We start from the raw sequence: 1,153,433 nt of genomic DNA, 5'->3' as shown, positions 1-1,153,433 counted from the left end.
TATACTCGTCATGAAGAAATGGCAATATTTTCTGTCATGACGAGTACACTCGTCGAAACAGCTATAATTCAAACATCGGTTAATTTTTGCGACGCAACTTCGGTACACATTTTTCAAAGAGGTCGCAACAGCTAACTGGTTAATAATACATTCGCCACCAATAATTTTGGTAACAGGATTGGTAATTTTTGTAGAATCGTAATTTGCTTACAGATAGTCAAACTAATTTTTTACTCTGCTATTTAACGTCCGTAGTACGCAGCATAATATTTGGAGACTCCACGACTTTTTCCGGTGAAATTGTTTCAGTATTTCGTGAAGTTATGATTTTAACAGTGAAGATAGAAGAACAAAAATAGTGGTAGTGATTGTGTGTCAAGCTCCTCAAACCCCCACAACGGTCTATTGAGCCATTCAACCAATTGTTACAGGAGCCTACTGTATCACCAGTTCGGATAGCAGAGGTTCCACTAATTCGTGCATTAAACGGACAAATGCGATCGAAACTGTACCGTGTTGGGTATCGTTTCAACCAGAAAAATGTGACCGACATGCCACTACAACAATCTCATTAAAAAATTAAAAAACCAAAATGTCACTAAATTAATAACATTCTCTCACCGACTAGCCTGCACAGTCATCGCAGTCATTTCCCGTCCACCCGGTTCGTCGAAACGAATTTTCGGCTCGCTAGATGAACTCCTCTCTCGCGGTTAGATCAACTCGATGTTTCCTCTTAAAACACTGCAACGACGGGATTATCCCGTTCGCCTAATAAACGCGTAAACAGTGGGAAGCACCGTGGCCACGTGCGCGCTATGTAAACGCTTTGGCTGGGGTGGGACCTTTTCACCGGAGAGTTTACAACAACCGCTGCTCATAGCCCGGGCCACAGAGGACCTTGTCGCACGAGAGGGTTGCGAGGGGTAGGGGGTGAAAACAACGTCGCACGTGGCCGCGTACCCGACACCCCTTTAAAAGGGGACAAACGATCGACGGAAGTCGCGATACAATATTATGATGTAATAATGGGAACGCGGACGACAATGCCGGTGCGACGTACGTCCCTGAAAAAAAAGCCCACCTTCCCCCCCCCCTCCCCCCTTCCCTTTTACCAGGAGTTCCTGCGCGAAAAATCGAGGGGTTCCAGGAACGCAGCCACCCCCTGACTCGCAATTGTGCGCAGAAATCTGGGCCGCAGAGGGACGCAGAGAAAAGGGACTCCTGAAGGACACCGGTTCTCGTTGACGAGCGCTCAGGGGTGGTTTCAACCCTCTGAAATGTACAGTGTTAAACGATCGCGCATCCTTGCGAAAAAAAAAAGATGAAGACGTTTCTTCTTCGAAAGCTGGCAGGAAATTGAGGAAACCATTGTTCCTTGTGGGGAGTTAAATTTATTGTTCTCTGTTAACACTTTGAACGCCCAACTAGAAACCCGAAAAATTCCATACAATCAAAGTAAGTTATTTGATGAAATAAAAATGGCAAAAAATTAAATGTACGATACTGAGTAATCCTCCAACTTTCTTGCATGTTGCTAATCAAGTTTAGTACAATGAATACATCGACGTAAAAATTCATTTTAGAACCTGCACAAATAATTCCGTCACCCTAATGTGGGTGACGCGGCGCCGAACGTGTTAAATTGTTTCTTGTGGAAAGGAAATGTCAAGCGATGAATATATAACATTTCAAGATTAATTATTTTCCTTTTCAAATCGAGCAAGAACTTCTCCAATCACTTGCAGTGGCTCGTCTAACCCCTAGAATTGAAAACTTTGTGCACGCACGATTATTTCCGTGCTAGTATGTTTGGAGGAGGGTGGATGAAGCGACGAATGATAAGAGGCAGCGAAGAAAATGATCTCGAGGGAACCGGAAGACCAGGCCTGCGTGCCTGAGAGAGTATCGCGCACGAGAGAACGTCGTCGAACAACCCCCTCGGATTCTCAGCTTGTCCTCGCGTCTTTCCACCCCCTTGTTTCCCCTGTTTTCGAGCTGGAGCATTGTCGAGGCCAACCCTCGAGCGCTATACAAAAGAGGAGCACGCGAAAACTGCGGGAACCGGCTCCGTGCTGACGCCCCTTTGATTTCTCGGCCGATTAAATGTGCCGCCGCTTCTTCCGCCAGATCTCGAGACGAACGCCGTGAAATCAAAGCGAGAGACTCGATCCCTTGCGGGGGAGGATGTATTTTTCTCTCTCTCTCTCTTTCTCTCTCTCTCTCTCTCTCTCTGTCCCCGTGGATTTTGTTAACGAGAGAACCCCGCACGATTTTATCGGGCGGTAACTGAAACTCGTTCCTCGGGGGGACCGAGCCGCAATTAAATCCAGACGCCGCTTCACAGAGGGTGTCCAACTGGGCTCTAACTAGGTTCCAACCTTGTTCAAGGTATTAGACTGACGGTGGGTAACGCGTTTAGATCAAGCACGGACCCGGAAAAATTTTTCCTTCCACCGAAAACTTTCCTCTTTAAAATGTGCAAATCTATCTCGAAGTGTATCTACCGCACTGTGTCAAGATTGCAGATTTCAAATAATTTAACTCCCTGAGGATGAACGTCATCATTCGACTGCAAGAAACAGTAATTATTTCAACATTTCTATAACAATCTCAACAGAAAATATTACAAAAAATATACAAATTCCGCAGTCTGTACACACCAGTGAAGAAACGCCTGGCTGACATTTACACGTAAATCGCAAAAACCTCAGGCTTCGCATAAATTCGAAAAAATCAGGCTGTCGTCGAGGGAAAACCATCCTCGAAGTTAATACCTCGACCGCAGGACCAGATTCCAGCAGGGGTGCGATCCACCCTGTCCAACCCCTTTTGATTTCCAACCCTTCCCGGCCCTTCGAGCTGCAGAAACGCGAAAGGCGCACCGTAATCTGCGGTGCAGCTCCAAACGACCATAAACGACGCGATTCGGGTTTCGTTCGGTGTGGCCGGCTACCTCGTTTCTTTCTAAACGTACGCGTTGGAACACGGTTCAAGGGTTTTCGGGATATCGGTGGGCACTCGAGAATTTCAAAAGGTTCAAGTAGATCGTAGAGGCACCGGAGTGCCATCGAGTTCCACGAAAAGACAGTTCAACGACCGTGGCGAGCTTGGCGGAACGGAGCCGGAGAGAAAGAGAGAGAGTCGGCGTGAAACGAATCAAGCGGATCGTAACGATTTTCACGGCGGCTGATCGTCGTTCAAGCGCTGCACCGAGGTTGGCACATTCGATGCAAGTTCTTTATATGGCCCCGAAACTGTTACGAACCGGACCGTCTTTATTCCGAATGACGCCTATGAACATCCGTCGTGTGCTGCGGTCATGATACGCGCCATCTTCTCGGCTGTTAAACAACACTTTTCCTTCCAACTACCCAAAATTCCTGGTCACAGATTTTACACATTTACGTGACGCTAGAGGACATTAACCCTTAAATGCATGAGTGGGGTTCGCAAAGGACCCCAGTGTTGGATTTTGTGTTAACATTTTTAGCCGCGCCATTTTTAGTTTACAGAAATTTTACAGTTTTACAGAAAGTTTACAGAAATAAATTGTTGCTGTATCAAAGTTAGCAAGGAATCAGTTAAGTGGGGTCTCCTCAATGGACCCCATGTATGCATTCGTGTTCCTAATATTTAGTTTACCTATGCACTTAAGGGTTAAGAATTTTCTCAAATTTCTTGCAATCCACAAAAACTATCCGAAGAAAAAGATTTCAAGTTCTACCTCTGTCTCTCACGACAGGCAATTTTCTACTTCAACACTAGAACTACCGAGCCCTAAACGTGACTTAGACTTATATCCCTTTATGACAACAGCAAGATTGAATTTGTTCAATTTTCATACGATTTTTATGGTAACATGTACTCCAAAGGAAAGATATATTAAACAATTGTGAAGACGTTTTCATAGTTTCAGTAATCGTGAAAGAAGAGATCATCCACCAGTCATTTTGACTGGTTCGGTAGAGTTCTAGTGTTAAAAATGACTACAATTCCATCGACTCCAGGTTGCAGGCGGCCCCCGGTGCATTCGTTCGCACAGGCACAATGCAACTATGCAGCTATGCAGGCCGAGCTATGCAAATCGCCGGGCTTGTACCTGTTGCGTTCCGTTTGGTGTCCGTTGTCCACGGCCGAGAGTCTCGTGCCCGCTAATCGACTTTCCCGAGGGGGGCCCCCCGTATAATGATCCACGAGAAACCATGCGCTCACCTTATGCAACTGGTTCGGCCGCCAAGTGCACTCGCCGACGCGAGAAATACGCTTCAGCTTCGGCTTCAGCTTCGGCTTCAGCTTTCGTCATGGTTCGCGCGGCCGAAACGCCTCGACGACCATCGCGCCGGCCCTTAATTGTTCTAAAATAAGCAATGACTCGAACAGTTTGCGCCTCTAACTGGACTTAATCTGTTCGCGTGGCCAGCCAGCCGATCCAGAACCGGCGATCGTGAAGATCGTTCGCCTCTCGCGTGAGACGCAGAACCGTTCTCGTTTCCCCTCGAACGCTTTCCTACTTTTCGCGCCGGTATCCGTCATTAATTATGGTCATTAGACGAATTATAGCCTCGAATAACAGTTTCGCAACAGTTTAGACGTCAGAAAATTTTCCAACGACAACTTCTTCAAGAACACCAGTATCTTCGAGTTATCGAGATTGTCGGAAGAAGAAAAAGGCGTGTATCTTGCAAACGATGAAGACAATTTATAGTTTGCATGAAGAACCTCGGGGTCTAGTATTAACATTTCTCACGGATGGTTTTATTGTTTAGAGGTTGTAGCAGCTCGAGAAAATATTGTGAATCTTTCGGCACCTGTATCATTTTTAACCTTTATAATTCGCTGCAATAAAATGTTTAGTAGGTTCTTTCTCACGGATGGTCTAATTGTTTAGAGGTTGTAGCGGCTCGAGAAAATATTGTGAATCTTTCGGCACCTGTATCATTTTTAACCTTCATAATTCGCTGCAATAAAATGTTTATTAGGTTCTTTCTCGCGGATGGTCTAATTGTTTAAAGGTTGTAGCGGCTCGAGAAAATATTCTGAATCTTTCGGCACCTGTATCATTTTTAACCTTTATAATTCGCTGCAATAAAATGTTTATTAGGTTCTTTCTCGCGGATGGTTTCATTGTTTAGAGGTTGTAACAGCTCGAGAAAATATTGTGAATCTTTCGGCACCTGTATCATTTTTAACCTTCATAATTCGCTGCAATAAAATGTTTATTAGGTTCTTTCTCGCGGATGGTTTGATTGTTTAGAGGTTGCAGCGGCTCGAGAAAATATTGTGAATCTTTGTAATTCGCTGTAACAAAATGTTCATTAGGTTCTTACGAGACTGGTGTGCTCCGCGGATTACAACAGAGACCCTGACGAGTTAAATAACTTTTCTTCTAATGTTCCCAGTGTGGGAACTTGGCCTAACGAGAACAATCGGCAAGCGAGAAAGATTGAAGAAGCAACAACCGAGATCGGCACGCGTATGGAAATCCTTTTTCTATGTTTCCATTGTTTTCCCAGGACCGATTGTGTTCCGTGTCGGCGCGTATGCGGGATAATTAGGCGGTAAAGATCCCACGAGCAAGGTAGAGGTCGTCGTTTCTTCGCCGCGGGATAGTGGAACAGTTAGATGATCCGTGAGAAGATGCACCCGGAATAAAGGGACCGATTTAAAGCCGGTCGTTACGCCGGCCGTCTCTCGGTGTTCGGTGCAATTGCATGCGTTATGCAATTTCACCGGGTGCAACGAGCCCTTCCTCGTGCCGGACGATGGGAGCTCCGTTTTTACGCGGAGATAATAAACGTTAATTTGTCCGTTTGGTTTCCTCGTGACCGCCGATGACACTGGGAATTGATGGAATTGAACCAACGAGCTCTTTCACGAGCAATTACGGCAGCGAGAACTTTCAATTGTTCCCGACCGTTTCAATTCCGCTTTCGGAGAACGTTGGGAACGGGAAAGATCGATCTGGTTCCTTTTGTTTCATTGCACAGGGGCAACTCCAGGTGAAATTTCGTGCATTGACTATGGTATACGATGCTTTCTAATAATTTAATAATAAATTATTAAAGAAATAATTTATTTAAGCCGTGTAATAGCGAGTGAGACTCTTGCTAAGAGATTCCCAACAGAATTTACTAAGTGCTGTGTGTGTTGAAATATATTATACTGTACCAGAATGTACCAGAATATAGCATACTAGAATATTTTGCTCACATTGTGTCGTAATTGTGTTTCAGAAATTTCTTGTGCCGAATGGTGTGCATTGTCCAACGAGAAATAATTGTGACGGCGCAATTTGCAGATGAAGTCGTCCTCACAATCAACATACGGACCCAGTTGCCACCGCCTAATTTACATTTCCAGCATAATAATCGCAATCTTCGCGACGTGCCGGTATTTCGTCGCAAATGTCACGCGGCTGCGAATAGCCGGCAGCCGGTACACGGCGCACGTGCGACATCGTTAAACATTGAATATTGTTAGTATTATTAGGATGCGTCCGAGGCACGCAACTGGTACGCGACGGACGAGGTCGCGATTAACATAATACGTCTCGAGAAGCTACCTTCAGCTTCTATCTCAAGAGAGTATGAGAGTATGAGAGTGAGAGAGAAGAGGCTATTGGTTGCACGGAAGAAGCAGGCAGCACATCGTTCCTCTAAATAGGCCTCGAATTTCAAGTGTGGCCGTGCCCCGAATAGCTCTCGCGATTAGGGCTTATCTGAGAGTTCTGGGGGCGTGTACGCGGCCGTGTAATTGTGCACGCGGCTCGCGTGCACTCGCATGATCGCGTATCGCCTATCGCGGCCACGCTTCGCCACGGTGTCCTCCTTCCTTCGATCGACTTTTGCCGTCGGCGACCTCGAATTCTCAATAATTTACTCTCCTCGCGATTATTATACATCAGCAAATTCTTACACTTGCCCCCCACTCCCTCAAATGCAGCGACTCTTAGATCAGGCTAAATCCGTTCGCGTGTGGACTCGTCGATCCTTTCTTGGTGCTTCTGAACCTGGTGTTTTTCAGATGAAGAATTGTAATTTTCGGAACGGAGTAAAAATGGTGAACAATTCCCGCCATCTTCCTGCCTCCAAAATGTGGAGGATGCTTCCCTAGGATGCTCCCGAGATAATCCCGCTTTAAAAAATTTTCGGATTCGTTTATTGTCATTTTTGGAACCGGAGCAAAAATGCTAGACAATTTTCGCTTCCACCATCTTCCTGCCTCTGCAAGGTAGATGCTTCCCTAGAATGCTTCCGTGGTAGTCCCGTTTGAAAAAAATTTTCGGATTCGTTTATTGTCAGTTTTGGAACCGGAGCAAAAATGGCAGAGAATTTTCGCTTCCACCATGTTTATCGGCGACACCCGTTCCGCAGTGTCGCGAAACGCACGAGGCTCGCGAGCGCAGGCGTTTGCAACGGAAACAGTTACGGCCTTGACTCGTTAATTAAATTCAGCATACATATTCATTCATTCGCTCGGAGGAAGTCCATACAGGTAGCCGTGGTTGCGTCGATGTGCCACGCGTTGCTGGCTTTTCGTTCGTCGAGAAATGTTCGTCGGGAAGAGAGAAGAAGAAGAAGAAGAAGGGGCAGGGTACGAAACACGGAGAAAGATAGAAGAAGATCCCTCTCTCTCTCTCTCTCTCTCTCTCGCTCTCTCTCTCTCTCGGGGAGAGTGTCTCGAGCGTGTCGCTCGTGCGTCATCATCCGCGGACGCGCGTTTTCGTAAAGCGACTTATTACGAACCGTTCACAAGCCGCTGGCCATATAGGACGTTTTCGTGCCGTTTTGTCTAAAAACGGCGGACAATCTTATGTACGCAGACGCCACCCATTTATGGACGGAGAGACAGTTACGATCGCTGGTCGTTTTCCCTTCTTATCGGGTCAGAAACGCGTGGCTGCGGCGCTCTCCTTCGACAAAGCATCGGTGCATCGATCAACCATACATTTTTCAACCGGCACCTGTTGCGTTCGCGATTTTCTCGACGGTGAAAATCCACCACCGGACGTTCATTCGATGCTTTACGGAACGATTCTAAGCGCGATTCGCGAGACGAAAGAACCATTCACCGATAATCTGTAATCTGGAACGATTCACTAATAATCTGTAATCTGGAACTATTCAGTAATCTGTTTTCTCTAATAAAAGAAACCTGTCGTAAAAGACATCTGTTGAGAGCAATTTTTCATGTTGAATGCCAATTTCTAGGTTAGGATCCTTGTCGCCAGATCAAGACTCGCCTCCCACTCCACCCTTCCCCTTCCACGCCGCGATTCCCCCACGCTTCCGCCCCGGGGCCCGGTCACGTGACGCGTCCCACCTCCGTCGCGCATGCGTCCCAGTGTCACGTGACTAATCCGGTACTGGCGAAGAGGGGGTGACTTCTTCCCCTCGATTCGAGTCAATTCCCCTGATCTGGCAGCTCCGTGTACGACTGAGCAGAGAAACGATTTGGACACGTACCGCGTATGACGAATGAACCGCGTTATCCAATGACTCGAACAGCGCCGAAAATGGCGAACAAATGTCACGAAACGGCAAAAACGAATCGGTTTTTCCGCGAACGCCTCTCTCTCTCAATTCTCTCTTCTCTCTTCAATCGGTCGAGGTTATCTCGCCGGATCGAATTCCTCCGCGTTGTAAGCGCGATTTTCGCCGATCGTTTCGAGCCGGAAACGTGACGGTCGCGTGGTCGTCGCGGCGATCGACACTCGGCGGCAACGATCGCGAGGTCGGTTTCTATCAGCCGGCTCGTTTCCAACGATTAAGAAATACGTGCTCGTGATCCCGGGCCGGGTATCTATGTCGGTCATCCGGGTCCGCGTTCGTTCGTAACACACTCGAATCGGTTGCATGCCGATCGCCGACGGCGATACAGCCGCCCCCCGTTCGTGTCTGTCTTCGTTCGGATTGACGGCCGCGCGAACCGATTTAGATTTTCCTGTTCGACCGCGTCAAGCCCGCCTCGAACAACGTAATAACCTCGGTTGCTATGAGATTACTCTCGTTGCGCCGATCGGTACGGAACTGCCAGCGACATTCCACGGTGAATACCGATTCGATTCTCGGATCGGAAAGGCGATCCTTCGCAGGATTTCGAAAATTAATTGTAACCGAGCTGCGGATCTTTGTCGCAAGGCACCGGGGGACCGAATAAAAATTTCTTTCATGCAGTGCTGATATTACCAAGTCGGATAATAAATGTATTGTATGCGCCATATAAACCTTATATGGTTCAAAGCAGGAAATAAATAATAATGATATATTGGTACTTTTATGTTCGGATTCGCTTCTTTTCCGATTGCGCCGTTATATAGGAAAGGTCCTGCACGTGTGTAGGTAGCGAGGTAGCAAATCAGCGGACACGGTAGCCGCGGGCTTCTCCGCGATCCTAGCGAAGATTGCGCTGGAATTTCGTAAGTGTGGGTGGCCACCGTCTTTGTTCGGTTCACCGGCGGAATCGGGTCAGGACAGAGCACACTCCCTTCGGTCGATATCTCGTATCTGCGCGGAGATCGATACACGATTGCGGCGTGTTCATCCTGGAGGAAGAGCAGGACGCTCGGCGATCCGATCTCCCTGTTCGGGGAGATCGAAATACCGCGATCGGGAACAACGGAACTGTTTCATCAAATGTTCAACTTGCTTCGGAGCGAAAGTTCGTAGCGTTTTTAAGTTCAAATATAAAATTAAGACATTTACTCCACAACATCATAAGTTGCCTCAAAAATGGCGGAACAGAATGGAATGGAAAATTTGAATGCAACTTTCTGCATCTCGAGGAGGTTATCGTCCCGAACGGAGAACAGTAACCGCGAAATGAGACATCAGGCTCTCCCCGCGACCTTTCGTCGTCATCGACGCGTGGGCGTCGCGCATCCTTCGATTCGCGGGAGAACGGATGTAGGTGGAAAGCTCAAGAAAATCGCGACGGCCTATTATGTGCAAATCATGGTCGAGGCGGAGCCGATAGGAGAGCCGGAAGCGCCGGTCGGAAACCGTAGAAATAATTAGGAAAGAACGGCTATCGGGTTGAATCGTGAGAGAGACGCGATCGCGTCGGACTCACGATCGTAAATCAAAGATCCGGAGAGCTCGAAACGGTCTAATTCGTAACTTCGGATGAGAGAGGGAGAGAGAGCGGGAACACAAGAGCGGTTCGAATTCCGGCGCGCCCCTATGGATTCCCCGTTGAAAAACTGGCTCAATTCGTTCGACACGCCCGCATAAATACGCCCTCCCACGCGAAGCTCCGACGAAATCGATATCCACGTCCCTGCAACACTCTGTTCGGAGTCAGTCTCTGACCGAGAAGCTCCTACCATTTCCCATCGACTTTGTCTATTCTTCGCCGACGACCTTTATTGCTCGTTATGACGTCCTTTCGTCGGCTTCCTTTGTTGCTTCCACCGTGATTTTTCTGAGCTAAGCTATCCGATCGATTGCTGATCTGTCTTAACTTACCAATAAACCGCGAATTTTTATGCTAAACGAACGTTCTTTCTATCAATCGCAAGCCACAGGAACTGCATAGTCCTTTCGTCGGCTTCCTTTGTTGCTTCCACCATGATTTTTCTGAGCTAAGTTATCCGATCGATAGCTGATCTGTCTTAACTTACGACTAAACCGCGAATTGTTATGCTAAACGAACGTTCTTTCTAGCAATCGCAAGCCACAGGAACTCCACAGTCATTTACTGCTTTCTCTATATATGTCGCTGAGACCTCGATGATAAATGTCGCGGGATTATCCCCACTACCGCGGGGTGTACCCCGAGGGGCCCCGGAAGCTCGAGAGGCCCCCGACGCCAAGGAGTGTAAACATAACAGGACTCCATGACCCCTGTTGTGACATATATCGAGAATTCACTGTATTCAAAGTTTCTACAAATGTCGTTATTGTAAAGCAGCCAGAGCCCGCTCGAGAATTTCGCAATCCGCGTAGCGACGAAGAAGGGGAACGCAACGAAAAGCTCCGGCCGACGATGATCCCGCGGATGACGCTCGCACACGCAATTACACAGATGACGACGACGAAGGGAACCGTTCCGCGCAGATACAGAAAGAGAGAGGGGGGAGAAAAAAGAGGAGAAAGAAGAGGACACGGTGGAGAGGAGACAAGGAACGCGGGAGAGGGAGCACAATAAATGTCGGAACAACGACCCCGACGAGGATCGTCGCACTGCCAGCCTGGGCTACCTAAAGCGAAAGGTACCTCTTGCCAAACTAACCTAATGAGAAAACCAAATTATGTGTAGAACACGAAGCAGTTAAACTATCTGTGCTGTAACACACTATTTCTGTTTTTCAAATTCGTTCATCCTCAACGCCACAAATGTTTCAACACGTGAAAATGGCCCCGAGAAAGTCCATTTTACCAAAGTGTCCTAATAAAGACAAAAAGTGACAATGTGGTTAAATTAATAAATATGTGACTGTATATATATATATATATATATATACAATAAATTCACTCAATATTCGTCAAATGAACCAATACAAATTTTTGTTCATCATTACAAAATTTTGTAACGTCATACGTTACGCTTCGAGTTCCTCATCCTCAAGGGTTGTTTCCACCCTTTAAATATGAAAAGCAAAAATTCGTATTGAACGTTTCTCAATGTTCCAAGAACGTGCAAAGCCTTATAAAAATGTGAGCCTTATAAAAATGTGAAGTCAAGTAAAGATTGTTTCACGTCATTTACACTACAACGAAATTTCTCGGCCATATGAAATATTGCGCTGGCTAGGCTACATGTCGGCCAGAGAGACGATTGTCTATCGGGAACCGAAATATTCCCCGGTGAACGACCGCGTTTCCAGCTTTCCACCCCCAACATACTCGGCACCCCCGAGATTAATGCGTTTCCTTCGATCCCATTGGAAAACGGCCGAGTCTATCCATCACTCGTCCGAGACACAGCAATCCTTTCCTCGGTGAATGGCTGCCGAGTTTCCGTGACACAATGGCCCATCCGCGCCGAATTGTCATGCCGGAGGCGTCCTCACGATCGATGGCCGATCGGAGAAAGGATCGAGGACGTTAAACTTCCGACGGTGACGGAAGCGACATCTCACCGGCCTGTTCTTCGTGATCCATGTAGAAGAGAGGGGACACACAACCCACTTTCAAAATGGAGGAACGATTATCGTACGAGCGGTTTCCATCGTTTGTCCTTGCTACAGTCTCGTTTCGATGAGTTAGGGCAGGTCCCGGCAGGGTCGGGGCCCCTCGAACGCTTGCTTCCCCCACCAATAGTGGCTCGCTACCCCCACCATAGGTGTCTCAATGGCAACGGTGCTCACTGGAAGGGGACAGTAGGCCCTATGGTGGGGAGGGTTTTTGTCTCAATTCGGGCAAACGTGCCCAGAGTTAGGTGGACGTTATTAGGCCTACAGAATAGTTCTGACCACTTTTGATAGTGTAATGACCACTTTGTTGACAGGGCTTTTAAGATAGAAAAATCTTTAAACTTAGGCTTCGCCATTTTAGGATTTTTGCCATTTTCAATCAATTATATTTCGTAGCGACCTTGATCGATTTGGATAAAACTTTCTGCACGCATACGACTTACTTAGATCTACGAAAGGTAGCTACTAAATGTTCATTACAGGTAAATTTTCTATAAAAATCGCGACTTCTACTTTTTCCTTCGCAATTGCGACCACTGGCGATCAAAAAATGAAATTATTTATGCACCGCAAATTTTCCCGTGATCGTACGAATTTTCCCGAGGTGTCCATTCGATAAAGCGACCCTCGTCGAAGTCCTGAAGGACTGCGAGGTCCACAAACAGGATAACGAGAGGGTGGCTTCGGGATCGACGTTTCTCGTCGAGTTCTCCGGTTGCAGAAGCCGGGTGCGAATAACCAGCCGGCCGCCTCCAATTATAGTTTTCTCCAGCCAATCCCCGGCTTTCAGCAACCCCCGTCGTTCCTCTATAAATACGTTCTCGTGACCCAGTTCTCCTAGGGGAAAGGAACCAGAAACGCCAGGCGGCGGTACACCAAAATTATCGCGTGACGCTATATCGCTTTTCCTCGGACGCCGCGCACGTTCTCCGCGTTTCAGAATCAGAATTCGGTGCGCTCCTGCGAATCTCGCGAAGGTCGCCCTTCGCATAATCCTCGTCGTCTGCCGAAGCTTCCCGGAGCCGATGCTACCTGGAACGACGCGCGTTTGCGCGGAGGATCCTTCTTGACGTTTCTCGATTAGCTTCGCAGGACATAAACGAAGCGGAGTAAATGTCCGGATGCTACGGTCTTCGGCGTGGCAGAATTTCTTCGGAATTTCTTCGGAATTTCTCCGAGGATCTAGAGAACCCCGTAGAACGGCGATCGCGCGTCTCAAATCGATTTCACCGTTGGCCGAGTCTGGTCTACAGGTCTGCCTCGTTAATTGCGCGCCGATTGCTTCCGCGCGCAGGTTCCCGTTCGCGCTCGGTGAAAAGGAAAACGAGCAGGAAACGTCGAACGAGCGTCGAAGACAGAGCGGTTGAAAGGAGATACGGAGAGACAGAGAGAGAGAGAGAGAGATAGAGAGGGAGAGAGGAGAGTGAGTGACGAGCAGGTGGGAGGGGAGAGGAAGAGGATTGCAATTAGTCGTTCCACGGGAAACGCTCGCGGTAATGAGGCGCGACCGGCTCTCGCACTTCCGGGACGTCGACGCGTCGTGCGAGAAGAAGAGGGAAAGAGAGAGAGAGAGAGAGAGAGAGAGAGAGAGAGAGAGAGAGAGAGAGAGAGAGAGAGAGAGAGAGAGAGAGAGAGAGAGAGAGAGAGAGAGAGAGAGTGGGAGAGGAGTCGTCTCTCTCTTACTCGTCTGCTCGTTTTGTTTCATTATGCACCGACTTCCTCGGTTTCTCGAGGAACAGTGGGGGACGCGATTGTTTCGTCGCCCCGGGCCATTGTCGGGGGAATCTGCTTTTTGTCGTTCTCTCGACCGGCTGCGCACTCGGTCGCGTCGCGAAACGCTATGCATCGCCTCGCTCTGATAATTCGACGATCAACGCGTCCCGAAACTTTGGCCGCAAGAGCCCGGAACGTGTGGCAAGAGTCAGTACAGTGATCGGTGGGGATTTAACCCTTTGCACTCGAGTGGTGACTCTGAAGCACCACTAGAAATTGTTGTGGCATTATTTCAACGAAATTACAAAAAATATTACAAAATATTTGTATTTAATAGATTACTAAACATTCAAATACTATATGTAGAAATCGGATCAGTTTCGTTTGAATAGATTGAAAATATTGTAAGACGGAAGAAAAATTTAATTTTACATTGAAAACACTGCCGAGTGCAAAGGGTTAATCTGGAAATGCTCGCGCGTTCCTCTGACTGGTTCGGATAATCGAGGTTCTACCATATCGCGAATTTAATTAAGTAAATGTCGTCCAAATTGTGGCGTGTTTGGGCTCGTTTTAACCGGAAAAAGGTCACGAATATCTTTTGGTAAGAGTTTCGTTGGAAAAAGGTTTCGTCACTGTGTCAGGCTCTAATTAATTTTGAACGGCAGAGAGTCCGAGGCAAGGAGTTATAGCGAATTCAGCGTCGGACGCTTTTGTCAATCGCAGCGGAACTTCCAGACGCTGTCCAAAGGAATGCAGCGATGCTAAACCCCAGCAGCGTGAGTTTGCGCGACGGCGGTTAGGCGAACGTGTGATTCGCGAGGCGTCGTTTCGCACGCGATTCTCGCGGGAACGTCGAACGTTCGCGATGATTGGTTCGCTGAATAGTTCTCTAGTGCCCTCTGATCCGCTAAAGCTGTCGCAGGGAAAACTGATCCGAACACGTGTAGTAGCAACCTAATCGTTTCACAGTTTACAATCTTAACCCCGTCCTTCCTGTCTTCAAACTCCTTTTCGTCCAACAGAATTAAATATAATATTTTAATCCGAAACTTTGGAATTAAATTAAACGGCAAAGGGTCCACCCTTTGTACTGTAATTCATTTTGACTCGAACATCTCGGAACATTATGGAACTAGGAAATTTCGACGAGCAAGAGAGTGCAAATTACGTCCACTTCTACCACAGTTTTTGGAAGTTTTTTAATTAGGTGAAAATTCTTCCGAATTTCAGAGGGTCCAGTGCAAAAGGTCAATGACAGTAGCAGGTTCTGTGACGATTTCTGCGAGCCCGGTGAACAGCAAGGCTGATTAGCCGTGCAATTCGTACGCCAGACGTCGAGCGGCTAATTAAGTCATTCTTAACATCCGTGTCCGGGCCGAGTGGTTCTAATGCATCGCGGCGATGATGTCCGGTCGTGTCTGGCGCTTCTGCGGCCATGAATGATCGCCCGACGACCGGCGGATTGATATATTCCCTGCAATCATCATGCCTGCGACGTTTCCGGTCCGTGGCGTCGCTGTCCTACACGACCGAGCTGTCGTAAACCGAACACGTGGCGTCCCTTCCACCGGATCTTCGATCCCGAAATTTTCGAGCGCACGGAAACACTCGCGAGAAGATATCAGAAAATGCGTCGGGGCCCCAAATTCGGCGCGGAACAACCAGGAAAAATTCCCGAAGCGACGGATGACGCAACCGGCCGGCGTCGCTGCAAACTGGCGCCACGGATTTGCATTTCGCAATGGCCAGTAAAATCGCAGAACCGTGCGTCAGCGGAGGATATCGCGAGCGTGTATCGTCGAATCGAGGAGCACAAGCTCGGCGAGTTCCGACCACGAAATCCGAACGAAAACGCCGACGCGAATGTCGCGATATCTGCGCGAAAAATTACGGCGTTCGCGCTATCGCGACGGTTTGCAAATATTTTCGATCTCGATACGCCTCGGGGCGCGTCGGTCGGGTGACGCTCGTGGGAGGGGCTCGTGGCTGTAAATTTATCAAAATGACGAGACAAAAAACAAATTTTACCGTGGAAGATTCCCTTTATTCTTACGGGAAATGCCGGTTCAAATCGCAGCAACAATACCGTAGCATTATTACGAAAATAAAGAAAATCGCCTGTCGGTCGAGCAAGATATCGACTATGTCCCGCCTAGCTCAATCGCGTTATTTTAAAGTTATTGTAACTTCGGACCGGGTCGATATTTTTACTTTAAAAAAATCCTGCATAATCTTGTCTTAGGTATCGATAACTCCGTGAAACGTCAGATTCGTAGCTCCGCTAGTTCCACTGGAAAAAATTCTCGAAGATCGAGCGTCTGCTCCCGGCAGCGTCACCCAAGTTTACGACTGCCGGGAAAACTTTTCCCGTAAGATTCGAACGTTCCGTGATATTTCGACAATAAACGCGTTTGTTAGGGTTAGGTACACGAGTGTACCAACTTCTGGAGCTGGCAAAGGACCCGGACACGGGCATCGAGCGTGCCGGAATGACGAGGGAGATCAGAAAAGCCGAGGGCGACACGTTTACCCGGAAAATGAGGAGAACAGCGAGAGCTGTGCACTCGAGACTGTTAATTTCCCCGGCAGCGCCAGAGGCCCAGTTTCTCGCGAGGCCTGCGGAGAAAACACGCGGAGAAATATATAGTCTCCATCCGCATTAACTATTTCTGGTGTACGCGCTGGAGGGAGCGCAGTCGGTTCTTGCGCCGTTCAACGGGCAATCGAACACTCGCAGCAATTTGTCTCCGCCACCGTTCCCGCTCGCAGGCCTCTCCATCGGTGAAAGAAACAAATTGCTCGATTCGATACTCGCCGATCCTCCTCGATCCTCCTCGATACTCTCTTCGATCCTCTTCTTCGACCGACTGGAAAAGCCTATTTTCCTCTCCCCCGAGAGACACTATAATTGTTTTCCGTTGGGGTGAAAATGTTCCGTCAGGGGTGGCTTCATAGAACTCGTTCCTTTATTCCGCGAGGAACGAAACTACGTGGGAGGAGACAGCGGCGCGTCGCATCGATCCGCAGGGAAACGCGCGTAAAAGTATCGGGTAGGAATGAGAGTCCCTTTTACGATGAATTTGGTACAATTGAATCAGCTGTTTCATGGTCTAGACGCATGACTGTAATAATCGAATGGGTGTCTGGCAGAGGGACGCGCCATTTTGTAAAACATAAGGGTAGGTGTAAAATTTATTGCCCACGCAGGAAGCATGAGCAAAAAATATTGCGTCGATTATCACGGTAGAACAATTTCTGTTTGGTTGCAGGACTGAGTATAGATTCGATACTGTGTGTAGGACCTTTGTTGGAATAGGAAGACCTAGGTTTAGATAATGAGTATAGCTACTGATAGTTCTTTATGCCCTCGGTCCTTTTACGAGCAGTTTCAATATATAATTGCATTAACCGGGGCAGCAAACAAATTATAGGTTTGGTTGACCTTAAATTCAGATGACGTTCGAAACAGTAGTTTTAATTGCTTTCTATTGGTTCGTTCGAATTACTCGAAAGTGGACCTGCCACTTTATTCTAATTAACCCTTTGCACTCTCGGCGCTGTTTTCATTCTAAAACTAAATTTTTCTTCCGTCTTCGAATAATTTCATTTTATTCATACGAAACTGATCCGATTTCCACATATAATATTTAAATGTTTAGTGATCTATTGAATACAAATTTTGTAATGTAACAATGTAATATTTTTTGTAATTTCCTTGAAATATTGCCACAACAATTTCCAGTGGTGCTTCAGAGTCACCACTCGAGTGCTAAGGGTTAATAAAATGATCGTCATCATAGAGTATCGAAAACCTAACGGAACGTTCTCTAGAAAAAGAGATATTATTATCAGCAGAAAACTGAGTATGAAAATTGCATAAAATTGTTAAAGAAGATCCCGCAAAGTTCGACTCAAGGTGAAACCGATTCCCAAAAGTCCAGTCGCCATCGATCGCTCCACAAAAACAATATCTCCTCTCGGAAACACAGTCTCGCCATGCTTTTTATCTTCATGGGACGCGGGGGAGGTATTTTATGGAAAGGTCGCGAGGCGATCGCGATAGCGAGGTTGTCCTTTCGTCCCCTCCGGACCGAACCCAAAGGGAAAGAAAAAAAACGAAAGAAGACCATAGTAACCTACGAGCGGACATTATGGAACGGTTTTACGAGCGATCCGGGGCCAGGTTGTAAGAACGTCGAGGTTTCTTTACGACGCGCAAGGGGATCGAGCCGTTCCGCGAATAATCGCCGCGATGAAAACTGCCTAGTTTCGCGAGCTCGGAATATTCGCGCATCAAATCCGTCCGGCGGGAAAAAGCAGCGTGGAAAATCAAGAGGAAACTCGGCGGCGTACAGCGCGAGCACGTTTAGCAAGGATTCCGGTCGCCTTATCGCCGACGCGCATCCTTAACACCGTGCATTCGCGTATCGAGTATCGTCCGACTTCCGCTGATGTCACCTCTCTTTCCTCCCGGTTTCCCTGCCGGTGCACTTCCGGCGAACGGGAAACGGATCCGCAAGATTCCCCAGTCGTAGCCGCCGAAAGTCTTCCGGCAAATCATCCCCCAAAAGTGATCTAACCGAAGCGAAATTATGCTTCTAAATTCACTTCTTTCCGACATTAATTTTTCCCCGTCACCTCTTCAAATCTTTCCCGACGATTATTATTATATTAACCCTTTGCTCCCGTATGACCCCTCTGAGGGGACACTATGCGTCTAGAATCGAGTGCAAAGGGTTACATTTTATGGAGACCTAGAACAGCAAAATTAGTACCCCAAAAATTAGGAATATAGTAAAATCGAGAGCAGTCTCGCCAGGTGCCTAAGGGTCATAAGAAGTTATTATTAATATTATAATTATAAGGGTTATTATTATTATATTAACCCTTTGCACTCGGATGTCCCCTCTGAGGGGACATGCGTCTAGAATCGAGTGGAAAGGGTTAACACATTTTATGGAGACCTAGAACAGCAAAATTAGTAGCCCAAAAATTAGGAATACAGTAAAATCGAGAGCAGCCTCGCCAAGTGCCTAAGGGCCATAAGAAGTTATTATTAATATTATAATTATAAGGGTTATTATTATTATATTAACCCTTTGCACTCGGATGACCCCTCTGAGGGGACATTATGCGTCTAGAATCGAGTGCAAAGGGTTACATTTTACGGAGACCTAGAACAGCAAAATTAGTAGCCCAAAATTAGGAATACAATACAATCGAGAGCAGTCTCGCGAAGTGCCTAAGGGTTTATAAGAAGTGCATAAGGGCAGATTGCATCGGCGTTCCCGGAAACGGCGCCAGTCGGCGACGTTTTTCGTTGCGCGATCGAAGCGTCGCGACGAGAGCCCCTCGCGCGTTAATAATATCACGCTCGCACAGCAATTATACAATCTCGTTAGCATTCTTCTGCGCGCGGAACATGAATCCCGATGAATGGGTCCCTTTGATACGCGAGCCACGCGCTTCTTGCGAGGGCCGGCGCTTCGGTGAAACGCGTGTAGCGACTATGTTAAGTGAGGGCCGCCGCGTGTCACCCGGCCCGCGAAGTATGTTTAATACTTCGCGTACACTTCTTCGAGCCCCGGCCGTATTAATTCCGCGACCAGTTCATACAGAGAAACAAGAAGATACGCGCGCGCGCTCGCGGCGTGACCAATCTTTAATCCCTCTCCTTGTTCGCGTATTCTCTTGCTCATCGTTTATGAATCATGCATATATCTACCACCACGGCGTTGATGCTACATATGCTTTTTAACACGTCGCTACAGAAATACACGCTGTGAATAATTCCGCGGCGAATCATCGGACTGATCGCGCCGCGGCTCACTATGAATCTGCCGCGATAATGATGACAATAAGTATCCGGTGACGGAGAGTCTCTGTGTCATCGTTTGCTATGTCGCTACTGCGTTTTATTGAGTGTAACGGATCGTTACATGATGTTGCCTAACGATCTCTTTTGCCAATGAAATTTCCATGTAAGTGCTGTCTCGTGTATATCTTTTTTCGTTTGTTTTATCGCGTGGATCTTCGAATCATGTAACGACACCATTTTTATTCTGATAGGGATTTCTCACGATACTGCAACTTTGACCTTTCGCACTCCTGTGTCCACAGTGATACACGGTGCGTCTACTCGATATTTGTCCAAAACACGGGTCTAGCCGCGGACTTGTATCGGACAGGAGATGGTTCTTTGATCCAACTGACCCTGGGACTTTTGTCGGATAGGCATTCGGGACATATATAGAGTAAACACTGTAATATCAATCTAGTCTAGTAGGTTGAAAATAACATTTTTGTCACAAATTTCTGTTGTCATTCTTTTCTAAGATCAACTATTCAGAATGATTCTACTGTTTTTAGCGGGTTCTATTGTTTTTAGATTTTAGGGGATCAAAAGTGCAACAAGTGCACGACAAAAAAGTGACGATAGGGGGATGAAAGTCGGAGTTAGAATTGTTTGGGGGGTCCACCGTCGAGCTGATGCGAGTCCTGTTCGTCGACGATAGAAATTCCCGTATCGTGCTCGTTAATGCACCTCCGATCGTGAGTAATTATCCTGCGCTCGGATTCTTCGGCGTGCACACGTATGTACATAGGTGTACGTTTACGCTCCTATAAATCTCGCGGCGACTTTTATCGAGGCCCGAGCCGAGAAATCTGCGAGCGATCTTCTGCATAAGGAGGTCAGACATATCTCTCGGCTTCGAGCTATTCCGATCAGGATCGTTTACGAACTCTGATACCGGTCGAAAGAACTCTTCCGAGACACACACGTGATACCGCTTCGAGTCGAGAAAGTTCGACTCTTCGTTCCCGAGGACTGACAACGAGTCTGCTGATCTGGGTCTTTGATCCGAGGATTGACCGGAGGGAACACCGATTAGGCTAGAATCCAAGACGCATAATCTGTACCCCATAATTACATCATTATTCGTTGCGTAAACAGACTCCTAATAAAAATATTTCCTTAACTGTATTTTTATGAATAAAATCAGACACCTTAGAGTAACCACCATGACAGTAATGGCGTCTTACAATTATTTAAATTGAAATATCTCCTAAATTACCGACTCCTCGAGTTGGTCAATACATTGTTACAACTAATGTGAAGATGCATCCACCGATGCAAAGAAAAATAGATCATTCCTTTTTAGGAAACCAAGTCGACCTTCATATGACCTTCACGCGTCCACTCAGGAGGAAAGATTCAAATTTCCTCTGAAGTTTTTGTTGTCAGTGCTGTTCAATAGTGAGAACTTGAATGAAGAAAGTGGACGAACAACAATAGGTGAACGGATCTAGAGGAAAACAACTTGTTGAGTCAAGCGTCGCAGAAGTGTCGCAAGGGCACAGGGGAGCATAAAATCGCGTGGGCCGACAGGCGACCCGTGCGCGCCTCGTTATCGGCGTTATCAATCGTGGTAAATCATAAACGGGCGCCGGGGAGCGAAGCTAAAAAGCGACACGCGAACGCAGGGGGGAGGGGGGGATCAATAACCTGCGATCGAAGGGAGACCGAAGCGGATCGAAATCGGATCGTATCCCATTCTATCGTATCGCGTGGTATCGGCGACGCCGTAGATCGGGTCGCGTCGTTTGCTGCGTGGCTCCCATGTGGGCCGAGAGGAAATCGCGATTTACAGTCGGTTCGATCTTTGCCAATGATGCAACGCGGGACGGGGCGGGACGGGGCGGGCCGGCTCGGGCCTCTGTAACGCGAGTGACTTATCGGCTATTATTACCCCGCTTGTCTTCGCTATGCATCACTGTCAACCGCTCGCCTTTCATACGCCATTCAGACTTTTCTTCCCCGTGAAAGAGTACTTAATTATCGCGTCCCCTATAAATACGCTAACGCGTAAACCCGTTCGTCCCGATAATTTAACATAATGGGCTTTGTGAGCGAGCCGGCCCGCTAGGAATAGTCTCTCCGGTGAAGCTGCGCGACCGATAAGTACCGCGAGGGACGCGCACAGATCTACGAAGTCTCAACTGTCCTCGTCTATCAGCTCTTATCGTGCTTCTTTTACCGAGAACGCTACGCGGCCACTTATCGAACCATTTCCGCTAATCGTTTTCGTCTTTTCTTCCCCGCTATCCTTCGGGCGTACACTCGACGCGTACTCGAGCTCGATCATCTTGCGCACCTAATTCGGAAAACCCTCCTGCAGCCAACCGAAGCGAATTAACCCTTTGCACTCGCGGCGCTTGTTTTCAATCTTAGATAGTAACGAGCAAAACTGAGTCTACACTATTTGAAGCAACATAACTTTTTAATAATTAGATCAAATGACTTGAATTTTATTGACAAGTTAGAAGGATTGGTTTATTAGACGAGGTGTAGAAAGTTTTTGAAAAAAATTTAAGTTGGTCGGAATCGCAAAAGAAATGGTAAAAGTTGGTTTTTTCAGCTTTTTTTATCTGAGCCTGTATTGAAAATTTAAAGAATGCATTTGATTCGCTCGAATAAATTATATCCATGCTGAAAGTTTCACCGATATTGGTTAATTCGTTTACGAGTTATAAACGACGAAAAGTGCGATTTTAAGTCGAATATCGTGAAAAATGGCAATTTTTCCACTTTTAAGCGTTTAATTTTTAATTTTCAAATAGTGTAGACTCAGTTTTCCTCGTTACTGTAAAACTACATTTTTCTTCCGTCTTACAAAATTTTCATTTTATTCGTACGAAACCGATCCAATTTCTGTGTCCGAGATCCGAAATGTATTGGATACAAATTTTTGTAATCTAAGAAATATTTTGTAATATTTTTTGGAATTTATTGGAAATAATGCCGGAACAATTTCTAGCGGTGCTTCAGAGTCACCACTCGAGTGCAAAGGGTTAATAATTCAAAAACTTTGCAACACAGGGCTCCTAACCTCGAATAACTTCTGAACTACGCGTTGCACGAAAAAATGATTTCCACGAATGTCACGTGGTATCAAGGGAAGCGTCGCGTGGTGCACACGACTTCTTTACAGGTGGAGGTATTTAACTTGAAGGTGAACTTTGACTTTTTGAACCCAGTATTTTTTGTCTTGGAAAGGTATTAACCCATGTCGAGAAACGATCAATTAAATTCGCGTTTAGAAAACACCAGGATCGTTGCCGTGTCGACTGCACCCTATTGCACTTCTTCTTCTTCTTCATCTTCTTCTTCTTCGTACGTTGCGTCTATTTTCCATTCAGAAAGTCTGCTTTCCCCACAGAGGCTTCTGTTCTCGGCCGGCGGGACGACACGGAGCAAAACGTCCCCGCGATTTCGTTGAGTGCATAGTCGTGTTAGGTTCATACGCGGCGATCGGGGCTCGGTTACGGGATGCACGCGGCTGCATTCCTAGTGCCTTGGCAAACCGCCCAAGTGCATACCTGGATCACAGCCGTTGATTTCGCTCGTTCTTACCCGTCCCCCCTCTCCCGCCGTCCATCTTTTCTCAACGGCAATCTCGACGTTTATCTCTCGACTGATACAACGCGAGGAGTCGTTGCACCCTCGGTGCATCCCTCCCACTGCACTCGGAGGACGTGCGTGTCATTAATATTGTTCGACGATTGTTGCTCTGCATTGCTCCGCGATCGAAACTCGTCTTCAAAAAAGAATATCGGCCTGAATACGAGATTTATTAAGCCCGTGTTTAAAAAATATTTTATTATCGATTATGCAGTTCTTTATTTCCGAGTTTTTCTATTGTACTGTGCACTTTTATATCTGTCGAGGTTGCTACGGAACTTGATTATATATTATTAGGAGATGGTGTTAAACCAGAGAGCAAGTTAAAAATTGTATTTATTAATTTTCAAGTAATCCTTACGCAAAGTAAAGATTTTCTGAACGTTAATAATTCCGAACATCGGTATAATTCGAAACATTGGCAATTCAAAAAATTAAATAAATGTCGCACAGTGATTTTCTTGGCCCCGCTGGTACCCCTCGAGATTAAAATATTTATTTTTGACAGAACCTCGAAATTCCTGTTTAATTCAGCGCGCTATAGTTCCCGGGGGGCGTGTGTTATATTTCAAATTCGTTCGACACACAAATTGTTCAGACACGTTCGCGTGTGATAAGATCAACTACTCCAGTTGACAGCGGGAGATAACTAACAGTTTTAACTCTTTCGAACGATCTTCCGAAGTGATAACAACCTGTATCAATATTATGCTCCGCGGTATCGCGAACAGACTTTTTATCTCGCCGAAATCTCTCCGGTCGGAACGCTGATGTCCGCGGGGAACACGTGCGAAAGAACTGGTTCTTTTCGTGAATTATTAGCATAATCGTTATCGCCTTATCTGTCTTATGCAACGCTTCTGCGCGCGCAGCCGAAGATCGCGGTGGTTCGCGTACGCGCTAGACTATTTTAAAACCTGACCAGAAACCGTGGCAATAATCGAATTCGAACAAAACAAAGATTAAAGTTTAAACTTTGCACACTGTAATCGCGCCGTTAACATTTCCCGAACTGAACCAAAATTGTGGAGAGAAACTTTGTTCCCGAAAATCAATTCCGGTGTAACAATTCTGCGAGATTGACACTCGATAAATTCCAGAGCTCGAAAATTCCAGAGCTCGAAAATTCAAAAGCTCAGAAATTCCAGAGCTCGAAAATTCAAAAGCTCAGAAATTCCAGAGCTCGAAAATTCCAGAGCTCAAAAATTCCAGAGCTCAAAAATTCCAGAGCTCGAAAATTCCATATCTCGAAAATTCCTGAGCTAGAAAATTCCAGAGCTCAGAAATTCCAGAGCTCGAAAATTCCATATCTCAAAAATTCCATATCTCGAAAATTCCATATCTCGAAAATTCCATATCTCGAAAATTCCAGATCTCGAAAATTCCATATCTCGAAAATTCCATATCTCGAAAATTCCAGATCTCGAAAATTCAAAAGCTCAGAAATTCCATATCTCGAAAATTCCATATCTCGAAAATTCCAGATCTCGAAAATTCCAGATCTCGAAAATTCCATATCTCGAAAATTCCATATCTCGAAAATTCCATATCTCGAAAATTCCATATCTCGAAAATTCCATATCTCAAAAATTCCATATCTCAAAAATTCCAGATCTCAAAAATACCACAGCTCTTGTCAATAAATTTCCCGGTTAATAAATTCGCGCGATTAAAAATCGCAATTATTGCCAAGTGACGCAGGGTCCCCTAAGCGAAATGCGATGTAAGGCGCAGGAACGGCAAGGTGTGATATCGTGTTCCACGATCGATTACAATCGCGCGAGATCTTATCGTAGTTATTTCGCAGAACAATTAACACGGTGTACGGTGAACAATCGCGGCCGGTATTCGACGGTGTTCGATACGTGCGGCCATACGCGCAATCGTATGCAGAGTGTGCGCAAGAACAGCGCAAAAGCGCGTACATACGCGGTACCTGTCTCTCTGCCTATGCAGAGTTTCACGCGTAGGCGAAACCCGCCCGGTTCGTTTCTCCATTCACTCGGACGCCTTCGTGTCCATTCATGGTGTTTAGCATGTAGTATGTCTCGGCTGTTGTCACGCCGGTACCGCTTCATAACCTGATAGATTAGAGGCCGAATTGGCTTCCAGTGTCTCCGGCTTGTCGCGTTTCACGCCGACAAAGGATCGATAGCCGCCGATAACAGGGTGGGGACGCAGTTATTCGACGCGATCCGATCGATAGCTCGACACCGTGCATTCGACTCCGGGATTCCATGGGAAAACTGGTTAGCCTATCGCGCGTCCACGCGTCTTTATTCGAACGGTATATCATACTTAGCGCTGCCACGATTCATGCTTCACAAGTACATATTGGGCAATGTCGTTTTATGGTTTTACCGTGTTTACTTTCTCGTGCATGATTTCACTCGACCAGTGTTGTGGACAGTCCTCCTGTCGCTCGTATTTTTACTACGTTTAACAGACTATTTTAGCGAAGGCTGAATTTTAATAATTTTTACTGCATTCGGTAGACGATTCTACTATCTTCTTCGAGTTATTTCAGATTATTTTCTTTCAGATTATCAAGTTATTTTTCAGGTTTTTGATCGTTTTATTGGAATCTGTATTTTTAATCTGCACAATGCAGAAGTTTGTCCTCTCAGAAGTTTGACAAAATTGTACACTGTTATATTTTCACCGTCTCTAATATCCACTAGACAATTTTATCGAACACTATTCTGGAAGGCCAACTGTGTGAGTAATTGTTTTAGAATTTATAACATAGATTATAGCAAGATTAGAGGGTTAGAAATCCTCTTAAATTGAGAAGAAAAATTTCGGACCTAGTTCCAACCCCTTCCTTTTAACACGTCGACTGCCATGTCACCCATATGTGGGTGACGAAATTATTTATTACGGTTCTAGAATGAATTTTTATGTTAATATATTCGTTGTACCAAATTAGATTAGGATCTGCAAAATGCAACAAAGTTGGAGGATTACTCGATATCATACATTTAATTTTTTTCAATTTTTATTTCATTAAATAACTTACTTTGATTTTATGGAATTTTTTAGGTTTCTAGTGTGGCAGTCAAAGTGTTAAACAGGAGAGAGTATGTTTGCAAGAAAAATATTACAGACCAATTTGGCTATTTGACAGCGCGCGAAAATTCCGAAAAAAATCAGGCACGATTAGATCACCGCGACAAACGATAATTTTGTCCGACTTCTGGCCCGCAGATTCCGGCCGCGGAAAAAAATCACGAAACGCCGTGACAAAATGCAGATTTCTGGCGCCGTCATTTATATTTTTAGATCGGCAGCGTCCCCCGATGCCTCCGCAAACTCTGATCTCTTCGCTCGCTTATGCTTCCCGGCATCCTAATCTCGTCGCGAGGATCGTAAACACTAGAGAGACTGGACTTCACGCTCCATAAAATATTTCGCACCGGCAATAGGCGATTGCGTATCTCGATCGTGTAAGCGTCGGATTTCTTTCGCAGCATCTGTGTCAGGGTCGAGACCTCGATCGTCACGCGACCTGTTCCCTCCGATTTCAAGGTCCCCGGGGGCCGACGGTATTTTCGGAAAGAGGTTCGTATTTTTATTTTTCTCGTTTCGACCGAAATCAGCGTTTTCATCGAGTCGATCCTTCGATCGAGATCTCGGCCGTTGCAAGGCCGTCCACGATCGAGTCACGTACTCGAATCGGTTCGAGATTGCTTTGCGCCTCGCGATACTAACACTTCTCTTCTGCATAGTTCTCCCTATTCAATCTATCCAATTAATCTATCTAAATCTATCTAATTTTTATCTAGCTCCCCCGTCTATTGTAATTGAGACAGATCACTTTTTCTTACCGCAGTTCTCACGAGTTATAAAATAGAAGTTGCAAAATATGGAAGAGAACCTTGTATGCAATGTTACACGTACGAATAACTGTACTGCATTATGAAACGCTAATGTGAAGTGTACTTACAAACATTTTTCAGAATCGTCCGTTCATACGTCGGATCCACAGCTATTATTGCAACTACGCAGTTACATATTAATCGAAGCACGAAACACCACACTTTTACAAAATTACTGAACACTACAATTACTGTACGGCAACACACTACCAAATTGTGACAGCGAACGAGAAGTTGCTTCGACCACGATCAAAATAATACTGCGATTGTTACCGCTTCGCTCCCATGGGCGCGTTAGGGTCGCACTGGGCAGGTCAGACGCTGGGCACAAAAACGGGGTAAACAAATTCCGACCCTGTTTTACAGCCTGCTTTACCCTTACACACCGCGCACAATGGCATTTTACTTATTTTTACTATTCCACGTGTTCGACTTTCCGATTTCTCTCGTAAACACAGAAAACCACGGTCTATTCATAATTCTTACACCGCTTTAATCAGCTAGAAATGTTCATACTACATTGATCTGTACAGAAAAAATTTTAGTAGAATTTCGCTGCCATTATTTACCACACTGTGTACCATATTTCGTTTACGCTTTCAGTCTTTTTCAGCGTCGCAAAATAAATTGTTCTGCCATCGTAGCAATAAAAAATTCTTCCCAGGGCCGCAATAGTATTTACGATATCAAATGATTTATGACTTTTCGTTCGAGGTATTGTGTGTTCGCCATGGACCGCAGCTGTCACGAAGTCACGTTTTCCCAGCAGTTGCATCGTTATCTGCTGCAACCGGGATCAGTTCGCGATGATCTCCGGGCCCGTTCAGTACCGATTCAATTCCGCTGGTAAAGATTATTAACGGTTCTATTAATCGGTTATCTGTCGGTGAATTGATTCCACTGTTGGATCAGACCGTTACGCAACGGCCCCCTTTACGATACTAATCTTATCGGCGGTGATCCGTTATCCGGTGGCGCCGTGGCCGAACGCGATCTGTGTCGCGAAACTAATTTTTTAAACTCCTTAACAAAGCCGGGGCGAGAAGATTTTCGCGAAGGAAAAAGTGACTTCGAATCTGGGATCACACATTTCAAGCGCAACGTTTTTGGCACACCCTGTAGATTCGCGGCGAATATTTTCCCAAGCACCGGCTGGAGGCGACGCATCGAGACAAAGTGCATCCGTTGCGTAATCGAGTATGCTCCTTACGGAGGAAAGTTTCCCGGGAGCTCGTCAATGATGCCATTCACGCAAAAGGTCGATTACTCTCGTGCTCATCGTACGCGTTGCGCGTTGCATAGTGGTACCAAATCAGGATTCAGAAATCAACGCACTACGTTAAAAAGAAGTGAGATCAAAATTTTCTAAATTGCAACGAACTGGAGTGAAATGGGAATTTATTTTCTGGTTTTAATACGTTCCGAAACTCTTCAAATTCTTTTACTATTTTAAATTGGGCGAATTTTAATCAGCAGATGGAATAAAAAAATTTGAGAATGTCGAACTGATCGTATGCACTGTTGTGCATGCAGTTTGATAATCGTGGAATTTGTCTATTTTGTGAACAAACGAAGTGCTTCAACTTTTGAAACAACGTTGCGCACGTGCAACTTCAAGTTTGATAAATGCTCTACGTACACGACCATGTTGCAGGACGCAACGCGATGCAACTGCGTCGATGATCGATGCATCGTTTGACTCGTGCGCCGCGAAAAAAGAAGACACGAAAAGGTGGAACCCACTTGCGATTCGTGGAACGGAGCCGAAGGTCGAAAGACTCGCGCAATCTTTCCAGCTCGATCGCGCCGAGGGTGTAGCGATCCTTCTTTTTTTCTTTGATCGAGAGGATGCACTTTTTAACCCTTTCGCAGTTTGCACGAGCTGAGCGGGGAACAAGCTTGAAATATCGCGACTGGACTGTTCCGTGCGTCGGAGAAATAATATGCAAAAGAGATCTCTCGAAACTCGCTTCGAGTTTCAAAAATTTCAAATTTCAAAATTTCAAATCAAGGAAACTGAAGGGTAGTTTTCTAAGCGTGCTCGCAACAGAAATTTTCGAAGCGAGAAAAGCTTTCAATTTAAACTTTTATAGAGAAGAGTTGAAAGAAAATATAAATAATTTTCCAAGTGTGATCACGCAACAGTATTTTTTCGTCACAAGTGCAGCGCTATCGGGCACAAAGTGCAACAGTTGTCTAACACAGTTTTCCATCATTTCTTTTTCTAAAAAACATGAAAGCTGACGTTAGTCCTCGGGCAAGACAGGTTCGGGAAAACGTGCCGAAATGTTGCGAGCGCAAGTACGACGGGTTTGCAGACATCACTGACGTCACAGGCTATGTTTAAACCGTGGTGCGCGTGTGTGCCGGATCAGAAGCGGATGCGGTGCGTGCACCAGGCCCGCGTGTTCCTGCCGGTCGACGCACAATGTCCCATTGTCTCTTCCTCTTTCGCGTCCGCCTGTGCCGCGCCCCGCGCGAATGCTTTCATTTTTCTCGAGGGGACCGCGAAAAGCTGTCCAAGCTGCTCTGCTCGCAGGTAGGCGTGCGTAAACCGCGTGCATGCGTGCATGCGTGCATATGCACGCATGTGCACCGAGGATGCTGCCACGGGATCGCGGACGTTTGAGTCATCCGCCGGTTTTGCGCCTCCGCGCGGGAAACTCGACCGAAACGGGAGCCGCGAAGTTCATGGCGAACCTACTCGTCGTTTCTGACGAGATTATGCTAACACGGTAGCGCCCCGATACATGTACAACATCGTCTGCAGGCGGAGATCACTGTGGGGCCGATAATTGGCAAGAAACGAGGATTGCAGACTCGCGAGATTCGCTTAGGCAAATTTTGTGCATCAATCGGAGGAAATTGGGGTCAAATAAAATTTTTGGTAAGGTCATTGACCGTGTCTAAAATGAAAATTCCGAAAATTCGGCTGCTTAGGTCCAAATCGTTTGATTGGTGTTCGTTTCAGAATCGCGAGAATTTGCAGAATTAAGTTGTGCAAATTTGGAGGCTAACAGTGAGGAAATTGGGGTCAAATAAAATTTTTGGTAAGGTCGTTGACGGTGCCTAAGACGAAAATTCCGAAAATTCGGCTGCTTAGGTCCAAATCGTTTGATTGGTGTTCGTTTCAGAATCGCGAGAATTTGCAGAATTAAGTTGTGCAAATTTGGAGGCTAACAGTGAGGAAATTGGGGTCAAATAAAATTTTTGGTAAGGTCGTTGACGGTGCCTAAGACGAAAATTCCGAAAATTCGGCTGCTTAGGTCCAAATCGTTTGATTGGTGTTCGTTTCAGAATCGCGAGAATTTGCAGAATTAAGTTGTGCAAATTTGGAGGCTAACAGTGAGGAAATTGGGGTCAAATAAAATTTTTGGTAAGGTCGTTGACGGTGCCCAAGACGAAAATTCCGAAAATTCGGCTGCTTAGGTCCAAATCATTTGATTGGTGTTCGTTTCAGAGTCGCGAAAATTTGCAGAATTAAGTTGCGCAAATTAGCAGGCTAACCGTATGTACGGATAGTTTATGGTGCATAGAATGAGACATAATAATCGTCGAAGCCGAGCCAGCCACCAGCAGCCAACAAAAACGATTTAGCGAGGTTTCAGGGCCGACAAAAGGACCCATTTCTCAAATCGCCGACAAATCGGGGGCTGTCAGAAACTCCTCATCGAAAGAGGCTTAATGGCCGCCGTAATTTGGATAATACAGGCCACAGGGATATAATGCGATTCTCCGGCAAAACCCATGACAAGTGACGGAGACATGCAACGAGTAGGGTGAAAGATGGAACCGCGTGCGTATGAATCATCGTTCTTCCTGCTATTAATGGGATTTCGTCCCTTCTAATGTTATGACGATTTTCGGTTGTAAAAAATTATCGACTCCATCTCGACTAGATTAATCTGCTGTTTTGCTGTCAGCGAGTCGCCCGGTGCCGAGGCCAATTACCATTTTGCGCCAAAGGGACCGAAATATCGTCTCGCACCAGCGAGCAAAATCGGTCTCGCCCGGTGTTGCAACGCTTTCTGCACGATTTTGTCCGCTTGTGATCTATGAGCGATACCGAACAACCATACCGAGTGTACCGTGCCGAATTCGAACCGCTTAAAATTCGTACAAATACTGAAAAGTGAGGTTAAGTTTTAAATCGAGTCATTATTGTTGCTTCAAAAATACAAAATACGGAAATACGGTATTTCTAAACAATCTTTCGATCAGTCTGTTCCAACAAAAATTGTCTGCACATGACAATTTTTAATACAGCGAATTCTCGATATATGTCCACAAGACAAGTCTACGCAGCGTCATGTATCGTACAGGAGACATACCCGAGTTATGCTTACACTCCTCGGCGTCCGAGGCCTCGCGGGGATAATTCCCCGACATTTATCATCTAGGCCTTGGCGACAGATATAGAGAAATCACTGTAACATTGACGTACAATTTATAATAATTCTAGAATTTTTCAACTGTCCTAAAGAGGTCATACAAAGGGTTAAAATGGAGGTCCGGCTCCGGCTCGTTAGATATTGCGGAAGTGCCGCACCGTTTTTGGCGATGTTCTCCGAGAGCACCCCTGTATAAGGTCCGCGTAGCCCTAACGCGGAGCCGCCCTGAATAATTAGGCTCGCCGAGTCCGAGATGCAGGGAAACAGAAGAGGAGAGCGCGTGCCCTTTTATTACAAACGTTTCCATGCACGGTTCTGCTCGGGTCCCGAATAGGAGCGCACGATTCTCGTTAGCGGGGAACGTTGCGCAACGCGGGGCGCATAATTGACTGGCGAATCGTTTGAATGGGACCACTGTGTTTCTGCTACAGTCGTAGCTTTTCGAGGCTCCGACCTCCGGACTTTGGACCTAGGCGAACCGGAGGGGAAAAAAGAATGGAATAAAACCTCAGCTGCCCACGTTAATCCGTAACACGTTCGGATAGTAGAACAATTTTTCACGAAATTGTCACTGACATATTCGCGACACTTTCCCGATTGAAACGAGTCCAAACACGACACCATTCCAACCATATTTACCGGTTTAATCCACGATACAGTAGAGCCTCGATTATCCGAACTGACTCTACGGAACGTCAGTGTAATGTCTGGTAGATGTACTTAAGTAATAGATTGAATCACAAATCGTTTTCGATTGATTACGAAACACTGAAGAATTGAAGAACATGAAGAGTAATCGTCGGTTCGGATAATCGAGGTTCTACTAAATCGTGGATTGCGTGAACAAATACGCTCCGAATGGCGTCGTGTTGGGACTCGTTTCAATCAGAAAAATGTCACAAATATGCCGGTGGTAATAGTTTCGTGAAATAGCAATTGAGAAATAAGTTTTCCACTAAAAACAACTTAATTTCAATGCTTAGACAAGTCCTTACCGAGTTGTACAATAAATCGTGTCGTTTTAGACAGAACTAGTTAAAGTGGAACGTACTCGGACAATAATGGAGTCAGATATCCGAGGTTCGGATAATCGAGGCTCTATTGAAATACCATAACGGAAATGCTCGCGCACGAGATCCCAAAGGAGTCGCGCGCGTTCTCCGCATGATCGACTTCGCTTGACCCAGCGATCTTCGCATGAACGGATCTTTGTCCGTGCTTCCTTCTTCGCGATCGATGATAAACAAACTGCTCCGATCGGAGCTATTCGATCGACATAGATTTAGTCCAGTTACTGTGTAGACTCGCCTAAATGTGCCACCATAAACTTCCTTCGGACGGTTTCAAATGACTGGTAGTAGGGATAGTTCTGCGAACTTTGTCAGCCAGGTATTCGCGACATATATCGAGAGAAGACCGCACTAAAAAATATCGTGCTGTTCTTCGAGTAGCTTACACACCGACGAACCCAAAATCATCAACTGCTATCAACCAATTCGCCATAGGAAGTGCGTGGGCAAAATGATCTAGCCAGGTCAATGAAATAACCGGCGACATCCCTCGGTAACCGGAGCAACACGCTTCATCGCTAAATCCTCATCGTCGCGATTTCAGGTCGGCCGCAATTCGCGCGAATTAGGGCACCGTTCGAGTACAGGTGTGTCCGGGACAATCGGGTCTCCGCAAACTTCCAAGAACCTCGAACCAGGTCTTTGGACGTCGGCCACGTTGCAATCTTCGCTCCCGACTGTCTCTTTAAATCACAATTACGCTCGGAATCGACGGGGAAACATTGTTCTCGACTCGTTTGCGCAAACCTGCGCGAGTCCGTGGGCGATAAACGGCGATCTAATGGAATCCCGGGTTAGGTTCGCCGGTCTTCGCGGACACGGGAGACGCGTATCAATCCTCGTTGTAAACCGACTCTCGATCGCGCAATTATAACGGATATACGCTCCGACCAGCGCGCATTACGCCCGACATTCGACACCCCGTCAAACATATCAAGCCCACGTAGCAGCATGCCGTCGAGAACGTGTATTTGCGCGGCTCTAGCCCTTGGGACCTCCCTTCGCGACCCTTTTCCGTCAGCTTCTTTGATGACCCACGCAGAAACTCGACACTGGTCCTAATGGTTTGTCTTCCATGCTCGGACTTCGAAGGGAAGACCCTCGCTCGACCTTGATTTTGACACTGGGTATAACGAAGGGTCACATTTACCCTCCTAACCAGCCCGGACATTTTTGTTGTAATAATTCATTTTTCTAAATTGAACTGTATTTTTCTAACATCCCTCTCGGATACGATAAATTTCATTTAAAAAATGTTTTGATAAAGTCTGTCAATGCTTGAGTTACTATTTTAGGTGTCAAGGTACAGGGTGTCCCAGAAATTGTTTCCTTGAAAAGCCTGATTCCCGAGGTCATTTGAAGCAACTTTTTCCTTTGCGAAAATCTTCTCCGCGGCTTCGTTAAGAAGTTATTAACGAAAAACACGGACCAATCGAAGCGCGGCTCCGAGTTTCGGGGCGGGGACGGGCCCCGCTAGCGCGGCACTGGCATTGGCCGAGCCAAAACGGGTCCGTCGCAGCCGCGCTCTGATTGGTCCGCGTTTTTCCTCAATAACTCCTTCACGGTGCAGCGGAGAAGATTTTCGCAAAGGGAAAAGTTCTTTGCAATGACCTGAGGAATCTTTCGCGTACATTTTCATTGGAATTTTTTCAAAATTTAATTAGACAAATTTGTATTTCATCTATAAAATCTTATAAAATCGTTTCTCACGAATGGATTACGCTTGTCATCGACAGGTTGCCTAATCGAGACATTCCCGACAGGACCTTCGACGTGTATCGCCCCCACGGACGATGGACAACGACGATCGTTCTCCTCGACAATTGGACGTGAAATCGGCGTCACGACTTCGTAAACAACTCGGAGAAAGCTCTCCTTATATAGGTCCGCGGGGAAGAGCGTTCCTCGAGCGGAAACGACGCGTCGCGACGAAAAGACACCGGCCTCGGCCCACGCCTGACATTTCACGGCTTTGTGCTTGGAAACCGCCTGAAAACTGTGTACCCTGGCCGACGTTACTGTACCGGACGGAGTCGTGACAACGACCTCATGCTCTCGAACCATGCCAGATATTCGAGGGGAAGTGACGGATTACGAGCGGCCACGTAACTACTCGAAGAACCGCCGGGGAGGCCGGTAATTATGGAATGGATAGAAAAAGCTCGTCGCTGCAGAAACACCGGCCACGACCAATTGAGAGCTTCGGCCGGGAACTATACTTCGCTGGCGTGACGGTATTTACGCGTTCGTACGAATTGAGATTTAACGTAGAACCACGTTTAACGCGATTTTTATTTTATTCGGATCTCGATGAAATATCTAACACTTGGTTAGCTAATGGTCTGCACGATCTAGGAATTTGATGATTAACATTTACCATGGCCCGAATTGAAATTTAATATACCAGATAATTTAATGCATTTTTTTTTTTAAATATCATTTGGATCTCTATCAAACATTTTATTAGCAATTTTACTAATAAATATTCTCAATATATACTAAATGTTCAGTTTTACTAATAAAGAATACTCGAAAATAACATTGTGGGTATCTGATAGCAATACTCCAATCGACAAACAGTGATAGATTTCCCTGGATAACAGAAGCCATTTTTTCTGTTGAAAATCAGGATGATACAGCTGAAGGTTGAAAACATTGTGATAGCAGATAGCCTGATACTATCACCGGTGTTTACTCGAGGTGCCACTGTTACAACAAAACGTTATGATACTATATAAACCCTTGATATTGTTAATACAACGCCTACTCGATACATGTCCGAAGCACGGGTCCAACCACGGACATGTATCGGCCAGGAGACACCTCGGGCGACCCTCTCGGGCTTCTTGTCAAATTGCTAACTGAAAAATAAATGTCTCGACAGCCCACTGTGCGACTACTGACAAATTCCAAAAAAATGGAATTGCGTCACGAAAACCGAATTACCCGGGGCATTGCGGTAACATCGAAACCGACAAACTATCGAAGCCGTTCGATATAAATAGCAACGGTTTAAACGTATGCCGCGGCAAAAACGTTTCTAAACCAATTACGTGCCGGAGTGCTCGCAGCACGTCGCGTCCGAGCAACGAGCCGATAAAAATTCTAATAATCCTTGGAACCTACTTCGCATTTAACCGGTTCTGACTTTCTACATGAGTCCCTTGTTTACGGCTCCCGGTGTCGAACGCAGCCGCCGCGCCGGTTGATTACGATAGGCTCGACGCGGAAAGCTTGCGTTCGCTAATAGCATTTGCTTAATCGGCATTGGCATAATGAGTTCCATTCAACGACGAGCGGCCCGCCACCTGTTTCTTTCCATCGCGTTACCACCTCATCCTGTTCGCTGACGTCAACGGTCCCGACAGATTCTCTCTCGAACGTCAGCCTCCCTGGTGAATCCTGAAATTCCTCTGCGATGGCGTCACGGTGGAAAGTCGTATGACACCACTGGGATTCGGCAAATCCCAGGGAAATTGGCTGTTCGAAGTTTCAATAAAATTATTTGAAAAATCGCGACAAGCTTATACTCGAAGTGCATGCTGGATGCTCCGAGGAAGAAAATTCTCGGACAGGGGCGAAATTGTCACAGGTTTCCGGTCGAAAACGTGGCAATTGGGCCGTTCATTGCACAAATCGATTAACTCCACCAGCCGCATAAAAATTGTAACATTACTGACGACCATTTTTTGGCGATTCTTTCTTATTAATTTTATGTACCGTTGGATAAAATCTACATCTGTATTCGTGCATTCTACAATGTTTATTTGAATTTATATTATAAAGGGAATTTTAGAAAACAATGTACATTATTTCATCGCATTTCTCAACTTTTTATTCTATGGAGTTAATCGATTTGTGCAATGAACGGCTCAATTGACCCTGCTTGGTGCGAGCGACGCGTTGCCATTGGTCGTCCGGGACCGATGGGGAAGACGAGCGGGTCGCGAATAAATTGTCATTTAAAACCGTCCCGGATTATTGCCTCGGTTATGGCAAAAGTGCCCTTCTCCCTCTTCTCCGGTAATCTCCGAGGAGAAGCGATCGCTTTCTGCGAACACCGACCTTTCCGATACCCTAATAACCGATATATCGTATCTCCGCGGAGCAGACGTCCACCGCTCGTCACTCTAATCGCGAGCACATGCGATCCACAATCTTCTTGTCTAGCCTTTCGAGGCGCCGACGAAAGGAGGTTACGCGAAAGCTGGCGCTTTGCTGGACGTGATGCGAATTAGGCGGGTGCCAGCACGCCCACGCTTGCTTTTTAGGGTTGCTGCCATGTGGCGGGAAAGCTATAGTCATCGAGAGATGTACAAAACTCTGCTTGATCTAAATCAAGACACAATTTTCCCATTTTTAATTAATCCATAGCTCTTAGTAACCTCCGGAATGGAAGGTAAGTTATAACCAAGTACCTTCACTATTTTTGAGAAACATGCGAGGTTCAACTGATCGAAGTTAGTATAAATTTTCAGGGCCCCCGTGAGAAGTGTAGTTTTGGACTTCGTCGCAGAGTCCTGTAACTTGGTCAATTCTGAATATTTTTAAATTTGTTTTCAAATGTTCCCAAAACTTCTACGAGGCGATGCAAGATAACCGTTGTCCCCGATCATCGAACAACGGTGCCACTCTAATTAGGAGCCGCTCCAATTTCCCATCCGAATCAGGTCTCTCGTCGCGCAGATGGATCACTCTTTAATTCGAGGAACAGTTGCCAAGACCGCGGAAACTCATGCATATTTCATGCCGGCGACCGAGTGACATCATCGAGCATCACAATTTACGCTGCCAAAGGGACTTAGGTGGGGGTTGTTTCTTGAAATGTTAGGCTCGCAGGAAGATCCAGGCTAACAGGGGCGCGGTCTGTTTGATCTCGTCATCGTCCAAGTCACGCCTGTGGAAATTTCCCGGCGGTTAGTACGGCGACCTTGAAATAGCTCTTCCGGTGATATTCCTCTCGTTTGCTCCTTCGGGCAATCGATCCACGAGTCGAATAGGACTCGAAGGGGAAGTTCGGTTACGTCGCCATAAGTTATCGGTGTGCTTCGTGGCCGGGTCCAAGCAGGCATGAGTTCATTCCCGATTGCCACGGATTCGTTGAACCGACTCGCAGCCTTATAAGGCCCGTCCTTCGTGCCGTTAAACCACAATAATGAAGTCACTCAGTCAAGGTTTCGCTCGGTTTCCATCAGCGACGGGAATCGCCCCCGCTGCTCAACGTTCTCCGTCGTTTAACGGAATGAACGGTGAGTGCAACCGGCGTCAGGCTGCTTTTCAAGATCGGTGTCGAAATCGGCAGAAAGTTATGGGACAGGGCGGAGGATAAGTGTCCAACATTCGACCGCAGATCCAGCTCTGTGTCGTTCGGTCGCCAGATCAGGGGAATTGACTCGAATCGAGGGGAGTTACCCCCTCCCTGCCAGTACCTGGCTAGTCACGTGACAGAGTGACGCATGCGCCAGGAGGACGAAACCCGGTCACGTGACTGGGCCGCGGGGGAAGCGTGGGGGAATACTATAGCATTAGAGGGGGAAGGTAAAGGGGCGGGGCTAGTCTTGCTCCGGCAGCTCCGCATTTTGCCATAAACAAATGGCCACCGAAAAACAGACTATTACTCGCCGGAGACTGTCCAAAAGACAGTATGAAATGTCTCGGGAGCTTCTTCGACGTTCCAGAACCGCGTGCATTCACCCCATCGCTTGATCGGCGGTCGTTGAATGGTTTCGGAGCCAAAAGCGGCGACCGATGGAGATAAGTAAAAATATCCGATGATACCACCGCCAGGAACCCATTCGGCCGGGTCTCCCGGTGATGTTATTGAGCCGGTTATCTTATCAAAGGGAGCAGAGGACCAGGGGCAACCGACGTCATCGCTTATCCCGATACTTGTACCCTTTTTCACGGCCGATAAACTTTGCTCGCCGAAAAGGAGCTGGTGGACAGTCGAAGCTTGTCGACAGGCGACAAACGCACAATGTTTCTCACGAAAATCGAACCGACCGTCCAGTTACGAGCATATTTCTCTGACGCAACCGCGAAATACGCGTTACGTCATTTTCGCGAACGGTGGAGGTCGTTGCGACAGCAATTTATTCATTTTTTACCTACTCTCGCTTGCGAAGCTCGCCGATGGAATTTTCAAACACTGTCCAACTTAGTTTCAGACGATTCTACTTGAACTCCGAGTTTCACAACTTGATGTATCCATCTTGTAGTTAATTATTGAGTCTACAATGTGTAAGGAATTTAAACAGACGGAAAACATTAAATCATTTATTAACAACACGTCTTTCTCCGGTGTCCGACCTGACGAGACTGCTCGTCCTTTTATCGTCTCGTTCGTTTTTCGTTTTTCGACGTTCGCTTTATCAATAATATGAACATATGAGTATTTGCATGAACAATATATACAGTGACGGATTAAATCTTATGTTAGCTTACAACTCGAGTTGTAAGCTAAGATTTCGGTAAATCGGGACGATTTGTCGTCAGGACGGCCGAGTTGTAAGCTAATTGTAAGATTTAATCCGTCACTGTACATATTGTTCATGCAAATACTCATATGTTCATGTTTCGTCGAAAAACGAAAAACGAACGAGACGATAAAAGGACGAGAGCAGTCTCGTCAGGTCGGACACCGGAGAAAGACGTGTTGTTAATAAACGATTTAATGTTTTCCGTCTGTTTAAGTTCCTTACAAATGTGGTGGTTCGGAGACGTGAATTGAAAATGAGATTTCAAGCCGTTATGGCATCGCCACGCGGTTAGAATTAATCTGTAGACCGAGGAACGAATGTTCGGGGTTTGTCGGCCCGCGTTTTTCGCGAAATTTTCGTGTCCCCCGGGGGATTCCGAAAGACGGCAAACACCCGTGAATCAACAGCTGTCCGATGACTCAGTGCCGTCTCAACTTTTTCCCGCTCCCCCGGCGTACTGGAGCCTCGCCAACCGGCCGTCGAGTTCTGCTCTCCCTCGGAAACCGTATCCCGATGGACGCGACGCGACGGACTATTGAACTTGCGAAACTCCCGTGTCGATTCACTGGCATGTAACAGTCGCGCGGACTGCATTATTCACGGATATCGGGGCGAGTCGGAAGAGGAGGCGCACCGCAACGGGAAGGACGTGAATATTTTACGAGGGCCAACGTCGCCGCGAATCCTGCGGGACGTCCAAGACCAGTCGCGCGAATTCGCCGCCATCGTGGTACGCCCGCTCGCAGACTGAAAACACTGGAGAACTCGATAAGAATGTCGCACGATATCGAGAAACGCGCAGCCGAACAGTTGTTCCGAGCCAACGAAGTTTGCTCCGATACACAGCGGCTCCAATTGTTTCTCACAAAGACCCCACGGAACTTGGAACATCCTTTGTGGATTATTACGCAAAAATTTCAACGCTAGGTTCACGGAGCACTAAAAGTGACTATTTTACATTACGTTATAGAACAAACAAGAATGTGCTGCCCAAATTTGTAGACATTTCTTTGTTAATAACATACCCGAAGAAGTAAATTTGTTAAATCATTTCTCATGGATGTGTCTTTAGAGTCTTAACAATTGTAAATTAAAAATATTAGAACCCGTCGTTTTGACGGGTTTACGGGACCCGTCAAAATGACGGATTCTGATATTTTTAATTTACGATTATTGAGATTGCGAAGATCCACCTACGTACAGTTACTCAACAAATTTATTTCTTTAGGTATATATTACCTAAAAAATGGCTAAAAAACTTGAATTTATTCTTGTTATTATTATAAAGTAATGTAAATTATTCACTTCTAGTGCTCCGTAAACCCAGTGTTGATAGGTCGAGAAGCAGTTCTCGATGAATTTGTTTGGAACTGAATCGAATTTAATTCGTGCACGGTCGTTCGAAAATCAGTATGGAGGTCTGAATTTTTCTGGGCATCGATGCGCCTTTCGAGACACGGGGGGACCGATCTGCAAGTTAAAAGAACACTCGTCGATCGGATAAGCAAAACGGCTGGTGCCGCGTTAGCCTCAATTATCCGTTTCGAGTGTGGTTCGTCTGAGCGTCGTCCTCGTTCTCGGGATAATTAGTCTGCGACGACGACGACGGCGGCGGTCGCATCCTTCGTTCTCGATTCGTTTAAAAGGACTCTTTCTCTCTCTCTCTCTCTCTCTCTCTCTCTTTTAACCGACGCTCGCGGCGGATGATTCACCCCGCCAATTACAAAACCCGTCGAGCACGTTCGCTGGTCTGTGAAATGCTAAAAACTGACTGAACCCGCGCGGCCCGCCCCCGGGGAATTATTCATATCCGAGAGAGAAACGCGTGGATCGTCGTGTAACTTAAAACTAGAGTAAAATGTTGGGTGCGTGTGCGTACGTACGCAGAAAACATGTCGGTGTGTCTCTCTGTATCGCGGCGTGACTCACCGAATCCATGCGGAAACGCGAGCAAAAAGAAAATAGAAACGGGAAGTCACCGCCGCGAGAACGAACGACGATAAATCGTCGTGACGCGGGCTTGTCGGGCCTGTAATGATTTCCATGACGGGTGTCCGCCTGTGAACGGAGCTTCGCGCCGCAAAATCGACGGAACATCGAGCTAATTAAGCGATAACCGTTCTTGCCGCGAATTTACCGATGCTGGACCAACGTTTCTCCACGCGATTCGATCCCGGAACTGCTCTCGAACTCCGCCGCGACGCGACTCCATTTTGCGTTCTCGTCGATCATCATTACTGCCTTGAAAAATTATTTGTGAAGGGTCTTTTTTGAACAGCCGATCGTACAGTCGAACGTTCCGTAATACTTGTGTATCGGCACGGTGATCTTATAGCAGTTGATAGAATGATTCCCCTCGATTTCCGTCGCGTTCCCAGAATTCCTCCGCGGCGTCCATTGGCCACTCGGATCTGAAACGCCTCTCAATTAGCAGCGGCGATGTTTATCGGCACGAGCGAGACTTATTGCCGGATGTATCGTCGAGTAGCGATGCTTGTAACTTATTAGCATACCTACTTCTTGAACGCTCGGGGGATGATCGATCGCGTACCGAGCCAATTATCGTCTTCTACGCGCGTTTAACGGCTAATCGCGCAACATTCGCGGCGAGATCAAGGCTAGAACCGGAGGTTATCTGAAGAGTCTAGGAACAGCACAGCCTCTAGACGCCTATGGATGCATCGTTCTCCATCGACGCGTTTTCCCGGATTCCAAGTCCCCGGAGGATGCGGCCATGTTATTTTCTATCTTCCCGAAACGATTTCCGGGATTCGATTTCACCGGGTTCAAAGAAGCATTTCCAACACGACTTCTGCGCTGACAACGAGGGCGGTAGCCTAATCTCCTTAAGTTCCTTCCGAGAAAGGACCGGGTTTTACCCGAGAGGTATCGCCCCTGATCCCATATCCCGAGCAAATAGGATTATCGCGAACCCCAGACCCGATGAATCTCTCTCTCTCTCGCGCGCACGCGCACTACCTTGCTTTTCCACGATCGAACCAATACACCTCGGACACCTCTGCGAGATATGAACGGTAACCAGAGAGGTGATGATAAACGAGCGGGCGGATTTTTGTGGAGGCACGCTCGGGAGATAGAGACCGTTCCACTGGGTGAAACTGAAGACACGCTGAAGAAGAGAAGCGAAGAGAACTCGTGCCTCGAGAAAATTTTGCTGTTCTTCGACTTGCGCAGACGTTGCGCTGACCATCTCTGGAATATTGAGCAATGTCTTCCGATAGTGTATTTCAACTTTCAGCGAGCCGAGATGACGTAGCGATGCTGAAACGATTACTGTTTCGTGCAGATCTTGAAAGTGTCTTTATATTAGGACCTTGAATAAGTTCTCGCTGTTTCTTTTACAAAATAAAAGCTTTTACCAAATGTCCTTGCTTCTGGATCATTCCTAAAACTTTTAAACGTTATGAAACAGTTGACTGATCTACTTGTAATGTTTTTCCAAGTTCTGCTAGCGTCTGACATCGGTCTTGATCGAGTAATTCCTCCAACTTTTCGTCTTCAAGTTTTTTCGGTGCGCCAGAACGTTCTTTATCCTCAAGTTCAAAATCATTATTTTTGAAGCGTCGAAACCAGTCTCTGCATGTCGTATCCGACAAAGCATTGTCCCCATAAGTCTCAACAAGAATTCTATGCGCTTCAGCTGCAGATTTCTTTTGAATAAAGTAGTGCAATAAAATTCCCCGCAAATACACTTTATTTGGCACAAAAGTAGACATTTCCAGAACTAAGAAAAAATTACTTTGTTCACACTAAAGTGAACTACCATACACTGAAATTTAAGGTTAGATACACTACTGCCTTGCATGTGTGTTACCATTCGAAATTCCACGAACGGGGTACTGCTACTGCCATTTTTGAAGAAACAGCGAGAACTTATTCAAGGTCCTAATAATTTCAACAATTGTGAAACGGTGAACCGGTCGTTCGACCGTGGCAGGTTTCGCCGTCGAACGGTCAATTGCGCAACGATCCTACGTCGAAGAATCGATCCACGCAGATATCGGTGTTTGGTGAACCGGGTCGTTGGATCACGGCTATTTCTCTCGGTGCTTTAAATATTTACGGCTATGAAGCAGGCGGAGACGACGACGACGGTGCCGGTGGATATTACGATCGGACAGGTTTCGGCGCGGGATTGCTCCTTGGCCGAATTCTCCGGTTCCCGCGGCCTCGTCCCCGATACCGGTCATTTCTCTTTTCGCGCGAGCGAGCGAACGCGAGCAGTTGCAACCAGCGCGAACAGTTGCAAGAAGAATCGGAGGCATTTATTGTAGTGCACCCGGGACCGTTTCGCCATTTGGAGGCAAGGTCGGTGTTACGGTACTCGGGCGAGGTGTGTTTTCTTGCCTCCGAGAGATAGAGAGAGAGAGAGAGAGAGTCGCGATCGGCAACCACCTCCGTGCGCCGTTCACGCGGACAATTATTCCCGTAAATCACTACCGATCGATCATCCTACACCGCTACGTTGCACGCCGGTCTCTTGCAACCCGGTTACCTTACGCCTCGTTATCCCAGTATCCTGAATACCTCACAATCGGGTGGCGAAATCGGTGTGAATGCCGATCGGATAATGCAACATACAAATTTTCAAATTGCAGCGAGCCGGAGAGACTTTTAACCCTTAAGTGCACGGGTAAACTACATATTAGCAACATGAATTCATAGATGGGGTCCGTTGAGGACTTACCTAATTCCTTGCTAACTTCGATTACAGCAACAATTTATTTCTGCGAACACATTAAACGTAACCTGAATATCGACAGAAGCGAATAGTTGAGCTCTCGGTTCACAAATGGCGCGGCTAAAAATGTTGACACAAAATCCAACACTGGGCTCCTTTTACAGACCCCGTGCATTCAAGGGTTAATATGCTAAATACGTTGAAAATAATACAACAGTATCTTCAAATTCTTCCAATGCTTTTACTCCCCTAAGATTACACTCATCTTCGTCGCAAGACCCGAGCCGTGTTATGTTCACACTCCTCTCGAGCATTGTGGACTCCCACGAGATATACTAGTGGGGACAATTCCGCGACGTTTATCGTCCAGGCCTTGGCGACATATATAAAGTCACTGTACCACTGTGCCGACTGATGGTCAAGAACGCAATACTATCTAGCACAGACACGGACAGAAAGCTCCGTATCCGGGAATCTCTTCCAGACGCATCGGAGGGTCTCTCCTCGTCCTACCTGCGACGATTTTTTCCCTGTTCCGAAAGGACCGTTCCCGAAAGGTCCTGCAACGTCCCAGGACGGTGAGAAAATTGATCCCGGCGGCAGATTCGAGCGTTTTCGTCTCGGTGCCCGAAGCGGCACGTTCGCTCGCGATTTACGACCGCGGAGAGGCGATCGACGACGCGACCGGCTAGAAGAAAGGTGACAGGCCCGCAGGTGCCGATGTTTATAGTCGGTTACGACACGTACCATTCTGTAGGAGTCTCGAACACGGTGGGACGAAGAAAAACGCGAAAGAGAGACAGGCAGAAGGAGAAAGACGGATGTCTGGGAGCAACGCGTGGGCACGGCGCGACGCGACGGCCCGACACCGCCTCGACGCCGATTTTTACGCTTCCACTCGATCGACGTGCAACTCGACGAAGCGGCGGCGCAAAGTCTCCGCGAACCTCGACTTACCCGAGAGAGCCACTTAACTCGAATTATCTGCTCGGCTTACGAGCACCGGCTCGGATTACCCGGCTCCGTAATTTTATATTCCGGCTACCTCGCGCCCGGGATCGCCGTTCGGTGCGCTGCTTTGTTACGAAATTCCCCCCCTTCTAGCGAAAAAGGACACCATCCTGACCGCAGGATCCTAGGATCGAAGGGGAGAGAATCGTTGAGAGAGAAGAGGAATTTTTAGTGACGCTTACAGCGAAGCTCCGTCTATCCCTTATGTCAATAACATTTTCTACGATACTCAAAAACGTTGCACTTCCCTACCTGAAGAGACTACTTACAAGGAACACTCGCAAAGAGTCCACCTAAATCCTAAAACACTGTTCTTCGCAGTAGCATGTCAGAAGAAACAAGGTGTGCTTAGTCATTTTTGCTACCAGAGGTAAAACGGTCGATTAGATCACGCCAACGGTGAGATCAAGCAGATCTGCAGAACGTTGAAATCAAGATCCTCTTTCGCCTCCAACAATGCTCTTCTACAGCCCTCTTTCCGTCCGACTTATTACTCGACTACGGTTAATTAAACTCGCGCACCTAGGTGTCCAGGTGAGACGCTACCCGTTCCCATCAGCAACGCCGCACGCTCCTCGCTCGGTTTCGCAGAAGCGAGACAAGAAGAATGTAGTCTTGTCATCGAGTTACTGATGGTACGGTACTTTCGAGTCCCCGGGCTTGCTTCGCGTTCCCCGAGCGGCCGCTTGCGCGCGCGCACGTGTCCACCCGGCGAGCGTTAATTATGCGAACGGAGTGCCACGCGCCTCTCCTCTTTTCCGTGGATTTCGCGCCCACGATCCGAAGTTCTTCACCGGGTGTGGGAACCCCGAAATCCTCGGGAAATTCGTTACTGCGAGACGGGTGCTCTGTAGCGTCCTAAAAATGGCGGAAAATGCCGTCGGAATTGGAGAATCTTGACCTATCGGCATCTGAAGTGAAACTCTTCGATGACATCACTGGAGGAGGTAAATTGTCAGCTCGAAGATTGCTGTTTCTGTCAAAGGATCCATACAAAAATGTCTTTAGTCTTTTAAAAAATGATGAAACAATCGCTGGTAATGACTCGCTCCCAAACCTGCTCCTCAAGCAACCAAAATAAGGTTCCAGCAATCCGCAGACTCGTCGCAATCTCGAATCTCTGGGGACAATCGACCCACGGCGCACCTGCAGACCCGCAACAATCGGTTGGTCCAGCACCGTGCATTTTCACCAGCCGAAAATCCATGGGTTTCTCTCTCGAGGCACGTCTAGGAGATTCGTCGGACGTCGAGCAGGTAAAGGGACGTCCGACGGAGCAGGAGCTTTTGTTACGTGGCCCTTTCTTGCCCTTCCAGCTTGACAGGTTACCGTAGTGGTACAGGTGCCCGGCCACCTCTTCGAGAACAGCGTCGCCTCGCTCTCCTCCTCGGCAGAACCCTATGTAAATACATACCGGGTGTCCGTGCGACACCGTGCTCGCCAAGAACGAAACAAGTCGGGGCTCTCTCGGACGCGTCGACGCGGCGAAGGTCGACGGTTTGCCGGCTGAAGGCTATTGCGACGACGCTCGTTCGTTCGCCACTTAAACGGCCGCGGCCGCTTCTAAATGGCGCGTTTTAACGCGATACAAATGCATCGGAGAACGTTACGAGACACCTCGAGCGTCTCTCGATCGGCTCTCGTCGCCATTCATGTCCGCCGACCGCACGAAGCGCCCGCAAATTTATGCTGCGCCGCTGGGAACGATCTTCGCGACACCTGCGACGTGTCTTCGAATTGCCGTGCAGCGGCCAATTGTCTCTGGTTGCAAACCACTTGCTGAAATCCAAGTTTTCGAACTGTGTAGCAGACTTTCTTCGTAGTGTTCATTCCGTTGTTCGAGGATTAAATGCAGGCCCGTTCCAGTTGAATTTTAATCGTCTAGCAGCAGGCATCGATTAGTTGTTTCTCGAAGCTGGTGTCGAAGATGGAGGGCTTAAAAATGTGAAGAAAATCAATACATACAGATTCGAGATTAATTAGTCCGAATTATATTTGAACTCGCCTGCGAAAATATCGTCGAAAATGGGCGATATTGCTCTCTCAATTTTTCTGTCCTTCAAACTTAAAATTCAAAATTCATCTGGATACTATTACAATTTGCTAAGAAAATTAACTGTGTTTCAACTCGATGGTGTACCTGTCGAAGCGTCGACGGGAGAAGCAAACATCGACGGCTTCGTGGAATTATCGTAATTACCCGCAGAAGGGCATATCTTCCAGATACGACTTATCTGCTCATGCCGTGAGCAACGAATAAACACCGCGATTAAAATCCCCCTGCACCGGAAGTGGTATTCTGCCGCGTTCGCTCGTGAGGCGACGCCTCGTCCCTTCCGCGAGAAAACATTCGCAGAAATAATCTCTCGAAATATAGAATAACAGGACCTTCTGATTTTTCGAGATTAATCCTAACAATTGGTTCGTTGGCCCGATGCTTTGAAAGCGTGTTGTAACATAAATAAGTGCAGTTACATTGGGCGGGGCAACACTCGCCCCGCCCCTGGGCGTAACCGGCCGGCCCCCTGGAGGTCCCCGAACGTTCTGGGACCTCGCGATTGACCGACACAGGGGCGGGGGAGGGGATAGGGCGTGTCGGGCACGCCTCCGATGGCTCCCCTCTTTCCGTGCGCGGCGATTTATTCCTCCCTCCATCATTCGGGGGCGGGAACTATGTCCTACCCTCCCAAGGGAGGGAAGAAGTGGGGCTCGTGATGCCGAGTTCTTCAAATTAGGACGGAGGAGGTAACACTCCCCCAGGGGGCGGAGTATCTATGAGGATTCAAAGAATTTCTCGATATTAACTTTTGCAGCAACTTGTTACGACCGAATATTGGCACGTCCAGCGTCCCTACTTTCAGTCCTATCAATTCGATCATGCTAGGGACTAACGAGAAGAATTTCGCATGATTCGAAGCGGGAGGGGCACGGCCGTCTGGTCGGGATTTTCGAGAAGCGTGGTTGTTCCACAGCGTCGGCGACGCGACGTAAAAAGAAGACGCGTAACTAAGTTACGGAGCGGAGGACGAGATTTAATGAAGGGATAAAAGGTCGGACGGCCGTGGAGGCCCTTTTAGGCCCGGCGGAACGGGCAGGGCGGAGTGGCGGCTCGAAAAATCGTGCGGAGGAAACGCCGGGTTAAAATAAGCTCGGTTCCTCCCCTTCTCTCTCTCTTTCTAGAAAGAGGGGAGAAGGATCTGTCGTCTTCATAAGATACCGCCGAAAATACACGGACGCCTAATAGAAGGCGGGACGACGGCGGTACCGAGCAGTTTATACGATCTCTCGTCCAAACAAGCCGAAAGGGATGAAAACGAGGAACCGATACACGCTCTAAGTGTGAATTACGACCGGCGCGTAAGCTTCGTCCCGTGAAAATAAACCGTCGGATCCGTTCTATTTCGAAGACGGAACGGACTCTTTCGACGAGGCCGTCGAAATCGTGAACGCGTACAGCGATACCAGCGATATTAGGTGTGCGAATAAGTTCGGTGTCTCTTTATCCAGTCCGTCGTAGCTTCGGTTTAACGTTAAAATTCCCTGAAAGAGGTCGGAGAATGCATCGATGACTTCACAGCCAGGAAACCGGCGTCCTTTTTCCGGGAAGGCGACTGTAATCTGCCAACCAGACGTAGGTAGAGCGCAACGAAACGATGGAGGATACTGCGGCGCATAATCTTGTATACTTCCTATACGAACGAAAGACATAGTTTTAAAAAATGAGGCGATCTATTTGCACAGCTAATGTAACGATAAACGTTCACCGAAAGGAAATGTAATCGCTGAGGGTAGGATGATCGGCGATCATCGGAGGCGCATCCCTGAATTTCACGGACAATTTGCAACAGCAATTGCGACACGGCGTGTTCGCGGTTAGGCCAGCTGTGCGGGAGAGGCTTCTCGAGGTCCGAACCCCGTGGTATTCGGACGAATGGATGGAACGTGGGCTATGGGCCGACTCAATTGATCGAAATTGGCTAATTCGCCCGGGGATGGAGGCTCTAGCCTACTCCCGACGTGGTTAATTAACCGGTATATTGACCTGCGGGAACTATCTCGGCCCGGTTATTTTCCGGCCGCGATAGAGCGGTTCGGTTTCAGCGAACGTTACACTCCGTCAACGACAACGTTCGAATATCTGGGCTCACTCCCGACGACCATCTTCGATGTTATTCTAGCACCATTCGACTCCTTCGAACCACCTACGTGTTCCTAGGACGGAGGACCTGGGGCAGGGCTTCTCAACCTGGCTCGCGAAACTCTGTTCGTCATTCCGCCAATGTTCCTCTGGGTTCAGTTTTAATCCTTGAAACATATACTTATGATTTTAATCAGAAAAAAGAGACGAATTGGATGGTAAGAGATTTAAGAAAAATTGCAATCTTTCGCTTCGAGTCTGTTGACCCAAGCGGTGATCCCCCCCGGTGGCGGGGCTAAGATTTGGACAGTTACGGTAGAGATCGTTCCGACGGTTACGGATACTGTTTCCTGGCGACTTCGTTGGCGGTTCCGGGGCACAGGTTGGCAACCTGGGGTTCCGAGGCAGCAGGGTGCTGAAGGTATTCGTAGAACGAGTCGTTCTCCGGTGGCGATTCGCGAATGGAATCAGACACCGGGTCTCGGTTAGGCTTATCAGCGAGGAAAGCGGCGGGCCGGGCCGGGCCGGGGCAACGGTGTTTCGTTTTACGTGGCGGCGCGCGGTACGAGCAGAGAGAACAGAGCCGCGCACAGCACCGTAGCCTGTCTATGCTACCTCACGTGTCTCTTCTGTCGTCCCACCGGCCTGTGGGAGCTCCCCTTTAGCATATAAAGGAGGTTCGGTGGCCGAGCGCGCTCGTCGCGTCCGTCCGTCGCCGTCACGGCGAAACTAGTTCGACCGTCCAGTTTTTCCACTCCCCGGTGCACGCTTCGGTTTGTGCACCCATCGGCTGCACCGGGTGGGGGAGAGAGTGCAGTCGCGCGTTCCTACCAGCGACACGCTAATAATCCCCAGCAACTTGTTGCTGGCTCCGCCGCCAGTGCGAGGATCCCATCGATCCAGCTCACCCTGGGACTCTCTTCTACCTGGTATCCCCGAAAGACTGGACACCGGTCCTCTGAGCCATCTCTAACCCCTCATTTTTCATTCCCAATATTCGAAGTCACACCCCTCGTCCCCAACTGTGACGTTCCATTGCGTTTTCTTACAATTTTGATATTGAATCTCTGAAGCTGGTGACCACAGGTAATAATTTCAGCAACTGGTTGCTGCTACGCCACCAGTGCGAGGACCCCATGCCCACCCTGGGACTCTCTCTTCTACCTGGTATCCCTGAAAGACGGGACACCGGTCCTCTGAGCCATCTCTGACCCCTCATTTTTCATTCCCAATATTCGAAGTCACACCCCCTATCTCCAACTGTGACTGTTCCATTGCGTTTTCTTACAATTTTGATATTGAATCTCTGAAGCTGGTGACCACAGGTGATAATCCCAGCAACTGGTTGCTGCTACGCCACCAGTGCGAGGACCCCATGCCCACCCTGGGACTCTCTCTTCTACCTGGTATCCCCGAAAGATTGGACACCGGTCCTCTAAGTCATCTCTGACCTCTCATTTTTCATTCCCAATATTCGAAGTCACATCCCCCATCCCCAACTGTGACTGTTCCATTGCGTTTTCTTACAATTTTGATATTGAATCTCTGAAGCTGGTGAACACAGGCAGTAATCTCAGCAACTGGTTGCTGCTACGCCACCAGTGCGAGGACCCCATGCCCACCCTGGGACTCTCTCTTCTACCTGGTATCCCTGAAAGACTGGACACCGGTCCTCCGAGCCATCTCTGACCCCTCATTTTTCATTCCCAATACTCCAAGTCACATCCCCCATCCCCAACTGTGACTGTTCCATTGCGTTTTCTTACAATTTTGATATGGAATTTTTGAAGCTGGTGACCACAGGTGATAATCCCAGCAACTTGTTGCTGGCTCCGCCGCCACGAGACCAACGGGGAACCCAACGATCCAGAGGCCACCCCAGAGCTCGTTTACCTGGTATCCTCGAAGACCGGACCAGTCGTTTCGTGGAATACCTCGCTTCCGAATACGCCTCGGGAATATTTGTTGCCCTCCTTCCTCTTTTTAACGCGACCCCGCTGACGACTCCTCGACCGTGACTTTTCACGTGGACACGCTGCTGTTGCGCAGAGACGCACGAACATGAGCGGCCCAGGTTCGGGTTAGTATCACCTGACACATGTTTTCGCAACTTTTAGACCTGTCTGCAGCGGTAGAGGAAACGACCCCTTAACTAAGGATTTTCAATGTGACCTCGTTTCTGAAGAATTTTTAACGTGACCATTTTTGATCAAATAGTACGCATACAGTTTGTTCAGCAAAATTTCGTTCGATTTTATTTAGGTCATTGTTAAGCTCTGGCACCGAGAACGGTTCCTGACATCATCAACTACTTTAGCAGAGGTTTTCAGAACGAAAACATTCCGAAAATTGAACTTACATTGAGATTAACCAGTTAAGCGCGTTTGACGTGTACAACGTGTAACGTTAATGAATTGTTAATTTATTATCGACTAAAAATGTAATTCTTTCTCATTTCGCTTTCCTTTCTCCGTAAAATTTATAATAGCGGCATTCGGTCCGCGTTCGACGTATATATTCGTCGTTGCTTGGTTTCAATTCCGCGCCGCGAGGAATTTCTAAAATTAAATTCCACAGTTAACTAGGTTTACGGAGCACTAAAAACGACTATTTTACATTACTTTATAAAAATAACATGAATGTATCGATCAAAGTTCGTCGCCATTTTTTAAATAATATTTACCCAAAGAAATCAATTTGTCAAATAATTGCTCATGGATGCATTTTTACAATCTCAATATTTGCAATTTAAAAATATTAGAATCCGTCATTTTGACGGGTCCCGTAAATCTAGTGTTAAAAGGGGATTAAAATAACATTGAGATAATCGAATGTACGTGTTTGTTTCTTTCGACGGCTTTCATCGATCAGCTTTAATCCGCTGTAAATAAAAACAGTACTCGTGTCGGTACTGAGCAGTTGATCGGGAATGTCAGCACAGTGGCGCAAACAGACGAGAGAGTTCACGCGAACCGAAATCACGGCAGCATATTAATTAAACTGCTCGGATTTTGTCGCAAAAGATAAACCGGTCTCGATAACGGTCCAACGCGTGCGAGCGATTCACCGTGTCTGGAAAGAAGGCAGCCGGGACGGCAGAGGTGCAAGGTAAAACCGTACGTGTTCATAATTCGGTTCGCCGACAATGTCACTCGGACCAATAGCGCGATCCCGTGCGCCCAATAACCAATCGGAACAGCATTCCATCCGGGTGCCTTCTTCACAGCGACATACAGTGTTTCGGAGGGTCACGTGACCGTCGCATATCACGTGCGCCATAAATCGTGGTGTTTCGAATTTTTGCGTTTTCGCGGGCTTTCGAAAAAATTCGAAACAGAATACAAGCAACAGAACTCACCGAGATCGTCGACCAGACGAAGCATGACACCGCCGATGTGCAACTCCCCCTTGACTCGCAAACTCCTCTCCACTTGCAGATCGGTCACGTAGACACGCAGCACCCAGCTGCCGTCCACCTCGTGACCGTCGGAATACATGTTTCCCTCGAGAAAACAAAACGAACCAGCGGACAAATAAAATGCGAACGGACGCGTTCTCTTTTCGGGCTCGCGGCACACCACGGAAACTGTTCCGGCTCTAGGGAGCTGAAATCATGGTTTCGCGGCACTCGACACCGCCGCGCGAAACACACTCGAAAATAATCGGTTGCTAGGCTCTGATACGACGTGAAAGGTTCGACGAACGAAACACTTCTGATCGAATCGGTTGCTATTTAGCTGTGAACCGATTCTCCGGCGGTTGTTTGCCGGTCACTTTTCGATTTCGGAGGACCGGAGAACAGATCTGAGAACGCGACTGGTCGGCGCACTTGCGACACACTGGCCGTCTCGAGCCGGACTCGCACGACTTCCAGCACCGAGTACCGTGCAGAGGCGCTCGGATCGTTCGGTACAGGCCTCAGCTGGTTCCTTGACTGGTGTCGAGCCGAGCACTCTCGGCTCGGCTACCTTCTCTTACCGAGAATAGAACTATTTACAAGTGACGCGCGCTTGGAATGCGCGCGCAACTGTCTCCCCCCTTTCCCTCCTGCGACCACCTATCTCTCTTCTGCCACCTAACCATCCTCCTATCTCAATCCATTGTCTCTCTCCTGCCCCTATCTCTCCTCTGCCCCCTATTCGTCCTTCTATACCCTGTCTCTCTTCTGCCGACTGGCCCCTATTCCCCTCTCTGACCCCCACTCCGCGAACCTTCCGACCGCATCCACCTTCGACTGACCCGTCATACAACTCGGTTTCCTTTCCCTCCGCGGTCGCCGATTCCGTAACTCGTCATCGGTGTCGGCGAATTTTATTTGAATTTCAGACCGGCAATATCTGTCCCCAGTCTCACGGGAAACAGATCAATTCTGATGCGTTCTTCTGTCGTTTCTGCGTCCTCGGTCTTGCACTAACAAATTATTGAAATAATAGTTGCAATGAATTGTATACCATCAGCAATTTGCGATTTAAACTCGGAGCCTAGAGATAGCCGTTTTAGAGTTTAAATCTTTCAACTGAACTGTGGCGCCATCTACGGCAGAACGGTCAAGTTTTAACACGATTAGTTTCAACTTGTTCTGCTTAGATGGCAGTACGTGTATCTGTCGGAACATGGATTCTGAAAGTTCGGAAAAAATCGTGGGAATTTTGTCGAAATTTTAGGTTATTCTTTTCTGATGCCAGAAAATGGGGCTTTGGGACTTATCATAAAATGCTGTTCATACTCGCCGTTTAGGATTTCATCGGATTTTATTAGAAAAATTAAGAACCTTCTGATTAACTAACTGAATAGTCGCCATAGTTGTCGAACACACGATTAAAACTATTTCTCTTTCATAAAACACGCATACTTTCGCATGGCAGGGCATTTTTTTAATGGTAATATTACACCCCACAGACGAAATATACACACGCTCTTTTTATTAACATCTCATACTATCTTAAATCGTTTTCCTACGTTCGGATGTCCAGATTTTTATCGTGACCATCCGCCTTTTAATAAGCCTCTTCGTCGTTACATTTATTTACAAAGTAGACATTATTTTTATTCATTTTTGAACTATTTTTTTTACACAATTCTTCATCAGATCATTTCATACTCCTTTCGTACGTCTTCCTGGATTTTTTTTCTTACGCGTCCTCGTCAGACTCGTCATCATTTAATACCTTGTTCGTACGTTTACCAGAAGTTTTTCGACTTTTTACTGTTGTTTTAACTATTTTTTTAAAAGTTTCGTCGTCAGACTCGTCATCGTTTAATACCTCGCTAGTACGTTTACCCGGATTTTTTCGACCTTTTACTGTTTTTTTAACTATTTTTTTAGAAGATTCTTCGTCAGAGTCACCATCATCTAATACTTCTTTCGTACGTCTTCCTGGACTTTTTCGATTTTTTACTGTTGTTTTTATATTTTCATGAGATTCTTCAGCAGATTCATCATCACTTAGTACTTTTCTCGTACGTTTACCCGGACTTTTTCGACCTTTTACTGTTGTTTTATCTATTTTTTTATAAGATTCTTCGTCAGACTCTTCATCATTTAATACTTCTTTCGTACGTCTTACCGGACTTTTTCGATTTTTTGCTGCTGTTTTTATTCTCTTATTGGATTCTTCCTCAGAGTCATCATCATTTAATACTTTTTTCGTACGTTTGCCCGGGCTTTTTCGACTTTTTACCACTTTCTTCGATTTCTTCGGAGTAGACTTTAAAACCTCGTGTTTAACATCGCTATTTCCAAATTCTAATTTTCCGTCGGGTTTATGCGACAATTGCTTTAAGCCGTCTGTTAATATTTTCTTAAATTTATCGTAATCTGGCACGTCGTTAAACTTCATACTCGCTAATTGTGACATATACTTAAGCACAGGGCTCGGAATGGATTCTTTGAAAGATTTCTTTAAAAATTCTGGAATATTTTCAAATGCTTCTTCCTTTTGGTTTTGCACTTTAACTACATCTGATAAGTCTTTCTCCCATAAGAGGGAACTGCATAACCATTGAATTATATTGTAACCCAAAATTTCCATATCACCACGCATTGTGGGTACTAAAATAAAAATAAAATTTATGCGAACATCCGGAAGAAGGTAATGGAAATTTCAAAATAAAATTTGGAACTATCATTACCTCCCATATGAGCATCTCTACTGGTATATTCAATGGTTCCATTATGAGCTTTCCTTGGATCTCGCTCGCATACGTCTTTCGTCGTGTAACGAGATGCTAACCCAAAATCTACCAAATATACCTGATTTGGCGACTTCAAATCCAACAATAAATTTGACCCTTTTACGTCCGCGTGTACGTATTTTTTCGAATGAATATATTCTAATATATTTACCTAAACACCCAAATATTTCTTTTTAAAATTAGTTGCACTATAAATAAACGAAATCAAAACAACTAGCAATGATTCTTACTATTTGTAAAGCTAGTTTATAGACTGTGTGTTCGGGAAATTGTCTCTTGTTCGCCTCAAACAGCTTCCACAAGTCTACACCGTACCGATTCATTACTACAAATCTGTATTTAGTATTTTTGTGCTCGTGACTTCCAGAGGCAATGTAAGGAGGCATTCCAAGGCCTGAAAGTTTTTTCTGCTTCCTCCAAGCCTCAACTGAAATATAATACAATGATACAGGAATGGTACTGTGACCTCATACAACTGCTTATACAATAACTTACTTATTGTATTATATACTACTTACTTTCGTCAAGCTTGGCATTTCTCATATAAAAATGCATTTCCACGAACAATGGTCCATTTCCATGTGGTTCCTACAAATTCCATGACATATACTAATCGGTTAAAAATATAACTATGAGTGTTTCCTTTCTAAATACTTACAATTTTAATTACATTTGGGAAATCCTTTGGAGGTTTGCCAGTGTACGGAGCAGCTGTAATTCATAATTATCTTGTTATAATAGTGTTTACATCAATTTTAAATAGGCATGAAAGCACGATTCTTAATGCGAGTACATGCTTACCAGAATAAACTTCGCCAAATCCTCCAACACCGATCGATTTATCAAGGATCCATTGATTTTTTTTTACGTCCGTTAGTATTTCGCCAGGAGGTATTGGGTTCGGTAATTTATATCCATTTGCTCCTTTTTTCTTTGCTGCTTTTACTTTGGCGGCCATATGGAGGTTATGAGCATATAATAATACTTACAATGCGTAGAAAAATGTATGTTAACTCGGACACAAACGACAGATGATTAAATGCAGTTACAGGTATTATAAAATATTATTCTAACGTTCTATCAAGTTACTGTTTAACAAATATTTCACATTATACTCGGTGAGCAACGATCTTTTGTGTACACCCTCTCAGTTGGTACGAATATCAAAAAATTTAAAGCGCGGGAATTGAAATTTGCCAGTATTGCCATCACACATTATGCTGATTTACGTAACAAAGAAATCCAACACGATAAGAACATGCAAGAATAATAGTTTATACAGAAATTAAAAATATTATTAGTTAAAACATCACCGAGTATTTTCCTAGTCGTCTAATTTGTTTAATTAATGCCGTTCAATAATGAATGGACAAAAAAGTTTACTATTGGTAGCCCTTGTTTTAAGCAGTCCGAAGTACGCAACGTGTGATTTACGGATATGTCAATATTTGAAAATTGTAGATACTTGTGAATGAATATTTGACTATGTTAATATAAAATATATTTATAGCAAGCCTATGGGTATTCATACACTTTTGTAACGGAACAATTCGTGATGAAACATTTCAGTTTCGTATCGGTGGCGCTTTTCTTATTCAAATTTTCAAATCTTGATAGAGTTCAACACGTTCGAATTTCGCGCCATTATGTTGTGCAACTCGATGTGTTCGGACAGACCGTAGGTGTTTAAATTACGGCGACGTTGAATTTGCACTTTTAGTTAAATTAACGGTTCAATTGGCTTTTTATTCAGTGATCTGTGCTCCTTGAATGTTAATTAACCGGTAGTAATGTTATCTCGCGCGTTCTCACAGAAATGACGCGTTACTTGTCGCGTTATCGGTGTTCGAACGTTCCGCGACGTCGTTTTTTAGCGCGTTTGATAGCAGTGCGATTTGCAAACATGGCATCGCGTTACAGAGTGGTATTATGTCGAGGAATGTCGGAGAAGAATGATTCCCAAGAGATTTTCGTGGAAACCCTGAAGACTGCAGGTTACACATGCAACTGTCTACCTACGCTAACATTCAAATTCGTGAACACGTCAGAGCTACGAGCATGTCTCCGTGCGCCGGACTCGTATCATGGTACCACTTTTCGTCATTCCGTATCATTAAAAAGAATTAATCGAATGCTTATTAATTCAAATGCTTATTCTGTTTCACAGGGCTTATACTGACAAGTAAACGCGCGGTCGAGGCAATCGATCTCGTGTCCAAGGAAAACCAGCAGATTTTATTGCCTTGGAAAACGTTGCCCGTGTATTGTGTAGGACCTGCAACCGAATCCCTCGCCAAAAGTCACTTAGGTTCTGAGAATTGCTTCGGTAGGGAAACTGGAAATGCTAAGGAGTTAGCAGAACTGTTGGTTGCATTTGTTAGCAAAGGGTTAAAGCCCTTGCTATATCCTTGCAGTGAGATCGGTAGAGAGACAATCGAGAAAACACTCACTGAACACAACGTATCACTTACTAAGATAGTTGTCTACAGAACTTTGCCTTGTGAAACGCTAGAACACGATTTATCAGAATTTATGGACCATGTACCTAGAATATTTGTATTCTTCAGTCCCTCGACCGTGGAATTTATAGTGACTATATTAAAGAAAAAATCTTATGACATGAGCAATATAAAGGCGGTTGCAATCGGACCTGTGACCAAGCACGCATTATTGAACGCTGACTTAGAGGTGTTTGCTACTGCGGACAAACCCGACTCTATTTCTTTGTTAGAAGCTATTGTGAATGCTGAGAGAAGTGAGATTGCACGAGAGAGGAAAATGCAGGAATGATGTGAGTGTGGCTTTATTGTTATCATATGTAAAAGTATGAATTTCATTAATCCATTAAGACTGTACTATGTGAATTACATTTAAACCAAAGTTAGTATTGTCTCAATGGATTAGATTATTTATTAATATGTTGTCTCCCTGTTAAGGCTTGCCTATATAATTTAGGCAGATTGTTTTACTAGTTCGTTGAGGTAAGGACTGTCGAGACCGATCGTATTTGAAGGGTTGATAATTGCAAATTTTATTTTTGTTCCAACAATAAATACAGTTTCCTGAACGGACACATTAAAAAAATAGGCTCAATGTGTATATACAATACATTCCTATGCGAGTACAACATAAATTATAACATCATTATGTTGTAGAACTATCGAGATACGTTTTACGATACATATACTATCGTAGAAATAGTACGGTTTTAGAATGAGAGAACAGAGAATGGGTGAAGTTGTGCGTGTCAGTCTTTGCTACTAATCTCCATCGGACATCCTATGACGTTTACAGAGTGTAAAAGTGTGAATGATTGTTAGAGAATACTGAACCTTGAAAGCACACCGACAAGGAACTCGTGAATATTGTCTACGATCAGCTATTCGCGGCGTCTCCTTGTTAGTACAATTGTTTTCATTCTACACAACTAGAGGCGCGCGAGAACCCAAAAATCCAAAAACCGAAAAAGCCCGACATTTTTGGGTTCTCGTGTACACTCTATGCACAACCTTTTCCAGTGGAGCTTTCACTACGTGTAAGAGTTTAATATCTACTTCGGTTAACGACATTACCGAGAAGGCACGAGAGATCAGCGCCAACGATCGTGGACTGATTAGCGTAATAAGGCTGAGGGGGGTTTCCCCCATTATTATACTTCATTTGAACCGCAGTCTCGTAATCAGGCGCGGGCCTGTACGAGGGGAGTAAGGCACGTAAGTTGTTGATGTCTGTAGACGACACAGACACCACTGGAGGATACGGTGATGTCGATAGATCATTGTAACTTGTCCATCGCGTGTGACCGTCCGCGTTCCTTGTATCGAGATTCACAGACACGGCATGGTCGCCTGAATCGTTCGTGTCGCTATCCTAAAACATTCCACAATTTTTACTCAATATTTCCCTTGGCAAACAATTACATACGGTGTTCTTTCCCCAACTGGTTGCCTGAAAAGATACTTACGAAATATCCATTAGTTGATCTTTCCAATGGCCGCGATTCCTGATGCTGCATGTAAAAGGTGTGCTGCGCTATGCACAAACGCCACACGTATTTGGCATTTCGAGACTCGCTAAATACAAACTGCTTCGCTTCTTCGCCCTCTGCTTGACACTCTATTCTGAACGTTTTCTTGTGATTTATTACGTTGCTTATGTCCTTCCACCTAAGATGAAACAGTTGACTAGTTTCAGGTTGTCGCACACCTCCTGTGCATTATTTTTGATACAGACTACATGAAATTACCTGTAGAACTGTGTTGTCTGTGTACTCGGATAGAGAACCATAATTCCGTTGATGGAAATTCCTAGTATTACTTCGTTATTGCCATTGTCCTGTGTTTTATAGACACAAATATTTAAGAATGTTCAGAACGTTGGATTTATAGATGTAAAGCCATACCTTAGTGGAGAATGTTTCGTTCCCATATCCTTCTAATTGCATGACAATAGAAATGTACAATTCCTCTGACGCTGCTTGGGTAACACCAAGCAAATTCTTGTACTGGCACACTGCGGTGTGTAACTGAGGCTCTAGGCCTCCTAAATCTGCCTGAATAACGTCCTAGAAAAGATATTAAATTGAAATTGAATCGGATAATTCTCGAGTGAAATAGAAAATCTTTTTTAATTACTTTAGGGAATAGCGTGCACTGCTGTAGGCACTCCATTGTGTGTCTTTCAGCGTCGTAGTTACCAAATTCTGCTTGCATCGAGTAACTAGCTAAAAGAGATGCTTGCCTAGAGTTACAGGGGAATCTTCCTTCCAATACATCACTCTTCAGTTGAAGGTAATAATGGTACCTAAAAATGAACAGTAGCGAACATAATAACAGCAAAATATAATTGTTGAAGGTGCATTTCAGTGGTATCTACCTGGTCATCTCGTCTTGAATAAGTTGCACATCCGTAACATAATACATCACCCTCAAATAGAGACTAAAATTTTTCGCCTCTTTCTCGAGCTGTTTCTTCAACGGTTTGTCCATGTCCACCCATCTCGGGGACGGGGAGTCGTGTCGAGAAATGTATCGTAGTCCAAAAAATTCTGGCTGGCCCAGGCCCAAGCGTTGGGTCACATTGTCGAGACATTCTTGACCTAAACTATCGATGCTCAGCGTACATTCGATGGATGTCGTATCCAAAAGCTCGACACAGATCACATATTGATTCTTCGAAACGACGTTGTATTGTCTACTTTTCTTTAGATGAAATTTGAATGGCATTTTAATATTTTGATTGGCTGCAAAACAATACGAAATTCCTGTGAAACTGTAACAAGCACTCGAACATGATTATTTTTATTTCGATCACAGCATCCAAAAATTAATATAAGAAATTTTGTTTTAATAGGTGCATAGAGAACATTAGTTTAGAACTCGACAGCGATGGAATTGCAGCGGAACAATAAAAACATTGTTATGACAGAAGAATCGGATGTACACTATTATTACAACCGTTCGAAAAAAAAGTAAATATCCTGACACTATGAACATGAACGAACACCGAAATCTCTCGCATTCACGATACTTTTACTTTTAATCGAAATGTATGTGCATACACGCGCTGTTTATATTCCACTCTGTCGAGCATGAGAAATGTATTATTTTTCCCCGATTAACAAATCGGGGGGCATTTCTAACCTCGTTTCTCACGTCATTAAGGCTGGCTGCATAAAAAGGCGTTCGGTACCTCCGACGAATATTTTAAATAACAAAATTACGGTGATGAAATTCCGTCGGGAAAACCCAAGAATATTCGAAGAAAATAGACGTTGACATTCGGCTGATTATTTAATACGCATAATACACCCACGTCAAAATACTTGACCTCCCCACCTTTTCCAGGATGTGCGAGTTTTTACCTGAAGAGAGACACTTCTCGTATCGACCATGAAGACACTGATGTTTCAGGAATCAAAGGCGAGATGGAGTTGCAGGTATTGAAGCAGGTGCATTCGAGAGACTTTTTTTAAAAAAGAAATCTTTATTTTCTACTACTAGAATTTCTCATTCTTTTGTTGTCTAAGTAGACTGTCTTCAGCAATTATTGATATCGGGTACTGTTAAGTAACAGATATTGGCCAAGTAAAATTCCTAGGACGTTATCATCATTCTTCACATGTCGCGCTATGTGCAGAATGACTAATGTTCTTATCGAGACTGATTATGCGATGTTTCATGCGAATACCTGTATCTTGTCTTATCGAGAATATTAAAAATTTCGCGATAAACTTTCGCACGCGCGAAATCCGACCAGGCCTTTCGCATACACTCCACTCAGAAAATCAATTATTATCATATTTTGAATAATATCTTCGTTAAACAAAAATTTAGTAGGAGTCTGGAAGGCGCAAACAACAAAATCTAATTTTAAGAAATTTCTTGAAACAAGAGAAATGGTATAAAATAATTTCCTAGCCGGGAGGCTCAGCAATGTCGAGTTTAATCGAGCCAGTAATCAACTGCACGAGTATTGAACATAATAAATATATTTTGTAACAATCGCTAACGATACAACATTCAACATCGTCGCAGATTCTCTCTCTAAATATATAAAATACTCTCTGTCCAGCTAAACGAGAACTCGTCACTCTTCTAAATCGAGTAGAACTGTAACGTAGCCGTGGAGGACTGCAGCTCGATCTGTCCCATTTTGAACTGCAGTCGGTGCAACCACCTCAAGAGCGTTGCATTCGATTCGCGCCTGGACGAGCTGAAACTCTCCGAGGTTATCTTGTTCGGCGGGAAGTCCCTGCAGTTCTGCAAACGCACCTGCAAGTGGCCAGGTAGCTGAAAACAGAACGTGAAACCCTTTCAATCCGAGAGAAGAAAATTTCTTCCAATCCGAGAAAAGAAGATGCAACCTGAACATGATGAGAATACAAAATGGGGCTCCACAGCGGTAGCAGTTTGCTCAACAAGATGGAGCCGCACTCGAGCAGCGCCTCCAGCAGACTCAGAAAATGTAGATTCACCATTTCAGCGAGCTGAAAGCACACGTTTCAGCAGCGAGAAAACTATACCCGACTTTCACTATCAAAATAACTTACGCCTTTGGAGCAGCCTACGAGATGCAATATACAAGGTGTTATTTTACCCCAGAACTCTAACAACATGTTCATGGTAACGTTATGACCCTCGCTGTTCGACGGATTGTTTCTCGACAGCTCTTCCAGATACATGGTCCACAGCTGATTAATTATAAAACGCGCGTGTTAGACATAATCCGAATGATCTGGGGTAATTCGGATATGCTTATAGTACCTGGCAAAGTATGAAAGCGTGGAACAAGGAAGACATATGCAGGACAGACGTCTTCGATTCCTTGGACTGTTCGGGAAATCCGGAGAATATCACTTGCACGTGATCAGCGATGTAACAGGACACTTCTTGGGGTATTGGCTGCGCTACTGGAATCGACGGACCATGGTTGTGGAGATTATGGGTGCCGGAGAACATGGCTGTGTGCGTCAGGGAGCCTAGAAGCAGCCAGGACAGCAACCTGATGTGTCCTATGCAGTCGACGTACTCGCGAGCCCTGAAATGGAACACAACAATGCCAATAATGTTCAATAATTGTTCTCCAAGATAAATGGCAGTTTCATTCACAAATGGAACTCGATATCAATTGATTGGTACTGAAATCAGCTAAATTATACTTGACTATCGAGTAACCGATAACAATTACCCCTGTTGCAGCATGGATGGAGCAACAGTGAGCCAAGGCAGATACCGAAGAACAGCTCTGTTTTCCCTGCTGTTTCCTCGCGTAAGTTCAAGCGCTACATACTGCGCCAGGCCGCATTTTAATATCCCTCCAAGCGTGTCTTCGTTTAGTCCTGCCTGCATTCCTTTGCTGTAACTCTAAGCAGGCGAATCATGTTAAACGTCGGACACGATTCGGGCCGGGAAGTCGACTCTATCCTGATTCTGTACCTTCACTTTGCTGAGCGTGTGAAAGTCGGACAAGAACTCGAGCACGTCTGGCAGCTGACTCTTCAGGGATTCCGAGGCGTTCGTGTTGAAGATCGGTGACACGTCCATCTGGATGTTGTCCAGGGCGATCGTGTTCGGTAGGGATCCTCCCATGTCCTAGATATTTTCATCGTTGAACTTATCGTCCTCGTTTGGTCGAACAGTCTCGTTTTTACCTGAAGAACGAAGTGCAGCAGCAACAGGAAATTCGTATCGGGTATGGTGGTCTTGAACTTGATGGCCTGAACCAGCTCGAACACTATAGTCCTCCCGAGAAAGTGTTTGTCCCTGTCCCTCGTGAAGCTTCTGTGGCACAGGTGGCATAGGTCTGTCAGGTAGCTGTACTTCATCGTGCAGTTCTGTATCGCGTAGCTCAACACCTTCGCGTACGGGTCCAGTATCCCCTGTTGAAACGGCCTGGACGATTATCGGAAATCCACGGTGCAAAATGTGTCTGAATCCCTCAAGCAAATCTGAACTTCTGACCTTCGTTTGCCCGATCCACGGGACCTTCAGCAAAGAGATGATGATCCTCAGAAGCGGCGTCGCGTCTTCGATGGAGGGCAGCATCAGCGTCAGGCGTCGGAACAGGTTGTCGAATTGCGTGAACAAAGCACCCCAGGTTTGCGCACCTGGACCCAGACCCGCCTCCAACGGCAGGCAGTCCAGGTAGCAGGCTATGTTGTAGAGGATCACCGGCAAACGTTCCGTTGGCAACGACTTCTTCGTGTTCAGGGACTGAAACAGGTTGGCGTCTGTGTGATCGTTGCTGATACAAGAAATAAAACGATATTTAAACATTTTTGGAGTATAAAACGACGAGTACCTCGAGCAGCATTTGCAGAGGCGCGATGGGGTTCAGTTCGTTGAAGTCGACCAAAGCCTGGGCGACGCTCCTGAAGAACTGCATCCTCGTGGACTCTGAAAACCAAGATCACGAGATCGTCAACAGGGCGTTGCATAGGAAACGATTTTGAACAGTAGTCTTCAGTTTGCAAGATTTACCGTTCAAATGCGTCTGGAACATCTGTATGAATATTCCATTCGGTGCCAGTTGATGAAGAACGCAGCGCAGGAATTGATGGGCCACGCTAATTGCACCGCCTGGCAGGTGCATGCTGGTCTCGCTTTGCCAGGGATACATCGCGTTCAGGGCCACTCTGCGAACACAACAGAACCGTTCGAAAGACCAATTCTGCAATTAATTTAGCAGTTAATGTGTCAGTAATTTGCTTGCAACGCACTTTGTTACGACCCTTAGAATTTGCGGTAGGAGGGGTGCCGCTAGGGATGGTTCCCGATGGATGAACGTTCCCAGGTTGATGATGCAGAGACCTAACTCCTCGTCGGAGTACTCTTCTTTCAACGTCCCGCAATCTGAACACCTGCATATAGCAAAAATCACAATTCATTGTTCGTTCGGCTTGCAAAGGGTTAAGTGGATTAATCCGAAGCTGATTAGAAGGCTGCAGATTTGATATATTCATGACAAAAATTATAAAATTACAAAAACTTGAGAAATGCGCACGATTTTTGCAGAAAGATCCGCAATCCAGTCGTTAGATTCGCAGGGTAAAGGGTTAAGTAGTTGACCGAGGTCGAAGGTCATCGCGAATAGAAAGGGACGGCGAAAGTTCAGGAGATTGCAAAGAATTAGTATTCTAGGGCAATACTTCCAAGTTGTTCTAGAACGCCCGGCACCGAACGACTGACCTAACATTTTTTCCAACTAATTAATCTCAATAATCACCTCTCGTGAATGCAGTCGTCGCCAATGCGAAACAGACTGTGCTTCGTACTAAAATCAGCGCGGTGAGCTTGAGAAACGACGTCGTAGTTACTCTGCAATTGCGGACCGGACCTAGAACCACGAACACAATTACACTCTCGTGATTAGTATCAAGTGCTACCGAGTAGATCTTGTCGTTCGATCTTTGTGCAAATTTCTAAAGACTATCTAAACGTGCCTTCACTCTATCGGGGGTTTTATCATACAAATCTTGTCGGGATTTTCATAAATATTTCTCTTAAATCGAGCATGCTGTAGAATCCGCAGTCTACTATTGTTGCTAGGAATGTTTCGTGTACTACCATGACTCAGAGTGCCTGGTCATAGGGCCGTCATGCGAATTGAACCCTCCTCTTCCCGGATTGTCACGCTGGATCCGAACGTGCTCCTTCATCTTTGCTCTTCGGTCATGCTCGATGGTTTCTATAGCAGTGGACGGCGACTCGAGAGCCACTTGCTTCGTCAGCCTCCTCGGACTGGTGGATCTGCTCGAGTGCACCTCATTCGACGGCAGCAGGGACGCCGACTGCAACGCAATCGACACATTTTAGTTTAAACAATCGGAGCAGAGAGGATAGTCTTTCGGATACGCACTGCGTTGTCGGAGGCCGTGCTGTCCTGCTTCACGGTCAGCGCTATAGTCTCTTTCGCACTTTTCGCTGCGCCGTTGCTGAACTCCTTCGCGTCTGCAACTGTAACACACAATTATTTACACAATTATTTTATGAGTTTTGACATGGTAGAATTAAAATGACCAGAGAGTATAAATTTGGAACTTGAATTGTTACAGGAAAAATGGAATGTTTATCCTGAGTCCTGTCTCCTGATGCGGAAAGCTTCTATTTTGTTTTATAGAAATCTGCAGTCGGTTTATTGTCAATTACCGAGTATTTTACCTCCGATCTCGTGGAGATTCAACGCCTGCCGGACGTGTTTGACCAATCCACCGAAATCGCAGGTCCCCTGAGACCCGACCGGTAGCAATCGTTCGGGTTTCGGCAGCTCCAGCTGAGAGATGCTGCGAGGACTCGCGATGTCGCTCACGCTGGTGCAGGTCTCGCTGTTCTGGTCGAACGACGAACCTGGCGAACATGTTGGCCGCATTTCCTGATTATTAATCAGTCCCGAGTGACCTTGACCCCGTGGTATACTTACTAACTGTCAGCACGTCCATCTTGGACAGCGGGGACTCCGGGGACCCGTAGGTGTCCTCGCATCTTAGGACGCGCTGCGTGGGCCTCGCACCTGAAAATAATATTGTGCAAAGTTGGCAAGAAGACATTGTTAATTGCGAAACGGTTTCACTTTGACACAATTTTCCTCTTAACCTTGCTATCCATTTTGCAATCTATTGCATAGATCTAAAAATCTATTGTGCAGTTCTGAACAGTGATTTCTTTTCAGATTGAAGATCGAGTCGAAAAATGAAATGCATCTTTCTGGAGTTGTATTTCAAGGTTATAGTAAATTGTCGATTACCTGTAGGACGATTCGAAGTGCCAATCGGCAACAGCCGCTCCACCATAGGGGTCGTCAGAGGCTGAGGAATGTCAACCCAGCTGGGATTTTGACCGTTCTCCGTGCTGGTGATCTGAGAGGAAATGGAACTGACTGCTGGCGAGCTGGATTGGTCGCTACTGGTCACCGTGACCACTTGACCAGGCGAAACCGGCGATGCCGCGGTCACGGCTTGCTCTATCCTCTTCTGTCGGCTCAGGTGCTTCGAGGTCGGCGAGTCTGAGTTGCTCGGCGGTAGCTTCTCCTTCGACACGTCGGCTCTGCGGTCATTTTACGTGACATTTAGCTCTCTCTTCAAGAACAAAGGGTCCCAACGCTTCGCTTACCGGTAGACTGCGGATTTTACGCATTTGTGGCAAAAATGGTCGGCTGCGATTCGAAACAGTAGGAAAGATAAAAGAATCAAAGTCTGTCAATGTAACACTTCCAAAAGGGAGAAGAGAATTCCTAAATTCTTTGCATAAAAATCCGCAGTCTAATTATTAAGTTTCTTCATAGCACTGTCGTTAATAAATCCTATTAGTTAGGATAAGCGTTAAGTATTTGAGCGTTAGGGAAATCGTCGAAATATAGTTAATATTAAGGAATTAGCGTTACTGCGAAGGCTGCGGTGGAACTGAACAGGTAGCGAAAGCCGTTGACATCGAGAACGGTTTGGAGGACGCTGTTTCCCCGTTGAAGGCCACCTGAACGGTGATGTTTCTCTCTTGACTAGCCTTCTGCCACGCTGGCTTCTCCGTGATCGCCCTTTCGAGAATCCCTTTCTCCGGCATTGATTTTTCCGGCACTTTCTCGGGCAATCCTTTCGCCATCGACACGTACTTCTGGAAGTCCGCTTGTCCGCTCAAAAACGGGCTTGTCACCATCATCTTCACTCCCTCGTGCACGCTCCACTTCTTCTGGGGTCCTTGCTTCGGTGCCTGATCAAGAAAAGGAGTTATTAAGACAAGTTCTAATTTTGTGCAATTTTGTCATAGCGGTCGAGCACCTGATGAGCGTCCTCTTCGTTGCCCAAGAACCACGTGGGCCTGGTGAACTCCGACTTTTTGCCAAGGTGTTGGCCCCAGTCGATCCTTCCCACGATGTCCAAGGGCGTCGAGGCTCTTGGTCCATATAGGGATACGCTTCTGGTGACAGCGGACGGGGTGTCCTCCAGTTCGCCGAGCGATCCACCACTGCTGCCATGTAAGGTGCTGTCAGATTTTGGGCTCTCGGGTATTGCGGCCAGCTCGGACTCCGTATCATCCGCATTGATCGAGTAGCTTCGCAGAGCATTCACAATAGCGGAAATTGTAACAAGCAGCTACTAGTGTAAAAGCACAGGCACGAGTGATGTACTTTCTCTCTCTCTCTCTCTCTCTCTCTCTCTCTCTCTCTCACTCTCTAGCTCCCCTGGACACCCTACTATTCTCAACGAGACCGGGGCTATAGCAATCTCGACACCTATCGGCTCGATTTCCTAGACAGGACCTCGTCTATGCGAATCAGTCTGTGCTCGGACGTGCAGTCTTCCGGAACGTTAGCTGCCAATGCAGTGGTAACATTTCTGGAGATTAATTTAACAAATTCAAATTTTGTGCATGCATTCGAAATTGTAATGCGATGTTCGAAAATTTGTATCTTTTCTGTGGGATTGTCTCTTTTCATGTTTCCGTGAGAGCTATGTTTCATTTGGTTAAATAATTGTGAAAGACAGTGCTGAAGTTGCGAACGTGCTAGACTGAGGCGTGATTAAGACTAGGTATTGCCTAGGTGTAGATTTTTCATGTTGTCAATTGGATTTTTGAAATTGTTAGAAGGTTGAATTGAAGAAGGTAGCTAGAGGGGAGCTAATGGACCTCAATTATCCTCGATTGTTCCTCGACATGTTCGGATAAGCGAGGTTCTACTCGATCGAGTTGTGAACTGAGCTTTTGCACTCGTGATTCGAGACAATTTGATCCTCTTCACAGAAGAATAAATAATAATATTTTCTCCGATAGTGTATCAAAGACTAAGTTCACAACTCGATATTGCATTCAACTAAGGCTATTCTCGTTACAGTTGTAACAAGTCATTTGGTGCATCGATTGAGAAAGTATTGAGAATATGAAACATTTCAGAGTGTGTTACAGTGATTTCTCTATATATGTCGCAAACGCCTAGCGGCTAAACGTCGCGGAACTATCCCCACTACCGCGAGGTACTAAACATAATACACATGTATCGAGAATATATTGTTGACAAATATCGAGAATTCACTGCATAGTTTATACCATCAAGTGCAAGCTCTTCGTCGGTTCCATTTCTTCGATTTCGGAAAGGGGTTGCTGTTAGGCTGCGGATTTTTCTGCAGAATGAAAAGCGTTCATTGCAAGAAGTAAAAGTACAGATAATAATTGACAACTTCTCTCAACACTTGCCACGCAATATGCAAGGGGTTAACAATTTTTCGCCTAATGATTTTCGGCGGAAAAGCATAAAATCCGCAGTCTAGTTACCGTTGTCTTGAAAGTATCAGCAAGGTATTTCTCGGTGAAGTGGCATCAAAAATTGACAAAGGAGGGGTACAAAGAAGAATCCGTGAAAGTGCAAAATCCGCAGACGTGTCGTTCGAGGATCATTCCAAGCTAGAGTAGCCTAATGCTCTACCTTCTCGTAGGGGGGGGGGGGGGGTCATCTAGAATGCAGTCGGATCAGACAGAGGTATGAGTAAAATGACCTTGAGTGTTTGTTGCTGTAACGACAGCTCGGCGTGCTCTCTTCCCAGTGAGTCTCCATTTGACTGTGAGTTGCACCTGGGCTGCGTTGGTGCACCGAGACTAGGGGAGTCCTTATGGGAGGACTCTCGGTGTTCAGTTCTCCTATGGTGTTCACTCCTAGATCGTGATCCACGCCCAGGGACGGTTGGGACACGTCTAGAAAAGAAAATCAATCTGAGCCTTTCTTGTCGATCGATTCTTCCTAGATGAAATAAAAATTTCAAGTTTTCTGTTATTTTATACTGCACTCGTTTCCGCAGTAAATTCATGAAATTTTCAACCTGGTGAAGAATTGTTCGTTGCGATAGTTGCTGGAGGCTGGGAAAATTAAGAGGGACTAGCTAAAGAAGCTGAGAGGATTATAGTTAGGCTACCACGTGATCTAGAAGGCGGAGCACTCATCACCACCGTCGCAGGGATCTTCTTGCACTGATGATGCTGCATGTCCAGCGTGTTCAACACTATCTTGATCAACACCTGCAGCTGGTTGCACCACGGTTGCTGGCCGTATTGACACTGCATAAAATAATTGATATGCGTCAACGTTGCGGTGAATGTGATCAGTTTAAATTGCTCCTACTCATTTTTACAGAAACTTTTGATAGAGATCATTCGCACCTTGTAGAGGATAACCAAAAGTGACATCAGCCAGGATCGCCTGTTATGGGGTTCGAGGTACCAAAGACTGTATGTGGGAGCCTGATGGTCCGTGGTGGGCACACCCTGAGGTGGGCAAGGGGAATGTTGAAGAATGGCTAAGACCGGAGGAGTCATTACCCATCCCATTACATGATTTTGATCGAGAAGTTGGGGGAGGTTGGCGATGAAGACGTTGAACACTGGGGATACCCTGTGGAGTTATAATTACCCTATTAATTGCAGACAGACAGAGAGAGAGTTGTGGCTAGAGTTAGAGTACCTCAAACGTTGAGGAGAAGTGTGAAAGGTCCTCTCGGTCTGATTGTAGCCTAACAGAAGGTACAGGTGTCGCAGAACGATTCCTTGAGTCTTCGACAGCGGTTTCTCGTCGGTTGGGAAGGCCTACGAAACGGTGAATTTGTTTAATAAAGAGAATTTTCAGTAAACCTGGATTGTAAAACGAGAACAGAACTTAACGCTGAGAACAGTATGATTTAGAAGATAAGGGAGGGTGGATCGAGGCGTACCTGGTCCTGTCTAGACAGAAACTGCATCAGCAGAAACACCAGCAAGTGCATCGTCTCCTTGTCGGCCTCTTCGAAATCGACGATTTTGTTAGTGCATCCTGGCAGTGCACCGGCCTCCTCGACCATGTTGAGCGAGTGCACATGGCCCTCTGCAACGGTGAACGATATTAATTCGTGCACTTCCTTGGCAGGATAATTAAAGGGAAGAAAAACTTGAAGGTCGGACCAGAAGAGAGATCTTACCATAGTTATATGATAGAAAAATTAATTGGGAAAATAATTTTCTAACATTTGTTGCACAAGGCACATAGTAAGAGTACCAAATTTTCTTAAGATTAACGAAAGAGGGATCTACAGGCAGTCGCTACAGTTGTCGCAAAATAGAATAGTCGTTCAAGGTATCATTGCTATATTATTTTCCAATATTTCTCGAGAAATTAGAGGTACTATATTGATCTTGAACGACAATTTTATTCGCGCTCAAGTTTAATAATATTCACAATATTCAACAGAGAAGCATGACACAGCAGAAAGTCTCCAACGCTATCAGAATTATCCTTAATAGAAAAGACAACGAACAATCTATTCTAAGACATCTACGAGGTAGCCTCTATTCGTGTATTGCAGTGAATCACATTGAGAAAGAATCGATCTCGAAACAAGCATACTTAACTCGATCATCAGCAGCCATACAAACACATCAAGCATTTCGAATTGCCAGAGCATGATTAGAGAAAGTTGTGCTGAAAACAGGACGTACAGAACAACTTCGAAAAACCATTATTGTCGACAGCAATTCGAAATTTTGGAGCTTTAACGCGGAACGGAGATGAGCAGAATTTTATTCGGTCGTACACTGTGCAGAGAATCGAAACATTTATATTAATCAAATTATAAAAAATTATAAAGAAAAATTAGAGAAGTTGCAATCTTCTGCTTCGCTTGCATTAGCGTTCACCGCTTGACTGGTTCCAAGGGGCTTGCCCCCAGCGGTGGGGAGAGAATGTTGACAGTTACGGTGGAGAACTTTGTGACAGTTACGGACAGAATACCGGACGAATTTGTTTGTGGATAAACATTTGCCCATCTCCGTATTGCAGCATAAGCTCGGCTCCCGAAAAGCAATCCTCCAAGTTACCCCAATGGACAGGGACTTACCGGTGGTCCCACACCGAACACACACCTATCCCGACCGGAAGTCGCACATCCTCGACAACACGATCAAATATCGCATATACAGAGTTTGGCGCGGGGACACACGGGAACATATACATATATAACCGCTATATATAACCGTTATATATAATATATAACCGCGTAACACAGAGGAATGCCACGTTTTTCTCATTTCGAGGGCAGCGCAGACGCAACTACTCTACCTGGTATACTGTTATTAGGTGGGGTGGACCCCAGCAACTGACCCAGTCCGAATCTGGAGCTCTTGCGCTTCAGGATAGGCGCCGAGTATTGCCGGCTGTACACCTTTTCCTTCTCTGCGCGGTGGGGGAAGTGGAACACAGGTGAAAAACACACACGCACGGTGTATACGGTCAAGGCTCGACTAAATCGTGATTAAAGCTTCCGAAATACAGTCAGTCCCGTTATAGTACAAGCGGTTAAATCAGAACAATTATTTATATAAATAATCTCCCCTAATTTTTGTCGTTCCAAGGATTTGCTAGACACCGACTTAGCCTTTCATCTACCGTCTATTCTGTTAGTCTATCCGTTGTAATTTGCCAACGAAGGCTTCAGGAGTTTCTGATCTACGGAACCGCAGATCTTCGCGCGAGTATAGATCTCGATGAGGAAATTTCGACGACGCTCTTTCCGGTAGAGCTTCTATTACGTTTCCGAGAATTTCTAGTCAATCAGGAATCGAAGATAGTCTGCAGGATCTCGAACGTTTTTCGTAACCCCTGAACCCTGTTACCTTGCTTCGTGTCCTGTCGAGGAATCATAGATGCGGGTGCCGACATAGTGCGTTTATACGGCCATTTCGTGCCAAAACTTGCACTCAATGTCTTAATCGAATTGGTCCCGCTGCCATCCGACTGTGACAACGCTTCCTGAGCTCTGTGGAGCTTCTTCATGAAGATCTCGCTGTTCAGATCTGTGTTTCTAAGATCTGTGAAATAATTCATCGGTCTCTTCTCCTCTTTCTGTGTTATGTCTATACTTAGACACCGAATAAACTGGATTTTCTTGTCCTCTATAATAAACGAATCTAGCTACTCATTTATCTCTGTTCTCGGCGGAGCAACTCACCGCGCAGATAGAGTATGTCGCCGGATCGTTCCAAGCTGATCTGAGCTTCGAGGAACAGGGCGTCGAATCGATTCAAAAAGAACTCCCAGGTCAGGATGTGCCTGTCGCTCAGGCTGTTGTGCAGCTGGTAAAGGGACTGCAGCACCATCGGCCGATCCACTATCACCGAGTCGAACTGAGTCTCCAGGCACAGGATCAACGACTGAAAAATCAGGATTTTCAATAGAACAAATCTGTCGAAACTCGTTCGTTTGCTCGGACAATTACAATGTTTTTAACGCAACGCTCACCCTCATAGCCGTGTCGTGAATTGTTCCGAGGAACAAAGTGGCCCTCTGAGCGACGTAAACGTTGCTGTCGTCCATGCTGGCGATCAGATAGCAGAACGCATTCGCCAGCGCAGCCTGAAGACTGGTGACGTTCCTCAGGGGCGTCGAGTCCATGAACCGTGCGATCAAGGTCACCCTTTCGACTGACAGACACGAGCACGTTGTCAGTAAGATTAATTTTAAGGATATGAACTGCAGATCGCATTTTTGAACTTCAATTTTTAGTTTTGTTTTCTAGTTTCAACTGATGCAATTTTTACAAAATTACTGAAAAGAGAAATTTTAATTTCTTGCAGAGAAATTATTGCGACACGGTTCAATTACCTGCCACGAACCGAACTCGCCAATCAGAGTTGTGGAACTCCTCCTGGATCAGCCTCCAGAACGTGTCGGTTCCGCAAGGTAGAGTGACACAGTGCAGCAACAACGGCACCGTGATCTGCGCTATGTGCGAGAACTCTGCGTTCAGCAGCTCCCATAAACTGCGACACGAAAACGCGAGCTCTTGACACCAGCGAATTATTTGAAAATTGAGTAACGAGCTATTGCGCTAGGAATCTGTACGGAATATCTGTTACCTCTCATTCGGCTGAAAGTAAGCTAACTTCTGGTTGAATTGCAAATCGTTACGGTTACAGAGGCTATCGGTTTAGAACAATCGACAGTGGCTAAGCTAGGATTCATTTTTCCTCGAAGAAAACACCAGTTGATTTCTCACTTTTTAATCAGCAGATTTTCTTGACACCACGTGAAGAATCCGCGATGATCCTTCACCGCGATGCTGAAGGCGTCGCCGTAGAGGCACATCACGTTCAAACATTGCAGCATGTAGTAGAGGATGTCTGGCTTGTCGATCGTCATTATTTCCTGCAATCAAAAAAAGAAAAGAGAAAATATTTTCCATTAGATTCCTATTCCAAAGGATGTCGCCTGCTGACTGAAAAAATTATTTCTTTTTGCGTTTTTCCTACCGTATTTGTTGAAACGAACAAATCTATTGGGTTTAGAAAAATATGCAGCCAATTGCAAGACCAATTTTTTAAAACGATTTGGTATTTTGCATGTTTTAGTCCACGTTTGATCTATTGGGATCATCGGTACCTTCAAGAGTTTGTGGATGTACTGCAGCTGCTCAGGGAGGTCCTCGATCTTGAAGCGGAACTTGCCGACAGAAGTGTGCCAGAAATCAGCATCTTCGTTCTCAGGGCTGAGATTCAACGGCTGATCATTCTCTCCGATTAATCGTGGCTTCGCCACGCTCACTGTCGCCGTAGCTGTAACAACAAACACACATTTCGTCGACACACTGCAACATTCAACTAGAAATTACATTTCCGTGAGCAATTTAATTAATTCCAGTCGATTTTACGAGATACGCAGTAGTACAACCCTGTTTATAGCCAGCCATGAATCTAGTAGTTAGCGACGATCGATGGCATGCGCTTATTCAACGGGAGTAATTAATTCGCCGAAGTGGAACGGGTCTGTGTATGGTCAGACATCGCATTCAGGTTGATCGATTATACTGTTATTTGCGGTATCATAGTGAAAAACGGTTGATGCTCACCTACGTCCGTCTCGGACAGCGTAACAGCCTTCGCGACCGCGGACATGACTTTTTCCGGTGGCATGATGGCCGCGAGGTCCAGCTGCTCCGAAACGGTCTCTACAGTGGCTGTCATGATCTGTTCGAAGAACTGATATAAACGATCAAAATAGCTACCTCCGGCCACATAGATTAGCCTACCGTGTCAGTGGTCACACAACGCCATTTCGCAGTGGAAGAAGAGAGACAGAGAGAGGCGCGCGCACACACACACAGTTTCAGACGAAGAGCATGCTGCATAGTTTTTTTTTTGCTTTTGCTTTTGCTTTTGTTTTTTTTTAATTCTTGCAGAGAGAAAAGTGTTTCGTAACAGACAGAGAAGGGGGGGGGGGGGGGGGGAGAGATAGAAGACGGGATGTTAGGCGGCGTAACACTTTCTTTCGTGTACACAGAGATTTAGCCATGAAATCAGATCAGAAGTTTACCGAGATCGATCGCGAAGATTAGCGTACCTGCGGCATGTGCGCCAGAACACCGCCGACAGAGTGCATTTCCGGCACCGGCATACTAATCACCACGTCGGCCTTCGAGTCGCCTTTCCTCGAACTCTCCGGACTCTTGCGACCATGATCTTCCGCGTTCTCGTCCACGATTTTCTGCGGAAGCATGGCGAAAACGAATCAATGTAACAATGTTAGCTCGTCTGATTTTGTCAGGGCGAACAAAACGGGTGTATCTGTTGAATAGTTTTTTCAATTTCGCGGATCAGGAGAACGTCCCTGGGAACGTCGTCCGTGCGTCATTCATCGTAGAAACGCGTCCGCGACGCGATCACGGTTATTTCAGGAGACATGGCCTAACGAACTCACGTCAGGCGGGTAAGCTGGATTTTCCGGTGCCATGTAGGTGACCAACTGCAGGCAGAGCTGATGCCAGATCACTCTGGATTCGCAGTAAGTGCACTCGGCACCGTCGCTGTCCGAGTTGCACACGTGACAGCTGTTCCAGTTCGAGGCGACGATCGACTTCATCAGGTGGCACGCGTCCCTGCACACCCACGTGTTGATCCCCGTGTGCTTGTCGATGTTCTGCAGCTCCATCTTCAACATTCCGTCGTTCGCAACCTCGTTCGATCTCCGTCCGGTGTACACGAAATTTCGATTTGGTAGCATGGAAATACGGATGATGCACAGGGCGACGAAAAATCAGGCTCGGACTGCAGAGATCTCGTTCAGAATCGAGTATGATGTAACGCGTGCGAAACGAGGGGGAGTTTGTGTCATCGTTTCGCTGACCTCGAATTTGTTTAGGAATCACGGACCTTCGAATGTAGCAATTTTTAAGGTTTCAAGATTAAGTGAACATTTGAGAGTAAGAAGGCGAATTTTTATCTCGGAAACTGTTTGTCCGATTGAGATGATTCTTTTTTTGTTTCAATCGGGAAGGTTTAGGCTATATGTTAGTATTTTTCTTATTCAGAAATTAACTCTACTTGGATCCTGAAAAAATCGTCAATTTCGTATACACCGAGTGCAGGATTGATAATGACTGCGTATTGTTACCTGTTTCAGCAGTATGTCCAGCATCAGGATGCAACAAGACAGATTCAGTTCCGCATTCGTAGTGAATTCCATGTGTCTAGGTGTCGGAGCCAAGTCGTCCGACAATGGCGTCGACTTTCCCGATTCGTTTTCTACAACTGAATTCCGAATTGAATATTTCATCGTTACCTAACACAGTTTAGCATTCTTTCGGTATTTCGATATATACATATGGCGTTCCCGTCTTTGTCCTCCTTCTTGGATCCCTTGGTAGGCTTCTGACCGGATTCGGAGGAATTCATGGCACCCATAACCGCCACGCCATCGCTGAACATCGAGAACAGTTGACAGAGAGGAATGCTGATCTCCAGCATGGTCAACGTCTGCAACCAGTTCAACGCTTGCTCTTGCACCTTCGCGCAGGTGTTGACGAACCTCTTCGCCACGAAATTGTACATCTTCTTCGTGTTGAAGCCTAACGGGCTCATGTCGCGATCCAGGATTTTGCTGGAATTCAGAACGGTCGAGATCTTCGTTCAAAAACTGTGTTTTAAGCTTGAAATTAGCTGAAAGTTTTCTTGGAAAAAGATTTAAGAGAATATTTTCACAGAATATTCTTCTGCATTGTTGCCCTCGATGTGAAAATTGTTAAATAATCGCGTACCACAGGATCATCTTCAGCTCGTGAAGCTCGTACTCCGGCACGTCGTTCACCATGGCCTCCATCCAGTGCGGCATCACGTAATCCCAGACTTCCGGTGTGATAACCTCGTAAGGGACCAGGCAGAAAAGACGATTTAATCCGTCTTTGAGGTGCGACGTCCTCGAGGCAAGCGTTTCCCTGGATTATCATTGACAATTTTCACTTTCAGTTTTGAAGTAGATTCGGTCGACCAGAGTCAGCCCTCGAGGCAACGAGCACACGTGGTACCACAAAATCGAATATTTTCATAAAATTTCCACGAAATTGTCGTATTGTAAATTAGAATGAATATTCTATATTCTGACTGAAAAATCGTCGACGTCGTTTCACAGTAGACTCAGTCGACAAGTGTCAGACAGGCGATGGAGATTTTATGAGGCAGCGCAAACAGCACGATTTCATCAAATTTTCGTATTGCGAATTAAAATGTCTACATATTCGTTCAAAAATTGTCACAGAACGTACCAGTGTCCGCCAACACGAACATAATCAGCAGGATGTGGCAACAGACACGAAATGAACACCTCGTAATGCGACTTCATCACTTTGGCCAGCCATCCGCAGACACATTCCGTCTTCAGCTTCTCCAGCGCGCTTTCCGCTTGACCTACAAAAATTCAACTGCCATTAGACACCGTCCCCGAGCAATCTTTCGTTCGAGGAATCGCCACGATTAAATTTTCCACGGAACAATAATTATCCGGAACTCTCGGAATCGTTGAGAGCATCGAATTCGCGCGAGAATTTCAAACACAGATACAGACAAGCGAAGTCTGGGACGACACATCGAGAACAGAGGGGGCGGGGGGGGGGCGTCAACAATGTAGAGAAGCTGATCAAAATCTGTGTTGGAGTGTCACGTTGAACGGCATGCGAGAAAGTCTGGTCGAATTTCGATTTTTGGTTTCGGTTTAACGCGGTTTTGCTAACACTACTGCGATGCATAGAAACCACGTAGACAAATTTCGTCAAATTCGAGCACGTCCGAAGGCTGGACTTTCTACTATGATTCAGCGAAGACGATCGAGATTTGGTAGACGGATCCTATGCATCGTTGGCTAGATCAGCCGCGACGCAGACGCACTCTTGTCCCTTGACACAGCAGCTTCCGGTTTGACCGTGTTTGATCGTGTGTTCACAGAGATCCCGGTGGTGTTCGCTCGTGTGTGTATGTGACATGTGCGCGGGCACGCACAGGCGTCATCTTGCCAGACCGTCATCTGTTTAAGCATCTCGTTGAATGACAAACTTTGGTTATTGTCATATTTCGTAATACCGATAACAGGTTGGAAATCAATCTCTCGACTGTTTCAAAATCTGCTAACGGAAGGAAACTAATTTCTATTTCGCTCCGATCCTTTGCAATTGAGGGGGACAATTTTTATTTAAACGCTCAATCAAATAATATCGTCGCTCTTATATAAGACCAACGGGACATTTCAAGGGGTCATTTCAAAGAATTATTAAACAACTGTTAATAACTTTGGAAAATAGTGCGAAAGGGAGAGCAGAGAAAATGTGGAATTTCATGAATCTGTGAAGCCGACGCCTATGCGAGATGATGGGAGGTGGGAGGAGACATCGAGTACACTGATTCACTGATACCATTTACAAGGAGAGAGAGAGAGAGAGAGAGAGAGAGAACAATTTGGAACAGTGGGGCGACACAGAAGCTCGAAACAGAGTCGAACAGGAGGAGGTCACAGTTAAGCTTGGAGAAACACCGATCACACGAAAGCACGAACACGCAAACATGAATGTTTTCGTTACCCACGAGTCTTACAGTGAAGTTCGTTCGTTATTTGTGTCTCGTTGCTCCGGACGAGCGCCGCTTTGCCTCGCGGTACAACATTAAATGGAAAACGATCTCTGTCTCGAATCGAACGTCGAGGGCAAAGGGAGGTCGACAGAGGAGAACCAATCAACGAACGCGTCTTCAGGGTGTCGTACAAGTTGTATGGTCCACTCGAATGTGCCTACGATCGCGGCCAGTGACTACCTCTAGTGATGGGCTTGGGACGCTTCGAATCGTCTCGACAATTTTGTTACAAAAATCCTGCTAAACAATTTTCAAGCTCCGAAGACCTTGGATCTATCTGGAAAAATCTTGCTAAATAATTTTCAAGCTCCGAAGACCTTGGGTCTGTGTGGACCTATCTGGAACCTTGCCGACGAATTTCAAAGACCTCGAATAGCTGATTTGGAACCGGTTCCTCAAGATGTCGGTTCGGTCGAAACGATTCGAACTAGCAATCGGTGGCCGCCCATCACTACCTACGTCTTCTACGTCTACGTCATAAGTGTATATATATATATATGCGAAGTGTTAAATTACCAACAGAAAAGATAAGGTGCATAAGGCTTTTTTTAGTACCATCGAATGAGTAGGCAGTAACATGAAACCAATGAAATAGCATTGACAATAAACGTCCGAGAATTTCGACGGAGGTCTCCTGGTTCGGGGTGCAAAGCCCCACCAGCAGCCAAACACCGAATCTGCCGAGCAGCTGCCTCTCCTCCAACGACGAGGGATCGTTCTGGACGCCGCCGCTCCCGGAACCACCGCTCGCGCTTCCTGGGAATCCTGTGCTGCCCTTATTAGTACTTATTTCCGAGATGTCTCGGTTACTATCCATACTTAGCGGTTCAGCCTCCTTAAGCAGGCTGCAATGGAAAGAGGAACGTATTTAGGGACGGCGAATACGCGCGATTTGAGCTCGCGTCCGCCTCTGATCGGCGACATGTTGGCAAAAGCGAGAGATCCGAGAGACCGGATCCTCGAGAAAATAACTCGGACACAATTTCTTCGGTGGGATCGACATTCTCTGTGATATGGATTCGCTTCAAATCGTTAAACTCGTTCATTTTCTCACGATTCATCTTTTGTTCCGCCCCCCTGGGGCATAGGCCACGCCCACTTTGCTGTATGGGCGGAGCCTCTTCGAGGATTTGCTAGACTCTGGTTCGAATTTTGCATCGTAAAAGAAAACGGTATTAAGTAGTTATCTCTGTTGCTTCCGTCATGGGTAGCTCCACCCATTTAGCATAAGATCCACCTACTGTGCACGAGTGGGAGGATCCTTTTTTGTACTTTCTTAGAACCTTGAATTTTGCGTCGAATAGCCTTTGGTGACACGAAGAGTATAATGGCACGTGTATTAGCAAGAGTGTATTAGCCTATGCCCCGCCCATTTAATGTATGCCCCGCCCATTTAACGTTTGCTCCGCCCACTTTGGCAAGTAGGAGTGAACCCCGGCTTTTGTTCAGAGTTTAATGCATTTTCAGCGCATTGATTAACAATTTCAAGCGAACTTCTGGTTAAAACTGCATCAAACGTCGAAGAACCGTAGCTTCCACGTTCAATGACGATTTGGATTCCTTCGTGATCGTTTGGAACCATCATCAAAGTGTGATTAAGTTTCTTGTATCGAGGTTAACGGGGACCGATACGATCGCAAAGAAATTCAACGAAAACTACATTGACGATCGACGACAATGTCGATCGACGATTCAAACAATAGATTGCTCGAGAAGGTGACGGATAAATAATTATCTAGGTCGACCACGCGGCAGACGCAACCTCAGATCGCGATAATTCCGGCTCGTATATCGACATATTTACACCGACGAAGAGAAAACTTTAGAACGATCCACCGTGGATCGACAGCCAATTAATAGTTCGAATATTGATTCGAGATTCTGGATTTCTAACTACTCGGTTCATGCTAGTTGCAAATATCGAAATGACTACCAAATGCAATTCAGGGTGTCGAGAGAAGTGTGCCATATTGTGATATTAGATATAGAAATAGAGAAATCTATCATCGAACTAAATCTTTCTACAGGAACAAATTCAATCAGAAAATTTTCGTGTTTGGGAAATCTTTAATCTAATAAAAAGTGCGACCTGGTTGCTGCATGAAGTTCACTTCGTTCTACTTACTGTACTGTATCAGAAACATTTAATAATTGTAATTATTGAGGGTGAGTTGTTGGTTTGGTTAAATTTATGGAATAAGATAACGAAAAGAATATTTAAAAAATATTAAATGATCACCGATGGACACTATTAACACAGACTTAATATTATTTCAGTGTCACAATTTTTTGGAGGAATCTACTGGAGAATGGAAGTGCACAGTGGTCGGAAAATGAACGTTTCGCTGTAACATTGGGACAGGTGATTTTCGCAGCAACCGGATCGACAAAATCAGGTCGTACCGTTTGAAAAATTGTGTTTCTGTGCATGCAGCGTACCGGTGTGTCTCAGGTAATGGGTATCTATTCAAGCCAGTACCAGTGGGTTCTGTTTTTATTTGTGGAACGGTACCAGGTGCTGGTGTGTTGTATCCAGGACGTGCTACGAGGCGGTGTCCTCGGTAAGGCGCATTGCAACTTTTAAGGTGCACTTTTCCTATGCTCTACGCTGGGTGAATGCTTCAAAGTCACGTGTCTTACGCGGCCACTTGGTCAATTCGAGAAAAAACTTGCCCGACGGTAGAACCGCCGACAGAAACCTTCCACAACCACCGCCGTCAAATTCTTTCTCCTTCCCTGGCACTCATTTAGAAACTCAACAATTCCCCACCCAACAATCTTCAATCCTACTCGAACCAGATCGACTGGACACTTTGCTAATTTATTGCACGTACTTGCACTGCACTGCCTGTGCGCTACCGTTCGAATAGTTACAGTATTTTGTAACACAGTCGTGGACAAAATTGAGCCGGGGCCCTTTAAAGACTTCTTCAAAATTTACTTGAATTTTTTCGGGAGGTTAGAAGAATTAGATTACTAGGTAATGTGTAAAAAAATTAATTAGAAATCTCCATTGACCGAAATCACCGAGAGAAAGGTAAAGGTCACAATTTTTAACTTTTTAAATAGAAATTATGAATTTTCTAGATGTTAACGTGTCTGTACAAAAGATATTAATTTTTTGGTAACGTACTTTGGTCTGTCTGGCGGTTCTAGCGTTGGTAGCGGATCGAGACACGCGTCGAGAGTAACTTTAATATAATTAAAAAAGCAAACGACAGCATTTTGACAGAATTTTTGACTGTTCAATATTTCACCCTGCCAATTTCTTCAAAAATCCGAAGACTGGTCATTAAACAGACAGTAGATTTTTAAAATAAAATTTTTCTCCCCTACTCGCAACAAACTGTAGTGAAATTTATTTTTTTTTTTCTTAATATGTTTGATAGGTTGAAAATTACAGCTGCTCGTTATTGTCGTAAATGCACACGAACCGCTGTCCACTAATTAATCTAATTTCGCATTTGGATGGCTCGTGTAACAATACGTCGCATCTCGACCGCGTTCATGGATAATCACAGACAATATTCGGAGCATTTTGGTAACCACGCTTAGTGAAGGACAGTCCAGCGACCACGTGTTCTTGTTTAAACAAAACGAAAAGAAAGATTGCCCGACAGCGTCCGAACGTCTTTCATTAAACGTGATCACAGCATAATGTCTTACCAAGCAGGATGGACCAGCACGAACAAACACGCAAAGCAACAATGATCCTGCGATCATTCATTAGTACACGCGTGATCGTCTCTCTTTCGTATTCGTCGATCGATCCTTTCAATGATCCGACAAAAAAAAAAGTCAAGAAAAAATCAATTTTTCTGCAAAACAGTTGGAAATCCGTTCGCACTCGTCAGAACACGCGAGGCGAGCGTGTGTGTGTGCTTCATCGTTGGTCGCGATCCAAAACAGATTTCTCGCAGCAGAAACTCGACGTCGACGAGAACGCAGAGGCAACAATTACTATTATTAATTACAGCACAAATTTAAAAACAAAATTTTTTAAAAGGTCCACAATCCGACGATCAGTATAAAATTCCTTCCGATATTTTTCTCTTTTGAAGCAAAAATTACAAAATCTGGTAACGGGTTAAACTCTGTTGTCAAAAAATTTTTGAAAAGGCCCACAATCTAACAGCATAAATTTCCTTCGACATTTTTCCCATCTGAAGCAAAAATTAATTAATCGATGGGTTAGAGCCGGTTTTCAGAAGTTTTCAGAATCGTGAATTTTTGGGAAGGTCCACGATCTAACACTGTACAATTTTTTCGAAATTTTGTGCTTGCTCGATCAGCCGATTTGTGTCTATAGTGCGTGTTGCCTCCGCGCGCGACAGCGTCTCGCAAAACTCGTGCAAAATCACAGTCGTGTCCGTTATCGAACCAGTTCCCATTCTCTGTTCCCATCTTTCGTAGAACGTTAAGCGGGTTACACGATCTCTCAGCAAAGATACAACAGACTCCGTTGATCGGTGATCTCACGCGGGCATCTCTCACCTGACGATCGCTTGGACCAGGTAGGTCTGTGTTTGGGAGTCCAGCTTGGACACGTGCGGCAACGCCATGTGATAGACGTGATCGTTGCCGCAGCCGTTGTTGTGACGATGCTCGTGACAGTGTTGACAATGTCGAATCGGCCGGTTCCAATTCGAATTTGCGCATTCCGTCGAGAAGCAGATGCTGATCGCCGTCTTGTCGTTCGACTTGCAGTTCTGCGAACATTCCAATCGAACTCGCAATAATATTCGCACACTATCGAAAAGATAACTCTTTTAACACTGGATTTACGGGGCCCGTCAAAACGACGGGTTCTAATGTTTTTAATTTAATATTATCAAGATTCTAAGGATGCATACATAAGAAATCTATTTCTTTGGGTATATATTATTTTTTAAATATTGCTGAAAATGTGGGTAGCACGTTCTTGTTCTTTTTATGAAGTAATGCAAAATAGTCCCCTTTATTGCTCCGTAAACCTAGTGTTAATATCGGACCATCCGACTTGAATTTTTCCGAAAAACTAGAACAATTAGTTTTTCCACACGAAGTGGAAAAGAAAAGACAAAATTGCAACCGGTCGGAGTTGCAGTGACGATACCAAAATTCTTTTCTAATTCTTTTCTGCTAGTTTAGATTGCATCAAGTCATTTGTAATCTAGGAGTGTAATCTAGCATTCGTGGTTGAAATCGGATCTGAAGTTTGCACTCACCTTGATCTCGCAAACCATGGACACCTGTTGCATAGGGTGCAACATGTCATAAAACATCTGATTAGGGTGCTCCCTGTTAATTTCGTTGGCGCACTCGATGCAAAGGTACAATGGCGGTGGCTTCTCACTGGCGAACGTGATCGCTATTCGATGATCATAGCAAACCTTGCCTGCCGCTGCGTTACCTGGATTAGGGCAGGAGTCGCTCTGGCACACGAATGGTGTCAGGTCGTCTGAAAATCCTTTTTTAATAAATTTTTTATCAAGCTGTGTAATGCGGTATAACGATCACCGATACTCACAAGAGGTTTTCATCAGGACTACCCTTCGATCGAATAGATCAGGATTGAACGATGGCCAGTAGTAGAATAGTAATTTCGCGGCGGACGCCCTGGCTGGCGCCGTGCCGTAGGCTACCACGCAGAGGATGTCTTTGACCACGCCTGGTTTCACTGCCATCAGACATTCCAACAATTGGCGATGATGGGCTGGAAGAAAAAATCACAAAATTTGTCAGAAAGTTTATCTTTCCTAAAATTACGAAACATAGATAAAAGAAAAATAGTTGTAACTTGACGAAAAAAAATCAGAGGATGGTCTATCCGGGCTGGTTTGAAAGAGCAAAGCCCCCACTATCAAACCCCCGAATTTCAATTTTTTAGAAAACTCCCTTCCATTAAAAAAACAGAGAGGAAACCGTTGCAACCGTTTTGCAAGTTACAGCAATTTTTGGATCCAAATTGAGCGATCTTTTAATTTTATAGAACTGCCTAGTGGTAAGGTAACTTAAAAGATAAACGAAAAATTGAATTAACATTGATGTCTATATTTGGATATTAATATCAATTTTTGTTTGATCCCTCCAGTATGGAAATTGGAAAGCGGAATATGAAAGTGTAATGACGAAGCTGATAACCTGGATTGCTGGAGTACTGGAAGATCATCATGATCACAGCGGCGATCGATTGACTAGCCGCATTTTCCATCCCGTCTTCCGTCTTCCTCGCTGCAACAGAAAAATCTCGTGAGTGCTCTCGGTCAATTTCAGATCGTATCGCAGGAACACACGGGACTCACTGATTGTGAACGGCAGGATATAAAAGCAGAGATAATTGACGATATCCTGGTGAAGCTCTACCGGAAGCACCGAGATCGAACTGGCCGTTAAATACGGTACATTGTCGATCAGATCGTGATCGAGGAAGGGCAACAGGCAGGCCAGACATTGGAGCAATGCTTGGCCGAACGCTGAAATATGTTTTTCCTCAAATTAAAAAATCGAGTGCAAAAATTGAAAACATTTGACTTAAGAATTTAGTAAAAATTGTTAGAGGATTTTTCGAAAAAGAGATACTGCGTGGGCGGACCGTGTAAACCGATGTGTATGTGTGAAACGACGTCCATCAGCTGAGTGAGCCCGTTGTACAGCTGCTTGTAGTCCAAGTTAGGGTACAGCGCCATGCGGTCTGCGTCAAGCTTCTGCGTCTTGATCATCTCCAGAGGAGCGTCGCGGACCTCCTTCAGCAACGCTGCAAAACCAACAACAACAAACTGTGTCCCAGCCCCAAAACAAACATCCTAGAACACAATCAAACAGGAATTCTCACACAGCAACGACTGCGAGAAGAACTTCAACGTGTTCGCCATATCGAAGCCGGAAGGCACGGGCTGATTGCCGTGCAGCAGTCGTTGATAATAATCATGGAGACTGGCCAGCTTCAATGAATCTAAAACAAACATAATCGTAGCATCAAAATTTCACTAGCCACTAACCAAAGAATTAAAAATTCTACGGTATCAACAACCAACCACAAAATCAAAATTCCACACAGTCAACAACCAACAACAAACTTGAAATTCCACTCTATCAACAACAAAATCAACATTCCATAACAATATCAAAAAATTAACACTATCAACAACCAACAACAGAATCGAAATTCCACCCTAGCAGCAATAAACAGGAGAATCAAATTCCACACTGTCAACAACCATCAGAAAAATTAAAATTGCACACTGCCAACAATGAAAAAGAAAATTTAAATTCCACACTATCAACAACCAACAACAAAATCAACATTCCACAACAAAATCGATATTGCACGCTATCAACAACCAACGACAGAATCAAAATTCCTCACTCTGAACAACCAAGAGTGAAATAATAATTTCTGACTATCAACAAGGAGTTTAAAAATAAAAATTATTTACTCACAGGCTGCGAATCGGGTGCCCATTTTCTTCGATGTTCAGTTGCACTTTGTCAGCACGAAATCCTTAGGAAAAAATTATTGTCGAACTGTCACGACCCCTGTCCCATTTCTCCGCTGGATTTTGGCCAGCACAGCACAGAAATATTTGGGATGATACTAATGGTGACAGCAAGGACGTTTTTTAGGAAGCACGTTTTAGAATATCACTGCGACATTGTTATTAACGTCTGGTTTTTAGGCTCGTTTCGAATCACCGACACACGACGTGACACGTCGCGGCATGTTTCGCCAGTTTGCAGAATCAGCACGGGTCCATCGTCGAAGACGTGTCGGTGGAGAATGAGCGCGCACGTCGTATCGACCTGTTTGGGAAAGCGGCGCCCTCTCATCTTTTCATCCCCCACACGATTCCCGTTTTCCCGGGAAAATCCAACAATCCCGAACTCGATTTTCCACGATTTCCTAAAGCATTCTCTTGCTGGAAGATTTTTCTCTTATTATTTCGGGAAAATTACAGGGCAAAATATTTTTGTGAATTTTGTGCACTAAATATGCATCTTTAGGAAAGTAATAGGGGTCTAAAAATCAATTCTTGTGTTTCTTTTTTTTGGAATTAATTGTTGATGTTTCCCGGGAAAATCCAACAATCCCGAACTCCATTTTCCACGATTTCCTAAAGCATTTTCTTGCTGGCAGATTTTTCTCTTATTATTTCGGGAAAATTACAGGGCAAAATAGTTTTGTGAATTTTGTGCACTAAATATGCATTTTCAGGAAAGTAATAGGGGTTGAAAAATCAATTCTTTTGTATTTTTCCTTTTTGGAATTAATTGTTGATGGGTTGTCTGTTCTGTTTCCGATCTGAATTTTGATATAGTGGATCTGCACGCAAATCTGTGGTTTGATAAACTCTGTTGATTAGAAAGGCAACCCTGTCTTACGTTCATCGTAATAAAATCGTTCAACGGTTATGCAAGGATGTCCCCTCCGTTTACGTAAGCCCGTTCGCATGAGGTTTGACAATCACTCTATATAATATCGTTATCCCCGATCCAATAAGCTGCAATTACGTTTTTCATGGTTTACGAGCTGATTTGTTTCGAGCAATGAAAAAATTCGACAAGACTGATAAGATAAAATTGACAAACTTCAAGAACTTTTCTTCACTATTTCAATCATTATCCCGATGATATCACTGGTAATTTTTCTAGCTTAAACGGATGACATAATTCATCTCACTGAATCTTCTACTAGTCATTGAATTTGAAAAATTTCGGGCTCACTGAGATTTCAATTCCTGAGTCAAGAGTTTGCTTATTAGTAGATAGATTAGCAGCACATCTTTATGCATTTATGGCTCATAAAAGTTGCTCGAACTTGATGAAACATAACACAAAGATTCCAATATATGTTTCATCGTACTAATCTCATAATTCTATTATGTCTTTATAGAGATCTCTAGAGAGAGATAGATAGAGAGAGAGAGAGAGAGAGAGAGAGAGAGAGAGAGAGAGAGAGAGAATTGCTCCAAACGCATGCGCGTTAGCTGACTATATCCGCCAGAATTGAATTTCCCTCTGGTGTTCTGCAACAATTCCGAAAAGAGTGAAAAGAAACTAGTTGAAAAAGATAGTTTTTAAAGAGAAGAAGCACAGCATTCTGACGGTGAGATATATCTCAGAATAAATAGATCTCTCGAATAAACTTTCGGTTATAGATCCCGTTCACTCGGGATCGATGGGGTTCTCTTCGAATCTCCGAAGTTCAAGCACCCCGAAACTTCATTTGGTGAACTTCGCAGCGTTTGGCAGGAGTCGAAGCCGAGTGGAAATTGCACCGGCGATTTCGAGCGAGCTTTCGTGTTAAGTCGCTGTCAACCACGGTGAACTGTGTCACGAGGGGTCGATTCTAGGTCGGCCTATGACGTGCAAGAGCAATCGATATCATCTAAATACGATGCACACCTGCGAGCGGTGAAGTCATTCTCTGGAATACGCGCGCCTTAATCGAGCGACCGACGGCGGGTTCGATCGCTCTGCCAGTCATCGAAATAGTTCGCGAGGAAAATAGAGAGGTTCTGGAAATAAAACCAACCCTTTCATGCGGCAAACCTGAGCGAACAACCTGGAACATGCAATAGTCCAATTAATATTAATCGTTGGAAACGTTATCGAACACGGAGAACTATTTTTCCGAGGCTCTTCTTGAAAACAGTTGCATTCAAACTCCTCGAAAAAATATTCCTTACGATTTCGGCGAGCACAACGAAAGTAGAAAATAAAATAGTTAGTTAGAGTTCGATTATATTTACTAGCTCCTCAGAATCGTTTTTCAATAAAAACTACCCCCTCGTCACAAAGTACAAAATGTGCAAATGGATTACGCTTTATTATACTTACTTGAGGTAAGCGAGGGGTGGGGGTAGATCCTCAGAATCGTTTTTCAATAAAAACTACCCCCTCGTCACAAAGTACAAAATATGCAAATGGATTACGCTTATACTTACTTGAGGTAAGCGAGGGGAGGGGGTAGATCCTCAGAATCGTTTTTCAATAAAAACTACCCCCTCGTCACAAAGTACAAAATATGCAAATGGATTACGCTTATACTTACTTGAGGTAAGCGAAGGGAGGGGGGTAGATCCTCAGAATCGTTTTCTAATAAAAGCCACCCCCTGCGCAAGAAGAGGAGGGGCATACAAAAATCTGGTTATTAAAAATATTCGAAACGGAGACACGTCCTCCTCGAAGGGAATGGAATTCCTGATATCGAAAGGGAGAAACAAAAGGGACTGCGCCTCTTCGCTGATAAAGGGAGGATGAGACCGTCGAGGGGTGTGAAGAGTCTTCGAAGGCAGGTGACCGGATCGATTTCTCTGTCTCTCTGCATGTCTGCGTGAACGAGTGCAATAGTGACGCAGACGCGTGCCTACGCGGAATCGCGTGCGAGCGAGCGAGTAGTATGAACCCGAGGGTGTATGAACCGAGGCGGTTGGCCAGGGGGTTGGAGGATGATCCAGAGGAAGGACAAAAACGGGGAGTCCTGAGAGGGTTCGATCGAGAGGGAAAGGGTCGCGAATGGAAATGAAGGGGGGGGTGGGGTTGCGACAAATGGGGTTGAAAAATCGGGGAAAGGTCGTTCCGAAAGACTCGGCTATTTGAAGCCCGTAAATAAAATTGTTGGTCGGCGGGTAAACAACCCTTGGATTAATTTTCATCACGGGGGCAGATATACAGTCGAAGTTTTACAGTCGAGATTTTTTAAATAAATAAAATATCTGATTGTTGAGTAAACCGCCCTTAGATTAGGGAAATGTACCAGCTTGTCCTCTATTCAATTTTTTATTTCTCGCAATCGTGCAGAAAGTTGATAATAAAATGGGGGGTAACAACCCCGAAACCGGCGAGCCGGGAGTCGAAGGCAAGAAAAGAGCAAACGTGTGTGGATCCGAGCCGGTAGGGGGGGAAGAAACCGTTAGAACGAAAACAGAGGAAAACGTGGAGTTCGAGGGGTGGATCGAGAGAGGGGTGGTTCGGAGGTAGCGAGAGGGAGACAAGGACAGTGGGCGGGATATACACGGCAAGTCGGGTTGCCTAGGACACCACATGGACACCACGTTCGCCTGCCACTACGTCACTGAAACGACGCGCAACGAGGGGTGCGAGAGGGTTGGAAAGAGGGCGAGAGTGAGAGTCGCGCAACCCTCGGGCCAGCGGTCGTCTTAGAAAACAGTGCTCGCGGGGCAAGCCACGTTGAAAGTCGTGCCGTGTAACGCACGCTCGCGACCGTCATCTGAGCCCTTCCACCCTCGCACGAAGGTACGGGAATCGAAAAACATCCCTTAACCCCTCGGGGACGACGTCTGCACATCGAGCTCTGAGGAATCGTTCAAAAATTGATTATCGAAGGTCAGATTATTAAATGCGATGCATCGTTCTATAGAATTTCAAGATTCTATAATGAAAAATGTCAAAATGTTTAAACCATCGAAATTATTGTAACATCTGTAACATCGTGTAACGTCGTCCCTGAAAGGTTAAAGGGCTAATCTGACGGCTGGCATACGTCGTTTTGATATTTTCCTTGACGAGAGACCGCGAGAACGAGGATTTTAAATTTTACAATCCCTCCACGCCAGGGTGGCTCTTTAAATGCACAGTGAGACGCAATAGTATCGGCAGAAAAATTTTAAAAATACACGTGTGCATATTTTTGGAGGTGTTCATCGACGATAATTGTTGACTTTACAGTGGGAATTGTACTTTACCATTTCCGAGTGGTTGTGCTGGGGGTAGGTGGCAACTTCTGAGAGATTTATTTTGGGGAGGGTGGTTCTGGCAAGCGGAAGAAATAGGAGTTCGATGGCTTCGGAAGTGGGGTACGTTGAGTTTAGGAGTTTTAGAACTGTTAGGGGTTGTTTTCGGAGTGGAGCATAAGCTCAGAACTCCCTTCTTCTTCTTCCTCAAACTGATGTTTTCTGAAATTCTTTCTTCCCGCAATATTCTTTCCCTAAAATTTTGTGAACAAGGGATAGAGTTTTCTCGCTTTACACCTCCATTAATTATAAAAATACTGGTCCTCCGACCGTGGTAGCTTTAATACTAATTCAAAGATCGGCGTTTTATCTGGCAATCGCGATCGTGCCAGGAAAACTGTGCGATCGTCCGCGCATAATGCGGTTTCCGCTCGGTTAGGAAGCCGAGGTTCGCGACAATATCTTCCGGTCGATCGGGGAGCATGAACGGGGCGCGATCACGGTTATGCACGCGTCTCCGTCGTCCGGTGATCTCGTAAATTGATTAACACCACCCCGGTAGCTTGGGTGCTCGTTTCGGTGGTCGGCGAGATAATAAAAAGCAAACAAGATGAATCAACCGGCGTACAAGGCCAATAGGCAGATAGGGGGTAGCATCTCGGGGGGGCTCGAGAGAGGGCGGCCATCCCCCTTTTGTCGCCGTTTCCCGGGGCATGACGGAGCGGCAAGGGTCCATGTGATTTGATTATGCTGGTAATACGGTCCGTATGCCACCCTAATTGTTGCGGTCTCCCCCACGCACCGCCCACGTCGCGATCCTCTCGTAACCATGACGCAGGAATTCGATCCGGCGATGGCGTAACTATGCCTCGAATTAAGAACGAGCTTATCCGACTGTTCCGTGACGCCGAGTGATTACGCTTCTCGATCATTTGCGACCCGCAAAGCTCCGCCGAACGGCCGAGGCTTCCTGCTACTTTTCCGACCAGAGAACGCAACTTGGTGAAAAAATTGTTTAAATAAATTGGATATCTGATTCTTCTGTGCGTAATGTATTTCTTTTTTAACAATTTCTTTGAGTGCACGCACCCCAGGTCAAGAGCCGCCGTTCTAAACGCACTAATTTATTCGTCACTCGTCCGCGAAGATCGAAGTAATCGTACAAATTCCGCTGTCAGAGTCGATTAGGCATTTCTCTAAGAAGGGCGGTAATTGCGAGGACCGCGGCGCAATCAACTCGATTAGCCGGGACGCCGAGCGGCGCATTTTCTGCATACCGGGATTATGACAGCGACGGAAAAACGTGGTGCGCAACCGTAATCGGTATCGCGAAGAACTGGAACGATTTAATTATTGTGTTGCCCTCGGACAGATAAACGGGGCTGATGTCAGAATTATTGTCGGAACCGTGACGACGGCCGATGACAATTAGAAGATTCGAAGGCGATCGCGAGCCGAGCGGCGTCACAGCAATCGCCGCGATTATTGGAGATCGAGATACACGAGTCGGTGTGTTTCCGAAGGTCACTCGCATGATGCGTTTAGCCTGTGACTGTTTAGGGACACCTATGGTTGTGAGTCAAAAGCTGTGTCGGACGTTCTCAGTCTGCTCGGAATCACAGGAAACTCTCGAAGGTGCTCGCACTTGAATCATGCCTCTGAATATGGAAGCGAGTCCTCTGGTACCAGCGATTCTCTTAGAAATTTCTGAAAATGGCCGAACTAATTAGTCGGATCAACCAGTTTGTTCGTTCGGCTAAGTTAATTTCGAGTACCGCACGCTTCACGAATCGCGAGTCCCGAAATTTTTTAGTAGGATAAAAGGGACACCTTGTATAGCAATATTTGCTAAAAAGATGAGCGGAGGTCTTACAGTAAAATAGTATTTAACAAAATGAAATCAGACAGAGTGCGTAGTCAATAAGATTGATAGTCAAAGTATTTTTCAGAAATATCCTAAATACAGTGAATTTATACAGTGAATTCCCGATATAAGTCACTGCGAGCCTCGCGTTTAGAGGTCACTGGAACTACCCACACCACCACGGACAGTGACTTTTACACTTCCAGTGTGCACCGTGTATTTCAAATGCATTCGGCGGGACCCACAGATTTTGTCTAACTGTCACTGGCCAGAAGCGAGTGACTTATATCGAGAATTCGCTGTCTTCGTCCCTAAAACCTAGCGGATAAAAGTCCCAGAACTGTCCCCACCGCCGCGGGGTATACCCAGTGAGAATAGTATCTCCTGGCCGATCTATGTCAGTAGCTAGACCCGCGTTTTCGGCATGTATCGAGTAAAGACTGTATATATAGTTTCCTGAATATAAAATAATTTTGTATAGGGGTACCTTACACCTTCAATAGTGGAATGGAGTAAAAATTCAGGTTGTGAAAAAGTGTCGAGAGTGAAGTTTGTTTACAACTGATATACATGAAAATTTCGAATGATCGTAGGGTGGTTTTTAGAGGAATTTCGGGGTTCGGTATATCTTGTCCGGAGAGAATGAAACGCGTGGAATTGAGAGATCGGTATTAGAAAGCGACAGGCGAATTCCGCGGCGCGTCCCGAATTATCGGCGAGCTAGATTCCTCGGTTGTTGCTCGTTAGGACGGTAAATCATGAAACTGCGGGGCGAGAGTCCTTGTCGGTGACGCGGCAACAACAGTATTGGTAAGTAATAGCCCGGCGAAACCGGCTGCGGCACCGTGGATAGGTAGTATGTAATGCGGTAGTGGCACCGTTCCGTTGCGAAGTAGCCTAAAGGTGTGCTCACAGTGCACACCGTCTAGTTTTCTAGTCAGAAGAGAGCCTAACCGCTCGATACAACCGGGGGCAACAGTTTCGTCTCGAACGAGCGCTGCCAGTCCGCCTCTCTTTCTCTCTCTCTCTCTCTCTCTCTCTCTCTCTCTCTCTCTCTCTCTCTCTCGCTATCGATTCGTCTGGAATTATGCTCGACGGCGCTCGATATCGTTCCGCAGCGATAAAAATACAAGTTAGGGCCGCGGCCCCGCGATCAAAGATGCAAACGATAACTGTTAAACGAGATGGAAATCGCGCGGCGCATTCCGAGAGCGCCGATTTTCCGCCGTCGATCGGGACCGCGTGCAGATTCCGCGTCGATCCAGATATAATCGATCGGCGATCAGAATTTTGATTTTTGTTGCTAGGATCCCTGCGCGAATTGCTTCGGAAAGTGCGGAAAAGGGAGCTAATTTAATTTGAAGGAATTCTTGTAATAATTTAAGTTCGGATTTGATCTTGAAGGAATTTTTTCAAATTTAAATTGATTTTGGAAAAGACGCAGTTCAAGGGGTTTTGATTCTTCTTTGTCTGAAAAGTAACGGTGGATCTAGTCGATGATTAGATTTTATAACCATGGTTATTGGCAGGCGTGGCCACAGATTGCCCTCCGGGGCACTGTCTTGGGCTCCGTCGCAATTGGGAGCAACAACGGCCACAACCACAGCGAAACAAAGTGTGAGACGAACACTTTAAATAGAGTAAGATAAATGATCGTGTACTTCTTCTTTTGATCTCGCTTGCTGTGCAAGGTTGCCCCTGGGAGCAATCTAGGGCGCTCCCAGAGCACACAGTGCTTGGAGCTCGTGTTTGTACCATGCGATTCCTGTGATCGTCGACCTTTTTCACAGAAAAATTGCTTTCGTAGCCTAACGTTGACATCTTCACGGAAATTAACATACCTGGACATGTATCTATGAAACCTAAGATTGTATAAAAATATTGTTCCCTATATTTTGACTAATATCAAATTTACGAGTAGTATATAATCGTACACAATTGCGTTGTGACGAAATCTTACGTTCTTATAATTTCCAAAACATATTTGCAAACTGCATTATCCACAATCTATTACAGTTACCTTAACCCTTAAGTGCATAGGTAAACTAAATATTAGGAACATGAATGCATACATGGGGTCCATCGAGGACCCCACTTACCTAATTCCTTGCTAACTTTGATCGCAGCAACAATTGATTTCTGTGAACTTTCTGTAAAACTGTAAAATTTCTGTAAACTAAAAATGGCGCGGCTAAAAATGTTAACACAAAATCCAACAGTGGGGTCCTTTGCGGACCCCACTCGTGCGTTTAAGGGTTAAATAAGGCTAATCGATGAATATACGTTTAGTATCTAATAATCAGCAATGCGCGACGAAATTTCAAGTAAAAACGAGCAATTCTCAGATCTGAAAACCAAAAAAAAAAAAAACAGTCTTGAACCCATCGTACAAATGAAAGAGTGGTGAAAAAATCGCGCAGCAGAAATGCGCGACCAATCAGTGCGCGCAGGCAGGATCCGTAGTCGTTAGCGTTCAGCGAACGATTTAATTGATCCCCTCGCTGCGTGTTTCGTTAATAGGTGGGGCGGGGTGGGGGGGGGAGGACGAAAGGAAAAAGTGTTCCGGCGAACACGGCGAGCAGATAAGCAAAGTAGTCTCGGTAGACAAGATACCGCTTCGATTTCGATCTGCGGGGAATACGGGTTGCAGAATTAATTAGACAACGCACGAGTCACTTTCTCGGGCCGGCCCGAGTCGGCCCGCGCGCGCTCCACCGTGGCAGTGATCCGACAAGGAGGCATAAAACAGCCGGAGTCCTTGCCGCAGCCTTGCGTTTTCTCCTTGAGCCACGGGATTCTATTTAAATACGCGGCATACTACTCGGAGCGAGAGCTATACTGACCGCGCGGTGGGGGCCGTAGAACTCATTCTCTCTCTCTCTCTCTCTCTCTCTCTCTCTCTCTCGCTCTCTGTCTCGATTCGCATTTCTGCGCGTTCTTTCGCGCGTTCCTCGACCCACGGACCACTTTTGTTCCTGGTGTGTCTAGTCCGCCGCGCTCATTCCGAGCGGTTCCTTCCGTGATTACGTTCGTGACTGGACACGATTCAGCTCACGATAAGGGGATCCATTAAACGGGCTCGAAGGTCGGGTCCAATTAAGCGGGTAGGGCCAACCGGAAATGGGAAAGAGCCGCGCGTTTTTCCGTTTTTATCGAGCACACGCTTCTGCCAGAGTCCAATGGAGTCGACGAGCGGCCTGTGCGCCGGGTTCGAGATTGAATCGATAGTTTCGATGGTTATAGGCAGTCGGAAATGTTCGTTCTTCCTGATTGGGCACGGATCGACGAGCATTTATGGCGAACTGGAAGTCTGGCGAAGACAGTTTTTGAGAATCTTGTATTCTTCTTTAGAGAATAGATAAACGGCGGATCCTTAATTATTAATTACCATTTAAACCGTTTGTACTGTTTGAAATATTGGGGACGTTCGGTGTCAGTTCCCCTTAAAATTGTTACTCTCGTTTGAGCGTGGAAGTTCATGGCTGCCGGCACGACCTCTGACCTTCCCGTGAGTCAACCTGACCTTAAGCAAAGTTCACAGCGAGAAACAGTCCCGTTGTGGTATAGTACAGTCCGCACTAGACAGCATACTGGAATCTGCTCGATTCACCTCAGATTCGATATGTTAGAAAATATTAACGACTGGAGAAAATATGTTGAACATACGTTGAATATGTTGTCTTAAAACATACTAGAAAATTCTTACCTTTAACCTTCGTAAAATTGAAGTTCTGAATGAAATGAATTACCAAAAATTCTGTAAAATCGTCTGTCCTGAAAAAAAATTGAAAATTTCTCCAAACATTGTCAAACATTCTCCAATCCCAAGCCTCAAATACCATATCTATAAAATCCCATAATCTTCGATTTATCGGACGCTATGCCGTTTCTCGCGTTCCGTATGAGGATTAACCGTGACTCGGGTGTCTCATTTGTTGAACAACAATCGGGCCAGGTTTACAAGAGTCTGCGCTGTTAATGCATCAGAAAGTTAGGACAAAGAGTCGCGCGATTCCGGCTCGCCTTGGCGTGTCGCCCGGGAAGTAAGTTCCTGTTCCCTCTTCAAGGTCCTTCGGCCGACGATTTCTCGAGGAAGAAGAAGAAGAAGACGAAGAAGTCAACGTGCTCCGCTGTCCCTCGTGTTTTTCCGTCGCGACTCGGTGTTATTCCACCGCGATTTGAATTATTCCTGACCCGGTGCGCTCTCATGGTCGATGGGGAGCTCGGAAGATCGAGTGCTCTCTCTCGCGTCTTCAGGGTGAACGGAAAAAGCGAGCAAAACAACGATATCGAAAGTTTAACTCTCCACCTCTTGCCTCGAGTCTTCTCCTTTCGCCATTTTGCACTCTGAATTTTTGTATCCAATTTTATTACCGACAACCTCGCTCGTATTTCACTTAGAACGTACCGGTACTAGTTTTAAACAATTTATTCCCGACAACTCACAAAGTGTTTCATTATCAAAATGTACTCCAAAAAATAGTTCCTGCGAATCGCATTTTTGTGAAATCTTTTCGAACATGGAACAGTGATTCCACACGTATTTATAAAAATACGTTGCACTTTGTGGTTGTAAAATTATTTCTAAAAGAATATTGTTTTATTTTTCTATTTTATTTCCTGTTTTACCGACAGACGCACAATAACGCCAAGCTGTTAATATTTCTCCTGTTATTATCGTTTACCTGCACGAAACTGCTGTTGCTTTTGGTGGAACACGTGATTACTTGTTAAAACTGTTGTCCTGAAATGTTACTCGACTGCGGCGTTTACACGAAACATTCGCACGTTTCATTCACGCTGAAACGTTCGGATCGCAATACTCTTTCGAGCGAACTATTCAGAATTTATGGTATTGTTGCGCTGGTCCGGCCCGGCGTGTCTGTCTATTACTCACCGTTTCTACGTGTCCCGAACGTTGAAGTGTTATGGCGTTATCTGTTTTTCGTCGATCTCACTTTCTAATAATCGGCCCGCGACAAGTTATTGCCGAGGATAAATCGCGCCGTATCACTGTTAATATCTGCGGCCTCTGACAACCAGAAATAATGACTAATATACGCGTTCGCCAATTTACTATTCAATCTCGCGAACGCCTAATGCGTTTTCTAATGGAGCTCTCGCAATTAGCGGGCGACTGGTTGTTTATTCGCAAACAGTGTACAATCTAATTAGCGGGGAAACGTGCCAGGAATTTGTACAAACGTTTTACATACTTTACGATTTATATCCTTAGCATTTACATTTTATTTCTATATTTGCAATCGTGGAACAACATGAACGAATTTATCATTTTACTACATTTAGGGACTAAAAATAAAATGAAAGTTTATCCATCAATGCCTGAAAATGTTGTTCCTCGTTGATTTTCAAACACAAGAACAGCAGCCATGGAGGAGTTTGTTTGCAGGTTGAAAATTAGTATACATTCTCCGATCCTTTTAGTGTTTTTCTGTTTGGTTTTCCATTCTTATCATAGATGCATAAAATCTAGTGATAAATATTCCAGTCGATTAGCATAAAGTTCTCCATACCGGACTGGGAATTTTTATGCAAATTTGTATGAAACACCTCGGGGAATTTCAATAATGAATTCCGATAAATTCTAGAGCAAAGAAGTGAGATACAGAGAAAGAGAGGAAAAATACACATGGCTGCCGGAGTTGACGGAAGTGAAGCACGCGGAGTATAGTGACAGAAGACAGACAGAGTATGGTGCCGGTCCAGGGTTAATCCGTCGAATACGGTGATTGGCGGGCGAGGACCCGCGCGAGAGACTTTTAATCCTTAATGGCCCGTCGTGGTTTCAAGTTATCACTCCGTTGACGCGGCCTTCAAGCTTCCCGGTACGTGATTCAGGCTGTCCGGGAAGCATGCGAGGCTTTCACGAATCGGCGAGCATCGGCTCGATCACGATTCGCGGAACCTGCCGTCGATCCGCGATCTAGATCCTCGGCATTATGCGTTTAATCTCGCCATTCATTTCCCAAAGTGCTCGATTTTTGTTGAATCCATCGAGGGACCCAATCACTGTGGGGTACCAACTACCGCGCCTACTTATTTTTAAAGCGTAGTGAATATTAGAAAAGAGATTTAAAATTTTTCAGGCAATTGGTATCCCCACGGTAACTGGGTCCCTCTGTCGAAATTATTCGAGAATTATTCGAGTCCTCCAAAATCTGAAGAGTTAATTATTTCCTCGCTGCATCTCGTTCTGCCTCGCACGAACTAACAAGGATTTCCTCTCGTTTCCAGATCACCTCGCGATCTCGCGATCTCTCCTCCGCCGGGCTCGGTCATGGGAAGCATCTGCCGCGCAGACACCGAACGATGACCGAAGACACCGGCTGAGAACGTCGAGGAGGACTGTGACCATGCCTCGAGGACGTCCGGTCTCGACCTCCTGGTAGGATATGCGCGATTTTTGCGCGGCTGAGATTAAGGGACTCGCTCAAGGACCTCCGGTGATCCGTGATTCATCGTGATTAGATCAACGCCCCGTCTCGGCCGCTGCCTCCTCGCAGTTCTCACCGAGCTATCCGAATTTTCCACCGACCTGCCTCCACCAGAAAATTGTTTGCGTCAATCTCATTAAGTAGCGAACAGTATCTTGACATTCTCAAGTTTTTTAAAATTCTCCACTAGCTCAAATTGCACCCACTTTTTAAATAAATGCTATTCTACGCACGGGACGTACGAAACCGTAAGCGGGCAAACATCCACTCTACTAGCAACCCTCTTGCGAAGACACACAAACAAAGATTGACTATGCATGCATCGAAAAAAGCACACACTGACGAGATTCACCTTTTGCAGATGCTGGATCAGCAGACTCGAGACCAACCGGGCTGGATCACAGAGACACGTCGGCCAGTCCCATCGGATAAGAGCGTCGGGAAGAGAGAGAAGGTCCGCCGTGATTTAACGAGGAGGTATGCCAGCGCGACCTCCGTTCTCGACTTCCCGGTACGTGAGTCAGGATCGCAGGAATCAACAGCAGCAGCAGCCGCCACCGCCATCGCGAGGATGAGCGCAAAGATATCCCTGGCTGGGCCGAACGCGGCGCAGTCAGCGGTGAACCATCGTGGTAAAGCATCGTCGGGGCTGTTGCTCGCCGGGAAGTCCGTCAAGAGACCGTCGTCGATGAGTAAGTCCCAGGAGAATACAATCGTGGAGCCACACCACGTGGAGAGGCAGCTGTCAGTGTGGACGTGTGTCGTTCGGCCGCGGCCAGTTTCCGTTTGATTCCACGTGCGCCAGGCGCCACGTGCCCGCCAGGACTACGGAGACGTGCTCATCATCTAGTTTAGGAGATGATGTGGTTCAATTTGTGGATTCCGGCTGGACTCACCTCGATCGTTAAGCTCTTAGCAATTTTGTGATTCGGTAGTTTCTGCGAGATTTTTTGTACAGTCGAAGTCGTTTCTCACAGTCGCATTTAACAAATTTAATTTTATGAGAGTGACAGACAACCTCCCACAGGGAGGAATTAGTTAGGCAATGTTGCTGTTCAATATTTAGTCTTCACACCGAGCGAGTAATGTTCTAGAGTTGAAGACACCAAAGTCGTTTCTCTCTGTTATATTCTCTGTTCATATGAAAATATCAAAGTTTCAATTTTAAGAATTTTTTCTGAGTCAACTGTGAAAGCTATGAGAGTGATTCTTATGTAGAACGGTTGTATATTTTCCCGAGTATAATGATGTATTTTTTTTTTAGAATATTGCATAAATGTGAAAATGACGTCAATTCCGTGCACCGTGCGTAAATGATATTTCTATATTTTTATATATCTTTATACAGCAAAATTGTAGAAATTCTGGTTTGAGACTAGTGGCGTATTTGTTCAGAAAGGTAACATAAATGAGAGACACTATAGTACAGAATAGTTAAGATTTTGGAAACACACATATGATTCTAGACTTTTTATTTAACGACAAAAATGTTTCATTCTATAAAGACATAGAACACACTAATTATACGTTGCTTTACTACAAGACTTTATATTTAACGACAAAGATGTTTCATTCTATAAAGACATAGAACACATTAATTATACGTTGCTTTACTACAAGACTTTATATTTAACGACAAAAATGTTTCATTCTATAAAGACATAGAACACATTAATTATACGTTGCTTTACTACAAGATTGTATTTACTCAGATTCCGTACAATTTTGATTGAAAAATGTGTGATGCAAACAATTCCAATAAATTCTGAGCAACCGTATCAGACTCGCCGATTGCGATCGAATACTAGAGCGTTGAATAATCAATCAATGCACTGGACGCGTGACTGTCCATTGTTCCCCAGTGTCGGCGAGTAGAAATTCGCTTCTTCTGTCACGCCGAAAGTATGTGTTCCGCGGAGCCTCTCCATTGTTCAGCTCGAGTATTCGCGGACGATTTTTGCTGGTAATGCAACCTCGATGACGATCCAATTTTTCGTCAGCTTCGAGGTCGTCCGTCGGCCGAAAATACTGCGCAAGTAAAATCACCGTTCCGTGCGCGTTTTTCGTTTCGCCGAACGAAGTTATGCTTGGTCATCGCGTAAACGCGGCCGCTGACTTCGCGACGGAAGTTGCTGGTGTTGGCCCATCGCGTTCTTTTCTGGTGATGCATCTGATGATGACAGTTGCCAAAATTATCATCCTTTTACGAGCCATTGTTCCGTTCCCGTTTCTCTCGACAATTTTCTTTCTTCGTTCCTTGCATTTCGTGTTCGTCCTTCGCGTCCTTGCCTGGGGACATTGGACTTGTATTAAATATAATTCTTATTCTGTCAATTTTCTAAAAATTGTTTAAAGTGCTTTTCATGGACATTTATATCGCATTGATAGTAAAATCCTTGGAGCTAATTCCATTAATACCATTAGCAATATTTATTCATCAAAAATAAAAAATCTGTCTTTATCATTATTCAGTAAAAGTAATAATTCCAGTAAAAATAATAGAAATCGCAGGTAGCACAACAGAGAGTAACGATCCCGAGAAATCGACAAATTGAACCATTTTCATAAACATCGTTCGACCCTGTCAAAAAAAAAAATTGCGAGCACGATTAAAGAATACAAGGGTATGAAAAATATACACAAAAACGGAATTATCCTAATAAAAACATCCCCCTCGATTTATTCTATGCGGTCAATCGTGAAAAGGCATCCCTCTTACAATCGACCATAAGCTCGAAGGAAAAACGTCGGGTCAGGGTCGTAAACAGTCATAAAGCTCGGCTGTCCTCTGTGTTCCGATGGAGGATCATCGAGCATAATAGACGTTGGGGTTTTTTTCGTTGTTATTGAGAGAGTCAGCGGACACAATAAATTTTGCAACCCCGCCAATCGGCGTACCCGCGAGTAATGAGAGTCGATTCGCCGCGGCCTAATGACACACCGTACACGTGGCGAGATTACACGCGTGAACGGAGGATGCGTTCATTAGCCGTAGAGGTGACTGGCACCGAGGAGAGACCCGTCAAACGAGCCGCCGTCCCAGAACTGGAAGCATCGTCGAACTCGTCGAGACCGAGCAGCCCGTTGGACAGAGACATCGCCATGCCAGCCTTGACGCGCGTCTGCACTACTGCCACTCTGCCGAGGATCAAGAGATTCAAATTCGCATCCATCGGTGAGCGATCGTCGTTCTTCTCTTCCTAATTCTTGTTCTGTTTCCATCATAATTTCGCAGCCTGTTCTTAACACTAGATACACGGGACCCGTCAAAATGACGGATTCTAATATTTTTAAATGGCGAATATTCAGATTGTAAAAATGCATCCATGAGCAATTATTTCACATATTGGTTTCTTTGGGTATGTATTATTAAAGAAATGGCTACAAATTTTGATCGATACATTCATGTTATTTTTATAAAGTAAAATAGTCATGTTTAGTGCTCCGTAAACCTAGTGTTAATTAGTGAAAGTGCGTGATAACGAAAGATGCAGAAATACGTGGGAATTGCAGTCGGGAAAAATTCTGGTGAATAATATATACCAAATTACCACAGGAAGGTAGAGAAATCGAAAATTCGGTAATCTGTAAAACAAATTAGATAAATTTTGATCTGAGGAGTAATTAAGGGTTGAACATCCGTCATAATAGTTTTCCACTCCGTTCTCGTAACATGTAATTGCCAGGACTGAAGTGGACAGTTGTGTTATGACTGTCAGTGGAAAAACAGATCATACTGTCAAAATTGTCCTACTTTCTCAAGAAAAATCCCACGCATATTTTTTCATCTACTAATATTGACGCAGATCATTCGTTATTAACCGACGAAACAATTGCGCAAAAATGTCCAAATAATTCTACGCGGAAGCGTACATCCGGAGTGAACTATACAATGTTTTCCAACGGTGTGCGAAGTATAGTTCCCGAGAAACTATAGACGCCTCCGTCTTCGGTGCATCGATTTTCCAAGGGCTCGATTGCAGATGTCCTGCGTGGTTTTTCGCGGTGGTGTGACTCACACCGTTGTTTATTTGCAATATCGATTACGGCGACGATCGACGACAGACGGGAAACGTCACGCGATGGACTCATAATAAACATGACCTCCGCTGGATCGGAGACGTGTGACGTCGCCGCCAAATTGCGCTCGTGAATCATAACAATCCAACGACGACGCGCGCAGGTGTGCTAGTCATGGATTAATCACTATCACGAATCACTTCAGATTCGACATGGTTGTTGTCGCGCGAGTGGTTTCATCCGGGTTTGGAAATTGTTTTTTTTTTTTATCGGGGCCAGACGATGAAATTTCGATCGACGTCTCATCGATATCGCGAGCTCTTCAGGTTCGCGTCATGCTCAAGCAGCGTTGCCGGATCGAGACTCGTCTCCCCACTCTACCTTACCCCTTCTACCACGCTTACTTCCCCACTCTTCTCATGCGTCGCAACCTCACGTGACCAACCCCTACCGGCACGGTGGGGGTAACACTTCCCCTCCCACCCCTCGATTCGCGTCGATTCCCCTAACCTGGCGACTCCGCACGGAACACGAGAATTATTTGCGTCCTTTGCGAATTTACACGGCCCGCTATCAGATTAGAGGAAAATGAACGGCCGCCTCTGATCGTGTCAAGGCTACTACGATTGCGGAGACCGTAACTTTCTGTTGTTCTTGTATAGTGATCGCTGGCGCGGTGCGTTGTTCTACGACAATTTTCGTGCATAAATTTCCACCTCGTACACATGTCACGGAATTGTTAACACTTTGCACTCGAAGCTGTTTTCACTGCAAAACATTTCTTCCGACTTAGAATATGTCCCTTCTGTATACAGTAAGGAGCAAAACTGAACACACATACGACATTTTAAGAAAAATAATTTTTTATTCAATATTTGCACGTAGAATACAAAAGAGACAAAATACTTAGTATTATCTACGATCTTTTGGCTTTTCAAAAGAAACTTAACATTTGTGATATTATTATTGTTTCGCACTTTTCATCGTTTATAACTCGTAAACGAATTAACCAATGTCGGTGAAATTTTCAGCATGGATATAATTTATTCGGGCGAACCAAACACGTTCTTTAAATTTTCAATACGGGCTCGGATAAAAAAGCTAAAAAAACCAACTTTTACTATTTCTTTTGCGATTCCGATCAATTCAAATTTTTCACACCTCGTCTAATAAATTAATCCTTCTAACATCTCAATAACATTCGAGTCGTTCGATCTAACTTTTAAAAAGTTATGTTGCTTCAAATAGTGTAGACTCCGTTTTGCTCGTTACTGTGTATATCTTTTTCATGTTGTACGAAAATGGTGGAACGTACTAGTACAATACTGAAGTGCTTTGCAATTTACTAAATACAGAGAAATTTAATAATGTAAAGAATCTTTCGACTAAAGATACAATTATTAGTGGCGCCTTACAGTCGCGATTCGAGTGCAAAGGGTTAAGTCTCAAATTTTGAGGTCGCCCGAGGAAAATAGTATTCGAATATTCAATTAAACATTAGATTCCCGTTCTGAACGACCTGTTGCTCGGAAGGTCCGTAAATTTCGCCGTATTTCACAATTTCGCGAGACAGCTTGTACCTCTGCTGGTTTCTAGGAGCATGGGATCGGCACCCGATCAGATTTCCGCAAGGTAATCTTCGATCGATCGATCAGTCGGCGTTCGCAGCGAAACGGCAGGACGCGTTTCGACTGCGTAATTACGGCGGAAACGGTACAGCGGCGGTCTGGTCGACGGCATAAATATAAATACCGTCGTTCCCGATCGGTTGTGTAAGTAAGTCAGCATGATCGGCCGAGATCGGCTGGTGATCGGCGCGGGAACCACTTTCTATCGAGCACACGCCGAGAAACATTCCTATCTCTCTCTCTTTCTCTCTCTCTTTCTCGATGACTCTCGCTTTCCGCGGAAAAGAACCGTGTCCCCCGATCGACGAGAAAAACGTGGAAAATCGATTACCGGATTACGTCGATCTCGATCTCTGCTTCCTGGCAAACTCTCCTGTCCGTTCGACGTGTCACGATGTGAAGCAATCGTCGACGGACCACGAGGAATCGCGTGCAACGAGGATCTCGATTGCCGCAATATCTCGCAACCGCTCCGGATTCGCGCGGAATTCTGAAGCGGAAAGCGGCGAGGAAATGCGCGTGGGATCGAATTTTCCGAAATGTCTTGCGCGGATCGCGCGATCGCGACTCGCAAAGGACGATTAGGTTAACGGTTCGCGATTCGATGCTGAATTGTTGACACACGCTAGTCGACCGCGCTTAGTCAACGCTCACCGACAGAGATAACGAACGTGCAATTATTCATTTCGATTACCGGCTGTTTTCGTAAAGTACATGCTCCTCCCTGTAATGGTGATTATTATTAGGAAAGTTCGAGTCGTTATTTTCGTACGTTGCGAATCCGTACGAGTCATGACAATCATTTTTAATTGGACTTCGCTTGTTTTCCTGTTGCGACAGTTTTAATGACGCAGCAACTCTCGCGGACGTTGTTGCAAAACGAACTGCAAAATTGGCTCTGGTTTTGTCCCTAGTTTCGGAAATTGTACTTGTAAAGATACGTTCTGAATTCTGGATTTTATTTGAAGTGTACGAATCTAAAAATAGAGTACTCTATACTTGTCACAAATGCCTGGCCGATACAAGTCACAGAACTATCCCCACGGGGTATGGGCATCGCTTCGAGAATATCTCCTGGCCGATATATGTCCCTGGCTAGACCCGTGTTTCGGACATAGATCGAATAGCCACTGGAAACATACAAATTTCAAATAGTTTGCACAATTGATTCGACAAGAAAACACTCAATTCAATTTTATTTCGTCTATTTTGTCCTATTTTTCCATTTTAACAATATATTTTGTTATCTTTTGGGCAATGTGTCTACTGTTTTTAAATTTTCGAGAGTACTTTAAAATTTCCAAACGATGGGAAAATGTTCCGATCTAAAATAGTTCCTCGGTTGTTCCAACGGAGAATTAAATTAATTTCTGCAGGGAACGATAGAACTCGGAGAATTTCGGAATTTGCAGAAACAGCTGGTAAAGGGCGCACGTTCCCGACAAGAAACAGGGCCGATTCGTCTACGTGATTACTTTTTCGAACCGCGCGACGAATAAACGGCGTTTATCTGTAGCCCGGATGACGTCAGCTTGATACGACAAAGACGTGTGTTTACACGCAAGCGCGCGGGGCTGTGTACCGTGCGTTATCAATATAGCGGCAAGTGTTACGAGCTACCATAAGCCTTGAAGCACATCTCTCCGGGCCTGTGTAAATCGCGATCGTTCAAACAAGAGCTCCGGGGACCGCGCGAAATCGAGAAAATGACTCGTTTCTGCATCATCGTCGTAGAACCGAGGAGACGACCGTGGAAAATTGACTCGAAACGCTGTTTAAACAGCGAATCGTCGTGGTTCGTTTATCGCCGGTGATGTATCGCCGGCTTTTTACCGGATCGGTTTCTTGCCGTCATTATTCCAGCGAACACTATAGCCGATTCTCTCCACAAAACGTCTCATCGAGGTTTCCTCTCCTTTTACTAATTAATTCCTCACCTTCGGAGCATTTTAATACCTTTCAATTTATCTCATTCCCTTGATCGTACATTTTTACGCAAAACCAGAATTTTCCAGTCTATAGAAAACTTATATTATTAACACGGTGACTGCCATGTCACCGTTATGTGGCTGACGGAATTATTTGTCCAGGTTTTAAAATGAATTTTTACGCTGATATATTCGTTGTAACAAATTCGATTAGGATCTGTGAAATAGAAGAAAGTTGGAGGACTGTTCGATATGATACATTTAATTTTTTCCAATTTTTATTTCATTAACACTAGGTTTAGGGAGCACTAAAAATGAATATTTTACATTTCCTTATAAAAATAACGTGAATATATCTATCAAAATCTGTAGCCATTTTTTAAATAATATATACCTAGAGAAATCAATTTGTTAAATAATTCCTCATGGATCCATGTTTGGAATCTCAATATTCCTGAATTAAAAATATTAGAATCCGTCATTTTGACGGGTCCCGTAAATCTAGTGTTAAATAACTTACTTTGATTTTATGGAATTTAAACCAAAATATATTTTAATTCTAACATAAATTGGCCTTTGTTGTTATAAAGTGCGCAGTTCTGTGGACGGAATAAGCACAGAATAGAGAATTATTTGTGGATCGGAAAAATTGTTTAAAACAATACAGAAACAGTCTCGCTTGGTGTTCGATTGTTCGACGCGCGATCACACGGTCGATCTTGTTTATCTCGAAGAGCGTCATGCAACGAATGAGTCACGCTCATTAATTCAGTTATTTATTTGCTTACGTAGAATGTAACGTGCGATTGCACATGCACGATGTGTAATGCACGATGCGCGGAGAAAGTGCACAATCAATTTTACAATGCCACTGGTAATCACAATCGTTCCGTGAACAACAGTTAAACATAGGCAATATTTTTAGTTGGTTGAGTCACTCGCGTGTCTGCGTGTTCGTAACTTTATTTTTACCGATATCGGAGGAGGTTACAACCCGAAAGCCAACTGAAAATAATTACAGACCTCCAATCAATTCCGAACTCTCGACGCTCTTATCTTTATCTGCGTTTTACGGCCTCCCGTTGGTGTTCGACTGTAGATGTGCTTTTTCGGGGGATACGGTTCCTCTAACCCTTTGATGCGCAGGATTTTTCGGAACAGAAACATTCTTTACAAAAATAAACTAGATTATAGATCTAAAATATTGAGACAATGCACTTTATTATCTACAACGCTGAGCTATTAAAATGACTAAGCTTCGGAAAAAGATATACGGACTAGAAGCCGATAGTATGGCTATTTTCGTCCGAAAATTTCCCATTCAAATTAGTCGGCTTCAGAATTGCTAAAACGACCATTTTTGTTACAATTGAACAGAGTTAGACGACAACTTTCCCCCCACCGTGATAGTTGCGGGCGACCTTCGAATTACGTAATTAATTAATGTTATTCAGACCGATGTTGCTCAAGTTATACAAGACAGGATTTTTCAAGTCGTTCTGTGAACAATAATTCCTCTCTGAATTGTTTTAACATTCAGTCAAACACCAATTTCTATTGATTTCTTATTTTATTTCAGTGAACGTTGATGGAAGGCCATGACAGGGTTTATTAACCCTTTGCACTCGGCACTATTTTCAACGTAAAGTTAAATTTTTCTTCCGTCTTACAATATTCTCAATTTATTCAAACGAAACTGATCCGATTTCTACATATAGTATTCGAATGTTTAGTAATCTATTAAATACAAATATTGTAATGTAACAAATATTTTAAGGGTTGATTCGGATAGCAGAGGTTCAATTTTATTTTGAGTTCGTTCAGTGAAGAATCATGACGGTTTTGAGGTTGGTGAGCTACTAGTTAGTTGAACGAGAAGTGTTCGATCGAATTCGACCTGACCGAAGGCCGCGACCGCCATTGCAAGCGTGTTTCGCAATGGCGGCAGGGATTTGGCGTGGTTTGGCAGGGCAGGGTCGGCCGGGTGCATTGGAAGACGTCAATTGAGACAGTTCTAACAGGCAACGTAAACCTTCCGCGTGCGGGCATGTTTATCGCTCGCTCGAGCCGAGTGATGCTTCTGTGTATGATGTCAGACTCTATCTTTGGCGCGGAGTGGATGACCACAACCGAACCGAGCTCCGTACACCCATGCGCACAAGCACCGATCACGGTGAAATTCGATTGGCCATCAACAATTTCTACGGAACCCTACAGAACCTCGCAAACCTCAATTCCGACCCACTCTCTAAACACACAATCGCCTCACACCCCAAAATGCATCGCTGCACCTTGCACGCATCCATCTCAAATTTGCCTCTATTTCATTCTCATCTTAATTTCAAATAACCTTATTTTAATTGGGGATCGTGCACAGGGATTCCCCATTTGGGAATATTACAAATTTCTCAAAAACAAACGCAAATTTCGCGAATTTCGCAAATTTTTTTTTCCCAAATTTCTCTTTCTAATTCAACTTTTGGCATAAATCGTCTTAAATTTGTAGCTACTGATTATTCAGAGAAAAAAAATGTAAAAGTACCTAATAAAATTGAGAAGTAGAGAGATTTCGTGGAAATTGAGAAGCTAAGAATTTACCGAGAAAGGTCACGAAATTTTCCGGGGGAAAAAAGTTCTGAATTGCTTTTTAGCGTTCCAATTCGGTAGGACACGTAAGCGCAGAAATTTTCCGAATTCTCCCGTCTCCGCGTAAGACGCGGAGCAAAGTGTTAATGGAATAACTGGCGCGTGTAATGGTAAGATTATCAATTACCGTGGCGCGTAGCGACGTTTCTGGTCGTTTTGTTCCACGTCCCAGCTCTTAATCGCGATCTAGCTCTCGCGTTCCTCGTCACAAAGTTGTCGATCACCGTTCCACCGGTTCGATCGTTACGCTCCGCGTCCAGGCCTATAATTTCGTCGCCGTATCCTCGTGTCTGTGTTTCTGTTTCGATATTCAGAATCGGTAATGGGGCGGCGCGTGTTTCGAGTCGGCTACCCCGGCGAGACCAGTCGATAAATCGTTTCCACGCCGCGGCGTCACTGTAGATTCATACTTATTTAATGAGCGGACAAAAATAGACGGCTCCTAGGCTCCCTGCTCGATCGCTCGCGATCGATGCCGTGATTTCTCCGTGGATCTCGATCGCCCGAGACACGGCCATTTTCATCTTCTTTTCCGTTCGCTTGGCCATTTTCATCTTCTTTTCCGCTCGCTTGGCCATTTTCATCTTCTTTTCCGTTCGCTTGGCCATTTTTATCTGCTTTTCCGCTCGCTTGGCCATTTTCATTTTCTGTTCCGTTCGCTTGGCCATTTTTATCTGCTTTTCCGTTCGCTTGTCCATTTTTATCTGCTTTTCCGTTCGCTTGGCCATTTTTATCTTCTTTTCCGTTCGCCTGACCATTTTTATCCTTATCTCTCTATTCTTCTATTTTTTTTCCTTCGGGACATTCTTTTCCTCCTGATTCTCTGACCATTCTCATTCGCCTGATCGATCGCCCGATCATTTTCACCTTTCCCAGCGTCGGCACTGTTTTCACCCGTGTTTTTTCGTCCGTTGCGATCATCGTCCAAGAATTTATCGTACAAACACACCGATACCGACAATCTTATCCGACCCGCGCGGATTAATCGGAAATCTATGAATGCATCGATCCGATCCGATATATATCATAACATCGAAACTCGATGATCGATAGCTGCCTTGCCGAAAACATATAGGCGAAAACTCGCAATTACTTCGAACTTCGGTTGACGCAGCAAAATCGGTTTTGTTTGAACAGCTTTTTCGCCACTGCTCAATATCTTGTCCTATATTTGGAATTGTTATCTGCGTTTGAGGAACGTTTGCATCGAGACGAATGTGGAAAACTAATGTAGAACATTATTGGACGAACAGGTGTATGTCTATTGCAAAGCAAAAATACGTGTTTCCGTTTTTAATAATTTCAGTCAATTGAAGATAATATACTCATATTCTGTGATTCTGTTAATCTGTTTTGCGTTTTTATTAATTTTCTGCTCATTTTTGTTGGAGAAGTCTGTAATCTAAAGATCAGATATTGAATTTTTTTTTAGTAGTTCAATTGCACAGCACATTCAAAATTTTACAGGAAATATTCGATGTCGGAGAAAATATTTGGCTTTCTAGTTAAAATTAGTTCTGAATGTTCATGTTAGTCATGTTCGGAACAATCAAACTTTCGTAGGATAAGAGATTCCGCGATTTCTCGGAGGCTCCTATATTAAACGCTGCAGCGTGACGCAATGCAAATGGAGAAATTGAACGGACGGGCTAAAATAGGCGTAAACACGCGAAGAAAGTTATCGGCGAATCAATGCTACTCTCTTCCTCGCGCTCGCCTGAAAAAACAGTTTACGTCTGCGCATCCTCGGCCGGCGAATCAGCAAAACTTCGCGAAAATTCCTGAGCCCGAGAAGCAAAAAAAAATGAGGAAAGAAGTTCTACTTCGGGGAGGAATTTTTTCGGAAATTATTCCAGCATTGTTATTCCTCGAAACGACTAAAAATCTCAGACGAGAACTTGGATAACTCGAAAGAAATGGCGACGAAGGAGATACGGACGACCACGACCAGACGCAGGAAAGTAAAACTCGATTGGAAATGCGTCCACGACGAGAAATTCGTGTAAACGTGAACTTTCACCGAATCGTAAAACCGATCGGACCCGGAACCAGGTGTGATTACGTCAATTCGATGTTTTTACCTTGTTTTTCAACACTTCAGTTGCGATTAACGAATCGATCAATTTTCGTCTGCATCTTCTGCCCCGGTGAGTCGAAAAGTCTTGATCCTTTAATTGGAAATTTGGTAACGTATCGTGGATTGTCACTTGAACACGGAAAACACGAACAAAGACGGAAGAAATATAATAAATAGATCGCGCGATATAAAAACTGCAAGGCACAGGAGTCAAGGTAATTTTCTTGCTAGAACAATTTCAATAAGTATCAACGTTAAACAAAAACAACTTACAGACACCGAACAGGTGTCTCGCATACCTTAACCACCGAGACCGTAAGGATGTGCTCGTGCGAAACGATTCGATAAATTTCTTCGTACAAGCCCGTGCTAATAATAAAAATTGCGCAAACTCCAAATAAATTCGATCTCTTGCCATTTTCATTAGGCAACCTGCTGGATACTCGTACACCAGTCACTTTTAGTGCTCGTTATGCTCGGTATTAAAGAGCCAATTAAACGACAATTAATGATCGTGTTAACACAAACGACCAGCACCTCCTTCACAGCTTCTAAATATTCTTATCGTCGTTTTACAAGAGATGCGATTGTTATTTAAATTTTATTCATCGATTCCAGCCGACGAGTCACAATAGTCGACGCCGTGTCGTCGGAGAACTGCGAACTTCTAAAACGTTCACTATTATTTCTGAGAGAATTACTTCCGCAGCCTTGAACATTTTATGCATTTTGCAATTTTTGTAGATGAATTTTCAGAATTTTCAAATTTTATTTCCAGCGGTAGTAGTCTTTGGAGGTCTGAAATAAATAAAAATCGTGTTAAATTCTGTCTAGTACAGTGATTTCTCTGTATATGTCGCGAAGGCCTGGATGATAAACGTCGCGAAATGATCCCCACTACCGCAGGGTATACACCATGAGAGCGCAGAGAGGCCTCGGACGCCGAGGAGTGTAACCATAACTCGGGGTATGTCTCCTGCACGATACATGTCGCTGGGAAGACCCGTGTTGTTGACATGAATCGAGTAGTCATTGTGATTCGTCACAAATTCCTTCGATTTATAGTGCAGGTGCTGAACCGATAGAGAATAATTGGTTCGGAACGTGTTCCACCGATTTTCCTCTCTGACCGATCCCGATGGTTACACTCTGATAAGAGCATTTCGTTATCTGCGTGACCTCAGACGTTCCATCGGCTGCGGTCACTGCGAAATCAATTGGCCGTTCAAGGATGGCGTTCGCCACGTAACCGTGTATCTTATCGGGTCCGGCTCGTTAAAACGCGAGAATGAATACGTAAATCCCGCGGTAAATAATAGCGACAACAAGACGAGAAAAGGTCAAGCATAATCGAACACACAGCACCGGTGACTATAGCGAGATCGACGCCGGAGGCGATAAATCCTGGGAAAATGCCGGTCGTCGAACGTGTCAGGAATCCGCTTCCCTCCGATCGATCTCCAGGCCTATAATTTTCGGAAAAACGACTGTTATTCAATTCATCTTTTTTTTTTTTTTCTAACATGTTATGCAAACCGTCGTAACCGGCCGACTGTGACGCGCGCGGAATTTGTTTACCGGTGACGCAAAATTTTCTAGTGAGTCATTTCTCCTTCTATCGAACTCTAAAACTCGAATAATCATGCTCGTCGCAAATTTACTCTCTTCCAATAAAATGTAATTTGCTTCGAAATCAATGTGAGATCGTTAGGCTATTATTACAATATTTATTGTACACTGTGTATCATCTCTAAGCCCGAAATCTTATCTTTGAAGTTCGGTCTTCCTTTTCGAGATAAAAGAGCGAGATCATTCGTACCGATCTTTCGGTACAATTCTGATTTTGAAACGTTTATCTGATAAAGAAGAATTCTAAATCGTGTGTTCGAAATTGTTGCACACGATTAAAGCAATATTCATCTTTTTTTGCTGTACCAAAGGGCTACACATAAATATTGGCTACTAATTTTTTTTTAAATTAGACTCAGCACAAATATCCGAATAAAAACGCGGAGGAATAGTAGTAAAATGGCGACAGGAGGATCGCGTGCCACGGGCTCTCCGCCGAGTGCCATTTTGGATCCTCGAACGCGACGGGGTTAATATCCTGGCCCGGGCAAGGACGATTACGGGGTCGACCACGTGGCTTGCTCATTCCTCGCGCTATAGCTCGTTCTTATCGGCGGAAAATTCGTCATCGATCCTCCCGAAAAAAGAGGAAGCCCTTCGGGGCTACGTCCGCGCGCACGTGTACACACGTGTACGCGCGTGTTGCGTGTCGATGTGTGCGTCGACCGGGTGACTCATTGGCTGGCTCCCAGTCACGTGTACGTGTTCCTCCACGTGTACGTGACTGCATTCGCTTGTGTAACGATGCACGCACACTGTTTTCACGACTTTACAGTGCCGTACGACACGGTTGGTTCGTGAAAGAGTGAGAGAAAAAATTTTACTTGCTCGTCAACTTTAACCTGAACGCGCAAAACCCCTCTTCGTTAACTAATTATTAAATTGTTGGCTCCGCGTGAACGAGTACTCTGTGCCACTCAGTTTGTCTTTCGAAGATGCGGTTGTCCGATTCGATGCTCTGGAATCATTTTTTAATGAGGTGGTCAGCGATTTTCATGAAAATGGGGTTGGATAATGGGATAAAGATTTTTTAATTGTTAGGTTCACCGTAAAGTCTGTTTTTTTTTTGTACGCTTTTAATTATTCGGGGATGATTTTATTATCATAGTAATTTTTTTAAGCTTGCTATGTAATATACAACATTCCTTTTTTAAAATTTACCCCATTTTAGGCAAGATAGAAACTTCTTTAAATTATGTATAAATATATGAAAGATATTCAACTTCACAAATCTTGACTCTGTTTTACAAAAATCATCATCATCTCTTTTACAGTCGTAATTATGCGAGCCTGTAAGAGGTACGTGTAGAAATTTTTTCGCCGTGTGTGTTTCACTCTTGATTCTCTCTTCTCGAGACAATAGAACAGTTAACAGGCATATGAGAAGCACATACGGAAATTTTTCCCCGTCCGTTTGATAGTTGATCAACATTCCCGGAAACGTCTGAGAGGTATATCGATCGCGGTACGAGAAAACAGTGGCTGCGATCAACAAACTGTGAACGAGTCGAGATTGAATAAACTTATTGGAGTCGTCTGGACAAAATTGCCCAACGGTTTAGCACCAGGCTACTTTGAACGTTCTGTTTATCCGCGATTTATTAAAAGATCCACCGAGTGGATCCGCTAAGTGGCCACTGATTTTCGCCGCACGCGTGCGAAAAATCTGCCACGTTTGAACGTTTGCCGCGGGAATTAGCGTACACGGTGTTTTATTTTTCTTCTGGTCGCGCGAGAGACTTTTCCCGTTTCGACAACACGGGTGTTCGGTTTTTGGGATCGTTATGCAAATGATCGACGACCGGATCGTTGACACTTGCCGAGGGTGGTGCGGTTAGTATGAATATTACGCCAACTTCGTCTTTCTGTTTGAACAGTCTCGTTCGGCGGACATTTTTGAAAAACAAATGAATTTTTGTTGTGCCATTGTGCTTTTCCTAATCGGATTTTCTTGCCTCACAAAAACAAAAATACGCTACGGTAATACAGGCGACTCGGAAATATAAATTCAACCATGGATACTTATAATGTCTAAACTGGGGAATATTATGCAATATAAAAATAAGTTAAGCTAAGCTAAAATAAGCTGTTTTGCACTGTAGTGATAGCAACTGCTTAGGTTCGCCTCGAGTAGTACTTTGTTAACATTAGATTTACCGGAAACTAATATTTGTCCGTGAGGAATTATTCGAGAAATTTTATTAAAAATTACTAGAAATTCGGATATGTAAAATAGTAAATTTTAGTGCTGCGTGAAACTAATGTTGTATAAAATAGATTGCAATATTTACGAAATTTTTACAGTACGAGCGCTGACTTGACCCTTACCACTCGAATGGCGACCGTAAAGCGCCACCAAAAATTCCTGTATCATTATTCAAAATATTTTTGACAATATTAAATTTATTTATATTTAACCCTTTGCACTCGAGTGGTGACTCTGAAGCACCACTAGAAATTGTTGTGACATTATTTCAAAGAAATTACAAAAAACGTTACAAAATATTTGTTACATTACAAAGTTTGTATTTAATAGATTACTAAACATTTAAATATTTTATGTAGAAATCGGGTCAGTTTCGTATGAGTAAAATGAAAAGATTGTAAAACGGAAGAAAAATTTAGTTTCACATTGAAAATAGCGCCGAGTGCAAAGGGTTAATAAATTACTAAACATTTCATTACTGTACGAGTAAATTGCAGCATTTTCGTATGCATAGCATGAAAAAATATATATAGAAGGGAAATATTCTAGGTTTGGAAAAAATGTTTCGTTTTGGAGTTAAAATGGCTTCGAGTGCAAAGGGTGAATTCTTCATTTTGGAGCACTGGTGCGTTTTCTAAAATGCGAGTAGCCTCGACCGATCGGTATAGATCTCGAACGATCGAGTCGGGAAGCTGCCGAAAAAATGCTGATCGAAGACCGAATTCTGAGCGAGCGTACGTACCTGTGCGCGCTGGCGCGCTCCGAATCGAGCGCACGTTTACCTCCGCGCGAGTCCTCCTCCGTCTGGCGCGCACCACGACCACGAACCAGCCCACCTCTACTCTCATCGCTCGTCGCACATCCACATCGAAACGTCCCCGATATTCCCCTACCCGTGGCTCCTCGTCCGCTATAGTACTCGTGTGGATCGCGATCGGTGTTGTTCCGTGTGTGTCTGTCTCTCTATCGGCGCGCGAGAGCCGCTCAGTCTCAGCTCGTCGGCGGCCGTGTACGGATCCATCGAGCACGCTCGGTCGATCTCAGACTCACCGTGTGACACGCATCGGTGTTTACTTCCGGCCTGGATCGTGTGCTAGCAAAAACCGAGAGAGAAAGAGCGAGGGAGAGAGAAAGAGAGAGAGAGAGAGAGAGAGAGAGAGAGATCATTCTCACACCGGAAATGTTGACGAAACGAGGAAGGCACGGGGGACGCGTTGCCCGCGTGCCAACGCTCTCCTGAGCCTAACCGAAAACCCCCCTAACCGATCCCCGGTTTTGAGACCCGTCTTCTTGCACCCGCACAGGTTTCCCGCCACCCTCTCGGCTACCATAACTCTGACCCCTCTAATCAATCTCTATCGTCCCCAATATATCTCCCTTTTGTCCCCTCTGTGTCTCTTGATCTACCTTTGTGTCTCTTCTCGATCGTCGATCGAACAACCTCCGAAAAGTAAATCAATACGAAACAAAAACAAAAAATAAAAAATACGAGGACAGTGGTGGGAGTCTATATGAGGTCGCACGTGGATTATCGCCGCCGGGAGACAGTGTACAATCGGCCACGACGACGACTACGTTGACGGTGCGTCATCGTCAGTGATCGCGATCGCCGGCTCTGTGATCGTCTCGTCGTAAACGCGAACCGGTTCCTCCACCGATCGGGAAAGGTAGGTGCACCGAACCACACACGGCCCTCTGATTTTGATCCCCTCTCTGCACCCTGCCTGCCTGACTGCCTGCCTGCCTGCCTGCCAGCTTGACAGTGCTAGGTAGATCGTCTGGTCCAACCGGAAGCTGATGACGATGATGGTGTCTCCGACGCGTGTTCGGTCACCCCGGAAATCTTAACGAATCACGTTCGAATCGGGAAATACTGACGAACCGGTGAACGATGGTGATCGGAGACGTTATTCTATCGATAGATGCTGTCTCTGGCACGTTGGATCCCAAAAATGCCAGTGAATCTATGAACAAAGGTGTCGGAGACGTTATTCTATCGACAGATGCTGTCTCTGGCGCGTTCGATCCCAAAAATGTCAGTGAATCTATGAACAAAGGTGTCAGGAACGTAATCTATCCATAGATGACGTCTCTGACACGTCGGGATCCAGAAATGCTAGTGAATCTATGAACAAAGGTGTCAGGAACGTAATCTATCCATAGATGACGTCTCTGGCACGTTGGATCCCAAAAATGTTGAAGCTATGAAGGACAGTGTTGGGAACATAATCTATCCATAGATGACGTCTCTGGCACGTTGGATCCCAAAAATGTTGAATCTATGAAGGACAGTGTTAGGAACATAATCTATCCATAGATGACGTCTCTGACACGTTGGGACCCAGAAATGTTGAATCTATGAAGGACAGTGTTGGGAACATAATCTATCCATAGATGACGTCTCTGGCACGTTGGATCCCAAAGATGTTGAATCTATGAAGGACAGTGTCGGGAACATAATCTGTTCATAGATAATGTCTTTGGCACGTTGGGACCCAGAAATGTTGAATCTATGTAGGAAAGTAATCTATCCATAGATCTACAGGGTACGTTGGATCCCAGAAATGTTGAATCTATGAAGGGAAAGTGTTAGGAACGTAATCTATCCATAGATGATGTCTCTGACACGTTGGGCCCCAGAAATACCTAACCTATGAACACAGCAGAAATTTTAACGAGCCTATGAAGTAATCTATCAGGAATAATATAATCTACGAAGGGAAGTATCAGGAACCTAATCTATCCATAGATGATGCCTCGGACAGGTTGGGTCCGAGGAACGCGTTGAATCTATGAATGAAGCGGAAATGTGTTAAATGAAAATGTGTCTATGAGGGAATCTATCGCGAATATAGATTATGGATAGATTATATGTTACGGGATAGATTGTGTGTCTCCATTGAGTCCCATAAGCGTTAATAAATGTATGGAGAAAGTGTAATCTGTCTATCGTCAGTGTAATCTATCCACAGATGATGTCCCAGAATTTTTGAATCTATGAAGGAATCTATCAGAAATGTAATTGGTAGATGATGTCTCCGACTTGTGGAGGAAAGAAATTTTAATGAATCGATGAAGAGGAAGGGTAGTGGGGATGTAATTGGTAGATGATGTCTCCGACTTGTTGGAGGAAAGAAATTTTAATGAATCGATGAAGAGGAAGGGTAGTGGGGATGTAATTGGTAGATGATGTCTCCGACTTGTTGGAGGAAAGAAATTTTAATGAATCGATGAAGAGGAAGATAGTGGGGATGTAACTGGCAGAGGATGACCGACTGAGAGGCTGTTAGCCACGATGAGAACATCCACGAGGAGCAACGAGCCCGGTTACGCTTCAGGTGTGAACTCTTCCGTGATGAAGAGTTACGGTGTTACGAAATAGGTAGTCCTGCTTTTTTTTGCTCGCTGGATGATCGTGGTTTCCGTGCATCGGATGCAGTTCGGCGGGGACGGGGACACACGATCGTATTGATTTATTGGTGGGATTAGGGATCCAGCTACCGGGGTATTGGTAAGATAATTTAATGATCGGTGTGATAGGAGATTGTCGACGAATCATGATGATGGATGCGGTTTTGCTGATTAGATAGCGGGCGTGTTTTTGGTGTTGTCGCGGCTGGGAGCGTGGTTCTGATTGTTTGGTGATGGGAGTGTGCCGAGAGCGGCTGAGATTTGTGCGAAATAGAGAGGCTGTGATTTATTGTTTTTTATTTTGGTATTGTTTTGTTGGGGAAAGGCTGTCAGAGTTGCTGTGGAATTTGAAAAGTGGATATTGAGATCAGTGTGTGGTCGTTACTTGTGAGTGAGGACTGTGGGAAATATCTGGAACGTGAATATTATTTATTAGCAATTTATAAACAATATTACCGTTTACGGTTTTTGTACTTGATGTATTTAATATTCAGACACTTTTGATGATCGCACAGATGACAATGCGTAACTCCGTTTAGATAGTTGTTGGGCAACTTTTTAAAATATATTTACTCAAGATGCTTCGTCTAGTCTCATTGATCTTCTTACTGCACCCAATTATTTAAGCAGCCTCCAATTTAAATTAATCATCAAGGGTCGAGCAGCTCTAGACGATGCTTGTGAAACGTTGGGTCGAAATGGGCTTTGGCACAGTCGCCTAAGTGTTAAGATATATTTTTAATACAGAGAAATTACTACGACTCGACGAGACTGAGCTACCACAAAATCATCAAGCTTCCGGATGAGTGCAAAATAGCGCAAAATAAAAATTGCTTCATACAAAATAAAAATGTTCCAGTGTTCATTTAAAAAAATTTATTTTCAGAGTCTCTGCCTCCCTGTGAGATCTAGAGTACCAAACAGATTAAAGTTTTCTTATTTACAAATTAAAAGTATCCGTTTCATGTTGCGTCCCAGCAGGTAATTAAACATTTCTCAAATAACCCTATCAAATCAGAGCAAAGTTTCATTACTCCACATCCTTGGAGAATCTGGTCGACGTTAAGTAGAACACAAAAGCATAGTCCCTGAAGAAGATCTTGTAAAGTTGTAAACGGATTAACAAGCATGTTCACAGAGCGAACCTGTAGATCTTGAGCGATCCAGATTGATCCGAACTGCATTTCGAGCGACTCCGTTCAGCAATAAATTCACCGACTCGTAGAGATAATTCTGTCTTCGAAATACTTGGAGGTCTTACCGACATTCTATCGACTTAGCGAGCCTAATCTAGGTGGAAGGGATTAATCGTGCTTCAAGGTGGATCGAAATGGCTAAGGTAATCGAAAGCAGAAACGACTGTCAATCGGACGAGTCGAAGGAACCCGGTTGGGTTCGAGGTTCTGTCGATCGGAAGAGCATAATTCCGGCTCTCGGATGATTCCGTTGGTTAGAGCATGAGGCCCCACTCGGCCAACAGAGTCCCAGACTGGATCTCGAGTGGTCCGCGGAACAGAGGCAGCAGGTGCTGGCGCTACACCTGTCCGCAGGCCGAGAGAGCTCGGGCCCGGTCGCCCCGCTCGAAGCGTCGAATTCCACGGCGTTTACTCATTCCAAACAACGAACCCGAAGACTCGACGGGGCCGCAAGGAGAGAGAGAAACCACTACCTCTACGTGGCGGCGCTGCGAACAACGAACGCCGGGGAGAACACGAGAGAAAGAGAGACTCGGAGTAGGTGGACAGAAAGAGGGAGAGAGGATACCGGAGGACTGAGAGGCCGGAGGCAAAGAGAGATTATGCGTGCGAGCGAGTGAGCCAGAGAGACTGAGTGACCGAGACGGTAAGCGAGTGACTGAGTCAGTGAGCGGGAGAGTAAGTACACGAGTGAATGAGTAGAGTGAGTAGAAGGGCGAGAGAGTGATTGCGAGAACAAATGAGTGAGAGATGGAGACGTTGTGCGAATGAGTGAGCGAGTGAGTAGAGCGAGTAGTAGAGTGAGTGAGTGAGTAGAGTGAGTAGAGTGAGTAGAGTGATTGGGAAAGTGAGAGAAGGAGAAGTTGAGTGAATCAGTGTGAGGAGGAGGTATTGAATCAGAAAATGAGCGAATGTGTGAGTGAGTGAGTAGAGCGAGTAGAAGAGTGAGTGGGTGAGTAGAGGGAGTAGAAGAGTGAGTGATTGAGAAAGTGAGAGAAGGAGAAGTTGAATGAATCAGTGAGTGAGCAGGAGGTATTGAATCAGAAAGTGAGAGAATGAGTGAGTGAGTGAGTACAGCGAGTAGAAGAGTGAGCGAGTGAGTAGAGTGAGTAGAAGAGTGAGTGATTGGGAAAGGGAGAGAAGTAGAAGTTGAGGGAATGAATGAGTGGGGAGGAGGTATTGAATCAGAAAGTAAGTGAGTAGAATGAGTAGAATAGTGAGCGAGTGAGTAGAGTGAGTAGAAGAGTGAGTGATTGAGAAAGTGAGAGGAGGAGAAGTTGAATGAATGAGTGAGTGAGCAGGAGGTATTGAATCAGAAAGTGAGTGAGTGAGTAGAGCGAGTAGAAGAGTGAGTAGAAAATTGAGTAGAATGAGTAGAGTGAGTAGAGTGAGTAGAAAATTGAGTGATTGAGTAGAGTGAGCAGAGAAGTATAAAATTGAGTGATTGAGTAGAGTGAGTAGAGTGAATAGAGTGAGTAGAGTGAGTAGAAAATTGAGTGATTGAGTAGAGTGAGTAGAGTGAGTAGAGTGAGTAGAAAATTGAGTGATTGAGTAGAGTGAGTAGAGTGAGTAGAAAATTGAGTGATTGAGTAGAGTGAGTAGAGTGAGTAGAAAATTGAGTGATTGAGTAGAGTGAGTAGAAAAATGAGTGATTGAGTCGAGTGAGTAGAAGAGTGAGTAATAGAGGGAGTGAGCGAATGAAAATTCTCAACTCGTCTCGATCGTCGACACCTAACAGTAGTAGCTCGCCCACGTGCTCGCAGAAAACTTGTAGGATCGGTCAGAGGAAATTTATCACCGCGATTATGCCATTGTTACGAGACTGACAGCGGGGACAGCGAGCTCCTCTAATTTGGAAGTTGGACGACGACCAATGGTCCCGAAACGTTGCGACAGACCTAGTCGTGGCTCGACTTAGAAATTACGTGATGCACAGGATCATTCGGCAGCCCTTATTTTATAATTGTACAAACTACAAAGATGCTTCCATTGGACACACACAGTGGCACCGCTCCTTCAAGTCCATTAGGTACAACTAAATAAATTGAAGCAAATATTGTTGCAAAACTTGCGAGAAGTCTAAAACAATTTGTAACTTTCATAAAACGACCCGTACCGAGCGCATTTTGTGCTCGGTACAGTCAGCGTTAAAAATCGAAATGAACAGTATACTCAATGGCCTCGGTGACACAGTTTCGCTGAAAAAGAGCAGCTCGTCGCAAGCCCCCGGTTCGTTCACCTCGATTATCATCCTGTTCCGCACCTGAAACACCGGAACCAACGCGTCACGGCGAAAAGCGTCGTCGCGTTTAAAGCCGTTATCGCTCCGACGAGAGATACGTATGCACGTAGTCGAAGCGGCAAAACGGCACAACGGCGTCGTCGCACACACGAACCAACGGATCCTAAACGGCCGACGTATCGTGCTTTCACTCTCGGCCGAACAGCGGTGGCCGACGTCATCGTCGATCATTATGCAACCGGAGTCGCGGCCATTATTTCAGGTTCGCTTATGAACGACATCCTCCAAGGTTAATCGAGTCAATCGTTCGCCGCGACGCCGGCTACTCGTACTGATAAAGGATTCATCTTTCAAGAGTTCCCGATTCGGCCCACCGAGGAATACCACATTTTGGGCATTTTTTCTGGGAAACTAATAGATCTGATTCCGAAAATCTTCACGGTGTTTCATAGGGTGTAGTTTAGGGAGGGTCTCGTATTTTTTTGGTTAGAAAATATTGATCAGCTGCAAAGTTACGATTTTCCGGAGGTCCTGTCGGGAGGGAAAATAAAGCAATTTGGGGAATTTTCTTCTGGGAAACTACAAGATTTTTTTTGGGAAATTTTTACATGCTTGAAGGGGTGTAGTTTAGGGAGGGTCTCACATTTTTTTTGGTTAGAAAATATTGATCAGGTGCAAAGTTAACGGTGACTTTCCGGAGGTCCTGTCAGGAGGGAAAATAAAGCAATTTTGGGAATTTTTTTTTGGGAAATTACAACACTTTATTCGGGAAATCTTGACATGCTTGAAAGGGTGAGTTTCAGGGAGGGTCTCAAATTTTTGCGGTTAGAAAATATTGATCAGTTGCAAAATCGTAATTTTCCGGAGGTCCCGAGGGAAAATAGCAATTTTTGGGATTTTCCTTCCCGAGAACTACAAGACTTTGTTCAGAAAATCTTGACGTGCTTGAAAGGGTGTGTTTTAGGGAGTGTCTCAAATTTTTTCGGTTATAAAATATTGATCAGTTGCAAAATCGTAATTCTCCGGAGGTCCCGAGGGAAAATAGCAATTTTTGGGATTTTCCTTCCCGAGAACTACAAGACTTTGTTCAGAAAATCTTGACGTGCTTGAAAGGGTGTGTTTTAGGGAGGGTCTCAAATCTTTTCGTTATAAAATATTGATCAGGTGCAAAATCGTAATTCTCCGGAGGTCCCGAGGGAAAATAGCAATTTTTGGGATTTTCCTTCTCAAGAACTAAAAGACTTGGTTCAGAAAATCTTGACGTGCTTGAAAGGGTGTGTTTTAGGGAGGGTCTCAAATCTTTTCGTTATAAACTATTGATCAGTTGCAAAATCGTAATTCTCCGGAGGTCCCGAGGGAAAATAGCAATTTTTGGGATTTTCCTTCTCGAGACCAAGAAGACTGTTCAGAAAATCTTGACGTGCTTGAGAGAGCATATTTGGGGGAGTGTGTGGCATTTTCTTTTGTGTGCAAATACGCGGAAATTGGATGAATGGAGCGCGCGAAGACGGTGCGAAAAGGCAGAAAAAGCTTGGGCCAGCAGATAGCTGGCCGATTGGTCAGAGCGTGCGGCGATTCCTCGTCTGTTTCTGGGATAATGACTCGGTCAGCACCTGTGCAAACGGTGGAATATTTCGGTGTCGGCTTGATCCGCCGCGAAACGCGACCGCGAACACGCGGCGAGGAGAGCGTATATTTCGGTGGGTTGACTCATCGTCGGCAGTATTGCTATTTAAAAGCACGGAACAGAACCCGTCGGCTGTATCGAATTAGTATTTACCTTAGCGTCACGGCGCAAGCGGTGCGCGCCGCGATTCCTCGTCGTCTGCGCGGAACAGATGAAAGCTGCGCTAAAGCACAGCGAAAGCTCTCCTCCGCCGTGTTAAAACATCCCGCCGCGCCGCGATCTCCGGCCTGTTGCGCAGCGGTTTCTCGGTATTATTTCTAATCTTATCGCCGGTGTTATTGTTCCTGGTGCCGCGAACGCCTCGACAATACATCGTTAACAACAACCGTGCGCGGCGAAACGATCGACAAGAAAGTCGATCCGAAACCGGAGAGCCAGACGCGCGCTAATTATGTCATCCACAGATAAATCTACCATGATTTTGCGAGATGTCATTTCAGAGTAATCGGACGAAAATCACGGTTACGATCAGACTACGGATTCTTGTGCAAAATAAAAATTTGTCTCCAAGAACTGGCACACGTGCGCTTAATTATTTTCAAGCTAGCTTTATTCTTAAGAATAAAGATTCTCCGAAATTTTATTTAATAGCAACTGCAAACTTTTTGGTCAATTTTTTTTTTATTCTGCACAAAGATCCGCAGAAGATTCGCGAATATGAAATTTCGAGGACTCGAGATGCTTCCTCCGAGAATTGTATCATGCTCAGAAAAATTTATGCTAAAATGTAGAAACGTTAACGAGCTTTCTCCGTAGAGTAGCATTTGCAGAGAGACACGTTATCGTCGATTTTCGCGAGAATTCACGATCGAGCATCCCCGGAATTGTGTTGGCCAGGTGAAAACCGAAGGTGTTAAACAATTCCCGAAATTGCCATGAACAGGTTCCGGTTATTTGTCCGGGTTTCGTTCATAAACCGGCCGGGAGTTAACGACCAGACAGATGGCCGGGCAGCACGTGCGCGCACCACGGTTTTATCGTAGTTCATGGAAGCCAAGCAATGAGGAAGCCCGAGATTCCATAAGCCGTGAGACCATTAACTGACTCACTGATTAGGCGCTCCGCGGGGCGAATACTCCGACGCGAGAGGCGCGAACTATCGATGGATTAAAGGTCGGTGCACGATATCGGCGATCGTCTCTTCTTGTCGTCGAGCTATCGTTGACCCAGGGCGCCGCGGCGATAACGCTGCAGACTGCAATTGTCGTCTGCGAAGCCTAATCGTATTCGAAATTCTTCCATTCGGTGTCCAAATCGCGATAGCGGCCGCTAAAATTCTCTTTACTGGCTATAAACAAATTTAGAAATCACGTTGACCCCCGCCATGATGGTTTCGACGAACTATCACAGCCATGGTCGGATTGGTTAGCTCATTTTATATTCTTAACCCTTAGCACTCGAATGGCGACTGTAAGGCGCCACTAAAAGTTGCTGTATCATTATTCAAAATATTTTTTACATTATTAAATTTGTTTGTATTTAATAGATCACTAAACTTTTCATTACTGTACGAGTAAATGGCACCATTTTCGTATGTATAGCATGAAAAAATATATACAGAAGGGAAATATTCTAGGTCGGAAGAAATGTTTCGTTTTAGAGTTAAAATGGCTTCGAGTGCAAAGGGTTAACTTGCCTTTCACGAGATCAGTCTCGATCCTCTTAGTAGACCTAATCATCTGATTGTTAGAAAGTCGAAGGTAGAGTGTTCGGAGAACAGTGGGTCAAAATGGACCCAAGTCCCGCCATTCGAGGGTTCACAGCAAGATTCCTAGATAATGGGAGTCGAAGCTGATTCTGAAGAAAATAAATTTTTGGAAGAACCACCCCTTGTCAAGGCTGATTCTGGAGAAAATAAATTTTGGAAGAACCAGCCCTGGTCGGAGCTGATTCTGAAGAAAATAAATTTTTGGAAGAACCAGCCCTTGTCGAAGCTGATTCTGAAGAAAATAAATTTTTGGAAGAACCAGCCCTTGTCGAGGCTGGTCCTGAAGAAAATATATTTTTGGAAGAACCAGCCCTTGTCGAAGCTGCTTCTGAAGAAAATAAATTTTTGGAAGAACCACCCCTTGTCAAGGCTGGCCCTGAAGAAAATAAATTTTTGGAAGAACCAGCCCTTGTCGGAGCTGCTTCTGAAGAAAATAAATTTTTGGAAGAACCAGCCCTTGTCGAAGCTGGCCCTGAAGAAAATAAATTTTTGGAAGAACCAACCCTTGCCAAGGCTGGCCCTGAAGAGATAAATTTTCAAAACTCCCAAACCCCCTTTACATCTAAACCCGGAACAACCTTGGTAAAAGTGTCCCCCTAATCGCTATCTCTCTCTCTTCCTTTCAGCGTCCTCCTCAAGGTCGCGGCTGGACATCAGTTTGCCGGAGCTGAATCCTCGCGTCCGCCTTCACCAGGACCAGCAGGAGCAGCAGGAGTCCGAGAACGGTCGTCGAGCAACGATGTCGACCCTGGTCTGTTGCGAGCCAGTGTCGGCTGGTCGTTCCCGGGACAACTTGAAGCTGGTGTTGAACCGTAGCCTGAGCGAGCCCGGTCCTCCCGCCGGTGCGTCGAGCTTTCTGTCGTCGCCTACGTCGACGGTGTCGCCGAGCTCGTCGACGTCGAGCGGCGTCGACATCGTCGACGGCAACGACAGCGCGAGCTGCAGTTTAAACGCCAGCGGCAGCAGCATCAGCGGTTGCAGCAGCTCCAGCAGCGGGACCGATTGCGATCTACCATTGGTCGACGTGCACCGGCACTATCACCTCCATCATCATCATCATCATCACTTCCATCAGCACCAGCTGTCGGCATCGAAACGCTGCAAGCTGGAGACCGTCAGTCTGCCCGCCAGCCCGTGCAACGAGAACAACACGTTGCAAAGGCAGCTGGTCCTGCAGAGGACCAGGACCATCACTGCCGACGACCTGGCGCAGCGTCTTCTTCAGCATCGTCAACCCGACAACCCCCCTGTGCTCCTGGACTGTCGGCCGTTCATCATCTACAACGTGAACCATGTCAGAGGAGCTATCAACGTGAACTGCTCGGATCGATTCAATCGACGCAGGCTTCAGCTCGGCAAAGCTACCCTCGCCGACTTAGCTACCACCAGAGAGGGCAAAGAGTTGCTCAGGAAACGACACTACAGGGAGGTTGTCGTCTACGACGACTGCACCGATGACGTCGATCGCCTGCCCGTGCAGCATCCGCTGTTCCTCGTGCTTGTGGCCTTGCTGGACGACAACAGGGAGCCTGCTCTTCTTCTCGGTGAGTGATGATGATCTTCCTCTTTTGGGATTTGACGAGTTTGCAGGTTCTCGGTTCTGTTGTCGAAGGAGGGTCTTGAGTTGGAACCTCTGGCTGACCTTCGTGGTTCTGATTCAGCCGAATTGGGAGTAGATTTAATTCTTTTGTCGGAGGAGGATGTTGACCTTTGGTCTTTGGAGGTCCCGTTTAGGCTAGTTGGTCAACTATCTAATTCTTTTGTCCGAGGATGTTGAGGTGGAGCGTCTTTGTGAGCCTGGTTTGGGCGACTTGGACGTTTTGTGCTGGCTGAATTCTCGATATATGTCAGCAACACGAGTCTTGCCAGCGACGTATATCGTCCAGGGGACATACCCGAGTTATGTTTACACTCCTCGGCGTTCGAGGCCTCTCGAGCTTCCCCCGGTTCTGGGGATAGTTCCGCGACGTTTATCATGTAGACCTTGGTGACATATATAGAGAAATCACAGTACACGTTTTGATTAACCAAGTATTACAAAAGTTGCTTTCTAAAAACGGCAGCACCGAATTTGTTGAGATTGTCCCTTGTTTTTAGTACAGACGCTTGGTCAAGGAAGTGTCCATTTTCCACAATTGAGTAAATCGTTGCCATTTTTAGAGGGCAAAGTTTCCCACAAATGAATTTTTATAATTCCGGTAATTGGGAAATATGAAACCGGTTTAGTGGAGTTTAGGTTCACCGGTTGACGCGTATGGAATTTATGTGGATTTTCAAGTAAAGTTGCCCCATTAAGCACGTATGTTGCAAAATGGTAAACAGGTCATCCCGGCCAAGTTTCCACACGGTGACACGTGTACTTGGAAAGTGCCGTTTCAGAATAACGGACACATGGCCAGCTTGGAACGTTTTTCTGCTTTTCCCTCGACGAAAAAGTGTCGGCGTACTACACTGGTTGTTTGTTGTTTACGTAAGATCACGTGGGAGCGCCTGGCATTCGGAAATAACGATGATGCGGACGCCACGAAAGTCGCATCTGCGTCTCTTCCTCGATAAACCGACCGGCGCGCGTAATTCCCTCACGATTTAGGCGCGTTATCTCCGTCAGGAAGCTGATACGATGACGATACAAAACGCGAACTCAATTTCGAACTCGAATAAAATTCGAACTCAAATCTATCTCTAGTAATTAGCGGAGGACATTTTTCCTAACCCTAACCCCATGGGAGGGTAGTAACGTGGAAAAAATTAGCTTCCGGCCCATTTTCTCTTCTCAAAAATTCCGAGAAAAATCGCACAGATGCCAAACACTCGGACACACATACCGGAATTAATTCGGATTTTTAAGTTGGCAATCGTAGTCGCACAAAATGAAAAACATGAAAAATATCAGGAAAAATGCAAATTTCCCGTGGAAGTTTCAGAGCGAAGGGGTTTATATTTTCACGGTATCAGTGTATGTGTGTGGGTATTGTTCGTGAATTTTTTCGCGAGTTGCAAAGGAATGAAACCTACTTTCTTTCGCGTTGTTACGTTTCACAGAGTTCCGCTTAATTTGGACCCGGGACATTTTTCAGATTTATGCGCTTCGGAGCGCTTTTGCGAGCTTTCGCGCACCTTCTTCCGCGAGCAGGGGAACAGGTAAACTGTCGGAGAGTCCGCCGCGAATTCCGGAATTCGCACAAGTCGTTCCGCGAAATGCGGGAAATGAATGGAAAATGTCGGGGAAACGTGGGTGGGGAAGATTGCGTATCGGCGGGCCTAACGCGAGCCTAACGCGCCCGCAAAAATTAACGCGTTACATGCTACGTCAGAGTGGGCTTAGAAATTCATTTTTATTACAAGATATCCAGACAAACCGAATTTTATTGGAGCCTTACGAATTCAAAAGGGTCAAGACAGCATTCCCTATAATACATTTGAAATTTCTGGTTGTGGTTTCGTTAATTAAATTACTTTTGCAAGAATCTCTGGGGTTGATGTGTGGCACTGAACGTGTTAACAGTGTTCCCCGCGGATCGGAATCCCCGTCGGAATCAATAAATGTTTCCGTTTCGATGTACAATGAAAATCGATTAGCATAAACGGCCGCTTTCTAACGGTAAATCGTTTCGCAGACCGCAGAAAACCGAGAACGGTGTTGCGCGTAGCATCGCATAGCATTCCTCTCGCGTACACGTATACACGTATATACAATACAAATAAAATAAATTGCGAGCCGCCAAACGATTCGTATTCAATCAAGCCGGACGACAAATTGAAGACGCCGCGGCGCAACGATTTGTCGATCGTTCGAACGGCCGATAAGCGATTTATAACGTTTTGTATCTTTCCGTTTCCGCGATTCGCGATCCCCGACGTTTGCGTATCGCGGATCTAGCGACGCCGATAACGCCGACAATGGCGACGCGAGACGCGAGATAGCGACGCGCCGGTGTGTGGATGATGTGTGTAGTAAACACATGATTCCAGAGAATGATTCTAGTGAATTAGCGCAGGCTCTCCCGGGAGCACGAGGATGACGCGAGTGCTTGAATGAAACGCTGAAAACGTAACGTGACGCTCGCGGAATATTTTCCACGGACGTTTCCCCCTCTACCCCGTCCCTTCCCCTCCACCGCCCCTCGCCTCTCAGCACTCTTAGCGAATTTCTGGACTCGCCGTTTTCAAGCCGATGAGTTTTAAACTCCCCCCCCCCCCCCCCTCCCGAGGCTTTTTACATTTTTACAGACTTTCGCCGGACTCGGTCCCGAAAGTGTAAAATACCGTAAGAGGGGCTTCTTTATCGCGAGATTGAAAAGTACAGGGAGGTTCAATCACGGTGGTCCAATAAACTGTCTTGAATATCTTCGTTATTTGACACGAGAACATGATATGTACAGAGTTTGCTTGGTATAGAGAGGTAAATGTGATGCGGACATTTTTTTGTATGGATGTAGGCGTTGCGGAGATTTCAAGGTCACCTTGATTCGTTTAAATGAAGTACAATGTCTCTAATATCGTGGATCGATAGGGTATCCAAGTCTGTGTAGAAGTGTATTGACCCTCGAGTGTCCTAACTCTGATGGTTAACGAGATATTAAATATTTTGGTCAATGTTATTCGACCACCCTGTATATTGGTGAAATGAGTAGAAAGCGCGTCTAGTTTTGTGTCCGATAACAGCACGGTGGTAGTTCCATATGAATTGTTGATTTTATTGTTCATTATAGAACACATCGGTATTCAATGAAAGTGTTTCACAGTAGTGTGTCAAAGTCAGCGGCGGACCGGCAATTTCGGTGCCCTGGGCTAACATAATGGGGCCTTCCCAAATCAACTCGAGTACCAGAAATTTTGCATAATTTATTCTCACTCAAGTTTTTCATGGAATCTAGATCACGGTGGTGTCTAATCGCCCAGAATCGGCAGAAAAAGCGTGCAGCGATCACCGTAGTGTGTCAAAGTCAGCGGCGAACCGCCAATTTTGGGGCCCTGGGCTAACCCACTGGGGCTTTCCCAACAAATCTGAATCAACTAGACTTCCAGAAATTTTGTATAATTTATTTTCACTCAAGTTTTTCATGGAATCTAGATCGCGGTGGTGTCTAATCGCCCAGAATCGGCAGAAAAAGCGTGCAGCGATCACCGTAGTGTGTCAAAGTCAGCGGCGAACCGCCAATTTTGGGGCCCTGGGCTAACCCACTGGGGCTTTCCCAACAAATCTGAATCAACTCGAGTACCAGAAATTTTGCATAATTTATTCTCACTCAAGTTTTTCATGGAATCTAGATCACGGTGGTGTCTAATCGCCCAGAATCGGCAGAAAAAGCGTGCAACGATCACCCGGTGGTCGCAACGAAAGGGAAACGTGATGTTTTGTACGGCGTGCGTGCCACGCGTTGAAGAGTCGCGTCGAATGCAACTATACAAGCTGACCGTCCGAAAAAGGGCATCGCATGGTGACCGCAGTCGAATCTTGCAACTGGTTCCGTGGGAAGTGGGGGAGAGGAACGGGTTGGATCACTTCCTTCCCGGTCATAAGGCAACATAGTTGCGGAAGCGCGCGAAAGAGAGAGGGAGAGAGGGAGAGAGGGAGAGAGAGAGTGTGAAAGAGGGGGAGAGGAGGGAGCCACGAGGCTGGCGAATCGTATCGGCGTTTGGCAAACGGAATCAGGGACGAGAGCAAACCGGTGGCATAGTGTAGTGCGCAAATTCTGGTCGACTATTCGCGGCGTCATCTCCGACATGAGTCATTCCTATGAATAGATCCCCACCTTTTGCCGCGGCTTGTGTGTATATCGCCCGGTGACTTCGGCCCCTTCGCCGCCATTTCTCTCTCCCTCTCTCTCTCCCCCTCTCTCTCTCTCCCTCCCTCTGTCTCTTTCTCTCCTCCCTCCCTCCCCCGCGCGCGACGTTTCCTACCTTTCCTTCTAGCGATACTTTTGCAACTCGACGTTTCGCGACACGCGAAACCGTTTCCTCGCGGAAAATCGCTTTTCCTTCCGAGAACGCGCTGTCCCCATTTTAACGGCCCTGTCGCCCGATTTTTCTACCAGCTATCTGGTTTTGCAATTTAGAATATATTTTTACGATATTATAATTGACTCAACCCTTTGCACTCGGCGCTATTTTCAATATAAAACTAAATTTTTCTTCGGTTTTACAATCTTTTCGTGTTATTCGGACGAAACTGATCCGATTTCTACAGAAAACATTTAAACGTTTAGTAATCTATTAAATACAAATTTTGTGATGTGACAAATATTTTGTAATATTTTTTGTCATTTCTTTGAAACGATGCCACAACAATTTCTGGCGGTGCTTCAGAGTCACCACTCGAGTGCAAAGGGTTAATTAACTGATCCAAAAGCACGGGACTCAGCAAATAGAAACACGAAAAATACAGTTTGACCGAGTACGAAGGCACAGGAAATTCGATTTTAAAGAAATCACAGCATTGCACAGCGTCTGAATCATAGTGACGAAAATGAAAGCAGAAAGTCGGTGTATTTCACCTTGAGCATCGCACGTGGGTTAAAAAATAAGGCTAGTCAAACTTCGATGACACCACGAGGATTCTTTTATACGAGAACCTGACGTCGCACAAAATTTGGTGTTTTCCATTTCGAACATTTTTGAGACACGAAGGAACGAGAGAATCGTCACTGGAAAAAATACAACAGTATTTTCCAGCGCTCGCTGAACAAGGAAAAAATATTACCGAAAATCGACGGGTGAACCTACACAAAAATATTTTCTTTGTGCCGAAAAATATTTTTCCGCTGACAATCACATATACTCGATACACAAATGAAAACTTCCAATCCATATTCAATGAGCGAATAATAAAAAAATATTCTAGCACCAAAATTTCAACAGGTAACCGGTCAAAATTATTTTTAAATTTATCTTCCACGGTAGAGAATGCTATATCATTTTCAGAGATTCGTTCCTCATAATGCTTTCTGTAATGGTTAACGATATCGCGAATGCAACAAAGTGGCGACACCGCGGTGCATTCGAAAACTCGTTTATCAGCATCAGCACGCACGCGCGCGCAGCTTCTGCCGGTCTTCCCGATACCGATCGGCTCGCTGCGAGGGAAAAAGAAGTGTCCCCAATATCGATCGACACGCGCGTGTCGCATTACTCAAGAATGCACACGCATAACTTCTCGCGACAGAAAAACCGACAGCCTTAGAATTATGAAAAACTGGATGACTCAGATGGCCTTCTGGTTTCTGCTTCTTTGCATGAAAATCGACCGTAGAACTTCCTTTCTTGTCCGCGAACCGATATGTACCGGTTACCGATACTCGACGGCCAGACTGTCGCCATTTTAACAAAAGTTACGACCTGCCCGCCGCTACGAAAAACGATTATGCAAATTTTACTCGTGCTATATACCGAAAGCGATATCTCGAACGATCGCTGATTATCGCCTTAAATATCTCGATATTTACGATGCACATTCGAATGGCGTTCACTCATTTTTATTTCATCCTCTTTCGGCCTCGCATGAACGATCCTTCTTCGTTCGTCTTTTGACATTCATTTTTGTGCGAGTGTTTCATGATTCTGTGTCTACTCTTATTAATTTGTGGGATCTGGAATAATTAACGCTTCGCTATGTTATTTTTCATGACAACTGCGACGATTAGAGTTTCTGGCTCGACGTCGATGGTGTTTCAGAAAATTCAACGATCGCACATTGTCCAGTTTTATTCCTGGGCGGTGACATACTCGGTTTCTTTTGGGACTCGGCGATTTTTAACGACGATGGAGAAGAAAACGGTGAAAAAATTGAAATTCCCAGACAATCACGCCAGGCGCCGAGCGGCGATCGCGTCAACGCGATTCTTTAGACGCTTCGGCATCCTCTGGGTGTCGGCCAAAGTGTCGGTGACAGTCTCTTCGCTCTGCCAGTCCTCTTGACCTCGTCCTTTCCACGTTCGCATCGCGATCGAATCGATCCCGATCGAATAGATCCCGTTTTCTACACGAATCGCTCGAATCATCCCCGTTAATCTTTTGAGTCCGTGCGGACGTAGCTGGCGATCGCCGGGTCAATATCGACCCACGCCGAAGCCTCCATCTTCTGTGCTCCCACTCCGTCAATATATATCTCTTGTTCTATCAGCAATTTCATGCTATAAAATAAATCGCAACTGTTACTATTTTGATAATTAAACAGATAATTGAAAATAATGAGAATTTTTGCTGGTTCGGGAAACTGTCAGAAAATTGTTTTCTCAGCATTTTTACAAAGTTGACAAGAACGATGCCAGTTTCCCCGATTGCCGGCGAGACTGTGTACCTGCGATCGGGTCGAAATTGACCCGACGGGTGAACCTCGGCGCCGATGTTTATCGTGTAAGGTTTGTCGACGTCGAAAACAGTGTCGTGATAAACGATTGCTCGCAAGGTGGACATTGACGGATGTCATTGGATACCGCGCGGCCATTAATTAATCGTTATCCGTCGGTAATCGGAGCACCGACGTATCGCTGTGGTACACGAGCCGGTATCACTCAATCTGTCATACCTGAACCGCACCGAGTATCGTCGATAAATCGGTACGATTGTTGACGATGATTTTTCAATCGACTTACCTAACACCCTTGACACATTTCGCATATATTGCCTATCGGTCATGTCTACCGATTTTCCGCGAGCTTGCTTCTATTCCGTGTCGTCTTCTTGTTCATCGAAATACCGGCTATCGATCGATTACCGATCAATACGTTAACTATGGGGATCATAATTGGCCATCCATAGTTCTGCCTCCGGACAGCAACAGGAAAAGACTTTTAACTTAATTTTTTCTTACTAGACGATTTATGACGAAAATGATGCTGTTTAATATAGTAGAGAGATTGAAAGAGATTTCTCTGTATATGTCGCCGAGGTCTGGATGATAAACGTCGCGGAATTGTCCCCACTATACCCCGTGAGGGGCCACGAACCTAGAGAGGCAAACGGTCGAGGTAAACGTGAAGACATCTTTGTTTTCGTTAACTCCGCGACATTTATCGTCCAAGTCTAGGCGACATATATCGCGAATTCGGTGTATTGAGCACCCTAAACGAACGGGACTTGTAGAGAATAGTTTGGTGGAGGCATCTGCTTGGAATTTGCGTAACGAAAAAAGACCATGAACTTTACGGTGAAGAACGTTCAGAGGGGGAACGCGGAAGAAACGAGAGACACTGTCGTTTGTTGTGTTTCCGCGGCGCGAGCGCTTAGTTCATCGCTAAATCGGCCACGGAGGCCGTCGCCGGGACGAAAAAGTCGTATCCTTCGGTTTGGACAGTCGATAACCTCCTCTCGAATCTTCTCGAGATTCGACGGTGTTCGAGTATTTATAATCGCCTGGGCTTCGCACGAGATTTTCATACCGGATGAAGAGCGCGGAACCTCCCCGGTGCAATCCGGAGCGGAGCGGAGCGGAGCGGAGCGGAGCAGAGCCGCGGAGATCTTGCAACAACAATCATCGGGGCTTCCCACCGGACTCGAGCTTTTACTGGCAATAAACCGAAACCGTGACGCAAATCGAAGATAAATTTAAACGGGCCTCTATGACGCGGCCACAGAGAATTATTCCCTATTCTAGTTACATTTCCGATCGTGCCGGGAATATTCCCCGCGACCGGATTCGTATTCTTGCGAACGCGAACTATTATTCCAACGCTGCGCTCTCACCCCTTGACCTATCGTATCGATTTCTCGAAGTCGATTCGACGGTAGTCCAATGATCGGTTTCATGTTCTTCGTTAGGTTGCGACTTACAGGGACAAAATCAACACTGGGTCCACGGAGCGCTGAAACTGAGTATTTTGCATTATTTTATAGAAATAACGAGAACCTGCTACCCCCATTTTTAGCAATATTTTTAAAATGCACGGCAACCACCCATTTCTGCTATAAATGCATAAAAATCGAGTAATCACGCACGGACGATAGAATTTATACTATCATACTAACTAACATTACATTATAAACTAACATTGTAAATCCAGGGGCGGTTTAACGGGGGGAAAAGGGTTCCTAGAGAGAAAACGAATTCCCGGATGCCGGGGTTCGCGCAGAGGGAATCGGTATCGTTCCGTGCGGAGAGTCTAATCGCGTTCGCGACGACGCATGTAACACACGAGCCGCTTGCATAATTTACAACCGGCGAAGACGCACATGCAGCCGCGCGTGCACGCCACGACACCGCGTGAACGCGATTCGAATCGCTGCGTCCTTATCTCGGCGAGGAGCGATATCGCGCGTCGTACACTCGCTCCGCTCTGCTCCGCTCCGCTCCGCTCCGGGTGGCGCTTAGTTCATCGGTGAATTTAGCTCTCGCTCTCGTGGCTTCGCTCTCCCGTGGCCGCGCGGCGAACAATGCGTCGCGTCGAGTCGCGTCGAGTCGCAACAAACCGTCTCCTATCATCGCCCCAACTCTGCACACGCCACGAGATCCTCCGTCGTTTTCCAGATGCGACATTTTCTGCAAAACAAGCGGTCGCATAACGCAACGTGAAACCAGCTGCGCACGGAACAACCGACCGTTGTAAAAGGACTCGAAAATAATCTTGAGACCACCCTTTGTTTCGACGGATTTTCCAACGTAACGGGGGAGTTACAACGATGACATTTTTCCGTGGATCCCGGGGACCGTTCCTAGGATTCCCCTGGGACCTTTTCCTAGGATCCCAGGGACCTTTTTTCTAGGATCCCAGGGACCTTTCCTAGGATCCCCCTGGGACCTTTTCCTAGAATCCCAGGAACCTTTTCCTAGGATCCCAGGGACCTTTCCGAGGATCCCAGGGACCTTTCCGAGGATCCCAGGGACCTTTTCCTAGGATCCCCCAGGGACCTTTTCCTAGTATCCCAGGGAGGGACCTTTTCCTAGTATCCCAGGGAGGGACCTTTTCCTAGGATCCCCCAGGGACCTTTTCCTAGTATCCCAGGGAGGGACCTTTTCCTAGGATCCCCCAGGGACCTTTTCCTAGTATCCCAGGGAGGGACCTTTTCCTAGGATCCCCCAGGGACCTTTTCCTAGGATGCCCCAGGGACCTTTTCCTAGTATCCCAGGGAGGGACCTTTTCCTAGGATCCCAAGGGCCTTTTCCTAGGATCCCAGGGGCCTTTTCCTAGGATCCCCCAGGGACCTTTTCCTAGGATCCCAGGGACCTTTTTTTCTAGGATCCCCCAGGGACCTTTTCCTAGGATCCTCCAGGGACCTTTTCCTAGGATCCCAGGGGCCTTTTCCTAGGATCCCCCAGAGACCTTTTCCTAGGATCCCCCAGGGACCTTTTCCTAGGATCCCAGGGACCTTTTTTTCTAGGATCCCCCAGGGACCTTTTCCTGGGATCCTCCAGGGACCTTTCCCTAGGATCCCAGGGGCCTTTTCCTAGGATCCCCCAGGGACCTTTTCCTAGGATCCCCCAGGGACCTTTTCCTAGGATCCCAGGGACCTTTTCCTAGGATCCCAGGGACCTTTTCCTAGGATCCCAGGGACCTTTTCCGAGGATCTAAGCTCGGTCCAAGCTTCCTAAAAGACAAAGAGGACCGCCGCCGAGGTGCCCAAATCATTAAGGTCAAAGAGTCAGCCAAGTCTCGTAATCCACGGCTGACTCACTTCTAAATATCCGAGAGGGAGGAGCCGCGAGCCCGCGGGACTATGTTCCGAGAGGGTAGCCAGCGTTATGCAACCATGATTTTTTGACAGACGGCCATCGGGCCGGCGTGCACTCGTTCGGGCCAGCGTAAATACGCCGCGGGGTTAATATTCACCGGTGAGTCACGCTTTCGACGGAGGAAAGCGGCGATCTAGCCGAGTCGCAGACGTTTTGCCAAGAAATCGATTTCGGCACGTCGATATACGGCCAACGAAAATCTTGCCAACCAATCGATTTTCCCCCGAAATCGCCATTTTCTCGCAGACGGCCATCAATCTCGAGGAATTCGGATGTTTAGTAGATCAATGCTGCCAATGCGGTCGCTCGATGCACAATTTCACGGAACTTATCACTCGTGATCCGAGGAAACATTTATTAATTAGGTTCTTCTAATCATCGTACGGAAGATTGTTGTTCTATGAATTTTTTGAGAAATTTTTTGTCTTTGATTGACAGAGACTGTCAAGTGCTGACAGGTAAAACGTTGAGAAATTTTTCGGTGGCAATTTTTCAATTTCAACTGTGAACCAACAACTCAGTAAAATAATTTAAAATATTTCTTTTAAGATTACCGTCGCTTCCAAGATTTTTGAAAGCACAGTGGTTAGGGCCTACTAATAATAATCGTGACTGAAACGAGCTGGTTTATTTACAGTGACGGATAAAATCCTGGTGATGGCAAGAATGCTACGTCTAATTGACAAGAAATTTCTTCCGTCTCCGAGACGTGTAATACTATGACATTTTTCGAAATAGTACTGCTCTTGGCACAGGTTTCCCCCACATAAATTACACAGGATCGTTCCCCACTCCGTTCTGTCTCGTAAATTCCTGGTATCTAAGGTTGCCGGCGTTAAATTGTTTTATTTAACCCTCTATAGAACGGTCACCGTCTTTATGCTTTCAATCTCATTTGAGCTTGCATTCCGTGGACACTTTGGAAACATTACTGTCCGAGGCTGCGTAGTAAGATGTATGCAGTTACACAATGAATGTTATCGTGGCTTCCAATATTAGGTGCTGACTTCAGAAATTTTAATTAAGCTGTGTACCGGTTCGTTATACAAGCTATTTTCACCAGTTCAACAGCTTTTGCTTGTTTGTGGAAAATTGGGATTATTTTTAAGAATTGAACAACTTTTACTAATTTCTAGAAAATGAGGATTATTTTTAAGAGCTGAACATCTTTTGGTTATTTGTAGAAAATGGGGATTATTTTTAAGAATTGAACATCTTTTGCTTATTTGTAGAAAATGGGGATTATTTTTAAGAATTGAACTACTTTTGCTTATTTGAGGAAAATGGAGATTATTTTTAAGAATTGAACATCTTTTGGTTATTTGTAGAAAATGGTGATTATTTTTGGAGTTGAACCTCTTTTGCTTATTTGTAGAAAATGGTGATTATTTTTGGAGTTGAACCTCTTTCGCTTATTTGTAGAAAATGGTGATTATTTTTAAGAATTCTTAAAACTTCTTTAAGAGTTTTTAAGAGATATTTTGCTTAAAGTTAAACAGGTCGTTTACAGAAAACAATAGGGACAAAATCTCGAGGAAATCTCGAGCATGTTTTCGTGGTTGGTGTCTAAGCGACAAGCTCGCAAAGACAAGGTCGCGAATGGATTTCTAGGTTCGATAAATCAGTGTTATCACGATCCACCGACCGGTTTGATCTCGATCCTCGATCGCGAGCGCCTTCTCGCGACGGTAACCGGCGGAACTTTGTTATTTCTGAATGTATTTTCGGCCTCGTACGTTTGTGAATGAAGCAACGCCGCGATTGGATCATCGGACCCGGGGCATTTTTAGCTCGTGGTATTGATAGTGACCGGTTATTTCGATGGTGACAGACCGCGGACACGTGAATCGTGACGCGGATACCTCGCCAAATTTTCGCGACATACTCTCTTCTCCCTGGCTTGTCTACCATAAATTAACCCGGTCCGTAGCGCATCGAATCGCCGCGTGATCCGTTACAAAATAATTGCCCTCTTTCGATGCCCAAAAATGGTCGCGGCGTGTCCCCAAAATCCGAGAAATAACTTCAAAAAGATCAGTAACATTTTCTATTCCGAATTTATTTTCGTCAAGTATTTGCAAATCAAACATACCGTACTTTTCCTTTATAAAATTCGACAGGAATAATTCGCCTCTTCGAGTCTTTACCACTAACTGCTCAACTACTCAAAATGACGGGTTCTAATGTTTTTAATTTACGATTATTGAGATTGTGAAGATCCATCTGCGTGGAATTACTCAACAGACTTATTATTTCCTTAGGTATATATTATTTAAAAAATGGCTGACAACTAGGATAGACACATTCTTCCTATTTTTATACAGTAATGTAAAATACCCACTTTTAATGCTCCGTAAACCTAGTGTTGATCAAATTCTTTGATGAAGCTAGTCGGATTTTTTTTGTGACTGCGTTGGAGATTAGCGGCGTCTTCAATTATAGACGAGACGGTGGCTCATTTCTTTTGGCGGTTTTCGCAAAGCGAACATGTTCGCCGCCGGTGAAAGATAGTGACGGCATTGTGGGCCGAGTTTCCCCAAGCAAATATCGCGGGGCCGAACATCGTCCGCTTTCATTCAGGCTCCGTAATCGTGTTCATTGTTGCGGGCCCGCGCTATCTGCCGCTTCGTCATTTTATCGTGACTTCCGCTACGTTAACGTTGAATTACGTCCTCGCCGAGCCACCCACGGAACAGGCCGAACCAGGAGATTCGATCTGCACGACGATTTTCGATCGTCGTCGGGCGACACCCTTTTCCCGCACCCTACGGGGCTCATTATTGCCGTGAACAATTGATTAACGACGCTCGATATCACACGGAAAATCTTCCGTCCAACGATCACAATCGTGTCTCGATGTACGTGGAAAATTCGGGACCGAAACCGTTGCCTGTATCGTGAAAAAATGACATAACTTTGTTATTCTTGAATATTTTATCGCGATTCCTTTAACGGAACATTCGTGACGTTTTTCTGGTTAAAACGATACCCAACACGACACAGTTTGATTTTTATTTGATTGCGTAATCCAGGAAATAGTGGAACCTCGATTATCCGAACTCCCCGAATCCCAAGGGAGCTTGAATATTAATACGACGGTTAATGTAGTGTTGGATTAGATCTGTACCGATTTGTGTAATAAATCGTGTTGTATGTATTGATATGAATGTATTAATACGAAATATTAATATTGATATATTTATACGAGTTAAACAAATGTGCTCCGAATTGTGCCATGTTTGGGCTCGTTTTAATCAGAGAACTGTGACGAACGCGTCGATAAAAGTTTCATAAAGAAGTGATTAATGTTTTATCAGTATTTGTCAGCATTATCTCGCGTACACATCAAATTCGTCGTGAATCATTTCAGCTACCGACGATGACCGTTACGCAAACGTCGGGGGGAAAAATCGCTTATGGATCGTAACCGGACACCGTCACAGTCAAAAGTTTAATAATTTCCTGCAACAATTCCCGCGCGTTAATTTACACGAGCGAATTTGAATACAGTGACGCTGTTACATTTTCCCTCGGCCGAAGACTATTCACATTGCCGCGCAACTATGTAATCCCGATTTTTACAATTCCGAACAGGTCTTTTACATTTCTCCCCATTAAAACCGCGAACACGCCAGACAAAGGACGTCAAAGAAAGTCGACGTAAAAGTGAAATTGCTGCGCGTGGCTGTTTAAAATCGGAACGCATGGAAAATTAAGAATCTTTTTCCGGCTTTCCTTTGTTCTAGATTTTCTCACGGTTCGTAAAACTGGAACGATTACGTATATTACGTAATTTTTTAAATTTTCCAGGTTGCAGAACCGAAGATTGTTGTGCTCGTAGCGGCCAAGAAAATCTGATCGATACGGTATCGTTGACACGATTACCAACATTCGTATCTTCGATTTAATCGATCGGGGTAGTCTGTTTACCGGCGCGTTAATTAACGCGATTACCGTAATCGCGGGTCAAATATACTCTGTCTGAAGTGTCGGGAAAACATCTGACCGTTCGATCTCGAACTGCGACCTTAAACAGACGTATCTTCTTTCCAAATACAGTTTATCAATCGGCCGGAGCTCTGGCGCGATTTCCACAGCTTCGCAAACGATTTACTCTCGATCCGATCGCGATACAGTTTCTCATTGTTCGGGAAATTCCTCGGGGAGGAAAAATCCCATACTTGTAGAGATTTTTTAATCTAGAAATTCTCGGGAAAAATCAAACGAAGAAATTCAGAGTAAAATCAGTTTGACAATAAAAAAAAACTTTACCATAATTTTTTGAAAGAACGGTTGCTTCTTCACCCATGGTTCCTTGTGCAGTTTCTACCTTTTTGACAACTAGAATACGATGCAATAAAAAGCAAAGTTTGACCTTTTGACCTTGAACTCGAAGGCCAAGATGAATTTTGCACCTTTCTTAAATTAATTGCCCGCAAATCGAGGGTGGGGAATATGATAGTCGCGACAAATAATTTCTTGTACAATCGTTCGCAAAAGTATGGATAACCTACTCTAAAAAAGATCCGATTAAATTTTTAAAAACAGTTTTCCACGCCAAGATTTGGAAGAGAAAGTGATCGTTGAATCGGAAGAAACAGAGATCTTCGCATGGATTTCTCACTTAGGATCGAGCCGGAGGCCCATAACATAGTCTTCGACTTTTACGAATTCGTTGCCGGGCGAGCTAACGAGCACAGTCTCGCACACCGTTTCCCGATAAATCAGAGCGATCGAGACGGTTCTCGATCCCGCCCGGAGGCAGGAGAACAGGCTCTCTCGAGTCGGCGGCGGATCGGCTGATTTCGCTAATGCAAACTCGCATGAATTATTATCGCGAGGAGGTCCATGCATATGTATGCCGGCCGGTGACGTACGATACGTCCTTCCTCTTATCGCGGCAGAAGGACGAGTCCCCCGGTAATAAAATGTTCGTAGCGAACGCGCGAGAGAGAGGTTCGCCGGTACGATCGATCGATCGATCCATCGGCTCGGGTGAATCACCGTCGATAACACGTTATTTTGCGGTGTAGCTATACTGTTTGCGCGTGGCTCGCGATATCGCCGGTCGGGAAACATTCGCTCGTTAAATACGGGACGCTCGATTTCGCCGTGTCAATAACGATGGATTACCTTTTTCTTTTTCTCTCCTGGCTGACGTTTCTGCGGCCGCAGATTTATCGCGAATTTTTCCGCTCGATCGGATCTACGGAAATCCGCGCAACAGAGGTTCGATCTCACCGGTTCGATGAAAATTATACTAGTTGAATCATCTAAACGGTTCCATTGCCCAGTGTTTATGAATCTTTGGTTCTCAAGGTCACGCGAAGGTCATAGTATTACAGGTGGTTGGATCGATCTCAAGATCGCACTCTCAGCCGTCGCAACCGCGACGGTGGAAATATGCGATTCCATTAAAAAATCGAAAATTGAAATCTCGAGAGAGATATGACCTTGAGAAAAACTTTGTCGGACAAAATAACATTTTTCTTCGGCATTTTTCGCCATCATAGACAACAAGTTAGATGCTCAAGGTGGGGGGACATCCTGTACATAAGAAGGAAAAAGATTGCTAATGAATTTGTCAGCCCCTCGAGGACCACAGGGACTAATGAATTATTTAAAATTTAAGTACTTGTGGATAATAGGAAAATCAAGTTTGTGGCAATGGAATAGGATCGGCACGAGGTGTCAGGGCAGAACGGTTGCGCCATCGGTTCTAAAAATCGCGAAATGGCCGGTGAAAGAGGCGGTGCCGGGTTCAGAGAGAGAGAGAGAGAGAGAGAGAGAGAGAAATGGAAAACGAGGGTAATGAATACGCGGAGCGCCGGCCATTGTGGCCGGACACACGATCCCGCTAATTCTCACGATCTCGTTCGCCGCGGACAAAGGAAACGACACGCGGGCTTTTTGCGCGCGTGTTGGGACGTACGTAACACACGTGTATACCCACACGGTTCGAACCGCCGCTGTAATTCATGCAAATTGCGTTACGTCCCAGGTCGAGAGACCTGTCCGACGCGCGGCGTCGCGTCGCCGCTTCATCGGAACCTTTCATTCAGCTGTGACGCGCCATTCAACCGCTTCATTCTTGCCTCTCGCGATATTTTCCGCGGAAAACTTTGCGTTCCTGCGCACGCCACGCTGCTACCACTCTATACTCGATCATTGTCCAAAGAACGGATCTGGCCGGTGACAATTATCGTCTAGAAGATGCTATTCTTCCACTGCTGAACGTAGAGAACGACAGCGAGGTTCTAGACACCTCTCACAAGGTTATACCCCGCGGTGGTGGGGATGGATCTCGGACAATTATAGGCTAGATACTTGCGACATTTATCGAGTAGAAATTTGGAGACTTTATTCTCCGTAATTTTTATACTGTTTGAGTGCCTCGCTCTGATCATTGTGGCTTGATGGATTAACCCTTTGCACTCGGCGCTATTTTCATTGTGAAACTAAAGTTTTCCTCCGTCTTGGAATATTTTCGTTTTATTCGTACGAAACTGATCCGATTTCCACGTATAATATCTATTGAATACAAATCTTGTAATGTAACAAATATTTTGTAACATTTCTCGTAATTTCTTTGAAACAATGCCAGAACAATTTATAGTGGTGCTTCAGAGTCGCCACTCGAGTGCAAAGGGTTAATTCGCAATGGAACTACCGATTCAGATTTTTTCGAATTCGTGGAGCTATAGACATTTTTTCTTCTATGAAATCCCATGAAATCCGAATAAATTCAGTCCTGTTGTTACTGTGGAGGAATAGAAAATCCGTGTAACGACTGTGCCGAGCAGTCGAGAATTCATTACTGCCTCTCCCCAAAAGCAAAGTTCGACAGTAGCTGCATCGCGTTTCAAACATCGGCAACCCCCAAAACGAAAATTGAATCTCTCCCCCTCGAGGTACCCGGCGGCGCAAACAAATCCATCAGGACCCGCCGAAACATCAGACGAGCCGTCAAAAGGTTCGACGCTGACAAAAGCCGGAGAGAGACAGTCGAGCAGTCACCGGGGCGGGTTGAATCATCCTATAGATGACGAGCTCGCGAAAAAAAAAAGAGGACAGAAAAGAAGAAACGAAGGGAGGGAGGAACGCACGAGAAGGGCGGGCACCGCTTATTACCTCGATCGGGCCCCGGTGGGATTGTGTGTGACCCCCTTCGGTCGGGCTGCGGGCCAAATTGAAAATCGGAAAAGCGTGGAAGCGTGAAGGCCTGCGCGCAGCCTTAATGAATTAGTCATCGCTTTTTGAGGACGCTGCTTCGATCAACCGGGGGTTCCTGGGCGCCCGGAGGGGGTGGCATACTTCTTCTCCTAGTAGAGTGGCTGTTGCTTGACTCTGTGAGTGTTCGTTTGTCACTTCCACGAAATAAAATAGAGCAAATTCAAGATTTGGTCAACCTACCATTTGAATTTAAATATTTTTATAATTTCCATAATTGTGAAATAGAAAACATTCGGCCGTGCCGCAGACTTTTAGACGAACGCGATAAATTCGAAAACTGCATAAATTAGGATGCGAGTGGACCCAGGCTCCAGCGAGCTGCCGGTTTTCGGTAGCTCCCGAGGGTTAATGAATTAGTCATCGGTTTTTGAGGACTCGGTGGCGTCAGAGTGGGGTGGAGAGGGGGTTGGCCAGCCAGAATGGCTATATTTTGCTTTTGTGCCGGTTTCCTCGATCCCTTCGCAGCATCCCGAGAGTGTCGGGGGGGTCGAACCGCCCCTCGGATCGAGGGAGAAACACCGGCCGCGTCATAGAACGCATCTGGATCAGCTGTCGATGACGATTATTATATATGAGTCACCCGCTAGAAGCTCGGTTTAAAGTGTATCAATGACTAACATGCCCCCGGCGCACATAGGCCCCCTCTCACCCCCCCAAGTTTTTTTTCCAATGGGCGCCCCACGAACGACGTTCCCTTTGATTCTCGTGGCACCTTCTCAACCCCCTCCCTTATTTCCTCCTCTTTTCAAACAACCCCTGCGCCCCCTCTCCGCTGTCCCTAATTCGTAGGCTTATTCATCGAATGCGTATGACGTGTACGCTTTGTTTCTCCTCTCCTTAACCACCACCACCACCACCACCACCACCACCCCTTTGACCCCCACCTCGCGACGGAAATCTCGGACGAGAGGCTGGGGACAGGGACTTTGAATTCGGTTGACTCAGTTTTTCGTGTTGCGTCATTGCCCGGACAGATAGCCGGTACCCTTCATTGGTATTGTAGCTCTGGGGGCCATCTTTGATGACGGAAAAAATTTTTCCCCAAAATTAAATTAGTAGGAGATTCAACGAGATTTGGCATTTTAATCAGTTTTCATGCATCCTTCTGAGCCTGAGAAGGATTTTCATATTTTTCTCCAAGAACAAAATGACTGAGGACCCTCCTGCCCTTTGCGACTGAGGATAATATCTCTACTTCTTGTATCAACAAAATAATTAAGGGCAGAAATTGTGCAATTAAATTGACGGTTATTTGCTTGACATTTCATGCGAATGTGTCAGGGGAGAATCAATATGCAGGACATTTTTATGGGTCCTAGGACGCCCCCAATGTCCCATCGAAGGGTTGCAGCATCAAGCCACAGCGTTAATAGCTGTTTATCACAATTTCCTTGGAGTCTAAATGACAGTGGAGTGCCGTCATAATTTCCAATTAACTCTACCGTACAGCACCTCTAAAATTTCTCGAGGTAATAGCCTCCCTGAAGAGTCGACCCTCGACTCACCCCTCAAAAACGTATCGAACACCGACAGCCTTCGAAAATTCTCTCTCGACCCTCATCCATCCCTCATTCTCTCACCTCAATTTACCCCGTGCTCAATTTGTGCAGTGGTGAGAAATCAATACACCAGAAAGACAAATAATTCAATATCCAGACTATTCTATTGAAAATCAAAAAATGGAGACGAGATGTAATTTTGCGTGAACATGCAAAATGTTTCTATAATAACCATCATCTGTATATAAATTCTTCCTGCAAAAATCTTTATATAAATTCCTTCCATAGAAAACTTTGTACAAAATTCTTTCGAAAAAGATTTCTGCAAGAACTAAAACGAGTGGCGATCCACCAAGCGAAAAGTGTGTCAACCATCCCCAAGGGAACAAAAGCCACCCTCTGCCCCTCGATTATCCACGAACAGTCGGTCTGAAGCTAATAGCACACGTTCCGTGAGCACTGGTAAATATGAACTGCGCGCAGGACGAGTGTCCTGACGCACAATTCACGCGTGAATCGAGCCAGGAGCCCGGTTGTCAGCCGCATATGTTCATCGGATGATGCATGGTCTCTCTGAAGTGTGCACCCCTCTCCCTCCAACGCTCGAACGACTCTCTTCAGCTCTCTCGGCGTCCGGTCGGATAATCTTGAAGAATCTTCATCCCCGTGGACGCTTCTCTTCTTTTTGGCGCACTCTTCTTCTAGACCGGACCCTAATCCTGGACATTCTAGACAGACGATTGGAAAGAGGATGTATAGACAGCGAGAGTCATCCAGGGAAGCTCTTCGATTTTGAGGAATTGGAGGTTCTTCTAAAAATCAATTTTAACGATTCGGACAGAATTTTAAGAATTAGAGGAATTAGAGGTTCTTCTAAAAGTCAATTTTAACGATTCGGACAGAATTGTAGGAATTAGAGGAATTAGAGGTTCTTCTAAAAATCAATTTTAACGATTCGGACAGAATTGTAGGAATTAGAGGTTCTTCTAAAAATCAATTTTAACGATTCGGACAGAATTTTAATTTTTGGCCAAATCGATCTTCCGCCCAGCTTTTCTCGAAGGGACTTTCGCAACGGGGCAGGGACCGTTTTCCTTCGGCTTCCCGGAAGAAATTTAGCATCCTCGGAAGCAATTAGGGTTGCCGTCGCGCCGGGCAAGATCCGCAGATAGAAATTCTAGTTGCCGGTGACTCGGTTTCGTTGTTCTCCGTGTTACAGTTCCGCGAAATCTCGGGTGAAATACCGCTCGGTGACGCATAACCCCTTCGCCCATTCATCCTTCACGGAACTGGTTATCTCGATCTGTCGATAAACACCCGCAACAAGGTACCGGAGCCAAGTACTTTACCCAAGTACAAACAGAGAGTCTCCATCTGTTCTTCGCGAAAAAAAGAGAGAAAAAAATCGAACGGAAGGATCGGCGAAGGAGTTCCACTTCAAAGAGGCAGGTCTCGGTTCTGTTTGAAAAGCGTCTCTCGCCTTTCAATCTCTCTCTCTCACTCTCCCTCTCTCTCTCTCTCTCTCTCTCTCTCTCTCTCTCTCTCTCTCTCTCTCTCTCTCCCGATCTCCTAATTACCGACTAAGGATGTCCGTCGTGATCCTTCGGCACTTGGACGTACGCGGTGTCCTTCGTTTACGGTGGCTGCTCGGTCGAGGCTTTATCGAGCCACGAAATCTTCAACATCCTCCTTTGCAGCCCGGGTTTCGAAAGCCTTGGCTTTATTCATCGTTGCAGATTTCATCCTTCTGCATCATGTTCCAGTGGCGCTCAGCCTTGTCCGTGTGATTGCAGAATTGTTCCCTCGATAATACGTCAATTAAAAACAATGTCCAGTACGGTTCACGGAATTTCTTTGTCAGGTTGCTCGTTTCCTCGTCGAACTCGAGGATCTCTGGACCGGAAGCTGACGGAGCAATGGCGGGTTTAACCTTGGGAGGTCGCCGGGATTAATTTTCTTTCACGAAAAATTGAAACTTTTCAATTTTCGATTTTCTCACTTGAGTTCGATGGGGGTCCAGAATTTTCACCGGCCGGGGCCTCCGGTCGACTTGGGCCGCCGCTGAGGCGGAGACTGACGCCTATTCTTTTCCTCGGTGATTAATTATCGAAGAGTCTCGGACGGGTCGTCCGAATGTCCTCGCCGGCCATCGTGAGAACCGTGTAACGAGAAAAGCAGAAGCTCTTCTCCCCGGTGACGCATCATTCGGTAATCCGTGGCGTGTCAGTGATGCGAACGCGTGGCGCCGGTGAATTGTTTTCTGGCTGGCGTCTCTCTTCCACGTCTCACCGATGCTCTCGAACTCGAACCGACGCGAACAGACCATCGAGGACGACGCGCGTGCCTGCGCTTCGCTTCGCGCGTCGCGTTAATGCGCATCGGGACTCGAGTCGCCTCGGTTTCTCGATCCTGTCCAGGAATCTTTACGCTCGGTCAATTTCTCGCCGATACTTCTGTCCGGAGCCAGTCACAAATCCGCTTCGTATTTCGTTGAATTCCCCGTGAATCATTCCTTCGGATAACAATACCGAAAAGGAGCGATTAGATAAAACCACGATCAAAATCTTTATTGCCGTTGAAAAATGCCTGAAAAATCTTCTGGATCTCCTTTCGAGTAACGATTTTGAAAGAAATGATCGGATTGAGGGCAGATCAATTTCTTCAAGGTAGATCAATACGGTAAAGATTAGCATGGCTGCTGGGAAGAGTTTTAAAAATATTCTTATCGGTAGCAATCCCAAAAGAAGCGGGCAAGGTTTATATTAGATTTAAAACATCTCTGTAAAAATATCCTTTCAGTCCTAGAGAAAATAGTTGTCTAACCATATATTACCATATATAACCATATATATATGGTATAGTATGGTATGGTATGGTATGGTATGGTATGGTATGGTGTGGTATGGTATGGTGTGGCATGGTATGGTTATATTACCGAAGGAGACTAGATTAGTATACTATTAAAATTGTCATTGCTGTCGCAGGTTAGTGTACTATTAAAATCGTCATAGCTGTCGCAAAATGTCTTTGAAAATTCTCTCTTTCCGACTAACGCTCAAGGTGTCCAATTACGTGTATTGCACCGAGGAGGTCGCCTGTACGATCGAGATCAGTTGCTGAGGAATTAATTAAGACATCCACACAGATAGGCGACGTGTTAATTGTCGAGATATCGGCCAGCACCGATGACCTTCCCCCGCGAGCAAAGCGGAGAATTGCATTTCGCTCTCGGTCCCGTTTCCCTCGGCTCGATATCCGAGCAAAATACAGCGTCGCGTGACGCATCGTTCGATTATTTGTGCGTGATGCGATACGCAATTGCGCGTCGAGTGCGCCGGTTCCCGTTGTTTCCCTCGCGGGGCCATTAGAAGAATGGGAATTCTGCCTCCCCCCCCCCCCTCCGGGAACGCGCGAGAAACGCGAGCGGAAAACGCCGATTTTCATTCATCTCTCTCCCTGACTTTCTGTTTTTGCTGTCCTTTCACTCGACGCCGAGCCATTTTCAGGCCATTTTCATTCCGCTGCGGAATTTCCGCTTCCGCGTCGTTCGCGGGACGCACACATCATCCGCAACTATAATTACTTCGACCGATCTCGAATCAATTCAGAGATTTGCACAAGGATTCGCAAATGCACACTAACGAATCGGAAAAATGGCGTCGACGTGAACATTGTGTCGTCGTTGTTATCACTGTCGGTAAAGTAGAGCGGGCCCCTGAAAAAGTTGGAAAATGAATTTGTCCGCCGAGTTCCACGGGCCACGGGAGTTACGTCGAGGATCGATCGACGGATCGAGACACGGCGGGATCAAGTGGATCGAGCCTCGAGACGAGACGAGACGAGACGAGACGAGACGTGACGAGGTTGGGTGAGTCAGAGAGAAAGTAAGCGTCGAGGCAGCTCCGCGATTCGACGGCGCTTGACGGGGGCCCTGGTCTCCCGGTGGCACGACAGGGAACCAAGGAACAGGGCACGGATTAGAAAACGCGATTCCACGGGGCCATCGTCCCCGTCCCCGTCGTCGTCGTCGCGTTTCGCATTGTTCCGCGGGTTTTGCGCATCGCGCGCCACGGAGAAAACTTCGCTGCAGACGCGGCGGCTGCGTCGCTCGGAACCGAGGCAATAATTGCCCGTGACTCATCCGCGGGGTGCCGCGAGGATATCGCCGCCTCCGAAGACTAGATATTTTCTATCGGTACCCTGGATCCTCACACCTCCTCGGCACAATCTTATCTTCAAGATACGCAGCCATTCTGAGACGCGGATCGCCGAAGAGAATCGTTTTAGAGGACGTTTGCAGACATTTTGTCCGAAGCTTTGAAATCAAGTGTCTCCAAAATCGAGAATGTCCCCCTTATCCCACAATTTTAGTCCATTTACAGCGTCCATCTTTTGCAATGATCCTTCTCTGACGCTTTAAAATGGCCCTGGCAATTGTTTCGAAAAACTAAAACGTCCCTTTCATCCCACCTACGGTTTCAGTCCATCTATATTGATACTACGACCTTCTCTGGTATTGAGCCTTGTCTGAAGCTTTAAAATGGCCCCATCAATTATTTCTAAAATCAGAAATGGTCCCATTCATTCCACCTACGGTTTCAGTCCATCTACATTGATACTCTATGGTCCTGTTTGGTAATGAACTTTGTCGAAAGCTTTAAAATGGTCCTACCAATTATTTCCAGGAACAAAAATGGTCCCTTTCATCTCACCTACAATTTTAGTCCATCTCCATCATCACTCCACGATCTTCTTTAGTAGTGAGCCTTGTCTGGAGCTTTAAAATGGTCCTACCAATTATTCCTAAGAACAAAAATGTCCCTTTCACACCATCTACAACGTTATAGTCCATCTCCATCATCACTCTACGATCTTCTTTAGTAATGAGCCTTTGCCTGGAGGTTTAAAATGGTCCTATCAATTATTCCTAAGAACAAAAATGTCCTTTTCACACCATCTAAGTACAGTGTTATAGTCCATCTCCATCATCACTCTACGATCCTCTTTTGCCATAATTGTTCTCTGAATCTCTAAAATGGCCCTATCAATGATTTCCAAAAACAGAAATGGTCCCTTTCATCCCATCTACAACGTTATAGTCCACCTCCATCGTCACTCTGTAAATCTTCTTTTGCCATGATCCTTCTCTGAATCTCTAAAATAACCCTGTCAATAATTTCCAAAAACAGAAATGGTCCCTTTCATCCCACCTACAACGTTATAGTCAATCTCCATCATCACTCTACGATCCTCTTTTGCCATAATTGTTCTCTGAATCTCTAAAATGGCCCTATCAATAATTTCCAAGAACAGAAATGGTCCCTTCCATCCCATCTACAACATTATAGTCCATCTCCATCGTCACTCTGTAAATCTTCTTTTGCCATGATCCTTCTCTGAATATCTAAAATAACCCTGTCAATAATTTCCAAAAACAAAAATGGTCCCTTTCATCCCACCTACAACGTTATAGTCAATCTCCATCATCACTCTACGATCCTCTTTTGCCATAATTGTTCTCTGAATCTCTAAAATGGCCCTATCAATAATTTCCAAAAACAGAAATGGTCCCTTTCATCCCACCTACAACGTTATAGTCAATCTCCATCATCACTCTACGATCCTCTTTTGCCATAATTGTTCTCTGAATCTCTAAAATAACCCTGTCAATAATTTCCAAAAACAAAAATGGTCCCTTTCACCTCACCAACAACGTTTATAGTCCACCTCGATCGTGACTCTAGGATCATTTTTCGCATGGGTCTGTCTCGATCAGCGGATCTCGTTGATCGACGATCTCTCGCGATTCTCCAGTACGTGTCTCTTTCTTGTTATTTTTTTGTTCTTTTGTCCGCCGAATCGATGTCTGGTGAAAGTAGGGGAATTAGAGCGGAACGGAAATGTTTCTGTCGAGGAGAAGCGGTGCCATTCCCGGCGCACCTGGTTCGATCGACCTGTTCCGCCGAGAAATTGCAGGGAGAGAGACAAGACGAGGTATTCCGGCAACGCACGGACAGTTCGATAGAACAAGGACGGAGCACGACGCGCGACGGGACAAGGAGGGACATAAACGCTTTCCAAATCCCTGTCAGAAGTCCTCTCGGTCTCTCGGTCTCTCTCTCGATGTCGTCGTAAATATTCCTGTCAGTGGCGCGTGTCCGCTCCGATCCGCTCTGCTTTTCCGTCCCCGCGTTTGGCACTTGCGGCTTCGGTGGCGATCGATGACACGTGTCCGCGATCTTGCCCGTTTAAACGATCCCATCATCGGCGGGGGACGCTCGGACATGCTTATCTCGGGCCGAACATTCGCCCGTTTAATGCCCGTCGTTATCCTTGATCGACGTCCTGCGGCTTCGCGCGATTTTTAAACCTGAAAGTGACGTTAGGCGAGATCACTCGTGGAAAGGAAGCTCCGTCGCGTCTAATCGCAGTTTTAGAAAATAAATTTTGCATTTTTTTATTAAGTTTTAAATTTTAAAAAGAGATAAGAGTATTCGACAGTGTTCTCCTTTAACGACGAATCCAAATTTTTATCTTTTAAATTTCCATAAAAGGATGAAACAAAAATGCAGTGAGAAGCTGCAGATCTTCAGCCTGAGGAAGTGGGGATTGTCGAGGTCCCGTGGACCAGATCTCGGAACATCGACAACAATACGAACGAACCGAGAAGACGCTCGTAACCGAAGGAACGCGATCGCCGCTCGACCTGGCTATGGCGGAAGCCGTACAGGCACCGTTTCGCTTCTAAATCGGTTTACGTCGGTGGTCGAAGCTCGAAAATCTAAACCGGCCGGGAATAAACGAGGCACATTTTTCAGAAGGTGTCCGAGCGGGTCGGACTTCGTGCCAGATTCGTCAGCGAGGCCCGATTTAGCTGTGCGGCTGTGCGCGCGCGGCCGAGAGCATTAATGAGCAGTGAGGTCATCGCCTCGCTGCCAAATAAAAGCGGAGACACCGTTCCCCGAGACAGCTCGACCTTCCCTTCGGGATCCGCCGTGTCGCTTCAGCCGTTTCCGCGGATCCAACCAGCGGAATCTCGGCGATCGAGATCGCATTCGCACCCTCGAGAAGCGTATCTGAAAAATTATAAACTATCAACTCATATCGTGTTCGTTGACCTTCGGCCGCTACAGTATTCTCCCCGTAACTATGTCTCCCACTCTAAAAACTTATCTCCCCTTCTACCACACTATACCCCCCACGCTTCATCATCGTATTCGTCTCCTTTTTCCGATAAAAACGACTCCAAACACGGTATAATTACGTCCACGATTACTCCTGTAACGAGCTATTCTAGTTTCGGACATTTACGGTAGAGGTGCACGAATTCCTAACCGCGCTCGTCACGCGAGTACTTGTGATCGTAACTATGTCGTGTTTGGAGTCGTTTCAATTAGAAAAACGAGACGAATACGATGGTAGAAGTTCTATTAGAAAAACAGTAAAAATTAGAAAAATTTGCAATCGTCTGCTTCTACGGCTCGGTTTGCGTGTTTTGAACCGCGCTGTACTATCGAACTCGATCCCATCCCTAGTTACCGCACCGATCCGACCCGATCCGATCCAAGAGTAGACGATCGAGGGAGCAGATGTAGAAGGGGACTCTGGGTAGCCAGCGGGGCAAAAAGAAGCGTGGCGAACGCGCCACACACGCGTCCTCATCGTTCGTCCTTCGTCTCCCATTCGGCCACTTTGGGAACGGGGAGTGAATCATCGGCTGGGATCAGGCGGATGAAAGGAGCCGTCTCTGAAACGCTCGTCAGCTGGTGCACGGGGTCGACGAACGCCGTTTCAGAACGAGACACCGGAGTCTCTTCATCATCCGCGAACACCTTTGTCTCGCCGCTTACGAGGACCCCGGGCTATTTTTGGAAAAACTGGACCTCGGTTTCTGGGAAAACTTTCTCGAGAAGAAGACCATTCTGGACTTTTTGATTTTCCCAAAGCTGAAGAACAACGGCTTTCAAAAGATGGTGCCAGAAAAAATTGAGATACTATGATGACTTAGACCTACCAGAAGCTTCAAGACAAAGAACATTGTTTCCACTTTGGTAGATAGCTCCGCAGTCCATAGTTTGACGGCTTCCAACATCCTGGACACTTCAAGGCCCCCCGTCATCGTGGTGTTCGAATCTCACACATCGAGATCGCTCAGAAGTCATTAAACGTTTTTAGAACGAGGTAATTGTGGGAGGACACTGATCGAGAACTCTCCAGCCGGGTAAATATAGAATCCCAAGGCATGATCGAGAGGTCCAGAATTTTTAGAAGCGAATTGATTTAGTACGCCTAACCCAGACCCCTCGAGAATAGATTCTCGAAGATCTTAAAAATATTACTTATCTGAAATCTATTTCGAAGAGGCAGAGGTGCTCGGAGACTGTGGAGTTTCGGCGAACACAGTTTGAAGCGGTGTGAGATTATTCGTGTTGTGTTTGAACAAACTGGAAAATTACGCGGACGTTGCAGAAAAATTGACAAAGTGTGACAAAGCATAATTTTTTGAACGACCTAGTATCTGCTGCTGATAAAAATTGTCTACAATTTTTTCTCTTCTTCGAATCAAACTTACTCCTTTCTCTGAGCCTAAGCCGAGACCTCTCGAGAATAGTTTTTCGGAGATTTTAAAAATATGATTTATCTAAAATCTATTTCGACGAGGCAGAGACTGGGCGTGTCAGCGAAACAAATTCGTTTGACGGGATTATTTATATTTGAGTGGAGCGTTGACGAACGTTCAGGGGATTATGACGGGTATGAATGTTCGTCTAGGCGAACGGATTTAGAAATGTCGATCTATGAGTCAACCGAGCGGCGATTGTTATGCGATCGGAGGCCGCTTTGTCATCGGGATGTTGACGATTTTGGAAAGATGATATCATGGCAGAAACAATTTTTCTCGCGACGCGAACGAACGATTCCGTTCAGCAACGCAGAGAGAGAGAGAGAGCGAGAGAGAGAGAGAGCATGAACGGTCGTCCTCTGTGTCAATAAATGAGTACGCCCGCCGCCATGACTCACCGGCACCGTCCACTTCGTTCTTTCTTCGTGAAGTCACTCGGCTTGCAAACAATTTCACCGGATCGTGAACCGTGAACAATGAGCGGCCGCGACTTCGGCCGGCCGATAAACAATGCCGCGATCCTTTATAGTCTTTTAACAATCGACAATCGCTAGATCGTATTCGTCTCGTCGAAGATACGATCGTCGGGGATCGAATTAACTGCGGTCGATGATGTATTAACACTTTATCCGATCGGCGCCCGTGTTGTCTGCGTCAGGACTTTTACACACCGATGACTCATATCGATTCTTAATTTTCCAGCTTATTAATGGATTATGAGATCGACGTTTCGATTGTTTGTCGGGCACGACACGGTTATTTTATACGGTGACTTCTGAATTACCCGGAGGATATTGATATCGATGCAGTTTGGATTCGTTTAGAAATCGAAAGCGGAAAATTGATATTCGTCACGGTGGCTAGTAATTTAACGATAGGGGAGTATGTACGATGGAAATGAACTTCTCGGCGGAGAAATTAATTGAACCGTAAATCGATAGGAGGATGCGTCCCAATGCCTTGCATATATGTTAGACAGACAGTGTTTCTTTTAATGTTTACGTAGGTAACAATAGACGTGATGGAGAATTGTTTTTTCATTAAATTATCCATCTGAAAATATGTACATTCTGATTATTAGTCGGTTAATAATCGGAATTCGATGAGAGCGTGATTTTTGGAGAAGATTGGCCAGAGAATATACACACCTGTGCGCGAAGGAGTTCGTGCGAAGAATTCGGTGGCTCAGTGGATAGAGTCGTCGACTCCTACCAGGAGGACCCAGTGTTCGATTCCCGATGACACTTGTTGTGTATTATTCTATTGTAGAACGGTTTTTCTTCGGGCTTTTCAGCGAAATCATCGTCCTTCCTTTGACCTTAATCAACTTCCAAAGTGGCATGGAAAAGAAAATTGTGATAAAAAGGACACAGAATACAAAAGGATAAAAAAGGATAATGTTGACTCCCTTAATCTCAGTCCACACAAGATATATCCCCAGGACTTCTGACGGTAATAGTAGTGTTGTTAGGACCTCTTATCGCATGCTCTCGAGTTCTTCTAATCCTTAGGGTAAATTCTAGCTTCAAGGATAAAGGAAAAGTGGGAGGGAATCCTGCTGCAGGAAAAACAACAATGAAATCCCAGGATAAAATGCAGGATCTCGAACAACAGAAGCACTCGAAGAGATTCCCAGGTTCTACAACAGTGTTGTCACGGTCAAAGGACGAGTGGATTGAGATCACAAACCTTTCAGGGAAGAGCCGGTTTCCGATTGTGTTCAGGTGCGAAGTGACGACGACAGGTAGCTGCAGAGAGCCAAGTGCGTTTAGGAAGACCGGATTGATCGGAAAGTCACGAGGAAGAAAAGGGGTGACGAAGAGAGAGAGAGAGAGAGAGAATACGTTTGTTCGACAATGAACGAGCCCGATGCCATTGGAATGCCGTTCATTGGCAGACCTGCACGAGAAACGGACGAAGAGGACTTAGAGAGAGGAGGGAGAAGAAGGGAAGGGAAGGGGCCGGTCACAATGCGGGTTGCTTTCCTCGGGTGGCCTTCACACCTTCACCTCGTCTCACCTCTCGCTCGCGACCACGCCGCTTGTCCGATTTCCACATCGTAACACATTACCTGTGTGTCTAACAGGACTCTATTAGCAACCTCTCTCAGAAACCTGGATTTCTACTTCACCGAATACGAAACCGCTCGCTGACCCACAGCCCGCGAACACGGAAACACTCTTCCTGAAAACGACCACAAACAGCGCCCTCGTAACGAGATTATAGAAATAGAAATAGAAATAATAAAGAGGCATGAAGAGACGAATCAGGAGGCAGGTCCTCGGAACGGTTCCGCGAACCTTCGATTCCGCGAATCCTTTGATCGACGATAGATCCAATTATCAAGCTATCGCGCCCCGGATACACTCCGTTTGTTCGATTACGAGGTGACCAGTCTTGAACCGGGCAGATTAGCAGCAAGATGCAAATCCCGTGGGCGTGTGCAGTTATCGTAATTAACCGCGAACCCCGGCCCCCGTACGGCGGTGCGTTTATTTACGCGCTAAACGGTTTTATCGTTTCGCACAATGCGTCGTAAAGCGGCGTGACTAAGTACGATCTACGGCGATCGCCGCCGCGCCTCAAGAGAGAACTGGCGATCGATGAAATTTAAGGCTCTTTCTTCAGGTTCGGCTCTCGCGGCCGGCCACACGGGGGCTCCGCTGAATTATTTCCTGGCCGTGAAATCGAAACTGGCGTTCAATTTCGCGAACGGATCCGGACTTGTTTACGACCGTGTTTCCGCCATCGTTCGCTGCGAATGGTTTACCTAAATCCGTGCACGTGATCCGTGTCGTCGATTGAACGACTTGCCGGTAAAAACGAAGTCGAAATTATTGCGAAATTAAAATTGTCGAAAACGTCGAATACTCCTCCCGTTAATGTAAAAACAATGTGTTCAGAGTTTTGCAATTTCGCAAAGATCAAAGTGCACGTTTGTCTGCTCCTTTCACCGATCCACGGCACCGTGGCAGTCTTGTCGTCGTGCCGTGATGCAATTCTTTTGATTTTCCTCGTTGAACCGCGACCCACTGGATGGAAACACGTTCATAATTGCGAGGCTCGTTTATTGCCTCGATTGTCGAGATCGATTTCCATCGAAACGGTTTCCTGTCCGCGGCAATTATAAAACCAGAAATCCGAAATGTCTCGCTGCGAAACCGATTGTGATTCCGGCATTAATTTTGCATTGTAACTAGCTCTCGTTTGAGTCGCCCCGCGATTATGGTAATACGCTGGGGACGGCTGGGAAACTCTCGATCCCCGGTGGTTTTCCAAACGGTAAAAAATTAATTTAGATTTCTTCAAATTTGTATAACATTCGTTCATAAAAGCGAGTAACTAGCTCGTTGAGTCACCCCGCGATTATGGTAATACGCTGGGTACGGCTGGGAAACTCGATCCCCGGTTTTCCAATGGGTAAAAAATTAATTTAGATTTCTCCAAAGTATAACATTCGTTCATAAAAGCTGGTAACGGTGCGCGAAATCGAATTAGAAGGTATCGAGAGGAATCCGGACGTCGTTAAACGAGTTATCGGGCCCGAGCGAGCCCGCGGGTCGCGGTCTGTCTATCGGTGAAGCGGAATAACGCGATCGTTAACGAGAGGAATAGCTCGCGGAGCTCTACGAGAGGCGGGCAATAAAGCGACGCCCAAAGTGAGAACCGAACGTAATTTACGCGCGACGGTTAAGTAACCTGCTCCGACCTCGTGGGACCTGATCGCGAGCCTGAACCAGAGCCAATGATCGCTGGGAATCTGTTCTGTCGTAAAACCTCTGCCCACGATCGCGCGCCGGGAATCTCGAAAAAAAGAATCGCGTCTCGATGCCTTTCGAATTAACATAGAACACGGAGCTGACGCTCTCGGACACAAAGTTTATAGGATGCCCGTCGAAATCACTGAGTTACGAACCACTAAATCAATTGTGTTAAGAGACAGGACGGTCAAAAGACTGATAAAACCGTTACAAGATGCAGGGACCAATACACATAGTTATTTGAAAGTCTCTAGCTTCCACTCCAGAGTCGCCAGATCAGGGGAATCGACTGCGGATTCAGGGGAAACGGTTACCCCCTCTCTCCCGGTACCGGATTAGTCACGTGACATTGCGACAGAGAGGAAACGCGTCACGTGACCGGCTCGCGGCGCAAGCGTGGGGGAAGCGGAGAAGGGGAAGGTAGAGTGGGGGAATAGCGACGGAGAAGGGGAAGGTAGAGGGGGCACTACATTCTGGTTCCACACACAGCTTCTTTAAGCTAGACAAAAATTACTTTGCCTGGTTTAATTAACGAGTCCTGACCTCATATACTAGCCTCGTACAAAGACAAAATTGTAAAACAGGTGCTGAACATCGTATAAATCAATTCAGAATTTGTTAGAAAAATAAAATTTCTTAATCCGACTCTTACAATAAACTCCTCAATTTTAATTTTTGTAGAGGAAACAAATTCATTCTACCCGGTGTTCTTCTTCATAAAGAATTCAAAAACACAACAACAAGAGGTAGTTACAGTACACAGTTTCTGTCATTTGCCAGGAATAAAATCGTCTAAAAATAATGAAAGAACGACGATAGAATCGATAGCACGAACTTCGATAGTTCGAACAATTCCAAGTGAAAATTGAGGGAAACGGCGCTATAGTTTGCGTGTCCCATTGTGTCCCCGGTGTCTCACATAAATTTCCGTAATCTGGTGTCTGAATCGGCCGATAAATTCCGTCAGATTCGCGTCGAGCGTTGCATAAGCGACTTGTGTTCTGCTGAAAAGCGAGAGAGCTGCGCGGGCCAAAACGTTTTCCATGAAGCACACACACGCACACACGCACACACGCGCACACGCACACGGTATGCACGGTGGTGTAAAGAGTATACACGTGCACACAGCGAACGCAGAGCGCATTAACGTCTCCGCGATCGATTGTTCTTCGCATGCGGGTACACGGCCGAGCCGATCTGTAAACAAGCTACCGCACAGGTACCAATCAGCGGCGCGGGTGCGAGCACACGTGAATCGTGCGCCTCGAGGAGACTTCCGTGAAGCCGCTTTCACGGAAGAACGCTCTTCGGCCTCCCTGGCCTCTTCGGGGTATTCGGCTATGTGTGCACACACGTATTCGGACCAGGCAGAAACGCTGTTACTATGTCGATACGCTTCGGCGCCCGGTCGAATTAGGGGAGCTCCTGTTTCGAAAACGAAAGTTCGCCAGTCGATTCGACAGAGATAGAAAAGCTCGAAAATGGCATCTTCAATTTAGCGACTGCTCGACGATTTTCACCGAATTTTTCCGTTTAACAGCATGGACAAATTTTGAGAAAACTTTTGCACGTTACCGTCACCTGTAGACAGGCTCCAGAATTTTTTCGAATTTTTCCGCTCGCGATCCTGGTTCTGAAAAAATTGGAAACGCGAGAGAGACGGTTCGACAAACGCAACGAGAACAAGAAACATGACAAATTTAAACGAGAACGATATTGAAAACGTCCTTTTGTTTTTTAAATCGATCGATATATAGAAAATGTTATAAATTTGTTTTTTGCTGTAACCCACCACAATGTAAATATTAACTGTAACCATCTCTTTTATATTCAATTGTAATCGATGTGGTCGCTAATGACCTAGCTGTTAATGCGACCACTTTAAAATAAACGATATATAATAATAACAACAATGAATTTATTCAGTCGAGTAAAAATACGGTGAATCGCGAACGACGTCATGCTCAAGTTTGCATACGCTGAATGGGACAGTTTAAAAATGAGTCAGACCTACGGTCTAAAGTTGAAGAACTATTTTGCATTAAACGAACAACTGCCGACGAGGAAGCAACTGTTGCGACTAGCCTGCTGACGGAAGCTTGAAACTCGATGTATAAATTCTAAAATGCAAGATCGGTTGTTCAACGACGAACAATTACGTCGGCAACAGAGGTGCCAAGGGGCTGTATAATTGGCCGCGGCGTAGAACGAAGAAAAATTCGACTTTATAGACACAATGGCACGCGCGAATAGATTGCGGAGCGAGAGGCTGACTGCTTTCTTAAATTCTTCGCCCACGCGTACCGCGACATAAAAACGCGGCGACAACCTTGTCAAGGCGATACGACTCCGGGCGGCAGGGAGCGGATCGAGTGGATCGGTTGTCGATCATTAACAGGAAACAAAGCGAGCTCCGCGGAATTTGCATTCGCCTGATCGGCTCTCGCATTCCGCTTTGCTGACATTGAGGCTGCGCGTTGGTTTCTCAAGAAATACGTTTGCAGTCGCCGCGGCGACGGGGACGAGGCGCAAGCTCCGGCCATCAATTACGCCAGCCGTTTATGGTGGTATTTGACTCACTATCGCGCGACCCCGCGGCGGCGGCGGCGGCGGCGAAGTCTTTCGTTGCATAATCGATTCGTCGCCGATGGAGCTCGGAGCTTTTGTTGGCTGGCCTAAACCGACGGATTCCTCTGTATATGTCGCCGAGGCCTGGGCGATAAACGTCGCGGAATTGTCCCCGCTACCGCGAGGGGTCATCTGGAGAGGACGCCGAGGAGTGTAAACATGAACACGGCTCGGTTGTGTCTCCTGGACGCTGACAAGACCCGTGACATATATCGAGATGGCAACAATGACGGGGAGAATGCGCTCGCAGGAAACGCGGATTTGTTCTCCGTGTGGAAATCTACGGGGAGATGACTCACCGAGATGAAAATTCGTGTTGCTCGTTTCATCGGCCGCGTGTTCCTGCCTCGTGTCCGCTGCGCCGTACAATGGCGGATTATGCAAGCCGACGAGACGAAAGAGAAATGCTAAACAGACAACCATACGAGACGGAGAGAGAGAGGGAGAGAGGTCACGGAGGAATAAAAGTAGATCGTCGTCGGATCTGATGCATAGATCTATCCCTCGGGCCCGCATCGAGATCGACGATCGATTTCGTAGCGAGACGAACGCATACCCGTTCCCGTCGGCCCTCGTCGTAGGTACTTGTACTTTCAATTAGCCACGAGGCTGTGCTGAGTCACGGGCTGAGTTTCTCGGAAACGATCATCTCTGATTCGATAACCACGATCAAAGCCGGTAATCTGATTGCCGAGGAAAAATGTGGATAAAGGCGCTGCGACGCGACGGAGGAGAAAGATTGACGGTATTCTCTTGCAAAAATAACAACAATGCACTGTACAAACAGTGCCGATACCGGAGTGGTTAAACTCGTGTGACAGTGGTTGTCAAATGACTAAAAACATTCGATTTCACGTTGAAACTGTCGAGTTTCAAACGGAACCCTAGTTATGACGGAATTACAGTGATTTCTTTATACATGTCGCCGAGGCCTGAACCATAAACGTCGCGGAATTGTCCCCGCTGTCGCGGGGTATACTCCGTGGGGGGCCACCGCTCGGGTGTGTCTCCTAGACGATATATGACGCTGTTTAGTCAAGACCCGGTTTACTGACATACATCGAGATTTCACTGTAGTATCATTTTTGTACGAAATATTAACACTTGTGAGACTCGCGAGGACCAGTGAGTAATTTTATTGAATTTTTCGTGTAATCTTCAAAATCGAAAGGAAAATTACTCGGTAATAATCTTGACGGTACAAGGGACAATAAATAATTGTCCGAAAAAGTCTGTAAAGCTTGAGGCTGAAAGTGTAGTCCCCGAAGGGTTCGAGACTGTGCAACGAGAACGGCATGATGTCATAACAGATTCGTCGGTGCGATAAAGCAAAGTAGCAAATCCGAAAGGAAGCGGCCACGAAGATGATCATGTCACCGTGTCATTGATTCCAGACACCGATTAACAAGGATGACCTCAGCCGGCAGGTGGGTGTCGGCCAGACCGTGGAAACGAAATCAGGGTCGCGGGGTTATTAGCGCGAAATGAATCAGAGTGGTTCGTGCCACGCGCAAAGAATGCCGGAACGGTGCGACGCAACAGAACAGAGAGCGCGATGCAACACGCGCCGGGCCGCGTCGGCCCGCGTCGGCCTGCGTCCTTCGAGAACACACTGTCCGTCGTTTCCTACTGCGAACAGGCCGGCTGACTCACTGTCAAGCCGCTGCCATTGCCGCCGGTACGATTCCGTGGGCTATTCGCAGCGCGGACCGTGGACCACTCGCATAAATCACCAACCGGGAACCCAATCCCCGCCGTTCGCAGCTCCTGAATCTTGTCGTTTGATCACTTTGATCACTTTGATCCCTCCTGGGACACCCTTCCTTTCAGGACTCCCTGAATCGAGTTCACTTTTTTCCCGGAGATTTCTTTCGCAAACGTTTCAATGATGTTTCATTCAGTTTGAGACTGAGGCTCTCGGCATTTTTCTACAGGGTACCCCCCGCTGAGAGTTTTTTAAACCAGGTGTCTTCTCCTGGGAGGGACAAAATTTTACAGGAGCACTAAAAGTGACCATATTGCAGCACTTTATAAAAATAACAAGAACCTACCACCCCCATTTTTGGCAAAATTTTGAAAATAATATATACCCAGGGAAATAAATTTCCTAAATCGTTTCTCATCTGTGCGCATCCTTAGAATCTCAATAATTTTAAATCGAATTTTAAATTGTACCGCCATTTTGACGGATCCAGTAAACCTAGTGTTATTGCCCGATTAAACATTTTTCTTTACTGTTATCCTATTTGTTTGTTTCTTGTTGATTATTTGGTCGCAAACAAGTTCCCGCAAATTGTCGTACAAATTGAGAAACAACGTTCCATAAAATTCTTAAAAAATTCACCTGTCTCTTAAAAAGTGAAAGATTAATTCCCAAAGGCTGTTCTACCTCAACAAATTAGTCAGAGTGCAATCGTCGTTGGTTATCGCGCCCCTCCCCAGTGGTCCGCGACAGTTCCGAGAAATTCGGCGAGATTTTCTCGGAGAAAGAGTCGCAGTCATTATCAGCTCGCCTTATCGCTTATCGGAGGATTTTCAATACGCTCTCGCTCTATTCTTATCGAGCCTGGCGTCCGTCTATGCTTTTTTCGGGTTCTTTTTCTTTCGTTCGTTCGTTCGCGATCACGGTGACTAAACAGCCGCGTATCGAGCCTGGCACCTGAACGATAAGTGTCGCGATAAACGAGCCTGATAACGCCGGAGGCAGTTCACCTAGCCGTCTCGGGCGAACAGCCCCAAAAACCGTGTCCCCCCTCAGGGGAATACTAATTTTTATTCCGTTCAACCTGGCACCTGCCACGTTATCTCCAGAAACACGTACGCGACCCCAAAACTCGCTCTTCCATTAACCAACAAGCAATTATTCCAACGCTACAAGTTCCTCGAATTTTTCGAGGGAGACCAGGATAAAACAGGAATTCCGTGATCATTATTTCCACATAATGAACTCTCACCCCTTGGACATACTTTTTCGACTTGTGCCGAACACCTCCTTTGTGTCCTTTACGTTCCACAGGCTCCAAAAATCTATTGTTCGGACGCATTATTTTCGACGCTTTTATTTTATCTGGCTCTTTGTTTGTCAGGATTGCTCTCGGTTTTTATTTTTTCATTGCCAAGCTGCAAATCTTTACAATTCCCAGACTTTGATATTTAATATTTGACTGAATAATTATTTTTCGCTCCCTCAGTTACTTTTCTCGCTTTCGCATTGCTAAGCTGCAAATCTTTACAATTCCCAGACTTTGATATTTAATATTTGACTGAATAATTATTTTTCGCTCCCTCAGTTACTTTTCTCGCTTTCGCATTGCTAAGCTGCAAATCTTTACAATTCCCAGACTTTGATATTTAATATTTGACTGAATAATTATTTTTCGCTCCCTCAGTTACTTTTCTCGCTTTCGCATTGCTAAGCTGCAAATCTTTACAATTCCCAGACTTTGATATTTAATATTTGACTGAATAATTATTTTTCGCTCCCTCAGTTACTTTTCTCGCTTTCGCATTGCCAAGCTGCAAATCTTTACAATTCCCAGACTTTGATATTTAATATTTGACTGAATAATTATTTTTCGCTCCCTCAGTTACTTTTCTCGCTTTCGCATTGCTAAGCTGCAAATCTTTACAATTCCCAGACTTTGATATTTAATATTTGACTGAATAATTATTTTTCGCTCCCTCAGTTACTTTTCTCGCTGTCGCGAATCTCTATGGAAATTCTCAGATATTGATATTCAATACTCAAAATTGTAAAGATTCTTCCATCGGAAAGCGTTGAGCACATTTTCTTTATCGAACTAGTATGTTACAATTAAAATCGCATAATTTTAAAAAGGTATTCTCCCACTTGAACCTGTTGTTTGCAGACGACACAATCGTGTATTGTATTTTGCACGATGATCGGCAGTCTACTTATGAAACTTAGCGTCAATCGATGAGTCACAGCAAAAATCGCAGGAACATAAAAGACGTTCTGTTGACGCAGCAAGGGCGCAAGCACAGTGTCACCCTAATCCCAGGTTGTCGAATATATGTACGATGCAGAAATGTATAAATCTCGAGACGCAATTACCATCGATCGCGAGCAATGTTTCTCCACCTGTTACGCCACAGTTGGGCGCGACAGCCTCGAGCATCATAATCTCGGAGCCCGTGACGAACGTCCTCGAAATTCGTTCTCGAAAGGGTTCCCCGGGAAAAAAAGGGACTGGCGGGGGAGGGAGCCTTTCGGCATTATCGGTGACAAAATTGGTAGACTGACTCACTGCCGATGCTCGCCGCCAGCTCATACGGTCCCATTCTTTTCTCCCTCGTCATCCCCCTAACCGCCACCCCTCAAGCACAGAGTTCTTTATCCGGGCATCATCGCGTCGCAACGGCCTGCATTGTGCAATCGGCCTGAAACGAATTAAACGACCGCCTCATCTGCCTCCGAAGAAATAATGAGCGAACCCTCGGAAAAACAGCTGAAACGAACACGGCTGGGGCTGCGGGTCGACAATGCGATGGGAAACGGGGTCACAGGAATCATTATGGTGCTCTTTCGAAGGGTACGTTCGTTCTAAAATTATGTCAGACGAATCTTATCCTTAAACTCTAGGAATATCTTACGGTAATACAGCTGTTTCTCGATTTTATCTCCACCACGTACTACGTCTACTCGATACATGTCCAAAACACGGGTCCAACCAGAGACAAGAATCGGCCAGGAGAGATTCTTCGATCCACGCCGAACGCAGAAAGGGACAGAGAAACTCTAGAAGCCTCGATCCATGGCCCTCGCTAGGTATACACAGTGGTAGTGGGGATAAGTCCGCGACGTTTATCGTCCAGGCCTTGGCGACATATATGGAGAAATCACCGTACTTCTAGTAACGTCATCGCTAAACCAAAATCGTTTGCGCGGTAATAATCTTGAGGATTTTGATCATCACAGACCCTCCATGGATCTCGAGGATATAAGGAACAATAAATAATAGAATTTGTCAGTTAGACAACACAATGCTCGGTGACGAAGTCCGTAGAATAATGCATAATGTGCAACGAAACATTTTATAATTCCCCTCAGTTCTGGATCACTCCAAGGCCAAAGATCGCGACAATCGGTCACTGTGACGGACAAGCCGAAGTAGCCACGACCCTAATCGATCGCTCCGCCGCGCGGAAAATTATGAAAGCACGAGATCATCCCCCGATTATTTTGACTGTCCTGAATTTTTCATCGCCGCGACAGATTCTCGATATTAATTTCGCGCGTGATCGATGGGGCCGGCGACGAGCGACGTTGTCGATCGATCCCGCCTGTATTTTTTAATTCTCGCACAGAGGGATCGTTGTTTCGCGAGAAACACGCCGGCCGTTTGCGCGATCGAGCGTGAGTCACGGACTTTCGAAGTCGGTTTCGCGAACGGTTTCGCGAGGCTACGGTTCCGCGTAAATGCGAAACGACGGAAACATTTTCTTCGCGCTCATCACCGCGATGAGTTCATATTCTTCCCCTCCCCTCCCCTCCCCTCCCCGTCATTGTCGATTTATTCAAATCGCGGATTTGCATTGACGTTGCAGGCTATTGGGCCTATTATTATGTGGAATCGCCGCGGGATATTGAAACACTTGAAATTCTCGGATATCCCTCGACGAGAGGCTCGTCGACTGTTTCTCGGAAAATCGTCAGAAGATTGCAATGTTGCATTCTGCAGATTCAAAGAAACACTAGATTCGTGGGATCCGTCAAAATGACCGATTCTAATATCTTTGATTCGCCAAATATTGAGATTGGAAAGATACGGGTCCGCGAGGAATTATTTGGAAAATTGATTTCTTTGGGCATTGTTAAGAAATTTCTATATTCGTGTTATTTTTGTAAAGTAACGCGAAATAGTAATTTCTAGTGCCCCGTAAACCTAGCGTTAAGCGAAACGCGTTGTGCATAGTTTTCTTTTTCTTATTGGGAGGTCGTATTGGAAATTTGTTTAAATTTGTATCAAAAGCTGGAGAAAGATGAACAATTTTGGAGAGGCTGTTAACCCGCAGAATTTGCAAGCGAATGCACTTTCCCTGATGGGAAACGCGGCGATCGAAGAACCGCAACTCGGAGGAGATTCCGGGCCACCTGCCACGCTCGTCCCCGATGCAGTTGCACTTTGCAGTTGCAGCGGCGGTTGATGGGGCTCCGGACACACACGCGCGTGGAACGCTTCGCGAACGATTCCGGCATGAATGAATCACTTAACGCGAAACACGCGCCGGGCATACGTAATATTCGCGCTGCGCCCGGATCGGGAATGCATATTGCAGCACTCCGACGATGTTGATTGCGCCGTGTTTGCTCTGGCGCAGTGTGCCACCATGCTGATCCGACTTCGGCTCGCATTATACTCGCTCTGAGTCACTAAGTAATCCGACTGTTTCTTTCGCCCGAGGACCCTGCCAAAGGGGCTGCGAACGACCATAAGTGCCCGGACACTTTAGCTAACTCAGCCTGTTAATTCAGCAGGTCCGATGAGGCTACCGTAATCGGTGGACTGTGCGGATCTTCACAAATTTACAAATTAAATGCCTCTGATCAGGCCGGTAACAGAAAAGCGGAATTTTATTTGTCAGGAAAAATGAATAAATTAATACCCGAGTCCGATAACGGTATAGTAAAGCAAAGGGTTGGTTACGGGGAATCGCATGTGCCATCACCACCTCGATTTCCCCGGTCCGTAAACACGCCTAAACGGTCACCGAGCGGGGTCCAACATGCCGCCCCCGCATTCCTGCACCGAGTGCTAACCCCTTTTATGCAATCACGGAGGCGATTCGAGGGAATTAGGCATTAGGCGAACGCATTTCGATGACAGCGATGTAAAACGACACCTGCGACCTGCTACGGTCCTTCCGCCGCCCCTAGCTCGACCTACTACGATCGATCTACCAAGGGGTGGCGATTTCGTCTTTTTTTTTTTAAGGGCCTGGAATTCGGACGATTTAATTGGAGGGGTGCCGAGCGGAATATATTCTATGATTTGTTTATGTGGGACAATCTTTTTGTGTTACACCTGCGACCGGGTATCGTCGGAAATATACCGTCATTCTTTTTAAGGGTTGTTCCCAGAACTGCCACCCCTCGCGATCTATTTAGCGTTCTATTCGTGGCTCTCTATTGGAATGATCGTTCTGAATTTCTAGCACTATTTCTGTTGGTGCTGTTTAGATATATTATCTTCGGGCTGTTTAAATTATTAACCCTTAGCACTCGAGTGGTGACTCTGAAGCACCACTAGAAATTGTTGTGGCATTATTTCAAAGAAATTTCAAAAAATATTACAAAATATTTGTTGCATTACAAAATTTGTATTTAATAGATTACCAAACATTTAAACATTATATGTGGAAATCGGATCAGTATGAATAAAATGAAAATATCCTAAGACGGAAGAAAAATTTAGTTTTAGAACAAAAATAGCGCCGAGTGCAAAGGGTTAACAGAAGATTTCTCTTGCTGTGGAGGCAGATAATTTCTATTTTGCATTATACAGCTTGATTTATTTTATAGCTTGTGACTAGACTGCAGATCTTTTCTCGAACTAGTAAAAATAAGATGACAAATAAATAACCACGATTTTAAATCATTTTAATATTTTCACTACGTAAAAATAAAATCTGCGAACGACTCACGACTGCTTTGCACAAACTGGAACTTTTACAATCGAGAGTTGTTATTCGCAATTTTTCTGCACTCTTCTTTCTACGTTCGCGTTGCCTAAGGTTTCGAGGACAGTGTTTCCGAGCGATGATGATTAAAAATTGCTCTGCCCGTTTCGGCCGCCGGTATTTGCTGTATTAAATACGCACTCACCGAGCGAAATTGGCAGCGTCACGAGCGACAAGCATAAACCGCGATTGGTAGCAACAGCTTGTCAGGGAACGGTCTCTCCGCAGCTGCCAGCCAGACACCAGAGTTATTGACGCGGGACCCGTAAAACCTCCTAACTCGACGGATTAACATAGTTGTCGCGTGTAAACTAAAACGTTAACCGACTGTAAAAGAGCGACGCCGGAGATTTGCGTCCTGGCATGCGCGCGCGGTTCCTTGTCGCGCCGTGAAATCTTCTAATTTATGCGTGCAACGGTACGCATAAATTCACGGACAGTCCGAAATATATACGCGGCCATTATTCCCGGGCGAATCGTCGTCGTAAAAATGTACCTGTTGCTCTGCGCCAGCACTCGCAATTTTCGCCGATCCGGTCACACCTGCCACCGTCAAACCAGCCTAAATGATTTATTTTAATTATTAAATATATTCTTCTGTCGCTCGGATACATGTGTAACGCTCTAACAAAAAGAAGTAAAATTGTAAAATCGTAAAATAAGTGGAAGAGGCCTTTCAAAAAATAAAATCGACCCTCAAAAATTCGGAACAATATTGTCACAATTAATGATCACAATAACAATAAGTGGAAGGCCTTTCAAGAAATAAAATCGATCCTCAAAAATTCAGAAGAATATTGTCACAATTAATTAATGATTACTCGATATATGTCCAAAGCATGGGTCTAGCCACGGACATAAATCGACCAGGAGATTCTTGGCCCCCCACCGCGCGGTAGTGGGGATAATTCCACGACGTTTATCATACAGCCTTGGCGACATATATAGAATGAATACTGTATTTGTAAATGAGAAGTGAGGATGAAGGAGTGAGTGTGAACACAAGATGATAGTGGAACTATCGCGCACCCAGTTCTCCTTTCCAGATTATTTAAAAACCTCTTTATCTATCTATCCTATAAATTTGAGGATTTTTCTAAAAATCGACAGATAAAATGTTTGCTCTGATGCGTCACCGTTCGGCAACGATACGACCCTATAATCTCGAAGGGATTGCGATAGGGAACGGCGCGATCTTCGAGAGGGATTTTTCGCAAAACGTCGTCGTCGTCGTCGCCTAACCCCCTAAGCGCCGCGCGATACGTTTCCGCGTTTATCTGTCGCGACGTTAGTCACTCCGAGAGTGTCTCGTGTCGTTCATTTTATTTTCTTTTTCTCTGTCCGGCGTTCTTGACGCTCTCTGTTCAGCCATCGGCGAGCAATAATAACCGCTTCGCATTATTCACTGATAAAAATTCTGTACATACAAGCACGCCCTCGATCAACACACCGGGCATGGCGGCGACACCACCACCACCACCACCACCATCGCACCGAGGCTCTTTCATTAATCGTCGATTAATCTTCGTTCAATAGCCGTGACTCATCGGACTGAGGAAAATGGGAAAATGTGCGTCCTTAAGCACGCCGGTGACTCATCGGATCTTTACCCGAGTTACGCGTTGCTCCATTTCACTTTAATCTGGCCGACTCCGTTTCTCTGTGGCAACGCCGATTGGAAATTGATCCCCGCTGTGGGGATCGATTCGCGATTCGCCGCCGCCACAGATCTCGCGGCAGTTTCACTGTGAATGTATCGCATCCACGAAATTCTGAACGCGTATCGAATCCACAGTCTTGGCAAATATCTAGCAGATGTTTTAATTGAAATATTTTTAAACTCGTTTAACCTTTCCGGTGTCTTAAATTGTCATAGATCCATAAAAGCGGTAGTCTTAACCCATATTCGGGTGACGGAATTATTTGTGCAGGTTTTACAATGAATTTTTACCTTGATATATTCATTGTACTAAACCTGATTAGGATCTGTAACATGCGAGATAGTTGGAGGGTTACTCGGTATCGTACATTTAATTTTTTTGGAATTTTTATCTCATTAACACGTCGAATGCCGCGTCACCCATATGTTGTGGGTGACGGAATTATTTGTGCAGGTTTTAAAATGAATTTTTACGGTGATATATTCATTCTACTAAACTTGATTTGGATCTGTAACATGCAAGAAAGTTGGAGGATTACTCGGTATCGTACATTTAATTTTTGGCAATTTTTATTTCATTAAATAACTTACTTTGATTTTATGGAATTTTTGGGATTTCTAGTTTGGCGTTCAAAGTGTTAAATAACTTACTTTGATTTTATGGAATTTTTGGGGTTTCCAGTTTGGCGTTCAAAGTGTTAAATAACTTACTTTGATTTTATGGAATTTTTCGGGTTTCCAGCTTGGCGTTCAAAGTGTTAAGTAACTTACTTTGATTTTATGGAATTTTTGGGATTTCTAGTTTGGCGTTCAAAGTGTTAATCTGAACCGAAATTCTTAGAATCACAATTGGAATTGCTGTTCCAGTAGACAGTCTTTTCCCCATGGTCGACACGTGGGCTTTAAAAAACTGCGAAACGTATGCAAATTGCAGTTCGAGTTCGAAATAGCAGCGGCGGCTAAAAACACGAAATTCGAAAATAGAATTTCCGTCATCCCGATGAGGAATACGACCTTCCCGAGGTAACGATCGTTCCAGGAGTTCCAGGAGTTCCAGGAACGCGTCACGCAGTGTTTCCCAGCAGCCCGCATCGGCGCGTCGCATCCTAGATCCTTGATCGAGGATTTTTTTCTCCGAACTGGTCCATCATTCCGACGCTTACGTAAGCCTAATCACGCGGTCGGTAGCTGAGGCTGGTGTAACGACTCGGTCGGCGCATGCCAGAACGGTGTAATAAGCGGAGACACGCGTCGGCTGATCCATCCAGCGAAGATTTACGCAGGATCTACTCCGGTGTGTTGATCTACACGCGGCTGAATCACGCGGACGACGGCTTCGCGTGCCGGTAAACAAAAGAGCGCGCGCGCGCGCGCGTGCCGCGCACCGTCGCCAATCGTTGTTGGTTGTTGCAATTTTTCAGGGTCGGACCCGTCTAGTGACTCACCTAACCGCATCGGGCTTCGATAGCGAACAGAGCTCGGCTTCTCGATGTCCGACGATTTTTGCGCTGCGAACGAACCCATTTCCGGACGAACTATCAATTCTTATCGTGAAACAGTGGCGGATCTAGGCGTGTGCTTTGTGGGCTGAAACCTAGGGCCCCCGTCGCGGTAAAAATAAAAACAATTTAAACTGAAACCTTCGGAAAGAAAATAAATGTTTGACGAGTTAGTCAGTAGATATGCGAGGTAAAAAGTTTGTGAAACAGAGGTGAAAAGAATAATATTTATTCTAGCTAAAATAATATATTAACTTTGCACTCGGCGCTAAATTTTTCTTCCGTCTTAAAATATTTTCAGTTTATTCATACGAAACTGATCTGATTTCTACGTATAATATTTAAATGTTTAGTAATCTATTAGATTGAAATTTTGTAATGTAAAAAATATTTTGTAATATTTTTTGTAATTTCTTTGAAATAATACCACAACAATTTCTAGTGGTGATTCAGAGTCACCACTCGAGAGTGCAAAGGGTTAATACTCCTAAAGCCTTCGATCTTTTCAATATTTCATATTTCCATATCTCCGCATCTACTAATATGGTGTAACAACCTCTTCCGAAATAATTATCTAAGAGAAAGTTATCGAGCTTCTATGCAGTCGTTAAAAAGCCCATTAAGGTGTTGATAAACAAAGGGTAGTTTGGCAATTCCTTCGATTCCCGATTGTCCACCGATTCTTGCGTCGTCGAGGTCAAAGCCCTGCGCATTTGCGGAAGAGCGTTTACGCAAGAGCGCATCACCGTGCATTCGTTTAGGCTTGCGACATTATCGATGAACTTTATTCCCGATACACACGAAGCGCCAGTGAATCACTATGGATCGCGTAACGAGTCTGCCGCGGGGACACGTATCTCTGTTTACAATTCGATTCCCGCGTCGATCCCGATCCAATGGACGTTCGCCGCTCGATCGATGATTCGCGTCTCGATCCACGATTCGCTCCCGATCGAGCAGGAATGCCAGCCAACAAAATCGCATGATTAATCCGCCATTAAGGATTCACCGCGCGCGCGATCGCGGTTCTGTTTTCGTTTCGGCCCGCGGCTTGCGATCCTCTGGATCGTTACCGATCAAATCGATGCATGATGCACGCAGTCATATGAGATAATCAATATTTCGGTAGCTGGTTCATTGTTATTCGATGATCAACGCTGGGGACACGAGCGGACTGCGAATATGCGTTTATGCTAACTGCGGGGATCCGTATACATGTAATGATCCACATGTAATGATTCGATCATCCCTCGGAAAAGATACCAGTTTTATTCACACTGGAAGCAATGTTTATAGAGTTAAATGTTATTGCTTCAAAGTTTTAAATGACGTCTCCGTTTTATCCGGATATTTTTATATATGTTTCAATTAGAAAAATATAGTCCAGTGATTGTTAACACTGAACCTACCAAGAAGGAGTAAAGTATCTGGTAAATATTGCGTTATAAAAATGGCAATCCTAAATTTATTGAGATTGTCCGTAATTTGTTCCATTATTTTCCGTAAATGAATTTTTATAGTTTCAGTGATCGTAAAATATAAAATCGATCACTTTGACTTTTCGATCGCGGAGATAAACAATTTCTGAAGTAGGTTCTGGTTTCTCGCGTAGACAAATTGCCATTTCCGCGGCGGATCTCCTAGCGAGGACTATGTCTTCCGAGAATGATTCCCGGCGAGACTGTAAAATTCGCAGAGTAGGTATCCGCGGCCCGACGACGACGTTTCGTCATTCGCGGCCGAAGTTGCTATCGGCTTCGTCATGCGAAAAGCACACGGAACCTGGCAAGGAATCGCAAGAAGAAGAAGAAGGCGTGCAAAGTCCCCGCCCTATTTATCAGCGGGGCCGTTTCAGCGGATGATCTCTGTCGCGCGTCAAGTGACTAATCTCAACTTTGTTCGGTCGCGTTTGTTGCCCGGTGACTAATTCGTCCCGAGTTCACGAAACACCGACACCGGGTGACGTCTTTACGCAAACGCCATTGTTTCGCCGGAATATTCTCGATCGGACGAGCGCTCGCGACGTGTCAGATCACGATCGCGAATAGGATCCACCCCTGGCTCGGACACACGGGAGATCGTGAGAAAAAGAGATCGCTGACAACAATTGACGGATCCAGAATGACGCGCTCCTCCGGCCACCGTAATAAGCGTTTCTCTCTGAACGTTAGTCATTAGCCTTGAAGGGATTTCCATCCAGCGTGTCGAATTGAATCACTCGCGGCGATCGATCGGCAAACAGATCAGGGAGACCCGGAGGGGGGGATGCATTTATCTGATTTCGCTCGTGATTGCTAACGACACGGGACCAGACGTGGGAAGCGATCGGGAAGCTCTCCGTAGATCGAATTGCCCGCCAACCCTTGCGACGCGTGTCACAGACTCTTGGTTGCAGCGTGGAAATTTTGGGACCGAACGATCTCTGCTTCCGGGGCCGATTTAATGGGTCCTGAAGTCTCAATGATCCAATTTTAGCGGGTTCTCCAAATTCTTCCTCATACGAAAAAGGTACAGTGTCTACTCGATCTATGTCCAAAACTGGGGTCCAACCAGGGACATAGATCGAACAGGAGATGGCTCGAACAGTGGGGATAGTTCGGGGACTTTTACCGGCTAGGTATTTGGGACATATATACAATAAATATTGTCTCAGAGACGTCATTGATTTTCAACTTCCCATCGTAAAGTAACATATATGTAATCAACGTAACAATTTTACGTTAATTTTAAATCGATACAAATCATTTTACTTTCCATTAATTGACTGTGGATCTTCGAGTAGAAGAAAAATGGTCTGCATGGATCACATGAATTAAAGGTTGAATAAAATCGTGTTCCTCCTATTCGCAAATTTTAGTCAAATGAAATGAACAGTGTTCGTTAGTTCGTCTAACGTTTCCGTTGTTATTGATCGAACATCTAAAAAGGATTGGAAAGACCCACGGTCAGACCGATTAGCCGGAGACGAATCATCGGCGTTTCGCCGAAAAAGTAGTCTCACGGGACCATCGACCTTTCTTTCCTCCAATACCAGGAATCCCATCGAAAGAATCATCCTGGCGGAATGAGGACTCGTTCGCCTAACCCGGCTGAAAAATCCGGAAGGACCGCCGAGCCGATCGGTGGTCCTGGGATTTCCCGAATACGCAGCGTGCCTCCGAGAAACGGAAATTCCTGTTGCGATAGTTGAAGAGACCACAGAGCAGCGGTTCGGAGGAAGCGGCGAGCGAGAGATGCGAGCTCGAAACCACGAAGACGACCACGAAGTAAAATTCTGGTCACGTGTGGCACGGTGTTTAGTGAAATATCGGCGTTCCTAATGGCGGCCGTATCTCTTCGACGGAGAAATAATATATTATTCCCGGAACGATCGGTCCAGTTCGTCGTTTCATCCCTCTTCGTCTTCTCCGAGCACTCGAAAGCAATTTACCACGTCGTGTATATATAAATACATTAGCAAAATTAAATACCGGCAAACGGACGATATATTAATATTAGATTTAACGACGGTAGCCATTCTGTTGGGTAAACGTCTATAATTTAACAATAAACACATTGACTGCTTCGAATTGTCCACCATTTTCCAATACTGCCTAGGAAAAGTTGGCTCAACAATTTTTATTGGAACATCTTGGGGATCAGTCTGAAATTAACATTTTTGTAGAGTCGTGGAACTAAAAGTTTGTATGACGTCTATTTGTTCAGCAATAGTTTATAAATCTTGGTATGTCCTCTTCGCCGCCAGAGCCCCGTAAGCGGTTGCTTATCGAGCGTCGTATTTCAGTTCTGTTGGGTAAACGTCTATAATTTAACAATAAACACATTGACTGCTTCGAATTGTCCACCATTTTTCAATACTGCCTAGGAAAAGTTGCCTGAACAATTTTTATTGGAACATCTTGGGGATCAGTCTGAAATTAACATTTTTGTAGAGTCGTGGAATTAAAAGTTTGTATGACGTCTATTTGTTCAGCAATAGTTTATAAATCTTGGTATGTCCTCTTCGCCGCCAGAGCCCCGTAAGTGGTTGCTTATCGAACGTCGTATTTCAGTTCTGTTGGGTAAACGTCTATAATTTAACAATAAACACATTGACTGCTTCGAATTGTCCACCATTTTCCAATACTGCCTAGGAAAAGTTGCCTCAACAATTTTTATTGGAACATCTTGGGGATCAGTCTGAAATTAACATTTTTGTAGAGTCGTGGAATTAAAAGTTTGTATGACGTCTATTTGTTCAGCAATAGTTTATAAATCTTGGTATGTCCTCTTCGCCGCCAGAGCCCCGTAAGTGGTTGCTTATCGAGCGTCGTATTTCAGTTCTGTTGGGTAAACGTCTATAATTTAACAATAAACACATTGACTGCTTCGAATTGTCCACCATTTTTCAATACTGCCTAGGAAAAGTTGCCTGAACAATTTTTATTGGAACATCTTGGGGATCAGTCTGAAATTAACATTTTTGTAGAGTCGTGGAATTAAAAGTTTGTATGACGTCTATTTGTTCAGCAATAGTTTATAAATCTTGGTATGTCCTCTTCGCCGCCAGAGCCCCGTAAGCGGTTGCTTATCGAGCGTCGTATTTCAGGCCAGTGGCCCGCGGCTGCCCGTGATCCATCGCCGTAGATCGAGGAGGCCTTAGATCCGCGAGTAATTGTGTCCCGCGTGAGAAATAAGTCGTAAAATTAGAATTTGTTGGCAAATTGCGTAACGTCCCGCGGCGATTTCCCCCCGCGCGTCGCGACGCAGGCCCCGTGAATCATTGCGTGTGCGGGAGACGCATAATGCCTCGATTTATTTTCGCTCCCAGCAGTAGAGGGACCACCTTTGATCTTTTGTTCCGCCCGAGGGCCAAAGCTATTGGACTATTCCTCCACTTCTTCTTCTTCTTCCTTTCTTTTTTTTCGTCCATTTCAATCGCGAGCGCATGTTTGTCACTTCTCGGCGAGCGTAGGCGAACAATCGTTTCACAGATCGTGTCAGGCGATTCGATTTTTCATTATCTCGCGCCTCGATAATCGCCGTGTTATCGTCTTCGAGTTGATACGAGAAAGATCGAGAATTTTCGAACTGGAGATCATACGGTGGATCGTTTCGTACATTGGCCGGATAAATGAATTCGTAGCCCTTTCCTCGTGAATTTATTGATCATTCAGAGACAACATTGTCTACGCGTTTACTATGAATCTACTCTCGAAAATGGGCGACGAATTAATTTGTACACCCAACAAGATTGTTTTCGATTCGAAACAAAAAAAAAAGGGAATGTTTTCCCACAGGATGGGAAAAGTATACGATCGATGAATCATTGCAACCCGACCCTAACGAGCCCCATTGTGTCTAACAATTCAGACACACACACGCACACACACGCACTCGATTCAATTCAAATTACCGTTCGATCGTTTCTTAACCGTACGACACAGTTCGTTGGTTCCTTCGGGAGTGGAATATTCTGAGCTGGCCGGGTTAAACATGCTAATTGCGGTGATAATTTATTTAACCGGAGTACGAGCATGTTCGCCGAACTAATAACATCGGGAACAGATTGCTTCAGTCGAAGTTGCGAGAAACCAGATTAACGGTCATCGAGAGCGGTTTATATTACCATGCGCATTTTCATCTGATCAATGGCGTGTGTTGCGCTTATGCTACCCGTTCGATTGCGTCTCGATACTAGGTATCGTTCGTGATAACGGCCATTTTTCAAACGGATTACGTCTTTATGTTGCTGAAAAATGTGTCTGTACTCGTTCACCTTTAATCTGGCTTAATGGCGGCCATCTTTGAAACGGTCTACATTTTCATTGTTTGTACAGTGGAGCCGTGATTAAGCGGCCATTATTCAAATCAGTCTAATGTCGAAATGTACTACTACCCAAAAATTGTATTATTAGGTCGTCCCATAAGTTCGTGCCGTTTACTCTTGCACCATTTCAATTCTAAAAAATAAAATATGTAACCACCCTTTCATTCCACAACTTTTTGGCAGACATCATACCGTCAGTATAAAATTTCTGCGGTTTTTCATTGAAATACTTTTCAATGGTGAATAATATAAACACATGAGGCGACCCAATGTGAAGTTCCCAATTTTTTGTACCCTCCAGCCGTCTAATTAGGGTGTACAAATATAAGCTTCCAGAGAGTACTATAAACCAGTCAATAGGGAAAGTCGTAAACGTATATAGCTATTCATAAATATTATTACATGAAAACGAGTTCAACATTTCGAAGCTCTTGATTTCTATAAATTACCGTACTAATTTCTAACAACAAACAAAAGCGTAAATAATTCAATAGTATCGAGCTTTTAATTCACAATAAATTCCTATATACAATGGCTTGATTTCTATAAAGGACCGTACCAATTTCTAACAAAAACCAAAAGCGTAAATAATTCAATAGTATCGAGCTTTTAATTCACAATAAATTCCTGCATACAATCGGTTTGTACGGTACAATAAATTCCGGTAGGCAATAAATTCATATGACTCGGTGTTCCCGTCGGAACCAGCGAGGCCGCGTTTCGAAAAAGAGGGGCGGCGACGCGATCCATGGATCGCGCGGGATGCATCCCGAAGGATTAAGAGGGGCCTCAATAAAGCCCCTCTTAACAAATAAAGTTTCCATTGTGGAAAAGGTCGATCCATCGGCAATTAAGTCTCGTTACGTTATGTATTTACGAGCGGCACAAGTCGCCGCGCGACAAGGTCGTCATAGGACGCCGAGCCGTTGCGTGCCGCTACGAGCGAAATGCACGAAGCCCCGCGAAAACTAGGAAGAACGGTAGAGCGACATGTTAGAGCGAGAACGGACTATAGTAACCGTTTCGACCTAGACAAGGACAGAGCGAAGGGGGAGCGTGTGGTGGTACACAGACTGGTGGCGTTGCTCGACCGCGTTCGTCCGTCTTCGTCTCTCTCTTCGTCTCTCTCTCTTGGTCTCTCGCGTAGTACGTCACGAAGGGGGCCGTCCAATCGGCTGCGAGCCGGATGACTCATCCAGTCGAGCCTCATGTAAACTCTCTCGTGCCGTTTAGCCAGCAGTCTCCCGCCAACAAGCAAAAGGGCAAGCTCCGCTTTTGCCACGTATCGCTCTCTGTCTGTTAACAGTCGTCGTTTTCGCCGCGGTAAACACGAAACCCGGTCGAACAGAGAAAATCCGACGAAAATCGTTTCGTCCGACGAGAGTCGACGCGTATCGTGCGTGACTTCGATAAAGAAGAACTTTTTCCGGGTCGTGCAGACGACACCGACTTGCCCTCCTCCTCCTCTGCCCTCGAGTTTGCGTAACCCCGCGATCGAGTTTTGTGGTGGAACCAGACAGTGATATCGGGGACCGGCCGTTACGAATGTTACTCGGCTTCGCCGCCACCTGTGTGTGTCAAATGGTGCGGTGAGGATTCCTAAGAGAACCGTGGAGCGAATCTCGAGCACGAACATGAGGATGAAGAAGGAAGCACCGTGCCTTGTGCTCAGGCTAGTCCCCATCGAGAATCTCGAGCCATGGGGTAAGCTGTCTAGCATTTCTTATTTCTCGGCCGGGGCCGCGAATTCTATACCGTTAGAAAAACTCTTATATAGCAGCAATTTTTGGAAATTGTAAATGGTAAAGGAATGGTAAATTCGAGTACAGAAGATCTTTGGTGCGTGTTTTGGTACTGGGGGATGTAGAGAGGCTCCTTGTAATCATTTTTTGAATATTCGCGCCACTGGTCCCCCGGAGACCACTCGTGTTCCATGGATCTTCTAGCAAATGAGATTTGTGCGTAACGTAGGACAACGTAGATAAATTTTCTTGCTAAAAATGTAGCGTCGATTTATTCAGAATTTTAGTAAAATGGTAAACAGTCATATATACAGGGAATTGTGGCAAAATACCGTTTGTATATAAGGTTTACGATTCGGTACTGTAGATTGAATTTTTCAATATTCGCGCCACGGGTCCCAGGAATTGGGACCAATTCGAGTCCCGTTGCGTTTCACGGTACAGAGTGACGACGATCTTTGTTGTCGAACGGAAATATTTCTGGATTCTGTTTCGACAATTTGTTCTTGAGACCTGTCAAAGACCTCTGACATTACTAAGTTATTTGCCAAGCTCGTTATTGCTACCAGGTTTCGCACGGCTGACGTCATCTTCCGCGGGGAAATAAACAGCGTTATCGTCGATTTAGTCGTCGTCTGTGACTAATCTACAGGCATTTTGTACGTCTTCGTGTAATTATTTACATCTTTGTTGGCCTAACGCCAATGGCAACTGTTAGGAACGGTAGCCAAACAAAGTGTAAATTACACTTGAATTTCTTATTCCGCAATTGTCGAGGCTAGGTCGATTTTTCTAATCTTGGTTGCGTTTGGTTCCGGTTGATAACGTCGGGGAACCGCTCGCGGTGACCTAGAGCAACCCTCAATGTTACTAGGCCTAGTGATTTTTTCGAAAACGTAGAATATATGAAGTTGAATATTAATATAGAGAATGTAGGTATTTGTAGAGTCTAAAGTATGGTCGATTAATCGCTCGCGGTAGAGTTAATTAGCAGACTAAAATAAAAGTTAGCTAAATTAATTTTAAGAGGGAGCATAGACATGCCTTTCTTCTCTGAGAAAGAGCCGCCTGGGTCTTTCTTGACCCAGAGTATTAAAATTATTTAGAAAATTATTTTAAACTGCTTTGGAGAATAAATATCCAAAAATTGGTAAATAAAGCAACATCGACTGCAGCAAAAATGGTCCACCGTCCAAGAATGGAATGTTTTCGTTCTAATCGATGACTGAAATGAATGGATGCAAATGTAAAAATGTCAATTATATTATATTTTCGAAAGAACGAACTTTCTGTTTGGTCTCCGTTTCTTTTAGGTGCAGGAAATGATGGTTGCGCGCACAGAGAGAAATTTGAGATTGGAATATAAAATGAGGAATTCGAGATCAGTAAGATAGGTAGGTTGTGAAGCGTCGATTCAGGTTGTCCCGACGGTGGTTACGGTTCTGGTCTAGGATCCTCCGGCTCTAGAAAGCGTTTGATTCATTGAGAGGCGTCGTTACCTGTTCCACTAGTCGGTCGCCTAATCCTGCAACCGTCGCGGGACAAGTATGGGCAATGGTATTTCTGAAACGTCTGGCTGCTGGCGATGGGAGAATACGAAGCTCGGACGAGAGGCACGCGGGCTCTACGTACAATCTCCTCTCTCGCGATGACTCAGAGGCCGCGGTATCTCGGATTTTAGGCGTAAACGCGTGCCCGATGACTCGTTTCGTGTTAATCGCCGGGAATGGTGGAATTTACGGATTCCTTATCCCCCGGGGTGGCGGCTGCGCATGAACGCTACTTCATCCTCTAATCGGTCCACTTCTTCTTCTTCTTCTTCTTCTTCTTCTCTTTTTCTCCGTTCCTTTTTCTGCATTAAATCACATCGCAGACGATAACCGCTTACCCAAGAGAAATTCTTGTCCCCCCCGTATATTTACTCTGATAGAACGTAGTTCCCCCGTGGACTCGTGCAAGACCGTGAATACGTGACATATTGTACATAGTCGCACGTTTGTCGCTGTAGAAGGGGTTTCGGGGAATCTACCTAATTCTCTGTTTACGCGGCGTTTGGGTTTAACGTCTCTTTCCCGCGATTAGGCGCTGCGAATTTCGCACACAGTCTTCGGATTATTTTGTATTGAGCAATGAATTGTTGTTTCATGGAAGGTATTAGATGGAGTAATATTTTATTTTCTTCGTTAAAGAACCACTTTAAATTGGCTTAAACCTTCTCGCGCAAAGAATTTCTGCGAGTTTTGTAACTTTGTTCTAGTTTAACTTTGTACCAGTTGAGGGTAGCTTTCCTAACGGAAGATCAGATTGTGGAAAATTGCCATATTCACACCGTTTCCTCCGTAGCAATTAAGGGTAGTTTCGCTGATTGGAGATTTACCCTGCTATCGGTGCATTATTGATTCTCTTTATGCAAAGAGTTTCTATAACAAGTAATAATACAATATTATGGAAGCAATCTCATTGGACAGTGTTTTCTCTGTACCAGTTAAGGGCAGCTTTCCTAACCGAAGATTAGATTGTGGAAAATTGCCATATTCACACCGTTTCCTCCGTAGCAATTAAGGGTAGTTTCGCTGATTGGAGATTTACCCTGCTATTGGTGCATTATTGATTCTCTTTACGCAGAGTTTCAACAACAATAATACAATACCATAGAAGCAATCTCATCGGACAGTGTTTTCTCTGCGCCAGTTAAGGGTAGTTTTCCTAACCGAAGATCAGCCTCGCTGTTCCGTTATTAGATCTGTTAATCTGAAGGATTATTAATAATATCGTTGCGCAAAATTGCCACTTGGTTGCACAGTTATTTTCTTGCCGTACTTGTTAAGGTCACGAGTTATATCACCCCCCTCAACAAGTGGTATCGGTTCTTTATATCTCGATCTGATAAACCCGGTTATTTTTACATCCAGTTACTTATTATGGATCTCTGTACGATCTACGGTACAAAGATCGATGGCTACCGAAAGTATACGGCATATATATGTATGCACATACTTTGGTTAGCCCTGTGCGCATCGACGGATTCGAGCGGAATGTGGGTCGCGCCTCATTCGGGTCATTATAACAATCAAGTTGTTCGAGGTTCATTGCTCTCGTTTCGCTGACGCCGTTGAATTGTTTGGCCTGCTGTTGCGTCAACCCGAAAATTGTTGGCATAATCGAAACGCTACCGCTAACCAATGGTTCGAGTACAGAAACTAGATTCTCGAAATTGTTTAATTCTATGAAAATTTTAAGAAGGCTGCAGGTCCCGTTTTAGCCTAAATCCCTTCGAGAAGAGAAGAAATCGTCTCTATCAAACAAGTACGCCATTATTGGGGCACAATTTTTTATCCAGAATTTAAAAAAAGAAGAGAATTTTATTTTGGTAGATTGGACCATTCTCGGCGGCGCAGACAGGCCCCAGGTTCATTGACACAGTGCGCACCGAATCATTGAAAATCAGGCCAGTGCCCCGCGAAGGGACACGCGTGCCCCTTCCCTTAACAATTCCGATCTATTAAGCGTAATTACTTGGTTCGCCGGTCGCCAAGAATACATCGCGACAGTTAAACGTGAACTTGTGACGTCATTTGGCGGAATGGACGCCGGCGAGGCGACACAAGTACGTCTATAAATATGTATACGTAAAATGCATGCATATGTATGTTCTTCTATGGCGTGACCGTGCCGCGTGTTAGATCGACGGTTAACAAAGTTGCGATTTCCTTGGAGAGACCAGTCCGCACCGAGGATCGTGACACTTTGTCAACGATATCTGGATCAAATCGCGAGGAGCCAGTCTGGCCGTCAGGTTCGCAAACCTGTCTAGTCGGCAACCCGAAAAACCGTTACATCCAGTTTTTCAAACTGCGAAAAGAATACTAATGCCCCCCGGTCGAATTATGCAGCGATGGTGCGCAGAACGGTGTTACGCTCAACTTCGAGGAGAGACGATTTATGGGACATAAAATCGTGTTTAACGCTCGGGCTACGACGGTGCCTGTAGCCATTTTGATCTTGCGTTAGATAGTTAAATAGTTGTTTAACGCGTCGATTAAGAAACCCTGGCAATCTGAAAAATTGCACGTGACATCGAGGTAATTTACGTTACCGATCATCCGAACCTTTTTATGGGTTTGGTATAGCAACATGCTTCGGACGCAAATTTCTCAATCCCGAGGCGATCCGTACGCAGTATTATTTATTGTACAAAGTAATCAAAATCTACTGTATTTATTTAAAAATTGAGAGGCCTTTGATTACCTCCTTGCGTTTTAGAGATCCTGAAAAATTTGGTACACCCTGTATACCAAGACGGAAAATAAGTTTTTAAATTTGGAAAGTTAATTGCATTTTCTATTTACGGCACTTAAACAGTATGGGGCTCCGTGGTATCAATTTGCATCGGCGGAATGAAATTAGTTTGAAAATTAAATTGTAACAGAATTAAAAGCGGACGAAGGAACTGACAAAAAATATGATTAAACAGAATGATGGAGAAGGAGCTAGAATGATCTATGCATCGTTAACTATCACGTACAGTCGGGAGCATCAGTCATCCGAGGTTTGAACATTGAATAATGTGCAGCAAGGACTAAAAAAGATTAATTGGCCACTTTCCTCGTCTTAAAAACCTGAAATAGGAGATAACAAGCTATCATCCTTGTATTGAGCGTTAAATAAAGGGTAATTTTCATGGATGCTAGATCATGCGTGTCTCCGTATCCAAGCTGTGACGTCCAGTGGACGCGCGCGTTCATCGCGAAATTCACGACTTCCGGTAAAGTCTAATGCACCAGAGATTGCATCTGCCTGAACACAAAAGCCTGTTTCAATATCCTGACGATAAAAAACGCCATAACGAGAACCCACTGTACCCTATTAAACCGTTCAATTTGAAGTAAATGCGACGCGGAATGGTGGATTTCCCAGGGTACATCGGGGGGAACACAAATTATTTTCAAATTGCGAATATTCGTACACTGCATCAATTATAGCCCGTTTCGATCGATAGTTCGCGTCATCGTATCGATCCTTACGTCATTCATCCTGTCAGTCAATTTGCTCCACGGGAACAGTCGTTCATCCGCCGTGATGCACGTCGATCATAATTAATTAACCCTCGCGCTCTATTTCGGCCAATTTGCTCCGAAAGCGGACCGTTCGCTTCAGTTTCGAAATTTCGATCGGCACAAATCTGCGAAATATAAATTACAATTTTCAACGGAAGCTAAGAGGATGCTAATATTAAATGAGCTAATATTAATGAGGATGTAGTGCACGCGTATTTAACACTAGATTCACGGGACCCGTCAAAATGATGGATTTTATATTCTTTAGTTTACAATTATTGTGATTGTAAAAATCTGGCTGAATATATTCTTGGTATTTTCATAAAATAATCCAAAATGGCCCCTTTTAGTGCTCCGTGAATCTAGCGTTAAATACACGGGGAAATGGTACACGTGCGCTTTAATTGACACGTATCGACGTGCGTGCGAGGGAGACACGCGTGCATTTCGTTCGTAATGATGCATTTTCGTGGGGAATCCCCGGGAAGACGCGGGTCCGGTCACCCTAAACGTCGGGGTAGATCGAAACGGGCAATCGAAAACGCACCGAATCGCATCGGATCCGGAAGGAGGAGGTCCCCAGGGCCCTCTCCTCCCCCGCGTTTTGCCGAAAGGAAGTTTGGTCGCGGCGCGACTGTGGAATAATCATCGGGCCGCGACAGTCAGAGCCAGCAAACTAACAAACGGGGTTGGCCTGAGCGCGCGGTGCGGCGCAGCGCGGCGCGGCGCGGCGCGACGCCAGGGGGCGAAAAGAGGTGACTCATCGTTGAGCCAGGCCAGGCCTGGCCTCACGAGGCTGCAGGTCAGGAGAGGAAGACACTTTTAGCCCACATTTCTTCCCAGACCCCCTCTCGTTACCGGTCTGTTCCTTTATTTTTATCCCGGACCGTTTATTCGCGGGTTATACTCTCTCGAGACTCCTTCTCTTCGCTCTCTTCCTCATCCTCCGGAGGGCATTTTCCATCTTGCCGGAGGCCGAAGAAGAGCGAACGCACTTAGACAATGCTTACACGACAATGTTTACGCTGGTGATTACTCTTTGGCCACCGACTCACCTCGGTGGCGGAGACGCGAGAGGATGGAGGATACATTAGACCTGTTGAGTTTATTAATTTTGAGTCTGCAGTTTTTGGGTTTCGGTCGGTTCTGGGTGGTGAGCGATTTAGATAGTTGGGTGCGATTTGGGTATTTTTATTTTGGTGTATTTTTAACGCTTTTGTCCGCACTGGTGACCTGAGGACCTAGATGACACACAGTTTTCATTCCTGTGGACATTAACTTTGAAAGGGACCGGTTTTGTTAGGATTGGTTGGTTTACTGCAGTGTGCTAATAAGTCACACTTTGAACGATCTGACAATAAAGTACGATTTATAAATTTGGCAATGAAATGCAGTTTAGAAACTATGACAATAAAATACACTCTTAAAAATCAGACGATGAGGTACACTTTGAACAATCTGACAATAAAGTACAGTTTATAAATTTGGGAATGAAATGCAGTTTAGAAACTATGACGATAAAATACACTCTTAAAAATCAGACGATGAGGTACACTTTGAACAATCTGACAATAAAGTACAGTTTATAAATTTGGCAATGAAATGCAGTTTAGAAACTATGACAATAAAATACACTCTTAAAAATCAGACGATGAGGTACACTTCAGACAATCTGACAATAAAGTACACTTTCCAAATTTGACAATGAAATGCACTTTGAAAACTCTGTCGATAAAATACAGTTTTTAAAATCAGACAATGAAGTACACATCAAACTATCTGACAATGAAATACACATCAAACTATCTGACAATGAAATACACATCAAACTATCTGACAATGAAATACATTTAGAAAATTGCTGGATAAAATGAATTGTAAAAAAGCAGCCAACCAAATACACTCAAAACATTAGCCAAACAAATGCACTTAGAAAATTAGCCAACCAAATACACTAAGAAAATTAGCCAAGCAAATGCAGTTAAAAATTAGCCAAACAAATGCACTTAGAGAATTAGCCAAACAAATGCACCTCAAAAATTAGCCAACCAAGTGCACTTCAAAAATTAGCCATCAAAGTACATTTAAAAAATTAGCCAAACAAATGCGCTTGAAAAATTGGCCAACCAAATGCGCTTGAAAAATTGGCCAAACAAATGCGCTTGAAAAATTGGCCAACCAAATGCACTTCAAAAATTAGCCAACCAAATGCGCTTGGAAAATCAGGCAAACAAATTTCGCTTGAAAAATCGGTGAAACGGAGCGCATTTGAAAAATCTGACGACCACTGCAACGATCATAGGTGTCGGGGGATTTTCGTGGCGGGCAGTCGGCTCGCGTTTCTCAAGACCGGAAGACTCTCAAGACAGCTAAAGCAGTGTGTTAATACGGCTTCGAAAACCGCACGAGACGGGTCGCCCAACGTGTGGAGAATCGCTTTCTTTCAGCCGGTTGCCGAAGAATCCGCTAAATTCGTTGAAGAATCATCCCGGTTTCAGGTTCCGCCGTACACTAGCCTCCGGGGCCGTTGTAAGTTACAGGTCTAGAGGACGACGTAGGTAGTAGTAGTGGTACGCGGAAGTATGGCGGACCTGCTGCGCGAAAGGTTTATTAGCTGGTGGTTTCACGAGAAATCGTTGTGTACACACAGTCCCGGGCTGCGATTCCGCCTGGCAGGAGGCTGAATCGTTGCATTGTACTTCTTCCCCTTTTCCCGGTGTGTATACTCCAACAAGATAAATAGAATTTGCCGTGTCCGACTCGTTTCCTCGGCTATTTGCGGATTCCAAAGAAAGAGATAAGCTCTGCCGTGTTTTCGGACCCGTTCCGATAATGGGATCATAACCAGGACCGTTATGGGAGAACGGCCCGCCATCTTGGCCTTTCCAGACCTGACGCGCGGTCACCGCGCGCCCTAATTACTCGACTCATGCTACTTCGCACGGGTTCGCTGGCACACCGGTGATCGCACACTGTGTACCATAGTTACACGCGATTTATGCTCGGTAAATATGCGGCTTCGGGGAATAGTATTTTCGATGGTGCTATTCGGGGATTCCGGGAACGGCGTCCCGTTAGTCAAAGGAGCCAACATTGGGATAATAAACAGAGGATAGAAGACCCTCCGCGTTGCCTCGACCGGGATCTCTAGCAGACCCTGTCGTTTTTCGAGTCATTCTCCGCGAAATTCGGTGGCAAACAGCTACCGGCCCAGCCATATTACCGGTTTCGTATAGTAATTTGATGCTTTGCGATCGGTTCCCACGATTCGCCGACTCTCGGACATGCCCTGTTAGGCTTGCACAATACACTCTGCAAACTCTACGCGTCTTTTCGTCCTGAACGGGAAATTGAATAACTCCGACTCTCGCTGGACAAAACGATCCCAGTGGACGATTAAATTAAAGACCCTGAGAGACCTTGATCCTGGATCTTGTTGAACGTGACCCGGTTCTAACGGACTTCTTTTTATCTGGTTCCAGGTGGACACAAAGAGTTCCACAGGCGGCACAGGGACCTCTGCGAGGACACGTTGCTCCCGGCAGGCGGTGCGGGCTCGTCGGCGGTCGGCGGCTGTCCCAGCCCCGGACCGGGTTGTCCGATGCTCAGTTTATCTGGTCCGCCAACCCCCCAACCGGCCGACATCGACAACCACCCTGCCTCCCGAGTTCTACCCTTCCTGTACCTCGGGAACGGCAGGGACGCCGCTGATCTTCAGCTTCTACGAGCGTTAGGCGCCACCAGGGTCCTCAACGTCACTTCACAGTTGCCCGGGTATCACGAGGAGAGGGGCATCACCTACAGACAGATACCTGCCTCGGATTCCGGGCATCAGAACCTGAAACAGTACTTCGAGGAGGCATTCGACTTCATCGGTGAGCGAGAAAACACCCCGAAGAGTCCCCGAAGAGTTTAGACGACGAACGTGCTAGGGTGGGGCATCGATGGATGTACCAAATCTGCGATCAGTATTAGCAAGCTCCTTTTCTAATAAAGCTCGCGACCTTGATCGAGCGAAATTTGTTTTAATAATATGTTGGGAAAGTCTTGGTAGAGACAGATAAATTTAGTTTCTTTTGTAGTTTTCTTTTCTGTATTCGTTGGAGAAGCGTTTGGCCACCTGAGAGGCTTCCTTGGAGACGCGTCCAGAGTTCGGTAGACAACCGGTGAAACACGGTAGCGTTAGTCAGAGGCCGGGTAATTGATGAATTGGACGACGAGAGAAGCATTTGAATAGTTAGCGGTAGAGGAAACGCGAGACGCGTTTATAATGCAGGCTGACATTGAACGAGCGAGCGTGGTCCGATCCATTGACGGTTTTCAGACCTGTTGCTTCGGCGGCTCTCAACGAAAATAGAAGGATACACCGGAATCCGTTCGTGTAAATTAGTCCAATTGCATCGGCGGTGCTAAATGTCGGGAGGTTACGGCCACTCTTGCGCGGAGGCTGCGTTTAATTCACCGTGAGAGAGACTAGAGAGTGAGAGAGAGAGAGAGAGAGAGAGAGAGAGACACGAGCTCTCTCGCGTTCACAAAGAGAGGCTGGCCTGTGCCGATGAGTAATTCTTTCGGCCGACTGGGTGTGTCCTCGGCCAATGATCGTCATTGCATTCGTAACACTGTGTACTGTGGACCGGAATCGCTATAGACCAAATTCATACCTCTCCGTTAATTAAACGATACCGATGCTCTGTGGACTGCTAGCCTTAGGCTGCTGTGTAACCTCGATTTTTTAAAGTGGGTTGCGAGAATATTTTTTGATATTTTATTGTCTGGACTGGGGGTCACTAGATTGCAAATTTTGTCTACATTGATTGCGGGAATTAGGGACCGTGTAGAAAATTCCTCTGCGAATTAGAATTGTTGTTACTGCAAGAAATATGAACGATGCTGAAAATTGTTCTTCCCTCTAACAACGTCAATATCGATGCATTTCAATTCATTGAATGTGTTTCTATTCTTTCTAATTGTATCTACTCAGTTTTGTTATACGTGCATGAAGTCTGTAGTCTACTGATCACTCTTGAATCGCTTTGTTCTTGTTTGTTATTAATTCTCGACTTGGAATATTGTGAAATGTCTAGAAAGCATGAGTGGAAATTTTAGTATAGACAGTGAGAGTAAATGATGCTGTACCGCGAGGAGTATATTCGTTTGTAGACTGTGGATTTTATGCGTTTATGGGAAAAACGAGTTGGTGCAATTTATTAGGATCACTCGAGGAAACGAGAAATCGTAATCTGTCTTCTGTTTCTTGCAATTAATGCAAACTTTATTATTGAAGTGAGCTTAAAGTGGTACATTAGAATGAACTAAATTTCGTTGGGATTTTAAGAATGTGATAGGGCTCAAATGGCACCTACTAAATTTTCTTATTCCATTTTTCTTCTTTTTTTAAATGGTCCTCTGTGAACCGTAAGAAACTCGAAATCGAGACGCTCGAAATCGGATTAGAATTCGTAACGGTCATCGTCATTCTCCGCGAAGAATACTTTAGACTGTAGATGAAGGAACTTCCTAGCAGTCCGTATTTAAAACGTCCTTTGGCTCCCCTCATGGGAACCAAGGACTCGATTCTTTGTGGCCTGGGGAAACTTTCCAACCAGTTCAACCTACCTCTTGTTCTCGAGGATACAGGCGATTCCACCGTTCGGAACGGTATTCTTTCCGCTTTGGGCACCTGGAAGTGCCGTTTAATGGCTACCTGGGATTAATCTGCACGCTGTAAATCGTCTGTACGCGATTAACCCTTAATAGGATATATAATCCTTCAGCCGCCTCTTCCTTCTCGGGTTCTTAGCCTCTTTCTTCAGTACACGATTTTTGGCCATTTCCGTCAGTACATGATTTCTTACCATTTTCCATTAGTACATGACTTTTTACCATTTCTATTAGTACATGATTTATAGCCTCTTCCTTCAGTACATAATTTTTGGCCATTTCCATTAGTACATGAGTTTTAGCCTCTTCTTTCAGTACATGATTTTTAGCCTCTTCTTTCAGTACATGATTTTTGGCCATTTCCATTAGTATATGATTTTTAGCCTCTTCTTTCAGTATATGATTTTTAGCCTCGTCTTTCAGTACATAATTTTTAGCCTCTTCTTCCAGTACATCATTTTTGGCCTCTTCTTTCAGTACATCATTTTTGGCCTCTTCTTTCAGTACATCATTTTTGGCCATTTCCATTAGTACATGATTTTTAGCCTCTTCTTTCAGTACATAATTTTTGGCCATTTCCATTAGTACATGATTTTTAGCCTCTTCTTTCAGTACATAATTTCTAGCCTCGTCTTTCAGTACATAATTTCTAGCCTCTTCTTTCAGTACATCATTGTTGCAATTTCCATTAGTACATGATTCTTGGCCTCTCCTTGAACGTGATTTCTAAGGTATTGAAAGCAATTTCATTTGAGTGCAAAAATCAGGTGCAAAAACAATGTCCACCAATGCCCCCGAAACGTTCGTTCCCAAAATTCTCACGTATGGGGAACGGCATTGAAGAAAGGTGTGCACCCCTGATCCCCCTTCTCCGGCATATTCGTACAGGGCCTTGAAGGGTCAAAGTCGTCGCTTTGTTTGCCCACAAGAGACGTCTTAACGGTCAACGCACCAAGGTGCCCTTCATTTCACGCAACAGTCCCTACGGTGTTGGACGGTTGGCCAGGTACAGCATTCCACCAGTTGCACATTCGGTAGGGCTCTCTCCCCGGTGCAGCGCTCTCCACGTGCACACACGAATGCATTCTTCTCACGTAAACACACATGCAACTGATATCCAGCCCCCCATGTTTCCCCCCTTCTCTCTCTCTCTCTCTCTCTCTCTTTCTCTCTCTCCCCTCCATCCCTCGTCCTTCTCAGAGTGGTGTTTCACGTACACACACGTCCTGCATCGAATGCGGTGCAATAAACACACGACTGACACGGACGAGAGGAGACTGCCAGCCAGTGGGGCACCATGATAAAAGGGGCACGGGGAATAGAGGGGGGGCACACATCGTGCACATGGGTATCTACACGGGCGAGTTTGTGTGCGCGTGTGTGAGCGCGTTCGCTCGCGCGACCGCGTGACTCATGGTTTCATGAATGGAAGCCTTTCGTCTTCTAGTCCTCGCGCGGTGAATGGTCCACCGGAAACGGCTGGTTACACCCTGTTTCCGTTACGCCGAACCCGCGTCGACGAGGGAAAAACGTCGCCCGACCCTAACTGTTCCAGCTCGGGAACCCCCTTATGGTTGTCGGGGCGCGAGATAATACCGCGTTCTCACTCTTGTGCCCGTTCTTTCCGATGGAAAAGTTGCAGCTTCTTCTGGTACACCCGGCAGACCTTGAAGAGGTCTGAAGAGATCCCTCCTAAGGATTGGGATAATTAGAGGATCAGGCCCTTGCAGGACGGTTTATTTTCTGGTCACTGTTTCTGAGGAGAAGAAAATTTATCATATCTATTCTAATAGTTTCTAAATTATTGAATATGATTAAAAAAATAATTGTTGAAATGGAGAGAAGCCCCGTGGCTTCTCGCGTTACACTGTATTTTGATTATCCCAGGGTTAACAAACTTTGTGTTTCGTCGAAAGATCGGTCCCCGTGGTCGCGAGCCAAATAATATCAAACGAGTTTATAAATACGCCGGTGATATTAAATAGACGAGCATGTATTACCGCCGGGCATAGTGAATTGCGCATCGGGACGATCGTCGCGCCGCAACAAGTTCGCACGTTCCGAGAACATGAATCTCCGGTTTTAATTTTAACCTTCCGTGGAAACGGGGGTTTCTCGGGGTGGGGGCAGAGGCAGAGAAAACACACAACCGGCTGTGAAACTCGGCTCGAGGCAACAAGTACATACGTACGTCCGATTTCCCGGAACCACGGTATCATTTTCGGGATCGCGACAGGTGTCGCAGCTTTTTGTCATTGTGTACACACATGTTACCGAAATATATCTCTGCCCCCACCCCCACCCCCCACCTCGTTATTTTCTCTCATTCTGACTCATTCATTTGCCCCTTCCCCTGGGACCCCCCGCGATCCTCTAACGGTTTGCGGATAGCGTTTTTCAACCCCTTTTTTCAAGCCTGAAAAGAGAGTACGATTTTGTGAAATATTTCAGCTTATTCTTCCTTTCATTTGACATTTTATCGAGCCCGAAAGAAGCCGTAGAATTTTTGGTAAAATATTTCTATGGCGTTTGACTATGAGATTTTATAAAATTAACCCTTACCACTCGAATGGCGACTGTAAGGCGCCACTGAAAATTTCTGTATCATTTTTCAAAATATTTTTCACATTATTAAGTTTGTTTCAATTCAATAAATTACTAAACATTTCAGTATCGTACGAGTAAATTGCACCATTTTCGTATGTATAACATGAAAAAAAATATATATAGAAGGGAAAATGTTCTAGGTCGGAAGAAATGTTTTGTTTTCGAGTTAAAATAGCTTCGAGTGCAAAGGGTTAATATGTGAAACTGGAAGGAGAGGGGGTACACAAGGATCCAGTTGCTAAGTCTAAGGTCTAGACGCGCGGTTCCACCGGCAGTCTTCAATTTTAATTAAAGCGTCCAAAGTCGTCGGAGTCGACGTCAATCGAGATAATTCAATTAGCGAGCTTCTGCCGGTATTTATACCTCGACCTAAATTTTTCCATCAAATTTGCATCGGTCTCCGACGGAGATCTTGATATCCCCGGTTCCCTGACATCCTTTTGCTGACCCGAATCTCCGACGTGAAACAAGAGACGAGAAGGGCATTTCATTATGAAGAAAAACATAACGCGTGCGGATCCGTTTATCGAATGCTATCATTAAATTTGACCCATCCCTATCTGCAGCGATTTCCCCCCCTGGTTTCTCTCGCCGTGTTTCGTTTCACTTCTCCCCAACACTTTCTCTCTCTCTCTCTCTCTCTCTCTCTCTCTCTCTCTCTCTCTCTCTCTCTCGGTCTGGCCATTCGTCAGCTTCGTGACTCATAGCAGATGCCAGCTCTCTCGCAAGTATACATTGGGTGTTAGGCGTTTAGGGGCCCGATGCACACCACCCCGTGTCGCCGCGACTAACGCTTACCTAAACTACTTCGATTAGGCGATCGACCCCCTCACGATCAGCCAGCAGATAATGCTCCGTCCGTTCATCTCCGTGCTGCGATTTATTATCGATTAATCGACGCCTCGGGGAGCTGGCGAGAGATTTTTCAGTGTCGTCCCAACGATTATGCCAATCGACGTCGTGGTGTTAGGGTGGTTTCGATTGCCTCGAGGTGACGTCGCTGTCCTAGGTAAACTTCTTTCCAGACTACTATGAATAGTCTGATATGTTCGAGAGAAATTTGTGCGATTTCAACCCCTTTGCAGGGGTAGTTTTCCTTTCTACCCTTAAGATCGGTGTTACACCTTGCTGTAGAGTTTTTTTCTTCATCATAGTACCACAACAACCTATTGACAGTGTAGAAATATTTTTAAGAATTAGTATTGAGAGGAATCTGCGTGGTTTCAACCCCCTCAAGGGGGTAGTTTTTTTGTCTTCTATCACCCAGATTTTCATCGTTACACCTTAGCTATAGAGCTTCCTTCTTGACCATAGTACCCTAACAAGCTATCGACATCGTAAAAATATTTTTAGGAACAACTATATCGCCTGGAAAATTTTTGTTTCGCGTAAAAGTGCACAGTCTAGTAATCATCCACCCCTAAAATATTTTTAGGAATTACTATATCGCCTGGAAAATTTTTGTTTCGCGTAAAAGTGCACAGTCTAGTAATCATCCACCCCTAAAATATTTTTAGGAATTACTATATCGCCTGGAAAATTTTCGTTTTGCGTAAAAATCCACAATCTAGTAATCATCCACCCCAGAAATGTTTCTAGCCATTCGTAAAAATACTAATAAATCTTGAAGTCCTCAGAAAATGACCTCGGATCCTCTTTCAAGGGCACACTGAATTGTCCTGCACAAAGTGCCCAGAACGTATACTAAATATTTTTTTTTATTTTTTTGAGGAAAGCACGCATCATCGTCACGCGCGTCCGCACTTGCAACGGTTCTCTCCTCTCTCCCTCTCTCTCTCTCTCTCTCTCTCTCTCTCTCTCTCTCTTTCTCTTTCTCTGTCGTTGCGCACAGTAGTTGGATACGGGCGGTCGTCGGTGTGACTCATTGGCGATACGATAGCGTCCCCCATGTTACGTAACCGAATCGCCTGTTTGGGTTACCGCGACTGGTTTGTTTGACCGTTTACAACGCGATCCGGCGCGTCATCCGAGCGAGTTGCACGGCCGGATCATGCGTGTTCCCGCACGTTCCCGTAAATCACCTACTAGAAATTCCGGATGACGTCGTCGTCCCGAGACGCGTCGATGACCCTCATCTCCCGGCTAGCTTCTCTCGTACCCACGCGATTCGCAATCCTCTTCGACCTGGACAGGTCTAGATCCACTTTTACCGATTAGGCTACACGCTCGCGCCCTGTACTAACTCTCGCTGGAAGTCTACAGAGCATTAACCACCTCCAAACTAATCCACGTTCAACCATGGGACCCCCAACGCTTTCTTGAAGAGGACACCAAGGTGAAAACAATCAATGAAAGAAAGTAACACGTTGCTGAAAAGAATTTTAGTGACCCTTATCTTTTTATTAAAGAAATGTTTCTCGGGGTCATAGGGTGATCCCTAGTCATTTCTAGGGATTCCAAATTTTTTAATTTACTACTACCGCATATACCACAGCAGAAATTACTGAAAATCTCAATAGATGCATTCTCGTTATTTTTGTGAAGTAATTTCGAATAATCATTTTTAATGCTCGGTAAGCTCAGTGTGAAATATACTAAATGGTTGAACTAGACATCTGTGGGCCTGATGTATTGAATAGAACGTTCGTCGTCGAAGGGTTAATTTTGAAAAAATTCATCATGGAGTGTTTCGATGGCGAAATAATAATTGATTCGTCTTTGCAGAGGAAGCCCGAAAAGGAGGAAGCAGCGTGCTGGTGCACTGTCAAGCGGGCGTGTCGCGCAGCGCGACGATCGCGATCGCGTACATAATGCGGCACAAGGGCCTGTCGATGGTGGAAGCGTACAAGCTGGTGAAGAACGCGCGGCCGATCATCAGCCCGAACCTGAACTTCATGGGCCAGTTGCTGGAGCTGGAGCAAGGTCTAAGAGCGTCGGGAGGAGTGGTAGCGCCAGCCCCCGAAGAGCCGAAGAGCTGCCACCAGTGTCGCTGGTCCCATCAGCAGAACAGCGAAGAGGTGACATCCGGTTGCAGCGTCTGAGGGCTTCGTCTACCGAGGAGGTTGGAGCCGGCGTCTCGTATCCTGCTGGTCCAACCGGAAGAGCCAACGATTGAAACTCTGATACATATCCTGTACGTCCGAGTCGTTCTTCCTGTTCGCGAGAGACCGCGATGGCGGAACAAGCCGAACCGACAGCCGAACCGTCGGAAACGAAAGAACTCGAAGAAGAACTCGAAGAGAGACACTCGGATCTACTTTTGCTACTATAAACACGTGCCTTGGCGATCGCCCCAGACCCCGAAGAAGGGATAGGCTGAGACAGATTACTTGATAACCGACCGAATAACTTATTTCCGTGGTGTGTGGAAGAGCGAGTCCGTGGGCGCGATGGCCGCCGGGATAAAATTGAGAAAAACGATCCCCGCGGGCCACGCGGATTATTTATTTCGTCGGAGAGAGAGAGAGACTCGGTGCAATCGGTCGCGAAGAAACTGGTGTACTTAGGCGAGCGACAGTGTTCCAAGCACGAAGGTCCAGGAGAGAAAGCCCGAGTCCGGCCCGAGTTGGGTTCGTCCGATTTCCCTCGAGGCGGAGCGTCGTTCTCCATTTTTCTCGGTACCTTTTCGGAAACGATTTATACCACGTGTACAATTTCGGAAAGACTCTTTTTAGTTTCGCGAACCTCATTCTTACTTTTAACGTGTATATTCTCCGTTCGAATCGCGGCGGGATCATAGAGGTACACCTTGCTTAGGGACACTGGTGTTGTTGCGAGAGAGAGAGAGAGAGAGAGAGAGAGAGAGAGAGAGAGAGAGAGAGAGAGAGAAGAGGGAAGGGGTGCGTTTTTCGAATAAACGAGGAGAGGGTTGCACCCTGGGACAACGTCGTTTTTCGACGTGAACGACGAGCACGGTCGAATATGTCAATTGAGGTCAATAACAATTTGTCGCGTCCTGACCACTTGGGTTCGGTATCGCGAAGAACGCGTGCGTTGGTCGTCGAACAATCCCGAGCTCGTTCGAACATTTCCACGGAGCCGTGAACACACGGCGAACTATAGAAATTACTTTGACTCTCGCTCGAGCTCGGGATCGTTCGATGATCGGTATTAATTGGGCTGCGGATTTGATGCGTTCACCAGAAAAATCGGTGTAAATCGTAACCGTACGAAGATTCACCGAATCCGAGAAAATCGACGCGACCTTGTTAAAACGACCGAAGGACGAAAAGAACGTTTCTTAGAAAAATTTGTGTTCTCCGTGAAGATCCGCGGTCCAGCGATTAACGTTAGAACCGCTACGGACCGGTGTTCGGTGATCTCGAACGGTCCGAGTGTTCTCGGCGCGGCGGAGATCACTATGTTTGCGTTTTTCTTTTCTTTTTTTGCCTTTGCCTATTTGTATCTGTACTCGTATATTCACAACACGCTACTCGATAGAGCGAGAGGTGGTTTATATTTGATAATGGATAATTTGTGTATCGTTAACCGGAAGTCTAACTTAACCACACGAAGAAGCGCGGTCCGTAGCATTTAAGGATCTGGTTGAGATCCAACCATCGTGATCATCTAGTCGTTTGTCGGGATGTAATTGATTTACTTTAAGGTGCGAACGAGAATGAGAGAAAGAGAGAGAGGGATGGGAGAGAATGGCAGTATAAATGGCCCTATACACACACACAGACACACAAATACGCGCGTACACGCCAATTAATTTAGAGTAAATAGAACACGTCGTCGGTAGAGAGACTCGACAGAGAGACGACACGTATACGATTATTTTTGTTCTGTTTTTTCCTTTATTTTCTTTTCTTTTTTTTTTCTCCTTTTTTACCAAAACGATTTTACGCGACGAGTTCCAAGCTTCGATGCAACCACGAAAATTTATTGTAAGAGATCGATGCGCTTCGGCGAGGAAAGCCTCTCGATTTTGGTCACGTGATGTCCAAGGGAACACTATACTTTTCCATTTAAATCAACTGAACATCTCGAGGTTCTTCTGGGTAATTTTTACAGCGTTCTTGTTATTGAACTGCAGACTTTTATTCATCTTTGAGAGAACTTTAAAATACAATGTTTTCCGTAGAATTTAACTTGTGAGAACAAGGATATAGAAATATGAGAAATAACAAGAATATAGAAATCTGCAATAATTTTCTGTAACTGCCGAGATCAAGGTGTTCTAAAAATTCGATTGAGGCCCCCGTGATTGAAAATCGAGCGTGCCAATTAACGGGAAAGCTTCACCAGGCCAGGTTCATTGAGCTTGCGAGCAACTCGAGAGGCCCACGCGCGCACCTTCGAGCGAGAAACGAGCTCGAGGAAGGTCGCCGAAAGCGATTCGCTGTAGCCGCCGCCATTTTGTACATTACGTTCGGATGCGTTACAGAGCAGTTTCCGGTCGCCTTTGAGAGGAGGCCGCGTATGTATCCAAGCTTCGTAATCTACCGCTTTTATTCGAACCGGACGAGTCATCCTCGCGAAAGACGAGAAACGAGGAGCAGGGAAAATCCAGTTTGATCGTCGAAAACAAAAAAAAACAAAACAAAAATATACCTCGAGAAAGAGTTGACGGCCTACCTACGGGAAAAGGCGCAGAACAAGCCGTCGGCATAGGATGTAACACGGTGTAACAAGTATAACAAGTATAACAAGTGCGCGGATATATACTGTTAGGACACACACACGACAATCGCCGCTGTTAATCAAACCGAGCAGCTGTTCAAAACGGAAGGAAGAGGATGTAGCAAAGAGAAATCGCTTTTTCACCGAAACCGATATGCCTTTCTACGTTAGAGACTCAACTGTTGACAATAAAAGCTCGATAAGCTAGCGAGCGAGCGAGCAAGCGAGAGAGAGAGAGAGAGAAAGAAAACCTATAGTTGCGAAGAGACAAATATAAAAGGGTTCATGGTAGTAAAGTGACGAGACAGAGCAAGTTCCTTCAAGTATTCTCTAATTCTCTCGAAGAAGAAGATAAAACGGTACATATCAAAGAGACGTCGCCTTTATTTTCCCTCTTCAACGGACCATGGGCGAGGAACCAGCGGAAGCGGTTGGCGTCCTATGGGATCCTATGGTGGTCCTTGTAAAAAGTGTAGCGAATAGCGTTGTACATAGAGACATAATATCGCAGAGTGAAGGCAGACAGGAGACAATGTGAGTGAGCATTGTGTAAAAAGAATGAGAGAGGAATTGAGAGAAGGAGAGAGAGAGAGAGAGAGAGTGAGAGGGTGGGGGGCGGAAGAAGGCCATGAGCGTGTAGTACCTGTTGCGTCGTAAGAATGTATATGTGTATGTAGCGTTTATTGGATTGTGGAAGAACTTTAACAATAAAATTGTATATGTCGACCTGCGATAAATAGTCGTTGGCGATAACCCATCCTTCGACGTGGCTACGTAACCGTTCGTCCTTGAAGCGGTAATTACATTCAGGAAGACTCCGCAGAGGAGCTGAACTGGCTTCAAACTTCCTGAAGCGTTTAGTATGTTTTCGTTGATATTTTGACAAAAAAAAAAGATCAGACCAACTCGTATCGCAATCGTTCCGAATTTTTCCAGAATAAAATTTTGGTTCTGAAGAGCTTTGCTTCAACGAGTAAAATTGCTGGTTGCGTCGCAAAACTTTTGAAGCGCATAATATAACATAATGAACTATGGAGAATACGTGCAAGCCACCGAAGAACATTGTCCCCGTAAGTATAAAAGAATTTTCAGGGTCATGGGGGAAGATAAAAGAGGCGATTATTAAGAACATGTTTATTTAGACAGAAAATATTGAATTTCGAATATAATAAAGTTTCCAAATTCCCAAATTCTTGCGATGGAGTCGGGTTCAATCATCTTAGACCGAGCAATCTCTGTGTCGACACGCTTTCCTCGAAAACTGAAATCGACGACATTAGGTGGAACCAGGATGGCGGCTGCTGCTGCTGCTGCACATGGGTTCCCTTATTCCATAGTTCACTTGACAAATAAAAATATGATTGTGCACACGATCAAGTACGTAAGTTACAAATTCGACCTGTTACTTTCTCTCGGCAATGCTCGCTCACATGCACAATGCACTCGCATTCTCAGTCTCCTGCACACGCGTGTACGCAAGAAGCGCCATCTTGTATGGAACAGCCTGTATACACGCTTGGCTGTAAAATAGGTTGTAACCGAAGCTCCCGGACAGTATCCGCTGTTACAAGGTATAGACGGTCACGTTACAATTCGTTTACAGTGACAGAGACGGACAAGCCTCGGAGCTCTAGTTGTATACAATTAATTAGTAAATACAGGGGATTCGTGCTTTGTCTGCTGGACTCGTTTCACTCGGTCCCTCGTTCCCGGTCGAATTAAATGCGGTACGGAATCATTTGTTTTGTGCCTCCTCAAGGTTTGCAAGAACTTCTGTACGCACGAATCCGTGTGAATTACGCCGTTGCCTTAAACCTTACACCGATGAGATAGACGCGGCGAAGCGGACATCTTCGCGAGTAAAAAAGTTCGCGGTGACGTGCAAAACCTACGGGGTTACAAAACATTATCGTTTCCTAACGTGTACTCTACGGAACTAAGCCTATCGTTTTGCGGGTTATCCGCAAGAAAATTCCTATTTTGTTGCGGCATCGATACGCAGCGCTGTTTCTAACACGTTTAAGACTTTTGTCAAAGAATCGTTGAAAAATAGATTCGGATACGCATTTTGCACGCCACGCTACTGCAGATCAGTTTTCACAGTATAAAACTCCGGGTACTTAGAAAGGTCCTGCGGTCGCGTCAAGCATAGATTCGACGATGATTCCCAGTCGCTGGTCTAACAACGATATTAGTAACAAACTCGGAGCACCTCGTGTACCGTTTTTTCACGCGGTTACATCGCGAGAAAACATATTCAACCCCACCTTACCGACCATGATTAGATACCAACAATACGACGACGCAAAACAGTATATATTTAGATATTTTATATTTATATATACTTCTTTTTTTCCTTCTTTACCTCTCCACTGCGTTAATAAAATTCACTCAACTAAAGCTCTCTATAGGTGAAGCGGATAAATTATGATTACCTCACTCTTCTGCTCGTGCGACGAGATCTATTGCTTGTTTTACGAAAAAACATGATATACAAGGAGGAATCTTGTAGCGCGGAACTATTGTAGCGTTAAACTTATCGCCGATTTATAAATCGTCGCGTGAATTTTCTTTCTTTCTTTCCATTTTTTTCTTTTCTTTTCTTTTTCGGTTACCGTGTTCGCGTCCCTTTCGCGCGCCATCTTGAAAGCCGCTTCGCTATCTGCCTGTCTCGGCTATTTATTTAACAAGTAAATTCACGATTAATGGAAACTATTGGTATATGTTTGCTTAATTCGCGGCTGATCCGCGATATCTAAGAAATCGATCCGTAGGATTGACACGGTGCGTCGCCGGGCTGCCTCGCGTGAAGAGAATAATAATAATAATTATTTGCTGGCAAGAGCGGCCATCGCGCAAATCAACGCTGCGTTCTCTTCCCGCAATCGTTCCCGTTCCATGGTCATTTCGTGCTGTTGCTGCAACAGACGCGCCTCCAACGCTATGATCTTGTGATCCCGGTCCTCGAGGAGCGACAGTAGCCTCCTGTTCTCCTCCTGGGCCCGTTCGATCAACTGAAATCGTTCAACGCGACAATTATCTCAGGTTGTTGCACATGAAATGTCCGATTTCGAACGAATGCAACCTTCTAAATAAACTTATTGATCAAGATAAGCACCGTTGTACAGCCCCAATACTGATTTTTAACATTCGCATTCTAAAATCAGACATTGCATATGCAACAACTTTACAATCTTCGCGCAGTACTATCTCTGGCCAGAATACAGTCGATCAAAATCATTTTTTGATAGAGTGTACAAGACAATGGCCTATATTATCAAGGTTATTCGAGGTCGTTACAAAGTCATTTTGTTTTTTGATCGAACGATTTGTGCCTGAGATATGCCTGCTGCTGTTAGCGAAGCATCAGTATGCTATAGTACCTCATGGGGATTATCGCCTGTTGGTGTGGGAACTCTAGGCCTGCTGCCAGTGGTCACTGACGTCTGGGGTTCATGGTTACCATGGTCCGACTGGTTGACACTGTCCGACTGGTTCAACGAATCGAACTCCTCGTCGTCTGCTTCGAAATCGGAATGGCTAAAATGAAATTTGCATTTTTCTCACGTTAGTGGAGGCATGTCGACATGTTGGTCCGGACTGCCTATAACAATATATTAGGCACGACCCTTAATGTAAACGATCCTATCCGGTAATCTCTAGTAGTGTGATTTCGGTTGATCTTTTAGATTTCTGTTAGTCGGTTTGTTTGCGCTGTAGCGTAACATGATTAACAGGATAAGTTACAGATATGATCGAGAAGAGTAGATTACAGGAGTGATTATAAGTTTTCACCGATTCCGAGATCGTTTTGTATGTATATAAAAATGGTATACAAAGGACTTACGTACTTTTGTTACAATACGCAGGCTCGTATTTAAAAGAATCTACTTAGCTCTACCGTACTTCGTACAGGTCGTGCCTAATTGTACATTGTCACGTACAGTAGCACTTACCAACTGTGCCTATTTATACATGACCTGTAGGAAGTACGGTAATGCCTAAAAAGCAGTAGCAGTTTATTACAAGTAACTACTAAATTGTCACTAAAGCACTAATTTCATTTATGATTCCGCTACCATAATAGATATCACAGTGTTTTATACCTTTTGTTCCGCCTTTGTGTAAACATTTTTGCTGCCCGTTCCTGAAACATGCAGTAGTTTCACGTACATACATTGGCACTGTTACAGGTGTTTCCGCGTTTCACACCGCGTCCACAGTGTAATATATAATATATCAAACAGATATTTATGGTATATAGGTATAGATAATACAGATATATAATTATGTATAATAGCACGAACTTACTTCTATGAGTTCAGGATCAAGGAACTCATTGTGATATGTGTTGTGTTTAGTTTCAAGACAAGTGCCACTAAGCTCTTCTTCATCTTCTCCTGTACTACCTCCTGTACTCTGCAGAATTAAGTCGCTAACGAAATTACATTGCGGAGTAACAACGGGTTTCGCACACAAAATCTCTCACTAATATCCATTATACTCGCGGAACGAACACACCTTGTAAAACTCACTCTATATATGTATATATATATATATATATCTCAACAGAGCTTCTAAGTGCAATCCTACTTGTTGTACATTCAACAGTGTTACCATTCTACCATATCAGAAAAACACGTTATAATATAGATTATCGAAGATAGCAGATAAAAGATTAAAGACGAACGTTCTTGCTTTCACGCTTGCTTTTGCTTGTTCGATTCCATGTTATTCAAAGACGAAAACGAAAATATCTAAAATTCTCATGCAAAGTATAGAAAAGACTAAGGAACTTGAATATCAAACGAGCATCGATGCAAAAAGACTCTTTCACTTCGCTGCGAAAGTACTGCAGAGTCATTAAGATATCTGGGAGCTTAAGGGGACTGGAAATAGTGACAAACCTCCGTCGACGGTAAATGCACTACTCCTGTGCTTCGCCTCTTTTCCCTAAGTTTCCGTCTATCACGTTGCTGCTTGCCCTTGTTTATGTGCGTTGGCCTGTGCAAACAGGATACGACACTAAAGACACTAGAACCAGATCCAGAAAGCGTTAGCAAAGTATGCAAACTCTATACTGGATCTACATAATAGTGGCAAGTGGTCGTAAATCTATTGTAACTTCATCTCTGCGACTCCACCATTGGGCCAATGGTTGGAGCAACTTACCGGCCAGTGACGCGTTTGTCCTGTTTCCTCATTATTGGTTTGTTCTGTTGACTCTCGTGTCCTGGTGCACTGTTTGAGCTTGTTTCACACACGCCTTGGGGCTCCTCCACATTTGGTGTACTTTCTGGAACACAGAACATTTACATAGTATGCTTAACAAATCGTAAATTACTTAGAATATTAGCTGTACAAATGTAGTTCTATACCCGTGATTAATACGTGTTTTCCCTTTGTGCAAAGCACTTTAATACACAGGAGAATAAGCAGAGTACGTTGACGGAGACAATTGCAGTTCATAAAAACAATAACTTACTCCCATGACGTTGTATCTGATACATAATTAGAACGTTTGATAGAATTACTTTGAAAGTTTATCGAAGAGGTGTCTCCTGTTCTGGGTGGGCCAATCCGTGCCCGTGCCGTTCTAATTCTGGACCTTCTGGACGATAACTCGTAGTCATTGTCAAAGTCCTCCTGGCTGACGGAACTAGACGCCATGCCGGTTATATCGCTGTGAAACAATGGGAACGAAGAGAGAGCGTTATTCAAATTGTTCGGCAGAGTATATGCGACTTGATGCGAAACAAAGTAAAACAAAAAGAGCTCTTACAAAAAATACCTGGACATCTGAACAAAGGGGGGTAGGTGATGGTGCGTGATACCTGTGGTGGACCAGCACAAAACTTGTAGGCCAAAAAAGCGAGAGTGCTGGAATTGTTTTAGGTTTGTCTAAAGGAGAGTCACAAAAACATCGACCGTTCTCAGCTAAAAACGAGGAAGTGCGTGCGCGATAAATGATAACACAACAAAGAGAGGGAAAAAAAAAATAACAGAAGGCAACGGTAATTCTTGGGTTGTTAGTCACCTGCCGATGAGAGCGGTCTTCACCTAGTTCCACTGACGATGCGGTGACTCACTACCAACCTATGTACGATTGACAGCTGTCAACCATCGAAACATCCACAAACACGTACGGTCCGCAACGATTACATAGTTTACAGACAGATAGGCATATCGATCGTTCGTGCACCGTCTTTCGTAAAGCACGATTCTCAACGCGTTCGTTCGACAGATACGCTAACACTCGATGCAGTCGGCTTTCTTGCCTTAAGTTTGTCGCCAAAATACACGGAATCAATACTCTGCACAAACAATGGTCGGATGCGGCGTATTTAATAAATATTTTATTTTTTTACGCATCGGGGAAACGACCGGGAACCAGCAGCGACATTTACGGCGAGCCTCTCAAACTACTATCAAAAAGTAGCATAATAGAGGCGAAACTCCTCTGTCAGAACTTGTTCGATGTTCACGAATTCTAAGAAACCTCCGTGATACCACAGACGAGGTATAATATAGACCTATCATCCAATATATTTTTGTGGCCCACTTTTTTGGGGTCACGTAACCCCATTACCATTTTCGTGTCACATCTTGTATTACCAGTTGGAACTAAAATTTGCTGACAGCATCCTCAGTGGTAGGAATTAAAATTAAAAATAGCTACATATAGTCACTGAAGTCTCGCGAATATGAGAAAATAAACGAATAATTCTAAAAATCTCTGATTTTTTGAACAGTCGATATTTCAGAACATGAGACATGAAGTCCCATAAGATGATAGGTCTATCCTTATACCTCGTCTGTGGTGATACAACAAATTTATTCTGAAGCTGACTACACTGTAAGAGATACAAAATTTCATCTGGGTGAAACGTCTACATAGTTTTTGTATCCATGTTCGTGGAAAGTAATAATTTTAATTTGAATGAAAACAATGAATTGCTTCGATTAATTTATTATTTTGGAAATAAAGAAAATATCTTTGTTTTGTACGAATAGAATGAAACAAATAACCCATTACAAATTTAATTTTTTAAATCTTGAAATTACACGACATTTCATCATTGTAGGTTGGCACTACTGTAGACTCGAACAAACAAAATGACGTGAGTTGCCTTTCCGGTGTCGATCGCTCTTTCAGTAGGACAAGATGGCTGATCAGGTACGTATCCGATGTTAACAACGACAATATCTACATTTTTTCTTGTTTAATTTTGTTATTTTTTAAATATTTGTGTCCAAGTGATCGTTTCAAACGTAACAGTCACTAATGAGAAAAAAGAATTCGTTATTCGAGACTTTTATGAAAAGGTTAGGGCTTTCTGTGCGAACGTTGCACGTGGTTCGGTTGTCTAAACAGTCCATGCGTCTAATGATAATGATCCATTTTGTGTGATTGAGGAGGAACACTGAGATTTAGAAATGCATTTTTATGTTTATAGACCGAGCGTTCGTTTCAAAAACAACCCACGATCTTTCTTAACCGCAAGAAAGGTCTGGGCCCCAAGAGAAGGAAGCCTATGAGATATAGCCGAAATGTCGGTCTGGGATTCAAAACACCTCGTGAGGTACGTATCATTTTATTTATTAAAAGAAAAAGTCGCGACGCTATTTAAATTTTCAATATTGATGTTTAGGCTATCGAGGGAACTTACATTGACAAAAAATGTCCATTCACTGGTAACATTTCCATCAGAGGGCGTATTCTCACCGGTGTTGTACAAAAGATGAAAATGCAGAGGACCATTGTCATACGTAGGGATTACCTGCATTATATCAGAAAGTACAATCGTTTTGAAAAACGCCATCGCAATATGAGTGTCCATCTTAGTCCTTGCTTCAGGTTAGTATTACTGTATACTACTTCGCGAAGCTTGCAATTATTTGTTTGCATGATGATACTGACGACGGTCTTCTGAAGAAAGAATTGATGTAACTTTTTCGTCAACTGATCAATGATTTATTTCAATACTCATTGTTTCGTCAGTAATGTTTCTTTATTTTTATTATCAATGTTTTGTATTGCAGAGATGTGGAAATAGGTGATGTTGTCACAATTGGAGAATGCAGACCCCTCAGTAAAACAGTCAGATTTAATGTTCTGAAGGTATCCAAGGGAACTGGATCGAAGAAGAGTTTTAAGAAGTTCTAAGTTCGCAGAAAATACAATCAATGGTTGGTAGCACATTAAAACTTGAGAATTAACGTTTAGTATTAATGAAGTATAGAATGATGAAATTAACGACGGTCTTCTGAATTGATTAGGCTGAACGACATTATCGTACTCTGAACATAGTTAACTTAATGACTTTTTTCAAGCGTTTATAGAAGGAGGTGGTTATGCTTTATGTACTTCATTAATTGTAGGAAATCTTGGAATGATTACAAATTGGCAGAGGAAGGTAACACCAGATTGGTAAAGGTTGCAAGAAACATCAATTAACATTTTGATTTTGTAACTTATGACATATAAGAATCAATAAAAGAATAGAAAACATTTCTATAGGAACTTTATTGCATTTTATTGTACAGGGCATTAAAAAAACAAAATCTGAGGAAATTGTATGATTACCAAATTATTAGATTGCTAGAGGATGTAATAAGCGAGACAAACTTCAGTGTTACAAAATATATTTCTCATAGACTTCAACAAGAAAATATTATCAAAAGTTTACATAACGCCGAAAGCCATATTGAATAAAATACGCGTTATAATTACATCAAAACGTCACCGCAGAGGAAGATGCTTCGTCCAATTTTAATAATTCGTTTGTACTTGAAGCAACATTAATCATATAAAATGTACGAATTCATCACAAGTAAAAATTACGCTAATTCGTAGTGTTGTCATTACAGTAAAGGAGATTAAAAATCGCTTAATATCACGTATCTTCAAGAAAACTTAAAAAAGGTTCCATTCTCTCTATACAAGGAATCTTGAGAGCAGCTCAACTGCCAATGGGAACGTCTTTGGCAATTGCTCCATTAAGTGGTAATTTATATAATGCGCGGAATAACAATATTATATATGTATATACAATATACATATTCGCACACATACTAGTATTCACAGTCCTGTTAATATCAATATTATACATCAGATATTCACAAAGGCACTTCAACTTAGGTGTATTATTAATATAAGAAAATAATGTCTTGAAATGTCGTTTCCAAGTCCTTACCAGTCATGTAATGGCTAGTCTTAGTAGGCAGAGATTCTAGGTTCACATTTTACATTCATTCGTAATCTAACATTCATGCGACAGCATTATTTTTCTTAGAGTATTGCTAATGATTAGTCACCGAATGGTTAGTAGATGAAAATACTGTTGTGCATAAGAGTAGGTACAAGATAGGCCCTGCTAAACATAAGAACAGGGAAAACCCAAGGAGGTGTGTCCAGGATAATCCGCAGTCATCACCAGAACACTTAAATGTATCTGTTAAACGGGCGTCATTTGAGTTACTCTCTGACGAAGCAAGCAATTGGTCAGTATCTGCACTAACAATCTCTAAGTTATTACTATTATTGTATGTCGATAAGGGCTCGCACACCGAATTCAATATTATCGCATTAATCTCTGCTTTCGGTGATTGAGTTATAACCGGAGTGTTGATTATATTCACTAATGGATCTTGCGTAGATGTACTGGTTCTAGCTTCTTCATCAGCAGCTATACTTACATTGCATGGATTGGCTTGTCCGGTCTGAGTCTCTGTCAAATTTTCAGTCAACAGAGAGAAAGGTTTAACTGGTACCTTTATGAAACGTCTCGCATAGATTTCGTTCTCCTTGTGAATCTTATTGATTCTCTTCAACTCGGATATCTGAAAGCATAATTTAGAAAAGCCATATTTATCGTCAACTTTCATTAATAATCCATTGAACATTTAGTGGGCATTACCGTGCATCTGTATCTCAGTGCTACAGCTTGCAAAGTGTCCTCTGGCTTCAACTGAACATTAATCACTTCCACCTTTCGTGGCAACGATAAGCTCTTGTTTCGCGGTTGCAGAGGAATGTTGTCTTCTTCTTCGCTGGCTTCGTCGTCCGAATATAAAAACACATAATGCGGGGAACCTTCCCTCTGATTTCCGCGTTGATAAACCATTTGTCTGAAAAAATGACACCATATCCTCAAAAATAAGATCGGCGTAACACGTGCAATCAAAAAGAATTACACGATAAAATTAACGAAAAGCAACAACTTTACGAAAACTAAATGATTAAAATCGAAACATCAAATATGTGAGCTGTCAAACGTCATCAAAAAAACAGCCGAAGCTGTCAGTTACCTTGTACTTTTCTGTCTTTCGGTATCTTTCATGATTGTTAATCAGCCTCCATAAATGTTACTCGAAAAAAAATTACATCTCAAGAGACGATGACTGTCTAGATCCTAACTCGATCATTCATCGAACACAACTGCCCTTCACCGACCATATGCGTTGTGTGTATATCACACATCCGTCACGAGAGCGAGGTTAGGTTACCTTCTGCGAAACGAATGAAACATAACCACCGTTGTAAACAATTCCGCAAGAAAGTCTCCACGCGATATATCATTCAAGATGATGCGATATTCGTCTGACGGCGAACAATTGAAAGACACATCAAGATGCGCATCCCTTCGTGCAAACTTGAAGATGTGTTTGCTAGAAAGTGAATGCTGTCGAACCGTAAGAAATTATGCTATTCGTAGCCAGTTATTTTAACCTCCCATGATCGTCTGTCATGGTGTTTATGAACTCGTATCGGAATGATTACTTCGAAAGAATGATAACATTGTTATACTCTGTTGCAGCGTAAACACACGCCCAGAGAATGTCTCTTGAGAAAAGACGGTACTGTGCCTGACGAGTGCTACGCTCTGCATAAAACGTTTTTTGAATGCAAACATTCAATTGTAATTGTTCATTAAATAATAATTGATTTTATGTATGATGTAGAGACGAGAATATATATTTTGATATATGTGCATGTGTTTCAGATCGACGGAAGAAGAAGATTTAGGGGACCGCGAGAATGAAAATATGAAGACTTTAGGTTGTGTATTTTGCATTCTAAGTTAGATTATATTCTTGTATCTGCGTTGTACATTGATTGCTGCTCTGTAAATAATATTCTCTTTTGAATACATTGAAGTTGAGGACTCCATAATTTTTCTATATAGTTTTCGAATGCGTACGAAACTGATCTCTGTAATGTTTATTAGAACTCAACTACAACGCCATCTAGGAATGCCTCCATCGGTAACGTTCGTTTTTTAATAGCGAACTCTATCGAAATGGAACTGAATCGTGTCGACTTAGATCGCCGGGTAACGCTGACGTTAAATTAATGGACGTTACCATGTGTGAACACACTGTTACCGACGCGCAATCCACGTTACAAACAAACATTTATATTGTATTTTAATATAATCATTTTCTGTAAGAATCAACAATGCACAAATAAAGACGATGTAATGAAAAGAGAAATCTGCGTATATTATTTCTTTGAACTCTCAATTTTTCCCAATTTCGTGCCACCTCCTTCAATATCATATTCTCCTAATAGAAAATGCGATTTCTCGGAAAATTTGGGAAAATTTCGACCGTCTGACTTGTCGTTGAGTTGTACCACTGAATTTTCGAAAATTTTCGAGCGTCTGGCTTGTCGTTGACTTGTACTACTGAAATTCGAAAATTTTCGACCGTCTGGCCCGACGTTGACTTGTACTACTGAAAATCGGATACCTCCTTTGATATCATGTTCTCCTAATACAAAAGTTGAAATTTCCGAAAAATTCCAGAAAATTTTCGACCGTCTGGCTTGTCGTTGACTTGTACTACTGAAATTTCGAAAAATTTCGAGCGTCTGGCCCGACGTTGACTTGTACTACTGAAATTCGGATACCTCCTTTGATATCATGTTCTCCTAATACAAAAGTTGAAATTTCCGAAAAATCCCAGAAAATTTTCGACCGTCTGGCTTGTCGTTGACTTGTACTACTGAGATTTCGAAAATTTTCGAGCGTCTGGCCCGACGTTGACTTGTACTACTGAAATTCGGATACCTCCTTTGATATCATGTTCTCCTAATACAAAAGTTGAAATTTCCGAAAAATCCCAGAAAATTTTCGACCGTCTGGCTTGTCGTTGACTTGTACTACTGAAATTTCGAAAATTTCGAGCGTCTGGCCTGACGTTGACTTGTACTACTGAAATTCGGATACCTCCTTTGATATCATGTTCTCCTAATACAAAAGTTGAAATTTCCGAAAAATTCCAGAAAATTTTCGACCGTCTGGCTTGTCGTTGACTTGTACTACTGAAATTTCGAAAATTTTCGAGCGTCTGGCCTGACGTTGACTTATACTACTGAATTTCGTGCCACCTCCTTCTTTATCATGTTCTCCTAATACAAAGTTCAATTTTCTGAATTTTCGAAAATTTTTCGCTATTTTCGCAATTGTCGAATTTCTAACTAGGAGAACATGATAGTAAAAGAGGTGGCACGAAAATCTTTCTGTAATTTCAAAAATTTTGCTGTTCCCGGAATTTTGGGGGTCGAGGGGAAAAAGAAGAACACATGAACTGTTGTAACTAATATTCTTTATTTTTCACGAAATAAATCCACCTAATTTATACAGGTAGGATGTGACCCAGAAATGGTAAGGAATTCCTCAAAGGAATAAATAACAATTCCCACATGGTAATATTAGAAGTGATATATTATTAACTTCATCGTATTCGTTGTACATGATATAATAAACCTATTGTAATCGCGGAGTACCAATCTGTCGTCGCATTGATCCGATCTGGTCCCGCGGGACCAACGATCCACAAAAGGATGTTCGGTTCTGGATCCGATCCAGGCGTCCGCAAAGTAAAGTTTACCCTGAACAGACGTACTCCTCCACGCGGAGCAGAAAAAGGTGCTCACGTAGACAAAACTTGTGCAGGCGAAGAACACGTTTACCCGAACGGCGTACTCTCATCTCAAAAGTGGACAGACACCCAATCACACCTCCAAATATTCTAAGAACTCCTAGAATATTCTAAGAAGTCCTTCGTGCCGCGATCAATCGCGCACAGAACAAACCGTGTATCGTTTTGTTTTGTTTTTTTATTTTATTTATTAACCGCTGCGATACACGTGGGATCACAGTAAAATCGCAAGTTCACATTCGTTCAGAAATTCTTTGGTTTTTCGCTCCCCCTAATTTACGTCGGCCTCCTTGCCGGCGATTTTTTAACAATTAACGCATTTGACCAAGTGTAAAAACATTGTCAATCAATTTTTCTCTGGAAAAGTATTGGAAATAGTGACTGAATTATTTTCGTTCGACTAAGATGACGTTTCAAGGTTCATTTGATTCCTCAGTTTGATTTTCTTTGACTTTTATAGTTTCATTATTTAGATTATTTTGATTTTTGGTCGCAATATTTGGAACTGTGGTGTTCGGCACAGTCAACTTGTTAATCGTTATTCCCTTGATCTTTCATTGTTCTTTCAATGTTTAATTCGTTCAAATTCACACAATTTTTCTTACCCATTTTCTTCGCGATTTGATTGTAAATCGAGATTAGGAGCAATCGCTGGCACGAGACCGATTCGCGCGTAATTAATCGTCGTCTTATACTTAAGAGCGTCTCTTGTTCCACGTTTTTGTTTCAGCGAGTTACGAACGGGACGTATTGTAAGTATACGCCGTCGATGGAGGTGGTGTCCTTAAAAATCTACGTTTTTTTGTTTTACCGATCGCGCCTGCGCAATCATCCTAGCTATTGTCTGGTATGCAACAAGCGTATATTGACTATACGTTTTTCCACTATGTTGTTTTGATTCTTCCGCTTACTTGACTTTTGTTACTGTTTTTTCGTCCTGCTTCCCCGATTTTCTCGGTTTGTACTACGATGCCAATTCACTCTACTCGCCCTCTTCCTAGATACGTCTACCGGGCACCTAAGAGAGATTTTTTTTTGTTTATTAAGCTTTCCCCGCGAAAAAAGACGGGAGAGACTTGTCCCTTCGATCCTGCGGACGATCCTGACGCGTTATCAAGGATTAAAAGACGACCTTGTCGTTCCTTCTTCAGAATAAAATGTTCTCAAAAGCAAAAATGAAGAATTTATTCGATGCTTGTATACTTCAAATTTAATCGACGCGCCCGTACATTACTGTCTTGTTCTATTGCAGTAACAAAAGGAAATCAAAATGGAGAATTCGTTTGATATTGCACGGTTGGAAGTTAGTCGACGTGTCTGTGTATTGCTATCTACTTCTACTGCAGCAACAGGTGTCAAAACAGACTAGCTTGGAATGATACGCAGCTTGAGTAGAAGAGAATTTTATAACGAAAAGCATTGTTAAAGGATACTAGTGTGAAACAATATATGTTATTTTAGTTATTTAGTATTACTGCGAGTTTGATACAAAGTAGAAACAGTAAACAATGGTCAGACACGTCCATCAACGTACCAACAGCAATTTCACACTAGAAATTCGTTTCATCCTAACAATTCCGATGCTGTTGCTTTATAAAACAATCTTTTATACAATTCCCTTGATTCTCAAGTAGCATAAGACTGTTCCGATCAGACAGGATCGCCGTTTAACCCTCGAGTCTACCGAATCGTCCGCTGCCGATGCATCATATGCACTCGTAACCCACTCGCGTCGTCGATCCAGGCAAGGATATGTAATATCAAACGGTGTGAAACGTTAATCGATAAAAGTTTCGGATTAAATTGCAGAGCGTCCTCCGACGTAGCCACTAAAAAACCGTCGAGAGCGTCCGGTTCCGCCTAAAATTATTTTCTCGCAGACTATCGTCCCCCGAGGGGACACCTCTATTCGTTCGAATGCGGAGATAAAATGAAAGAGAAAAGATAACGCCATCGCCCATGTGATATATTACGTCAATCGTTCGAATATCACAGTTTATCGAGTATATGATATGTAGTCAGCGATTTAATCGATAAGTAATAAAAGTTTTCTGCGTCTCGGTACGCGCGCGCGCGTGTCTCTGTGTGTATGAGCGCACTGCCGGCGGAGACTACAGTGATTTTCTGTTCGGTTTAATTCCACACCAATAGGTGAGAACCGCTAGAATTATACTTTACAATCCTCGCTCGACGCATCAGGCGCACGATAACGTATCGAATAATTCGAGACGCGGAAACGCTTGTGTTTGGCACTCTACTGTCCTTGCGAGGCTCGTGTTTCTTCTATTGTTCGGCGAAGCGGGGCAAATGACTTTAAAGAGCAACCGGTGTTAGTAGAATTTGCGTAAATAGCAAGACACATTTGATCAGAGTGAAAGAGGGGGTTGTTAAGGGAAAAATTTACAAGTAGATTGTGAACAGTATTTTAGTAGAAGGTGGACAGTATATGACTGTTAATAAATAAGAGGAAAAGTATTCTAGGTAAAGGGTATTCGAGTAGAAAGTGAAAAATATACGAGTAAACAAATAGAAGGTGAAATATTGATAAAGATATTTGAGTAGAAAGTGAAGAGTGAATTCAAGTCAAAAATGGAATTCGAGTAGAGAATGAAAAGTGGCTACAAAGCGAATACTGTACAAGCAGAGGAGAGTCAAGATCATCGGTAGAAAATTGAAGATGTATGAATAGAAATAGAAAGAAGTATCAGTAAGTGAAGAGCAAAATTTGATCAGAAAGAGAAGAGTATTTGAAGAGTAATTAAGAAGTCTACGAGTAAAAGTCGAAAGAGCATAGAAGCTTATGTAATTGAATACTCTGTAGAAGAGAAATAAAAAGAGAAAGAGGGGAGGCTTGCAAACGCACCGAGAGGAAGTATCAAAGAGAAAACGACTCAAGAGACGAAACTCCAATTCCCATCGCGGAGAACTGGCAGCCCATTACCGATAACTCTTTAATCCCATCGTTCCTCGCATCGGCAAAAACGCCGCCAACAGCACACGGTGTATCCTTTCCCCGGTGTGTGTGTATGTGTGTGTGTGTGCATGCAGATTTCGCAGATGCGCGCGTCCCTCGTATCGAGCGGAGCGACACGCTCGTTTTGCAATAAACGTCCGCTCGAACGTCCGGATGAAGTATGCAAAGTCGAAAAATACAAACTGGCCAGAGGCGTAACTAGACACGGGTCGCGCAGCCCGGAAGCGTACCAAGATTCGTTGAGAGAATATATTCCCTAAAGCGTATACGAAGAGAGCGTCTTGGCTGGCCTGCCGGAAGCCGCGTCGCCATGATCGATCCGTCTTCGAGAGGATCGCTATTTAAAAAGCGGCGTCCGTGCACGCTCTGTACCCTCGATAAAAGTCGCAAGCAGCGCGGGCCGGCCTAACACCGTGATAGTACACGCTGGTGTATGAAAATAAGTGACCTTTATCAAACCGGAAACGACGTGATCGTATCTGACCGATATTCCCGGTTTCTCCGGTCGGCGAGAACGACCCTCGTAAACGACTGCTGTTGCAGCAGTGCTCGCCTCGATTCGACTAAAATCTGCTCGGTTAAATTTACACGAGTCCCCACAATTCGCTTATCGGAGCGATAAGTCGATCAGGATAGAATAGAATTGTATGCGACGTCAGGAAAAGGTAAACATGAGACGAAGAAAATTTTATTTTCAGCAGTTGTCTTATCTTCGCGATCGCAACACCGATGGATAGCTGAGATTCTCCCGGTTAAAACGAGTCCAAACACGAGGTAAATCGCACTAATTTTACCGATTTTAACCAATGTACCTCTTGATAGGCGCTGCCCCCACTACCGCGCTCGCGGGAGGCGGAGCGTCAGCAGCGCGCGACCAATCAGTTGCCCAGGTCTGAGTGAATCGATAAAAGTAGTCCGATTTACGTCGTGTTTGGACTCATTTTAATCGGCAAAATCTCGGCTATCGATTGCCACTGCGATTACAAAGCTAAGACGACAATTACTGAAAATACCTTCATCGCGTGTCCATTTTTTCTCGACGTACTATCTCACTACCGATTCTCCGACAATGTTGAGCCGTGTTCCACTCAATTCTTGGAACAAAATGATGAATTTAACCGTTGGCTCCAGTAAAATGTACATTTAACCGAGCTCTTTGTTGTTCTTTCCGTGAGTTTTTCGAAAAGTCCTTCTCCCGAGATCAGGCTCGAGATTGACTCGACTCGATCGCCGACGATTGCCTCTTCAAGAAAACGATCCGCGGCGGCAGCTCTTCTTCGGCAAAGAGAGAGAGAGAGAGATTCTTGTTGAATCTCGAAGATAGCCGTCGATGCCTCCGATGATGTTGCTCAGAGATGATCTCTTTGTTCGAGTTCTCTCAGAGAGTGGCTCTGTCCGGCTGCACGCCGCCGGATCGCGCGCGTCGTCAGCGTTTCTTGACGAATCAGAAACATACCGATGGCCTGTACAGGCCAGTGTAGCCGCATAATCGTGCACGCAGTGCTGGCAACAGTATCGCCGCTGCCGATAGATTGTCTTGCAGTTGAGAGCACTCGCAGATCAATAGGTACATCTTGTCGCCCTGAGACATCGATTTGTGCAGCGTGATACGCCTCAGGCCCACCGATTTTGGCAAGTATCGGTACATCATGCGTGCGCCTGCAACAGATATTCGTTTATCAGTTGACTAACCCTTGAGAGTATTATGAAAGAGTTACTGATGAAAAAAAATGTCGAGCTGAGCAGCTCTGGTGTACAATCGGGCCTGTTCAACTTCCTCGTCGCGGGCCACACGGTCAAAATCATCAGTATTTCCGTTCCCTCATAGGCTCCCTCTTATGTTACAATATAATATTGAATAGGTTCGCGAAAGAAACAAATGCTATACCCATCTGGCGACACGACCGAGGGAATGTCATTTTCTAACTTAGCGGAATGAAAAAGTGAGAGAACGGGCCAAGTGTGGCCCACGGGCCGCGGGTTGAACAGGCCTGGTGTACAATATAAAATTAACAATCTGAGACTGAAATTGAAAGAAGATGAGATTGAAGTAGCAGTAGTGGAAGAAGTACCGGTCCAGTAGAGCCAGTTTTGTTCGAACTTGAGGCCATCGTCGCCCTCGAAAACCTTGAAGATCGAGACGATGTAGCCGGTGGACGGAATCGGTGGTCTGACGCCAGGTGGTTCCAATGGAGGTCTCGCGATCGTTGCAACCTCGTTAAACAAATCCAAGGTGTGACTGGCCGCGTACCGGAGATCCCGAGGGTCGAACTTCCTCAGGGCGGCGCATTGAACCTCGTTGTAAAAGTCCACGGGATCCGTGTTCTGTTTGTTTATTAGGTAGTACGTGATGAATGGGAAATCGGCTGAAATTATTATACCATTCGCAAATAAATCAACACAATTATGCACCATAATTACATTCACTATTTTCCCCCGTATCTATTCGCCGCCGTTTTTCAGTTTCAACGCCCTCTTGCGATCTCAATTATGGTACTTCAGAACATAAAACGAAACATGTCTAAAAATCAATGTAGACACAAATGTATTTCGGAATCCGCGAGTCCCCTCTATCTGAAAACTACTTACAAACAAAATGGTCCTATCAAATATTCCACAACAAATGGCACACCAGGCGAACCGCAGCAACGTCCCCAAAACTAAATCCGATAAACGGTCCCCCAAACTTCACGAATATCCTTATCGAATCTACGACGCTTCGCCCGGAATACCAATGAACTCGAAGAAGGGGGTGAGTTTCGCAGGTGTAATTTTTCGAGCATCTTTATGGTTGGTTTTGGGCGTTATGCTCGTCTACGTGTCGTTACCTCGAAGTGTTACGGAATTTCAGCTGTCGTCTTCGGGTACTGTTGCCCGGCATTTGTCAACTGCTCGCGTTACCATCGCGATCGGTCAACCCTGGTCTAAAGAAGAAGAACAAGAAGAAGAGGAAGGTGTCGTGGTCGAATTACCATTTTTCTCCATGTTCGTGAGCAGAATGCTCTGCGAAGCTGATGGCGCTATTTCTGCGACGAGTTCCGCCGCGGTGTCCCGTTGCAAGACCAACGGACGAGAGACTGGAGACTCCATCAGGGGATCCAACGGTTCCAATGGGGTCATGAAGTGCGCGAGAACGCATTGTTTCGGGTCCTCGACCTCGAGCACTGACAACGGACTGCCGGGCCTCTTCTTGTCCGCGATTGGCGCGTGCTGGAACCAATTATGACACCCGTTAACTTAATTCCAAGAAATCCACCACAATTCTACAGCGCCTACTCGATACATGTCCAAAACGCGGGTCTAGCCACGGACATACATCGGCCAGGAGATCCTCACGGGGCATAGTTCGGGGACTCTTATCGGCTAGGCATTTGGGACATATATAGAGTAAACAGTGTAGAGTATTTGCAGTGTATTTTCTACTTAATGTCTACTTTGTTAGTCACGTAGAATTAAATTAGTGTCTGATTGAATATAGGAGTACAATTGGTGAAACCACTATAAATAAAGTGGCAATTTTGTATCAAAATAATCCACATTTTAATGTCTTCTTTTTAACAGCCACCACCGAATTGTCTTCTTTCGTGCTGAACCGCCGACATTATTTTCACGAAAGACATCGATGTTCCTTTTCCCAAGATGGCGGCCAGCAAGGATGGCGAGAACAAATATTATCGGGAGACTTGGGGCTCTCAAAATCTATAAAAGCAATGTCTAAGATCAACAAAAGGAAGCCGAGCGCTCCTTATTTACACCTTCCGCTATTGTTCCGCGAACAATGTTATTCGCGAATTTTCTCGAAGAAAAACAACGCGAAATAACATGTAGCTGTGCAACTTTCCCTGGCAAGGTGAATTTGACGGGCCCGGCAATTAAAAACAATTTGAAACTTTGCGCGAGTGTGCTGCGATGCTAACAATGGAATAACAATGGAAAAACTTGTTTCTGCTGCTGAGAAATTTGGGGTGAAACCACCCTATCAAAGGGAACGACTGACTTGCCCATATCGTAGTATACAAACAACGGAAAATAGGTTAGAGATTAAACATTCTAGCGCTGTCACGGTGTACGGAAAATACGTGTTTGAAAAATTATGGGTGCTGGGGGTTTTCCAGAAAATTCGTAAAATCATAAGAAATAATTTCTAGTACAGTGACGTTTTCCAGCTAGAAAAGAAATGGTCAATTTATTAATAGACCGCGGACTTTATGCATTTGTAATCGAATTAAGTGGGTGCTATTTGAACCAGCGAAAAGATTAAAGAAGTTTCTGTCTCTTGCAACTGACGTAGAAAAGTTTTGTTTGGCATAAAGATCCGCAGTCTGTTTGTTGAATAGCGTCGTATTTTTGCAAGGTTTGTTCTCGTTGGAGCGAAAAGGTACACGTTTCAGGAATAGAAATGAAGAATTGCGTTCGCGACACTTCCGTCAAGATTAATACACCGTCACTTCCGTCAGGCGGACGGGTCCCTCTCTGTTTTCCGACGCGATGGCCACAGGTTTCGTATCTATTTTCGCACGTTCGAGGCCAGGTCGACAAGGTCGCAAACTGGTCGTGGTTACAGCAGCCGAAGACGCTTAGGCCAATAACTCGAGCGTTCCGGTTTTAGCAGGTGTGCTCCCGATCTCCACCGTACCGCCCCGTTACGTACAAACTTTCCGAACGATCAAATTATTACCCGCGACGACAGAGTTATTTCGCGACCCGGTTCGCGAAACGTCACACGATCTATGTTCTCGAGAAACACGCGTAAGCGAGCCAACAGCACTAAGGCCGACGGCGGTCAGCGAAAATGGTTGATGCAACCACTGGACACCAATTTGCAAAACGTATCGCTCCTCGTCACTACACAAAATAGAAAACAAAATGGAAAATGTAGCGAAGGAATCTCTGCTAGTCTTCTGCTAACGTGGAAAAATTATTCAAGAGATATTTCTCAACTTTAATTTTTCTGAACTCTGTAGACCGTATTTACCATATTCTCGTGTGTTTACTAATGAGTTAAAATTGAAGTATTTCTTAAATTAAATCTCGTCGAATGGTGTACAGAAAAGTATTAAAAAAGAAAATTAAAAACCCACATAAAAATGATTAATTCAAGAGATATTTCTCAACTTTAACTTTTCTGAATTCTTTAAATCTTATTTACCATATTCTCGTGATTACCAATCAATTAAAATTGAAATATTTCTTAAATTAAATCTCGTCGAATGGTGTACAGAAAAGTATTAAAAAAGAAAATTAAAAACCCACATAAGAATTATTAATTCAAGAGATATTTCTCAACTTTAACTTTTCTGAACTCTGTAGATCTTATTTACGATATTCTCGTGTGTTTACGAATCAATTAAAATTGAAATATTTCTTAAATTAAATCTCGTCGAATGGTGTACAGAAAAGTATTAAAAAAGAAAATTAAAAACCCACATAAAAATGATTAATTCAAGAGATATTTCTCAACTTTAACTTTTCTGAATTCTTTAAATCTTATTTACCATATTCTCGTGATTACCAATCAATTAAAATTGAAATATTTCTTAAATTAAATCTCGTCGAATGGTGTACAGAAAAGTATTAAAAAAGAAAATTAAAAACCCACATAAGAATTATTAATTCAAGAGATATTTCTCAACTTTAACTTTTCTGAACTCTGTAGATCTTATTTACGATATTCTCGTGTGTTTACGAATCAATTAAAATTGAAATATTTCTTAAATTAAATCTCGTCGAATGGTGTACAGAAAAGTATTAAAAAAGAAAATTAAAAACCCACATAAAAATGATTAATTCAAGAGATATTTCTCAACTTTAACTTTTCTGAATTCTTTAAATCTTATTTACCATATTCTCGTGATTACCAATCAATTAAAATTGAAATATTTCTTAAATTAAATCTCGTCGAATGGTGTACAGAAAAGTATTAAAAAAGAAAATTAAAAACCCACATAAGAATTATTAATTCAAGAGATATTTCTCAACTTTAACTTTTCTGAACTCTGTAGATCTTATTTACGATATTCTCGTGTGTTTACGAATCAATTAAAATTGAAATATTTCTTAAATTAAATCTCGTCGAATGGTGTACAGAAAAGTATTAAAACAGAAAATTAAAACCCACATAAAAATTATTAATTCAAGCGATATTTCTCAACTTTAACTTTTCTGAATTCTTTAAATCTTATTTACCATATTCTCGTGATTACCAATCAATTAAAATTGAAATATTTCTTAAATTAAATCTCGTCGAATGGTGTACAGAAAAGTATTAAAAAAGAAAATTAAAACCCACATAAAAATTATTAATTCAAGAGATATTTCTCAACTTTAACTTTTCTGAACTCTGTAGATCTTATTTACGATATTCTCGTGTGTTTACGAATCAATTAAAATTGAAATATTTCTTAAATTAAATCTCGTCGAATGGTGTACAGAAAAGTATTAAAAAAGAAAATTAAAACCCACATAAAAATTATTAATTCAAGCGATATTTCTCAACTTTAATTTTTCTGAATTCTGTAGATCTTATTTACCATATTCTCGTGTGTTTACCAATGAGTTAAAATTGAAATATTTCTTAAATTAAATCTCGTCGAATGGTGTACAGAAAGGTATTAAAAAAGAAAATTAAAAATCCACATAAAAATGATTCATTCAAGAAATATTTCAACTTTAATTTTGCTGAATTCTGTAGATTCTATTTCTATATGTTTCTATACAGAAAAGTATAAAAAATTAAAAACCCACAATTTTCACAGGTTCTCGCGTTAAGTTGAGGCGTTGAGTAATCTGTTACAAAATAGTTATCAGCCTGGAAATTCGTGACACGTACCGGTACTCCGGCCGGTAAAAATCGTTCGAGGGATGCGAGGGGGATGATGAAACAGTCTCGGTCCAAGGTGGCCAGGGAGATTGGTTCGCCACGTGGAGGACTGTTCCCGGAAACCACCAGGGGCGTGTACGCTCCGGATGCCCGGTTCCCGCTGAAGGATACCTGTGCGGAACCATACAACACGGGGATATAATTAACTCGAATTAGAATCTCGACGAATCAACGCTGAAAGCACCGCGGCGAACTCGAGTCGCAAAATTGCCCGCCGCTTTTTTCCCCGCCGCTGCAATTAACCTGTTAACCCGCGAACATAATTCGCCAATGAGCTCGCTTTTGTTGCCCCCGAAAAGACACTGCGTTCCTATCGTGACCCGACTGTTTTATATTAATTTTCAACGACCGTTTGACATTCTTTAAACGGCAATTTCCAGCTCGTTTCTCGAGATTTCTTCGTTAGTAATCTAAAGATTGAGATTTTTTAGAATTTTTTAGACAGTTAACAGGTCGAAATGACGGATTCTAAATTTTTTATTTTATCTAAATGATTTGTTTCAAAAATTGCTGAAACTCTAGACAAGCACTTTCTTGTTACTTTTACGAAACAATGTAAAACAGTCGCTTAGAGTTAAATCATCTTTACTGTCATGTGTTTGCAATATTTACGTTTCAAAGAAGCCCGTTCCCATAAAACTTTTATCACGCGGATTCTGAAATAAAAGTCGCTCAAGAGTGCAGTTTAAAATGGTTCCGGAGAGTGACATTTCTTCCCATAAAAATTTCATGGTTACGGTATATTTTCTCGGACGCCGTACAAGTTCGAGTAAACAAATACTTTTTGGGAGCAACTTGTTTACCTCTCGGGACTGTCAGGGATAAAAGTTTCGCGAAAACAATTTCTCCGGGATGGTCCATCGAAAACCGATGCAAAAATTCTCCAATCGGACGAACCGTCGAGTAAACGGCATGAATCTTGTTAAACAAAAAGGAAGAGACATCGCCAGCCGATGGTTCTGGGTTAACAGATCGACGGACGATTAAAGAAGCTCGCTGACAAAAAGCGCAGAAGCGCCGGCATGCTAAGAAATTGCTTCCGAACAACAATTTTCGCTAAAAGCACCAATCTCTCACGAACCATTCCAAGCGTACAATAAAAAAAAAAAACATGCATTTGTACTTAACGGGCAAACTTATCACGCAAAATACTGGCAAAACAGCGGAGCTCGCGAGTCGTAGAAAAATCTAATTGCAGGTCCCGGTGGATCATCAGTATTGACCCTTTGCACTCGACGCTATTTTCATTCTAAAACTAAATTTTTCTTCCGTTTTAGAATATTTTCATTTTATCCATACGAAACTGATCCGATTTCCACATAAAATATATAAATGTTTAGTAATCTGTTAAATACAAATTTTGTAATGTAGCAAATACATTGTAATATTTTTATGTAATTTCTTTGAAATAATGCCACAACAATTTCTAGAGTCACCGCTCGAGTGCAAAGGGTTAATAACGTAAACGTTCCCCCGGCAACCTGGGACGCGATAAACCGTTCGAGAACGTTCATGCCAGGACTCGCGCTCATGCTACCGGGCAGGCCACAGTCGAAACTAACGTGTTCGTTTACTGCCGATCGTAAACCGGGCCTCCGACACGTTTCCGGCCCGCCTCGTATTTACCGGTTTTTCGATCACCGGCGCGGCGGCGCGCTCGAGCTTGTTGCATTTTTAATCGCGAGCGCACTTCCGCCGCGAGGAACTGCACCCTCGAGTAACAAGTGAATTCCAAAGTCGATTCGAAATCCGTTATGTGGGTTAACGCGGTTCCTTTCATTGTTTTCCCTGGGCCGTTTCGACGTTACCTGTCCGTGATTTATGGCGACACGCGAACACCGGTTATACCGTTCTTGACATTTCGGCGAAGCGTCACGACTTTCCTCGCCGGCCGATCGTAAAACGGACTCGAGCATGCTCGGGGTTTTATGGTAATTCGATGAGTGCCCGGGTCCGTTCGGACCCTCGGTGGTAGCTTTTAACCCTTAGCACTCGAGTGGTGACTCCGAAGCACCACTAGAAATTGTTGTTGACATTATTTCAAAGAAATTACAAAATACTTGTTAGATTACAAAATTTGTATTCAATGGATTGCTGAACATTTAAATATTATATGTGGAAATCGGATCAGTTTTGTATGAATAAAATGAAAATATTCTAAGACGGAAGAAAAATTTAGTTTTACAATGAAAATAGCGCCGAGTGCAAAGGGTTAACACTACAACTATCGAACCAGTCAGAATGACTGGTGGATGATTTTTTCTTTCACGATTAGTGAAACTATGAAAACGTTCTCACGAGAAATTTTTTAATACATCTCTTGTTTGGAGTACATGTTACCATAAGAATCGTATGAAACCTGATCAAATTCAATCTTGCTGTTATCATAAAGGGATCAGTCTAAGTCACGTTTAGGGCTCGGTAGTTCTGGTGTTAAACGATTCAAATCGAAATGCGGTGGCTGCAAGAATTGTTCGAACAGTGAACGCCAAATATTTCTCTATATATGTCGCCGAGGCATGGGCGATAAATGTCAAGGAATTGTCCCCACTACCGCGGGGTTAGGGTTAGGGTCCTCGGACGCCGAGGAGAGTAAGCATAACTCGGGTATGTCTCCTGGACGATGGCAAGTCCCGCGTTGCTGACATATATCGAGAATTCACTGTGTTGAATTCGAATTGACATAATTTTGTGAACACGAAAGGTACGTTGACAAAATTGGTCTTACTTTTTGAAGCTTGAAACCTTTATTTTCACCCTCCGTATGTGAGAATTTTTAGAAAAATTTTTGGATGATGTGGAAAAACGAAGGGATGTTATACTTCCGGACGAAGCTCGAGGACAATGGCGCCGAAGAGTTCTTGCCCAGAGACTTCCGGGGAAAATATTGCTAAAAATTTGGTTAGATTCTTATTATTTTTATAGAGTGATGCAAAATGGTCGGTTTCGGTGCTCGGTGAACCGAGTGTGAAACACGTCTCGACATTTCGCGAAATTAATTACCGATCGCGAAAACGGGTTTCGGTTTATAACAATTTCGGGGAGAGCTGCCTCGAGATTTATCCGAAGAGATTCTCGTCGCCGAGCAACAGGATGATCCCGGAAGTGTCACATGCGACAGTTCTATCAGCGGTCACGTCAGCGGAAGACAGTGCGCGGCTCCGAAAGCGACATCGGATTATATTTCGTAATCCCGAAACGTACCCGAAGACGTCCGAGATCCTACACGGCGACGACGACGCGTGGAATAATTTCCACTCTAATTTCCCGTCCTGTTTTTTGCTTATGCTCCGGGAAGGCTGTCGCAGGCTGTTCAGTGCAGAGCGACGAGCACATTTCTGCGGATATATTTACATTTGCGGCGAGACCGTGTCGGGGGTGGCACACGATGCAACCCTCGTTGCACTCGCGTTGCACTCACGTTGCAGGCTGCATCCCACCGACGCTGTAAAAGTCCGACGGACAGATGGCGGCAGCTCGCTTTACGTTCCACCGGAAACGGATCCTTTCGGCCGAGTACCGTTGTAAAAGTTTAACAATGTTGCTACACGACCGGTCTAAAACGTCCGACCTCGGGAAATTCGATACTCTGACCGATCTTTACCAAAAATTCGCTATTTTATTTTTTTCACACCCTCGTGTTAATTTCGTGCGCTTTGTTACAGTGTTCACTCCATGTATGTCCCGAATTCATAGCCGATAAAAGTCCCAGAACTGTCCCCACTGTATCCCCACTATTCTTTGCAGAATGCTATCTCCTGCACGATACTTGTCCGTGGCCAGACCCGTGTTTTGGACATGTATCGAGTAAGTAGTGTGCTCTTTACTTTACCTTCAGTGTGCTCTGTATTGTTTACTTGCGAATGACGTGTGCGTGTGCATTGTACTTGTTGAGGCAGTTCAGTATTTTGTTTACTCTTGGAGGCAGTTCAGTATTTTGTTTACTCTTGGAGGCAGTTCAGTATTTTGTTTACTCTTGGAGGCAGTTCAGTATTTTGTTTACTCTTGGAGGCAGTCATGTGAAATTATCAATATTGTTTATTGTCTCTTTCGTTTCCGGTTGGAACGTGCAGGTTTCAGAAGACGTCGTCCCGAATTTTCTAATCCATTAATACTGCGCTTCCATTAAATGATTCAAGTCGCAACAGCGCGGTATTGTTGTTGCAGTTTCCTGTCGAACTCAAAACGAGCGATCTTCAAATATTCCCGAGGTTCCTACGGTTGCTATTGCTTTAAGAATGCATTCTGCTTTGAGCGAGGGACCGGAGGCCTGCGGAGTATTTCCGTTCCTATTTTGTTGATAGTGTGGCAACATCGTGCGGCCTGTTTTATTCATGCTCGACATGCAGCTGCGTGCTCTGTCTATACTCCTCAACATCGACTGGCGAAACCATGGAGCAGAACAGAAATAAAAATGTCCGTACGATAAACAGGATGAAATATCAATAAAAAAATATCTATATAAATAACATTGTGTATCTTCCATTTCTACCCTTCTCCTACCCTTTTCAATCAACCTCCCAAATACCCTAGATCCTTGGAAGCTCCTCAGAAGTTCAAGGCCAACCTGACCTTCAACCTGGCTCCTCCCACAAACATCTTTTCCTCCACTCGCAAAATTTCAAAAAATCGCCTGCTCTCGAACAAACTCGTCGAATGACGAGAGGGATCGAGTCGGCAGGAATTCAGGATCAATCGTGGATCCGGAATGGGCACGATGACCGGTCGGATATCGAGCATAGTCCTCCGGCTGCCAGGAAATTTATGGCACGTCGCTGGATCCACGTTGGCGTGCAATAAGATGGCGAGTTTGCGTGCCGGTTCGGCGTAGGTGTAACTTTATGCGGCCGGTTCCGTGCTCCCCCACCCCCACCCCTTGTTTCCGCCATAATTTCGTCGATGCAAACCCTCGCTGCACCCCTGTTGCAACCGTACGTGCGCATCCCCCTGAGCTTCCCGCTGAAATATAGTCCGAGTGTCCGGTCGTGTTCCTCGTGGCCACACGCTCGTCGATAGCGTTTAGGGGTGTGGGGTACAAGGTATAATCTCTCCGGCCGACCGACCTTCGGGACATTGCCGTCGATGATCGCTCTGAGCCCCGAGAAGCTAGCTGTGAAGTATGGTCGTCGAGAGACCCCGGTCGAATCCTAAATTTGTCAGTCGAAATGTCCCTTTTCCCGGCTCTCGCGCTCTTTCCCTCCGTAGCGGCGCGCCGGAGGCCACGCCCCCGTTCGGCGCGGCCACGCCCCCATCCTTAGATCGTCTACTGGCGTTGGGACCTGGGTCTGGTCACGTGACGGCGCGTAGCGGCCTAGCCAATGGCGTTCTGGGTGCCGGAAAACGGGATAATTGGCTTTTAAAAATACTCCGGAAAATTAAATAAATTTGTCAAATATCCTCGAAAATTAATACTTAATTTTTTCAGCTCTTCTGGCCAGACCGAAGCGAAAATAATCCTCGGTAATCTCTTCGAGTTCGAGGCCGCGCCGATTGAAACGACGTCGTCGTCGAACATTAATATTAATCGGCTGGTTCGCACGCTAATGAAATTAACAAACGGAGTCGACCTCGCACGAGATCGGGGGAGCAATCGGATACGTCGGCGGTTGTTTGCCGACGCGCTGTTTGCCGAGCCGAGGAGGCGGAATTAATCTCGAGGCTCTCCGCGGCTGATCTAAGGGATGCAGGCGGCGGATGCAACGCGTTGCACCGACGATCACGATGCAACCCCCGTTTCGCCGGGTGATTAACGGGGATATTTCGGCTCGGATGTCGCCGGTTAAGAGAATTCCGATTGAATTCAATCAGTCGGAAGCTATCCGCCGGATCGTCCGCGAAATATGGAGATCGGTGTCTGGACTGCGCCAATTAGCGACGAGATTCAGTTCCAGTTGATTGCGACGGACGGAGAATCGTCACGATTCCTCGACGAGTATAATACACCGAGGATGACGCAACGAGCCTGTTTGTAATGCAATTTTACGAAATTGATAACGTTTTAGACGGAGCCGATCGCGCGAATTAACAATTGTGCAACGTAGTCGGTAAATTTGATTTTCCGAGAGTTAAACGGACGCCGTTTCTGTCGGATTAATTTCGAGAACAGAAAACGGTTCTAAATCAGTCGTTCTCTCTCTCTCTCTCTCGGCCGTATTCTACATCTCGAGACACTTGTAATAAACATCTGCGGTTTATGCGAGATCGTATGAGTTATAGCCTATCCACCGGTGTGAATAACAGGCACACGAACGGTACGCGCACAGAGAAGTTATCTAAAATTACTCGTGCCCTGTCTATAACTATTGTGATAAAGTATATACAAAGTGTCTTGCTAACTGGATGCTAATGCGTTTGAAAGCCATGCTATTAGCTGTGCCAATTCCATGCCCGATGTTCTAGCAGCCTAACTGCGGCCGTTACTCAGTTCATAGAAAATTCAAAGACTATCGAAACCACCGTGTGGTTATTTTCTCGTGCTCTACTGTTCTTCACGTCACAGTTTCTCAATCATTCTTGGCTCGTTTCCTTTGTAAAGCTCTTTTTGTCCAGTTCCTCCTTTGCAACAGGTCGAAAATAATAATTCACCTACTCATTTTTGTCACGAGTCGCGGTCTACTAATCGTCTACCTGTCTGGAGGCAGAGGATGTCGGCGGTTCATTCGCAGTTCTGCTACAAACGCAACGAAACAGCACCATTCAAACTCTACCAAACCACAGCAAACATCTCCGCAATCATCCGCAAGCAATCATGTGTACTCAATCTCTATCGATCCTAATCATCTACCTGTCTGAACACTACTTCAAGCGCAATCAAACATCGCCAAACTCTGTCAAACCAAACCAAACAATCATCACAACTCAATCTCTACGAATTCCAAGCATCTACCCGTCTGGAGATATTCGCGATTCGTCTGTAGCACTACTTTAAACGCAATCAATCATCGCCAAACTCTGTCAAACGAAACCAAACAATCATCACTACTCAATCTCTACGAATCCCAAGCATCTACCTGTCTGGAGGTATTCGCGATTCATCAGTAGCACTACTTCAAACGCAATCAAACATCGGCAAACTCTGTCAAACCAAACCAAACATCGGCAAACAATCTCTAGGAATCCCAAGCATCTACCTGTCTGGAGGCAGTGGGCGTGGCCGGTTCAGACGGGTCCTTCTGCTGGATCTTCCTCCGGACCTGCGTCTGCGCCCCAGGTGCGGGTTGTTGGGCCGAGCCCCCTCCTCCCCACTTGATGACGTGCGGGCCCGAGTTCTTCCTTGGGGGCGGTCCCAGTCTCTCGGTGGGCTCGTCCGGTGGCGATCCTAGGGCTCCGCCTGACGGTGGAGTGAGGAACAGGTGAGTCCTGTACATGTAGCTCTGGTGCTCATGCTCGGCCATCGAGGGGAAATAGCCAAATTCCCTGCTGCGTCGGATAGGTCCGCGAGTTCCGACGCCTGGTTGGCCGGCGCCGCGGACCACGCCGAACCTGCTGCCCCCGTACCCAAGGGAACCGGACGCGTACGCGCCCCCCACGACAGATCGACCCTCCAATCCGCCACCACCTCCTCCTCCTCCTCCACCACCACCGAGCCCCTTGTCGCCGCCGAAGTTCTTGCGGAACATAAGATTCATGACTGACAAATGCTCAAAGACTACACACCACCGATAATCAGGACAATTAACCGCGCCACCCCGGGTTCACCGGGTCAACGTCGAACACACACGGGTGCTGACCGTCGTTACGAATACCGCCCACGGATCACGTTATCAACATCAAATACAAACGGTCACTGACCGCCGGTAGGAATACTATTACGGATCACGTTGTCAACATCGAATACACACGGTCACTGACCGCCGGTAGGAATACCTCCACGGATCACGTTGTCAACATCAAATACACACGGTCACTGACCGCCGGTACGAATACTATGACGGATCACGTTGTCAACATTAAATACACACGGATACTGACCGTCGACGTGGATACTGCCGCGGATCGCGTTGTCAACATCGAATACACACTCCCCCTCGGATCACGGCATCAACATCAAACGCGCCGACGCCGACTATACTGACCGTCAACACGAATACTAACCACGAATCACGTTATCAACATCAAATACAAACGGATGCTGACCGCCGGTACGAATACCTCCACGGATCACGGCATCAACATCAAACACACGGATGCTGACCGCCAATATCAACATCGAATACGCACGTATTCTGACCGCCAACAGGACGATACTCGCGACCAACGATCATAGCACCAACATGTAGCATACACGGATGTTGACTGCCAATATAGATCACGTTGTCAACAACGAATACACACGGTCACTGATCGCCGGTAGGAATACTATTACGGATCACGTTGTCAACATCGAATACACACGGTCACTGACCGCTGGTAGGAATACTATGACGGATCACGTTGTCAACATAAAATACACACGGTTACTGACCGCCGGTACGAATACTATGACGGATCACGTTGTCAACATAAAATACACACGGTTACTGACCGCCGGTACGAATACTATGACGGATCACGTTGTCAACATCGAATACACACGGTCACTGACCGCCGGTACGAACACTACGACGGATCACGTTGTCAACATCAAATACACACGGATGCTGACCGCCAATGTCAACATCAGATACACACGTACCCTGATCGCAAACAGGACGATACTTCGGACTACGCATCAACAGCAAGCATACACGGACGTTGACCGCCAACTGGACAATACCACTGATCACAGCATCAACATCAACATACACGGATACCGACTATGGGTCACACGGCATCGACATCGAATATACACGGACGATGATCGTACGTCGGTTCGAGATCATGGCGTCAACATCAAATAATTACACGGACGCTGATTACGGATCACGGCATCAACATCGAATATATACACGGGATCAACACACTGTGTGTGTATGTGTCGCGGTGTGCGTAATATATGTCTGTCACGTGATATATGTCCTCTCGGTTCTTTCTTTTTCTGTCTGTTTTGTTGTTGTTTCAAGAGTGACAAACACAGTTTTGGAACACAAGCGGCAGCAGCAGCAGGCGACGGTGGTGGTGCTCGACGATCACGAAAGCGTCCCTATTTCACTGGTCCCTAATGTTTGCGTTGGTAAAGGTCGAGAGAAATTGAGCTCTACCGTTGCAACCTTCGACGATGAATGGGGGGAGCCTGCCTGAAGCGAGTCCAGAGGTTTTGGGATGGTTCGGAGGCTTTTTGAGTTGATTTAAGGGTGCAGTGTGTACAGGGTGAGACACCTAACTTGATCAGAAATTAATAATTTCTGAATTATGCGTTGTACACAAAAATTGTTAGGTGCCTCACCCTGTAATAGCACTATACGTATAGCGCTATTCCCTGAGACCTGTGACACGTTCGAGGTTGGGGATTTTTGATCGAGTTTTTGGGCGATAGGGGTGGGGAGGATCGAAGAGGGGAGGGAGGGTGTTGCACCTGGGCTAGGCGTTCTTTTGGGAGAATGATTTGGGGGTTGGGGTAACACGTTGACTGGGGTGGTGGTGATTGGCGAATTTAGGGGAGTTTTGTGTGACAGGTTTGCTTAGGGGATGTCGAGTTTTGTCTCAAAGGACATGTATCTTTCCTTTACAAGTGATCGAGGCTGGTTTCAAGGGAGACTGGAAATTGTTGGATCTTCGTTTTCGTTGTTGCAAAGAAATTTTTGATCTCTGTATTGTATTTGGATCGATTTGGTACCGTAAGAGATTGGTTTGTATTATAAAACACAAACTGCTCTAATTTTCAGTGACTTTCGTGGGTACTGGTGTGGCAGGCCAAGTGTTAATCATTGTCTTTTCTTCGAATAGTAACGGAAGGTAAAATGCAAATGTCTAAATACGTTATTATTTTATGCGGGGGTTTTTGAACAAATGGGGGCTCACCAATCATCAACGCCACATCAGTCAACGTGTTAATCCTTTTTAAGAGGGTCACACTCTCGTTATCCTTTGGTTAGACACTGTGATGCGCGCCAAGGCTCGGTTAAAGGGTTCGATATTATTCGCTGGATCGTGATCAGATTGTGAAGCGGGAAAAATTCGACACTAGTCCTAGATCCTTTTCTTCATCTAGAATCCCCGATTGTCAATTAACCCTCTTCTTGATTGATCTTTTCCACCGCGAATGAGGCCATTCTAGCAACAAGTACGGGACGAAATATTTATGTAAGAAGAATCAAACAACCTTGGAACGTTCAAAAGTCCCTAAAGACACCCAGTCACGAGCCCTAATTTCCCCCGGAAACAATAGCTGAAAACTCGTACCGTTTTTATCCCGGAACTTCCACCGTTTCTCGCGAAACGAGTTTCTTGATCGAGAGATCCTCCGTGTTCTGGCGTCCACACCGTTCAAACAGGACTCATCATCGTCCGTTTAATACGATCGTCCTGTAATCTCGTTTTTCCATTCTCATTCAAGTTTACGAGGGACAACGGAAAAAGACGATTTCGCGGACGCGACGCGATCGAACGTTTCGCAGCCGTAGTCTCGACGCTCGATTTAGCTCGTCACGAGACCTCAAGGTCCGGAATGATAATTGCGTTTCGCCTGTATGATAGATCGCGTGTCCAAACGCCCCGGTGGATCCACGCTGATCTTTGTCGTTTCCCTGTTCCCGAGGTCCAATTTGATTTACACGCCTGGAAAATTTCTGTCGACCGACGAGAGACTTCGAACGGGTTTTTCCAACCGGCTATTCAAGTCACGAAACTTCCGAGTTGCCGTTTAACGGGCTCATTGTTTCGCCGCGGAAACTGCCGGCAAGTTTTGCAGAAGAAATTATGAAAAATTATGCGAGACGCGCGACTATCGGCAAGCCAAACCCGAGAGCCGCAGTGTTTGCGAAAACTGGGAACAGAAGAACAACGAAACTCCATGCTTTTTCTTGTCACTGTTATTGTTACAGCTTCGGGAAACGCGAGTGAAGAGTGCCGAAATTTTTTGAGCCCTCTGTTCACTGATTTCAGTCGAAAATTCGAAGTCGAAACACAGATTCCAGAAGTGCAGGGTATTTTGAGAAATTTCGATTTTTCTCGACACCACTGCGATCGTTGGAGCTTCAGAAGACGTATTAGAAAATTTATTTGCAAAAACTATGGATGCACAAATTTCGAAGAAGACATCTAATCGCGAGACTCCCTCGATTTCTGCAAATTCACATTCCAATCACTTTTCCAGGTATTTCCAATAAAAAAAAATCATCGAACACTGTAAAATACAAATACCCTTAACTACATTAAATAAAGAAAATTCGCGCCTACTCGCATCTATGCGCGCACCTATTCGTATCTACTCTCACATTTCCCCTAAACTCGCGAACGAACCAAAGCACTGTTCCTCCAAAACAAAAAAGATGATCTCCAATAAAAAATAAAAATAATTTCTACTTCCTACAAGTCAATATACTTCACACAAAAATTGTACACAAAATAAATGCCTGCACCTTTTCGCATAAACACTCTCATGTACATCCTCTCTTTCGAAGCCCGGGATTCGAGGAACACTTTTTAATTATCAAAAGATTTGAAGACACTCGATTTCTTGGAGACTAAAACTTCAAGTTGAAACAAATTTGAATGATCGAGGATCGACGGGAACGTGCGCGGCGCAGGAGTTTCGGAAAGTTTAGAGCACTGGACGTTATTTCGCAGGAAATTCGAATTTTCGCGGCGGTTCCGCGACACTCGGCCGCCTCTACGTCACGGAGGACTGTGTTCGCTCGATCCGACGACACCGACTTTAATAGTCGAGACTCTCGATTGATCTGCCGCAGCCGCAAGGACTATCTTGTCACGGCAACGGTCGCCGTCCACCGCGCAGCCCGTAAAACCGCGAACAAACCCCAACACCGAATCGCCCCCGCGGCCTTTGCGATAAATCCCAATCCCCCTGCTTTCAACGGATCATAAATTAATACCGACTGCGCCCGAATAGAATGGTATCCGATACCAGAAAACAACCCTCGAATGACAGCACTCGGTTCTAGTTCGGTTTAACGAGCCGATCGTTCCAGCGAGCCACTAACTGCAACCCTTGACCTTTCTACGTCGATACTCGACTTTGGTCAGTTTTCTTACAATCTTCTGCTCAACGTTTTCGTCCGAAATTTTTTATAGCACAGTTGTGACACGTTCAATTGTACGGACAAAAAATTTCAACGACGTCCTTTCGGTAATAACGTTGTTAAATAGATTTTTCAATTGATGTTGCGGCTTAGCTAAATTGTCTTTCTATATAGGGGAGGTCAATTTTGATTATTTTTTTTGCACCCTTGTAGTTCTTGTCTTGGTTCGAAATTTTTTTATAGTACAGTTGTGATATTCAATTGTATGTAGAAAAAGTTTCAATGACTTCCATTGATAATAATGTTGTTAAATTAATTGTTCAATTGGTATCGCGAAATACCTTAGCGAAATTGACTTTCTACATGGGAGGCCAGTTTTGATTATTTTTTTGCACCCTTGTAGTACTTGTCTTGGTTCGAAATTTTTGTATAGTTCAGTTGTGACATTCAAATGTACGTACAAAAAATTTCAATGACTTCCATTGATAATAATGTTGTTAAATTAATTGTTCAATTGGTATCGCGAAATACCTTAGCGAAATTGACTTTCTACATGGCAGGCCAATTTTGATTATTTTTTTGACACCCTTGTAGTTCTCGTTTTGGTTCGAAATTTTTTCATATGTTATTTTCAATATTCAGTCGCATGTACAAAAATTTTTATTGACGTCCTCGCCGTGATAGTGTCGTAAAAAATTGCCCAATCGACGGTTCCTGGTCTTAACAAAGTTAACCTTCCAGCTATTTAACACTGAATCGTCAAAAAATCTATTAACAGTTAATCACTAGAGCCAAATACATCAGATAGGTAAGATCCAAGTAACCCGACACTGTAAACAAACTTTTTGGCCAATCGACCGGCTTGCCAGCTCAAAAATAAGAACAAGAACTCTATACGCAACACAGCTAAGACTGCCATCTCCCAGTTCCATCGTCAAAGAAGCACAGCGTCCGCGATGTGTTAATTAAACCGAGTCCACAGGCTGCTTTGTAAACGCAGCTTGACAACTGTGCAGGGAACACCGGGGCGCGCCTGAACTCACCCCACAGATTAAGGGATGGAAAAGCGGGAGCTGTAACGCCTTTCCCCCCCACCTGTGCAGCTAACCAACGGAGACAGGTCCCGAACAACGTCCGAATTAATTCACGTCGGTCGCAAGCGGAGCGAGTTCGATAAGTCTCGGAGCGCGTTATCTCTCGGCGCGCGTTACGTTCGCGACGGTAATCGTCCTTGGTGTGATTTGCGAGGCAAAACCGCGGCGAGTCGTTAGGCGACAGGGACCAGGAAGTTACGAGCCTGCCGCCGATCCGCAAAAACCGCGCTCCTCCCGATTAGAATCGGCGCGGGAAGAACGTCGGAGTCTTCGTTTCCGGTTGCTCGAACGGAAGCACACAGTAAGCGACACAGGACAACACACAGGACGCGGTTACCAACATCGTTACGGTTTGCGAACACTGTTAGAATCGATCATTGTGCGATCTCCGTTGCTCTACCACTGGTGATTTTATTTCGTGAAACACGCTAGAGGACCTCGGAGACGTTGCAGTCACCGATGATTAGGCTGCGGATGAAGAAACGTGAGATGAATTTAACATTGCTGGTACATTGTCTACAACCTCCCGATATTGTTGAGAGAAGAAATTTTTATGTTACCCCATTTTCTTGTAATTAATAACGAGGACTTTTATACAGGCTGAGTTGTTCTATCGGGTACGCTGATTTACTTTTTTTTGCTAAGAGTTAGTAGACTATTTTAAAATTGAATAGTCCAGTCTTTAAGTAGAGAATTATTGAACGATCATTTTTATAATTTTTCGTACGGTGCAATTGAGGATAAAATGAAATTTTTCTCTGGGCGATATTACATCGTTATTCATCGTGCAATATTCTAAAAATGTATGTTACTAAGATAGTACGTTTGTGCTGGTTTAATAGCACCGTTCGAAAGGCAATTAATTGTATCAACGTCCAGCTAATTATAATAAACGCCGGGAAAGATAATTTGAAAATAATACGAGGGCCATTTCGCGGAAAATAATTAAAGACCGACGAAAATTTACTGGGAACGAGTTTTACTGTCGTGGCATAAATTGCAGCGACGTTAATTCCTGAAAGCTGCCTCTAAAAATACAACAGTATATCTGTATAATTTACAATTACACGGAATTATTATACGGCTGTGTTTCGTAAATCATGGCATGTGCCAGAGTAAGTTGAAGAAGGAAAGAATAAAATGGTTACCTACGAGGTTTCATTTTTGAGAAAATTGAGTTCGAAAATTCGACTGGTTCCCATGTATTATAGGAAGTGGAATCAGCGAGTCTTGGTCAGACAAGCCAGCCAATTCTTGTGCCATAGCAACCGTGCATAGTCGACGAATTTTCCAACTAGATTTTATGGAAAACGAAGAAATTTTATTTTTGAATAATTTTCTTTTTCTGTGAATAATAATTGTTTCGAATCGTGTAAATTATACAGGGAAGGATATAGAAATGTTTACATTCCCAGGGAGAACTTTTAGATTATTTCAGAGATTCATATTTGGACATTTTTGAGAGATTAGAGAATAAATTAGAATCGACAAAATTGCAGGTGAATGTTACTTTGGACGAAACCGTGTGGCAAAAACCGTACGAAAATAAAAATAGTCTCTGGTTACGCTGATGACAAAATAAGACGTGGGAGGCGTGTTATTGATGAACAAGGGTACTGGCACGGCAGTCATCGATGACAAACGCTGCCAAATTATACCAGAACGATTAGGAAAAGAAGAAGGCCGTCGTGTAAATATTCCCCGCGACGTAGGCGGCTGGTTGCGCGTCGAGAATCATGCAATCGTATTATGTTTAAACTTTTACTGAACCAGGTTTTCAATGAATCTATACAATTCACTTGTCGCAGTTTGACCGACTGTGAACAACACACTGTACGGTGAACACTGTGAATAAAACTTTACAAATTACTGTACGAGTAGTTACTACACAATCATTACTATACCGACTAGTATGTACATTTACAGAGTAATGCTTCTACTATAAAGTACAGTACTAGAATATGACGATCTATAAAATATTCATACACGACAATCTATAAAATATTCACATGTGATAATCTAACAACAGTCACGTATGACAACGTATAAAATAGTCAAATATTACAATTTATAAAATGTATAAAATAGTCAAATATTACAATTTATAAAATCTATAAAATAGTCAAATATTACAATTTATAAAATCTATAAAATAGTCAAATATTACAATTTATAAAATCTATAAAATAGTTAAACATTACTGTCTATAAAACGGTTAAATATGACAATCTAAGAACCAGTAAAATTTGCTATTACACTAAGTTTCAAACTCCAGAGAAAGCAATATAGTACAACACAACAAAACCTATGTTCTGCAATTTTTTCAATCTAGCAAGTGCACACAGACTAGCACAGCCTATCAGCCTATGGGGGGAGTCTGTAGATTAGGCATTTGTAGACCACAACTCTCAAATTCTCATAACAGTGCTCACTCTCGCCCCTCTCATCGATCAACCCCATCTTCCCTAATCTTCCAACTCATCTCTTTCTTCATCCCCTTAAAACATCAGTGACTTCAACCCCTGAGAAAGCAGCCCCCTCACACCCATCCCAACCTCTAACACCCAAGAAATCCCAGAAACCCCCGAAACAACACAATGAACCACCAGCGTCAAACAACCACACCAACACACACAGAGCCGACACTCCACACGATCGATCCGAAGCGTTAGTCCCGTCGATCCCCCCACACCGACAACAACAATCAATCCAGGTGTTTAAACAGGGAGATAAGAGGGTCCAGGTTGTACACTAGTCATCGGGCTTGGGTGATCTAAAGGCGGCACGTTGTCACAAGTTCACAGGTAGCGAGACACGGGACAAGACGGCACATATCGACGTGTAACAACGCGATTAGGTCACCGGGGAAGGATCTCTGTGACGTGTGTGTGTGTGTGTGGCAGACGACCAGTGTCCTGACGGTGTACCTGAGGATGAGTACCTGATGAACGGACGGTCCCGCAGCGATGTCCGCTCGGTTGCAGCTCAGGTGTCGCGTTCAGGTATCGCGAGACGCACACGTGCTTCCGTTAGGCTAGATCGATAGGCCACGGTGAAATATTCACGGGCGACGGTGATGTGTGTCGCGCGCGAGCTTATCCAAGGCCAACCTGGCCGACCCTGTTGTCTCCTGCGAGTCTGAGGGTTTGATTCACCCCGTGCATCCGGCCTCGATCCGGACGATCGATCGATCGCACACGTGGCCCCCCCGCTAGCCGCTTCACCTGGCCAGGGTGCCCGAGTCACTTGCTAGAGGTTGGTGGCTCTGGGGTTTGGTGGTAGCTATCAGAGAAAGCTCGTCCAGAGCTTCGGAACCTTCAAGTTTGGAGATTGTCCTTTTCGGAGCCTGGTCTCTCTTCAGGAGCTTCGATCTGGCCAGCCACGTCCGCGTTCAACGATCGAACTGCCGGCGCTCTTTTCGAACGACCGATTGGCACTGGCTCGCGTGCACGAGGCGTCGCGACGCATGCCAGGATCGTGGCCACCTGGGGCGCCTGCACGAGTCGGGGGTGGGGCGCGCCGGGCCTGTTGCGCGAATATTTTGGCCATTTTTGTGGACGCGTCGACGCACGATCGAGCATCATTGAAGCGAATGATTGTTCTTCGGTTTTGAAAATATCGCAAAATTGATACGACCTCCCATTAAGAAAAAAAGAAATGTCGGAGGCCCTCCAAAAATTTAATACATACCAAGATCACGTCTTAACCATTTAACCCCTTGCACTCGAAGCTATTTTAACTCCAAAACCAAACATTTCTTCCGACCCAGAATATTTTCCCTCTATATATATATATATTTTTCATGTTATACATATAAAAATGGTGCAATTTACTCGTACAATACCGAAATGTTCAGTAATTCATTAAATACAAACAAATTTAATAATGCAAAAAATATTTCGAATAACGATACAGCAATTTCTAGTGGTGCCTTACAGTCGCCATTCGAGTGCTAAGGGTTAAATAAATATGAAGTTCTGAGAAAAATCACAGAGTGCTTCGGAATACGACCATAAATTCTGTCATCGTAGGATTTCGGACGGTATAGCGTTCCCGAGATGCGCAACGTATAAATGGGCAATCCGTGCGCCATCCGTCATTCTTTATCGCGGAGAAAGTCGTTGCCAAGTTGGCGACCGCTACTCGAATTCCTCGAGACGAAAGATTTCTTTTCTGTGTCCCGATCATGCTCGATGACCCGCGAATCCAAGATCGAAATCCGGAACGAAGCTGCCCGAAAAAAAAACTCGGGAGGACAGAGGGATGATTTTTTGGCGTGGCGTGCGTGCCATCAACGTCGACTTTTTCATTTCTGTTCGCGGACGAAACCGCGACGGATTGAATTATGGCGGCCCCGTCGGTCGTCGTAAATTCCGCGGGAAAGGGATCGACGCGCCGTCATTTTTCACGCGGAAAGTTCTCGCGGATCGACCGTGATGCACACGCGGAAAGCGTGCCGACGACTGTCCGAATGGTACACGTCACCAGAAATCGATGGCTGGTTTTGTTCGCACAAATTGTCATCGATTTTTACCGATTTTCGAAAATATTTCACGGAAGCGGCCCGAGTGGTCGTAATTCGCTTGACCATTTGCTGGGGAAATTTGTCATCGACGGCGGTACCGGAAAAGTGTTTGAGTTTTGCTGTTTTTCATTTGCACTTAGTTGTAAATTAAATTAATTTTTGAAACCCGTTCTAGTTTTAGCAAAATTTCTATACGGGACCTCCGTTTACAGAATTATTTTTACACCCTTGTAGTGTTTGACTCGAAATTTGTTTATACTCTAGCGTTAATATTACCTTGCATGTACACAAATTTTTATTGACGTCCCTCCCGTAATAACATTTTTAAGCTCCCAGTTTTAGCAAAATTAACATTCTACATGGGAGCCCAACTTTGATTATTTTCTTCACACCCTTATTGTCTTCGTGATGACTCGAAATTTTTTTGTAGCACAGTCTTGATATTCAATTACATGCACAAAATTTTTTAACTATATCCGCTCTGTAATAACATTGGTAAAAATTGAACAATTGTCGGCTCGCAGTTTTAGCAAAATTAACCCTCTACATGGGAGCCCAATTTTGATTATTTTTTTCACTCCCTTACTGTCTTCGTGTTGACTCGAAATTTTTTTGTAGCATAGTCTGGATATTCAATTACATGCACACGATTTTTTAACAATATCCGCTCTGTAATAACATTGTTAAAAATTGAACAATTGTCGACTCCCAGTTTTAGCAAAATTAACCCTCTACATGGGAGCCCAATTTTGATTATTTTCTTCACACCCTTATTGTCTTCCTGTTGACTCGAAATTTTTTTGTAGCACAGTCTTGATATTCAATTACATGCACAAAATTTTTTAACTATATCCGCTCTGTAATAACATTGTTAAAAATTGCCGAATTGACAGTTCCCGAAAAATTTCAGGAAAAATCACCGAGAGACGTAAAAGGGACGCTAAAAATTTACTGTCCATTTAACAGAGTTGTAAGAAATAGTAAGAGGTCCTACACACAGGATCAATGATCGTCGATTTCAGTAGATCCCGTGATTCACGTGATCGCGTTGTACTCGAAATAGCAGACACAATAGACGAAGACATAACGTCCCTCCCAGGTATTCAGCGGACAGACGTCATCCGTCACTTCCAAAGAAATTCTAAGTACAATAAACGCAATGAGTTACGTAAATCTTGTGTAGCCGGGGTTATTTTTCAGGTTTTGCGCTCGCGTATGGTGAGATACGTTCGCCGTTCGAAACGTATTTCGACGTTTACGGCGGCCATTTTTCACCGGCGATAATCGCCGGGCTTGGACGTGGACTCAGGATGGAGCCGCGTTAAATTGCGTTTTGAATCTCGGACGCACATTTCACCGCGCCATCTTAGCTTCGATATTGTCAAAACAAATTCGGTTATAAAGACGGACACGACAACGCTCTAATTTGTCTTCGCCGAAATTTCGAAAATTATGTCTCGACCCGGCAGCGAACGAGGTTGATTTTCAGTGTCCCCTAAAGCGACTCGCTTGCTCGGACTTTATGCGATTTAATATTATAGTACAAAATTTTACGGTTGGACTTGGCACAATAATACAACATAACCGGATTTATGCGTTTATAGCACGTGCGCATAGAAGAAATACTAACAATCGTGACATTTCTCTATATTCAGCTCAAGGAATTACCAAAATAATTTGTTCAATGAAACACGAAATTGAAAAGTCAAAAAGTATTATAGTGAGAAATCTTTCGACCTTCTTGTATATTGCACACAGCAAGTAAATTTTGTAGAGTGAATATTTCAGTGAAAAATTAATATTTAAATATGTGTAAATAATTCCGTCACCTATATACGATTGTCAAGTGATTTAATGATTTGCTAAAACGTCAAAGACAATAGAATTGCAGTCGAGATAATAAGCGAAGGTGGACGCGGCGAGAAAAAAGCCGAAATGGAGAAAAATTCCAGTTGCTGTTTGATTAGTCCCATTCAGCAACGGTCGAGTATCATCTTCCGCGGGGCCGAGAAGTTTCTGTCCGCGCCACTGTCCGACTACTGCTGGCGTATTCTACTGCGAGCCTCTAACGAGCAACGCGCCCTTATTCGTAACTAGCCGAGCAGCCTCGAACACGTGCCCCCTTCATATTTCTCGCAAAACTATTCCCCGGCAACTGTTACTCCACTCTTTTTCTCGCCGCTCGTTTCCACGAAATTTCCAATTAACGAGCCCTCAGACGCCCCTCCCACTCTCCCCAGAAACTACTAACTCGTTGTCCATAAAGTCCCCCCCCCCCTCACCCCCTTCTGCATCGCATAATCGATGCGAAGGTATGCGACGACAAACTAGCCCTGATTTCCCAAGCTGGAATATTCGATACATGTTTTAGAGAACTCTGTTTTAACTATTTTGTGGGAAAATTAACACGGTAATTTCTTAGTTTCTGTTACAGGGTTGCAAAGAGTCCTCTTTTAAAGTTGAAGGTATTTTGGGTTGGTGGAATATTGTTTAATATGGTAATTTTTTAATTTTATTTTCCCAGGGTTGCAGAGTCCTCTTTTAAAGTTGAAGGTATTTTGGGTTGTGCGAAAATTGTCTAATATGGTAATTTCTTAATTTTATTTTCCCAGGGTTGCAAAGGGTCCTCTTTTAAATTTGAAAGTATTTTGGGTTGGTGGAATATTGTTTAATATGGTAATTTTTTAATTTTATTTTCTCAGTGTTGCAGAGTCCTCTTTTAAAGTTGAAGGTATTTTGGGTTGTGCGAAAATTGTCTAATATGGTAATTTCTTAATTTTATTTTCCCAGGGTTGCAAAGGGTCCTCTTTTAAATTTGAAAGTATTTTAGGTTGTTGGAATATTGTTTACTATGGTAATTTCTTAATGTTATTTTCCCAGGGTTGCAAAGGGTCCTCTTTTAAATTTGAAAGTATTTTAGGTTGTTGGAATATTGTTTAATATGGTAATTTCTTAATTTTATTTTCCCAGGATTGCAAAGAGTCCTCTTTTAAATTTGAAAGTATTTTAGGTTGTTGGAATATTGTTTACTATGGTAATTTCTTAATTTTATTTTCCCAGGATTGCAAAGAGTCCTCTTTTAAATTTGAAAGTATTTTAGGTTGTTGGAATATTGTTTACTATGGTAAATTCTTAATTTTATTTTCCCAGAATTGCAAAGAGTCCTCTTTAAAGTTGAAGGTATTTTAGGTTGTGCGAAAATTGTCTAATATGGTAATTTCTTAATTTTATTTTCCCAGGGTTGCAAAGAGTTTTAAAATTGGGAGTTTTGATAAAGTGTTTGAATAGTGAAAATAGTTCGTAAACAAGCAGAAGAAGAATGATTTTTCCGGGACAGGAAGACGGATGATCGTGCGATTATTTACGCGATACAACCGACTAGATTATTCTTGGCATTCGTCACCGAGAGACGAAAGTGAGCCGCGCACGCATGATCGCCGTTGCTGGCGATGCGACAAAGCTATGAATACCTCAAGGTGGATGTTAGAGGGACCGGACACCGTGGAAGAGCGAAAAGCATATCGGCGAGCCCACGAAATCAGCGATACGCGCCATCGATCTTGCAATGTCACGACGATCGATGGGCCTTGATCTACACGGGCTTATCGAAACGGAACGACTTCGTTAATCTCCTTAATGGCCGCCGCCGTCGCTGCGAGAGTTCCACTGCGGAACGATCTTCTTCGATTAGCTCTATCTCTCTCTGATTCTGCTTTTTTTTGCGGTGGATCTTCACTATTCTAATGAAAAACGCTATCTCCAGCAGGATTGCGCGAGACACTGTACTGAATCTAATTACACGGTGGATTTTATGCATTTACAGCAACGTTTAATTATTTCTAAATATTTAATATTTTTGTGTATGCGCATGTTTGAAATATTCAGTGTTTATTTATAGGCTTGTTTTGAAGCTGTTACGAACAACAGCGCGGCCTCGACAACAGAGTCCGTTTGGTTCCTATCATCGATTTCTTCGGCAGACTAGGAACTAATTCGTATGCATCATGCGATGACCATGAAGCGTCGATACGTCTGTATCAAGATTTTCAAAGCACGGTTACATTACACTTGATTGCCTTCGTCCATGCAACTCGACTTCCTTTTTTGTGTATTTAGGGAAATTAATTCAGCGAAGCTTGAGACGCCATTTTCTGTTCCACGTTCTGCATGTAATTGATTTTGTAGACCGTAAACGCGTCGCGCATTATTGTTCAATTAATCCATTTTTGTTCCTGTACTTCCACTTCGACGACTTAATCCACTTAATTGTTAGACTGCGGATCTTTATGCAAAATAAAAAATTGCATTGATTGCGAGACCCGGGAGCGAAATAAACATTTCTTCTTTTAATTATTTTATTAAGCTAAAACCAATACGCTGGTGACCTTAAATATTTTTAGTATGTCCTTTAAATTGTGCTTACCCATTTTTGTCATAAATGCATCAAATCCGCAGTCTACTAATTGATATAATATATCATTTTGAGGGACCCTGTAGTTGCAGTGTGAAATGAAATCGGTGAAAATCGAACGGAGTTTTCCAGGCTGTCCTAAATCGTGCACTTTTCCGATTATTCGAGGGTATTAAAAAATAAATATTGAACATTATTTTTATGGGGCCCGGGAGTTTCTGCGACCCTCCGCCGTCAGCCATTTTCTTTCGGTGCGCAATTTTTCCGAACAGCTGCCGCCGTAACTGCAACGATGCAACGGGGGGTGAGCTTTTCCGCGGCACGCGTTGCAATTTCCGGTTGAACGTGGTTCTACAACGAAGTTTCCGGCGCGGCGGAAGTGGGGCGGGGACCGTAAACTTGAACCCGAAGTTCAAGAGCACGGTTCAACACCGTTTATCGTTCATTTCGTCACGCACCACGCTGGCCGAGTTAACGAGGTCGCTGAACCGCCATTACGGTTCACGCAATTAGTCTGACCACGCCAATAAAACTGCCGGTAACGATCGCGTAAAAATAACTGCAATCGGTTCCGGACATAAACCAGTCCGCTAGAATAATTTATGCGACTCCCATATCTTGCTCGTCTAATCATTAAGAAATTTTCGATAATAATCATCTCGAAGTGAACAAAATCTTTCAACATACTTCTACGTTTACTCGTCAGGTACGCTTATAGTGTGATTAGTGTCGGATTACACGCTAACGACGAAGTTGCAGGATCATGAAGGCAATTTTAATTGGTTCAATTGTGCGAAACAAGTTGATAGAAAAATTGTAAATTACGGCTCCCTTTTTCGTTCCCAGTTAATTCTTCTCTCCTGCCGGTGTACAAGAATGTTTAATTATTTCCCGACCGTCGTAGAGCTATGCAAATGCTCTTAATTGTCATGCTGGAACCGTGCCTGGCTCGTGGTCCAATCAGATTTTAAATGAACCACGATGCACCCTTTAAAATAATCCTCCATACGATCAATTCTTCCGACGTGAGAACGTGAAAATGATAACAACCAACCGGTGTAATCATTTATACGATGAAAGAGATGAAATTCACTTCACACCCCTGTGCCGCAAGCGTAAATCACCGAGATAATTATGGTCAGAGATAATGGTGTCGCGGCACAGTGAACACAAATCATTTTAGCAAATCCCTTGCCTCGAGAGCTAGCGTAATCATTTTTTAACTGGCCGGAACGGACTGTTGAGCGTGCTCATTTACTATCTAAATTTTATTTGAGCAATCCCCTCCAAATTACCTCGAAAAAATACATCAATGCGATTAATAGATTTAAGAAAAATTGAACAACCCCCACCAGTGTCGCCAGATGAGGGGAGGGAGCACGAATCGAGGGGAACTACCCCCTCTCTGTCAGTGCCGGAGCATGCGCGACGGAGCCGAAACGCGTCACGTGACCCGGTAGTGGGGGAAGCGAGGGGAATAGCGCCGGTGGTGGGGGAAGTTAGAGTGGGGGAACAAGTCTCGATCTGCCGACACCGCGGCCCGGAAAAATAGCTTCAATACTGCACTCACATGAACGTCAAGCGAAATGGAATATCTTTTTATGGAATTCATGCGAATCGAGGCCGCGAGAACTGTGCTGACTTGGTCCCGCGGACGTTTTCCAATAACGTGCTGATGTCCCCGCTTAAGGGACGTCGTATTTTCGTTTCAAGTCGCGACTTGGGATCGAGTGTTCGCGATATCGGTTACGATTCGTCGAAACGCGAAGAATCCTTCGCGAACCACGGAAGGACACGTGTCCTTTGATACTCGCACGGTTTCCAGGGGAGTCGGAAAGTTTCCCCCGTCTATCGGGAAATCAATGAATGCATGGAATCTCGTGGAAGTTCCGCGACATCATCGTCCGGAAAAAAAGTCGGTTTGTACCGCGGGAGATGAACTGGCGAAGTTTCGATAGTGGCCTCGATAGATTATGAAACAGAGCGGGGATAAATTCGAGTCGGTTCTTCTTCGGGAGAAAAAAAAACTACCATCGACGACGACAACGACGACGAGGACGGTGACAGTAACGAATTACTGTCGGCTCGGCCAAAAAAGTTCTCCCCTTTTTGCAATTTTGCGGACGTGTTCGGCTGCGACACTTTATGCGGCTGCTGCATAAATTTCTGCATCGTGGAAGATTTGCGAATTTCGCTATCGCGCACGAGAAAATGTCATCGGAATTGTACCGTATTTCGTGTCACTTTCAGTAGAAAAATGCCGGGAATGTGTTGGCGAAAGTCCCGTGAAAAAATCATGAAAAATAAAGTTTTGTTAGTGAACTAGTAGTGGTCCACACAGACACACCTGACCTGTGTTATGTTACACTCCTCGGCGACCGAGGTCTCTCGAGCTTTGGACCCCCACACCCCGCGGTAGTGGGGATAGTCCCGCGACATTTATCGCCCATGCCTCGGCGACATATACAGAGAATTCACTGTACAAAGAAAGCTTGTCGATCACAATAAACATTTTCAATTTTTACGAACGGCGTTAAACAGCTGAAGGATCACGGAATGTAACCCGAAATTCCCAAAATCATAACTTCTTCTATTCACGAGAAAAATATTCCGGGCTCGACCACGTCGCGTCGGCTCGCGTCAAAGGCTTGCCGGGGGCGTTCGCGAAAGTGCAAACAGAATTCGATTTGTTTTCGCAGGAGTCACACACACACACACACACACACACACACACACACACAGGTAAGTGCAGTCGAATCGATATAATGTGGCGGCTCTCTGTTGCGAAACTGGCTTCGATCAATTTCTGCGTCACCGCGTGCCACGAATCCGAGCCTAACGCGGAAATGTTTCCGCGGGGGTGGCAGAGGGCGGAGGAAAGGGAGAAAGAGAGAGAGAGAGAGAGAGAAAAGGAAACATTGCAAATGTAGGTGCGTGTGTCTCTCCGCATTCCGTGGTTCTGGCTTGCTCGGCCTTCGGGCGAACTTACCACCCGTTGCTTCACAATGCCTCCGCGCAATTACATTCTATTTTCAGTTCCCGGCTGCGAGCAGCTCCGCCGACGACCGATTCGAGCCCCGACGAATGACTCTCCAATTTTTCACGCCGACGATCATCAACCGAGATCCTCCTCAACGGTGTAATCGACCCCTTTAACGACCGCATGAAAACGCCATTGCCTCGGGACGGCTTCTTTTCGCAGCGGAGATATGTTCGTTTGATTATAGATGTTCGTTCGATTATAGATCTTCGCGCGCAATCACTCTCTTCTAATCCTCAAGTGTAAACTGTCCGATCTAAACCGGTCCCGAATTTTTATTCGTCCCTGTTGATCTCATCAATATAAACAAATATAATTATAACGTTGCCTCAAACTAATCCACGTTTTAATTTGGAACTGAATGCTTTTAACCCTTAAAATGGGAAATACAAATGATTTCTCTATATATGTCGCCGAGGCCTCGACGATAAACGTCGCGGAATTGTCCCCACTACCGCGGGGAGTGCCCCTCGAGGCGCAGCTCGAGAGGCCTCGAGTGTAAACATAACTCGGGTATGTCTCCTGCACGATACTAGGCACTGGCAAGACCCGTGTTGTTGACATAAATCGAGCACTCACTGTACATTTTTCAGAAGACCTAGAATTACTAGGTTGTTTTCTGTGTTTCACCGTCGGAGAATTTGCAAGGAAACAATTTTTTCTCGCCTGTTCTCTGTATTTCAGATTGAAAAATTCAGCAACCAATATGGTGGCTGGCTCACAATGTCCTCGAACGAACCCGGTGTACCACGTCGGGGTTCCCGGAGGAATTTCTCGTTCGCCAAACAATCTTTACTGCCGTGCCGAGCCTGTTCGCCGCGCGCGAAGTATCATCGCGCGGGTAGCTAAACTTTGAAAAGAGTGAAAGCAGAGGAGGATCCTCTCGACGGGATTTTAACACGGGCACGGTTCAACAAGTAGTAAAACTGCTGGAAGCTTGACACAACCGGCGCCGGATTTATCATTCGGAATAAATTCGAGGATATTTCGTTGCTGGGGGTGACGGCGGGCCGGAGGGCTGTAACTCACGCGTGAGATTATGTTGTTTTCCATTGCGGAGGGTGGTTCCAAACATGGCCGACGCGCGGTGATCAATTTCCCCGAAAACGTACATAAAATTGGACAAAAGGCAGCTTTGAATTCGGTACTTTTAACTAATTTTATCGGTAGACTTTTAGAGAATGTTCTTCCGAGCTGCCAAAAAATATTTGAAAAGATTTAAGATTTCTGGTTTCTTCGAAACACAGTAGATCCCCTGATATAGACAACAAATAATTTTTTTGAACACGAATAAATTTGCACAAAGATTTCTAGTACCACTTATTTCAGTCCCTGTGTAAAGAGTCCACAGGAAAAATTGAGAATTTTGATTTTACCGGAAAGAAAATGTTTTGATTATTAAAAATTCTGCAGGAATTTACAAGAATACATTTCTGAGAGATACGAATTTTGTCCACGTTTTTTGGGGGAAATTGACCGGCCTGCGACGCCGCACGAATTGGGACGAACTATAAGCTCTGTGAATTCGACGGGAAACTCAAAGCTCCGGCAATTTTTCTCACACAGATCGATCGAGCCGCTTACTTTGATACTCTTCGCGAATCATTCTCCCGTGAACGCTCGTTGTCTCGCGTTATGCGAACGGGGCAGATGCAATTCGAAACGAGTCGGCCCGGATTATAATTTTCTCTAATTATTCTGCTCACTCTGCTTTCTTCCGTGGAACTTAAAACAGTGTATTTGCATAAGCTCGCGTTCGTTAGCTGAATCGTGACGAAAATCCTCGACTCGAATTCCGCGAATATGTTTGTTGTTCTTCTGGAGCTCGTGTTTAGACCGTCTTTATGCGAACTGTTGCCTTTATAAATTATTTTATGGAAAATTGACAGCGACTGACGAACTTCTTTCACAAAAATATATCGATTGAAATTAATTTTGAATATTCATTACACTTTAGAAATAAGTATAATTAATATAGGCACAGTAAACTCTACTCTAGTCCCATAAACTCTGGGCTTGAGAACAATGTCAAGCCGAATAGGGTACCATCATCCGTAATACGTCGAGAAAGAGTCCCGAGGCGTCGTCTTATATCGAAGGAAAACTGTATTTTGAAATTTCCCTCTGAAATATTTTTTTATGTCGCCTATAAATTTCCAGTAATGGAGTTTCGTCCGGAAAACGAGATTATCGATGCACTGTGCGTCGCGTTAACGAAACGGACGATATTTGGCAAGCGCAGCGCAAAATTCTCGCGAAACAACGAGGTTCGATGCAACGTCTCCGAGTTTCTAGCACTCTCGGTCAAGAGTAGAATTATTTTTGGCAGCGAGATACGACTTCTGCCGCCACACACATTGTAGGCAAACGGGCGATAAGACCGTCGGCGGCGGCCGGAACCGTTAACCTCGATATTAATCAAGCATATTGGCCGGCCCGAGCCTCGAACTCGTGTTCCACGTCGAAAATACATGGAACACGGTCCCGACACAGAAACAGTCGCCGTGAAGAATCGCGCTCGATCCGGTTAATCTTCGTCCGTATCAAATCCGCGGGATTTACCTAGCCGCGACGCGATAAATGAGCGCCGAAACTCGAACAAATCATCTGAGCTGGTTGATCCGCTCTCGCGACACAAAGCCGCTGCGATTTGGGCTCGATTGAGTGAAAAATCCTGCTTTGAATGGGAACGTTGGTAAACAATAGAACGTGGAACAATATTCTTCCTGGAATCGGTCGTGTGTACCCGAGTTTATGCACCTATAAAATAAAATAGGCGATGGTGACTTTAACACGTTGACTGCCATGTCACCCATATGTGTGTGACGGAATTATTTGTCCAGTTTTTATAATGAATTTTTACGTTTATATTTTCATTGTACCAAATTTGATTAGAATCTGTAAAATGCAAGAAAGTTGGAGGACTCCTCAATATCATACATTTAATTGTGTTGTCAATTTTTATTTCATTAAATAAGTCTCTTTGATTTTATGGAATTTTTGAGGTGGCAGTCAAAGTGTTAAACAGTAAAAGAATTGAAAGAATGCAAGAGAATGGGAGGAATTTATGCGTTTTCTGCATCTTGATAAAATTGTTAGAGAAATAGATTCTTCTTCAGTTCCTCGGACTTGCAATTGTGGCAAATTAGTTCTAATTTGCGTGGACTAAAATATTTTTGGTGGAATGCTTTCAGTAAAATTGTCCAAGAGAGAGATAAATTCTCGTTTGGTTCCTCCGACTTGTGACAATTTTTTAAAAGAAGAACTATACAAAGAATTATATCATATTTGGTGTCGTTTTCATTACAAAAATGGCACGGAACGCGTTGGCGAAATTCCCACAGAAAAATCACGAAAAATAAAGAAATTCTGTTATTGGATTAGTGGTGGTTCACACAGACACACCGGACCGGTATTATGTTTACATTCCTCGGCGACCGAGGTCACTCGAGCTGTCCTTTTCTACGTTCGGCGTGGATCAAAGAGTATACAGAAGACAAGTATCGAATAGTGTTGCGGACATATATCGAGAGAACACTGTGGTTATTGAAAAATACTTTCAGTGAGATAAAAATTTGTACAAGCAAACGCATAAAAATTCTTCTGATCAAACAGTCCGATCAACGGATAACAATGGCTCAAAAACGGTGCCGTTATTCCGCGACGGAACGAATGGTACGAATTTCTCTCATCGACATATGTGCATAAACAAACGTGTGCAAAAGCGCCAAACCATAAAATTCGCAATCTTTTCGGCTGTCGTTTGTTTCCAGTCCGATCGATACACGGTTTCCAAGTGGCCGGGAATAATAATGGTAATTTCCCTCCCCTCCCCTCTCCCCTCCGCCCACGGGTTGTTCGTTTATCGCTGTTCATCGGAGCAATTATCCGTGGCTCATTGGACAGCTGCGATCGAAAGGGTTAATTACAGAGCGAGTCTGGTTCGTACCGGTGCGGCCGCGAAGGACCGTGACGATTTCTTTTTCTTATCGGACAGCGGTTGTTTATTTATCGAGTGAAATCGAGCGTCAATGTCGCGGGCGGTGCCCGACATACGGTGCCGTTTTCTGCCTTTCACCGTGGCGGCCAAAGTATCAAAAGGATATCGACAGGAAAAACGGCTCGCCGATAAGAGAACGGCACCTGTTTTATCACGGACGCATGCATTATTCAGAAACGCGTAAATTAATGGCGGACAATCTCTGTTTTGCGTTGTGTACGCATTCCGTTCTTATCGTTGCTGGTGATCGACTGGTTTAAATTATTCCGCCTTTTTGTATTTTCTTTTTTTCTTCCGGAGAACGGACCTTCAACCGTGATCGTTGGACTGCGGATCGACTGCATTTAGGACGAAACGCATGGTGCATAGGTGCACTCACAAAATGGCCGAATCGTATGCAAATAGAAAATTCTTCAGATACGGAAATATTGCTGCAATATAACTCGTTAAAATTGTTCTAAAATTATATTTACGTAGCTCCTGTGTGGGGAAAGTAATACAATTTTCATTTTGTCAACAATTGGAAGACAGAAATAGTTCACAATTTTTATATTGCACAGATTAAAAATGAAATTGTATACTTTTAATATCATCACTGTACTAGCCAAGAACTAAACTAGCAACCTATAATATCACGACCTTCGAACGACCTCCAGCACAAAGGATAAACAGAAACAGATACAATCAAATTACGATGGTAAATCTATATTTAAAATTTATGGAGAATATTTTTTTTAAGTCCCTTTCGGTGCTCCATTTAAGGGTTGAGCAGGACAAAAAGAATTTGAGTGTCCTTTGATGTTACTGGTCAAGAACAAAACTAGCAACCTATAATATCATGACCTTCGAACGACCTCCAGCACAAAGGATAAACAGAAACAGATACAATTAAATAATTAGGATGGTAAATCTATATTTAAAATTTATGGAAAATATACTTTTTTAGATCCTTTTCGGTGCTCCATTTAAGGGTTGAGAAGGACAAACAGAATTCGAGTGTCCTTTGATTTTACTAGCCAACAACAAAACTAGCAACCTACAATATCATGACCTTCGAACGACCTCCAGCACAAAGGATAAACAGAAACAGATACAATCAAATTACTATGGTAAATCAATATTTAAAATTTATGGAAAATATTCTTTTTCAAGTCCCTTTCGGTGCTCCATTTACGGGTTGAGAAGGACAAAAAGAATTCGAGTGTCCTTTGATTTTTCCGGTGTCTGGAAAGTTACCGGGCCGTCATTCTCATGAATGCATAATGATTCGCAGTCTACTTAGGGGGGACAGTACAAAGGGGCCGACAGGCGACAGAAGTCTATAGAAGTAGGAATTTTGTGCGAACTTTGTAAGCGGTGGACTGAATTTTTCATGGGCTGTGTCCGTCCATACGTTCGCGGGTAAACGACGCGGGACTATGCACATAATGCACAATAGAGAAACGCAGCTAACCAGCGATCTAAATGCGTCAGGGAGTCAAGGTTGATGCGGGGGTGGGTTCGGACGCAATGCTAGCTAGGCCGCGCACAGGGAGAAAAAGAAATTTTCGCACGGGGCGCATCAAGGTATGCAATCGATTCTGGTGCAGTCGGCCGCGGGGCTGCGGATGCGTTCTTACGTAAACCATCAACTCGACAATCCAGGATCAAATGACGCATCAGTCGTTAATTGCATCTGGGTCTTCGTTCAAACAATTTTTCTCCTTTGACATCTAGACCGTGGCTCTTATTATGCATTCGACGCGAACGTATAAATGTGCATCGGTAGAATTTATGTGTATGTAAATGCAGCGGCAACGTCAAACGAAACTGCATAGCGTTGCAGTACCAGCAACACTAGAAACTTTTTTTTTTTTTTGGTGTTACTGCAGTTACTGTTAGAAATTCTACCGACGTTGTTCACTTGCAAATTCTTGTTATAAACGCGCTGTTCGCTGGTAGGCTGCAAGAATTCTCATGTCAGTTGAGCGGAACAGTCGCAGAAATTTTTCACACGACCTAGAAGTGCGACAAACAATGTCCGCAAACTAACAAAGTCTCGCGGACTACATTGTAGTTTCCAAGAAATGTTTGCCGTGCACACAGAATGTGTCCGGATAGTTGTGATCGACAGTGCGCCATGTAATTGACAGGGAAACGATCTCCGCGTAATAGAGAATTGTTAAACAATCGATCGGTCTTTGCAGTTTTGTGCGTTCGAGTAATCGAACTTTTTACGGACCCGGTTTCAGAATGGAAGTTTCCTTCCTGTGTGTTCGGGGGAAAAAAACTCGGTTGTAAATCGTTCAACAATTTATCTTGATGATTTATGCTCGTATCCCGCGCGATTATTTTTTATCATTTCGGTGTATTGACGGGCGACAGGTTTTCTATTTGATGTAACAGTGCGGAAGAGCTTATCGATGGATTTTTCTCCTGTTTTTATGGTTAAAAAATTGTTTACTTTAGATCAATATCCACTTTATTTCAATGTTTGCCTTTATTTATTGTATCATCGCTGTCAACGTTGGTTTAAATGTAGATTGACGAATCTACCTGGTCAGCAACTTTTGACATAATGCATATTGCAGTCAATATTAATTAAAATATTTTTACTCGTCACTGTGGAATTGTAAATTGAAGAATTCATCTGGCCAGAAATTTTTGAAATAAATGTATTACCTACAGTGCAATAGCAGTTAATATTAATTGAGATACTTTTACGAAACTTTTTAAATAGACACATGAATTGTACTAATCAGTCGATAAAGTTGCAGAGTGTACAGCGGATTAGCATTGATTAAAACCAATCCAAAGAAGGAAAGTGACTCGGTTAGCAATTTAATCCGTTCGCACACAAGCTTTTAATCACTGGACACCGGGCTTAAGTAATCAAGATATAAATTACCGAGATTGCAAACATCTCTGGTGAAAAACAAACTCGGCTAATCCTTATTTACGCCTGTTCAACACTGCTGCATTCTGTTTGTCAGATATAAAAGATAATGTCTTGCGACACGCTTTTCACGCTAGAAACAGTGTGTTCGTATATTTGATATGTTTACATCAATACGTAATTACATATTAACGTTACACCGAGGTCGCGTTATTTCCTCCACGACAATACGAAGCCCTGGACAACAGTATTGTGCCGGTAACATTAAAGACAAATTATTGATCGTACCCCATTGGAACAGTTCCATCGACAGAAGCCTGAATAGTTTTGTCAGTGTTCGACAGCAGTTCGACAAATAGTTAGCGGAATTCACATTTGGGAACGTAAAACGACAGTTTCCCGTAATTGTCTGCCCGCTCTAAGGGGTCTTTCGTGACCCAGTTCGTTGCAACTGGACCGCGGATCTTGGTGCAAAATAAAAATTGTCTGCGTCACAGTTCACACGTCGAAGTTTCTTTCGATCTCTCTTTAATGATTCTAATAAGTTGAGAACGATACGTCAACATTTTCCAAAACTGGTCCCCAAAAACATACAATTCGGATGCAACATTCCCAACTCTGTAGGCCCAGCAATTTTACAATCAAATGGATTTGACGTCGAGGATTAAATTAAATTAGTAAAACCAAATCCCCGAACGAATTTAATTGAACGCATACACACACAGAGTGCCCACCAGAAATCGGAAAGATGATTCCGCAATTCGCAAACAAACATCGCCGGCGCGGCGTCGAGCTTCAGCGAAACATACGAGCGTGGCAATTAGGCTCGGCTGATTGAAGAGTGTCTGCCCGTTCAATTTTTCACTCTGCCATTAACTGACTTCGGGGCCGGGTATTCATCGAGTGCCCGAAAATAAAATAAACAACCGGCCCAGTTCTTTTTGTGGGACGCGAGCGCGCAGCAAATTTTCCGGAGCGTTGTTTAATCTTGCGGCCGCCACATTGTCGTGCTCTCTCTCTCTCTCTCTCTCTCTCTCTCTCTCTCTATCTGTCTGTTTGCGAAATCCACCGATAAAGCGGATAGGTCCTCTGTCCTCGTTCGGTGTTAAGTAACCGGCCGAAAAAGCCGATATTTACAGAAGCCACGAGAGAGAGAGAGAGAGAGAGAGAGAGAGAGAGAGAGAGAGAGAGAGAGAGAGAGAGAGAGAGAGAGAGAGAGAGAGAGAGAGAGAGAGAGAGAGAGAGAGAGAGAGAGAGAGAGAGAGAGAGAGAGAGAGAGAGAGAGAGTCTCGCTTTCATTCGTCACGGTCCCGATTACGATTCTATCGCGACGCGTCGGAAATTGCAATTAATCCGGCGGAGCACGTGGCAAGCCTGCTAACCGCCCCGTTGCATAATAAAACGGACCGTGAATGAAACATGAAGCGCGCTGGACCGCGTCCTGATGCGTCTGGGAGTTCACAGGAATTCTCAGGAATTCGCTGGAATTCACTGGAATTCACAGGAATTCGCAAGAATTCACAGGAATTCATAGATATTCGCTGGAATTCTCAGGAATTCGCAGGAATCCAGGGAGACCGGGGGATGCGTAATGCGTTTCCCACACGATAAAAGAATGGAATTCGCAGGAATTCTCAAGAATTCGCAGGAATTCGCAGGAATCCAGGGGGACCGGGGGATGCGTAATGCATTTCCCTTACGATAAAAAAAAATGAATTCGCAGAAATTCACAGGAATTCATAGGAATACGCTGGAATTCTCGGGAATTCGCAGGAATTCAGGGAGACCGGGGGATGCGTAATGCATTTCCCACGCGATAAAAGAAAGGAATTCGCAGGAATTCTCAAGAATTCGCAGGAATTCGCAGGAATCCAGGGGGACCGGGGGATGCGTAATGCATTTCCCTCGGGATAAAAAAAAGGAATTCTCGGGAATTCGCAGAAATTCACAGGAATTCATAGGAATTCGCTGGAATTCTCAGGAATTCGATCAAAGTCCTCCACGTGGCTCGAACAATACCGTCTCCCCGTCCTGAGTGGCGGAAAATTGGCGAAATTAGCGTCGCGATCTCTATTAATCCGCGAACGTGAAACGCGGCGTCGCGTCATTGAAAGTCCTGGCCGGCTCGCGGCCGCGTTCAATTACCGACGGAGATTAATTACACGGGCGAAACAATAACTCCCTGGCGGCGCGTTCTCACGATGATCCATCCCCGTAACTCCTGCGGGAGCCGATGGATTCGTCCGGCGTGAATTCGGCCGAAGTTTCTGCACGGTTTCCGGGGAGCAAGTTGACCGACTCTAATCGGCCCAGCCCAGCCCGGCCCGGCCCGGCCCGACGACGTTTAAACCCGAAATCCGTACCCAAAACTTCAGGGTAACCGTATGATGAACGAGCTTTACTGCTCGAACGAGAATTTATAGCGTTCGTGACGACGACGTGCTATCAAAGAAGCCCCCTGACGAACAACGCAAAAATTTGCTATGGTATAACCTTTCTCTAGCCAAAATATACTATTGTATAAGTCTAACGGGTTGTTTAATCATTTCGTTACGCCACTTTTTCAACCCCGAATTTCTCCCTGTTGACTGAACTAAATAGCTTTTGAATTAAGAACTGTATTAAGATTAATATATGTCCACAAGACTTGCCTTAAAAAATCTATTTCGAAAAGCTCCCCTGACCGAGGATTAACCCTTTGCACTCGAGTGGTGACTCTCAAGCGCCACCAGAAATTGTTCTGGCATTATTTCAAACAAATCACAAGAAATATTACAAAATATTTGTTACCTTACAAAATTTGTATGTAACAGATTACTGAACATTCAAATATTATACGTGGAAATCGGATCAGTTTCGTATGAATAAAATGAAAATATTCTAAGACAGAAAAGAAACATTTAGTTTTAGAATTAAAATAGTGCCGAGTGCAAAGGGTTCAAAATGATTCTTTCGAATACGCGTGTCGCAGAAGTCCTACAAAGTCCGAGGTGAATCGCTAATCCGAAAAGACCGGGATGCACCGCGGCGTTCCATGGAATGCAATGAACGCATAAACCAGTCCATTTATTGTCTCGCCAACAATTGCGGCTGGCGGCGCGCCTCTTCCTTCGAAAAACAGACAATAGCATTGTCCAGGGCGGATTCAGTCGATGGCGAAGTGGCGTACCGGCTCCTTGTAAATACAGATAATCCCTCCGGATGGGTCGCAACAGGCCCAGGCGATCGTCCCGCAGGCAGAAACTAGCTATACCAGCTATTGTCCTCCAGATCCGCGCTCGTCAAAAACCGATCATTAATCGCCGCAGGGCGTGGACTCGGTTGTTTGTTTGCCGTGTCCACGATCGACGCGAATCGACGAATCCCAACTGGGTCCTCGCTTATGCAAATTTCAGTCGCAATATTATCCCGAAAACCCGCCGCAATAATATTCCATTACAGCGACGAGGCGCGTTCCGCGCGGCCAATCGAATTAATTTCAAACGGAATCCCAAACGTATCGACGCGAAAAATTCGGCTGGACCGCGTTTGCTAATTATCGCGATTGCCAATTAATTCGGTGCGGGGGCGAACCCGTGTCGGGACGGCAGAGCTCTGCTTTACCCTTTGCGAGCGAAAATTGTCCAGTGCCAGTTTTGTTTATTGGCTTCACAAGAAGAATGTGTTCTTAGTGTCATTTTAATCAGAAAAATGCCTTGACACGTTCGTCGCCGCGTCACCCATACATTCATTGTACTAAACTAGATTAGGATCTGTAACATGCAGAAAAGTTGCAGGATTACTCAGTATCATACATTTAATTTTTTGCAATTTATATTTCATTAAATAACTCACTTTGATTTTTTGGCATTTTCGGGTTTCTAGTTGGGCGTTCAAAGTGTTAAACAAGTTGGTGAAAGTCCTATGACAAAATAATGCCCCCCAGTGGGGGGGATAAGCGAACTGACTAAAACCGTGTAGCTCCTTGCGGCTTAGATCGAGGCTTTACTGTAGTACAGTCGGGAATCTCAACACCGGGACACAGTTTCCCTCGAAGACCCTAAACAGCGAGAAAACTCGACGACCCTAAAAATCTCGGATCCTCAACAATTCCAAGAGAAAATTTGTGCAAAATTAATCGAAGATTATTGTAAACCAACGACGATCCTTTCAGCGTGTATCCATCAACAGTAAACGTACGTCCGAGACAAAACGGCCGCCGTCAGCGCAATTTCCGTCGAAGAAACTTTCGCGACCCGATCTCGCGAGAAAAATGGCGGCCCAGTCCGATCGCTGCCCTGGCGCTTGTTATTTGCCGTCGGTATGCAAACACAGAGATTCTATAATATTCCGGGGCGTCGGTCGTGGCGAAACTTGTCGACGGCACTTCGCGTCAAAGGAAATTGGGTTGCTATAGCGTTCGGAAAGTTTCGACGCCGATTCCGCTCGAGCGGGGGAAGGCTTTTGTCGGAGGGATGTCCGAGGGGTTACTTTGCATCTGAGTATCGTCTCGAGGGGGTGGCTAATAAAGCTGACCCGCAACTTTCCTCCCGTTGCCGAACTTCGGGGCGACAATTTCTAATTGGTTCGTTACATTAAACTTTCGCGGCGTTTTCTCTTTTTTTTTGTTACCCCACCACCCCCCACCCCACCGCCGAAGAAAAACGTACTGCTCGATAAAATCGGGTGGCGGATCGTCGGAGGAGGGGCGAAGTTTTCAGAGAAACCAAGCCAGCGGCGTTATTTATGGCTGACATAAATATCCGATTATTCCTCGAGTTACCCTCCCTCCCTCCCTCCCTCCCCCATCAATATTTATTAAGCCGTTACTACCCCCTCTGAGGCGCGCCCGAGCGAACGCCGGAGAGAGCCTTTTATATACGCGCGACTCATCTGAATAACAAAATCGCCAAGTTTCCTAATTAAGAGGGCCGCGAGGAAGTTCCGCGAACAGTCCCATTCGATTTTTCAACCCTTCCCCGGGATTTATGCTCAAACAAATTCTCGAGGCGGCGCGGCGGGCGTAGACATTTTAAGAGCCGGAGAATAAATTCATACCTAAATGATCAAATACTTGATAATCTAGGCGAATATCTATGCATTTGAGGCATTTATAAATTTTTAAATAACAACTTCATGGTAGCGAACGTTGTCGAACATTCATCTTAGAAAAATTCGATTCTCGTTTAACAATGTAATCGAAGCCTCGCTGACACAAGTGATAAATGTTGCCTTTCCAACACTCGCATTATTCTGATGTTTGATCGACACGTATCGTTCACGTGGCGGGAATAATAAATGGAATTACGGGGAGTTTTTATTGAAATTGATTGCTAAACGAGTATTTTCCACGCCCGCCCGCTGCACGCCCCGCCGTTCATCTCAATTAATTTTCCGATCAACGAGTTCTCGCGTGGCTCGATTAATTAGCGGACATTTTTTCCCTTAATCGGTGGTCCGCTCGACCAACGCCGAACGCATCGCCGGGTTTCTAGTAATTCTAAATCGACTCGTTGCGAAACCGAATAGGAAATCTTGCCAACAAACGCGGGAAATCCGATTATGCGACGCGACTCGATTCAACGCGATCGGAATTTTCAACCCTTTCCGAAAGAAAATTCGATGCATTTTTAAAAATCCGTTCGGCTAACGTATTACTCGATTTTATTCTATTGACTCGCTTTCTCTTTTGTGCGTTGAAATTCGATGTTCCCGAGGTGATAGTCCGTGGTTCATGATCAATTGTTTAACCGTGCGATTGAAGTATGAAAACGACGCGAACTCGCGAGAGCTAACGGGCTAAAACATTATGTATGAGACCTGGGAATTTGAATCCCGCGCGTAAAACTAGCTAAAAGGGCAGGGTCCTGCAGTGATTCTTTCGGAGGAAGCAATTCATACCTTTTAGTCACAAAGGTGCTCTAATTTCCGTGGACGGATTAATTATACGCGGAGTGTCACGTTCTTCGCGAGGTTCTGTTCGGAATAAAAGATGTTGAAGAAGTTGTGGTCTGCTGGAAGAAAAATTAATTAGAAAATTTTGAACAAGTTTATCTTCCAGAAGAATGGAAAACTGTTTGTATCATTTTGGTGAAAAAATATTAAATCCAATCAACGAATTTTTCCGTAGACATTTACAGAAGTGCTAAATACGGTAATGGTTTTATCTACTCCACTGGTATCCAGTGTTTCCATTTTTTCGAAGTGGCGAATGGAAATTGTAATATACAACGGTTCGCACCTTGCGAACGCAAGCTTCAGCACAATTGAAATATAGTAGCAAAAGTAGGCTAATGCGTCAGTTTCGTAAAGCAGTCAGCAAGGGGGCAATTTTCTGAGAAAAATTAAGTCGAAAATGCAGAATAAAATTCTTCCACGCGAGCTTTTGTTTCCGACAGAAACGAGTTTGGGAAGTGTCTGTTCATGACTTACTGTTTCTACTTGCGCGTCGCAAGAATTTCTCTCGGTTCATTCGGCTCTGTTCGTCGTATAAAACTATTTCCCGTTACACAAGGTGTTCCATTTTACACAAAACCGTGACTTAATTTAGTGACTTTTCTCAAAAATCTCTCATTTCGAGAATCCACCTCCACCGTGAAGAATCACTGACGAACCGTGGAGACGTTGACTAGCACACAAACTGCGGACGTTTGTGAAAATTGAATTTAATATTCTTTTTCACTGTTTTATGTCAATTCTCGTTCATCCCTTACGGCAATTTCACTTATTTTTACTAAACAATCACTACCGAGTAAAAACCTTTACTATCAAGGGTAGTGTTCTTAAAAATTTTGAAAAAATCCTTGGACAATATTTCAGAACGTTCTAAAAAGTGCTCGAGATCTTAGGGTAGCATCTTGTTTCAAACAATAAATAAAATATGCTACCGCCACATTTTAAAAAATCGGTGGTACTTTTCAAATAATTTTTTTATGAGAAATACCACCACCAAAACTCACTTTTCAGTAAACGTCCGCAGCGGATAGCAAACGATATTTATAAAACAATTGACAATACAATGACGACTCACCAGTGTCAACTCTCATTCATCCCTTACGGCAATTTCACTTATTTTTACTAAACAATCACTACCGAGTAAAAACCTTTACTATCAAGGGTAGTGTTCTTAAAAATTTTGAAAAGATTCTTGGACAACATTTGAGAACGTTCTAAAAAGTGCTCGAGATCTTAGGGTAGCATCTTGTTTCAAACAATAAATAAAATATGCTACCGCCACATTTTAAAAAATCGGTGGTACTTTTCAAATAATTTTTTTATGAGAAATACCACCACCAAAACTCACTTTTCAGTAAACGTCCGCAGCGGATAGCAAACGATAGTTAAAACAATTGACAATAAAATGACGACTCACCAGTGTCATAGAGGGGGCAAGGCATGTAGGCGTAGCGTTGCTCAGGATGCACCACGGACTTGTTCCGTTGTCCGCTGGTCATGGTCGCGAATTTGGTCACGTACTGCAGGAACTTGTCATAGAAGAGGAAGAAGGTCGTTCGGATTATCGTAAAGGCGTAGTCGTGTGCCGAGTTTTTCCCTCGATAGTGTCTCCCTGGTTCCTCCGGGCACAGGACACGATTATCCCGAGGCGACCGGGCGCGACTGCATCCTGCGACACACGGCGTCGCGACGCATCGACGCTCGTCGAGCCTCCCCGCGAATTAACCAATTAAGGATCGCCTGCACCCGTGCCAATTAGGCACAGACTCTTCTCTCGCACCGCTTGCTCGCTCGCTCGCTCGACCGTGCGCGGACGCCGCCACTTAATTAGCACCGAAATAAACCCACGGCTCCTTCTTCTTCTTCCTCTTCTTCTCCTTCTTCTTCTTCTTCTGCTCGTGGCTTTCCCTTGTGTCCGGCGCCGACACGAGATCACCTTCCGCCACACCTGAGGCAAAAGAATCCACTTTAATGCACCTGGCTATTTTTACACCACTCGGTTTCTTCAAAAGAGAAAGAGGAAAGAACGATCTTGCGTGATTTTGCGCGATCCAGCTGGATCCACGAGAACCCCACGCTGGATCGTAAGGGACGAAATGCAGCCGGTGGATCGGGGTAATTAACCACTTTTGGGTTAATTATTGGGTTTGATTTTGCAGAGTGTATTAGTTTTGTTTCTCACGAAACGTTTGCGACAGTGTCCCTTGAACAGTGTCCCTTGAACAGTGTCCCTTGAACAGTGTCCCTTGAACAGTGTCCCTTGAACAGTGTCCCTTGAACAGTGTCCCTTGAACAGTGTCCCTTGAACAGTGTCCCTTGAACAGTGTCCCTTGAACAGTGTCCCTTGAACAGTGTCCCTTGAACAGTGTCCCTTGAACAGTGTCCCTTGAACAGTGTCCCTTGAACAGTGTCCCTTGAACAGTGTCCCTTGAACAGTGTCCCTTGAACAGTGTCCCTTCAGGTAGATTGTCCCTCATAAATTGTTCCTGATAGATTGAGTTTGATACGTTGTTTGTTATGGATTGTTTATTGAAGACTGGTTAAGATCTACTGGTTGGAGACAGTTGTGGATATGTTTTATTTTTGAGACGATTTCTCCGCGCCAGAAGAAGATTTCCGTAAAAATGATTTATTGTTTCATTTATCTTGATATTCAAACATCACCGCGGCTTCGCGTGAAAAACACTCTGCTGAAGAAATAGGAAACGCGTGTGGTCCGCGACATCCAGAGGTCACGTGGAACACAAATCCGTGGATTCGTCTTGTCTCCAACGAATAACAAACGACCAGAGACGAAGCCATTGTAGTAATCAATCAGAAAAGAGCGCGTATAGTACTCTCGGGTACGATCACAATTTGTGGATAACCTCTACGAAAAAATCGTCCGATTACTAGCGTTTCTGTTGTACGAATGAACGAGAACGAAAAGCAACTTTAACGCAGCATTATTTAGCGTCTTATTTAGAAGGTGAATATTATAAAACCTCGAAAACAATTTTTTTTTAAGGCGAACCGAATTTAGGCAGAACGAGAGAGCTCGCGAGAAGAAGATTCGGCTTTCAATGAATTATTTATGAGCTCTAACAATCTTATACGTCCCTTTTTTTCATCCTAAGTAAAGATTTAACCGATGTCACTGCAGTTTGTTGCGACTCGGGTAGAAAGTTTATATTTTGCATAGGGATCCGCTGCTTATGGGAATTCAATGACTCATCCAATATAACTTTGAAGAGGAAGAAGAGGGAGCACATCAGCGCGAAGGTTTTCTATCTTTCCGCGATTTTCTTTCCAGGGAAACGTGAGCACAGTGCGCAATTAGGTCGAAAGGACCGGCTCCAAATAAAGCCATCGACGTCCAATTACCGATTTCTATTGTCAGAAGGCTGCTCCGGAAAGCGAGTCGAGAAAAATTTTGACACCGATTTCCTGTTCCTCGCGGTGTAGGCCGGGAAATGATTATGATGGTAGACGTGTTTCCCGTCTTAGGCCGCTCACGCTAATATTGAATTAAGGGGCGGACCACCTCCGATGACACTCGAACGAGTTCCGGACAGCCGGAAGTGGCGAGGGCAGGAAACTTCGTTGCTAATAGGCTTGTAATCTATTAACAAACTTGATCGTCAGAGTTTCCGCCGGTGTAATCCCTGTGTTCCCGCAAACTTCCTTCAACGGAATCAAACGAACGGACACCGAGGAACCACTCTCGATCAAATTGAACACAAGAGCCACGTGGGCGATCGCGAGATTTCCTTATGATACCGCCATTTTCGATCTCGAAGTCCCTCAGATCCTATCACCGATAACTCCTCCGGAAACTATTAGTTTGCTCGATTTATCTAACGTTTGTCTCTAATATTCGGTCACTGTTAAGAGGACGATAACATTTTTAATATTCAACCGTGCGATTTGAATTTATTTTTAAAGTTAGCTAATTAGTTTCCTACATAACGCGAAAACAAAAATTTGCTGCAGTTTGTACATTCACGGGGAAATTAATTTTTAAACCGGCTCGAGATTTCTCACCGTCAGATTAGTCGCTGCACTTTTCTTGCACTTTGTAAAATTCAAATTTCCAGCACTTGATATGCGGGCACGGAAATTAATTTTTAAATACACTCGAGATTGATCACAGCAATTTTCTTACACTTCATAAAATCCAAATTTCCAGCACATGATATGCGGGCACAGAAATTAATTTTTAAATACACTCAAGATTGATCACAGCACTTTTCTTACAGTTCATAAAATCCAAATTTCCAGCACTTGATATGCGAGCACGGAAATTAATTTTTAAATACACTCGAGATTGATCACAGCACTTTTCTTACACTTCATAAAATCCAAATTTCCAGCACTTGATATGCGAGCACGGAAATTAATTTTTAAATACACTCGAGATTGATCACAGCAATTTTCTTACACTTAATAAAATCCAAATTTCCAGCACTTGATATGCGAGCACGGAAATTAATTTTTAAATACACTCGAGATTGATCACAGCACTTTTCTTACAGTTCATAAAATCCAAATTTCCAGCACTTGATATGCGAGCACAGAAATTAATAATTTTTAAATAGACTCAAGATTTATCACAGGTCAGATTGATCGCGATTACAATCACTTTTCTAGCACTTCAAAGAATCTAATAAAAATTTCCAGCACTTAACCCTTTGCACTCGAGTGGTGACTCTGAAGCACCACTAGAAATTATTGTGGCATTATTTCAAAGAAATGACAAAAAATATTACAAAATATTTGTTACATTACAAAATTTGTATTCAATAGATTACTAAACATTGAAATATTTTATGTGGAGATCGCATCAGTTTCGTACGAATAAAATGAAAATATTCTAAGACGGAAGAAAAATTTAGTTTTAAAATGAAAATAGCGCCGAGTGTAAAGGGTTAATACACGACCACAGAAATTAAATGTGAAATACAGACGGTTTGCACACGCTTCTCACACTCGCGTCTACAAATGAAAAACAAATGAAAGTTTCGCCGGAACAGAAGGAATAAATTCCGGCAACAGCCACTCGAACGGGCGCCATGACGAAGCGAGAGATTAACGATTCTACCGGTCTTAAATGTGTTAGAGTGGGCGCTCGGGACGTGCCACGAAACAAATGGCCACCACTACAGGGTATGGCAGTGTTAATCGGGGGAAAAAGTGGAAGAAAAGTTGCGCGCGGTTTCGCGTGCGAAGCTGTTCTCGTTAGATTTTCCGGCGATAGGGAAACACCGGAATTACCACCTTCGCGGTGAGCTAACCGCGCCGCGGACTGTGTATTGTATTGTTGCGAGCAGGTACGTGTGATTACAGGTAGTAAAGTCGCGGGGTCATCGAGGAAATCGACGCGGTTGTCGGAAACGGAAACAATAAGCAACCGTGGCAGATTGCGGTGTCGATTTTTTGCCGGCCGATGTTCGCCCCTAATAGAATTCGCGAAAACATGAGGCGATCATGTGCTTTCTTAATTACCTGCTACGAACGTGAGATTTAGACATTTTTTTTGCAACGAGTGGCTCATTTAACAGTACATTGTATTGTATTATTGTAATGTTTTGGTTGGGAAATATTTACAAATGCCCGAGGATTTTTTACAGGGGAGAATAAATTTCGAAAGTTCGACGCTTTTTTAGGTTGTTAACCAGGATTCGAAGCCTAAGGCATCGTTTCCAATCGTTTTTGGCGGAACCTCGGACGCCATTAATCGTGCTTCCGATGTGCGCCACACACGGTACACTGCGAAACATTTAATAGTTGATATCTATGCGGTCGTAATCCAGGTTAATGTGCTCCAAGGAGCCATAAACAAGAAGAGATCCCATAAAACCACCATATACGTGTATCACTATCACTAAGTATGTACTTTTAGTTAGAAGATTACTAAACAAGAAAATAAATTTGAACTTGCCTGGAGAAATCGACAATATTCAACCAGTTATAACTTCGTGAAAAAAAATCGTACAACAATCTACCTGGGCTCATTTTATAAATCAAAGCCTCCTCTTCCAACCCCTCGAGCTACTTTTCCCTTAAAAAATTTTTTCGTCCCAGAAAAGGACCGAAAAAGCGAAGACTTTTAAAAGATTTTACTATGAAATATCTCAGATTCAAATATTTCTGGGGAGGTTAAAAAATTTTTTCTCCTGACTAAAATTACCGTGGATTTGAAGATCGAAGTCTTCTCTTTACAATGACGCTAAAAAAATTGATATACGATTTTTTTTCCACCATCTTATTGCATTCTGAAATGACGAGTAGAATTTTCTCATATAGAAAATACGAAAAACTGTTCTGAACCGTTTAGGATCACCTATTCCAACCCTCCTATCGGTATTTCTAGGGGTTAAACAAATTTCGAGGGGTGCCGGAGACTCTCACCCTATCGTCGGAGGGTGAGCAGGTGAAATAACGCAGCGGCGGAATAAATATTGGCAGCGGTGCGGTTCGGAACCCTTGAAACTCGCGGTTTTCAATCTGCAAGCCTTATACCGGGTGAGACGCCTGACATTCACACCCGAAGCCAACGTTTCAATTAACGAATTCAGTGCCAAACATAATTAGTCTAATATGAACCTAACCCTGCGTTGAACCACAATTTTTACTTCGCATAAACGTCTAGTTACTCACAACGCCGATCGCTTTTACGAATCCGACGCGTGTAACTCGTCTCACCCGGTATATGATCGATGCTCGATTCGAGTGGTCCTCGAGGCCGACGCCTCTCGCGACTTTATCGAATCCGAGTGATCTCGTGGCACGCGAGATTGGTTTTCGAGGCTCGGGGGTTACACGCGGCGCACAATACCGGGGCCCGCGACAATGGAATTAATGACGCTAATAAAATCGAAAACTGTGTTAATTATCCTGTTGTCTCCGCGACCGGCGGAGGGGCCGCTATAGAGAACCCCAGAAGAGTTATCCCATTAACTCGGCACTCCTGCGCCACGCTCCGCTGGACCCTAATAGCGCATTCTGCGCGCGGCGAGACGAGGGGATGCTCCCCGTCCCCCCCTAAAGTCGCACAATGGACTCGTCGGATCATTGTGGCGCGAGCAGGGCAAATTTCAAGTGACGGATGCCGTGCGCCTTTTGTTCCCGCTTTGCACCGTCTTTTCCGCTCAATTTTCCCTCGCATCCAACGCGTCTCGCGCCCGGGTAACCACCGATTTCACCGTTGTATACAGTGTTTACTCGATATATGTCGCAGATACCTAGCAGATAAAAGTCACAGAACTATCCCCGCTGCCGTGGGGTATACCCCGTTAGGGGCCTAGACTAGAGTGTAAGGTCACTTGGATCAGAGAATAGTGTCTCCTACCCGATACTTGTCCGTGGCTGGACCCCTGTTTTGGACATGTATCGAGTAACACTGTGTAGAGATTTTGTAAAATTGATTCAATATTTGCAAATTGGAAATGTTTTTGCAATTATTTTACATGGGGAGTTGTAGTCCGATCATAATAATAATTCTCACCGATTATTTTGTAAGATGAGAATACAGGAAACATTTTATTGATAAATTCTTCGTGGGGAATGTAAATTAAAGATTCGATTAATTTTCGTTAATCTAGACAGTTCCTTATGGTTGAAAAATTCGCATTCGTGCGTACGGATCCACGTTCTAAAATAAATTCTCAACCCTGACAGCCAACAGTGACCAATGCACCTAATGTATTCATTTAATTTTTTTTTTTTGTTATCTTTAGTGGAATCTAAACCTCGAATGAACTAATTTATTCACTTCTTCGCGATGGTATCGTTGCACCCTTAGTATGTATAGCATACGAAGTCTGAAACAGATTCCATCAAATAAGAATGCAAGTTATGCTTCGTCGAGTTAGCAACTTAGAGGTTAGGTCACTTTTATCGAATCGTTCGGAGTTTAGAGTTTCCCTATGGGGGTTTAACAGGTAACAATCCGTATTGTTCGAGCGCATAGTTATCCTCGAGCCCTTTACTTTCCAGTTATAGGCTCTCGCAGTTTCACGCTAGAGCAAATATTCAAAATGGCTACCTCGAGAGCGCGGGATTACCTGTGCTTCCGAATGTGGCCCCGCTGGATTCGCGTGGAGGGCGCCTAAAGAGAATTTTTTCGCTGGCAAAAATTGCCTTCCGACGAACAAGTTGTCTGGAACGAGAAATAAAAAGAGCGCGACGGAATCGAGGTGCTATTATCTCGTTCGCATTCCCTTACTCTCTTTTTGCAACCAGGGCCGCTGGAGATAAAAATTGAACCTCAAAACTCGGACATTTTTTCGATGATAAATGTTTGCCACGAAGATAGTGCGCACGTCGATTTACATTATCTCGTCGTTACATCGTTCATGGAATGTTGCATTAAATCGCGACCATCCATTCCGGAGACACCCACGCGAGAAATAAATCGAAATTATCTCGGCTACGACCGGCAGAAAATTATTTCCAAATCCCGCCCCCAGATTTTGAAAAATTTATATTCTGTCACGAATCTTTGAAATCTACGACTATGAATTTCTATGCAAGATAAAAATGTAGCACGCCGATTCCAAGTAGCTGGAGCTGAATAAAAATTTATCTCTTCTTATGAACGTCGTTGAAAATAGTTTAAAAATATTCTCAAGTTTCTCTGGTTTCTCAGGTTTCTATTTTACTCGTCCTGACTGCAAAATAAAATCCACAATCACTGAGAACCCCGACAGGAGACTAAATTCTCCAGAAAAATGTCTACAGTGTTTCTACTCGATATATGTCCAAACCAGGGGTCTAGTCACGGACATATATCGGGCAGGAGGTACTATTCTTTACCTCTACACTCCTCGGCGACCGAGGTGTCTTCTTGGCCCCTCACGGAGTATGCCCCGCGGTAGTGGGGATAGTTCTGCGACTTTTATCTGCTAGGCATTTGTGACATATATCGAGTAAACACTGTATTCCTCATTTGCCTAGAAAATGTTCATCGTGTATTTGGAAAACTTTCGCCGTTTCGGACGCGGAGCTATTCATTCGAACAAGGACATCTTGTACAAGCGTAATAGGGAGCCGCGGGCATTGATCATTAACCATTTCCGGGAGATTAAATTAAGCCGGTCGAAAAGACGAAAGGAAAACTACTCTTTTTCCGGAGCTTCGAGACCGTTCGGGGTCGATGGTAAGCGGGAATTTTAATCTGATTAATGCCCGCGAAGAAAGGAGCCTGAAAGAACAGCGTCCGGGCGAATATAATACCTGGCCGGGGTTATTGTTCCCGGCGAAACGGTCTCTCTGATCGAATTCCTTTATGCGGTCCGAACAAGCTCTCTTCGCGCGATTTCGTTTCATTTAAGCTGCCCCGGTTGATTAACCTCCCCCCGTTCGCCTGAAATTCGATATTTATGGCATTGGCGAGCGCGTTCGCGGCTTCTTGCACGCTTAAACCGAGAAAACAGTGTTCGGGAACACGTGATTTCCAATTTCGTGCTCCGATAAAATAAATAAAGTAAATGTTCGAATCAAAAGAAATTCTTAATACACCACGTTTCGCAAGACGGACTAAAAAATAATTCCCCTCAGATTATGCTAGGCAGGCGAGGGTCTATAAACGCCGGATGCAAAAACAATGTAAACAAATTCTGAGTTTATTGTACGGCTATTATTTTCTTCGCGTCGGACGTAGAAAAGGACAGCGCGTGTAAACCAAAAAGTAAACACTGTTCAAATTATATCGCGTTTAGTGTCATTTTAATCAGAAAAATTCCACGAATAAGTTGGCCGAGGTCCCGTGAAAAAATAATAAAAATTAAGAAAGTTTTGTAATCGGACTAGTAGTGGTTCACACCGATATACTCGACATGTTTACACTTTGCTCGAAGACCGAGACAGCTTGGTGGCCCCTCGCGGGGTACGCCCCCCAGTGGAGGGGATAGACGAACTAAACTCGTGCACCTCCGTTCGGCTTAGATCAAGACTTTACTGTACTATCAACTGACTAACCATTTGACTATTTTACGAGTAAATTGCATCAGCTCCACACGCATAAAACAAGAAAAAATAATATATCAATATTCAGGCACGGAGAAAACGTTTACTTTCCCAATTAAAATCGCTATGATCGTCTCTGCGGGTGCTTCTTCGCCCTTCGCAGAAGGTCAGCAACCTCGCCAACCACCTTGAAAATCTCTCCCCCGTCTTCGGCAGCGTCAAAGTGCTCGCGAAGTGCGCACTCAAGGTAATCAGATTCCGCGGATTCGGAGTGAGGACTCCTCGACAACCGGAAAATAGCCGGTGCACGGCTCCCACGGTCCGGAAACGGGCGCGGAGCACTTCCGGTCTTTCGTATTCCGCTCGGACGGCCGGCGTCTGCGTGGTAATTGAAAATCAGCGTGTCCACGTGCGGGGAATTTTCGAGCAGGCCTGTATACACCGTCTATTCGACCCCGACGATGCGAACGACGTCGACCGTCGCGCGGCAACGCATCGATCAACGCGCATCACTATTCACGCATCGTTCGCTCCATTCGCGTTCCCTTTTGACGGCGATTTGTCCGATTCGACAGAGAGTTTTCGGCAACGTCCCGACGGCGGATAGACCCGCTGCGAATTCCGTGAACAGCTTTACGGGCGTCGGAGGGTGGGGCGCAGCCATAAAACGCGACTTTTCCGAGGTTTCCGGTGCACCAAAAGCGGAAACTCGGGACGAAACCACGGTTGACCCTTGTTCTCGCGCGTTTATTGTTCGTTTTCTAACGGTTCTCCGCTCGTTCTACGCTTCTCTGATCGCGATTTTTACGGCAACCGGGGCTGGTAACGTTCGAGGAAAGTTACGGGAAATTTAACCCTCGTGCCCCGTATCTTCTCACGAAATGAAAGACAGAATTATCCGAATTTTTATTGCTAATTTATCCACTCGGTGTGCCAAATGCAAGAAATCCTTATTTCTCCATCAATTGCACAAATTGAAGGATCTTCAAGATGACAATGTTTGATGTTCGTGTCTTCGCGTGTGAGAAAATGAGGATTAGAAATCCGTGTCGGTGTATACAGTATTTCTCGGTCCGAATTTGGGGCTCTGTCTGTTTTCTTGGAAACATGGCCGAACTTCTGGCAGAGTAAACAAGTTTTCCTTCGACTTACAATAACCTATCGCCAAGGAGATCGATGTGCACGTAAACATCCGCAGTCAGGCTGGCACGATCGAGTACTATCGATGCTATCTTATGTATATAAATAACGTTGAATTGTTAATTTCTGGATTCACCGAACAACCGTGTCGCGTGTGCGCAGTAGTTAATATTTTTAAAACAGCGTCCACGACATAAAGATTCCAATAAAATTTAGTGGGCAGTGTATTTACAGTTTATAGGGATGCAGGAAACATCCCCTGGATACTAACCCCCAGCACGGAGGTGGTCGATCGAAATCGTTCACGCGATAGTAAATTTTCACTGGAGTTAAACGACGAGTAAAAAGTAACATTGTTACCGACAAATATTGACGAAACGATAAATGCCCGGTGTGCGAAAATACGTTACCCGATATCAGAACTGCTCGAAAAAATGGAGTGAACACGGCTGAGGGCATAACTGTTGCGAATATCGTGAAGGGCGTGCTGCAAAAAGGCAACAACAACATTCTACGGCCCGATAAATCCACGAGAACGTCGTTCAAAATTTTTGTACAAACAATTCACCGTTAAAACTGATCTACGAAAAAGTAGCACACGACGGTAAAGAGCATTGACATTTCTACAATTTTTAAAAACATTTCTAGCAAAAGGACTTTCTTCAAAAATTTTGTACAAGCAATGCAATGTTCAAACTACTCTACGAAAAAATTGCGACCAAAAATAGAGCATAAGGGTGCAAAAAAAAATAATCAAAGATCCCCTCTCAACGAGAACCACGCACACGTGAAAGGGTAAGAAAAATTCAACAGCATAGAAGATTGACAAATTCTACAATTTTTAAAAACATTTCTAGTAAAAAGACTTCCTCCAAAATTTTTGTAGAAGCAATGCAAAGTTCAAACTACTCTACCAAAAAATAGCGACCAAAAATAACGGACATAAGTGTGCAAAAAAAAATAATCAAAGATCCCCTCTCAACGAGAACCACGCACACGTGAAAGGGTGAGAAAAATTCAACAGCCTAGAAGATTGACAAATTCTACAATTTTTAAAAATAGTACTGGTAAAAGGACTTTCTGTAAAATTTTTGTACAAGCAACACAATGTTCAAGCTACTCTACAAAAAAATAGCACCTAAAAATAAGGATCATAAGGGTGCAAAAAAAATAGTTAAAGATCTCCTCCCAACGAGAACCGTTCGCACATAAGGGGTAAGAAAAATTGAACAAACCAGAAGATCGACAAATCCTAAAATGTTTAAAACCGGCAGAGGAACGTCCTTCAAACTTTTTACACTAACGAGGCAATACCCTGACCGTCCCACAAAAATGTACCGATTAAAAATAAAGAACACAAGGTTGCAAAAAGAATTAATCAAACCCCTCCGAATCAACCCGAAAGAAACAACAATCTACTTCCTCCCTTAGCCAACACGCGAACAATAGTTCCACGGGCCGCCGAAATCGTCTGTGTTAGGGGTAGCAGCAGGCTCGCACCCCTCCTCGATGCACCGCAACGTGCACCTTTTTCCAGTGCACGCGACTCTTGTCTCTTACGAGTCGAACGACGGTCGGTGGTGTTCACAACGGTCCAATAAGAGTGCACCCACTCCCCCCTTCTACCTTCGACGACCTCAGAACCACGTGGACCTAACAAGCATCTCCCCACACACACACGCACACGCACACACAAAGAGAGAGAGAGAGAGCGCACACATATGCATTCACGAGCGAGCGTACCTTGTCAACACTGGGCGTCGAATCTCTTGATCTCCAGGTTCGGGATCCAGGGGGTGAGAGATCCAAGGGGTGAGAGATCGAGGTGCGATCGGCCGGCGGATAGATCCGGTGGAGCCGGCACGAGAGAAACGGTGTGTCGCGCGCACCTGTCGTGCGAACGAGCCGCGAGGCGAACTGCACCGTGCACGGGCCGACACTCGACTGGACCGCGTCGAGGTGAAATGGAGAAAGCGAGCGAGAGAAAGGGCGAAGGGACGGGGCGAGACGGTGCGAGCGCGCCACGGAGAGAGAGAGCGAGAGCTTCAGAGAGGGAGGGACTGAGAGGGGGGGGGGCGAAGGGTGAAGCTGGAAAGAATGGCGAGCCGAAACGAGGGAAACGACGAGGAGGGACAGAGAATTATAGAGAGAGAGAGAGAGAGAGAGGGAGAGAGATAGGGGTTGATGAGGACGAGGAAAAAGATGAGGAGGGATAAAGAATTATAGAGAGAAGGCGAAAGGGGGAAAAGAGTTGATGGTGAACGACGAGGAGAAAGGGAGAGGGATGTTACTGAAAAAAGGTTGATGGAGAATGATGAAGATAGAGGGCGCGATGAATAGAGATAGGGGATGATGGACGGAGATAGAGGACGTTGAAGAGAGACGTACACAGAAAGGGTAGAAAGAGAGGGTTGATGGGGAACTAACAGAACGAGCGGAAATGGAGTGAGAAAGTGAGTGCAGATGGAACGAGAGGGTTGATGGAGAATAATTAAGAGAGAGAGAGAGAGAGGCAAAGGGGAGAGAGGGGGTTGATGGGGGACGATTAGAGCCGACCGAGAGAGAAGGCACCGGGAGAAAGAGGGGTTGATACGGACAACCATGAAGAGAGATGCAGCGAATGACAGAGACAGTTGATGGGGAACCGTGCGGAAACAGAGGGGGAGTGAGCGAGACGAAAGAGAGGGTTGGACGGAGAAAGAGATGGTACCAGGAGAAAGAGGGGTTGATAGCAGAAGAACGGAAAGAGAGGCTCGAACGGGCTGAGAGAAAGGGTAGAAGAGAGAGAGAGAGAGAAGGATCAAGAGGAAAAAGGGGGTGAGAAACGGGGAAGGGGTGGAGGATAGAGAGGGAGGATGCTGCGGATACGGAGCGGAGGGTGGTTCTGTCTCAGTCTGGCTTCGCCGCAGCGCGTCGCGGCGCATTTCATCCCCCTTTCTGAGCCCCCAACGACCCGCCACCTCCACAACCACCACCACCCCCGAAGCTGTCCCTTCACCCCTCTCGCGCCACCACGAAACCCCCTACACTAACCCCCGGTTCCATGTCGCAATGTATCTGCAGTCGGAAGCAGAGAGCTGCCCTCGAGACGACGCGGTGCACGCCGTGGAAACCGGCGAACAGCCTCCTGCCGACTTTCCCCCGTCTTTATAGCACCGCCATTTTGCTATACTTTGTCCTTCGCTACGACCCCGCAACCTCCCGATGCTCCGAGAACGAAAATTTCAGTCCTCGTCCTTGCTTCAGGTGCTGACGAACTGTTTAATTCTGTGGGAGAGTTGATTTTCTAGAGCCTGCAACCCTTCGGTGCTCTAAAAAATGAGAATTCACCCCCGGCGTTTTGCTCCGAAAAAAATGAAAACATTCCAGCCACGTTCGAGAAAAATGGAGACTGTAAAAAATTGACGCGTACGTCACTGTACATTTCCAAAATTGCCCAGAGAACATAAGCAATCGCGGCGAACTGTTTTCTCGAAGTACCGTTACAACCCTAATTTTCGCTCCCCATTTTACACCCCGAGCGAGACAGTATGGTGGAGAAGGACCATCCAAGTGTTCTATGGAGGGGAGTTGAATGGGGATAATTGTTTTATGGGTTTTCTGGTTGGGGGAGAACGTAAATGGGGCAACCCGCGGCAGAAGGGGCGTAGTAATGAGCGTGTCGAGCACCGAATACCTGCGAAATGATTAGGGCAAACACAGTGCGGTTGGTTTGATACAGTGGGGATTGTACGGACGCGCGAGTGTATCGCTTTCCGGAGGGGTTTGTTGGAACTGGCTGCGTCGATTGGCAAGTGTAGCGTTGTTGGAACCGTTCGGAAATTTGTTCTTCGATCGATTTACCGGGCACCGGGGACACGCGACGGATTTTTTAGTTTGTTTGTGTGCTGCTTTGATCGAATCGTATCGATCGCACGGTGATTCCGTTCATGATTCGGTGGATCTGTAAGTGATCGACTTGTAACGATTGCATTGCGGTGTCTTATGCAGCTCGCGCGGTTCATGCAGTTTGTAATTTCTGTTAGTCGATTTCACGAATATCGAAATTGTGAAATATTTTTATCGGATTTTTGGTGAAGACATTTCTAAAGAATTGAGAAATTGTTATCGACTTATTAAAATCGTTAAGGTAAGAAAGAAATGTTCTTGTATTTTCCTGTAATTACGCAGACAATTTCACATAAAAATCCACGGTCTAATAACTATGAATTTTAGCACAGCTGCAATCACAAAATCTCTATTTAATTATTTCCTCAGAAGGAGAAGGAAATTTATTGTGTGTCAATGTTTAACGCTATCAGCCAGATGACCGGTTTCACATTTTTTATTTTATAATTATTGAAATTACGAAAATACTTCTATTCGAAATTATTAAATAAAATTCTTCGTTCGAGCACACATTGCAAAATTGATAGGAATTTAAAGAAATTAACGAACCCGTTGGAACACCGACGTTCCAACGGAAGATCCAAAATGAGAAGATACAGGAAAAATCTAGATGATCACTTTGGCTTCCATGACAAAGGCTCTCTTTCAACGAAGACGAGCGCATGAATAAAATATTTCTGTGTACGCCGAGCGAATTTTGTCCACCGTCGCCTAGCATGATAATCGAAACGAAAATACTTATGAACACCCTTTACGATCTTCGTTTTACAATCTTATCCCCGTTCATAAAGGGCCGTTGTCCGACGCGCGAAGTAGAGTTTATGGTTTCCGGCATGTTGTAGCGTCGTTCGACCGTGGGGGGGGGGGGGGGGGATTTAATAACCGATTTATATCGAAAGCTAAACTTTTTACAGCGTGGTATAAACAACGAGGAATTCTTCTTCGGGGGATAAAGCAGCTGGAAGATAGTAAGAATCAGTGTGGTGCCTCCAGTGACTCGCGAAATCGTCTCCGGACGAAATAAAATACCGTTTTCCTCCTTAGCGTCGCATTTTTATCTACTCTGAGAATCTTGGTTCCAGTGAAACTTAAAATTTTATCGCACGTGTATGATATTGCACTTTTCTTTGGTTCATTCATGAAACAATGACCTATACCCCATAGCGTCGCGTGATTTAGGGAACACAAAATTTAATAAGAAACGCGATGCTATGGAGGATTAATTTTAATTTTGAAGAACTTTGGTACTCTTCTACTACGCATCTAGAAGCTATCAACGTGCAACCTTCTTTGAATTTGGAGACAGACGCCCTAAAAGGGTTTCTCTCTTCGAGCCACGCGACGTTACGGGGGAAACAAGACATTTTGTGCTTCTAACAAAAAGATTCACTTTAGAACATGGAGAAGCGATAGATAAATTTCGTTTCCATTGAGGCTCCGTCCCGTTTCTCGAGGCACGCGACGCTATGGAGGGAAAATTATACGTCATATCCGACGAGCGCCAAATCGCGTGCCCTGTCCGCAGTAAAAACTGACTCTCAGTCGAGGAAGTAGCACTCGAGGAAGAGGGTCAGCCAGACGATGGGGCGAAGCTTGACGGATTGAGAGTATCCGTGGAAAAAAAGCTCTTTTGCCTTCAACTTTTTTGCCTTGAAGCTTCTTCGCCTTGAGCAAGAAGGACGCGCGATCAATTTTATCAGCTGCGACGCCGAGAGCCTTCTCGGACATCGTATGTTTGCAGAAGACAATTAAGGAGGCCCGTGTTCTTCTCTTCGAACCTAAAAAATATTCCTTTTAAATAAAATAATACAATATTTCGATTATGATAAATTGCAACTTTAGAGATTACTCAGGGTTCGATCACGGCAATCAACTTTTTCGTTTTGCTCACTCGTTTCGCAGAGAAAATAGTTCGTACCAATACACCGGAAGTGTGGTCAATCTATAGCAATTTCCCTCGGATTTCGAGGAGTCGATGTTTGTTTTTTCAATTAGGTCGATCGAACCGGTTTGAAATGGCAATTCGGCGGGTACCTAACCAGAGTCGTAAAAGGGAATTGCCGCCCTACAGTATTTACGAGGGTTCCAGGCCGTCGCCATCTTGCCGCGCGCAGGTCTTTTTCTTCGCGCGACCATGCCCGGGCATAAATTATTGCTGTTCGTTAAACGCCCTCCTTTTCGGAGCTGACCTTCTTCTTTGAACTTCCTCGAGACCGAGTTTTTAACGAACACAGCACGCGCCTCGACGTCACCGGGGAACTTTTTCACTTTTTTCAAAGAAACGTCGACCTCGGATCGTCCTGTAGATGACGGTGTGTCCCAGCTATTGGGATCATCCCGTTCAAACTAAAAAAGTTTGATGACAGCTAGGCGAGTGATAAATTCACCGGGGCCGAAACTTCCGAGTGAAATTTAAAGTGGACACCGGGAACTTGAAGTTTCATTGCGGCTTAGTTACCGCGGAAAAAGTTTACCTTGAACATCACCGTTTAGGAATTCAGCTCGACTCTGGATTTTTCTGCATTCTTAAAAGTGTTAAATTAATCTGATATAATTCCATTTTGCGAAAGTTTACCTTGAAGATCACCGTTTAGGAATTCAGCTCGACTCAGGATTTTTCTGCATTCTTAAAAGTGTTAAATTAATCTGATATACTTCTATTTTGCTATTGATCTGCTCGTTCTTCTACGTCAATTATTTCGACTGATTAAACGAGCAACTCGCGCGACTAAGTTCCCGGAAGAAATTTTAATAAACTCAGGTTAACACCGTTCCCGCGGATCACCGATGAAAAACGCGCGTTCACGGAACGAAATGCAGCACAGCTGGGCTGCAGTGGATGCAGTCTAACGAAATGCAGAACACGCCGGCTAATGAAGCCGCGCCGCGTAGCCGGATAAATTGTAAAACGGCCAGCCCGTTGTTATTGGCAATGAAAGATAAGAAAGCGCGGCCAATTAGAAGTCGATCGAACGTTTCAACGATCCAGCGTCTACGCCTCGCGGATAAATAATTTATAAGCTCCCGCGAACGTGCAGCCGGCGGCGGCGTGTGACGCTACGGGGGGAGAGGGGAGGCTTCAAGGAGTGCCAGGATAAAAGAGAGACGCAAAAAGCGACGGTCTGCGATCGCCATTAGGGAAATCTGTTTCACTCGGAAACATTCCTCCTTGCAGTCTTCGACGCGTCATTTTGATTTCGCATAAGGATCCGCAGCCTAAAAATTAGTTATCCAAGGTCAATATTCTTGTTGTGGCGTTCAGGGAATTTGTGAAGATTGCGAGGATGAAACATTGTGTGATAGTAGGTTTAACAAAATATTAGAAATAGTGGAAATATTTATGGTGAACCACCTCGGCGTCCTTAGGAGTCGAACTCGAAAGGAATTTTTAATTGAGAGAGTAGGAATGAAAAATGAAATACCAGGAGTGAAGGTCGAAGGTCGAGAGAATGCGATGCCAGCCATTTTTAAATTCCAATATGGCGCACACCGGATGAGGATGACGCTTCTAGGTTTCTGTTGGTGGAAGACAATGATTTTAGAGTTGCGTTTAAAGAATTGAAAATGAACAAAAAAGTTACGAAATGAAGAATGAATGAATTGAAGAATTATACCTGAGACAGCTCTGATACAAGTCACGCAATTGAAGTCTCTTAACATGAATGAAGAAAGCAAGATGGCGTACGAGAATGGATCCTTCAAACTTGTGTATCTGAAAGACAATGATTTTTAGAACGATTATTATAGGTTTCTAATCGAGTCCCATCGAACAGTATAAAAAAGTAAAGTGGATATAGGAAATCGGAGAGTGGATGAATTACATTGTACGAACAGTTACAAGGAACCAAGATGGCGTGCGTCGTGCATGGTTGATGCTCCGTAACTTGTGGACTTCTGGAAGACAATGGTGATTACAAACGAACAAATTACAATTTCACGCTTTCGATTTATTTTAGAATCATATTTGAGAAGACGCGGGTAAAAGGTCGCTGAGATATTAAAACGTGATGTGTTACAAGAAACCAAGATGGCGTCGAACGACTGCACTCCGCGACCTCTTACTAGAGGAAGACGATGATTATTTGTTCTCGATCGTTTAAACGATTGATTCTAGATTTTCGTTACATTAATTACTTTTCACGTTCCATGAAATGCACTTGAAGGTCGCCGAGTGAAAGTATTACAACGTTACAAGAAGCCAAGATGGCGGTGAATACCGACACTCCGCGACATTCTCACAATTAATTGTACATGTTTGATGAATTTAAGACCTTTATGCAAGGCATGTGAAGGTCGCAGAGCGCGGTAACAACGTCGCGAGAAGCCAAAATGGTGGCACGCGGTAGGATGATAGCTCAGCTCGAAAATCCTAGGGTAGATAATTAATTAGGAACAGTAGGAACGGATTTCACTTTTGAGCAAGTCCTTACGCCTACGTATGTCGGGGAGGAGTGGCCGACATCCGGATCACGGTCCCGGATATCGAGCTTGTGGTTAATTAACGCTATAAACAGCACTGCACCGGAACGGACGCGCACGGTCTACTGAGATTACGTGTACTCGTTTATGCAAGTACATACGCCTTCATCTCGCGTCGCGGGGGGTGATCTATAACAGAAGATCTACTCGGCGAGATATCCGGGAAGCCGGAGCGTGATCCAGGATCGATGGCAACGATGCGCTGGCTTCGAGGATATCTCACCTGTCCTGTCGAGACTAACACTAGAGCAAGTTACTGGTGTACAGAACGTTACGGACCTTGCCGCGTTCCACACGAAAGAATGTGCAAGGACTTCGACGAGAAACTCAAACTGACAATATTGATCATTACAGAGATCATTATAGAGTATCTCCGGCAATTTCTCTTTGGCCTTGGCACGAGTACAAGTTTGTTTTTATCGGAAGAAACATTTTTTTGGTCCTTCCTTTTCAACTTTTATAAAAACGGTCTACGAGAGAGGACGCTTGCATAAAGACCAGCAGGCTGTTAATTATTCTTTGTTTATTACATTCTGATTTCCGGAGTATTTGTTTGCATCAACGCGTGTACAGTGGCGTGCAAGAGTTTCCAGTCTTACTTGTTCAATTTCTACGATTACAATGGCGTTTAAGGAAATTTTAAATGGCATCGTGTATAAAAATATGAAAGATCGTACAAAACATTGTATAAAACGTGAGATCTGATCAGAAACTGTTGCATATGACTGTGAATAATAGTAGAATGTCAGAATGATTTAAACGAGTCAAATTATCATAGTTTCTCTTACGACCTTGCTAATATACAAACGTGTACAAATGGTACCATTCGATCTTACTAACATTTTGAACGAGGATCATTGGAGACCCTCGAGGCAGTTAATTCTACATTAAAAATTAATATAATTGACATAAACATCATGGGATAGAGGATCGTGGACAGTTTTTATATTCCGCATGAACATATTACACGAGTACAAACAACAATGATCGTATCCTTTACATTCTTTCGTGCATGATCTCGATTAACGAGCCAGCCCGTATAAAAAGGTAGCAAGAGTATGTTCGTTCGCAGGTATGGCAGTTCGCTTTCGGCTGTATAGAGCAGTAGCAAAAATAGATCGGCGCGATAGATCACGAGCGTGGGATCGTTGCGTTCGACTGTCTCTCTTGCTTCATTCTCTGTTTCGTTTTCGATCCAAAATGGCGTCTCGCCTGAGCGTCCCCGATGGAACAACGAAATGCAACAATAATTGCTTAAACCAAAAAAAAAAAGAAACAGAAAACCCTCGGTCTTTTCGAGAACTCCAGTCCGTCGACGAACTATGGTATAATCTTTCTCTCGAGAACACTCGCCTCGGGACGAACAAATCACTGTTGGACAGAAAGGCACTTCGTCACGTTCACATGGAGGCGGCGTTGTCGCGCAAAAGTCACCGTTGACAGACAACAAAAAATGCGTGTCACGGCGCATAAAGGCGCCGCTACGGAACAGAGCAAAAAAAAATCGTCACGCGTTCCCGAACTGGTTCCGTGGCGATTAACATTTCGCGGGAGCACCATGATACTTCGTCGTTGCGAAGTTTTGCGTGTTCACGTTAAGCCGCGTACCCACTCGAGAGATACATACGTACCGCCGACTATCATGATCAAGATTGGGTTGGCGGAAAATGTTCGTCCAAAAGTACACATTTTCGAACTGCACGTCCAACTTTATGCGTCTACAGTGTACAACAATTTTTTAATAGACGAATACATTCTTTTATCCAAGCACGCATTTTAGTAAAAATCGTATTTGAATTTCAAGCGGATTTAATCTTACATTTATAAGGCAACAAGGAAATACCAGTCACTTTTAATGATTAGTATACTTAGCGTTGATAGAGTTAACGGATGTAGGGTCTACTCTGACCCGGCATTTCAAAGGCCTCAGCTTTGGTGATTAAGATTAAATATTTAATACAATTGTAGGGTCGAGAAACAATTGTCTAAATAGACCTAAGCATTGTCAACTAAGCGATTCCCAAGAATATTCTCGCTTTCTGAGGGCTACGATCATTTATTTATATTATAAATATGACTGTGCCGATTTCAGCAGTCCAACGATTAAAATGAGTTTATAAAAATATATAGTATTTTTATCATTTCTAATTGCAACACCATCAAAATATAGTGGTCCCTAGATTTGTACGAAAGGTCTCCGAAAATTGATCTCTACACGCCTTAAACTTCAAAAATCGCCTGCAGTTCGAACATCAAAAAATTCACGATCCCCGGAAAAATACATTCTGCATAAAGATCCAACTATAATCCGGTCTGCCAGTTCTCCACCAACCCAAAACAATTCTCAAGCGGATACGCGGCAGAGTCGTCAACAGTCCTCCACTTCCGCCGGAAATCGATGGCTCTTCGTGGACGGTATACACCTTCTTCAGCGTCTTCGAGCCTCAAAGATGGCCGCCCATGTTTCGAACGACTTCGAACGTTCCCGAATTCGTCCAGGATTCAAAACACGTTCCCACCATGGAACCGAATCGGTTTCCGGTCCGTCGAGCAGGGCGCCGATCGATGGATCGGCTCGATCGCTCGCTATAAATTATTACGCGTTAGTATGTACAAACACATCGGCCGACAGCGAACGGAAGACGGTTCGGTCAGCGACGGCGAGGTCCTCGGCAGCTTCGATCAGGATTTCGAAGGATCTTCGCTGCTGTTCTGCCCGCTCTTCTTCGACTCCCAAAGGTTGATCCTCTTCAGGGGATAGCAGATCACCGCCGACACGAAGATCAAGCTACCAGAAAGGTAGAACGCGGCGTTGTAGCTCTTGGTGGCGTCCATGAACACGCCTGGGAAACAGATTAAAAAAATAGATCGCTGTGAGAGAGGTTCACGGGGTGATTATGAGGCGATTATCAAATGATTTATGCTCGCCGGGCAGATTATTCGCCACTCAGTTCTTTTCGAAATTGCAAACACTCCACTGATTAGATAAAACGCGAACTCTTTCGACAACCGTTTGGATGATCGCTGTCAGCCACTTGGACGATGATACGGCTAGATCGACATAGTAATTTCGCTTTGGAGTTTTAGGTGCGACGTGACGGAGGGAACATAAAATATTAATTAATCTTCGTCTCCGACTACATAAAATGGTCCAATTCTCCCCGGGCAACAAAATGCACTTTCCTTTTATTTAGGAAAACAGAGATTTTAATTCGACGATTTTATTTTACATTGTGCGACGCAACGGAGGGAGAACTGTACGATTGGAAATCAATCGTTATTAGCGTTCTCGCTTCAAGGTTTCCCGTTTCCGCGTGCCTCCGCCAGCACAATGCTCCGATTGCGCAACAGCTTTCGGCAAGTATCGCGCGAAATCGCAAATCAGTTCGCGATCGTATCGAGGACGGGATCGAGCGGGAATTAATCGAGCGATTCGCAGATTGTGATCAGTTTGATTATACGCTCGGCAAATGTGAATTAACGCGAGACAGTAGCGCGGTGCTGTCTGCGCTGGAGTAAAACCGTCGGCCACACACGCGGGATGACAAACTAATTGCGATATTTTTAATCACCTGCGAGAGGCGCGCCCACCGTTGCCGCCACGCCTTGGAACAGAAGAAGAAGCCCGAAAGCGTTCGTCAGCTTCTCCAGGCCTAGCAGATCGACGACCAGGATCGATCTTAAAGAGGCGAACACCGCTGCGAAACACAGTAACATTAAACCCTTCACCGGTTGAAAGCAAATTTAAATTAAGATTCAAATGATCAATTCTAATATCAAACTCAAATTCTCATTCTTAAGTTAAATTAAGATTTGTTCAAAATTCAATGCGAGTTAAAAGAATCTTTTTATTCAATTGAAGAGGAACGTTTTTCTATGGCGTACTCACATATACTGATACCAAAAGTGGCAGCGTAGAAGAACTGGTACCCCTGGGACAGCGACAGCCCCGAGAAAAATGTTAACAGTCCGCCGGCGCTGATGAAAATGTTGTTAACAACCAGTGCGTCGACTCCTGGCACGCTGCTCGCCAGGCCGCAGACGATACGACCGATCGTGTTGCCAATACCGATTACAGAGACAAGGAACATGGCAGTGGATTGCTCGATTCCTGCTTTCGTGGCACGATCTGCGACAAAACAATGCGAGTCTTCTATTTATTCCGAATTCCCGTGGCCTTTGAAGTCTCGGTCTGAGAAATTGGTCTGGAATACAATGCTTCTGAGACACACACATATTCGAGAAACCTTATTGTATGGGTTGCTACATTCCAATTACATTCAATGCGTTGCTTCGTTTTGTAAAAATTGAAATTATACAACCAGGTACAATAGATACAACCAGATCATTCTGATTTTCAATCTTGTTCTTTTGATTTTCAATCTAAGTCCACAGACTTAGCTGTTACAAGGTACAAAGACATACCTTGGACGTATATGAACGGCGTGTAGAATCCCATCATAGTGAGTCCGCCGGAGATGGCCAGGATCAGGAACGATGGGCTCTTCAGAAGGCTTAGATCAAGCATAGTGGTTAGAATGCGTCGGACACTCTCGGGACAAAGGTAACAGCTTCCGCTTTCCTCTTCAGCGACGTCGGTGGCCGTTGGCAAACGCGTTACCGACATGTGATATCCCACGGACGATTGCTATAAACGTGCCCCATAATCTGGTCAATTTGGACTCTCATGTGGACGATTATCGAACAAATTATTTATGGCTTACAAAGTGTACAAAGTCTGACGATCAAAAATTAGGGGATGATTTACAGAAAGAATTTATTTTCAATCGCCTCGATATTTGGGGGATGAGTTATACCAACTTCGACCAATAGAATCGTGCTCGGAGGACGCCCAGGGCCTCGCGTAAATCGAGGACGTCCCTTACCTGCGACTTGTAATGGGCCAGCCTGTTCAACGAACCCCCATAAAAGATATCGTCCCTGTAAAACGGTCTCTGCGGGTCCTTGCTGAACGGATTCCGCCTGTTGCCCACTTTCAACGATTTCTGGCTGCAATCCGAGTCCGCGCGAAGGCGACGCCCGCTGATCGTGTGCCTGCGAATCTGCCAACAATATCCTCCGGTTACTTGACCTTCGCACCGAGATCTACTGTTATTGCGAGACTAAATGAATCGTTCTGGCACGGGACCATCCCGCGGACGCCATAAACGCTCCATTACGCCCGCAGAACGGCTTTCCGAGCATATAATAGGTTGATAAAGGACATCTCGAAAAATTAACCCCCACAATTCTCCTAGACAAAATTTAAAGAGAAAGTTCATTACTCGTAAAATGTTGGAAACAGTTGTTTCTCTTGGATGGAATATTTAAGAACACCGCAGACAATTATTTCTCTTTCGTAGAATATATCAAAATCCTGATCTTGAAATTGCTCTTCAGGAATCACGTAACTATTTTATTTTCAATTTTATCAAGACTGACTCGCGGTTGAGTATTTCAAAACTGTACTCTAAAATGTCCGATGTTTCGAAAACATCGTCTCAGCAAATTATGCCACTATATTCAGGATCCAACGTATTTAATTCAATCTCTGGGAGACTCGCATGAACGATCCCTGCCGAAACGCGGACTAGTTTGCCCATGAACTCTGCGTCGATAAGGTGCTCACCGTGGGCACCTTGCCGTTCAATCTTTCCACATCGCCGCCCAGAAGATTGTTCTCCTCCTCGGCGATCTTCTCGTCCATGTTCACGTCCAGGTCCGGATATATGGGGGCCGATAGCCTCTTCTCGGAGCTGCTCAACTTCCTCTCCAAGGTCGTCTCGACGTGGACCTTGTGCAAGGAGTGCAGCGACTTCGAGGCGCTGGAACAAGAAGTTTCCTTCTGCTAGTTTCCGGAACAGAGTCTCTCCCCCCTCTCTTCTCTCTCTCTCTCTCTCTCTCTCTCTCTCTCATCCTCGCATACTTTAGCTCGTTTCCTCGTCCATTCGAACCGGGCGTTTCATTTTTCGCAGAATACCGAGGCTGTAACAAAGGATGAATAGTTACTTGACTATGTTGTGGTTGCTGCCGAGCATCTCGGCGGCAGTTGGGTACTCGGTGTTGTTGTTGGTGCCGAAGAACCCGCTCCTGGCAGGCTGCACGCAGTGCAACGACGTGGTGGACAATCCTTTCGCCATTAGACCGTTCTTCATTTCTAATCCGGCGTTCTCCGGTGTGGACTTCACCTTAATCCTCGTCGGCTTCAGCGGGCGGAACATCGCGCCGAAAATGGAGCACTGCAGCAGCATACCTGCGACATTTTCGGAGACCGTCTAATCCAGCCGACTGGACCTCGCGTTCTTGTACAACTACATAGCTCTTACATCTTGGAAATTAATAAATATAGCTTCAGATTGTAATATTTTAAGTAGAATGACTTTGAATTCGTCATTGCTCGCGTCGAAGGGCGCAAACAACCCCCTCGTGTGTTCCTTGAGAACACATTTGTCTCGTAGCGAAACGGCTTTTTTAGGTGGAACAATTTTAAACTCTTCGTTGCTCCTATGGAACGCGAACCTAACCCTCCGGCGTAGTTTTTGGAAAATACGTTTCCTGCGTTACCTGCTTGGAACAGCAAAGCCTTCCTCCAGCCATACTTTTTCACGAGCATGTCGGAAATAGGTGAGAGCAGAAACGCGCCAATTCCGGACCCGCAGACTGCGATCCCAGTGGCCATTGCTCTCCATCTTTCAAAGTAAAATCCTGTAGTTATCACAGCCGGCACGTAGATCAGGCCTGTCCCGATGCCACCTAACAATCAAACAAACAAACACCTCGTCAGGTCACGGTATAAATAAATAAGACTTTTGAACGGAGTCTCTTTGCAATCTCGATAATCGTAGATTAGAAACAGGATGAATTCGGACGAAGTTCAATGAATTGTCTTCAAAAATGACTGATTCTGAAATGAGAAAAGAATTTCCCCGTTCGATCCTGATCCGCAGGAGGGGTTGTCTCGCGCGTACCCCCGAAGAGAAACGTTCACCGCGGGTGAAACTGGAACAGATTCGGTCTGAGGGTGCATGAGGGGAAAGTTTCCCGGGCGACGCGGCCATAACTTCGCGTGGATATATATATATATATATATATCTCGTGCAAAGAACTTACCGAGGACGCCGTAAGAGATATAGAGGAACTCGATGGAAGTGCTGAAGTACGACAGGACAAAAGCAGCGCAACTTATAACGCTCCCCAGGATCGCAACCAGCCTGAAACCGTACCTGTTCGCCAGGGCCGAGACGAATGGGCCTGGGGACACAAAGACGTTCACATTTACAAGACACACTGTATTAAAATTAACAAAATATGCGTTCCCTCTTCCCTCTGAACTATTTGATCGCCAAATTTTATCGTTTCGAAACATGCTCTGTAAAACGATATACAACTCACGTAACATTTGTTATTTTCACTTCCAAAAAATCACGCGTATACTACAAGTACCCATAAATACGCGTGCAAAATTTCAACGAAGAAGATTCAACGGTTTCTCCGAAAAAAATTCCTGAAGATGGAGAATAGAAATACCCCCGAGAAATAGATTTCTCTCACTGACCAGCCATAAGGTAGAATCCTGATTGCAGCGATCCCACCAAAGCGACCCTCGCCTTTGACACGGTGAACTCGTCGCTGATGTCGTTCAGGAACACCCCGAAGCTGAAGATGATGCCGTCGACGAAGAGGTTGCACATGAAGGAGGCCGCCACGATCACCCAACCCCATCCACCATCCGGCGGCACCACCATCTCGACTTCGATGCTCTGCCAACAAGTTTTCGAGGACATTCTCGCAAAAAGTCTCGGCACCGGACGTCCGACAAGCCAATACTTACTTTAACTTCTTAATCTAGGGAATGGGTTCATAAACAAACTATAGGGCGGCCCTTGGCGAGCATAACTCCAACAACCCACTTTCACGCGTTCGCTCTTACGTGCTACATTGTTGACTGTGACTGAACCAACCCGTACCAATCGTTCTTATTCTTCCCTACTCGCAATCAAACATGATTATGAAAAGTACAACTTGTAGAACTTTCGCGGAAAGTAATATCGAGCCCTTAAATAATTTATTGGGGGAACCTGATTTATTGGAGGCACTTGAAGAAATAATTTAACCGTGCTACTAGTGTCGATAAGAAATTTAACATCATTAAGCATTCCGATAATTATACCGTCCTAAAATCCAGTAAAAATTCTTTGCGAAATTTCTAGATCGGTGTTTTTGAGAATGAAGATATGATTCGAAGCTCCCGAGGACCACGGAAAAATTGTTTTCAAGCAATTCACCCTCGAAGAGGAAACCTTGAAGAGGAAACCTTGAAGAGAAAGACGATGCATTCAATATAAATTGCAAGTAGACCAAAAGAGTATTTTAGCGATGATCCTGTGCAAATTTCGAAGTTGGTGTTTTTGAAACTGAAGAAACAAGTCAAATCTCCGGAAGAGCAGAATAAAATCAAATGTTTTGGGCAACTCGCTGTTGAAGAGTGGAGGGTTAAGGAGTTTCCCAGAGAGGAGAAAGAGTCGCTTCACGGAACACAATAAAAAATACCGGTTCGGCTTTTTTTATTCTCGAATTCCATGGGCGCCGAGACGTTTCAACGTATCGAGTCGCCCGTGGAAATTCACAAGCTGCTTAAGATCAAGGCCGCGCAGAAAGTGAGTAAACGTCGACTTTCGCGTGTTGTGCGGCGTCTCGATGCGGTCCGCGCCGCGTGACCCAAAACGCCGGCGAGTTATCAACCCGACGTGCGACGCCTGATACCATAACTGCTCGAAAAAAGCTGGTATGACCGTGTATTTTTAGTCCGGTCGTGCCTCTGCAACAATATCAACCTCGTCGTGCCTTCAACGCGGTAGCTAACCTCCTAGTCACACGACTCCAACATATTTTTATTCAATAACACAATTACTCTAACACAGAATAGATATTTTCTAGTGTAGGTGACACCTTTGTTCTGTACCCAGTAAGACAAGCCTGCTTCCAGCAAATTTTAATCAACGTTTGTAGTCGTACTTTGCGAGCAATCTGCGGTCATTCTGGTGCCAAGACCACGGCAGAACCGTTAGTGCTCGGAGCAGAAATTGGTGCGTATTTGCTACGAATTTGCCACCAATACTTGTCGACAAATTCCGAGCCTGACGCGGAAACAGACGGCGCGGTATTCGAGTGCAAAGCTTGCGGTCGCAAATCCGTGCCAAATCCGTGCCAAACCTTGCTCTCGTGTAGGTCGGTCGCACTAAGAGCGGACCTAATCTTGCTATAAGAGTAAATACCGGGCAAAATCGGAGCAAATCTTGCTGTAGAAGGAAAAACGGAGGTTTATTTAAACACCTCTGAATCATGTAATTTTGACAAATCTGACAATAATGACTACTACGATTTTGCCCGATACTCTTGGAGTACAGTTAGCGAGAGAGCAAGACTTGGCATGGATCTGGCATGGATTTGACATGGATCTGGTACGGTTTTGGCATGGATCTGGCATGGATCTGGCATGGATCTGGCATGGATCTGGCATGGATCTGGCATGGACCTGGCAAATTGTATACTGGTTAAGTACAGAGTAATTCAGAGCGAAGCAACGTCAATTAAAAGGTCGAGGGTTAATCGCAAAAATATTTATACTTGCAACCGAGGGTGTTTATGTTACGATTCAATGTTTTACAGCGTCCAGTGCATCCCAGCAGGTCGCAGCATCAAATTGTAACGAAGTGTTGGCAACGAGGTCCGCAGGATCCTCCAGAGGCCCGGTACATTTGAAGTAATGGTAACGACGAAAGAATCACGCGACACAGAGGCGTTAACGGAGCGAGAGACCGCGGTAGGTGTCATTGCAAAGTCATTTCGCGGTAAACAACGCTGCTGGCAAACAGGAGGCCGCTATATAGGGGACAACTCTCCGGACCGATCGACCGACCCCGCCTCCGCTTTTCATTCTAGAAACACGTGGAAGTTCCATCCTGACCACGCTCACCTCGTTATTGTTATCCTGAATGTCTTCGAGCGGCAGATCCTCGTTCCTGCAGCCGCCATTCTGGTGCGGTGCCTTGGCGACTTGCTCATCCACTTTTGTCCCCACCGACGCCATCGTCGTCCACGGTTCACTGGAACAGACACCATAACATTTCGTTAAGAATTGAGACACCAGTCAGAGGAGTTGCGTTAACGCTTAAACGAAAAGGAACGGTTGTTTAAGAACATTTTACTGAAAAAGCGTTCACCGCTTTTACAAGCTTTTCTATTCGAAAGCGGAACTTCCCATTGCGAGTTACATTGCGACTAACAGAGGTCAGCCGAGACGTTCTCTTGTTAATCATTTTAATAGCTCGAAAGGAAGATACTGATTTTTATTCCGGACGTATAAAATCCACCAGTCTAATGATGATTCCTAACGCAGAGATAAGGTTTAATGTTCCTAAATCTCGGGCTAGTCAACTGGCGTTAACTGCAAGATAAGCATAATGGTCTGACGACCATTTTAATAACCCCATTCGGCTATGAACTCGGACATAATCCTGAGTTGCCATCGCCGTCTATAGGACACTCCGGGTCTGGTTGAAAATTGCAACTGCTCAATCCTCGGAAAATTACTATTTTTCACTGCTCGGATCCTACTTTGAACCCTTTGTTTGTTAATCCTCTTAACCCTGAATTCAACAAACGTAACTAATCAACGAGTTGGTGTGTAGGGGGTTTTCAACTTGTCAGGATTATCAGAGAAAAGAACAAAACTTTTCTGAATCGTTCTCCTGTAAAACGGTGAAAAAAAAAGAAGATTTCGAGTTAACGATCAGCAAGAAGCGATCAGTATCGTTTCCTCTCGTGATAGCTCCTCGACTGTAGGCAGCAGCGAATCTCGCTAATGGCTCGAAGGAGAGACAATGATTATCGAGTCGGAATAATCAGAATCGTATCCACTGTTCCCTGACGTCACTAATGAACTGTATTATTAAGCCTGGAATGAATGTTTCTAGTTTATCGGTCGGTTTGTTGATGCAGACTGGCTACGCGCGCGGACACGCCCATAACAACCGAGCGCACACCTCCAAATGTCGCCGAACGAACGCCACGCGCTACGTTTAATTACTTATGTACGATTTCAGATTTTATGCATGTATTGCCTGTCCGCCGGTCGAATGGGCTCGACGCAGCCGCTCGAACGAGCGAGCGAACGCGAGCATTATCATACCTATAAATTGTGCTCGCGCGTTTTTCGAAAAGAGGACAAAACGGACGACCGACCCCCCACCCCCACCCCCTCCAAATAATTGTTTCGCGCGAATTCTTGAATAGAAAAACGCGGGAAATCCAGCGAGGCGACCAGTCTTCGAGACGCTATTTTTGTACCGATCGGAAACCAGATTGTTATTCTAATAGTTGCGACAATCAGTCATTTCTGCCACACCCTCGAGCTGATGACGAGGCGTCATGCGACGAAATTGCTGATTCGACTATTCACGCTAAACCGTAACATGGTGGATTTCAGATTTTTTCTTTCGCCCTTTCGCGCAGTTCCCTTTTCATTTTATTTTACGTAATTGCGCTGCGAATCTGTGTGCAAAAGTTAAAATTTTATGTGACTGTTGCTGGATACCAGGAGCAACTTTCGTTCTCGTCCGAAGAATCTTCAGAAATTGAAAGTAAGTACAGTGAATGTGTTTTTCTCTTTTAATGTATCGTTTTTAATTAGTTGTATATCGTCAACCTATGTGAATTAGTTGTTTTTCTTTTTTTAAATTGCACGGTAAATATATAGGAAAGTATTGTATCGACGATTTGTCCTCCTCGTTCGTCAGGGATTTCTCGAAAAGTGGCAATTGAGATCGAGAATGTTAATTTCAGTTTAGCATACTTGATCGCGCGAATTTGTATAGTATCTGCCGTTTCAACGTGATAATCATACAGATGCGAATCAGCATCGGCAGATGTTTATGCAACCTCCGGTGTTTCGAAACAATTTTTGAAAACGTTTATATTTAGGCGAAACTTGTTTTCTGCACGCGGGAAGAAAGTGACACAGAAATAATAAGTAAATATTCATACGATTATTAATAATATCATTGATTCAAAAAGTGCGACTCTCGCCTATCGACGAGCGCGCTTCGTTTCTCAAACGCCACTAATTAACAAAAGCAAAAGTTGGATCGAAGGGTGTGTTCTGATTGTAATAAAAATTCTAGAGAATTGTGGATATGGATCACCTCGAGTCGATCAACCTCCTGCGACGATTCACACCAGCCAATCGATCTGTTCGATCGCTTCGATCTCTTCGATCTTGAACGAGGAGCGCGGATCAATCCCTGACGAGACGAATCTCGGTTGGAAACTGTACGGTGCCCGCATGAATCACTGATTATTATAGCGAACTTTCGCGTAGAGTCTCGGAAACGGCTAGCGAGTCACCAGACTCTGCGATATCAGGGGAAAACGACGCCGCGATAAACACAGTGTCCAGAAATCTCTGGTGATAACGGGAAAGAACGTCTCGATTGTGTGGCCAATGATTTTTTGGTCCCACACTCTTCAGCAACCAGTTCGCGACCCTCATCGATATAAAGATCGAGGGAAATTAGAGATTTCATTTTTTGAAAAGTGCATTGCCGAACCCGAAGAAGAACTTGAAGACTGAGAAAGCTTCAGAAAGCATCATGGTGATCGTTACACTGCCTTATCTATATGCAAATTCTAAAATCCATGGAACAGTTCAGTTCATCAGAAAATTCCTTATGGTAAACATAAAGCAAATATATCATCAATGTTTATCGCTGTACACGTTTCCTTCTATGTTGGAATTATACAAATACTATGCATAAAGGTGCGCAGTGATTATGATCATAGATCGCGAACTTTCTGCATTTGTGAAAATATACTGAAATAAAATTAACAAAATAAAGTAAGAGTAAATTTCAAAGCAACATAATAAGCTTCGTGAAATTTTCAGAATACAGTTTACGCAGATCCGCAAGAAAAGAAGTAGTAAAAGACATTAAGTATCTGCAATTTTTCCAAAAAATTTGTTTTCTCAGGTCGCGTATTAAATTGTTCGAACTTCCGAAAAAGGTCCAAGCGGACCGAATATGACAAAAGTGATCGTCTTTCGAAGAGCGTTCAAATATTAATAAGAGTCGCTTAATGAAAAGTCTCGAATTGCAAAGGATTCCGAGTCGAACGACAAATGGCACCGGAGCGGATTGACCATTTTGTAGCGTGTAGAAGTTACCTGACAGACGGTAGTAACGATAGTTAATGGTCGCATGCGAACGGGGTCGATGAATGGACGTGAACTGAAGTTCAAGGGGGCCGAGAGAAGTCGACGTATGAAGATTTACGGGGAGCCGGATCGACGGGACGCGCGCGTCTCTCTCTCGAATTGGTCCTGAGAAAACTTGTGTTCGCGGCTGATTAGGCTCCCGGCGCAGCGGCAAAGGAGCCAATCAGCCCGTTTATTAATATTGCCGCACGAACAACGGGAGAGGCCCGGCCCCGGAGTTCTCGGCCGAGCTGACACTGTTCGTCACGTGCCGATTGTTCGCCGTGTTCGGCCGACCTTGACCTTTCTCAATGCTGCCGGTCGACCTTGAACTCCGCGTGAACCAACTTCTCGCGATCGTGTCCGCCAGCCGAGGAAATATCGCTTGACACTTCGTGGCTTTTCAAACGATTTCAGACACACGTTTCTTGCACGTACGGATCTATACTATGGTATAGTATTCGTTGAACCGTTCACCGATCCTGCGAGCCAGTTCGTGTGCCGTAATCGGCGCGCCGACGTAACACGGATCGCATAATCGGCATGCAAACTCGGCTACGACCTGTTTTCGAAATTTTTGGACATTCCGTGATCGTTCTCACTCGATCGTGCGGACAAGCTTCAGGAAGATCAAGGTCTCTTCTCGTGGAATTATTGCTATTATATTTGTTCTTGTTTTTTCGTACTTCTGGTGATCCAAATTAACTGAAATGCGATTCGGAGACTCCGAAAGAATGCAAAGCTAATCGGCTACGACCTGTTTTCGAAATTTTTGGACATTCCGTGATCGTTCTCGCTCGATCGTGCGGACAAGCTTCAGAAAGATCAAGGTCTCTTCTCGTGGAATTATTGCTATTATATTTGTTCTTGTTTTTTCGTACTTCTGGTGATCCAAATTAACTGAAATGCGATTCGGAGACTCTGAAAGAATGCAAAGCTAATCGGCTCGATCTCTTTTCGAAATTTTTGGACTTTCCGTGATCGTTCTCGCTCGATCGTGCGGACAAGCTTCAGAAAGATCAAGGTCTCTTCTCGTGGAATTATTGCTATTATATTTGTTCTTGTTTTTTCGTACTTCTGGTGATCCAAATTAACTGAAATGCGATTCGAAGACTCTGAAAGAATGCAAAGCTAATCGGCTCGATCTCTTTTCGAAATTTTTGGACATTCCGTGATCGTTCCCGCTCGATCGTGCGGACAAGCTTCAGGAAGATCAAGGTCTCTTCTCGTGGAATTATTGTTATCATATTTGTTCTTATTTTTCCGTACTTCCGGTGATCCAAGTTAACTGAAACGCGCTTCGGAGAAAAGAAAACACGGTTGATGCTACCTGCAAACGTTCTACGATAAACTATCAAGCACAAACGCTTCCCGAAATGCATCTCTCCACCCTCGCCTACTCTAACTCGCCTAAACACGTTCACCACACTCTCCGCTTACGACACAAAAGCCCAATGCCTGATTTCCCCGACAGAGTCAGCTGAGCGCGCACAGAAACAGTTTCCGGCACACGCGACGTCGCGGAGAAACGGAATACCTAACTGGATAGTCGCTAGCCTAAGTTACGCAGCGAGAAGTGACCTGGCCGGAGACCAAAATCCCTTTGAACTCGCCTAACACATCCTCCACACTCGAAATTTGCAAAACAAAAGGTAACAACTCACTACTCACCGTCGCGGGATCAGCTGTGCGCGCACAGAAACAGTTTTTCGGCACACGCGACCTTACGAAGAAACGGAATAATGGTACAGTCACTAGCCTAAGCTACCCAGGGGAAAGTAATCTAACCGGATCCCTTTTAACTCGCCTAACACATCCTCCACAAATTTACAAAACAAAGCGTAAGAGCACACTACTCACCGTCGCGGGATCAGCTGTGCGCGCACAGAAACAGTTTTCCGGGACACGCGCAGAGAAACGGAATACCTAACTGGATAGTCACTAGCCTAAGTTACGCAGCGGGAAGTGATCTAACCGGGGACCAAAATCCCTTTTAACTCGCCTGGCGTCCTCCAAACTTAAAATTTGCGAAAGAAAGGGTAAAAGCACACTACTCACCGTCGCGGGATCAGCTGTGCGCGCACAGAAACGGTTTTCCGGGACACGCGCGAAAGTCGCGGAGAAAGAGAACCAGAGATAGAGAGTGGCTAGCCGCGTGAGCTATCCGGCGAAAAGTGATCTAACCAGAGACCAGCTAATGAGATACTGTCCGGCCGCCGCGATCGCAGACAATTGAGTAGTCCCATCGCAGTGCAACGGGCCGAGCCGCTTCGTATCTTGCGCATATTTTGTGAATCGCCGATAAGATACGACCCGTGACAACCGGAACACGATTTACATGGTCGAGAGGGAATCTCTGTGCGAAAACACAGCGCAGTTTGCCGACGGATCGTTCGCGGAGAATCAACGTTGCATGACACCGTCGACGACCGGAGCAAACTCGGGGATCAAACGTGAAAAACGAACGTTTATCAACCGTTTGCACTCGAAGCTATTTTAACTCCAAAATGAAACATTTCTTCCTACCTAGAACATTGCCCTTCCATATATATATATATATTTTTTTATGTTATACATACGAAAATGGTGCGACTTACTCGTAAAATACCGAAATGTTTGGTAATTTATTAAATACAAACAAATGCAATAATGTACAAAATATTTTGAATAGTTCGAGTGCTGAGGGTTAACCGGGCTCCTTGTCGAAATGAGTAGATTTACGGATAGATTAGGAGAGTACATTAGCTCGTCGAAATTATCGACCCTCCGACAACGGTGGGTCCACTTCGACCCAGAACCGACTCGTTCCTAACTGACTCACCCTCTGTAAAATCCTAGCGATTAGAAACGTGTGATTTCAACGTGGAAGAGCGAAAGGTGACGTCACCAATGTACCAGAAATGCAAAGACTTGTTACCCAGCCTAACAGACCCGGGTATCTCGATGACTATGCGACACCACGACCGGCAAGATCGGCGCAGCCGGGTCAACGTCCCTTTCACGTTCTCCTTCCTCGTTGTCCCTTTTGACGATCGTTCAGCGCAAGGTCGCCACGGATATAAATACAAGTAGCCACGAGTTAGGTGAACGCTGCTTCGCCTGTTGGGAGACCGTTTCAACACCCGTGCGGTGTAGCCGAGCGAGCGCCGCGCCGGTTAGGTTTGCCACCGTTGTGTCTTCGTCTCGTGACGCCTCCACGTGTAGGCGCACGGTCAAACGCGTATTGTTGCACGGCTTCGTCGGGTATTGTGCAAACAGGATTGTGTAAACGAGAACGGCCGATAACAGGGGCCCCCGATTATTTTTAGGCGGAGACTCTCTCTCTCTCTCTCTCTCTCTCTCTCTCTCTCTCTCTCTCTCTCTTTCTCTCTCCGGTCGAACAATATACTGCCCCCTGGACTCCCGAATCAGCCGAACGACCATAACCGGACGGACATCCCTATCGTTGAATTCGGACGGTTTTGGAAACCAATCGACCCCCTACGATCCAGAATTATTTGGAAATTGATCGTAATTGAGAGGGCGGCTGTGATCGATCAACACTTTGACGGCGTTAATCGACGAGAATTGACCAGAAAAATCGAACAGTTTATGGAATAAATATTGTCGAGAACGAAATTATATAAGAAGTGAATAGCGAAACTTTTCCCCGTGTTGAGAAATATCGAGAGAAATTTTTAGCTGACTGTCCGCTAGCTTCTTTCTTGCATAGTTTGCTCGTCTTCGATGATAAAATCGGAAGAAGATGGAAAATATAAGAACCGTTGTTTACGAGGCACTCGAGGTGATAAAAGTAAATGTTCGTCACAACATGTTTTCGTAAAGATTCATTCGTTAGGATTTATGGGATCTAAGAAGATTAATGGAGCAATCGCTGTTTTTAATTTTAACTTTCGAACGGCGACTTCGTTCGCCAGATTACTTTGATTTTATGGGAATTTTTTGGGTGATAGTTTGGCGGTCAGATAAGCGAGTACAGTAAGGGAGGTGTACTATGAAAATTTTCCGTCGACCAATTTATCACGGATCACGCGACAGAACATGATCGAACGGTGCAGCTGTGAAAATACAGACACTGACGTTTAAACTGCTTAGGGCATTCGGAATTCATTCAGCCCTGCCCCGAGGAGAAAACATAATTACGCGAGGATTATCAATACCGTTTGATACTCTGTTCGCGGCGTTAATCGGTGGAAGGGATTTTTCGAAACGTCGAGAAAAATTTTTGGGTCCCAGGGATGGAGAAATTATCTGGAATCTGAAAAACAGTCGACGCTATCGTGCGGCTGATAAGCTAGTTGACTATCGTCGAGCGGTTAGGAATATTTTGTAACATACTTTTTCCATGGACAATTGCAAGAGTTGAATAACTTTGATATTTATCTTGCGACAAAATTGCACCCAGCTCGGAATAAAGAAATTGGAACGAACAAATTGTAATTAGATTAACAACAACTTTAGACCTCCCGCTACGCGTTTAATCAAATTGGTAAGAGTGTGTGCAATCCTCGCGCACAGGAAGATTACCGGGCAAATCGAAAGCAATGAGCTAACAGATTACCGTACCCAGAATTTCAAAATCTAAATGAATTATCTTTGTTGACTTTCGCAGCGTAATCTCTCCGGTTCGGATGATTCAGAATGTTAATACCGGGACTGATAGTTTCCCACTGTACAGACACGCGTTGAACCTAATTCCAATTATCAACGAATCCTTCTAACCTTGTCTATTATTTTCACAAATAATTTTGTGCCAGAAAATGCTGTGAGCATTGTAACAAATGCACTTGTTCACCTCTTCGTCGGTGGAGCCCGGGTCTATTTCGACCCAGAGTATTAAAACGGTCATTCAATTACTCAATTTTTACCCATGTTACATTAAGAGTATCAGTGAGACAAGAAATATCGATAAAAATACGTTTTAAAAAATTCATAAGAAAAGCTGAGCATGATATTAAGCCATGTGTAAGTATTATTATAAGTCTAGATCGAAGACTATAGCAGGTTAAGTCAGTCGAAACTAAGAGGACGGAACGTTCCATTGAAAATTCGCCAATTCCCGGTCAGAGGTCGCGGATTATTGCTAATATAATACTATTGGCCCGTTGGCTACCCCGGAAATCGCGAACTGCTAAGCCAGCGAGCAGCCATCGCGTGTCAGTATAGTGAAAATGGCCGCGATACAAAAGAGTGAGCCATAACTAACCGGGTTAGCCTCGTGCAGCACGCGTGGCTGGCAGACACAGCTCTCGGAAAAAATTGCATCATCCGACCGAGCTGTCACCGGTCTTCGTGTCGAAACTCGGTAAAAGCGATCCCGGCGACCATAACGCCTCCCAGAATCCCGAACGATCGTGTGCTTTACGGTTTAGGGAGCTTCCGTGGCTTGGCCCTCGAAATAGGACGGAACCGGCGACGAGAAGCTTGCTCTCGATCAGCTTTCGATTCCGCTTGAATACCGAATGCCTACGAAACGTAGTATGTGCACACAGTTCCCATAGCGTTGCCTTTAAGGGAGAGCTGAGAATCGAATTCGAAAAAACAACAATATTCTGAATAAAACAGCAAACTTTCCTCTTCCGAAAACTGGAGACACTGAGTCATAAAAATAAACAAGTCCTCGCAAATATTAACTGTGAGCAGACTGTGGTTCTTTATGCACTCGTGGCACCTGAGAATTTTCAAAAAATTGTGGAGCATAAAATTTGACTGGTCCTCCCTCCTTAGCGTCGCAAAATGGGGAACGCATCGCGACGCTAGAGACTAGGGATCACGAACAAAAACAGATGCTAAGAATTGAAGAATGCAGCATATACTCGATACATGTCCAAAAGACGGGTCTAGCCGGGGACATATATCGTCGAGGAGATACTAATCTCTGATCCACGTAGGAAAGCACAGCCAAGCTCTGAAGGCCTCTAAAATTTGACTGATCTGGTCCCTCCCTCGTTAAAGTCGCAAGATGGCGAACGCACCGCGACGCTACAAAGTAGGCATCGCCAACTAGAACAAATGATAATCACAGAAATCTATCACAAAAGTTGAAGAATGCAGCGTTTACTCGATACATGTCCAAAAGACGGGTCTAGCCAGTGACATACATCGGCGAGGAGATACTAATCTCTGATCCACGTAGCCAAGCTCTGAAGGTCTCGGTTCCCGAGGGTGGGGGTAGTCACGAGGTACACGCAGTGGGGATAATTCCGCGACGTTTATCGTCCAGGTCTTGGCGACATATACAGAGTGAATCCTGTAAATCGTACAATAATTGAACGGGGTAGGTTAATCACTGTACCGAAGCGATTCTATCTTTAAAAATTCGAACTATTTTGAGAGGACAACTGCGCGTCAAATAAATAGTTGTTTGGGAGGATTTGGTAGGTCCAGCGTTCCAGGTTGGTTCGGAGGAATGCACATGCAGAAAATGCACGACACCGGGCCGAGACATCTCGAAATAGTCCCCGGCTCCATGACTGGTCCGAGAATAGTTCGCCGCCCAATAATAGAAAAACGGGTCCATGGGAGAATTTCGTATGGTGGAGGGAGAGGGAGAGAGAGGGAGAGAGTAGGTCTCGTCGAGGTAATCGTGTGCTCCAGAAACCAGAAGGAGCAATTATCTCTGGGAACGACGAGATAGCTATTATCTTGTTGCGCTGGACACAATGCAGTGGCCCGTTTGTTCGAGAATTCATTTCTGGCTCGATACCAAAACCTTTCCTCCCTCTACCCCTCCCCACCCCCTTTCTCTGTGTCTCTTTGTGTGTCTTTTATCCGGGAGATAACGAAAACGATAACGGAATGAGGAGAACAAGAGGAACGACGATCTATCGGCGTTAAACGCCGCTGAGCCCCTGCCCTTTGGACAATCATCGAAATAATTATCAATCGCGGGATTAGCATCGCTGAGATTTCGAGCTCTAACGGGGATGGAACCATCGGGATTGTGCGAACGGTGGCTTTTATGGGCGATTGTTACCGTCAGACCGGGGGAATATTGTTTTCAAAATTAGTTTTGGGGGAGTCGTATTAACATTGAAATGGAAGGGAACAGTTGTTCAAGAACGTTTCACTGAAAAACGTTTACCACTTTTATATCACTGGTGTTGTTACCTGAAACGATACGGAACAACTGAATTAATAATTGAACTGCGGATCTTTGTGCGAAGTAAAATTGTTCCGCATCTGTTATAAGAAACAGGAGTTAAGTGAAAATGTATTTCACATTACTGATAGGTGTCTCTGATATTTTCATACTTGACCAAAGTTTCGCTAGAAAGCAAATGGGCACTTCCAGATATCATCTAGAAGTTTTGCAGAATAGAAAGAGCCTTAATTAGAAAATGGATTGTTGGGCTCGGACTTTTGCAAATGAACTCCATTACTGTGCCCGGCAGATAGGGTTCCGTTTTGGAACCACCCCTAAGTTATAATAATTGTTTCCCACTAGCACGTTTCTAACTAAACCTTACAAAGTTTTCCTAAAATCGATGCTTTTTACCGAAGAAACAATTCTTAGCCAACAATACACTCACTAGGTGTTCTTTCCATAACGTTGACAGTAACATTTTGTGTAGGAGCAAATTTTACACAGACCGTTTAGTAACTGGACCGGGTCCGTTCCAGCATGATCTATCCGTGCACCCATGAGAACAAAGAGGATTCGCGATGACGTTCGGCAAGACCGTTCGACAATGGTAATTTCTCGATCGCCACGGTCCGGTCGTGTCTGAACGTGCAGAAACGTATTTATAGCCACCCCAACAACATTTAAATGGCACATTTCGATAAGTTATTGTCCGGCCACCTCGTTTCTCGGAATAGTGTTTTCCAAGGAGCGTCTATCACCGGCAGAAACTTTTCCAATCGATGGATAACGCTGTGTTGCCGTTTTGTTGCTCGGCTTCGTCGTCGGCTCTCTGTCTTATTGCTTAACCCAGATAAAAGGCACATGACACGGCCGAAGACGCTTACGGGTGCCACAACACGGCGATTAAAAAATTACTATACACGCAAAGATAAATGGCAATTACGCGCACGACCGAGGCTGTAATTTCCAGTTGTTTGTTTGCCGGACGCTACCCTTGCAACCAGCGCTACCCAATCAATCAAATAAAACGATGTTTCCGTTGCATAAATCGAACGTACACGTAGGACACAATGTAATTAGTCCGCGGTTTATTGCTGCTTGCTAATCACCGTGTTTACTCGATACGTGTCCAGAAAACGGGTCTAGCCGCGGACACGAATCGGATAGGAGATGCGATTCTTTCTTCTCGAGCTTCTGGGACCCTCACGGGGTTCCCCAAGGTGGGGCTTTTATCGCCTAGGCGTTTGTGACATATATCGAGTAAACACTGTACAATTTAATTATTACTCTTACTACTAAAATTACTCTTACTACTCCTAATTACTACTATTATTGCTCTTCTGTATCCTACAACTTTCTACAATTTTCAAGTGATTTTCAAAAAAGTATACTTTCCACTGAAACCCATAATTTTTTCGCGAGCAGAATCGCCGAGCAATAGGTCGAGAATTATCGGCGGAGTTACTCATTCAACTTTCTTTAATCTTCGCGCAGTAATTCTCTGATTACCAGTGATTTATTCACCGCCGGGGAGTCGTTTTTAACTTCGGGTCAGGAATCGTGTCACATGCGGGCAGAACGCGACACAATCGAGGTATTAATGGAGACTTGTAAAAATACATTGACATCGCCGGAGATTACAGCGCGTCGGGCACACGCTCATTAACGTCCTCGCTGCAACCGTTGATTACGTAAAGTCTGCTCGATTACTTTCGCCGAGCAGTCGAATCCCGACTTCGCGGAATCGAAATCAATTTTTTACAGTATATCGTCGATGTTGTCCGATAATTTTAATGAGCCTAAAACAGATGAACAATATTTTTAAACTCCTCTATGGGCTTCGAAGTTTCGTAAACGCATAAAATCCGCGGTGTAAAAATCAAATTCAGGGAACAGATATTAAATAAAAATAAGTTTCTTTCTTCCAATAATTTGATCGAATCGACGATAATATCAAAAGTACTGAGTTTTACCTGTTAACCCTTTGCACTCGAATGGTGACAGGACTGAATTTATTCGAATTTCACAGGATTTCATAGAAGACAAAATTTCTATAGCTCCACGAATTAGAAAAAATCTGAATCGGTAGTTCCATTGCGAATTAATTTCTGTCATTGACGCGTGAAATTCGAAGTTTCAAAATCGGAGCCAGCGAATTCACGCAAAGTTGGGAAAGTTGTTTCTCTTCTGAAAATGTCGTGTCGCTTTCGGCAAGTGTCTGAATGAGACGAGCCTGTTAACGAGAGGAAGTCCGTTCATTTCGATCCAAGAAGCGAGAGCAGGATCGCCCGAAGTCGTCGGGCATTCATCGCGTCTTCCTGGAAACGCCGCGGAAACAAACAATTCGTATTGACGGGCGGGAAAGGAGCTCTCTCGTTAGGCACACACCGGCTCTCGTTCAATTCGATTCAGCCGGTGTATTGAGTTTAATTGGAAAATTGTCAGGTTTTCAATTGAATTTTCATGCGACGCTAATTGGTGGCCGAGAACGGGCCCCCAGCCACCGACAAAGATGCGTACAATCGGCCAACCGGATCTGTTCTTAATGCACGCGTACTTAATTACCACGTGAAATCGACACTGCCACGTCCACGCAATATCATACTGATCTCTCGAATCCACTCTAACATTTCGACCACCGAAACCACTACACCCTTCGCATCATTTTAATTATTTTCATAAAGATATGCATACTGCAAAAATGGTAACAAAATGATATATTAAATTACTAACAATCGGACTGCCAGAAATTATTCTTGAGAAATGTCCCTCTTTATACTTTTCATTCAATAATTTTAATAAACGGATTCTATTGATATTCTCAAACTCTTAGTATCAGTGTCTTAGTAAAGGCATGAAATCCACAGTTCAATAATTGCTCACGTGTACAGCACGATCAAGCGACCTTATCGTGGACTCCGTTCACTCGGTTACCATTTCACTGGTGAATTGACTAAAAATGTCCCGAGACAGCTGAGATTTCATCGAGATTCGCTAAGTGGGTTAGAAATCGAGCGAAAGCTCGCGAAGAGAATCTATCGATCGGACAGGTGGCAAGGGCGGAAAGTTTGCCCGAGCACGGTGCCATTCTGTGACGCTCCGAGTCCTCGAGATCGAGATCATCTGGTAGATCCTCCGCGGTGATTGATTACGATAACGAGTGGCCGGTTTCCTTCTCTCGAGTATTTACTAAATTCCTGCTCGCCAGATAAACCCGATTCCGTGACCATTATTGCGCACGTTCGGCCCCCGGCAATGGCAGAGCCGTCGACGTCAAGAGTCACGCCGGTATTTATACGTGCGTGCAAATATTAGCCGTCGTCGTCGTCGTGCCGATCCGTCACCGACGACGTTCCAATATTTATTTGCCACGACATAATTTTCCGCTCGATTGTTGTCCCAAGTGTTCGAACACCGTGATACCGGCGAAAGCTCCCTGTTCCTTCGTTGACTTTGTCTCGCGCAAAAATCGTGTCATTGCCGAGTTGATATCGTGCTGATAACATTGCCTCGATCCGGGAGAAATTTCATCGAGGAAAGTATGTGCCGTTTCACTGCAACATCGAATTATCCGTGGCAAATGTACAGAGATTTTTCTATATATGTCGCCGAGGCCTGGGTGATAAATGTCGCGGAGTTATCCCCACTGCCATACTCCGTGAGGGGCCGCGAAGCTCGAAAGGCCTCGGACGCCGAAGAGTCCGTAACCATAACACGAATCGAGTATGTCTCCTACACGATATAAGACCGGTGTTGTCGACGTATATCGAGAATTCACTGTAATCATCGCGTCAAAGATGGTGCTCGAGAGAGAGCGACGATTAAACAAGAGGATGTCTGTAAATTATTCTTGACTTCGTAAAATTATTGAATAAAGAAGTGGTTAAGTAAGAGTAAGCTAACAAATAAGACATTAATAAACAGACGAACAGATTGTGCACATATGCTCGTGTGCAAGAAACTTTTGGAGCAGGCTAATATTTGTTCAGGTTTTTAGCGAAATCAATTCATTCGATAATTCCCCGTGAACGAACCTCCAGAATGTCAACGATCGTCGATTAAAGAATGCTAAATTAATCCTTTGGACGTGGTTGTAGTATTGAAAAAGAAATTGAACTTGTTTAGCAGCCACTTTCGTTCCCGGTGCAACGAAGGATTAAAAACTGCTCGGGTCATCCAATAAAAAGCACGTAACCGTGAAGCTGAATGGTCGAAATGCAGTCAACGACACGAGCACCGATTAAAAGAGAAGAGGATAACGTGCACGATAAACGGAGATCGGTTTTTGTGTTGTTTTCCGGCGAATTGTCGTATTATCCGTCGCAAATAAATCCCTGAGTCTCCTGAAATTCATGAAACCTATGGACACACGGGTTGAGAAATCTACGAAAATAATGTTGACGACCAAACTGCGACGATGAAGAACGAAAGAAGAAGAAGAAGAGGAGGAGGAAATTCCTATCGCAGTTTCAATTGAGTTTCTACCGCAACTATACTATTCTTTGCTAACATAATTTCCAGTTCGACGTCCTCCGAGATTTCTCATCGAAATCGGCTCGATCTCGAGCTCTTCGCGTTCTTCGGGGGCTTATCAGCCGAAAACGCTATCGATCTGGCCACGATTTGTAGACAACTCGGACGACAATGTAATTAGCGGACACAGCTATCTGTTTTCGCAAGCCGAGCCGTGATTCCGGCGATCCGTTTAGGCGATAAGCGGCGCGTCCTCGACATCGGAACCGATCTGGAACTGGAAACAGAAACCTGTATCTTTGAAAATCCATTTTTTTTTTTTGGAAAATTGCTACCTCTCAGGTTGCAAGCTTCCAGCGTGTTGGAAATAATAGAAAGATTTCACCGATTCAAAAAAAAAAAAAATGGACGATAGCAGCACTCGATCGTGGCGCTTCTGTATCAATTTGTACATCGTCGTATCTAGAAAGTGTTTGTTGGAAGCTCTCGAAACTAACAATGACGGAATCTCCGGCTCGAGTTGCCAGATAAGTAGACAAGCTTGATTACAAGAGCTCTCATCACCCATCTGTTTTTCTTTTATGCCGGTCACTGGAGATTAGGCTACTTGCTTCACCGTTCAGTCGCGGTATTTCGGACACTGTCGCGAAAATGTACCGTTCAAACCAAAAATTTTCGTGAATTTACAGGATGTACGATATTTTGAAAAATTACCACTTCATAAAAGCAGCAAAGCCGCTTTCAACTCTGCGTCCCAATTCATAAATTTCCCACAAAAGCATTTCTATAAGTTGAATAATTGTTCAAAGAATCCAGCACGAAGCAAGCAAAATTGATACTATTCTCCACCAACGAAAAATAATTGACAAAAAAACAATTTTATTTGGCTTCTGTTCCTCACAATTGATGCAGACACTTTTTATTTTGCATCAAGATCGACAGTTTAATCGTGTCCCCTGTAGACAGTGCACAAAACTGGGTTGAAAACGAAGAAAATACAGGAAAATACTCTGCTACTCCACCAAGGGGAGGAAGAAGAAGACGAAGAGAAGATAGGGGGAAGAAGAAGCTAGACAAAAGCGACAGCAGTCGACTGACACATTCTACACAGCGGTTTCCCTGACCTGGGCAAACTCCGCGAACAAAAGGGCAAACACGTGGGAGGGCTCTGCGAGGGGCGAAGGGAACGTCGGCGGTTTTATTGGCCTGTTTACGACCGTTCCCGAACGGAACCGTGTTCTCTTTGTCTCTTTCTTCTCGGCTGAGTCAACTTCTCGGCCCGCGAATGTTGGTAAATAAATGCACAGCGAATCGGCAAGATAAGTTCCCGCGAACTTTGGCCCCAGCACGTGGCCTCTCCTCCCTCGAGCCGTCGATCCCGAGCTCCGATTCTCTGTGCCCGACGATTCCGACCGCATCTCGCTGTCTTTCATTCATGACACTGCTGAATGACAGTGGAACCATCGACTCTCCCTTCTGGGAATTTTTCTGAGGGACTGATGAGACGTTGGGTCACGGTGCAGAGCGTGAATACTAAAAAAATTTCAGGACTTTCGTCGCGAAATATGCAATTTAACAGTAGAACCACTGGACCAGTCAAAATGACCAATTTTGATCGTTTACAATTACTGAAATTGTAACTCTTTTACAATTACTGAAATTGTAACTCTTTTACAATTACTGAAATTGCAATTCTTTTACAATTACTGAAATTGTAAAAATGTTTTCAACGGACAGTTTTGAATGAACCTGTTCGTTCAAGCGTAGATTACAATAAAAGTTGTATGAAGTCTGAATGGGCACAGTCTTTTCACTGTTACAAAGCAACATACGTCAGTCGCATTTATTGCTCGGTAGTTCTAGTGTTAAAATTGACTACTTCCACCAAAAGTGACCAAAAACAGTAATTAAAATTTTAGATAAAAATTGACTCAGAAAGTATTAACACTAGATTCACGGGGCACTAAAAGCGACTATTTCACGTTGCTCTGTAAAAATAACAGGAGTAAAAATAACAGTCCCAAATTTTTAGCCAATTTTAAATGATATATGCCCCAAGAAATAAATTCCCATTTCGCAAGGAACAAATCCTCGAATCTCTAGATTAAGAATTACTTTTAGAGAAATGGAACTAAAATTGGACTAAAAATTTGGAGCACGCCTATACAAGTTAATTTTTTTAACAAAATTGCAGGCACAGAGTAGATTCGGAGGACAAGCGTGCAATTTCGAATGGAACGCAGAATTAGTTACGGCTCGCTCGGAAGACAAATCGATGATCGGAATCCTGATTGCAGCGATCGATCGATCGGCTCCGGTATACGTAACAATTGTACACTCGCCGGACGAGGACGCTCGCGGCAATTATCGCAAGTTTTTCAACGCGCTCGTTCGAAGGAAAAGGCAAGCTTCAGCGACCGACAGCGGCGGCTCGATTGACTTTCAAATTTCCACGGAAATGGTAGTAGGTCTCTCGGCGTAGCTGCGGACAGATGGTGGCCGGAAGCCGAAAACGACTTTTACGAGCTCGGACAAAAATTGTCCACATCGTGTGCGCACACGGGAAACAAAAGACAAAAGCGTGATTAACGTTTGCGGTTGGTGTACGTACCGGGATGTTGTTCGAGCGAAAACAGAATTTTATCGTGCAGCGATTTTAACACAATTTTGGGAAATTACTCTACTTTGAACTGAACTTTCGGGAACATTGTGTGGACTGAATGCGAGATTGATTAAGCTCGATTAAAGATTGACTTTCGCACGAATATTAACAAAATTTCGCATTTCAAGCTATAAATTAGGAAATCATTTTTCCCGACGAGCCATTGCACTCTGATTGATGATACAAGAGCTCGGAAAATCTGGAAATGATCCAGAAATTCAACGAGCACGTGTACAACTCAAAATTAAGGAAATTTCTATACTTCCTATCAAAATATTGGAAAAAATCCTCCAGAACTGACACGGTCAATCCTCAAGCTTCGAAAATTTGCCAAACACACTTTCCCAAATTGAAACGAGCCGACCAGCTACTGGACAATACGTTTTCTCACCGAGCAAGCGAAAGACAGAAACATCTCGAACGTGATGCAAGCGAACACGGAATTTCTCATGCTAATTAATCATCGAATCTCCTTATCCTCCTCGACGAAACTAATCGCAAGAGGAAAGAATTCTCACAAAAAATATGCCTATCAAAGAGAAATTTTCCTGATGAGAGCGTCGCGTCACGGCGGAAAATCGCGCACGTGTTGTGCGTGCGACCACGTGCAAAGGGAAGCGATCGAGCGCGCATGCGCCTGGCCAGAGGCGGGAAGTGCGCGCGAGCGTCACGGGTCACAAATATAGTCGCAGGCACGCGTGAACATGGAGACATCGGACTGCACGTGTGCGTGGTGACGTCGAACAGCATGTGTGCGTAGGGACGTCGAACTGCAAGTGCACGTACACGTGCGCACAGAGAGATCAAAACTGACGTGCATGCCGTACGACATACTGCGCACACGCATGCAGGGACATAGGTACAATGAACTTCACGTGTGCGTGCACACAAAGAAAATCGAACCGCGCGTGTACATGTACATGTACATGTACATGTACATGTACATGTACAGTCATAAAACAAAATGTACGTACATATAGGGACATAAAACTGCATACACAGAGAGACGTCGAACTGCACGTCTGTGCGTGCACGGACAACGCACACGTTCACAGGCACACGCGTGCTGCTCGGGGACGAAGAGGAACACGCGAGAATCACGTCCGTTAGGGTCGGTTATCGTAATCGTAAAGGTTGATTACCTTTTTTAGTGAATCCACTGTGCGTCACCGATCGCCGAAATGCCGAGGAGCGAGGGAAGAGCGAACGGGAGCCAGACCGGAGCGGAACGCGCGCGTGTTCGTGGCCGCGTGGCGCGCGTGTACTAAAGGCGGCGTGCGCGATCTGCCCGAGAGAGCCGGCCGCTTGAATCCGCTTGATCAGCGTGGCCCGCAGGCGTCGGCCGTGCACGGCTGCCATCGGTCACCGATAACGACCGAATGCGAGATTGGTCCGCACTCCGCCTTCCAGCGCGGGAGAGGATCGGCCGGTTTCGGACACGTTTCAAGAAAGTTACCATTCCGTGGAATTCCGAGAGGTTACAAAGCGGCTTGGCCCTTTTTCTCGAGCTTATCGAGCGATCTTGAAACGGCCTTGAAGATGGAGCCGATGAATCGGTTCTGGGGAATGCGGGGAAGAAGGTCGAAGGTAGTGTAACGGTTCCTTGGAACACCGAGATCCCTAAAATCATACGAATGTGAGCTCTTCGTTATCATTGTTTTGGAAATTTTTGAAAACGATGCTGATGAACGGATCGGTCAGACTCGAGGAGAAAAGGCCTCTTTGCTGATCTAGTGGTGCAGCGAATGTCAATTCTTAGGAATTTTATCGTACCTGATCACGTGGACCTACCCAGTGACCGATTTGCTCTTAATTTGCTACGAATCTGTCACCACAAATTCCATCCCAGGAGGGTCCATTATAAAATGGGACCCAGAGCTGACCATTCTGTTTTCTAAAAATGCACATTTATTCTTTCAGAATCAATTCTTTATCACAATTATTATCTTTTTATACGCCCTCAAGGAGCGCATTGGAGTTCCTAACTAAATTCACGATGCCTGAACTGTGCGGATCTATTTATTTGTTAACATTTAGAACCGAATTTATCTTGAGAAAAATACGAACAGCGATTCCCAGGACGGAAATTCCGAGGTACGCCGAATCCCGTGTCGCTAAATTAACCGAATCGTCTCGCATAAAAATGGTAACTAGCCGACAGCGAGTTCCGTCGATGGCCGATAAGAGCTCTGGAGGCGACATAGTCCGATAACCCGTTTCAGCTGGAGATTGCGCGACCACCGAACACAACCAACCGCCTCGGCAACCCGTTTTTCGGTGTCGCTACCAATCACAGGTCCCGTTGATAGCGTTGTAATAACCGGCCCTGACGTAACGACGGCGAAAAGTTTCGCCGTTTCACAGGTGGACTATGCGATGCGACGAGGATCAACGTTTTCATCGCCATAAACGCACGCTTCCGCGCGCGCGCCGGCCCCTTTTTCGAGAAGCGAAGTTTTTCCAACTTCGGCCGACAACTATCGATCAAGGACTACCGGCCTGCCGTCGACACTTTCCGCAAACTCTTTCGCGCGGTATCTGCAGAAGCGAGCATACTTGTTGCGTAGAAGCTGGGAGAGCCCGTCGCCTCAAGTGCAAAGTGTAACAACTGGTTTATTCCGTCGTTGGGCAACGCTTTTAATCGAAATCGCATGTTTTCGAGCGGATTAATTGGTCTGCCGCGGCCTAACTTTTCCTCCGCGAGCACGTGACACGTTCCCTGGAGATCTTTCGATCTTTTCTTCGGCTTTCTCGATATTTTCGGACGTTTCCTTATACTTATGCCGTAGCCGTAGAATGTCAAAATCCCCTCCTACAACCACAAGACAACCATTAGAATGGAATAATAAAAATTCGAACCGTTCAACTTAAAGGTCCAGGCCACATCCGCATCGTATCAGTATTAAATTACCTTCACTGTACCTGCTGGTAGCGTCCATGCTATCCACCATTATGGTGCACCGGTTGTCCCGCGAGCATCTTGAACCACAGCTGCGTTCGACGTTCAACACTTGCATTCAAACTAGAACCCACGTCAAGCTACAGTCACTCGCAATAACATTCTTAAGAGAAACTTTTCAAACACTGGAACATACGGCTTGGATTTCTCTTTTTTCAGAAGCTCGACCATGTGTTAGTTCACTCCGTGAAAAAGAAATTCCGAAAAGATTGTCGATTTCTACTAGCTTTCTATGCGGGCTTATACTGAAAACTTAAGCGATACCTCTTGCAGATCTGTGTCAATTATTTAATCAGAATCGGTCAAAGATTCTGAGGCCTGAAAGATGGCTTCAGCCTGCCCCATAAATCTAGACTTTTACAGGATCAAATTTTTAATAATTGACACAGGCCTACGTGTAAGGTGTAAAGAATGGTAAAAATCAGTTTTTGCTGTTTTCTCTGCGACTCCGACTCAATTGCAATTTCTCCAGAATTTCTTTACCGAGCAATTGTTCCAACTTCTGAAAAAGAAAACTCCAAAATGAATGTTAAGAGAGCTATGGATTTCTTGAAGAGTACGATCTCGCGGAGTGTGCAACACTCAATGGAATTTCGACGTAGATCACTTTGCGGGTCGCGGGGAACTATGCAGATGAACGCGGTGCCGCGTTAGTGTCGTTTAGAGCGCAGGTGCAACCAGAGGTCGTGAGCTTGAACTTACGGGACGGAGCGTAAATAAATCGCGGGTGAACGTGTCACCTCGATTCACATCCGGATCCGGCGATTCGAACCGACGACGACGTGCACGCGCACGCGGAATTCTGGCGAAACGCGGCCGGGACTGGTTCGGGTGAACCGCTTCTGGCCGAGCAAGCGTTTCGACTGCGCTGCTGCGCTGCGCGTTGTGTTCCCGCGTTAAAGGGCGGCGCGTGTCCACGCTCGACTACACGTGCACGACGCCGCGACGCGACGTCCAATCGCGTGAAACGAAACACGCGACACTCTCGATCGGTTTTCTCTTTTCGACCCGGACGACCGACCGCGCGTTCCGTTCCTCCATAACGGCGCGCACGGCGCAGCCTGGAAACCCGTTTTTCCCAGGCGGAATTATTTTAGCGTTGTTTCAAGGTTCAACAAGGTTCCCTTGCCCTACGATGTCCGGTCAATCAATTAATTGATTTCCTCTGAAGCGAAATAAAATTCTGTTGCAGTCGATACGTAGCCTTTTAAAAAATATAAACCTTCTTCTTTTGTCTGTGAATTTCCAGATGAAGAATTTCTAATCGCCATAAACATAAAGTACAGGGGTCAAGTTGGACTGCCGATTTTATGCGTTTAAGAAATTAATTGATTTCCTTTAAAGAGAAATAAAATTCTATTCTATAGCAGTCGATATATAGTCTCTAAAAAAAAAAAATATAAACCTTCTTCTTTTGTCTATGAATTTCTGATCACCGTAATCATAAAATAAATAGCAGTGCGAGGAGTCAAGTTAGACTGCCGATTTTATGCGTTTAAGAAATGAATTAATTTCCTTTACAGAGAAATAAAATTCTATTCTATAACAGTCGATATATAGTCTTTAAAAAAATATAGACCTTTTTCTTTTGTCTATGAATTTCTGAACTTCTGATCACCGTAACCATAAAATAAATAGCAGTGCGAGGGGTCAAGTTAGACTGCCGATTTTATGCGTTTAAGAAATGAATTAATTTCCTTTAAAGAGAAATAAAATTCTATTCTATAGCAGTCGATATATAGTCTTTAAAAAAATATAGACCTTCTTCTTCTGTCTATGAATTTCTGAACTTCTGATCACCATAACCATAAAATACAGTGCAAGGGGTCAAGTTAGACTGCCGATTTGATGCGCTTATGGCAAAAATGAGCGTTTCAGACAGTCTCGAACGGTCAGTCGCAAGCTGCACAATATTTACGTTGGCAGAAACTATGTTGTATTTACATCGGTCGTGACATAATCTTTGTCGTATTAATCTTGTTTATCTCGGTCAGAGCTACTCTGTGGGGGTTCGTGAATGAAAAATCGCTCGGTTGACAGGTTAACTGATAACTCTCGCATTTCGTTGCGTCACGACGTCTGCGTTACACTGTGTTTTTGACAGAAGATGTCTCGATCATAATAGTCGAACGGCCTGCTCCAGTGACGCCAAATGTAAAGGCGATTAGAACGAGCATACGTATATTATAATCAGTTGTCTGCTTCATGATTGCTGCTTCTTCCAAAAATCAAATTATAGCATTAACTATCCACACTGACATACGCTCTTTCTCCGGTGCACTTTATGCTTCCAAAAATCAAATTCGAGGTATGCACGCTTCGATTCCCTTTTCAGTGCATTTTATGGTTCCTCTACCAAAAATCAAATTATAGCATTGACTATCCAGACTTACATACGCTCTTTCTCCAGTGCACTTTATGCTTCCAAAAATCAAATTCGAGATATGCACACTTCGATTCTCTTTTCCGTGCATTTTATGGTTCCTCTTCCAAAAATCAAATTATAGCATTGACTATCCAGACTTACATACGCTCTTTCTCCAGTGCACTTTATGCTTCCAAAAATTCGAGCATTAGGTACGCACGCTTCGATTCCCTTTTGCAGTGCATTTTACGGTTCCTCTTCCAAAAATCAAATTACAGCATTGACTATCCACACTGACATACATTCTTCCTCCGGTGCACTTTATGCTTCCAAAAATTCGAGCATTAGGTCAGCACGCTTCGATTCCCTTTTCAGTGCACTTTACGGTTCCTCTTCCAAAAATCAAATTGCAGTATGAAACATAGTGTCTGAAGTCCTGACTACACAACAGTTGAAAACAGCGTAAAAAGGGATAGAAGTATGGTTTAAAAATCAGTACAAAAATGGACAGACCCCCTTCAAAAACCAGGGCCAGATGTGTCGGTGCGAATCGCGGTAAAATCTGGGCCGCGTTCGATTAGTGATCAGCCTGGCGATTTGGTCCAGAGTTAATTACCGTCGGGAGCCCGCGCGATAACAATCGTCTACAGGGATCTGCTCTCGTAGCTCGGTTTACCGATGACTGATCATCGAAGGATAATAATCAGTACACGATCTCGCGGCAGCGGCTAGAAACATCGCGGAAACGGTTTGTCGCGGGATCAGCCATATATATACATACACAGACAGACACAGACACACACACACACACATAAAAATATACATCTCATTCAGATCAAACTTGCACTCACGTGTGTGTCATGGTCGGGCGGCCGTCGTCCGAAGCTTCGGGTGTCCTCAGGTTCCTCTTCGGGTTCTTCTCTCAGCTCGGTGTCGACGCCGAAGATGAAGTGTGCCGCTGGTAGCCGAGACTGCGAGGGCTAGCGCCATAAAGATGAACGGAAGCTTTTTTAGACGCGGGTGGAAAAGAGAGACGGGCTTCGCTGAAATAGAGAGGAGAGAATGGTGAACCGAAGGAGGAGAAGTGGGAGAAAGAAAGAATCAGGAGAGAGAGAGAGAGAGAGTGAGAAAGAGAGGGGAAGGGAGAGACGAAGGGCACCGTTGCTGGAAAAGCACGAGGAACCCGCGGGTTTCTAAATGTTGCGAGACGAGCCACGACCGGAATTCACGCGCGCGCGCGACGATACGGAGGTACGGCTCGCTTGTGCCTCGCCCCTCCTTGTTGCACCGTGTGGCGCTTAAACGAAAGTGTAAGTTTACTTTAAGGTAGGTCGCGCCAAGAATACGCGCCTATCGCGCGACAGTTCCTTTCGTTTTGAACGGACGTGAACGCGCACACGGAAGCATAAGCGCGAATCACGCGACCACGTGGCCGTTTTCAAAATCGCGGCAATTCTCCGTCCGGGGGAACGCTTTCCTGCAACCGATACAGGTGGTCGAGAGACTCGTTTCGCCGAGTTCATTTCACCCTTGATTAACACAGTGAAGAATGCGACGGACACGGGAACAAGAAGCTCCGCGAGTACAGTATTGCCTCGATAGATGCGACGGAGATGCGCACGATACTTGGGAAACGTTCGTCCCCGCTACTGCGAGGTGTGTCCCTCGAAAAACCTGGAAACTCCATCGCTATGTAATGTAATACGGAAGTGGACATAGATAGTATATTCATAACTTGTTTGTTAATAATTATTCTTTTTTCTTTTTTGAAGAATCTTTTACCATTGTATCCGCGGCCTTTTTCCGGTCAAAATGAGTCCAAACACGGTACCATTCGGATCATGTTTACTCGTTTAATCCACGATTAAGTGGGACCTCTATTATCCGAACCGGTGATATCTGGATTCTCGTGGAAACAGTTTAAACGAGTAAATATTGTTCAAATTGTGCCGTGTTTGGGCTCGTTTTAATCAGAAAAGTGGCACGAACCTGTCCGTGATAAAAGTTTCACAAAAAAATCATTGGGAACAAAACAGTTTTGTCATTTGATTAGCATTGTCTCGCCGATACGTTAAAGAGATCAAGGAATAGTGACTGTGCGAGGTTTGAGAGAGAAGTGAGGGATTCGGTGCATTTTGGTTTTTGCATGTTTTGGTTCCGAAGTTTTCATGTATGTGAGACCACTACTAAGGTAAAATATAGGTTTAAAACCTTGATGGCCACTATCGTGTATGCGTGATTCTTTTAGCCGACAGTTGCCGGCCGGTTTCACCCTTCCACCACTATTATTGTTCTTGCGCCTAACACTGAGCTTCCCGAGGTAGCACCAAGGGGTCTATACGTAATTATGGCTACTTGTTGTTTCAAATGAGAAAAGAAATCCGCTATCTTATAGAGTGATGTAATTTCACGTTAACGTCAGTCAGCTGTGGCTTGAGGGTAAACGGAATTCTATGTCGCCGTACGGTGAGTGAAATGAACCGTTATCTCTTAACACTTTACCAGCCGTGGCTATTATCATATGGAAAAAAATTGTAAAAAATTTGTTACAAAAGAAAACTGTGTTACCAATCAAGGTCGAAGACGTAACGCGTGTTCTAGAAATGTTTATCTAAAAATTGCACGGTGTGAGAGAGCAAATTTTGCAACTGGGGTGAACTGTTTACACGAAACTGTATAATTTTTGGCAAATTATTTGTGCAGGCTGAAATTTCGAAGCGACCATGATATATCGAAATGAAAATGAGAGCGACGACGCACGGTAATTAGTCCAAGCAGCAATAACGCAGACTGTTTGACGTATTACAATTGTTTTATTGCTGATAATTTACTGCGCACTGGTGACTTACATGCGGCGAAATAATGGCCAAGAAGAACAAGAGAGCGGTCGAGGAAAGTCAGACTCAGTCTAACAATGATTGGCTCGTGGTGGGTAGCATGGGGTAGAGTCACGCGCAGTGATAAATAAATAAACAAGTCGACGCAGAGTTTCTTTTTTCAGTAATAAAAATTCATAATTCCTCTTCAATTTCAATAAACGTTCACCTAATACATTTGTCCTTCTTTGTACCATAGCATATAATATATACTTCACGTGTTTTCTGTTTTCTTTTTCATTCAACATATGCACAGGATTAAAGAGTCCATCCGTGTATGCGTGTACGTACGTATATACCGTATGTACGTGTATATGTCTCTATGTTTGTTTCTGTCCTACGTGTACGTGTGTATTTAAGAACGCCTCATACATGTATGTATGCAATTATTATGCGCACATGACGAACCACACGCGCTCTCTGTGTAATATATTCTCTCCAGTTAAAGTCCCGCCTGTGCCAACATCCATACATATGAAAAAAACATGCGCATGCGAAATGCCACATGAACACGCGCGCGTCGATAATTATCTCTATGCTCTCTATGCTACAACGTGTGTACGTGTGTGTCACTGCAGGACCCGATGCGGCACGCGTGCACACGTATGCACTTCCGGATGAGTAGCATGCACATACAGTAACACACACGATACATCACTGCGCGCGCGAACGCGCTTGTGTGTATGTGTTTTTTCTTTTCTTTATATTTGATTGGAAACCACAAGAAACACGATTCTCCTGCACAACGAGCATTAAGAATAAAAATAAGTGTGTCGTAATAGTTGTACTAAGTAAATATAGTGTAATAGTAATAGTAGTGGTAATAGTGATAGCGGTAGTAGCGATGATAATAGCACTGTTGGTATTCTTTCTTCCTCATCGACAGTAACGCTTACTTTTTCCACCTTGTTTCATTATTTTTCCTTTTTTTTCTTTTTCTTTTTCTTTTTCGTTTCGTCCACATTGCAACGCTGCGATGATCGATCATTTTTTTCACTGATACCATCCGCACGTACAATGCATTACACATACAAGCACACTTCGTATCCCGTTCAACAAGATTTACACAAGTTTCTCGGTTGCTCGTGTATTGTATACTCGTGCCGTGTAAATATATAAATTTATAGTCGGCAAAGATTTATATATTTAGACGGGCCATAGGCGTGTACGCGTAATCGTAAACAAATTGTTACCGAGTACGATCAAACATTTCTCTTTCTCTTTCCTCTCTCTCTCTCTCTCTCTCTCTCTCTTTCTCTCTTTCTTTCTATCTCTGCCGTACTCGTGGTAATTAATTATAATCGTCGCTCGAACGATGAAACTGACACCGCAAACTACCTCTTGTCGAGCAACGTGTATTAGTCGAGAATTAGTTTGTGTTAATTAATATGCTCTCTCTCCCCTCTCTTTCTCTCGGTCTACGGATTCCCGACAGTCAATTCTGGTTAACTAATAGAATTAATTTACACAAACTAGCCGATGTCGAACGAGACGTTCCTCGCTCTTTCTTTCTCTCTATCTCTCACTCTCTCCTGCGCGCATCATCGATCAGATAAACGTTCTCCTAATTCGTTAATATATTAATTAGTCTCTACCTAGCATCGTGTTAACCGTTTCATTAACCAATATATTAATACAGAAGAGACTCTGGTGGTTCTCTCCTGCGATACACAAATCATTCTCTATCTGCCTGTTTTCGATAATTCGTTATACACTATTTTACAATTGCCTATATAGTTATTTACAGTTCATTCCCGCGCAACAGCGAATTCATCTATCCTGTATACGTAACCCTAATCGACGTTTCTGTTTCATTTTCTCCCACTCTTTCTCTCCCTCCCTCTCTCTCTCTCTCTCTCTCTCTCTCTCTCTCTCTCTCTCTCTCTATCTTGTTTACCTATATAATATATATATATATATATATATATACATTGTCGTGTATGCAAGAAAAATATCTCTTTGAATGTAATCAATTGGAATTGTATCTTTGGATTGCGACCAAAAATAGATTTAAGTAACAAGTATCATCCGAGGTGTGTATGTATACGTATGTATATACGTGTATTGTTATAGGTGGGGTGAGTTGTTGCCGATTAAGGATGGTCGACCGTGAAAGACATTGGCCGCGCGCTTAGAGCTCTACGAAAAGTCGATTGGCGATGCCTAAACGCAAGATAAACCCAGCTGCGAGACTCGACACTCACACGCGCGCGCAGACACAAGCACACACACACATACACACATCGCGCAACGGCATAGCAAATGCTTCTTCGTTGTGTTTTTCACCATACGTAATCCGTAGACATTTTAAAAAATAGAAGCGAGCATAGGTTGTCGTTAACACGGTGCCTACACGGGAGAGGAGAGAAAAAGAGAGCCAGTCGAAAGTCTGAGTTAGGATTGACCATCCTTAATCCGAAATAATATATATATATATACATAAGCATACAACCACACACGCGTCTAACGCATTCATCATATACGATCGCTATGATGAGGATACTCAAATATTTCATCTCCCGATATTAATCGATATGCAAGTGCAAAAAGCCTTTTTTTACCAATTTCTGTTGTTTTTCTTTTTTCAACATTTTTTTATACTGATCGATTTATACTGATTGAGTTAATAAATTCTTCTATCTATCCTCTACTATTGACATAGGCGAATGATCTCCCGGCCCGATGGTATTTTGTCTTACACCGTTTGTATACGCTTAACGCTTGTGTATAATGTATATGTATGTATATACATATATAGTATATATCGGTATCATTAAAAAAAAAAAAAAAAAGAAACAAAAACGAATCAGATACAATTGCAAAAGTTCTAAGTACGTCGAGAAAATACCACCGGGCTGTACTCATCAAATTTGTGCTTAATTCCGTTAAAATGTATAACGAAGAAGTACCTTTTCCCCTATCTTTTCTTTGCTTTTTCTTTTCATTTTTTTGTGAGACCTTCTCGAAGCAGCAGCCCTATCACAGTGTGGCTCGGAGGTGAAGGCGATTTTCTCTCTCCTTTTAAACGGACCAGACTTATAAAACAGACTCTATTTGCTTAATTTCTTTCTCGGGTGGATCTTGCGGTGACGGCGCAGTTTCCACGATCTCCGGGATATCGTCCTCGTTCTCCTCCTCGATATCTTCGTCGATCGGTGTCAATGTATCTAATATCACAGGCTGAGTCTGCAAGCGAAGATCGATCGTTAGAATTTCTCGAAATTCTACAACGGACGTGTCCGGTTGTTTCGATTTTCGAAAATTCGGTGAACCGTTAGTATACGTGCCTGCGGCGTTGTGCACCGTTTCATCGCCGGAGCCATGAAACTGGTAACGGTGCTCATGAAGAAGAAGAATCCTGCCATGAAGAATGGGATACTGTAACTATGCGTCGCGTCGTAAACGGCGCCTGCCAAAGGTGAACCAATGATAGCGGCAGCTCCTCTGAATAAAATTAAAAGGCCGAATGCGTTCGTTAGCTTGTCCAACCCCAACAGGTCTACCAGGATGATTGACGTCAACGAAATGTATCCAGCTGAAATATTGACGAATCCAAATTACCATTACCTCCATTACTACAATTCGCACATATCCTAAAACACTCACATATAGCTATGCCGAAGAAGATGCTCATGACGATGTAAGCCATGTAAGAATGACAAAACGGAGTCGCAGCTACCGAGATCGTCGATATAATTAAACAGATATTATTTAGCAATAACGAATCCACTTGCGGGAAGTCCGCTATGAACCCGCAAGCCACTCTACCCACAGTGTTCGTTATACCGATAATGGACAGCAGAATCGACGCTGAATTCCTTTCAATTCCCTGGAAATCAAACATTTCGGTGTTACATTTTTACCGATGGCTGTGCGAGTTTTAAGGTGACGAGTGCAACTCACGTCTAACACTGCAGCGTCTACTAAGTACACGAAGGGAACATAGAGGCCAGCCATTCCAAATACGTTGCTGATACCGATCAAAAGAAATACTGGATTCTTCAGTAGAGATACGTCCATCATCGTCCCCAAAGCCTCTTTAAACGAGTCAGGCAACACCAAGCAAGGACACAGTGGTTCTGAAAGATTTTTCCTCGGTTACGGAAAGTTCATAGGTTGTCGCGACGCTTTCCTTAATCAATTACTCACGTTGAGGCGCTTTCTCAACGTCGGAGTCTTTAAGGTCTCCGCGGACAGACTTTGATAAAGAGATCACGCTTTGACGGTAATTTGCAAGCGACTTTTGGCTCTGGTACTCTGGTAAATTAACTACACTGCCACTGTAAAAAATGTCCTTCCTCGACAGAGGTCGAATAATCTGCGGCTTCTCCTTTGGAATACTAGATTTGCTTGTCGTAAAAGTAATGCTCTCGCCGTCCTGCAACAACATCGAAATCAATCAATTTGCCCGTTTGTCTGCGAGAACGTTCAACAAATTGAGGATTCAGTCAGAATTTATCTTCATGTTCGTTAATGTTAAAACTATCAGAAAAATCAGAGTTATCTAGACAGTTTGACCTAATAAAGCGACAGTTAAAATATAACATACATCCACTTCTGCGTTATTGTTTCGCGAGCCCATCACGCTGCTCGTCGAGAGTCTCAGGTGCAGACTTTTCCTGATGTCTCCGTTCGAGTTCAACGTTGTTCTGGAGTTCTTGATCGCGCTGAGACTCGGCTTGTATCTCTCGCCCGTGCTGGTCTTGCGGATTCTGTCGAAGAATGGCACGGATCCGTTCTTGGGCAAGCCTTGGACGTGTGTTGTGAAAGCAGGCTGCGAAGCGTTCCTCGGGATGACCGGCTTGAACTCGCTCTCAGACTTTTCCGAATCTTTGGTATCGTCGATGTTCCGTTTACTCTTCGACTTGGCGGAGATACTCTTCAAGTCCACCATGCTGCCGCTGTTGCTGGTCGCTCCGCTGGACGAGTGCTCTTGCACTTTGACTTCCGATATAGTGGGGAGGGTCGGTACCGTTGGAACTGGTGTTAAAGGAGTTCCTTTAATATTATGAGTATTGAATGATGTGTATCTTGACGAAAAAACGATTTGCATCGAGCAACTCTTAGATGGGTTTCGATCGAGTTACGATTAACGAGAGGACGAGAGAGCTTACCAGGCACTAATTGGTCTAGATTGAAACTGGAGTGAACGCCAGGATCAATGTTAATAGGCATCTTCATTCTTTTCTCCATGGACCCGTCCGGCAGTTGAACCATGAAATAAGAACCGCCGATGCTGCCGCGCTCCATTTGGAATCTCTTCTCCTCCGCCATTCTTTGCAACAGTGGCTTGACGGACGATTGTTTCGGGTATTCCAATGGCCTCATCAGCGCACCGAACACCTACAATTTTTGTCGGTTATTAATTTAGACTAGAGGTAGTGGATGGAACTTGCCGTCCTTGGCTTGTTAAGAAGTTACTTACGGCACAATTTAAAATAAGGCCTGCTAGAATTAAGTTTGCTCCTTTCCAACTATATGTCTCTAATAGCATTGTTGCAAGAGGTGCGAACGCGAATGTGCCAAACCCTGAACCACATACAGCAATGCCTGTAGCTAGAGATCTTTTGGTTTCGAAATAATAGCCTACGCAAACTACTGCTGGTAAATATATTAGACCAAATCCAATTCCTGAAAGAAACAACACGATTGGGTAAAACATTCCTCAGAGAAATCAGATCGGAGACTGTATTCGAATGCTGCTTACACACCTCCCATAACACCGTAAGTCAACATAAGCATATTTACACTGGATGAAAACGTTGAAAGTACAAATGCCGCAGCACCTAAAAAACTTCCAGCCATACATACTGCTCTACAGCCATATTTATTTGTTAAAGCACTGACAACAGGTCCTGGAAAAAAAAATGGAAACCGTTTCAAACAGCTTCGAAGAAACGTTAACGAAACAGTTAAAAGAAAAATACTTACCAGCACTGAGATACATGCCGGATAACAACGAACCAACCCATGCAGTCTTGCCCTTTCCCTCGTCGAAATACTTAACAAACTCTCCCAGGAAAACACCAAATGTATAGGCAATACCGTCCACTATCATGTTACACATGAAGGATGCGAATACCACGACCCAGCCATAGCCACCGTCAGGTGGAGGCGGTATGTCGTGGTATTCGCACAGCGATCCCCCTTCATCGTCTGGAGACGTTTCATCGCCTGGTCCATCGGTGTTTGTTAATCTTGCATGCTCTTCCACAGAGTATTCGCTTTCCGTCTGCAAAAGGAGAAAGAGAAGATTGGCATTTCTTCCAGAAAAATGTCTATTACTATCCTCCTCATCGCTGAAGTATTATTTACTAGACAGAATAGTTTGAATGAACATTTTTTTTCCCCCGGATCCTATTGCAGCGTAGCATTGATATTTACGCTCGCCTTGAGCAAACTAGCAGCAGTTCACCTTGAACGGGGCAAGAAAAAGCATCCTTTTATGCACGTGCATAAACACACGGATACATCATAGATCAGTGGACTCTCTAGGAGGAAACCAATTAATCGATTCGCAGCAATTACTTGGAGACCTCACACGAATCGTACATGTGGCAAGCAAAGAATCTGTGATCGTTCTATCCTTGATTTAGAAATATATTCTGCGCAGCAAAAGGCGGGGAATTTAATATTCTGAAGAAATTCAGAAATGAAACGAATCGACGGAAAACCGCGTTTTGGAAGTTGCCTCTTCGAGCGAAATACGAGAACGAACGACAACTCCATAGTATAAGATGATCTCATAACGCAAACGCAAGCAACTGATATTATATGGCTACCGCGGCTCAGCCGGTTCCCTAAGGCTACGTTTATTTAGCGCGACATTTTTCAGAGAATCCGATAACGAGGAAACGATACTCGTCGCTCGATCAGATCGCGTTTTCGTCACCGACGAACATTTCCGACGCAATCGCCCATAATACATTCAGCTGAAAATTAATAATTCACCGGAGTCCCCGTTACGAAACGCAATCGTATTGAAAGGAAAGAACCGCGGCTTATTTGCAGACGTTTCGGATTAACAGGGGAGTCCGATCAATGACCTCGAGTCGCGACACATTAGCGAATTAACAATCGGCAGAGTTCGAAATCGGTTACCAATCGAGATAAAACGTCCAATCGAACAGAAACATTTTCATCGATTCAGGGATACACGGAAATTAATTCCTGCATTTTTGATATTTCCATACCCTTTGTCGTGACTAGGCTATAAATGCCAAATGACGATAAAAGGTTTTTATGTACTATCTCTTTTGCATATTTTGTATATTTTATTGTATTGAGTTTAATATTATTGGCGGAATTCGTCGGTGAAACGATTTTCTAGAAAAACAAACATGGCCGCCCGTACTTGAATCTATACGTACTATTATATGTGTAGAATTAGTACAGCTATATTGTTGTTATACTTTCGTATACGATTATATACTCCACTCACGTTTTATATAATTCAATTTCGCGCATCGACACGTGTCAAACACATAATCATCCGCAGTCAAGTCACGATACATATACATTCGACACATTTCGTTCCCATTTCCGTTCGTGAACTATCTTACCAAGTCAGTCCGATCGTTTAACCTGCTAACCGGGAACGACGAATAAACTCGTCGCTTAAAAAGCGCGTTTCTGGAACGAACGACGTGTTAACTCGTCCTTAAACTTTGGAAATTAGACGCACGTACTAAAAATCAACGTACTCGTTTCTTATTATCACCGTTTTACGATGTTTTTCACTTTTATCGGAGAAATCCAGACTCGACCGTGGCGGTAAAGTTTCGAGAATGTAAACCGCCGTGGGCGAAAAATAACCGTAAAAAATCACAAAATCGAATTTCAGCTGCAAAGTGGCTTCACGCGCACCTTGCTCTACATTGTATCATGCTCCATTTACATTTCGATTGCGACATCTCCCGGAGATGGGAATCACTATCCAGGTTAAAACTGATTTTGAATTTTGCAAAATGCGAGAAGGCTGAAACGTTTAAGGTGACTTTGCCCAACTCTCAATTATCTGTAAATAGTCTAGAACAAAATTTTCAAGAATTTTAACAACGAGCAGCGTGGAACTCCACACGAGTACAAACATATGTAAATATATCCAACATTGGCAATTCAGAGTTAAATGACTGACAGCTAGAACAATTATCCTACTGTATATTTACTATCACGTCAAGTGTATGTAACGTTTTCGAACAGGTATTTTGAAAGTGTCGTGCAGACGTCTACTGTAATTATATTTTATGGAATTTTTTAGCTGAGTTGGCCCGGTTTTCGTAGATTCGCGATAAGGTAGAGTGACTACATTACCGTAAAAAAATGGTTTTACGTGCCTCAAGTTTTCGTCCTTATATAAGAATATTTTGTGGCCGATAAAGGGATCAATCGAAAGAGGAAGGTTCAATCTAGCGCGCTCTGGTCAGGAGCTGCCGAGATTATGCAGATATTTGGCAATATAAGCGTCAGAAGTAGGCCAAAAATTGACGATGCGCGTGCCGTGGAGTCCGAGCATTTTTGCGCCATTGGACGAGTTTTCTGGATGGAATCGAGAGCAGCACGCACTAGAAAATATCTCCAGCTGCAAATTGATCTATATTTTGTCTCGATTCTCTGCGAAATAAAGCCGAAAACTTGAAGCACGTTTCAGAATTCAAATCGATAATACATAGCAAAAAATGTGACATAGTCACGGACTTAAGACCCGTCGGATCAAGACCAAGCCTATGTCCGAAGGCTGTGAACGGAAATTATTAATTAAAAATTCACGGTGACTATCCCGGGTCCGATCTTCCTATCAAAATAGTGGACTATTTATTTATCCGTCGAGAGAAAAAAACTCAGCCGTAAAATCGTCGTAAAAATTACAATTGAACAGCGATCACAGAATATACCATAAACACGACGAGTGAGCTCGTTCGTCTCCTCGGTAAGGCGAGCTCCCGGTAAACAGGTTAAAAGTGAATCACTCTGTGCATTTGAATGTCCGAGCGGTGACTTGGCCGAATGGAAGGAAGGTCAGCGGCGATCAGCTGATCCGCTGTCATTAGGAATCGGTAAGGTGTGCGCCACCTAACGTGAAGGCGGCGTAACCTCGAGAACGGAGTTGTATTGTTTTCGACCTTGTTTCCCGTGGCGGTCGGCGTCGTATTCGCAACGGATGCAAATCGCGAACAAAGGTGACGCGCGCTGTTGCACGAGGTGCAGAGCTAGAGAGAGAGAGAGAGAGAGAGAGAGAGAGAGAGAGAGAGAGAGAGAGAGAGAGAGAGCGAGAGGGACACAGATCTCACGAGAAAAACAAAGACAAACCTATTAGCCGAAGAAGGGACGCACGGAGTTGTGCATTATTCGAATAAATTCTTTTTCTCTTCGATCGTTATTCGTTGCATTATAGTCTGCCGATCGGCACCGATCTACCGGCTAGGTCAATTCTTTCGGCTCGCTGGTAATCAACGAATGAATAATTTTTTTCTATGAATAGGAAAATTATATTAAATAACTTTGCTCCCGGTGTGCACACGGCGTGGAGTGCGAAGCGGTTTGGCAGACGCGCTGCCACGAAAGTGTAAATTACGGGCCGACTGTCAAGGCTGTGTCACGTGACTAGTCGAAGCGAATGAGATCACCGGAGAGGATGAAAGTCGAGGGGCGCGTATACGGTGTACGCGCACGCACGTTCTCTATCGCACGCATGCATCCACAGTCAGTCAGTCAGTCAGTCAGTCAGGCAGGCAGGCAGGCAAACAGAGTCGGTTAGGCAACAATAGGCATACGCGGGGGGTTTTTACCAAATAAACGGCGGAATACTCGCCGGAAAACGTACCGTGCTGATCTTCCGCACGCGACGCGAGCCGTACCCGCTGTACTGCGACTTGTTGAGCGACACGCGCGACATTCTACGATCGCGTTAATGTCACACTCTCCGACGTGCGTGTCGGCCTCACCGCGCACAGCCGCCGCCGCCGCGCAGAGTTCTATTTTCGTTGAAGTGCGCGCAGCTGCGTACAACACAACACCCGACCAGACGACGACGATCCTCGTCGCTGCTCCTCTCCTCGTTTACTTTATCCCCGTGTGTAACACACGTTTTCCCCGTTTGCGCCTACCGCCGCGAAACAGAGAGATAGAGAGAGAGGGCAAACCTCGAACTGCCCCTGTGCGATATCGCCAGGAGGTGGGACCGTGTCTCAGTCATCGAAATCCGCTGCCATGTCCTCTCTCGACAAACGACGGGCCCGTCAGGCATCTAACGTGCTCGCATCGCAAATGGCAATCGCGTTCCCCGCGCACCACTGACGACGATTCGTATATACTATACGCACGATGTTATTTTCTGTGTAGGTTCGCACGCGACACGGTCACCGTTCCCGGATCAAGTCTGCGACGAGGTCCAGCACGTCGGTCGCACTCGGACGAAACGACAAACTATACCGCACGCGCGAATTGTCATGACAACTTCGCGAAAAGAGAGGCTGCTGCCGTGTTGCTCCGCGCACGAGCGCTGTCAGCGTGTGCGGCTCTACCACTGCGCGAAATTCTATTTATACGTGAACACCGCGCTCTATAGCGCTGCTGCCTCGAAGCTTCCTCGAACAAAGTGACTCTCTCTCTTTCTCTCTCTCTCTCTGTGTGTTCACTTTGTTAGCTTTGTCGGGGTTTGTTCACTTCGCTCCGGACGTCCTTTCCTCTCTGTCATCGCGTGTCCTAGCGAGTTCTGGTAGCGTCTCTCTGTCAATAACACTGATTCCATAGGTTGACGGAAGAAGCGCGCGAGAGGGAGAGAGAACGAGACTCCGGTAACCGTTCGTCGGTGGTTTTTAATCGGTTTCGCGGTTTCTAGGTGAATCCCCGTCCGCGGAAGGACCGAGAGGCCCTCTCGACTAAGGATTTAACTACTCGAGGAACAAAAGGGGCCTCGCCACGACGAGGAGAGCGCGGAGCCCTCGTTGAAGCGGCACTGATCGGCCGTGCGCGAAAAGTTAACCTATAAATGCGAGGCGTCGCACACGCGTCCCCACCCTGTCGCAATTACGTGGCGCGACACCCAGAACGACCAGATACGAGTCCGTTGTCGGTGTTCATGGCGACGATCGACACCTTCGATAATATCCGTAACCATGGCTTTCTGTTTTTCTTTTTCTCGCGCACCGTTTCGGACGAGTTCGAACGCGACGCCGAGCGGCCAACTTGCAAGACCGTTGAAATCAGAGCTGGGCAACATTTTGGAGAAAAATGTCGCCCAGCTCGAATACCGAGAACAAATATTTTATTTTTGCCACTCTACGTATGATCTCAAATAAAATAGTACGGTGTTTTACCCTGATCGAAACATTGTCTTAAAAAACTATGTACAGGGTGTCGAAAAATTATATGTCACGGCCACCATAGCGTGATTCTACACCTACGATTTGGTGGAAATTGACATAAAACACTCCTCGCAAAATTGACATTGACCTTGAAAATCAAGGTCAAAAATCAAAAATTTTTTTAAATTTTAATCGTATTCTACTGGTCATAAGGATTAACTTTGTGAAAGAAACCATGGGTCGCATCTCAACCGTTAACTTAAAAAATGATGTTGCATTTTTTTTTCTAATATTTTTGAATTGCGAATATTGAGATTGTAAAAATGCATCTACGAGCAATTATTTAACAAATTGATTTCTCTGGGTATATATTATTTAAAAAATGGCTACTAACTTTGATCGATACATTCATGTTATTTTTATAAAGTAATGTAAAATAGTCGTTTTTAGTGCTCTGTAAACCTAGTGTTAAACAACTTTTTTCGGAGTACATTACAGTACTTTTTGAACCGCGAGAGCGGCCAACGTGCACGCAACGTGATCAAGAAATTGTTTACAAAAACTGTACACATATCTTCCTAGTAAGTGTACAGGCTTTCTCAACAATGTTTTTTTTCGGTTTACTGTACATTTATTGCCAAGCGGAATTCACGTGTACTGTCTTTTTAAACAGTTTTCTTGATCGCGTTGTACACGGGAGTGCGCTATACATGTCGATCTCTCATGCTGTTAACGACCGTTGCGAAAGTTCCGTGGACGCATGCACTCGTGATTTAACATGCGATCCCATCGGAATGATTCGCGCGCGTACCGAGGGTTACGTAAACGAACGCTGTGAGGTGTTAAGAAGCTCAAATCATGATGTAAACAATGCGACGAATCAGATACGATCCACGCTGCTCGGGAGCTCTGGTTCGGCCCTTTCTTTCTCCAGCGCGGTCTCGATTCGATGTGTTCGAGATATCGAACGCGTGACGATTGCAATTTTTATATTTTTAGCGTATATAATTGTCGTCGTTGAACGATGCTTGTCACCGAATTGGTCTACGGATATGTATTCAATGAACTCTGATTCTATTACATTCGATAATTGAATCATTGAAAACCTTTCAATGGAGGAAGTACTGCACCGATGTCACCGTGGGTCACGTGACTTTCGCATCGTGTACCCGTTCGTTACGAAGATTGCTTGCAAAATAATTATTAGCGGATCTATCACTAGACTTTAGATCTTTATGCAAAATAAAAATTGTCTAAGTTAATTGTAGGGAGGAGCAGGTAAATAATAATGTATTTTCTAATCTGACATTGTCCTTGAGTTCTCAGTTTTGACCGATTCATCTTGGTCTCTGAAGAATGTATAATTAAATTTTCCAAACAGCCTGAGCGGGAAATCCAGCTAACCTCTGACCGACTCGTCAGTCAATGTATCAAATATTAGGAATGAAAATAGAACTGTAATAATTCGAAAGTATGCCATATCTTGTCTCGGGAGAATGTATAATTAAAGAGACTCGCGACAGTTTCTTTTGTATAGGAAAAGTTTTTAAACGGGCGAGCGGGAAATCCAGCTAACCTATGATCGACTCTCAATTGATCGTCGGTCAATGTACAAACATGAACAACGAAAACTGACTGTGAATCTGTACGCATTGAAAATATTATTTGTTCCAAATAGTAAAATTCAGTCTCAAATAATAATGATACTGAAATGAATTTCATTCCTGAGGGGTCGAAGAGGACTTCAAGAATGAAAGTCGATGAAATCCTCGACATTAATATCTCGGAATTATCTCGTACCTATGAAAAACAAACAGTGGAGTGCGCCGTTCAGCGGATTAGCTGAGCGCATTCTGCACAAAAAAATTCCGCTAATCGCGCGAGTATAACGATAAACAACGACTATTTAGAAGTACGCAACATCGCGACACGATTTATCGATAATCGAAACTCATCGAAAGGGAGAGGGGGAGCACCGGATGTGTGTTTCGCGCGTTTCGAAAACTCGAACTCGGGCCTCGTCGACAAAGGAGTACGAAAATAAATGGCTCCGTGACATTGCGTTCCATGCAATGCCAAAGGCCTTTCCGTTGCCGTTTCCATCTACCGGATGAATTCAGGAGTCATAATCGACTGCGGGCAAATGACGGACCGTCGAAGAATTGGGCACAGTCCTAAACGCCGCCATGTTGTCCTCTATTGGGTCCTTGCTCAGGGCCGTACAAACTATTCCCCCTTTAAATTTTCTTATTCTCTACTTCAAAAATACTTCGTTAAAAATATTGATCTGAAAATTATCAGCTTAATCGACTACTAAGTGACCTTTAAGTAATTATTAGTTTAAAGATACACAGGGCTGCAGAGACTCAATAGTCTAATACAAAGCAACTTATTTATGCATCCTACTATTGCACAACCTGCTTACGTATAGCCATTGTTCTTTGAACAATTGTAGCTCTACCCTTTAAACTATCAATCGCAAATGTATCGAATCCAAAATGGATGCAACTCAAAATGGAATCCCGTGCGGTTAGCTAAATTAAGAGATTGTCCCTGTCGATGTGCTCGAACCGATAAATCGTAATTTTATCAGTTTGACTAATTTGCACAATGTGCCCCTATCCGTACACAACGGATATCAGGGGGCCGTGTCATCCTTTTCGGGTCGCCGAAGGTATTTACCCGTCGGCGTACACGTACACACGGTTCGCTGATCAGTGTCGTTCAAGGATGATTCACGTTGACCGGCACGGTAGCACGGGTCGTCGTGTTGTTTACTATGGCGCGCGAACACTCGTAATCTTAGTATGTATGTGCCGTATGTACGTAGCTGCTCGTTCCACTTCTGTTATGTAAGGAAACTCGAAAATTCGAATGTTAACACGCTGTCGTCTGGCTTATGTCCCCTTTGGACTGCGGCGAAAATAAAACCCGTTCGAGGGGCCGTAAACGAAATTTTACAAACGCTTTTGGGGGGGGACCATAAACTAAACCCTCGTCTATACTGCGCGCGGGAAGCTCAACGACCTATGTATGCAACTGCAGCGAAGTGCGTCTTCAATAATTCTGCATAGTCGACGGCTTCGACGAACGTTTAGGGACTGACTCGACAAGTTTTCCAGCAAGAGACAACCAACGTTGTCCGACGTCAAGTAATCGCGTCCCTTTTATTCTTTCAATTGTTCAAAAATTGCAACAGAGTGGAACACGAACGCAACCGTGATTCTTCTTTTTGGAAACAGACCATAACGAAAGCATCATCAGCAGAGACTTACGGTGATCGTTTCGATGCAAGCCATAGTCCGTGGTAGCTCCTTTAGAATATCGAGCGGGAATAGAGAGAGAGAGAGCGAGAGAGAGAGAGAGAAAGAGAAAAAGTGAGACAGAGAGGGACGAGCCCACCTCGAGACCGTCACAGACAGACCAGTTTATGCAATTTTTAGAGCAAACCGTTTCGAAACGTTACCTCACCGTGCAAATATTTGCTGGCACCGGTCGTACTTCACGATGAAAGTGACAGTTCCCACAGCGACGGGTATTATCAGCTGGCCGCGGGGATGTCACGCACAAGATCGAACGGTCGAATTCGAGAGCCGATGGTGCCGGACAAGAGACGGCTGTCCGTTGCACCAGAAACCGGTCATATCCTGCCGTGACACGCTAATCACCGAAAGCTGATGGTTGCGCCGACACGGAATCGATCTTGCACGCGAGCTTACCGAAATATCGTATTATCTAGATTGGAGACGCTACACGGAATCGTGGTTAATCGATTCCCATCTAGCCATATAGCCATCTAGGTCCTGCTTGTTCAATGAAAATCACCGATCGAGTTGCTGGCTCGGCGATGCATCTAGCCATACATCCGTCCGGCAATCTAGATGTCTATATGTCTAGCAATCTAGATATCTCGATGGCAAGCTATCTAGATATGTATATGTCTAGCTGTCAAGATATGTATATGTCTAACAATCTAGATATCTCTATGGCAAGCTATCTAGATATCTGTATGTCTAGCAATCTGGATACTTCTATGGTAAGCTATCTAGATATCTATATGTCTAGCTATCTAGCTATCTAGCCATGTAGCAATCTAACAATCTAGATATCTACTCCTCGCCATCTAGCCATCTGCAATCTAGATATCTGTGTACCTCGCCATCTAGTCACGTACATATTTACATATTTAGTTACCTATCTAACAGTCTAAATATCTGTGTATGTAGCCACCTACGGTCCAGTTTACACGATTTATGGTCCTAGTTTACACGATTAAGAAGACAACCGACCAACTTGGTTACCAAATATATCGAACGAGGACCGCACTATTCTCCATTTCCGTTTCCATTGCTTCGACCAACCCCTGATCTACAACCGCTGTGGCCGATTTTTGCCAAGAACCAACGTCAAGGAACCGTCCGGAAGACGATCTCGAGGCGAGCACGCACAGTGGGTAACACTCCAGATCTGCGCACGAGAAAAGGGAGTCTAGAGACAACGGAGTATCGCAGAAGAAAGAAGATACAGCACGCCAAAGAGACCGGTACCACTGGAAAACTGGTAGCACTCGTGAGCACGCGAGCACTGTTGCGCCGCCGCTGGGACGCTGATGCTCTTGTGTCGGACGAGGCTTATGAATTAATTAGATAATAACCAACGACAATTAGAGCTGAAGGCACGAGCGCAATGAAAACACCATCTGCTTCTCATCGGCCGCGGAAAAATTAACGGCCGAGCCACGGAACTGTATAGTCTGAACCGAGCCAATTCGCAGTAATTGACGAAACGCTGCTGCTCCCGGCTGCTGCTGGCCTGCGTCGCGGAACAAGGAAACATTGTTCGACCGATATCACCGATTCGTTGCCACTTCCATGTGAATGAATCCTCTTTCCCTTTTGTTGCGAGTAATATTGTCTTCTGGATCTCTATTGTGAGCTGGATGATAGAGATGTCGAAACATTCTGCGAATTATATTGAACAGTCGGCAAACTTTTCGTGCGTTCACCGATTCGCAATCGAAGCAATTTATTTAATGGAACAGGAACCGATGAGTTGACTCTTCTAGATGGGAGGTAGATTTGGTACATTCAATCTAGAAGATTAAAATAATTTGCAAAGATATATAGTTTTGTTACAGAGCTACAAACTGCTAACGCGACCGACTCAACAACGACAGAAATCAGATAAAATGTGTATCTCGCAAATTATAAGCCTTGGTGAACGGAATTTGCGCGGATTAAAATAATCCTCAAGTTCGGGCAAGCGATGTTGATACGAAAGTAGCGTTGATAAAATTTTAAAGCAGACTTTGGCGTAACTAGTCTCGTTTTATGTTAATTTCCGCAGAGTTGGTAGATGGGAATCGATTTTGCTCTGCTGCATCGGAAACACGAGACAGAGGATTACCTAAGCCTTCCGACAGTTACATCAACACACATTCAACAATTATTAGTTTAAAGTTGCTCGGTAATCCACTTAGGGTTTAAGTAACTGTAAATCATTGCGCTGCATTGTTAACGGGAAGAGTTGTCGAGTCTCACTTGATTTTTCATGTAGTGTACGACACCTTGTCATTTCATAATTTAAATTTTGCATTTAAAAATTGCGTGTTTAGATTTTATGCGCTTGTGACTGAAACGAGTAGATGAAAACAGTACAAACATTTAGAACTATTGCATTATTTTTGGCTAATTAAAGAGGATTGGGTTCTTCAATCATTCTAGCATTTGTTTGGTAGTATACTACGCAGCAGCCTTCTGCTGTCGGGATCGTAGTATTAAAACATCGGGAAAATCTGTGCCAAGCAATGAATAAATATCTAACCTTCTCGGGTTAAAAGCGATCCAACGATTAGCCTAAGTTATCGCTAAACGTACCGCATTTTAATGCAATTGGTACAATAATGTATGCTTGAATGAAGGAATTTATTTAATAATTGAGTAAAAGTTCTGGAACCGCTCATTTTACCAAAGGTAATTAATTCCTTTGAGGTCCAAATTCGCTCTTCGTTATCTCATTCTACAACGTTACGTGTAATTCAATTATATTCCAATTTGCCACTAATCAATTTAATACAGTAGAGAAATACTATAGAAGTTGGTATGCTACAGCTGAGTTATTAAAAATTTTTAAAAGAGGAAATGCACTTTTACGTAACCTCTGTTTCCTAGAATAGACTCGGACAATTTTTCTGTTGCATAAAGACCATTAGAAGAACTGAATGAAGTTACTATACTATCCTCGACTTATCAAAATTCTTGGCAGAAGGAAATGCACTTTCATGGAACTTCTGCGTCTGACAATAGACTCGGACAATCTCGATGTTACGTAAGGATCCACGATCCAGTAATTGCAGTTTCGGAAACGCGCAGGAACCAAAATGGCGTACTGGCGGGCGCGCGGATTTCGTAGCGCACACGTAAACGCGAAGCGGCTTCGCGCAATAATCGAGCATCTGGTTCTCGTCTTGGCGGAAACGTCAGCGTCAGCGACGCCTTGAAATGACTCAGAAAACACAAACGATCCGGCCGGCGATATTTTCCTGAATCGCAGCGGGGTCATTGTTTACGAGGTTTGCTAGCCTCTTCTGCGCTCTGTCCCAGTTTGCTTAGGACCGGCGAGAGATACTAGCGCACAGTCCCCGCCGCGATAAAACCAGCAAAACCGCCGAGAACAGAAAGGAAGAGCAACGTTCCCGGCAGTTTCGATGAATCACAAATCATGATTTGCTTCGTTGTTTGCCGGTTCCGTGCGCCCGCGCGATTATCGTAGGGCAACCTCGCTTCGAATTATCTTCGCCGATATACATATCCGTTCGGCGCGTTTTCTTTGTCGGACGATTGTTCGCCGATGCAATGTTATCCCGAGAAATGTTTATCGTCGGCTCGGCTCGGCTCGGCTCGTCTCGATCGAAATTTCGTCCCGTCGCGTCGCGACGATCGACGCCATATTTCGTCCGTCCGCGCGACACTTAACCCATTTTTCGGAGCGAGCCCCTCTCGGACGACTCGAGTGCGCACTTCAACGCGATGATACTGCGATAAAGACCTACAACGGTACACGATTGGGAATGTGCGACCAATTTCTTCGGACGGTAGAGCATCGTCGCACGAACATCGTTGTAAATTGATCGCGATCGATAGGACAGTATGAAGAGCGACTTGAAGAGCAACGTCAAGAGCGAACTTTATTTTTTCTACTCCGATAAAGACCTACAACGGTGCGCGGTATCGGGAATTTGCGACGAATTTTAAACATTTTTGCCGAAATATTGTTATAAAATTGGTCCCGATAGGAGATTCGTGCGAAGAGCAATGCGAAGATCAAATTTTATTTTTCTGTTAATATAAATTACCCTTTCTCTCTCAGACAGCCATTAACGAGAAGAAAGGCCTAATGACTGTAGCTATGGAACGTATTCTTGATTTTTTTTAACACAATTCTTACAGTGACTTTCTTCTGTTTTCGTGTTTGTTCGAGGACATATTCGAAGAAACGTCACACGTTTAACTCGTCGTCATTATAAAGGCATGTATGCCAGTCACGTTCAGTGCCCGATAAGTCTACCATTAATATTTATTCTTGCAAATAATATAATCGACAGAAATTGATGAAATTGACAAATGAAAACTGCAAAGACTCCGTGGCTGATGTAACATTTGTTACGTTCTCCAAAATGGTACTATTCCATATATGGGATTTTCACTATTCTGTTCTCCATATTTGGAGAACGTGATAAATATTATATTGTCTACAATCTACATGGAACAGCGCCATTTTGGAAAACGTAACAACAAATATTATATTGCCCGCGATCTACAGGGTGTCCCAAAATTCGATCAACTCCGTGAAATGGGTGGTTCGTGAGGTCATTAGAAGCGACATTTTCCTTTGCAAAATTGTCCACCTCGGCTTCGTTATTAACAAAAAACACGGACCAATCAGAGCGCGGTCACGGCAGGATCTACTGTGCGGGAGTGATGGGTTGCGTCGCGGTGAAGCAGTGAACAAGAGAAGGAGCAGAAATTTATTTATAATAATCAGAACTCACTTTTTCAGCCGTAAATGCGCTCGCTGCTTCGAGATGTGTGTCACTGGACCATTCGGAGACGAACTGCACAGCTGACTTGAAGTATACGTAATGCCGAAAACTAAGGGTCGTACGGCAAGTCAACGACCTCGACTTTCACTTTCACTTTGTTATCGATAAATTAATCGTATGTTTATTTCGCACGAGCATCGTCCGTTTACCCAGCAAGAGGTAGAAATCTCAGGGCCGCGAGGCTATTGTCCTATAACTCCGAAACTTTCTGAAAAAAAGGGTGGACCCTGTATTCGAACAGTTACCCGAAAAAAACCGAAACACGCGAGTGCCATAAATTCCAGTCACACAGCGGTCCCTCTCGTACCCTTTTTTTTTCGAATGACGATCCCGTTGTTTTTGTAAACGTGTTACGGCGTTCATTTTCGACACATGCGCAATGCCCTTCCTAAACTTTTCGGAAAAACCTTGCGTGAGATCAGTGTTGTTCGAATCGCGGTAGAGAGAACATCTCTAAAAACTTAGTTTAAAATTCACGGTTGATAATGTGCGTGTTTTTAATAATTATATTTAAACTAATCACTGGACTGCGGATTATTGTGCAAAATAAAAGTTGGCTGCTTTTGCAATGGGCAGGAGCCAGATATCGGATTTTTACTTTAATCATTTTAACAAGTTGAACATAATAAGTTTGCGTTTTTAAATTATTTTATTCTCTCACCGTTTTAAAGTGCACCTACTCATTTTTGGTACAAATGCACGAAATTCGCAGTCCAGTGATTACATTAACTGACTGTTGCGTTGCAATGCAAGCGATATTGCAATTGTTATTGTGTGTCGGCAAATGTGAACAGTGGTCGCGAGTGTGGAATAAACATACGATTAATTTATCGAGAAGAAAGTGAAAGTGAAAGTCAGGATCGTTGACTGGACATCCCTTAGCTTTCGGCATTGCTATGTCCATGAAGTCGGCTGTGCAGTTCTAACATCTCGAAGCAGCAAGTGCATTTACGGCTGAAAAAGTGAGTTTTAATTATTACAAATAAATTTCTGCTCTTTCTCTTGTTCATTGCATCGCCGCGACGCAACCCATCACTACCGCTCAGTGGATCCTGCTGCCGAGTCGAACTCTCCCCGCCATCGCGCTCTGATTGGTCCGTGTTTTATGTTAATAATTCCTTAACACTAGATTTACAAGACCTGTCAAAATAACGGAAATTTTTAAACTTACAATTATTAAGAGTGAAACGACGCACTCGTGAAGAATTTTTTAATAGATTCGTTTCTTTCAGTTCATGCCAATAAAATGGCTGAAAATCTAAGTAAATACAATTTTCTTATTTTTACAATGTAAAATAGTCACTTTTAGTGCTCCGTAAACCTAATGTTAAAGCCGGACCACCCATTTGACGGAGTTGATACAATTTCGGGACACCCTGTAGATTGCGGGCAATATAATATTTGTTACAAAATGGCACTGTTCCGTATAGATAGTAGGCAATACAATATTCGTTATGTTCTCTAAAATTGCACAGTTCCGTATAGATTGTGGGCCATACTTGTCACGTTCCCTAAAATGGCAACTATCCCGTGTTGAATTGCACTTCCATGTTCATTAATTTTCCTCTAATATTTTTCTCCCTGTACAACATGCGGCAGCTCGAAACAACTGAGAAAATTGCAGCTCTCGAGGCGATAACGAAGAAATCGAAGATTAACCGACGATACTGCGGGCAACAGAGGGATCGAGCCTAATCGGGTTTAATCAGTCCGAGGGAATTATGAAAACGTACCTGGTGGGCAGTCGTGGATGATTAATCGGATATTTGTTTTACCATTATCGTTCGGAAACGGTCAGGTTCGTCGATCCCGTTCAATTAAACGTCGTCCATTCGTTCGGAAGACGGGCCCACCCGAATATGTCGAGGCCAAATTGGCTTGCGTCATTTCTAAACGATCTAGATAGAGGGAGAATGAGAGAGAGTGAGAGAGAGAGAGAGGTGACCCTCGAAAATAGGTAATTGTAAGAGAAACACGGTGTTGTTTGCGCGTTTTAACTTCGGCTTGACCGACTAGCCCGCGGGATAAGAGAAATACCTGGCATCGATACAGAACGATAACGAATTCAACAAACACTCAAGAGATAACGCGCGTGCTCGCGCCGTAATAAAGTACATCTTAATCCGGAGCCTCGGTACGAATCCATTGTAAAACTGGCACGTGATACGGTGCGCGGCCACGAGAACCATGAGACGATATTGTAATACTCTCCGCGGATGATAGTCTTCGCATCAGGATTCCTCGATCGGACGCGTCACTGCATTCCGAGAGGAGAAACATGAATTTTCATACGCGAGATGGAAATCTGGAAAATCTGAGAGAGATCTGCGTGGGTCGACTCCAAGCGACTCGGAGTTACTATGTTTTCGCGGCGATGATAATCGAGACGCTCTCTCGAGCCTAAATGATTTTCTTCTTGGGAAATTTCTAGCCGTTTTGCTCCTTTACGGCAGCTCCATTTTTTTGCTATTGCTATGCTTCTAAATTGACAATAATTCTTTATCAGTTTCTTTGTTTGATTGTACAAGTCAGCACTAGATACTTTAAATTAGTTTCTTTAGACATACTGGCAGTTTATGTGTTGGATGATTCTTTTTATGATTCATGTGTACATTTTGATTGTACAAGTCAGTACTGGATACTTTCAATTAGTTTCTTTGGACATACTGGCAGTTTATTTGTTGGATGATTCTTTTTATGATTCATGTGTACATTTTGATTGTACAAGTCAGTACTGGATACTTTCAATTAGTTTCTTTGGACATACTGGCAGTTTATTTGTTGGATGATTCTTTTTATGATTCATGCGTAAATTTTGATTGTACAAGTCAGTACTGGATACTTTCAATTAGTTTCTTTGGACATACTGGCAGATTATTTGTTGGATGATTCTTTTTGTGATTCATGTTTACATTTTTCAAGTTCAATAGTACATTTTTAATTTCAACTGTATCGATTGTACTACGGTAGAAATTGAATTTGTTGATCCTTCGCGTGCTCCATTTTCATCATACGCAAAAAATCAGCAATGGGTATCGATTGACGTTGAAATAAAATTTACTTAAAAGTAAAATTAAATATCTAAATAAAAATAGAATAGAAGTAATCGCGTTGTGCCAAAAAGAAGTTCAAACAATTCTCTTCAACACAGTGCTTCCAAAAGAAACGATCACTTTACCGACTCGTAGTTTCGCAATTGGAAAATCCTCGTCGACTTACGAAATTTACGAAATTCAAAATCATCGAGCTCGCTGTAATATCCTTTGGTACAACTATTTCTGGAGTCCCGTGCAAGGGGTTAAAAATGCGAATGAAAGTGCAAAACTGGGCGTCAATGGGTTAATATCAGCTCATTATCAGCGTTCCGTCGGCTCGGGAACACGTAGGCCACTTTCACTCGCGCTCATAATACGATCGTATCGCGCCGTTTTCATATTTACCTTGAGATTCCGCGTTTACCCGGCATCCCCCCGCGGGGAGGGGGGGGGTATATATCCGCGAAGGATTTTCGCCGGTCGGGGAATTTTAGCGAAACGCAAAAATCGGCTCGCACACGTTCGAACGACAACGATATTCGCGGAGAAGCACGCCCACCAAACGGCCGGCGGCGTTTCGATACTAATTATGTGCCAACGCGACCGCGGAACACATTGTCATGTCAGCCAACCACGTGGCGGCAGCTGCCTCTCTGGTACCTTTTTTCCCTTTGGAATTCGCCGAGCGAATTTAGTCGGTTCGCGGGGGTCAATGCCGCTAAATTCATTTTCGCAAGCGTTACACCATCGTTCGAGCGATCACCACAATCTTCTGCTAGCAACCCTACGGGAATGATACAGTACTGTTGACAGTGCGATCTTGAATGGCAGTGTGATCTCAACGGTGTAGTCTTGACAGTGTGCTAAAAATTGCCATTGCTTTCAATCAACGTGGATACTAATAGCTGAAAGGAAATCTTTGAAGATTGAATAATGGGTCGATAAAAATCTCAGGAGAATCGAGAACGGCTCTAGAAAATGGCTCGGTAAATACGTCAGGGAAGTGGCTTACTAAAAATATTGAGAAAATGGCTGGCTAAAAATATTAATAATCTTGAAGGGCTCGATGGACGTCTGAAAATGGTTGAAAGTTGCCGAGCTTCTATCGTTTCTGTCGCAATTTACCCGATAACCATAGATAATAACGGCAACTATCTTGAAGATTGAAGTCGCGCAGGTGATATATCGAATAAGTTTGAATCCAAGTCGATTTTCTTTCTTGTAGCTAGCAGTTAGATCAACGGGCTCGATCCATCATTTCCTCGCATGGAACGCGTTATCGAGTCGCGTGTTTATCGGACGGGGAGTCGGCAAACTTGCGAATTGAAGCAGAATGTGGCGACAGATGTTGCGGAGTATCGTTGGGGATGTCGAAGAACGATATGAAATGGTGTTGCTGCGAGTTGAACCTTACTCTCTCAGCGAGTCGAGAAACGTTTCGTCATCGTGCGATCGAATATGTCTTCCAGCTGTTTAAAAAGATTCGGAAGATAATCAGGCGAACGAAAATTTAACACTTTGTTTGTTTAACACATTGATAGACGATTTCTGTACAAAATAAAATTTGCTCGCCTCGGTTAAAACGAACCGAAGGAGCCAATCTTTCTTTTAATCATTTTCGTGAGCTGAGTGTATTCCCAGATTCTCTTAATTTTTCTACTGCTTTAAATTGTACTCGCATGATAACTTAATCAGTAACTAATTTATTTCTTTCGGTATATATTTTGTGAGAAATGGCTAAAAATTTGGGAGTAACTGAAACAAATTTGGAATTGCCGGAAGAGAAAGAATTGCTTAATTTTTCGTGTGCATGGCGCAACGGCAATCGATCGATGAAAACACGTTCTATTTCAATGAAGACGTTGATGGCGTGTTTATCAAAACTTGCGAATTACAGAACAATACGACGATGTTGCAATAGGTTGCGACAGACATTGCATAGTACAGTTGCATACGAATTGAATCATATTCTCGGTGAATCAATTAAACATTTTAGCACGATCGAATTTCATTCGTTGGTGATTCTATAATATTCCACGACGAAGGGAATTCGCGTTTCCAAGACGAACATTGAAACGAACATATTCAAAATCATTGAATAGTGAACCACAGATTAGTACTGTAATATACATATTCATGCACTATATCGAACAAACAATACGCAGTGAATACGTTCCATCGGAATGGGGATGGGGAGAGTTGGGAAACCAGGGGATTAAAGCAGCATGTAACCAGACAAAGGTTCGAGCTGTTACGGAATGGACCTTGGTGAATAAACTAACTTTATCAACGAACGATCGGACACATTTCCCAGCTATCTCAACAAGAACAACAACAAACTCCGTGGAGCAGAATCGGACAACAAATTGCTCCAAGACTACAGAATTACTAAGACAAATACCGGGGGATTTGCAACTTCAAACATTGCAAAATTATCAAGTATCGAAAAATTTGTTCTCGAACGACAACAACACCGACGATCAACACTGAACATGTGGACGGAGATTTTATGTTTGTCGAATGGAGGGTCGTGAAATTTTCATCTTTGAAGCATTGTTGAACCCAACAGATGCAGATGTCGAAGAACGGTGTGAACCAGGGATCACTATGAATCTTAATCTCGGTTAAATAGCTCGGTTTCATAGCACTTTGTCAACGCAAGATCTAATACAATTTCCATCTACTTCAAACCGACCAATGTCAACCCTATGAACTAACATTCACTCGCGGCGACCTCTGCGATCTCAGATCCACGTTTCCGAGAGGACGTCCATCATGGCGGTGCGTTCATTAGACGGAGGGTCATGGAACTTGCAAATTACAATAGTAATGTGACATCAGATATTCCGAAGTTCATTGAAGACGTCGAAGAAACGATATTTACCTCGTTCCTACGAAATGGACCTTAATTTCAGTGACTCGCTAACATTAACACAAATTAAAATCCAAAGAGGTCTATCGAAGACACAGAATTTGTCCTAACCGAGACCATGTGTTGCTACCAAATGAACCCTAACGTCAGTGACAGGGCCGTCGCTTTATCAACGAAGGACAGAGCCCATGATCTAGAATCCGCATCTCCGGGTGGGGCATTCAAAGATCTAGAGTCGATGAGGCACAGAATTTCTCCTAACCGAGACGTCACTGACCGGACCGTCGCTTTAACAATAAAAAACAGAGCCCATGATCTAGAATCCGCATTTCCGAGTGGGGTATTCAAAGATCTAGAGCCGATGGGGCACAGAACTCCTCCTAACCGAGACCATGTGTCGCAAAGAAATGAACCCTAACGTCAGTGACAGGGCCGTCGCTTTATCAACGAAGGACAGAGTCCATGATCTAGAATTCGCATCTCCGGGTGGGGCATTGAAAGATGTGGAGGCGGTAGGAGGTAGAATTTGTTACATACCTTGTTTTTGGGCGACATGGCTGGCTAGGAAGGATCGTCGACGAGGTCTGATCAGGAACGAACGTCCAGGATCGTCGAGCAGGTCCGATCGGGAATGAGGATCGGTTGACCCTCGCGTGGAATGAGCGATCGAGTGAGAGAGGGTGGATTGCGAGACTCGGCGGGACTCGCGCCACCTGAGTGGACAGCGTCCAGCGACGGCACGGAAGAACGAGCGATATGAAAATGCGCGCTGCTGAACCACCGGCTGACTTATCGCGTCGCGGGCTCTCCGACGACGTCCATCCGATTCCCCACTCTATGGAATCTCCATCTCACTCCATTTCCCTTGGTCGAGTCTTCTCCCGTGTGCATGTGTCCTATCGTCTCCCGTTTTGCTTTATAGTTTGTCGCGCTCCCTCTTTTGTTTCTCCCCCCTCCCTCCCTCTCTCTCTCTCTATCTCTATCTCTCTGTACGACTCGCGAGCAGAGTCTTCTCTCTCTCTCTCTCGCTTTGGACTCGAGAGACCCTAGCCGTCTTCCTTCCGCTACAGATTTCCACGCAGGCATTAGTCACGACGAGAACGAGCACAGACACCGTCGGACAAAAGCGATCTATCGATAGGTACAAAGTTCTCGCTGTTTGTGGATACCGATACCGAAAGCGGGATAGAGATATCGGAAGAGGATCATCGTCTGAACGCGATCTTTCCACAGACGTTCTATCGACTTAGAGAATTTGTTCGCAAAACGGAGACATTCGGTGTCCGATCAGATTTTCGGGAAACGCGTACACCACCGGACGCCGTCAGACGTCATCGGCTTTTACCGATCCAAGGGTTCAAGGGTTACCGTTCGAGGGTTTACTCTGTTCCGCGATTTTTCTAATGGACGTTGTTCTTTCGAACGTCGTTGCTAAATTTTTTTTTTTTTGGAGACCTCGTGGTTTCGGTTATTAGTGGATTGCGAATCCTCGTGGAAAATTTTCTATCTGAACTGTAATAATTTGTTGTGAAATGTGGAACGAGTGCAGGATAATAATAATGTGATTTTTAAATTCTAATGCGTTTGCTGTTTTAAATTATATCTACTGGTAAAAATGAGTACAAAAATTTTGTACACATATCGTAGCAGCGTTTATTGAAGACCTCGTGTCTTAATATTTTGATTTATTTGAATTTTTAACGGATCATGGATTTCACGCATTTGTGTGGTAAGAATGAGTAGGTGAAATTTAGAACAGTGGAAGAACCAGTGAGCTTTTCATTCGGTTCGAATTTCTCTTGCAATCGAAAACAATTTTGCACAAAAATCAGCAGTAGTTATCGGGTAATTTGATTTTATCCGAAGGTGTGAAAAAGAAATGCGAACGGTTGCAGACGTTGTCGTTGATGTAAAAATAATTTGTTTATCTGCGCGATTTGCCGTGTTATGAAACCTTTTTATCAATAGACGAAGATCGATTATTTAATAACATCATCTGATACAATGATTTCCGATAACATCGCTCCGACAACACGTTACGGGGAAAACGATTCCTCCGGAAATTCAATCTTCAATGAAAATGTGAAAATTGTAATTTATAAATTCAGAAAATAGCTAGCTTAGATTGTCAATCTCACTTGCTTTAATTTTCATGAAAATATCGAGAAATTTCAATAGATTCGGGTCTTGTTATTTTCGTGATGAACAAGATACGTACACCAAAGGTACACCGAGGTTGAACAACAAGCTTGCTATGGGAATAATAGCAGTAATAATTGAGAAAGATGAGAGACGTTTATTGGAAGCATGATTCAGACCACAGTGCCGAACGTCGACGCCACGCGCCGGCGAGCGAACTGTTCGATAACCGATTCGATCCGCGAGAGCGAAAATTCGGTTTGCGGGGAGGGGAGGGGAGGGGAGGGGAGGAGGTTCTCGAGGGAAACGTTTGAAAGCCAGCCAATTATCGTCAGGACTCATCTAGTTCTCCGAGTTACGCTAACCGGGATCGCGGTTTCGTCATGGAAAGAGTTTTCTGGGGGCGCGTTTCTGTTTTACGACGAAAATAGAGTGGCGTTCGGTTACTCCCACGCGCGCACACGCTTACGCTTGTGGATACGCCGACCTCGAATTCGGTCTCCTATACCTTCCGGTTTACAAGCGGGGAAAATCGGGGCCGATCGATAACCGCGGATGGTATCGGTACCATAAGTAGAAACTAGGCGATAGGAATGCACCCTATCCGGGACATGTTCGCCAAGCGGCGTCTGCGAAGTTCAGAGGTGAAGCCACAGGCAATCTTCAATGGGGAAACGAGACGAATACAATCATTTCGAATTCCTCGATGAACGAGGATGAGCCGAGGAAACCCTTGAAGAACGGATCTGACGATTAACGAGAGCTGGACCTACGAGACCGGGGGTGAGTTCGGTCGTTTTGGGGGTGAATCGAGGATCCAAAGAATTATTGACCTTTCTTAACACGTTGACCGCCACGTCACCCATGTGTGGCTGACGGAATTATTTGTCCAAGTTTTGAAATGAATTTTTACGTTAATACATTCATTGTACCAGATCAGGATCTGTAAAATGCAAGAAAGTTGGAGGACTACTCGATATCATATATTTAATTATTTTCAATGTTTATTTCATTAGCACCAGATTTACGGGACCCGTCAAAATAACGGATTCTAATATTTTTAATTTACGAATATTGAGATTGTAATCCATTTTTAGTGCTCCGTAAACCTAGTAGTTAAATAACTTACTTTGATTTTATGGAATTTTTGAGGTTTCTGGTTTGGCAGTCAAAGTGTTAATAGGTTCTGTTTGAAACGGAGAACGCGGAACTTTTTTCAAAAGATGTGTTATCATATCGTAATTTGTCGATCGATAGCTATAGTTTTTAATTATTTCTAGTTTTAATATTTTTTGGAAAGAATAGTCATAATAGCTGTCCACCCTTCTCGGGAAAATTGAATGTGAATTGTAGGAACCGAGTGGACATTTATCATGACTAGACTGCAAATCTTTATGCAAACTTTCATTTTTATATTCAATTTTATGAAGACGGGAAAAATTTCTTTCATTTACTGAATTTAGTGAAATAGATGTTATTTTATATTTTATAAATTTGCACGTGCTACAAATGAAAATCTCTGCAGTCTAATTATGATCGCGGAGAAATTGATTGTAACAAGGAGAGGTCGGTCAGAGTTGCATCGCAATTTTGTAAGCGGATAATGTGTTAGCATACGCTCTATAGTGAATGAGAACTGCCTCAACGTAGAATTACGAACTTCACGTGTGAAACCCTAAGCTTCTGGACAACAAAATGCTCCAAAATGTATTATTTTGTAGAGCTTTTAAAAACAATAGTACAGTATCCGTTTAATTCTTAGCTTCACTAACATTTTCGTAGTTTTAGTCTTTAAAAAATTGGAAACTTTGTTCTGAAAAAGAAACAATTGGAAATTTTTGTCAATTTGCTTCCTCTAACGTAAGTGACACAGTACTATCATTAACCCTTGAACAGTGTCCACTCTGCAGTGTCTGGGTCCAATCTGACCCCACTAACCGACAAATTATTTCAATCATCAGCTATCTAACCCTCGGCACCTTTCTTTGCAAGCACATACAATGTTAGAATGATCGCAAAAATAGAGTTTTATTTCGGTCTAACAAAAACGAACAACAAACGTACACATTTAGAAATTTCGTCTGAAATCTCCACCACGGTTCTAACTGAATTTTACAGTCCTGGAGCTTAGTTAACAGCAATAAAACCATCAAGATATCCGCAGGAGCTTCAAAAATACGTTTCACAAAAATTCGCAAACCCGTTCAAACAGACCCAATCACCACGTACGTGCCAATCCCACAATTTCCAAAAATTTCCACTTTCCGAGGACGAACGAAACCTATTTCATAACAATTGAAACAGACCCTCGCCAACCATGTACCAACCGTGCAGTTGCCAAAAATGTCCGAACGATTAATAAAATCGTTCCACGAAAAATTCACAGGTACCTCCAAACAGACCCAATCATTACCGATTATGCGAAACCGTGTGCTATCCAAGGATTACCTTTTCACGAATCAAATTACAAAACCAGAAGAGGTTACAGAAGGGTACGGAAGGTCGAGATTCGGATGCAACTCGAGCATCCTCCGTCTCCGTAAGAATGAATGAAAATCAGACTTACGATGTTGTTGGCCTTGGTGTGTATCTGCAGGCCATCGTCATCCCCGATCTGCTCGCCGATCTGTTCTCGGCTACTTGCGGGGCCCATGTCGGCGCCGCGGCGCCTCTCGATTCCTCTAGATCCTCACTGCCCGAAATCGGGTGGACCGGGTGGATCCAGCAGTGGCTAGATCCAACGATCCGATGGGGAGAGGGAGAGAGAGAGAGAGAGAAAAGGAAGGAAGGAAGGAAGGAAAGAAGGAAGAAAGAAGACGATCCTGATGACTGTCTCGGGCGGTCGCGGCAGGCGCCCCGTGTCCTCCCTTTATAAACCTTGGCAATCCATCGGGTTCCAGCGTTCGGGTTCTCCTGGAACCGTCGATAGCTACCCAACAACCAGAGAAATCTTCCTTTTTCCGGGCGTATCCTCAATCCATCGGCGTGTCGGGACCCACCGTATAGCACACAGTAATCGGCCCCAGCAACGATCCTCTATACCCCCCGTGGTATCGCGGATGTCCTCTCGGATGGACGTCGCTAGTGCGTCACCGGTCCCTGCTCGGTGCCCCGTTGTCTCACCCGCGACACGACCGCCACCACGAACGATTTACCACGTAGTTGCCGACGAGGACGAGGACGAGGACGAGGACGAAGACTAGAAGGTGGACAAAACAGGAGTACCCTCGAGGTCGTCTTCTTCCTCTGTAGAGACCGTGTTGTCCTCCAGGGTTTGTCCTTCGCGGGCGAACGTGTGTACCGACTCCCGGACCGATTCCGAATCGGTTCGGGGACTTTTGTTCCTTTCGATCTCTCTCCGCGGCGGTTTTTCTTTTCACGGATCGAACGCCGGCCCGGGTCAAGACGGACGCGAAAATCCTGTTCGAGGAGAATTTTCTCGCAGACGATCCCGCCGCGGGTGGGTAGCGCCGCGGCGCCCCGGGATCAATAAAACGACCGCCCGGCCGTCGCCTTTCCTAGGTCCTGCCTGCCTGCCTGCCGTGATCTCCCGTTTGCTCGACGCCGGACGTCGCGACGCGCTCCCTCCCCCGACGCCCCAACCCCTCTCGCCAGGCAACCCCCCACTAGACTCGGAAGACGAGGAACGAACGGTTGCAGCGAGCAGGCGCGATCTCGAGGCGCGCACGCCCCCATACGGTCGCGCGCCACGGGCCTGCGCAGGTCGATTATCGACGCGATACCCGAAGCGTCGGTATTACCATGCGCCTATACCTATCGTCGTGGACACCTATGTCTGTCCTTGTTAGGCTCATTCTTTCCTTCATTCCTCCTCTTCCTTCTTCCTCATCTTCTTCCAGCGAACCGTTCATTTGCGAGTACGTTTGTCCCCTTCGGTCGCCGGATAACGAAACAACCACGACACCACCGGTTCACGCGTCGCTGCGCTCGTCGACGACTAGTTTTTGATTAGAAACATTGTTCACCACTGGATAGTGGAAATCGAATTGTTGCTGTCAGCGTTTAACCCGTTGCGCTACGATTTATTTTTAGGATTCCAGAGATTTTAAGTTACTTGTCTATCGGACAAAAGGAAGGATTTGGAGCAGCACGTCTCTGTGTCGAGGAAATAGATTTCGGATGTAAATGATTGATAGTCGACCGATGAAATTTTTTCAATTTTATTGTTTGTTGAGAAGCGAGAACGGGAGCTTGACGATTTTACAAAAATTATTGTGGAGCGTGGACCGCGTGGCGATCGATATTCTCTAATCGACCGTTGATGATTAATTTCCTTTGATCGACGATTGACCATTAATTCCCTCTGATCGTTGATTGACGATTCATTTTATGAGGCGACTGATTCGATCGGACAAGCCTAAATCGGATCAACTTTTAGAATCGTTTAGATCAAATTAGAAATTCTGATCGCTGGTGCCCGACTCCACGGTGCCCCTTCGACCATGATGACCCGTGGCACCATGGTGTATTTAGGCCCAAAAACGCGGTGAAAAGTCTCCCTTTTCGAACTATGTTGAAACGATTCGTTTTGCATTTTTTAATTTGTGCTTATTGAGATTTTAACACTAGGTTTACGGAGCACTAAAAATGACTATTTTACATTACTTTATAAAAATAACATGAATGTATCGATCAAAGTTTGTAGCCATTTTTTTAGTAATATATACCCAAAGAAATCAATTTGTTAAATAATTGCTCATGGATGATTTACAATCTCAATATTCGCAATTTAAAAATATTAGAATCCGTCATTTTGACGGGTCCCGTAAATCCAGTGTTAAAGACGCTTCTATGAAAATTTTTATAAAGTAATGTGAAATAATTGCTTTTAGTGGTCTGGAGATCTAATGAATAAAGTTCGGAGTTCGGAATAATAGTTAATTTTGAAATTATGAATAGAAATACGGGACGAATGTATCGCTTCAGTACATTGAATGTGAATCTATTGTTTGGAATTGTATAAAACGTTGCTCTTATCAGGTAACTATCGAGCGATCTTTTTCGGCTTATCAGCTGAAGACACTCGCTGGAATTTCTTTTTAATCTTTTTGACTACGTCAAGTATACATTACGCTGTTATAGATCGTTATCGAATTACTTGGTTGCCAGAAATCAAAGTTTTAAAACTTCTCTAGTGCTGGGAGCGAAAGGGTATTAACGCGATAAGAATTTATAACAGCACAATATACCCCGGAGCTAGTAAAAAGGATTACAGAAGATCCAACCGAGTATCTTCAACCGGTAATCAAAAAATAATTTCGAGTGTAGTACTGATAAGAACAATGTCGAGTACAATGTTAATTTTCATTTACTAATTCAGTAACAATGGAATAGTAGTAATTCAGTTTTTATATTTTTAAAGCCCTACTTTGAAAGTCTATATAAAGAACATTTATTAACCCCTGGTAGGTAAAGTATTAATAAAGCTTTCGCTTTGTCTCAACAATAGTTCAACACTCTACCGTTGTTTTTGTCGCGAATTGAATGCCACGTGTTTAGAAATAGGTAGGTTAAAAAAAAAGCAATGGTTAATGTGCAAAACATGGTTTTTACGTTATTAAATTTGTTAACAATTTAATAAATTCCGAAACTTTTAAATATATTGTATGATTGCGGTTCTCATAAAATGAAAAAAGTTATATAACACGGAAATATCCTCGTTCGAAAATTGGTTTTCGACTTGCGACAGTTTCGAGTACAAAAGGTTAATTTCACGCAATCATTTCTGATAAAATGGAGTAGCGCCGGTCACCGCGGTGACCCGAACGACATTCAACGTGTTAAAATAGTTTACCAGGAAAGGAAGGAGAGACTGCAATCAACAATGTTTCCCGGTAGATCGCGGAAACCGACTGCGTCAGGTGCACGGATCGATCCGAAAATATGTCCGTGGTTCAATTAGGTTGAAAGTTGCGGGCGAGTTAGGTGCTTTTCAATTGTTCCGCGACTGTAATTTATTCCGCGTGTAATTGCGGGTTCGGCGGAACGGTTGCACGCGTGTGCGTGCGTAAGTGCATACGTGGGGTTGCGGCTCGGAAACCAGTTTACCGCAGTGTTCGTTGTTGTGGGTTGCGCCGCAACCTTCGAACCCGAAGGCCGTCGCTGCACAATGAAATTTAGAGTAACGTGTCGAGCGTTTCTAATGCACTTTTCCGGCGACGATACTATTCCGTGCACGATCGACTGGCATTACAAACACAAATACAAAAGCGCGACCCGGCGGCAAAAACAAATATCCGAGCGTAGAAACGAAACGTTCCGTAAAATCGATTCGGGCGTTGCACGGTGGGGGCTCTGTAAACTCGTTTTTTCTTTTTAAACTAAAATTATTTTAGCGTTATTTTGACCACGAGAAACGGGGGTTTCCAGCCCACTGTGCGTCGCTCGGTACGTGGAGGCCGGTATCGCAGAGAGAACGATTGTTTAATTGCACAGAAAATATTGACGCGCTCGATTACGCTTTCCTGCACAAGTTTTTCCGTGCAATCGATTCCGGCGTCACTCCGTACGCCGTTCTACACAATTGCTTTTATTTTATAGCTGCATAAAGCGGATCGATATTCGACAGTTCCCCGGGCCAGTCACGAACATGTTCCAAGGATATCCCCGATGTTTGACATAGCCGCAATTGCGGCTCCGCGTGTTGTAACGTGTTGCTTCGCGCGGAACGCTCGCGATAACATTCTACGAATATAAATATTATTATCGGTGCGCTGCGCTGCCGTCGGAATGCAATTAAAACGATCGCGTTCGGTGGTCCCAGAGCTTTAATTCGCGGAGATTAGAGGGATACAGTCTCGACTGGCGATACGTGTTTAATTCGGGCTCAGGTATTTCTGCGAGTTCCTCAAGTTCTTTATCACTTGCTTCGCGAAACTGCTCATCTCGTTCTTGTTCGAGGCAGCGATAGTTTCTATCTTGTCGATCGGCAGGCTCGCCAGTAGATCTTGTATGTATTTCGGATCGGTCAGATTGTACGTGATGGAGTGCAGCACACGAAGACACAGCAACTGAACCTCGCCCGGTAGGGAATCGTTCCTCAAATAATAGTTCAACGCGTCGCCTATCCGGGAATCGAACAGATGCAGCAAACCGGTCTCATTCATACTGACGTTGTACAGCGTCATGAGCATCAATCTGAAAAAAAGTACACCGCAGTCAGAAAAGAACTGCCACCGCCACCGCCGCAAAGATGTTTGGCACAGCAAGGTCATCCCCGCCATGCTACTGAGTCATTCCATTGTTCCACTCCCACCCTTCCACTCTCCCCGCCGCTGGAACCACCTACTGATAGAGCAAAACACTATACTCGGTCAAGGTCGTTGCTATTTGCACGCAACAGAAGTGCACTTAATGACTAGACTGCGGATTTTATGCATTTATCAGGAAAATAGATCAATGGAATACAAACCTGTGGAAGCATTAGGAGGAAGTCGAGATTTGTGGGAGATTTTGCAAATATTTATCGGAAATTTACCTTTTTATGGAAAGGGAACCCTGCGAGATCGGCAGGGTCGGCATGAGGCTGACTATCTTCCGCATAAAGCCTTTGCCGTTCGGGTTAGTGATTAGGAACTCACGGCCCTCGGGACTCGCGGATATATTCGTCACGATGCCCACTAACGAGATTATGAACTGGTACTCGTCGTTACTGGTCGGGGGGAATGCGGTCCGATAAGTTTTCATGAACGCGTCGAAACTTCCATCCGTTATCGATAACAGTTCGCCGATCTTGTGCTGGAACTGCACGGAAATCGGCGGCTGCCGCAAAAATCGGCAAATGCGTAAAGAGGAAATTCGTTGTACCGAGGAAAAAATGTTTACCGCGGTGAGCCAAACGTCAACAATCTCGGGGAACCTGGACGCTCGCCACGTTAGATTGCCCAAAACCGCTCCCAAACTTGTGCAATAAGCGCTCTGGTTGAACAACTACGAGAAACCAAGACATTAATGTCCGTGAGCTTTTGTAAAGAAAAAAGAGAAACGGTGAGAAAAAATAATATTCGATCGTTTAGCCGAATTATTGCCAAGTCACTTGTTCTTTCATGTACTCTAGTTCCCTCTGCGTCATTTTGTTCGCCTCCGTTTGCTGATGCAATTGGGCACGCAGTCGTTCGCATTCGAGTTCCAAATCTGTAATTTTACTGTTCTCCGCTACGGCAGAGAAACATTTTTCTCATTTTCATACGCTATTAATGTTTGTCCTATCTGATCGCGTTAAATATTCACCATCTTGCCTGATCGTTTGTTCGCTCGAAGGCTTCCGATGAATCGGTTGCTGCTCTGTCTCTTCTACGTCCGTTATAGTCAATTTGTCTATATCGAAATCTAACCCCGAATCGATCAACGCTCGAGGAACATCTCTTATGAAATTGTGCACGTTTTTTTGCACGGCGGTTAGAGAGTCCTTTACGGATATCTGGAAAATAAATTGCAATGCTTTTACCATACAGATGCGGACACGCGGAAATAGACTTCCTTCAGCGGCACTTCCGGTTGTATGTTTTTATCGTGTGAACGTGAAATACCGTTGGCCGATTTAAAGGCTGACAAGAATTAAAAGGATACACGCGAAGCACAGGGTGCCACGTACGTACCAAAAATAATTCTTCGTCTTTTAGTTTCATCTCGTCTACGTACGCGTTCGCGTTCGTGTCCATGTTTACTCGATTGAATTTCGCGTAAATGTAAATTATTGTTCTTTTAGGATTCTTAGCCGATTAATTGCATCGAGAACGGTGTCAGCGGATTCGCAATCTCTCGAGTAGTTCATGCTGTCTCGTCCTAACTCTGATCAGTGTAAATCTTGGCTATGAATTCAAATAAAATTTCGAAAATATACCTACTGACTGTCGCATAAATTCGGTGCAACTGAAAGACCGTGGGAGGCGTTACGTTAAAGTTTGTTCACAGATATTTTGTCGCTTACTTGAAAACAACTCCTCTTCTTTTTACGCTATGTCCACTAAAATGAAAATTAACCGTACATTTCTCTTTAGCGTGTGCTTTTAATGAAACGAGATTAAACTGTCTTTTTATTGTTAAATATTTTATTGAAGGTTCACCTTGCCTCGTTGAATCTCGCCTTAATGCGAGAACATTTTTGGCGGCAAAGTCTACCGTAGCAATTTTCTGTTAAATACAGTTTCGTGGGAGTTGTTACGTATTCCTTATGCGATCACCCAAATTCTATAATTGTTCCCGACATTTTTAAATAAAGTTTGTTATTCCTTTCGTATGTAAATTTGAATTGGGATCGTTTTACGGTTAGGATTTTTTTCGTTGTGAACACAACCTAACCCACGCGACGCATACGCACGCCGCGTGGCTTGGATTTTATGTATCTTCGAACACCGTGTACAGTGTGCGCGTCTTCGTGTTATGATGCAAAAAATAGCGTTAATTATAACCTCGCGATTAGAAGCTCTTTTATTTTTCAACCAGTTAGAATCTCATTACAAGAAACTGTCGTCGGCCGAGTGAAATAACGTGTAAGTTGCAGAAATGTGTGTCATTTACTAGTTCCATACGTTAGAATTTCATTCATGAATTCTTCTGTACGCGACCACCGTACTCTCGAGCGTCTATACTGAAGGGAACAACACTCGGTTTATTTTGCAATCCGAATTATAGAACACTATACTGTGCGACACAGGTTCTTTCGAGTGCGGTACAAATTTGTCGAAAATTAAAAAAGTTCTCCGTATATTCGGCGAATTAGACCGCACGATTACATAACATTTTTGTAAAGGTCACTCGCTGCTTTCAGGCGCAAAAATGAAGTTCTCCGAAGGTGATACAGTGCTTGCCAAATATCCAGCCACCGCAGAGTATCAGAAAGGGAAAATACTAAGCTCCAGAGGTGACCAATATAGGGTGCAATTCGAAGCCGGTGCTGAATATACTCTTCACTTGAATGACATAAAGGTATCTCTCATAATACTGTTACGAATATCGGTCGAAGGTATCGATATCGAAAGATGAAACAATGTCTAAATTGTAGTCTGTGCATTGCAGAAGCTTGATAGATGCAATTCGTTAAAATTTCAGACAAACAGAAGGCCACGAAGTACAGTGCGATCCAGCAGCAGGGGTAGAAGGTCCACACGAAATTCTCCGAGCAGGAAGTCTCCGAGTAAGCGCTCACCTGGAAGATCTCCATCGAAACGTTCTCCTGGAAGATCTCCTTCTGCGAAAAGAGCTTCGACGAGGGGCAAATATGCAAGAATTACTTTGCCACGAATAAGCGTACCTAATGGTAAAGTATTTCTGGAGAATATAGGTTTATTTTGAACAAATTTCATCTTAACGTAATATAATTTTTTATGGCTGTACAGAGGCAACCAATGTTAAGACTGTAATTAGCACAAAAAGTACAAATGAGGATGAACAGTCTGTTGAGTCAATGCCTCTTCAATCCCGGTTGAGAGGACTGGGGACAGTTACACGTAGGTCTACTAGATTATATTCTGGTATGATGAAGCCTGAATCAGATTATAAGATGGAGATGTTGACGAGAAGTATTAATAGAGCAGTCTCGCTTCCAATAGAAAGGAAGCTTCAGTTGCACGATTTGCACGTTGAGAGCAAGGAGAGAGGCCTCTCGGTGCAAAGAGATCAAGTGAGTTTTGTTTTACACGTACCAGTCTCTGTAGTCGAGTCGCATCGATTTGACTGGTAACTTTGTTTCAGGATCTGTTGAAGGCAATGCATTACGAAAAGGAAGTGGAGCAAGATCCCCAAGTGACAGAGAAACGGAAAATAGAAATAAACATGGTTAGCGAGCCCCAAGAGTGGGGAGGACGTTTTGGAGCTTTCATTCTCATATTTTTGGGACCGCTGCTCATAATATTGCCGCAACTGATGTGCGCTCCGAAACATTGTAAATTCGGTGTACCCAAATTCCCGAAGGATGTGAGCTCTTACATTAACTTGAAGGCTTTTGGAACATTCTTGGGATTTTTCTTGTTCGTGGCTTTGGTTTCAGTCACCCCAATTGGAAGAAAGGTCAATGGACTTGAGAGTCGAATTGGAAGACTGCAATACCGTTTAAATGGTAGTTCAATATTTTCTGAATTTTACGACCGAATACACAACAAACAAGATTGTAATAACTTTTCGTCTTCGTTTTCCAGGATTTTTGTGCGCTATTTTATCGTTACTTGTATTTATCGTGTGTGTATATAAAGAATTGGGAGTTACTGATCTCATTATAGACAATTACGTACAACTTTTGATGAGTGCATGGCTGCTCGGAGTAATCTTGTCGATATTGTTGTTTATCAAGGGAGGCAAAGCTCCTATAGCAAGCCTCAACATTCATGGTTCTACGAACAGTCGAATCTATAATTTCTGGCAGGGGAGAGAGATAAATCCACGAATTGGTCCACTGGACATTAAAATGACCATTTTCCGTTCATCCATGATAGCTACGGTAGTATTGTTAAACATTTTAATTTTAAATATTACCATAGATATTCTACATGTATGTATTCTCTTTTTAGATGCTTTTAAATTTGACCTTTGTGGTCAAGTCAATCGATGAAACACAGAGTTACACCATGGAACACCTTCGCATCAGTGTTCTATCGATCGCAGCATTGCAAATAATCTATGTCATGGATGCACTATTCTTCGAGTCTGCGGTTTTAACATCATTCGAAGTAATGTACGAGGGGACTGGTTACATGTTAAGCACTGGCTACCTGTTGTTCCCATTTTTACCAACCATTACGACAAAATACGCATTGTACAATAAGTAAGTAATGAACGGATACATTATAAATGTAGATGAAATACAATTTTATTAATATATTTTTCTTTAGGACAAGGTTCAGTTATTTGTTCGCTTTTCCTGTGTTCTTTTTCATAATCGGATACTTGCTGTATAGGATTAGTAACTCGCAGAAAAATGAGTTCAGAAGGAACCCCCTATCACCAGCATTAGCTCGTAAGTATCATATTTCTTGTGGTAATGCCAGATGTGCTGATGTATGCTGTTTTACAGACTTAGACACGATATCAACCATACGTGGAAAGAAGCTACTGGTGTCTGGCTTGTGGGGCCATGTCAGGCATCCGAATTATTTGGGCGATATAATAATGTGGTGGTCGATATCATGTATAACTTTAGCATGCGATATTCTACCATATTACTATGCGATCATGTGCACAGGATTACTGGTTCACCGTGCAATAAGAGACAATGAACGGTGCAAGATGCGCTACGGATTAGCTTGGGAACAGTACATGTCGCGTGTAAAGTACATGATTTTATATCGTATATTTTAAAGCTATACATTCTTATATGTACAATTTTTAGTAAGGTATTATTAGATGTTAAAGTCGACCCACAAAAGAGTTGTACCTTTTAACATTTGCAATGCTCATTACTTCATAGAATGACATTTTACGTATTTTAAGCAACTGATCTTTTAAACGTTAAGATTAGTGATGACATTATAGAGTTGAATAACAAAGACTCGGAAACCAAAAAAAAAAAAAGAAGAAAAGAGTGACCATGGCACTTGATGCATAAGTTTAATTGTACAGTTCATCTTTTAAAATCGTGTAGAATAAGAACGGAAAGTGCTATTTTATTAAAAAAAAAAAAGAAGAAGAAGATATAAGAATTATCAATATATTTGATTTTTAGATCGAGTTATAAAACCAAGCTACTTGTTAATAGAATTTATATGTACTATAAAGTATATTTCTATAAAGACATTAAGTAAGAATTTTATACTTTTATACAGATATGTATAATTGACCATTGACGAATAAATAATTTTTCTAGTACTTGCATGTTTGCAAAATTAAATGAATCTAAAAGAAATATGTAATATTTGGCGAAAGATAATAATAAACGCAGAAGCTGTACTCGAGGAAGTGTTTACATTTTCGTAAGTTTTCTTCTTCGCCCCTTTTTCATTGGATTCGCTATCCGGAAATTTGAAAAAAACAATTGTGTGATCGTAGAGTCCTCTGTTGTTGAATCGGCGTCATAGTCTGTTCTGTTATTGTCAGTTGCGCGTAATGATACGGCATGACAAAGCAGTAAGGGTTATGTAGCACAAATTTATTTCGTACATAACAACTACTGTCATATTTTGTTGATAAAAATGGCGAGTTTCTTTGGTGAAGTAGTGTTCCCAGTTTCGCGAGCGTTTTGGGACGACGAAGATGAAAATGAATCGAGTGAAAATACAATCAGTCAAACGTAAGTTACATAAATGTATCAAGCTTTTATAACCTCTTCGATGTAAATATATTTGAAATTGCAAGTAACATTTGCTTAAATATATGTATGTATATTTCAGTGAATTTTCTGTTCGATGGTTGAAAGAAAAACCGGCGAAAATTGACACGTTAATTGTCGTTGAAGGCGAAATATTAATTGGTAAGTACATTTTCGCGGATACCGGTAGCGGTGTTCGTGTTATGTTTACAAAAATCTAAATCTAAATTGAGTAGACTTGAATATTCGAGTTTGAGGACTTAAATAAATCCGAGCAGTAGTAGAAATTCTAATTTGCAATGAAATTATAGATTTCTCTAGAGAATGTCTGTGTCAAAGCACAGAAGAAGCATGTGTTGTGATAAACGAGGATGAAGAAAAAGTCTGCATAATTTATCAAATTAATAATGGAGTATATTTATGTGTTGTATCTCCACGATTCGATGTGAAGTTCGCGGGCAAGCTGGTTGACAAGGTACATATACAATTAATTTGAATGACTATTCTTCCATATTAATTTTGTATAATTTTATTAGATGTCTGAAATTCTCTTGAACACGAAACACACAGTTTGTGTAACAACTCGTCACGTGTCACACTTCAAATGCAAAGACACACCGGATGTACCCTCCTTTTTGAGAATGGTTGCCTCGAAGAACGGGCAGAATGTTTGCAGTTTGAAAGAGCCTCTTCTGGAGCAACCAAACATTGTGTACGGAGTGACAGCAGGAGGTGAGTTATCGATTGACGTTACAAAATACATTTCAAGGCAATGGTTTTAATGACAACATTGTGTTTCTTTACTCAGTTTTGTCGTACGCAGAATTTATGGAGCTACCGTCAGTTTTGTACATTTTATATACAGACAGTTTTGTGTTAGACTCGGTGTCTGCAGAGCCTCTTATAAAATTATTCACAGCAATGGATTGTACGATCAACAATGTTTCATTCGCTGGAAAGGACTTTTTTAATAAAGGAAATCTTTACATGTAAAATTATCTCGGAGACGTTCCGTTCCATACGTATCAGTTCAGAGATTAAAATATCCAGGTGTTAATCATACAAATGTTTTTATAATTAAATACTATTGTTGATAGCAAACCTTACATATTTACAATATTTACAAGACTTCGATTAGTATCTTTTCAGTAATACTAACTTTAATAGTAATAGTAACACTTACATCGGTAAAAATTATATTTTTGGTGCAACGTTCCATGTGTTAAGGTTGTGGTGGATAGTATGTTCGTGGTGTGGGCGCTGGAGGTACAGGATTACTAGGAGGAAAGTACGAAGCGTTCGTGGGATAAGGATAAGGTTGAAACGGTGGTTGTGTTGTAGTAGGAGCTGGCGGTGCGGGTCTGATGGGACCGGATGAACCGATATGGTGCATAGGAGGAACGATGTGGTTCATGGCGTTTACAGGGGGTGGAGGTATAGACACGTTTGCCGGAGGAAACGCTGGCGGGTAGTTTGTGTTATTAGGCGCAAAATTAGCTGGGTACGTTGGAAAGTGCGGAGGCACTTCCATCGGCTTCATGGTTTCTGTAGCGTCTGTAGTTGGACATCCATTGGCGGGCACTGTAGGGACTTCGACTTTCGTAGACTTCCCTGGTGTGACTGCAATGGAATATTAATACATTAAAAAATAGGTCTAGGCCCGCAACAATTTGAGAATCAATAGCTTCTAAGAAAATTCCCAAGAATACTTAAATTTCTCGAGAATGATCCCAAATAATCTTGGGAATCTCGAAAAAAATTCTCAAATATATTATATTTTATTTGTGTGTACCGTTTGGAGTAGTAGACGCTGATTCAGTGGGAGGTGGCGGTACAGCTCTGTCCCTACACGGTTCATTAGATGGTGTCATCGGTGGTGAATCCGGAGGCTTCGTGTTATTAGCTTGCGAATATAAATCTAATACTTGATGGCATATATCTGGAAACGAAACAAAAATACACGTGCGCGCATGTCCACAGTGTCAGGCTGTAAACAGGCATATAAGTTAGAGTACCTTCTAAAAGATCCATAGTAACATCTTCAACGAACATGTCCCACCATCGTAAGTGTTTCGGTTGCCTTCCATTCCAGTCTACAACTTCGAACTTACTGAGCTTTCCTGCTAAATACATGAGGGCTACTGCTATTATTTCTGGCTCCCACTGCAGGGATAATGTGGTGCATAAACTGAAAGTAAGAGAACAGTTTTTGTGTACTATTTGAACTAACTTGAATGCATTCGAATACAATTCATTTTTACCTATCGTTGACAAATGTCCATGCCATTTGGACCATTTTTTGTAGTTTGTTCTTGTCGCCTGTAACACGTTATTTAAACTTTGTGCACACTGGTTTAACTGTGCCTTTATACAGGGTGGTTCAAATGAAGCACTACTGAGTGTTCGATGTACATGAGAAAAACTTCTAAACTTGTCCTCCTCTTTAATTGAAAAAAAAGTTAGGTTCATAGCTGTTACAGTTTCGGAGAAAACAGCCTGTGTCATTTCATTTGAAGCAGCCTGCATAATTAAGAAAATCGCGTTCATTGATTACCTTTAAGGCATTTGGCATATTTCAATAGATAACTATATGGATGCTCGACTTGCAAGTCAAATTTGATAGTTTGTAATAAGATTCTTTCCAGCGTCATGACCTCTTCCTGCGAAGAAAAAATCTATATCAATTGGTTGCATTAACAATATCATTTGCAAAGTATAATCCAAGAAAGTCTAACTTTGGGATCTTCTCCAAACGTCATGAATTTCTGGTCAGTCAATAAAGTTTTTGCAGTCTTAATGATGTCTTTACACTTTTTTGGTGTCTCTTCTACTTTGCCAGCAAGAAATAAGCAACAGCAAGCAGTCACCTGAAAAATATTAAAAGATATATTTCTTTATTCGACTATAGAACTAAGGATGCAAATATACCAGCAAGTAACTTGCAACATTTTTTGCAGAGGGCCACTTGCAGAAGTGTGTACATTTGTTTGCAAATGTTATTTATTTGTTGGAGGTGTTTACGCATATTGCGAGAATCACTCTCGCGAAAAATGTTGCAAGTTACCCGCTACTGTATTGGCACCTTAAAAATAGCAAAAAGTACTCACGTATCGTGGGAAATTCTTAAACGAATGAAACATATAAAATCTATGAAAATAAACAACACCAGTTGCCATTGTATTATAACCCAGATCCATTTTTGTCCCAGTATCAATGATAAAGCGTGCTCCTTCTTTTCTATATCTACACTCAGTCTCATAATCGATACCATCCTGAATGGATGGAGTGTTCCTTAGCTCCTTCTTTTCGTAATACCAGCATGGCATTTTTATTTCTCTATAAACAATAATTAATGTGACAGTGCTGTCTAAATTTATACAAACTTTATCATGACATAAACCTTTCATCAAATTGGAATTTTAAAGAGCATCAAAGGAGTAACGAATAGAAAAAGAAATTCTGGTGAATTATTCGACGTAACATAATGTAACAACACTCCTCGCCACAAATGCAATCACTATAGGTTAAGGTAATCATCGATGTGGACGATACTCTTCTCTTTCACTTACTTCAACTATTCTTTACAAATAGTATCACAGAAGTTCCTCAGTTCGAAAAAGTAATTTTCCGACGTATGGTACAAACAATTTACAAAAATTTGTTACGATTAACAAACACTGACCACTACATATAATAGTTGCATGAAAACACCACCAGAGAGGATACGAGAGTGCTCACGCAATGAGAGTTTTTGTGCCTCCGGTACAGTGCTGCCCCCATACTAAATTCTAGACGGGATCAGATTCAACTCTCCCACGTTTAGCCTGGATCAGATCCTACATAAAGCGAAGAATTACTCGTCATTACTACGATTTTACTACCATTTTAGTTTTATTTTGTTCTATTATGTATACTCAACGTTTAACTATGTAATTTATTTGGTGAAAAATAAAGAATATTAATTACAACAGTTAATGTGCTCTCCTTTCTCCACCCTGATCATGAATTAAGTGTTGTATCAGGTGAAAATTTGGTGCCACCTCTTTTGCTATCATGTTCTCCTAGTAGAAATCTCGCAAATCGCGTAAATTTTCGAAAAAATTGAACTTTGTATTAGGAGAACATGATATCAAAGGAGGTATCCGAATTTCAGTAGTACAAGTCAACGTCAGGCCAGACGCTCGAAAAATTTCGATATTTCAGTAGTATAAGTCAACGACAAGCCAGACGGCCGAAAATTTTCTGCAAATTTTCGGAAAATTTCGACTTTTGTATTAGGAGAACATGATATCAAAGGAGGTATCCGATTTTCAGTAGTACAAGTCAACGTCAAGTCAGACGGCCGAAAATTCTCGGAAATGACAGTAGTATAACTCAACGACAAGCCAGACGGCCGAAAATTTTCTGCAAATTTTCGGAAAATTTCAACTTTTGTATTAGGAGAACATGATATGAAAGGAGGTATACGATTTTCAGTAGTACAAGTCAACGTCAAGTCAGACGGCCGAAATTCTCGGAAATGTCAGTAGTACAAGTCAGCGACAAGCCAGACGGTCGAAAATTTTCTGAAATTTTTCGGAAAATTTCAACTTTTGTATTAGGAGAACATGATATGAAAGGAGGTATCCGAATTTCAGTAGTACAAGTCAACGTCTGGCCAGACGCTCGAAAAATTTCGAAATTTCAGTAGTATAACTCAACGACAAGCCAGACGGCCGAAAATTTTCCGAAAATTTCGACTTTTGTATTAGGAGAACATGATATCAAAGGAGGTATCCGAATTTCAGTAGTACAAGTCAACGTCAGGCCAGACGCTCGAAAAATTTCCGAATTTTCAGTAGTACAAGTCAACGACAAGTCAGCCGGTCGAACTTTCTCAAAAATTTTCGAAAAATCGCATTTTCTATTAGGAGAATATGAAATCGAAGAAGGTGGCACAAAATTCAGTGGCATAGCTGAACGACAAGTTGGACGTTTGGAAAAATTGAGGGTTCAATAAATTGTATACGCAAATTTCTCTTTTCATTACATTGTCTTTATTTTGTTCATTGTTGATTCTTACATAATGTGATTATATTAAAATACAATATTAAATGTTGACTTATAATGTGGATTGCGCATGTTATTGTTATATTGTCATTCTAATTGTTATCGCACATGGTATCGTCCAGTAATTTGAGGTCAGGGTTATCCAGCAGTACGCTCGAGGACTAGTTGCTAACAAGTATCCGGATTTAGCTGCAAGATGCATCGCATTGGTGCGGCGAGTATTCCTGTACAAGCCCAGACGAAGTACAGGAGTAGACCATATGGAGTTTCGTACCGTTCGCCATAGCGGTGCTCTGATTGGCCCGTGTTTTCGTTGATAACTCCGATGTGTGACAGAAAAACACATTGAGTGGATGGTCTATTAACGTACCGTGTCTATGGTGATAATATACCAGAGAGGAAATGAGCGTGCTCACGCTCTGGGTTTTAGTGTCCCCACTTTTCTGCATCTTTTTAGCCTGTATTAGAACCTGCATCATCTTTTAGGCTAGATCAGAGCCTACATAGAAGAGCCTCTATTAACATAGAAGTAGCATCCACTCTGGCATTATTAGGAATCCGCTGCTAATGATGCAGGTAAGATGATGCAGGTTCTGGTCCAGGCTAAATATTAGACTAGGGGGCAGCACTATGCCGGGGACACTAAAATCCCGGGCGTGAGCACTCTCATTTCCCCCCTGGGTATACTACTGAGTAGTAAAATTGTTTTACGATAGATGATGCTGTACGCACTCTTCACAGCGTTTATCACTCATCCTGTTGAATGCCAATGAAAAATACCAATGAAAAACGATACTATATTAACTATTGCATAATACCGATACATTAGATCACAACAGATAATTCGACACCGCTCAAACAGTATGTTTCATAATATTGATATCATTCATTTTCCGCAATCTTCATTTACGATATCTGCGTGAGTCATTATTTACTGAAGGATCGGCTGGGGATTTTATCCTAGTGACCACAAAAGCCACAAGAATCTTTGAGTAGAGTTTTGAGTTATTTCCATTCATTCTGCGGATTTTGAAGTTGTGTGTATTCTACAAGAATTAAAGTATGCTTTTTTCTTCCCGAATATAAATTGTAGAATTCGAAATCTGTGATCGATTGTCCAGACTCTCAGTAATTCACAGAGATAGAGATTAAACGGAGCAGCGCTAAAGCCGATCACTTGTTGGACATCAAATTGACGCAGCGCTTCGCATAACTTGTCAAGTCAATATCTTGTGACGGATTTTCTCGCGAAATAACGCTCGTTCGTCTCGTATTTCTGTTCGATATTATTTTAAATTCATCAACGTACAATTCTCGCCCGGAAACATTTCGAGAATCATTTTACCGTCATCTCGTGCACAAGTGTTGGGGCTTTCCGAATCTCATTCTAGCCGAAAGTGTAAATAGTAAGGAAAAACTGTTCAAAATAGGCGATAATTCTGATTGTCTCGTCCGAGCTTGAATGTACTGGTTGTCTCTATGTCGTGTACTCGTTGTGCGCGCTTTATTAACACGTTTCGTAGTTTAATTTTTTTCCTTTTTTCCTCTTTGTTTGTTGACAGTCCCTAATCAATATCGGGTATGTAAAGGTGACTTTTTATACTTAAACCGCGGCTCCCGATGAATGTGCGAATTCAAACGAATTTGTCGCGGTGCGTTACACGTTCGCTTTTAGACGCTTCTCGTAACAAAATATAGTGTTCCGTGTGCGTGTTACGTTAGGGATCGATGCGTTTCGGGATATTTCCGCGGAAATTTTGGCGAGGTTCGTTGTAAAGCAGCCATTCCTCTCGGCTATATTTAAGGCCGCAAAGCAGGTGCTTCCGGTCCGTGTCAGAAATCTGGTTTAAACGCCTTCGCTTCAACGTGTCGTCTGCGATTCTTTGTAAACGAAAACACAGCTAAATGATAATTTATGACGACCGTGCACGCGGGAATACTTTACGACAATTCTACAATTCTACAGTTTTGCGAATAATAACGCGACGTCGAATATAATGCCGTTAGCGAATCTGACGGTTCCTTGGTCCGAGCAAAATGTGAATGAAAAGGTAACGTTACTTTACTTGTCAAAACGCCTGATTATCTCGAAGACAATTTTATTTATCATTCGCGACAGTCGAAACACAACCGAATGATTTTCACGCCACAGTTGTCTCCATTGTTCAGGGCAGCATAGAGATCCTGTCTGCGGAATCTCAGGACGAAGCAATGATTACCCAAGGCAATGCAGCTGAGTCGCGTTCAAATGGGTGCTCGGAGTCCCATGAGATCGAAGTCAGAGAGGTGGTACGAGATGGCCATGAGAAGGCGGATCCGTCTCAGTTTGAACTTCTCACAGTACTTGGTCAAGGATCCTTTGGAAAGGTATTAGGCATATTCTACGCATTAGAAAGGACATCACGTCTGCTAAGCTATGTCCTCATGCCAATGAAATTCTTCGGTTATTTAGGTATTCTTAGTGAAGAAAGTTGTTGGTAAAGATAGTGGAACACTTTATGCCATGAAAGTTCTGAAAAAGGCTACGCTAAAAGGTGTTTATCGAGTTCAATGTAAGAGAGTGGTTCTGAAAGCTTTACCGAGAGAACTAGGATACGAAAATGCTGGCTTCGTTGTATAGCATCTGCGTGTAAAGAGTTTCAGAGCAATTCTCGACTTAAACAATCTTTTCTTCTTCTTCCAAAGTGGTTTAATAATTTGATATTGCCCCAGTTCGGGACAGAGTTAGGACAAAAATGGAGAGAAATATATTGGTGGATGTTGAGCATCCATTCATTGTCCGACTGCATTATGCATTCCAAACAGAGGGGAAACTGTATTTAATATTAGACTTTCTGAGAGGCGGTGATCTTTTCTCGAGATTGGCTAAAGAGGTAGGTTTCAATTGTTTGAGTAAATTTGTCCTTGATAAGCTGCAGCACTTTCATTGAAATTTGATTGCAGGTGATGTTCACGGAGGATGACGTGAAATTTTATTTAGCAGAGCTTGCTCTTGCACTGGATCATATACATAATCTTGGAATTATCTACAGAGATCTCAAACCGGAAAAGTTTGTATTACTTTACTTATTAGTAGACTGCGGATTTTATGCATTTATGACAATGTTTGGTTTTGCATTGGTTTTGCAAGTAATAAAGAAAATTTTTATTTTTCCTAAAGATTCGCAGTCTACTTATCAGTAGTTGCAGCATTCTATGACTATATATGTTTAACTATGGTCTCCCCGTTTACAATAGTATTCTGCTGGATACCGAAGGTCATATATCTTTAACCGACTTTGGTCTAAGTAAGCAATCTTTAGACGACTGCAAGGCGTACTCCTTTTGCGGCACCGTGGAATACATGGCGCCGGAAATTGTTAATCGTAAAGGGCACTCGTTCGCCGCCGATTGGTGGAGCTTTGGTGTTCTTATGGTTAGTTGAATTAGCTGCAGAGAATTACTAACTTTACCCTTTACAAATCGCAAAATGTAAATTCTCAATTTTCAGTTCGAAATGTTGACTGGAGCTCTTCCGTTTCAAGGCGTCAACCGCAAGGAAACAATGACGCAGATATTAAAAGCCAAACTCAGTATGCCATCAAACATTTCGCCAGAGGCACAAGCGCTGCTCAGAGTACTATTCAAAAGAGTCCCTGCAAACAGGCTTGGATCTGGTAATTTAACAATGTTTATAATCGAGGATTAATAATACTGGAGGATTGTTATACTGACGTTACTTCAGGTGGAGTGGAAGAACTCAAAAGTCACAAATTCTTCGCGACAATCGACTGGGATGCCCTTTACAGAAAGGAGATAAAACCTCCTTTCAAGCCAGCTGTTGGTCAAGACGACGATGCAGTTTATTTTGATAGTGAATTTACATGTAAAACGCCTAAAGGTAACGCGTACAAACGATTCGCTCGTTCTAATGCCTACGACGCACTGATTAATTTCGAGATTATGTGTGTACACGCAGTTACGGAAATAAATAATACCATCAAATATTTCAGATTCTCCTGGAGTACCTCCAAGCGCTAACGCCCACGAGCTGTTCCGTGGCTTTAGCTTCGTCGCACCGTGCCTTCTCGAGGATCATCTGAAAACTCCCGAATACAAAATCTGTGATAGTCTCACGTCAACATTTTCGACTTACGTGAGACCAGTCTCTGTAACCGACGAGTACGAGTTCAAGCAAGAAATCGGCAAAGGAAGTTACAGCACCGTTTACTTAGCCATTCATAAAGTATTCAAGACAGAATTTGCAGTGAAGGTAAAGTGCCCCATATTCTTTTTGTCATCATCATCGCATCGTATCAATTCCTGTTGCACGCTGATCACGATCTAACCGCAGGTTATCGACAAATCGAAGAGAGATCCAACGGAAGAAATCGAAATTCTGCTCCGGTACGGAAGACACCCGCACATCGTAACGTTAAAGGCTGTCCACGAAGATGAAAAACGAGCTTACCTCGTGTTAGATTTGTTGCGAGGCGGAGAGTTACTCGACCGCCTATTACAAAGACGTAATCTCACGGAAAGAGAAGCTGCCGAAGTCATGTACACAATTACTAGCGTGATCCATTACCTGCATGAGAATGGGGTATTTATTTACCGGCTGTTTACTCAGTTTAGCATTGAATTACCTCTGTGTTATATGTTATTTGTATAATTGTCAGGTTGTACACCGGGATTTGAAGCCATCGAATGTATTGTATTCGGAGCCAGGGGCTGATCCAGCGACCCTTTGTTTGTGCGACCTCGGATTTGCAAAACAACTGCGAGCCGAGAACGGTTTACTAATGACTCCCTGTTATACTGCAAATTTCGTAGCGCCGGAAGTATTGAAACGGCAAGGATACGACGCGGCATGCGACATTTGGTCGCTCGGTGTTTTATTATACATTATGCTAGCTGGGTAATTAAACTAGGAGATCGATTAATCGAAAACTAGGAACTTATCCAGTATTGATCATTTTGTGTTTTTGTGTGTACTAGATACACTCCATTTCGCAATAGTCCCGGGGACAGCGCGACTGATATATTGGATCGCATTGGACCCGGTTACATAGACACTGAAAATGGTATATGGTGTCAGATCTCTAACGAAGCGAAGGAACTGGTGAAGAGAATGTTACATGTAGATCCCAATCGAAGGCCTACTGCAGCTGCCATTTTAAAGTACCCGTGGATCATGAACCGCCATCGTCTTCCGCAAAAAGCATTGCCGTACACTGTCGGAGATCCACACAGCCTAAAAGTATGCTTCCTTTGTTCATGGCAGGGCTTGAAAAATTGTCTGCATAAATTGTACAAGTCAGAAGAAGTTTCGTACAAAAATTTAATTCTTTGGGAATACGTTTTCAGAGAGCAGTAGCGGAAACCTACAGAGCAATGTCTAGTAGTCCACGATCTCCTCACATTGGACCCGTTGTTATGTCCGAACTGGCCCGTCGAAGAACGCAAGCTAAACCCTCATGCCCAACGTTAGATATTAGATCCTAAAGGAGGATCTAGGATTGAATAAAAATCTGCCACGCACACGAGAGTACATCACGCTAAAAAAAAGTACAAGGGGAAGACATCTAATGTCGCTACGACTATTATTCTTACTAAATTGCTACTTCTACTACCTATTGTTATTCTAACGTTTATTGAGTGTGAGTGAGCATCTGTATCGGATCGATGAACATAATGTGATACATATTTATTTATATGTTATATATATTTTTTATGTTAAACGTGTGTGCATGCATTTGTACATGTGTGTACACTGCCATACCGAGATTTAACATGCCCTAATCTTAGCAACCAAAACATAGTAATTTAAAAATATTGACATATTATATATACATATATATACATATATATATATAAATATATATGTATGTATATTGTACATTTTTTAATTCTCTTTTTAGTTATATATTTTTATTTTTGCGAAGCATCTACGATATACATACATGGCTGACATATATACAAGAAAAAAAAGAGACTATATTTTGTCAAACTAAATCTAGCATTTCTTGTGCAATGTTCAAGCGTAGCTATATAGTAACATAATAATTTTATAAGAGTGCCGTTACGTATAACAGCCATTCTAATTCTAATTACCAGAATCAATTACTGCTGTTCCGGGTTAAAGAGAAATTCTGTATGTGTATAGAATAGAATACATATTTAAATTCATATTTTCGATTTTAATACGATATGCAGAGAGTGAGAAAAACTATAGATACACGCGGGAATTATCAGAAAACAAATTTTAAATCTATAATCTGTATTGTAAATTATTCTCATTTCAATATTCAAAATGATATATGTGAAAAAAGTATATATATTTAATAAATGCAAAGATAAAACATCGTCGCTTTATTCTTTGCTTTCTATTACGTCGATCATTGTATTCGTTGCGATAGACTATATACTCCACACATTGAAATTACGTTACTGTTTGTCAAACGGTTTACGTAATTATTTACATAAGATATGACACGACATCGACATTTCTTGCTAACCAGCGGCGAGCATTTCGCGAACGCAAAACGCGTCGCTTGTTTCTGTTATCAAACATATAATACATTTTTACAACAGCATTATCTTCCTTTTGAAAGCAATAGCTTGTAAAGAGGACGTTAAGCAGCAAAATAAAATACGAAATAAATTAGCCGGTCCTTAGACATATTTCTTTTTACCATATGTACTTAAAAATAATAATGACATTTTCAATCAAGTAAAAATCAATTTTTACAATGTTTAACCTTGCGCGGATCTACAGAGATGTTCCAAAAGTATTTAAAGCTTGTTCAATTCTATTTGAATCGTCCGAAAACATTTGTCCGAAACCGCTACAAATTTGTTGCATATAATTTCAAAATCAAATGCAATTGAATATTGGTCATACCGCTGTATGCGCATGCGCTCGTTATTAAACGAAAACGTGTAAGTATGTGTACACCTATGTGCAACGTAGTTTGAGTTTCGTGCTGTTCCTTTTCCAACAATTCCGACTGCGGACCTATTTGGTTTCGTTCGTGTTTACACCGAACACGTTCCTAGTAGCGGTTTTCTAATTTTAATCCCTGAATTTACCGCTTTCCTTGAAGGTGAGGCAATTTTAATTAATCGGATTAATCCCACCGTTTCTCAAAACCGAGTAGAAAGTGGAGAGACGGTTGTGCGGTTGTTCAGTGATGTCAAATCTTTTCGGTTTTTTCGTTCGCGTTTCGAGGTGACCGAGACCGAGTGGCACGGTCTCGGTTTCTTGTTTTCGATCGGACGATGTAAATTGTTGTTAATTAAACGCGCCAGGATTTTTTCGCGGCCGGCGAATGGACTTGCGGTATGTTTTCCTCTTGAAAATCAATATTTCGATGAGTCCGCAGTCGAACTTCACCCCCCATGGCTCCGGACACGTTCCGAACAACACCGGTACACCGTAGCCTGCACCCCCGCCTCGATATTGCGCGTTTTCCGCTGACGTTCCTGCAATTATGCGATTTCCGTCATTTCGATCAGCTGTTCCCTTCGCTGCCGCATTGTAGTTGCGTTCGTGGTCATCGCTCATCTCGATCAGCCGCGTCTGTAATTTGTTTACAAATCCTTAGGCGACGAAGTGATCTCTTTCCTAAACCCTTTCGTTTTTTTATAGCCTCCAGGGACTTTTAGATGAGAGTACACAATTCTTTTAATTATGATATCATTTTCCATTATTAGAACGATCACTACAGGTACGAAGTGATTCTCCAGCTTAATCCAATTTGCTTGTAACGTAGTCATGTTTTTGATTCTTTGTACATAGTGGCGTTCGACGCTTTACAAGACATGCTTTATAGTCTGTCCAACAAGGTCAGGCAGAGAAGCGCCGTCGTGCGTCTTTTGCTAACTATCCGAGAAAGGTAACTCTAACTCCGTCGTACTCGAGTGGCTTACGTTTACTGCTTCGTCTAGTTGGACAGACTATAGTACTTTGGAGTTGATAACTGCGATTCGTAGCGTACATGAGTATATAGTTACCATAATTGATTTTAGGAGTGTATAACATGCTTCAGAAAGGTCCATGTCCATTAGTTCTGTGTGGTCCGTCGGGAAGCGGTAAGAGTACAATGATTAAGAAGCTGTTCGACGAGTACCCGGACAGATACGGGTTCTCCGTTTCTCATACCACCAGGAAACCCAGGCCAGGAGAAGTGCATGGGAAGCATTATTATTTTACGACCAGAGAGAAAATGGAGAAACAGATAGAGCAGGGCGAGTTCCTCGAGACTGCCACGTTTAGTGGAAACTTGTACGGCACTAGGTAATCCGTTTTATTTTATGCTTTGAAACAGTATTTGTATTTGTTGCGAGGTTTATCTTACTAATCTGTCTCTGATCTGTTTAGTAAGAAAGCAGTGGAAGATGTACGAAGGGAAGGTAAAATCTGTATACTAGATATCGAGATGCAAGGGGTGAAACAGGTGAAGCAAAGCTCTCTGAAACCACTGTACGTGTTTATCAAGCCACCGTCCATGGACGAGCTAGAGAAAAGATTGAGGAACAGGGAAACGGAAACGGAAGAGGCTTTGCGAAACAGATTATCTAGTGCGGGGATGGAAATCGAATACGGTATATACGCGTTCAAGGTCTACAGTAATCGTGCAAAAACAAGATCATAGTATTACACGTTTTATAATCATTCTAGGCGAGAAACCCGGCAACTTCGACTTAATCATTGTAAACGACGACTTTTCGAAAGCATACGAGAAGCTGAAGGAGTTTATAAACGAGAATATACATCAAAAATTTCCTGCAGGTACAGTATAAAATAGAAACGCGCATGTATACGTATTATATACGTTGTTTCGAATCGTTCATATATTTTCAGACTGTTAAAATGATGCTTCCCAAAGGAATATATTCGCCCAACATGATCATAATTATTTTTATATATCGTTATGTAACTTCTAGTAATAAGTAATTATTAAATGACGTACAGACCTATGTCGGTGGGGAGGATAGAACGAATCTAGACAGATAATTTTGTACAGCGGTATGTCGATGGATAATTACACTGCGGATTTTAATTGAGAAATCTATTTTTATCTACTTTCTGCTTTCCTTTAAATAATTGATTTAGAAAATCGTTATTTTGCATGAAGGTCCGCAGTCTAATTATATACATCAGAGAGTAACTATATATGTGTGCAGGATGCCTAAAGTCTTGTATGCGCCGAATTATATTATAGCAAATTGAACGAACGATGCTTAACTATAAACAGTTATAAAGAGGAGATATAGAGTGTGTATAATTTTAAATAAAATAGCGAACCGAACGTTCCACAAATGTAGAATGCGAATTATCGTTTCTTTGTTGATTTGACGGCTACTTACACAGCGAAGCAGAACGTGTGCAATCCTAGATGCTAGCTAGATAGACGATAGCTGATCGTTCGATCGATTTAATTCACAGCGAATAAGTGTTTGCATGTTGTACGAGAGTGTTAGCGGATTAATGTTCGATTGTTGTCGTCGGTACGCTCGGGTGAAATGATTTTCAAGAACTGATCCGAACAAATCTGACTGAACGTACACGGGCGACAGAATCGAAGATTAGAAATAGTCTAGACATAGACAACTGAGATTATCTACCAAACAAAGTTGTGTTCCAACTAATTAACTGATAAGTATCATCGTATTGATCGTACATCTCATCCGGTGTAGAGAAAGAACGCGGATCGCGCGGACATTCCTTTAAGAATATTCTCGTTCATGGTTAAAAGAAAGTGTTCTCGCATGTGTTGCTACGAGCAATGCAATGCCACTGATTCCGCGGTCGCGAAAGACCAACTATTTTCTTGACTGAACTGACCTTGGCGAACTCTACGATTGAACCATTGTAATTGATAGAAATACGACTACAGTAGTTTCCCGTATAACGCGGTTAATAATAAATAAATTAATACATAACGCGAAGAATGTAAAGTAACTTGTTCGAAACGATTATGGTCCTGTCAACTTGTATCGTTTACGAAGCGGGCCGCTACAGTTGATGCCCGTGTAACGCGATCAAAAAATTGTTTAAAAAGACTGTACATCATGTAGCAGTAAACGTACAACAATTTGTTTAAAAGGACTGTACGCTTACTGCCACAAGAAGATGTGTATATAGATACAATGATTTTAAATAATTTTGATCGTGTTACACGGCAGTTAATTTTATATGAAAACAGTAGTTACAATATCCTCGGCTCGTTGTACGGGTGCCTAGTGCATTTAGCGTAGAAGAAACGATGTAAATTAGCGTTGTTATAGAACATTGTACTATTGTTGTAGCGTAATGAATAAATATTTCAGTCAAGCTAACATGACTCGTCCGTTTCAATGTTCCCTCAAAATGTGGCTAGTAATGAAATTTCAGTGACTGCGTCAATGGCCTAGAAATTAGTTTCCTTTTGTATAAGTAGTTCAAGAGTTAGACATTAGTATCCAGCAGAATAGCACGGTGGAAGGGGATGTTAGAGTGGGGAGACAAGTCTTGATCTGGCGACACTGGTAATATTATGAATCATCATATTTTCGTAGACACCTGTTCACCTGTTCGGATCACAGCGCAATCGATTTACGGTCATGCGCACAAGATCGGGAGACTGCAGAAATATGCAGAAATTGTCAGTCCACCTCCGGCTGTCGAGCTGGACGGACTCTTGGGACCTTGAAGAGGTATTGGTAGGTCCTTGGAGGTCCTTGGAGGTCCTTGAAGTGAATGCTGGACAATTTTGGACACGTCTTTCTTTTCCTAGATATGCATTCCCTTTTTTCCTAGATATTGCATGCCTTTTTCAATTTCCTCCCTCCTTAGCTTCCCCCTTTCTCACTATCTTTCTCTATCCCGCTCCTTCAGTGACCCCTTTTCTTCCCCCATTCCATAATCCCCTCTCTGCAATGACCCTTTGCTACCCTTCCTTTACTTTCTCCTTTCCCTCATCCCTTTCCTGATCCCCTCTCAACCCTGATACCTTCCCTATTTTCAATTCCTTCTTTCTCCGATCCTCTCTCATCCCTAATCCCCTCCGTATTATTAACTCATCCCTTCCTAGATCTTCCCCCTATTTTTAATCCCTTCCTCTCCCGATCCTCTTCCTTTCCCAGAACCTTATCCTTTCCCCAACCCTCTTCTTCTCCCTTTATCTGTTCCGCGTTGCTACCAACCACTTCCACAGGTGGTTGAAGGTATGCGAAGCGAAGGTTCGAGTACTTCTCCCTTGAAAAATGATCAGTGCAGAGGAAAAACAACCGAAGGAGAATACAGATAGGGTCTTCCAATAATACAAACACATCAACAATTTCCTCCTCTCATGTATGAACACAAAAAAAGCCACTGCAATTTCCACACAATATCAAATACAATACAAATTTATTATCGACCTTCCCCCCAGTTTGTTCATCAGGTAAATGCACCCTTCCCTCGAAACTTAGTCTCCTCGACCATACAGGGGGTTCGACTACAGGTGAAATATAAGGGGTGGTTCTCGAAGACAGTATAAGAAGAGAATGAAGAATAACAAAATTGCGATTTCGGCTTAATTTTTTAGTTATTCTCAATTAAAAATCCGCCTAAAATGCTGCAACCCGCCCGACAGAGAGGTATAAAGGCGCGCGACAATGGTTAGGCTCTGACGTCACGCACGCGGAGTATCGCATACGCAACGTACACCTCTGTCGGCCGGGTTGCCGCATTCTAGGCGAATTTTAAACGGTGAATAACCTACGCAATTTCTTCGCTCTTCATTTTCGTCTTATATCGCCACGGAGAACCACCCCTTAAATTTTCTCCCACCCGTAGTCGAACACGTAACTACCCTCCACTACTGATGACGCTTCGAATAATCCCTCTTCGGCCATTCCCCATGATGATGCCTAGTCTTATGCCTGGGCACCTCGCTGACCTCGATCGACGTGACCTTCACGTCCTTCGCCTCCTCTTTCTTCACCTCGTCCCGAATAAGATTGTCCCCGTAACTCCTAGGCATAGACTCGTCCATTGTCTCTTTCGTCTCGGAGCCAATCCGATTCTTCGTCTCCCCAGGGGCGATCGGTTTCTTCGAGAATATGTAATTGATCACCTGTGGACGAGGAGCAAAGATGTTCTCCGACGGAAATGGCTCGACGACCCTTTGATCCTGCGCGTCCTTCGTCAAAGGTACATCGTCCCCTGTTCTCTGAACCCCTCCAGGTCCCTGCGGCTGTCCCGTTTGGTACCTAACCGATTCGAAGTTCTCCAAAGCGTCCCTTCCGGTTAGATCCCTGGCAGCCATCCTCCTCATCGCTTCCGGCACTCTCTGGAACGGCTCCTCGCGAACTTCCTCGTACAAATCGCGGCCGAAGTCCCGTCGGTCTTTGAACGCGTCCTGCAGACCGATTCCACGATTCGACTCGTCGATGGCATAACTCGGTTCCGGGACGATCATCCTGCGACGATACGCGGCATCCTGGTATTTGGCGCGGTCCAGATAGCTCTCCAGCGTGTTCCAGTTCTCCAGGTCGCGGGAGATCGCTCGTCTGGCTAAGTTCGATAGCTCCTTGATGTCCACCGGCTGATCCCGCGTCTGCACCGGCAGACGAACCCCTTGCAGAGGATTTCCTGGTGGACTCTGAGGGTTTCCCAGTAGGACACCGGTTTCCGGGTACGTCAAACGCTGCGACGGCACCTGGTACGTCTTCTCCAGCACCGCATCCCGGTCGAAGAACCGTTTCTCCTGGTAATTGCCTCGGGACTCGTCGTTACCGTCCGGATAATAGGCTTCGTAGAACACGGGGCCTCTGTCCAGGTCGTAGCTCTCGTAGCTGTTGGGAAAAGCGCGGTTAGATAGGGATTTGACGAGTTGCGCTAACTGTCATATCGACAGGTCTTTCGAGCGACAGTTATCGAGGGTAATACTCTGCCGTTACTTAACATCAACGGGAATTGGGTGCGCGCGTCGTGCCACTTGACCGTCTTTACCGGTTGACTGGTTCCCAGGAGGGGAACTAGCGGTGGGGACAGAGTTTGGACAATTACGATAGAGACCTCTTGCGACGGTTACCGAGATAAATTGGATATTATCGTCACGTGTCTACCGTGTAAACGAGGGAGTCGTGTGCGTAGACGACGAACCGGAAAAACTTTTACTTTTCGCGTGAAAGAACCGATAAAGCGATTAAAGAGTGGCACGCGCTGAGGCTAATTACCGCGACAAAATTTCGCACGGTTTTCGGTGTTATCGGATTTTTACGCGAGCCGATTATTTCGTAATCCCCGCGTAATTCGAACTGAATCTATACAGAAGCGCGGCGCGTCGCGTTTTTAACCAATACCTCAGGAATGGGAGTACGTATAATGGAAGGATTTTCTGCTCGTTTTGTCCGCGATGGTTTTTTCGACAGTATGAAAAACAGAGCGGCACCGGGGGTTATGAAATTCTCTCACGTCCCCGCTCTGTCACTCGTCTCCTCTTTTCCGCGAGACGGTGGAACAATTTTCCTCGAAAAAGAAACTGCACAGGGGGCTCCTTAGGATTCAGATCGAGAATCCTGGTATTCGAAGGGTCGCGTTCCATCGTCTGGAATACTCTCTCTCTCTCTCTTTTTCTCTCTCTTGCGGACGGGAAAAACGATCCAGAAAGAATTGGCCCGGTGTACTATCATCCCTTAAGATTCTAAGAATATCTGCGGACTCTCTCTCTCTCTCTCTCTGCGCCGCTCTCCACCCGTCTAAACCTTTGTTTATTGTTCCTGCGCGCATCGTCCACAAAGATACCGGAATGAAATACGTACCGGTGTACCTCCGGGCTCCAAGCAGAGACGGATGATATTCCTGCCGGAAACGAAAACACAATTAATTAACATAGTGCGCGCTGAGACGAGTCCTAGCAACTCTCTCTCTCCCTCTCTCTTGGGAAACTGGGAATTTAGGACGAGAGTTACCAGCTTGGTCTGCTTCGAGCGAGAAGCGTATTTATTTTTGCCGAGAAACAACTACTTGTTAAAGTTAACCCTCCGACTATTGATTCATCATACTATCGAAAATATTTTCCCCCCAACTCGGACCGATTCCAATTTTTTGAAAAATTTCTTTTCACTGTCATGCAGTAAACCGACTGTTCCAACAATATTCGTCGCCCGATCCACTTTGAAAAAGATGGTGTTCTCTCTCAAAGAGATAGCAAAATTGCAAAAATTCGTGCCCGATTTTTCCGAGACCTACTTCAAAGAGAAACCGGACAGTTTCCACAAGAAACGAGCTTTAAAAATCTCGGCAGATGATAGTAAAGAATGTAGAAAATAAAGCTGGTGAAAATGAAATCTAAATGGTTACGTTTTCAGATCGAGCACGAACTTCTGCAATCACCTAATTAATCGAGAATACTTTGTTTGAAATCGCAAGGGGTTGGAAAGCCCTTTGAGTGTTACAACTTCCGGCAAGTATGGCGACTGTGCACAAGTGTGTCCAGGTGCTGTGGGTACGTACCTATCGCAATCGTTATCGGAATTATGTGGAGCAGCCGCCACTCTTTGAGAGCCATGTTCCTATCTCGTCGCTCCGAGAACTGAACTCCTCTGGGCGGGACGTGTGCGCGTATTTTCAGATCTGCCCGAAATAAACCGCCATTTCCTTCGCTGCCCGCTGACTAATTCCCCGACAGAGAGTCTCCGCTGCTGGAAAACTTACGAATTCAGCCGCACGAATTATTATAGCGGAATTACTATAACGCCGGTAATGAATCGCGACCGGTTCCGCCATTTTTATCATTCTCGAATCGCGTTCACCATCTCCTTCTCTCTTGCCATCGTTAATTCACCGGCATCGTTTGCATACTCGCTGGTCGTGCTTTATAATGTGCCTCATCGGAACGAGGTCGTGCATTTTTATTCCACTCGAACAAATGAATGTTTGCGATGCCGGAGCTGCGTAAACACGATACTCCCCCGGTCCCGATCGCCCGATTAAAATGGAACGGTGTTGTTTTTCTTTCCAGGGGAACAATCACATTCCGAAATTCCATGCATAAAACAATTCGGGGGTGGTCGCCGAGATTTCGTATTAATAGACTGCAGACTTTTATGCAGAATAAACATCTTCGCGAAACCATTAACACCGGAAATACCGAGCCTTACAACACGACGGATTTCAGATGTTTTCGCTTGGAATTCGTGAGAAGTTATAAATATTTTTCTTGTGAAATTGTTCAGTAAAGCGTCTTCGAGAAAACAGAACGTTGTTGCAGAGAGCAGCGTAGAAACGGGACGAGAATCAACGAGCATCGGCGAATTATCGAATTACTGCGAGCGAATATGCCCGTAATAAACTGCTAGTTTTGCGAACGATAAACAAATTATATCTCGCCCCGATCGTAATTTCATTTCGCCGTAACCTGCTCGACGATATTACATACCATTTGTACGCCAACGCGCGGCGAGAATGCGCTCGAGAAACTCGCAAATTGAACGCAAATTAACATTTATTGAGAGAATCATTCGAACCGAGCCGAATAATCGCGAGTTGTTAAAGCGGTGATTGTTAAAGCGATGGAAGTCGCAGTTCCAAACAAATTGATCTTTTTGCTTGTGAAGTTGGTGCAAATCAGAACAGTCGAAAGACTGAGAGAAATTTGAGAACGACCAACAATTTTTATTTTGCATAAAATCAAAATTTTCTATCGGAATTCCAACAAACCGGAATTTATTTTTTTATATTAGTATGTTTAATAGGTTGAAAATCATGTAACAGCTCGGTATTTCAGTGCAAAGCTTGAAGGCGCAACTCCATGCCAAATCCATGCCAACTCCGTGCCAAATCCACGCCAACCCTTGCCCTCGTGAAGAGGGCAGGTCGGTCGCACTAAGAGCGGACCTAACCTCGCTCCAGGAGTAAAGATCAATATTAAAATCTAAGAGTAAACCATGCTATAGGAGGGAAAACGGAATTAATTTATTGAAAATACACGAAACTTAAAGTTATATAATTTAGAAGTTTAAATAAAATTTCGTTTTAGCTCCTGCAGCAAGGTTTACTCCGATTTTGCCCGGTATTTGTTCTCAAAGCAAGGTTTTAGTGCGACCCCGTATCGATCAATATTTGGCCAACTGTCTATGTATTAATTCGGACAGATAACAGCGTCAAAGTGTCCAAAAGCGGCAAAAAGACGAGCTTTTTCAGCTTCTTTGACCGTTGTCCGGGAAAAATCGGGCGATTTTTTTTTTGTCCCACGAATTTCTCTTTGGCCATTTGCGAGGAAATGCTTTGCACGATTGAAAAGCACGAAATAGTGGAAACTATGAAATATTGAACAGTGCACTTTCCACCATCGAATCGTTCTGCTTCCATGCTGTGATGTTTCGTATGAAATCCGAGGGAATGATAAACGAGAAACTTTAACGAGCCTGAAATTTGCATGATGTCAAATGCTTCTGGTGCGGTATTCTAGATCCTGAAAATATGCACCCCGTTCCCTTCAAACGGAACTATCAGGGAACGGTTAGGGGTCTAGAACGTGGAACTTAGGCCGTTCTTGGTTCAAAAAGAAAATTAAAAGTCTTGGAGACGTTCGAAAGAGTCGTTTCACCATTTTCTTTGAAATTTTTGAAACTATCAAGAAGCTGTAGGATCTAGAACAAGGGATTTCGATAGTTCTAGATTCAGAAAGAAAGATCAAGGTCTCGGGGATCTCGGGAGGGTCCTCGTACAACTTCCATCGATCGAGAATCGGTCTTACGAAGCTTTCCAGTGTCCCCGGAGTCTCAAGGACCTTGGGGACTCCGAGGGATGTTGCAAAGATCCTGGAGAGATCACCTAGAAGCTAGACGACTTCTTTATAGATCCTAAAGAGTCTCTAGACGGATCTGCTAGGTCCAATAATCCAGCTTCAGGACACGGGAGGAGTCTTTCTATAGCTTCCTTCGCTCGAGAAGTATACTTTTCTCTTGTAGACTAAACTGTCGTATACTCCGAACATATTTCCCGTTGTTCTCATGGTCTTAGAGGTCTTAGGTAGGTGGAATCCTGAGACTTTCCTCGAGGGATGTTTTAGAACGTATGTAGACGTCTTATGGACGATAAAGGAGCTCTCGGTGGATCTGCTGCGTCTAGTAACTGATTCGAGGGCGTTGAAAGGGTCTTCAAGATGGTTTGGATCTCGGAGACCTTGAAGAAACCGAAACAGGGTAAAACGTACTAGAATTTAGGTGCCACTCTAAAAAGATCTTGAAGGAGTTTATACCAATAACAATTTCGAAGGCTTTGAATATATTCCTACTCTGCTGCTTCCACTCAAAAAGAATTTTATCGCCTGAAAATGTACAGGGTCTTCCGGATCTTCGAGGCCTTAGAGAGCCTAAAGAATCCTCAGAATATACTCGAGGAATGCTATAGGTACCTAGGCAATCTTCTTACAGGTAATAATTGACCCTTAAGTGGATCATACAGGTTCAATAACACATTTGAGTACGGTGGAGCGACTCCCCTACGAGGCTTCTTGGATTCTAGCGATCTTAGAGATGTTCTAAAACTTAGCTGACCTCTTCATGGACTTTAAAAGGATTCTAGACAGCTCCGCAAGGTATAATAACAATTTTGAAAGTGTCCTTGCACCGCTTCTTTCACTCAAAAAGGGTTTAAATACGCCCTGAAGACGTTTTTACACAATCTTCAGCATCTCAGAGACCTCGCAGAGTCGAAACAGACCTCCTTTACAGACCCTAGAAGAATCCCAAATGTCTCTGCCAGGACCAATAACATCCCACAGCACTTTTAAAGGCTCCTACGTTCTTCACCGCTGAAGAAGGATACCTCTGAAGAAGCTTTTCCCAGTTCTCTTGATCTTAGCCTCTCCAAAGTGTCTAAAGCATACCATAATCTTCGGAAAATAACTCGGACAATTTTCCCTTAAACTCAAGAAGGATCCTAGAGGAATCTCCAATGTCCGATACCGTTCTTCAACTACAAAGAAACTTTTGAGAAATATCTCAGACGTCGAAAGGGCTCCGGAATCTTCGAGGGACCCCTTCAGGGTTCGGGTTTCGAAAATGCGTCGGGCAGCTCCGACAAGGAAAGTCGTCTTTCATCGTGAATTCTTTGCCTCGACCTGCTTGGAGCCAGTGGCGGATTTCAGGGGGCGTTGTGGGGGCTCTTCATCGTCTACGTAACATCAGCCAACCTTTCTCGTGAAAGAAAGCGACAACAGACGCAGCCAAACCGGAGGCCAACACGAAGAAACTGAACTGCAGGTCGCTCAGATGGAACGCCACGAAAATTCGCGGCGCAAATTCACTATGCGCGCGCGAGTACAGCTCTTTCTTCGTCGACATCCTCAGGATCGACATGGTCCTCCAGAACGTCGGCAGCCCGGCTTCGTTCAGTCTGCTGATCATCTCGTTCAACCTTTCGCGCATGATCGAGTTGCTCGGTAGGAGACAGGCCAGGAAGAACTTGGCTGCAATGGTAGTAATTAACAATTAGCTGACATTGTCCTCTCGAACTAAATTATCTTCTGTTAAGTTACCTCTTCAAGGATCGAGCAAGTCTCTTCAAGAGAAACCGTTCTCTTCAGAATTTCCAAGTTTCTCGGTAGCAACTTTTGTTATATCAGTAGCAACGATTCAGCGTTATACACTAAACACGTAATTGATTTAGTTAACGATTAATTAATCTCTTGGAGAGTCTCCCTTGAAGAGAAGCGATCTTGAAGCGAGTTTTCTGTGAAGATGTTTCCATGAAGGATTTTATTCGAAATCAAATATATTTTCACGATAAAATTGCGTCCATGAATTGTGTTCACTCGTAATTGAATGTTTCGAACGATTTCCTAAAGTAAATATTCAACTCAAAATTGATTTGAAGCTTCATTAAATGTCTCATTGAAAAATGAACGCGGGAAGTAATAACACACCACAAGTGGAGAAACCACAATAAAAACGAATCGTAAATGTCCAACGAAATTAATTGAACAATTATTTGCGACAGAAGGGGACATCAAAAACATGTTCGTGCTCTTTGATAAGGTTCGCTGAAAGCCTGATGGCGACCATAAATAAAGGTAAAGGCGGTTCTATAGCTCCACGGCTCTGCGACATGCTCTCCACGTGTGTGTAGATCTTTAATCCCCTTAATCGACATCTCTTTGAAAGGCTTTCGAGACTCACCTGGACACTCTTCCACCTTGTGCAGCATATGTGTCCCAGTTTTGTCGACGAAATTCTGTTTCACGAGCGGATAATACTGTTCTCTGAGGAGCCCACTCATGTTACGGTAAAGGGCTGCTTGCTCGACGTTGTCCAAAGCGTGTACCAACTTCTTCTGGAGTCTCTTCAAGATCGGATTCAACTCCGGTTCGTCCGCGTGGCCGAACAAGTCTGTGGTGCTGAAAGAGAAAAATCCTATGGGCAGTCCGGAGGCGTCCAATTCGGACAAACTGTCGATGTCCTTGTAGAACATGTCCTTCGCGAACGCTTGGTAGAGGACCCCGTTGAATATGCCTATGATCGTCACGCTGCTGAAGAAGACGCCTGTTAGCAGTCTTCTCTCCGCGCTGGACGACGGCAGTGACCTTGGACAGCCTGCTGCGATGAGGAAGAGGTTGAAGACGGTCGCTGGGATGTTCAAGTGTCTGCAACTGAGATTATTCAAGTTCGACGTTCAACATATGTTTCAATAATCAGTTTCATCCTCTTCGGGTAATTTTTATTCGAAGCTTGCACTAATTTTTCTAACCAATATAATTTCTAACAAATCGGGGATTAAAATTAAAAGCGTTTGCAGAGCTCTTTGTTTCGCACGCTTTTGGAAAACGACGAAGCAAACAGCGGAGCATGACGTGCGAATCTGATTCTCCCGGGATGATCCTTTGAAATTCAAGAGGAAGTAATCTTCATCGGTAGAACCTGCACGCTTTGAAGAGGTTCTTCACGAATTAAGGGGACGCGGAGAACACGATTTGGAACGAAATGGCGGTCGTACCTTCGCGATGAGGACGCCTGAATGTAATTCCAGATGACGGCCACGAGGATGTGGGACAGGAGCAAGCATAACCACACGAAAGGATCGAATATGTGATATATTCGGAAGCCTTTCGGTATCTTGGCCGCTTTAGGAGCTATCACGCAGACCCTGTCGAAACCTACGGTTGTTGTGAAGTCTATTAGGCTCATGTTGGCTATGTAGGTCTTGACGAAGAAGAAGGCGAACGATGCTACCGCTCTGCGGTATATCAGATCACCTGGAACAGAAAATTAAACGGAAAATTTCAGCAAAATTGTTTGGCTCTCGTTTCCCTGGAATTTTTCTTCAAGTTGATTCTGAACTGGACTAATTTTAAAAACCCTGCCAGTGAAAGGATCTTGTTAAAAAATTTTCTGTGCGTAGCTCATTGTTAAAACAGCCCGGTAAAAAAGCACCGACACGAAAATACTGAATACGAGGATGTAAAAAAAGAAAATCAATATGAAATTGTCGGGGTGGAAAAATAGTGGAGCTGAAAAATCGTCGAATTTTTAAAAACAGTACCGGCGAAAGAATATCGGTGAAAATTTTCGTGCACGTAATTCGGTGTCAAAAGTGTTCAATGAAAAATTCCGAGCGCAAAATTAGAAGGGTGTCGAAAATGGCGAAAGTTTTATCTCGAAAAGATTGATTAATCGAAATTACCAATGGCTCCGGTGAACGTTCCATTTTTCATCTGGTGGCCATACCTCTCCACCGTGTTAGGTTCGACCACATTCACCTGAAAATTCAGCTTTCTCGCGATCACGCCCATCAGAACACCGCTGGTCCCGTTGTAACCCCCGGAATACGCGTAAATCGACTTCGGCTCGATTTTTCCGCGGACCTTGTTCGCCTCGTGCACCTGATCGAACATGCTGACGTTGAACCTGTACCCGTTGAAGTTGATGGTGCGCTGGTATGTCATCGTCGACAACAAGTGCAGCAGATGCGTTTTCGATCTCGGCCTGATGGTCTCCAATTTTCCCCAGGCTGAAATAATTCGGTTTAATCTTAAACGTTCTCCTTGCGAACTCTTGGCAACTTAAATTGAAAAAGTCAGAGGTTTCTAATTTCCCTCCGAGCCTCATTTTTACCGATTTTATATTTCATTTACGCTTTACTCGTGACAATGTATAGTACAGAAAAATATTAACAATTTTTGAAGAGTCGTAACCGTGTTACACATTTTCATATTTCCCAGGAAAATCATGTTCACCTGGTCTCGTTAATCGGGCAGCATTTGTTTTTATATTTTAAATTCCGGTCGGTGCAGGATAATTCTCGATTAATGCTATACAATGTTTGCAGTACTTTTTACACAACCGTGTCCGCAGCACACGGTTCCGAATAATCAATATGTACACACTCTTCCGACGCAACATTCATTATTCACGTTGTACGTACTTTCTGTTTATTCTTTTTGAAAAATATATTCTCCACATTTCTATGTTTACCTGGGAAATAGCTTTTTCATACTTTGCGTAAAGTATTTGGACCTTTGGAAAAACGTACTCTGTCTAACGCTCAAATTTTTATACCTCTACTAGTAATCTGAATAAAGCAATAAAATACAATTACAATAGAAATTGTACGAGGTCTGAACGGACGGCAGTATTGCAATGTACATCGGTCGCATTTATTACTCGGTGGATCTGCTGTTAAACGATGTCTGCAATACTTTTTACACGAGTCCGTAGCCCGCAGGATACGGCTTTCTATTGTAATCACTTTTAATATCCATTAAACGTGGAACGCGGTCGTTCTGCAAATGTGGGCTGCTCTTTTCAATACATTTTTGCCCGTCTAAAAATATATTCGCCAACTCTCGGGGCCGCCATCGTTTCCACATTTCCGAGGGAATTATCTCTGAATAATTAAACTGCGTGCGATCCAACGACAAGAGTTATCTCATTCACCTGTCCCGTCGATTCCGGCGAAAGGATTGTACGAATATAATTCGCGTTCCGCGAGATTGGAGAGCGGTTCGTGGAAAAATACATTTTGAATGCGATGCTCCAGCCAGAGTTTCCTCAGCGTCCGATCGATCAGTTCCCTCTCGGCCCTCGGCCCGAGTGGATCATTCCAGATCGCGAACAGGATGAAATGCTCCCTGGCGTTCCACTCGAACGTTCCGGAGTCCAACAGTTCCTCGAACGCCCCCGCGTCGCCCAGAAAAATAATGTTCACGTTCCACAGGTCGAAATAACGACCCTCCTCGGTCCTCGAGTTTCCTTTTACGTGCCATTTCCAATGGAGACCGGCCGTCGCGGTCATACGACCCTGAACACTCTGTCCACCGACGAGATTATGGCACCGTGACCTCGAGTACGGATCGGTGACGCTCGAACTTACGGCTTCCGAGTGAATCTTCAACGAAACGACAGCTTCGCAGTTTTTCGTCGTCGTCTCTAACAGAACATTGTAAAAGTCTACTAGGATTTCTGAGCTGTTGGCGAAAACACCGTGGAAAATTATGCTCTTCGTCTTCGACAGGCCGCAGAGGACCCGGGACCAGTAGTTCACGGCTCTGGAGAATTTTTCATCGAGCTTGCAAGCTTCCGGATCCATTGTACAGACTTCCACGAGGATCATTCCCAAGAGCAGAATTTTTGAAAGCATCTGGAACCGACAAATGAAATTTTTATGTTAGAAAGTGATTTGGTTTCTGTAAGGTTGTTTGGCTGACGCCATCTTGTCGGAAGCGTCATTGCATTATTTTCGTCTCAGTACACTTCCGGAAACCTGTTTCTCAAAAGTAGAGCTTTCAAAACTATCTGGTTCGAACAAATTAAATTTTTAGATTACAGACGGGTTTCCTGGGTCGTATAAATGTTTGCGTAATGTGATTCAGCTGACGCCATCTTGCTGAAACCGAGAGCATTATACATTATTTTTATTCCAGTGCACTTCCGGAAGCATATTTCTCGAAAATAGGGCTTGTAAAATCATCCGAGCGGATTAAATAAAATTTTTCGATTACAGGCGGGTTTCTTAGTTTGTACAATGGAGTTAGGCGATGCCATCTTGTCGGAATGTGGAAGTGCAAGATTTTGAGCGAAAAATTTGCAAAAAACGAAGAAATGTTTGATAATTTCGACACTTTGTTAATTGTGTTGACAGTTTACTCAACAGAGTTGGTTTATTCAACGAAAAATCCGTCTACTTTTTCCTATCCGAAAGTGAAAGTAGCCTCGGGAACTAACTTCGTGAACAGAAGATGGCGGGCACCATCTGCTGCAACAGACAGCAACTTGTACCACATGGAAAAGTAAGTCGAAGTAGGCTAAACTTTTTCAATATTGTATATTACTCCTGTCGAGAAGCAGAAACATAAACACATTAACCTGATTCCGCGTATCGGGGAACACATCGTTCATAATTAAACCGATCTGATGGATCTTTATGCATTTATGACGTGTACGTATTTGTGAAATAACGAGATAAAGTTTACGTTGAGAAAATATTAGTAACAATCCCACTGTGTGTTATCGTAATGAATACGCCAAGGTGCATTTTCCACTCCAGCCTGACTTTTATAAAATAATGAAAAATGGACATTTGCATTAATATCCACAGTATAATTATCACCAAACTGCGCGTTTTCTGCGTTTATCACAAAATCGGGCAGGTACAATTTCAAATCAAAATTGCTTTCAGCTTACGGGAATGTTTAATCTTTATGTAAATAACCAAGTAATAACAATTTGTCACTGTTCTATTGGTCAACAATTACATTAACACTACGCAACACTAAAACTTACTATTCTACATTACTTCATAAAAATAACGGGAACCCCATCTTTAAAGTCTCAATAATCTCAAACTGAAAATATTAGAAAATAGAAAAATATTAGCGCCATTTTGACGCGACCCGGTTTCCAGAGAAATTGAAATTAGGCACCCGGTTATTGGCACAAGGGTTAAGGGGAAAATTTCTATTTAGCTGCTGTCCTTGGCAATTTCCGCTGAAAATGTTTGCGTAAAGATCTCAGGCGTAATTATCGCACCTTGTCAACTGTGTTTTAATTCTGATCCGGCTTCGAGAGACGAGCAGGGACGTAAAACAATTATACGAGCACGAGGGTCGAGGCTGCGGTTACAAGCAGCCGCACGGATTATCGGATTTTCATTTCCGCGCCGCTGCAGGAAAAGACTGCCTGTCACTGGCGTTAAACAACGCAACAAGAGTATTGTTATAAAAAGGTCGAACCGACTCGCAACAGTTTTCCAACCGCCGACATCGAGAATTTCCTAAATGGCCCACTGCAATTCAAAAGTGCTCCCACAACGAACCACAGTACCGAGCTAGCCGCTAGGTTCACGGAGCACTAAAAATTTTACATTACTTTCTAAAAATAACATGAATGTATCTATCAGTAGCAATTTTTTAAATAATATATACACCCAAAGGAATCAACTTGTTCACTAATCCCTCATGGATGCATCTTTACACTCTCAACATTCGTAAATTAAAAATATTACAATCCGTCATTTTGAATCAGTGAATCGAGTGTTAAGCAAAAGGTTTTTTATCTTCGTAAAACTAGAACTCTCTAAAACTGAAAATCAAAGTACCCAAATAAAGTAGAAGAATGCTAGGCTGATTTGACACGAGGAGAAATGATTCCAGAAAAATAAGTGTTCCTCGAGAAAGAATTATGGTCGTCGCAGCTGGAGGACCCAGCAGAGTGGTATCTTAGTTAAACGGTCGATTCGATATAAAACGCGAGTATCACTCCCAGCGGGATGTCGAGTCCTGAATCACTGTCATCTCGAAGCTGAAGATACCGTGGCCTATCGGAGGAGGATATCACTGGCATAAGCGATCGCACTTTGTTTACCATGATCCCCAATTTGCTCGCGGCGGCCGCCGCGTCTTCCTGAGACAGTCGATCAAAACTTACTGCCGTAAGTTCCTCCGGGGCTCTTTGTTGACTCGAACACCCTCGGTTCGGCTTTTCGATCGGTGACCTCGTCCGCGGCCACAGATCGGATAAATCGCCGCTATCCGATCGCATCGGGTTGAATCAGGAATCAGGAATCAGGAATCGCGTGGGATGAACTCGTTCCGACGGGAAACAGCCGGCGCTATTCGCACCCTTATCGCCGCCATTTCAGTGAAAGTGTAATAAAGCTGACGAACGATGACACCGTAGCTTTCGCCCTCTTTGCTTCGGCCCGCTTTGATTTTTCCTTCGTTTCATTCCAACGCTTTGCATCCTCACGGTCGGAGCAGAGTGACGAGAAACGGTGTCCAATGACAGATTTTTTATTTTTAGTTTTATTAGTTTTTTCTATGACAATTTTAATACCGTATTCGTGACATTTTTCCGAGTAAAATGAGTCCAAGCACGACACAGTTCGGAGCACGTTTGCCTGTTTAATCCACGATTAAGTGGAGCCTCCATTATCCGAACCAATCGGTTACAGTGATGGAGTAAATCCTTACCGAGTCGTATAGGTAAATCCTGTTGGATATAGATCGTTTTGTTGTATTTAACTCCGAAACGTGAAATTCACTTGATGATTCAGATGGCGGTTCGGATAATCGAGGTTCCACTGTATCGTGGTTTAAACGAGTAAATCTGATCCAAGGTATGCCGTGTTTGGACTCATTTTAATCGGAAAATTGTGAGGAACATGTTGGTGAAAGTTTGTTGTAAACGAAAAATATTTATCATTAATTGTTTCATCGGTAAACCGTTGTCCGCAAGTGATTTTTATTTGAGAGAAAAGAAAGAAACGATTGCTTTACAAAAAAAAATAGTGATTGCAACCCCTTTAAGCTGATCTAATCCAGATTATCTTTTAGCATGTCATAGATCAATTACGCTTGGCTCGGTGCTAAATTGCAAGAACGTGTTATTGTTTTTGCAGCGAGAAATTCTTTCACCTCAAGAAGAAGCTTCTCTTCCGTAATACCTTTTCTTTTTCCAATGTCCTCGGGGAATGTCGAAATTGTAGCAATTCGTTCTCCACGCTCTCTGATTCGCCAAACTACACCCAATGGCGTAGCTATCGGGGATTGGATTCGTTTTATTTAGAGCAGAAATTGCCTAATTTCCCGGACTGAAGCAAAGAAACTTGTTTGCAAATGGAATATGTTCAGCACGCAGAAAATTGTATCGAATCACCTGCAGAGCGATTTCAATCTTAATTACTACAACTGCAATTACGATTCAGCGTTCTAGCATGATTGCCGAAAAAGTTTTTCGTTTAATTGGTCCGCAATGTAATTTCAATTGAAACGAGACCGTCCGTTCTAATGAACGCGTAACTGTATAAAATTTCCAATTTTTGTTGCAGTTTGAAATTTATTTCTTTTAATAATCTTGATAAATTGGAAATAACCAATGTTTGTTAAGATAAATTGTTCTGCGGTGTGTTTAGAGATTTGGAGACACGCATGGTCCGGCGACGACAATCGCTGTTGACATAAATTGTCCTGTAGCGTGTTCACAGATTTCGAAATATCGCGAGTGCATCGTGACAACGATGGTTCCGCGAAAGTTGTAAATTTGCATAGAGATTAACGGTTAAGCACCGCATGTAACGTTCGGATTACAAAGGTTCCCTCAACGATACTGAACAGAGCTTCATTAATTATGCGATGTTCATTCAACGAATTTTGCTGCAAAAAGGGGACTTGAACGACCGAACGACATTCTTTCATTACAACAACGGTTGTCATCAAACGATCTGAATATCGAAAAAGAACGAGTACAATTATTCGGACAAAGAGAGAACGATGCGGGTAATTATATAACCTGTTGATTTAAGAGCTCATTATCGGCCTCGTACGCAGGCAACTTTTTACCCCTAACCGTTTAAACGCATTTATTTTCCAAGTAATTTAGCCTTAATCGTTGCACTCCCCAGCATTGTTATCAAAACGTTGCTGTTAAGCAATTAATTAAGCGCCGGACGGTTTTCAGAAATTAATTACACCTAACAGAGGGGACTAATTTCGGGTTCGCATTCGCAAATCTAAGACGCTGATTAGCATCCCGGTAATCTCGAAACAGAAAGTTGCCGTGCACTATGAATGTGCTCTAAGCGACTTAGATGTTCAAGCGATAAGTCAGATTTAATTAACGTTGTCGGGTGTCATCGTCGCCTTTTAATTAAAATTGAAGTTGCGAAGAGCGTCGTCGGGCGACCGATGGGAAAAGTTGTTAATTAACCGGTGATAAAAGCCAGAACGGAAAACCGGTGTTTCACCGTTAACTGGCGCGGTTAATTGAATAGGCGAACCACATCCGGTTCAGTCGCGGATGCGTAATTATGAACAACCTGAATTTCAATACGCGATCGCAACGCGACAGCCGAGGTCTTCCGGGAATGTAATAATAACGAGCGACAATTCAACGATAGGCCCTTTCACGCGATCCAATTTTGGTTTGGAGATGACTCCTTTCAATTATCAAGGACACCGTGTAATGCAAAATTATACAAATTTTACACTTTAAAATTTTCCTCTCCATTCCCGTTTCTACTCCAGGAAATTAAAAAGCTAAAACAGGAGACTGCAAAACTTCTACACCGGAGGGCTATAGGCAACACAAGATGGCGGACGAGGATCCGTCAAAATGGCGCATGTCTCGCTTCACTTTATCGCCTGTCGCGAAAGTTTCATAAAAGGCATGAAACAAGATTAATTTTCAAGCTGTCTTCAAAATGGAACACACTGTACAAATTCTACATTGACGAAATAATGGCGGCGCAACATGGCGGAGGATCGTGTCTTGATTCTATTTACGAGAAAAATGATTTCACGTCCGCCGAGGCGTTGGAATTGCTAAAATTTCGGAAAAGCAATAGAAGTAATTATTGAATCTTCGATTCGACGAAGGGGATTATAATTGCACAGGAATTACAGCGAGGAATCGCGAGGAATTTCGGGAAAACGGACAGGAGAGAAGAAAAAACAGAGGGTTGAAAACGAAAGGGGTGATTAACCAGGAATAGTCTCGAGGAATTAGGGGAGGGGCGAGGTAAGAAAACAGGCTCGTTTCCGCCGCGCGATTGTCCGGCAACGTCCGAAGCAACAATCCTCGACTTAATGACTTGTCACGCCAGTGACGTCGAGGACCCCGCAAATTGCGATATAAACGTTCCCTCGATTTGCTCGGGGCAAACAAACGCCGGGCCACGGACAAAAACTCCTGCAAAACTACGGCGATTAAGTTCCTCGGAGAAGCTTAAGTAAAGGGACGTCGCTCCAACCGAACGGACGTCCACGCCGGACGTCGCTGGAATCCTCTGGGTAAAACGCTTACATCCCCTGGGGCCTGTGCATCGTTGGAATTAATTTTTATCCGAGTAATTACTGGAACAAAATCACCAGTTTGTTGAAACAAATTAATTTTTGCTGTGTTTGTACTGCACTTTGTCCTTGTTGACGTCCACCATGTTTTTTAACGAGCGTTTGAGGATTAACAGGATTCAGTGTTTGCTAGAACTATTGAACATTTAGTTATTGATTAGGTCTAGTGTAGGTTTCAGTTCATGTTTGAAAAATAAATACTTATTCTAACGTGTGTTAGTTTACTTTTTCGATCTCTTATTTAAGTAATATTTTATTTTATAAATTAGTTTCTCCTGCATCTGCGACCGTTTTACCTCGCAGCCGATTGTCAGAGACCGCGTTTGCTCTCGATACAGCGTGCAATCGATATAGAAACAATTTAAATATTGCGTTACGCGATCTGTTCTCCGCAAAGAGATTTTAAACGGTAATGGCGAAATGTCGTGCTGTCACATATAGATACGCGACTTCGATCGGATGAAAACCGAATGAAAAATCACCGTGTCTTTTGCACATGCGACGCTGACGATGTTAAACAATTTTTCATTCGCTTTAAACGCGGTAAAATTCGATTCCAAAATCGGCTTACTAAAAGTATTAACCGCGAACACTTGTCAATAAATAAATGTAAAAATGTGCGTAAAATAAATATTACCCACAGATTACAAACAATAATCTTCATCAAAGAATTACAAAACTTGATTTAATCAAATAAAATTTCATCCTTGAAATATGCGGTGAGACTTTTTCTCGGCAATGCTGGAAAAATAATTTTTGCACAAAAATACCGCACTGTGGTCGTTGTAAAATTGTCCGAAACATAGTTTAGTTATGTGAGTTCCGCATTTTTTTGGTCGGAAGCCTCGAGCGACGGTAAAATTGTTTCGACGGTAATTCAATCAAGACGCTGATCGATTGCATTAATTCCGTACAGGACCCATCCATTAATTAGTGTGCACTGTCCCGTGTCCGGCAAATAATTCGACGAAACCACCGCGAAAAGTATGCCGAGCCCGCGAACAAAGGGATAGCGCTTTAAAACGCGAACGACACAAAGAGACCAAAAAGAAAAATAGTGAAAGCCATCGGATTTATTTTATTCTCACCTTCAATGTGCCTTCGGTATAGCTATCGTTCAAACCGTGGATCGCCTTTGTATTCGTTTCGACATCGCTGAACAAGAAAATCGTTCTGTTAGGATCGCGATCATGTTCGAAGCGTTTTTCGAACCGTCCAAGAGAGCAGCACGATGCAATAAAAGCATGAAGTATCTTCACTGAAGAGTGATGGAACCGGCACTTAGATTAATAAGATAATTAACCGATGGCGTCCCGATCCCATTAAAATGGGAGGGTCTCTTGACGAAGAAGAGGAAAGAAAAATTAATTGATGAAAATGCAAATTGAAATGGCTGCCATAGGGACCTGGCGAGGGCTTAATCGTATATTCATAAATCAGTTCGCATAATTCTATTTCAATTTGCACAAGGATATTAAACATTCAAGAATGTTCGAAAACTCTGAGAACCGCATTGCCTACGGAAATATTTAATATTTCTTATCTAAGCAACAATCTGAAGAGGAAACTATACTTGCTTGCTTACTGGAATTATTTACACATTATTTACTATTTAATAGGTTTCGAACATTGTGTCGAACATCAATGGCAATGGAACGTGTGAGTCATACTAACTGGTTCCCAAGGGGACATTTAACACTAAAACTACTGAACCAGTGGCAATGTCTGGTTACTAATTTTTTCTTTCACTATTACTGAAATTGTAAAAATTCATCAGACAATTTTTCAGAAAAATGAACTTTAATTCCGGTCTTATAATTTCCACGTACTACTTGCTATTTGCTACTTGCTACTTGCTCGACACAGTGTCGAAGCCTGGAAGAGATCGCGAGCGAAAGTCGATGGGCAGGATAGCGACAATAACGATATTAAAATACGCCGGGGCGTTGTAACGCGCTTCTATCTTGTTTTCTTTTTTGCAGTCGATCCCCAAGGGTTTGAATATTACATCGCCAAAGGAAAGTTTCCCGGAAACGAGCGAACCCGTCAAAGGTAACGACTTCATTCTTTCCGTTTCGCGGAGTCATCGTTCGGTTTTCGACGACAGTCGTTTCCGCGTGTCAGTTCCCAACGAGAAAGATTCGCGACGGAACAAAACCGGTCGGACGTCGTCGTTTGTCTGTTTTTTCGATCGCGAACTTTCGCGAGAAAATGAGTGACCCGCAGTTGCTCCTTTTATTGCCCCGAGGAGCGTCGAACCAGGTGATTTACGACAGTTTCCGTGTGCTCCACCGTTTCTCCGCGATCGATCTGTTCGAGGACGAGAATCTTCGTGTTAGATTCCGATCTGACGAGCTCTCTCTTATCTTTATAGGCTTCCGGTGAACCGCCGCTCGAATATTCACTGTATCGTCATTGTCGTCACGGCCGCCATCATTCTTTCGAGGACGCTTCGGTTGAGAACGCTCTTCCCGGGGCCGCCATTTTGGTAGCGGTTCAGTGCTGCAAAGGATTCTGAATTAACTCAACGCGATAATTATTTTACTGTTCTCGATGTTCGTTCTTGTTGAACAACTCCTGGGGAACGTGTTGGACGAGGATTGACACCGAATTTAGTGTGACAATTATGTTAATGTTCATACTTGTTGAACAACTCGTGGAGAACGTGTTTGACAAAGATTGAGAACGAATTTAACAGGACAATTATTGTATAATGTCTATTCTTGTTGAACAACTCCTGGGGAACGTGTTGAACGAGGATTGAGAACGAATTTACTGTGACAATTATGTTAATATTCATACTTGTTGAACAACTCGTGGAGAATGTGTTGGACAAAGATTGAGAACGAATTTAACAGGACAATTATTTTATAATGTCTATTCTTGTTGAACAACTCCCGTGGAAAGTGTTACACGATAATTGAAACCGAATTTACTGTGACAATTATTTTAATGTCCATTCTTGTTGAACAACTTGTGGAGAAAGTGTTGGACAAAGATTGAGAACGAATTTAACAGGACAATTATTGTATAATGTCTATTCTTGTTGAACAACTCCCGTGGAAAGTGTTACACGATAATTGAAACCGAATTTACTGTGACAATTATTTTAATGTCCATTCTTGTTGAACAACTTGTGGAGAAAGTGTTGGACAAAGATTGAGAACGAATTTAACAGGACAATTATTTTATAATGTCTATTCTTGTTGAACAACTCCCGTGGAAAGTGTTACACGATAATTGAAACCGAATTTACTGTGACAATTATTTTAATGTCCATTCTTGTTGAACAACTTGTGGAGAAAGTGCTGGACAAAGATTGAGAACGAATTTAACAGGACAATTATTGTATAATGTCTATTCTTGTTGAACAACTTCCGTGGAAAGTGTTACACGATAATTGAAACCGAATTTACTGCGACAATTATTTTAATGTCCATTCTTGTCGAATAATTCCTGGTGAATGGACAACAACATCATATCGAGGAGACCATGAAGACCACCATCCGCTCGATACTGTTCTGCATAGCGTTTCTCGCGGGATCGATCGCGGCTCAGCGTAAACGATTGCATTGTTCCGCAGAGCGTCGGTCGGACGATCCAGAGGCCGAGAACTTGAAGACAATCCTGAACTTCGTCCACGAGTCTCCGGAGTTCCGTCCTCTGGCGTTATCGGTGATCTTGCCGGAGTTTCGCTCGAGTTTCGTCGACTTCCTGCTCGAGTATGCTAGCGAGGCCTCGATCGAGAGATCTGGATCGGTGTTCCCCATTTACAAGATCAGATCCCGAGACTTGTCCTCGGCGATCAGTCGGATGAATCGCTCGCAGATCACCTGGATCATCTTCGTCGACGATCTGTACAGCCTCTACGTGTACGCGTATTGGCAACCCGGGCTATGGAAGAGCAGCAATCAGTATCTCATCTTCGTCACGAGTAGGAGGGTTGTCGAGCGTTGGAGGAACTTGCTGAAGAAGTTGTGGACCAAGTACGGGGTGTACAGAGCGCTGATCGTACCCTTGCACGATGACTTTGGCTGTTTGATTAGATTCAGACCGTTTCAGATTTATGGCGAGGAATTCGGAGACGTTGAGAAGTTATGTCTTCAATCCGCGGCCATAGAACGCTCTGAAGACTCCTTCAATGCATCTTCGGGGAATCCTGAGGACCTTCAAGACGGTCAGATAACGTTGTTCAAGTCTGCTGAAGAATGTCAGGAGGTATTGAACGAGAACACTCGTCTGTTCGAAAGCTTTCGCAACCTGAACAACCATCCCCTAAACGTGACAGTCTTCGAGTCCCTGCTGATGGGGTACAGTTACGACGAACAGCACAGGTTGAGACTGTCCAAGGTAGACGGAGACGTGGTCTACTCCCTGGAGAAGGCTCTGAAGTGCAAGTTCCACGTGACTTTTATGAGGAAGCTTGATTTCCAGATGGACGATCCGTTCGACAAGTCCTTGAAGGAGATCGAGAGTGGCAACGCGGAGATAGTGATCACAGGGTTCTTCGTCAAGGTGTACACCAGGCATACGCAGTTCCAGTTCACGTCGTCTATGTACGAGGACAAGTTATGCTTCCTGTCGCCGGATTCTGGATTGGTCCCGAAGGCCTACATGCCCTTCATGCCGTTCGAGAAGGACCTCTGGGCTGTGCTCATGGTGTACAACCTTCTGATCAGTTTGCTGTGGTGTTGCTTGAGACGTGCCAGCCTGACGTTCCGTCGGACGAAGGTGGTAGGAGAGCATAGTCTTCAAGCTGGAAGGAGTATAAGTAGGTCATCTAGCAGATCTTCTGATCAATTGAACAGGTGTCTAGAAAAGCTAGAAGTTGGCTCTTCGAAGAATTTGGAGCCAGAAGAAGGACCACCGGAAGTGATCCAGAGGCAAATTGGATCCTCCAACAGGTCCTCTTTCTCTAGTCAATTGAAGAAGTACCTAGAAAAGCTGGAAATTGGCTCTTCAGAGGACTCTTCTTCTAGTCAACTGAAAAGGGACCTAAAAGAGCCAAAAGCTGGTTTTTCAGAGACCTCACAGCCCAGAAAAGATAGATCTTCTTCCTCTGATCGATGGAAGAGACATCTGAAAGAGCTGAACGGATCTTCGGTGACCTTGGAGCCCAGGAAAGGGCCACCGGAAGTGCCACAGAGATTGTTGAAGTTCTCCCACTTTGTCGAAGTCCTCTGCTACCCTCTCCAGAAAGGACAAAGCCCAGCGCAAAGATCACTGCTCGTTGGAACACTATTCTTCGGACTCATAGTCAACGGGGTCTACCAGAGCTGTCTAGTGTCTAGCCTAAGCAAGCCCTTTCACTATCCCCAGCTGCAAACCTTGGAGGATGTTGTGGACTCCGGCAAAACGTTGATTACCAAGTATGCGAACCTGAAGACCGCCTTTTTAGACGACACTCCGGTCGGCATGAAGCTCGACCAGATGATCCACGTGATTAGTTCGCGAAAGAGGACGAAAGACATGGTCGCCTTCGAGAAGAAGATTGCTATTACCAGATACTATACGATGCTAATCGGAGACTTCGCGTACTACGATAAGGATGGGAACCCGTTGATCTATGTCGTTGACGAGTGTCCCATGAACTATCGCGTCTCTTATGTTCTCAGATCTCAGTCCCCCTACGCTGAGAGAGTGAACTTCGTTTTGCTGCGGCTGAACGAGGCTGGGCTGCCTGCTTTTTGGTTTGACAACATTATTTATCAGAAGAAGATCTTCAAGATGCGGACGAAGCTGAAGAACGAGGAGAGGAAGATCATTCTCACGCTGAATCACTATTCTCTCACGTTTCTGCTGTTGCTGGCTGGGCTGATCGGTGCCACGATCATTTTCGTCGCCGAGGTCTATGTGGCCAGACGAGGTACATAGAAGAGCGGCCATTTTGTTTTCACGGCGAGCTTGCTGGGAAAATGAGAATCGATGGACCGAGGATTTTTCATGTGGTGTGTATACAATTTTGGAAATACGAGGAAACACGTGAAAGCGAATGAAAGCGAATGAAAGCGAATGAAAGCGAATGAAAGCGAATGAAAGCGAAATAGTTGAACAAAACGTGTTACAGTTTGTTGAAAATTGAAATTAGTTAAAAAATACAAACACTCTAACTCTAACATTTGTTAAAAATTACGCCGAAAGCAAATAAAACAGTCCTCTGCAGACTACACGCGACAAGCTGAGGATTAAAATGATCGACGGCGGATTATGGCGGATTATGGTATTATTGACGTCGAGCATAATCGTTTGAATGCAGTATTTTACCAACGAAAGCTAGCCGGTCGTTCTGAACGCTCGTTTCGCATGTTTTCTCGAACACGGAATATTCTGCTCGTAACACGAAATATGTTTTATTGTAGCCATAAAAGATCCGAGAATTTCTGGAATAGAAACAACAGATCCAAGATGGCGGACGATCGTCGGCTCACCTTAATATTTCGACGTTGCACTGTTTCGCAATCTCTCCGCTCGCGTTTAAGCACGGAGAATTGAGAGGAGCGAAGATTTTGTTCCCGTTTCGGCAGGCATAAACATATTTCTCGGATAAACGAAGCGGGATCTCCCCAGAGAGATAGAGAAAGAGAGAAGAGCTATCCCGATGTGCTTCATTTCACCGGTATATATAAAGCTTTCACATAATTGTGTCGGGTAGCACCTGCAATTCAAAGAAAGTTCCGAGATGCCTTATCCATTACGACACTACCAACTTGTTTCCAAACTTCTCTGCTAAACTGCGTTTATTACTCCAAGTAAACTGATGCTGGAACAACGTGGTCCATGAATATTTCAGCGATTGAATCTCATTTTGCCGTTATTGCATCGAAATAACTGTTATTACACAAGTTGTATATTTCATTAATCGTCACTTATTAATAGACTGCAGATTGTATGCGTTTATGACTAACATGAGCAGATCGAATACAAAACGGTAAATCTAAAGAATTTACTGATATGCTCATCGAATATTGTTAAACTTTTTGTGAATTAAACCGAAGACTGTTATGTAAGTTCATATGTTTGTAGACTCTATTGTAAATCATAAGGGGAGAGTTCATTCCGGCAACTAAAAGGGTAAAGCTTACGGTGGAAAGAACATAAAGATGGCTACCGCAAGGTTTTACTAGACGCAGCGCTCACCTGACGATCTCAATTATGTTTCTTTAAAGTTCTACTTAATTTTCGGTGTTAATAAAATTATAAAAATGAAGTACTCAAGTGAACAATTCCCTGTTCCCCACTTCTAGTCCTCTTTAAACGAATTTAGTATCTGTATTAGTGAAATAACATTCCTTTCCGTTCCCTCAATACCGTCAGCCATGTTTAAATCAGATGAAAGCGGGAAAGAGTTCCTAATTTAAAAAGCATTAAATGAAATATTCCAATGAACTATTTGCTACTACCCACTCTTATTCGTCTTCGAACTTTAGTGTCTGTGTCTGTAACATTCTTTTGTGTTTCCTCAGCATCCTTCGTCATTATTAAAGTAGAAGACTCGGAAGAAGTTCTCGCGACTTAAGAAGCATCGCTTATCTGAATAAACTATCACCACCGCTTCCAAAGACCGTCGTTTCCGAGAATTTAACAAATTTGTACACAACCTAAACGCTTCCGGCGCCGATAAATCGTCAAAAGGTCAGCCGCTTTGCACCAAAAAGCAAATTAGCGAAGCTCCGGCATTTATGCCTTTTTAATTAGGTTCTCGGAACCTGTCTGCCCGAGGTCGTCGCTTTGAGAACTCGACAGCTGTTTATCGTTTCCATCGACGCCCACTCGTCGTCCTTTTCTCGGCCACGTTTCCACGTCTTCCGCTTTTATTTTTTTCGACGGGCGAAGGATAGACGATCTTGTTTATTATTAACGCGACTCGACGACATGGAAAAAATATCCCGACGCCAGTACACGCCAGACTTCTGACGTTGTCGGTGTTCGAAATCGAGGATGTCGATAAAATCGATTCAAAGGACTCGAGAAAAGGACGAATCAGAACTCCTCGGGGGTACACGTTTACCGGGCACGTGTTGACGGGTCGCCGACCGGTTCCATCGGAATTCTAACCTTTCCGTTAACATAGTTGGCATAGTTAGCAAAGTTCTCACCGCGAAACCGTTAATTATCAGTTTCATTATGCGGAAGGGTTTGTAACTTATTGCGTGCATTATGCAAACTTCTCTCTCTCGCTCTTTGCGGTGTCATGAATTTCATGCGCGATACGTCATTACACGCTCGCCCCGTCGCATAAATTATTAACGCTGGTGGGACGCCAACTATCGTAAGCCGATGTCGACAAAAATTCTGCGGAATTTATTATCCCGCGTGGCGAGATAAAATTACAACGGAAAATATGTGCAGCAGGATGCCACGGAATCTGGAAAATATTAAACAAACTTTACGTTGCGCGGCAGCGAACGTTTTAATATTTAACTCGGTTCTGGCAGCAACTTTTTAATTAATGTGCCGTGTCAAAGCGATGTCCAATCACTGTTCGTCTTAGCGTTGATTGAAATAGAATTTGTTAAAATAATTCATTACCCCAGGTGATTTTCTAGTTCACTTATACGGTCGCTGTTGCCGTCGAAAAGTATATGAAAATTTTTTAGCAATCGTTCTGAACAAATTTTTGTCGTTATGAAAAATAGTTTGGAAAACCTTTTCGATGCTCTTCATCAACTTTGCACTTCAATGCAGAAAAGAAGCTTCGTAAAAAGTTTTCTAGGTCAATCAAAACGCGCGGAGGACCTCCCCGGCAGGACAAAATGGGCGACACGAGATTCCTTTCCACCCTGCGAATCACGTCTCCCACAAACTACGCTGAACGTCTTCAGGAAACCACGGGCAAACGTGCGTGAGTCGTCGAAGATGAAATGAGCCGGATTCGGAAATTCTTTAGGCGAGTTGATTCGGCGAAGAAGATTCAGGTTGATTAGGGGCGGCCGTGCGATTTAGCAGATTCCTCGGAACAATACGCTTCCTCTGTCAGGAGGAGCACTTCCGCAACAACAACCTAATCGTGCTTCCAAAGAGCATTTGGTTCCGTAGAAATGAGCTACGTGCCGCGAATCCGAAATACGTCTCTTTCCCCCGGGCGAGCCTATCTGCGACTACACCCGACCGACTCGCATAATTAATTCGTTTAACAGCGTCGCCTAAACCGACAATCTCGTTCCCGACTCTGCGAGCTGTTGTCGGACGGCTAAACAACCGCGTAAACTTCGCGTTTTGCGTTCCCGGAGCCGTCGAACTTCCTATCGCGCCCTTTACACCGGAACTTTGACCTACCAGGGATCCCCTGTAACCCTGCGAACTTTTAATCGCTTCGCGAAATTGTTCGCCAACGATTCCTCCGACTGCTGTCTGTGCTCGACATTCCTGCGAAATTTTTACGTCGGTCGTAAAAGCAGGAAATTGTTGGAAATTTCATTTTAATAACCGGCACGTCCAACTCTGTTTTTCTACACGGTAAATACGTTCCTGAAAAAAGTTGACCCAAAAGGAATTTCAGCATAAAATTTCTGATCCTCCACGATGTTTAACCTGTTGTACTTCTGGAAAAAACAATCGTACAGCAATAAACTTGGACTCATTTTGAAGCTCGAAGATTCTACTTTTAGTCACCGTTGTTCAATTCCCCTAAGATGTTTTTACGTGAATGTAGCAGATGAGAGAATCTGAAGACTCATTTTTCCTTGCCGTAAAGATGCCTGTACACCTTTCGTGTAAACGTTAATAAAACGAGCGAAAAAAATCGTACGTCAAGTTTCTTTGTGTCCTCGTAAAGGGAAGACTTCAATCTTCGAATTTTGGGAAGGTTTAATGGCGAATAAAATTTTTCAATCCGTTTCCAGAGTCGCTTCGATGGGAAGGATTCTCGAGGTGAAACTCGTCTCGCGTAGATTTTTAAGGCTTGGAAAATTCACGCGTTGGTTACGAGGCAATTGTTTTCTACCCGGTATTGATTATCCAGCAGGGAAGAGCCCGGAGTATTTTCGCGAGGAAGGTGATCCCCTGCACGTGTCGAGCGAATCCCGTTTCGGAGAGGAGGGTGTGAATAAAATACCAGCGCGAGTGAAAAACCGAGGAAGAAACGGGATCAAGAGACATCGCTAATTATTTATTCGCGTGATTTTCGTTCGCGATTAAATCCGCTTCGCGTAACCTAAATCGTTCGATAACCGAGTCCGTTCGAGCTTGTTTCACGGTGTTCATTCTGTAGTTGTTATTCATTTTCATTTCACCGCGTTGCAGATTTATAAATCTCCCGTGGACCAAAAACTTACAATAATTCTCGAGTGAGGAAGCGGACAAGCTACTGCTGCAGTCTCGAAATGCAATTAGCGGAGTTTCCGAAAACCGGTCGCCATGCGGGCCATGAAACGAGATTTTTTCCGAATTCTTCCGTGACCCGCCTCGGACGGAGCCAGGTCAAAGGTAACCGAGAAGCCAGCTCGCGAATATAAAAGCAACCTCTGACAGTCGACGGATATCTCTGTGCATCCGTGGACGCCGAAATTTTCACGATCGCGCAACGGGCTCTCTGGTCTACTTCGATATTCGAACGGCGTTCCCTTTGTCTGTATTTTTGCCGGAATTTGCGAGCCAACTGGAAACTGTCTGGTCTAGAACCGACTATTCCACATGAAACCGTACATTGCCGACAGGAAGCGTATCGATACAAGGAGAATTTTTGCGAGAAAATACCTAACCCTAACCTTAACCTTAAGACGACCAAAAAATGATTTTTACGCATTATCTAGCACGCTAACTCTTCAGAGATCCGAGAAAAAAGAAAAATTCAAGACGTTTGGTCCAATTTTAAAAAAGTTCTTAGCTCTTTCAGGGTGTCCACTTAGTTCTAGAAACAGAAAATACCTTGCACCTTTCCGCGCTATTCCAACCATCCACATGTTCCCCCGAAACCGCGTCAACTACGTATAAAACATAAGAGATTTCATTTTATAGGCAAATTAAAATCCTATCATTGACATTAATCAACAAATTATAGTCATAGTTACCGATACCGATCAAAGAGCCACCCACCGGTTCCAATCATTTTATTGTCGCAGCCATGATGGCCGAGAGAGGTGCTAGAAAAAACAAGTGGAAGGACATGAGCTGCAAAAAGCGTTGGAAATTCATGTCGAACCATTTCTTCGCAAGATAAGATGTTTTATCCTTTTTTTTTTACTCCTTGGTCCATTTGTTCTTCGGTTCATCTGCCGGGAGAGGTTTGTCCGAGGGCAGCGAAGAGACTATAGTGATTTCCGCGTCGCCTCCCCCGTTTATGATCCAGCACTGGCCCTAATCTCGTCGCTCATCTTCGTCTGCTATCCACCACTGGCGACTCGACACGGTTAGTCTCTCTGCGCTCGCAAATAAACACGATCGTGGCAAGTGACAAGCCGACCTGGAAGTAGACGTGCGACTATCGATCCTATTGTCAAGAACAATCAATAGTACCGACATGTTGCCAACACTTTGTTCTACACCCAACTATATTTTCTCACACGATTTTGACATAACACCAAAAAGTCTTCGAACACCATACACATTCGACTCCAAAACTATTCGAACACTGTCGAGAAATTGTCGATGTTCAAACAGTGACGATTTCGTTAAAACAAATTGTCCAGTAACAATCCTGGTCTCATTTCAAAGCTTCAGACTTCTACTTTCATTGACCATAATTCATTTTTGCCTAAGACAATTTTGCACAGCGTGACAGGTGGAAAACCGAAGACATATTTTCTCTCGAGAATCCTACCGATAAAACCCTTGAATCTCAAGGTCAGAAGGTCGACAATTTTTTTTTTATTGTGTCCTATTCTACTCATCACAGGGATAATTTCCGGAATGAAATAAAATTGTTGACTTTTTGGTCATGAAGTTCAAGGTCAAAGTTAATTTTGCGGCACCTTGCGTACACTAATTTCCACCAAGGGTGTATAATAAATTCTATGCAATTCTAATATCTCTAAAAATAGTTGGGTGTAACGGTTCATATTGTTCACATCAACCAGATGTTTATGGTTGACGGTCCTAGCTCTACCTGGCAGATCGCGAACGGTATGAGCAGGTGCCTAACCGTGATCCTTCTGTGTCGTGTAATGGATTCGTCCTCGGGAAGGACGTGGCTGCTGGAATGCGAGGCGGTATGGTCCCGGTACCATTTCCCGTAGAATCCAGCGTTGTTTAGCCTGGCCAAAATATTGTTTACACGGCCAAGGAACGGCGAACCTGGAACAGTGTTTGTACTCCTGTAGTTGGCGAACTGACACCGACGGTAAACGACTGATAGCCCGCATCATGCTGACACTCGTTTGCTCCCTGACCCCTCGCCAGAGCAAACGCATCACTGTTTAAACAGTGTTCGAGACTCGGTGGTCAAAGCGGCCCGCCCCTGCGGCTGTAAGTATGCTCTCTTCTGCTGGTCTCTGAATCGTTTCAATTGTTAACTGTACATTTCACTAACTGTACGAAAATCGCCGAACAATTCAATAAAATGGCGAAAATAGACTAAAAATCTCATTTTCGCCATTTTTAATCGCCTACATACTCATGAAACAATTAATCGATTCGGATATAACTTATACACACTTGTACATTTATATCAAATGTGGACAAATTAATAGAACAGAATGGAAAATATTTTTTTGAATTCCTAATTTTATCTTTGAATTTTAATTTAAAATCGCTACGAACTTTCGTTCCACCCCAATACGTTCTATCGTTTGTAATAAATTTTTAAATATTCGTCAGAGTATGGTTTACGTATGTCCTACCGAAAAAGGAATTTGGAATTTTGTTTTTCCTTTAACGAGTATTTCGTTTGAAAGTACATATCTAGTTCAGCTTGTAGTAATTTTTAAAAAATGGCCGAGTAACATGCCTCCCTACCGGAAATGGTTCTAAAGATACTGCAACGGAGAGTGGCGAGCACGATTTCTCGGAGCCGGATGATCGTAAATAAAAGATTCATGAAGCCTCGGCTAACATATGATTTTATCTAGTACACGGGCGAAGGGTTCTTGAAAATATCGATCTTTTTTACAAACTGCCAGTCGTGTAGCGTAAAAATACATTTTTCCCTTAACCAAATTCTTCGTTGAGTTTCTGAGTACCTCATAAAGAAAAAATAAAAATAAAACGAGATGATTGAAATTTTTGAAGATTTACACGGTTATCGTTCGACGATATTTGCGGACGCAGTGATTAAAATGGGAACGATTGCAATAAGTTTCGCTAGGAAACGCGTATTTTGATATTACAAACGAGCAAAACCAATTTCCGTTGATACTATACTGCAAATTTAATTTAGGAAAAATTGAATCTAGATGGAATTTCTACTCTATTAGTGGTTTAATTGTTATATCGCGGATTTTGTGCAATTATGAGGCAAACGGTGAAGCACAAACTTGTACGAACATTATAACAATTAAGAATATTGTTATTTCTTGAAAGAAGAAATACATTTTCATTTAATTCGTGTTGTTTCAGCATAAAATATTCATTTGGCAAGATTCCCTGTTTATTCATCATATTCCAGTATGTAAACATTTTCCGAATTTGAATAATGAATGTAACGAATTATGCCACAACGAAAAATGCATAAAATTCCCGGTCTGATTACCACACGATAAATTCAGCAAGCTTCCGGTAAAATGGAAAATAATATCGAGACTGTAAACGACAGGAAATTGAAATTGAATGTGAAGAACGAAAGGGCTAACCTTCCGGTATGATATGAGCCAGAATGTAGTCCTTAGGGCACTCTTTCATGATGTGCAATTTTCGTCTTTGATACTCGTTGTACTTGAAGGGCAGGATCGTCAATTGGTACAGGTACGCAGCGTCCTTGCTGCGGAACAATCTCCGATTGATCTCCGTCTCGTTCGCATACATCATTCTATCGCGAAGACGTTTCAATATGGGAGACGTGGTATCTGTCAGGGCATCCTCTATGATGTCCCTCGAACTCGTCAAAATTGCCAGTCCTGAAAAAGAAGAGAAATGCGATCTTAGAATTCGACCTTCTGTCCGTTTAATCAATTTAAGACTCGGGATTCTGGTTGGGCAAAGCGAATCGACGTGAAAAATAGCCTAACGTTAGGTTAGAGCCGTTTATGAAATGGTCGTTTAGGGGAACACGGTGGAAATCCGTTGGAAAAATGTTTCGAGTACGTTGAACCTCGAGATCACGAACGGAAACGACATCGAAATGGCGGATATGTGATTTGCGACGTTTCGCGTTACGTTCATGGGATTGTCGTCTTCGCGCCAATGGCTTCAAGCAATAGACGCGACCGGAAACGGTTAGTTACCGCTCTCCTCGAGCTGCTCCAAAGTGTCGATGTCGTCGTAATAGTGCAGCCGGCTGAAGCTGGCCGCCAGCTGCGACGTGAACACTCCATTCAGAATAAGGCCGAGCCACAAGCTGCAAATCACGAACAATCTCTCCGGGAACGAGGGCTTGCAATTCTCGAAAGGTTGCGTCGGCTGCAGCATGACCTTCGTCAAGTATTTCACGAGGATCATTAGCCGCGGGAAAATTACTCTCTCGAGTCGCCGCGGACGGGATCTCTTGGCAAATCTGTGGACAAAATTGTACTCAAAGCGAACAACTTCCCGGGAAATTAATCACCGCCGTTTAAACTAATCGCCATCTTGCCTTTGCGCAACTGTCACCTGAGAAGTTCAATTAAGTTTTACTCTGGTGACGTCTAATTTTCGGTGCTAACGAAATCGTTAATACCGAGTATTCTAGCGAACAATTTGCTACCTATTTATTTCGAACGTGTTTTCAATCTATTTATATACGTTATCCGACAAGTTTCGAGGAGCTGATTAGACAAGCCGCCATCTTGCTTTTCACGTAACAGCCTCCTGGGAATATTAACTAGGCTTTTCTCAAGTTTCACTTAGTCTTCGGTGTATAAAACATCGTTAAAATTAACTATTCCTGTAAACAATTCAGTGTCCCCTCTTTCTATACGTTTCCACAATTATGTCAATCGAAGAACACGCGTTTCCGTTTGCCTCGCCGCCATTATGCGCGCAGAAAACAGCGGGAAGCCGTATCGAATCTAAACAGCATCGAAATTTATCCAGACAAACAATGAATAATTCAACTTCAATATGCAGATACGCTGGCAAGTAGCTTGCGGCACGGTAGATATTATCTGAAACGTGTTTACACACGCCACGAGAGTCGCTCGGCCAAAAATCGAATAAATCGCCTCGAAAACGAAAAAATCTCGAAACAAACGAAATACCAGGAATAATTTCGACCAGAATGGCCGCAGCAAATAGCCCACAGGTTTCCGTCGAAAAGAGCAATTTACGCAGTTGAATGTTTGCTCACCCGCGAAGTGGTGCATCATTTTTTCCAGCGATTTCGCTCGCAGGCTCGGATTGATCAGCGTGGGAACGTGGCTCGCCGCGATGTTCGTGCGATTTGCGCTCTGTTTTGCAACGTCGGCTGCCCTGCGGCGAGTCTGCGATGGTGTTTGCAAATCCCGAGCCTTTTAAACTCGTGTAGATGATCGCTATCACGAAGTAGCTGGAGAGGATCAACAGCCAGACGTGGCCAGTAAACGTTTTCAGGATCACCAGGTATTCCGGTACCGGAGGAGCCTTGGGCACGAGGACGCAGAGCTTGTCGCTGGTTATGGCATTGGTGAATTGGATCCGTTTGGTTAAATAGTACTTGACGAAGAACTGGTTGAAGGACAAGTCGCTGTGGCCGTTGATCAGCTGACCCAGGGTGCCGAAGAAGACGCCATTTTCCGACCAACCGTGCTTGTCTTTTTCTGGGATTAGGATCGGGGTGACGTTCATCATTCCGGTGATTGCTTCTAGGTACCTGCGATCAGGTGTACATGTTATTTGAAGGTTAGCTTCCGATGTAAAGGAAGAACTCATCGGGCAAGTCGCCATATTGGTTTCTACGTAATCGTCACCTGAGAATTTCAATTAGCTGTCTTTCTGGTTGTATTCAATTTTAGGTGTTAATAAAATTCTTACTATTGAGTGCTCTATGGAACGATATGATCTCTATATGTACATTTCTAATATGTTGTCAATCTATTTACATAAACAAGTATCGAAGAACTGACTGAACAAGACGCCATCTTGCGTTTCCACGTAGCCGTCACCTGACAATTTCGACTAGGTTTCTTTCTGGTCGTATTTAATTTTCAATGCTAATGAAATCGTTACTATTAAATATTCTCTAGTTCTTTTCAAATTGGAATTCGACTAAAAATATGCCCAAGCTTGCCTGTAGTCCACGCCGCCATATTGATCTCCCGTCTTGGTCATCGTGGTCGACTCAAAGATAGCGATCCTCAAGGGACACTTCCCGAAGCTCAGTCTCGCTTCAAAAAAGTCGGAGACGTCGGTCAGATTCGCATAATTGACCCTCAAAAAATCCTCTTCACCTCCAGCGCATCCGCCGCCGAAAACTCTGAAAGGATCGGGTCGGATCGCTTTCGAGGATCCACCATCCAGAAAAATGATCTTGTAGATTCTCCTGGATCTCCACAGTCTCTCGAACGTCCGCCTACAAAATCTCTCAAGATCGCAGAAGCTCAACGACCCCAGGCTCTGCAGGATGTACAAACTATCGGGATGCCATAATGAAGTCAAATGCGGCGGATTCAGCATGCTCTTCAGGCTATCGATGCGCGAGAATCGAAACAGAACGCATCCTCCGGGTTCGATCACTCGATAGTCCTTCCCCTGGTTCTGCCAGTTCAAAGAGATCACGTGATCCAGAGTGATCAGTCTAACAGGGACGTTGACGTGGTTCAGGATGTTTCGAGGAACACCAGAAGCGTCTTCGCTCCCGTGATCGTCGAGAAGTACAGTCAGCAGGGCTGTCTTCGTGGTGTTAGCCCACTTTTCCAGAAACGGGTAGACCGCGGCATAGTTGTCGGACTGTCTGGCTGGATTCCGGAATTCGCATGCGACGAGCAACAACATGGCGGACGTTACCGCCGCGCGGAATGCGGCGGACATCTTGTCGACGGTGGGAAATCGGCCTTGGACGCTGAAAGCGAGCAAACAATCGTCGTGTCGGACATTTCACGTTGTTACTGTTACATAAATAATTATAATTCACAGATAAGGTGGAAAAAGTCGGGGAAAAATGGAGATTCATTTAATTCGTAAAATTCTGTAATTGTCGGTAACAGTAGCTACGCAGAAAATTCTTTCTTCTTCTGAACAAAGGGTAGAAGGGTTTCCGGTGGATTGAAAAGCCATAGAAGAGAATGCACGGAAGGAGCCGAAGGCTGTACTTTCTTCAAGGTTCGAAAAATCTCTCGAAGACTGCGAGACGCGTCGGCGTACGCGTGTCGCCTCGGATGGGGTCGGTTTTGAAGGCGGCAAAATAAATTCGGTCGACAAAGTAAGTGGTACGTGTTTCACAAATTCCAGGAGCTTTTTTTCTTCCGTAACGTGTATCTCTGAATAGGCGAAAGCGAAGGAGCCTCGAGCGAGGCTCTGCAGAAAGCAATATTGTGAATATTGGAGAGCCTGATATTCTTCAAAGGCCCTTAACGAACCAATGTTGCGAGTTCGTGCGATCGTGCGAGACTCGATTTTGCTCGGAAGGAGACCGTCTATATCAGACGCAGCTGGCGGATGTCGCGGATGTCACGTATGATGTTACTCCATTTGCCGTGGGAGTCGTAACGATAACCTGATTATCTCATCTTTTGATCCAGCCCTTTGCGACGCACCGTGTAGTATTTCATATTTAGATTAATTTTCGGCTTATATCCCCCCGTCGCCGTTCCCTTCTTACGGTGACGTGGCCACGATATGCTAATGAAAACATTTTTGCGTCATTATTAGACTGCCGATTCTGATGGAATTTGTGACGAAAATTAGCCGATCAAATGACGCAACAGTAACAACATTCAAAGGACTCGACAACGATACCGTCTATTCATTCTCAACTTGTCGAGATTGTTAAAACAAGAAATACTATGGTAAACAATTTTTATTTTGCGTCCGCTGTACAGTTAATGGCGAGAATTGTCGAACCACGTTGGAAAGCAAAATGAAAATTTTCCGTGCCAATCGCAAGGGACGAGAACTTCTTCGTTCGTACAGGGTGTCCCGAAAAATACCGAGAACCCTCGACTTCTGCACCGTCTCTTGTTCACGACTCAACGACAGCGCGAGGCCATCGCTACGCTCCGATTGGTTCGTGTTTTTGTTAATAACTCGAAAACAAAACACGCCCCAGCGGGAAATGCCAAAGGAAAATGGTGGTCAGAATCTTCAGTTCTCGATATTTCTTCGGACACCCTGCACAAAATGGTCGCCGGAGCAGCGATATATTACAAAAAGATAGAATATCCGAGGCGATGTCGAGAGGTCAACTTTGAAACAAGAAGAGCGGGTACTGATTTTCTTATCGTAAAATAAACACGTAGAAGTGAAACAGAACGCGTTGAAATTCGTGTAATCTTAACAAAAACGCTTCTACGTATTGTTTTATGGGATCTCGTCGTTTCCTCGTCCCTCGACCGCTTTAATCCCATGGTTATTGGAGATGGCCGCACCCTCGGAATGCGACTTCCGGTGCGCAGCCCGACACCAGCGGATTAGGAACGCTCGAGCACCTCCTTAGCGTCGAGCTGTGTTGGGCGATCGGATTCCCTCATTCGATCGCGGAAAGAATTTAATTAACGGGAATTATTGAACCGGCAACCGAACCCTGGGAACCGGTGACGCCGTGTATTGTCATCTCAGCCCATGAATCGCTGTTTATTTATTTACGGCGAACGTTCGCCGGCGGGAGGGTTTCTCGCGAGAACGGAAGACATGCTGCAGCGTTTTGATATATTGGTACCGCGCAAAATTCTCGACACGTTCCCGGCAGACGGTGTTATTTCTGTAACGGCGGGACTGCATACCAATGAAAAACAATTTTGAAGAAAAGGGTCGAGGTCAATTTTCCGGTCCACTTTTTAAACGTATCTCCAACCATTCAGAGGCGCGGAATCACGCTACATGTAATTTTTACACATCCTGTAGATACGGCCCCGGGTAAAATCGCTCGAATTCGTGACTCGCGATGATTAATCGCGACGTTCTGTTCGGTTCGAGAGTGGCGGATCGATGTAACTCGCACTCCGACTCGATGAAATATCGTCGAACTTCGCCAGAGACGTACGCAGCCGTTTTCGCGAGGCCTGTCGCACTTCGGTGAATTATGCCCGAGTATTGGCCTCCCAGTGACCATCAATCGACCGCCATCTTGTCGGCTGGCTCCTCTCTCGACTGTACACATAAATTTTGATATTCTACTTTCCTCCCAAGGTTCAAGTTTCCCTCTGTGGTTATCCCGCTTCGCCTCGACGGACCGGAGAAATAGCTGCTGAAAGTTTTATTGTGTTTCCGATGCATATCGGACAAGTGCGGCCGCCATCTTGTTCGAAATTCTCTTCGATTTTCGGGGCTTTAATGGCCCAGTTTTCTTCAGCTTAAGATTATATTCTTGGTCCTCTCAGATTGTTGAAACAATTCTCTGCTTCGTCGACTTTTTAACTATGTTCTTCCGCGAGTAAATGCGACCGCCATCTTGTCGAGAACTCTGTCCTTGACTCTTCCTCGACTCTAAACTCGCATTTCAACGTACCCCGTCCGTAAATTCGCAGTTCTTCGAACAGTTTTGAGTGTTAGATCAATGCAGTAGGAAAGTCGTCGGGTTGTCGAAACAATCTTTGTTTAATCGACATTCCAAGCGTTTGCTATCTTTCGTTAAACAAATACACAGCGGCTGAGTCGACTGCCATACATTTGTAGGTACGCGTTTCCGGTGCAGCCACACGTTTCAATCCGAGGAACTCGACGGAACTACGGATCTCCTGGACTCGTAGTAAATCTCGCACACGTCTTCAACTATTCATGCTATCAAATTGACTAATTTACTAATTACACTTCCACCAGAAGGAGCCCGCCTTCCTCCATACTACCCTCTTCTCCTACCGGAACTCCAAATGACCTCAGGAAACCCTTCAAGGTTTTCCGACATTTTTGAGACGCCCTGTATGTTATAAATAATGGTTACGTACATCCATTGTTCAAACATCATACTTTCACATCCGGGTTTAAATGTCGGCAATTTCTCGAGACTGGGAAATTGTGTTCGAGAAATTCTTGTGCTCCACTGTACACGCACACTTCTGTGTAATTTCAAAATCGTGAACAGAGAGAGAGAGTTTTTGATGTGAAACAATAATAATTTAATGTAAAACTTCTAGTGCCGAGTAAACCTAGCCCGCTAAACTAAAGCCCATGCATCGAAGACTGCCAACATGATTAACCCCTCGGCAAACTTAATAAACACGAACATTGAATTATGATATCAATCCGTATCAAACGCGTGTATACGTGTAGTGCATACCGAGCGTCGATGAAACGCTCGTTCGCGCGATACACACAGCCTCGCTATCATCAATATTTACTTTCCGAGTAAATTATCCGGGGGCAGTAATATCGACGCAAAAACAGCGGCTCCCGCGCGAATAAATAAACGAATAGCGAACCCGGCCGAGCTGGGGAGAAATTAATTAAAAAAGGCTCTTTTATTTCCCCTGCACGCATTTTCCTGTTCTCCGTCGCGCCGAGAGACACTCCCGCCCGCAGATCGATCCCTGGATCCAGCCTTGATCTTCAAAGAACATGCGACCAGAGTGAACAGAGTAAACACAGCGAACAGAGTGAACAGAGTAAACACAGTGCAACGATTGCATCGAGGCGATGCACTCGAAGACACGTGCGAGGACACACGCCCGCGGTTGCACAGGTACACTGAGAGCCGCGAAAGTGTGCGGACACTCTCGAAATTGAGGTCACATAACAGCGAAGATTCCCGTGATCAAATTTCTGATAAGATACTCGATTACAGCGGTTACTCGATCTATGTCCAAAACTCGGGTCTAGCCAGGGACATGTATCGGCCAGGAGATACTTTGATCCACGCCGAACGAAGAAAGAGGCCTCGGTTCATGACCCCTTACGGGGGTATACTCCGAGGTAGTGGGGATAATTCCGCGACGTTTATCATCCAGGCCTTGCGGACCTATATCGAGAAATCACTGTACTTGTAATTGCTTTCGGATCGCAGAGGAATTTCGAATTTCTCAATTAGTTCCGCGACCGCTCGTGCCAAGTGGAAAATTAATTTCGCCATCGCCGCCGCGGGGGGTTGTAGAATTTTTAATTAGCGCCGCAGAAACAGAAAGCGTTAATCTAGAGGCGTTGATAAATTCTTTGAGATGGATATCGGCTGCGTTATGCAGTCGAGGGTACAGCGTTCTTTTCCGGCTCGATTTAATTAGTCGCGAGGGGACGAGCGCCGGGGCGAAAGTAAACAAGAAAAATCGGAGGAAGCGTTTCCGACACTTTTTCTTTTTTTTTTTTTTTTTTGTCAGAACGGAAGTTGGGGTGCCGGGTTTCCTGGCGCTAGGACGCGACCGAATTTTCCTCAAGTCCTGCGAACTTCGTAAGCCCTCTTTGAGCACGTCTCTGCAAAAAGTGTGATTCGATTCTTTCTATGCTTCGTTTGGCGAACTGCCACTCCTAGGAACTTCCCAATTCAATTAAAAACGAGAACTGTTTATTTTCTGACAAGAATGATCGAAACCTCTTAAAAAAACTGAAAAACTTAAGAGAATTCCAGATTATTGCTACATCATTTTTAGCTCATTTAAATCGTCAAAGAAAGAAATTGCTTTAAACAACCGCGGGTCCGATTACCAGCATTGTTATTTATTACCGTAAAAATGAGTAGGTGAAACCGTATAAAACAGTGGAAAAACTGCAAAACGATAGCAATGTATCATTCTTATCACAATGAAATTATTAAAGGAAGAAATAAATTCGATTTCCGTTAATTACACTCGACGCTGCACAGTTTCGCGTTGCACAAGAACCGCAGTCTAATTATCAACATTGCTATTTTACTTCCGTTGCAAAGAACCATTCCCCGAATGCGAAATTAATGTCCCCGTACGAAGACTTGTCTCCCACTCTTCCGCCACGGAGCGGTCACGTGACGCGATGAGCGCACCCATGCGCCTGCGCTGTGGCTAACCCGGTTTATTGCAGAGAGGAAGAGGGGGAAACTTTATTCCCCTCGATTCGAGTTAATTCCCCTAATCTGGCAAAACCGCGGCCGTTCCTTTTCCTTCTCCCGCGCACCGCTTCTCGAAACGCAATTAACGCAGGGCCGCTATCCGTTACTAGGTCAGCGAGCACACCAATCCGTTCATTTCACGGTGCATCGAGTACTTAACCCGCGGATTCATGCGAAATTTCGTGCGCATCAGACCGCCGCCAGCCAATTATATCGGTGGCAGACGAGGTTAAGCATTCGGGCTGTTTTTGAGCGGCCCGCGATTAATAATTCAATTAATCGGATTATTAACGACAGGCCGCGAGAGGGTTACACGCGCGATGCAGCGAAACGCATCGGTTTTTCCCGTCTCGGTGCCCGCGGTAAATTATTGTCTGCCCGAGAGCTTTGTCAGGATCAGGATTTACAGTGACGTACACACTGCCGTTCAAAAGTCTGCGGACTTTATGCATTCACGAGAATAACTGGCGAGATGCAAAATATTATCGGTACACGTTGAAACGCCGACTTTGAAAAATTTTTCTCCCGACTGGAACTGCCACGGATAATTCGAGGGAATAAAAATTGAAAGGAGGGGTTCGTACTGTTCCCGTTTCTTCCGCGTTAATTTTCGCTGCGAAGAATTCTAATTTGGAAGCAGTAAAAATTTAAAGGAATGTGTTTCCCAGTGCTGATAATTCGCAGTGGAATCGCGCAAGCCACGTGAACGGAGACCGTCGGAAATCAATGATTCACGTCCGAGAAACAGGGGAACGGCAAGGATAACAGAATCCGAAGCACCACGCCGAATCGCAACGTAATTCCTCCGGGCACCGAATAATCCGCCAGTTTGATGGATTCGGAGATCGACCGTAAGCGGATCGAGCCACTCCCGATCCCGTGTCGAATAATTTTTCTGTTCCTAAACGCCTCGGGCACCGTCGGAGTCGTTGCGTAACCAGCCAGCAGAAAGATTTATTGCCGACGGTGTCGTGTCAGTTGCAAAAGCTTCGCAGAACGCGATCTCGCCCGATAGGAAAATTGTTACCATCAGAAATTAGATTAAAGATTGTTTCTCCCAATTGGAATTCTCGGGGAACCAAACGGGAATACATCGTTCTATAATATTCTTCAAAAGAAAATACATACCACGGTAAATCCAGGCAATTATTCAGCTAAAATATATTTCAATTGCTCGAACAAGTATTAAAAATCCCAACACACACCGTACAATTTTTTAACGGAGCGAACCAAATAAAATATTTCCTGCGGCGATCCTGAAGAGTACAAAGAAATATTAATGAATATTGAGAAATAATGATTTTAGTTCAATGATAAATTTGTCGTACGATTTTCTGCTCTATTTGCTCATTTTTCTTCCGAATGCGTAAAATCCACAAGCGTGAGAAATTCGAGCGAAACAGCTGCGTTCGAGTTTTGGAAGAAGGAGAATCTTACGCGTGTTCCGTGTCCTTTTCTAAGTCGTTTTTCTCGAGAGTACTTGTTGCTCTCGACAGGTCAGAAACGAAGCAAACAGAATCGGAGGAAACGATAATCTGGATCGGTCGGAGCCTCTCGAGGCGAAATTCGTCGAGCCACTGAAACTTGCGCCGAGACTCGGGTACGCCACTCGAGGAAATCTGATAAGCGGCCGTTCTGATAAAGGGTCGGTACCCGTTTGATATCGTCGGCATCTACGTACGTTTTGATCCGTTCGTTCACTTTTTTTTTTCTTTGTTCCCAGGACGTTCGCGTGCGCTATTTTAAATAGGATTCGGAGGATATATTTCAGCCAGTCACGCGATACAGATCTTTGTCACGTTCCCGCCGGCTTTGCATAATTTATCAGCCCGGGTCGACGATTGTTAACGATGGAACAAAATTTAGGGCAATCGGCGAAAGGGAAGCCCCTTTTTTACTGGCCCGCTCACGGTACAAGGTGGTTATGAAAATTTAAAGGGCCACTTTGGGGGGGGGGGGGGTTACCGTTAATTATCCTTTAATTGAGAACTTGTTTCCGGGGAGCTTCGAGCTTCGAATGTGGTTAATAGAAATTTTGGTACAAAATTTGAATTTTCTTAGCAATTATTTAAATTTATTTTGAATAATTTTATTGTTTGAATATTTTTTGTACACCCTGTGTAACGATTACTGTCTATAAGGAATGTACGTTTATTTAAAAAATGTTGGGATTAATAGTGTTAGCTCGGTGGTTCCAGATTGCTTCGCGTCTGACCATAAGTTCCCTATACTACTTCCAGTGGACGTGAACATTACACGGGGAGCTTGGTATTGACAGCAGAAGATGATCAATTTTTCGGCAATTGACATTATGCTTTATCCGAGATAAAATATAGGATGAAGATAGCAGAAAATATATTATTTTAATAAATATTATATTTTTGTGTAAATCGAATGCTTGGATTCAGAATTGAGAATCAAATTTCATCGTGATTTATCACGATCGATCATTTTATTGTTTCATAAAAATTGTTCCACATTATTTTAAATTGGCATTTCCAATAAATATTGTCGGTCGTTGTCCCAAACGGGGAAGTTGAAATTTTGATTAATAACGTTTCGCGCAATTTTATTTTAAATCACCGCTTTTCACATTTATTCGCGCGACCGGTCCCGATATTCCAGCAAAATAATTCGTCGCGGCGCAAATTAATTGAAAGGGACGGATTAAATTTGAAAAAAAAACGGCTCGATTATTCGTCGTTAATCCACGTTATTCTCACGTTTTCGCCAACTCGACAGCCATTTGTATTCGCGGGAGCGAAACGACGAGTGTCGTCTGCCCCATAAAGCTTCCGAGGCGCATATTTACCTCGTCCTCCGATAAAAACATAGTTCCGCAGTTATGCATTTTTCATCGGTATCAGGCCAGGCCTCGAAAACTTTGCAGCTGCTTACCATTTCGATCTCGAACACTGCTCTCCAAGTTAATCTCTTCAGCTTCGACAACTTTCCCCGAGAATTACACTAACTTTTCTCGACTGATGAAAATCTGGTACCCATCGAAGAACATTACGGCCCTGAATCACAAGTTGTAAAAGTGCATTTAGTGCAGTGTGCATCTAAATGGATCAATTTACTGAATCTCCAAAGAAATCTGTGAAATTTTCAATAATTGAGAGCCAAAAGTTTATCAGAGAAAAGTGTAGTGAATTTTTATGGAAAATAGAAATTCCAAGACAGAATTATTTCTTTTCCGATGGAACGATCTCATTTATTTTCCTTTCGTAATTTAGCGATCCAGGATCACGATACTTGATCCTTTCGGCACGATAAACGTTCCGGGACCTAGGCGAAGATCGCATTATTTCGCATGATTCGATCGAAGTTTGGTTTCCGTAAACACGCAAGTTGCCGGAGTTGTCTAGCCGCCGCAAGTTTGCTTTGCAGACGATGGGCTAAAAGTTGTGCACACAGATTTCAGGAAAATTCAACATGGCGACGCGAGGCGGGCTTATCAGCCTGTCGTGGATCCACGTCAGTTTACAAGTATCCTCGGGGCTGTATTGTTTTCGCGAATAAAGTCAGCGTGTTTGACAAATTAACGCTGCAACAACAAGCTTTCATGCTCGACGAACTTTCTTTCGAAAATTCGGAAAATTTGCTGCGACGAACACGAGACTTTCATCTTTCGTCGACAACTTCTGAAAGTTCGAGAAATCGTTAGCCCGCAGGCTGCATGTCGATCTTCTTTGTCCTTGATATAAAGTTAACTCTCATACGCTCCCTCAGGTGAAAATTCGTGCATTTACCAGTTTCACCGAAGGAAAATGTTGTTTCATTAGTGCGGCGACTAAATTTGTTTACAGACGAATAAAAATAGGGAATACTGAATAGTTCACTTGAATTATTCATTTTAATAATTTTACTAGCACCGAAAATTCGGCACAGCTTCAAAGAAACCTAACTGAAATCCTGAGGTGAGCGCTGCATTTAGTAACACCGGCAGCCATCTTGAAATAAAGTGGCGCCCCCTCAAACTTATGCTAATTTATGGATTTAGATGAAATTTTACTACCTCACTATGTTTTTATTTACCATTTCGATACATATGAATGTTAAATGTAATTCAATCGAGACATTGTATTTTTAAAGTGAAGGTCCGTTGAAGAATTGAAACAGTTTTATGGCATTTCGCCTTCCCAGAAATCTCGTCGTGGGTCGGAAAGAACCCGAAGTCAACGTCCCCAAGGAATTCTAGACAGTCGACCAGCCGAGTGTGAAAAAATACAGGGTCGAGGTTGACATTCTCCGACGACTATGATCGAGGAGAATCAATCGAGCCTGGGACCTAGCTTTCTACGCCTTTTCCAAGGCGAGACACTGAGATAACCTCGAGACGGTGGTTCAACGAACTATGAAAAAACCCCGTCCCCTTCCATTTGAATGGAAACAGAACTTTTTATTCGGCCCCGTTCGGCATCCCTGTTCTTTTTATTTACTTAGCTCACTTTCACGGGGCGACCTTTCGACCCTTCGCGACTACAGCGTCCATTAAATAGACGATAGTATCGCAAAAAGAGAACTTCGTTCGCACGGTTCAATGTTTCCGTGCGAACTCCTTCTTAGGGGGCGTTTGTAGCCTCGGAATTTGTTTATTGACGTTGGCCAATGTACTATGTAAATTTAACGCTTCGACTACCGGGTGCCTACCCTTGCACTACAATTCATTTCACAAAGTAATTCTGTATTCAAATTTTCTGTATAAATTAATATTTAACTTTTGGAATAAATGCGGATTCAACAGAAACGCAGAATCTCATTCAATCTCATTTAATTCTCTTTCCAAATTCACCATTTCAATTTTCTAGAATAAATGCAACCTACCGGCGAACACAAAATTTAATTCATTTGACTTTTAAAAAAAAAATTGTATTGAATTGTTGTAATTGAAGCAATTGAAGCGAACAACATTGTTGTAATTGAAGCCAGATGTTAAGGTATATTTCACAGAAAATCAGTACTAACGCAAAATAATGACCACATTACTGAAATTGTTGAACAGAATTTCTGCGGAGAGAAGTTTTTTATATCACTACTGTATGAACGAATTTTTAGAGGACATAAACGTGAAATTATTCAATTGAAATCATATTAACGTTAATAAGTTTTAGAATATCGTGACTGCCCCTTCGCAATTAAAAAATCGCTTGTTTTTGATTGTCGGAACATAAAGTAAATATAGACGAGCAATTAATTCATAAAACATTCAATTAAAATAACGAACCTCTCATTTGCACAAAAACGACCATCGTTATCGTTTTCATTAGCCAGTATTAGCCCCGTTGACGTCGCTATCAAACGAGAACAATGGTTTTTTTGACACGTCCGGGGCTTTTCATATATTTTTGGAGAAAATCGTAAATCATAAGTAGCCGCCATGTGTCGACGAAAAAATTTTATAAATCGCGTGAATTCGGGCCGATATTAGCTGTCCACGTCGATAGCAAACGAGGACAATGCTTTCATTGAAACGTCGGGACGTTTTGTACTCGGATAACTCGTCAATCACAAAAATGAGCGACTGCAACTCGAAATAGTAGAACGATCGAAAGAATTCGACAGCACTCCCGTAAATCTATTGACATAACTTCTTTGTTTTCAACTCTCATTTTGTGCAACTTTCACCGGCACATTCGTGACAGATCTCTGATTAAAACGAGTCCAAACACGATACAATTTCGATCACATTTACCTGTTTAATCCACGATATAGTGGAACCTCCATTATCCGAACCTATGATATCAAAATTCCTAATTATTCGAATAAACATTTCGTATGCAAACGATGTCGTGCTTGGGCTCATTTTAACCAGAAAAATGTCATGAATGCGTCGGTAAAAGTTTCACAAAAGCAACAATTAAAAATAAAAAAAGAGATATTACTATATTATTTTCGACCTAATAAAAATTGTTAAAGAAATTTTTAAGTGGCTCACCTTTCTCACAGCACAGATAAAGGAAATTTTTCTTTTCCATAAAAATCGACAGTTCACTCGTACAGCTCTTAATGAAAAATTTTAATAAATCGCACGAACGGAAAATTATTCAGCGATGAATAGCGATTGTCTTCGAACGAAATCGACGTGGCGCGAAACAATGCAACATAACTGCCGAGTTGATTCCCGATTTGATCGGATACATCACCGCTGATTAATTCAGATAATAACAACACCCACTTCCTATTAATTGTTATACTAATTCCCGGCCATTGTTCAAGAGTCCAGCCAATTAATTGGATCAACAATTATTGAAAGGGAATTAATTGGGCTGTACCACTGATTCGACCGACGATGATAATTGCGTGGGATCGGAATTCGATCACAAAAATGAGAGGGCTGAGAATCCGCTGTTCGGTGTCGGCTAACATAATTTGCAACGCTTAATTGCATCCTACGTCTACAAAGGTAAATTGGCTATTGAAGCAAGGATTAGGCGAGCTTTGTCTGTGTCAATCGAACTTCTGCGACCGATGAAAGTAGATCTAGCAACCGCTCAATTTTCTTAATTATACTCGACAGCGGAGTGGAGTCATGTTTCGTTAATGTCAGTGAAATTAATCGGACCGATTAATAACATTAGTCTGTAATATCCACGGAAAAACAAAGGCTACTTCGACAATTTTTTCTTTTTTTCAAACAAGACAAGACAATTTTTCTACTATTTAGTGTACCGGTTTTTTAGGTACACAGTAGTATTTTTTGTTTAACATAATTCGTACACGCAGATTTTCGAATAGAATTGAATCAAAACTAGAAATTTGGCAATTTTTCTTTAAAAAATGAAGATGTAAAAAATTGTACTTACCCTTTCGTTCGATTTGTTTCGGAGTAAACAACAGTATATTTTTCTATTTTGACTTCTCAACAAAATGGCGGCGCTGCGGTCAAGTCAACGATCCTGACTTTCACTTTCTTATGTTGTAAAATTTGTCCACACTCACTGTCACTGTTTACAACTAACACTGAATAACAATTGCAATGTCACTTGATCACAACAATCAGTTAACCTAATCACTAGACTGCGAATTGCAGCAAAATTAAGCATTTGTAGCAAAAATGAATAGATGTACTTTAACACGGTAGAGAGATTAGAATAATTTAAGAACACAAAGCAGCAGCCAACAATTCGCAGTCTAGTGACTAGTTTAGGTATAATTATTAGAAACTTTTTATTTTGAATTTTGTTTGAATTTACAAGTCTTCAGAGACGTTCTCACTACCGCGGTTCGAACAACACTGACCTAACGCATGATTTTTCGGAAAAGTAGGGGGGAGCATCACGGGGTAAGCATTGTAACATGCTTACAAAGTCGACGAAATGGTCGGACAAAAAAGGGGGGGCACGAAAGGGACCGCTGTGAGACTGGAATTTATGGCACTCGCATGTTTACCTGCAGATTGGTACGCAGGGTCGATGGGTAACTATACCAAAACATCGTCCATCCTTCTCTTAAATATGACAATAGCCACACGGGCCTGTACACCTACCACAGTGAATTCTCGACACGGTTTGACGTCACAAAAGCAATTTACAATCAGTCAGAGGTAAATAGGAATCGAAAACATTTTTGCCGTCCTTCTAATTAAATCTTCTATAAATTCTCGGAAAATTTTTTCCGAGCGTTTCATTATACAACCACCGTCGAGGTACGAGTATATTTTTATTTTAAACATAATGGCGGTACTAAAACTATTTCACTGTAGCCCACGCATACAAATGTGGTTCGCAGGCGTTACGCGAAATGAGTTAAAAGAAATGGTACGAAATTTTATAACTAATGTACGCGTTATTTACCACTGTTTGTAGGTTCCGCAGTGTTTTTCGTGCGTCCATAGAGTGGGTACCGTTTTGCAGTCGTTAATTAAATCGTTGGGGAGGGTGAACCGTCGCTCCGGAAATGCAAATTTCCCGCAGACACGCATAAAAATTGACGAAGCAATTCGCACGGAAATTTAAAAAACTGTGCGCGCGCGCGTGTGTGTATGTGTGCTGGCCATTGTGCACGCTCGTTGCATGCCTGCCCTTCCTCTCCGCTTCAAAACGGAACGCGATTGAAAAACGTCAAGGAAGTTGAAAGAAACCGAGAGAAAACCGAGTCAAATGTCATTTCATATTTGAGACCGTCTTTTTGTTCGGTTGCAGGGTTTCGTTACCTTTATTTCGAGCGTCCAAGGGCGTTTCCTTTTTAATGGAAGCTGCCAGCTCATTCTCTCCCTTTCCCCCACTCTTTCACCGGTATCGGGAAAACGTGATGGATGTTTTAAACGAGCCGTGGCCCGCGGATTTTCATTTCGACGAATATTTTTCAAATCGCCTGTCCTGCCTTTCGGAATTTCCTCGACGAAGATCGCTCTTGAAGAATGCTCGAGCTAACGAGATTCACTTTCTGATCCCCGGATCTTTGTATGCAGATTTCGGAGGACGTATTCCGAGATTCTTGACTGCTCAAATTCTGCATTCATTCTGCACAAATCATATCTCAAAGCTGCACATTCGAATCAGTAAGGATCAAGCCCAGTCGATGCATAATCGACTGTCGATCACGTTCACATCTTTGACTATCGAATCTTGCAAAGCAGGATCGTGTCCTTGTCAAAGAAACGTCGAAGATAATCCGCAATTTTTAAACCACCAGGATTCAGATTTTACTGTGTCATCAGGATCGAGTCCTTGTTAAATCAAGAGCCTGGAGATGCTGAAATTATTCAGCGTAATTTAGATCGTCAGGATCAAAACCTTGTTCGATCAGGAGTTCGAGGATGTCGAAAATATAGAACAGTTGTTGGACCATCAGGATCAGGTCCTTGGTAAAGGTCGTTGGAAGCATTGGGCAATTTTTGAACCACCAGGATCCAGATTTCATCAGGACCTTGGGGACATTGGAGATATTATCTAATTCGTGGACCATCAGGATCGAGTCCTTGTGAAATCAAAAATTTGTTCAAAAGCTTGTTCAAACAATATTTTGGGGATGTCGAAAGTATTTTGTGGATCATCAGAATTGAAAATATCTTTGGATCCAGAAAACGTTTCTCGGACCCTCGGGAAAGTGTTTAGTCCTTGGATCGTAGGAACCTCTCGCAACAATCCAAAAACAAAATCAAGAACGACGCTCTTGATTCGCGATTGTTCCCGATTGTTTGCCAGGCGTCCGGTCCATTGACGTAAGAATTAAATTTTCCGGTCGGGTGCGCGGCCATGGAAACATTTTCGGGTTGTTAGTTAAGTGCATCAATCAGCACCGGAAGCATCCTCGGGCGTAACAAAAGGATTTCGCCGGAGAACGAAGAGGGTCTGTGTAATTGCGAGAGAACGTGGATGCTGGGGTGTCGCGTAGCACCGCGCAGGCTCTCCTCCTGCCTAGAGAGAGAGAGAGAAAGAGAGAGAGAGAGTGAGAGAGGGAGAGAGAGAAAACTGGGATATGAGAGAAAGGGAGAGAAATAGAGAGGGACAGGACTTCTGGGAGAGGGAGCCAAGGATCCTCGTGAATTTTCACCAGTAACCCCGTGACCACCAAACCGTACCCATGCGTGCACCTGTCCGTGTGCTTGACGGAAACCTGTTGCCCGAAATATCCGCCCCCGCATAAACCCGATCCAAATCCTTCTTGGATCGCCTCGATCCGGATCTCACGGTGACCGGTTAGATCGATTAAATTCGTCGATCTCGTTGAGAAAGGTGTTTGGTCGTGCGTGGACTGACTGCAAGAATTTCCCGAAGTTTTCTTCCCCGGGTTCGCAGGGATTTTGTTCTGTTTTTCGGAGCATAATCGTTCTCTTCTGGAAACGTCTGCGGGGTGCTCGGCTGGGGCAACATGTAACCTGTTGCTTGGCCATCCATTATTCCGGCGATTCGCCAGCCGGAATTCGGAACAGTTTACGGTTCTCGTTACGCGACGGGAAAGTTTCCGCGAACGGTGATCATTGCATCGTCGAATGACAGTGTCCCCGATGGGAGAGAACAGTGAATGAAAGCTGATCGTGATCGGACATTGTTCCACGGGACAACAGCGGTTCGGCCAGAGCGACGTCCAAGTGAGTATCGTTTGTGCTTCCGGTTTAATCGGGATCGTTCGCGAATTTTAACGAACTTTTAGAACGTAGGAGTGTTGTCACTCGGGGTGCCCGAGACGGTGGATTAGGCTACAGTGATTTCGGCCGTTCTCATTCCGAAATTTGTTCCGAGGGGGCGGGCAATCGTTTTTGCAATTTTGGGAACGTCCGAGGGTTCTTGGATGTCGAAAATATTAGATTTTGATAAATTTACATTTTGAAAGAAGATTATGTGAATTTATTTATGAGAAGGTAAAGGTTTTGTTGCTTTCGGGACGTGTTTGAGAATGTTGAATGTATGTGTCGAGTCATTTTTGAGATCATCGGGATCAAGGTCCTGATAAAATAGGAGATTGAGGAGGTAGAAAATATTGGGTAATTTGTTGACCATCAGGAGCAGCTCTTTGTAAAATCAAGGGATTAGAGATGTTGAAAATGTTGAACAATTTTTAGACTGTCAGGATCAAGTCCTTGTCAAGCCAGGACCTTAAAGACGTTAAAAATTCCAAGCAATTTGTAGACCATCAGAATTAAGATTTTATGAAGTTAGGAGTTTGAGAATGTTGAAAATATTGTCCAATTTGTGGATCGTCAGGATCTAGATTTTATTAAACCTCGGATTTGAAAATGTTGAAAATATCTGAGTGGTTCTTGGACCGTCAGGATCAAGATTTCATGATGACGTTAAAAATATTGATTAAGAAAATTAACACGATCCTATTACAGATACTAAATCAAATAAAAGTTGAATTATTTGAAAATTTGTTGCAATATCATGGCTGATCGAAAATCTGAACGAGCACGTCTATGTCTGAACATGGTGGCGGATGTATTGCATCATTAGTACGTGTCTAGAAATGTCAGTCGTCGAAATGGGATCGAAAGTGTAATCAACCCGAAAGTTATTAACAGACGGAAACTAGTTATGGTAACGAACGGGTCAAAGTGCAGAAAAGGGTGCATGATTTCTAGGAACGCCTTGCCGGAAGTTTCGTCGTAAATTCGTGGCACAAAGGTACCATAAGATCCTCCATTTTTTATGAACATCGCACAGTATCAAATGGCCGCGTTATTTCGCCATCGCAACGTTCTCCATTATGTTCTATTATTAATGAACCGTTCCGGGAAGTTATTAACCTGTTATCTTGGAGTGTAGGTTATGCACGTTTTTTTTTAATGATCGAGTAGAAAAATTCGCTCGGGTATTCGGATAATTAGATTGTCGTGTGGTGTGTAGAGAAAAAATTTTCATTGGTTCGCACTCACTTTATTGCTTTACCTTTTCAATTTTCTATATACTCGGTGGAAATCGTTTCTATTGCTATGCCGAACATTCTACCCCAATTTACATTGATAAGAGTTTATTGCAATATCTCGTCAGTTCTTCTACACGTAGTTGTGTGCAACGATTTTCCGTGGAAACGTTGAAAAATTCATTTTGAGCTTTATTATTTTCACCTTTTTCGAAAAGTGTACACAAAAATATTTTTTGGACGTTGATAGCGCGCGTGCAAAACGGGAATTTCCTGCGTCGATTGCGAGAAACACGAGTTATTAAAAAACAACTTCATAAAATCGTATCGATCCACGGTGAACAAATAAATGAAAAATCTTGATTAACATTCGCGTCCGTGTCCCATGGAAAAATGAAAAAAACATCAATAATAAAATTCTCGCTGGATCCGTGGCAAATCTGGCATAAAATTCGCTTAGCACGCGAGCGTTATTTACAAGAAGTGAAAATGGAAAGTCACGATCAGACATGAATTCCGCTGAATAGCACACGTGCCGCTCAAAACTCGTGCTGTTGAATACGAAACCTCACAGGAAAAAACGTCATTCTGTATTTTCAGCTGTGGTGTAAGAACATATTCCAGCTTTTTAAATAATTTTCATAAACTGCGAACAACGTCACAGTGTTTCTTAAATTCTTTTAACGCTTTCAGTTTTAAAAATAAAAAAAAATGGCAGCATTAATTGTAAGTAGTAGGAATTGAATGAAAATGTCTTCCTTTAATAATTTCAATTTTTTCATCAGAATATTTTTCCTCGATGCTACACAATTCCCTTGAGTGAAAAAGTATTTTATTTCAACTCGGAATAAACTGACACAGTATCAGGAAACAAGTATTCAAGGATTACACTGTCTCGCCGTTTCTCCTAGTCATTCTACGATTTTTCATTGAATTTTTCCAAGCAGAACGTTTAAAGAAATGTCTTGATACATTAAGAGGTCCTTCACGAAATTTTATCGTTCCATTGCGACGGTGGATTTTCCAACGGGGAATTTGCAACCCGCGTTCTCTGCTTCACAATGGTTACACGACACCCCGTGTCAGGATAATGAATCCACCCATCTCCGCTCGAGGATTGTTGATCGAATGAAGGAATAGAGTTTCCGGTTTAAAAATAAAACCTCTCGCCATTGCCGGTTGCGCGTGGAAATATTGAATTAGCCGAACAGCTCCGGCCGCTCTCGTTTTTCACAGTTCCACTAGAACCGCGATGCAAATTTAATAAATAAATTGGGGAAAGCATATGACACTTGTCAGCACGTAATGTCGGCTCCTATCATTTATTCGATATTTGAAACACAACGAAAATATCGATCCTCGGGAAAACACGAGGGAAAATTGATGGGAGCGAAAAATTCGATAACATTAACCGGTCAAAAACTGAAACGTCGAATTAAAACGTCGAAAGAATTTAAGACATTATTCTGTACACGTTGAAATTATTTAGTAAAAAATTAATTTCTAGCGAAAACATCTATTCGATCATTTTCTGTGGATTATTTTTTAATAATGGTGAAGTAAAATATATAAATCGATATTGCAGAAGTTAAAATCGTGATGTTCAAAATAAAAAATTTTCCTTGTCGAGGAAAGTTTCGTTTAATCAGGCGGCACATTTTTAAAATTGTTCCTAAGGTAGAAGGGAGGAAAGTTTTCGGCGGAGGCAATAAATTGCGCCATCGATATCCATTAACGTCACCCTCGACGTGACACTCAGATTCGGGGAGAGAAACCTGTTCCCTCCTGGTACGTTTGCTTAATACTTCCGTTTCCGGGCCAAGGGATTCCTCTCCACTCGAAATATCCGAGTACGCCATTTTGTTACGTTCGACGGCCTGCGCTTTCAATTTTCTTTCGGTCCTCGAATGATCTTGCCTCTTCCGAACCGCCGAGTTGTGTAATTTAACGAAAATTTGAGGAAATGAGCGAATCGACTAAAATCGTGTAGCTTCGTTCGGCTTAGATCGAGGCATTACTGTACTCGGTTTGCACTCTCGAAAAATCTGTGGGAGCTGTAATAGTCCGAGAACTTTGTTTATTTATGACAAAAATGTACGTCTCGAACACTAGAGAGAGTACAAGAATTTGAAAATATAATGGAACAATGAAAGAAAGAAATACTGCAGTATGCAGAACTGCTTCTGCAGTTCTGCAGAAATTTCCTTCTTTACTTTCGGGAAACTAACTATACCTCGCAACAGTACGCTCCAGTTACAGTTACGAACATTTTGTAAAGCCCACGCTTTCAAAAGAGTATGTACTAACGCATCGTTCAGACTCGCGTTCGGTTCTGTTATTTTTAAGCACGTCCGAATGGAGGCGCCCTTTGTTCCCCGAGCAGTGCGAGCATGATCGACGAAACACTTGGCGAACAGAGAAAGAAAAAAGGGTTTCCCCTCGGAGGAGGCTCGGGTGTATTGGATTTCATGTAGAATGCAAAGTGCTCGAAGTGATCGTCGGGAGAAGAAATCCTGATTGCATCGTCGTGTACGTCGCGTTGAATCAATCACGGACGAGCCGCGAAGGAATTTTCCAGAGGAGTACGTTCTTAGATCCACCGGGGGAGTATGGATCCCCCGAGGGCATAGATCCACCTGCCGACTCGAATTCAGCACTCGGATTCAATCTCGCGAACGGTGCTTCTTCGAGATAGCACCGTGCTTCTTCCACTTAACAGTTGATTCGTTCGCGAATTTTTCGAACGCTTCGGGAACCTTGTTCTTGGTTCGTGTACAGGAGTAGAAATCGATTGTGTGGGACACCTGGTATTATGGGCCGCAGCCTATGACACCCCTCGCATCAGGAACAGATCAGGACGACGTCAGATATAGGCGTCATGTAAAGAACAGATCAAGAATGTCAGGCACACATCAGGCACACAGTAAAAACTCATCAAGAATGTTAGCACGCATAAAGAACATACCAATAATGTCAGGCACACATCAGGAACGTATGAAGAATGTCAGGCACACATCAGGAACGTATGAAGAATGTCAGGCACACATCAGGAACGTATGAAGAATGTCAGGCACACATCAGGAACATATGAAGAATGTCAGGCACACATTAGGAACATATGAAGAATGTCAGGCACACATCAGGCACACATTAAGAACACATCAAGAATGTCATGCACACATGAAGAACACACCAAGAATGTGAGGCACACATCAGGAACATATGAAGAATGTCAGGCACACATCAGGAACATATGAAGAATGTCAGGCACACATTAAGAACCCATCAAGAATGTCGTGCACACATGAGGAGCGCACCAAGAATGTGAGGCACACATCAGGAACACATGGCAAACGTGATACCTAAAGAACACATCAAGCACAGATGAAGAACAAGCAGTAAAAGACAAAAGTATCCGAGTTCGATCCAAACCGTAATACCCACCGTTGTAGAAGAACTCCTTATCCGGTTAACGAATCGTCTCGTCCCCGTTGTGTGCGTAGAAATCATCCGCGTTGGAGGTGCATCGATCATCGTCTCCCTCTAATGGTTCGGTCTGCAGAACACTCCAGTTGGCGTTCCCTCGGAAACTTAAGTAGCGCGGACTGGGTACGCTGCTGTTGGAGGAGGCATCCTTGAACGACAGAAATTACCAGCGAACAAGGAAACTCGCGTACACTATCTCGCTGCTTTTCTGCACAGTCTGTGTTCGAATATTCCCCGTTGAAACCGGCCCGAGATGATTCCGCACGGAAAACTGCAGCGAAATTGTTTGATAATGTTTTTTTTTTCACGCCGGGCTTGGTTTTCGAGAAAATTGACTTCGTTCCGGGGAGCTACGCGCGTTGGCTGATATTCAATATAGTGATCGCGTTACGCGAGCTTTATTCGGAAATGAAGCCTAGTACGGAAGAATTTTATTCGAGATTTTCGATCTGGTTTTTTGTTCGGTTTGTTTCGGTGTACCCTCCTAGTCATCGTCGAGTTTAAACGAATTCGAAGAAAGAAATTAGTTTGATCAGACGTTGTATTTGTTCTTCAAGGTTCTTAAAATGACTTTTGGAACGGAGCGTTATTCGAATTTATGCGAAACTGCTCCGGAGGGCAATAAGCGGAGGAGTCTTTTTGCAGAAATAAGTGATTCGTGTACTATATCGCGACGTTAGGGTGCAGTTATCGGCGTACTGCAAGAATCAGCGGGAGCCAAACGGAGAATAATGGTCACTCGTTGCGAACCCTTGAGCGATAACGAAGGAACGCGATTTACAACGTGAATAATGGCTCGGCTCTCGTCCGGTGATGGATGAATATCGAAAGTGGGTTTTCTCGATCGATGGTATGCCGAGGTGCGAATGAAAATCTCCGATCTTTGCGTAACTTGTAATGGTCATCTCGGACAAGTCAATTTCCTCGAAGACAGAAATAATGGTCTCGTTACTCCACTTAAGCGCTTCATTTCTCAAGATAACTGTAGAACAAGAGTTTCGTAACAGTTCCGATAAATCATTTTTATAAACCGGCAATAAACAATACCCGTATAATTTTATTTCAACAGCCGATGGATTCACCGACATTGCAGAACATCAATTTCAAAGATTCTTGTACACAAGATGCAAAGGAGTCATTATGAAATTTTTAAAAATCAATGCAACACGAAATTCACTGTGAAAAAGTGAATATTTATATCTCCAACTTGTCTCCCAGTTTTAATTACCCAGTAATTGTGCGTAAGTCGCGACAAAGTGAACGAACCATAACGAATTCAGATGTTTCTTCAATTTCGTCTCCAGTTAGAAACAGTTATGCTAATGCGACCGAGGCTCATTGTTTCTCCGTACAGGAAACGTCATTTTCATAGGAATCACCGACGTGAGGGTGCAAAACCTTTGGAACGGGCCACGGTTATGCTCTTGCATCGCTGACCACGTCTAGACGCAATGTCATGAATAATTTATCTGCTTGTCTACGCGTAGGATGACGTTCGACAGATTCAATGGCGGTCGACGCCATCGCTGCTAAACTCTAATGAGCACACTGTCGATGTTTACTCGAATGTTCTATTTCTGGAGTCACCGTCGAAACCAATAGTTCGAACCATTAAAACTATTACTTTGTATCAATTACCGATTGTTGATCGCCGACTAAAAATATTAATTCTTCATCATTCACTGTCACCTTTCAATTGAGATCGATGAAACCTATGCTAACATATTTGTGACACTTTCCTGGATAAAACGAGTCCAAACACGATACAGTTCCGAGCATAATTGCTTGTTTAATTGACGATTTAGTAGAACCTCGATTATCCGAACCGATGATCTTTTCCGAGTATACGTTTCGCAAGGAAGTAGCTCAATCTAAAGCGATCCATATGCAATAGGATTCACTGTACAAATCCAGTAACTATTTGACGATCTGATCGCTTGTGTCTTCGTCGATTAGTTCGGATAATCGAGGTTCTACTTTTCCGTGAATTAAACAAGTAAATACGAACCAAATTGCGTCGTGTTGGGGCTCGTTTTAACCAGAAAACTGTGGCGGATATGTTCGTAAACGTTTCACGAAAAATAGAGATACGCAATAAAAATGGAGCTTTATTATATTTTCGTTATTTCGTGTCCCATCTATTCGCAGTCATAACTGCGTAACATCCGCGGTCCAACCATTAGTCTGTTTGTGCTGCACCTTCACCAACGTGATTCCGAATTCACCGGAATAAAATTGATTAAATTGTCGGCGCGACCATCTCTCTAAAACATAGCGAGTGTCTCTCGGTTTCCTCAAAACATAGTTCTCGCAGCGTGCGGTCGGTGTGGCGTTAACTCTAGCTCCGCGTGTTATTTCGCCAAAGGAAACTTTAAATTTTCCCCGGTTCAGACGTTTCAATAGTCGCTAGATCCCTTTTCAACTTCTCTTACAGTTTTAACGACACGAAAGCTGCTTTTTCGAAAGTTCGGAGCGGAGCTGGCCGACGACATTTCGCTTTGAAATGTGTGTCTGTGATAGTAATCCTCCCATGATCCATCGTGACAGCCCGTTACTGCGAATCCGACCGTAATACCGTTGTAACACTTCAGCCCTTCAATTATAACCTTATTTTCAATTGAAATCTTTCATTGCAGATAACGATATTTCGATTTCTCCTTCGAGCTTTGTCTTATTTCAATATTCGGACAAAGAGTATGATATCGTGGGAAGGGTGTAGCCAGGTAATTTTTATTTTTCAAATCCACCGTCTGCTAATTACCAATTAAGATATTTCGATTTTTCCACGAACCTTGTCGCGTCCGCTTTAGTATTCCGCGGAAGTTTATTGAAATTTTTGCTTTGGAAGTCGGACAAGAAATTTTTCTCCCATTCGGGTTTTCATGAAAGAATCTTCGGATTTGCATAATGATCCGCGGTCTCGCCGCATTATAATGCAGACGCGTTCTGCTCGTAGTCCATTTGCTCGTTGCTCGTTGCTCGGTGCAGCAAGCAAGATAATGATAGAAAGATTTGGAGAGAAAAAAGGACGGTTCTTATAAAAGTTAGCAGGAGCGCTCAACGAAATTAGCGAACCGAAAGGAAACTTCTTTCAACTCGTTATCGTCCTGCAGCTACGACAAGAATGATGATGCCGTGCCGGCCGGCGACTCATGAATCTTGCTAATGTAACTTTGAATACCAAAGACTGTTTCGCATGATCTCGAACAACGAAATCGAACGGATCTTGATAAGCTAACGAGTGGGGCTAATCACCTTCGTCTGTGGATTTTGGTAAAATTTTGTCAAGCTCGTTATTACGTTCTCCAGTTGATCCATCTAGCTTGACAGAAAAACTGGAGTTACAGCATTTATAAAAAAGTTATTCTGATTTGAAGATTACTGAAATTATAAGTTTCCTTACGTTCGTATTATGATAAAAATTACACAAAATCTGAACAAAGACGACCTCGTCAATTTTATCGCTTTTAACGCCAAGCGTGCTTAGTTTTACTCTAGGTATGAAAATTACCGAGCAAGTTAGGTCCGTGTCGTTCTTACGGTTAATAAACGACTTCAATGTTCTCCAATTTCATTTCAAAATTGAGGCGCTCTCAGGCGTGTATGTCCCGCTCGCTTTGACCATCGTTTCGAGGCATGTTGGTAATATTAAATTGCGGTGTCTTGTTCGGATGAGTGCACAGGATACTATTGTGCAAGTTAGAACTGTGTAACAATGATTGTTAAAGCGCACGACGTTTTCAAACGCCTCTGATTTCGTTTCGGGACAAAATTGCCGTCAAGCGCATCAAGTGTTCTTCTGACTTTGAGAAATCAAAAGATTGATTTTCGAATTGAACGGAGAATAAACTATCGGTGACTACAAAATTCTATAAAACGAATAATATAATATATGAACATTTCTGACGGAGGAAGCAGGATTCGACACAGACCTCGAGAAATGAAGAAATCCAAGCGTAAAGTGCCCAACCCTCGCGTAATCGAAAAAAAAGGGTAAACTTTCGTAATTTCAGCAAGACGTAATTTATGTCAGCGACGTTCCGCGGCAGAGGAGTCGTTAAGCACGAACTGGGTCGCAGCTGAACCCTGAAACGTTCCCTGGCATCAAAACGCAGCGGCCGACACGAAATTGTCAATCTAAAAATCACGGAGCGACAAAATTCCGAGCAGAGAAGCCCGGCGACTGTTAGCGAGCACGTCCCGCCTAACTCGGCCACAATTTTCCCTGTAATTCCGTTTGCATGCGCGGAAACGTTATGCTTCTTCAAAAATTCCACGCGGAAATTACGCGATGAAAGAACTGAACTCGTGTCGAACTCGAAGCCCGTCGACTGTGACATTTCCTCGAGGCGTGGGTGGTTGTGGAAAACATCGTGGGCTTTCCGCTGGATGCAGTATTTCCTGCTATTATGGCAGCCTCGATTTCCTAATGGCACTGTATTTTAAGCAGAAAATATCTTTCTGGCGAAACGGTGCACCCTGGGTCGCGGAATCTCGAAATTTAGGGGACGCAATGTGTCCGAACGAGCATAGTCGTTCATTGGCTTATAGGAACGTTCGTTACACTCGTTTGTCATTGCTTTCCTTTTTTCTAAATTTTATACAGGCAATAACCTTGTCTACTATTTCCTCGCAACAAGATGAAAAAGTGATGTGTACAAAAATTGCATTGTATAGAGAGGAAAATATTGTAATGTAAACACTTCTTATGTGCGCGAAGGCGTTTCGGAGATTTCAAGGTCATCGTCATGATTTCTTCAAATGGAAAGACCCGCCTTTTGTATCCACGAATCGACGGAGTATCAAATTCTCCGTAAAAATATATTGACCTTCGTATGTGAAGTCTCGATCCAAGTCCAACCCTCGGGTCCGTGTTGCGACATAGATCGTGCAGGGCTACTATTTTCTTCCTATTTCCTCTGTTCGTTTCTACCACAAATGTTCCGTTTATCGTGAAATCGGCAGTCTAACACTGCCAAAACCAAGACAATAATTGCAGGAGAAGCGCACCGTAAGTTTTAATTTTCTTCGGTATTTTCTCTCGACGGGGTTTTTGCACTCGCGTCAGCACCGGGTCGGAATTCGCGAGAATCGAATCGGATCGGTTTAAACGAAACTTCAGCAGCATCCCGGTCCCCCCGTAAGCTGATCGAGCCGTCGACTGTTTCGACAGTAACTTTCGCGGCGGTGACTGTCGTTTTAAATGACTTTAACACGGCTCGCGGAAAGTTCGCAACGCTCGAAACTTGGCCACGCGAAATTCGGGGGAATTCGCACTCGAGGTTTCCCATTGCCGACGCTGTTTCCGCGAAACGATTATAGCCCGGAAGTAGATTTGCATGGGAATTTGACTTTGAAGCCTATCGGTGCAGAAAGCACTGCCACCGGTCCGGACCTTGTTACAAGAGACTATATTCCGATGCAATCTTCGTTTCGCTTGTTATTCGGTTGATGTTCTTTAAACGCTGGTATTACATCCCTTTTTTCAGACGATTTTTAATAAACACGAGCCAAGAAAAATAGATACTAATGCTTCTACGGTGGATCCAATGTAAATTGTGTCGATACACACTGCCACGTGACGGAAAATATAAATAGCATTTCAGTAACCAAAAAGAATGAAAAGTCTCTTTCGTTTTGAGAAAAAATATTGGCAACGCAAGTATAACTGCGGTATGGTATTTTTAAAAAAATTTCACCTACCATCGTTTCCATTTGTTTGTTATTTGCCTGAAAAAACAATAGATATACACTAACCGAATATTTACAATGTACACAGGACGTTACTTTGAGAAACTGTGCAAAGATAAACTTGCAAATAGAACCACTCTCTGGAGAATATTTTCATTTCGATTTTCCGCAGTTAAATTTAGAACTTTTCATTGAGGTATCCAAAACATTTAAATACAACAGAAGTTTCTCCCCCGGAAACATTTTTCGGCTAAATCTCGATTAACTGTGAAATGAAAAAGCTGTAAAACTGAAGTTATAAAAAATTCAATCAAACCTGGTGCATTGGGATTTTGCACACGCGTCTACTACTGCTTCGAGTACATGTGTGATTTTTTTCAAGTGAAAATAATCAAAATTGCGCGAGTTATATATTTTTTTATAGGGCACGTTTTGAAAAAACATGGATCGACGTTTGCCACGCTGTTGAACTTTCTACTGATCGGAAACTGCAAAATGAAGTTGTTATTAATTAGTATTTCTATTACCTAAAATAGTTTCTTATGGCAAAATGGCGGCCGGAGAAACGCCTCGGCCCGTAGCGAACGATAAGCAAGATTAACCGACCGATTTGTCAGGAATGAAACTTTAACGCAAACTACCGTTCGCGATCGGCCATACTAATTACGGGACTCATGTTTCACAAGCTGTTCCGAACGGTAGAGAAATTCACAGTACTGCGCTTTTCCGTCTGAGAACTTTATGAAATAGTTAAAAGCGCCACGCAACGAACGTTCCACTTTGTATTGTTTCGCTTCTAAGGAGTCATGGTCGTAAAGATAATCTAACAATCCGGAAATGAAAATGTGGTTCTATCTGAATTTCTAAATGAATAAAAAGTAAGAATTATCATTATTGAAATAAGAGGAACTGCATTGATTAATATTTCAATTTGTAACCAGAGAATGTTCAAAAGCGTCACTTACACGCTCCGCATATTCGAAAGCCAAGCGCACACATGATTGACAGCATAAAATTCATCTCAAACTGTTTAGATTGACAATCTTCACATGAATTGACGGTACTAACATTTACAACGAATGGTCTAATTGAGCAACTGCTTGTTCACGCTAAATATCATCGTAGAACACAGTTTAAATATTTTTAAACATTGGAATTTAATATTTAACCTGCACCAAACCGTACAAGCGTCGTTCACATCCACGAAATTAATTGAAGCTTTACATTAAAATACCATCGAGTCGGTGGGGGGAAGTAATTTTGCGAATGCATTAATCAGTTATTCGCCCTCGCATTGTTGGCTTTCGTAATCAATTACCACGGTATACAATATTTCCTACAATGCTGTTTCACCGTTCGCTTCATAATCGTTAATTGTTAATTAAGACATTTACTTGGTATCGCTCCAATATAAAGATTAAAAATTCGAAGGAAACGAAATCTGATATTTACTCGGTATCAATCCAATATCAAATATGGAAAAATTCATATAAAGTGAAAGCCGGTATTTGTTTGATATTTACTCAGCATCGATCCAATATTAAATCTGCAAAAGTAAGGCTAATATTAACCCTCGCACACTCCTCAAAAATAGTTGCATAAATGATCCTAGGTTAATGTTTCACCCATTTCTAGTACTTATTTATTTGTAGTTTATTTTACCGTGGTCGTTCACCCATTTTTCTTTTACACTTTAAAAGAAACAGATCTCACAGAAAAAAAAGGAATCAATCGTTTAACAATGATGTAAAAAACAGTTCCAATAAGAAGTTAAATTGCAAATTCCCATACTTAGAGACTCTGTTATGGAGCCTGTAATAAGGGACGACTAAATTTCGTTAGCTAAAAGTGAAACTTACGGTGAACATAAATTCAAGATGGCTGCCGGGAGAGGTTTTACTAAATGCAGCGTTCACCTCAGGATTTTAATTAGGTTTTCTTAAAGTTTTACTTAATTTTCGCCGTCAATAAAATCTTTTAAATGAAATACTCCAGTGAACTATTCACCGTTCCCTATTTTTATTCGTCTTAAAACAAATTCAGAGTATGTACTAACGAAAGAACATTTCTCTTCGGTTCTCACGTACGCCGTCCGCCATGATAGAAGCCTTTCTACTTTGGCAACGGAAACCGGACAATGTCCTTGATGCGATAAGCGGCCGCGCGAGATTGTTGTTCAAAATTGCTGAATTTTTAACAACGAATTGCCTCAACCTCCAACACGCTGAACAAAAACTCCCTGAATTTCAATTCCTTCTTCGGCACGAGGAAACTTTTCCGATTTTGCTCCACGGAAGGAAACTCTTCCGCCCTCGAAATTCGAGATTACATCGCGAGCGCGTTTCTCTGTTTTTCCACGTTGTTGGCTTTCCGACGCTGCCGTTTTTTGCGAAACTTGAGCATTCAACCCCTTGCGAAGTCTTTGAGCTTGCGAAAACTGTTTGCTTTCAGCTCGACGAACGAGTTTCGCGTTCAGCTCGCGTTTTTTCCATCAGCGGTTAGGATTAGCGGAAATGATAGCGTTTGTGCGACTGGTAGGATTGCGAAATGTTGTAGCGTAATAGTCAGAAGCTGTCGAGAAGGTACGACAAAATAAAGCGCGATTTTAACGGACGTTTTTAGATGCGAATTTTTCAGTGGAGCTTTGATAAATTCATTGAATGAAATCTCACCTGCGGACACACGAAGTTAATGTGAAAAACAGATAACCGTGGTTCTTCTTTTCGTCCATCAGCGACGATAGGAGAACTTCGCGGGAATTCTCCTCTCTTCAGCTTAGTGTTTCCGGTAGACGCGATCTCGCGCGAATTCTCCTCTCTTGCCGCTTCGTGTTTTGGGTAAATGTAAATTTGCATGAAGCTGTTGGTGGAACGCGCATTTGCTTCGAGGCCGCTCGAAATCGACGTGTTCCTCTGTGTCCTCTTCCGACGATCATTGTACCGTTTCGACGGAACGTTGCGTCGCAGAGGAGCTTCGGAAACAGCGAAATAATGCAAGAACGCCGGAGATATCGTTAACCGGCGCGCGTTCCCGTTTCCGGATTGTTACACAACCGGTTTCTTGTTCCACGCTTATGTCTACAGCCGCCGACAAACCATTGTTTAACCGCCGCCGTCGCCGTGGATCGTAATCCGCATATCCGACGGGGAAATAACGACTAGACAAATGCATCGCGGGATCAACAATGTAATATTACTTCATTTCGAACGAGACTGCACACGACTTAACCGTAAACGTTTTTACAGTTATCTTGAAAAATGGCAGATACTCTTTTTATTAAGACTATTTGATTCTAGGAAGTGTGGCATGGAAGTATGGATCCAGAAGGTCGAAAGGTTTTGTCCCAGTGATCCCATTGACCTATTTCTTGTTAGCACTTGTGCGAAAGATGGTAGAAGATATTTTTTTATTAAGGAAGCTCGAACCTAGGAACTATGAATAATATTGTCGATGTATATGCGAGATCGGGAGGTTTAATATTGAGGTTGCATAGATCCCGAATATTGATCCCATCGACCCACATCTTCCAAATTCGAGAACCCACGAGAAAAATGGCGGAAGATATTCTTTTTATGAAGGAAGCTCGAACCTAGGAACTATGAATAACGTTGTCGATGTATATGCGAGATCAGGAGGTTTAATATTGAGGTTGCATAGATCCCGAATATTGATCCCATCGACCTTCTAAATTTTAGAACCGTCGAGAAAAATGGCAGAAAATATATAGTCTTTTAAGGAAGCTCGAACCTAGGAACTATGAATATTGTTGTCAATGTTGAGAAGATCAATAGGATTTGTATTGAAAATGCATAAGTATGCCCCCCAGTGAAGGGGAACTGACTAAGATCGTGTAGCTTCGTCCGGCTTAGGTCGAGACTTTACTGTACAAATAAAAATGGCGGAGTCCTCCTAAGACCTAACATCTCCGAGTCGCGAGTAGCATCGATTTGCCATAAATTCGGGAAACATTTACAAAAACAGCGCAGCCTGGCAAAACCTATTGTCATTTTCCGTAAATTCTGAAAACGGCAAGAAAAATGGCGAAAGAGGTTTTGTTATGAAGAGAAGCTCGCAGCCACGGAACTTTGAGCATAAAAACGTCATGAATCCGCGGAGTTCGAGCCCCGAATCGCCTATTCGTTACGTCTTAGCCCCTATTCTCCTTCTTTCTTCCCCAAAGAAGAGATTCCAGCAGTTTTTACAGAAGGTAAAGAATGCAACTTCAAGGTTCATCCCCTTTACTCGCGAGTATACGGTTTTCTGCGAATGGAAACTCTTTGAGGAAGCGTAGCCGGTGCACAGCGAGGTTCTTTATTTATATGGTAACCTCTCTGACACAGGTGCGATTTTGTGCACGATTTATATTTTTTAAAAATTTTATAGTCTGCGGGTTAATCCTAAACGAATGATGTAAATTGTAAATGAGAGAAATGTAATTTAGATGAATCTAAATAATTCTGAATGAAATCGCTTTCGAGCAATTCATTGGGAAATTCTCAACAGCTGATCTTCGATTTGAAAAATACTGTTGGAAAATTGTTGGTACTGCGAAGCAGTGACAAATTGTACGCTTAAAGAAAATTGAGAAACCGACCCACAATGGGAAAAGATTAAGTACTCTTGCAGCTGCTGTGTTTCCTCAGGGAAGTCGCCTCAGTGACGAACTTTCCATAAAACTGGAAAGAACTGGCAAATGGCGTGCTGAAATAAAATTGAAAAGCCGTCCCGTACCAGGAAAAGATTAACTATTCCCGCTGGGACTTTTAACGTCGAGAATATAGATTTCCTTCTCTCTTTGTTTAATTTAAAAATGGAATGGCGTCGAGAGGGCGTATAGCTCGTTCGGAATAGTCCTCCGATTTTTCTAGTTTTTCGCGTTTTTATTTGCACGTTGAACTTTCGCGTTGCACCGCGGCAATTGTTCCGGCGAAAACGCACGGTGCGTTGTAACCGGATATTTTCGCAAATATTGGGAAACGGTGAAAACTATATTTAGGTGTGCCACGGTAGCGATTGTTTTCGCTTCTCCTCGAATACGTGTAGATTTTCCCGTTTGATGTCAAGAATATCATGGTCCCTTTCATTTTGTCACTATATTGGAGAACTTTGTTTAAACGATCGCGGTTTTTGTGGCTTTGAGCTTTACGGTTTTACACTTGAGGCGATGCAGTTTCGTTGCCGCAGTGCACCAGAATTTTTCGAAAAATTTCGACGTTACTTCGTTTGACAATCGGAGTCCACGATTGTTTTATCAACAAGAAAACCACGTCGATTATTCGCTCCACCATTCTGTGCATTTTGAAGAATTATTTAAGAAAGGGTACGGGGTGTCCCAAGAATTTTGTGCGTCCTTGAAAAGGCTGATTTTTGAGGTCATTTAAAATAACTTTTCCCTTTGCGAAAATGTTCTCCGCGGCTTCGTTGAGGAGTTATTAGCGAAAAACGCGGACCAATCAAAGCACAGGTCGCGCTGAGCGTGGCGCCGGCATTGGCCGAGCCGGAATCCGTCCGCGGTAGCCGCGCTCTGATTGGTCCGTGCTTTTCGTTAATAACTCCTCAACGGAGCGGCGGAGAACATTTTCGCAAAGGAAAAAGTTACTTGGACTGACCTGAGGAATCACCTCTTGACACCGTTGACACGGAATAGAAGTTTATTTCGGTTCAAAGGGAATTGATAAGGCAAACATCTATTGGATTAATAAACCTAACGAACCTAGACAACGAATCGATTGGAAACTCAATTCGGCCAGACGGTATTCCGAAAAATAAATCTGGCGTGCCACGGGGGTGCCCAATTTCGCAAGGTCTCGCGAGATGGGCATCCCAGCGCGTCCGTCTGATTAGTATTTCCCGCAACCACGGCTGATTGAACGCAAACAATCTTTTCCAGGTCCGCCCCCAGGGGAGCGTCCTCGCAGCAGGCCACGAAGAAGAGGGGTCTGGTCTCGAGTCCGAAACTCCGGTAATCTCCATCAGAGGAGGTTCTACCATCTTTGGAGCACACGGTGTCCATCGAGTAGGGAGTCCGCGGGGTCGTAGAGGGTCAGACGAAGTCGTAGACAGGAATCGATTCTCGAACGATGCGAACGTCGTACCTCGTGGCCCTCTCAATCGTTCAGTTGTCTTTGATGCGCCGATAGTGTCCGCTGGGATTATCCACCGGCGAACGATGGGCCGAACCGATCCGAGTACAGTCTGATCGGCGAAGAAGATCACCTTGGGTCATTGAAACCGAGTGAAACGGCAGCTGCGGGAGGAAAATCGTCTTCGATCAATCTTCGAGCTGCGTTGAATAAATAGACAGGTCTCCTTTGAGGCTCGCTTCAATATTTGATCACCTGTTCGGGTCTTAGAGGTTTGGTAGACTTAGCGAGAGCTGGAAACGTAGGTCGAACCGTGGAAACTGACAGAGATGTGCTCATTGATTCCAATCGATCTTCTGTTTTGGAGGAACAGACGGTTCACACTTGAGCTGGACATGTAGGTGAAAATTGACCTAGCTGTTATCAGGATCTCGATGACTTACTGGTACTCGTCTTGATGATTTGTTGGTACTTGATCACACTTGACCCGGCCGTCGAAGATTGAAGCCAGATACTCGGCCAAAACCTAATTCAATACTGACTACGAACTAGATGAACAAACTTGTATGTTGGACAACAATTGAAATCTTGGATCAAGATTGATCCCAACAGAATCCCTAGCCAAGCTACACACTAGATTATCAAATTGGTATGTTGAAGAAGAATTGAACTATCAAAATCAACAGCACAAAGACTTGAAATCTAGAGAAGGAAATTGCTTTGTTCCTCGCCGATCAGCAGACGGCCAACGACCAACCTAACCCGATTGGCTCAGCAACACTCATCAGCCAAGAATCTACTAGCAGTCTCTCGGTATTGTAACAGCATCCCTCGGGGATCGATCGAAAGAATTTCGGATTCTTCGGGTCTCGGCACAGCTCGGGTCTGTTTTCTCGAATGCCATTCGGCGGGGAAGCCGCGCGAGGAATCCGGGTCGCGTAGATACTTCCGGTTAACGAAATAGAGCGGAATGATTCAGCGCGAGGCTGACGGAACCCCCGTGATAAACACTCGGGAATGCAGATCGCCGGATTAGGGTGCGACAGGGGACACGGGAAACGAGCCGGAATCAGCCATAACCGCGCGCGGAATAACGTCCGGGAGGAGTTGAGGAGTTGTTCAAGGTCTAGGGTTTCTTCCTGACTAGTCGCCCGGAGAGCGGGCGAAACTTTTTTCCCGAGGAAGGAGAGAGAAAAATAAAAACATCTGGAAGAAAATAGAAAAACTTTCGCGGAAGGTTGTGCCGTTACTCGAGAAGGCTGCCGCCGGAGAAAACACCTCGAAGAACGCCTTGAAGACTTCGCGGAATGCATCCCAGGCGCGTCGTAAGTCTCGCGCGGTGTAAAGTTCCGCCACCGGGTGATTCGCCGTGACATCGAACAGATTTGTGTCAGGTACACCACCGCCGGGAGTAATAAGGGAAACGACGCGACCCTGAAGACCCGGCCAACACACGCGCGCGTAGGACAACGTCGGGGAAGTACCCGGAGCCAGGATATTGCCGGGCGATTCGATATCGGGACCGCTGATCCCCCGCGGAACAATGCAATTCCTTCGGGAACGGTCGAACGACATGTAAAATGTGACCTAGTCTGCGGGAGAAACGCGAGAGAGACGGAGGAACGTGTCCCGATTGGCTGTTCCTGAAGATTGAGGCGCAATAAGACGAGATTAGGGTAGCGCGTTGATCTGCGTCCTCGGGTAATTCGTGTCCTGAGGACCAGTGGATTCAATTGTTAAGGATTCTTCGGGTCTGGACAGTTGCACGGTGAACAGAACGGTGTCATGACAGTGAAGAGGTTGCTGGGCGAATCAAGAAGAGGATGATTTTTGACGACGTTTGACGATGTTTGAGGATGTTTGAACCGAGCAGAAGAAGATGAAATGTGAATCTCTTCCCTGAAGATCCTTGCACCAGAAGGTCGTTACAGTAGGAGGTCCTTACACTAGGAGGTCCTTACAGTAGGAGGTCCTTACAGTAGGAGGTCCTTACAGTAGGAGGTCCTTACACTGCGAGGTCCTTACAGTAGGAGATCCTTACACTAGGAGGTTCTTACACTAGGAGGTCCTTACACTAGGAGTTCCTTACCGTAGGAGGTCCTTACACTAGAAGGTTCTTACACTAGGAGGTCCTGGTATTAGGAGGTCCTTGCACTTGAACATTGGACACTCCAACAGTGAGGGAACTATTGATCGAACCAAATAGAAGAAGATGAAATGTAATGACCTCATCTCCGAAGGTCCTTGCACTAGAATGTCCTTGGCCTAGAAGGTATTTGAAGGCATCAGACGGCCCTACCTACGAAAGAGAGTCGCCTGACGGAAAATTCCAGGAGATCCAAGTAAGGATGCGTCGGTCAGACCACAGGATGCAATGCTCCGCAACGTGCACCTGAACGTAACCCTGCTGCACCTGAGGTCACTGATCCGCCGCGTGACCATGAACCGCCACGACAATTACACAGACCTGTTGAACACGTTGAACATCACCTACGAGGACCTCGATTATGTAAATAATTACACGTCGGAAGTGCCCCCACGCTGCTACTGCAGCGGGACTGTCAAGAATGTCGCGGATCAGTACAAGAATTATCACGGATACGTGGCCTTGATAGTCTGCGTGTTCGGTACCCTGGCGAACATGCTGAACATCGTGGTGTTGACCAGGAAGAACATGGTCACAGCGCCGATTAACAAGATACTGACCGGTTTGGCGACTGCCGACATGCTAGTGATGCTGGAGTACATACCGTTCGCTATTTATAAGTACATTGTGCTGCCCAAGAGACCTATTTTTCCGTACGGGTGGGCGGTGTTCGTGCTGTTTCACATGCACTTCACGCAGCTGCTGCACACCATCAGCATCGCCATCACACTCACGCTGGCCATCTGGAGGTACATCGCCATCAGGTCAGTGGGACTTCGAATTTAGGGCAACTCGAGAGATTGCTGCAACAATGATCCAGCTGAGCTTAACGTTTCTCGAATATTCAGAAAAACAAGTTGGTTTCTCTATATATGTCGCCAAGATCTGCAGGATAAACGTCGCGGAATTATTCCCACTACCGCTACCATTACCGAGAGGCCTCGGACACATGACGCTGGCGAGACCGGAGTTGTTGACATATATCGAGAATTCACTGTACAAGGGTTAAATATAATTTTTGTTTGACGTATTCAAACAGTTTTCCAGGTAAATAGTTATTCCTTTAAATTGGAACTGCGAGGAAAGAAAGTAAAGGTCACGATTTTCAACTTTTCCACGCGTGTCCGCGAGATACCTCCGAGAGACCGGCCGTAATTTTGTGCTCGGTAAACAATTTTAAATGAAAAAGTTATGGATCACCCTTCCGAAGAGAGCTTATTGTGAGAAAACTTTCCGGGACAAAGTCCCGCGGCTCTCTCGAGGAGAAAATGCTCAAAGAACTTTTCCTTACGTCGGCCGCCCCTTTAATTACGGTTCCGAGGATCGATGTTAACCGGCCGAAAGGTGACGGGACCGCGTGCGCTGCAAAGTAGTCGCCGTTAATAAAACGCCACGTTGAGCATTGATTAACCGTCGCGATTCCGCGTGAAATCTCCTTCAACCCTTTGACTGGACAGAGTGTACCTCTGCTCGGCGAATCAAACGGAAACGAATCTTCTACGGGACACTTTCATTAACCAGAAAATCCTAAGCAATCTTCGGAACGTTTTCGATTTGTCCAGACCAACTTGAAATACCGCAACCGATCGCGATGACGCTTTCTCGATTTATGAAACGCTGTGAAATAACAGGATGTGTAATTCTAGTCAAATTCGTCGTAAGTGGACAAAATTCAAAGTATAATGTTAATTGCAAGGTAGAGTTTATTTTTCTCTGTAACAATTTCAACGAGCCAAATACGAATGTATCTTTCTTTTTTTAATAGTTTCGATAGATGGTCGTAAGTGGACAAAATCCAAAGTGTAATGTCAATTGCAAGGTAGAGTTAATTTTTCTCTGTAACAATTTCAACGAGCCAAATACGAATGTATCTTTCTTTTTTTAATAGTTTCGATAGATCGTCGTAAGTGGACAAAATCGACAGTAGAAAGGTAGAGTTTATTTTTCTCTGTAACAATTTCAACGAGCCAAATACGAATGTATCTTTCTTGTTTTAGTAGTTTCGATAGATCGAAGTGCTTTTTAAGTGTCACTGACTGATGCCCGACACGAATAAAATCCACACCCCCGCTTCGAACCCCTCGATGTCCTTTCACCGGCAATTTAAAAACGGTAACAGACTTCCGGTAAGCAAAGCGTCAAAGCAATTTCACTTAGGTATACAACATTTTCGAACGAATGGAATCACGAGAGCAGCTTCGGTGTCTAACGAAGCGGGTCGACGGCAGAGTGAATATTCGAACGCGGCTGAGCGATGCAATTTAAATTCCTCTTGAGCTTCCGGCGAATTATCCGCGGATAATTCCGCAGCTGGTCGATAATTGGAAAACTTTTCTCCTGGATCTTGTCGATATCTCGCCGACGACTTCTGTCGTTTAGAGACACGTTAAGGTAGAAGCTGATTCCCTTTGACGGTCTTGAGCGCGTGCGCGCCAATTAAAGGTCAGTCCCTTAAATAAAACATGAAATCTTTCGGCTCGGTTCTCGTGGAATTCCTTTAACGACACACTTTGTCCGAGACGCGTTGAAAGGATCGGCGCGATGCAATATCCTCTCGGCGAGCGTGGTGTCCTTTCGTGCTGCGACTTCCTTTGTTCGGTTTTTACGAGCCACTCGCGAAACCTTTTATGCCGGCGATTAGAATTTGTCTGGACCAAGCCCAACTTCTGCGCCATTGTCGAATAAACAATTCACCATTAACGTTGGGTCACGTCTTGTCTGTTTTCCACAGGTTCGAAGCGCAATGGTCATTAGCAATGGTTTGATTAGCAATCAAATTGGCCATTATCAAATAAACAATTTACCATTATCGGTGGATTAGGTAGTTCTGTTTTGCCGAAGCTCGAAACACGATGATCGAATTCTCTTGGTTATTAATAATTATGCAATGGAATACCGTATGTAACAAAATAATGTTACATTGTTTTCAACTCTGCAAAATTACTCGGAAAGGAAGTGCACGTCTATGTAGGTCCTGCGTCCTGCAATTAATACAGAGAACTTTAATGTTGCAATTTTCCAGAATTTTCACTGTAGAATAAACAATTTACCATTAATATTTCAGAAAGAATGAATGGAGATGTCTTCCAGCATTTTAAACAGAAACTGAAATTCTTCGACAGGTCTGTTAATTTGAAATTGGTAACCAAAGAAGCTGAAACTGGAACGTTAAAAATTATTACAGTAATTGCTAGTTCAATCTTGCTGTATGCAGGAAATTCCAATAGCTCGTTTAATATGCGGTTAGTGTGCTCATTGCATGACACAAATCGGTTTAAACAACCGATCACAAAATATAATGTCATCAACCGGTGATTAACATGGCAGTTAGCGTGTTAAATTAGTTTAGTCTGGGCATAGTCCGCTGTGGCACACCCCAGAAATTGTTTCAGGTAAAACAGGGCAGCGTCTTTGTTGTCGCGCGAAAGTTGGTCGTTCCTAGCTAGACCTGTGTACCGGTTACAATTAACGAAACTTTCACAGGCAATTGCTTGCCATGGTTGGTTTGGTTGTTAGCGTGGGCGTAGTTCACGTTGTTACGGGTAGTTCGACCGACAGGAAGAGATTCGAAGGTTCTCTTCGATTCTTGAAGACCCTTTTAACTGTCTTATGCTCCGCGGAGATGCGGAGTAGCAAACTCTGCACTCTACCAAATCTATTAGTCGAACAAACGTAACTCCACAAAATCTCTGGAATATATAGAATCGATAAAATCTGCGTAATCCACAAAATCGATAAAATCCCTGAACCATCGGACTCTCTTGAAAAAGCAGCACCAAAAAGCTCAGTCCATTTGCATACCGAGAGATTCCATCAGGGCCGGCCATTTAAACAAATCCGAACGCGAGGTCGGTCAAAGGAAATTCCGTCTCTCGCAATTCCCCTTCGTGAATCAGAATAGGAATATTTCTCGCGGAAGAATACTATTCCGTCGCACAATTGCCATTGAGATAACGCAAGCAGTTTTATCGAAAAAGGTCTATAGCGAGGGCTGGTAAACGCGTACAACTTCGGAACCAGTGAATTCCTCCCATTAAATCTTCGATTTTTAGCATTTTCTCGTCAAGGTCTACGGGACTATATGAAAGAAAAATTAAAAATTTTTGATCCCAGAAAGTGAAGTTCAGCCTGAATAAGTATTACTACTGTGTCTATGGAAAGAAACATAATCGCCGACGACACAGGAATACAGAAAGTGAATTGTTCATTTTCACCTTCCACAAACTAGCAAAAGAAAGGAATGTGCGCAGAAAATCTTGATTTCGCGCAGAGATCGCCACTCTGATTGCAGCGAGCTGGCCTATTCGCGATCCGAAAGGCAAGAAGGCGTCATGGAGCCCTGGCATTGTCCCGGCCTCGGCACCGTGCCCGTCATCGATGGCGCGCATAATTTATCGAAGATTTCATTATAAACGTGTAGGAACAATCGCACGGATAATTAGAGGTGGCTAAATATTGACCGGACGTTCGATGACAGCATCTAGAAATCGGCGAGTAGCTACATAGCGGGCACATACTTGCCGAATCACCAATAATCACAGCCTCGCCAAATCGCTGAACAATCCCCGAGGGTCGACACACATATTTGCCGAATCGTTAATTAGGGGAGACGAGTGTGCGTGTGTGCGCGCGCGCGATCCTAGTCAATGTGGTTCTACTTATGTTATTTATCCGCGAGCGAAATTCCGGGACAACGGAAGGAGATCATGTTCCCCCATTGGCTGCTTACGGGGGACACGTTATAGGTCAATGTTTCAGATACCAGCACATGTGAAACATAATGATCCTATGGCTGACGTTTATGCTTGCCACTAACAAAGATGCTGATTCCGAGCGACTGACCTAGATCTAACCCTAAACTGTGTATATCACAGGGAACGAGGCAACACGATCACCTTGAGTGTCGCACATGTCTTCGGTAATGGCAGAAAATGTCAGCGAGATTAGGTTTAACCCTCTTGGGAACGGGTGCCGACGTGTTGATGGCGTTAGGCTAGTGCATGTAATTATTTCAGTAACAAAAGAGTGTTAAATATTTTTCTTTCCTTTTTAGTACTCGATTCTTTGACATGTGCTTTGTGTTTTTCGTAAATATTTGTAATATTTTAAACAGGATAATATATTTTCGTCAATCGTTCAGATGCACCGCGAGGGACGCAATATTAATCTCGTGCGACAACAACGGAACACGGTATTAATTAATTCAAACAACGGCGCAAGGTGAATTGTGTTTGTCCATTTGCGGTCTGTTTTCCCACGTAACATTCTTCTCCAAACATTATCGGCGTGGGAAAGTATGTTCTTGTAGGTAGCATTATATGTTTCGTGAATATACAATTCGCGACACGGTACAATAAATAAAATCAAACATTTTACGTCACCGGAAAAACACAAAGTTGATGAAGTGTGGCTCGAGGATCGTCTGGAACTAATTTAAAAAAAAATTGATTTTTCAGAATTCGTGTCGACAGAAACTAGCTTTGTTTGTTTTAGTTAATTGTAAAATCTAAAAAAATGTAAATTTCATAAAATGGAGAGTATTCAGCACACATGGTGCTTTGCGGAAATGACTTCGGGAAAATGGCTGCCTCGTCCTTCTGGTTTAAGCTATCTAGCTCTATTTTTCAGTAAACACTCTTTAAACATCACACAATAAAATGTATATATTGAATTTTTAAAGTACCCTAAATTTCCACATTAAAAAATCGTTGTTTATTGTTTAATCATTCGAAGGCCGGTACTTGGGAAAATGGCTGCCGCGTTCTTCCAGTTTAAGATACTCGGCTAAATTTTTCAGTAAATACTCCTTAAACGTCACATAACAAAATGTACATATTGGATTTTTAAAGCACCCTAATTTTCCGTATTAAAAAAATTGTTAAAATTCCCCTATTTTCATCACTCGTTCGAAGGGGCGTGCATAAAATGTCAAACATAATTTAACGAAGAATATTATCCCAGAATGAGCGATACCATTATTTCCTAATATCATACAAGGATCAAAGGACATCGTAGTCTTCCTTTTAGCTGCTCCCATAAACCGAAAATGGAGGATAAACCGATCAGAATTCAGTGTTCCCGAGCGTTCAGTAACCTGGAAAGCTGGATCCACGCAAGATAACCCGTATTGTTTGCAACTATAATATTCGAAGTTAAATGGAAGGCAATCTTCGATTCCCATAAAACGAGGTCCATCTAATCCGGCTAACCGAACGGAACGGAACGGAACGGAAAAACCTTGAAATTTTTCTAAATTGAAGCGAACCTGCAGCAATTTCCATGGAACAATATTTTGTCTTTCAATTTGCACAATCGAGCAACCGTCGAATAACAACCCCGTGCTCCCCTGAAAACAGGGAACCTGTTCAGTTTCGAGTGAAGCCGCTTCCTTCGGGAGCAAACGAAATAAACGGGGAAGAGGTTTTCTATTGCATTTTCATCGGGGCGCTTCCGGTCTAAAGAGATTCCGTGCTATCGTCCCGGCTGTGACGTCGACGTTGCGTTTGACGACTCCCACGATTTAATAATAATGTTATTAATGACTCTACACAAGTTGATATTCCACATCCTGTGTGGTTACCCCAGATTACTCCGTAGATTTAATGAATGAATTTAATTTCATTACGTTGTAACAGTTGTCGTATTCACGTAAATTATACCTATTATTCTAAAAAAAAAAAACAATTCACAAAGCCATGAATATTAACGGGGAAAAAAAACGAAAGAATGAACTCGACGATTCAAAAAATGTTTAAAAGCAAAAATCGCAGCGAAGAATGTTCGCGTCAATGGATATCAATTAATAAATAACAGATTTAATCGAATCAAATTAAACTCGAACCAACCGAGCTCGTCTCGCGGAATAATTTTAACCTTCAGCAGCGACATTTTATCATTTTAATGTTCGAAATTGCTCGAATAATTACCGATGAAATAAAATTACATTAAATTCGTTTAAAATATCACGAATATTATTATTACAAACTCCGGCATGTCGAATGTAATATAAAATATCAAACCGCGCGAATTTCGAACCGGCCACGTTAGAAAGAAAAAAATAGCGATATTGCTAAATGCATTGCTAAATGCAGAATTTTCAAATAAACCGGAACAACAAATGAATAAAATGATAATGATAACAGAAGAGTACAATGAAAAGACTATCTCTTCGGCTTGGCTATTTTAATCACGAGGGACTTTTCATGAAATTCTCATTTAACAACAACGATTGATAACGGTGCCGTAAACAATATAATATTCTGGTTTCTTGTAATCAAATATTCAATCAGAATGTCTGCGTGACCGACAATTGCGCCGAAAGAAATTAATTCCGTCGTCGAACGGATCGTCTTTTTACTTTCTGATGTACTTTTAACGGGGTTACAATTATTAGTTACTTTGGCGAGTGTAGGCGGACGTGACACAGCGCAGAGTACATTTAAACTGGTCAATTAAACAATTTAACATGATAATCTCGTTTCCCGGGGTTGTTTGCGGATCCATCGATCGTCCGGCGATATGAACGAGAAGGGTTTGTAGATGGAAATGACTCGCGGAAATGAGACCTAGCGTTAGTATAATTGGCAAACTGTGGATCTTTGTGCAAAATACAAATTTACGAGCGTAGAAGTTCAATGGGAATGTGTTTTCGAATTTTCATAATTTTTGTTAATCTTCCTCTTCCTAACTCTATAATCTCTTTCTTTTTTCTTCAGAAAAGTTTCGAATTTGCATTCGTCAACTTTGGCGATAACCTAAGTAATTACGGACCGATGGGCGCCATTTTGTTCGCAATTTTACTCATTGCAGTCGGAGGATTACCTCTCGAACTGTCCCGCAGAAAATGCTCGACGAGATTGTGCGCAATTATGGCAGAATCTCGTTCAGTTACTATCTTTGCAATTATACTGACAGAGAGAGCAGGTTATTTTATTTACCGTTCCGCAAAATGGCGGACGTTTATTCTCTCGGAGACGCGGAAGAGCTTCGGGGCGTCGTTCACCCCGCACCGTTGCATCGCATTTTTGTGCAAACAGTGCTTTCCCCGAATGAGAAAATCGAAAAACGGCAGCGTATTAAAAATTTAACGAACGGTAATTCCTCCTTGAACATTTTTTGCGAATTTATAAATTTTGCAAATTGTCGGTGATCGTGCGAAGAATTTTACGTTTGGTTTTATGAATATATATTTGACGGAGTGCACCGAATTCGAGAATAAACGAACTTAAAATGTCAATTACTTTTGACAGGAGCATCGAATTCGATTTCTGTCGCCGAATTCCCTGCATTTGATGCGCCGTTACAGCGATCGGAAAATCGGCATGCAGTTTCCCACGAAATTTGCCCGTCGCGCTGCATAGCAGGACGCCTATTGGCAGATTAGGCGGCCGACGAGATTGAATGTCGCGCGATATAAAATTAACTGATCCCGCTTAAATCATCGGCGGGTATGGAATATTACGCGAGGCGCTGAATCATTCACGATCATCAGAATCGACGGGAGATCGGTTGATTAGAGCCCAGAGAAATCAAGCAATAAACCTGCGTGACAAAGAATTTTAGTAAACTATTTTTTGAGATTTGCTGAGTCTTTGACTAACTCTTAAATTACTAACTTTGAGATAAAAATTAAATTTTAAGAGCAAACTAACCTAAAGAAAGTTTATAAAATTCGGATCTGTGAGTGGTACAGTTCCATTAAAAAAAAAAAATGCAAGTTCATAATTTTTCCCCTAAAAAGAAGTTCCCTCTTGAGCATACTTTCCAAAATTAAATTTCAAAAATTGATTTCCATCTGGCAACTCGCCGGGACTGGATATCGGATCTGTTAGTTGCGAGATTTTCGAGGTCCACTTTAAAATGCCGCTAGAAGGGAATATGGGGGGATAATTAAAACGCTAGGATTAAATGTGTCCTCGATGGGAAGCTGCAAAATTAACGTGTGCGTTCCGATTCGTTTTTCCTCGCGGCGTGGTTGTGTGGGAAAATTCGTGTAAAGTGGATGTTACACACGTGCGTCCTCGTGCGGAGGTTAATAGAGGAACGTCTGATACGCCATGGGATTACACGATGACGCCGCTGTTTCAGAAGTAGATTACACACATAACAGGAATTCTAATTATAAATTTCGTAGAGGATTCCCAATGCACGAACAATCTGTTGCGTGACGGCAGACTTAATGAGGTGTGCATTCCAAGAAACACAAACAGTTTCATACCTCTCTTCGGATTCGAGCATAGTCGTCTCCGAAATATTTTTTGACTCTGCGATGGCGACAATAGAACTCGGAATCAGAAATAATAGATAACATTGATTAACACCGGACAGATAAAACAGTATTCGAAAAAAAGTAGAAATATTGTCAGAGCTTGTTTTCTACATCGCATCGCACCAATTATAACAATTTGAAATTATTAGTTAGCTCTCTGAATCGATGGAAATATTTGTTTCTTGTTATAATAATGCATTTCAATTATGTATTTCCGCATATTTGCCAAATAATTGTGCGTAGCAAATATTTGTTACGAAATGAAGGTTTCGATATCCGTAAGAATGTTTGCACATCGCGCTAATTGCACTAATTATTTCCCGTACATCCGGAAACAAGGAATTACTTCAACGAATTATGTTCAACGTATTCTACAAAAAGCTATCACCTGCTCCAATTAATTATTCCAGTTCGTACACAACGAATCGGTGTTTTGAAAAATTCTCCCACGTAAAACAGACGAATAAAATGGATGTTGAAATATCTAACATCTAATTTATCCGTTTCGATTAACGTCCCCTGAATACTTTCCACTCGAAATGTAACCGGTTTTATGAAATTGCCGGATCGAAACGATTAATAATTCCGTTTCACAATTACCGAAATCACGACGATATTTCCGCGAGGAATTATGAAATTTTAGTTAGTTGCACGAACGTTACGTTAACTCGCGGAATTATTAAGCAGCATTTTGCCCGCGCATAAATTGCGCTCGCCCGCGAATTTACTACGTATATTTGTTTATTCCCACGTACGGCGATCTTTTAATTCCGATATTACATTATAACAGATTTTTACAAATTATTACTTTTTTGTAAATACGTATTTTACAAAAATTGGAACGCTCCTTTCGAATAATTCGTATTGAATAAATTGCGACTCGAGTTACTGAGTGCACGATCGATGGATCATTTTGATTCGCGGATCTCTAGCTTCCCCTACTACCGTCGCACATGCGTCACGTCACGTGACTAATACTGGCAGGGAGGGGGTAACTCTTTCCCCTCGATTGGATTCCCCTGATCCGGCGACTCCGTTAGGGCTCGTTGGTTCTAGAATTAATTTTTAATTCTCTCTCCCTAATGCCACGTTGATTAAATAAAAGGAGCTACACGGATATAATGAAAATTTTTAGCTCGTCACTAGAAGGTTCCGCGAGCTTTTTAATATTGGCGGGACGCGGTTGCATGCAACTATTCGCTAGAAAGCACTCGACGCCGGAGCTTATTTGAAGTCTGAAAGTATCCTTCCGCTCGGATCATGTGCATATTTCAGCATGAAAAGGATTTCACCGACATAGTTGCTCATCTCGAGTCTACGGCCCTGCAGGAATTTCGGAAGCACCGCAATCTTGTCAGCTGCTTTCGCGTCTCCGTTGGCGGATAGTCAAAAAATTCGCGTAACTGCTTCAGCGAAGTTTCGCCCGAGGATATAAGGATCAAACCGGCGAGATAAGGGTCCTGGACGAGAGGACATCGAGTCGACAATATTTCAATGCGAGATAGCGTCTTTCTGCGACAGACGGACCAAGCTCCGTCGAGAATCATAGCGCAAAAACACCTAATTCCATTAATTCTGCCCGGAGGACCGTCCGGCGACCTCGAAGATGACCAAATAATTCTTCTTTCTAGGACCCTTTGACCCTGAAGAAGATTGTTACCCGGCTGTTAGCGCATTGGGATTAGACGAATTTATGAGAACGCGTTTCACGAATTTAGGAGAAAAATTAATCGACTTACTAAAATTATGGAAAAGGCAAACACATTTTTTCCGTCAATTTTTATTTTGCGTAAAGATCCGATTCCGATTGCATTTGATCTCCATCTCCATCAAAACGGTAAACAGTTTAGTTAATAATTACGCGTGAAATAATTGTAATTCTAATCGGCTGAAAATAATGTAATCGATGTTTTGAAACTCGCTGCTTCGAACAAATAGGGCCAGTTTGTTTTTCGCGAATTTCTCAGGAAAATGCTGTCCCACACAGAACCACCGACTGCAGCGTGATTTTCGAGAACGTGAACCATGAAATTTTGAAAAAGGAACATTATTAAAAATTGATTAAACAAGAGTACAGCAAAATCGGATCAAACGATTTGATCAACAGGCGTTTGCAACGCGCCGCTTGTTTTTAGCCGGGACAAAAATAACAAATTCGAAGTTCAATTAACGTATCAATTAGTTATTAAATTCGAGGCGCAAAGTTCGATGCGAAAATCGACGCAGTTCTTTCCGAACGTGTTGCATTAACGAGATATCGGATCCTTTGACGCAAGCTGCATTTAATAATATTTCTTTTTTCAATTGTTCCGATAAATTGAAATAACGACAACAATGTTGCTTTATGGCTCGAGGTGACGAGTATAATTGGTTCCACGTTCTCCGAACTGGGACACAAACGAAAAAGAAAATTTTCTTCGAGTATTTTCATTATTCGAAAACTCACAATTTTCGCATGAATATGAAGTAGTGGTTTCTCTTTGTTCTCGTAAATTATGAATTCTGCAATAACGAAAGCAATTGCGGACTCTGATATTTTTGCGAAAAGAGAATGTTTTTGATACGACGAAAAAAATTTTGTTTACCTAACGGATACGCGGCAGAAGTGTGGGGATTGAACCACTACACGGACAGACGCGTCCGTTCGCATAGTGCTCGTATGGCAGGGGAACGACGATCGGTCCACTATGCTTCGACTATCGACTTCGAATCGCTCTCGAACGATCGCGGAATTCGTTCGAAAATTCCAGTAGAGAGGGTCGTTCATGTGCGGACATCTGTCTGAATATTTTATCTGTAGAGTATGCAAATTAAAAACTGTCTGCGCCCGTTGCATTGATTTTGCCAAGAATCGAATCTCCGTTGCGATTCAGTTGAATTTTCAAAATATGAATGTTCCTACTTTCAAAATAGTGCAGAGTGAACTTTTTACAGTGTTCCAAATTGCAACTCATTTTTTAAAAAAATTTTCCGTCTACTTGTCAGTTCACGGATTTCTTATAATTGCGAACTACGATCAATCATAATTTCCTCCGGGCCAAGCGGACATGGCTGCTCTTGACCGGAAATATTTCTTACCCGCGCAGTACGTAATTGCAACAAACAATTTCACGGGATAATGCTTGCGAAAATCCACGAGCATAAGCAAACGGAATGATTAATGCGAAACAGCGAGTTCATCCGACGCGCGGTGAAACGGGGAACTCGTTACCGAACAATGTCCAGTTAAATTATTGTTATGCTAAAATTGTTGCGAGCGTGTATGCGTGCCATAATTTCTGGATCCACGAATGGAACAGCTTAATCCTGACCGCTGGGGATCGAAGTTCTCGCAGCTTTTCTCTCGGTAATGATTCGTCAATTTTCCGATTATTTTGCAATTATTTCAACAAGACACACACACACACACTCTCGTTACAACAGTATTCTTTCTCCGGTGAAAGGCGAGCAACGTCACTGAGCCTGTTGTAACAGAAGAACGAATAAAAGCAGCCACGTTACAAAGGGATTTCCATAACAATCGGGAAAGCATTCCGCCGAGACGATTCGAAATTAAAAGAATGAAAGAATAACGTTCGACGTATAATAAAGGGGATCCTCGATGGCGGACCGAATCCTCCCACCCCCGTAAATATCTGCGCTTTTCAAAAGCTCCGGAACACCGGCGAAATAATTCGGCAAACGAAGGGAAACCATCCAAACAGAAACATGAGATTATTGTCATCGGTGAAACGACGTACACAATATGGAACAATTTTCCTGGAAAATCCTCTCAAAAAACTTCCGAATTGTAATACGATATAAATTGTGTTATTCAATATTATCTAAACATCTGTGATTCACAATCGAGGACTAGCAATATCGTTTGGAATTATTATTAAACTCGGAAGAAAATTTTCAAGCTTTTTGTTGAATCAAAAAATTTAACACTTTGACTGCCAAACTGGAAACCTCAAAAATTCCATAAAATCAAAGCAAGTTATATTCCATAAAAACAAAGCAACTTTCTTGCATTTTACAGTTCCTAATCGGTGCAATGAATATTATTAACGTAAAAATTCATTTTAAAGCCTGGACAAATAATTCCGTCATTCACGAATGGGTGACATGGCAGTCAACGTGTTAAACAATCTCGATTATGTCTAAGGAAACCACTTTGAACAATTCCGTTTGGGATTATTACTCGATTTTGAAGGTTCCTGATGGAACAACCAAAAAATCGATTGTGAAATTGAAGAATTCGAGGACTTTTGGCACTGTGACGAATTGATAGTGGAGGAACGAAAAATCCGAGGCAATCCTCTCGATGGAAAATATTGTTACCGGATCGATCCGGCAGGGTCGATTGGACCGATCGGTCGTTTCCAGTAGAATGGGGACGACTTTGATCAGACACGGATAAATCCGATTCCGGATGCTCGTCACGCAGTGAATCGAACATCGGGTAACGAAACTTAATAGTCCAGACTTTCGAAACGATCGTATAATATTCAATGCGCCGACATTTTTAGATCCGAATCGAATATCGGAAAATGTGTCAAGAGGTGACGTTGCACCGTTTTACAGATTTTGTTTCCGTTTGAAACGGTTAACGCGCCGACAGCGTCGCGCGTTGTTAAATATCACTTTGTGCCCGGAATTAAACCGATTGGTACACGGCGCTATACCGGGTCTATAAAAATTCATTTCTGTCGTGATATGTTTGCGTAAAGCAGATTTAATTGGGACTCGCGGAAGCCAAGAGGATTAAACAGTCTCGCTAAGGAAATTACAGTTTGATTTTATGGGATTTTCCGGACGGTGCGCGCCTGCAGACAATGCGCTCGAGATACGAACACCTGAACGCTTCAAAATTTCAGCAAACATTTCTCGCCGAACCCTCCAATGTGCTTGAATTTTTACAGAATTATTTTTCGGAGAGAAATGCAACAACCATTGGTCGCATTTTTGCTCGGTTCTCATTTTCCACACAAACAAAAACAGCATAGCTTCCAGTTGGAACACAATTTTACAATTTTTAATTATATCACCTGACCATCTCGGCGGTTTTTACTTTTAACAACCCCGTGCCCGGGGTGGCGCGCATTTTACTATTTTTAGACGATCAAATTCCCGATACAGTATTTTGTCTATATGAAAGAGATGTGCATGATATTTGTGAGATATTTATGACAAAAGTTTTTTAGTTTTCACGATTTCGGCGGGACGCTTTTACCGTCATATTTGCGACACTTTCCTGGTCAAAACGAGATCTTACACGATACAATTTGGGTAATATTTACTTGTTTAATTCGTTATTAAATAAGTCTTTCATTCTAGGGCCTAAGTTATCTTAATCTGGCGTTGTAAAAAATTGGAAAAAATTCCGAGATACTTATCGAAGTATCTGATTTAATCTATGAGCGTTAATTGACCGAAATGGGAAATAAAAATTAGGAATAAAAATTCGAATGAAAAAATTGAACAATGTTTTACAATGGGATTAGTATTGTCTAGCAGCAAGAAGTCGAAGAACAATATGTCTGTACGCGGTATAAGCAACATTTCAGTGCTGAGTGTTCCCCATATATCGACAGATTGTAGTATTTATTGGGCAAATACTTTACAGGGTCCAATAGCAATCATCAGAAAAAGGCACACGCGCGCTCGCAAAGAGACGCGTATTTCAGCGGCAATCGGTCGCGTCGACCCGGCTCGTAAACTCGGACGATTTAAAACCGAGTATTTCATAAACCGGCGACCACAGGCGTGCAGAAGTTACGTCTTACATTGATTTAGTGGTAAAATGGTCGAGGACGTGTCCACACGCCGAGAGGAAGCGATAACCGCGAATTTATCGTCCGCGCGGTGTCGCGATAAAAGCCTAACGACTCGCGCGATTTCTCTCTGGGAATTTCCTATTCGCGGCCGCTGTCCTTGCCATACTCCGCGAAGGAAGATTTTGCGCATGATTTTGCCCCACAGCATTTCCTGTACAAAGCCACCGGCTTCGCGGCGTTCGAAAAGGGCTAACAAAAGAAAAACAAGGTCCATTGAGTGCGTGTGCATCAAAAATATGCAGCGAGGAATGCGAACGAAATTGCAAAAACATTACCGCCCACCTATCGAATCGGTTCAGAAATTTGACAATTTTTTCATTACCGTGTCAACTGCCTCCCGCTCGCCGACAATGGAAATTTTCATTTTGGCGCTGTTCGGAATTCTCTGCTGGAAAATTGAGAGACCCATTTGGAAATTTTTCATCAGGACTTTGTTATGCTCACCATGGAGAGTGTGAACATGTTTTTCTCCATTCTCCTGGTTTGCGAAATGGTGATGACATAATTGTTTCTGTTAGACCTCTTCCTCGGACGCTGCGAACATTCCAGATTGAGTTTGACCATGTTTGGCAATTTTTATTGAGGAAATGAGATGAGGTATTACAAAAATTTTCGTGGGAACTTCGTTAGGCGAACTTTGAAGAGTACAGAAGTATTTTTTTACTCTTTCTGGTTTGCGAAACAGCGACGCTATAGCAATTTCTACGTGTTTCATGAACCGGGCTTTTTTTCGCAACGTTGTTCCGCAGAACTTTTGCATCTTTTGATTGACTCGTTTGAAATTTGGTGATTATAGTCTCTTATGAATAATCTGAAAAAGCAATCAGAATTTTTTAAAATATTCATGATCGGCAGAGTTATGAATATTTTAATAAAAATGTTCTAGGCACGTCACGATCAGAAATATTCATTCTGAAGAAATTGATGATGTGAATGCTGGTATAATCAAATCCTGGGGAAACTTTTTCAATTTAATTCTTCATTCTCTCCCATAAAAGAGAATCCTAACACACACTGCTGCTTAATAATTTGTAGACAATTGCAACGCGGCAATCCCTGGTGTACGGGGTATATATTATTAACATTGACCGATGTTACTAAATGCTCTCGCGAATATGCAATATTTACAGTGCCCTTGTACGATTAAATATAATAATTTAATTCGTGGCGAATCGGGCGATCAAAAATGACCGAATTATTTGACGGTGCGTCTTTACGCGGGTTTTGCCCGATCCACGGGATTCCGGGGATCGAGGATCGGAGATTAGGGGGATCAAATGCAAATTTCTATGTTTATCGAAGAGGGTCTCGTGTCACGGAGATCGCGGGTAAATCGATGGGGCATTCCGCTCGGGAATTAACCGTTTAATGGGAAAATTCGAGCAAGGGCGCTCTTATTAATCCCTTGTCCGACGGCGTCGAAGAAAACAGCGCGAAATTTCCAGCTCACCATTTTCCGCAGCGGATGTCGACGTAGACAAGGGATGCACCGGTTTAATCTGGCATCCATCGACCCGGACAATTCCCTTTCACCGTCAGAAACGTCCATTTTGATTCAACTTTGCTGCTCGCGCTGCGATTTCTGCGAAATGAAAAACTCGACGGTGTTCTTAGCTGTTTCCACGACGATTCTAAAAAATGAACAACATTGCAATCTTGTAATTTTCGCATAATCGATCAGTTTTTGATAAAAATATTATTCGTCGGCGTAAAAATATTATTTTTCACCAAAATTTGTCTTCTACTGTTTTGCACGCCCATTCGAGATCTAAATTCCTCAGGTCTGTTGCATAAAACGGTTCGAACCTGAATAAAACAAGAACAGAGAATCGTAGATCAGTTTTCAAGCCGTCGTTTTAAAGAGGAAGCTACAAGTTTAGTATTTCGGTCACGAATAATTCTAAATTTGGCAGTGCAGCCACCATTCGAAGTTGAATAAAACGCTGAAAAGATCGTGTTTCAAGTGCAGCTCGGACGCAGAAGCGTTCTCTGTTGTTTCCGCACGGACCCCCAAAAATGACCAATGGTGCAATGTTGTGACATAGCGCTTGGAAACTAGATAGGTCGTTTCACGCCGAAACGATCATTTCATGTCGCCGACGATCCGAATTTTGCGCGAAACTAAACGTGACGAAGTGTGCGTGGAACAGAAGGTATTCCAGTCGCCATTTTGAATCCTGTTTGTCGAATTCGTTGACAAAACACCGACCTCTGAATTTTTGACGACTTTCTGACTCGGCTGAAGGGAAATATCGTGTTCGCGAAAGTCGTGTGAAAATTTTGCGCGGAACTAAACTGGGGGTTGGATAAATTCATTTAATAAACAGCTCCTTTGAAATTAAAATTTGTCGGGAATTCTTCTATAAATAATACTGGAGAATTTACGGGGAAATATGTGAAATGATTTTTCCTCTCCCAATGTAGAAATACCACAGCAGAAATTGATTAATTAATTGTATAAACTCTTGATGTCAAATTGACATTGTTTGGTCATTTTTGTAAAAACGTATGGTAGTAAAAGATTCATTGAGAGATATATCTGAGAAGAGTTGGCGTATTTTAATGCAGAAGTATTGCAGCAGATTAATAAATTTATCCATGATTGAATAAACCCGCGAGAATTTGTTTTCGAAACGAGATTGTATTGCAGTGCTACAATATTGCGGCGAATTATTGAATTTGTTACTGATTAAATGAAAATTCAATTCGAGAAAAAAGAAATCTGAAATATTTAATATAAACATACTTTCCGGAATTTCTCGCTCGAAATGACCCAGAAAATTTTTGAATAAAATAGCAACTATGCGATGGAAAAATCGTTAGACTGCGTCGCCTGGAAATCCGGTAATCAAGGATTGGGATGATGGTTGCTCTTTGGAAAAATAGGGTCAGAGCCAGAGGTGGAAAAATCATTTTTTGGATTACGCGCGACTAGATTGGAAATTTCGTCGTCCAAAAAGTGGAACGCGTCGCTCGAAAAGATTTGTGTCAGAGCTGATCAAAATTCATGGGGAATTTATGGGGAACGACTAGAATGTAAAAATAATGAAACATTTTTTTTTGAAGCAGATTCCCACAAAACAACTCGTGGTGCACGCCCACTCGCTGCAAGGTGGCCCTCTGGAGCAGTTTCCTGGCACCGTTCGTCGCGTGTGCGCCCAGCTACTTCGTGTTTGGCGTAAGTTATGCACAGTGTCAATATATAATACTAATCCCGCGGATAGCAGGGTATAAGGAACTTAGACCGCATTTATTATTCCGAAGTATTAGAAAGTTCCAAACATCCTCGAGGCTTTGTGCATCTGTTAAAAGGATAAACGCTACGTCCGTTGTGTTTAATTCATACTACGCGCGAAAAGTTTGCGGCCAACAACGAAACAAGCCAGAATTCCCTCCTACGCACGCCAGGTGCAAGACTATCTTCCATTATGCATAATTATTGTTAAATGGCAAAAAAAAGAAAATCCTGAAACATGTATCCCCTATTTTGGATCAAAGATCACACACCCAAGTTTACATTAAAATGAACTAACAATAAATAAAAGAAACTGCAAAAAAAAATCAAATTTTTAATATATTGTTTAAACAAAAAACTTTGGTTGAAAGTTTCTTACGCGACTGCATTTCCCAGTGAAAAACACACAATTGAAAAAAAAATTCAAATTTTTTCGACCTCTGGTTTTCGAGATATCTCAAAAAATATGGTTTTGACCCCCAACTTTGAGGGCTGTTTTCACCCCTTCAAAGTGGATGTCTGCCGATAAAAAAAAGACACGTGTCAAATATTTTTCAAAGAACTACAAGCTCCCATAAGTTTCATCAAAATCGGATTTTCGCATCTGAATATGTTCCCTTGTAAGACTTAAGAGAGTCCCTAGAACTATTCTAGAGTCGCTGGAAATAGTTTTTTCCCGATTTTATGGGGATTAGCGTTTCCCAAAGGCGTTACCGTGATCTCTGTGACCGCCAGATAAGGGAGCAGAGGCTGAAGGACAACGGCACCACGGAGATCGCGTACATCGTCGACGCGAATTACTCCAGGCACAAAGACTTCTTCTACCAGCTGAACTTCTGGGTGCTGGGTGTGGTCGTGAAGCTCCTGCCCTGCGTCATTCTCACGGTTATTAGCTGCTGGCTGATAAAAGCTCTCTACAGGTAATCTAGCAGTATCCCATTAATGGGGGAAATTGCTTGCCCGGGAAAACGAAATGCACGGGTCGCGGCGTCGAATCAAGAATCTCAGTCAGTTCACCCTCCTCTGGCACGGGGCTTCCGTTTCCGCTTAGAAAACGCCTAATCTAACCCTCTACCCTAACCCCTGAAACGACTGGGGAGTCTCCCCCATCCGGAAACGAACTCCTGAAGCTCCGTGTTCCTCGGCGATGAACGTTCCCTTTCAATTTGCAGTTACTATTACTCTAACTACGGGGAAAATGATTATTAGTGCTTGAAAAAATTCATGTACATTCTTCGAAAGTTAGTTAATCAACGTACCAAGTTTCATGTTGAAATACTCAAAGCCTTTCTTTCTAAAAATTCCTAATGTACTAAAACGACCCTTTCAAAAAGATTGGCCCAACACGTTCCCCAAAATAAATTGCCAAAACTCTAAACTAAAGATAATGGTTGGACCCTGTTGCAGAGCAAAGGGCAGGAAGCAGGCCCTGAAGAGCTACAACCAGTGCAAGCCGATAGTGACCTTGGGGAACGGTGTACTGCCTCGTAAGCCCAGCAAATCGGACAAGAGGGCAGACAGGACGACCAACATGCTGGTCGCCGTACTCCTCTTGTTCCTGGTCACGGAGATTCCTCAGGGTGTCCTGGGTCTTCTGTCCGGTGTCCTAGGAGACTGTTTCTTCCGGACGTGTTACCACAACTTAGGGGAGCTGATGGACATTCTAGCGCTACTGAACGGGGCCATCAACTTCATTCTATACTGCTCCATGTCCAGGCAGTTTCGCACTACCTTCGGGCAGCTGTTCAAGCCTCGGATCATGAAGAAGTGGCAGCCCGCAACACAGCAGACAGATGTCCAGAGCACCTACGTATGATGCAGGCTGAAGGGTCTGGAGACCACGCGACTGTAGAACCTGTAAGTTCCAGGATGAACTGTAGAGCCTTAGAGAATGAACTGTAGCGTCCTCTAACCCAGACCCTAACTCTTAGGGGTTGCTAAAATCATCGAACACGTGGGCAGCAGTCGCAGCTAGAGAACCTGGAAGTTGAAGAACGATCCGTAGAGTCCTGTAGGATGAAATATATGAACTGTAGGACAGGGATGATCCTAGGGGTTGCTAAAATGTTTAATCTATAGGATGAACTCTAGTACTCCCTAAGAGTTGGGAGTGTTCATAAATTGTAAAATGGACTATAGCATACCCTGGGAGTTGGGAGGGTTTCCCGGTTGGAGGATGAACTGTAGAGTCCTAGAGGATGAAGCATAGCATCCCGTGGGAGTTAGGAGTGTTTCCAAGTTGGAGGATGAACTGTAGAGTCCTAGAGGATGAAGCGTCTCTGAAGAGTTAGTAGCGTTTCTAAGTTGGAGGATGAACTGTAGAGTCCTAGACGATGAACTATGCCAAGAGGTACTGGCGTTTTTAAAAAGTTTCGTCTGCGGAAAACGCGCGGACAACTATTGCGGATCTCGAGGACACCTGCCATCGGTAAACACTTTTTTACGAGCGACACGTTCGAACGGCTGGTTTACCCGCAAACCGCGTCGAAGCTGTTCAAAGAGACAATTCCGAAGAGCAAACAGACCGTTGCGCCGCGCGCTGCGCGTGCAGACGCGAAAGTAGATTGTCTCCTAGGGAAAAATAAACGGTGAAGATCATTGTCACGCCGGGTACCGATGCTCCTAAGAATATCGTAGATTGGTTATTGACGCAAGAGTTAAAATTTTCCGAAGACACGCAAAATTTCCGAGACAAATAGAGACAAAACTCGAGGGAAAATCAGAGAAGAGTTTCTCGGTTTTGAGAAGCGTTATACCGGCTAACCGGAACCGTTTGCGTAATAATGTTCGCAGTATGGCAAGTCGCTCGAGATAATCGATAAGTTATTGCAAGTTCAAACACGAGCCGCTCTCGAGCCAACAATTTAAGGCACATTTGTTGACGCACACGATTGTATAGAGGCGTTCCGAATTTCCAACACAAATTTCCGTGAAATTACGTCGTCCTCGCGACAGGTCGAGGATGTCGGCTATCGATCCCCTGCCTTGTTGTTTTTGCCGATCGATCGATAATGTGCGCTCGACAACGAATCGGCAAGATTTAGGGAGGCCGAGCGAGAATTATCGGTGCTTGTACGAACGCCGCATTATAAACGCTGTTAATTGATGTAGCGCGATCACGCGAAATAACGAGATCGGTGTACAATTACATATAGATACACGTGTAATGTATTAAACTTATATATGTATACACACCTCACACACACAAATGTATGTCGTGCCAACGCAAAACGCAACGCCTGTAATGTAAATACGCAACCGAGCGAGACCGCCCCACACTAATAACGATCCGTGAGCGACTCGCATTTAGTTTTGTATGACCGGTGGAAATGCTGCGATGGATTTTCGGCCAATGAGCCCGGCTGAATGTCGATCCGCTTCCATGTATGTACACGTTAAGGACAAATTTATTTACATAGACTACGAATAAACATTTCCGTATTAAACGCGAGTCTTCATTCTCCGCGTCACCGATCTCCTCGATCCTTTCTTCTCTTGACGTTTCTGAGTAGAAATGGAGTTTTTATTATTTTTCTTGGGACCCTTATATTGTTCGTTCCGGTCCGATATTTTTTTATCGGACGGTATCAACATCGCATTATACGCACCAAAACTTTCATTGGTGTCCTTCCGTTAATAATATTTTCTAAAAATTGTTCTAACGGTGCTTCCAGTTTTTAGGCGTCGATGCTCTCCGGTGGGCACATTGGTATAATTTTTTTTATATCCTTAGAGCGGTTATTTTTGTTTGAAAAATTTTTATAGAGCAATCTTAGGATTGAGTCGTATGTACAAAAATTTTCATTTGTGTCCTATTATTAACAATGTTGTCAAAAATTGTCCAATTCTGAACGCGTTTGTGCTTTCACGTGCTGATGCTCTCCAGTAAGTTTGATCAGCTGCTTCGAAAAATTATTTAAAAATATAATTCAACGATATTTTTAAATTTCTTCAATCCTTCAATGCTTTCGAACTGCATCCTCAGCCTTGGGACTCTAATTTCCCTCGGTGCACTGCTCTCCATCTGAGATTGGCCCTCGGCTCATTAGCCGAAAAAGTAAAAAGACCCTTCCGGTCTCAGCATGCCCTTCAAGAAAAATTGGACCGTGAATTTCTCGTGCCATATGTAAACAGCCGAGGCCGACAAAGGGACCGTAATATTCGTGGAAACGTTTCTCCGGTAATTGCGCGAAAATCAACGAAACATTACGTCCAATTTTTCGGCAGCCGCGCGAGAACGGCTGACATAATCGTCGCGTTAATACAATTATGCAAACGATCGATCCCGTTCATGAATATACAAACCACGGTATAAAAGCCGAAAACGTTTTCGAACCGTCTGTTAATTCTGTTTTCGAGCCGGCCGCGCGTTCAGCTCGCGATATTGTTTCGCACAACAACAAGTTTTATATTATTTTCCGCGAGCGATTTTCACGTTATCAACCGAGCTTTTCGCTGCGAAAGCGATGGACCAGACCTCGTTTTAATTATCGGAAACGCGACGGTCCGTGCCGCGTGATATCGAAATAATTGTTTGACGCGTCCGAGGCTTGTTCCGTTTGTGTTTCCGCGACGGGAAAAACGTTTTCCCATTGGAAACGCGGTATCTTTCAATTTCCAAGCGACTCTTGAACCAATCGTTCGAGAGATCTTGTCGAGTGAAAAAGGAACTGGTTGCTTTTCCAGTTTCAAGCGAGACCGGAGCTGATTAGCGTGATGGTTTTATTGGCGGTGGATTTTTCCGGTATGAAAAGGGCCCCTTCAAACGCGAGCGCTCGTTAATTTACTTTTATTCGGCCATCTCTCGATTTTACGTCGAAGTCGATTCAAAACCATTCCTGCAATCGATTTTATCGTGCGTTTCGGTGAAACGGGAACGAAGACGGTTTTTCCGGTGGTCTCCGCGAAATTGCGAAAACCTCATTCGGTTCATTTTGTGTGGTTAATCCTTTGCGAACGAGCGTCGACTCTGAGAGCGTGAAACAATTCGTTACATTGTCAAATACAGAGGACGATCAAATGATTAGAGTCGCAGTATAAATATTCGAGGAATCGGTGTAATCAATTTTTCGTTAATTGGAAATGGAGAAAACTGGTTTCGCGGATTTTTAGATCGTGATTTTCCCCGAGAAGGGAACAAAATGGCCGTCTCGGAATAGACGAGGATTTCAGCTTCCCCGTGCGACTTCTCGTCGTTCTCCCACGCATAATCAGAACTGATATCCGGCCACATGCAAATTACGCTAAATATATTCAACGTGATTCCAGGTGGTTCGACGATGCGTTGGATTATTAGATACTCGTGGCGAGCATAGAAATTCTAGTTGCAACGGTCCACTTTCGCGAGGGAAATATTTCGTGTGAAAGCACGTCTGCCAGAATTTTTCAACCGACTCAACTTCGCTCAACTTTTGTCAGTTTTTTTTTTTACTGACGCGAAACTGCAGCTTTTTGCGAGCTGTGAATTTATGCGTCGGTTGTCGCAAGCGGTTTCCTCGCGTGTAGATCTCTGTGTCTGTTCAGGGAAAGTGGTAGCGAATGGTGCGATATAACGCAGACTAAGCATTTGTGGAAAATGTTGTTCTATAAAATTCGACATAATGAGAATTTCATATTCTCTCTTATGTAGTAAAACCGTGGAATAAAATAGTGTCTTATTAGCAGCAGAGTCTGTGCTGGAACCAAGTTGCGGATTTCTATAAAAATACTAATTTTATTGGGCTAGTTCATAAGACATTTCCATACGGATCTGATATTCTTCTCTAGTTAACTATACTCTAGTTACAGCAATGCAATGTATAGAGCAGTTGAACAGCTTTGCTGGAACAGTCCAACGACTACTTGAGCACAGACTCGCCTAATCGTCTTCCAATCAGTTATAACGCAAGTTTCGAATGGTATTTGCGTGACTTGTGCACACAAGCCATAAATCTTGATGATTCTAGTTCCAAGATTTCGGATGGGATTCTCGTCCGTACGTGACTCAATCATAACAGCCTAATAGCGCTCTGCAACCCTCACCCATACCCATACAGAAATAAATATTTGATGGTAATTTGAACGATGATAGTTAAACGAAGGAGAAACGGATCGTTTGCCTCGGGAATTTTTGCATCTTCCCGAAGCTCTTGACGCGCACGAGCAAGTTCGATAGATGCGATCGATGGTGTAGCCTCCATCGTTCCGGGAGACAATTTACATTCTCCAATTTTACTGGTCGTTCCGCTTTCCGCCTCGCAACAGTGCATCGTTCTGTCGCCTCCGTTTAATTGAGTTCGCTCATCAACAGAGAGAACCTGCATAGAGGAGCGTGCATGCCGATCGTCTTTCTGCACGTTCGACCGTGTGCTGTGCGGGACGCGCCCTATCTTCGGCAGGCTCTGAATTAATTATCCTCGCGAAATGCGATTGGATGCTTTCTCTCTGTGCATAATGTTTAAACTGTGCGTGTGCCTCTTCCGAGAATACCAGTGCAGCGTTAAGGGGACACAGTCACAACCGAACACCATGGATTTGACAATGGCATAAACTGAGCTTTGCTTCACCGTTTTCTTCAGGTTTTCTTTTTCCTCTAGGAGCAGTCGCGTAAAACTAGCGTGCCACTAAAACAAAGATAAAAACGAACAACATAATAATCTAGGTAATGCTAGAGTTAAGAAGCTAAACAGTGTCAAAGGGAAGCTGAAGGGCCCGCTACGGATCCCGAAATCGCGATGCACTTTTACCGGGAACGCCTGCCTCGAGCGGCAGCTTGTCGGAACTTTAAATTAACAGGCACAAGATCGTTAACGGAATCACGTGTAGCCGCGCGATAGATCGGGGGGTGGGGGGGTTGGGGGCAATCTGCTACGAGACAGTTTAATTACTTCCGCAATGTACTCATTCCGCAATCACGGCTCGATAAGCAGGCATTATGAGCGGGGTTCGAGCTTAAGGGTGAAAGTTCCGCGGAAACGAGACAGCAAAGCGGCAGTTTCGCTTGGCTCTTGTATCCGGGACGAAGAGTCGAGGGACACGCCTCGCGAGCCGCTCGAAATGCAAAGTGAGCATGTCTCTGTCATCTCAAGCGAAATAAAACGGTCCCGAAGAACGGAGTTACGCCATTTTAATCGTTCCAGTGCCGTCGGTTGAGAACTGCAGTCAGACGGTAGTGTATTCGGTGGCAAAACTTACTTCTGTTTTTAGTTATTTCTTTTGTGAATTGTTGGTCAATATATTTGCCACGCTCTCCTAAAACGAGACCAAACACGACATATTTCTCAGCTTATTTGCTTGTTTGATTAACAATTGAACAGAACTTTTTTACCGTTACAGAGAAACTGGCAATTACGTATATAGATTATCTGAATCAAAAAGGACACTGACAGTGTTTGGGAGAGCCTTGAGAAGCTACGACCGCAGGATAACATCTCCCAGGCATGGCACGAGCTTCGAGGCAGTAATTTAGTCCTAAGCGATGTTTTTACGCGGCCATAACGCCGACATTTTCACTTTCCACCCCAGGTGTCTCGTGCCGGAGAGTCCTTGAGATTCGAAGGCGCATCCTGCGAGACCAAGCGAATCGACGGAGCCGTATAGACGAACTTAAATGAAAAAACTAAGTCTCCTTGGCACGTGCAAATATCACCGGTCGGCTCGAGGACTCGGCGAGTGACCTTGGAACGGGACGAGACTGGGAGGTGGACGAGCTCGTGGAGGAGGTTGATCTTCATAAACTGTTTGAGACGGGAGTAAGTTGCTTGTGCAAGTGAGTTTTATTCGTTCCCATGGAAATTCTCGGGATTCTTCAGCGTCGCCGGTCGACCATGCCGCTTCAAACTTCGTCTTCGTTAAGGACCCTCTCGCCCTCGTTACCGGACGCCTTCTCCTGTTGAAGTTTGGTCGACAGCCTCTTCGCAGTCTGCGTTATCTGCGAACAAACCGGCGCCCCCTCCCCCCCACGGAAGTTAAGAAGACTTCCTTATCTTCGAAAAGCTGTTTCTCCTCCGCGACTATACACTTTCTAGGAGTCTAGAGAGTCTAGGATGTGGATTTAATTCATCAAGAGAAGTTAATTAGTACAACTGGCAATTCTGTAAATATTCCGTGGTCCGCGGATTTGAACCGTTTATGGTAAAAATGAGCAGTTGGAATTCGAAACAGTAAGAATATTAAAAGAATCGATAATCTCTTTAGAGGCTTGCCTGCGCGTCCACGTCAATGACAGCGGTGATGTCGTTCAGGGCAGTCAAGAATTCCGCGGCGTAACTCCTCTTGCCGACCGCGTCCAAAACAATCGCGTAATTAATCAGCACCAAAGGATCCTGCGGGGACAGCGCGTGCGCCTTCTGCAAGACCTTCTCGGCGCCTTCCAGGTCGTCGAGCCGCTTCAGCGCGACTGCAACAACGATAGCGATTAGGCATGCTGTCGGTGCGCCGTGTTCAAGTGCCGATAAGGGAGAGGAACGAGCGCAGTCGATACGATTAGAATTTCCTATGCGACAATGACATAGTGGACTGTCCACTCCTCTTTTTTCCGAACGCGACGAGGACATATTGCGATGGCCGACGGAACTCGCGGTGCCGTAACGATAGAAAAACAGGACAAATTGCGGGCCGAGCATGGACGAGAAAAACCAAGCGCCGCGGTGGCCGTCGCTATAAATAACTTCGTGACTCTGTGTCTGATCTTCCTCCTCGTCCTGTATCATAGAAGTTTGCCGTTGGACTGTCGCTTTACCCAGTAATTAATCCTTCTGCCGATACTACCGGAAAATTGGACAATTTTTCACATTTTCGAGTTTTCTTATATTCTCTTTTACTTTGTGTCGCCTGAAACAACTATAGCGACGAATGATCGATGCGTTCCTAACGTACGAACACGTATCAAGTCGGTAATTTAACGGGCCACACCTGACACCTGACCTATACCAGTGAAACTAGGCTACTTTCCGAAATACGTCCGAGTTAGGTGAACTTAGACAGGTAACGGTTACTCTGGGACACTCGCTGCTTCCCTGGTACTAGAATTTAGGTTCTATCAGGCTCTCGTCGTTTAGTTAATCGAGGTACCTACGTCAACGTCCATAAATGCGTGCACACGTAGACCTCTCCTATAAAGTATAAAAAGTGATTTCGAATTTTTCAGTAAAAATAAAAATTCTCACAATAGACTGAACCTTCTAGATTGAAATAAATCGAGATTCAACCTGATCCAACAATTAGTTTCGGAGATAAAAATTCGCAAGTGCAAATATTCCTAACTACTATTTTCTTATAAAGATCTTAAGACTTAAGACTTAAACCCTCGCTCATTTCCCGTACACTACACCATATTTAATTTTAAACAAAATCCTCGATCGATTTACCATGAGACAACCCCTCTATCCTCTATTAATAAACATTACTTTCCCTGTTCAATGACGAAACAGTTAACAAACGCGACAGAACGATGAAAATCCACATGCATGGAATACATTTCAGAGGCATCATCAGCGCGTATAAGTATTCCGGACGCAATATCCTTCGAATACCTAAGCCCGAGGTCAATGAGAATCTCGCATACCTCGAAGACCAGCGATGCAATATCAGCTGCAGCGATCAGCGATTGCACGTGTCCAAAGGAATAACTATCCTAAACTGCGGGGGTCTATATCGTATCGAGTTTTCCAGCATCTCCTGTCCCTTTTCGGCCGGTAGAAAATCGATGGGAGCTCATGCGGCGCCTTACGTCCGAGCAGAAGATACGGCATGGGGTTCTTGGGGTCTGCGCTGACCGCGGCGCAAAGGTAAATCGCCGCCGAGGCTGGTTGTCCCGTGGTCAGCAATACCATGCCGAGATTATAAGCGGGCATAAAGGCCATCGGGTTCAGATAGTGGGCTCTCTTCAGGCAGGTAATCGCCTGTAAGTAAATTAAAGCGTTAAGCCGATTTGTCCGCCAATTGGCGCGCCGGAGTGGTCAATTAATGTCGCCGGTGAAACGCGCGCGGAACAATGGTCCTGCACGTAAATACACGCAATTATCTGATCGGACGGGCACCGTTAACAATTCAGGATCGCGGGCCGTCGCGATTATGCAAACGCCGCTCGCCGGTCGATTATGCCATCCCGGGAATTTTTACTCTTTTCCCTGCTGCTTGTCACTTTCGACTTTGACAACTCTGCTTTAACCATTGAAGCTATGCAAATCATTCTCGCGTAGAATACGAATACTTTTTGGTTACATGAAAAACATCTCGAGTGTCTCACTCTCTTTAAACATTGTTTAAACACGTCCAAATGTTCGCGACGCTATAAACAAATATACCATCGTATTTGGGAGAGTCTGCGGAATCATTCTACGCACAAATCATTCCCATATCGTTTACCGTTAGCACGCAAAAAATTCTTAAAGTTGAGAATACAATTTCTGGTTGAAAGTCAGATGTCTCGAAAGCTGAAGACGGCGGTCAGAAACGATTTTCGGGATCGGATTCAGCGTATCTGGATCTACGAGAATCGTGCGCCTGGAGCCGCAAAATTGGTTTAGTTACCAAACAGTGTTATTATTGAATGGCCCCGGGTCGGACGACGGGAAGGAACTTGTCAAAGGGGCCGGGGGTCCAGAACGCGTGACCCAGCATCCCCATTTTTTCTTATCCCCCGTGTCCCTGAACGTCCTCGAGTTCTTCTTATCGGCGACAAGGTAGCTAAAGCCGAGCTTTGTGCTTAATCCACTTAACTTCAGAGCTTTAGCCCGCTAACGCGCCACCACGTTCCGCGGAATGACAACGGACTGGATTAAGGAAGTTCAGGCTCGCACCCCTGCGCCCCCAAAGCGGATCCAGGGTGCGCACGATATCCTTCTACCCCTAGCAATGAGCTAAAAAAGTTGACACAGTTCAGTTCCTCATTGTGAAAAGAAAATATTGGGAGGGTTGGTATATTTTCGAGAAAAAAGATTGTATGGAAATTTTCCTTACGTATCTAATCTTTCTAGCTCGGCAGAGAAAGTGGTTTGGTCCATTTATATAAAAAAGTTTGCCATCAATTACGAGACTGACTGTAAAAAAGCTTTCGCGACCGGTTTCCGAGTCATCGGAGGGAGCTTATTACGGTATTGGAAATATTTAATCACGGTTGCCGATTTAATTCCATTTATCGTTCCACCTCGACCCGATCGCCCAGGCATTTTTCTCGATAATTGGAGCAAGGAGATCCACTTTGTCGTAGACTATGTCCCGACTGCCTCGCGACACTCGAAAGAAGAAGCGATCGATGGAAATGTCTCGAAGCGGCCTGCAGACGACGATCAAGGATACTTGTCGATCACGCCGAGATTAATCCGTGTTTAAACGTTATCCACGCAACCGTGACTCTGAACGGAGCCCTAAGCTTCGCTATGGATTCACTTCTCTGTCGTCCGTGACAGTTTACATAACGTCGGGTCGCAAAGTGTACGGTGACTCGCAGAATTATTCGCGGAAGCTTGACCACGTTGCTCGTAATTAAACGGTTATTTCTGTGGAAACCCGCTGCTGTTTTTTTCGCGATTCAAGATACGCTGGCCTTCTCAGGAATTAATTAGCTTGATGCGGGAAAACAATGCTGAGGAATTGCTGCGTTGTCTGTCCTGTTGAGGGACCTTCTTGACTCGAGAAGTTAATGAAAGACCGGATTTACTGCTTCAATGATTCTCACTGGGTGCTACTTGTTTTGAAAAATCGATCTTGATTTCCAATTTTCACATCTCTCTCTTTCCTGTGGATTAAGTCTCTTGTATATTTTTCAAACTTTCTTCCTCCTTGGTTTCCAAGTTTGTCCTTATAAAATCCTTGACAGAAGATACGATGTTTTATTCAAATAATGTTAACAGCATCCTCTTGGCTTTACATAATTTGTTTCTTGGTTTCCAGTTTGGATTCAATGAAATCCTTGACGAAGCGCACGGCGTTTCATTCAAAGAATGTTAAATGTTCTTGTTTTACAAAACTTCTTCTTGCTCCTTGATGCCGAGTTTTGATATCCTTGATTCCAACCACAGGTGTCTTTAGAGAATGATGTCTCTTGTTAGTTCTGAAAACTAAAACTGATGCTCGCATTACATTTTCTACATCGAAGAGAAACGTAACACATTAGCTTGCATCAAAGCGAAAAAATATTTACAGCGTGTTTTACCTCCAAGAGTGATCTTGTTGGAGAGACAGGTACAAAAAAGGGGTAAAACGGAGACTATGGTGGCCAAGCAAGGGAAAACTAAGGGTCGGGAGACGGTCCCGATGGAAGGGTTTCCCACGGAGGTGGTGGCGGTCGAATCAGCCGGTTCTTTACCCGCGACAAGAAGACTCTGTTCGAGATTGAACGAGGATAATTAATTCAGAGTCCATTAAAGGGACCGGTGCACGCGCGGCCCGGTCTCAGAATGACGGCCGGGACACACTTGCGTCCTAGGGGAACTCAATTAGGGGACAAGACAGAGGCGTGCAGTTGCACCGGGTACAACATGCTGCCGAACTAAGAGGGAATCGGTGGATGTAAATTACTTGCCAGAGTATCCTCTAATTGGGAGTGCAGTTCACCCGAAGAAGACGGTGCTCCATTGCGCTAAACAGGATCGGTTCGAGAGAATTTTGTTTTAGACATTCCCCCGTAATTGCTTCCCTCCGAACGGAGGCAGGAAACTTCAAAAGAATTAATTAGGTTCTTCGGCGACAGAAGACGTTAGTGGATTAAGGGGACCTTTAAGTACAGGTACTTAGAAGTTTGTGCCTCCCGTTGAAGAGTTTCTCGTAATCTTATCGTATCGTGCAAGCTTCCGTAAAATTAGGCACAGAAATTGGAACTCGCATGAAGATCGGCAAAAGTTGGACAATTGTTTGACTGTGTTTCAGTAATAGATAGACAATTTTTACATATACTTGTGGAGTTGAGAATCACTGAAGCCCTGCGCAACTACTTTGTTTTCTCGACACAAAACAAAATCTGTGCTGCACCTTTTTCTAATGGCTTCCGTAGGGAAAAATTTCCCTTCCACCGCGTAGTTTGGTCTTGTTTTATTTCGGACCCTCTGTTTTTAATCCTTCTTAAAACTATCCGAAAAAACTGGGGCACAACAGTTACTTCTCCGGCTTCGAAACATTACTCAAACATTTTCGAACATTCCCAACAGTAGAGAAACATACTGTGTGTCCCACAGTTGATGGGAAAATGTTAAAGGTTACGATTCAATTAAAATTAGCACGTTGGGATTTGTTCTAACTAAAGAAAATCGAAGGTGACAAAGACAAAGCCTCTCGGAGTCATGTTGAGCGCGTGAAAATCTATGGCTCACCGAATATCGGAAAACACAGAGGAAGTTGTAATTGATCTGAGAGCCACTGCGACCCCGCTGGTTCGAACACAACGGACAAAACTCGATACATTTAATTTCGAGGATGTTCGCGCAGCACGGCGAAGAATTTATCGGAAACCGGGGCGTCGACTTCTATCCAACTTTTATTTCTCCATAACCAGAGGAATGTCGTGTCCGTGGTCGCGTCCGTCGGTTTCGTCTGAGAAGAATTCAAATATCCTCGCAGATGGGACTCTGTTTTCCCTGGGTGGCACCGTAAAGGAGTTGGAGACCTTTGAGGTCGCCAAAAATCCGAACTTTGAACGCGAAACTGGGTCATGAGTTATTGATTCGTGTTGTTGTGCTTCGATTTTGTTCAGAGAAACATTATGCATTTCAAAAACAGATAAATTCTGCGTGACACTGATAGTTGCTATCAATTTATGGCACCCTTGTACGTTTTATGGCCATTTGACCGTTTCACTTTCCTTCAGAAACTTATATTGTTAACGCGGAAACGAAAACAGTTAAATTCTACGTGACATTTTATGCATTCAAGCACACAGAATTAAAAATAAACATAATTCGCGTTTCGGAAAATGTTTAAACCACTCCAGGGCCATCGAAGGTAACTAATTCGTTGATAAAGTCGGAAGGGTAGCTATGCCCGACTTATGAGGTACTCACGGCGACGAACTTCTGTTTCCCATAGAAGCACATTCCCACGTTGTTCCACACGGCGTGCGATTCCGGGATGGATTGCGCCGCCAGCTTGTACTTGGACAAAGCCACATCGTACTCCTGGTGATTCTGAAGTGCAGAATGATTATTTTAGCAACATAGAACAATGGGAATTCCACCCGAACAGCGCTACCAATACCGCTAATTAAATTCTTAACGGATATCACAGGAATGGCCAGCATAGCTCGCGCATTGTAACCAGTTCAGAACGTCTTGGTCATCGAAAGGGAAAATTGCATTTCTAAAAGAGTGACAAACATTCAGTGCACTATTCTTCTAAACTACATTTAATATCTGATCAGTTATCTAATTATATTTTCTATTGATTATGACCGTGGATTTTCAGGCATTTACGGCACGAACGTGAAATATGAAATGGCATTTATGTTATCAAATATTAATAGCATATTTCGCTTGGTTCTACTGGACTGAATTTAACAATTAACGAAAGAATGCTATGCCGGAATCATTCGTGACCCGTAGGGGCGAAATACCGGCGAAAAATGTTGTTACGTAAAAGGCGATTTTTGGAGCAGTCAAAAGAAATAGGATTTTTCTCTTTTTCGTTGTTCGATGTTGGACAAATGTTTTTCTCGTTTGAATTTTGATCGTGTACAGAAACGTTTCTTCGCTCGAACGTTCGGCAAACGCTGAAGGCTTTTGATGGAACGAGTGTTCAGCGATTGCGGCACAGCGCACCGAACAATTCCATTAAGCCCATTAAACAACAACCGCAGGGCCAATTTTCGGGTGGGGAAACTATCGATAACATCGAATTTAGCTGACACAGAATTTCAGTACACTTTGCGGAGTGTTGCTACACGGTGCAGCGACGTATGCAGAGGCGTGCGAGCTATTCGATCGATCAGACCGCTGTTTCGCGAGCTTCCTTTGATGTGAATTTTTCTAAGGTTGAAAAAAAAATTCCTATCATTGCGATATCTTCTTCGACAGCATGGCGCATTGTGCAACAAATTCCTAGAGGAATTATTCCCCTTAAAGAGTCAAGGACGTCAGCGTCCAAGGGTAAGGACACGAATGATGCATGGTCACGAGAAATCGGTATTCGTGCTCGGCCGGAAGTCCGTGTACCGCGTCGTCGTCCGAGGTTGAGGTCGGCTGAGTGAATGATCGCGTTACATACGGAAACAATCGCTCTTCCTTTTGGAACGGCTTCGTGCACGGTAAACCGCACGGATCTCGATACGCTCACCTGAATTACGTAGGCGATCGGCAGTATCGCTTTCGTGCAATTCGGGGAATGAGCGAGGGCGGTGCCGAATTGCTGAAACGCCCGTTGAACGTCGCCGGTTTTAAGATAGAGCAGACCCAATTCGCTGGCGGCCTCGATGCACTCCGGATTCGCACTGAAACCACAGGATAATTAGTCGGTAAAACTGTGACACAAGCTGCTCGAATAATTATCCATGTTTTCACCGCCACCCTCCCCCCTGATTCGATTACCGAAACTACCTGACCCGAACTTTTTGCACGATTTGCCTCTCGCGAATTTACTCAGCCGCGAAAACGACGGTTTTTCAATCTCACCCACTCGAAGGGTTTTTCCGGTCATTCGTCAGCAAGTCGGACGCATTAATTTACTATTTGTGGAAATAATTAGCGCGTTTAACACTGAACTTGCCAATACCGGTCTAATGACCCGTTTCAGGTCTGCGGTACATTTAAATATGGAAAATAGAGAAAATGAGAAAATGAATTCCACTCTTGCGAGGTCCACCCACCGAGTTGATTACTTCTGTCTGACTGTTTCGTTTTATTACAGTCAATTTTATATCCACCAACGCAGTAATTGCACATTTTACAAATTAATCATTAATGAAAATGAAAATTTGCATGAGTATCCACGATGTAGTCGTAGCATATAACGTAATATTGAAAGGTTTCATACACTTTCTTTTGTTAAATTGTTTTGACGATTCGTGAAATATCTACGTTTTGCATTCAATCTCTTCGGGAGTAATTCTTTTACGTAAACAAACAACGGGTTTCATTTTTCGTGCGATTGAAACATTATCGGAATGTACGGTATTATCGCGTTATCAACAGATTTCGATTTCTTCTACTTACGATCGGAACGATTTCAATTTGAAGAGATTAAATACACGCGTGTGTCAGAGTCCCTAGAAACGAAAAGAATCACGTTAAAAACTGCCCGACAATGCTGAACTAATCCTCCTATCTTTTGTCACACCCATCGACCAAGAGCTGGAACGAATTGTTCAGAGAATGCCATAGTATGCAAGCTTGAATGGCTATCAAATTTCCATTCGCTGGCATCCGCGGTTATCAAAGAAGCCGGGATACCAAGATGTTGATCACGGCGTCGACAAATTATCTGCTGAACGTCGTTTGCTCAACAAGTTTGTTCTTTTTGCTTTTCTTTTTTTTTTTTTTTTAATCCGCGATCCGTGAACGAGAGGCAAGAACATAATACGGTGTAGCTCGGGTCGTAAACAAGATCATTCGAGCCGGCTGCAGGAAATTAAATCCGCGCGTGCAAGATGCCCGCGAGGTCGCGCGCGCGCTAATCGCAGACTACATTAACGGGGGAGCATGATGCAGAGGCTCGGCAAAAATCGATAGTTTCTGTTTCTGCGAAATCGATGGTACGCTACAGCCTCGCGTATCCAAAGCCTCCGTTATCCGAATTGAATGGCGTTATTACACTATTTCCAACTTAGTTTCGAATATACTCATTTCTTGCAACAGACTCGGGCAATTGTTATCTTGCACGAATATTCGCAGTTTAATTATCGTACAATGGATTCCGCTTATGCGAATCACGTTTAACCGGATCAGCCGTTTATCTGGGGCAAAGCACTAATAGCAGAACCTAATCGAAAAGCCCAACTACTGCTCTTGAGGGGCCAAAGCACACCAGTTGCGGCACAGATAACCAGAATCCACTGTACATTTACATACACGTATGATACAGCATCAAAAATCGCATAACGTCTCAGAGACGTCGCAGACAGTTTTGGCACCCCATTTCAGGGACAACGGGTTAAACCGGAAACGAACCGAAAAACGGTTCTACCTAAGAGCCTCGGTGTAAGCGTTCCTGGCCTCGACAACTTGATCCTGCAGAAGGTGGACCCTGGCTAAAGCAATGTACGGTGACTCGTCCTTAGTTAGCTCGATCGACCTCTTCAGATACTTTTTTGCATCGTGGAGCTCGTTCAGCTTCGCGTAACACTCGCCTGAAGAAGAGAGAATCGGATGAAACGGGAGCGTTAAACGCGTTTGGAAAAGATACTGAATGGTTCATCAGCAATGTCAGAAACGATTCTCTGGTAACCAGCGAGTTGTATTGTCTTAAATTTTCATTACACGTCGTCTAATAGACGAATCCTAGCTTGGCAGAAAAACTGGAATCGATTGGTCCATTGGTAAAAGAGTTATTCTGATGTGTGTGCCATCAATTATGTGGGCGATTGTAGACTTAGTTGAGGAACTAGTTGGTACCAAGAAACGTTGTAATTGGCACATACTTTAATGCTGTATAATTGTCATTATTGTATATTGCATTTTACCAGGAATGTATATTTGCTTCTTGTTCCTGACACTATTAGAAGAAAGCTTAGAAATCTTCTTTTGCACGATAACCAATTAAGAAATAATTAGATCGTGTAACTGGAAGTTTATTTCTGAGCTGATGAGTAAAATTGCTACCGCTGTTGGCTTTATTATTAACACAGGTCACATAAACTCGAAGCAGATTATTTAATAATATAAGAAAAATCGAGGTTTATTACAGCAATTACTTCTGCAAACCTTCTTAAACCTTGCAGATCCTCAACGAAATTGCTGGAAACCTAATTTCCTAATTCTGTTTCCTCAAAATCTGTGTCATCTGGTACACGTGTCCGACAGTTCATACATTTTTCAAATCTGTTGAACAACCATCGGCGGTTAATTAAAAATAAAAGAAGCTTGTGTTACATTTGCAACTGTTCATTCTTATGTAATTCGCAGCTGTTTCAAACGACCGTATAATGGAATGAAACCTAAGTACGCGGAACAATGAAATGTTTACGGTGAAGTTAGCCGTAGTTAATTAATGCAGAAGCTTAATTGTAAGTGGGCACGTGTTCTTCCTGTGTGGACTGAGAACAGTATAAGCATGTACATTGCGGATTCCGCTTATTTACACATAGAACGTGTGTGCGGATATACTTTTATATGAATATGCACGGTTTAATCTCGCGCGTGAAAATATGCGCATTCTGATGAACCACCATGTACGCTTTCGTCCCGGTGAACAGCCTTGCCTAGATTCAGATAAACTTCCCAGTCTGGCGTATTCGATATCCTCTCGGCTTCCAAATACGCGTCGATCGCGCGCTTATGGCTGCCCATTATCAAGCTGTCGACAACAATGAATTATTAGAAGCCTGCCGTGCTAAAGAGATTAACGCTGAATTTACAGAGACCCGTTCGTTCAACGGAAAACACTCTTCCAACGAAAACCAATTTTCCAATCGTATCGATTTTTTAATTATATCTATTCCCATTGATCTCTATTACCCAAGGTCGCCCCAAGGTCACGATATCATAGAACAACTTTGTAACAATAAAATTCTCTTCATACTCATTTCTCTAAGACACTCCTTCTATATGTTCACTTTCGTTAACAATTTCTTCGTATTGCTTAATTAATTTCCCCCAACTCTCTAATTTCAAATGCATACTTTCTTTGACTGACACCCGAATTAACGCGAATGCGAACAGAACGAGCACGACCGTTTCGGGAATCCAAAGCGGTTTGATAAACGAGGCGAACGGCGCCGCGAACTTCAAACGAAACACAATGTACAGTCGAACGGGTGAAAGTGACGGCGTGTATGCAACAATCCAATTAGATTGAGTATCGCCCGGCAATGTCTGAATCCAATTTAATCTCCATCGGGCTGCTGAAATCTCGTCCCCTTTACTTACAGTGACTTGGCAATCTGCTTGACGTTATTAACGTTCGTTGAATTGACGGTGTACGCAGCCTGAAAGCAGTTCAACGAGTCCTGAACCTTTCCTTCTCTCCTCAGTATCAACCCCTACACACAAAGACGGGAGGGAACGTCTAGAACATCACTCGTTCGAACCTCTGAGACATTGATACAGGGCTTGAAACCGGCTCTGACACAACTGGATCTACAAGATATCACATTTTTCAGTAAATATTAAAACGAATCGCTGTTATCTACAAGAATATCTCATAAAAAATATAGGCTTCCATTTGCGAATTTCAGCGTGACCCTCGCGGGCCTCTCCAAGGTCATCGCAAGGACAAACGTCTCTTTGCACAATAATTAATACTTAGAAAGTATCAATGGATCGTTATATGTTATAACAACGACATTGTATAATCGTTATATTTTATGGCAACCCTGCTGTATGAAAACCATATGTAATAACAGTATTGCATATCAATCTGCCCTGTGACAATGCCCTATAACAATTATACTGTATAACAATCATATTGTATAGCTTTTATACAGAATAACAATTCTGCTGTGTAACAACCATATTCTATAACGTGTATACGTTCAATGAAACAATCTCGTTTATTCCGCTCTGAACCATATTGTAGAACAATTATACTGCGTAAAAAGCCTGGACCGTTTCGGGACCGTTTCAAGCCCTGTTTCAACATGGACGTTTCTCTCACTTTTAAATAATTCGCATATTCATTGTGTCCATTCGAGTTGATCAGCTCCTGGTCAATCAGAATCTTGCAAGTTTTGTACTCGTGCCGCGTATAATGTCGGTGCAGCAACCAGTTGTTGCACTCTATCGCCGGCACTTCCGGTGCTGACCCGATAATTAGAATAATTATTATTTGCCTATGTTACAACCGGTTAATAATTACATTATCCACGCGACTGCCAGAAGGTAAATAATAACCCACGAATAGAACAATAATTAATTTCCAACATATTCTATACTGCTATCGTTTCCCCCGAAACCGGAAGTGACGGAATCAGCGACCGTCGCTCGAATATTTCGATACGATATCAACGCTCGCCGAACGAGTTCCCAAAAAAAAATGATTTCATCGCTGTGTTCTTTCGAACTCTTATCTTTTATCAGCCACGGATCTAATCCCATTTTTATTCTCGCCTTGTCAATCATGCTTTTCAGTCGTGTGTGATCGTTTCGCATACTACGAGCTAAACAAAAACACCTTTCTTCCCTTTGTCGCTACGCAGCCGTTGCGAGGCAGTCGTTTGTTGTTGAATCCGACCATTGCTAAGAATATTGTTGGCCATTGTTGGAACACTGAAAACAACGTCGCGCACAACACCTTCCCGAACTGTGCATCATTGTAGCGGGTATGTGTTGCTGTTGTTTGCCATGACAACCATTGCGTTAAGCCCCTTTCACAACCCTACCATCTGATTAATCGTCTCCAATTTTGTCTATCAATTTTTCTACATCCGATACGACACCTGCCTAGGTTATAGCCAACATTTACAAGTATAACTATTAACGTCTACACCTTTCTTCTACACTTCTTCAGAAGCAAATCTACTCTAATCCTCTTTTGCAAAATCGTGTTTCTCAATGTACCTTTCAAATTAACGCAAGGTCTATCAATGAACACGTAGAAATAATTGGGTCTAGCAAATCTACTTACTGCCCCGTCAAAGGAAAACCATACAACAACCTGTAATGCCTTCATAACAATCATTCTGACATGTCCGAATAAAAAGTGTGCCGCGTCAAGTGTAATCCTGTTACAAAAAAAAAAGTAGTTCCCGCGACTCGATTAGCGGGAAAATGATTTATCGGCAAAAACCGTAGTAGGTAGTCGATTCGAAGTCGTCCCGGAGAAAAAGATGCACCGTGCGAGACTTGTAGCGCCATCGGGGTGATAACAAAAACTACGAAACGTCTACCAGCGCATCAACTTGGTTACTGATTGTGGTGGTGGTAGTAGCGCCGATACGATAACGAGGGAAACATTGGAAAGAATTGCGACTGTTCGATCGCGGGCGGAATCCTGTCGCAAAAAGAAAACGTAGCCCCGTAATTCCGCCAAGGGGGTGTGCGAAAACGGTGTCCCGTCGAGTGAACAGTGTCGATTGAACAGTTGATCGATGGGCATACGATGCTCGTGGTCCCGTGACAGAAAAATGTAGGCGAACCGCATAGATTAGTTGCCAGTGCTGCGAAAAGTGAGGGTTGTCTATTATTGTGAGTCGATTCTCTGTTGAACTATCGTAGTACGTCACCTCTCTCTCTCTTATGTACGATCGTTGTTCAACCTTATTAGCAGCCTTTTATAGGTTATCTTCACGTCCTCCTCATTTGCCGCTTGTCCACCTGTTATCAATCACAAAACCGACGAACGCTTCTTTACGGACGCATATACGGATCGTGATTTTTCGATCACGCCGCCGGACAGAAACTTGTAGCTGAAAAAAGAACATTAAAGTAGTGGAAACCTTGAACATTGTTTTTTTGCCTCCCTGTTTTTAATCCTTCGTTTCCTGCCTCCATGCTTTCTGTTACCTTCCACTGACACGCACACACACACGGCTCCGATGATTTATGCGACAACGTTTTGTGCTGTTTTGCATTGTTACGACCGCTCGCCGCCGAGTCGAAAAAAATATTACGATGTAGTTATGATCGTTTGTTCGTTAACGTATCGATTTGTCGGGATTGAGATACGTCGATAGAATTTCTGTTTGTGTTTTATGTTCAATGTTATATCGTAAATCTCGAGCTCGACATCCTTCACGTATGTTTCACAAGTGCCGTTGATCATTTCAGCAATCAATTTTATTACGATGTCATAATCTGAGAAGAAAGGTCCTGGACGCATCATGAGCTGCTCCGTAGAATTACGACAGCGTAGACAACAGGGGATGGTGGAGGATCCTCACAAACTGGCAGCGATGATGAATAAATCCCAAAGACTCGTACTGGGACTCTTAGTTTTGCTCTTGGTAGATATCATTTGGGTCTCCAGTTCTGAGTTAACTAAAGTAAGAGCCGACTTCAATACTGCGATCGCAAACCTTGGATGGTACCTAATAACATATGGTTTACGTTTCAGTACATTTATAGGGAAGCTGCGTTCGAAAAGCCATTTTTTAGTACGTACGTTAAAACATCTATGTTCACGCTTTACTTGCTGGGCTTATGTTTCTGGCCACCTTGGCGGGACCAGTGCAACAAGCCAGCCACGTACATGGTAAACTTGCATAGAAATGAGTTTTTTAAAAACTTCAATCCACGTTCGCTGTCTTATCTTCTTCTTTAGTTTATAGATCCTAACGTCGAGGACGATAATTTCTATTCAGAAGCCAATACAAGCCTGGTAAGCATTCCTCTGTTCATTGTTATAGTATTAATAACAACAAAGGCTTGTACCGTTGCAGAGCGATCCAACGTTTGTCCCAATAAAAACACCGGATCATTGCGATCGTTCCTCAGGCACAGAAAGTGATGATTCATCAATACGCTCTGTACGATTTAGTAAGTTAGCAGAAGTCAGGCATATGTCGGAAAGCGACGCCACGGAAGCGTTATTGGCGAGACTTAGTTACCAAGCTAGCTTAAGAGCTGGGGAGCATGTGAGGCGACAAGCCAATAAGTTTTCTGTGCAAAAAGTTGCTAAGATTGCACTTATGTTTTGTTTACTTGTATGTAGCAATTTAGCAACTTACAGCGATCGTATAAGTATTGAGCTAATACCCGTCCGTTACGTTGCAGTGGTTTATGGCGAATTATACTTATCAGATCTCGTTAGCGAATACCGAAGCGGGAGTTGTAACAGTATTGTCGTCGACGTCTAGCTTATTCACGTTGTTCCTTGCTGCTTTTTTCCCGAGCAACGGAGGAGATAAATTTACATTGTCTAAGCTAGTCGCTGTGTCCATCAGCATTTTTGGACTAGTACGTATATTCTCGTATTTCACTCAACACCGGGTTTACGCTGCACTGAAATATCACATTATTTTATTTGTCTGTCCAAATTCTTAGGCATTTTTTTAATAATTAGCCTGCGGATCTTTATTGCAAAATATATTTATACTCTCAATAATCAAGTCCCGTAAACCTAGTGTTAAACCCGGTTATCGGGTAACGTAAGTGACTGATCCTTGTTTTTTTCCAATTTTTAAGGTATTAGTGGGTCTTTCAGATTTAACTATAGAAACTAATAGGATACCCACAGGTATAATATTGGCGCTAGTCAGTGCATTTTTCTATGCTGCTTACATTGTATTTTTAAAGAGGAAAGTAGATCACGAGGATAAGATGGATATACCAATGTTCTTCGGCTTTGTTGGGCTTTTTAACTTGACGCTTTTATGGCCTTTGTTCTTTATCCTCCATTACGGTCATTGGGAGGAGTTCGAATGGCCAGATACCCATCAGTGGACATTTTTAATCATCAACGGTCTCATTGGTACCGTTTTGAGCGAAGTACTTTGGCTGTGGTATGTTCATGAGAAAATTTACTACCAAATTCGCATGCACGACGTTAATAACGTTGTTGTTTTATACTTGCAGGGGTTGTTTTCTAACATCGTCCCTAATAGCAACGTTGGCGGTTAGTTTAATTATGCCAATGTCGATGGTAGCCGATGTACTGTTAAAGAAAGTCGAGTATCCATACATTTTCTACTTAGGAACAGTTCCGATGCTCTTAGCATTTCTGACTGTGTCTCTTCTGTCCTATTACGATAATTGGGATCCGGTAATGGATTTAATTAAGAGAATTTACATCTGGATTTGTAGGAAAAACAGATCAACAAGGTATTATCGCTGCGATACTGTTATAGAACTTTTAATTTAAGTGGTATTCAATTATTATAAAAGGTTCACGAGAAACGGGTCGAGACGTTTTTAATAAAAAATTTTAATTTTATAAATAAATTTATAAAAATTATTATTTGTAATAACCCATATGTTCCTAATTTCAATCAAATTGAAGCTAAAACTATTCACCCAAATACTGGGGCTTCTAGGATTCTCGGGAATCCCGACATTTTCCAGTTTTCGCATACCTCTAATAATTATACTAAATTAGTTATTTGAAATTTCAGAATGCCGGATCTTGAAGCAGAGCAAACCGAATCACTGATAGGAATAAATAGCGGTGAACACGAAGCTTAACTCGACAATAACTACGAGGAAACTGTGTAATAAATGTCCTTTATGTATGTATATTTCTACACCTAACAACAAATGCTTCATCGACGAGCATAATCTTCATGAATGTACTGTGTATACGTCTTCTTGATATAGATATCTCTTTTGATGAGAGGATTCTGCATATGTTTTAAGTTAAATGATCTGTGCATATTTAATTGTGAAGCATTATCTCGGAGATAGTGCCAGGCAATGTCGTTATATAGTCATAATTTTATCTTCTATAATGCATATGTTATTCTATTGATTTGCCATAAAAAAAAAAGAAGCAGAAGAGTTTACATTTTATCTGTATGCAGAATGCTATAATACTGCCAGACAATAATTGCGCATAACTCGATATACACATTATTAGAAACAACAAAAATTAATAACTCAGCTTTTCGTTCGTGTATATCGAACTAACGTCGTGAGCACATTTATGTTTTTCAAAGAAAAAGAAAAAAACATTGCTTTCTGCAACATACAGAGTCGTAGCTTTTCTAAGTTCTAGTTTCTAGCTTTCTTATTTGTTGTGTATTTTTCGATAGCATATAAAGCAAACAATATTAATTGTGATGTTACAACTAACATAATGTTCCGCATTGTGATCGATTTTTCGGAGGTATTAAGTTTCTATGAGCAACATTATACACTTCTCAAATCACCATGCATCGCTGAACAGTTACATTCTCTACGCTAAGCTGTAGTTTATAAAATTTACAGATGCTTATTGTACTACCAGTGCTATACACACTCTTTGGTTTCTCGGTACTCTTAGATAAATTACTTAATATATTCGTATTTGGAGAAAAGTCTGAGAAACAAAATGATACTTATTTTATATCTTGTAATTACGTTAGAATTGTTATCATTACCGCTTAAGTACCGTTTCGATAAACAGTATCATTTTTCGAGAATTGCTTGGAAAAAAAAACTGTAAGAATCATGATAGAGCTTAATTTGTATTTTTTATTATATAATTTCGAGAAAGGTATCCTATTCTGTACCGTCATTTGAAAATAGTTGTTAATTATTATGTACTTATTTGTCGTACACAACATACGAAGTATGCCCTCAATTCTAAGACAATGTCTGTGAGATATTCGTGCAATTTTTAATGATATAAGACAGTAATAATGAAAAATATATTTAGACTTTGGACCAATTTAAAATTCAATAATACTATCGTGCTGACAAAAGAGCAAAAAAAAAGAAAGGAATTTGAACACAGTAATTGATAAATTTTATGGCATACAACTTTTGTATGAGTGATAACTATATCATCTGTCTCAAATCTAGTCAAAGTAATTGTACTGAAACATTCCTTTGTTAAAGTAGATTTTACATACATTACGATATCTGTAATTAATATATTTATTCACAGAGAAACACTGTACAAGTCATATAGACGAGAATGTGTGTTTTCTTTATTATACTGAGTATATGGTTTTTTGATGAGATACTAACGAGTATATTTTAAACTGAAAACGCGCACAATTTTTTTATTACATGAAAGTAATACAAAAAGAAAAAAAGAGGAACATTTGAAAACAAGTCTTGGATGCATGTCTTATAAGTTCGTAACTTTTAGGCAGACATAAACCTTGCACACATACCGCATACAAACACATACAAAAGGAAAAGTAACATTTCTTAACTAAGAAAATTGATACGATATTTTGCAAATAAAAGATTGAAGAAAAACCGCAACATAAATGTAATAATATTAGCTTTATATTGTGATATAATTATTATGGTGCGCAAATATACTTCAATTTAGTGTATCATAAATCAAACTATAAATACTGATGTAGATCATAGTTTACTGTTCCTGCATCTACTACAGTTGTATATTTATTGTACATACAATATTTTAAGATTAAGATTATAAGTATATACATATTATATAAATACATATATATATACATATATATATATATATATATATGTCATTAATAAAAATGACTGATCACCATAACACCTTAGCTCCTTTTGTACAGAGAACTCTTATTGCAAATAAAAAGAAATTTGTTTCAAATAACAGCCTTTTCTCATTGTATAGACACAGAACATTTGACACCAGGCAAAACAAGTGTGGTTCCACTTGAAGTGCAAACCGATTATTTTATGAAACATGAAATTAACGTTAAACCCGTACAATTTTTGCCTTTTTTTATACCACATTAATCATTTAGATAATTAGTTTGCAAAGTATTCGGACAAATGTATTGAACAAAAAATCAGAATGGTTTGAAATGTTTGACTGCTTCAATATGGCATATCAAGATAAACGAAATGCACTTCAGTTGAACATAAAAGGTAACAGAAGTCTAATCTGCTTCTAGTTTCTATTAACAATATAACACTAAAATTGCATGTGTCATTCTAGTAAATAGTGAAAACTTGTTGCCACATCCACAAAAGTGCAACGCAGGATCATTGCGGTATAGTTTGTTAAATTAAATGTTCAATGGTCATGGGAAAACATTTTTTCTATCATTTTAAATCATTTCAGTGTACCAGCTGACCCATCATGGCCAAAAATACCACAACGCAAATTAGTCGATGATTTCAGTGATACTATCGAGCAACCATGCGTGGTCACCTTAACTGGATCACCAAGAAGAAGTCGTACTACAGTCCAAACACCGTTAAACCAGTAAGTGTTAATTTTATATTTTTCAGAGCTTGAAATACATATACTTGTGTATTCAAAATTTCAGATCTCCTAAATCTGCAGTGACCAAGGATAGTACATATTCTTCAAGTAATCATCAAAGAAATACTTCGAGCATACACACGTTAAAGAAACTCCCTGGCTACGTGGACCCTCGGTTCAAAAAGTATCTTATTTCCTCTCTACTTACAAAGTGTAATTAATTTCAAGAATTATTGATATCGTCTTTTTCACCAGAGTTACAAGTACTAAAAGGAATCAAGATGTAACAGAGACGAGAATGAGTCAAGGAGACATGAAGACCTTCGACGATGAAAAAATGAAGTTAGTGTCTGCGAGGGACAGTAATAAGTACATACAATTTTTAATTCAGAATATTCGATCATTATCGCGTGGGTCATTCCACGTGAAATCGGACACGTTTAGGAGTACTGTTACGGATTTTGTTCAAATTTGGATACGCTTTTACAGAGGTGTAAAATAAAATGCGTACAATAGGAGAAATTGAAAAATTTGAGAAAAATTATGCTGACACTCCGAAAAATGTCCGATTTCGCGTGACCATTTTTATATTGTTTGCAATTGATTTTTCAATGCAGACATAGAATAAAGGCATTGGACAGGGAGCAATTCTACGATACAAACAAAATGAAAGACCCGAACGCGAAAGTGGTAAGCAGAAATAATTGGGAATGCGTGTAAATTTTTTAAAAATATTTTATCAATGCCAATTGCATAAGCAGCTGTCGCCAAGACAATCAAAAAACTCTGAAGGAAGTAAAAATATGAATAGCAATGAAGCACCAGTTTTAGAGCAAAAGAAAAATGTGGAGAATATTTTCGAGAAAATATGCGAGAATGACGCGAATGTACAGGTGGACGCAACTTCTTTACCAGTACAAGTATGTTTCGCTTTGATGATAAACTTCTATTTACCTAAAAAGACTTATTATTCGAATGCATTCAGGAAAATAATGGGCAGTTACTATTACTGGTGGACAAGAAACTGCAACCGCATCCTTTAAATGCAATACAACTCGACACGATCACTCTGCCTCAAGAATATTTGAAACAGTGCTACAATGTGCAAGTCCCGATTCTCACTTACAAAAATATACCAGTGCCGATACCTGCTGTAGAAGTAAACAATATTATACAACAATGTCCAATTAGTTCAGAACAAAAAAACGAAATTACAACTGCACCTTCGTCAAAAAAAGTAGTAGATCAGGGTGTACATGCTGCTGGTAGTAGGTCGTTAACTCAAGTTAAGCAAGCAACATTGGACCAAACGAAGAACACGGATAAATCGCTCGTTAATGGTAATGATCACTTAAAAAGCTGTATTTTTTAGATTTTCGTTCATCCTGGATACGTTGTCGTTTTAGAGACTGAGACGATTGTTGCCGAGGAAAAACATGCTTGTGTTAGTAAGCCGAAGGACACAATGAAAGTTCAAAATCCTGTGACCAGTGAACATTCCAATGCGAATCTACACGAGAAATTGGAGACTTCGAAAGTGCATAGAAGACTGCTAGAGTCTAGCGATTCTGAATATTATATTCCAAGCATGGTCAAAAGAAAGTTTCACAACAGCACTTTGCAACATGTCAGCGTAAAGAAAAATATGTACAATACGAGTGGAGGGGAGACAACAGATTCCGAGTTCATTCTTCTGAAAAACGTTCAGAAGAAGGAGTACACTGATGCGAATAAGCTTGCGACAAAACATCACAAGATGGGTCCATACGACTACGAACAACCAGCTGTATCGAAAGAGAGAAGCGACTGTGTTCAATCGAGCAAAGTTACTTCCGATCAAGATCAATCGCAGCAGGACCATAAGAAAAGTGGCTATGAAACGAAAGGGAGAAATAAATCGGAACAAAATCTGTCTTGTGCAAGAAATGAGTGCGCAAAGAAGCTCTATAGGAGCTCCGAGCCTCACATAACATTCAAACAGAAGAGGGCACCTAGGAAAATCTCCAGGAAAGCGAGATCTTATTTTCAGAAAAATTCTCACTCCGCGTTAGTGGATTCTGATTACACGTCCGCGTGGCCCAATTGTCAGTCTAACAAATATAGATGTAGTCAAACAAATGTTCAGAAATCTAGTAGCCACAGAACGAAAAGGATTGGTCATTCTAATGCTAAGTTGTCTGTCCAAGAGAACCGAACAAACATGCAAACAGAGAATAGCTCGAATCCTGTTGAGCAAAGTTATTTTCAAAGCGATCGGAACATAAATTCGTGTCACAAAGGCATCATGAGTCTGTCGAAGACGTGTTCACAAAATAATAAGTGCAAATGTGATATGTCTCCAAGATCGATCACAAATGATACAAACGAAAGTCCGAAATGTATTCCACCCAAAACCCAGGAATTATTGAATAAAAGCTACTGGGAGTATTACAATAAATTGAAGCACAAACTTAAAAATACGAACAATGTAGACTCACAATATTTGTATGAATTAACGATGAATCAAGCGGATACTGCTAATGAAACGCCAGTTGAAATATACGATAAGAATTTTCAGAAACCATTGAACCCTGAATTTCAAACGTTGCAACAATGCTCGGCTCTGTCTAGCATGATCAATAAGGCATTGTAAGTTCCTCCAGCACAGAGTTGGGTATTGAAGTGTTGACATTTTAATTATGACTTTATGATTTTCAGGGACACAAAACTTCAATCAAATACTGTGCAAACAAGCCAATTGTATCTAAATGGAAATGTGAAGTCGTCGACGAATCCCTTGACCGATACACAAAATGCAAGTACAAATAATGTAGTTCCGCAATGGGTTAATAATGGTGAACCAGTGCTACATAAAGTAAGATATAAAAAAGCTAATGAAAATGACAGACAATACTTGGAACTGAAATCCATCAGTAAGTATCCAGTTTGTATTGTTGATAATATATACTCGATAATTGATACACATCATTTTCAGTCTTTTTTGGTGGTATAATGTATATCTTAATAATATTCTTGCCAATGTTGTATGAGTACTTCTACCACGAAGTGCATGACGATTATGAAAATTTAGGCTACTTAGAATTCATAATGGATTACATTTTATCATCGTTCAAAGAAGCGTTTGGTGGCATCTTCAGTGGTGTGAAACAAATTTTTTTCTACCCAGTAAGAAAATCAATAAAATTACAATAATATGCGCGTTTTGACCAAATGACCCTAATCTTGTTAAACATTACAAAATTTTATGTGATTTCTAGCCTGCATGTAAAAAGTGCAACAATATCGCGTAAATTAGCGATGATCATCGTGCCGTGCTCAAACTTAATGAACTATGGTTCGTCAATATTAGTTGATATCTGTATTTGTAAAAGACAAATGTTTTTATAACTGTGTTTGCACCCGTGTACCTGGACTTTTGTATCTGTTTACAATTAAAATTTTATTCTAAGATAATTTATCTTTAACCATTACCAAGTCGATTATTGTTAATATAATATGATTATATTATAAATCTATCCCAATAATATTCTTCGTCTCACTCTTTCAAAACGAAGCGTATATTTTCTAATTGGAGGTCGAATACGTTTAGAAAGTTTCGTGGAAATGGCGGCAATTTTTAAACTTGCTATCAAGTGATTATAAAAATACAATCAATTTTTGCACATTCTTCCGAGTAATGAGATGAATTGTTTCATTTCAATGCAATATCTCTAACTTTACGATTTCAAGAGTACTTCTAACATCGTTATATTGTCATTTAAATCAAACCCTTCGATTACGAATTGAGTCAGAAAAAGCGAATTGTATATGCAATAAATGTTGCTTACTGTCCAATCAAGGTGATCTCTGCGAATTTCTCACCAATTCGTTGTGCAATCGGCAATATGCAATTTTTCAGAAAGAGGAAAAGGAGCAGCACCAAATTGAACTTGCCGTACCGGGCGCCATTGTTACAGTAACAGGTTGTAACAGGTTTCCAGCCAATGAGATGGCTTCCTCTACTCCCGACAGACATGGCGGTTGCGCGCGCAATCCGAGACGCGCGAACCGCTGCGAAAGATCCAAATCATAACATATCAATCAGTACAATTCCCGAAAGCAATTGTCATAATGCCACTGAATATCAATTCACCGATATTAAAATTAAGTAGATCACAGTGTAAAGTGAAAATCTCGTTATCAAGCAATTGCTCCAACAATCTTAGCGTTAGAACGCTAATTCAAGCAATTGTTCTAACGCTGACCGCTTCTTCAAACGAAATAAGTGAAATTTGTTTCAAATGCGCAGAATTCGCCTGGCATTCAACGCATATGCGTCATTATAGATTTATATATATAACAAAAGAGTAAGTAGATAAATATTAGTTGTGAAGCATATAAATAGAATTGATACCATAGTTTCTGCGCGTATTCCAAATAAACAAGCGGTAGGTAGCGTACACTATCATTCTACAGACCTTGCGAGAACCGACTACTTCCTGGTAGCCACCTGGCGGAGCACTGTCGAATGACAAATCGTCAGCAGCGTCATCGGTGTACGCGGAACGGAAACACAATTTTCCCGCACACTACAAAGGCACTGTACGCACGTTGATTTCGGTCATTTCGCCTGGTGATTCCGAGCGGGTAACTACGGTGGGATATACCGTCGAAATAATTGTGCCAAAAGACCGTGAGCGGGTAATCACTCGTACGCTGGTTGCGTTTATTAATTGTAACTCCGCTGATCATCCAGGAGAAATACCCAAAGTATTTAGAAAATCGTACAAAATGACAGACTATGTGATCGGCAACACGAAACCGGCAGATGTACCATTACCGGATGATGGGCTTTCGGCAGCGCAATTGTTTGCCAACGGTGACGGTCTTACGTACAATGATTTTATTATCTTGCCGGGATACATTGACTTTACCGCCGACGAAGTTGAGTTAGTGTCGCCGTTAACCAAGAGGATACTCCTCAAGGCGCCGCTCGTCTCATCTCCCATGGACACGGTCACAGAATCCGACATGGCTATTGCCATGGCCCTGTGCGGCGGGATCGGTATAATACATCATAATTGCACGCCCGAATATCAAGCCAACGAGGTGCACAAGGTATATTCGAACTCGATTCAAATTGTTTGCCGTTCCTTCGGCAACGGCCGCGCATTTACCCATACCACTCAGTTGGCCGCTTGCTCGTTTCGCAGTCATGTGCGGATACAGATTTCAGAGCTCGACGTTGATCGATTAAAATTATTAATTTAAATCATCGGTTAACGCTTACGATTCGAATGAATCAATCGGAGAAATTCACTATTGATTCGAGCGATCGACGAAACTAGTCGTCGATCGAAAAGTAGTACTTTTTAATCGAAATGGAATTGAAATTTTCGTTTCGATTAACTTTAAAATTCTCATAGCAAAATCGGATTTCTAGGTAAATCTGGTTTTGTTAAGAAGTTCCATTGGGTCATTAGTGCATTTATTCTAATCTTGTTTATGCTTAGCTTCCTGTATATGTTGCGTGGGAGAAGATAAGAATAGATCTTGTAAACATTAGAACTGTTTTAATTGTTTATAACATTGAAAGTACATGGTAGACATTTTTTTTATTATGCTTCTAGGTGAAAAAGTATAAACACGGATTCATTAGAGACCCGGTTGTTCTGTCACCTAGTCACACGGTCAGTGATGTTTTGAATGTTAAATCTGAGCATGGTTTCTGCGGTGTTCCTATCACGGATACAGGAAAGGTTGGGGGTAAATTGTTGGGTATTGTCACGTCTAGGGATATTGACTTTTTGGAGAGTTCTCCGAATCAACAGTTAACGAAATTAGAAACGATTATGACAAAGTTGGAGAATTTGATCACTGCAACTGCCGGTGTGACACTGCAAGAAGCGAACGTGATCCTTGAGAAGTCCAAGAAAGGGAAGCTTCCTATTGTTAATGATAAGGGAGAACTGGTATCTCTGATGGCAAGAACAGATCTGAAGAAAAATCGTAGTTACCCGAATGCTAGTAAAGATGAAAATAAACAATTGTTAGTTGGGGCTGCTATTGGAACCCGTAATTCGGACAAACAGAGATTGCAACTTCTTGCTGCAGCAGGTGTTGACGTAATTGTTCTGGATTCCTCTCAGGGCAATTCTAAATACCAGATAGACATGATTAAGTATATTAAACTCGAGTATCCCGGGCTGCAAGTAATTGCTGGCAATGTTGTAACTACTTTGCAAGCTAAAAATCTTATAGAAGCTGGTGCTGATGCTCTGCGCGTTGGAATGGGCTCTGGCTCTATCTGCATAACTCAGGAAGTCATGGCTGTTGGGAGACCTCAAGCAACCGCTGTATATAAAGTTTCAGACTATGCGAGAAGGTTTGGAGTACCTGTTATAGCAGACGGTGGTATTCAGTCGATCGGTCACATTATTAAAGGTCTGAGTTTGGGTGCCAGTACAGTAATGATGGGATCGTTGTTGGCTGGAACTTCAGAGGCACCAGGCGAATATTTCTTTAGCGACGGCGTACGTCTTAAAAAATATAGAGGAATGGGCTCCTTGGAAGCCATGAATAGGAAAGATGCGCAGGGTTCTGCGATGGATAGATACTTTCATAATGAAATGGACAAGATGAAGGTAGCTCAAGGTGTTAGTGGTTCGATAGTAGACAAAGGAACTGTTTTAAAATTCCTGCCTTATTTGCAATGTGGCATTAAACATGGATGCCAAGACATAGGAGCTAGATCTATCTCTGCTTTACGATCCATGATGTACAGTGGAGATTTGAAATTCGAAAGGAGAACACATTCTGCTCAGCAAGAGGGCAATGTTCACGGTCTTTTCTCGTACGAGAAAAGACTGTTTTAATTAGGTAAATATTAAATAAGCGACTTGAAAAGGTACCTGCATTTAATTGCATATAATTTGTCAATTTTAAAAACACCGTTTGTCGAATTCTATGATGTTGTCAAAACATGTTAACTTATATTTGATCAAAGGAATAGAAGTTATTCCTTAATAGTGGACGAGTGATATGTATTTTACGATTATCATACATAACACACTTCATTTTAAACTTTAACTAGAATTCTATGTACAAATTGTTTTGCCATGTACTTATATATTACTTCGTTTGAAGTACACTATCCGTGGAAGTATGAAATTATATGAAAAATTTGAGTTACCTAGTTCCTGTAACATTTCGAAGAATTGCCACATGCATGTACATAATATATATCATCCTTTAAGTAGGTTAATCAGGTTACAAATTACACAATACCATTACTACTACTGTATGCAGAAACACGTTGTAACCGTACGGTACCGAGATATTTTTTTCTTGCTGCATTCACTGTACCTGACTTATATTTCGAAAAATGTACAACTATTAAGGAGCCTCTAAAATTGCTAATTAAAATTCCTAATGAAAGTCTTTAAATCTTGTAAGAGAACTACTTTTTCAATATTAATAATGCGGCAAGAGAAATATAATGTTAACATATAAACAATTTTAGCCAAAATGCCAAACTGTGGGATCATTAAAAAGTAGATTGTTGGTCACCATAATTAATTGTTAGTTGATGATTCATTCCTACTCCGCGATAGAAAGAGAGAAAAAAAAACAATTTCCTAGATTTCTATGTTAATTTATCATGTATTTCTAATGTAAACTATGAAAATATATTTTTATGATCTTGGTTTAATATGAGCTATCTTTTCAAGATAACAGACTTAGGTCCGAATATTTAAGCTAAGTCAATTAATTTTGTAATTTTTAATACACTGATTAACGAAAGTATATTATCCCATTCTTCTATTATTTGTAACTCACAAATTTTATACAGGTATTGTTAAAATAAATTGTATATTTGAAATAAACCCAATACTGACGTTGAAAAATACCTACTGCGTCTCGTCATTATAATTATGTTACGTGTATTCCTCATCCAAGGTTACTTAGACTAATAGTAAGTCTGTAAGACTATTATTTAGTTTCTATTACGTATTCTCACAGTTATATATTTTGATTCAAATCTCGCGGACTTTTCGAACATAACCTAAAGTTTTTCAAACATAACCTAAACTCGACGCTGATCAATACAAAAAATACAGAGGCTAGACGTGGATAAAATCTGTCACCATGGTTTTGTGCAACGTTCAATGTTTAGAAAAAATTTCAAATTATTTAGATGTGTCGCCGTTGCAGTCAGAAATGCGCGAGAATGTGAATAACAGATTTTTATAAAAATTATTTTTGAATTTTGGAGGCGATGCCTGTTATCGTTCTCGAAACACATCATTTCATTCTTCTTTTATTTTTAGGTTGTTGTTAGTACAGAAAAAGCGTCTAACCAAACGATCGAAGGATTTGGCACAATAATTCAATTGTTAATCAAGAATTCTAAATGCCCTGACATACTTGGTAATAACAAGGAGGCGGAAGCTTTATCGCGCCAGTGGCTCGAGTATGCTGTAGTCTGTATTAATTATGCTGACACTCCTGCTAACGCGAAGAGGATTTTACAGGTATGTAATATTGATCCAGTTCTTTATGTAACTGTAACGAGTGCAAGCTCGTTAATTACATGTGATCATTACAGGAACTAAATGTTGCTTTGAGAGACAACACGTACCTAACTGGAACAAAGAAAACCATTGCTGACATAACATTGTATTATGTTTTACACTCGATAATGGTAATAGAAATGAACAGTATATAACATAAGTAGGACATAGGAATCCTTAGTAGATTACACGGATCAATCTAATCTTTTTAACCTTCTTTTTTCTGTTGCAGCAAGAATTGACTCACCAGGAGAAGGCTCAATACGTGCACGTGTCAAGGTGGTTTGACAACATGCAACAAGAAAAAAAATTAAGACAGCAACTAAACATGATTTCCTTTGATCTTCTACACCTATTCTTATGAACTCGAAATACATATGCAATCAAGGTTTAATTGTTCAACAAATTTTACCTTTTCTAGTTTCTCTACTCTGTTATTATTCATTCTATCCATCGGAAACTAAGTTGTATCTGCTTTTCTATGACTCGATTACCTTAAACGTTGTCTGAACATATTTATATGTCTACAACAGCGACTTAATTATATTTGCTAACATGGTATCGATAATAAAATAACACTGTTGGATTTGGAAGAGTCCACAGAATCGTTCTACGCAAGAATTCGTATCGCTTTCACAGCTGAAGCACAACAAATTTCCAAAGTTGGCGCTTCGATTTTCGTTTTTAAAAAGTTCTCAGTTCTCTTACCAACAATCGGAAAAACAATCGATTGATTGCGTTGTTGCGGTTCTCGTGGCTGTCGACAGATGACGTTAGACTGGCATTTCTGCCGTAAAGAACCAAAGATGTCCGTCACGTCTGATTTCAGTCCAAGATCTGTGTAGTCCTTGGACCGACGCGACTAGGATAGCGATTTTCCTTTCGTTATGAGAGATGTTTGAGTGGATTTCACGGTCGTCTGTGCGCGCGTTCGCGACGAAAAATGCGGAATTTTCACGGGCACCGCGTCTGATAACGCGTGCGCATTCAGGATACTCGAGTACCGAGCAATTCTAACCGTTGTCGCCTAATTATTTTGGCCTAATCGTACCCGCGGATACTCCTCCGTTTTTCGAACTCTCGTCGAACGCTGTCACGTCGTCTGAAAGAATTGCACAACAAACGACGTCGAGATGGCTGATGACACGAGCGTACGCGTCGCCGTACGGTAAGTATACATCCTCGAACAACTATACTTCCCGTTCTCCAACAAATTTTGAACGAAGACATTCCTCCGTCGTGCAGACCGCATAATCGCGGACTAAGAGGTTTTACGCGGTGACAGCTTCTGCCACCGGCAATATTCGGTTAATTATAATCCGGGGAACGCCCGCGAAATATCGTTCGAATTCAAAGCGCGACCGATTTGCCTTTTAATTATCGTTCTATTTCGTCTTCGATCTGCATAGTGTCGCGGGACATGTTTGCCGGGTATATCTTATCTAGTCCCCTTGTTTTTTTTTTTGCATCGATACACCGCGCCGTTACCAGTTCGATAATTAGAATTGTGAAACGTATCGGCCCGTGTGTCACACTTTCACGATTTTAGAAAATTCTTACTATCTAGACCGTTTCGCAATTTTGAAAGGGTTCCGGATTTCTCGTCGCTGGACAATTACAATGCGGATTGCGACGTTTTGTTCGCGGCGATTCGGATCGAAGACGCTGCATGGCTATTATGCGTGTACACGTACAGTTCTGAATATCGACATCAAAACATGTCGCCGTAATCGAATCTTTATCTCAGTTTTTTTTTTTAATTTCATGCGTCGAGCGTTATTTCGTCGGTGCGTTTTTACTACGCAGTAGCTCGACGGAAACTTAAATCACATAATATCTCCTTTTAAAGAGTCGGATGCGTAGGCATCATTACCGGTTGTATAATGCACACGCATATCTCGATTCCCGATGAATGAATTTTCGCCCCCTTCCACCGCGACGTTCTCCTTCGTTTTCTGCGTAATCCCGTTTGTTTGTATTTTTTTCTTGCACCTGTTCATCTCTGTTTTTATTTATCTCGTGTTGCGCGTCCTCTCTTCCCCACCTTTCATTGATTCTCGCAGGGTTTCCGTGAATGACACCCGATAACAGCTGATGCACACAGTGCAGACTGTATATCACCCACGTAATAAATGATATAATATGCCCCTCGTATAGCTGCACCGGTCGATTGTGCTTCGTATGAATAAGTCATAAACAATCGAAGTACGACTAAATCGGTCCGAAGTCGACATTAAACATTAAACAATCTTTGTCGATATTTCCCGGAAAAATTTCCAAAGTATCGGAAACATCACGTATCATTGATTTATGAATTACCATGCAATATTAATCCAAATATTTTCGAAATTTTTTATATTTAAAAAATTATTTAAGGAATTTTTATTATTTAAAAAATTATTTAAGGAATTTTTATTATTTAAAAAATCAATGTAATATTTTTTCGAAATCATCCCAACAAAAAACCTGCTTGTACTCCGAAAACGATTACTGTTTGTCTTATTTCGACTATGTAAATGAATTTTTTGTTCTTAACTGCAGAATAAGGCCTCAGGTAGCGCGTGAAGTGATCGACATGTGTAGAATATGCACTCAAGTCCCTCCAGGAGAACCCCAGGTCTTTCTTGGACCAGACAAGGCCTTCACATACGATTATGTTTTTGATACGGGCATTGGCCAATGCACAATTTACGACACGTGTGTTGCACGATTGGTAGAAGGTGCTTTGGATGGATATAATGCAACAGTCCTTGCTTACGGTCAGACTGGTTCTGGCAAAACTTACACAATGGGTACAGGGTTTGATGTGGAAGTCGAGGAATCTGTTGTTGGCATAATTCCTAGAGCAATTAAGCACCTGTTCGATGGAATAGCGGAGAAGCAACAGCATGCTAGGGATCGTGCACAAATGCCTCCTGAATTTAAAGTGTGTAACAGTCTTTACTATATTTTCATCTACCCCATTTTCCTGATATTATAATTCATACAGAAATATTCCAACAGGTTACTGCACAATTTTTGGAGCTTTATAATGAAGACTTGAAAGATCTGTTGGAGCCGGGTGGACCGAGAGGTGGTGCTCGCATTCACGAAGACACATCTGGAAACATTCATTTGGCTGGTGTTGAACCACGTGTTGTAACCAGTTTGGATCAAGCGTTGGACTATTTACGATTGGGAGCACTATCGCGCACAACTGGATCCACACAAATGAACACACAGTCGTCCAGATCACACGCAATATTTACATTATACATAAGGCAGCAAAGATGTATCAAAGTCGAAGATCCGGACGCTGACATCGACACGAGCGGAACGGAACCAGCGAATGAGTTCGAAACGTTAACTGCGAAATTTCATTTTGTAGATTTAGCTGGCTCGGAAAGATTAAAAAGAACCGGAGCTACAGGAGATAGAGCAAAGGAAGGAATATCCATAAATTGTGGATTGGTATGGTCATTGATGGTACTCCCGCTTCAAGGAAATAGTATTTCAAATTTAAATCATTATTTCTTTCCTTTTTACATATTCTAGTTGGCCTTGGGTAACGTGATCTCTGCACTCGGTGACAAAACAAAGAAAGCTTTACATGTACCATATAGAGATTCCAAATTGACTAGGCTACTTCAAGACTCTCTTGGAGGTAGTGTAGTATCTATTGTACACGTAGCTTAAGAACGTTCGCTTAATGACGATCGCGTTAAGTATCTTGATTGCGTGCATTGAACTAATGTGAACAAAAATTGTGCTTGATACTTCCAGGGAATAGTCAGACTGTTATGATAGCCTGTGTATCACCAAGTGACAGAGATTTTATGGAGACTCTAAGCACATTGAAATACGCGAATAGAGCGAGAAATATAAAGAACAAAGTTACAATTAATCAAGATAAGAGTTCGAGAACAATAGCTTCTTTACGAAGAGAGATACAACAACTTCAGTTAGAATTGATGGAGTATAGACAAGGTGTGTGCGTAAGATACGAAATCATTGAAACATTACATTAATCATCGATCATACAGGATGTTCGCGCTATTGCTAGTTAGCGTTATTCTTGCAAGTAACAAATTTTAAAAAACAATGAAAGAGGAAAAACGGATAACGGTTTTCTTCCAAGAAAATTCATTTTTTTCTAATATTTCTTATTTGCAAGAAAAACGCTGGCCAGCAGTAACGTGAACACCCTGCATATCGACTGTAATCCGTTACGTGTTACCTTAGGCAAAAGAGTTGTCGGTGAAGACGGCGTTAATGATGCCTGGCACGAAAATCAGATGTTAAACAGTGAGCTACAGAGTCTACGTACTAGAGTCAAAGCTCTTTCGGAAACAGTCGAGGCATTAACTGCGAAGAACGTTCTTCTGCTGGCAGAAAAGGCTGCTGGTCAGTGGGTATCGTCGACAGGTGGAAACGGCGACGTGACGAGTTTAGTGCAAGGATATGTTCAAGAAATAGAGGAGCTAAGGGCACGCCTCTTGGAGGCGGAGGCTATGTATCAACAGTTAAAAAAGCGGCAGATGCAGGTACATTAAAGTTCACATATCGATTCGGTAAAACCTCCCATTATCTGAACGCTCATTTCCCACTAACTAATTCGGATAATCGAGGTTCTACTAAATCGTGGATTAAACAAGTGAGTACGATCCAAACCGTATCGGATTGGGCATCATTTTAACGAGAAAAGCGCCACGAATATGTCGGTGAAAGTTACGTAGAAAAATAATTATTGAATCGACCAAAGATGCACATGCATGTATGTATTACATACAACTAGTCACGTTTCACTATGTAAGTTTTACTTTGTGTAGGTTAATGCAGCGAATCCGTACGGTGATTCTGGATACGTATTTCAAAGTGATTCTACATCAGTATTAAACGACGCCAAAAAGGACTTGCAGAAGGAGATGGAAACGTTGACTGCGTTGAAAGAGCAGCAATCGTATAGCGGTAACACTGCCAATAAAGAGGAAGGAGAAGGCGATGACGCGGAGGTTGGCCAGGAGTCAGCGAGCGAGGATGATTCGGATAATGATTCCGACAGGAAAGGTATAACTCGAGAACTGTCGAGATAGCAGCGTTCGAATGAACATACTCGTAATAGACGTCCGATGTTTTACAGAAGAAGATGAGGAGGAGGCAGCTATGGGTCGTGAGTTGGAGGCTCTAACATCGGACATCGACATGAAGCAGCGATTGATCCAGGAGTTAGAGCTCTCCCAACGACGGCTACAGACTATGAAGCAGCATTACGAGGACAAGCTCGCGCAGTTGCAGGCTCGCATAAAGGACACGCAAGAGGAAAGAGACAAGGTGTTACACTCTCTGCAACAACAGCCAACACCGCCGACGGAGAAAGTGAAGAAACTGCGTGACGAGTACGAGAAGAAATTGACCGCAATGCAGAAAGAGGTACGACTCTTGCAGTCCGCTAAAAAGGAGCACGCGAGGCTGCTGAAGAGTCAGTCTCAGAACGAGAACAGATTGAGAGGACTGCGGAACGAACTTGCGGAGATGAAGAGAGCTAAGGTGAAGCTGTTGAACAAAATGCGAGAGGAGGCTCAAAGGCACAAGGAGAACGAGTTGAGGCGAAACAGGGAAATAGCTCAGTTGCGTAAAGAGACCAGGAAGAATGCGAACATGATCAGGACTTTGGAGGCTGACAAGAGAATGAAAGAGGTGGTGTTGAGGCGTAAGCAAGAAGAGGTCACAGCGCTCAGGAAACGAGACAGGGGTCTCAGTCAGAAGGTGGCAGGTCGGACGCCACCTAAACCGGTCAATCCGAAAGCGTTGAAGCAGAGGTGGCAGACGTTCGAGCGAACAATTGCGAAACAAGCGTTGGCTAAACAGGCAGCTGCAGAAACAGAGAGAGAAATGGAAAGACTTCTTCAGGAACGCGAGGAGCTAGGCAGAGAGCTCGAGAAGCTTCAGAAACACAGGAACGATATAACGAACAGAAGAGGAGACTCGAGCGACGTGGACGAAGAGATCGACAACGTAAAAAGTAAAATTAGTTATTTGCAGGTAAGTATCTTTCCTCGGTATCAAGTATCATAGTTTCTGCTGCGGTCTTCAAGATGTTCTCCACAGGATAGCATTTCCGAATGCCAACGGGACATGATGGAAGTAGGCGATGGTGAAACAGAGGGTGAACCAGGTGTCGAGGCTCTCATATCCACGGTTCAAACTGTGGACGAGGCTCAATACTTGTTGCAAAGAATGCTGGCTTTCACTGTGGAGCAAAGTTGCGTGGCAGCTCAAAAGCAGCTCGAGGTTCGGGACATGGAGTCTCGGCTAAACCAAGTCGCGCAGGAAAGCGATGTGCAACATCAGTTGTTGGAGCACGTACTGAGAGACAGAGATCTTCTATCCCTCACGAATAGTCATCACAATAATACCATGAACTACAGCCCCCCGAGTTCGAGGAGCTCCTCACCGGACAAGTAAGTTGCTTATAACCGTTTTAGAGCCCTGGTTAATACACTAACGTTACCGTACATTGGCGATCGCATGTCATTAATATTTCAATTGTAATTTGCGAAACGTCAGCGAAACTTATAGTCATGTGATAATGGGAGAAGAAAGACAACGTAATAATAAAGTTAGGCGAAGAACCACGCAACCTCAAGAACTTCTTTACGGAGTCCAAGCAAATCCAGACAATATAAAGACAGAGGAACAAAGTCAGAGCCATAATCATCCACTTACGAGGGTACCTAGCGCGCCAGGTAGTTTGAAGTGAGTATAAAGTCGTATAGAAGAGGAAAGGTTCTAGGCAGATAGTATTTTCAAGTATGTTGAATATAACTTAACCAATATTTTCGTTGACCAGAGGATTGGTGTTGACAAGAAGCCAGCACAATATTATTGGAGGATCCCCGACCTTAAGTCGACGCGATAGTACATCACCAAGGCCGCTCCGACGACCATTACATCCTGGTGGAGGCTCCATGTGAGTGATAATCCTGCAGCACATCTTTATATTTGTATTTCTTACATATCTCTGTCTTGACGCTCTGTTCTACGCACTACTGGGCAAATTCTTTTCTTAAAGAAAGATGTGTATCATTCGAAACAAGTGCATTTATCGGTGCCTTCACCAAAAATGATTACAATTGTACCATCCCTTGAACTGTAGCCAAAAGAAAGTCGGATTATCACGATGCAAAATGTCTTTGTCGCAAGCATTGCGGTACAAAGGAAAACATTCAGAAAGCTAATATATTAGGTTATTAATGATAAAGTTGTTTTGTAATTTTACACAGGGGGAATTCAAATCGCTCGGTTCTGTTTAAGTTAACGAATTGCGAAGTAAGATTACTAACTCAAACAAAAATTGTTATGTTAAGACGAAGGATATAACTTGTAGAAAAATTGATGAATTGTTTAAAATTTATTATTCAAATTTCTTGTTCATTCTCGGGAAAGTTGCTTATAACGATTGTTTCGCAATTATTATTATTATTATAGGTGTTCAAATAAGTTTGACCTTACAAAGTACAATTTAATGTATTATATTTATATATATTTCTATGCATTTGCAGTATAAATATGTATAAATGTCATAAAGCTTCGCAAGAAGGTCGATAAACAGTTTGTATATATGTATAAGCAGATATTTTGTATACATGTCAGTTAATAAATAAACGCACAAGTACTTAACGTGCACTGTACTACGGCAATACACACGAAGACCCTTCAGTGGATCATTGTTTGTTTGTTTGTTTGTTTGTTTGTTAAAATTATTTCACTTCCTCATATAATAAACCACAATGTACGTGTCTAATGATTTCTGATTAATATTCAGTACTCTTTTTCTTTATATCGATATACTCGATAATATATAAAAGAATGACAAGTATTAATACCACTTACCATTGATCGATGTACTTACTAATTAAATCGATTTACAACTCTGTCTCAGTGCACTTGCATGAACCAAAATTGTTTCTTCTCGAACCGAGATAACTTAGCCTGGATTAGAGTAGCCAAGAACCCGGCTAACTAACACGCTAACATAACAAACCCTCAACTAGGGAACAGGTAGCACATACAGATGTGTCGTCACCTCCTGGATCGCCGACCACTTACCGCCGGTTCAACAGTAGAGAAGAGAATGTATTCTCCAGGCTGACAGCGAGTAGGCAACCCGCGTCGACAGACCCGCAGCCTATGAAGGGCATTATTTCTCACTATCAAGGCAAGGTAAAATATTCAAAGTACAACAAGTTTGTTAGGTACACATAACAAGTTGGAAACTTTTCAGACGCCGCCGCGAGCCGTGTTGCAATGCACCCACGTGGCAGAGGGGCATAGTAAAGCTGTCCTAGCTATATGCGCAACGGACGATCTATTATTCAGTGGATCGAAAGGTACGAGCAACAAGAATCGGAACAAAGGTGGACAAATGTGCCCCCAAACCAAATTGATCTTTCTTAATGTAACGTAACACTTCCAGACCGAACTGTAAAGGTATGGGACTTGAGAACCGGAATTGAAAACTTCACTCTAACCGGTCACCCTAACAACGTTGTTGCGTTGAAATACTCACCAGTGCAGAACTTGTTATTCAGCGTGTCCTCTGCCTATGTAAAGGTTTGGGATCTAAGAGCGGGCAACATCTGCATAAAAACATTGTTTTCCTCTGGTCAAGCCCAAAGCGGACAGATCGCGCTGTCGACCCAAGTTCCAATGGGCGAAACTGCTATCAACGATTTGGTACTCAGCCTTGATGAACAGGAACTGTATGCTGCGGCTAGCGACAAAGTTAGAGTGTGGGATCTTAGAAGGTTGACGCACGTTGGGAGATTGAGTACGCCTCATACGGCTGCAGTAATGTGCCTGGCCGTTTCGAATGACGGTAGAGTGATCGCTGGTAGCAAGGATCATTTGATATCGCTGGTTGAGCCTAATATGTCTGGTCAGTCAGTGTGCCTTGCGCCACCGCATTACGATGGGGTTCAATGTTTAACTGAGTGTGATTCTACACTTTTCTCTGGTACGCAGAACATTTTTATTTTGCATAAAGATCCACAGTCTAGGTATCAGTTTACGTAACAGGAAAGAGTGTACAAAATAACGTCTATTGCAGGCTCGAGAGACATGTGCATCAAACGATGGGATCTGCATAGGATGGAACTGGTCCAATCACTGAACAATGCACACAAAGATTGGATTTTGGGATTATGTATGATTAATAGCGGAACCATCATGGTCTCAGGTTGTCGGGGGGGAGTTTTAAAAGCGTGGTCTGTACCAAAGGAACAGGGTGGAGAGTGTGCACCAATTGGGGAAGTTCGGGCACACGGTTCCGCTATCAATGCTGTGATAACCAATCAGCAGCATGTATTTACCGCGAGCAAGTAAGTATGCTTCCTGAAATTACACTGTCCGACACCGATTTTGCGTCTCGTGATTATTCAGACGCAAAATTGGTGTTGGACAGTGATGTTATTTTTCCATTGAACTGATCCGAAGCATACTTAACAATTTCGAATATTCGTCCAATTTGAACTTTAAAATGAAGGTGTGCTCGGGTTCAGTGTCTGTAAATACTTTTCTTTTTTGGATAGAATAACATCTCGAATGTTGATTGCAGCTCTGGAGAGGTGAAGCTGTGGCGTATCCCTGATCCCTCAATAACCATGTCCATTTCCGCAGTTTCCCTTTAACTTATTTTTTTATATTGCTGTATATGGTTATTTTGCATTTATAGATTGTTAATGTGGTAATGCGCATGTTTGTCTGAACACATTTTGTAGTTCTCGAAATGTTAAAGCGTTTGTCGCCAATTAAAATTATTACCTAAACGGGCAACTACTATTAACGACAAAGTTATTTCATTGTTTCACTACTTAATAATATCGCTTGTTCGTCTACATAATTTTTGCATACTCGGAACATTTTGTTCGTTAACGCGCTTATATATTTATGCATTCCTAAGAAGTTACTACAAATTTGTCCTTCGATATAATGACGAGTCTGTGCAAGACAAAAGTTGAAAATGTAAATTCTATATTTACATTGATCATGTATTTTTTCTATTAACGCTTCTATTTGCCGTTAACGATTGATAGATTAGTGTAAGCATTTCTTGTTAAGAGACAGCATCGATTTAAAGTTCCACTCTAACATCTACTGTCCTACTCTACTCATTTCCATTTCTACCAGAACTGTGTGTATGAAATACTGCTTTTTGAAACGTAACTAAATGCCAGTTTGTAAGTCCATTGATAGTGTGATTGCAGTTGCGAATGTATATCTGTATGTAAAAAACAAAAAACGTTTTGTGTTTAATCGAATGAGCTAGTTGGAGGTAACATCCTCGCAAATAATTCATACATTTTTTTAGATCTATTGAACATGAGTTTAATTTAATTTTTTTGTTACTTTGCTTCTATGTTGTTTACACTCCAATTTGGTGCTTTGCATGGTCATCGTGTCAACGTGAAGTGACGGAACGGTGAGGCTGTGGAGCTACTATAAGAGAGACGCAAGAACTTTCCAGAGAAGCAACTCGTTGAAAAGTTAATACATCTATTGAAATACTATATTTATTTCGTAACTATACATTCTTTTTGTGTCTATTTATTTGTTAATTTGTATTAATTTATTACAAAGACAAACTTGTGAATAATCAGTGTCCAAGAGTGATAATGCACCTGACTTGTTGCTTGCTGAGACATTAATCTCGATATCTTTTATGTTCCTCAACGTACACGTAGTGTGTTCGTGGTTTTTTAAAATGTTTTTTCTTCGTTCCTTTTTTGTTTTAATTTAAGTTTTGCGCGCGCGTTTTACTGCCTTCTCGCATATAGGCTTCGGATAAGGATAGAATTTATAAGTGAGTGAATTTTAAATAATGAACCAGAAGAATCTTTTCTATGTTAGATAAACAATATTACCAAATCCAAAGATGTAACAGTTTAAAAATAAAAGTTCAGCGAAGATTACGTGCATTATCGTGAACCGCCTAAGCGTAGGATTTTAACGAATTTACTTAATAAGAATAACTTTGGTATTATCTAGCATTTATTTTATTATGAACATGAAGGTGGTAATAATTATATTTACTCTTAGTACAAACAATAATTGTTGGTTAATACTGTACAGTCTGAGGTCTCTGTAGGTCCCAAATGCTTGATATTGTCAGGGTTGGCTGTTATTTAGTTTTCTTCTAAAAAATTTAAAAACAGTATTATGTCTAATTATGTTTATAATTATAAAAAGAATAAATGGACTACTAACAGTACGAAACGTGTATGTTATATATACCTCTTCTTCTTTTTGTGTGCCGTCAATGATTCCTGACCACTGTCGTCTGCGCTCTCGTCTTCCGATTGACTACTACTACTACTACTCGAAGAACTACTAGATGAACCACTAGAAGAATCACTAGCAACGCCCGTGTCTTCTTTCACGTCTATTGTTTCTGCTAGGGCTGCTAGTTCTGGCTCTTCATCCCTGAGTACTTTTAACCACTTACGTGATAATTTTGGTCTTCCTCGTACCTACAAAATTTCAATCTAAAAAATTCACGATCACGTTCTGCACAATAAAACATCAAAGTGTACACCTATCCCCCGTACGTTTGGTACGTTTTTTACATGGTTTTTAAAAATAAAAACTGTTAAAAACGACAATTTATTGACGAAATTAAAAAATTAACGAATTAACAATATTTACCGTTTTATGCCACACTACTGGAAAATTGGTACGAGAACAAAAGTTTTGTGTAACCGCTATAGTCTCATCAAGATTTAAAACAACATGCCACCAGCCGCCAGGAACGAACACTGTTTCGCCAGGATTTTGTAAAATCTCGATTGGCAAACAATCCTGTGGCCAAGTGGATAACTTCGTGCGAGGATATATAATGGAAAACCACGTGATAGCTTCATCCCTTTGTTTACCACCCTCGGATGCAGACACCTTCAGAAGTTCTCTGGGGGTGTGTGTAGGAAAGAGGCACCACCGTTTATGTCCTGAAATTAGTGCATTCCAAGCACTGGTCCCTAATGGATCTATGTGAATGCCTGTACCTGCAATTACATTTATTCATTAATTTTCTGAATGAATGGATTGTATTTCCCTAAAGTTAATAAGTAGACAGCGGATTTTATGCATTTCTGACAATGAGTAGGTAGGAAATTTTTATTTTGCATAAAGATCCGCTGTCTACTGATAAACGTAATAACAACACCCACCAGATCTGGCTGGCCCCATAACAAACCAGCGGTATGGTGGCCTTCGATGTTCACCGGCATATTGAAAAAGGTCATCGCGAAAGTATGTCGGTATAACATAATCTTCTAACAATTTCTTTCGTCTAGGATGTTCACCGAAGGAACTATCAAAGATGTACAAAGGCGAATCATCGTCGTTATTTAGCATATAATGTATATAGTATTTCATCTTCATCTTAACACTGTATCCCTCATTGTCTTCTCCACATTTAAACTTTTGATTCCTGTACTTCTTTACTAATCTCTATAGTTTAATAGAAAATAACATTGTCAGTAGATGTCTACAAAGGATCCCGCGTTTGAATAATGTAAATTCAGCATTACTACTTATGAACCTCTATAGTCCATTTGTATTGGGCTTTCCAGCCATTTTGAACACCTTGAATTATCACAGGCTTGTAGGGTTTCTCATATTTCTCTATAAATTCTTCAGTAGATACTTTGGATTCTTCTATGCGATCTACGTTGTCATTAACATTCCAAAAGGACTCGAACTTCTGATTGTAGCCATGCTGAGTCCATGCCACTTTATCTCCAAGTTCTATAAAAAGGGATTCGTCTTGAAAATAAGAAAGACAATCGCGGAAAGCTTCGATAAAGACACATGTAAACATAAATATAAAAGCTCTATATACCACAAAACATTGAAAGTTTCATGAACATCGAAAAATTCGTTTACTTATTTATACTGACATAACATCATAAAAGATATCGATTGGTTGTTATACATAAGATTGAAACGATGAACTATTTACTTGTAAGCACGTCATGTTACAGTGTTACAGAGATATTATCGTGATACTTTCAGTAAATTTGGAGTTACATCATCCAAGGTCGGCAAAGACAGTTTCGAGCTTGTGTCGCATTTTCCAAATTCAGTTTATAACGACGAGCGTCACGAGAAGACAAACGGTGTCACAATTACTTCTAGTCATACTATCAATATAAAATAAATCGTGAAGAACAGTTGTTTGTTACAATTAATTCTAACGCCCAATAATCACGTCAACGTACAGGTTAGAAAGTTAGGTTATGTCGTGTTTACCTGGCCTTGCCTTCCGTTTAACCTCTTTGATTCGTTTTTTTGCACGGTGATCTAATTTCTGTTCCTCGGCCATGGCTACACGTTCGTTATATTACCTAATTAACCTAGTTACAATATATTTACAATTTACAAACGAGAAATATGCGCAACACGTCATTCAACGGTAACTGTACTCTTTAGTTCGTATGAATTCCGTGTGGTGTATCAAAACATTGGCCGTTGATTTCATGTGTTTGGAGAACATTCAGCAGACCCTGTTTTTTCTTCTCTCTTCCTCTCGCTCTCTCTCACTCTCTCTCTCTCTCTCTTTCTCTCTCTCTCTCTTTCTCTCTCTTCCTCTGTCGATATTCTCCAAATACACGAATTCGTCTTATTTCGATCTCATGCTCGAGATCCTCGTTGATCGTACATCCGGCGTTCCATAACACTTTTCTTCGTGATTAAGGTGACACCGCGGTCTTAATTAGTATGAAAAGTTCTGTGTATCATCTACAGAGGCGCTGGGTCTTGCGTGCGGACTGCCTACGTGACAAATACCATGTCCTACCAATAGGTCATACTGTAAACGTAATCGCGCTTCTAGAAATATCAATATCGGTACATTCGTTCCCCGAAAGGTATTACACGCACGTACATATTCATATATCGATATATTTTCAATTGTAAAATACATTTCACGGGACAAGTAACTAAGAAAATAATCTACAAGCGCAACATTCTAATCTTTCCTTCCGCAAACAAAAATCTTTTGTAATCCTCGCGTTATCAAGTTTTTTCTTATCGCGCCGTAGGTATTACAGATATCATCGAAGTATCGATCATAGTTCTTTTATTAATTGACACGAGTGAATTCTAACGGTACTGTTCAATCTGAGACACGAACAGTTACGTGTATTACAGGATACACGAATATTCGAACAAAATTGTTCTCATAATCGAGATCTCAGTAGAAAAAATTTAAAAAAAAAATACAGTAAAAAACGTATAGATCCGAAGATAGGATGTAAAAATAGATTGTAGTATACGACGTATGAATAATGCATCGCTCGTAAAAGAGTTTTTGAATTACGCTGCATTCGATGAATGGGAATTTTACTATATAGGTGTATGCAATATCACATGACTGTAAATGTTTCGATGGATTGTTAATAGATGGTGCGGTCTTTATTATTACAACGATAACAATGAACGATCTTGTTCAAGTAATTTATGTTCTTAGTAAAGTCGAAGTCTGATAAGGAACCACTTTGTAGAATGAATAAATTATTTCAGGTTAAACATAGTTGATAGAAAAGGCGATAGAAATGCGTTCGGTGCGCTTTAACTTAAAAAGTCCGGAGCTATTGTTATCAGAAAATCAGGGACGAGGGATAGGAGCGGCAGTTGGGATAATAATTGCAAAGAACGGTGGCTATGCGTTTGATCCTAGAAGTTATTTTCGGCTAGTCATAGTTTCTGTAAAATACAATATCAAAATTGCTGCGTTCGGCGCATTTCGAAGTTGCACGAGCGCAACAAGAAAGTTGTCTGCGCGGTCGAAAGTTCAACGGTTTGTGTCGGCGCATGCGCAGTGGCGGGGTTGGCGCGGAACACCCGGATGTGCTGCCGCACGAGCACGACACGGTAGAAGGAAGAGGCATGACGCCATGTTTTGATGTCGTCATCCCCCCCCAAACCGCTGTTTCTCGAGCTAGCACAATAGTCTGTCAGTGTTTTTCTGTTGTGTGCGCCTCGTGTTCCGTGTTCCTGGTGGCCGTATTCGGCGTGGCCCGGTGGCACAGCCCTTGAATCCGTCTCTCGTCGGGGTTGTTGATGGTTCGTTTCGCTGGTGAGGCGACGCTCCCGTCCTCGTGGGTCGACGGTCGCTGAAGGTGGCCCCCTTCGTCTTCGGTTTTCATGTCCGGGGAAGTGACCGCGGAGCGGGGGGGTCCTTCGCGAGCGTCGTCTACGTGGTGGTAGTGTCCTAGTGCTGGGCGACGGGGACCAGAGCCGACGATCCTCACCGTTCTACCGAGAAACGGTAATCTCGTTTCCGAGTGGTTACGTCACGCGACCCTGAGAGGCCTGGGCTTCGCCGGAGGAAACGGGGTTTGCCAGAGAAGTGGACGTCGACGACGACGACGACGAGGACGACGGCCCTGCTAAAATGGAGCTGCGCCTGCACTCGCCAGCCGGAGCAGAACCGATCGTCTATCAATGGCCACTCACTTCCGGATCTGGATCCGTGAGTGCAACTCGTTCTCTCATGTTTTCGTCGTTTTCTTTCTGTCTTTCTTTCTTTCTTTCATTGGCAGTCCCGATTCGGACCGATGCGCTGCGTTTCTGTGCCGCCGCGAACGCCTACCGCCTATGACCCTGCCATTTATCCCCCATTCGCATGATTCGCACACAGCTGATCGTACTGTTCATCGCGCGAAGCGAATTCTTTGGTTACAAGCCCCGATCGACGCAAGTCACATGTTTTTACCTTGTAACCTTTTTCCAGCTATCGTAGCGAGAAACATGTTTCGGAATATATCGCGACAGTCGACTGCGACACAACAGAGACCGTTTGTTGCGAAAAACTCGGGGCAGATGGCAGATACGCGAAGGGACATTTAAAGTTGTACACGGACGGAATATTGTTTGTATTAGTATTTATTTCGGCTTCGCAGGGCAGATATTGGAAGATTGTTGAAATCTGATGCGTACGCGAATAATAGACTCGGCCTGTCATGTGCGTAATCGTATTAGCACTTGTGCTCGAAATAAATACAACTGCAAGGAACTAATCGTCTACAAGTTTATTTATAATTACAATAACACCAAACTTTTACATGTCCATTTTAAAAAAGTGTAGAAACAGAACATTGTAAAACAACGCAAGCGAACATCACTGTATTGTTTATTATAATTCGACGTGTTTACATATTTTTGTTCATACCTCTGTGATCTCTGTAGCTTGTAATAATGAGTACATTCGAATTAATTGTATACATTGTGTCCATGGAAGGAAGTGAGAGAGAAGCAACATGAAAAAAAATAACATGTTTTTGTCTAAATTTGTTTAAATTTCTATGTAGAGATATGGTTTATTTGTATACAGTGTCCCAGGAGAATTTTTTTTTTAAGGAAATTTGGTTTTCCCTTACACAACACTATATGAATTGGCACTGAGTAAATTTGTATTATGGTATAATAAATTTAGGTCCTAAGGTAAGGTGAAGGTTAGGTAGTATGTTTAGGTGATTTATGACTGTAGTAAATACCAGGGCAGGGAATATATAATTTACAGCATGCTGTAAACTTTTTTTGCTATATTACTTGTCCCTTGTTTATAATGCTTTCCCTGCAAGGAAGGTCCAGATAGTTTATTCAAGGGAAAGGTTTTTACTGTTTCTGCCAAAATGTTGTGCTAGCAATAAAACAGCTTTTTTTAAACAGAATGCATCATTGAATTTAGAAAAGATTTTTCAATATTCAATTTTCAGCGCAGGAGTGAAATTGTCCATGCTAGAAGCACATTGTATATTTACATGTACATTTGAGTTTATAATACAAAAAGTCAAAATGTTGTCACTTGTTCTATGTACACTTGTTATTGTAAGGCACTATTGAAATTAAATTGTATCTGTCATGCAAATAAATCTTATCTATTGATTACTTATAGGATCGACACGATGGCGCACTCGATGTTGTTGAAACAATGCGATGGGTTTGTGAAGATTTGCCGGACTTGAAATTACCGCTTGAGAATAACATTCTGTGCGCTTATGACACCAGGGACTATGAGAGTATGAAAAATTTATGCGACAAATTCAACAGAGCAATCGATAGTTTAGTTCAATTGGTAAGTAGGATATTTAGCAGTGGCATACTGTGATTAGACTGCGGATGTTTAAGCAGTTTCCAATATATTTTAGCATTTATTAAATATTTTTATAAGGCATAAACGCATAAAGATCCGCAGTCCTGTAACGATAATCTGTCTGTTTGTTTGAAACTCCAAAACTAATTTACTGCAGGAAAAGGGCACTAGTTTACCATCTCAAAGGCTAAATAAACGACCTAGTCGAGGTTTATTGCGACATATACTTCAGCAAACGTATAATCAAGCTGTAGTGGAACCAGATAAGCTAAATCAGTATGAACCATTCTCGCCGGAAGTGTATGGGGAAACCAGTTACGAACTTGTCTGTCAAATGATCGATCAAATCGAAATAACCGAAGACGATGTGTTCGTTGATCTGGGATCTGGCGTTGGCCAAGTAGTTCTACAAATGGCAGCAGCGACGTTGTGCAGAATTTGTGTTGGCGTCGAACGGGCCGACGTACCCTCGAGATATGCACAAGTATGCCATTCTTCTAGCGCTTAGTTTGTATCTTCGCAATTCTTGATATCTACAAGTCTCTTATTTCTGTCAAACATTAGAGTATGGAAGTAAACTTTCGTAAATGGTTGAATTGGTACGGAAAAAGATGCGGCGAGTATCGTTTGGTAAAAGGAGATTTTTTAGCTGACGAACATCGTGAAAGCATTACCGGAGCAACAATAGTGTTTGTCAATAATTTTGCGTTCGGTCCGACGGTGGATCACCAGCTGAAAGAACGGTTCGCTGACCTGCGGGACGGTGCACGTATAGTATCATCGAAATCATTCTGTCCCCTTAACTTTCGGATAACGGATAGAAATCTTAGTGGTAGGTAATGCATATATATATGTATATATATCATCTGGTTCACACGACTGACAATTTAAAAATGTGTGATCACGGGCACGAGTTCTCTTTGTTCACAGATATCGGTACAATAATGCACGTCTCGGAAATGTCACCGTTGAAAGGTTCTGTCTCGTGGACTGGTAAACCAGTGTCTTATTATTTACACGTAATCGACCGTACCAAACTAGAACGTTATTTCCACCGTTTAAAGAATAACAAACAAGGTGGCGACGAAAATTCTGATTCTGTGATACACAACACTGCCAGCAGTAATAATAAGGTAACGAGTAGGGGTGAGAGAGGTGACAGAGCCAAGCGTGATCTGTCGCGTCAGCTGGAAAGTCCGAATCATTCAGAGCAGCAAGGGACGAACAGTGATTCGGACCCGGATGACGGTACAATGAAGAGTCGCCGGCAGCCAAATAAAATTCGTAGGAAATTGAATAGAAAAACGAACGGTATCGCGAGGCCACCTGCCAGAGGAGGCAGACAAAGAGGCAGAGGCGTCAAGAAGTCCAAACCTAAGAAAGCAATTAATATCTCTGGTTTGGACCTGCTGCACAGTCAAACGTTACTCAGCACGTCTCCGCAAGCTCTGGGAAAAAAGCCGCCTCCCGCGCCTGGTTGTGTGGATCAACAGCTATCTTCGTTATCGCTCTCCTTGCAGTCACATTCCACCTCTGTACACGAAGAACTTAGTATACCACCTGCTCCGTCCGCCACTCCATATGCTTTGCAGATACTTCTGGACTTGTACAGGTATCGTTTCGTGCATAGCTTGTTTCACCTTCGTTTACATGGAGAGTGCGCGACCTCCGGGTCTCCGATCTAGTGAAAACTTTGCACAGAGAGTTCGCGCACTCTCCTTGTTAGTCTCACAGAAGGATTGTTTGTCAACGGATAATGTCTGTTCGCAGGGACCAATTCATGCTCATGTTAGAATCAATGAGAACGCCACAGTACAGAGTATCGGTGAATACAGACATCGCAAAAGAACGGGAGAGGAATTCGAAATTGCAGTCGAGAGCGGCGCAGCTGGAGAAACAAATAAAAGTATTAATCGACGATAGCGTAGCTTTATTGAAAGCGAGAATGACTGAGCTAGGTATAAACGCAACGTCGCCTGGAGACTTACTTGCCAAAGCTAAGGAGATCGTTCTTCGACATAAGCAGCTGCAGGCTAAGGCGAGTAAATTGCAAGCGCAAGTCGCGTCCATGGAAAGCGAGCAATCGAGACTGACGGCGCTCAGACACCAAGAGTTGCAGGAGAAGTATACCAGTCTGACGAATGCTAACGGTATAGTTAATCCGCCGCAACCACTCACGCAGGATTATATATTGAAGGAGATATCTGCCACTCTTTCTCAACGCAAACGATTGCACTGCCAGGTAAATAGTATTTGGGTTTTCGCGAACTTTCCCCGTTGAATCCAATAAAAACCGACGATGAAAATATGCGGGGTAATCTATAATTTAAACTTATCGAGCAGGTATCCAAATTGGAGCACGAGCTGAACGTGTTAGAAAGAGCGAGCAACGAGAAGCAAGCTGCCGCGATGGTCCAGCAGCAGAGAGAAGCGGCGGGTTCTAAGCATTCGCAAAGTCAGCACCATCATCAGCAACAAAACGGGAAGAGTGGATCGACGAGAAAAAGCAGAGAGGGGCGATCCAGATCACAAGAATGGCCGGATGTCCCAGATATCGGCAAGATACAGGAGAACAATCCAGAGATATTGGCGCAGAAGATCTTGGAAACGGGCAGACAGATAGAGGCTGGTCGCATGTTAAATAGGCAAAATACTAGTACAAGTAGCAATTCTAGAACCAGACTGCCACAAGCGTCTCTTAGCTTTTCTACGACTTCGTCATCGTCTATATCATCTTCACTACCGCAAACGAGTAATAAAGAGACAGCGAATAGGACCCAGGAGCCTCCCAGGGTCGCGGACTTTGAGGATAGACTAAAGTGTATAATCACAAGTGTCTTGAACGAGGATCAACAAAATAGAAATAAACAGCAACAAATGCAATTACAACAAAATCAGACTGAGCCCGATCGAAAGCGTATCGCGTTACCGCAGAATGTCTCCACTCCAGACTACACACAGGTAAACCTCTTGTTGGAACCATTGACGCTCTCTCTCTCTCTCTCTTTCTCTTCTATAACCATTATTTGTGTGTTCATCAAACTATCACGATCTCAGGAATGAACTCAAGAATGAATATCATTGTAGGTTTCACCTGCAAAGTTAGCACTTCGCCGTCATCTCTCCCAAGAACGCCTTTCATCTCACTTAACACCATCTGATAGGCCAACAATCGACTCCAGGCAACCGAGTCATGACAATCGTATTGTAGCAGGAGGAAATGGATTGCTGGGCACTAGGACAATCGGCGATTTAGTCAGCGGAGAGATAGAGAGGACCCTGGAGATATCCAATCAATCGATAATAAACGCTGCCGTTGACATGAGCGCGATGATAAGACCGGAAACCGTGTATTCACCCATCAGCAGACCTGCTAGCGCGGAGGGCGATGCTGGTCTATCGACTCTCGCGCACGTAGCAAGTTATGCACCGACTTCTTCTGCAGTTTCGACCTGCACACCAACTGCCACTTCGAGATCATCCGTATTGTTCACACCAGTAACACAGGCGCAGAGGTATTGTACATGTACGGGGTACAGTATTTCAAACGGGTCAATGTCTTTGATCGATCTGTTTCAAATGCCCCACCTTGTATATCGGCAAATAATCGCGAAGAGATTCCACTGTAATTTACAACTTCCTTCTTCTGCAGATACACACCGGTTCAATTACCTCGCGCAGACATCAAACCATACCATGAATCGTACTTCACTGACAATCCATCGCAGTCACTTGCACAATCTCATCTTCCGCCATCTTTGCACTCGTCCCAGGCTGGATCGAATGGTGAAGTACTGCCGGTGGAAGGACTGGCGGCGTCTTTACACGCTCGTATATTAAACAATCACAACGCCAAAACCGAGTCGATGCTTTCTACAAATCGAAGGTATTGCAATTTCCCCCGACTTTCTATCTTTCTTATCTCACTTCTCTAGGTGAATCCGCAGAACAGCTACCTGCCCTCCGATTTCGATGATTTTTTGATATGCTGTAGAAATTGATATTTTGAACAAGTTTTTCCTTTGCACATTAGCGGCGCACAGTGGGGCGAAACGACTTGATGGCCATCAAAAATCTGTATAGGATATTTCCATGATAGCGTTTCGTTTCTCTGCCGTCGAGTAGAAGGAGGAATAAGAAACACGGAGCGCGAGTGAGACACCAGACAGCGGGAGTTCACTTCAAATACCACTGCTTCAAATACTTCGATATACATACAATAAACTATGTAACTAATTTAAACTACATCCTCCAAAGTAAGATTTCTCAGAACCATGAATTAAAGTTATGGGATCGTAAGACATCTTGGTGACAGTTATGATTTTCTGCTGACTTTAAGCATCGGGCACAAGAAAACGAAAGCAAATATTAGAAAATGGAGTTTATCGTATTATAATACAATTAACTCTCTCTGAGGTAACAGCAATTTTTTTCTAAATTTACAATGTTACGAAAATCGAGTTAGATCGTTTCGTCTCACTAAGTACAAAATGGCAGAACTCCGTTTCCAATGTAGTATTGACGAAGTTAGTTGGTAGCGAGACTAGTAAACTGGAGATTATCAAATCAAATCCCGGTGGTTCACAACGGTTTTTATTTATTTTTTGTAGTTTCATCATACATACACTTAAAACACAAAAAGCTTCGACGCCAGGAGCATTGAATAAATGATTGTTTGCTCCATGCATATTTCTTGTTTTTTACTTCGACAGAAGAAGCTATTTGATTCGCATTAAAAAATATTTCGCGGGTTGAAGTTAATTTGAAATTTTCCTATATAATTTTGAACTATGATTATAAGTGATAATATTTAATCATGAGTGAAGCTACGAAAAAGAAATAAAAAAAAATGTGAACAACTAGGGGATTTGATCTGACGATCTCCAGCTTACTAGTCTCTCTACCAACTAACTTCACCAATACTACATTGGAAATGGAACTCTGCCGTTTTGTACTTATACTGGGTATTGAAGGTACGTAACTTTTAACTGTTTATCTCTTTAATGTTTTTAAATTATCGAAATCGGAGGGTAGGCAGCTGTTCCGCAGGTTCACCGTTCTCTACTACAATGGTCTGAGAACAGTGTGTAATACATGTTTGCTTTGCTGTAGATTTCAACCATATCCCAGATATGCAACTAGTAGTAACAGTAATGTTAACACGACTACGAATGGCATTGTAACGGCCATTTGTCAATCACAGCCGTCGATGCCAGTGAAAACAGAGGCGGTCGGGTCGTCGATAAGCACAAGCGGAGCACCATTGAGTCCTCTGGTAGAACCACACTCGAATACGTCTACTCCACTAGTCGATGAACCACAAATGACCACGCAGAGGCAACGGAACGGTATTGGCGACGACGGTAAGCAGAACAGCATTCCATAAATTTCACTATACATTTCCTTGTAACGCGCGTTCTCTTACGATTACCAGATTTAGAAAATGCTTTGGAATGTACACACCCGAGTTTCTTTCAAATGTGCTTTCTGTATTGGCTGGCAGAAGAAGCGACAAAGTTATACCTATAAGTAGACTGTGGATCTTTATGCATTCAGTTATTTTTGATTTCGCTATATTGTAGCAAAAGAGATATTTTAATTTGTTGTCGAACTATCTGCGGACATGGGAATTCCGCAGAAAGATCTGTGATCTATTTATAAACGAATAATATACTGGCTTGAACAGTATCCAACATAATGAAATGAATTACGAAGCTGGCAATAGCCTAGGAAAGTTCTCCAAATTTACAAGTTAAGCTCTATACTTACATTTTATTTCTATTACCAGTAGTTCGATCCCCACACCTGAAGTATGATTTACTTATTCCCCGTTAGATACCCTTTTATTTTTTTTTATATTCCTGTACTTTACGAACCCTTTACTAAACACTCTGCTTTATTATTTTTTTTTTCCCAAACACTGTTAGTTTCTGCTATGCATCTATTTTCTTTTTTTTTTTTTTGGACGCACTAATGGTTTAGAACTGTTGTCTATGGTTTACCTTATTCTTATGGAGCTGGTACCCGATCTTTATTTATATTTATTTTTGTTGTTGTTTGCTGTATTTGTTAGATGCACTGTAGCTGTTTGTTGGTTAGCTCTGTCTGTCACATACTCAATCTCACTCACAACCCTTGAAGCTTGTTTTATTAGAGATTGAGACACAAGTCAGAGGGAGAAATGAAAATGTACGGCTGCCTGTGGGTTGGTTCGTGGTTGCTGGTGAGTTGTCCCACAGGGGTTGTTCAAAATTTTTTTTTCATTTTTTTCCATTCTTTTTTTTTTTTTCTTAATTATCGTTATTACAGCCATATCACAAGACATACAATTGTTTATCCGCATTTCTATCTCATACAAGAACGAGGATACCGTATAAATAGTCAGAAAAGAAATATTTCCATGAAAATAAGCCAAACTGTGAAACCGGTCATTCCGAAGAAAGTTGTTTAACATCTACAGCATACCTACTCGTACATATGAGAAACCCAGAAAGAGAAACAAAAGCATGTCGACGATATCAAAACATTATTGCACCTTAGTCAATGGGTTTTCGTAATTATTAGTGCATGCTCTTCTTGCATGAATATATTCCTTCCTCGTAAACATAAACACATACAGCAGACATGTAATGATAAGTTGTATACAATAAGTACAGTTACACTTAAATAAATAAAAACTGTTTCACTGTTACAACATTCTCCACTTTCTTTGAACCTTTTTCTTCCATCAGTGCGCACAACAAGGAACACTATTCTTCTTTCTACTCCTACTATTCCACTTCTTTTTATTATTTCCTCGATACAGAACATTATACAAGCATACCTGTGCGCATACGTACAAAATTGATATATGAGAATTTACTTGACAGTACGTACTGCGATTGAAAAATGTTCTTGGCTTATTTTTATGAAAATTTGTCAGAATATTGCATTGGTGTGCGAGAACTCGAAAATGTCGGGTTCCCAATGATTTCGGGAATCTCGAATATTATGGGATTCCCTAGAATTATTAATTTCATAAATCCTGACACTTTCGGGTTCTTGCACACCTCCAATTGCTACGCTTGACCGATGAGTTGGCTAATTGCAGTGTGTTTTTCAGACGGAGAAGCGGATTGGCAGGATAGAATCAGTTCTGGATTCGACAGATTGGTCGCGTTCGCCTCGACCGAGTTGGACAAGCGAAGAAGGTCTACGGAGGGAGTGAACACGAGTCCTGACAGCGGTTTAGGTTCTGACAGTGCTGTGACAGGACCACCGCCGGTGATTCCGTCGCCAGACGAAGCACTAGGACCTCCTCGCACACCTTCACCGACCAGTCCTCGACAACCGAATCCCTCCAACAGCACCAGCAACAGCTCATCCTCGGTGCCGCTGAAATATCAACGTCAGCCTGACCCCGAGCGGCATCATTTTAAGAAAAAGTTTTTTCATAGAGATTGGAATAACTCTGGAGGCACCAGTAAGTTTCGTCCTAAAGGCAAGGATTGGGATTGGAATCATTCAGGACAGTGGCCTTCGAATGACGAACAATCTTAATCCGACTTTTATACTTGTAATCATTGAGTATGAAGCTTTTTAACTAAGGATTTCTCTTACGGTTGTTAGGTTTGCAGAATTGAGAGAATGCCGTCTGCGTTTCTTGATTGCGGATGATGTGTCATTTCTTTTGATGATAACAATGTTATTACTATCCCCCTGCTCCCTGTAGTATGGTTAAAGTAATTTTATTATTATTATTATTACGATTATGATTATTATTAAATAATTCAGTACAATGTTGCAGTACATTAGACGCTTGGTTGAGAGTGCGGCGAAACCGCGTTCGAGAGCTTTTTATTAGATCTTTGTTTTGGGCTGGAGAAAATAATGTTTGAGAGGGAGAGAGCGCGTAATAATTTGTTTCACTTTTTTTCGTGATATTTCGCGAAGAAATATATGTATATATATTTATTGTCGCGATGAAAATTCACGAGGCTAAATGTACTGCGAAATTGAAGTTCTATTTCAATGGTAAAAAAGCTATTTAACACTTAGCTGTATACACCCCGCGTATATCGAGGAGAGACGCGCGAAGGTGAAGAGAGAAAAACGCGAAGTCACGCCGTTATACATCACTCACTGATATAAGCATTTTAACACTTAACATTATTAGCCCATTGCAGTTTTCTGGGTAATGATTAAAACAAAAAACAAAAAAAGCAGATGAACCGAGTCTAGGGGTTAAATATTAACTATTTGATATATGACATACGGTGAGAATGTGTTTGCCTTCGTAAATATATGCTATTATACCATAGAGATTATATTCCCAGAAGGATAATCGAACGGTTTGTAAATGCGCGTCTGTAATTATGGTACATCGCTGTCACGCGTTACGTAGTGCAGTTAATGGGGAGGAGAAGTAGACGCGAATAATCGCCGTGCAAAAGAATGTGCCATGCATTATGGATGCTGCACGTTGACGATAGTTGGTAAACAAAACAATGTGGACAGAAGCTACCAAAACCTATGTGTGTTCGTAGCAAATACTCGCTGTAAGTTTTATACACGCGACTCTCATTACGGGGGCGCCGCATCAGATGCATTTTTAGATTTTTATCGAACTTCAGCGATTTTATTTCAATCAATTGAACCGTTCCGGTTTAGAAGCGAACCACTGAAAAGCGTTTTGAGGCTATTCTAATTGTTTTTGTACAGTAGCAGATAATATATAACGTGCGAGTAATGAGAAAACAATATGGTACAAACATTACATTGTATTTTATATACGGATACCGATGGAAAACGCTTAAAATACTTCCGAGCGATTTTTCGGTGGTTTGCGGCTGATTGTTGATAATATTTCATTTAAGATATTTTAAAAATGATTACGATCAAAGTATCTAAGAGTCGATGAACAATTTGTACATACAATCGCAGTTGTATTCGACGAATACAAATTTTATTCGTTCGATATGATGATACCAATTCAATTAATTCAAATACTAAATCAAATTAGTATGCTTGTGATTGAATTGAATTTCACGATCGAATTCTTGGTTTTTAAAACACTGTTGCAAAAATGGTTAGGGCTCTAGAATCATTCACGCCACGGGGTGATTTTAATTACAATCGTTAAAACTATGTGAGCACATTTGCGGTCGGGTGATTACGCACCGGACGCGCATGAAATTTTGTAAAAATCTGAGAGTGTCGTTTGCGACGGCCTCCCCCATCAGCAATCTTCCATCGTTTCCGGAAGATTTTATATCGAAGTGTTCACTGCCGCTGTTAGAACGTTACGGTGGCAGACAGTGAAAAGAATAGTCATTTCACCGAGGTTTTAATTCGTTTCTCTATTTTTTTTTTATCTTTTTTTTTTTCTTTCGGCACAAATTTACCCACTGATTTGTAAGATTGTGCAGAATGCATCCAAAGAATGATCTCTGCGAGTTTATCGAGTAGCGAAGAGAAGAAATAAAAAGAAAACGGGCGGTTTCGTCGGCGGTGCTCGTTCCAGGCCGCCGGCGAATTCGAGAATGAATTTGTAAATAGATGCGACGCAACATCGAGTAATGCGCGTCTATGTATAAAAGATTTTTTAGTCACTGTGTCGTATATATAGCAGTATCGGAATGTTGTATAGAAAGAGAGAGAGAGAGAGAGAGAGAGAGAGAGAGAGAGAGAGAGAAGAGTGAGTGTGAGAGAGAGAAAAAACGGAAAACAAGAAAAAACGAGAACACAATTCCGAGAGCGATCCTCATTCGATGAGTCTTGTAAAAAAAGGAATAACTTGACCGGCTCGCCGTATATAATTGTAATTAGTTATCGAATTATTTAATAATCCTCCCTGCCCCCCCCCCACCCGATTCTCCCCTGCCCCGAACGTATACATTTAACACATAAACGATTAAATAACGATGTAGGCACCTGCCAAGTTTAGCGTGTTATATACACTGCCGAATCTTCTATTAATTTTATTATTGATCATGATTATTTATTGTTTTTATTGAAATATTTTAATACTAAGGTTTTTGTAACAAGCAGATGCAGATAGTCTTCTCTTTCAGCCCCACCTTCCCAGCGAGCGTAATTATTAATTGTCACGCGACACACAAATCTTACGAGTCATGGCTACCACCGCGTGGACACAAGGAGAACTTGCGTGTATTGCGCTGAAACAATTTTCACTCGAGAGTCCGTTGTTGAAGCGCGACGAGACAGAATGGACAAACACACAAGCATAGAACGGTGGACACATTTTTAAGCGTATATCATCCATTGGGATGTTTTGTACGATCATGGCAACTGTAATCGATACGATTATGAACAGAAATTTTTGTTGTAATGGATCTAGTTAGGTCTAGGTAGCAGTCATTCAATTGCCACGTGAGTGAGTGACGTCGAGAAGTTCTAGAAAAGCTGTAAAACGGTATCTTTAGATATATGTATGTATAGTATATATGTACGTATATATAACGCATCAGAGTACAAAGTTCTGCCTGAGAACAGATTATATTTCCTATATAGCATCAGTTTTGTACATCGAGCAACAAACGCATTCAAATATACCACATTTTTTTCAAAAACTCACTACATTCTTAACCGATCCATCACAATGAGCTCGTCATAGTCTTAAAAATGTTTTCTACACTATACTGGTGTACTGCATCCACAATGCGCTCACAGTGCTTATGTTACTTCCATACTGGCGCAGATACTTTCTCAGATTATTTCTAAAGAAAACTATTTGTTCGAAATTGGTGCGCACGCTTACAGCTGGTTTCTACACGCAGTTCTTTTCCATTTTTTGGTAAAGACACTGAAAAGATTGATAGACTTCCTAAATTAAATGGTAACCATGAACATGCTGAATTGTTTCAAGGCAGTTCCATTCGTGTGCAAGAGATTTCGTGCAGTATTATAGAAACGTGCAGGCAACCGGTGAGGGTAAAAGTCAGTGATGCGTGCCATTCTAGGGCCTAGCATTGTTTAATTCATTCGGATCTCGGTGTGAACGACCCCCGGCGATACAGGTGCCAGCATGCAGCTCATATTGTGCACGTTTTTGCAATGATAAACGATATACGGGTTTCGCAACGCGTTATGCACCCACTCGCGTATATATATATAAGAACAAGTCCTCCGTCATTCCTGCTTGTACTTGAACTTGAAAACTAACGAGCATAAAATGGCCTTCGCGTTAAAAACGATACTATTGGCTTCGCTGTGTGTAGCAGTCGTCGGGTGGGACAACCGGGACACGGAAATCGTTCTGCTACCATTATGGAACACGGAAGACCATACGGAGGTAGACGTTCACCATACTCGTTAATAAAACATTGCCGGCGTGACCATTTACGGTAACGATTAAGATGTACGGACCGAACGTTTCAATGAAGTCGATCGGCACAAAATCTGTAACGTATCGAGTGCAACCACAATTAGAGTACGACTTGTGTGTCTATCAATTATACACTCTGGCGATAGTGTGCGACTATCTGTTTCCTAGGTTTTTTTAATGACCCTGTTACGACCAAAAGAATGGAAAATTGCTTATTAAAGAGTCCATAGCTATAGTACTGCTGATCGTTTAAGACTGTCGAGCAACCGCCGCGCCGGCGGGTAAAGCGTTAAATAACGGATGCATAATGGAAATAGTAAATGATATCTGAGGTCACCGAATACATTTTCTCACATTCCTCGCTCGCTTTTACTTCTGGAAATTCCCTGCACAAACGAATTGCAGGTGCCGCTAAGTTTTAAGGCTTTCGATCGGTCCGTCGACTTGAGACTTCGTAGAAACGACAGAATCGTCGCGCCGAACTTTCAAGTTTGGAAACACGACCGCGAAGACAACCTGGAAGAACTGGAGAACCTGAGGGGCCCGTCCTCCTGCCACTATTTGCACAGGAACGAGTACAGTTCGGCGGCCATTAGTCTCTGCAAGGAGCACGGCATGGTCAGTATCGCATTCTTATTCTCGAGGGCGTTTTCAGGCATTCTTTTTCAGGAAAATCGTCGAACCTTTCGCGTCGAGATTTCGACAGTTTCTGAAAGCAAGTCCCCTCTGTCGCCACAGCAAGGCCTGGTCTTCCTGGACAACGTCACCTTGGAAATAACACCGTTGCAAACCGAGGACCTCCCATTTTTCAACGACCATCGCGTCAGACAACGTTCGGACTCGCTCGGAGAACCGCACATCGTCAAACGGGCCCAACTTCCGTCCACGTTCCACGCGGACGACCCGAAGCGATACAAACGCGACGATTCCATCGACGCCGAGCTCGACGAAGAGGAACTGCGAGAGCTCCGAGGCAACAGACTCGACAATTTCATCAACACCGTGCTCGCGGAGGAAGACTTGCAAAAGCTCGGAAGAGACAAATTCGAGAAGGCGCTGACTCTGGAGCTGGCGGTCTTCTTCGACGAGCCTGGCTACAACCTCTTCGCCCCCTTCTTCGACAGGAACGACCAGGAGATCCGGGACATGATGCTGGCTTACGTGAACGGTGTCCAGGCGGTCTACCATCATCCCAGTTTAGGCGTCGTCGTCGATATCTCCCTGGTCAGACTGGAGATCATGCAGAAGCAACCCAGAGACCTGCCCCACTTCAACGGCGACAGGGGTAACTTGCTGAACTCGTTCTGCAACTATGCCATGAAGAAGAACCCTAAAGACGAGTTCAATCCCGATCATTGGGACATGGGGCTCTACGTTTCTGGACTGGATTTCTACGCCGAAGAGGCTGGACAGAAGAACAGTGCCACCATGGGACTCGCCACGGTCGGTGGAGTATGCATCGACGAGTATTCCTGCGTTATAGCCGAACTCGGTGTCACCAATCAGTTCGGCAAGCCGTTTCCGTCCGCGGGATTCACGTCCGTCTACATTGCCGCGCACGAGATCGGCCACAAGTAAGTGTACACGACGCGCAGGACTACGTAGACTTTGGAATAGTCTGCGGATCTTTGTACGTAGTTTAGTTGTTCGGGACGATTTTCTATGAGCTCAGATAAAAAAAGAAGTACTTTCTAAACTCTCTTCGCAAAAAGTCTAGGTATGCACCACGACTCGACAGGGAACTCGTGCCCCAAGGACGGCTACATAATGTCCCCGAGCAGAGGCACCCACGGGGAAACGCTCTGGTCGCCCTGCAGCCGAGAGTTGGCCGAGAAGTTGTCCTACACGAAACCCTGCCTGCAAGACAGACCGTCCGGGCAGGCAGCTGGTCACCTGGACCATACCAGATTCTTCGATCTACCCGGAAGAGTATGGACATCGAAGAGACAATGCGAGGTGTTGCTGCGAGACAAGGACGCGACGGTGGCGACCTTGTACCAAGCCTGCGAGGCGTTGCAGTGCAAGACACCTCACAGAAGCGGCTACTACATCGCCGGGCCAGCTTTGGACGGGACCTATTGCGCTCCTGGAAAAGAGTGCAGAGGGGGCGAGTGCAAGAACGCGTTGCAGATCCCATCGGGGGCGAACGGGCCCCAAGCAAGGCCCTTCGGTTGGAGCGAATGGCTACCCGGAGCCTGCAGCAGCGGTTGCTTGCTGAAATCGACCGGAGCGAGGAGCAGGCGTCGGTTCTGCAACGGGCCGACGCCGGAGAACGCGGAAGCAGGCTGCCAGGGGCCTCCGTACGACGTGGTCCTCTGCAGGGACGACAAGCTCTGTAATAAGAAGAAGCGTAGGAGTAGCGTCGAGTTCGCGGCGCTTAGGTGCGCGGAGTTCAGCGAGAGCCTGCCAGAATTGGACGGGCAGGGTGGCGGGCTGCAGGCGCCGCACGAGCCCGAAAGGCCATGGATGGCCTGCGCTATATTCTGTCGACGGAAAGACATAGCGTCTTATTACACGCCGCGCGTCGAATTAAACGACCTTGGCCTTGACCCATACTTTCCAGATGGCACATGGTGCCACGCCGAGCAGGGACAACAGTATTTTTGCCGGCAACATCATTGTCTGCCGGAGAGCTTTCGCTTCGGGAAAACGATAACGAACGGCCGTTCGTCGGACGACCGTCTGTTCGGGCCGCAGAACGCGCATAAGGACGGCCTGCGTCTCGACGATCAGGTGATCAAGTATTTCAGCCTGGGGCCGGACGGACGGCCACTCTTGACCTCTTTGTCTCGCGGTATTGGATTTCCGCCCGGCGAGGACGAATGGATCGATAAAGACTACGTCGAGTTGGCAAGCCCGCCGCTGGAGGCGAGCTTCGACCCGCAACACTTGCGGAAATAGGGCCGCACCGCCGTTTCGGTGGACACAGACCCTGGGCTCTTACCTCTTTCAGAGTGGCTTGGCCAAGTTACAGATTGCAATCGAGAACCAAAGAGAAAGACACTGAAGGGATTCAGACTGGAACGCTACTCTGCCGAAGAATGCCGAGAAAGTCTCTAAACGTTCGTTCAAGGCCTACACCCAAGTATTTACAGGACCTCCACCGTACAGGACCGGCTCTGTTTATGGTCCCTCGAGTGTCTCGTCTTCTTCGCCACCAGTCCAGGGATGACATAAGCCAGACAACCGCTTTCGTATTACCGAGTTTTCTTCGAGTATTCAGCAATCGGCTGAATCTGCACTGCCGACCTTGTTCAGTACCTTTGCCACAAGCTTTAGTAGCCAGACTGTCTACAGACACGATACAGGATTTGTAATAATAAAAACAGTGGAATAACTGTGGTCGTTTTTTCTTCGAGTATTCAGCAATCGGCTGAATCTGCACTGCCGACCTTGTTCAGTACCTTTGCCACAAGCTTTAGTAGCCAGAATGGCTACAGACATGATACAGGATTTGTAATAATAAAAACAGTGGACGTTTACTACTTTTCTTAGCTCAACTTTGTGAATTTTAAGATCATACATTTCAAGCTTCATCTTAGAAACTATATTTTGAACTACTCGAACATATAAATACAACGTAAACGCAGTCGTGATCAATGCAATATTTACACGTCATTTACTTTCATTTTAATTAATGATTTCATTCGAAATCATTCGGTCCAGTTTGGAAAGGCTGGAGCGTCCGCTGTACTAGTCGACGAATAATTTTGGTGGGGGATGACGGAGATCCGTCCGACGTCTGCAGACGTCATAAAAATTAGGGCAAATTGGGGGAAACCCTGACGCAACCTTAGGAATTGTTGGGAAGTTGAAGGCGTGTGTTATCTTTATTGTTGGACGCACGCAGTTTCGTTTATTCAAGTATATCAACGATCGCAACGGGTATACAATTATTGGTACAAACTTTCTGTTGGGAATCATTGATCTCGATTGGAGCGTTCCCGTGTCAAAGGCTCGATACATGTGTATTTCTGACCTGTCCACCTACTCGCGTTCCGGTATCCCGGGTTATTATTATCTAACCCCATCCTCCGTTCGCGCGCATGCAACGTGTGCAAGTACGATTACGCCGCCGAGGGGAGTTATAACGCTAATCGTGTTGCGTTTACGGAATGTGGCGCGCGCGCGCGAACGAAAAAAGAAAAGCCGAGGGGGGAAACCGTGAATTCATATAAATATAAACGTGCGAACGCGCGCGCGCGCACGCGTAAGTATTTTGCATCGAAGATTCTCTACAGTTTCTCGGCTGTGCAGCCGTGTGTGAAAGTATCTCGGAGAGATAGGACGATGACGTCACCCCACTTCGGTGCCTATTTTAAGAGTGTCCCGACGTTATATCCAGCGTAGGAGCGAATATCGAGAGAGACAAAAGGATCAAAGAAAAAAAAACTACGGAACGTGTCTGTGGATTTAATTGTATCGATATTATTTTTTTTAGCGTACAAATAATTAACCAACCATTAAAATTAAGAAAACGCACGACATAAGAAAAACAATCAGCTCGATATTACAAAGAGTTACTTCTCTGACTCGCGCACGACTGCTTCTCGATATGACAAAACGTGACCACTGATCATTGTGAACCGCGCGAACAATGTTGATTTTTCTAACTTTCTTTTTTTTTTTAAGATTAATTTGGAATATCTCCAAAGACTATAACCTTTTCAGGGGGGGGGGGGAAGTGTTGTCTGCGTGTTTGTATCTCGATGGGAAATCGAAAGGAGCTAGCAACGCTACCGTAAACAATGCTTGAGGGACCACGGAACAATATTATCGTGCGTCAACGATAGTGGTTCATTTGTCATATTCCCGCAGAGTTTGTGTCACTCACACGTGACCAGGCATTTCCATACATTTATACTATTAACATAATACATACCATTCGTACACCGTCTCATTCGCTCCAACACATACGCAATAGACTACATACTCTGAATGTACAGAATGAACAAATTTAAACCTTCATTCATACAGAGTTGCACTGCAACAAACTCTCGCCGTTAAATCGCATTTAAATTAATGTAATATATTTAATCTTAGTCAGTATTTAGGATCTTTCTTTCCGCGTGTAGAGGCAAAGTACGTGTCATTGTACTAAGAAAGCAACTTATATCCTTTCTTTACTCTCTCTTTCTCTCTCTCTCACTCTTTCTTTCCCTCGTTTATAATTTATTTTTTTCGTTCAAAATCTCTAACGAAAAAGAATGAACAAACGAGCTTGCGCGCGCAAATCGAAATCAAAAAAATTGATTTTCTTTTGGGTTTTCGTTTTTTACAATCTGACTAACGTGTGAAAATCACATCTCCTTTTTTTCCCCCCCGTAGCCACGAGATAAAATTATTATTTGCTTTGCCTCAACAAATATCTTTTTCACAGCTCTCTAACCACGCGTTATGTACTAGAACGTACACGAGTGTTTACTCTCATTAATCGGGACGATTAGAGGACTGTCGTTGTGATGACGATTATCCATATACGGTTGTTTTTTTGTTTTGTTTCTTTCGATTTACGTGTTCAATTTGGCAGAGTATCGTACAATATGTCCTTAGCACTTTGCGTTAACGTCTCGGGGAACTTGATGTCGAAAGAAACCAGAAGATCGCCTTTCCTTGATGGCTCTTTGGGGAATGGTAGGCCGTAACCTTGAATCCTGTGGACCGAGTTCGGTTTCACGATCTTTCCCGTCAGATGTAAGGTGATCTTCTCGCTGGTTAGCGTAGGAACTTCGACAACGGTGCCGCACAACGCCTGTTTTAAGTTCATCTTGCAGGTGTATCTTATGTCGCTGCCCTCTCTTCTGAATTGTGGATGTGGCTTGTCCCTGATGATGAAAACAATGTCCGCTGGTACTTTGCCCCGGCCTTGATCACCCTCCTTCTGGAAAGTGATCTTCGTGCCAGCCTTCCATCCTGGCTTCACGTTGATCGTCAGGACTTTGTCCTCTTTCTTAGTGGTTCCATCGGGTTGCACAACCCGCCTGGAGATCTTCATCTTCTTCGTGCAGCCGGTCAGAATCTCCTCCAAGCTGATACACAAATCGTGTTCGATAGCAGGATCTTGAGCACGGTCTTTGGATCCACCTCTGCCTGACGTGGGCCCAACAAAGTTGAACGAATGCGATCTAAAGGCACCGCCGGGGCCAGCTCCAGCAGGACCACGCGAACGTTGTTGCGGTCCAACTCCCAGGCCTAGCGCGTCGTCGATGTCCATTTCATCGTCGTGAAAACCGAATACACTATTTCCTAACGGGCCATTGAACTCGAAGAACGTCGGGAACGGACTCGCCGAGCCGAAGAATTGAGCAAAGGTCGCTTTCGGGTCTCCATGGAAGGTGTAATTCCTTCCACCGGCCCCTCCTCCAGCTGACCCAGCTTCTCCCTTCAGCCCTTCTTCCCCAAAGTTGTCGTACACCTCCCTCTTCTTCGCATCGGACAGTACCTCGTACGCCTCCGCTATCTCCTTGAACTTCTCCTCTGCCCCAGCGCTTCTGTTCTTATCTGGATGATACTTCAACGCTAGCTTCCTGTAGGCTTTCTTGATCTCGTCGTCTGAGGCATTTCTGGGTATGCCTAATATTTTATAGTAATCTTTCCCCATCGGTTAACAATCTGCAACGATCAGAAACAAGTACAAAATCGACATGTTGCCTTCGCATCGACAAACACTTAATATGCGCATAAATCTCCATCCAAGAACAATGAACCGTGGCGCGAGGTATACAAAGAACTTTCCAACCAATCGAATGGCAAATTTTGTTTCTCCAGATCTACTCCGATTCGACGGTTTCGAGAATTTCGAAACGTGTACAGGTGTGTGTTGCCGTCCACGTTTCCCCGAGAACGGTTGAATTTCGCTTAATCGCTTTATACGCTATCCTCTCGAATTGACGCTAAGTTCAATTACCGCGCACTTGTCTCAATCTATTTAAATTGTTTCCTATTAAACCGCGTATACGGTTCTGTCAGACGTGAAAGGCAATTCGGTGCTCTCGTGCACGCTTTTCCTACTCTCGTTGAACTTAAAAAAAAAAAAAAAAGAAATCATCGATCCAATCTGAAACACGATTTCACCCGTGCCGAGACGTATCGCCGACATAGAGATAATACTATCTGCCCTAATCGGTGTGTCGTTACATCACGGTGATCATAATTTTCGGGCGTCCCCGCGACATCCTATATCGACGATTTCGGAAACGTCGTTTAACCAGCAACGTGTGACCATAAAAGTCGGGCTCTTTCAGAAATTTCAAGTACGACTTCGACGTCACGCGAACGAGGAACGTTCTTTTTCTTTTTTTTCTCTCTCTCTCTTCTTTCATCTGACATGGATTACCTTCGGACACGGAAATACGGTTCTTTTTTTCCCCCTGACCGTGCACGATCGCGGAAATTCCTCCGGAGATGGTTACATTTCTCGGTCCCATTAGAATCTAGATTCTTCCATATGTGGCACAATTAGCACGGGACCAAAGTTTACCAACCTAAGACACACGAAACTTCGAATAGAGGCCGTTTCCCCTGCTCCGTTTTCTCTCGACCGTGCTGGAACGTTAGGCGATCCGCGATTACATCAAAACAACTAATTACAGGCGGCTATAGCTATAGAACAACACGATTCTCGTGATTCAAAGGCATTAGAGGAACGACGTTTTCCTGTCGACTGTCCCGTGTCTCGCGTCGAACAGAAGCCACGATTGTCTCGACGATCGGGAGACGGTGCATCCATTAGGAAATATCACCCAGTAAAACGATACCGAACTCGGACGTATTATTTTCATATTTTTTTGTTCTTTTTCTTTTTGCCCACCGACATATGCATGGGAATAGGAGAGCGCGTGGATATCGTTCCTAACGCACACCCACGTACATATCTCACCGATATCTATTTCTGGCAATGATGAGCGCGTATAAGCGACGAACGTGTCCGCCTGTGTTACAGGCTTACAACGATTTCGTGCGAGCGTAAAAATAAATTCAACTGGTTCCCGATTTCTCCACCTTGGACAATCTGACTGCTGGTAAAACGATACGTTCGTCGACGTCGTGTGCGTACGTATGCGAACGAATCCCCGCCGCCCAGATTTTTCTTCACCGTCCGCGGAGACGTCTCGCAGGAAAATCTGTCCCGAAGAAACCCGTCGTCGTCGTCGTCGTTTCACGGTTATTCGTCGCTCGATACTTACTGTTGTCGTGTCCCCTGCGGAAAAAAAACGGTTCGAAACAGAAAATCCAATTGGCACTGAGTTTTTTTGTTTCACACTGGTCTCTCTCTCTCCGGGCGCTTACAACGCTTACTATGATCAAAGAGATGCTCGGTTCTGACAGATCGCTCGAGACAACATTTAACACCTCTCGTCACGTACTAAAGTGTCGCGTAAGCTGCGCCGTCCATATATACAAACTTTCCTTCTGGCGGCTTCCGGAACTTTCGAGAATGGCTTGACGGCAGTTCCGTAGCGCTTATTTGATGACGTCAGTAACCCCTCTCTCGGAGAGATCGAAACCGTCAGCAGGCGGCCGAGCGCGGGAGATTTGAACGTCGCGAAACCGTTTCGCCGAATAAATTATGGCACACTCGGAATTTGAAATTGTATTCGCGGAACGCGTACCGTGGGCATAGGTGCCAGGATCAGAATTTTGCAGAGTCGACGGTAAAGGAAAGAAATCGACGACGAAAATGTTGGTTCCTTTACGGTCTGAAGTGAGCCGATCGTTGTATTGACACGTACCGGGTGACACACTTACGCGCACTGACCCACGAAAGTATTTAAAGTGTGGTATATTTTGTGATAGAAATGAATACAGGCTTTGTTATTAACAGAAACCACGGTCCAATCAAAAAGGCGGCTACTGCGGACGGATTCCGGCTCGGCCAATGGCAACGTCGATGTCCGCTGTAGGCACGCTCTGATTGGTCCGTGTTTTTCGTTAATAACTCCTTGCATATTTTGGTCGTAATTCTGCGTGCACTTTTTCGTTTAACTGTGTTCCTACCGATAGTAAAAGGATTTCTCTTAATTTTACAAGTTATTGTTCGTTCTTCTCCCTCCTTGACTTCTTTGGTCATTCAGAACAAGGTTTATTCGCTATGTTTCCTCCGCTTTTGTACTTTCTTATGATATAGTGAACTGTATGTAAGTATACTTTTATAATTTGTTTAACAGATTTTCTTTGTGCCACTTTACTACTAATTTCACTAATAGTACTCTGATTTCTGATTTCTTTTGATTCATTTTGTGACTTGCAAGACATTTATATTATGTTGATTCTAATGCAACGTACACATACTATCTTCATATGTATCTCAAGCATCCTATATACAGAAAATATCCATTATTCTGTAAGTACTGCATTCATTTCTATTATAAACATTTTAGATACTTTCATGGGCCAGTGTATGTCATGAACGTAAAAATTCTACGCATTTATGTATACAGTACGTCTTTGAAATTCAACCCTGCTGGCAAACTTGCAGTGTAAACAATTGTCGTGTTTCATAGGCAAAACCGATCTTATTAATATCAACAATTTAACGCTATATACTATTTCGTTGAATACGTAATCAATGAAATTAATTGCCTACCTTTGTTCATACACTGTAGAAATATTCTGTAGAATATTATTTCGTTAACAGTTCAGTTCGTTGCCTCCGTTAGATATTTTCTTGATTGTTGTTCGTTATTTGCTTTTACGGGTGAAAAAGTGAGAAAAAGAAACACAGTTCCTTGCGCTTTCACGCCGCTATTTGTCCCAGTTGTGAAACAAAATTTGGTAACCGAGCTGGTTTAGCTGTCAATTATCACTTTGTCACTGTGGGATAATAAATCAAAGTCTTCTTCTATGTCGCGGAAACAAAGCCTGGCAATGAAAGAATCTGGTCACAATCCGTAATATCCTGTATAAATACTTCGTTCGCAATACATCATGGATTTATCTACGTACATAGGCTGGCGCATTTATTTGCGAGTCTCGAAATTTCGCCACCGATGACGCCACTATTCGAAAGAACGGGTTTTCAAACTAAATGATTTTTGCCGCTATTTTCATTGCATTTCCCATTCAGGCTGACAAGAATCGTCGTCGGTTTCAAATTTCACAAGGTAATCAGAAAAAGTTGACGCTTATTTGAATAATTATACGAGATCAAACCGATATCTTTATTTAGGCAGTTGACATTTGAAATCTGCGCATTTGCTGCGCGATATACATCGCGGCATGATAAGAGGCCACCAATTGTTCTAGAAAGTGTACTGCAAACGAAATCGCAACGTAGTCTAAAGTTCGGATGGTATGATCGTATTAATATGCGATATTTTATAAATTTATTTTATTTATAGATGTTGCTATAAAGGAGCAGTCGACCAGGTTAATATTCCGTGTATCTCGCGTGTACTACGGAGAATCATGTCACGCTTATCTGCTCAGTCGTAGAAACAAAGCGTGTCTACACTCTCTCGAATTCGGAGGCATGTATTTGTCATAGAAATCCTGAATGAACTCCTCCACTTTAAAGCCGAATTTTTGGTACAAAATTAACGCGGGATTGGTAGCCGAAACGTGCAGGGTAACGTCTTTTCCCATGCACGTTTGAATTAAATGGTACAACATAAACGTTCCGATGCCAGATTTCCGCCATTCTGGCCGGGTCAGGAAGAATGAAATGTAGGCCTCGTTGTAGCCGACGTCAGGAACTAAAATCGCGAATCCTATGACTAATTTCTTGTAGAGCACGACGCAGCTAAAATCGGGATACTGCAAACATTCCGTTACTGAAAGAAATTGTACAGCATTATTCTTCCGTCCGCTATAATCGATACGTAAAAATAAACCGTTAATAAATGCGGAACCGTTTCGCAATAACTATATTTACTCACGATCGATGCCAGGCCAAAAAAATTGACTGCACAGGCTGTTGATCGCGGGGATGTGCTGCGGTCTAACGTAAGAATAATCGATCGGTGCTGCCGGCGGTGGTTTCCACCTAGGATTCGACTTGTTAACTTTTATACGGAGTTCTTCCATTACCCTTAACCATAAAGGACGGCACGAGGTGTCTCTTCTTATGAACGGCTTCAGAAGCCGATTAGTATACGGACTGTGTACAGACGTGGGCTCGTTGTATCCTTGCAGTCTCTGCTCGAATAAACCTAAGTCGTCGCCGAAGAATCGGTCCAACACTCTGTCTGAATTTGTCAACGATTTGTGGGATGACTCTGTTTTGAGTCCAAAATTGTCGACGTCTAGCAGAGGCAAACCGTATTCGCGTTTCAATTTTCTCACGGCTAATTTTCGATAAAACCGCCTGATCTCCGGGGGCGCGGAATTCAGCGCAGATTTATTCACCTGCTGCAACAAGTACGCTTCCTCCTGATTCGTCATGCGCGGTACCTTCTCTTCTGTAAAATGAGAGTTACATATTAGCGCAAGGATAGATACAAATGTACAGAGCATCTCAATGGGATTCCCAAGGAATATGCAGTTACCAATAATACGATTCTTTTGCCACGGCCACGGACGTTGGTTTCCCACGTTAAATAATGAAGTCGCTGGCTGTTCTTGTATAGAACTCATGCTATCAGTACTGTCCACTTCGTACAGCCTTTCTCGTTCTTCATCTTCTTCCTCTTCTTCTTCCTTTATCTGGTCCGTCTTAAAATTACTATTACTTTCGGATGTGGTGTCTGTATTGGATACCCATTCGGTTGTAAAATCGTCCAATAATTGGGAGAAGTGGAAATTATTAGACTGGTATTGGCAGTCCCTTATCAAGTCTGATAAAGACGGGGTGTCGCTCTGCTCGTTAAGTATCGAGTCGTCTTCGATATCCATGTCTGCAATGAAAACATACTGAAGAATAGATTTATAATTCCTTCACGTTTCTCTGTGCTTGACGTGCGCGCGTAGTACTTAGTTCATTCTCCTCGAGCAAGAGATCGAATAACGTTTTGCTAGGCTGAGCATAAGGTTGAGAGTACACAGAGCATCCCTCGCTTTTTGGCAACTCGTTCCCATAAGTGTTGTCTTCCCCAACCGATATACTTGATTCCGATGGAGTTGGACTACTGTACATTCGACCTGATGACTTTGTATGGCTACCAATTTGTTTCTTACGGTCTAATATCATCTGTTCATCTATAATCAAAATTACGGGTAGATTCTTACTTTTATAAATATATTGTACATAATATTACAAATATTGTGACTACTTTTAGCAATGAGAATTTCGGGCGGATCGTTGTCTATTAATCTCCACCAGCCAGACTCTCCTAATTCTACCGTTCCCGATTTAAAAAATATACCACTATAATGGGAAAGTGTTCCAGATATGGTACCGATCCAGTTCTTTTTCCTTTTACTAGAAATATAAGAAGCCAAGTCAGTCGACGATTAATGCGTTCTTCTTCGAGTATGGATAGACACAGTCTTAACTTACACAGTCTTTTTGAACAAGTAATCCCAATTACGATCTACAAAAGTACTGATGTCAGACTTCCAGTGGAAGTACCCTCTTTTGCTGATACCGCTCGATTTCTCTCGTAAATTGTACAGGGTCAACACGATTACATTTAGCCATGGCATTCTGTTACGAGCTACCGTCTCCTCTCCGAAAGGATTACAATTGGAGCAATTCAATTCGAAGAATACGTCTCCTACAAAGGATACTGGTACGCTTCCTCTTTTTAGACATTCTATGTGAATTTTCCTTGAGCATCCACTACAACGCAGTGCTGGTTTCTTATATGGATCACACAAACTTTCACAATTCTTACAAGTTTCGCCCTCCGAAAAATTAACAGGTTCTAATTTCAGTCGTCCTTCATCGGTTGTTTGAGACATTGTTTATTCACGAGATAAAATACAGATTGTTACAATATACAAATGTGATCTATTCATTTAGGTTAAATACTTAAAATAAAACATTCTTGTCAGCTAGGTATAAATTGTGGCTCGAATTCTTTTAGTGACGAAATATGGTTCGAAGCTTAAAAAATTTGTGTGTGTGAAAATTAAATGTATTATAAGAAAAAATCAGCATTTCGTGTGTTTGCAGGTTATACATCTGTATACTTTTGTGATACAGAGTAGCTGCACCATAGATAAGATACATGTTTGAGGGACCCTCAAATAAGCTTCGAAATTTTACTAGAAGTGGCGTTACTATCACCTTATGTCACTATACTCATGACCAGGCTGCGGATCTTTATGTAAAATAAAAATTGTCGGTGTCAATTACAAGAAACAGTAACCATATAGACCTTTTTTTTCTTCTTTAATAGTATTAACAAGCTAAAGAAGTTTCAGACAGCATACTCGAAATTGAAATTAAATATCGCTTTCTACCACATATTCAAATATTGCCACGCTTTCCAACGTTTTCATTTTTTCCCCTGTTTTCCTATCTATGTATTTTGTATGTCGATGTCGAGATTAATAAGTTCTGAAGTTGCACACTTACCTTCACTTTCAATTTTTGTTACCGTGGAACATATGAAACAGATTAAAGCACCGTGTATATACAAATTTAAAGGGAAAGTTATAGAGTAGTTTTTCATATTGTTGCTACAGAATTTTTGGTAGGTTTACCGGCATCGTGGTTATTATAAGTTTGTGAAATATGTGATGTATGATGACACTGTTTACGTTTAGCCTTTGATCGCTAACCCGTATGTTGATCGATTTCATGATTCGATTTTATGAAAATTATGAATAAATATAGTAAGTCATCTAAAAAATATGGTGCTCATTATGGGAATAGAAAAACTGACAACACAGAAGAAGGTAAGGAATATAATTTTATTACATAAAAATCTTGTATACTGTGTTTGAACTGGTGTATCTGCAAGCCGAATGTTTTAGATCCGGCTAAAAAAAGTATAAAGCTAGAAGCAGAAGTTAGTTCTCCTAAAAATACTTCGGAGTTACGACTATCTGGACATAGTACACCGATTCGCAGGAAGGAGTACACATATGATCCAGAGGAGTCTTCTGAACTCTACTATAACTGTAGTCCAATCTCGCAGTCATGTACTCAAGATGGTGGCAATGAAATTGCATGGGACTGGCAAGTTTCTGTTCCTAAAAGCTCCAATGACCAATCAAAGCCGCAAGCCAATCTCGTGGAAACTCCCAAGAGGACGAGACAGTTGCAAAAGAAAAGAAACTCCAACTCTCCTCTGTTGCAAAATCCACTTAAAAGGAAACAGATAAAAATAGAAAATATGGAGAACATTGGGAAGCTGACTGCTGAGTTGAAAGCACTGACAGAAAGGATGAAAAATATCCAAGGAAACAGCGAGGTCCAAACTGAACAGGAAAGTAAACTAATGATAGAGTTGGATAATGAAAGCGATACAGATTTCATGATGGATGATAGTGCTGACAATCACAAGCCAAAACTTACTGTTGCCAATGCTGATAAAAAAGACCGTAATTACGAAGAGCTCTTTGACGATTCGATCGAGGATTCAATGGTAAAGTGCAGTCAGGAAATCGAGGAGAAGTTGAAAATAAATAAAAGTAAAGGAAGTATGGAATTGTCTGTTGTGACTGAAGAGAAAGACACAGATCTGTTTTCCTCAGAAAAAGAGACGAATTATTTAACGATATCTAGCAACTCTAATATAAAAAATTCTGATACCTCTAAAAGTTCTTCGTCACTGGCCATAAGCACTAATTCAAGGAAGTATTCCACCAATTCCAGTAAAACGAGCCTAAGTGGTTCAAATTCCAGTTCCAGAGATACCATTACAAAAAAATGTATTTTAAACAACAATGTTATAAACGCGCAGAACGGGGATCATATGTTAGAAGCGAAGGATTTTTCAGATTTTCCGGACGATTCGTTCGACGATTGTTTAGCGAGTTGTGTAGAGGGTGATAAATTACTCTCCAAATTGTCGGAATACGATTTCGTCGTTTCAGATACGATTATTGGCTCGAATCATCACAGGAAAACTATTTCTAGGCAAAGTACTTCTAATGCCGTAGGGACTAAGAAAACTCCGAGCAATTGTGTTGCAAAACCTTCCAGTACTAATATAATATTCAATAAGTCCAACAATCACGAAAATTCAAGATTCATTAATCATGATTTGGCAGACAATCATAAATCTGCGGGTCGCAACGAACCGTTTACCATGAGCACTACTATGGAAAATCGCAAGTTCTTCAAAACTAAAAGTCTGTCGGATCAGTATTTCCATCAAGTTAAAAATTCTAACGTGAGTAATAAAATAAGTAAAGCTGTTGCACCGTTGAACGCCCATGGTTCGTCAGTAAGTACTAGTTTACCCATTACAAGAGATCAGAAACAGTATGCGAGTAATAATTTTCCATCGAATAGCGGTACGGAAGTTGTGTGTCTGGCAAACAGATTGGAAGAAAAAGAAGCTGGCGATTCCCTCATTAAATATAAGTCCACTAGTAATTTAAGCATCCTCAGGGAAACTGCCAAATCGACTCAGTCAACACAGTGTACCCCGGAGGAGATAGAAAGGAAGCGTCTAGAGGCAAAAATGAAATTGGAAGCCAAAAGGAAACTGCAGCAGTGTTCAATGACATCCAGCACGCAGTCAGAACTTCCACAGAAGAGGAAGCCAGTGAAAAGATGATGGTCCTGAACAAAGTTCACCTGAAAGGCCAAGCAATGTTATTTCATTTACAACTACCGATGTGCCTAGTACCAGTATTTCTGTGATGTAAACTGTATCACGTTTATATAAATGATTGTAGTTGACAGATATTTTTTAAACAACACAGACATTTAAATTTTAAATATTGTTATAAATCGTTCTTGAGATGATTCTCTTTTCTACGTCGATGGAATTACTATTAATTTGCAGCGATAATCGATGAATTATAAGAATCGCACAGGAATAAATAATTAATGTGTGTTATATTGGTTTTTATATATATTTATTTTGTTTGTAATACGTGATATGTGCTTACTCGGTGCCTTAACGTAGAACAGATGTTATGAAACGACTATGATACTTTGTACAACGTTAAAATACTAAATATAGAGTATTTTATCAAATATAATTTCTATACAAATATATGCTTAATTTTCTTTAGTGGTACATATTCATGTTCGGTGCTCCTCGTCTGACTGAACCAGGTATATACTACTGCGCGACTACGATTACTCCAAAATATCAACTTATTACTATTTTCTATTAATGAATCTTGTATCCGAGAATGCATTGCACATAACTTTGCCAGTAAATAAGTTGACAAACTCTCCAACCAGGATATTACAATGTAAAATTGAAAATACACACCAGTGTTTGATTAGCCTTACGTTTGTACTACTTCTGCGCCAGGGGGGCCCCATCCGCGCATGCGCGAGCACCCGACCGAGCAGCGGCAACAATTACCAAGATAAATGTCGGCGACACGAGCGATTTAAACAAATCTATTCGAATAAATATGTACGAATCCCAAACAATCCTGCCACGTTGCGCGACGCTATCGTCCAGGTAACTCACCGCGCATGTTTACTGCCATTACGACTATACTTTTCAATCGATACACCATGTGACGTCAGTCCGCGATACAGCCGTAACATATCATTTTGCAGAAAACGGATTTCCGTATAGACACCGATGAGAAAACCTTTTCGCGGAAACAATCTGAGAATAACTCGCATTCATTACTTTCATTGCGAAATTATAACCTAATTCAAGGACTTCGGTAGGACTGCAGGAGCGACTGCGCATCCGTGTGCGCATGGCGGGCGCTACGAACACTCAAACTTCCAGTTCGAACACGCGAAACAGGTAGTCGTAACACGATGAAGCTAGTACACAATTGTTTTTGTTGATATTCCGGTGGAAGTTATTTACCCTATCTATTGCACGCTTTACTATTCTCTGGTTTTTCTCTTCTTTAGATTCGTTATATTACCAGAAAATTGGCGCGTATCGTGACAAGCGATGCTTCGATCGGTTCCCGCATGACCAACGATCGCGCAAGCTCGTAGCAGGGGTTCGCCGCGCATGCTCGTCGATTGGGGTGCGTAGTGGGGGCTTGCACCCCGATCTCTGATTGGCGGAGAGGGCCGATCGAGAGCCGAGACGAAGCCAGTCGACCAGCGGCAGGTATGGCGAGAGCACGTGTCGTTTCGATTGGTGCGCGCGACTCGTTCGCCTCGTACGTCGGCTCGCGCCACTCCGTCACCAGTCAGACGAACATCGTCGCCAGAAACAGCAGCCTCTTCGCCATCGATCATCGCCGAGGGAAACCTGTCCAGGACAGCTGCGAACGGCGGGCGGCTCGCACGTTCAAACTACTCGAATCGAGTGCAGTGCACGCGAATGCGATACACGTCAGCTACGCACGTCGCCGGCCCGTCACGATGCTACTCGCGGTGATCGCGCTCTTAGTCGCCGGCACCAGCGCCGAGGTATTCACCAACACGTTTTTGGTGAAGATGCGGCAGCCCGCGGAGAGGCACGTCGCTGATCGCGTGGCCGCCAGGAACGGGTTCGTCAATCTGGGACCGGTACGTGACACAGCTTCTATTTCTTTTCTTTTCTTTTCTTTTCTTTTTTGTTTTTTGTGTTTTTACTTCGTGACAGTTGTTGTCGGGTACACCGGAAGTTTATTCCCCCGCAGCCGGTCACCTTGACGCGAGCAGTACCTTCTCGCGAAGTTGGGCACATTTTATTTGAAATAAGATGGTGACGAATAATTGTCTTGAATACTTTATTGTTTTCCGTTTTCAAATGACACGGAATATTCACTTCCACTCGGCGTTAGATTATCTTTTATTTCAATTACATTGATCGAATAGAATAATACTGATGTAAATAAATAAATTACTAAATTTATTATTATTTATTTTTGTAACCACTTGTTGTTCAAGAATAAGGTGATATTGAAATTTCGTAGGCTTTGAGGGTTTATTGAACAGATATTTTAATATCCAATAAATTAGTTCCAAGAGTAAAACTTGAGACTTCGTAGATACGAAAATATGAAAATTTGAAGAGCTTTGGAGTTTTATTGAATATATATTTTACAAGTCAATAAACTAGCTTAGTATAAGGGAAAAATTCAATGAAGATTTTACGTGGCAACAGATACGCGTCGCCGGATCGATTTATTTTTAGATAGCCGCAGTAACTATAAATTCGAATGAAGGAGTTCCAGTAAATTTACAATTCATGGGAGTTCGTAAATATAAAATGACGCAGAACTGCGTCAGCAGCAGCGAAGGAGTTAATAATGGGTTGGTGGGAAAGTAACGTGGGATTCCCTCCCTTTATAAAACAAATGCTTCCCCTATCAATCATCAATTAAATATTGGGGAGTTTGCGAATAATGCCGTAGAGAACAGTGAATATTCTTTTTCTGTTTATCGAACACAGTAACTCTTTTAAAAAATTGATAAAGCTCGGAAAATTTGGCCAGAGAGTTCCGAAATCCCGCAACAAGGATTTCGGTACCTTCGCTTATCAGGTGGGAGCCGATTAGACTGTAGTGTGGCGGGGATGATTTATTAATTAGTCGGAGCAAACAAGTTGTTGATGGTAATCAGGCGGGAGCTTATGTAAACCGAACCTTGCGCGACCGATCCTGATCCTAGAACAGATTAGGTTGCTACTGGGATTCGGGAGCCTGTTGAACAGACACTGCATCGATGATCGAGTTACCACCGGAGGAAATTACATATTACATATTGCTTTCGTGGTGACCTTTCGTTTTAACCGGTTTTCTATTTCACAATCATTGAAATTATAAAAACGTTTTCATGTATCTATTTTCAAAACATCTCTGTTTCTGTCAAAGCTGCAACGCAGTGTTTGCAAGCCTTGAGCTTTTTTGTATTCGACCTCGTTTATGACTCCTAACCCTTGCCTTCTGTCCCGGTGACCCTCCGTTCACCGATTCCGTCCTTCACAGGCAAGAAGTTTTTGTTTACAAAGCCAGCAACCTTTTCACACATTTTTTCAAAAATTTTTTTGGGATCTAAGGTATTTATTTCAGATCGGCGGTATTAAATCCATTGTTTCTTTGTAAGCGTTGCGGATTCACCTAACCCAGGCTTTTTTGTATTCAACCCCGTCTGCGGACCCTAACCCCTTGTAAACTGTCCTGTTGACCTTCCGTCGATCAATTCTGTCTTGAGCTTCGCAATCTGTTTCGTGAACCCTTCACCCTTCTATTCAATTTCTCGTCGCAATATATCCATTTTTATTTTCTAGACCCTGCTCTTTTTTTGCATTGAACCTTATCTACAAGACCTAATTTCTTTGTCAACTGTGTCTTGGCGACCTTCGGTTGAAAGGCCCAGTTATTAAGTAGTTAATCTAGAAAAACCTTGAATCGCCCGCAGGAAGAGACCTCGCCGGTTTTCGCAGTTCTATCGGCCGGAAAATGGAAAAATATCGGTCGAGTCCGATGGAGGTTGATGGGAACCGAAGAATTGATCTTGGGGAAAGCTGTCGCGGGTTCCTGCGGGCTATTCTTCTCCGCGCCCCGGTGTCGGTCACAGCACGAGATCACCTGACACTGACACATATCGCTAAGCGTAGCACGTACGCGTTGCGGCCACGCCAAGGAAATTGCTTATCAGGGGTGAAACAGAGTGTGGCATGGGGTGAATATGCTGGGATGAGAATGAAATCTTTGTCGGTCGATCGATAAGTTTGTCCAGCCGGGGGAAAAAAAAACGATGAAACGCGGGTGTTTACAAGCGAGTCGCCAGAATTTCTAATTTCGTCTCTTGCCTCTTCTTTTCGAAATTTATACAATTATAGATTCACAGATGTTTCGCTAAAAAGTTTTGGTTTCAACCGCATCGATAATTTTGCTGAAAATAACGTATTCGAGAGTATTTACATCTTTCCACCGTTTTAAATTGCACTGCTTTTGCCTACTTTTTGTACGTTTATAATCGATTTGCTACCACATTAATTTATTTAGAAGTCCAATTCTAATAAAATTCTTCTTAATGCACCTTGGTTAGTCAGAGGCCTGTGTTAATAGGTTTCCAGTAGGTAAAGTGCGAAGGATAAAGTGCACAGGGGTTAAAGCACTTTGTTTAGGGAACTGCATCATTAAAAAGCCATTAGGAGCTCAACGCTCTCCCACTGCTTGTCCAACCCCCTGCTCCACGTTTTTTATTTATAGTTAACGAACGTTTACCCTGGTGACCAAAGATCGATACGAAAAGAATCGAATTTTATTTCGATTCGAGAGGAAATGAACGACACGTGCATATTTAATAAATTCCTGACAAGACATCAAAGTGCATGGGATCAATTGTTATTTAATTACGTTCTTTGAAATTTTTCTCGACGAAAGTTTAGTATGTTGTCTGGCGATACTGTCGCAGAAAATGTAATTTCCTTTGAAATGAATAATATATGCGTTTATAATGTCGGACAGAATTCGTGAAAATTGCTTGTCTCGCTGACATTTTCCTTTGTTATTTCGAGACACGTGTTCCGAGCTCTGCGACTCGTTGATGAGTTTAATTCCCTTTGAAAATGAATGAAACGTGCATTCGTTACGAGCGAACGTGTTTGGATAATTTTTTCCTCGACGTTTCTGTCACTGAAAATGTGCCTTCGTTCAAGATCGTCACTGCATTTGATGATAATTGAATGGAATGGATTAGTGCATCGAGGATCGTTACGAAATTTCTGTTCTCGCATATTCGCGAGCATGCTGTCCTATGCGCGAGCAAATTTTTGGCGGAATCCACTTATCTGAAAGCGAGCACTTTCCATTTGAACGCGGATGATAGTGGGGAGAAAATTAGGTCACATGAAATGGAGTTCTACTGTAACGTACAGTATCTCTGTTTGCATTTCTACTGTAATCATTGTGAAAGATATTTGTTTATGTCGGGCGTATTATTTGAACAGTTCTAAGGGGTTTAAGGGGTCTAAGGGGATCTCATAGGGCTTTCTACTCGCAGGGTTTTCTACTCACAATGTTTCGTACTCATAGGGTTTCCTACTCATAGGGTTTTCTACTCATAGGGTTTCCTACTCATAGGGTTTTCTACTCACAGGGTTTTCTACCCACAGTGTTTTCTACTTATAGGGTTTTCTACTCACAGGGTTTTCTACTCACAGGGTTTTCTACTCACAGGGTTTCCTACTCACAGGGTTTTCTACTCACAGTGTTTCCTACTCATAGGGTTTCCTACTCATAGGGTTATCTACTCGTAGGGTTTTCTACTCATAGGGTTTTCTACTCACAGGGTTTTCTACTCACAGTGTTTCCTACTCATAGGGTTTCCTACTCATAGGGTTTTTTACTCACAGGGTTTTCTACTCACAGGGTTTTCTACTCACAGGGTTTTCTACTCACAGGGTTTTCTACCCACAGTGTTTCATACTCATAGGGTTTTCTACTCACAGGGTTTTCTACTCACAGGGTTTTCTACTCACAGGGTTTTCTACCCACAGTGTTTCCTACTCATAGGGTTTCCTACTCACAGGGTTTCCTACTCACAGAGTTTTCAACTCATGTTGGTTCCTACTCATAGGGTTTTCTACTCAAAGCATGTTCTACTCATAGTGCTTTCCACTCACAGGGTTTTCTACTCATGTTGTTTCCTACTCATAGTGCTTTCTACTCACAGGGTTTTGTGCTCAAGAAGGGCAGATCTCCCCTCAAAATCGCTGAGCATATGGATCATGCTCGCAGCACGATTCTACAATAGTAAAAGAATTTTATCGTTGTAAATCGATGGTAGCGCGGATCGATAGGAATTAGCATGACGCGTTCTCGCGTGGATTTGCGCCGGGGCTCGCTCGGAATTAATCTTATCGTCGCCGGCGTATGTTACGTATTTGTGACGTGGGTTCGGACCGGTTTCCGACTGTTTCGAGCACGTTCCCCGACGATAATGCGGGTGCTCGTGACAACAACGAACCCGGGGAATCAATGCCTCCGGCGCGGCCGATCGGTACATGCCCCCGGTGAATATCGGTCGTTCATGCGGTGAACCGATAACGAGTTCTCCCGAGTTGATATAAATCAAACGGTGAAGTGGAGCAAGGATAAATGTTCCACCATACTCGCCGCTGCCGGGGCAGATTTTACCGCTGTTATGCGAGCAATTTGTCAACGCTGCGCCATCCCTGCGAGGAATTCGGTATTCGGATCCGGGATCTCGGGGACATGATCGTCTTGAGCTTGTATTGAACAACGTATTTGCTTGGAATTAGCATAATCCAAGCTAACGTCGATATATGGTTATACATAATTCAGCGTACAGTGTGAACTGAATGTAAAACGTTTGCTGAAACCCCTAATTTTGCAAGCTATTTTCTCGGTCGCCATGCAAGATATCCGAACAAACTCGAGTGGAAGTAATAACCGCATGTTAGCGCTACTACACATAATTTTTTCAAAATTTTAGATCCCCCGTTAAGGTCAGAAAAAATTATTCTTTAGAGTCTGGTTTTTAAGGTAACAGGAACAACGACGACCAAGAACATCGGAACCCCTAACTTTACAAGCTATTTTCTCGGTCGCTATACAAGATATCCAAACAAACTCAAGTGCAAATAACAGGTACATGTTCAGAGTACCTCGCGTAATTTTTTCAAAATTTTAGGTTCTCGATTGACGTTAGAGTCCGTTTCGTAATCAAACATCCAACGGTCTCGACATCGTGAAAAATTCACTAAAAAGTTTACAAACCCTACCCCTCCGGCCAGCACGGAAAAATTAATTAAAAATCCGGCGAAGTAGGCACAGCCGGAAACTTTCCGCGTCTCCCTCGCCACGAAACAAACTTCCACTTCTCCCGCGGTGTCGTTCTTCGTCGTCCGGGTAGGTTCCGCATTCTCGGACTAACGAATTTTCCCGGAAATTAGAATTTTCCGCGGGCGGATGGTTAATAGAGAGCGGGACGCTAATTGGCGAGTGGACCAGTTCGAGATGGATGATTTACGAGGCGGGAACGATAAGGAAACTTGGTAGGAAGTTGTTGCTCGCGATTACACCGGGACTCGTTGATCCAGTTTGCGAACGGGACGAGCTTCCGGTTATCTTGTCCGGCCTTGACAAACGGGTTAAACGGTCGTTTCTCTGCAATTGGAACAATCCCTTGGATCCCGTTAGGGCCTCCCGTGTGAGGGCAGTGAAGGCAAGTGATCTTTAAGAATACCGAATAGTTACACTAAAAAGAATTATTAAAAATTACCTGTTCTAACTGTATCCTCTTTAGACGTTTCAAGCCACCCCTTGAAGAGTTGAAATCTTCTTCGGAGAAGAATCGTCCGAAGAAATGGCTCTCGGAAGGACGCGAGAGCTCCGAGGAGCACGAGTGGGAGCCATTCGCAGGACAAATTGACGGGGACGTTGTCTCTCGCGACTTTCGAGACTTCAGTTTATTGCACGAGTTGAAGAAGGCTCCTTGGGTGCTGTGTCAGTTGTTGCTCCCCTCGTTCAATTCTATTATTTTGCTGTCCGAGAAATTTGACCTCGCATTTATTATTATTATCGATTTTCGTCGAGCACCCTTCTTTCGATAAATGTTCTCAAAAAGAGAAATCCAAATTGTCCAATCCCAGAGAATTATAATTGTTCTTCTAACACTGGGAAAGTATTTAAAATTTTAATACAGTATGTCAGAACAATAATCAGAACAGTTCTCGCGTGAACTTGGTATCGACAATGGCGTTTCGATTTCCCCGAACGGATTCGTAAAAATGCGTCCCGATGTAAGCGGAGTCACGTTCGAGCGAGCAGAAAAGAAAGGGGTCGCGAAGCTGAAGAAAATTGAACCCCCAGACGACTGTGTGCCTGGCGTAAACACGTTTCGAGTTACGTTTGCTCTTCCACGTTTCGATAATACATTTCCAGAGTCATCCCCGGCGCTGCTTCGCCGTTCCTTTTAGCGTACTGTTACACTAATGCCACTTGTTACGCGGCTCCCCGGCCCTCTAATTCTCCCCGGTTGGATTCGTGGATTCATCAGACGCCTTCGACGCCCACGCGTTCGCGGAAAATCGTAAATCCCCTTGCAACGACGATCCAGCGTTCCGTCATTATCTGTTTGCTCGATCTGTGAATAGCGTGCATGGGTGGGACTCTTTGATCACGGTCAAACAGACGATTCTACATTAATTACTGATTGGCCAGTGCCGGGGAGGACCAATTTGTGATAATAGAATGACAAATATTTCTCTTCCGACGATTTTTCTTCTTAGATTAGTACAGTCTCTGTTTGTACCAATATTTCTAAAAAAATCTAGCTCCAAAACTTATAATGTCTCTTCTTTGCACTTGTAGTCAGGAGTGGGCGTGGTTTCTTGGCCCTCGCTCTCCAAGGAGCCGGGGCGGTGCTTCTTGAAGACTCGGTGCAGTGTCAAAGTAGATCTAACGCAGTACAAACCAAATCCTAAATCAACACAGCCCCTGTTTATATCACTATGTCTAAAAATCTAAAAATTATAATATACCTCTACATTTGTAGTGAAGAGTAGGCGTGGTTTAGCGGCCCTCGCTCTAGGAGGAGCCAAGCAATTCTCCCTGGAGATCTAATACAGTCTCAAAGTAGGTTTAACACAGCACAAAGCCAGTGCTAAATTTGGAGTCCGGAGTGGGCGTGGTTTTGTGGCCCTCGCTCTAGGAGGAGCCCAGCAATTCTCCCTAATACCATCTCATACAGTCTCCTAAAACAGCACACCCCCAATGCTAAATTAGCACAGTACTTCAATATTTGTTAAAAATCCAGCTCCAAAAGTTATAACGTCTCCTCTTTGCATTTGTAGTCAGGAGTGGGCGTGGTTTCGTGGTCCTCGCTCTAGGAGGAGCCAAGAAATTCTCCCTGGAGACCTAATACAGTCTCAAAGTAGGTTTAACACGGCGCAAACCCAGTGCTAAATTTGGAGTCCGGAGTGGGCGTGGTTTTGTGGCCCTCGCTCTAGGAGGAGCCCAGCAATTCTCCCTAATACCATCTCATACAGTCTCCTAAAACAGCACACCCCCAATGCTAAATTAGCACAGTACTTCAATATTTGTTAAAAATCCAGCTCCAAAAGTTATAACGTCTCTTCTTTGCACTTGTAGTCAGGAGTGGGCGTGGTTTCGTGGCTCTCGCTCTCGAAGAAGCCAGGGCAGTGCTCCCCGGAGCAATTTGAGTTCACGGTTGCGCTGGAACGACACTCTTTCTCAAAAATTGATGAGTGTCGAAGTCGATGGAGTCGTTGGAGTTGCTGTGGACAGGCTGGATAACGAAACGGTTGGAATTCCGTCCAGGTACAAAGTGCGAGGGCGTTTTCAGCGTCGAGGCTCGCGAAAGAACTGTCTCCGCGACAGATGTAATTTATCAGCTCGCGAAACGGAATCGATCCTCGTCGAACGCCATATTTACAATGCCGGTGACGCTGTTTCACAGTATCTGGATCCGTCTTCCCCGATTAATCGTCCGGCGTGACGTACGGCCACCGACTATCACTGTGATCGATCGGCACTGTCGTAGTCAGCGAACTGTGCGGCCATCGAGGTAAAAATGTGGAAACGATGGGAAGCGATGGAAGACGTCGGAAGAGACGAGAAGAAAAGATTGTCGGGGACAGAAGATGATGAAAATGATAATGGGGATGGAAATGTTCGAATACGAACGAAGGGGGCAAACGATGCAGAAAAGAATTTCGGACAAAGAAGAACGGAAAAAGGTGGAGAAAATGTAAATGGGGGAGGAAAAGTGGACGATGAAGAAAAAAATTCCAGAATAATTCGCAATAATGGCTCGCGATAGCTAAGCAGAAAATAAAAGAGTATAATTGACAACTGAAAGAAAAGACAAAGAGGGAAAGACCGCTGAAAGTTAAGGGAGAGGAATAAATTAAGAAAATGATTGAAGAGTAGAAGAAGACAATAGCGAATAAATGAGAAGAACAGCCATATCGCGCAGCTGCCGATGCTAAGCAGAGAATGAAAGAAAAAAGAAAATTGATACCGCAAAAAGACTAACAAGAGAAGAGAACTGAGCATAAAGAAAGGTAAAAAGATGGATTATTTTAAGAAGAGAAGACAAGGGGATTGCTGAGAATAAAAGAAGATAGTAATAAGGATTCAGTTGAGAACAGAAGGAACAGCTGTCCGCAGTCACCGTCGACAAATCGCGTTTGCCGAATGGAAAACAAAAGGGGAATAGATTCTCGAGGCTATAAGAAGCAAGACACGCGCATCATAAAGGTAAAAGAAGCCTAAGAGGGGAGGAGACCGACAGAATCAAAGAAAAATGTGAAGAAAGTGGCGATAAAAGAAGGCAATTTGAAATAAAAGAACAAAATCGTCGCAGAAAGAAAACAAATTGAAAAAAAAATCGTCGAAAAATGAAAGAAGAACGTACTTGCGAACAAAAGGGAGGGACGAAGAAAAAGAGAATCGCTATAGTAAGTGGAGATAAATTTGTCAAGCCGAAAATAAAAGAAGGGAAGACAAGATTCTGGAAACAAACGGAAAATTCGTGTAGATTCTCGAGAACAAAAGAAGAGTAGATAATATTGCATAATTAGAGTTTGCGCCAACAACGACTAGGTAGATAGCGACACTAATTTTTTACGACCACCGCGAAAATGGAGGACAATGGAATCCGGGGATTTGGTCTAATATGGAGCAGAAAAGTGCTCGCTCGACTGTAAACAATAAAAAGATTAGACGTTGAAGAAGCCACGCGAAAATAATCATTTTAAATGGGTCGATCGATCGATCGGAATGTGTTGCGGTTACGCTGGCTGTGTTCCAGGTTTGTGTTGGTAAACTTTGACCCGATACGATCCTGGGAACGGCATGTGCTCCCCTAATTCGGTGTTGTTCTCCTGTGTACTCGCGGAACTTGCGACAGCGACCCTAAGCGGTTGCAAAGTGCACGCGTTAAATGTCGCGGTGGAATTAAGTTCGCGAAAATCTATTTGCGACACGCCCTTATCATTTAATTAACGCGTTAACTGCCGAGTCGGTGTTCATAATAATTCTGCAGGGTGAAAACAATTTATTCAATCAGATTTTTAAATCCAGACAAATCGTTCTAGTGGAATAAATCTCGCTATAAATTTTCATTGAACACTCTGCTCGTCCCAGTTCGAAGAAACCTGACTACCCGCATGCAGGTTTAGCTTTCTGAATACTTATCGCAGGTTTATTTTAATCTTCACTATACCGGCTCGCAGACGCGTATCTTCTCGTTCGATGCTATAGCAGTCGTACGTTCCAATTTGTTGCAAAAATGGAGGGCAAAATCAATTCCGTCCGTTGCGTCAACGCTGTCGCTGTTTTTACAGGATCGTTTCAATAATTAAACAGCCCGTTTATTGATCTTGCCGTCCCCTCATTTGGAAGCTGCGCTTTTCGCATCCTTTTTTAGGATCTACGTGAAAAATTGAAAACAACGCGATGTTTCACTAGATCTTCCGGCTTCAATTGGCTAGAAAAAGTACGCATTTTTTATCACAAGATAATTCTATAATAAATGTTAATTTTTTCTTCTTTCTCTTTTCTCATTTAACGACCAGAAAAGTTGGGAAAGGTCGAAGCAATTTATCCAATGAAATGAAAACTGAAGTTCAAATTTACGATTCAACTAAAGCTGGAAGTCAAGATTTATTTTTCAACTTGCAACGAGAAAAATTCTGTAATTACAAGCGAATTTGTCAGACTGCGAAATACATGCGAATGTGCATTTTCCTAAAAAAAAAAAAAAACGACAGATTTCTTGCAGCAACATTTCCCACAGAACAAGCTAAATTCCAAACGTGCAGCGAATGTTTCTAAACGCATTTACCGCATTCTCTGCATCATCGAAAATTGTCACGAGCCAACTGCATCGACACGTCCCTAGTGCAAAACCGATGAGTGCAACTATCTCGTCAAAGGTCCAGCATCCTTTGGACTCGGGTCCGCGAAAGTCCACCGGTGCATTCGAAATGCATCTCGTGTTGCATTCGGGAGAGTGACCGTGGGCAACAGCGTTGCAAGTGTCACAGGCCACGTCCATTACGAACCCGTGGCTATGCATCGACTATGCAGATTTCTCGGCTGCGAGCCCCGTTGCGCGTGCAAGTGTTCGGAATCGATGCACTTTCCGATGGTGCGTCCCACCGTGCGGAAAAATTGCATACCCGGAAATAACGGAAACGAAACTATTCTTAGTATTTCAGACATTTTCTGACCGATGACCCAATTACTGTGGGTTTACCAACTACCGTGCCTACATTAATTATACTTAATTTTAAAGCAGAATGAATAACTAAAACAGAGATATTACATTTTCTTCATTAAAATCATGTAAGATCGTATGAAAACTGGAAACAAGTGATGCAAGTCGACGAAGTGCGAGCCATACAAAGAAAAATAAAATTCAAAATTCCTATCATGACATGATACAAGCCTCAGCAATCAGAGTGTCAATAAATGCGGAAACCAATACAATAAATTCGGAAAATTAAGCAACAAATAATTATACAACCCACAGGAAACCAGTGATACAAATTGACTTTTCAGATAACCAGAGGCTCTTCAATTCGAGCAACGAATCTCGCACGAAATGAAGAAGTGTCACATAAACAGCTATAAATTCAGGATTGCGTGACGTCATTGCCCAATAGGAGTTCGCCTAATTCTTGGAGCCGGGGCCAAGAGCGAGCACGGGACGCCCACGAGGGGCAACGGTGACAGCCAGGTGACACGGTGCAGGTCCACTCTATCGATCAAGCCTAATCGGCGGATAGCAAAGTGGCCTCTTTGACTTCGGTATCCGCTTTGTCTCCGGTAGTCCGTCCGTCGAACTATCCCTTAATCCAGTTTGACTTGGGGCTACACGTGTCACGTAATCCAATTAACAAGCGCCCACCCGAGTGCGTAACACCGAGAGCGCAATCCTGTGCCGTTTCCAGGTGTACACAGTTCCAGTTGGTCAACGCTCACACACACACACACACACACACACCCGCACACAACACGAGTGCGCAGGTTTATTGTCCTCCCCTTCGCACGACGATTGCATGTAAATGCAATTTGCAGGATGCACGGGGACGTGGTTCGGGGTCGCGGCTGGAAACGACCTGCGAGAAACAATTCTTTGACGGTCCGCGCTGGAATTGCATCCACTATCGCATTATTCTTCGTTCGATTGCTGATGCGCCAATCTCTCTTTTTCTTTCGACGATCGGGAGACAGATAAGTGGGCTGCTTTCTGCGAAATGTTCGCAGGACTTGAAAGGGATTGAGAAGTTGCATTCGCTATTGAATTTATCAATTCAGTACTGAATTTAAGAATTTTTCAACTCGAGCGAAAATGTAATTGCCAGGGTCAAAGTGTGACATTATGAACGATGAAACAGAATTTTCAAGAATTGGTGAAAGAATGTGCTAGTTTTGGTTGATGCTATTCTGAAAAATCCGTCGAGCAATTTTTCCGTCGCATCCTTCCGAAATGTCGACGAATGTCGGCAGCGAAAATTCGGTTTCATAGTGTTTCGAACGGAAGCAATGACACCGTGCACCGAGCGTCGCTCTACACCCGCCGTGAAATGAGAAAATTCCTTCCCAGCGATCCGAGCGGGGACGTTTTCTGTTTATCCACGTGCCGTCTATTGGAATTCGAAGCTGTTTCCATCCTGCGAGCTCTCTCGGCTCACTTTTGAAGTGTCGTTGGCTTTCGGACAATCGATCTAATCGGTTGACACGACCGAACGGTCAATTTGGTGAAACTCGGTCTCTGTAGCCACGCGCAATTTCAGACCTGTACCAATTTACCGCGCAATTAATCGCTCGGAGCCATTTGGAATTCCGTGGCATTGTCTGTAAGGTTTTTTAATTTGTTGGAATTGCTAAAGAATTATCACTGAATTATTACTGAATTATTACCGATTTATTAGTAGCCAGTCTCCGGTGTCTTGAAGTTTGTTTACGTAATTGGTCGTTGCATTGAACATTACGTTGTTACATGATTCACTACTGATAATTCCACTGTAACAGTACTAGTAATTTATAGTTGCTTTCAAAGGGAGATACAGGAATGTTAGCGATCAGATGATCCATTTTGCCAATCGATTTCCTTGATACCTTTGGCTGATGCTTTGATACCGTGCACGGTGCCTGTCGCACGCTATATTACACGGATCGTGGGTCTGTACACAGCTTCTTGTACCGACGCATGAATGCGCTTCAAAGCAATAGTCGGTCAGGTATTCGGTTCGAGTGAGACCGATTATCCTGCGTGTTACAACCTAAAGTTAATCCTCCGTGTTCAAAGGATTAACATAAATGCCGACGATAATATCCCCTAATATATCCTGGAAATATAGACATCCCTACCCCATATAATATCCATGAGAAATAACAAAGGGTCCATCCGGGGATTAAGGTAGCCAAGAGAATGCCCTTCGGCCGATTTCAACCGGAAATTGCTCGTTCGATAGCTTACCCAGATAGAACCCTTTCTGCCAAGTTTCAACCCTGTACCTCGTCTGTAAGGGTAGTTACGTGGAGAAAAGGAAAATCCAGTTTCTGCCCCATATTCCCCCTCGAGTCGCGTATAAAAATTCTATGAAAAATCTGACACGTTCACCACATCGAACCACATATTCGAGAATTTTTTCCGATTTTTTAGTTGCAAACTGTGGCTGTAAAAAAATATGGAGGACCGGAAAAAATTCGGAAAAAAGACAGAGGGGTGAGTTTAACGAGTTTCTGCATTTATTCAGGAAAATCTTGGTGGAATACGAGAAAATTGTCTGTATCAACAATTTTAACACACTCTTGACGATATTAAATTTTTTTGAAAAATGCTACCCTTTCTTTGTCTCACCCGAAGAAGCTATAGCGTCGCTGCAACTTTCCAAGGTTTGTCAGTGTACGGTCGATCATGCTATCAGTCTCCATCGCTCGGAGCAGTTCCGGCGATCCTGCAAACAAAACCGAAGCAGGTTCGTTTCAAAAGTTCACGCGTGGGCGGACAAAGGCGGCCCGATGAAAGTTTTCGGGGAACGGCGCGCAATTACGAACCGCGTTCGGCTGCTCGCATAGTTTCGATCGATCGGAACGGTTGGTCGGTCGGTGCCGTTTCGAGCACGAGCAACGATATATATCACTCGTGGAAACCTGATAGCGGGAGAGCATGGGGATGATAAGGCGGCGACGCACCTCCGGTTTCCCTGTCGCAGGGGGTTGGCGTCGCCTCCTTTCCGAGAGGCTGTCGAACCGCATTGGTGGATCGATCGGACACTCTAGGCGGTCCCACTTCCTCCGGTCGCTTTTCTTTTAATTCGGAGGGGCAGAACGGCCTGTTTCCCTCCCTTTGCCACCATTTCCCTTTTATTTCCCCGGGCGAGAAGGAAAGGGCTCGGAGGGCGCCCTCAACGAAAAGCCACCCTTACGGGCCTCATTTGAACCGGAGACTTTTGCTAGTGTTTCATTTGCTTTGTAAGAATATTGAAAGAGTATTGAAAGGCTAAGAAGAGCTTTTTTTGAAAAATTGTCCCAGGAAAGCTGAGGGGAGATTCTCTTCGAAATTGATACCAAACCGTTTTGCTTTCGGTCTAGTGCACTCAAAAATTAGTGTGCTTAGAAAGATAAGTCTTTTCTAAGTAGAGGGGCTCTGATACTTTCCATCAATTTTGTCTTTTTAAACTGGATTATTTTTTGTTTTCGTGTAGAAGGACATTTCATTAGGGATTTATTCATGTACATTACGTTGCTCGTCGAACGTCATTTAATATGATCTGTGATCGTTTCACCTTTCGTTCCCCGCATTGAAATTTACATCACCAGACAGGACATACGTAAACATTAATGGCGTTGATCTCGGACAAGTGGAATGGGAGCGACCTTTTGTCAGACGATTCGAGATGGAAATGTTTATTGTGGGTTACGATAAACGGGAACAGCTTTTGCGAAGACTAGTAGAACGGGTAGACCGTATTGTGGGATACGTAGAATAGACGACCTTTGGTCAGACGAGTGGAATAAAGGATCCGTACATAACGATATATGCTTGTACACTGCTGTGTAGATCCCGGATTGCAGAATATGGGCGATGCAGAGACGGGAAGGTGGAACAGGAATTATATGCAGCCAGGCTGGTAGAGATTATGGCAGCTCGAGCTGGATCTAGAAAGGTCAATTTATGTAAAATTGTAAACCTGAAATCGTCACTTTATTCAATATTGGAAATCTAAAATCGTCCATTTATTCAATATTGGAAATCCAAACTCTTGAATTCACGTAAAATTGAAAATTTGAAATCGTCAATATATGTAAAATTAAAATTCTAGAATGGCCCATTTATGCAAAATAGAAGATCTAAAATCATCAATTCACCTAAGTGTCTCCAGTAATTCATTTCTTCGCTGATCGAACAAGTAGAAGGGGTAGAGACTACAAGAACAAGTAGAACAGCTCTTAATACAGTCAGACGACTCATCAAACGAGATTCAATATATTTAGGCGAGGAAGACAGAGCCAACCCGCAGCAGCGCAAGTAGAATAACACAGTTGATGGTCAGACAGACTGGAACAGGATACTTTGCGGTCAGATAATCGGGAGCAGGCTGGCTTAGGCGACTGGAATATGCTCTACTAAGTGGAATAACGCTGTCTACGATAAGGGAAAGTGAAATAAATCGTCCCATGGTCGGACACACGGCTTCTGCGAATCGTGCGATTCCTATCTGTCGCGGGAAAGTTAGTATGCGCTCCTCTAATTAAAGGATTAACCAGCGATAACTTAGTGGACGTTAACTATCCGAGATGGCTCGGATACGTCGACTGGGGATGATGCATCCACTTCCGTAAAGTCGGTGACGCACGGTAATTAACGGATCCCCGGAAAACTAAACGATTCTCATTCGATATCGGAGAGTCGAATCGAGCGCGCCACTTGACGTATTTGCGCCCGTTATTTACTTGTTCGAACAACTTCGTCCGCGCGTAAATATTGTCTTTGCAAAACGAAGGGGGAATGTTTAATATTTGTCTCGTCGAATCCAATATTTCCGAGCAATCCTAATCGAGCAAGAAACGATTAGCAGATCTTTATTTAAAAATTGGCCGGAACAAGTCTGAACAAAATTCTTAAAAGGTCACGCTCTCCCTCGGAAAATTCGAAAGAAAATTCCAGGGAAAACTGGAACCCGTCATTTTTCGAAATCGTCGAACAATTCCAGTGTAAAAGTCGGCCCCGTACAGTCGCGGCGCAAAAATGAAAAAGGGCGCGCGCTTTAATCCCAGCGTTCCGCCCGGTCGGAAATTATTTTCGAACTCTGATTGTTTTCCCGATACTTGGAGCCCGGGAGGGAAGCTATTCTCCGTTTCTCCGGTGGCCTTTCACGGGGAAAACACCGTGTCAAAGTTCTACGGCTGCTCTCGGCAAGTTCTCGCCGAAGGAGGGACGATCATGCTTCAAACTCACGATCCTGCCCCGTGCAACACGCGCGGTTATCGATGCCAGACCGCACGTGACCGCGCGCGTTACGAGAAATCCTGTTACGATATTGGAATCCGTCCACGTTGCCGCCGATCGATCCTTGTTCGTTTCACTCTGTGGATTCCGCCATTTTCTAGCGTTTCGGGGTGCGAGAGCGACGCGTCACCCGGAAATTGGGTCGTTCTCGCCTGGTGAAACGAACCATAAACGCCCGGGAAAATCGTTTTATCCCTTCGCTCCCTTTCTTTCCATTCTGCCAACGGACGATTCGATTTTGTCCACAAGAAAAAGAACTTTGCATCATTAAATTGTACGTTGTTAACGAGACTTGTAGTACAGTCCCTTCCCGGATTTGATATCCTCTTGAAATTGAATTTTTCGGAGCCCTAATACCTAAGTACTAGCCTCGGGTCCGTGCTGTGACATAGATCGTGTAGGGCTGCTATTTTAGTAAGGCGCACTGCGTACCGTCAATTACACTAAATACAAATTAATAAAAAGAAATGCCACAAATAAATCGGTGAAAGTCCCATAAAAAATAAAGAAGTTTTGTAATTGAAAAATTAAAGATTATTTGAAATTCAATTAAAGATGGAGAATCGGCACTTTGTGATAGGGACACGTGGGCTTTAAGCGACACAAATTCAAGGGTGTTCTTTAAGTCAATTTTAGAATGTCTTCCCGTAGGAATTTTTTAACGTTTGAGGGCTTAAATTAAAGGCGAAACTCCGTAATCTAGGATAAGCGTGCTTAGGCTCCAAAAGAAACGCGAGATTATGTTGAAAGATTGCTGGAACTCGACTCGATTTTAAGAGAATTTTTCGAGTCAATTTTAGGTTACCCTCCCACAGGAATTTTTGAATATTCGAGAAATTAAACCTGAATGACCACACTTGGCGATAAGGGCACTTAGGTTGAAAAACGAGTAGAAAACTATTTCGAAAAGTCGATGAAACCTGATATTGAATTCGGGCAAGATTGAGACAAATCTAGGAGAATTTTAGAATGTAGAAACAATTTGTATCTATCTCTGCTGTAACATATCGGCTTCGTGGATCTCGCCTAAGCTCGCAGAAGGTGTGTAAGCGTCCCAGAAAGAGCAAACAAGGTGTTGGTGATTTTTGCAACGGGGCACTTTTCGCGTCTTCGGCCGGGATCGACAGCTTCGTGGAACTAAGCACGCGGAAAGGGCAAATAGCACGCGCGCGCGTTTAATCTGCCATCGGTCAGTCCGATCGATGCCCTATCGCGTGGCGAAGTTATTAATCGGATAACACAGTCTACACACCGTACTCGAGATAACTTTATCGGCCAGTAATTGGCTCGATTGGATTGTTGGTGCGACGCCTTGATCTCCACCCTTTGCTGATCGTTGACTTTTCTTCCCGACGTCCGATCGACGCGACTGTAATTCTGCGTCCAAAGATCTTGATCCTTCGATCCAGAATCGGGTGACGTAACTCAATACCAGTACTGTTTCCGACCACAAAAATTGGGCAAAATTAAAACAATCTATTTCGTAAGCTACAATCTGGGAAATTAAGATTTCCGATTTCAATTACTCTTCTAATCCTCTTATATTTTTACTTTAAATTTTTGCGAGAATTAAATGAATCTAATTCCCTAAAATTCTGACCGAATTAGTTTCTGTTCAATCGATCAATCAAGTAGATTATTTGGAATTTATAATATTCCATTCTCCTCGCCTAGGGGACTCAATTGTTGTACTATGTCATAACCGGAAGGTTTGACCCTTTGCACTCGGCGCTATATTCATTCTAAAACTAAATTTTTCTTCCGTCTTAGAGTATTTTCATCTTATTCATACGAAACTGATCCGATTTCCACATATAATGTTTAAATGTTTAGTAATCTGTAAAATACAAATTTTGTAACGTAACAAATATTTTGTGAAATTTCTCGTAATTTCTTTGAAATAATGCCACAATAATTTCTAGTGGTGCTTCAGAGTCGCCACTCGAGTGCAAAGGGTTAATAATTACGTGTAACACGAAATGTTCCAGTCGACGAATCTGTGCGACATCAGTATCGGAAACAAAGAGGGAGACGAAAGCTTGTGACAACTTGTTGCACCGGGGTTAGTTTGTTAGTTCTGTTGCTACATCCACGCACATCCGGAAGACGCCCCGCGTAACCGCTTCCGCTCTGTTTCCGTGGACTGCCGGGGAGAGATTACACTCCTCGGGATCTCCACACACGTGAAACACGCTCCCCCTTGATGAGGAGAGAACGAGGGGAGCGGATAATGCGTTTGCCGCGTAGCAGATGTGCTTTACTTCAGCCTCGCTCGAATTTCCTCGTGGTTGTTTCGCCTCTGCGTTGCCACGTGTAATTGGTCGACGAGGAATTTAACAAACTTGTACCAACAACGTCTCGCTGACCGTAATTTCCTGTTTCCCGAAGGTGTGAGAACACAGAACATTAGACTGCTACGTTGGCGAAACTTTCCCTCGGGAAACCAGAAATTTCGAATTTTTTCAAATGCAGTCCTGCAGATTTTGGCGAGGAAACATCGAGAATCCGAGTTTCAATGTTAGGCGATCACTGGTTCGAAAGTTGCACGCGCGCAATTACTTGAACCGAACATTTCTCCAGGAATGAAACGAAGAGGAACGATTAAACGTCCCAGTGTAATTTAAGCAAACGATAGCAGCGCTGGCAAGGCACCCTCATTAACGATTCTGTGTTGTTCTGTTCAAGGTCCTGGGCAGTCAGACGGAATACCATTTCGTGCACATGGCTCTGCCGCACGCGCGCAGCAAACGCTCGGTGCCGCACACGAGAAGGTTGAAGGTGGACCCTCTGGTAAGCAACATCCTCCCTCAGGTTCCCACGATAAATATTTTTTCTACGGCCGGTATGTAATTCCGCTTCGTCGCGTCCCGTTGTGTCCTCGGCAGCAGGAAGACGAAGAACTCATTTTCCTCGACGAGCGTCCCATACATAGGGGCACGGGAGAGGAAAAAAAAAATAGTAATCCAATTCGAAACGAATTAACGCGTTAAGTGCCAAATATCAACCCCAGAAATTCTTACAAAATCAGAGTCATTTAATTAACCCTTTGCACTCGACGCTATTTTCATTCTAAAACTAAATTTTTCTTCCGTCTTAGAATATTTTCATTTTATTCATACGAAACTGATCCGATTTCCACATATACTATTTAAGTGTTTAACAATCTATTGAATACAAATTTTGTAATGTAACAAATGTTTTGTAATATTTTTCGTAATTCCTTTGAAATAATGCCACAACAATTTCTAGTGGTGCTTCAGAATCACCACTCGAGTGCAAAGGGTTAATGAAACCACAACTAGACATTTCAAATGTGTTATAGGGGACGCTGTCTTCACCTGAATTCGAAAGACTCCGATAACATTCGGTTCATCTGGATAATGATAATTGATTCCGGGAATAAAACTCGCAAGCTGTGAAATTCAAAATTGGTTAAAATTCAAAATTAGAAGATTGCGCAACCCTGCGCCTACATTTCCATTGTTCTGTCTATCCTATGGGATTATGCGTGAGAGGAGGATTGTACAGATCAGGGCAACGATTTCATCGGAGAGAGGTCCGTGGAAATTCACCGGGTAAACCGAGCGAAATTAATCGCGCGACCGTGGGCGGTTTGTGCGGGGCTCGATTCAGGGGCACGCGATCCATCAGCCGGCTGATATAAATGTAAATGAATACCCAATTTCGAACGAGGCGGCGAGAACATAATCGAACGGGGAACAGATTGCTCGCATAAAATTACGGAGCTTTGACGGAGTCGCTTCGCGCCGCGAGTCGTCGTTATCCCGTTGAAAGAACGTCGTCCTCCTTCCGGTCTCATGCATTTTCATCGCGCGAGAAACGGCCGACGATTTCTCTCGATCCTCCTGCCCCGAAACCGTTATCTATTTGCGTCCCGATTAAACATTCCCTCGACGGAAATACCCCCATTGTTTTCGTAATTGCTTGCCCTGGGCGGGCTGCGAGAAAAATAATTGCTGATTTGAACGGGCAGAATTAAATGAAGTGTCGCCGTACACAGCGAGAATTGAATAGAGTGTCGTCGGAAAGAAGAAAAATAATTTACGAACATTTGAGAACATTTTCGCAAAGGAAAAAGTTGCTTCGAACGATCTCAGCAATCAACCCTTTCAAAGTACATTTTTGGGACACCCTGTAGACTTAAAAATGAAATTCTATCGCAGATTTAAAAATGAACTTTCCCGCTGATATATTCATTGTTCCAAAGGTTACATTCTGCAAAATGCAAATAGCTCGGTGGACTAGTCAGCACCATACGTTTTAACTTTCGACCGACAATCTGAAAAATGCAAATAGTTCGACGAACTGGTCAGTACCATACATTGTAACTTTCAACTGGCAATCTGGAAAATGCATTTCAACTTTCAACCGTGCAAGATGAGAAATAATATGACACCTTGACATTTTTTTAATTCCCCTCCAACTTCAACATGTACTCAATTTTCCAACGAATCCATACGATCCGTAGTTTAATGCGATGATCGATTGACAAGGAATTTTTTCAACGTTCCAGGTGCACACAGCAGTGCAACAGGCAGGGTTCAAGCGAGTGAAGAGAGGCTACAAGCCCCTGAGCGTTGACAACCTTGTGCCGTTGTACCAGATGAGGAACCCTTGGAACCCTGGGAACAGAGACCCGTCAGACCCGTACTTCCAGTACCAATGGTACCTGAAGAATACGGGCCAAAATGGTGGCAAGCCTAAGTTAGATCTGAACGTGAAGGCAGCCTGGGCTCAGGGAGTCACTGGGAAGAACGTGACCACAGCCATAATGGACGACGGTGAGATTTCGTGTCTCCGTTTGTTAAAACTTTCCCAATAACATCCCCTAAATTGCCATGATCTTGGTTTGGACGTGGAGAAAGTTTTAGGAAAAAGAATCTCTGGATGGTGGTTAATGTACAGAGCCTACTCGATATATGTCAACAACACGAGTCTTGTCAGCGTCTTGTATCGTCCAGGAGACATGTTTACACTCCTTGGGGTCCGAGGCCTCTCGAGCTTCGCGGGCCCTCAAGGGTCCAGGGTCAAGGGTAGTGGGGATAACTCCACGACATTTACCATCCAGGTCTTGGCGACATACATAGAGAAGTCACTGTGTCATTCTTCTGCTGTTTAAAATTATACCCACCTATTTGAGAATCCTGTCTACTAAAAATCTGGTAAAATTCCAAAAATTAGCGAGACATCCTTCGTAAAGAAATAATCATTTTCCGAAATTGTTGGAACGTTTTCTGGTGGTGCTGCAGGACTCAGTTCGGTGTTCGTTTGTCTCTCCCGATGAGAACGGCAAGAACTGCCGGTCACCTGATAGGTGAAGGTAGCTGAAGCTGGCTAATTTACCGATAGCTTCTGGAGTCACGTTGTGAACTAAGACGTAACAGGTAGTTGAGATTGCGGGGGCGAACGTGACCCAGCTCAGAGACAACAGAGAAAGAGAGAGAGAGAGATAGGAGACTTAGATTGTTTAAGGTGGAAGATCCCGAGGCTCTGAGCATCGACTGATCGTGGACTTTGAAACGGGACCCCGGCAGCCATTAACAATGGTCACGTTGTCGTCGGCGACCGGTATAGTTCAGGTTTCACGTTGCTGGAGAGAAGGTGAGGCGTCGTACGTCTCCTGGTTTAATCTTACAGTGTTTCTCGTAATTGTTATCCTGATTTGCTTAATAGACTCGCGGATTTAGACTCCGGCAGACTTCCCGAGATCTCATTAACGAAATCGCATTTAGATTACGCGAATCTCGCAGTCATGGCCGCTGCGATTGCGCGTCCTGATGAGATAATCCACCGACGACGTTGCCGTAGCGTAATTCTGTTAATTTAAATTATTTATACTGTTCCGAGATGTTCATTTTTCTCTGTAGATTTGTGTCTCGTATTTTCGAATTTGCGGTGACTCGTGGAGGAGATCGAATGAATTGTGTGAACGGGAATATTTAATCGTGCGCGACGCGTCATCGATTGTTTAACATTCGACGAGAATTCATCGTGCCGGTAATTGGCCGAATGTTGTCGCCCGCGGCTCGACCTGATTTTCCAGAGGCAATCCAATTATATTCGAAGCAACATTCGTACCCGGGCTTCTCGATACAAATTGATTAAATCGAATAGAACCTGACACGTTCCGCGGTGCTTGCCGACAGAGAACAATCCACTGGATCAGGACCGACGTGATCGGCCCACTTCTGTGGAGATATATCGTCAACGGGGTCATTTGTGTGGGTATTCTTTCCCGTTTCGAGGACTATGCACAATAGAAAAACAGAAAACTCGTTGAAAACCCGCCGGGAAATATATGTAGCTGTCCTGGAAACTGTTCCATAAAATTCAGTTTTCGCAATACTGTCCCGAAACTCGCGGAGTTTGTACATTAAAGTGTGTAGCTTAATCTGTACATAACAATTTTTTGGTGAAAGATAATTTATACAACTTTGAACCACCGAAAAGTATGTTCATTGTGGAAATTCTTTTAGAATGGGTCTCGTAATATTGGCTGCCACGTTCGCAGTTCTACTAATTTTTTAACGAAACTTGCACAGAATATAGAAGAAAGTATGCACTTCGAGATGTATGTAACAATTTTTCGGTATAGAATAATTTCCAAAATTCACAATCACTGAAACGTCTTTTCACAGTGGGAACTGTTTAAGAACACGCGTCACGAAACTAGCTGCCATACTCGCAATTCTACCAATTTTTGAATGAAACTTGCACGAAATATAGACGAAAGTATACACTTCGGGATACACCCAACAGTTTTCCGGTGAAAAATTCGTGCCCTTCCAAATAAATTATCAGAGTCCACCCTACTCCTCATTAATAGTTCATTCGTGAGGGTAAAGATAAATTCGGAAGACAAGCAGCTGGAAGACAGATTCGGTATAAAGTGCGGGAGATTTTGGAGGATTTATGATAAAGGAGGAGAAGAATATGGAGGCGGGAAGAATAAATGAAAGAATAATGTAAGGGTGGGAGGAGTCGAATAGAAGGGAGAGAGGTGCAGAGGATGAATGAGCAGGCATTAATAACTAGAAACCGTCAGAGAAATAACAGGGAACCGAGTTGGACAATCAGGGTGCACGGCTAGGTTAAGGTTAACAATAAGAAGGTATAATAATAAAATGTACATTTGTGTGAATGGAGGCTGCAAATAGATATCGCATAACAGAACTATATGCAATAAAGGAGCGAATGCAGCTTTAGAAATTATTGTTGTTATGTTAAATCGGCTTTGCCAAGGGGTAGTCTTATTTGTTAACTCTGAGAAAAAATTTTTCTCTTTGTAAAAAGCGCCAGGTAAATTATTTACTCACCTAGGAACGACGAAAGGGTACTATGCTTATTGGAGCTGTTTCAGACGTGTCAGAAAATTGGCTGCCAGGTTCGCAATTTTGCAAATTTTTTCACGAAACTCACGCAACGTATAGTCAAAAGTGTACATGTTCAGATGTATATAGTAATCTTTCGGTAAAAGATTATATACTTTTTTAAAAAATTGACAAAGTACAGCCTCCCTCGGTTTTCATCGATCAAGGGCTATGAACGGTTCGAGACCTAATTTCATAGTGTTGCGTGAACAAAACAGTAATAGCAACGCAGACGTAACGCTAGGCGCGATCGTTGTCGTAACGGGGTTATAATGGCAACGGCTGCTTACGAAACGCGTTCAAGTTTCCGGATTTCCGCTCGGCCGGCGGGCAATCGATAATTCGTTGCCCGTTCTCCTAGGCTCATTAAGCTCGGGAGCTGCTAAACTATAATCTCGAGTGTTCAGAAACGCTGCTCGTTAAGGATTTCAGTCTTTTGCCGCTTATCAGACGCTTCTATCGATTTCAGTCGCCGCTCTCCGTCAACACGGTGTCCCGCTAATCGCGGAAAATTGCGAATGCCCCGAGGAGTCCAGAAAATGGCTTGCGTACCTGCTGCTGCTTCAATTTTGCGTTATCAATTGCCATTTTCCCCGAGCTCCTCTCGCCGCCTGTCGGAAGCGATCGTTTTGAGAAATTGCTTGCGACAATTCGCATATTTCCGCTCCCCAGTTTATGCGACTTTTATTAAATCGCCGTATGCCGTAGCTCGCGTGAAATTAGAGGGAGTTTAAGTCATCGTTTTCCCGGCTTCGAGTTTATTTATAAAATACAGATCTCGGAATTTTACAATTTTTATCCACACGGTTCTACGAAAGCAGGTTGTACTCGTATATTTTTATCTCGGTAACTATTGGCTGGATTGAGTTGTTACTTTTTTAATCTCGCGAGAAAGGTTCTATCTATTTATAGGAATTTTGTTTCAGTCGAAAAATTAATTGTAACACGTCGAAAATTATGAACAAGTTTTTATTTTTGTAGGGGGCAGAATCTTTTTATTTCGAGGGACTCTTGTTTCGTATTCTTCGAGGTCTGTCGAACAATCTTTAATTGACCAACAACGACAACGGCGGCGCAATGTTTTGCAGTGAAATGTGCTTGTAACTAAGGATTTTTCCTCTGTGTAAATCCTTCAGGAGGCTTGACAGGGAGTCGACAGTGACTCCGTGTCTCGACAGTATCGGTCTTCCGCAATTTGATCAGCTTTCACGTCAACATGTTACCATTTCCATCGAGCGTGTTCTCTTGTTTCAAGAGTTCCCGTTGCTCGCGAATCGCTCTGCTAGTGTGCGTGTAACATTTTACGCATTCGTACGGTCCAATTGTGCATTTTTTCTTTTTTAATATTGTAATAGAAATTTGTGTAAATTGTCGCACGATTAGGGATCGAGGATGGATTTGTGGTTTCCCGTCGTGTCCTTGGCGCGAGGGTTAATTGGCGAATTGGATTTCCGGTTCCAGAGAACGGAACATGCCCGTGGAAGCTAGATTAGTTTCTTGTTAATTGCTCCTGGAGCTAGGATTAATCTTTGTCGCGAACTTTGGCTCTGGCTTGCAATTACTGGCTCTCCGGGAATCTTGTAACCGCTTGTAACATTGGTCACTTGTCCATTGAAATTATTTATAAATAATGTTATTGGGTTGCTAAGTTGGACTGCAAAACGAGTCCTCTCGCACCAGTTTCAAGCGCAGTTTTACCTGGAAAATAAATTTTCGTTGCGTGGGCGCTTTATTTCGCTTCACGGATCCACTGTTCTCCTTCCAAACGCACTTTCACATTTTTCAATCGGTTAAAAGCTTTTTTCGAGATGGCACGAAACGTTTGAAAAATTCATATTCAGTTTTAGAATTGTATAGCTTTCAAATGGATTGAATTGGAGAGGCCTGCAATTCAACGCAGATAGCTTTCAAATAGATTTGAAATACTGATTTTATCAACAATTCCGATGTGCGCAGCGAAATACTGATTTTTACGAGCAATGGTAATCCCACCTTGCCCCCGTTTGCTTCAAGTATAGCGCAACTGACCTTCTTCTTTTTCTCTGTTCCAGGTGTCGACTACATGCATCCGGACCTGAAGTACAACTACGTGAGTACGACCGCCATTTTTCATCTAGAAAGTCTCCCTTTTCGTCGGACGTTCTTCGAGGCGGAGAAAATCGGTTCTCGTCTCGATTTGCCTGAAATGCTTGGTCCATTTTCCCCCTAAATTGCTGCAACTCTTTCTCTCCGTCTTATGAAGTGTCCACGCAGTTCACACGATGCATGATATTGTATGAATACCATTTTATTTTCACTGGAAATCATTTGGGACAAAAATATAAATATTAAAGTGAAGCACGAAGGTTAAACGTAAAAATTGAGCATGAAGTTCCAGCACACGGAACAGTCCACATCCACAGCAACAGAGGAACAGTATAACCTCATGAAAAGCGACGTACAATAAAATCTCATCAAGCAAGAAAATTCGATTCAGCATTAATATCCAGCATTAATATTCCCCGTCGACAAAGGGGCAAGTCCGACAATATTACGCAGAAGCGACGTTGAATAAATAGTATCCGGCATTGTTCCAACACTGGAAACGAATGCTCGACACGATTCCAGATCCAAAGAGTTCGAAGCGCGCACGTTCAAAGGATCCCGTTGTTAAAGATGCGAAATGTCACCTGGCGGGTGGAGCACGTTTTACAAGGAAAAATGGCTGGATGAAATAATGGGAAAATAATGTTATATCTCGGCCGGGTGTGTGTATTCCGTCGCCGGTTCGTTTAATGCGACAGCTGGTCGACAATGCGACACGTCTTCCACCGAGAAAGGTGAGACACGGATGCGAAAAGACAATGCAACCTGCACGTGCCTCTCGCTGCAACTGCTGATCAACTTTGTGCGACTGGCGGACAATGCGGGGCGAAAGTTTACGTCGTGAAACTCGATGAGGAAAAATTTCGCTGGGCTCTCTAATTAGTTTTATCAGTAGACCGGGTGCATCTGTTGGGGGAATGAAAGTTATCTGTCCAGGGACATAACTCTGCTGCGTTCCCAGGATGTCCTTTTTTCGATCCTTTGAACTTTATTTTCACTTCGCTTCTTCTATACAGTCACGATTGATATTAATGTTGGTGAATATGGTGAGGATGTATATATTCAGATTTTTAGATCTGATTCAGCATAAACATCCTCCATACAAATTAACGAAGAACAAAGATCAAACGAGAAATTAATCGTAACCATCTAGCATCAAGATTGAGCACAAAGATCAAGCACGAACTTCGAGTACAAACATCAATCACAAAGATTAAGCACAAAGATCAAGCACAAAGATCAAGCACAAACTTGAAGCACAAAGATCAAGCACAGAGATGAAGCACAAACTTCAAGCACAAAGATGAAGCACAAAGATTAAGCACAAAGATCAAGCACAAACTTCAAGCACAAACTTCAAGCACAAAGATGAAGCACAAAGATCAAACACAAACTTCAAGCACAAAGATCAAGCACAAAGATCAAACACAAACATTAAGCACAAACATCAAGAACAAAGCGCAAGGTCAGTCATAAATGTGAAAGTGGAGGGAATAGTGGTTTGGAGGAGCCTAAGATTAATGGTCGACGTTATCAAACGATAGTCGGTGAAGTTAATGAAAGAGAATTTTGCAGCGCAAATGATGTCGGTGGACGGTATCCATGGCCAATTAGAGTGCGATGAGAAATCCTCGTTACTCTTCTCCGAAATTTATTCGGTCTTCTCGTTATACAAGCGCGATCTCGTTGAATAATGCCACGCGGAACCTGCTGGCACGAGTATCGTTTATTATTAATAGCTGTCTTGTCCTTTACATTTTTTTTTCTTCTGTTAACGGCATGGTAATAAAATAAACAAGTCGCATTCTTTTGTTACAGAATGCCAAGGCTTCCTACGACTTCAGCAGTAACGATCCTTTCCCTTATCCGAGATACACCGATGATTGGTTTAACAGGTGAGTGATAGTGTACTTTGATAAGGGTGAGATACAGTTGTTAATAATACCGTACTTCGAGAGGAAAAATTGAGTGATCGATTATCCTGTTACTTTGGAACATTTTCTGTAAAAAAATATTGAAGGATAATGTTAAAAATTTCCACCGTTTCCAAAATCGATTACAAGCGCATAACTCGCCCCAACAGCATAATTCAGCCAGAGAACGACCATAATCCCCGGACTTCTACGGCACCCGCGTAAATCACGCTTTACGCGGGACAATAATCTGCGGGATACGATGTCTTTGCAGAAATAATCTACCTTCCGGACTCGTGAAACCGTACCTCAGAGCAGAAGGTCGTCGCGGTCGCGTGATTAATGATTGCCGAGTAATAATTAGAGTCATTCTTGCTTCGATGATTACACTGTCAGCGCAGGAAAATATGATCCGCCGTCAGCCCTTTCGCAGTACAAAGAGAACTTCGTTTTCCTTCGATGATCGAAGATAACATCGCTATTAAAGAAAACGGAGGGATAATATTCGAGGCGGAGGATTCCAAAGTTTTTCCTCGACAGTGGAAAATCGCCTTTCCTCCGGGAAAACTTTTATTCGTCGATTTCAATGAAACGTTGTGGATTTAAAGTAACCGAGAAGAATTAGGTTTGTTTTATCAGCGGATTGCGGGACTCTACGTAAATACAGATTTTTATCAACTATTTTAGACAATTTAAGTTGAACAAATTTCTTCTTTTTGTTAGAGGTTGTATCAAGATGTAAAGAAGATAAAAATGTCGTTAATACTGCTTAAACAATTCGTTGCAATATTCAAAAAGTAAAAATCCATATATTAATCTTACTCTCAAGGAATTAGACTAATAAATCATTAATTCTTAATATTAGGAAATTAACTTTAAAATGTGCAAAAATTCTTTGCATTAGACCAAACCTTCCTGATCAAAGTAAAAAAATTTCAACTCGATCCGACAAACGACTTCCGAGATAAAAATTCCTAGCTGCGCTCTGAACGCGATTGGAAAGCAGGGAAGTTTCTGAAAAATTGGAAAGTTCAAGGGTTTGTATTTTATAAAAAAAAAAATGAGAAACCAGCGAAGCGATGACTTAAACCCCCCCTAATTTTGAGTATAGTATACAGTATTCGATTCTGAATTATGTCCTCGGTTCCTGAATGAGGATTCCCTAACAGTGACAGTGTGGCTTTACGGATCGTCGTAGAGGATTCCGGGAAGAATGTTTCCTGGTCGAATCCAGAGAAACGTTTCCTGGAATTACGCGGGAAATAATGTTCCCGAGTTAAGAATGCGACTCTTTGGAGGGGGGGGGGGGGCAACGGGCTTACGTAAGTTCCGGAGCAATTTCCGCGAACCTGGGCCACTGACAAGCATGTTTCCATCGAAAGGATCGGAAAAATGTAGCGCCTCAACTAGTTCAGTCTTCTGTCATTTCCTTCGCTTCAGTTCCTCTACGGAAAGTTCGATTATCATCCTCAAAGAATGCGCTATAGTCTGCGAGCTCGTCCCTTTCGCTGCGATTCAAACGAAATGTTTAATATCTCGCTGGGTCCACTCCCACCGGCCTTCTTTTTGTTCTAAATTTCAAAGGACTCGCTGGTCTATTATTACTCTTCAAATCCAGAAAAGTCTTATAAATATTCCGATATTAACAATTTTATCATACCCCTGCAGCTAAAAAGCTTCGACGAATACGATTTTGAGAATTTTTTCCAATCGAAATGGTAGAGATATGAATCTCAAATTTTGTAGGTAGATTTGTCAATCTTTGAAGAACATAAAAATAATTTTTCGATCCAAAAATAACGATTACATCGAAAGTTATAGTCAATCAAAGTGCTGCACTAGAAACGTACCTATGTTCATTGATACCGTAAAATGAATCTAAATCAATTATTCAAAATAGCAATAAATATTTTTGACATGTATATGCAAGGAATGAGTAATAATAAATTACCAGCGAGATCTCCGCGAATTTCTGCATCTTGGAACGAGTGTCGTTACACCAAACAAATTGCTCGCGGATCCCCTGCAATTATAATTATTCCGCCATCGAAATGAATCAATCGCCAGTGTTTCGGAATTCGTATAGTTCTTCCACTGTATCGGCCAGTAGTTTCAGTCGAGTTTTAACAGACCCCGCAGCTGGTCGCGCTGTTGTAATTTCATTCCACCCCGCTCCCCCCTCCCCGTTAACGAAGGTAGAACGAGTTTAACGAGGAAAACGAACGCGAAATTGATTATAGCGTTTCCCGGACGGTCGTTCACGGGGAATTTGTTAATCCGTGATATTGCACGGCCGACCTCGAGCCCGACGGTCGCCTTATTTACTTAACGGAGAAACTTGGCGATTTCGCGCACGACGTCGCTCCGCGTCACGTGTAAGACGACGGCCATTGTGCTCTTTATGGGATTCGTTTCTTGATTTTATCGGCGCAATTCGAACCCCGCAGTAAACCGAGCTACGAGGACGGCTTCGACGAGCATTATGAAAGCAACGCCATAAAAGAACGAACCCCCCCACCCCCCACCCCCGTAAAATCGCTGCGCGTAAAAAGTACGACGACTCCAATTCCTCGAGCGTGCGAGCAGATATTTCAGATTTGCGGTTGCATTTTGCGAATTTTCCCCAGTAACATTTGCCGTTAGATTTGATCCCGGAGTGGTTTACCGAGGGCTTGGAAATTTTCGAAAATTTTTGTGATAACTATAGGACTGCACCTCGTCGCTTTCAGATGGTTTATCAATTTTCAACCATTTTCTCTCGAAGTTCTCTTAACTTTCTACTTCTGAAATGCGTCCGAGTCCCAAGAGGTTTCGAAGCTTGCAAATTCTTCCTGTTCGTTGCTCCCCGTGTTTGTCTCGCAGTAGAAAAGCTCATAGTTGCAATTTTCCGGCGGCGTCTGCCAGCGGAATTTCCAATACCCGCCTGGGAAATGTTTCTGTCGCAGTGAATTCCACGACGTCGATCGTATTTCCCACGATCACGACGATTTCATATTTTCCCCGTTGTTAATCAATTTTATCGTCGAACGATTTACGGGCAATCCGGATGGGGGACAGTCATGGTCGACGCAGATTCTGACACCTGACGTCGTTCGCGTTCTTTCTTGAAGAATGCTCGACACGCGACACAGAGCTCTCACGAGGAACTGGAGGAAGGGCGGCCTCGCCTGTAATTAATCGTCCCCGGGTCCCCCGTGTAATTACTCTTTAATCGCGGCTGATTAATTCCCACGATAAACCGTACCTTTTTGGCGAGCCACGCGATGATCAAGCGACTGTGACCGTGCCGTTTCGTGACGCGTTCTTCAGGAGCTTCTGGGAGGCCGTGGAAGTGGCTGCGTGGACCCCGAATATAAGGCTATTGTCGGTATTCGACGAACTTGAATTCCTCGAAAAATTTGAGAAAATGACAAATTGAAAGGTGTCTGCGGGGTTTGTTTGCGAACATACAAATTGAAAATCGTTGTTTCTGTCCACAGCCACGGCACCAGGTGCGCAGGAGAGGTGGCGGCTGCCCGGGACAATGGCGTGTGCGGCGTGGGCGTCGCGTACGACTCGAAGGTGGCCGGCATCCGAATGCTGGATCAGCCTTACATGACCGACCTGATCGAAGCGAACAGCATGGGACACGAACCTGACCTCATCGACATTTATAGCGCCTCGTGGGGACCGACGGACGACGGGAAGACCGTCGACGGTCCAAGGAACGCGACCATGAGGGCGATCGTGCGCGGAGTTAACGAGGTGCGTGTCTCGGTGTCAAGTTTTTCTTATCCTCCAACTACCAACCCCCCCCCTCCCTCTACCTAAGACGTCTCCCCTTACCCGACCTTCGATCTGGTCGACGCTAAGGGTCGCGATTTAACACCCTTCGGTCGTCGCCCTTGACTATTCGTGGCTTCCTACACGGTGGAACACTGCTCGCCGCGATTAATTACTTCGGACGTGAGATGTTCGAGATAAGGCAATTTTTTCTGGTGAAAGTAGCGGACGTACGGTTTTGTAACTTTGCGGGCTGATAGAGCTATGTTTGGAGCGTGTGAAGCATATTTTCTCGTGCGGAAATATGTGGTATTAATAATAACAATTTTTCAATTTTCGTTACTCAAAGTTACGATCGGAACCTATCGTTGGCAAGTGCTGCGATTTTGGGAATTTTTTGTAACGAAACTAGTCGAGATAGAAATTTTAAACTTTGTAGGTAGATTTATCAATCTTTAGACAGTATAAGTATAATCTTTTAATCTGGAAATATTGTTTATGTCCTACCAGAGTGCTATATATTTTTCGTTAGCTACAGTCCTAACCAAACTGACTATTGACAACTAGTGCGATTTTGGGAATTTTTTCTAACGAAGCTAGTCGAGATAGAAATGATTAAACTTTGTAGACAGATTTATCAATCTTCAGACAGTATAACTATAATTTTTTCATCTGGAAATATTGTTTACATCCAACCAGAGTGCTATATATTTTTCGTTAGCTACAGTCCTAACCAAACTGACTATTGACAACTAGTGCGATTTTGGGAATTTTTTCTAACGAAGCTAGTCGAGATAGAAATTTTAAACTTTGTAGGTAGATTTGTCAATACTTAGACAGTATAACTATAATTTTTTAATCTAGAAATATTGTATACATCCAACCAGAGTGCTATATATTTTTCGTTAGCTACAGTCCTAACCAAACTGACTATTGACAACTAGTGCGACTTTGGGAATTGTTTCTAGCAAAACTGGTGGACGGAAAAATTTCAAACTTTGTGGACAGATCTGCCAATCTTTGGACAATATAACCATAATTTTTTTATCCAGAAATGTCTCTTATATCCAAAGTTATGATCACCCATACAGAGCGCTGAAGCACACATCTTGTATTCCAGTCGAACATTTTCCCCCGAGTAAATTCAATATGGTAGCCGTCCAAGATTCATGGACCACCGATGACACCTGCAGTCCATTTGTTATCGGGAACAAGGTGACACTGTTTCGTCAAGGCTGGGTCCCTTCAATTTCGAGACACGTCCTCGAAAAGCCCGACTCTGCTCCAAATAAGAGTTCGCGCGCGCACCGCTGGCATTTCCTCGGAAGATTTTCCACTCGTTTCTCCCAGGACCACGGTTCCCGCTGATCAGCATTCCGTTTCTGTGTGACGTTTACATTTCCCACGTGCGAACTACTTCTCGACATTTTTATTTGGTCGCGTCCCTCCGCTGCTCCGCTTTCCATTTACAAAAGGAAGCTGCGAACACGGGTTTTCCGCGTTTGCCGTTGTAATTTTCCGGCGTGCTTCTCTCGCTGTCGCGCTGACAGCTTCTCGTGGAAAATTCTTCGGGATTCAACGGTCACGTTTTGTTAGCCGAGAAAAGTGAGGTTCCAGTGCACTTTAATCGCCAGCGGATCACGGTCCGCTCACATTTTATTCGAAATAACACAATTATTTCAAACAACCAATTGTATCTTCATTGTTCTTATTTTCCAAAGAATAATTTGATTCCAGCAATCAACTTTTGCGTTAAATTCAAACGAATTATTTTCTCATTTCAAATACTTGCCTCAAATGAAATTATTTTACGTAGAACGTTGAACGACACTAATTAATTGAGTTGAAACTCAGTTATTCCGAGGAATTATTTCTGTAATTAGCTCAGGGAAATGTTCGTTACATCGCTGCTTCTTAATTGATAGCATTTCCTATAAATATATAAGGATCCTCGCTGCAATAATCGGATTACGCTTTGTTAAACTTTGACCTTTGTCGACCGGTAATCCTGTTTCTTTTGTTAGGTCTGTTCTGCGCACTTGTTTCCTCGAGAAGCGTGTCGTTTATCGTTAGATAACGGATTATGCAATTCCCTTGTGGAAATGTTGTGCAACTTTTTCCTCTGTCGCGAGAAGCTGCAGTTCAATTGAATTCATTTCTGTTCTTAATTCAGCTTCAGCATGACTGAAATTGTGTAACTGAATCGTTTCCACAAATTATTTCCTCTTTTACCATGCAAAATGGTGAAAGAACGGTGCACAAAAATCCATAGTCCATTTGTTATACGTCCACAACAATTTACAGGAACAAATTCACTCACCTAATTCGACCAATGACTCTTGCTGGAACTGTCTGACTCTTGCTGGAAATTCTACTTTTTATTCCAACAACCCACGTCGTCCTGAATTTCGTCCTTTTCCACTGAAAACGGCGCGTCCTTCGCAATAGTAATTGTTCAGTCCTTCCGTGGAGGATTCGAAGGACACGAACAGTCTCGAAGTCGCTCCGGCTCGGCAGCATTGTCCGCGCGGGTAATTAACGTCGGCAATTACCCGCGCGAACATATTCCGGTCGGCGCAGCGTCGCGACGCTGCGCGTCTCCTTGCGTGTCTCGCCGACGGAAGTCATTTCGCCTGGCACTTAAGTCGAGTGTAAACAAAGCGCCCTTCGAGTCTATCGATCTCACCACCACCTCGCGAGCGCTCCTTTCCCTCGACGAGTTTTTCTTTGCGGTCCTCGTGTGACCGATGTTTGTACTCGAACGAGCAATTAGGCGACGGAGGAAGCAGAGGACCGAGTATTAACCCCGTTGTCAATCCGACCTTCGTCGAAATACCCAAGTATTTTCTGCTCGGTCGACCCCGTTTCCTTCATTTTGATTGGCGCTAGACTCCAGAGGAAAGTCTTTGAGCAGAAAAAAGAAAAAATAAAACGTTCATTGTTAGACGGATTTCTGTCACGGGAATTTCTGTAAAGATACAGAAATCGGTTAAACTTCACTTTGGCAACGCAGAAATTTTTAACTTTTTATTACACAATCCTGTAGATGTTGACGAGAATATGCGAAAAATCGAGGTTTCAACGCGAGGAACACACTGGTTTAAAATTGTTTAAAGTTTAGACGACACGAAAGTCGTGTTAAGTTGGTCGGAATAAAATCGTCGAGAGCGGTGCAAAAGTAATTAAAAAGTGGAAATGGACGGAGACAAATGGTTTCTGTCGATCGTGTAGAATCCTGAGGGACAGGATTCGCAGGACTCGCCGGGCTCGTGTCTGATTCGTCGTGATTCGATTCCGGCCTGTAGCGAAGGTTTTCGAAATTTCCACCGGTCGGTCGAAGAGCGACCAATAATTGCTCCGAATCCAATCAGCGGCGGCCACTGCTCGGTCTCTCGAAACGAAAACGTCGATAATTCATCGGAGAGAGAGACGACGCGCCTCGGCAGACCTAATTACAGAGATAATTAGATCGATGCGCGACGGAGGGAGAGGGAGAGGGAGAGGTGGTCGTTTGTCGTTGCTGTTTTTGTCGCTCGACGCCGTAATAATATTGTTCGACCGGGATGCGCGGTTAATTGTCGACGGGCTCGATCATTCGAGGAGAGAAAGGTCATCCGATCGACTATCGATCGGACCGTTCGATCGAGAGATCCGGCCGGAGAGATTTCGGACTACAAACGAGAGACAAACTGGCATCGACGAGGGCTGATCCTGCGGCTTAGAATTACCGTTTGCTCTCTTCGACCACTAATTAGCTGCGTAATTAACACCTGCTGAATGCGTGCTCAATTTTGTTGTACCGCCTCGCGATGCTCGTTCGTGCACGTACGTTCGTTGTTCGCGCGCCTTGCAAAATCAATTAGCTTTCAAACACGTAATGTTACAGATCCTGTTGTTTAATGCATAAATTCGTTAGGCTCTTTTATACTTTATCTTAGACTGTGGGTCTTCGCGTAAAAGGAAAATGTTCCACATTGATTACTGTAAACGGAAACTAACATGGAAATATATTTCTAATAATTTTAATCGGATAAAAATTATATTATTCGTGTTATTAAATTCTTTTAATTTGCTCGCTGCGTTCGATTTTGTTTATTCGTATCGAACGCGAACGGCATATTTTCACCGGTGGAAAGATTTGATCGTTGAAACAAAATCCTTAAATCTGTGTGCTTCACTGAAAAATTCATTTTTATTCTACCATTCACCGGATATAAATAAAAGTGAAAAGAAGCAGAATTAAATGGTAGCAAAAATAATTCGCAGCAGAGAAAGAGGGGAATAATTAGGGCAGAGAATTAGGTAGAGTCTAAGGGGATAGTTAAGCAGAATTGAACGGAATAAATTGAGAATCCGCGCAGATATCGAACGTGTTTGCCTGACACCTGTTGTGTGTCGCATCAGATCATTTCCCCAGCTGTTCGGAGGTAACAGGACGAGCTCGTATCCTGTAACGTCGGCATTAGGTTTTTACAGTGAGCAGCTCCCATTTGCCGGAGTGTGCTCTTCCCGAAGGTTTCCCGGGAAGGTTTCCCGAAGGTTCGTCGATGAGCCTCGACGACGGAGCTTTTAGCGACGTTACACGTTCACGAAACGACGCCCTCCTTCGAAATCTTCTCTAACAACCGATCGTTCAGTCGCGCTCTCTCACGAAAGCTTGTTACAAGCCTGTAACAGGCCATCAGCCGAGACACGCCTTCGGGAATAGAGATGGCGACGAGGCGATAAGGATAATGATAGCGGCCGTAAGATCGAATACCCTGACGACGGTTTTAACGCCTTGAAATCCTGCTCAAAAGTGCACCACGTGCACACAAGCTGTTCGAGATCTATCTTCGGATTAATCCTTTGCTGCACGAATTTATGTCGATTTTGCTCCGGACGAGTCCTTGTCATTTTAAATATTTTTTAAGGTCCTGATAGGATACCTGTAAAAATTGCGGAGGAACGCGACGGGTTTTGAGCACGGATTTTTGTTTTGCAGGGGCGGAGAGGCCTGGGAAATATTTACGTGTGGGCGTCAGGGGATGGGGGCGAGGAGGACGATTGCAATTGCGACGGATATGCTGCGAGTATGTGGACTGTCAGCATTAACAGCGCCATCAACGACGGCCAGAACGCGCATTACGACGAGAGCTGCTCGAGCACTCTGGCTTCGACATTTAGCAACGGCGCCCAGGACCTTAACATTGGAGTGGTAAGTCGTCACGCGACTAATTGGCTCGTCCATTTACCTGTTTCAAATGTTTTCAACCTCCCAATTTGTACACCTCTTTTCAACTGTTGCGTGAGAAATGTCCCCGAAATAACATTTTGCAAATATTTTTCACAAAATTGTACCTTCCATTTTCAGTCGGAACTTTTTTGTCGCACTGTTCCAATATTGGTTTATGCGTTAGAAAAAGTTCAGCAACATTCCTTTACTAGTAACACTTTTAAAAATTCCTGTTTACACCCTGCATGAAAAATATGGGGTAGAAGATTTTACAAATTTTTTTCACAAAATTGTACCTTCCATTTTCAGTCGGAACTTTTTTGTCGCACAGTTCTAATATTGGTTTATGCGTTAGAAAAGTTTCAGCAACATTCCTTTACTAGTAACACTTTTAAAAATTCCTGTTTACACCCTGCATGAAAAATATGGGGTAGAAGATTTTACAAATTTTTTTCACAAAATTGTACCTTCCATTTTCAGTCGGAACTTTTTTGTCGCACAGTTCTAATATTGGTTTATGCGTTAGAAAAGTTACAGCAACATTCCTTTACTAGTAACATTATTAAAAATTCCTGTTTACCCTCTGCATGAAAAATATTTCAAAAATGGGATAGAAGATTCTACAATATTTTTTGTAAAATCACCTTGCACCTTTTATTTTCAGTCGAGATTTTTTCATTGGACAGTTGTAACCCTGATTTATGCATGAAAAAAGTTTCGACAATATTCCTCTATCAGTAACGCTGTTAAAAATTGTTCTTCCTCGCGGAACACCTAAATTGTGAGTTGATTTACAAAAGCTATGGTTCGAGAGACAGATACATTAATTTCTTAATGAACAGTAATAAAAAATCTTTGCACGAAAGCTGCGACCGAGGATAATTTCTCGATGAAAAAGGTCTTTAAACAGAGCTGAACAGTCATTAACCTTCATTAAAACTACATAAACCAACAAAAGATGTTCATCGGGCTGCGCGGCACATCTTGATCCCGTTCCAAAGGCTTCAAGCCACTCCCCAGGGACAGCCATAACTCAGAATTACCAAGGAATCTAAAGTTTCGAGACGACCCTAATGAATCCGAACTTTTCATTCTCGGCTCGGGGACGTTCCAAAGATTTCCGAAAGTTTCTGCTGTAACTCGAGAGAGAGAGAGAGAGAGAGAGAATTGTTGCTCGCCCGGGATTTATTAAAGTGTCCTTGCTATTCGAAAAGCTCCAGTTATACGCGACGATTGTTCGGCGAATTTCATTGTTTTGCGAAGGATTGGAAAGTTCCGAAGCGATTCGTGCCGCCCCTGGCGGTGAACTTTAAAAACGCGGACTTAGCACCCCGTTAATGCTTCTTCCTGGTTTAATGCGCCTGTTGGCAGCTTAACTGGCGATTTCTTGCCGCTCGAGAGCCTTGAGTTGTTATCGATTACGGGAGTCATAACTTCGTTGCACCCAGGATCGAATTTTTTTCAACGCTGAAAGCGAGCACTAACGGTTTACTGGCCCGTAATGACTTATAAAAATCACCTGAGTGTGTCCGGCAACGTTTTCTGGGAGATTCATGACAGCGCGGTATGTGCGCCATTAATCGAATTTATTCCACGATTTCCCATTCAAGTGCTTCCTTAATTTTATTACGTGATGATAGTGTAGCAAGTCGTTGTCCCGAAATTAGTAGTAATTTGGTGTTTTTAGTGTTCGTGTATCTAACGAGAGAGGATTTTACGCATTCGTGAGAAGAATCCCTGTGCTCCATGCATGTCAACACACTATATACAATAAAGGAGAAGAAAATACAGGATAAACTTTCCCTCAGGAAACCAGAAATTTTTTAACTTTTTTTATGTAGTCCTGTAGATTTTGGCGAGGAAATGCCGGAAATCCAAGTTTCAATTCTAGGCAATCACTAGTTCAAAATTTCAGTCACTATTTCTCATCAAAATCTATAGGTAAAATTCCTTAGGTGAAGTTAAGCCAAATTGTAAACAATCGAAACTGCGCGTTTTTGCAGGAGTGCTTTCCCAATGATGTTTAGTTACTAAAATCGACCGAAGACAGCGTGCATTAAGGTCGATATTAAAATAAATTACAGTGACAGTCTGAGACAGTGAGGGGTCGATTTCTCGCACACGTTCGTAAGTAAACATCGTTTCGTTCGCGAGGAGGAAAAAGAGCTTGCGAAAAATGTTTGCGAAAGGTATTTGTGAAGAAAGTTATGGAAGACGCTAGCAAAAATTGCACAACTCACCTGGAACTCCGATGGAATTTCTGCACGTGCAGGTTATTCCAGAACAACGGACGCGCAAGGTAAATTTCCGACTTGTCTGTGCAGCGCGGGGGCGTTAGGTAAAAATAAATTAACCATGCGAACACGGGTCGAGGAATCTCGCGGCGCGAGGCAGAGTGCGATTTGAATAAAAGCAGGCTGGAAATTCCTCTGGAGATCCTTTCCTCTCTACCTCTTCTCTCTCTCTCACTCGCTCGCTTCGATGCAAATTCGCATGATCTTTGCGAAGCTGTGGAGGACTACGACGGATCCTCGAACTCATTGTTTCGCGACGAGTACGCTAAACCCGTGCTGTCCGAGCTTTCAGCCTCGGGCTTCGCCTGTTCTGGCTCCGTTGGCAAGGAAACCTGGGAACCGTGACGACATCCGACAGTTGCGTCAAATGTTTGAGGTCCTTTTGTCTCCTTTCGTCACCTCTTTTTTTATTCAGCGACGAGTCAATCTAAAATATTGAAAGGTGAACGAATTTTCCGTGTACGCAGCACGAATCCGTTGTTATTGCCAATAGAAAAATGTTAGATAATCATTTTTTTACTATCTACAAAAATATTGCAGAGGCCAATTTTGTAGACGGGGAAAAAAATTGAAGAGAATTTTTCCAAACCGAATGAAAATTTTGTTGTCGTATAAATAATTGTACATTCGTTTAATAAAATGTTTTGAATGGTTTATTCGGTTGGACATAGGTACTACTTATTCGGTAGTAAATTATCATAAATGATACTAAGTTATTCAAACGATAAAAAGCAGTTTATACGGATGGGAAGTAGTGTAGGCACGCGATTGGTCAGCCGCAAGGGAATTTTCGTATTTTTCTGATCCCGTTTGTTTCGCAGTATATTTTCATTGTACCGCGAACATGTTGGGATAATTATGCGCTTACAATCGGATCTCCTGATACAATGGACTAGCTGGAACCTTTGTTTTCGGAAATGCATAAATATTGATAAATATCTTGCGGACTGCGGAATGTTCAAGTCTCCCCTCCAAACGACCTGGTTTCTCGCGAACAAAGGGATCGGACGGTCGATTCATTTTCCACTGAAGCACGGTTCGCAACCGGCCGGAAGGCTCCGCAGCTAATGGCCTTACAAAGGATGTCTAATTAGAATGAACACGCCGAGATTGCGCGAAGATCGTGTTCGGTATAAATCAACATCTCCCGGATCCAGTGATCACGGAAAATCTTACGAATTTTCCTGCAATTTTTGCTTGTTACTGTTGAACTTTCCGTTTGAAGAGGTACCCAATCTAGAAAAGAAATTCTTTCTCTGCACCCTCTGGATTTCAACCCTTAACTTCGAAGCTCCGAGGTATCACCGAGGTGAGCACCATCTCGTGTGCAGGATTCAGCAAAATTTTATGTAACACGAACGTATACCCTCGTTAGTATCCTCTTCCCACCCACGCGAGTTTCTTCAGTTATTCCCGGCGTGTATGGGGTGCCGTAAATTATTAATAACGAAGTGTAATTGTAAGGGAATGGCACCCCTTCCATATCACCTTGAAAGACACGCAACTGCGTGGGAAGAGGAGAGATGATGGAACAGGGTTGATCTAGAAGGGATGATCTTGACAGGTAGGGGTGAAAATTGGAGGGGGGAAAAGTTCCTTTGATTTTATGAATCACTCCACTCGGCCATTCGTTCCGTGGGTCAGAAAAAGAATTTAGGAACGTCAGACTGCCTTTATTAATCGCTAAATATAATTTCTTTGCAATTGTCAATTTATCCTTGAAAATATATATATATATATATATAACGGTAGGCAATAATAAATAATAATAGAGGGGTAAATGTTGGAGAAAATAGTAAGGATGGACACAATATCTTCCTGTCTGACAAATCGCGTGGCTATACTACTTACTCCCACCTCAAACCTTTTAAAGTCTGATTCATTTCTCGTTTACTACCGTTGTTATCGACTCAATATTCGGTACAGTGACTTTGGAAGTGCATGGCAGGAACATGGCGAGATTGCATACAAAATTATAAATCTTAAAAGTCGTAGAAAAATCAGCAAAATAAATCCCAAGTTCGCAAATCTCAAGTTCAGCTCGCGAGCCGTCTCCGGGAGGGCTCTTTTGTTGTCCGAGGCAACTGATCGATAAAAACACATCACAGAGGCCCGCGGTATGTCAGCGAGTCCGGAGCCCGGGTCTGTTGAGAAGTCGTCGTTGATCCGACTTAAGAGTCTCGATAGAGAGGAGCCGCGTCCCACGCTATCGGGGCTGGGTCCCTCGGGCATCCATCGCCGAGGGATTATCTCCTGGAAGGCAGCGAGGAATTCTCGTTGGCAAAGGTTTGCCGGGACCCTGGTAAACTAGCCACCGCGGCCTCGTGGACACGGTTCACAGGAGGATCGATCGATCCTCGGAAGCTTGTCCACGGTCAAAGGAACCGCGTCGCTGTCCTTTTGCTGGGTGCCTGCCATCTTGGCCGCGAGGGATCGCCTCCCGACAGCGCAAAGATTGATCGAACAAAGACTGAGCACGCAGAAGCTCGACAAACAGAAACCTCGCGGAACGTGTGCAACAAAGCTGAGACTCCGCCGAGGATTCGCCGAGAACAGGCATATTTGCCATACCGTTTCCTCGGAGACCGAACCGCGGATTTTGCGCATTGTTTAACGGTCGCGCGAAACATTGCACGCGTCTCTCGGGACGCTCGGGGGAAAGGGTGCATTCTAATTTTGGGGGTAAATTCTACTCTTTTTAATTCGCGTTACCACATTAGTTGCGGAATTCACAGCTACGAGGAAGCTTCCTGCATAGCGTTTCTCGTACCAGGAAACGCGTCGAATCGAGAGCTGTTTTCCAGTAAGCGCGAACACGTGGACCGTGAGAAGCGGCGTCGATGTTGCGGAAAATGTGCAAGACCGGCCGGCTGCCTTTTATGTAACAGTCTCGGTCGTTAACTGGACCCTGGCCGACAACGACGCAGATCGCGCCACGTTCTTGTGGGCTTCCGTGCCCCATAGTCGAGATTTTATGGGCGAGCACGGTCCACGCGATTTTCCCCAACCCCTTCACCTACGGGGATTTCACGCTCGAGCGGTGGAGAAAATAAAAGAAGAAACTTGGGGCTGTGGGGGTCGTGCGAACTGGAAACCTTGCTACAGCGAAACTTAAGAATTACAGCGAATTCACGATATATGTCAACGAGACGGGTCTTGCCAGTGACATGTATCGTCCAGGAGACACACCCGAGTTTACACTCCTCGGTGCCCGAGGCTTCTAGAGCTTCCCCTCACGGTAGTGGTATAGTGGGGATAATTCCGTGACGTTTATCATCTACACCTCGGCGACATATATAGAGAAAACACTGCATTGCTAATGGAATTTTGTAGACACAATTTAAATACCGAATTGTATTGTCTGCTTCTGGTAGTTAGGTATTGAAGTGGAGAACATTTTTAGTTTGAGTATTCCGCGGTGAGATGTTGCTAAATTGTTGAATAATCGTTTCTCATGTCCTGGTTTGCCAAGTACGTGTATTAATATGCCTGGAAAATTGTGCTTGTGACTAAGCAATTCCCCGTAAAAGGCAACGTGCAGAACCTGGACGGCGAGAGTGCGTCCTTCGCGTTTACGACGCCATTTTATCGCAACTTTATCGCCAACCGAAAGCGAACTTTTTTAATGCGGAAACTTGCCTGTTCCCACGGGTCACATGACCACGATCCAAGAAAATTACGTCGTTCCGAAATGGAGCGTTTAATCGCCTCTGGGAATTCGATGCATTCAATCGCTGTAATCGAGCGGTTTGCGATCGATTTTCGCTTGTTTGCGGAAATCGATCGACATTGAAACTACCCGGAGGATTTTTCGCTGTTTCGAATTTATCGAAAAACAATTCGGCTGTCGAACTTTATTTTTGTGATTTTCTGTGCAGACTGCATTTTGAATTGCATTGGAACTGAGAAGGGGATGATTTTTCATGAAAAAAGTTGGCGGGAGGGTAGAGTGGAATTTTTAATTTGCGACTACGTGGAAGAATTCGGTTTGCAAGGACTCGCCGCTGTTTTAAAAAATAATTTGGTCTTCATAGGTTTCTGTTTTTATTTATCATTTTGTGACTTGCATACAAGCTGCATTCTAATTTGCAGTGCAACTGAAAAAGGGCATGGTTACTAGCAAAAAGTTTGTCAGGAAGCTGTAATGGAATTTTTAATTTGCAACATTGCAAAAAATTTAATTTGTAACATCGCGGCTTGTGACTGGCATGAATTAACCGCCAAAGAATTTAGCTTGCAGATTTTTCTCTGTTTTATTCATCCTCTTTGCAATTTTTATGAAAGCTGCCATGTACAATGAGGATTTTTCTACACGAAAAAATTCGACAGAAAAGTGTAATGGAATGTTTAATTTGCAACCTTGTGAATGATTCCAATTTGCAAGAATACGACGGGTCGCTACGTAAAATTTGTCGCCAAATAATTTTCCAAAAAGCCTTCCTTTTTTTTCTCTTTTATTTATCATGTTGGAACTTTCGGGCAAGCTGCTTTTCAAATCTCATTGCAACTGAAAAAGAAGCGTTTCTACCTGGAAAAAATGAGTAAGAAAGGCAGAATGAAATTTTTTAATTTTCAACCTTGTAAAAGAATATTGTAAACTAAATTAAACGGTCCATAGTCGGAGAGAAAACATCGTATGCAATGTTTCTGCTTTCTGCCTTGGACAGATTGTTCTGGGTAATGTGTGTTTAACTGTTTTGCAGCCCGGGAGCGTTTTTAATTAATTACACTCCGTTCCAATTGTTCCTCCCAGTTTTCTCGTTCCATTTAATTAAATACGTCGCGATACTTGCAATCGAGTTCAGCAATAAATTACTTTACTTTACACTTTTATACATTTTTTATCATTATCATGTCGTAATATATTTATATATTTTATAAAATATTATCTTTCTTATTTTCTAACCTATTATTATATTTCATCTTTACAATTTTCCACCTAAGTGTTTTACAAACACAGTGTTTACAATAATAATAATTTGGAGTACACGGTACAATTTTAAAAAATTATTAAAATAATACTATTAATAGTATTAAAATAGTGTGACTATATATGTAAATAGAGTAACTACACAAATAGCAACAAGAGAGACCGGAGATAATCATCTGCTTAAATAGTGCAAGCAAACTCGTATGCACCGGCGCGAACATAAAGTATCAGGTCACGCAATCAGCATTAAAATGCAAATGGCGGACGTTCCCATAACAAGGTGGACCGGTTAACGGTTGAATTTTAATTTCGGTTAGGAGATGGAAGATCGTAATTAACCGAGACCAGGTTGTGACGCGTTTTTCTTTTTTTCTTTCCCCAGGCCACCACTGACCTGTACGGTGAATGCACCAGGACGCATAGCGGGACGTCAGCCGCTGCACCGGAAGCTGCTGGAGTGTTTGCACTGGCCCTTGAAGCTAAGTGAGTTGATTGGACGTTTCTAATATTTTCCTGTCCAATTTCTTTTACTCTTTGATCTGCTCTCGTGGAAAATTGGCACGTTTTTTACTTTTCTGCGAGTTTTTCCATTGCCAACCCTTCGACCTTTCAGCCCTCTCCTACGGTTCCGTAGGGCTCTAAATCTACCGATAACAGTAATTCAGAACTTCAAGAAGTTCAGCCTCGAAATTGCTATTGGAATTTAACATCACTGACTCGATATCCACTATACTAACTTCACAATATCGATTCGAATTTTCGCTTGGAACATTGCATGCGAAACTCCCCTAAAAACCATTTATTCGAAAAGTGAAAAACGAATTAAAAAACGAGATTCCCCGATAACCAAGTAGCTCACACTTTCCCGACCACGTTCGAAAATTACTATACATTTTCCCTCTCGAACGCGGTCCCCGTATCGACTCGAACTATCCAACTATTTGCTCTGGCTCTCGCAGAGCCAAGTTCACAGCGCATATCCGATATTATTCCACGAGCAAAGCTTCTGCCCTTTGACCCACGAAGCAGTTTCAACTTTGTCCGGTAACATGTTGCGGGAAATTCGCCATCAATTTTCCAGCAATTTTTCAGCGACATCGCAGTGGGACGGACATTTTCGACAATTTCGACATTCTGCAATGATCATTCTTCTTCTATAATAATAACGAAGTTTGCAGGAACGAGAGACTAAAAAAGCAACGCGAAAGATGGCCGATAACGCAATTCGATCGCGCAGCTTTCAGCGATAAGGACGCGCTTTCGCCTTTCGCCCATGGCTATCGAGTTGTCGACTCGTGACCATAACCGCGCCACCCACGCGTTTTATTTTCTCGAAGCTGACCGCCGAACAATCTCTACAAAGCCTCGAAAATTCAATTTCCCTCCTACAATCGCCATTGTGACCTGCGAAGAACAATACCGGACGTTTATTTTCGACCTCCGCCTCTGCATTGTCTCTTTTTACCGATTAATCTGGAAAATTGCCTCGTTTGACCATTATAAAAGCGTTTTCGTTCGTTCGCCATGGCCGACAGTTTTATTCCTCAGATTGAAATACTGGGACTGGCGTTCTCAATATTTTAAATAAAATAAAATACTCCGTAGGGTCGAAAAATGTTCTTCCTTGAAGGAAGGGGTCCCTAAGGTCATTTCAAGTAACTTTTCCCTTTGCGAAAATGTTCTCCGTCGCTTCGTTCAGGAGTTATTAACGAAAAACGCGGACCAATCGGAGCGCGGCTATGGCGGGCGGCTTGTGACTCAGCGACAGGCATTGGCCGAGCCGGAACCCGTCCGTTCTAACCTCACCTCTGATTGGTCCACGTTTTTCCGTAATAACTCCTGAACGAAGCCACGGAGAACATTTTCGCAAAGGAAAAAGTTACTTCAAATGACCTCAGCAATCGCCTCTTTGAAGGAGGAACATTTTTGTAACACCCTGTATACACACATTGAGCAAACTTACTAATTTTCCTTTTGGAAGAATTCAAATATATTTCAAGCCATTTTATATTTATTTTCCTTTACTTTTCTCGGGATAGAAAGATATTTTTAACTTTTTAAAATCGTTAATGGAAAATTTTGTATTCTGCAATAGAATTTCTTCCGGTAATGCAAAATTCAGCCCACGGATTATGGTCGGGCCCGTCAGTTTCGATTTCCCCTATTTGGACTTGCATCGCGCGCAAAGCCGGCCAACCCTAAATTCCCGTCGAAATGTCGGATTATGATGTCACGATTTGCGGATGAAGCTGTCTCTGGGAAATTGTGGACCCTCGAATTTGATGTTTCGAACCGGTAACAGGGTAACTGCATCTCCCGCGGGATTTTCGGAGCGCGTTGATCGCATGGCTTACGCGAAATTGCTGAAAATCCGCTAACGAAACATCCCCGATCCGTTTTCGATGGGGATGTTTCGCGGGTCGGAATCGAAACGAGTGGGAAATCGACCAGAAAACGCGTTAACGAACGATTTCACCGCCGGGAAAAACGGAGTCGAACGATTCCGGATCTGTTGCCGCAGGCGTTTAGCCGTCTTTTTTTCACGCTGCGACCGAGTTTAATCGGTTTCGCGATTTTTATCTGCAAATCCTGTCGCTGTGTCCTGCATTCTAGCGCGCACCGACTCAACAAACACTTTGAAAAATTTGCTCAATCTTGTTTCTAAATATTTCGAACGGTTCTATTTAATTACACCGCCTGGAACGCCATTTATCCAGCAATTTTCTAGAAATTTTTTAACAGGAAAAATTCCCATCAATTTTCCCGCTTTTTCATCGTTTTTCAACAACTTTTCAAAACGTCGAACGTTTTATTTAATTACGGGGCACGGTGTCGATATAAATCTGTAAAACATTTTTCGCCACCATTTTCAATTTTATTCCATTTATCTTGCTATTTCATTGAAACTTTTCGTCGACACTTTCCTCGTTTTCCGTCTGTCGGAAATTTTGCGAAACGTCGAACAGTGAATCAACTTTGCCTAGTATCGAAGCACGACAATATTGGATGATATCGTAATTAACGGTAACCGTAGACGGCGTGGGTGCACGTTCTTCGATCGCATAATCGAATTCAATCGCGATAGCTCGCGTTTCGCGAAAGACATTCGGCGAGGGATGAGATACATTGTTCGCTGCGCCGGAGGGTATTTGAAATTCGAAGCGGATTAATTCGGCTTTTTTACGCAGCGTCCGATGGAAATATTGGATCCCCTTTTTTCCCCATGGAAAAACTGCGCCACAGAGTCGGATTTATTACGTTATTAACCGTGTAATTCGAGTTTACTGGAGACGGTGTTGACGGGCTGACAATAAGCCGAAACGAGGCCATTGTTGAGTCTGCTGCGAGAATTTTTCGCGACGTGCAATTTTCAATTTACTTTCGCTGCGAAACTGTTGCATTCTGTCCCACGGGAAACGTGCTTCTTGATACGTATATTATCATTAACTATTATTTGGTGTTCACTTTATTTACGTTTTTATCTGTAATCATATACAGTAGTAGTTTTTGTTAGTAGTCAGAATTTATTACGTTTCCGTGAAAAATATTTTATTCTGCTTAATTTATTGAATTTGTAATTTATTTACTTACTATCCTGTGAACTAATAATTTTATAACCCTAATTCACTGTGTCCAATATTTGTAATTTTAATTTTACCACTGATATGAAAAATGTTTTATTCCCCGAAGAATGTGCGTTTGCACGTTTATTTAGAATTTATTATCTCCATAATTGAACTTATTTATTCGTATATATTGATCTGTTTATTATTAAATGTTCAATATTTACTGCGTGGTCCACTGTTTCCTTCCGTTCGCGTTTCAAAAGTGAACGATGTTTATTTGTCACGTTGACTTTTTTAATTTTGTATTTATTTGCTCGCTCCGATCCGTTTTTTGTTGTAAATCGCGTAAGCAGAGAGCGTTGCGTGGTAAACTGTTCTTTTTTTTGTTTGCTTTTCAACAGTGAAATCCGATAGAATTTTAATTGTTTATTTTTGTTTGGAAAATAAACATCGAGGAAAAAGCTGAAGCCAATGTTTGTTACACAGGCTTCCGCGTTTCGTTGTTCAAGTTTAATCTCTCGGTGACGAGTGTACGTACGAGATATAATTGGACGTACTACTGAATGCTCGACTGTTTAACGTTAAATATGATGAACAGGATTTTCTGCGTCAGTAGACTGAAAATGTGCATCGGGTTATAAAATTGATTGTCTCGCGAACCATGCAACAGTGCGATTCACTGGCGCTGTGTGATATATTGTGCGACTTGTTGGCAGTGAGTGAGAAGCGAGACATAATTGAATCCAGTACCGCGTTTTACATTATTTAATTTTCAAAACGTTGAGCTATCCATCTCTAAAATTCACGTCTATTTTCTCATGTAATGTGCACCATGCTATTAAATCTGTGGAATTTGTTTTTCATTTATTTGCTATTAATTCCAACCCCCTGGGTATTTAAATAAATGTATAATTCGTGGACAGATCTTGGGGATTAAACAAAATTCTATTCTATCGGTTAATAATCTCTTAAAGCGAAGTGAAACATTTCCGAATTAAATCTGATTATAATTCTTAGCGAGAGAGAATATTATTAACAATGTAAAGGGTCGTCGCATTCTAATTCATAATTGCACCCATTACTGCCATAATTTAATATTCAACACGTTAAACTCTCCACCGCTGACATTAACATCTATTTTCATATTAGTCTACATCGTATTTACATACGGAATTAATTGCAACTAAATGGCCATTTGTACAAATTAATATGTTAGAGGAAACACCGGAATTCCATATCCTCCGTTGACAATCTCATCAATCAGAGTAAATTATTGATTTGTACCTGATTGTAATGTAATGAACAGTGAAATATTTTTGAAAAAGTCTCGCAGGGCAAAAGAAATTCGTTCAATTTCAGTTTCTATATTTGCATGAAAGCTCACACGTTGGATTCTCATTAAAATTTCGCTCGGGAAAATGCCAGGGAAAAGTGACTCGCGCTGCGGTGGCTCATATCCGCCATTGAATTAGGCAACGCTGAACGCCGTGAGTGATCCGTAGCGCAGGAACGTGGCCTTTCAATGCTAAATTGCCATTTCTGGGTCACGTTCCGCCGACTGAGTTCCGTTAACAATCTTTCGCTCGCTTCTAAACCTTTAATCTGCCTCGTCGGGCCGCATCGCAGAAACAATTGTCAAATCTTTCGCATAAAATCGTGAACAACGTCATCCCTGACGATGCATCTCGAGTAAAATCGCGTAACACAGAAGTTGTCACACGCGCGAGCCCAACTTCGAGAACTTGAAATTCTATTTTCGCGATTGTTCCACTGGAACTGGCCGGGACAAGCCGAATTTCCAATTGTTGCTAACGAACAATGGTGCATAGTTGTTGCGCGTTACAGCGAGCCACTCGTTCAGCTTCAACTCGCTGAATTGTTAATCCATTTCGGGCGCTGTTCAAAAATTACCTTTAAATATTATTTAGGTAACTACTAGACTATAGATGGTACGTACCATTTCACTATTTTTCAAATTTCTTTATCAGCTGCGAATACTTTCAGAATTAAATTTCATACAGACCACACTGAACGTTCAATTTTGGAGAAAATATGATTCTTAGCTCACGTGTACAGGGCGTTTCAAAATTAAACGTGACTGAAAACTGCTTTTAAGAAAATTTTCACTGTCATACAGTTTTAAAATTTTCTAGGTTCGTAGGAAAATTGTCTAATTTCGTTTAATTTCACAAACTAGTTCCCAGGCCGGTGGTTTAGAAAATTGCAGAAATGTTTCTCTCCAGTTGGAGGCAGCAAATTTTTCCGCGTGAAGGTCGACGATCCAGCGATCTTTCCAAGTGAAATGCCGGTGGATCGGATGATCCGCCGGGCCAGGAAAAATCTCGATCCGCGCAATCCGTCCGATCTCCGTATAATTCGGCGAACTCCGATCGAAGAGTGTCCCCGTAAAGACTCGAAGGATTCTCCGGCTTTCAAAAGATTGAATCGATCAATTCGTTTCGCAGTCCTGAGCTGACATGGAGGGACATCCAGCATCTGACCGTGCTGACATCAAAGAGGAACTCGTTATTCGACGCCAAGGGGAGGTTCCACTGGACGATGAACGGGGTCGGCCTCGAGTTCAACCATCTGTTCGGTTATGGGGTCTTAGACGCCGGTGCCATGGTCGCCTTGGCCAAGAAATGGAAGACAGTGCCGCCGAGGAACCATTGCGAGGGCGGCTCCGTTTTGGAGAGTCAGTAAGTGGCTTCAACTAATTATTAACACTGAAACACAAGGTGCACTAGTTTCGAAAAATTATTCACTTTCAAACTGTCGTTTGACAACAAAAGAATCGTACAACCATGAGTCTAGGCTCATTTTGAAGCCTAACGCCTCTACTTTCGTCAGCCATAATTCGCGTTTTCCCAAGAACTTTTTTAACATAGTAATGGAAACCCGGAGACTTGTCCTTTTCTCGAAAAATGTTTGCAAGAACTCTCTTCGGAACCTCTCTAGGAACGTTGCAAAATTTTCTTTGTTTAAATATTGTATGAAGATTTTCTCTTTACATCGACCTTATAAAAATTGATGTACGATCTTTTTTTAGCCATTCTATTGAATTTTTAATGGCAGGTTGCAAAACGAAATCTTTAAACAGCAATAAAGATCTGTAGCCACGTTGTAATTCCTGGAGTGTTCTTGTCGATCGCGAGAGAACACTCGATGAGAAAAGAAAAATAGATCAAGGATCGAGGATCGTTCCTAGATCACTTGTTTCTGACACAGATACCGCAGATATTGGCGAATGAAGGGACGAGTAGGTTTTCCGGGTGAGAAAATTCGAAAAGCATGTAAAGTGGGGTAACTGGCCGTTAGATCGTTATTCCTGGATGACCACAGTATCGATCCCGACCGTCTCCTGTTGCGTTTACTACCGTTTCCCTGACATTAGGCGTTGGCAACCTCTCCTTCCGGTGACCTTCTCCCGCAGGAACTCGAGTTAGCGTGTTCCACCGGGCTTCCTCTATGCTTCACGTCAATTTCCTTTCGCAGGGAAGTGACGAGCGATCGATCGATCTTATTGAAGATAAAGACTGACGCCTGTGCCGGCACCGAGTACGCGGTCAACTATCTGGAACACGTGCAGGCTGTCATATCTGTCAACGCGACAAGGCGAGGCGCTCTCGAGCTCTTCTTGACTTCGCCTATGGGCACCAGGTGAGCTCATCGATCCTCTAGATCCCTGTCGATCTTCATGTCAGAACTGCCGAGTCATCTGATTTTTGCTCACCTAGAATGATACAGTGAAATGTGAAATATAAGTTTGTGCAATTTTTCGTGTGTTACTTTCTAAATAATTTGGAAATTCGATCGATTGATTCAGAAATGGAATTGTTGAGGTTTTCGGTTTCTCAGAAGATTTTTGGATTCGCTAGGATGATTTCTGTTGAACGTTCCGAGCTAGCAGAGTAACGGGGAACTGATTTTAGGTCGATGATCCTGAGCCGGAGGATCAAGGACGACGACCATAGGGATGGCTTCACGAAATGGCCCTTCATGACGACTCACACTTGGGGAGAGTACCCGCAGGGAACCTGGCTGTTGGAGGTAAACGGGGAATAAGGGCAGGGTTTGCGTTCTGATCGATGAAACGTGGGAGAAACAGGATAAAGCTGGATAGATTGCCTTCCGATAAGTTAGCTAGACCTTTTTCTCCCGTCTTAGAAATTGACATTTTGCCTGTCGTACGCGTGTTAGTGGCTTGCGTCACGTATATGCTTTGCTCCCACGAACGTTCTCAAAGTTCAAGTAATTCGTTCTGGGTGCTTCAATGAATTCAGGAAATTTTCAAAACGCTAACTCACGAAGAAGCACCTTCAAAATCGTCCCTAAAAATAAAAATTGCCAAACGCATCCCTAAATGGTCCCAAGCATGAACAGGATACTCCTCATCAAGATCCTCCATCCCAGTGTCAAAGAGCCTCCACCAGGTAAAGTGATCAATCATCAATCATCCTCTGCAACAATCCCTATCAAACAAGCTACCTACAACAACAATTCAAAAACAGCCACTTCACAAAAATCCACAAGAACACTAACTCACGAAGAAAGACCTTCAAAATCGTCCCTAAAAATAAAAATTGCCAAACGCATCCCTAAATGGTCCCAAGCATGAACAGGATACTCCTCATCAAGATCCTCCATCCCAGTGTCAAAGAGCCTCCACCAGGTAAAGTGATCAATCATCAATCATCCTCTGCAACAATCCCTATCAAACAAGCTACCTACAACAACAATTCAAAAACAGCCACTTCACAAAAATCCACAAGAACACTAACTCACGAAGAAAGACCTTCAAAATCGTCCCTAAAAATAAAAATTGCCAAACGCATCCCTAAATGGTCCCAAGCATGAACAGGATAGTCCTCATCAAGATCCTCCATCCCAGTGTCAAAGAGCCTTCACCAGGTAAAGTGATCAATCATCAATCATCCTCTGCAACAATCCCTATCAAACAAGCTATCTACAACAACAATTCAAAGACAGCCACTTCACAAAAATCCACAAGAACACCAACTCACGAAGAATGACCTCCAAGAACACCTCCAAAAATAAATAATAAATAAAAATCAAGAAACGCATCCCTAAACGGTCCGAAGCATCATCAACAGCATACTCCTGATCAAGATCCTCCATCCCAAAGGACCTCCGGCCAGATAAAATGTTCTCCAGAAATCCAAATCGTCAAGCAAATCCCCAAACAGTCCCAAGCATCATCAACAGCACAATCCTCGCCAAGGATTCTTATCAATCCCCTATCCCAGGCTTAACGAACCTCCGTCAGGTAAAGTGTCGTCATCAATCAGCCTCTATAACAATCTACCAGCCACCTATCACCATAAAAAAGTGCGTTACTAACTCAGGTCCCTTTCAGGTGAGCTTCAACACGCAGACACCTCAGCACGGCTGGTTCCGGGAGTGGACCCTGATGCTGCACGGCACCAGAGAACCTCCGTACACCGGTCTGCCAGCGCCCGACCCCCATTCCAAGCTGGCAATCGTGAAGAAAGCCCACGAAGAGCGATCGACCGGGATGTAACGTGACCATCGAAACGCGAGATAAGGAAGAAGCGACCGCGCTCCGTCTTTCCGATTAATTTGTCCAGCAGCTTCGCGTTCTCGACGGTGTCCCCTCCCGCGTCTCTGTCAAGTTGCGTTCCTCAAGGTCCTCTGTCAAGGTGTACGGGCAGCCGCGTTTCTCTGGACCCCCTGTGATATATCGTTTCTCGCCGTTCAGCTTGTCGTTGTCGTTCGTTTCTTATCTTATCGGACGAGGTGTCGCAGCCGACGAGCAGCGACTCGGTTTCGAATGAAGAAGGACTCCTCCGGTCGATCGATTGTTCCTGGATGTCCTGTCGAGTCGGTGTCCCTCGGCTGTGTTCGCCGTTCATCGTTTATCGCCTGCGAACCGGTTCAAGGACGGGTTCGAAGGGGTTTCGCTTCTGTTCGTTGTGATGAGTCCTGGGACTCGGGATTAGGAGATATTGTAGCCTGATGCCGAGGACTATCGATTGTTCGGGGGCTGGCGGTTGTGCGAGGATTGACCTGTAGGATAATAGAACTGCGAAGCGTGTGTAGATCATGTTTCTAAGGACACGAAGCTTTGTTTGTCCCTTGAAGTGTTAAAGTCGCTATAGCTGCTAGGTCGAAGTGAATTAGCACTTGCCAAAGTATTAACAAGTCTCGTAAAGTCAGCCGAGCTTAAATCTGAAGGCTGCTGAAACTTCAGAACAGATTACCAAGCAGTTGAAGCTGCGTTTAAAAGCTTGTTTGTACCTTGAAGTGTTAGAATCGCCGAGATCGACGCGTCTAATTGAATTAACGCTTGTCAAGCGATAACAGTTTGAATCCACAAACTTCTGGAGCTGTATGGCAAGTGTGGAGCAGGTTTCTAATCAGATGAGTCCTCGTTCGCAACTGTGACGGTCCCTCGAAGCATCCAAATCACTGCAACCACCAATTCATGGCAAGTCCTCGGGTCAGAGGATCGATGGGTTTCTTTTGGGAACAATAATCACTCAAGACCCACCTTCTCACGGCGCGACCAACTATCCATCTCGTACCAATGAACCAAAACTTAGGGGATTTGATCATAGCACTCGTCGAGCCGCGAGGAGGATCTAGTCATCTGTCAAATGATCTAACAGCTCCGGTCCACGCTCGCGAATGTTCGCCTTCGGAGAGGGAACTCCGAGAGTCGTTCTTAAAAAAAAAAGGAACTATATACATATATATCTGTTTTAAACTCTTCAATGTTCAATAATATATACATATTGTCTATGTAGTTGTGTCTCTCGCTAGAAGAGGGGAGACAGCTTCGAGTTTCTGGAGTTGAGATTATGGTTGGAAATCTAGGTGATGACTACGTCATCGGATATCATTTTTTAATCATTTTCTAGTTGAAGAAGGGTTTTAGCATGGTCTTTCCTTCCTTATTATTGTATTTATGTCGTTTAGGTTTACATTAGGTGTAGTTCGTTACATTGACTGCCACGATGATGATTTGGGAATCAATTTTTATTGTAATTTTGGAATCAGCTTAGAAGAAGAAGATGTTTAATATTTTTTTTTTTTGAGTTTTGAGGCCCTGGTTTTGCCAGTTAAAATTGCAAGTCATTGTTGATGAAGACTCCAGCTAGGTGAAAAATTTAGAAAATTAAATTAGGAGAGCAAGATTTACTCTTTATGTTGGGTTGAGTAGAAAGTTCATTTAGTTTGAATAAAAATCGAAAATTCAGTGATCTATCCAAAGATATTCTAATCAAATTAGGAGAATTACGATTGCTTAAAGCAGAATAAATTTCATTGTCTTCGAACGAACTTGCTAATCAACTCAACATTTCCTGCGAATTAGATTTCGTCGTTCCACATGATTATAATCGCACTATGGCAAGATTAAAACTTGCCTCGTAGCTGTCAGCGACAAAATCGCCGCTGATTTTCGATCTCAATCAACAAGTACCTTTTTGACCTCTTGTCTTATAATTTATCTCACAACTGAGCTGGCACAAGTCGAAAAACTGCAAATTTGCCACAAGACAAGGAGTTAATCTATCAAATCAGTCTATAACAATTTCCAAAGGATTTAATTTTTAGTTCCTTTGGGATCTTTTTATAAGAATCAATTATCCTTAGTCCAGAGATCCTGATTAACGGTCAACGTTTTTCTAAAAATATGCCGGAGTCCTCTCGAAGCATTTCCACGCAAAATGATCTTCCGACAGTAACATATCCACGCGTCTCGGGTTCCCCACGTTACGCACAAATCTATTTCTGATAATGACGATTTTTTACAAAATTCGAGCAAGTATATCAGTAGCTGGTGAGGTCCAGGACCTCACCGATAGCATTGAAAGTCCTAGAAAGCGAGTCCTGATGAACGTTCGAGTGCGTGGACCGTAATGAATTCAAGAATATTCGATTTGGAACTGGCTTACAACGATTCTAATTGTTTCTTCTCTTACTGTCACTAATCATCGCGGTTGAGGAGTCGGATGACTCGGAGTCTGATGTTGAGAGTGTCTCGGACTCGTGTAGTATGTAATTATAGTGAGCGGACTGGGGATTTTTATGCAATTACACGTTTCGACTGATTTACCAAAATGGGTTTTCCAATAAAGTGCATTCTCTTTTGTTGTGCATTTTCCTGTGCATTTTGTTGTGAAAACCGTTTAGTTTATTACACAATGTTTTACATGTTGTAGAATTCTTATTTTTATACAAAAGAATTTTTAATCCATCAGTTTATTAAAGTTAGGCTTCGTTATTAGTTTTGATATTTTAGCAGAATCGTTTATTTTATTGTTTTTATAAGCTTAAGTATTATTTATAATTAGTTCTACAGACAACTTTTCAGAAAATTTAGGTCTCCATTTTTATGGACAAATTTTGGGGAAGTTTTTTTATTGAGAATTATTATTTATTTCACATCTAGTCTATGTCAATTGCTTTAGAAAATAATAATTTTGTATGTACAAAGATCCGCACCTTAATAATAATAAATGATCTGTGTATTATTTTGCACATTTCTATTATAGTACATTATTTTATAAGAACTTCTTTAACAGACAATTTAGAGGAGAAGATTAAGAACAACATATAAATGCTGTTAATTCTTGTTAACATGTACAATTTTTTATATTTTATGAATTTTACGAATATGTTAATAATCAATGTTACAGATGCATAAAGATCCTCAGTCTAGTAGTAATAAATAACCTGCAAACATATTTCTGCAACTTGGTATTTTTGAAAATTATTTTGAAGAAAACCAAGAGAAGGAGAAAGTTTGTTGTTCCCATTGCAGCATTCCAAACAGCAAAAATAAAATAAAAGTACCTATAACGGCTAGGTTTCAGTAGTGTAACATTTTCTTTTGTATTTTACGAAGATAGATGTGCAACAAGACACCAAAAAATTCATTCGACTCGTTACGAACCTCCTTCTAACAAAAAGGACAAAAAATACTGACAAAGTGAGAAAAATACAATTTTTATTGACATATTTTTCACGTCTTATTCAAACGTGAATGGCAAACTCATGCATTCGTGCACAGACGAGCAAAGTTTTCGAAAATGGAGAAAAAAAAAATTGGACAAAAATTCCGAAACAAAAATAAATTGCAAACAGCATGAATTTGAATTGATACACACGCTTCTACTGCGTTATGCGAATCTAAACACGCCGAAAGCGCATGAGAATCGCAATCCGATACCGGAGAGTGAAGGCTCGGAAGCGGGACTGGGATCGCGTTTAGGATCGAATCGATCGCGATTCAGAGATCTGTCCGCGAGGTTGGGCTCCCAGTTTCGCGGATGAGCCTTCCGGGAATAGTTTCGAGCACTTAGGCGAGCTCTTATCGAGGAGGATACTCTTTCCCGTGGGGATTTCGTTCCCTGGCGCGTAGAAAGGGGTTGGTCTGAAAGGAAACACTAAATCGCGTGAATGCGAACAAAGAATTTTCGCCGATGCTCGCCGCGCTGCAAGCTGCAAGCTGCACGTTGCAATTTGCAAACTGCAATTCAGCTTCGATCTCGAGAAAGAGAGTTAGATTTCCGGTTTCGACGAACGAAGTGCGAGACGAAAAAGTGTGCGTGAGAGGGAGAGAAAGAAATACAGTATGAAAGAAAGAGAGTGAGAGAGAGAGAGAGAAACGAGTAAAAAAGAGAGAGAGAGAGAATAATTTATGAAGAGAAAATATAATAAAAATGAGAACAAACAAAAAAAAAAAGACACGTGTAGATACTCTAGGTACGTAGCGATCAGAGTTCGAAAAATTTCAGCGTCAAGAAGAATGTGAGACAGATGAGTACATATTATATATACATATATAAAGAAGAATATATATATATACATACATATATATTAAAAAAAAAGAAGAAAAAGGATATATAGTCGAAGTGAATTTAATCAACCTTATTCTGTACGTGATGTACGCGGATGAATAAAATCTTTATTTTTTGGCCTGCATCGTTTTTATATGCTGTACCTGCGATACATTGACGTCATCGACCTCCCCCTACCCCCTTCACCCTCTTTTTAAGGATTCAACATGTGGGTGCACCGGCGCGGGTCAAAGACTGTCATAATTTTTCTCTTTATGTAATTGGGTAAACAAAAATTTGGTTAGGTAATTTTTTTTAATAAGATTTCAAGGTCATCCGTATTTTTTTGAACGGAACAGTATACGTTTTTACGGTAGCATGGCAGATAATAGAAAACTAAATTCTGTGGATACCATCTTCTTGACCTTCACATAACCTCGGGCAAAAATAATAATGGAGCTGATCTAGTTCCCTGAGAAAAATTTATGTAGCACCTTAATTAACAAATGCTCGTCAGTAGAGGGTAAAATTTTTAGCTATTTGAAATTTAATAATAATTTTTAGCTTTATATCTACGACGCGGCGCTGAGCGTCGGTTCCTGCGCCGTGACACTTATCCGACGTCATTAAACCTTTGATCGAAATGCTCGTGTATCAGTTTTTATCGTCGACGATCTTCCTCCGCCATTTAACCGGGCCCTGGCAGTTTCAAGCGAAATGCAATTTCGATTTTGGGAGGCAGTTTCCGTATTTATTTAAACGAAGTCAATTTTATTGGAAAGAGGAATTCGAGTTCTAAAAGATTTCGAACGTGTTTTTAAAGGACTTTTGAATTTTATTCTGGCAGACTGAAAAAAGATTTCAAACCATCGGTTTTTACATTTCATTGATCCATATTTGGCTTTTATTTCCATCCGTGTGTACAATTAAACATCGTCGTGTTTTGTCGGAATCAAGAATACGCTTTTCGCAAATTCTACTTTCGAATTCCTTTTTACAGGCACTTCTCGTTTTACAGGATAATCAAAAAGCTATCTAACTTTCACCTTTCTATGATCCGGTTTCATTTTATTCGCCGGCGAATTTGATCGATTCTCTCGATTTCACTCGAAATAGAAACTTTGTTGTTTCCACTCGGAATACAGTTTTTAAGAGGATTTCCCCTCTGTTAAATTTCACTTTTAAGGGCAGCTTCCGACTTTTTGATCTAGTCGAATAAAAAAAGACGTGGAAGTGTTGCTTTTTAGATTTTATCGATTCACATACGAGTTTTAGTTTGGTCGCAAGCTGTCTGCGAATGTGGTCGTATCTTTCAGTGTTACTCAATATTTGAATAGTCCAAACAGAAATGCACGTTTCAAAGAGGATTTCGAGAAAACCATGCTTAAAGTCTGCTCTCGGAGTTTGTATTTTTGGATAAATAAACAAAATTTCTTTCCTCGGAAATCTAAAATAGGCACAAATAAGAAAGCTAAAAATTGTGATTTTTATTTCTCCCTTCGAATCAATAGAAATTAAAGAAAAATATGTTTACACGTTACCTAGAAAACTAACCCTTGCAACACGGCAAGGAGGAATCAAATCGTCTCGAGAATTTCGAAAAAAGTTCCTCGTTTTTTAAAAGGGGGGTGCCCACTAACTCTTTTCCCCCACAAATGAAAGGTAATAACAGATAAAAATTTTTCATTCAATTCGGTAACACGGGGTAAAATCCGTCGACGACGCAATGCATACCGTTGCATCCCCTAACAAAGTTGCAACACATTTCCAAATAATTTCATCGAACGGCGAACGGTGTCCGCGTGGGCGGCGACGGCTGCATTAGCGTTCAAAAGTGTTGCACAGAAGAGCAAAAAGAAAAAATGCATTCTCGACGCAACAATGGCGGGGTGCTCGAGCGTTGGGACGAAATTGACTATTTACGCGTGCTTTGCATTATCCGGGAAGAATCGGAGGCGGAGGACGGTGCTCGGTTTTCATTGTCCCATCGATCTTCCCGTCCGCCCCCGCCTCGAATCGGAATCGATATCGCAAATATTGGTGCCTAATAACCCGAAAAAAAGGTTGGGAGGGAGGGGGGGCGGGAGGGAGAAGGAGAGGGGACGATCAGTGGGAAAAGCGTGGACCAAAATTCGGTCAAGATGCTGGAATATTTTAACAGATTGTTCCCGGGGCCACTGAAAGCCGAATAAAGTTTCTCTTCGACTCTTTCGCTCTCTCGCTCCCTCGCCCCCATCGCATCCCCCTCTTTTTTTTTTCTTTTTGAAATCGATACTTAAACGCGACAAACCGTGACCTAAAATAATTTTCAACGGCTCCGTCGTGCTCCAATTACCATTCGGAATATTTTTCCGAGGGTTGCGCGTCGTCTGGGAACAGATAGCGACGAGAGGGTGTTATCAACGATGATACTCAGCATCGATACATGTGATTCGATAGCTTGCGCACGGATTTATTGTACGGCTCGTTTCCGAACAATTTGAGACGCATCGGAATGAATAATTATCGGGCGCGCATTAATTCTGTCCCGTTTCGCGTGCATCGAATTACCGGTCGCGCGTGTGCGTGTGTGTGTGTTTCGCTGCAAAATTTGGATCTCGGGCCGATGTTTGGACCGGCGCGGGTTCTTCGGGACCGTTTCGTAATTTCGATCGGAATTTACGGGGGACGTGCTGCGATTGGGAGATGACACGTTTAGGTACAACGATGATTATATAATTTCATTTCGGCGGCGCCGCGATTCCAGAAACCGGCGATAACTTGACTGTCACTTTATTAGCTTGCAAATTGACTGCGGATTCTATGCATTTACGACGAAAATGGGTGAGCACAATTTAAACCAGTGGACACATTAACACTAGAAACGCCTCCCTTTTCAAACCATGTTGAAACGATTCGTTTTGCATTTTTTAATTTGTGCTTGTTGTGATTTTAACACTAGATTTACGGGACCCGTCAAAATGACGGATTCTAATATTTTTAAATTGGGAATGTTGAGATTGTAAAAATGCATCCGTGATCAATTATTTAACAGATTGATTTCTTTGCGTACATATTATTAAAAGAAAATGGTTACAAACTTTGACAGATACATTCATGTTATTTTTATAAAGTGATGTAAAATAGTCATTGTTAGTGCTCCGTAAACCTAGTGTTAACCCCCTGCACTCGAAGCTATTTTAACTCCAAAACGAAACAATTTCTCCGACATAGAATATTTCCCTTCTACATATTTTCTATTTATGTTATACATACGAAAATAGTGGGATTTACTTGTCAATACTGAAATGTTTAGTAATTTATGAAATACGAACAAATTTAATAACGTAAGAAATATTGTGAACAACGATACAGTAATTTTTAGTGGCGCCTTATAGTCGCCATTCGAGTGCTAAGGGTTAACAAGACTTGAAGCCACCAGCGTATCGTGTTCAGCTGAATAAAACAATTAAAAGAGTAAAGACATTTTTATTTCGCCCCTGTGTCTTGCAATCGATGGAAACATCTATTTTCCATAAAGATCCGCAGTCTATTTATAAATGTAACAACAATGTGTCTATCCAAATTATTCGTTTCAAGTAATGTGTACCCAAAGAAATTAGTTACAATCTTACCAATCGTAAATTAAAGATAGTGTAGAATACGTAATTTTTCCGAGTCCATACTGTTGACAATTTTTTTATACTCCATACAAGCAGAATTTCATTGTCTAATAAAAATAGCACTCACCTGTAATAACGTGGCAAATGGTAGGGACCCGTAGAGTATTTGTATCACTGTGGCCGTGTTCCGGTGTCTTAGCAATTGTCTAGTCGGTGGAAACAAATCCCGGGGGGGGGGGATGAAAAGCCATAACTGCTCGGAAGAGTGGTCCCCTCGAGCCGCGGCGCGCACCGTATCGGAGCGAACTAAAAATTGTCCCCGGGAAACAATTCCGGGGGCTGCACAAAGCGGCCGGATACCTAACGCAATCTGTCCCCTCCCCCCTCCCCCCTACATCTGTCTCGCTCAGTATGACGCTCGAAGCCGAAACGTACCGCGGAAATGACGACGCGGATGAATGCGGGTCAACCGCAAGCGAGTAGACGCGCCATTGTCATTCTGCGAACGCTTCTACGTTGTGATCCTGCAACCTCACGACCTTGTAACACATAATCCCGTGATCGTTACGGCAATCACGGACGGAGAGCACAATACAGGGAGAGAGGGGGAGGGAGAGAATTGAAGAGAGAGAGAGAGAGAGAGGGATGATCGTTGATCGTTCCGCGAGGGACATTAAAACCGCGTTAAAAAGTGTTTTTTGCCAGGTTTTCGAACGGCCGCGCGGCGGCCGACCAGCTCTCGCTAATTGTCGAAGGACACGGTCGGATTTACGAAGCTGGGTAAATAACGTTTTAACAACGCCGACCCAATTATGCAAATTGGCAGCGCTCGTGGCCCGTTCCCCGCGCAGTTAATTACACGGATCGATGGCAATCTGTCAAGCCCCGCGGCCACCGAACGCACGCGTCCCGGCCGAACGACAGAGAAAGAATAAGGATGCGACACACGACTCTATTGTCTCTGAAAATCATAATCGGTCTTCCGCTGAACCAGTCGATTCGTTTAACCCTCCGCATGCCGGAGTCATTCGCGATCCGAAATGGCGGCGGGGTAAGCTCGAGCGACCGATAACTGTCAATACGTACAATTTTACTCCGATATAGGACGACGCTCTTTGCCTCGAAACAAGAAAATCGCTACCCCCTGCTCTTCAGTCGGAACTTGGGGTTCTAGTATTTTCACTTTAAAGTCTCCGACTTCCAATTTGAATTTGACCACGTCTTCCCCGCGAACCTGCAAATGTAATATTGTAAAAACCACTAACGTTTATTTGTTTTTGTCGCACGGTTCCCGTTTTTTCGCCGACGTGCTCAGGAGACGCACACTCGTTCCCCGTGTAAACCAGCGTTATTTACGGGCCTGTCATGCTTCCACGTGGACGATCCGGGAAAACAAATGGACGCGGGGTGGCGTTTCAAAAAACCGGGGAACGAAAAACCGAGGCGCGAGTACATAAAGTGGTCCGCGGGAAAAATAAGATTTCACTGGCATTTCATTAACTCGACCTACATACACCAACGAGGAGGAGACACAGTAGCGTGTGTACACTGGGTGTCCCGGTATTGATGGTGCAACCCCCCCCCCCCAGCGTAGGGGATGATTCTACGTGAGAATATCAGTCGAAAACGCGGAATAAAATTTGTTCATCCGAAGCTTCATTTTCGAGGAAATCGAGTTTGAAAATGCAACGAGTCCGACGCGTCTGGCCACGACCGACCTGTTCTACTTCCTGCATATACTATAGCACGCGAAGCCGACGGGTCTTCGAACTCGATTTTCTCGAGAACGGAGCCTCGAACGAAAAAATGTTGTTCTACATTTTCGAGTTGTTATCTCATCTAGAATCATCCCCTCCACGCTTGTACCATCAATTCTTCGGGACACCCTGTATTCACAACGGATACGTACGTGTAGTTACAGGTACTTTACTTATACTTGTACTTACGCACGCATTGGAACCTTGGGCGGTTGGTTATCCTTGCAGCGGATGGATATCGGTCGGAACGATCAGGGGTGAGGAGGGGAGGAGGGGGACTCTCGCCATTTTCGTGCGCTTTATTTTCCGACGGTGTTATAGTCCGACGATCGACTACGACTGGTTTCAAGTTCGCTCGGGGGATTCCTCGCGGCGCGGATCGATACGAAAAATGCTGAGGACGCGGCGCGGGGAAGGTCGACGCGGGAAACTTGCGAAAGCGAGTCAAATGGTGGAGCTAAATATTTTATAACTCCGGCTTGATTGGATCCAACTGCTCGGTAGTGATGTTAACCTGTGTTACGCGCAAGTAGCCCCCCCCCCCCACCCCTCGGCCGGATATTTAACGTATTAACCGAACGTAGTGAACCGGTTCTGGGATTTTGGTGCTTCCAGCTGAAGTGGGATTTGAGAGTCATTCGCTCATATCCTGCCATACTCTTCGAGGGTCTCTGCAAGTCGTCGAGGTATTCAGGAGGTTTTAGAATTTTATCTTGAGTGAAGTGGAGGAACAGGGGGCCGGGGGAAATGCAAGGGACTGAAAAAGGAAAAGAGTAGAGGGCTTGGGAAGAAACTGGGAACTCGGGGAACTAGGAATTAGGGGAAGGGAGAGGGTAATGGGGAGAAGGGAATTAGGGAAAGGGAGAGGACTTGGTGAGGGGAAAAACACTAGGAATTAGGGGAAGGTGATAGAGGGAAGGCAACTAGGGGAACGGAGAGAACTTGGGGTGGGTAAAGGAACTAGAAATTAGGGGAAGGGAGAGGACTTGGTGAGGGTAAAGGCACTAGGAATTAGGGGAAGGGAACTAAGAAAAGGGAGAGGACTTGGTGAGGGTAAAAGCAGTAGGAATTAGGGGAAGGTAATGGGGGGGGGGGTAAGGGAACTAGGGAAAGGGAGAGGACTTGGTGAGGGCAGAGGAACTAGGTACTAGGGGAAGGTGATAGGGGGAAGGAAGGGGACTTGACGAGGGTAATGGAACTAGAAATTAGGGGAAGGGAACTAGCGAAAGGGAGAGGACTTGGTGAGGGTAAGAGCACTAGGAATTAGGGGAAGGTAATGGGGGGGGGGGAGAGGACTTGGTGAGGGTGGAGGAACTAGGTATTAGGGGGAAGGGAGAGGACTTGAAAAGGGTAATGGAACTAGAAATTAGGGGAAGGGAACTAGGGGAGGGGAGTAGCATATTTCAAATTTTGAAATATTTTGCAAGCTCGAGTCGTTTATTTTGCAAGCTCAAATCGAGGGGTTAAAAATCGCCGTGAAAATCGCGATAAACCTACACCAAAAATGTTAACTATTATAGGATCAGCCTACCACAGACAACTCCATACATTTGAGGTAAAAATTCGTCTCCTCGCATTCTCCCTAGGTTTCAGCCAGCAGTTCGTGAAAACTCGGCGACGTCAGCTCCGGTTATTTCTGTCCGGCATATCCAGGTCCTACGATCCGAGATTTATCGACGGTCGTGCGTATCGCGTGCGATCTGCGCCTGCTAATCCCCGTTTCGCGAGCCTGCCCGAGCGATATTTGCCCGGTGCGCGAGAGCGGGACTCGCCTAAGTGCCGGCTGTCGTGGACACAATGACGTAGGTTTCGTTATCTCCTGGAAACACGGCCTACCGACGACGACGACGACGCTCGTCCCGCGACGAGCTTTAATGAGCTGACGTCAGAATCACCGCTCCTAGTCGTGGTCCCCTCCGAGCTCGCCGTGGCCCACATTCGCCTAACTACGACCTTGCGCACGATTTTTCGAAAAGTTTCGCCGAAAACTTTATTGGAAGACTCGCCGCTGCCGGAAGTGATTCCCGGCGATTCCGTCCGAGCTTCGATGATACTACCGACGACCTTCCCTCTCGGACGCGACTCTGCCGTTCGCATAGTTGCCAGCTATCAGCTTGTTTTGCCGCTCTTTAAAACCTGTGACCCGCCAGCAAACTTTCCGTCAATTCGTGGTTGACTTCCAGCGATTTTATAGTGCTCCGTTTTTGCTCTGCAAGTCTGATACGTTTTGTCATTTCGTGGCTGTTGGGACTCATTTTTATGGCGGTTGTGTGCATCACTATTTTCATTTGAATACATCAGGACCAAAATTTTCATCTTACCTGCATTCCCTAGTCGAATTCTCTCGCCCACGAAACCACCATCACTATTTTCATTCGAACATATCAAAACCGCCGCGTCCCACTCCCAATTCAGACCTCGTTCATTATTCATGCATTCGAAAAGAGTTAAAAGCATCTAAAATGCAAACGAAATACGCACGGTTTCGTTCCTCACGGTAAAACACTAGCGTCGGCATAAAATTTCATCGAATTTTCGTTTCACTGAATCTCCAATACAAAACGCGTACGACAGTCTCGCGTTACGATGCTATCAAAATTCTTTTTCTGAAAAAAAAAGACACGGTTTCCGCGCTACGTAGGATCGTCAATCAACGATCATCGTCATACAAAGTTTCGCGGATCGTCCGCGGATCCGAGTTTCGAGAATCGCGTTTTCCTCTCAACCGATCCTGATTATCCTGGATTGGACGGCAACAATGATCCAGAGAACGTCGCCTTTTTATCCTGACCAGCTCTCCCTCTCGCTGGAAAAAAAAGCCCATTATTTACAGGCCCGACGTCATCGTCGTTGTCATCGTCGACGTGCTGACGAAGTTTCCGCGTGCCGAACAAAAGGACGCGGTTGCAACGCTGCTGCTGCGCTCGTTGCGTTCGAATATCAGAGACATGCGCTGCGCGTCGCAGCGTGGCGTTCGACGGCGTTTTCCAACTTTTCCTGAAGGAGGAAAGTTTCCTGGGAACGGGAACCGCGAAGAGTGGGACACCGGGAACCGAGTAATCTTCCTGGGGGACGGGGGAGATTGATACTCGGATGCGACCGGGGAATGCACTGGGAAAAATGCAGAACGAATGCTCTGCTGTAATGACCGTGCCATTGGAGGAGGGTGCATGTGAGGAAAATGGGAGAACAGACGAAGGGATGAACAGGAGAATGGTGTAAGTTGGAAATGATGATTTTTAGGGTGGTCGGTTCGGGGGTTGGAGTTGGTGTGGTTCTGATCTAATGGTGGATTGATGCGGTGGGTTAGCAGGGGTTGTTGCGGATGTCGATTGTCGTGGGGGATTATTTAGTATCGGTAGTTTTGCGAGAGGGATGGTTCTAACGATTTTATGATAGTTAAGATCCATTCGTACCTATGCGCACCAATTTTTTGATATATTGTTCAGCTAACTTCTTTGATGATGATCTTCTCATTGGATCTATCACAGCGGCTTAACTTCTGATCAGTGAATTCCTCGCATTGAAATTTCGATTTCTGGCATTGTCTCGTCAAGATCTGCAGGATTACATTAAAAAAAAGTTAGAAATTTCTGGGTTGCCAAGGCGAAGTTTAACCGAAATAGTTAACTAATTGGGCTGGGCTTCTAGGAAATGAGAATTTAGATTGAATGTAATTGGATCAAAGTGAACGTCTCTGCAAATAATATGGGAGGGGGTAGAAGATGGTAGAGGGTAAAGATAAGAGTGAGGATCAGAGGAGAATAGGGCGAGTGTTAAAAAGACAAAATAATCGTGAAGAATAAGGACAGAGAAAAAGAGACAAACAGGGTGAAATGTACTCCGGGACAGAAGGGGTAGTAACGAAGAAAATAAAGAAAGTAGAAGGGGTTAGGAGACACGTAGGAGAATAGGAAGACGGTAGAACAAGAGGGTGGAAGATGCAGTCGGTAACAAGAAAGAGAATTAGAAAGAGAAATAGAAGGGTGCATAGAAAGCTAGGGGAGACACTTGAAGACGGCGAAAGAAAGCAGAGGGTGCGCTGATAACGAGGAACGGACGTGACGGGGATTAAAAGATAGTAACGGGGTGCTTAGAACACGGGAAACTAAAAATTGTAAAAGAAAATGGGGGATGCGTGGAAGACGAGAAATACATTTGAAGTAGAAAATGAGAAACATAAACTTTCTTTAAAGTTCGAAGGAAAAGAGCGCAGGGAACGAGAAACAGAAATAAAAAGAGTGAATTAAATTAGGCGGTGTGTAGGAAACGAGGGGTGCGTTCGGAAATTGCATAAGAAAAATAGGGAGCGCACAGTAAACGAGAAGAAAAGTTGAAAATTATAAATTAAAATAGGGCTCGCGAGCAGAGAACGAGAACCAGCGTTGGAAATTATTCGAGAAACTAAGGGGTTGCGAAGGAAACGCGAAACATTGTTAGAAATTATACCGTTATAAGTAGGGGGTGCGTGGAGGGAGGATGAAAAACGAGAGTTGAAAGTTACAAAAGAAAAAGGTAGAGAGGAAGATATGTAAACAACGCGAAAGATATCAACAGAAAAAACCATTGGCAAGTACCCATCGAACAAACAAAAACTCGAAAATAAAAACGGACTGGTTTTGCGAAACGCATTGTAAAATTTCCGTGAAAAGCGAGGAACGCGCGAACGAAAGAGACAGCGCGATCCAGAAATAGAATACGGAGGGCCGAAAGAAACCTAGAAATAGCCGAGGAAGAGGGAAAGCTAGAAAGGGTATGAAGAGGGATCGAGGATGCACGTTCGAGAGGAGGGATGCGAAATCAGAGAGGGACAGCTGTCGAGGGTTGAAGCGAACTGGCGCGAGCGTCGGAGAGGGAGGGTGAGATACAGAGAGGGAGAAAGAGAAACGGGGTAGGGGGTAGAGCCAGAGTCCGAGGGAGGGCGAGGAGGGCCGAGGGAGGCCGAGAAAGAGACGCGGGCACGGTGGTTGAGTTCGGCCCGACAGTCCGCGTGTTACCCCCGGCCGTAAAGCAGGGCCGCGTTTCCTCGACTTCCGGTTTCGAGTCTCGGTACCCGCCAGATTCCACGCAGACACCGCTCCTCAAAGGGAACAACCCTCTTTTGCGAAACTAGTCGGGAACCGTACCACCCCCGGACCCTTCCGCGAGATTTACACTTTTCGACCAGTGAACCGGAAGTGACGGTAGCGTTGTCCGATTGGTGCCGTTCCGGGAGAACCAGCTGGTGAGCTGGAGTTTTCGACCTCGTGCTGGTAACGTACCATATTTTTATTACGCTAACTTTGTCGTAACTGTTATTAGCACACAGCGAATTTTATGCATTTGTCATATTTGTTTTGGTTTTTTTAAAAATATTAACCCCTTGCACTATCATCTATTTTACCGCTTCAGTGATTAGAATTTTAATGTAGTCTAGTCTGAACATTAACAAAATGAAAACAGAATTTTCGTTCGGTTTGAAGGAAATTAATAACATATTCATTCGACTCTGTTCGGAATTAGATTCTGTATTGTAGGACAAGGGGTGTTAAAGAAAAAAATACATTTCTGTTTCACTCCAGGAGCAATTCAGGTGTAAAATTTTTATTTTGTATAAAGGTCTGCTGTCTTATAAAACTTGTTGATAGGAGGGGAAAATATAGCCCTAATCATTTGAACTTTGTTCTTTACTTCAAATTTGTTAATCGCAGCATCAATTGTTTATAAGACGGAGTAAATACGTAGAAAATAGTAGGGATTGTTTTTACGATTTGAACGTATTAAGATTGTAAACGAGCAATAAACGTCTGAAGTTTTGGCGCGATATTTATAGCCCGCGTTACAGTGTGTTTACTTTTTTTTTTTTTTTTTTGGAGAAGTGTTTTGATACGCCATTGACCGGCGATTATGTCACAATTTTCGGAGATTTATTGCCCATTTATGAGGACCTTTTAACAGATGCTACAACAGTAAAAGGAATTTTAATTGTGCATCAGTTAGCCCCAGTAATATAATCCAAAAATTTTCGTTTTGAGATTGTTTATGTGGACTGCAGGTTTTTGTGCAAAATAGAAACGTAGTAGGTCAGTCGTAAAAAATGGGAGCTGGACGGGAACGTATTTAACATTCTTAAATTCTTGCAATACGAGAGGCAGTAAGGGTTAAAAAAGCCGGAGTTAAAAAATTGCAAAACAGTAGAGTTGTGCTCGAAAAATGAGGAAAAGAGAGAGATTTCAAAGGAGAAGTGGAGGTAGAGTAAAAGACGAGAAACAAAGCCGAAGATTGTAGAAAAATGGAGGAGTTACACTAATTGGCTTCCGAGCCCTTCATACACTATGATCAGGGTACCTGAGAACAGAAAGGGTAGTAATGTTCTAGCCGCAGAAAGTAAAGAGAGGATGTAATACACGTAGAAAATGAAGAAGGAAATAGCGACGAATAATACCAGAAGAAGAAAGTAAAAAGAACTAAAATTTGCATAGGAGAAGGGCAGAGAATAAGAGAGGGTGAACAAATTGTAGAAAATATGTCACACTACACAGAGGATATATATTCGCGATTACCGTGCCGACCTTTAATCTTCAGATTATGGTTGTCGATGCATACGGGATATTGGATGAAATATCGAGCTCTTTGTCGAAGGAATTTCTTTCTGTTCGTTCTGCGGGCGAGAGAGATCTCAAGGGGGATGAATCGGGACATGTTAGGAAACGGTTCACGTCTTCCCGAGCTTTCCCCGGAAGCAGTTCGCAAACCGCTAATGGTTACATGAATGTTTAACAAGTAGCATCTTGTCCCGTGGTGTTGCGCCATGCACTGTTCTCCGGTCGTTTACTTCTGTGTGTCTCGCATCTGATTCCCGTGAATTTTTAACACCCGGTATGCTACGTCGGAGTCATTGGCGACCCGTCGATAATTGGTGACCCTGGGGATAAGCTCTAGTCAATATGTGAAATTGTGTCCGATGTAAGACGACGGTTTTAAATAAGAAAATAATTCTTCGTCCGAAATACGACGAAAGCCGGTCCCGTGTCGTCGTCTTATATCGAAACAATAAGCGTGGGTAAAAAATGACTCTGACATAGGATCTTCATTTCAGAGCGGCCTATCGGCTTTTGATTCGCCGTTGACCTTCTTTTGTCAAATCTATTGACCCGTGGCTCGATCAGATTCATGCTGAAATTTTTATCTGCGTCGCGTAACTTCGCCGCAGCGTTGCTCGATTATTTATTGCTCGATCGGAGTGGTGGAGCTCTGCGCGGAAATTGTTTCCGTCAATGTCATTCGGGCGATTGTCATGCGACTACAATAATGCACTTGTCATTTGTCACGTTTACGCGAGCTGTTTCTCTTTCGGACGTTGTATAGTTCGCGTTATTTTTAGCTTTTGTATTTTGTCGCATTGCACGCGTTAAAGCGGGTAATTGAAATCTCGTAAAAAAAGATTTCAAACGGAGGAAATTATTTTCGAATTAAGCGCACCGACCGAAGTGGGAATTCGGTCCGCGGGCTGACTTTAAGCGAGAATGTTCCGAGCGCCGGCGACCCTGTTCAAAAAGTTTTAATGCATTTCCGATTCGCTAATTTGTTGCTCGGCTCGGTCGCGGGTCTCGCGAGTTCCAGAGGAAAACCGTGCGGAGGACTTCTCCGGTGTTCGATTTGCTCGATTTTTGTTCGAATGAAAGTCTCCCGGTTGAAATGTGTTTACGGGACATTGATTATGCTTTATAGTGATAGAGGAGGCCGTGTCCTCGGCCGTTGAGCCCGCGCTGTGTGTGTGTGTGTGTGCGAGTTTGCAGGGTTCGTTGCGAAACCTTCGGGACAGCCTTGAAGTCTCTTGACACGCTGTGCCAAAATACTTCGGGACTTCATGCTTCTCTTGGTTGTCGAAGTACACCGCTGTCCAAAACTTGCTCGCCGTTCGAGACAAATGGCGCGGATATTTTTCATTTTGAAGTACGCGACTGACTGACGTATTCGGTAAATGTGCTTTTTATCTGTTCCCGGTCGCGGACCAACTTTCTGTCAGCTTGCAAAACTTGCGGGGCAATTGCGGAGACAGTGTTCCATTCCCAGGAGAAAGTGGAAAATTTTTGAACTCTGAATCTTGGCTTTCGAGAACGGATTTTCTAAAATCTCAACCTAATTCAAATTTAATATTACTGATATTACGGAATGATAAATAGTATAATAGAATAATTAATAATTTTCTGTGTTATGGCAGTATACCTCGGATTATTATTATTATTATTATTCCCAATACTTATTTTTTCATATGTGTCGACAGTAGCAGGAAATTCGTGAAATCTATGTCCCCGCGACGCGATGGCCACGAATAACATCCTGCTTACGTCATTCCTGTTTTAATATCGAATGCGATTGTTTAACCCTCGACTGGCGAGAGCGTAGGTCACTCGAACATATATGTGTCAACGAGTATAATGCTATTTATGTATAAATAGTAACCCTTCGGGCTGTGGATGGGTCAATTCGCAACGTTCCTTTTAATCACCTTTGATTTTGTAGAAATGAATAAGCTGTAGCGAAAAATTCGTTTATACATTAGTTTTTCCGTTAATTGAACGTTGGCCCACACCTTTTTGTAATTTTTCATGCAAGAATGAAGTGGCATTATTAGTTGGAATATGTGTTCTTCCTTATGTTCGGTAACCTTTTTAATATTTGATTCATACGAGATTCTGGATTTTATTTTAAAATATTGGCTATATTAAGAATCCTGACGTCATTTGAAGTAATTTTTTTCTTTGCGAAAATCTTCTCCGCGGTTTTATTAAGGAGTTATTCGCGAAAAACGCGGACCAATCAGAGCGCGGCTACTGCGGACAAATGGCGGCGCTCGGCCAATGCCAGCGCCGCGCTTAACGGGATCTGCGCTTCGATTCATCCATGTTTTTCGTTCGTACCTCCTTAACGAAGCCACGAAGAACATTTCCGCAAAGGAAAAAGTTACTTCTAGTGACCTCAGGAATCACCCTTTTCAAGGAAGTACATTTTTGGGGCACCCTGTATACTAAACTTGAAGATTGTAATAGTATTTCTTGTGCAAAAGGGGTTGAGGGAGATTTCATACGCAACAACCTAACAACAGCATTTCTAGGTTAGAAACTTCGCCTACCCAAAATTTTTAACTTTTTTTACACAATCCTGTAGATCTTGACGAGAGAATTCCAAAAACCGAAGTTTTAAGTTGAGGAATTCACTGGTTAAAAAGTTATGCGTGTTTAAAGTTGATAGATGTTACGCGTTTTTGGCAGAAGGGGGCGCCTTCAGTAGGCGCCGCTGGATGGCAGCACATGCGAAAAATTTATGTTCGAGAAAGTGAAGTTCTATTATCCTATTGTTCTAGCCCAGTTGTATTATTTCTGCAATGAGGAGTCTTCTAGCTGACGAAGGAAATTTTGTCCCAGTCCTGATATTCATGAAGATCCGCTTTCTATTTACAACCCAACAATAAACTCGAAAAAAGAACAAGCGCACCATACTAGAACGCCTGTGAAACAGAAGAAACGTACGGAACATCCCGCTAACCTAATATCGGTCTACCATGAAGCGTGCGATAGCGTCCACCGGTAACACAATCACAAAGTTCGAAAAATAATGTGTCGTCATAGCGGCACGGGGTCGAGCGGGGTGGCGAGTAAAAGCGGGGGAAACGAAAGATAAATTTTTTTTTCTTTTACTTCTGAGTTCACGTGTTTCATGCTCGATCATGTCCTCGGCTCGCGCGCTGTTTGTTTGCAGGTTTCTTCTGGCCGGCGTGGCATGCGGCGTGGCATGCCGTGGCGTTCCCGAGGCCTCAATCACGTACTCCATTGACTGGAAAATGTAATCTCGCATCGGCCTTGAACATTTTTATCCCCCGGCAAAAAATAATCGGCGAATATATCATCGGCGTACGTGGCGTTCTATCAATAAACCGTGGCGACGTGTCTGCTACTGTCCGTCATACTCATCGCCGCCGCCATATTTCGCGAACCTGCTCGGTTATCGCGCGTACCCTTATCACACGCTGATAAGCGACGGGGGACACCTGTCCAGGCATTTTGGGATTTTTCCCTGTTTTCGGCACATTTCATTTGAGATAAGATAACAAATAATCAGCCGAAATATGGAATTGTTTTAAATAGCTTTGTAATTTTACAGATAACTTCTCGAATTAACTGTCTGTCAGCTTCAATGCGTTTGCTCTATGCATATGGTCATCGATCCGTTCACCTAATCTGATGCACCACCGATAACCGTCTCGAGTTGACGATCGAAATTGCTCGATACAGACTCACTATCCCCATACTCCACGAAAGATTGACCTCGTTATTTCAGAGCGATGTCTAGCTACTACGTGTCCTCCAAACTTATTTAACGGCATTCCGTAACGCCGATAGGATCGAATGCAGCGATAGCTAGCTGTTCGGTTAAGAGCCTCTTCGCCGCGCCGATGCGCTTTTTAATTTTAAGGGACGTTTTACAACCTTTATACTGCGTAGTAACGCGTTATCTATCGAGACAGTGACCGTAAACATTGCACAAAATCGAAGCAATTTCTGTAGGACAGCGTAATGGAAGCTTGAAACTGTAGATTTATTAGAGCGTTTAGTAGGCTGGGCAGCTTGCAGATTAAAAACGTATTGTCCCGGTACAATCCTGTATTTTATCGGGGCCATAATTTCGATTTGAAGGGTGAAATCACCCCTTAAGTAAATTTCACATTTCCATCTTCGTGGAGAAGGCAACCTTCCGTTTTCTCAAGAAGGGTGACAACTGTCTGAAGAAAGTTTGACTCCTGAGAGTTCTAGACCTATGCCGGAGTCGTTTCTGACCCACGTTAAACTACGTAATATTTTGAAAAATTCATGCAATTTTCCTGAAACCTTATTATTTCTATCATTTTCAGAAGCGATGAACAAATATTACCATGGAAACGTTAAAATAGTTGAACGGTTCCGGGACCACTCAAGATCAGCTTCAGAAGGGTAATCATCATAGGGAATCATCCTATTGGGATCAGCGTATCGGGGTAAACCGACCAGAGAGAAACGTGTACAGGAATAATTCGTGAAAAGCTGGACAACGATCCCGTCAGATCGAAATCTCGGGGGTCGTAAATCGTCCGGTCGCAGCAAAGAAAAACCGGCGAGATCGATGAGATAATCGGCTCTAGCCCGAAACCGTCCACTTACACGTGCCCGCTTTGGTCACGACCGGGGGACTTTATCCGCGTTATTTATCTACAACAGCCGCGATTAAGTTAACGAGCCGTTCCGTTACTTTTTTCCGGCCGAGCCGAAAATTTGCATAGCAAACGGTACACACACGGCCAATGACGGCCCCCGGGGGAGGACTCTCTCGAAGCTCTTTTCTTTTTTCTTTTGACGCATGCCCGCTGTGCCCCCTTAATATCGCAATTTCTATTTGCCGAAAAAATCGATTCTTGGTAGTAGTGGTATCGGGTACCTCAATCCTTCAGAATTTTCTCTGAAAAATTGCAAGAATTTATTTTTCTCTGCTAAAAAAGTCTGTTTTTAATTGCAAGTTGCTGTTGCAGAACCCTTCAGAATTGTCTCTGTGAAATTATTTTTCTGTGTTCAAAAATCAATTTTTAGTCCCGCAAACATGACAAGGTTAAATTTATTCCAGTCTCTCTACGCTTTTAATTACATTGTCATCCACGTTTGAACATCAAAATTTGCTCAAATATTCGCTTTCATAATTTAAACTGCTCGTTTGTCCAATAGAATTGTAGCCTCGGTTTTAGCAAACGACATTCACATTTCGCGCACTCGGTGGATTAGTATTTTCATGTATGAATTTGCATAAAGATGAAATGCAGTCGTTGCACTCGCTGACAGTGTCCCCGGTATACCGCCGCCGCGATAAAAGCATAAAGTTCTCCGCGATCGGTTTGCATCGGAAAAACCGGCGGGAAAAAACATTTCCGGCAAAAACCGACGCAGCGGATCCGCGATACGAAAAAGTTTAGCGAATTCCGGCGCGGACACTTTCGGTCGACGGTTTTTGCGCGTCGAATTTCAGGTCGAAAGGTTTTATCTAGTGGATCGGTGAAGGCTATACCGTAGGAGTAACGCTAACACACAGACAAATACAGAATGACGCTATGCACAACAACGTTTGAAACAACCGCTTTCGCTTCACCGGAAGAGCATCTCTCTAGTTGCGCGGCCCTCTTCGTCAAAGCTGACGGTTTCCGGTACTTAATTGCTCGACCAGTAGTGATAATCGGTCGGTGGTTTTGACAATGACAAATTACGGGACCGGGTATATCGATGGAGTCATTAGCACGCAAGTAGAGCGTGTCTTCCTCCACGGGGCTTCTCCGTTGAATTCTGGAAACGAAGAAGGCTTTGACAGATCTGTAGTCTGAGATTAGGAACGTCGGGGTATGATGATGGGATTAAACAAAAGACGATCCTGCAGGAACAGGAGCAGGTAGTTAGTTAACTGTTGGAGTGACGGGATCTTTCAGTACTTCGTAGACAATCTGAATGCGAATTGCTATTTTTGTTTGGCAATCGACTTTGGTGCAAATATTATACATCGCGAGGAGAACACTTCCTCTATTCGATGAAGACGTTCCACAATTTATTTTATTACTTTCTTGTTCTCCTTTAGTGTCCTCTGTTCGATGAACATGTTACCGCCTCATTCTACTGCCTCCTCATCTTCATCTGATAGAGAATATGTTCTACTGCTTCCTCGTGTTCATCTTCGCATAGTAGAGAAGCTGTTCTGCTGCTTCTTGATCTTCAGTTTCATTTTTAATTTCATTTTCGTACTGATGTCATACTAATGAGAGGATGTGTGTGTGTGTGTGATTGCAGATAGTAAAGCCGAGGAAACGAGAAACGCTCACCAATGCGGAGGTGGAAGAGGAGATCGTGGGTCCTGGCGGGCTGATCCAGCCATCCAGCACTCGTTGGCCTGAGTGCTGGTGGAGGAATCGGGTTAGAGGGGGGGTCGGGGGCAGCGTACAGATTTGGTGAAGCGGTGTCGTCGTCGATAAATCTCCCACGTGGGAGGTTCGGTAGATTGGCAGGCATTAGGGAGCGGGTGTTCCACGGGACCCGGCAAATGTGGCTCTGTGTACGGTGAGCCGGGGTTACGGGGGCCGCGGGGCCCGTGGCGGTGGGGGTAGATCTCGTGGCGAGGCAAGCGTGAGGCTACCCCTGAGTCCTCGCACTCTGTGCGCCCCTGGGGCCGGAGGAGGCGCACATGTTCAGACGCAGGGCACCGGGCCCGCCGCAGCTGCGACTGCGGCGACCGGCCCTGCAGGGACCGCGAACAACCCTGCCGGCGAGGAGGGGTCTGGTCTGCCCGACGAGCCTATGGTACGTTACATTCTCTAGTAGATTAGGTACTAGCATCCCCTCCAGGGAGCCTAATCTAGTGGAATGGGTGGAACTAGCATCCCCCTCAGGGAGCTTAATCTAGTGGAATGGGTGGAATGGCTAGTAGTCCCTTCAGGAATCCTCACCTACTAGTAGAATAAATGGAACTAGTAGGAGTACCTGGCTTTCCCTTTAGGGAAACTCTTCTATTCGATTAGGTGCAACTACTAGGTGACACTAGCATCCTCTTCAGGGAGCCTAATCTAATAGAATGGGTGGAGCAATGCAATTTCCCTGGAGCAATGCAATTTTTATTTGAGAAAAATATGATAATGTCTGAGAACGATTATTTATTGCACTGCCCCAAAGGGTTAGAATGGACATGCAAGGGATCTGTCCCTAAAACATGATTGATCGCAAGAGGGCTAATCAATGGTACGGTGTGTGCTTCAGGTACCAGTCGAAAGGGCAGCGCAGCAAGGAACTTGGATATGTTGTGTTCCGTGTTACTGGTTACGGAGAAGCAAAGCGGTGCACAAAGCTCTGCTCACGTTCGCGATGTTGTTGGTTACCAGTTTGCTCGTCACCAGTCCGGTGCTCTTCCTCATCACCACGCTGCCGGAGGGAGAGCAGCCTCGTGAATGCTCGCCCCTGGTAAGTCACAAAAGTCACCCCCATCACACCTCTTAAATTTAAAAAGCATACTTTCGAGAAACTACCGTATAATACGATAAATAAGAAGAAGAATTGAACTAAAAAGAAAGGTCTTGTACCACAAGACTATCTGTTTGCATCCCCGAAAGGTCCAGTACCATAGGTGCAACAGTTATTTTGTAAAAAATTCTTAAAAATCATTTGGTTTCACTGTGGTTGCAGGAGAATCTCCCGTTAAGAGGTTCGCAGTTCTCTTGGTGTTCCCGCGCAGCTTTTTCTATGCTCGCCGGAATTAAGCAGTCAGGAAACGCGCGTCTCGGTGTCGCGACGGATTTAATGTCTGCCGAGGAGCTTAAACCGGGAAAGCGGTATTAAAAGACCCGCGAAAACCCGTCGTTCCGGACCCCGGAAACACCGAGGAAAATCTCCGGTTGCGGAAATTTCGCAAGACGGTCGTAGGGGCGCGCGGAATAAAATTGCGAACGAATGGAAAACCGAAATTCCGGAACCGTATTTTCTTCGTATGGTGGATAGCGTTCTCGGCTGCGTCGTAAAACGAAAGTAGAACCGTAAACCGATTGATGGGATCGGGCCCATCGTACGGCGTTCGATCGCGCGGATATTGTAGCTTTTATCGGCGTTCTTTTGTAACGGAGGTGGATCTATTGCTATCGGAGATCTTATTACATCGCGGGCATCTCGATCGAGATGAGCGACGCCGCGGTTTTACGCCGTTTCACTATGGTTTCCCCCGTTAATTCGATGATGAACCGGCTTTTCTTCGGGGTTTGATCTTCCCCTTTCATCGTTGCTATATTTGCCTTTATCTTTCCGATAATATCTGCTTGCCTTATCCCGCTTCGTTGCTGGTATTTTCATTAATTTAATGGCCCTATGTTACAATGATTAAAATATATTTCCAGGCAAGTTGAAATCCAAAATCCTTCGGGACACGATCTACGAATTTTCCGGTCGAAGGATTAACGACAGGGGAATCTCTGCCCTAAGTTATCCCTATCAAACGAATGCGTGGAGCATCTTGATCTCGTGTCTACATATCCGGCAGCTCGAGAACGCTTTGAGCCAGACGCTTGGGAAAACGGATGAAAAACGCGAAAAATCTTCCTTCGAATATTTCTCGTTCCTGAGCGTGTGGCCCCCGGGCGATGCCAGAAACATTTTCTCTGTCGTCGGGCTTGATCCTCCGTCGTTCGCAACCATCTTACTACCAAACCGAGTATCTCGACCGAGAAAAATGCTTTCGAGAGAATTTCGAATTGTCCAAACCCTCCCCTATTCGATTTATCTACTTCGACCCGTGACCGTTTTGTCAATTTTATTCTGTCCGCATACTCCATTCATTTTATCTTACTCGCCTGGTCTAGCTATTTCACTCGACATCGTCCATTTTATTCATTATTCTTGTCTTAACATTAACTATTAGATATCTGTGCAGATCTTCATGCGAAATATAAAGTTGGCAAGCCGATTGTAAGAAACGGAAATCAAGTAAAGATACAGGCGCTTTTTTTAACCCTTTGACTTACAATTTCGGCAACCCAGAAATTTTATATTTTTTACTACATAATCCTGTATATGTTAACTAGGGAATGCCAAAAATCGAAGCTTCAGGGTGAGGAATTCTTTGGTGTACAAATTATTCGTAAAACAAGTTCAAAAATTATTTCACTTATTAACACATGCACGGTGAATTTTCGTATTAATATTCCTATATCCTGTGAATTTATTTTCAGCACCACTGTTTGCTAAAAGACTATGCAAATTGAAACACACATAATCCGACCAACAATATACTTTAAAAGGTACCAGGGTACGCGGTTCCCATGCAACGTGTTAATGACTTGAAACAGCAACATTCGGCAGCGGATCTGTTAATAAATACGCGAGGTTAACAAGCTCTCTCTCGAAGCCCGCCTCGCATGCAGAGAATCGAATAAACGCAACCGAACGGAAGATCGTAGCTGGCCCGATTTGAATACAAAATTATCGAGAGGTTCAAGGGCACTTTCGAGCCCGTAATGGGGCGGCTGCAAGCTCTCTCCTGGCAGGATCCGCGGCATAGCGTTTTCGTCAGTGACGTGCCGCGTTACGGGCGCGAGAGCGCGTGATATACAGGTAACGCGGCCGGCAAAGGACATAAACTCTCACGGTCGAGCTCGTGCGGACAAAACCTGTTACACCGTGGCAAACGGCCGGACAGCCTACAAATCGTCCCGGCTCCATTCATAGCAACCCGTGGCCTAAATCCGCAGGATGACCGACCGAAACTCGCGGATTCGACCGACCAACAGTCACACGAATTCGCGGGATTGTCTGGCAAACGCGAAAGTCAACGGCGGTGGCCAAAACCCGAGGGAAATTCGTTACTTCGCGAGTGAAATTTTCAATCTTTGTACTGTTAAAGGTTCAACAATTGTCACTGGTTCCAGGCTAAATTTAATTCTCAAATTTCACTTCTGTAAACTTTGACTTTAAGAATATCTCACCATCTGACCTGTAGACTTTTTTTGAAACGTAACAGTACATTTATGGGGTCATTGCAAACATTCATTTGAATAATATTTCAAGCTAGAAAGACAATCTGAAAATTTAATTTTCAAATTTCACTTCTGTAAACTTTGACTTTAAGAATATCTCACCATCTGACCTGTAGACTTTTTTGAAACGTAACAGTACATTTGTGGGGTCATTGCAAACATTCATTTGAATAATATTTCAAGCTAGAAAAACAATCTTCGTTGCAGGGTATATTTTTTGGAATTTTAAGAATTTGTCATGGTCTGAATAGGATTGTTCTAAAAATTTCAGGTCGCAGAAATTGAAAGGATAAATTGTCAAGTATAGGGAATGATGTAACATAAAATTTCCGCTCGGGACAGTATCCGGAAGCCAGTCGGAAATTACGTCACATAAGTTTTCAACCCTAACCGGAGGATTCACCTTGTCCTTCGAAGGGGAACCTTCAATCGAGCGAGAGACCGAGAGGCGATTCGCTTTTGTTTCCCCTCGTAATGGAGTGTAATTGGTATCAGCTGTCAGTGATGCGGTTCTACGGCTTCCCGATAAACATTAGGCAACTGATAATTCAGTTAAAGATCCTTGGACGAGGATCGCTCGGAGCGCCGCGTACGCTTGGACGCGTGTTGGATCGACGTCGAATCGATCGAGCTTCGATCAATCCGTTGCTACCGGCGATGAGTTTCACCGGATTCGCACGTGCTCGCAGATTAACCTCTTCAGGGCCGTATTTTTCTACAGTGCGGAAGAAATTGTGTTTAATCTGTTGCTCGACTCGAAAACCATCGGTTCTTTCGCACGAGTCTTTTCTTTTTATTGTTGAGAGATTCTATAGTCAATTGTCCTGTTACCAGTTTCAATTTTATTTTTCTCTTCGGAGTCAAATTTTTAGAAGTGAAAAGAAAATTATTTAATTTTGTGTTAGATCAAGTATTAGGTCCAGTCTCGAATAATATTTATTTTAGTATATCAATTTTATATATGAGAAGAGAATGATTTAATTTTGTGTCTTAAGTAATTCTCTTGAATTGAATCTTGATTTCTTTTTACTTAGAATAATTTTGATTTAGAAAAGCTAATTTATGGTGCGCGCTAGTGTCGTCGAGGAAGTTGAAACTCGGAGACTTATTATCGAGAGCTCGCGTTATTAAAATCACCGTGCACCCCTCTCGGGAAAAGTCGACGTCGATTTCATCGGTGATCGAAGCTTTCAGGGGTGGCTTCCGGTTTGGATATTCGTTCGGCCAGGATATTTTCGATGCTTCGCTCTCGGAACAAGTCATTAACGAGTCTTTCTGACGGCCGAGAAGTGGCTGTTTTTCGAGGATTTTTTGCGGGGAAACTGTCGGAGCTGTCGAAATGAAACTCCGCGCAATTATTAGCCGTGTGTTGAACCGGCACGTTTGAAAAATTGGAGAAATCAAGACGCGCGGGAAAATGAGAAAATCATCGACACCGAGAACGTGGAAGTTCCAAAAAAATCAAACTCGATTTTTCTGTTTTTCGACTGTCCTTTTCCGTGAGTTGCATTTCTCAAAACTTAAGCTCTCGTTGTATCTACAATTTCGTCTACTATATTAAATCAAATTTTATTGGCTATTTGCGGATTAGAAAAAAAGCATTCAAAAATTTCTCCGTACAATTCGGCGCTCGCTCTACGCAGCAAAAAACTTTGAATAAACAGCACTTCGTATTCACGAACCAATAAAATCGCGAGCACAGCGTTCGCAGGATTTTCGATCAAGATTCGGAGAACGAATCCCGCAATCAAACGGCCCTTAATGAATCAGATGAAAATGGATGTTTGCGAATTCGAAAGGAGGTTAAAGGCCAGGTTCCGGTCAATCGGGAGCACGGGATCGATCGATCGTCTCGCGGCTGCCGCGAGAATAGACCGGGGACGTGCAAAAATAGATCCGCCGTCGGCGAGCATCGTTGTTCGATGTGAATTTATTAATTTCATCGAGCCGGTGATTAATTAGCAGCCACCGCCGCCATAGGTGTGTCCGGAGATGTACTGTAGAGCGTTCAATTATCGCACTTCCCGTTCTGCCCACTGGTTGAAAAAAGAAATTTCCAGAGAAAGAAAACCAACTATGTGGGTTCGCGAAACTGTGTCGAATAATTGGTTCGGCCCGTGGAAATTCCCGTTTCCATTCGGCGAACGGCGTGTATAATTATCAGGGACGTGGCCGGCCGGCGTTCCCACGGTAACGTTATCAATTATGGTTTAATTATCGCTGACAGGTCGCCCCATAGTTTGTAATCGATGCGCGTTTAGCTGCCTCGCGACGACTTCTGTTCCACGAGCCCGCGGGACCCGGTTTTCGCTTCCCGGATGAACTGTTTGATCCCGAGTGTATCCCGAAAGTCGGAAAAGTTCGATCGACGAAGGATCTATCGATCAACTTTCTCTGTTTTGATTCTTCCTTATGGGAACATTGATCTCAGTGGGGAGCCTCTCTGAAAATAGCTGGAATTTAGGAATTTTTTTGCAAGTAATTGCCGAATGAAAATTTTTTATATTGTAGGGGAGTGTAGGTGTGACTCTTAGGTTTGTGTTACAATTTTTTTGAGGTCAATATATATCTTCCTGAATTTTTTAATTAATAAATCTGTCGTCTATAAATTAGTAGATCTGGGTTTTTTGGGTCATTTAGACGGGAAGATAGCGTGTACCGCGTTAACGAATATTTATTCTGTAATTTGGAAAATATAGTAACATTTGTGGACGATCACTCACCGTTGCTACGATTAAGAGTGTCGCGTAGAGATTCATTTTATGGGACACTTCGAAGCGAGGGTTTGCTATAGACTGCAACTGACTATCGCTCTCCTTGCTCGAGGTTATCTTGCTGTCCGCCTCCCAGCTGTTAAATATTCAGGGAACTAGAATTCTCTTGTTCAACACCGAGATGACAGTAGATAGAACCATACTCGACGTCCTGGTTTTCTTGAGGACGGAGACAAAGTAGGGGAAACGTCGTTTCACGTGCAGCTGTAAATATTGAATATTTGGCGTTGTTCAGCCTCTTGAAGCACTTTCGCAATTGAGTTGCGTCTTACAGCAGCAAATAAGCATACGCGACAAACAAAAACTCATAAAAATATAATTTACAATTAACACGATTCTTCTCAGAGAAAAGAAAATATACAAAATCTATTTAATTCAAGGAAAATATAATTTTTCACATTTTAATTTAATCTAAAATTTAGTTTAAAATATAAATAACTGTTGGACTGTTCCGTTTCTCAATTGCCTCGGTTAAGCGTCACGAATCGAAACGTACATCGAAAATAAAATTAAGAGTTTGCGCAGAAAATATTCTGCTCGGACTAATTAAATAAAAAAAAGGGTGTGAGTTCGCATGAAGTTTCGCAGTATGAAAAATAAGCTGAAAACGTGCGAACTCGTAAAATGGCGGAAGTAACGTCCAGTCCGGCCGAGTTAAAGCGCCGTGAAGGTGTCGAATATATTCAACGAACCAAAATCGAAGCCCTCGGGCTTATGGCCGCCGGTGTTCCAATTAAACAACGTTTCGATCTGCCTGGTCAGCCGTGTGGCATAAAAATCCGTGTGTGCGGACACGTTTACGAGGCGCGAACGATTCGAATCGAAGATGGCTTTCTACCGTACGGAGCCCCCTGCCTGCCATACTCTCGTTTATGGGAATCCCAAGACGGGGAACCTTCGACGTTCCTATTATCCGGTCTGAATTAGATTCTCGATACTCTTCGATTCTTTTTCTTGGAAATTTCCTGCCGAGCTTCGGGAATCGTCGGGAAAAAGGATGTCCAATAGAAAGCACCCGGTGTTCTCGAGAGTCTCTTCTTTCGAGCGTTAGAAGTCGATTCGGAGGATCGATCTCGACGATTAATCGCGCACCGAAGCTCCGAGGTAATCCGCGATCAATTAACTCGGCGCTTTTCGGGCACATCATCCCCCCGGTTCCGGGACTGCTAATAAGTTTGCAGTAATTACCGGGAGCCTGGTTAGAGGGATTCCAATCTGATTGCCGCTCTGACGTGGTCGACAGAGCCGGAAGTGGCATGTGAAACTACTAATTATGGCGATGGACACGCGATTGGACGGCGGATGATCGAATATTATATTTGCGATTTATTCATCTAAACATAGATCTTTGTGATTTTTTCTTTTAATGGAAAGAAATATTCGAGGATCAAGATTCTTTTTGGAGTGTCTTTGTTAACAATTCTGTAAGAAGTATGCAAAATTTGATACGAGGAAGTGGTCGCGTGGGCCGCAGACAATTTTCCTTCCGTGGGAAAGGTATCTGCGTGTGCCTCGGGGTTTCGATGATTTATTCAATATCCAATATTCAGCCGACGACAGACAATGGATTTGGAATGAAAGTCTTCGGTCGTTTGGCCGCGAAGCGACGCCGACGTGTGCGACGCGACGGCTCTATCGGATCGCGTCGGGACGCGGCACGTACCGCGAGCCCCGACGAAGCCGTACCCACCAAGGTAAGGTTTCGAGGAGAATGTCAACCCTTAGGCGGGGTCAGGGTTTTACCCTTCATCCTGACCTTATCTCTCGCGAGTCTCGGGATTTCTCAACCACGCCGAAATCCTTCTTCCACTTGCCGATATCATCGTGGCCCTTTGGAACCGCGACGCTTCATCCTGTCTGACTAATAGCCGACCGCGACTACTTCGAAATTGTTCCTAATCGTGACGGTGGTATCGTTGGGTCTCGATTATTACTTTTAGTGTGTTCAGTGGGAACGTTTAATAGGAAAATGGTGGAGAGGTTGTAGGGAGAATAGGATATTTTCTTTTGTCTGATTAATTTTGGACCTGGACTACTGTGGGAATATTTTTAATCGCGACAGTGGTATCGTTGGGTCTCGATTATTATTTTTAGTTTATGTAGTAGGTATGTAAAATAGGAAAATAGTGAAGAGGTTGTAGGGAGAACAGGATATTTTCTTTTGTCTGATTAATTTTGGAGCTCGACTACTGTCCCTTTTGATTCGTTCTTTATCGTCACGTTCCATTTGATTGCTGGTTTGAAATGATTATTTGTGACGTACTTATCAATTAAATTAAATACATGTAAGAATATTTCCTCGCGTCTGACAAATCACCGAGCAATTCTACTTAAATTTCAATCTCACCGTTATTACCCTTTGATCAATTCACCATTCATTATCATTACAATTTTTTCTAATCTTCCATTGAAATATCATGTGAACAAATGTCTGAGACACAACAATATTCGCATCCCCGTCGAAATAATCACCAGTTCCCTAGAACTCGACAGAAAATCCCCGAAAATTACTTGGAGCGAGCTAACATCGAAAAATGAACCGCCCGGAATCCACTCTGCCTTTTATCAGCCACGTTACCATCCCTGTAACCACTAAAACCACCCCTGAAAGCGATTTCAGCCAAATCCTCTCTCCGCCACTAATTAATTATGTATTCGCAACTCCGGGACGACGCGGCCCATAAATTTGCACGCGTCACACAGCGTCGGGGATCGGAATTTTTCCGTCAAAAGGGTGAACATCCTTGGAAAAGAAGTGAAATGGAAACTGAAGTGGCTTTCTGAAGGTTTTCATTCCTCGCACGAGGGAGAAAGAGGTCTGTCACGCGACGCGAACAAATTTCATTTGCATTATGCGAAACGCTCTCTCGTCTAAGCAGAATTTTCGCGTCGATCTCCGACGCGCACGTGCGGCTACTCTCCCTCTCTCCCTCTCTCTCTCGACCAGAAATATCCCGTTTGGAACAAGGCGAGTACACACACCGTTCGTGGGAAAAGCCCCGTTCACAGCCATCTTGGCCCAGGATGTGATTTAGATAGAGCGGTAGGCCGTGCTCGGAATATAAATTGAAAACACGCCGGTGTAATTCAATTCTCTGTAACGGGGATGCACTTTTACGCCCGGCGGAAAACTATCGGCGGGAAACTTCGAAAATTGATGTTACACCGTTCCGTATAATTCCCATTACATGTCCCCGCCGAAGAAAGGCGAGGTCGCCGCCGTACATAGTCTTCGAACTTTCATGGTCGTCGAAGATACGACTTTTGTTCTAAACGCCTGATCGATCTCCCTTCTAACGTTCTTCTTTCAGCCTTTGTCCCCTATTCGAATGTTTCGCCATTGTCCTCTGGTGCTTTCGAAATCGTTCTTCACGTTGCAGATTTTCTTTCTCCCTACTTTTTTTCGTGTCTCTGACGCTCCGCGATTCTCTTCTGGTGTTTGCGCCTTGTAAAATCGTTCTTCACATTATACAGGGTGGTCGGTAACTGGTGGTACAAGCGGAAAGGGGGTGATTCTACGCGGAAAAAGAAGTCGAAAATATAGAATAAAATGTTTTCACGCGAAGCTTCGTTTTCGAGAACATCGAGTTTGAAAATGCAGCCAATGCGCGTGTTATTCGATAGGAATTGTCTGCTGCGTCTGATCATGACCTACCAATTCTACTTCCCGCGCATACTAAAGCACGCGAACCCGACGGGTCTTTAAATTCGATTTTCTCGAAAACAAAACCTGAAACGAATAATTTTTATTCTATATTTTCGACTTCTTTTTTCCCGTAGAATCACCCCCCTTTCCGCTTGTACCACCAGTTACCAACCACCCTGTATATATCCCTTTTGACGTGGAAAAAGGGTTGGGCGTATTTGCAAGCGTGTGGAACCCCTTGAAACAGAAATTAAGGGGGTGTCGAATCGGAATCGCGAACAACGCGATAGGGTGTTTCGTCGGGCATCAAGGTCGTGCATGAACGCCCTTCAGGCGCCTCGATAACCGATAAACCCGGCGATAACACGGTTCCATGTTTACGAGCCACCGAAATCGCGGCGGGGGTGGTCCTCCAATCAGAACGATTCGCCGCGGACTCGTTTAGGGGCTTTCGAGCGTTTCTCTCTCTCTCTCGACAGGGATTTATGGCCTTTGATCAGAAGTTCCAGCTTTGCCATACGATTTCGTTTCGCTATTGAAAACAAAATGTGATTTACTGCGACGTCGAGATTCGATCGACCACTCTCCGGATAGCGAGCGCGTAAGAATCGTTCTGTGACGTCTATTCGCTCTTTCCCACATCGCATTCACTATCGATCCAACTTTGTAGATCGTCGAATTTCGACCTCGATCATTTTTCATTATACTGCTTTTTTTTGCAATTCCGGTTAGACGCGCGGGGTGGTTGCTCGGTTCAATTAGTTCTCGGCTCGCACGCTATGCGACGAACTCGCGAAACTCGCCTAACGTTCGCACGGTGTGCGTTAATGGAAGTTCCTTCGCGGCGTCGATCCCGATCAAGCATTCGCCTGGAACGACCGCGAGACCCTTGGAAATCGAATCTTCGACCTAGCTTCTTCCCTCAGGACGGATTTCCATGTCAGCCGGGGGAATGCGCTCGGATTCACAGCCTCCGGAACGCCTCGGGATCGACGAGCGGATTTATCCTGCCCTACAGGCTGATTCACGACACGCGCCAACGTTCTGACTCGGTTTCCTCGGGAAGGACCATTTATGCAAAATAAAAATTGTATAAGTCAATCTCATGAAAGAGAAGTTAACCCTCCGTATGTCATTCGCGAGTTTTATTCCGAAATAAGAAAATAATTCTTCTTCATCCGAAATACGATGACAGCCGGTCCCGAGGCATCGCCTTGCATCGAAAGAAAACTGTAGGAAATATCCGACATTGTGCCAGAATTTGCGAGTTTTATTTCGAAATAAGAAAATAATTCTTCTTCATCCGAAATACGACGACAGCCGGTCCCGAGGCATCGCCTTGTATCGAAATAAAACTGTGGGAAATATCGGCGTGGGTCAGAAATGACTCCGACATAGGGCTAGAATTCGCTGGAGTCCGAGGGGTAAATAATTGTAACCCTTTGCACTCGAGTGGTGACTCTGAAGCACCACCAGAAATCGTTGTGGCATTATTTCAAAGAAACGACAAAAAATATTACAAAATATTTGTTACATTACAAAATTTCAATCCAACAGATTACTAAACGTTTAAATATTACACGTAGAAGTCAGATCAGTTTCGTATGAATAAAATGAAAATATTCTAAGACGGAAGAAAAATTTAGTTTTCGATTGAAACTAGCGCCGAGAGTGCAAAGGGTTAATTAGTCGAGGACAACGATTCAAGTCGTCTGTCCTCGCAATTTTGTACGTTGCATTGCGAATTTGTTTTTGTCGGAACTGCGTAAAATCCGCAGTTTAGCGGTCCATCCGAAATGACCGATTTTCGTGCTCGGAAGGGCGAATCTCGGTCGTTATTGTGCAAGGAGGCATCGCGATCCGAAAGTTGAACTTCTCTCCGAGCCGATCTTTCCAGTTTAATGTAACTGGGTGGAAGCTTATCTGGCGGAACTCCATGAAACTAGTTCCCCGGCATTGGCTGTCATCTATTTTACTCGGCGCTTCGAGGATAGATATCTATTTCTCTGCAGCGCGCTCTCTTTCCCGGCGAGCTGTTTCCATCAGCACCGGGAGAATTTAATACCGATAAGAGAAGGAGAGAAGATGACGTCGGAATTAATTTCACTTATCCACCAAGCCTCTTCGGCTTCTGAGCGGATCGTTTGTCACTGTCGAAAAGGGAGAAAAAAAGAAAACGCACGCTATGCGCCCTGCACGCGATCGACAGCTTCGGATCTCCTGTGACAGACGGAGAATTTTCCTTTGACGAGATCAACGATCCTGGATCCACGTCACAAAGTGCTGTGGACTCCGTAGATGATCGATCAAATTGAGAAATTATTTAATCCCACTGTTCGGCACTTTACAGGCTCGGTTTTTGAAATATTCTGCCGAAACTAGCAACGAAAATGTCCTCCTCGTGCGCAAAATAATGCGAAAGTCGTCAGAAAATTAAGTGAACAAGTCGATGTTTATGACATCGTAAAAATTGATGCCACAGTCGGACAATTGAACCCAGCAACCCAGAAAATTTTAACCTTTTACTATATGATCCTGCTCAACTTCGAACGCGCATAACTTTCGAACCAGCGAATTCCTCGGCCCGAAACTTCGATTTTTGGCATTCTCTCGTCAGGATGTACAGGGTTACATAATAAACAGTTAAAAATTTCTGGATTGCCAAGCCGAAGTTCAACCATTAAAACAGTCAAAAGATGAAGCAATAGGTCGATGTTCATTTCGCGTAAAAAATAGCGCAACAGTTAAAGGGTTAGAACAGTTAAAAATTAACACAACTCTCAAAGAATTGAAATAGTAAAAATAAACCAAGGTAAAATTCGGAAAACGGCACTTTTGGCAATAATAAGCTAATAATTTTTCTTCGATCGACGATCAGGACTCTTCCGACGTTTCTCTGCAATTTTTTCGGTTATTTATCTTGGAAGGAGTTCGCTCGACTCGCCCCATTCGTCTCGTTCAGCAAAGACACGCGGTTTTCGGTAACCGAAGAAAGGACATGTCGTCGCATTAAACCGGAACAGAGGGAGGGGGGGGGGGGGGTGAACCGCGACCTCTAACTCCTTTCGGCCGAATTGAATGAACCGCGGGAAAAACATTCGTTTCTTCGGTCGGTTCAAAAGTCGGGACTCGGAGCGAACTGTGGCGTCGCACGAAGACGAATCACTGAAAGAAAACGCGGAATGGGACGCTTTGAATGGGCTCGTCGGGCAAATGCATTTGTTATCGGGAAAATGGGGACCTCGTTCCGCCAAAGAAGCCGCCTGGGAAACGTTTCCCCAGTTAGCTTTCGAACTGCGAGCTGTCATATCTTGAGAAATTTCGAAAAGAACGAATTTTTGCTGATGCTCCCTTCGGAAATGAGTCTGATTGAATCTCAGGAGAGTGGCGAGCTCTTTCAAATGTCTGAATCTGAAGAATAATTAGTTAAAAAGAAAATTGCACCGCGGGGGTTAAGAAAAATAGAGAGGAAAAGAGAGGACGAAGAAGGAAAGGGATGAGAAAATATTTTGAGTGTCCAGAACCCGATTAATCGAGAGTTATTCCCCCATAAAGTGTTTCAAGAAATTAGAGAAACTAAAATCAAAATTAAAAATTAAAATTAAAGTAGACATTTGAGTATTACGAATAAGGGGACGCAGTAGAAAAATGGAGGGAAAGAGTGTGAGTGTTTTAAATAAACAAAAATTGTACTGCAGGGGGTTAAGAAAAAGAGAGGATGAAGGAGGAAAGGGATGAGAAAATATTTCGAGTGATCAGAACCCGATTATGTTTCTAGAAAATAGAGAAATTAAAATAAAAATTAAAAATAGAAATTAAAGTAGACATTTGAGTATTACGAATAAGGGGACGCAGGAGAAAAATGGAGGGAAAGAGTGTGAGTGTTTTAAATAAACAAAAATTGTACTGCAGGGGGTTAAGAAAAATAGAGAGGAAAAGAGAGGACGAAGAAGGGAAGGGATGAGAAAATATTTTGAGTGATCAGAACCATATTGTGTTTCTAGAAAATAGAGAAATTAAAATTAAAATTAAAAATAGAAATTAAAGTGGACGTTTGAGTATTACGAATAAAGGGTTGCAGGAGAAAAATGGAGGGAAAGAGTGTGAGTGTATTAAATAAACAAAAATTGTACTGCAGGGGGTTAAGAAAAATAGAGGGAAAAAGAGAGGATGAAGTAGGAAAGGGATGACAAAATATTTTAAGTGATGAGAACCCTATTGTGTTTCAAGAAAGTAGAGAAATTAAAATTAAAAATAGAAATTAAAGTGGACGTTTGAGTATTACGAATAAAGGGTTGCAGGAGAAAGATAGGAGTGTGAGGGTGAAGTGGAAGGGCGGTAAGATATTTTCGAGGAGTAGGAACGCAATTAGGGAGTCGGGATTCGATTCGCCACGGTAAAGGGTCCCCGAAGAATGGCGGCAGGATAACGACTTTGAATTTTCCAGGACGAGGCGTGCATCAGGGAGCGGGACGGACCGGAGGGTGTTTGCGAGTCGAAAGCTTGCGAGGAAGCCTCGAAGCGGATGGTGGCGTTCATGAAGAAGGGGGTGGATCCTTGCAAGGACTTTTATCAGTTCGCGTGCGGCGGTATTCGCGATCAGCAGCCCTATCAGCCGAGCTCGAGCTTCAACATGCTTCAGGCGAGGATCGACGATCATCTTCACAGTGAGTACAAAATCGTTTTTTTTCCCCTCGATTAACCTGACGGAATTTACGTCGCCGAAGCTGCGATATATCGGTCGAGAGTCGCATAAATCCGGCGCGATCATAATAAAACGGGAATTTATTTTCCTTCCATTGCAATTCTCGCAGAAACAAATCGAGGGAGACAAGTATTGCGAACGGTAAAAAAGTATGCAGACTTGTATCACGACATTTGGACAGGTCTGTAATAAATTGGCAGCCAAAAGTTTATGGCAGCCCGAATATTGTGAATATTTGTAATTTTGGCCGATTGTAATGAAATTGAAAATTCTGCCAAGAACAGGAATAGAGAACGGAGATAAATATTGAAAATTGTGGAAAATAATTCAGAATTAGATCCTTCGAAAATAGACTACATCTTGATTTTCAATTTCGTTCGTTCATGCTCCTAGAGTGGTACGTATGATTATGGTATGCGTCGGGAATGAAACGTCGGAGAATTTAGCGGTAAAAATATTTCGCCGGATTTCCCAGAGCGTATCGGCCGGGACTGTTTTCCGGCAATTTTCCGAAAGTATTCGATTTCGTCCGTCCGAGACCGAAAAAAAAATATTGGCCAGTATTGTTAACGGAACGCGGACAGGTTCGCTGCAATTAAAGCGATCGATGGACCAGCATTTTACACCGTGGGGATATATCCTCACGGCTTGAATTAATCCGAGTCGAAAATAAACGCGGGAAATAACTGCGGGAATTTGTTTCAATGAGATCTCGATGGGATTTCGGACTCGGGCGAATAATCGGCTCAAAATTATCGGTAATATCCCTGGAAACACCTTTCGAAAACGTCATGAAATGAAGAATTAATTCGAACGGCTCCGAAACCCGTAATCTAACCCGTAATTCGTCGATCCAATTCATTAACTACATTTCTGCAGAAATCCTTCTACCGTCTGCTGAAAATATTTTAACGAAGTTCAAGTTTACGCCAATTATATATTTATGCGTTGATAAATCTTCGAAAGCAGTCGTAAATATTGCAAGCTTGCAACAATTTGGAATTGTTGAGAATCATGTTAGGGGAATAACCATAATTAGGTTGCAGACGTGTATGTACAGTAAAGTCTCGATCCAAGCCCGATCCTCGGGCCCGTGCTGTGACATAGATCGTGTAGGGCTCCTATTATACCACAAAATACAGTTCGAATACCAACGAAATTCGCAGCAACCAATCACGGACAAGATTTAATCGCCCGCGTTAAAGGGATCTGAGCCGTCTTTCTCGCGAGCGTTTTCTTTTCAGAAAATGGCGGAATGAATTCGCAGACTCGGAGACGCACGATCCGCGGCGGATCGTTCGACGGTCGGTTTTCCATTCCGACGACGAAGTTAGCCTGCTTTCATTTCGCCGTCTCGGTCCCTTCGACGACCTAAATCACAGTCGGTCGTGTCCTCGGAAGCGTGGAGCACCCGGCCGTGGATCAAAAGATCGCTCTTGAAAATTTCGTTCGCGAGCGAGCGAGCTCCGCCTTTGACTAATCCCTCCTTTCTGCGAGAGGAAAGATCGCCCGGAGGAGATTTTACGTCGTGCGGGGGTGTAAAGGGCTGGAAAAGGAGGGGCTGTAAAGGGTGGAAAATGAGGAGAGCGAGGGGACCGTGTGTCTCCCCCCCCCCCCTCCCCACGTCTTTTCATGCCGTTTCCTCCGGGGGGGATATCGCAATCTGTTGCTCGCCGCGTTTTTGATGGCCCCGTTAACGAGCCGCGGATAATTGAATGCCGAGCCGAAGTTAATCGCGCTTTTACTGGCTTTCCTCCCTCTATCTTTTTCGATCTCCTCCCCTTTCTCTCCCTTTAGGGCTCCCTCGACGGTAGACCAATGATTTGTAGCGATGCGGGCTTCATACACCGCCAATTAAAGGGGCTAACTGACCGCCAGTCGCTCCTGCGCTTTCATCGAGCTGTACTACTTGTGGCAGTCGAGAAAGGCTGTGTAGTCATGACTGTGGATTTTTCCGAATTGACGTTTCTCTGGTTTTTTGAATTTAGGAATTCTGTCCCTTAGGAATTCTATCCCTTAGGAATTCTATCCCCTAGGAATTCTCTACCCCTAGGAATTCTCTACCCCTTAGGAATTCTACTCCTTAGGAATTCTACCCCTTAGGAATTCTATCCCTTCGGGGTTCTATCCTCTAGGAATTCTATCCCTTAGGAGTTCTATCCCTTTGGAATTTTATTCCCTAGGAATCCTATCCCTTAGGTTTTCTACCCCTTAGGAATTCTATCCCTTCGGGGTTCTATCCCCTAGGAATTCTATCCCTTAGGAGTTCTATCCCTTTGGAATTTTATTCCCTAGGAATTCTATTCCTTAGGATTTCTACCTCTTAGGAACTCTACCCCTTAGGAATTCTACCCCTTAGGAATTCTACCCCTTAGGAATTCTACCCCTTAGGAATTCTACCCTTTAGGAATTCTACCCCTTAGGAATTCTACCCTTTAGGAATTCTATCCCCTAAGAATTTCTATCCCCTAAGAATTCTATCCCTTAGGAGTTCTATCCCTCAGGAATTCTCTACCCCTCAGGAATTTATTTTACTTATTTATTAGTTCTCGTACTCCCACCGTTTCAAATCAATCTGCGCTCCAGTCGTAGCCATATTTTTCAGAGACCGTTAAGGGATGAAATTATTGTGTGGCGCACTCTGGCTCCCCCTTTTGCAGACTCTTTTTCTTGGTTTCGTACTGGATTTATGGACAGTGCTCGCATATCTGTATTTATTGCTGTAGCTGTGGCAAGCCAGATTTATAGTCTGTGTATACAGAGGTAGATAAAAGTATTCATACACCGAAGAAATCGTACAAAAGTCGAATTCACGAATGGTGAATGAATAATTTGTTTCGGAGAAATGTTTTATAATATTTACAGTGACGATCAAAGTGTGACGAGTTTGTGTTTCAATCGATCAGTAAATAACAGAATATGAACTTCATATTTATGCGTTTTTAATATCCGAGAAAATTGAAGTACACGGTTTCGTTGCGTGTAAACGTTACACCACTTTCTATGTTTAATAACAGTGACGTTGGTAGACATGGTATAAAATTAAAAATATTTCCTGTAATATTACATTTTTTTTTAAATATTCCAATATTTTTTGTTCAAACTGAGACGAAGAATCGAATAGTATAAAGATTATTCCAGCTCCATTTAAAATGAGAAGTGCAATTGCACTTTGCAACATTGTTCTCCGGAGGTAGATGAACAATGCAAAATTGTCCTCCAGAGATTGCCGAGCGATTGTTCTCTGCAGTTTATTTTCGTCTGCGACGGAATAATTGCTGTAACCCAACCTAGTTACTTAGAATCACTCTGTATATTATATATTACTATATAATTGACATTGATTATAATTTTTCTAAATTCTACATACCCTACAGAAATAACTGACATCGTTACGCCAATCAAAGTCGCAACTAAGAACAGTAATATTTACGATGCCATAAATATGGTGTTCATATTCCTCGGTAACACATTATTCTTCGCTGTAATGCAAGATTCAGCATTTTTTCTGTAACAAAACGAACGAGATAAATGAGACTGCACTGTATGATGAAATATACGAGCTTGCTGTACACTTTTTCGTTGTGCATATTTTCTTTTTATAAAAAGTAATATATCAGATGCATCCAGAGTATGTGAAGTAGAAAAAGCTCCCAAAAAATTGCAAAATATTTTTATGAAAAAATAAATTTACAATTTACTCCAGCTCGGTGCAAAAATTGTGATAGACAATATTTGCAGTCTTAATAATTTGAAATTCGGAAAGCATAATAAAATATTTAATATTCAATTCATAATTATATAGTTTCTAAAGATATGGCCCGTTCTAGAAGCCACAAACTATAAAATTATAATATAAAATTGCATAGTTTCGCGAAATCATGTTGCATCACGTAGAAAATAATCAGCCCCGTTCCGAATTGAACAATTTCAACGCATCCGTAAAGAAGTTTCCTCGTTCGAAAAGTTAATCAGAGTTTTATCGTATTCCGTTCACAGCGCAAAACTCTTAACATTGATTGTCTCCGTTAACGAATACACCCCGCAGAAACAATGGAGAGCGCACAAACGGCAAATTGCCGCTGCGAAACAGATTACGCGCGACGAAATTCGAAGTGACATTATAGCGACTGTTTACTCTTAATCACGAGCAGTTAATTGTTTATCCGCCGGCTAATGTTTAGCTGGCCTCTGTTTACGACTATCGTGCACGGCCTCGAAAAATATCGTTGGCAAGAGATTGCCCGTTACCGAAGCGATACCGGCGGCTGACGCAAAGTTGCGTCATTCGCTGCCGAACGGAAGGGTGGGGGAGGACGTTACGCAACTGAAAACGAACTTGAAACTGTTGTTAATTCCCGTTAATTCGTTAATCTTTTAATCCGTTTGCCGGAGCCCCGAGCCTCGACGATGTAAGTCGCACTTCTGCCATTATACGAGAGAAAGTTCGCGAGAAAGTTTTGTGAATACGGTAAAAACGGATGACAATGACTAGCATAAGGGTAGTTTAATAATTTTTTAGTTCAATAATTTCTTTAGAAATGATTAATAGTTGGCACCCCCACAGTAATGGGGCCCCTTTTTATTTTATTCTTTAACCTTAGGTTTACTGAGCACCAGAAGTAAATATTTTGCATTATGAAAATAACAAGAGTGTATCTATCTAAATTTTGAATTTTGTTTTTTTAAATAAAGCCCGTGGTATAATGATAAGTGGACAGTCTAATTAACTGAAGAATTAATTTCAAAATTTAATGGGAAAGATAATTAGGTATCTTTCCGAAGGAAATTGTGAACAGTTAATAAGGGTTTTAACGTTAATTCTACGAAGCAGCGAATGAAAATGAAGTCTCGTTTGTTCCTTAACAATATTAGTCGCGCCGGAAATTCTCAGTTTATGTTCATGCTCGTTTCACGGTTTAATCTGACCAATTATACTTTATTCACGATACTTCGAATGAACGTGCGAGACACGGTCATGGAGAAATAGAAATTTCATAGTGTGCTCGAGTCAGAGAAAGGGTTAAAGTTAGAATTAGGGTTTCGAGCATTTAATTTGATTCGACTGAAAATCGAACTGGATTTAATTTACCAAACTTACAAGTGATTAGTGATTAGATTAATCTCCAATGTTATGGTGCATTTAAAGTACGATTACGCTTGATTAATTTCGAGGGCCAAGAATTAATTCGCACATCTACTAATTTCGAGCTGTTTTCGCAGACTCGTGCAACGCACACTCACACAGGGCGCTCGTAGACGCAAGCAGGTGTGAAACACGCGAAATTGTTGGAGCAATAAAAGCTCTACCGTTTCTAATTGTAAGCGCAGAGGAGGAGAGCTTGCGTTTCTACAACTGCATTGTTTCGAAAGGGGCGAGAGCGTTCTTTAGCTTGGCGAATGTGTTGCATTCTCGCGGAATAGTTTTAACTCGCTTTTTCTAGCGATCATGCTGCGGTTAATTGGACTCTGCAAATCTCTATGCATTCGTGATAAACGCTACCAACATCATACCAATTCCCCCGCAAATATGAAAATTTAACGACTCTCTCCTCGGGTCGAGGAAAACGTTAATGAAAATTTCCAAAAAAAAAATTCTAACCAGTTTCGAACCTGGAATTTGTAACTTTTTCTCGGTGTATAAAAATGTCCACTAAATTTATCTTAAAATTGGGGTTCTACAAAAATTAGGGTGCTTGTAGCCTTTTTGTTCCAACTTCTCAAAAAAATAAAAATCCAAATCGGTTCAATATTAAAAAAGTGACGGTCCTTTTAAAAGTGGCCGAATATTACTGTGTGTAAATTAAAGTTTCCATGAAAACCCGAATAAACGCGATCTTGGCTTCGCCGTAAACATCGCGTTTAGTGTAAGGTAGTTTCACTATGAAAACGCATAATCTCCGAGGTCCAAGAACACCAACGTCGAGCCGTAAAAAACAACTGGTGTCGAAGAAACGGCTCTGCTATCGATCATCGGGCGGTTAAGCGGCGTTCCGTTTAGGACAGCATTTAGGATCGCATTAGGCAGCGGAGATTAGGCTACAAGCGTACTGAGAATGGGTGCCGGGCCATCGACGGGCGGCCAGAACTTTCCGGTCTACCGGCTAGATAAACGAAAGCTTTCCGTGGCTGCGTTTGGGGCAACGGTGGAAACGTACTTTGGCGAATTAGAGCAATCTCGCAGGATGCTGATGATTCCGAGGGGGGTGGGGGGTGGAAGAGGCGGAAAGGGGTTGAAATTATCGAAATCCCGGCATTTCCTGTTGCCCCGACCGACCGGTCGGGTAAACAGAAGAGACGAGTGTGTGTGTATGTAGGTCACACGCGATTAAAAGAGCGCGCTGGAAGATGCATACGTCACGCGGCGAGCTGGCGCAGGCCTTGAAGAACAAAGTTGCCGGCAGCGCAACGACTATGCCCGCCGAAACGTTGCATACTCGTTGCTCTCTCTCTCTCTCTCTCGTTTTGTTCTCGCGTGCAACGCCCCGGAAACCATCCTGTTCGTCGTCCGAGTTACACGATTTTCATCACTTGCGGCCGACTTTTCGCAAAACCGCTCGACTTTGAACGCGCGCGCCGGCTTTTCCGCTCTGTCGCGCGACGCGGTTAAATAATTCCCCCTCGAGCAACAGCTGTCGTCCCCTAATCGCGGGAGCATCGTCTACCAATTCTGCGCTCGAAAGCTATTCACCCCGAAACGCTGCTCAGAAGACCATTTAGACATTGTTGTCCGAACACCTTGAATTTGCTGAAAATTGATGGCAGAAAGCTGCCGTGAAATTGTGATCTTGAATCTCAAGGTCGAAAGGTCAACGAGATTTTTTTGTTGCGTCGCACTCTACTCGTCACGGGGATGAAAAGTGCAAAATGAACCACAGGTCAAAACTCTGTCGTTCCCTTAAAAAATTATGAGTAGTTTTTCATTATCGAAATGATTTCGGCGCGTGAAATGTATCGAAAATATAATACGAATAAGATCAGTTCGATAGTAATTTGTTTAACTTTGTCATAATTTTCTAAGAGAACGGTTCAGTTTTGACCCGTGGTTCCTTCTGCACTTTTCATCCTCGTGACGAGTAGAGCATGATCCAAAAAAGAGGTTGACATTTTTGACCTTGAGATTTAACCGAAAAGCAGAACTGTACTACTATACTTTTCTCGCCAACGTTTCTTCCCCTTTCTCTCTACTTATTCGCGAGTCGATCGACAGAGACAGTTTCCTCGTCACTATGAAAATTTCCGCATTGCCGGAATAAGAAGAAGCCCAAGGTCGCCCGAAATAAAGGTCCAAGGGTATCTTCCTAAATACACGCGGCGTTCTCAAAGCTCGTCACCGGCGACAGTCGTTTAATAATTCATCGTTCGCTCTGCTCACTTCTACGCGCGCGTCATTCGATTCAAATCGCGCGCGTCGCTCCGTCGGCGGGAAATTCGAACGTCGCCCGAGGATACTCGCGGTTCCATCGACACTGTTCCGCTTGGAAAAATAAACGGTGACCTTATAACGCGCCCCTCGCACTGTATCTAGAGAAACAGAGGCGGTAGAAAACCAAAAAACAAGAAAAAAATGCCAGTTTCGACGCAACGAGAAAGTTGCCTGCGCTGTTCAAATAAACGAGAATGAAAACGTCCGCTTTCCCGGAGTAGCCCGTGGAGATGGATAAACATCCTCGTTGTCGCGTGAAATATTTCTCTTTCAACGTTTTGCGAAAAAATGCTTTTCCTGTCTCTCTCTCTCTCTCTCTCTCTCTCTCTGCTGATCTTTTTTCGGCGGCGAACAGGAAGAACGCCACGGATCCGTGTAGCACGTTTTTCGTCGAGAACCGAGAAGCTTGCCAGAGAGTCAAAAGTCAACCCGGGCTTTGTTCCCAGCGAAACACTTGGCGCCAGAATTTTTTCCCCCCTTCCGGGTCCCTTTATCTTATTGCTGCTGATCCTTGCACGGGTTTCAAACGGATACCCTTTTTTCCCCCTCTCTCTCTCTCTCTCTATCTCTCTCACTCTCGTTCAATCCGTCTTGAGGGATCAGACACGATGCCAACCGGGGATTTGTTTCGCCAATTTCCTTCGGGCTCCCTGCCATCCCCTTCGATCCTCCCGGCCGTCCCTTTCCCCGAGAACATCTTGTTTATCGCCCGTTTCGCCGTTCCCTTGGCGGATCTGTTGCTTTTCGTTTAGGTCCCTCGGTTTTGTCGAGCTCGAGCCACGGAGAATTGTAAAGGGAAGCGAAAGGTACAGGTTTCAATACGCGTGTTCAATGCCGGGGAAACGATAGAAAAATTTCCACAAATTCGTGATTCAATTCCACGTATCGTATTGGCACGAGAGCTAATTTACAGAGAGTATTTTACATTACTTTATAAAAATAAGAAGAATGTGTCTATGCAAGTTTTCAGCCATTTTTTAAATAATATATACCCAAGGAAGTAAGTTTGTTGAGTAATTCCACGTAGATGGATCTTCGCAATCTCAATAATCGTAAATTCAAAATATTAGAACCCGTCATTTTGACCTAGTGTACCCGTAAGATAGTAAGTAGACCCGTAAACCTAGCGTTAAACCCGGCAAAATACGTCAGAATAATACAAGAATTAATACCTAAATCCAGACAAACAATGTCCTCCTAAAGTGTATCAATTTTTGCGAACAAACACCACGTAGTACAACGAGAATTAATGCATACATTTAGACAAAGAACGCCATTGGGAGAAATGTATGAACTGTTCGGACAGTGTGCCGGGGCTATAATGATTCTTTTAGGTCGAGCAGAGTGGGGGAAACGGTTGGAACTTTATGAAACGATTGATCGCGAAACCTCATTTCAGTTAATAACGCCTAGAACTCGAAGACAGCCGACGCGATCACAAACGAAAACAAAGCAACAATCGCGCCGGCGGAATCGCCATCGAACCGGTGTTTTCGTTTCATTAGAACGTTAGGGTAGTGTTCGAGCTGATATTCCACGCGATTGGGGAGGGAATGACGTGTAACGCGTCGCGGCTTACCGGCGACGAACTTGACCCATTAAACAGCCCGGATTAATCAAGTTTGCAAACCCCTTTCGTTCTTCTTACGTAAATTCCGGCGTTGTCTCTAAGGCTTCCGGTGGCCAAGACGAGTCGGCACGCTTTCAACCGCAACACAATAGTCCGTGCAGTTTCGTAACAGTTTACTTTCAATTTTCAACCTGGGAGCCCCCAAAAATTAGTTCAACGACCAATCAATTTTCGAACAATTTCTTACGTTTAATCTGCTGTAATTTAGTCGGGAAAAATTATACAGTAGTAAAATTGGTCTGATTTTAAAGCTGCAAACTTCTATTTTCGCATACAGTTGTTCTATTTTGATTAGGATGTTTTTGAGCGATGCTGCGAGTGGGAAATCGAAGACCTACTTCTTCTCGAGAATGCTGCAAATTGAAATGTCTGAATAACAATTTTTAGAAGAGTTGCAAAATTTTTTTCCGGGTTGAGTCCTCCACGGACTCGAAGAACAAAGCTTCCCCTTCACAATGACACCTCAAAACTTGATCTACGATTTTTTTTGGCCGAGTTATTGAATTTTGAAAGTTAATTATACCGCTACCTTTACAACCATTTGAAGCACAGTATCAGGGCTCGAAAAAACGTCTCCGAGAATGTTGACAAATTTTTTGGGTGATTGAATCCACCGCAGACTTGAAGAACAAAGCTTCCCCTTCACAATGACACCTTGAAACTTGATCTACGATTTTTTTTGGCCGAGTTATTGAATTTTGAAAGTAAATTGTACCGCTCCTTTAGCAGTAATATAAGAATCTAGTTACACCAACGATGACCATGAAGATTTCGCAGAATTTTATTGTTAATTGTTCAGTCATAATTCCTTCCGAATCGGTGGCCTCTCCGGAGTTCAAGGACGGCAATCCTGGCGATCTCTCGATTCGATAGAGAATTAAAGGGGCGATTTAAGTCTACCGTCGCGTCTGACACGATGAAAAGACTATGCCGCACGAGTTCTTCGGCTTCCCCCGGCTTTTATGAAGTCGATCGACTCGAGTTTCTTAAAATAGATGCACCGGGCGCGGGTGCAAGGTCGCTCGCGCTTTGCCTTACAGTCGTTCCATTAACTAACAAATCGCAGTTGGTAGAGAACGCCGGCAATCTGATGACACAGCGCGGGGGAGGTAGGGAGCGTGTTTCGAGTTTGTAATTACGTTATGGTCGGCCCTGTGTAGCTCAAACGGATGCGAAGCACGTAGAGAATCTTCCACGTGACAGCAAATTCCGTAATCTTTCTGAAATTGGAGAACGTCATTCTGCAATTTTAAAAGAGAATTGATTTCGCCTTTGTCGCGCCGAAAGTGCAACTTGTGCCTCGGCGGAGGAATTTTTTTGGGCCAAGAATTTCACTATACGTTCCCAAAGTGCCATCTACATTTTGCAACAGTCTCACAAACTTATCGCCAGCTGTTCAATTATTAAACATTTTTACAAACATATTTCAGTACACCCTTTTCTAAGGGTGGTCTCATTTTCACTGTCTTTGTACTCTATTTCATTTAACTTCGAGCCAAACTATTCACTAATTTTTGTTCGACTGTTCCATAAATAAAAATTCTACAGTTTCATGAACCGAGAAAACTGTTCAGACAAGTTCCCCAGGGTGTTCTTCAGGTACAAGGAAAATTGGTGGGAATTTTTATTTGAACGTTTGACAGACAAAAATTCGTAGGAGTTGTTATTCGATTGTTCGAGGGTTAGAAATGCTCGGAAAGCGTGACGAGCTGGTTGACGCGTTTCCGGAAGTGTTCTCGATGCGGGGAAAGGTTTGCCAGGGGACTTTGTTCGAATGTTTGATAGGCGGAATTCCTTAAAGAACTTCTTTTCGCTGGAGCGGAGACCGAGTGCTCTTAAGCGGCGCTCGTTCCCGCCGGAAAAGTTTAACGAACCTGTCGTCTGTTGTTCTGCGGGCCCCGGGCTCGCGAAACTATTCGTTCTGATTAAGCGAGAAAGTTGGTCCGCTCGTTGTTTCGTTGCGGGGGCGTTGTTCGACGGCCGTTGGTTTACGAGTGGAATCCGACTACCGCGAGCTTGTACACCGATACACGTCACGCCGGCGTACCGCAAATTCGATAATCTACCCCGACCGAGTAGAAATTAGCTTTCCATCGTTCCCGAGCGAACGCTCCACCGTACGTTTCGAACACGGTGTATTTTTTATGCTGATCGTTGCAGCGATCGCTTCCCCGCACTCATCGTGTGCAGTCGCGCCGCATGAAATCCCGATAAAATCTTCACACCGTGGCGCGAACGATCTCCGCGCGATCTTAACTGCGATCGTGCAAAGATTTTACACCGTTGACAAAATCAAGTGGAACACAATGCTAATTACCGTGGACCACTGATTTATGCGATCGCGATAAACGCCGACAGATAACATGCAAAACGGTGCAAATGTTTTAGGAATTTTACGATCCCTTGCGATGAATAATCTTTGTACGATCTTGACCGGGACTGGGAATATTTTTACAGTGTTTAAAAATCGAGTGGAACGTAAAGATAGTGGATTTTATGTTCGCGTTGACATTCACTGAATACTATTTCATGTGAAAATTCGTTTAATTTTATTCCGTGTTGAAATTCGTGAAAATTGGGTGCGTATAATTTCGAACAGTGGGAAGGTTCAAAGAATCGAAGAATATCATTTCCGCAGTTTAATAATGAAAAGTTATTTTCGAGAGTTGTGCGAGGTCTGAAGTGATGGAAAAGTGGCGATGAAAATTGCGAGTGGTTTGAAATTTGATTTTTTCGTTGAACAAACCTCGTCCAGATCGTTGCGCGAGGAAGACAGTATACGTAACAGTTTTCTGCAATTTCGCTGATTTTCCGTGCGACGGATTCGCGAGCAGTGCATACGTAAGTTATGCGAGGCGCAGCCTCGTCCTGGCACGGGACTGCCTGCGGTTAAATTGGGACGCGCAACGTCGCCGCCGTGTGTCGTGCTCAGGACATTTGCAGGCACTAAGATTCGCGTCGGAAATTGCGGCGACTCTTGCCGTTTTTTTTTACTGCCGCAGCTACACGAGCTTAGGTGCGCCCGCGGTGCAGTTAGTCTCACCTATGCAGGTAACCGAGATCGAGAACACCTCCAAAAATACGCTCGCCGTGGTGTGTGAAACCTTTTTCACAATTTTCAACACTTTTGCAAGACCGCAGAACTTTCTTCAAACTCATGTGACTAGAGACTAGAGACTCATGTGACTCATGTGTCTATTTGATAGATTTTAAAAGTTTATGGCCTACAGCTGGGGGGATTTTTTAAACATTTATCGACCACCATTGGGAATTTAAATATTCACGATTGCCGGCAGGGGATTTTTAAAAAGTTGTTCGACAGTAATTTAAATATTTACAGCGGGGGATTTTTAAAAAATTTATATAACAGCGATGGTAATTTTAGTCACGATAAGCCACCCTCTGAAAGGCGATTTAATCGTTTCTTTTGGGGGGGTTGTTTTTTCAATAGAAGGTGCACAATATTTACAATACCAAGCTGGATAATTGGGCTCGTTGATGATTGCTCAATTGCTCGTTGATGCAGTGAAATCTCGTTATAAGTCACTTGCGCGGTTCTGTCGAGTGACATTTAGACGAAATCTGTGGTCGTCACCGAACGTTGCATTCGAAATACACGGTGCACGCTGGAAATGTAAAAGTCGTTATCCGTGGTGGTGTGGGTAGTCCCAGTGACCTTTAAACGCGAGGCTCGCAGTGACTTATATCGGGAATTCACTGTAATTGCTACACATCTGATTAAACATAACATATTTAGATCTCGAAAATATTCTGATCCGAATAGATAAGACGTATTGTTTTTCAAAGACAAAAACAGTCAACAGGAATGGAGGAACGAATTGCCAGTCGTTAGCGGGACTCGACTGTCATTATTTTCGCGGTGGAAGCCGACACGAAAGCGAGGCTGTGGTGGGGCCCGGGCAATTTCCCCGCGGTAATTCGAGAAATTTATTGTTGCAAACTATTAAGACTCGACCGGGACGAGGTGAGTTTCGAGGACCATCGAACTGCAGGCTAATTAGAGTTCTCTTCATTGTCCGAGGGTTACACCGAAACGGCCTCCGTTTGCACCCCCCCCCCCGGGCTGCACTCTTGACTGCATCCCCGTTGCACCACTGCATCCTTCGTTCTCGCAGAGAGTCGTCGATTCTCATTCACTGCTAACACACGTTTTTCTCTCTCTTTCTCTCTTTCTCTGTCTCTCTCTCTCTCTCTCTCTCTCTCTCTCTCTCTCTCTCTCTCTCTCTCTCTCTCTCTCTCTCTCTCTCTCTCTCTCTCTCTCTCTCTCTCTCTCTCTCTCTCTCTCTCTCTCTCTCTCTCTCTCTCTCTCTCTCTCTCTCTCTCTCTCTCTCTCCCGGGCAGGATAGTTATAACACCGGCGCGAGTTCGCTCGTCTTTTTATCGTCCCTTTTCTCGCGTTCTGCTACGGAACTTTCGATAACGCGAATTTATGGCGCTTCCCCGGAAGTTACCCGCGATCGTAAACGAAACTTCCGGCGTCCCTGCGAATCCTACTTAAAGCCCCCCCCCCCGGTTCCCTCGGAGCTGGATTAACCGCGAATAACTCGATAGCCTAATTAACAGATGTCTTTGAGAAAAACTAATTTTTGTGCCATTAACGGGGCGACAAAATCGCCATTTAATAGCCTACTGAATTTTATACATTTTCATTTCTATTTTTATTTTTATTTTTATTTTGCATCGTAGAAATGACGTTGGCATATTATTCTCAACTTAGTAAAACTATTAAAAGGGGAAATGCACTTTCATGTAACTATTTGCTAAAGTTTGCTAAAGTTTGCTAAAGTTTGCCAAAAGTTTGCCAAAGTTTGTTCAAGTTTGCTCAGGTTTACTAAAGTTTGTTAAAGTTTGCTCAAGTTTGCTCAAGCTTGCCAAAGTTTGCTCAAGTTTGCTCAGGTTGGCTAAAGTTCGTTCAAGTTTGCTCAAGTTTGCTCAAGTTTGCTCAAGTTTGCTCATGTTTGCTGATGTTTGTTTATGTCCCCGATCTGGACAATTCTTACTTTGCCTACCTTGCTTATTTATTACAGAAAATTGAGCAGACTTCTACAAGAAAAATATTTCTATAAGAAAATTTTACACAAACTACCCAAAAAACAGCATTTTAACACAAGATTAACGGGACCCGTCAAAATCAGGGGTTCTAGAGTCTCTAATGAACAATTATCGAAATTGTAAAGTTGCACGAACAAGAAATTATGCCACAAATTTATCTCTGTGGGTAAATGTTGTAAATGGCTAAAAATGTTGATAGATGCATTTTCATTATTTGTAGAAAGTAATGTAGAACATTTGGTGCCCCGTAAACCTAGCGTTAAGAATCTGTTCCCGGGTCACTCGTGACCCGCGCAAACAAGAGCCGATGCCGCAGGATCAATCAAGGGATTCGGCGTCACAGACGATCGATGTTTCGTCTCGTTCGTCGGATTTGCGACTAAATATTGTAGGCGTGTGCAATTGCCCGCAAATTGCAGCTGGATAGCTCGGAGGCGTGCCGGATCGATGCCGATCGTCATTTCGAGCCCTGCCGTTGAATCGATACATGCTATGGCACTGCTAACAAGCAACGTGTCCCGCCAATAACGCTCGCGCGTCAACAAACACTGGACAACAGTGGATCCGTCATCGGACGATGTCGAAACAGTTCCTTGACTCGAGATCGGCCACGCGTCAGCACAATTTGCGAGATGACAGCCGGTCAGGATTCGCGAGACCGGCTATCGATACCTCGGAACAATGCGTATCGACGGAGAGCTAATTTCGCTGCAGTTTCGCCTTATAATCGATGCCCTTTGACCGAGCGACCCTGACTATTCGGTTTGCCTGTAATATCGTTGCCTTCCGAGGCAATCTTGTCAGCCCGTCGGTGTAATTAACACGTTCTGGTCGGTCGTGTGTGAGACGCGCTGCTCATGAAAAATTAAGTTTCCTTGCGATCGACTTGGGGTACCAAGCAAAATTCCTGTTCTCGCAATTTTTATTTTATAATTATTGAAATTAAAAAGCTTCTTCCACTGGACTAAATTTTATCGCACGAGCATATATTTTTATAAAAATTGCGAGAAATATAAATTCAGTTGCCTAATTTTTATAAAACAAAATATACACACTGCGGCGAAATTAGAGTATGCAGTTTTCGTCCGGTTAACGAAATTAGTTTGATGTTGCACTGTTCATGCAATTTTATTCTAAACGAGGTGAAGGTCCCATGCCGGGTCACGCGTGACCCAGGCACTGCAGCGGCCGGACGTACAGCGATGCAAAAATTTCGAGGATGGTACTGCTGGGAAATAAAGGGTTAAAGCTCTTCGGGCCGTTGTATATATTTCATTGTAATGGCCGTGTAGGGGTAGGGGGTTGATGTTACCCCGGTTTTTTCTTGGCCCGTTTCGACCCGTTAGCACGGTTGGAACTGCGCTGTTAAACCTGCTCTCTACCCTCTTCCGCCATCTTCTTTTTCCCAACCACCGTCGGTTTCTCTCGCAACCCCTTCTGCCGAGTGATATCGCAATGTTTTAAAACCTCGCGAAACGGCGTCGCGGGATGGTCGAGAATTTTAAAACTCGGTCTCCCACGGTATACGTAGATCGTGCATATAAAACCGTTCCGCGTGCGCCAAGATTTAATCACGGTGAACGGGAAACTGCTCGGATATGTGTCTGTTGGGATTCAAGACGGACGATAATGGTTTTCCATCGGAAACCGTCGAAACTCCCAACTTCGAAATTTCCTGCCGGGATTTTTAACGATTGTACTACTATCTCGCGCGCAGGATTTGCTTTTGTTGCCGTTTAATCCGATCAGGGGATGCGATTTTCTGAAATCAGTTTCAACCCCTCGATGCTGAGACATGGGGCAGAACCCGCGTTTTGTGGACATAATTTAGCAATTTTTACGGGTATATTAAGTTTTTCATTATTTTTAGCCAATTTAATAAACAGTCGGGCAACAGATTTCACGATTTGACCATTTAATTTGGCCCGGGAAAAGCAATTTTCTGCAATGATTATTTTAGAGGGTTGTTGTCAACCCCTATATAGTGGGGACATGGATCTACTACGATCCAGCGTTTTGTGGACATAATCGAGCAATTTTTTTCGGGTATATTAAATTTTTCATTATTTTTAGTAAATTTAATAAACAGTCGGGGAACAGATTTCATGTTTTTACCATTTAATTTGGTCCGAGAAAAGCAATTTTCTGCAATGATTATTTTAGAGGGTTGTCAACCCCTATATAGTGGGGACATGGATCTACTACGATCCAGTGTTTTGTGGACGTAATTTAGCAATTTTTTTACGGGTCTCATGCGTTTCCATTATTTTTAGTAAATTTAATAAACAGTCGGGCAACAGATTTCACGATTTTACCATTTAATTTGGTCCGGGGAAAGCAATTTTCTGTAATGATTATTTTAGAGGGTTGTCAACCCTTACATCGTGGACACATGGATCCATTACGATCCAGAATTTCATGGATATAATTTTTTAATTATTTATAATCGATTTAAGAGGACCATTGTGAACAGATTTCACAATTTAATATTTTGGTACAGGGAAAGCAATTTTCTATGTCCGTATTTCTGGAATTATAAACATTTCGCTATAGTCCTTCCTACCATTTTCCACGATTAAACACGTTCGGTAACGTATTAAACTCGCCTAATATATATTTTTTGTAACAATTCATCCGTGCGTTAAAAAATGACATGCAACATGACGAACCGGCCCTTATCAGTGCTCGCATAATTTCGATGGTGAGAGAAAGAATAATTTCAAGCGGCAACCTCGACACACAACGTGTCTTAATCGCGTAAATCTCGCAGCGCGCATACACCGACCATATAACTATACTGAGAGCCGCGCGTGCACACCGGCGAACAATTAAGAGAGTTGTTCAAGGTGGCGCACGGCGTCTCTCGCCTGCGGAAAAAAAAATAATCCGGCCCGCGGCAAGGTCTCGGCGATTTCGCAAAGAGGGGCTTAGGTTCGCGGGCTCGGCCATCAGGATCGCATTTACCGCTCGGCTTTTCTGCGGTTCCGATCAGATAAGCGGTAATTTCTGGCCGCGCGTGACGCCTTAATTGCGAGGCCGTTCGGATGACATTCCGCTAATTAGCCCCGGCGCTGTGCGGCGAGGGAAGTGAACGCGTTGGAAACGGCCGAATGAAGATTATACCGAGGAGAAGAAGAAGAAGAGGAAGAAGGGGTTGTGGCCTTTAAAAGTTTGCAACGGGAGCCATTTAATAACGAACCTAAACGTTCTCAGCTTGGTTGCGCGCCGCGCCGGTTTTTCGCGGAACGCATTTACTGCTCCGGCCATTATGTCTACGTATATTACCGCGATGTTACGACGAAATAATACGCGTCCTGCTGCGCTAGCGACGCGTCTCGACGGGCCTCTCGCTGTGTGCTCGTAAAAGACTACTACGCCCCATTATGCGATCCCGCGATTCGCATGCAACCGGCGAAACTAAATGCGGAACGACGCCGATTGTACCGAGCGGATCCCATAAACCGATCCTCCCCTCGATCACTATTTTTCAACTTGAGCGCCTCTCCCCCTGCAACGACATCGAAAATGATTTTTAATAATTTTTTTGATAGAATAACTGTTGCACATATAGAACTGGGCTCACAGCGCAACCTGTTCACAATCATAAACACTTCAAGCATAATTCTCGTGACCTTCTGCGTTTAAAGCGGTGACGCGCACAGCTGCATTTAACACTGAACCTACCAACCGTCAAAGGTACTAATGTTGCCTCGTAAAAATGGCAACACTGGATTTATTCGAACTGTTTCTAATTTTCAATTCAATGGGGATGCTTGGATTCCATTATTTTCCATAAATTCATACAATTTTGAATAATCCTCGAATATAAAACCGGTCAGAGAATCCTTCCCACCTTAAAAGATATGTTCTAAATTTATTTTAACGCCCACGAAGATTTTAAATACCATTGAAGCCGATTTTTAAAAATTTTTGTCCATTGTCCACGCGCCATGCGACGGTCCAAAAGCCGAACAAGCGAACAAATTACCCCGATGCACGAACGCAACGGAAAAGAATGCAACGGTGAAACCAATCAAACGGGCGCGAAGCGAGAGACTTTGTAGAACAAAGGTGAGAGGATCCTCTATCTCTCTCACTCGGTCGGAGGCTATCGATGATCTACCGAGAGGCGTCCTCACGATCGATCGATCGTCAGGCGTGACGAGCGAACCGTTCAATAGGCACCGTCCGTGGCCCGTGTTTAATCAATCAGTCCGATTCGCCGATTATTCGAGCCCGCATCGGTGCCTCCGATTTACCGCGGCAATGGGATTCCGACGGATGATCGCGATCGAACGCAACAGTTGCAGTTGCAGTTGCAGTTGCAGTTCCAGTTGACCGGAAACCGAGCCGGGACCGGGCCTAGAGCTCTGGCCTATCGCATTTAGGAACACGGCTAAATCGACCCCTTTACACCCCCTCATCCCACTCTCCCCCCACCCTCTTCAGAGGAATTAAAGGAATTAAAGGAAAGAAAGAAGGAATTAAAATTGCATTCGCGGTCCACGTTTCTACGTTTCTCGAAGAAACCGTGTGTCCTCGAGGAATTATTTATACTCCGGACCTAAGTATGACGCGAGATTGTTGCTAACATTGTGGGCCACCAGGTGCGAGAGAGACAGCTTTGTTTATCCCCTCCACTGGGGACGAGTGACTAGGATCGTGTAGCTCTCTCTGGCCTGGATCAAGACTTTACTGTACCACAGAAGCAATTTTGGAAAAAATATAACTCCAGGAATTAAAAGTGGAGGCTTCACTCTGTATAATAAGCTCAATTAGATTTCTGTACGATTTTTGTCCGCAAAAAAAAAATATTTAAATTCTCAATGTCAAGGAGATTTGATTACCCTACGCTATTTGAAGCAACATAACTTTTTAAAAATTAGATCAAATGATTTGAATTTTATTGAGAAGTTAGAAGGATTAGTTTATTAGACGAGGTGTAAAAAATTTTTGAAAAAAGTTTGAATTGGTCTGAATCGCAAAAAAAAAATAGTAAAAATTGGTTTTTTAAGCTTTTTTTATCTGAGCCTGTATTGAAAATTTAAAAAATGTGTTTGATTCGCTCGAATAAATTACATCCATGCTGAAAATTTCACCGATATTGGTTAATTCGTTTACGAGTTATAAACGCTTAAAAGTGGAAAAATTGCCGTTTTTCACGATTTTTGACTTAAAATCGGACTTGCGACTATGTCGCCAAGTCCTGGACGATAAACGTCGCGGAATTATCCCCACTACCGCGGTGTATACCGCCTGAGGGCCCACTGGGAGTGCAAACATAACACGGCTCGGTTATGTGTCCCCTGCACGATACACGACGCTGCCCAGGCCCGTGTTGTTGACATACATGGTGAATCTACTGTATAGCGTTCAGTTGTTAGAGCTTAATGTCTTTGTTCGTTGTTGTTTACGCTATCTGGTGGTAAACAGCGCGTCCAGGCCGACTGTTGTCCAGGGAAACCGGAAGCGCGGAACAAGGGAATTACAGATGGAAACTCGGTCGCGAATAGAGCCGCCGGATGGAAACCGCTATCTGCAGGCTGGTTCGCGGAGCTATAGTGCATTCCGAAGCGAGTTTCGCGGAGCTATAGTGCATTCCGAGGCGCGAGTTTCGCGAAACGAACGGTCGCGATTCGACGACCGAACCGCCGCCGGAAGTCCGCCGTGTGGTTGATTCTTTCCCTTCTGTTCCCCTCCTTCGTTCATCATCCCTCTACCACTTCTGCCGCCCCTCGCGTCCACCCCCGCGGCTCTGTTTAAATGGAAACTCGAAATTTCGCACAGAGCCCCGCGTCCGGCTTTTGTCGGAAACCTCGGGACGGCGCGCGGCGCCGCGACGGCTTTGTTTTTATTTTCGCCCTTATTCGTCTTCTGCGTCCTCTGATCTCTCGTCTTTCCGCCGCGTGTCTTTCAATTTTTCTCGTTTGCTTCCACCCTTTACCGCAACTTTCCCTTTGAGGATTTTCTTTCTGTTCGGTCTGCTTATTTCGATCTCGTAGAACGAGTCTCTCTCTCGCGCGGCAATTTGTTTTGAGGACGCAACTTGACCAAATGCGCCGTGAATTGATCAAAGAAATTTTTAAATGCTTTGATCTCTTGTATTTCTGTCAGCTATTTTTTTTAGTTTTGTTCCCACTCGTTATTTCTACCGTACGATTTATTTGCTTGATTTGTTTGATTTATTTATATGATGCATTTTTTTAATTTTTACCCCTATTCGTCATTTCTACCCCCTGACCACGACTTCCACCTTTTCTCATTTATCACCCTCATCTTTTGTCAGAATTTTCTCTTATTCTTTTTTTGACACTGTACAGCAATTTTTCCAGGACATAATTTGTTCTAAGCGCATCTTGAGGTCATCAGAAAATTTTTATTTCGTTAGAAGAAAGTTTTTATTGTTTTCCGTACCCTCTTGTCTTCGTCACTTCGTTTTCACTTTTTTCCTAGTTATTTTTACCGTCGGCGCAAACTTCCTCTTTAAAATTGTCTCCCGACCACTTTCCGCAACAATGTAAATTGTGTAAACGCGCCGTGAAGTGACGAGAAAATTTTCATTTCCTCCATCGCGTTGGTCTTCTGAATCCTCCGCAGTCTGGTTTCTTTTGTTCCTCGTTCGATTTTCACCATTTCCCATCCGACCCTAATCTTCCTCTTTAGCAGCTTTCGGCTCGTTCTCTTTACCTTTTCAAAATCTTTTATATCTACAATGCACCGACAGGAAATTATCATTTCTTCTTTGTTGAATTTTTTCTGCCCTCTAGGGTCCTCTGTTGTACCTCTTTGTTGATTTTAATCTTTAAAAATGCTCCTAATTAATTTTAACGTACCGTGTGTTACCGAAGCTGTTGAGAATTTTTAAGATTCCACAAACTTTCATTTTGTACAAAATTCCAAATTATTTATACTTGCTGATTTTATTCATTTATGACAAAAATAAATAGGTGTAATTGAAAACTAAAGACTGAAATAATTTAAAGAGAGATCTATCTGGCACTTGCCGTTTGAAATTGACGTAGAAAATTTTTATTTTGCACAAAAGTCCGCAGACTGCATAGCCTACGTTTTAAAGTTGCAGTTTGAATGTCGCGAAACGAACCACTTTGATTTACATCTGAATTTGTATGGCCCGTCTGGAAGCGCGTTAAATGCACTGTGAATCAGAAAATGTTCGCTCACCCTCTCCATCTTTTTCAGCCCTCAATCTTCCCCGTTTCGACTGCACCTAGATTTTCACTTTTGCCCATTCATTTTCAACCTGACAGTTTCTGACCCGTGTTCTACTTTCGGGCCGTTCCCGTCGCTATTCCGAAACTGCAAACCCTTTAAAACCAGTGTGAACCTTCTGTAGGGAAGTTAGCAACAGTTCGAGAATCTTTTGAATTAGAGGCTGAGAGCTCTGTAATCTGATTGCGCGCTACTTAAGACGATTGAAATTGTAATAGGAATTTCAATAGCGATCACTGTTACCGAGTGATCCTTTGTCTTTCAGTCATTCGCACGCTTCCAGAAAGTGTGTTTTGCTTCTTAGTACGTTCTCAATTTAATCTACATCGTGTAATTATTTACTGCCAAATGTTGCAAATTCCGGTCGATCACACCTGTCGGAAGTTGTTCAGTCCGCAACCCCTAACTTCAAAACTATTTTTCTCCGAAACTAGGAAAGATACTTGAATGAAAAAAATTGCAATCGACAGCCACTAACAATCTCCATATCATAGATTTTTCTCCAAAATTTTAGTTCAACTATTTACGTCTTAAGAAAAATTAATTTGGAATAAAGTTGACGCGAATCAAATTTCTGTATCGAGGGAAGCATCCCCTAACTTCAAAAATGTTTTTCTCCAAAACTACCAAAGCTATCGGAATGAAACAAATTGCAATACCTAGATACGTTCATTCTCTATTTCCCAGATTTTTATACGAATTTTAGGCGAACTAGTGAATAGAAAAAAAAAAAAATTAAATGATGACACCTGCCTCGAATGACATCTGTCACCAAATTCAGGACTTGACGGAACATTTTCTGTAAAAAATTCTGTAGCGTCATTTTGATTTAACGATTTGAGTGATCACGGTCTGTGGTAATTAGTTATCGTAAGAACTAACTTGTGTTCGAACAATAGCGGGGTTCGGTGGTCCTCGTTAACGAGCAATTAACATTTCAAGCCAGGCTCGTTCTGGGATTTCAGTTCGCATTTTTCCGACAGATCCCAGTCGCGCGGAAACGAAACTTTTCTCGATTGAATAATCGCCGAGCGGCCGGCAAAGAAGCTGCGAACGCGGATCCGCGAATTCAATTTCCGCGCGGAAGAAATCCGCGAGGACAAAACGCGCGGAAGTTCCGCCCACGCCTCGAAAAAGATTTGTTGGCAAGTTTCCTGCGACGACACCCGAGCTCGGGATCGGCAACTTGGCTGGGAAATTGATTAAAACTCTGATTTGCAGCGCGGTTAGCTCGCGGGGTCGATCGAAATTGTTAACCTGCTAAACCTTGAACCACCGACACCCTCAAAATAATTTCACGACCCAAATAAACGCTAAAATAAATGTGTTTCTAATTTAAATAAAGAATCGTCGATCATATTTCTTTTTACTGTTCGTTGAATGTAAATGTGATTTAGTTTGTAATGTGAAAATATTTTTAGTTTTCTTCAGAAGAAAATTCGGTCGTCTCTTGGTCTTTAAACAATGAAGGTGTTTCTGCTGGGACTTTCTAAACATTTTTAAAAGTAACTCGCCGCAGTGGCACTCGTTGTTTTATTGTGCAAGCGTTTTTAGGATTTTATAATAACCTGCCAGCTGGCATAGTGACCTCAATGATACAGCCACGTATATATGCACGAAGTTGGACAAAAGTTTCTCTATTTTCTTTAATAGAATGCAGGCAAAAGTTTCAGCACAATTTTATTATTAATAAATTGCTAGTTTCCGTATGTTTCCACCAAGAATAAGTTCGACACTGCCAATTGAACTTTCATAGACTTCTTCGCTTCATGCTAGTTTTACACAGCAGTGGAACTGCTCCGAGTGGAAATGAAGTACAGCTCCTCTGCAATCAATATTTAACCTTCAGGATAAGTGTAGACCTCTGTCGAACATAAAATTGCTTTTTCTTCCGGTGAATTATTAACCAGGAAGCAGCTCTGTCGAACACGGCCACGAAAAATATAAAACAATCATAAGCCAAGGGGTTAGCGCAATGAAGAAACTTTGATAAATGTTGGGGAGAAATGAAAACCTCAATTTCGCTCGGGTCGACTGCAAAATTGCAACTTCGCTGAAGTGTCCCCAGTTTAATTGCAAGAATATTCATATTTCACGCAAACTTTCTGTCCGAGAGAATGCGTCGTTCCTTAAACAAGTTAACAATGTTTTTTAAGCAAGCCACATTAACAGTAGGCCGGGTTTCTGTCAATTGCCTTAAATTCTTAAACTCTTTAAAAGCAGTTTCAAATTTTAAAAAATTCGTTGTGAGTGAAAAATACTTCTCTTTTTTAAATATTATTTCTTCAAAAAGGTTCCTTCACTTCAATTCAAAAGCGTTATTGTTTCCATTAAAGTGTTGCAATATTTAAAAATAGTTAACAGTGGAAAATACTGTAAAATTGTCCAGATCTCTATGTATATTATCGTTTCCTCGACAGCGGTTACCATTTTTCGATCATGTGACAAAACAGTCGGATTTCTCTCCGAATTAAATGTATTTCCTCTTTAAAAAAGCGTTGCAATCTTTAAAAATAGTTAACAGTGGAAAATACTGTAAAATTGTCCAGATCTCTATGTATATTATCGTTTCCTCGACAGCGGTTACCATTTTTCGATCATGTGACAAAACAGTCGGATTTCTCTCCGAATTAAATGTATTTCCTCTTTAAAAAAGCGTTGCAATCTTTAAAAATAGTTAACAGTGGAAAATACTGTAAAATTGTCCAGATCTCTATGTATATTATCGTTTCCTCGACAGCGGTTACCATTTTTCGATCATGTGACAAAACAGTCGGATCTCTCACTGAATTAAATGTATTTCCTCTTTAAAAAAGCGTTGCAATTTTTAAAAATAGTTAACAGTGGAAAATACTGTAAAATTGTCCAGGAGTCTATGTATATTATTGTTTCCTCGACAGCGGTTATCATTTTTCGATAAATTCTGGGATTTCTCTCTGAATTGAATGTATTTCCTTTTTCAAGAAGCGTTGCAATTTTAAAAAATGGTTCATTGCGAAAAACACGGTCAGATTTGTTTCCGGCCGAAACGTATCGTTGTCTCATCGAGCGAGATGGCGTTTTTTGGGGAAGTACATTTACCAAAAAAAAATGGGCCAGCTTCTCTTTGAACACGGTACATTCGCCGCGACGCGAAACGCGCTCAAACCGTCCGAAACCGGTCCGGAGTAGATCGCCGAATTTATCGCGGCAGCGCGAAGTGCTAAATCACCGTGAATCTGAAAGCGCTGCCAAACTCGTTCCGCTCTGACGTTCCTCGTCGGACTTTTATTCAACATTTAAAAACGTTCCGTCGTTACCGTATATACCGGGTGTTCAGATCAATCCCTGAAAAAAATATCTACCCCCAACAGACAAATAAAACAGAAAACTGCGAAGACGCGTCTGTTACAGGACTCCGAAGAACATCCTGAAATCGACTTGTTCAATTAGTCAGGAGAAGGCACTCATTTACAATTAATTTCCCCACACTCTGACAATATTTCGAGGGTGGGATCACGGTTGCACTTGCAGGCGAAAACGGCGGGACTTTCAAAATCGTCTAGATCGTCGACCTTCGGGGTTTTCAGGGTCGTTAGAATGTTTGCGGACGGGGTTCCACGCAATTAGGAAGTTTCCCCGTGGCAGGGGTGCGACGGGGGTGGCCGGACCGTATGTGGAGCATTGTGTCGAGTCATAGGACAACGTGCATGACACACTTCCGTGTGCACGTGTATCGATTAACATGAAATATTTATAGTACGAGCACACACAGGCCAGGTGGCCGATCCGGCCTTCCGTCAGGCCTTTGCTGACCTCCCGTGGGACGTCCTCGACTTCCAGCGTCTCTTTCTCCCTTTTTTTACTGGACTCCCTTCAGGACACCCTTCGTGTCAATCGCGACCCTCTACAGGGTGTCCACGGTGAACTGGAACTCTCTCGCAAACAGAAAATATATCCAGAAAACGGAAGGGGAAAAATGTACAGTGCATCTTGCCGTCGGATTTCTTAAATTGAAACTTTCTGGATTCACCGAAAACAGAAATAGATTCTTATTTGGTTCCCACGACTTGGAATTAGTACAATTTTTATTTTATAATACACCACAGTTTCTGTTTGTACAGTATTGAATAACTTCTTCTGGTTGCAATGAGTACGTTTCTTCGGATTAATTCGTGTGTCTAATCGGCCACTTAGGATTCTCAATTCAACGCGGAAGAAAGGTTCGATGAACATATGTATGATTTTATACATTTGGACAAAACGGGATTCGAAACGTTTCGGAAAAGTTTAAAATTTTTGTCGAGCTTGGTCGGCAACGAAGATTGAACTTTTTCGTGGGATTCTGAGTCTTTATGGTTGCTCGCAGGATCGAACGGCGATGATGCCGTGGGAGAGTCCTTTTTAGATCCTCAAAGGGGTTCGCCGTCTGAAAGGACGAGGCGAAAGTACGAGTAATACCTCGTAAGGGGCTCGTGTGGCCACATGGATTGAAAATCGATGTTACCCTCCACACGGCGGGGCTCGCTTTATCGCGACGTTCTTCGCTCGCGCGACCATAAAACGAATTAACGTTTAATGCAATCAACGGTGACGTCACGCCTCGCATGTATAATTCAGCGGCGAGAGGCTACACCGAGACGATCTTTGACGTCCTACGTATTTTAGGGTGCTTGGGGTCGTGGGGCTGAAGAGGGATGTTCCGAGGGTTTGAACAGCCTCGTTTGTCTTTTAAAAATAGTACAAGCCGGTTCACTATAACGCGCGAATCATGTGTGAATCTTGCGTGGGTTTTAAGAATTATTTAACAGGTTGCTGTTACCCATACATGGGAGATGGAATTGTTCGACCAAATTTAAAAATTGATTTTTTGAAATAACATATTCGGTGTTGGTGTTATTGTATATTTTATTGGGATGTGTAAAATGCAAGATAATTGCCAAGGAGGGCTGTCAGTGTCGTACATCTCAACTTTTCAATTTTAATTTTAGTTTATTTAATTGAATTACTTTGATTTTATACAATTTTTGAGTGTGAAGTGTTAAAAGTGAAAGAAGCGAGTCATTATGGGGCCCATTGGTCGCTAAAAGCATGAAGTATCAATAAAAGAATTAATTGGCACAACTCCCAGAAAATTAATCCCAAATGACCCCAGAAAGCCCAATTAAAAAATCATTCCTCCGTGTCTTGCCCCCCATCAGAAAACAAACACTTATTTTTACTGTCGCCAGACCATAAAATTCCAATAAAATAATAGTGGGATAGATTACTCGAGAATTCCACTCGAAAATCATTCTCCTGCGATCTTCTCCTTCCTTTCACCGCAGACTTTTATTTTCACCGTCGCAAGACTATAAAATTCCAATAAAACAATCATGGATAGAACATTCGAAAATTCCACTCTAAAATCATTCCTCTCCACCTCCCCCTTCCTCGTGGCACAAACTGTTATCTTCATTGTCGCGAGACTGTAAAATTGCAGTAAAACTACAATGAACGGAACACTTAAAAATTCCATTGAAAAATCGTCCCCCTCCACTTCTCTCCTTTCTGGATCACAAATTTTTATTTCCACTGCCGTTCGACAATAAAATTCCTCTAAAAGGATCGTTAATAAAACACTGGGACAGTCCTACTAAACACCTGAAAATTTCACTAAAACTAGTATCGACAAGACACCCTTACAGTTATAACTAAAAAAACATCCCTCTCCTTCGATTCCTCCCCCGCCACAAATTTTTATTTCCACCGTCGAAAAATTCTAAAATTCCAGTAAGGCAAAATTAAATAGAACACCGGAAAATTTCACTAAAACTAGTATCAACAAGACCCCCTTAAGTTCCGATTAAAAAGTCACCCCTCTTCTATTCCTCCCCCAAGCCACAAATTTTTGTTTTTCCACCGCCGAAAAATTCTAAAATTCCAATAAGGCAAAATTAAATAGAACACCGGAAAATTTCACTAAAACTAGTATCAACAAGACCCCCCTTAAGTTCCGATTAAAAAATCACCCCTCTCCCATTCCTCCCCCAAGCCACAAATTATTGTTTCCACCGTCGAAAAACTGTAAAATTCCAATAAGGCAAAATTAAATAGAACACCCGAAAATTTCACTAAAACTAGTATCAAAAAGACACCCTTAAACTTCCGATTAAAAGACCATCCCCCACCCTCTCTCCTTTCCTCAAACCCCAAGTTTCTCCATTCACCTGGACTATAAAATTGCTCTGAAACAATCCCGGATAAACCACCCTCAAAATTCCTCCTAAAATATCATCCCTCTCGGTCTCCCCCTTCCATTTTCACATCCCCCGTCGTCATACCTGCCGCAATAAAATAATAAAGTCCACCGAGTGAAATCGCCTGGCCAGTCCGGGTATTTTAATAGCAACAGCTACGTGCACCGAATCAGAGTCGAATAATCTATCTATTATATCTAATCTATTTCTCTCCGATCTATTTCTCTAGCCGGCCGATCGTTCCTTAACGCGCCGTCGAAACGGAACCTTTGCCATTTCGAGGCGGTGAATAGAGAGAGGGAGAGAGAGAGGGGGGGGGGGGGGGAGAGGGAGGGGGTTGGGTCTATTCGACGTCGAGCACTCGAGTTCTGCCGGTCGATCTTTTTATAGCGGCATGAATCCGTGATTTACGCCCTGCCGTGACGGGCTCGAATATTTCCGGGGACGGAAAATATTTTTGTCGGACGCGCTCGAAGCGATACACTTCTCTCTCTCTCTCTCTCTCTCTCTCTCTCTCTCTCTCTCTCTCTCTCTCTCTCTCTCTCTCTCTTTTCTCCGAGAGAGAATCGCAGTTAAAGTCTCAACCTCGATTCCCGGCCACTCTCTCCGGCTGGAAACGCTGTTCCCCTTTATTTCTCTCTTCTTTTTTTCCGGATGTTACAGAGCTGCTGGCGAACAAGACGGGTCACATGGTCGGCGCGTTCGAGAAGCTGGGCATGTTTTACAGAGACTGTTTGGAATTCAAGGAGAAGCCCGTCAATTTTACGCCCGGTAAGTCGATCCTACGAGCCGTCTCCGTTGTCTCCACGGTCGTCCCGTTCGATTTTTATTCGTCTCTGTTATTGCATATCGATAACTCGCAGAGTAAGCTTGGCGATGGAAAAGTACAAGGGTTGACAATTTTTTTCTTTGGGGAGAAATTTTTCACTGGAAAATGAACATAGACATCTTAAATTCTATACCTTGACATATACATTCTGTAAGTTTTATTGCAAAGTTTGTAGAATTACAATCGTCGTTCGTTTGATAACTTGATGGAATAATAAGGGGACTGGCGATTTTTCCCTCGGAGAAAAAATTGTTTATTGAAAAATGTATATATACATCTTAAACTGCATACTTTCATCTACGAATTCTCCGAGCCTCATTGAAATAACAGTAAAATATTGTCAATTTTTAACCCTTTGCACTCGAAGCCATTTTAACTCTAAAACGAAACATTTCTTCCGACCTAGAATTTTCCATTCTATATATATTTTTTCATGCTACACATACGAAAATGGGGCAATTTACTCGTAGAGTACTGAAATGTTTAGTATTTTGTTAAATACAAACAATTTTAATAATGTAAAAAATATTTTGAAAAATGATACAGCAATTTTTAGTGGCGCCTTACAGTCGCCATTCGAGTGCTAAGGGTTAATAATTGAACTAGTTTCATTAAGCTGGGTTGTAAAAGGGTAGGGTTTGTCGTATACCAAAGGTAGGGATGGACAATTTTTCCCATGGGAAAAAATTATTTTTGATCGGAAAATTGTTATATAAAGTTTTATGAGAGCCTAACATTCACAGAACGACGCGTAAAGGACGTGTTTGACTTGCCCATAGTGATTCGCGGCTCTCTCCCTCGTGCGTCGCGAAAACTCCGGGTCCCGAAGTTCCGTGCGATTGTCCCCACGTCGACCAACAATTTTCCAGTGGCCCAACAGGGGAGAATTCGATTCAATAAATATCGGTCGACGAAACAGCGACGTGTAGGGCAGACGCGGACGTAATCGTGTCCGGCGGTCGCGTGCACGTCTGAACTTTCATCGGGGCGGGCATCATTCTCCCTCTTCCGGCCTTGTGTCCCGAACAAAGTTCGTTTAATTCGGAATCGCTCGGGCGCTCGCGCGAAATACGCTCGGACTGATTAAACTTTCCCGGTTGTCCGTATTTAAATGCGACCGAATGAAATTCGGCCGCTCGACGCTTTCAAACTGCTCGCCGCTGCTTAGCCGTATTAGCGTCGTGTCTATGGGAAAATGAACCGCGTCAAACAGCATCATTTATGCTCTTGGGAAATTGCACCGGAGCTTCCCGCCCCAAAAAGTCTGAGTACAGTAGCTTTGATAATTTTTCTCTTGGCGGAACAAATTTTCACTGTGAAATGAATATATACGTCTCAAACTGCATACTATGAATTTTTGTAATTTCTATGAAAGAACTTTTGCATATTTGCTGTATCTGAAAAATTCCCGTGAATTTATTTGTAGCATCTGTGAACTCTTAGCGATAAATTCCCCCGAAAAATGATTTCCATGTAAGGATCGATAGTCCGGTCGCAACACCGGCATTTCGGCTGACGCTTGAGCGATTCGCTCGAGTACTATGGACAGGGTTTCTACTATCTAGGCAACTTATTCTGCGACTTCCGTCCAGCGGGGAACCGTCCGTCGACAAAGGTGCACGTGTTGCATCGTGCACAGTTTGTTCCGCTTTGTAGGAGACAGGTTCCGCGGCAACGTAACCATAATGCATCTGTCGCAGAGCGGCGTTCATTCGCATATTCAATCGTCGACGGTACGCGGTATGCTACTCTTCGTTCTTCGCCCTCTTTTCTAAGGCCGTTTCGAACAGAAACGCGTCCCCGGGTCGATCGATTATTCATACGTCCGCGGAAATCACGAAACTGACGCTTCGATAACTAAACGACACGCTGCTCACCACTTTTGCTCGTTTAGACTCGACGCGATCTAACAATACTCTTTGTTAATTAACATCCACCGTTTCATATTTTCATTAATTCTTTCCTGTAACGAATTTCATTTGCATTCAATTTCGCGGAAATATGCACCTCCACTTTAATTTTCGTCTATTCTAATTTTTATTTGAGGGCTACCTGAATTTTTGTGTACTTTAATTTTCGTTCTCAGTCTATTTGAATTTCAATTTTAACTCTTAATTTTAAGTCTATTTTTATATTCATTTTTATGTTCCTTGAGAATCCCACAAATTTTTCATTAAAATTGTCATTCCTGAGATTAATTTAAAGTAAATTGTCCACCGTAATAGTCCTTCAGAGAGATTTCCACAAGGACCCAATAAATATTTCGCCAGGATAGATTAGGTTTCCGGGCGACGTGTTTGCCTTGAGTTTTCTGTTCGCGTGCGTTCCGAAGCGTTTCCGCGCGAAGATGAGCGAAGACAGATGGTGTTGAGGAAGTAGTCTGGCACGAGACAGGATTCGTCGAATTGACCGTAATTGCTGTGCATAAAGCTCTCGGCACGGATACCGTCTACGTCTGGCCGTCGGAAATCGTTGACTCGCACTACTTCGCCGCGCCAGCGAGTAAGTAGTGGAACTCGACGATACATGCATCCCGCTTCACGCTATTCGTCGAGCGCTATTTGTCAACCACTTCCGCCATATTTTGAGGTATCCATCGTGGCAGGGAACTTCCGATTTCGAAGATCGATGGCGGCTCCGTGCACCAGGAAGAAACTCGTAATGGTGCGAGTAGATTATCCTCTTGTTCGCCAGACCGGTTACAATTTCTATCATTTGGTGGGTGTACGAAGGTGTAAATTAATATGGATATTCAATCGGGGGAAAAAATGAAGTGGGTACGCTTTAAAAATTAATAAACTTTTTAAAAATTAAATCCCAAAAAAAAGAGTGTTCTGGTCCAGTTTTGAAAAAGTTATTACTTTTCCAAGGGTGTCCATTTAATTCTGCTTCTGACTGTATAAGGAAACTTATTTGTTTAAATATCTTCACAAAACGGGGTATTAGAACAATGGCATAAATACAATACAATCAATCCTTGGAAAGTGTCATTCCGCCAGACGCTCCCAACTAAAAGCGCCGAGTCTCAAATTCGCAAGCCAAGTTCCCAAGGGGCAAGAACAAACCGCGGAGCGAGTAGATAGACCCTATTGTCTGCGAAATCGTTGACTCGCGCTACTGGATAAAGGAGCCGCGGTAGAACAGTACATTCAGCGGCGACACTGGTACTTGGTGGCAGGGGAGCATGCGATCGGCCGTGACCGGAATCGTTTCAGGTCGCGTTTAGTATAAATCGCATTCGCGGGACTCGTACCGTTCAGATCTCTTTTTCCTTTCTTTTTCGAGAAAGAATCTCACCGGGAGAATACAGGGGCGGGTAGAAAGGGGTGTTCGGATTAACGGGCGACGCTGACAATACACCCCCGCGGTCCAGGAAATAATAACGAAGAATTTGTCGGGTCGCATCGCCGGAGAAAAGCTTCACGGCGGGCGATCGTCGTGAAAAGAACCGGGTCGTGGGTGTGGTGGTGTTCAACGTTCTTGAATGGGTCGCCCGGTTGCTCGCTTTTCTGTCGCACGACGAGACACTTCGCCGTGCCTGGGAAAAGACGGAGCCCGTCCGAGCGAGACCGCTCCCGGCCGCAAGAATTGATAGCGAGGATGATACGAGTTAATGAGAATCTTGTTGACGCTCCGAACGGTGGACCTCCACTCGTTAAATTGCTGAAGCATTTTGATCTAACCCGCCATACATGCTTGTAGTTCATTAATACTGGAACCACCGAGCAATAAATGCGACTGACGTATGTTGCTTCGTAACAGTGACAAGACTCTGCCCATTCAGACTTCATACAACATTTATTGTAATATGTGCTTCAATGAAGAGGTTCATTAAAACATTCTTACAATTTCAGTAATTGTAAAAGAAAAAAATTCAGAACCAGTCATTTTGACTGGTCCGGTAGGTCTGGTGTTAACACGTTAATAGACTGCGGATATTTATGCATTTACCGGACGTGCAAATTCATGGTAAAAATGGTTGTAGAAAATGTGTTCAGAGAGAAACATTACTGGAAAAAGTGGATTGTTTGTATTGTATCAACACACACACACACACACACACACACACACACATTTCGTGGTGGCACGAAACGAGCGATCGAAACGCGTTTTTGCGAGCACAAAGCTCGACAGGCTTTTTGTTGAACGTTTCAAGCTCAGCCACGAGCAACTTCCAAGGCTCCCCGCGTTATCGTCATCCACGTGACAACGTCCTTGAGCCCGACACACGCGTTTCTCTTCCAGTTCGCCGGAATCGTAGCGTCCCGAGTATCAAGAGAGGTTGCCAAACTTTCGGGGTTGTATCCTGGCCGCGACGTTTTCGCGCGGCAGCTAATCGATAGTTTTAACAAGATTTCGGCGAGCGTTAACCAAGAACCGAGGTGGTCCAGTAGTCAATCTTCCCGGAGAGGGTTTATCCGCCTCGAAATCGCGGCTGGCGATCGATTTTCCCGCGGAACGGGTCAATCGAGCACTATGTTCTCCAGGCAAACACGGTCACGACGTATCGGGCTGCGATTATGTAACCTATCGATTCGAGTTTTAAGAAGCTAACCGGAATCCGACTGGGATTCCCCTGATGGGATCGATATGCCACCTGACCACCATTTTATTGCGCGTTCCGAACCGGAAGAGAGGATTTTCCCTCGATCTGAAGAATCAATTTTTACACTAGCTTAACGCTAGGATCACGGGTTCTAGTATTGTTAATTTACAACTGTTGAGATTCTAAAGGTACGTCCGCGAGGAATCATTCCACAAATTTATTTCCTTGATTATTTTTAAAATATTGCTGGGCAGCACGTTGTTGTTATTTTTGTAAAGTAAATAGTCACTTTTAGTTGCAAACTTAGCTATTTATCAGCTGTTCCGAATGTTTTCGATTTGGTTGTATCATGTAGAGTCACCCGGTAGACGCGCTGTACGTTGGATTTTATTGAATCGTTAAAACACCGTGGACCATCTGAATTAAAATCGAGTAGTACGACCGCGGCCTGAGCCGACATCCAGGTGACGCGTTGTGTTTCGAATGCGAGTGCGTCGGACGTCGCGCGGAGGGAGAGACGTCCGGGACGTAGCTGCCTACGTTTGACGCGATAAAGCGAATAACGATCGGGATGATACACACTCCCGAGCGTGCTCGTGATCGCTCGACACGTGGATACATAGGAAACGTGGGAAGCGTGGGAATTGTTGCGTGGGAGGCTGTCCGTTCCTTGCGCAACGGTCTAGAAATTAATATCCTGATGCTGATGTAATCTGACTGGTCGGGACGAGATAGATCTCTTTGGATTTTCGAAGGTGAATTTTGCACGAATCGAATCGAACAGTATAATTCCTTTCGTTCACCTTCTAAAGAGTGACTGAAACTTTTTCGATACAAAATAAATAAAATATAGGAGGATTTCATAAAGAGAAGCACTGAAGTTTACGGGAACATTGTGGGGTCGTCGAAAACAAGATTGAATCCACTAAAAATTTCGGAAAGACAGTTCAGGCGGACCTGGTGGGTCGAATAAAAATTCCTAGAGCCCCGGAACATCATAAATCGTCATTTAGCAGGACAAGATTAGTATTAAAAAATAAGACGTAGTAGGTAAACTAGATTAAACTTGCTGAACGCATCGGAAAGACAGTTTAGGTAGGACTGGTGGATGAAATAAAAATTCCTAGAGCGCTGGAACACTGTGAATCGTCCTTTAATGGCACAAAATAAATATTAAAGTATAAAGTATGTAAGCCGTTCAAAGAGGAAAGCATTAATACTTTCTTCAAAATTGTAAGGCTGTGAAATGCAGGATGAAAACCCTTCAAAATTTCGTAGAGGATTTTCAGGTGGGGTTGATGGCACCAAATAAAAATCCTGAAGACCCGGAACACCCTATAAATCATCCCCTGAGGCGTCAAAATAAATATCAAAAAATGAGATACCAACATATTTGTTCTCTTGAAGGTTGCGCAAATTTTAGACAGCCATCGAAAGCGGAATGAAATTCTCAAAAAATCGCAGGTGGACCGAATAAAAATTTCCTAGAGCCCCCAAAACACCACGAATCGTCTCCGGACCCCATGGAAAAACCTAATCCCATCGATTTAGGTCGAAAAGAATCTGCACAGCTCGGCAAATAGTCCGCAGCCCGTTCGGAACCGGGTTAAGCAGGCGAATATTATATTTAGCCTTTAAATTGGAGAATAAAGTCGCGCACACTGCAGGTAGAGCAGCAGCGGCTCGCGCTATAGAGCGTCTCTGTGCACGTTGCACGCGAGCGAATTTTGCAGGTCAGTTCTCTTAAGCTATCCGTTACACGGTTCACGCTCAACCGGTCTTTTTTTTCCAAACGTCAGCCACGGTTCCCGACATAGCGCCGCGCACGCCTATTATACTTCGAAAATAGATTTCTGCTGCCTGCTCTCGCGAGTGCTCGCTCGGATTTTCGCGCAATTCATTCGCCACCGCAAATTTCCATCCTTCATCCCCGAATGGAAATTAATTTTCACGTAGGCAGCACGGCGAGGATGAAACTGTGCTTCCTGGTTGGACAAGTTTAAATAATAAATAATAAAATCACAGTAGCAGAGGTAAATTAAGGTACGAATCGCAATGTTGCGTTTCATCACGTTGCAGCTAGGCAAGCAACAAGTCGTGGTAAATGTACAGGGTGTCCCAAAAAAGAAGTTTTTCCTTTGCGAAAATGTTCGAAAGGGCTAATCGAATTAGGCTAACCCTCGTACCTGATTATCTCAAGTAGCGGAAAACAGTTTTTTGGAATATCCCGGAATTTTTGAGCCCCGAGAGGACGGGGGGATGTTCGCGTTGCGACCGGTGTGCAGAAATGCACTTCTCGCGAGATCGGGTCGAAACGGCGGCGTCGAATTAGACCGCGACTGCACTCGAGGCCGGAAAAAAGCCGAAATATCGAGGCCGTTGGTTGGGGGAGAGGTGGCCGCTGCACCGGACTCTCACGTCATTGCAATACAACCGCACGCTCTAACCCAGAAAGTCAATGTAGGCGGTCTAAGAATAGAAACGAAGCAATGCTGGCCACCGTGGAGCCGATACCGCGCCGCCGCCGCCGCCGCCGCCGCCAATGCGATTAATCAATCAGTATCGGCGCCGAATCGTCGGCCGGTCCTATTAATCAGAAATGAACCGGTCTTCCGCTTGCTAAACCGTCCCCCTCCGAACCCCATCGATCCTTTACTTTCCGCTCCGATTGATACAAGACGCACCTCTGCATCGTTTACTTTATTTCGTGGATTACTACTTTTTAGCACCGACCCGTTTCCCAGTCGGGAATCAGAACAAATTTCTTACAATATTTTGCTAGAATTTTTATATTTCCCTCATTACCTTAAACTTACAAAATACCACAATGCCATACGTTTACGGCCATAAGTTGCCCCTACCTTGAATAAGTAGACTGTTCTATTCTTGCACCACTTTTACGGCCACCAGTGTACGGATCGACGTGAATTCATACTAACCGCGAGTATTAATATTCTGAACGTTTAAATTCTGACGCGAGGCCTGCAGATTTAATTGGACGTCGAAATCACCGTGACCGACGGCGGGCGGGTGGGTGGTCAGGCTTCAAAGAATATCGCGCGGCCGCGGTTGCGGTGGAAAAAAAATGCATAATTGAAATTCTGAACAGGGGTCGAAAGATCCGGGAAAAAAGAGAAACAGAAAAAAAAAAAAATTGGCGGCGGTGGACGACGAGATTGGCCGGCGAGGATCGATTAGCTTGTCGCCGCTGAAAGACCGCAGCCGCGCGCACGATTTTTTTCTCTGTACGCCGACAACCGAGTTGCGGGCTCGTGCGGTTGGTTTTGCGGGGTTGATTCGCGGATGATGTTCCGCAAGCAAGCACCCCCGAATGCAGCAGCAGCAGCAGCCCCCAACGTATGCGGCCGTTCTCTGTGCTTGAGCGACGGTGTTGATAGCGGTGGCGGTGGAGGGTGGACAGTTTGCTGGCGGTTTGCCTGGGGTGCCTTTTTATCAAGCCAATTTGCATCCGGTGACACCCGATCCGCCAAACTATTTTTATTTTCCCTCTCGCGAACCGGTAGCCTAACCCTTCGATTGCGTTACAGGTAGTAAGGTTGGAGGCGATTTTAATTTCGTTACTGTGTTCCTTGGCAGTTTTCTGTCTGGCTGAGCATGCATCTTCTTATTCTACTTGTATAGGAAATTTTATTTGACTCGTATGATCACAATTTAATTCGCTGCAGTACTTTCTTTATGTACTTGTCTGACTACAGACTGTCCTGATTCTACTGCAATAATTTTAGTTGAAATCTTTCCTAGCTCATTTATTTTACTCTGTTAGGAAGTCCTATTTTTGCATACAGTATTTTTCTCTTCTCATTTTTCTATTGGTCTGGCTATGGGTGTTCTTATTCCACTTAAACGGTCAATTTTAGTCGATTTGTATGGTTGCACTTCTTCTTTACCAGTTTGACCATTTAATTAAGGAGTTTAATATGGCACCATCAAAGTTCACCTTTGGTACACTTGTCGTCTGACCATAGACAGTCCTATTCTACTGCAAATATTTTTATCGCAAGCCTGTCACGTTACAGTGAGTATAGAACTGATTTTAGTTTATGGATTTCGAGCAAGCAAGGTTCCACCGTTGCGTTCAATAAAAATTGGTATAATTATTTTACCACGGTCGACATTTCTCCGCAAATAGTTAAAGCGCGAAGAGGTTAACGCAATGTGGAACAGCGAAGAGACAAGGAGAATCACGGATCGTCAAACACGGAAACTTCTATTTTAATCCTACCGTTTCCTCCGACCGATGCAATTTGAATTTTTATTCCACGCGAAGATCTCCTCAAGTCTTCTTATCATAAAAATTTCGCGAAAATTCTCTTCTCTGTAAACAGATTCACCATAAAACTCTGCAGTTTCTCCGCTTCTTCGACAGGATTGAACTCGAACGTTCATTGCATTCTGAAGTTTCTTCGCGCGCACGGAAGCGATTCGTCGAGTTCACCAGCGAAAGGATTAGCGTATCTCGGGTCGAATGATCGATAACGGGAGGACTATTTTTCTCAATTCACTCGAAGGTGATCGAGCGGAGTTGATGATCGCGTAAATGGGGGACATAGAAGATCATAGAGTTTTCGGGGACGTGCAAACTGCACCCGGGACAATCGGAAGCGGCCCGTACGGGGAGATCTGTAAACGAGTCGTCGTTACACGCAGGCCCATCGACCCACCGTGATATCCACTAATTGTCCACCGATTAATTACGCGGCCGTCCGCGCACGCCCGGCTAATCCGCCGTTGACATTATTATCCGCGCGATTGTCGGCCGGACGAGGCTATCGGCTGCGTCCCGTGTATCGTTTCGACAGCGTCGATCGGGAGTCGTTTACGCGAACAGGTAGCTCTCGATAGCTCGATAGCTCGATTCTCGATTCGACGAGAACAACGATCAGTCCTTCAGAAGATTCCTTGTCTCGTTGATTGTCTGCCTGATATACTCGATTCAGCATGTATCGTGTTCAGTATTGTCCTCTGATAACAACGTTGAGGTATTAGCTTGCGCAATCAGTTCAACTCTTGATACAGAGTCTCACTAACATTTATAGAAAATTTATTTAACCGTGTGCGCTCCATTGGCTCCTCTAAAAAAAAAAAAATAATCCCCAGGTCGTTAATATTTTAATTCATATCGTGAAATATACACGTGTTTAATATATACACGATGAGAATTTGAACTCGAGCATCTAAATCGTTGACGAGTTCAACGATCTTCGCAACCATGACCTTGAAGTGACCTCGACGACGAAAAAATCGGTTTCAGTTTGAAGAATGCAAAAGTAAGTAAGTGTATACATTACCGTCATTAAAACTAGGCAAATACCACACAAATAATAATAATAATTTAGGCTGAACCTTTTTTCCGGTTAGTTTATTAATTTCTTTTTTCTGTCTAACGAAGTCTCATTGTAGTGTTTCAATTCGAAACACTCGGTTGCATCGCACAGAACAACGAGAAAGCTGAAGTTCTACTCCGCCTCAATTTCTCGAGTTTCGAGTATACGTATGCGCATTATAAATTGCACAGAAAATTGTGCAACAATTCTGGTGAAAAATCCAGCAACCGTTCTCCGCTGTAACCGCATTATGTGAAGTTTCGGGAAGCGTGTGTGCGCGGTATGCAATGAAAAATACTGTGTTCGCGAAGACCGTCGAAACAACTGAGGGCCAGAGAGAGAGAGACAGAGAGAGAGAGAGAGAGAGAGAGAGAGAGAGCGTGTTAACTGTTATTCCATCATGTTCCCCGTCGGAAGACACGAGTTTTCCCACGGAACCAATTTTCGCTCGTTTTGCCCCCGCCCCCCGCCGGAAGTTGTCAACAGCGGCGGCCATTTTTAATTGAGAAAACAAGCGGGCAGGTACCGCGTTCATGCTCTCGGTCCCGGGCCAATGAGAGACGAATTTTTCCGTCGGAATTTTTCCATCCCGGTGAAATATCAATAAATCACCGGGGACCGAATATCGACTGCGCTGTTCCGACCTGTTCTAAAACCGCGTCGAATCTGTTTTCCATAATGTTTCATTAGAGAATAGTCGCGCCCGAGCTCGTTATCCCGTCGATGAATAAATAAATAAATAAATGTATAAATAAATGAATTGCGATGCCGTCGTTACACGGAATCCCTCGTCGACATCGATCGCGGTCGTAAATTTCTGTCGGATCTCGCGTGAACAATGGCCTTTGCAAATATTTGCAGTCGTAGAACCGTGCCGCGGATCTTCATGCAAATTCACCCCTTCTATGAAATCGTTCATAAACATCAGGAAAATTTTTGCGAGACGAAGAAATTCTCCCTGGTTGACGCGAAGCATGAAGATTATTAATGCGATGCGAAATGAACGTTTTCTGCAGTCATTGTGCCGGAGAAAAACCAAATATAAATTTGTTTGAATATTTAGTAGTATTCTGGCATAGGTGGACTGCGGATTTTGTGCATTTATGGCACCTGATTGATGGATTATTATTTTTGCCTAACCAGTTAAATTTTACCGAATCGTTTTCAATATTAAATTTTTGTGGATAGTGAGATCGGAGATAGGTTTGCATATAAAATCGTTTGATCATCCGTTTGTAAATAGTGAAGTGGTGCATCCTAAGGGTAGTAGCTTCATTAAGACGAGCATTCTACATGCACGTCTTCGTAGACCCATAAATATTCCGTTCGCTCTTCAGCTAGTTCTTTTACGTTGCTGCGACGGGTCCGGGATTAAAGTCGCTTTGAATGTTTCACGGGCCCGGAGAGTATTCGAGTATTTTCGGGATCTCGAGCGAAGTTGCGGTCTGTCTTAATAAATGTTGAAAGCGTTGCCAGCATTGGAAACTTGAAATTCGCCTTGCTACCTGGGGCGCAGGTTGCAATCGCTCGGAGGAATGAAATCGTTTAGGGTATCTAACCCTTCGCACTTTAATAGATCAGTCATCGATACGTCGAATAACTAACAAATACTTTCCATAGATTTCCGTATGAATACGAATTTCGAGACCGCTTCTTGTACTCACGTTTTTGAAAAATTTGCCTCGGTTCGAAAATTCGCATTCTCAGCTTTGAGAATTTTTCACCCTTCAACTGTGGAAGCTACAGAAACATTTCTTAGTGGAAAAGATCCTACAACCCCTCCCAAAGACAGCCCTAAATATTTCACTAACATTACAAACGTACAAACTAGTTGAAACAATTTTTCAGTGGAACAGGTCAACCATTCATCCCCTGAAACGAAGATGCAATCAAAACCTCCAGCCTCACAAAGCACCCTCTACAGAAATCTCCAAGAAAAAAATATTTTCCTTACCCCAAGGTGTGTACTAACAACCTGCAAAAAGAATTTTTGCGATACCGTTTAACCTCTTCTCCTAAAAAATTGCCAAATATCACCCTCCAGGCGTTCATCCAGAAGGTCCTCTAAATGTTGCCTGGTGTCGCGATTAGGATGTTGCTGTCGCTGTTAGGGCACCGCCGTCGGCAAGTATAATGTCAGCAGGTGTCAGCGAGACCTCGAACAAGCCGTGGATCAGTGAACGACCCTCGGGGTGCGATCCGCGTGCGAACAGAGACGCGGCTGCTGGCGCGCGCTGCACCCCCGGTGCGTAATTATGCAGGCGAACGCACGGTAATGCGCATCAGCCGATGACGTCACCAGTGCTCGCATCCTTGAAACGTTCGCGCTTTCTCTCCCCGTTGTTTTAAGGGGGTCGGAGATTGTGCTTTTTTTTGCGCAGCGAGCGGATCGCGTGCGTGCCGGGGCCGATAACGCGGCGCAAAAAGAGGCGTACACGCACCGGGAACGGGACGAAAAGGTTTGCTCGCGTGCGTTTCAACCCCGCGGTGTGGAACAGCACCCCCGTGACCCAGTTCGCAGGAGTCGACCCTCTCCGTCTTCGGCATTCGATCCTTCGGAAGGTCGGTGCCGGCGGCTCGTCTTTCGCTATGTTTCACTATGTTTCACTATGTTCGATCGCCCACCGACGCGTTTCCTCTCCACAATATTTCGGCGGCTTTTGTTTCCACCGTTTTCCACTCGACGGTTCTCGGGAATCTCTTTGATGGCGTCTATTGTGCCACTTTCCATACAGTCCTCCTCTCTCTTTTATCATTTTCCTATTTGTCTGTGTACAGACCTGCTTATTCTACTCGCGTAGTCAATTTTATTCGAAAATTTTCTACGTGAACCACCACAGACTGGAGGGAAATAAAAATATATTTTCTTTCGAAATACGTTTCTCATCGTTTCATGTTGAAAATAATATTACAGTATTTTTAAATTTTTCTAATTTTACTACCGTTTTATGTACCCATTTCTTTCATAAGTTTATAAAACTTGCAATCTAATGATCACAGATTTAATTCATTGAAGTCATTCTTTGGTCTATTTGTCTGACCACAGGCACGCCGATTCTACTGAAATTGTACAAGCTGGAGCCTGTACATTTGATTAGCTCATTTATATATTTCATTGCGTAAGCGCGTTTTACTTCTGTACGCTCTCGGTTTTGTGTTTGTCTGGCCACAGACCTTCCTGTTCCACTACGTTCGATCGCTGCAACCGTCGACCTGTCCTTTCCAGAATTTTTCGGCACGTTTTGTTTCCACCGTTGATTTTCCACTCGACGTTCCTCGTGACTTTTGTGACTCCTATTGTGCCATCGGAGAATGACAGGGTTGCGGTTTTTGTCCCCGCAGTGATGGACTTTCACGACGGAATGTTAAAAGTTTTGAAGCTTCCGTATTTACCCTTGGCGGTAGGATTTTTCACTGTATTAAAAACGTCCTCCCGAGGAAAATTGGATTGTTCGGTAAAGTTACTTGGAAACAATTTTGCTGCGTGCGCTAGGATTGTTGTTACAGAAAATATTTTCTTGGTCGACAAAGGCGACGGAAAATTCGCATATTTGCATTATCGATGGGACAACCTTTCAGTGCCATAAGTTCGGAAACGGTATCAAGAACAGGATCGCTATGTCCACGTCGTAAACTCTTGGTATCGATGGTCGAAGCAGCGTTTCCACCCGAGAAAGATCGAGCATAATATTGACAAATGTCTCTTTCTGAAGGTGACTCGGCCCGAAGTTCGGATAAAGGACACAAAACGGAACAAGCGGAGTCCAGGTCCGAATCCCGGCATAGTTTCCTGCCGGGCTCCGCTCGCGGAATAGTTTCACGACCATCGGGCGAGTAAATCATCCCCCGGGCTCAGCTCGAGGCCAAATTGGCCCAACCTTGACACCCTTGGGGACTTTCGACTCTCTGGCTTTCGCGACGCGCCTCATTTTCGTCGTTTTTTTCTCGGCTACGGGACTGCAGGAGAGAAATAGAGAGAAAGAGAGAGAGAGAGAGAGAGGGGCCGAAGGGACAGGGGGTGGTTGGTTCCTTCCGACAACGCAATTAATCTTCCCCAGTAATTGGCGAAACGGATCGTCTACCGCGTGAAACGACGGGTACAGATGCCACGCGGTAATAATCAATTTCTTCCATTCTTCTTCTTTTTCCGTGTCTGACCACAGACCACATTCTACTGCAATACTTTAAGCTGATGCTGGTATTTTGTACCGGCTCATTTATTTCAGAGCGCGAGGAGGACTCACTTCTCTGGACAGCGTGATCGTTCATTGTCTTCATTCCGCTTGTCCGACCATTGGCGGACTCGTTTCACTTGAGCACTTTTATATTATTTTTGGGATTGAAATTCCATTCCACTTGCTACTCGACTATGGACCGTTTATCTGCTACAAACCATTCTGATTCTACTGCTATCTTTCTACAGTAGTAAACTCAATAATAATCAACAAATTAGAAATATAATCAAATTGTTTCCTTCGAGGTTACCACTCAGGAATAGGTTTTCTAGGCTTCAGAAGCCTTATTAATACGTTTCACGTAGTGAAAGTGTAAATCACTCTTGATTATCTTCTCTTTATTTGTTTAACTGCAGTCCACAGTTCCACAGTAATATATTAAGCCGAAGCCTGTCATTTCCACCAGCTCATTTATTTATTTTACTGCAGCTGAAAGCCTTTCAGTTGCATACAATGTTGTTCCATAATTGTCATTTTTATACTTGCCTGGCCACAGGCTTCCTTATTTGCAGAGACAACTTTATTTTGTGGAAACCTCATTCCACTTATTTGACTCTGACCTGAATTCACATTGAATTTCGATCATTGAACTTCATCGTTGGTCTGACGACAGACCGACCCATTCTACTGCAACAATTCCAACCTCTCCCCTATACCTGATTTATTTATTTAACCGTACGATGAAGTGTTGCTTGCACGAACACAATGTCTTTTCTCGTATTATCTTTGTCCCATTTGTCTGGCTACAGGTCTTCCCGCTCCACTTACACAGGAAATTTAATTCTACTAATCTTCCCCTATAATTGACAGAACGAAACGTCGTCTCTCGCACGAAACGGGAAGCCGCAAATGCCACGCGATAATAATCATTCTCTTCCATTTCTCTTTTTCCATCATTCTTTGTCCCCGTGTCTGTCCCTGTTTCGCTCGCTGCAGGACGACGATGATCAATTTACTGAACCGGAGACTCACGTTACCGTTGATAAGCTGTCTCGACTCTTCTCCTTGGTATAGTCCCGGGATCTGTGCGGTGGTAAGAAAACAATTTGAGGAAGAAAGATTAGTGTTGCGGACGAACGATGCGAGATTGTTGCAGACTGTTGGGGAAAACGACGTCGACAGTGTTTGATGAAGGGGGTGTGATCGCTGAAAGAATTATTTACCGTCATCTTTGGTAACTGTCTTGAACATTTAGGACACACAACACTCAATTTGGGGATTCAGCAATTTTTAAACAACACAATACCGAATTTGTGGGAAATATCTAGAATCTTGGAGACACGCAATATATCGGTTAGGCGCCGTTCATGTCAACTCAGCTCCAAAAAATCCGGGGACCAACGACACGGCAAACCGGGCATGTTTCGCGGCCGATCGATCCGCGGATGTAAGCACATCGGATCAAACGCGAAGGGATCGATCGATCAAAAAGGGCGGCGTCGGAAGTAGCGGGCCAAAGTGCCTTCAATCATGCCTCGAAAATAAAAACTTTGTCGCTGTCGGGTCCCCGGGGGACGCAGGAGCGCGCGAAATCAATTGCGCCCGTAGGTTAAAGCGGGGTTGGCGGGCAAAAAGGGTCGCACACATACGCGCGAGCACGCGGGGCACGCACACACAAAGAGAAACTCGCGCTCCGTTGCGGACCATCCAGCTTTTTGCTCTTCAGCGGCGCTATTCAGTTCACTCGTGACGAGGAGAGACGCGAACTTCCGACTTTCAGCGGAAAGTGCGCTCTTCCGCGACGAGAGAACGACTTTGACGAAGAACCCGACGATCTTGACCCGTCGCGGCGACGTTGCACGCGCGTCGAACCGTCGCGTCGACACCCCCGGGGGACCGGAAAAATTCGGGGGCGAAAACTTCTCGGAGATTTCCCGACCACAACGAGCCTCCGGTGGTTCGCAGTCCGGGGGGTTGGTTTTTTAAGTTGGGGTGGGGATCTTTCCCAGCGATCCGAAGTAGAGTCTACTAATAATCCAGAGGGGTAAAGAAGGGTAATTATTTTGACTGGAGGCGATCTGGCCGATTTTAATAACCTCGAAGTATGTTCTCAAGCTCTATATCTTTGCTATGACTATAACAAACTCGACCTTTTCCCGAATTCGTCCTGTAGGGCGAGGGATGGAGCTCTACCCCTTCCCCTGCACCCCTCCTGCAGAGAGATCTAACCATCGAATTCATCGAATGAATGGTATACAGATAGAATATATAATAACTGCCTGTGCAAGTGGAGTAGGAAGACCTGTAGCCAGACGATTGGAGCAACGATAATTACATAGGTAGCACTGTAAGTAACTGTAAAGTTTCCTCACGGAGTAAAATAAATAAATGAGTTATTGGAGGAGACAGGCTTCAGGTAAAATTCTTACAGTAGAATTAGGATGCCCTGTGGTCAGACAAACCTTCAGTGAATCAAATTGAATCTGATGGCACAGAGTTGAGTAAAAAATACGAGCAAATTTCGTGGAAATTCCGTCGACCGAGCGAAGCTCTTCTGGCGGTCGGCCGTTTTTCTGGGGGATGATTTCACCCATCGAGCGATCGATCGATCTTTCCCAGCGACCCGACGAGCTGGTTTCGAACGGGCCGCGCAAAGTCACGGAAGTGTCGACCGATCGGGACTGTCCTTGACACGGATCCGAGTCGAGCGTTAACATCGGTGCGGGGGTTAAAAAAAGCTGCTCGACGACTCTAACCCTCTAATGTAGCTGGCTGCCCGGTCTATACATAGAGAGTCAGCTCTGCTAGGTTTTTCTGCGCTTCGCTCTGCCTCGCTCCGACTCCGCTCCGACTCGCTCTGCCTCGCTGCGCTCTCCTACCGCGCGGAACAATGGGCTCCTTTCTAGCACGCCTCGACAATCTTTTATCCGACCCTAGAACGACACTGAGAGATCATCAACCGGCCCGAGAGGACTACCGACGCACGCTCACAGCGCGATGAGAAACGCCGGACACGCTCGCGGACCTCTCCCACTGTCTCGAGCGGTTTGTGAGACGAGGCTCGGTAGAATGAGATTGTTGCGCTCGTGCTTAGGCGTCCGGTGTTCACGGAGACCGAATATTCAGCGCCGGGAACGATTCATGCGATTCTAGGGAATTCTGGGCAGCTTTATTCTAGTGACATTGATGGCTCCCACAAGTTACACCTTGTGGGTCCACTCGTTTCGCCTGTTGTAGTAGATAGCTTTGTGTAGATATATCATGTATTGAGGGGTTCAAATAATGTGGACACTTCCCACAAATTGACATTAAACTTCCCAACATCGCATAAAATGTTGTAAAAAACTTCTAATATTTTCTCTACAATTTTTCCAAATTTTCTTTGTCACACCCTGTGGTAAACTAATTTTCCCAAATTCTAAAAAAAAAGGTTTAAATCGTATGGTCGAATATTTAAAAATTTACCCTCTTCTTGTAAGTAAAAATTTAAGTTTCTGGAAAACTGGCGGCCCTCTTAATTGTATAGATTTAGGAAACATCGTCGCTGGATTTTAATCATGTCTCTGGAACGGCCCCGGTCCACCGTTCTGTTTATCCGTGTTCGTTCCACTGTTCGGGAAGGTAAACTCGTTGTCGGAGAGCTTTTTTGCCGACGAATTCGAACGGACAGCCGTATTCTAGCCGGGCGGCCTCGTCTGCCGGAAATTCGCCGGTGTCGAAGACGCGAATTAATCCGGTCGTCCGTGGTTAATTTCGAAGCGGTGGGCCGGCCCGTATCTCGATTGAATTCCCGTGCCGAGGCGCTCGGGGAAGACTGTGGCCAGCGGAAATGGAACTTCCGGATTGTTTCCATCGTGGGGCGCACTCCCGACGTTCCGGTGTTCACGCGTTTTCGATCCGCTGCCGGGGATCTCTGCTCTCGGCCGCGATATTCCATCGAGCCGTGCCTTCTACCCTCGTCGCGACCGGCATCTCGTTACGGCTTCTAATTACCGCCGACGCGAATTAGAATCAATATCAAACCTCCTACAGAATTCCCCTTATCACTTGACTGCAGATGTTTGACTATTTTCTATTCGCTTCACTGATTTCTCTTGGTTTCTCTGCGCTCTGTAAGGCTGTAGGCTGACTACAGGCCCTTCTATACCACTTGTGTAAGGAATCTTATCCAAGTCACATGATAAGAACCTTATTATACTTAATTGACCATTGGCCACATTGCTTATAATATGTATTGTATAATTTCATGTTCTGCTTGCCCAGTTGTCTGACCACAGAGATTCTATTCTACTAATTTCATTTCAAGTTTTTTCTTACGACTTACCTCATTTTTCGTTACTGCCATATATTTAGAAATAGTCTATTCTCTTGTTTTACGCGTATAACGATGATCGTGAGTGTATTCGTCTTTGTTGTTTGACCACAGACTGACTTGTTCTACTAATTTCGCCTCGAGACTCTTTTCACCACGTACATATGCAATTTTATTTAGTGTCACTCATTTAGAAGTAAGCATATCGGTCCATTTTATTCTTTCACTTTTACGAAAATCATTCTCAGTGTGTTTGTCTGACCACAGGCCAACCTGTTCTACTAGTTTCAGCTTGAGTCAACTTAATTCTTCTTACGTGTCTCCCACGATATTCCATTTGTATGGTCATAATCGAACCTAATATACTATTGTCGAATCACAGACCCTCTCTCTTCCACTTGTCTGACCATATACTCCCCGTATCCCTATTTTCTACCCACTAAATCTTTCTACCCCCTCTTCTCTGAACACAGATAATTCTATCTCATCGCTCGAATACTTTTATAATTATTTCCATATCCTATTTATTCTTGCAACTAAAAGCCACCATAAAGAATAAAAAAAAAATGAATTTCATAGCACCCCCAGTCGCATAAATAATCGACCACGATCCCGCAGTCGAGTGAAACGTTTCCTGGTCGGCGGGACGATATATCAAACGAAATTATCCCGACACTCTCGTCTGAGAAACGCCGCCGGAGAATTTCGATTAGAGGCTCGAGGAGCATCCCGGCCGCCATTAAGAGTCGGGTCGACGGTTAGAGGGTTAGATGGAGGACGGGGGTGGTGTATCCGTGCTCTCGAAATCCGCAAGTTCGCCGTTAAGTAAAGCTTCGCGTGATTTCAATCGGGCCGAACAATCGCGCCGGTGGGTCGAGTTATATATACGGAATCGACATCAACCACCGCGTCCTCCAACCCCTTCGTCCAACCCTCTCACACCGATTCTGGTTACATCTATATTTCGGAGCATGACGCAAACTGCACGCGCTGGCCAGATTGCTTTCGATCGACGACGCCCCGAAATTCGTCGTTACTTCCGTGCCGCTCTGTGTCTTCGGAAGGGTTGTTCGTTAGGGGATAGTGGGACGCGTCACGGGGGATGTTACATCGGCTGATAATTCGCTGTGGAACCGTCCCGGAAACTGGAAATTAGACCTGCGGCCAGCCGCCTGGACACGCTGTTGTAACTCTTGCGGAGGGATTGTTCGTCGTCCTCGAGACACCGAGGGGTGGTTTCCACCCCCCAGTTTCGGGGCTAGGTTCGCCGATCGAGGGATTTGTAGGTCTCCCGAGCGACGAATCGCCCGGTTTTAATAAAGTAAATGTGTATCGATTCGCGCCGAATGTTCGGCGCAGATAAATACCGGGGTCGGCGTTAAGGGCGGAATGTAATTTGATTACGCGCCGCGAGATATCGGAGTGCGACTGTCGATTCGAGATTGTTGTTTATACCTTGTTGTAATTTGGCCGATTTGTGTTTTCGGATCGCTTTTAAAGCGAGGGTAGGAAGTGGAAATTTGTTGAGGGTGTACTGGCAATAGGGGTGCTTTGTGGAAATGTTCAATCTGTAAATCTGGTCGAATCCCTTTCAATGGTAGAATTAATATTTTAACTATATTCTTGAGGATCTATGACGGTAACATTGTGTCAAAATATCAGGCTACACGAAAATTGCAATTTGATCTTTTTTTTAAAAATCATTTCGTAATTTTATTTACCAATTGTAATGACTTGTTGCCAGACAAGTGGTATTAACACGACAAGTCAGACAAGTGGAGTAGGTGAGTCAACGCACGTAGAAATTGCATGATCAATGGTCAAGCAAGTGGTATAGAGACTGTCTATGGTTCCACAAAGAGAATGGTGATTATGTATGTATGTCGACATAGGTAGAATAGAATTGATCTACGCTTGGACAAGTGAAACAAGCACAAGCTATAGTGAAACAGGTAGAATAGAAGTGATCAAGCAAGTGGATTAAGATAGCTTACAGTCAGACAGCTAGAATAGGTATGGTATATGATGCTCCAAGTGAGATAGTGTTATTTCATGTTCATGCAAGTTGTATTAGGGGTGATCTTCAGACAGGCAAGCACAATAGGGACTGTGGAATGAATTTACTCACACCAGTAGAATACAAATGCCCCGGAGTGGAGTGGGTAGAGAAAATAGCCTCCAGTGGACTAAGATCGCATATGATCAGACAACACATAAATTCAATTGTAAATACTTAGACGGCGGATTTTATGCGTTTATGGAAAACGTGGGTAGGCAAAGTTCGAAATACTTGAGAGATTAAAACAATTTAAGAAAGTCTGTCTTTTCCAATAGCTCATTTATTTATTTTACGACATGAGAAATTCTTACTTTTCCATACTCTACGACCTCTTCTATTATTTTTATTGTATATATCTAGCTATAGCCTTCCTATTCCACGCTGTTTTAAATAGGGATATGCATGATACAGGGTCAGACAAGTGGGAAGGAATGTGTCACGGTCGAACCAAGTAGAATAGCTCAGTTTATAGTCATACATCGAGAATATCTGCTCTCTGTGGCCAAATGCGTAGAATACAAGTGGTCTACTATAGTCAGACAGATGGAATTCATGCAATTTGCAATGTTTGTAGACGAGCTTCGAGAAAGTGTAATAAAATAAAATCTTTTCGACAGTAGTAACAGTCTTTGCGGATCCGACATAAATTAAAATCGTGCCAAATTCTGTCGAATTTAATATTCCAGCATTTCTTGAAAATTTTCTGCACCCATAATTACATAAAGATCCGCAGTCCAGCGATGACCTACATTTAGACAAATGGTAAATAAACCGAAAAAATGTGAATTTAAACATTTTTAATTTTAATTTGCCCAAAGACACCACTTTTGCATCAAATCAAACACAGCTAGGGAGGTTGTCAGAGGGGTGTCGAAAAAGGGCGACCGGGACAAATTTATGATAATAGTGGCAGCGTTGTTCCCAAGGCCGGGTAACGCGTCGATTAAGCAGCCACTCGTCGCGCTGTCGTTCCGCGCGAGTAAATCTCCGACTCGAGAGATCACTCGAGGTGCTTTATTTCCCATGGAGCGCGTTCGTGACGCTAACAGCCCTCCCGCGAGGGGAAAACTTGGTTCAAGGGGAACACAATCTCTCCCCTCCCTCTCTCACCCCTCTCTACCTCCTACCACTAAACACGTCCGTTTCGATTCTCGCGTTAGAAAATAAATTCTATTATGAATTGAAGTGATCGGCCGACCGGATAAGCCGCGCCAATGATATTATAAGCGGCCGTATTATATTGCGATCGTTATCGGTCGCGACACGCGATCTCGCGCGCCGGTTTTTCCCCTTTTTTATTTTCTCCGCGGTGTTTCGTTTTTATTAGCTACAATCTCCGACCACCCTCTCTCTCTCTCTCTCTCTCTCGCTTTTTCTCTTTTGCGTTTTCTCTTTTGCTTTCTCCCTCGTTCTTTCTCTGCCGCGGTTTCTTCGCTCGTGCTGAACCCGCGATGCAGTTTGCAGTTTGCCGAGCGTGATACGCTTTACAGAAATCAGACGTATGACGAATGACTGCGCACCCTCCGCGCCGGGGGAAAATAATCCACTACCCTCGGATTGTTCGCTGCAATATCGACTACGCTGCGAACCGTCCTGCGGCGCCGGAAATACGGTCTGACAGCGGAGACAGTTAACGATGATGTTTCATTTCGCCAATTATCTTCCCACGATTTATACTGTGAAATTGAAATGATTCGCAACTGGGAAAATTATAAACCAACTGGGAAAATCGATGTACAAGACTGTATCCTGAAATTGCAAGACGAGCAAAAAATAATAGAAACGTTTTAGAACATTCTTACATTGCGGGTCTAAAGTACTAGAACAGTATTTTTAACCCTTAAATGCAGTGTTGGATTTTGTGTTAACATTTTTAGCCGCGCCATTTTTAGTTTACAGAAATTGTACAGTTTCACAGAAAGTTTACAGAAATAAATTGTTGCTGTAATCAAAGTTAGCAAGGAATTAGGTAAGTGGGGTCCTCAATGGACCCCACGTATGCATTCGTGTTCCTAATATTTAGTTTACCTATGCACTCAAGGGTTAAATTCCTCTAATTGTTTTTACCGTTCCAGATAACACCCACGCATCTTTCTCTTAAAATGCAAAAATCGTATTCGTAAAAATTCGAATTTGAGTGGGGGTTTGTTCCGGGAAATGCCCAGGGAAGTTTAAATTGAAATTTGCCATTTACTTAAGCGGGGCTTGTCGCGTGATCACGCGAGTACGCGAAAGGGTCGCTCGCGCGACATTTCGCTTGCCGATTCTCCGTGACCCCTCCTTTCCCCCTCCTCGGCCCCTCCATTCCCCTGTTTTTGCCGCCTTATCGTGTCTCGGGGCTCGGTTTAAAGCGCGCACGAGCGAACGGTTACGGATAAACGGCAATTACTCGCGGGTAAACCCGGTCGAATCGCAATTATCAGTGTTTACCGAAATAGCTGGTTGCCGGGAACACTTTACGGAGGCGCACGGTTCTCGCTCGATAAACAACGGAATTTATTAGGTTGCAGAGCGTGCGTCCGTTACCATCTTCGACAACAGCGAGTGAAGAATGGACTGGCCTAAAATCACCCACCGGGTAAACGCCAACGCTGGCAAACAATGACAAATATCGCGTTCAACAATGTATTTCTGACGAATTTTACCGGTTTACCGAAATAAAAGGCAGGGTAAAACAAAAACGGGGTAACCAAATTTTTTTATCTAGCGTTTGTACCCATCTGCGCACCAATCTCCAGAAAAACCGAAACATCTGGTTGCCATAAATTCTAGTACCTATAGCGGTCCCTTTCGTGCCCTTTTTTTTCGTCTGACCATCCCGGCGTTATGCCCCCTCCTAAACTTTTCGGAAAAATGTTTCTTAAGGTCAGTGTTGTTCGAATCGCGACAGAGTGAACATCTCCGAAGGAATATTTCAAGTTTGCTGTTGCTTTTGCAATTGACATGAAATTCGAGATCTAGTGATAGTTGTGATTTGTGCTGAAAAAAGTGAGTTTTAATTATCATAAATCATATTCCGGTATTCAATAACATTATTTTCGTACGAAATATGAAGAGAAATTATATTTGTGTGGTCCTGATAACGTTAGATTTGTGCTGAAAAAAGTGAGTTTTAATTATCTTACATCATATTCCGGTATTCAATAACATTATTTTCGTACGAAATATGAAGAGAAATTATATTTGTGTGGTCCTGATAACGTTAGATTTGTGCTGAAAAAAGTGAGTTTTAATTATCATAAATCATATTACGGTATTCAATAACATTATTTTCGTACAAAATATGAAGAGAAATTATATTTGTGTGGTCCCGATAACGTTAGAGCAATATCAAAAATTGTACGGATTTCTGCAGATTATAGTTTCCTTCGTACAGAGTATATTTTATTTGGTTGCATCATAGTAGCTTCACAAACTAAATTTAAAAATTGTGCAATATCTATTAGCATTATTCTAATGAATTCGCACCCATTAATCGTGCCTTCAGAATATCATAAAAATTCGAAAACCAGCTTCCTCAATGGTTGACCCTCCGAGATAAAATATCCGAGATACGATACATTCTCATCAACGAGCCCCGTCAATCCCAAATGAAAAATCCTCTCGCAAATAAAAAAGCAATCCCGATTCGAACTGTGCATCTCCGTGGACGTCTCCGTTTCATTATAATCTGCGTCATATCAGCGCATCGATTTTAAGGGGGTGTTCTCGTCTGGAGCGTCATTTCGAGTATTGTGTAAACATTTTCCCAAGGAAACCGGGACACGGCAGTTTGTATCGACATTTTGCATACATATTATCCACACTCTGTACCACAGAATATAATTTTTCCAGGTCAATATGTCAATAAATGTTCAATTGATTCACCGTATAACTCAATGTGAAACGAGGATACTGCTAGTAGTCACAATATCATCGGAGATACAGTCTTTTCTCGATATATGTCGCGAATACCTGGCAGATAAAAGTCGCAGAACTGTCCCGACTACCGCGGGGCATCTCGAGAGTCCTCGAACACCAAGGGCTGTAAACATTCAGCGTGCAGGAAAGAATATTATCTCCTGTACGATTCTTGTCACCGGCAAGTCCCCTTTTGGTGACATGTATCGAGAAAACGCTGTGATGCGTATCGGTGAGTGCGCGGAGGTTACTGTCGACCTCAGGGCCGGGAAGGGTTGAAGATGTTGTGTCTCTTGAAGACTTTCTTCAGGTTCTGTTCGGACGGTCGCGTTTTCCGTCTCGTTTCCTTGTCCGAGCTGTCGCGACGCACGTACGGCCCTGGCCGAGCCTCGTTAAAACTTGTTTACGACTGGTTGTTTCAGTTTACGAGCTTTTACGCGAACTCGGCGGCTATCTACCCCCGAAGAGCATCGCGCCGGCCGACATCACGCCGCTGGTGTCGAGGCTGCTGAGGGTGAACGGCGCTCCTCTCTTGGACTTCTACGTGGACGTGGATCTTTACGATCGCTCCAGGTCGTCCGTCTTCCTGGACCTGCCTACCAAGCACCACGAGGACGTCTTCTTCGCGGAGAACCTGGTGAGTCTTCTTCCACAGCCGCCTTCTCACACACCGGTCGCACACGTTTTAGTTTTAGCCGCCCCCGTAGTCCCCTACCGTCTCGTTGCAGTCTTATTGCTAGTCGTCTACCTGCGTAGCATTAGTCCCGTGAAAATCCCGTCGTTAAACGGTCGGCTTAGAGTGTCTCACCGTCTCCATTGTCTTCTCTCTTTTGCCAACACCTTCGGCCGAGCAAACGCTTCGGTTTTACGCGACGGTTTAGGGGTACTCGGATTCTTAGGGGTTGCTGCGTTTCGGAACGCGCGAGTAATAGGTTAGGGGATTCTGGGAGTGGCCGCCTGGGATCGTTTTGATTAGGGGAATCTGCCGGAATGGAGCGCGGACACTTTGGGAATTTAGGAGAGTATTGTTTTGAGAGGGAATTCTCAGTCTAGGGATTTTTATTGTTTATATTTCGGTGGGGATGTGTAAGAGATTTTTCACCGAGTGAAAAATTCTGAATTCACAGAGTTGTCAATCCTTGTGTTCAACATTGATCAAAATTGTTTGAGAATTTTTTTAAACGGTCTAAAATCATTTGAAATTTTCTAAGGTTCATTGACTGGCAGATCGGTTCACGTATTCTTAAAATTATTCTAGAAGCTTTAACATCCATTGTGGCATGTTCTACCCCCCATTTTAGACGTTCCGAGATAGTTCTGGATGTTCCAACTTCATTTTAGAATCGGTTCACACGTTCTAATATCACTGTAGATGTACTAAAATCGCTTTCACGTATTTTGAAATTAGTTTAGATCTTTCGAACTTGCTGTACACGTTCCAACTTCGTTCTATTCGATGTTCCAAAAATGCTTCACCTCTTCCGAACTCATTTTAGATCTTTTAGACTCGTGTTACATCTTCCAGAATCGTTTTAAATGGTCTAAAATTGCTTTACGTGTTTTACACTTGTATGTGTTGGACTTGTTCTACGTGTTTTTAAAATTGCTTTAAATGTTCGGACAATTGTTGTACACGTTTCAAAAATTGTCTTAGATACGCCGTAATTGCCTTAGTTCTTTTCAAAGCACAAACAAAAGCACTTATTTGTTCGGATACATCGGGTGCCACTACTTGAATACAATTTATGCGCACTGTAATGATATTGTTCTGTAAAACGTGGACAACGAACCTCGTTAAATTTCGTTAAAAATAATATTGTCGTGTGCATCACTTTTCACGTTTCTTCGTCGATTAAAATAAAACGAGTAAAACGTCGAATAAATCTTGTAAAACGAGTATTTCTCTTCATATGATTTTGTTGTTGAGCTTGATACCGGTGGATTTCGCCGTAATCAATAGCGGTGAAACCGGTGGCGCCCATGTGTTCCATCGCGTCACCATAAGGGGGCCCAGTAAATCTTGGAAACGTGGCCCTCGGTTCTTATTCATCGATTCCCTGGGAAATTAACGAGCGGGATTACCTTGTTCGCTTCTGCTGTCGAGACTCGGGGGGATGAATACTTCTCTGGCCGAGGATGGGCTACGCGCAGGTTAATAGATAGCGCGCGTGTTTCACCGTGGAAACCCGCCGGTTAATTCCTCGAGAAAACGTGCGGCCGGTTCTGGCCCGCGCTCGCATAAATCGTGCCACGTGCTTTTCGGCATTTGGTTTGCTTGGAATTCCGCCGCGACATTTTACTCTCGACACTTGAATGCGTTCCCAGCTACGTCCACTCTTACGCGTTTCTTTTCAAATCAAAGCCTACTTCTATATACGGGGTGGTTGGTAACTGGTGGTACAAGCGGAAAGGGGGTGATTCTACGGGAAGAAAGAAGTCGAAAGTATAGAATAAAAATTTTTCGTTCGAGGTTTTGTTTTCAAGAAAATCGAATTTAAAGATCCGAATTTAAAGTAGAATTGGTAGGTTATGATCAGACGCAGCAGACAATTCCTATCGAATAACACGCGCATTGGCTGCAAGTTCAAACTCAATGTTCTCGAAAACGAAGGTTCGGATGATAACATTTTATTCTATATTTTCGACTTCTTTTTTCCGCGTAGAAACACCCCCTTCCCGCTTGTACCACCAGTTACCAACCACCCTGTATATCAACCATTACTAGGAAGATATTTTTAACACTATGCATTTGTACCATGCATTCGGATTAAGGGTGCTTATTATTGGGGTTAGTCCGGACGGATTGGTTAAGGGGGGTTGATTAATGGGGGTTGCTCCAGATTGGTTAAAGGTGATCGGTTAACGGGGGTTGATTAATGGGGGTTGGTGGTTCAATCAGATGGTTAATGGGGGTTGGTTTAAAGGGGTTGATTAATGTGGGTTAATCCTACACAGATTATATAAAGGGGGTTGCTTAACCAGGATTGCTTAAAGGAGATTAACGAATAGGGGTTGAAGCAAAGGGATTGGTGAAAGGAGAATGATTAACGAGAATTGGTGCAAGCAGGTTGGTTAAAACATTTGTTAGGGGGTTGATGAATGAAGACTGATTATAGCGATTTGAGTAAAAAGGGTTGGTACAAGGGGTTGTTTAAAGGAAGTTAATCAGAGGGGGTTCATTCAAGGGAATTGGTTGGAGGTGGCTGATTAAAGTAGGTTCGTTAACGGGAGTCGATTAAACGGGATTAGTTCAATAGGGTTGGTTAGAGCAGAGTGGTTAAGCGAGGTTGGATAAAGGAGGACGAATAAATAAATTTGCTTACAGAAAAGTGACGACAGCGAATCGATTAAAAATGGCTGATTCACTGGAATATTTAATGGGAGTTAATTGGAGGGGGTTCGTTCGAGGGAATTCGTTAGAGGAGGTTGATGAAATGAAGTTAATTGGAGGAAGCTGATTAAATGGGGTTCATTGATGGAAGATGACTAAATAATGAAAGAAAGTTGATTAAATGGGGTTGAGAGTAGTAAAAGTTGACTGGAAGGGTTGATTAAACGAGGCTGATCAAAATGGTCGATTAGAAGGCATTCATTGGGGAGTGTTAGATCCGATTAAAATCGAGTTAGAGCAATAATTAATTTGAATAGTTTCTTTTTTTTTTAACAAAACGCATTTAGCTTGCGTTCCTTCTTGGTGTCGGCTAGTTTCGAATCGAATGACAATGCAGATGCGAGTTTTTCCCGTCGCATTGTGCGCTGGCAGCCGCTGCGACAGCTTGACTCCGTCGACCCGGCAAAAACATCTTCATTATTCATAGGGACCGCTTAATACCGGGCTTATCGGCGATTCGCGAGCCGGACCGAGCGCACATGGTGCGCCGCGTTAGATCGATGCACGGTGAAACAGTGGACGCGAGGAATGCCATCGGCGTTTTTAATGTTTAAATGTTTGCGAAACGCCAGCTGAAACTTCGCCGAATCTGTTCGCCGATAGACAAAGGATTCGATCGAACCCCCAGCGATACTTTTTTGCGAACGTTTCAACGTTTTGATCGACGAAAGTATCGGCCGATTTTATGCATTCACGACAAGAACGAGTAGATGCGATCCCAGAAGGATTTTGAAAAATTTCAAAATACGGATATTATTGTCTAACTTATTCAAGTCACTGGAGGGAAAAAGACGTTTCCACTTCGTTCCTGTTTACTGCAACCGAACACGCCCTTTTTTAATCCTTAATCGTAGAATTATTGCAATTTTATATTCTTACGTTAATAACAGACACCCCGTGTTTGGATCTGTGCCGGAAGGAAAGATGTTTTAATGGGAAAGTAATTGTCGGCCATTCTGTGAACGGCACAAAATTCGCCGTAATGACAATAATAAAACGGGAACGAGTCTATAGAACGCGAATCGTAAGGCCAATCACTGGAACAACGCCATATTTCTGCACCATAAACTGCACGGAGGAATCAATACTCATGCCACCGGACCATACAAGAAGCAGTAACGCTGAAAACTTGCTGGTACAGTTTGGAACTTTGTAAATGATCGCGAAGGACCAGGCAGAAAATAACTATAAAATTGCTTACGACCGAGTTACTCGAAAAGTTTGCGCATTGAGTCGCGCATCGATCCCCTGCGACAACTTTTTTAACAGACCGCGGGATCTTTAAAAATTCCGTAACTACGGCGGAAACGCATAAAAGTCGTTCCACGTGGCACATTCTATTCAATCCTCGTTGCAAATGCATTCTGGAAAAGAAAATTTTGTACGCTCGGGAACCGAGAGAAATCTTATATCGCATTACTGTTAAGTTACTAAATTAATTTAGGAGTTGTCCAGTGCAGCAATTCTTTCGTGTCGGTAATTTACATTAAATTGAGGACAATTTATTTTTATCAGTATACGCTATTTTATAGTGCGAAAAAGTGTTGATGTGCTGGAAGATAAGTTTTTGAGATCTGTGCTTATCATCTCCGTTAACAATTTTTATCTGTTGCAAAATTTATATTTTGGAACTTAAAAGTATAGTTTTATATTTCATGGTGCTGTTGAGGTGCTGAAGAATAACTTTTCGAGGCCCACGTCTCTCCGTCACCTAAATTAAAATTTGATAGGAAAATTTTCTCGGAAAAATGCATATTATTTTGTGAAAGATGAGAATATTGATGCACTAAAGAATGGGTTTAGGAGGAATTAGTGTAACGAACGTTGGAGCACAGCCGGGGGGTTAGACAACAAATAGTGGGCTACAATCCTGAAGATACTGGTTCCAAATACAACATGGTTGCAAGGAAGGGTACGTCGTCGAAGTTCGCAACTTTTCAGCCGTCGGCGATGGAACTTCGATCCCATGGAGTACGTGTATCGGTCTTCTCCAGGAGAGGAGGAACTACGTGACGGGCATTAATTATTCTTCCGGTTCTTTTAACTGCTTTCAACCGCCATCACGTTCTCCGATGATCGTGTCCGATAAACCGGCGGAGGTGGTCCTCTTCAAGCTTCTTGTTCGTCGTGCACGAGTTACGCGAACGATCTCGGCCTCTCGGAATTTATGGCTGCGCTCGAACCGCTTTTGTTGAACCATTGAAAATTTAACTGAACGGAGTCAAACAGAAACAAACAGCACCCCAAGAACAATATGTTGCGTCGAGCTGAAGTTGTGCGGTACCGAGCGACGTAAAATGGAAGTGGATCGAATTATATAGAATCGATCAGAAAATATTTTTTGGAGCTCATTAAGCATGATCAAAGTTGATCGAGAGACCAAAACTAAATGGCACACGTTGCGTTCAAACAACCACTATTCGGCACACATGGGATTCGCAACAAAACCGAAGCAAAAAATGGTACATAAAAATTTCCAACTGCATCATAAACAGAAGACTCTACTTTACAAATTCGCATTAATTTCATCTCCCAAAAAAATTTTCTGTGATCGCTAGAAATGATCAAAGTCGATCAAGCGTCCAAACGACCACTCTATGGTACACACGAGACTCAGTGCAACAAAATCGAACCAAAAAATGGTACATTAAAATTTCCAACTGCATTCTAAACGGGAGACTCTAATCTACAAATTCACATTAATTTCATCCCTCAAAAAAATTTTCTGTGCTCGCTAGAATTTATCAAAGTCGATCAAGCGACCTAACACCCACTATTCGGCACACATGGGATACACAGTGCGATAAAACCGAGCCAAAAAATGGTACATTAAAATTTCCAACTGTATCATAAGCAGAAGACTCTAATCTACAAGTTCACATTAATTTCATTCCCCCCAAAAATTTTCTGTGCTCGCTAGAAATAATCAAAGTCGATCAATCGTCCAAACGGTCACTAATGTCACACATGGGATTCACAGTGCAATAAAACCGAGCCAAAAAATGGTGCGTTAAAATTTCCAACTGGATTCTAATCAGAAGACTCTAATCTACAAATGCACGTAAATTTCATTCCCAGAAAAAATTTTCCAAGCTCCATAGGGCACTTTAAATCAACCCCTCACCGAAACCAATTGTCGTCGCTCCATAAACCGGGCGTTCCACAACTTGCAACGTGCACCCTCGCCGAAAATCTTGCGGATCTAGAATCCGCAAGCATGATCATCCCCATAGAGCGGTAAGAATAAAGCGTGTCGGGGATGGTCGAACGAGAGGGATCCAACGTCGACGGTGTGTCCGTCGTTCTCGCTCGCCTAACGGGCAGGCGGAAGTGCCGTCACGACGACGTCCGCACTCTTTTGTCGAGCTTAAGTATTAAAGTCCCCACGGCCTTGAGCCGTTATCACAATCGTCGGGAAACTTGCCGGACAAAGGGGGTTAGGTTGACAACGGGGGACACACCGGCTCGCTGACACGGGCAGCGTCACGGACCGTTGCCAGAGCGTTGCCAACGTTGGCAGCGGCCCGCGGGCAGCCCCGGGCGATTGTCTGAACGGATCCTTTCAACCGTTCGCTCGTTTCAACGGGGGGGGGGGGGGGGGGCTTTTGTGAAAAAGTTCCGCGGCCCGGGGAATTACAGCCGAGGTTAATAGGAGAGCACGGCTTTAATTTTTTAATCCCGTAATTAATTCCCCGTACGCGCGCTACTTTTCTCTCGGTCTCTCTTGTCCCTTTCCACGTTCTACGCCTCGTTCTCCGACAATGGCCCATTCGAAACGAAAAAAAGGATCCCGGGAATAAGATCTGTTCGAAACTGCATTTTCATGGATCTGCGCGGAAGCGCACGGATCTGCACAATGCGCGTTTTCAACTTTTGATACGCTCGATTGGCCCTTCAGGGGTCTGTGGGCATTTTTTAAATAGCGCGCCCTTTTCGGTTCCCCCGGAATTCTTTTATTTAGACGGATGTCCAATTTGGGAGAAATTTGATTGGAAACCTCGCGAAGCTATTAATTCGCGATGGAGCTTATGGTTTCTTGCTGACTGTCAGCGAAATTGCTGTAGACTCGCACCATCAAGTAGAATATATTTTTTCTTAGATTCAGAGTTACTTCTTCCCTTAACCCTTTGCACTCGAGTGGTGACTCTGAAGCACCACTAGAAATTATTGTGGCATTATTTCCAAGAAATTACGAGAAATTTTGCGAAATATTTGTTACATTACAAAATTTGTATTTAATAGATTACTAAACATTCGAATATTATATGTGGACATCGGATCAGTTTCGTATGAATACAATAAAAATATTCTAAGACGGAAGAAAAATTTAGTTTTAGAACGAATATAGCGCCGAGTGCAAAGGGTTAATATTTTTAACGAAGGAATTAAATGTTTCCCTTATTTCAAATCTTACTGAATGACTATTCCAGTGAAAAATTTATGAAATTGTTTAATCCTCCCGTGGAAATAAAACATTTCCCACCAGTTCTATATTATAGAAAATCGATCAACGAACGACACAAATATTTCTCTCTCTCTCCGAACCGTACTAAACACTCGAATCATTCGAATCATTAGAAAACGCAGAACCACAAATCAACGCGAGCTGTTTCCATAATCCGCCATAAATTGCCGCACGCTGTTTCCGCAAAATAGTACAAATCAACGCGCGGTGTTTGCTCTCGAGCCTCCATAAATTGACACAGGTTGATTGCACAAATCGGTATGTGCAAATTGAGAGGTACCGGAGCGATCGTCGAATCCGAAAGCTCCGGGAAGAAAAGCTCGAGCGGCGGCGACAGAGAGAAGGCAATCAACCTGCAGTCTTTAATCTGAAAAGCAACCTGCTCGTCCTGGGCCAATAAGCTGCCCTAGCAATTTCGTCGCAGCTCACTCTCGGCCCTGTAATTAGCATCCGCAATTCGTCGGATAATCCGATTCCGGTCAGATCGTCGCCGACGAAAATCCCCGGCGTGAAATTGCCGGTCGCCACACCTCGAGCTTCTTTCGTCAATCTCCCCCACCTTGCCACTACTCTTCGCTGCCTTGTCATTTGCTATCGTCTCGGAGCCGGTTCTGATTCGCAACTAATTTACTATCAAACTTTAGTCCCCCGCCCGATCAATAATCGATCGATCTATGCTACTGATCGGTGCGAGGCCACAAGAATGCTCTTGAGATTTATTATACAGTAATATTTGCCCACTTTCAAAAAGAGCCATGAGTCCTGGATTTTTCTGAGAAGTTGGAACAATTAGTTTGCTAATAACGCGGAAAAGAATTTTTTTAAAAATTGCAATTCCTTGGAACTACGGAGAAAATAATAAAAATAACTTTTGGGCTTTTACTTTTTGATGTGGGCCAATATTGAGAATTTAAAGAATTAATTTTTGCAGATCCGAAGCAGTTGTATAATATATAATATAATAAGAGAGAAATATTGAGGGAGGGGGGAAGGGTTATATAAAATTACGAAAGCCCACGCAGGCTTTCTAAGTGGAGGCAAAAGGCAGAGCAGAAGTAGGACACGGTAATACGATACTGTCAATCATAGTATCAGTTACAGGCATTACCCAACAGGCACCACGTGTGCGCATACGTTCATAAAAAGCGTGCAAATATTTGCTCCGGCGATATACGTATGCGCGTCGACGTCGTACCGTAAAGAGCATGTTAATATAACTGGAATAAGCAGAAAGTTTCTGCAACAACAGCGTGTCAACACGAGCTTGGCACGCTCGATAAATATTGGTTCGTATCGTTCCGCTAAAACATTATTATAACGCTTTCATTGCGTGCAACGAGTCTTTGATAAATACAAAAACTGCAGCGTAAAGAGAAAAGTGAAAATTACGGTAAATAAGGTGAAAGAAAAATTAAATAGCACACGGTGTATTAACAGAATTGTTGACTCTATCCCGTCGTAATTAATTGCCTTTGGCAAACGCGGTCTTAAGCACGGTGAAAAAGGAAACAGAAAAATTGAATTAAAATGCAACAGAGGAAAAATCACGGTGAACTTAAATAGCACAATTTATTCACAAAATGGTTGACTGTGTGCTGGCTCAATTAGTCGTCTTTGACAAAACGGAAACATACAGTTTAAATCGAAATAAAACTGAGGAGAAATTAAAAGGAAGCTTAAACATTAAAACAAAATAGATACCGGATTAATTTCTGAGCAGTGAACGAATCGTCGGGGATAATTATTTACATTGGAAGAGAATGGAATGAGACAATGAAACAGAGGTGTACGAGAACGGGATTCAGCAGCTAACAAGCACCGCTATCATTATTAAATTCCCTCGGCCCGTGGAAATGTAACAGAATTAGAGCTAACTCTTTACCTCGGTGAACGCGGGGGAGGGGAAATTCTTTTTTTCTAACGGACGACAAGAGTCTCCTAGCGTGCTTGAAAATTCCAGCAGGCAAACAACCGAGCATCCAGGTCGCTCTCTCTCTCTCTCTCTCTCTCTCTCTCTCTCTCTCCTCGTTTCATGCTATTAACTTGCTACGAATTAAAGATGCCTGACCTTACCGTGTTGCCATAACAACAGTCGCTAATCCCCTCCAATTGTTTTCGCTAAACAGCGAACCCCCATTCCTCGCAACACTGCAATTCGCGAACAACATCGCTCTAATTCGCACATTGACAATCAGCGAATTGCGATACAAAGTTGTCACACTTTTCGATTATAGTGCTTCAAAACAGTAAAAAACCGAAAAAGTAAATTTTGAGGGATCGTTGCAAAAAGGGGACTCTACTTTCCATATTCTAGATAACTTTATTACCGAAACAAAATTCCACCCAAATCGTATCAGAACCGAACGAAAAAATGGCGCATCAAAATTTCCAACGGTATTACAAAGAGAACACTTTGATCTCCTAATGGGCGTTGATTTCTTGCCGAAAGAAAATTTTCCGAGCTCCTCAGAGCAACTTGAATCTACCCCTCTTACCTCTACCTCAATTACGCGAGGTGCGATTAACGGCGAAACGTCACGGATCCAACGATCGATCGATCCCGCGAGAAGGTTGCTCGTCGCCGTGTGGATCATGTTCGGAGCTGTGGTCCGTTATTCATCCGCAACAGATTCGTCACGGGACGCCATTGAAATTCACCGCGGCGCGGAGAGTTTCGCGAATCGGGGTGCGCTCCTTGCCGACTCGGGGCCAATATCGGATTCGACCCTCGGATACTATCGAACATGTGCTCTCGCCGGCTGCTGGCCGGATTGAAATGAATACGCGTGAACGTTGCCCCCCCCCCCCCTGGGGACGGCCCTGCCGCCGCCATTACGGGGAGCCTGCGATACTATACTCGCCGGGAACGTAATAAGATCGGAAACGCGCCTGCTGCGGAACTGCCCCGGACCCGTATCGTATCGTTCCCGGAAAAACGCGGCAATACTATGATACCGTCGCACTGTTGCTCCGCCGAATCCTTTATTGAAAGCCACTGTTGTCGCGCTAGCCTGAATTCTGATACTCCAAAATATGGTTCCTCTGAATTTATGCTTCGCCGGGAAAAGGGCTTCACGTTTGTCCGAAAGAAGAATTAAAGACGCCAGTGTAAACATCAGGCTAGTTACTTTGCTGCAATGAAATGGTACTTGTGGATGTTGTCGGTCAGTGACAAGGTCATTGTACACATTCCTTGCACACATTCCTTGTTGTACACATTCCTTGTACACATTACTTGTTGTACACATTCCCTGTCGTACACATTCCTTGTTGTACACATTCCTTGTTGTACACATTCCTTGTTGTACACATTCCCTGTCGTACACATTCCTTGTTGTACACATTCCTTGTTGTACACATTCCTTGTTGTACACATTCCTTGTTGTACACATTCCTTGTTGTACACATTCCTTGTTGTACACATTCCTTGTTGTACACATTCCTTGTTGTACACATTCCCTGTCGTACACATTCCTTGTCGTACACATTCCTTGTCGTACACATTCCTTGTTGTACACATTCGTTGTTGTACACATTCGTTGTTGTACACATTCCTTGTACACATTCCTTGTTATACACATTCCTTGTTATACACATTCCTTGTTATACACATTCCTTGTTATACACATTCCTTGTTATACACATTCCTTGTACACATTCCTTGTTGTACTCATTCCTTGTACACCTTCCTTGTACACATTACATATACAAACTCATTGTACAAGTTCATTGTACACATTCCTTGTACACCTTCCTTGTACACATTACATATACAAACTCATTGTACAAGTTCATTGTACACATTCAATGTGCAAATCCACTGAACAAATTCATTTGAAAATGCGGTACATTGTGATGACGTATTTCTGAACGGAAGGACACTGACTGTGCTAAACATTTATGCACCCGATTAATTTTACACATTTTTACATACTGTGAATTTTTTGGTGCAAGGAGTGAAGTAAGTTTTAAAGTCAGAGCGTGCCAGATGTTTGCACCGAGGAGTCGAATATTGTTCAGAAGATAGCACTTTGAAACTACGGCAGAGTAGTATCGTTCGAATGGAGGAAAAGTGCGGGAATACTGCGGGCCATAGTTCTGCCGAATCCTTTATTGAATGCCACTGTTGTCGACAGTCAGAATTCTGATGTTCGCTCGCCCGTGGAAACCTGAGGGATGGTTTCGCGTTCGACGCCATTTTACGGGCCGTTTTATGGCGCACTGTATCCGCAGGGAGTGCAGAGCGACGTCGGCCCGTGAAACTGCTTGTGCTCCGGTGCTTGCGATTCTGATTAGTGTACTGCGGCTGTTTATGCTTTTATGGGACTCCATGACACTGCGGAGGAATCGAGGTTTTCGCCGAGTCAATCTTTTTTCTGAGCACGTGAAAAGTCCTGTTATCGGTAAAAAAATATTTTCTCCTCTCGAATTAAGGGTTGAAGAACGCTTCTGTATTTTTCCGTAACGATTCCCCAATTGTTGCAATTTTGAAAAATTGTTGGTTCTTTATCGTATTCGGGATATATTTTAAAAATTCGTGGATGAATAATTTTTTTACTGCCTGATTTCTCAAGCGTTCCATGAAACAATATTTTTTCTTGTTGAATCGAGGTTCAACGGAGGTTCATGAATTTTTTTGTAAAAATTGTTGTACTTACTGCGTTTCAAAAAATTTTCAAAGTCTTTGGTTTCAAAGTATTTGGGCGATTCGAGGATCTTCTGCAGAGAATAAAATGGTACAAACAGAAGTTAACGAACAACGAAAACTTGAGAATTGTGCCAGGTTCCATTGGTACCAAAGTCAAACAAAAACGTCCCCCGGAAAATGATAAACACGTACACTCCGGCGAACGTCATCTTCGGAAGTGAATGTGCAAACGAAAGGGGACACGGGAAATCTACATAAATAGAAGAATTCAACTGTTTTCTTGAATCTACAACGTCTGTACAATATCCACAAGCAGAACGCACGATCCCGCATACATATGAACCCTGTTAGGACGTTGCACAAAGGTCCTTAGGTTCAAGGAAGACAAACGCATAAATCCAATTGCAAGACCGTGCATTGTGCGAAGTCTGGCAATTCGTTAATTACTGACGAGCGGATTCTGGAACTTCATGCAAATTGCTCTCGTGCGCGGTGGAAATTGAAACAAAAGAAAGTCGAAGCGAAATAAATAAAATTCTGTTGCCCGCCGCACGGTGCTCTGGTTCCAGTGAACCGAAAATAAAATTTATTAAATCGTTCGTTGCGCCCCTTTGAAATTGCTGCTTTGCGAAATTGATACGGGTGCGTACAATCAGGTACAATTCGATACAATGACATACAATTACGTGCAGTTACGTACATTTTTACAGAATCCTTTAAACACGTTTGCTCGCTTTTGAGAAAATAACCACTGTCACAGTACTCAAAATTTACACAAAAATAATTTACCATAACAAGGACTGGCTTCTCAAAGTACTACTAATTATTTAAACGAAACGGGATCAAACATATTCAAATTCTCACTAAAGTTATACATACCAGAGGCTGTCTACCGCTCGCTAAATCTACTTATTCAAGCAAGAAACGGTTAAACTTCAGCTCGGGAAACCAAAAATTTTTCACTTTTCTTCAGGTAATCGTGTAGATTTTGCCGAGAGCATGCCGAAAGTCCAAGTTTCAATCGTAGGAGATTGTTAAAAATTATCGGTGCAGTTATTCCCCGCTATTACACTTCTCGCGATCCGAGGGTCAGCCAAGAGCAAACCTCGGAAATAGAGCGATACAGTGAGCCGATAAGTATAGCGCGGGAAACAGCATAAATCGCGTCGGTGTTCGGGAACTCGGCCATCGCATCGGCAGAAACGAAGAAGAGGTTGTGGAAGAAGTAGGCTGCTAGACGCGTCACAGATAGAGCATAGAAGAGGATGGAGACACCGAGACAAAGCGGCGCCCGCAGTCGAAATACAGTGATGTCCAAAAGTATTCGCTTTTTACAGTGGGATAATGAAAATTGGTCCAAACCATTTGAGATTTATTTAGAGATTTATTTAGAGATTTATTTAGAGATTTATTTAGAAAATTATTCAAAAGTTTCTACTGGTCGAAATTTTTAAGAAAGCTGCTGGGCAATTTTTTAACAAGTTCTCAGCTGAATCATGAACCTTAAAAATGAAATATCTGGCAATTAATAAATTGTATTATATAAAATAATATATAAATTGAATATAAAGTTTAGTCTCTTGTGTTTTATTTTGAAATCAGGGGCGTTTGCAATCGTCTAGAAGTCGATTCTAATGTTTCAAACAAATAGAGCTAGCCTGGTTGAATTTCGAAGGCAGTCCGAATACTTTTGTCCAGCACTGTAGCTCTACGGTCCGGTTGGACATCCGCCAGGATCCGCGGCCGACACCGAGCATCCCCCTAATTTTCAAACCGCCCTCTAGACTTGACCTTGTCGCATCGCGTTCCTCGGACCCTCTATCCCGGTTCTATCCGTGTCCCGATCTTCTTTACGACGAGGGTAAATAAAGCGCGGTGTAATCAGCAAGCTCCGAGCGAGCTCAGAAGCAGAGCAAGATAGGATCAAGAGAAATCAGTTCTTCGCGCCGTATGATACTCCGGAAGTGTCTCCTCCGTTGCTGAAACTTCCGGGACCGCTTCAAGAAAGAGAATTAACCCTTCTGTGACACGGGGTTGTTGGAAGCCGAGTTCGGAGCTTTGTTTTACGGTTCTTGAAACGTGTAGTTGTTTCGGTGGTACAATCCTTCGATAAACTCCCTGCAACTCGGAATGGTAATGCAAAATTAAATTGTTATAAAATTGTTATTGTACTACACTTATTACGTTACTACACTACAGTTCTCTTCCGATATAAGGCGATGCCTCGGGACCGGCTTCCGTCCTATTTCGGATCAAGAGGAATTATTTTCTCATTTCCGAATAAAATTAAACGATTCCGAATTCCAAATTAGACGATTCCAAATTCCAAATTAAACGATTCCAAATGCCCAATTCAACGATTCCAAATTAAACGATTCCAAGTTCCAAATTTAGACGATTTCAAATTCCAAATTTAGACGATTCCAAATTCCAAATTAAACGATTCCAAATTCCAAATTAGACGATTCCAAATTCCAAATTAAACGATTCCAAATGCCCAATTAAACGATTCCAAATTCCAAATTTAGACGGTTCCAAATTCCAAATTAAACGATTCCAAATCCCAAATTAAACGATTCCAAATTCCAAATTAAACGATTCCAAATTTCAAATTCCAAATTAAACGATTCCAAATTCCAAATTCCAAATTAAACGATTCCAAATTCCAAATTAAACGATTCCAAATTCCAAATTAAACGATTCCAAATTCGAAGTTAAACGATTTTACGTCATCGCGTCGACAAGTGGCATCCAGTTCGGAGCACGAGCGTCTAAAAGCGCATCTAATGATGCTCTAGGGATGACGGTTCACGCAATGACGCAAGTCGCGCTAATTGTTCGAAAGCGTCGAGACAGAACGGCGGAATTTCGAAGGAGCCCTCGATCGAGGATCGCAGGATCTCTCGGATACACAGCGAGAAGTAATTGCTGTAGAATTGAGACGCGAGAACTCCTCAGCCAGAACGCTTTCGTTTCGAGAGGGTAGAATTTTAATCTCCTGTTTCTGCGCGTTGTCGTCTAGAGTCCCGGATTGTTCGCCTAATTAAAGTATCGGGAAACTCTTGATTTCGGGAGATACTGTCTATTCCTGGTTCAACAATTTTCTGAAATTAACGAGCTGTGTTTAGTTTATTGTTCCTGTCGGATTTTGGGGAAATCGGACACGAATGTTTTATACGAACGAATTTTTATACGATATTAGTGCAAAAATGATTCTACAATTTCTAAGTTCTTGGTAATCTTATTTGCCACAAAAATTTTTTAAGCTTCCTAGAAATGATCAAAGACGATCAAGTTGCAAAAGCGATCGTTACGTGGCACATTTTCTGTTGCGAATACAATAAATCTGCCGGAAAAAATCGTACACCGAATTTTAAGGAATTGTTGTAAAGTGGAGATCCTGTTCTTCAAATTCATAGCAATTTCAACCTTGGAAAAAATTTTTTAAGCTCGGCAGAGACGATTAAAGTCGACAAAATGGTCAGAAGGAACACTAGATGGCACACGTTTCGTTTAAAGTGTAACAGAGCTGCTTAAAAAATCGTACCCTAAGTTTCAAGGGCTTGTTGTAAAGTGGAATTTCCAATCTTCAAATCCATGTAAATTTCATCCTCAGAAAAAATTGTTTGAGCTCCACAGAAACGATTAAAGTCGACAAAATGGTTAGAAGTATAATTGCACACGTTTCGTTTAAAGTGTAACAGAGCTGCTTAAAAAAATCGTACACCAAATTTCAAGAGCTTGATTTAAAGTGGAGTTTCCAGTCTTCAAAACCATGTCAATTTCATCCCCAGAAAAAATTTTTTAAGTTCCACGGAAACGATTAAAAGCGGCAAAATGGTAAGAAGGGCCGATAAGTGGCACAGTTTCGCTCAACGGAAAGATTGAAAGAACAACCGAAAGGATTACACGGAAAGAGAAAAATGTAACAATGTAACAAAACTAAAACGGAAAGTACAATTTCCAATTGTCCGCGCACAGAGAGTAAACCGATTCTAGATTCGTATTTCGAGCACACGGCGCACTCGTGGTTCGTGCGACCATTCCATTTGGTAACGGGCGTATCGTTTCATTATGCTAACGAAACATCGATTATGATAATGCACGGGACCGATTGAATTGCGTAGAATTACTGTTACGCCTCGGCACGAAATGCGACCGCGTTCTCTCACGCCGTTATCCCGTTTGCTCCGAGGACCTTTGTAACGAGATAGCACACGCGACAGTAATTGGTGTCTGCTTCTAACGGGGCCGGGTGCGTGGATTAATTAACCGGAAGGAAACGGAATCGAGATAACGCGGGTCTCGATATATAACATTATTATTTTCAGTTCGTGAAGTAGTAATCGAGTTCCGAGTCCTCCGAACTCGCGTATTCGCGTCTTTCTCAATTTTCGAAGGTACACCGAAGCTTACTTTGCACTTTTGAGACGCTAAGGGCCCCTGTTAAGGTCGGGAATTAATTAGTGTGCAGTTGCAAATACCTTTTGGTAATTTTGTTCCTGCCGAAGCGAAGTTTGTCGAGCTGCTTTTTAGTTTAGAGTGCTCTACCTAGAGTCCCTATGGTGGAGATTATGTTTGAATTTATGGGAAAGCCATTGGCCAGTCATTTTTATTCAATTATTAACCCTTTGCACTCGGCGCTATTTTCAATCTAAAACTAAATTTTTCTTCCGTCTTAGAATATTTTCATTTTATTCATACGAAACTGATCCGATTTCTACATATAATATTTAAATGTTTAGTAATGTATTAAATACAAATTTTGTAATGTAACAAATATTTTGTAATATCTTTTCTAATTTCTTTAAAAAATAATGCCACAACAATTTCTAGTGGTGCTTCAGAGTCACCACTCGAGTGCAAAGGGTTAAGTTGAGAGATTCACAGATATTTTGTTTCGTCCTGTCATTTTGAAATTTAGGGTTCCCCTTCAAAAATAAAAATGTTGACCCAAAGTTAGGGAAAGTCTTCAGTTTCTCTAACTAATTTAAATTAAATTTGAGTTTCCCCTATTTTTGTCCCCTCTAGTAACAAAAATCTTGACCCAAAGTTAAAGAAAGCCCTTCAGTTTGCCCTGCAATTAATTTAAATGAAGTTTGAGTTTCCCCTATTTCAGTCGTCTTCAGCTTTGGGGTTCCTCTTCGACAATAAAAATCTTGGTGGAAACTTGAAGGGCGCGCTCGGTTTGCCCAGTAATTAATCTGGGTCAACTTGATCGCAGTTCACGTTCGAGTTCCGAGTCCGTTATCAAAGAACGAAGACACCTTATCTCGCCGGCAAAGCGCCGCCCCTGTTTACCTTTCCATCATTCTCCGAGTTAATTGAAGTTTAGCGAATGAACTTCGAGCTGCCGAGCACTCTTCGGGATCGTAAATCTTTACTTCACCGGTTAATAGGCTCCCCGCGCGATCACCTTTTTCCTCCCCGGTTTTAAAGGCGTTCGAAGAGCTCGGTCCGCTCTTCAGGGTTCACCGGGCATCGTTAAAATACCTCGTTAGCAACTATTTCCTGCACTGTCACCGATCTGCCGCTCGATCTCCGTGATTAATGAGACGTTCGCGTTCAGGGTCGCTTAATATCTCGCCGTACATCTCGCGCTACGAATCATTAACAAAATCGATCGGCCGCCGTGCTAATTGACACCGCGGCTGCTCTGTTTTCAGACGAGATTAAAAGAATTTAAGAACATCGATACGTGGATTCTCGCACCATGCGAATTATTGTATTCTTGAATAATATTTACAGTGATTTCTCCGTATATGTCGCAAAGATCTACGCGTCAAGTGTCGCGGAATTATCCCCACTACCGTGGCCGTATACCACTATCACATCTAACGCCAACGTTCATACCTGATACGCCGACAAGACTTCCAGGGACGTATCGCGTATAATGAATTTTTACGATCTTCCCGCGGCAAATGAATAAACAAACACCGAGGGGGACAGTTGCTGGTACCACGAACGACGCATCAGCGTCGCTCTTAATCAAAATCCTCCCACGCAAACCTAAAATATTCACCGGAACATAATTTCTGTCCCGGCGATCACACGTCGTCGTTCCGACGTCGACGCGTTAGCCTGCAATGCGAAATCCGTTCCATTTTAAGAGGCTCGCGTAAGCACGTTTTTTACTGTACGCATTTACGTATATGCACGTATACATATGTATATCGGGGAAGCGCGGATGCGTGTAAATATACGCAGGCGATAAAAGAGGAATTGTGTGTGTGCGAGAGAGCACACCTGTGCATGGAGAACACGCTTTTCTGTAGAGACTCCTGTACGTGACGTAATTTTGATTTTTTTAACTGTGTACCCCCACTCTGAAAAATCTGATAAAATTATGTTTTAATAACCGAAACCGTGAAAATATGAACTCAGTATTTCCATAACTTCTACGATAAATCGGCATTTCAAAATTTTTCTTTATTTTTTAAAATTCGATTTCGAAGTTCAAAATTCTGAAAAAATTCATACATGTGCATTCTAATAGCACATATATGCCTGATTTTTTTCTGATTTTTCAATCGAAGGGGGGAAGAGAAATTAAGGGAAAACCTGATTTCCCTTTTTAACCCTTCACTACCCCCCACGTCGACATATGGGGCTGAAAATTGGCAGAAAGTTTTCCCTTTGGATAAGCTATCGAGTGGCCTACTGCAAATTCGGTTTAGGAAATTTTACTGTGTGTAAATATAAATCCCAACAAGGAATGTCTATTATGAATTTTTGTTAAGAAAAATCTAGTTGGATTTTCAAAGGATTTTCTAGTATGGACAAATTTCCAAGAGAAGATCTGGCGCGGATGAATTTCCATTGGAGAGCGAGTTAATATAAAAGCGAGCGATAAAAGGCGCAGCGGCTGTGTGTGGGCACACCTGTACATAGAGAACACGCTTTTCTGTATGGGTTGGTGTGCGCGACGCGATACTTGCCACCCTCCTCCACCCTTGTTTGCCGAATCGTTACACGCTTCACCCCCTTTTAACGCGTTCCTACGGCTGCATGCAGAGAGGCTTTCCTTCGATCCGCGAACCAAAGCTTGCGGAACCAGACGGGGGACTGAGCTTTCCCTCGGAAAAAGATACGGATACGTCGCTCATTTTGTACAAAATACTTGGTGCGGACGGGCTGCAGTTGTCCTGGAGGACCTGCGAGAGGACCAGCTTGCTTTATCCCGACGATTTGCTGTCGTTCTGCTGTACAGAGTTGGACAATTTTGTGGTCGAAATGTTGTTCGGGTTATCCGAGTGGTGGGGGTTAGTCGATCTTAGTTGACGTTTGTTCGGCATGGTCCCTGTAATGACTATACTGCGGATTTGTCATGCATATACCACGAAAACGTGTTGGACACAGAACGGTAAAAATATTTGAAAAATTTCTCTTATTAATTCGGACGTTTATTTTGCGTAGAAAATCTGCAGTTTAGTAATGACTGTTTGTTGTCTCTTATTAGAGAGGGGTATAATGAGATGATGCTTTTATTCGGAGGAAGTGTGGTTAAAGTAATAACTTTTCCCATTTTTATATTTTTAGTGGAAATTTCAGAGGATGGTATTTTTCTTTGAAGGATCTAGAAAATTTTTTAAAAACTTTGTAGTGGGAGCTGAAATCCTTGAATGAAAAATCAGGACTAGTTGTTTGATTTTTTTAATAACAGTAACATAGGGCGAGTTTCCTGTTCAAAGGCTTCGAGTAAATTTTTCAGAAGAAATTCGAGACATTTCCAAAACAGATCCTGACAAGATTCGCATTCTCGTTTGAACCGTCCGAATAAGAGCGTTATGTTCTACTTGGAGGGATGCAAAGAACGTATCTGTTGGCTGTTGGAAAGTTACAATTGGCTGCAGAATTTGCCCAACTCTACCGGTGTGTAGCTGCATTGTTCGAACGTGAGCCGACACACACGTGAACTCTCTACGGGGAACGAAGTAGAGGAACAGTTGCACGCACGCATGAGATGCGTATGTTTGCCGATAGTATTGTATGTCGACGCGCGACGCCGACGGTTCTTATGATGTACTATGTTGTTGTCACCCGCAGGACGAAAGATTGCGATGGGCCAAGATGTTCGCGATCAAGGAGAAGCAGAAGCGGTCGGTGCACGAGGAAAGTCGGGCTTACACCATGATCAGGGTAGGTATACGGTTTTTGACAAGTAAACTAACCGGGAGGGACCTAAACTACTTATCTACAATTTTGAAAAAATTTCTTTCGACAATAATAAGTGGACTGTGACTCCTTGCCCAAATTGAAACTGTTCTTCATTTTTGGAAATCGCATGTCTCTGACTATTGTATAGTTCACGGTGCTCAAAGATATATTATTTTTTAAATCTTTTCTTTGTGTACACTGATTTAATTTTATTGCCAGAAATTGAACAATTAGATTTTTCTGAAACATTGAACTAGGGTGCAATCTAATGCAAAGACGGTAATGCAAGGGTTGCAAACTTTGGATGTCGAAAAATCGAGCAAAGTTCGATTTCCCTCAATATTTGATCCAACAGAGTTTATTGGATGCACCAAAAATAAAAGAAATCCTTTTATGAAACTTTCTACGCAAGGGTTACAAGTTATGGTTGTCGAAATTCGGTCTCCTTCAATATTAGATCCAATAAACCAAAAATAAAGGGAATCCTCTTACCGGAATCTTTAGATTCAAAATCTTTCCATTTTAGAGTCCTCTAAAAATTTTATGAGCACTGTGCATTTGTAAAGATTCGCCTAAAAAGTCGTCCGACATTCCCACAAATAAATCTCCTTCGCGATAAAATAATTTCTTCGCATACTGTCATGAAGCTTTGAAAAATAGGCAAAAATTTTATCTAAAGTTCTAAGTAATTCTAACGAAATAAAATGCAAATATCTAATAGAAAACGTGTTAAGACATTAAAAGAATTTGGGGGTATTGCTGTAATATTTTTAACTTTGCAAGATGGAGGAGAAAGTAGCTTCTCGTTTAACTTTAGTTTGCCACAATCGCGCAATGTTTATTTTGCATAAAGATCGGCCGTCTCAAGCCGAGGGGACCCGTAAAAATCTGAGGGAATTTTAAAGCGGGATTAGCCCAGAGGGGTGGTCTCGACCTTTTCGAAAATTCGGTGCCGGTATTTTCCGCGCGTTCTCGCCCATATTTTTCGAAACCGCGCGACCCGGCGTGGCCGTAATATATCACGCTATCGGCGCTGTCGAGCGAACGCTCGTGCGCTGCGTTGTGTACGTGCCGCGATTTTCACAAAATTACTCGATAACACCGTTCCGGCGCAGCCGTTCTCGCGAAGACACCGATCTCGTAAATCCACGGCTGCTAATAAACTAGAAATTTCGCGCTCGAGAATTTTCCTCGCCGCGCCAACCCGGCCTCGCGAGCTTTCGCTTTGTTCTCGAGACTGATAGTATTACATCTGGTGCTTTACGATCGTGGCTAGACGCCGCGGGTTTTGTGCATTTATGACGACAATGGGCGGCTGTTGTTCGATCCAGGGGATAGGTTGAAGGAATTTAAAAATTTTGATACATTTGTTCGAACTGGAGCATCGTGTACATTGTTCCATTCTATTCTCTGATCGTAGATAACCATACTGCCTTGACTATAAAAATAATCGTTTAACTCCGTTTCACTTCGTTTGATTGTATATGAGTTCTGTGTATCGTTGTTGTACTACTTGTCTGGCCATACGATATTCTCTTTCACTGGTCTGATCATAGAGTCGGTTATTTTACTTGTCGGATCATAGACTGTGATATTCTACTTGCCTCAACATAGGCTGTGATATTCTACTTGCCTCAGCATAGACTGTGTTACTCTACTTGCCCGATCATAGACTGTGTTACTCTACTTGCCCGATCATAGACTGTGTTACTCTACTTGCCCGATCATAGACTGTGTTACTCTACTTTCCCGATCATAGACTGTGTTACTCTACTTGCCCGATCATAGACTGTGTTACTCTACTTGCCCGATCATAGACTGTGTTACTCTACTTGCCCGATCATAGACTGTGTTACTCTACTTGCCTGAGTATGAATAGACTTCATACTATTTTCTTGATTATTTGGCTAATTGTTATTTCACTTGCTTGCACATACATTTTCTGTATGTCGTTCTACTATTTATCTGATTATATATCATTCAGTTCTTATTCGTCTGATTGTAGATTGACTTTGTCTACTTGATCTTATATTGAATCTATTCTACTTGTCCGATCATTTATCAATCTTTTCTACTTGCCTGCTCGTGAATCGATTCTATCCTATTTGTACGATCATGTATTCCGTTGTACGCGTCTGGCCAAACACAATTTTTTCTACTCACCTGAACCTAAAAATAAATCGTCTTCGTTAAACTTGCCTGCTCACATATCGATTCTCTTCTACTTATATGGCCGTGTATCGATTATATTTGACTCGTCTGACCATATGCCACCTTTTTCTACTGGTCCGAACATAAATCGTATTTATTCTACGCGTCTGCTCACATATCGATTCTATTCTACTTGTCTGGCTACATATATCATCCCCTTTCCACTCGCCCGACTATAGAGCGTCATTATTCTACTCGTCTGGCTATATATCATCCCTTTTCCACTCGTCTGAACGTATACACATTCTAATTCGTCACTTGTGTTTTATGGCCGTCCAGTAACTTGTTATCTTCTTTTTAATTCGGTCGATAATTCCTTCCACTTTCCTCCACGACAGTGTTCTCGCTGCTGCGAACTATATTCTACAGGGTGTCCCAGGTTCTTTCCGATAAACCGAGCCATAGTGCCATTGTGTTCAATTTTATTCGCCTTTTTAGATATTTACAATTAAAAGCGCACACCGAATTAGCACATTAGATGATCATAGCGAGTCAGACGTTGCCCTCGGACCGCATACAACATAAATGAGATTCCATTGGGCCACGTGTGCCGTCACGAAAATCGATCGGCAACCAATCCGCATGCAGATTTTCCAGATTTCCACACAGTATGTAAATCCACGGTAGAAGAACCATGATCTCCGTCCGACAGAAAGCGGGGACTTGACCCGGTTGTCAACCAGTCGAAATCTCAATCTCGATATTAACCTCGATCGCGCGCCGATCCGATCGAGAAGTAGTATTCGCGGAATGCGGTCCGGCGTGTGATCGATGGAACGCCGGGAACGTAATTAGGTTGCCTATACCGTCGAACGAAGCCCGAACGTATGTCGTTATCATTTGTTATTTAAACGCCGGGCGTTATCAAAATCGTAAAACCCGTCCCGGGTCGTGGGTTCGTTACATTTTTTTATCGGAAGCGAACGGTTTTACGGGCCGCCGGAGGATCATGGTTTCTCCTGGAAGAATTGGCTCACCTTGCCGTGCGGCGGAATTCACGAGCAGTTGGATCATTTCGCTATCTGTGGATCCCCCAGTGCGGAAGATCGAGATCTTCGACTGCAGAGGACATTTATGGAATATTCAGTGAATTTTCTAATACACCCTCTATACTCTTCAAGAACGACCTTACTTATCAAGCTTATTCATTAAAGCTTAATTTTCTTTCCACTCGTTTGATCATAGACCGATTTCGCTTACTTGTCTGACTACAGCCTGTCCTGTTCTACTTGTCCGGCTGAATATTGTCCTATTCAACTGGGTCCGATCAGAAACAATTTTGTATCACTACCAACAGTCAAGAACAAGTTATTTGTTGAACCTTCGTGTTCTGGAAATTGTTATCAACACTCCACAAAATTATTTATTGAAGCTACATATCCACACTCTTCGAGAATGAAATTATTCTCATCTAATAAACTAGCAATCTCTTTCTCACGCACCGCCAATCGCAAATGGATATCAGTCCCACAGTGAGCACAGCGTTCCCATAAAATACGCATTAGCATGTCGTGATCGGCAGAAGGTTGAACGCAAATTAGAGACCGAACAGCCGCGTGTCTTTGATCGACCAAGTAGTTCGATAAGCGAGGGCACTCGTGTGTCACGCGAAAACTTCTAAGCAGTTTATCTTGGCCCGGTGAACGATTCCGTTATCGGGTCGCTGCGTGTGCACACGAGTCCCACCCCCTCTCCCTTCCCCCGTCGCGTCGATGAGGGTTGAACTTGTCCTTGTCGGTACCTCGAAACTTCCGTCGTCGGTTGTACATAATCGCCTTTCGCGCGAAAATAATTACTCGGACAAAGTTGCCCGCGATCCGAGTGGCTTTCAGACCCAGGATCGCTTCGCCCTTCTTCTAGGCCTACTTAATGTTTCTTCAAGGTCCCCAGAACTTTTTTGGTAAGCTCTACTATTCTTTACTGGATTCAGAAGTCTTTTGGAGGGTCCGCAATTCTTTTCACAGACTCCACAAATTTTTTAGAAGCTCTACAATTGTTTCTGGAAATTCCACACTCCTTTTGGAAGCCCTACAATTTTTATCGGGGGTTGCATGATTTTTTTGTGAGCCCCTATAATTCCGTGGAGGGCCTCAAAATTTTCTTGTAGTATCTTGACACTGTGTCTAACGACTCTACAATTTTTGTGTAGGCTCTATAATTTCCCTAGGAGATCTATAATTTTTCTAAAGGCTCTATAATTTTTTGTAGAGGTTCCATGATTTCTCTAGAGGCTCCACAATTTTTCTAGAAGCTCTATAATTTTTTCTGGAAATTCCACACTCCTTTTGGAAACCCTACAATTTTTATCGGGGGTTGCATGATTTTTTTGAGTCTCTATAATTCCGTGGAGGGCCTCAAAATTTTCTTGTAGTATCCTGACACTGTGTCAAACGACTCTACAATTTTTGTGTAGGCTCTATAATTTCTCTATAAGGCTCCATAATTTTTCTAGAGGCTCCATAATTTTCCTAGAGGCTCCATAATTTTCCTAGAGGCTTCATAATTTTCGTAGAGGCTCCATAATTTTCCTACAGGCTCTAAAATTTCTCTAGAGGCTCTATAATTTTTCCTGCGCAACTACCCCAACATTTCAGACCCGCATAAAACAGCTTTCCATTCGACACCAGGTACACTAGCACAGAAAAATTCACCGTAACTCGTAAATCACCACTGTCATGGAACACCAAATTTTCTGCAATACTAATGGCAACCCAACGCCCATCTAAGGTGCCCACGACAGGCCGGCAAGCACCCAAGACAAATGTTCGTCCGGTCGAAAGCATCCTCGTAAACAGCGAAATCATAATCATTAATAAAATTCGTTAGCGATCCAGAAAAACTCGTTATTACCGGGGCTGTCCAATAAATTAACCCCACCCTGGCCGGCTCGGCGCAGAAACGAGGAAATAACAGCGCCGCGGAGAAAACTTTTAGATCCCGATCAACCGACGACCGGTGGAGACGACGGGGTGGAGTGGAAGGCAATTTTTCAAGCAGCTTGATTGAAATTTATCGCGTCGACGCGACGCGACGCGACGCGACGCGACGTAACGCGACGCTTTTCCCCGTTGCTGATTTATATTCCGTCGGGTTTGGGGAGGTGCCGAGGGGGCGAATTAAGACGAGGGATGCGACCGAGAGATCTCTTCTGCCGGTGAAACCACCAGCGTCTACGGTACCTCCCCTTGTTTTGTTCCTCGTCTGTTTGTGTCACGTTTCAGGGGAACCATCGAACCCGAGACAGCCTCGTCGACGACGGTCTCGAGAAAAATGTACAATTTCCAACGCGTTCTTGCGAGTTGAGCAATATTTTTTTAATTAATTATCTTCCGAGTAAAAATTAATTCTGAGAATGGTCGCTCTGGAACTTCAATGCAAAATCTGTATTTCCTCGGGTTTCGCATTTTTCACGACGAGATTTCGAATCTGAAAAATCCAAAAAAATTCTCGAATGTGTGGCACGATATTCTAAACGCGTTACAGTTTTTTTTTAGAATTTTTAGATGCGAGTAAATAATAAATCAAAAATTTTAAAAAGTACTCCTCAAAATATTCTTATTGTCACAAGCTCAAAAGCGAATAAACGAGCAGATGGGAGCTTCAGCCACGTACTCTACCGTTCATTGGCACCTCATAATAATTGTTTAAAGTCGAGCAATAATGTTCGCAGGCCGGTGAGGGTTAGATCCGTGTCAAAGAATTGTAATCGGGATTCTACGTCGATTTGTCCGCGGCGTCACGACGCGACGGCACGAATCACGATTCCCTCTCGGGCCGAGACGTCCCAGGGTGCAGGACGTCCTCCCAGCAGGACGTCCGAATCCTCGGGTTATCGCGAGTCAAGGGGAAAACGATAAACGACGCGTCGTTCCGTGGAAAAGTTTCAGCAGTTTGAGCGCGCGCGGGCGAAACGATCGTCGCATTTATTCGGCTGTCTCCTCGGCGCCTGTGCCTCGCCTGGAAATTCGCAGTCCGGGGTATAATAATTCATGGACCCGTGGCGTCGCATGAAACAGTATGGAACGGAATATTTATAGCGTGGGGGCCGACCTCGCTGCGTCCGTCGATGCTAGAGCCATGTGGGTCAATGTTTCTCCATCTTGTCGGTGCCAGCGCGAAGGACGAGGCTGCCGAGGATGCACCGACCGTCGGACGAGATCGCCATCTTCGTCCTGTGCCACTTAACCGTGGCCTCGCTTGTCTCCGATTTGCGCTAAATCGGCCCACAATATTATCACGATTTTCAAATGTCGTACTTGAACTCGTACGGCCGGCCATTTTTACAATTTTATAATCGAAGTTTAGGACTATTCGCTGATTTATTTATTACTTAAAAGAATGCCAAACGCGTCTGCGAAAGCTCGATACAAAACAACCTTCCGGTGTCTTCCATAAAAAATCCCAGGGAAGACCTTAACGATCTAGAGCGAAACAATTTTGAACCGGTACCTTAACGCGAATTATTGTAATTGTAATGGGCGAGTTACTGTGCCCTGGTTCGACTTGGAAAAAATGTGGTATATACTTCAGACAATAGTAAATGTGTATGAAAAAGTTGAATGCAGAACAGTGTACCGATATCTCTAAAAAAAAATCCCAAATAGGACCTAAAAGTGAGAGAGTAACAATTTTGAGACACCGCACTACTGCGAGACTTTGCAACTATAATACGCGTAATTCTGATTCTAATTTCGACTTGGAAAAAATGTGGTACATACTTCAGACAATAGTAAATACGTATGCAAAAGTTGAATGCAGAACAGTGTACCGATATCTTTAAAAAAAAATCCCAAGGAGGACCTAAAAGTGAGAGAGTAACAATTTTGAGACACCGCACTACTGCGAGACTTTGCAACTATGATACGCGCAATTCTGACACTAATTTCGGGTTGAGAAAAATGTGGTGTATACATCGAACAATAGTAAACATTTATGCAAAAGCTCAATGCCAGACAGTCTCCCAGCAGCTTTAAAAAAAATCTGCAAGCAAGGCTTTAATACATGCACGAATTCGAAACAATTTTAAGTATTCCCATTAACGTTCGTCTGGGCAATTCCGGTGAGTTAGCGTGCCTAAATCAAGCGAAGTAATTGCCCGCAGTGATCTCGCGGTGTTCCATCCCGGGATCCTGGTGTCGGTATCATAAGCTGTCAGACGATAGGGTTCGTCGAATACTTGGAGCGCGTTCGCATACTCTCTCTGTCTCTCTCCCGGCCCGTAATAACTCAGGCCCGTTGTTGCGTTATTTGGCATTATGCCTTGGCCCGCGTTCTGCTGTTAACCAAACCGAGCCGAACCGAACGCGAGCCTGCGAGTGGAACGAGAAACGAGAGAGGCCCGAGGCTCGTGCGCCGGCCGGAAACGATCTTAGCAAATCACTTGTGGCATTACCGCTCTCCGCGAACGGGAATTAATTCGAAGCTAAGTGTTGCACGATGCGACAGTTATGACGCATCGTCGGTGAACTACGCGAGCCCAACTGCGCCAACTTTCTTCCGCGAATTTCCTCTACTTCGCCACGGCTCGTTGATAACGTCGAATCGCCGGATGTGTGCCGGTCCGCCATATTAACGACCTCGTTGCCGACGGTGCTCCACGATTCTTCGATGTTTCCTCTGGGAATGGAAAAATGGGAAAAGTGGAGGGCAGCGTGTTCGGTATGGTGCTGTTTTGTATTATTATAAAATTTAAAAGAGCTCAGAAATTTGTATTAATATAAAATTTAAATTTCTGAGTAAATGTATTAGCTATCGGAGTGCAAGCCTTCAATTATTTTATCGTTCGACAGCGGATATTTATGCGAAATAAAAATTTTCGACCCGAGGTGCTGACGTCTCAACGGACTACAGTGATTTCTCTGTATATGTCGTCAAGGCTTGGATGATAAACGTCGCGGGATTATCCCCACTACCGCGGGGACCACGGTAGGGGCCAAGAAGCTCCTGGAAACAAGTTGTACAGAACACCTGGTTCACTGATACAGTGATCTCTCTGCATATGTCGCCAATACCTCGGTGATAAATGTCGCGGAACTGCCCCCACCACCGCGGGGTATACCCCGAGAGGTGTAACAAACCTCGAGAGAGACCTCGGTCGCCGAGGAGTGTAAACATGACTCGGGTATGTCTCCTGTACGATACTTGACGCTGGCAAGACCCGTATCGTTGACATATATCGAGAATGTATTGCGGTACAATTATTGCGGTCAATATTGCACCACAAAGTGGCCTTCATAATTTTTCCTAACGAATCTTGTCGAATATTTGTATACTTTTAGTTTACACGCGGAAGAATATAATAAAATAATTGCGAGACTTAAAACGTGCAGCGTCCAATCGAATTTTATTCGACACGATTCGCGTTTCCCACGAGGGATCGATGGATCGACGGCGCCGGAAACGACGCGGCACGGTTGACCTGAGAAATTGCGAGGCTCGAGGAAGATCTTCCGCTCGATTTCACAATATGAATCGGTAAATGAAGAGCAGAGACTAGGTAGAAACGACGTTGGAAGATGAAATATGCAAAGAACGAGGGAACAATTTGGTCCGCGCAGGGTGGAGGGGGAGGGGGTGAGTTGTGAAAACGTAGAAAAGGGGGTTATGGGTTTGCAGCGGTTAACCGAGCGGGTGTACGGAGGATCGATGGTGTAAGATGTCCGGGGCGAGGTTATCTGTTTGCTCGCAAACTGCCGTAATAAAGCGGCAATAACGCGTTTCGCTCGACCCGACGCCAGTCATCCACCGTTTTCAGTTCGGTTGCCAGCAAATCGTCGCCTTCGTGTCACTGTCGCGAGAAAGGGCAAAGGGATTCGCGCCCGAGTCCCTCTGCTCTGCGCGCGATTCCAGATTTATTGATGAACTCGTTCGCGCCAAGTTATGGACGCCATCAGCGAGGCAATGGAAAAGAAAACAGCGGGGAAACAGAGGGAAATGATCGATATTAGAGAGAGAAAGAGAGAGAGAGGGGGAGGAATTATACTTCTACAGAAAAAAATTGTTTGCAGAATTATTTTGGGGTCTTCGTGTATTTATTTGCATTTCTATTCTCTCTCCTCTCTTTTGTGAACAGTTGCACGTAATTGCAACCTTATTTCTTCTACCACAGAGTTCTTCTCGATATATGTCATCGAAGCTGGTCTTGCCAGCGACATATATCGCCCAGGAGATATTCTTCGTGGCCCGATCCGTATTATGTTTACACTCCTCGCCGTACGAGGACTCTCAGGTTACCCCGCGGTGGTGGGGATAGTTCTGCGGCTTTTACCAGCCAGGTATTCGCGACATATATCGAGGAAAGACTGTATTCAGAATTATTTAATCTGTGCTCTCTGTCGCAGAATCATTTAGCATTAAATCTATACAAATCTCTTCGGAATTAATGTTTCTGTCAAATTATTTAGAATTAGGGGTTGTATATAAAGTTCTTTGGAGTTCGTGTAAAATTATTTCGCGGAAGTGGATTTCTGCACGAGACCCACTCTCGTTGTTTCAATTTTATTTGTAATGGACAAGAAGCGTCGGCTGAAGGGTGAAATTTTTTAGCATGAACTGTCGACATGATCGTCGCGATTCCGCGAAGTATTTACCTTGCTCGCGTCGTACGTTTTTCCACGACGGAGATTTTTCCTCTCGAAGGGCCGACACGATGGGGAATATTAGCAGCGTCGCTCTATCGGTTTTCAGATAATTAATTGGACGGAAGTTCGACATAGATCGCGCGGATTCGACTCGCAGCGAGGAATTCGCTGGGAGACGAGAATTATTATATACAGGGTGCTGAAAACAAAAAAATCGTTCAATATTTATAGCAAATAAAAATGTTCGTATCCGAGAAACGATTGACCTTTTCACCTGTGTTTGCTCGGGCTTTTTTACTCGGCACAGTGTGTTCTATATATACCATGTAAATATTGAACGGTTCTTTTCGAACACCCCGTATATATCCTATGTTTAAACACACAATGCTTGAATTAAAAATATGGCTCCATATATAGACGGTGCATTATTGAACAGGGGGGACGAATACGTGATCGTACGTGCCCGAGTGTTCCGGGGACATTTAAAACAGGAAAAAGGACAATCTATATAAAAATGGTCTTCCGTATTTTTAGCCACGGACATTTTAAATAGTTTGAAAGAGGAGGTGCAAGGAGGAATTTAATTAATAATTTACCGTGACTGCAATTTTCGAGGCAAGACGAGGCGTTTATAGGAAAGCATTGGGGCAAGGGTGGTATTGCACACGCGAGATCGAAAGTCGCGTTCAGTGTAACCGCACCCTAATGCGCATCATTCGAGCAGCGCCGCGAGACGGATCAATTACGCAAATTAAATTCCGGCAGAACCGACGCACGCAAGGAAATATTGTCTGCAAGGCTGCAACGCTCGGTTCGGGGACCCATGATGCTTTGCGCGTCACCATCCACCCCCGCTTTCCCCTTTCCAGGACGTTAAACCGCCCCGGTGAACGCTTTCTCTGAATTTTTCCAGTTTCCGCACGCTCTGGCGTATTTATTTTTGACTCCACTAATTCAGCGAGCCTGTCAATATTTTTACTAAATTTCCGGACAATTTTCGTTGCTCTATTGCCCCCAAAATTATTGTGGAGTCCTTTATCAATTCAACCTCGGAGATTCTTACAAAATCAGAGGAATTTAATTAACGAATCCAAAACTAGAGATTCAAAATGCATTATAGGGGATGCTGTCTTAACCCTTTCGAATTCCGAAGACTCCAATAAACTTCGGTTTATCTGGATATCTTATAACAAAAATGAATTTCGAAACCCAGACAGAAATCACTGTGACTGACGTGGCAGTTAACGGGGTGTGCTTTTTGGGGAATTTTTCAAGCTTTCTCAAAACGTCTATTTTACGAGATTTTATTTTCTTCAATTTTTATAGAAGCCTTTTTGTTAGTAGGTCCCGGCACTGGAGGTATTGAGTTATATGTACAAAAGTCGCATGTCCAGAAAAGTGCAGTAAAGCCTCGATCTAAGCCGAACGGAGCTACACGATCTTAGTCAGTTGGCCTATCCCCTACCCTGAGGGGCATACCTCGGCCACCGAGCACTATAAACAGTAAACGCTACTAATCCAATAACAAAACTTCTTTATTTTTCACTGTCTACTCATTTCTCTCGTGAACGCATGAAATTCGCATTATAAATTCATAAAGAAACTAAAAACGTGAAAACTGAAATCTGTGTCGACATTCTATTGGTAAATTTTGTAGCACACAATTTTCTTGGCATTTTATTAGCACTGAGCATATTGGAATCGTTGAATTCGTCGTGTCACGACCCGGAAGAATTCAGAAACCAATTAAAGCAACGTGTACGACCGGCAGCGTAGGTCTCGAGCAATTAACACAGCGGTATGCAGTGTATCCGCAGCATAAAACAGGGAACGTCACCCAGTTCCCGTGTGATTCCTCTCGAAACGAGACGCGGCTCGCGCGATATTAGACCCGGGGAAACAAACCCCCGTTCGCGCACGTTGAAAATAAATTTTTCGTGGCCGCAATTAAACGGGAAACCGTGCAGGCGAAGTTTCCGGGGCCCGGGGATAGTTTAACCAGCGTACACAGTCGCGCTTTTACGGGAAACTTAAACGGGGGAGGAACTTGAAACACGGCGAAATATATTTGTGGTTTAACTACCGGTCCACTCTGAGCCCTCTCTCTCTCTCTTTCTCTCTCTCTCTCTCTAACTTCCTGTTTAGATAATTGGACAGCTCGCCGTCTTCGCTCGGGAAAAGAAGTAATTATTCGATCCCATTTGCTGTGTTCCCGCCGAGCGGAGAAGCGTTTTTAGAACTCGAAGAGGGACTTTGCGCGGCGGAATTTACGAACGCGATCGAAATGCACCGGAAACGCCGGTTTAAGGGATTCAATTTTGCGAATGTATACCGTCCGGATTTAAAATTTCGTTTTCCAGCTTCCGGCTCGTCGAGGCTGCGTCCGTTAACTTTATCGCCGGGATTTCGGCGGGATGTTCTCCGAGGCGGGGACTGTATGATAAGGGAAACTTTTCTCGGCTCTGGTTATCGTATCCCGGAAATGTTGTTGGCTTTATGGCGCGTCTTATGGGGCCGGACCACGGTTTGCATGTCCGGCGCGTTGGGATAACTATTTATTTCGTAGTCTCGGCGAACGTTTGCTTAGCGACACGATCCAGTCGGTAAAATGGCAGAAAGAATCGGCGAATGGCACACGTTGTGCCATTCAAAGTGCAACTGAATCGTTTGGAAAAATCGTACACTAAACTTTTCTGTGCTGTGTACTGTGTTCTTTGAGTTTATAGCGATCTTAGTCGGGAGAAAATTTTCTTAAGTAATCAGAATGATTATTATATGGCACACTTCTACATTAATTCCATCATAAATCTGATTCGCAGGTGAAACCAAAAGCGTGAATTTGAACTACAGTGATATGTGTCACCAACTCGATATGTGTCACCAACTCGATGTATGTCACCAACTCGATGTATGTCACCAACTCGATGTATGTCACCAACACGGGTCTCGCCAGCGTCATGAATCGTACAGGAGACATAGCCGAGTTACGTTTACTCGGCGTCCGAGGTCTCCCGAGGTTTGCTACCCCTCTCGGGGTATACCCCCGCGGTGGTGGCGACAGATCCGCGACATTTGTCACCCAGGTCCTGGCGACATATATAGAGAAATCACTGTAGCGAACCGGGAGTTTCGAAAACTGAGACGTGCAATATGTGAAGGAAAAATCTGAAAAGTACGATACGCTAACCTTTTTATCGGCAGCTGCTCCGTCAACGGGCGCCAGCTGATTGGCGAGACGTGGGATCTGTAGGGCACGGAGGACCATGTTCGCAAGGGATAATAAATGAGCACGATCGCGTTCGGTAATTTGGCACGGTATTCGGAGTCTTCGACCGGGGCAGCGCCTTTTGTTCGCGCCAACGGTGAATTGGCAGAACCGTCGACGTGTCGTTTAAACCGGGCGCCAGACAGCGTCGCGACGCGACGCGTCGGCATCGACCGGCTCCCGTCGCTGTGTGCATTAGCGATAGAGAAATTTCGGGCTGGCGATAAAGCGTCGTTCGCGGGATAAATAGTCGTTGGCTGGCCAGCTGACTGGTTGGCCTGATTCTTTCTAGGAATCCGCGAATCGCTGCGCAGCTTTCGTGTCTCGAAGACGCCCCGGAGAACTCCCGAACATCGAACCGGCAATCGATAGTGAGGATTTTCGATAGTGGGCCCTTTTGATTTTCCGTTTTTTCCCGTTCTTCGACTGTGCACACGTTTATGCTACAGTCTTGAATCGATAATGTTCGTTGGTAGTTTGGTCGGACAGCACGAGGACTTATTTCACTAGTTACGGTAGAAAAATTGGCGGAACGATTGGTTGATTTGAAGGCTGGAGCGTGGCATTTAAATCATGCTCGGATAGGAGTCGGTCAACCGATATTTCCGAGGATTTACGGTGTCCTATAAATTCGCGGAAGCTCCTGGATGAAGACCGTCTCGTGATTGTATACTGCCGAATATCCGGTGTCGTTATCCTGGATTCGCGTCCGTATTCCAAGCGACGTTGAGTGGTGGTTTCGCGTAGGGGATGAAGGGGGAATACGTTGGGGAGTGGGGAAGGAACTAGAGAAGGGGCTAGGGAAGGGACTGAAAAAGGGATTAAAAAATTCTGGAAGGGATTAGAGAAGGGTCGCCAGAAGAGTCTGGACAATGGGGAAAGGACTGGAGGAGGGATTAAAAAATTGGGAGGGACTAGGGCCTAGGGAAGGGGTTTGGGGAGTGGTTGAAAAATGGGGAGGGGGCTACAGAAGGATTTAGGGAAAGAAAGGTTCCTGAGAGGAGAAAAGGGAGTTGTGGATGTAACGGTAGGGGTTTAGGAAAATGAGGGAGGGAGGGTAGAATCCAAAGGAAGGGAAAAAAACCCTTCTCTTGGTCCAGGGAAGGGAGGAATCCTAGGTAAGGTAGGATCCTAAGGAAGGGGGATCATAGGAAGGGCAGGGAGAGATAAAGGGGAACAGAGGGACTCCTAACGAAAATCAGGTTCTTAGGAAATGGAGGGGAGGGGTCCAAAGAGGGGAAGGGACATCTAGAAAGAGAGGGATCCTAGGAAAAGGGTGTCTAGGTATGGGAGGGATCCTCGAGAAGGGAAAGGGAAGAAAAGGGAAGAGGTTTTAAAAAAGGGTGAGACCCAAGAAAGGGATCCAGGAAAGAGTGGGGGAAGACCCAAGGAAAGGAGGGATCCTCGAGAAGGGAAAGGGAAGAATAGGGAAGAGGTTTTAAAAAAGGGTGAGACCCAAGAAAGGGTCCTGAACCTAACAATCAATCAGTCACCATGTACCAGAGCTTCCAGTCGCAGGAGCGGACAAAGCGACCGCGTCCCTGGACCCACCAACAAATTCCCTGGCCGGTATACATAATTCAGTCAATTTGTTTAATGTACGCGTAAATCAGGCTGGCCGAGTCCTCCGGCGTAGTCTCGAGGACCTCGAGCAGAATTTATCGCGAGAGGACACGCCTGTCCTGCGGATATTTCGAAGGCCCGCGGACGGACGCACACACGCGCACACGCAAACACGCACACACACGAATTGAAGCGAAAAACGCCGAGGAGATTCGTCGAGCTCTTATCGCGAGCCACGGATCGTTCATTTAGATACAAGGCTTCGATTAAATTTAATAAATGCCGCGGCCGAATTCCTGGCCCATCGATATACCCCGGGAACCAACAACCGCCTCTCCGATGAATATTAATGCTGCCATAACTGCGCGACGCTTGTCCGCCGCGGTCCCGCGGGCGTTCGCGAAACGCGATTCCCGCGATGTTTCGCCGAAATTGAATTTTCCCGTCGAACCTTCGGTCTCGCGCACGTTCTCGGAACCGTTTAATTATCGGGCGAATTTAATGACCGATTTCTGGGAAGATTGGGGGTAGTTTTATCAGTTACTGGAAATGTTGTATTTTCAACCCTAGATTCACGGGACCCCTTAAAATGACCGGTTCTGATATTGTTAATTTACGGATATTGAAATTGCGAAGATGCGTCCACGAGGAATTGTAAAAAGCAAATTTTAAAAATTCGATTTCTTTAGGTATATATTATTAAAGAAATTGCTACAAATTTTGATAGATGTATTCACGTTATTTTTATAAAGTAAGGTGAAGTAGTTATTTTCAGTGCCCCGTGAACCTAGCATTAAAAGATAGTGGAATGATTCCTTTATTAATAACAGTATGATTTTTAACAGTGCATGTACTGTGCGTGCCGCAGAAGAATTCTCGCGAGGGAAACGCGGAGCTGATTGGTCACAGCGGAGGGGGCACGCCTCTAGCTGCTCTATTGGCCGAAGCGGTTGCACACACTATACAGCGTGTGACGTCAGAGCCTAAGCATTGGCCTACCGGAGCGTCAACCTACTGGGGATGGGCGGAGTAAGCGAGAGTGCCCCCTCTGCCCTTTGCCCTTGTGACTTCTTGCGAGGCACGGACAGTGTCAAAGTATACATATTGTAATTAACATTTTATACAAAAACTTAGAGAAAACTTTCCTCGCGTGTAAGGTTGTCGGTGTATCGCGTAAAATTCGTTAAGGAATTCCGAGGTGGTTCGAAGAAAATTGAAATAAATCGAGTCGAATTAATGGGTCTCCCCTGTCCCGGATTCGTGCACGGGGGTGGGGGTAGGAGGGAGGGTGAAAGATGGCCGATAATTCGTTGGGAACGGTCGAGTAACAGCGGGTTTTGAAGCGGTAACGGGAATTCGCGAACGATGGCCGGGGTCGTCGCGAACGATGGCCGGGGTCGTCGCGATAAATCGGCAGAGGAAACTGCTTACGCAGATACATCGCGGTTCGCGAAAGCTTTTAATCCGTCGCATATCAACGCGAGGTCGAGGGGGGAAAGCACCGGGAGAGAGCGTCAAGCAAGCCGCTGACTCGGATATCCGCTAGCATGCACCGAGCTCGCGCTATACTCCTCCGCAAAATGCGCGGAAATAAAGCCGCCCATCAACCGGAAAGGCGATCGAACACGGAAACGCTTTTCGTCGGGACAAATCGCGTGTTTTCTTTTTTTTTTTTTTTGTTTGTTTTGTTTTGTTTTGTCCGCAACGTTTTTCGGCACTGCAAACTGTCTAGCGTTTCGACGAGTGTGTCATTCGGCAGGGAACAGCAATTACGGTGAAAATATTCAGCCGGAGACATCCCGCTTAATTAGTGACGATTTGCGCTGCAGACGTCCGCGAAATTTCATTAAACGAAGGCGGCAGATATTGAACAAAGGGCTCATTAATCAATTGTGGAACGTTGGACAACGACGGCCCGTTTGGGAACGGTTTTCCGTCGAGATCTAGGGATCTATTGATCGGATCAGGTGGTGCGAAGTGGGATCTCTGAGTCTTTCTTTTTTTTTGAGGGAGTTTGGTTTTTAATTGATTTTTGCTGTGGTGCTCCTTTATGGGATCAACAGTAGGTTTAGACAGCACTAAAAATCAATATGAAAAGAAAATGTATCAAAATTTGTAGCCATTTTTTAAGTAATTTTTACCCGAAGAAATCAATTTGCGAAATAATTCCTTGTGGATCACAATACAGTGATTTCTCTATATATGTCGCCAAGGCCTGGACGATAAACGTCGCGGAATTATCCCCACTACCACGGTAGGTGTATACCCCGTGAGGGGCCAAGGAGCTCAAGAGTGTAAACATAACTCGGGTATGTGTCCTGCACGATACATGACAAGGCAAGACCCGTGTTGGTGACATATATCGTGCATTCGCTGTATTCGTAAATTCAAAATATTAGAATCCGTCATTGAAAATCGTAGTACGTTCCAGTGGTTCATTTTCCGTCATCCTACATTTTTCTCGCGATTAGAAATGCTGTTTTCTATTTTTTGAATTGAAGTTGAACACTTCTTTGGCGGAATATCCGAAGACATGGCGGACTTCGTCGAACTCGAAATTTACGCATTTGGATCCATTAGGTGCCCTCGTCTGTCCTGTCACAGTGGCTAGTTTGCTGATGGAGGGTCGACCCGAGAAACTAGAAAATACGAGGGGGCCGGTGACAGTCGAGGACATCCTCGAAGATGGAGCGGGTTGTCCGAGGATTTATCGATCACTGGCAACCAGATAAGAGAAACGGATTAATTTTTGTGGGTCCATGTTTCTATCAGCTCGTAAATTACGCTGGGAACTAACGCTACCATCGAACTGCAAACATGTTGGTTGTTTAATCATTTTTTGGTGAGCGTTTGCCTAACGTTTTACGGCTCAATGGTGCCTGTCGTTTATCATCAGTTATTCCTCTTCCTTCCCGTCTAAAACTTTCACAATCTTTCAATTTTTCATCTGATCGAAACTTTTTGACAGATCCCATTTCTTGCAACTGATGCAGACAATTTTTATTTTGTCTAAAAATCCTCGGTCTCATAATATTCTGGACTGCCTTTAAGAATTGGCATCCCTTAAAAATATTAAGACACCGTCTCTACAATATTTGATTAAATTGGAATAAAATTTTCCAACAAAATTAAAGTTCAAGAATTCTTCATATTGTAGTCGACTATCGTCAGGCAGTTCATTATGAGAAATCCCATTAGCAATTTGCTGTCAATTCTTTCGTATACAGTATATTCCACGTTGAAGGTCATTTGAAGGACACTGTACAGTATATCGAGAAATTGGCCTTGTGAGGAGTTTTAAAAAATTTCTTCGAAGCTTCCTTTACTGTAATACACAGTGCCATTTATTTTTCGGGACGATCTGTGACTGAACAAAATGGCGTAGTCGCGTGGCGTCGAAACGATCGTCCGACTGTGTTTTAGACGAGCACCGTGCCCAAAATGATTCATCCCCGATTTATTCTGCGCTTTCCGGCTTCCCCTGCGCTGCTTTCTGGCACGTTCCCTCGGTTACGTCAGCAGCACTCTAATTAACGACCGAAATTCCGCTAAATGCCCGGCCGCCCGTCCCGTGGAGCCATCAGCCGACTACGGACGTCACCTGCGCTTGTGCGCTCCTCTTGCACACACCCCCATTTGCTCGTCTTCTTCTCCTCGATCCCGTGACTTCAGCCCGAGGGAGTTCCCGACATGGAGATCGAATTGAAATTTAAATGAATGACTCTTCGGGAGGATCGTCTGCGGCCTGGTTCGCCTGTTAGGCTGGCTCTCTGCGACACTGTGCTACAATTTTGCCAGTCTTCTACCAAAATGATCTCGAAACTGCCATGAACCTTCATGCACCTCTCAATTTTTCGGGATTGTTCGAGGACACTCGTAATGCCAGAGAAAATTGTTTCTACGGACTGGGGGTGTTGTGCATTCACGAAAAGAATATCAAATTTGAAACAGTAGAACCGTCGAAAGAATGTTGAAAATACTGTCGCATTGTTTTCCATTCTAGAAAATTGTTTGTACAAGATGTAAATGTCTATCTGTAGCTTTCACTCGATAGAAACAATTTTTATTTTCTATGAACGGTCCGCTGCCTCTGTGCATTTTTATACATTTACAAAAATAACGATAATACCTGTAAATATCGTATCAGATGAATTATTGCTTCATTTTTGAAGCATCGAAATCGATATTGAGGAAAATATTGAATTTATTTCAGGTTCCTGCGTAAAGATATAAATCTGTCCGATTTATTACATGCTTGCACCACTGAAATTTAATATATAGATACTATATTCGAACGTTTCCTGGAGCACCGTCCAGTATTAACTTTTATTACAAACGTACAGCTGCAACCATTTAAAAATTCCACTTTTCTCGAAATGAATGGGTCTGTTACGTATGTTCTTGACAGGCCTGTCGGTATGATATTATTCCAACATGAAAACGTGTTGAAAAGTTCACGAAATGTAACTCTTTAATTTCGAATCAAATATACCATAGTTATGCTCCCGTCTGGATCCAAAAATCCATAACCGCGCAACATCGGGGAGCCTCCAGTCCCTCGTGGCTCTTTGCCATAGTTAGTTAATTACGGCGTTCGGCGCGTTCCCTGCAAACACCCCGTCGGCTTAATTTCGGAAAAAGAACCGAGCCACGAAGCAACCAACGCGCCCGGCTTTGTCGTTGACTGTCCCGCGGATTTAATAAAGGCCGCGTAATCCGCGTGGCCCGCGTTTTACACGCGTTTTAATAAATTTTTCTCGTCCACACACCCCTTCCCCCCACCCCTTGCTTCCGGTAAATACGTACACTTGCCCGTTGCGTACCGCGCCCGTAATCGGATTCCACCGATTAATTAGGTCTCGTCCGCGTTCGTTAAGCGAGTCGCCGCGCTTTTGTGCCCGCCGTAATTTTGTATTCCGTCGGCGCTGCAAAGTATCGGGCTCTCCTTGCTGCGAATGCACGAGACAGAGGGAAAAAAGAGAATTCCAGAAAGGACTGGGATTCGCCTGTGAACCGTGAATGATTGCGCAGTGCGCGCAAACTTTTATGCGTTTACTCGGGAAGTGGGTGAAACGTGCGCACAAGTTGGCAACGGTGGTGGATTTTTCTTTTTAATTCGCTACTGGACTGCGAATTTTTTAATTAATGCTCGGAATAGGTTTGAACGTGATTAAAAATGTCAGAGGTATTTGAAAATAGAGCTACATTCTTTTCCAATTGTTAATGGACTGGTACTTCGAGAAATATTATAAGAAATATATTTTAGTTTTCTTAAACAATTTTCTTAAACTAATCCGAAAAGTATGAAAATATACACATCAACCCTTTTCACTCGAAGCCATTTTGACTTCAAAACGAAACATTTCTTCTGACCTAGAATATTGCCCTTCTATATATATTTTTTCTTGTTATACATACGGAAATTGTGTAATTTACTCGTACAATACCAAAATGTTTAGTAATTTATTAGATACAAACAAATTGAATAATGTGAAAAATATTTTGAACAATGATACAGCAATTTTTAGTGGCGCCTCAGAGTCCTAAGGGTTAATAATAATAATAAAACGCAAGTACCGTGACGGTATAAACGTGGACATCTGAAAAATCGAGGATTCCAGAATTTTTTAAAAATCAATTTTCCAGCGAAAAATTCGGAAAAAATTCACAGTCGTGTGTGCGACTGGGTGGAACGTTGGTGAATTTTTTCGTAATTTTTGGTTAAACAGACCGGGAGAAGTAGAATAACTACCATAACTACCCTTATGGACTACCCTTATCCTATCTCCACCGACACAGAGATGCAGAATCACGCTACAGCGGTCTCACGACGTATAATTTTTGAGCACCCTCTACAAGCGAATCGAATGGTTCGAGAATGGATTAGGCTTTTTCTCCGCCGCTAAAACGTCTCTGTAAAGCGCCGCGACTTTTCGTATCAAGAGGAATTTTCTCTCCTTGGTTCACTCACATTGGTTGAAAAATTACTGCGAAGGCGACGGAGGACGTGGCTAAAGTCGAGTAGTCGGCGCAACCCTTAGCAAGATTTATGGTCGTCGACCCCCGAGCCTCGGGTCTCACGGTAAATGTGTAACCGAGTAATTTTCGCGATTCGGAGATTAGGCCAGCCGGATGGTCGGTTCATCGTGTGATTATGCAACCTTTAATAAGACAGCTCCGAGTGTGTCAATTTCATAAAATTGTGCTAAAAAAAGAATAAAAATAAAAATTAGAAACCCACAGGAAGTAACAGAAAACAGTGATCGGAGAAATGTCTCTGATAGTGATTAGCACATTTCATCTCGATGATAACGTTCCCATTTCTGTTCTCTATGAAAGAATGAAAAAAAAAAATTCTCCGGCGAGTTGAAACGATCGGAGCGTGAATCCACGAAGGAGAATATTCCTCGCCTAATCGAGCCCCTCCAGCACGCTCTCCGATTTTTCCCCGGTCAGATTTCTTCGGGGTTCGACAGCCGGAAATTCTTGCGGCAATTCCGCAGCCGTCGAGGTTTCCGCGGATAAAACACGCCGCAGGGACGGATATTGCTTTAGTTACCATACGATTCGGGAGCCACTTCGAGGCCGGGGGTCCGAGCTGACGAGCTACCCTCGCGACTTCATTTATTTACAGAGACCTGCAAAAATGGAACCTGGAACACTCTGGGAACCTTCGATCCATCGATCGCTATCGCACGGACCGTCCATTTTGAAATTGGTGTAAGCCCATTTTATGTTTTAACCCTTAACACTCGAGTGGTGACTCTGAAACACCACTACAAATTGTTGTGGCATTGTTTCAAGGAAATTACAAAAAATATTACAAAACATTTGTTACGTTACAAAATTTCTATTCAATAGATCACTGAACATTTAAATATTATATGTGGAAATCGGATCAGTTTCGTATGAATAAAACGAAAATATTCTAAGACGGAAGAAAAATTTAGTTTTAGATTGAAAGTAGCGCCGAGTGCAAAGGGTTAACACTAAACCTAGCAAGCATTAACAGTATCTGGTAAATATCGCCTTATGAAAATGGCAACCCTAAATTTATTAACCCTTAGCACTCGAATGGCGACTGAAAATTGCTGTATCAATATTCAAAATATTTTTTACATTACCAACTTTGTATTTATTAAGTTACTAAATATTTCAGTATTGTACGAGTAAATTGCACCATTTTCGTATGTATAACATGAACAAAAAAATATATAGAAGGGAAATAGTTTAGATCGGAAGAAATGTTTCCTTTTGGAGTTAAAACAGCCTCAAAGGGTTAATATTGTCCGTAATTTTCAATATAACAAACGCGCTTGTACGAGGAAATGTATTCCACTATTTTCCATAAATGAATTTTCATAGTTTCAATAATTTAAAAATATGAAACCGGTCATTTTGACTACGGTAGGTTTAGTGTTAACAATGAGATCAACGCATGGCCATTTCGTGGAAAAGTTCCGTGCACGGGTAGATTACAAAAGGGACCACCACAAACGGAAGGGGGACAAAAACCGGGGTGGTTTCGACCCTCCCCCGGTTTATGGTTTCTCGCATGTGGCCCGGGACCCGAGGATCAGCCGAGGTCGTTAGGAAAATCGCGATAAGGCGTAGGGTGGGGGAAAAAGGATCGACGCGTCGCATTACCGGAAATCGAAGGGTCACTGTCGCGTCGACTCCCGTCCCGGAAGGATCAATTAGTAGTGTCGTGATAAATTGTGTCAGTGCCGGATCAAAGTGACTACGCCGAGACACCATGGTGCTTATTACGAATCACCCTAAGAGAGTCCTGGGCGCAAGCGGAAACGGTAAGTCAGCCCACTTGATCCTCTTTGATCGATTTCGCGAGGATCGATAATTTTCCACGCGAGCACGACACTTCTCTCGTTTCGTTCGAAGCAAGTCACTTTTTTAAAATCGAAGCAAACGGCTTGAATTTTTTGGAGATGTTAGGACGACTAATTTAGTAAATGATTTATAAATAATTTCGTTTTTTTACTGGTCGTAATTGCGGAGAAGAAAGTAGAGGTGTCACGATTTTTAACACTAGGTTTACGGGACGCGTCAAAATGTGACACGTTCTAATATCTTTAATTTACGATTATTGAGATTATAAAGATTCATTCATGAGGAATTATTCAACAAATTTATTTCTTTGGGTATACGTTATTTTTAAAATGGCTAAAAATTTAGATAGACACATTCTCGTTATTTTTTATAAATCAATGTAAAATAGTCACTTTTAGTGCTCCGTAAACCTAGTGTTAAATTTCCTCTCATCTAAAAGGGGACTGAAGTCGTCAGAAATGACTACAAAATGGCGACAGTAATCTCGTAAACAAGGTTCGGTCGAATGACCAAAAAAATTAAATTTTCGCCGTAATACTGGAAACTTGAAAAATTCGTTGACAGATTAAATCGATTACCATGGTGCTTGCTGGTTCGTTTATAAAAAAAAAATTGAATTTGTCGAACGAAACTGTTAAAAATCGGAGGAATTTCGCGAGGAAGCAGTGCAAGGAGACATCCCCGATATGTGTCAGTCGCTTCTATCAGTCAGCAGGCGGGTTCTCTGTCATCTGTGGCCGGCATCGATGGGCATTATTAACGGTTCGACAAATTAAAAGGAGCGGTGGAGTCGATGGGCATCGTTATCGAAGTCGTTAGCGTGGCACAAAGCGGGCAGACTCGATTTCCTCTTCCGTCGGCGTGTCATCGCGTACGAGCCAACCACGGACCTTTTCCCCTGGCTTGGGTCTCGGTCGTTTCGACGTCGTCGACGTCGACGACGTTCAATCGTCCTTCCCACCCGCGAAAATAACGCGACCCAATTCTTGCGAGTTTCCACGGGATCGGGCTTGATTGATTCGCGACGTTTTGTGACGCCGCGCGACGCAGCTCGCGAGAAAACGTGTGAAACGATTCGTGGTGTGCGATCCTGACGTATTGAAAAGGCTTCGTTTCATTTCTGTATATTTGTCCCGTGGAAATCGATGTAACGCTACACGGCGGAAATGTTGGCAGCATAAGAAAATAGTGTTGTGTTAGTGGACTGCGAATTTTACGAATTTTCGGTGGAAACGGGTTTGAAAATACCTTGGGGAAAATGTCACAAGTACTTGGAAATAGTGGTCGAATGTTTTCCACCGGTTGAATAGAATATTTTATTATTATCATTAAACCCTGCACAGGAAAAATGTCAGAATAGGAAAATATTGTTACTATTTTCCAATTGTTATTCAAGCAAGCTAGAAATATATTTGAGCTTAACACAGGAAAAATGTTGCCAGGAATTAGGAGTTATTTATACAATTTTCCCTAATTTGTTTATTCAATTGCATAATGTAGTTCAGGCACACACAGATTTGATAAAATTTTCAGTAGAATTTTCGCCGTCTCGCATTAAATTCTGTAGGGGTAACTGTCCCAGTGATCAGCCATCTTGAGCGTCGTTATTAGTTACACACTACGTTCTAAATTAGTTATACGAGGCCATGCTATACTCAGCCCGAGAAACATTAACAAAAGGCAGAATCTTCGAAAAGGAAAATAAAAAGATACTTCGCAATACTCACGCTTGAATATCGCCCCCTGTCGCTATTAATTCTGACGTTTTCAACAGAAGCGACGGGATAAATGAACAATAATGATAATAGAAATGTAGAGGAGAAAGGGTTGCTACGGAGAAGCAGTATATTTCACCGAGTTCTGTTTCCGGTTCTCCGGGGCACGGGGCGAAACTTCCGCTCGAGTAGCAAGGGATGAAAAAAGCAAGCAGGCTCGGCTCGCAATGGTACGGGGGTGGGTTTTTCGCGAAGTTGATCCGCGAATTCCCGGCGGCGAGCATCCCTCTCCACGAGCGGAAAAGTTTCGCCGGAAAGTATCCCGAAGATATCTTATCGCTCTGGGGCTAAATCAATTGCGTTGGTTTTTCTGGCCGTTGTTGTTCCGGGCGCTCGATGCCACTCGACTATAGACGATCTTCATCGATCTCTGGAGTCGTTCAATTATCACATGTAACGTGTCCGATCTTCCACGGAATTTTACTTTCGTACATTCTCGGGATCCTTGCTGTGACATGTATCGTGTAGGGCTACTATCGTTACTTTACACTCGAGGCAAGCTTCTTGGCCAGAGGGGTACAGCCCCAGTGGAGGGGATAAGCGAGAACTGACTAAGATCGTGTAGCTCCGTTCAGGTTAGATCAGGCCTGGGCAACCGGTGGCTCGCGAGCCACGTGCGAGACTTCTTTCTACTTCTGAGACCCCCCACCATGATCTTATGCAATTTGAGAGGAGGAGTGGGGGGCTAGGGATCTATATATGAGATCGTGCCCAGGTGAGATAAAAATGCCCCGTGGTGGGGGAACCTGTAGACAGGTAGTGGGGGTCGTGAGCGACGGAGGGGAAGAAGTTGGCCAGGCCTAACTTACAAGCCTACTTTACAAGGGATTAAGACTTCGCTATACCTATTTCACAATTCATATAGTTCACGATATTTTGAAGAAGATTTTTGTGTGTAGAAATTTTTCTCCCATCTAGTTTCCTTTATTATTAAATTGAAAGAAAAATAGTGTAGTAGCAAAGGAATAGAAGATCCAGCTAAAGAGCATGGAATAATTCATTGAAAATTTGTTAAAAATATAGTTCCAAGGTATGTAATTCGAGTGACGTTTTCGATTGATCCTATTTCAACCCGATTCTATTAGACACGGTTTTTGGTATCGCGATTGGATTTCGCGATCGATCGACTTTTTAGTGGGGTTCTTCTTTGTCGCAGCCGTTCGGCTGGCAGCTCGCCAGAAATTGTTCACGGGTGGTTAAGAGAAGCGTGTGTTTTTATTCCGGGTTTGTTTTTTGCTCAATGAATCCCATCACCGGCTCCGTTATGCATGGCGACGCCTTTAATCGAACGAGCTTAACGAACCGGTTGATTGATTTCAGAACAAGATGGAGGAGCACAGATCGCGGAAGATCCAGAAGCTCGTCGAGGGTTTGCTGCCGAAGACCATGGACCCGAAGGATAGGGCCTCGGAGACCGATTTGCTGTTGCAATTCTGCTTGTCCCTCAGCAAGGTACGCCTACCTCATCAGGATTATCCACAATCTGAAATTTTGACGACTCTACAAGCACTGTATAGCAATTTTAATTGAACTGGGAGAAGGCAGTTTCATTATTTCATCAATGAACACAGTGGCTGTTCAATTTAAACCTTGTTTGTGAACTTAAACAAATTGGAATGGGGTGTCCAATAATATTCTAAAAACTTTCCAAAAAGTTTCCATAAAGTATTCACTAATTTTCTACAGATCTTTTCTGATAGCGTTAGCGAATTTTTCTCCGGTAACTGTTAAATAATTTAAGAAAAATATTTTTGTAAATCCCAGTTACACGGAAACCGGTAACAAAATACCTAAAAACAACGTGTCCGTTGGCCAGCTCCCCTTGAATTTATTTTTTCAAATCCACCCCATCTGGTATCTGTATCCCCGTTGTCAAGGGTTGACTGACACAGTCATCCCTCTCACGTTACACAGCCATTCAATAACGTTTCCGCTTCCTTGTGACAGATCTACCCGAAGCACAAGGACCTTTACAACTGGGTGGACGTCGATCAGAGGGTGTACGTCCCTTTCAACATGTCCTATCTCCAGGAGAGCTTCGGTTATGTGAGTAGACGTTAATGCGAGCCACGATTATCGTCCTTGGGGGAGGGCAGCCGGAGCGTCGAACGTGTTACCGTATCGATCCTTCTTTAAGACCCTCATCAACAACCCTCATTCTACGCTAAACACATTCCACACAAAGATCAGATATAGTTCACATTTTTGCTACTGTGTCAACAGTTCAATTTGCTACTCCCTTAATAGTTAGACTAGTTACTTCCTCGATAGGAAAATTTATTGTTCTCTCAGTTCGTAAATTTGGCACTTTCTCAATATTTAAATTTGCTACTCCCTCAATATTTAAATTTGCTACTCCGTCAATATTTAAATTTACTACTCCCTAAATATTTAAATTTGCTACCCCCTCAATATTTGAATTTGCTACTCCCTCAATATTTAAATTTGCTACTCCCTCAATATTTAAATTTGCTACCCCCTCAACATTTAAATTTGCTACTCCCTCAATATTTAAATTTGCTACTCCCTCAATATTTAAATTTGCTACCCCCTCAACATTTAAATTTGCTACTCCCTCAATATTTGAGTTTGCTACTCCCTCAATATTTAAATTTACTACTCCCTCAATATTTAAAATTTGCTACCCCCTCAATAGGAAAATTTATTATTCTCTCAATTTGTAAATTTAGCACTTTCTCAATATTTAAATTTGCTACTCCCTCAATATTTAAATTTGCTACTCCCTCAATATTTGAATTTGCTACTCCTTCAATATTTAAATTTGCTACCCCCTCAATATTTAAATTTACTACTCCCTAAATATTTAAATTTGCTACCCCCTCAATATTTAAACTTACTACTCCGTAAATATTAAAATTTGCTACCCCCTCAACATTTAAATTTGCTACTCCCTCAATATTTGAGTTTGCTACTCCCTCAATATTTAAATTTGCTACTCCCTCAATATTCAAATTTGCTACTCCCTCAATATTCAAATTTGCTACTCCCTCAATATTCAAATTTGCTACTCCCTCAAAAATTAAAAGAAAAAAGATCAAAAATTAGAAAAATTGCAATCTTTTGCTCCGCTTGACATAAATTATTTTTATTTTCTGGAATTTTCGCGGCTGCGACCGAAAGTGTTAATCTTTTTGTGAGAATTTTGATCAGTTCTTTTGCGGGTCTCTCCAAGACCCGGAAGAGACTTAGTTTGTCAAGTCGAACGAACGACGATGAAAATGATTTGTTTGGTTCCTGGGTTAGATAAGGTGGGGGACGCTGCTGAACGCCACTCTAGGCGCTGCCACTGCCGATCTCTACAATCACAGCCGCAACCGTGATCGATCCGCTTATGGCTACGAGGACCAGCTGGTCTACGTCTACGTAACAGCACCCCGTTACTTCCGCAGCCTTGGCAAACTGCTGAATCGCTTCTCGAGAAGGTAAGCGCGACTTTACGCCGAGGTAAATTGCCCTCCACCGGAGTCCATCAGAGTACCTGGACGATCTAAGCCCCCCCCACTCCGGAATGCTTCTTCCCTGGTCGTAGGGTCCTGGTCAAAGTCCTTGCCCCCTTTGAGAAACGCGAGCACCTTCACCGATGGGTTTCCAAACGGGACAAGCAGAGACGGGTATCGCTTGAAAGCCTCGGATCGATTACCTCGACGACAGTTATGACACTATTAACACTCTCGGCTACCTCGGAACATCACCACTTCTCTGGCTCTCTGCGTCCTTGAGGGCTCTTCTTCTCGCCCCGGGGAATGATAGCCTCCGAAGAGAGCACGCTGCTACCTCGATTGATTCCACTCCTTTGCCTCTGCGTTTGGTAGCTTGGAATTTTGTCGCGAACAAAATCGACAAGATTTTCTCTTTTGCTTTTCATTTATGGACGTATTGTTTCATTCTTCATTAATTCTTTAATTCTTCACGGGTGGTCCACGATGATGAGAAATATGTGCTTCTTCAGATTGTCACTTTACGACATTTTCTTTGAGCTGTATATTCAGACTATTATTTAATATCTTCATTTAATATTTTAGTTTGATATTTTTACTAAGACGGAAGTGCTACTAACATTTTATTTATGACAAACGTCAGCATGATATTTCGTTTCATATTTTCGGAAAATCGACTACACAACACTCACAATCTTTAGTCTCGAATATACAATTCCATTGATTGCAAGAAAGGAAGGAAAATTGAAGATTGTGATTGTCTCGCGTATATAATTCTAATAATTGTAGAAAATGAGGAGAAATTGAAGATTGTGATTGTCTCGCGTATACAATTCTAATAATTGTAGAAAACAAGGAAAAATTGAAGATTGTGATTCTCTCGCGTATATAATTCGAATAATTGCAGAAACTGAAGAAAAATAACAACAAAATAACAGGAAAAGCGTCGACAGCAATAAATCCATAAAAATCGAAAATCTACTAAAAACCCAACGCCGAAAGCAACAGCACAAAAATCGACAGTGTAACGACTAAGCATGACAATCGAAATAGTGCGAGGCACGTCGACCGGGTGGCGTTTATTTGTTCGGAACCGTGGATTCCGTAAATCGCGTTCTCGAGGTAACGGGGCAGGTGCAATGGTAATATCACCGGGACAAGGTGGAGTAAAATATTCCCACGAAACGGTCGAGAGAGCGGAATAGGGAGGTAGTTTTTGGCGGTGGGTTTCCTTGTTGCGGGTCGCCGTGGCGAAACGACGTGGCATAAATTTCCGAAAGGCCTTCCATCTTTGCGGTTCTCGATAAGAACGAATGCGAGTCGTAGAACGCCGCCCGACAAGCCAGAAAATAATTCACGAACCCGGGTTATCCGCGTATCTCCGGACGGATTTCGATTCTTCTTGGTTCTTCCGCGACATTAAGTCCGATATCCACGGGATATTAAGGAACCTAACCCCCCTCCCCCCTGTCGAGCGTTAATCGAATACCATCGGTCGGCTTTAACAGCTGACTACGCTAATCGAACGCGAACCCCACTATACAGTGTGTCTAATTCCCGAGAAACTCGCCCGGATACGTTTTCCAAGCGTGAGAACACAGGCAATAATTTACATTGCAATTTTAATTAGTATCTCCTAGGATTGAAACTTGGATTTTCGGAATTTCCTCGCCAAAATCTACGGGATAACGTTTCAAAAAGTTGAAAATTTCTGGTTTCCCGAAGCGAAGTTTAACCCGTTTTTCTTTATGGAAGCGTGTTTTCTGTTTTCCCTAACGCTCTCGAAGCTTCTACCGTCAAGGTGAAAAGATTTCCAGAAGATTTGATGCCTGATCCATTTTTAATATCAACGGGAAGAGTTATGCTCGCGACTCTCGCGAGGACTAAATCCTTCTCGCTAATACGATCATCATAATTTCCCGTTATTGCGCGGTCATCGTTAAACGGGACAATGTGGATCAACATTTATTTTTCGAAGACGTTCATAAGTCAAATGTTTTTTTATTCGTTTTTCAAAGCGGAAAAATGTGAACTTTGTTACTTGATCAAATTATTGGCGATGCTTCCTGTTAGACGAGATTTTTGTTATTATCGTCGAGCTATTTTCTTCATAAATATATACAGGGTGTCCCAAAAACACTGTTTAACTGGTGTAATACATTGGAAGCAATGAAGTTATAATCATTCATGCTGTGTATACATGTTTCTGGGACACTCTGTATATATATATATATAATTATAATTACACTTACGGTCTCTGTTAACCAATCGAGATTAGATCATTCCAAACATTTTGCAATTTTGAACGAAGGAAAGACAACATAAATACATTTTTTTTTGTTCTGTTTTTTCGGAAATTGAAAATGACAGGAATTATAAAATGATCAAATATCGGAACGATTTCAACAAATTAGAAGCATCAATTAACAGCCCGTCTAACAATATCCATGAATTTCCCTTCTGTTCGCCGAGTTTCATGTTCCATCTATTTATGACGACCATAAACGCATAAACTCGGCAATCAGCTTGTTATCGCGAAGCTTAATTATAACTTTGAAACCTCGTAAACAACTCTGCGGGCGCGCGAGAATCGCCGGTACTCTATTATCCGACGTTTTGTTTAACTTTCTGTTTGTTTAACCTCCTCCGTGCGCGTTGTACACCGTCCTCGAGAGAGAGAGAGAGAGAGAGAGAGAGAGAGAGAGAGAGAGTGTGCAGCATCAAAACTATTTTTCGCAACGAGGCGCCGCCATTAAACAGAATTATCATTACTGTCATTGTTGCAACAGCCGGGCAGCCGTTTACCGGTCTCGAACGACCGTCCCAGTATTAAAACTAACGACCGCTATAGTAACCGTCGTTGTATCGACAATTTTTACGACCGACACTATTCTCCGGGATACAACCCTAACATATACCCGAGGCTCGAATACTTTTTCAACGCTCGAGATTCATGCATGGAAGCCCCGTTCATAACTGCTTTTATTGGGAGACGTTATGCGCCGCGAGATTAGGGCTGTGTCGCTTGAAAACGGGAAAAATACATTATTGTTATAGTTGCAAACTTTATGCTTTTAGAGACGTGTAATGGAAACACATGCTAAGAGCTGCACGAGCGAGCTCCGATTATTGAGATTGTTGTTTTTGAGGATTATTAGACTTTTAAAGAATTTAGAAATAATTATATTTTTATTAACACATATTTGACCAGATAGTTTCCCGAATTGTGAATTTGCTTCAGGAGATTCGAGGACCCTCACCGGGTTTGTCCCGCGGTGGTGGGGATAACTCCGCGACATTTATCTTGTAGGTCTTGGCGACATGTACGGAGGAATCACTGTATTCAATTTTTCTCTCGGAGCTGCGCATCGCGGCAACCTAATTGGTTGTCGGTAGTCTCGGAGGAACGTGTCTCCGAATCTCGACTCCGAATTTACGAGTAAATCCGGACAATACGTTGTCCCGTTTCACCGCGATCTGATTTCCAGCGGATTCGCGTTCATTCGTCGACGACTGAAATATTCATTCGGCACGGTCTCCGGGATTCCAGGCCGCGTTCCCCGCTCGCGAATCTTTCACGAGCCCGTGTGCCCGAAACCGTGATATTTTTATAGTGAACGGCGAGCAGACGTCGGCCGAGCCACCCGGTGAATCTTTTAATCGTACCGGGGATCTGATATTTTTATCGCGGGCCAAACTTTTGCGGGCCGGTTCGCTTAACAAATTCAACGGAGTCTCGAATCTTGGTCGCTTCCGGAACTCTGTCGGGATTTTTATATCCGTTTTTAATTACACGGACTTGATTTGAAAGTGATCTAAGTCGATTTAACACTAGAACTACCAGGCAGTAGTAAATGCAACTGGCATACATTACCTTGTAATGACAACAAAATTGCATTTCTTTAGATTTCGTAACAGTTTTGTTTAAATATCTACTTGGATAGAAAAGTTTGTTAAAAAATTTTCTCGTGAAAATGTATTTATAATTTCATTATTTCTAAAAGAGAAACTTAGGAGCAAATTGATTTTGACTCATCCGGTAGTTCTTGGGTTAAAAAAAATAAGATTTCATATAAGTTGTATATTTGTATTATTTTTTGTGAACAAAAACTGGAATCGTGAAAAGATTTTTGTAGAATCTACCGTCCACAAAATTGTAACAATTCTCTCGTCATTATATTTGCCGAAATATAATATTTTATATTTTCTCTTGACTGGTCACAGGAATAAATTGTTATAATTATTATTCGGAGTGATTCATAGTAAGTACATATGGTCTCTGGATTATGATAGCAGTGGTATGAAGATGGTATTTTAAGGTGAAAAATTTTCCGATAAAAAGAGGAACTTTGAATTAATCGAAGCATGCAGATGAACGCAAAGCACGATTTAAATCGTCTTCCCCGGGTTAATAGGTTAATATAGGTGAATAATCCAGGTTAGTGCGTTTTAATGGTTCGGAGGTCGTCCCAGCAGAATATTGCGGAAGACCTGTGACCTACGATCCGCTTCATAAATAATGTAATAGAGCCGCATTAAAATTGAGTTTAGCGTTCGCAAAAATAAAGTGAATTTCGTGCACCTCGCCGCGATTGTAATTACACCGACGATTTCTCCGCATTAATCACTTCTCAAAATCACTTTCGGGAGAACCCAGAAACTTTCGGGAAAACTTCGTCCATTTTACGTAACTTTCGATCGGCTGGAATTGGTACATTCGTACAAACAATTTCCTATTACAAGGTAAAAATTAAACGCAAAGAATTTTTCACTTTATTATCTAGTAATATTAATTTACAGATACTTTTCTAGTAATACTAATTTACAGATACCGCCGAATAAAACAAATTGTTTCTTTTTGTTCAATTAAACCTTGACGCCAGGGGACCGGTCCCCCCATATCAGCATATTTCTTTCTCTAAATAATTTAAATGCAGTGACCAAAGAATTAGTGGGTTGAGCACTCTTGGCACACGACGCACGTGTATTTTAATTAAAAGAAGGAAACAATAGTGGAAAGTTCGGCGAGCCATCCGAGCCGCAGGAAAGTTTGTTCGCATTTTTCAGCCAAATGAATTATGAGACCCGAGCAACAGCAAGCAGCAGCACTTCGCCAAATTCCAGACTCGCGACAGGCTCGAAACTTCCCACCGGAACGTTCACGTTCACTCGAAATAGCGAAATAAGCTTTCCCGGGAAATTGTCGTTGCCGCCCTCGAGAACAATTCTTGTTGCGTCTCGTTTCTAGCCTCGATAAAAAAAAGTTACCCGACTGTTGTTGCTACCGCGAGAAGTTCGTTGCGGACGACTTCTGCGACTTCCTCGCGAGGATTCGCGACGGTAATAATTGCTTTCTCCCCCCCCCCCCTCCCCTGGCACAGATAGGTAAACGATTCACGTTTTTGCGACGGTTAACGTGATAAGAGTGATAACGGTAATCGGCTGACGAGGACTTCTGGACACACTTTAGATACGCTTGTTGGCGTCCTGTTTCTTCAACAACGGTGTAAATGCGAAATTTTTGCACTGAAGGTCGTTCAACATCAGCGTTGGCAGGGAGATCCCTGTTTCGAGTGGATTCGAGTACACGTGTACGCTCATTATTTTACAAGTAATATATCTGTATTTACCTTCAGCAAGTCGGCAAAGTGATGACTTAAACTACCCCTAATATCGCGTGTACTATATCGTAGAATATTTTAAACAATTTGAAAATGACCGATTTTGTGCAGAACATGTGTAACTTGATACCCTGCAGGTAGGTGACAAACTGCACGAAATCCGGGAATAAACACATTTGAACGTCTGTATCTTATAAACAATTTAGCAACGATCAAAATGGTGACTTAAATACTTCCTGATATCGTATACACTGCGTCACAGTGAATCGAAATTATTTTAAAACTAACAATTTCATACAGAAACGTGTACAGCTTGTTTTCCAAAATCGATCAAAATCGTTCGATTCGAAGGTCTGCATTTTATGGAAATCGTTCGAAGTCGGCGAAGTGATGACTTAAACTACCCCTAATATCGCGTGTACTATATCGTAGAATATTTTAAACAATTTGAAAATGACCGATTTTGTGCAGAACATGTGTAACTTGATACCCTGCAGGTGGGTGACAAACATCACGAAATCCGGGAAGAAACGCATTTGAACGTCTGTATCTTATAAACAATTTCGCGGCGATCAAAACGATGACTTAAACCCTCCCTAATATCATATGCACAGTATTATAGCGTATTTCTCACTATTTTAAAGTGCACGATTTCGGACGAAACACGTGCGGCTTGTTTCCCTAAAAACGGATAGGAATCGTACGATTGAAAGCTGCTTGGGGATCATTCGAAATCAGCGAAGCGCGATGACTTAAACTACCCCTAATTTTGTACGCGTATAGCATATTTCGACCTGTTGTCTACTATTACACTAAACTCTACAACTGTACGACTCTCTACTCTAAACTCTACTGTTACCTTCTATTTATCCAAAAAGTGAGATCACACATCCTTTCTATCGGTTTTAGAAAATTCTTGAAATGATTCCAGCAATTTTATAGAGACGGCCCACCTCGGGACATGACGGAGGCCGACCTCGCCGAGTTTACCATAGCGAGAGGAGGAGTATTTGCCGGAGGATCTCGGCGCGAAAGGGTATTCCTGGATCGCGCTGGCTGCGCAGGATCGCGAGCGGTAGTCGCGCCACAATAACCAGGAATTATCGATTCCGGGGACCGGCACAGTTAGCCTTAATATTGACAGAATAGTCTCGATAGACGAGCAAACACGTCCTCCGGATTCCGAAAGCCGTTCTCTCTCCTCGGTGCCGGTTCCGCGTTCCATTATCGTCCGTGGACAGACAGCGTGGAGAAACTGGAAAGGGGGAAACGGCCGGGATGAATGCCGGAGCCTGAAACCGCGATAATTACCGGCGAGAAGGTGTATACCTCTGCGTGTAACGAGCACGAGACGGTTCGCGCGTCCTGCGCCCGCCAATCTGCGCCAGACCATGCGTCGCGTCCCTAATGCCACGGACTTGTTGTTCCGTTCTCGGTACAAGGAGCCCGTTCCCCGGTAATCTCGGCCTCGTGCAGGACACCGTGTCCTTGTTCCATCGATAATCCTTGGCCAGTGGCCACCTGGGAAAATTGCACCGTCCAGCAAGGATAAATCCACCCGGTCAACCCCCGAACCCCTGCGAACGATCTACGCTTCCCTCGGCGTCCATAAGTATTCGCACACCTTGTACATTACATGTACGAACGCGCAATTATTTCCCTCGGCTCGTAAATATTACGAATCGAACTTACTCTGTTCCGGGGGAGACATCTCACGGTGGTCACAAAGCTGTGTAAATAGCGAACGCCACTTAAATAACCTTGAATCACCTTGAAACAGGCTACACGCTTACCTAAATAAAAACATACGTTCCGTGTACAGAGAGAGAGGTCACCTTGAAATCTCAATATCACGTCCTCCCAGAGGAGATTTGTCACCACCGTGAGATTATTCCCCCTCCAGAACAGAGTAAATTTTATTTGAAGTGTTGTTTACGAGTCGTGTACCTTGGGAAAGAATTGAAACTTCAAAGGGGACAACCCTGTGTAACTCAATTGGGAATCGTAGCAGAGTAGAAATTTCTTCTTCAGGGTTTTACAACGAAGAAATCGTCGTGTTACCTGGATTCCCCAAAAATGTGTACGTACGAATCATTGCGTTATCGAGTAATTTTGGGGATGATAATTCGGCGAACGCGGAAACTCGGTGACGCGGTGACGTCGTTTGGCGTCGTCGGTTTTGACGGGGAGCCTCTGGCAGGAATTTCCGCGGCGAAAGGGGTAATGGACGAATTAGGGGGCGATTTACGATGCGCGGGGGCGGTCGGAGACATTAAAATTGATGGCGGCGCGCTACGTTTATTAACCGCGAGCCGCCGCGATACACGTATCACGCGCGCGTAGGGAGTTCCGCGTGAATGTTAGAGAAGATGATGGCGGTTCCGTTGCTAACGATCCTCTGTGACATGCAAAGCACGGTTTAATTTCCATCGGGCTGCGCGCGCGATCCTGGCCGTGAAACCGAGCCGAAGCTGAGCCGCGCGGAGTGCTGCGTTTCGCGATTATGGGTGCGCGACGTGTCGCTGATTTAAACATCGTGCGCGTTAATAACGGATTGCTCGTATCGTCGGGGCTCGTCAGAAATTAGTTCTGCCGCTCGCCTATTGGAGACGCGACGCTGGTTGATATATGGCGAGGAAATTATTTATACGAGGGATTTTATTACCGTAGCATGTCTTGATTAGGACAAATTGTCGACCCGGTAGAAAGTAGTTCTACATTTTCTGCACAAAATCGTTCATCTTCAAATTGCTTAAAATATACTACAATACAGTGCACGCGATGTTAGGGGTAGTTTAAGTCATCACTTCGCCGACTTGGAATGATCTTTGTGAAATACAGACTTTTCGAAATTCGTTTTGCATTTTTACGATAACTGGCAGTGCGTGTTCCACGTTAACATTATGCGACATATGTTTACGAAATAGTAGAGACCTGTGAATTAATATTTTTTCATTTCGACGACGTATAAATACGTCAGCCTAGGAGAACGTGTGCGCATTATGCAAATTCGTCGTCGTTGTCGCGGAGAGAAGTCGATCGGTGTATTCGCGAGACGTTTCGCGCTGGAAACACGCAATCTGTCCCACGATGCACTGCATTCAACCGAGCACTATGCGAGGCCGAAGTTGCTCGAATGCAATCAGCACGTTTCGGTAATCGACGCTCGAGAAGTTAGTTCTCGAACAGTGTCACCGGTAAAAAGCTCTCGACGCTTAGCTATCACTGTCGCGACGCTAAACCGGGGAGCAATCCCCGTTTTGACCTAACTCGGTGAGCAAGTAGGCTAGGTGCCCCGAATAGAAAAAAAAAAAAATTGAAAACGGAACACTCCCCAAAAGGAGACAAAAATAAATTCAAGACAGTCTCCGAATCGTATGTTTTACAATCTTGCGAATCCAGTACGAACAAATTTAAAAAGAACCCTCCATTTATTTACTAAAAATATTATCTAAAAAATAATGATAATACTGGCACTTAACACTAAACCTACCACGGTCAAATGACCCGTTTTACATTTTACAGTTCTTGAAATTATAAAAATTCATTTACGGAAAATAGTGGAACAAATTTCCTTGTTTAAGCATTTATTATATGGAAAGTTACGGGTTGCCATTTTTAAGAGGCAATATTTACTAAATTAATTAAAAAGTTGAATCGTCCAATCGTCCAGGTGTGAAACGTGAACGAAAAATCCGGGACGCTTTTTGCATCTCCGTTAGAACCGCGTTGTTGTTCGGCAAATTGGGGGGGGGGGGGATAAATATTCGAGCGGGACGGATCGCCGGCTAATGAATGAATATTAATGAAACGAAACACGGCCTTCTGACCGGACGAATTTAATTGCGGCCCGGCCGCCATTCGTCTTCGTTAGCCGGTGCCGGAATTATTGCTATCAAACGCGATTCTTTGCTGATATCTGGTTACCTTCTCGCACCCTGTCCCCATTGTCCCGGTTAATTAATTTAAGACCGAAGCAATTTAAACACGCGAAATATCCGACGCGGTTTAACGAGACCGCCCCTCGCCATTGGATCCGGCAATATTATTAAATTACGTCTTGGGCTTAACTTTTCACCTGAGGAAACCAGAAATTTTTAACCTTTTTTAATGTAATTCTGTCGATTATTGTGGAAAAATTCTGAAAATCCAAATTTCAACCCTAGGAGATCGCTAGTTCAAAAGTTATAACAGTCGAACATCTTTACAGACGCATAATCTTTGAATTGGTGATCTCCTAAGACTATAACCTGGATTTCCAGCATTTCCTCACAAAAATTGACAAGGTTACGTTTAAAAGAGTTAAAAATTTCCGGTTTCCTGAGACGAAGTTTAACCATATCTCGAGACCTTTTTTTTATACACGATTATCTTTAACAGCTTCGTATATCGAATAGGATACGCACAGAAAACTGTGTCAAAATAAAAGTGGAGCGGTAGATAAAAGTCGTCTCTGTCAGTGGAGAAGGACGTTATCAGAAAATTTGCAAAGAAAAATAAATGACTTTTTAGAACATCCATGAATTATTTCGAAATTGTCAGAGAATGATATTTTATCAAACCCGGGGCATCGCAAAATCGAGGACCCGGGATTAATCGCGGCGATTGTGTGCGCGACAAACAGTGATTATTATTATTATGTACAGAGTTCGCCCGACGGAAAAAAGAAATGGCGCCGACCGAGCGGCAGAATTTCGAGTTTATCGAATCGCTGGAAATTGGGCAGACGCCGCCCGGGATGTGCTTGTTTGCCCGATAATAGAGGCAAATCTAGCGATCAAAACAACAATTAATTCGCGCACGGCTCACTCATTCAGGCTATAGTACATGCTAGTCGAGTTATCGTAATTTCTCGTTTGCCGAATTAAAATTCGCGCGGCTCGTTTGTTCGCGGACGCGCTTCGCTGTCTCCGTTCGAACTGATTGGGGACAGAGTTTACTTTGCCCCCAATTTCACGGGGGGAATCCCTCGGCCTGGGCTACTGAAACTGCTATTATAGTCGCCATTATGGCTCCGGAACTATGCTCCAAAGACGATCCGGCGCGCCATTGTGTTATTTCGTGGACGAGGATCTAGGAATTTTGAGCACCTCTTTGTGTTCGAACTGGTCCCCAGAATTTGAAGAATGTTTTTTTAACGGATTGTTTCATGAATGTTGCTGCAGTTTGACGGAGTTGAAAATGCACTATCAGGAGGTACGGGGAAAATTAGGGGAGGTTTAATTCATCGCTTTTCTCATTTCCCATTTGTTTACAAGATATACAGGAATTTTGTAACGTCTGTTCTCTGTTTTACTGATACGAGTCTCTCTAATAAATTTTTCTCTTGAAAACTATGTTTTTAGTGACTAGTGTGACTAGTGTTGTAGAGTATGTGATAAATAATGCTGTCTACCAGAATGTGGCTACGCTACCAAATGTGGATTTATAATTTACAAACAGGAATATCTCATACAGAAATGATAAGAATTCGGATTTCACACTTATAGCAAAAATGGGTAAGTGAAACACGAAATAGTAGAACCGTTGGAATAATTTAACACCACTAGAAATTGTTCTGGCAATATTTCAAGGAAATTACAAAAAATATTACAAAATATTTGTTACATGACAAAATTTGTATTCAATAGATTACTAAACATTTAAATATTATATGTGGAAATCGAATCAGTTTCGTATGAACAAAATGAGAATATTCTAAGACGGAGGAAAAATTTCGTTTTAGAATGAAAGTAGCGCCGAGTGCAAAGGGTTAAAAGGACAGTTCCATCATCTTCAATCGATGAGAATGATCAAGAAGGGGACCACCTTAAAACCGTTTGTCTCTTACATTAGAGGCCCTAGAAAATGTTTATTTTGCACACAAATTCCCATCCTAAAATTGAAAATTGTCCTGCAAGGATTCTCGACCGCTTTTAGAAAATGCGTTTTCTCTTCTGATTTAATTACCCCAGAAGCAGTAAATCAGCGAATCGCCATCGAGGCTCCGTTTAAAAAGCGTCGTTTCGAGGTTTCCATAAAAGAGTCTCGCACTTCCGGTCGGAGGCGGTGTGTCGCCGGGAGGAATCGATACCGCTAATTCGTTATGCTTTCGGGGGCAGCTGTTCATTATTACAGGCTCGGGGCTATTATCCTTTCGGTGAAATATCGCTTTTATTACTACACCGGATATATCTAATGGAGATAATACCGACGACCCGAAAACCCGAGTAGGTTTCCCCACCGGAACGTGGTGAGATATCTGCATATACGTACGCACACGTGCACACACACACCTATTCGTTTCGCCGAGCTGACGTTACTTTTCGCTGTCGGCCCGAGGCGGTTCCCACACCTAATTTCGCCCGTCGTTTGCCGAAAGGATCATTCACAACGGACTGTTGCTGTTGTACGCGACCGACACGCTGCACGACATCGTGAACGTGACCGCCAGCAAGAATTGGGAACTGTCCTGCTTCAAGCTGACCAAGGAGGTGTTCAGCGAAGTGGTGGGAGCGCTGTACGTTCAACAGTACAGTCCTCAGCATCTCGAGACCTTGGCGAACAGGGTGAGCATCCGCGGGAAACGCCTGTTGCCCGGATCTTTATGCAAATTTCAATTTTCGCTCGTCGGAAATTCGCAAAACGCCGTTGGCTAACGAGTTGTGCTGCGTACTCTCGACGCCTTCTGCTCTCTAAGCTCAATTTTACACACATTGAATACTGGTACTGTATTGGTAAAACTAATTTTTGTTAATTATTTCTCCGCGAGACATTTGTCGACGTATTCGTGGCAATTTTCCGAGTGAAACGAGTCCCCACACGACGTACCTCGGAGCACGTTTACTCCTTTCAATCCACGATACGGTGGAACCTCGATTATCCGAACTGGTCAATAAAAAGTGGATACAAATATAATAATTGTCCAGTTAGATATAGTTATCCAGCTACAGTGTTAGATTTCTACCGATTTGTGTGTTAAACAATTTTAGACTGAACTGTTTACGTCGGTTCGGATAACGGAGGTTCTATTAAACCGTGGATTAAACAAACAAACGTGAATCGAAGTGTGCCGTGTTTGGACTCGTTTTAATCGGGGCAATGTCGCGAATGCGTTAGCAGTAAAATTGAGAACGTTTGATTGGTTGGAAAATATTTTTGAGTCGGGGTCAATGTTCTCTTGGTCGTGGAAGTGATTATTATGAATGTATGAGGATCGCCCCGGTCTATTTGCGGATCGTAATGGTAATGGTGGATCGATCGGTGCTAATCGAATCGAATCGGTCCTGAGAACAGGTGGGAGGACTGTTCGAGCGTGTAAAGGAAACTGTCGCCGAGAGGATCCTGGTGAAGTCCTGGTTAGACGAGGAGACGAGGACGCAAGCGTTGCTGAAACTGAACTCGTTGAGGGGTAGATTTCACGTGTGGCCTGGTTTCTACAACGAGAGCCTGCTGGCCCGCGAAATGGCCGAGGTGAGGACATACGACGGTGTTTAGAATCATAGGAAATGGAGGACTCCGTCTCGACTATCTGGCTAGCAATTAACCCTGATGCATTTAACAGCCGAACCCGTTCGTTTACTTGTGCTGGAGTTGAGTATCGCGTTGGAACCAAAATTCGTAGCGTTTTCAAATTAAAATTCAAAGGTAAAATTGTGATATTTGTTCGTAGGTTTGTTCAATAACGTTCATAAGTTAGCCGAAAAATGTTATCTTTAAGTTTTAATTCAAGCATACTTGATTCAAACAATTCAGAAATGATGATGATGGAATCCTCGTTTTCCCAAGGACACCCAGCAGGTCTTTGTCAAATTTCAAGGAATTATGTGATTTTTGATAAGCGTGAATTTTGAAGTAAAATTTACACAGATGTTTATCAGGGCTGTTTGTCGTTTTGGACAGGTGAAGATCGATCCAGACGATTTTTTCCGCAGCGTGCTAATGCGATTCCGACAGGTGCGCACGGTGGACGACAAAGTTCTCAGGAGGAACGTGACAGAGAAGTAAGAGACGACGATTGATGATGATGATTTCTCACCTTCCTGAGGATATTCTGTAACGTTGTAATCATGACATTCTCTGTTACAGACGCCGTTATCCTTACAGCGTGAACGCCTACTACGAGTCCTCCACAAACACAATCGGTAACGTACCTTCTTAACATGATTTGTCTCGAAACTTGTTGACGAAACGAGACCCAAATTTAAATAGTCCCATCTCAAACTAAAAGTCTGATAATTTTTGTTTATTGTAATACAAATATTTTTGTCGCGTTTCAGGCATCCCATTGGCGATGATGACGGCCTGGTCATGGTCTTGGGACGGAGGTCCTGCGTACGCGGCTCACGCAACACTAGGATCGGTAATCGGTCACGAGATCCTGCACGCTTTCGATCTACACCGGCGCAGATTACCTCTCGATCCTGATCTGAGCATCGATCAGTGGCTGTGGATCACGCCGGAGTCGTGGAAGAGGCTGGAAGCAAGAATAGAATGCGTTGCGAGATTGTATGCCAGGAGTTTTTGGAAGAAGGTTCAATTTTATGGGAATGACGTCGCTGTACAGGTGAAAATAATTTTTTACAACAATCATCTAACCATTCTAAACTCACTAATTACCAGAAGTGACTGGGTATGTGTTCCTTCAGAAAAATGTACAGACTGATTTTATTTCTAAAGTAAAGAATCTTTGCAATTTCAATAAATGAAGGCCCCACTGGGATGAGGGGCCTAAAATAATTGCAAATGAAATTTAGTATTTCTCAGAAAATTCATTTTTGAGTTCATCGAAGAGAATTTCTAATAGTAGAGTGTAGAGCTTAGAAAATTGTAATTTGCGATACAATGCTAAATTGACAGTGTGTGAAACAATGCTTGATCAATGCAAAAATTGGTTTCCAGTTCGATTGGAACGTGACGAGGAACGAGAACGTGGCGGACATCGGAGCCTTGCAGATTTCTTTTAAAACTTGGCATACTTTGACGAACGGGAAGGACCGAAGTCTTCCCGGGTTGGAGGGGCTTCGTCCGAGCCAGCTTTTCTTCATAAGCGCCGCCCAGGTGAACCAATCGAATTCATGGATTTTTCACGATCTTCATCTCGAATCGACATTGCTGACGAGCACGTTGTTTCAGACTTACTGTTCTAATATGACTGCCGAGGCCTACATTCTATCCGTTGAACTCGATTACCACACACCTCAGCCTGAAAGGTGAGCTTACGATGAAACAAGCTTGAGTTAAACTTTACCTCAGAAAACCAGACATTTTTAACTATTTTTTATTTAATCCTGTAGATTTTAGCGAGAAAATTACCGAAAACCTAAGTGCCAATTCTAGGAGCTCGTGCTGCCATCTAGCGGCTCCGCTTCGAAGCGTCGCGCGACGGTCACTATATACCAACATGGCGGCGCCCATACCGGCCAGAAACGCTGGATATCTTTACACACCCATAACTTTTGAACTAGTGATCTCCTAGGATTGAGACTTGGGTTTCCGAAATTTTCTCGCCAAAATCTACAGGATTGCATATGAAAGAGTTAAACATTTCTGGTTTCCTCAGGTAAAGTTGAGCCAACAATTTTATTAATCAAATAGAAATCCATGTTCTTTCACCCCTCGTGTCAATACTCGAACGTTGTGGAACATTTTGGGTATTGACGTAGGAATTGATAAGAGAAACGAGGTTCTTATTATGAAATTGATGATGTGCAGAGTCAACGGTATAATGATGAACTCCCAAGCGTTCGCGGACGCGTTTCGCTGCCCGATCGGAACCAAGATGAACCCCCCGAACAAGTGCACCACCTGGTGATGATCAGGCGCGGACGATCGTTCGCCGGTTTAAAAGTCAGAAGACCTCATTCACGAAAAAAAAAAAACCACAGTTTGTCGACTATTGGGACTCGGCTCGGAACTTGCGGTTGGCGAATTCACAGTTGGAGACCCGATCGACCATAGGGTCCCATTATTTTTGCAGCGTTTGTCGAGCGATCCTGCGCTGGAGGGAATCGGTTCAAGTACGTACACTCCGAAACACGCTTTGATACTCCTCAGTGGCGGATTTCAAATTTTTGTTCCACAACTTGTGAAGTTATAGAAATATTTTCTTGAGAAATTTAAATAAAATCCGCTGGCTGTCAGTCTCGTTTAGGGCTCGGTACTTAAAGTGTTAAACAACTAGAATTCATTCCTGAAACAATAGCTCCAGGCTCCCTAAAGTTGCTGATTTCATTTACTGATTAGTATCTCGCCCTAATCCAAGTTTTCGTTTTATCGGGTGTTTTACGTCTCACCTGATAAACTTTTTCTTTTGCTTTTACGAACGAAGTTTTACAGTTTAATCGATTGAAGAAGTTTAAAGGGGCTTCATGAAACAGGAACTTCTTCTTTCATTTTTCTAAAAGACCGTTTACAGTTTAATTTATTTAAGAAGTTCGAAGTCGTTGTATAAAAGAAGAGAGCTGCTCCTTTCATTTTTGTGATAGAAACAGGAGAAAAATTCTAAAGTTACTGAATTTGTAAATCCGCCACAGTTCCTAATCCAAAATAAAAATGTAATTAACATTGTAACGTTTGTTCCAGAAGCTCTACGCCGACGATCGAAGCGAGACGTACAAGATCGCGCGAGGACGACCAACGATCGAGTCCTCGATCCCTTCGATCGCGGAAAGGATCGATCGCTGGGATTGACTTTTGGTGTTCCGGGAGTTTCAAGGACGACCGCGTGGGAAATCGACCAAAATTCGTTTGGTCGACGCAAGACTCGTTTCAAAAGAAAAAAAAAACGCGCCATTAACGTTAATATCTCTCCCCTACGACGCTTTAGAGGACCTTAGGATTTATTCTAGTGAAAGCAATAAAAATTATACGGGACATCAGACTCGATCGAGAGAAAGGGAGAGAGCGAGAGAGAGAGAGAGTGAAAGGGAGAGGGAGAGTGCGTGTATGCGTGAGAGAGAAAGTGAGAGTGAATGATACAAAGCAAAAGTTAAAAAGACAAAAAAAAAAGCAGAAATATATTTGAAGATGACGTACACACGAGTAAACACACACGTACACACCGCAGGATAAGCAAATTACAAAGCGCTTCGATTGTTCAGTTTGCGGACAGTGTGTCGGTAGATGTCCTTGAAGACACTTGGCAACGAGTCACTCTTACCTCATGCATGATCGTTCTGTTGGTAACTACGACGTGGTTTTGTTGACGCTGAACATTGTTGGTAATATTCGCAGTACCGTTTGTGTAACAGAAGCAAGACGACACCAATTGTAAGTTAATATTATTAACGCTTTGACTGCCACACCAAAATAGAGAAAACAATATTTATTGGCAAGCGTGGCAGTTAATGACGAGCATGGCTAAACTCTCTAACTTTTCTTTGAAAATCCAAGTTTAATCACGAGTATTGGTTATTAATCGAATATGTGGAAACTAGTGAATATTAGAAAATATTCTCAATGTTCTGAACGTGTAAGAAAATATGACCACAAAAATTCGGCGTCGATAAAATTACATTAATGGAACAAACTCGTCAATGAAAATATAATGAGGTAGGGGTGGCCCGCAGTAAATTAGGGGACCGTCTCAACGTTTTCATGGACTACCAAGAGGGTGGGTGCCGCTTTGATTAGGATCGGGGGAGGAGATATAATTTCCGGCATAGTTCGAGCGACGAGCATCGAATTAATTAATTATTCGCGAAGCCTCGAACGAGTTGCGGGGGCTAAAAAAAGCAGAGAGGGTGAGAGAGAAAGAGAGAAGGGGTTGGATGAATTTATAGGGTGGATTAGATAGAGGGAAATTTAGGGAACGTAAACTGCAAAGATTTACGAAGCGAATCTATTTAGTTTCTCGCGCACCGATTGTCTTCGCTCTTCTTAGTCTGTATACTCTGTAAATAACAACGTTTCCCCGTCTATTTTCAGTTTAGTTTTTAGTTGAACCCCTGAAGGCCATCGTTTTAAATGTTAGCCTGCGATTTCACTAACCGGGGAGCCTCGAATTTTGGCTGGTTCACAGACACACGTGTACACAGAGAGACGTAACACATACACACAGCCACGCGCACACAGAGACACGGTACGCAACACAGAATAAAAACTGCGCCAGCGGTGACGGATTATAGAGACCAGGCTGATTTAGCGCGCGCTTTGATTCACACCTGTAATTTTTCGCTCGGTTCTCCTCTGTACGGGTACGAGACTCTTCGATTTTCAAATGCTTCGCTTTTATTCGTGACACCGTTTCGCTCGGTTCTCGCTGGAAACGATACGGGATTCTTGTTCTACACCGATCGCGACGAACGGCTCACCTGTGCTCACCTTTCTCCAAGAGGTCCATTTTTTCGGAGACGACTTATGCTCCTTTTGGTGGAAATGAAATATTCTTTCGGTAAGAATATATTTGGTTCTACATACAAATAGTTACACGTGTTTCAAGAAAAGGAAAAATTGCATCCTGTGCAAAAGGCTTCTACTAAATCAGAAAATTCGAATCAGATTAAGTTCGGGATTGTCTAAATTAGTGTTGTTGATTTTTCTGGCGTGTTGTGGTGTTTCTAAATAAATCAATTTATTCAATTCACTTTACAAAAGCATTCTAACGTACTCCATAGTTTATGATTAAGAACACTTCTGTAATTATTTTGCCAAAAATTGACCGGAGTTCCGAACAATACGACCTCGAAATGGAAAGTCCTTTTTATTATCACGATATTTGTCCTCTCTAAATACATACTTTTTGCTTCAGAAATGTTTATAGAATATTTTAGCCTACATTTCACCTCGCAATTAGATAATTCACTGTTTATATTTAGCGACTGGCAATTGTGAGATATGCATTTCAATTAGGTGCATTTCTTGCCACGCGTTTCTTGCTCACTTTTTCGGTACTATTCAATGATCCACTTGTTTATTGGTAGACTAATAAGTAGTTAGTAAAATTGGTTCTGTCGCAACAAGGATCCGCAGTTTCTATACCGTATCACACAGAGCGGGCTGTTCGTCGCAAAATAATTCGTATCTCCCACGATCGTCGAGCGTTTTTCCGCGAACCGCAGACGTTTCATCGTCGTGAGCCGACGGCTAGCGAAGGTTGTTACAATTTTAGTGCGTTTACGCAAAGGATTGCGATCTGTGATATTCTTAAGCAGTACTTAAGCGAGTCGAGGGATCGTTGCCGACGGGTGTTCTCGACGTTCGTGTCCAAGAAACGGGATAAACGTGGATTTCGTTGAATATCTCTGTTCTTCGGTCTGGAGACGCGACGTTGTTGAACGCAGCTCGGTCCTTCGTTCTCTCGTCGAATCGAAAGCATAAAGTCACGTTATTTAAACACCGTTGTAAATGTAAATGGCTGACAACTCATATGGCAAATAAATATGGTTTATATACAAACCCTTTGACCCAAATTTTATTATTCGCCTTCAGCAGCTCTCAGGCAAGAGAAGAAGACTGCACACTGTACACACGTTTAACAAATGTAATTTATTTGGTGAGAAATAAAGAATATTAGTTACAGCAGTTATGCGTTCTTTTTCTGCACCCCGAACATGAATATCCTATATCATTTCGTGCCACCTCTTTTGCTATCATGTTCTCCTAGTAGAAGTCCCGAAAAATTAACACAATTCCGAAAAATCGAACTTTGTATTAGGAGAACATGATATCGAAGGAGGTGGCACGAAATTCAGTAGTATAAGTCAACGACAAGCCGGACGCTCGAAAAATTTCGAAATTTCAGTAGTACAAGTCAACGACAAGTCAGACGGCCGAAAATTTTCTGAAATTTTTCGGAAAATTTCAACTTTTGTATTAGGAGAACATGATATCAAAGGAGGTATCCGATTTTCAGTAGTACAAGTCAACGTCAGGCCAGACGCTCGAAAATTCTCGGAAATGTCAGTAGTACAAGTCAACGTCAAGTCAGACGACCGAAATTTTCGAAATTAAGTAGTACAAGTCAACGACAAGCCAGACGGTCGAGATTTTCACGAAATTTTCGGAAAATTTGGACTTTTGTATTAGGAGAACATGATGTCGAAGGAGGTATCCGAATTTCAGTAGTACAAGTCAACGTCAGGCCAGACGCTCGAAAATTCTCAGAAATGACAGTAGTACAAGTCAACGACAAGCCAGACGGTCGAAAATTTTCTGGAATTTTTCGGAAAATTTGCACTTTTGTATTAGGAGAACATGATATCAAAGGAGGTATCCGATTTTCAGTAGTACAAGTCAACGTCAAGTCAGGCGGCCAAAATTCTCGGAAATGTCAGTAGTACAAGTCAACGACAAGCCAGACGGTCGAGATTTTCACGAAATTTTCGGAAATTTGCACTTTTGTATTAGGAGAACATGATATCAAAGGAGGTATCCGATTTTCAGTAGTACAAGTCAACGTCAAGTCAGACGGCCAAAATTCTCGGAAATGTCAGTAGTACAAGTCAACGACAAGCCAGACGGTCGAGATTTTCACGAAATTTTCGGAAATTTGCACTTTTGTATTAGGAGAACATGATATCAAAGGAGGTATCCGATTTTCAGTAGTACAAGTCAACGTCAGGCCAGACGCTCGAAAATTCTCGGAAATGACAGTAGTACAAGTCAACGACAAGCCAGACGGTCGAAAATTTTCTGGAATTTTTCGGAAAATTTGCACTTTTGTATTAGGAGAACATGATATCAAAGGAGGTATCCGATTTTCAGTAGTACAAGTCAACGTCAAGTCAGACGGCCAAAATTCTCGGAAATGTCAGTAGTACAAGTCAACGACAAGCCAGACGGTCGAGATTTTCACGAAATTTTCGGAAATTTGCACTTTTGTATTAGGAGAACATGATATCAAAGGAGGTATGTTATATATCATAACATGATATCAAAGGAATTTCAGTAGTACAAGTCAACGTCAGGCCAGACGCTCGAAAATTTTCGAAATTTCAGTAGTACAAGTCAACGACAAGTCAGGCGGTCGAATCTTTAGGAAATTTAAAAAAATTTTGCTTTCGAATTGGAAAAATACCGAAATTTAGTAGTATTACTCAACGACAAGTGGGATGTGCGGGAAAGGTTGGGCATTCAATAATTATATACGCAGATACGTCTTTTCATTACATTTTCTTTATTTATTCATTCTCAATACTTACATAAAATGATTTTGTTAAAATACAATATAAATCTATACATACAATATGGTTTGCGCATCGGTAATCGTGGTATCGCATAGGGTGTGACGTCCAGTAATTTAGGTGAGCGTTATCCGAGAGGATACAATTACAATTACAATTACAATTTACAATTTTTTAAGGCTTCTAGAAACGTTCGCAATTTGGAATGCTGAATTTATCTACGAAGTAGAAAGTGGAAACAAAAGCGAAATAATATCTGTTACGAACCAGGGCTGCGAACAAACGCGAGAGGCCGGCGAGAGGTTATTACCCCAGGAATATGGTTTCAATTTGCTAGTTAGATACGCGGACGAACGCAATTCGAAACGGAGGAGCCGCTTAGATTGTTGACGTCGAGGACGAACCTGATGCGTAATTAGGGGAGCCGCTAAGATAGTTAGTAGTCCTCGTAACTTATACATATTTTAATTGGTACAATCCGAGCGGTGAAATTGTACCGTGTGGGAACGTTCAACTATTAAATTAGGATATTGAACAATAATTAAGGGTCTATAGATTGCGCGATTCACGAAACAAGACAAATATATTCTCAATTGAAAGTTGCGTTACGTGTTGTTGTTGGTGTCGCGAATGGATTTAAAGTAAACAATGAAAAAACCTAGAATGCACGGAACTAACGGAATCTATAAGGTTAAAATTTGATTCGAAAGACTTTAAACCCGATCTCACTAGAATTGACTCTTATGCGTGTAACGCGACGTGACTCTAGTCGTGACTGCACGATTACTGTCCTAGAGAATGAAAATAAGTGGGTTTGTATACCCTGAAAATGGAAGGGGTTCTCTATTTAAAATTTGACGTCACGTAGGGTCACAGTCACAGTTTTTGTCATTTCTAATTAAAACCAGGCCTCAATTAGATTTTCGTTAAAAGTGTTTAATAGAAGGCTACCTAGGCTATTTCTTATCAGAAACTTAATTGACGGATTCCAGAAAGGGAGTAGTGTCCTAGCGACTTTTATATGAAGAAAATCATACGATATTTTTCCGTAAATAAAGGGGGGCCTATTGTGGGACGCTTTTCTTTGTCAGGAAAGAGATTAGAAAATTAATTTTCGTTACGTGGAGAGAAAAATACAAAATCATTTACTACATAGGAATACAGATATTGATAGAAATACAAATACAGTAGATTCAATAACACAATTGAATGGACGGGCGACGGTGGACCACATGTTGAAGTATCTTGTAAACTACCACAGTGAGGACACAACTGCTTACCTGGTCCTTATCGTGTTAAATATGTACAATCTTCGAAACCGAAGTAGACTCTGTAAATACGGAAGTGCATTTTATTAATCTAGTTAAAAATATATCCTATTTCAATTGAATTTATTTAAATTTAAAAAACAAAGGGAAGTGTTTATTTGCTCAAACAATTCTATTTATTAACAAAATTTTGTTTATGAAGAGATGCTTATTAAAAAACATTCTTTGTTAAAAATTTAATTTATTTTAAAAAATTGACTTACAAAGTTGATTTAAAAAATTTTATTTCTTAAAAGTATAATATACAGGGTAAGTCGCCTAACGTTTGCAAATATTTTTGTTGTTTCTAAAGATACGTAAAATATGGTAAGGACAAAGTTCAATGGTACAATGGGGCTGAACGATGCCATAAAAAATTTTGTTTTTATGTCATTTTTTTTAGAGATATCACGGTCACCTTGACTATTTTAAATGAAACCACCCTTTTTTAAACACCTACAATGATAGCCCCTTTCATTAGGAATTCAGTGACTATATTATTTCAAGGTTATTCAAGTTCAAGGATAGAAAAAAACGTATAAAACTAATATATGGAAGCAGAATACCTGTATTTTATAAACGTTCGAAATGATGGCCGTCTACATAGCGCCTCTGATAATGCTATGATGATACGCTGACGCATATCTTCAACTGTTGTTGCAGCATCCATGTACACGGTCTGGTCTCTTTTAGCAGACCCCATATTCTTGCCTTCATCTTCTTCTTTAAGAATTATATTTGTTACCATACTGTTTATAATAAAAAGTTCGATATCATGCCGAAGAACTATTTTTCATTATCACAGCCATTAGCTCGATGTGATCGTCGATTTTAAATTTTTTTTAATTTTTAAAAATATTCTAAATCGAGAATCACACCGATTGCCCGGGTCTCACCACGTGGAGGTTGCTGTGAGGGAGACCCGCCCACCCACTTAGTATTTCTTTATCGTCCCACCCGACGGAAAGTTAACAATATTACAAAATATAAAAAAAATCCACAATTTTGTATATACTCTTCCTAATACACATTTGACAGTGCTCTACTTTCGATCACTGTACAAACGAATACCAAAAAGAGCTAATTGCAAAGCCTACCCGCCGAATTACTACCTGCCTATTATAACAATTAATTTTTTTCCCCTTGCCTGCACTTTTTATAATTGTGCCTTTTTTCTGTGTAATCCCCATATATTTCCTACCTAACAAGTGTTTTATATTTGAACTGTGTGTGTACCTAAGTGTGTAGTGGGTAGCTAACCCAAATTTGCTGAAATGTAAAATTCAGTGAATTAAATAGAACATGCAACACACAGACAACACAACATACAACACACAGACAACACAACATGCAACCATACACAGATAATAAAATAATAATAAATAATAAAGGTATTTGAATTACCAGATACCTCTTAAAGTTGAATTGTTTACCTTGGTTGTATTTTGGTTTTACCTTGGTTGTATTTTGGTTTTACCTTGGTTTAATTTTTTAATATGCAACGCACAACCAACATTATGCACATCCTGAGAATAATATGTAGTGGGTAATTATTATACCTGTTCTCATATAGCTTACCACTACCTATTAGAAAAGCAAAATATCTGAAACAAACTTAATTTTAAATTAGTACATAAAAAAAAAAGAAAATAAATAAGAAATGACACATTTCAGAAATACATTTGTCATACTTCAAAAATAGCACATTTTAAAAAATAACACATTTAAAAAATGGCACATAGCAATAGTAGCACATATTAAATATTACATATATCAAAAATAACATGTTTAAAAAAAAATTACACATTTCAAAAATAATTGTCCACTCGATGTACATATATTTGAAACAAACCCGCGAGTGGACCATTTTCTCGCAACACTAAACTACAAATTACGTCTTCAACGTTTCAAAAAAAAACAAACGCGAACAGTGCATTTTTATTCGTGATGTTAATTTAATAAATATTATAATACGTAAAACTCCCGTGCACTTTCATCTTTGTACGCAACTCTATATTAATTTTTAATTATCACATGAAAAAAAATGTAAAAAAAATGACATTTGAAAAATCACATATTTGAAAAATAGTACACTTCAAAAATAATACATTAAATAATTCATTCATTACCGTTCATTAGATTCAATTTAATTCGTCTTACCATCTACCTGTCAAGGGATGAAAAATCTGAAACATACTGAATCTTGGGTTAGCACAAAAAAAAATAAAAATAAAAAAAATACATATGCAAAATAGTTGTCCACTCGATATATCTCAAACAAACGCGCGAGTGGACTGTTTTTGCGCAACGCTACTCTACAAAAATTTGCATTGAATATCTTCTAACAACGCGAGGAGTGCATTATTTACCGCAACGCTATTTTATTATTTTCAAAACAGCAAACTCCCGTGCACTTTCATTTATTTTTCCGCAACACTAAATGGAACCGCGATAGCAGCCATTTGAATTTATGGGGAGGGAGCAAAACCGAATCATTCTCTCGCAACGCTAGTGTCTACAAATAGTAAATAATAAATATGAAGAAACAAACGCGAGCAGTGCATTATTTCTCGCGACACTAATTTATTAAATTCGATATCGAAAACTCCCGTGCACTTTAATTTCTTTATACGCAACTCTAAAGGGGAAGCAATGGCTGCGGGTATTTTTTGGGGCAGCCACACCGGCTGCGGGTTTGCAGGGGCAGCCACACCGGGCTGCAGGTAGTCAGGGGCAGTCATAGGGTGCAGTGCGGCATTTCAATTATCGCAACTCTAAAAGACGGGATTTTCTACCGTTTGCATATTGGAAAACTTTCGTATTAAATCGATTCGAATCTCTAATTCTTTCTATAACACGCGAGTAGGGGACTATACTTCGCGGTCCCGACTATTGTTACAAATTCGAACATTGCAAAATCAGTTTTGCATTGCGCAACGAACACCAAGTTCTATCGACAAAACTACTGCACGGTCTACGTAAAGATACCTCGTCTTTTACCTTACGGGCCGACGAGGCGTTCGATACTCTCTACATACACATCGTGTATGTTTACTAACCCGATCGAACCACTACGTTGGTTAAAAAATACATGCTTTGTGAAACGCGATGGTAGGTTCTCCTTGCATTTAGCGCTCACACACCATCAAATGGCCAAGGCACACGTCGCTACGTTCAGGTGAAGCTACAGTGATTTACTCCGCCATCGTAAGTCACGTCAACGCCATGGCTTGCACCGCATTAGATGCTAATACAATGGTCACCATGACATTGACGTGCGTACCACCACAGGTGACGTAACTTAATACGTCTTCTTTTTGTGTATGGTATTTTCGTACGACAGCGGATACACTCGTTCCATTGCTGGAACGGCAAACGTGTCGTGTGTTAGGGCACACCGCGCGGAATTGAACGTAGTAACGTGCACCGTGATTTTGCGCTAACTGCGACCTGAGAACGTACCATTACGTTTCTTCTCGACGTGTAGCGGTCCGGTGGACACATGCTCCACATTTCGACGGTCGCAAAAACTCTAAACTTGAAATAAAGTACTCGAGCAATATAACTCGAAAAATCTAAACAAAATCTCCAGAATTCAATGTTCGTATGCTCTGTGCGCTACCGACTCTGCAATGTTAATCGTCTACTTTTTATACACGCGGTCGCGAGTCTAATCATTAAATCTCATGTTCTGCGTTTTCGAATATGCACGTTAATCCCGCCTTAGGACAACCGCGTTCGTGTTTTTCGCAACGCTAAGACAATCGCGACAACAAATTCTCGCAACGCTAATTTTTCAAACAGAAATAGTATTTTTATTAACTGATTCGCGGCATGCAGTAAGAGTGACAAAGTCTGTTGGTGGAGAGACCCGGCTTCTCCACTACCTTACTTTGTCATTAGCAAAAACGGTGGCTAAGAAAATTCTGTCTTATTTTTACGCTACGCTAACTCAACCCGTTGTAATTCTCTCGCAACTCTGATCGAAACCGCGAATGCCTGCACCACACCGGGCAGCCATTTTGACTGCACTTCCCCAGTGGTTCGTTGCAGCTCGAGCATGGGCGCCTGAAATGTCGAAAATGACTCGAACCGCAAACGCGATCCTTTTTTGCTGCGCAACGCTAATTCAACGAACAGAGGATCGAAAAAAGACTACTAAGAGAATTCTTATAAAATCTTAATATCTTAAAAATTGCCTCAAGCAGCAATCAAAAAGGAAATGAAATGAAAATCGCGACTATTTAATTCGCAACACTACACTATATAAACAATCTAGACCGCGATTATCTCCGCAACACTAACTTTGATAGAAACCTCTGTTCAAAATCTACTAATGCAACACGTGTTTTTTTTATCGCAACGCTACTGCAAATCGCGGATGTGCCCATCTCGGCTGATCGTTGGGGCGGCGAGGCCTGCCCATGTGTACGACTAACTACTTCTACAACTACTTCTAGTATTTCTACAGACGAGTATAGTGACAAGGTAGTAACGAAGAAAAACGACATGCAGTTGCTGCCCTCTTGAGTGACTGTTTGTCGGGCCTCTTCTTTTTCTTCGCGGTCCGCCGAACATCTGAAACCATAAACGTGCTCGCAGGGAAAACGATCGACGACTTCCGAGACGAACGACAAGTCCCGAGAGAAGTCGATCGTTCCTCTGGTGCAATCGAGCAGGTGCGCAACGTTTCGAGGCCCTAATCCGCGCGCGTTCACGTTCGCGTCCGCGTCCGCGAAAAGCTATGCGAGCAAGAAGAATCGAGCACGAATCATTCATCGAACGTCATGCCTCGTTCGATTTCGATTCGAGGACGAAACTTCGAAAGCTCTTCCAGGAACTGACTACCGGGCGAATCGCGGCCTACCCGAAAGAGAAAACGGTAGCCAGCCCCGGCCCCTACCTACTTAAAATTAACATTCACACCAACAAGGTAAGCTACCTACCTGCCTAGTCCTATATTTAAAAAATGGCAAAAAACACATGCTCACCAACACATTCGCTACACGATCCACATTCAGACGCCAGGGTGCAATAGCCTAATACCTAGAGAGAACGTCCCGGGACGCCTCCGACACCCTAACGTCGAAATCTCATTCAAACACACTAAGGTACGTACCAGTTTTCATGAAATCGACTGACAATGGCAGTGACCTTTGCGAGATAAATCAATGGATAAATCGAAATAACAAACTGTTTTCGAGAGTGAATTAAACTACGTGTAATTCTGGATATTGTTAACGTAGTCTTTGAAAAAGTTACGCGCCAACACATTCCACGAAGATCTATGTAGCATGTCACAGATCGACAGGAATATGCGTTATTGAATCTAGTTTAGAAAACCGACGCAATTCCACTGCCTAATCACACACACACACAAGTGGAAAATACGTCGTGCACGATACACTAACCATTGTCAGTCGCCACACATATATATTATTAAAACAATATTCCATGTGCCCGTTGCTCTCACCCTCCCGAGTAGCGCCTGGGCACGCGAGAGGATTCGAGCAACGAACAGGGAACCTTAATATCCTGAAAATCCTAACTAAAAGAATTCGTTAGATTATGTAGACGGGCTAATGCATTCTTGCAAAAAGACTATTTGAAATTCAAGATATAATAGCAAATTATGAAGGAAATATTTAATAATTGAATGAACTAATAGAAAATGTTAATTGTTAAGCAAAAAGACTGAGAAAGATTTTCATTTATTTAATTTATTTATTTGCAATCTTTAATAAAATATTAAAAAAACCCTCGGACGATCCTTTCGACAAAGCAAAGTTTCGAAACTATTGAAAAAAGTACTATACTAAATGTAATGTACTCGTGAAAATAATACTTTATCTCGAGGATCTATCCGTCGCGAATCGTCTTTTTGTACGTAAGATCTAGTGCTTTCAAGCGATTGAAACTAATTTTAAAACACGTTTTTTATTTAATTTTAAATAAATTTTAAAAGTGACAAAATAGTGATAAAAAGTGGCTCTAATTAATAATCGTATACCAAATTACGGAAGATTTTTATCTTCTCGAAATTTCGTGATACCGTTATCGAAATTGTTTCATTAAAAAAAAGAAACGCGACGTACAAAAAGACCCTACCTAGCTAGGAAACAGATTACTACCCGTGGAAACGGCCTGGCGTTTTCCACGGTCACTATACTCGTCAAAATCAACAACTACCAATCAACTATAATAATAAAAAAGACAGTTATTTTTTCACTCACTACTTGTTGGAGGGATGAGAAAGCTGCGTTAGAGTCCTGGAGTCAGAAAAAAGAAACAATACATTACAAAATGATTCGTACAATTCCATCGATAAGATAGTTTAATTGGAAAAATGTCTTTTGTTACTTACATTCTCTCCCCCTTGCAGTAAGCTCTACACGTTGGCTCTGAATCTGAGCTATCGATGCATTACGTTAGTCTTGCTTCCCTAGTTTCAAATGTATTCAAAGCGTGTTATCATCAAATTATATCGAATTAAATAGAGGCGAAACGAGACGGCTAGCGACTGGGTTTCCAAGCCCACAGAATCCACCCCGGATTCAGACGCGTTACAACACCATCCACCTGCCTGGACGTCGTAACGCCAGGACAGATGCGCCCCTTCGTCCAAAACGTTATTCCAACTCGCGAGTATACACTCCACGAGCTGGCCGCTTTGAATATAGACCGAAGCCTAGTAGCGCTGGCTTTACTGCCAGAGATGGTGTGCCGCGGTCTCATGCTGCGAGGTCCCCTACTTGAAGAGTAGGTGCGGACCTCCACCGTCTCGATCGAACTTCTCTACTTTTATACAATATCAAAGATATTCAAAACTCTAAGACAATACAACTCTGAATATATTCGAAACAAGGGTGGCTAACGTAATGATTGGAAGACGGTCTTCTTCTTCATTTAGGGTAACCTTCAAAATAAAAATTCGAGATATATAGAATTCGTTAGAAACATACCACAAACATATACAATGCAATCAACAATTAATATAATGGATTCATACAAAAATATAAAAAAAGATCGAAAAGATTAGGTTTGGAAAGCTCGATAGTAAATTAATGATAAATTAATATTGACTTCTTACGAATAATTCGAAAAGAAAAAGTGAAGTGACAAAGTTTAGTTGGAAAGATATATTGGTACTTACATATTCTGTACTGCTTGAAGAAATTTGAACACTCCTCGCATCGATCCCAGCTATTGATGAGCAGGAGAGGTTCTTCCGCCACGATTAATTACGTTAGCCTTACTACCCTTGTTTCCAATGTATTCAAAGCGAATATAAATTTATGTCTGCTCAAGTAGAGGCGAAACGAGACAGTTAGCGACTGGGTTTCCAAGCCCACAGAATCCACCCCGGATTCAGACGCGTTACAACACCATCCACCTGCCTGGACGTCGTAACGCCAGGACAGATGCGCCCCTTCGTTCAAAACGTTATTCCAACTCGCGAGTATACACTCCACGAGCTGGCCGCTTTGAATATAGACCGAAGCCTAGTAGCGCTGGCTTTACTGCCAGAGATGGTGTGCCGCGGCCTTATGCTGCGAGGTCCCCTACTTGAAGAGTAGGTGCGGACCTCCACCGTCTCGATCGAACTTCTCTACTTAATAGTATATCAAAGATATTCAAATCCCTAACCTAATACAACTTTGAACATATTGAAAACAAGGGTGGCTAACGTAATAATCGAAAGTGGTTCTTCTCTAGTTGAGGTAACCTTCAAAATATAAATACGAGATATATAGAATTCGTTTAGAAAAAGAAATATGAAATCACACATTTGAAAAATAACACATTTGAAAAATAACACATTTGAAAAATAACACATTTGAAAAATAACACATTTGAAAAATAACACATTTGAAAAATGACACATTTGAAAAATGACACATTTGAAAAATAACACATTTGAAAAATAACACATTTGAAAAATAACACATTTGAAAAATAACACATTTGAAAAATAACACATTTGAAAAATAACACATTTGAAAAATAACACATTTGAAAAATAACACATTTGAAAAATAACACATTTGAAAAATAACACATTTGAAAAATAACACATTTGAAAAATAACATTTGAAAAATAACACATTTGAAAAATAATACATTTGAAAAATAATACATTTGAAAAATAGCATTCGAAAAATAATTGTCCACTCGATCTATATTTGAAACAAACCCGCGAGTGGATCATTTTCTCGCAACACTAAACTACAAAATACGTATTCAACGTTAAAAAAAAAACAAACGCGACCAGTGCATTGTTATTCGTGACGTTAATTTAATAAATATTATAATATGTAAAACCCCGCGCACTTTAATCTTTATACGCAACTCTATATTAATTTTACATTAGCATAAAAAAAATTAAAAAAGAATGACAGATTTCAAAAATAGCATATTTTTAAAAAAAGCACATTTGAAAATATCACAATTGAAAAATATATTTGAAAAATAGCATGTTTGAAAAATAACTCATTTGAAAAATATCATATTTGAAAAATAACACATTTGAAAAATAACACATTTGAAAAATAACATTTGAAAAATAACATTTGAAAAATAACACATTTGAAAAATAACACATTTGAAAAATAACACATTTGAAAAATAACACATTTGAAAAATAACACATTTGAAAAATAGCACATTTGAAAAATAGCACATTTGAAAAATAGCACAATTGAAAAATGTGACACATAAAAAAATATATAAAAAAAGGTGGAATCGCGATTAAACAATATAGTAGAAACTATTGATATTTGATACAACAAATATATACAGTGATGCTTATTAATATTCGGACACTCTTAAAAAGACGATAACTTTTTTAATATTGAACCATATGACGGAATTTTTGGAAAAGTTAAAAAGTTAAAAATTAAAAGTTAAAAAAGAAAAGTTTAAAAAAGTTATCGTCTTTTTAAGAGTGTCCGAATAAGCGTCACTGTACAATTCAATAAACAACGGATTCACACAAGACTCATAAAAAAAAAATATAGAAAAAAAGTCGAACCGCGATTAAACAATATGTTGGAAACTATTATCACTTGAATTAAATAATCGAAAAATTTCATGAGCTTTAAATTTCCTCGAAAGTAAATCAACGATAAGTTATTATTAATTTTTCACGAATAATTTCAAAAGAAAACATTCAATAACAAAATTTAATTGGAAAGATGTACTGGTATACTCACATATCCTCTCCTGCTCGAAGAAATCATATTGTATGTACATGTCTCGAACTGGGCTATCGATTTCTTATGTGTATCCTTGCCTTTTTTCCCCTCAGGTTCTATAACAGAAAGAACACATTCAATTAATTTCAATCGACCAGCTGTCAAAGAACAAAATCCTAATTAACAGGAAACAAATAATTCAAATTGAATATAAAATCAAAATTAATTTGAAACAAAATGAAATAAACTCGATTTCTATCGATTTTAGATACGACTGATCGTCACGACGCAACAGTAAATTATCGCGAGAAGGAAACACGATTCGAGAATAAATTGAATTCAATAAAAAATAAATAATTCGTTTAAACACAGTATTAATTTGAATATAAATTAAGATAAATAATGGTAAAACACAGAAAACGGTACGCACCAAGTAAATGTCCTTGTCCTGCGTCGTAGAATAATTTTGTGCACGTCTCGGGGTCGCGACGCGATCGACAAGGACGAACAATGACAGAGGGTGGCACTCGGAGATAACAGACAACGCGTGTTGTCACTTTGACTTTCTGAATTATAATGAACTCGCGGTCGGATCGTCGCGACCGCGAAGGTAGGAGTGAGGGTGGGGGGCAAAAGGCCCGAATAGTGGGCGCTTATGCATAGAAAATGGGGGACGATTGTCTCCGATGATCGGCGATTGCCCCCGAATTGGGATCGGTGGAAAGGGGAGGCTCGGCTATTGGTTCGTGACCGCGTCCACTAAAAATGGCGCACGATCGAAAACGCAGGTTCGTACCTGTTTAACTGCGTCGCACGAAAAATTTCTTTCGACGCAATAAATGTGACGTCACGTTCCGAGAACTGTCCCTCCAACGTACCACTTTTCAGTCGTAAATAATGTGATTAAACGGTCATCTGAATATTCGTTTGCTCGTTTCAAAATCTTTTCAATATTTAAAATTTTTCATACAAATATAAATTTTAATTCGTAGATTTTTTAATACACGCATTTATACCTTATTATATATATGTTCCTTTATGTAATCTACAGATCAAAAGTACAGTTATAAAAATTTTGTTTTGTACACACATATTATTAATAAATGTTAACGTATCAACATAATTAATTTGATTCAACATAACTAATTCATCGACGTCAATATAATTAATTCATAATAATAACAAAAATATTACGAAAGGTGTAAGAAATCACGGCACGATAATTGTTGCAATGTACACGCGTAGGTGTACGATGCTGTTTGCATACCTATTAAAAAATGACGCTTATTTGAATGCGTTGTCGAAACCCACAAAAATTCTCGGCATTTCAGTAGTACAAGTCAACGACAAGTCAGACCGCCGAAAACTTTCTATTAGGAAAACATGATTTCGAAGGAGGTGCCACGAATAATTCAGTAGTGTAACTTAACGATAAGTTGGACTTTCGGGAAAAATTGAGGGTTTAATAAATCATATATACAGATTCGTCTTTTCATTAAATTGTCTTTATTTATTCATTATTGTTCTTATATATAATGATTGACAGACGAGCCATATACATATTATAACTTCTAGATAATATTAAGCACACGTAGAGAAATAAAGTATACGGAATATTCGGTTCTTGCTAGTACGCCTAAATTCGTGAAGTATTGGTGACATGGTGAAGTGGTTGATTTGTAGTTGATCTTAAACCTGTGCAAGAACGAAATAAAAATTCATTTAAGTTACACGAGGCTGCGGTAGAAATTTTATTTAAAGTACTGACACGAAAGGAAAGACTATTTGAAATTAGAAATGATTATTGTTCTAAGACTAGACGAGACTATTTGTCCGAATAAATTTCATTTGAAATTTAAAATAGTTACTAATTTAATTAGAAAACAAGGAACCACGTTACCTAATAGGAAGGATCCTCAGAGATAGCTCGCTTTTATGGAAGAAGATCCTTCGGACAATAAACCACGCCAATTTCAAGCATATTAATTTTTGATATCTCGCCTCCGATTCGAGTTTCACATCTCGATCAGCAAAACAGCAGAGAATCTCGCCGTTTCTCTGCACCTAACCCTACGGCGAACCGAAACGCGAGCCAATTAATTGTTTATTCATCGGAGACAATCAATATATCTGCCTGTTGAAGGTACCAGGAATGGTCCAAGAATGATTTCTCGGACAGACGACCTAACATGTCACCGGTTGGCTGGCAGTTCCTGATCTTCTGGGTAAAAATAAGCAAACCGGAACCTACCTCTCCGAACAAGCTGAATCTCTCTCCGAAAATTTTTACAGATGACACTGGTCACTTATCCTAAAATGACCGCTACACCCTCGCCACACGTGTCCGAATTCGCGTACGTCCCACGGATTCATCCCTCGAGGAATCCAGCCTGTCGATCGCGGTATACTGGCGTTAAAAAGAACCCTAGTGATCATGGTTTCGATCGACCGTCGATCGAAGTCAGAGCTGTGCTTGCGCCTTGCTCAACGTTCTCTGTGGACAAGTAAATCAATTTTACAATTAGGAAAGACAAGAATTTTTTATTTCTTTCTGTTTGCTATAGCTTTGGAATGAGCAATTATTTTTACACGAACGAAACTCTGCACATTCCTCAAGCATGTGCTCACATATATACAAACTTTAAACAATTATTTCTATTGACCAGAAAATCACAAACTGATGGGTTACATATATTATAATTTCCTCTTCAAGATTAATACCAGAAAATAGTCTGCAGTTTACCAAAAATTTTTCAAACAGAATGCAGAATGGTTCTGGACTTTTCAGTCCTTGCAGATATTTATTATTAGACTCACAAATAATTTCCCTAGCAGTTCCTTATTATAGTGATTCCTCGGCTCATTCCTCTTCGCAATTCCCTCCAGAGCGTTCGACATCAAAGACAAGAACCTCTACAATCGCGAAGAGCGTAGCTCGGAGGATAACCGATGGACGATCAAAAACTGCACGGAGAAGATCGTGATCAACATGAGGCTGAACAACATAGGACCAGTAAGATCGCTATACCTGAATAAAATCATTCCTCCGGTTGAAATATTTCTCCTCTGTTCCCCGCACCATGATCGATAGACCGACACGAGAGACAAATTCGTGGTGATCGATCACGCGGTGGACCCGGCGACCATGAAGAAATTCCCATTGCAGAATCCGTACGTGATCAAGCTGCGCCAGGAACCTGTGCTACAACTGTACGGACTGAAGTTCAAAAGTGTGAGTGCGCAAGATCATTCTCCGAGGACGATTCGATCGATCGAGTCTCTCTGCTGGTAACTTATCCTGCCGGATAAACGCTGCCGCCATAGTGGGTCGCGGGACTGTTTTATCAGAGTCCGATAAGCGGAGAAGCTTCACGAAAGGTTGTGGTTTTATCGATCGACGATCAAGTGCCAGCAGAGCGACTTTACTCGCGGGATCTCGCGGGCAAAATCATTGATCGAGAGACTTTGAACAAGGTTGTTAACGCAGAGGCGAGGGAGGATGTGATCAACAACGAGACCCCTAACTTCAGGGGGTGCACCGTCGACGGCGAGAACCCTACTTGCGGGCAGGCGATCATGCGAGGGGAACCTGTACCGTTCAGTCAGGTGCGTCATTTCGGTTCAGTCATTTCAATTATTAATTAATTGTCTGCTATGACTCTCGAAGCAGGCACCATTTTTCGACATTCTTAATCATCTTCTGTAATTATATTTGAGCATACACCATTTTTTGGAATGTTCTTCAGGGTGTTCTTCAGGGTGTTCTTCAGGGTGTTCTTCAGCATTTACTGTGACTCTTTCAGTACAATTTTCCAGGGTGGTCTCCATCGTGTTCTGGAATGTTCAAAGCAGATATAATTGTTCGAGATTTTCATCGTCGATTTTTTAACACCATGTAATTCTTCAGGGTGTTCTTCAGCATTTGCTGTGGCTCTTTCAGTACAATTTTCCAGGGTGGTCTTCATCACGTTCTGGAGTTTTCAAAGCAGATGTAATTGTTCAAGATGTTCTTCATCGTCGATTTTTTAACGCCATGTGAAATTCTTCAGGGTGTTCTTCAGCATTTGCTGTGACTCTTTCAGTGCAATTTTCCAGGGTGGTCTTCATCGTGTTCTGTAATTTTCAAAGCAGATTCTGTGTTCCTTAAAGCACATATAATTGTTCAATTCTTCATCATCCTCTGTGACTTACCCGGGACATATAAATTTTCCAGGGCTTCTGTTGTTCCTGCGACCCGAAAATAAAGCCCGCCGCGAACGCCTCTTTCGCGGCGGCGAAAAGTTTGCCGGCGGAAGAAGACGAGCCGAGCACCAGCAGCAAGGGCGCAAACAAACCTTGCAACAGGTTACTGTCTGCGAGCGGGCGTGCGAATTCGGACAGCGATCCGATGGCGCGGAGCCAGGCCGACGAGACGAACGTTCAATCGCGGGACAAGTCAAACACGTCCGAAAATCTTCCGTGTGAACCGATCCTTCTCGGTACTTATTCGAGCAAATCGGTCGAATTGGTCAAAGATGCCCAAAAACGCCGACATCGTCCCTCCGACAACAATCAGGATCAAGCTCAACGCGAACCTCTTTCTTCCAGTCCCAAGGACAATGTTGCGCCATCTTTCAAAAGCAAAGATCGAAGGGAACAGTTATGTTTTGATTTTGGAAAAATTCTATTCGGAATATGTTTCTTTTTAGCGAATGTACAGGGTGCTCCTTTTATCTTGCTGTCTTTAACACTTCCTAATTGTTTTTTTCTCAATTAATTACTATTATTAAAATTGTACGAAGTCTGATTAGTTGTTTTGGATCGAACAATTTTGCTGTTGGACAATTTTTTGCCAGCTAGAATGACGGAGATGTTAAGGACAAATTAAAAGGAACACCTTGTATGTTCGTTTGCAATTTTTATGGAACGGAAAAGTTACTCGTTAAAAACTTTCATAACCCTTTTTCAATGACCTTCAGAAACAACACCAACGACTCGTCCACCCCAGAATCAAAATGGTCCTCCGCAACAACAGCTGCAACTTCGTCAGAAAAAATATTACTCATCGAAACAGCTCAAAATCCATCCTCAGAACCGAGAATCGAAGCGAAAATAATGATCGCAAGTCCTGAGGACGCTGCAGAGGTCAAAGATCGCGTAAAAATCGCAGCAAAAGTCGAAGACACCGCAAAATTAGCTACAAACGTTGAAGATCGCGCAGAAATAGCTGCAGAGCCAAGAACCAAAATAAAATGCTCAACCGGAAGTCCTGAGGACGCTGCGGAGGTCAAGGATCGCGTAAAAATCGCAGCAAAAGTCGAAGACCCCGCAAAATTAGCTAGAAACGTTGAAGATCACGGAAAAATCTTTTTAGAGCCAAGAACCAAAATAAAACACGTAACCGGAAGTGCTGAGGACGCTGAAGAAGCCAAAAATGGCGTAAAAATTGCTGCAAAAATCAAGGATCGCGCAAGAATGGTCGCAAACGTTGAAGACAGCGCAAAAATTGCTAGAAACTTTGAAGGTCGCGCAGAAGTGTCTGCAGAGCAAAGAACCAAAATAAAATACTCAACCGGAAGTCCTGAGGACACTGCAGAGGTCAAAGATCGCGTAAAAGTCGCAGCAAAAGTCGAAGACACCGCAAAATTAGCTAGAAACGTTGAAGATCACGGAAAAATCTTTTTAGAGCCAAGAACCAAAATAAAACACGTAACCGGAAGTGCTGGGGACGCTGCAGAGGCCAAAGATGGCGTAAAAATCGCAGCAAAAGTCGAAGACCCCTCAAAATTAGCTAGAAACCTTGAAGATCGCGCAGAAACGGCTGCGGAGCCAAGAACCAAGACAAAACACTTAACCGGAAGTGCTGAGGCCGCTGCGGAAGCCAAAGATGGCGTAAAAATCGCAGCAAAAGTCGAAGACCCCTCAAAATTAGCTAGAAAGGTTGAAGATCGCGCAGAAACGGGTGCGAAGCCAAGAATCAAGATGAAACACTTAACCGGAAGTGCTGAGGCCGCTGCGGAAGCCAAAGATGGCGTAAAAATCGCAGCAAAAGTCGAAGACCCCTCAAAATTAGCTAGAAACCTTGAAGATCGCGCAGAAACGGCTGCGGAGCCACGAACCAAGATGAAACACTTAACCGGAAGTGCTGAGACCGCTGCGGAAGCCAAAGATGGCGTAAAAATCGCAGCGAAAGTCGAAGATCTGGGAAAAGTAGCAGCAGAAGATGTTGAAAACATTGCCGAAGACCTTTCTTACCGGCGATCGATGGAGGAGAACATGATCCTGCACGAAGAGGGTAGGGCGTACGTCCCCGAAGACGCGATGCAGATCAAGTCGACCCCCCGAAGGGATGAGAAGAGTCTGTTCCCTGGGAAGAAGTCGGCTAAACGAACGAATCAGCCGGTAATTCGTTTAGAGAGTCCATTTCGTTCGAAGCAGAGGGTTGGAAAGAAGCGAGCGGGTCGGGGATGGACTGGTTCCGGTGCGGACGAAGGGTTGGAAGATCCAAAGGGATGCAAGAGATGCTACGGGACCGGGTCCCTGCGAGGTCGAGGGCGGGTCGCCGCGAATAGGAACAAAGCGGAGGAGAACGGTAGGGCGGCAATCGATTCTCCCATGATTCGAGCTGCTATGCATTTAAACGAGCCTTTGAAAAATTTGTCGACAGGTGTATTGAATAGCGATTGGTCTCCCGCGGGATCCTCCGCTTCCAGGAGCGGTAATTTAAATAGCGTAATGGAAGCCGGCCGGCCGGATATTATGGCCGGGAGTTTTAACGAGAAACACGAGGACGGATATTTTCAATCGGACGGTAACGAGGGAGATATCGGGTCGGCAAGGTTCGCGAGGATGACACCCATCCTGGAGGAGAACGTATCGTTGCTGAGGGACGAGGTGATCGAGAATTATACGCCGCAGAAGAGGACGCTGAAGGACGTGGCCTACGAAGAGTATGCCGGGGAGAGGGGTAAAGAGGTTAGGACGAACGGCGCGAAGAGGTGTGGACGTTACGTGAGACACAGGCCGAGGAAGAAGAACAAAGGGTGGAAGGGCAAGAAGAGGTTGAAGAGGAGGAGGGGTCGGGGGAAGGTCGAGGTGAAGAGGGACGCTGCTCGTCAAACGATCCAAGTGTTTGTATTGTTGTTGATTTTGATTACTTGGTTGGGGAGAGTTGGGGTGGTTGGAAATATTTTTGTGGGGTGTTCTGTAGGGGTGGGAATGGGGAGGAATTTTGTTTAGTATAAAAGAATGTTTTGGTTTACATTTTGTGGTTGTTTTGTGCTGTTAATTAGTAGAGGATTAGTGTGCAGCTTTGTAGGAAAGTAAGAGTAGTTCTCCATAAATGTCAGTAATTCTAAATTATAATTTAAACAGAATTGCAATTATCATCTCATTAATGGTTCCTTTACGTTCAGAACCGTTACCTTCTCTTTCATATTTGTCTGATATACACGGTTTTCATATGCGCACGAATAATTCTTTCAATATTCATATTCATGATTTTAATGTACAGCACACAGAATGTAAAGATGGATTATATACAATGAATTTTCCAGCTTTCTAATTTGAATATTTTCCTTCGCATTTTATATTATATTACTTCGTATATTTAATGAAGCTTTCAGAGCTGAATCAAATGATATATTGTGGTAATTTAATGAATGAAGTATAAATATTTCTCATATTTCTTAACATTTCTCGTCACATCGCATATGAAATATTCAAGTTAGAATGAAATTTCAGTTTGCGAAATGAAACTTTTAGAGTCGAATAACAAGATATATTTTCCCTTTTTAAATTGACTGCACGAAGCATAAGTGTTTTATGTGAGTGAGTAATTTGTAGAAAACAAAATTACTTTTATGTACAATATTTTTGCGCCGGTATAATGCAATTTGTTACACCTGGATTTCTTTTTATCCTTTTTAAACTTACACCTGGATTTCTTTTTATCCTTTTCAAACTTGTACGAAAGTAACACAGTAGTATACAAAAATTGTACTACTTTAAAACACGGAAGTACATTCCCTAAATGATTCTCATTTAACGAACAAATGGATGAAATGTAAAATAGTCGTGGAAAATTAAAAAAAAAAAAGAAATACTCGAACCTCATGTTCATAGAAAAGCCACGTTTTATTCGTCGTTGCTTTCTATTATTTACTGTTCAAGTTCGTGTAAAAATAACATACACGCGTGGACATAGATATTAAAAAGAATTCTGTCACCATAAATAAAACGTGTTGAAAAGACCGTGTAACTCTGAATAAACCATGCAAAAAAATCGTGTCACTCCGAACAAACCGTGATAAAAAAAATCGTGCAATCTAAAAACGAAACGTGTTAAAAAGAATCAACTGCTACACAGGACCATGTTACTTTAAATAGAACATGCTGACAAAAGGGCCGGTACTGTAAATAAAACGAGTTGAAAAACAATTTCTTATCCTGCGTATAAGACGCGTTGAAGATCACACAATTCGACGTAAATAATCATTTAATTAAAACTTAAATAACCCGCGTTTAAAAAAATCGCAAAACTCTACATCAAACACGTTTGCAAACCATGTAATCGTACCGTAAAAAATTGTCCAAAAAATCGGGTGGTAATGTGCATTAAATTTTTTAAACACGATTTTTCAATAGTATAACTGTAAATTGAAAGAGGGTGTTAAAAAATCATATAATTGTACATAAAACGTATTCAGAAAATCATTTAACAGTGAGCAAAATATTTTAAGAAAATTGTGTCACTGCGAATGAAACACGTTAAGAAAACGGAGCAGTAGTAAATATGTTAAAAAAAAAAGAAAAAATATGTAAATAAATAAAAAGGAACCCAGGTGTATAATTAAGGTCCTCACCACCGCCATTCCCGACATACACTGACCCTTTTCACCGTTCAGGTACTTAAACGAGGCGAGGACATTCCCGCTCCTAACAACCCCGAAATCAACCATCAACGCATCAAGGTCGACCAGCCCTGAAGCGGCCAGCTCGGCGAAAAACGTTGTCAAGCCGGAGCCAGGTCCTGAAAACGAGGCCAATCGCCAGGACAGCTTGGATAAACAGATCGAAGAGAAGTTCAGTCGCATCAGCGACGCTTTAAAGGAGGACGCGGCGGGGTTAAAATCGACAGCATCAGCATCGACATCAGCATCCACATCAGCATCGACGTCTCCGCCACCGTTGCCTAGTAAACCTTCCATCGACGGGACGAGTGAAAGGAGCATCTCGCAAAGGCCTGGGAATAAATTTAGCGAACCTAACGACGCCTCCCATCGACGAAATAACGAAGCCGGGAACGAAAACGTACTTGAAGAGAGCCTCCCGGACAGCAACGATCTATCTATCGATGATCATGGCGGGGCCAATAAGAACCTGGGCCCCTATTTAAAGCCCGAAAGAGGGGACGAGGGTGCGCGATTAATACCGAGTCGATTCACCGGTTTAATGGCCGGTACCACGACGACCTTGGACGTCCTGATCCCTGAAGTGTCATCCTCGGTCGGGACGATCCCATTTCCCTCCGTGACGGCGAAAGACTCCGAGCTGACGAACGCTGTGATCGTCGTGGACGTTTTCCAAATTGCTACCGGTCCTCCGGACACTCTGACGACCCTGAAGCAGACGATTTCACCCGACCGACCGGCGAAGAGGATCAACAAGCAGGCTCTGACCCAGTCGTCCACGTTCAGGCCTGTCGACAGCACTTTTCAGCTAACCGAGGGGACTACTATCCTTTTAGTGGAGTCCACAAGTATGACAGCTGAGGACAACGATACCGTGACCACTAATGCCGACGCGACCTTGATCACTCACCCAGCGTTCAGGCCTTCGATCAAGCCCTTCGCGGGCCCTACGAGACGGACAGAGTTCGACGACGAGATCTCTCTGGACGACACCACCTTCGCCGAAGAGACCGAGAGACCCACGACCGTTCGCGGATTTAGGGGATCGATTTCATCGGATGCTAATCCTGTTGGGAGGATCAGGAAAACTTGGATGGGCTTCCCGGGAAGGAAAAAGAAGAGGACGACGCCCTCGATGATTAAAACCAGGGATTTATCGACGCACCGCGGGGCTGGGTGCAGGACTGGGATCAGCAGGGTTGATCCCGGGTATCACGGGGCGAGGAAGAACCCGGAATCCGGGATGAAATTCTCCCTCGAAACGGGAGAGATGAACATGCTGAAGAAGGTGGTTGGCGCCACCGGGAGGATCCTGCGCGAGCACAGCAATTATGTGCAGTTGAGCGTCGATGGGAGTGGGGATGGTAGCAGCGACGATGACCTTTTGGGGAAGGACGAATCGAGCAGGCAGTATAGAGAGAGTGTGGACAGGAATATTCTTCAGCATCCTTGGATCTTCACGACCGAGGCTGCGGAGTTCACTGTTAGGCCTGATGGTTCCCTTCGCAAAGGGCTTGGCAAGAACAAGCATAAGGTCAGGAAAACTGACTTGGTGGAGAGGGTTGGAGAGGTTACCGGGAGGATTCTGCCACCCTGTGCTGGGGAGAAGGAGAGGGGTGTTGTGCAAGGGAGGGGGTGTGAGATGAGGATGCACCAGAGACGTTTGATGTCTCTTGAGAACCTAGAAATGGTCCAACGTGTGGAACGCCACTGGCCGAAGAGTGGTGAAAATTGTTTCCTCAAAGACAATGACGGGATCCAGGAAGTGGACGAGACAAAACTGGACCCTAAATCCACAGCATCCCACTGTTTGAAAAATAATTTTGAAAAGGGTACCCGTGAATCGAAACCGAGTCACAGGCGTCTGCTGTCCGTCCAGAGCCCAAAGCTCCCCAAGCATCTGCCCAAGGTCGACGGAAACAAGGTCAACGAGGGTCACCTGATCAATGATCGCGACACGGAAACCGACGACGCCTCGCGCCTCGACCCCGTGAAATCCACCAAATCTCCCCAAAAGTCGAAGAAACGGGACACCATACAAAAGCAGAAAAAATCCTCTGCAAAACGGAACAGCAAACAGCATGCCTCGTCGTCATCCCCGTCGGACTCGATGGACGACTACCTCTCGACGGAAGAGAAAGACTACGACGACGGAGCGCTCGCGGAGGAAACACAGCAGAATGACCTCGAAGAAGAAGACGAAGAAAGACGATTCAACAACCCTGAAGAGCTGGGAATGGACTACGAGAACGATTCTCCCGAGGACGTGTCCAGGGTGTCCGAAGGTCAGCAGGACGATTCGTACAATCTGATCGACGTGCCGATTCCCGTGCACTTGGACAAACTGTCGGAGAAGCTGAAGATCGAGAGCCAGGCTCGATCGGACAGATCGAGCATCGACGGCGAAACTGCTGGCAAGGACTTCGAGATCTCGCTCACCGGGAAAATTCACTTGGGGAACGACGAGCTAGGCCGGCCGGTGTCCGTCAGCCTCGACGCCGCGGGATCACCGGGAACGGAGCCGGATCCCGAAGGACTGGCCGCCAGCTATCGATCGCCCGAGTCAGCGAGTTCCTTCAACGACGGGACGGACACGCTCGCCGCGGACAATGCTAATTTTTTGCCCGGGGGCTTCAACCCTGTCCCCTTCGACAACGCGGAGGATCGATCGAGCAGAAGGGACTACTACTTGCGACCGGTTCGTACCAGGACGCCTAACGGCGAGCATGGTCGTCAGAGGCTGCTGCGGTTGCGGAAGAAGTCCGCCGAAGCTGGTGTGAATCACGAGGGGAGACCTTGGACCGGAGCTAGGATCAACGGAGCCGCTATGAACGAAGATTTGAAGAGTTTGGTGAAGGACAGAGGACCCTCCAGGCTGGGACAAGAGGCTAGCTTGGTCCCCGAAGAGTCTGAAGCGAGGGATAAGGCTACGATCGGTGGAACTGCTGCGAACGAGGATTTGAAGAGTTTGTTCAAGGTTAAAGGACCCTGTAGGCTGGGACAGGAGGCCAGCTTGGTCCCCGAAGAGTCTGAAGCGAACGATAAGGCTACGATCAGTGGAGCTGCTGGGAACGAGGATTTGAAGAGTTTGTTCAAGGTTGAAGGATCCTCTGGGCTCGGCGAGGGGGCTGGCTTGGGCCCGGAAGAGTCTGAAGTGAGAGACGACGCGCAGTCGCCTGGTTCTGAAGAGAATGAGTCCTTAACTGCTAAAGGTCGAAGTAGGAGGGATTACGATCTGCGACCTGACGACGAGTGTGATCGTCGAAAGGTGTTACACAAGGATTCCGGGCTTAGGCTAGATGCTAGCTTGGCCCCAAAAGAACCTGAAGCGGGAGACGGAGCTTCTAACAGAGCTGGGATCAGTGAAGCTGTAAATGAGGATGTGAAGAGTTTGGTGAAGGATCCAGGTTCTTCTGGACAGGATGCTGGCTTGGTCCCAGAAGAGGCTGAAGCTAAGGAGCAGTCAGCCGATTTTGAAGAGAACGAGCCTGCAGATGTTGGAGGTCAAAGCAGAAGGGACTATCCGCGACCCAACAACGAGCACGATTGTCACGGGCTGCTAAACTTGCAGAAGAAGTCTGCTGAAGCTAGCCTTGACCTTGAAAGTGAACCAGCAAAGTCTTCGAACAGAGTTGGGATCAATGAAGCTGCCACGAATGAAGATACGAAGAGTTTGATGAAGGATTCATCGTCCTCTAGCCTTGGACAAGGTGCCAGTCCAATCCGACAAGAGCCTGAAGTGAAAGATGATAAACAATCGTCTAATGTTAATAGGGACGAATCTGGAGATGCTGAAGATCCAAGCAGGGGATCGTATGTGATGCCTTCTGGCGAGGTTTTCTCGAAGAAGATGTTGAGCAATCTTTTGGGAAACGCGCCGCAGGTCGCTTTGGATTTCGGAAGTTTACCTGGACAGGTTGACAGCGGTTTGGAGGGTGACAGTGACCTTGGAGAACATCTCAAGCCTATTACTATCAGGATAAATACTAGTCAATGCGAAGACTCGAATTGTACCACCTTGAAGATCGACTTGGTGGAGGTTACGACGACATTGGAGTACACTACTGAGGCTGCCACTACTGTTCGAGATGCTGAAGTGTACTCGGAACGTGCTGAGACGACTGTTAGGCAGATTGAGAGGGTCACCACCTTCAGCACCACACAGGTATCCTAAACACACGAATTTTTCAGCAAAATTAAAATTGTCTGCCTCGATCGCATGATATAGCAGGTACATAGACATTTACAGTGATTTTCGCGATATATGTCGCCGAGGTCTGGCTGATACATGTCGCGGAATTATCCCCACTACGGTACACGCCTTGAGGGGCCAAGTCACTCGAGAAGAATAGTAGGATCTCGACGACAGTATTTGCCGCTGACTAATAGAGTATAGGACGAACGTATTTACTCACCTAGGCGACTGAGGCATCGGGTTCGGCGCGGATCAAAGAATCCTCCTGCAAAATAAATGTCATCGAGACCCGTGTTGCTGACATATATCGCATTGTATTTTTTTTTCCTCAGTAATACAGCAGTATTTCTAAATTCTTTAAACGATTATATTGTTTTATATTTGACCTACTCAATTTTTGTCACACATGCCGAAACTCCTACCGATGACACACACACTATAGCTCAAGTGACAATAATCTTGTAGGAGGTCCTGCCATCGAAGTCCTTGCCCGCCTTCCAACTCCCGAAACCCGACTCAACCCTGCCCAACGAACCCGAAGAGAACGACGAATCCGTGCAGAAGAAGAACATGCTAGCAATGTCGGACCTGATCAAGAGACTGGAGAACCTAGTAACAGACGCAGGGAACTCCAGCAATGCCACCGGTCACACCCTGGTCCACCTGAAGAAGTTCATCATAGTCCCCGACAACCGGACCCTGTGGAGCGTGAGAGAGTTCTCTGAACCGGTGAAGAAGTCCACGAAGGATGCGGCCTTGAAAGACGACAAGACTGACGAATCCCCGAGGCAGGAAGAGGGTTCCGAGTCGGACAACTCCGACTTAATAAAGGAGATCATCAGCTCGGTGATCAGGGGGGACAACGTGAAACGGGAGGTGTCACCTGGCAGATCCTGTGGCAAGTCCAGCTGCCAGAAGTGTGAATGCTGCGACGGAAGTTCGTGCAGCAAGGTCTCCAAGAGAGACTCGATCTCCACGAGCAACCTTGAAGAATCGTCGCCGAAGAAGAAGGATTTTCAAACTAAGATAGAGGACAGCATGCTGAAAGACGATGATCCTTCGAAGAATCTCGACGACCGGGTGCTCGCATCGAATCTGGAGACCTCGGCGGAGTCCTCGAGGAAGGTCAACGAGGTGTCCAAGAGAGACTCAATGTCTTCGGGCAGCCTTGAAGACCTGGAATCTCCGCTGAAGAAGAAGGATTTCAGCAGTTATTCCAAGATAGAGGATAGTGTGGTGAAAGTCGACGAGCTTGGACCGAGCCCGGAGACCTTGAAGAAGGACGAGGTCTTCAGAAGGTCATCGTCAAACAACCCTGAAGACCCGGGAGAGTCTTCTCCCGAGTATGGTATACCGAAAGACGCCACTTCGCAGAACGTCGATGTGCTCGACTCGAGCCCGGAGACCTCGAAGAAGGACGAGGTCTTCAGGTCATCGTCAAACAACCCTGAAGACCCGGGAGCTCCCGTGAAGGAATTTGAAACTTCTGGGAAAGAGGATGGTACAGTGAAAGACGCTAGTTCGCAGAATGTCGATGTGCTGGAATCGAGTCTGGGGACCTCGATGGAGTCCTCGAAGAAGGACGAGGTCTGCGGGCAGGGGAAGCCTAATGGAAAACGGAAAAGAGACGTGTCCCGCGGCGATGCTAATTCGCCGAGCAACAAAGGGAGGAAGCATGCCAGGCACGCGAAGAAGAAGAGGAGGAGGAGGAAGATGAAGAAGAAGAAGGGAGCCAGGATTAAGAAGGAGCACAATAGCGGAGGCAGTAAGTGGCCCCTCAAGAGGAACTTGCTGATGCTGTCCGAGGATCGAGAAGGTGGGAGCGAGCGGAAGGAAGAGAAAGGGGATGAGCGGATTCGTAAGGCGAGGGATGGAAATATGCTGAAAGAACCGCAGACCAGGGGAGGCCAGGATTGTGGGGATCACAGATATCCACCGGATGTCGATCCATTTGGATATCTGCAGTCCGCGCACTGTCTGCGCTTCAGCGAATTATGGTATGCTTCAGAAATTTGAAATTTTCTGCAGACATTCTCCTGCTTTCTCTGGGGGGGAACGTAACCTGCAATTTGCGTGCTGTTGCTGTAGCAATGCCAACTTCTTCAACAATTTTTCATAAAATAACCACAGCTTTTAAACTATCCAAAATTTTTTTGCAAATGCTGGTAAGATCTTCACTTCAAATTGCTACTCCAAAATTTATGAAATTAATCCCTCCTTTCTCTGGGGGAACGTAATTTATTTGTGTGCTGTTGGTGTAGCGATGCAAACTAGTAGCAATATAAATACGCTTCTTCTTCAACAATTTTTCATAAAATAACCAAAGCTTTTAAACTATCCAAAAATTTTTAGCAAATGCTGGTAAGATCTTCACTTCAAATTGCTACTCCAAAATTTATGAAATTAATCCCTCCTTTCTCTGGGGGAACGTAATTTATTTGTGTGCTGTTGGTGTAGCGATGCAAACTAGTAGCAATATAAATACGCTTCTTCTTCAACAATTTTTCATAAAATAACCAAAGCTTTTAAACTATCCAAAAATTTTTAGCAAATGCTGGTAAGATCTTCACTTCAAATTGCTACTCCAAAATTTATGAAATTAATCCCTCCTTTCTCTGGGGGAACGTAATTTATTTGTGTGCTGTTGGTGTAGCAATGCCAACCAGTAGCAATATAAATACGCTTCCTCTTCAACAATTTTTCATAAAATAACCAAAGCTTTTAAACTATCCAAAAATTTTTAGCAAATGCTGGTAAGATCTTCACTTTATATTGCTACTTCAAAATTGAGGAAATTAATCCCTCCTTTCTCTGGGGGAACGTAATTTATTTGTGTGCTGTTGGTGTAGCAATGCCAACTAGTAACAATATAAATACGCTTCTTCTTCAAAAATTTTTCATAAAATAACCAAACGTTTTACACTATCCAAAATTTTTTTGCAAATGCTGGTAAGATCTTCACTTGAAATTGCTACTCCAAAATTTATGAAATTAATCCCTCCCTTCTCTGGGGGAACGTAATTTATTTGTGTGCTGTTGGTGTAGCAATGCCAACTAGTAGTAATATAAATACGCTTCGTCTTCAACAATTTTTCATAAAATAACCAAAGTTTTTAAACTGCCCAAAATTTTTTAGCAAATGCTGGTAAAATCTTAAATTGCTACTCCGAAATTTATGGAATCTGTGTAAAGTGAGTGTAAAAAGTTAGAATTTGCAAAATCCAAGAAGGTTTCCATATCATATATCTCAATTTTCCAATTTTTATCTTATTCCATAAATCGTTTTAATTTTTAAAAATTGTAAAACTTTTTTAAGAATATTACAGAATGTATAAAACTATGACTAGTTTTTTATTAATTGTGGATCCTTGCAGGTACTCGGTCTACCAGCTGGATCAGCCAGTGATCGATCACAAGCTGCACTTGCAGATCTACGAGAAGAGAACCAAGGCTGACGGATCGATCTACTGGGAGGATCTAACGACTGGATCGTCGATTAGGTAAGTGTTGGTGCAGGAGTAGGTTTGAGATCGTTTGTGAAGATCGTGGAGTCACTAAATTCACGCTACACAGGACGTTTATCCCATCAGATTGGGCACCTTGGATAGAAACTATAGAAACCATGAAGACACCATGGCACTTGCGTATAATGACGTGAAGGTGAAGAAGAGTCGGTTCGATTTGGATCATAGAAATGATCGACTGCTTGTGCCCTCATCACTTTCTGAAAATGGAGAGAAGAGCACCGAGGATCGAGGTTTTTTTTTAAATTAATTTCACTCTTTTGCTGCTACCAATTTTTCACTTTTCTGTTAGCAAAGATATTTTCTAATATTTTCTCTTTTCATTTCGAGCATTATGATTTGGTGCCCATTTTTAAAAGCAATTCGGAGTGTTGTAGTTAGATTATGGATCCTTTGTGCGAATTAACATATTATTTACTGGTAATTATTTCGTAATTTTTAACTACGGTACGTGGCTAAGGATCTTTTAGAAGATTCTTTAACAGCAATAGCAATTTTAATCTTGAACTAACAATTAACCCCGAAACGTTAAAATTTGTCTCTGGACTGTGTAACGATATTAACATAATTAATACCCCGCGCATTAATTTGCATCATTCAGACTGATTTAATGACTCCCGGCTGACACAGCCACTGGCATCGAAAAATTCACTAAAATTCTCAGTTAATTATTATTTCAAAAAATATTCCAAACAACCGATACCTCATAAACGTTCCGTGTGACAAATAAAACACACAATTACAATATTCCAAACTCTTCTCTGACGTAATAATCCCAAAGGAAATGATTAAATTATATTGATTATTATAATGACATTAATACCGAGGCATTAAATTAAATTGTATAATATTAAACTCGATGCAGTTTCAATCGAATCCAATCTATTATGCCCGATGCAATTTGTTGGTTCACGACTAAAATTGCTACCGCTGTCGAAACATTTATTATAATAAATCCCGAAGAAATCTAATAAAATATTCTACTCGATAACTTTCTTTTCCGACACAAAATTACATTATTATATGTTACGGTGATATTAATGACGGAAAAGAAAAATTTCAACGTTCCAGAGCGATGACCAGAAATGTTAATATACTAATTGCTGCACGCAGGCTGGTTAGGCGAATACCTGGTCCTCCAAGCGAACGAGATCAACGAGAACGCGGACGAGTGCGACAAAGCGGGCGTCGGATTCGCGGCGTTCGTCAAACAGCCGGACCGGTGCGAACATGTCAGAGGAACCTGTTTGAAAAATCAGCCACTGGCCTATTGGAGACACGACACGGTACGTATGCGAATGACAAGCGCAACAAAAGCACTCACGCCGAAAGTATACCCATCCCTTGGCCCTATACACCCTCCTCACCCTCCCCTCCGCGCTTGTCTCATTTCACTGTAGCTTTTCAATGGCCGCCATATGCTTTCCGCGCTTATGCCAGGCTGAAATTTTTAGCGTATTATGTCGCGCGGCCCGCCGCAATATTTTCGCGGTTCCCGGGGCCGTTGAAAACCCTTCGTAATGATAATTAACGCGTCGCCGACGCTGCAAATGCAAAAACCGGGAAAACGCAATAAAACCGGGGCCGATGCAACGATTTTTCTTTGACATGCCGCGATTAACGGTCCGATGGCCGGTGGCCGCGTGAATTTGCTTGTGTCGTTCATTATTTGCGTTTTTTTTTTTGCGGCTCTGCGAATATTCATTGCGAAATACAAGTTGTCCGCATTTGTTACTCTATACTGAAATTATATACGCATTTATTTCCACTCGCGCTCATTTTGATCCCACCGGAATAATACGACGGTATTGTCGACTTACAATATTTTGCCGTGAATTTCTTTTTTTTTTTTTATTTTTACTGCGAAAGTCGTAAGACCACCGTATGGCACGTTCAAAGTGTTCCGAAACAGCGAAAAAAATATCGTGTATCAATTTTTAGGGTATTGTCGCAAAGAGGAGACCCCAATCTCCAAGTCCATGACAATTTTACCCTGAAAAAAAATTTTTTGAATTTCCTAGAAACAAGGAAATTCGATTAAGCAGCCAAAGTGGCCATTACGTGGCACAGGTTCGATTCAAAGTGTGATAAAACGGTGAAACAAAATCGCATATCAATTTTTATGGTATTGTTGCAAAGAGGAGACCCCAATCTCCAAGTCCATGACAATTTTACCCTGAAAAAAATTTTTTTGAATTTCCTAGAAACAAGGAAATTCGATGAAACAGCCAAAGTGACTATTACATGGCACACGTTCGACTCAAACTGTGATAAAACGGTGAAAAAAAATCGTATATCAATTTTTATGGTATGGTTGCAAAGAGGAGGCCCCAATCTCCAAGTCCACAACAATTTCATCCTAAAAGAAAATTTTTTGAATTTCCTAGAAACAAGCAAATTCGATGACACAGCCAAAGTGACCATTACATGGCACAGGTTCGATTCAAAACTGTGATAAAACGTTGAAAAAAATCGTACCATAATTTTCAAAAGGTCATTGTAAAGAGAAAGCTTCGATCTTTCAAACCACGGTGGTTTTAACTTCCAAAAAACAATTTTTAATTTTCCAGAGCCGTTTAAAAATCACTATTCCAGTGTGGAAGACGAGCTTGCAAAATACTGTACTGCAAGCGAAGAAATTCAAAGAACGGTCACACGGTATATCAGAGTGACAATACTGCACCGACTATCGCACAGCATCGAATCGTTGCATCCCCCCACTGCAATTCCCGATGGCAACGAGGGTTGAAGCGCGAACAGTATTACGCGTCGCGTACGCGATTTGTTAGCGAATTTAATACGTTCGCGCGTAAAATATCGCGAGCCCTATACATAGATTCGACGTGGCGGACTTGCGTGACAACGCCATCATCGTCGTGTAATTTTCGCTGAAATAAACATGATTGAAACGATTGCGCGCGCGAAGTGCCGCGCCTATTCATTCGCGCGACGCTGAGCGTCAAATCTCGTCTTTGAAAGACTCGTGTAAACGCGATTGCTGTAACTGAAAGCCGCTCTGTTCATCTAAAGGATAATTAATACAGCGATCGAAGCGCTGCGCGAGCGCGGCGCACGGTTCTGAACTGGTTCAGCGCGGAAAATTAATTCGGTGCTTTTTCGCCGGAGCCATTACGAAGCCGTTTTATAATTCAATTTTCCTGCTGTTGCGGAATTTTCGAGAGTAATGCTCTTGGCGTTTGTAATTGGACTGCGGATTTTCCGCGTTTGTACAGGAAATTAGTCGAATATAATATAGTACGAATGCTTCGGAACATTCTTCCATTGTTTATTGTTGAAATTGTTTGGTATCTGTCGGCACTGTTCGGCGAGTACAATAATCCATTCAATATGGTCCTGAATTAAATTAAATTTTAATTTTTGTTGAATTTTATTTGTCTCATTTCACATTATGTTTTCAAATCGCAAAAATTTGATTGGTTGATACGACGCTTCTAAATTATTTATTTGACGTAATATATGCAGATTTATTTAATACGATTTCTCTAAATTTGATGTAATTTGTAGAGACATCGTTTGAACATAATAATCTGTCGGCTTTTTAATCGAAGAAAAAGATTTACGATTTTTCCATGAACAAATCGAGACAAAGTCGAGAATCGTGAAAATAACTGCAGAGAGGCAGTGAATTTTTTCTTCGCATTAGAACGGCCATCTTTTTCGGAAGCAGATCGATCAATCGCGTGAAATATGGATGGAAATTGTAACAAATAACAGGAAACACTTTGAGGATAGAAAGATTTATGATTTTCCCTTAAACGAATGGTAAATTTATTGTGCAACGTCAGGAAACGTTGGAACAGCTGCCGAGAGAATCATTGATAATTTCATTGCACCGGATCCGCCATCTTTTTTCGACAGGAGATTTATCGTTCTCCTCAAGAACCGTACGATGTAACCAAAGAGTAATGACGAATTTTCTAAAAATCGACAGAATAATGAATCGTCCTACAGATAACCGGAAAATTTATTCCACAAAATCCAAAAACATTAACTCATAACATTTTTCCAAATACTAGAATACTTTCTTCAGAAAACAAGATCACGAAAATTTTAAGAAGTAAACGTACAGTCTTTCAATATATTACTTTTTTTAAATTTATTGCCCCAGAATAGTAATTAAAAAAAAAAACAACAGAAAATTGCAACAAAATTCCACGAACGTCCAAAAGATTAAAACATTTTTTACAAGGGCAATCTGCTCGCACAAGTAAACGGATTTCGCGAGCTCGCCGAATTAATTTCCGCGGCCGCCACGATTTCCCGGTGCGCTCCGCCGGAAGTGACGTCGGCCCCGATTTTCCCGTGCCCGTTTCCGCGAAACGAGTGTTATCGAGGGTTGCAGAGTGTTCGATCGACTGATGTGACGTGTCGGCAGGAAGCACGGGACTCCGGGCAGGCCGGTTGCTACTTCTTGAGCAATTTCGCCGAGGTGCCGGCCGAGGCCATCAAGTACAACGCGAACGGAACCGGAAGCAGCGAGTTCCTCGGCCTCGAGTACCATTCGCCGCACGTGTCCGTGATCGACGTCGAGCTCACGGCCGACTACAATGCCCTACTCAGACCAGGGTGAGTTCCAGAGGTGATGATCGTTTCCAGGATATGTTTCCACTGGATTTCCGAGACCGGCTTTTGTCCGTTTTTTTTCCCCCATTCGACAGGAACGATCCGAAGAGATCTATTCCCGATCGATAGTTCTCACGTTTCACGGGGGTCCGGGGAAGTTGGATCGATTTTGTTTAATCTGCTTTTCTAAATTATCTTTCGCTTAATCTGCTTAATACGACGTTTCTAAATTACACCGTTCCCCATTTATCCTACATTGGCGCGTTTAATATATTTTTAAAAATTGTTCACTTCATCAATGTTTCCAAACGAAGCATGAAATGTTGACTGGCAAGACCGTACGAAAGTCCAAGCGATCATTAATGTTCCTAATAAATGATTTTCCCTAATATATTGCTAACGAACACTATTTTTCGTGATATAAAGATTTAATTTATCTAGCTGAAGAAGTGATCGAAGAGAAGTAGCTCTTTTTAAAAATACTAAAAATCTACCTACAGCGAGAAATGACGAATTTCGACGTGAAATCGCAGGTCGTTCGGTCGCCTAACCGAGGTGTCCTCGTACAGCACGGGCTCGGACTACACGGTGATAGCGGCGGTGATTACAAACAAGGGCTCGTACTCGTCTTCGTATCGACTCCGGATTACCGACTGTCCCGAGGGTGTTCCGTCTTCTTGGACTACGATCGAGAGCCCGACGAGAATTGTTTCGGCCCATCGCGATCGTAAAATAAGCCTGGATCTCTACGGCAGACTCTCATTAAACGAATTCTCTTGCTCCGGTAAATGCTCCGACTTAATCAATGAAATTTCCCTCGACTTTATTACTTTTTCTTCGTTAAGGGTGAATAAATCGCTCGTGAAAAACGAGTCTTCTCTCACTCCTCCTCTTTCTTCTTCTTCTTCTTCTTCTTTTGATTGCCCCTCCTTTGCTCCCCAGTGGCGCTGTTGAATCGTGACGGAGAACCGGTAGCCAGCAGGCAAATAAAAGTACGAAAAATGGATCGCTGCTTTTGCGTGCGCCACTGCAAGTGTTACTGCGAAGGCAACGCCCATGGAAACCGCTGCGAGCCCATGTCGTTGGAAAGCTATCATGCCGCGGGTTTCCACGGCACAATACCATCGATGACTTACGACTTTTTCACGCGCCACGGCCCCGTCAATGTTGTCTGCCTGTTTCTGATCGCGTTACTGTTCCTGCTGCTCCTCATGGGTAAAACGCTCTACCGATTCCCCCGGAATTGATTTTATTGAAAAATTCTATCCGGAACCGGTGTCACAGCTATTAACTGGGAGATAACGGCGTTTTCTATGAGGGAATGTGAAGTTTAATTTAAAAAATACTGCTTTCAGCGAGGCGCATTGGAAATTGTAGAAACTGCTTTTTCCAAAATTTGTCGGTGCAGAAGTTGTTAAGGAGATCTCTCAGCACTGTCAATTTTAAAATATTAAAAATGTATCGTTTTCCCCATTTGAAATATCAATTCCTCGCTTTGTGATATTAAATCTGACTGGGTCGAGTGCTTGGAATTTCAAGTTATATTTTAAATAAATGACCGAATTTTCAAATGGGTTAAAATCTACTGTAGTCAAATGTTCCTGATAATATCAATGATCTACTTCAAAAGTGATTTTTCTATTCTATCAACAGTGATTATCAATTAATGAATTATAAATTGGGAGCAATGTAAAAGCTAGTCTAAATGAAACCACCCATTCCCAAGTTCCTACCTTGCCAATTTAATAAAGTATAATCACACTCTTAGGGTTCCTGAAGTGGTTGATCGGCCTCTGGGTCCCAACAGTAAGTCGTTGGGGCCTCGACGCCATAGTTGACTCGAGTCAGATGAAGACCTACTTCGAAAAGGATCTAACATCGAGACCAATCGTCCTCGATCAACATGGAACTCCTGTACACCCCGATACTCACCAAAAGACAGTCAGAGTTTGCAGCAGGTAGTCGAAACCATTAAGAACTATGTAAATCGTCACTCACATTCACGATGTTGATTTCTTCCCAGGAAATTCGTGTTCCTCTTCAACCTTGTATTCTTCTTCATCTATCCGTTTACGTCTTGTCATTGGCGCTGCAAAAGAAATTGCCAACTCCCAAATCAAGCTGAGAGCAACATCAACATGGAGTTGAAGGTAAAAGTTACGAACAAACAAAATACAAAACAGGCACTGTCTCGTACACATGGAACAGCTTGAAGATAGTCGAAACAACCTGAAAACATTTTCTTTGGATCAGATTTACTTATGTTTGTGTATTGATACATGTTTAAAAAGTGACAGCCTTTCCTGGGGTTAAATGTACAAAAAAAAATTGTTTGAAAAGACGGTACACTTACTGTCACAAATTGTGCATGTGTAAAGACTCTTTTAACCTCTTAAGTACTGTACGCCACTATAGTGGTTTCCGTGGAAAGCGTCAGTTCGAACGGTACGCCACACAGTGGTCAATTTGGACAAAATCGGATTCAAAATCGAGGAACTTTCGATAGGAATGAGGTAGAGCGATGAAATTTTTTTTAAATTAAAGCTGAACCTTTGTAGAATATGGGAAAAATAGGAAGATTATTACCGTCCAATCATTTAAACGAAAAAATGACTTCATTAGTTTTTGTCGCAAAAATCTATTTTTTGCAAAATCCTGAGGTCGTAGACAAATTTTGAGACCAGATTTGAAATCGGCGTGAAAAAATCTATGGGAAATGATGCATAGCATGTTAAAAAAAAATTTTTTCCGCGCGTGGTATTGGAAAAACTAAAATTTTCTTCGATTTGTGCGCGTTTAACGAATTTTCTCGAAGTTGAAAAACTTTCGTACCACAATCTTTCTATTTTTCCCATATTCTACAAAGTTGCAGCTTTCATTTCCAAAAAATTTCATCGCTCCACCTCATTCCTATCGAAAGTTCCTCGATTTTGAATCCGATTTTGTCCAAATTGCCCACTGTGCGCCACTATAGTGGTTTCCGTGGAAGGCGTCAGTTTGAACGGTACAAACCACTATAGTGGTTTCCGTGGAAAGCGTCAGTTTGAACGGTACGCCACTATAGTGGTTTCCGTGGAAGGCGTCAGTTTGAACGGTACAAACCACTATAGTGGTTTCCGTGGAAAGCGTCCGTTCAAACGGTACGCCACTATAGTGGTTTCCGTGGAAAGCGTCAGTTTGAACGGTACGAACCACTATAGTGGTTTCCGTGGAAAGCGTCAGTTTGAACGGTACGAGCCACTATAGTGGTTTCCGTCGAAAGCGTCAGTTCGAACGGTACGAACCACTATAGTGGTTTCCGTGGAAAGCGTCAGTTCGAACGGTACGCCACTATAGTGGTTTCCGTGGAAAGCGTCAGTTTGAACGGTACGAGCCACTATAGTGGTTTCCGTGGAAAGCGTCAGTTTGAACGGTACGAACCACTATAGTGGTTTCCGTGGAAAGCGTCAGTTTGAACGGTACGCCACTATAGTGGTTTCCGTGGAAAGCGTCAGTTCGAACGGTACGAACCACTATAGTGGTTTCCGTGGAAAGCGTCAGTTTGAACGGTACGAGCCACTATAGTGGTTTCCGTCGAAAGCGTCAGTTCGAACGGTACGAACCACTATAGTGGTTTCCGTGGAAAGCGTCAGTTCGAACGGTACGCCACTATAGTGGTTTCCGTGGAAAGCGTCAGTTCGAACGGTACGCCAGTATAGTGGTTTCCGTGGAAAGCGTCAGTTCGAACGGTACGAACCACTATAGTGGCTTTTATGCCTTCCGGGGCCAGACCCGCCGTCCCTGGAAAGCCGAGTCGCGGCCAATCGCGCCGTCCCTGGGAGAGAGAGTTGCGGACGGTCGCGTCGTACTTAGATTAAACAATTTTTTAGTAGGATTGTTTTTGTCCACTGTACCCTAATCGGGCCTAATGCATTTCAGCCCCTGCCAACATCGTCGGAAGAGGATCCCTCGGAAACGGTGTGCGTCAGCACGTACGGGGACAGCGTCAACTCGAACCTGGAGGCAGAGGACACGCGATACGTGATAGACGAGTTGAAGAAGTCGCAGGAGTCCCTGCGGAATCACTGCAGATACAAAGTAGGCCTCGGTATACATCCGGGTGGAGGGCTTCGCCGGGAATATCGTAACAGGTTGAACCGTTTTCAGCGAGACACCGACAGCCACCGGAGCTCGTCCGACTGATGAGGATCGATGAAAGAGAATTCTCGAACCCGGACACGTCGAGATCCGCCAACGGTCCCGGAGAAATATGCGATTGAACGTGTGCGAGACTCGACGGGAATTGTACGCAATGCGGTCCTGTCGCGTTCGGTACACGGACGCGCGATTTTCCGGACCTCGGTATCCTCGAAGAGGACGTCCTCTCCTGCACTTCCGACCATTTTTCGCATTTACAGCAATGTAAAATATCCCCGGAGAACACGCGTTCGTTCAACTTTAACACGCTTGGTTCCAGTAGGGATACACTGTTACATGGAAATAAAGGGTTATTGAATTAAGAGCTTGTTAAATTAAATCGCTCGGCGAGCAACGCCTGTCATTTTCTGGAGCTAGGAGATGATCTCGGATTCGGCGAAAAGCGATTGTCAAGAAGGAAAATTGAAAATCCAAGCGATCGGAGCACCGAGCGATTTCAAATTCAGCGCACTTTTTGGCTTCGTTATGCACAATTTTTGTGCAACTCGAGCAAGCTATTTGGAGATCGAACGTCGACTTTTTCCGGCACGTTTGCGGCGGTTGATTTCGCGATCGACGCTTTAAGAGCCACGAGCGCGATAATCAGCGCGAGCACTCGACGCCGAGGTTCTCGAGAAATGTTCACCTTGCTTCGGAGAATTGGTGGATCGTTCTGCCGGAAGGACCAGGAAGGGATGGGGGATCGGAATCGCATTCCGATCGGTCCCCTTTTTCCAGAGACGTCCGCAGAAACGTGCAGCTCCTCGATGACAGGTAGCCGTAGCCGGCTGCGTGTACGTTTCGCCGCGGCCAACACGGGATCTCCATTCCTGTCCGACTCGTTTATCCTCGTAACCGAGTTTTTACAACGGGCGAGGACAGTGTCGAGCCAGACATCCCATCGGTTGTTGCCCTCTGATGCTGGTTGTTTCATTGTTCGACTCTGTTCTTCCAGCAGACATTCCTTTCTGATGACAAAATCGATCCTGTTTGCCGAATCTTGCAGTTGAACCGCTTACGAAAATAAGCCTCTTTAAAATGTTAAAATGTTCTGACCTCGTTTGTTTGGCGTCGCGGTTAAACTTCACTTCAGGAAACCAGAAATTTCTAACTTTTCTTTATCCGATCCTGTAGATTCTGGCGAGACGATGCCGAAAATCCACGTTTTGATCTCAGGAGATCAGCAGTTCAACCGTGTAGCGTAGCCTAATCTAGATTGCATAGAAACTGTGTCCACGAATCCTGTAAAATCTCTGTCAAAACTGAACCAGTAAGATTTATACAAGCTTAAATCCGTACAGAGTTTCCGATTAGTTGCGTCTTTGTATTTAAAAAAAAAAAGATAGTGCAATGGAAATCGATATTTTTTGTCAAAAGGTGGAGTTTCCCCTTTAACCGACCCCACTACGCACGGACGCTCGGTTAATATCTCGTTACACGGCCGTTAGTCCGCGACCAGGCTTCCCGGAAATGAAATCGTCAAACTTCATCAGGCTGCGCACGCGTTTGCTTCCGGTGCCTCGTCAACAAACTGCAGTAACTATTTTTCGAATTTTCCGAGGCAGAATCGCGCTCGAAGTGTTAGCAAATCGGTGCAAATATCGTTTGACTGCTCGCTCCCGCGTTTGATGCTTTTTGATTAGCGAAACGGCCATCGTTGGAAATTCTACTTGATTTTTTCAGAGCTTCATCAATCGGTCTTATCGAAAGTACAATTTTTCACGATTTCAAAAGCGTCCCTCTCGAAAGCGTTCCTCTCGAAACCATGTTTAAAAATTATTTGACCGATCGACTTCTGCACACTTTTAGCATATGACATTCCTCAAAACATGAACGTTGTTTAAAGTGACATCAATTTTAAAATATGCAACCCTTTCTCACTATTTTAGGCTAATATTCTTACTGCTGTTAAATAAATCGAAACAAATGCTCTCGGCACTACAACCGTTGCAATTTTGCGGCTCGCAAAAAGGCCTATTTTCGGTGCTGCTCTACTTTTTCTTGTGTTTATAAAAATTTTCTTCGCTTGTTATAATGTTGAGCAAAGTGCCCTTAAAGTATTGAAAGGATTAGCGCATCGGTCCCTCTGCAATAAATTGCTAAAAATTGCTAAAAAAAAGTACGTATGTAGGAACTTCTCTCCTTAATGCGAATCCTCGATAAAAATTGCATTTCCCGAGCTGAATGTCGCTCTAGCAGAACGGACGAGAGACAGATGACAGCGCAGCAATTTTCCGAACGATCCTCGTTAACCAATTACTTTTTGCAACGCTCATTGCCTCGAACGCTTGCGCCGCGGTTGTCGCGCACGACTTTATCCGTTCGCGAAGGTGTTCCGCCGGTTTCTCGCAATTACACCTCGAAAATCCGAAGACAGTTTCGCTTGCTTAGCGTGCGCGCGGAATTAGGGCGGCATAGCCAGGTAATTGCCGCGTTACCAGTTTATTTACAGTTCACGAAAATCCCCCGCGATCTCCATAACGGAATTCCGCGAATTCCTCGCGCGGCGTTTCTTCCCGGGCCTCTCTCTTTCTCCGGCTGTATTTACGAGCTCGTGCGCGAACGAGGTTCCGGCGTGCAAAAGGGAAAAAAGGAAGGGAGAGGACCCTTAAGTTCTGGCAGGTTGCGGGCGCGCGCGTTGCATTGTGCGCCGGTTATCTGCATGCACCTGTGTTCGTTCGCGGCTCGGAGTCGGTGCAGTCGGTGCACGCCCGAGAAGAGAAAGCCAGTTTCTTTTCTCCATTGTAATTCGGCAGCCTCCGGCCACTCCAGATTGACCATGGCCGGCCGTGGAACGGAACAATGGCGGTCACCGTCGCCCGTTCAAAGGAGCGCGTCGCTGTTCTTTCCCCGGGAGGAATATTTTCTCGTTCGAAATGTCAGCGGACAAAGGATCAGCGGTTTCCGGGTCGGCAGGCTTGTCCACCAATTACCGCGACGCTTGATACCCGGCCTTATTTATATGCTACCTTTAACAAGCAGCGATGCTTCCCTCGGAAGGAATAATCGCGCTTGATGGGAAATTCATGGATTTGCAAATTAAAAAAAAAAAGTACGAGGTATTAAAATTTCAAACTCGGTACGATTGTCGAGCAACATTCCGAGAATTTACTGGAATTTTTCCAAGCAGGTACAACTATTTTTTCCAATGTTACAGCTGTAAGTAGTAAGAAGGACGTCATCAGGAGTGAACGCACTCGGTGGGAGATCCAAGACGGATTTAGAAAATTTTTTTAAAGAGAACAACTAGGTATTAAAATTTGAAACTCGGTACGATTGTTAGGCAACATTCCGAGAATTTACTGAAATTTTTCGAAGCAGGTACAATTATTTTCTCCAATGTTACAGCTATAAATAGGTAAGAAGAACATCATCACGAGTGAAAGCACTCGGTGGGAGATCCGAGACGGCTTTAAAAAATTTTTTTGAAGCCAACTACTAGGTATTAAAATTTGAAACTCGTCACGATTGTTAAGCAACATTCGAAAAATGTACTGAAATTTTTCCCAGCAACTATTTTCCCCAATGTTACAGCTACAGGCACTAAGAAGAACATCATTACCAGTGATCGCACTCTGTGGAAGATCCAAGGCGGCTTTAAAAAATTTTTTTGAAGACAACTACCGGGTATTAACAGCGCAACGATTTCGCGAATACTCGGTGATTACGGTGCTGCAGGAGCGAGATGATTAATGCACCGCTTCCGGGGAAGGTTCAAGGATAGGATGCACCAAGGTCGAGGACTGCACTACCCGCAGGACAATCGGACGCGAGTTTAATATTTATGCTCCAGATAATATCGCGGAGACCGGATCATGTTGAGGGCTGTCTGCGAAGATGGCTACAAGAACGTGGACGAAGAAAACTAAATAAACCGTCGGGCTCCTCTAGACGATGCTGTTGTTGCTGGTAGGAGAAATAGCCTGAAACGACGGATGTTGATATTTTGGAAGCGATAGCATGGTCGGCGAACACGGGCGAAGGATCACAAGGGTTTTCAAAGGATCGCCGCGTCCTTTTGTTCAGTAACACGCTAGCTACTGCAGCACACGTGTTGCGGTTGTCTACAAATGTTTTTCTTTTGACGATCCTCGCCTTTGTATTTTCGAAATTTTAAATTATTATGCTGCGTCGAAAAGAATCCTAGAAATTCTACTTTAGACAATAATCCCAGAGGAAATTATTTAACAATTTTGTCTAAAATTGTCGCTATTTAACAATTTTTTATATTATACAATAAATGAACATTAAATTCCATTAATATTACCTATTTAATTAACGAGAATATGAAATTGCATTTAATCTGATAGTTTCAGAGTAAATTACTAATTTTAAAAGTATTGAATAACCGCTGGAAGGTAATCTATCGAAATTAACGCCTTGTACGCAAAAATAAATAAATATACTGAACAATTTCTCAGATAAGCGCTATTACTGTTCCATACGTAATAGAATAAAACAATTAAAAACGATTGTCTCTATTAGATCTGCTAGTTTTCACAGTGAATTGCTAATTGCACCATTCGAAATTTAAAATCCGCCGCGTAGACTGATTGCGCAGAACCGCTGCGCACTACCGCACTCTAGCGGCGAGTGCGTAAACCAAACTTCCGAATTCAACGGACAACCCCGCGGCCCAAGAAGAAGCTCCAAGCAGCAACAATTTGTGACAATTTCGTACAACAACAACAACGTTCCACGCGAAAATCAACTAACAAAATGATCCGCGTACACCGTGAAACCAGACGAAGGTAATAAACATTATACAAGATTCAAGTACTCACGGGTTAATTCGCGAAGGAAAAGCGCGATCCTCTCGACTCATCGCGTTCCCATAGAAAGTAAATGGCGCAACAGTTTAACTGGTGCACCAGCGTCACTCTGCATTTCGATCTAACCTTGGCTTGATTCTCGTCGCGATCAAAGGGGCCGTGTTTGCATCGTTAGCGACGAAACCATTACGGGATGCGCCGAGTCAAGCCTCGATTTGAATTCCAAACGAACCGCTTTCACAAACACGAGACACTAGGTGGAACACGGTGTTTTTACGGGGGACCAAGCGACGGGATCAGGTATGTCAATTTCCCTGAAAAACGTTTACATAGAAGCACAGTCGAACGTGAAAATTTGAACTTTGGAACAGAGGTGCAAGACGTAATGGTACGATGCGTTCTTACCACTTTATTTCTCGGGTTGACAGTTAATACGGTTGTACGTGGTTGCCGCGCACTTCCTGTTCCGCCATGTTGGAAAGCAGCCGTCCTAGAAAAATGGTTCCACGCATTAATATTTCTAAATAACCTCTGAGAACCTCAAGACTTACTGGTGACTGGGTAAATATTTATATTGTGAGTTACGATCTTTTTTAATTGTTGAATTATAATGTTCCTACAAGAATGACCTCGTATTCAAACGTTCAAGTTTGAAAATGCTCACTCTGACTATCCTCTAAATTTATGGGATCTGCTAAGAGGTTGTTATTCCGGGGTGAATAAAATTTTTTGCGGTACTCGGTGACACTATAATGGATGCGTTTTCTAGGTCGCAGTGTCAACGACGATGCCCATGACCAAGAGAAGCCTGTTCGCGGCCGTTTCACCCGGAAACGCGTCGGGATGAGTCGCGGAGATTGTTGCCTCCTGTTGGTCGTCGTTGGCGGCGGAGGTAAGTCACGTTCGAATGATAAATACCGCGGCTACACGCGGTTAGCGTGCGCAGGGCCGTGCCAACTTGAAATTCCACGGCGAGCAACCGCGCGCCTCTACGTTCATCCCTCTTCGAATTATCTCACCCCCGACGAACGGGGCCTCGACTGTAATTTACGTGGGCGTCTTGATGAATTTTCCGTTCGCACGAACGTGCGCTATGAAAACTTTCTTGTTTTACGAACGCGTATCAAACTTGTACGCTCTGAACAGACTGTAAACACATTTTAAAGCTTTCATGGTTGCCGTAGGTATTGTAGACAAGTTTTAGAACCGTCAGGAAAATTAAACAACTCGTCAGAATATTTTGGAGCATTCGAGAAGGTGGTTGTTGATACGAAACAACCTTGGAAGCTTCGGGAAAATTGGAGACCGTGCTAAGAACTATTCCGGTCGATCATAGAGCCTCTAAGAAATTCTAGGACATCCAAAAAATATCGTGCAGGAGGCAAGGTAGTGCAGAGAAAATGGGATTATTTTAAAATCGTCGGGGGCCTAGAAGCGCGATAATGCGCCCCTGCCTCCAGTGTATCGCCGGCTAATGCAGCCAGGGTCGTTCCCGACTGCGTTGATTAAAATTACACACCTTGTATAATCCCGGGGCGAGATAAGGGTGTAACTCTATTTGGAGGCAACGCGCGGTCCGATGACTATACTATTGGAAACTACATTTCCAGATCCCGTTGGGCGTATTCGCGAAATTAGGCGAGCCGATAAAAGCCGTGGCGTATTCCCCGTGCACATCTGGCGTTCGCATCGTTCGGCAGAGAATCCGCGGGCACAATGCTGATTACCGGGACACAAAGCCGGCCCCCGAACACCATGAATATATCGTTGGTGGCCGGGCCGAGTCGGGCCGGCTCGGGTTGGGTCGGACCGTGTCGGGCCAGGTCCGCTGCATCTTTGTTTTACTTTGTCTTACCGTCTCGGCGATTTTTCAGCTCCTCCCCCCGTAGCGTCTCCTCTCTCTTTATGCGCGATTTTTCTGCCCTCTTTGCCGGTCCACGGCTCATTGTCCCGCCCCACAGCTAATATACAGCCGCTCGAGGAACGAGTTCGCTTTCGCGGGGACAAAAGCGCGGCAATTTACTGCCGTTTCGAATTTGCCACCCTCTGCTAAATGCAAGGGGTGGGTGCGAGATGCGGAAAAATTGCGTGGGGTCATTGTTCTTGGCTATGACACGTCTGTAAATAATTACAGTCGCACGACGGCAGTGTCCGTCTCCTCGAGGAACATCCAGATGGAATTTAAACGTGCTACAGTCAGACAAATAATTTCGTGCGATAATTGAAAAACGAACACACGTTTTGATAAATATCGCTGAACGAGTATGCTCTTGTTGCTCGTGTAGCGTAATGTAAAATAGGCACTTTCGGGTGGTACGTGAATTTACCGTCAAGGACCACCGTGGCAATCGGTTACACGGCCAGTTAGTTATTTATTTGAAAGTCAAAGCTTATCGGCGCCGCTGCTCCCTGTCGCCGATTGCCACGATGGAATTCGACTCGTCGGCTCACGGCCCGTGGAAACGGCCTCTGTGAAATTTAACCCGGCAACTCTGTAATTCCAGCCCGACAATTTACGTTTCTGTTGGCTTCAATGTCCACGGATCGAGGGGCGCGGAGGATTCAAGATATTCGTTTGACCGTTCGTTTAATTGCTGATAAAACGCATTGTAATTCTATTTATTCAACCTCGAACTGCCGTGAAGCATACTTCAACCGATCGCGCAAGTCCTCTTTGCCATTGAGGGCGTATTCAGGACACTCGTATGTCCTGGGTGCTCGACAAATAATACGCGACAATTAACGACCTTCTTACCCAGTTAACTGTGGAATTTAATTTTAAGAATCCCTCACGGGGCGGAATTAAAATCAAGCAACGACGAATATATACGTCGAATGCAGGCCAAATGCCGATATTATAAATTTTACGAAAAAAGGAAAGGAAAATGCGAAAGAATTACATTTTTATTCGATAAGAAATTAAAATTTTGGTTAACTGTTTAAAGGCTTTTTTATTCTGGAAAAATGCACATACACAGAATGTGCAGAAAATATGATACACAAAATATTTAACACAATTCCGTGTGCATTAGTAAATTGTATTCATTTAATGGAGTGTATATTTAATTCTCTTGCCGTTTCAACCCTATCTACTACCATCACAGTGTATTATAATTAGCCTCGCTACTCTCAGTAATCATGATAACCATTTCTGTTTTGGGTTACAGTAATCTCTGTCTGTCCATGATGAAGCATTAGAGATTGAATGGGGCCAGTAATATCAATGTTATGGGCATTGTTTGCACGTGGAATACGAGCACTGAGTACACTAATTACAGTAGAGGCAGCAGAAAGATGCGTAACAAGCGAAAGATTCGTAATACTAAAACTGCATTATAAAATATTAATGTAAAATACACTCACCAATTTTTCAGAATCCGTCGTTTTTTTTTCTGTTCCTCCGTCGGATCCACACCATTATTTATCTCTCCATTATCGTCTCTCGGATTCTATTGGCACGAGACACCACACTTCCACACAATCACTAAACACTACGCGACACGAAATCGTGACAGCGAACGAGGAGAAGTTGCTCCGACCACGGTCAAAATAATACTGCGATTTTGACCGCCTCCCGCCCACCGATTCTGCCGACGGAATTTGTTTACCTTGTTTTTGTGCCTAGCGCGTGTAGACCCTCGGCGTCTGACCTGCCCAATATAACCTTACCGTAACACGTGCGTGCGAGCACAGCGGTTATCATCGCAGTATTGTTTTGACCGTGGGCGGAGTAACTTCTACTCGTTTCGTAAACCGTGTTGTATCGTGTTTCGCGCTTGGAAAATATCGCGCTTCGGACAGACACAATTATTTTGGAAATAAACACAATATTAAGAGTAAATAATGGTGGATCCGACGAAGGAACAGAAGATTCTGAAAAATTTGTGAGTACACTTCACATCAGTATTTTAAAATGTAGAATTATTATTGTATAACGTATAACTCTGATCAAATTTTGCAATATATTATTTTTAAAAATGTCTAAATATTTGTATACACACGTTCTTGTTATTTTTATATAGTAATGTAAAGTAATCTAGTGTTACGTAAACCTAGTGGTAAAATATTGAACGTGGTGTCAGTATATATTTTTTAATTTTAATTTTTTTTTTTAGTTTCTTTGCAGCTTTATAAAAACGGTGGACCTTGGACGCCGCGTCCCTAGTCCTTCACCTGTTGTAAAATGTAGAATCATTATTTTATAACGTATAACTCTACACAATCAAATTTTGCAATATATTATTTTAAAAAATGTCTAAATATTAGTATACACACGTTCTTGTTATTTTTATATAGTAATGTACAGTAATCTAGTGTTACGTAAACCTAGTGGTAAAATATTGAACGTGGCGTCAGTAAATATATTTTAATTTTAATCTTTTTAGTTTCATGTCACTTCATGAAAACGGTGGACCCTGGACGCCGCGTCCCTAGTCCTTCACCTGTTGCAAAATTCTCTGGAAATAATAACAAACTGGAAACTCTCCATCCGATCGCATGAATTTCGCAGCGGTTACGGAACCGTTATCCGCACGCGAGGAGAACAGGATTTCTTTATTTATGATCGCGGTAAAGTATCATTCGTAGTAATCGATAGCGGAAACCCTGACCTTCGTGCTTTCAACGTATCAAACGAGATACCGATTCCACCGTTCGTTTCCTGTCCCGTGGCTCGTTTTCGCTCCACTTTGGGACGAACTCGCGTGTCGGCTCCGACCGTTATCGACAGTCCGGGTCGCCCAGATATAGGCGTTTCTAAATGATAGAACGCGCAACGATGATCGCGCTGGTTCCAGGTCGAACCTCTCTGCAAAAGAATCGCGCGACTCGCGAACGCCACGGTGTCCTTGTAACGGTTTGCTTTATAGAGTGAAAAACCTGGCGGATCTAATCACGGCTGCCGCTCCGATTTGATTCGATCTGTATCCGGCCGAAGATTGCTATTGGCCTGACTCGGGATTCGAGGTTAGCAGTGCCACCGCGATCAGCACCGTGAAAATAGCACCGATGACATGGTTAGCCAATCGGACTGGTTTAGGCTACGGCGACGTTCGAGTCGAGGTTTCCTCGAGTGAGCAATTTTACCGTCCCTAAATTCTACGAGTCGAGTGATAAAAGAATTGTCTTCACAGTTGAAATTTCAAATTGATCAAACACTTTTTTTTTCTATCACATTAACGACCAAGTCAGCAAACTGAAAAATTAGACTAACAAAATTAGAGTATACAATAAGCCCCAAACTGCACAGTTCAGATATCTGTTCGGATAATCGAGATTCCACTATATCGTAGATTAAACGAGCAAATCTGATCAAAATCGGATCGTGTTTGGTGTCGTTTTAACCAGAAAAGTGTCACGAATATGCTAGTCAAAGTTTCGTGAAAACATAATTGAAAACTGAAGAGCTCCGTCACTGTTTGTCTGTTACATTATCCTGTCGGTTCGGATAATCGAGGTTCTACTATATCGTGGATTAAACGAGCAAACACGATTCAAATTGCGTCGTGCTTGGTATCATTTTAATCAGAAAATCGTCAGCAGTATGTTAGTAAAAGTTTCACGGGAAGAACGATTAAAATTAAAACAGCTACCTCACTGTTTCTCTTTTTCTAATTTATGTTCAAATAGGGTACGTACAATATCACAGAGCTTGTACTTAAGTTTTCGGTTTTTTCAAGGAACCTATCTGCCACGTAAAAAAAAAATAGAGGCGTCACTCCTCTTCAGCTTCAATTTAGGATCTTTCACCGGAACGCTTAGCGTGCCCTAATTGCCGATCTCCGAAGCGGACAGAGTCGGAACAAATTGAATCGGCCACTCCATTGTCCAAGGGCTCGTGCGTCTCTACAACGAAAGAAAACGGGGTCCCTAGGTGACCTTGAACACGCGGGTGCCGTTGCCATACTGCGGAGACATTCGGCACAGTCGATTACCAGGTTTCCCGCGAGCGAACACCGACGAGACGCGTCGCGTCGCGTCGCGACGCCGTTCAAAGCGTTAATGCCACGGCAGCTGCACACAATCTGCACAGACACACACACGTGTACGTGCAGCATAATTCGAGGGAACGCTAACTGGCCCATTGCGCGACACGTCGCGAATGCGAACTCCGAAACGCTCGCAGAGACCGGAAACTGGGGGAGCGTGTGGTTCGACCGAACACGAAGAGCCGCTTCGTCAGTATCGAAACGCCTCGCGCCGGTAATTCCTCGTGAAAGCCGGCTAATATTTGGACCAATTTCTGGCCCGACCGTAAATTATAGGGGACCGTTCCGCCTCGGAGAGTGTTTCCCCGAAACCGGTTCGACGTACGACCTTTTTCAGCTTCGGAGGACCTTGACTCGCGGCTAGGTCTGTTCCGGGACCCGCGTTGCCAATGGATTTTCATCGATATTGCCACGCAGTCGGCTGAAGAGGGTGTCCTTGTACCTGGAAGAGCGAGAAATATTTTTATTTTATAATCTGACCTGATTGGAAACGAGGGATTTTAACCTCTAAGAGAACTGTATTGTAATCAAATTTTAAACTTTGGAGAATACGTGGGTACACGGTAAATGTTCGCTTTTTCCTGGTAAATTATAAATGTCGAGGAAATTCTCGTCATTGGAGTCGTGAAGTTACATTGTACTGCAGAGGGTCGAGGGAAGAAATGAATTTTTATGTAACACTCCCCATTCTCTAATGAATTTGGACGGTCTTCACACAACCCTCCGCAGTCCCCTAATTTTTTAGGGTTGGCTGTAAAAGAAAATTGGTATGAATTTAAATGAATTTACGACCGCCATGAAATCGTCAAAAGTGTAACTTGTTTTACTGCGCTAAAGTGTTGTGTTTTTTCAGGTTTGCAATGATCTAATCTAGTAGAAATGATACGGGTCCAGGTAAATGGAATTGAATGGGGCAACTCTCGAGGTGCCGATTGGTCACGGGGGCACACCATAACAAAACCCGATGGTGGAATCTCGTCGGAAGAAGGGAGAAAGATCCGGTCCCACGTGGCTCTCTATTTAACCTCGAGACTTCCATTCGCGAAGGCTAGCGAAACGCATTAACGCTCTCTCTCTCTCTCTCTCTCTCTCTCTCTCTCTCTCTCTCTCTCTCTCTCTCTCTCTCTCTCTTTGTCGCCCGGGTTTCAACCCCTCTTTTTGTTCCCTGTGTTCCCTCTGTGTCCTTTCAGAAGGGCAGGATCGTTTCTCGAATCGTTTCCACGAGTTCGCGTGCGAAAGGAACGATTACACCGTCGCTCTACCGCGAGGAGAAAAAAACGTCTAGATTTATTATTGCTCGACGCGTAATCACCCTCTTCTCGCCCTTGAACGGTCCTTGCATGTCACGTGTTTTTCACGCCACGCGGCTATTCAATGATATCTCCTGTAATTCGTAACGTTTCTAAGATCTAATTTGCACGAGCCATTTTTCGTACGGCGTAACATTTATAACGAAACTGGGTAGGTGAGATTTACTAGCTAGAAATTTTTAATTTAGTGAGATTTACTAGCTCGTTTTAATTTACTAACGAGAATTTCAATCTATTAAAATCGTTAGAGAAAGAATTATCTGCAATTCAAGACAATTTTTATTTTGCACAGGGACACGAGAGATCTAGTTACAATTGGGCCGAACTTCACTTTCTGGAACCAGAAAATTTCAACTTTTTTAATATATAATCCTGTAGATCTTGACGAGAGAACGCGAAAAATCGAAGTTTTAACGTGAGGAATTTCGCGAATTAGATTAGAAACACGGAGAATCGTGAGTAGTCGGAATTTTTTGATCTGTGTTGTTGGAAGAAACGAGAAACGCACGGCCCCCTAAGCGAGGATCAAGTTGTGCACGGTGAAGCGAGCGCATTAACGTCGAGTTTTCTGCAACTCTGCCGACTCGCCGGTTTAGCTTCTTAATTAATACCTGACGGTTCCCTCAATCCGCTGACTCGAAGTTTAACTCGGCCGGATTAAGAAACGCGGGATTGTTTGGAGGAAATTATGGAGCCGAGTGTTTCTTAAGCTGTCGGATGCTAGCGGCGCATTATGCTACCTGTGGATCCCGGCCGCTTTGCAACGATTAGACTGCGAACCTTCATCGGCAGAATTCGAGACAGCGTTTTAACGTCGACGACTACCGACGACTAGAAGAAAATTTAAATTCCTAACTAAATTAATTTTTCGCGAACACCCAGGCCCTCGTTAGCACTTTCCAACAAGATCAAGCCGTGCGTGCCAAGCTGTGCAACCTTCGCAGCAGTTGCATAAAATGTAACACCTAGCGGAGATATCTCGGGCGATGAAGTTAGGCGAAGCACCTGTGTATTACTCGGCCGAAACAAGCCCGAGGATGGGACTCGCTGGCTCCCGCGACACCGCGACGCCCCGCGTCGTTGTTTAACGCCGTGAATTCCTCGCGAGTCTTAGGAATTCAAGTGTCGCAGCTGAAATTACCAACTAGCGCGAACTTCGTCGTTCAATCATAGGCATTGCACGCCCTCGGAGTTGCCAAGTCAAATTGTGAACACCGGTGCTTCGAGTTTGCGTATTAACATGTCGGATTACGCCTCCTCCTCCTTTGCAAAAACCCTGGACAAAATTCATTATGTCCCTACTAATCACGTCGAAGCAAACCTTAAGCAATTTCTGCTGTTACCAAAAACAGTAACGGATGTGCGTGCACAATTAGGGACCGAAATGGTAATTATATTGCGCGCAGACATTCGTCTCCGAGTTCTTCTTCTGTGGCAATGACGATAATACTGTTAAAACTTTTTCGTATTCAATGATATTTTGATTATACTTTCACCAACATATTCCGGGCACTTTTCTGACTAATATGACACCAAACACGACACGGTTTGAGTTACGATATAGTGGAACCTCTCTTATCCGAACTGGTGAAGAAAACGCGAACGCTTGGGGAATAAAATAGTTAGATACTTTTATACTGTTTCAAATTATCGAAACTGTTCCGAATGTTTCACATCTGTTTCTTGCGAGCAGAAAGTTTTACACGGTTATGAATTAGCGTAGCGTCGCACGGTACGGGGGACAAATTCTTCGGGAACATTGTGCGCAGCTCTCTCGCATAAATTGCGACCGCGTGCATATTTCGTAGGTTGAGAAAGTGCCCTAACAGAGAGGTTGTTTCGCCGTATTAAATGGGGAAACTCGACTGCTTAGTTTGGAATCGGATTTTAAATAATTTCTGAAATTTTCGGATAAACTGTATTTTACGGGGAACGTGGCGGCCTTGTTTCCTCGTCTCGCGTCCCGTCGCGTCGCGTCGCGTCGCGTCGGCGGCGTCCAAAAAGCGAGCGTCATTGTCTATTTAGCAACCGGCGAAATAATACACGAAAGACGCAGCTAGCGTGCACATCAAAACTGCATTCGCAAAAAGTTATGGATCGCGCGTAGACCCCGGAGAGGCGCAGCCCGGGCTGACCTAAATGTAGATCAGCATACTGCGGAGTCGCATTAATGCTTCAGGAAACTGCGAACAAAAGTTTAATCTCCCTACGAGATTCTATTCGTTTCCTTACCGTATCTCTCTTTCCCTCTGACTTGTACTCCTTGATTTTTTCTCCTCTCGTCTCTTCTCCCTCTCTCTCTCTCTCTCTCTCTCTCTTCTTTATCCCCCTTTGCGTCATACTCGAAAGTTTTCCCGTAAGAAAGTTGAACCAGTTCGCAACTGCGATAACAAGAAACGTCGCGCTGCTCCTTCGCGAATTAAGAAACAAAAGCTGTCCTTTTGACGGCGCACTATAGCCCCGGCTGTCGCTACAAATACCCACCGAAGATTATGCTCGTCGAAAGGATAACAGACGGTTACAAGCCCGGGGATCCTCGCCGCGAATTAAGGACATCGATTCCTTTATTGCTTTTTGAAGGAGATTAGGTGCGAGCAGGGGAACAAAAAGTAGGGATTTTTTAGAATCAGTAATCCTCTTCGTTAGATCACCTTCTTGCAGTCTCTTTGTCATTTTTAACTGAAGTGAGCTCCTGGATGTACTGTCGAAGAATAATGGACTGCGGATGCCTTATGCAAAATAAAAATTGTCGACGCCATAAGCGAGGGACGGAAAGGATATAAAAAGTTTCTTTTTTCTTTATTAATTTAAGAGCTTGAAGATAACGTATGAACTTTCTTCATAATTTTCTTCGTACGCACAATTTTAGCTGAATCATATTTTAGTGAATTCATGAAATCGAATTGTTGGAATTGTTTGTCGGAGGAATAGTTGAATTTCTCCATTCCGTAAAAGTGGCTCGAAATTTATAAATTCGCAATTACCGAGTTGGTAAAACTGCTTTCGAACTTTTACCACTAAACGTACCACGGTCAAAGGATCGGTTGAATATTTTCGGATAATTGGAATAATGAAAATCCATTTATGGAAAATATATGGAATTAAATTCTCCTATTCATAAATCCATAAATTTCCTTATCCAAGCAATCTGAATGAACTCAGTGTGTTGCCATTTCTTAAAGACAACATGTATCTAATTTTTTTTTTGTGTGTTGAACAGATTTATTCCTTCGGACGCGTGTGTGACAAAAAATGGCCAAAGATCCAAATGAATGTTGAAGATTCGGACGAATGCATTCCGGACGCTCTTTTATAAAGTAATGTAGTCAGATTTTAGTGCCCGGTAGATTTAGTGTTAATGAGGGAGAAGCTCGTGGACGCGTTGCAGTATGTATGCGCCTTGGGTAGAGAGGTCGATCGGTGTGTGAGTGTGTACGCACACCTGCAACCATGTGGTACGCAGCTGGTCCACCTCCGTCCTATCGGAACCAGCTTCGCCGCATTCCCTGCCGACTACCTGGGAACTTCGCGTTTCGTCACAAGCTGCTCTTCGTCCTCGTGACTCTCGCTGATCGAGATCCACGCGTCTCGTCGGGATCTCTGGCCTGGGGATCGCGAACCAGTCAGACGGTAGCGATAAATACAACCTGCAACAAAATCTCCCCGCACATTCCATACAAAATATCCCTCTCAAGCAGTGTTGAATTATTGGTTGCGTTAAACCATCGTAATCGTTAATTATATTAAAATATATTTTCTGGGCACTGAGAACTCTATTTCTGTGTCACTTAGTATAGCAAAATTTTTACACTGTGCCAATTCTATACAAAGTATCCCTCTGAGGTAGTGGAATTATTGGTTGCGTTAAACCATTGTATTTTTTAATTATATTAGAATATTTTCTGTGCACTGAGAATTTTATTTCTACGTTGCTTAGTATAGCAAAATTTTTACTCTGTGCCAATTCTATACAAAGTATCCCTCTGAGGTAGTGGAATTATTGGTTGCGTTAAACCATTGTATTTTTTAATTATATTAGAATATTTTCTATGCACTGAGAATTTTATTTCTACGTTGCTTAGTATAGCAAAATTTTTACTCTGTGCCAATTCTATCCCAAGTAACTCTCTGAGGTAGTGGAATTATTGGTACAGTTGAACCATCATATTTTTTAATTATGTGTATATTCAAATATTTTCTGGGCAATGAGAATTCTATTTCTGTGTTACTTAGTACAACAAAATTTTTACAGTGTGCCAATTCTATACACAATTTCCCTCTGAGGTAGTGGAATTATTGGTGACGTTAAACCATCGTATGTTTTAATTATATTAAAATATTTTCTGGGCACTGAGAACTCTATTTCTACGTTGCTTAGTATAGCAAAATGTTTACACTGTGGCAATTCTATACACAATTTCCCTCTGAGGTAGTGGAATTATTGGTGACGTTGAGCCATCGTATGTTTTAATTATATTAAAATATTTTCTGGGCAATGAGAATTCTATTTCTACGTTGTTTAACACTACAACTACCGGACCAGTCAAAATGGCTGGTTCCTAATTTTCTCTGTTACAATTACTGAAATTGTAAAAATGTTTTCATCGGAAATTTTTTAATGAACCTCTTCATTGAAGCGCATATTACAGTAAAAGTTGTATGAAGTCTGGGCACGGTCTTGTCGCTGTTACAAAGCAATATTCGTCAGTCGCATTTATTGCTCGGTAGTAGTTCTAATGTTAATACAACAAAATTTTTACGCTGTGCCAATTCCATTTAAAATCTCCTTCTGAAGTAGTTGAACATTAGTTGAATCGTATTGGTGACGTTAAGCCATCGTATTTTTTAATTACATTGAAATAAATTTTCTGGGCAACGAGAATTTTATTTCTACATTGCCTACAACAAAATTCCAATACAATGCCATACAAAATGCTTAAAAATCGCATGTTTTCACCGTGATTGCAGGAGACTACGCAGCTCGGTTTTTCCACGTGATTATCGATGCGAGTTCGGTAGTCGGCCACCGTCAAAGTTGACTTGTTCGTCTCCCAGGAGCGCCGATAGTTTAATTCCGTTGAAACGGTGTTTGCGAAGGCGGTTCCCCGTCGCATAGAATGGAATTGTGACGTTTCATTAATTTAATTGAAGAGACGAGACGCGCGCGCAACCGTTCCACGGTCCTCGTTCGTCTTCCGCAACCGAAATCTCGATTCTCGGAGGAAGGAAACGGAACGAGGACCGCGAAATTGAAGCACCCGCACGAACCACGATTTATGAAGTGTGCGCGCAAAGAAAATAATATCGAGAATTTCTGGAACGGCTGCGGCCCCGTAACATCGCCCGGCCCCCGTGGCATTTCTACCGCGGAAATTGTCTCCGGAATTGGAACGGAATTGTTACCCGCCTACGGTGGTCGCAGAGTATATTTGAACAATGAATTTTTCAATTTTTAGGACATTCTTTTCGTTTACTTTTTCAACCGCGCGGTTACTGTTCGATAGCAGGCTGAGAAGTCTCCGTTCGTTTTTGAGCTCGAGGGTCAAACTGTTCAAGGTTCAAAATGCATGCAAGTTCTCCAAAAGAATTGGAAATTTAATGGCCTAATAATACTTTCTGGCGCTGCTCTGCGACACGCATTACTGTTTTTATAGTTGATTCACTAGCGGTACGCGACGCGTACGTTTTATTGCCACATTTTTGCCTGCCGTTCCTGCGACCGACGTTTCTCATTCCAGGGGTTTCGACGCTAAGTCATATTGTTCGGTTTTCGTAGCGACAAAAAATAATATTTACAGGCGCATCGAGTTCCGAATCGGTTTCTGAGCGAAGCCATAAAGTTCTATTGTAAGGTCCAATTCATTCTCCGTTAAATATTTTGCATCGCTCTCGAAAAACGACGAGAATGCGATTTTTCAAATAATACAAACACCCGAAGAAAGAAATTTCTCCGTAAATGAAAAAATTCTTCGCAATAAAGATCCGTAACGCGTCACCGTAAACGCAGTATTAAAATCCATCTGCGGTCAAGACTTTGCAAAAAATTATACAAGCAATTAGAGTATTATACAAGCAGATTATACAATAGAAAATTATACAAGCAACTACAATAGAGATTCGCGCGAAGCGGTCAGGGGCCCTACGGTGATTGGGTCCCCGGTTGCTCCGCCCCTGTCGCTCGTCCCTCGATCCCGATCCCGATCCACGCGGCAGTCTTGCCGCGCCAGCGCGATCGAGAGGATCGATGTCGCGCATCGCGCCTGCGCTTCCGACGTTCCTCGATTAATCGTGTTCTCGTGTTTCCACAGTGAGTGCAGTGAGTCATAAAAATCTAGGAAATAACGAAAAGTATGGTCGCCACGCTATCATCGCGTCTTCCCTCAATCCGACGACGACGTTGACGCTACCAAACGAACTGTCAAATTCGCTGCACCGTGGAAATAGTTAGCGACGCGCAGCGCGTGGGCGGGTTGTCCGTTGAAACGCGTCTTATCTGTGCAGTCTTCTTTCGTTCGTGTTTGTCCGCTTTGTCGTTAATTCGCGAGCACTTTTTCATGGATTCGTGCGATGCTACGCGTCGCCTTTGTGTACAACAGTGTAACAGAAATGCACCATGAGTGGGCACCCTGTATCACGGGCATTTGTACGCTTCGTGGTCATAGTGAGATCCATTGTAGTCTGAGACAATTTTCATCTTCGTAATTTTTATAGCTACTTCTTTCGACGTCGATGAATCATTATTTCTGACCTCTGAAATATTGATTAAATTTTCTTGAGAGTGCACAGTATCTGTGATTATTTTTTGCAGTGATTCTTTATTGAATTATTGTGTACTCCACCTATTTTTGCCACAAAAATCGAAGCTCTAGCAACACCGATAAGGCGAAGAATTATTTTAATATTTCGAATAGTGACTCGGACGCTCGTGTCCGGAGTTCTTCAGCTTCCGTGTCGGAGCAGCAGACAATTATTTGAGCATCCCCGAAGATCACACCGTTCTCACTTAATTTCTTAAGAAGAATATCCAGCTGGTCCGGCCGTTTCTTAAGCTTGTTTAATCTCTCGGTCGTCCTTTAACAGCGGCCCGCGATGTAATCCAAAATTCATTGTCTCCCCGTGGAGATTAGCTGGTTTTTGTCGCGAGAGCACACGGCCACTTTTATCTCCGACTGTTCCTTTTTCTGTCTTCCTCTTCCTCTTCTTCTTCTTCTTCTTCTTCTTCTTCTTCTTCTTCTTCTGCGTTGTACAAGTCTCTCTCGTGCGGCGCTACCTTACTCTCGTTATCTGCCCGTTTCGGGCCAGAGGAAAAACTGACTGCTTCTAATTCCTCGCTGTAATCAACGAGTTATCAGGATTTATCTGTCCGGTCGAGGCCCTTGCCCGTGACGAATTGCCATCGGCCGATTCTTGGAAGGGACCCACGAGTCTGGCCCTTGATGACTTTTAATGAAGTTTCGGTCGGACGCAACGAGCGTGGGCCTAGCGATAAAATTTTGTTGCTCGGAGAAGAGCCTGCGCAAAATTCGAGTTAGCGTCTAGCTTATTATTTAATTTAAAGTTGATTTAGGGGAGACAGAAATTTGTTGACGCGGATACGTGATGTCCCCGATTATATTAATTAGACTGTATTTACCTTGTGCGGGGAATGCATTATATTAAATTCATAATTTCTCTTCTACTGTTTTATTACGATTAAGATTGAGATAGAGAAAAATTAATTTTTATTTCAATATGAATACATAATGTTTCAGATTATACGGATTAGGCAAAAAGTACGGTGGGTGAAAGTGTTTCATTGTGGTCTATAATAATGTGGTTCAAGTAGAAATTGCGTTCTATGATAAGTGCTAAATTCACATTTTTTTTTGTTTTTGAGAGGAAAAGGAAATTTCTCGATGTGGACGTCGTATTGTTTCTGATTACATGAATTAGGCTACGATGGGCTAGAGGGGGGTTTCGTTGTGATGTATAATAAACGCAGCCCGAGTAGAAGCTGAAATTATGTTGTGTGAGACGTGTGCAAAATACGTGTTCTCTTCTCTAGGATTTTATTGCGATCGAAGTTCGTGTAGAGTGGATAGTTTGTCAGTGTGAACGTATCGTATCATTATGCGAATTAGACTAGGCTGTGGTGGGTTTTAGAGTGTTTCATTATGGTCGCAGGATTTTTGAGCTGAATAAAAAATCAGAAATATCTCGAATTTCCGTTTTGTTCGTTACCGTTCGATTACATTGTTGTTTAAAAAATAGGAGTGATTATCTAGCGGTTGGAGCATAGTATTTTACCCAGGGTGTGTCGAATTAGGGTGGAAAGCTATTAGTGACCATCTGTGCCTTAATTTCGTTACTCATCTTGATACACTTATATCGAATGCTACTCTATAGCAAACAGTGAAGAATGTTAACAACTGTTTTCACCTAATAGAAAATTCTTCTTCGAATAAAACATTTTTCTTGCAAACGTACGTGTGAGGCTATAAAATAGAATTGTTTAGTGATTAGAGTATAATAATTTACGGTGTTCGAATTAGGGTGAACAGCTATTAGTGGCCATCTGTGTCCCCTAAATTGGGACTTCTTATCTCGATACATTCGCGTCAAGTGATCTCCATTATGTCTCCGCCATAATCGCAACCTCGTCGGTAAAATAACGAGCTCCAGAATTAATTATTCCTCTGGCACCGGCGAACCCTCGTTAAAGTCGATTTCTTCAAAAAAAAAAAAAAAAAAAAAAGACAATGACAACATCTCGATCTCTCGTCGTTTTTAATAATCGCGAACGGTGCAGCGATCCGCGTCGATCTCTCGGCCCCCGTCGATCACTCGCAGGCCCGCAAAAACCGGAAGTCAAGCACGCGATGATATATTAACGTCTCCGTGTCGTTTCACAGAATTCTTCTCTCGTCGTTCCGGCGCGTCATCGAGCGATAGCGCGTTGACCGTGTGCGGTCCTCCCGACCGATAACACTATTTGAACTGTCAGTTATTGTGTCGGAGTGCGACAGTGTGTGTGAGAGAGAGCCGGTGCCACAATTAGACGGCCGTGAAAAGTTCGATTCCTCGGTATCTATCGGTGGCAGTGCGATGATGATGATGATGATGATGCTGTGTCGTTCGGAAAAGCCGTGAATAGTCGCGTCAGAGTATCTTCGAAAGCGAGTTCTTTTTTTCTCTGTGTGTTTCTGTTTTCGAGTGTGGAAAATATGGGAAATAAAGTTTGAAAGAGTTTGAATAGTTGTGCGCGAGAGTCGACGTACAACGATACAAAACGAGGTTCCGATAGTCGAAATGTCTGGCCAGTGCGCGTCCTGCAAAATATAATACCCGCGAAACATCGAATGGAATCTCGATTGATCCAGTGTGTAATAGAAAACGGTAAAACACAATAAAGTTTCGGGAGTTGCGATTCAAGTGTCCGGAAAAAATGTCGAATGAAAATCGTCGCTCATCGGATCATCGATTCGGCGAAATGAAACAGAAGCACTGATCGAAAATATTCTGCAGTCAAGGAATACAATTTGCAGCGTCGAGCACAATAGGAAAGGTATATATAAAGAATTTATCTGGGTATATATAGAACGGGTTAAAAACAAAATAGGGTACGAACTGAGAATTCAAAGAGCCCGTCGAGTTCGATGGACAAAATAAAATCAGGCAAAATTTTCCCAATTCATGGATTGTATAGAAATTAACCATAAATAATCCCAAGAGTCGAAGCTCAGTCCTCAAGTTCATCGAACAAAATAAAACGAAAAAATCGAAAGGCAGGCAAAATTTTCCCAATTCATGGATTGTACAGAAATTAAGAATAAATAATCCCAAGAGTCGAAGCTCAGTCCTCAAGTTCATCGAGCAAAATAAAACGAAAAAATCGAAAGGCAGGCAAAATTTTCCCAATTCATGGATTGTACAGAAATTAAGCATAAATAATCGCAAAAGTCGAAGCTCAGTCCTCAATTTCATCGAGCAAAATAAAACGAAAAAATCGAAAGGCAGGCAAAATTTTCCCAATTCATGGATTGTATAGAAATTAACCATAAATAATCCCAAGAGTCGAAGCTCAGTCCTCAATTTCATCGAGCAAAATAAACCAAAAAATTCGAAAGGCAGGCAAAATTTTCGTTCCCCAATTCATGGATTGTACAGAAATTAAGCATAAATAATCGCATAAGTCGAAGCTCAGTCCTCAATTTCATCGAGCAAAATAAACCAAAAAAAAATCGAAAGGCAGGCAAAATTTTCCCAATTCATGGATTGTATAGAAATTAACCCTTTGCACTCGAAGCCATTTTAACTCTAAAACGAAACGTTTCTTCCGACCTAGAATATTTCCCTTTTATATATATATATTTTTTCATACTATACATACGAAAATAGCGAAATTTACTCATAGAGTAATGGAATGTTTAGTCATTTATTATATACAAACAAATTTAATGATGTAAAAAATATTTTGAATAATGATACAGCAATTTTCAGTGGCGCCTTACAGTCGCCATTCGAGTGCTAAGGGTTAAGAATAAATAATTCCAAGAGTCGAAGCTCAGTCCTATATTTCATCGAGTAAAATAAACCAAAAAAATCGAAAGGCAGGCAAAATTTTCCCAATTCATGGATTCTATAGAAATTAAGAATAATTCCAAGAGTCGAAGCTCAGTCCTCAATTTCATCGAGCAAAATAAACCAAAAAAATCGAAAGGCAGGCAAAAATTTTAGTTCCCCAATTCATGTATTGTATAGAATTTAAGAATAAATAATTCCAAGAGTCGAAGCTCAGTCCTATATTTCATCGAGTAAAATAAACCAAAAAAATCGAAAGGCAGGCAAAATTTTCCCAATCCATGGATTCTATAGAAATTAAGAATAATTCCAAGAGTCGAAGCTCAGTCCTCAATTTCATCGAGCAAAATAAACCAAAAAAATCGAAAGGCAGGCAAAAATTTTCGTTCCCCAATTCATGTATTGTATAGAAATTAAGAATAAATAATTCCAACAGTCGAAGCTCAGTCCTCAATTTCATCGAGTAAAATAAACCAAAAAAATCGAAAGGCAGGCAAAATTTTCCCAATCCATGGATTCTATAGAAATTAAGAATAATTCCAAGAGTCGGAGCTCAGTCCTCAAGTTCATCAAGCAAAATAAACCAAAAGATAAAATAGATTAGGAGCAAAATGTACCAAAAAATGAAAACAAGGTAGGACCATCGCTGAAGATCGAGCTCATTGAATTCCTCCCACGAAAGCCAAGCTAGAATAAAACGATTCAAAAATAAAATGGAGTCCGAGAGGGGCAGGCTCCGCTTCAGGGTCACCGAGGATCCCGATCGACAGCTCCCCCAAAAAAATCCCGAGAGCCCCGATGCTAAATAAAATCAGTGTTCTCCGCCTGCTTCTCTCTCTCGCCAGAGCCGAGTTTGCAAAAATAGAAGTGATTGATTCCTGTGCTCTCGAGCCGAGATTACGTCTCCGAGAGACCTTCAACGCGAGAGGAATGCGACCGATGCGCGCGCGGTGAATCAATTCATCCAAATTACGGTGTTTATGCGAATCAAAGCGTCTCAGCTGGCTACTATAGTTCTTCTGCGTGAATCTCGATTTCGGCGAGACCATTGTCGGTATCCACGTGCAAGATACGTCCTGGCTGATCGACCGAGCGTGAATACGATAGAGTGTTTCTTTCCGGGAGCTAGAATCCGAAAAAGGCTGGTAAAAGTTTGATTCGGTCTTGTCGTCTTCGTCCTTGGCTTGCCCGCGTTCTTTTGAATGGATATTATTTGACGAGATAGGGACTGCAACGGGAAACTTTGGTTTTATTTCGTTTCGTGTTCTCCGCTGTTCCTCTTTTGGAGAGAGAATCGAGAAAGCCTGCTGGCAGCAGTCTGATCCGCTATCGTCTCTTGTTGTGTTTTGTTATTCTTTTGTTTTTTTCCCTCCGGGAAGTCCGTGCTCTTTGAAGGGATCTTATTTGCGGGAGAATCGGAGGAGGTGGGCACTGCAACAGGAAGCTCCGGTGTTGTTTTGTTCGGAGATCTTGTCCTCGTTTTCCTCTTATGAGGATGTGTAGTTTCAAGAGAGCGTTCTTCCAGTTCCGATGCAGATGTTGCAGTACAAAACTTACGGCTCTGTGGCGTCCTGCTCTCTTTCGGAGCTGGAACCGAAGAAGACTTAAACTTCACCTCGGCGATCCAGGAATTTTTCACTTTTTGATAGATAATCCTGTACATCTTGACCGGAGAATGCCAAAAATCGAAGTTCCAAGGCGAGGGGTTCGCGCATAACGGGACGAACACGTGCAGCTTTTGAACCGGGGAATTCCTCGCCTCAGAACTTCGATTATTGGCATTCTCTCGTCGAGATGTACAGGATTATGTAATAAAAAGTGCAAAATTTCTGGGTTGCCCAGGTGAAGTTTAAGTCTTCTCGAAGGGAACACTGTTACAAAACTGCGTGTGTAGAATCTACAATCGAGTAAGGTAGCACTGACAGAAAACTTTGGTACAAAAACTCTTTCAGACAAATATTAGGTTGAGTATTTAACGAATATTAAACTACAAACAAACTGTACAGTCTCATCAGTGTCCTCTTGCCTTCTTTCAGGACCAGAATCGAGCCTCCTCCAAAAATCCAGATAACAGCTCCTGGAAGTCAACATCACAAAATCGAGCAAAGTGTCCAACTTGAGTGCTCGCGGGTCGCAATTAAAATTGTGCGATCCCGATTGAACGCGTCTAAGTTCTCCGGACGATTTCCGCGTGGAAGTGTTGCCGCGGGTAGTATAGTGCAACCATCAGCGGGCAGTATGGACTGATGGGAAGTCATACGGAGCGAAATCAAGGATCACCGATGGCTGGCAGCGACGCGGCGTACGAGTTGCTCGCAACGCGTTGCTCCGGTTAATGCGTCGGCCACGACGAAATTACGCAGCGGGCACCGCAGCCAGGAATTGCGAGGAATTGCCAGGATAACGCGGCCGCACTCGATTATCGGTGGTAGAGCCGGCAGGAGAGGTCCGCTCTCGCAGCGGGTGCGCCGACCTAGGTACGTGCATTATGCGCCTACATTTACACGTGCTCGCGATAACGGCCCTACCTGGAAAGCAGACTGGCCTGTGCACGGTGATCTATGGGCCCTGTTGGCTCTCGTGCCCCGTTCGTGGCGCCTTTTGTTCCCCCATAAAGAAATGTGGATTTTTCTTTTTGGAGAGCAGGCACCGAAATGATTTCACTCGTCCTCGGTACGATTTGCTAGAGTCTGGACTTTTCGCGATTCGGACGTACAGCGACTTCTGTATATATGACGCCAAGCCCTGGGTGATAAACGTCGCGGAATTATCCCCACTACCGCGGAGTGTAGCCCGTGAGGGGCCACGAAGCTCGAGAGACCTCGGACGCCGAGGAGTGTAAACATAACACGGCTAGGGTACGTCTCCTGTACGATACTTGTCGGTGGCGAGACCCGTGTTGTTGACATGTATCGAGAATTCACTGTATTGTAACGTAAATTCGCTTGGTTGCCTTCAGTATTTTCTTCGTCTTCTATATCCTTCTCTCTTTTCTTTAACACTTCGAGTGCGCGACCAGCTAATTTATTTAAAGCTAATTTATTTAAAGAAATGAAAGTTAGAGAATTAAGATATTTGACACTGAAGGTACTCGTTTTCTTAATGGTAAAGTCTAATATCATTGAGTAGTAGAGATTGTGAAAGAACTTTCAAAAATGATTGTATGCTATTTCACAAATTTTCTTTACTTCTTAGTTTGTCCTTCCATTTTTGGAAGATTTTTTAAGCGATCGGTTTTGCAAGTAGCTACACAATTCCAGCAATTGCAATTTAAACTTTAGTTTAAAATTACGTAAAATTACGTTACGTTTTGCGTCTTTTCTTTTTAATAAAGTACACTGTACGAACTGTGCAGATACGAGCACCGCACGGATAAATTTTTGTAGAGCGTTTTGTTAATTAGTTCTCGAAATGTACGTACGCGTGCGCGCGCGTCTGTGGTCAGCGTTAAGCGGGATAGGAAACCGAAAGAATCAGTGGAACCGTCGAACACAAATTAACTCGTCTTTCCCAATTAAGAGTTTAACGATCAAACTTTGTTGCGTTATCTTGTCCCACTCGTAGGAAGGTTTCATTAAAGCCGAAGCTCCGTGGTAATTGTCCGCTCGTTAATACACCGGCAATAATCGACTCCGTCGCGGGAATTCGTTGTACAATGCGGTTCAAAAGTTCCGGACACATTATCAAAAATTAAGGCGAACCTTCTTTAAACAATTTTAAAATATCATACGAACAATTAAACACCAGAGTGTGAAACACGTTCTTTTTAATTCGAACAAAACCATCGAAAAGTGAAATAGATCAGCACGAGCGAAGAGGATTTTGAAAACAAGATTTCCGGCTCGACGTACGAGTTTCCCCAGTTTCTAAAACCTACGCAAAAGATCGTACGGATCGCGATCCACGGATCTGATCGAATGACTCGCGGAGGCTCGATCCGTGGGCGTGCTACACCGCTTCGCGATCGGAAGACGCTTGCAAAGCCGGTTGCCGTGTGCAAAACGCGAATAAAGAAAGTTCCATGGGCGCGGTAACTCATTACCGTGAGACTGCTTTCGGCTCGGACTCGGGCTCGGACTCGGGCTCGGGCTCGGGCTCGGGCTCGGGCTCGGGCTCGGGCTCGGGCTAACTCGCGCGATCGCAGATGCTGACGGTCTTTGCGCCTTTTACGTTTAAGTTCGCCGATAAATTTATCCCGAGGCCTTATCCGGCGTAATTGCTGTCGTAACGTATTTCGCGGACTTTTATCTGCGTTTAACGATCCGACGGACAAATTTTGTTGATCCCCCACCGGTACGGGGTCCATTTAACCAAAATGAGAGAGCTTAGTCTCGCGTCGGCTCTTATCAACTTTGCTTACTCCTTCGGAGACAGTATCAGCTTTGCGAGAAAAACTTTTAGCAAAATCCGCTGTCGAATTCAAATATTTCTACCAAGATTAACAAATTTTTCTCACGGTTCGCATCGATATGGATTCGAAGATTAGACTCTCCTCTTTTTGAAGAGACAAAAAATTTGATGAAAGGACAAAGATACAAATTTTTAAGTATTATTTAATTAAATACTTTTGCCCTAGGAAAACCGGGAAAATTGGATTCAAAGAATGGTTCGTTTCTCCAGATGTTCGGATTCAAAAATTTCTGTGGAGCTTAAAAAATTTTTCCCGCGACCGACATTGCCACGAGCTTGAAGATTAGAGTCTCCTCTTTTTAAGGAGATAAAAAATTTGACAAAAAGAGAAAGATAACAATTTTTGAGTATTATTTAATAAATACGTTTGCTCTAGGAAAACCGGGAAAATTGGATTCAAAGAAGGTTCGTTTCTCCAGATATTCGGATTCAAAAATTTCTGTGGAGCTTAAAAAATTTTTCCCGCGACCGACATTGCCACGAGCTTGAAGATTAGAGTCTCCTCTTTTTAAGGAGATAAAAAATTTGACAAAAAGATACACATAACAATTTTTTAATTTTATTTAAAAAATGCTTTTGCCCTAAGAGAAGCGGAAAAATCAGATTCGAAGAAGGTCCGTTTCTCCAGATGTTCGGATTCAAAAATTTCTGTGGAGCTTAAAAAATTTTGTCCGCGACCGAAATTGCCACGAGCTTGAAGATTAGAGTCTCCTCTTTTTAAAGAGATAAAATATTCGACAAAAAGATAATTTTTAAAGTTTATTTAATAAATACTTTTGCTCTAGGAAAACCGGGAAAATCGGATTCAAAGAAGGTTCGTTTCTCCAGATGTTCGGATTCAAAAATTTCTGTGGAGCTTAAAAAATTTTTCCCGCGACCGAAATTGCCACGAGCTTAAAGAGTGGGGTCTCCTCTTTTTAAAGAGATAAAAAATTTGACAAAAAGATAAAAATTTTTTAATTTTATTTAAATACTTTTGCCCTAGGAGAAGCGGGAAAATCAGATTCAAAGGTTCGTTTCTCCAGATGTTCGGATTCAAAAATTTCTGTGGAGCTTAAAAAATTTTTCCCGCGACCGAAATTGCCACGAGCTTAAAGAGTGGGGTCTCCTCTTTTTAAAGAGATAAAAAATTTGACAAAAAGATAAAAATTTTTTAATTTTATTTAAATACTTTTGCCCTAGGAGAAGCGGGAAAATCAGATTCAAAGGTTCGTTTCTCCAGATGTTCGGATTCAAAAATTTCTGTGGAGCTTAAAAAATTTTTCCCGCGACCGAAATTGCCACGAGCTTGAAGAGTGGGGTCTCCTCTTCGTAGAGAGATAAAAAATTTCAATGCACGATTTTTCGTCGCCGTGTTATAGCGTTTCGAACGGGAGCAGCGCCGGCGGGCATTAGTCGCCGATTCATATTGGCCGCGATTATCGGAGCCTAAATGAGACAAGACCGGACAATGCCACGAGGTTGACCGTCGGTCGTGTCCGTTATCTCCGTGTGAATGCACTTGCGTCGTCGTCGGTGTGTGGCGTCGGTCAGTTTCGAACGGAGGAAAATAGCTGTGGCACGTAACGAGTGTATCCGGTACAAAAGCGAGATCAAAGGCGAGGTCGGCGAAGCTTCTCCGGGCGACGTCGAGGAATCGAAACGACGACGACGCCTCCTCTTTCGATTCGACGCCCTTCTATCGCGCTCGATTCCGCTCGAGTGGGAGCGAGAAGCTTCGCTAACAATCGCTCGACTTCGCGTCCCGAGCAAAAATAGAGAACACTCTTCGCCTCCACAGTTAATCTTCGAGTTAGAAGTTCGCGGTGAGAGAACCTTTTGCACTGTTCAGAAAATTTTTCGCATTCATATTTTCACTGTTACAGAAATGTAGAATACTTTCTCAAACCTTCCTTGCCTCCGGATAATTAATCTTCGAATTGCTTTCCGCCGTGATGCGATTTAAATCACGGCAATTCTAAATTCTCGATTTTTTGGAACACGTTTGCCTGGCCCGAAAAATTCGAAGAAAGTATAATAACCATAATAAAGCACGCCTACCATGATAATATAAACGTGGTCGTCCCGGCGACTTTAATATAAAATTAGCGATTTCAAGTTTCTGGAATTTTACAAAAATCAATTTTGCAGTGAAAAATTCCGAAAAAATTTGTAACCGTGTGTGCTATCGGATGGAACGTTTACGGATTTTTTTAACATTGAAACTCGCCGCAGAGGGTTCCTCTTTGAACGAGGAAAGATCAATTCGCTTCGAGCTCTTTCAACAAAGTTCTATATATTCGCAGAACTTATCGATATAAAATGTTCAAACACGTTCTCTCGATGTTCGTAGAAGCGAGTTCGAAAAAGTGGAAACATTTTCTGAACCTCCTTCGTTCACGGGGAAATACAGAGAGCCGGAGAGCGGCGAATGTAGGAAACATGTATCCGGGCTGTGTGTATTTTCGAGAGCTACAATAAAAAGCTTTAATTAATAGCAAGCGTGGAAACGAGCCGGGGCGAAGTCGGTTTATTTCGAAAACTCACGGGCGAGCATCGCGACGCGACGCGTCTTCGTTCTGTTCCGTGCTCGAGGCCGTACACCCTCGCTGAAATATTTTAATTCCCGACGGTTTTTCCCGTAGACATTTTTATACGCGACGGTCCCAGCGATTTCCTTTGATCTTCGCCGGGGAAAACTCGCATAACCGCGGAGCTTGAAAAATCCCACCGACTCGGATCTCCTTAGATCGAGGTGTCCTCTTTGAGCACTATATTCAAACCAGCTTCCGGTTTGCTCGGAACTCGCTCGATCGAATGGGAATTTTCCTATCGAGGAGTTCGATGTTTAGAGTTCGATTCTAACGAGATTTTTCCGAGATCAGATGGGACTCCGGATGGGGACATGCTTCGAGCATGAAACGACTGGCTCGAGAAGAATTGTTGCAAAACTGAGAATTTAATACCAGTGGTTCCCTCATTTTCGACATCTTAACTTAATTTGTGCAGGTTTTAAAATGAATATTTACGTTGATATATTCATTGTACTGAACTTTATTAGGATCTGTAACATGCAAGAAAGTGGGGGGATCACACTCAGTATCATACATTTAATTTTTTGCAATTTTTATTTCATTAAATAATTGATTTTATGGAATTTTTTGGAGTTTCTAGTTGGTCGTTCAAAGTGTTAAAATTATTAGAAGAAGAAATCAGTTTCACGTAATCTCCCCTCGTAATTGACCTTGTAACTGTCGCCGAGGTCTCTGTCGTAGCTGTCAAAATTTTATCCCCACCAGTACAAAATGGTGTTTCAATATCCCTTGAAGAAACGAGATTATTTTCCGTAGATTTGACAAAACTGATGTTTGTTTGATAGATTAAGGGGGTGGGAGGGATCGAGATTCGCAACTTCGAAAATTCCGTCTCCGGCTGGCATGCATGTATCGTTCGTCCCCATTCTTCTGGATGGTCGGTCTGTTCTCCCCGAGTACCATCTGAAAACACTCGGCGTGCCCTTTCACAACCTTCCTCCCTGCTCCCCGCCAGGTTCTCCTAAGCCGATGGGCTATTCACGGCCCTGACAGGGCCGGCCTTTGAGGTGCATGACCTGCGCGCAACTGCACCGAGAGACAGAGTCGAAGAGAGAGAGAGAGAGAGAGAGAGAGAGAGAGAGAGAGAGAGAGAGAGAGAGAGAGAGGGAGAGAGGTCGCTCATAGAAATGCTCCGTGAAACGATCGCTATTTCTGCTCGTATTGCGTGTGCTCCCTTTGATCATGACCCGCTGTTTATCATACCCGGCACGGTTTACAACTGTGTGCCACACGCGAACGACTACAATTAAGAAGAAGTCGACACCGATTCGAAAACATTCGTACGACTCAATCCGCCGACCCTTGTTTTGCGTTCGATGTTACCACTCGTGTAGTGAGGTATAGTGCGTGTAGATACGTATGACGGTAAGGTTGTCGAGTTTAGCGCTCGGAGTCTGTGGGTATCAATTTAGGACCTTCTGAATAATTGCAGGGCCTGTGTTGAGATTCTAGAGTTTATGGAAGGGTTGTGGAACCCTGAAGTTGCAAGGACAAAATTGCAGCACCTTTGAAAGAATTTTAGAGTCCACGAGGAAAATTGTTACCTGTAGGATCGTAGGGTCCAAGGGCTAAATTGCAACGCCTCTAAACAAAATTTTAGAACCCACAAGAAAAATTGTTAACTGTAGCAAGAATTCTAGGGTTCAAAAATAAATTGCAGCGCATCTGAACAAAATTGTAGAGCACAGAAAAAAAATTGTATGTAGGTAGAATAAAACTATAGGTTCTGGGAAAATATTGTAGGGCTTAGGAAAAAATTGTAGGGCTCAGGAAAAAATTAGAGTCCACAAGGAAAATTGTTACCTGTAGGATTGTAGGGTCCAAGGGCAAAATTGCAACGCCTCTAAACAAAATTTTAAAACCCACAAGAAAAATTGTTAACTGTAGCAAGAATTGTAGGGCCCAAAAATAAATTGCAGCGCCTTTGAAAAAAATTGTAGAGCACAGAAAAAAAATTGTATGTAGGTAGAATAAAATTATAGGTTCTGGGAAAATATTGTAGGGCTTAGGAAAAAATTGTAGGGCTCAGGAAAAAATTAGAGTCCACAAGGAAAATTGTTACCTGTAGGATTGTAGGGTCCAAGGGCTAAATTGCAACGCCTCTAAACAAAATTTTAGAACCCACAAGAAAAATTGTTAACTGTAGCAAGAATTCTAGGGTTCAAAAATAGATTGCAGCGCATCTGAACAAAATTGTAGAGCACAGAAAAAAAATTGTATGTAGGTAGAATAAAATTATAGGTTCTGGGAAAATATTGTAGGGCTTAGGAAAAAATTGTAGGGCTCAGGAAAAAATTAGAGTCCACAAGGAAAATTGTTACCTGTAGGATCGTAGGGTCCAAGGGCTAAATTGCAACGCCTCTAAACAAAATTTTAGAACCCACAAGAAAAATTGTTAACTGTAGCAAGAATTCTAGGGTTCAAAAATAAATTGCAGCGCATCTGAACAAAATTGTAGAGCACAGAAAAAAATTGTATGTAGGTAGAATAAAATTATAGGTTCTGGGAAAATATTGTAGGGCTCAGGAAAAAATGTTTGAAGCCACGACTGAACTGTGAAGATTGCAGACATAATTCTAGTACCTTTCAGAAGACTCTGTAAGTCCAATAGAGAGATTGTAGCTCATGGGAAAATTGTACAGGCCCACGGGAAAATTGTACGGGTCCATGGGAAAATTGTACGGGTCCATGGGAAAATAGTAGCGTTCATAGAATCATTTTAGTGTCCATGGGACGATTGTAGGGCCTATGGGAACCATGTAGGTCCTTCAGTAAAACTTCCAAGTTGAAGAGCTTATAATAGGATGTTTGAAGCAACGAAAAAATGGCCAATAAAAACGGTATTAAATTAAAAAAATATTACCAGAAAAATTTAGAGGTGAGAGAAATCCAAGTACCTTACATTGCTAATATTTTACAGCAAAATTGAATCCCGTGCTATTCCAGTTTCCCGATGACTAATAGTGAGCACATAAGCTTGCGAAACGACGAGAACGTATTGTGACAAACATCCGCAATCCAGTAGCCAGAATTATGTGCTGACGCTAAATAATGCACAGAGACGTAATAAGACGCAGTAGCTCGGTGTTTATTATGTTGCCTCCAGAGTGGTTCTAAACATAGTCATTAACACGTTCCGGACTGCGTGACCCACCGCGCCGGTGCTTGGTCATTAGGTGATGCTCCCGGCTGATGAAATGAGTAATTGAAAATGTCACTGCCCTGTTATTTTACTTGTTATTCACGTGTTACCTCACATCTTATTCCAGTAACAATGGGACTTGATTGAACAAATAATACATATAGTACGAATAGGTATACCTTCTCGATGTTTGTCAACAACACGGGTCTTGCCAGCGACGTGTATCGTCCAGGAGGTGTACCCCTAACCGTGTTATGTTTACGAACTTCGTGGCCCCTCACGGGGTGTACGTAGTGGGGATAATCCCGCGACGTTTATCGTCCAGGCCTTGGCGACATATATAGAGAACTCACTGTATTTTCATCGCGTTTTCAATCAAATTCGAAGAGGTTTCGAGAGGGTTCTACAGAGTTACTGCGAATAAATTTAATAATTTCAAAAGTCGACCAGCGATTAAAAAAAAAGTCGAATCCTACGAGGAACTAAAATTTGTCGTAGTAAAGAGCAGATTAAAAATAAAAATTTGCCATTAGAGAATATATTTTCGGTGCTAGGTTTGAGATTTCCATTTCCCCAGCCCCCGGGCAGCATGATTCAAAGGCTCCAATTTTCTGGAAACGCTCTCTCCGAGAAGAAACGCCCATCGCCACTCTCCGGAGCTCTCTGCTCGCCACGTGGGGCCCAAACCGTGGCCCGCAGATGTGCTCCCCGGAGATCAAGGGTCCCCTTTTCCCTTTTTGTCTCCCCCCGGCCCACCCTCCCTCCCTTCTTCCTTTTTCCCCTCGCAGGTTTTCGTGAAGCGGCTCGCACAGGGCAAGGGAGTCGACTGTCGTTCATCCTCGCAAATAAACCACGTGCCCGACACACAACGGGTCGTGTTGTCGGCTCCGGTGCACGATATTGCGCCACCACCGCGACGCTCGATGCACTTTTTGTTTCCTGGGTCCTCGCTGCGCGCCGCTTATTTATACTCGCTCGTTATTGCCTCGAATTCGGTCGCCTCTGTTCATAGTTGCGAGCTTTGCTCCCCGCCTGACGCGATTTATTCGCCCGGAGAATGGTTCGGGAACGATCCGCGCGCGCAGGCTTTATCTGCGCTGACTATGCAAACATTTGCCCCTTTGCGCGAGCAGTTTCTCAAAAAATATTCAAAAGAAATACTATACCTTGCAAGTCGTGTGTCGAAATCAGAAATATTCGAGAGAAAGGAGAAAATGTAGAAATTAACCCTTTCCACTCGGCGCTATTTTCATTCTAAATTTTTCTTCCGTCTTAGAATATTTTCATTTTATTCATACGAAACCGATCCGATTTCCACATACAATATTTAAATGTTTAGTGATCTGTTCGATACAATTTTTGTAATGTAACAAATATTTTGTAATATTTTTTGGAATTTCTTTGAAATGATGCCGCAACAATTTCTAGCGGTGCTTCGGAGTCACCGCTCGAGTGCTAAGGGTGAATTCGTGGCCCCTTACACTTTGACTAGGAACATAATCATAAATGCAATTCGCAGCGAGGACGGAATAAAAATCCCGTCGAACCGGAACAAACGAAAATACCCTATTTGAACGTAACAGAGCGTTCCCTGTTAATCAGTTAACAGTTTCACGAGCCCATAAACTTCCGTCGTAAAGGGAACGTCTTCGGTGCCATTAATTCCTAATCTTATTAATCATCCGCTGCAGTTTATAGCGTCGCCCAACGACGGTGAAATAAAAATCTTAATAAAGTTCGGAGCAGCGTAGACACTCTACTGACGAAACAATTTTCGGCGTTGAAAAGTCACGCGTCGAAACCTGTGAAACAATAAACGCATTAAAATTGTATGGGGAGGAGAGAGAGGGGATCGGAGCAGAGGCGAGATTAAAGATCTCGTCGCGCGATCAATCGAGGGGTCAAAACGGTTTAAGCACCGTGCACAAGCCACTCGAAACACGGCCGGCTTAACGAGCGTTCCTAACGCGAGCCGCTGTTTTCGCGATTGATGCGTGCCGCGATTATTAACTCATTAACAGCGCGACACCGAGCCCGCGCCGATCGCATTCCGACATCGCGGACGATCTTACTTTTCCATTGAAATCGTTGATATCGATCTTACGTCGGAGCCGGTGAATTGTGAATTGCACGCGCTCCCACAATGACGAGCGAAATTAGAGCGTCAATGAATCTTCGATTACGAACTCGTCAATTAACACTAGAACGACGGAGCAATAAATGCGACTGACGTATATTGCTTTGTAACAGTGACAAGACCGTGCCCATTCAGACTTCATACAACTTTTATTGTAATATGTGCTACAATGAAGAGGTTCATTAAAAAATTTCCGATGAAAACATTTTTACAATTTCAGTAATTGTAAAAGAAAAAATTAGGAAGCAGTCATTTTGACTGCTCCCGTCGTTCTAGTGTTAATCGTCCGCGACTTGGCGAACAACAATCGGAGAACGATCCGATTAGAGTAATTTTGCTAGGAGGGAACTTCCATTCTAATTGTACTCCATTATTTGCGGTTTTTAACACGTTCGTCGCCGCGTCACCCATATGTGGGCGACGGAATTATTTGTGCAGGTTTTAAAATGAATTTTTGCGTTGATCTGTTCATTGTACTGAACTTGACCAGGATCTGTAACATGCAAGAAAGTTGGACGATCACTCAGTATCATACATTGAATTTTTTGCAATTTTTATCTCATTGAATAACTTACTTTGATTTTAGGGAATTTTTCGGGTTTCCAGTTGGCCGTTCAAAGCGTTAAAAAATGAAACAGAGCGAATCGTTAAAGGTACCGCTTCTTGACAATTTTATGCAAATTCGACAATCTCCGTGGGCCTCAAAAAAATTTTTTCCGTATCCTACCGACCACGATTTCAAAGCCCGAAGTCTCCCGTTTGTAGCAGAACAAAGAAGAATGATGTGCGATTTTTTATTGCCGTGTTCTATCATACTTTGAATCCGGTGCGTGCTGAAAAATGTGATATTAAATTCGTCGGGTTTAATTTATTGTATTTGCAGCATGTTTGATTGAAGTCGTGATTTATCTGACTCGGTGTCGGTGGAATACGTGTCGATAATTTCGATGTAACCCGTTCCGTGGCCGCTGGCTCGGCTCCAGAAGCGGGTCTCTTTAAGGGACATCGTCTGCGTAGAAGAGAAGAAAAAAACACTTCCTCGATAGATAGGGGTGCCTTTATTTACACCCCATGTAATCCGGGTGGTCCGGATGCGAATAAATCGAGTATCGCCCCGGTCACGTTGGTTTCTTGCCTGCCACGACGTGTAACGTCCCCCTTTTTTCGCGCTCTACTGTCATTTATTTCGACAATGTCAACGGCGAAGTCTTTTTCTGTTGATCGACGCGATAAACGGTATTAATCATTCTTCGGCGAGACCTCATGGGATCGAGAGATCAGGGCTACTTGGTTGAAGTGCCCCTCGAGCATAGGGTAAGTCGTACCTTACCCCTGGATCAGTGTACAGTGAATTCTCGATCTATGTCAACAACGCGTCATATATGGTGTAGGAGACATGTCCGAGCAGTTTACAGTCCTTGGCTTCCGAGGACCGTGCTTCGTGTCCTCGCAAGGGGTATACCCCGAGGTAGTGGGGATAATCCCGCGACATATATCATCCAGGCCTTGACGACATATATAGAGAAATCACTGTGAACCTTTTTGGGCTGCAACACGGGGAATAGAGCTGATTAAATATACAAATGCACACAGCGTGCAATACGTGGGTTCAGTTTTGTAATTCAAATATAGAAGCTAGGAGTTAAGAAGTATTTTTGTTTTCTATTATTTTGACTTATCTCAAGTTAAGAAAATTATTGAAGCTCCTCTGTTCAAATTCGGCACGGTTTTTACACTGAAAAATGGGCAAAAATACAGGGGTCATTTATTTCGTTTGTCACTCAACTATGAAGTTTTCACCTGGTGCTATGACCTAGTTACGTTCTGTACTGAACGGGTGAAGAATTTCTTACGAGAGAAAAATACAAATTGCAACACGAAGGCAGTCTTCACAGCGTTGCCCACGCGATAGTATAGTCGTAGGCGCGATTCACGTCTTGTTATAGCAAGTGCGTCGTATTAGGCGTACCAGCGTCGACTTGGAACACATTCCATTATTACGTGGTCGATGAAAAATTTGAACTCTCGACTTCCTGTGTTGCTGAGTCCTCCAATTTCTTCGAGTGGAAATCCTCCAATTGGACTGGACGATCGCGTGTGGTCCACTGATCGACGTCTCTCGATCCCGTTCTCGGTGCCAGGACATAACGCAGACTCCTCTCGCACAGAACAACGCATTGAACCGAGTCGATCGTTCGGACAGGCGGACAGAAGGCTCTGCAGCTTCACAGTTTCTTCGTGGTGCTGGTAATTGCTGGTCGACGTTGATGCGAGGATCCAGCCAGCCGTCGAACCTCGGTTTTTCAGCCGTGCCTCCGGGGAAACTAATGCAAATTTATTCGTGGGGAACTAGCCGCTGGCTTTTTAGACAGCCGGAGGTTTTGCCGTGGACAGAGGTCAGTCACGGTGCTCGATAACCTCTCGTAACCCTTCATCCACGCAAAAGGTTCGACGAGCATTCTGCTTCGCCGATGACAAGGTCGGATCGGGCATAATTTTTAGGTCACAGCTCGATTGGAAGCTTGTCTGCGTATGGGGAATCGTGTACGGTGACTTCTCTGTATATGTCGCCAAGGCCTGGGTGATAAACGTCGCGGAACTATCCCCACTACCGCGGAGTATGGCACGTGAGGGTCACGGAGGTGGAGAGGACTCGGACGCCGAGCAGTGTGAACATAACACGGCTCGGTTATGTCACCTGGACGATATAAGACCCGTGTTGTTGACATATATCGGGAGATCAGTTTTTTGGAATTTTACGACACCGGCGAACCTAAAAATGAAATTGTGAGAAGATAAGGTAGCGCGCAGAGCACGTCAGTTGTAATTGATTGTTAAAAATTGCGGGTGATATAATTGGTAATAGGCATTATAACACTAAACCTACCACGGTCAAATGATATTATAAAAATTCATCTATGGAAAATAGTGGAATTTTCCTTCTCCCCAGCATTCATTATATGGAAAATTACGGACAATCTCGATAAATTTAGGGTTGCCATTTTTGTAAGGCAATATTTACCAGATAATGTTGATGCTTGGTAGGTTTAGTGTTAAAGATCCAATATAGCAACGAGATGAGTATTTCTTGACAGTTTCCTTTTCAATTCCAAAATAATATACACTTTCCACGAAGCGAAGGTCTTTCAAAAAATTTCCATCTCCTGTGAAGGGGTTGATTCTTGAATTCCGGAAGTCGCCAGCCTATCCCGGAGATTTCAATCCCGGGGATCACGTCGCTCCCTCTGGGATCGTGCTCGGACGTCGTGTATCATCGTCCCAGTAATGGTTCTCCCAAGGTAATCGTCTTCCAGGTAGTCTAATATCGATTTCTTGCGGATTAATATTCGTTAAGGAGGCCGCGGCGATTACGCGGATTGCTTCCGGAAAGGATTGCTCGCCGCGCGGCCTGTTCTCCGGGAATATAACCGGAAATATGAAAATATCGTCTGGAGAAGAGAACAAAAAAAAAAGAAAAATATATACGAGGAGCCTAAAAACCCAGAAATATCGCCACGGTGTTCTCTCTGTTCGCGTTAATGAGACGATATCGCCAGGATCTCGCGAGAGCCGCGTTTAATCGCGGTAATCGTGCTAAATCACCTCGATGCATCTCTTAAGCTGCGTCCACACTTTCGCAAAAAAAAAAGTAACAATTTATCGTTGCCGTTCAAATTTGTTAGGCGATTGATAGAACCTTTACGAATTCAGTCTGGTTTCTTCCCATTTTTGGGTTGTCTAGATCATCCGATGCATCTCTTAAGCTGTGTGTACACTGACGCAAAAACTAGCATTTTACTATTGGTGTTCAGAGGGAAGTCGAAGGAACTGGAGTCTTTCTTAGGTGATTGATAGAACCTTTACGAATCCAATCTGGTTTCATTCCATTTTTGGGTCGTCTAGATCACCTCGATGCATTTTTTAAGCTGTGTCTACACTGACGCAAAAACTAGCATTTTACTATTGCTGTTCAGAGGGAAGTCAAAGAAAATGGGAGTCAAATTTGGTAAGTGATTGATAGAACCTTTCCGAATCCAGTCTGGTTTCATTCCATTTTTGGATCGTCTAGATCACCACGATGCATCTCTTAAGGTGTATCTATACTGACGCAAAAACTAGCATTTTGCTATTGCTGTTCAGAGGGAAGTCAAAGAGAACTGGAGTCTTTGTTAGGTGATTGATAGAACCTTTACGAATTCAGTCTGGTTTCTTCCCATTTTTGGGTCGTCTAGATCATCTCGATGCATCTCTTCAGCTGCGTCTACGCTGACGCAAAAACTAGCATTTTGCTATTGCTGTTCAGAGGGAAGTGAAACAAAATGGGAGTCAAATTTGTTAGGCGATTGATAGAACCTTTCCGAATCCTATCTGGTTTCTTTCCATTTTTGGGTCGTCTAGATCATCTCGATGCATCTCTTAAGCTGCGTCTACGCTGACGCAAAAACTAGCATTTTACTATTGCTGTTCAGAGGGAAGTGAAACAAAATGGGAGTCAAATTTGTTAGGTGATTGATAGAACCTTTCCTAATCCAATCTGGTTTCTTTCCATTTTTGGGTCGCCGAATCGCAGAGCCTCATCATGCTTCTCCCGAATTGCGTGCGACACGTTTTCGAGTATCGGCAGCTTAAAAAGTTGTTTAAGTGACACACGAGGACAGGGGACCGGGAAAGCGATGAAATTTTATTTAATACCGTCGCAAATGACAGAGGAGGGGAGACAAAGGAGGTCTCGTTGGCGGAGACGCAGCTTTACGCCTTCGCTATTAGGGTCGCCGGGAGCGCCGTGGATCCTGTTAATCAAGGAAATGCAGATTCGCGGGCCGCATTCTTCTCGATTAGCGAATTTCGCGCTCGACCGGCGCTCCGGCTCGCCGCTAATGCATTATCAGACCCGATCCTTATGCGCTCGACGCGGTTAACGCTGCGAGCACCGACGATTTTACTCGCTGTCGTTTGTTGCCGTTTATTTTTCCTTCGAAGCATCCGCGCGAGACGTCGCCGTAAATTTTGACTCTTTATCGTCGTTATTTACGGGATAATGCAGCGAGACAGTTTGCACGAGGATCTGCAGGTGCGCCGGGTGTGTCTCGTTCCGGCGGGTCGATGAAATTGTCTCTGAAAGTATTTTATGTATAGGGGAATCCGGCGCGAGTAGCGATTTCGGTGCTCCAACCCTGTGCAATTCGTTTCATTGTTTGCGAGTGGACGTTGTTTCGTTATCGCAATATGCCGGGGGGAAAAGAGTAGAATCTCTGTTCACTGTGGATCCATATATTTTGTTATAGATACAATACAGAGGAAATTAAATTTAAAGATTGTTAAAGATTATTCTTATTTTTTCAAAATCATATAGTACCAACTTTATGTGATAACAATAATTATATTATCGAAATATTCAAATACCAATCGAATGCAAGAGGTTCGGTGATCTCTCTGAAAAAATTTCGGAAAATTCGTACAAATTCTGGAAAATCAAAGCACCAATCAGAGCACCCCCGTAATCAAGATTTGGGGAACCTGTAGCGGAAAAACTGGACGGTTAAAATTTTGGCCGGGGTGCAAGAAAATTTGACGCGTTGTTGCGTGATTCCACCTATCTCTCTCTCTCTCTCCCCCCCCCCTCCCTCTCCTTTCTCTCTGAAATTGACCCACAATTAAGACGTCGCCGCGAGAAGAGTAGAAAGCGCGAGGAACGCGAACACACGCCGCGAGGGTTGACCGCTAAATGCCCGACAAAAGCGGTTTCTTTTTCAGCCGGAGACAATGCGGGTGCCGCACAATGCTCTCGGACCCGTAATAAAAAACGAAATGGATGGCCCATAGAGGGGGAGTGGGGGTTGTGGAGGGGAGAGACCGACCCGAAAGAGAAAGAAGCCACCTCTCTCGTAATTATCATCTTGAAAAGTACATTCCGCCGGTGGCTAGAACGCGGGCCGAGCTGAATGCGACCGCTGCGGAACCGACGGCCGCGGAATGCACCTCGCGATGCACCTATTTTTCGGATGCACTGACCTGGATCTTAGGCGTGATGCTCGGAGAGAGGAGGAGGCTGTTATCGTGATCGCGTTACGGGACAAATAACCACTGGATCCGCGTGTTTGCAGATCGGAGATCGTTCCGACGCGACAACCTTATGCACCGGTGCATCTCGGATGCACCTCGGGCGCATCCGAGCCGACAAGAACGAGTCGGGCTTGTCGACTAATGAGAATCGAGTAAACAATTTTTTAACGCTTGTGTCGATGAACTCGAGCAAACTATTTTCAATTTGTATGCACGCGATGGTTTTCGCACGGTCTCGTTGACAAATGCATTCGACTTGTGCAACCGGAAGGTTCAAGCTCTCGCGGTACGATTTTGTTGTAAACAATTTTTTTGAACCTCTCTTTCTATGGCTTATAATGCAAGGAAAAAGTATAAGTTGCAGTGCGATTTTTAATTTTTTACTGTATTTTAAATTTAGATGTCTCACAAGTGGACTTGATGCGTTCGCGAGAATAATGAGCAGGTGTAATTTCAAACAATGGAAGAGTTAAAGCAATTCAGGACTATCGCGCACCGTCTCCGATTCTGTTGAAATTATTAGAGGAAGAAACTTGCGAATGACTACTGTCTCTTGCAACGAATGCATACAAATTTTATGTTGCATAAAGATCCGCGGTCTATTCATAAGAATACAATAGGCGTACAGATTTATTCGTGGCTCTTTCTTCACAGGATTTCATTTGCGAATGATTTACATTACACTGTGTACATTATTTTCTATATATATATATATATATATATATATATATATATATATATACGTACTCCATCTTACGACTAATAAAGCCAGTAACAAATTAGAACGGAAGTTCAAGTGATTGATTCGAGTCACGAATCAATTGTATATAAAAACAAGTACGTATAAGGGTCTGTTCAAAATGCAGATGATTTTGGGGACTCGGTGCTGGGCAATTGTTTTTGTGAAAAAATACGATGGAGATGCAACTATTGTTGGTACATGCGGTTACTTTGTCCGAGTGCGCGGTGGGCCACCGATATCTCGCCCCAACGATCTAAAAGTAGAATTCCGGCTGGGAGATCGTTCTCGGGCCTCGTGGGAATCGTTAGGAGATCGCGAGAAGTATCTACGCTCTCGGATGGGGGCGTCGGTTTAATTCAATTTACGCGGCTCGTGATCTTATTCCCTCCTGCGAATTGAAACTTGGACGGAGCACGGATGCCGAGCAGAACGCGCGCTCTGTTCCAATGCTTATCGCCCGGAATTTTCGAGGCCACGGTCCCCCGACGTGCGCGTCCCCTAACCGTCTTCAAACTACCCCTTCCACTTCCCCCAAACTACCCCTTCCACCTCCCCCAAACTACCCCTTCCACCTCCCCCAAACGTGTCTCCCATCAGCTCGCGTCACATCAATTTTCTGGATCCCAATGCTTGCACAGTCACGAGAAAGAAAATCACTGATACCGATTAATGAAAATATAATGTAAATAAAATCAGTTAACGTCATTTTTTAGGAGAACCATCGAGTTTTCACCCACGGTTCCCGTTGCACTTTTTATCCTCGCGATGAGTAGAACGCGACGCGATACGAAACAAGTGTTTGACCTTTTGACCGTGAAATTCGACCTTGAAATTTGAGGGTAGAAACGTATAATTTCTATACCGCCTGTACGATGCAAATTAGATGAATCGCGGTGAAGAAAAGACACGGAGGACGAACAGGAGGTACGAATGCGTTGGAAGTCGAACATACTTCTCCGGGATAGTGAATATTCGAGCGGGGGAACGGTCGGCCGGGCATATTGAATTCCAAGCGGCCGTTATGGTCTTTAACGATGCGACGCACGAGCGCGTGGCCCAACCATTACAATATCTAATGCGGCCGAGGCCCGAAAACCGAATTAATTCCAGCCGGATATCGGACAGCTTATGCCGGATATATTCCTCCGGTTCGGCGGAACGTGTGTGTGTGTGTGTGTGTGGCTGGGTGCCGGTTTACCGGAAGCCCGATCGCAGAGAACCGTTTCACGGAAGCCGTGTCTCGAAACGCGGCGCCTTTCGAAACGACGACGCCGACGACGCCGACGACGCCTTCCTAATTACAAATGCCGCCGCGGAATTTCAAAGAGATTCCTACGCTCCGCGAGGTCCGAGCGCGCCGAATCCAGCCGGAACCACCGATCCATAGATCAAAATTGACTCTTAATCTCCGTAGATCGTCCACGATGATTATTCTGTATTTTTTGGAATCGTTCGAAAATTTTATCTACACCGAGACCATTTCTTTTTGATTTTTAGCGGTGAACTGCGGAGCACAATTCATTGAAGAAACTGAAGTTGACGCCATTTTCAAATTTTTGACACGTTGAACGCCACCTCAGTCATATGTGGCTGACGGAATTATTTGTGCAGGTTTTTAAAATGAATTTTTACGTTGATATATTCATTGTACTAAAGTTAATTAGGATCTGTAACATGCGAGAAAGTTGTAGGATTACACGCGGTATCGTACATTTAATTTTTTCGCAATTTTTATTTCATTAAATAACTTACTTTGATTTTATGGAATTTTTTGGAGTTTCTAGTTTGGCGTTGAAATTTTTAAACAGTGTACTACTAATATAATACTGATTTATTAATGTATTGAATGCCATTTCTAATGCAATCTGAAGAACGTACGAGCCGGACAGTTCTGTTAAAAAGTTTTCGAAAGAACCACCTGTACGATTTAAGTCATTCTGGGACCAGGAAGCGAGGTGCTTCCAGTGTTAATCAACGGGGTGGTTATTTAATTTAATATGCGTTGACCATCGAACGACCGACCGTAAAAATTACGACAAGGAAGAGAGAAAGGTGGACGTAAGGTGGTTCTGGTTTTAATTAGGAGGGTAGTTATTTAGTTTGATACGAATATGAAACCGGAGCTCGTAAAAATTCTAGACCATGAAATTTGCTCGAATGAAAACGGTCGAGTTCAGATTCATCCCTGCAGTATTTATACATGCATAATACCGTGATCCCTTTATTAAAACTTGTACTGAAATGTTTAACAGTGTTCCAACTTTAATAAAGCAACCTCGGTGTCAGTTAATTAACTGGACCACGGGCAGCAAAATGAAAATCTTCCAAATTAATTCTTACTTCAAACAACCAGCAGTATATAAAAATCTCCAGAACTTTGATAAATACAATTTTACTGAATAATATCAAAACAAAAATTAAACAAATATTCATTTACTCTCTTAACAATTTAACCGCTACTCTAGTCATCTAATAACAAGTTGTACAGTTGTTACAACTTTCAGTTGTTGTTGTTGTTGTTGTTGTTGCTCTACAGTTGTTCATAACAATTTATTAAGCAAATCAAACTTCTCCAATGAGATGCAAGATGGGTACAAAAATAGTAGCTATAGTAAATCTTGTCTTTTCATGGTTGCTGGTCCAGGCGCCACATTGATGAACATCCAAGTGAATCCTCTAACCCTAACCGTAACCTTCTCTCGTGTCTGTTCCAGGAGCGCGAAGTCCTCACGTGCCCGGCCCCGCCGAAAATGTAAGCTGGTCGAAGATGAGCAACGAAATGATGCTGAAGACCCTGACCGCCGGCAGCAACATTCCATTCGTCGACGAGGATGGTCTGCTACCGGCCGTTGACCAGCAGCGTGCTCGACCGAACGTCACGCGGAGAGAGTTCGCGAGGGAGACGGTGTCCGCGAGCCTAAGCTCGCGATACGGTCAGAGTTTCACGACCTTCCGTTCGATAGCGCAACAGAGATCAAGCCAGGAAGCGGATCCCAGCCGGGGAGGAGTCTCGATCATGCAGAAGACGTCCACATTTGCCCAAACCGCCCAGAAGGACGCCCAGCACCGGTACACGAAGCAATCGCCAGGTAGCAAACGCAGCAAACCGGAGGTGCCCGAGGTTGTACCGGAGAATCCTCTTCAGCGTTACGAGAACGCCGTGCTGAGGTATCAGAAACCTAAATCTCGACCGAAGAGGCAACCCAGTCGCGATCGTCAGCAGCCCCAACAACAAAACTACTCTTCCAGCGACGAGAGCGTTGTCAGGAACAAGTCGAAGAGCATCAGCTCCATCGATACCCAATCTGTGAACAACATTCTGGACGAGTACGAGGATCTGGATTGCAGAAGGTCGTCGGACCTGAGCGACGTGGGCAGCATCAGCGTCTCCAACTTCGAGGCTGTGATGATGGACCAGCAGAAGAAGCAACAGCAAGACAAGCCTAAAGGCTCAGCCACCAAGATGCAACCTAAATGTTCGCCGGTTCGGGACAAGCCTCGGCCGGTCCTCAAAGTGAACCAGCAGACTCAGGTGCGGCAGCGTTCCCGAGAAAGACAGAAAGACTCCCCTAAACACGTCTCGCAATCCCCAACGGAGGACAACCACCCCTCGCCGGTAAGCCTAACCGTGGAGCCCAGCAGGAGCAAGGTCCCCGAAGTCCTGTTACGCAAGGGCGAGGTTCAGAAGAGGGTGGACGAGTGGCTGAGCCAGGCTCAGAGCCAGAACTTCCCCGGGACCCGAGAGAAGCCTCTGACAAGGTCCAACAGCAGCGCGGACCAGAAGACCCAGCGACGTTATCGACAGGACTCCAGGTCAAGATCGATAGACGAGGGCAGAGACAAGCTAAACGGGACGTCCTCGAGCTACGACGACCTAAGTCGAGCGGAGAAGAAGCCGGATCGCAAGGTGGACAAGGTGAACGTCGGCGTGAACACCAGCCGAGGTACCTACAAGGAGTACCTAGCTCTGAAGAGCAGGAACAAAGACTACGGTTTCAGCGCGTCCAGCAATCTGATCAGCCGGACCAGGGACAACAGTCCTTCGACCGGCTCGAGGATCCCTCAGAGAGGTCCTCTGAGCTCCAGTTTTCGATCCAGAAGAGCAGAAGCCAGCAGCGAAGAGGGTCAAGTGGAAAATGACGTTCCGAATCCGTCGTCGCAGGACAGGAGCTGTCGGGTCAGGTTGGCTCCGAAGAGCAGGAACGAGTCCGATTATGGGAGGATCTGTCCCTCCGCAGCGTCTGCTTCGGTGATGCCGTCGGTGATCCCCTGCAGACGGTTGTCGTTCAAACGGTCGCCGAGCGGCGATCAAAGCAACAGCAACAGCAGCAACACCGGCAACGGCAGCCGGCCGCTCGTTAAGGAAGAGACAGGCCCGAGGACAAGGGGTGGGGCGAAGGGCCCGGGCAACCTTGGTGACCAAGGCGAGCCGATCTCGCCAAATAAGGACGGAGAAAGTAGGCGGCCTGGTCCCGGTGATAAACCAGCCGATTCCGCCGCTGGTAAATCGATGGAAGCCTCGAGGAGCGCGAGGATCGTCGGAGAGCCGGCCGGCAGAGAGAGGAGAGAGGGCAAACCGGAGCATAACGCGGCGTACGGAGCCGTGGGAGCCAGAGTGAGGACCCTGCAAGGTCAACAGGAGCTACGGGTGTCCAGGCCGAGGAATCTTCAGGGCTCGTTGCCGCCCGAAGCGAGGAAACCTCCCGTGCTGCCCAGAAGAGACTCTGCCGCTCAAGACGGCAAGACCGATCGAAGAACGTCGCCGATCGGTTCACCTCACTCCACCTTCAAGCCCAACACCACCGTCGTCTACAACGTTCAACAGGCTCCAGCTCTTCAGCAGCTGAATTGTTCGCCGCTTCAGCAAATTAATTGCGCGACTCTTCAACAACTGAACGAGCAGAACAAGTCGAAACCGTTGTTGGACTCGAGGTCGCATTATTCCTCGTCGAATCACGTGGAGAAGATCTACGAGCGAAGTCTGCAGCCTCAGGTGATCCACGCGGACGATCTCGAGTCCCTGCTGAGACCTGGCTTGCAAGTGTCTGCGTACGGCGAGGAGGAGGAGGAGGAGGAGGAGCAGCAGCAGACGAAGAAGCCTGTCAAAGAGGTTGAAATTGAAAAGGACGAGGAGGTGTACGAGAGGATCGCCGAGCCCAGGTACGAGCAGCTGGAGACCATCGAAGAGGACGATCAGAAGAGCGAGGCTTCGGTCTGCAGGTATCCCGAGGTCGGTTTGAGCCAGTGCTTGAAGATCCAAGGGCTGGCGAACGGGAGAGCCAAGGCTGCACGGAGGAGGGACTCTACGAGCCCTAGGAGAGAGCAATCGGACATCGCTAGGACATTCGCGACCTTCAAACACAGCCAGGAGAGAGCCGACACGGAGGAGCAGGAAGAGTTGCCGGATACTTCGGGGTCGATTATGGTCCTCGAAGACGTCCCGTACGAATCGGAGACGCTCGACAGGAGTCAGTCCTGTCACACCAGAGAGAATAGCAATCTGTCGACAGCGACCATACCGCTGGACGAGCTGGAGAGTGAAAGGAAGTTCAAGGCCGAGGAGGCACGCGATCGACGCCTAAGCGCCGATCGAACGGAGGTCCGGTTCAATGCCGAGATGTTGGACAAGGTCGAAGACGAGAGGACCGTTTCGAGGGAGATCGACGAGAGGATCGAGGTGGTGAACGAGATCCTGCTGAAGAATCTACAGTTCAAGCAGGATCTGCCCGGGAAGGTTCCCGGCGAACCTGACGGCGGTTCTTCGAGGATCGCGGAGCACGTTGGCCAACAGAAGCCGACGCCTGGGTTTCATAATGTGCTCTGCGACAATTACGAGATCGCCAGGCTCAAGGAGAACAAGGTGTACGTGACGAAGGAGGAAATGGAGCGACAGAGGCTGATGGACTTGCTGAGGAAGGGGGACTTCGAGTCCGTGAAAACGGTGAGTGATAATAACTTTAGCTTTCTGCAAATGATTTACAACGACCAGTCGTACTAGAAGTACCATGACGCAAGCCAAATTTGTTGGCCGATTGACGGAACCTTTTCGCATTTAGTCCGGTTCCCAGGTGGAAAAATCATCGGGAGTCATTAAATTTTATATGATACCGTCGCGGAGAGACCGACATAGTTCGGTTTCTTTTTGATCGCGCCTCGTGTTTGCTCGTCTTTGTCTTAGACTTGGGCGGAGCGTGGATCGATAGGATTCTGGAAATCATAGCGTTTCGAGCAGGTTTTCTGTTAGGCAGAGAAAGGTGCGTCTTCTCGCACCTTTACAAGCTTTCTCCCGGGTGGGAGAGGCCGCGAACGGAAACGGAAAGAGTGGATCGGCGTTAATTGCGCGGTGCCGAGCGAATTATACCTAGATAAGCTTTATCGGACGCTGTATCTCAATTATACGCGGATACTCTAATTAGAACGCGGGACCTGTCGGCCCATCGATGGAGATCGAAAATATACCTGTGTGTAGAGGCGGACGAAATTAATATCGCGCCGGAACGAGGTTGATAGTGGGCGGAGTGGAAGATCGAATTAGGTTCGGGACTCGAAATCATGATATTAATAACGTTCTCGATGATCGATTTTAATTCGTTTCGCGGCTGTTCGATCGAGTTGGGAGCGTGTCGGGGATTATGGTTGGTTTTATCGTGCGCGATTCAAGGTTTCGATTATTTTACAGGTTCTCAATAATTCTGTGACAATGGCCGGATTCGAAGTTCCGATTAGGCGAAGACTACAAAGTCGAGGCATCGATTAAATTCTTTTCGATTTTCTGCGGCAGTTTGATTAGCTTGAGAGCGCGTCAAGATCGCCATTTCTGTTAGCGTATTCGAACAGTTACAAAGATTTATAACAATTCGGTATCAATGAGATTCTAGAATTTTTCATAGCGTTTGGATCAACTTCACGGTGCATCGAGTGTGTAATTTTATCGAATGCACTTCGAATTTTATCACATGTTTTCGCACTTCCGACGGAGCTGTTTTTCGGTACGAGGCAGCTGTAAACCGTAACGCACGTGTTTCTTTTATATTGTTTATGGGAACGTGTTTTACCATAAGGTAACGACTGTTAATTGTTTCCACGCATTCGCTCCACAATTTACTTAATCCGTTTCATTATGCCGGATCCGTATCACGCTGCACAATTTTCCCAGAGAGCCGAGCTGAAATTCCGTATAAACGATTTTAAGTGCTGTAACATTTATGTTACCCGCGCCATTACTGTTGCGTTGTTTCTCCCGTAGTTTATACAGTATTATCTGCTTTGTTCCGCCTTTAACAATTTACGATTAAACTAATTCCAACTAATGCCGGCCGTATCAACGAATAACCAATTTTATTATCGAGCACGTACTCGTGCACTTCGATGACACCGCGTTCGACGCTGCATCTTTATTTATTGAAAAATTGAAAAAGTTACTACTAACGAAATGCAACATTCATGGGACACACTGCAGAGAAGAAGCACAACCAAATAGTTGAATTATACATTAATTATTCGATTACATGTATGTAATAAAAATAGATACAATAAATACAGTGAGTTCTCGATATATGTCAACAGCAGGGGTCTTGACAGCGTCTTGTATCGTGCAGGAGACATACCCGTGCCGCGTTCTGTTTACACTCCTCGTCGTGGGGATAATCCCGCGACGTATATCATCCAGGTCTCCGCGACATATATAGAGAAGTCACTGTATATATACTTGAACAATTAATATATAATGCTCAGTTCGAGTTTCACTGTTAGGTTGCCGGAGTTGATTCGATACATAGTGTAAACGAACTCGCAACCATGTTCGATCAGAGGGAGGTTTCACGCCGGGTCGGTATCGACGAAATTTCCGGAAGTTGTAATCGGCGCGGCGAGTTGCAACGCAAAACCGTTGGCGAAACGCCGGGAATCGGAGAAAAGAGGCGTGGATGGCGATTCAGCGTACACGCGATCCAGATAGAGAGCAAATGGATCGTGGCCCGACCCGGCCCGACCCGCGCTCCCGACTTGTAATTGGTATTGGAAGGACCACTGACTCGGCACGCAACTCGGAACACATCGCCGCCGATGCCAACGGCCAATGTAATTATTGGCTCGCTGTCAGCCGTATCGTTCCAACGAAGCTTATCGCGGATCGAATTAAAACGGAACGGTTAACGCTGCCACGACTCGCCACGCGTTATGAAACGCAGTGACATCCGAGCCGTGAAAATCCCTCGGCTACGAATCTGCAAGGTTTTCGACGAAATACAGTCGATTCTCGATATATGTCGCAGACACTTGCCCGATAAAAGTCGCAGTACTATCCCCACCGCGGGCTACTACCCGTGAGCCGTGAAAATCCGTCGGCTACAAATCTGCAAGGATTTCGACGAAATACAGTCGATTCGCGATATATGTCGCAAAGATTTGCCCGATAAAAGTCGCAGTACTATCCCCACCGCGGGCTACTACCCGTGACCCGAGAAAATCCGTCGGGTACCTCTCGAATCTGCGAGGATTTCGACGAAATACAGTCGATTCTCGATATATGTCGCAGACACTTGCCCGATAAAAGTCGCAGTACTATCCCCACCGCGGGGTACTACCCGTGAGCCGTGAAAATCCGTCGGCTACAAATCTGCAAGGATTTCGACGAAATACAGTCGATTCGCGATATATGTCGCAAAGATTTGCCCGATAAAAGTCGCAGTACTATCCCCACCGCGGGGTACTACCCGTGAGCCGTGAAAATCCGTCGGCTACGAATCTGCAAGGTTTTCGACGAAATACAGTCGATTCTCGATATATGTCGCAAACACTTGCCCGATAAAAGTCGCAGTACTATCCCCACCGCGGGCTACTACCCGTGACCCGAGAAAATCCGTCGGCTACCTCGAATCTGCGAGGATTTCGACGAAATACAGTCGTTTCTCGATATATGTCGCAAACACTTGCCCGATAAAAGTCGCAGTACTATCCCCGCTACCCGTGAGGGGCCTGGAAGATTGAGAAGCTTCTGGTCGGGAACGACGTTCACCTGGATGAAAGAGTAATAGTATCTCCTGTACGATATATGTCACTGGCAGGACCCGTGTTGACATATATCGAAAAAAACACTGTATTTTCACTCGTTTGTCGAGTGTGATTCGACATTTAACGGGTGTTTACAAAATTCCGTAATGGAAAGGGTTAATGCTCAAAAGTTTCGCATACCAGGTCCAGTGTCGGATTAAGATTTTTAGGGGCCCCGAGCACTCAGAAAGTTTCGAGGCCCCCTTAGGATTGCTTAAACGCAATGCATGGTGGACCATTTCTTCTCAAACATGTCTCCAAATATATCTCCGAAAGTTCCCATTTCTCTTGTAACGAAAATATCAATCTTGATCCACAAGAGTAATAGTGAGAGAGCAACACCACCACCCTCTTCGGAGGTAGCACATATTTCCGTGGATCACGTGGATCCTTCTCAGCACCGTCCATCTTGTTTAAGGGGTCGGAAATGTCTGGGCTGCGAGGTTTGGAGGCGGACGAAAATTAATTTACGCTGTCCTTGAGACAGGGAAAAGGAAAAAGGGAAACGTCGGGGAAACCTCGTTAAGGGGTGAGTCTCTTCGTGTTCGTTTCTTCCCCTTTCCCGCTGTCTCTCTTTCTCTGAGACTTTCGGACGTACCAGCAGCACGCGTGCTACAATTTATTGCATCTTTCTTGCGCGTTAAAGCGTACTATGAACCGCGCATACCTAATGCTCGGTTCCCAGCCGGGCTGAATCATAAATCGTGCGGCTCTCTCCGTTCGTTCTTGAAGCAAAGTCCCCGTGCCTATTCGGTATCTTGCCCCCCTCTCTCTTCTCTTCGAGGTCGTGTCCGGAGATCGTGTGCGCCTTCAAGAGCAACCATGAGCAACGACGTTCGCGAATCTACTAACCTCGGAGACTATAATTCCCTGTTATTCTTAGTCTGGGTTACTCGACAATTCCAGATCGAGATTTTCAGAAGAATGGTCTCAAGGTCGACTCTTTTCACTATCTTCTGCTTGAGACCGTGTTCCCTCAGACTAGGGATTTTTATAGGGAATAAAAATGGCCGAAGTGAATTACGGGACACAGGAAATAGAAATGAGTTTGTTAATCCTTAATTAAAATAGCAAGTAGTATGAAAATATTGTGAAACTGGTGGTAAGTGATGAGTAGTAAAATGGCGGATGCGATGCTTGGAACGGACGAAGTTTTTACTAAATGGGGCCCCGGTTCTAAGGCGAATTTAATGACGGGGCGGTGTTTTTAAGACGCGTTGAACGACGCAACGTAACCGGCGAGAATGGACACGTAAGCGGTGATTTGTGGCTGTTTAATTTTCGGCGACTGTCGTTAGAGGAAACTCGAGATTGAATAGCCGCGTGAATAGCTCTATCGTTTTCCGCGACACGCGACCGGTGATTGGACGACAGCCAGTTCGTAGCCGCGCATAAAGATGCCATTCAAACGGGGCAGACGTTAATGGGACGGATTAATAAGTGGTTTTTCGCGGCGTTGCTTCGTTAAGGAAGCGAACGCCGAGATTTTATACCGGGTGGCTTGAGAAACGTCTAGCCGGGAGGATTATGCTAATCGAAATCCTCGGTAACACGATGTTCACTAATTTTTAGAATCCTCCTCAGCAAAGAACGGTGACGCTCAATATTAAACTGATTCGATTGCAAAAATATTCCATATAGAAGAACACCTATTTTTCAAAATTTATTCTGATTCTCTTATAAACAAATTCCGAATTTTGGTCTAGTCATTTTTGGGCTACTCTGTGTTTCTTTGGTTCGCTGTCGTTTCTTTCTAGGGGATGAAATTGGAAAAATCACCCCACAGTTAGGGATGATATTGCATTTGTTAAATTGTTATATTATTTGATCACTTGCATTCTTTCTTTGCTTTAGGTGGATCAACAGGTATAACGCTTTCTTTCTTTTTTGAATTAATATTCAATTTAAGTCGATTCGATTGATATTCAATTTAAATCGATTCAATTGATAATAATATTTAACTCGTTGCCAGTGTGACCCTGACCACTTGATTTTCTAGTGATTATTGCTAATTTTAAAGAAAGTAGAAAGTAGACACCAGTGACAAAAATATTGAATTTGTATCCTAACGATTACAGAACCTATATCTTGCGATCATCGGTAGATTTGTATCGCAGCGATCACAAAATATATTTTCACTTGTCCTCATCTTTCACGAATGTCTCGGATAAAGAGGTCTGCAATGCTTCAACGAGAGAGGATAGGGTACCATTAGATAAAAAGCAATCCGCGCGGAGGATGGGGTAACGATATCTCCGTCAAGCAGGAATTACAAAAATGAAAACGAGCTGTTCGAATGCGCCGGGATCGTAGGTGTAGATACGTTCTCGACGAAGGAATCGCGTTTTTCAGCCGCGCCGTATATCCACGAGCTCAATTAGCTTCCAACGAGCCGTCATCCGCAGACGCTCGATGAAACGCCTTCGTATTCTCTTATTTCCCGGGGTTTCAAAGAACTGCTGGCCAGCCGGTGGCAGGTTTCCTTTACTCGTAATTTCGTCATTCGACTACACGGAGTTACCTTCCATACTAATCAATTCTCCGAAACATTTTACGCTAAAGAAATCCATAAATCTAATCAAATCTGCTCGGCGATAATTAGGAGAGAAAATCGTGCACTCTCGCGACAAAAATGCAGAGACTAAATGTAAGCTTCTGTAGACATTAGAAGAATTCAGAAATATTGTTAGATCAGTACAAGAAAATTTATTGAAATCGCTATATAAAGACGAATATTGACATATATATTGTCTCTTTCTTAGAAGTGACTCAGAACATTTTTATATCGCAGAAATATCTACAGTGCAACTTGTCAAAAATAATTACTTGTAATAATTTTCTTTCCGGTATTATCTCCGTAACTGTCGCGAAGGTCTCCACCGTAACTGTCGCGAAGGTCTCCAGCGTAACTGTCGCGAAGGTCTCCAGCGTAACTGTCGCGAAGATCTCCACCGTAACTGTCGCTAAGGTCTCCACCGTAACTGTCGCGAAGGTCTCCACCGTAACTGTCGCTAAGGTCTCCACCGTAACTGTCGCTAAGGTCTCCACCGTAACTGTCGCTAAGGTCTCCACCGTAACTGTCGCTAAGGTCTCCAGCGTAACTGTCGCGAAGGTCTCCACCGTAACTGTCGCGAAGGTCTCCAGCGTAACTGTCGCGAAGGTCTCCAGCGTAACTGTCGCGAAGGTCTCCAGCGTAACTGTCGCTAAGGTCTCCACCGTAACTGTCGCGAAGGTCTCCACCGTAACTGTCAAAATTTTGTCCCCACCGCCGGGGGATCCCCCTCGCAGTCGAGCGAATGTTTTGTCACGCTTGTTTACAATGTGGATGAGTGGAGCCTAGGGGTGGGTAGACGAATTTTGGAGGGGCGAGGATAAAGGGTTAAAGGGGATTGGTTCCTAGATAGGGTGGGCGCGAAAATTCCCCGCGGGACATAAACTGCGCCTCGTCATATTCGACCGCGGATTGCGTCGAGCATCTGCTCGTAAATTCCCGTGATCGAGGTGCACGCGCATGCAGGCCACCCCCGCTGCATCCCGTATGCGGCGACACGCGCCCGTGCCCCATGCATTTCTGCACGTACGCGCGCATATCGATGCGCGGCCACTGTCCGACGACTATGCATATCTGCAACCGGACAACCGAGCGCCACCCCTCCTTCGACGTATTGTGCACGCACAGAGGAAGATACACCACCCCCGCGACGAATTATTACTCGATTAATCCACGGTGTGCATCCGCGGTGCATCCACGGTGCACGCGCCGCTACAGATTGCGCCACGGCTCCGGGTGCCATTGCACTTGCCGAATTCCGGCGCACACGACGCCATTGTTGCTGAGATAGGAGTCCACAGAAGCAAAGAAAATTTCTCTGAATTTTGAATTTTGATTGTTCGACTACTGGGCGAGCCAAAATTATTTCTTCCCGATTTCTTAATTTCTGTTTATTCAAATTATTCGAGGTACAGACATGTGTTTGTTGGAAATAGAAATCTCACGAGGTTTGTGAGGGTTTTATTTTTATTTGTATTAACCCTTAGCACTCGAGCGGCGACTCTGAGGCGCCATCAAAAATATCGTTTACAGTATTAAATTTGTTTGTATATTATAAAATGAAAAAAAATCATAATTTCAAAGTCCCATTGAAAAAGAAAAATTTCAGTTCCACTGGGTGTGTTGGTCCGGCTGCTCTTGTACACATAGAATAAAAATATTCCAAGTCAGAAAAAATGTTTGGTTTTCGAGTTAAAATAGCTTCGAGTGCAAAGGGTTGAATATACAGGCTGGTGCATATTAGCAAATCATTATCTCCGGTATTTTTGAAAATTTGGGAAAACTTTGTGGACCAAAGTTTTTCGGTATAAAGAGGACGATAATACGTCTGTGACAGTTGTTTTGTAGGTGAAAGAGTTTCGGAGATTTCAAGGTCACCTTCGATATTCTAAAGACTGTCTCAATTTTGCGACCGACCGCATATTTTGGAGAAAAGGCTAAGGATAGAAAATTTCTGGTTATTCTGACAAGGTAATTGAGAATGGTAATTTTTATTGCTCCGTTAGCGTTAAACCCGTCGAGAGGAGGGGCAAATTTTTCCGGTAACGGTTTCGCGGAACGGCAGCTGGTAATTATGCGCGAAGCTGCGCGAAATAATAACGGCAATAACAATAATCGTTGGAAATTCATCATCGGGGCGAGCAAAAAGCTAATGAGATACGTTCGTAACACGAAAGAGAAAGAGAGAGAGAGGGAGAGAGAGAGATGGAAATTGGAATGAGCAGGAAAGCCGTGTTCGAAAAGCGTGTTCGCCGGCGAGAAGCGGGGCGGATTAAAGTCGTCCGTCGTTAATCCCATTTGAAAAATTGTTGGCGCATCGAGCGGAGCGGGGTTTGCGGTGGAAAAGCGTCGGAATAATTTCAGCGAACTGTAAAGTTTGGTTGCGGGCTACTTTCGGGCCGCAAAGCTCGACAAAGCCCGCCCCCGTCCGTGTTTACACACGTTCGAGCGCGCTCCGGCTGTTCGCGGACGTCGATATTTCGTAAATCGTGCATGCGCCCTTACGAATTCATGCGAACGAACACGCTCTCACCCCCGTCGAACGCGCCCTGGCCCACCTGCGATCCATTAGGTATTTCAACGATGAACGGCTAAGGGCTGCCGGACTTATGGCTGGCGATCTGCGTTTAGGCAGCTTTCGCGATCACTCGCACCGTAATTCACAGCTCTTGTGCTTCGTCTCGCGTTTTCTCGAACTTCTCGAAGCCTCAATTTTTTGCAAAAAATTTTATTTTGTATTTTAAAAGAAAATTTAAAGTTTCGTTCGTAATTTGGACCCGTGCTGTTTTCGGCACGAGGTTTCGAGGCAAGCGATAATTTTTGCGAAATTGATTTTTTGAGCAGAATACATGTGCAACGGTTACTGCACTCGGACGCATCGATCTATGCACGGTCGATTGCATTTGGGACACGTGTTGCCCGCAGACAACGCCCTGTCCCGGCCAGTGGTCGCCTCTCGATTAATCCTCCGGTGATTTCGACGCATCGCCGCATAAATTATACACGGTCGCTGTTGTGTATGCAGCTAATGCAGCTGCACGCGCGCGTACCCGCTCGCGGACGGATCGATTCCGTGGATCGTCGCGCGGAAATCGACGGAAGACGGTGTCCGATCATTGTTTAACGCCGGTTGCAACGATGCTGACCATTGTTCGGAGAACCGAGAAGAATTGCTGATTCGGGCAAGATGGCTAATTTTATGCGAATATTCCAACTTGCATCGCAAATCGAGACTGTAGGAGGCAAGTGTCGAAAATTGAAAAATTTGGTTCGCTTTGTAAATTTTCTCTGCGGCTTATACGGTACTATTTTCTTTCTCGTAAATTTTGACCACGTCAGGTGAAAAATTATAAAATCCCGACGCTTGAGTTATTGAACCGCGGATCCGTGCAAAATATACAAATTTTCTTAATATTCTTAAATTTAACGTCTTCGCAATGCAATGATGCACTTTTGTCACGAATGCACAAAGCCTGCAGTCATGCAGATATATTCAAGCATAGGTTGTCATTAACACTAGGTTTACGGGACGCGTCAAAATGACACGTTCTAATGTCTTTAATTTACGATTGTTGAGATTATAAAGATGCATTCACGAGGAATTATTCAACAAATTTAGTTCTTTGGGTATATGTTATGTTTAAAATGGCTAAAAATTTAGATAGACATATTCCCGTTATTTTTTATAAGTCAATGTAAAATAGTCAGTTTTAGTGCTCCGTAAACCTAGTGTTGAAGGAGATCGAATTTTGTTTGAAGTTTGCTTAATTTCGAGTTAAACGAGTTCGTTCGGTAATTCTGAAAATAGTTTGACATTTGGCATTTGGCGGTGCTGCAGAGAGCGTTGAAATATCGCCGAGACGTCTCGATCTCTCGAACCTCGAACGTCGAACGCCAACGGAGCGTGAAAGAATCCTTGTCCACAGGTGAAAGGAGGAGCAGGTGTGGAAAGTCGAGGAGGAGATAGACGGTGGCTCGAATGACAGTGTCGATTTACTTATCTACTCGTGCAGATTAGTCGAAATTATTTATTAGACAGCGAGTGCATCGTTTCTCTGTCAGTCGAACCGCTACTGTTCCTGTTCGGCGAGCTTTGTCGGCGCTTTTTTTTTGCGGATTTAGCGTCGATTTGCATACGATTAGCTTCGAACTCGATTGAAATATGTTCGAATTTTATTCATCTGTTCGTTTATTATACGGACTCCAGTTTGCGTGAACTGTGTCAACGGAAAGCAGGATTTTAAATGTAGTCTATTTCTGGATTATTTTATGAAACTTTTTAGAAAATATCTTTACGACCACTTTATGCTGCATATTTTCAAGTATTTTTCTGTGAAGTTTTATTAAAAAATATTAATATGTATGAAGACATTACTCGACGATGCGGAGGTTCTCTAAAAAGTGTAGGTAGAATAAAAAATTAATGAATTTTTAACTCATCAGTGGAATGAAATGTACGGCTCTGAAATGAAAAGTAAATTCTTTAAAATATAACACAGCAGCTTCGGTTAAACGTAGGATTTCCAAAAAATTTTGATTTTTTACAAAACGGTCTCGTTTCGAATGCTAAAATTACAAAAACAGCTCGTTTCTTCTCGAAAATGTTTTTCAACTATTTATTCTGGATATGACAAGACATGAAAATTGTTAAATAAATTTATTTAGTTTTCCACTGACTGAAACGAGCTAAAAACTTTATCGATATGTGAAACACAGTTTTGTATTTCTTATGAAAAGTTATCAATCGATCAATTCGATCGTCTAGTGTTTCAAATATCAAATGAACATTGTTGCCATTCAGCCACGCAACTATTGTTCCCGTTATGGCAAATATATACACAGCAAAAATCATGACAAAACGAAATAGAACACACAATAGCTTCAGATTTCATTGCAATTTCTATTGAAAGGCTTCCACTCTATTCCAATTTTTTTTTTACGAACTGCCCAATAAATTGCAACGTTTGTTAAAAGAAAACCATATAAACCACAAAAATTCTCATGAAATCAAAGCAATTTAATTGGTGAAACCGAAACTAGAAAATTAAAATTGATCAAGCTGGACCATTGATCTTGCTCGAATCTTTTTGCATTATTTGCTTTTGCATTCTACAAATCCTAATAAAACTCGATTCATCCTAACACACAAGAAATCCTCAAATTAACACATTAAGACTTTTACCAGCTAGGCATTTGAGACATATATCGAGTAAACACAGTAACCAAATGTTATTAGGATCTACAAGATGGAATAAAATCATAGAAGCAATTGCAATAACAAATCTCGTCTTTTATAATATACCTGAATAAACAGTTCTGATTTTGTGCGGCACTAATCTCGCAGTAAACGTGTTGAAACAAATCCTTCCCGGCTTCGATTTTACTAGAACGTGTTACAAAAATGGTAATCCGTGTCGAGATCCTTTACAAATCATCAACAACAATTACACCAACCGCGCTAACATGATTCCAGCATTAAATCGGCCGATTCGCGAAAAACCGGAAGCATTTAGCGCCCGTGGGAGCGAAAAATCCTGGTTGGTCCATTAAACTCGCGCGCCGCGAGATAATCCTTTTAAATATTTCGCGTTGCCGAAGTGCAGCCGGAGAAAATGAAAATTATTCGGCCGGATTCCCGGCGAAACGTTCTATCATCAAATTTATACCTTCCTCGGGAAATCCCTTTAATCTTCGGCCCAAACGCTCTCTCTCTCTCTCTCCCCTCTCCCCCTCTCTCTTTCTCTCTCTTTTCCGTATGCTCTTTCTCTCTTCTCGCTCTGCTCTCGCGAACGTTGCCGCGCGCTCATCTGAAAAATTGATCGTCCCTTTTTTTCCCCCATTCTGTTTCTCGTCCCTCCGCCGCCGGAGGAACCGTCTCGGAGATATAATGATCGCGGTGTTAATCGTTAATAATGTCCCGGCAAATTTGAACGAGGCTCGCCGCTAAAACGGACACCGAAGAAATATCGTGACGCTGTTTCTCTCCGCGCGATTCTCCGCTTTTGTCCTCGCGCTTCCGCCCACGTAACGCCATAATTAAAATGTAACGAACGAGCCCGGCACCGCCACTCGACTATCAAAACAACGAATTAATTCCTCGACGAGCAATCGCCGATCCGACAATCGCAATCGAACATTCAACCGACAATGTATTTTGGCAATTCCGAAGCGCTCTCGAACGTTTCCCTCGGTTTGTAATTTTTTCAAATTTTTTCCGCTCTTGTCGATCTCAAGCTTCACCGTTTGCGAGTCTTGCGTGTGTGCAATTCGTGGGAATTATAATTTATTAACGGGTGGACCATGTACGCTGACCGGGTGCATCATTGTCGTTAATGTCACTTTTGCAAATGTTATCCGATTCTTGTATGTTACAGTAGAAACGACATAACTTTCAGAATTTAAGTCTGAGGTGCATATTTAATTTTTGCAATTTAGAGTTCCTTTATTGGGGTCCCCAGATTCAGCTTCACAAGAGTATGTTTTGTAACTCGTACGAATGTTCGATTCACATAAAATTTTGCACACATAATCTCGATAGTTGTGCCTCATAGAACATACAATATTGCGTGCAGAATCGAAGTCTAACAAATTTTAATAGTATCCATTACCTATCGCGGCCCTTGAATTCGATGCCAATTTATTCTTGCAACAAATATGTTTGCAACTTGGACAAATGTGACCCGATTCACTTCAAATTTCGCATACACAATCTCGATACTTGTATGTCACAGTAGAAACGACATAACTTTCGGAATTTAAGTCTGACGGTGCATATTCAATTTTTGGAATTTGGAGTTCCTTTACTGGGGTCCCTAGATTCAGCCTTACGTATGTTTTGTAACTTGTACAAAAGTTCGATTCACATAAAATTTTGCACACATAATCTCGATAATTATGCCCTATAGTACATGCAATGTTGCGTGCAGAATCGAAGTCTAACAAATTTTAATAGTATCCATTACCGCGGTCCTTAAATTCGATGCCAATTTATTCTTGCAACAAATATGTTTGCAACTTGGACAAACGTGACCCGATTCACTTCAAATTTCGCATACACAATCTCGATACTTGTATGTCACAGTAGAAACGACATAACTTTCGGAATTTAAGTGTGACGGTGCATATTTAATTTTTGGAATTTGGAGTTCCTTTACTGGGATCCCTAGATTCAGCCTTACGTACGTTTTGTTACTCGTACAAAAGTTCGATTCACACCAAATTTTGCACACATAATCTCGATAATTATGCCCTATAGTACATGCAATATTGCGTGCAGAATCGAAGTCTAACAAATTTTAATAGTGTCCATTACCGCAGCCCTTAACTTCGATGCCAACGCTCTTGCAACAAATATGTTTGCAACTTGCACAAATGTGACCCGATTCACTTTAGATTTCGCACACACAATCTCGACGCTTTCACGTTCCAGAAGAGGTACCATTTCCGTCAGAATTCAAGTCTGACCGCACATACTCGAACCGCTGTGTCTCTGCGCCCCCATAAAGCGGCGTGGATCAACGGCACCGATGATCCACGTAAATCCAAAAACCATCGAGCGATCGTCGGTCGAAGGCTGGCGCGCGGACAAGAGTTGTGCTAGTCGTCGAATTGTGTGCAGCGTGGCGCTTTACGACTTGCGATAAACCACGCGGAAACTGATACACACAGGCCCGTCGTTCGTATTTTCATGCTCGAGTCCTCCTCGGTGACACGGCGGATCGGCCAATTTATACAGCGTTCGCTCGCTATGCCGGCAGAGCTCGTAAGTCTTCGACCATGGAAATCGATACGCGTCGCAGACACGGGAGACGATCGAGTGCATCACCGGCGGCTCATTTTCACCGTGCAGTGTCTTAACGCGCCTCGTCGTGCAACGCGTGCAACGCGTGCACAACTCGCCACCGGCGATTACCGTTGCGCGTGCACCGGAAGGTTTCGCATACTCTCCCCCCCCCCCCCCGCCGGTAAAAGCCATGATGCCGCACCATGTGCCTCGGTTAAGTGCCAAAAATCAGTACCAGAGATTCTCACAAAATCAGTGTAATTTAATTACCGAGACCGAAACTGGAAACTTAAAAGGTATTACAGGGGATGCTGTCTCAACCCTTCTGGATATTCTAAAGATCCTAATAGAATTCGATTTATCAGGATATGTCACAGTAAAAATGAATTTCTGAGCCTAGTCAAAAATCAGTGTCAGTCATACGTGACGCGGCAATTAGCGCGTTGATAACGGCTCGCGTTTCCGAGACCCGCGCGCAGGTCCACGAGGCCGAAAAATAAATTTCGTGTCATTAATTTTAATCTCATCGTGCTCTGTGGACAATCTTCGTTCACCGTGCATTTCGCTCGTTCCGACTTTCACCGTTTTTATTCCTCCGCTGTCTTGCGCATTGCACGCGTGTGCTATGGTTAAGTCATGAAAGGAGCACATTTTTTAATCAGATTAATGGATCCCGTAATCGAAGCGCGTGTACCGTTTACACTGTGACGATTTTGCTGTTTACGTTTTGCGGAAATACCGGGCAGTCTTAGAAATGAAATCCGTGAGAAATAGAACTAATTATAGAAAACTGAGTTCTGAGAATCGTCTATGAGAAATCGAATATTTCCGAGAGAGACTTTGCGAGGCTATAGCTCTGTCATCTCGCAAACAGCTCAGCTCAACATCCTCATAATTAACCATTTGCACTCGGCGCTACTTTCAATCTAAAACTTAATTTTTCTTCCGTCTTACAATATTTTCATTTTATTCGTACGAAACTGATCCGATTTCTACATACAATGTTTAAATGTTTGGTAATCTATTAAATAGAAATTTTGTAATGTAACAAATATTTTGTAATATTTTTCTAAGTTCTTTGAAATAATTCCACTACAATTTCTAGTGGTGCTTCAGTTAACTTACTGGTTGTTCTCTCGACAATTATCTTCAACGGCTCTATCCATCCCGAACCATTTTCGTCCTTCGAACAACCATACGACGGTACAGGGTTTCGAAAGCGTTCCTTGAAAACCGGAAGCAGCCTTTATCTGTTCGCGATTCCACCCGGAAGCTGGCAAAGGAGTCGAGATAGCACGCCGGAACAAAACCGAAGAGTATCGCAGGAGGATGAAGTATCGCAGTCGTTGCCAACGTCTCTTTCCCTCTCTCTTCAGGTTCGCTCCTGGATTTTGCTCTGCTCGTTTTGCTCTGTTCTCCGCCGGTTCTCTTCTGTTTCATATTCTTCTCCGCCTCCAGCTCCTCGATCTTCCACTACCTTTGCCGCGTACCTGCGGTTTTCCGAGCTCTTTGCTACCACGGCGACGGAGCAGGATAGAGGCAGCCTCTCGGAACCAGTTCGACCTATAGCAACGTCTTTGCATCGAGAGCAAGGAGGCCCCGGGATCTGAAACATCTCATCCTCATCGGCAGACTCTCCATCGCGCTGCGACCGCAGCCTCGAAAAGTCTCGCGAAATTCCCGGCGACCACCGCGCCATCTCTTCTCGCTCGGACTTCCGGTCGGCATGCCAACTATCTCACAAAGGGGCCATACTTATTCGGAACGAATCGAACGCTTCTTGGTTGCCTCGAAGCGCCACTTTTTCCGTATGATTGGACGATCGCAGGGCAATGCTCTGCTCCAAAAATGGCCCCGATCCCAAAAATGGCACCGGCACCCCCGTTCCTGTCGTACTACAATCTCTGGCTGATGAATAATTTTTTTAGACGTCTTTGCGAATTTTTAGTAACCAAATGGCTGGACATAGGGCTTCAAGGTTCTTACGGTGCTTAGAGAATGGTTTCAGGAACGCGTACAAAAATTTTCAGCTTCGTAGGTTTACTTTTTAATAAGCTTTTCTAGAAGCTCTCAGCTTCTGATTAAGTGCAAGACAACGTGGACAATCGTTTCGAAAAGACGCACGTTTAGGAATTTTTAATAACCGAACGACTGAATATAAGGGTGTAAAAGTTTTACAGTATTCAGACACGGTTTTTAGGAATATGTACAAAAATATTCAGCTTCGTAGGTTTACTTTTTAATAAGCTTTTCTAGAAGCTCTCAACTTCTGATTAAGTGCAAGACAACGTGGGCAGTCGCTTCGAAAAGACGCATGTTTAGGAATTTTTAATAACCGAACGACTGAATATAAGGGTGCAAAAGTTTTACAGTATTCCGACACTGTTTTTAGGAATATGTACAAAAATATTCAGCTTCGTAGGTTTACTTTTTAATAAGCTTTTGTAAAAGCTCTCAACTTCTAATTAAGTGGAAGACAACGTGGACAATCGGTTCGAAAAGACGCATGTTTAGGAATTTTTAATAACCGAACGACTGAATATAAGGGTGCAAAAGTTTTACAGTATTCAGACACGGTTTTTAGGAATATGTACAAAAATATTTAACTTCATAGGTTTACTGTTTAATAAGCTTTTCTAAAAGCTCTCAGCTTCTGATTAAGTGCAAGACAACGTGGACAATCGCTTCGAAAAGACGCACGTTTAGGAATTTTTAATAACCAAACGACTGAATATAAGGGTGCAAAAGTTTTACAGTATTCAGACACGGTTTTTAGGAATATGTACAAAAATATTCAGCTTCGTAGGTTTACTTTTTAATAAGCTTTTGTAAAAGCTCTCAACTTCTAATTAAGTGGAAGACAACGTGGACAATCGGTTCGAAAAGACGCATGTTTAGGAATTTTTAATAACCGAACGACTGAATATAAGGGTGCAAAAGTTTTACAGTATTCAGACACGGTTTTTAGGAATATGTACAAAAATATTCAGCTTCGTAGGTTTACTTTTTAATAAGCTTTTGTAAAAGCTCTCAACTTCTAATTAAGTGGAAGACAACGTGGACAATCGGTTCGAAAAGACGCACGTTTAGGAATTTTTAATAACCGAACGACTGAATATAAGGGTGCAAAAGTTTTACAGTATTCAGACACGGTTTTTAGGAATATGTACAAAAATATTCAGCTTCGTAGGTTTACTTTTTAATAAGCTTTTGTAAAAGCTCTCAACTTCTAATTAAGTGGAAGACAACGTGGACAATCGGTTCGAAAAGACGCATGTTTAGGAATTTTTAATAACCGAACGACTGAATATAAGGGTGCAAAAGTTTTACAGTATTCAGACACTGTCTTTAGGAATATGTACAAAAATATTCAGCTTCGTAGGTTTACTTTTTAATAAGCTTTTCTAAAAGCTCTCGACTTCTGATTAAGTGCAAGACAACGTAGACAATCGTTTCGAAAAGACGCACGTTTAGGAATTTTTAATAACCAAAGGACTGAATATAAGGGTGTAAAAGTTTTACAGTATTCAGACACGGTTTTTAGGAATATGTACAAAAATATTCAGCTTCGTAGGTTTACTTTTTAATAACACTGTGATTTCAGAAAGAATGCCCCAATATATCCTGTGAATTGAATGAAGGACGAAACAATTACGTTGGCTATTCCTGCTATAAATGTTCCCCGATGATGTTCGGTTCGCCGCGGAGTTTTTGAAGAGTTACGAACCTCGTCTCCAGGAATCTCCAGAGCCGGGAACACGCACATGGAAACCGCGTGCTCGCAGTTCCGTATTTTCCCCGGGAATTCCGACCGCAATCACGCTCACCCCGTGTTATTTCAAATTTCAAACGTATTCTGAGACACCGCGTCGGATCCGCGGCAAGTTCACTTCTATCTCCATCGCGAGATAAAATTACACCGGGAATGGTAATTACGCCGGGCGCGTGGAGATCGCATGTTGCAATTAAATCGATGAGAGCATTGACGCGCGAGAGTTCATCTGTTAACTAGTTAGCTGTTGCGACCTCTTTGAAAAATGTGTACCAGAAGTGCGTCGCAAAAATTAACCACTTAGCAGTTTCGACGAGTATACTCATAACACAAAACATTGCCATTTCTTCGCGACGAGTGTACTCGTCATAACACAAAATATTGCCCTTTCTTCGCGACGAGTGTACTCGTCATAACACAAAATATTGCCCTTTCTTCGTGACGAGTGTACTCGTCATAACACAAAATATTGCCATTTCGTCGTGACGAGTGTACTCGTCATAACACAAAATATTGCCATTTCTTCGTGACGAGTATACTCGTCAAAAACAGCTTGATCCTCGATTTTAGAAATATTAGAAAATCGCCGGTAGGTGTGAAGAGTATTGGCTAAGGAAATAATATTGATTCTGCGTAAAAATCCGCGGTCCGAGGATCGGGAATTAGTGTGCCGAAGGCTCGAAGCTTGACCGCATAGCAAAACATTGTTGCGCACTGTTTGCCCCGTGGCTCGATCCGATCCCCTTCGAATCGGCGAATCAAATCCCCGAGGCGTTTGCCCAGTTGCACCAACAAACGGCTCATAACGTGGACAGGCCACGTACCCGGTAGGCACGCGTGAAACAACCGAGAGAGACAGACTCTGCCGGCCTGCCGTGGCTTTAGGTGCACCGTATACACGGATGTTCCGAGCTAGGATCACGTCCTGGGAACAGGGGACGCGCTCAGATCTGGATCGGCTTGGATCCGTCTGGGAATCGCTTAAGTAGCTTGCGGAGGTCATCGACACTCAGCCAGATGATAAAATGAAAATCACCCGACAGAAAAATGTATTTTCCATTTTGCACGTTTTGACAAATGTAGTAAATGAAAAGGTGGAAACTGATTCTTTACTATCAATATACATTTGATTATAGCACAATGAAGGCTGCTGGCGGTGTTAACAATAATGTTGGAAGCAGGGATATTGTTGTTGAGTGAACAGTACAATGTTGTAACGAGGGCTTTGTTGTCGGACGAACAATACAATGTTGGAAAGAGGACATTGTTGGCGAAGGAACAATAGGATGCTGGAGAGACGATACTGTTATTGACGATATAATGTCGGCTTGAAAAAGTTCGGAATATTGTTAGACGCTCGAAGAACTGCAGCTTCTAACAAATACATTCCTCGCGAAAGGATATATTTTTATCAGGAAGTAAATTCGGATGCAACCTGTTTCGATTAGTGTACAGCGAATTTAATAGGAATGTGGTCGCCGAAAGCTTCATATTACTCAAAATTCAGGCATAACAAATTCATCAAATTAGCAGGTAGAATTATTTTCCAATTTAATGTACTTCATTAATGGAATAACCATGCTACATGTTACTGTCTTCTACGCTTTCAATAAAATACATAAAATGGTAGGGAGTTGTTTAGAATAAAATTGCACAGAATTCAGTGTGCTAGTGCGATAAAATGCTATTTAAAAAAAAATAGACCTAGGATCTAAAATTGCAAATAGCGGAATAGATAACAATGGGGAGAGCCGTAGGGGATGAAGTGGGAAAGAATTCGAAGCGCAAAGTGTCAATAGGATAAAATACTGTTGGAGAAGGAATGGACCAAGGATCTACGTACCTAGATAGTTGACGGAATAGAGTAGAATAGAACAGGGGAGGGAGGGGGGAAGAAACGTAGAGGCGAAACCAAGTAGAATCTAATATCGTCGCACCTCCTTCCGGATACCTTCCCCTCCCTTCCCGGAGCAGCAAGGCTCCCCGAGGCCACATAATATCCTCCCGAGGATTGGACGCAGCCGGAGGAAGCTTCGACGTACCGGGGAAACCGAGAATTCTTGACAGAAACAAGGGGATGCCGGTCTGGGACCTGCCTCGACGACTAAACAGTTTCCACTGTTGCGGGGAGGATACTCGGGGAATGGAGAACCGACGAATTGCTACCAGCCTGATGGATGACCCTACGTTTGCACAGGATTCTTTCCTCTCGCGTGGCTGTCGCTGCGCGAGCCTTCTTCGTGGCGGCGAACGTCTTCGTTTCGGTAGACGAAGGGTGACTGACGGGAGGGTGGTTCTGCCTGTCTTCGATTTTGAGGGGTGATGTCTTCTGTAAACTGTAGCATGTCTTCCTTTCAGAAAACAAGCTTTCCCTACTTTCTGCCTAGGTTTGAGATACAGTAAAATCTTGATCCAAGTCCAATCCCCGGGTCCCTGCTGTGACATAGATCGTGCAGGACTACGATTTTCTTGTTACCGCGTCGACCGCGCCGAACGTAGAAATGGACAGTGTAAACACGGACGTACGGCAGCGTGTGTGTGTGCTCCCCAGTGGAGGGGATAGGCGAACTGACTAAGATCGTGCAGCTCCGTTCGGCTTACGTCAAGACCTTACTGTGGACTTATGTTACATGTGGACTTAAACCCTCTGTAATATCGTATACACTGCATATCATAGTGAATTGAAATTATTTTAAAACTAACAATTTTATACAGAAACGTGTACAGCTTGTTTTCCAAAATCGATGAAAATCGTTCGATTCGAAGGTCTGCATTTTATGGAAATCGTTCGAAGTCGGCGAAGTGATGACTTAAACTACACCTAATATCACGTGTACTATATCGTAGTATATTTTAAACAATTTGAAAATGACCGATTTTGTGCAGAACACGTGTAACTTGATACCCTGCAAGTGGGTGACAAACATCACGAAATCCGGGAATAAACACATTTGTACGTCTGTATTTTATAAACAATTTAGCAACGATCAAAATGGTGACTTAAACCCTCTCTAATATCGTATACACTGCATCATAGTGAATTGAAATTATTTTAAAACTAACAATTTCATACAGAAACGTGTACAGCTTGTTTTCCAAAATCGATGAAAATCGTTCGATTCGAAGGTCTGCATTTTATGGAAATCGTTCGAAGTCGGCGAAGTGATGACTTAAACTACCCCTAATATCACGTGTACTATATCGTAGTATATTTTAAACAATTTGAAAATGACCGATTTTGTGTAGAACATGTGTAACTTGATTTTGTGTAGAACATGTGGACTTAGTGTGGAGATTAACTGTAGCCACATATTGTGGTACTTGCATCCTCTGTGTATTTTTAAATTGTTTTAGCTCTCGGTGTTGTATAATTGACGGTGGTAGATCTGTTTGTCATGGATTTGATTTTAACGCACGCTTAATAAATCATTTAATATCTAATGCAGCGGGGCATTTCCACAAAACGCAGAAATAGGCAGCAAAATTGTCTCAATGTAAATGGTACACACTGTAACACTTTGAACGCCCGACAAGAAACCCCAAAAGTTCCACAAAATCGAAGTAAGTTATTTATCGAAATAAAAATTGCAAAAAATTCAATGTATGATGCTCCAACTTTCTTGCATGTTACAGATCCTAATCAAGTTTAGTACAATGAATACATCAACGTAAAAATTCATTTTAAAAACTGCACAAATAATTCCGTCACCCACGTATGGGTGACGCGGCGACGGACGTGTTAATTCGAGGATCCACTAATCCGACTACCCTGATCGCAAAATTTCAACTTAAACAAAAAAAAAAAAAAAAAATACTAAACAGAGCAGTAATTATTGCAGGTTAATTTTATCAAAACCAAAGCTTGCACTTGAAACAGAAATTGTTCCAGCGACCGAATCTCCCGATCGCCGCAACTCTAAAATTCTAAAAAAAAAAAAAAAATAGAAAAAGGAGAAGGAAGAAAGTAATTCCAACACTTTCACGCGTCCCAGAACGATAGTCCCATTGCTTCCTAAAGCCGCCATCCCCCGTGGAAGCGGTGTTTATTTAGGCGAAGACCGATTCGGAGCACGTTTGTCCCGGGCTCGGTCGGATTTTCGGATCGGGTCCCGCCGGGGAAATCGAATTCCCCGGGGGTGGACACGTGGTTACGGCTCGTGGATAATCTCGATATACAGGTGGCCGAGATTATCGGGGGTTGGTGGTTCGACGTCGCAAAACACGGGGTTTAAAGGGGGAGCGAGCGTATTTACCGCAAACGGGGCCTGCCGTCGTTGTTCCCGTTGCACAATACTCGAAACCGAAAGTAGCTGTACGTTTTTTCCCACGGGCGATTTCGAGCATTCGGAATCTCGACAGGAATTTTTCGAGTTACCCCTCACAATGGGACCGAGGAAAATCCACTTTCCGCCCCCGCGATCCTGGACCCCGAAAATTGGCTTCGGACTCGCGTGTACCGCGCCGATAAAAGACTTTCCTGCTTGCTTCTCTCTGTCTTCCCTTGTCGAAACCACGATTTTCATTCTACCCTCGTACCGTGCTTTCCAGCAACGTTTGCTCGCTGACGATTGCCGCGTGACTGACGCACTGTTTTTGGATTTTTCCTTTCCTCCGAGAAATTGGAGTTTTAATATTGCAGCTGGAGGAGGGGCTCTATTCAGACTGCGCATAGTTCCTCGAGCTTTAACCCTTTGCGCTCGGCGCTGTTTTCAATCTGAAACTAAATTTTTCTGCCGTCTTAGAATATTTTCATTTTATTCATACGAAACTGATCCGATTTCTACGTGTAATATCGAAACGTTTAGTAATCCATTAAATACAAATTTTGTAATGTAACAAATATTTTGTGACATTTTTTGTAATTTCTTTGAAATAACGCCGCAACAATTTCTAGTGGTGCTTCAGAGTCGCCACTCGAGCGCAAAGGGTTAATATCGTTTCCTCTGGGAAATTGGAATCTCAATATTGGGGGTGCGAAATTATTTCAATTACGACAATAATAATTTTGCTCCCATTTTAAAGGTCGAGACCTCTGCTTCCATCAATCACAATTTTTGGCTAAGACGACGGTTTTTGGTTTCCCGTGACGCGTGATATTTTCTCCGAAAAATCCTGGCAATTGAAGTGCCTATAGAAGCAATTAAAAATTTTTTTTCGGGGACGAATTTTCCGTGGATTCGAAGATCGAAGCCCTCCCCTTTGCAACAACGCGGAAAAATTTGTCATTCGCAGTAGCCGCGAAACACGGATCGATAAGAGACACCGGGGAAAGTCGAGGAAATTCGAAACCGATTTTCGCCGCGGGAAGCTGTTATCCGCCGGGGGCCGGGAAAACTTTCCGAGACTCGGCGAAAGTTGCCGGTTTCTGGGGAACGGTTTTGCATCGGGGGACGTGGAAGCTGCACGAAAAGACGCGACGGTTAGGCGATCGGGACGTATGGCAACCTGGTTCCGGTTCACCCACTGTTTTTTACCCGACGACGATCACCGACAGATATTTTATGGCCGCTGTGTGTCGCAGCGCCTCTCGAGGAGATAAAAGTCGATGGCCGTCTCGCTCCGCTCGATGGAAAATCGAATTTTCTGCCGCGGTGATCGAGGAGAACGGCGTCCGCGATATTGATCGAAATTTTGCGGGACTATGCGAGAGACACTTCCCGCGAGAACGCTCGGCGACTATGGGTATTATTATCTTGTGGTGGCAGCTGCTGATTTTTACCTCCCTTTCGCCTTCTTTTCCTTGCTTTGTTGGTTTACCCTTTCTCTTTCGCTTTCTTTTCCCGTTTCTGCGGAATCTGGTTTCACGATCACCGGATTTTATGCGTTTCTGCCGGAAATTAAGTGGTCAACTACAAAACCGTAAGGACATTAGGAGAATTGAATGATGACTTCTTGAAATCATTAGAAGAGGAGATACACTCTTATTTGAATTCAGCCTCCCACAATTGACAAAGACGTAACAGTTTTCAGAGAGTTGTAGGAGCCAGAAGATCATTCGTTCAATTGCACGTGATTCGTTTTTAATTATTTACGTAGGAGACTTCGACTGACGTGCTCGTGACACTTTTCTGATTAAAATGAGCACAAACACGGCATCGTTCCATGCACATTTGCTTGTTTAATTCGCGATGCAGTAGAACCTCGATTATCCGAACCTGCACGTGTATTTTCCGTTACACGAATATTTTCGTGTTTCCTGTTTCGTTCCCGTCGTTCGTCGGTTCTAGTTTCGACTTGTCGATAAAAAGTGCAAATTGCATTCGAATCGCGTTAATGCAGGGGTAAATCCGTTCGAATCAGTTTTAGGAACACTCGATCCCGCTCGCATGAGTGTTGACGGCAGAGCGACCGGCCGGTTAACAGGTTAAACGGTCCCGTGTCCGAGGATAATCGGATCAAGCTGCTCCAGGGGTGAATCTGTGGACATCGTGTCAGTAGTTTTCGCGGCACCGACACTGCGCAAATTTTCTGCGCAATTTCGGGTTCCGAGAATTCGCAGAAATTCGAATTACGCGGGGGATCGAGGGGGATCGAGTTTTACAGCGTTCTCTCGATATATGTCAACAACGCGGGTCTTGCCAGTGACAAGAATCGTGCAGGAGATACTACTCTTTGATCCACGCTGTACGCGGCCCGTATTAGGTATGTTTACTCCTCGGCCTCCTCGGAGGCCCTCACGGGGTGTACTCCGCGGTAGTAGCGACTTTTATCAGCGAGGTAATTGCGACCTATATCGAGAAAACACTGTATTCACCCTGGAAACGGAGAAACAAATTTCTATATGATGCCAGTAACTTGTAATTGATCCGCAGTGTCTGATCATCGTTAATTTTCCTTTATTAATATCCCAAATTTTCCTGTTGAATTTTCAAAAAAAAAAAAAAAATTCCGTCCAATCAACTCGAATGTCCATAAGAAAGACGGTATAAGAGAAAGGAGCGGTTCTCTCGCACAGATTGCCCGAGGAATGTTGGCGCTCGCGCTCGCGCGCGCGCTAAAGTGCGAAAGCTTTGTTTAGGGGATCGGTTTCCGGGAACAGCAAAAATCCTGTAGGTCCTGTAGGTCCTGTAATTCGGTAGCTCGTAGATTGCGCTTTCGCCGGCCAGTTTATCCGACCGGCTGGTTGTCCGTGTTCTAATAAAGTTCGGCTGTGTGCAGCGGTGCACGGTGCACTCGGTGCCGCACACGCACAGAGAAGGAGCGCATACTACGCGAGCGCGGATGCAATACACGGGGCGACCGACGACGGGAGAGAGAGAGAGAGAGAGAGAGAGAGAGAGAGAGGGCGCCACTTCAGGAAATTGCGAACCCTTTTTAAACAGGCTCTTTCATCGTCGCCGCGGCCGGCCGCGTTCTCCTCCTGATCCATTATCCCCTCCATGCATTATTCATTATTAAACAACTGCTTACGTTCGGATAAAACGGAAACGAAGGATAAAAACTGCCTGGACCGGGGAAACGCGTGGGTGGGACCGAGGAACGAAAAAGAAGGTGTACCAGACCGTTAGGGTACCTATGTTAGTATTAGAACTGTGTTAGAAGAAGGAAGAACATATTATTTAAAAAGAGCTACAAATTTGGAAGATACATTCTCGTTATATTTTTAAAGTAATGTGAGATAGGTACTTTTGATCCCCCCTAAGCATAGTGTTAATAGAAACCCTTTATGATTAAATTGCTTTGTACCTGCGGATTTTTTGAAAATTAGAAAAGCGAGCAGTTTCGTTGGAGAACGATAGAATGTATTATTTTTATTCCTATCTGTTCTTTTGACAGTTCGTCGCAGCTCAAACGTACCTTGAGGAAATGACAAAGAGGGTAGTATAGGCTGAGATGGATCAGAGAAAGAGTGTGACAAAGAGAGAGAAAGGGAGTGAAAGAGGGTACTAGAGAGGAGAGAGAAAGAGAGAGAGAATGGCTGTGGGAAAATATGTCGTCCAAGAGAAATATAACGGATCGCCGCGCCGCGCGCCGTGAATTCAGATGAATTCGCGTCGCAACCAAGGAATTCCTCGAGATCTTTGGAAATTATTTAGAGCCGAGCACGACTTCGGCAGGAATGGAATTTTCCTGTAACGCGCGCACGCGCTCCTGGACGTTCTCGCAGGACGAGATTTAAAGGACCCCGGGTAAATAAACCCCGGCCTGGCTCGATTTTTCATTCCTTTGTCTCGTACTTGAGATTCTCATCTCTTCGTTCCCCTCTATGTATCCTCTTTCGGCAGGCCTTCAATTTTTTCGTGGGCCCTACAATTTTTCCGTGGTCCCTACAATTTTTTTCATAGACCCTATAATTTTTCCGTGGGCTCTACAATTTTTCCGTGAGCTCTACAATTTTTCCGTGAGCTCTACAATTTTTCCGTGAGCTCTACGATTTTTCCGTGGGCCCTACAATTTTTCTGTGGACCCTACAATTTTTTAGTGGGCCCTACAATTTTTTAGTGGACCCTACAATTTTTCCGTGGGCCCTACAATTTTTCTGTGGGCCCTATAATTTTTCCGTGGGCCCTATAATTTTTCCGTGGTCCTTGCAATTTTTTTCATAGACCCTACAATTTTTCCGTGGGCCCTACAATTTTTCCGTGGACCCTACAATTTTTCCGTGGGCCCTACAATTTTTCCGTGGGCCCTACAATTTTTCCGTGGGCCCTACAATTTTTCCGTAGGCCCTACAATTTTTCCGTGGGCCCTATAATTTTTTTCATGGGCCCTACAATTTTTCCGTGGACCCTACAATTTTTTTCATGGGCCCTACAATTTTTTCGTTGGCCCTGCAATTTTTTTCATGGAGCCCACAATTTTTTCATGGCCCCTACAATTTTGTTCGTAGGCCCCACAATTTTTCCGCGAGCCTTACAATTTTTTTCATAGGCCCTACAATTTTTCCGTAGGCCTTACAATTTTTTCGAGGGCCCTGCAGTTTCTTCGTGAGCCCTACAATTTGATTACAGCTCCAAACCAATCTTTCTCAGGTCTTTTTCGGTAGCCCTGCATTTTCCGCATTGGTCGTACCATTTTTCGTGGGCCTCACAATTTTCCCTAAAACGTACCATAGACTTTTCTTCGGGACTCTATCGGTTTCCGGCAAGATCCTCAAAATTTCGAGCATTCGCGATACCTGTACGCTGAAACAGTTTCTCTGCAGACAGTAGCGTCATCCGTTCGAGTTAACTCAATTCCGACGAAAGCGTGCCATAGACCTTTATTCGAGGTTTCCATCCGTTCTATCCATTTTGCCGGTTCTCGGTCGCGATTCGACGGTTCCTAAGACGATGGACGGATAAATATTGAGCAGCCCCCCAGGGGACCGAGCGAGATGGTGTCTAGACACCGTCAGACACAGTCACGATCGGGCCTTGTCGTTGAATCGACGGTAATAATGCCGCCCTCCTTTTGATCCCCTCGCCTTCTCGTCTCGTCGCCATTGGCAACCGTGAGCAGAGAGACACACACCCCGTTCCCCGGCGAACTTCTCGAAAAATATTCGCGAAGGAATCGACTTTTACAACGGCCCTGTGTCTTTCAGCCTAAGAGCTTCCCCCTGCTCGGGGAACGGCTGTAACCCCGTTAGGGTGACGCACGCCTAACAGCCGTGCCGTGGGTCGACGATGTTTGCGAAACCGAAGGTGTGCGTTCGATGGCGAACAGGTGGTGGGTTCTGGGTACTTGACGGGCTGAACGAATCGTTGAACGAAGGGGGTGGGTTTTGACCGAGACGCTCGTACTTTATGAATTTTGAGATGTCTCAACAAACAATTCTACTCTGACACTGTGGTGAAAATTGGCCTTCTAGTTGGACAAAATCTCGAAATTGTTCAAAGAAAATTTTTATACTGTTATTTATTTTATTTCAGTTCTGAGGATTGCAATAATATTTTTAAGGGTTGTGCTGGCAGGTGTACAAATTAATTCGTGGGTCGCGATCTTGTATCAATTTTTATTTTAAATTCGAATCCACCTACTTGAAGGTTCAGTAATTATTTATTGGAAGGAATGGTAATAGTAGTAAATAGTAATAGTAGGGTATAGTAATTTAACATTTCGTTTGTGCATTGTCTCTATACAATTGTGTTCGCCTTTCTTTGGAGATGTAGGGTGCTGAGGTGACGGAATAATTGAGTTTAGGTCCATAAAAGATGTATTAAGGTCAAAGGGGAGCGAACAGAAAAAAGGAGATACCGTTATAGTCATTCCCCGAATCTTCCCAGACTCCCCTCGACACGAGGGGGGAGAAAGGAGAGAAAGGAGAGAAAGAAGTTCGCCAAAAATACAAATCCCGGGCGAGAGAAGTTTCGTAGAAGCGTCTTCTTCCCGCTCCGTCTCGGAAGAGGAGGATTTAGCGGAATTCGAATAACGTTCCCTTCGTCCTACGCCGTCGAGAAACCCTTCCCGGATTCCCCTTCTGTAAACGAATAGAGTTTGGGGAAGTTTAAGAAGCCAAACTTGACGGCTTCTTGGAACTTGAGCCGTCGGCTAGCCACGGGCAAGGTAAACGAGACAACGTTTCAGGATTCGAACAATCTCCTTTACACTTTGACTCGTACCCACACGAACGATAAACCTTGCTCATAAGTATGCTATTAACTATCGTCTTGAGAACGCTAGGAACTAAAAAATGCACAACGTCATGTACACCGTTTCTACTCGTTTCTACAATGTCTATAATGATAAAATCAATGATATAATGAACTATAAATGTATTTCCTTGAAAGGGATGATTCCCGAGATCATTCCAAGTAACTTTTCCCTTTACGAAAATCTCCTCCGCGGCCTCGTTCAGGAGTTATCGACGAAAATCACGGACCAACCACAGCGCGGCTACTATGGACGGACTCCGGCTCGGCCAATGCCAACGCCGCGCTCTTCCGCGACCGCGCTCCGATTGGCCGGCGCTTTTCGCTAATAACTCCTTAACGAAGCAGCGGAGAAGATTTTCGCAAAGGAAAAAGTTACTTCAAATCACCTCAGGAATCGTCCCTTCCAAGGGAATACATTTTTGGAACACCCTGTATCGGTGAAGTAGAAAAATTTTGCAATTAAGATCGACAAATGACCAGCGAACTTTGCGATCGATGGAAGTCAGTATGCGGGACACGTGTCAGTGGAAACACAAGCGTGCCAATCAGCTGGTAGATTCCCAGATCGCCGAAGAAGTCCCTGCGATCATTGATCTACGGATCGCGAGCACGTGCCGGTCGCACGCTTTGTTCGGAGCGGATCCACGTTCATGACACGACAGCGAAGGGGTTGAGGATACAATGGACATTGGGGTTTACGCACTCCGCTAATATCGGCCTTGCCACGCACACCTGAACCCGTAATCGTGCATAGATCACAAGCGGGCTGGATCATCGTGGCCGGGCAGCGTCCGCACGTGCACGCACCGCACCGTGAAAGCGTCGAGATGACTTATGCGGAGCTGCATGCACACACGCATGCACGCACGCACGCACGGCTGTCGGCTCGAAAGTGCTTGAATTATTTCCTGGCACGTGACCTCGATCGTTAACCCTCGCGCCGCGCTAATTACTTTATCCGAACGATCTTGGGAAGTCGCGGTTTCGACGTCGATCAACACTATCATCGCAAATTCCAGTGAACGTGGTTGGCACAATTTCGAAAACCGGAACAAGTTACTTAAATACATTTCAGTATATTTTTGGGGCACCCTGTATATTTTGTATTTTATAAAATTTATAGAAGGTTTATTTACCCCGTTTATAGAATCGTGATAATTAGACCGGCGGATCTCTATGCGAAATAAAAATTGTCTTGATCGGTTCTGAGAGACAGAGGTCAAATGAAAATGTGAATACAACCATAATCATTTTGATAAGTCGGAAAGGGCAGAACAGTATTTATTAATTACTCTAAAATTTCTACTATTTTGCATTTCATTGGTTTTTGTCACGAATGCGCACAGATCGTGAATCTTTGCACAAAAATTGTTTTCGGACAAAGAAGAAGGAAAAGGGGGAGTTGTAGTCGATTTGTATGCAGTTCTCAGAATTTTCGGACCAGGAAAAAGTAGTATGTAAAAATGTACGTGAAATTTTTTGCCAAGGGAGAACCGATGATAGCAAAGTGTTGAACTACCCTTGTCCGAGGTGCTCGTCTCAAATTCCACCGCTTTGAATTCGATAACGAAGAACGACATCTACTCGTTCTAAAATTCCGCGATGCACTCGCAAATTGACATGCAACACGTGAATCTTGCGACTCGTCCGACTAAAACGTGCAGTATATAACTTCGTTCCTCTCCGCGATCTTTCCCGGGTGCCATCGACGGCACGGTTTTCCGATATCGGACTTTTGACCGGGATAAGGTCAGAATTGATTTTTCGAGCTCGTTACACGGGAATGACTTCTTAAAGCTGGCCGAGAGGAGGAGGAGGAAGATGGAACGGTGGCAAGATTGCAGAACACGTTCGTCCCCGACGGAAATATCTACTTAAAGACCCGCCTCCCCCTCGAGTAACCTACTAATCCGTTTACCAAAGGATAGAACGACTCCTGCTCGCTCTGCCTCGCTCTGCCTCGCTCTGCCTCGCGTCTATAAAGCCACCGAGGCAGTCGCCTATTCCTCTTATCCCTTCGAGCAATCGATGAAACACGACTGTACAACCCGTGGCGAAAAGTATTCGATCACCCTTAAAACTCTCGCGTCACAAAATTCTACCAAACTCGGATTTTTCGACGTATCAGAAGAACTAATCTGTACTCGATATATGTCCCAAATATCTAGCTTTTAAAAGTCCCGGAACTATCCCCACCGCCGCGGAGCATAACCCATGGGAGGCCAAGAAGCCTGGATAGACCCGTGTTGTGAATATATATCGAGTCAAACACTGTACAGTGATTTCTCTATATATGTCGCCGAGACCTGGATTATAAACGTCCCGGAACTATCCCCAGTACCGCGAGGTATACTCCCTGAGAAGCTAAGAAGCTTGCAGGGATATAAATCCCTGGACAGACCCGTGTTGTGAATATATATCGAGTCAAACACTGTACAGTGATTTCTCGATATATGTCGCCAAGGCCTGGATTATAAACGTCCCGGAATTATCCCCACTACCGCGGGGTATACCCTCTGAAGGGCCTCAAAGCTCGAGAGGCCCCGGACACCGAGTAAACGTAACTCGAGTATGTCTCCTGGACGATCTATGTCGCTGGCACGACCCGTGTTTTGGACATACATCGAGTAGACACCGTACTAACTAAAGGGTAAAGGAAATTCTGAAAAAGTTGATATCTGTCGGAATTGCGAGGAGAAAAGTGAACAGTTTTCTTTCAATTTTCCTTCGTTCTGTATAAACCAACAAACAGATAAAAATAGTGTATCAGAAGCCTTAAAAAAATCAGAAAAATTCAACTAGGTCTCCCAAAACCTAAAAATGGTTTCACCCCCTCACCACGAGTGTAACCAAAGGGTATTTACTAAAGGGTAAACGAAATTCTGAAAATGTTGATATCTGTCGGAATTGCGAGGAGAAAAGTAAACAGTTTTCTTTCAATTTTCCTTCGTTCTGTAAAAACCAACAAACAGATAAAAATAGTGTATCAGAAGCCCTAAAAAAATCTGAAAAATTAAACCAAGTCTCCCAAAATGTAAAAATGGTTTCCCCCCCTCACCACGAGTGTCCGCGAGAGTCCGTTCCAGAATAATAGCAACAAAAATTAGGGAGGGAGTTGGATTCGAGGTTTTGGGGGAAGGTCGCAAGACAGGGGCGTAACAGAGGGGACCGGGGCCCCAAAAACGGCGGCAAGACACCGGTAATTATTCGGGTCGAAACCGGGCGTCGTGTATTCGCGGTTTTTGCAATCAGGCTGGTCGTGTACAGGGACGTCGGGTGGGAACGACTTCCGACTTCCGTTGCACGTGACGCGAACATATTATCGTCGTGCACATAACTCTGCATCTCCTCCGCGAGGGGCCGGGCTTTTACCGGAAATTCCAGTACACGCGGGTACAGATAAGCGTGATAATTCACCGTCGCGCTGCAGCAATTTTTTCCCACACCCCCTCCCCCTCCCCCTGGCGCACGGCTGACGAAACCAGAAATTGCACGTAAACCGTGAATATTGCCACCCCCCGCACACCCCTATCCGCCCATGCAACACCATCCACCCCATCGGAAAAACCATATCAACCGTTCGTTCCTTTTGCGCGTTGTTTGCGCGAATTGCGTCGATCCATCGATGCACCGTTGCATCGCGATGCAGCGCGCACTCGATAATCTGTCGTCTGCGAATCAAACGATTTTGTGTTTTTACTATGTCGTTTTGCGGCTCGTGTTTGTGTTCGTGGATTATTTTTTAATTTGCTTCCGAGCCGATTTCCGATTGTTGGCGGTGTTACGGCGGTGTGGATAAAGGTTTTATGCAATATTTTGCGTCGCGTATCTCCACCGTGTAATTTTATTATAATTTTATTAGATCATTGGAAGAGGGGGTGGAAATTCCGTCCTGTAATAATTTTGACAGATTGGGAATAATCTAACAATATTCTTAGATTTGTAAAATCTTTTACTGTTTTAGATTTCACCTTGGTCTCTTAATGAATAAACAATATTTCGTGTTACGAATATGTGTCCATAGATTTTGTTTTAATTTGTTTTCGAGTGGAGTGAAAAAGTCGGTAGCACAGGCAAGGATGAACCTGTCAGAAGAATTAGGTCAGCTTTAATGGTACGTACTTAAAAGCATGTTCGTGATATTTTGCGAAAAAGTGTTAAATGAATGCTTGAATAATGTATAATGAAAGGCAGCAAACCGTTTTTAAAAATCTTTCTTCATTTTACAAAAAAAAAAAAAAAAAAAAAAAAATGATTCGCTGAATAATTCAGTGGTATGAACAACGCGCGTTGATAGGAAAAATTACGGTCCATTTTAACATCGCGTGTCGCAAAGCGCCTCCATGTTACTTCGATAAAAAAAATGCTAAACGGATGCTCGAACAACACGTGAAGACACATAGGAAACTGCTTTTCAAAATTCCTTTTCGTTTCTTCGAAAATGAATTAATTGCCGAACGCTCAGTAGTATGAACAACGTGCAGACTTGACGCGAAATTTAGGTCAACTTTAACATCGTGTATCTCGTAGTACGTCAACGTTATTTTCATGAAAAAAATACTAAATGGACGCTCGGACAATACACACAGAGATGTACCAACCAGCTTTTTTAAAATTTCTTTTTATCCTCGCGGGGGGGGAATAAAAATGAACCACTCAATAACTCGATAAACGGTCAGCATGTAGGATTGTCGGATTTAGGTCATTTTTTAATGGCATGTATTTCACGGTGCGTCCACATTATTCTCGTGACAAGAAAATGCCGAACGAAAGCTCGACGAATACACAATGAACGGTTGCAAAATATTTTTCCATTCTCCTTGCAAAAAATAAATTACCGAGCGACTCTGTTGCAAACTCGTCATTTCGATTTGGCACATTCAGGCGATGTTCACCATAATGTATCTCACAGTACGTTCACACTACTTCGATTTCAAAAATAGGATATTAAAGCTGAATCGGTGCACAATGATCTGCCGCAAACCATTTTTCAAAATCTTTCTCCGTTCTCTCAGAAAAAAATGTACCAACGAGCACCCCGATATCGCGGACACCGTTCGGCTTCGCCGCGAGAGGTTCAACTTCGCCGGCGCATATCTCGAAGCCCGCCCACTATATTTCCACGTAAAAAATACCGAATTAAACCTCGAACAGTGCGCAACAACCTCCCGCAAATCGCATTAAAAAGTCCGCATCCACTCTCCCGGAAATAAATCCCGAAACCCGGTCAGATCGCTTGTCCGTTAAAAAAACTGCTAGACAAAGGGTACAAAAGAGTGGTCGGACTTATCAGTGCTCTACGCCGAGTTTCCGTCTAGCTCGAGCAAAGTCCCAGGTGCAGAGCGGAGCCGGTGTGTCCGCCATGTCTGCTCCAATTCGCCGTTCCGCGTTTCCGAACGGGGTTCGGCCGATAATCGTCGCGCGGATCATCGGCGTTTAATGGAAACGCCTCGGGAACGAGAGCCGCACCGTGTTATTTCGCGGGAACAATGGTCTAACGGTGTTGCTGCTCGCGTGCCCGCATTAATGTTATTATGAAAATGGTTTGTTGCCCGACGCGCTGACACCCGTTAAAAGCGTACACTCCCGAAGCCATCTTTCCGGAATTTTTCTCCGCAGAAATTACTCAACTTTCTGTATATATACAGGGTCGTCCGTTTTTAAACGGCCGAACGTCAACCAGCTGTAGAGGACCCCAAATGGAACAACTTTCACCCCTAACACTTTTTTTGATTCGAAGTTATTTCATTCAGTCTCCACGGCGTGCACCATGTCAAAAAAACCAAGATCCAAAGGTCATACAAAAAAGTTGACTTAATAAAAAAGATGCCCCTATTTATTTTAAACCAAACAAAGGAAAAATCATCAAGATACGTAATCGCAGTCCTAATATATTTAATCTTAAGTGAACGCAAAAAATGACGGGTTTTTGCGATTATCTAAAAATCAAGACCGAATCAAAAAAAGTGTTCGGGGTGAAAGTTGTTTCATTTCGGGTCCTCTATAGCTGGTTGACGTTCGGCCGTTTAAAAACGGATGACCCTGTATATAATTGAATTGTTTAATGTTGCTTCAACATCAAAGGTCATTAGCAACACGGTACATTTTCTTACAATATATTATACATATTTGTATCCTTGATATACCTGGCAAGACCGGCGATACACTCCTTGGAACTTGACAGAATGGGTAAGGATCTAGGCAACTTGGCGTTTTTCCTTTCATTCTCATATTTTCTGCATTCTACTATTAGGTGGTTTATGTTAATTGGTACTTTACATATATCGCAGATCGTGTTCTCTTTCTTATTTAACAAAAATGAATGGGTTATCTCTGAGTGCCCAATTCTGATTCTAGAAATTGAAGTTTGAATTCGACGATCTACTGGACTTGGAGATTTGTGCCACTCAAAATCCGCTCGTTCATTATGATATTTTTGTATATAATTCCTTTTGTTGGGATTTCGCACATATATTTAGGAGTAGTTGGAACAGATACGTCATATTTTTAAACAATCCTCGGTGCACCTGCTACATGCCACTCGAACGATATCCTCGTGTTTTTGAAAGGGTTCATTTATAGACAGACTACGCGGGTGGTGGTGCACTCATTGTTCGCGCAGTTGCAGCGTGCATCTCGGCAGGAAAAATGCGTCGTAATGGAGAACGATTCCGTTCGCGAGAGCGCGCCGGTTAATGGGAGAAGCGCGATTTCGCGAGTCGATCCCGATCGAACGGTTCCTTGCTAGCGCCGAAACAATCGAATCGAATAAAACATGAGGCAGCGGTTGATCACGCGGAGAACGGTGATCAATGTCCGCGAGAGATCGGTTTTAAATGAAACAGAAATCGATATTGTGCCACGTCTGCGGAGCGAAATCGTTAAATAATATTCAAGTCGGAAGGATTTCCATTTTATTATCGAAACGTCGAATTTTAGGTCCTCGGGGTGTGGAAAATACTTCGGGGACAGATCAGTATACGAATCGTGGAAGATCAGAGGGATAAGATCGATTTCCAGCGGAGCGTGATAAGAAATGACGATGACAGGCCGAGACGGTCGTTTCCTCGGACATTATGACAGTTTCGATGACTCCGGGCGATACCTTGTTCTCCCAAAGGGCCAGACGCCTATTCCCATCGGGGTCTCGTCCTATTTTCCGAGATATCCTCGCGCAGGATCGCGACCCTAAGCTATCCGGGCGAGATCCGGCTACACGGAAAAATGTATCGTTCCTTAAAACTGATTGATAGAGCGCGCCGAGGAGCAACTTTCGGCAGGAAATTACACCGAAGATGGACGGCTAAATCGAGCCGGATGGATCGTGTATCGTAACGATTCTGACGTTTATTAATATCGGCCTGGTTGTCGAGTCTTTATACATCGTGTGCCACGAGCAGAGTTCGGCTCTGAAAAATTTTGATAGCGAGAGACGGCCGACGAACTTATCGGAGATCGAGAGGAGAGCCTGATGACTTCCGGTTTACGAGCTTCGCCAGGGACCGGGACCGAAGAGGTCTTTAAAAAGACATGAAGCGACCTGTGAATTGAAGATCATGGTACGGGGAAAATAGCTGTACTTAATCCTCCATTTTAATATCTTTATGTTAAACGAGAAGAAAATTTCGGTACTGTTTCCCTCAATAAATCAATAACTATAGATGACTTTTCTGAGAAAATTGACACAAAGTACGAAACTGTGCAGTCACTGAAAGAATTAAAAAATATTATCGTCGATTTATAAAAATCGTCAGAGAAAGAAAAACATTTTTACCTTGCGCAGAAATCCGCAGACTGGTAATTAACGGCGCGAGTAATAACTGAAAGCAAAGATTTCTATTGGAAAAGAATTTCTGTTTGGAGATTTTGTAGTTTCCAGTCAGAAAATCGGAGAAAATCGAGTGTCAGAAGGTAGACCGTAATTTTTCACAAGTTTCCCGGTAAAGTGCCGAACTTCCGGTTCCCGTGGAACGCATTTGATCGGATCTCAGGTGATCAAAGGTGCCGGCAACAGTGTACGGTGTTCTCCGCCGAGGAAACGAAAGGCTCGCGGTGGAACAATTTCCCTCGATACTGTTCACGGTACGGCAATTAATTTCGATTGTGCGCCGGCGAACAAACCGTGGCGTTTGCGGCCGGGTTAATTACAGAAACTAATTAATTTCACTGGAGCCTGTCGCTGGAAACGTTTCCGCAAACCCGAACGACACGGCGGAAGAAAAATGGAGTGCCGCACGGGGCCGCCGAACGAAAAACATAACCTAGAAATTAGCGACGGGGCCGAGCACGGCGCGAAAACCGGCCTGACAATGGATTTCGTGCGTTCATGCCAAAAATCAACTAAAACTGTGAAGGGAGAAACATTGGAAAAATTTCAAAATGCTGTGAAATTATTTTCGACTTTTAGAAATCATTCGAAAGAAGAAATACATGCATTCGTGGAAGTACACTGCGAGAGCATTTTACAATTGAACATGTTCTTCATTTCTTGCGTATAAAAAAGTTTAAAAAAATTGTAGATCAAGTTTTAAGGGGTTGTTGTAAAGAGGAAGAATCAGTCTTTGAATCTATGTTGGATTGAATCAAGAAAAAAATTTTAGAACATTTCTATAGCAATTCCAATTTGCCGTGTTTTCGAGAAGGAACGTATGCGTGGATTTGAATTGAATTTTGTCATTTGAGAGACCATGGTGGCAGAAAATGATCGATGGATTCTGAAAGTAGGAGGTTTGAAATGAGTGTAGATTTATAGTCGTACGATTTCCTTTTGTTACAGCAATTTAAACTATTTTCCAGAAATCAGAAAAGTGTTCGAACACCGTTTCGAGAGTATTAAAATTTGTTTAACGGTAGAAAAATTCGGGGAAGGAGCACTCTTTATAAATTCGCCGGAACAACTAAGCAGCCTCCGGGTTGATTCGACGCAATTTCAGAGACGCGTCTTCAATTAGGACAAAGGGAAGCGGGTGTCAGCCGACGGAAGCCAGAAAGTCGACCGTAAACCGCGTCGCGAGCAACAAGAGAGCCCAAGACGAGGGAGAGTGGCTCCCCAGCCAGCACACGAGCCACCAGCTAATTAAGTCTGGTCGAAACCACTGCCGCGGAAACTTTATTAAGCTGCCGGCCGCGAGTACGTTCCTCCTAGCACGTACCAATCTACGAATTGGCTCGCCGTGCCCCGGAAATGCAACTGGTGCACGGCCCTGCCACCGGAAAAATTGAAATCCCGTCTGTTCGCTATGCACCTCCATCTTTCCTAACACTTCATCCACCGGGAACCTAATTAAAACAATGGCGCGCCACGAGAATGCTTCTCCCTCAAACAATCACTTCAAAATGCCGTATACTATTCGAAAATACAGCGATTTCTCGATATTTGTCGCCAAGGCCTGGATGATATACGTCGCGGAATTATCCTCACCGGATGTCACTGGCAACCGAGAATTGACTGTACCGTAAAAGCACAGCCTTGCCTATTTAGAGAAATCACTGTACAGTATAGTCTTGATCTAAGCCCAATCCTCGGGACCGCGCAGTGACATAGATCGTGTAGGGCTACTATGTTCTTAATGTCCGGCAACATATTTGTGACGGATATTCTCCAGTAAATATTCCGTCGCGTAGAATGCAAATAGAGAATTTTGTAAATAAAAAAAAATAGTCTGAATTTTAATGTTAAAACAACTCCCAGTGTAAGGAACATTTTTGTCACATCGCCAGGAGAGCAACATTGTTCGTCGAACAATGTTGACGTCACATTCCGGATTGCTATTATTGCATGCAGCAGATTGCGAGCACAGCGAAAAATTTCCGAGTCGCATTCCCGGCCTCCTAACCGCGGAAATTAGTATCGGCACGGTGATCTCGCGAGATCGAGCGATCGAGACCGCGCGCCAGGAAATAGAATCGCGATCGCGAATCCGAACGCCGTTTCCCGATAAAAGTTTTGCGCGTCGTCTCGCCGCCTTTATTTCGCGGTTTATGACGCTTCCATGAAGATTAATGGCGTCCATTGTTTGCGCTGCGACCAGCCACCCCCTGCATAGGGGAGGGAACACTGCACGGGGTGATAGATAGGATGTTCAGAGGAAGGATGGGTCTAGGAGGCTTGAAAATTATTTTTGGAAAATTTTTGTTACCGGATGAACAAGGTAGAAAATCCATATTTACGATTTATTGGTACGGTCTTCCATGGTATAAAAATCAATTTTTAACTACAGGAATTGAAATGGTATAAATTTCAGTATAGCGTCCAGTAATCCGTCAATTTTAAACGTTAATGAGAAAACGGAATATGTTTTTATAGTGGTCTAAATTTTCGAAAATTGTAACGGGATGGGTAGTATAAGAATCAACAATTTTGGGATTTGTTGGTACATGCTTCCAAAGTTACAAAAATCAATTTTTAACTACAGGAATTGAAATGGTATAAATTTCAGTATAGCGTCCAGTAATCCGACAATTTTAAACGTTAATGAGGAAAGGGAATATATTTTTATAGTGGACTAAATTTTCGAAAATTGTAACGGGATGAGCAGTATAAACATCCACAATTTTGGGATTTCTTGGTACATGCTTCCAAAGGTACAAAAATCAATTTATAATTACAGGAATTGAAATGGTATAAATTTCAGTATAGCGTCCAGTAATCCGTCAATTTTAAACGTTAATGAGAAAAGGGAATATATTTTTATAGTGGACTGAATTTTCGAAAATTGTAACGGGATGAGCAGTATAAAAATCGACAATTTTGGGATTTGTTGGTACATGCTTCCAAAGGTACAAAAATCAATTTATAATTACAGGAATTGAAATGGTATAAATTTCAGTATAGCGTCCAGTAATCCGTCAATTTTAAACGTTAATGAGAAAAGGGAATATGTTTTTATAGTGGACTAAATTTTCGAAAATTGTAACGGGATGAGCAGTATAAAAATCGACAATTTTGGGATTTGTTGGTACATGCTTCCAAAGTAACAAAAATCAATTTTTAATTATAGGAATTGAAATGATATAAATTTTAACGTAGCAAACAGGATTCTTTCCCTCCATGGAAGATCACTCTGCAAAAGTCTGAAAAATCTGAAATTAATAACAACCTGTACACAAAGTTTTCAGTTAGTTGGTCACACCTCTCCCTGCATAAGAAGCCGCGAAACAATCGTTATTTTTCACCGACTAAAAAAGAAAAAGAAAAAGAAAAAGTAAGTCTGACCCTAAACTGAACTCGTTTATCCTGCCACTACGGCGTAAAGGATACGACAAACGACCGGCTGAGCAGCTCCATGGATATCTCACGGGCCCGAAGATTAAAGGATCCTTCAGGAGACCGTTCCGACGATCAACTATCCTGATTTCGGGGCAGGCTAACGATAATACACTCCCTGTGTCTCGCCCTTAAATCTCCAGACCCGGGGCGGACAATACTCTCTCTCTCTCTCTCTCTCTCTCTCTCTCTCCCTCTCTGTTCCTATACAGCGAGCAACAATGCTCGGAAAAACGATTCTTTGCTGGCAAAATATGGCGAGCTTCACGTTGCAAAAAAAAAAAAAAGGTAGAAAATCCACCGCAAATACCCGGCCGCTTCTGCCAGCCACCGAATTTTCCGAATAAATCAGACAAGCGCGCGAGATCCCGCGACTTTTCAAAGTGTCGCGCCGTAAATCAACGATTTTTTATTCGGGGAGTGCGCTGCACTACGAACTATACACCTTCATGATTTCGCGAGTCTGTCGATGCAAGGCTCGATTACGTTTCGATATAGAAGAGAATTATTTTAGGGAAAAATATATTGTTTTAGAAAGAAAAATATACATCAGTGGCATAGCAAGATTGTAGGGCTAGCTCAAAGGGCCGGAGAAAGTGGGTCTTGAGCTATGGTAAAATTGCAGGGCTCGCGAAATAATTGTACAGTCAGTATGAAAACTTTAGAGCCTCCGAAAAAGTTTTAGGATCAATGGAAAAATTGTAGGGCTAGCGAAGAAGGCCATAGAAAATTTGTGGGACCTATGAGAAGAGTGCACGGTCGATAGAAAAATTGTAGGGCTAGCAAAAAGGGCCAGCGAGAGATGGAAGAATAGAGACAGTGATTTTGGAGCTATATTAAAATTGTAGGGCTAGCGAAGAAGGCAATAGAAAATTTGTGGGACCTATGAGAAGAGTGCACGGTCGATAGAAAAATTGTAGGGCTAGCTAAAAGGGCCAGCGAAAAATGGAAGAATGGAGAGAGTGATTTTGGAGCTATATTAAAATTGTAGGGCTAGCGAAGAAGGCCATAGAAAATTTGTGGGACCTATGAGAAGAGTGCACGGTCCGATAGAAAAATTGTAGGGCTAGCTAAAAGGGCCAGCGAGAGATGGAAGAATAGAGAGAGTGATTTTGGAGCTGTATTAAAATTGTAGGGCTAGCTAAAAGGGCCATAGAATGGTCGAAGAAGGAACAGCTGACTGGAGCAATGAAATAAAATTTCAAGGCTCGCGAAACAATTGTAGAAAAAATATAGGGCCAGCGAAAAGGTTGTAGGATCGATTAAAAAATTGTCGTTCTCACAAAATAAATAAAAGCGTCCATGGAAAATTGTAGGGCAAGCAACAGAGGACGTGGGTGAAGGAAACGGGCCAAACAAAATTGTAGGGCCAGCGAAACAGGCCAAAGAAAAACGGCAAGGGACGAATCAGCGAAAATTCGATGCCCTTTCATTTTCCCGAAATCGCTGCCAATCGACGGAAATTCGATGCTAATTCACCGGCAAACATTCGTTTCCTGTTAGACATTCCTGCTGCCAGACGAGCCACCTGTACAGAGTCGCGCATTTCAATTCGCCGGGGTAAGTTACTTTGCACATTCCGGCAATTCGCATGAACGATCCTCGACGAACCCCGACGACATAGACGGTTTTTCTATAGAGCGTTTTCCCCCCGGAGAACGCAACCCCGTGGAAAAACTGTGTCACGGTGTGTGCAGGACGGGATAAAGTTGGCAGCGGTAGGAAACTTGAGCGATAAAATTCATCCCGGGGATTCCAGCGGGGAGACCCGGCTCCCGGCCAATCTACCGGCTTATACTCGCGATAAATACTAATTAACCCCGAGAGCGCTCGGGAGCTCGAGGCCGATCCGGCATCCCCCGAGATAAGAATTCCCTTCGTTCGGTTCTTACGCGTTCACTGATGGCGTCAGAATTTGCAAATTTTAGAAAATTTAGAAATCTTTCGCACCACTGCAAACTCTCCCTCGCAACCCCCTTTGAAAAAGCGTTCCTATTTCTTTATATAGAAAATTACACCTATTGCAAGATAATAGATTTATTGAGAAATAAATCTTCCATCAATTATTTGGAAATTTCTCTCGCACCCCTGGAAACGCTCCCTCCCACCCCCTAGAAAAAGTATTTCTATTTCTTTACTGAGAAAATTACATCAATTGCAAGATCATTAATTTGTTGAGAAATAAATCTTCCATCAATTATTTAGAAACTTGTCTGGCACCCCTGGAAACGCTCCCTTGCACCCCCTTTGAAAAAGTATTTCTATTTCTTTATATACAAAATTACCGCTATTGCAAGATAATATATTTATCGAGAAATAAATCTTCCATCAATTATTTAGAAACTCGCACCCCCAGGGTTGCACACACCCCCCAGGTTAATACCCACCGGCCTAGAAAGAGCATAATTTTGATATTCTCGCAACGCGTTTCTCTCTTAATTGATACGTTTCTCGTATTAATTTTCCCCGTGTAGAAAATCGTCTAAAAATCGGTAAAGGATCGAATCAGCTAGCTCGATCCCACTGTCGATCCAGCTCGCATCGTCTCGCAGAAGAGTCTCGCGGAAATTTAAGGCCGCGCGGATTCGCGTACCGCTCTTATTGCCGTTGCTTTAATCCCCTTAAGCCGGGGATGAATTAGGTACGAGAGACTCGGGGGTGTAAGAGGATCGTTCGCGAGCACACTTTTCTCCCGATAAGTTCGCAGCCCGGGAGCGGAGCGACTGTGTGCGCACCCCTTTTCGTTTCTTATTACGGACGGGGATCGTTCGTTTCCGCTTCTGCCCCGGGAGCAGGGGGAACGTGTAAAGCGTAAAGTATCAAAGACACTCGATCGAAACGGAATTGAACGAGAGAGAGAGAGAGAGAGAGAGAGAGAGAGAGCCTTTCCTCGGCAGCGCGAATTTTTCGCTGCCGAGCGCTTCCCCGGACCGGCAAGACGACTCGGACTTTTTCCGAGTGATTAAAAGTGTGATTAAGAAGCTCCGCGGAAGCCGCGCGAACCCGCCGAGAGAAGATCTCGCGATGAAATCGTGTGAAACTTGCTGGGATTCCCGGCCAGAGACTGGTCTTTTGATTTGCTGACCGGCGCGCGGCACTTTCGCGAGATTTTTCAAAGGCGTTTCGCGAGTCTAGATCTTTTACAGCTAGATCTTTTACTTTTAAGCAGAATCTTTAAGCAGACGCTTTTGCTCGTACAGCTGGTTCTTTGGAAATGTACAGGTTTGAATATTTCTTAATGCGTTACGAACGAATCAATAAAAATGGGGGTGCGAATTAAACAAAAAGCAATGATGACCTTCATAACTCGCAAAGGTCACGAGTAAAAAAAGATACTTTACACGCACTTTCTAGCAGGCTTAAAACCCTGCAAATTTGTCTTATTAAACTTTTCTGTAACCTCAACCAGTCGCGAAATACAGTGACTTCTCTATATATGTCGCCAAGGCCTGGATGATATATGCCGCGGAATTATCCCCACCACCGCGGGGTATACCCCGTGAGGGGCCCACAAAACTCGAGAGGCTCAGTCGTCGAGGAGTGTAAACATAACTCGGGTATGTCTCCTGGACGATATATGTCACTGGCAATCGAGAATTTACTGTACAATAAAAGTACAGCCTTGGCGACATATATTTAGAGAAATCACTGCACAGTAAAGTCTTGTGATCTAAGCCCAATCCTCGGGTCCTTGACAATCCTCGGGTCAGTGACATAGATCGTGTAGGGCTACTATTTTCTTAAAGGACACATTTCGAGAACTTTTGGTCATATATCGAGAATTTTTATTCGTCATTTCCCGTTCTTTTATTACGTCCCCTACACTCTGTGTTCCCGCATAAACATACGACGAACGGACGACGAACGACGAACGAATCCAGTTGTCTGTCTCTACCCTTTTACAAATGGCGGGCCGATCGATCGGCGACGAATTGTTTCTGTTTGTCGGACTCCGACAAACACCGACATCGTAAATGTTTGCTTAATATCGGAATCGCTGTGCGATAAATGCTCGGCGAACCGAGATCCCCGGTGTTCCTGCGCTGGCAAACATTTGCGTGCACGAGTTTTTTTTTTTTGCGATCGGATCCATTCGACAGCCGGAATTATTCTCGGCCGTTCCATTATACAACGATCGATGATCCGGATCTTCGTTGTGGAACCAGAATTGCCGGGGACTCTTTAATGATCGGGCGCAAAAACGGGTTGAATTAGAATTTGTGCCTCGCGTCATCTTCTTGGTTCGGTGTTGATCCAGTGAAAAAATAAAGAAGGAAGGAATTGACTCTAATAAAAATCTTTTGAAAGAATCTTTTGAAAAACTGTTCGTTATATTCGTCTTTTTAACCAATCGAATATTTGTCTCTCCTAAAACAAACAAACTCTTTAAATAACATCATCCAATAAGACAGAATCCAAATAAATTGTCTACGAAGCATTTTGTTAACGAAATATCTATTCCTCCGAAAATCAGCTGAAAAGATGTGCTCCAACAAACATCATCCGACGAGAAGGATGCAAACGAATATTCGATTAAGTTACTTTTTCAGCCAATCAAGTACTCGTCTCCTCGGAAGCAGACTAAGAAGATATACTTTGATAAAGATCCTCCAACACGAAGGAACCTAAACGAACTTTTTCTCAAGCTAACTCTTTAAGTAATTACATTCTTGTTCTCTAAAAACGAGCTGAGAGGATGAACTTCGACAAAAATCACAGGAAAAAACTCTAAACGAACTCTTCCTTAACCTATTTCTTCAGCCGGTCATCTGTCTCTGCACAAACAGATTCGAAGGAGACATAACCTCAAAAATTGTAACCCCAAAAATGCTCGAGCAATAGGAGACTCCTTAAAAAATTAAAAACCCATTAAAAAACATCCACTGCCGGTGTAAGGATCGTGTGAGAGAATTGTGCAAGGATCTATAAGGATCGTATGAGAATCGTGTAAGAATCGTGTAAGGGTTGTTTAAGGGTTGTTTAAGGGTCGTGCGACCCCGTTAACAGTCGTGCTTCATTTTCATAACAGACAGTCCCGGCATGCCGCGCGAACACAGCCGCAAACAGAAGTTATCTCGTCCCAGCAGCGCATCCTCCCCATCATCGGTTCTGACAACCTGTAGCAGGGGTAGTTGTAGCAGGGGTAGTTGTTGCAGGGGTGTAGTTGCAGAGGGGTTTCGCGCGAGTAAAAGTGATTCGCGAAGCGGTCGTTGGGGCGTCGTTGCGAGGAAAACGCTCGAGGGTGTCGCAAAGCTGTTGCGGGGGTGGCCAACCCTCAACCCTCAACCCTCAACCCTCGGTCTCGGGGCTCGGGGGTGTCGAGGATCACGAGGGACCGGGAACCGGGACCGTTTCGCAGTTATTCGCGCGAGCTTTATTTACTCTTCTCGCTGCGGGCCGGCCGTTGATTTCGCTCTTCATACATGCAACGAGAGAGAGAGAGAGAGAGAGAGAGAGAGAGAGAGAGAGAGAGAGGCGTTGTTCCCTCGTTGTTGTTTGCTCTTCGCACACCTATCGTCGCCCGTGGCTCGTGCCGACTCGGTGCTTCGTCGGATCGAACGATGATGAATTAGACTCGCTGAGTATCGCCTCTGTGCTTGTCCTCGAAGCGACTTATGCTATCCGTTCCCTGGGCACAGTAAATACGATCTGTAGAACCTCCGAGGCTCGTAATAATATTTTTCGTGTTAACGCGTGTACTCGTTGATTCACTTGAAAGATTGATCGCTGGTCATTTTATTTTAACATATTCTGTACATGCATACCAACAACCAATAGTAACTAAACAACAATCGTTACATTTTACGGTTCATAAAGTGCCTCATAATTTCTTCCTCGGGCACTGTAACGTTTCTTTATGTCCAATAATTTTCCAGAACGTTTACAAGATTTCTTAACAATTTCAAAGCGTTCTCGCACGAGTCTAAAAATTTCTTCTCGAGCACCTAATAATCATTTTTGTCCTACATCGTCATTCTTTTCCTCAAAGTGTCTCTACTTGTTCCATACGTTTTTCCAACGGGTTGAAAATTTTCCCTCGAGCGCGTACAATTGTTCGTTTTCACGCCGTTTCTGCGGGTTCCCTTGCAGGCTGAAGAACGATTTTGCAAATTGCCGCAATCTTTTCCGAAGATCCCGTCAACTCGAGACGAGAGGAGGCGTCGATTCGTCCCGCGATCCCGCGGAATCTTTGCGAAACGGCGTGCAATTAGCGCGGGGAAGACACATTAGTTCGGGTCGCGAGAGGAGCCGGTTCTTATCGGCGTGAACGTCTCGGCGCGCGGCGTCGGCGTCGGGAACAAAAGGAGGCTCGAGGAGCCGGGCGGCGTCGTTCCTTCGGATGACGGGCATTGTCACGCGATTGCCTTTGTCCCCGTAAAAACGAGCATTAGGAGCGTCGGGAGCGACGCGACGCGACGCGACGAGTCGAGGTGTCCCGTCTCGCGTGACTCTTGTCGATTTGCGCGGCTCGATAAGCAAAACACCGTTCGTCTCGAATTGCGGGGCACACGCTCCTCCGGCCTAATGGCACGAAAAAGAACCGTGCACAAAGGGGTTCGACGTGGCAACCGTGTTCCGCGAATCGCAAACAAATCGCGCAGACATTCCCGATTCTCTGCGACTATTCGCGGAACTACAACAGTTGGCAAGCGTTTGCGCTCCACCGAGGAGCCGCTCAAAATTACTATGACACAAATCGATGGTAACTGCATTCGCTGCTCTGTCATCCTTACGCAGCTACAGATTCACAGTAATTTGTTTCACTTTTACAACGAGGAAGTTTTTACCAATTCCGAATTTTATTGAGTAACGTATGAAAGTGAGAATTTGCAGATCCTCAATCTAATCATTGGTCTGCGCAATCTCCAATTTGTGTAGAGAAATTTTAAAGAAGTGCAACGAAATAAAATCCTATATCTCTGTTAAAACAAATAAAAATCGTACCGGATTCTATCGAATTTTATGTCACAGTATTTTCTGAAACTTCTCATAATCCATAAATCGTTTTTGTTCCCGTTTTTCCTAGAAATTTCGGTTTTCTATTAAAAAAAGGGAAAGGGGGAAGAGGAGGCAGTGATTTCCACGAAATCGGCCTAAATGTCCCGCCAGCATAAACAATAATGGACCCGGAGCGCTTTAATTAAGAGAAACAATACATTTTCCCCGGGATAATTGTCCGTATCCGGCGGACCGTTTCCGGAACAACAAATGGCATCTCGGGCTCTCCCGCGCGTAATTATAACGACGCTTGATATGCGCGTAATTAACGATACATTTTATGCGCATAATATTATCAACAGTCGCTCTGACGGATTACCGGGAGAGACGCGCCTTCGGGAATCTCCGTCGGGAGCACGTTAACGGGTTTTTAGGCGAGTATATTCATCGCGCGCGCGCGCGCGTGTTTTCAGAGCGGATTGATCGTGCCGCGCGATGGAGGTGCCGTTTTAAACGGAATTTATAGCGACAGATTTTGATACGCGGGATCACGGAACGAAAGATCCCCGTTAAATATCTGTCGCAACATTTGTTTTCGGTATTATAGCGAAAAGGATACAAGGTGTTTCGCGTAACCGGGACTAGGTGTAGTTTCGAGCTGACGTGTGGACACCAGGTGAGGCGCTGTTTCGCGAATGTTTTATCTGCGTATGTCAATCTGTAGATCCTGCAATTTTTCACCGAGTATGCAATTTCTTGATGGACTTTGCCATTTTTGCGCAGCATCCGCGCTATTGCCGCGGGCGATTAAAAATTTTTTCTCGAGTTTGACGGGTCTTCTGCGGGCCCTAGAATTTTTATTTTTACAATTTTAAAAATTTTTACTGGTTTTACAATTTTTTGGGGGGCTCCACTAGTTTTCTGTAGGTACTTCATAATTTTTGTGGGGTTTTACACTGCAACATTTCTGTAAGTTTTACAATTTTTTCGGGGGCACCTTCAAGTTTTCTGTAGCTCCTACAATTTTTATATGAGATTTACAATACTTCTGCAGGCCCTAGAATTTCTATTTTTACAGTTTAAAAAATTTTGACTAGTTTTACAATTTTTTGGGGGGGCTCCACTAGTTTTCTGTAGGCACTCCACAATTTTTGTGGGGTTTTACACTGCAACATTTCTATAAGTTTTACCATTTTTTCGGGGGCACTCTTCAAGTTTTCTGTAGCTCCTACAATTTTTATATGAGATTTACAATACTTCTGCAGGCCCTAGAATTTTTATTTTTACAGTTTAAAAAATTTTGACTAGTTTTACAATTTTTTGGGGGGGCTCCACTAGTTTTCTGTAGGCACTCCACAATTTTTGTGGGGTTTTACACTGCAACATTTCTATAAGTTTTACAATTTTTTCGGGGGCACCTTCAAGTTTTCTGTAGCTCCTACAATTTTTATATGAGATTTACAATGCTTCTGCAGGCTTCAGAATTTTCATACGTGAAAATCGCGCCAAAGAAAAATAGTTGCAACAGTACCAAAAACTGTTCACCAATGTTTTTCATTTAAATACTCCAAAACGTTCGATTTCTTGCTGTCCACGTCACAAGACGTTTTCTCAAGAACAGAAGGAAATTAATTTGAAACACAAGAACGAAGGGTTCCGTCGCGTCGGCAGCGCTCTGTTCCATTGTTATCTTTATTCAACTATTTCCGGGGGACGGTGTTTCGAAAATAGGCAGAGTCACAGAGTAGGTATCCAGTTTCGTTGATTACAAACGCCGTGTTCGCGCTGTAATGAATCCATTGTGTTCCCACGGGAGGGCGCGCGCCGGAGAATTTTGGCAGTGTTTTGATACTCGCGTCGGACTCGGGGAAAATTGATCGTCCCACGGCGAAACGATCCGCGGGGAGACTCTTTCGGAAGGGGGTTTCGGAGCTCGGAGAATTTCCGAGCATTTGCTCGAACACAGTTCAGAACTCGAAACAATAAACCGGGTTAGTCGCTCGGGCGGAGCGAGACGCGGCCGCGAATGCAGCCGGAGATGCAGCCGCGGCGCGATGCGGAATTCCCGACGCGCTCTACGCGCCCCTATGAGTATGCACCCGTACGTGCAGCGGCGCGTTAAAGGCACTCCATGCTGTTTCGAATGTGCAGCGAGTGCAATCGGTCGGAGGCGGGGGACCCTCGGACGCCGCGGAAAAGAAACTTCGTAATTGCCTGCCGATTCGATCCTGGCAATTAGCACCGTTGCGATAGTGTTGCATTCAATTCTATATTGTGCGTCAGACCTCGTATCATCTTCGTCCTGTATGAAAATTGCTCCCAAAGAGGCATTCTTGAGATTCGTTGAGAATTTTAGGAAGATTGGGTGATGTTTATGAATTTTTTTTCAATGGAAGGAAACCGAGTGAGACTTAAATATTTTGTACGATGTTTGTATAGACATTTAGCTATAACGTGTAAAAAATTCGGCTCCGTAGACCAACGGATTTATTTTTTAACAATTTTTCTGTGCGAGCATCATCTTGATGCCCCTTGCACATTTTGTAGAAACACTGAGCCAGTGTTGCCAGATCAAGACTCGTTCCCCCACTCTTCCGCCGCGGCCCGGTCACGTGACGCGTCTCTGTCGCGCATGCTCCGGTGCCGGCAGAGAGGGGGTAACTTCCCCTCGATTCGTGCTCCGTCCCATCGTCTTTGCAATTTGATGAGGTCGTGGATGGGAAGCTGCGACGGATGTACAAGCCGGCGCGCCGGAAATCATTAGTCAGACGTAATAAAGAGTGACCCTTCTCCCTTTGCCTCTCCGCTCTCGCGAGAAGGTGAAACTTGTCCGCGGAAGAGGCGATCTTCTCTCGCGTACGCGCGCCGGATGCTGTAGATTGCGATCGGACGTCGGTCGTGGCAAAAAACGGTTTACCCGCAGGTAAATAAAGAGCAGGTGCACGCGGCGAGGCCGCTCCGGTAATTGTACGACGTATTTACGCTGGGACCCGCGCAGAACGGTACGTTCTGCACGCTTATAATTTATGCTGGACGAGCAGTAATACTAGTTTCCTTCTCTTTTTCGTGTTCTTTTCTCCGCTTTCGCCTCCGTGCGCGATGTCCTCCTCGGCCACGGAGGGGAACGAGAACGTTGCTGCGCCTGTGGACGAATGACCTTCCCGATCGGTACAGTCTGGACAGAAAATTTTAGTCGGTTCTACTCTTCGTTGCTTTCGATATAGCTAGCTTGAGCGAAAAGTTGGCTAAATGGAGAAAGTAAGGGCTTTGGTGGTGTCTGATAGATGCAGGACCGTTTAGAGCGGGTGGGAGCACAGGTTGCCCCATGGGGCGCTGCTTGGGCTCCGTTGTTTTCGCTCGGGAGCAGCTAAACCACGCCTACTTAGCTCGCTATCTAGAAAGAAAGCTGACTGTAGTGTTCAGAGCGAACTTTTATGGGCGATATTCAAAACAGGGCAGGCCTGAGGGTGGGTCTTCCTTCAGGACACTCCCTTAGCCCCGCCTTTTTGCCTTGGAAGCATCGAAACCACGCCTACTTAGCCACTACTTACGAAGAAAGGTCGTTGTAGTCCTCACAGTGAACATTTCGAGGGGTATTCAATTTAGGACAGGTCTGGGAATAAATTTCCCTTTGGGACATTCCCTGTCTCTTTGACCGAGAACTTGCAAGACCACGCCCACTGACGTTCATCTCCGGTATTCCAGTCTTGTTCATTCAGAACTCGGACAAAATTGAAATAAATTCTCTAGTCTAGCAGTCATCAGGGAAATGGTATGCAAACTTATGCAGATTGACCTGAGAGGTACCACGCGACTCCGCCCCGCTATCTCGCGAACAACGAGGCTACGCCCACTGAAAGCTGTTTATGACATTGTAACCTTGCTACATCAGGTTATATCCAATTTTGAGGTAACTACACGAGAATAAATTAGTCTAGCTATCATCGGAGGTGTTTTACGTGTCGTACACGCATTTCCCTCTGAGGTGGTGCTCTGGCTCCGCCCCTTCGGCTCGAAAGCAATTAAGCCACGCCTAATGCGAATAGTTCACGATATTCTAACGTTGCTGCCTCAGATTATGGTCGTATTTTTAGATAACCACGCTAGAATAAAATAGTATAGCTATCGTTAAGGATGTTAGACACGCATTATCGTCCGAGGTAATGCCCCGGCTCCGCCCCTCAAGCTCAAAAGCACCGAAACCACGCCTACCGAAAGCGGCTACTGCTTCGGATTATGGTACATTTTCAAGTGGCTATGTCAGAATAAATTACTATAGCTACCGTCAGGGTTGTTTCATATAATATAGAAGCACATTACCTGCTGAGACCGTGTTCTGGCTCCGCCCTTTTAGCTCGAAAGCAACCAAACCACGCCTACCGAAAGCTTCAGATTATGGTACATTATCAGGTGGCTATGTCAGAATAAATTACTATAGCTATCGTCAGGGTTGTTTCATATAATATAGAAGCACATTACCTGCTTAGACCGTGTTGTGGCTCCGCCCCTTTAGCTCGGGAGCACCGAAACCACGCCTACTGAACTCTCTTCATATTAACTATGATCAGCATGAGGAGCACAGGTGGCCCTCTGGGGCATTCCTCGGCTCACGAATAGATATTCAAAAGGAATTCCTCCGTTTGGAAAGAAAACCGTGCTTGGACGACACTGTTAATCATCATTCGATTCGGAAACGAAACTGAAGTCACAAAATGGACTCCTCGGGCCGTCGTACAGTCAGAAAGGGAATGAAACGTTCCACGGGAAGAAAGTTAGCCAGTCGATCCGGTCGAACAGAGCCGGTAATCGGTCTCCCCCTGTTTTTCTTCGATTCTCCTCGGACTAAGCTATTAAACGCGAGAGTCACGAAACAATTTAGCTCGCTACCGGTGAGACGGTATTCAGGCAACGTCAAGAGGAGAGGGACATTTCGGCGAGACCCGAGGAGAGCAGCGTTCTCTCCTCGCTTCCATTCGACTCTTTTCGTTTCTCTTACCTTTGCCAGACAGACACGCCGGTGTGTCTCGGTAGAATACTTGGGCGAAGCACTCGCGCCACGTTCCGTCCATTCGTTCCTCCTATCGGATCGACTTCTCTTTCCGGAGCCCTTGATCATGACTTCCATCTGCATTCGTTTTTCGTTCGAAAACGAAACGCGTCCGTCCCTCGTCCGAATCGTCGGAGCCCCTCTTTCGCCGGGACAATTGGTTTCCGGCGAAATCTGTCTCAGAAAATTGTGCTTTTCAATTAAACCTGAAAATTTCGCAGAGCGCGCAGAAACGGGGGACAATTGTGCACGGAACAAAACGGGCACCGTTCGATTCGCAGTTTAAAACGATTAATAAGCGAACGACGTTAATCTTTGTTTCGCTACAGAGCGCGTGCGATTAACAATCGCGGAGAGAAAACTCTGTTTATGTTTGAAATTAATTGTTCAGTCGGTGACAATTTTATTTTCACCGATAGCTCTTCACTCGGGTTTCTGCAATCACTAAACACGAGGATCTACGAAGTTTTTATTCAAAGATTTACAAGCTAGTTACAGCTGGACTATTTTGCACACCTAAAGGTTGTACCCTCTTAAATCATTCCGTTTTTTTTAAATGTATTTTAGAGGTCCGATTAGGGGTTAGTGCACCATTAAGTTTCGAATATTATTATCGTGTAAAAAGTGAGATTAAGCAGACAGCGCGCAGTGATGCGCCGGGGCAGATCGCAGTTAGGGCATCTCGTGGTTAATTCCGTTCGACTATTCGCCGCGCGTTCCGCGTCGATCAAGCGCGCGATCGTGAGCTGCTTATCAACCCGGTTTTCGTCCTCCGAGCGTGCAAAGAGCCGTCCTCTCGCTGTTGTCTCGAGATAAATTCGACACTTCGGGTCCCGCGGAGAACAATTCGAGGGAAACTTGCTCGCGGCCTGGCATTTCTTGCCGGGCGGGAACCCGCGGCTAACAGAGCACGCTTAATTAGAGGAAATTTCGAGCGAGCGGAACAGACGCGGAGATTCGGACGGGTAGAATGGAGCGTCGAACGAACGGCTTCCTAACGAGAAACCCTGTCTGACCTCTCTGTCTTGTTCTACTTTTTCCGGCAGACCGGTCCCCTACCTCGCCTACTTAATTTGCTCTTTGCCGGAAATGCGACGCGATCGTGCGAACGTCGATTCGACCCGAAATTGTGGCAAGCTACGAATTTTTTTTTTTTTAGAGCACTTTTCACTAAAATTGCAAACGTAAAACTGTACTGTCAAGTGTGCGGCTGTTTAAAAAATGTATAGACACCATGATTATAGCGAAAATATGGAATGTGAAAATAATGAAGCTTCAAAGATCATATAATAGGATGACTCAAATGATTAATTGAGTTTTGGATTTCTTTTTAAGAACAGTAGAGTATTTTCTTGAGTTCCAAAAATTTTTCTAGACAAACTGAATCTTTCTCTTGAATTTAAAGAATTTTTTACAGGTGCCCTGAAACAGTTTCTTCGAGTTCTAGAATTTTTTCTAGCAGACCTAAAATATTTTGCTCGAGTTTCAGAATTTTATCTGAACCTGCACTGCATATAAAAAAATATAAAAAATTGACATAGTGCAATTAATTGAGGTCCTTGTATGCTCAATCTATAAAAAATGCCAATGCTTGCAAAAATAGAATTCGTCTGCCCTGCGGATAATGCTTGTTTTTTATTTTAATCGTTGTGGATTTTTGTCGGTACGTTTTGCAATTGCAAATTATTTTGTCCTATCTCGGGAATAACGCACGATTGCATCCGACACAGTTATCGCGTATCGTTGTATGTTCGTACAAAATCTACCTGGCCATAATCGTAAAATATATTATCCCACCCCTGAATAATGCACAATTACATTTGACGAGGTTGTCACTCAGTTTGTATGTCCAAACGAGATATACCTTTCCATAAATAACAGTGACATTTGCATTCATATAAACATCGCGTGATACGCAGTATAGGATGTTTACATTGGTGAAAATGTAATTTTGGTTTTCGTCGATGCATAAATCAGTTTTCTATTATGACACTGTCCCATCTAACCGATTCTCTAGTGTGCACCGTTTGCTATGATCCGATTACATCGTTTTGTAAATTTTTCAGTTTTCAATCATCCCCCTATTCTAATAAACACAAGTTGGTTAGCACGTATTGGGCAAATATTGACATGTTCACCAGAAACGAAAAAATATCAAATTTTAGAAAAATTCTATTGATGTGATTTTTTAAAATACGATTTTCCAAAATTCAAAGCCCCCATTATATTTCAAATAAATCACCAAATTTTAGATTCCGTATATTGAAAAATTGATGAAAGTGTCAAATTCATGAATATAAAATGTGGACATAAAAATTGATTAAGCTCCCCAATGCATGAATATAAAATATAGACATAAAAATTGATTAAGCTTCCAAACGCGTGAATATAAAATATGAACGTAAAAATTGATTAAGGTTCTAAATGGTACGTTAAAAACTTCATAAAATTCAATGATCATTTCGTTTCCCCAAACACCGGAGAATACCTGAAGAACCATCCAATCACCTAGACAAAATTCTTCAACACACTGTATTTTCAAAGCCTAAAAATTCAGATTTTCCAAGAACTGAAGAAGTTCCGGTAAACTGGACAAAACCTTTCTATGATCACAGTTCCTCTGAACTACAGAACAAGAAGGCACATTAATATGAACATTCACAATCCACCACACCTCCGGCAGCAATTAACACTTTCTACAAAGCTCCCAAACGATCCCCAGAGTTCCCCGCCACCCCATTCTTCCCGGTATCTCCAGCAAATTGCTTCTTCGATCACCATCGCTCCAAGGACACCTCGAGACAACCCAACTTCCCGTGTTGCGGAGTCTAGACAGCCAAAGACTCTAAACTTCCTAGAATCTCTGCGAGTGAGCCGGGCTCGATAGCCTAACTGGAACTTCAATTAAAGACGCCTAAACCCCTGGACGACGCGACGCGATGATCGATGCGGTGCACGGTGATTCGCAAACAAAATTTGTCCATTCAATCGCCGAAAAGTCAATTCTACTGTATCAACATTTCAAGCACCCATGGAACAAGTATGTCTTAGAAATCGTAGTAAAAATTTATAAAAAAATACCAGTCCGTATAAAGGTTCGGTAGAACATGCAGACTGACTGATTCTTATTTATTCATGAACATTACTTGCACACTCTGTGTTCCAAAAAAGAATACGTCAGATAAAAGGTATAACCAGTGGTGTTGAAGTATTGGTAGACTAGTAGTATTGACATGTTAGTAGACTACTAGTAGATAAGAAGTGTTAGTGGACTAGTATTATTGAAGTGTTAGTAGAATAGTAGTGGAAGAAGAAGTCTTAGTAGACTAGTAGTATTGAAGTGTTGGTAGACTAGTAGTATTGACATGTTAGTAGACTTTTAGTAGGTAAGAAGTGTTAGTTGACTAGTATTATTGAAGTGTTAGTAGAATAGTAGTAGAAGAAGAAGTCTTAGTGGACTAGTAGTATTGAAGTGTTGATAGACTAGTAGTATTGACATGTTAGTAGACTACTAGTAGATAAGAAGTGTTAGTGGACTAGTATTATTGAAGTGTTAGTAGAATAGTAGTGGAAGAAGAAGTCTTAGTAGACTAGTAGTGTTGAAGTGTTGGTAGTCTAGTAGTCTTGACATGTTAGTAGACTTTTAGTAGGTAAGAAATGTTAGTTGACTAGTATTATTGAAGTGATAGTAGATAAGCAGTAAATAAGAAGTGTTGGAACACTAGTAGTATTTAATTGTTAGTAGACCACTATCATTGAAGCATTAGTAGACTAGTAGTAAATAAGAAGTCTTAGTAGACTAGTAATATTGGAGTGTTACCAGACTAGTAGTATTGAATGGTTAGTAGACTAATAGTATTGAAGTGTTAGTAGACTAGTAGTAGATAAGAAGTCTTAGTAGACTAGTAGTAAAGAAGAAGTCTTAGTAGACTAGTAGTAGATAAGAAGTCTTAGTGGACTAGTAGTATTGAAGTATTAGTAGACTAGTAGTAAAGAAGAAGTGTTAGTAGACTAGTAGTAGATAAGAAGTCTTAGTAGACTAGTAGTAAAGAAGAAGTGTTAGTAGACTAGTAGTAGATAAGAAGTCTTAGTAGACTAGTAGTATTGAAGTGTTAGTAGACTAGTAGTAAAGAAGAAGTGTTAGTAGACTAGTAGTAAAGAAGAAGTGTTAGTAGACTAGTAGTAAAGAAGAAGTGTTAGTAGACTAGTAGTCGATAAGAAGTCTTAGTGGACTAGTAGTATTGAAGTGTTAGTAGATTAGTAGTAAAGAAGAAGTGTTAGTAGACTAGTAGTAAAGAAGAAGTGTTAGTAGACTAGTAGTCGATAAGAAGTCTTAGTGGACTAGTAGTAAAGAAGTGTTAGTAAACTAGTAGTATTGAAGTGTTAGTAGACTAGTAGTAAAGAAGAAGTGTTAGTAGACTACTAGTATTGAAGTGTCAGTATACTAGTAGCGTTACGAGACGAATGTCCACTTTAAGTGTCCGAACATCACTGTGACAGACTGTCCAACTGTTCCAATGCCTCCCATAACATATTAATTTATTGACTCGGGAGATGAAATGTTAAAAATCTCGACCAGTAAAGTAGCATGAACCGTTGCCGGCGGTCAAGGAACAGAAAAACTAGCTGCCTACCGTCCTTTGGTGCGCTTTCCAGGCCGCTGCATCAGCGCAGAGGATCGAATCCGTCGCATCTGGCAGGAGCAGGGGCAGGATCACGGCTCCGGATTCAATTCGGCAGGATCAAATCGAACGGGGCCGATAAGTCAGGGATCAATAATTGAATTGCGGCCGGTCGTGCATCAAAACACGCCAACAGCCTCGTTCCGCCGGTGCCGGGACCAGACGACAGACCCATAGCTCATGCACGGTGCAAGTACACTCGAGCCTCCATTAATATCGGCCCGTCTGACACGACCGATCCACGACCCCGTGTCTGTCCTCTGCTCCTTCTCCTGGCTCTCTCTGTCCCTCTAACCGTCTCGATCTCGATCCGTCTGGATCTTGTATCTTACTCCGGAAGACGCGATCCCCACAGAAATTATTTCGTCCGCCAGCCATAGCACGCCGAGGTCGATTTTTCGGAAAACCCGGGACGAAAATCGGTACGACTTTGGAATTAAATTCCGAGAATTAGTTTCCCAATAAAAATTACAGGACCATCAAAATTTTTAGCTACCTTCGATCTTAGCTATATTCAAAGAAATTTCTTAATTAATTCCTCATCGAGGCGTCTTTGCAATTTCAACGAACACAATTTAAAGATATTAGAATCGCAAACTCAGTGGTGAATTCTATTTTATATTTTCGCTACTCATTTTTAAATGCATACTAGCTGCAATGTCTCCCATCTCTCTTGTCGATCCAATCGATCCAAGCAAAGATCGTTCGGCCAGAGGGTCCGTGGGGATCGATAGAGCGCTACGGAGGATGATTAAAGCTGCCGACCGGCGATCAAAGGTGTCCGTGAATCGTGCCGGACCGTTGCCATAAGCGAGCCACAGCTTTCTTGCTAGGAGTGCTAGCAGGCTCTGTGTAGCAGGCTCTGTGTAGCAGTCCGCAGACGCTTTTGTGTCGCGATAGCAGACCAAGCCGACCAGCATCGTTCCGAGAAACGATCGCCAGTACCGTGACCACCGTAACGGGATCACGGTGCAAGAAGCTCGACCAGTTTCCTCTGGTCGCGAGACTCCGCGACTCATGCCAGATGCTGCTGCTGCTGCTGTCTCCTCATGCTACCTGCATCCGGACGCTGAGAGATGTCGTGGGAAATCGCGCGCATCCCTCTGCGACCGATGCAATTCGCCTCGGTTGCGATCACTTTGATCGCCGCGAGAATTACAACCAGATTTTCGTGTTCGCCGATGCCTCGGTCTGTTCCGAACGCTCCCTCATTTCTAACAATACCGATGGCTTCCGTATTGTGAAAATTGAAAGGAGCAAGAAAGTCGCAGTTGATTTTTAATAGAAACGCGCCATGGACTTTTCATTTTAATTCTTGCGAGCCTCGGGTACGCGAGAAATTGCTTTCACAGTTTTCTGAGATTTCTAACGCTAGATTTGCAGTCGAAATGGCGGGTTCTAATTTTTCTAGTTTATTATTATTATCATCAGAGAAATTATTCAACAAATTTATTTCTTTGCACACACGTACCATTAAAAAATTGCTAAAAGGAAAGATAGACACATCCTTGCTATTTTTATTGAACAATGTGAAATAGTCAGTTTCAGTGCTCCGCGACCCCTAGTGTTAATAATAAAATTCTAAGAGAATGTAGGTTTTTGAAATATTTAATGGAGCCCAGGAAAGGGATGTTTTTATTCACGTCGATAATAATTTGTTGCGACCGTAGGCCAATCGATTTTATAATTTACGTACATTACCATAATTTTGCAATTTATGCATTTTATGTGTTACATGAATTTTTTTTTGCGTTGTAATATCCCGGAGCCAACAGTCACGATTTTTTCTCTCCCCGGCCGAATCGTTCGGCGCCCGACGAGAAACAGCGGTGCGGAGTCGGAATTTAAATTGGTCGAGCGGTTTCGGATAATCGAGTCGGCGGTGAAATTATTATGAAATTATTGGGGGGATCGGGTGAGGAATTTTCCGAGGGATTTTCTTGCGTGGAAGTTTAATTAGTCGTCGGAACTAGCGGAACCCGGCCACGGGAGTTACAAAACCTAACGACGACGCTTCTCTCGTTCATCGGTCTCAAAAGTAATTCCAACTTGGCTTAAGGAGCGATCGGAAAGAAACCGTGTATCCTGAAGAGACATCTTTGAACTTCCTACTCTCCGACTTCGTCGCGGAAGTGTCCTGTTAACTGGGAATTCGAGAATTATGCGAACAATTCGAACGCTATACCTGGAACACGGTTGAACATGTAATTCTAAAAGGTTTCCCCAACTCCGTCAAGACGATTTAATTACTTCAAACAGGCTCGAACTCTCAAAAAATTGTGATCCACTCATCTGAGAAATTTGGAGTGTTCCAAAGCAGCATAATCCTCGGTCGAATGGAGTGATCTAGTTTTTATTCAAACTGCATCGAATCCTCAAGCAAAAAATTTTTATTCTCTCGTGACTAAAATTGCCAATTAAACCAATTCAAACCGTCACAATCCCCAGCTGAACCGACCCAAATCGTTTCAAATTCTAAGCCAAAAGAAATTCCTACTTGCCCCTATTTCAAACCAACAATTTAGTTTAAACCAAATTAGTTTAAACCACCAATTTCTCATTCAAACGGCTTCAAATTTCAAACCAAAAAATTCCTACTTAAACTATCTCTATCAAATTCTCAATTCTCAACATTCTGATGAATCCACCTCAAATTCTCAAAATTCCCTGATCAACAAAAATCCCCCTTCAAACCACCACGACTGAAACATCAATCGTCACGATCCAACCGACTAAAACCGTCTCGAATTCTTAACTAGAAAATCCCCAGTCCAGCGGTCCACGAAATTTCCCTTAGCACCACTTGAAAGCGACTGGCAATTCCCAATCAAACCATTTCAAACGCAGCGGGCAACCCTCGCAAACCCTACGGCCATCGGCGAATAAAAATCGAAGATTTCCAGGCAGCAGTCGCAGCCGCTCGTAGCCCAGTTCACCGATCAAAAGGCAATTACTAGAATTAAAAGACCGATCAAAGGGAGAAAAGAAAAGCTTGGGGTGGGTAGCAGAGGGTGGGGGAGAGGGGTTGGTGGATCGAGGGAAAGAGAATTGGAGGAAAATGGGGTGAAGGAGAATGGGGGGGACGAAAAAAGGGGGGTTGAAGGTGGACGGAAAAGGGGGTGCAAAGGGTGGTGAACCGAGGGGTAGGGGGTGGAATCGCGGAAAGTTGCTCGTGTGTTCGTCCGGCACGCACCGATCGCGGCGCGTCGTCTGGGCCTGTTCCGAAGTCTGGCTGGTCTGGGACGCTTGCGTCGCGACGCTTCCCTCGCGTACGCCGGCGTTGCTCCGGGCAACCGATGGGGATGAATCTACGCGACGCCCGGCGTCGAGTTTCCTCGTAGCGGGTGGGGCTGTTAGACTCAGTGCGCTCCACGACGCCGAACTGACCACGTACAACGCGACGCCGATCGACCCCTGCCTTCCGATCGAAGATTACGCTCGGTGATCAACCCCGCGCGATCCCCTAGATCGGCCGACAGTACCCTCAACCGGCGCCCCGACCCCCTGTGGATCACTGTGCAACGTAGATCTCGATCGAAGCTATACCAAGTGCGTCGACTGGGAAACTCTTCCGTGTGAATCTCATTTTGGATCTCGCGCCGGTGATCGAGATATTTTTCATTCGATAACGATTCCGAAGAATTCTGCACGGATCCATTGTAGAAGCTGTGAACGATCTATACGAGATCTAGGCTCGGTTGTAATATTGTTGGGATTTTCGGGGGTTCGTTGAGAGTTCGTTGGAGGTCTCAGGTTCGAGGGTTGTATAGTGATTTAGGGCGACTGTGAGCGGGGCTCTTTGTTCCGGAGACGGTGTAGGAGGATCTAGAAAGGATTTAGGAGGGTCTACGGAGAAGCAGTGCACGATCTACGCAAGATCTACAATTAATTATAATTATTGATACAGTTGGTAGTGTCTTACTGGAATCTTGGCTGTGGGTTTGAGGGTTGTATAGTGATCTAGGGCGAACGTGATCGATCCTCCTCCTTCGACAACGATCCTGAACTATGTAGAGAACTCCAGCGAGGATCTAGAAACAGTGTGAAATCCATCCAGTATTTATAGTAAATTATAAATTGTACAATTGACAGTATCATTCTAGAATCTTATCATTACTGGCAATAACTTCTTGGAAACTTGTCGTTTCTCTTGTGCTTCCCAGAGTTTTATAGTGATTTCGGATACGATCGATTGGTAGCAGGATCCAGAGAAGCGGAGAACGTCTGGATCCCGGTGGCAGCGAGAAATTTGATCCCCCGGGGCAAGAAGCTTCTTTGAATCGTATTAGGAAGTGATCGGTCTCTCTCTCTCTCTCTCTCGCGTCGCTAAAAAGATTAATCGACAGCCGGTGTCGTGGAGGGGGAGGGGGTGGGGTGGGGGTGAGAGTGCAGGTGTTACGGAACACCGGAGGGGTTGTCGAGCCTAATTGAAAAGAGCGTGGCACGGGGTGAGAGTTCTTTTTTCCTCGGCGCGGCGTCAAACAGGCTCGAGTTCGCGGGCCGGCTGGGGTCGCCGCGAAATTGAGCCCGTAATTTTCGAGGGTGAAAGTTAATCTCTTAAAGAGGCGTCGCGGTGGAAATTAAATAGGTGAACCGGCGGTAATTAACTCCGTCGGTCGACTGTCTGAACGGTGACACTGTGAATGCGAAATCGAAAAGGACCTTTCCGCGCATAGAATAGAAAAGACTCGCGTTCGTCTTCAAACTTCGTCAAATTAACAATAAACCAGGAGGATCTAGGGTCCGGAGAAATTAGTCGTCCGTGGTCTGGATCGTTGCCGACAGCAGGAGGTCGAGATCGATCGAGATCGAGTGCTCCGTTCGTCGATATTAATTGACTAATTGTCAGTCGTAGACGTTCCTCTGATAAGGGATCGAGGGATTCGTTTAAATATTGTTCAATTACCAACCAACGAACTAGGATTTGAAAAATTAAACGTCGGTGATCTAGATCTTAGCCGACAGTATATGCTCGCGATCGAGGAAAATCGAGTGCTCCGTTCGTCGATATTAATTGACTAATTGTCAGTCGTAGACGTTCCTCTGATAAGGGATCGAGGGATTCGTTTAAATATTGTTCAATTACCAACCAACAAACTAGGATTTGAAAAATTAAACGTCGGTGATCTAGATCTTAGCCGACAGTATATGCTCGCGATCGAGGAAAATCGAGTGCCGCATTGATCAACATTAATTAATTAATCACCACTCGTCGTCGAACCCGGTCACCGATCGAGTGAACGGTTTAAACATTGTTAAATCGACGACCAACGGACAGGATCTACGATCTGAAAAATTAGAATCATCTGGATCGTCGTCGACAGTATAACATCGTGATCAACGGAAATTGAGTGCTCCACTGGCCAATATTAATTAATCAATAACCAATCGTCGATGTCCTTCCCTTCAGTGAAGGAATAAAATATTGTTAAATTAATAACCGAAGAAAAGAGCTAGATTCTGTAAAATTAAACACTAGTGATCGTTGTTAACAGTACGAGACCGCAGTCCACGGAAATGGGTGCTTCGTTTGATTAATACTAATTAATTGCCATCCATCACTGCCTCCTGAACAGCAGCCGAGTGAACGATTCATTAAATTGATAATAAACGAAGAGGATCCAGGCTCGGAAAAATTGACCACCGATGATCTAGACCAGCCTGAACAGTGCGAGATTGCAATTAACAAAAATCGATTGCTCCGTTGAACAATATTAATTAATTAAACACCATTTCTCGACGACGTCCCAGCGCTGAAGAGAACCATTTAAAAATTGTTAAGTTAACAATCAACGAGCATCTTAAAATCTAACCAGTGGTTCAGATCGCCCAGAAAGATAGAAGATCGTGATCGATGAAAATCAAGTGATACTAATTAATATAATCTTCGCTCATCGACGTGAACCGGTTCGTCGGTCTGAAGGTAAGGATCCAGGATCGGGGACCAGCGATCGAGGCTACGAGAAGAGGATCCGAAGGATCCAATGATCGAAGGATCGATCGCCTCGAATGAATCGCGCGAGTCGGCCGAGTAGTATAATAAAGTTGGTGCGCGAGCAGTGAAGTCCCGCGAGTGACGTTTCCTCCTCGGGTTTTTGTCCTGGGGACTCGGCAGCAGGATCAAGGACCTCGGCGCGCGGCTCGATCGTAAGTCAGCAAGCACACAGTAAGTCGTCGCGGAGTTTTTCGCGGCTCGGCGAGAAGATTTACGAATGCATCGGCGAGCTTGCATTAAATCTTCCGGAATCGACTGGGGCCGACGTGCCTCGCATTTTTTCCCCCACCCTCTCCCCCACGGTCGTTCATCCCCCCTCCCGGAACTTTTTCTTTTTCTCGGATTCAGAAGCCCATTAAAAGTTGGCCGGAGAGCATGCCGCGCGTACGTGAAACCCGCGGATTTGATTTATTTTCGTTTCCCGGCCGGGGTGGGGATAATCAGACAACCGACTGTTTTCAACCCGTCGTGCCGGGAAACAAGATGAAAAAATAAAAAGAGAGAAGGAAGCCTCCGTGTTGCGAATTAATTTCCCTCCAGGAAATTTATAATCTCCTGATAATTGCCCCTGGGACTCGGCCGAGCGCCGGTAAATTACCGCTGAGTGGCGGACGCCGCCGCCGCGGCGCTCTTTCGTCCTGTCCGGGAATATTCTTACGAGCTTGCAGAAAAAATTATTCTTTTGTGTTTTCTTCGAGAACTCGGCCCGGGCTAGGTGCTCGTGAAATATTGTGCTCGGGCGCGGTTTTAATTGGGAAAGTTGTGCGGGCTCAACGTTTTCACGTTGGTACTACTGGTTTTTGTTGCTGTATTTTCCTGTATAATAACAACAGGATTTATTTATACACTCGAATGAAGAATATAGCAAACAATTTCTCGAGAAAATATTTCACGAACCCGTGAAAGAGAACATCTGAAATCCATTTTATCGGGCACGGTAGCGATTTTATTAATTCAATCAATTATATCGATTAATCGAAGTATTAAAGTGGTGGAGTATTTGATACTTTAATTAATTTTAATAACGAGTCAGAATCGTGACTTCGATCAGAATTTTATAATTGTGTTATTCATTCCCGTGAAACCAAAATCAAATCCTGTTATCGATATTTTATCATTGCGCAATATTTACCGATACGATATTTTTTTTAATATTTTAAGAAAGACTTGGTTAGACTTGTGTTAGACATCTTTATTCCAAGAAATTGTAAACGTCGATCAACAAATCGTTGTGCAAGGGGTTGTTTTTTTTTTTTGAAATTTGGGAACTGTATAAGATCCTGTCTCCGCGTGTGTTGAACGTATTGGAATTAATATATCTGTAATTACTGGCAGTGTAAATGGTACTGCAATTAACTCTCCTGGCTTCGGTGAGTGAAAATTCAAGCTTGATTTCTCCTTATTGGTATTGCAAATTATTTGCTGGTTTTCGTTACACTGGTTACTATTGGACTCAAATCGAAATCGTGGATGAGAGTCAGAAGAGGAAAATATTTTACATTTCACTAAAAATTTATTGTTCTTTCTATTGCAATAGTGATAGTGATAAATTCCATTTTTGTGCTGTGAGTACACTCAATTACTGGCACGAGGGGTATAGTCAATCGACTATAGCAAACTCAATTTTTATTTTCTGCGGGTCAAACAATTTGTAGGCTATGCTGAGACATTAACAAACGAGTACATTAAAGTCTCATACTTCAATTTTTCATACTTCCACAGTAAAAAATTCTCAAAGTACATGAAACTTCAGAAACACATGGGTTATAGTTAATCGCCTATAGCAAGCTCAATTTTGATTTCCTGCCGATCCAAAAATTCTCGAACCTCGCTAAAACATTAACAAAAGAGTACATGAAAGTCCCATACTTCAATTTTTCATAGTTCCACAGTAAAAAATTCTCGAAGCACATTAAACTCCGCGACCAAGTAAAAACAGAAGGGATATAGTTAACCGCCTATAGCAAGCTCAATTTTGATTTCCTGCCGATCCAAAAATTCTCGAACCTCGCTAAAACATTAACAAAATAGTACATGAAAGTCCCATACTTCAATTTTTCATAGTTCCACAGTAAAAAATTCTCGAAGCACATTAAACTCCGCGTCCAAGTGAAAACAGAAGGGGTATAGTTAACCGCCTATAGCAAGCTCAATTTCGATTTCCTGCCGATCCAAAAATTCTCAAACCTCGCTAAAACATTAACAAAATAGTACATGAAAGTCCCATACTTCAATTTTTCATAGTTCCACAGTAAAAAATTCTCGAAGCACATTAAACTCCGCGACCAAGTAAAAACAGAAGGGGTATAGTTAACCGCCTATAGCAAGCTCAATTTCGATTTTCTGCCGTTCCAAAAATTCACGAACCTCGCTAAAACATTAACAAAAGAGTACACAGAGGTCCCATACCGGAACGTTTCACACTTCCCCAGTAAAAAATTCTCAAAACACGCCTAACCCAGCTGTGCTCCTCTCGCGGCCCGGAAAATATTGACATAAAACAACCATGCGAGCTCCGCGGTGTTCCAAAAATTATACGCATTCGTGCGTCGCTTTGCGCATCAATTTAGCGCCGTTTAACCCAAAGAAAAGCGTACAATGGAATTAAGTGGGACGCCAGGGTGAAAACATCGCGCTCCCAGGCCGGGCATTTCTCGCGGACAATCGACAGCTCTAAATTCCGCGTCGAAGCAGAAGCGGTCTTTTCCGTGCCGGAATTTTTCCGGCCTCTGTAAGCTGCTAAACGAAAGACCGATTCAAACCGGTCGTTCGGGTAAATGGACTGATTTTCCGAAATCCGCTTAGCCGCGCGCGCACGCGCCCGCTATCGGAACGCTCGCCGTCCCGAAAACTAACGAAAGCTCCGAAGAGGAGGGCTCTCGGTAATTACTTTCATTCCATCTCCGCTCGGCTTTTTCCCCCGGCCAGAGCTCTCTGGCCGGAGGCAGAAGTTTCGGGTGCCATAAATTAAATCTCCCGGCATACTCTTCTCTCCGTCCTTCCATCTTGGCGCGCATAACTTTCTTTCGCCGGCGAGCCTGTCAATCATTCACAATTTCCAACAACACATACCTCACTGACACGAAATCGCGAGTCAAAACTTCCCGTTTCCATTCAAATCCGCGGTCAAATGATCCTCCCCACATTTTTCATTTTTAAATCCCTGAAATTATGAAACACCTTTCTTTTTTAATTTTTAATTCAATATTCGTGAACGATAAAAATCGCATAATATTTAGCACCAAACGTACCAAAGCAGGCCAAATGACCTCTCTCTCTCTCTTTTTTTTTTTTTTAAAGCAGAAAGGTTATTGAAATTGCACAGATCGTTAAAAATTTATTGAATAAATTTCTTCGTTTCCGTGTCAGAAAAGTTGCGAGAAATCCAAGGAAATTTTTACGAATTTTTCATAAAACAGCACACACAGTTTTAGTGCTCGGTTAGTGTTGAATTTCAATAAATTGAATAGAACTGGTTACTTCTCGGGGTAGTTTTTCAAAAAATTATTATTGCAATTCTTTCGACACATTCATCGAAATTATCCCTGTTTTGAGGACACATATTTCCGGTGGATTCAATATCAACGGCACTTCCGAATCTGCTGATTCTTCGCAGTGGGGTTGGAAGGAGGGGTGGGGGGTTTCCCTACTTTTCCTAAAAATGTAATTGGGAATCCACGGGACGACAGATATTACGGGGACTCCGGATCCCGAAGAACTCGACCGACTCGACTGCGAATTAGTCGCGAAAACGTATTCGCAGAAACAGTTCCAAGGAGTTTAATTAAAGGGGGTTGCACGTGCGAGGGGTTCGATTCTATCCGCGATACACCATTCCTGGGGATGCGATGGGGTGTTCGGGCGGAGAACATGGTGAAAATGTTTTTAGAAGTCGTACAGTGCTACGCAAAATTAAAGTGCATTCGAAATGCTATAAAGTCGCAAGGAAAAGTCGCCGGGACGACTTTTAACAGCTCGTCGCAAAGGGGAGACTTCCCTCCGTAAGATCGCGTTGAAATAAACGTGAGACAAAATTTGTTTAACTCGGTACAATCGTTTGAAGTTGTATAATCGATGTACTGGATTTTAGAAGGAAAAATAATGACGTCAGTTTTTCAGTATATTTTGGGAAGATGTTTTCGGAAATGGAAAATTATTTACTTGAAAAATAGAAATTTTATTCTTGGAAATTAACCCTGACGGTTGTGAGATTATTTTACACGAGGTTACAGCAGTTTAGAGATTAAATTAAATCAAATTAAATCAAATTAAAGATAAAATTTAGCAAATTTTTAACTTTAATCATTTTTTCCGCTCAAACCAGAAAAGCTATATAAATCATTTTTACTCAGAATAATTCCGTATACTCCCCTGAATGTATTTATATAATATTGTAAACATCTGAATAGGATTAAATAATTTTTGAAGAGAGAAAGACGCCTTCAAAATTTTCGGACGTTCTAAAATTCATTTTAAAAACTAATAGTTTGAGTCGAACTGCAGCCATAGAGCAGCCATAGTTACAGAAACGGTAAAAACTGTTTCGATGGAGGATCTCGTTTCCGATTGACAAAATGAAATCGATCCGCGAGAGAGACGGGTGTCGGCGTTGCGGAAAATCGTGACAGCGGAACGGGTTAAAATTCGATTAAAAGGTCAAGTAACGAGTTAATTGGCCGGCGATTAAGCTCGCGTCAAAATTGGCCGCGCGTGGCGAGCGGTGTCCGGCGGAGGGGCTCGCCGAAACCGTCCCATTGTTTGCCTGTCGGCATTGTCTTCCGCAGGATCGTTGTTCCCGTGACATCGATCCTGTCCTAAGTTCGGGCGCTCGACTTTTTCGGCTTTTTAAGCGGCGCGCCATAGCTTTTGTTCCGAATTGCGGACTTGAGTGCTCTTTGATAGGCAATCGCTCGAGAGCTTATTGAAATTCAACCGTTCTGTCTTCCGTTCACCTTTTGCCGGAATATGGGCTGAGCAGTCGTTTATTTTTCAGCGAACTCTCCATGGAAATTTAGATTATCCGTCTATACGGCCTTCAGATTTATGCAGCAGTTATGTTTGCGCACGGATTAATATTTGTTCGGCGATTTATGGGAAGCGAAAATGTTTTGTTCGAAATTGATGAAATCTATCTTTACTAGATTTAGATATTATTTATTGGGAATTGTTGGATAAAGTTTTCTACGAGACTGAGATCTATAATTAGTGTGATCTTCTAGCTTTAATTAGGGTCCTAAAAAGTTCCATAAACTCCCTTTAAAATTAATATAAAATTAATATGGAGCACCCCTTGTAGTCCAAACCACATTTCATGCAACCCCCGATCAGAATTTCCAAATCTTCTGACACGATTTCGAATTTTTCTACAAAACTAAGATCTACAATTAGTGTGATCTTCTAGCTCCAATTAGGGTCCTTGAAGGTTCCATAAACTCCCTTTAAAATTAATATAAAATTAATATGGAGCACCCCTTGTAGTCCAAACCACATTTCATGCAACCCCCGATCAGAATTTCCAAATCTTCCGACACGATTTCGAATTTTTCTACAAAACTAAGATCTACAATTAGTGTGATCTTCTAGCTCCAATTAGGGTCCTTGAAGGTTCCATAAACTCCCTTTAAAATTAATATAAAATTAATATGGAGCACCCCTTGTAGTCCAAACCACATTTCATGCAACCCCCGATCAGAATTTCCAAATCTTCCGACACGATTTCGAATTTTCCTACAAAACTAAGATCTACAATTAGTGTGATCTTCTAGCTTCAATTAGGGTCCTCGAAGGTTCCATAAATTCCCTAATGGCCCAACCACGTTGCGTTCAGCCCCCGATCGAAATTTCAGAATCTTTCGAATTTCGAATTTTTCTGCAAACCGAAGGGTTTCCAGGATAATAAATTCCAAATTGTGACAACGTTGCGAGTTCGACGGGTTCGTCGCGCAGAGAACAGCCAGCATGAACGTGCTCTCGTTGCTCGAGCAGAGTGGTTCTTGAATAAACGCGGAGGGGCGTTGTTCGTTGCAGAGGCGGCTGGATGATGAAATCGTAATTTCCATCCTCGCGCGGAACAGACCGGCCAAACGCATCGCGCAGCGATGAAAAATCATGGCACGCCATCGCATCGGCCCGAGGAAGATTATTCTTCGAAAGTGGAACAGGCGCGAAATTTTATTCACCGAAAATTCCCCCCGATCGAGCGAAATTTTCATCTTTTTCCGGACACCTGACCCTTTCCGGTTTTCCGAGGGGGCGGGAGGGGGCGCGGAATTGAATTAAACACGGCCAGGGAGAAATAGGCTTCGCGCCGGGCATTTTAATTAAACGCGAAATCGCCTTGCAGAACGGCGATAATTTTTGTTGGGGAGGCAAAAGTGCCGGAGCTTCTTTGCACCGGAAATACCGTGCCGGCGGAACGATTAAATAATCAACGGAGTTGTTCACCCCCTTTTTTACACCGGGCTCTGGAACACTGCGTGATAAAACTGCCGGAAATAAACTTGCTAACTGTACGCCGTTGTTATTGTTGGCGGGCCGGAGGTTTAATTTGTTGACTCAGCTTGCACGCTGCGGGAGGATCAACTTTGCTCCTTGTCGGGAATAATGTCAAACAAACCTCTTAATTGCGGTTATAACGAATTTTCTAGAGGGGTTGCGTTCTGCGAATTTTCCAAATTTGGAACAGTTAACTGTTATCGTATTTCAAAATTATTCACCAAAATGTTCATTCTGGAAGAACACAGACTTCCAAATTGAAAGGTCTCGTGTCAATCAAACACTCGCTCAAATTGCAATAAAACTGTATCAAAAAATCGCGCGTTCAATTTCGAGGGCTCATTTCAAAGGGGAGACTTCGCTCTTTCACCCCCTCGAAAGTTTACAAAAGAGACAAATTTTTCGCACCCTCTACAAATTTTTAAACGTCTCACATTTTCAAGAAAAAAGTTACCCCCGACTGTATCACTTTCTTCCCCATTTCTAATACAGTAAAAATTCTTCCGGAAAAAAACAACCAACCTAAATCAAACTAGAGATTCTCCTCTTCGAGATGAGCCAAGGTGGATCATTGTCCGATTTTTTCCCGCGAAGTTGCAATCGGTTAAACGTCCCCTGCCTACGGTGATCCTTTAGTTTTGATCTTCAGCGGTGCGGTTCGCGAAAAAGGGGTGAAACGGAGGGAGGGTTGCAATTCGAAGGGGTTTAGGGGACAGGGTGCGCTAACAAGAAGTAAGTCGACGACCCAGTTGTCGCTAGTTACACATCGATCGAGCAGCAGAGATTCTGAAGCGAAAGAATGACGAGCGAGCCGGGGACCGCCGAAGGAAATAAGCGATTTTAGAAGCGAGGGGGTGGGTCTCGTCCCACTTAGGGTTGCCCTAATGCCGAAGTTTCGAGGATGAACGTCGGCCGTGAAGCCAGTATTTACATTCGCGGAAGGAAACCGGACAGCGGACCGGTTCGAGTGGACCGGAAGCGGGAATACCTGACCCAGATTCCGGCGATTCAGAAAGACGATGAACTCCCGCGCAAAGAACTTGGTTGCCCCTAATCGAAAGATTTTTCCCTGTCGCAAGATTAGGGCACCGGTCTCTCTTTTATCTTGCCCGAGAAAGACAAGTTGAAACAGTGAACTCTGAATTTTAGTTTTGGTTTTCTCCAGATTAAGCTCTGGTTGCACTTGGAGAACGCGAGAATTTTCTGTTTCGATAATGTTAGTGCCATTTTTACAATGTAAAACCAGGTACTGCAGCTACACTGTTCATACATTTTAGCGACTCGCTCGCTTATTTAGGACGTTCCTCTAGCCCCAGTAGTTTTCTCAATATTTGATCAGACGTGTTTCACATCCTTAGAGGGTGGCTCTGGCCCTTCGACTTTTCCACGAATTGAATTTTTCTAAATATTCTACCAGACGTATTCGACATCTTTTCGCTCTTTGAATCTTTTAAGAGACCTTTTTCGAATATTCTGCCAAACATATTTCGCGCCCTTAAAGGGTGGCCTTTCGAATTTTCTGCAAACTGTGTTTTTTCGAAAATTCCACCCGACGTACCTCTTCAGAGGGAACTTTCCACCCTTCGAATTTTCTGCGAAGCGTATTTCCTAAATATATTTTGCACCCTTAGAAAGCGATCTTCACCCTCCGAATTTTTACATAAATCGTATTTTTCTAAATATTCTATTTGAAATATTTTGCACCCTGACGAGGTAGCTTTCACCCTCCGAATTTTCTATAAACCATACTTTTTCGACCGGACATATTTGCCACTCTTCGAGGGTGGTTTCTACCCCTAAGCACAAAAGCTATTTCTTTTTTACTGAGAAAAACGTTTTTCTTTCCATCAACGCAGAGATTCCCGATTCTAATTTCGATATCTCGCGATCTACAGAGGAGTTGATCCGTTCATCCCCTAAAGAACTTGAATGCGAGGGCGAGTAGATGGTCGCAGATTACGAATCCTTGAATCGGCTTAACACCAACCGGCCGTGAACATAGTCCTCGGTGTGTGCGTCCGCCGGAAATAAATTCATTAAGCCGACGCGTTGCGATCGCGCTACCGGCGTGATTTACGGGACAGCAATTTCGCAGTCACGCGATTGCTTTTGTTTCCCCCGTGATCTATGGTCGTCTGCGGGGTTAATTCGCTCCATATTTGCTAGATATTTTTGGCCGGAAGACGGGCAGGACACGGCCGTGATACGACGCGCGTGGGCGTTTTATGGCACCTTGAAACTTGCGCACAACGCACCTCTCCATTTCACGTTTTTTAACTTCGATATTTTTAATTAAGCACTCATACACGAGAAATTATTTAGCAAATTTATTTCCTTGGGTATATACTGTTTTAAAAATATTGCTAAAAATGTGGGTGGAACGCTCCTGTTATTTTTATAAAGTAAGGCAAAATAGTAATTTTTAGTACTCCGTAAGGCTAGTGTCAAAAAATATTTACATTCGGGAGCCTTGTCGAACAAAAGTATTCTATTTGCGGCCATTTGTTTCATGGCTTGTGCTCAGCATAAATATCAAATTTATTAAATGCAACTCCTCCGTTAAATATTGTAGCAATTTAGCGGGGGGATGTTTTTTTATAATTAATTAATACAATTTATAGAGATATTCCAATATCGAAATGCAAACGTTTAATTTCCGGAAATATTAATGAATATACCGAAAAATTCCAAATTGTACGAAACGAAAAGTAAATAAAAAAATGTTGTATTCCCTCTTTTACTCGTTCAACTGGGCCGCGAATTTTTATGTAAAATAAACATTGTTTGCATCGATTGCGAGACGTGGGAACAAAGTAGGAATTTATACCTCTCTTGAATGGTTTTATTCGGTCGTAAAAAATGTGTTGATATTCTGAAATTGTTTTAACATTTCCACCGTTTGAAATTGCAGCCCCTTAATTTTGCATGGAAACGCATAAAATCCGCAGTCCATTGGCGGGATCGCTTCCACGTGAAAAAATTCTTCGCGACGGGACGCGACAATTTGTCCGGTCGATCACCGGCTGACGTAATTCGTCGAAATGGGAGCATAAGCGTTTCATCTCGTCGGGAAACAGAAGGGTTGACGAAAAATTCATTGCTCGGGCGGTTCGCCAGTTTGCGCGAAACGGCTCGCGGAAATTACGGCTCCACGGGCCCGTTAAAACCTCGTTTTCGGATACAATGCCTGGTCCACAGTCCTCCGCGGTCACCTTTAGCCCCGGTTCACTCCGAATTTTTCCTGTCCGAAGAGTATCGAACGCTCCCCCCTCCCCCTACCCCCTTGCTCTATCATTTCGAAACGGCTCTTTCAAAACGGGAAAACTATTTTGGAAGTTGGATCGAAGAGACGGTACTGTTCGAGGTATCCCGGGTTTCCTCTCCGGGTCCCGTGGGTTCCTGAAGAGCCTTCGAGGGTGAAATTTGTTTCACGGCGAGCGCGATCTCGAGGAGAGAGGGACTCTCGGAAAAGGGAAGACCGAACGGGTCGAGTCCCTTCACGAGATTTTAATGGAATCGTTAATTCAATCGCCTCCGGAGAGCTTTGGTCAATATTTGCCGACGTCGGCCCGGTTACGTCGTCCCCCACACCCCCACGCATGCCGCCACCAACCTCTCTCCCTTTCCCTTTCAACCCTTGATCCGCGTAGTTTCCGCCCTGGCGCGCGAGCAAACTACGGAGAGGTCCAACCCTTCGGCACTGTTTGCTTATTTTTCGGCCCGATTTCCGAGCGACCGCCATCGCTGCTGGGAAACTCTCTGCTTAGAGACACACATTTCGACGCGTCCTCTTCATGCTAATTTGCCCTTTGTCCTTCCCGGTTCCTGTTCACGTTTCAACGGGTGAAGCTAAACAGTTTTGAACGCTTAGAAAACAGGGGAAGTTGAACCATTTTTTAAAAGTATATAATATAATTGTTTAAAAAATGTGTACAAACTATTATTTAAACAATCGATATATACATCTTGTTGCGTAATGTTTGCACGGGATTCGTGGAAAATTTAACCTAAATATCTCCACGCTACACCTACCTAGCCTTAAAAGTGACCAATACACGCAGCTTTATAAAAATGACAAGATTGAATTTATTTGGATCTTATTTATTCTTTATTTATCCGGAAAGCATCTTTGCAACTTCAGTAATTGTAAGATAAACAATCTAGAACGGCGGTGGTAGGGTTAGTGCTAAATTAGAAGGGAGTGGCACACACTTTTTCCCAATCTGGAAATATGGAATGAAGGGCTGCAAGTACTTCGACTTTCGATTAGTTAAAATGAAGTGAAGTTCAACGATCTTTCCACAATAATATATAAAATATTGTGTCTCTAAAAATTGAATGAGTATAAGCTGTGACGTCTAATCAATATATTCTGAAAAATCGAGCTAAGTAAACTAAAGGACTTAAACAACAGCAAGGACCTGGCATCCCTTTTTTCCCAAAGTATAACCTTTCCCTCAGGGGTGAAACCAACCCCCAGGGAGCGGAAGACTCGTTTAATATCTTTAATTTACGATTATTGAGATTGTAAAGATGCATTCATGAGGAATTATTCAACAAATTTATTTCTTTGGGTGTACGTTATTTTTAAAATGGCTAAAAAATTAGATAGACACATTCTCGTTATTTTTTATAAATCAATGTAAAATAGTCACTTTTAGTGCTCCGTGAACCTAGTGTTAAAATATCTTTCTTTCCCCAGTAGTCTAGCTCGAAATTACAAATTAAATAGGAGTTAATGGTAAATAATAAAGGGATGGTAATAATAACAATAGAGAATAATAATAATAATAATAATAATAAAGGGGTTGAACCGCGTCTAAGAAACAACTTACGGCGAATGAGTCGCGATCAGCTCTCTTCGACATACTTTACTCGCGTTGGAACAGCCGCGGGGTGTTTACCGCGAGCGGCGCTGGTCCCGGTATTATCCGGGAATACAGGATTCGTTTTCCCGGTGGAAAAATCGCGGGATAACCGGGACTCGGAACGCGGAATAAGCGGGCCGAAAGCTTGGCGAAAGAATTAATTTAATGCCACCGCCGCCGTGAGGTCCGGTCCTCTTCAAATGAATCCCTTCAGGCGGAAGTTAGTTAAACGTCGCGCGTCGCGTCGCGTCGCTTTGTGTCTGCCTTCATTTCGAGAGCGTGGATCCACACACGCACCCGAGATGGAAGCACGAACGCTAGAAAGCTCTCGAAATTACGGCTAATCGCCAGAGCGAGTGCCCGTGAGAACATTCTTCGTTTCCGCCGGGCGGAATCCGTCTCCGAAATTCTCGGAATTTCTCGAAACGTTGCTGTGTTTCAGCTTGCCCGGCTGCGGGAGAGAGGATTTCGATAGTCTTTTTGGAATCATAGCGTTTCGCTGCTGCTGCTTTTCCGCGTGGCTCCGCGCGATTCCGTGCCCCCGGCGCTCCGTCAAAATTATAGTTTGCCTCGTGTCCTTGAGCAGGACTCGACGCTGGCCGTTTGCCATCCTGAAGAGTTCACGTGCTACTCTTCTTCGGCGATCTTTTGGGCCCTTGGAGATTTTTCCTACGATTTACTACCCCTTGCAGGATACATTCAAGAACGATATATTCAAAATCGAGAACGTGGTTATTAGAATAAATTATTTAGACGTGTGTTGAATATGGAAAATTGTAATGACGGTACAAAAGTTGTGTGGAAACTAACTCTAACTGGACTTTAACTTGATTAGTAGATTTGATGCATTTGTGGGAAAAATGAGTAGGTGAAATTTGACACGGTAGAGAAATTAAAAGAATTTGAGAACATCAACGTGTTGGGCTTAAGCTAAAATTATAAGAAAAAGAGTTGAGCCTCTATTTGGCTGTTCCTTGTGATCGATTTAAATAATTTTTAGTTTGCACGAAGATCCGCACTCTGAGCTTCCATGTAGGTGACCTTGTAGAGGTTACACGAAGGACAAAACTCTGTCGTGTTCTACCCCCAGTGAATTCTCGATATATGTCAACAGCACGGGTCTTGCCAGTGACATATATCGTCGAGGAGATATTATGTTGACACTCCTCGGCGTCCGAGGCCTCTCGAGCTTAGGGGAACCTCAGAGGGTATACCCTGCGGTAGTGGGGATAATTCCGCGACGTTTATCATCGAAGCGTTGGTGACATATATAGTGAAATACTCGTTTAGTGTCATAAGTGTATAGAATCCGTTTACTGATAACTATTCTATTGTTCAGAAGAAGATATGAAACGGTTGATCACTGGTCACAGGTACCAATTAAGTTCCCACGTAAAATATCGATCAAATAATAACACTGAGGGGTGGAAACGGGTGCTCTGCCATCAGCCAACGCGATTTCCCCGTGCAACGGGAAACCAGCTGGATCTATGGGGGTTCCTCCGGCGAAACGCGACGCAAAAACGTATTGGAGGTGTTCGAAGCGGGATTGATCGAGCGCCGGTGTCCTGTAGGGGCTCGATCGAGCATCGGCGATCGGTAAATCAAGTCTGGACGGTTGATCGGGGCTAACGAAAATCGAAAGCATCGGCAGTCGCGGCGTCGGAAACATCGGGAACGCACGGGAACATCGGTGCCGAGGTCCCCAGAGGTGATTCTGCCGGGCAATAGGCGTATTTCACCGCGCAACAAGCGATAATCGTGTTTCGCGTGCGTTCGGCTGCGCGAAACGCTCAATCTCGGCCCGCGGAAATTGCTGGTCCGCGAATCACCCGGCTGATTCGAACGTAATCGAGAGCCGATGGGAATTAACCGATTTCGTGCTGCGGCCAGGGGGGGGGGGAGGTAGGGTGCGGAATACGCGTTTTCCACGCAGGCGCGGATAAGCCGCGTTTGATCGGGCCGCTGCGAACGCGAATCACGCGTCTTCCGGCGTGCGCTGCTAATTACCGTGATTGATATTCGATGCGCGGCCACCGCGCCGCCGTTTAATCGAGCGAAATTAATAGGACGATTTTTTTACCGATACAGTTGAACGCCCAAGTTTCGCCGGAATCGTTCCACCAAGGACTTTGAGCCGGGACTGTCGACGTAGGGCTTTTTGGAGTTAGGACTCTCTGCTCCAAGGGCGGAAGAAGCACTTTCGTCTAATGATTGGATAAGGACTTTGAGGGGGAAGCTTTGAGTTAGGACTTTGAGGGAGGGTTGTGTTCTAAGTACTTTGAGGAAGGACTGTGAGTAAGGATTATTCAGTTAGGAGTTTCAGTAAGGGCTCTATCCCAAGGATTAAGGACTTTGAGTAAGGACTATTGAGTTAGGAATAAGGACTATTGAGTAAGGGCTCTGTTCTAAGGATTAAGGACTTTGAGTAAAGAGTATTGAGTAAGGGCTCTGTTCTAAGGATCGAGTAAGGACTTTGACTATTGAGTTAGGACTTTGAGTAAGGGCTCTGTTCTAAGGATTGAATATGGACTTTGAGTGGTGACTTTTAAGTTAGGACTTTGAGTAAGGGGCCCTGTTCTAAGGAATGAATGAGGACTTTGAGTAAGAACTCTGCTCTAAGGATTGAATAAGGACTTTGACTGTTGAGTTAGGACTTTGAGTAAGGGCTTTGTTCTACGGACTTTGAGGAAGGACTTTGATTGGTGACCTTTGAGTTAGGACTATGAGCAAAGGTTCTGTTCTAAGGACTGAAGAAGGACTTTGAATGAGAACTATTGAATTAGGACTTTGAGTAAGGGCCCTGTCCTAAGGAGTGAATAAGGAGTTTGTGTAAGAACTCTGCTCTAAGGATTGAATAAGGACTTTGACTGTTGAGTTAGGACTTTGAGTAAGGGCTCTGTTGTAAGGATTGAATAAGGACGTTGAGTGGTGACCTTTGAGTTAGGACTTTGAGTAAGGGCCCTGTTCTAAGGAGTGAATAAGGAGTTTGAGTAAGAACTCTGCTCTAAGGATTGAATAAGGACTTTGACTATTGAGTTAGGACTTTGAGTAAGGGCTCTGTTGTAAGGATTGAATAAGGACGTTGAGTGGTGACCTTTGAGTTAGGACTTTGAGTAAGGGCCCTGTTCTAAGGAGTGAATAAGGAGTTTGAGTAAGAACTCTACTCTAAGGATTGAATAAGGACTTTGACTGTTGAGTTAGGACATTGAGTAAGGGCTCTGTTCTAAGGATTGAATAAGGACGTTCAGTGGTGACCCCTGAGTTAGGACTTTGAGTAAGGACTATGTTCTACGGACTTTGAGGAAGGACTTTGATTGGTGACCTTTGAGTTAGGACTATGAGTAAGGGCCCTGTTCTAAGGAGTGAATAAGGAGTTTCAGTAAGAACTCTGCTCTAAGGATTGAATAAGGACTTTGACTGTTGAGTTAGGACTTTGAGTAAGGGCTCTGTTGTAAGGATTGAATAAGGACGTTGTGTGGTGACCTTCGAGTTAGGACTTTGAGTAAGGGCCCTGATCTAAGGAGTGAATAAGGAGTTTGACTATTGAGTTATTACTTTGAGTAAGGGCTGTGTTCTAAGGATTGAATAAGGACGTTGAGTGGTGACCTCTGAGTTAGGACTTTGAGTAAGGGCTCTGTTCTAAGGACTGAAGAATGACTTTGAATGAGAACTATTGAGTTAGGACTTTGAGTAAGGGCTCTGTTCTGAGGATTGAGTAAGGACTTTGAGTAAGGGCTTTGCTCCAAGTATCGAATAAGAACTTACATGGGACTCGTATAATAAGACAATATATAACTAAAAATAATAAATGTGAAGGCTCTTATTGCAAAGTGTACGTCTCAGAATTTGTTCTCTCGCCTTTTTAAATAGCCCAGCTAAAGACCAACTCGAGAGAAGCATTACGAACAAATGACTTTGTTCTCCTTAAACGCAAGAGATACGGAACAATGTCGTACGATCATAACAACGGGAATCTCTTCGTTCCGTCGTCCGTTTAAATACAGGATAGGACGTCTCGGGCACGTGTAGTAAAAATCTGATAACGCATACAGAATTTGCGCGCGACACTTTGATGCGCCACTTACGGGGCCAAAACACCGTAGAAATTCCAGACTGGTTCATGTCCCGAGATTCACCGCTCGTAACGCCGGATATCAACGTCGCGATTCGCCAGCAATTAAAGCACCCGGTGTGTCGCGAGAGCGCGCGCATGGTCCGCGAACAACTATGCCGACAATAGCCCGGCGACGCCGCGAGTGATCATCCCGATCCCGGGGAAAATTAAACCGAAGAAACGAAACAAAAAGAACGAGGTCGGCAGCAAGGGTAGGTTTGAAAGGAATGCCGGAAAGAATTTTAATTAAACTCCGCGGGGGCCGGGCAACAAATAAACCATAAATTCGTGACCGTGCCAGTCGAGGAGATATCCGCGATTCTTAGAAAACGAGCGCGCGATTATGTGCGTCGCGCCATACCGGCCTTCGAGATGAACGGTCAGGCCCGGACTGTTACAACCTATTGTCTACCATTTAGGGTCGTTATACCGCGAATTCTGTGCGTTCACAAAAAAAAAACTGTATACAGAGTTTAATTATTTTCCACATGGTTTCCATATTAAATTATATGATATCACTCGATTTCTTTGCAAAACAAAAACCGTCAACAGGGGAGCTTACAAAAGCTAGACATTAATTTTTTGTGTCCCAATCATTTCAATCAGTCGAGAACAATACACGAGGGTACCGGTAAATTCTATAAATATTGTCCTGTATTTTACCTCTCCTCATTTCGGTCGTAAACTTGGAACACTTTCGAACTCTACCTTCGACGGACAAAAAGCCGACAACAATGGACGAAAAACAAATCGCGGCTAATAAACAGACATCGCGCAGTAACTGTCTCGAGGTATTGTTCGAAGTCAGTACGACGGCAGCCATCGTTGCGGAAGGTTTAAAGAGTGCCGTAACTGTGTTCGCATCGCGAAGCGAAATTTGTTCGTGAACGCGTCGCGCGCGATTTGTTGATGCAAAAATATGGGGAAAAATTGTCCGGGCCACAGTGTTGCCAATTGATATCGGTTGCAACGCATATACATTAAACGCGTCGCCAGCAAGCGAGGTCGATGCACGCGCTGATACTGACGGCAGCGGGACAAGCCCCGAACAACAGAACGTGTCATCGGGCCAAACGAGGCTAACGAATGCATCGCGCGCGCGGTGATTGTTTTACCCTCGAGTGTGCCGTATCTAATCGATCGGTGAACTGTGGCTGTGCGCGGATAACGGGCCCCCGAATCCCGTAATTCCGTCGAGAACGCCCTTTGCCAGACACCCTTCGAGGGCCTCCGGAAGAAGCTTAGGCCAGCGGACCCGTGACGCTCGGCAAATCATGCTGTGTGTAAGAGCTCTGTGCCGAGTAGAACCCCTTTGTGATAGATAAAGTGGAGGTTCGAGGAAAATCGTGAGTGTTGTTGTTGGACGATTTATTTAGACGTGAGTGGAAAAATTATATTAAATTGATGGCTTGTTTCTGATGAAGTAGACTAATTTCTCTTCAAATTATTATGAGTAGACTGCGGGTCTTTGTGCATTTATCGACTCTGACAATTTTCGAAAAATGGTGGAATATAACATTTTTCAGGATTTAGTAGAATCTTTATTTATTTCGGATCCACGAAGGCTACTGCCACTGGAAACCAAATTTCCTTTGATTCTACTTTTGTAAAAATCGTCTACAAAAATTGTAAACTACATAAACATCTGCAGTTTAATTATTAGTCGAAAAGATATTTGTGGAAAATCGAGAATTTGGTTCTTAAACAATTTATTTAGACATACAGGAAGAAAGAAAAATAATATTGAATATACAGGGTGTTTCTTATAATGGAGGCCTACCTAAATGTCTCTTCAAATTATTACTATGAGTAGACTGCGGGTCTTTGTGCATTTATCAACTCTGACAATTTTCGAAAAATGGTGGAATATAACATTTTTCAGGATTTAGTAGAATCTTTATTTATTTCGGATCCACGAAGGCTACTGCCACTGGAAACAAAATTTCCTTTGATTCTACTTTTGTAAAAATCGTCTACAATAATTGTAAACTACATAAACATCTGCAGTTTAATTATTAGTCAAAAAGATATTTGTGGAAAATCGAGAATTTGGTTCTTAAACAATTTATTTAGACATACAGGAAGAAAGAAAAATAATATTGAATATACAGGGTGTTTCTTATAATGGAGGCCTACCTAAATGTCTCTTCAAATTATTACTATGAGTAGACTGCGAGTCTTTGTGCATTTATCAACTCTGACAATTTTCGAAAAATGGTGGAATATACAATTTTTTAGGATTTAGTTGAATTTTTATTTATTTCGGATCTACGAAGGCTACTGCCACTGAAAACAAAATTTCCTTTGATCGTACTTTCTTAAAACTCGTCTACAAAAATTGCAAACTGCATAAACATCCGCAGTATAATTATTAGCCAAAAAGATGTCTGAAAAAGATCGTGAATATGGTTCTTAAACGATTTTTATTCAGACACGTACAGTAAAAACGAAAAATAATATTGAATATACCGGGTGTTTCTGTTAATGGGGCCGCTTAAATGTCTCTTTGGAAAATGAAACGTTTGCATGGAAAATGACGTTGGAAGAAAAATATCCTCGTCGGATAGCGTTTAGCTTTTTGGTTTCTTTGGATGCAGTTGGTTTTCGGAGCAAAGAGTTTCCTAGGAGACCGTTTTTACCCGAGCTTCCGGCGATCCTCTTCCGCTAAGAATGTTCCGAGGTTCCTTGTTTTTCTTTGGCCGTTTCATTCGCGTTCACTCGGTCCACCTTATTTCCCGGTATCGAGATTTCCTGTCGAAAAGACGTGGCTCGAAGCCCGATGAGAGCCCGCTTCACAGACGTCTGCCCAGAGAGGGAAACTGCAATTCGAAAAGAGCATCCTTCACCTGGCGACCGTTTGCGATCAGTTGCCCGTTTAACAGCGCTATCTTATTTTCCTAGTTCGATGGGATCCCTCGGACTTTGATTTTAAAGAGTTTCCCGGTTTCCCCGAGAGATTTCCCCCTCCACGCTTCCCTGTGCCGAATTACCTGCGTCGGAGACGCACCTGGTTGTACCAGAAAATTCACTGTCAACAAATTAGGAGAACAGGTGCAAAATTATTTCGTAACTAAAATAACGCTTTCCCGGAGAATCGACGATTATTTTTCTAGTTCATTCATTTTAAATTTACTTCAAGTTATTTTGAAATAAATAACTATTCTGAATTATTTTGAAATTATTTCGTGACAAAAATATTGTTTGAAAAGGGCGCCCGAGATAGCTAGATAAAATTAAATTTGTAGAGATGTATCAATTTCTAAACGAATCAATTGTAATTTATAAAATTTCAAAAAATCGAATTGTTCTCTTAAAAAAATCAGATTGGAAGAGATATAACAATAATTTCTAAATGAATCGATTCTGATTTATAAAATTTCAAAAAATCGAATTGTTCCCTTAAAAAATCAGATTTTCAGAGATATAGCAATAATTTCTAAATGAGTCAATTTTAATTTATAAAATTTCGAAAAATCGAATTGTTCCCTTAAAAAAATCAGATTTGCAGAGATATAACAATAATTTCTAAACGAATCAATACTAATTTATAAAATTTCAAAAAATCGAACTGTTCCCTTAAAAAAATCGGATCATTTGCCTTTTAGACCCAGTGGTACAAAATCTCAATAAATGGGCAAGAGGAGGATACTTTTTAAAATTTTGTGGAGAATTTAAAATTTGAAAAATCAAATCGTACAATTCTCGAAGTCAAATTATTCGGCTGGCAGGCCCCAGTAAATGAAGAGAAGGGCAGATTTTCGATCCAATAATTCCTGGATCCCGACGAACCGCGTCCAAGAAAGGAAGGGATCACAGTCTCCGGGCAAGAAAGGAAACGGTTATTAGACCAGGCCCGATCCAGCTAACGTGGAGCTCGCGATATCGTGCGAATTCAATGACCTCGCGAACCATCCCCTCGATTTCTACCTCGGCCGCAGAAAATCCATAAGTATTAAGTAGCCGCCCCGACCGGACCTGGGACCGAGAGACCGGCCACACGGTCCACGGGGTTCCGCCCAAGAAATTCAATTAAGACCGGGAAGATTAGACCGGGAACTTTTCCGCAGATTTTCCAGCCCGGGGAGCGATTTTCCAACGGCCGATCTGCCGTTCGACGATCGCGCGACCGATTTCGCGAAACTACTTTCGAAACGATCCCGTCGACGACAATTAACGGACCAACTCTTCCCGATGGGTCCGAACTTTTTACCGGGGATGCTCGCGAATTTCCCTTCGCTGCCTAGGGCGACTGTAACTCCCCTTTCGCGAACCTTTTAGGGACGTTTCGCTCGGGACGGAATTTTTTGGATTTTTTCTTTTCCGAGTCTTTGAGGGAGATTCTATTCTTGGTGGCTACAGTGCAGGGTTTTGTGCATTTGTAATGGGAGTAGCAAAATATTTCATTTTTGTTGTATAGAATTGTTTGATGTGGTAAAATAAATTGTTTTTAATTTGTAGCAAATTTATTTAAATTACGGACACTGAAAGTCGAATGAAGATTGGTAACATTCGTATTTGAATGTGATTTATTTCATTCCTGGATAACATTAATGTTAGAAAATAACACCCGGATACGTTTCATCGTCTACAGTAGGATTGTACTAATTTTTTCTAAATTTGATAGTACAGGGAAATTGCAAAAATCAATTGTACATGCAAGGCAATTTGTGAATAAAATAAGGACAAGACAATTTCTAAATTCAGTAGTAAAAGATAATTTGTAAATTCAGTAGTAAAAGATAATTTCTAAATTAAGTAGTAAAAGTCAATTTCTATATTCAGTAGTACAAGTCAATTTCTATATTCAGTAGTACAAGACAATTTCTAAATTCAGTAGTACAAGACAATTTCTAAATTCAGTAGTACAAGTCAATTTCTAAATTAAGTAGTACAAGACAATTTCTAAATTCAGTAGTACAAGACAATTTCTAAATTCAGTAGTACAAGTAAATTTCTAAATTCAGTAGTACAAGACAATTTCTAAATTCAGTAGTACAAGACAATTTCTAAATCCAGTATTACTAGACAATTTCTAAATTCAGTAGTACAAGACAGTTTCTAAATTCAGTAGTACAAGACAATTTCTAAATTCAGTAGTACAAGACAATTTCTAAATTCAGTAGTACAAGACAATTTCTAAATTCAGTAGTACAAGTCAATTTCTAAATTCAATAGTACAAGACAATTTCTAAATCCAGTATTACTAGACAATTTCTAAATTCAGTAGTACCAGACAGTTTCTAAATTCAGTAGTACAAGTCAATTTCTAAATTCAATGATACAGGCGCCAATCAATTAACACTACGTTCACGGTTTCAAAATGGCTGGTAGAATCAGGCAAAATCTTATCTCCAGTGGCAGTAGCTCGTGTAAATCCGAAATAAATAAAAATCCTACTAAACTCCGTTCAATTTAATATTCTACAATTTTTTAAAAATTCTCAGGATCCATAAACGCACAGAGACCGGCAGTCTAGTCGCAATTAATACTAGTTGGAGTTTCCGCGGGGGTCCGGGGGGTGGTTCTTGTATTTCAAATAATTCAATCTCGCAGCAGAGTTATGATAGGCCAAGTGTCGGTGCATTACCGCGAACTGCAACCATAACCGGGGATGGACGTGGCCGAGTTCGTCGTCGATTCGGCCGATTCTCTGTTCTCACGAGCAGCGAACTGTTCGCTCAAAGCCGGCCCAGGATGCGCTTTTTAGGCATTAGTTCCGGTTCGTTAGATCGACGAGTTATTACGGCGTGTGTTCGCCGGCTGTGTATCGTAACTTTTCTGCTGGCTAATGGCGCGTGAGAATGTACAGTCGCGCGGGGGGAGGGGGGGTCGTCCGCCGATATTAAACGTCGCTGGCCACGGTAATTAGACATTTTCCGGGCCCGTGGCCACACGTGCGCCTGCGAGAGAACTTTTGTTCGCGTTGGTGTCTTCTGTGTGTCACTTCCGGCCTCTCTTTGCGGCGCGCGTGTCTTGCCCAGTTTTCCCGGCCGGTGCACAGTGTCCGCCATTGCAGAAAGTTGAGCGAACCTGCGGTATTTCCAGTGGGGATCTGTGGGGTATTTGTTCTTAAAAGACCGAGATAATAAATGGAAAATCGACGGGGCGAATAAATATACTGCGGATTTTGTGCATTTACGGCGAAAATGGGTGGGTGCAATTTGAGACGCTAAATTAAAAAATTTTGAGGACACCTGTGTATCAGTTGCAGGTGAGATTGACATTATTAACCCTTAGCGCTCGAATGGTGACTCTGAAGCACCACCAGAAATTGTTGTGGCATTATTTCAAAGAAATTAGAAAAAATATTACAAAATATTTGTTACATTGCAATATTTGTATTTAATAGATTACTAAACATTGAAATACTATATGTAGAAATCGGATCAGTTTAGTTTGAATAGATTGAAGATAGTGTAAGACGGAAGAAAAATTTAATTTTACATTGAAAATAGTGCCGAGTGCAAAGGGTTAAGGGATGAAAGAAATTTTTATTTGGCTCCTGTTTGTCACAGTTGACAGAAACAATCTTTATTTTGCGCAAGGGCCGCAAACTAGTAATGAAAATGCGTTCTCCATTAGTTGGTAGAGATGGAAACCAAATCGAAAATATTTTTCTCTCTGTAATACATAGACTGCGGATTTTGTGCATTTATGACGAAAATGGGTAGGTGCAATTTGAGACGCTAAATTAAAAAAATTTAAGGCGATCATAGAGATGGAATCCAAATAGAAAATATTTTTCTCTCTGTAATACTTAAATGCGGATTTTATGCATTCATGACAAAAATGAGTAGGTGCACTTCAGAACAGTAACAACATGAGAAGAATTCGAAGATATTGTTACACTATTTTCAATCTATTAAGCATAATCGAAAGGAAATGAAATTTTTCTTTCACCCCAGTTTGTTGCAATTCGGATGGATTTTATTTCGCATAAAGCTCCGCAGTCTAATACTAATATTAGTAGATTGAAAATACCTTCGTCGACTCTCTCAGTCTTCTCTCACTGTCTTGAGTCTCATCTGCTTAATTGTCTCACAAATTCGGAAAATCTAGAACGGGTTATTTTCTACTGCCAACAAAAATAAAATTAAAAAGGAAGGAGCAGAGGTCGAAGAGGCAGTTTATCAGGACATTTAGGTGTTTTTAGAGGTCAGATGCGCGGGATCGTGAGTCTATCCGACATTTCTCCGATCCGATCGCAAGACCCAATCACATCGGGTTTCTTTTCGTCCGGGGCTCGTTCCAATAATTCTCGTTTGATCGGGTTGTATGCATATTCAACGTATGCAGCGAAACGTGTTCGCGGTCGAACCGGCGCATTTTAAACCGGCCGTGCGTCGTGTACAGCTCGGACGGGGAGGAGAAGTGCTCTTCGGGAATTATGAAGCCGATATATCCGGAGCACTGAATTACAATTTGAATTGCAAAAAGCCCGATACCCGTGGCACAAGATCCCGCCGAGCGAGACGAGGTATACGAAAGAGCCAGGGGGGATGGGGAGGGGAGAGAATGTTCCCGCGCATAAATTTGCAAATTGTTCGAGCGCCGTCGGGCAAGACGGGATCGAGTTCGCTCGTTCTGTCCTGCAGAAGCGCGAGGAGTAATCTAGGCGAACGATGCGACGCGCGTCCCGCGTTTCGCGTTTCTGCAGTTTCGCATTACCGCGGCGTGCCAACTGGATTAACGTATCGTTGTCCCGAGGCGCGGGGGGAACCCTCTCCGAGCTGTTCCGAACTGCTTTCGGAGTGTGCGCGAAACTCGGACAGAGACAACGGTCCCCGTCGCGGTCCACGACGCGTACATCCTCGGTCATAAGTGCTGAAACACGGTACCGTGCAAACCACCATGCAATTTGTCCAAATTGACCGTTCAGAATTCTGTGCAATTTTTCAAGTCGGACACTTAACACAGTGTGAGTTCTCGATATATGTCAAACGGGACGGGTCTTGCCAGAGTCTTGTATCGTTCAGGAGGCATAATTCTAGCTGTGTTATGTTTACACTCCTCGGCGTCTACCCCGCGATAGTTTTCATCCAGGCTTTGGCGACATATATGGAGAAGTCACTGTATTCGCATTTTTAATTTTTAAATTTATAATGTTTCCGGGCTAGCGTTTAGGACAACGTTTTACGAGTCTTATGCGAGAGGTCCAAATTAACCCTGTATAATTCTGTGCAATTTTTTAAGTCGGACACTTAACACAGTGCGAATTCTCGATATACGTCAAGAAAACGGGTCCCTGTATAATTCTGTGCAATTTTTGAAGTCGGACACTTGCTATTTGCATTTTTAATTTCGAGGTCTATAATGTTTTTGGGCTAGCATTTATAACAACATTATTTTATTGGTCATTGGTCTTGTGCAAGAGGTCCACATTAACCCTGCATAATTCTGTGCAATTTTTTAAATACGACACTTGCTATTTGCATTTTTAATTTGGAGGTCTATAATGTTTTTGGGCTAGCATTTACAATAACATTATTTTATGGGTCATTGGTCTTGTGCAAGAGGTCCACATTAACCCTGCATAATTCAGTGCAATTTTTTAAATACGACACTTGCTATTTGCATTTTTAGTTTCGAGGTCTACAATATTTTTGGGCTAGCATTTATAATAACATTATTTTATGGGTCATTGGTCTTGTGCAAGAGGTCCACATTAACCCTGCATAATTCGGTGCAATTTTTTAAATACGACACTTGCTATTTGCATTTTTAGTTTCGAGGTCTACAATATTTTTGGGCTAGCATTTATAATAACATTATTTTATGGGTCATTGATCTTGTGCAAGAGGTCCAAATTAACCCTGCACAATTCTGTGCAATTTTTTAAGTCGGACACTTAACACAGTGCGAATTCTCGATATACGTCAAGAAAACGGGTCCCTGTATAATTCTGTGCAATTTTTGAAGTCGGACACTTGCTATTTGCATTTTTAATTTCGAGGTCTATAATGTTTTTGGGCTAGCATTTATAACAACATTATTTTATGGGTCATTGGTCTTGTGCAAGAGGTCCACATTAACCCTGCATAATTCTGTGCAATTTTTTAAATACGACACTTGCTATTTGCATTTTTAATTTGGAGGTCTATAATGTTTTTGGGCTAGCATTTACAATAACATTATTTTATGGGTCATTGGTCTTGTGCAAGAGGTCCACATTAACCCTGCATAATTCGGTGCAATTTTTTAAATACGACACTTGCTATTTGCATTTTTAGTTTCGAGGTCTACAATATTTTTGGGCTAGCATTTATAATAACATTATTTTATGGGTCATTGATCTTGTGCAAGAGGTCCAAATTAACCCTGCACAATTCTGTGCAATTTTTTAAGTCGGACACTTAACACAGTGCGAATTCTCGATATACGTCAAGAAAACGGGTCCCTGTATAATTCTGTGCAATTTTTGAAGTCGGACACTTGCTATTTGCATTTTTAATTTCGAGGTCTATAATGTTTTTGGGCTAGCATTTATAACAACATTATTTTATGGGTCATTGGTCTTGTGCAAGAGGTCCACATTAACCCTGCATAATTCTGTGCAATTTTTTAAATACGACACTTGCTATTTGCATTTTTAATTTGGAGGTCTATAATGTTTTTGGGCTAGCATTTACAATAACATTATTTTATGGGTCATTGGTCTTGTGCAAGAGGTCCAAATTAACCCTGCACAATTCCGCGCAATTTTCGAACCCGGACACCAGCTATTTGCAACAATGTCAAGACTCAAAGTGTCCCCTTAGTCCCAATTTCCCTCGCAAATCTTTCCCACCAGAGAACAATACTTCTGACGGATATTGTACGGGCAATCGGGAATACCTGCGAATGCAGAGGCACCGGTGGCGGTCCGTGGACAGACTGTAGGGCCACAGGGCTCGGTATGCTCCGCCCATCGTCCCCCCACTCCGCTGAAAACCCTAAGGGTCGCTGCCTGGAATCCTGAGCTGGTAGCTCGGCCAAAGTTCTCGATGGAATTTCGACGTTTCGCTAATAGGACACTCCCGGCGGGCTGCGCGAGCCGGCCACCGCTTGTCAAAGCGATCCAACTCGTAATAAAGTTCCCGGCCCGAGAAGAATCCCCCAGCTTTTCTCTACCCCTTCCGGGAACGACTGGCCGGCTCTCCTCCTCGCTGCGAAACTTCGGAAGCCGAACACGACCAGGAACCTTCGCGATTTCGACGAAACTCCCAAAAAATCGACTCCCGAAAATTAGGCTCAGAAATTCAGGACAAAGCCTGTTCATTTTGGAGGTGAAGAGAAAATTATTGTGGGGTGTAGTAAAGAACAATATACAATTGTCTAGGGCCAGGCCGAAGCAGAGGAAGTTTCCTGAATGATGAAGAGAATTATTGTGGGTGCAGTAGAATCAATATAAAATCGTCTAGGCCCAGGCAGAAGCAGAGCAAGTATCCTGAACCATGAAGAGAATTATTGTGGGTGCAGTAGAATCAATATAAAATTGTCTAGGCTCAGGCAGAAGCAGAGCAAGTGTCCTGAACCATGAAGAGAATTATTATGGGTGCAAGTAGAATCAATATAAAATCGTCTAGGCCCAGGCAGAAGCAGAGCAAGTGTCCTGAACCATGAAGAGAATTATTGTGGGTGCAGTAGAATCAATATAAAATCGTCTAGACCCAGGCAGAAGCAGAGCAAGTTTCCAGAACGACGGAGACAATTATGGGGAGCGTAGTGACATCAATATAAAATTGTCTAGGCTCGGTATCCGATGACAAAGTCCTCGCATTTTCCCTGAGGAAGAAGTCGGTGGCAAAGGGTGACCGGAAGATTGAAGGGGAACGCAACCGGAAAACTCTGCGGAGCCTCTTGTTAGCAGGCACTCGAGGCTGGTCTGGGTAACCGCGCGACACCCGCTTTCTTCCTTTTATCTTCGTAAGAGCCGCGCGCCGGGTCTCCTTTGATCCCGGCTTCCTCCGGCGGGGGAATTACATTGAATTAGCGGACGGGCGGAACTTAACATTGAACTCTCTCGGAAGCATTATGAACATGCCTGCTGCAACTTTTTCGATCAAAGTCTCTCTTCTCGGCATCGCGTCACAAAGACGAGCTTCCGTGTAGTTCACCTTCTCCTATAAAGAAGAGACATCTCTCTCTCTCTCTCTCTCTCTCTCTCTCGTTCTCTTTCTATTGCTCCAGAGAGTGCGTAAACACGCCGGAGCTGGATCCGGATAGAAAACGGTCTCCGAAAAGTTTGGAATTGCAATCGGGAGGTTCGACGAGCTGAAACTTCCTGGAAACAGTTTTCTACCCCTTTTTATTCTGTCCTCTTTCCAGCCTCGTTAGGGTGTCGCGACTCGGTCGAAACGAAGGGGACCGTGTTTGCCCGTCGAGCAGCGAACTTTCCGAACGCGCGTTATTAGGACCGCGACTTATGAATAATTGAAAATTCACGGCCCTATTAGCTCCCGCGGGAATTATTCCGTCGCTGTTGCATAATTGATGAACGCCGGAGCACGTGGCCCGAGATTTACCGTGCGACGCGTTTGCGGGGAAGAAGTATGGTCTACCGCCCTTCCACAATGCGCATCCGAGGCTTCCTTAATAGCTGGACTCTGGATATTTACGCGTAATAAAAAGGGTAGGATGGTAAAATGTCGTTGGACCACGTTAAAAGGCTCTACCATTCGATAGGGCAACAAGGGAAACCATGCTGTGCAAAATTTCACCCTTACTTCTCGACCGGGAGGGTAGTTACGGGATAGAATGAAATGCAGTAGTTTTTGGCCTATTTTCTCTAATCATCGTCATGTGCGAAAATTCTGTAAAAAATCTGAGAGATGTCAAATAGCCGGAGCCCTGTACTGTAATTAATTCAGATTTTTAAGTGTTACATCCTGGCTCTGTGAAAATTCGAAAACCTCGGAATTGTATTATCGGGAAGACGCAGACTTCCATTTGTGTGAAGATTAATACTTTCTTATTATGATCTCTTTGGGAAAAATTTCTAAAATATCTAGATGGTTATTTTAGAAATAAAATTCTTTTTGGTCTCCGTTAAATGCGGAGTCTTTTGAATTGCGATGCACCGGGGATCGGCAAGCAAACGCCGCAGGAACGGCGTTGTATCGCGAGACAAAAGCCGCCGAAGATGATCCACGAGGGTCTGGCCAATCGCATCGATTCGCAGCAGTATTTTTGCCGGGTCGCCGCGGGGCCAATCGGAGCTTAGTATAATCCGCAGCTCTCGGTTCTTGTTATATAGAGACCTGCTTGTAGTCGATACACCGTCTCGCAGCCCCGTTACCGGAGGGTAGCTGGCCGTGAGCGAGGGTGCACGAGAAACCAGAGGAGAGAGAGAGAGAGAGAGAGAGAGAGAGAGAAAGTGGAAGATTGAGAGAAAGAGAGAGAGAGAGAGAGAGGTTAGACCGGGGATAACTGTTGCTTTAGCATTTTCGCCACCGTAGGATATCTCGTAAATTCACCGCGGCTGCACGCTCCTCCGCGATAACATCGGGAACCCATTCCATTATCCAACAGGAAACGGTCTCTTCCTCTTTCCCTCGCAGTCGCGCTCCTTTCGAGGCACAGGATTACATTGTGCGGCCGGCAGAGATGGAGAGGGACGCGTCTTTCTTTTTTCAACGTCGTCCCTCCGGTCGATTTATAATATCGCTAACTGCGAACAATCTGCTCGAATATTCTCGATCCTGCTCGCACCTCTCCGCAGATCTATCCTGTCGATCTTTCCGTTACTCGCTCGGAGACTCTGCGATCTCCTAGCGCTTCCGCTTCATTCGAATGACCCCTTGCCTGCATTGTTCTCTCGATTTTCACCCGATTTTTCAGACGGGCTGTTCGATGTTTATTGATGAAGTTTTTTCAAGGTTTATTCCGATTTTGTCGGATATGTGATCTTAAAGCGAGGTTAGGTTCGCCCTTAGTACGACCGACCTGCCCTCTTCACGTCGGCAAGGTTTGGCATGGATTTGGCACGGATTTAGCATGGATCTGCTATGGATTTGGCATGGATTTGGCATCGATTGCTGCTGTGGATTTGGCATCGATCTGCTATGGATTTGGCATGGAATTGGCATCGATTGCTGCTGTGAATTTGGCATCGATCTGCTGTGGATTTGGCATCGATCTGCTGTGGATTTGGCATGGAATTGGCATCGGTCTGCTGTGGATTTGGCATGGAATTGGCATCGATTTGCTGCTGTGGATTTGGCATCGATCTGCTATGGATTTGGCATGGAATTGGCATCGATCTGCTATGGATTTGGCATGGAATTGGCATCGATCTGCTATGGATTTGGCATGGAATTGGCATCAATTGCTGCTGTGGATTTGGCATCGATCTGCTATGGATTTGGCATGGAATCGGCATCGATTGCTGCTGTGGATTTGGCATCGATCTGCTATGGATTTGGCATGGAATTGGCATCGATCTGCTGTGGATTTGGCATGGAGTTGGCATCGATTGCTGCTGTGGATTTGGCATCGATCTGCTATGGATTTGCAAGCGTTGCACTGAAAAATACCTAAAAATATCTCCAAACGGTAGAGCTAATTACCAACACCATAAAGTGTGCCGGCAGCATATAAAAATCAATTTCTCCGACATCATTTCTATATGCACTGTCCATAAATTTCCAAAAAGCAAATTCATCTGCCCATTCGACGGAGAATCGATTGGAAAAGAAAATTGCCGAACTTCCTCGATCCGTCGTGTAGCTATCAGAGGTATTGGCGTGTTTATGCTATCGCCATTATGGTACGTGCCAGCACATAGTTTTAAGCCGCGGTGGTCCGGGGGGAACGAACGAGCGCAGAATGCATTTGGTAAACGCGGAATCCGGCGGACCGCTTTACTCAATTGCTTTGTAACCCTGTTAATTACTGGCAGGGCCATTCTCTACACTTGACGTCGAATGAACGGGGTGAGGGGAGGGGAGGGGAGGGGAGGGGAGGGGAGAGAGTTTGTTGCGTTGCCAAATTCGGTAGGGCCGTCGCGATGGCGGACGGGATGCTTGGCCAAAACGAGGACCAGCCGGTTGCTGGCTTGTGTCGCGTCCTGTGAAAACCGTCTGTCATCGTCCGGTCTAATTGCTGGACGTGGGTGGTGAAGATATTAACCTATGAGAGAGAGAGAGAGAGAGAGACTCTTGGATCTCGAGAATTTTGCGAACTTCGACCGCCCGGGAACGTTGGGCGAGTTGATTATCAATTTTTATAGCTCTGTTGTCAATTTTCCAAGCTTTCCACCAGCAATTTTAACGGCTTTGTCGCCAATTTTTTTCTGGATTTCATTCCCGCGTAAATTTGATCGGAATTCGTCCATCTCTTTGATATTAAACGACAGAGATTTTTAAATGAAATGTATTGCAAATAGAACTTTTTTAACCGTGCGAGAGTTAAACGTTTGATCACGCTATTAAACGTATTTTTACCGTAAGACCATTTTATTTCAACTGTGAAACGAATTCTTTTTTCCTTCCTGTAATTTTTATTAAATGGTCCGCGTAAACGGTTGTTCGTGTAAAGATTCGCTCGTAGAAGTGTTACAACAAAAATGAATAAGTATGAGGAATAATATCAAAGAACGTTCAATAAAAATAATATTGACTGAATATCCTTAAGAAATTCATAAAAACTTTAATCGTTTAGATTGATATGCAAAATAGGTTTGCAGTCTTTCTCTGATACTCTCAGACGATTTTTCAGAGCATTGAACCAGCGGTAAAATCTGTGAAATAATACTTCACAGGAATTTCTAAAAATTGTGAAGCTCGCAATAAAAAAAAAAAACTCGACACTAATAAATCACAAGCGAGATAGGAACACGTGCGAGAAATCGTATCGCAAGATCGACCGTTGAAACACGTGCGAGAGATCGTTGCCCAAGATCAACAGCGTCTCGAAGTCGCCTAAACCGGACGGTCATCAAGAGGGAAACAGGTTCCCGTACGGTCGCCGAGGAACCATAATCGCGAAACGATACGGACAGAGACAGACAGGTTCTGCGAGTGTGTTGACGCAGTTGAACCGGCTCCTGGTGTCCGCAGTTCGCGCGAAACATCCGGTCCCATTGACGATAAACAATCAACAGCGACTATAACAGTTCCGCCGGCTCCTTTGCGCTCGGAACACGGCGACGTTGCAAATTAAATGGCGCCGCGTAAACGATTTCGCCCCCCTCCCCCCTCTATCTGTTTCTCGCAATCTCTATCCGTTTTCTCGGTCGCTTTGTCGCCGCGGCTCCTCCTGTGCTTTCGACAGCATCGAGAGCAAATTAAACGGCCGAAGATCCGCTTTTCCTCGAGACGCTCCCGAGTAATTTTCCGAGGGAACACGCCGACGAATGCGGATCAATGGCGAGAGAACCAGACGGCAGAGAACCGATGGATCGTGAAAGGGAGACCACCCCGTTCGCTTCTCTTCCCTCTGAGGGATTTCTGGCCCGCGGAATTTCTGATATCGCGTGATTTAATGAACCGAGGCGTCCGGACCGATCCGGCTGCTCGGACGACTCGCCACGGATCCCTTTGTGATCGAAGCGGTTCCAGAATTTCTTTTGCAAATCGCTGCTATTTGCCTTCTTGTTGGCCACGCCGGTGAAAAGAAGGTACTTCTACCGCGGTAGAATTATTTTTTTTTTTTTAATATACGTAGCGAATTGAGAAATTCTTTCTACTGGAAGCACTTTTCATTCCTGAAGACGTTCCTCCTTTACAATATTCTCAGTTGCATATATTGATCAATTATTGTAAGGAACAGGGGTTAAATAAAAATCTGCCTAAATCTACCTAAATCTTCCTAAAAATACGAGAAGACTATTAAAAATTGTTGATGCCATTTGTTTTCCAGAGACTGCAAATGTCCGCTCATCCATTGTCCTCGGAAACCCCCAAAATCCTCAGTCTATCGACAATAGCCAGCCCCCAGACGAAAGCCACCCCCTCCTCTCGGCGTCCCCGAGTCAGCCCCATCCCTCAGACCTTCCGGAAGGGTGTGCCGTAAGCAAGGGCTCGGTCTCCGAAGGCGTCGAAACCGAATCGACAGGGCGCAGATTGAACTTTGGTTCCCTTAACAAGGAGCCCAAGCAAATTCGAATCGCGCATTGTCGAGGGCACCGAAGGGTACCGAAGGGAATCGAAGGACGCGAAATGGCACCGAAGGTTACCGTACAGGGCGTGCCGGTAAACAGGTATTCGCGAGAGGGTGGAGAGCATAGTTGCTACGAGCAGCGCGGCTTAGCTCCAGGAGCTGAGTAATGGCAGCCGAGTTAGATTGGATGGAATATAGACGGAACGAGGCTCCATCTCCTTAGTGGATCATTTGTCCAAACTCGAAACTCCGAAATTCCGGCGGCGAACACGGAGTGCTGCACAAGATTCCCTTCACCCCCGCCCCCCTCCCCTCCCTCGCTCCTTCGCTATTACTCCCGTTACTTAGGCATTCGTCGTTAATTTTAATCGCTCGTTCCCCCGGCGGAGTACATCGGCCGACGTTGTTCGACGGCGCCGACGTTAACGGGGACGAAAATTAATTGTCACGCCGTGAACGGCGTGTACCCAGCACGTGCTCTTCGGCAATCTACCCGATCGGTATCGGGATCGTTTTGCCCAGCCTCCGGGAGCCTGGAGAAGACTATAACATACTTAACCCTCTGCACTCGAAGCTATTATAACCCCAAAAGTTTAATATATTTTTATTTTAATTCAACAAAGCATTCTATATATTTGTTTTCATGTTATACATACGAAAATGGTGCAATTTGCTCGTACGGAAATGTTTAGTAATTTATGAAATACGAACAAATTTGATAATGTAAACAATATTTTGAATAATGATACTGCAATTTTTAAGGGTTAACTCTTCCACCACCCACACTAGGCAATATTCTGAAATTCCCGGACAAAATTTGATATAAATTGTATTCTTGGACGAGGACTTGACATCTCCTGATTAAAAATAGATTGCACACTATACGCGTGTATAATAAATGTACAATATCTGCCCACATGTACCGAATGATCTCAGCACCGAAACCAACTTCGTCAACAATATCTCCAAAAATGGCAGCCAGGAACGGACAAACCATCTTTCGACGGCTCCACAGCAAATATCACGATTGTCTCCGGCAACCCTAATCGCAATCACTCATTATACCAGCGAACCACCGGCGGATCGTCTCGGACAATCGTCCTGCCATCCGTTAATGGCGTCCTCGAAGCTCCATCTTTCACACGCCAAGCGCAAGCGGGGTTTTATCGCGCGTAAAAAAAAAAGAAAGCAAGTGGACGGGAACAATGGTTGGAGAGGGATGGGTATAGTGATCGGCCCCGGAGAGCTTTTTCCCGCGACGGATAGCAGATAGAACCATAATGGGCCGAATCGAGTGTTTCGACGGCGCCGTTGACTATGGCCGGGGCCGAGCGAGGGATTTTCACCGTGGAAAAGTCGGTTTTCCATCGAGTGTGTCTCTCTAGAGTACACAGCGGGATTTCGCGAAAAGGAAAGACCGAAAATCTGGTTTCTCCGAGATGGAATACAATAACGGAGACACCGCGGGGAAACCCGACGATCCGTTCATTTTCTCTGCGGTTCCGCGTCCCAGCTCCGCAATTTACGCCGGGAAAGTTTCCGCGCGCGAGAGAGGAGAGGTCTCGCTTCCGACGGGTCTGTCTAATCTAATTGGAACCGTGATCAAAGTTTTATTTATCTCGTTTTCAGTTGAATATTGTTCAAACCGATTCCCTTGGTCGCTGCGCTGCGCGTGGAGCTTTGATATTGTTTTTTCTTAGTGTTCCTCTCGTTGCAAATTCTCGTGTTTTATTCAGTCAAATCTACTGGTTTCAACGAAACGATATTTGTCTCTGCATATGGTGGATAGAATTTATAATGTGTCTTGGCGTTTTTGATTGCGTCAATTGAGACCTTAAAATAAAATTATATGGAATATTCAGTTCGTGGTAATTCTGTTATTCACAAACAGTTCACAGTTGGATTTTTTCACTGTTTTAGCGTTTCGGTTCGCGAGTTGTGTAGCCAGGAAAATTATTAGAGCAACAATTCGTGCTCTAGTCAACTGTACTGTGCGCGAATTCATTTTTATGTTCGTGCGAGCATCTTTCGCGTTCAGAAGACTGTGCCAGTAGTCCTCGCTTAGAACGTGTCCAGATCGATCCTCGGAAAGCGAAGAATTATACTCGTTATTACTACGATTTTACTTACCATTTTAGTTTTATTTTATTCTTTCATGTATATGTACAAGTTTAACTATGTAATTTATTTGGTGATAAATAAAGAATATTTGTTACAGCAGTCAATGTGTTTCTTCTTTTCCCACCCTGGACGTGAATATTAGATATTAAAATTATGTTAATGTTGAAAATTTTTGAAATTTGCGCGAAAATTTCGACCGCCTGACTTTCCGTTGACTTACACTACTGGAATTTCGGAGAATTTTCGAAAATTCCGAGAATCGAACTTCGTATTAGGAGAACATGATATCGAAGGAGGTATCCGAATTTCAGTAGTACAAGTCAACGTCATGTCAGACGGCCGAAAATTCTCAGAAATGACAGTAGTACAAGTCAACGACAAGCCAGACGGTCGAAATTTTCACGAAATTTTTCGGAAAATTTGCACTTTTGTATTAGGAGAACATGATGTCGAAGGAGGTATCCGAATTTCAGTAGTACAAGTCAACGTCAAGTCAGACGACCAAAATTTTCGAAATTAAGTAGTACAAGTCAACGACAAGCCAGACGGTCGAAATTTTCACGAAATTTTCGGAAAATTTGCACTTTTGTATTAGGAGAACATGATGTCGAAGGAGGTATCCGAATTTCAGTAGTACAAGTCAACGTCAAGTCAGACGACCGAAATTTTCGAAATTAAGTAGTACAAGTCAACGTCAAGCCAGACGGTCGAGATTTTCACGAAATTTTCGGAAAATTTGGACTTTTGTATTAGGAGAACATGATGTCGAAGGAGGTATCCGAATTTCAGTAGTACAAGTCAACGTCAAGTCAGACGACCAAAATTTTCGAAATTAAGTAGTACAAGTCAACGACAAGCCAGACGGTCGAAATTTTCACGAAATTTTAGCGAAAATTTCAACTTTTGTATTAGGAGAACATGATATCGGAGGAGGTATCCGAATTTCAGTAGTACAAGTCAACGTCAAGTCAGACGACCGAAAATTTCGAAATTAAGTAGTACAAGTCAACGTGAAGCCGGACAGTCGAAAATTTCCCGAAATTTCAGTAGTATAAGTCAACGACAAGCCAGACGGTCGAAAATTTCCGAAAAATCGCATTTTGTATTAGAAGAGCCATGGACATTGAAAGATGTGGCATGGAATTCTTCAGTGGTATAACTCAACGAAAAGTCGGACGTTCGGGAAAAATTGAGGGTTCAATGATTCTATACGCAGATATTCTTTTCATTCCATTTTCTTTATTTATTCATTGTCGTTTCTTACATAAAATGATCGTGTCAGAATACAATACGAATGTTTAATGTTGTCGCACATCGCAGTGTCCAGTAATTGATGGTCATCTCTGTGCAAACACGGACGAGCTTATAGGCTGGGCTATTATTTTCAAAGATGTTTATTAGCGCGCTAACTACACACGTCAGAGAACGACGTTGGAGCGTATTTTGATAGCCTGCCCTTTGGGATATCATCGAGGGGCAGTAATACACCACAGTATCGCTCCACAGAGATTTCGTATGCCGTTAACTAACCCCTGCGAACAACCACCCTCGCCCTTATTCGAGGTGACGTCGATGACCGGCGTTAACGAGGCGTCCAGCTGGTCTGCTTCGAAGCATTGTACACCTCATTGTGGTGGTCTATATTAGCCTGGTCTATGAACACCTGATCACAACGGTAACAGAAGATTGGAAAAGGTCCGGTGAAGAAAAGAAAATTAATGGAATCAGGAATTTTATAAAACACCAGTCAGCATCCCCAGAGTCGAACGCGAATTAAGTACATTTAATTAGTCCGTGGATTTTATGCGTTTATTACAAAAATGAGTAGATATCTGTTAATTTGAAAATTCTATTTGGACCACGTTTCTTACAAGTGATGCAGACAAGTGATTTCTCCTTCATAAAATTTGACGATAGAGTACTCGATAAAATTAATTGTTCGCAATCCCTGTTTAATCAGAGTTTCCAGCAAGCCAGCCCATAAAATATTGACACACCTATCCGACGATCTATAAATAACAAACAAAGTTCGTGCGAACCCGGTCACGAAACAAATCGAACAGAAAAGGGGTTGGAGCCTAGTTCTATCTTCCAAGAATGAAGAAAATCTAAATCAGAGCATCATGAATATCTAATAGACACAGAACAACGTCGAAAATTAATATTTGCGCAGCTCTCAACCGCAGTCTATAAATAACAAAGTCTGGCGAATCTGGTCACGAAATAAATCGAGCTGCAACAGGATGGAAAACACGTCGCGGAGTTATCCCCACTACCGCGGAAAAGCTATCATTACTAATACACGCATACATGTAGTGATGAATAGCCACTTACGGGGTGAAAAGGTCACGAATCGACTCCAAATCCAAAAGACGCTTGCAAAATCGCGCCGAAACGTAATGCTGCAGATATTATGTAGAATGCAAGAAGGATCGACGCGAATTTAAAGTTGGACGAAAGTGGGCGCAGTCAGGAGGAGCGGAAGAAGGATTTATCGCGTTAGTTCGCCGATGTTCTGCGAACACCGTGCGCCCTGCCGTGGAAAGTTTCGCGGATCCGCGGCGAATGATTAAAATTTCTTGCCGGCGGCTGCTCGAGGAGAATTGGAGATTGCGCTCGCGAGTCGCGAGAGGGTCGCGAACAGTTTTCGCAAGTCGAGGAGACGAGAGTGGTGGGGAGCCGCGTGTATCCAATTACGTTGACGAGGAGAGCGCGGGCCCCGCGGTAGCACGCGCGACAACGATACCCGCTCCGACCCGCTCCGAGCCCGCGCCGAACTCGTAGCCAGGCTGCAATTGACAGAACGTTTCCGTGCCGCGTGACAGACGGTGATTAACGACCCGTCTGTTTTCCGAATGAACATGTACGCCCGGCTAACCGTTACCTTCCTGCCTCGCGAGAGCTCGGTTATTTGCTCGTCCCGAGACACACCCGACGAGACCGGGCGAGACACGACGAGACGCTGCTAAATACCCGCTCCGAGACCCGCTTTCGACCTTATTCTTCGTTGAAAACCAGCGAAGCACCGGGCAGAAGTATGTGGAAAGTCCGTAGGGAGTTGCTTCGCGTGTGAATGTTACTCTGGGAGCAAGCATAAGCTTTTAGTTTGCAAGCGAATAATATATTTGAGTGTGCGATATGTTGCCGAGGTCATTATGTTGATTGCGAGCAATCCTCAGAAGGTTTTACTCACCTTCATTGACCTCCAGAAGGTTTTACTCGCCTCTATTGACCTTCAGAAGGTTTTGTTGACGTTTAGTAACCTTCAGAAGTAACCTTCTATTCTCCTTTATTAACCTTCGGTGGATTTTGTTGAGGTTTAGTGACCTTCAGAAGGTTTTACTCACTTCTGTTGATCTACAGAAAGTTTTATTCACTTTCTCTGACCTTTAGAAGGTTCTATTGACCTGTAGTTAACCTTCAGAAGGATTTGTCCCGAGATGATGGTGTCAAAGGCACGCTCCTCGTGGAACCAGAAGTAGAAACGGCGATGGTTTTCACTCTGTTCAACAACAAAGCATAACAGTTAGTAAAGACCTTAACGCTCCCGTCCAGAAGCAACTAAAATAGCAGCATACCTTCAAAAATCCTGAAGAATCCCCTCAACCGTCACAGGACACAAAACGCCGCCCAATTATACCCGTAACTAGCCTAAACACGGAACCGTCGACTTCCCAACTCGAAGAATCCCTAAAAGGCAGCATCCTCGCCCCGGTTCGAGTTCCAAAGCAGATGTCTATCCCCAGAAAGACATCGACTGAAGAGTCTCCGGCTGGCGTCGTACCTCGGGACGAATCCTCGCGCGAATTCCAGGGTTCTATAGAAAGTTCCGTTGCCGGCAGACGTCGAATCGCACGCCGCGCGCGCGGCCTTCCGATTCAATTTCCCGGCAACCTTCGCCGGAAAGAATCGGGACGCGCTTCTGACATTTAACACGGGGGAGCCGGCGTTTTTCGAGGGTGGCTTTGCCCCGACGGACAAAGGGACCCGGGCTCGATGTGTTTGATCAGGGATCGAAGGTCGGCCGCCTTTGTGGGGGAGCTCTCTGTTCGATCAAATCGTGCAGGCTTCCTATCCGACGCCGCACAGCCCCGTCGACAATGGACAAAAATCAAAAAATCAACGTTCACGTTGGCGGTTTTAATACCTTCACAAAGGTGTCCCTAGATGTCTGTCACAAACGTAAGCGACGATATTTAAACCAGTCAACAAACATTAAAGCTGCTTCATCTGCGAGTGAAAAGTTTCTTGTCAAAATTCGTTTACCAATTGTTGTAAACGTGGACTGGAGCTGGGTACTTGTTATTTTGATGTTCGTTTGCTTTCTCCAGTTTCTTCAGATCAAATTAATCATGGTTGACAACAACAAATTCCGACCAACTGCGATTTTTTCAGAAATTCTTTCACATCGTCTAGTAAACCGATTGTTTTAATTTCTCGTTCTTTTAAGAGTGTCCGAATATTAGTTAGGGGTTACTGTACCTACTGTCGCCAGATGAGGAGTTGTCCCCCACTCCCGACGCTATTCCACCACTTTCTTCCGCCAGGGTCACGTGACGCGTTCCGTCTGCGTCGCGCACGTGTCCCGTTGTCACGTGACTAACCCGGTAATGGCAGAGAGAGAGAGAGGGTAACCGCGTTCCCCTAAATTTCCCCGGCCTGGCGACGACGCTGTATCCATGTACAACGTATTCGAGGAAACTTTTCGCCTCGGGACTTGATCAGAGTTAGCGTGGCGGTGTCGACGCTCCGAGCCGTTTACACGCGAAACCACGTAATCTTGGCTCGAGTTCCGGGCCCCCGTCGATTCGCAAATAACATCCTAACTACCCTCACATGAAACGAGCAAAGGCGCTGCGCGGGTCGCGTCGGTTAACGAGCGTGTCTCGTTCCCCGGGAAATACAGAAATCGCGTTAGGCAGGGGCCTGATCTAATCGAAAGAACGCGATCAAGTTCTGCATCATCTCTGATTTAAATTGTTTCAATTATTTTTCTTTTTCGTAATTTTACTACTTCCATCCAACTAGTTTGAAGAACCGATTATGTTTGCACTGATTTAATACCTTGATGTATGACTAGCGTTCTACTTCGCCGATTCCGCGTGCGGGGAAACCCGGAGAGCGAACGGGGGACCGTTTGAACTTTAATTGGCCGACGTCGGATTAGCAATCGTTGCGCTAATCACGGACCAGCGGATTATAAACGATCCTGGATCACCCGGCGAACTCGGGTCGTTCCCTATTGGCAGCGGGAGTTACTCTGCCGCGTGTCCCGGCTTTGAAGGGCCTCGTTTCACCAGGAGATTCGATTCAAGTTGGACAAAAGCCGGGAAATTAAATGGCCCGTTCGCCGATCCTTACGGAATCGAATTCCAATTACGACGACGCGACGGCTTCGAGCAAAGACTCGTTTTTCTGATTCTCGAGTAGGCTGCTGAACTCTGCGCCTGTCCTCTCTCGGTTAAACTCTTCAACGCGTCTTCTAGTCATTTCTACCCTCTGCTTTCTGTAATTCATTTAAAACTGTGAGGGGAAAGGTTCGATCAAATCTTTCGTCTAGGATTTCTCCAACCCTTATTTATGTCTTTAGACTGTTACCTGTTGGTAATGTTGGCATTATTTAGTCCCGAATGGCTTCTGAGATGACACTGAAAATATTGTTTACACTATTAAATTTGTCGTTTATTAATAGACTGCGCACGTTTATGCAATTTGCAATTTTTCTAGAGGTACTTTAAGAAAGTGGAGTGGAGTGAAATAAAATTTCATTTTCACTGGTAGTACCCTTGGAAAATCTGATACAAATAAAAATTCTACTAAATTCTGTTGAATGTTATATTTTAGAATTTTCTGAAAATTTTCAGCAGCCATGAATGCATAAAGATCCGCAGTCTATTTATTAGATTATAAATATTAGTCGAACGACCGACACTGGTATGAAATAATCGGAAGAATGAAAAATAAAAAAAATAGTTAAACTATATAAGTTCGTTCTGTTACCTCTCAACCATTTAGTAATTTCGATGGAGTAGCAACCTGCTGTCGCACAGTTTTATCTTGGTGTGTTCCGAGGTGCGTCAGAGGGTTGCAGAGGGTCGTAGAGGGTTGCAGGGAGTTTCAGGGTGTTTGATAAATTTTCCCATTTCGAATCGCGTCCTCCGTAGTTCTTAAATCCCCTGTCCAGACCGTGGTCGTGTTTCTTCGTTCGGTTCGCCGCTGAAAATTCGAACAGCCACGTGCAGGATCTAAGAGAGGGTGCAAAAGGGGTGTGAAAGGGGTCGGTCGGTGCAACGGAACAAGAAAGCTCAGGAGCGGAATGGGAAACGGGGAAATTGGATCGCGAACCGTATCGTCGGATTTAGCGGGTTATAGGAAGCGAACCAGGACCTCGCGTCGGGTTCGGGTTCGGGTTAGCTACGGTCCCGGGATTCCCGATTATTTATCGCTGACGCATTACGCGGCCGAAAATTGCATGCACGCCAAAATGATTTCCTCTTTTGTCTTCCCGTGCAGCTCGTGTCCTGTCCTCGATGCTCCGCGAATTATGACAAAAAGCTGAAACATGTAAATGCACCGGCAGCCGCCCCCCTCCGGGGTGGGGGGATGAATTATTGATGGACTTTTCGCGATAAAACATGCAGAGAGCTCACTTATGTGCGAGCATAAAGGATTTTCCATAAAGAGCCTTTTACGCAGAGATTTACCTTTTGTTTCGACTCATGTTTGGCTTTGCAGCCTTTTCACAATGCATTTTTCTTCGTTGCCCAATGAAATTTCCAGCCCCATTTTGTTTCAATTCATTCACATTCTGGAGTACTTAATTTTTCTCAATTGTAATCAAAGAACCTATTAAAATTTTTCCTGCGAATAAATCACCCTAAACAATTTGATAAAAATTGTAAATTCAAGAGATATTTCAACTTTAATTTTATTCGATTCTGTAGATCCATCCATCAAGTTTCTTCATATTTTCGGATACAATACGTACCGGACCACCCCGTGTAATAAACCTGCAACAACCTGACATTAATACATTTGGAAGCAGTGTCTGGTTGGAGAATTAATTCTTGGAATTTTAATAAGAGCAGCAAGCTCTAAATTCATATATTTTATACCGCGTCTCGGGTCCGAGGGTTGCGTAAAAGACAATTGAAAGCGTCTCGAGGGCGATTCGAGCATGAATATGTAAGACGCAATGTGGAGAGGCGAGAGATGGGCTCGGATAAGGAGAGGGCATGGTATCTATGGAAATGGGGAGGAATAGCGGGAAACGTCAACAGGGGAAATACGAGCCGAGTAATAAGAATTGCGAGAGATAGCGCATCCCCGCGGAAACTCGTTTTCACCGCGCGCGCTCTCCGCGCGGAGAAACGTAGGAGCGCCGGAAAACCGGGAAAACTGGGAAAACGCGGCCCGGAAGCGATACCGCGGAAAACAACAGGCCGCGGTGCAACGATATTCCGCGACGGGGTGAAAAATCGAATGGGATTCGGCCGCGTCGAATTTATATTTCAATTTGCCGGGGGAATCGAAAAACTCCTGTCGAAACCGGCGCGGGGAAAAATCGGTGACGCGAGACTTCGTCGATAGGCTCGACAGCCGTTCCCCCCTTTTTTTTCCTATTTTCCCCGGGCTCCCATCCTGTCTCTTCAGCGGTTCCAAATCATTTCTGAAACCAGACGAGCTTGTTTCACTAGGATTTCGCTGTGTGCGGCCGATTTGTTAGCGGTGTTCACCGCGAGCGAAAAAAACGCGAACAACGTGCAACGCGAATAGCGATTTTTGGCTTTACGAATGCTCGAAAAACTTTTTCCGAGGACACTTGGGCTCTGCGGACCAATTTCTGACTTGACTGCAGATTTCCGGCAATTTTTAAATATTTTTTAGAAAGCTCTTTAGCAGATTTGAATGCAGAAACGAATACAGAAGAATTGCGAAACTCGCGAACGGGGTACGGACATTCGGCTTTGTGAACATTTCTGAAACTTTTTTTACAGATTCTTAGACATGTGGACCAAGTTTTAACGTACCTAAGAATTGTCATGTATACCCACGTATTTAAAAAAAAAAGTTCTGTAGCAAATCCCTGGGGCAATTGCTCTTCAAACTTGGAAACATGGAGAATCAGAAAAACTCAACTAGAATTCAGGTTTCCGGTTTTTGAAAAATCGTGAAACTTTAACCAGAGATTCTCCAATCTGTGGACCACGTTGTGACGTGCGCGAAAATTGTCATAAGTATCCCAGCATATTTGAAAAAATTCTGTGTCCAGTTCGTCACCTTCCTCAAAAATCCGGAGAAACTGATTTATAAAAAATTGTGAGATTTCACCAAGAGAATCCTAAATCTGTGGACCACGTTTTCCGGAGCATAAAAATTGCCATGAATCGGCCAACATTTTTAAGCAAATTCTGTAACGTCCTAAAGAAATAAACTCGATCCACTTTAACTTATCAACAAAAATTAAGATAAATCTCCATACACACAACGAAAGAGTGTCTGCAAATAAATCCGCTAAAAAACAAGTAACGCGTGCAACAACCTCATAAAGGCTCTCTCGCCGTCGTCAACTAATTCCCTTCATTGAAAAACGATTTCGCGAAGGTAAAAGGTAGAGAAGCGTCGGAAGTGCTCGTCGGGATCGATTTTTCCAATAGACATCGACCTTGCCCGTTGCTCCAACGTCCGATCGATCGGTCGCACGCGATTAACCGGCTCGCAGAGGTCGTCGGGCGAGGTATCGATCCCCACGAAAAGTAAAAGGCACTTAGCTTCGCGAGCCAAGCGCAATTACTCCTCCGGTCCGACTCGGAGCTCGCGATCGCGAACTTTCGCGTGCAATTAAAGTGGCTGGTAACTCTGTTCCGCGAGTTTTCCAAGGAACCCGTTGTTATCCCTACCACGCAGCCCTCGGGAACTGACTTTTTCCGACTGGGTGAAATTCTTCGCTCCGTGGAACCGGACTCCTTAACCCGATCTCGTTGTTTAATCCGCGAACTGCAGCGAAAGCTTCAGAAACTCGCGGTTGTTCTCCGATTCTCCGTCTTTCAAACATTCTTTTTTATCGTTGTTCTTGAAGCGCGGATTTCTAGAAAATGGAGGAAGTCGCGGCGGCTGAACGTAAACTTCTCTGTTCCGCCAATTGTTTTAATGGGCTGGAGGTACAGCTGTTCAGTCTTGATCTAACTCCGATCCTCGGATCCGTGCTGTGACATGGATCGTGTAGGGCTACTACTTCCTCGTGACCGCGTCGACCTCGCGTCACCTCGTGCTCGTAGATCTGCAAAACGCATTGATTAAAGTTTCATTACGGATAAAAAAGTTGAGAACATTGAGTTACCTTTTTCTTCGCAATTCCATGGCAAATTTTCCAACATTTTGAAGAGAATAGTGCGATTTTTACATGTGATGGAATCATTTCTGCCAGGGGTTGTAGATCACTGACAGTCGCGCAAACCTAGAAAAAGAAAATGGTCTGATTTAGCAACTGACAGGCCGTGAAATTCGAAAATTCCCGTTTCTTTTTTAGCGTACTTGGTATGTGGCGAAGGAAGTAGGCGAGTGGAGTGTATCGAAGGCGTCGAACCGCGAAGGACTAAATCGAGGGGAAGGGTCCATTTTCAATTATCGATTGCCGGTGGCAGAGGTTACGAGGAGACGCGAGAACGGTTTACGGTCGACGGGAAACGCGATCAACAGCCCGGGAGTTATGGTTTTCGCGTTACCAACGGCCAAGTGGCTCGCAGAGCCATCCCCGCTGCTGAAGAGACTCGTAAACCGCGATACACCGCATCCAGCTACGGTGTACCCTCGCCGAGATAACCTGGGAACCGGTAACGAAGTCCCCCCTCCCCTCCCCGCCCCATAGAACAGTCCGCGTATCGTACGTTGTCGACACGATCCTACGGATACGGATAATTGTCCTAGGACGTTTCGCCTTTTGTTCGGCTAAATTAACAGCACGCTGTAATCACCCGTGCCATTGTTTTGCTGGAGTTGAAGCGTCGAATTAATATTGGTTAATTGCGTTCCATTTTTGTTCCACCAATTTTACTCTGTGCTAGAACAAATGTCGGAACGAACTGAAGGCCCTGCAAGATGAATGTTGATTAAAGAATGTTTTCTTTATTAGTAGATCGCGGATTTTTATGCAAAATAAAAATTGTCTCAATTGCTCCTCGAAATACTGTTTCATTACTCTCATTAAAATTATTAACACCAGAAATAAATGTAGCTTCTGTACATAGCCATTAACATTGACAATTCTTACTTTGCTTAGAAATCCTTATAGTAAAAGTCCTTATATTCGAACCTTCTATTTCTTTTTCATTTTCCTGTCCGATTTCATTCCAAAATTAATTTTTCCACCTTCCGGAAGACACTAACACTGCGTCTACCGCAATTTATTATAAGCGGATCACCGACAAATACAGCATTCTAAAATAATTTTAAAGTGTTCAAAGGGACGAGAAAGACAAGTTAAAAAGTTCCTGCTTCGAAATGAATGGTGTTTTAAAAATATTGGAAGGGGAAATCGCGGTTCCATCTCCGATCTATGGATCCCCAGATAGATTCTCGACCCCCGGATCTCGATAATTGCATCGCGAGCCACGCAACACGTGGCGCCTCGTTTCTCAAGCGATGTACACACACCGGGATCTCTATACGAGCGGCCATTAACCGAAATTTGTGGCGGTGCCATAACTATCACGACTTGGATATTGTAATAGTTGTATCAGCGCTCTCTCTCTCTCTCTCTCTCTCTGACCGCCGACGCTATCTGCATTTCTCCGGCGGAAATAGTAACGCGGCGTAGTAGCTCGTGTAACTTCGGTGCAACTGATGCGGTTTGTTGCATCGGAATTACGTTTCACCGTGCATTTCGTTGCCCGATGTCGGGACGGCCCAGTGTATTTCACCAGGGGAAATAGTTGTGTTCCTGTTCTCGATAAATTTCCGGTGAAGCACCTCGATTACGATTCGAAACTACCCCCAGAAAACCCCCTAAAAATGCCATCCGTGCTCACCCCACATTCATTCGCCACCCTTTGCAAATTAATTTTTCTTTCAAAGCATTTTTCACATTGCACATCTGAAACAGAAATTTATTTTCATGCTTAGCATGTTTAACAGACTGAAAATCATATACCAGTATTTTTAAATTCTTCTAATGCTTTTCTCTACACGCTATTTCCTCATTTTAATGCTATTCTTGAACAACAATAAAGTCGAGAGAATAATTCACCATTTTGTATTATTTTTGCCTTCATTTTAAATGAATTTTTCGTATCGTTAGTACAGTGGTAAATCAATTAATAAAAAACAAAAATATATAAAAATATTTGGACGTAGAAGAGAGATTATTTTTTAAACTGGAAGTACGAATATTCTGATTTTGAAATTTCGAAAAATTGCTGGGCTGCTCTCTTTACACTGAGCCCGACGTATAATCGATATTCGGACCAATTCGTCGTTAGTGCAGCAACAAATTAATACAGAAAATTTTAACAGAGAATATTTCTGCTGTTACCTTTGCGTCAGAGCTTACCCGCAATCGTTATCCTGGATCGATTTAATGCGTCGTTGGTATCTGAAGTGAAACAAAAAGAAACCTTCATTTTCATACAATTTGTCAATGGGGCTCATGCGCGTTTCCAGGCTGTTATCTTGCTATCGGAACCGTCCGTTGCAATTCGAGAGATAAAGGTACCGTGCGCCGTTTGCTCACCTGTCAGTAATTGAAGACAAATCGGTAGGTACGCGAGTGTTAGCCCTTCGCCCGGTTTTCTAGCGGGTCGGACGGGTTCTTCCGGGCGAGTCCCGTGATTCCCTCGGCCCTATCAGCGCCGTTCACCGGCACAATTGACGATAACTGCGAGTTGTTGGCCGACTATTGCCCCGATAAAGGCCTTACGGGAGCACTTCCACCTACGGGGATAGTCCATTGAGTCCGGGAGCTACGAGCACACGCTATAACGCCGATCCTATCGGCAACGGGCGAAAATATTGCGACCCGGGAATTTCCACTGTTCGTGGAAACTTCCTTCGCGTTGCCGGCACACAATGCTCGACGGTAAAGCCGGCGAAACTTAAACAACTTTGACGCCGAGCCGATGTTAACTCGATCCCAACAATACAGAAACCGTGTTTATTTTTTTCTCCTTTCTTTTCGCTTATTTCATGCAGATCTTTGTTCGGTTTTATTTGGAACTTCGAGGGCTTTGAGGTCTTTGACGCAGGGGGCCCTTTCTGTTCTGTATTTTCCGTTTTCGAACAGTTCCGATTTCTCTTGTTTCCGTCGCGAACTTGTGTCTACGAAATAAAATGAAAATAAAATGAAGCTGATAGTGTTAAAGAGATGATATTGCCTGTTGTTGTTTAATGGCTTTTCCACGAATGGAATGAAAATTCCAATAAAATCTTTTCTTGTGAAAAATGTTATAGACCGGTTGGACTGAACAATGGCGTCGCGAGAGAATAATTTGTCCGTCGGCCCTTTTTTATGGGGCAAAACGATCGCACAGGGCCACCAGTAATTTTCTAACCCATACGTAACAGAATGTCAAGCTGGCTTGATCATTTCGCCGGGGTCAACAGCGATACGAGCAATTAAAGCGATTTAAAGCGATCCGACTGCATCCATTTAGGGGACAATGTATTTTCATAGCTGCACGCTGCCCCGAAGAATGAGTTGAAACAATGGTTTTTCTATCGATCCGGGATTCTAGCTTCTTCCACATTTATGTTCGTTCTACCTCGAGGAATCTTTTGTAACAATATCTGTAATTTTCAAAATGTGATTAAAATCATGTTGCTTTTCTGAGAAAATGGTTCGAGTACTTCCGGATGAAGAGAAATTAATGAAATGTACCTGAAGCTTTTATCTCCTAATTGTTAGTAAACTGTGAATCCTTATGCAAATTACAATTTGTCGGTTCTTCTTTGAAGTAACTGGAATCGCTTGGAAACTTGTATTTTCCGTTGAGAATCTGTAAAATTAATTTGAAGTATCTGTGAATTGGATTTAAAACGGAGAATTGTATTTACTTTCAAAGAAGAAGAATAATTGCATGGTTTGTCAGAAATATATTCATATAGAATTTAAAAGATTCATAGAAATTTGTACTTTGAAATTTTGAAACAAAAGTGTTGAAGAAATGATATACGTAAAACAAAGATTTTAGACGCATAGGTAGTCTTGGCCCAGTGAGTAACGCGTTGGACTACCACCGGGTGGATCCAGGTTCGAGTCCAAGTGTAGTCAGAAGGGATTTTTCATCAATTTAAAATAGTGTTCTCGTACCTATTCGACCCTTTACCTTGGTGCTATTCTGTTCCGAAAAATTGTTAAACCAAACCTTTCATAGTCAACAATTGGACCCTAGAAGAAGATGATATTAGTCAACTCTGTCCTGCAAAAGGTCCTGAAAGGAGCCCTTTGTAAAGGGAGGGAGAACAAGGTGGGCCCTTCCCCCAAGGTTCCCTTGAGCCCTTTGACTTCTGACATACTCCAAAAAGGGGCATGCATGTGCCGCTTGTAGGTCGAAGGGGGTGGCAAATAGGGTCAACTAAGAGAAGAAGAGTTATAATGCCCTTCCAGAAAGAAAAAAGGTTCAAGAAAAAGGGAACATCCCCAAGCAAGATGCCCTAAAAACCAAATTACCCTCTACAAACTTCCGAATCGTACCTATCAAGGGGATAAGTACACCATGTTCAAAAAACGTTGGAAAATTATTAACTGTGACCAAATACAGCAGAATGAATAAATTTTCGTTCTCCCATTTTCGGTGTTTAAATTCAAATTGATTTACCCACACGTTCGACAAAAATCCACAAAATCTGACCAAACATAACCCGCCCACCTGACGAAATAACATAATCCACTCTATTCCCAGTGCTCCAGTAGTTCCACTGTTAATAACCTTCGACATTTCACCATCGTTAAGCGTCTCCGCTCGCTGCAACGATCTCCGAAATACGATTCGCCTAAATTCCAGCGTCCCTCGGTCCGTTTACAGAACCCGTCTGTCCTCCAGGTGAAATTCTCGTTGAATTCCCGAGTTCCCATAGCAGTTAAACATCATCTTCATTCGTCCCGGTCTCGGGCCGGCCATAGGGGATTCGTGCTCGACAAGACGAGCAGCGAAAAACGGGACGTTTAGGTGTTCTAGAAACAAGGGAGGAGAGAACGGGGGAGAGATGGGGAGGGAAAAACGAGTAGAATAACAGAAAATGGAGACAGAAAGCGGGAACGCAGCAGATATTCCGACAGTATTTTTCACGGCGCCGCGAGGCGACAACTTTCCATCGGATCTAACGCGAAAACAAATGTCCCCGTTCCCGACGGTCGAAAAACGGGAGAAAAGGGACGACGAGCTGGTTTCTGGAGCTGGTCCTTACTCCCGTTCGTGCTTGGCGAACCGCACAGATCCTCGGACCAGACATTTCTCCTCCCCTGGAATTTCTACTGTCCCTTTTCACTCTCTTTTAATTTCGTAGAATGCTCACGATCCCAAGATATGAATTATTTATTTTTCTCTTTACGAGACCGTATGCTTTCTATTTCGTGTTATTTTATACATCTGTGCTACTGCATTCTACTGCATTCTACTGCATAGTATGCAAGTAATTTAGTTACTGCAACATACAAATTGGCTGTGCACATCAGTTGCAATAAATCCCCAGATATTCGTCCATTTTCGTCTGTTTATATTATCAAGCTCTTTCACTGAAATTTCTCTAGCAGCTCTCTGCCATGTCCATGGCATTCCATGGAAATTGCCCATATTACGAGGCTCTCATCTCTGCTCCAGGTTCTCCAGGATCGTTTCAAGGATTCCTTGAATTTCTTCGTCCTGTGTCTCGTCCTCCACGCATCCTGCATAGATTTATTGTGAGATCCTCTACCACTGCGAATATTTTCCTCGGAAACGATAGTCGACGTTCTCTAAACAATTGTTACAGTACCCTGTAATCATTCCAGACAATTTTTATGTTGCATGAAAATCGTGACACTCATTTTCATAGAAAAATTATTAAAACACAATGAAACACAGGTGATTCCGTAAATGCTGACTACGTTAAAAAGGGTCAGAAAAGGGCCAGAAAATTACAAATTGGAACTCGAACCGATTCACAGCCGAATAAAGATCAGTAAAGGAAGAGGAGGTTCAGCAATAATTCAGAAAATAAAAGAATAACGCAGAATCTGTCAAGAATCAGAGCAGACGGGATTCAGAGGCGGAGAATCGGGTTAAGAAGAATATCCCATCCCGACGAGAAACAAGAATGGGATCGCGTGGGCGTAGGGGAGAGCTGAAGAGCCGAGTCAAGCCTGGGAAATACGGTAAAGCACGTAGCCGGGCTCGTGCTCATTGAATATTTATAAAATGGTCGCAGGTTATAAGTAAAACGGCGTATCGTATCGCTTCCGCGGACCGTGTAGCTGCCGGCTCGCGCGTAAAGCCATGATTTCCATTTAATGCCCCATGAATATCGTCCTGTAGCCACGAATACGCGAGGGCCGCGAGTATCGTCCACGATTTCGCTCGGAATCGTGACGCGCACGCACCTTGTGAATCTAAATTGACGAAGAACAGTCCTTCGATAGTGGAACCCGTCCCGTTCCATCTTCCTATGGGATTTCTATGGGGTTTTCTATGGCGCAGCCCCCCTGTTAGAGTTTAGAGATGTACTCAATGTATATGGAACTACAAAAAAATACAGAAAAATAGTTAACAAACATTGTCAGTTCGGACGAGTAACCATGAGAAACACTGGTTGTTTAAACGAGCTTACAGATTAACGTCTCTCGCGCATTGATCGATACGTGTCGCCACGCGATTTGTGATATTTGCTCAACACTGGATGATAGATTCCATGACTCTCCGGAGATCGATGTACCTGGAAGATTGATCTATTTTCACTCGTGTAAACGACAGAGCTTCTCATCTGCGATGGCTCACAGAGTCAACAATAATACCGAAAACAAGGTTAAATTTTGTTTGGCCTCGCCTCAGTATCTCTTTTGTTGAACACTAGATCTACCGAGCCTCAAAAAAGTAATGAACTCATTTGCAAAGCATCTTTATAGTTTCAATAATTGTAAAATATGATAAATTCGTTTTCGGTGGTGGTAGGTTTAGTGTTAAACCCAAGAATTGTCTGTCTTGCTAAACGTAGCCCACTGAGAAACGTCAAACAAACGAGGACCAATGCTCGCAAACTACGTCACTGCTGAAGGATGTTAAACAGAGTGCGATCCCCAAATTATCAAGTCCCAAATCGGCGCAATTTACACGGCTATCTCGGAAAACTGGGCGAAGGGAGCTAGAGAACGGGTAACGATCAGCCATAAACGACTTCGAGATGCTTATCTCGAGATACCGCGAGCTTCAACGACACGGATCAGGATAGCCGGGTCCATTCTGATCCGAGCACGAAACGTCACCACATGGAAAACATGTGTGCTCGACATGAAAAGTTTTCTGCATTCGCTGCAAGAAACTAGTGACCGTTTCTTGCGATTGAGGTCAACAATTTTTACTTTGCGGAATTGATAACGTTAATGAAACGAAGTAGATAAAATTCGAGCAAGACATATTAATAGAGAGGATGCTACGGACTTTGTTTAAGATAATTACACGAGCGAATCTAGATCCTCGGGTCTCTCGCAGAGCTGTTAGAAGGGTTAAAGCCGCGTGGAACATTTCGGGAACGTCCCCGTTGCGAAATTCGGTCGCGCTCGGATCTGTCGCGACCCATTTTATTAAGTCAGCCTTTCATGCACCAGGATGAAAGCGCCTACCAGCTATACTCTCCGTAGCGGCGCGCGTGCACGCCGGCATATTAGCCTGCTCGCGATGCAACCCCTTTTCCGGCCCTCCTTTCAACGATTCCCCGCGATATTCCCGAGTGCTTGACGAGCCGCGATTTCGAGGAATCCTTTTCTGCTCCCTCTGCTACCTCCGCGATTCTTCAAGATATTCTATATCCATCCTCGATTTTTCGATATTCCGAGGAACCCTCTTGAAAAGCGACTCGATTCGAGCGCTCCCGGGGGGGGGGGGGGGAACGTACACGAATTCTGGCGCGAAGATACGCGGGAACGTTCCGTCCGCGATTCAATGTGCCAAGAATGCCGCTGGAACGTCGGCCATGATACCGATCCTCCATTTTCCCCGGATAAGCGTCTCGGTGATCAGCGCTCTAGCTTCTTTGGGAATGGCAGGGTTTGCTTCAAGTTCTAAAATTGTGAAGAAACAGAAGTTTATTTGAGATATTGGCCTAGGAATGTTGGACGAACGTATCGGTGATATCGAGCGCCTGTGCGACGCTAGGGGGGTTTTCACGCACGACGCAAACGAGGAAAACGGCTTTCGAGTAATTTGGAGCTACTTATTCACTCAGGAGGGGAAAAATCACACGAAAGAGGTAGTATATTGTAGTCAGAATGATCGTAGTGCGACGTTAAGGGGGTTATCACGCGCGACGCAACGGAGGAAAATCGTTTTAGAGGAATCTAGCCATTTGTGTTCATCGAAAAGGGGAAAAATACACGAAAGAGGGTGAACATAACAGTCGGAAATGTCGTAGTGCGACGTTAAAGGGGTTCTCACGCGCGACGCAACGGAGGAAATCCGTTTTCGAGGAATCTAGCGATTTCTATTCATCGTGGAGGCGAAAAAATACACGAAAGAGGACGAACATTGTAGACAGAAATGTAGTAGTGTGACGTTAAGGGGGTTTTCACGCGCGACGCAACGGAGGAAAATCGTTTTCGAGGAATCTAGCCATTTCTGTTCATCGAAAAGGGGAAAAATACACGAAAGAGGGTGAACATAACAGTCGGAAATGTCGTAGTGCGACGTTAAGGGGGTTCTCACGCGCGACGCAACGGAGGAAAATCGTTTCCAATGAACATAGCGATTCTTCTCCATCTGGGAGGGGAAAAATTACATGAAATTGTATGAACATTGCAGTCAGAAATGTGATAGTGCGACGTTAAGGGGGTTTTCACGCGCGACGCAATGGAGGAAAATCGTTTTCGAGGAATCTAGCCATTTCTGTTCATCGAAAAGGGGAAAAATACACGAAAGAGGATGAACATAACAGTCGGAAATGTCGTAGTGCGACGTTAAGGGGGTTCTCACGCGCGACGCAACGGAGGGAAATCGTTTCCAATGAACACAGCGATTCTTCTCCATCTGGGAGAGGAAATATTACACGAAAGAGGATGAACATTGCAGTAAAAAATGTCGTGGTGCGACGTTAAGGGGGTTTTCACGCGCGACGCAACGGAGGAAAGTCGTTTTTAAGGAATCTGGGGCTTCTTATTCACGCAGGAGACGGAAAATCGGAGGGAAGAGGTAGGATATTGCAGTCGGCGAGCATCCGGCGTAATGCGAATCGGAATCCGCGGCGGATAACTGTTCGACGCGGCTCCGCGATGTAATTTGTATTAATACGGATGGGCACACGCGCGGCACATTACCGGCGTAACGGCGGTAAGCGTGTTATTAATGGGGGGTCCGGCGACATTATCCGATTTTTCGAGTATCGGCCATCAGTTCTCGTTTCCGCGGACCACGTACTTCTTATCCGTGTATTTTTACCTCGTAAATCCTCATCAGCCACGCTTCGGCTCTCCGGTGAAAGCGAGCCCCGCGGTCTCGATATATCACCGACCCCTGTGCAATTACGATTCTGACGATAGCTAATGCAACGGCCGTGCCGCGGCTTATCCACGGAATATCTTTCCAGCCGGGGACGAAGAAATGGATTTGATACGGATGGGATCGAATGCGACATTTATTTACTAAGCCGCGACTATTGTACCGACCAAGTTTCATTCTCCGATGATCTTAAGCCTCAGTCGCCTCTCGTGTGAATTTGCCACACTTTCTAATGATACTGATTCGATAATACATGTTGCACGTTTTATCTATTGCGAACGAAGAGTATCCTGCTAATGGTGTACCGTGGAATATATTTCTAATTCATTTTTAACAATTCTCTTAACGTATTCGTGGAGAAGTAACAAAAATACTGGACTCGAAGATCGCGATAATTTTAATACAGCACCAGATGAGCTGGTTTATACGCTGTTTTTAGTAACTGGATCTACTCACGAGACACTCGATCCCATCGCTAGCGTCCGTGCTCCCGTTCTCCGCGTTTTCACCCGTCCCACCCTAGATCTTTAATGTTGCTCTGTTTAAACTTCTTTCCCTTACGCAAACGCGTAAGATGGGCAAGATGCCGCTGTTTATACTTGGCAAAGACAAATCTTATTCCTTTATGGCTTCTGGGAGGCTTGTCATTAAATTCAACCGAGCATGATTATTAAAAATGCTGCAGTCGTCTTTGCACACGAAACCTTTTCGTGCAAAGAAAATTTCTAGCAATCATACTTACAGAGAAAACATATTTTCTGTCCTGCAAGACTGAAAAATCGAATCCACGTTACCGTCCCCATCGGTTAGCAGACCGGTCATCTCCTGAAAATCAGAAATTTACAACAATTGTATTTCTCAGCTATAGGCTAGCAAAGCTACGTAGGGGAACATAATTGAAAATACTTCGGACCGCAAAGGGTTAATAATTTTTGCTGAGCTGAGACTAACATACTGAGGCGCTTAAATTCGTTTAATTAGTCTGCTGTATCAAATAGCACCTGCTTAAAAATCAGCAGTGCATATATTAAAAACCTTCAACATTTTCCTCGATCCAGAACCCGGAAGCAATCCGTCAAATTCTTCAAACCTATTCCCAAGCTTTCACCGAACCCAAACACACGTTCCAATCAGAAGTGAACGAGATGTACGGGGGGGGGCAGAGGGAGCCGAAGTCAGTTTCAGCGATCGGAATTTCCCAATAGCTCGATCCTCGACTGCTCTGCAGTCCCTTGGAGTCGCCGGAGCAAATTGAAAGCCGCGTAATTCGTTATTTGCCGACGTTGTTGCCGGTCGCAATTGATCCGGGCCGCGGGATGATTTACCGTCGGCCCCCGGGGCCCTATTCGCCGTGGCCGAACGATTTACGAGCCGATGTGTGCTCGAAGAAGGTCGTGCGCCTTCTCTGCCTGGCCTGCTGGCCGAGTTGCGTGACCGTGTGCCCACTTTCGACCGTGTTGAAAGCTCCGCGTCGACGGCCCCGGTGAAACGGGTCGACCGGCCCGGGGGGTTGTTTTGATAACGCTGTTTGCCAGTCCGAGGACCGGTCTTTTTCCCTCAAACCTCCGTGCATTCCTTCCCTGGAGACTGTCCGATCGATTCACGCTGGCCGCAGACCTCCCCCAACTGCACACCAACCCCTGCGCTTCGCGAATTTGTCCGCTGCTTGAAAATTCTACGACCTGGACACTTGCGGCCTTGAAGAAAAATTTTTCTTTGCATTTTCTTGGGAGTTTTTTAAATCCTGGAAGAGTCTTCAGAGAGCTTTCGAACTGCCCGGTTGATCCAACTGCACTGCAATCCCCTAAACCCACAAAAAGAAATTTTTTGGTTCGCTTTTTGATTTATTTTCTAACCCATAACCACTCTTGTTTCGTTATTCCAATCGACGTCCAATTGACATAGACACCCAATTCAGTTCTGACAGGATTTATGTATGACAATCGAGTTTTTGCTACCGCAGTCGGTCCTTCCTTTGATTGATTGATTGATAGACAACTTTGATTCGATTTGGTTCACGCCCAGGTACCAGTGTAACAATCATTTAATCCTTGCATGACGGTGCGAGTCTCCGGTGATTAATCTGAATTGGTGTTCAATTTAAAGCGGCAGGAAGGCTAATGTGTCTAGAAGAAGTGGCTTGATGATAAATGCGTTTACCAAAAAGTTGATGAATGGTGCTGTACACGGTGCCAATCATCATTAATGTATAACTATGTAGCTGTCAAAAATGTCCGTGATCCTAGACCCGAATATAGCACAACGACTTACCCCTTTCAACGAACTTGTTGAAACACGATTTACAACAAAATTCCCCAGAATCTCCGAACCAAAACTTACCCAAACCCCCTCGAACGCAATCGTCGATCGAACTGAAAATCTCGCCGATGCAGGAAAAATCTTCTCGCCGAAAATCTCGCTAAGATGACAGAACAATATTTCCCAATATTTTCTCGAACAGATCGCCGCTACCAACCCCATGCCGGTGAACCTGAAGTGCATCTTGAAGAGACTCCTCTAGTGGACAAGGTGTGTCGAAAGAGTGTTTAGCTTGAGTGCGATCGATCAGACTGTTGTGAACCTGCAACGAGTGAACGGCGAACAGTGAGAAAGAGGGAGAGAGTTATACCCCGAAGAGAAGCGAGTGGTAGGGATGAAGGGCCGGCCCTGAATCTGGTGGGCCGGGCCTGTCAAGGCCACCGCGGTGAGAGCAGGAAGAGGAGCCTAACCGGAGGGAAGGTCGTCAGCCCCTCTTCGAGAAGGGGTCGAGGCCTGCTCGCAGGTGTACAAGCTCGGTCACAATAGGTTGCCTGCAAAGCTCTGGTTCCAGGGGGTCGGAGGCGGAGGAGGGTGGCGGTGTCGGCGGAGGCGGGGGAGGTAGCACTAGCATGTGCTGCGTCCTTCAGGGTGCCGAGAGGGTGTTCCCCTCGAACGGGGGGAAACACGGGCCTGGTACAGGGAGCAGCAGGGGGGTAGGTACCCCGGTTAGCAACCAGGACCTACCCCTCGAGTCTCTCTGGGCGGCTGGCCTCGACGACGGCATGGGCTTCCCGCAGAGGTGCTCATACGCCAATCACCACACCACCCTCAACAACTCTGCCACGGGCCACGCGGCTGCCAACCCCGAGGACCTATGGAGGGAGAGGAACTTATCGTACAGGTACAATGACACAGCCATACTTCCTCCAACCAGCCGAGTCAGTAGAGGTGAACAAATGCCACTTGGGCGCGACAGAGTTCAAGGTACATTCCCCTTGACAGTTGGCCAAGGGCGCGTGTGAGGGTTTTGTTCATCTACACCGACTCGTTGTAGTTAAGTCAGAGATTTGCAATATAAACTCATTGTCTAAAATCCTAACGAGTAAACGAGTTGCACAAATATATGCATAGTTAATATGGCAGTCAAAGTATTAAATAATGGACAATGTCTGTGTGTGTGGCGTAAAGAGAATGTTATGACATGGATTTCACAGATGACTTTGCATTTTCAGGTCAGTAGACATTTATCGAAAAATTGTTCTGCAACGTTGATCTTTCACCTGGAAGCTCAAAGTTTACTTTATTTTTACTGTATCGTGTAAAGAAGTAAAAAGTAGTGTGAAAAATTCATTACTATTTAATCGAATTGAACTTCACCGGGCATTTACATTTCGAAAATAGTTACTACCGAAGATCTACAAAATTCTTCGCCTATTTTATCCTCTGACGATACAATAGGACTTGTACGTTCAGATTGGACCTTGAATTTCAAGGCCAACTTCACAATTTTTCCAATAAATTGCTAGAAACGTGAAAGTAGAAAATCATCTGTAAAAGACACTACTTGTCCTAGCTATTAGTTTAAGCTTGACCCCACCCCCAAGCTTGACTTCAACCCCAAACCCATGAAAACAGAACCAGCCTACCCCTACCACAATTACAACAGAGTCCACACCATACACGACAGTAGCCAACCCTGTATACACCCCTGTGCCTCTTCACCAAAAAAGAAAAAAGAAACAGGCCATAAACCCGTTCCCACTCATCACCACATACGCTCCACACATCCCATCTGTCTCTGAAACCCATTCGCGAGGCCACGTAGTTTCGAAAATCGAAGCGAGCGTATCCAACCGGGTTGTTCATCCATCACGCAGAACCCCGACGACCTCGACGGGCATCGACTCGTCGATCACCGACGAGATATGGACGTCAGCGAACGAGGCGAAATTCTTCCGCACGTCGACGACGTCGACGGGGATCGGCTCCTCTTTAAACCTGCACGACAACAACCGTTCCCTCGAGTCCCGGGACGGCGACTTCTACTCGACGGACATCGAGGACTCGAAGGACACCTACAGGAGATACTACCCTAACACGCCGACCACGTCTGGATTAGGTTCCTCCTCGGACAGACAGTCCGTCGAGACTCAAAGAGGATCCAAGGATCTACCGGATCATTTATGGGCGGCGGCGATGGAAGATGGGTTCTCCAGGTTCAACGCGATGAAGTCCCTTCAAACCATAACTCGGCAGCCCAGACCCAATCACGACTGGGTCAGAACGGAGAGGATCTCCAGGTTCGCCAAGCATCGCACCATCAGCCAATCCCCTCAAAGGGAACAAGAGATCTGGACGTCGAAATTGAGCGAGAGTCATGTGTCCACTTACGCTACCCAGAGGATCAACGGGCCTCACAAGTGCCATCATCAGGCTAGACGGAGCTTCTCTACTTCGATCGTTGCTGATCTTGCTGCTACTCCCGATGGATCACAGCAGAGCCTTGGCAGCGGCGAGTTCCTGGTGAGTTTCGATGTTCGGTGTTCGATGTTGTGTCCTAGATGGTAGTCTGTGATCATAGAGTACTTGTACAGGGCGACTAGGCTTGTTCATTGACCTGGAAGAGAAACACGTCAGCATTATTACTCGAGAAAAATCTTCAGTACATTTGTTTGAACATCAAGCCTTCAGCTTTACACATTTCTTTAGCCTCGACTATAAAAGATAGGTGGATGTTTCTTGCATGAAACGGTGCTATAGTCTGTCCCGAATGCAACAACATTTTTCATAACACCCTGAATGTATAAAAATCCATCTTTTCAATTTTTGAAACTTTTCATCCAGACTTTTGACTTTGGCAATTTCTTGTGCATAAACCATAGAAGCTGTACAAATGTTTCTTGCACAAAACGATTATATAAACCCCCCTGAATCTAACAACATACAGGGTGTCCCAAAATTACGTCAACTCATTGAAAGAGATGGTTCTTGAGGTCATTTGAAGCGAAATTTTGCAAGAATGTTCGCCTCGGCTTTGTAAACAGTAAACAAGGGAAGGAGCAGAAATAGATTTGTAATTTATAATAATTAGTACTCACTTTTTCGGACGTAAATTCAGGTGTTCCACACAGATGCCGTAAAATTTTTCACTCACAATCACTGTTTCACTTTTACTTCGCATAAAAATCCGGAAACTAGTAATCCGACGTATTAGTTGAAATATTGTTATTAAAAATACACAAGTTAACAACCGCGAGCTTTGAATTGACAAGTCTTTAGAGATGTTCTCTCTACCGCAGTTCGAACAACACTGATCTTACGCAAGGTTTTTCTGAAAAGCTGAGGGAGGGGATTACAGATGTCGAAAATGCACGCCGTAATATATTTACAATAATGGCGGACGGTCAGCCGAAAAAAAGGGCCCGAAGGGGACCGCTGGAATTCGGTCGGCAGAATTTGTTTACCCTGTTTTTGTGCCGAGCGTTTATAGACCCTCTGCCTATTATAATCTGACCCTTGCTTATGCAAATAATATTGCAATTGTTATTAGTACATAGCTACGTGTTGGCAAATGTAAACAGTAATTGTCGGCGTGGAAAAATTTCACGGCATCAAATCAACAAAGTACGTCGCTTCAAATGACCTCACAATATTTTTTATCCCTTCATAACTAACCTATCGCGCGTAGAAAATTATTACCCGAACCGTACGAACATAATTGAATTCTTACAAAAATATTTTATTTTGTAAAGAAACAGGGTACCTACGCGATACGAAGATAAAACTATTTGGTATCGAATTGTTCATAGAATTGTATTGATTTTCTTGGAGATTTTTCAATTTATAAGGGGGATACTTGTCTGCGATAAGGAGGATACTTCGCAACGTCGGGCAAGTTTATGCAGTCCCGGATCGCATAAACAGCCACTTGTCGTTGAATTATTCTATCACGAGTCCGCGATCGTGGCTCATCCTACTTAGCTCGCCTCGCGTGATCCGCTCGCCTAATCAATTGCCCCGGCCCAGTAAATCGGAACGAAACCGATCTCAATGAGATCTACTTGCCGGCAATGGGTGACGAGCGTGCCCACGCATTAACTTGAAACGAGATCGCCCCCTAATTGCGATTTCGAGTATCTTGGTCGGTGAATCATCCACCCTCCGAAATTATACAATTCCAATACTCCTTGGAGCTAAACAATCACTACAATCATTACTTCAATGTTTTTAAAAGATCATGAAATTGATCAAGGGACCATTCTATACAGCATATTTTTCATATTTTAGAAAGAGAAAACCGAGGCAATATTCTATACTTGTAAAGCCAAATAATAAAAATAAATTTGATAATAAATATATAGGATTGTTCTATTTCGGCATTCGATTGAGATTCCCCGCGAATTTCTGCGGATTAGTTTGTGTACAAAAATCGTGGAAAATTAATCGGCGATAGAATAGACTTTTCGATAGAAAGAGACGCGAGTGCCCCATTCAGTATGGCACGTACGGCAGCCGTGTTAGGATCGTAACTCGATTAGTCGGCCATCGGTGCGCCGGCAATCGGAAGAACGCTCAAGAGTCACGATTGGAATTCATTAAGGCCACCGTAAAATCGAATATCGCCGGACGAGAGAGTATCGAGCGAGTCGGCCTGGAACTCGTTCGAATCGTTGCTGAATCGCGCGCGTGTTCTTCTTTCCATTGATTCCGAGCGTTTCCTAATATCCGTTCCGATTGTTCGCGATCCGCGTGGAGACGCGGCTTTTCAGTTGGCGGTGTACTCGCCGCGGTTCACCAGGCATCAAGATTTCCGCGTGAAAGTTTCCTGAGGGATCCATTCGGGTCGCGATGACAAGCATGCCGGCGAGTATGCGAACGACCACGCGGAACAGCCTGGACATTACTGTACATGTTTGATTTTTATTTTATTTATTCCGTGCAGCATCTGTGGCACAGTTCTTTTCCTGCGTTTCGATGACTGGCGACTTCTTTTGCGGTTAATTATTCTGAAACATTTAGGAAATATCAATACATCAATAACAATACAGCAACGATTAACGATAACAAACTTTACATTAACACGCGTTGCAAAACGCGGGATGTTCTAGAAAAATATTTCCGAGTTTCAAACAGGCAACACTGTTACTGTTTTATAAAAAGATTCTGTTCAAAGAAAAAAAAAAATGTTTTCCAGTTACAAACCAATAATCATAATTATTACAATGCTCGGTACTGCTTTTTGAAAAATATTTCTCTCCGAAATGAAATCCTAAAAGAGAGGAGTTAATGCTTCTTAATTATCCAAACAGCGCAATGTTCCAGGAAAATGTTTCCAAGTTACAGAATAACAATTATAATCATCACAGTGCTGGTATTATTTTAAAAAAATATATTCTCCACCCCAAACGCAATCTCAACAGAGAGAAGTTAATACTTTTTAATTCTTCAAACGGCACGACGTTCCAGAAAGGCGTTTCCATAGTGATTGTAATTATTCTAACGCAGCTACAATATAAAAAATAATATTGCACCGACTGTTTCGTTATTCCAGAATAAAAAGCGTGGGTCTCGTAAAAGGAAAGTGAGACGTATTGAACGGTTCTTCTCTCGATCGGTCCCAATCGATCTCGGGCCCGATGGCCGTAACTCGATTACTTAAGCCCGCGGTAAGGCGAAAGTCGATAATTCGTAATTCATCGGAGGGTTTCCGATCAGTCTTGAAATTTAGATCGGCCGTCACCTCGAGTTAGAGGCGAGAACGACCTCGAGACGGTCTGGCGGTGGCTGCGGTGAAAAATCAATGGTGGCCAACCTGTTGCCTCGAATTATCGTTCCGCATGAATTTTAACCGAAACCCGCTTCCCCCTCTCTCTCCACGGCTCGCTCAGCCTTGACTTTCTAATTGCACCAGCCTCACCGATGATCGCCGACGGTATCAATTACCGATGACGTTCATCCCGGGATCGGGCTGACGAGATTACCCTTGAGAAATCGGTGCCCGAGAAAGTCTGAAACCGGGATTCGCAGACACGGCCTCTTCTGTAATACGTTACAGCGACGTCTCGCTCCACGTCCCTGTAATTTGCGTCTCGATAAACCCATAAATAACGTCCCACTAGCGATCGTTAGAAATTCCGAGCTCTCTTCCGGAACCGTGAACCAGGATTCCAGATCTACTGCCTGGTTTGATGGCTATCGGTGTTTATGTTTGCTCGCGAATTCTCCTCGCGGTTTATTTTATTTCGTTTCCGTGCATATGTGAACCGTACTCTGCTATTCTTCGGTTTTACTGGTCGTTTTGCGTGTACAGACTTATTGGAGGGGTCTTGGTTCTTGATTGAGTCCGGGGTTATGATTGGGTATGTTTTTTTAGAGAAAATCAAATAGCATATTTGTATAAAACTTTGCGAGCGTGTTTGTATATATTTTTACTACATACGCGAATTTTTATACGTACCTGGGATTGGAATTGTGGTGCTTCTCTGTTGAAAAATAATATTCTGCATTCATTTGTTTCTGGATAACGGTATGTAAAACAAATCCTGCATTCTTCAATTCTTGTGTAGAACCAATTCAATTTGTTCAAGATAAATTCTTGAACTTTGAATGTCCTCCAAAATTGAAAATTTGCTATGCCCAAATAAAGGCCGATTCATAGTATCCGCACAGACCGACCCGACAAATTCAAAACTACAATGATATAAATTGTATAATATTGCGTCTGTCTAGGATGGATTCTGAAGTTTTAATGTCTGTAATATTTGACTGAATGGGTCTGAAGCTTGGGAGCATAAAATTTCATAGACGTGGATCATGTGAAGGTTTAATATCTAATATTTGATTGAATAAGTTCGAAACTTTAGTATCGTGACTCGGCAAAATTGCCACAGTCCCTCGAAAGCTAGAGAGGAAACTCTAGCATATAATTACGAAGGACCGGATCGCCCTCTGGCAGGACATTTCCGAAGATTAGCTGCGAGCACTCTCACAAGGACGTTAGAGAAAATAAGAAGACAATAACGTATTTCGCGAGTCGCGCCCAATCGCGCGACGAAAAGTTTCAGGGTCGTAGCCTGGGCCCAGGGGGCCCGGATACCTCTTTTCAATATAAAATTCTCTGCTGCCGCAACTTCGGGACACCCGCTTCTCCTGATCACCGGAAATCTCCCCGGGGAGGAAAGAAAAACATCCCGAGGGGTCGTTAGGGAAATCGGGAGACAAGTAAGGTGGGGGGCCCCCTCCCGTCGGGGTGCGTGCCTGAAGAGCGACCATAGAGTACGCGACGGTGATTGGCTGATAAGGAGAGTGGGGGGCGCCGAAGTTCCGCGTTCTCGCGCCTACCGAAATTTCGCGGTATTATTGTGTCGATCGTAGCACGATTTAGTCGCGTATTGTCGAAATTTGTAACCGCGAGTGGAAAAGTAATCGCGTGTGTCTTCCCATTGTCCTCTGCCGAAGATCCAGGGAACAGAATCCCGCGATTGCCGGTGGTAAGTACGAACCAGGTTTTCTTTCGTAAAATCTCGCGCAATGATATCGTGATTATTCCGTGGTGGCTCGACTGGGGTTTGAAACAGGTCCGGACGTGTTCCAGCTTCCCTTAACGGCTTTTCGCGGGTATACGACGTTTCCCCTGCGTTTCGCTCATTAACGTAGCAACATTTCTAGACAAGTATTTTTACATGAAAATATCCAATCGGTGAAAACAGTTAAAGATAATAATTTCAAATCTCGAGGACCCCCCACTTCTCCGTCATGCTCGCTAGAACGAACGTCCCACACAGAGCATTGCGAAAACAAACATAAAACGTAATAACCGTTTGTCCAAGGGCAAAGGGGTGCTCGAGACGTTATCGTCTCGCTCCCGGTTCCATTTCCACCAGTCTCCGTCAGACGTAATCTCTTTGATCTATGGAAGTTTCGGACGCCAGATAATCTCGGGGAGCGTAACATCATCTTCGGCCGTGTTATTTCAACGGTCGCGCGACGTGTCCCGACGTGTCCCTCTGTGCACAAACAGAAGTAGTACGCGTCGACCGCTCTAACGGGGATTAAACGTAAACACGGATTAAAGCGCCGCGTCGCGTCTGGCGGAGGCGTCGAGACGCCCCCGCAGCCACGTCGGATTCACGGAAATAAATTTTGGACGGAGACGGGTTAACCAAGAACCCGGCGAAATGTAATTAACTCTCCTCCCCCAAAGAAGAGGCTTCCCCCTGTCCTCCATCTTCTCGTTGCTTTGCAAAGTTTCCAGCGAGCTCGAGAATTATGGATCCGAGCTCCCTTCCTTTTTTAACGCTCGAAAATACGAATTCACCGGTTACAAAAAATTTTTGCAAGTGAGTGCCTTCATGATGATTACTTTTGTTGATAATAATTGCGATCTCGAGCGAGAATCTACAGAAACGGAAGTATAAATAAAAATTCACGAACCGAGGAAATTTCTAAACCAATTGGATTGCGTAACGTGTACAGTCAGCCGCAAAAGTATCCGTCCACTCTCTAGAAACGAACGACTTTTGTAAAATCGGTTTTTGTTTTTTTGAGATGTTAGAAGGGCTTCGGTTTACCTCAGAGAACCCAAAATTTTTATTTTATTTTTATTTCAGAATGTCCACTCGAGAATTCATCAACTCGTGTGCATCTAGCGGCTCCGCTCGTTAAGCGACGCTGAAAAACTGAAAACCGGACATCTTTACACTCGCATAACTTTTGAACTGGTGATCTCCTAGGATTGAAAATTGGATTTTCGGTATTTGCTCGCCAAGATCTACAGGATTACGTGAAAAAGAGTTAAAAATTTCTGGTTTCCTAAGCTGAAGTTTCGAGATTTCAACTTTTTCATCTACGCTTATAACTAAAATTTAAAATATGCCTTTTGTAAGTCTAAGTAAGTAGTATTCACGAGGAAAGTTTCATTTCTGACTTGATAGTACACAATGAAGGATATTTTTCTCGCCGTTGAACCTCGAAAAAATCTCTTTTGCTGTTCTTTTAATTTCCGGGTATACTGGTTCCAATACAAATGGAGTCCTCTTTCTGATCCAGTACAGTTAAACCCATTTGCATCATAAGGAAATATGAAAAGAAGGCCTTTATCACCAAACTTGTTTTTAATTATATTTACGTAAGAATTATATTTAAATAAGAATAGATAAATTGAGCGTATATATACGCTCCGGTGATAGCGACCAGGAAAATTGAGCGTACATATACACCAATGATGCAAATGGGTTAACATAAAATTAAAATTGAGCTGTGACTCCACTAATTTCCGCAGTGTCATCTAATTTGATTCGAAAGTATACACTGTGAAATCCGAGATCCTAAAATCGTTCAGTCGAACGTACAACGATCCCGTTGCAGGAAACCATAAAATCCTGTTCGAGCGCATCATTTCCCGCATCCATCTCCAGGAAGCAGTCCACAGCTCATCAAATCCTAGCCAAATCACGTTCGTTTCGCTTTCCACTCGCGTCTCGGCGTGTTCCCATCAGAATGACGAAGCTTGGCGGGATCGGGAAGATTCTCGGCGAGCGTTGGATCGCAGCAGACGAGGTCCAAAAGGGAGAATTCACGTTTCGTTAGTTTGCTCGTCGGTTTGCCGGAGGAGCGAGCAGAAAACGTAGCAGAAAGAGCAACGAACTAAAAAGAAAGAGAGGAGAGAGAGAAGGTAGAGAGTGGGGAACAGAGTGGAATCCTCCGGCTCTTGATTACTTGACGAGAGCCACCTCGAATCGATAATCGAGCCGCAATCCCCGCCGGCTAAAATGATAATGTTCCTGCGGGAAATCCGGCGTTCCGCTCCCGCTTCTTCGCCCCGTAACAGGCAGCCGGGATTCGAGAGGGATGCTCTGCCCTCGGTGTTCTTTTCTGGGGTGCAGATTACCTACGTGACTCTGGCCCCTGTCGATTCTCTACCCCCTTCGACCCCTCCGACCACCTACAAATCCCCTACAACCTCCTCGAACACCTTTCGCCAGCATCGGTTTCTTTCGGTCCCTTCCTACCGAAGAAAACACCGAGCGAAGCTAACCTCCCCTTTTTACGAACTCGCCGCCTCGTTAAATGTAATTACCGGCCGCGGATCGTTAGGCAGGCCTAGATGATTTATGGGGGATCCGAATGTTCGAGCCTCAGGTGCGAGACCGATCAAAGTCGTTGCAGGAATTAATTCCATCCGGTTGTTTCTGAGGCTCTTTGGTGGACTGGCGATTTTGTTGCATTTTGAGATTTGGTGGATAATTAACTGACAGTCTTATGAGCTATAACTACCAAAAATTGCCATATCCAAAACAGTTCTCACATTATCAAACTCATTTATATTCTACGAATTGCTGAAGATTGAAGCGAGACAATAAATTTCTGTTCTAGGTTGAGAGAATCGTCCAGATTTTGGAATTAAAATTGCTTCCAGTGCAAAGGGTTACTAGCAGCATATTTTTTCAAAAGGTTATATCAGTACCAGTTGTGCCAAAGTATGAAAGGAAAGTTTTATCTAGCTGGTCGAGAACGTCTTCTCCAGCGTCTTCTATTCTATGTTCTAATTTCTAATTTTCCGAGTGCGATTGCACGTTTACTTCGATTGCGTGCAGCAGGTGGGAGATAGAATCGTCAGACCCCATTCGATCGCGTAACAGGAACGAGGGGAAGTTCAGTAACGCCGACATCGTCGGAGGTTCGAACTTTCCATCGGATGACCGATGAACTCTGATCTTGACCTACACGAGTAACGACCTACCCGCCGCCACTTCTCAGCCAATTACGGAGATTCTCTGGCGCAGTGTGAACTCCGAACCAGTCGGCAGTAAATCTACGACAAAGATTTTCCTTGTCCCCCGACGAATTAATACCTTTGCATCGAACCGCGCCACTTTAGCGCCTACTTCGAGTCGGGTTTCGAACAGGCATAGTTTGTCCATTCACGATGAAAAATGATGGAATTTTTTTCTAATTTTCCTGAGCTAGATTTTTAAGCAAATCTATGTCCTACAGGAAATTTTGTTTTACTTGTATTCCTCTTAGAACTTGTTAAGGACAAATTCTCAAATTTTAATTCCAGGTTACCAGTTTTATATTGAAAAATATAAGTTAGAAGATATTGAAAAATGGGTGTAAAAATCTCACAGGAGCCACGAAGAGGGCAAAAATCTCGAAAAAGTTGGAAAAGAGACGGAGAAGAAATTTCCAAAAAAAGTCAAAGAAAGGAAAAAATGTGTAACACAAGCTCTCAAAGTTTATTCGAATCGGCGAAGTAGGCGTCATTGGTTATCATTGGTTGGGATGCGCGACGAGTAGAAACAATTGCGTGGGTGGAAACCCTGCTCCCCGGCGCGGGCCAGGTCTCGGGCCGGGTCGGGCCGAGTCGACCGAGCATTTCCAGCCGAGAGAACCTCGGAACGGGACCACGGGGCTCGAATGATAAATGGGTTTTAATCAAACGCGTTCCTACAACCACTTCCCGGGCTGCTCTGTTCGATCGGTCGCGCACTCTGCATCAATCGTCGGGGCTAATTAGATCCTGAGCGCTTTACACGACCGAGCGTTCCCGGTTCGATCGTGAAATCGAACGAGTCCACGTATCTATTCATTTTCCTATCTGTTTTGTACCTTTGTCTCTTTGAACACGTTGTTCTCTACGCCAGACTGTTGTTTCTGTACATATTTCCTCGTTCGTTTGATGTTTCGACTCGATCTTCCACTGAACATTCCATTTTGCATGATCGAGAATAATGCTGGCTTCGAGGTGACCTTTTTTTATGCAAAACGTACTGTTTTTAGTCAAATTCTGAACTTGTGCATTTCAATCAAAAAGTAGTGGAATGTTGACCATAGGAACATTTTTATAAACTGGATACCTGCATAATGAAAGTTCCATTTCTTCTCGTCGAAAACTACTACTAAAGAGAATTATAAAAATGTTTTTATAATTTCATCAATTATTTCTTACAATTTACATCAATTGTATTTATTACTCGGTAGATGTAGTGTTAATCGCTGCCAATGATTTTTCTAATGGAACAATCAAGTTTTCTGATTAACCGAATAACCGAATCGTTTGTTTCGAAAGAGTCGATCGGGGAAAGTCGCTAATCCGCGGAAATAAATCGTCAGGATCGTCGGCGGAGAGTTTCCTTTGAACTCTCTCGAGGGTTACGTGTGTGTACCCTGTGTGTGCGCGTGGGCGTGTACGGCGGATTGTTGGTAACGGTGGTCCATAAAGGAGCCGAAAATTCAGAAACGGCTCGGAATAGATCCCTCGCGGATCGCGCGAACCTCGACGAATCGATGCGTTTCGGCGAAATCGAGTTACCGGCGTCGAGAAAACGAGCAGACCGACGAGCACACCGGGGTCCCTCCGGCCTGGCAAACCGCCGTGTGAATTGAAATTCCAACCTGTCGGCTCGTTACTCGTGCATTTCGAGGCGATTCCAAAGAGTTTCCTCCGAGTAGACGCGCGCTCCGAGCCCGAGCCGAGAGGCGAAGGCGTCTTTCACTCGAGAGGAGAGAGAGAGATCCTGAGGTAGCTGCGACCTGTCGACGAAACGTGCGAGATGCATCGAGATATCGGTGTCGGAACGATTACTCCGATGCTCGCCGTCCTGTGCACGCCCTGGTTCGTAAGTTGGCACACGTTGACTTCGCCGAACGTGAAATAGCGTAAAATCAAACAAAATATCTCGTGATATTTTTCTACGAATACTTGTGCTGCGCAAAGCACTTTAATCTTGACTAGATGATACTTCATAGAAATTATTTTCTAGGAGAAATACAAAGAACACGAAACGTGGAGGAATGAATGGATCCAGCACAGTCCGTGCAATAAATTCTTCCGGTCGAAGCTCTTCCGCTGGTGCGTTCCCGAAGCGGCGAGAGACGGAAAATGCAGAAGGCATAATGCAAAATGGAAGAAGAGAACAGTGATCGGGAAAGATCGCAATCGTTTCCCGAAGATATTGAATTCCCTTTGCCGCCGGGGGGTTCCGTCGATAAAATAAAATGATCACGGTAATTTCGGACGCGATTGCATGCCGTTCGGAGGAGAACGTGAACGCGGGCGACGATGAGGAACAAAACGAGCACCGAGGCGTGTGCCAGAAGCGACGTCGGATAATTGCGAGAGAGTAAAACTTCTCGCGGCCAGACAGAAGCCGCCCCCGCAACACGGTGAACAAGTTACCTGAACGGCGTTCGTTCCGCTTCGATTGCCGAAAGGATCGATACACAAGGCCATCGATAACCATTATCGGCGCAATCGATGCATACAAAGAGAGAGAGAGAGAGAGAGAGAGTTAGAGAGCCCAGCCGTCGCCTACTCTACGAGATGACTGTCCAAACAACAGGTGGTTCTGAGAACAGTAATTAATCGAAGGAGATCATAATTCACGTCTGGCTATTACTTTCCGGGACGGCCGCAATCTTGGATATTCGAACCGAGGGGACCGAGCAAGTCGACAGTCGATAATTAATTCATATTTACTGGTCGGACAAGGTCTCCATTCAGTCAACTCCAATTAATTTGTCACTTATTGATTGGGTGTCCCTAAACAGCGTGATCGCCGCTTCAAGCTCAAATTTCCCAGAAAGGAGGGGTCAAATGAAAAATGTATATTTTCTCGTGTAGAATCATCCCCTCCACGTTTATACCACCTCGGGGCACCCTGTAGGTGTATGGAGAAAAATAGTTTAACACTAAACCTACCACGGTCAAAACGTCCGGTTTTATATTTTACAATTTCCCTGTCCAAGCATTTATAAATTTAGGATTGCCATTTTTATAAGGCAATATTTACCAGATTAATGCTTGGTAGGTTTAGTGTTGAAGTCGTTTTCTAGGAAAACGGTTGACAACGAGACCCAAGGTGCCTCCGAGACTTTCGTTCGTCGCGGCGAGTACTGCAACAAAATGTAGAAATTGCAACAACGGGAAGCGAAATATTCGACATAGAACAAATTCCCGTGACAGCCAAGCGAAAGTGCGTAAAACGAGGTTCTTCACGATTTCCTAGTTCCATTAAGACTCGGTCGATTCGAGACGCAGCATTTGCGAAATTACACGCGATAATGCGAGCCTGGGCGTGGAGATCGCGCGGAACAGAAACCGCGTTGTCTCTCTGTTTCTCTCTTCCTCTCTCTCTTTCTCTCTCTCGCTCTATCCCGGCCGCGTTTCCAATTAAGCGTAGATCAATTTCGAGGCTGGCGGGTACTTAATTGATATAACGCGAACGAACGCCGTTATCGTGCGGCACCGAGCAGCCGTTCGGACGTATCAGCCTCTGCCAATCAACGTTTTCATCCGCGCAACCTGTCACCTGTCCGCTTTTCAAGCCGGCCGCGGCCGGATTGCGAGTGTCCTCTCCGATTTCCACAGACAAAACGATCGATAATCGGTAAACTCGTTGCGCGGACGTCCCTCCTCGATCCCCCTCCTCCACCACCCCCCTTTTTTTTGTTTTATTCCGCGCGCCGACCAGAAGAATCCCTTTTGTCGTTGTTCCAACGCGATCGGAGTAGTCTTTCAATTCCCCGTAATCGAGAGACGCGGAAATCTGTCAATAGTACTCGCATGGTTCGAGCTAATAGGCCGAGGGCTCGCAACGGAGGACGTGATTAAAAGATTTTTGTCGAACACTTTTCAAACGACTGCATGCAAAACAGGAATCTCCGTCTTTCACTCGGAGTATAGAAATTGTTGTTCAGTTGCTCGACTTTTTGTCTATTTATATTTATACAGAGCACTTATTGAAAAAAAAAATCCATAATTCACAATTGAGGGTTTAATCGAGGGAAATTTCAATAGCGATAAAAATTCCAGTCGCGTAAGGATCACTTTAAGGACTATTTAAATGTACGTTTAAAAAGCAGTATTCACTGAAAAAATCCTTCGTTTACTGTCCTAGATAAATTCATATTCATAATTTTAATACATTTTTTAATTCAGAACAGCTCGGAACAATTTCCATTGAAGATTCTGTCACAAAAGAATTCCCCGTGAGATCCACGCTACACACAGCAGCAAACGATCCATCCCTTTAAACGAAGAATCGTACAACCTTTTCAGAAAAAATTCTTATATCCGTTTTTCTCGAACAGTTAACGCGACCCCTTAAGGGAAGCGGTTCAGAATTAAAAATTCGTGTCTCTCTCAAAGCAAACATCGCAAGTCAATTTTCCCGGGGATGCGGAGGGGTGGGGGAAAACACGCTTCGAGCGTTTCCCGGTAGAAGCCTTTGCAGGTGCAATTTAAAAGTACACTCCGTAGAAGTAATATCTGCTCTCCGAGCATCCGGCGGCTCTCCTCGATTTTATATATTCAGCGGAATTAAAGTTAACTTCAACGAAGCCTCCCGCGAATCAAAGGTCATTTTGATAGCGAGACTTGAATTGTTTCGCCGAGGTAGAATAAAGAGTTCCGCGGTGGGAATCTTCTCGATCCGAGTTACTGGAATTTGTCCATAACTTCTAACCTCGGCAGGCTCATTTTTCAATATTAATAAAAATCCTTATGGTAGACCAATCCTTCCCGATTGAATCGAGGGAAGATACCAGCCGATCCGATGATTAATTTCCGAGATAAAAATTCATAACCGCCTGGTTCGAGAAAAATTGCAAGTCGATTTTCCGAGCGGGGGGCACTTTAAAGCTGAACTTCATAGAAGTTATGGCTGCACGCGAAGCATCAGGTAGCACGAACAACTCGAAGAAGACGGTAATTACGGTGCGGAGCGAGCGTTGCCGGTGTCTCTGGAATCCTTTTTCCGGTGGATCCTGCAGGATCAGAGACTTCGCGAGACGAGACAAACATCGCGAAATCCTGGTTCCGCGTTGGATTTGCATTCGCGAGCCTCTCTCTCTCTCTCCCTCTCTCTCTCTCTCTCTCTCTCTCTCGCTCTCTCTGGAGGTAAAAGGTTCCGCAGGATGTAAGCAGACGCGGGGGTCTCCCGTGTCGAGGAATTTCGCGGATCCCCTTTTCCCGAGACTGAGGAGCGACGGAGTCGCTGGGAACACGTTGACGAGCAGCGTCATCGCAGTTTCGTCGCCGAGAGGATTTTTATTCGACGCGACGCGCGCACGAAGACGCCTTTCAATTCCCGTAAGGAAGCCACCGTCAAAGGTGGAGACGTTGTTCGCAACCTTTCCTGGAAAAGATTTTCTTCAAGGCGGTTTTATAAACGTGAATGCAGATGTTGCGAATCTTTGCTCGCTCGCTAAGATGCTCATTAACCCATGGCTCCCCTCGAAAGAGATGTTTTGACAAGTAGTTGACGAAGTTACCGTGACCGTTTGTCTGCTGCAACGTTTCCGAGAAGAGGTTTTAGGTGTACGCTTCAGAGATGGAAGCTTGAGATTTACGGATGGTCGAGGAGAGCTAAATTGCTTGGAAAATTAATGTTTGTCCTCCGACTATTTCCAGGATTTCCTTTCCCTTTCCTCTTCTGGGAAAGCATGGACAAGGTTTCGAGAGTTGAGAGGGGCTAGAACAGTGCGAAATTTATGTTTTATTTCTGATCATTTATGCAGGAACGTAGACGAGATTTGGAACCGTCCTTGAAAATTGCCAACTGTGTTCGACGATATTTAATCTGTTGCAATTTCATAAATAACAATCTCACAGCTATAAACTTGGACTCGTTTCGAAGCTTGAGGAGTCCCCTTTCGAACACCGTTGTTCGTTTCCCTTAAAAATATTTTTACACGATGCGGCATACGAGAATCCAAAGACCCATTTTTTCCGAAAAAATGCCACAAATTGAAACCTGTGTAGAAACATTAAAAAATTTTTCTGACGAAGGAATCTTCCGTAGATTTGACGATTAGAGCGTCCCCTTTTCACCATTAAAAATGGACGATGTTTTTTACCTATCTGTAAACTATCTCAGTAATGGAACCTACTAGCAAAAAACTATCAAAGAACAACATTTTTCCCCGCAAATCTTCGTGTAAAAATTGATAAAGTGCGCGTGATCTCATGTTCCACATCCCTTCAGGGGAACCTAAATTTCCTGGAAATTTCCCTCTCACGGAAAAATGTTATTCCGCATTTTCACCGGAATTTTCCGCGTAGAACTTTCCGGGGCCCGTCTGTTTGATGAATATTACGATACCGGGTAGATGTAGCGATGAAACTGTGCCAGTGGAGTTTCGTCGCAAACGAAGGGAACGAAACAAGTTCTCGTCTTAAAAACGAGTTCAGAGATGCTCAGGGCGGTCGACGAGTGGTCTCGAATTTCGTTAACGAGCACACCGACGTCGGCGGGCCGCTTCTAATCGACAGCCTTTGACCTCGTATTTATGCAAATGAACCGTAAAGAAGTCTTCCAAGAGGTAGAAAATTATCGGCGGCTTCGTTTCCGTGCCCCCCACCCCCACCCCCATCTCCCCCACTCTCAGAAAATTATCGAGCACAATGAACGTGTTCCCCCTCGAGCGATTCTCTCCATTCTTCGTTGCTCTGTGCCGTTTAGCGTGCTCGTGTACCAGCTCCTCGCTTTTTATGCAAATGCGATGCTTGTTTTACAAAATCTGAATCGAGAGGGAGTTCCTTGTATTGAGCAGAGTGTGCCTCTCGTAGCAGAAGTGAAAGAAAAATATTCTTCTCCTTTGTGGAGGCATACGTCCTTCCGGAGTATAACAGGCTCTCCTGGATTTTATATACGTGGTGTCCCGTTTGAGGTTTCGCACGCAATTAGTTGCCAAACTGTAGCTCGTTGCGAGAAATATTTCAAGTTAAAATTACTCTGTTTTGGGGGCGATAGTAGCGGAGACGTGATGGTCACAAATCTTCTCTAAGTGGTCGACCTTCCGAGATTTCAAGGTGACCTCTGTTAATTTTTTCACGGATCTGTTATGGTCTTATTTAGGTTATCTTCAGATGAATTTACTGACCTATAACACTGTCGTTTACAAGGTTATTCAAGGTCACTTAGCGCACGTCCCCCCTAGGATTCACAGATACAGCAGTGGATTTGCTCATAATTTTTAATATCGACATGTTTCGATATCAATAAAAATTCCTGTGATAGACCAAAACTCCCTGATTGAAGTAAAAAAGTTTCGACCCGATCCGATAATCAGTTTCCGAGATTAAAATTCAGCCTGCTGTATATCGCAACACGAGCCTGAAGAAAAATTGCAACTTCCAAAGGTCTGTATTTTGTAAACAAATTGAAAGTCGGCAAAGTGATGACTTAAACCCCCCCTAAATTTGCCTACTCTATATTATAAGCTCAATGTCGATTTCAAGAGATGATCGATTAGGCACGAAACAGCCTAATTGCAACTCGATGTTTTTCTCAATAGAATATCGAGGAGTTTGCAATTCTTTTAAAATCGTCGCTATTTGTTATAACTTCGCAGAAAGGAAATATACAAAAAGAAAACTGGACTGAAACTCTGTTTTAATCCTTCTACCGTTCTAAATTACAGTCTGAACGTCGCAACGAAGATTCCAAGCATGCAACAAGATTTGAAACGCAGCGATCGAGAAACAGCAAACAGCGAGCGAGGCTCTTCGAAATTCCGGCTGTTTTATCGCATTTTATCAGTGTCCCATTTCAACGTTGCAACGCGACGTCCCCCCGGAAGAGCTATTAAACCAGGAAAAAGGCTGGAACTTGTCCAGTGCGTCGCTAACGGGCAAAAAGGCGAAATAAATTCGCCGTGTGTTATCCTGACGCGTGGAAAATACATGAAAACGCGACTGCACGGTGGTAAACATCAAGAGAGAAAGAGAAGACTAGAAAAGATTCGAGGCTTTGCTTTTTAATTTCCACAGGATCCGTCCTATCTCTCTCTTTTTGTTTATTTTCGGACAACGGATTCGACGGGAAATATTTATGGATTCGACGTCGAGGAGCGAAAGAGAGAACAAACATGCTGGAATAACAACTGTCCCTGCATTTGCATATCGCCTTTATTTCCGGGGACGAGACGTGAATCATGGTCCACCTCCGGATCCAATGCTTTTAATAAGAATAGATGGTGCATAAGAATGGTCGCCCTGATTTATTATGATCCTGCACCAAACTGGGACGTCCGATCGAAAATGGAATCAAGCTAACAGTATTCTCGATTCTTCCATCTCATATGTGTGCAGAATTTGAGGAAAATTCATCAATTCAGTATTTATATGGCGGCCAACTTAAAAAGCATGGCTTTAAGATGTTTATTACCGATCCGATTGATTACTGATCAAAGTTTATTACTGATCCTGACGGAATTTCTGCGACGCAGCCGATTTCTGCAACGTTCGCAATAAAAGCAACGTTCATACAGTCGAGAGACGAAATTCAACGTAAATTTATCTCAACGCGTTTACGCGTCTCGCGCGGCGAAACGTTATTGGCAGAGGTGGCAGAGGCTTTTCTTCGTTTTCTCGTCGTTTCCCTTCTTTTTCGGGCACAAAGTAATAACGGGCGGCGACGCTTGTTGCCTTTTTGCCCCGGCTCGGAAACGGACACTGTCGGGAACACGCGAGGACGTTTCTATTTCGGAGACACCGTGTCCGTCGCCGGTATGCTTCTTTGAGCGGAATTGCCCGGTGCCGGGGCTCTTCTCGCTAATTACCAACGGTCTTTATGCGTCCGCAGCTCGTAAAAGGTGCCCGAAAACTGCGGCGGCGCTGACGATAAATTTCGAGTCTCTGGGAAGTTTCGTGGAATTTTTTCAATTGGTCATTGTTCCGCTGTATTCGCCGTAGGGCAACGTTTCAACCCGTGTAATTTTCTTCGCAGCTTAACGGTTCCTCGTATGTCTGAGAAGGGTGATTGCTGAGGTTATTTCAAGTAACTTTTTCCTTTGCGAAAATCTTCTCCGAGGCGTTGTTCGAGAGTTATCAACGAAAAACGCGGACCAATCGGAGCGCGGCTACAGCGGACGGCTTTCGGCTCGGCGACAGATGGCGCTGAGCGCGGCGTTGGCATTGGCCGAACCGGAATCCGTCCGCTGTAGCCGCGCTCCGATTGGTCCACGTTTTTCGCCAATAACTCCCGAACAACGCCTCGCAGAAGATTTTCGCAAAGGAAAAAGTTACTTCAAAATGACCTCTGGAATTTGAAGGAAGTATATTTTTTAGTCATCCTGTATAATTTGTCGTAATTTTAAATAATATTGGCCCTGTATAATTTTAGTCACCCTGTATCTTCCATGGCACGCCACAAGTGTGCAAATACATAGATTGCAATAATACATTTTTGTTAGATAAAAGACTTGATAGAATGGCACCGATGCAGAGGATAATAATGGAGAAACCAATGACCGCTAACGTCGCTTCCAGAATAAGGTATTGACGACATTCTGGATCAATTAGAATCGAGCCGGTCCAGCCAATTAATTCGTTCGCCGAAGATTCGCGGAATCGCGAGAATAGTGTTTCCCCGATGCGATAATTCAGCCGGCCGGTAGCCGGTCGCATTGAATTCCCAGAAGCCCCGAACTTGCTGAACTTCCGAGGAATCGGGCAGCCGAGCGAGAGCCGAGCGTTTCCGCGCTAATCATTCGTTCAAAGCTGATTAACGAGCCGGGAGTGGCCGAGCAGGCCGCGCGGCCGACAACTTGAACGCGGATTTCTCGCGCACGGCCTAACGATACGCTTCGCGAAACCGCTTTTCCTACGCAACGATACGGTTTACGTGGCAAACCGTACGCAACGATTCGCCGTAATCGCGCTGAACCGCGACCCGAGCGTCGTTCATCATTCTTCGGTAACGAATCTGCAAGTTTTCTGAGCCGAGGTCGCACTTTGAGCAATGACATTGAACCGCGCCGTTCTTCAGCGTCTCCGTGATTCACGGTGCGATTTTTATACTTTGTTTACTCGCCGATCGACGAGGAGGCCGGGAATGCTAATAGGCGGAGTTTTCAAAGAGGCTTCAAAAATTCTGTAAAAATTTGCTGGGATACTTCAAGGTGCGCAGATTGAGCCTACTATATTCGATTTCCTAGGAGAAGTTAATTAAACGTCATATTTAAAATTATTTTACAACGCAGACAGCAAAATCAATGTACAGATTTGGACCTTGTCTTTGGGTATTGGGGAATGACAATGGGACCTTTAAAAATTCTGTGAAAATTTGCTGGGATACTTCAAGGTACGCAGATTGAGCCTACTATATTCGATTTCCTAGAAGTTAATTAAACTTCATATTTAGAATTATTTTACAACGCAGACATCAAAATCAATATACAGATTTGGACCTTGTCGTTGGGTATTGGGGAATGACAATGGGACCTTTAAAAGTTCTGTAAAAATTTGCTGGGATACTTCAAGGTACGCAGATTGAGCCTACTATATTCGATTTCCTAGAAGAAGTTAATTAAACGTCATATTTAAAATTATTTTACAACGCAGACAGCAAAATCAATATACAGATTTGGACCTTGTCTTTGGGTATTGGGGAATGACAATGGGACCTTTAAAAATTCTGTGAAAATTTGCTGGGATATTTCAAGGTACGCAGATTGAGCCTACTATATTCGATTTCCTAGAAGAAGTTAATTAAACGTCATATTTAAAATTATTTTACAACGCAGACAGCAAAATCAATATACAGATTTGGACCTTGTCTTTGGGTATTGGGGAATGACAATGGGACCTTTAAAAATTCTGTAAAAATTTGCTGGGATACTTCAAGGTACGCAGATTGAGCCTACTATATTCGATTTCCTAGGAGAAGTTAATTAAACGTCATATTTAAAATTATTTTACAACGCAGACAGCAAAATCAATATACAGATTTGGACCTTGTCTTTGGGTATTGGGGAATGACAATGGGACCTTTAAAAGTTCTGTAAAAAATTGTTGAGATACTTCAAGGTATGTAGATTCAGTCTACCACGTCTGATTTCTTAGAACAATTTAAACAGCCTTCCTTCATATTCCAGATTGCGACGTAGCATCCAAATATGAAATTCTATTAAAATGCAGCGTCAACTACTGCACTCTTGTGCTGATTATATTTGCAGAAATGATTAACGCACTGCTCAGCTGTCATTTAACACATTCGCAACCATGATGGTCGCTGGTGATCATCAACCGAGCCTTTTGTTTGCACTGGCTTGATTTGTAACTGGCGTGAGTGTAAAGTTTGTATAAAAATGCGCTCCTAAAAAGATTCTTTGATCAACGTTCCAACGGCAATAGCAAATTTAATTATGAAATGGAAATACAGAATGATAACAGAATTCTTCAGTACACAAAGAGCTTGCTTCATTAAATGAAAAAATTTTTCATTTTTATTTGAATTTGACGACTGAAAATAAGGCTTGCAATGATTATTCCTGCGATCTCGATACCGCGTGTAATATCAATTTCATACAAATTCGATGTAGCACAAATTCGACAGTATATCAATTTCTCTAACGAACATCGCCGGACAGAAGATCGAAATGTCGCAGATTAAAAATTGCACGAACGTCTGCGTTATCGCTTTTAATTATCGCTATCGAATTACTCGGGAATAGCGGTAGAGTATGAAAAGCCTATCATCTCGCCTACGTAAAAATGATTCCCGGATGTGTCGGAGCGTCGTCCCTACAGAACGTCCGTATCAATATCCGTGGGATTCAAAAAGTGATTTTCATGTCCATGGATGACTACATAAATCACGAACAATCCCTGGTCGGAAGAAAAGGGTTATTAAACCGCACCTTATCGGGCAGCGTCGGTCGACGATATTTCACGGTGGACGTCGACATCCGTCAAACGATGCTCTCTCGCGTGGTCGTCGATATCCGACCGAGGGATCTCTTGCTCGCCCTCGAACCTGCGAGTTTTGTTGCACGTCAAATCCCCGTTTCGTGGCAAAAAACGAACAAAAAGTCCCCCGCGAACATTTTTCTCTCTCCGCGTTTCACGGGGAAAAGAACCGCACGAAAAATTCCTCAAACACAACCGAATTCTGTTACCCCTGTTCAAGATAACATTCGGGATTCAGGGTGTTCCTCAAACTCTGATTCCAATGACAAATAATGCCACCTGGTACCCGGCGAAATCCATCAAAATCAGTGGATTATTTTTTATTCTGGGCATGGGAAAATTAGACGAAATTACAAAATTACAATTAGGAGATTAACCTCTACCTTAGAGAGATAAGTTCGAAAACAGTATAAATTTTAGCATCGCAGAATTCCACAAGAAAATCGACGTTACGGTAGAAAATTGAAAAATAACTCGAAATCACTGGGCACCAGGCACTACAGATGCGAACGCGCCTGAGATTAGTATTCCCGGAGTGTCGAGGATTAAGTTATAAGTCATTTGCGATCCGAGTCGTCTGCCGATGCATGTGCATTGCCACGCGGGGGCATTCCGGTGCAATGACGGTGCACAGACCTGAGGACCGCCCTCGAAAGAGTGCGATGCAGAGACGACGGGTTCGCGACGATGCAGTTGGCCCAGGTCAGTGAGAACTCTCGGTCGAGAGACACGTAGGTGGTGGGCGCCGTGCAGCTTCGCCCACGTCCACAGGCAAGAACCTAAACGCGAAACGGAATAGTGCGTGTACGTGGTCGTGTGGTCGTGTGCACGCGAAAGTGTCTTCGAAAGTCGCTGGGCCGAAACCCTGGACAATTCATACTGTCCCCTGCCTGGTATCTTTTATCTTTCAATATTTTAAACATTATTGGATCGACAAATTAAAATTGTTGCTCGTTCAACGAAACTTGAACAGCATCACACTGCCATGTTCGTCGCTGGCCAGCATTATTTTCCTATTAATTTCTTATCAAGTATTATTAACACTAGGTTCACGGTCCACTAAAAATTACTATATCATTTTATAAAAATAACAGGAATTTACCCATCGCAATTTTTAGCTATTCCTTTTTATACTGCTCACCCGAAGAAATGAATTTGTTGAATAATTTCTCATGGGTGCATCTTTACAATATCGGCAACTGTATATTAAAATTATAATTTTGACCATTTCAAAAGTTTTTCCACTGTATGGATACTAAAAATTGACTTAGGAATAAAAAGTCTGTCGTTTTTAAACAATTTATCCCGAAGTTCTCAACTGCTGATCTTCAATTTTAAGGAGACTATTGAACACTAACCCGTTGATTAAAGTGTAAAGTCTCTTGCATTCGCTTCTAACAAACGAAGTCGATCGATTCACCGAACAATCGTCACAATTAATTCCGCAGACGTTCGAACTCGCGAAACCACAACCTGCTAATTAGCATCTCGGTCTGAGGCGCTGACGGTGCTCGCGATACGCCCCACAACGCGGTCCATTCATTGCAAATTTCCGTGCGCGCAAATCGGGCGAAAAAGCGACACTAACAAAAGTCAAACGCGGCGCCATGATTCATCGATGTGTCATCGTCTCGATTCGGTACACGTGCGCGCCGCGCAAAACTTGTCCCAGAGAGGCAGGGCGGTATCTGTGCGAAGCCGAGCGGATCGGAGCGGAGCGGAGCAAAGCGGAGAGCCGCGGCACACGCCAGTGCACGCCGCGCGTTGGCATGCAACGCCAGTGCTTTTACTCGTAAATAGATTGTATCGCGGCAGAGAGAGGCGTTGGACAACGTTCTTCGAGGCGAGTCCATCGTCGTCGCGAGTTACTCCTGGAAATCGGTTTCCTGCTCGCGAGTTGCTCCTCGAGAAATCGGTTTACTCGCGAGTTAGTCCTCGGGAAATCGTCCTCCTCGCGAGTCGCTCCTCCGGATCGATTTCCTCGTCGCGAGTGAGTTCTGCAGATTGATTTCCTTGTGAGTCAGTCCTCGAGAAATCGGTACCCTCGAGAAATCGGTATCCTCGAGAAATCGGTATCCTCGAGAAATCGGTATCCTCGAGAAATCGGTATCCTCGAGAAATCGGTTTCCTCAAGAAATCGGTATCCTCGAGAAATCGGTTTCCTCGCGAGTTAGTCCTCGAAAAATCGGTATCCTCGAGAAATCGGTATCCTTGAGAAATCGGTATCCTCGAGAAATCGGTATTCTCGAGAAATCGGTATCCTCGAGAAATCGGTTTCCTCGCGAGTTACTCCTCTGGAAATCGGTTCCTCGCGAGTTAGTCCTCGAAAAATCGGTATCCTCGAGAAATCGGTATCCTTGAGAAATCGGTATCCTCGAGAAATCGGTATTCTCGAGAAATCGGTATCCTCGAGAAATCGGTATTCTCGAGAAATCGGTATCCTCGAGAAATCGGTTTCCTCGCGAGTTACTCCTCTGGAAATCGGTATCCTCGCGAGTTAGTCCTCGAGAAATCGGTATCCTTGAGAAATCGTCCTCCTCGCGAGTTATCCCTGCGAATCGATTTCCTCGTCGCGAGTGACGATCGATTTGAAGATCGGTGTTCCCTCTTCGTGGAGTCCAGGCCCAAGGCCGATCGTCTCGCGACACGTACGACGGTTCCGGACCAGTTCTGAAGTGTTCCGAAGTCTGCTACCCGCGATACGTGCTCAGGTGTTCGATCCAGGAAGGTGTTTGGGCCGCGTGCCCGTGTGTTTGAAGAGAGCACAGCTCCGGAGGAAGTTTTAGGAAATTTCGAAATCTTATTTGGAAATTCGGAGCTGTGCATGTGTATGTGCTGCGACGGTGTTTTTCAGGCGCGTCTCGAAAGGTGACTGGGATTTTTTATTCGGAGAAGTTCGGTGGAATTTGAGGCAGTGTTCTCTTTCATTCGTTTTTGAAGGTACTTTTTTAAGATTGAGCTTTTCATTGCTAAAATCAACTACGTCACCGACGAAATATCAGAATATAGTAAAAAAGTAGAGAATTCTTTTGGTCAGTGTACGCCTCTCACAATACAGCCTCGAATTAGAATACGAACAGCGTGAAAAAAGCGAAACTTTTCGGCTCGAAACAAGCCTCCAATCAGAAAAATCGGGCCAATTCCTCGAACAATGAAACACCTACGGTCCACTATCGAAATCCGCGAGTTTCGGTCAACAAAAGGAGTGTGGACGGATCGCAAACACGCTTGTAATTCGAGCATCTAGCTGGCAGGAACGCTCGAATGGACAGTTTTCCAGAAGCCGGGCATTTCACTTTCAAATACCGCGGATTCCGGAGTCACGCGACTGACCAAAGACGTCCGCGTCGATCCCGCAGGCATTCCGCTTGCGTGTATTCTCTCTTCTCTCTCTCTCTCTCTCTCTCTCTCTCTCTCTCTCTCTCTCTCTCACGAGAAAGAGAGAGATTCTCGAGTTTTTAAAAATACACGCAGCTTGGCCCAGCAGCTCCGCCAGGCTCGGCTATTCGAAAAACTCGCGCGGTTTGTCTTACGCATCGACGGCCGCAGTTGAAATTCCGAAAATTCCGTGGCGCAGCGCCAGCGCAATTTGTTTCCGGAAACAAGCGGGACTGAACGTTCGCGAATCGCACCGCGGAAACCCGCGGGAAAAATCATGTTGCCGTTGCCCGAGCGAACGCTCGGCTTGAAAAATCATTGCTCCGATTACACGCCGTTTTCTGTCTTATTCCAGACGTCATTCTCGATGCTAATTTATTCCGAGAGACATACAGTCTTTTTTCATAATGTTGCTTGACGCTCTGACTGCTAACTAGCCCGACTGCTAACCTTCTTGGCTCGATAATTTTTTGGAATTTAAAACAGTGCGCGACGGTCTTTCGAAATTCTTCGTATGTTCTAACTGTTTTGCGTCGGTTCTTTTTTTTTGTCTCCATAAATATATATTTATAACGAAATTATGAGAGCACGAATCATTTTAGCTGAGTGAACATACAATATTTTGAATATCCTCAAATGTCTGTACTGTTTAATCTTTATATTGTAATTGCAGAATAGTTTGGCTGATTCTATACTTAATCTTCACATTAGCTTTTGTTATTATAAAATATCGCGGCTGAGGTTAGACATTGTCATACATTCTTTTTTCATCCACACTGATTTCGAACTTGCGTCGGTTCTTTTTTTTTCTCCATAAATATATATTTATAACGAAATTCTGAGAGCACGAATCATTTTAGCTGAGTGAACATACAATATTTTGAATATCCTCAAATGTCTGTACTGTTTAATCTTTATATTGTAACTGCAGAATAGTTTGGCCGGTTTTATACTTAATCTTCACACTAGCTTTTGTTATTATAAAATATCGCGGCTCAGGTTAGACATTGTCATAAATTCTTTTTTCATCCACACTGATTTCGAACTTCGGTTGCGGTTTCAGTTAAAAACATGTTGAAGAATCATGGGAGACCGAGGAACGCTTCCTTTAATTAATTGGTGAATTTCGTTGGTTGTTTTGGAGGAAGAATGATCGCGCGTGTGTGCCTTCCTTTCGAACTTTCCTCGGCGCACGCACCGGGTGTGCGAATTCTACAAGCAATTATCTGGCGGCCGCGCGAATACGCGTTTCAGACACGCGTGCGCGCGGGTTCCGAAGGGGAACGATCCAAGAATCAGCTGAGCGTGAACAGAACGGAATTGAACGAACGGGAATTCCACCGATAGAAAGTATCGCATCGAAGCCGCGATTTTCATTTCTCCACGGTATCCATCCTCCGGACACGTCGGGCCCACCGAGATTTACGATCCGGGGACTTATCGTTAACAACCGCGAAAGTTTCCACCGGTTACGTCGATCCGACGGTTTCCGGGTTCATAACGCGCTTGCTCATTGTCCGTATAATACGCAACATCAAAACCTAACATTTATGGACGTCACAGAATAATTTTATATTGACTTATTTGGCCGAATCACTGTGAGCTAATTTGTTTCTGTATGAAAATGATTTTTCCCTGGACTATTGCCGTTGTCTATCAAATGAATTTTCTCGATGGCGCATTTTTTTAGTTAATGTACTATAAAATCGTGGATCCCTGAAACCCCTTAATAATGTTAAAATTTGTTTCCTTTCAGTTTCTCATTGAATGATGGCTAAATTATTTTGATATAAAAATAGCGTTACAGAAAAAAAAATTGTAAAAATAACGAGTAGCAGCTGGCTATTTTTTAAAAACTGAACGAAAAAATATAGTGCAGAAAATATTGAATTGTAGGAGTTGAAATTTGTGAAATGCCCAACGGAGATCAATTTTTAGAGTAATGTTAGGCGCCAGTAAAATTTTTTTGGGAACGAAATCGCGGAAGTTTGAGGATCGGAAAATTGTCCTCTCATAACTCATTGATACCCTAATTCCGCGGAGTGGTGTAGATATCGAAATTACCGTAGAATACCGGAGCCAAACGTGGTCTGACTGCAGTCTGATTCTACTTAGCGTTGGCCGAACTTCTACCGGCCGTAACTACTTCCCCGGTCAATTCGTTTGACCCACGGCTAGCCGAAAGCGAACCTAACTGGTTCGGAACCGTCCACTCGTGCCCCTGCTTAATCTGCGTCGGTCGACGCGGTATTCGTTGCTTCCGAGTTATTGGTAGATTACGGAGTTTATTAGGGGCAGGCATAATTTCGTCGTTTCTGGTATTAATTCGCCATAATTTAACGTCAAACACGGTCAGTGTACGAACAAGTTCGGCGAAACACTCGCGTATTGGATTGAATATTTGTTAATTGTTTGAGAACGAGTATCAACGTGTTGAAATCACGAACATATAATTCAATTACGTACATAATTTTTTAGAAGAGAAATATTTATCCTTGAGCTTTCCAGAAAATATTTTTTCTTCAAGAATTCATTGTAGGACTGCAACATAAACTGATTTGTAAGCCCCGTAAGAATGAACTTCGAATTTTGCCGGACTTGCACCTTTCCCATCGTTCAAAAAATTATCTCAGGTTAATAACGAAAATTCACACGTAAGCCGCACGTTTTCCACACATATTTACAAAATTTCAAATCGTTCGTTTCACTGCTTTCTCCGAAATGGTAAATCAAAGTGTCGCGGGCATCTCGGAGATCCTTTTAAGAGATTTTTCCACCTTGGAGGATGAAAATGCCGCAACAAAAAATTGTTTAATAAATCTTGGGGCACGGGGGACCGTCTTGAGGAGCCTAGGAAGGGAGGACGCATTAGTATCGAGTCTAGAAAATGTTCGAACGTTGAAAAATTGAGGCAAACGTGAGGCGACCTCTGCCGCGTTCGATCCTCGTGGTTCCAATTAATTTCTCGCGGCCTATTAGTTACCGGCGACGGGTCCGAACGGAGCTTTATCACTCCTCGGAGAGACAGAGAGAGAGGGGAGGGGCGGGGATAGAGAGGGGTAGAGCAAAGGACAAACCGTCCCGGGAAAATATTTCACTGTCCGAGCCGGGCGCGGCGTTAATGCTGATAAAATTAACGTACGAGCGCGGCGTCTTTCATATTTGATAGCAGATAACGCTATCGCGGCCCGTTATTAAACCGAGTCGCGGCAAGAAGCTCGCGCAAAACGTCGCTGAATAATTAACGCTAGCTCTCACCCCCTTCACCCTCTTCTCAAACGACTAACGAGAAACCCGAAATTATACGGCAGCTGGAACAGCTCACCGACGAAACTATCGCGCGAGAGTCCGCAAGATCCGCGAGAGTTGCGATTGCACCTCTATGCACAACGCATACAGGTGCACACAGTTTCGCGGAACGCGTCCCTTCTTCTGCACCGAGAAAACGAGAAACGATTCCCGCGGTGTTCGTTCGCGGTTAATTAAGGGTCGTTCCACACTCTTCTTATTTTTCTTGTCAGATTTCTCGGGTCTAGCACCGCGGAATCACTGCTCTGTAATTGCGTATCAACGCGCGGGACCAATTAGGCTAATGGGTGCACCTGCTAGAACATCGTTCGCCGCGTTCCCCTCGCGATTTTTACGCGAATTATGACACAAACCACACTATAACTGTCCGCCGGCCAGACTAACTGTTTCGAGAATTTTTCTTTTTTTTTTTTGTTTGCAAATTGAATCATTTCCAGAGAACGTTCGGAAACGCGAGCTTCACAGCTTGGAGCTTCTACTTGCAGAATTCTTCAGTCGTTTCCCTCTAACGTGGTTTTCCGTGCGAAATATATTTTTTTATCATTGAATTTACTGTAGATTTGAAGACTGAAGCTTCCCCTATGCGACGACCTCCTAGAATTTTGCAAGCGATTTTTTTAAGGCAATTTTAAGGAGTGAAGACGCGGGACAAGTGCGGTTGAATTAAGGGAAAATGATTTCGATAATATCTCGTTAACTATTAGACTTGGGGCATATCAGGGTCAATGCATTTTTACGCAGAATTCGATATTCTATCGATACATGATACAAAAGTTAGGTCAATACGTTTAATTAAATCAATAGGTCACAATATTTCCCCTCCTGTGCCATGTAATTTTTGTATACATAATTGTTTCATATTGTTACGGAAATACTCGAAGCAATGGGCTCCACCCTGTGTAGCTATGAAAATTATGGGTTTAATGTTAGCCCTTTGCACTCGAGTGGCGACTCTGAAGCACCACTAGAAATTGGTGTGGCATTGTTTCAAAGAAATTAGAAAAAATATTGCAAAATATTTGTTACATTACAAGATTTGTATTCAACAGATTGCTAAACATTTCAATATTATATGTGGAAATCAGATCAGTTTCGTACGAATAAAATGAAAATATTCCAAGACGGAAGAAAAATGTAGTTTTACAATGAAAACAGCTCCGAGCGCAAAGGGTTAACTGTATTTACGATTGATGAGAATCTGCCTGTTCCTTTATCCCTTCGACAACGTCAGCTCAGAAGCATCGCTTCAAGGTCCACCGTAGAGGTCTTCGGCGCGGGAAGCTTCTTTCCCATGCCAGATCCAGAACCTCCATGGACCGTAACGGGGCCCAGGGCGTTTATATACCGTAGACGCTCGCGCAGAAGTTTTCCGGAAATTTTCCCGGGCGACGTAAACCCCCGTTGGAAAGTTGAGCCGCTTCGAACTTCCATCCAACGGCGGGATTATTAAGTTCCTGATGGAAGGGATCGCGAGGACTCGCTGATCCCGGTCGATAATGCGACTGCATTTTACGGGAGGGTCGAAACAGGGCCGTGATTGGACCAACAAATTCCCTGGAACCTTGGAATTCCTGCTGGTCGTTTCCTTATTTCGAGGCCCGCTCGCTCCCACGCATCGAATTTATGCGAATCGGTTAAAATAAAAATTGATGTTTCAGGACCGGGGTTGGCCACCCCCTATTATTCTTTTTGTTTATTGCCGGACCACGGTCCGGCTTACGGCCCTTCGGTCCTTCAGCCACCGATTTTATGACTCGGTAAACCCGTGATTTTGTATTATACTGCAATTGCCTTTCGAAATGATTTTACCGGGCCCCGGAGCCCCATATGTTCGCGTTTTCATTGATTTTAGGAAAACGTTCGCTGTGAAAAATTCATCGACTTGGTTGTTGAAACGTTTTATTGCGCACAAAGTGACTCGTTTATTACCGAAATAAATTAGCCGTGCTGTGATTTGAATGAAATTCGAATAAAAATTGTCTGCGTGAACAGGAGCCGAGTGAAATGGCCATTTTGATGCTAATTATTATTTTAATAGTCTCGTTTCAATAATTTTAATACGGTGGAAATAATGCATCGATGTTTAAAAGTTCTTCTAATGTCGTAAACGCATAAAGTCCGCTGTGCACACGTTTGAACGAACATCTACGTCTTTTCGCGTTTCCGCGGCACATTGCGAAAGAGATTATCGCCGGTTAATAGTTTCGCTGTCGTAAAATCATTGAACGAGAACCGCGAGGTTGAAGGCAACGTGACCCACATAAAATCCGAGCAAAAGGTATGGCGAGAGCCCCGTCGACGGACGATCGCGGAACAGGATCGTAAATAAAACGGTGGTAACGCGGCATTGTCCCCGAATATCGATTCCCGATCGAAAGACAAAAGTTCCCTCCAGTTATTTTTCACCATCGTCGTCGTTGTCGGGGAACGATGACGTCGCCGCTCTTGTTCCAAATCGAAATTTCCCTCGGAAAACTCGGCGCGGCTTTTCCCAGCCTCGTTGAAAACGCGCCCCCGGAAATCCAATCGACGCTCGTTCGAATAATTAGACGTCGAGGGCCTTCAATTTTTCACGGATTTTTTGTTCACTCTGTCTGTCGCAAATCTCGCGAGAGATTTATTAAAAAAATACCAGGACTGTAACTCGAATTACATAAATTTTCGACAGTTTTCTTTTCTAGGGGGTTTAGTCAAACAATATTGTTAGACGTTTCATAAATTAAATATTGTAAATTTATGGAGGAGATCGTCAAACAAGGAAAAAAGGATAAGATAATTTTTATCTCGCCTGAACATCCGCTAAGCATCACATTAGGACGCAGAGTCGACCCTGTTCCCCCACGCTTCCGCCATTGAATCAAAACTATTTCCACGCTTCTGTAAATAATCTTTCCAACGTCTCTCGGCACAACGATCTCTCTTGCAACAACAATTTATCCACTTACCATACCTCGATCAATGAACCCAAGGTGAAACAGAATTCCCGGTGAGCGTTCGAGTCGTTTAATCAGAGTTGTTAAACATACTTCGGGGGTTACGTCAGAGCGGTATCAAGATTTCTCGAGCTCGAACGCGACCCATTTCACTCGCGGCAAAAATTCGCCATTCAGTCTCGAGGTTCCGTCGAACAAATCGCCACGTGATAGAGAACATTGTGATATTTAACGGGTGTGCTCGTTAAAATAGTTGCGATAGCGAGGAAAACCGTGACAGGGTCTCGGTCGGTGAAAGACGTTTATGCTGCTCGTAAAACCGTAGAAATCGAGTCCCGAGAAGCTTCCTGGTTGCCGGGTCGATTGCGAAATGCGATGAAGACTGCCATGATCTGCGAGAACGATCCATCGATTGCTCCCAAAAACAAGCAGCGTCTCGCAAGAAGTCTCACACAAGGGCAAAGAGGTCACTCGCGAGCTCCGCCTATCCCCACCAGGTTCACGCTCCAGCGGGCCAATCCCGAGGCTCTGACGTCACACGCTGCATAGTATGTGCTGCCGCTGTAGCCAATAGCGCAGCTGGGGGCGTGTCCCTTCCGCTGTGACCAATCAGCCCGGCATTCCTCTCGCGATACTTCTTCTGCGGCGCGCACAGTACTGTCCTGTCTCGATTATATTATTTGTGCACACAAAGGACCGCTAAAAATGTTTACATTCCGTTAATATTCCAATATTAAAGAGGTTAATGCTCAGAAAGCTACGTGTCCAACAATTTTCTCGATTTCCGCTGGGAAGGATTTGTCGCCGGGTCGTAAAGTTTTCTACGATCCCGAGGAAAGTCGCAAACGTTAGCAAAGTATAATAGAGGAGAGGGGGAAGGGGAAAGGGGAAAGGGGGGAGTGAGAGAGCACAATCTTAAGGATAATAACAGTTCTCGGTGGCGATTCTTTCGGCGAAGGCGAGCGTGTCGGCGTCGATTCCATGGAAACAGAAACAATTTCCATTACCGTGAACCGTGTCGGCGTTACGGGGGCCCGAAAGGCGTAAAATTCGCCTCGGGTTCCTGGCGCGAAAAGCGGCCGTAATTATCCGTCGCGCAACCCCGCTCGGCGATTCTCGTTTCGCGAACTCTGCGGCGAACGAATTCGCGAGAACGTTGTCGTCGACGTCGTCGAGGTTTTCGTCGCGGCGGCCACCGCGTTATTTCCTCGTCCCGAGGCGACTTTGCAGCCGCGATTTTAATCCAGATATCATTTATTTGCGAACCCTGGTAGCGGGGACAGAGACAGGGAGGAGAGAGGGAGAGAGGCGAGGCAGCCATTGTTCCCGCAATTTCTCGCGACGGAGTTATTGCTCGCTGTGCAAACCCGTGGCCAGGTATTAGACGACCGGCGTTCGTGTTACGGCCGAGCAGAGTTTCTCTTTCTTATTGAAATGCTAATAATTCCGCCTCCTCCCACACTCGTTCTTCTCTTGCTCCTACAGCGTACCCTCCTTTCTTCGTTTCCGCCTCTCTCATTCCGAGTTATCTTCCGCAAGAGCACGACTTCAACGTTATTAGGTCAAACGGCCGCCTTCTTCTGGTGTATTTCCGTATATTCCTGTATACACTCGCCGAAATTTCTATAAAGTCACTGTGTTTTGTAATGAATTCTTATAATTATACCATTACCAATGAAAAATTTGTATTTGGTAGCATTTCGGGATTACATAAAGAAAGCATACACGCCGATTTCAAAACATAAGTATAACATTTATTGATAAAAGAAAACAAACATATAATTTTACACAGAACAGACTGCGAAATTTCTATAATGTCAGTTTCGTTTTATACGGATAAAGTTGAAATTAACAATTGTTTTTTTATTATATCTATTTTAATATTTAGTGTAACCTACATTTTTTTGAATTACATTAAAAATGCGATTGGGCATTGACGAAACTAACTCTTGTAGCGTTTCTGTTTTAACAGACGCCCATGCTTCAGTCACCGCATCCCTTAGTTCGCTAATGCAGTTGTATTGTTTGCAGTTTTTATAAAGTTGTCGCGCAATGATACCCCAAACATTTTCAATAGGATTTATGTCCGGAGAACAAGCAGGCCATGGCAAAACATTGATATTTCTTTCAAGAAGCCACTGCTTTGTGTGCTTCGACGCGTGCACTGCAGCATTATCATGCTGATAAATAAAATTATCATCTTCAATATTTTCTGTAAAGGGTATTAGAACCATGTCTAACAAATCCGTATAATTTTCAGAATTCATTTTGTGTTTTATGAAACACACTGGAGTCCTTTTGTCAGCATTGAACGCAGCCCATATCATTAGGGAACCACCGCCAAAGTTACGACTCATTGTTACACTTTTCTTATTTCTCAGATCATGCCAATAATATTTACAGCCATCAGGCCCATCCAAATTAAATTTTTTCTCATCTGAAAGAATGACAGACTCCCACTCTTTCGTCCAGGACATGTGTGCCCGTGCGAAATCAAGACGGGCCTGTTTATGTGTTTCTTTAAGGCCTGGTTTACGTTGCATTTTTGTCCACACAAATTGCCCAGAATAATTTAAAAGTTGTTGCACACGTCTTCTTGTTACTGGGAGCTCCAATTCAGCTCGCAATTGTGCTGCATTTTTCGTTTCCTTAGCCGCAGACCTCATTAATAATGAATGTTGTTTCTTTGACAATTTTTTATTACCACCTTTAAAATGATTTTTCCCGTAATTTTCACGTAAATTGATATAATTATTAATCACAGTATATGACCGATTAATTTTCTTAGCAATTGCGCGATTAGAGCAGCCCATATTTTTATAAGCATCGATCGATGCTTTTTCTTCAATTGTTAGTACTTTTCCTCTCGGCATTGTACTACACGCGAATCAAATTATAAAAAACAGGATTTCTATGAGTTCTAAAACTAATACTTTTAGAATGTTTGCAATTTCCCGTAGTTCTCTGCTCAGAATCCAGAGAAACACCAAGTGACTTTATAGAAACTTCGCACTTGTGTTCTGCACCACGCAGAAATAATTAAAAAAAACGTAAATAGTAAACAATGCGGTCTTGAGTGCGCGGTCCTTCTATCCGAGTGTCAACAAAGCACAAGGCCAGATACGATAAAGCAACAGAAATTGTAATATTTTAAAAATATCTATGAAAATGACGATGACTTTATAGAAATTTCGGCGAGTGTATTCTAGCGTATAGTATTAGGACCTTGAATAAGTTCTCGCTGTATCTTTTACAAAATAAAAGCTTTTACCCAATGTCCTTGCTTCTGGATCATTCCTAAAACTTTTAAACGTTACGAAACAGTTGACTCATCTACTTGTAATGTTTTTCCAAGTTCTGCTAGCGTCTGACATCGGTCTTGATCGAGTAATTCCTCCAACTTTTCGTCTTCAAATTTTTTCGGTGCGCCAAAACGTTCTTTATCCTCAAGTTCAAAATCATTATTTTTGAAGCGTCGAAACCAGTCTCTGCATGTCGTATCCGACAAAGCATTGTCACCATAAGTCTCAACAAGAATTCTATGCGCTTCAGCTGCAGATTTCTTTTGAATAAAGTAGTGCAATAAAATTCCCCGCAAATACACTTTATTTGGCACAAAAGTAGACATTTTCAGAACTAAGAAAAAATTACTTTGTTTACACTAAAGTGAACTACCGTACACTGAAATTTAAGGTTAGATACACTACTGCCTTGCATGTGTGTTACCATTCGAAATTCCACGAACGGGGTACTGCTACTGCCATTTTTGAAGAAACAGCGAGAACTTATTCAAGGTCCTAATATATTCGAGGACACTCCAGTATATTCTAGCACCGTCCAGTATATTCTAGTACAGTGAAGTCTCGATCTAAGTCCAATCCTCGGGTCCGTGCTGGGACATGGATCGTGTAGGGCTACTATTTTCTTGTGACACGCCGCCAATTACAAATTCCTGTATCATTATTCAAGATATGTTTTACATTATTAAATTTGTTTGTATTGCACCATTTTCGTAGGTATAGCATGCAAAAGTATATACAGAAGGGAGATATTCTAGATTGGAAGAAATATTTCTAGAGTTAAAGAAAGAAATGTTTTTAGGGTTAAAATGGCTTCGAGTGCGAACGGTTGAACCACTAAATACAGTTCGAACTGTACCGTGTTTAGTGTCGTTTTAATCAGAGAAACGCCGGAAGTAAGTCGGCGAGAGTCCCGTAGGAAAATAATGAGAAATAAAGAAGCAACAACGCGACAACATTTATATTTCCGTGCGAAGGTAATATTTATCAAACGCAATAATACCCGATACTAGATCCGAGCGATTACGAGATTCGCCGAGGGATTTCCTGCGCGGAAAGAAGTATAATAGTTCCGGAGCCGCGGACAAGGTATAATGAAACGCAGACCGGCGATAATTAGACGAAAGTTTCCGGGGGCGCGGCTCGTAACACCGTTTACGATTTATCGTCGACGGGCCCGAAAGTTTCAGTTATTAGTTTCGAAAGAGTTTTCGTATCTCGCCCAGGTCTCTCTCTCCTCTCCCTCTCTCTCTCTCTCTCTCTCTCTCTCTCTCTCTCTCTCTCTCTCTCTCTCTCTTTCTCGGCCAGGATTCCGCTTGAATCCTTTTATCCAGGAGGAAGCGGGTCCCCTAACAAACTTAGACTCTCGTCGCGTACTCGTCGACGTCGGGACGAGCCACTCCCGTGATTGCATTATATCTGACACGCCACCGTCGTCGGGACAGTCCCTGGGGACGCCTGACGTCGAGACGCGTCGCGTCGCGACGCGAGGAAGTCGTCGACGGGACCAATTTTATTTTTCCGAGACCGTCGCGGACCGGATTGACGACGTACTCCTCGTGCGAGATCGAGAGAAGGTCACGTTAAATTGTTGCTACCTGTGTTTGGTTAAAATTGTATAAAACGCGAGTAACTTACATATAAACTTCATCCCTTGTGGAGTTAAGAGGGTACGTAACCCCGTAAGCCCAATAAAAACATTTTTTTCCGCACATAAAGATACAGTAGAAAAAATTGATATTTTTAGGGAACATTAAGCAACATTTTAGCTTCATTTTCATATTTTTTTTACTACATACAATTACCAAATGGTGGAGTGGTATAACATTATGCAACTCCATGTCCAGCAAAACCTATGGTACCACCTTGCACCCAGCGGTAAAAGTGACTTGAATATAAAAAAAAATTGTTATATTAAATTGAACAGTAATAATCTTCAATGTAATGCACGATTTTCTTGATATCATAATTTTCCGAATTTTTATAAACGTTTAAAGTTGACTTTCTCCAGCGAAAAAGATACTTTTGCTCTCAACAGCTATTTTCTCATTCTCAAAAATGATTAAAAAATCGTGCACTACATTAAAAATAGTCTACTTTTGTTTAAATTAACGCAACGATTTCTTACTATTTATATCCAAAAGCTCGATAGCACGACAAGCACTCCAAACTCTCTTAGCAATCGTTCTAAGTGAAAAAAGACATAGTGAACCATCTTGCGACGATTGTACCAAGGGTTGGAAGGGCAATAAGGGCTCGCCTCGATCGCAGCCACCCGCTTCGAAAGGAGCAAACAAAATCTCGCGAGAAACGCTCGGGAAAAAACCGATTCGGGCCACTCGCGGCCCGATGCTAATTACTCGCGAAGAGTCGTTCGCCGACTAATTGAATGCATCGGGGCTGATTTCTCTCTCGAACCCCCCACCCTCATATCTACCCCGTCTTCTCGAGCGAAGAGAGACGGTGGTGGGGAGGGGGAGGGATGGAAGAACTCTCTGTTTCTTTTGCCTTCGACGGCGGAACCGGCCGCCGAGCTCGAGTAATTGGATTCGCCGGTAATTAAGAGGTGGTCGAGAGGAGAGGCTAGTTTATGGTTTATGCAGGCGGCGTCGCGAGAAACGCGCAATTAATGTCAAATTAACCCGTTGATCGGCGTCGATTCTTCTTGCCGCCCTGGCCACTTTTCCTATCGGCTCCCCGTTATTGGCTCCGAAAGCTGACTTTGATCCCGCCCCGTAAACCCCGGAATTATTGAATAATTAAACGGCTTGCGCCTCTCGTTTTGCGCTATGAATATTCGCCGGCGATATTTGTTTCGATGCTGGATTAAATTCTGTGTCAAAGAAACCGGGCAAATACGGAACATAAATTAACTGTCAACCTGTCGTACCCGAACGTCTAACGAAATTATTTGGGCAGCGAAAGAAAATCAGTTTCATCACTTTTTGAATTTCTATCATTCCAACACTCGTGTTTCCCTCTTTAGAAAAATTCAAATTTAAACACCGTAGTTTGTTATTCCAGAGAAGTGAGACAATTTGATTCATTCACTTCAATAGTGAGATTAATTTTACCTTTGTTTTTTTTTTTTTTTTGTAAATCATTTCCGATTTCTAATCATTTAGGTGTCTACTACTCTTTGAGAATTTCCAAACACACTAATCGCATTACCGAATGTTTGCAAAGTTTCATATTCGGCCAGGTAAACACGGGATCGCTGTATCATTTAGATTCAGCCGGCAGCGGTGCGTTCACCACCCTAATTAGGTTAATCGAAGCATTTGGGAGTCGATTGTTGCTGTACCCTGCATTCTATCATTCGCCGAATATGATTAAGGAGAGAGTAATCGCATGAAGTTTTGCTAGATACACTTTCGGCGCACAAAGCGTTTGCAAAGTTTTATATTCGGGCAGGTAAACACAGAATCGCCGAGTCATTTGTGCTTCGATGCGCTAATTAGGTTAATAGGAAGCGTTCGGGAGTCGACCGAGTCCCTCATTTTACCATTTCTTGAGAATTAGTATCACAAACAAATAAATAAGAGGCCATAGTTTTTGGCGAACGGCGACCACTAAACTGTTTTTAACGATCTCCCGGAAAGAGACGACCCAGGCAAGGGTCGGAATAGCTTGGGAATTGTTCTTATTTTCGTTTCTGCCATTCTTGGCATAGTTCGCGGCGAGCATGACGACCGGGGGAGTGTATTATTACTTCTGCGAGCGGCGGAGCATGGCTGCCATGTTTACGCATGCACGCGTCGAATGAATACACCGAATCAAAAGCGGAGGGTTGTTGGTTTTACGTGCCAACAGGTACAGAGTAAAATAAATTACGATGAATCTGGGAAATATATCGTCGTAATATCGCGTTACACCGAATCAAAGGATCACAACCACAAACACGCGGCCCGTCTGTGGAAACGAACAAACATTTAATAAACCCCGATCCCCGGAACAGCACGCTCGATTGAAAAGTCGCCGGACAAAGGGTTGCAAATCATTGATTGCCCCCCCCCCCCCGCCCCGGGCATCAAATATTAATAATTAACTTCACGGCCGAGAGCCGGACTCGCGAATAAATTATCAACGCAATTAGACCGCCGTACTAATCACGGAATTAAATTATCAATAAATTGGGCGCCCAGCGCAATCGATAATGACCGTGTTTAATTCGAGTACGGATTGAAACAATTTCGGTTCCTCGGACCAGGCGCTGTTCTTATACAATTTGTTAATCATTTAATAATCTCTGGGCGTCGTCTACCACTTCTTGGAAAGCTCTATAGTTTCTTTGGAGGATTCAAAATTTTTATGGGCTCCGCAATTCTTTTTCTCGGGGCACACAATTTTCGGAAATCCTACAATTCTTCTCTGGAGCTGCGGATTTTTGGCACCAAAATTTTTTAGAAGGCCCTATATTTGCTTTGCAAGCTCTACCTTTTTTCCCTCCTTTTAGGCTTCAAATTTTTGGCATTTTCAATTTTTGGAAAGCTCTAGTTTCTTTGGAGGCTTTAAAATTTCTATAAGCTCCGCAATTCTCTTGCTCGGGGCACACAATTTTCGGAAATCCTACAATTCTTCTCTGGAGCTGCGGATTTTTGGCACCAAAATTTTTTAGAAGGCCCTATATTTGCTTTGCAAGCTCTACCTTTTTTCCCCCCTTTTAGGCTTCAAATTTTTGGCATTTTCAATTTTTGGAAAGCTCTAGTTTCTTCGGAGGCTTTAAAATTTTTATAGACTCCGCAATTCTTTTTCTCGATGCCCACAATTTTCGTAAATCCTACAATTCTTCTGTGAAGCTGTGGATTTTTGGCACAATTTTTTGGAAGGCTCTATATTTGCTTTGCAAGCTTTACAATTTAGGATTAAATCCCATCAATGTTTTGATACATATTCTAATTTGATAAATATGTAATTTAATCTCGTTCCGAAGCTCTATTCCCACTATCCGAATTGCACAACCCGGCCGCTCCAAATTCTCTCGCAATTGCGCAAGCGTGCTCGGAGTTCCAAAGAATTTTATATTTTCATTTTCCTCGACGCGTTGTCTCGTTCGAGTGACCCAGCCCACCTTCTCTGGATATTTTTAAACGTTCCAAGACGATCGACGAATCTCGGCTTCGACTCGCCAGTTGTCCGTGGATCATCGTTCGATTTTTCTCGCGGTGTCAGTGAATACCATAACACACTGCTCAATCTATTCCTATTTAATATATTAGACACATACAATAGATTATATAAACTCTACAAAAAGACCCGAACCGGCTCGAGGCAAACCTCTAAAAATTGTTTAAATTAGATGTTCACGTGTGATTTCGACGCGTCCTGATCATTCGAATTGATCATGGCTGTTTGCACCGTTGATCGATAGAAACCTGATCTACGCCGAGCATGTTCCGCTGAATTATCGGTGTTTCTGAGTGACATCTTCCGAAGGATCAAATCGCTCGGACAGGGTGAGAAAAAAATCGGCATTTCACTCGAAACCGTCGCGGCGTTGTCCTCCATTCGTAAGCTTTCAAGGGAATTGTTCGATCCCGGCCCGATATCCGTGGAATGTAAAAGTTTTCGCTCTCGCGAAATTCGTTGATGGCTCAGGAGGGAGAGGGGGTAGCGTCGCCTTGTCCCCGATTTCTTAAAATATCCGACGGAACCCGGGGGTGGCCACCCTCATTTTTCATTCCTCGGCCGCGACTGGCCGCGAAGAAAGTCGGGAGCACACCGCACCCCCGGTGAAAGCGGGAGGGAAAGCAAAGGAAAACGGGTCTGTGTACCGTGGGGCAAGAAACTAAGTGGAAACTGTCCGCCGATCTCGCGGAACTGTGCCAACCAGCCGAGTTCTTCTTTCGATCGCCCCCGATTTCCACCCCTGAGAGAGATCCCCGTGACGCAACCCCTCGCAATCTCGCTGCTTAGATGACACTTTGCGACTGCGTCTCCCGGATTCACTAGATATCACGATTTCACGGTACTTTATCAAAAGAACCCGAATGTACAGGGTGGCCCGCTTAAAGGTGACCACCTAAGTTTCAGTTGTACAAAAAAGATTTTGTGTGCAGTTCCACTAATATCGAGGATCTTGCACTCGCTGATCTGAATGAAACAAATATTCCAATCAGATTTGTACAATTTCTAAACAGACTCAATGTTGTGATAAAAATTGTGCAATATCTGAATGAATTCAATATTGTGATAAAAATTGTACAATTTCTAAACAGACTCAATGTTGTGATAAAAATTGTGCAATATCTGAATGCATTCAATATTGTACTAAAAATTGTACAATTTCTCAACAGACTCAATATTGTGATAAAAATTGTGCAATTTCTGAACAGACTCAATATTTTGATAAAAACTGTGCAATATCTGAATGAATTCAATATTGTGCTAAAAATTGTACAATTTCTAAAAAGACTCAATATTGTGATAACAATTGTGTAATTTCTGAACAGACTCAATATTGTGATAAAAATTGTGCAATATCCGAATGAATTCAATATTGTACTAAAAATTGTACAATTTCTAAACAGACTCAATATTGTAATGAAAACTGTGCAATATCCGAATGAATTCAATATTGTGATAAAAATTGTGCAATATCTGAATGAATTCAATATTGTGCTAAAAATTGTACAATTTCTAAACAGACTCAATATTGTGATAACAATTGTGTAATTTCTGAACGGACTCAATATTGTGATAAAAATTGTGCAATATCTGAATCAATTCAATATTGTACTAAAAATTGTACAATTTCTAAACAGACTCAATATTGTGATAAAAACTGTACAATATCCGAATGAATTCAATATTGTGCTAAAACTTGTACAATTTCTAAACAGACTCAATATTGTTCAAAAATTGTGCAATATCTGAATGAATTCAATATTGTGCTAAAAATTGTACACTGCCTAAACGAATTCAGTTACGTTATTATCAAAAAGCAGTACGCACCGCTTGCCGCTGTAAAATGTTTCAGAACCAATAATAATCTCCATGAACCAAATACAGAGTCTGCAAACAAATTTCAAAGGCCGACGTCAGAGCTGTTCATAAAAGAATTTCATAAAAGATCTTCCTAAAGAATCTTCGAAACGAACTTTATATCTTCCTAAGGAATCTTCATAGCAGATCTTGGTACAGGATCTTCCCAAAAAATTGACTATCATCAGTGACGGTAACCATAAATCAAGGCCAGTGATTTCGACGCTTCGAAAGATCAGTGTAGATGTTGTTCGGTTGTTGTTTAATCCGCGGGGACTATCGTGTGACCGATCGTTGTTGCACAGTGGTTGGAATCGAGTAGAGAGAGAGGGGTCATTGCTCTCTAGGAAGCAATTAAAGTGCAAAGCGACGTCGCTCGAGCGAGTTTCGAGCGTGTCTCGGATGCGGGGAAGATGATGAGCAGTGTCGGGTCTCGGGGCGAGTTCCGGTTTTCCCTGGAGAGAAGATCGGCGAGGCTGCGATGCCGCAGCAAAAATTCCACTGCGGCGAGTGCAAGAGTCGTCTGCCCGACTTGACCAGCGACATGTGTCGCCTGCTGTCCTACAGAAGCCTGAACGGCCTGGCGAAAGACCGTGAGAGAAAGAGGCGGCTGGAGGATCATGGGAAGTCGTCGAAAACGCACGACGATGACAAGGTAAGACGGCCGCGAGACGAAAGAAACTCGAACTGGAGGAGCTCGACTTATTACAATGATTAAACGAGGTTGCTCTTTCATTTCGCTTCTAGTTCTTGCAAGTGACTGGAATGTTTATTTTGCGTACAGTAGCCTACTCACGACACGCGCTTTGAAACGGAACTTTTTCGTAAACGGACGAAACGATTTCAGTTTTTTCTGGAAAGCTTGACGACGCATTAGCTCACTAGAGATGTAATAAACATTTTGGGAAAATTGTGTTCGGCTTGAATTGCGAAGAAAATAATTGAAGTTGCTTTCTACAACTTTTCTATTTAGGTTCTTATATATGTACATGCTGAAAATTTCTTCCAAAATCGATTAACTGATTTTTAATCGTTCCACGAGGAATTAATTGCCCCGGTTGGTTTGGGATCGTCGCGTGACGAATTATTTGCCCTATGATAATTTAATTCGAATCGTTCCATGATGAATAAATTGTCCAGCGATAGAACATAACGAATTAATCGCCCTATGATAGGTTGATTTTTAATCGTTTCGTGACGCATTAATTGCTGCATAATAGGTTGGTTTTAAATCGTTCCATGAGGAATTAATTGCCCTGCGATAATTCGGTTCGAAATCGTCCCACGCGAATTATTTATCCCACGATAATTTGATTTTGGATCGTTCCATGCCGAATTATTTACTCTACGATACTTCGGTTTTAAATCGTTCCGTGTCGATGCTCCTATAATTGTGGGTTGGTTTTAAATTCCGGTGGAGGTGGGCTTTTTCGTTTGACGTTTAACCAAAAGGTTAGCATATTGTTGCGAGTTTGCCCGGGCACGCGAAACACGGGTAAAAACGCATCTCATTAGCGAGGGTTCGTAATAGCGGCAGAAATAATGAGTCCCATGCACCTCGTAATTTGTATTAATTCTGCTGCCGCGTTATTGCTTCCCTTAATTGCTCGAGCTTGCTGGATGAACTTCTTGGATACATAATTTGTAGACTGTGCAAAAATTTGCTTAGTTTAGCACCGAAAAAGGGACAAACCTCACTTTTTCTTTTACACGGTAAAGTTGCTCGATGTCGCTTCAGTGTGAACGTAACTTAATATCACACCAATGCAAAGACTAAGGCCCAAACATTAACCAATAAAATTCATGAATCAGTTCCAAAAAAAAAAAAAATAATTTCAGAAACTCTCCTGAACACAGGTTCCAAGAAAGATCCTTCTGAACAAAATAATAATTCGTCAGTGTAATCTGCCATAAGTTCCAAAACAAAATCGTTCGCCCAACAGAACATTCTAGCATTTACCGGAAGCCTGGACGACTCCAATATAAAATCATTGTCCAACAGCCAATCGATTTCCCAGCAAATATCCATTCTCATCCGGATCTCTCATATTTCCCTTAAGCAAACACTCTCCGGAAAACGAACCCGGAAAAGAGCAAACACTCTCTCTCAATTCGAAAACAGGCAGAACGAACAAAGAAGGGAAACAAACAACAATAAAGCGAAAAATAAAAGAATTATCCGCCATCGCCGGGACTTATCGAGGAAATTGCGAGAGGCCGGGACAATCAAATTCGACGGAACGCGAAGAGGAACGATACTGTTCGCGGGTCTCTCTCTGTCCAGAAATCGAACCATTAAATAAACCGATAGAGAGAACGACGGTAGGGGGAGTACAGAGAGAAAGGGAAATATAAAACAATATTTTTCTCTTTCTTTCTATTCTAAGAAAATATAGAAATATAGAGCAAGAGAGTAACAGAGAGAAAGATTTTTCTATAGAAAAAGAGAAATATAGAGAAAGAGAGATATAGGGAGAAATATTTTTCTATAGAAAAAGAGAAATATAGAGAAAGAGAGTAACACAGAGAAATATTTTTCTACAGAAAAAGAGAAATATAGAGAAAGAGAGATATAGAGAGAAATATTTTTCTATAGAAAAAGAGAAATATAGAGAAAGAGAGATATATAGAGAAATATTTTTCTATAGAAAAAGAGAAATATAGAGAAAGAGAGTAACACAGAGAAATATTTTTCTACAGAAAAAGAGAAATATAGAGAAAGAGAGATATAGAGAAATCTCTTTCTCTTTCCACTCTCGCATCAGAGAGGAAAATATAGAATTACATAGAAAGAGAGTAGCAGAGAGAGAAAGAGAGAGAGAGAGAAGCAGAGAGCGAAAACGCGTCGTAACGCTCGCGAAGGCCGAGCGTAAATAATAACACTCGCAGGTACGAGCTTATCGACTGCCGGCATGACAGAACGTTTTACTCCGATTGCGAGCCGGGGCCGCATAACTCGATGAAACGGTTTGTCGTAACGTTCGATTCGTTTTTCCCCGTTTCCCACCCCCCGCAAAACGTGAAAGCCACCCCCTTTCAACCCCTTCTCTCTCTCTCTCTGTTCCGGCGAGCTGTTCCCCGGGCCGAGGGAGAGAGGATCCGCTTCGAAATAGCGTTCGCTCGATTTCCATCGAGCCGGACCAAGTATCGCCGCGGGCTAGCTTTCCATTTGTTGCGCAACGAAATATTGCAACTTGCACTTTTTGTCGACGAGCTTCCACGGATTCATCTCGCTTTTGTAGCCCACGTCTGTGCGTACAGAACGGGCCGAACGCACGCACGCCCACACTTGAAATCACGCGACCCAATCGATGCGACCCCGTGCATTACGCTTTTGGGTTCGACGGACTTCGAATAGTTGTGCGCGGACAATGTTTCTGTTACTGCGAAACACCTTTGTGGAGCTGCCACCTTCCGGACTGCAGTAATTGACGTTCCAAACCCACCATTTTGGAACTGCACTTTTCTTTCTGCCTTGTTTTATGTGCAGAAACATATGCATTTCAATGACTCTTCAGTCCAATAATTGAGTATTGTGAATGGAGCATTTTATTTCAGTGATTCTAGAGTCTAATAATTGAATATTGTGAATGAAGTATTTTATTTCAACAATTCTCGAGTCTGATAATTAAATATACCGAATGAAGTATTTTATTTCAATACTTGTTCAGTCCAATAATTAAATATTGCGAATGGAGTATTTTATTTCAATACTTGTTCAGTCCAATAATTAAATATTGTGAATGGAGTATTTTATTTCAATACTTGTTGAGTCCAATAATTAAATATTGCGAATGGAGTATTTTATTTCAATACTTGTTGAGTCCAATAATTAAATATTGTGAATGGAGTATTTTATTTCAATACTTGTTGAGTCCAATAATTAAATATTGCGAATGGAGTATTTTATTTCAGTGATTCTAGAGTCCAATAATTGAATATTATGAACGAGGTATTTTATTTCACTGATTCTCGAGTCGAATAATTAAATATAGTGAATGAAGTATTTTATATCAATACTTCTTGAGTCTAATAATTAGATATCGTGAACGAAGTATTTTATTTCAGTGATTCTAGAGTCCAATAATTGAATATCGTGAACGAAGTATTTTATTTCAGTGATTCTCGAGTCCACTAATTAAATATTGTGAACGAGGTATTTTATTTCGGTGATTCTAGAGTCTAATAATTAAATATTGTGAATGAAGTATTCCGTTTCACTAATTCTTGAAATTCTCGAATTCCCGAGAAGCAGAGAGTTCCCACAAAGCAGTCGGCTCCTCCAAATAAATGTACGGTGTGGAGGATCGACATTTAACAATATTTACGAACGATGGCAACATTGACGCGTAGTAATTCGGAGATGTATAAATTTGTAACCGGATTCGAAGGAGCCAGGGTCCAGGTAATCCGGGAATTTGTGGACGTTCGACCGGCCCATTAATCTCTTTGAAAGAGAACGTTGAATCCAGAACAATTTTCTGTCAGGATTACGCGGGGTATTATCCGGGAATGATAGAACGTAGTATTGTGCAGTATTATTTAATAATCCGATTATACAATTCAGGCGTCGAAATCCCGGGCGAAAATATTGTCTCCGACAGACGGTGGACGTCCAGTCCTTCGGCGCCATCGATACGGAATCGTTGCGATCTCTCGAACCTAGGTCGCATTTCTAATCGATGCTCCGACTCTATGAAATTGCTTAGGAACAATTTTCCTAAAACCCACACCACCGAATATCAATTTGTATTTCTTTTTTAATTTGCTAAGATCAACTGGAGGCGGGGCGAAAATTTCACTACCAATATTAATAACACCGATTGCTTCTGAAATAGTCGAAACTCGCGCGGAACGCATAAAACTCCCATGACGTGTTAAATAAAAACCTAGCAACGGGGAAACCGTGCTAAATTTCTCACTGTGCAACCTGTGGCGGACACATAAAACAGCCTTCGCCTTAGCGGCGTTTACACGCTTAAAATCTAAAAAAAAAAAAGAATAACCTACACACGCACATAACCGCGTAAACACACGAAACCCGCAGCCTCTCGAGCAAAGTATCGCCATTCGGTACCCGCCAAGCATCTTTTGTCTCTGTTTTCGCAGTTCTCTACTCTTTTCTTCTCATTAGCCTGGCGCGTATTTCCCGTCCGGTTCTTTCTCCGCGCGCGCGCGCAAAAATACGTTTGCGCGGCGTGTATCAAAGGACGGCGGTGCCTGCGCAGCTGAAACGAATAACAATGAATAATGATATTCAAACAATCCGAGAATGGTTTTTCCGGGGAACGCGCGCGAGACCCGGGGCGATACGAGCTTGCGCGGAGCGAGCGAGCAGAAGCGTGTTCCAGTTCCCCCGAATCGAATCTCGATGTTTATAAATTCTCGAATAAAATTGCAACGGCCCCGCCATCGGTGCGTCCGGTTTCAGCCGTGTAATTTCACGGATTGACGTTTCCCAGACTTCGAAATCGCACGCACGCGAAACCGGAGTTTCGAACAAGGAACACGCTTTCCAATATCCTCGATTCGCGCGTTCTCGCGAAAATCCACGCCGGGATCGAGTTCGACCAGTTTTCCGTTTGACGCAGTCGGGCAACTGCCAATTGCTATACTCGCTCGACGTTTCCCGTTCCTTCGGGTTTCGGGCCGGTGCGGTGTTTTGTTATGCTTGTATTATTGTTCGTAGTTGCTACGGAAACACACGAAATCATTGGGATAAGGGATTTGTGAAATATGATAGACTCCGTCCTTCGCATCCTTGAACTGCTATAACTCCGCGGGGGAAAATTGTAAAGTTTTGTAACTGGGCTCGTTTTAAGCCTCCGTTTTCACTTGGTGGAAGTGTATTTTTTTACAGATTTTTTAATGTGAAGAATGTGCAATTTTCAGGCGGAGTGCTTTGCTCGGAAATTCTACTCCACGCTCCGCTTATGGAGACAAATAATTGTCTCGTGTTATTGCTTGCGAAAATACCTGTTAATCGACACTAGGTTCACGGAGCGTTGAAAGCGAGTATTTTACATTACTTTATAAAAATAAGAAAATTGATCATCCTGTAATGTTTTACTGTTGTCACAAAACAACTGTAAGGAACTACGAAGATGAAGAACATGACGCTGATACTTTATCGATAGCAACGAAAATGAAAACGAAGATGAAGATTGATCCTGGTGCACTAGTAATTGATCATTCTGTAAAAATAAGAAGAATGTGTCTATCCAAGTTTTCAGCCATTTTTGAAATAATATATACCTAAGGAAATAAGTTTGTTGAGTAATTCTACGTAGATGGATCTTCGCAATCTCAATAATCGTAAATTAAAAACATTAGAACCCGTCATTTTGACGGGTCCCGTAAACCTAGTGTCAATAGAGCGATAGCACAGTAAAGTCTCGATCTAAGCCGAACGGAGGTGCATGATCTTAGCTCGCCTATCCCCTCCACTGGGGGGGGGGCATACCCCGCGAGGGGCCCAGAAACTCGAGCTGTCTATATCGGTGTGAACCACTACCAGTCCACTCGCAAAACTTCTTTACTTTCCATTATTTTTGTACAGGACCTTCGCCAACTTATTTCCGGCATTTTTCCGATTAAAACGACACTGAACACGGTACAATTCGAACTGTATTCGGTGGTTTAATTAACGGTATGTCACAAGAAAATAGTATAGACTTTAGTACTTTAGTAGTTTAGTGTAGACTTTACTGTATACGATAATATTAGTTGTTACCGTTAAACAGTATTTCAATGTATGAAACAGCAGACACGGTGTCCAACACATCCTCGCGCACGAAACTGCTAATTGAACGAATCGAAGAGATAGGAGAAACAATCGGGGAACATTCGCGAGACAGTGAAAAAAAAATAGACGGGGAGAGAAACGGTCGGGCGAAATGAAATTTGAGGATAGCAAGAAAAAAGAAAAGCAGCGATTCTACACGGGCATAGAAAACTCTGCGCAGAGATACGCGCACAAGGAAGATCTAAAAGAAACGGGAAAGCGTTTACTGGGTCGTCGAACAAACGAATAACGTTTCGGTCGGGCAAAACGCGTTCGCGATGCGAAAAACCCGACATGATGAGTGAGAGAGAGAGAGAGAGGGGGGGGAGGGACATCGATACAGGGTGGCCAGAAGAAAAACCGCGAACGATCGTCTACTGTTTCGATACACGAGAAGAGAGACCCCGGGAGAGACTGAGAACGCGCGGCGATACGCGAACCCGTGGCTATCGATCGCGCGGGACACATATTTTTCCGCAGTGCTCCGCAATAATATCGCCATTTATGTACGGACCGCAAGGGCCGATATCCGGTTCCCTTTACGTAACCAAGCCCCGAGAGCTCGACTTTAATTTCAACCAGACCGACGGAATACGCTCTACGAGACCAGCTTTGATTCCGCGACTCTGGATTTGCTTTTCAATTATTTCGCCGGCAATCGGCTCCTGGAACGAGCCACGCGAACGTCGCCATCCTGGTTCCGCCGATGTAACCGCGTTTCAAACGTGAACATTATTTTTCTCGACCTTTGTTTCGAGAATTTCGCGGTCGTTGCACGCGAAACGTCCAATTTCAGGACCGCGAATTTTATGAACCGATTTAATCACGAAATACCATTGCAATCTTCGAGTTTGAGTTTACTTTCGCGATTACTGCGAAAACTATCACGTTTACAAGAAAAATTTTTATAAGAAAATCTAACATAACCATCTGGCGTGATTGGGTCACGGCTGGTTCGCTTCAGGAACGTTCAAGTTGTTAATTAACAATAGAGACCATGGACAGTGGTGTTACAAATAATACTGTCTTGCTTTTGAATCGAAATATTTACTAAATTAAATTGTAGAGTTATTTCTCGATATATGTCGCCAAGGCCTGGATGATATACGTCGCGGAACTATCCCCACTACTGCGGGGTGTACCCCACGAGGGGCCGCGAAGCTCGAGAGGCCTTGGACATCGAGGAGTGTAAACATAACTCGGGTATGTCTCCTGTGCGATACATGACGCTGGCAAGACCCGTGTCGTTGACATATATCGAGAGTTCACTGTGACTAGAAATTAAAGGAATAGATTGCGAATTTTATGCATTTATTGCAAGATTCGTTGGCCGAAATAAAGTACTGCGAGGATAATTAGCTGAAGAGTGTCTCAAAAACCAGTAAAAATGGCGACGCCCGAGAAAAATGGCTACTAAAAAGATATGGAAGGTCGGGAAGGTGATGAATTAAAATTGTGTTGGCGGGTGTTTCGTCGAAAATGGCGCGAGGAGGAGCATCGTTGTGGCGTTAGGTGGCCGAAAAGTCGGCGTCGGCTCACGCGCGGCGGTGATTGTCGGCGATTGTTGATAAAGGACCGCAATTAACGGGACACTTTGCGGGTTGACTGGCGTGTGCGCTCGCCTCCGCGTCCCAGTTTCCCGAGGGATTTCGGGGAGAGAGCAGCGTCCCACGCTCGCCACCGCCACACGGTGTTTAAAGTTTGCTAATGTTTGCGCAACTGCGTTTCGAGGTTTTCTAATTAAACCCACGGACTCGACCGTCTATTTATCCCAGGTGTCGTATCCCCCCGGTGAAACCGCACGCCGCCTCTATTCTCTCGGCGTTATTAATAAAAAAAAAAAGAAAAAAAGAAAAAAGACACAGCCGAGTAAAATTGGATTTTTAATTGAGAGAAATGAACCGAGCCCGGTTAATTCGCTGGCCTTCCGAACGAAAGCGAAATTATTATCGCGCGTTCAGTGCGACATTAAAGGCGCCGAACGCTAATTGCTCTATTATTGTACTAAATCGTACCTGTGCGATGATTACCTTTTAACACCGCCCGCAGTGTATGTATATAATGCACACGCTGCTGTGCAGCTGCAACCAACAATTGGCTCTAAAACCTTCTTCGATATAACAGCGGAACGTTCTCCGGCTTGTAATTATGCGACCCGTGCTTCGTTTAACTAAATTTGTACGATTAATGTGACGGTGTGTTTTAAAATTCACGGGGAGGAGTTTAGCAACAATTAAGACCGGCTCGCAAATTGTTAAATTATTCGCTAGGTTCTTACCTGGCTCGGCTATTCGTTACACGCAATAGTAAGACACTGTTCTATCATCATAATTAATTATAACGTGTAAAATACTACCGACGAGAATTTGTCTTATAAGAATGACGAATTTATTTGCGCGGTTCCTGCTGTAATGTATACTCTATTAAAAATAACTTTAATCATCTCTATCAGTTCTTAAATTATAGATACAATTATGTCTGTTAAAAATCGAAACAGGTCCCAGATTTTTGATTTTACAATTATTGAAATTTACACTGATTTAATTTAATTTGAAGTAGAGCAGTTTAGTGTCGATTAAAATTACACTGTTACAAATGTACCATGTAAAATACTTGCAAAGAAACGAGGAGGGTCCCGAAGATCCAGGTTCACGCGGAAACGCGTTAGGGTCTGCGAGGAGTAGGACCTTGAGGAAACCTAACACCGCGACGTGCAACACGAGTCGCGCAATAAATAATGGATACGACGTTGTTCGGTTTACAGCCGCGAAACGCAAGATGCGTCGCGACGCGAGCGCCTCGCAAAAACCAAATCGGTTGTGCGCGAACGCGGAATGCGATGAACGATGTTCTTTGTATCCTTGAGCGGGACGTGATGCAATCGAGGAGCTGACACTGTTGTCTGAACAATGTTCCTCCTCTTACTACCACAAGAAATCGTTGGAAATCGAACGCTGCTGTTCTGCACCAATATCCGACATTTTGCCAGTTTCGACGTGTAGTGGTACTATGTGTACGTGAACAATAACAATTTTACGCATTTATGAAAATAATCGCAAGAACATCAGAAGAATTAAAGGTAATTTTCCACCTCTCAAAATCATTAACGCTAGGTTTACGGAGCACTGAAAATGGCCAGATTATTTTATAAAAATATCAAAAATAAATTCAGCCAGCTTTTTACCAGCTTTTATTACAGTATATGTAGCAAGGGATAAATGTGTTAAATAAATTTCCTACAAATGCATTTTTACAGTCACAATAATCATGTAGAACTAGTAAATCTAGTGTTAAAGAAATATCCGCCCTTCAACTTTTATTTTCCATGTCCGCCTTATGATCAAAGACAAAGACTCGTAAAATGAAATGAGAAATGGTATTTGAACGCGCGGGAACACTGCGAAGAGAAAACTGAAACTGATAGGATTAACACTAGGTTTACGGGACCCGTCAAAATGGCGGATTCTGATGTTTTTAATTTACGATTATTGAGATTGCGAAGATCCATCTGCGTGGAATTACGCAACAAACTTATTTCCTTAGGTATATATTAGTTAAAAAATGGCTCAAAACTTGGATAGACACATTCTTCTTATTTTTATAAAGTAATGTAGAATAATCGCTTTTAATGCTCCGTAAACCTAGGGTTAAGAAGGAATATTGTTGCAGTAGAATAAATTATGCAGTACCGCGTGGACAAGCTTTCTGGAAAAGTGCAACGGCGTCGGTGGGAATTTCGTTGGAAATTAGAGATCAGAAACGTCGGAGACGAAAAGAGTGGTTCCTAAACGCGCGAAAACACTGTCGGCGCGAGGGAAAACCGACGAAAGACGAAGGGTGGTTGGTGAGGGAGGGTGGTGTGGGAGGGTAGTTGGTCTAGAAATGGCGACGAGTGTACAGACTGCTGCGAGTCCGCTGCCTCTCGACATTTAAAGCCGCGCAAACCTCGTAACGAGGTAAACGACCGACGACAAACACACTGCCGTGCCCTTCCGTCCCTTTTAAAAAGATTCGACTTTGGTAACCGATGCGCGACGTAAACACTGCGCTCTCTCTCTCTCTCTCTCTCTCTCTCTCTCTCTCTCTCTCTCTCTCTCTCTCTCTCTCTCTCTCTTCCTCATTCACTTTTCTGCAGCGGTGGGACACGTCCGACGGAGGCCGAAACGTTTAATTCAACGTTCAGTTGCGACGAGATCACTCAGCGTTGCAATTAACACTGGAACTGCTATGACGTGATAGTCTTTCAGAAATTCAAGATCAACAATTTTTCTGAGGGTTGAATAGCCTCTTCCCTCTGGTAAGATTAGCAATTTTATTAACGAAATAAATTATTCAATTGCAATTTCCACTTAAATTTAATTTATTTCCAATTTCTTCGATTCAATTTAAATTATGAGGTTTTTCATTAAATCAATTTTTAAATGAAAACTGCACGGAATATTTTTTCTCTTAATTTATGAAATATTCGCGTTTACACATTGAGGCCATGCATTTGGTAACACTTTAGTCACTATTATCTGTCACAGTGTAAATAAATATATTCTTTACACTGTGGCTCCGATAATTGCATCGCTGCGTAATTTGTGTATTCATGAAAAAATTAGTAAATCCGATGCGGTAAAATTAAGCAGGCAATAAATAAATGTCTATAATGCTCCCGTGGGTTCAAACTATTTTTTAGTTCGTATGAAAATCAGGCATTACAATAAATTCTCTCGGTAAGTTCTCTCTCGAGTAAAAAGTTTATTTATTTTGGAGTTGTTTAGAAGAAGAAACTTCGTTGAAATACTCTATATTGTTAATTGGAAGCTTATGAATTTGCTTCGGATAGGTGCAGCGTCGATACCAGAATTATTGTATCAATGATTAACGAATTGATGTCATAACGATTATCGAAGAGCTTCAACATGCAACGACGTCACGGAGAAACATTTATTTACGCCGGTAATTGGCAAAAATGAGTAGGTCCGATAATCGGCGTTCCCCCTCGGGAGCAAGAATCGCGCTAATGATCTCCCCAATTATGAGATAGGCCGGCGGACGGGGTGCATATTAAAATATTTTACCGGTGGAAAGTGCCGATTTGCGGAAACGGAACTTCCCCGGGATTAAGCCAAGTTGAAACGCGGTAACAGTCCGTTAAAAACTGCATAAAATCATCCAGATTTCCGGGGGCGTTCTGAAAAAGACAATTCCCGGTGACGCGCGTTTAATTCCAATTTAAATAATCTCCTTAAAAATCTACACTCTTTTCGCGTTTTACAATTTACAAGCTAACTTCGAAACACTAATTCACACGAAGTGGTTTCAACCCTTAATCCACAACGATTATCTTCCCAGCTCCGCTAATTAGAATCTTTTCCTCGGAATTTCCCATAACTAGAATCGTTAGCAATTTCCCAAAACGACAATAAAAATTTATGCTCGCAATTACTCCAACGGTTAAATAATTATAACGGTAAAACAGAATTTTTGTTCGGTACCGCCCTGTATATTAAATTTAATATTTTTGTATTTCAAAGGAACAGTTAGCACGCGTGTTTCAAAATTTCATTTGGATCCGAGCGGAGTGGACAGCAAACAGATTTGCGAAGAACAAACATATTTAGTGGATCCACCGCAAACGTACGAGCATGATAGAGAGGCCAACGTTCTTGCCGAATTCATAGCAAAACGTTGCCGAAACATTGACGCGTATCCGATAACACGCAGTAATTATACAAAAAAAAAAAAAAAAAAAAAAATAAAGAAACGCAGATGCAACGCGATGGCCACGCGATATAGCAAGCTCGTCGTCGGTTTGCGTTAGGTAATTGATCGGCCGATTTTCCGCGAGGCAATGCGTGCTGCTCGCTAGGCTAACTGGCGAGCTAACGAGATAGTTACAGCCCAGCTGCGTAATGAAGGCATATCGGCCTGGAAAACGAGACGGACACGAGCATGAACGATCTGGGAAATATTCCCGTCTGCGTGTCTTATTTCTGGACACTTAACTGCGGCACACTTTGCATATCCGACTTGGTCGCTGACAGCAACTAATCATAATACCCAAACAGAGGTAGCAGTAATACTTACGAGGTTGTACAGACAAACCAGAAAATATTCAAAATTTCCTTGTTAACCCTTAAGTGCATAGGTAAACTAAATATTGGGAACATCGAGGACCCCACTTACCTAATTCCTTGCTAACGTTGATTACAGCAACAATTTCCTTTGTCCTTTGCGGACCCCACTCACGCATTTGAGGGTTAACGACAGTACGAGACATTTCTGGACTAAATATTTTCCGACGAATATTCAAATTTTCTGAGGCGTTAAAACAAGCTATGGTGAATCGAGAGGGGGAACGGTTTCGATACGGGGCACTCGAGCGGACCAATCCCCGTCGGCCAGGCGTCCTCGAGCGCCCCTAAGAGACCGGAAGTGTACCCTCGGTGGTCGCAATCTCTGCGGCGCGATTATCCGCGCGGTTCCCGGAAAAGAAGCGCGGCTGTCATTTCCGGGAACAGTCGGGAACCGGCGATAATGGACCAGCGCCGCGGATAGGCGACTCGTCGGATCCGGCATTTTCTCATGCCGTCACGTCCGGAAAGATGGGGCCAATTTGCGCGCGACTGCGTGTCCCATTCGGGGCCGACGGAATTATTAAAAGCGCGCCGTGAAACGCGAATGGCCGCCGGGGGGAACAACCGTCGCGGACGCATACGAAGCTGCGCTTTTAACGGGGTTGGAACGCTTTCGTGTCTCGCTTCCTCCCCTTCTTCGACGTCCTTGTTTTACTCGGACACCGAAGAAAAACCGGCGAACGCTGCGCCGGCGACGTTCACCCTCGGCAGCTCCCGTCCCTTTCCATCGGGGATTAAGCTTCCCCCGGGACGTCGTAACTCCGAGAAATCTTCGAGGAAACTCTGCGAATGCATCGGATGCACCGTGCGCGGGTGCAGTCGCTGGCTCGATGCACCCTGCTTAATCCGACCAAGGCGATTGCGGGACGCGTTTACCGGGCATCGAGTGTTTCTGAACGAAGTTGCTCTGGAGAAAAAGGAGGTGGCCAATTTGGGCCATTTTAGGGGTAGGTAGTAGGGCTGTTACTTTGCTTCGAAGGTCGAAGATTTCGAAGCTTCGATTGCAGAAAATTCGAAGGTGATGAAAATCGAAAGATCGACACTTCGAAACTTCGAACCTTCGATTCGTTTCCAGTTAACGGATAAAAGGAATAAATTTTCATAATTTGTTTCTATATTCACCATCTGAATGATTTCAATAATTTATTGTTAAGATAATATATTTATTATTTGAATTATCATTTCGATAGTTCACTGATAAAATAATTGTTTAAATAAATAAATTTTTACAATTTGTTTCTATATTCATTATTTGAATTGTTATTTCAATTATTTATTGTTGAAATAACTGATTAAATAAATAAATTTTCACAATATGTTTCTGTATTCATTATTTGAATTGTTATTTCAATTATTTATTGTTAAAATAACTGATTAAATAAATAAATTTTCACAATATGTTTCTGTATTCATTATTTGAATTATTTCAATAATTTATTGTTCAAATAACTGTTTAGACAATGTACACGTATTTACATAATTAATATAGAAATACATTTCTATAGAGTATAAAAATCTGTAATCTACGGAAATTTTTATAATCTATAGAAATGTGTTTCTATATTCATTATGTAAAAACTTGTACGTTCTTTAAATAATTATTTTAACAATGAAATATTGAAATAATTCACATAATGTATGTAGAAACAAAATTTGAAAATTTATTCATTTAAACCATTATTTTAACAATAAATAATTGAAATAACAATTCAAATAATGAATATAGAAACAAATTGTAACAATTTATTTATTTAAACAATTATTTCATCAGTGAACTATCGAAATGATAATTCAAATAATAAATATATTATCTTAACAATAAATTATTGAAATAATTCAGATGGTGAATATAGAAACAAATTATGAAAATTTATTCCTTTTATCCGTTAACTGGAAACGAATCGAAGGTTCGAAGTTTCGAAGGTTCGAAGGTGCGATGGTTCGAAGGTGCGAAGCTTCGAAGGTTCGAAGTGTCGAAGCTTCGGAAAAGTAACAGCCCTAGTAGGTGGAGGCTCGTTGAAATTGTCCCGGTGGCATTTCGAATTGTTTATTGAACTATCTTTGGCTGGGAGACTGGGAATCGTTGAAAATGGCCCTTTCATAGCTCGCTCTAAATTGAGTGGAAGGAATACAGTGATTTCTCGATATATGTCGCGAAGGTCTGGGTGACAAATGTCGCGGAATTATCCCCACTACCGCGGGGTATGCCCCGTTAGAAGCCACGAAGCTCGAGAGACCAGGTGTGTCCCGTGTTGGTGACATATATTGAATGCGTATACTGCTCGAAGAACAGATGCACTTTATCCAGCAATTTCCTGATAATTTATTATTTCAATTGTTATTGGCACCGCGTGCGCAAAATAGAAGAAATTACGGAAGAACTCGGTACAATGACGCTGAGAAGAACAGATACGTTGTACCTGAGTTTCTTACAAGAGTAAATTCGGATCGGAAGAGATAACAATTGTAGGAATAGCTGAAGTTAGCGGAGCAAGAAGTGGAGTCTCTATGGCTTCGTGGGTAGAGTTTCTGCTTTCAACGCGGAAAGCCCGGGGTTCGAGACCCCAGAAGAGACCCTCGCAAAATGGATTTTTCTCTCAATTTCTCGGGACTTCGCGATTATATTCCCGCGAGAACTTAAACTTGCCGTCATATTTGTAAATTATAAAAAATATTCCCGCACGAACGGGAAAATCTTCTCGAAACATGACCTCATCCACCCTCAACTGCTATAGAATTATACTACACCCGGTATTATTCTCCGAGGATATCTCTCGACGTCTCATTGAACGTCGTACAGCGGGGTTTCTTTGCCTAACTTTTCGCGAACTTCGTTCCGGTTCCGGATGTGTTCTTCCGGTCGAAAGGAACAGCAGAATATCCATTGTTTCTCTCGGCCTCTTATCTCCCAGCTGCCCCCACGCTACAGGAAATAATAGAATCAATTAAAAAATCCCTCTGCAAAGAGTTCAGAAATAATGTGGGTTGAAAAGATAACAATGTGGAGAGTTGGATAGAAAATTCTATGGTTGCAGTTGCAGGTGAACGAGTGTAATTGTTCCCTCCACTTCCGTGGAAAGAATTGGAGAATCGAAAAGATCGTTGGAAAAATTGGGAAAACAACTACTACGCAATTCTGGAAAATATGGTCTTGGAAAAATGAAACAAGTATTGAATTAAATCCGGATCACATCTAAAACAGTGTTCGAAAGATTGAAAAATCGAGTAAAAAAATACCCAAGAAATTGGACACTGAAGCAGGAAAGATTCTCTATGTCAATTAATAAATTCCCGTAATTTCCACCCATTCCCGTATTAAAAAGATATTGTTGACGGTACCGCAACGGGTGTGTATAGGGGATGCTTTCACCTGGCCGGTGGCGTTAAGTTTCCGGGGGGGGGGAAAGATTCACGAGGGGCGTCTGGGAAGAAAATATATGAAGTTTCTCCTCTCCCCTTCTCTCCCACAGCGTTTTCCCATGATGCAGGGCTCCTCTTGTAAGGTAGGAAAAGTCCGTGACCTGGTTGCAAAAGGGTTCATTACATCGTAGCGGGAAGATAAACAACAACGGAGAAAGAGAGAGAAGGAGATGGAGAGAGGAGGAAGAAAAGCTTTCATAAACCCCATCCTCCAACGACGGAAACCATGATATAGTTTTCCTGAAGACACGAGAGAAACCGGGTTTTCAGTGTTCGCCGCTTTCTTCGATGTGCCAATGACGCTACCGGTATCTGTGTCCAACGTAAAAGAAATGGCCATCGACAAATTATTCGCGTGTGTCACAAAACGGGTTTACGGGAATCACTATGGTCCCATCAACATCATTCTGTGGGCATTTCAGGCCGGCAAGGGTTAGGGTTAAAGAGTGAAGGTGCAAAAGTCTTTTGGACTTTATGGAGCCTCTAATTTAATCTTGGTGGGCATGTTTACGAACAATTTTGCGATGTTTTCAATTTCCATGTGGCCAGACAGGGGAAATCGAGGGGAATGCGGTTACCCTCTCTCTGCTATTACCGGGTTAGTCACGACGCAGGCGCAGACGCAACGCCAATTGGGTCCGCGCGTCGCGTCACGTGACCGGTCCGTGGCGGAAGGGTGGGGGTACTCGCTACTGGAAAGTGGGGGGATAGCGCCGTAGGAGGGGAAGCTAGAGTGGGGAGACGACTCTCGATCTTGGGACACATTGTTCTCTAATCGGGCTTGAATATGAATTTTTACTGCGATTATGTTCGAGTAATATAAATTCTTTGGGTAATATAGATTCTAATATTTTTAATTTACGAATATCTTTGGGTATACATTATTTAAAAAATGGCTACAAATTTTGATGGATGCATTCGTGTCATTTTCGTCTTTTAACGTAAAATAGCCATTTTTGGTGCTCCGTTAAGAACTGCAAAAATTCGCGAAGGCTCGCGCGGCGCCCCATTTTTCACGCCGTTCTTTTCGGAGGGCGCACAGGTGTTGCGTGCACAACAAGAACACCGTTTCGGGATCCAGAGACCCATGTATTTATGTACTGTCGAGACATTGACCCGGGTAGCAGCGGCCCGCCTGAAAGAAACAACGTTTCTCAACGTCGCCGCGGAAACAAATGGACCGCGATACGGGCCCACCCACGCTCGCGAAAACGCGAAACAATCGAGGCGAACGGTTCGCGAGATATTTTTCGTGCTGAAACACGGCCTGCTCCTCTACCTTGAACGACGGAGAAATGTGATAACTCTTCCCTCGAAAACGTATTGCGCAATCGACCCGTTTAGAGCCGCTCACGACGGCACGGTTCGATAAACAAAATTAGGAAAAAGTAATGCTGTCTGAATGCGTGTGTCAAGACAATTTCGTTCGTCTACGTCACGATGACCGTCAAGGTCCTGCAAGGTCAGAAATGAATGCATTCTGAATATTTCGACAGCGGGATTTATGCGTTTATAAAACGAATTTAAAATGATCTATTATTAACATTATCAATCTATTAAATTTATCGGAGGGACAAAGAACTCGCAATTAAGAATTTCGCAGCCTAAATATAATAATCGACGCGATAAGCAGAAAGATCAATTTCTCCGCAATTGTTCGGACAATTTTCGCAAGCAAGAACCGGCTCGGATTGCCTGCTATGGTGGCTGAATAATTATTATAGTTATTACTATTTCACCGAGGTCGGAATCGTCGGTGTTCCGACGAACGGCGAGCGGAGGCTCGCGTGCAAATGGCGGCCTCGTTCGGGGAGGAAAAAACCGGTGCAGTAAAAATGGCGAAGTTTCGCGCACGTGTCTCCGTTCATAACAATCGCGCACGTAGCCGGGGGCCATCGTTCACCTGCAACTCGTTCCACGGGAATTCGGCCGCGAACTCCTCTGGATCCGCCAGCAATTCGCTGGCCCACATAATTTCGCAGCACACCGAGCCGAGCCGAACCGAGCAGAGCAGAGCAGAGCAGAGCCGAGCCGAAAGCCCCGGCTACCTCGTAAATAACGCTTAAAAACGGCCGCGGGAATATCTATTTTCCTATCAGAAATTGGGGCGAGGTCGTTCAAATAATTTTTTACCGGAAGACGCACGACCCGTTCAACAACCGGGCTACACCTAGCCGGCGGAGATTAAACATTTCCACGGCGGAATTTATCGCGACCATCGACACCCACGCGTGCAATTATTCCGACGAGAATATCGCGATATTTCCGCGATTTTATGCCGCGCACTTCTACTCGACGCGAAAATCAAATTTTTAGGACAGTAAATATTCGAAACGATTCGGACACCTAATAGCTGCCATTGCTTCGAATCGCCCAAAGAAATTAATATGAAATGATTACACGTGACGTGTGTTACCTTATCTTGAGTTTCACTCAAAAGAAGAAATGTGGCCAATTAATTTTTCCTTTAAATATTTAACGAGCACTCAAGAGAATTAATGTGGTACGAGCAGACGAGTCCTCTCGAGTCGAAAAGAAAAATCTAGACTGCCACGGAAAAGTAAGAATTGTCCGAACAATTGAATTCGTTTAATTCTCAAAAATGATCCAAACACATTTTCATTCAACTTCGATTTGCCACGATCAGCTCGGAACACGTTTATCTTGCGTTATAAAAATGTTCCACGCACTAGGTAATATTGTAATCGACCAGTATTAAACGCAAACACAGTCGCGAACGAACCCGTAACTGTAACCGCTTATCAGCGCAGCGAAACAAATTCAATTCCCGGGAAACGTTCAAAATTCGCGCGGCACTTGGCGTGTTAATTAGGGGCGCGGGTCCGGGGGAACGAGCGGTCGAGGAACTAACGAGGCCGATTTCTCGACGCTCCTGTTCCGTCCCGGACCGGCGAACAAAGGCGACGGAAGTTCGCGGGAGCAATTAAAAGGAAGATCGCCGCTCGGATTATTACACGGCCATTCGATTAAACGGGAGGACTCTTCGTCCGCGTCGGAATTAGCGCCGACGATAAGACGATTTTCAATTACGCGACCCGTACCGGTTCGATTCCTCGCGATCTCTGCCTGCTGATAACAGAGTATCGGCCGGTGTCCGCTCCGTCGTTACATTTTAAAATTTATCCGAGTGCCCCGGCCAGCTCGGTGCTTAATGAACGTCCATTTCTCAGCGAAACACGGGGATTATTCGAGAAACGTGGCACCGAGTACGACGTCGCAAGAACGGATCGGTAGAGCGGATTTCCGAAGATCGGATTTCTGAAGTCCGCGAAGTTTCCAATGGCACAAGCTCCCCTCTCGATTATGGTCGTCGGATCTATCGGTTTAACGCTCTGGTTGCGACGACGAGAGGAATTAATTTGCCCCGTGAAACAGGCTACGATCTCCCACCTGTAATTTATTTGCTACCTGCGAATCCTGCAGGGTGACAATATATGTCGCCAAGGCCTGGATGATAAACGTCGCGGAACTGTCTCCAGTACCGTCGATTTCCCCCCTGGTCCACGGAAAATTTTTCAAAAAATTCGACACATTCAGAATATCGAACCACATAACCGAGAATTTTTTCCGATTTTTTAGTTGCAAACTCTGGCTCTGAGAAATGAAAAATCAGAAAAAGTTTGAAAAAATACCGATCTCATCCTGGAAATTAATTTAATAGTAAGGTATTGTCGTTGACACTATCTTCAATTTTTTTATATTTTTAGCTAGGGTGCGTAGTAGTTAAAAAAAATAGAACGCAATTTTTTCGACGTGCTTTCTGTGAAAACCTAAGTTGCACTTGAAAGAGAATTTCTATTTCTATTAGAAAAATTTTATTTTGCATAGAGATCTGCGGTCTATCGATTATGCATGGATGAAATCGTTTGTGGGAACCGTTGCCAGGTAATAGGAACGATCCGTTGACAGACGTGGCGATCGAGCCGGTGAATGATCGCTGTTATTACCGTAAATTTTCGATCGTCGATCGACCGCCCGCATTTCGGCGGCTGTTAAATATCGCTCGTAAATTCCGGGTCCTCATCATCGCCAGTCCCGATGCGTTTCATCGATATTTCCGGGGTGGTCGTGCGATATCCTGCCCGATTCAGGTCCTGGATCGTCCATCTTGATCCTGATCGCCGTATTTATAGACATCCGTGTAATAATTTCGCTTTCCATGGGGTCCAAAAGCCTTGCGCACTATCATCGCCCTTTGAAGTGACTTCACAGTCTGCGAACATCCACGCGAAGCAAAATTGTTGCAAAATTGAACACAATTATGGTAACCTGGATCTAGACTCCGGATCTTTATATGCAAAATACACAATTTGTGCATCGAGCTGCGAGACAAACTAGCTAAATCTGAATTTATATTTTTCTACTCGGCTTCAAATTCATTTTGAAAAATCGCATCCAGAGAGACACTGCGAATCGCTTTTCATGAAACGAAACATCCAGATTATTAATAATTTAATCGTTGCCCTTTGAAGCGACTTCACAGTCTGCGAACATCCACGCGAAGCAAAATTGTTGCAAAATTGAACACAATTATGGTAACCTGGATCTAGACTCCGGATCTTTATATGCAAAATACACAATTTGTGCATCGAGCTGCGAGACAAACTAGCTAAATCTGAATTTATATTTTTCTACTCGGCTTCAAATTCATTTTGAAAAATCGCATCGAGAGAGACACTGCAAATCGCTTTTCATGAAACGAAACATCCAGATTATTAATAATTTAATCGTTGCCCTCTGAAGCGACTTCACGGTGTGCGAACATCCACGCGAAGCAAAATTGTTGCAAAATTGAACACAATTATGGTAACCTGGATCTAGACTCCGGATCTTTATATGCAAAATACGCAATTTGTGCATCGAGCTGCAAGACAAACTAGCTAAATCTGAATTCATATTTTTCTACTCGGCTTCAAATTAATTTTGAAAAATTGCATCCAGAGAGACACTGCGAATCGCTTTTCATGAAACGATACATCCAGATTTTTAATAATTTAATCGTTGCTCTTTGAAGTGACTTCACAGTCTGCGAACATCCACGCGAAGCAAAATTGTTGCAAAATTGAACACAATTATGGTAACCTGGATCTAGACTCTGGATCTTTATGCAAACTACACAATTTGTGCATCGAGCTGCGAGACAAACTAGCTAAATCTAAATTTATATTTTTCTACTCGGCTTCAAATTCATTTTGAAAAATTGCATCCAGAGAAACATTCAGATTTTTAATAATTTACAACCACGAAGCTGCGAGTAAATTTTTACTCAGTTCGAAAATCGCATTCGGTGCATCCGCGCCGAAAAAGACACTGCGAAACGTTGTTGTTATTTTTTTTCGTTCTTTCTGGAAAAACACAACCGGCGAGCAAGAAGAGCCAGAGAAGGAGAGCTTTGGGACCAGGGAACGCAATTAAAACGACGGACGTTTCATTAAACAGGAGCACGCGTGTCTACGCTCGCTTCAGAGGAGCACGTAGTTCGTGTAACGGTGCGCGGGTTATACGTGACGCTCGGGCGTAAACGTCCTCCGACACGCTGTTCCCATGGAAAAACATGGGACTCCATAAAGCCCGGTGGTTCCTGCCACGTTTCCACGACGGAGTGGTTTCCGCGGGAATTCCTCTAACGAAGAAAATGCTCGGCGGCTACGGTCCGCATAAATCGCGGCTAATGCGACAACCTGCGTCTCTGCGACGGATCCTCGAATCAACCGAAATGGACGCAATGGGGTCTACGTCACGAATTTTTCCTATTCCAGGAGATTTACGTTTTATACAATCCGCGCACAACTGTCGAATCAATGAGACGTCTTTAACAAAAATATTGCCAACCCTGGAAATGCATTTCAAATACAGTGACAAGAACCAGACGTATCAACTTTATTGTCTACACTAATTGGAACAGTCAGTAGCGTCAAATGAAAATTTATTTCCGTATTCAATCACTTTAACCCCTTGCACTCGAAGCTGTTTTAACTCCAAAACGAAACGTTTCTTCCAACCTAGAATATTTCCCTTCTATATACAGTGACTCAAACTAATATTCGTACGCTCTTAAAAATCGCATAACTTTGTCAATATTGGACTATACTACTTGAATTTTTTTGAGAAGTTACAACAATTGGATCACTATATAACGTGAGAAAAATGTTTGATTAAAATTGCAGTTGGTCGAAATTACAGAGGAACTACTAAAAGTTGTATTTTGCAATTTTTTTATGCGGACTTATATTAAAAATTTAAAAAGTACGTTTTGTACATCTGTATCAATTATACGTATTCTGAATATTTCATCTAAATCGGTCAACATTGCACTGAACTACAAACGTTTAACGATGAAAACTTAAGGGCGAAAGTCACAGAATTTTGGCCTTCTCAGGGAATTTCGCCCTTACGTGATCATTTTGGAACATCTGCAGCAACGTTGACCGATTTTCATGAAATTCTCAAAATATGTATAGTTCATACAGATCTACAAATCGTACTTTCTAAATTTTCAATGTAAGTCCACATAAAAAAGTTGCAAAATACAACTGTTAGTATTTTCTCTGCAATTTCGACCAATTGCAATTATTGTAAAAAATTTTTTTCACTTTACGTACTGATCCAATTGTTCTAACTTCTCAAAAATATTCAAGTAGTATAGTCCAATATTGACAAAGTTATGCGATTTTTAAGAGCGTACGAATATTAGTTGGAGTCACTGTACATTTTTTCATGTTATATAATACATACGAAAATGGTGCAATTTACTCGTACAATACTGAAGTGTTTAATAGTTTATTAAATACAAACAAATTTAATAATGTACAAATATTTTGAATAACGATGCAGCCATTTTTAATGGCGCCCTGCAGTCGCCGTTCGAGTACAAAGAGTTAACTAATCGGGAACGATGTATCAATGTCCCTAAATTCTACAAATCTATGTTAAATTCCACCATTTTTGTCAAAGATATACAGGGTGTCCACGTAAATGCGACTCCCAAGAACTTCTTTAATTTTGACGAAGTAAAATATTTTTCATACGTAACTTTGTCACGGTAAATATGTGAATGTATTTCTTTACGAGCAGTGGTTTATAAATTTTATTCGGAGGAAAGCGTCAGAAGAATCTCACCTAGTGCGACAGCCTGATGGAAGAATTAGGGTTGCGAAGCGAAGAAAAATTAGTCGGAACGGTGCACTGTCGGTGGACGCGACAATAATTCGACTGGTAGGCGTCGTTGTTCGAGCAGGCATAACGCGTCGCCGTTTTCCGTCCGATTTATTGGCTAATCCGATATTTATTGGACGCTAGGCCAATTTCCAATTTACGCAGTGGTTAACTGCCACGGCCAGCGTCGGCACGTTAACTGCCGACGCGCCCAACTGCACCCACCGGCAGCAGGCTTAGCGTTCTATCCGGTTTAATTGGATCGGGATTAAATTAACTTCCGGCAGTGATGGAACTTTAACGCGCGCGGGGATTCCTCGACACCAAACCGTCCACGATTTTCCCCTCCCTTCGCCCTCGCCCTTGCCCTGCGATTCACGTTCCGATAGCCCATGCCAGAAACAAAAACAGGAGCGCCCAGGTGTCGACCCTTTCCACGACTTTCTCCGTTATAGCAATCGCGCTCGACTCACGGAACGTAAATACACGACAAAAAATTACAATACTAAGAATTTTGCCGCTAGCCGAGCCCATGGTGTTTACGGTGGAGCGCGTCAATAAAATACGAGGCCTGACCCATGGTGTTTATGGTTTATTTAGTAAAAACATTGAGCTGTTTTTCTAGCCCTATCATCTCGCCACGATTCGTCATGAACGACCACCATTTTGTCCGGCATTGTGCGAATCGCTATTGACCCCCCCTCTCTCTCTCTCTCGACGGTACTCTCGATTTTCGGGGGACGTTAATTCGCCGAGAGTTGTTAATTATCACGCGGCGACGCGCAATCTATCGGTCGATTTATTGAATGCGAGACTCGTTGTCGGGGAAAGTGAGCAATTTCGGGAGTTCGAAGTGGACTACCGTGAGTGATAGTCAGTGTTAAACTCGACGCTCAGTTGGCGCAAAGGTGATTAATCGACTGCGGATTTTCTGTGTTCCCGGCGGATATTGGTGGGCGCCATTTTAAGCGGTACGTAGGTTGGAAGCATTTGAGAAGTTTGATAAATTTATCTTAAATATTATCTTGTCATTTATTAACGTAGGTTAGATGCGGAGTGTGTCATACGTGAACTATGCCGTAAGTGCATACAGAGTGCATTCAATAGAAGTCGGCCACAATGTATAACTTGTCTAGAAAATATCCAAGACTAACAAGACGTTCCGAAAGACTTTATATATTAATTTAAAATAGAATACGTATAATTAATGTCTATATCAAAAGTGCATACAAAGTGCATACAGCACAGTGAAGTGAAATAATTTCTTAGACAAATATTCAAAACTTCCGAGACATTCTAATCGACTTCGTATAAAAATTCGAGATACAATTTCATATAGATTTCATATAGATTAAAAGTGCATACAAAGTGCATACAGTACAATGAAGTAGAACAGGTTGTTTAAAAAATATTCGAGGCTAACAAGACTTTCTAGTCAACGTTATACAAAACTGTAAAATCCAATTGCACATAGAAATACATATAAATTAGTTTCTATTCCAAAAGTGCATACGAAGTGCATACCAGGCAACGAAGTGAAATAATTTATTCAAAACATATTCAGGATTAACAAGACTTTCTAGTCAACGTTATACAAAACTGTAAAATCCAATTGCACGTAGAAATACGTATAAATTAGTTTCTATTCCAAAAGTGCATACGAAGTGCATACCAGGCAACGAAGTGAAATAATTTCTTAAAAAAATATTCGGGATTAACAAGACTTTCTAGTCAACGTTATACAAAACTGTAAAATCCAATTGTACATAGAAATACGTATAAATTAGTTTCTATTCCAATACTGCATACGAAGTGCATACCAGGCAACGAAGTGAAATAATTTCTTCAAAAAATATTCGGGATTAACAAGACTTTCTAGTCAACGCTATACAAAACTGTAAAATACTATTGCGCATAGAAATTCATATAATTAATGTCTATACGAAAAGTGCATACGAAGTGCATACGGTGCAACGGTGTCGGACAAGACGTTTCTGTGATTGATTCAAGAAAGACACGTCGACATACGTTTTCAGGATCGCGTTTGCGGCGAAATTGGTTTCGAAGCACCGTGTCGCGTCCGGAAAGTCGTTCGATGTCATAATTGGGGGCCGTTAATTTTTCATTTGTCACCGACAGGCCTCGCTGTGAAACAATAACGCGTTACGTACCGTGCGACGCGCGAAGCGGCGATTTTCGTTTTCGCTCTCCGTCAGCCCCCGAATATTGAATTACGACGCTAATTGTAATTTCAGGCGGTAATTCCGTCGGACCGACCCGAAATGACGCGACTACGGCTGAAATAAAAGATTGCCGCCTGTAATTAACGTCACTTTGACCGATCAATGGGATGAAATAGTTTCCGGTTAATCGGCCCCGGCTGCTTTAATATTCAATATCGATGGAGGGGGGAAACAATCTATACTGAACGAAGACGCTTCGTCCCGTCCATTGTTCGCGGTGCTCGTATTGTTCTAACACTTTGTCCTCGGCAATTGGCAAGCTCCTTTAAACTATGCCGCGAACAATGTTCGCTCTCGATCAATTTATTCGTCGCTGCATATTTGTTGGACAAACCAAAGATAAAACGCTGCTTTGCACTTGTACCTGGTATTTTGTTTAAATATCTTTGGCAGGCTAAACTGGAACGTATATATAATTTACGTGACCAAAAATTTATTGGTAATTTCTTTTATACTTTCTGTTATTCTGTTTTCTCAAGATCGTGTTAGATGGTTGTTAGAAAATGTGAACACTACTTTCAGTATGTAGTGTATGCATTTGGTATTGTTCCTCGGAGTGCAATATTAAATGAAAGGTAGTGCTCAAAGGGTCCCAAAAAATTATTTTTAGTATACAATTTTATTCGGGATAATTGTCTTCATAAGTGGAAAAATATACGATTCAATTGACTTTCACGTACTCATTTCTGTGATAAATGCGTAAAATCCAGTAATAATTAAACTAAATCCGAGCGACGCGACGAGACAACGCTAATCAGCGTACGATAATAGACGAGCAACCGTAAACGATGCACCCTAAACATCCGTAAACCAAAGAGAATCAGCATACAACGACACAGCGTGCCCTAGAAGGCTGAGATATCGCGAGCGCGACGCACCTGTCGCGAAATTCAGGCGTCGGATGATCGTAAACCTCTCTCGCGAGTAGCGTAATTGAACGGGGCCATCACGGTCGTTCTTCTCAAGTTGCCGGCTCCGGGAATGCTCCTAACGACGTATTTGCCCCGCAGTTACCCCGTCGTATTACACGGTATAGGGCGCGTCGTTGACAAGCACGAAGACGCTCGTCTCCGGTAATCCGCCAAGGGAAACCCTTTGTCCGCTCCAGCTCGCTCTAACACGCTTATGCTCGCTCGTACTCGCTTCCGCTGGTTCGCGTTTCCCCCCCCCCCCCCCTCCAAGACGACGCGTGTACTCCATCGAACTCGCGGAAGCCCTTTGTCGTCTGCAGCGAGTAATTACCTCGAATTAACGCCGCCGAACATCCTCCCGTCTGGCCGCGACGTCGAGACCTTCCGCGAGCCGCAGTTTTGCGCAGCCATTGTCCCGGGGACGACACCGAGCTTTGTCTGCCAGCGACATCCCTCCTCGCATTCGAATATTTTCCGGGGACCGCGCCAAAAAACCGCGTCCACGGTGCCACACCATGGGAAACGCCGTGCGTTGCCCGGTTTTCTGTGGAAAAAATGGATTTTCCTGAGACTCTGAGCTGCTTTCGAGGTCCATTTGGGGTCGAAAGAAACGAACTAATTTAACCCTTTGCACCCGGCGCTATTTTCATTGTAAAACTCAATTTCTCTTCCGTCTTGGAATATTTTCATTTTGTTCGTACGAAACTGATCCGATTTCCACGTGTAATATTTAACCCTTTGCACTCGAAGGTATTTTAACTCCAAAATGAAACATTTCTTCGTACCTAGAATATTTCCCTCGTATATATAGTTTTTCGTGTTGTACATGCGAAAATGGTGGAATTTACTCGTACAATACTGAAATGTTTCGTAAAATTTATTGAATACAAACGGATTTAATAATGTAAAAAATATTGCGAATAATGATAGAGAAATTTTTAGTGGCGTCTTACAGTCGCCGTTCGAGTGCTGAGGGTTAAATGTTTAGCAATCTATTACATACAAATTTTGTAATGTAACGAATATTTTGTAATATTTTTTGTAATTTCTTTGAAATAATGCCAGAACGATTTCTAGTGGTGCTTCGGAGTCACCACTCGAGTGCTAAGGGTTAACAATAAACCTACCGAGCATTGACACTGGGTTTACTAGGTCTGGAATTCTGAATTCAATTTTATTTCTACAAGTATAAGTTCGTTTCTCTGGGTATATACAGTGATTTATGTCGCCGAGACGTGGACGGTAAATGTCGCGAAATTATCCCCACTAGCGTTGAGTATACCCCGTGGGGGCCAAGGAAAGAGTGTCGCGGGAGCTCTGCATGGTAATTTAGTGCAGTAAAACAATTTTTCAATACGTTATTGAGGGCGATAGGAAAAGACGTGTCAGAGAAAAATTACTTGGTATCAATCGGTACGTGATCCGACAACAATCTTTTTTTAGATGATCGCGTAGGTAGCGTGTAAAGGTCGTCTTCATCTTCTCAAGAAGAATGCCTTTTAAACGTCATTAAACGTGTATAGGTCGACTTCTTCAGTTTCTTAAATAGAGTACGTCTTTTACCTTCCATTATGAAAATATAAAGGTCATGTATTATCTAGTGAAGTATTTATAACGAGCTGTAGTTCAAGGTCATTCAAGGTCGCTTCAAAGTATAATTACAACTTTTTGTATAAACCGAGTGATTGTCGTGCTACAAGTAAATATAAACCTTCCACGAGAAACGGTCTAATAAAATACTTAAAAATTATTCTTCGGAAAATAATACAATTAAACGATCAAAATTCCTTTAGCAAATCGCCGTACGGTTCACAGTACAGGCACAAGGAAGAATAAATCTTCCGTAAGACGCAGTCTAATGAAACGCAGAGAGACGGAATATTTTTTGTTTTAATTCTGTGAAACGATTGGCAATGAGTCAGGGAAGTTAATGAGTTTCAGGGAAGGTTAATTCGCGGAAGAATCGCGGATACACCGGGGGACAGTGAATTCATCCGGTATTAACTCGGACACGAGGTTCGGGATCCGACAGCTTCGTTATTTAATTTGATCGATTATCCTGACGAGGCTCGGGCCGAAGTCGTTACGCTCTCTCTCTCTCTCTCTCTCTCTCTCCCTCGGCGGGATTAATAACCGCGAGTTACACGATTAGCGGGTTTAATTGCGGGCCCGGTGCATTTCGGTGTCCCTCGATCCCCGGTGTTACTATATCCCCTTTTGCCTTGGTGCGGAGACCTCTCGATCGATCCGCGATTTCAAAGGGTATCCTCTCTCCCTCTCTCACTCTCTAGTTTAATTGTCATCGAAGTCGCTCGTTAAGGGGACGCGCGCTCCATTGAAAACAATTTTCATGATTTTAATAGAACCCGGCTGCTGCGTGAATGCGGCTCGTTATCTCCGTAATTGCGCGGCATCGCGCTGCCCTCGAACTTTCGATGCGGCCAAGTCGATGGGAAGTATCATCGAACGAAAATAAAATGCGCTCGCGAAAATTATTCGAACCCCATTTCTCCCTTTCCATTTGGCCTCTTTGACACACCCCGAACTCTCTTTGTAACAGACAGGTCCTCCGAGGTATTCAGCGCAATTTTGCAACCACAAGTCCTCACGTGTATTTAACGGTTTCACTTTCAATTCGATTCTAATTATATTTCCGACTTTTTCATTTACAGCTTTCTACAGCTATTTTGGTAATTTAATTGCTTTTGCTGAACCCAAATGTTTTATAAATGTCCAATCCAGTGTTTATTAGAATTCTACAACCATAAGTTCCACGATTATTTGTTATTTATTATTTTCATCAGATATGGCTTTCAAATGTACTGTCTTAATTCTATTTATGCAAATATTTCTGGCGGTTCAAAAATTTTCAAAAAATCCCACACACCTCGCCCAAGGTACCAACAACAACTCCACAACCATAAGTTCCACTATTATTTGACTATTCATTCCCTGTAGCTCATTATACGTGTTCTGGCTTTCAAATGCACAGTACTGTTTTAATCCCATTTTTCCAAACATATCTGGCAGTTCAAAAATTTTCAAAAAATCCCACACACCTCACCCAAGGTACGAACAACAACTCCTCAACCATAAGTTCCGAGATTATTCGACTATTCATTCCCTGTAGCTCATTATACGTGTTCTGGCTTTCAAATGCACAGTACTGCTTTAATTCTATTTTTGCAAACATATCTGGCGGTTCCAAAATTTTCAAAAAATCCCACACACCTCGCCCAAGGTACCAACAACAACTCCACAACCATAAGTTCCGAGATTATTCGACTATTCATTCCCTGTAGCTCATTATACGTGTTCTGGCTTTCAAATGCACAGTACTGTTTTAATCCTATTTTTGCAAACATATCTGGCGGTTCCAAAATTTTCAAAAAATCCCACACACCTCACCCAAGGTACGAACAACAACTCCTCAACCATAAGTTCCGAGATTATTCGACTATTCATTCCCTGTAGCTCATTGTACGTGTTCTGGCTTTCAAATGCACAATATCGTTTTAATTCCATTTTTGCAAACATATCTGGCGGTTCCAAAATTTTCAAAAAATCCCACACACCTCGCCCAAGGTACCAACAACCATTACCTTCTTGTTTATTCGTTAATTCGCTTTCTTCGCCGGAGTTTCCGGTCGTACCGCGTTTATTCCTCCGTACGAGCCCGTCCCAGGCCCGTTTTTGTTCGACCCGTGGTTCCAACCCCATGCTCCATTCGGGTCGCGTTTTCCGGCGTTTAATTATTTACCTCCTGACCTCCGGTTTGATCCTGCATGCGGCTTTTTCCACGTTGCACGGGTCCCGTGTAGAAGTTGGCCAAACGGCAACCACGAGCTCGGTCAACGAAATGCGCGACGTAGAGACGATACGGATGCAACTTAATCCGCGTACGCTCGCCGACGTGTTTCTTGCGGGGAAACGTGCCTGTGGAAATGCATACCCTGCGAGAAACGTTGCCGTCTTCTTCTGGTTCCGATGAAACCGAGTCTGCGGCGGACACGAACACCGGCCACCCGCTTCTTTATCCGCCATGCGAATTTATGGGGTGAAAACTACCCCGGAAATTGACTGTCTTTGCTCTAACGTCTACGAGCAAGTTGATTAAATTGAATCGGATAAAAGGTGTACGTGTTGTATTTGTAAACGTTCTGACGTGTATTATTTCATTATTTATTCCGAGATATTGGTGGTAGACTGAAATAGAAAGGTGAAATTCTGTTCAATGGAAACAATTCTCCACTAATTTATAAATAAAAATCGCGTGGATGAGTGAAATCTGGGGGAGGAAAGTGGCGCTGACGACGAGGAAAGGGCAAATCGGTCCCAGGTGGGACCGAGCAGGTGAAAACGAGAGACGCTCTTAGCTTTCGCCGTTTCTGATCGACTTATCTCGGGTCACGTAGCGTTGCGATTGAAAGGCGGCCGGCCCGCTATCGCTGACCGTAAGCGGTTTCTTGCGAGCTGATCAGCGACGTGACCGCACGATTTCCCACGAATTCGCGATAGCTCGCCGAGAACAGAACCGTAAAGGCAAAGAACGGGCCTCCGGGCAACGTATGCTACCGGGTCCCGCAGATTATCCTCGATCCCGCTCCACCTAACGAATTCGCCACTCGACAAGAGTGTCCCGGTCGCGAACGTGACCGGTTCAGCCCGAAATGCACTGCTGGAAACTTGGTCGAGTGCTCGCGAAACTGTGATCTGCTGCGATCCAGACTCCATTAAACGATCTTCTAAAGGTGGGCAGACAAAATCAATTGTGGGGAACAGCTGTCAGAAACGCTTAATGTCACTTCGAACACGCATAACTTTTAAACTACTCATCCCCTAGGATTGAAACTTGCACACTCGGCATCTTCTCATCCAAATCTGCAAAATTGCCTAAGAAAAAGTTTAAAATTTCTGGTTTCCCGAAGTGAAGTTTAGCCTAATCTAGCACTCTCTCTCTCTCTCTCTCTCTAACGCCTTCTTGTTGTATCGACCTATTCGTTTTGATTATAAATGCATTAAGTCCGAGGTCTATTTGTGAAAAACGTGGACGATACTGGGAATAGCTGGTCTGGATTTTTTAAAATCATGGTAATTTATACTGTTTTTGAATATTCATTTTAGAATGGTCGTAGTATGTGTGTGCAAGATCAAACAGGTGACTTGCCAGGTATTTTGAATAATATATTCAGCAAGCCGGAGGATTCCGATCAAATGAAGCGAGCATAGGGCACGGGCACTGGGATCCCTAGGGCCGTTAATTAGAGCACCTTCGCAGCTAACGACTCGGCATTTAACCATCGATTACCTCAGGTCAACGAGAAGGTTGTTGGTTCGAGCGTTGAGTCGAGCATGCTTACAACCATTAGTCTCCGCGCCTAGACCGAGCATGCAGACGTAGACTGCCCCGTAGGGCACTGTCCTTGGCCCATTAAGACCAACGTGGCCACGCCTCTTCAAATCGTTCTACATAATATTCGGAAAAAGATCATCGTAATCTTCGATACTAAATTTTAGGAGAGATTGGCTATGTAACAGGCATACTCTGTGGGGGCATTGTTTTGGTTGTTTCAGGAAATCGAGAGCAAATTAGCCACGCCCCTTTAACTCGTCCTATACAAAAATCGTGAGAGAAAAGCTATTCTAATTTTACAATCTGGAACTAGATCTTTAAAAGACATCGAGCATCTAACAGTGCACTGTGGGGCACTGCTTTGGCTCTAAGAGGAATTCGAGAGCAAATTAGCCACGCCCCTTTAAATCTTCCTATACAAAAATCGTGAGAGAAAAGCTATTCTAATTTTACAATCTGGAACTAGATCTTTAAAAGACATCGAGCATCTAACAATGCACTGTGGGGGGCACTGCTTTGGCTCTAACAGGAAACCGAGAGCAAAATAGCCACGCCCACTCAGTGTACTCTACACAGAGAAAAATATTGATCAACTTTTCCTATTTATTCTAGTTATTCACAAAATCAATTAATCCACATTGCTGTCAAAACACGAAGCATATTTTCACTCGATAAAATAAATATTATTTAAATTGTTCTTCACTCTACTGTTTACAATACAAATGCCATAACCCGCGCGATCCGGAGTATCCTCGTTTGACGTCGCATGCCCCGAAGCATTGCTCGAGGATATTCCCAGTACGGCTACACGGTATATCGATTCATAAACACCGGTTTCCGCCTTTGAAAACAACAGGGACGACATTTATTTGCCCGCGACATTCCGCGCGTATTGAAACGACAGCGCCGAGGGTGGGGGGGTGGAAAACTGGCGAACCGAGTTCGAGGGACTTGCTAAGACGGCTTTTCTCTGTTCTTTTGTTTCAGGAATTGGAGAGGAGTTATACCCTGTCGACCCCCGGGGGCAGCAGCCCCGTTTGTTGCCCGCCTTGCAGTCCGCCGCCAGCTCCCGCCGCTTACATATCGAGCGCACGTGCTTCCTCGAGGAGACTCGGCGCCGGAAGCGGAATCGGAGGCCCCCCGTCTCCGGAAAGGGATCCCCTGGGAAGACTCTTAAGGTCAGTACGAACATCTTGCTTCTTCCACACCCTGCAATCCAGAGTTCAGTATCTGGGAATTGTCGGACCCTTACGGACACCTCCGGATCACTTTCGACGAGCACGCTCTCTACTCTTAGCCGAGAAGGGCCATTGTCTTTTAACGCGTTCGACACGGTTGACATTCGATTCTGAAAAAATATTGTTAAATCAATAAATAATATTAAATCAATAAATAATATTAAATCAATTTATAAGAATTGCAAGTGAAAGCGAAGGCTCAAATTGAATTCAATGGGGCACGAGGACGGTAAACTTGGACTTATAACGTACAATATACTGGGTGTTAAATTTTTATGGAAAACAGTAATTCTCAGTTTTATCTTTGATCCTATAGAAAAATGTCAGAGAACATATACGAACCTTTATTATAAAACCGTTTAAAGTGTAGTGCAATATACGGGGTGTTTCATTTAGATGAATTTATAAAAATTGCAAGTGAAAGCAAAGGCTCAAACCAATTTCAATGGGACACGAGGACGCTAAACTTGGACTTATAACGTACAATATACTGGGTGTTTCATTTTTATGGAAAACAGTAATTCTCAGTTTTATCTTTGATCGTATAGAAAAATGCCAAAGAACATATACGAACCATTAGTTATTACAAAACCGTTTAAAGTGTAGTACAATATACCGGGTGTTTCGTTTAGATGAATTTATAAAAATTGCAAGTAAAAGCAAAGGCTCGAACTGACTTCAACGGGGCACGAGGACACTAAGCTTGGACTTATAACGTACAATATACTGGGTGTTCAATTTTTATAGGACACAGTAATTCTCAGTTTTATTTTTAATCGTGTAGAAAAATGTCAGAGAACATATACGAACCATTACTTACTATAAAACCGTTTAAAGTGTAGTACAATATACCGGGTGTTTCATTTAGATCAATTTATAAAAATTGCAAGTAAAAGCAAAGGCTCGAGCTGACTTCAACGGGGCACGAGGACGCTAAGCTTGGACTTATAACGTACTATATACTGGGTGTTCAATTTTTATAGGACACAGTAATTCTCAGTTTTATTTTTAATCGTGTAGAAAAATGTCAGAGAACATATACGAACCATTACTTACTATAAAACCGTTTAAAGTGTAGTACAATATACCGGGTGTTTCATTTAGATCAATTTATAAAAATTGCAAGTAAAAGCAAAGGCTCGAACTGACTTCAACGGGGCACGAGGACGCTAAGCTTGGACTTATAACGTACAATATACTGGGTGTTCAATTTTTATAGGACACAGTAATTCTCAGTTTTATTTTTAATCGTGTAGAAAAATGTCAGAGAACATATACGAACCATTACTTACTATAAAACCGTTTAAAGTGTAGTACAATATACCGGGTGTTTCATTTAGATCAATTTATAAAAATTGCAAGTAAAAGCAAAGGCTCGAACTGACTTCAACGGGGCACGAGGACGCTAAGCTTGGACTTATAACGTACAATATACTGGGTGTTCAATTTTTATAGGACACAGTAATTCTCAGTTTTATTTTTAATCGTGTAGAAAAATGTCAGAGAACATATACGAACCATTACTTACTATAAAACCGTTTAAAGTGTAGTACAATATACCGGGTGTTTCATTTAGATCAATTTATAAAAATTGCAAGTAAAAGCAAAGGCTCGAACTGACTTCAACGGGGCACGAGGACGCTAAGCTTGGACTTATAACGTACTATATACTGGGTGTTCAATTTTTATAGGACACAGTAATTCTCAGTTTTATTTTTAATCGTGTAGAAAAATGTCAGAGAACATATACGAACCATTACTTACTATAAAACCGTTTAAAGTGTAGTACAATATACCGGGTGTTTCATTTAGATCAATTTATAAAAATTGCAAGTAAAAGCAAAGGCTCGAGCTGACTTCAACGGGGCACGAGGACGCTAAGCTTGGACTTATAACGTACTATATACTGGGTGTTCAATTTTTATAGGACACAGTAATTCTCAGTTTTATTTTTAATCGTGTAGAAAAATGTCAGAGAACATATACGAACCATTATTTATTACAAAACCGTTTAAAGCGTAACACAATATACCGGGTGTATCATTTGACACCACCACCTTAAATCCTGTATTTTCGTCGTCACTAAACATAAAAAGAGAACATATACACACACCGCAATTTATTAAAAATGCATATACAGCATTTAATATACTGGGTGGCCATTTTGACGCGACACAGATGGTACTCTGTTGAAGGGGTATATTGGATACCTTTTGATCGATACCGGAGGGGACTCGAGTATGTTCGGAAGCTGAGATTAAGGTGGTTCGTTCGAAAGGGGTGAATTTCTAAGGGAAAACTGCAATTAATTCGCGTCGACGGAACGCGCAGGTTCGGCCGAAGTAGTTCGCTTATCGAGTGACCGGTTAATTTCCCAAGCGACGAAACCGTAGTCACGCTAAGTGGCAGTTTCACGTTGAATGATGCATTTCGTTGTACACGCGGTACCGTACGAAGATTGATGATCTCGGCCCGGGAGCCTGTGCGAAGGTGATCAACCGTGGAAAGGGACCGGACGTGGATAGGGACTGGCTTTACGGCTTCCGGCCGATTACTTCGACAGGTCCAGCCATGCCGATTTCATGGGTTTGCCCCCCCCCCCTGTGTTCCGCTATGGTTATCGACAGATTCGAATTTGATGACCGACGACAACCACCGAATATTAATCTTGCCAGCTGGAAAATCTAAAAACTTCAACCCTTAATCACGAATGTCAAAATATCGCTACCTTAGCGCGGGCACGCAGACGCTGCGATACTAATGCATCAATCTGTTATTTCGAACCATTTTTAATCACTCTGGTTGCAATTGTTTTTCTCATGTAAAAACGCCATAATTATTATTTTATGACGGTGTAGGTTTCCAGATAGCGGTCTCTATTTCATTAATGTAAGAGTCTATTGAACAATTGTTATTTACTCGGTTTTCAATTTTATTCCGTTTTTGATAATTGATGCAGACAATTTTTATTTTGCATAAAGATCTGCAGTCGAATAATAGTACAGTAATTTGAGTGTATACCCTAAGGGAAATTGGACGAAGTCAACCATTCTGGGCTTCTCAAACACCTGACAGATTAAAAAACTAAATTAGTTAATTAGATTTAATTTATTCAGTGTTTCAAACTTGGCTAGGAACGAAAACACAAGAAAATCGACAGAGTGTTCAGTATCGTGTTTAACATCTCAGTTTTAGTTTCGTTAAATAAATGATCTTAATACCGCGAAATTTTTTAACTTCCTGGGTGGGTAGTAAAAGCGTTAAACTTTTTTACCCCTTTTTTACCGTGTTTCTTTATCTTTTTTTTTCGTTCTTTATTCTTCATTCGTGACACGAGTGGTTTATTATAGTCTTCCAGAGACTCCTCTGGGAATAATTTTCTGTGGTATGGACCATAGTTCCTCAGCAGCGATGGACGCTGAGGAGATCCGGTGATGTTTAAATTTCAGTTTTTATTCCCTCTACTTTCATCCTAATATTTTGGGAGTCAAAAATTGCACTTGACAATTTTGTATAATTAGGATACCATGAAAAAAGCTTTGACAGGTATACGTTTAGTAAAAATGTTTAAAAAAGCGTATAGAATATTGAATATTGGCAGGATATTAAAAGTGAATATTCAGAATAGTTCAAAAAAATAATTAGACAGCACGGAGGAAGGGGAGGTTTCCAATTAAAAATGGTTGCTACTAGTAAAACTGTTTTTGTCCAGCATTACTTGAGTAATTGCTATAATAGGGGCTTGGCTCGATAGAATACTTTTTGCCGGAGACAGCAATTACGGTTTACGAGGTAAAATACAAATAATGCCGGTACCATCCTTTATTTTAATTAGCGGTAACGTTTCATTGATTTTTCCCTCTAGTCGGTGCTCTCGTGTACACGTCGAACTGGTTCTTGCGTCGCGAAACTGGAAACGTTTGAAATTATTTCATTGCACTCGGAGGGTCGTAATATTTCGTCTCCTCGTTAGGTAATTAAATTTCCATGGTAAAATTTGCATTCGCCAGGAGAAAAGTTATTGAAGCAGTAATTTCAAATAAATATGGATTAATAATTGCGTTGCGCGGTGTCCCGCGACTGTGTCGGTTAACTTGAATTACATAAAACGGTGAAACGTTCCGTTTGCGAAATTTTCGCGTGCACAAAATTGCAGTTCTTCTTTTCATTAAATATTATAACTGGATTGCGCGATTCGATATATGTTCCTTGCACGTGTGAACGCTTTCGAAAACACGGAAACTTTTACCATTCAAGAGAACTTCATTCGATATTATATCGTACAACTGATTTGTTGAAAAACAGGTTTTATCGTATCATTCGATTTATCGAAAACAATTGCAAGCCTGAAATTCAATAATTGCTTTTCCAGCAGCGTTGCACTTCACGTCAGAAACACAAACGTGCATACACGTTCATACCAACAATTCGTTCTTCCATTCTTTTTACCATACTTGAAAATCAATTTTTATCTGTTGAGTAAACTAAATTTGATTAGGATCTACGAAGCGTGAGAGTTTTACAAAGATAAACTGAACAAGTAAAAAATAAAAAATATTCAAAATTTAGAGTAATGCTTCAAGGTCTTTTCAAGGTCACCGATAATTTCTTTAACAGAACATACATTTTTGACTGGATAACCTGACAGTTGGTGCCAAGACGAGTTCTCAGATGTGCGACAACATGACCTTGAAATGACAACTAAGCTGAGCATCCCTTAAACTGAACCTGTATGCGGTGAAAAGTTGCAGAGCGTAATGCGTACAGTGTAGCAGTAATTAACTTGAGAACCCATTGTTTCCAGATTCCTGAAGACTTTCTACAGGGAGCTTGGCACCCGGGATCCACCCCACCTGCCTGCGTGGGCGTCGCCGCTTCCGCTAGGCACCCTCTGTCCGGCGCACTTCCAGCCGCACCTGCAGCTGCTGCACAAAGGCGAGCAGGAGCACAGGCTCGAGAACATCAAGCCCGACCAGATCTTCGCCCCCGTCAGGGTGAGTGCCATAAATCATACCGGCTGCCTCGCCTACTCGCCAGCACCAGCAGCAGCAGCTCGTAAAACTTTTCCCCGAGACTGGTTCTCGCGATGCACCCGCACTTCCCGAAGGAGAACCAATCCTGGGAATGAAGAGGGACTCGTTTCACCCCCTGAGAAAATTTCTTGAGGAATCTTCGCCCCTTTCACCCCCCCTTGAAAGGGGGTGTTCGGTCTCCCTTCTTTGCTTCTTGTTCTCGGATTTTTATTTGAAGTTGAGGGGGTGGTTTGTGAGATTGAACAATATTTCTTTAGATGATCTCGGATTTTTTTTTTGTAAATATTAGGACCTTGAATAAGTTCTCGCTGTTTCTTTTACAAAATAAAAGCTTTTACCCAATGTCCTTGCTTCTGGATCATTCCTAAAACTTTTAAACGTTACGAAACAGTTGACTCATCTACTTGTAATGTTTTTCCAAGTTCTGCTAGCGTCTGAGATCGGTCTTGATCGAGTAATTCCTCCAACTTTTCGTCTTCAAATTTTTTCGGTGCGCCAAAACGTTCTTTATCCTCAAGTTCAAAATCATTATTTTTGAAGCGTCGAAACCAGTCTCTGCATGTCGTATCCGACAAAGCATTGTCACCATAAGTCTCGACAAGAATTCTATGCGCTTCAGCTGCAGATTTCTTTTGAATAAAGTAGTGCAATAAAATTCCCCGCAAATACACTTTATTTGGCACAAAAGTAGACATTTTCAGAACTAAGAAAAAATTACTTTGTTTACACTAAAGTGAACTACCGTACACTGAAATTTAAGGTTAGATACACTACTGCCTTGCGTGTGTGTTACCATTCGAAATTCCACGAACGTGGTACTGCTACTGCCATTTTTGAAGAAACAGCGAGAACTTATTCAAGGTCCTAATAGATTTATCGTGAACAGATTCGGGACCTCTAAGGTTAAAGAATTCCTACGGGAACAGATTCCAAAATGGACTCCAATCAACCCCTTAAAGTCCAATCATTCTTCTCCGAGGTCAAAGAGATGTGGTTCAGTTACCATTGGACCGAGCGTGCAACGAAAATTAATTTATACTGCTAAACGATGCCCGAGAAAATTGCAAAAAGTTTCCCCACCCCTATGCCACTTCCTTTTCTCGCAATAAATTCTGAAACACAGCCGACTTTTTCCCTAATTCGATGGAAGTGTAAGAACTGTCCTCTCGAATGTGTTCCGTGTTCCCTCGTCCGTTATCTCTCTCTCTCGCGGATCTCCGAAAACGACGGAAAACGACGTATCCGCTCCACTTGATATTTCATCCCCACGGGGTCTCTCGCCGAGATGGAAATTGAATTTTCGGTGTTTTGTGCCCGGGATCGGCGCGCACGTGACAACGAATTCCCCGCGGGATATTAGCCGGGCGAGCGTTTCCACGGAAAAGTTTCAGGGAAGGCGGGATTCGTCGTTCGTCAATTGTAGCGCGCACGCCGGCTGTAGGATTTACATGATATCGACTACGTAATTGCGAAAGTCGGGCTTCCGGGACAGCCGGCACGTCGCGACGACGATTTTCCTCGTCGGACGCGAAAACTTGCCGAACCTGAAAGCCAAGTTACCCCGCGGCTCTTCTGTCGAAGTTCATCTCACCGTGCAACTTCTTCGGCAACTCTCTGTTAACCGCATCCTTCCACTTTTTTCTCGCCCTCCCCTCAAACTTCGGGTTATTGTTCTCTGAAAAACAAGACCGAAGAAGCTGACGTATTAGGTGCAAAAACTAGTTCTTTTCAATCAACCCCCCGATTGAAATGGATTTTGGAAATTGTCTGACCCTAACCCTTGAATTGTACAGGGCGTATAAAAATTATATGTCACGACCACCGTAGCGTGATTCTACACCAGTGGATCGCTGGAGATCTGTTATAAAATTGCACCGACAAAATTCACCTTAACCTTGGAAATGAAGGTCAATGTGTCGAAAAATTTTCTTTTGTTGCATCGTATAGTACTCGTCACTAAAATTTTTCGATACTTTGACCCTTAATTTTCCAGGTCAAAATGAATTTTGCGGTGCGTTTTTGTTTTCACAGATCTCCACCGATCCGGAGGTGTGGAATCACGCTACGATGATCGTGACATATAATTTTTATACACCCTGTACAATTGATGATGCTCGAGACCATTTACGTTCATCGAGTTTCACAAGGGAGTGGTCTCTGGTAAAATTGTAAAAAATTTTTCGGATTATTTTATAGTGGCAAATGGGTTCATAGCGAAGTGCAATTTTTCAGCTTTCTTTTGAGACCTCGAAAGTTACAAAATTCCTGTGGAAACATATTTCAAGATTGATTTGAATTGGTTTTTTAGTCTTTTCTGAACTATCCATTTCGCAAGATCGGAGAGAGATGCGCGTAATGTTTCGTATAATTACACGGTTAGGTCTGCGACGATTACGAACGCAGTGCCAGCAGTAAAACACTCGCCGCGGCTATATTGTCATGACCCAATTGACAATCAATAGTGTCATGGTTACACAATTCGTGTCCAATTGTGTTAATGTGCATACTGTTGGCCGGAAGTTTAGAATTATTGAACCGGAGAACATTGTATCATGTTAATGCGATTGTTAACGAGATGCTGTGCAAACCTTGCAGCGAGCACTGTACACAGTCGGGTCTAACAATTTGTAGAAAGCAATTAGGTTCGCAAAAATTCTCATTCGACCGATACCTAAGTTCTCAGATATCGCCACTAATTTTTATTCTCCGTTCTTCTTGACAAATAGCAAAATTGAGATTTAATTTAGGTAATAAGAGGGTTAGAAGGGTCTCATCTTCTAAAAATTAGGTTTTTGACAAATAATTAATTTCTCATCAATTCCGAGCTCCCGGAACACATGAAAATGGCGGACTAAGGAAAGGTCCTCCGAGATATCAGGGACCCGAAGAAGAAGAAGAAGAAGAAGAAGAAGAAGACTGTCCGACATTCTTACCACGTACGAAATTTCTTGGAGCGAGAGCCCCGGAGGAATGCAAATTTTCCCGAGAAAAATCGCGGACCGCCCCAACGATCGGATAGAACAAATATCTTCAGGATCTATCCGGGCCGCAATTAAGGGAGCCCAAGGCGAAACGGAAATTCGATGTTTTCCTCCAGTTTTCCACCAGAGGAAAAAGCGCTTTTCCATCGATAGCGCGAACCTCGGGAAAAATTAATCGGCGAACTGATTGATCCGATTTCTTACCGGAGGATTACAGGGGGCTGAAACTGTTTCGTTAACGTTTCAAAATTAATTGGACATCTGTTTACGAACGGTTGTCGCTTCTGGCACGCAGACAAATTTTTAATTCCTTTTTTCTGCATTTTTGTAGAATTGAGAAAATCGAATGTATCTTCAGGTCTGCGTCTGTCAAAGCCACGATACAAGAAATATATGTTTATTTCATTCATGATGTTGCCAAAGATTGCTTGTAAATGTATTTTTGCAACTGGCAATCGTTGATATTTCACAACAGATTTCAATGTGGCTAGGTTTCCATTGAAAAATTTGTTTGAAAAAGAGATTGAATGAAGAACTTCAGTGAATTTAAGAAGAAACAAACAGAAAAAGGATGAGTTCAAGATGGATGCTCGAAGAGGGGAATCGTGCGGTCTCGAAGCATGTTTTCACTTTGTCCGCGATAATATCTCGGGGCGCAGTGTCGTCGTGAGAGCGTAAGTCTCGCGATCCTCGAATAAAGAAGGTTTTAATCGCGCGAGGAGATGCGCAGGACGATCCATAGAACAGGACGCGAACCGCCTGTTCAGGCTCTCGCGTAACGAGGCATTGTTCTGTCTTGGCTCGATAAGATGGCCGACTTTGCTTCGTTAACGTTTCTCGAAAGCCTTTTTAGTTTGTCGAATCGCTGACAACCTCTGTCGCAACCAGCATCAGAAATCGGAATTCTATCGAGCCGGGGTCACTTGTTCTCCGAGAAAGACGATTTTTCATCGTCTCATTAACGATCTACCAATTGGCGCGTCAATTAAGATATTAACGAGTGCGGGTATCTCATTTTTACAGGACATATTTTCTTAGACAGGAGAAAGAATCATTCTCTGTTGAGCGTTGTGAACTGGGGACTGTTAAAGGGAGAAACGTCCTTTATCATTTCTTGGTATGATCTCAAATCATCATTTTCTATGGAATTGTTGAAAGAATTTTTCTTGTTGAGCAAAATTTCTCTCAACATAAATTTATCTATCTTATTAAACAACCTAATGTAACCCCAACCTAAGGTAAGAATTATATTCCAAACCGTTGTACCAATTCATTTATTTTTACTTTTGCATTGACACGTGTCACCGAACATGCCTACCAACCAGTAATAAATAAATTAGAAATGGAAATACTTCGTGGAAAATGGCCGCCAATCACTAAATATTCAATTGAAGATAAAAGTTAATAGAACTCGTTTGCGAGTAAGCATTGAGTTCAGTCATTAAAAAGTACATTACTAAAAGTGTCCACCAACCAGCAACAATCGAACGAAAACTAAAACCACATTAACCTTCAACGTTTCGTCCGAGTTATCGAATAAAATTCGAGTACGAAGAAACAGAGCGTGACGCAAACCTCGATTTTCAGGGAACGTCCATGAATAGTATTCGTTACAGAGGAGATTACAAGGGTTGCTGAGGGTTGGCAAACGAAGGTTTATCAATCGTAGAGAAGACAGGCGGAAGCATCGATCACCGAAACAGCCTGTCAATTCGGAAGACCGGCGCACGAAACTCGTATCGGTCGTCGGAACAGGTCGTTTCGATTTCCCCTCTGTCCGCCTAGTCGCTAAACATCTCAATCTCCCTTGCCTTAATGCCGGAGCGCAGTATCTACCGTCAGCCTTGCAAACCAAAGATTTATCGAAGCCACGATAAATCCGGCAGACGCGGAATCTGCTTATCTTCCGTGCGCACGTATTCCGTTCTCGCTAACCGGAAGCTACGGACCTCGTCCGGTTCGATTTCTCGATCGCATGCCGAGCTAACGCGACGCGGAAATATACGACGATCGCGGGGAAATCGGATACTAACGAGAACAAAGAGCGCGCGTCCCTCGTTATACGCTTCTCGGAGAGCTCTGGTGAACTATGCGCGCGACATCATGGCTTCTTGCTCCGCAAATCTCTCGCTTACCGATTTTTTTAGAAAATTCAAACTACTGTACCCAATTTAATATTCAACTTGTCGACTTTTACGCGCTTGGATCGATTCACAAATTATCACAGAAAATAATTACACAGTTTAAAGGACCGTATGGCATTATTCGCGAGAAAGAACGACACTTGCCACGCAAACGGAAACCTAAGAAAGCGCCGTAGTGAGCGAAACGTTCCTAACCGGTGGTAAGCTCGCGTACTAAAGCTCTCTATGCATTTTTTGAATAAAGAAGAAAGCTGGAAGTGCGCGTAATTCACGAGGTAAAAGAATGTAATAATGGAGAGCAATGTGTGAGAACGAGCTACGAAATTTAGCAGCACAGAGAGACGTGTACGCGAGGGAGAAACTCCTCAAAGCGTGTATTATGCATGTTTTCAGAGCGAACTTTCGAGTTTTTGCGTATTATTTTCTTCAAGTAATACGCTCGCGCTGCTCCGAACAACTTTATAAACTGAACGACATGCGAGACCCTTCCGCGGGTACGTCGCCTCAAGCCGTTCTCCATTTTGTCGTCAAAAAAAGAAATCAATATTCCTTGAATCCGGACGAACATCGAATGATGCAGTTTGAAATGCAAAACAAAAGAAAGCTAACTCTGCAAGAATAAAAAGCGACAGTTTGCGCTCCGGAATTCTTTGCGCCGACCTGCCGAAACATCAAACGGCGGTAAATCAACGCGAAGAGACAAGTGGTAAATCGTGCGAGGCTCTAGCTGCATCGCGGCGGGTGCATCGGCGGCTGGTGCATCGTATTCGGCCGTGTCAGCGCCGCGTGTCGGCAAATACGGGCCTCGGGGCCACGATGGCCCTCGGTTTCTCGAGCACGGCGAGACAACAACAGGTGAAAGGCGTAGGGAACAATGTCCGCGATTCGGTCGACGAGCCTCGTCCAAGCACAAGCCCGTGAACGCTTATGGTCGCGCGCGCGAGACAAAGGAATCGCTTCCACTCGGCGAGAGAGAGCGCACTCGTCTCGGGACACGCGCGCGCGCATTCGTCTCGGGGAAAATGTAAATGATATTCGAAGCCGAGGGAAAACGTCGTCGAGCTTCAACGGTGCGCGTCGGTGATCCGGAAAACGCGAGGATGCACCGAGGCGGCGCGAGATGCATCGAGACCGTACCAAATGCAACAACGCCCGTAAGAGATGCAACCGGCCGAGGATACGTGTAGCGTGAATCACATAGGAGACGATTGTTAGATTTCTTTGGGCAGATTTCACAGGTTTAGGATACTATTTTCGGAAGCTTCCGATACTTTTGGATTTCTTCCTCGAGCAGCAATGTTGCTCCTTTTGTTGCAAACACTCGTCGGATTTTATGCATTTTTTGGACGAAGATGGAAACAATGTCTGGTTACGATGTTCGTCTCTATGGCGAACGTTATGATGAACGGTATGATGAACAGTATGATGAATGTTATGATGAACAGTATGATGCATGTTATGATGCATGTTATGATGAACGTTATGATGAATATTGTGATGAACGTTATGATGAACGTTATGACGAACGTTATGATGAATGTTATGATGAACAGTATTATGAATATTATGATGAATATTATGATGAATGTTATGATGAACGTTATGACGAACGTTATGATGAATGTTATGATGAACAGTATGATGAATATTATGATGAATGTTATGATGAATATTATGATGAATGTTATGATGAACAGTCTGATGAACAGTATGATGAATATTATGATGAACAGTGTGATGTATATTATGATGAATGTTATGATGAATATTATGATGAGTGTTATGATGAACATTATGATGAATGCTGGACGTTATGGTGAACGTTATGGTGATCATTACGATGAAAGCTCTGATGAACAGACCAGTTGATGAACCCTACGGTGCACATTATGATGAACAACGATAATAAGTTGATACACGTATCGACGAACAGACTAAATGATGAACATTATGATGAATGCTATGGTGGACGTTATGGTGAACATCACGATGAAAGCTCTGAGGAACAGACCAGTCGATGAACCCTACGGTGCACATTATGACGAACTCCAATAACAAGTTGATACACGTACCGATGAACAGACTAAATGACGAACATTATGATGCTCGAACTGGATCACGAATGAAGTTGTAACAGGCCTGACGGTATTGGAGAAATGCATCATGATGGACGGTGATGTTAAGTCATTGGAAAGATGCATCCATCTACGAGGATTGATTAGGTGTATCGAATTCTATCGTACGCGAATGAATAAAATGTTGAAGTCATGCTGATTTTCGTCGCACTTTTTCGAAAAACCGACCACGTGCGACGCGCCGTAGTCGAGCAGATCGATAGCAGGGAAACGCAGACAATGCGGCACGTCGTCGCGCGGAAACGCGCGCGTCGAAAAATGAGCCCCTCGTAACCGTGTCATCCGGAAACCCGACGAGAAAGGGCAAGGGACGACACGCGTACAGGTGCTGCTATAACGCTACCGCTATACCGTATGTACCGTCCAAGTGGTACTATCGTCGAAGCACGACGCCCGCACGAATTCGTGTCATAGGACGGATGTGCACGCGCGTAAAATAACCGGATCGTCGACGGGCCGGCTGGTGGCACGGCGGTACGCTTTTCAGACTCGTTCCAGGTGCTACGAGAGTTTGATTAAACGCCCATTGTCTGGGAAAAGTGCCGGAGAATTTCGGCAATTCGAACGATGGACCGTTTCCGCCGGGGAAACTGTCCTTCGGCCATTTTGCCCTCCGGTGGAAAACGATCTGGGAAAATTACGGGCAACGGACTTGCGGATCCTCCAGTTTGTTTAGCGTTCGTCGTAATGTTAATCATCTGGTTAGTTCATCGTAGTATTCATCGTAGTATTCATCATGGTATTCATCATAGCGTTCGCCGTGAGGTGCTTCATCTAGTTTAACCAACATGATGTTCCTTACAATGTTCACCAGCCAGTCTATTCGACACGGTATAAGGTATGATGAGCTCAGTGTATGGTGGATATTATGATGGATATTATGATGAACGTTATGATGAACATTATGATGAATGACATGATGAAGTAACTAGATGATGAACATTGTGATGAACGTTATGATGAATGCTGTGATGAACGTTATGATGAACGTTATGATGAACGTTATGATGAACGTTATGATGAACGTTATGATGAACGTTATGATGAATGACATGATGAAGTAACTAGATGATGAACATTGTGATGAACATTGTGATGAACGTTATGATGAACGTTATGATGAACGTTATGATGAACGTTATGATGAACGTTATGATGAACATTATGATGAATGCTATGATGAAGTAACTAGAACATTATGATGAATGACATGATGAAGTAACTAGATGATGAACATTGTGATGAACGTTATGATGAATGCTATGATGAATCCTATGATGAACGTTATGATGAACATTATGATGAATGCTATAATGAAGTAACTAGAACATTATGATGAATGCCATGATGAAGTAACTAGATGATGAACATTGTGATGAACGTTATGATGAATGCTATGATGAACGTTATGATGAACGTTATGATGAATGACATGATGAAGTAACTAGATGATGAACATTGTGATGAACGTTATGATGAATGCTATGATGAAGTAACTAGAACAATGATGAACCTTATGATGAACCTTATGATGAACGTTATGATGAACGTTATGATGAACTAACCGGATGATGAACATTGTGATGAACAAACTGTATGATTTGGATTACGATGAAGTCGCTCGGACGACACCGCAGTCCAAGAGGCCTAACTGCGGTTCACGACCAGCTGCGACTAGCTTTAAGGTGCGAATGATGTCAGAATCTTATCAAGCATCTCGCATCAGCTCTGTGCGCGGCATCCTCTGTATCCCTTACGCATCGTATCAGCGATCCTAATCCCGGCGTGGTTCTCGTTTATCCATCAAGGCGCCCTAATTCTGTTCAAGGTAATCACGGGCAGAGCTTGCAGAGTTTCCAGAATAGCTGGCGTCTCGATGAAAGCGGCGCCAGTTTCCGTGACAGTGGATCGAGAACCGGTCTCTCTCTCTCTCTCTCTCTCTCTCTCTCTCTATCTCGCTCTCTCTTGTTAACGTTTGTGGATTGATTGATACGGGGAAGCAGGTTTCCGCGGGAATCGGGTTGTGCTCTGATGAAATCGACGCTGTTCTATTGGGCCCCGTCGGGACTCGTAAACTTTGTTCCCATTGTCTTGGAAAAATAGATGAAAAAGAGGGGGGGGGGAGGGAGATACGGTGGAGAAAATATCGCGAAAAATATCGAACCAATTGTTCCCGGTAAATCGCAGGGATAAAGCGTTTAGCCCAGGGAAGCGGTCTCTGGCATTCTTCGTACGTGAATGCCGGAGCTAGCTAGCTAGCTGGTCCCGAAAGATAAATCCATGGAGCCTGCAACATCGGCGACGATCCGGACGAAGGATCGTAAGCTCGTTACAGGATAAGCTCCTTCCACGCTCGCGCGACAAGCACGGATCCCCCGCTATCGATCCCTCTCATTGTTCGCGACGGTCTGTTCCAGTGGTCTCTGACGCTTGTTCGAGGCCTGTCCGACGGCTACGTCGCCGACGGAATATTGCGTCACAATGGCGACGCTTTTTACCCGGCCGGAACCCTCGTAAAAGAACTCGAGGTTTCCTCTTCGCAGGATCCTGCGGATCTTTTAGCCATCGTTACGACCTCCAGATGAAAATCAAAGGTTTTGCCGAGGTTCTACTCTATCGTTAGTCGCAGAATTTCTAGATCCCGATGATAATTATTGCCAGGATTCCAGGGGGATGCTCTTCAGAGTATTTGGAAGCTCAGTATGAAGTCACTGAATTGTCCTCGATAAAATAAGTTTGTACTCCGGATTCTCAAAATTGATAACTGTCTGTAGCGTATACTGTTGAAATTAATAATTCCATGAGCTGGAGCTTGGGTAATAATCACGAATGTTCGGTTGATGGAATGGCCGGCTTGTTTGAGTGCAATAACGCAAAGGGTATCGAATAATAGGTCAGAGGCGCTTAGGCTAGTCCCAGTGAAGGATCTGGCTCAACGGTGTTCGAATGATGGGACGCAATGGGGCTGCAAAATCATAGGAACCTGGCTAAAGACCCGGCTAGATGGATCCGGTAATGGGAGCATTAGAATATACAGCGGGAGCAGAAGCAATAATATAGTGGAGGATTGCATGAGCCTCTGATGGGGACGAAGAGAGTGTGAGAGAGAGAGAGAGAGAGAGGGAGAGGGAGTGAGAGAGTGCTGGACCAAGTAATAGACCGTAAAGGGGCCAGGATCACATGGGTAATGGATCACAGGAGAGAGCTAGTCTCTTGCGGTGAAGCAGCTACATAACCGAGCGGGACAGTCCAAGAGGAGCATAGCTCCCTTTATAATGGGAGACGTACTTGGGAGGGAACGCGAAGTGTCACACGATTTCGATGGGACTCGCGAAACTCGTAAAGTAATTGAAACTTGGACCGTTGTTCGACCCCTGTTAATTGTTCCCTTAATTGCTGCGTCCGTATCGCTACCGACATACTCAATTGTCAATTTGAGACTCTTAACAGAGTCTTCTTTAACAAACTGCATTCCTTCCTGACTGATATAGCAATCTGTCAATTTATGTGAAAAATTGAGGACCGAATGTCTTTATGTCGAGTAGACAATACTAATTTAGTGATATAACTTCTTCGTTTATCATAATTTTACCTTGAAACTTTTACCGGCACGTTCGTCACATTTTTCTGATTAAAATGAACCCAAACACGACACGATTTGGATCATATTTGATCTATTAATCAACGATTTAGTAGAACCTCGATTATCCGAACCGATGAAACTAGAATTTTCGATCGCGAATTAAACGAGTGAATATGATCCAAATTGTGTCGTGTTTGGGCTCATTTTGATCAGGAAAATGTCACGAATATGTTGCTACAAGATTCATAAGGAAATAATTAAAAACAATCAAATTTTGTCATTGGATTTATCTTCTAGTTTTTACGCAGAAAAGCGTACTGTGCTGCATCGTGTTTACAGTGAAACTAAAATTGATTTAAAATCTTGAGAAGTTAATAGTAACTAGACTGCTAATTAGAACTAAATAGAGGTTTATTTCATTAAAAATTACATTTGCAACTGCAATGAAATTGTTCATATTGCAGTTGCGCGTGTGTCCCCGGTTGGCATGAATGCATAAAATTCGCAGTCCACTTGTTATAATTACATGCGCGCACAACCAGCCGAAATTATGGTAGCAAGAGTCACGATTAATGAAGGAGGATAACATTATTTTGTAACAATGTGGCAAACCTTGCGGAGTCGGCGGTCGTATGAATTATTTGCGTTCCATTTCGGTGCGTGAGTTTCATTAAATGTTCGCAGAATGTTTCCCAGTCCTTGTTAACGAAGAAACCAACCGTCTCTTAAACAATGGAATACAAATTCATAACACTGGCAAAGGATATGATATTACGCAGTGCTCGACGAAGAAGGATAATATTATTTTATAACGAAGTTAATGAAATTCGTACGGTCTGTCTAGGTGAATGATTTGCGTTCCATTTTGGTTCGCGAATTTCATTAAACTTTGACAGGATAATGTTTCTCTGTTCGAAAGATCTGTCGAACAATAAAACGCGTCGGTTTAACTAACAAATTGACGTTGTAACTCGTTGATATCGCGAGCTTATTTATTATTATGCTTGTGCATTATTAACTCGCATTTTATTAGCTCGTGCATTGTGTTTGTGTAATTTGTCGTTTCGCGCATAATAGACGCACATACACACACACACAGCAAATTGATAAACCAAAATTTACGGTGTAATTTAATGAAGTAATAAGTTTATATTTTATTGAGCTTAACAGCGTAAAACACGTAATAATACAGACCCGTTCATAATAAAGTACATATTTATAATGCCGGAGAATTACAGTATGAAGTTATTAATACACAAATATTACGAGCGAATTACGATAAACTGCAAATAAAATACAAATGCGTAACGTTAAACAATTAGAATACATAAATCCGTGCATATTGCGAGTCGAGTGACATGAAGCGCGCAAATAAAAGATAAATTTGTAACGTTAAACAATCGGAACATATAAATTCGTGGAAGTTGCAAAAAAATACAAATTTATACAATAGGACTAACAGAATATATAAATTTGCACACACTGCAAGTCGAGTGCAAATAAAATACAAATTGATAGTGTTAAACAATTAAGATGTACAAATTCACGCACGTTACAAGTAAAACACAATAAAGAACAACCAGAATCCAAACTGACAACACTGAACAATTAATGATTTCACAGACATCGCAAGCAAAATCCATTGAGAACCGAATCAAATACGATTACGTGAAATCAAAAAGTAAAAATAAATAAATCCAGCGACGTACGAGGCAAAAGGCGATAAAAATCAAATTTAAAAAAAAAACAGCTATATAAAATCGAACAATAACAGTAAGTGAATCCACAGACAATGCAAATAAAACACAGTGGGCCGTAGATAACGAAATAAATGTAATCACATCAGAGAATTGCAATACAAAAATTAAATCTCAACCGCAACGCATGAAGTGACATATAAATTTGCAGGTATCCAGGTATATCGGTATAGTATAAATTTATCGCTAAAGTGGTAAATGTGGGTTCAGCTGTGTTGTTAGGGGTTGTTACGGAAAATATTTCGGTGCGGTAAATATGGCGGGCGTTTCAACGAGCGAAAACGTATCTCGCGGACTATGGAAGAGGAGCTCGTCGCACGGAAACTCGGTATCAAGGTATCTCGGTATCTCCATAGCCTTCTCTCTCCTCTCCTCTCCTCTCCTCTCCGCTCCGCTCCGCTCGGGCCCGAAGTTACCGTCGAGACGACAGTCAACGGAACTGCCGGAACATTCTTCCAAACAAGAGTTTCGAACTGGCGCGCGCGTTTCCTCCGGGCATGTTCGAGCAGCGTATCACGTACCGCCAACATCGTTAACGAGCTCGTAACCCGTGACGGATGATCGAACGATCCAGAGACACCCGCGCTCGATAATCGTAATCCGTGCTACGCTCCTCCGGAACTTATGGCACGCGACCCCCATTTAACCCTCTGCACGATGCTCTTTGTGACACCAGAAAGTATCTGGACCCTCAATTTTCTGGAAATTGTTGATTTTTAAACTGTTGTCACTTGGTAAGGAAAAATCGTATGATGATTAACCACGGCTCATTTTGAAGCTTGAAGCTTCTGGATTCATTATAGTCAGTGCTACTTTGCTTGGAACTTATGGCACGCGACCCCCATTAGAATCTGCACGATGCTCTTTGTGACACCTGAAAGTATCTGTACCCTCAATTTTCTGCAAATTGTTGATATTTAAACTGTTGTCACTTGGTAAGGAAAAATCGTGTGATGATTAACCACGGCTCATTTTGAAGCTTGAAGCTTCTGGATTCATCATAGTCAGTGCTACTTTGCTTGGAACTTATGGCACGCGACCCCCATTAGAATCTGCAGGATGCTCTTCGTGACACCTGAAAGTATCTGTACCATAAATTTTCTGGAAATTGTTGATTTTTAAACTGGTTGTCACTTGGTAAGGAAAAATCGTATGATGATTAACCACGGCTCATTTTGAAGCTTGAAGCTTCTGGATTCATTATAGTCAGTGCTACTTTGCTTGGAACTTATGGCACGCGACCCCCATTAGAATCTGCACGATGCTCTTTGTGACACCTGAAAGTATCTGTACCATAAATTTTCTGGAAATTGTTGATTTTTAAACTGTTGTCACTTGGTAAGGAAAAATCGTATGATGATTAACCACGGCTCATTTTGAAGCTTGAAGCTTCTGGATTCATTATAGTCAGTGCTACTTTGCTTGGAACTTATGGCACGCGACCCCCATTAGAATCTGCACGATGCTCTTTGTGACACCAGAAAGTATCTGTACCATAAATTTTCTGGAAATTGTTGATCTTTAAACTGTTGTCACTTGGTTAGGACAATTCGTATGATGATCAACCACGGCTCATTTTGAAGCTTGAAGATTCTAGTTTCATCATAGTCAGTGCTACTTTGCTTGGAACTTAGGGCTCGCGACCCCCATTAGAATCTGCAGGATGCTCTTTGTGACACCTGAAAGTATCTGTACCATAAATTTTCTGGAAATTGTTGATGTTTAAACTGTTGTCACTTGGTAAGGAAAAATCGTATGATGATTAACCACGGCTCATTTTGAAGCTTGACGCTTCTAGTTTCATCATAGTCTGTGCTACGTTGCTTGGAACTTGTGGCAATATTTTTTTCAAGTTTGAACTCAGCACTTCATCTGCGATTGATAAAAGAATGAAAAATTGGAGAGAAGGCATTTTTAAGATTGAGTATCAATAATTTTGCTTGAACATGCACCGGCAGGTGCACTGAAAGTGCACAACAAGATTAAGCTAAATTGACAAACATAGTTTCCCTCGAAGCATAATTGAATTTCCGTGCACCATGCTTTCAATGAACAGTAACTTCGTCAATTTTCCATATTTTTTTACGCAATTTTGCGAGCGAATAGTCGGAACAATATTGTTCAGAAAAATTGTAGAAAAATTCGTCCTTCGAAGTTTCATTTTTCGAAAATCCAACTCGCCGTAACTTCACCAATTCCGAAAACTTTTTAACACAATTTTCCGGGATAGCGTGAAGTGTACTCTTTGTGAAAAATCACCGAAAAAGTTCCATTTGTTGGAGCTTCGCGTTTCAACGATTTTTCAACGCCACTTCGCGAGAGAAAATATTCAAAACAATCTCGAGAAAAATGGCGGAAAAATTCATTTTCCGTCGCTTCCGAATACTCGTCGAAAACAATTTCGCGAGCGTCGTCGCGACGCTCGGCGTCGTATCGCGTTGGTCGGCCGATCGATCGTCGGCCCACGGTCGCCGGGCACAAACGATTTTCGCTCGGTTTATTGTTCTAGCTGCACGCCGGAGCGCAGTAAATTTCGAGAACAATGGGGGAACGCGTGTCCGTGCGCGCAAAGCGTCGTTCGGTAGAAAAAAAAAACAGTATCACCGGGCACTGATTAAATTCGTTCGGTTAGTGGAAAAAAAGAGACCTACAGAAGGGGGTAGAGGGGAGAGGGGGGAGGGGAACGCGCCGGGAACGACGAGGAAATTTTCTGGCCGGTTCTTGCCTTTCCCATTTTTCTCCTTTTTCGCCAGCCGGTACGAAAAACGTAGTCCCCGTGGCAATTAAAACCCACCGTGTCTCGTTAGCGCAGTTCGACACGCTGTCGACGCCGAAGGATTTTCGCGAAAAAACGCCCCGACGACCGACGACGTTTTTCCAAAACGCTCGGGGATCGAGTCTGATCCAAACGCGCGTGATTCTTTGGTGAAAACATAAGGGTAACCTGTCGAAGAAGTTTCAACAAGTCTCACCTGTGGAAATTGAATTTTCCATTGCTTTGGAAAAGTGATTTTTTGGTGGACTATGGTGGGAAACATTTTTTTGGTATTTTGTTGGACGTGTAGGTCCCCTTATAAGACGATAAAAAATTGTTGAGAAAGTCTGTATATACGTACTGTTAGTCCACGTATGATACAATCAAAAAATTGTTTAAGAAGACCATCTTGCCGAGCAAAATACGCAGCCTTTTTAATCAATTTTCGAGAATACTTCAGCTGTAAGATTCAGGTAGTTGATCCCGCATAAATAATACGATTATTCAAAGATCGAAGTTCAAACTCACTATTTACGGTGATATATCGAGGGAAGAGAATTTCATTGAAATTTATCAGGTGCAACAAAGTTTAAATTGTGAGTTATACCCGCTACAATAAATCTTGCTCTTCCAGTTTCTGCCTCATTAGGTAAATTGCTTCGATTTTGATCGATTTTTATGCGAGCCAGGTCAGCAGTCAACGCGTTGAAGAATGGCCCCGAGAAACCATCCCCTTGGTCCCTTTAGGACGCTCTAAATGTTTAAAATCCTTCATAACATCCGGTAAATCTTCTGTTCGATGTTACATTTAAAAATAAAAATTTTTATTTAATTCCTTACAAGTACAAAAACTCGCAAGGTAGCACGTTACTCGTCTAGACGTTTGGTGAAAATGAAAAGAACGTTTCGCCCTCGTTACGTTTTAACGAATCTCTCGCGGTGTCGAAAGAATTCGCAGAAAAATAGGAGAAAGGCTCGGGAGGACAGTTCGGTTGTGTACACGTAGCTCGTTCGTCGAGGATAGACAACTAGACCAGCAATAAGAAGAGAAGTTGGCGGCTTCGTGACCAGCTTCTCGGATACTTCTCGGTTTCCTGATCCCGGGGCCGGCTACCAATTAGAAGTTAGAACCTCCAGCGCGAACCACTAATCCTATTCGACGGTGCAGCCCGTTTCTCCGAGAGCTGGCCGGGTCTCTTGTTCACCGTTGCGCAACGTATTGATATTCTAGCAGCCTTCGAACCGACAGGAAAACACTTCCTGTACACGCGTGAACATGGAATTAGCTCTGATAAGCAGCTGCGATTAAATACGGCACAGTTTAATCGCTTTACACGGACTATTTTGCAAAACAACTGTAAATATAGAACTGCTTCACACGTTTCTTGAAATTTGAACTTCATAGCCTTAAACTGCATACTCGAAAGTATCTCACCAAATTTTTTCAAAATTTTTCATCAACGCGAAACCGTACAAAAATTCTCCAAAAGTCATAGATCCTCAGTTTAACATTTGGTAACCCAAGAAAACTGTACCGCAGTACGATTTTAAATACACAACTTTTTCAAACATTTCATGAAATCTAAATTTTGTAGCCTTAAACTGTATACTCCAAGGTGTCTAAACAAATTTTTTCAGAATTTTTCACCCACTCAGAACCGTACAAAAATTATGCAAAAGTCATAGATCCTCAGTGCAACATTTGGTAATCCAAGAAAACTGTACCGCAGTACAATTTTAAATACACAGCTTTTTCAAACATTTCATGAAATCTAAATTTTGTAGCCTTAAACTGTATACTCCGAGGTGTCTAAACAAATTTTTTCAGAATTTTTCATCCACTCGAAACCGTACAAAAATTCTCCAAAAGTCATAGATCCTCGGTGCAACATTTGGTAATCCAAGAAAACTGTACCGCAGTACAATTTTAAATACACAACTTTTTCAAACATTTCATGAAATCTAAATTTTGTAGCCTTAAACTGTATACTCCGAGGTGTCTAAACAAATTTTTTCAAAATTTTTCACCCACTCGAAATTGTACAAAAATTTTACAAAAGTCGTAGATCCTCAGTGCAACATTTGGTAACCCAAGAAAACTGTACCGCAGTACGATTTTAAATACACAACTTTTTCAAACATTTCATGAAATCTAAATTTTGTAGCCTTAAACTGTATACTCCGAGGTGTCTAAACAAATTTTTTCAGAATTTTTCATCCACTCGAAACCGTACAAAAATTCTGCAAAAGTCATAGAGCCTCAGTGTAACATTTGACAACCCGAGATGACTACTTTGCAAAACAATTGTAAATACAGAACTGCTCTGAAGATTTCTTGAAATTTGAACTCCATAGCTTTAAACCACATACTCGAAACCATCTCAGAAAATTTTTTCAAAATTTTCCACCGACTCAAAACCGTATAAAATTTGTCCCAAAGTGCAACCAACCTTCCAACACCCCCTAAAAATGACAACCCCCCATAAAAGAGGTCGACAACCCCTAACCCACATAATTTTCATATGTTCACAGCTAAGTGACGGCACAGTGTCCGAAGCTCCCCGCCGCGTGGCGATCGAAGGAGGTCCAGGAAGCGGCAGAACGACCCTATGTCTGCGACTATTGCACCAATGGGCGATCCAAGGGGATGGTCCGGCCCTGGCGTTCATAATTCCCTTGCGAGAGCTTCGAGGGAGCCCAGTGCTAACTTACCTGGCCCGAGAGTTGTTCCCGAGGACAGCAGCCTTAGGGGACGCAGTGGCCCAGGTGTGGCGCACGTTGCACCTGATGGAGGATCGAGTTCAGTTCATTTTGGACGGCTACGACGAGTGCGTGGGCGGGAGAGCGTCCTTGGGGGACGCGGTGGACCTCCTCGAAGGTCGTTTGTTCCCCGATGCCAGGATCCTGGTCACCTGTTCGCCCAGCAACGCTGCTGCCTTGTCGCCACTCGTGCAGAGGAGGATCCACCTGGCTGGGCTCGAGTGGCCCCACGTTGAGAGACTTTGCGTGGCTTATTTCATCCACAACGACATCGCGGAGAAGGCTTGCGAGTTCCTCGAGGCGTTGAACGTGCAGCCGCAGAGCGTCAAGCAGCTTGGCCAGCACCCTCTCGGATGGATCATGCTGTGCTGCCTTTATCAGGTATCGGGTTCAAAAAATCAATTAATCCTCTGAACGAAACCCTAGTGCACCATCAGCCACGGTGAAGCTGAACTAGAACAAACTCCAAAGTCCCCAGGTAACAAAGCGATAAACCCAACGCTCCAGTCCTGATTTGTTAAGGGCAGCCACTAAACCCTAGTTCACCTACTCCCCCATAAAAGCCCGGCCATAGGGGTCGTAAAAAGGACTCGAGAAGCAACCCTCTCTCATCCACTCTTCTGCTGTTCCTGTTCCAGGACTCGGGCAGCTTCCCGTCGGAGACGAGTGCACTGGTGCAAGCGGCCGTGAAGTGCATCGTAAAAAGGAGCTTGGACCCTCCCGTGCCCTATAACGAGGAGATTCCGGGTCATTGTAGGAAGAGGCTCGAGGACTTTGGCAAGCTGTCGCTGGCAGCGTTGCGAGAGGGCAGGTGTTGCTACACCGAAGCTGAGCTGAGGGCTCGAGGAGGCGGCATCGAGGTCACCAGATTAGGCTTCCTGACCAAGGGCTTGACCTTCGGACAGAGACGCAAACCTGATCTCTATTCCCCGGTTCATATGGCAGTGGCCGAATTTTTAGCTGCTTACTACCTGACCTCGGTGGCTCAGTACGCCAACATCCTGCGAAGAGAGTTGGAGGGTCTGCCGACTGGCATCATCAGTCACCTGGCAGGACTACTGGGGCCCAAGACTCACCTGATTTTGAACCAATTATGCCCGCTGGAAGTCCCACCGAGAGCTGTCTTCTCTTTGCTGAAGGCAGCCGGAGCCTCGGACGGCAACATCAGCGCGGTTTGCAGACTAGTAGGAGCTGGTCCAGGCTTCGGACCGGCCCCCAACGAGAGACCCCCTGCTCCTCTGGTTCATACCTCGCCTTTAGAGCTTGAGGGATGGGCCAGGATTCTCGAAAGTCCGGCATGTACCCTGGAAGCCCTCGAAGTGGTGTTCCAGGTGGAGAGAGGATCGGATCCCAGGTATCTTGACGACTTCTTCGAGGCTCTAGCTGGGAACGAGAGCGTCAAGCTTGTCAGGATCACGTCGTTGCTCGGACAAGAGTTCCCGGCTGACGAGGCGCAGAGAATGGCTGGACACCTGAAGAGTGTTCTGGGGAAGAAGAAGCTGAATGACTTTGAACTGGTCATTACTTGTCTGGAGGAAGCTGCGCATGACAGGTGAGAGAGATTTCTCCACTTCTGCAAGTTCCGTGTGTACCTTTGACATTAACCCCGTTGGGTGGGGGACCCAATTAGTGTGCCTATATCAATTAGACTTAGTTTTAAAGGATAGTTAATATTTATAAAGAGATATATAACATTAACTGATTTTAAAGAGAAATATTTAATATCTCTTTTTTAATATTCAGTATGCTTTAAAGGTAAGAATGATTAATACAAGCACAGTAATTGGGTCCCTTACTCTGTAAGTGCACAAAATGAAACTTCCAAAGTACGGTTAAAAAGTTGTTGGAAAAAGGTGTCTGTGCTGAAGGGTACAGAAAAGTTCACAACGCATTACAATGACTAATACTGAATACTAATGACTAATAATAGGAACCACTCGTTTCGGAATGTGCCTAATGTCATTTACTCGTCGCGCGACAATCTCGGAGGTAAAAGCAGAGCCCGATTGCGTTCAGGTGTTCTCGTGCAGGTAAGCATCGGGGCAAACTTTTTTAATCCACTTTCCGACATTAGCGGAGGTCCACGACCGTCCCGAGGGCTTAACGAGCGGTTTCCCTCCCCTCGAAAAAACTTTCCCCAACCCTTAATGTTATTGCTTACGCGCGAGCTCGCGCGAGTCTCGTCACGAACGATTTCTGCCTTATTCTTTTTTCTCTTTTTTGGAAGGTCGCACAACGGAACGCCGCTCGGGTTCGCAGCAATTTCACCGGGTGTCTACGAACGTGTCAAGGGCTCTCCGAGATTTCCACGTGTTTTCCCGCGAATTCACATCCCCCGAGGGAGGGGGGAAGCAATAACGACCGCCGCGTATCGAGGAAAGTTTACGGTCTTTGACGTCCCCGTGTCTCTGCAAATTGAAGGCAGACCGGATGCGCGTGAAATGAGTTTTTAGTTGGAGGCCGTGTGAAAGGAGCCGACGATATAAACTCCCCCGCCCTTCGTCCCTTCCTTTCGGAAATCTTCGCAAAAATTAGTACGGCTAGCAACTAGATCTAGACACGAATTTTGGATTTGAGAAATTCGATTTTTGCTTAGATTTTGTACACAGTCATTCGAGGAAATAATCTAGAATACAATTTCATACAGTAAAATTGAATATTATATACAAAAATATAGTATAATATACGAGAATATAATTTAATGTACTAGAATATAGTATAATACAATTTTTCGAGAGCATTCTTAATGCAGACCTATCTTGAAACCTTATTTATCTTTAGACATCTTTACTGTACATCTTTAATTGCACGAAATCCATAGTCTGCTCATAAAAATAATACAACATGGAAGTACGATACTCCTAAAAACAATGCAAAACGATATAAAATCGGCAAAAATTCAGATTTTCCCAAAAACTGCATCCCCAGAAGGATCTTAAAATTAAATCAGCATAAAAATGGGTGAAATGACTGAAAACAGGACAAAACACCGATGTGTATCGTTCACGGGAATTCCCAGAGGATCATTGTCGCGTTTACAAGAGGAATATTCTTAACCCAGTTTCGAAGCGTTCCCTCGAACCAGAATTGCGAGATTTTTACGCGAGCTGCGTACACGACTTATCTGGAGAACGTTCGGAAATTATTGTTGTGGCGGCTGCGCGGGGAGTTTGCCCCGGGTTTCGATTTCCCAGCGTGCTCGCTGCCTCGCGAAAACAAACGTTGGAAAGCAGATCCCCTAACACGGCCAATGGGAGAGCGCACACACGAGGGAAACCAGAGCGTTTATGCAAATGGCAACGGCGAGCACCGACGCAACCCCCGGTCTGCCTTCCTGCCACGCAGGGTAAACACGATCTTTTTACCCTTTGCCACCCTCTGTCTCTCTAACGGCGAATGTCTTCCTCCCCGGTGCCATGCGAACGCTGAATACACCTTTTAATTCACTTTCTGACCCCTGACCTGATATGCTGGACACGGGAGAATATATCTTGGTACGGCCCTGACGGATGGGGTTGTTCCTGTGTATTGCAGTCTCATAATTCGTCCACTTTAAATCGGAATAACTTCGTTACAAATGGGCGAAATGACCTCAGCTTTTCTGCCATGCTGGATAGACTAGTTTACTGGACAATTTTGGACAAATTACGTTTAAATGGAATTAGGAGAACAAATTGAAAAAGTTGCTTTTCACAACATTTTTATTTCGGCTTGTAGGGAAAATTTAAAGAATTGTGTATCGTAAATAAAATTGGAAATTAGTCAATTTCGGAGGCTATAAAATTTGTCTAAGATTGATTTGAATTGTAAAATCAGTAAGAGTAATGTAATTAAATGTCTATACGCTTGGTGGCAGTGTGAAAAATTGTGGAATATATAGTATTCGGTTAGCAGAAGTGTTAAAAGCTATGAAATTGATTGAACAAGGAGTATAAATATAAAAATAATTTTTTTGACGAAGTTACTTCATTCCCCAGGTCGCCATTACATATATGCACTCTTTTCGACTGATATGCAATCGTGAATGTGTTGAATATGCCTTGGCACGGGGAGAAAGTTTATTAAAAAATGCACTGGCGGGGAATGTCTTAGGAAAAGGTTTGAGGGTACGTTCGAGACAAGTCCTCGAGGTCAAAATGAACATGGACACGGGAAACGAACTGGCAATTTCGAGCGGTTTCTCGCGCAGCCGAGATTCATTTACAGGGGGCGAGCTTCTCATATCCAAGGGTGACTGCCGAAAAAATTTCAATTCCCTCGCAAGCTGTCCGTCGTTGGGAACTCCGAACCGTGGAAATTTCTTGAAGACAGCTGCCAAAAAGTTTGTACACTGTCTCCTCTAGAAACAAGGTCAAAGTTTACATGGGAAAATTGAAACGGCAAGATTGATGGGAACAAAATCAATTTCCACTATTTACCAACGGAAATATTAAAGAAGTTTATTACATTACATTATTAATTTAGTAATCAAATCGACCCCTAAAAATTCTAACAATATTAAATGCATTTTGAAATTTCCCTTTAAAGAAGAATATCCGAACTGTGTCTACGAATTCTCCTCTCTCTCTAAAACCACCCCTAACACAAAATACCATTTACTATACAATTTTCAATTATTTTTTTCGCCAAGAATCAACTCACCCCATTTCGCACCGAGTCTCTTAAGGTCGTTTAGGTCTAACCCCAACATTTCAACTTTCCTAACAACCCTCGCCAGAATAATAATTTCATTCCGTTCTCTCTGAAACCACCCTTACGACGTACCCACGCTTAACACACAGTTTTTAATTATTTCCTCCCTTCGTTTAGGTTTGACCCCAACATTTCGGTTCGCACAGCAACCCTCACCTTGCCAAAATAATCATTTAATTCTCTTCTCTCGGAAAACCACCCCTACGAAGGACCCAGGCTTACAATTTTTAATTATTTTTTCCCGGGGCGGGAAAATGGACTCGCCGCGACTTGCAAAACCGCATGACCGCCGCGTACATCATTCGGATGTTTTTCACCGTTGGCCCCGTGAACAAAACACCGGGATCCGATATTCAAAGCACGAACGGTGCCTCGGCCGCGTGGGCCACCCCCAGCGAAACGCGGTGGCGAGAGCGGTGTAACAATGAGACCGGCTGTCAAGAGGGGGTTGAATCGCGACCGCGTAAAGTCTCCGACGGCGAAAAAGCCGAGAAAGTGGCGGAACAATATGCGACGGAGAACGACGGGGGCGGCCACCCCGTAGGTTTTTAAAGGGTGTGTTCGAGGGTGGTGAAGGACCGGTGTCGCGGTGGCCCGTGGCGAGAAATTAAGGAGGGAACGCGGGCTGGTTTTCGTAGCAGGCGACCGTGGTCCCTGGGAAAACTGCTTTCCACCCCCAACCCCCCTTCTGTCGAGGCCCTTCCCTCCTTCGCGCCTTTCCAACCCCCTCCCCGCGATACTTTGTTTCATTCGTCTCGGAGGCAGTTTTCGTGGACTCTTCTTTCGGCTGCCTTCTTCCCTATTCTTCTTCTTTTACCGTGTTCGTTCGGTCCCTTGTTTTCTAAGCCCTTATCCGCCGGCTTGGAAAGTTCTCGAGAAGTTCGAGCTCCTAGAGTGATTCATAATTTTGCTCGCCGCGGGACGATTCGGGAGGATTCTGTCTGGGGCCGTGATGGAATTCCCGGATTTTATTTATAATAGTCGGTAGCCCTTAAAATATTTTAAACTTGCCCATAATTGGTGCCAAAGGAACGCCTAGGGGTGGATAATAAAATTTTGGGAGCTGCTTCAGAAACAAAATCAACTTCCACCAATTTCTTATCTGTCTCATCCACTTGAATCCAGAGCCCTTTAACATAAGGGAGGAAGTACCATTGATGTACAAGCTTCCTAAATTACCAGTCTATGAAACGATTCTATCAGCCCTTGGAAGTCTGCAAAGAGAAAATCAACTGCCAGCAATTTTCCATCATTTTGGCCTACTTTAAATCAAAGCCCTTTAATGTAAGGGAGGAATTACTATTGCTCTACAAGCTTCCTAAATTACAACTCTATGAAACAATTCTATCAGCCCTTGGAAATCTGCAAAGAGAAAATCAACTGCCAGCAATTTTCCATCATTTTGGCCTACTTTAAATCAAAGCCCTTTAATATAAGGGAGGAATTACTATTGCTCTACAAGCTTCCTAAATTACCACTCTATGAAACAATTCTATCAGCCCTTGGAAATCTGCAAAGAGAAAATCAACTGCCAGCAATTTTCCATCATTTTGGCCTACTTTAAACCAAAGCCCTTTAACATAAGGGAGGAAGTACTACTGTACCTGATCTACAAGCTCCCTAAATTACCACTCCATCAAACGACTCTACCACCCCATAGAAGTGTGCAAAATCAAAATCAACTGCCAGCAATTTCTTATCAGCTTCACCCACTTGAATCCAAAGCCCTTCACCATAAGGGAAGCTTTACTATTGCACCTGCTCTACAAGCTCCCCAAATTACCACTCCATCAAACGACTCTACCACCCCATAGAAGTCTGCAAAATCAAAATCAACTGGCAGCAATTTCTTATCGGTTTCGCCCGCTTAAATCCGAAGCCCTTTGCCATAAGGGAGGAATCAACGCGCCGCGACTAGCCAAAAGGGTGTGCAAGAGCCAACAGCCGTTTTTCGCCCCGGGGCGGAACATTCTCAGCCCGTCGGCTCATTGTTGCGCATGAAGCCCTTCGGCCCTTTCTCGGCACTTTCGTTCGTTCCACTTCTGGTTGTCGGCGTTCCTCGGGCCGGCGACGACGACGACGAGAACCACTCGAGATCGACGTCGGGTCTCCTAGGTGATGAACGCGCGAGAAAGAACGGCGGCCGATCGATGGATCCCCGCAGATACAAGGACTCCTCTTGTTCCCCCGGCGTCAAGTATGAACCTGAAAAGAGACGAACGCTAGGGGAGGAAAAGGGAGAGTTCCAACCCCTCGATTGCCTCGTAATTTCATTTCTCGCCGTTTCCTGAAGATCCCCGGCCGCCGCGGGGTGCTTCGGGAATTAGGCGAACTTGCCGGAATTCGAGAAACTCCGTCTTATCCGGAAATTTTGGAGATTTTGGTGCTGTCTGTAAATTCCGAAAATTGCGGAGATTTGGTCGCAATTTGTAAATTCTGAAAATTTGGGAAGCTTTGCGTGCAGTATATGAATTTAAAAAATCGCAATGTGTAAATTCTGAAAAGCGTGAAACTCATCACGAAATCTGTAAATTCGGAAAATTGTGGGGCTCAGTGTGCACCTTGAAAATGGTGAGGCTGTACGCGCAATATACAAAGTAAATTGAGAAGTTTAGCATGCTTTGTTGCTGACATAAATGAATTTTTTACTCGCGATGCAGTACGGTTTTACGAGCTAACATTGCCACTTGAGGAGCTGCATAATTCTCTTCCTCGCGGAATACGTTTATCTAGCTTTTATCGCGTAATATAATCTCCACCGGCTAACTTTATTTAAATATGTTCTATTCGTCATAAATAGGTTTACGATGGGGCTGATACGCAGTCTTTATTGTGCACTGTAACCTTTGCAATATAAAATTTCCTTAGGAATAAACACGGTTTATACATTGATATTTTGTTCAGTCAGTAGTAAACGCGGGGATAGGATAATGATGGTAATAATTTTCATATAAATTCTGTATTGATAGATTTTTGTTACGGGTGAGTTACGTTCACCTATACAGAAATATTTAGGGACTGATAGATTTAGGGGTGAGTCACTGCACCAGTAAACAAGGTATTATAATTTTAAAAATTTTCCATTGTTGGCAACCTCCTTCGAAATTTCATTCAATAGATAATAAATATAAGGGTGGGGTAACCACGGTAATAATTTTTATATAAATTCTACATTAACAGATTTTTGTTAGGGGTGAGTTACCTCTATCTACACACAGACATTTAAGGGCAGACTTAGGGATACAGTTACTCCACCAGTAAACAAGGTATTATAATTTTAAAAATTTTCTACCGTTGGCAACCTCCTCCGAAATTTTACTCAAAAAATATAAGGGTACCGTAATCATGATAATTTTTATATAAGTTCTACATTAACAGATTTTTGTTAGGGGTGAGTTACCTCTATCTACACACAGACATTTAAGGGCAGACTTAGGGATACAGTTACTCCACCAGTACACAAGGTATTATAATTTTAAAAATTTTCTACCGTTGGCAACCTCCTCCGAAATTTTATTCAATAAATATAAGGGTACGGTAATCATGATAATTTTTATATAAGTTCTACATTAACAGATTTTTGTTAGGGGTGAGTTACCTCTATCTACACACAGACATTTAAGGGCAGACTTAGGGATACAGTTACTCCACCAGTACACAAGGTATTATAATTTTAAAAATTTTCTACCGTTGGCAACCTCCTCCGAAATTTTATTCAATAAATATAAGGGTACGGTAATCATGATAATTTTTATATAAGTTCTACATTAACAGATTTTTGTTAGGTGTGAGTTACCTCTATCTACACACAGACATTTAAGGGGAGATTTAGGGATACAGTTACTCCACCAGCACACAACCAAATTCCACAATTTTTCGAATTTTCTGCAGTTCAGCAACCTCCCCTGTTAAAAGTAGGAAGCATAAACACTGTGCTACGTCCACCTCGTACTTTCAGTGTTCGCCCCTCACATATTGAAAACATAAATTTCAACGCACTATTCCAGTTCCTCGGCCACTACGTGTCGCCTAAAATCGCAGGAAAATGTTGCATGTAAAGGGGAAAAACCGAGTTGAAGCGCGAGTAGTATCGAATAAGATAAAAGCAACCGGTTACTCAAAGAAATTAACGCGGAAGGCGGAGTCACTTTACGGTGAAATCCTTCGAGAACAATAACCCGGGGCAGGTTTAAGGCAGCGGTTTCTCGTTAAACGGGGAAAACAACGTTACGGGAATTTTCCAACAGCCCGCGGAAGGATAAGTTCATTCCCATCGGCTTCTTACGGTTGGACAAGAATTTCCTTCTTGTGGATGCGGGGTTTACAGGTCGCGCTAATGCAACGTTTAAATAATAAGGTGCGTCGTACAGCAAGGTGCTCGTCGAGGAAAAATACCGTTCGACGATGCTAAGGGTTGATGCTTAACACGTCGTTGAATAAAACATTTTCACATCAATCGACCCCTATAACAATGAATTTTTCATGCAATATATATGAAAGACAACATTTTCGAGCAATCTCCTAAATTAAAAAATTTGTTACGCTATCCTTCCGAGGAGAAAAAATGCAAGAAATTGTTGAAGATTTGTGTAAGGTGAAAATTGATAAAATTGTCAGGAGTTAGATTGCGCAGGGAACGGGAAAGTCAGCGAATTTGCAAGCGTGGATTTTCGCGGGCGAATGCAGTTTTCGGTCGGGGAAAAAAATCGGTATAGTAGTATCGGTCGATTAATTTGCCGGCGTTCGGACTCGATTCTAATCTGGAAGGATTGCTGACGTTGATGAAGAGGCCGCCGCGTTTCATAAAACCCCGGCTGGTGCCCGGGATCTCGGTGACTGACAGCTGACGGAATATTTCCAGTGGTCGGGGGCGTGCAAGTGATAGCGGCCGTGCTTGGTCGGACGGGCTTTCGATATTCAAACGCGGGATATCCTCGACCCGTTGAAAAATGAAGATCGAGTCCGGAGGCTCACGGTTATTTTCGACTGTACCAGTATGCCGCGAAACGCGAAACCGTTTTCACGCTAGTGGCGAAAGACGTGTTTGGTCAGGCATCGTTTACCCTGAACACATTGGGCTCGTAAAGTGTTACAATTCTTCAAACGTTTACGAAGAACATTTACTCTTGTCTACACGAAATCGACTAGTGAAAGTCAAATTATTTTTAAATATTTCGATACTTAAAATTGTAATATTACATTTGGAAAATTTCCAACTTCAGTAGTAAAAGACGCGTTTGGTCAGACATGGTATACTTGCGCGCACTGGAAGCGTTATAATGGTTATTCTCGAAACGTTTATGAAGAAGATTTATTCTCGTCAACGCATCTGCGAAATTGTTTAGTCAAAATCGAATTAGTTTAACATATTTTGTTACTTAGTTTTGTGATGTAAAATTGTGATAAAATCCTGTTGTACAAAATCGTTGTAGGAAGAGGAGAAACGTTTATAGGTACCACTAACTTGTAACAAAGCGTTGCAATAAATAAAACAGCTACGTACGTTTTAACGATACGATTTTCTAGTAGTAAAAGACGTGTTTGGTCAGACATCGTTGATTTTCATGCACGGGGCACGAAAACTGTTGCAACATCGATTTTAGAAACAGTTTCGAGGAACATTTATTCTTATTAACTGTTGCAAGGAATACTCCGACTATTATTTGTATCATTTTAACCATAAATGTTGGTTTTTTAGTTTACTATCTAGTACCAAACTGGTTCTAGAAAGAAATTCATGTATCGATTTTTCCGTAATTGATATTGGTAATTATTGCAGCTGCAGATTGCTATATACGTGCCTATTTTTTTGCAGAATCGTTATCGGAAGAGGAGGAACATTTATTGCTATAATTTTTTTTTTAACAAAGCGTTCGAGCAATACAGCCGTATATTTTTTACGTTGCATTGTACATGGTCGGATGTTAACAACTAGAAATTTCAATTTCTCGTTTGCGATATTGATTTTATAGTACTGTTAATATAAAAGAGAAAAATGAAATAAGCATATACTGTAATACAGTTATTTACATTCGAGGTATTAAATTCCGTAAAATATCATCTAGTGCTTTTTGCACATTCGAAAACGAATCGGTGAAATCGGAGAAAATTTAAAAGCAGGGAATAATTGTTGGAAATTTCGATTCTGCGTAACAGTGATTCGGAATAAAGGTTCTTTGTAACTGTTTCAATCGAAACCTTTATAAAACAGTTTCAAACAAAATTATTTCCGGAACTGTTTCAACTTTCGAGAACGTTGCTACTTTCACGTATCATACTATATTGTAATATTATCCAGCCTGTTTCACCTGGTCATGTTGCAATAACCAATGAATATCATAAATCGTGGTAAACTGAACTCCGGTTTGAAAACTGATTTCATTTGTGTCCTCTATCTTTCAAAAAATTCATTTCGCAGTATAATATTCGCGTTTTAAAGAGAAAACGCAGCTTTTTCAACTTTGTGGATTTGCCGCGCTTCAACTGGAAAACTTATTCAAATGATTTTTACGTAAAATCATTCTGCAGTCTCTCTCAAATATAACGGTATATTTTTTAACAGGATTGCGAGCATTTAAGTATATTTAAAAAAATGTGTAAAGCGAGCATGCAAGCTTATGCATAAATTTTCTCGAATTCAAATTTGCTCTGAAAACTAAAAGGCTGGATTTCATTAAAAAATACTACTGACATACTGCACCATTCATAAGGGCAGTCAGAGGGAGAATCATTTGAAAAAACTAAAATCGACATTCGCCCTGATTTCGAAAGAAAAAAGCGGCCGCACGTCAGCTGTCCGCGCATTATACTCGGTCCAACAATAATACGGCGCAACAACGCGGCAAAGTAAATAGGTCGACGTCCTTTCAAAATTCACTAGCAATATTTCCCTTTTGTCCGCGAGCGTCCGTCGGCGTCGTCTAATGGTGTTTATAAATCCCGCAAAGCTCGGTATAAAAAATTCCTCAGTTCTCCCTATAAAAATCCCCCTGAACCTCCACACGAGTAAATCCCGTTTGTTTTACCACCGGCGAAAAAAAAACAAAAAAAAATCGACGCTCGCCGAATTCGGATATTCAGATCTCCGACCGGTACATTGTTGTCGATGAAAAACCATTGGCGCGTGTCTTTGCTGCGCGAACCGCGATCGCGAAAAACAAAATAATCTCCATTGTCCTGAACTGAGAAATTCGGGAATTAGCTCGGACAATCGGTTTCCGGTGGAAAAATGTCAATTTTCCGGGTGTCATCGTGCGGGACGAATTTTTTCTTTCTTTTTTTTTTTTTTTCTTTTCGTTTAAATGGGATTTGCCCAATTGTTTGATCGTCCATTAAAACGGCATCGCGCTAACTGGAACCACCCCGGCTACTTTAATTAACTTCGCGAAACGAGAATTGTATGTGGCGCGGGGGAGCCGATTGAATTTCGCGAAATATCGGAATCGAAGGCGGAAAACGAGGCTCTATTTGTCGAATAACGCGATTCATGAATATGCGCGCGAGCGGGGTTTATTCGCGACAGGTGCGGGGGGAGGGGAGCGTTTGTTTTCCCGTCGCCGGCTGCAATAACATTTTCCGGAGGATCGCCGGCAACGAGATAAAAATTTCTTTTCGATCCCCGGGAAACATGGTTGCAACGCTGCCGCCTGCCGACGATTCTCCCTTATCGCGAGAGACCGCCCTGCGAAATCCTGAACGCGCGGAGTGTTTCCGCGTGCCGCGCCCAGGAAATCCGCACTCTCGTTTGCAATTCTCTCGAGGAACGGACCGATGCCACCGCGCGCCCACGGTTTTTGCATAACACGCGCGCCGCGCCGCTCGGAATAACGCGCGGATAGACCGCGCACTTCGTACTGCATCCTGCGAAAATGTTCGAGAATTCGACAGAGACTTGGTCGGACCAAGAATCCTTGAGAAAAATTAAAATATCTTGAATGCTCACCGTCTACACATATAAGGGACACTTTCATTTTCCTGACCGTAACACTGTCGACATTTTAGCATTTCTTAGAGAAAAATAAACTATGCGAATCGACTCCAAAATTAGCACATGCTTTCGTTACACCTTTGTCGTGTTACTCAAAATTTTTCAGTTTGACCACTAAAAATCGCTGTTCCACACTATTTTGTAAAACTAACAAGAATTTACCCATCGAAATTTTTAGCTATTTACAGTGTACACCCAGAGGAATAAATTTGTTGAACAATTTCCCGTGGATGGATCTTTACGATCTCGGCAATTGTAAATGAAAATTAACCGTAAACCTAGTGTTAAAAATACAGTTTGTTCTGCTTGGTCTTTCTACACTCCCGAATAAAATGTTCAAGATTACTTGCTACGTACAACAATAGGCTTTGCTTCCAACCCTCGTGCAAGCAATAAACAACGGCGCGCGTTGCCTGTGAAAATTTCGGAAAAATCGTGGACGGTTTCGAAAAATGTCGAGCGACCGGCTCGAGTTTCGCGTAATTGGGATTTTTCGAAATGGTGGGGGAGAGGGGGGAAATATCTGTCGGAGAATCTGCTGATTGCCCGATAACCCGGGGCTATCTGGGTCGTTTCCGTCAAACTTGTTTTCTATTGATCCGGCGAGTGCCGGCCACATTTTCAGCATATCTTCGCCGACGTTTCGCAAACACTGCAGTTCCTCGTGTGTATCGGCTGCACGGTGCAACGGCGACGGCGACGGCGACGGCGTTGCACTGTGTCAAGCAGCCTCTGATGAAGGAAACTGCGGCGGTTGCGAAACGTTCAACGGAAAACTGCAACGCTTCCTTAACTTTCGGGGCCGCGGCTTTTCTATCGGTCGGATCTGCATTGCCGGTTGTTTTCATACAAAAGCCGCGGCTCATCGAATCGAATCCCCCCACCCCCACCCCCCACCCCGGGTCCTTTCATTTGAAAACACCGACGAATGACTTACACCGTTGAAAATCTATCGGGGAATCTGGGACGCGGCTGAATTCGGACGAGTCTCTTGAATCTTTGTTCACAATCAGCCGCAAGTAAGTTTATTAACGGTAAACCTACTGACCTTTAAAGGTAACTGACACATGTTGTCTTACAAAAATGAAGAGATTGAATTTCTTTGGATTTGCTACCGAATATACAGGGTCATCCGTTTTTAAACGGCCAAACGTCAACCAGCTATAGAGGACCCGAAATGAAACAACTTTCACCCCTAACACTTTTTTTTTTTTGATTCGGTCTTGATTTTTAGATAATTGCAAAAATCCGTCACTTTTTGCGTTCACTTAAGATTAAATATATTAGGACTGCAATTACGTATCTTGATGATTTTTCCTTTGTTTGGTTTAAAATAAATAGGGGCATCTTTTTTATTAAGTCAACTTTTTTGTATGACCTTTGGATCTTGGTTTTTTTTTTTGACATGGGGCACGCCGTGGAGACTGAATGATATAACTTCGAATCAAAAAAAGTGTTAGGGGTGAAAGTTGTTCCATTTCGGGTCCTCTATAGCTGGTTGACGTTTGGCCGTTTAAAAACGGATGACCCTGTATGTATTTAATCACTTCGCCCACGAAAGCATCTTATAGTTTCAGTAATTGTGAAATAAATAATCTGGAAAACCGGACATTTTCACCGGCGGTGGTAGGGTCAGTGTAATAGCCTTAACAAAATTTCAAATTTCCTCGCGATATAAAAGACCTAACGCGAAAACCAACTTTCTCCCCACCATCTCACTCGCTCGTGCAGTACCGTGATTTCTCTATATATGTCGCGAAGGTCTGGACGATAAACGTCGCGGTGTAATCCCCACTACCGCAGGGTATACCCGGTGGGAGGTCTCGAAGCACGAGATGCCTCGAACGGGGAAGAAGAGTGTGTCTCCTGCACGATACATGACGCTGGCAAGACCCGTGTTGTTGACATACATCGAGAATTCGCTGTAACGGCAAAATAACAGCAAATTCTCCTGATCAGCGCCGCAGCAGCGTTGATTAAGCTGAAAAACTTGCTCCAATCAGAAAGGTCCTCGCCACAATCTCGTAAATATATCTTCTTTTCGAAAATTGGAAAGCCGACAATTCGTAAACGGTACGATTCCAAAAGTCGTTTCGAGTAGAAGCCCGACAAACGGACCGAAACTAAATTCGCCACCATCGGGACAGGGTCGACTAACGATGCGGATTAAATCAAGCCGGTCGTTGATTCGGTCGCAATTAGCGCCGCGCGCGTCAAATTATCGAGTGGCCCCCGGAGGGTGGGGGGGTGGGCCGGTCGACGAAATCAACAACAACAAACAACAATCTCTCGCTCTGGCGTTTGTAACGAACAAAGGGATCGATCGGTTTGTTTCAGGCTGGAGTGCGTGGTGAACGCCCTTTGCCGCGGACTGAGCCACGCGTCGAGCAGTTTGGCCCGCTTGGTACTCGACATGAATCTGTCCGGCGAGCAAGTGTCCCGAGTCTGCGATGCACTTCGCGGCTGCGTTCAAGTGCAGGCGCTGCACTTGCCCCATTTGGGATGCGGCTGCGAGGGTCTGGCCTCGGTCGCCGAGCTGCTCAAGGAGAGACCTCTGCTCGCGCTGAACCTCGCCGGAAGCTGGGGAGCGAAGAACGAGGATCCGTCCAGCTCTGGAATCAGTATGGGTAAAACCTTGCCTTTTTACCTTTTTATTTCGTCCCCCCGATCAGGCCCGAAACGACTCGCAACACCCCCGAGAGACGGGGCCCAGTGATCGAGCTCTTATCGAGGTCGGCAGAAAATTCACAGCTTCTAACCTAATCCGTTTTCGGCCTAACATTCTACTTTTCTAAACAGTTTGAATTTCTAAATAGTTTCGTTAAAAGAAAATTGATACCATTTTGCTAGTTTTCTTTCGCAATTTAGCGTCCTGTAATTACTGGCCCCAACTTTCGTTTGGAAATCTTTTCATCTGCACGTCTGATTTTTGGAAACTAGCGTAAAATAGTCGCTTTCGGTGCTCCGTGAACCTAACGTATTAACGTTAAAAAGGGTGCGCTTTAAAACCCGCACCAAACGGGGTAAAAAATTACTGCAGAAGTGGAACTGCTCGACGACAAAGCTGGCAGAACACTGAAGATCCTGTTCCCCTTTGAAGAGTTCGTCTTTGAAAAAAAGGGAATTCTCGGATTTTTCCTCGGGTAAGGTCGACTAGTCGATCGAAGTTAGGCGACCCGCCGGCGGAGGTTACGGGTCGTTCGACCCGCGGGTATCCGACGCGATCATTAATTCGGCTCGTCTTAAGCCCCGAGGCTTCGTTAAGCTCACGCTCTCGCGATCCCGCTTGTTGATCGAGTGACCGATGAACCGTGCTTTCGGTAAGCTCGAGCGACGTGTCCCCGTGACTCGACCGTCGCGAAACTCTTGACGATCGATTCCCCGGGGAATTCTGGGACACCGTTCCGTAGTTGATTTTCATTTCGTGTCGGGACACGGTAAAAACGGTTCATTGGACCGCGAGACGCTCCGATTGTCCGGGACAATGGATCCGCGGATCGTGATACAGCCGGCACGTCGAAACGATGCGCAGATTGTGCGACACCGATTATTGCACCGGTGTTCCCATTAGTTTTTCTGCCGCGGTTCGCAGGTGAACTATCCTCTGGAAGCTGGTGAGTGAAAGTAACAGCAATTAGAACGAATTGACCAAATTTTTCTACTGTTTTTTTTTTCTGATGTATAATGATGAAAATTTGCAAAAGTTGTTAGCAAAGCAATTGCAAAGTAGCAGCTTTAATTCTGTGAAACAGACATTTCGTTGTAGAGTGATTCGAGCAGTTTTCTGTTGTTTTTCTGTTTTTCTCTGAAGCAAGTTAGGCAAATTTTACTAATTTTTGTTAGTTGCTGTGTTTGGTTTGTTAAACGTTTTTTTAGGATTTCACTGGTTGAGGTCATAGCTGCGATATGTTTCTAGTGTTGGATTTTTAATTGGGATAATTTGGTTCAAGCATTATGAAATTGAGCACAAATATGTACCAGGACATCTATAATTTAGTACAACCCAATGATTCCATTCAGTGAGCTTTCCTCGAATCAATTACAAATTATAGTCGTGTTTCGCTGTATTTCGCAAAATTAACAACCATATTCCAAAATGGCAGATTATTACCAAAAACTGCAATCGTACTCTACAGTATAATAAAAAATTATAATAATAATATAAAAAGTATGGTGCATAATGGAAAAAATTCAGTGTTTAATCTTGCTCGATCGTTAACCGTTCACCAGTTCAATGTAACAATGCAAAAATGTGTTTATTGTCACGGAATTAACTCGCGTTTCTGACTAACTGATTCAGATTAAATACTCTGAAAACAGATGTGAAAAATTATTTTTTCGATCAGCTTTGAATTGGAACAGCTGCGTCCGAAACGTTAAAATTGATAAAAAATGTTATGCACGGATAGGTCACAAATTAATTTGGACGAATTAAAAGAACTTTGTGCTTCGACTTTTTCGCCGCTGTGCATCGGTTGGGAAAATGATCCTTTATGCGCGGCCTGTGAACGAAACATAGCGCATTTCGTCGGGACAAGATTTTTGGTCTTTTTTGGAAAGCAATCTGGACGAATTTTGCTAATATTCCTTTTTGGGAAATCGACCTAGTTTCCATGCAAACGAGTGCATATTATAGCGCGACGAAACGAAGCCGTACTTGAGATGACAGTTCAAAAATGAGTAGACCGTAGATGGAATCGGGCCATCCCGTTATACGTTATCGAATTTCTGATGTAACAAGAATCCCTTTACATTTTATTAAAAATTAATAGAAGAATATGACAGCACAAAACACCTTCTAATTTTTCAATTCATTTGTACAAACTACGTGTGATATATCATAACCATTTTTTCCACACAGCAATTTATTTCATCGTCTTTTCAAATCAAAAGGGACATATTACATTTACTCCCCCAGCAAATAAGCGATTAATAAACGGCAAATATACCGGCAAAATAAAATTGTCCGATAAAGCAGAAATTAAACGAAAACGTGCTCCCTCGTTCAACAACTCTAACAAACCGTAAAAAACACAGTACCGATATTCATAAATTCTTTATTCGAACTCCCTATAATTTTATATTCGATCAATTCGCTGAGTCGCAAACGCATAAAATCCGCGGTGTATAATGATTAACGCGCGAACCAATGAGGAAAGAGGGTTAATGGACAAAGCGAAACTGCTTTCGGCGAATCCCGGTGAATGAAAATCGTGATTGACCGGGTCCCCGATCGGACCGATTATGGCAAGGCTTTCGCGGTGAATCGTCGCATCCCTCGTAAATCACCGAGGCAGGCAAATAAAGTTTACGAGCGAACCCCGTTTTCCCCCCGCCGCATTCGAATTCACCTGATTTGACGAACCCACTCGCCGTATAAACTCGTCACCGAAAGAGGGGGCGATCCTCTCCGTTATACGAGCCGCGGCGGGAAAAAGTTACGTGGCCTGGATCGAGCATATTTCCGTGGGGGATGCGACGACAACACCGAATCCTCGTCTACGGGAAGACGAACGGGGCTGCTTTGCAGTAGACCACGGTGCAAACGACACTTTCCAACTGAATTTCCGCTCCGAAATAACGTATTAATCATCCCCTGTGGAGCGGACCTTTGTTACACTCCCCTCTCCCCTCTCTCGCGCACTAAATCTCTTCACCTCGCTCTCTATCACTCTATTTTACTCGCCCTTACTCTTCCTGGCTCTCTATCTCTCCCTCACTATTTATTACCCTCCCTTACTTACGATCGGCAACCCTTCCTCATTATTTCTCCCACTGTTTTACTCCCTCAACCTTGGTTTATATTCATTTCACCCTCTGAGGTTGAATATCGCCATAGTAACACTGAACCTACCAAGCACAAGACTTATACAGTGAATTCTCGATATATGTCGCCTAGGCCTCGACGATAACTGTCGCGGAATCATCCCCACTACCGCGGGGTATACCCCGTGAGGAGCCACGAACCTCGAGAGACCTCGGACGCCGAGGAGCGTAAACATAACACGACTCGGTTATGTCTCCTGGACGATACGTGACCCTGGTGAGAACCGTGTTGCTGACATATATCGAGAAATCGCTGTAAATATAAATATATAGTCGTATGTAGTCATCTACATATATAAATATGTACTAATCGCTATAAATATATAGAGAAATCACTGTACAGTGAATTCTCGATATATGTCGCCAAGGCCTGGAGGATAACCGTCGCGGAATCATCCCCCGTGAGGAGCCCCGAGCCTCGAGAGGCCTCCTAGTATGTCTCCTGTACGATACATGACGCTGGCAAGACCCGTGTTGGTGACGTATATCGAGAATTCCCTGTAAAAGTGAAACGTCTTATAGAATGGAGAAGATTGAATTTACTTACACTTAGCACCGTTGTACAATTCAGTAATTTCCTTGTGAAAACGTTTCTAAAATTCCGATAATTGTGAAACGGAGAAACCGGTCGTTTTGACCGTGGTAGGTTTAGCGTTAATGACGTTAGGATGAAATCGTTTGTTTGAGACGCTTTCTCAGTTCTCAGTTCATTTCTTGCGAGTTTACGTTTCAAGTCGATTCGCGTAAAGCATTGTGCGAGTCAGTGTACATAATTTTCTTTCCGCTGTCTCTCTGTGTCTGATTCTCTCTCAGTCTCTCTTACTATATCGCTCTGTCAACAGCCCCTTAATGTCCTGACCCGGTCATTCGCTCGTTGTCCAGCTTCGTCAAGGGAGTCCCCTGCGGGGGCGAAGCACGAGTAAATTTGCCAGCCGGCAGAGTGGACGGCCAGACAGACGGATCTCAACGTTTCGCGACCAGTTTTGTCGTCCTGTGACGAGCGAGCGAGCGACGCGTTTCAGAAGAGAAACGCGATCTAATTCTGAATGGATCCCAATTGCGCCGGCCGTGTCTGCCAACAATAACCACCCTGCCTTAACGCGTGGAGACGGTGCTAATGTTTATCGTAGACGCGAGACACTCCCGGAGTTAGCATTAATTCAATTGTGCGACGAACAATCGTTTCGGGAATTCGTGCGAGCATAGTGAGGCTTAATAGGATCATTGAATAATAGACCGAGCTAACAGCGAGCCTAATAAGCTGGCGAACGCAACCATTCACATTTTTTTATTTTGAAAGAACGTTTCGTAGACGAGAAATTTGAAAACAACTTTTTCCCACGTCGTAGTAAACTTAAAAAAATCCGAGTCCTTTCCACAAATTGGGAAATTACAAATAATACTGTACGTGTTCTTTCTGAAAATTGAAAGGAGAGTCCTTTCTGAAAATTGGGGAATTATAAATAATACTGTACCTGTTGTTTCAAGACCATGGTCGTCCATTTTTTCCAAAGAGAGTGGAAAGCTTTTGCCGATAAAGGTCAGGGAAAAATCCCGGAGTTAGCATGAATTCAATTCTGCGACGAACAATCGTTTCAGGAATTCGTGCGAGCATAGAGAAACTTAATAGGATAATCGAATAATAGACCGAGCTAACGCGCGGCGAGCCTAATAAGCTGGCGAACGCAACCATTCACATTTTTTTATTTTGAAAGAACGTTTCGTAGACGAGAAATTGAAAAACAACTTTTTTCCACGTCGTAGTAAACTTAAAAAAATCCGAGTCCTTTCCACAAATTGGGAAATTACAAATAATACTGTACGTGTTCTTTCTGAAAATCCTTTCTGAAAATTCAAAGGAGAGTCCTTTCTGAAAATTGGGGAATTATAAATAATACTGTACGTGTTCTTTCTGAAAATCCTTTCTGAAAATTGAAAGGAGAGTCCTTTCTGAAAATTGGGGAATTATAAATAATACTGTACCTGTTGTTTCAAGACCATGGTCGTCCATTTTTTCCAAAGAGAGTGGAAAGCTTTTGCCGATAAAGGTCAGGGAAAAATCCCGGAGTTAGCATTAATTCAATTCTGCGACGAGCAATCGTTTCGGGAATTCGTGCGAGCATAGTGAGGCTTAATAGGATCATTGAATAATAGACCGAGCTAACAGCGAGCCTAATAAGCTGGCGAACGCAACCATTCACATTTTTTTATTTTGAAAGAACGTTTCGTAGACGAGAAATTTGAAAACAACTTTTCCCCACGTAATAATAAACTTTAAAGAAATCCGAGTCCTTTCAAAAATTGGGTAATTATAAATAATACTGTACGTGTTCTTTCTGGAAATCCTTTCTGAAAATTGAAAGGAGAGTCCTTTCTGAAAATTGGGGAATTATAAATAATACTGTACCTGTTGTTTCAAGACCATGGTCGTCCATTTTTTCCAAAGAGAGTGGAAAGCTTCTGACGATAAACGACCGGGAAAAATTGTCGAACAAAAGAATAATGGGGAAGAGGGGGGGGGTCGGTACGGGTAACAGGTAGCGAAATAAATGTTTGAAAGGTGCGCAGGCAGACCGGCGACAAAGTAAACACAGGTACGCAAACACGTGGGCGCGCCCTTCCACTTTCCCGGGCCGCTAACACTCGAGAAACTACCCCACGGAGTTTCTTCAGTCCTCGACGATCTCTTGTCTCGTCGACTTAGATAAACGGTGGATCGTCTCCGCGGTTGATGTTATCGTCGCGGCCGGTGTCGGTAAACAGCGTCGCGCGTGTCAACCCCGTCGTGACTGCGGGGGTTGTTGCTCCCTCGCAGCCCTCGAAATTACAAACGCCCGGCGCAACACTCCACGGTGCCTGCTCGTCCTCCGGGATCTTCCCCGACTTCAAAGTTACGTCTGAGCGCAGGTGAGACGGGTGAAACTTGCCGTCGATTCTTGAACTTCAGGGGACCAAAAAATGTCTTTTCATTCTGTGTCGCGGCTCCCTAGTCTGTCAAAAACGCGAATAACTCTTGATCCAGTGAACGCCTGCCATTGAAATTTAGATTTTTGCTGTTTTCTTGTTAAAATCTGTGGGATTGTATTTTGAAAGTTTGAAAATTTTTGGTCCCCCAAAGTGAAGTTCGGCCCAGAACTCGCTGCAAGGTTCAATTCTGCTATACGGCGTATCTCAGTTATACGGGATAACGCGGTAGTGCAATCGGAGTGATTCAAGGAGTGATTCTACACGAAATAATAGAAAAGAAAGAAATTTTGAAAATAGAAGGGGGGATTTTCTTATTTCGAAAGAAACATCGTCGTCTTATATCGAGAGAGTGTGAGATATAACGGCTGGGAAAGTGCTCTAAAGGGGAACGTGACGTGATTCGTAGGGAATCGTGGGTTTCTCGCGCACATATCATAGTGAAACAATCGAAAAATGTCGGATGTCGGGGTTTCCCCCTCCCCTCTCCCCCTCTGTCGCTTTCGAGGAACCGTCAAACCGAAAGATTCGATTTGTCTACGGTGCTATAGACTCGGCGTCGCCTCGAGAAAGATTGCTTTCGATTCGAGGGTGGGTTTTGGGGGTGTGTTGCGGGGGTGGGTAATCTTGGGGGACTTCTCTCAGCCCGTCAGAAGTAAACTCGATCCCGCTGTTATCCGTTTAAAGAAAATAGAGAGGCGAGTCGAAATTCTGATTTCCGCGGGCTCGTCCCTTGTCGAAGATTGAAAAGGTTCTTTCGCCGAACCTTGAACCTCCTTCCGAACGTTTCACTGACGATTACGATGCCAATATAGGTTTTACCTTCTTGAACAATATTTCGCCTTCGCGCGCTTCGCAATAACGTCCCGGTGAAAGTGTAACGTTACTAATCCAATGACAAAATTTGTTTACACGTTATTACACTTTCGTGAAAATAGTGCTTACACGTTCGTGACATTCTGCTGATTAAAACGAGCCCAAACACGACACGATTAGGATCACGTATGCTTGTTTAATGCACGACTTTGGGGAACCTCGATTATCCGAACCGGTGCTATTGAAGCTAAAGTGATTCGTTCGCGACGAGATTCAGTATACGAATCGATAATGATTTAATCTAGCACTGCAGCTAAGTAAAACTGTTCTATTATGCTATGCATTGTGTTACGTTCTATTATTACTTGTGTTCCGCCAATCACAGTTCGGATAATAGAAGTTCTACTGCATCGTGGATTAAACGAGCAAATCGAGTCCGAATTGTACCGTGTTTGGAATCGTTTTAATCGGGAAAGTGTCGCGAACGTGTTAACGGAAGCTTCGAGTCGATTAACATTGAAAGGTTTAAACTAATAAAAAAGTGATGCACTCGCCGTTGAAAAATAATACGGAGGCGGGTTCGAAATTTCCGATTTCCGCGAGCTCGTCCGTAGAAGATTGAAAGGGTTCCGTGCAGACCTTGAATCTTCGAGTTGAACCGGAAGTGGACGCGGGACGAGCAATAACGTTCCTGGAAAATTTGATATCGCGAAACATTGTTGTCCGGCGGGTGTGTATTGAACTTTCGCGCAATATACCGTGTCAATAAGGACTTGTTCCGCGATGTCCGAAATATTGCAGCGTGTCTGTGGACACTGGCGTGCAATCTCGTTCGAGTTCGTCTCCCCGGCGAGTATCGATACGCGCGCACCTAATTCATCATCCCGGGCCGATATTATCTTTTATTTTCACTTGACGTTCGACGACCTCCTTTCTCGCCGGAAACGTAAAGCAGCACAGATCGTCGGAGCATCTACTCGGAGGGATGAACGTTTCAACAATGGACGACGGCGGATTTAATATTCCGCTTTGCCCGACAAAAACGTTTATTAAAGCGGCGTGCTTTCTTGCAACTTCTCCCCGGTAATGCGAGGAAACGTTGCTCGCATAATTGCGTAATCGTGTAATTCTTGCGTCGCGACGGTCGAAAGTGTGCTTTTAATATTTACCGTGTCTCTCTCTCTCTCGTCGGACATTACTGTTTTCGTGATCCATTTTGTAACTCGCTGTTCCCCGTTTGTTCGGCATTGTTTACCGTTCTCGCCGGAAGCTTTCGCGAAACGTGAAAGCCTTTCTGTCGCGGAGCTTACGAGGAATTGTAACCACGTTTGTCGGGACAAATCATCGAGAACAGAGTGCTCACCCCCTCGACCCGGGAAGAATTGTATTATTTTTCGTGCTCACGGCCCACGGAGAAAGGGCTTACTTAGTTTTCAAAATACCTTATCTTTCCGCTCCTCGCTGGCTCAGCCACGCTTACTCTCCCACGCGCCATTATCCACCTTTTCTTCCCTTTTCCCTTTTCCCTTTTCCTTTTCGCTTCTCTTAGTCCCTACGACGCGTCTTTCCTTTCTCTCGTTTTGATCTCTTACTCTTTACATTCCGGCCACACACGTCCCGGTGTTCCACCTACGTACTCGCATAATTCGCAAATGCTACGTCACATTTGTTATATTTTCTGTCTGGGGAGGAGGAATCGCTTCAATTGTGTTTCATTTTCATGTTACATGGGCTCCCAGGAAATCAAAATACTACATGTTCGGACACCCCTGCGCGCACAGTTGTTGTTTAGGTTTTACATTTCCGTTTTTAGCGCATCGAAGCGAACATTCATTGAATACTCGATATATGTCAACTGCGTGGGTCTTGCCGGCGTCTTGTATCGTCCAGGAGACATACACAGGAGACATAGGAGTACAAACGGCGAGGAGAGGTAAACATAACACCTCCTGGACGATACATGTCACTGGCGAGACCCGTTTTGTTGACATATATCGAGAATTCAAGCACGCGACATCTTTGTTCCTCATTCTTGTCCGAAAAGAACAGTCGAAAAAAATCGTGGACCAAGATTCAAGCAGTCGTTGCAAAGAGGAAGATTCGGTCTTCAAATCTGTAAATAATTTAGCATAGAAAAAAAATGTTTTGACGCTTTCAGAGGCGATTGAATTTGTAGCATGTCGGAGCAAAAACGTGTCCTCGGTTTTTCACCTGTTTTATCGGGCAGAAATATTGTAGGGAAAAATGAACGATCGGTGGCGAAAGCAGAGGCTTCGAGGTTTAAAACGAGTCCGAGTTTATCCCTGTACTATTTTTATTCGACAAATTAGAGCAGTTTGAATGTCGTCGATCCGAGAGCGGCTCTGTACTTCCGCGATGAACGTTCAATGGGGCGTGTTCCGGTTCCATTTAAAAAGCTGATTATCTTTCCGGGGATTGTTAGGGGGTGTTGGTTCGAGTCGTTGAACGTGTCAAGGGCCGGCACTCGTGGCTCAAAGGGCCCGGTCCCGGTCCCGTCAAAGAACGTCACCGGTGATCGCATCTAAATTCATTCGCGCTCGCCAGCGAACAAGCGGGATCGCAAAGGGAATAATAAACGATCTCTCGGGCGTCTTGGTCCGTTTAATTCTTCCGTCCCGGATTTTCATTAAAGTCGGGAAGAATGGCCGGGCGCCACGGCTCGCAGGATAATTACGTAATTCGTTAAAAACAGACGGGAGGAGGGCACGCTTAGCGTGCTTTTTCGTTCTTTTTTTGTTTTATTTCTACTATTCGCGACAAAGAGCTCCGCGAACTATCGTATTCTTGCTCGCGCGATCTCGCGTTACGATCCTCTTCTCGTACCGAGGAAATAATTATCGGAGAGTGCAGTTCACGGCGAGCCGAACACCGGTTGATAACGCCGCGGGGATTCAATTTCTTCGCGATGCAATTTCGCCAAGCGATACCTTATACTCCCGAATGACGTTACCGCGCTTCTCTTCTTTCTTTTCCGACCGCTTCTCCCTTTCCGCGCCCCTCCTTTCTCTTCTGCTCATCCTTCTGTCGGCGGGAAGGTACGCTTCTCAATTATGCTTCGCCTGTCTCGATTAACGTCGCGCGGTTTTTAACCCCTCGCACTGGAACTTGTTTTAAGGTTGCAGAAATTGTACGTTTGTCGCACACGACTCGAGTTTCTCTCTTCGAAAGCTGCATTTTCTCGCCGTTTTCACATTTTTCACGTCCAGAGTTCTCAACTGAAAAATTGGTGAAAATTCCCTGATATATAGTTCGAACCTTACAATCTATCAGATTTTTTTCGGAATTTTTAATTCTGATTAAGTAGGAAAATTAGGGGAAAAGCTGGTTTCTCGATTATTCCCTGTAACAACCCTTACGGGCGAGCTAGAGGGCTGAAATTTGGCTGAGGGTAACCCTATTCCGTCGGTTACTTATGACTTCTTTTTTTAGAAGGAGAAGAAAGTTTATATTGATTATTAACGTGACTGAAATTTATCGTAACTTCGTTGCATTTGCAAATTTGGTGAAAAGTCCAGATGCGCGAAAATATCCTCGTTTAAAAAATGATTGCACATAAAGTTTCATACGCGGAAAGTTATGTGCCTGATAAGTCATTTCCCAAACAAAGATGTTTTATGCGCGGCACTTATTCACTGGCCGGTATTTCGCAGAATTCGCATTTACGATAAACGCTCGTAGATCACAAGGGAATCTCGTTTGCTTTATGCATTATCATTAAAATTCATTTTCGGGTCAACAATAAATTGGCCGACACGGTAGTGGTGGAAGAGTTAATCCGCGCGTGTGTTTCCATTATCTGTCTTCAGCGATTATTTAGTGGAGTGACGGTGCTGATAAACAAAATTCGCGTTACTGTGATTGAAATCGAGCAGCTCTTGTCGGTGACATTTTGATCGGCCGCTCTGAAGATAATAATCGGAACAATCTGTTGTTTCTGCGCGGCCGATGGCAAATCTGCGAAAATAAACATTAAACGAACAGCGAGAATTCATTCGTGCTTGACAACATTCTGACCCAAATATACAAATAGAAAAATGTCGACAGTTTCTATAATATTTCAAACTTTAGACATACCAAGCTGTTGTATATTAATTGTTTTGGAAATGGAGAACCTGTCATTTTGACGAGTTTCAATTTATTTAATTTATTTAATTTATTTAATTTATCAAAATTGCCCAAAATTTAAATGAACAAAGTCCGGCTATTCTTGTCGATTAATATACAATAAAATAGTAGCTACTGCTCTGCAATTCTGGCGTTAAACATTTTTCAATTAAATGTTCTTCTTGATCTAGTTTTTAGGACATCCTAATTTATTCTTTTACGTCCACTACTGACATAAACAACCCCAAACGTAATCACTTAGAAACGGTCGCGAAAATTTTTAGATATCTTGCGATTTTGCGAAGACTCGGTCACAATCGGTATCAAGCTTTCCAGATAGGAGCAGTAAAGGCAACAGAGAGCGTTTCCATGGAAATCGCAAGTTAGATCGCGCGCGAGTACGGAAACTCCGGCCATTCCGATTGAAATTTAGAGTCCACGCTTCACCGTCGCCGATAATAAACTCTGCAGGGGGTGGGCAACCCTCGTGGAAGTTCACGCATACGTTCCCGGGGTGGCTGGCGAGTTTAATAATGCCTTGAAAACCTGGCATACAGCGACAAATTGCCGATCGATCCGGTTACCGGCGCGCAGCATAGGCAAACAGCAGCACGAAACTCGATGAACTCGAGCTCGGTCGAAACTATTAACTGGCTCCGTGGTATTCCAGAAGAACAACACGGTGGTTAATGTTCCTTCACCGTGAACGGAGCTCTACGGATTCGTTCACGTACACAGAATACTCGCAAAAATGTTTCAAACAAATCCAGTCTACTAAAACAAATGAATTCTATTTTATCATCTTTGTGAAACAATATGTCGTGGACAAAACGGCTCGTATGCAATGACATTAAAAAAAAATTTTTTAATAGTCCATCTCCTCAATTTTTGGCAACACGATATTTTTTCTCTGTTCAACTGATGATCGATGAACATTCTCATATTTTTTTTAGGACGATCCTTTCACTCGATGCATTCAGAAAAATTCAATTGTATCGTCTTTGTAAAGCAATATGTGCCAGTAGCTTTTGTCGAGTACAAGTTGGCTCATATGCGGTGACATTTAAACAAATTTTTTAATAGTCCATCTCCTCAATTTTTGGCAACACGATATTTTTTCTTTGTTCAACTGATGATCGATGAACATTCTCATATTTTTTTTTAGGACGATCCTTTCACTCGGTGCATTCAGAAAAATTCAATTGTATCGTCTTTGTAAAGCAATATGTGCCAGTAGCTTTTGTCGAGTATAAGTTGGCTCATATGCAGTGACATTTAAAAAAAATTTTTTAATAGTCCATCTCCTCAATTTTTGGCAACACGATATTTTTTCTTTGTTCAACTCATGATCGATGAACATTCTCATATTTTTTTTAGGACGATCCTTCCGCTCGTTGCGTTTAGAAAAATTGTCATACTAAGGATAAATTGAAATATTTTAACGAAATGGATACATTAATTTTTCTTTTTGGAATTCCGTCGACCCGTCGTTGTCTCAAACGCATAAAATTGCTGGTCGTAGCTGCTCGGTGCTAATTATTCGGGGCGAAGATTCAGATTCGATACCATAATTTCGTCGCTGTTTCTGTTCCCAGAAGGATCGGTTTCCTGCCGCGTAACTCCCCGAACGAAAGTTCGCGTTATTAATGCCGCAAGTTGGCAAACTCGGAGCGATACGCAAACAGTGACGGCGTGTTGACGGATAGCCTTCTTTCGCGAGGTTCGCCAACGACTTCTCGAACCCGAGCTTAACGCGGCAGGAGTCAACTCTCGGGGTCGGTGAATTTGTTATCCCCAACGGGTTTCGGGTTGCTGAGAACCTGGTCTCAGCTTGCGAGAGAGGTTTGCAGTTTGCTGGAGATTTTCCTCGATATGGTGGTTTGTCTTCGATGCTGAAGTGGGCCGAAGAGTCGCTTTGTTCAAGGTTGCTGTTGATATTTTTCAGAGAGAGACCACTGAACTTTGTTTTAGAGTTTAAGCAATACTGTGCAAACATTCCTGGATTTGTGACAGTGTTTACTCTATATATGTCGCAAATGCCTAGCCGATAAGAATCCTAGAACTCTTCCCACGGCCATGAACCTCTAGAGCTTTGCTGTCCTGGACGATATATGTCAGTGGCTGGACCCCTACTTTGGACATGTATCGAGTAAACATAGGCATAACTAATTCCAGGAATTTTTTCTCCGGGAATTTCTTCTAATTTTCTATTCGCTCCATTATTTGTTATTATACGGAAACTCAGCTCACTGCAAAACTAGTCCATAGGTACCTAGAAAAAAATTTTTTAACGAATCAGTTACAGACGTGGGGCCCGGTTCGAAGCAATTTATTCGAAAGCCAGTTCCCGTTGTCCTAACGGGGGGCAGCGTCGAGGTCCCGGCGGACCATAGCAATTTTTACTTTTCAGCGAGCGCTCCGAACAAGTTAGGTGGCCGATTCGTCTCCCAGGATTAGTTGTTTCCGGTCCATAAGCCGTTAGAGGGTTACGGGAGGGTAGAGAAGTCCTGTTCGATTGCTGGCCCGGTAAATTCCATCGATAAATCGCTTGTGTTCTCCTCTGCGGAGGGTTTTCCGTGTGCGGAACCGCAGCCGCGGAACACCTAAGCCCCACCTGGTTCCACCTGGTTCCCGTAATTAATCCGCCGGTGGACACACGTTTCACGTGTCCCACGTAACACGAGACGAGGAGGCGCCCTTTGAATAAGACGGAAACGCGGTCGACGTGAAACCTAACCGACCGACCGTTCGTTTCTGCCTCTGGAGTGATCGATCATGCTGGATCATTCGTGATTCTGGACCCCGTCGATCGTGACTCGACCGCGGATTTCTATGGAAAATAAGAATTGTCCAGGTCGGTTGCGAGTAAAGAAATCAAGTAGAAAATTCTTCTCGACAAATACATTTTAGTGACAAATCTCTTTTGTTTCTAACTATTTCTCTATGGAACTTTCACCGACATATTCGTGACGCTTTTCCGGTTAAAACGATACCCAACACGACACAATTCGGACCGTGTGTACTGATTTAATCCACGGTTTTGTGGAACCTCTATTATCCGAACTCGCTGGAAATGTCGGTAGGGATAATCAAGGTTTTACAAAATCGTGGATTTCACTGGCGAACGTGTCTCGAATCATGTCATGTTTGTACTCGTTTTATTCAGAAAAATGTCACGGATATGTTAACAAAACTTTCGTTAAAAAATAATTGAGAGCAGCAAGGTTTTGTTGTTGAATTAGATTTTATTTTATTTTCTTATAGATAGTCCCATGTATATTTATTTCATTTCCTTTCTTTTCCTTAGAATTTCTGTCAGCATTTCTGTTTGCGAATGAAGATATCCTCGTTCCAAAATGGCGGGTCCAGCAACAAGTAGAGTGAACGCACTGTGCCACTCGAACAGGTCAATTGAACGGCGGCTCTCGTTGAAGAATCAATGAACGAAATGGACAGCTCCGTTTCCAGACATAAATTTCAGACGTTGCTCTCATCCTGCCCGCCATATAGAATAATTAATCGCCGCGCAGCAGGCCGCGGTTTCTTATTACTTTCGGCCGGTTGTTCGCTCTCGTTACCGATCGTTCCGGGGGCTGGCTCTAACGAGTCCCGACAGCCAGAAATTCCTCGCAGGAAGAGAGCGGAACTCTCCCCAGGGCTCTCGATCTATTTCTCTCTGTGCGAGGCTTTCATTTCCGGGAGCCGCTACGACGCCCTCCATTCTCTCGACTCGAGGACGCCTCTGTAAAATCAACAGAAATATTAACCCTTTCAGCGCCGTGGATACCTCGCCTCAAACTGTCTCTAAAACGTCTTGATACGTTTCGAACGGTTTTCCTCGTAAAAATAATCGTTAAACAAAATAATTTCATGTTAAAAACAGCAAAACCTCGAAACGATTCGAGACACCGAACGAAGCTTCTCAAACGGCACCCTTCGTTTTTCGTCTTTTCGATCGGGATATCGTCGGTTCGGATAAGAGAGGTTCTACTTTATCGCGGATTAAACCAGTACGCGTGATCCGAACTGTGTCGTGTCGGGTATCGTTTTAATCGGTAAACTGTCGCGTATACGTCGATGAAAGTTTCGCACGAAAATCGTTATAAACAACAAAGTTATATCGATAAATCAGTCATCGTGTCATTTGCACGCTGGTGTCGCTGTGCCGTTCACTCGCTATTCTCTCCGACGCTGGCAACAGGAGTTCAGTGGGATTATGTTATACGGTGGAATGAACGTTAATTGTTTATAAATCGTCAACAAATTCACACGGAAAGGCATAGAAATCGGTGTATTCACTTAAAACATGCTCTCTGGTTTCTTTAAAGTTTCCAGCGTTTCCGATCGCAGTGGTTCGTTTTCTATTATGAATGTACAAAAACTAGACCTAAATTGTTCGCAAATAATAAACAGAATTTGTGGATTTGGAACGTCGATGTCGTTCGATTCTCGAAGTCTCGCAACAGTTTCGAGCCGGAACGGTTCATTTCGACGGTGTCCGCATGAAGTCCAGTTTTCGCAGAGTCTGGTTATCAGGGTGGACGAATCAGCGACTCGGAGTTAATGAAGTTCGTCGGGGTTTCGGGACTCGAGAAAAATTCACGGGGAATTAATATTCCGCTGCGGAATCGGCTCCTCGAATTTCCGGTTCTGGTAATCCACGGGACGGTGGCACGTACCCGAGAGAGCCCTCTTCTCTATGAGATCACGTCCGAAAAGGAGTTTGTTAACTCTGCACGAACCCACCCCCCCCCCCTCCCCCGGCTCTCCCCCTCTCCCTTTCGAATTAAACCTATCGCGGGCACACCGGGCTTCCTCGACGATGTCCCCGGTTATAATAAGGTTATCGTTCCCGGCCGGACACGATTCCGCACCCCCGGGATCGCACGGGACAGATCCCGACGCTCTGGACCTGGCCGCACCGATTTCGCCGCGACCAATCGAGTCACGCGAATCTGAATTCGTAAAGTATCGACGCTTTGTGGATCGCGAACGCTCCGATTCCGATCTGCACAGCTTAGGGACGAACAATGCAGCATGCTCCTCGGAAAATGGGTCACGGAATTCTATGGGAATTGGGGAATCGGGGTGCGAGTACGTTTGGAAGAGTTTGGGAAAAGGGTTGCTCAAGTTTGAATCAGAGTTTGTGCGGTGTTGATGCTTTTTGAAAAGGGAATCATTGGTTTCTAATTTTCTGAGGAATATTGCATAAAAGAAATTTCCTAGGACACCTGGGTACTTTAAGCTGTTTCTCGATATGTTGCACCAATTCTCGATATAGGTCACCAATTCTCGATATAGGTCACCAATTCTCGATATAGGTCACCAATTCTCGATATAGGTCACCAATTCTCGATATAGGTCACCAATTCTCGATATAGGTCACCAATTCTCGATATTTGTCACCGATTCTCGATATATGTCAGCAGCACGGGTCTTGCCAGTGACATGTATCGTCCAGGAGGTGTTATGTTTACACTCCTCGAGGCTCCCCACGCTCCTCCGCGACTTTTATCCTCCAGACCTTGGCGACGTGTACAGAGAAATCACTGTGTTTCAGTTGTGTTATGTCCCGGCATTGTCTCGGAAAACTATTATTCCTTACCAAATGCGTTTATTTTCAATGCGGAATATATAATCTGGAGAATCAAGGTCTGGCAATAAAAATAGAAAGGCGGTAGACGTTACGATGAAGAGTATCGGGGGTAGAGTATTCCGTTTTACAAGCAGCCAGCTCCTTTTGCTTTATGGTGTTCTCCTCTCTCGTATGGCTGGCCCCCGCAACAGTCTTCGACGATGCGATCATGAATACTGAAAAAAGTTTATCGCGAAGCTGCACGCATCGACTCCGAATGAAAAGCGTAAAATGTTTACGAGTGCATAGAAGCGGAGGGAGGGGTGGGGGTTGGCTGGATCGAGGCCGAGAGAATTTATAAAGCCGGCTGTGTCGGCCAGCCGATAAAACTTCGCGCGAAAACTTTTGCTTGTTTCCCGACCCGCCTCGTCATTGGTGGCCAACCTTCTTCGGCCGGAAGTTGAGTTGCTTTTTTAGGGGAGAGAGAGAGAGAGAGTGTAAAACGCGAAGTGGTCTCGGTGTTCCGGAAAATTGTTACTTGCTACGGTGCAATTTTATTTCAATATTCTATCCGGCCCGGTAATTTTCTGATAGTTCTTACGAAGTCGTCTCAAAGTCGAGAAGCTTTTAATTAACTGTCGGTCCGTTGCTGAACCTTCATTTCATCTATGGAACACACGTCATGCTTAGTCGTGTCCATTCAAAAATTGAGTGCCTCGAGTATTGAATACTCGATATATGTCAACGACACGGGTCTTGGCAGCGTCATGTATCGTGCAGGGGACATACCCGACTTATGTTTACACTCCTCGGCGTCCGAGGCCTCCCACTAGGTATACCCCGCGATAGTGGGGATAATTCCTCGACGTTTCTCATCGAGGCCTTGACGACATATATCGAGAATTCACTGCATATGTCTTGTGCTTGGCAGGTTCAGTGTTGATATGGCGACATTCAACCTCGGAGGGTGAAATGAATAAAAACCAAGGTTGAGAGAGTACTCGACGACATATATAGAAAAATTATTACTTTTTAATGAACTGTACCGTGCATGTATAGTACCATAGGTAAAAAATTTAGTGACAGCGTCATTGCCTAAAAATTTAAAAACAGTGCTGTTTACAAAACCCTTGGAGGCCCTTTCCGTTCAGTCAAATGACTTCCACTTCTGAAAAAACGTGTACTCCCTCAAAAATCGTTTGTTCTCGTCGCCGGGGGATGAAGCAAAAAATCGTGAAAAATCCGCAACATGACAATCTGCAACGTAGAATCGTTAAATCGGTATTTCAACGGGCAAATACTGTGGCCATTGGTTTCGCGATGTCACCGGGTTCCATTCGACGCAGTGCGTTCAACCCTGCGACAGCGGTCCGCGCGCATTGTTCGTCATTGAGGCCATTATCTTGGAGCGGTGTTCGAGAAGTAGACGGAGGAGAGAGAGAGAGAGAGAGAGAGAGCCCTTAATAGAGTTCCCTCGGTATAACCGCTTCCTGCCGGCACATCCCCGAGTCTGTCGCTTATTTTACGAGCCGCTTAGCAACGTGGAAGCCGTGTCGGCGCTGCCTTTCTCCCTTGTACACTTCGTTCATATTAATTCCACGCGGAGGAGGCTTTACGGCCAGTAAACTCGACTGAACGCGCTTAAGGGCTCACCGGTGTCCCGTCTAATGCAGTCTACGCTGTCTAATGTCGCTTCGGTTTATGCAACCGCGCGGAATCCTTGCCTCGCGTCTTACTCTTTCGTGATCTTGAAGAGAGACTCTTGACCGACGAATCGGTCCCGAACCGTTCCACTCGGTCCCGGAAACGAAACTTCGTGGTCGACGCTCGGTTCACGACTACGGTTGCGGACTGTATGCATATTTGTGACGAAATTAAATCAATCGAAAAATTGTGTTATCTTCAACCTAGCAACATTATTCAACAAATGTCTATATAGCTTCTTCTAATTAGTGTACACAATTTTAGAGAGCCACATAGAGCATAGTTGTGTCTTATGCGTTAATGGACATAGCTTTGTCGAAATTTCAAAGAGCCTTGGTTTTCGTACCAGGGACCCTACTCTTCAGATTTTCAAAACGACATATAAAAGAATGTTAACACTAAACCCACCGATCCTTAAAAATAACTGGTCAATGTTCCCTTATAAAAATGAGGAGTATTGATTTTATTTAGACTTTGTCCACTAAAAATGCAATCATTTCTCATGAAATAATGTTTGTTGTTTGAATAATTGTAAAATAAAAAATCTGTGGAACCGGTCATTTTGACCCCGGTGGTGGTAGGTTTAGTGTTAAGCAACTTCCAGTCGAAAAGTTTATCCAGCAGAAAGCTTTTTAGGGATCGTCCAGCCGGACGCGCTAAATTCGGGGTAGCTCGAGCAAAAAGCCCCTAATTCGCATAATAGGAGTATCGGCGGTGCTCGAAACTTGCCGAGCATGGTGAACCGACGAGAAAGGGTTAAGATCGATTCGGAGCAGGAGGGCAACATCGACCGAATCCCGCGGTTGTTCCAATTTGTTTTCGGCCCGGAGGTAACGAGGTAAACTTGCAACGTTAGGCGAGCGGATCCGCGGCCAATCGGACTCGCTTAACCAGCAATTAAAGTCGAAACTAACTTCCTCGGACGCGCGTGTCCGACCGCCGGAAACCAGAGAACACGTTTGTCAGAAATTTTCGAATTATCGCTGGAAGATGCTTGCTCTCCGGAGATTCTGGGCTAAGTAAGCACCTTGCGGTCCCGTCCTCTTAGCAGAAGGCACCCTCGACTTCCCCAATTCCAGCAGGATCATCCTGGAACAATCGTCCTTGTTCTCGGGACAATGTTACGCTGGGTTGCTCGCTGTTTGCCATTTCTGTTAATCGTTGCATTATACACTTTTATGGAACACGAGAATCGTCCGAATTAATTTGCAAAATAGGAGACGTCTATCTCTTTTCTCAACAGTTTTAATCAGTTGAAGTGTGTACAGTACAGATTATTTATTTATTAGCGGTCGAACAAATCATTGTGTTGACGTCCAAGGTTGTTCTTTCGAATACAAAAGACTCTGGACGACTTCAAGAACGTTTAACAAAGATGAGCCTTCAAAGACAGTGGAATGACCTTGAATGACCTTCGAAGACCAACGTATCACGGAACAAGCTACAAACCTACCCAAATAAAAATAGTTGAACCTGCCCAAATAAAAACATGGCAGTTCCAAATATAACAACGAAGTTCCCTGTAAGAAAACAAAGGTCACCTTGGGATTTTATAAACATTTTATTGGAAATTTCGATGTAGAAAAAAGTCTGTGATCGCGATAAGAGGTCCCTCTGAGAACAGGTTTCGTTTTATTCAAGTTTCATTCAAAATACTAGGATTTCTCTATATATGTCGCCCAGGCCTGGATGATAAACGTCGCGGAATTATGCCCACTACCGCGAGAGGGTTTCCTGGGCGATACACGACGCAAGACCCGTGTCGTCGACATATATCGAGAATTCGTTGTACTACCTACCCGAAAATCCTGCCATAAATTACCAGAGCCTTGATATTTTTCTTTCGAGTGTATTGGAAATGGTTCGATGCTGACATAATCGAAATTTTTGCAGGTTCGGGCTCAGGTTCAGGGAGCAGTGGCTGCGCCTCCAGCACATTAGGCACGCTGCCACTGAATCGGTGCTACTCGTCGCTGCCACGGGGCGCTTTGGCAGTGTACGGTAGCCTAACCAGGCCAGCGACCCTGCCACGGCTTCCTCTGGGTCTTGGCCTTGGTCCTGCACCCGCTACCGGAAACGGACCGCTGCCACAGAACGACAGAGACAGGGATAGCAATGGCAGTAGCAAGAGGAACAGCGACAGCGTGCTGTGTCATCGTTTGCCGCTGTTGCATCCGCTGCCAACGTGCGATGTCAGCAGTCATCAGGGAACTGGGTTCCACGAGATCTTCAACGCCATTAGGTGAGCACCAAAGAATCCTTCTTCATTGACTTTTGATTAATCATTATCCGGCTGCGAGAATTTTTATGCAAAATAAACATTGCGACGCGTTTCCTTCTGCAATGACCATGATAAAGTGAAAATAACGACGCTCCCAAATTCTTTTTATTCATCTACTATGCTAAATTGCAACGATTAATTTTTGGTCATGAATGCGTTAAAAAGAAACTTTGGTCACTTATCACACGGGTAATAATTATAGTCGTAGTTATATCGTGTTTGGTGTCGTTTTAATTAGGCAAACGAGAGGAAAACGATGGTAAAAGTGTTTCATTTGAAAAAAAAAATTAAAAATTAGAAAAGTTGCAATATTTTTTAGTCAAACCGGTTTACCGCTTGACTGGTTCCAAGGGAGCGCCCCTGTGGTGGGGATAAAATGTGGACAGTTACGGTAGAGACCTCCGCGACAGTTACGGAAATAATACTGTGATACGAGAAGAAATGAATTCGAAATCATGGGAGCGAATCCCCTCAACAATCATGTGAAAACGAAATAATTTTCGCGAGACCTCTGCCCACGCTTTCGCTCGAACTTTTGCGCGCGAGTCCCCAAGATTTGCTCCCCGAACGGCCGGTAAACGAGTTATGGAAATTAAGGGGACGAACGAGAGTGGCCATTCAGGAAATTATGCGAACTTCCGGCGGAAAGTTCCGGCGAAGGTTCTGCCTCCTCTTCCGCGTGGACGATTGTCGGGCGACTCGGAGTTTAAGTCCAGAAAGGAGAACCTGGAAGAAAAGAGAGGGAGAGACAAAGGGGTGTGGAGGGGAGAGTTTCGCGTCAACATCTTACTCGCAAGGTCGTCGAAATTGCGAAACTTGTCCTCGCGCTTTCTCACCGAAGGGATGGCTCTTGCGAATCTCGAACTTCCTCGGCCTCGAAATTCGCTGTTAGGACCGGAAGTTCCGGTGTTCCTCGGGTTTTCCGACCGCGGATCTACTAATGGGTTTCTTGATTCCCCGAGAACGGGACTTCACAACGGTTCTCATAAATTAACGACGATTAGACCGCGGATTTTACGCGTTTATGGCGAAAATTTCAACCAGTGATTACCAGGAACTACCGAGTAATGAACACAACTGTTCATTGAAAAATTTCTGATGGAAACATTTTTATAATTCCAGTAATTGCGAAGGAAAAAATTAGGAACCATTTTATCTAACTCCTAGTTGTCGTAATTGAGGAAAAATATTTTCATTTTGCATGAAAATCTACAGTCTAATAATGATAACAATACGTGCTCCTGTGTGCTGATTCTTGGTTCTCGTATTGTGGCCAAAGAAAGGACTTCACGACTCATAAATTAATAATAATAGGTGTTCCTGCTGATTCTTGGTCCTCGCCAAAAAAGGACTTCACAACAGAACTAATAAATTAATAATGATAATAAGCGTTCCTGCGTGTTGATTTAGGGCTCACAATGCTCTTTATACTGTGAAAAAGGAATGCCATCACCTGGGCCAGTTGCTTTCACGCGATTCGGTGTTAATTTCATACCTCACCTGCCCGTCACCTGGACGGTATTGTTCTTGTTCTCGTTCTCGTTCGTGGCATTGGAAAACCCTTTCAATCTTCGGGACCATAACGGATCTCGGCCCCCTCTGACTGACATAATGAGTGACCAGCTATATATAGCTGCCAGAGCTGCTAGTATGACACGATTGTCTTCAAAGAAGCTCGTTTTGACTAATTGCCAGTAATATTGTAATGAGAAATGTGCCCTGAGGAGTGAGAAGGGACTCGGAACTTGGAACCATGATAGGACCTAGGAACTAGGAACCATGATAGGAATTTTGGGACTCTTGTATCTCTGCTGGGCAGAGTAACAATTAATTTGTTTATTTTCTTTCTTCCCCCTGAGAATTGCACAATTGTATTTAAAGAATGTAAATAATTTTGTCTAGCTCAGTAATATTTTATTCAGAGCTGTGAGAAACTAGGACTAGGAACTAGGAACTAGGGACCATCATAAGAGCTAGCCTAAGAGCTAGCCTAAGAGCTAGCCTAACAGAGCTTTTTTAATTTTCTAGTCTAGAAAATAGTTTCCTGGACCCAAGTCGCCTTCACCATTTCATACTCGAGTCGCCAACCCTAACAACGCTTCATGCCTCTTGCTAATCCTATTTTCCTCCGTACTATAATTTTTTTCTGCAGACCCTAGACACTTGAATGTTCAAGCCAGCCACACTAACAACTCGGTTCTATTTTCGTTCACGTTCTTTCCGCGAGCCCTATATTCTTTCATCAAACGTTGGTCAAGTCTTGTATCCCAGGCAACCGCACCAACAGCTCTTTATTATGCTTGTTGATCCTACTTTCCCGAGCCCTAGCATTGTTTTCGCAAGCCCTAGGCACTCTTGCGTGTTCCAGCCAAGCTCCCTAGCAACCCATTTTTAGCTTTTTAACTCTGCTTTCGCGAGGTCTACAATCTTTCCATAGTCGTTGCGTTATGCTTCATCCAACCGGTCCAACAACCTCTAGTTTTACTGATGCTGTTTTCCTTGTAGAATTTCTCCAACAAACTTTTCCAATTTTTATTTAATCAGACATTTTTGTACTTGTCAGCCCAATGACTCCTTTCCATTTTTACTGAAGAGATGTTGAAGAGATGTCGAAGTTGAAGGCGCAGCCGTTCGGAGACCGATGGAAAGGCGACAGGAAGAAAAATACTGCCGCCATTATGAATCAGTTTACGAGGGACACACCGGAAGTCGTCCGGCGGCGGCGGCGGCGGCGGCGGCTGTAGCACAGCCCGAGACCCATTGTTTCCTCGTTTGCGCGAGCAGACCTCGATCCCCCGACAGCCTTTGCGCACGGGAAACACAAGGAACACACAGCACGGCCCCGTGTCCCTTTGCTTTGTCCTAGGTCTTTGTTCCCTCTCGGCTTTCATCGGAAATCATAATGCTCTTTCGCGACAGGCTCGATGTTTCGAATTTCCCGCGATTCTACGCGGCTTTCATTAGCCGGATGATTAACTTGCAGCTGCGGACGCGAAACCGTGGATTCTCATCAGATCCGTAGCTGTGATGGTTATTTCTTTCTTCCTTCCATCATTAGACTGCAAATTTTACGCGTTTATAACAAACACGAGCAACTCAGCACTAAACCCACCATTCTATTATGATTTTCTATTTCACAATTATTGAAAGTATAGAAACATTTTCATAGGAAATAATTAGTTGACTGAGTTGTCTTTGTCCGAGCACATATTACAATGAAAATCGTACAAGGTTTATGTAAATGCAATCTTTTTCATTCTATAAGACGACAATTTACTTTTATATGTTTTATGCTTGGTAGGTTTAGTATTTCAGCCTTGCAAAAATAATATCCTCGACAGATTACTTTATTGTTCAGTTAAAAAGCGTTTCTCAGTTCATTTCAAAATTGCTTCAAGCGAAATAAAACCGCCCCTAATTCTTAAAAAGTTCCCGTAGGATGTTTTACAAAATGTCAACCTTGCAAGAATAATATCCTGACCGGATTACCTTGTCGTTTACTTAAAAAAAGGAAATGATATAGACTGCAGATTTTATATATTTGTGATAAAAAAAGGGGGAAGCTCAATGTAAATCAGTGGCCATATTAAAAAGATTCAAGGCCATCGGTTTTGGTTTAATCAGTCAACTGAAAGAAGAAGAGATTTTCTATTTGACTCCTGCTTCTTGCAATCAATGCAAACATTTTGCATAAACATCCACCAATAATATTTCTTGATTAATTTCTTTCAAGAACAAAGCCACCCCTTCGCTGGAACCCTCGAAAAGTCCGAGCACAAGGTACGGCAAGGTGTTAGGGGAACGGTGTTTTCGGCGGATTAGCTAGTTGTTCGTTTAAAAAACGGAAGCGGAATATTGTGTACAAGCGGCGGGGGAGGTTTAATGTCTTCGGGACCGGAAGCGAAGGAAGTGCGCAGATGCATAATCCCGGGGAAATATTTTCCCGGGCGCGCGCGGCGGAGGTGCAATTTACTCGCGGCGGACAGGTCCACCTGTTTTTAATTAAAAATATCACTGTCGCGATTCGTACGAGCGTATCTTCCGGAGCCTCGCTCGTTCCCGGCCCGCTGGAAAATTTAAGGGAACGAAGGGCGCGCGAGGGTCCGCGGCGAGCACGCAGGAATGCAACCGTGTCCGCGTGTCGTTGCATTCCTCCGTGCAACGAAACGTGCAACTCTGTCGCGTTCGTCTCGAAAGACCAGGAGGCGTGTAGCATTTTTCATTGCTTGTTTTTCTAACAAACTTTGACAACGTCCTTCCGTCGCGTCCGGTCCTGGAAAATTGAAAAACCGCCAACTCCTCCCGCGGACCTCATTTTTGTGTTTCGCTGCGCTTTTAACTGTCCAAGTTTCGAGCGGCGCACTTCGATCGGAAGTTTTCTTTGTCGGACCGCGGGGGTCGAAGTGGATCAGGTTTTATGCGATCCTGGACGCCAACGCGATAAGAGACTCTGGCGGCTCTCCAGAATTTCTAGCATGATCTCCTGTTAGGTTGCTTGCGATCCGTGCTAGTTCCTAATCGAGTCTCGGGCGTTTCGGTCCTCGGGAATATTATCTGTGACTGCAACACAATTAACAAATTTATTCTCAGGACACTAGGATATCCCCTAGTTGGCTCGCCATTTTTATTCCTCCTTAGATTACGGATTTCCATGGAAAGTAAAAAGTTTCTGAACTAATTGCAAGACGCAGGAGCTACTTATTTCTCTTCTGGATAATTTTAAGGGATTGGAAATACGACAGTATTTTTAAACGTCCTCAAAATGCTTTTAAATGCCCTTAAATGTCCTCCTTCACGGTTTTGTATTTGGTCCACTCATTTTCATCTTGAACGCATAAAAACGGGGGTGTAATACCTATCATTGGGTGTAATGCAGCTACTGTAACAATACTATTTATTGTGGTACAATATACTGTAGCGTGGTCTGCAATAGAAATAATCTGGAGAGAAATCGGGAACAGGACGTCGTTCTGGAAGGGTTAAGGGCCAACTCGCATTTCCATCGGGAAGTTTCGTTCGAGTTTGGTGGGCGGCGAGGCCCGACGAGCTCGCAAACGGAAGAGCGGCGAAGAACAAAGTGGAAAGTGGAAAAGTATCGTTGGAAACGCGGCGGGCAGTTAACGTCGTTAAGCATCCGGACGGCCGGGTTATACTTAGGCCGGCACCGGAACTACGGACAATCTTCCTCGAGGGTAGTTAAAGGGAAACTATACCGGGAAGACTCGAACTTCTCTCGAGCAGCGCAATTATCTCGTTACGCGATACAATGAGTACGCGTTCCCATCGACTTGCGCCTCACTCCGTCGACGACGCAATGAGAGACTTTGTTGCAGCGTTCTGCTTCAATCTGCTGGGGTTATCCCTTTGTTGAAACGATTAGAAATAAAGTACAGCTAACGTGTACCTAACACGTGCTTTTCGGATGACTTAAAGATGTGTGACAGTAATCGAGAAAAATGGTTGGAAATATCAATGAACATTTTTCACACTGGTGCAGCAATCCAGCAGTCCAGAAAATAATTTTTTTCGGAACGTAAGACATGGATGAAAATTTTGAGAAAAATACTAGAAATACTATTGACATGCAGCTATTATTTGCATTTTGAATCGTTCGAGTATCTCGCACAGTAATCGGGAAAATCGATTAGAAGCTAATGGATTCACATTTCACCCCCATGTTTCGCTCCTGCATTCCAGCAGTCCAGAAAATAATTTTTTTCCAAACGTAAGACATGGTCGAAAATTTTGAGAAAAATACTAGAAATACTATTGACATGCAGTTATTATTTGCATTTTGAATCGTTCGAGTATCTCGCACAGTAATCGGGAAAATCGATTAGAAGCTAATGGATTCACATTTCACCCCCATGTTTCGCTCCTGCATTCCAGCAGTCCAGAAAATAATTTTTTTCCAAACGTAAGACATGGTCGAAAATTTTGAGAAAAATACTAGAAATACTATTGACATGCAGTTATTATTTGCATTTTGAATCGTTCGAATATCTCGCACAGTAATCGAGAAAATCGATTCAGAAGCCAACGGACTCATTTCACCCCCATATTTCGCTCCGGCGTTCTGCAGTCCAGAAAATAATTTTTTTCGGAACATAAGACATGGATGAAAATTTTGAGAAAAATACCAGAAATACTATTGACATGCAGTTATTGTTTGCATTTTGAATCGTTCGAGTATCTCGCACAGTAATCGAGAATATCGATTAGAAGCTAATGGATTCACATTTCACCCCCATGTTTCGCTCCAGCATTCTGCAGTCCAGAAAATAATTTTTTTCGGAACGTAAGACATGGACGAAAATTTTGAGAAAAATACCAGAAATACTGTTGACATGCAGTTATTATTTGCATTTTGAATCGTTCGAATATCTCGCACAGTAACCGAGAAAATCGATTCAGAAGCCAACGGACTCATTTCACCCCCATATTTCGCTCCGGCGTTCTGCAGTCCAGAAAATAATTTTTTTCCAAACATGAGAAGTGAACGAAAATTTTGAGAAAAATACCAGAAATACTATTGACCTGCAGCTATTATTTGCATTTTGAATCGTTTAAATATCGCGCACAGTAGTCGAGAAAAGCGCTTGCGAAGGTCGAGGAAATCTGAAGCTCCTCGAAGCGATGTTTTAGACGAACAAAAATGATTTCGAAGAACATACACGTTAAAGGAGGCGCTTTTTTAACCACGCGGCTAAAATAAAAAAGCGTAGTCAATGTCCACGAATTAAACTGAAAGAGCCCCGTGACTTCCGCCATCGATTTCGCGATAAAACCGCACGGGGAAAAATCGGTGTTTCGAGATTTCGCCGGAGAAGATCCCGGCGGTAGAAGGGTGGGCCGATAAAGCGAGTTAACGCGATAAAAATGTCTTTTCGTGTCTGGAGCACTCGAGGCTGTGCGCGCAGCCATCGGCGGCGAAATCCCCGACAGTAAAGCTGTCGAAACTGGAGCGCGTCTGAGAACGCGCAATAGCCTCGCGGCCTTTTGACTTACGACGGCAATTTTATCGCGCGCCGGGATATACAGCGTTGCTTAAATTCCGCTCATTTCCCGCGAACACCCCCACCGGCGAACAAGCGCCGGTGTTCGCGATTTCTCGACTTTGAGAACGCCGCGTAAAAATCGCGACACTCTAAACCGGGACGTCGCGTCGTCGTCGAGAGACAGTAAAATGCCCGGGTCGATGAGCTTCTTAAAGCTGTCCTCTGTTTATTGAGTTACCGTTCCGCGCCTGTTTACGCTTCCATGATTCGAGAACAGATTTCGGAAAATCGCGTGAAACGCAAAAATCGGAGAGCGGAAGAAAGACAGGCGCGCTGTATTTATCACATGGATTTTTATTCAACGAAGTTGTATCAGATTCGAGCACTAAACTGTCAATTTTATGCGTTGGTAAAAAATCGAAAAATTGGCAATATTTTTGGTTAACGTTGAGTAAACTTGTCAATTTGACAACAGATTTTATTCTCGATTGATCTTACAAGGGTAAGTAGGTTCGATTTCCGAAAAGCGTTCTCGAAAAATGGCGGCCCCGGTCCGGATTTGTCTGTTGCTTCGTTAAAACCGAAGGGCCCTTCACCGTGTCGCAGGAGATTTGATTTGATCCAGTCGACGCACGAATTGCTCAATAAATTTCTACTCCCTCGACGTCCCAGGTGGAGCGTAGCACGGTACGCGACTAGGCGGCCGCCATTATTTTCTCATCTTTTAGCCTCGAGGCTGCCTCGCAGGATCGATGAATTTTCTGACGTTTCGGTGTAACCGTATAACGCTCCTGCCGGGAGATATCAAAATGAGATTTTCGCTGGGAAATCGCACGGACGTTTCGTAATAATGCTCGTCGTAACGCGTGTTTAACCATTTTTCGATGGAACGATTCCTTTCGGTTCCTCTCGCGCAAGTTTATTACGATTGGACTCTTTATGGAACGATTTTATCTAACGATCAGGTTCTTTACGCATTTCTGCCTGATGCAGATTTGTAAAGTACATTTTTGTTACACGTTTATGCTTTGTTGTATTTTCACTGCAACAGATCGTCCAAGCCCGTCGGGGGTTCCAACATGTGTTTAGTAAAAATGTGGAAAAATTACCAAATTGGGCGGACATCGATATAAAAATGAACGAAACGGTGGCAAACAGCGAATACGAACACCGGCCAAAAAAAAAAAGCGAGCAGGAAGAATATGCAAACGCGTAGAACGCGGATATGGTTGATTGTACGGCGGAATCGCAATAAATCCGATAATTCGATAAATTTCTGCTGGAAGGGTAGAGCCCCTTCGAAATCTACAATTTCCGTGGCGCGCGGCGCTGTGTTCCGAGCGTTCCATTCTTCGAAGGGGAAATCAATTCGCCATTGGGACTGCGAAACGCGGTATCTAAAACGCGTCGGCCCGTGATCCATTGCTTTTCCCGCGGCCGTTTATTTCCTGCGGAGGCAAACCGTAGGAGAACGTTTCCCCTGTCGAATGGTTAGAATCGAAGAACGCGCGGAGCTGGAAGAGAACTAGCAAGAGGGAAAATCAGAGAGAGACAGAGAGAGAGAGAGAGAGAGAGAGGGAGAGAGAGAGAGTGGAAAAGCAGAGCAACGAACTGGAAAGAGAGAGAGAGACAGAGAGACAAAGAGTTAATCCGTTCCGTTGCGGACGAATGTCGCCTTTGAAGCTGGCCAAAATGATTATCACGAGACTGTGGACTTTTACGCGAAAAGTTTGTGCATCGATTGCACGGGACCACCCGAGCCAACGAAAAACTTCGCTCCTTCTTTAATAATTCTAGCAAGTTGAAAATAACACGTTGGCGTTTCTACCTCCATTAAACTTTTCACTATTTTCAATTGTGACCACCCGTTACGTAAAGTCTGCAGTCTAAAAATTATAGTTCGATGTAACGTTCATACGTGCCCCAAAATCAGATAGGACCCCCCAAAGAAAATCCTGCGAGGCAAGTTTGAAAACGACACACCCCCAAGGGTGAGCACGGTTTAACGAATTATGCTGTAATTCTTCTATGTTGCGTGATGAAAAATTACGAAAAAATTCATGAACGTTCTACCCTACAGCGCACACAACTGTGAATTTTTTCCAAATTTTTGACGAGGCAGATCGAATTTTAAAAAACTCGGGAAATTTCTGATTTTACATTGATGAGAAATAAAGAGAAACAGAGATACAGAGAGGAAGGGGGGGAGAGAGAGAGAGAAGAGGGTGCGATACGAGGTTTGATTTAGGGTATCAGTTTTATTGACCCCGGCGTCGGCTTATCCGCTGGCGGGCGGGCGCGGACCGAATAAAATGTTTATTTTCGCCGCGGATTCAAAGCACGAGCGGCCACGGGTGTATTTTTGCTCGGATAGACACGTCGAGGGTACTCGAGCGGATTTACCCGTGCTGGATACCATTAAAGGCGCGCCATTAGCCGCACCCCCGTCCGACCGCCCTAATAGCCGAGTAAATATCGTCCGAACTGGTATATACCATTAAATCCAGACGCGATCCCGACAATCGACCTTCTTGAATCGTTCCTATTAAACGCAGGTACGCGTACCCTGCACCCTCTGCACCCTGTAACCGGTACCCGCCCGTTACGTGACCTTCCCGCGCGTCCTCTCGGTTTCAGTGCCATCCGCATCCGCTTTATTGCGGGTACACCGTCCAGACCGTTAGGGGGCTTCCGATTGCTCGAGTATAGCCTGTTTCTGTATTGGTCCGAGGATCCTACTGTTACTACTGCGACCACTAAACTGCGGATCTTTGTGCAAAATTAAAATTTCCTCCAAATACAATCCAAACAAACGGTTATTCTCTCCTTCATTGAGAGGGGAGCACGAAGCCACGCCCCGCCGGGCACGAAGCCACGCCCCGCCGGGCACGGAGCCACGCCCACCGGGCACGAAGCCACGCCCCGTCATTAGAAACCATTAGATCGCAGATTTTATTCGTTCGTGAACAAATTAGTAGATCAAGTACAAAACAGTAAGCTCGCTCAAGGAACTTAAAAACACTGTTACAACATTGTGCAACAGTAAACAAATCATACATTATTTCCAGCTCCTTGAAGCTGCAAACAATTTTTATTTTTAGTAGAAATCCGTTTACTGATCCACGCTCTCTTATTTCTGACGGTAGCCTGTCATTTTTTGAGGTCTTCGATATTTAGATAAATAGTTTAGCGACGTTTTTGTTTTTGCGACTAATTCTGATCTGACCGCGGCGTCTCTGAAGGTTTTTCTTTCGTGGTGAAATAAAAAGTTTCATAAAGGAAGGCAATATTCTACGGCGTGACATTTTTAGTTTCGTGACGTTCTCACGCGTCCGCTTTATTGCGGTTGGCGAACTCGCTGAGTAATGTCTTGATACTTTCTTCGAGCTTTATGCATCCATCACACGTTCGTGCATTTGCGAAATATTAAGTGAACAGATTCGAGGCATTTTTTTTTCTTTTTTTTTTTTTAGAAGGAATTGAACATTTGGAACGAAATAACGAGGACGCGCAGTAAATGGTACACGATGTGTATTTTCTCTCGAATTGCAGTCACGTTTATTTCCGACGACTTTTCCTTTCCTCCAGACGAATCTGGCGAGAACGATGCATAATTAAGAGTCTAGCTGCTCGATTAATAAAGCCCCCCCCCCATCGATCGCGTGTAATTAGTACGTTGTCAGTTGCTTTGATTAAATCCCTTCTGTCCCCCCGCGTTGGCCCCTCTTCCTGTCTCTCTGAAGGTTTTAATGAAATATTGCTGGGACAGTAAAAATATGATTATTATGAACGCGGATCTTTATTTGTCGCGCTTCGTGTTCCTTCATTACGCATCCGTGCAATAATTGGAGACCTCAGTGCAATAATTCTTGAATGAAGGAAAACTTGGAGAAGTACAATTTCACTAAACAAATAGACTTGCCTGAGTTTTTCGTTAAGACATTGAACAATTAGACTGCGGATTTTATGCACAAGTGTCTCGAGTTAAATAAAATGCAATCTTCGATGAACATTGAGAAATTTTATCACCGTGTTTATGTCAAAAATGAGTACGTGCAATTTGGAAGAGTGAACAGATTTTAAAGAATTGAGAAACGTCAATATATTTATTTTCAACTTACCAAAAATATTCAAGAAAGAAAGAAATTGTTATGTCGTTGTACGTTCTTGCAATTAACGAGGAAAATTTTGCATAGAGATCCGCAGTCCAGCGATCAAATAAAATCCTGACTGTGTTTCTCGCGAAAAAGGAGGACCACAGCAATACGCTTTTTGAATACGAAATGGCCGCGTTTGCAGTATTATTAGAAAACATGTCGTCGTCGTAGAATCCATAAGGAATTGGAGGCAGATTGGAAATCCGCCTTGGGGACCTGGTTTTATTGCGAGGAAGTCGTTCGTTACGCAATGGGAACTTATTGGTAAAATTTTCCGCCAGCAATTTACCATGCTCGCGGACGTCGAAGTAGCTTCGATTATCGATAACTATTTCAAAGGACTCTTTTTCCGTAAAAGTCTGTTATACGAGTTTCTGCGAAACAAATTTCCAGTTACATTAATACAACGCCTATTTTACTGGAAAACCAACACAAAGAATAAAATAACATTTACCCCAATAACGTGGAATTAGACTTTTATACGAATATTATTCGTTTTCTTTAAGTCGAAATAAAATCGTGTTCTTCTGTTGTCAATATTTCAAGGTCAAAGGGACACTCGCTCGCTCCGCCCTATCCCCACCGTTGACGCTCCAGTAGGCCAATGCGTAGGCTCTGACGTCACACGCTGCATAGTATGTGCAACCGCTGCAGCCAATAGAGCAGCTAGGGGCGTGTCTCTTCCACTCTGACTTCCAATCATTCCTTTCGCGAAACTTGTGCGGCACGCACAGTACTAATGATGACCCAACTCTCCAAGCAAAGCCTAAAAGCAAACGTTTGCTTTTAATTAAGCAAGAACTCGGTTAAGAATTTAATTATCCTCAGAACTGAATTTCCACTGCAGTCTAATTTAACACTGAACCCACCAAGCAATTAAAAGCGATTAAACTGTCACAGCTTATTCAGATTTCGTGCAATCTTTGTGACAATACGTGATCTCGAATGAAGCAATTTATTGAATCATTTCCCACGGGAGCAACTTTGTAATTTCAATAATTGTAAAACAAGAAATGGTGTTGTTACTTCTTAAAATATAATTTTTCTGAACAATGCACGAGCATCGAAGACTTATCGAGATCCAATTTAACGTTCAAAGGACAAATGTTCTATTTTGTCGAACAATATCCGAAGACTTACAATTAGCTGAAATATTTGGTTTCCCCCCGCTCCTCGGGCACGAGCCAATTAAATTGCCAAGCCACGGAACAGCGCGCAAGGATCGAAGACAGACAGCCCTGACGTTCGATCTTCTTCCGTGCGTCAAACGGTCGAAGTACACCCCCGAGTTTCGTTTCAACCCCTAACGTTTCAACTCCCTTAACAATCGAATCAATCGACGCCGGTTTGCCTTATGTGTTCCAGAGAGCCGAACTGCAAGCTGAGGTCCCTGAATGTGTCCAAGTGTTTGCTCGGCGGACTGGATGCGGGCTGCTTAGGGGAGACCGTCAGAAGGGCGCGCAATTTGGACGCTTTAAGGGCTGCTGGGGCGTCCAGACCTGCGGACGTGATGCCGCTGGTACTGGCCTTGACAGAGGCGCCATGTCTGCAGCTGCTGGACCTAGCTAGCCCTCGACTCGCCCTCGACGATCATCCTTCTCGGCTGCTGTGTCACGCCCTCGCCAGAAACACCACCCTTAAACTCCTCAGCCTCGAGGGATGGACCTTCAGAATAGAGGTGAGCCAATCGTTCCACTCACCGTACAATTTAGACCATCTGATCTTGTTCTCCGACCCCTAACAATTTAATTGAACACTTTGCAAGAAGTTCTACATGTGTCTGATCAGATTGATGATTTTTTAACGTTGGAATTAGACCATTTTTAACCCTTTGCACTCGGGTATCCCCTCTAAGGGGAGATTGTGAAGGCAGGCTCCGAGTGCAAAGGGTTAATATCCAAACTTGCCTAGTTTTTGCAGCCTCGATTCTTTCTCAGTCTGCAACCCTTGCTCTTCAGGGTGGGCCACTTAACGTTCAGATCGATCATTTTTGTTATTAACACTAGGTTCACGGGGTACTGAAAGCGACCATTGTACACTACTTTATGAATATAACAAGAACGCGTCTATCCAAATTATTAGTGGTTTCTTAAATAATATACACCCAAAGAAATCAATTCCATTACAATCTGAATAATCGTAAATTAAAAATAGTAGAATCCGTCATCTCCAAGGGTTCCATAAACCTAGTGTTAATATATTTAATATTGCAATATTGTAATAACGCTAGTGACTATACAGTGACTTCTCGATATATGTCGACAACAGGGGTCTCGCCAGCGACGTGTATCGTGTAGGAGACATACCCACAATTATGTTTACACTCCTCGTCGACCGAGGGCTCCGTGGTGGGGAGAACTCCGCGACGTTTATCATCGAGGCCTTGGCGACATATATTCAAGTCATTGTGTACTAACCGATTAGCGGTACGAAAAAAGAATGTCTCCTGTTTCCGTTTTTCTTTAGTTTTGGTAATCTTGCGCTTAGCTTCGCTGGACCTAGCATAATATTTATTGAAAACAATCACAGGCTACAGTGCGCGCGTCATCCTTCATTCATGTAAATCTAGCGTTATCCAGTGATATCTGGTGAACAATCCTGCGTAGCCATCCACCCAGAAATGCGCGCATACTCTCTGCGAAAATCAAAGTTAGAGGTATGCTTTTTCGCTGACAGACGCTCTCAGAACAGTATACGTGGTCGATTTTCCGTGATTTCCGATGCACGCGTTACATTCTGAATCTCTCTCGCGCGCACGTCACCGGGTACGTGTCAAAACGATCTTTCCCCGATCTGCTCGTAAATCTGCTCGTGAAAGCGGAGCGTAATCGCTCGCTGGATCCCCGCAATCTCAGCGGCGGCGGAAATCGTCGGTATTCTCAGGATCGCGGGAAATTCGGCTGGGAAAACACAGGCGAGAAAACCGGTGCGCGCGGCGTGTTTGCCCGAGAGCGCCGTTTTTCTTCCCCCCCGGTTTTTCCTTCCGGATCGGCGCGGTTAAACGCTCGACCAGCCGCCGGGCTCTTTCGCGGGTAAACAGCTTGACGAGCGGTAAAAATCTTCCGTAGGGATCGTCGGCCCGTGAGAACGGCGCGGCGGGATCTTGCCCGGGCGATCCTCCGCCGCCATTAAAATTCGGCTGCGAGAACCGATGCCCGCGCGAATCCTCGCTCGGAAACCGCAGAGTTTCGCGAACGATCCTTTTTACGAGGCACCGAGTTACTGCCGCTGAAACCCGGCATGCCCCGTCAGTTTCTTTCGCGGATCACAACGTCGAAACCTCGAGCCGTGTAACCGGAGAAAACCGTCTTCTCGTTCCGGACCAAACGCGTCCTGCGTGAAACCGCGTCGGTCGACGATGGACAAAAATCGACAAAATTTTCCCAGACAATTTCTATTTTGCATGGACTTTTCACATTTTCGTGACATTTTTACAAAACAATCCGAACCGGCCACTTTTCGTGTTTCGTAAACCCAGTGTTGAGGCAACGGAAAGAATAGATGCATTGAAGAGTGGCGATACAGTGATTTTTCGATATATGTCGCCAAGGCCTGAACCATAAACGTCGTAGAATTATCCCCAGTAGTGGCAGCAGGGCAGTAGTGGCGGGTCGTTACGAAGGAACTTCTTTTTCGTACAATTAATCGGTTAGTACAGTGATTTCTCTATATATGTCGCCAAGGCCTGGACCATAAACGTCGCAGAATGATCCCCAGTAGTGGCAGCAGGGCAGTAGTGGCGGGTCGTTACGAAGGAACTTCTTTTTTCGTACAATTAATCGGTTAGTACAGTGGTTTCTCTATATATGTCGCCAAGGCCTGGACCATAAACGTCGCAGAATGATCCCCAGTAGTGGCAGCAGGGCAGTAGTTGGCGGGTCGTTACGAAGGAACTTCTTTTTTCGTACAATTAATCGGTTAGTACAGTGATTTCTCTATATATGTCGCCAAGGCCTGGACCATAAACGTCGCAGAATGATCCCCAGTAGTGGCAGCAGGGCAGTAGTGGCGGGTCGTTACGAAGGAACTTCTTTTTTCGTACAATTAATCGGTTAGTACAGTGGTTTCTCGTTATATGTCGCCAAGGCCTGGACCATAAACGTCGCAGAATGATCCCCAGTAGTGGCAGCAGGGCAGTAGTGGCGGGTCGTTACGAAAGAACTTCTTTCTTCGTACCATTAATCGGTTAGAGAGACGATACAGTGATTTCTCGATATATGTCGCCAAGGCCTGGACGATAAACGGTCGTAGACTTTTCCCCACTAACGCGGGGTATACCCCGTGAGGGACCACGAAGCTCGGACACCGTGCAAAAATATCACGGCTAGGGTATGTCTCCTGTACGATACATGTCACTGACAAGACCCGTGTGTCATTGACATATATCGAGTATTTCACTGTACTGGCAGCTTGCTGAAATTATTACCGAGGGAGAAAGTTCCTAAATAACTCCTGCTGCAATTGGCGCAGACAATTTTCATTTTGCACATCCACAGCTCACTGACGGATAATCTGCGAACGTTTATAACAAAAACAGAGGAGTCGAAGTTGGAAATAAATATTGAAGAATGGAATATCCGAGTGACTCCGAACTCGAACGCGTCTATTGTGCACCGGTCTGAGCTGGCTATGACATAGCGAGCGGCCGCGACTGATAAGGGATTCCTCCGCGTTCATGCTTCCGGTTGAACGCTCGAGATTTCAAGGAGATTCGAGCGTCGCGACGACGCGACGGGGTACACCCTCGACACGGTGAACTTTTCAAACGTTGTTATCGGGACGGCTAGTTGGAATTCTGCACTCTCTCCTCTCTCTCTCTCTCTCTCTCTCTCTCTCTCTCTCTCTCTCTCTCTCTCTCTCTCTCTCTCTCTCTCTCTCTCTCTCTCTCTCTCTCTCTCTCTCTCTCTCTCTCTCTCTCTCTCTCTCTCTCTCTCTCTCTCTCTCTCTCTTTCCCGTTGGTAGTCGGACGCGGTCGGAACGTTATGCAACTGGATGGTGCATCGGGAGAGGGCAGCCGTCGAGGTGCAGCAGGATATTACCGGAGCCTTGCACTCTCGGAATTGCCGGGCCACCGAGGAGGGAAGCATGGTTCTCGCTCGAAGCTCCTCCCTTTATTTTTCCTCCAGAGACTTCACCGGGAGCTTTCTCGGTTTACTCGGCGAATACGAATCTCCTCTTTCCTTTGCAAATCATCGCTCGCCGACGAGCTAATCCCTTCGACACACGCTACCTCCCCGTCGCGGCCCATCGTTAAGGAAACGGAAGTTTTTCCAGCGAAAACCGGATTCGCGGAAATCACCGTGCAAACTGTCGCTCATTTAATCCGACAGAAATAGACAGTGGATCCTTGTGCAAAATGAAAATTGCGTTAAGTAGATTACAAGAGATTTCTCTGTATATGTCGCCGAGGCCTGCATGATAAACGTCGCGGGATTATCCCCACTGCCGCGGGGTATACCCCGTGAGGAGCCTCGGAATGTAAAAATAACGATACATGTCACTGACAAGCCCCGTGTCGATGACATATATCGAATTCGCTGTATTAAGAGAAAATGTTTATTTTTACGTAATTCCCACGTAAAGGGATTTTATACATTAATGGCAAAAATGAGTAGCTATAGTTTAAAATGGTAGAAATTTAAGAATTTGAAAACACAGTGGATCCTTGTGCAAAATGAAAATTGTCTGCGTTAAGTAGTTAACACAGATTTCTCTGTATATGTCGCCGAGGCCTGCATGATAAACGTCGCGGGATTATCCCCACTGCCGCGGGGTATACCCCGCGAGGAGCCTCGGAATGTAAAAATAACAGAGGTTCGACGATACATGTTCCTATCTCTCCTGGACGATACATGTCACTGACAAGCCCCGTGTCGATGACATATATCGAATTCGCTGTATTAAGAGAAAATGTTTATTTTTACGTAATTCCCGCGTAAAGGGATTTTGTACATTAATGGCAAAAATGAGTAGCTATAGTTTTTAAAATGGTAGAAATTTAAGAATTTGAAAACACCTTGAATCCTTGTGCAAAATGAAAATTGTCTGCGTTAAGTAGATTACACAGATTTCTCTGTATATGTCGCCGTGGCCTGCATGATAAACGTCGCGGGATTATCCCCACTGCCGCGGGGTGTACCCTGTGAGGGGCCTCGGACGCCGAGGAATGTAAAAATAACATAGGCTGGACGATACATGTTCCTATCTCTCCTGGACGATACATGTCACTGACAATCCTCGTGTCGATGACATATATCGAATTCGCTGTATTAAGAGAAAATATCTGTTTTCACGTAACTGCCACGTAAATGAATTTTGTGCATTAATGGCAAAAATGAGTAGCTGTAGTTTAAAATAGTAGGAATTTAAGAATTTAAAACTACTATTATTTAAAAAATAAAAATATGTTCGAAATCAGTACCAATAAAAAAAAACTGTCTTCTGAAGTACGATTAAAATAAAACACTCGAGAAAGAGCAGTTGAGAAAAGAAAAATTGAAAACAAAATTCGTTGTTCAGAAGGACAAACCAGGTGCAGATTAGAATGCATAAAAGTGCAGTTTCTTTTTAGAATGGAGCACGTAGTGTTGAAATGCATTGTGAAGCTGCAGTCCCACTGACCTTGTTCCGCAACCAATCAGGGATAGAGCCTAAACTGTACACACACACCGGATGAGCGCCCCTTTATCTCTATTTTCTGTGCCAGTGTAGCCGCCGTGAAATCGGCGATAATTAATTACCCAGTGCCGGAGAGAGCTAATCCACGGGGGGGATGCACCTGCTGCGATTATCCCGTGGCCGTGTTCGCCGTCTCATCCCCCGTAGGATTTTCGGGGTGTCTTTCCTCTCCCCTAAACCGAAGCACTCGTACTTCGACGGAGATAATGGCTCGTCGCCAACAATGGCTTTTCGTTGAGATAGAGCAGGAGGGGGGGGGGAGAGAGGCTAAGAGGTTCAATGGAAGGAACAACTAGACGACCTATTTGTGTTATGTACCACACATACTCGCACGTAAAATCAACCGACTCCTCGCACAACGTTCTCGTCGCGAGTGCATTGTGCCCAAAAAAGGTGCCCGAGACGACTGTGAGGCATAGGGTAGGGAATTATACTTGTTTTTAAATCGTAATGGATATTTAAAAAGAGGTATTAAACGTTTTATCGTCATTACCGCGTACATGTGGTGCCATCTAGCGGCTCCGCTCGTTGGCGACACGCGACGGTCACTACGTACCAACATGGCGGCGCCCTTGCCTGTCCAAAACGCTGAGAACATCTTTACACACGCATAACTTCTGAGCTAGTGATCTCCTAGGATTAAAGTTTTCGTTTTCGGCATTTTCCCTCTGAAAGCTACAGGATTACACTTAAAAAAGTTTAAAATTTCTGGTTTCCTTAGGTAAAGTTCTACCATACTGTCTATTATTCTAATTAATCAAATGATTTCTTTGCGGTTATTGTAATTTTGCAAAGCCCTCTCTCTGTTAAATGGAGTCAGACACGGAACATGGTGTCTAGTAGCTCAAGTATAACAGAATTATATTATAAATCGTTTCTAAAAAACGAAGGAACGAGCGGATTTTACTTCAAAGCTTCCCGTAGCACTGTAGCGAAATGGCGGAACTTCTCCGAAGCCCTGCTGTAACTTCTGCAACGATCAGAAAACTACGGTTTCCGGCAGCTCATAAAGGGCTCGACTTAAGGGGGTTCGATTACACTGAGAAGCTCCGGGGGGGGGAGGCGCTAAGTACTTGCAAAGGTTTCGATCCCAGATATCCGTGGCGGCTTAAAAATATAGTTCCGCTCGACGGGAAGTGCTTGCGAAACGGTTTCCGAAACTATCGGACGAGATTCCGAAGCTACTTTAGATTTGCTTCCCCCGGCCCCGTTCCCGGCCGATCGGGGGCGAAAACTTCGATTCCCTTCGACCATTATGTCCCGACGGGAAACGGAGATTGTTTCTTCGCCGTTATCTGCTCACCGGGGGGGATCCTGTTTACAAGGCCGGGGGCTTTGGTTCGCGAACTATCGCGAGAGCTGCAACAGGAAATTATCATCGATAATTCCGGCGGCGGCTGTTGCTGCTGCTGCTGCTGCGAGACGTTTCGCTAATTAGTTTCGTTCCGGAGTTCGTGTAATGGCCGCACGAACATACGAGGATTCCCCGATTTTATCCCGGGAAACGGATAACGTCCGTTCGCCGAACCTCCGCCGTCAGTGAAAGGAGAAAGTGATTCCGATAAATGTACAACTCGCTTTCACGGCCTGGATTACTAGAAAATCCTCGGTGCAGTGATTTCTCGATATATGTCGCCAAGGCCTGGACGATAAACGTCGCGGGACTGTCCCCACTACCACCGGGTTACCCCTTTTGAGGGGCCAGTGAAAATAACACGGCTAGGGTATGGCTCCTAACGCTATTATCTCGACCGTCTGACCAATAGACTACCTATTCCACTGTCGCTGCATTGAAGTCAGACTCTACTACTGATTCGAGCATAGCTGCCTTATATTACAGGCCCTGACCAAAAACACACGTGCACACATAAATGCATTTACTAGTTTAACGACATCTCATGAATTTAAAAGTGCTGTTATATTATTTTTAACCAGCTAAAATTATGAATTAATGCAATAAACGTTTATACGGTTTAGTATATGGATAGCTCCCGCGTGTCGCGATTAATACAATTTTTATTTTGCACGAAAGTCGGCCACCCAATCATGTTTCTACGTACATGTCAAACATAGAACAACTAATAATTACGTAACGTTTACAACTAATCCTAGTAGGTTGTTAAATGAGTGTAAACAAATTCTGGAATACGGATTGAAATCCCTATTTTATCATAGTCGTTGAAACGTCAGTTACTCCAATGACTCCAATAGACTCCGATGACCTTGACCTTGACATATATCGTGTAGGACGTCATTCTGAACAACTTTCTCATAAACGGGAAAAAATCATTTCTAGGCTGAAATTTCGCACCAGACTAAGATAAAGACTAGAAAATTTTTCTAAAAACTATAAAGCCACGGAATTGAAAATTGTGGTCCTAATTTTTTGGTCAGAGGCTGTATGTTGTTCCAACTTTTGTTCCTCGCGAAATGCGGCCACTGGGATGAACAGTGGGGGCTTCTGGGGTCCCGATAAAATAAGGGGGAAAATCGCGAGGGTGTCGCCCGCAGCGCCGGTCACAAAATTATCCGTGGCAAGCGTGCATACGCGTCGCGACGCTCGTAAAACACTCGTATAAACCCGGGGAAGCGTAAGTAGTCGATCGGGCTCGAGTTTCATAAAGTTTCGAATCATCGGCCGCTTCTCTCTGGTCTCGCCCCTCGTTCGATTTTCCACCCTCCGACAGGCTCCCCCATTTTCCCCGATAGCTTTTGTACCGAGCATCAAATTGCCGTCTCCATTCGATTCGATTTAAAGTTCGTATCCCGTTCACGGCGCTCTCGCGACGCTGTTTCACGATGATGAAAGTGTCGAGGAGGGTGAAGACGGGTCGGGGCGGGTCGGCTGGGGGTGATAAGGGTGCGGTTGTGCTCGACACAAGTCTCGATCGCTCGCTACAGGTACCAATTTTTCTTAATCTTCTATTCATCAACAATAAACCTACCGATCTCTGAAAGTGCGCAAAAAATTACAATATTTATTTTGCACGATTCGTGAATGAAAATACGTGTCCACTCATTTCAGAGATTTTTGTGATTTGAAGAATTGTAGAATAATTGTGAAAACATTGATCGCTCTTTCCGCTGGCGTCAAATATTGAAAATGATAAAATTTGTTTTGTTTGTAATGAATTTTCTAACGGAATTTTAGTTTACGTAATTTTGTAATTTCGCGTGCAACCGCGGCTTAAGATGGGTCACGGCTCATCCCGTGTTCGAGTGGCGAACGTCCATCGCGCTTTTTCCTCCCGTGGGATTTATAAGCGGTCCCCTGATCCATTATTCAGAGCGTGTTGCGGGGGCGTCGCGACGTCGATGCGACCTATTTATTTAAATCCACCGCGCGCCGAAAGGCTGCTAATGGCTGCGTGGGAGCTGGACCTGTCTGCAGACAAATGGCACAATGGGTGACGAACTGCTCCTTTTAACCTTGGAGAGATTGCCCGGAGAGACATCCCCTAAATTCAGATTTTTGCGAAAATATTCTAAATGGGTTCGAATGGCAAATTTATCTGACGAGCAAAAATAGCAAAGTAATATTTAGCGTCCCGTTTTTAGAGCTTCTGAAAAATATTTTCACATCTCTGTCCCTTCTTACCTTATTTTTACCTTAATTTGATATATTGTGTATGTCTTTGCTAATTTATCTGTGTATTTTCTACGTGCTTGTTTATTTAGAAGCGATAGTATAATATTTTATGTTTCTTTCAACTAATCAAAATTATTTAGAATTCTACCATAAAATAGTGAACAAATGTTATGAAAATTTTTAACATAGAAAAGCTGGCACATGTGCAACCCCACTCGTGCATCAATTTCATCGGAAAGCAAATTTACATTCGCGAGCACGCAGTTTCCAATATAAAAATCAATTGTTAATCAATTTAATATTTTCGCTTCACGCAAATTTCAATCGAGTTGCAGATGAGTTCTTTCGTTTAATTAAATGTCAACTTCCATTTAATTAAATTCACAAACTGTTAATATTCCGTGCAGCGAGAGTTTTCACAGTTCAAGTATCAATTATTTCTTATTATTAAAATGTTTCTAGTACACGTGCTGCGTGTGTGCGTGTAGCTTCGTAATTACTATAGCCGAATTCAATGAACTTCGCACGGCTTTAAAGTTTTTCGAGCGTTTTATCATTTCGGAACAACCGGTCGTGTTCCTTGAACAAATAAACAATTTCATTGGCAACACTACTCTTTATTATACTTATAAAAGTGGCGCGCACGGTAATAAAACTCGAGATATAATTGAATCTCATTCAACTCCGTTCTATTCTCAGCTCGCTGAAAATATTTATGAGGGAAGGAAAAGTTTCTCTTAATTTCATTTTCGTCCAATTTGCCCGTGAAAGCGTACATTTGCATAAACTTCCGGACTAATTATAACAACAAACGGTCGTGTAGCAGCCGCGTGCATATACTGAATTTGCGCGCAAAAACGCGGTTGCATTTAGATTAGCTTATGAATTGAACCGGTATGAATCTTGAAAAAGTGAAATATATTCGCAGTCTTGCTGCTGTGTTAATTGATTAACTGTAAATTAAATTCTATCTCGTCGTGTATCTTGTGAAAGATAAACATTGCAGTCTTATGTTGGCTTTATCAACTCTGCAGATTGTAAACTGGGCCGAATATCGCGGTGTATCTTGAAAAAGAGAAATGTTAGCTGTCTTGTGGCGGTATTAATATTAATTAAGTAAGCGTTATAGATTGCAGTCGGTTTAATAGTTGGCTCAAGGGTGTGACCACTTTCTTTTACATTTCTAATCTCTGATAGGACAGTGCTGGGCAGGGTTGGCCCCGTACGCTTCCCCCACCAAGCTCCCTTGCTTCTCCCACCAATAGCGTCTTGCTTCTCCCACCAATAGCGTCTTGCTTCTCCCGCCAATAGCGTCTTGCTTCTCCCGCCAATAGCGTCTTGCTTCTCCCGCCAATAGCGTCTTGCTTCTCCCTCCAAGCTCCCTTGTTTCTCCCACCAATAGCGTCTTGCTTCTCCCACCAAGCTCTCTTGTTTCTCCTACCAAGCTCCTTTGCTTCTCCCACCAAGCTCCCTTGCTTCCCCCACCAATAGTGTCTTGCTGCTCCCACCAAGCTCCCTTGCTTGCTTCTACCACCAAGCTCCCTTGCTTGCTTCTACCACCAAGCTCCCTTGCTTGCTTCTCCCACCATACTCCTTTGCTTGCTTCTCCCACCAAGCTCCCTTGCTTCCTCCACCAAAAGTGTCTTGCTTCTCCCACCAAGCTCCCTTGCTTGCTTCTCCCACCAAGCTCCCTTGCTTGCTTCTCCCACCAAGCTCCCTTGCTTCCTCCACCAAAAGTGTCTTGCTTCTCCCACCAAGCTGCCTTGCTTGCTTACCCCACCAAGCTCCCTTGCTTCCCCCACCAATAGTGTCTTGCTTCTCCCACCAAGCTCCCTTGCTTGCTTCTACCACCAAGCTCCCTTGCTTGCTTCTCCCACCAAGCTCCCTTGCTTGCTTCTACCACCAAGCTCCCTTGCTTGCTTCTCCCACCAAGCTCCCTTGCTTGCTTCTCCCACCAAGCTCCCTTGCTTCCTCCACCAAAAGTGTCTTGCTTCTCCCACCAAGCTGCCTTGCTTGCTTACCCCACCAAGCTCCCTTGCTTCCCCCACCAATAGTGTCTTGCTTCTCCCACCAGGGTCCCTTGCTTGCTTCTCCCACCAAGCTCCCTTGCTTGCTTCTCCCACCAAGCTCCCTTGCTTGCTTCTCCCACCAAGCTCCCTTGCTTCCCCCACCAATAGTGTCTTGCTTCTCCTACCAATAGTGTCTTGCTTCTCCCACCAAGCTCCCTTGCTTCCCCCACCAATAGTGTCTTGTGCCTCGTGTCTGCATGGTAACGGCGCCCAGTGGAGGGGGAACGTGTCCAGCCCTGGTGCAGAAGACAGTCACACTAATCGCGACGTGCTGCAGTAGCTCGTAGAACAACGAGCCATCTCCCCGAAGAGCTGATCGCGTCGGGAACTCCGTAAAGCGCGGCGACATAAACAAAAATGGATAGTTTTCAGTACCGATTTCCGTCAGAGATATTTTCCCCCATTGAGAATCCCGCGGCGGAGTAAACGCACGCGGGGGAATCGATTTGCATAATGCTACCGAGTAAGAGAGGATCCTGGCCGCGGTGTCGTCTACGTCAGTAGTCGCGCGCATTCTCATGGAAATATTCAAGGATCTCCGCGTACAGGAGGGCGCGGTGGTCAGGATCGCGTATGGGGGATGCAGATACTTCGTTCTCGCTTGGGAATGGGGTGCCACGTAATTTATCGCCGGGCAATATCGCCGGGTACGGTGTTTCCAAAGGGACGGAAGAAAGAGCTAGTGGCCCCGCTAAGAAAAGTATTTTATAGCGGGCTGCCTCCCGACCGAGGAATTTCAATAAATTGTTTCTTGATTGGCCGGAATAGGTGAGAGAGGGGGTCTCTCGAACACAGTTTGCGATCCCCTGAAATTCCTGACCTCCCCTCCACTCCCCTCCTCTCCTCCGCACTAGTACCCCGGGCATAAATTTCGAGAGGAATCTCTTATAAATACCTCTCCGTTCGACGGAATCACTCCGTGCCCCAGTTTCCTTTAAGTTATTCCTTTCCACGGCGTACGTATCCGTTTCGAATCTGATTATTGAGGCCATCTTCTCGGGACGGTAATAAATTGCTATGAATCCGGCGGGGAAGAAGAAAGACTCTCGAGATCGTGAGAAACAAGGTAGCCGTTGTTAACCCATTTGCATCATTAGCGTATCGTGTACGCTCAATTTTCCTGGTCATTATCATCGGATGCATACGCTCAACTTTGTTGGTCACTATCGTCATTCGTTAGCTAAAAAATAGAAATGCAAGGTGTTGTTGGAGATGAAAGTAGTAATTCTGATTTTTTCTTACGACGCTGAAAGATGAAGTTCAAAAAGCTACCCCAAAAAATATCAGCCCCCCTTAACCGTTTAATCAAAAGAAAAAGATGAGGTCACGAAAAGACGTTAGAAAAGTCGAACGACGTATTGTTGTCGACTGGTTAACATTATGAAAAGAGGAAATTCATTGTCACTTAAGTTCTGTTTCCTACGATTGACACGGACAACTATTACTTTGCACAAAGTTCCGCAGTCCAACAATCAAGTAACAACAGTTCCAAATTCTTCCAGCGTTCCCACCGTTTCGCATTCCTCCTTGCCTCGGCGACGCGAGACAAAGAACACCGGCCAGACTCTGCAACAGAAAAACAATTAAGTATCCCAGGGACGTGTTCGCGGCGTCGATCCATTAGTTCGAACGGGATAAGAACTTTCCGAGACGAGCTAATGACGGATGAAGCGTAGTTTATAAATCATCGGGACCGTCGTTTTGCATGCCGCGGATCCCGGGTACGATAAATAAGGGTGGCTCCACTCGAAGAAGCGTTCTCCGGGTAAATGGTCGGGTCGTTAAACTCCTCGGCGATGATCGATACGTCCGTTTAATGCGCCATTTCTCCTGTATTCTATTTTCCCGCGTTGGAAAACTGGTTTCGGGGACACAATGCGACAGAGGAGAGCACGCCTCGCCCGTGCCTCGCCGGTGCCTCGCCGTTGCCTCGCCCCGGAGATTTAAGTAAATTGGATCACACGGCCGAGAGTGCTCACGGGAGCATTTTTAATAATGGAGAATCCATTTGGCCGTGTCGCGGACATATATCTTGTTTGCCCGGGCATCTCCGCTCGTCCGTGCTCGTTCGGTATATTGTGCTTTATTCCGCGGCGTGGATCCGTGCTCGCCGCGCTTCGCTTTTAAATAAATCAGATCCGAGGGCTCGCTCAGAGGGCTCGCCCAGAGGGTTCACCCAGAGGGTTGCCCATAGGGTTCACCCAGAGGGATGGGGAACGTTCGAAGTCGTCCCTTTTTTCATGCCAGCCAACCAGAGCACTCGACGCCGATCGCTTTAATTAAATTTAGCAAACGACGCGCCCTATCGCCGCGCGATCGAGAGACCCGTTTAGGGGATGATCTATGCGGCGGTCTTTTTCCACGACTCTTCGGGAATCTCGGATCCATTCGAGCCCACTGGATAGCTTGTTTACTTTTCATTCAGCCGGAGAAACTTCTGGACGATCATTTTGAAGGAGTTTAACCACTTTTTGGTTGAACTTCGCTTCCGGGGACCAGAAGTTTTCAACTTTTTCTTTGGTAAAATCGTATAGATTTTAACGAGGAAGCGGAAAAATGTCAATTTTAATCGCCGGAGTTCGCTGGATCAACAGAGTTCCACGCGTGTAAAGTTTCTGACAGATCGCCGCCGTATTGGTTTTCACCGAGCGGTTCCGCTAGGGGTGCGGATTTTTTAGAAGCGTGGAAAAACATGTTAAACCCCGACGCGAGGGTTAGCGGTGTCGCATGAAAAATAGCAGAAGCGATCGCATAAATCCGATGACTCGGCGGGTTGTGTGCGCGCGCGGCACACGGTGTTCCTTTTAAATGGAAATCGGCCCGGCTGCTGATAGCCCGAACAATAACGCGAGGACGTCGCGCCCCGAGCGAAAGAGAGGGCTCGGGACGAGCTGGCATTGTTTATAATCACCCCCGCGCGTTAAATTAAATCTGCCCGACTCGGCCTCCGTCCACCCCCCTCCCGGTCATTGTTTCCGCGCGTGATATCGCCGGGCCACTGGCGGGATTTTACGGTTGTACAATTTATCCGGGGATATTCTGCGAATTACGCGCTTTTCGAGACCCCGCACACACACCCCTTGCACACAGCGGCGTACACCAACCCCCCCGTGTGCAGTTTACCCTCGTTACCGATGCGATTAAACGCGCCCACCGCTTCATCGGCGGAATCGGTCGCGCGAAATCGTCGAACGGGCCAAGACGCTTTATTCACGCTGCCATAAGTGCATGGGCCAGTCGGCCTCCATTAACGCTGGGTTTACGGAGCGCTAAAAATGACTATTTTACATTACTTTGCAAAAATAACATGATTGTATCTATCAAAATTTGTGGGTATCTTTTTAACACTAGATTTACGGGACCCGTCGAAATGACGGATTCTAATATTTTTAATTCACGAATATTGAGATTGCAAACATGGATCCATGAGGAATTGTTTGACAAATTGATTTCTGTAGGTATGTATCATTTAAAAAATGGCTACAGATTTTGATAGATGTATTCACGTTATTTTTATAAGGAAATGTAAAATAGTCGTTTTTTTAGTGCTCCGTAAATCTACTGTTTAATAATGTATATCCAAATTTGTTAAATAATTCCTCATGCATGCATCTTGACAATCTCTATATTCGTATATTGAAAATATTAGAATCCGTCATTTTGACGGGTCCCGTAAATCTAGTGTTAACACTGAACAAGCATTAAAAGTATCTGGCAAATATTGCCTTACAAAAATGGCTAAATTTACCGAGATTGTCCGTAATCTTCAATATAATAAACGCGCTTGGACGAGGAAAGTTATCCTATAATTTTCCCTAAATGAATTTTTATAGTTTGAATAATTGTAAAATATAAAACCGGTCAAGGTGCTCGCGAGCCCGGAAAAACGCAACAAGTTTCTCGCAGACGTGCATTTACAACGCGCCACTTGTTTGTCGCGTGGCTGCAGACCGTGCAAATCCGCAGAGTTAACTATTCTGTGTGCCGCGACAAGCGGGGCGGGGCGGGGCGGAGCGGGGCGCATTTGGCGGATCGGCTTTCGTTCCAGAACGTTCCTCCGTAATTATTAACGACGTTTCCTCGTCGACGGCTTTCAACGCGAATCTCCGCCATTTTCTCCCTTGCTCGCAAAATTTCAGCGAGCCATCGACAAAAGCATCGGCGCTTGCAAAACTGGGATCGGGAAACTAGAAAATCATCCCCCTTATCTCCTCGAACCTTAGGGATGACACTTAAAGAAGCAGCATTGCCCCAAAAGACGTTTAACTACGGTGTATTCTCGATATATGTCAGCAACACGGGTCTTGATGTCGTTTATCGTCCAGGAGTCACTCCATTCTTTATATTGTATCATATTTGGTGTCATTTTAATCGGAAAAAAGCCGCGAATATGTTGGCGAAAGTCCCGTAAAAAGATAATGAAAAATAAAGAATTTTTGTTATTGGATTAGTAGTGGTGCCCTGGATCTGTTACACTCCTCGGCGACGGAGGTCACTCCAGCTTCTTGACCTCCCACCACGGGGTATTCCCCGCGGTGGTGGGGATAATTCCGCGACATTTATCATCCAGATCTTGCCGACATGTATAGAGCATTCGCTGTAAACCAGAAAACTACAAAGACAAAACTACGATTTCTGAGACCATGGGGGTTGCATTTAAGAAAGTACCGTTAAGTCTGAAGGATAAAAAAAATTGCAGTTTTTTCCAGGACGTTCTGAAGATTTTCTTTTTTAATAGGTAGCTATAATGAAAAATTCTGTTTTTCGTCAGGAATCGGACAGCCTAGCAGTGTTCTCCGAGCTTCTCCGCTACACCAGCGTCCGCGAGCTGAGCCTGTGCAACGCTCGCCTGCATCTGGCGGTGCACGAGGGTCCTTTGGCGCGATTAGGGCGTCGGGACGACGCCGGAGCAGAGCTCCTCAGGGCTGCGCCACCGCCCGCCTGTCCCGCGATTGTGTTCCTCAGGCTGGCCGGTTTTCAAGTAAGTAATCCTCTTTCCGACTGGCAACGTCTGTCCGTCGCGCGCGCGCGCGCGTTGAAAGGGATCCTCTTCATTCAACTCTCCGCCCCCGGAGTTTAGTAATTACGAATTAGATCGGTGGCCATAATCGACGAATCCCCGTCACTCTGCCAGAGGACTTTCGCTGGATAACTCGGGGAACCCTGGACGCGAAGGGCTGCCTTTCTTGTTCTAATTACAAGCTTTCTTCTCGACTGTCTGCGTTCCTCACGATGATTGCAAATCCCGTCAGAATGATCTGCACCGAGGCGACCGTCGAGAGGAGTTAAGACGTTAAACGACTGCTTCGATTTTAATGAATGCCGCCTACGATGTCCACCTGGAAAGTTGTAATTGACGCTGTTTCGTTGAAATGTTCTTAATTTCAACTTTGAGGACCATTCTCGTCGTCTCGGAGATAGTCCGATGCACAGGTGCATCTTAACCCTCTCGTTACGGCAGTTCGCAACGCCGGAAAAGTGTGCACATTGCACGCCGGTAGTCCTCGGTGTTTGCACTTACGTCTTTCAACGCCATCTTGGCATTCTCTTGTAAGTACACTTTCTTAAGTGTTACACGAAATCGGGAGATACTCTACAGGTACAGTAGAATCTTTTTACCGACTACATATAGTCGGCGCGTCTATGCCGATGGCGCTCGTAGAGACAGGGCGTCGCATCTATACTAAATGTAGTCGGCGCTCGTATACACGGGTTGTCGCATCTATACTAACTATAGTCAGCGCTCGTATACACGGGTCGTCGCATCTATATTAAATATAGTCGGCGCTCGTATACACGGGTTGTCGCATCTATATTAAATATAGTCGGCGCTCGTATACACGGGTTGTCGCATCTATACTAAATATAGTCGGCGTTCGTATACACGGGTCGTCGCATCTATACTAAATATAGTCGGCGCTCGTATACACGGGTTGTCGCATCTATACTAAATATAGTCGGCGCTCGTATAGACGGGTCGTCGCATCTATACTAACTATAGTCGGCGCTCGTATACACGGGTCGCCGCATGTATCCCACTATAGTCGGCGCTCGTGTATACGGGTCGTCGCGTCTATGCCGACCATAGTCGGCGCTGGTAACGGAAGGGTTAAGGACCTAGAAAATGAAGGGGAACGAATGCTAAACGCAACACGCTTTGACCATCGATGTTCCCCGGAGACTCCGCGGCTCTAAGTGCCTACGCATGTACCAGAAACGGAATGTTAGGCGTGTGCGGATGTTAGTCAGACAGATCTCGAATCGAATGTATCGGGTTCCCGGGGATCGAGACATTCGAGCTCGCTCGAACCGGATGATACGTAATTCGAGGCCGAGGATGATTTGTTTGCGGTCTGGCTCGTGGTTGTGCATCCGTGAGGAACTGGTTCCCGTGTTGGCAAGAGACAACGAAGAAATGGACAGCGTTATTTTATGATATACTTCTGATATAAATATAATAACTTCTGTATAAATGGACCGGACAACTACAGTTCATTATTTTTGGGAAAATTGTTAAAGGGAAAAAATATTAAAGGTTTATTAAGGGTAATACGATCTGGAGAATGGTAAATTTGCGAGACCTGTAGTTATCGATCCGCCTCGTAGAAAACGTAACAAAAATCCGCTTTTTGCGACCGCAAGAAGAAGGGAGCCGGGGCAAGGTCCTCTGACCTTGACAGTCCAATCCATCCAATCCCGAAGCGCGGTACACCATTCCTCACTGTAGCCCAGGCGGATGATCAGAATTCGCCGGGAAATTCCCATTTGTCTTCGTTACCCGTATCCGAGAGAGAGAGAGAGAGAGAGAGAGAGAGAGAGGGAGGGGGCAGGTTTGGGGAGAAAAAAAGGAGGGTAAAATTGCAGAGGGACAAAGCTGAGAGCATTATTTCTGATTCCAGGTGACAGTGAACGATCGCCTGGCGCTGAGAGGTCCGCTTCTTCTGCCTTTCCTGGCGGGTTTCACCGCGTTGAGCGAGCTGGACCTCTCGTTGGACAAATCCACGATCGGCGGTAGCAGCGGTTCGCTGTTGTTCATCGACGACAAGATCCTGCAGCAGTTCTTCAGCTGCTTGTCGTCGCACTTTCGGAATCTGCAATCGTTGAGGATCAACTTCTGGCGGGTGACGTTGGAGGACAGCGACAAAACGATGCGTCAGATCGCCAAGTACCTGAAGCTGTGCAACCTGAGCTTCCTGAAGGCGAACGGTCTGATCGTGACGGACAGCGCGAAGAAGGTGCAGATGGAGCACGTGTTCGTGCAGACCTTGTTGACGCACCTGCAGTATCTCACCTGGCTGTGCCTGGACGGCGTCGAGCTGACGGAGACGCAAGCCTCGAGCGTTGGAAAATGCGTCAGGGACCGATTCCCTGGCACCTCGTTGGAGATCAGCGCCAAGGACGTGCACGTGAAATCGGTGAAGGCTCTGGTAACCGCCGCCGAGGAGGGCGGCAGAGCTGAAGTTGTCTACACGGGCGGATCGAATTGCAGGCTGAAGATCACGAAGATCCAGAAGAACGGCAAAGCCAAGAAGAAGTGAAGGCCAGTTGGAGGAACGCTTGGTTCTAAGGGACATAGAGGATTCTTAGCCGAGGATCGCGGAGAGAACGGGAGATCGATCTTGTGGATTAGAGGATAGAGGATCGAGAGAGCAGGAGAGGGAGACTTTTCGCCGTCGATCCGGTGAAACGGATCTCGGGATGGATAGCTAGAGGACGTTCGAGAGTAGCTTTTAGGACGAAAACGAGTATTTCAGAGACGCGGCGCGCGTTCGTCGACGATTTTTAGCCATAAGAGGCAGCCTAGGGTAAGAGGATCAAGGACACGCGGTGCGGGAGGGAGAGAGAGAGAGAAAGGAGAGGATCGATGGGCCGACACTTTCTGGATCTCCGTCTTACTGTGATTTCCTTTTTCCGGCGCGTGGTCGCCCTCCTAAACGATAGATCACACGTAGACTGGTAGCGCTCTATCAGCTCGCCGGTTCTTTCAAACGCGACTTAGACGACGCTGGACCCCCGGGGATTGTCTGTCTCTGGATCCGGGATCTAGGTGTCCTTGTTTTTCTTTTTTTTTTCTTTTTGGTTTTGCATCGTCTCGCGATCGACCAACACGGATTTTGCACACCCGACGGACACCGAACGGGCGAGATGAACACGCATGAAAGAGGCTGTTGCGAAACTAGATACGTTCGTTGTTATTAGATGGAACTGTAAAATACGATTCAGAGTAATATATTATTATGATTAATCCGTCATTAACCGCGCGATCACCGTCATCACTGATTAATTATTGTATTATTATATCGTCATTACTATTAGAGTATTCCGAATCACGATTATCGAGTGTTAAAACGATCGCTTCGAACGATCCGAGAGTGAAGAATAAAATGGGCTTTACGAGGACGCGTTTGTTGGAGACTTGAAGAAATTTTATAGATATTATATTCTATATAGTAGCGCGTAGAGAAAAAAACCTGTCCGGAGTTTTACGCATTATTAAGAACAACGGCTATTGTATTGTATAAAAAAAAAAAAGAAAACAAACTGAGAGGATTCGAGGAAAAAAAAGGGACGTGCAAACACGACTGCCAAAATCGTAAAATCTCGTAGACACCGCGATCTAGGCCGGTAAAATTAATCACAAACGTTCGTTACTTTATATAGGGTAAGCGTGTGCGATTCCACGATTTCTATTGATCGACGATCGCCGAACGAAACGCGCCGGGTGCGATTTTAGGCGACCCTCCTGCGAATCTGCGGCCAACAGGTGAGACAAAGGGGGGGTCGCTGCAACTGCCACGCACCTGCGACAACAATCGAGCAAACGATCCGGTCGGTTTCAGTTCAGCTTCGCGCGAAACAGTTCCACGAACCACACAGTGTTTCCTCTTCGGTCCACGCACGCGCGATGATTTTCTTCGCGAGATCCGCGGACCTTTTCGATCACCTTTTAGCGTCCAATCGGCAAGGGATCCGCGCCAAGCGTTACTCGACGATTGTCCAATATTTCATAGATCTATTTTAAACAATTCCATAGGAGACAATTTGTCATAGGCACGATAGGTCGCGATAGGTGTTCATTTGTTAGATTGTGGATCTTTATTTTGTATTATCTTGAACTCTGCAAAAGTGTTCAAGAAAGAACAACACACTTCCGACTCCTGTTTCTCGCAATGCACTTGCACAATGTCAACTCTTGTCTTTACAGTTTTCTTCTTCATTCGTCCATTTTTGTTCGGATCAAATCCGCACTCTATTCACCTATCATGACTATTGACGCATCTCAAGTTTCTCCTTTCGAAAAACGAATCATAGTAACCCGGGGCTGTTCTCTGCCATGTCTTTCGGCTCGACTAGTTTACGATTCTTGTTTCTTAACCCTTTGCATTTGACTTCTAAAGGGACATTTGTAAACCTAGCCAGAAAATGAATAGTCCGTTCTAAGGATAATTATGTCTCATTTGAGTAGGGTAATAATATTCTAATATTGAAACTAAAATTCCGTTAGAACTAATTCGATGGCAAAATTTTGTTATTCCTAGAGATTTTTTTACGCATTTTTACCGACACATTCGCAATGTTTCTCTGATTAAAATGAACCCAAACACGGCACGATACGGATCAGGTTTGCTCGTTTAATCCACAATTTAGTAGAACCGATAAACGGTTGCTAGGAGTTTTCCGAAAATTCTCTCCGAGTGCAAAGGGTTGATTAAAATATTTTGTCGGTGAAGTCGACGCGCAACGCTTCGCGCGAGCTCCCTCGTTCGATATCCAGGGGCAAGCGTTCCTCACGGTTTTTCATTTTTGATAGTTTGCTATGTGTATATAAAAGACGCATTGATTGACACCGTACAGAGAGGACGGATGGAAATATTTAAATGTACGATCTGTTATATTTGCGAGCCGTTTTAACGATGAACGCTGACACCACGGGTGAAGCCTGAAGCTGACACCACAACGCGTGTCGTCCAGCGATGTCTCCCCGCGCGTGGAATCAGCTTCAGCGATTTTATTATAAATATTTATGTATTTATATGTGTATACATATCCTTCAAATAAATGTAATATGTGTTTCAGGGCGGTCCAATCACTGCTCACCGCGGTCATTCCGCGCCGTAATCATTTTCCATTGTCTGAAATACGACGCGACAGAGCACGCTCGAAATTAGTGGAGGGGTTTAAGTGATCATTCTGCTGACCTCGAATTTGTTTAGAAAATACAAGCCATCGAATTTTGTCATTCCGATCCACCTTCTCGAAAGTAGACTGTACTTATGAATTTTTATTTTGCAGATCATTCGATCGGGTAATTTTTTTTTTTTATTTCAACGAGGAAGGTTCAGTCTACTGTTAGAATTTGTTTACTGTACCCTTGACACTTCATCCCGACGTTAGAATTAAAAGCAGTATCTTTAATACAATTTTATCATGTAGACGAGGTTTGGAAGAATGCGGCCATATTTTTAAAAATTGTTTAAAAAGGTAAGTTGTTCTTAAGGTAATATTTACGAAATAAGAATTCGTTTACAGTTTTCATTATTCTCATGAAGCGGTGCGATTTTATTAGTCGTTGCTGTTATATAGAAAAGAATCCAGGATAAGTACAAGTATTTTTCTTTATTATTTACACTCTGTCGACACTGAGGTTCCTCTCCTCTGTCCTCGATCTATACAATAATGTTAATAAAACGTAACAACGTTCACTTTCATCCTGGAAAATCGCATCATAACTTCGTAAGTTAAAAGAGTCCGATGTGCGTCATGTTTCGCTCCTGCACACACACGCGGGCGCGACGGTAAATAGAAAAATTTGTTATACAACTCTTATCCGTTCCTATCGATGTTCCTCTCTACCATAAGATTTTGGCCTAGCATCATCACAACTTGAGGGTATACACCATAATATACCTCGGCTACATGGAATGTCCTGATTAAGCCTACGATTTACGCAGAGCCGTGCCTACAAATTTTCTGTTATTACAAAAATTCTACCGACTAACTCGAAATTTTAATCATGTTTAATTTAAAGCTTCTCTTCGTGCCTTTTTTAAACTAATTTTCTGTCTTGTCGATACGGCCCTAGGTTCGCAATGAACAATTTGAGAATGATAAAAATGATGCGATGACCGTTTTCATAAAATGTAAAAAATCATGCTCTCGCTGAGATCTGGTAAAGTCAATTTTTTTCAGAAATTTTCTACGGTACATGCATTTTGACATTACACGAGATTTGTCCATTGAGTCATAGTTGTGTTATCAACCCTGAGAATGCGGTCTTGGATCCACTTAGGCTATCATCTTTACTAGAACCCTTTTCAATCATTTTTACTCTTTGTGAAGTACTGTTTGAATTTTCTTTAAATTACCTTACAGTTTCTCAATGAATTCTTGTTTTACCCGTGCCATTGAAGACTGAACGGTATTTATTACAGCCAATTAAACAGCCTTGAATTTAATTCAATTGTCAGGAGCTGAATAGCTAATTTCCTTTTAAAACATTGGGTCGGAACGGACCCAGGCACCGCCATTCCAGAGACAATTGAATTAGTCGTTGCATAAGTGCCACTCGACCGAGCGCACAACGTGAACGCAATCTTGAGGAAAGTATAACTTCACGCAAACGTAAGAATATCAATTTATATTACATTTTATAAAGTTGCATTCGTATATATATACATATATATATGTATATATATATAATATACATTTCATATATTTTTTCGTTAGTAATGACTAGCTGTCTACAGCTGTCGGCAAAGGTTTACGGCCGCGTCGGTGTTTCAAACGCAATAAACTTGAATTGAACCCGTCCACGATAGATCCGACCAAAGTGCTCGAGTTTCGCGTTATCAAGATCGATATAGACAAAGTTCGATAAAGAAATGCAGATAAAAACCGTTAACGCGGCTCGAGATAGCCCTGCGATCGTAAAAAAATCTAATACTATGCACCAGTAGTAATTTCAACCTAAGTTTTTAAATGCGATCTTATGTAAAGGCTTCGACGAGTAGATACAAAAGTTGATTCGTGACTTTCTTGATGAGCGAGTGTCCTAGCTGTCGCAGTTCCCGTAAAAACGGAGATCAATTGAATTCGGCAAAGGAGTGTAACGAGTCAAGAGTTACGGGTCGTTCAATGTCTACATATGTACAATAGCAAAAATGAAGGAATGAGAATTGTAAATGAAATACAGTCCTTAACGGTATGTCTCGCGTCCTGTGTCCTGACGGTCTTTAACACTTTGAGTGTCAATTCAACAACCTCGAAAATTCCACAAAAACTAAATAATTTATTTAACGAAACACGGATTAAAAGGTTAAGACGTACGACACCAAGTGTTTTTCCAAGCTTCTTGCATTTTGAAGATCCCAACCAAATTTGATATACTAAATATACTAGTTTAAAAATTTCATTTCAATTGGAAATAATTCTGTCTCCCATTTTGAGGGAACGCGGCACTCAAAGTGTTAAACGACTCTGCAGACAGATACAGTCTTGGAGCACTTGTAAGAACACTTCATGACATTCACGTCTTTCCTAGATCACATGGGTGCGTAATCCAGCTGAACCGTTAAATGCCTTACTCCGGCTGCTTGGAATATCATTTGCGTGTGCGCCACGACGTACTTCGGGTCCACAGTTCTAGCCACTTCCAACTTCACACAGCCGACATAGACGTCCGAGCACAAGGTCCAGAAATGCGGTTCTTGTACACTGTATACTCCGGCCAACTGGGTCACTTTGTTGTAACACTGAGGCAGGACTTGGTCCATCGCCGCTGGCTGCCTCTGCATCAATATCTCCCATGAGTCTTTCATCAGTGAAAGCACACTTAAAACTATCAATACTGCGATCAACATTGAACAGATTGGATCAGCTATGAACCAGCCAAATAGGCGCATTAATATCGCAGATACGATCACGCCCACAGACCCCAAAGTGTCTGCTAGGATGTGCAGGAACACTCCTTTCATGATCTGAGAGTTTGTACCGCTGAAGGAGGGGTCGATTTCGATGTCATGGTGGTCGTGGCTGTGACTGTGATTCGAATGAGAGTGTCCATGGCCACCGTGAGAATGCGAGTGAGAGTGGTCATGCCCTGATCCATGACCATGTCCGTGTCCATGATGGAACACATATATTCCTACTAAATTAACTACTAGTCCCATAATAGATACAACAAGGAGTCTCTCGTGTTTGATCTCTGGCGGCTCGATCGACCTTTCTACCGCTTCCGACATGATGAACAGAGCAATGAAGAATAACAACAGAGCATTCACGAAGCCTCCCAACACTTCTGCTCTAACATATCCATAAGAGTATCGCTCGTTTGCTCTCCATTTTGTAATTACAGACGCGGCTAAGCCGAACAGTAATCCTGTGCAATCGAAGAACATGTGAAAACTATCCGAGATCAAGCCCAGACTGTTCGTCCATACTCCGTACAACAATTCAACAAAGGCAAAGGACAGATTCAGCAGTAGAAACAGAAACAAATTCCTGGTGTTTTTGTCAGAAAATATTAGACGCTTCCATCCCAGCAACTTCTCTTTTATCCGGCTCCCCAGATTCCTTGAGTCTTTGTGCGATAAGGGAAGCATTTTGCTAGATTGCCAGGGCTCCTTACGAAAATGGTATTCTTCCTGCGAAGGAGGGAGATTTTAATACAATATAGTCATTTACGTAAGTACATTTATACAGCTGTAAAAATTATAGCGAACGTTACAAACCTCTAATTTTGTCCAGAAGATTACAAGCTGTTATTGGCGCCACTGAGGGACCTGCAAAATATTAATGTAATATTATATCCACTTTTTAATATTTGTTTCAATAATTTTCTTATTTTCTTGTTAACCCTTTGCCCTATAATATCAATTTAGACTCATGATGAAGATTTCAAACTAAAATAAAATTCCATTTCTCTGTTATCTATATTTAACTATCTGTAAAAACACGTGTTGACGATCGATTGATACCTTAATTCAATGTTAAAAGACTTGCTAGATTTATCGTCTTGGTCATATTTAAAATTTATGCGAGTGCCTGTAAACTTTTGTGGATGACTGTAGGTGCCACATATGTTACTCGGAAATAACGTTTTGCTGAATAAACATTGCTTAATTAGTCCAGCATGCACGACGATACGACAGTTTACACGCGAATTAGACGATTCGATAAGAACAATTGTCAAAGACAATCAAAAATATGTCCGGGCAAAGTCGTTGATCGCACAGCTGATTACACGAGAGCTTCGCTTATCAGCGAAAAATACCGGTTGAACCTACACCCTGAACTGTCCTCTCGAATAAATCGCACTGTTTTAAAGAACCTGTCACGTAGTCGTTGATCGCACTACTCGAATCAAACAGTGATCGTTAAAAACGTCGCACCAAATAAAAACACAATTGACACGTCGCAACGGTGAAAGGGTTTCTTAACCTTACACGGGTTCGATTTGTTCGATGAAAAATACCTTTTTGGTGCGAAGCTGTGTATAAAAATGAAGACTCAGGATGGATTCCACGACATCAAAAGGTATTCTCAAAACGAATACATGTTGTGGACGCGTCAAAAAGGTAGAAAACCGGGCTCCGAAAATGCCTGGCAGAGCGCCATGCTTAACACGCTGCAGCCACTCCTGAGCCACAGATTACTATGCTAGAAGAGAAACTCATATCGAATTTACAGCATCCCTGTTAATACTTATCTCGAAATTGATTGACCTTGACATCCTACATACAAAACTTTTCCGCATTCCTTTTTTAACACCATAACTCTCGAATTAGTCGAAATGACTGATTTCTAATCAATTCCTAAAATTATAAAAATGTTTTCATTAGAAATTTTCAAATACACTGACATTTTCATTATGTCATATATGTAACAGAATGTTCTTAAGCGTTTAAAATGGATTTTTTATCTGTTTTGTACAGGTATAAAAGAATTTGAATTAATTCATTTTATACGATTCTAAGGTAATGTATCCACTTGTGTGCGCATGCGTACTAGAAATTGGTGTTCAAAAATGAGTTTTGGATCTATGTATAAGATCTTTCATGTTTGAGCAAATGACAGCTTGACATCAGGTTGCAACACGTGTAACATTTTCCATTTGTAAGTTTGTAATCACCCAATTAAAAAAATTGTTTTAATTTAGCTAAGGAATTATTTGATCGTGATCGTTCATTCTGCATAAATGATTTGTATTTTTATTCAGTGATAATATTGATTAACGTAGTGAAACAGAGGTCGCTGATAGAAGTTAATTTAAATATGGCGATCTTCGTACTTCCCTTTTCTTTCCGAGTCGACAGCCATCATGGTGAGTATTCGCCGTACACTTTTCCACATTGTTTTCCACTGTAATTAGTTAAAATAACCTCGTGAGTGAAGTAAAAGTTATTTTAAAAGTGCACAGTGATAATTCTGTTTAAAGAAATTGATGGGAAGCATCATAAATTTTGCATGTGATTAATCGGTTAATCTTTGTCAGTTCGTCCACATGGTGTATACTATTGATATTTTTTACCAGAAATCTCTTAGTAGCAATTATTATTAATAAAATCAACCTTTTGATTTTAATTTTGACATAATAAATAAGGGACCATAAACGTTCGTTTTATTTGTATGTGTGTAGAAAATAAACACTCTTCTACGCTTGTTTGTTGATACGGCAGAAGATTCTGCCGAAGGTTCATTGATATGTCGTGATGAAAGACTCATTCTAGATGTCTGTGATAGCAAAATACTGATTTAATGAGCCTGATTCTTACTCAATTTGTAAGAATGCAATTGAAGTTATTTAGTCATTTTATCTAATTGTACTTTCCGTTTCAGCCGCCTAAGAAGGATACAAAGGGGTCTTCTAAGCAACCCCAGAAGACCCAGAAGAAGAAGGAGGGAGGATCTGGCGGTAAAGCCAAGAAGAAGGTTCGTATTATCCTAGTTATTTATTTATATCCTTAAACATTGTCTGAGAATCTTTTAATGATGAAAATTTATCTCTTTGATAAGCCATGGAAGTAGAAAAAACTGATTTAATGAGACTGAAATAATATTTCATTGCATATTCTTAAATATAACTTCAATGGATGAGTATTAACACCTTCGATTGATTATTGCAGAAGTGGTCCAAAGGAAAAGTACGTGACAAATTGAATAACCAAGTCCTGTTCGACAAGAGCACATATGACAAATTGTTGGTGGAAGTGCCACAATATAAACTGGTCACACCATCCATTGTCAGTGAAAGATTGAAAATCCGTGGGTCGCTCGCCAGGAGAGCACTGATCGAATTGCAACAGAAAGGACTCATCAAACAAGTCGTACAACACCATGCGCAACTGATTTACACTCGTACAACCAAGGGCGATGATCCTGCTGTGTAAATCGTTTTTACACAATGTATAAAACCGTTTAATAAAAACTATGCACAGACCCAACTACTTAAATTTGTAAATTTTATAATTCATTAATATAACGTTTGCAGTTCTACACTAAATCCGAATACTTATTGCAATTGGTTCCCGAGTCTACCCCTAGATAACTGGATGGAAAATCACCGCCGCGAGTCTTCGAACACGTAGAGTCTAGAAAGGCGACTCTCTCTTGCTACTGGCATGCGGCTAGTGCCAGCGACGCTAGCGCCACGGCAAAGTGCGGAACCGCATATAGTCCCTACATTACAGGACGTTACCACGTGCGATAACATAGTTACCGACGAGAAATCCACATCACATGAAACATTATATTTTAACAATCATTTCATGTAAGAATCAATGATGAATGAATAAAGAGAATGTAATGAAAAGAATATCTGCGTATATAATTATTGAACTCTCAATTTTTCCCCGAACGTCCGACTTTTCTATGAGTTATACAACTGAATTCCATGCTACCTCCTTCAATATCATGCTCTCCTAATAGAAAATACGATTTCTCGAAAAATTTCAGCGTTCTGACTTGACGTTGAACTATACTACTGAAATTCCGAGAATTTGGGCCGTCTGACTTGACGTTGACTTGTACTACTGAAATTCGGATACCTCCTGCGATATCATGTTCTCCTAATACAAAAGTTCAAATTTTCGCTAAAATTTCGACCGTCTGGCTTGTCGTTGAGTTGTACTACTGAAATTCCGAGAATTTGGGCGGTCTGACTTGACGTTGACTTGTACTACTGAAATTCGGATACCTCTTGCGATATCATGTTCTCCTAATACAAAAGTTCAAATTTTACGAAATTTTTCGTGAAAATTTCGATCGCCTGGCCTGTCGTTGACTCGTACTACTGAAATTTCGAAATTTTCGTGCGTCCGACTTGTCGTTGACCTATACTACTGAAATTCCGAGAATTTGGGCCGTCTGACTTGACGTTGACTTGTACTACTGAAATTCGGATACCTCCTGCGACATCATGTTCTCCTAATACAAAAGTTCAAATTTTACGAAATTTTTCGTGAAAATCTCGACCGTCTGGCCTGTCGTTGACTTGTACTACTGAAATTTCGAAATTTTCGAGCGTCCGACTTGCCGTTGACCTATACTACTGAAATTCCGAGAATTTGGGCCGTCTGACTTGACGTTGACTTGTACTACTGAAATTCGGATACCTCCTGCGACATCATGTTCTCCTAATACAAAAGTTCAAATTTTACGAAATTTTTCGTGAAAATTTCGACCGTCTGGCCTGTGGTTGACTCGTACTACTGAAATTTCGAAATTTTCGTGCGTCCGACTTGTCGTTGACCTATACTACTGAAATTCCGAGAATTTGGGCCGTCTGACTTGACGTTGACTTGTACTACTGAAATTCGGATACCTCCTGCGATATCATGTTCTCCTAATACAAAAGTTCAAATTTTACGAAATTTTTCGTGAAAATCTCGACCGTCTGGCCTGTCGTTGACTCGTACTACTGAAATTTCGAAATTTTCGAGCGTCCGACTTGCCGTTGACCTATACTACTGAAATTCCGAGAATTTGGGCCGTCTGACTTGACGTTGACTTGTACTACTGAAAATCGGATACCTCCTGCGACATCATGTTCTCCTAATACAAAAGTTCAAATTTCCGCGAAAATTTCGTGAAAATTTCGACTGTCTGGCATGTCGTTGACTTATACTACTGAATTTCGTGCCACCTCCTTCGATATCATGTTCTCCTAATACGAAGTTCGATTCTCGGAATTTTCGAAAATTCTCCGAAATTCCAGTAGTATAAGTCAACGGCAAGTCAGGCGGTGGAAGTTTTCGCGCTAATTTCAAAAATTTTCGACATTAATTTCATTTTAATATCTAATATTCACGTCCAGGATGGGAAAAGAAGAACACAATTAACTGCTGTAACTAATATTCTTTATTTTTCATCAAATAAATTCCATAGTTAAATGTGTACATATATATAATAGAACAATATAAAACTATAATGGTAGTATTATCGTAGCAATGACGAGTATAATTCATCGCTTTCCGAGGATAGATCTGGACACGTCCTAAGCGAGGTAGTCTTTTGAACGGGAAATATGCTCGCTTGAGCTTAAAAATGAAGCCAAAAATCCAAGTGAAAACTATTTGTAAAAGTAGCTGAATGTTTACTCTGTATTTTCTGATTGCACATATCCCAGATCGTTAATAATAAGCGAATTATAAACATTTTATCTCACAAACTACGCAGGCAAGTGAGGTCTACGTCCGTCCTTCTCTCTCCGTAAAGTACATAAGTTTGTTCTTGTCGGATACCAACTTTGTTATGATGATCGCCTAATACTTACCAGGGGATCAGAAGGGTCGCAGAAAAGTAGGTGGCACCCTAATCTATTTGATTCATAACTTATGGTCATTGAATGATAGTTCACACGTTCTGCCGTCAATGGCGCCACGGACATTTTGATCAATTTATCTAGTTTAAAAAGAAATACAATTTTTGTAAATAACATTAAAATCAGCACCCGTTATTGCATTTTACCATTTGAGAAAAATTTAATAAATATTCTAACAACAGTACAAGAAAGTATTTAATTGTAATTGTTACCATTTTCATTCGAATCAAGGCAGACAGCACGTGTATATAATCACTTGTTGGTAATTCCTGTTCCCATAAGTTGTTGACATTTGTTTATGTCGTTCATATTTTAATAAAAAAATGATTGCACTAGATTCATCAGTTAAACTCGGAAAATCTCCGAAGAAACCACAAGGTTGGAAATCACATTTATTTTACTATTAGTCTGTTTTCGAAAAATAATGTTTCGTTTATTTACTTAACCTCTTCGAAGTAAAGATCTTTTAAGCATACGTTAAAAGTGTTAATTAATTTTAGAAACGTATCTATTCATAAAAAAATTGAATTTAATTTAAAATTGATTTCATTTTAATATATTTTTACGTAGCTATGATTATCTTTGACACAAATAAATTCATTATCGTCAACTGAATATTTTTGCAGTATTTAATATATTTATATATGTTACCATAATTGTAGTTGAACTACGAGAAGACAGCGATGACAGTGGACAAGATAGTAGTGATGATACCATGGAAACAGAAACACACGAATTGGAAGGTGCGGGAAATGGATTCAGAGAAACAGAATCTGAAGAAGACGAGTCAGATACTCGTAAAGTTGATGGGAATCCCAGTTGGGCGGATGCCATGCAAAAGATTCTGAGGACGAAGAAGCCAAAGCGTAAAAAAACCATAGTACTGTCCAAAGCTAAAAAGTTATGCGACATTGTAAAAAAGGAGAAGAGCGAAGAGCTATCCTTTGAAATCAAGAAAGAGACGGAGGAAATAAAAACTGAGACATCAGAAAATGTTGATAGTAGTATAGAAAAGTCATTGAAACAAGTAAAAGAGAAAAGGAAAGATCATTTGGGTATCAGACTTAAGCCGAGTATAACGGATAGAGAACGTGAGAGAATGTTGCAGAAAATTGCAACGAAGTAATTATATTTTACTGTAACAATAGGGGTAGTATTTTTAATTATTTAGTTAAAGCAATTAAAATTGTTTCACCTTTTACAGAGGCGTGGTACAGCTGTTTAATGCTGTAAAACAGCAACAAGGTGAAATTAAGAAGAAGTTAGCAGAGGCTGGCCCATTAGAGAGGAAACGGGAGCAAGTACTGAAACACATTGACAAGAATTCATTCTTGGATGTTCTTATGGGTGGAAGCAAAAGTATAAGAGTAGACAACGATGTGAAGGACGAAGAGCAAGTGAATAGTAAAGTTAAGGAGAAGGTAAATATATTTGTATATTTATAACTCTGTCATTTATAAAGTAATATAACAAATAATAAAAATTAATCTTTAAAAGGACAAAGAAACATGGAACGTTTTGAGGGACGATTTTGTAATGGGGACGAAGTTAAAAGATTGGGACCGTAAAAATGACGAGGACGATGATTCGTCGGCGCCAGAAGATATGGACAGTGATAATTAAATTATATAAATACGTAAGATATTTTTTATCTTGTAATGATGCAATTGTTGTTAAGTATACCAGTAAAAGTACTGTTTTGAATTTATAAAATAATTCTCTTTTTCTCTCTTCCAATAATTCGTACGATTACGAAAATGGGAAATAGCATCGATTTCATATTAAATATTTCAATTTATATCCGATATCTTTCGAGCTACTCAACAACAATAATAATAATGTGTACAATGTATAATTTCTCATATAATTTATCATATGTTTATAACACATACATGATCCTATCTAACGTTAATTCCTATTGTTATTTTATTTACGCCACGTGATCATGGCTGAAGAATAGTGCCATAATATTTTCTTTTTCCCGTAAAATGACACAACATATATCTTGTGTACTGAAGCCACAGCTTTGGAATAATGAAATTCGAATTCAATTTAGGGATATGGTGACATATACATAGTCTGTACATAGGACTTGATTTGTCCAACAGTTATTCTATACACATCTTACTTTTATTTGTCTTGTCCTTGTCACTTTTAATGATATCGTCATGTTACCGACTCAACACGAACATGTTACGAATACAAATCATAAGCATCTCGTGCTATACTGGTATCGTCACGTTATTCATCGCGCCTGCGTTTCATAGTAAAATAATATAAAAAAGCAAATGTATAATAAATAGGTTCTAGCATGATCCACTAATAACATGTACAAAATATTTAACTCGACTTATGGTGATTATTCTCTTAATATATACTGAATCTAGTGTGTAGATTAACCCTTGGACGGACTGACCTAACATCATCGTATCATTTCCCTTCGATTATTGTGCCACAATGAAATTGATTGTACATTTTGTCGTATATAAAATTATGTTTAGAACCTCGGTCGTACTATAGTCCATGACTCTGTTAGGTGGTTGCGTAGAATGTAGTAGCGTCAAACTTAAAATTACATTATCTGTACAATTTGTTACAGGCTTTCCCGGAGTATCACAAGAGCTACTGTAACAACCGATTAAAATATTCTCTAATTCTTTTATTCGATGTTTAAATCAACAGCAATTAAATTCAGTCAATGAGTTCTATCGTCGTGTCTCACTAAAACGTGTAATTTAGAGGATGAATCGATATAAGCACCAGTGTATTCTTCCACGGGGTCCAATCATTTCGATCTGCCTCTCGAAGAGGAGACCCGAGCGACCAATGGCTGGATCGTTCCACAGCGATCAGTCTTGAGTGATTATGGTGGATATCGACAGCCATTAGAAGGAAATAATACAGGTCTCCTGTTTCAAGAACAGACGACTATAACAACATCCTGGACACTCTTTCTCTCTCTCTCTCTCCCCCTCCCTCTCTCTCTCTCTCTCTCTCTCTCTCTCTCTCTCTCTCGGCCACTTCAAAATAAAATATTCTTTCTAAATCTCTAGATCTCGCGTTACACGCGGCTTTCACGGATGTCAGCGAGGGCTCCGAAATTTCTGGTCTCCTCGTCAGAATAATTGGACTCCGTCTCCCCTGTCTGTGACCTGCCGGCATCGTCGGAGCCCCTATTCCTAATATAATATCCTGCCGGATTAGATTCGTTGTTGCAGTTTGATTCGTTTACTTCCTGGCCTTCGAAGTGCACGTTCCTGTGACCAGACGGTTCCTCTTGGTCTACCTGCGACCTGGACCTATCTGTCTCGTTGCACCTTTGCGAGGGCTGACCGTGACCGTCCCTCTGCGCGTTCTCCACGTTGTTCCTGCTCTCCTGGCTGATTCTCGACAGGCTCCTAGCTAAATTCCTAGTGTTCATTACCTCGTTCGCCGGCGCTGCGTTCCTGGACACCTCCTCGGGCCCGTTCATGCCTATTCTTTCGTTGTTTCTGACAGTGTTGTCGGTGGTGGAGCAATAATTGCCATTTTCGGGCAACGTTTCGCCTTCTCGTTGCTGGTTCCCGTTCCCATTGGTTACGTGGAACGAGGTCTCGTGCTGGTAGGTTCTCAGCGCCTCGAAGTTCGCGTTGCTGAACACACGGGGCACCATGCCCTGCGTCATACGATAGAACTCCAGTTCGTTGTCCACGTAGTAGCTGTCCAACGGGTTGCTGATGATCGAGGGGTTCCTGCAAACGTTCCTGCGCGGGAAACTCTGGCTGGAGAAATTCGTCATGTAGGGGAACGCCAGCGTGTCCATGGGGTTGCCTAGTATATGGGGACAGCCGTCCAGACTCTGCATCTCGATCTCCTCTTTGCCGTCGTGGCAATAGTTATGCATGTCTATGTCGTGCGGAAGATTGGCGAACCTGAAGATAGTAAAATAAGTGTCTACGATAGGCGCCGTGCAGAGATTACTCTATTGGCAAGCGTTACGTGGAAGGTTGAGGTTACACGGTGGCAACCCCTGTTGCTCGTGCTTGCTTCACAAGTTTAAAGGAGTCTTCAGGGTCTACCTGTGCAATAAAATGTCGGAGTACGACGGCGGCATGTCCGATTCCTCCTTCCCGTAGATGCTCTCGTACGTCGGGGGTGGGAAACAGCCTACGGACCCTAGACTATCTTTGCTGGGCGTCTCAGCGTCCATTTCAAGTATGCTACCTTGGCTGTTCTGCAGCTGGTGTCGGTTTATACTTCGTGGATTCCTCTGGGCGCGGAGGACGCTGTCGCCGAGCTCCACCAGGTCTAGACCTGTTAATCAACGAGTTCATGATGACTACACTATTGCGACAAAAAGGAATAGGTGCAGTTTAAAATAGTAAAAACATTAGAATTTGAAAATACTGTTACATTACTGTCGACCTATTGAATATATTAAGAAAGAAACTAAATTACTATTTCCCTCCAGTCTGTTGAAATTCAGATAGAACATTTTTCACATGCTTGATCAAATTAAGTAACTACTGTATTAGTAGACAGTATGGAATTAAATAATCTCCGGTATTGGATTGTACGATTCTTTGTGTGCCCGTTCCCCTTTAGAACATGCAAGTAGCTAACAGGTGCGGGGGTTGGGGTGGCATGTCAGTGGCCTTGAACCGGAAAGGAACGCCTTCTCGAAAACCGGGTCAAAGATATAAAAACGAAATCGCTTAACCCGGAGCTCCGGTTTCGAGAGAATTGATTTTAAAAATTCAGCTGTCGCAACAAGGGCGTTCTATTCTCCCCGCTAACTGACGCTTAGTGTATCTACGAATTTAACGCCTAATAAAGCCGATAGTGCCATCAATGTTTATGAGAGGATGAACGCGTTTATGGTGGCACAATGTTTCCGATGCATCTCACGCGATACGTCCGTGTGGGTATGGTCACGCTACCTAAGGGGCTAAACCTTACTGAGCGGGGACCGTTTGCTAATTGCTGAAAATGCTTGTTACTTATTATTAGACGGTGGATGTTTGTGCACTTGTAATAAAATTGAACGTACGTAATAGAATACTTTGAAGACTTTAAAAGGACTCAAGAATGGTATAGTATAACTTAGCTCCTATTGCTTAAAGTCGACTAAGGCGATGTTTAGTTTGCACAACGAACCACAGTCTATTTCTTGGCAATTGCAGCAAGTAAAGAACAGATCATGGAACAAACGACAATGAAGCTACCCTGAAGTTTTGAGGAGGTGTACGGTGCATCTTGGTACGCTAAGGGTCGAAGTATCCCAAGGACACCGAGCATTGAACACCGAAGGATCTGGGATCTCCGTGTGAGGAGTCAAGGGGCTAGTATCCAGTTGCAATCTCACCAGTGGGATCGGTTTGGAACTGCGTGAAGATTGTGCCGTCCACAACGAGCATCCTACCGTGCGGCAAGAGGATGATGGTAGGCGTCGCGACCATCGCCTGGTCGCTGTTGCCGAATCGGGAGTCAGGTTCAGGGTCCTCGAGCCGGCAGCAACAGTACCGTCTGCACAGGGACCTGCAGAACGGGGCGCCCCAGCAGCAGTACGCGAAGATGAAGCACAGAACCGCCAGCATCACCAGAAGTGCAGCCACCCCTTGGCCCTGCTGAGCGGCTGCGAGGGTTGGACCGCCGGCGACGCCGACGCCTACACCGACGCCGAACCCTAGCCCTCCGCTGCTGCTCATCTCGCCTGGAACGTCGTTCGAGTCCATCAGTCTGTGTCTAGTGGAACAATGGACGGTATCAGGACACTTCAAGATCTCTCTTAGGCGGTTGCACAATCACATTGCCATCACCTCGTCGCTTTCAGAATTGTGCGATTTTCTCGGCTCGACTTTCAATGTTGTTCTTAAGGTGATTTTGTACTTGAGGTAAACACAAGATCATTGTTAATTGTTAACATACATGTTCTAGACAGATCTACCGACAATCTAGGGGGTTGCGCAATTACAGTTTCACCACTGCGCCACTTTTAGAATTGTCTAATATTCTTGGCTCGATTTTCAGTTTTGTTTTTAAGGTGGTCTTGCACTCGAGGTAAACACAAGATCATTGTTAATTGTTAATGTACATGTTCTAGACAGATCTGCGGACAATCTAGGGGGTTGCACAATTACAGTTCCACCACTGCGCCACTTTTAGGATTGTCCAATATTCTTGGCACGATTTTCAATTTTTTGGTGGTTTTGCATCCAAGCTAAGCACAAGAAAATTGTTGATTCTACATGTTCTAGATACACGTTGTGTTCTACAATAAACCTTCCTGCACTCTCAGGGTTAACGCAACAACATGCTCTTTCTATCCCAACATTGTTTTAAGCGGTGGACACCAGCGGTCCGTGAAAAGTGATCTGATTTATTATTACAGCCGTGAAGAAGCGGATCTCAAAATTGATGGCCGCTCGTAAACGGAAGGATGAACGGTTCCCCGTAAACTCGAGACGAGCAAGAATTTAATCGGCAGTTAACGGACGATGATTCTCAAACTTTTTTTCCTTCAAGACGCAATTCAGAATCGTGCGTTCTCGCGACAACATCGAAGTCGTTTCTCGCGAGCAATAAAAAGGTTTCGATCCGCAATGCGGAGCACATGGCAAGCACTAACGTACGTGTTCCTGGCACTAGTCCAGTGATGATGAAGTTCTCTAACAAAGCTTACTCTCCGCGTATCCCCGTTATCATCGTTTTCACTTGTCTCTCGCGTATTCCGAAGATCACACTGTCCACTACTCCCATGAAAGCGAGCGTTAGTTTCGGACATCACTCTCTCTTATGCTAATAGAATAAATTTCGTTCGACGCTCGGAAGAAAGGCGCGGTGAAAGTAGAGGAGTGTGCGGTAATCTTGACGTATCGTAATTGGCCGCACTGGGTCAGCAATTTTTCGAAAACAAAAACAAAGAAAAAAAAACGCGAGTGACAGTCAAACGAAGGTCGTTCGAAAAGACTGCTTTGAAAAGTCCAGGCAATACTCGCTCCGTTTGCAAATTAAATTTTCAATGACGAGTACAGATGTTCTTGATTCGCGTTAAAATATTTTTAAACTGGAGGATTATTAACGGTTCGCTTACCGGCAATTTTATAATGGTCTTTTTGAAACGAGATAATTCGTCAATAAATTAATAACAGTGATTCGACAAATTTTTCGCGATGTAACAAAAATAGTAAAGAGAATATTGTTATTTGTCTGTGAATGTACTATTTGTAATTTCAGTGAGTCCGCGCATCACCCGGTTTGTTTACCACGTGCATACAGATCTACAGTCTATTAATATTTAAAGCAAACTGCGAATGCAACCAAAATAGCAGAGAATATTTTGTATTTCCCTGTGGATGGACAACATGCGATTCTAGCCACCCCATGCGACCACCATTTTGTTTACTATCAGCATGTAGACCCATCAACTGTTTACCCAATGTACTATCAATTTTGTACCCCTCTATTAGCTGAAATATTTTATTTAGGAGTTCTACGAGTAAAATTTATGTCAAGTCACACTCAACACAGGAGTCCTATGAGTGAAGTCTAGCTAAATTTTGCACAGGAATGCTTAAAGCAGCTAGGTATGTACCCAAAAATATTGAAGAAAAATATTTTCCAGTGAACGCAAAACGCGCAGCTCGATCAGCCCCGTGCAGTAGAAACTCATGCCCGTATTATAGCGCATTACCTTGGGTGGTGATGTTGTAAAGCCAAGTGGTGCCCGTCGTGGTCGCTGGTTCCGATGCCTTGCGCGTCCCGAAAACCATGTATGCAGAAAGTCCTCTCTCGTACCCCGAGAAACGTCGAGCTCTTCTCTCCTCAACGGTTTCGAAACGCGAGGCGATCACATTGACAGTCGTCGCGTGTAACGCGTCGCATCACGCGATCGGTAACCCGAATTAAAAATGGCGGTCCATGAAGCGAGCCGATCCTAGACGAAAACGGTGATTCCGTTCCACCGGCGATCCCATTTCTCCGTTTTCCTCCTTATTTCGTGTTCCCTCTCTCTCTCTCTCTCTCTCTCAATAGTAACTCAACAAGTCCCGGCGCGCCGGGCCGTTAATGACATCGTAAACAACGAACGGTGTCTCGCCGGTGAACAACGGTCCGGTATTGTTTCCTATCGACGGTCCTCGGGACCAGTCCGCAACAGGATCAATCCGCGAGGAGACGTCGCGCTCGAGATCGAACGGCGTGCACTGTCATCGCGAGGAGACACTCTTGACCCATTTCAAATTGTCTCCCCCACTTCACGCCAGATCCGTTGGTTTTCGCCGTCGACGAGATCCTCTATTCCGCAACAGGGGACCTCCTTGTCCACCTCCGTCAATATGTTTCTTTATCTGTCCCTTCGACGAGCCTCCATCTCTATACAAACGCCTTTGTTCCTCCGTCCTCCGGATCTATTATTATGACAGAAAACATTAATTCACACGGACCCTGTTTTCTCCTTCTCCTTGCCACCCCCGTCAACGTTTTTCCTCTTACCGTTTCTCGTCGTGCACCGCCTCTCCTGTTCCACGGTGTGCCAACGATTGCGATCAGACGCAATGCAGTATTTAAATAACAACAGGGCCGAGAGCGGTCCTATAAACTTTGCGAAACACACGATAACGTCGTATATGTATAGCTCTTCCGGCCGACATATATATTTATATATATATAGCTGTCTTAATTCTCATCGGTTATGTATCCTATACACGATCCCTATGTAACTCTCATTTAGCCTATGGTTTACTTACAAGTAAATAGACATGTTCCTTGTGGTGGCTCGTCCGTCGTTTATTGGCTGATTAACGCAAAGCATCGTTCGAACCACTGGCATCCCCTCGCGTTCCGTGACTTTGACGTCACCGACTGCAGATGAAGCCGCGCCATATTATTTACTATCGATGCATTGTGCGCGTTCAAACGCTTTTGCCGAATCCACAGCGTTGAAACTCGGCGAAAGAGTTTACCCGCATCGTTGGGTAAATACGATCGAGCAAGAATTTAACTGATGTCGCTGCCGACGATAGTCAACAACCCCTTCGGGATCGACGTCGATTGATCACACGGTATCGTGACGACATTCGAATCACATCTGCACACGCAACCAGTTCACCGAGAGGCTTTTTCACTGTTGTCGCGTTAGGATACACGGGGTATATCTCTCCGTTCGAATATCGATTTCGAACGAAACGCTTCGACGATATTTTTAACCTAAACTCGTCTTTGGTCTCGTTCTCCGTTCGATCTCTTTCACGGGCACCGCGGGTCGCGACGCGATCGCGACACGTTCGCGCGACAACCTGGTCGCAGGCTAGTTAATATGTGGGTTACCATAGGGGTTTACCAGGCCAGTGTGTCAAATCTGCGACCACCCTCGAAATTCGCTGCAGCTTGTAGGGTCGCAGCAGTCTCCCCTCGAGACACTGGCCAACGATTCGTCGATGGCCTCGTCGGTGGCGCTTCTTTTATTTTTCCCACCCCTGTGCGCCGGATGAAAGCGACTTCTTTCACCCCTTCCCACTTCGATCCCCACCTCCCCCCTCAATTCTAATCCCCACCTCTTCGTTAACCTGTTAACCGGAGATGACGAGAACACTCGTCATTTGCCTCCTCGTCCACAGCTGATGCTTCCTCCTTCCTCCGTACACCTATCTACAAAGATAAATCATATTAAAAAGCAAAATACAATTACACGAGCTGTCTCGAAACAATCAACTACCTTTCAACCTTTTAAACTCTGTCACCGAAGCGTTCGATTGATGCTCGACTTTCTATATTTGACCCTTTGCACTCGGAGCTATTTTAATTCCAATATCGAACTTTTCTTCCGACCTAGAATATTTTCAATTTATTCAATCAGTAATACTGAAATTTTTTTGTATAGTACGAGATTCCTCTCTGGCACCAAAAAATGACTAATGGATGTTTATGTTTGATCAATTTCTTTATACTGTTGGTTTGGTGCAGCTAATTACTTTAACAAATGACCAATCACCATTATGATTTTACTGAATCGCTCCACATCATTGCTATACTTACTTGCGTGTTCACGTAGGTGTTTGCGGTCGGCAAATCACCTGATCAACCTGTTTGACCGGTCAGGTACCCGCAACAGGACACTTAAAGATAAACAATAATGATTCAGAACGATTTATACTACATAGTAGTATTGAACATTTTTTTCCCGTCAATAAATGAGAAATTAAATGACTTTAACTCGGTTTTTCCCATTAAGATTGCCAACAATAGAATGGTGCAGTACAATTACGCTGCATCTGCTGCACACTGTTCGGCCTACGAGAAAGTCCTCCAGAGTTTAAACGGAATAGAGATACCGCTATCTTTATTGCATCACTTTTGTTTGTAAAACGATAACGTGATCGTATTAATGTAACTGTATCTTCTTCTTCAAACATGTCTGATAGAGAAAGGAAGTAAAAAGGTACGGTTTGTTTCAGACATTGACATTATTTCGAATAAATATACAATGATTCCTTAATGCTATATACAAAAATAGAAATTTTACTTTTCTGGCAAAATCTCTAGAATCCAGTTTTTAAATGATTTGATTTCGGATACAGTTAATTCATGGTGTGCACCCATCAGTTCTGTGAACTGGCCATCTACGCCCAGTTCTTTTAAGTTGTTATAGGATTCTGCTCCCCATTTTAGCGGCACCAACTCATCTTCTGTGCCATGGTATTGTATCAGTGGTGGTGTTCTTCCTGGATTTGTTTTTAGATACTGAAAAAGAAATTGTATTGTTTAAAATTAAGAAAAACGAGTACAAAAGGTTGATTCTGTTATACACGTACCTCATATACCACCGAGTTTCTGTTGAGGAAGCAGGACATAGCAACGCAACCGGCTAGAGATGTTTTATGTCTGTACGCTAAATGCAAAGACAATGCACCACCCATAGAGAAACCAGCAACTGCAATATTTTCATACGGAATTCCCTTGGAAACCTCTGCGTCCATCAACTCCAATACAGTTTTACACATTGAGTTTACAGAGTCCAATTCCTCGGGTACATTTATATGTATACTCTTGCGATCGAACCATACATTGCTAAGCTAGAAAATCAATTACTTCAACTGTTATCAATTTTCACATTGCAGGTTTTGTAGTGTATATATCGTAATCGACTTGCCATTCCATTATTAGGTGTGTACGGTTGAGCCGGTGCAGTAGGGTAAATGATTTTTATGTGCGGAAACTGCAACTCTTCTCTCAGCTTCAATTCAATCCATGCCTTCATATCATCTCCAGAAGATCCTGAAGTCGAGTTTGCGTTTTATCGAACTTAATATAAAATTAAAAATAGCAACCTTAATTATACCCAACAGCTTACCTGAGCCATGAAAGAAGAACAAAGTGGCACTATGTTTCTTCGTCGCCTTCACGATATTAAACTTCGGTATCTTCACGATCCCTGACATGTTTATTCACCTATCGTTATATAAAAGTCGGCGAATACTGAAAGTTAATTCAAGAATTATCGCTTCGTTTATCAGCATCTCTCGCCGTTCGGATCCACATAACCATTACATCCAACGTTCAAAGTCCATAGTTCCTAACCGAACTGAAATATTCCTATGCTTCAAGCTAGTCCAGATTGTTGAGAGCGGAATTTCCTCTTTTCAATTTGATCTAACATTATGAAATAAGTACAGAACATTTAAAAAAAAATGATACACAGTAGTTGCAGGTGTTATAGGGTTAGGATTAACCGGTAGACGTATCGATGTGCGAGTAACTCACAAACTACTGTTCAGCTATAACAAATGCTTTGGTATATTTTACAAAAATATATCAATTTTGATCATGCGACACGGAACAACTTCAGAATGTTAGAACGAATAAAATAATCTGAAACAGATAGGTAAAATAAGTAGACTGCGGATCTTTATGCAAAATATTGTCTATTTTAATTGCAAGAGGCAGGAGTCGAATTTTAATTTTTCTCTTATTCGTAACGATTAAACTTTTTTCCGGAAAATATTAACGTACAGGGTGTACAAAAAGTAAGGGTATATCGTAGTGTGATTCTACAGCTCTGAATCGGGGAAGATTTGTAAGAAGGAGGACCGCGCAAAAATGTCCTTGACCTCGATTTTCAAGGTCACCTTTTTTCTTTGCATCCTAGAGTACTAGTAACGAGGAACAAAAGTCTCAAAGGAACCATACATTGCAAAGTAAACCTTTCTCTTGAAAAACAGTTCCGTGAACTATGTTATTCCCTGTGTCTACAGGGTGTCCCAGGATTAACAACCGGGGAGGGGGTAGTTCTACATGACGAAATAGGTCGAAAATATGGTTTCTTGCATTTTAATAATCCCTGTTTCCCTCGATCTATTTGTCATCGTGAAGAGATTCTTTTAAATACTCTTTAACGCAAGATCCAAATATTTTATGTTCTAGATTATCGAAATGAAAATATCCATTTTGTTTTAGCTCATCGAAATGAAAATATCCATTTTATATGTTTTAGCTTATCGAAATAAAAATATCCATTTTACATGTTTTAGCTTATCAAAATAAAAATATCCTATTTTACGGTTCCAGATTATCGAAATATTTTCGGAAGTTTCCCCGCGTTATTTAAAATCGCTGTTTTATTTGGGACAACGATTAATTCGAAATATTTTTTCTCCAAGATTCGACCCAGCTCTGAATAGCGTTCGAATTTCGAACGGAGCGCGCACCTGCAGCTTTTACGACCTTGGTTCGTAAAAAGTGTACGGTATGAAATATCAGTTAGCGTTCGAACGGTTAGCGGTCGGATTGGATGTTGTTTGAATGGTTTCGCGGCGGTTCTCTGTTCGCAGCGTTGATCGGGTTGTTTATGGGAAGTCGTTGCTCCGGCGGGACCGTTGACATAACCGTGTTTCTGCGCACGCATGTCTCGATTTCTGCTCGAGCCTCTTCCGAGATCGTTTGAAAACGCTTCGCAGACGGCCGGGTCCGTGTTGTAGCACAGCCACGAGTGCACACGGTTGCGTTGACAGGGGACACCACAGCTAGTTTTGTCGCGTCAATGGATACGTCGGTGGTGACTCGCTGATTCTCGTCTCGCCTCGCGTTGCTCGGTCGACAGAGTTATGTTTAATGAGTCGTCGTAACGATCCACCGGAACGATGCAGCGAAGTGGTGAGTAAACGATCAGCAGCCTCTCTCCCGTATCTTCTCTCGATTCCCGTGGAAATCCGACGGCGACCATTTTGAACGCGCCAAATTTTTCCGTCAATACACAGCGCCGTGTCTGCCCGGTCAATACGACAGCCAACCTAACCTACCAACCAATTCCACCAAGGACCACCTCTGCTCTTTTCATTTAAAACCGTCTCTCGACCGTGTCATTTTCCTAGTTTCACAACCCTACTCCTACATCTCGCAATCTATTCGAATCGGATTTCCAAACTAACAGTTATCGTCAGAATGTTTTTGAGAGAAAAGTCGTCGAGCGAAAATGAATGCGAGTTATCAATGAACCTCGAAGAAATTTACCAAAAAATGGTATTTAATATTCCGTTTACGAATATAAGATGATCAATATTATTTTGGTTACTATAGTATAAGTATGAAAATTTTTTCGGTTTACTAGTAACCAATAAATCGGATTTTTTTTTTTTAGCAGTAAGCATTTTATTTTGGTCACCAGAGCTTCTTGGTTACCGCATGATCAATACCGTCGGTAAAAATCGGTTATGGTTACCCATTCGACTACCGCTGTCATTACTATGCTTCGTTGCTAGACGAATTTTTTTAAATTACTGTGTGACATTTGTATTGTTGTAACCAGTTAACAACAAGGGAAACGTCAATGATTAATGGTGAATAATTCTTTTCGCTGGGAGAAGTTCGATAAGGGTGTTACGCGACACCGATTTGATCTAACGCGTTAGGCTGGGCAGTTTGAACTTGACGTGCGTAGGCTCTCGTGGCATTGACCTTTTTCCAAAGCTGAATGGTTCGCTATGATTTTATAATTTCCTTTTCGCCGAGGTTATGACGTGCACGTTGCGAGCTGGCGGGTGTTTTCTCTCGCTTATCGCCGACACTTATTCACAGCCGGACTCGAGTTAGTCTAAATAACACGGTGTAGATCGCCAGCTCGAGTTAAACGGAAATCAAAACAAACGGTCTTCGGAGAGAGGATCCTCTCTCTTTCGTCTTCCTGTTTATTTCAAGCGCATTCTTCGGCTGCTCCGTGCTCGCAACACGAAATTTAGAGCGGCGTAGAGGCGACTGCAGTGATTATCGATTCCGCGGGAGTCGAATAATTAATCGCCACGTAATTGTGTTTACGCTTCCCTACTTTCTCAAGCTGAAATTTCAGTCCGATGGATTCTAACCCTTAGCACTCGAATGGCGACTGTAAGGCGCCACTAAAAATTGCTGTGTCATTATTCAAAATATTTTTTACGTTATTAAATTTGTTTGTATTCAATAAATCACTGAACACTTCAGTATTGTACGAGCAAATTGCACCATTTTTGTACGTATAACATGAAAAAATATATACAGAAGGAAAATATTCTAGATCCGAAGAAATGTTTCGTTTTGGAGTTAAAATAGCTTCGAGTGCAAAGGGCTAATATTTTTAATTCGCAATTATCGGGGCTATGAAAATGCAATGCTATGAAATTAGGAATTATTCAGAATTTCTTTGGGTCTAAAAGAAAAGGCTAAAAATTTGGGTAGACACACCCTTGTTACTTTCATAAAGTGACGCAAAATAGTGTTAAGTTAACGGAGGAGGGCAGAATATCGGTAGCAAAATAATAGTATCATGTCTAGGAATTTTAGGAATACTTTTTTTCTGGAAGTGTATAAAAGATACAGTCGATTGTTTTAGCGATGATGTTGCCGTCGCATGTTTAGCTGGTCGAGTCATAGGTCGGACTAGTTTCCTTCGGCGCATGAAACATTAAACTATTATTCCACACGAGCCGGTGAAATCATATCTGCCCTGGTACACACTGGGTTTAGAAGTAACGCAATAACGGCAAGTGTAACATCTTGTGGAACCGTTGCTTTCTTTTCAAACGACGCACTCGTTCGTCCCGCAGCGGAAGAAAGCTGCCAGCATTCCTTCCGCAAGCTCGTCGTTAGACTGCGGATGTTTATGCAAAAGAAAATTTCTGTCCATCGACTACGACGGACAGGAGCCAGATAGACGCTTCATCGTTTCCTTAACAATTTTAACAAAAGCTGAAAATATTGCACTCTTAAACTTTAAATTATATTTACTCCCATTCTTTATGCAAAGTAACATTTGCGCGCATCAATTGCAACGCACCGGAAGGTGAACAAAAATGTATTTTCCTCGTTAAAAATTTTAATATTATGTCTTCGGACTGTTTTGAATACCCATTTTTGTTGCAAACGCATAAATTCCGCAGTCTGTTCAACGTGATCCTCCGATTTTTGCGCACGATCGAAGATATCTTCTTGCCCCGAGGAACGATCCGAAAAACGGGGGAATAACGACCGGTTAGGTCGTTTGTTCGCGACGCATTCCAAACATAGCTTATTGTACATTCATTTGTCTGACCTCGGAGCTCTGGCGTTGAATGAATAGCAATCTGTATTTAACAGCATCTCCGGCGTCTTAGACCTGCATCGCGTCCTTATCTGTTCCGTATCGATAACGGGTCGACAAGACCGTTGAGATATCGATCACTGTACTAAGTTTTCAAACGTTGCGATCGCACCGTATCTTTGCAATTGCAACTTCAAACGTAACTGTAACTTAAATTCCGAGCGCGTACTGCCCCTTCGCAATACCAGGCACGAACACTATAGCAATTCCGACTGAAAATTCCAACGCACACCGTTCCCTTTTCTCGCAATGACCGCCGCCGCGATTCTGGACACAAATGCAGTCGCACAATCTCGGATCACAATTGGAGCGACAATTCCATGCTTCGGATTTCGTTTGTACTTGTTGCAATTGCGAGCGATCTCGGTCCGAGCGTAATTTTAATCGAGCTCTTCCACTCTCAATTCCGCGAACAAAGGCAGCTGCAATCCGAGACAATTCCCGTCGCTGGTTTTATTTATAAGTACAACTGCAATCGTCATTGGCAATTCCAGTTACAATTTAGAACTAATTTGTAATCCAAGTGCAGTCCCAGCTTCGATTTTCCGTGCACTATTCTATCTTGAACCGCAATTCCAAGTTTTCGATCGAGACTATTTTTGAAGTTGAACGATTGCGATTCCAAAGTGCGGCTAAAATTTGACTGCAATTTCGGGTAGATTAAGATGTTCACAATGCAAAAACAATTATAAGCGCGTTCTTAATTTTTAGCTGCAATTGCGATTAAATCAGAAGCGCAGTTGCGATTGCAACTCCGATCTATAGGAAGTTAGTACTACAGATAGATATTGTTAGTGGAATCGCCGTCGCAATCACGATTGAAACAATTCCCATAGGAATTCGAAATACAGCTTAGGTGTCCTTTGTAATCGCTTCGATTTTTCACCTGGAATTGCAGCTCCGCGTATTTCGAGTCGAATTAAAACTGACACTGAATGAAATAATTAGAATTGTGAGACGGCAATTCCAAACAGTTTGGACATTATCAGTGGAACCGCGAACACAATCGCAATTCCCACAGCAATTCCAAACACAGTGTCCTTTATAATTCCTTCGATTATTTAAACTGTAATTGAAACTGGAATCGCAATTTCAAGTTTTTAGTTGGATCGAAATTGAACCGCATCGAATTTCAATTGAACGTCGGAATTTCATCACGATTTAGAAGTTGCAATTCCACACAGATTGCAGTGTCTCCACTGCGTCCACGGTTGCAAACTGAATTCTGAACGCGCTCGTAATCGCATTCAAAGTGTTCCAGAGAGCTCCGACTGCAAGTCTAATTGCAGCTGGAATTGCAATCGAATCACGACCAGAATTGCAATTCCAATCTCCAGGAAAACTGTCATCCAAGTACTTCGAACGGGCGTCGTCACCGTTCCGTGGAATCGAATGATTCGATCGAGCTCGAAGATTCGATCATTGCGAATTCCCGCGATGCGAACCGAGAACCATGAGCGAACATGATTACGGATCGGAGACACACCCGTGTCGCGAAAAAAAAGAGAATCGCGAGCGTCGTGCGTGGCTCGGATTGCGGTGGTTCGATTTCCGATATGAGAGGTAGGGAGTAGAGGGAAATAATTTGATTCATTAATATTTAACACGATCTCATTTATCGGTAAAAAAGTTCAAATAGTCGAAAATCGTTTCAATCTTAACACTAGGTTTACGGAGCACTAAAAGCGAGTATTTTACATTACTTTACAAAAAGAAAGAAGAATGTGTCTATCCAAGTTTTCAGCCATTTGTTGAATAATATATACCTAAGGAAATAAGTTTGTTGAGTAATTCCACGTAGATGGATCTTCGCAATCTCAATAATCGTAAATTAAAAATATTAGAATCCGCCATTTTGACGGGTCCCGTAAACGTACCGATCTTCGTAGATTCGCGATAAGGTAGAGTGACTACATTACCGTCACAAAATTGTTTCACCTGCCTCAAGTTTTCGTCCTCATATAAGAATATTTTGTCGCTGGTAAATGGCTCATTCGAAAGAGGAAGGTTCAATCTAGTGCGCGCTGGTCATGAGCTGCCGAGATTATGCAGACATTTGGTAGTATAAGCGTTAGAAGTTTATTCGAATTTTTATGCCATTGGATGAGTTTTCTGGATGAAATCGAGACCAAGACGGATCTTAAGTCTGCGTCTGAAGGCTGGAAATTATTAATTAAAAAGTCACGCGACTATCCCGGGCCCTCAATGATCCATCTACGCAGATCAGGTGTATTCCAGAATAGATTGAATCTTCAAGTCGTACTGATTTCTGCCCCAGTTTTCCGAAAAATCGATCACTTTGCCTGGCACCGCCCGTAACGCGGTGCGTAAAATCGAGAAAGGGGAAGGAAAGTCCCTCTTCGTCCCTTTATAAGAGGGCAGGGGGAGCTGGGGGGAGGTGCGTTAAACATTATAATTGTCTCGCGCCTCGAGAACAGTCGCGGCACTTCCTCGCCGGCACGTGAAACACGCGGAGAGCCTCCGAGAGGCCGGCTGCCGATCGTGAACCGCGGCTGCCTCCTCCGGTCAACATTTTAGTACACTTTCTGTGTTCGACGTGTAAACACGCCGAGACCACACCTCCTCGGCCATCGTTCCCACACGAGCGTATACTCTCCCAAACAACGACACGCGTTCCCCGATTGTGCGCGTGTGTGCTCGATCACGGACCGGCAATTGCACCGGCGATTCCTTAGACCCGTCTATCTAAACTGCTTCAATGTGCTCGGACGAAACGCGGCGAGAGAACAAGTCCGTGCTTTTCAAAGGGTTCGAAGGGTTCAAGGGTGACTCGAGTGAATCGGTAAAAGCAACGCGATTTCAGGGATATTTGTGCAGGTTTTAAAATGAATTTTTAGATTGATATCTGCACTAAACTTGATTAGGATCTGTAACATGCAAGAAAGTCGGAGGATTACTCAGTATCATACATCTAATTTTTTGCAATTTTTATTTCATTAAATAACTTACTACGATTTTATGGAATTTTTCGGGTTTCTAGTTGGGCGTTCGAAGTGTTCAATGATGTTTGTTTAATCCCTAGCATTACAACATCGAGTCGGACTGGTGATTCTGAACAGAGTCTAATAAACACGTTTGTTATTAATCAGTTAACCCTCAGCACTCGAATGGTGACTGTAAGGCACCACTAAAAATTGCTGTATCGTTATTCAAAATATTTTTTACGTTATTAACCCTTTGCACTCGGCGCTATTTTCATTTTTAAACTAAATTTTTCGTCCGTCTTAGAATATTTTCATTTTATTCATACGAAACTGATGCGATTTCCACATAAAATATTTCCATGTTTAGTAATCTATTAAATACAAATTTTGTAGTGTAACAAATATTTTGTAATATTTTTTGTAATTTCTTTCAAATAATGCCACAATAATTTCTAGTGGTGCTTCAGAGTCACCACTCGAGTGCAACGGGTTCAATTCGTTTGCATTTAATAAATTACTAAGCATCAGTATTGTACGACTAAATTGCACCATTTTCGTATGTACAACATGAAAAATAGCTTCGAGTTAAAATAGCTTCGAGTGCAAAGGGTTAACTGTGGAGTTCAATTTGAAAAATCCCTCGCGGAATGAAAATCAAGCAATTGAGGAATACATACGTCGAACGCAGGCCGAATGCCGCTAATATATATTTTGCGAAAACAGTGAAACAAAATGAGAAAGAATTACGTTTTTATTCGAGAAGAAATTGACAATTCGTTAACGTTAACCGCGCCGCAATAGAGTTTCGCATTGACAGGAACGCGCTTAACTGGTTAATTAAAACGAAATAAAATTCTATTTCGTTTTAGTTGACACATATCCTCTGGAGAAAACATGGGGGTACAATAAATATATCTTTTTTTCCACGAAATTCTGAACGATGAAGAATTTTTCTAATCATTGTAATCACAAAATAAATAGTAGGGTTAATTATGGTAGCGAAAGATGGACATAGGCACCCTTTGCTTGACGAAGAGCGAATATGATTTGCGAAAGGGTGAATTTCTGTAATTTCGACTCGAGAGTTCAGACGTTCAAGGTGACACACAGATCGACGGTGTAAAAAGGGAAGTTTTTCGAGCGAGTGACTCGAGTCTCCCCACCCTGAAGAGCCGTATCGTTTGGCCGGTGATCGATAGGGTCCTGGCCAACGAGTCTTATCATTTTCGAGCTGGTGCCCCTCGTGGGAGCCGAGTCCGCGTAATCCCAGTAGGTAGTTTTCATTCCGCGCGAGTGCCCGGAAAACCCGGGCCGCGTGTCCCGGTTCGGTTCCCGGTAATCCAATTCGAACTTTTCCGCTTTTGTAGCGCTGCGAAACCATAGGAATCGCGCGGCCGCATCTCGTCGTCGAATCCGTTGCGGACGGTATCGAGAGCGACGGTATCGATCGCCTCGATCCCGATCCAATATTATTTCGCTCGACTCCGGCCGAGCTCTGACGGTACTCGCCCGCGCATTCCGTATTCGCGTTCATGCTTCTTCGCTCTCGTTGAATCGCTCGACAGTGCCGGGAATTCTTAATTCGCGATTATCGACGGGAGAAACGGAGACTTTGTCTGTTCGAGAGACAGCGAGAGAGCTTTCTCGGGGATCTTCGTTTGTTACCGGCGTCGTTTCGAAAGGGGATTCTTCGGTGAGATCTCTCGAGATCCTCGGCCCCTCGCGGAATTTTCGCGGTTCTCTTTACTTTTTGCGATATCTATTTTCGGGTCGGTGTTCGCGAACCGAGGCGGCAGTTCGTGGTCGCGATTCGTGCGAACGCTAGGAGAAAAAGTTCGATCCGCGGGTTTCGGAACTCCCGCTCTCATGATCGAAATGGAAACGCCGACTGTGGTCCTCGTCCCGCACAACACACGTAAGCCTTTCTTCTTGTCGGGCTTAACACGCTGACCGCCGAACTATTATTATTATTATTATTATTAGACTGCGGATTTTGCGACAAAGATCAGTCGCCGAAGCACGAAATAGTACAACGATAACACGTTTTTAACACTAGATTTACGGGACCCGTGAGAATGACGGGTTCTAATATTTTTAATTTAATATTATTAAGATTCTAAGGATGCACACGTAAGAAATTATTTAGCAAATTTATTTCTTTGGGTATGTATTATTTTTAAAATATTGCTAAAAATGTGGGTAGCACGTTCTTCTTGTTTTTATGAAGTAATGCAAAATAGTCGCTTTTAGTTCTCCGTAAACCTAGTGTTAAGAGCGAATTACTAAAGAGGATTAATTTAGCTATTTTCATTTGTATGTTGCTGAGAAAACTGTTTTGCTGCGGTAGTATTCGTGTACGAAGTTATCTTTAGTAAGAGAATGAAGTTTTCTTGGAATCTCGATTTATCATCAATTATTTCAATTTTTAAGATGTTGCTCTAAACAGGAGGCTTTAATCTTCGAATTTGTGGAAGATTCATTAACGAACGAAATTTTTTAATGTCTTCACGGTGATTTCTATTGGTAGCAGCAGTTTTCGGGAAAAATAGGCCCACAGTTTCTCATTTGCTACATCGTGTATAAATATCAAAAATGAATCTAGATTCATCGCTGTAATTCAATTTAAAATTACAAAATGGCGACTTTATACAGGCAGTCACAAAATTCAATCAACTCCTTGAAATGGGTGGTTCTTTTGGTTATTTGAAGCGACTTTTCCTTTGCAAAAATGTCCGCCTCGACTTTGTTTATTAACGAAAAACAGAGAGTCTAGCAAGATCCACCGAGCGGGAGTGATGGGTTGCGTCGCGGTTGTACCGTGAACAAGAGAAGGAGCAGAAATTGATTTATAATAATTAAAACCCACTTTTTCAGCCGTGAATGCGCTTGCACGAAATGTGGGCCATTCGGAGACGAACTGCACAGCTGACTTCAGTATGCCGAAAATTGAGGGACGTGCCATCATGTCAACGAACTGATGTCTTCTGGTGGATATTTTTCCACACTCACTATCACTGTTCACACTTGTCAACACAATTCGTGCGCAAATCACAACAATCAATTAATGTAATCACTAGACTGCGAATTTCACGCATTTCTAATAAAAATGAAAAGATGCACTTTAAAACGGTAGAGAGATTGAAATAATTTAACAACGCTAAGTTATTATTTTATAAAATGTTTCTAAAAACTTGTTAAAACGATTAATGTAAAAATCCAATATTTGTCTGGTTCCTGTCCGTCGCAATAATCCGCAGTCTAGTGATGGCTTTAAACACTTTGAATTAATAAGTCTACAGAGATGTTCTCTCGACCGCGGTTCGAACAACACTGGTCTTACGCGAAATTTTTCTCAAAAGTTTAGGAAGGGGCATTACGCGTGTCGATAATGCGCGCCGCAACACGGTTACAAAAACGACGTGACGGCGAAACAAAAAAAAAGGAGGCACGAGAGGGACCGCAATAAAGCTAGAATTTATGGCAATCACATGTTTCTACGTCACCGTCATTGTCGTATACCTGAAGCCAGCTGTGCGGTTCGTCGAAGCGAGTGCATTTACGGGTGAAAAAACGAATTCCAATTATTATAAATCAATTTCTACTCTTTCTTTCGTTCACCGCTCAGTTTATGTTACTGCTCTCCCCACCATCGCGCCACCATTTTCGTGAACAACTCCTACACAAAGGGAGACATTTTTGCAAAGGAAAATGTCGCTTCACACGACCTCAGGAACCACCCATTTCGCAGAATTGATTGAACTTTGCCACAAAAAGTCTGCAATTCGTAACAACCGTGTCCTCCGGGCATTGTATCGGCAGGAAGGAGGCTGGAAGAAACAAATCCTCGTTAAATGCATTTCAGAATCCACGGGGGGGGGGGCGCGGCTTAATTGATATTTTAATGCATTTTAATTGATCGATGCTCGGCCAATTGCTTTCACGTGGCTCAGGAGATAACAACGTCGGCGGGCGCGCGCGTTGAAACGCTTAATAACGATTCGGCGTAATCGTGGCACGATCTTCCTAAGCTTAACGTTCCGCCTCGGGCCTCGGCGCAGCACGGCGTTTCCGCGGAATCGAGCAAACACAATTTATCGGTGTTTGTCTCCTATCGGAACCCGAACGAACCGACCAATGAACGAACCGTACACGGGAACACAGTGCATTATCGGTGTTTCGATTAAATCGCTCTCTCTCTCGCCCCGTGGCCAAAACATTTCAGACGCGCCTTTTAATTGGATCGTCGCGGTTCGTTACAAGCTCCGAGACATCGAACAGATATGTACATTTAACGGGCACATTTGATGGTGCTTCGAGAATTTTTTTATCTCATTCTTCTTCCTCTTCCTCTTTTTCGTCGCTTTTCTCTGTTCTTGAAGTTCCGTCGGAACAGAGGATCGTCACCTTGCCGGAATAACAATTACCTTAACTCATTGCCGGAGCGACCCCGTTTCCAGACAAGATCGAGAGACATCTGTCACGGTAACGGAACGGTTTTTCCTCCGTTCCCGACCCCCGATTATCGATCTCGCCCGCGAACCGGGACGTATTAACCTGTTAACCGACCGGGACCGGGAAGATCCTACTTTTTGCTCCTCCGGGTCCTCTCAGCTTCTTCTCATCGCTTCTGAGAGGAGGCTGTCTCATCTCCGTTTTTCGTTTCCTTTTTGGGGCTAATATTGCTGCGAATTTCTGGATTAGACTGAACGTAGAAGAGATGCCGCTCAGCATAGTAATTTTTCGAGGTGTCTCGGAGAGCACTGTCGACTGTAAATGAAAAGTTTAATATTGATTACTAGACAAAAATCGGTAGGCGTAAAGCAGTAAAAAAAAAGCACTAGAAAAATTTTAAAATGTTACCTTATTTTCAACCTATTAAACATATTAAGGGAGAAAATAAATTTCTACTTCACTCCAGTTTGTTGCGATTCCGGTAGAAAATTTGTATTTTCCATAAAAATCCGCAGTCTATTGATTACAGGAGAACAGAATTCTATGTCGACCTGAAAGAAAATAATACCAAAAAACTCTTAACATATTCTTCTTTTCAAAAAGTCCTTGCAAAAGAAACAAAAGGAATTCTTGCAAAAATCCCGCAGAACCCAAACACAGTAGTCTCCGAGTCGCCGCCCCAGTTACAAAATCGGCTAAATTTACCGCTAAATTTACCTGGCAAAGAATCTCACTAACGCGTTAATTATTAACACCGCAGCCGGGCCATTTCTGGGTTGGTCGGGTTAATAATTGAGCCGGTCGAGGAGGTAGTTACGAATCGGGACTAATTAAAATCAATCCTCTGTATCCTTGCCCGTGGTTCCTCCCGCCGGTTCTTATCCTTGCTCCTGTTATCATCCGTTCCTATCGTGTTCTTGTTCCCGCCCCTTCCCTCTTTCTCTCTCCTTCGTTTTGTTTCCGGTTTCGCGCGGATGTCGGACGACCGCATGCAACACGATAATCTGTTTCCACGACGACAACGACGACAACGACGACGTCGACGACGACGATGATGATGATGACCACCACGGCTACGTCATCGTCGGACACCACGGCAGCGGTAAGTCTCTGATAAGGCTAGTCACATTCCAATTGCCGAGCGACACGCGTGCTAGCGCCCAGCCAGTCGTGATCGCAATACTAAAATCGCCGACGCTAAATATCGCGGACGCTCGTCGGATCACCGTTCGGAGTCAAAATCGCGAACCATTGTGCTCGGTCGATCGATCGGCCAGAACACGATTGTCGAAATATCGGTACGGTTTTCGTTAGTCGGTCTTGATCGGTCGTGGAACGATACACGGTTGGTTGTTTGCGGATCGTTTTCCGGAAGCGGCATCGTAATCGGTTTGTTTCAACGATGTTCTTTCTTTGATGGCCGCGCTTTGCTCGATATCGTGCGACGCGCGTCCTCGGATGGGCGTTTCCTGCGTGTCGCGCAGGAAGTACCGGGGATAGATTCTTTTAACCTGTTCACCGGGCTAGTCATTCTTCTTTTTATATCGACATTAATTGGTTTGCTGGATTCATGGGAACAATGTGCAAATAATTTCGAAATTTTGTGTTTGGAATTTGTTGAATAAAAGTTTTCTTACCGATATTATCGTCTCTAAAAGAGGATTTGTACCGTTTTATAATTTTCTGCTCTCTATACTGATGAAAAGGGGTGACCCATCAACCCTTGTGGGGCAAAGAATGTGTAAATCAATTACTTTGCAAAGTTTAATCAAAATTGCTCCGAGTCCTGTATACTGAGCAGGTTAGAAGAAACCAACTGTCCGACTCTGCAATTATTTCTGACGCATTTCATAGTTGTTTAATAGCATTTTCGGGAAACGATCGGCAGAATCGTAATCGTGATCGACCGGCCAGCGATCGACGGTAGTGACTCAGGTGTTGAGCACGTTATAAGTGTAATTTTTGTATCCAAAGGATTTATCCGCAAGGTGGGAGTGCGATAAGAGCGATTATCACTCGGTGCGTGCAATCTTCGTCGGATAAAACACAGTGGGGGCTCATAGTGTTCCGCGAATCGTCGGGTTTCAGATATTTGCAGCAAATAGAATACGCGAGTGTTTCTACCAACAGTGGTGTACTCAACGTGTGTTTGCTGTTGGACATAGTTTAACAATAGAACTACCAAACAAAACCCCCTAACTGTATTTTCTTCAAAAAATCAATTCTGTAGACAATCAGGTGATTAGAGTGAATTGCAACGTTCAGTTTGAAAGTGGTGTAAGTCCATTTATCATCCTAAAAAAAGACAATGATCTGGTTAATTTAACCCCTTCAGGGACATCTATGTATTATACTAACCCTCACTATGCAAGATAAAAATCTCCAGCAATATGCTTCAGTTCTAATGTCTCCGCAGTTTTGTATTTCACCTATTCATTCCTGATATGAATGCATAAAACCTGCAGTCTATTCATTTTACATAAACGCATTATAGAGGACCTGCAAATTAGTATCGTGCAAAAGCTCGTTAATTAAAATCAGAAGTGTTCTGCCCTTGCAGGAGGACCTATCAAGATTTTTCAATTGACGCAGCTGCACGAAGATGGAATTACATCACTTTCAAAAACGAACAGATTAATTGTCTTGTTGTCCGAGTAGAAGGGCATCGATTGAGTTGACCCGTCTGGTAGTTCTAATGTTAACACGGTGATCGTTGGTGCACAGAAGCTGCAGAGGGGGGTTGCAGACGTCAGAGGACGTGCGAGACCCGACGTTTTTTCGATGATCGGACGTGATTCCGGCGAGACTGACGAAATTAATAAAGCAAATGGTAGCGATTCGCCCGGAGCCGTGGTAGGATCGTTAAAATGTCAGCGCCGACGGCGTCGAGACGTCGTTTGAACCCGGCGGTCCTCGCCAGATACAATAGCCAACAGCGCGGTCCCTCTCAACAGGTAGCTACCAGCCGGAGAAAAAAGGTGTTCGTACGCGACTGTCTTCTGCTTTCAAACCACAACCATAGTTTTTGCGCGGCAGCGCAAAATTACTTCCCTCGAAATTATTCTCGTCGGCCCTTTACAACGTTCCAGAATTTTTATCTTCTCTTTGCATCACGGTATAGACGATTACTTACAAATAGATGAGGTTTAATGACACAAAAATATCTACCCTCAGCATGTCCTTAAAAGCATCATATTAAACAATAATTAATTTCTCAGAATTTTACCTGAACAGAATAGTAAAAATATTTCTTGCATCAAATAATTCTGTAGACTGTCCTAAGTATAACCATATATTTCGTTGAAACG

The 1,153,433-nt window shown here is 43.5% G+C and overlaps 42 protein-coding genes and 6 long non-coding RNA genes across 126 annotated transcripts in view; 22 read left to right on the top strand and 26 right to left on the bottom strand.

Moving 5' to 3' along the window:
* Positions 1-52,949, bottom strand: part of LOC143361226 (unc-112-related protein) — a 72,210-nt gene extending 19,261 nt beyond the window's left edge. Inside the window, exon 1 of the mRNA XM_076800461.1 lies at positions 52,346-52,949. Within this exon, the coding sequence (XP_076656576.1) occupies positions 52,346-52,484 (139 nt within the window). The 5' untranslated portion in view covers positions 52,485-52,949. The remainder of the gene's footprint in view (positions 1-52,345) is intronic.
* Positions 52,950-53,888: 939 nt separating this feature from the next.
* On the bottom strand, positions 53,889-56,702 carry LOC143361892 (serine/threonine-protein kinase VRK1-like). Its single transcript, XM_076801599.1, has 6 exons — positions 55,984-56,702; positions 55,841-55,893; positions 55,701-55,770; positions 55,413-55,609; positions 55,120-55,333; positions 53,889-55,039 (listed from the first exon to the last, which is right to left on the bottom strand). Exons 1-6 carry the CDS (start codon positions 56,138-56,140, stop codon positions 54,120-54,122), a joined length of 1,611 nt encoding a protein of 536 aa, XP_076657714.1. The 5' UTR covers positions 56,141-56,702; the 3' UTR covers positions 53,889-54,119.
* Positions 56,703-56,902: 200 nt separating this feature from the next.
* Uros1 (Uroporphyrinogen III synthase 1) lies at positions 56,903-58,339 on the top strand. The gene is made up of 2 exons (XM_076801601.1): positions 56,903-57,269; positions 57,350-58,339. Exons 1-2 carry the CDS (start codon positions 56,999-57,001, stop codon positions 57,970-57,972), a joined length of 894 nt encoding a protein of 297 aa, XP_076657716.1. The 5' UTR covers positions 56,903-56,998; the 3' UTR covers positions 57,973-58,339.
* Positions 58,189-61,047, bottom strand: Pez (protein tyrosine phosphatase non-receptor pez). Its single transcript, XM_076801600.1, has 7 exons — positions 60,825-61,047; positions 60,058-60,424; positions 59,817-59,985; positions 59,585-59,746; positions 59,429-59,517; positions 59,147-59,348; positions 58,189-59,052 (listed from the first exon to the last, which is right to left on the bottom strand). Exons 2-7 carry the CDS (start codon positions 60,405-60,407, stop codon positions 58,726-58,728), a joined length of 1,299 nt encoding a protein of 432 aa, XP_076657715.1. The 5' UTR covers positions 60,408-60,424; positions 60,825-61,047; the 3' UTR covers positions 58,189-58,725.
* A 649-nt stretch (positions 61,048-61,696) lies between these two features.
* Positions 61,697-116,372, bottom strand: Unc79 (UNC-79 domain-containing protein). The gene is made up of 48 exons (XM_076800982.1): positions 115,449-116,372; positions 86,001-86,476; positions 85,393-85,512; positions 85,153-85,314; positions 84,863-85,033; positions 84,702-84,791; positions 84,088-84,273; positions 83,786-84,018; positions 83,073-83,287; positions 79,095-79,423; positions 77,225-77,366; positions 76,721-76,897; positions 76,286-76,563; positions 76,078-76,214; positions 75,385-75,615; positions 75,028-75,171; positions 74,537-74,666; positions 74,071-74,243; positions 73,688-73,836; positions 73,294-73,451; positions 72,931-73,112; positions 72,641-72,842; positions 72,306-72,500; positions 71,752-71,865; positions 70,373-70,521; positions 70,126-70,247; positions 69,825-70,056; positions 69,581-69,722; positions 69,167-69,362; positions 67,454-67,727; positions 67,063-67,385; positions 66,427-66,725; positions 66,103-66,192; positions 65,844-66,029; positions 65,542-65,633; positions 65,250-65,473; positions 64,909-65,019; positions 64,403-64,543; positions 64,164-64,318; positions 63,985-64,079; positions 63,645-63,896; positions 63,335-63,562; positions 63,120-63,275; positions 62,872-63,047; positions 62,448-62,721; positions 62,234-62,374; positions 62,048-62,170; positions 61,697-61,973 (listed from the first exon to the last, which is right to left on the bottom strand). Exons 2-48 carry the CDS (start codon positions 86,020-86,022, stop codon positions 61,779-61,781), a joined length of 8,316 nt encoding a protein of 2,771 aa, XP_076657097.1. The 5' UTR covers positions 86,023-86,476; positions 115,449-116,372; the 3' UTR covers positions 61,697-61,778.
* LOC143361493 (uncharacterized) lies at positions 89,705-197,925 on the top strand. Of its 3 annotated transcripts, none has more exons than XR_013083468.1 (8): positions 89,705-89,816; positions 98,373-98,523; positions 98,934-99,264; positions 101,562-101,747; positions 125,577-126,494; positions 187,313-187,705; positions 194,784-195,828; positions 195,861-197,925. XR_013083468.1 is itself a non-coding variant. In XM_076800937.1 (7 exons), the coding sequence occupies exons 3-7, from the start codon at positions 98,934-98,936 to the stop codon at positions 195,098-195,100; spliced, it is 2,145 nt and encodes a 714-aa protein (XP_076657052.1). In that variant the 5' UTR covers positions 89,705-89,816; positions 98,373-98,523; the 3' UTR covers positions 195,101-197,925. The 3 variants fall into 3 exon arrangements, 1 of the variants encoding a protein (XP_076657052.1); XR_013083469.1 differs by lacking the exon at positions 89,705-89,816 and adding an exon at positions 97,790-97,963; XM_076800937.1 differs by having other exon boundaries at positions 194,784-197,925.
* On the bottom strand, positions 196,862-204,135 carry LOC143361504 (uncharacterized). Of its 13 annotated transcripts, none has more exons than XM_076800967.1 (10): positions 203,781-204,135; positions 203,467-203,518; positions 203,219-203,367; positions 202,857-202,980; positions 202,592-202,718; positions 201,996-202,103; positions 201,791-201,831; positions 201,641-201,685; positions 201,068-201,224; positions 196,862-200,680 (listed from the first exon to the last, which is right to left on the bottom strand). In XM_076800967.1, the coding sequence occupies exons 1-10, from the start codon at positions 203,806-203,808 to the stop codon at positions 200,513-200,515; spliced, it is 999 nt and encodes a 332-aa protein (XP_076657082.1). In that variant the 5' UTR covers positions 203,809-204,135; the 3' UTR covers positions 196,862-200,512. The 13 variants fall into 13 exon arrangements, with proteins under 13 accessions (XP_076657082.1, XP_076657083.1, XP_076657080.1 ...); XM_076800968.1 differs by having other exon boundaries at positions 196,862-200,698; positions 202,592-202,688; positions 203,781-204,127; XM_076800965.1 differs by having other exon boundaries at positions 196,862-200,698; positions 203,781-204,126.
* Positions 204,136-204,769: 634 nt separating this feature from the next.
* Positions 204,770-206,208, top strand: Rps11 (ribosomal protein S11). Its single transcript, XM_076800980.1, has 5 exons — positions 204,770-204,861; positions 205,142-205,267; positions 205,337-205,542; positions 205,728-205,874; positions 206,067-206,208. The coding sequence occupies exons 1-4, from the start codon at positions 204,850-204,852 to the stop codon at positions 205,849-205,851; spliced, it is 468 nt and encodes a 155-aa protein (XP_076657095.1). The 5' UTR covers positions 204,770-204,849; the 3' UTR covers positions 205,852-205,874; positions 206,067-206,208.
* Positions 206,209-206,586: 378 nt separating this feature from the next.
* On the bottom strand, positions 206,587-208,136 carry LOC143361505 (lysM and putative peptidoglycan-binding domain-containing protein 3). Its single transcript, XM_076800978.1, has 3 exons — positions 207,996-208,136; positions 207,605-207,815; positions 206,587-207,527 (listed from the first exon to the last, which is right to left on the bottom strand). Exons 1-3 carry the CDS (start codon positions 208,025-208,027, stop codon positions 206,988-206,990), a joined length of 783 nt encoding a protein of 260 aa, XP_076657093.1. The 5' UTR covers positions 208,028-208,136; the 3' UTR covers positions 206,587-206,987.
* Positions 208,137-208,249: 113 nt separating this feature from the next.
* On the top strand, positions 208,250-208,862 carry LOC143361510 (cytochrome c oxidase assembly factor 5). The gene is made up of 3 exons (XM_076800981.1): positions 208,250-208,379; positions 208,505-208,606; positions 208,691-208,862. Exons 1-3 carry the CDS (start codon positions 208,272-208,274, stop codon positions 208,727-208,729), a joined length of 249 nt encoding a protein of 82 aa, XP_076657096.1. The 5' UTR covers positions 208,250-208,271; the 3' UTR covers positions 208,730-208,862.
* Positions 208,863-213,400: 4,538 nt separating this feature from the next.
* Positions 213,401-260,218, bottom strand: LOC143361499 (uncharacterized). Of its 5 annotated transcripts, none has more exons than XM_076800957.1 (6): positions 259,902-260,218; positions 227,617-227,816; positions 220,436-220,597; positions 216,579-216,816; positions 215,679-215,972; positions 213,401-215,265 (listed from the first exon to the last, which is right to left on the bottom strand). In XM_076800957.1, the coding sequence occupies exons 1-6, from the start codon at positions 259,981-259,983 to the stop codon at positions 215,051-215,053; spliced, it is 1,191 nt and encodes a 396-aa protein (XP_076657072.1). In that variant the 5' UTR covers positions 259,984-260,218; the 3' UTR covers positions 213,401-215,050. The 5 variants fall into 5 exon arrangements, with proteins under 5 accessions (XP_076657072.1, XP_076657073.1, XP_076657074.1 ...); XM_076800958.1 differs by lacking the exon at positions 259,902-260,218 and adding an exon at positions 236,641-237,145 and having other exon boundaries at positions 227,617-228,093; XM_076800959.1 differs by lacking the exon at positions 259,902-260,218 and adding an exon at positions 231,985-232,658.
* A 17,168-nt stretch (positions 260,219-277,386) lies between these two features.
* On the bottom strand, positions 277,387-311,804 carry LOC143361494 (monocarboxylate transporter 12). 11 transcript variants are annotated; one of them, XM_076800939.1, is made up of 13 exons: positions 309,075-309,257; positions 308,336-308,435; positions 287,916-288,045; positions 285,495-285,699; positions 285,050-285,190; positions 284,504-284,692; positions 283,949-284,192; positions 283,569-283,764; positions 282,826-283,002; positions 282,365-282,587; positions 281,829-282,068; positions 281,512-281,637; positions 277,387-280,782 (listed from the first exon to the last, which is right to left on the bottom strand). In XM_076800939.1, the coding sequence occupies exons 2-13, from the start codon at positions 308,428-308,430 to the stop codon at positions 280,622-280,624; spliced, it is 2,127 nt and encodes a 708-aa protein (XP_076657054.1). In that variant the 5' UTR covers positions 308,431-308,435; positions 309,075-309,257; the 3' UTR covers positions 277,387-280,621. The 11 variants fall into 11 exon arrangements, with proteins under 11 accessions (XP_076657054.1, XP_076657058.1, XP_076657059.1 ...); XM_076800943.1 differs by having other exon boundaries at positions 308,325-308,435; positions 309,075-309,256; XM_076800944.1 differs by lacking the exon at positions 309,075-309,257 and adding an exon at positions 308,509-308,558 and having other exon boundaries at positions 308,325-308,435.
* A 1,921-nt stretch (positions 311,805-313,725) lies between these two features.
* LOC143361490 (monocarboxylate transporter 9) lies at positions 313,726-344,275 on the bottom strand. Of its 6 annotated transcripts, none has more exons than XM_076800924.1 (11): positions 343,633-344,275; positions 319,545-319,845; positions 319,325-319,468; positions 319,039-319,244; positions 318,728-318,956; positions 318,163-318,611; positions 317,763-317,991; positions 317,517-317,692; positions 317,220-317,442; positions 316,901-317,148; positions 313,726-316,799 (listed from the first exon to the last, which is right to left on the bottom strand). In XM_076800924.1, the coding sequence occupies exons 1-11, from the start codon at positions 343,717-343,719 to the stop codon at positions 316,650-316,652; spliced, it is 2,442 nt and encodes an 813-aa protein (XP_076657039.1). In that variant the 5' UTR covers positions 343,720-344,275; the 3' UTR covers positions 313,726-316,649. The 6 variants fall into 6 exon arrangements, with proteins under 6 accessions (XP_076657039.1, XP_076657041.1, XP_076657043.1 ...); XM_076800926.1 differs by having other exon boundaries at positions 318,163-318,593; XM_076800928.1 differs by lacking the exon at positions 343,633-344,275 and adding an exon at positions 339,465-339,804.
* On the top strand, positions 333,680-353,885 carry Lbr (lamin B receptor). Of its 2 annotated transcripts, none has more exons than XM_076800951.1 (9): positions 333,680-333,982; positions 350,857-351,014; positions 351,138-351,345; positions 351,425-351,708; positions 351,780-352,143; positions 352,223-352,521; positions 352,592-352,845; positions 352,913-353,037; positions 353,095-353,885. In XM_076800951.1, exons 2-9 carry the CDS (start codon positions 350,865-350,867, stop codon positions 353,376-353,378), a joined length of 1,968 nt encoding a protein of 655 aa, XP_076657066.1. In that variant the 5' UTR covers positions 333,680-333,982; positions 350,857-350,864; the 3' UTR covers positions 353,379-353,885. The 2 variants fall into 2 exon arrangements, with proteins under 2 accessions (XP_076657066.1, XP_076657065.1); XM_076800950.1 differs by lacking the exon at positions 333,680-333,982 and adding an exon at positions 350,436-350,578.
* On the bottom strand, positions 346,046-350,147 carry LOC143361512 (heat shock factor 2-binding protein). The gene is made up of 6 exons (XM_076800983.1): positions 349,685-350,147; positions 349,317-349,506; positions 349,123-349,241; positions 348,912-349,016; positions 348,565-348,830; positions 346,046-348,224 (listed from the first exon to the last, which is right to left on the bottom strand). The coding sequence occupies exons 1-6, from the start codon at positions 349,745-349,747 to the stop codon at positions 347,903-347,905; spliced, it is 1,065 nt and encodes a 354-aa protein (XP_076657098.1). The 5' UTR covers positions 349,748-350,147; the 3' UTR covers positions 346,046-347,902.
* A 210-nt stretch (positions 353,886-354,095) lies between the features above and the next one.
* Positions 354,096-355,425, top strand: Psmg1 (Proteasome assembly chaperone 1). The gene is made up of 5 exons (XM_076800979.1): positions 354,096-354,306; positions 354,407-354,486; positions 354,636-354,799; positions 354,861-355,056; positions 355,133-355,425. The coding sequence occupies exons 1-5, from the start codon at positions 354,209-354,211 to the stop codon at positions 355,315-355,317; spliced, it is 723 nt and encodes a 240-aa protein (XP_076657094.1). The 5' UTR covers positions 354,096-354,208; the 3' UTR covers positions 355,318-355,425.
* Positions 355,426-355,539: 114 nt separating this feature from the next.
* Positions 355,540-358,158, bottom strand: Cyck (cyclin K). 2 transcript variants are annotated; one of them, XM_076800963.1, is made up of 8 exons: positions 357,894-358,158; positions 357,432-357,660; positions 357,060-357,191; positions 356,879-356,999; positions 356,586-356,643; positions 356,340-356,512; positions 356,117-356,263; positions 355,540-355,944 (listed from the first exon to the last, which is right to left on the bottom strand). In XM_076800963.1, exons 2-8 carry the CDS (start codon positions 357,648-357,650, stop codon positions 355,547-355,549), a joined length of 1,248 nt encoding a protein of 415 aa, XP_076657078.1. In that variant the 5' UTR covers positions 357,651-357,660; positions 357,894-358,158; the 3' UTR covers positions 355,540-355,546. The 2 variants fall into 2 exon arrangements, with proteins under 2 accessions (XP_076657078.1, XP_076657079.1); XM_076800964.1 differs by having other exon boundaries at positions 356,879-356,984; positions 357,894-358,155.
* A 2,031-nt stretch (positions 358,159-360,189) lies between these two features.
* On the top strand, positions 360,190-365,701 carry LOC143361747 (ribosomal protein S6 kinase 2 beta). Its single transcript, XM_076801355.1, has 13 exons — positions 360,190-361,424; positions 361,543-361,740; positions 361,826-361,907; positions 362,086-362,246; positions 362,317-362,423; positions 362,611-362,788; positions 362,864-363,029; positions 363,098-363,253; positions 363,366-363,625; positions 363,707-363,955; positions 364,032-364,270; positions 364,351-364,612; positions 364,720-365,701. The coding sequence occupies exons 1-13, from the start codon at positions 361,371-361,373 to the stop codon at positions 364,855-364,857; spliced, it is 2,250 nt and encodes a 749-aa protein (XP_076657470.1). The 5' UTR covers positions 360,190-361,370; the 3' UTR covers positions 364,858-365,701.
* Positions 365,702-366,287: 586 nt separating this feature from the next.
* Positions 366,288-369,696, top strand: LOC143361748 (guanylate kinase). 2 transcript variants are annotated; one of them, XM_076801356.1, is made up of 6 exons: positions 366,288-366,458; positions 367,004-367,082; positions 367,384-367,651; positions 367,736-367,959; positions 368,036-368,146; positions 368,219-369,696. In XM_076801356.1, the coding sequence occupies exons 2-6, from the start codon at positions 367,046-367,048 to the stop codon at positions 368,224-368,226; spliced, it is 648 nt and encodes a 215-aa protein (XP_076657471.1). In that variant the 5' UTR covers positions 366,288-366,458; positions 367,004-367,045; the 3' UTR covers positions 368,227-369,696. The 2 variants fall into 2 exon arrangements, with proteins under 2 accessions (XP_076657471.1, XP_076657472.1); XM_076801357.1 differs by lacking the exon at positions 367,004-367,082 and having other exon boundaries at positions 366,289-366,458.
* A 975-nt stretch (positions 369,697-370,671) lies between these two features.
* LOC143361845 (uncharacterized) lies at positions 370,672-374,107 on the bottom strand. The gene is made up of 3 exons (XM_076801539.1): positions 373,841-374,107; positions 373,147-373,186; positions 370,672-372,177 (listed from the first exon to the last, which is right to left on the bottom strand). Exons 1-3 carry the CDS (start codon positions 373,893-373,895, stop codon positions 371,199-371,201), a joined length of 1,074 nt encoding a protein of 357 aa, XP_076657654.1. The 5' UTR covers positions 373,896-374,107; the 3' UTR covers positions 370,672-371,198.
* A 3,392-nt stretch (positions 374,108-377,499) lies between these two features.
* LOC143361352 (uncharacterized) lies at positions 377,500-381,940 on the bottom strand. Its single transcript, XM_076800688.1, has 5 exons — positions 381,265-381,940; positions 380,012-380,338; positions 379,325-379,583; positions 378,511-378,980; positions 377,500-377,801 (listed from the first exon to the last, which is right to left on the bottom strand). The coding sequence occupies exons 1-5, from the start codon at positions 381,938-381,940 to the stop codon at positions 377,500-377,502; spliced, it is 2,034 nt and encodes a 677-aa protein (XP_076656803.1).
* A 9,174-nt stretch (positions 381,941-391,114) lies between these two features.
* Positions 391,115-393,628, top strand: LOC143361286 (uncharacterized). Its single transcript, XM_076800558.1, has one exon. It carries the CDS (start codon positions 391,167-391,169, stop codon positions 393,546-393,548), a length of 2,382 nt encoding a protein of 793 aa, XP_076656673.1. The 5' UTR covers positions 391,115-391,166; the 3' UTR covers positions 393,549-393,628.
* Positions 393,629-398,638: 5,010 nt separating this feature from the next.
* On the bottom strand, positions 398,639-404,714 carry LOC143361274 (uncharacterized). Its single transcript, XM_076800540.1, has 6 exons — positions 403,948-404,714; positions 403,030-403,530; positions 401,990-402,258; positions 401,399-401,662; positions 399,718-399,905; positions 398,639-399,075 (listed from the first exon to the last, which is right to left on the bottom strand). The coding sequence occupies exons 1-6, from the start codon at positions 404,685-404,687 to the stop codon at positions 398,983-398,985; spliced, it is 2,055 nt and encodes a 684-aa protein (XP_076656655.1). The 5' UTR covers positions 404,688-404,714; the 3' UTR covers positions 398,639-398,982.
* A 33,975-nt stretch (positions 404,715-438,689) lies between these two features.
* Positions 438,690-458,822, top strand: LOC143361467 (G-protein coupled receptor dmsr-1). Its single transcript, XM_076800890.1, has 4 exons — positions 438,690-439,301; positions 456,694-456,802; positions 457,595-457,779; positions 458,267-458,822. The coding sequence occupies exons 1-4, from the start codon at positions 438,766-438,768 to the stop codon at positions 458,673-458,675; spliced, it is 1,239 nt and encodes a 412-aa protein (XP_076657005.1). The 5' UTR covers positions 438,690-438,765; the 3' UTR covers positions 458,676-458,822.
* LOC143361476 (uncharacterized) lies at positions 438,708-455,367 on the bottom strand. 4 transcript variants are annotated; one of them, XR_013083463.1, is made up of 3 exons: positions 455,075-455,225; positions 439,142-439,340; positions 438,708-438,858 (listed from the first exon to the last, which is right to left on the bottom strand). It is a non-coding gene; the product is annotated as an uncharacterized LOC143361476 (long non-coding RNA). The 4 variants fall into 4 exon arrangements; XR_013083461.1 differs by lacking the exons at positions 438,708-438,858; positions 439,142-439,340 and adding exons at positions 453,940-454,158; positions 455,353-455,367 and having other exon boundaries at positions 455,075-455,206; XR_013083460.1 differs by lacking the exons at positions 438,708-438,858; positions 439,142-439,340 and adding an exon at positions 453,940-454,158.
* Positions 455,365-458,134, bottom strand: LOC143361478 (uncharacterized). Its single transcript, XR_013083466.1, has 3 exons — positions 457,778-458,134; positions 457,574-457,728; positions 455,365-455,430 (listed from the first exon to the last, which is right to left on the bottom strand). It is a non-coding gene; the product is annotated as an uncharacterized LOC143361478 (long non-coding RNA).
* A 5,709-nt stretch (positions 458,823-464,531) lies between the features above and the next one.
* Positions 464,532-477,295, bottom strand: Bbs4 (Bardet-Biedl syndrome 4). Of its 2 annotated transcripts, none has more exons than XM_076800887.1 (10): positions 477,092-477,295; positions 476,576-476,718; positions 475,849-475,961; positions 475,149-475,276; positions 473,948-474,110; positions 472,103-472,256; positions 470,836-470,958; positions 466,569-466,740; positions 465,043-465,236; positions 464,532-464,768 (listed from the first exon to the last, which is right to left on the bottom strand). In XM_076800887.1, exons 1-10 carry the CDS (start codon positions 477,174-477,176, stop codon positions 464,673-464,675), a joined length of 1,371 nt encoding a protein of 456 aa, XP_076657002.1. In that variant the 5' UTR covers positions 477,177-477,295; the 3' UTR covers positions 464,532-464,672. The 2 variants fall into 2 exon arrangements, with proteins under 2 accessions (XP_076657002.1, XP_076657003.1); XM_076800888.1 differs by having other exon boundaries at positions 464,537-464,768; positions 475,182-475,276; positions 477,092-477,285.
* Positions 477,296-477,423: 128 nt separating this feature from the next.
* LOC143361454 (solute carrier family 35 member F5-like) lies at positions 477,424-487,514 on the top strand. 10 transcript variants are annotated; one of them, XM_076800849.1, is made up of 12 exons: positions 480,653-480,678; positions 480,969-481,082; positions 483,572-483,715; positions 483,780-483,899; positions 483,971-484,084; positions 484,333-484,405; positions 484,477-484,635; positions 484,701-485,055; positions 485,122-486,343; positions 486,413-486,627; positions 486,690-486,880; positions 486,973-487,513. In XM_076800849.1, the coding sequence occupies exons 2-12, from the start codon at positions 481,072-481,074 to the stop codon at positions 487,003-487,005; spliced, it is 2,637 nt and encodes an 878-aa protein (XP_076656964.1). In that variant the 5' UTR covers positions 480,653-480,678; positions 480,969-481,071; the 3' UTR covers positions 487,006-487,513. The 10 variants fall into 10 exon arrangements, with proteins under 10 accessions (XP_076656968.1, XP_076656970.1, XP_076656969.1 ...); XM_076800848.1 differs by having other exon boundaries at positions 484,474-484,635; XM_076800850.1 differs by lacking the exon at positions 480,653-480,678 and having other exon boundaries at positions 480,967-481,082; positions 483,632-483,715; positions 484,474-484,635; positions 486,973-487,514.
* LOC143361477 (uncharacterized) lies at positions 479,635-488,022 on the bottom strand. The gene is made up of 3 exons (XR_013083465.1): positions 487,848-488,022; positions 487,543-487,765; positions 479,635-479,859 (listed from the first exon to the last, which is right to left on the bottom strand). It is a non-coding gene; the product is annotated as an uncharacterized LOC143361477 (long non-coding RNA).
* Positions 488,023-488,170: 148 nt separating this feature from the next.
* Positions 488,171-515,822, top strand: Ras (Inosine-5'-monophosphate dehydrogenase ras). 2 transcript variants are annotated; one of them, XR_013083457.1, is made up of 3 exons: positions 488,171-488,812; positions 489,325-491,231; positions 515,813-515,822. XR_013083457.1 is itself a non-coding variant. In XM_076800883.1 (2 exons), exons 1-2 carry the CDS (start codon positions 488,486-488,488, stop codon positions 490,567-490,569), a joined length of 1,572 nt encoding a protein of 523 aa, XP_076656998.1. In that variant the 5' UTR covers positions 488,171-488,485; the 3' UTR covers positions 490,570-491,629. The 2 variants fall into 2 exon arrangements, 1 of the variants encoding a protein (XP_076656998.1); XM_076800883.1 differs by lacking the exon at positions 515,813-515,822 and having other exon boundaries at positions 489,325-491,629.
* Positions 491,745-492,661, top strand: Aimp3 (aaRS-interacting multifunctional protein 3). Its single transcript, XM_076800903.1, has 4 exons — positions 491,745-491,926; positions 492,025-492,228; positions 492,303-492,398; positions 492,500-492,661. The coding sequence occupies exons 1-4, from the start codon at positions 491,843-491,845 to the stop codon at positions 492,629-492,631; spliced, it is 516 nt and encodes a 171-aa protein (XP_076657018.1). The 5' UTR covers positions 491,745-491,842; the 3' UTR covers positions 492,632-492,661.
* Klp31e (kinesin-like protein 31E) lies at positions 492,922-503,520 on the top strand. Of its 5 annotated transcripts, none has more exons than XM_076800841.1 (16): positions 492,923-493,435; positions 494,809-495,193; positions 495,271-495,717; positions 495,802-495,910; positions 496,030-496,233; positions 496,489-496,790; positions 497,076-497,313; positions 497,390-498,288; positions 498,355-498,707; positions 498,814-499,002; positions 499,097-499,216; positions 500,301-500,469; positions 500,531-500,636; positions 500,723-501,262; positions 501,356-501,626; positions 502,717-503,520. In XM_076800841.1, exons 1-16 carry the CDS (start codon positions 493,401-493,403, stop codon positions 502,793-502,795), a joined length of 4,446 nt encoding a protein of 1,481 aa, XP_076656956.1. In that variant the 5' UTR covers positions 492,923-493,400; the 3' UTR covers positions 502,796-503,520. The 5 variants fall into 5 exon arrangements, 4 of the variants coding, with proteins under 4 accessions (XP_076656956.1, XP_076656958.1, XP_076656957.1 ...); XM_076800842.1 differs by lacking the exon at positions 502,717-503,520 and adding an exon at positions 501,863-502,704 and having other exon boundaries at positions 492,925-493,435; positions 497,387-498,288; XM_076800840.1 differs by having other exon boundaries at positions 492,928-493,435; positions 497,387-498,288.
* On the bottom strand, positions 503,278-678,411 carry Psr (bifunctional arginine demethylase and lysyl-hydroxylase PSR). 5 transcript variants are annotated; one of them, XM_076800892.1, is made up of 7 exons: positions 678,382-678,411; positions 505,524-505,830; positions 504,845-505,445; positions 504,471-504,753; positions 503,950-504,305; positions 503,539-503,774; positions 503,278-503,440 (listed from the first exon to the last, which is right to left on the bottom strand). In XM_076800892.1, exons 3-7 carry the CDS (start codon positions 505,121-505,123, stop codon positions 503,413-503,415), a joined length of 1,182 nt encoding a protein of 393 aa, XP_076657007.1. In that variant the 5' UTR covers positions 505,124-505,445; positions 505,524-505,830; positions 678,382-678,411; the 3' UTR covers positions 503,278-503,412. The 5 variants fall into 5 exon arrangements, with proteins under 5 accessions (XP_076657007.1, XP_076657006.1, XP_076657008.1 ...); XM_076800891.1 differs by lacking the exon at positions 678,382-678,411 and having other exon boundaries at positions 505,524-506,100; XM_076800893.1 differs by lacking the exon at positions 678,382-678,411 and having other exon boundaries at positions 505,555-506,100.
* Gpp (DOT1 like histone lysine methyltransferase grappa) lies at positions 506,798-519,431 on the top strand. Of its 4 annotated transcripts, none has more exons than XR_013083454.1 (12): positions 506,799-507,778; positions 509,204-509,383; positions 509,559-509,885; positions 509,966-510,233; positions 510,332-511,013; positions 511,172-511,643; positions 511,745-512,362; positions 512,489-512,916; positions 513,054-513,287; positions 514,514-514,764; positions 515,475-515,624; positions 516,504-516,643. XR_013083454.1 is itself a non-coding variant. In XM_076800846.1 (12 exons), the coding sequence occupies exons 1-12, from the start codon at positions 507,701-507,703 to the stop codon at positions 517,021-517,023; spliced, it is 3,912 nt and encodes a 1,303-aa protein (XP_076656961.1). In that variant the 5' UTR covers positions 506,800-507,700; the 3' UTR covers positions 517,024-519,431. The 4 variants fall into 4 exon arrangements, 3 of the variants coding, with proteins under 3 accessions (XP_076656962.1, XP_076656961.1, XP_076656960.1); XM_076800846.1 differs by lacking the exon at positions 515,475-515,624 and adding an exon at positions 517,010-519,431 and having other exon boundaries at positions 506,800-507,778; positions 516,504-516,863; XM_076800847.1 differs by lacking the exons at positions 515,475-515,624; positions 516,504-516,643 and adding an exon at positions 514,836-515,161 and having other exon boundaries at positions 506,798-507,778.
* On the top strand, positions 519,569-833,245 carry Stl (ADAMTS metallopeptidase stall). Its single transcript, XM_076800864.1, has 5 exons — positions 519,569-520,694; positions 521,133-521,345; positions 521,466-522,301; positions 522,440-523,646; positions 833,232-833,245. Exons 1-4 carry the CDS (start codon positions 520,575-520,577, stop codon positions 523,626-523,628), a joined length of 2,358 nt encoding a protein of 785 aa, XP_076656979.1. The 5' UTR covers positions 519,569-520,574; the 3' UTR covers positions 523,629-523,646; positions 833,232-833,245.
* On the bottom strand, positions 525,125-778,706 carry LOC143361460 (dnaJ protein homolog 1). Of its 6 annotated transcripts, XM_076800874.1 has the most exons (7): positions 533,164-533,839; positions 532,937-533,085; positions 532,638-532,862; positions 532,214-532,561; positions 531,605-532,126; positions 530,314-531,499; positions 528,064-528,211 (listed from the first exon to the last, which is right to left on the bottom strand). In XM_076800874.1, exons 1-6 carry the CDS (start codon positions 533,565-533,567, stop codon positions 531,144-531,146), a joined length of 2,004 nt encoding a protein of 667 aa, XP_076656989.1. In that variant the 5' UTR covers positions 533,568-533,839; the 3' UTR covers positions 528,064-528,211; positions 530,314-531,143. The 6 variants fall into 6 exon arrangements, with proteins under 6 accessions (XP_076656991.1, XP_076656993.1, XP_076656992.1 ...); XM_076800875.1 differs by lacking the exons at positions 532,937-533,085; positions 533,164-533,839 and having other exon boundaries at positions 532,214-532,577; positions 532,638-532,777; XM_076800876.1 differs by lacking the exons at positions 528,064-528,211; positions 530,314-531,499; positions 531,605-532,126; ... (2 more) ...; positions 532,937-533,085; positions 533,164-533,839 and adding exons at positions 525,125-527,339; positions 528,914-529,002; positions 778,695-778,706.
* On the top strand, positions 533,851-537,477 carry LOC143361461 (uncharacterized). Of its 3 annotated transcripts, none has more exons than XR_013083456.1 (3): positions 533,851-534,509; positions 534,588-537,208; positions 537,310-537,477. XR_013083456.1 is itself a non-coding variant. In XM_076800881.1 (3 exons), exons 2-3 carry the CDS (start codon positions 534,425-534,427, stop codon positions 536,339-536,341), a joined length of 1,839 nt encoding a protein of 612 aa, XP_076656996.1. In that variant the 5' UTR covers positions 533,851-534,304; positions 534,378-534,424; the 3' UTR covers positions 536,342-537,477. The 3 variants fall into 3 exon arrangements, 2 of the variants coding, with proteins under 2 accessions (XP_076656996.1, XP_076656995.1); XM_076800881.1 differs by having other exon boundaries at positions 533,851-534,304; positions 534,378-534,509; positions 534,588-537,477; XM_076800880.1 differs by having other exon boundaries at positions 534,588-537,477.
* Positions 537,607-595,305, top strand: Amon (prohormone processing protease amontillado). The gene is made up of 12 exons (XM_076800451.1): positions 537,607-538,233; positions 556,858-556,962; positions 558,707-558,974; positions 563,615-563,652; positions 565,467-565,543; positions 569,041-569,305; positions 574,308-574,520; positions 582,145-582,245; positions 587,794-588,027; positions 588,824-588,988; positions 589,261-589,378; positions 590,706-595,305. The coding sequence occupies exons 1-12, from the start codon at positions 537,832-537,834 to the stop codon at positions 590,868-590,870; spliced, it is 2,151 nt and encodes a 716-aa protein (XP_076656566.1). The 5' UTR covers positions 537,607-537,831; the 3' UTR covers positions 590,871-595,305.
* Positions 605,472-748,296, top strand: LOC143361456 (neprilysin-1). Of its 5 annotated transcripts, none has more exons than XM_076800862.1 (19): positions 605,472-605,766; positions 613,351-613,857; positions 614,311-614,511; positions 627,937-628,156; positions 656,435-656,542; positions 681,360-681,574; positions 701,488-701,580; positions 727,161-727,292; positions 727,788-727,886; positions 729,105-729,283; positions 741,281-741,467; positions 742,195-742,371; positions 742,807-742,901; positions 742,987-743,042; positions 743,178-743,464; positions 743,800-743,958; positions 744,034-744,110; positions 744,613-744,917; positions 745,483-748,296. In XM_076800862.1, the coding sequence occupies exons 2-18, from the start codon at positions 613,855-613,857 to the stop codon at positions 744,710-744,712; spliced, it is 2,388 nt and encodes a 795-aa protein (XP_076656977.1). In that variant the 5' UTR covers positions 605,472-605,766; positions 613,351-613,854; the 3' UTR covers positions 744,713-744,917; positions 745,483-748,296. The 5 variants fall into 5 exon arrangements, with proteins under 5 accessions (XP_076656977.1, XP_076656978.1, XP_076656976.1 ...); XM_076800861.1 differs by having other exon boundaries at positions 605,475-605,766; positions 742,801-742,901; positions 745,486-748,296; XM_076800858.1 differs by having other exon boundaries at positions 605,475-605,766; positions 742,801-742,901.
* LOC143361645 (uncharacterized) lies at positions 762,581-763,987 on the bottom strand. Its single transcript, XR_013083499.1, has 4 exons — positions 763,553-763,987; positions 763,342-763,488; positions 762,776-763,018; positions 762,581-762,594 (listed from the first exon to the last, which is right to left on the bottom strand). It is a non-coding gene; the product is annotated as an uncharacterized LOC143361645 (long non-coding RNA).
* On the bottom strand, positions 782,282-782,945 carry LOC143361703 (uncharacterized). Its single transcript, XR_013083512.1, has 3 exons — positions 782,855-782,945; positions 782,549-782,757; positions 782,282-782,464 (listed from the first exon to the last, which is right to left on the bottom strand). It is a non-coding gene; the product is annotated as an uncharacterized LOC143361703 (long non-coding RNA).
* On the top strand, positions 810,759-1,116,174 carry LOC143361451 (uncharacterized). 2 transcript variants are annotated; one of them, XM_076800839.1, is made up of 11 exons: positions 810,759-811,000; positions 830,305-833,531; positions 1,025,466-1,025,656; positions 1,030,521-1,030,710; positions 1,048,637-1,049,245; positions 1,049,503-1,050,416; positions 1,063,881-1,064,164; positions 1,084,447-1,084,795; positions 1,097,355-1,097,667; positions 1,113,097-1,113,306; positions 1,115,225-1,116,174. In XM_076800839.1, exons 2-11 carry the CDS (start codon positions 830,358-830,360, stop codon positions 1,115,861-1,115,863), a joined length of 6,873 nt encoding a protein of 2,290 aa, XP_076656954.1. In that variant the 5' UTR covers positions 810,759-811,000; positions 830,305-830,357; the 3' UTR covers positions 1,115,864-1,116,174. The 2 variants fall into 2 exon arrangements, with proteins under 2 accessions (XP_076656954.1, XP_076656953.1); XM_076800838.1 differs by having other exon boundaries at positions 1,063,881-1,064,170.
* On the bottom strand, positions 939,710-941,875 carry LOC143361479 (uncharacterized). Its single transcript, XR_013083467.1, has 3 exons — positions 941,491-941,875; positions 940,663-941,246; positions 939,710-940,026 (listed from the first exon to the last, which is right to left on the bottom strand). It is a non-coding gene; the product is annotated as an uncharacterized LOC143361479 (long non-coding RNA).
* Positions 1,116,175-1,116,378: 204 nt separating the features above from the next.
* Znt86d (solute carrier family 30 member 7) lies at positions 1,116,379-1,123,001 on the bottom strand. Its single transcript, XM_076800896.1, has 3 exons — positions 1,122,799-1,123,001; positions 1,122,056-1,122,106; positions 1,116,379-1,121,968 (listed from the first exon to the last, which is right to left on the bottom strand). Exon 3 carries the CDS (start codon positions 1,121,924-1,121,926, stop codon positions 1,120,868-1,120,870), a length of 1,059 nt encoding a protein of 352 aa, XP_076657011.1. The 5' UTR covers positions 1,121,927-1,121,968; positions 1,122,056-1,122,106; positions 1,122,799-1,123,001; the 3' UTR covers positions 1,116,379-1,120,867.
* Positions 1,123,002-1,123,502: 501 nt separating this feature from the next.
* Rps25 (ribosomal protein S25) lies at positions 1,123,503-1,124,770 on the top strand. The gene is made up of 3 exons (XM_076800904.1): positions 1,123,503-1,123,647; positions 1,124,163-1,124,255; positions 1,124,450-1,124,770. Exons 1-3 carry the CDS (start codon positions 1,123,645-1,123,647, stop codon positions 1,124,711-1,124,713), a joined length of 360 nt encoding a protein of 119 aa, XP_076657019.1. The 5' UTR covers positions 1,123,503-1,123,644; the 3' UTR covers positions 1,124,714-1,124,770.
* Positions 1,124,771-1,127,015: 2,245 nt separating this feature from the next.
* Positions 1,127,016-1,128,861, top strand: LOC143361471 (RRP15-like protein). Of its 3 annotated transcripts, XM_076800899.1 has the most exons (5): positions 1,127,018-1,127,407; positions 1,127,482-1,127,523; positions 1,127,808-1,128,267; positions 1,128,350-1,128,566; positions 1,128,643-1,128,861. In XM_076800899.1, exons 3-5 carry the CDS (start codon positions 1,127,861-1,127,863, stop codon positions 1,128,766-1,128,768), a joined length of 750 nt encoding a protein of 249 aa, XP_076657014.1. In that variant the 5' UTR covers positions 1,127,018-1,127,407; positions 1,127,482-1,127,523; positions 1,127,808-1,127,860; the 3' UTR covers positions 1,128,769-1,128,861. The 3 variants fall into 3 exon arrangements, with proteins under 3 accessions (XP_076657013.1, XP_076657014.1, XP_076657015.1); XM_076800898.1 differs by having other exon boundaries at positions 1,127,016-1,127,523; XM_076800900.1 differs by lacking the exon at positions 1,127,482-1,127,523.
* A 292-nt stretch (positions 1,128,862-1,129,153) lies between these two features.
* LOC143361464 (uncharacterized) lies at positions 1,129,154-1,135,564 on the bottom strand. 3 transcript variants are annotated; one of them, XM_076800884.1, is made up of 5 exons: positions 1,134,818-1,135,564; positions 1,132,490-1,132,837; positions 1,131,204-1,131,438; positions 1,130,158-1,131,056; positions 1,129,154-1,130,097 (listed from the first exon to the last, which is right to left on the bottom strand). In XM_076800884.1, the coding sequence occupies exons 1-4, from the start codon at positions 1,134,894-1,134,896 to the stop codon at positions 1,130,207-1,130,209; spliced, it is 1,512 nt and encodes a 503-aa protein (XP_076656999.1). In that variant the 5' UTR covers positions 1,134,897-1,135,564; the 3' UTR covers positions 1,129,154-1,130,097; positions 1,130,158-1,130,206. The 3 variants fall into 3 exon arrangements, with proteins under 3 accessions (XP_076656999.1, XP_076657001.1, XP_076657000.1); XM_076800886.1 differs by having other exon boundaries at positions 1,132,547-1,132,837; positions 1,134,818-1,135,427; XM_076800885.1 differs by having other exon boundaries at positions 1,132,490-1,132,869; positions 1,134,818-1,135,424.
* A 1,430-nt stretch (positions 1,135,565-1,136,994) lies between these two features.
* LOC143361472 (lysophospholipase-like protein 1) lies at positions 1,136,995-1,138,992 on the bottom strand. 2 transcript variants are annotated; one of them, XM_076800901.1, is made up of 6 exons: positions 1,138,862-1,138,992; positions 1,138,475-1,138,773; positions 1,138,274-1,138,398; positions 1,137,936-1,138,196; positions 1,137,647-1,137,864; positions 1,136,995-1,137,538 (listed from the first exon to the last, which is right to left on the bottom strand). In XM_076800901.1, exons 2-6 carry the CDS (start codon positions 1,138,560-1,138,562, stop codon positions 1,137,529-1,137,531), a joined length of 702 nt encoding a protein of 233 aa, XP_076657016.1. In that variant the 5' UTR covers positions 1,138,563-1,138,773; positions 1,138,862-1,138,992; the 3' UTR covers positions 1,136,995-1,137,528. The 2 variants fall into 2 exon arrangements, with proteins under 2 accessions (XP_076657016.1, XP_076657017.1); XM_076800902.1 differs by lacking the exon at positions 1,136,995-1,137,538 and having other exon boundaries at positions 1,137,569-1,137,864.
* Positions 1,138,993-1,153,433: the final 14,441 nt, after the last annotated feature.

Source organism: Halictus rubicundus, chromosome 15 (genome assembly GCF_050948215.1).
Source record: "Halictus rubicundus isolate RS-2024b chromosome 15, iyHalRubi1_principal, whole genome shotgun sequence".
Lineage (NCBI taxonomy): Eukaryota > Metazoa > Arthropoda > Insecta > Hymenoptera > Halictidae > Halictus > Halictus rubicundus.
This window is presented reverse-complemented; position numbering and strand designations above follow the sequence as displayed.

Coding starts and splice junctions, on each gene's coding strand:
- Klp31e (XM_076800840.1), top strand. CDS start 493,401: ATGGCTGATGACACGAGCGTACGCGTCGCCGTACG. Junction 495,911..496,029: donor ACTTCAAGACTCTCTTGGAG/GTAGTGTAGTAT, acceptor TGATACTTCCAG/GGAATAGTCAGACTGTTATG. Junction 499,217..500,300: donor CATCCTGGTGGAGGCTCCAT/GTGAGTGATAAT, acceptor ACCCTCAACTAG/GGAACAGGTAGCACATACAG.
- Stl (XM_076800864.1), top strand. CDS start 520,575: ATGGCCTTCGCGTTAAAAACGATACTATTGGCTTCGCTGTGTGTAGCA. Junction 521,346..521,465: donor TCTGCAAGGAGCACGGCATG/GTCAGTATCGCA, acceptor CTGTCGCCACAG/CAAGGCCTGGTCTTCCTGGA. Junction 522,302..522,439: donor GCGCACGAGATCGGCCACAA/GTAAGTGTACAC, acceptor CTTCGCAAAAAG/TCTAGGTATGCACCACGACT.
- LOC143361286 (XM_076800558.1), top strand. CDS start 391,167: ATGAAGACCACCATCCGCTCGATACTGTTCTGCATAGCGTTTCTCGCG.
- Cyck (XM_076800963.1), bottom strand. CDS start 357,650: ATGCCATGCTGGTATTACGAAAAGAAGGAGCTAAGGAACACTCCATCC. Junction 357,000..357,059: donor CGTTTGGAGAAGATCCCAAA/GTTAGACTTTCT, acceptor CAATTGATATAG/ATTTTTTCTTCGCAGGAAGA. Junction 356,264..356,339: donor TACTATGGATCTTTTAGAAG/GTACTCTAACTT, acceptor TTTCGTTTCCAG/ATATATGCCATCAAGTATTA.
- Ras (XM_076800883.1), top strand. CDS start 488,486: ATGACAGACTATGTGATCGGCAACACGAAACCGGCAGATGTACCATTA. Junction 488,813..489,324: donor AAGCCAACGAGGTGCACAAG/GTATATTCGAAC, acceptor TTATGCTTCTAG/GTGAAAAAGTATAAACACGG.
- LOC143361748 (XM_076801356.1), top strand. CDS start 367,046: ATGATATCATTTTCCATTATTAGAACGATCACTACAG. Junction 367,083..367,383: donor TATTAGAACGATCACTACAG/GTACGAAGTGAT, acceptor AATTGATTTTAG/GAGTGTATAACATGCTTCAG. Junction 367,652..367,735: donor GGAAACTTGTACGGCACTAG/GTAATCCGTTTT, acceptor TGATCTGTTTAG/TAAGAAAGCAGTGGAAGATG.
- Bbs4 (XM_076800887.1), bottom strand. CDS start 477,176: ATGGCCAACAATATTCTTAGCAATGGTCGGATTCAACAACAAACGACT. Junction 475,962..476,575: donor AATATGCGAATTATTTAAAA/GTGAGAGAAACG, acceptor CTTTGTGTGTAG/GGGTTGATACTGAGGAGAGA. Junction 466,741..470,835: donor GGAAACAGAAGTTCGTCGCC/GTGAGTACCTCA, acceptor ATTTACTTACAG/GCGATTACCTGCCTGAAGAG.
- Psr (XM_076800892.1), bottom strand. CDS start 505,123: ATGTTTACATGTGTCTTTATCGAAGCTTTCCGCGATTGTCTTTCTTAT. Junction 504,306..504,470: donor TATGGGGCCAGCCAGATCTG/GTGGGTGTTGTT, acceptor ATGTAATTGCAG/GTACAGGCATTCACATAGAT. Junction 503,775..503,949: donor CAGTAGTGTGGCATAAAACG/GTAAATATTGTT, acceptor GAAATTTTGTAG/GTACGAGGAAGACCAAAATT.
- Aimp3 (XM_076800903.1), top strand. CDS start 491,843: ATGGTTTTGTGCAACGTTCAATGTTTAGAAAAAATTTCAAATTATTTA. Junction 491,927..492,024: donor AGTCAGAAATGCGCGAGAAT/GTGAATAACAGA, acceptor TTTTATTTTTAG/GTTGTTGTTAGTACAGAAAA. Junction 492,399..492,499: donor ATGTTTTACACTCGATAATG/GTAATAGAAATG, acceptor TTTCTGTTGCAG/CAAGAATTGACTCACCAGGA.
- LOC143361471 (XM_076800898.1), top strand. CDS start 1,127,469: ATGATTGCACTAGATTCATCAGTTAAACTCGGAAAATCTCCGAAGAAA. Junction 1,127,524..1,127,807: donor ATCTCCGAAGAAACCACAAG/GTTGGAAATCAC, acceptor CCATAATTGTAG/TTGAACTACGAGAAGACAGC. Junction 1,128,268..1,128,349: donor TTGCAGAAAATTGCAACGAA/GTAATTATATTT, acceptor CACCTTTTACAG/AGGCGTGGTACAGCTGTTTA.
- LOC143361490 (XM_076800924.1), bottom strand. CDS start 343,719: ATGGGCCCCGCAAGTAGCCGAGAACAGATCGGCGAGCAGATCGGGGAT. Junction 319,846..343,632: donor ACACCAAGGCCAACAACATC/GTAAGTCTGATT, acceptor CTCCTTTTGCAG/ACGGAAAGCGAATACTCTGT. Junction 316,800..316,900: donor AACGGTGCACAACGCCGCAG/GCACGTATACTA, acceptor CTTCGCTTGCAG/ACTCAGCCTGTGATATTAGA.
- LOC143361464 (XM_076800884.1), bottom strand. CDS start 1,134,896: ATGGTTTTCGGGACGCGCAAGGCATCGGAACCAGCGACCACGACGGGC. Junction 1,131,439..1,132,489: donor GTTCCAAACCGATCCCACTG/GTGAGATTGCAA, acceptor GTTGATTAACAG/GTCTAGACCTGGTGGAGCTC. Junction 1,131,057..1,131,203: donor TCCGACATTTTATTGCACAG/GTAGACCCTGAA, acceptor TACTATCTTCAG/GTTCGCCAATCTTCCGCACG.
- Gpp (XM_076800845.1), top strand. CDS start 507,701: ATGGAGCTGCGCCTGCACTCGCCAGCCGGAGCAGAACCGATCGTCTAT. Junction 507,779..509,203: donor TCACTTCCGGATCTGGATCC/GTGAGTGCAACT, acceptor GATTACTTATAG/GATCGACACGATGGCGCACT. Junction 509,384..509,558: donor TCGATAGTTTAGTTCAATTG/GTAAGTAGGATA, acceptor AATTTACTGCAG/GAAAAGGGCACTAGTTTACC.
- LOC143361892 (XM_076801599.1), bottom strand. CDS start 56,140: ATGGCCGCCAAAGTAAAAGCAGCAAAGAAAAAAGGAGCAAATGGATAT. Junction 55,771..55,840: donor TCCCAAATGTAATTAAAATT/GTAAGTATTTAG, acceptor TGGAATTTGTAG/GAACCACATGGAAATGGACC. Junction 55,040..55,119: donor TAGAGATGCTCATATGGGAG/GTAATGATAGTT, acceptor TTTTTATTTTAG/TACCCACAATGCGTGGTGAT.
- Rps25 (XM_076800904.1), top strand. Junction 1,124,256..1,124,449: donor GCGGTAAAGCCAAGAAGAAG/GTTCGTATTATC, acceptor TGATTATTGCAG/AAGTGGTCCAAAGGAAAAGT.
- LOC143361512 (XM_076800983.1), bottom strand. CDS start 349,747: ATGGACACGAACGCGAACGCGTACGTAGACGAGATGAAACTAAAAGAC. Junction 349,242..349,316: donor ACAAACGATCAGGCAAGATG/GTGAATATTTAA, acceptor TCTCTGCCGTAG/CGGAGAACAGTAAAATTACA. Junction 348,831..348,911: donor TTGACGTTTGGCTCACCGCG/GTAAACATTTTT, acceptor ATTTCCGTGCAG/TTCCAGCACAAGATCGGCGA.
- LOC143361460 (XM_076800874.1), bottom strand. CDS start 533,567: ATGTCTCAAACAACCGATGAAGGACGACTGAAATTAGAACCTGTTAAT. Junction 533,086..533,163: donor TACTTGTTCAAAAAGACTGT/GTAAGTTAAGAC, acceptor TTATATTTCTAG/TAAAAGGAAAAAGAACTGGA. Junction 532,863..532,936: donor CGAAATTCTCATTGCTAAAA/GTAGTCACAATA, acceptor TTTTGATTATAG/ATGAACAGATGATATTAGAC.
- LOC143361352 (XM_076800688.1), bottom strand. CDS start 381,940: ATGATCCTCGTGGAAGTCTGTACAATGGATCCGGAAGCTTGCAAGCTC. Junction 379,584..380,011: donor AACGTTCACCGGAGCCATTG/GTAATTTCGATT, acceptor TTTCTGTTCCAG/GTGATCTGATATACCGCAGA. Junction 378,981..379,324: donor CAGGCGTCCTCATCGCGAAG/GTACGACCGCCA, acceptor GAATAATCTCAG/TTGCAGACACTTGAACATCC.
- LOC143361451 (XM_076800838.1), top strand. CDS start 830,358: ATGAGCAACGAAATGATGCTGAAGACCCTGACCGCCGGCAGCAACATT. Junction 1,050,417..1,063,880: donor GAGGAAGCTGCGCATGACAG/GTGAGAGAGATT, acceptor GGTTTGTTTCAG/GCTGGAGTGCGTGGTGAACG. Junction 1,084,796..1,097,354: donor GAGATCTTCAACGCCATTAG/GTGAGCACCAAA, acceptor TATGTGTTCCAG/AGAGCCGAACTGCAAGCTGA.
- LOC143361845 (XM_076801539.1), bottom strand. CDS start 373,895: ATGGCTCTCAAAGAGTGGCGGCTGCTCCACATAATTCCGATAACGATT. Junction 373,187..373,840: donor TCCGATAACGATTGCGATAG/GTACGTACCCAC, acceptor CGTTTCCGGCAG/GAATATCATCCGTCTCTGCT. Junction 372,178..373,146: donor TGGAGCCCGGAGGTACACCG/GTACGTATTTCA, acceptor TTTTCCCAACAG/CTACGAGAGCTACGACCTGG.
- LOC143361456 (XM_076800861.1), top strand. Junction 729,284..741,280: donor CTGAATCGCTTCTCGAGAAG/GTAAGCGCGACT, acceptor GTTTGCCGAAAG/GATCATTCACAACGGACTGT. Junction 742,372..742,800: donor TGGCCCGCGAAATGGCCGAG/GTGAGGACATAC, acceptor CGTTTTGGACAG/GTGAAGATCGATCCAGACGA.
- LOC143361494 (XM_076800939.1), bottom strand. CDS start 308,430: ATGCAAGTGTTGAACGTCGAACGCAGCTGTGGTTCAAGATGCTCGCGG. Junction 284,693..285,049: donor TATCTCTTACGGCGTCCTCG/GTAAGTTCTTTG, acceptor TTTGATTGTTAG/GTGGCATCGGGACAGGCCTG. Junction 281,638..281,828: donor CACTTTTGGTATCAGTATAT/GTGAGTACGCCA, acceptor TGTGTTTCGCAG/CGGTGTTCGCCTCTTTAAGA.
- LOC143361747 (XM_076801355.1), top strand. CDS start 361,371: ATGCCGTTAGCGAATCTGACGGTTCCTTGGTCCGAGCAAAATGTGAAT. Junction 361,425..361,542: donor AGCAAAATGTGAATGAAAAG/GTAACGTTACTT, acceptor TCCATTGTTCAG/GGCAGCATAGAGATCCTGTC. Junction 361,741..361,825: donor GTCAAGGATCCTTTGGAAAG/GTATTAGGCATA, acceptor TCGGTTATTTAG/GTATTCTTAGTGAAGAAAGT.
- LOC143361499 (XM_076800955.1), bottom strand. CDS start 228,114: ATGAATCTTATGTTCCGCAAGAACTTCGGCGGCGACAAGGGGCTCGGT. Junction 215,973..216,578: donor CACGAACATGGAGAAAAATG/GTAATTCGACCA, acceptor TAATAATTTCAG/CCGATTTCCCATTCATCACG. Junction 215,266..215,678: donor AAACTGGCTCTACTGGACCG/GTACTTCTTCCA, acceptor TATCTGTTGCAG/GCGCACGCATGATGTACCGA.
- Pez (XM_076801600.1), bottom strand. CDS start 60,407: ATGCCATTCAAATTTCATCTAAAGAAAAGTAGACAATACAACGTCGTT. Junction 59,518..59,584: donor ACGAAACATTCTCCACTAAG/GTATGGCTTTAC, acceptor TATAAAACACAG/GACAATGGCAATAACGAAGT. Junction 59,053..59,146: donor GATCAACTAATGGATATTTC/GTAAGTATCTTT, acceptor GGAATGTTTTAG/GATAGCGACACGAACGATTC.
- LOC143361467 (XM_076800890.1), top strand. CDS start 438,766: ATGCTCCGCAACGTGCACCTGAACGTAACCCTGCTGCACCTGAGGTCA. Junction 456,803..457,594: donor CCAGCTACTTCGTGTTTGGC/GTAAGTTATGCA, acceptor TGTGACCGCCAG/ATAAGGGAGCAGAGGCTGAA. Junction 457,780..458,266: donor CTGATAAAAGCTCTCTACAG/GTAATCTAGCAG, acceptor ACCCTGTTGCAG/AGCAAAGGGCAGGAAGCAGG.
- Unc79 (XM_076800982.1), bottom strand. CDS start 86,022: ATGGGCACCCGATTCGCAGCCT. Junction 79,424..83,072: donor CTGGTCCAAGCGATCGTCAG/GTGAGAGATGCC, acceptor TTTCCATTGCAG/CCTGCTTAAGGAGGCTGAAC. Junction 61,974..62,047: donor TGTATTCTCATCATGTTCAG/GTTGCATCTTCT, acceptor TTCTGTTTTCAG/CTACCTGGCCACTTGCAGGT.
- Psmg1 (XM_076800979.1), top strand. CDS start 354,209: ATGGCGAGTTTCTTTGGTGAAGTAGTGTTCCCAGTTTCGCGAGCGTTT. Junction 354,487..354,635: donor TGAAGGCGAAATATTAATTG/GTAAGTACATTT, acceptor ATGAAATTATAG/ATTTCTCTAGAGAATGTCTG. Junction 354,800..354,860: donor CGGGCAAGCTGGTTGACAAG/GTACATATACAA, acceptor TAATTTTATTAG/ATGTCTGAAATTCTCTTGAA.
- LOC143361505 (XM_076800978.1), bottom strand. CDS start 208,027: ATGAAAGATACCGAAAGACAGAAAAGTACAAG. Junction 207,816..207,995: donor GAAAGACAGAAAAGTACAAG/GTAACTGACAGC, acceptor TCATTTTTTCAG/ACAAATGGTTTATCAACGCG. Junction 207,528..207,604: donor CACTGAGATACAGATGCACG/GTAATGCCCACT, acceptor TTATGCTTTCAG/ATATCCGAGTTGAAGAGAAT.
- LOC143361504 (XM_076800965.1), bottom strand. CDS start 203,808: ATGGTTGACAGCTGTCAATCGTACATAG. Junction 201,832..201,995: donor TTGATCCTGAACTCATAGAA/GTAAGTTCGTGC, acceptor TGCATGTTTCAG/GAACGGGCAGCAAAAATGTT. Junction 200,699..201,067: donor CAGGCGATAATCCCCATGAG/GTACTATAGCAT, acceptor GAACGATTTCAG/TTGATCGAACGGGCCCAGGA.
- Amon (XM_076800451.1), top strand. CDS start 537,832: ATGGCGAGAGCACGTGTCGTTTCGATTGGTGCGCGCGACTCGTTCGCC. Junction 565,544..569,040: donor ACCGATGATTGGTTTAACAG/GTGAGTGATAGT, acceptor TTCTGTCCACAG/CCACGGCACCAGGTGCGCAG. Junction 588,028..588,823: donor GGCTCCGTTTTGGAGAGTCA/GTAAGTGGCTTC, acceptor TTCCTTTCGCAG/GGAAGTGACGAGCGATCGAT.
- LOC143361493 (XM_076800937.1), top strand. CDS start 98,934: ATGCTGGATCAGCAGACTCGAGACCAACCGGGCTGGATCACAGAGACA. Junction 101,748..125,576: donor ATTCAAATTCGCATCCATCG/GTGAGCGATCGT, acceptor TCTTCCTTTCAG/CGTCCTCCTCAAGGTCGCGG. Junction 187,706..194,783: donor GGAGGCATTCGACTTCATCG/GTGAGCGAGAAA, acceptor TCGTCTTTGCAG/AGGAAGCCCGAAAAGGAGGA.
- Uros1 (XM_076801601.1), top strand. CDS start 56,999: ATGACGCGTTACTTGTCGCGTTATCGGTGTTCGAACGTTCCGCGACGT. Junction 57,270..57,349: donor TGCGCCGGACTCGTATCATG/GTACCACTTTTC, acceptor TCTGTTTCACAG/GGCTTATACTGACAAGTAAA.
- LOC143361454 (XM_076800848.1), top strand. Junction 486,344..486,412: donor AGCATGATCAATAAGGCATT/GTAAGTTCCTCC, acceptor TATGATTTTCAG/GGACACAAAACTTCAATCAA. Junction 486,628..486,689: donor CTTGGAACTGAAATCCATCA/GTAAGTATCCAG, acceptor CATCATTTTCAG/TCTTTTTTGGTGGTATAATG.
- LOC143361461 (XM_076800881.1), top strand. CDS start 534,425: ATGAAAATTATGAATAAATATAGTAAGTCATCTAAAAAATATGGTGCT. Junction 534,510..534,587: donor AACTGACAACACAGAAGAAG/GTAAGGAATATA, acceptor CGAATGTTTTAG/ATCCGGCTAAAAAAAGTATA.
- LOC143361274 (XM_076800540.1), bottom strand. CDS start 404,687: ATGTCCGCCGCATTCCGCGCGGCGGTAACGTCCGCCATGTTGTTGCTC. Junction 399,906..401,398: donor GGCTCATATCATACCGGAAG/GTTAGCCCTTTC, acceptor ACACTGTTCCAG/GTTCGCCGTTCCTTGGCCGT. Junction 399,076..399,717: donor TACCGTTCGCGATCTGCCAG/GTAGAGCTAGGA, acceptor GTCTACTTCCAG/GTCGGCTTGTCACTTGCCAC.
- Rps11 (XM_076800980.1), top strand. Junction 205,268..205,336: donor GATTCAAAACACCTCGTGAG/GTACGTATCATT, acceptor ATTGATGTTTAG/GCTATCGAGGGAACTTACAT. Junction 205,543..205,727: donor CATCTTAGTCCTTGCTTCAG/GTTAGTATTACT, acceptor TTTGTATTGCAG/AGATGTGGAAATAGGTGATG.
- LOC143361510 (XM_076800981.1), top strand. CDS start 208,272: ATGATGCGATATTCGTCTGACGGCGAACAATTGAAAGACACATCAAGA. Junction 208,380..208,504: donor AAAGTGAATGCTGTCGAACC/GTAAGAAATTAT, acceptor ACTCTGTTGCAG/CGTAAACACACGCCCAGAGA. Junction 208,607..208,690: donor TTGAATGCAAACATTCAATT/GTAATTGTTCAT, acceptor CATGTGTTTCAG/ATCGACGGAAGAAGAAGATT.
- LOC143361472 (XM_076800901.1), bottom strand. CDS start 1,138,562: ATGTCAGGGATCGTGAAGATACCGAAGTTTAATATCGTGAAGGCGACG. Junction 1,138,197..1,138,273: donor ACACACCTAATAATGGAATG/GCAAGTCGATTA, acceptor TTGATTTTCTAG/CTTAGCAATGTATGGTTCGA. Junction 1,137,865..1,137,935: donor GAAACTCGGTGGTATATGAG/GTACGTGTATAA, acceptor TTTCTTTTTCAG/TATCTAAAAACAAATCCAGG.
- Znt86d (XM_076800896.1), bottom strand. CDS start 1,121,926: ATGCTTCCCTTATCGCACAAAGACTCAAGGAATCTGGGGAGCCGGATA.
- Lbr (XM_076800951.1), top strand. CDS start 350,865: ATGAAGTTCTCCGAAGGTGATACAGTGCTTGCCAAATATCCAGCCACC. Junction 352,522..352,591: donor GTTCATCCATGATAGCTACG/GTAGTATTGTTA, acceptor TTCTCTTTTTAG/ATGCTTTTAAATTTGACCTT. Junction 352,846..352,912: donor AAATACGCATTGTACAATAA/GTAAGTAATGAA, acceptor ATTTTTCTTTAG/GACAAGGTTCAGTTATTTGT.